The 1,120,237-nt window shown below is 43.0% G+C and overlaps 7 protein-coding genes and 3 long non-coding RNA genes across 45 annotated transcripts in view; 4 read left to right on the top strand and 6 right to left on the bottom strand.

Moving 5' to 3' along the window:
- The first annotated feature begins 4,113 nt into the window (after positions 1-4,113).
- Positions 4,114-307,379, top strand: MYLK (myosin light chain kinase). 11 transcript variants are annotated; one of them, XM_042843094.2, is made up of 33 exons: positions 4,114-4,669; positions 5,178-5,330; positions 97,852-98,024; positions 137,519-137,726; positions 140,993-141,041; positions 146,151-146,316; positions 150,384-150,549; positions 154,368-154,404; positions 157,136-157,713; positions 160,145-160,348; positions 161,563-161,697; positions 170,429-170,581; positions 194,672-194,809; positions 200,968-201,165; positions 202,885-203,131; positions 212,539-212,619; positions 212,974-213,833; positions 226,820-226,936; positions 227,692-227,778; positions 242,487-242,537; positions 243,611-243,738; positions 246,871-247,024; positions 266,001-266,303; positions 270,875-270,907; positions 271,006-271,099; positions 272,804-273,007; positions 278,835-279,052; positions 285,170-285,293; positions 299,546-299,698; positions 300,886-301,009; positions 302,291-302,420; positions 303,410-303,541; positions 305,207-307,379. In XM_042843094.2, exons 3-33 carry the CDS (start codon positions 97,860-97,862, stop codon positions 305,449-305,451), a joined length of 5,682 nt encoding a protein of 1,893 aa, XP_042699028.2. In that variant the 5' UTR covers positions 4,114-4,669; positions 5,178-5,330; positions 97,852-97,859; the 3' UTR covers positions 305,452-307,379. The 11 variants fall into 11 exon arrangements, with proteins under 11 accessions (XP_042699028.2, XP_008166033.2, XP_042699029.2 ...); XM_065561511.1 differs by lacking the exons at positions 4,114-4,669; positions 5,178-5,330 and adding exons at positions 86,798-86,943; positions 87,038-87,135; XM_065561513.1 differs by lacking the exons at positions 4,114-4,669; positions 5,178-5,330 and adding exons at positions 86,802-86,943; positions 87,035-87,135.
- Positions 10,584-13,444, bottom strand: LOC135974306 (uncharacterized). Its single transcript, XM_065561516.1, has 2 exons — positions 12,965-13,444; positions 10,584-12,691 (listed from the first exon to the last, which is right to left on the bottom strand). Exon 2 carries the CDS (start codon positions 12,038-12,040, stop codon positions 11,192-11,194), a length of 849 nt encoding a protein of 282 aa, XP_065417588.1. The 5' UTR covers positions 12,041-12,691; positions 12,965-13,444; the 3' UTR covers positions 10,584-11,191.
- On the bottom strand, positions 97,488-132,570 carry LOC112059466 (uncharacterized). 3 transcript variants are annotated; one of them, XR_006172788.2, is made up of 4 exons: positions 132,512-132,570; positions 132,169-132,233; positions 130,277-130,375; positions 97,488-98,098 (listed from the first exon to the last, which is right to left on the bottom strand). It is a non-coding gene; the product is annotated as an uncharacterized LOC112059466 (long non-coding RNA). The 3 variants fall into 3 exon arrangements; XR_010591520.1 differs by having other exon boundaries at positions 132,471-132,550; XR_010591519.1 differs by lacking the exon at positions 132,512-132,570 and having other exon boundaries at positions 132,169-132,453.
- Positions 307,380-311,019: 3,640 nt separating the features above from the next.
- On the top strand, positions 311,020-359,648 carry HACD2 (3-hydroxyacyl-CoA dehydratase 2). Of its 4 annotated transcripts, XM_065561509.1 has the most exons (9): positions 311,065-311,204; positions 313,408-313,447; positions 318,455-318,572; positions 319,037-319,055; positions 339,354-339,437; positions 343,909-343,997; positions 351,718-351,839; positions 353,386-353,564; positions 356,362-359,648. In XM_065561509.1, exons 2-9 carry the CDS (start codon positions 313,422-313,424, stop codon positions 356,442-356,444), a joined length of 720 nt encoding a protein of 239 aa, XP_065417581.1. In that variant the 5' UTR covers positions 311,065-311,204; positions 313,408-313,421; the 3' UTR covers positions 356,445-359,648. The 4 variants fall into 4 exon arrangements, with proteins under 4 accessions (XP_065417579.1, XP_005279872.1, XP_065417581.1 ...); XM_065561507.1 differs by lacking the exon at positions 313,408-313,447 and having other exon boundaries at positions 311,020-311,204; XM_005279815.4 differs by lacking the exons at positions 313,408-313,447; positions 339,354-339,437 and having other exon boundaries at positions 311,033-311,204.
- LOC135974305 (uncharacterized) lies at positions 339,347-346,464 on the bottom strand. Its single transcript, XR_010591518.1, has 3 exons — positions 346,338-346,464; positions 339,791-339,847; positions 339,347-339,479 (listed from the first exon to the last, which is right to left on the bottom strand). It is a non-coding gene; the product is annotated as an uncharacterized LOC135974305 (long non-coding RNA).
- Positions 359,649-373,957: 14,309 nt separating the features above from the next.
- On the bottom strand, positions 373,958-379,426 carry LOC112059464 (uncharacterized). The gene is made up of 3 exons (XR_002888780.3): positions 379,287-379,426; positions 378,799-378,865; positions 373,958-374,095 (listed from the first exon to the last, which is right to left on the bottom strand). It is a non-coding gene; the product is annotated as an uncharacterized LOC112059464 (long non-coding RNA).
- A 251-nt stretch (positions 379,427-379,677) lies between these two features.
- ADCY5 (adenylate cyclase 5) lies at positions 379,678-684,952 on the top strand. 3 transcript variants are annotated; one of them, XM_005279813.5, is made up of 21 exons: positions 379,678-382,239; positions 545,806-545,955; positions 554,602-554,723; positions 594,910-595,021; positions 595,181-595,308; positions 599,151-599,309; positions 600,357-600,498; positions 611,471-611,611; positions 630,772-630,794; positions 638,477-638,621; positions 640,872-640,969; positions 644,841-644,928; positions 659,577-659,693; positions 661,229-661,393; positions 665,845-666,020; positions 674,113-674,139; positions 675,170-675,302; positions 677,619-677,882; positions 678,477-678,681; positions 679,414-679,538; positions 682,378-684,952. In XM_005279813.5, the coding sequence occupies exons 1-21, from the start codon at positions 381,262-381,264 to the stop codon at positions 682,504-682,506; spliced, it is 3,627 nt and encodes a 1,208-aa protein (XP_005279870.3). In that variant the 5' UTR covers positions 379,678-381,261; the 3' UTR covers positions 682,507-684,952. The 3 variants fall into 3 exon arrangements, with proteins under 3 accessions (XP_005279870.3, XP_065417571.1, XP_042699023.1); XM_065561499.1 differs by lacking the exon at positions 679,414-679,538; XM_042843089.2 differs by lacking the exons at positions 659,577-659,693; positions 661,229-661,393.
- On the bottom strand, positions 683,265-725,731 carry SEC22A (SEC22 homolog A, vesicle trafficking protein). 11 transcript variants are annotated; one of them, XM_065561501.1, is made up of 10 exons: positions 725,597-725,730; positions 718,359-718,562; positions 715,730-715,893; positions 714,254-714,448; positions 708,161-708,279; positions 704,412-704,477; positions 691,394-692,188; positions 691,237-691,257; positions 690,491-690,575; positions 683,265-683,547 (listed from the first exon to the last, which is right to left on the bottom strand). In XM_065561501.1, exons 1-7 carry the CDS (start codon positions 725,608-725,610, stop codon positions 691,988-691,990), a joined length of 963 nt encoding a protein of 320 aa, XP_065417573.1. In that variant the 5' UTR covers positions 725,611-725,730; the 3' UTR covers positions 683,265-683,547; positions 690,491-690,575; positions 691,237-691,257; positions 691,394-691,987. The 11 variants fall into 11 exon arrangements, with proteins under 11 accessions (XP_065417573.1, XP_065417576.1, XP_065417572.1 ...); XM_065561504.1 differs by having other exon boundaries at positions 691,655-692,188; positions 725,486-725,655; XM_065561500.1 differs by having other exon boundaries at positions 691,237-692,188.
- Positions 725,732-738,501: 12,770 nt separating this feature from the next.
- On the bottom strand, positions 738,502-859,668 carry PDIA5 (protein disulfide isomerase family A member 5). Of its 2 annotated transcripts, XM_005279807.4 has the most exons (17): positions 859,530-859,668; positions 842,466-842,592; positions 837,332-837,419; positions 823,227-823,310; positions 822,408-822,453; positions 818,168-818,260; positions 816,752-816,812; positions 811,757-811,824; positions 804,561-804,652; positions 804,382-804,453; positions 798,481-798,617; positions 777,041-777,111; positions 775,044-775,207; positions 772,635-772,765; positions 755,022-755,092; positions 747,057-747,191; positions 738,502-739,711 (listed from the first exon to the last, which is right to left on the bottom strand). In XM_005279807.4, exons 1-17 carry the CDS (start codon positions 859,551-859,553, stop codon positions 739,631-739,633), a joined length of 1,545 nt encoding a protein of 514 aa, XP_005279864.1. In that variant the 5' UTR covers positions 859,554-859,668; the 3' UTR covers positions 738,502-739,630. The 2 variants fall into 2 exon arrangements, 1 of the variants encoding a protein (XP_005279864.1); XR_006172785.2 differs by lacking the exon at positions 755,022-755,092.
- A 49,364-nt stretch (positions 859,669-909,032) lies between these two features.
- The window catches only part of SEMA5B (semaphorin 5B), a 345,985-nt gene continuing 134,780 nt past the window's right edge, over positions 909,033-1,120,237 (top strand). Inside the window, exons 1-5 of one of the 8 annotated variants that reach the window (XM_065561487.1) lie at positions 909,244-909,714; positions 1,024,302-1,024,363; positions 1,085,670-1,085,738; positions 1,092,365-1,092,570; positions 1,109,617-1,109,716. In XM_065561487.1, the coding sequence (XP_065417559.1) occupies positions 1,092,417-1,092,570; positions 1,109,617-1,109,716 (254 nt within the window). In that variant the 5' untranslated portion in view covers positions 909,244-909,714; positions 1,024,302-1,024,363; positions 1,085,670-1,085,738; positions 1,092,365-1,092,416. Of the gene's footprint in view, positions 909,737-911,240; positions 911,345-966,312; positions 966,465-1,024,301; positions 1,024,364-1,070,893; positions 1,070,912-1,085,669; positions 1,085,739-1,092,364; positions 1,092,571-1,109,616; positions 1,109,717-1,120,237 lie in introns of those variants that run through there. The other 7 variants (XM_065561485.1, XM_005279803.4, XM_005279806.4 and 4 more) reach the window with 7 other exon arrangements.

The raw sequence follows: 1,120,237 nt of genomic DNA, 5'->3' as shown, positions 1-1,120,237 counted from the left end.
ATTAGAGTGTAAGTTTGATGAAGCTTCCTGTCTCTTCTACCCATTCCCAAACCTCCTGGCTGCTGTAAGCAGGGGAGTCTCTACTACACTACCCTCTCCCAGAGCCTCTGGCTATTGCAAGGAGGGGAAAGAAACCTCTGCTATACTATCGCTACTCGTGCCTCCATTTCTTGGGTCCTCTTTCCCCAGTATAAATCTCCAGTGTGCCACAACAGCAGCAGCAGTGAGAAACTGATATGATTCTTGACAGTTTTGCAGCTTTCTCTGTTACTGCTTGAAAAAGCTAAGAGCAGCACAGGAGGCAATAGAACAGACTCAGGAAGACGATGCTACATTGGCTCATATTTGGAAAATTATCTCCACAATCACAAATGCTAGAAACTGCTTTGTATTTTTAAACAAGAGTTTACATTCTGCAGAAAGAGATGACTTAGGCTCTCACACTCACCAGGAAGAGAAACTCAATGCATTTTTTTCAAGGCCTGAACATTCAGGGGAGCGCAAGTCTCTGTTGTTGGGCTTTATAGACATGTTTGTTTACCTGGTGGGTTTTTCTGTAGCTTCGCAACTCTAGTTATGTGTCAGACCAAATACTGATCATATTCTCAGTTACTTTCTGGAGAAGAAGTTTGAGTGAAAAGAAGAGAGTATTAAATGCTGCCAGCCCTGAATAGATGGTTCATGCCACCCCCTGAAGCTTCTCCCAACAAAGGAGCCTAAAAGTTTCTACAGAAGCAACCCCAACTTGTAATCGAAGAATATCCTCCCTCCCCTTGCCCAGTGCTATACTGACTGTGATTCCTTTGATGCAGCTCTGCTCTTAATTACCTGATAATCATCTGAACTGCAGCCTTTACAGTTCAACCTCAATCACTTACCCACTGGAAGTGTTTAGGAAAGTAACTTCATCCTTCATTTGTTTCCTGAGCACTGCCCTACAGAAGCTGTGTAAGCTCTCTGAGGGCTTTGTTGGTTACAGTCCATGGCTTGCACATTGCAGAAATATAAATGTTAGGTCAAGATGCTCTGACAAGTTTTAAATCCATCCAGCTGCTGTTTCCTAAATGTGTCCCTGGAGTAGCTGCATGAAAGATGTTTACAATTAAAAAACTGAAGCAGCCAGTTAACAGCAGTAGAGAATTACTCTACCCAGCACCATCCATTAAATCTCTTTGAAAACTCATTGTCAAAAGCATGATCTCATTTAATATCAATGCCAAAGGAGCAGAAATATTTACTTTCAGTTCATCCTGTGGCTCCTGGGGTGTCTTTAAAGCACAGGCCCACCCTGGGAGATGCATAGCTCCTGCAGGGGCTCTGAGAGGCAATGTGACTGGAACATGGGAGCACACAGTGCCTGTGCCAAGTTTAGCAAGGTGCTGCATTCACTCCCTTCTGCCATTAGTCGGTTCTAAAGGCCAATGGAAAGAAGAGCAGGGTGATACCTTTAGTTTTTCCCCTCCTGATTTGACCATAAGAACATAAGAAAGGCCGTGACGGGTCAGACCAAAGGTCCATCTAGCCCAGTATCCTGTCTACCGACAGTGGCCAATGCCAGGTGCCCCAGAGGGAGTGAACCTAACAGGCAATGATCAAGTGATCTCTCTCCTGCCATCCATCTCCATCCTCTGACAGACAGAGGCTAGGGACACCATTCCTTACCCGTCCTGGCTAATAGCCATTAATGGACTTAACCACCATGAATTTATCCAGTTCTCTTTTAAACTCTGTTATAGTCCTAGCCTTCACAACCTTCTCAGGTAAGGAGTTCCACAAGTTGACTGTGAGCTGCGTGAAGAAGAACTTCCTTTTATTTGTTTTAAACCTGCTGCCTATTAATTTCATTTAATGACCCCTAGTTCTTGTATTATGGGAATAAGTAAATAACTTTTCCTTATCCACTTTCTCCAAATCACTCATGACTTTATATACCTCTATCATATCCCCCCTTAGTCTCCTCTTTTCCAAGCTGAAGAGTCCTAGCCTCTTTAATCTCTCCCCATATGGGACCCGTTCCAAACCCTTAATCATTTTAGTTGCCCTTTTCTGACCAGTGGAGCCAAAAGCTCAAAGGGAAAGAATGGAGCATCTAAGCTCCACTAAGGGGGAGCCAGTGCTCTAGATCCCAGCAGGGGCCTGACCTGCTGTAGTGCTGGTTGTGGGGCTAAGTGGTTTTAATGGCCAGAGCTCTTCCCTTTCCTGAAGGCAAACGTCACTTCCTTGGTGACACTCGGGTCATGCCTTCTTTATGATTGTGAAGGCTAGAATCATCTTTTAAATCAAAAGTGAGATTATGATATCATTGAAGAACTGTGAGAGCTGAGGTGCAAGACTTGTCTTTTGTGTCTATGCCCTAATCCATCCCTGCCCCTGGCTGTATCCAAAACCCGATGAAGCTAAGCCAAGCCCAATGGGTTTAGTAGAGTCTTTATGATCATTTTTTGAACATCTGCACAATCTGTTGTGAGGGTGGCCTCGTTCTGGCATCTCATTTTGGCGTCCCAAGTGGGTGGAGCTTTGGAGACTAGTACCATCTGTTTGTCTCCCCCAAATTCGAGCAATGGTAGGGAAAATGTTTCATTTCCTCCCTGTGCCTTTGGAGAAAATAGCACCAGTAGCTGTGCTCCCTGAGCAAAGGAAAGTGAAACTCAAGGTTCAGAGAAGCATGAGTGGAGATAGTGGCACTGGCTTCGAACACTTGGTCAAAACTGCTGGACAGATGAGAGCTCCATCCCCAAAGGTGCTGCCATTACATAGATGCTGGTTAGCTGGGGCATGGAAAAAAACTAAGACCAGCTCTGTATGGGTGAGTGGGTGCATGAAAGGTCCCCCTCTTATGCCAAGCACTTGTATGTGTGCATAATGGGAGGGGTGCCATTTCCTCTCACTGCTGCCATGTGAATGCCTTTCCAGTTAAACAGCCATTGTCTACCAGTGGCCAGGCAGATTATGGAAGTTGGACTCCATATATGTTTGCTTCTGTTTCTATATGATGAGGATTCAAACTAGCTGAAGAAGGGGTCTTCTTAGCCTTGCACTTTAGACACAGCACCACAAGAGAGAACCAAAAGAGAGGGTTCTTAGACTAGTAGTGTAACTTGCTCTTCTTATGTACCAGCAGCTAATGCTCAGTGAAACAGATGACGTACCAGCAAAAGTGGTATCCAATGCTGCCCCCTTTTAAAGAATGCTCATTGTTACTGTTTTTGTGCACAAAATTCATCCCAGGATTAGAATGAAGAATATTTAAGTCTCTACAAATGTAATGCTGTTGACATCACTTGAAAGTGATGCGCAGAATTGGTGCTTGTTTTTATCCTAGACCTTTTTTCTGTGTAACTGTGTTTAAATGTGGAGGCATTTAAGGAACACCAGGGAGAAAAGGAGATTCATAGCCTGAATTGTGTTCTGTATACTTCAGAGGAAGCAATCCTTCCACCCCACCACCCTTTAAACAAACAAAGAAACAAACCACAACTAAGAGTCACATTTCAAGGGGCTTGCATTTGATGGGAGCCATGCCTGCGCACAAGAAGAGGATTTATCCCAAAGCTGACACTTCTGTGCCCCTGTCCACTACATACATATTTGCAGGATGACCCTTATGTCATTAAAATTGCCAATAAGAAACAACGAGCATTCTTGCATTTATTTAAGGGATAAACTTAATATATTTTAAAGTCTAATTTGGTAATATGCAAGTAATATTAGACACAGGCCCTGATCCTGCAGTGGGCTGTGACCCCATGACACCCATATCCAAAATCTATACATTTAGGTTTTAAAACAAGGATTGCATTTACTTTTCTTAATGTAACTGATTTTGAACTGTAAATGGTTTATTTAAAACCAAAACACCCCGTGTCTGTGATCTTAAACCCTACACAAAAATTCTTCTCCAATTCTGTTGTGGTTTATGAGAGAGACGTTTGAAAACAGCCTTTCATTTTTTCCCCACTGCTTTGTACCTTGTGTTGTCACACCTGTGCAAAGTGGGTGTAACACTATCACAGGGGTGAGGGAGGGAGCTTGATTTGATAGTGTTTTTACACCCACAATCAGACCTTTCCCATAAATCAATCTAGCAACTTCTCTCTGTAGATGTGTCCTCCTTTGATCTCTGTGTGCTATCTGCTCTTGGGAGTAAGATTCCTTTTCCTGGGATCTCTCCAATCAGACTCCTTTCTGTACTGCCTGATTCCTGCCTGCATGCTCCTTTGATCTCTGGGATAGCGCGGCAGGCTGCTTGCTGTAGGGATCTCTGAGCTGCGGAGGAGGTGTGCGCTCTGGGTACCGAGCGGTCTCAGGTCAGGCAGCTGCATTCGTCTCCACTGCACACACACAGCTCTCACCCCTCCCTTGTAGGTCACCAACGTTTGTTGTCAAAAGTGCAGCAGGCTGTCTCTGAAACTTTTTCCCAGCGCGTGCACAAAACCCGCCTTCCCCAGCCCAAACCCATGCACACATTGCCTAATAAGGCTCCTGCTAACGCTAAGGCATTAACTGGCTCCGCGTTTCTCGCTGTTGTGAGGGGCAGGGAAGTTTTAAAAACCCCACTTGGATGGTGCAATTGAGGAACTCTGCAGGAGGAGGAAGCGAGCTGGCTGAAGTTTCCTCCGGGTCTCTCTCCCCCCCAGGAGGCTTCCCAGAGCAGCCGCGGCAGATCGCAGTGAGTAACTCCCTCTTTGCTCATTCATTCCCCGGCTCTCGGCGCTGCTCCTTTCTGAACCACCCGCTCCTATTGCTGGCTGGGGAGAGACCTTGTAAATTGCCCGGCGCGGGCGGCGAGCCAGGGAGCAGGTTGTGTCTGAGCCGCCTTCCGCCGGGGGTAATTCTCCTCTGCCTGCAGACTCGGCCTTATTGGAAATTACTTTTGCAAACAGGGTCCGCTTCAGCAGCAGGGTCGGTGCACGCGAAGGAGCCCAGCTCTCTGGCTAACTCGGTGTGCTTTGAGCTGCTAGCAAGCCGAGCCTGAGATCGCTGTGGGCTCGGAGCTCCATGGAAAGCTCTCGCATGTGAATGCATGGTTTGATTTTCCCTGCCCATGCAAACCAGTTTGCCCAGTGTTTTATAAAGGGGTTGTGGGAGTGGGCTCGAAACCAGCCTGTGTGAAATGCACTGGCTGGGTTTAGAGCTGAGAGGAGGACGGGAGGGAATGAAAACTTCCCTTCTCCCAGCCCTAGCTCTGTGTGAGAGGCCGTTTGGAAACCAGTCGCGAGGTGACAGTGAGGGGAAGAGACAACAGGAAGCGACATTGCAGAGCCTGAAGCTGTTTTGCATCGCTTGGGATTTTGTGGACAGGGACTTTGCAACTAATCTCCCGAGCGAAGGTCAGAGCTCCTCCTTGGCTAACGCACACTTCAATGCCATTTATTTTTATATTCTCATGCTTCATACAAAGTAGCACATACTCCTCCCAGAGCCACGGTCGGATTTTGTGAATAGCTTCTTTCATAGTAACTGTATTTCAAAAGGCTGCCCAGAGCTGATTTCTCTCTCAATCTGCTATTGTGTCGTTTAAGTGGTGCACTCACGCGAGAGAATAAAGAGATGTGCTCAGCTGAGGTTTGAGATGCTGAGGAAGAAAGGTGTTCCGGATGGCAGGAGCTGCAGGGAAGAAGGCTCTTGTGCCAAGTGTGGGGGAGGGAGGAAGACAAACACAGGGACAAATCCTCCGCTGATGTAAAACACCCTCGCTCAATTGAAATAAAAAATGTACTGAAGTCAACGGAGCAAGGGTGATTTACCCCATCTGGGATCTGTCATGGAGATGTACCCTAGTACTAAGCAGCAGCCAGTGATAGAAAAATACAGTTCATGCTCCAGCAGACCCTGATGCCAAAACACTGATGCACAAGAACTGGACACTTGAGTAGCCCTACTGAAGTCAACAGGGACTTCTTGCATAAGTAGAGAAGCATGTATTTAAGCACTTGGAAGACCGGAGTCTTGGTTTCCAACAAAATTAAGACCTCTCCAGCAATGGTGTGATCTCTGAAGTCCTGTCTCTTGCAAAACTCTCATAGGAGTTGTGCATCATTTGCTCAGGATAGATCTCAGAAACTAACACATGGCTCTTTATTGGTTCTGGCCCTGTATTTTTTTGGGGAAGTTTTTTTGTTTTGTTTTCTTATCAAGAGCTTTAGGGCATCCCATGAAGTTCTGCATGATTAAGGACTGCAGGACTGAGCCTAGATTACCAGGAATTCATTATTTTGAAAAACAGGTAGTACAGCATATCCTCTTATCAATTATTAATTAAAAAAAAAACACAAATGTCTTCTGTTTGCTAGCGGCAAAGACTTGTCTAGAGCAGATTTCAGTGGGTTAGGTTGTAATTACCACTGCAACTACTTTCACTCAAACATCTTTTGGGTCTTTAAAATATAAAGTGAGTGCATTCAGATACATAGAAATGTTTCTTCCAATGTATACTTATGTTCTTTTAAGTTTTAAGAAGATTTTTTTTATTGTAATATTGTGGACTGTTAACGTAATTTTTATAGTGTTGCTCAGAGCCCTGAGTGCGTCATCCTGGGGTTAAATTCTATTGACCTTATTCAGATATAATGCATAAATAGTGGTGGAAGGGGGTGGGATACTTAAAATTATTAGCTTGCTGGGAGGAGGGGGAAATTACTTCTCAGCACTCTAACTTCATTCCATAGAATAGCACACTTTGGAATTCTTTTCCACTTAATCCTCCCACCTCCTGTCTGCGCACATCTGGCTATTAGCTTGGCATCACTTCCTGGATGGAATGGCATGAAATTGACTAGCAAAGTCTGGAGATCTCTGATACAAAGATGGATACATTCTCCCTCTAAACTATCTGTTCCTTGTCTGTAAAGTGCAAATCAGGTCCCCAAACCAAGTATTCTGGCTGGGTGCAGGGAGATGCATAGGGAGAAATACTCCTCCCAAGGCTGAAGAGTGGTGGCAGAGTTGCTCCAGAGCCTAGAACATGCCCTCTACAAGGGAAAGGGCTGGAGGATAAATGCTATATTAGGTTGCTCTTTACCCTGCCCCTAAATTATTCCAAGCAAGCAGCCCCTGCTGAGTTGGGCTAAGTGACCTGCAAGGAGATATATTCCTTCTGCAGTGGCTCCCAAAATTTGTCCTTTGCCCCTTGGTGATGGAACCATGCGGGTCCCTCCATTGGGACCCCTCTGGCCCTGGAGATAAGGGCAGACTTTGCACCTAAATGTTCAATAAATTCCCAGCCTGTAGATACATTTTTCTCCTCTGGTTTTCCCCACTGGTTGGATTATTACTGTATTTGCTAAACATACTTTGGTTTGCAGGCTTGAGATCTTTTCCCCTCCCACAGCTAGGAAACTTACAAATAACTGGTGGAGTCTAGGAGTGTCATGAATTGGGAGGATATTTGTCTCTCTTAAGTATAGTATATTTACTAGTAATTCTCTATCACCTGGCATTTTTCAGTAATATTCAGTTTGATCCACCCCAATATTATGCTTGCTGTTTCCTCCTTATCTCTATACAGGGAGAACTTTAGAGCATTAATTAGCTGCATTTAAGTTTTATTGTAGAATACTCAGTATAACCTTTCCATAATGAACTCTTGCCTCAGTGGAGTATGAACATTCATTCCCATAGCTCAGCCCTCTATCACGTGAGCTATAGGAGTAACACCATTAGCTAGTACCAGTAGTAGGCTGTTCGCTACAAGGGGATGTGATACACGCTGGGCTAGTGTGGCTTACTGTAATAATGCTTACTGCTTTCAGTGCAACCAGAACATCCGAGCTAGGATATTATGTAAATGTGAGAGGCTCACTACGGTTAATATCCTCACCCTAATCTTTATTGGCCTTGTAGGGAAATCTCAAAGGGTCTGCTGCCAAGGAAGTTTGGAACTTGATACTCTACTGTTACAAGCATTTGATGTGTCTCCCCCTATGTGTACTTGCCCCACTATATGATGCAATCGAAAATGCAGGGGATGGCCTAATAAGATTCCTCTGACTAGCCTGTGTAATGCTGAAGGTGAAAATGTTCCTTAATAACACAAGACTGTGTACCATTTGCTCAGGATAGATTTCAGAAATTAACGCATGACTCTTTATTGATTCTAGCCCTGTTTTGGGAGGAGGTTTGTTTGTGGTGGTGGTTGTGGTGTTTTGTTTTTCTTACCAAGAGCTATAGAGCTTCCTTTGGACAGAGATTCTACTCTTAAGGCCAACCGAGAGCCCTAACCAAGACATGCAGGCTAAATGTACAGTGCTAGAGAGATTATACATGAACAGTTACAAATTACTTTCAGAACCCTCCTAAAACTAATTGCAGATGCAAATGGGGTTGAGGATTTGGGGAGAGTTCCAACGCACTCAAGCTGGGAGTGATGGGATCAACAAACAGTTGGAGCTATGATGATGCAGGCCATACAATAAATATATATAGATGGGTATATGCAGAGTTTTGGGCCCAGCTCATTAGAGAGATTGGGGCCAACATTTGTATTCTGAGCCCCACTCCGCTCCACAAGTTAGCGGTTGTTCAGATTCAGGGATTTGGTTTGAGCCTTAGAGTTGTCTCACAGTAGAGAAGAGAGGCCAGGTGGGTGAAGTAATCTCTTTTATTGGACCAACTTCTGTTGGTGAGAGAGATGAGCTTTTGAGTTTACGCAGCGAATCTAAGAAGCGCTCTGTGTAAACTCGGAAGGTCATCTCTCTCACCGACAAAAGTTAATCCAATAAAAGATACTACCTCACTCACCTTGTCTTGTTAATATCCTGGGACCAACATGACATGTCTCATAGCAGAGAAGAGACAGGAGTAATCTGTAGTGAATGTACAGGCCAAAGCCACTGAATTTAGGCTATGCCTACACTTAAACTCTGCACCACTGTAGTGCTTCAGGGTAGCCACTTACTACAGCGGCAGGAGAGTTCTCTCATCACTGTAGTTAATCCACCTCTGAGAGGTGGTAATTAGGTTGACAGAAGAATTCTTCCATCAACCTACAGCTGTCTACACTGGGGGTTAGGTTGGCTTAACTACATTGCTTAGGGGTGTGAAATGTTCACATTGCTGAGCAGCTTAACTGGGTTGACTTAATGTTTTAGTGTAGACTGGCCTCACGTCCTTTTGATACCCTAGCTCCCAGACAAATTAAACACAACCTGTAGTGTGCAGCCTGCGGTCACACTGTGGGGTCTTCTTCAATCCTGGCCTGGACCCTGCAATCATGGATGGGACTGTTGATTACAGTAGAGAGCCTGTCTATAATAATTATCTGCACATAAATGCCTCCACAAATAGAATAAAATACTAACTGTGAACCCATATCAAAGATGAGACTAAAGATGTTACTTGGCTGATTAGTGAGTTGCTGAACATTAATTTCTGATTGCAAACTTGAAAGGCTGATTGATAACTTTGTTCATAAAACAGGTCATAAGGTACTAATTGAGACATTTGTCTTTTAATGAGCTAAATCCAGCAGTTCTGATGCAGGCAAAACTCCTATTTAAATTAGTGGAAATTTTGGCTAATAAAGTTTTGTATTCATAATTATTTATCAACTATTTCTGCCTCTGGAGATTCTCAGGGACTGCTATTTCTCTCTCTCTCTCACACAGTGATGGAGTTGCATTGATGTAAGTGAGGGTAGAATCAAGCCCTTAATAAACAATTGAGGGCCTGATTCACAGAGATTAGAAGTCAATAGGGAAGATAGCTGCAACCCTGAAAATTAAACCCTGACATTCTGGAATAAATTTAGCTTACACTTCTGTAGAGGGGGAGATTCTGTGAGAAACTTTCTCTCAGTGATTTATTAACTGAGGCTTTTCAGGTTTACTGGAATTTAAGATGTGAGCCTAATCTACCTTTTGTTCATCCAGTTTGCAGGATTTAAGATTTTAAGAGGGTCTACAGAAGCTTCTCCCTCAGACTGCTTATTTAATTAAAGCGTCTTTGTGCATTATTTACATCTGAAACCCCCACATATCTGAGAATCTTCCATCTGTCAGAACAATGGTTTAGGAATAAACATCTTGAAAGGTGTCTGGTCAATGCTTCATTGTGAATAGAATCAAGGAAAAGAAATGGAGATTTGGGCCATAATTTTGAAACTTGAATGCCTACAGATCGGCACCTGCATCTGTATTTAGATACCTACATAGCAGTTGCTTGAGTTTCTGAGATGCTGAAGTGACTTAAATGGGAATTAGGGGCTCTCTGCACCTGTGAAAATCACAGGTGCCTAAATGTGGATTAAGGTGCATGTGCTTAGACATCCAAACTGGGGGAACTTTGGCCTTAAAACCAGCTGTCACTGGCTTCCATGGGAATTCTTCAGAATAAGCACACAGAGGATCAGACTCCTCATATGGTGGTATTGGTTATGCTTTAATAGTTCAGGAAATACAGTCTGGAGGCTGCAATCTTCTTCCCCCCCTTCCAGGGTGGATTTGATTTAAATCACTGTCAGGAAGACTCGATTTAATCATGGATTTCTATATAAAAGTGAATTCTTGTTGGTTGTTATTACCTTAATACATATACTTCACAACTCAGAGATGTAGGTTTCATTTTTAGATGGTACACACTATACATTTTTAAAGTGATTTATTTTGAAAACTTTTCAGATTAGTTTTACAGCTATATTAGAAAATGAATGATTGGTTATTTAATTTACCAAAGGTAATTGAAGCAGATATTTATGAAGTCATTGGGAGGTGAACTATCTCCAATTCAACAGGTTAATCATTAATATTTAGAGGATTTTATTCCCATGCTGTATTAGGAGGAGAACATCACCAGACAGTCATTTAAATTTTTATTTAACTAAAACAACAATGTTATGTATTCTGGATTTTTTTCTTCAACAGCTAACATATAATATTATTTCAAAAATTGTTGTTTTGTTTTTAGTTAAACATTCAAGTTTTTTAAAATCAGGTTTGTTTTTGTTAAAATTGTTTTTAACTAAAATAGTTAAATGAAATATTAAAAAAAAACAAAAACAAATTAAATTGACTGTCAGCCAGGTCAACATGAGAAACTTAAAATACTGGCTTCTGCAGCTAACTCAGTCATCTTCACTTTCATTTTCCTGTTTTTGTTCATAATCTGGAAAAGGAAAAACAAGCTTTCCTGCCTTTTTTCAGGTCCCAAATCATTTCTCAATTTGGAACGAATTAGTCCAAAGGAAGAAAATATTCTATTCTTCACCAGCAGAAGAAGCTATTGCTGTTAAAAGTGAGATTATCACTTCAACAGTCTCTGAATCCAAGTGCTTAAGTGACTTCCACCAGTTCACTGGTGTGACTTTCTTTAAAACATCATCAGCTAACATATATTTCTTGAATGGTTCACCCTTAGTTCTGAAGTTTATTGTAGTTGGCATCATGGAGGGATGATTGCTGGATGTCCATGTCATAGCCGACTCCTCTTCTTCAGCAGTTAAGGTTTGCCCCTGGTACCGAGTATTGAGAATATTTGCAAGAAAATGAGCTGGAGATAATGCTTGTCCCATTTGTTTTTTTAATGCTTGTAATTTAACTCTGTCATTGTATATTTCTCTTTTTAAGATCTCACTCAGTTCTTTCCAAATTTCAACAGCATCGGCAATAAAACAGCTATTTCCCTGCATTTTGTTCAAGGCTACAGAAATAGGCTTCAGGGTACTCAGCATGTGTTCAACATTTCTCTTAAGCCCAATGTTGAGAACTTTGGCTGTGACGGTGCCATCTATTTTTTCACGATTTTGTTCACAAACTGTCATCAGATTAGGCCAGTTCTTGATATAGTGCTCAAAACAGTCCACTACTGAGTTCCATCGCACGTCTTGTGGGAGAGTTAGCTTGGTTCCTCCCACTTTTTTCAGAGCAGCTGCTGCAAAGTGGTTGTTATGGAAGTATTTTGCAATTTCAACAACATTAGCCTTTATTTCTGGAACACTGAAGTCTTTGGCTAGAAGGTGCATCAAATGAGGATATGTTATTAGCTTGGGACTCTCATAACCATATGTTATTAGCTTGGGACTCTCTTCAGAATAATTTCTTCTCATCTTGGAGACATTTGCAGCATTGTCTGTGACCAAGCTGCGTACTAAACATTTGAATTTTTTTCACAGTTTGTTTATAGCATTTACTGCTGCTACTTGTAAATATTCTGCTGTGTGTGCATTTCCAGATGTATCAATTGTTTCTGTAGGAAGACATTCCCTTCTTCTGTTGTCACACAAGCACATACAACAGGATCATGGTGGACATTGCTTCACCCATCAAGACTCAGGTTAACAATTTTATCCTCTAGACCTTTTGCACACTGCTCAAGTTCTCTTTCATACACTTTATCCAGCAATTCGCTTGCAACATCTGCTCTGTTGGGTGAACTGTATCCTGGTCTTAATGACTGAACCATGTTAATGACGTGTGGGTTCTCAATCCTACAGAAAGGAGAGTTTGTTGCATAAACAAACCAGGCAATTTTTTCATCAATTACCTTTTTTTATAATCTGCTGGTTCTTATCACAGATTTATCTATGCTTGTTTCTGGATGATGGAGATTTTTTTTTTTCTTTTTGCTACAGGTGAGATGTACTGTGGCTATGTTACTGAAACACTATCATTGGCAGATAACTCTGAAACTATAGAAAACGATGGTGATCTTGAAGGTGGATAGTCTTCAGAATCCTATATGTTGAGGATGGATTCTCCTAAACAAAATAAGTAAATGCAGTTATTTAATTATTATTACCATACTGCTCATTTAGTATTACTCATTTCATTCACTGACACTCAGTACTACTTTAAAGGTGAAATTGTAAATGGAAGACCTGCCTATTTCAGCTATTTATTTTTTATAACAACTGAATCTAAAATAGAGTAACAACTATATTTTTTTGCTCAAACATGAGAATTCAAGAATAGTCCAGAAGGAAGACAGGCAGTCCTTAAGAAAGAAGTATGAAGTAAAAAAGTTTACCAACCTGAAGATCCTGCATGTTCAGACATGTTCCTTTCATCATCTTCAACGCAGCTTCCTCCTGAGAAGGAACACTTCTCATGATGTTGTTTCATTTGGGCAACCAAGCCTTGCAATTCTTTGTTGCACTGTTTGCATTTTGCATGCATGCCTGTCTTACCCACAGATAGAGAAACTTCATTAAAATATTCCCAAACTGGGTCTCTCTTATGGTCTGCTGCCATTATAGGTTTTCCCTTCTAGTGAGAGAATGGTATGGTTGATCTCAAATCAATGAAGGCTACACTCAGAAAGACCTCAAGACTTCTGGAATACGCTGCTCGAACAGTTTCACTTTTGTTTCTACTGCCTGTCCCTCCCTTCCCACATTTATCTCCAGAGTTCTTCTTGTCCAGATCTATTCCGCCCCCAACAATCTCTTATTCATTGAACTTTTTGAAACTTTGCACTTTTAGAGAGAGGTAAGGGATTGCCTCTGTGTACACAAATTTGCAGAGGGACAATAGGATTGAGGTCTGTTATTTCTCACCTCTATATATTTTATTTATTTATTTATTTATTTAAAACCATTTTTGTTGTTAACAAGCATGTTATCTCTGGAGACCCAAATCCAGAGTTTGAGAACTGCAAAACTGAGCATCTCTGATGGTATCTTCTAGACTGAGCACTGAGTCCCATTGGGTAGCTAGAAAGATTAACCTAAATAATCTATACAGAAGTCCCTGGAACCCCATAAAATTGGATCCCTAATCCATGAACTATTGGCACTCATTTACAAAACATTTCTTAAACATTACATGACTATATTGTCTCATACTATAGAATTAGCATTTATAATCCCTATTCCACAATGAGATATCTTAATTAAAACGATCTTTAGATTGGGGTTTTTCCTCAAAAAAGTTCATTTAAAAAAATCATTGATTTTTATCCACTCTGCCTCCTTCCCCCAATTTATGGTTTATAGTTTCAAGCATCAAATTGTCTTCTGAACGAAAGCAATGAGATTCATCTCTTGCCAATTGCAGTTAAGCGCTTAGTGTTACACTGCACATTCAGAGTACTCTCTCGCTGAATCCCTTTCCCAGTCAATTTGCTGCTACATGTTTTTGTATAATGACCCCAATATTGCCAAAGTTCATTGCAGCGTGTCGGCTCTTTCAGAGCTGTAGAGATGAGGCCAGCAAGCAAGCTGCTGTTCTTGCACTAGCAGTTGTCTTGACCCCGTCACCTCTTCTGTGACTGGATTAAATATATTTGTGCCATATTAATTCTTCAGCCAATAAGTGCCTTTTGTGTGCATGGGGTTTGGCTGGTTCCAAGGGCTGACGGTGCTTTCAAAATCACTATGCCATACTTGGTGATATAGTTGATGTGCCACAGGATTCAGAATGCTCATTGACTGTTGGTTTTCAGTTACTTGTTGTACTTTATTTAAAATTAAAGTCCTCCCCATCTATCCCAATTGTCGTTCATTCTGGTATAACATAATCTGTGTAAGGAAGAGGAAAGGTGCTTAAAATCCACAAGAGCCCTACTCAGGGAAGTGCCTTAACAGTGTAATCTAGTCCCTGGTTGAGAGCCATGCCAGTTAATTCTGTCCCTCAGGCTCCTGGCAAGTTGTCTGTATCATGATTCGCTGTTTCTTATATGATTTACATTAATAAAGAAGGGCCCATACCAGGTTTGTGTGGGATGAAAGGAGTCCATCATAATGGGGGACAGTTGAGAAGAATGAGCAGGAGGGTGTCTTTTTGGTATTGTCTGTCTTGATGTTGGGCCAAATTCAGAAGTCCTCACTCAATTTTGCCTCAGTCCTATTACCTGCTTAGGTAAAACTAGGGTTACCATATTTCAGCAAGAAAAAAAGAGGACGGGAGGAGCCCCGCCCTAGCCCCGCCCCTGCCCCTCCCACTTCCCGCCCCCCCAGAACCCCCAACCCTCCCCCCGTTCCTTGTCCCCTGACTGCCCCCTCCTGGGACCCCTGCCCCTAACTGCCCCCCAGGACTCCACTCCCTATCTAAGCCTCCCTGCCTCTTGTCCCCTGACTGCCCCAACCCTTATCCACCCCCCCACCCCCAGACAGACCCCTGGGACTCCCACGCCCCATCCAACCACTCCCCACCCCCTGACAGCCCCCCCCAGAACTCCCAACCCATCTAAACCCCTCTGCTCCCTGTCCCCTGACTGCTCCGATCCATCTCCCCACCCCTGCCACCTGACACCCCCCCCCCAGAACTCCCAAACACTCCCCCCCTGTTCCTTGTCCCCTAACTGCCCCCTCCTAAGACCCCCCCCAACTGCCCCCCAGGACCCTACCCCCTACCTGTACCCTGACTGCCCAAAACTTTCTCCACTCCCCCCAAAAAGCCCCCCCCGTTTCTTGACTGCCACCTCCAGAACCTTCCTGCCCCCTGACCTCCTTACCCTGCTGCTCAGAACAGAGTGTTGGGCTCTGTGCAGCCGAGCCGGACACGTGGCTGAGCTCCCCAGCACAACAAAACCCGGTCCCTGGCCCTGCACAACTAAACCCGGTCCCTGGCCCTGCACAGTGCTGCCGGACTGGGCTGCAAGGGAGCTGCCGGCTCAGAATGCAGGGCGGATCCGGCTCCTCTACAGCTGCTCCTGAGTCCAGCCCGGGACTTCCCTGCAGCCCTCCCAGCCGCTCACTCTGCTCTGACGGGGGAGGGGGAAATCCCGGACATTGTGAGTGCTTTACAAATTCCCCCCGGACGCTATTTTTAGCACAAAAAGGAGGACATGTCCGGGTAAATCCGGACGAATGGTAACCCTAGTAAAACACTCTCATTGGAGTCACTGGGAGATTTGCCTGAGTAGTGCCTTAGGCAAAGCTGAAGGAAGGTTTCAGGATTTGGCTACTCTAGAACAGGGGTTCTCAAACTTTTGTATTAGTGACCCCTTTCACACAGCAAGCCTCTGAGTGTGACACCCCCCCCCCATATAAATTTAAAACATATATTTTTTTTATATTTCACACTATTATAAATGCTGGAAGTAAAGCGGGGTTTGGGGGTGGAGGCTGACACGACACCTTCCCCCCCCCCCCAGTAATAACCTCCAGCTCAGTACTAATGTGGACACAAGAACAAATGGATATAAACTGGCTGTGGGGAAGTTTAGGCTTGAAATAAGATGAAGGTTTCTGACCGTCAGAGTGGTGAAATATTGGAACAGCCTTCCGAGGGAAACGGTGGGGGCGAAGGACTTGTCTGGTTTTAAGATTAAGTTAGATAAGTTTATGGAGGGAATGGTTTAAAGGAAAAATATGATTTTAGCCAAAGTAATACCATGCCATGGCAGGTAAATAGTATAATGGCTAACAAGGGTCAGGCTGGAGACTCTTGCCTATATGCTCGGGGTTTTACTGATCGCCATATTTGGGGTCGGGAAGGAATTTTCCTCCAGGGTAGATTGGCAGAGGCCCTGGAGGTTTTTTGCCTTCCTCCGCAGCATGGGGCAGGGATCGCTAGCAGGAGGGTTCTCTGCCAATTGAAGTCACTAAGCCACAGGATTTGGGGACTTCAACAGCAGAGTCAAGGGAAAGGGTAGGGACGGCTTTGTGGCCTGCAACATGCAGGGGGTCAGACCAGATGATCATAATGGTCCCTTCTGACCTTAAAGTCTATGAGTCTGAGTGACCCCCTGAGGGGTCATGATCTCCAGTTTGAGAACCCCTGCTCTAGAATGAATTAAGCACATCACACAGAAACTGACCCAGCAAATATTATTATTGAGGAAGTCTATGTACAGTGATCCTTGATCACCTCTAAATTCAGTCAGTTACGTCATTGTTATTGCTCATTGTCATAATGGTCAGTGAAATATGATGAATATCTTGTTGTACCTGGCTGGATTTAAAGGAGGCCAAAGGCCCTGTTTAGAGTAATACTGTTACCAAGCTCTTATATTGTATAGTGCAGGGGTTCTCAATCAGGGGTATGCGTACCCCTGGTGTATGCAGAGGTCATCTAGATATTTCCCAGTTTTACAACAGGCTACATAAAAAGCACGGGCAAAGTCAGTCCCAACTAAAATTTCATACAGACAATGACTTATTTATACTGCTCTATATACTATACACTGAAATGTAAGTACAATATTTATATTCCAGTGAGTTTATTTTATAATTATATGGTAAACATGAGAACGTAAGCAATTTTTCAGTAATAGTGTGCTGTGACACTTGTATTTTTGTCTGATTTTGTAAGCAAGTAGTTTTTAATTGTGAGGTGGAACTTGGGGGTACACAAGACCAATCCTGAAAGGGGTACAGTAATCTGGAAAGATTGAGAGCCACTGATATCGTGCTTTTCTTCTTAAAGCACTTTACAAAGGAGGTTTAGTGTCACATATTCCCATTTTATAGATGTGGAAACTAAGGCGTACAGAAGTAAAGTTGCTTGTCCAAGATCACACAGCAGATTAGTAACTGCAGAGCTGGAAGATCTCCTGACACCCAGACCCCTACCCTATCTGTTGGACCATAATGTTTTCCAGTATACACAGGCTACTTAATTCAGCTAATCATTTAGAACACAAAGAATTGGAAAGTAGAAAAGGCTGGGAATGTTGAATGTTCAATATAAAAAGAGAGAGTGCGATATTAAGGCTTTACTCCACTTTCTCATAAAGCTAGCAAACTGTCAAGGAGATATCCGTTCTTGTCCATTATCTGTTATTCTGTGACAAACAAAACTAATTATGTAGCTTTTCAATGCTTTTTGCTTGTTGGCTAGTTTTATTACATGGGAAACACTAATGTGTATAAAGATTGGGGAGATTTTAATAGCTGATGCATTAGGATCTTTGTCAAACGCTTCTAGTTGTTTTTTGCTCCGTCTGTGATACAGAGACGGTTTTACAACAAACCAAGAGGCAAAAATAACAAACTTCCCTCCAGGGCTTCAAAAGTTAAGTTATTATGAAGCTAAACACAAGCCCAGGGCAAAGATTTCATCGTCTTAAAGTGGAACTTTTATATGCTATCTTTTCCTGTCAGGTTCTGTTTTATCCCACAAGACCGGAAATACAGCTTTGCTGATTTTTGATGAGGTATGTAACTTCCTGTCCTCTAAGAGAGTTTCAGCTATGTTTGACCAGAATGAAGTGGTTCAAGATGATTGAGTGGACTGAAAATTCCTGTTTTCCTATAATGTTAGGATTTCTGGATGTCTTTATTGATGTCTGTAGTTTATTCATTTAAAAAAAAAAAAGAATTGAAGCTCTTCCACCAATATGGAACCATTCAGTGGTTTTTTCCTCCCTCCAAATAACTATAATTTAGTTTGGCCTAAGCTATTGTATTTCCTTTCTTTGCGACCCCTCCCCCTCCACGTTGGCCTTCCATAAACTTGCCCATTTTCTTAGTCTATAATAAAATGAGTTAAACAAAAATTGAATGTAGAGGCTGCATGTGGAAAAAACCCAACCCATGTTTTTGAAAATGTGTGGATATGCACAGTTATCATTAGACTCTCTCTGAGACAGTGGCCAGAGTGGGAAATTACCCTGTCTGTAGAAGAACATTAATCTGCATACTCCTGTGGTAAATCATGTGGCAAACTTTAGATTGGCTGTCAGGGGGTCTCTCTGAAACCTTGAACGATTTTGTCAAAAGCTCGGCATCATGAAAAGCTGGTGCCTAACAGCGAAATAGATTGACGTGTAGCATTCGGTATTGCAGTCTGGCTCACCTACCAGTACTGCAATCTAGGTCACCAATATCTTGCAGTGTTTTTTTTTTTTTTTTTTTTGTCTATCTTTAGTAATAATCTGGATTGCTGCTGCGTAGGAGAATTGCTTGTTTTGCTAATATGATGAGTGGACTGTCCTTCCGACAGGAAAGCCAGTAAAGATCAAAGGAGTATTTGATCGCCAGTAAAAGTGCATGATGTTGTCATTGATTAGTATTGTAATACTATGTGGGAGCCATTGTTTTGAACCATATGAATCAATCTCTGTGTAATGCTATTCAGGGAAACTCCTAATATTGCACATACTCCTCTATACACACACAATATATAATACATATTTTGCATTTATGTGGCACATTCCATTGCAGGGTCTCTTAAGACTTTACAGATTAATTAATTTGTGCTATAACACTCTGAGAAGCAGGTGAGCCTCGTTATTCCAATTTTACGGAAGTGGAAACAGAGCCAGAAAGTGGTTTCTCCATGGTTACACAAGAAGTCTCTGGACATAGCTACAAATAGAACCCTGGTGTTCCTGATAAATATTCCTGTGCAGTAATCACAAGACCATCCTTCCTCCATAAAAAAATGTGCTTATATCAAACGGGAAACCAGTGTTAAGCAGAAGCCATATAGAAATATTTGTCCTAGACAGACACATAGGGAAGATGAACTTGTGTTGGGTGAAGACATTCAACATGAATTGTGGTCCAAGTGATCTGCTAAATGAAATAAGTTTAAACAGATGATGATGTTGCTTAGCCAATTCCAGTTAGTGTTAACCGACAACCATGCACTAACCGAGTAACCTGTCCAATAGTGTAAAATTAATAGTTGCTACTAGTTTTTTATTAGCCTTGCATTTTGTAAACTTCTCTGGAAACATTCTTTGGCTGGCATTGCTCTGCTCCCTGATCACTTTCTGTTCCTAGTCTTGTTTTCCAGACTATTTTGATGTCTTAGAACTGATATTAGCGGGGTTCAGATCAGTGTTCGTAAACTTTCTCTAATGCTTTTGGCAGCTTTTCATGTTCATGAACTCTTCGTGATTCTGCAGCTCAGCATCTTAAACAAGCTGTTGAAGGGAATGGGAAGACTTACTCTGCTAGTAATAAGCATCCCTTTTGTGGTGCGGGAAAAAACATATTTATCACATTGGAATACCAGAAAATAAAGGTAATGTGCATATCCGTTTCACCTTGTCTATTGAGTTGCAAGCTCTTTCGCCCTGGGACTATCGGGTAATCTGTGTTTGTACAGTACCTAGAACAATGGGGCACCATTTTTAATTGGTCCTTAGGCACTATGGTAATAAACATAATTAATAATAGTATCTCAGCGAGGCTGGTGATATTGCCCGTCCGAGTCAATCCTAGCCTGTAAATAAGGAATTGCTGATGGAGAAACTGAGGCAGAGAGCGGTAAAGCGATTGAATGTAAAGGTGAGACAGTGACAGAACTTGGAACTGGGGAATCCTTTTTCCCAGGTCTACTGCTTGCTAGCCATTAGACAGCACTCCCTCAGTAGGAGCAATCGACCTAAAGTGGGAACGAGAATTAGGGATACAGAAATCTGGATGTAAGATAATAGAAAACACCAGGCTACACAGTGAGAAATACTTGCTATATTTTTGTCATAAGGGAGGGTGAATACTTGATGATTGTTCAATATCTTTCAGTGCAGAATTGGGTAGAAATATCCTGTTTTCCTAAGGATAAAAACAATATTGAATAAAAAGTATTCCTGGGGCATGAGGGCAGCCCAGCAGACAAAAAGTCCCTGTATTTTTTTTCAAACAGCAAATTTCTGGTGAGTTTAGTTGCCATGGAAAATATTGTGTAAATTATACCTTCCCCCATCTTTCCCCCCACTGGACCACCCTTCATTAGCTCACGCTAGAAAGATCTGTGCTGTATTGCTGAATGTCTAGGTTTCAAACCCTGCTGCCAATCCACTTAGACTATGGGGTTGTCACGGTTGGACACGTTCTCTCTGTGTAGTTAGACCTTTACAGATTCCTTCAGTTTGCAGTGTAATAAATCTGATAACTTTTCTATATTCCATTGTTGTATGCAGTGTAGCCATGTTGGTCCCAAGATAGTTGAGACACAAGGTGAGTGAGGGAATATAATTTATTGGATCAATTTGTGTCTCATAAACAGAAGTTGGTCCAATAAAAAGATATTACTTCACCAACCTTGTGTCTCTACTGATGAAAAGTGCTATATAAATTTAGTCTCGAAAGTGCTTTTCAATGAAGGTCTGTATCATTACAAATTTACAGAGATGGAAACTGAGGCATAGGGCAAAGTGACTTGCCCGTGATCGAGTATGTCAGTGGCAGAGCAATGAATAGAACCCAGACATCCTTAGTGCCAGTCCCATGCTCTCTCCACTAGACCACACTGCCTCCAATAGCAATCTCAATTATTGCTTGACTGCAGAATGTTCTTTGTTTTGTTATAACTTTGTTATAGCTTGTTCTGTGTAGAGACATGCCTTTTAAGTATGAAATACTAATTCCTGCTGATGGTCCCTTATGAATTTCAGTATTGCAATGTCTGTTGTAACAAGTAAGCCAAGGTCACTGTCAAATGTTAATATGTTGCCGTTCCGATTCTATTCCACTTTGCAAGTCACTTTTGCTTTCAGCTGGCTTCTGTTTTTCAGTTCAGTGAGGTATGGGTATGAATGTGCTGTGAGTCCTGGAGGTTGCTATGGTAATACTGTAGCAAAGCCCTGTGTTGCTATTTAACATGCAAATAGAACCTGTGCTAGAATGGCTACCTTTCTGGGAGAGCGGCAAAGAATATAACAACATAGCCTTGGGGACAAGGGAGGGAGGGAGGCAAGCAAAGAAATGTGCTGGGATTGGGTTTTCTCTGAAGGAAACTATAGTTAGGTCTTATTTCTGTAGCACTTTTCGTTGTCCAGGAATCCTAGGATGTAGAGGAGAAAATGTGGGGGGGGGAAACAATCCTCCTTAGACCGTGTCTAAACACAAAATAAAATTGATGTCGTTGAAACAGTATAAAACCCCTGAGTGGACAGACTTAACTTGCGTACAAGGCAGGCTTATATCACTGTAGTTTAAGTTGATTTCTTACTGAATTCAGCTAAATCAATATGAGTAACATTTAAAGCAATTTAAGACTGTCCACACAGGGGCATGCACAGGTTTAAGTAAAAACACCTCTTTAGTTTAACCAGTGCAACTTTAGTGGTAATGTAGACAAACCCCCAGTCAGCCCTGTATTCATTCCAATAACCAGTATTTGACTAAAAAATATTTTCCAGAAAGAAGGCATCCTGTCTTGATTTGAAGACCTCAAGATACTGAGAATCCACCACTTCCCTGGATAGTTTGGTCCAAACCCTCAATTACGCTTAAAAAAAAAAAAAATCCTTATTTCTATTTTGAATTTGTGTGGACTTAACCTCCAGCCATTGGTTCTTATCCTGACTTTCTCTTTTAGATGAAAGAGCCCTTTAGTACCTGGTATTTTCTTTCTGTAAAGGTGCTTATACACTGTAATCAAGTCCCCTTTCAATCTTCTTGATAAGCTACATGGACTGACCTCTTAAACCATCTTAAATGTAAGATGCTTCACCACCCAGCTCTCTAATCATTTTTGTGGCCTTTTGCACCCTCTCCAAATTTTCAACATCCTTTGGAGGGATTAAACGAATCTCTCAAGAGTCAAGCCCAAAGTTCATTTCCCCTTCCCTCCCCTCCAGACTCTTGTGTGATAACAGTTACATTTGCTGAGGGGATGCAGTAAATAGGTTTGTTATGGTCTTATTGTCAAATGGACTGTAATGCTGGTTACACTAGGTGATTCTCTGAAATGGTGAATTCAACCCAAAAGCTGGAAGAAAAATATTGATGCTGGATGTTTGCTGTGTCATTAAAAAATAAAGTAGGCTCATGGGTTGATCTTGATTGTATGTTGTTTTCACAGCTCAACCCCTTCCAGTCTGTAAAGATGCTTGTAGTCATTGACCCCTAATGACAATCTGGTTAATGTTTTGGGTTATGCTTATACATTGTGGTGATATTGTTTCCAGCTGGCTTCCTGGCAGACAGATTGGCAACGAGTCAGTCTTTGTGGTGAGGGGGCCAGATTTATATGGAGCCTGTCTCAGCAAATCAGCACCAGTCAGAGAGTCACCCTGGCAGAAAAACAGTAGCCTTGTAGTAAACTCGGTTATGTAGATGTACATTATGGAGTGGAATATGGTAAAACAATACCATTTCTGTGTTATTAATGGACACTGTCTGTTTTTTTTTTTCTTTAAAACCAATATATAATACCTGCTGAGCTTTTGGGAGGCATGGATCAGTGTCTTCCCAGGTTCAACACTCCCTACGCACATGAAATGCATGTGGTAATCTCAGAACATTCCATGTGGTTAATACAGTACTTCACAGAACCATCATTCAGGTCATTTAATTCAGTTGGCACCTCTGGCAACAACTGTGATGAGAGATCCTTGGGGGACTACATTTTTATTTCCCCTAGCCTTTCCTGGGGTTATGTTTTAATCAAACTCAATTAGTTGGGGTCAATAGAGGGATTATTGGGTGAAGCGTAATGGCCTGTGATATAAAGGAGGTCAGACTAGATGATCTAAAGGTCCCTTCTGGCCTTAAATGCTATGAATCTGTGACACCAAGTCTGGTGCCCTATCCACTGGGCAACACTGTCCAGGAATCATTCCTTAGTGACAGCAGTGTGTAGCTTGCATGAGTGGTCATGTGTGTAATCTGTTCGGTTTAACCCACGGAGATGGTCAGGGAAACAGCCTGTGGAGAGCCCTGTGCTTCTTCCTATTACAGAAATGGGGAGCTCTGCCTTATCTCCCTCTCCCTGGCCTGGGCAATGTTGCTTCTCCTCTGCTATGTCTGAAGTGGGGACTGTGGGCCTGCTTGGGGACATAGGAACTTGAAGCAGCACTTCTTCTCTTTGAGAGACAAGATGGGTAATATCTTTTATTGGACCAGTTTTTGTTGGTTAAAGAGACAAGCTGAAGAAGAGTTCTGTGTAAGCTAGAAAGCTTCTCTTTCACACAACAGAAGTTGGTCCTATAAAAGATATTCCCTCCCCCACTTTGTCTATTTAATATCTTCGGACCAACATGGCTACAACAACAGTAAACAGCTCCTTTTCCGTTGTCCTCCTTCATCCTCCCTCCTTGCATTTTCTCACCATAGGATAATGTGACAATGACTTCAAGACCCATCATGACACCAGTAGAAGTGGTGACGTGCCTGTGACAGGGTGGCGTGCCCCTTTAAGTCCCAGGAGGCCTGGGGTGGGGCAGGCCAGCCCCATCCAGTTACTCACTCCTTGACACACTTGGACCCTTAAAAAGAAAAAAGTCCAGCAGTAGGGCAGTAATTGGGGAGGAGTGTAAAACAACTGCTCCTTTCTAAGGGCTCAGAGCCTTTTGTAGAGGATTGCCTGAGAAAGAGACCCAGGTGAAAGCAGAGAATCTCCACTGAAAGATCTAAAGGAAAACCGGTGCAGCTTCTAGGTCTCTTGTGGGAGGCCTTGGGCAAGGAGCCCAAGTGAGTATAGGGCCAGAGGGCCAGGGTGTGCCTGGGGCTAGTGTGGACTCATGGAACTAAGAGGGAGGCAAAGGGGATTCTTTACTGACCCTAGTGAGACAGCTGGAGAGAACCCCTGGCATCAAGGGAATAAGGAATGTGGTGTGCTGTAATACAGGGGAGGGAAAAAATATTGACAGGCCTGAGTGTAAGGCCTGTGGACATTGGTACCCTGGAAGGGGTTGGGGCTAACTGAGACTTAGGCTTGGTGTACACTAACAACTTATGTAGGGATAATTACACTGCTGAGGGGTGTGGAAAATCCATATCCCTGAGCGACAGTTATAGTGACCTAACTCCCAGTGTAGATGGTGCTCTGTCGATGGGAGGGCTTCTCCTGTCAACATAGCTGCCGCCTCTTGGGGAGTTGGAGTACCTACACCGATGGGAAAAGCGCTCCGTCTGCATCGGTAACATCTTCACTGAAGCCCTACAGTGGCCCTGCTGCAGCCTTTCAAGTGTAGACAAGCCCTTAGCCAGAGGTCTGTCACTGAAGCATCCCAGAAGGCATTGGCGCTGGGGCGAGTCACAGAAGACCAAGGGAAAACTGAGGAAACTCTACTGCAATGCCTCATTCTGTCTTGAGGGGATGCTGTGGGACAATGAGTCTTGCTACATTCCCTTGAATAGGTTGATCTAATTAAATCCCTAAAGGGACAGTGGTGACAGGCCCCTGAAGAGAGAGGATGTAAAATCCCTTGCCTTCTAGGGAACTGCTAACAGGTGTTGGCCTTTAAATGAACCATTTCTCTTCCTAAAACTGCTTCCTCTGCTTCTATCAAATGTTGATGTCTAGTCTGGCATTATTCACTATATTACCGACCAATGGAGACTAGGAGCTTTGGAGGAGGAGGGTGTGGGAAAGGGGTCCTCTGTCAGTTCAGAGATGCCATACTTTGAAAGATTGTCTCCATACTTTAAAAAAGGCACAAGACTACTGTCTGACTAATTCTTGATGCAGTGTGTTTTTAGTGGCGGCAAGGGAGATGAGGGATGGTTATAGAAAGAAATGCTTTGGTCACAACTTGAATCTTTAATAGCAGGTTTTGCTGTGAGGAAGCTCTGAGGCTGTGGTGGTTCTTGGCCAGCTAGTGCTATAAATTTGTGTGATATTTTTTTTTAGAGAGAACTCAATAATGTTGTCTGAGGTTGGGATTTCTTACAGCAAATGTGGTTTCTATTGCAATATCTCACCTCCATCCAAGGGCCTGGCACCATATTCTTCTACTTCATGAGCCAGCTCAGCTCTCACTTGGAAAACCCTCAGTCCTTGTAGACCATATTGTCAATGCTCCTATTCCCTTCTACCCCAAGAACTACAGGCTTCTATCTCTTTCAGGACATGCCGCTTCCATGCCCGTGTGTGCTATTCCCATTGTCTCTGCAGCATTCTTTACCAGTGGAAATGCTTTAAAAATGAGGAGCAACATTTGTTAGAAAGAAAAGGAGCAAATCAACCCTCTTCCCAGGGTTATAAAACAACTTAATTCCTGGTGCAACTCCATTGACTTCAGTGGCGTTGCATCAGAAGTGTGTCTGGCCTGTTGTTTCACTGCAGTAACTAATGGCAACTCTCGAGCCTTTAATCCCTAGGGAACCCTTTAGTGAGAAGGCTCTTGAGGGGAAATTTATCCCAAATCCATCTTGCTCATGTAAATGTATTTTGAGAACCCACAGCAGTTTATAGAGTACAAGAGAGCATGAATATCTAAACTGCGGAGCTAGCCTGGATCATTAGATGGAGCTGGTCACCCTGACCTGTGGGAAGATCCTGTGGTAGTGTTAGAGGCTAATATCCTCCATGGGAGGAGAAAGGATGGTGTTGAATTTTACATACTTAATGCTATAGCTGTTGGAGGGGAAAAAGCAAAGGAATTTTGGCTTGATCCACCTAAGCCCAGGAAATCCAAGTTAAGGCTAACATTCCATACTTAATTCTTACAGTTGTGGGCAGGAAAGGGAGCAAGTTCAGTGGTATGAGGATAAAGGCAGAGGGCCCAAATCCGCCTTCAGAAATGTAAGCACAACCTTTAATTTTAAAGGAAACTGCACAGCTCAATTTTAGGGCAAAACGGAGCTTCAGAAATATCTGCTTTCAGTTGGAATCTCCAGTGTCTTGATGGCTTAACCCAGATCTTTGTTGTTCAGAGTAGTTTCTTTGCATGTAATTATCTTAATAAGGGATGGGAAATAAACAAGGCTGCAGTTGGCAAGATCTTTCTTGAGGAATGTTTGTAACAAGAAATAAAATTTGCTAATAGATAAAGTGTAAACAGGAAGCTCCCCAAATTGGGCTTCAACCTAATCCTACACCCCTAGGTATAGAACCTGGCCTTCCCAAAGGCATTCTCCCAAGTAGCCATTCATATAGCTCTGCCCATGAGACACCTGTACACAACAATGGAGAAGTTGAGCTGGCATTAAGCCTTTGTACACCTGACAATTCTCCTCATGTTCATGCTCACACACACTGGGCTGTGGCAAGAAACCAAAGAGGAACTCTACTAGCTGGTCCTGGGTAGCTGTAATTCTGCACCACCTCTTGAATCCTTGGAAACAAGTGTGGTGTTCATGCTCTCTGTGTTGAGAAACCTGTTGTGCAGAGCAGTAGTTTATGGAATGACCTGAAGTGATGGATGATGAACCTTCATTTGAGAAATTGGGGAAGAGGAAATTGTTTGCAGTTCATTATGCTTTTCATAGCACCTAGAAACCCTAAACTCCCCCCCCCTTATTGTGCCAAAGAAGAAACTGGGAAGGAGGTATGATGTTTATTCTTTGGTTCTTGATCTTTGTGAAGAAATTTTTTTTCAGAAGTGCCCAAGTCTCACTGAAAGTCAGTGGGACTTGGGCTCCTCAGTAGCTTAACTACTTCTGAACATTTCCCCCTGTGTTGGGTCAGAGCTAGTCTGTTTGTATGATACTTCTCCCCAAATAAGTGCTATGTTAGGAGCTCCCAATTCTGCAGACTCTTGAACCTGTGCTTATTTTTAGTGAGACAAGGTGGTTGAGTTAGTAGCTTTTATTGGACCTGTGTCTGTTGGTGGAAAGACAAGCTTGTGAGCTTATAAGTAGCTCAGAAGCTTGTCTCTTTCACCAACAGAAGTTGGTCCAATAAAAGATACTACCTCATGCACCTCGTCTCTCGTATCCTGGGACCATCATGGCTACAACCACACTGCAAACAACTTATGTAACGTCATCCTGCACCATAGAGCTCAATAGGAGTTTTGCAGTTGACTGCAATAGGAGCACAATCGTGTGTGTGTGTGTGTGTGTGTGTGTGAGAGAGAGAGAGTGAGTAACCCCTTTGAACCCAATAGGGCTACTGGTGTGCATGACTGTTTGCAGGTTGAGGCATGAGTGGTTAGGCCAGGGTGACAGAGTCTAGACTCACTTCTAATCTTGCATCCACCACTGTCTTGTTGCATGACCTCAGACAAGTCCCTAAACCCCTCTGTTCCTCAGTAAACCAGTATAATCTGTAAAATGGGCATAAGATATTTACCTGCCTCTGAGAATGTGATGGTTTAAATGTTAAAGCTTGCAACAGCATTTGAAAGGTCCTATATAAGTGCAAATCCCCCAAATAAACAAACTTTTATATTTAAACAGTATCTGGAAAAGGAACTAGTTTGCTTGGTAAAAGCCTGTCCTGTTTCGTTGTTGAAAAACAAACTGAATCTGTGTGAAAACATATTTCCTTTTGAGGGCTACATCTTGAGTTCTTTCACACTCAGCTTAACTGAAGCTCAGAAATAATTTAACATTCAAAAATGGCAGATATTTCTCTTTTATTCCTCTTCCTCCCCACCCCACAGGATCGCTGTGCTCCAAGCCAAAGTGAAACTGATATGGATGTTCTAATAATGTCTGAGGTAGGGAAGGAGCATTTGGTCAGCTAATCATTATTATCGCTGTGGTGTTTAACATGACACACCTTAGAACACACAAAATCCATACCAGCCAACCTCCTCCCCCAATTCTGAAACAAATCAATCTCAAAAATAAATTAATGAAACCTACCCTGGAAAAGTGCCAGAGGCTCCATGAAATCAGGAAATCAGCACTTTGCTATTTACATGGAATGTGCTCTGATTCTGTGGCACTGGGCAGCCATGTAAAACCCTTAGATAGCTCAATATTACAGTTTGGCTCATCTCCATTTAGACATGTAGGAGGACTGTGATTACAGCCCATGGTTTATCAGCTAGTAGTAAGTGCCGTGGGGTCCATAGCTAACCCTTGCTGATCTCCTCTGATGGGTTAATTTGGAAATTGTATCTAATGCAAGTGCAGAACTATTATATCCATTAGCTTTATCGCATTTGGGTGCAATCAGTTGTACAATACCAGGGCATTGCAGGGCAGAATTGCCCTCTTCCACTTACAAACAAATCCCTAAGGAAGAAACAATGATGGGAACTCTGATACTCAAAGATCTGCAACTACAGAATTTTGTGTGCATCTGGAGTTGATAGGCTTCTTTGTAACCCAGTTTGCTATGCAATCCTCTATATGTCTAACCTAGGAATCCTCTGAGAGAGGTATGAGCACATGTGATGCAGATATGGGAAGATGAATTTTTAGCAATTGAGTGGAAAACGAAAAGGCAAGCTGCTGAATGAGTGGAATTTGCATTAAAAACAATGTGAGTGTTTTATACTTTACATAGTCCGCTTGGTAATGCATACTGTCTTAAAGATCACTAGCTAAGAACTGAAGAGGTGAAACAAACAGGCTCGTTTGTGTCAGGCATTGGTAGTGGGGGAGAGAATCTTTTGAAGAGTGGGGTGGGGAGTTTAAAAAAGACTAACCCCAACAGAATCTTAGATTAGTTGAGGTTCAGTGAATGGCTTTGTTGAAAATTCAGGGAGAGAATTTAAATAGAGAAGAGCTGATAAGGTGCAGGGCATCACAGATCTGTTTCCATAGTGACATTGTTCAAACAGAGGCTTAAAAGAACATGAATACCATCTCTGTTGAATTCTATAAGCGATACCAATCTTCCAGTGGGGGATACCAGTCATTGTTTTGTGTGATGGTTTTCCCCTCTAGATTGGGGGGGAGGGAGAAGGGGGTTGTGGGTAGACAAACTGTTGGTTTGAATGGCTACACTTTTCCCCTCAAGCCACTAGGTTCATTCTTTCTCTCTTTTTGATTGGCATAGAATTCTTAAGGAATATCCATATAATATGTAATAAAGTTTTTTTTCCTCTCTCATATTTATATAATTCTCTCTCTCTCTCTCTCTCTTTTATTTTATATATATATATATACATACACACACACACACACTATGAAAACTTGGGAGTATGATTCAAGAAAGGGTCCTTATTTTGCTTCTTATCACTATTCCTCGCTACTTGCATCCTTTTATCAGATGCAAGAGAAGATTCAATGTAAAGTAGCCTGGGTGTAATTGTAACTTTTTACCTTTCCACTCCACCTGGCCCTCAATCCCAAAACACAGCATATCTGATGGAAAATCCAACAGTAGCTTCCTTTTTTTCATATAAAGGTCCTGATGCTCTCCTATTGATTTCCCTGGGAGCAGACCCTTGGCACATAGCTGTTTCAAGTTACAAACATTGGTTTTTTCCTTGTAAAAAACTGCAGTACTGCAGATTTCCTTTCCATCTCAAAGTAAGCTCTGAAAATAATCATAAAACCATCAGTTATAACTTACATCCTGCATATTTTGAGATGAAAAGCATACCAGTCATATCTGTCTGTCTAAATTATGATTTAAAAAATTATTAAAAAGACTATAGCTGGTTTTGGATACATTTGCACTTTTTTTATAACCGGCTGAATGAGCAACCTACCAGGAAGGGAGTTCAGTTTAGTCAGGGGAGATCAGACATGTGTGAAAACACTGTCCACTTCCTCTTTAAAAGACTTACTTAAACTGCAGTGCTTAAAAAGACTGGGGTAGCATTCAGACCTATGTGGAATTTGTCAGGGTTAGAAACTCCGCACTATAATACAGGCCTGATTTTGCTGATAGTCTGGTTGGCTCCTTTGTTGCTTAACTTGTGTTTTTCATGACCTTGCTTACCAAATTATCAGAGGCAGCCGGAAGTCATTGGTGTTACACCTGATATGAATTTGATCGCTATCCCTGTGTGATCTAGGATCAAAAATAGTTCAAAGCGGAAAATCTTTATTAGATCATTGAAGCTCTCCTCCTGCAGGACAGGGCTAGTGCACTCAAAATACCCATGGTGAAATTCTAGGCTTATTGAAATTAAAGGAAGTTTTGCTGTTAACTTAAGTGGGGTACTACTTTACCCATAAACTCTCCCTGCTGCATGTTACCAAACAATTAAAATGTTGTACATTCACACACCCGCTGTTGTCAGAGAAGAAATACTCCTTAAAGGTGTTTGAGAGCAGAGGGAAGACAAAGGGATATTTTTAGATGTGCAATGTCTTGGTAGGAGTACACTTTTTTTTAAAGGAACAGGTCTAAATATCTCACCTTTTATTTCTGTTGAAACTATTTTAGGAAATGCATGTCTTTTTTAAAACCGCATTGCAAGAAAGATGGTCAAGAACAGACACAAAATATATTCATTTGACCTTTACAATGCTGATGCCAAGAGCGCTGGCTGACATTTTTTTTAAATCAATTTTTTTTCCAAACATCTTTAATTTTTCAATTTTTTAAAAGAGAAAATGAGGGCTTCCTCCCCAGCACTTTTTAGTGGCAAAAGATGGGGAAGTGATAAGCTGAATCCCTCCCCCTTCCAAAATGAAACCACCAATTTTCAATGTAACATTTTTTTGAAAACAATTCAAATTGATGACAAATGTTTTTTGAAACCTGTGAAAGAAAAATGACTGATGTTCTTTGTGAAACTTTAAAGATTTAAAAAATGGGTATTTTACACCTCAAAACAACTTTTTCTAGGTGACTAGGCAAGTAGAACTCGGGTCCTTTGCCCCACTCCTGCCTTCGCATTGAAATGTCACAGTCAGGAGTCCCCTATCGACTCCTCCTTTAAAGGATGACCTACCAGCTGTCTCCTCTCCCCTCCGACAGGAGATGGAGTGGTCTCGTTGCTATTAGGTACCTTGCCCACTCTTAAGGGATAAATCTGTGGGAGAGTTTATGCAAAATCATTTTTCTAAGCTACCCTAAAAATCTCATATAATGCAGGGAAACGGGTTTAGTAGAAGAGGACTTGCGTTTCTGTGTGGTGTTTCATCAGTGCAGGTTCTCAATCCCAGTCAAGTCTAAATTTTATGCCCTTTATAGGAGCAGGAAGGGAGAGCAGCAGAGGGCTGTACCTACCAAGCTCCTTCTCCCTTTCTCTAAAAACACACATGCTGGGTGGCTGGCAAGGATCTTGCTTAGGGACATGAACTCCTTAAAGATACATTTATTCATCATGCCATTGCTACTTCCCATCACATGTCACCTTGTAATACTATAGAACATCTAGGCTTGTGACAGCAGCCACCAAAATTGGTGCACTGCCTCTTCTGTCTTAGGCCCTGAGACATACACATAGGTCTTGTCACCAGGGCTGGCTGAAACTTTTTTGATGGAATATTGGATTTTTGACTAAATGAAATTTTTGGTGGAAAGAGTCAGCTTTCTGTCAAACTTTGGGTGGATTTTTTTTTTTTTGGCCGTGAAATATTTCAGTCAAAACATCTGAAAATTTTTGTGGAAAACTTCGACAAAAACTGTGTGTTTAATTCTTCAAGGAGATGGGAGGGATTCAGGCCAGCTCTACTTCTGTGGGATTCTGTGCCCGTGAAGGTATGTGAAGAAAACAGCATAACAATGACTGACTACCCCATCATCACTTTGTCACAGATTTGTAGGGCCAGAAAGTACTTATGATTTAGCCTGATGTTCTGCATAACACAGGTCATATAATTTCATACTCTAGCCCAACAGTTTATAGTTGAACTAGACATAGTTCTCAACCAGAGGTACGCGTACTCCTGGGGGTACTCAGAAGTCTTCCAGGGGCTACATCAACTCGTCTAGATATCTGCCCAATTTTACAACAGGCTACATAAAAAGCCAGTCCAAACTAAAATTTCGTACAGACAATGACTTGTTTATACTGCTTGATTATAGTATACACTGAAATGTTAAGTACAATGTTTATATTCAGATTGGTTTACTTTATAATTATATGGTAAAAATGAGAAAGTATGCAATTTTTCAGTAATAGTGTGCTGTGACACTTTTTTGTATTTTTATGTCTGAGTTTTGTAAGTAGTTTTTTTTAAATGAGGTGAAACTTGGAGTACACAAGACAAATCAGACTCCTGAAAGGGGTACAGTAGTCTGGAAAGGCTGAGAGCCTCTGAACTAGAGCATATCTTCTAGGAAGGCTATCCAGGATGGGACTCTGAGGGAGCCCAACTTTAAATATCCAATATGACTATCAATAGGATTTGGGCACCGAAGTCCATCTGGCTCCTCTGGAATTATCTGTTACTAAGGCTGCGAATTGGTCACGGAAGTCACGGATTCTGTGACTTTCCATGATCTCTGTGACTTCTGCAGTGGCTGGCTCGAGGGCTGCTGGGGCAGTCTCGGGCCACCCCCCACCAGCAGCAGGAGAAGTTTGTGTGGGGGGCACAGGGCTGGGGGTTGGGGCACATGAGGGGGTGAGGGCTCTAGGCAGTGCTTGCCTCGGGGGCTCCCCGGAAGTAGTAACATCCCTCAGCTCCTAGGGGGAGGTGCGGCCAGGGGGCTCTGTGCGCTGCCTCTGCCTGCAGGCACTGCCCTGCAGCTTCCATTGGCCATGGTTCCTGGCCAATGGAAGCTGCAGAGCCGGCGCTCAGGGAGGAGGCAGTACACAAAGCTGCATGGCCGCGCCTCTGCCAAGTTGCTGAGGGATGTTGCCGCTTCCAGGGAGGCGTGGAGCTGGGGAGGGGGTTGGCGGGGCTGGCAACCCCCAGCACCAGCGAGGGTCCTGGGCCGCGCGCTGCTGCCACCCACCCTCCCCAGAAGCAGTGGGGGCCCTGCTTCCCCCCCCCCCCCCCCCGGAGCACCTGTGGCACCCCTGGGCCATCCCCATCCCCAAGATTTAGTCAGGGTATATAGTACAAATTATGGAGAGGTCACGGGCTGTGAATTTTTGTTTACTTCACGGGACCTGTCCATGACTTCTACTAAAAATACCTGTGACTAAAATGTAGCCTTATCTAATATGCTAGCACCTACACACCCCTTAGTCTTAGCAAACTTTTAGCTACTTTATCACTAGATTTAGTGACTTTTTTCATTTCCCTAGCGAGAAAATAAGTGTCAAAGTGACCAGTGACAAATCTAGAGACTTTCACTGCCAATTACAGTGACATTCAGAGAAAGATGTCACCAATATGTATAGTCACAAAATCATTCACAAGCAGCTCAATAGTGTTGTTAAAATCCATTCCGTGTTCTTCTTACTACATTCTTTTGCACACCAAGTCAATGAGGGCTGAAGTTTCCTTCCCAATGAGCAGAGGGCGCCTCCTGATGATGAGAATGGATTTTATTAACACTATTGAGCTGCTTGTGAATGATTGTGTGACTATACTCGCCTGTGTGTGTGTGTGTGTGTGTGTACGTGTGTACAAAAACAACAAGGAGTCTGGTGGCACCTTAAAGACTAACAGATTTATTTGGGCATAAGCTTCAGATGCATAGAGTGAAAGTTACAGATGCAGGCATTATATACTGACACATGGAGAGCAGGGAGTTACTTCGCAAGTGGAGAACCTGTGTGTGTGGTGTGTTGTGTGTGTGTGTATGTGTATGTGTATATATATATATATATATATATATATATATATATATATATATATATATATATATATATATATATAAAAAATAAAATAATTCTCTGTTGAATTCTCTGGAAATTTTGTTCGGTGACATTTTTTTACTCCTTTTGAGTGCTTAAACAGCTACATCTAGCAACTTTTCACGGTTTGTCTGGTGAATTCCTGTTATGTGGAGTTGGCCGCCCCATTGTGCTAGGCACAGTACAAATGCATAGTAAGAGAGAGAGAACCTGCACCTAAAAGTGTATGCTCAAAAGAGACAAAACAGCCAAAGGGTTGGAAAAGGAAACTTTTTTGTCCTGATTTGATTGGTTAAGTGACTTGCCCAGGGTCACATAAGAAGTCAGGGGCAGGTCTAAGTCCAGTGCCTAAATCTCAAGACCATTCAAATCTATTACTTGATCATTTTAAAAATGTTTTAACCTACACAGTAAAAAGCTCTGTCCCAAAGAGCTGGCAAGGATGCTAATTGTGAGGTTGGGATTTTCCCCTGGAATGGAACATGTTTCTTTGCCATAAACCATCAAAAAGCTTTCAGAGGGTAATAATTTTCAGTTATTACCCATTCTGGCAGGATTTGATCTGCTGACTTTGTGTCCTGTTATCAAGCCCCTGAGCCATCCAGTTCTTCTGATTGCAGTGTTGGATACCAAGATCCTGGATGCTGTCATTGGACTGATAGATATTAGCTTATCTTAACCCTTTTTTTGACGACCTACTGTATGATCATTAGTCTTTAAAAATGGTTGATATTGGTTAATATTCTTTTTCAGGGTTAGCACTGAAGAACTAGAAAATAAAGAGCTTTCTACACTCATTCTTTCCCTTTCAAAAGAATGTGCATTTGGTATCACTCATTATAGTTGTTTGAAATAAGAACATGACCTTCCTTCATAGCGTGATGTTGTTCTTTTTCGTAGTCATTAAATACAGTGAATAATTTTGTGAAGGAAACAGTCCTACTGAGAAATCTGACACTAGGATTTCTGAGGGGGTGGTGGTGGGTTTTTTTCCTGCTTTTAAGTGGTGTGGAAAATGTTGATGCCAAAAAATAACAGATGAAATACTGATAAATGTGGGAATAATTTTATTTAAAACAGAGGCGAATTGGAAGGCAGCTGGTTTTCATCTTGTTTTGTTAACTTTTAAGGAGGAAAAAAAAAGAATTGTATTGATTTATGTCCCCACTGTTGTGCCCTTGAAGGAATATGCATGAGTGCCGTGTAGAAGAAGCAAGCACGCAGTGATTCTTTGGGCTTCTATTCATCAGAGGCTGTCTCTTCAGAAATGCAGTAGACTTTTCTCACAGGGCCCCATCCTGATCCATCAAAGTAAATGGCAAAACACCCATTGTCTAGGATGATAAATAATCCATAATAAAGAAACTTTAGTCACAGAACAACTTCGCACTAAATGGAGGCTTGGCTAGAAGCTGGATTGGAGTTGTCATCTTGCAAAGCTTAGGTAGAATTCAGGGGTTCCCTTCCTAAGGGAAGTGGTGGTGCTGATCTTTGTGGTTAGGTAAAAATTCCCCTTTAGGTCACTGGGTTTTGCCTACTAAAGGTACTGAGGCTGGGATACGGTGGTATTTCGTTTTCTGTAGTGAGGTTGTGTGCTTTTCAGCACCTGCTAGCTTCCAAAGCTCAATCTGTGTTTTGGGAGAAAGTGATCCCTATACAGTATCCTAACCTACCAGTGAAGTTCTGAGGCTTAATTAATAAACTTGTGAAAGCTAGAGATGAAAAGGACCTATCTGGTCCATTTCCCTGTAAGTGCAAAATTGTTCTCTGAAGGACACTTTCTGTGTTTGATCTGATCCAGGCTTAAAAGTTCCAGATGACCAGTGTTTTTCCCCCCCCTTCCTAGAGAGACTATTCCACGCGACTTTCTACCTAATTCTTGCCCTTTCTTAGTTTCATCCTGTTATTTCTAGTTACCATAAATTACCATGTATCGAACCAATTTATATCAATCCTTCAGATATTTGAAGGCTATTATGAGGATGAGGTAGAGGGCCTTAAAATATGCTCAGTGAAAGGAAGGATGGTCCAGCGGTTCAGATGTTGGCTTGAGTTTTAGGAGACCCAGGTTCAGTTCCCTGCTTTGCCACAGACTTCCTGTGACACCTTGGGCAAGTCACTCAGTCTGTGGGGACAATAGCACTTCCCTAATTCATAAAGGTGTTGTGAGAGTGAGAATAATAAAGGTTGTGAGGTGCTCAGAACTATGGTAATGGAGGCTACGTCTCCGGTAAGGTATTATATAATAAATTATCCTCTTTATTACTTTCCTTACTGCTACATCATCATCAGTGACTTGATTTGGGGGTGGGTTCTGTTTCCAAGGGCTTGGTTTTGTTTTACTAGACTGTTTTTAACATTTATTCAACACACGTAAAAAAAGAAATTAAAAATTTTGAAAATATTTTACAACTAAAAACAAACAAGCAAGTCTTCATTGTAACAAACTCCCTTTTCTCTCTCCATTCTATTTTGTATAGTCTTTTGTGTACGTTTCTTAAATGGCCCCAGATGTCCCTTTTCTGGGGGAGAATTGACTTTAGTGAGTAACTCTTGAGTTATGTTGTTTTTAAAGTCTGACAAAACAAGACAACGTTCTAGTGTAGGCCACGCTAAACTTGCTCAAAGAAGTGGAGAGACAAAAGAAGAGCCAGAGCTCAGAAAAGGCCGTTTTCCCCTCTGGGTTGCAGTTCAGTTGCTTGACGACTGCAGGCACAGTACACTGCCTATGGCCCAAGTAACCCTGGACTCTGGCCTTACTTCCCGCTCTGGAAGATATTTGGCTAGGTTGCTCTTATTTTGTTACTCTGAGGGAGGCAAGGATTTTTAACATCCCAAACTGATTATGGCAAAGCGCGGCAAGGTTAGGTCTCGTGGCTAAGCAAAAATCTTATCAAATAATGAGCGGAGAGAAGGGGAATAAGTGAGTGTGGAATTGACATGTTAGGAGCTTTAGAGGTCACTCTGGACACGCATAAACATGGGTTTCCCTTTCTAGGATCTGGAAAAGACCCAGCAAGGTGATGGTAAATCCTGGTGGGCTGGTTGTGCTAATGATGCTGGAGTGGCAGTGCTGTCCCAAGACAAGTATCAAATTGACAATTTATCAAATTCTCTCAGGGGGCGGGGAGGGCAATGCTTCAAATGGGTGGCCATCTTGTTCCATCAAGAACATCCAATCAAATTTAACTTCCATGTGTCTAATATGGATATTTCCTCCCATTTTAGGATATTGGTTCGCTGCCGTGACAATTTTGTAATTTTCTAATTTCATTAGAAGTTGTGAAAGCCTCTCATCAGCAATTCTTTTAGTCAAAGCAAACTCCATTTGTACCACTTGTCAACTCCATTTCTTATGTAGCTCAAGTTGCTTTGACCTCTTCTGCAGCCTATCCCATTAAAAACTCCAGCGATAATTGATTTTGCTTTACCCATTGCTAAGTCTCCTTCATTATGCCTGCTTCCATCCATTGTGTGTATGCATTTCAGATAATCTTCACTTCTCTCAGATATTGTAATACACTGAGATTTTTTTTATGATGTCTCTAGGACACTGTGTATTTCCCTGTAATAGTAACTTTGAGGGAATTTGTGATTGTTTTTAATGAATCATAAAGTATTGTTTCATTATTCTATTTCACCACTATCTCAGCTTCACTCCTTCAGAATCTTACAGTAAGCTAGTTCACCTGGAAACGTTCTCTGAAGGCAGCTATATTTCATGCCAGCAAATGAATGTGTGTTTTTATTTTTGTAATACTATCACTTCGCCCTGATCAGACTTCAGGGCAATACCACTGTCACATTAATGGTGTGCCAGCCAATGCAATACAAACCGTTGTAGTGTTCTGAAAGTGTAGATACATTTGCTGCCCTCCCAGAGGCTGGGAGCAGGAACTTGCAAGTTTCCCATTGTAATCAATAGGAAACTAACAAGTGCTTAGGGATGGGAAATGTTCTCTCTTCCCTGGTCTAGCCTTGTGCCTATAACCGCATTGTATTATTTTAGCTAGCACTGCAGACACACTTCCAAGGTGAAGAGGTCAGGAAGTGGGGTACCCAGGGTGTCTTTCAGGTTTTCTTCCCTGTCCCTTTAAAATACAGGATACCCTAGAAAGCTCTCAGCATGCCTGCCTCAGAGAACAAAGCAGGCTCCACCATCTTAGGGACAGTGCCTCAGTTAGACACCCTCCTTTCCCAGAGCTCCCCTCAGGGTGATGTTGCTCTGTCATCCTATTGAAGCTCTGTGCCTTAAAGGTAGTGTTTCCCAAATTATGGGGATGGCCTCCTGGGAGGGCTAGCTGGGAGTGTGGGATATGGATGAGCATCACAACTGTTCTGTAGAATCTGTGTGACCTGAGTGTGACCGATGCAGCAATGCCTGTTGAGTTTGCATAGAGCCCAAAACAATAAGCTCGGAGGCACAGGCTCTGGCTTCCTCTGGGCTCTGGAGGGTGCTCAACCCCCGCGCCCCCCCCTCCACTGTGCCCCAGGCCCCACCCCCACCCGACCCCTTCCCCCAAGCCTACATCCCCCCGTTCCGCCTCTTCCCGCCCCTGTTCCACCCCAGGCCCTGCTCCCACCTTTTTTCCCCAAGGTCCCCGCCCCACCACTTCCCGTCCCCGCTCTACACGTGCCCCAATGGGAGCAGTGGAGCCAGTGCTCAGGCTGGGGGCAACATGCGGAGCCCCCTTGGCTGCTCCTCCATCTAGGAGCTGGAGGGATATGCCGGCTCCTTTCCAGGAGCTGCACGGAGCCAGGCAGGGAGTCTGCCTTAACAGCCAGGTCAGCGGCGCTGACCAGAGCCGCCAGGTCCCTTTTCAACTGGGTGTTCTAGTCGAAAACTGGACACCTGGCAACCCTAGGTGCCATTGAACGAGGGGGCTTCATTTTCATGAAGTGGGGGAGTCAGTTTTCAAAAGTGTGGGAAAACACTGCCTTAAAGGCACAATTCCATCCCACATGTTTGCTAGTGACATATTTACATACAGGCTGGATTGGTCAAAGCCCCAGGCAACAGTTAATGAGGGAAAACATGCAGTGATCACAGAGAAAAAGGATGCGTAGATTTTATTTAAAAATGTTTCCACTGGAGTCAGTCATGCATTTCTCTAGTAGTCCATTTCATGCTCTCTGAACTTTTGGATGCTGTGTCTAAGGTATTCTTGTGTATACTTAAAGTTTTGTCTGTGTGCCAGACTTGGCATTGGTACTCTAGGCAGCCTGCAGGAGGAAGAGATAAATTTACTTTCCACTTGGGAAAGAGTAGCAGTGTTCATCTTAATTTTATTTATCACCAAAAGAAGTTAAATCAAGTTGACGGGACAGAGTGATGCTGCTTTGCACTCGTGCTTAGAGGAGTTTGGAGTGACTTGCCGTTTTTAAAAAAAAAAGTGGTTTTGTGCTCATCTAAATTATAGAGCACTGAAGAAATTGCTTGTCGAGGTTCATGTTTCAAGGAAGCTCCAGCTGCTAAATTACCATCTCAAAAGGCTGAATTGTACTAAGAATCTAATTCTTTGTCTTTCTCTATATCAAAGAAGTCCCAATCCTAAATTGCTCTAATTACAGGTTGTTTTTAATAATTCCAAATTGCTATATAGTTAAAGGACTTTCGTCTTCCAATTCAGAGGAAATGGCTGTTGGTTAGAAAGTGTTTTAGTATGGAATTAAGTCAAACAGCGCTGTAGTAAAGCAGTTCAAAACATACAATCTGGAAAGATTTAAAATATTCAGTACTCCCGAAAAGTAGTTATTAGATTAGAGCGAAAACGAACTGTGTGCATAAGCAAGAGCAAGGCTCTGGGAGACTGCAAAGAACATAAGATAGTAACCCTGTTTAAAGTTAATGATGGCAAAGTCCTATTAGAGTGAGTCATCCCGTTGCAAGAACAGGCTAGATAGTCCCTTTGACAGTCTATATCCTATATTAATCTGATACTGTTACTGATGTTAGCCAAAGGTATAAAGGTACAAAGCCAGTTCATGCTGCGCCTGATCCTAATCCCATTTAAATGAATGGAAAGATTCCATTGACCTTGGTGGGCTTTGGATTGGGCCCCTGAATCCTGTTCTAGTTCTGAGTCTCTCTCTCTAAGTGCTCTTGTTAGTTCTATTTATCTGAAGGTTTCGTGGTCACCCATTGCTACAGCATCTGAACACCTTACACCTAAAATTGTTCTGCAAGTGGAAGGCAGGGGTGTTTCCCTTTCATTTCTTTGCAGGCTCTCGCTTGCCTTCCATCCTGGTCTACAAGTCCCTGTGCACACCCTCGGTTATAAAACACGTTAAGGTAGGGTTGACAGGTGTCCGGTTTTCGACCGGACCACCCAGTGGAAAAGGGACCCTGGTGGCTCCAGTCAGCACCGCCAACTGGGCCGTTAAAAGTCCAGTCCATGGTGCTGCGGGTCTAGGACAGGCTAGTCCCTACCTGTCCTGGCACCATACTGTGACCCGGAAGCAGCCAGCAGGCGAGACCCTAGGCGGGGGGGCCATGGGGCTCCATGCGCTGTCCCTGCCCCAAGCACCGGGACTCATGGCCAGCAGGAGCTGGGGAGGTGGTGCCTGCGTGAGAGAGAAGTGCGGGAAGCCTCCTGCTCTCCCCCCCCCTCCCCCCCCGCTTAGGAACTGGACCTGCTGGCCTCTTATGGGGCACAACACGGTGCCAGGACAGGCAGGAAGCCTGCCTTAGCCCCCCCATGCTGCGCCACTGAATGGGAGCCAACCGAGGTAAGCCCACACCCAAACCCTGAGCCCCTGACCCCCCTCCCGCCCTCTGAATCCCTTGATCCCAGCCCAGAGCCCCCTCCTGCACCCAAAACCCCTCATTCCCAGAGCCTGCATCCCTAGCCAGAGCCCGCACCCCAACCCCCTGCCTCAACCCGCAGCCTCCTCCCGCACTCTGAATCTTTCGGCTCCGCCTCCCAGCCTGGAGTCCTCTCCTGTACTCCAAACCCCTTATCCTCAGCCCCCACCCCAAAGCCCGCACCCCCAGCCAGAGCCCTCACTCCCTCCTGCACCCCAACTCCTTGCCCCATCCCAGTAAAAGTGAGTGAGGGTGGGGGAGAGCGAGCCACCGAAGGAGGGAGAATGTAGTGAGCGGTGGACAGGGCCTTGGGGAAGGGGTGGGGCTAGGATGTTCGGTTTTCTGTGATTAGAAAGTTGGCAACCCTATGCAGTTGGCATCTATCTGTCACAGTTTCATGGTTAACTACACGTTTGGCACCCTCCCACGCCATTCCTCCTGGAGGGCACCCACTTAAGGTTCAAATCCCAGTCATCACTTCTTTCAGGCAGAGACACATGTCTCCCTCCCTCCAGACCGGTGTTTAGGCTTGCAGTCTCTCTGCATTGCACTGTGGTTTCTCCAGCAGGTCTGATTGGGGTCCAACATCTGTGGCTAACCTTTCTCCAGGAGCTACAACAGTCTACCCCTGTTACCTACCAGTCTTTACAAAGCAAAATACATTTATTCTTAGGGTAAAAGCATTACAGAGAAAACACACCAAAAATAAACATTTTGTTCGCAAACCAAGAGCTTACTAAAGGGCAGGACACTCATCAATCTTATTCCCTAGTAAGCCCAAGTCTTCCACCAACATTGGGCCCCCTCCCTTGGGCAAAAGGTCCTGAATCAAAAGAAGGCCCTGTATTAGTTTAACCTCAGACTTTTGATGCCAAAAGCTCTTTCTTTGTCTGTCCGGTCTCTGAAAAACCCAGTTTTGAACCAGTATAAATGAGCCTCCCCAGGGCATGGTACCTCTCTGGATGCCTTTACTGCCTGAATTATTCACCTTAATTCCCCCCCAGCCCCCTCACACTATTTTTGGTTCCTGGAGGAACTGTGGTAGCTGTCCTCTCCCTCCAAGGTGCATACAATTCCTGCCCCATAGTGATACGTAAACCATTCATAAACTTAATACAAGATGGTCACCAAAGATATTGCATGTGCTTGCAATATCTGTCACACCATCTATACAGCACAGCTTTGCAGCTGTGTAGAGCTGTGTTTTTGAAGCATGCTATGTTCAAACTCCATTCTGATTTGACATAGGTCATTGTCCCTAACTTATACATATGTTGTGGATTCAAAAGGGAAGAGACTGACCTAATGGTAGACTTGTGGAAGGTTTTAAATCTAAGCTCTGTTCTGTGTCCTATTTGTCCCCTGTATGTCCCAATCTCTTTCTTGCCTCCTAATTCCCCTCACAAGTTCCCTTCCATTGTTCCCAGACTTTCCCCCACCACTGGATCCTTCTCTTCCACCCAAGGCCTCCTGCAATGTGTGTGTTACGTCCTTGGTTGTCGTCTGGCTTTCTTCCCCCATACGCACTGTGACGGGTTGGATCACAGAAACCCCTTGGGAACTGCCAACTGATGTGCCAAGACTACTTCTGCCCCTGCTTTCCCTGCCAGCTTGGGATTCCAGCACCCTGTCTTGTTGAGCCAGACATGCCGGTCTGCTCCAACATAGACCCAGGGTCTGAACCACGTACCCCAAAGCTGCAGACTTAAACTGAAAACAGCTTACAGAAGTGTTCCTGTCTTTAACACTCAGATGCCCAACTCCCAATGGGGTCTAAACCCCAAATAAATCCATTTTACCCTGTATACAGCTTATACAGGGTAAACTCATAAATTGCTCGCCCTCTATAACACTGATAGAGATGCACAGCTGTTTCTCCCCCCCCCCCCAGGTATTAATACATACTCTGGGTTAATTAATAAGTAAAAAGTGATGTTATTAAATACAGAAAGTAGGATTTAAGTGGTTCCAAGTAATAGCAGACAGAACAAAGTGAATTACCAAGTAAAATAAAATAAAACAGCAAATCTGAGTCTAATACAGTAAAAAACTGAATACAGATAAAATCTCACCCTCAGAGATGTTTCAATAAGTTTATTTCACAGACTGGATGCCTTCCTAATCTGGGCACAATCCTTTCCCCTGGCACAGCCCTTGCTCCAGCTCAGGTGGTAGCTAGGGGATTTCTCATGATGGCCGCCACCGTTGTTCTGTTCCACCCACTTGTATATCTTTTGCATGAGGTGAGAATCCTTTGTCCCTTTCTGGGTTCCCACCCCTCCGTCTAAATGAAAAGACACCAGGTTAAAGATGGATTCCAGTTCAGGTGACGTGATCACATGTCACTGTAAGACTTCATTACCCACTTGCCAACACACACGTATACAGGAATACTTACAAGTCAAACAGAGCCATCTACAGACAATTGTCCTGGTTTATGCGAGTCCTCAAGATTCCAAACCACCATTAATGGCCCACACTTTGCATAACTACAGTAGGACCTCAGTTATGTTTCATATTTCTAGTTTCAGATACAAGAGTGATACATTTATACAAATAGGATGACCACACTTAGTAGATTATAAGCTTTGTAATGATACCTTACAAGAGACCTTTTGCATGAAGAATATTCCAGTTACATTATATTCACACTCATTAGGATATTTTTATAACATCATATAGAGTGCAATGTCACACGCACCTGAACCAACTCTTTCCTCCGAGCAATGATGGAACACAGACATGCATGCACTGGTGATCATATGACCCTTTGTGTAAGGGTATTGCAGTGTCCTGGCCAAATTCTACATTGGGTAACTGAGCTCTGAATTGAGTAGCTATGGGATTCTGTGGCTGGATGTAGTATCACCTGCTCTAAACAGTTCTGATGATTTGTTGTATGCTACTAAATCTCCTACACCTCATCCCAGAAGTGGCTGCATTTCAGCGGTGGGTGTAATGATTCACGTATGTAAACTGTAATAATCATAAAGTGCTCTGGAAAGTGCCCTAAATATTTCAGAGATTATTAATTCTACTGTTCTAGAAGCCATAGTATCTTCCCGGCAGGGCAGACCCAAAGATCAGCTTTGTTTTCCTGGCACTGAATCCAGCCAAGATCACTCATATTCAACTTTCTAAGAGATTGGAAACCACTGAAATGGATTGTTTTAAACTCTCTAAGTAATTCCCTGTTACCATGAAGGATGCAGTTACTGCCAGCATTGTACAGGTTCTGAAAGTGGATTACATTAGCCCTTTGTTTGAAATCAAATGAGTTTACAACTCCACTTTAGAGTCTTTACAGCTTTAGAACAGAGCCAACAGAAACTGTTTAACAAGTCAATGCTTCTATGGGATTTGCACTGTTCTATCTTTAGCTTTCTGTAAGAGGGAGAGATTGTATTTTCTTGTGCTTTCAATTCACCCAGGGAAAATGATGCCGAGCATTAGAGCCTATTCAGTTTTGCCTTGCAACAGGTAGATAGCATTCATTCAAGTGCACATGCATCTATAGATAATGAGTGGTAGCTTCCTCATAATGCTCCAGGTCTTTTTTTTTAAAGCTTCCTCGGATCTGAGATGGTTTTATCTGAACAGACCAGTATTTGCAACACCCCTTTAAAACCAGCAGGTTTTTTATGATGTAGGGATTTCTTCATCCTCTACTGCAGCCATTAGAGAAAGTACACTGTATTTAACTTATTCTTTCCTTTCCATGGTAGGAGAACCTGGGACCTAAGGGCAGTGGCGTCACTGATTTAGGGCAGTTTGGGGCATGTTTAGATTGGCTGGCTAGGTCACCAAAAACAAAATCCCCAACTGTTACTGAATCTGTGGGCGACAAGTTCTCAACCTCCTGTTCAGACCATTAGTGCTGTGCTTTTCTTCACTGCTTCTGTTGAAATCAGCGAATGAGAATTTCTTAGCTTCAACTGCAGATGAATTCTGCTGAAAAAATAAGACATGAGCTGCTGCCTAAAGATTGTAGGGTTTTATTATTTTATTTATTTATTTAAAACCAGTGCACATGATGAAAAGGCTTGTGCTCAATATAAGGGCCAAAAAGAGACACAGAGGTGGGTGGAGAAGTGCCATTGTTTCACTGAATGTTTGTGTCCTTGTTCTCTTGCCCATAACTCATGGGTGGAGGAAGATGCAATGAGAAAACACCATCCCTGCCTTAGAAATGGGATACCTATTGTCCATAGCATCTTACGTAGCCTGTCTCCAGGTTTTCGGTATGTATCTCTTCTTAGTAAGAGGTCAGGAATAGGAGAATCACTTCAGGGTTCCCTTTTCACAGGCTAGTGGTTTGGTAATGAACAATGAGATAAATTGGCTCTAAGGAAAGACAAATCATAACTGCCTCATATTTAGGATTGAGAGAGAGAGGTTCAATCCTTGATTATATTCAAAGGTAACAGTAGGCTTAGTGATAGAAGTATCAGGGTGTACTGTCAGTTAGAAATACAAAAACAAATAGGGAACAAGACATTGTTAGCTCTTTCAAATTTTCCCCTCAAAGTTCCTGCCCAACCAAAATAGATTTAGGGCCTCTATTCTAGTCAACCTCTTTGACTAGAATAGAGGCCCTAAATAACCATTGCCATGGTGTCTCAGTGATTCAGTCTAGTCTCTTGGTTTGTGCATTCAGTTTTGTGTGCAATTAATTTCCCTTAGATATTGGTCTACCTCTTGTGTGCCGGTTCTCAACCACTCAATTAAACACGGATGACACAAGTACTTACAAAAGCTGGGGGTTCAAAAAGGGATGTGTGGTTTAAAAAAGCTGGCCCTTAAGCTATTTGTACTTGACTTTAGTAAAGCTTCTGATACTGTCTCGCATGACCTTCTTATAAACAAACTAGGGAAATGCAACCTATATGGAGCTACTCTAAGGTGGGTGCAAAACTGGTTGGAAAATGGTTCCCAGAGAGTAGTTATCAGTGGTTCACACTCATGCTGGAAGGACATAACAAGTGGGAGTCCCACGGGGATCAGTTCTATGTCCAGTTCTGTTCAATATCTTCATCAATGATTTAGATAATACCAAACTGGGAGGGGTTGCATGTGCTTTGGAGGATTAGGATTAAAATTCAAAATGATCTGGATGAAATGGTCTGAAGTTAATAAGATGAAATTCAATAAGGACAAATGCAAAGTACTCCACTTAGGAAGGAACAATTAGTTGCACACATACAAAATGGGAAATGACTGCCTAAGAAGGAATACTGTAGAAAGGGATCAGGGGTCATAGCGGACCACAAGCTAAATATGAGTCCACAGTGTAACACCTTTGGGGAAAAAATACGAACATCGTTCTGGGATGTATTAGTAGGAATGTTGTAAAGAAGACATGAGAAATAATTCTTCTGCACTACTCTGTGCTGATTAGGTCTCAACTGGAGTATTGTGTCCAGATCTGGGAGCCACATTTCAGGAAAGATGTGGACAAATTGGAGAGACTCCAGGGAAGAGCAACAAAAATGATGAAAAGGCTAGAAAACATGACCTATGAGGGAAGATTGGAAAAAAACTGGGTTTGCTTAGTCTGGAGAAGAGAAGACTGAGGGGACTTGGCAAGTTTTCAAGTACATAAAAAGTTGTTACAAAGAGGAGGCAAAAAAATTGTTGTTAACCTCTGAGGTTAGGACAAGAAGCAATGGGCTTACCTTGCAGCAAGGGTGGTTTAGGTTGGACATTAGGAAAAGCTTCTTAACTGTCAGGGTGGTTGAGCACTGGAATAAATTGCCTAGGGAGGTTGTGGAGTTTAAGAGCGGGTTAGCCAAACACCTGTCAGGGATGGTCTAGATAATACTAAGTCCAGCCATGAGCGGTCCCTGCCGGTCTTATGGTTCTATGATTTGCACTTGCAACACTAGTTGGTAATGGGATCAAACCTCGTACTACTGTGACATTGCAGTCTATATAATTTTACATTATATTCACTCATTAGCATATTTTTATAACTGGAATATGCTTCATGCAAAAGGTCTCTTGTAAGGTATCATTACAAAGCTTATAATCTACTGAGCGTGATCATCCTATTGTATCTGAAACTAGAAATATGAAATATAACTCTGAGGGCCTATTGTAATTATGCAAAGTGTGGGCCGTTAATGGTGGTTTGGAATCTTGATAACTCCCATTAACCAGGACAGTTGTCTGCAGATGGGTTTGTTTTACCTGTATGTCTTCCTTTATATGTGTGTACTGGCAAGTGGGCAATGAAGTCTTGCAGTGACCTGTGATCATGTCAGCTGAACTAGAATCCATCTTTAACCTGGTGTCTTTCCATTGAGAAGGAGGGGGTGGAAACCCAGAGAGGGACAAAGGATTCCCACCTTATGCAAAAGATATATAAAGGGGTGGAACAGAACAAAGGGAAGAGAGGAGCCATCATGAAGAATCCCTAGCTACCACCTGAGCTGCAACAAGAGCTGTACCAGGGGAAAGAATTGTGCCCAGGCCTGGAAGGTGTCCAGTCTGAGGAAAAAACTTACTGAAGCATCTCTGAGGGTGAGATTATCTGTATTCAATTTGATTAGACCTAGATTTGCGCATTTTATTTTATTTTGCTTGGTGACTTACTTTGTTCTGTCTGTTACTACTTAGAACCACTTAAATCCTACTTTCTGTATTTTAATAAAACCACTTTTTACTTATTAATTGACCCAGAGTATGCATTAATATCTGGGGGAGCAAACAACTGTGTATATCTCTCTATCAGTGTTATAGAGGGCGAACAATTTGAGTTTACCCTGTATATGCTTTACACAGGGTAAAACGGATTTATTTGGGTTTAGACCCCATTAGGAGTTGGGCATCTGAGTGTTAAAGACAGGAACACTTCTGTTAGCTGCTTTCAGGTAAACCTGCAGCTTTGGGGCAAGTAATTCAGACTCTGGGACTGTGTTGGAGCAGACGGGAGTGTCTGGCTCAGCAAGACAGGGTGCTGGAGTCCTGAGCTGGCAGGGAAAGCAGGGGTAGAAGTAGTCTTGGCATATCAGGTGGCAGCTCCCAAGAGGGTTTCTGTGATCCAACCCGTCACAACTACTTGATGTGAAAACATGAGCTTCTACTGCTTGAGCTGAAAGACCCACCTTTTTAGCTTAAAGGCTGGAGCTGACTCATTGACCTCTAGGTGGTCCACCCACAAAAGGACAGAGCACCACACAGTGTAAGCATGCATCACATACTAAATCCTGATCTTGCATTAAATTTAAATAGTAGTTTAGACAAAATACAAGAAGTTTTTTTACTTTGTTTACATGCTAAGCAGGGATGATCTGTGTCTTTACCATTAACTCCTTTCTGTGTGCTTTGTTAGCTGTCTCCTCTAAAAGCTGGCTCCTGCAGCAGTGAAAAGTTTCCTAATACCATGTTGGGTCACTGAAGATGACAAGGGAAGAGAACCACCTGCTCTAGGCCACAACACTCCTTCCTTAAGGTCTCCCATCCAAGTACTGATGCAGCTCAGCCCTGCTTAGCATGTAAACTTAAAAGTATAACAGCACATTGTGATTTGGCTGCAGACTACTTGCCTCTGTGTAAGATTTTCTCAGAGCTGGTTTTGGGCAAATATCTTTTTAACTATCAATGCTACGTTAGCTGACATTGAACTTAAGAAGTTTCCAGTTTCACTAATAAAAAAGTTGGGGAGATGTGCTTGTAAATATTTCAGGGTAATTGTGCGTGGCTGATTCGGTGCCTAACAATTAATTTTTTCCATGTTATGTTTCCTTTGAAATACGTTGTGCCAGACACTGAGCAGCGTGACAGAGAAGGTATTGTAGAGATAACTTTGAATGTCTTGGCAGCAATTATTGTCATTGTATCCCCCAAGTAAGAAACTTCTCACTGTGCATTGGGTATGTATGCATAATTCGATGAAGATCCAGATGAGGTTCACATGAAATTTTAGCCATTATTATTAGACATCCTTGATAATCATCTGAGCAACTTACAACAAAAGTACTGGCTAGTCCATCAGCATTTGTAATGCACTTGTCAGCATATTATACATAGTGCTGGGTACAAAATGAAGCATCACACGTACGTGTCTATAAATGATATTTACCCACCACCACTACAGTGAGGGAGTGTAGTGCCTATCTATATAAAAATGACAACCCATCAGGAGATCTGGTTGAACAGTTATTTGCTTTGTGTCTGACAATTAAAGCAAGGGTCTACTTCGTAGCATAGTCACAACCTTATTCTGTGCCCTACCAAACTCTGCTAAAGCCTTGGGCTATTCTTGTGCAGAGACTGCCAGATTCATATAGCATGAGGTTGAGGTGTCAGTTACACAGCGAAATATAATTTTCCTTTAATGTAGTAGGGGGACAATTGTATTGAAAGTCCATCAACAGAGTTGTACTTGTAAGGTACATGCCCCTTGCTCTCAGTCACTTCCCAATATCAGAAAAGGAAGGAAATCATAATTAGGGTGGCCACCTTTCTAATTGCTGGTAACTGAACCCCTGAGGCCCCTCCCCGTGCTATGTCTCTTCCCCCAAGGCCCCACCCCTTCACCACCTCTTCCTCCCAAGGCCCCACCCCCATTGCTTGCTCCTCTTCCACCACACCTGTCGCCCACTAGATTGTCTCAAGGAGCCTGCCTGCAGGTAGGAGGCAGTCCCGGTTGAGCAGGGGGTGGTGTGGGTTAATGGGCTGGTGCCTCCACCTGCCCCATGGTAACCATACTTTTGGTTCAAGTGCCATTTAGAGTTGCCAGGTCCCTGAAAATCAGGCACCTGGCAACCCTAAATGACACCCGGACACAAAAGCCAAAAACTGGATATTTGGGTAAAACCCGGACAGGTGGCAACCCTAATCATAACATCAAGGGAGCCGGTTAGGGCTGGATTTTCCATTCTGAGTCCATAATTTCTGGATAAAATATCTCAGCCTTTTCTAAGTGCATAGGGCTGAAACCCAGAATGTAGATTGTGAGCATAGAGGCACTTTTTTTGGCGCTCTACTGAAGCTTTGTAAAGAAGCCAGGATCGACAGAGGCTTGCGCTTAATCTAGTGCTATGAGCTGGATGGAACCTTCTTATGGGTTGAGGTAAAAAAATCCCACCTACGACAAAAGAAGAGTCTGAAACCACTCAGCAACTGTTTTTTCTGAATATTGTTTAGGGAAGATGTGTATGTGTGGCAGAAGTCAGAACAGAAAAACTGGCAAAGACAGAGAGAGTGTGAGCCAAAAGGAGCAGCTTAGAGCAGCAGGCTGACCCTGGAAGACACCAGAGGAGAGTTTTCTTGTGTCAGGAGTACAAGCTGAAAAGGGTGCTCTTGGTGCTATGAGCAAAAGAAGCTCTCGCCTGCTATTTGATTCCTTCCGTGTTCATAGACACAGGATTTTGTATACTCTGTCTTTGATGCGGTTTTGTTTACTTACAATCAGTTTCTACTTCCAACTGGAATGTCCCCAGGGCCCTGAAACTTTGACTGGCTGCTCAGATCAAAAAAGGGGCAACACTAGAATGCATGTCCAGGTGCTACAAAAGTGGCATTGAGTGAACAATGAGATATCTACAACTGATTCCTAAATACTTCTCTCTTCTGCAGTCACATCTATCTTTTAAAGCAAGCTCTTCTTTTGCAAGCATTGGGTCTCAGGTCTGGTACAGAAAACCCTTAAGTTCATTGTGCCTGGGAGCACTTTTTTCAGAAGGAAGAAAAAGGTTTAATGCTATTTGTTCAACTCAGCCGGAGATCTACTGTTTATAGTCTGAAATATCCTAAATGTGTTCTCAATTACCTTGTGCATACTTTAAAAGAATTAAATTTCCATCAAAGGATTTTGTGAACTGTTTGATCTTGCTGTGTCTAAAGAGCCCAATCCGACTGGAGATAATTTTGTCTGAGCACATATGGTACCATTGTAATGAATTGTGCTCATTGTGGGGTGTGACTTCAAGGGAAACCAGTCCATCTATTGGCTTAGCGAGCGCTGGCTTTTAATGGTGGGTGTGGAAAGAGTAGCCAAGGACTTGGCCTTGCAGCAGGACTGAGGTTCTTCATACTATTTGGTGATTTAAGCTTTTGTTTCCTATATGATTTGTAACCTGGAAGGGGGTGCTCAGTTATTTAGTCATCTCTGAATGGCCTGTGATGAGTTGTGGAACCCTAACTTGTTACAAAAACCTGAAAATAAAAGAGGATTTGGTGGTGGTGGTATTGTTTGTTCCTATAGGCCCCATCTGAGATTGGGACCTCATTGTACTATATACTGTTCAAACACATAGTGAGAGACAGTTCCTGCACTGCAGATCTTAGTCTGAAGAGACAAGACAAAGGGGGGAAGGGAAAAAAGAGGCATATAGAGAGGAAGTGACTTGTCCAAGGTCACGAAGGAAGTGAGTGGTTGAGTCGCGAATAGAAGTTGTGTAGCCTGACCCCTAGTTCAGTGCTCGATCTACTAGACCATGCTGCCTTCCAGAAAGCCAGCTCTAACAGAATAAAGGTGGAAATCAATCTTCCATTCCTCATACAGGCAAATGACATTCACTAAACAGACAAAATATTGATATCTTCTGTAGATTTCTTGATTGGCCTAACACATTTCACATTATGCAGAAATTGGACCCCAATGACATGAAATGCCTTACATTTTCTCCTTAGAGAGCTGCTTATGCCCCACGAAAATCATTGACTGTTTAGAAGCAGTTCTCTTGCTGCACTATAGCATGCAATGTCTTTGTTCTTCATTCTTCAATACTGAGAGATCTTGTGTGAAAGCAGGACTTTTATTTCTTGGGAATTCTGTCTGCCCCCACTGCTTATTCCCCATCTGCAATCCTAACCCTGTCTTTGGGAGACTGGTGATCACATCCAGAAAGGTGGGAGTGAAGCTGTCAGTATTGCTGTTTGTATTGTACCAATACAGTTTCCAATGCTCTGCTAGAAATTTAAATTAATCTGCACTAAATTAACTAATTTTAAAAGATACTGCACCAAATTAATTTAGGGACACATGATTATATGCATTTATGTAGCAGCTTTAATTACCAAGCCCTTGCTGATGTGATTGCTCAGGAAATGTCTGATGTCACAAACAGATGTCACGTGGAAAATAAGCAGCAGCAGGTGAACTGTTAAGAAACAAAGATCATTTTTATGCAGATATCTTCTATATTAAACAACGAGGGGAGAGAAAACCAGACACTCGGTAGAGCAAAAGCTTAATTGTTTCTAAACAGAGAAGGGCTTATTTTCCAAAAATGTCAACTAGTTATGGGGAAGGCTATAATGAGAGACAGAGCTGCTTTTCGTCCAGTTTGCAAATTCAGTTCCAACAAACATGACCAAAAAAAGTTCCCATTTATGAGGGTTTTGGGGCAAAAAATTGCTATTCGCAAAACTCTTGCTCTTTTTCATTTCCACTTTGTGATATTTGCTACCTATCTGACTGCATCGTTACTATAAGGCTATGGAAGACTGTATGAAATTATATCAGTGGAAAATCCCTAAATCGGGGTGGGCAAACTTTTAGGCCGGAGGGCCACATCAGGGAATAGAAATTGTATGGCAGGACATGAATGCTCACAAGTGAACACGTGTGATATTCAAGCTAAGAGGGCTAATATAATCCTTGGATGTATAAGCAAGGAATTATCAAGCAGGAGTAGGAAGGTGATATTACCTTTGTATAAGGCATTGGTGAGACCATTACTAGAAATCTGTGTCCAGTTCTGGTGCCCACACTTCAAAAAGGAAGCCAAAAGCTTGGAAAATGTTCAGAAAAGAGCTGTAACGATGCTTAAGGGTCTGGAAAACATGCATTATAGTGAAAGACTAAAGGAGCTCAATAGAACTGTTTTTTCAAAAAGGTGAAAAGGTGACTTGATCATGGTCTACAAGTACCTGCATGAGGAAGAGATTTCCAATATATTTAATTTAGCAGAAAAATCACGAGTGAATGTCTTTCTAAAAGAATGCCCCACCAGAAATCATAGGTTTAATGGAGAAATTATTGGGTGTGGCTTTTTGGCCTGTGTTATGCAGGAGGTCATGCTAGATGATCACAGTAGTCTCTTCTGCCCTTATGATCTATTAAATTTCTTGGTCACTTGTTTGAAATTAGTTCAAGCCTTCAATTGGTGGTTTTATTTTATATGAGGAAATCTGTATAATCTGAAAACCTATGTGAAATAAGCTAATGATTTAGACCTATTTAAAGAGGACAGGGATCTGTGATTAAAAAGCATCATCATCACAAGTAGTGTCAAGAGAAAGTCTCTTCAGAGAGGCCATGGATTGAATGGGCCTGGTGAACAATGTTGAGGATTAATTTAATTTAATTATTGTTATCCTATTGATTTATAACTAAACTTCTGTGTTAAATCACTAGGCTGTTTTCCCTCAGATCACCTAGTTAAGTGCTATAGCCTAGATGAGGGCTAGAATCTCCTTTCGCTTGTATCAATGTAAATCAGGAGTAATTACACTGAAGTCAGCAGAGATGACATGGGACAGAACTGGTATAAGTGAAGAGATCAGGCGATGGCTGTGCTTAGAGCACAGGACTGAGACAGGAACTCCTGAGTTCTAACTCCATCTCTGTGCCCTTGAGGAAGTTACCTTGGCACAAAATTTTACACGTGAGCCTGCAAAAGTGTGTGTATCTGGCCAGCATGCATGTAAATCTGGAGTTTGCACTCAGATGTACCTGAGCTTAATAGATCATAAGGGCAGAAGAGACTACTGTGATCATCTAGCATGTAAATCAGATTAGCTTCTGAAAATGTCAACCTTAACTTCTGTACCTTATTTTCTGTCATCTCTAGTTGTAATTATCATTTATAAAGAGCTGAAGATGGAAAGTTTTATAAGTGCAGGGTTTGATTATTATTAACTGTCAGCCACAGAAAAATGTGTTATCTTTTTCCATAAATGTCATATAAAGACTGGATGGATTTTAAAATCTCACACTTCTCCACTCACACCCAAACTTTAGAATAAAAAATAGCTTATAAAACACAGGAAAGAAACCTACTTTATGGGATAACCATCAATAGACATTGAAAACATTTGGTATATTGTACCAAGAGAACAACTCTTAGATATCATTTTGAAATCCTCTTTAAGTCACATTGTTAGAAGCTTCTTGCAATATGTAGACAACACAATGCAAGTAAAATATTATATAGATTGAAATATTGATGGCCCAATAACTTGCAGTCCCAAATACATAATAATTACATTATTTAAAAAGTTGATTATACACAGTAGCTAAAACCAATATTGTTACTGATTTGAGAGAGAAAGAGAGTATTGAAAAACAACCAGGTTTGCTAAGCAGAGATTTCAAGTGAGTAATAGGGCAGTATTTCAGCCATCAGGCAAAAAATTGGCCCGTATCATTGCTTTCCATGCACACAGATTTTTTTCAAATAACAGTATTTCATCAGACTGTTTTATTCCAAGACATAAATCATTCTTGGTGAAACTGAGCTTTATTTTTTATTATTTATTCAGGTTGGAAATGGCCTCCGTATTGCTCTCAGACCCATATAAACTGAATAGCTTAGTAACTCTATGGCACATTTAATAAAAACTTCAGCAAAGAGGTTTTATTGGAGACTACATCTAATGTGGACAGAAGAAGGAAGCTGTCCCTGTCAGTCACTTGGAATGGGCAAGAAGGTTCTTGAAGATGGGGTGGTGAATGCTTCATGAAATCATCCTCGCATGCAGCCCAACCACTGCACTTCAGTTTTCATATAGCTTTTTTTTCCTGTATGCCTTATGGACAGCATCTGATGTACAGAACGGAATGTAATTCTCTGCTTTGGACATGACTTTGCTAAGCAAGACAGTTTAGTGCTGCATGTCAAACACGTTAATCATTGCTACCACCAATATCCCTTTCTCTGGAAGAGACTGGCTAAGTGTTTAATTCTTCCCTATCTGTTTAGCATTTGGGAAGCTGAATTTTGGTATAGAATTCACAAGCCCTTACATTTTTGAGAAGAATAGTCAAGAAGTAGTTGTCAGTGGAGCCCTTCAATGGTCAGACCTCAGATCTTTTCTCAGTAGAGTGATTTCAGGGTCATAAGTGAGGTTAAGGAAGAAGGTGGATTGCTTGCCCTCTTGCAGGTCTGGAATATCCCCCTTTAAAAGGAGCTCTAGTTGGTGTCATCTCTTCTTTCGTGCAATTCACCTGTAAAAGAGTACCTCAGAATTCTCTCCTGTTTCTGGAGAGCTGGGAAGGCTCTACTATAAAATGGATCTCTTTCACCCACCTTCGTATCTCCAGTGGGGATCCATCATGATGCTGTGGGAAATCCCACCAAAACAAGTCCAGAACCATCATCTGTGTGCGTCAGCGTGCGGGAGAGGAGAACCCCAACACTCTGCTGTTTCCAGAAGAGATAAAGGCTGGAAAATGCTGCTGTGTTCTGTGTGGTCTTGAGACCGATCATAGAATCAGAAAATCAGGGGGAAGGACCTCAGGAGGTCATCTAGTCCAACCCCCTGCTCAAAGCAGGACCAATCCCCAACTAAATCATCCCAGCCAGGGCTCTGTCAAGCCTGACCGTAAAATCTTCCAAGGAAGGAGATTCCACCACCTCCCTAGGTAACCCATTCCAGTGCTTCACCACCCTCCTAGTGAAAGTTTTTTTCCTAATATCCAACCTAAACCTCCCCCACTGCAACTTGAGATGCAAATCTGAATGTTTCCTCTACAGACACTGATTTGACTATTGCTAACATTAGGAGGCAATCCTCTGTCATTCTGATAGATAGGGAACTGCTTTCATAGGAGTACTGACAGTGGCGTAGCCAGCTTTTAAGAGGAGGGGGAGCAAACCTAAAAAAGGCGCTCCTCCTCCGGCTGCACCGCTGACCGCCCCTCCACCTGCTCCTCTGGCCACCATGCTGCCCCCCCCCCCCCCCGCTCTTCCAGCCACGCGCCCGCCGCCACCCCCCCATGGCTGCCGGCCACGCTGTAGGCGGCCAGCCTGCGCCCGCCCCCCCTGCTCCTCTGTCCGCGGCTGCGGGGCCGGGCCACATGCTGCCCACACCCCCCCGCTCCTCTGGCCATCCTGCGGGTGGCCAGCCTGTGCCCCCCCCCCCGCTCCTCCGCCCGCAGCTGCGGGGCCGGGCCGCATGCTGCGCCCTCCTGCTCCTTCGGCCGCGCTCCCGCCGCCCCCCCATGGCTGCCAGCCATGCTGCGGGTGGCCAGCCTGCGCTCCCCCCTTGCTTCTCCGGCCAGCGGCCGCCTTTGGAAAGGCACCGCTTTTGGGAAAAGGGGTGAGGGGAAGTGGCTGCTTCCCCTGCACCCCGCTAGCTACGCTACTGAGTGTCTATAATTAGTGCATTCCACAGCTCCCTATTTATATGGATGCGAGTTAAACTATATACATCCGACATTGTTCCACATCTAGCTGCAGGAGCACATGCTTATCATCCTGGTCACTTGCATTTTATCCCTTTTTCCCACCTCTGATCTTTCCGTTTTTTAGGCTCTACGTGCTTTAGAACTGGCACTGTGGCTTCATCTGTGTTTGGAAAGCACATGGTGGGAGCTTCAGTAATATAGATAGTAACTCTTAACGTTTGGGAGGAGTCAGTTTAACAGAGATGGATGGCCATACTTAAAGTGCTGCACTAGAACAATCTTAGGACATAATTTGTCCCCCATGGTATCAAAAAAATTGGAAACTTGACCATTTTTTTCCATAGATGAACCAATTATCCAAGACCATTTATTTTTTCTGGCTTAGCCATTGTGTGCTCAACACCATATAGAAAGTATTCAGCCTCTGGCACAAAGAGCTTACATTCTTATAGGCCACACTGTGTCTGTCCCCTGCATGGGCATGCGAGAAGCAGAGAGTACTAATCACCACAGAATGGGCAGAGAAAGTGCAGCTGTGGCACGGTCTCACTTCTGCACATGCCCACGGTGAAGGGGCACACTCTACATTCTCTCCAGGGTTGCAGAACCAGGCAGGTAAAACCAGGGTATGCAGAATCAGGCACATACTGAGACCTTGCATGTAAAAATCTCGGCCTAAAGCATCTGAGAAAGTTCTAAGCAAGTAGAAAAGGGTGGGACTGCAATGGTTGATGGTTGGGACTTGACCTTAATCTATAGCATGAGCTACTTGTGCACGCTGCAGTGTACCATGTTATTGGAACTTATGAACAACAGAAAGGGAGAAAAGATTGTCCCAAGGATAGAAGTTATTGTTGAAAATAGAAACATTATTGCACAGTGCTCATAAAGCAAGGGAAACTAAACATTCCTTTGTTGAGATGGGAATGGAGGGAAATACTTTACATTGTTCATTGAAAACCACTAAGGAAAATGGTTCTGTTTAGTGGGGGATGTCTGTATTTTTGCCTGGCATAGCCCAGCTCTGATTAACTGAAGCTTGGGTATGTCTCCTGTGGCCGGACTATCCCAGCTCTCTGCTGTGGGTCGCATATCCCCACAGCAGCAAAGAGAATGCTAGCTACCTTTAAGGGACCGTGCTAAATGAACCATAGCCCCCGGTAAAAGCAGATGAACTATCTTTTGTAATCCTTCCAACTAGCTCTCCTGAATGTCTGTTTCAGGTATTCCCCAAGACTTAAAATAGGATTATACCGTACAGCCCATAAAAGAAGAGAGCAAATTGTTTTGAGCACAAAAGCAAGAATTTGAACTAAAAGCTCCCCTTCAAATTACCTTAACATCTTGTGTCTCATGGAAAAGAAACAACTTTAATCTGACACAGCCCTGTTCTAAATAAAGGCCTTTCAATAACTGCATTTTCCAGCAATCGCGTGTCTGTTCCCATTGGACCTCTAAATAAAGTCTGTATAAAGCCCATAAGGCAGTAGCTCTGTTGTTACAGTTTGGTTAATTTGATACAGTTGGTTTGGATCACTTTGCCCCTAGAAGGGCTGTGCATTAAAACTTGCAGTGAATTTCCATTTTCTCCATTATCAAATGATGTCATTGTGGGCACAAGGAAGGAACATGGATGTAGCCAGAGCAGTAAAGATTTACAGGAATAGAAACTCTGTAAAGATTTGGATTAAAGGATAATTCCAAAGAATTTGGTGTATTTTTGCAGTGTCCAAAACTAGTTAGTTTTATTTTTCGGTGTGTGCTTTGGAGTTAGTGAAAAGTCAGGGGGCTGACAGCAGTTGACCATGTGCAGACAGGCAGGTGCTCTTTTCTCTTTTCTCTTTTTGTCTGTGCTGTTGCATTTCAATCCTGCAAAAAAGGCAAATATCATTCTGGGCTGCATTCACAGGAGTGTTGTAAGCAAACACGAGAGTAATTCTTCTGCTCTACTCTGCACTGCACTGATTAGGCCTCAACTGGAGTATTGTGTCCCATTCTGGGAGCCACATTTCAGGAAAGTTGTGGACAAATTGGAGAAAGTCCAGAGAAGAGCAACAAAAATGATGAAAGGTCTAGAAAACATGACCTATGAGGGAAGATTGAAAAAAACTGGATTTGTTTAGTCTGGAGATGAGAAGACTGAGGGGGGACATGACAACAGTTTTCAAGTACATAAAAGGTTGTTACAAAAAGGAGGCCGAAAAATTATTGTGAACCTCTGAGGGTAGGACAAGAAGCAATGGGCTTACCTTGCAGCAAGGGTGGTTTAGGTTGGACATTAGGAAAAGCTTCTTAACTGTCAGGGTGGTTGAGCACTGGAATAAATTGCCTAGGGAAGTTGTGGAATCTCTGTCATTGGAGACTTTTTAAGAGCAGGTTAGACAACCACATGTCCGGAATGGTCTAGTTATTAATTTGTCCTGCCTTGAGTGCAGGGGACTGGACTAGATGACCTCTCGAGGTCCCTTCCAGTCCTATGATTCTATGTCTTTTGTGGTAAATGGAAGACATCAGTTTCCATGTCTGTTAAGTCTATATCTTTCCCCAAGCAGTAGAATCACTTAAATCTCTCTGTGGTTATGAGATTCTTTAGATCTTACTTCCCTTTGCTGTGGATGGATCCTTTCACCCTCCGTTTTTTTGCTGTCAAACAGCTGATATGCAAGAATAACCAGGCTCTCAGACATCTAAATGGAATTAGTTGAATCCAGAAGGCTAGTTTGATCCTGTAAGTCACACCCTTAAAGGGAGTAATTTTTGATTCAGCTAGTTTAAAGCTTCAGAACAGACATTCAAATGCGCTGCTTGTTCTGGTAAAATAAACTATAGGAAACTATATAAACTATCTAGGAAATAAACTGTAACAATTAATTTAAACCTTCTGACTTTTATGTCTGTCTGGGTTGAATGCACGACATACGTTCTTTTCTAGGCTATAGTTAAGCCATTTCTAATAGCTGGAAGACTGATGCTGCTGCTGTGTCCCATTTACCAAATTTACATGTTGTGGCAAAAATACCGTGTAGCATCATGCTTCACTTTGAGTGAAATCTATAATGGCGTGCTGGTTTTCACCTTTAAATGTGGTAAAAATGAAAAATTACACTAAGGAAAAGAGAAAATCCTAAGGAGACGTATTAACAAGAAAATTGTCTGCCCTGCTAGGAGTTTGCAGCTGTAATCTACCTCACATTTTAAATCTCTTACTCAGGCTCCTATAGACTTAGTAATTTGGGTTTTAAAAATTGCGCCATGCTGCTCCAGAGTCCTTACTGTAAGTTATATATTTTTATTATAGATTAATAAATTTTGACTATGAAATACTTTTAAAAGTGCAAGAACTTCCTGGTCAGTAAAATGTTTGAATCTGGAAACCTCAGTGTACTGTCAAACATGTGGCCAAAATTATGCTCTTGTCTGTTGCTAGGATACTGGCCTCTATATAGAACATATTTTTAAAATGACTTGGGGTGTAGGGAGAGAAAAAAGTAAACCCAAACAATATGCAAGCAAATCTTAAAATATTTAAGTTAACAGATGTATTTCTACTTGAGACACTTGGGAATTTTTTTTTTTTATTTTGGCTTCTAATGCTGAATCCAGGGTAGGTCTCGCTCGCTCTTTTTTTTTTTTTTTTTTTTTTTTTTAACAAGCGCAAAAACATTTTCACTCTGTGGATGAATTGTGTAACTTCAAGCAGATGCCTCATTGTACATCTGCTTAGGTTTTATCAGACCTCCATTCCTGTGCCTTAATCTTGGTTTTAATGCTTCTGGCCTTGTTGCTTTTCATGCCTCTGTAATTCAAGATCTATCAATGTTTCTATTAAAGCATTTATTTTCTGAGCTGTATAGCTAGATGCAAAAATCTCTTATAATCCTGCCGAATGTTAAGCACCCCCAAATGCTTAGCGCTTTACATGTTTCAGCCTGAAGGGCCCAGTCTGTGCTCTGTATCCCCTTTCCATAGTCTTAATCTGTTTAGTGTCTGTTTAGGCCCCAGTCTTGAAAACACGCATGCTTAACTTTGAGTTCAATTAAATGACTTCTGTGTAAAGTTCAGCATGTGCCTAAGTGTTTTCAGCATCAGAGCCCTGGACTGTAAACTTGTTGGGGCAGGACTGTGGCCAGAATTTTCAAACCTGGGGGGGGGGGCAAAGTTTTGCACCCATGTAGTCTGTGGGATTTTGCAAGTGCACAATACTTGCGGCTCCTATTGACTTCAGTGGGATTTTAAAAAATCACTTCAAAATTGAAAAGTGATTTTTAATCTTTTTTTTTTTTTTTTTTTAAAACAGTATGCCCGTCTCTCAGTTTATAGAGGGATGCGGGGAATAACAGTTGGTTTCAGGGATTGAAAATATTTTTATAAGAAAAAGAAGACATTAGAAAATCAGTGAAAACGTGTGGCTTTTCTGTGTCATTCCCCTGAGCCCCAAAGTAAAGTACCAGTTTAACTGCTATTAAATGTACCCTGCAAAGTGCATCCAACCACTGACAATCTTGATCTTGCTGGAGTAATAATATCTAGCTCTTGTATAACAACCAGGGCGGGTGCAAGGATGTTTTGCGCCCTAGGCGAAACTTCCACCTTGCACCCCCCCTCCCTCCCTGAGTCCTGTGGCAGCTCCCTGCCCCCCCTGCCCTGAGGCGCCCCCCCAGCGGCAGCTCCCCCTGGTCTGGGGAACTATGCGACAGCTCCCCACCCCAGCTCACCTCTGCTCCGCCTCCTCCCCAAGCACGCTGTCACCGCTCCACTTCTCCCATCTCCCAGGCTTGCGGCGCCAATCAGCTGTTTGGAGCCTCAAGCCTGAGAGGGAGAGAAGCAGAGTGGGGCGGCGTGCTCAGGGAAGGAGGCGGAGCAGAGGTGAGCTGGTGCGGGGAGTTCCCCTGCGTGTCGCCCCCTCCCCCCCCCTTACTTGCTGCAGGCGGCCCTCCCCACGCCCCTCTGCCCCAGCTCCCTCCACCTAAATGCCGACGACGACCGGGGCGGCCGAAGATCCGGTTGCCGCCGAAGGACCCGAAATGCCGCCCCCCCAAATGCTAGTGCCCTAGGCGACTGCCTAGGTCGCCTAATGGGTTGCACTGGCCCTGATAACATACAAGCTGTCAGCTCAAGAACTGGTTTGGGGGTCACTTGGTTTCTATTTCCATGCACAAGGTGCAGGAGGTCCAGCACCAAATGAGTTAAAAGACAGACACTCCAAATTTAAGAGAAAATTTGTTAAAATACCCAGTGTAAAAAAGGTAATAGAAAAGAGCCCACAAAAATCCTCTACTAGTCTCTGAAAGATACCACAGAACCTTTCCTAAAGCAAGGTTTAAAAGCTGTTTAAAAATGCAGCAAGGCACCAGAAAATTTATCACTAGAGCTGGTTGAAATGCGTGATGGAAAGAGGGATGGTTCAAGAACCTTTTTTTATTGTTTTTTCAGAGAATATTTTCCTATAATCTCTGGTTACTGTAATAATAATATTTTCCACTTCTGTGTGTAAATGCCTTCCACCTGAGAATCTAAGAGAGCTTTAAGTGATGAAGCCTGCCAAAAGGCCTGATCTAAAGCCCATTAAAGTCAATGGGAGTTTCTCCAGTGGACGGTGGATCAGGCCTCATGTCCTTGATAAGTAAGTAGGAACCATAGAGATGCTAAGTAAGGAGTTATGCCACTATGACCTTAGTTTTGGTTTTTGTACAACCTGTCTCAAACTCTAGGCACCTATCAAAATTAAAGGTCTTTCTATGCAAATTTAAAATCAGACATAATTACAGATCTTTTCATGTACCATCACTTAGCAGACCCACAATTAAATAAGAACACAAATAATAAAGCCCCAATACTGTAAACATATAACTGCATACTTAAACTTATGCATAAGCATAATCCCATTGAATGTGGCTAAAACTCTTTCTACACAAATTTTAACTCAGTGGGGTTACTGCCGTGCATAAGAGTTTGCAGGATCTGGAACGAAGCAGTAACTCAAAGTGAAACCTTGGTGAAGCTGCATCAGTGATGAAGATGGTGACAGAAACACCGAGATCTGATTCCCATTCTCCTGATGGAACTATTTAACCAAGGAGACCGTGATCTGGCCTGAGTTATACACGCCTTTGTCATCTCTTGTCTATACTACAGCAATGTGTTGTAGCTGGACATGAAGCCAACAGCCCTTAATACCTCCAATTAGTACAGAACTCTGCATCACATCTCCTCAGCAACACAGGCTACCACACATACATCAAATCTGTTGTCCACTTTCTATGCAAACTCCCCATAGAATGTTGAATCACGTTCAAGGGCTGAGTCTTTGACTTGAAGGTGCTCAGTGGGACTGGGCCCAGCATATCTAAAAGATCTTCTATCACTCTGGGATGAGGACTGTGACCAACAACTCCACTCCCTGGGTACAATGGAACTTTCTGCCTAGTTCCTAAGACATAAGGCTAATGTTCACTTGTACAGGACACAGAACTTTCTAGGGGCCCCTCTGAGAGTTTGGAACAAACTCTCACTGGAGCTACGGACCATCACAAACCTCATCACCTTCTGTTCCAAGTGCAAGGATCACTTCTTTGAACTGCCTTCTCTAACATAAACACAGAGCAGTTGTGTTAACTTAAAAATAAAAAACAAATCCAAACCTTACCAGAAGAAAACACTTCCCTGCACACACAATTCTCCCCATGGGAAGAAGGTGAGAAAGAGAATGAACCTCACAGGACAGAAGTTAGTCATGATGCTTAATACACTGCTGTATAGAATGGAATAGACCAAACTAGAAACAGTCACCACAGTTGAAAACAAATGATTCCACTGCTCTCCAGAGGCCAATCAAACAACAAAAATCTCCCCACCCCCATTTTATTTTCCCTCTTTGTCTTCATCTTTCATGTATAGGTTGGCTTCCTGGGCCTAGAAAAACATGGGCCAGATGTATCCAGAAGGATGGCTCTTCTAGTTAGACTGCCTCCCCATGTTCTTTTCACTTCCTGTTTTAAGCTCTACTGTAGTGTGGCTATACAGGGTTGTCACGTTTGTCTTCGTGATTCTGAAATCCCTGTAATATATAGCACATACTCATGTACCCGGTCAATTATTATTTCATTTACAACAGCACCATTGGCATCCCTGGGGTTACTCCAGATTTACATAAATGTAACAGCAATAGCTGGCCTACCGTCTGTAAAGCTCTCTGTGAATGTAAAGGCATAATAAACAAGTATGTTAATATTTAATGAGAAATTAAATAATAGAGCCTTTTAACAATTAAAAACTCCGGAAGACATTCACACAGCAGCTATCATCCGACTGTTGCTTATGTGGCATATAGGGAAGCTGGAACCTGATGAGCACAGGGAGTCTGATGTCTTTTCCATGCCTACTCCTTGCCTGGCAGGAAACGTTGTTTGGAATGTCTTTTGGAACTGTGAGGAATCAGTTCAAGTGTGTTACAGCTTTGTATAGATCTCTTCCTTAGTTTGCTGCAGCACCATATAATAAAAATGATTCAACAGTAAGATTTCTGTCCCAGTTTAACATAAGATTATTTTATTGTCAAGCCCAGAAGCCAAAGACCTTTGCATGAGGCAGTGAATGAAGCTGCTGGGTAATGGCTCTCTCTGAATCTTCCCATATATTAAAACACAGATTCAATTGATTTATTCCATTTTGCATCTGGAGATTGCAAAACTTGTGTGCTGGTTGTGCTGCTGCTAACACTGAATTGCAGCTCTGCTTTGAAAAGTGACTAGGTAAAAAGGGCTATTACTTTCTTACTCAACAGATCTGCTACCTGTCTGCTCAGAGTCCCATCTCTTGTATCAAATGATTAAAATAAAGTTGCACTGCTTTTTACTCCTGTTAGCCCTGCAGAGCCAGCCCAACCAAGAGGGAACTCCTTTGCAGTCACCTATGATACTTTACGAACAATAACTAAGCCTCACAACATCCCAGGGTGTGGGGAAAGTACTATTATCCCTCCTTTAAAATGGGGAAGGAGGAGAGGGAGAAACAGAGGCAGAGAAAGGTCAAGTCACTTTGAGCTCCCTTTTCCTTTGGATGCAAGATGATAAAATAGCAAGGCTGATCTCCTGACATATGTTACCCTCCAGCGCACTGTAATATTGCTGAGTGTTGATACTTCCATTACCAAATGAATGTGACTAAGCTATTTTCCTTTCTTGCTTCTAAATCCTTTTGATCATTAGATCCACATGGTTGAATGCAAGTGGAATTAATATCACTCAAGGCCTTCCAGGCTTCTTCAATTTAGTGTTTCTTTTCCTTCATATGTATTCAATATAGGAGCCTCCTGTTGAACTGAAAACAAATACAGTGCATTTGTCTGCTTAATTCATTTTACAAGCTTTCAAGATTCTGTGCTGCTGTTCTCCAGCTAACAGATGTTACGAAAGCAGCATAAGATTAGATCGATTTTATGTGGCTTTATGTGGCTCAGGAGCAGAGAAATCACTTGCTGAATCAGGCCAATAACTGTTAAGATCAGAAGTAACTGTTGTGACTAGAGGAGCGAGAATCTCAACAGTTTCACTTTCCACAGGCTCTGCATGGATTTGTCTTATCCCACTTCGCCTTGATGTGGGTTTGCGCTCGTCTTGGGTTTCAAGTTCAGACAAAAGCCAAAACTGGGAGCAAAACTTGCTGTGGTTTGGGATGGGAACAGTAACTGAAATTCTTGGAAATGTTTGCCAACCTCAGCAAAACTGGCCCAAATTTTGGATTTATAATGAACCCTTTAAATTGGACAATTTTCTCATTGGTTCTGATTTTGGTATAAGAGTTTCTAATTGTGATATCTAAAGCGTACAGCGTTTCATATTATTAGATTTTCTCTCCATTCTGTGTGATGATCCTTGTCCTTGAATAGCTGTGGTAGATCCAAAAGAGTGCTATTCCCTGATGGCTCATCCCGGCGGAGGAGCAGCAATCTCCTTGAAGTGAACAGCTCGTGATTATTTTAATCAATGGATTAGGTAATGGTCCTGGGAAAAGCTAAGCTTGTCCATTGACCTAAAAAGCCAGTTCTCAAACTGAGTGATGTAGTATGTCCTAGTGTGTTTGATCTTCACTGCTGCTGTCCCATCAGGGATTTGAACTGATAGGAGAGTCTTCAAATGTTAATTTTCCTGCAAAATTCTGCAAATTTTATTTGTCAATAAATAAATGTGGAAGCTCCAGCATTGCAGTAGGGAGACCAGGGCACTGGCTGCACAGAGATGGGAGATCACCCTGCAGCCCCCTTCCCTACTCTGGGACATGGACTTGGAGGTGAGGCTGCACCTGATCCTGACATAGCGCGAGAGCCGGGCCTGCCTCTCACAACAGGCACACCAGGTGTGGCCAGACAGGCTCAGCTTGGCAGGACCCAAGTGTGGAGGGGCTTAGAGTGGGGGGGATCCAGGTGTGTGGGGGGCAATCTCAGTATGGGCGGCCCCGTGAGAATCATTTTTCTGTGTGGAAGCAAAGAAATCTGTGCGGGACATGAATTCTATGTGCATGCAGAATTCCCCCAGGAGTGAAAGCAGCAGTAAATATCTTTGTAAGATGCACCCTAGTTCTACAGTCCCATCCTAGTGCAGCTCTATTGTTTTCCTGAATGTCAAAGCAGCTGCTTACCTCTGGGCTTAAGACAGTATAGGTCTTAAGACAGTATAGCAAATCTGTTGCTCTTGCTCACGTCAGGAGTTCCATTATGACTAATGGCACTGGTCATATAAGTAGTGACTTAAATCACTTAAGAATGTGATTAAAAGTTGCAGATTCAGGCCCCTGAAACTAATTATATGGAACCTATTTGATCTGATGGCTTAATGAAAAAATGAGTAAATGAAATGAATTCCATCTGAGATGAATAAGTGCTATTGTCCCTGTTTTTCACACGGGAATACTGACACACAGAGAGGGTAAGTGACTTGAATCAGAAATTGAATCAGAATCAGAAATAAAACCCAAAGTCCTGACTGAGTCTCTAGCTGTAATTACTAGACCATATATGGATTTTGTCTAGATTGCTCTGTTTAGGGGTTATCTACTAATGCAATGGAAAAAATGCTTTGCAGTGTCTCTCTGTTTGGAAGCAGGGCCTATAGCATTTAATCTAGAGAGAAACCTCAGTGACAACTCTATCTCTGGTTTCAGATAACTTGGCAATTCACAATATGACTGATGCCTTAGAGGCAGAAATTGTCCATTGTCCAGTACCTGTCTGAGCAGATTTCTGGGTTTCCTGCCTGATTAGATATGGAATAACTAGTGCGAGCTCACTGATTCAAATACTTCACAGAAATGCGGAACAATGGTTCATGATTAATGGCTTTGTACTGAGCTGCCAAAACAGGCCTGCTAGCTGAGGATCTGGTAGTGTAAATCAGAGTGGTCCCATTGACTTCATTGGAGCTGAGGATTTGACTCATCGCCTTTTGGGCTGCCCCCTATTAACCCATGCAACGTGAGGGTTGAAAAAGTGTCATTTGCCTGCAGTTGGCCTGGCTCCTCTGTCTTACCTTTTTATTTAAAGAAAACTAAATCTGGAGCATTGTAAACCCACCCCGGACCGATAGCTGTTTGATCATGATTTAAAGACTGCCCATCAAATGTGCCAGGTACAAAATAAATCACTGTTCTGCTGCTCAACATGCAAGGTACATCTTGCAAAAGCCACCTCAAATGCTACATGATGCATCAAGAATGTTGCAAAGCTCCATTGGACTCCATAGATTGCTGGAATGTGCTCAGCAGTAATGCAAATGGTGGAGAGCACAAAAATGGCTAAATAACCCAGAAACTAGCGGGTAAGCTCTGCTGAAAGTCGTAATGGAATTAACGCTAGGGTCAGGGAAAGGGTGAGAGCGAAAGGATAGGGTAAAGCTGGGAATGCGGAACTTCTGTATGGTTTTACAGTTCAGAATATTCAAGTTTGGCATTCCAAAACATGATGGAAAGTTGAATGTTTTCTTGGCAAACTGCCTTTGAATACATGCATGCTTTGGTTCTCTACGTGGGTGGGCGTTAGATCTGTGCACGATTTGGTGCTGTCTGTTCACAGTGGGGATTCACACCCACAAAGTCTCATTTTGTTTTCGAAGTTCACATAAGTGCCTCCCCAAGTGCCTGAGATGATTGATTTTTGATTTGTTTCCACCCACAACAATAGTAGTAATAGTTCACACTTCGATAGCGCCTTCAGTGCATGATCTCAAAGCTCGGGCTAATATCAAAACCATGTGAAACTATGGCATTTCACAGGGCTAAAACACAACATTAAGACTTGGGAGATTTGGTTTCTATTCTCAGCTCTGCCACAGACTCATTTGGATCCAACATTTCAAACTTTGGTACCAAAGATTAGGCATTCAGGGCAGGTTTTCACTAAGAACTACAGCGGCACAGCTGAACCGGTGTAGATGCACCGATGAAGTGCTTTAGTGAAGACCCTTCTACGCCACTAGGAGAGCTTCTCCCATCAGCATAATTAATCCACCTCTGCAAGAGGCAGTCGCGATGTTGGTGGGAAAAGCTCTCCCGTTGACATAGTGCTGTCTACACCAGGGGTTAAGTTGGTATAACTGTCGCTCAGGGGTGTGGATTTTTCACATCCCTGAGAGATGTAGTTATACCGATGATTGTAGACCTGGCCTCAGATAAGGCCTTCTGTACCCTAGGAAAAGTGGAAGCCATAGTTGGTGCAGCTCCACGAGAGATAACAAGCGTTGTGATTAATCCACTGAGCAGCAAAATAGGTCAGCAGAGGGCAGCATGCTGCTCTTTTCCTCTGACTGAGGAGGGGATTAAGTTGGCAACAGGGAAAGATTTTGTGGTAGTTGGGAGAAGTGGGTCACCAAGCAGGGTGTCTGTGGCCCTGTGTTGAAGGCAGTTGGAGCGCATATTGAGGCCCATAGAGCCTTAGTCGCTGAAGCCCCAACAAAGCTTGTATGAGCCATGGGGTAGCTGGTGTGTTACCAGGGGCTGTGTCAGGCAAGGGCTGATAACATGGCATGCTGGAGACTCCATGACAGACTTGACAGTTACAGTGAAAACGGGACCCTGTGTGCTTTTACCATCATGTTGCCTTATCCTGTGCTGAGCAGATCTGGGGGAGACAGTGGTGAAAACACCCGAGCTTTGTCAACACTAGTCTCCACCATTTCTACCAGCAGAGATGTATCAATGCACAATACAGATAAGGCCTTAGTGTCCTGGCTTTCAGAGGTAGGTAGAGGACCAATAGGGAATCCCTGAGAGAGAAGCATTTGCTGATATTTGTCTTATTTCTATACTGATTTAGAATCATAAAGGGATTGCCTTTGTTACCCTCCTTCTCCTTTGCTTTCTCCCTTCATGCCTGAAGTCTGGAGAGAAAGGACTTGATTTTGAAAGGCACCTCAGCCAGGCTCTATTTGATACAAATTAGACAACTGATTTGTGGGCATAATAGTGTACCTAGACATTTGGTTTCCTCTAAGAAATATTTGTGCCCACAAATTCATCCAACAATTATTTTGCACATGTAAACTTGGAGGCTCCTTTTCAAACTTGGGCCTAAGCATTCCAAGGTCATCAGACTTGGATGTTAACCACATGAGGTAGAAATATCCTAGGAATTTCCTCAGCAAAACTAGAGTACATTTTTGTGGAAACCTCTTCAGTGTATTCATTTTATTTCTTCCTTATTGATTCTGGATATTGGTTAACCTGCTGTGTGCCTTTTATTATAACCTGAAGCAAATGTTGGTCTTCAAGAAATCTCCCCACAAAGGAATGAGCTCTTCTTATGCAAACCTGAGCCAAGTCTTCTTTTCCAAGTGCTGCCTCTCTATTTTTTGCAGCTCTATTGGGACATGAAACCAGTTTCCTACTTTTTTTTTCTTCCCTCCTTTCTGGTGTGAGTCCCAGATTGGCTGTGTGGTGATTTTGTCTGAAGTCAGATGTTCATGTTTTTCAGATTTCTCATTCCAGTTTGAAATTTGCTATGAAAATTTTTTGGGGCTACTGTGAGATTTTTCAGGTTGTTCCTGGGACCAGAGATCAAACTCTTTTTGGAGTGGGGGAAAAATAGATATGCATTTTATGGACTTTCCAAACCTCAAGGTGGTGTTGCACGTTTTCTAAGCACATTAGTACAAAGTTATTGATAATAACTTAATGTTTCTGCATTTCCTTTTGACATTTTCAGGTTAATTAAGGGCCTTCTGCTCATGGTGTTCTTTTAGGATTGGGCTTCATGTAATTATTTAGTTAGGGATAGTGGCTAAGACTTTCAAATATGAATGTTGGGTGTTTCCATTCTTGGGTGTCCAACTTTTGAGACATTTTGGAAGGGCTTGAATTTCAGAGTGTGCTGAGCACCCACTCTCTGAAAACCAGGCTTCTCTAAAGTGTCTGAAGTTGGGCCCCCAAAATCATTAGCCACTTTTGAAAGTCTTGTATGGTACAAATAGATACTTGTTCCCTGTATCTTGCCTTTTTGGGATTTGACACCCTGAAAAAGAGGAGAGGAACATCAATCCAGTTATATCAGTGCAAACCCCTTATATTCGTAATACACAAACTGATTTAAAGACCACTTTTATCTGTTTAGCCTAATGCAGTGTAAGAACACTTTTAAGGCGCCATGAGTCTGTACTAGGAGTTTACCCCAGTGTAGCTAGAGTGATTTTTAAACTACTTATTTTAGCTACGTGGATGCACATCTGATGTAGACAAGCCCTTAGTTCATTCAGACATGCTGAGAGAAACGAGAGGGTTGGAAGCACGGAGGGTCTCCCCTGTGCAAATTAAAAGAATATGATCAATGTATGACATTTTTTGACCACCTGTTGTTACATGGAACACCCAAAATTGCTGTCACTGAGATTAGAAGATAAAATACTTGTGTGTGATTCAGTCTAACAGCATTTTGCATATAGTAATTTCCTTCATGTAGTCACTTTTCTCTGTTTGTGAGGGTCTTTCCTGCAGCCACAGAAATAAAAACACTTAAATAATTTTTCTATTTTACAACACTTTTTTTTGTCGGGCATTCAGAGGCAGGTGTAGGACCTGAAACAACTTTTACCTCATTGTTTGGAAAACTGACTTGATTTCAAGTTGACAGGTGTCCCTGTAAGGGATCTGGTTTGGAAATACTATGCAGAGTTTTAAGTGAAAGCTGTAAGGCTTTAATTGAGATGCTATCTTATTCCAAACACATTTGTAGAGACTGACAATCATTGGCTGGGGAATCATAATGTTTCAATCAAAGGGCATAGAATTATACTGGGAAGTGCTTGTAAACAAAGAGCAAAAGTGGGATATAGATCCCAGTTCATCTTCGTTGAAGTCAATGGGAGTTTTTACACTGACTTGGGAGTTGGATTGAACCAATAGTGAGCTATTCAGCTCATATATCCAACAGTAGAATACAGTCCAGCTGCAGGAGCAGTTTGCTGATATCGAAGTTAATTAGTGTTCGACCCTCATCCCAAACTGGTTACTGGAATAGATTTGATAGGAGGATGCTAAATTCTAGCACAAAGAAACAGAGTAGTAGGTTGCTCCACTAGGAAATTTAAGCAGTTGACTGACAAAAGCTAATTTAAAGAGACTTTAATAATTAACATAATTGTCCTTCAAGGTGAAACCCTTTCTAGGAGATTGTTGGAAGCACCAGGCAGTGTGTTGGGGAATCAAGTAGGAGGTGGGGGGAAGGTTGGAGGAGCAGTTTTCAGGTGTAGATTTTCAAAGGTGCAAAGCGTTGTAAGGTGCCTAATTGCCACTGAAAATCAATAGGATTTTAGCACCTAACTCAGATATGTGGCTGTGAAAATCTCCCCCAGATGTTTTATAATCCCAGACGCCAACAATCACAGTTTTAATTTTCTTCAAATGTTGTACATTTTATTCACATCTGTGCAAACAAATGGGCAATTGGCTTCTTTCTGACCTGCCCACTTTCAATATTGGCATCCAGAATGGTTTGTCTGGATCATGTGTAAAGGGGAAGCCGATTCATGCTGGCAGTTTGACCAACAGACAGATGGTGAGTCACTTTGCTGTGGAAAAATTAAAAAATGTTGTATAAACAATGAAGCCAAAAAGAATCAGACAGTTTCTTCACCGTGTCTGGCACTGAGTGGGGAGCACCAGGCCACCAGCTGCTGAAGGAGTTTCTGTGAATGCTGGTTAAACCTTGGTTATTTATTCTTAGATGAGAAAGTAAAAGAAAATAACCTAAAATCCAATAATGTAAGTGGTCCGTGAGACTTACCAGAGGAACCTAGATGCCCAGCATATTTGAAAACTAGTTGCCCCTTGACTGTCTTGACCCTGTGCCCCATTGTCCTGTCCCCAACTGTCTCCTCCTATCTGCCCTCCGTTTGTTGTCCCTGTGTGACTAAAATTTCTAATTTCTTTTCTGTACCCTCCTGTTGTCCACATTCATCCTCTGCTGTTTCTCCTCTTACTCACATTTCCTTCCCATCCTCTTACCCCACTTCTTTATCCTCTTCTCACCATAGGTTCTCTCTATCTGACGATGACTTGAAACTGTAGTTGTTTCTTCCCATTGCCAGCAGGGGGAGCAGGATTGGGAGCTACTGATGGGGAAGATAAAGGGATGTCACGTGATGGCTAGGTTTTGCTCAGGAACCTTTGACAATCCTCTTTTGAGGACTAGAGACAGAAGGTCCCCAACACTAGAACTCTGTTCATTTTGGTCAGTGTTACAGATTGTTATGCTGGGCGGGTCTGATGCAAATTTCCTTTTTCTAGCCAAGCCATTGGTATAGCTAAAGGACTGTCTTATCTATTTTATGCTCATTACAGGGTATATCTGATGTGCTCAGTTGCCAGAATGATAGTGTCATCAGGTAGACCCACCTGGACACCTTCCCGTGGCAGGTTTCAGCATGACCTATGTGCCTGCCTCAGTTTTCCTTTGGAATTCACCTATAAAAAAGGAATATTGTCTTAGTGGTGAATTCAAACCGGTTTATTAATGTAAAGTGCCATAGTCCACAGATCCCTCGTTGTAAAAACCAGTTTCTCTGAAATGCCCCAAGTAAAACAAGATTACAACACAGCAGCTCTTTCAGAGGTTGCCATTCCCAGGTCATCAACCCAAGAGTCATTAACCATTCTGTCACAGTTCCTTTAGCTTCTTTTCCAGGGTCCCACTCTCCAGGCCTCCTACCTGAGAGTTCCAAGACACACTTCTCTCCCATGATTCTTCTCTGATAGCCCCAAATCAGGTCTCCTGTGGCATAACTCCACCACAGTGCCCCACTCAACCAGGTCTCCCTGCCTCTGACTCCTACCCCTGCTCCTAGGATCCAAACTACAGTAACAACCCTCTTGTTTTGTTTCAGGCTCAACTTCTGTTAACCAGGCTAGGTCTTCTCCCTTCTCCCTAAAGGTCTCTGCATGAGTTTTCCTGGAATTCAGCACGTGTTCTCCAACTCTGGTCATTCCTCACAATCAATTTTTTGCTCTTCCCAATGGCTATCTGTATCAGCTCTCCTCTGCTGCCGCTTCTCCCTGGATCTCTCCTTTCCTCCTCAGGCAGCTCTCACCTGCCCTTCTCACCTACTTAGACAAGTTAGACATCTTCAATTCATTAGGGCCTGATGAAATACATCCTAGAATACTCAAGGAGCTGACTTAGGAGATATCTGAATCATTAGCGATTATCTTCAAAAACTTATGGAAGACAGGAGAGATTCCAGAGGACCGGAAGAGGGCAAATATAGAGCCAAACTATAAAAAGGGGAATAAGGACAACCCAGGGAATTGCAGACCAGTCAGCTTAACTTCTGTACCCGGAAAAGTAATGTAACAAATAGTCAAGTAATCAATTTGCAAACATCTAGAAGATAATAAGGTGATAAGTAACAGTCAGCATGGATTTGTCAAGAATAAATGATGTCAAACCAACCTAATCGCTTTCTTTGACAAGGTAACAAGTCTTGTGGATGGAGGGGAAGTGGTAGATGTGGTATATCTTGGCTTTAGTAAAGTTTTTGACACTGTCTTGCATGATCTTCTCATAAACAAACTAGGGAAATACAACCTGGATGGAGCTACTATAAGGTGGGTGCATAGCTGATTGGAAAACCATTCCCCAAGAGTAGTTATCAGTGGTCCATAGTCAAGCTGGAAGGGCATATCACAGTCAAGCTGAAAGGGATGATACCACGCTCGGAGGGGTTGCAAGTGCTTTGGAGATTAGGATTAAACTGGACAAACTGGAGAAATAGTCTGAAGTAAATAGGATGAAATTCAATAAGGACAAATGCAAAGTACTCCACTTAGGAAGGAGTACTGCAGAAAGGGAACTGGGGGTTATCATGGATCATAAGCTAAATATGAGTCAACAGTGTAACATTGTTGCAAAAAAAGCAAACGTAATTCTGGGATGTATTAGCAGGAGTGTTGTAAGCAAGACGCAATAAGTAATTCTTCCGCATTACTCTGCTCTGATAAGGGCTCAGCTGGAATATTGTGTTCAGTTCTGGGTGCCACATTTCAGGAAAAATGTGGACAAATTGGAGAAAATCCAGAGAAGAGCAACAAAAATAATGAAAGATCTAGAAAACATGATCTGTGAGGAAAAATTGAAAAAACTGGTTTTGTTTAGAGAAGAGAAAACTGAGGGGGGACATAATAGCTTTCAAGTACATAAAATGTTGTTACAAGGAGGAGGGAGAAAAAATTGTTCTCTTTAATCTCTGAGGATAGGACAAGAAGAAATGGGCTGAAATTGCAGCAAGGGCAGTTCAGGTTGGACATTAGGAAAACATCTTAGCTGTCAGGGTGGCTAAGCCCTGGAACAAATTGCCTAGGGAGGTTGTGGAATCTCCATCATTGGAGATTTTTAAGAGCAGGTTGGACAAACACCTGTCAGGAATGGTCTAGTATCTATTTATTACTTAATCCAGCTTTGAGTGCAGAGGACTGAAGTAGATGACCCTTCAAGGTCCCTTCCAGTCCTACACTTCTATGATTCTTCGATTCTCTCTCTCTCTGGCAGCTCTGACTCATCAGGCCTCTGTCCCCTCAAGGGCCTTGGCCTGTTCATTCCCTCTGGGGCACCTGGCATTGGTCACTGTCAGAAGACAGGATACTGGGCTAGATGGACCTTTGGTCTGACCCAGTATGGCCATTCTTATGTCCTTAAGGGCCCACCCAGATGCCTTCTTTTAAGCCCAACTGGAGTGAGCTGATGAGTTACAGTGCATTGGCTTCTTCTCTCTTAAAGGGACAGTGTTACCCTATGACACATGGGTGTACCAAAACAAATAGACTAGAGATGTTCTGAGGAGGAAGAATTTGGATCTGGATTTGACTTTTTCTAGGGGCTCAGCCTTTGGGGTTTAGGCTGAATCAAAGCTAAAGTTTAGGTTCAGATTTGGTGGCGCTTGGAATCTTACAACCAATTTCTCTCTTAAATTTTCACCATCACAGGCTCAAATCTCATGTTAGATTTCAGCATCATCCAAACCTGGAACAGGAAAATAGATCCTTCCCAGAGTTGCAGTACATCAGTAAGGGCAGGCTTGGAGCTGGGGAATCAAATCCAACCACCTTCCTCCTCATCCCAGCCACCTGGAAGTTCTAAGGGAATCGGAGTCAGTGTTCCAGTTTTGGCTCTTTTTAAAATAGACCTGATTGGAAATAGATGTCAAAATCATGCACTATATGCACATATATAGAATGTTGTTGAGTCAGTCAGGTCCTGTGTGAGCTGCTGCAAACCACTAGTTTACAAACACAATGGTAAGTTATGTAAACCAGCTTTTTAATGCAGTAAAATATTTGACTGTATCAGAATGTGAAAGAGCAAATGTTTTAAAGGCACAGATTTGTTTGTGTATGTGTCAGTCCCACCACTTTCCTACAGCCTGAAGTGAAACCTGTGTCGAGTTGTTTGTGGCAATGGATGCTTTGTGAGCTTGGGTCTAAACAGGATTAGAAGAATGCCTCCAGTCTCCCTCATTATGGCAAAGCACTGACATTGTTAATGTCTTGTGTGTTATATGTTGGCGTTCTGTGTGGCTTTTCATATGTTGGATGTTGCCTTTCCATACTTCAGTCTGTGTTCTCTGCAGGGTAATGCTCTTCCTCCTGACCTAGACCTGGTGTACTCTGTCTGTGGGAGTCTATATTCCAAATTTAATACATTGTATTGTAAGCAGTCAGATGACTTGGCTTTGTCTGATCCCTAAAGAAAAGGTACATCCAGGCAGGAAAAGGAAACAAGTGATTTATCTTCTCCAGACAAGAGTAGGTAAATAGTTACAAGCTCACATTTAACGGTTTGAAAATTGGTTTAAATTGGTGCTATTCGGATTGTGGCTCTTTGGGGTGGCACTTCTGAAGCCTTCTGGTTGAAAGGAGCTTCTTACACTTTGCCTAGTCTCAGGCAGAAAAAAATAGACCATGAGGGAAGTGCCCTACTTCCTGAGACACCTGCAGGATTATGGACAGGATTGAGACAATCAACCAGAGGCCAATTTGCCCTCTTACCAATGGTTGATTTATGCCTTAGAGCATGAGAGTTCATATCCTTAATAAATGTTTCTTAGCTAAAATAGCTATGAAAGTTCTTATCATGTCTCTTTGAATCCTACTAATCGCTTGGCCTCAATAGTGTCTTGTGGCAATGAGTTCTTCAGATTGCTTATTCACTGTTTTAAAAAAAAATTCTTTGACTGTTAAAAGCTGATTCACAATTACATAAACACCTGCCAGGATACAAGACATTGTAGATCTAGCTTGTAATCTCTTCAGACAGGGACTGTTTCGGTATATTTTATAGCTCCTGGCATGCTGTCAGCGTTTGACAAAGAATAAATTATCACTGTTTGCCCTGGAGTAGGTAATGCATATCTGGTTTGCATACATGTGCACAATTGTGCCCAGGAAAAATACACTGGCAATATGAGCTTATGGACTTTTGAGCGAACAGATAATGAGATTGCATAGAATGCAAGTCAGTGCCAAATTCAGCCCTATACAACACAGCTCTTCACAAAGTACCAGTGGCTCTCTTTAAATCAAGAGCATAATTCCTTTTGTCTTAAATATTCACAGCGTAACCGCAAACCTGGTGACATTTACTCAGGTCCCAGTCCGTCTCACATAGAAAACAGTCGGGGCCTTTCCAATGATTTGCTGGCATTTACAGACCTGAGCCCCTTTGTGGGTTGCAAATGAACTGTATAAAACTTGTGGCTTTTTTCCCAAAACTGGCAGGAACTTGGCAGACTTGAACTCTGTTTCCCTTTGAGTCTCTTGGCTGTCTTTGAAATCAAAACTTGAAGCAGGTACAAATCCCAGGCCGATTGTAACCAAAGAAAACGTTTCCTTGACCCACCTTTTGTGAAGCATTATAGTCCTAATAGTTTGGAAGTGGGCAATCGGAATCGACCACTTGCAGCAGAACCAAGAAAAGACACTGATGGTTTGTAGTCACTTTGTGAAACATGGAAACTAAAGTTAATCTGTATCCAGAGTTTGAAGAGAAAATCTGTTCAGATAAGAAATTGCAAACAACATAAATTCAGCATTCCAGAATGTATCCCTACCTCCTTTATCACCCTCACATATCTAAATCCATGAGTTCATCTGAACAAAAGGAGGAGGTTTAGTAACATATCCTGTCTTTTCCTTGATAAAATGCATCTTGTCACATTAGTGGTCCGAATTCAAAGACGTGCAAGAGGCCTTATGATAATGGTATCTCTGAGCCACAATGCAGTCTGCTATCCTAAATCTAATTTATGGCTTTACTGGAAACATCTGGATTAGACTTCATTTTGTTTAGGGTGTAAGTCTCTGTTCTAGCATTTTAACCCTCTTCCTCAAAGGATATATCTAGTTATATCCTGGTTCAGCAATGCTTGTATTGGGGCTTCTGGCTGGGACAACTTGTGCTGTTCTGAGGGCTGAAAGATCAATGATCTTCTGAGGATGTTAGCTAGTGCTAATCTTAGTTTGTGCTAATCTTTTCTGCCATACACAGTCTAAAATCTGGTAATGTAGGTTTTGTTACAGTAAATGATTTGCGGATCAGATAAGGGTACCGCTAGGCACATTCTTCCTCCGATTCTTTCTCTCCATTCCTTCTTGCAGTATATCATAAGGGGAATTGTGGAATATAATCCCAGGAAAGGCAACCCTCCTAAAAATGATTTAGCATAGGAAGCTGAGTAACATGGGAGGCAGCAATCAGAATCAGACTCCATGGCTGTTTACAGTTTTCCTGCCTTATCAACTGGATGCCTTGCTGGCACAGCTTGTTAAAACTGAAGTAGGTCATTAAAGACAATCAGAACTTCCATCATATTTGTTTTCAACAGTTCAAAAATCCTCAAGCAGCTTCTTATCTAAACTTGCCTTTTAAGCTTAATATTCAGTTTGTTATTAAGGTGATGCAGAAGAGGTGTAATGTTTGCATTTTAAATTGTATAGATTGCTTAGATCAAAAGGTAAAGCAAGAACAATTAGAGCTAAAGGAAGCCTAGAATATATTTCTTGGCAGCATAGTCTAGAGAGTTAGGCATGGAACTGGGGCCAGGAACTCCTGAGTTCCAATATTCAGTCTCGTTGGGCAACCTTGGGCAAGTCATTAATCTCTCTGTACCTATCTTTCGCAGGTGTAAAATGGGAGAAATATGTGGGGCTTGGAAAAATTGTTCCACACCTACTGGCTGCAGGATTAAATCTACTTGTCAGGGTGGAAAAATACACTGGCCGTTATGCACCCCTGCAATTTGAAGGATAGCATGTATATTTATGGAAATAAAGGGTAAAGATCAAACTAAAAAATTTACCAGAAGAAACTAAAATCCCATTTCTTTTTCAAGGAGTCCATTTACAATGGTAGTCTCCTTATAATTTATTATTTTGAGCTTTTCATGTACATCTGCTGATTTTATTAGGAGGTGATGTTAGGTTTGGATGGGCAGAGTAATATTTTCTTTTGAGGGGATTTAGGCTTGTGTTTTGGGAGATGAGAGCATGTTGAAAACTGGGCTAATAATGGCAAGCTGGCTTCAACGTTAACTATGGAGTGGCTACCACTACTCCATAATGAGAGCTTGTTTCTACAGAAAGTGATGGAAGTTGACAGGAAGTTGAAGCTCTTATTTGCCACGTGTGGGTGAGTGGATTTTTTTCTAAGCCCTGCTAACTTAACCACCTTAGAGGGCTAGTGTGGTGATTCTATGCCTAAAGAACACATTCTGAAGTAGTATAACACTATTATAACAAAGAAGCTAGGATGTATGTGTACTATGTCCTTCTATGGATAGAATCAGAACAGCTTATCAGAGACTGCAGTGGCTCTGTATGGCTAATACAGCTAAGGAAGGTTCTTCTTTGCTCGAATGGTAGAGTCCAGCGTTTCTGAAACAGGAGGATCCTTGTTCTGTCCCCACTACCACCACAATACTCTGAGTGGCCATGGTGTATAGCATAATGACAGCAAAGAAGTTTCTAGAAGATTTTAATTTAAAGTATTTCTTGGTTTCTGTCCAAAGGTTACAAGCTGACATCTTGCATCAGCTAATAAATGTAAATTGTACACAGACACTCTATGACCTGACTAGAGCTGTGAGACATGCAGCAAATTTCATTCATAATGGGGTCATTGTAAGCCTTTTGTCCACTGTTATTCCCAGACTCTTTACACTCCTTGATATTTGCTTCTTAAAAAAACCCAAAACTCAAAGTAATTCAAGCAAAATGACTGATTTTTTTTCATCCGGGTGAAACCAAGAGAATTATACCTGTTCCCAGCTAAATCCATAAATCTTGCCAGGGTAGTTCAAATGTGATCAGTTTGTGAGTGTTGCTGGAAAGTCTTGGCAAACCTGGCCTGACTTTCAGGTTAGTAACAAAATCCAAAACCAGTTCTGCTTGGATTTGGTTTTCTTAGAAATGACTATAGAAGGGTGGTTCTTTGCTGCTCTTAGATTTATCTAGTGTTGCATCTGACTAGACTGCAGAGCCACCAAATACATGTTAGATGTACCCCTTTCTCTTCAATAGGGCTTTCTCCTAGTTTCCCCTCTGTGTTTTAGGACTATATTTTCTAACCAAGTAGCCATCCTCCTATCCTAGGCAGATATAATATTAATGGTTTCCCCCTCATTAAAAAGAGTCAGTGGAGATGAAAGAACCTGCCATACTGGATAAACTTGTGATTTGAAACTTAAATGTATATTGAGTAGGCTCAGCCTGTTGACTTGGCAGTAGCAAGCTGGACCTTAGTTCCTACATAGGAGATTATGGTGCGAGTCCGAGAGGCTTCCTTCTTGATTCCATAGGTATTGGGGTGGGGATCATTAATTTGACCTTTCACCTGTAGAGCTGAGAAGAGGATGTTAAGAGTGCCTAGAATGGGCCTATAACTAAGGCTCCATGTTTGTCACGGAAGTCACAGATTCCGTGACTTCTGCAGCAGCCTGGTGCGGCTGGCCCAGGAGCTGCCTGGGCAGCCCCCAGGCCAGGCGCACTGGCTGCTGCTGGGGCAGTCTCAGGGCCTCCCTGCCCCCCAGCAGCAGGAGTTTGGGGGGAAGCTCAGGGCTGGGGATTGGCGTGTGGGGTGGTGCTTACATGGGGGGAGGCTCCCTGGATGGGCAACAGGAACTCCGCACCCTCAGCTCCTAGATCCACGTGATGCCTCTGCCCACAGGCACCTCCCCACCCCCCCCGCAGCTCCCATTGGCTGCGGTTCCCAGCCAATGGGAGCTGCAGAACCAGGTCTTGGGGTGGTGTCGCAGCTTCCCAGGAGCTAGATAGGGTGCCTGCAACAGCCCCTAACCCCCCCCAGCCCCCGGAGCACAGGTGGCACCCCCCGTCCCCAGCACCCGAGGCACCACCTATGGCACCCCCCCAGTACCCGAGCTGCCGTCCCCAGCACCTGTGGTGCCACCAGGGCCACCGCCCCCCCAAGTTTTAGACAGGGGTATATAGTAAAAATCATGGACAGGTCACAGGCCGTGAATATTTGTTTACTGTCCGTGACCTGTCCATGCCTTTTACTAAAAATACCCATTACTAAAACATAGACTTACCTATAATTAGCAGGAAATGTTACTGTTTGAAGCCTGACACATGCTGCATGACTGTGAAAGAAGCAGATCTTTCTCCTCCCTGACCCCCTTTTGAGGGGGATAGAGAGGGAAAGTGCAGTGTTAATCTATGTGCATTGTGAGGAGTGCTCTTTTACTCTTCTGTTCTGCTCAGCCACACAAGACAAACTCCAGTCAAATCCATGGACTATGCAAGAGCCCCATGTTGAGTTTCTCTATGCGGACAGATTCCTCTTTAGAGATTTCTAAAGGTTGAGTTTGGGATTAAGAACAACTTCACACAGGTACACCAGCCATGGACAATCAGTCAAGTGTGTTGCTTTTTTGTTTTTTTAAATCAAAATTTTAGTAACCTTTTCCAACATGGTTGGGTGGTTAGAGTACAGAATTATATGTCAGGAAAACAGCTTCTTATAATCTAAGATCTGATGTTGATCCTTGGGCAAGTCACTTAGCAGCTTTGTACTTCAGTTTCCACATCTGTAAGTAGCTTATTCACTGCCCATGCCTACTTCTGTGTATCTTGGGTACTTCTGGCGCCCATTACTAAAGTGTCTGAGCACCTCACAGTCACTTTTTCAGTAACCCTGAAGAGTAGGAAGGTTCCCATTTGGGGAACTGAGGCACAGAGAGACAAAGTGAGTTATCCAGTGTCACATAGGAACTCTGTAGTGGAGCAGGGAATTGAACCCAGGTCAGCTCCCTAAACACTCAACTGTCCTTCCTCTCACAGAGGTGCTGTGAGTCATAGTCCATTAATGTGTGTATAAGGCTTTAAGATACTCAGCTGGAAGGTGCTATTTAAATGCTAAGTACTGCTATTATTAAAGCAGTTTATGGGGCTTAGGTTAGGTGAGCTCTAAGGCTTGAAGTCAGGACCTTGGCTGCAAATCTGAGCTTGTGCGTGGAAGACTTGTATCATGCTGTTATCTGCTTGTATTGACTTATCCTAGCCCTACACACATTACAAGGCTGTAAGTGGGGCTCTTGGCAGTGGAAGCCACTGTAGGATCCTGAACCATGGGCCTCTAAATGTTTCAACGAGGTTCCTGACTTCCACATGCACCTGAGATTTGCAACTATAGATTTGATCTGTTGTGAACTGTCTGAGAGCATATGGACAGGAGATGAGTGAAGCAAACATTCTGGATACTCTCAACAGCTGTGCAAAATTGACCTGGAACATCCAGTGTATAATCTAATCTATCAATAGTGTCCTCCAGGGTTTCTATATCATGTTCGTCATTGTACCTTCTGGACAACACTGAGAAATTGTTTCCTTATTTGCAGAAATTAGTTAGCAGAGTGTGTTGTTGTACTCTATATATTAGAGATGGACTTGGACCACACCCCAGAGCCAGGTAATAACCTAGATTTTGAGGAAGTCTGGCCCCATATCTGATTTTTGTGGCTCATGCATGTTTCTGTAAGAAATTCAACTGCAAGCAGCCTCCTGCATCCAAATGTCCTATTTGTGTTTGTAGAGCATATGAAGCCTTCAGATATAAGGTGCAAATTAAGTGCAAAGGATTATTGGTGAAAATGAAAAGTCTGAAGAATGGGAGAACACACCAGTCACCCTAAGAAATGCTGGCTTTGTGTGTTACAAGAATCCTTCAGTCCCTATATAAGGACTGAGAAATTATTAGAGGTTTGGGCCTGAAGTTTGGCTGATCATAGAGTTAGCTGTCAGTGGTGAAATTGAGACCAGATCCAGGTTGTAATTCCAAAGATTTCCACAGATTGAGATGTTTGGATTGAGCTCTGGAAATTATACAGACCTGTGAAGGGAATTCTATAATGTGTCAATAGGGGTGTCCCGTCATTTAGTACACTGAAAACCTTTCAATAGAAGCCTCTTTTTTTTTCTATATATTGTTTATGAACTAGAACCATAACACATGCTTGTGATCGAGTTTGAATCCCACTACAATCCTATAGGAAAGCATGTTGGAATCTTAAAGAAAAGCCCGCCTTGTATTCTGTTTGCCAGCTGGGTTTCCCTCTGGCTTCAATTTGCTACTATAAAATAACTCTTAGGTACAGATACCACATAGAACCTGCCCAGTGCACTTCACATTCACTTGCTCATTTTTCTTCTAAAATAACAGCTGCGAAGAAACTGGATTTACTGCTTCCTAATCTGATGTTTCAGATTAAACATTCAAGGATGTTCTGAATCTTCAGAGGCTGCTGCATTCTTTTAAAATATATTTCAGCCTTTTTGTAAGACGTGTACTTTTAACGTGCAATTTTTTTTCAAAATTGTTATTTTTTTCAATTGTTAAAATACTTATTTTATGCAGAATGGTTGTATATAGCAATTAAATAATATATATATATATATGCATATCTCCCTGTATGTGTGCTCATTTTGTATGTCTTTCCCTTCCTCTGAACCCCGTGTAGTTACTCTAGCAATAAATAATTAAAGCCTCAATCCTGTAGAGTCTTATGCCCATGCTTAAATTACAAGCTGTCAGTAGTCCCAATGAAGTCACCAGGGCTACTCACTTCATGGAAAGTTAAACGTTGCATAAATCTTTGTAGGAGTGAAGGTTAAGAGTGTCCTAAAAAAGTAGCATTGTTAACAAATTGGGGGAGGTTGCAGGCAGTGGCTGATAGTGGTTGAAACTGAAAATACTTATGAAAAATACATGTCCTCAATAGTTGTTTAGTGTTGAGAGGGACAAATGGAAGGATCTGTCCACAGGAAATGACTTTCTTTGCCTTAGTATCTGTTATAAAGCCTGTGTCCTTAGTAACTCATCAAACCAGTGCTTTAAGTAAATTGTCCATTAAAGTCTCTCATGAGTCGCAACCTGTATTCTAATAAACCTGTCTCAAAACTGAATGTAGATTAGTTTGCATCATCTTGGTTCCTGCTGGTGCACATTGTCAGAGAAATTCCTCATGCAGCCATGTGGTGGCAGAACAGAGAGTTGTTCATGTATCTAGCTTGGGGGGGGCAAACTTTTTGGCCTGAGGGCCACATTGGGGTTGCAAAACTGGATGGAGGGCCGGGTAGGGAAGGCTGTGCCCCCCCAAACAGCCTGGCCCCCACCCCCTATCCACCCGCTCCCACTTCCCACTCCAACTACCCCCCTCAGAATTCCCGACCCATCCAACCCCCCCTGCTCCTTGTCCCCTGACCACCCCCTATCCAACCCCCCTGCTCCCAGTCCCCTGACTGCCCCGACCCCATCCACACCGCTGCCCCTGGGACCCCACACCTATCCAATCCCCCCTGTTCCCCGTCCCCTGATTGCCCCCTGCTCCCAGTCCCCTGACTGCCCCGACCCCATCCACACCCCTGCCTCTGGGACCCCACACCTATCCAATCCCCCCTGTTCCCCGTCCCCTGACTGCCCCGACCCCATCCACACCCCCGCCCCGGGACCCCACACCTATCCAATCCCCCCTGTTCCCCATCCCCTGACTGTCCCCTGTTCCCAGTCCCCTGACTGCCCCCGGGGTCCCCCACCTCTTATACAACCCCCTGGCCCACTTACCATGCTGAGCAGAACATTCAGAGCAGCATGTCTGGCTGCCGCGCCGGCCGGAGCCAGACACGCTGCCACTCTGCTCGGCAGGAGCGTGCAGCTCCGCCACCCAGAGCGCTGCCCGCGCGGCGATGTGGCTCTGCAGGGGAGTGGGGGACAGCAGGGGAGGGGCTGTGGGCTAGCCTCCCCGGCCGGGAGCTCAGGGGCTGGGCAGGATGGTCCTGTGGGCCAGATGTGGCCCGTGGGCCGTAGTTTGCCCACCTCTGATCTAGATAAAAGCTTGTGTTACAATATTAATTCAAATGGGATAAAGATGCAAGTTTTATTGAATAGAGGGTTAGATTTCCAGTGCTGCCACTGACCTGTTGTGTGAAGATGGGGAACACACTTCACGTCTCTGTGCCTTCCTTCCCAAGCCCATACAATGAGGATAATGATGCTTATCTACTTTTGTAGAATGCTATAAGATCTGTGGGTGAACAGCTCTACCTAAGAGTTAAATGTTGTTAGTTTATGAAAGGTTTCAGAGTAGCAGCCGTGTTAGTCTGTATCCGCAAAAAGAATAACAGGACTACTTGTGGCACCTTAGAGACTAACAAATTTATTTTGCCTCCTAGAGCTTGGTTGTCTTTATTTAGAGACATTTCTGTAGCAGTCAGCCCTGGATTTGGAACACGTAACAAAAAATAATGAAATTAAGTCTCACAACATGCCTGGGAAGTAGGTAAATAGACTTATCCCCATTTTATAGATGCTCACAGAGTTGAAGTGACTTGCCAAAGGTTACCTAGGAAGTATGTCACAGAGCCAGGAATCAAACATACATCTGATTAGCAGAGGGATGCTGCATGGAACAGGTGTGCTAAGAAGGGATTTGGGAGAGGAAAGGATGGATGTTTAGCTTTCCAGAGGAGGAAGGGAGCAATTTTTCACTCTCAAAAGGTTCCTAATTACTGCCACCTATGGTGCCTGGTATTTGACTCAATACTTCTGTGCTGCTTCATAGATATCTTCTTTGAACTGGCAGCGTTTCAGTGGGTGATGGCATTTAGTAGAACATTGTTGCTTTTTAATTACACTTGGAGGCTGCAGTGGTATTCTCTTAACATGAGAAACCAAAGCAGTTTATAGCGTCATTCTGCTCTCTCTCCTATACACAAGCAGAGTTCTCACTGATGTGAAGGGCCATGGGACGCTTGTTGACTGTAGAATCCAAGGTGACAATTCACTGGATTCTAGGAAAGGACTTAATTCTGGGAAGACATGGTCCTTTTAGAAAAACATTTGGGACCCATCTTGTAATCTGCATTGAGTTTCTGTGCACTTATTTGTGTGAGGGGGACACAAACTGTATTTGCACATTTGTTTGGGCAGATAGGCAAGTACAGTTTGTGGGACCACATCCAGGGTTTTGCACACATAGTGTTGCCCAAAAATTAAGCTTACAAAATCTTTGTATCAAAGGCTTGGGCATTCAAATTTGGCATCTCATTTTGTTTCCCCCTGGAGTGAATGACAGTGCTATAGAACTTCACTGGGAAAAGGATCGGACCCTTGGAGGTCAGGTTGAAGACATCTTGGAAATCTGATCCTCCAGAGTCTGGATTGTTGGATAGGGCTTTTTCTTCCTGACTTTGCCTAATTTGGGTTCCTAAATTATACCTGTAAAATATTTACACTTACTCGCACAGATGGGTATTTTTTGTGTGCAAACAGCTCGTCATGGGCGAAATTGCCACTTTACAATCTGCTCTTTGCAGGCAGCCATGTATAGTTGTGCTGCTGTAAAAAGTAAATCTAACTCAGACTTCCAATCGGCCTTCCAGGCTCCCCATTGCTCCAGGGCGGAAGGAAACAGTACTGGACCCCTACCCAAAACAGCACGCATCTCCCAATGGGCTGGCACAGGTACTCTTCCAGGGTATTGGAGGCATGAACCCAGGCTCTATCCTGTTACTACTTCCTCCACCCACCTCCTCATAAGGAGAAGGTAGTAACTGTATGGATCCAACTTCCCCTTGTGCTGCTACTAGTAGCCTGAGTAAGGGAGTCACTTATGCCCTCCTTACGCCTTTGGAGATTGCATAGGACTAGACCATCACAAGCCATATGGGTGTAAGTACTTGCTTGTGCAGTGTAGTGGGTTTTGTGTGTACACTTGCAGAATTGTGTGTGCAGAGGAAAAGTTGTCGGTGCATCTTAGCCTTCAGGATAAAGCTAGGATCTGAAAGAAAAAGGTGTGCTAAAATTGGTTTTGTTGGGTAAGGGATCCATACAGCCTGCATAGCCAGCCCTTGCAAATGGAAAGGCACTCTAAAATACTGAATTATTAAGCATAGTGGGCCAAATTCAACTCTAGTGGCACTCCACTGAATTCAGTGAAGGTAGAGAATGAATTTAGAGGATGTATTTTGAAAGACAGATTCACTTTTTACAAAATACCTTCAGGGTTTGTTTGTTTTTTAACGTGGTTTTATTTTATTTTTTTTTAAATGAGAAGTAGCTTATTGTGAATTTATGGCCATCTTTGTACCTTTCACTCAGTGTATGGTACTTACACGTCCCTTCTGCCCCTCCCCCCCCCATCTGAGCACCTTACCGTCTTTAATGTAGTTATCCTTGTTACACCCCTGTGTGGTAGGGAAGTATCATCCCCATTTTACAGTTGGGGGACTGAGGCACAGAAAGAGGCTTACCTAAGGTGACACACAGGCAGTCATTCGTAAAGCAGGGAATTGAACTAGGTCACAGGCAAATGTTCTAACCACTGGACTAATCCTCTCACTCCACTCCTTAAGGGACTCGATAAAAATTCTATGCAGATTTCAGCAGTGGTGGTTCAAAGGTTTCTGAGGGCACCCAGGTTAAAATAACAGAATGGCTGGACCCAGTAAAATGTGGTGCCTAAAGTGTGGAGTTGCAACATCAGTGAGTGAAGTCAGTTTGCAGGCTCTGATTCCCCCTCTCTTTCATATGCACACCCTCCCTCTCTCATTTCACTTCTGACTCAGAGGACGGATTTGGGAAAAGAAAATTAGTGTAATTAAATGGCTATGTAGGAAGCTGTTGGTAAGTATTTACTTATATAAAATATGTAGAAGAGAGAGAGAAATATGGCTGGATTTCTTAGCATTTGCTTTTCTCGGTTTATTTTTCTAAGCAGACTATTGAGTGACAGAGATTTGTTCCCGGCAGAAAATGCTTGAAACACATTCGTCCGCCTTGGTATTAAAGTGATTACAGTGCACACTGTGAGAATTTGTAAGGATTTGTATGCTTTTTAGAAAGGATTAAGAATAAAAAAATCTAGACTAGAAATGCTGTCTAGCTGTATCATTGCACTACACACCAAAGTTTCTATGCTGGTTTATTTTTGTATTCTATAGTATATATTGCCCTTTTTGTTTCAGCAGGTTTTGTTTTAAAGACTAATCTAGCTGTGAAAGCCAGGTGAATTGAAATGGTCACAGTCCATCTAGAACCCCTGGAATCCTATTTAGTAGCAAGCTTACTATACTTTTAAGAAAGAGATACTGGGGATAATCTGCCATTCTAGAACGTTGCTTAAATAAAAGGATAAATAAAATCATATCATCAGAGCATTCAAGGATCTCGATTGCATTTGTTCAGACTTGTTCTGCCTGCCATATTCTAATATTGGGCAAGTTGATTTGGTCTCTGATTGTGTTTGTGTAAACGCATCATGGAAATGCTATTTTCAGAGCAATTCCAAGAATACCTTCAGTGTGAAATTATTTTGGGGGGAACTTCATCATTTATTTGCTAGGCAAAAAGATTTCATAATTGGCCACTAGAAAAGGCTTTAAAATGCAGAGCTTACTAAAGTCCAACCACTAAATGTGAGCGATTAGTGGCTTATGTTGCTATAAAATTGCTTGTACTAATTTATAAGTTCATAGTTTTGGGGGAACACAGTCTTAGCCCCTTTAAACACGGCATTTAGAAAAACTTCAATCCACTTTTTATTTTTATACCAGATGTGTGCTAAAGCAGAAAAATAGCTTTTACTTTATTCAGTGGTTCACACTAAAACCATGGTATTTAGCATTAACCTGTTGATTGTATTTGGCAGTGCACCAAGATACACTAAATCTGCAACCGTGAGGGTAAGAATGATTCTTGTGTGTTTTTGTTCTGTTTTTATTAATATCTTAAAAACCCTCCTGGGGCCTGATCTAAAGGCCATTGAAATCAGTGGTAAGATACCCTTATGGATTCTGATCAGTTCCCTTCAGAGCCTTTCATCTGAGGATCATCTATGTGCAGATTGGTTTTCATTCATTTCACCTTATGTTTTGCACACAGCAGTATGTTATGTCCATGTGGAAACAATTGCTTCTGAAGCATTTTGTTCACATAAAGTAGTCCCAGGGGCCACTCAAAATATTTGAATACTATAAAATACATGAGTAATCATGGGAGGGGAATGGGGGAGAGGCTATTGCTGGTGATTAGGCCACTCACCTGGAATGTAGGAGACCCAAGTTCCAGTCCTGCTCCAATGAATATTTATTTACATAAAGTGGAACAGTTTCAAGAGGAGATATTGAGAGAGATTCAACCCAGAATATTATATAGCCTGGTGATTAGGGCATTTGTATGGGAAGGGGGAGACCCAAGTTGAAATCCTTGCTCCAGAGGGAGGATTTGAAACTGGATCTCCCATATCTCAGGGTGTAAGGGTGCAACCACCACATGAGTTGCATGTCCCCCAAAATGATTTTTTCAACTTTCTATTAGCAGAGAATTCCCCCAAAAATTCATTTTCAGTTTGACCTGAACCATTTCCCCTCCCCCCATTTTATCAGAACTACTAGTAAACCAAAAAATCAGTTATTCACCAGCTCTACTTTGGATATATATTGGTGTATGTTAGAGAGGAATTGGATCCATTTTTTTAAACATTGTTTATTTCTGATATAATTTTTGATTATGCAATCTTTCTGCCCATTGTGAGATTGATATTTAGGGTCATATTTTGCCCTTGTGTATAGCTGTGTAGGCAAATAGACTGTAATATCTTCAGGACTGGAGCTTTGTTCATACTGTCCGTTTAACAACTAGCACCCTGTTGCTTTAAAAATAGCCTTGTGTGTGTTATTGGCCTACGCTGATGCTCAATAGGCTTTCCAGCTGATTAGTGGCCTAATTGGTTGATCAACTTCGCTAATTACTTGTGTTTCACTGTTGGGTAAAGGTGGATTTTAGGCTGGATCTTTCAGAAGCACTCCCGGGAGCTGGAAATCAAAGGGAGATGGGTGTATGTTGAGAAGGGAAGATCATCTGGAGAAAAGAGAGATTCAAAAAAGAAGACTAGGAAAGAGGATGATGGGAAGGAAAGAGTGGATGAACAACACAAAACAGGATTTGGGCCAATTAAGAAAATGAAATGTGGAATAACAAATACAAAAGTAGCATCTAACTGAATATTGTATGCTGATGCCAACAAAGCACTCTAGTTATGGACGGTACAAGATGGTAGTGTTTTTCTTAACAATAGTCAAATATTTTCTTTACACTTTGTAGAAAAATTGTAGAACACAGTAATTCCAACAGTTCTGTTAACCAATATAGACCAGATTCTCCATTCATTTATAGCTGAGTAAATCTGGTGAAATTCCATTGTAATCCTGGATGTTGCCCTGGAATTCCACAGGTGGGACAGAGTAGAATTTGGACCTGTATGTATTTCATTAATGTGAAGCAAATTTAAAAAAAAAAATAATCTTTCGCTATTCAGACAAGGTGTATGACTTTAAAATTATGCTAGTGATGACTGCTGTCTCTTTTCTTTTCTTTTTTTCTGTAGACCATCTTGTCTTGCACTTATGGCCTGACAGAACTCAGCACCTTGCAAGATTGGGCCCTTAGGTTACAATAAAAAGTCTGCTTTTGCAAACCTGCTCAGCAGAACTGTCATTTTAGACAGGACAGAGCAGTGGAGAATACAACATTATGAATACCGTGATGAGTGAATGGACTAGACATCGTGGGCCAAATTCATGCATGTGTAACTCCACTTTCTTCAGTAGAGTTACACTAGGGATGAATTTGGCCTATTAGTTTTTTCTGCCCCCAACTCCTTTGTTGTAGAAGACATTCATTTTAATTAGGGTTACCATATGTCTGGTTTTTCCCGGACATGTCCGGCTTTTCGGCACTCAAACCCCCATCCGGGGGGAATTGCCAAAAGCCGAATATGTCGGGGAAAATGCCGGCCAGGCACTTCCCCTCCCGCGGCGGCTCTGCTCCTCCCCTGACTCTTCAGCTCTGTTTAAGAGCCGAGCTGCCCGAGCGCTATGGGCTTCAGGCAGCCCCCTTGCCTCCGGACCCCAGCCGCCGGCCGGGCACTTCCCCTCCCGGGCTCCGGCGGCGCACGGTCCGGAGGCATGGGGGCTGCCCGAAGCCGGTAGCACTGGGGCAGCTTGGCTCTTAAACAGAGCCGAAGAGTCAGTGGGGGAGCAGAGCCTCCGGCCGTGGCAGCTCTGCTCCTCCCCGACTCTTCAGCTCTGTTTAAGAGCCGAGCGCTACGGGCTTTGGGCAGCCCCCATACCTCCGGACCCTGCGCCGCCGGAGCCCAGGAGGGGAAGTGCCCGGCTGAGGGCGCAGGGTCCGGAGGCAAGGGGGCTGCCCGAAGCCCAAGCACTACCGGCTTCACGGTTTGCCGGGCAGCCTCCAGACCCTGCGCCCCCGGCTGGGCGCTTCCCCTCCTGGGCTCCAGCTGCGCTGGGGAAGCACCGACCGGGGGCGCAGCGTCTGGGGGCTGCCCGGCAAACTGTGAAGCCGGTAGCGCTCGGGCAGCCCTTTCCGTGTGGCTGGGAGTGGGAGGGAGGAGGGGGCGGGGAAGGGGCGGAGTTGGGGCGGGGCTGGGGTGGGAAATGGGCGGGGCCAGGACCCCATGGAGGGTCCTCTTTTTTTATTTGTTAAGTATGGTAACCCTAATTTTAATATTAGATCTTAATCTTTTGTCCAAAGTATAAGTATAATCTGTTTTCTTGGACAAGCCTTTGAGTTTTTTCTTTGCAGCACTGCAGACTCAAGTTTAGTTGCTTACTCACAACTTGGAAAATCATCCTGTTTCATGTAAAAGCTAAACTCCCACTCATTAGATACCAGTTGTGGCTCATCTTATTAGCGTGGAATAATAATGGTCAAAACCTGCAAGATATATAACGAGATCGGACACCTTCACATTTCCTACTTGATCTATTAAGGATCCCCCCCATCCCTAAGACCTGTTAAGAAGCTCTACATCTCTGCATTGCTTTTGGAATGTTCCTTCATGGATTTGGAACCAGTTATATTGCTAGGGACTGGATACAGGCAAATTTCCCCTTGTAAAATTGGTGCAGTAGTTTCATTCATAAAGTGGGTACTTAATCATGTGTTTTAAAGAATTGCTTATATTGAACGTATAGATCCATATTTTGCTCTCATTTGAATTAGTGCATATTCTGAACAAGTGTATTGCAATCACAGGATTTACTCCAGGATTTATTCTGGTATAAATGAGGGCTAAAGTTGTAGTGTAATCACTTATACCATGATTAAAGCGGAAATATCTTTCTATTCCTCTTTATGTAAGTCTGACATATTGCAGCGTGAGAAGTCGCATGGTTTTCTTTTATAGTATCTTCACATATGTATATACAAACATAAGAACAGCCACATCAGAACTTATCAATCATCTGTGCTGTCTGGTATCTTATAATTGCCAAAAATCAAGGGAGATTTTAATTTAACTCCCTTCATCTAACATATGCAGGCACTGAACCTAACTGGTAGCTTGAGGGACACTTCTTCCTAACTACAACTGCTGAGTTCTGAAGTGTTGTAGCTTGTAAGCATGAGGACTTACGGCCTTTTCAATTTTTATCCTAGATAGTGTGATTGCATGTGCTGCCTCCTTCCTATCTCTCTCAAGACTCATTTCTTCAATCTATTCTTCCAGCACTAGCCACTGACCCTTGCTTTCATATTTCACTTTATAATCCTTTCAATTTAGCTTGCATTCCAACAAATAATTCTGAATAGACTATACAAACATAGGCAGAGTTTAACTTCTGTATTGGGGGGAGTAGAAGTCTTAGTAGGTATAGCTCTGACTTTTGAATTTATCGATGATCAGTGGTACAATGTACTTGAAATCACAAAGGTGGCTTATGTTTATTATAGAATCACTTTGTTTTTTGTTTTAATTTAATTATTTGACATGTTTACCAGATACACCTCTACCTCGATATAACGCTGTCTTCGGGAGCCAAAAAATCTTACCACGTTATAGGTGAAACCGCGTTATATTGAACATGCTTTGATCCACCGGAGTGCGCAGCCCCGCCCCCCTGGAGCACTGCTTTATCGCGTTATATCTGAATTTGTGTTATATTGGGTCACGTTATATCGAGGTAGCGGTGTACCACTAAACAGAACTGAGCACTTTCAAGTAACTGAGTCACTGCTCCCTAGTTTTAGAGCTATAGAAGCATTGTCTTAATATAGAAATAGACCGGTCTCTACACATTCGCTTGGTAGTCTGACAAATAATATCCACTGCTGTAGAAACAGTGTGAGCAGCTGGGCCAGACACCTAATGGCCCAAGTATGTTGTGGGCTTGTGAAGGCTCGCAAATGTTTAGGCTACTATTGAAGTATTTAAATGAATGTTTGTTTTGATAAGGTATTATATATAATAATAAGGGTAGGACTTTCAACAGTACTGAGCCTTAGAGCTGGGTGGGAAACAATTTTCCTATCCCAAATCAGCCTTCTCTTCTTCCCTCCCCCCCCTCCCTCCCCTCCCAAAAAAAGGAAACCAAAAATCTGAAGGGGAAAAAAAAATTCAGATTGGGCCAATTGAAATGCTTCGTTTTGATCTTTTCAAAAATCTTTGTTTAGATTTTAACACTTTTTTCATTTTTTTTCTTACTTTTTTTTTTTACTATAACTTTCATTTAGAGACAAAAATCATTTTTGAAGCAAAAAAACCTTTTCATTTGGAAAATGTCGAAACAGGATAGTTCAGCAGTTTTGAGACAAGCTTGTGAGTTTACACAGAGCTCTTCTTTAGGTCTGGGAAAAGTACCTTCCCCAGACCTGAAGAAGACAAGCTCTGTGTAGCTCAAAAGCTTGTCTGTCACCAATTGAAGTTGATCCAGTAAAAGATATTCCCTCACCCACCTTGCCTCAGTGAAAAGATTGTCCTGTGCGCATACCTAGCGGGCCTTTCCCATGAGGCAAAAGATAGCATCAGCAACAAGCCTGTGGTCTGGGATGCGGTAAAGCTGGGCTCAATTCCCAGCTCTACCCCAAGCTTCCTGGGTGAGCTTGGATGTGTCAATCAACCTCCCTCAATTCCACATCTCTGAGGTGGGTGTAATAATATGTACTTTATCTATCTTGTTTGTTTAGACTGTTAGTCCTTTGGAGCAAGGACTTTGATTTGGTGAGGCTTTGTACAGTGCCCCACAGACTAGTGCTCCAGTCTCAGTGAGCATCTAAACGCTACTGTAATACAAATATAAATAATAATGGGACACTGAATGAAATCTGAGGTGCTTCTCACACACACATACCAGGAAAGACCAGGAGTAAGTTGAACTACGATGTTCAACTCTGACTTAAAAGTGATTGCTCCTTTTGTGACCCATGATTGTTGATTGTGTATTGTATAAAAACATCATGCTGTGTGGTGTGGTGTGCTATGTGAGACAGGAAGCACGTAACAGAAAATTCAGTGTTCGATCACTGCCTTTTACATGCAACTCTTACTGGAATGTCACTTTTGATACCATTTTTTTTCTTTCTTCCCAAACTCCAGCTATGCTTCAGCCGGTTACGTGGATGCTTCGCTTATACATTTGTCTTTCTTTCATTGCATGTTGGTTCCTCCCAAACTTCAGAGCCCAGGTGATGCAGTATTTACTGCAAGAAGAAACATAATGTTCACAGAGGTGATCAAACTGCTACTGAAAAAACCCTCCTCACTTCGGTTTGCTACATGTATATAAATTTAGATTAAACTCTACCCAGAATTCACAAGAGGAGAAAACCAGTGAAACAACACCCTTGGCGGGGAGGCACTTGCACCCAGGGTGAGGGTGGCCTATTATTAATACCTCCTTTCCCTAATGAGAGAGGCAGTGATTTTGGGGGAAGGGTCTTCTTCATGTGGCCACGGTGGTCATTGTACTTCCCCAATGGTCACATGCCTGGGGAAGTTTCATGCGCCTTTGGAGCACCCGCCCCAAAGGAATTTGCCTGGCTGCACCCCAAGTGGCACTTGGAGATGTGGGGGAGCAGGAGCACCCAACTGGAGAAGGGAGCCCCTTGAGTCCGAGCTGTCCTCTCCTCCCACCATGCACTGAGGGGACTGGGCTGCGGCTGGCAGATCCAGCGCGCATCACTGGTGGGTGGGTGGGGGTGTGTGTGTGTGTGTGTGAGAGAGAGAGACTCTGGCAGGCTCTGGAGCCCTGCGATTTAAAAACTCCCACGGATGCCTTCTTCCATCCTCTTTTCTCTGCAAACTGTGTCCCCTTCCCCGGCGAAATGACCACAGCGGCTGCAGCCCCAGTGTAGAAAGGGCGCTCCGTGACCAGCATGAGCTTCCTGCTGCCCGCGCCCGGCCCGGAATACAGTTTGGGGGCAATGCTCCTGCATGCCTCCCCCATCTCTGCCTATGTATAAAAACTCTGGAATTAACAGTGCAGGTATCAATCATACACATCTCTTAGTCTGTTTTTGACAACTTTAGTTCTCTAGGGCAGGGGCCTTGTCCCTTTGTAGAGCACCTTACATGCCAGCTGTGCTCTGTAAAATATAGTTCTCTAGAATGGGATTTTCAGAAACTTCAATAATTTAGGAGCATAAAACTATTGAAAGACAGTGACAGTTGTGTTCCAACTCACTTAAGTGCTTTTGAAAATACCATTCTTAATCCTTTTATTTAGAAGGAGGTTGGGGATTTTGAGGAAATGGTAAAGTGGATAGTGGAGGGATACTATGGGTGGCATTGTTCTGCTTCATTCTTAGCAGAGGTCCCAAACAAATGTGAAGTCCCCTTGAGTTCTGGGAGAATCTACTTCAAGGGCCAGTTAACTTTTTGTGAACATGAATGGGGTGTGTGGGGGGGGGGGGGGGGGGAGGGGAGTGCCTATTCTTTTTGTTTTGTTTTTGTTTTGTTAAAAATAATCCATAGTGCTTGTTTATTCCTTGCCCTGTCTAATCAACAGTCCTCTAATATCAACTCCTAACTATAATATAGCATGAATTTAATGATTCACTTTGTATTGATAATTTGAGATAATTTTCTCCAAGTTATTTCTTGTCAATTCCTGGGACAGATGGTTGACCAACACATAGGTACTGGTCAATGACCCAGCTTCCCCATTAATCATTATAGGGAGCAAATCTGTCAAGCTTGTTTAAGGATTTTGCATTTGCAGCATACACTTACTTAACAAAAATTTCTAGAAGCTTCTTCCAGCAAATAGTTGTAAAGTTTTGGAATCCTGATTGTCCCTAGCATCATCCCTCTCCCCCTACACCAGTAGTTCTCAAACTTTTGTACTAGTGACCCCTTTCACATAGCAAGCCTCTGAGTGCGACACCCCCCCCCCTTATACATTAAAAACACATTTTTATATATTTAACACCATTATAAATGCGGGTGGCAAAGAGGGGTTTGTGGTGGAGGCTGACAGCTTGTGACCCCCCCGTATAATAACCTTGTGACCCCCCCCCGAGGGGTCCCAACCCCCAGTTTGAGAACCCCTGCCGCCGCGCCCCCTCCCCACACACACATTCCACTGGTTTCAGAGCATAACCCAATGAATGCCGATCCCGCCTTGCTTTGCAATGCTAGGAAGCTGTCTCATCTGGGGGTGAGGGTGGACAAGGAGTAGGAGCTTAATGGATATGTTTGGGTAGCAGGGTGAAAACGACTATGGCTACAGACCCCCCCCCCCCCCCCATCTGTATTTGTATTAGAGCCAGGTTTAAATTCCGTTCTTGCTAATGGTAATGGGTGTCAACACATTTTCCCTAAAGAGTGTACACTGGGTTGCAAATAGTCTTGGCAAATTGTACTCTAGATTCTTCCTCTTTTCCACCCCCATCTTAAATCATGCTATCGCAAAACTGTTTATAGTACAGTTAATTCCTGTCTGTACTGGACAGGAAAACCATATTAAGTGGAGACAGGCATCGTCCAAATCTCTCTTCTGTCTGGATGATTTTTACCTATTATCATTGCAAGTAACTCTTAAGGTGGGGTAGCTGAAAGAGTCTAGAGAGAAATATATATTCTTTTTTTTCCCCAGCTAGCTTAGTTAGTGCATTGAACAGCATTTTGTATAGTGTCCATGTCACCGTCTCCCCTATATAGTTTAGTCAGTTTTCCTTGTATTATGTATCTGTCAGAGAGCATCAGGGGACTGAAAAAGTTAAATAAAAGAGGAAAACGTGATTCTAAAACCACAAAAATTGGCAGGGGTAGACGCAGAACCTGCAATGACGCTTCTGTTTTAAATTAACCAGCTTTCATGCTGATGCCCCTGTAACACTTGGCCACTTAGACATGCTATTGAACATGGTGCTTGTGCTGCACCTTCCCATGGGGAGCTTTTGTAGCCCCCGTAATGTGTTGGGGGAGCGTGCAACCTGAGAGGGGGCAGACTGCTCCCCATAGCATGCCTGACATGGGAGAAATAGAGCTGTAGCTTTGGCCTTTCCCCACTTCCTCTAGGATTGTGGGCAATCCCTGAGTTGTTTGTTTTTTTCCATAGCATGGGTCTTTTGAGATGGCATGCCCTCTGCATCTGAACAATGCAGCTCTAAATTTGCACAGTTCCTGCCTATTTAAGTTAAACCTTTACTGCCTAGTTATGTATTTATATCTGTTATAACTGATATCAGAAATGGAGGTAGCATGGGTTAATGGATCAGGCACTGAACTGGGACTTATAAGACCTGAGTTCTATTCATGACTCTGCCACTGATCTGCAGTGTGACCTTAGTCATTTCCCCCCCTCCAGTTCTTTGTCCACCTTGTCTATTTATATCATAAGTGTTTTGGGGCAGGGACTATGTTTTCCTGTGGGTGCGTATAGTGTTCAACATAATGGGGCCCTGATATTTGTTGGAACATCTAGGTGCTGCTGTAATACATCGGCAGTGTGATGTACATAGACATTCCACAGTGAGCTGTCTCTGATGGGACAATTATCCATAATGGGACTTTTAAAAATGCCATTTCAATTGCAATCTGGTATAGTTACCTCTCTAGCTTTGATCTCCTTGCTTTTCCTCATGCATGTAGAAAGCCTTTACTTTTCCTTTTGGAAATTAGGGGTTTGGAATGTTTGCAAAATAAGTATCCCTGGTGTATCTGCAGTGTGTTTCTTTGGAGGGAGATTTGCAGATATTTCTTAAGATCTTGAAAGCGTGGTATGAAAAATCAGACTTTCAGTATTCACCTCTGTAACTTAAATCCATTGGAAATAGAACTCTTTATGTCACATGTATTTGTTTAACATTGGCTCTGCTTTTACAGCCTGTTGATTGTCCGTGTATTCTACGCCAGGAAAACCAAAGAGTCATATTGTTAAAAACAACTTTAAGTGCACTATTACAGTTAAAGCACAGCTGAGAAGGGCGTGCTTGTGGTTAAGGTACTGGATTGGGACTTGGGAGATTTGCATGAAGTTCAAAGCTCTCACTGATTTACTGTGTGATCTTAGGCAACTCGCTTAAACTCTTAGGGCCTCAGTTCCCCATCTGTAAGATGGGAATAATACTTGTCACTTAAGACTGAAGGCTCTTTGGGGCAGGGATTGTCTCTTACTATGTGTACATGTGGCACAACCAAGCCGTGATCTTAGTGGCCCCTAGTTGCTACTGTTGTATAAATAATAGTAACAAGTCAACATTTTACTTCTTGTTTCTCTTTCTCTTTGAAAGCTTTAACCATGGGGGATGTGAAACTGGTGTCATCGACTCGTATTTCCAAAACCTCTGTGACGCTGGAGCACTCATCTCTCAGCCCCTCTGTCCCAACAGAAGCACCAGCATTCATTCTTCCTCCTAGGAATATCCGGGTGCTGCTGGGAGGCACGGCCAGATTTGAGGGGAAGGTAAGAAATACATAGTAGGGCAGTAGAGGGGCTTTTCATTTCACTGCTCTCACCTGTCATTTCACTGAAGGTTTCTGTTGGGTTGAAAAACATAAGAATCTGGTTAAATATCTTGTTGACCCTCATTCTGACATGAAGTCACCGCTTGCCAAGTGATAGCTGGTATCAGAGACCTTACCATGTCAGTGGAGGATAAAACATTGTTGCGATCTTACTATGTACTAAGTGTAAACTTTGGGCAGTCCCATTTTCCAGGAGTCTTAGCCCAGCATGGGCTAAGACTCCTGCCTCCGTAATTGTCATCTCTGCCTCCATAATTGTCTCTAATTAGAGCCCAAGGCAGAAAACATGCTCTCCCATTGCTGGCACAGTTCCTTCTCTCCCAAAACTACTTCTGCACAAAACCCTACTTTTAACTCAAAACTAACACAGCAAGTCTTCCCAAGAGTCAAAAGCTGCTCATATTCTCTAAGAAAAAGAACTTGAAAACCTACGTGTAACATTGCCACCTGCCATAACTATGTATTAATATGAAAGCAAAGCAATATTTTCAAATAAAGCACAATTAATATATAATTTGTTTATCCCAAAAGAACAGAGATCTGGAGAGCTAAAAGGGGGGGGGAAAGCCTCCAAGATTTGTACAAAAAAACCATTTTCCTTGGGACTTTCTGTATTGTCTGTACTTGAATCTGTATTATCTTCTTACTCCGTCACAAATAATCTCTCTCTCTCTCTCTCCTCTCACTCTCATATCCCAGTTACCTCCTTTTCTTTTCCATCACTCCAAATCTCACTTCTGAAGCTGTCACCCTTTTCAATCCCCTCTTCTACCCTGCCTGGTTTTGTCCTCCTTTGGTTGCGTGCTGTCAGCTGAAATTAACTAGAATCCTAATCTTTGAAGTGGACGTTAGCGCAAGGAGCAGAGTATAGCGGAGAAGCAGGACAGAAACAACAAAAACAGTAGTTGGAAGGTTTTAGATATTCATTGCTATTAAAAATTTAACTTTAAGTAGGGGACCAGTAGGGGCTGCCTGATATTTATCTTATTTGTTGTTTAAATGAGAGCTGGTTGGGAAAAGATTTTTTTCCTGAAGAAAACTTTTTGACAAAAACAAATTGTTTTTGGAAAACGTTGACTTTTTGCTGCAAAACTGAAAACCAGAAATTAGTTTTTGGATTTTTGTTTAATCAAAAACTTATTTTCCATCCAAAAACAGTTTACGTGGAAATTTTTCAGTCAGCCCTAGTTTATACCTTAATTCAAAACTAATAAAAACCCGTTTGACCCCCCTGGCCTATGAGGAGCTGACTTATGCAAAGGCTTGTTCTTCTTATTGCTTCCTTTGTACTCCCACCCCTTTTACTTCCTATTGTTTTGGCATCTTGTTTCAGATGCAAACTCTGTGGAGCCAGGACTGTTTCTTTACTCTGAGTTTGCACAGCACCAAGCATGATGGGGTCCCAATCCTGACTGGGTCTTTTATGCTGGACTGTAATAGAAACTAACAATACACTGACATCAGAGTTGGAGCACAATATTTGGCAAATTGTATTTCCTTTTGTATTTTAAATATTCATTTGGCAATTGGCAATTTGTGTCAATTTTCCCCTGCAAGCCTTGATGGTTACAGATCATTCTGTTTGACTGCTGAGATACATACATTAGAGATCAGTGACTGTTTTTATTTGCAGGCTGCGGTCCTAATTTTTTAAATAAAAAAGCTGGTATATCTGTATTTTAGACCAAAAGGACCACATCACTACCCAGAATGCACCACTGCATTTCAGGATTAAATGCCAACAGGATCAAATCTAAAGATTCCTTTTCTTATATCTTGAATAAAACATTCCAATCAATAACAATAGGACTCACATCCTTAATGAGGGACAGTGGTGGGCAACCTGTGGCCCGCAGGCCGCATGTGGCCCATCAGGGTAATCTGATTGCGGGCTGCAAGTCATTTTGCTGATGTTGACCGTCTGTAGGCATGGCCCCCTGTGGCTCCCAGAGACCGTTGGTTCGCCGTTCCTGGCCAATGGGAGCTGCAGGAAGCAGTGGGACACCAGAAGTTGAGATACGAACTTTTTTTGATCTCTATATAATAGTCCAGAGTGGGAAATAATAGAGCACATGTTCTCTTTATTAACTTGTGCAAAGAAGCTGGGCTCCATTTAATTTTTAGTCAATTAAATCATTGCTTTAAGTCAACATGTTCCTGTCTGCCCGATCCATTGTTTATAACCTAATCTGGTCAGTGACCTTTACATTTGATTCAATTGTATTATTGTTTATAAACCAATGGGGTCATATTGGTGTCTTGCTTGTGGTTCCAGTCCAATGCTGTTGGAGTACTGCAGCTGTGTGCAGTGCTGTTAGACTGCCGCTTAATAGCCATAGTCTTTGAGATAGCAATCTGCATACTTCATACCATATGTATACATCTTTAGTTGGTTAGTGCAATGTTGCTCTTTCTGTTACTCTGACATTCCAGGGGCTCAGAAGGACAGTATTTGCTACTAGACAGTCAAACTGCTGAACATACTTCAGTTTTTCTACCCTAGGAAAAATAGACTATAGATGTTATGATGAATCATTACTGATACTGTGCTTCATGACACAATATAAATATTAAACTAGACATACATTTAAAAAAAAATTAAAAATGGCTAGACAGGAGATTTTCTTTAAAGAGTTCTTCTGCAATGGAATTTATCTGATCAGAAAAGAACAAACATTTTGAGACTCCAAGACAGGATATCAGTTTCATATTGTGATTATCTTATATACTCATTAAGAGAATTTATGAGAAATCCCCAAAATCAAACCCATTGTTTTGCTTTTTCACATGTTTTCAGGTGTGACAGTATGTAAAGTAAGTTACACAAAATGAAAGTCCAAAAGTTGAAAGAAGAAAGTAGCTCATAAGTCTAGGAAACAAGAAGTTAGAAAGGAACAGATGTTGTTGTCCTTAAAAGAAAGCTGGGTTTGTTTGTTTGGGTATTTTCCCTTTGAATTTTTGTGACAACTGTGGAAAATTCACATGTATCTGAATATTCATCAGTTTTCCACATGGGAAATGCATGCATTAGGTAGCATATGAATAGTACTTTTCTATTGAACTTTTCTCCGGGCTCACACACACGCGCGCGCGCACACGCACACGCGCACACACACACACACACACACAGAGTTTTGGCCTACTTATTTTTAAAAAGTCCTAGGTCAAAATGTTGCAAGGATCTGATTTTATCGATAAGCATATTTATTCTGTTAATCATTGGAACAGTTTACCAAGGGAAGTAGAAAATCCATTACCACTTCACGTTGTTAAATCAAGATCACAATTCTTTCTAAAATATATGGTATAGTTCAGTTAAGTGTTATTGGGTTTGATAGTGTTCACTTGCATAGCAGTGCCGAATTATTCTCTTCACTGTAGAAATTACTAGGTGGATTCCTGCGGGCTGTGTTACGCAGGAGATTTGATAAGGTTACCGTAAAAGTCCCTTCTGTTCTTAAAATTGAAATAAGAATCTATAAACTGCCAATCGGTGGTATCTAGGTGTTGCTGATTAAAATCTGGTAAATTCAGGGTCCAAATAGGAACCCATAGCAGTTTCTTTCAGAACATAGCAACCCCTTCCACTACTTGACATGAAGCAAATGACCCTATATTTCACTTTATGCAGCTGTGCAGACTATTTTCATTATAAAACTGAGAGCTAAACATTTTAGTAGGCTAGCAATGTTGACACATCACCCAAAAGTAAATTATCTTTTGTCCTATTCCTAATTGAGAACATTCCTTTATAGTGGGGTAAAAAAACCAAACTGAGATATTCCATTGTAATGGTTCAGAACACTGTAGTGTAATATATCCCTAACAGAATTCATCTGTAGAGAAATATTAATGTATTAACTCATGCTACAGTCCCAGGAGATCACTAAGTGTGTATCACTATTAGAGCTGCTCATTTTTCTTCAGAATTTGGCAATTTGTCAAAATTGAACCATTTCAGAGAGAACCTGTTGGAACCCAGGCCTGAATGCCTGCCAACTCACCTGACTTCCTCCTTGGCAGCCCACGTGAGGGGCTGCTGGGAAACACAGGATTTTCCTGGGCTCTACAGATTTACGAGGCAGACCGCCCCAGTTTTTTGTTGTTTTTTTTTCCTTAGGAGAATTTTAATTTTTTTTCATTATGAATAATTGGAACAAAACCAATTTTGAAATATCCAAATCCTCTGAGAAATGGAATTGCAGTAATTGGAAGAGTATGTATGTCTTCACCTGAGTTTAATGGTGTTTTCTACCTGCCTAGCTGGCCTGTCCTGGGGTATAGGCTAAGTCTCAGGTGCTGCTTTCACTTGGGCTGGTAACCCAACCTCTCTGCAGTGAGGACATAGGCAAAGTCACTCAAGGGCCCATAGTCCACTAATGCCTTCTCACAATTCCCACTGAGAGCTTGAAGGACAGACAAGTTCTCCCACAATTCACTGGGAAAGAACCACAGAGCAGCTCAACTTTAGTGCATCACAAAGAACCATGGGATATGGCCCCCAGAAGTCCTAGTAACACAGATGCGGGAGTGCAGCACCTGTGAGACACAGTAACTTGAGCAGGGCTTTGTTGAGTGGCTGCTCACGCCCCAACTAGGTAAACCCCGGGTCCTGATAACCTTAGTTAACTCAACAGTGAAGACATATTCTAAGGCACAGAGAGGTTACGTTACTTGACAAAGCTCATACACCAACGTAATGGCAGAGCCAAGAATAGAACCCATGAATGTTGACTAGATTCTAACCACTAAACCACATTCTCTTGTTCCTTCCCTCCCTATTTTAAGCGGCAGGGTTTTGGACCATTAGGGTAGAGAACTGCAGGGGTTTTTTTTTTTTTTTTAAACCAGGGTAACCCACAACATACAAACTCTGTTGATAACTCTATGATTTACAAAGCTTCCTGCCCACTCATAATTTTGCTCAATTTGAATAACAGATGGAGTACACCAAAAATTTCTGATGAATATTTCTCCTTCTTTACTGAAAGAAATTTCAGTGGGTGTCATAATATGAAATGAAGCAATTAATTTCTCAATGAAATTGAAGAACTGTCAGTTTACAACCAAGAAAAAAGAAACCTCCCTAAATTCAGGGTAATATTAAACTTTGCATTTCACTGCTGTGGACAGTTAACTGAGCAATGCTTTGGCTATATCTATGTATTTTTTAAAAGTAATATCAACGATCATTAATTTTTATGATCCTCAATAATATTGTACCATAGCTCTGCCTGGGAGGTATAGCCAAATGTGCTACAAAGCATGAAGTAATTGCATTGGGGGTCAGGAAGGATTTTTTTCCCCTTGGATAAAGCATTGCCCAGATAGGGTTTGGTGGTTTATTTTAATCCAGGCCAGTTGCCAGATTAATGTAAAATCCAACCTATATTGGTAATATGTTTTTTAGGACCTCTCTCTATCCAACCTCTGCTGCAGTCCCTAGGGCGGGATTTAGAGGCAGGTGACCCAGGCAACCCCCTGGGTTGTCGGGCTTGTGGGACAATGGCCTTGGGATGCTGTCTTTGTTCTTGGTGACAAAAGAGAAAAGAGAATGTTTGAAGTAAAATATTTCAGGTATTCTGTATGTGGATTCATTTTTCACTAACCTTCTAGAATGTTCTGGACCTTTGTGGAACCTTCCAGACTTTCTGAGAACTAAGTTTTCCTTTAACCTCTGTTGTTGTCAGCCATGCCCTCACAGGTATATAAGGGGTGGAGCGTTGCCAGTCAGTCAGTGAGATATAAGAATAATGTGAAGTGAAATGAGAGCCCAGGCTGCAATATTGTAAACCTTGTTTTATTGTGTAATTGTGAAAGTGTACTGTGTTTTAAGACTTGAAGAGTGTAAGTAGCGACTAATAAAAGACGACATTTATGAGATGCCAGAGATATCTATCAAACCCCTATCTATGCAACAATACACAGGTGTTGACTTTCTAATGTGCTGGGGTGTGCTCAACCCCAGACTCTGTCCCAGGTCCTGCTCCTACTCCACTCCTTCCCCCAAGGCCCCGTCCCTGCCCCGCCTCTTCCTGGCCCAAGCCCCTGCCCCCACCTCGCCTCATCCTGCCCTGTTCTGCCCCCTCCTCCCAGCGTACCGCGCCCTCGCTCCTCTCCCCTTCTGCCCGCAGCCTTCTGCACACCACAAAACAGCTGATTGCGGTGGGCAGGAGACCTGGGGAGGGAGGGGAAGCGCTGATTGGCGGTGACTGCCAGCGGATGGGAGACGCTGGTGAGTGGAAGAGGGGAGCTGATGGGGTTGCTGGTGGGTGCTCAGCACACAGCTGCAGTGCTCCAACAGCGTTGGACTAGAACCACAAGCAAGACACCAATATGACCCCATTGCTTGCCATTTTATCACTTGAAAATGCTATTGGCCAGTGTTTGAATCTCTCTGACGCTGTGCTTCGGTTTGTAAGGGCAAAGGCGAGAAAAGCGACCTTTCAAACTAAAGAAATAGGGTTAACATTCTAAGGGCTGTCACTTACTGTAAGACTATTGAATACTAGAACACCCAGTGTTGGTGCACAGTTCTATTTCTTGATGTTAGTACATTTCGGTTATTAAAATTAAAAAGTTTCTATAGGCTTAGAGGAAACAATTTTTATTTGCTTATATATGGCATGAATAAATACAGATTTACAGCTCCTAGGGTGAAAATTTATCATGCATGCAAATCATGCATCAAAGTTGTGAAATGGGCTGCAAATGCAATAAAAGTAAGATATTCAGAAGTTTAACAAAGGGAGGGAGGAGGGGCGCCAAAGATGCTCCTCGCCTGGGGTGCCATTTGGGCTAGGGCCGGCCCTGGCAGTCCCAACTGTGCCTTTGTGCTGAATCAGCATTTCTGGAAGCAGCATTGGTTCCAGAGTGATTGAGCAGAGGCTGCCAAGTGAGCAAGGCAAGCAAGAGCCTCTCCGAACTTCTTCTCTCCTACCCTGTCTCCCTCCCCGCCCCTCCTTCCCTTCATTGTCCCCTCTCCCTTCACTTTTCTTTCCATTTAGATGATCCCCTCCTAATTAAACCCACAAACAACAAAACCCAACATGGAACTAACATGACATTTGCTACCATCAAATTGTTCACTCTGCTTGTGTGTTCTACCCCTTCCACCACCTTGCGTCTGTCTTAGCTGCTGTAAAAAGTAAATCTAACTCAGATATATGAGCAAAAGGAATAACGAAGAAGTGCAAAAATTGGTAGATATAGAAGTCATGACACCAGTGCTCAGTTAATGATTGTTTTACTTGTCCCAAAATGACTGATCACAAATCTCTAAAATACTGACCAGGTCTTATTAAAGTCTTCAATCCTGTATTTAATTTGAAAAATATCATCCTTTCCAGCACGGCCTCCCTCCAAGCTCTGTTCTAGTGTGTATGTCTTTGTTGTGATGGATTCCATGAGAAAAACTCGTCATGTAGCTTTGGGTTTGCCCCTTAGCAGGGGTGGAGAATTGTATGGGCCCGTGGTGCCTGGGCTCGAGCAATATTCAGGGCCCGGAGGCTCGGCTCCACCAATGTTTGGGGCCAGGTCTCTTTCCCGGCCCGCCTGCCATCCCTGAGCCCCAGAGTGGCCCTGAAGCTCCGCTGCCTCTGCTCTGCTGGTTCCCAGCATCAACTGACACTGCAGGTTCCTAGTGCCCCCCATCCACTAGTGGCAGGGCAGGCTGCCTTGACCCTGCCCTTCCACCTCAGACCCTTCCCTTTTCCGGCGGGACCCTCCACCAGCACTGGGCCCACAGCGCCTGCAGTCACCGCTCCTGCTCCATGCTAGGTAAGGGGCGGCCCCATTCCCCACCCCCAGTGAAGCTACAGTGTGGGGCAGCAGCAGGGGAGGGAGGTGCACACACCACAGGGCAGGCGAGGGGGCTTCCTGGACCTGAGAGGGGCCCTCGGAGCAGGTGCAGTGACAGTGATGTGAGGCGAGTTTGGTGTGTGTTGCGGGGGGGTAAACTCATGGATTTTCAGTCCTGTACAAGATAGCATATCCAGTAGAAGTATATGCATCTGTCTTTCAGTAAGCTTGGCTTGCTGTAAAGTAGAGTTATAAGAGATTTTACCTTTCTTAAATTAGACCAAATTATCGCACTTCTTGATAATACCATTCTGCTTTTCCCAGTTAGGAAAATAAAGTAGCCATTACAAAGGCAGTAATGTGCAGCATTGTGAATCTCTGCAGAATGCCATATATGGAGAATGTTTATGATCACAAGACATCATTACTCATTATCATTTTGTTCAGCCCCTGCTCACTTTGGCACCAGAGACCCTCCAAAACTGACAGTTTCTGCTCTTGACATGTTATTTGGCTTTGGTTGAGCATGGATGTAGCACGAATTTTGAAAACCTGCGGTGAGAAACCAAGCATCTTACTTTTTGACTTGGGACATCTGGACACCTTAGTATGTAATATGCATACATTAAATATGTGAATAATACAGAACTCAGCCCTTCAACAAAGGAAGACAGGTTGCCTGTCCACCATTATGCTCATTCTGTGAGAGGCAACAGCTTTCTAGATAATTGGGGTGGATGGTTCTGCTGCTGTGAGTGTTCTGAGTGAGGCTGCTAGACCCACTGGCTAAAGTTCACTAGCTCAGCTTCAGTACTTCCTGTTTCTCTCTATGAACAGATTCCTGTGTTAAGGTGTTGAAGCCATAAAGTAAAAACACTGATGTAACATGTGTTGCAGAAATCCTCTGTGACTCAATATAATTGTTGGCTTTGCTGGATGTGTTGCAGAAATCCTCTGTGACTCAATATAATTGTTGGCTTTGCTGGATGAGTTACAATCTGCTATACATAATCTACCTTCCTCCTTATTATTTGGGAGTGTCATGCAATGTAAGATGCAGACCATTGTTGCTGAAGGAGACGAGGGGATGGCGGAGGAGATGGGGGGGGGAAACCCTTTTCTTTGCCTCCCTTTTAACTAGTTTAAAGCTCTTCTCTCACAGTAGTATATGTGAGAGGCTGTATGTGATGAAACAAAGACAAACCAAACTGGGCCCGTAGCTGGAGGGACCAGCATCAAAGCAGTTGGGCAATCAGCAGCAGTACAAGGACCTGACTAGAAAGGCCCTTACTCTGAGCCAGAGAGAAACTGTCATAGACACCCTCCTCAAGGTGTGTTTCATAAATGGGGCACCTGAATGGAGAAGGCCCTGCTCCCCACATAGACTAAGAGGAATCTTGGGATGGAAAACAGTGAAAGCTCAGTTGCCCTCTATTTCCATGGAGAGGCTTGTGGAGAAGAGCTATGCTGCTTGGAATTTGCATTGTGAAAGCAGTGTTTATAGTGTTGCAAAAAACGAAGCATAGGACCATTTCAGAGAGGGAAGAGAAATGAAAACCTGTTGTTTATTTAAGAGAAGAAAAATACTACAGATGTGCCAGACACCTGAAACTCAACCATTTTGAGTTACGTAATCTATGGTGAGAGAAATGAGTCTACAGCTGTATTTCACTGGAGCAGCTATTGCATATGGAGGCCTGCTATGCTGTATACCTAGATTTCCTGTACCCCAATGGATACTACAGGAGATGCCTGCTTCTATTTACTTTATGACAGTTTGATTTAAGAGTGCAGTTTGATTAAAACGTGAAAATTAGTAAGACTTTATACACTGCTTGGCTTGTGAAGGTTATCAAATGGATAATTTAGGAGCTCCGAATAATGTGAACCTATCAGCTCTATTTCCAGCAGATGCAAAGGATCACTTATTCTGGTACTTTGACCCTAGACTGGGTATGAATGTACTGCCGTGAAAAGAGACATGAAGCCAGTGGAGAGTCTTGATGGAGGAGTGTCTGACTGTAGTACTTATGTCCCTCCTTACTGTAATACCTGAGCACCTCATTGTCTTTATCCTCCCAACACTTGTAGGGAAATATTATACCTATTTTACAGATAGGGGAACTGAGGCCCCGGGGATGCTAAGTGACTTACCCAAGTTCAGAGAGGAAGTCTGTTGCAGAACAAGAAATTGAACCTATGGCTCCCAAGTCTCAGGCTAGTACGCTAACTACTGGGCCATTCTTCCTAGATCTGGAGATGTACTGTGGTGAGGACACTGAGGGGGTGATATGGATTTGTTCTGAGGGGAATTATTAAGATGTAGGTTTTTATGTTTTTCTTTTTTTAAAGTGAAAATAGGAAAATTCACCATCTGCGTGAGAGAGCGCGTGCCTAGAAATGGTTCATTTTAAAAATCCATCGGTTTCTAGTCTTTGCAGTGGGGAAGACAGTCTTCATTCTCTGTAAGTCAGTGCACTGCTATGAACCTGCAGCCAGACCGGACAAAACAATCTTTGTCTTTTGGAAATACGTTGATGTCCAAGAGGAATGAGGAAACCTTAATCTAGTGCGAATTCCAACTAATGCCAGCTTTGCGTGACTCTATCACCTGTGCAGACTTTTGTGAGACCTAGACCGAAGGAGGTGAGGTGAAGATGGACTAGTATGCTTCTGCCAGTATTTCCTTTGGCTTCCTTGCTTTTATTTGAGGGTTTTTTTAAATTCTGTGTGCCTTTTTATAACACTTTCTATTTCATGGCAATTCAGATTGAGGAATAATTGGAGCTGAACTATTAGAATACTAGTTAAAGGTCATGTCATATGCTAAAACTTAATATACATATAATACCTTTTATCTGAACATCAGAGTAGTTTACAAACATTAAGCCTAATTAAAACAGGTCGCGTAGCTACTCCATGATAAAGAGGGGAACAGACGCAGGACTCCTTTCACACAGTCCTGTGCTGTTACGGTTGGACCAAGCTAATCCCTGCCACTAAAAAGGAAATTTCCCCCTAGGTTTGCAGCAGGGTCTTAAATTTGACCAAAAACCTCAGTCATAAGACATCAGCAATCTTTCTGGGTTGGTAACACACAGGCAAACATATAATTTGGTGCACTTATTTATTATTTGTATTAATTCACATCTAGGGGCCTTAACTGAGCTAAGGGCCCCATTGTGCTATGCACTGTTATAAACACATAATTAGAGTCCCTCCCTGTTTTACAATCTAAATAGACAAGACAGCCAAAGAGTGGAAGGGGAAATAACCACAGGGAAGAATAGTGACTCGCTCAAGATCACACAACAGGTCAGTGGACGAATTCAGATCTGGGTTTTATTCCTGGTTCAGCCAATGTCCTATCTGTGAGCTCATGCTGTCCTCCATTTGCTAGAGTTTTATTAACTTTCGAAGTAAACTCTATTCATTCTCTCTCTCTCTTTTGTATTGCCCCAGCACCTAGGAGTCCTAGTCCAGGACCAGGACCAGGACTGTATTATGCTATACAAACAAAGAATAAAAAGATGGTTCCTGCCCCAGAGAATTTACAATCTAAGAATAAGATAAGAGATAACGGGGGTTACAGACAGATTGGGGAGTATAAAGAAACAGTGACACAATATTGGTCAGCCTGATGGACAGTGGTCTTTGTATGCTAACAGCCTAACTGTTATCAAGTTTTTGTAGGCATGACAGCAATGGAATAATCTGTCAGTCTAAGCTTCTATACCTTCCCATCATCATAGCATTTGAATACTTCATTCATTTCTGACTCATTTACATAGTATTTCCCTGTTCCTCAGACAAGAAGCTCCACTAATTAAATTATATTTCTAGAATGTATCCAGAGATCAAACTTTCTTTAGATCAGGGAAAACTGAACGTTTGTTGAGACTTACTATATAAGGGTTCAATTTAGTGAAACCAGGTTCTTGTCTTTGTAGAATTCTGTTGTTTAATCACAAAAGAATATCTTAGCAGTTTATACAAGAAGGCAAATATAGATTGCTCAAGAAGTGTGTGTACATTCAAACAGAACAAACTAGAAGAAGAAAGATCTTAAAAGTAGAGATCAAAGAACTGTGGTGAATGTCTTTGATTTTTATTTATTTTATGGTAGATTTAAAGTGCCCAGTTGCATTTGGGTCCCATTTTGCAAGGAACTGTATGCACACATAGTAAGAGGCAGTCCCTGCTCCAGTGATCTTGCAGCCTAAATAGATAGGACAGACGATGGGAGGGAGAAGGGTATTCTCATTACCCCCATTTGACAGATGAGGAACTGAGGTACAGAAAGATTCAATGTATTGCCAAAGGTCATATAGGAAGTGTGTGGCTGAGCTGGGAACCGATCTATCTTCTATCAGAGGGGTAGCCATGTTAGTCTGGATCTGTAAAAAGCGACAGAGTCCTGTGGCACCTTATAGACTAACAGACATATTGGAGCGTAAGTTTTCATGGGTGAATACCCACTTTGTCAGACACATGTAGTGGAAATTTCCAGAGGCAGGTATAAATATGCAGGCAAGAATCAGTCTAGAGATAACGAGGTTAGTTCAATCAGGGAGGATGAGACCCTCCTTTAGCAGTTGAGGTGTGAACACCAAGGGGGAGAAACTGCTTTTGTAGTTGGCTAGCTATTCACAGTCTTTGTTTAATCCTGAGCTGATGGTGTCAAATTTGCAAATGAACTGAAGTTCAGCAGTTTCTCTTTGAAGTCTGGTCCTGAAGTTTTTTTGCTGCAGGATTGCTACCTTTAAATCTGCTATTGTGTGTCCAGGGAGGTTGAAGTGTTCTCCTACAGGTTTTTGTATATTGCCATTCCTAATATCTGACTTGTGTCCATTTATCCTTTTACGTAGGGATTGTCCAGTTTAGCTGATTTACATAGCAGAGGGGCATTGCTGGCACATGATGGCGTATATTACATTAGAGGACGTGCAGGTGAATGAACCGGTGATGTTGTGGCTGATCTGGTTAGGTCCTGTGATGGTGTCGCTGGTGTAAATATGTGGGCAGAGTTGGCATCGAGGTTTGTTGCATGGGTTGGTTCCTGAGTTAGTTACTATGGTGCGGTGTGTGATTGCTGGTGAGAATATACTTAAGCTTGGCGGTTTGTCTGTGGGCGAGGACTGGCCTGCCTCCCAAGGCCTGTGAAAGCGAGGGATCGTTGTCCAGGATGGGTTGTAGATCACTGATGATGCGTTGGAGAGGTTTTAGCTGAGGACTGTAGGTGATGGCCAGTGGAGTTCTGTTGGTTTCTTTCTTGCTCTTGTCTTGCAGCAGGAGGCTTCTGGGTACACGTCTGGCTCTATCTTCTGACTCCCAATCCACTAGCTTAACCATAAACCAATCATTCCACTCAATTAGATTGCTGCTACTCTGTTGTTTGAAAGGAGTGACCCTTCCAAGCAGAGGTGAATATCCCTGAAATCAACTCTCCAATGTGAATGAGGCCCTTAATATCTTATTATAAAAAGCTATTCTAGTTCCCCTTGCCTGCTGGACCTGGTAATGGACAAAAGAACACAAAGATACGTCCATGACACAAGTTAGGAGATTATTACATAATTATAGGTTTGTTGGAAAACATTTTGTTGGTTTTGCTCGAATCTCTCAGTTGGTATGCTAGTGACCTCAGTGTAAGTGGGGCTTTATTGAAAACACATGCTGAGCGAGCACTTTTCTCCACAACTCAAACCAACATAGTTATTTCTGAGCTGACATACGAGTGTGCGTGTTGCTCTTACCAAGATCACAGAAATCTTGATTTTGAAAGAAAGCATTAAAGAGGGGTTGCAAGACCATAAAATTTGTCTTGAACTCTATATGTCTATAAATATTTATTCTGAACTGTTTAACTAGAAAATCAAGCCGCATCAGTTTATATTTTAGTATTTCAATTAATTCTTTGACTTTTTTTTCTTTTAAACAGTTGTTGTCTGGCACTGTTGTATTGCTTTGAACTTGTACTGCATACAGTCCCAGCTGCTGAGTCTTAAATCTGTATTAATGCACTAGTCAGATTGAGAATTGTATGAATAAAATACAACTCAGCTGTTAAGGCTCTCTCAGAACCATTTACTCTCTTGTAAATGCACATAATGTATACAGTGAATGCAATATGTCAGAGTAAACGTTGTGGGGCCCTTAACATTTGGGATTCCTTAAGTCTAGTTCATTCAAATCCTCACATTTTAATGATTAATTTCCTTTTTTTTAAATCAACAAACTTACAAAATACATAATTGCATTTTATACATAATATGGAATTTGCCAGCACTGGCAAGTGGCATTAGCAGTGGAACTGTACAGATAATGAGAAACAGCACTTTCATTACTAACTTAGCACACTTCCTCTGTTAGCACCATTTGCCAACAGACAGTCTTAAGTGAAGATAGAACTGTGCAATTAAATCATCGAGGAAAAACATTTAGCATTTCCCATGGCCACTGACAGCTTGCTAAATTATAGTAAAAAAACATTTTGTCTGGTTGAAAACTTGGTAAGACCGTACCGTGTTCATTCAGAATGAAGGCTGTTTGTTACCATCTCACAGTGCAGACTGGATTGCTGCCCTTAGTTATGGGTTTAGTATCTACAAATCTCTTTTCAGGTAGAAGTGAGTATCTGGTACCCAAAGAAAGCAGAGAACTCTATTTTCCACTTATTCATAGAGAGATCTTGCATTATGTGTATGGGCATGTTGTGAATTGATATCAAAACTTCCACACTTAAGTGCAATTGGGACTAGCATGTATGTGCATTGCTTTCTTTGGAAATGACATCCCAGCATTGCTAGACCGGTGTATAGATGTGCAGGCTGTTAGTAGGCAGAGAGTATATATTTATTCTCCCAATTTTTGTTTTAACTACTATATGTCACAATCAGTAATCCAAAAGGGATCCGTTAGTTCCTGTATTAAGGCAATAACTCACTTCCTAGGTTACCATAGACATCTTACAGGTTCTTGATGCTGATAAAAAGGTATTGCTTTGACAAAACCGCCTAACTCGTGTTTAGTGACTGTTTTCCAGCTAGAGGAAAGCCCACCAGAAATGTTATCCATAATGCTAGTAACTGCTTCTAGGGTGCGTCAGCTGTTGGCTCTTTGTTTGCAGTGCACAGTGAGATTCATGTGTGGTGTATGTAGATCTCTACCGTAGATGCACACTACAGAAAATTGGAGCTGTGTGAATTTAGCATCTCTCAAGATCAAGGCCATACAGATGAAAATTGTGAGTGGGGACAAGATACAGAAATGTGTAAATTCACAAATATATCTTCATTGCCGTGTATGTTCCAAACAGATGGGTGGCATTGTTGATAACATCTGTATTGGCACCATGTGCTGGATAGAAGAAGAATCCGTGAACATCATGAAACTGTTAATCCAAGGCAATGGCCTTTTTATTTCAGCATCAAGAAGCTGTAAAACATAAACAGGTTGAACCCGCTCCCATTGACGTAAATGGCACTACTCGCAAAGTAGGATTGGGCCTCTAGTAATTTGAGACTTGTAGCTAACCCACATTCCATTTGGATGAAATCTTCATATTGACAAAAAATTGCATAATCTTTTAAACCTGTCTCAAATAATATACAATAGAAAAATGGTTATGCTCTGCATATATTACAATTACTGATTGTCTTTTTCTTTGTGGTGAGCTAGGGAGAGAGCACTCTTTTTAAAAAGATCACTTGTGTTGGAAAACAGACATTCTTATTATGAAGTGATCGTCGCTTTCTTCAAGTAATCCTTGTCATTTTAGAATGGCTTTTATATAGCATCAGCTTATTTCTCCGTCTCAAACAATGGCTCGGAGGCTTTCTGAGATCTGGGGTCTGTTTTGGGTGATCATTCAGTTTAAATATCTAAAACTCTCCCCCTCCTAGGGTGACCAGATCACCCAAGTCAAATATCGGGACGCGCGCGGGGGGGGGGGGGGGGGAGGGTGACGCGGGGGGCGGGGCCAAAAAAAAAGAAAAAAAAACCCTTCCTCCGCAAGCGCTGGAGGGAGGCCCGGGAGACTCAGGGGAAGCGGGGGGCCGGGGTGAGTAAGAGTCCAGCCTGGTCCCTTGCAGGCAGGACTCAGTTGGGTGGTAGGGAGAGGAGGGGGGCGGCCCGCGGTGCCAGGCGGCGGCTGTTCTCCCCCCAGGGCAGCGGGACTCGGGAGCAGCCGCTGCTGCAGCTCCCACTGCCGCGGGGGAGGAAGCGGCCATGGCGCTCGGCGGCTGCGGCTCTGGCGCCCCCGAACCCCCCGGGCCTGCTGCGGGGACCCAGCAGTGCGCACGCTGGGCCCAGCCCCTGGCCAGTCGCGTCTGGGCTGCTGCCATCGCGCGGCGGCCCCGGAGTGGGGGCAGCAGGCCCCAGCCCCCCCGTCCCGCTTGGTCCCGCTGGGGAACGAACGGGGCTGGGCTGCCGATGCCTCCACCCCGGGGCCGCCGCGCGATAGCACCAGCTGGGCAGCAGCCCAGACGCGACTGGCCAGGGGCTGGGCCCAGCGTGCGCGCTGCTGGGTCCCCGCAGCAGGCCCGGGAGGTTCGGGGGTGCCAGAGCCGCAGCCGCCGAGCGCCATGGCCGCTTCCTCCCCCGCGGCAGTGGGAGCTGCAGCAGCGGCTGCTCCCGAGTCCCGCTGCCTGGGGGGGAGAACAGCCGCCGCCTGGCCCCGCGGGCCGCCCCCTTCCTCTCCCTACCGCCCGACTGAGTCCTGCATGCTCGGGGCCCGGCCGGACTCTTACTCGCCCCGGCCCCGCGCTTCCTCTGAGTCTCCCGGGCCTCCCTCCAGCGCTTGTGGAGGGAGGAGGAATGGTGAGCCCGGGGAAGAGGCGGGGATTTGTGGAGGGAGCCAATCGGGGGAGGAGGGGCGGGGGAGGGGGGGCGCGAGCACTTCCGGGCTCCAGGCTCCGGCGCATTTCCTTGTTTGTCCAGTGTCCCGACCGCACGTCGGTCGGGACGCGGGACAAACAAGGAAATATCGGGACAGTCCCGATAAAATCGGGACGTCTGGTCACCCTACCCCCTCCCCCCCCAAAGGATAGAGTACATCTGTTTCTCCTTTTGCTATAGATAAAAGGCCAATCTTGCTCTTAATTGCACTATGTGTAGTCCAATGGGCTTGCAAGAAGTGTAAATGGGGCAGAAAGTGACTCAAAATCAATCTTTGTTCAGCTTCCTCAGTTCTTTTTTTAATGAAGGCCCATGACAAAATCTGCTTCGTTGTTTTTTGAAGTCAAAGTAGATAAGGAAGAAATCGCAACTTCCCCAAATTTCATTTTTCTTGTATTAAGTGTCTTACTCTCATGTCTTGGCCTTTCTTCTGGGGCTGTCTGCAAAAAATTTATGAACAAAAGCAATGGAAAATGCAGCAAATCAGCCCCTCCTGAAGAATTGGAAATGAATGAGCTGTTCCTGTTTTTCTGATGGCTTTCACAACACAGTGAAAGTCTGTCCTTGCTTTTCAGAAAACTCTCTTCCTGGGGCACAGGTTTCTGCTGCTCTGAAATGAATACTTGAAATGGCGCAGTATCAGTTGGCATCATTTTAGAAGTTAAATAGGGTATGTGAAGCAATTAATAGAGGCTACGTGGGCATATCTATCCATTCAGCAGCCACTAGTGTTTCCCTTTCAACTAATTTATGTTTTTATTGTATAATCCTAAATGAGCCATAACAGCGCACACAGCTCAGCCATAGTTTTACCTATGACGTTTAAACTATTCAAACTATTCAGCACCTAATGAAATCCAATGTGTTTAAAAGACCTTAACAGTACCAGTTGGTCCATGGGAGGTAAGCTGCCTTACATTGACAAAATATATCTACATTGGTTTTTAAAGACTTCAGACTCTGGAAAATCTTTCATTGACGTCAATGGGAGTTTGGCTTCAGTAAGTCCTACAGGGTTTTGTTCTGAAGCAGCAATGCTTACCCTGAAAACTTTTTAGGTCTGTTCTTCTAAATACCCTCCTGTTCCCTGAATCTGTGTTAAAGTACTAAAACTAATTATGTCCTCCAGTGTAGTATCTCGCTGGTCTGGCTCTAATGTGTTCAGACCATTCTGTGTTGGGTTTTTTGTTTGCCTGTTCTGAGCCCACTTTAGTTTTACTGCAAGGGCTCTGGGGCAGGGACCTGTTATTTGTTAGGCAGTACTCATCTGTTGTACAGCTCCATGCACATTGATACTTCTGTGAATACTAAAGTGCAGGGCCTATATATCAGTGTAGAAAGGACCAGCAACTTGATGTAATGCAGATAGATGTGGGACTGAATTGTTTCCATCAGTAGACAAGGAGAGGGAGCGCACCTGTCTCATGTACTGCACTGTGCAATTCCGCTATAACGTAGAACATTGCCATGTAAAATCTGTTGGTTACGAAGAAATACAGTTCAGTGATTAGAGCTGAGTATGCGGAGAACGGGAGTCTAGGTTCTATCCCCAGCTCTGTTGCTGACCTTTTGTGTGAACCTGGGAGGTCACTGAAGGTCTCTGTTCCCCCACATATAACATGGAAGTAACACTTACCCGCCTTGGTGAAGTGCACCTGTGATCAGATGTGTTTTATACCCCAGAAGACACTAACCATTCTGGAGCAGGGACTGTCTTGGACAGTGCCCCCTGTCACAAGTACTAACAATGTGCGTGGCAGAGCTCTTCTGTCAAACCACCTTAGCTGCAGGCGTTGGAACTTCAGCAGCTCTCGGCAGGGTTCTGCTGTCTCATTGTGGCAGGTGCAGCTCATTAACTGCACAGGGCATATAAGGGAGGTGAGCGCCCCTGTCTAGGGAGAGGGAGTTAAGACAGCAGAGGGAGACAGCCAAAAGTCTGGGAGAAAGCTTTGGCTGAGCTTTATAGTGTGTAATTGCTTTTGGGTTGTCAACAAAGCCAAACTTCAGGAAGGGGGGGAGTTTGGAGGTTGACCAAAGGTCGGTCTGAGGACAGGGTAGGGATTCAGCCTGTTCACAATATTTTACAGACGAATAAAGTCCAGGACCCCTTAATGCTAAAAGAGAAAAATTAAAATAAAATCATCCAAGTGAGCTATTTGAGTGGCTTATATAAAACTCTCCTCACATACTTATTGATAGAGGTCAGCTAGGAAAGTAGAAGGACAGATGTTGCTTCCAGTGGAATGATTTATTAATGCTTTCCATCAGAAAGCATTCTTGCCACCCACCACCTTGGGATTGCAGCACCTGATTCAGTCTGTGAAAACAACATCCGCAGTTGTAGCAAAGCACCCGTGCTGGTAAAAGATCCATTAACTGAACAGTGTTAGAGAAATACCTCTGTGTGTGTGTGTGTGTGTGTGTGTGTGTGTGTGTGTGTGTGTGTGTGTGTGTGTGTGTGTGTGTGTGTGTGTGTGTGTGTAAGTGTGCATATGTCCAGTGTACTAGAAAGGTGATCACTGTTGGAGTGTTCCTTTATAGTGTCGTCTCCTGCACCAGCAGTGAACACTGAAGATACTTTAGTGTTGCCTGAAGATTATATGGTCTATTTTGACATCCAAAAGCTTCAATAAAAATGTAGGCCATGATTCAGGAAAACATACAGGTCTGTATTTAAGTCCCATTGAAGTCATGCTTAAGTGCTTTGCTGAATAGAGCTGTTTTTCCTAAATCAGAGCCTTAATGCACTATGATACCTCAAAACAATATCCACAATCAGTTTAGCTCTGGAACTCCACTTTGGACCATTGGAAATGATTCAGGGCATGTGGACCCAGTGACATTATGATACCTGGGAAAGTGTTGCCTTATCCAAATAGCTGGTGACTAAATACCAAAGTCAGTACGTTCGGCACCTCTGGGGAAACTCTACTTCATTTCCATTAAAGAATTGTGGAAAAAATGTAGGATTGAGACGAAATGATCTGCAGCTGCTGTCTGTTTTACTGTTAACAGACCATGTCTTTAGTAGATGATCATAAATGCTTCCCTGTTGGAAATACCATAAATGCTGGATGAGTTGGCACTTTTACCATTTGTCCTGATAGTATTTTTGAAACTCTGCAACCTATAGCAATGCTTTATTGTTGTGACTAATTTGACTGCCGTGGTTACAAATGTCCCTGTTTTATGGTTACTTCTCACCAACACCCACTTGTAGGGTGACCAGACAGCAAGTGTGAAAAATCGGGACGGGGGGTGCGGGGTAATAGGCTTCTATATAAGAAAAAGCCTAAAATATCGGGACTGTCCCTATAAAATCGGGACATCTGGTCACCCTACCCACTTGTCTGTTTTTCCATCTTGTTACAATCCAAATTTGTAAGCTCTTTGGGGCAGGGAGTAAAAGGCTGAGTGAGATGTGGCAGTGAAGTTAGAAAACTCATGTGGGGACAGTGCAGATTCAGCCACAGCTCCCTATTTATCTTCTACAAGCACTAGCCCCTGCTGCCGACACAAAGGACCTAAGACCCAACATATTGCCTGTCAGGACTTTGGAGAAAATGCCAGACTAACGATCTGTGAAGCACCTGAGTCCTTGCCCAGCCAGGAGCAAGGAAACCGCAAGAACTACAAAGAGACTCAGTAGTTCCGGAGAGCTCTCCATCTTATTGCTGCTTTGGGCTTCCAGTCTCCCACTCCCTCGCTTGTGCCCCTTATCCATGGCCAAAGCAATTTGTGCACTTCAAGATGGAGTATTTTGCCATTGTGTACGTTACATTCTTACCTAACTGATGAGAACTTGGGAGGTGCTGGTTCCCAGTCTCCTGTTTAGTTTGCTATATGTAGATCTCTTATATGTTCTGTAAATTACACATGTACCATAATGCCAGCATTTCTTTATCAGATCATTGAATCCAAAGTGTGACTCCAGCCTCTATAGCACCTCCAAATGGAGCACTGCAGAGGTAACGAAGCAGGACCTGAAGAATTCTTATCACTGGGAAAGAATTTTCTATAAGATAAACTCTCTTTTTTTGGGGGGGGGTCCTTTTAGAGAGAGAATTCTAGATCAGTGGCTCTCAACCTTTCCAGACTGCTGTACCCCTTGTAGGAGTCTGATTTGTCTTGCATACCCCCAAGTTTCATCTCACTTAAAAACTACTTGCTTACAAAGTCAGACCTAAAAATACAAGTGTCACAGCACACTGTTATTGAAAAATTGCTGACTTTCTCATTTTTACCATACAATAAAAAATAAATCAATTGGAATATAAATATTGTACTTGTATTTCTGTGTATAGTATATAGAGCAGTATTAACAAGTCATTGTCTGTACTGACTTTGCTAGTGCTTTTTATGTAGCCTGTTGTAAAACTAGGCAAATATCTAGATGAGTTGATGTACCTCCTGGAAGACTTCTGGGTATACGTACTCTTGGTTGAGAACGACTGTTCTAGATCATCTGTACTGGTGTTAAAGATGGAATAAACACAGTAGCATGATGAAGTCATTTTTCCATGTGGTTGTCATTTCTGCCCTCTAGAACAGCGATTTTCAACTTTTTTTCATTTGTGTATCCCTAAAAAATTTCAAATGGAGGTGTGGACCCCTTTAGAAATCTTAGACACAGTCTGCAGACCCTCAGGTTGAAAACCACTGCTCTAGAATATTAGGACTCTTTTTACCAAAGGACTATGGAAATCTTCGATGCACGCTACAACCGGGAGAGTGGAAATCGAGAGAATCACCCACTCCAGACACACATGAATACGTAGGGGCGAGCCTCCTATTTTTCCTCATCTAACCAGAATCATGAAAATGAATCCTCTGTTTGAGTTTACTGGCAGGGAAATAGACCCAGGGTTCAGTAATCTGAGACTTGTGCATTCAGGTTTGTCATGTGTTTTTTTTATACAGACCCCACCTTTTACCAAAGTATATTGTTCTACTGTAGTGCCCCTGCTTGACATGGCAATCACAAGGGGCCAGAAGTGCTGAACATCCACAACTTCATTTGAAGCCAGTGGGAGCTGCAGATATCTCTTCACCTCTGGAAGTCAGGCTATATGTTTCTACATAGGGTTAGGAAGAGAGAATCGCCAAATGGCATATCAGTATTTGCACTTCCGGAAGGGTTTTCAGAGTGTGCATTAGTAATGAGGAAATAGGAGCTCAGTGCCAAGTCTAATGCAGACTCTCATTCCTACTGGCTCTTGCTACTCTTGCATTGAATTTTATGAGTTGCATTTTCATGAGACTGGTTGTTTCCCATCTGCTGGTGTGGTGAGGGAAGTGATCAAAATGCATATAGCCTTAAAAGTTGAAAGAGAATTTATGACATTTTCCCTTCCCTGCTGGTAGTTATCAGGAGATAGCGAGGAGGTGAGTTTGTTAGAGGTTTTTTCTTCATTGCCACCAAGTGGAATCCAGGAAAAATACATCTGGTCTGAAGTTTGTTAAACTTGTGAGAGGAATTTGACACAGTTAGTTTTGTGGACTGATGTTGTTTTTGAAAGCAATGCCATCACATGCCATACACTAACGCCAGGAATGAAAGTGAGTTGTAGAGTTCAGAGTTGCCTCACAGATACTTAATCCACAAAGGTGTATTTTTGTTTTTTTGTTTTTGTTTTTTAGAAGACCTGGTTGAAGATGTGGTGTTTTTCTCTCACTGCTCCAGATCATTTGAGAGGAGAACTAGATAATTGCACTCTCCAATTGTGAAGATGTATGTCTTCACAGAGTAGCATTTCAATACAGGTAATGCCCAGAGAACTGATTTATGAGGGCTCCATGTGTTTGGAATATAAAATCTAAACATCACCAGATGTAAAATACCAGAATTTGGCACTTCAACGGAAACCTAGGTTTACACAAAGACCAAGACACACTCCTTGAAACATATGCACTATAGCTAGTGCTTTCAAGTGAGCTACATTTGATCCTAGCTTTTGCATTAAATGATAGCTTTAAACTAGGCTACAAAGGGTTCTTGACCATTTCTTAGAAGGGGTATAGTGCCTCTTATTTGGAAAAAAAAATAGCATTCCTCTGATTGCAAGGTCATAGCTAAGATACCAAACATCTCTTAACTTTTTTCAGATTTAATCTTGGCTTGTCAGATTCCAAATCCAGAAGCAAATTTCTAAAAAAACTGGATCAAGTATTCTTGACTTATGCTTTTAGCATTAAAGTTTCAGAAGGAGCCATAACAATTTATCATATCCACCCCCTCTATCAAGAACATCTGCTCTTTGTTTGTCAAAGTGGGACCACAGTATAAGCCCTACTTGACTGATCTGTACAACCATTCTTGCAAATAGCAGCAGTGGCCAGAACCACATTCTCCCACTTAGCAAGAAAATTGGACTCCTTCCCTGGATCCTCTCCAGGGTGTTGACCTTGTTACCTCTAGACTAGAGCTTTGCAATGCTTTCTACCTAGGGCTCATAGTGGGAGGTCACACACATTTCAGGTGGTCCAACACTCAGTGACTTTTTTCCTGTCAGGAACATGCTACTGCTCAGTGCCCTGTACTAAATCTCCTGTCCAGTACCAGATCTACATCACAGATCTAGTAGTCTTCATGGAGGTATTCAGTGACTAGGACCTAGCTGCCTACGGGGTCACCTCCTTTTTTTTGCACAACCCACCAAGAATACCATGATCCATATCAGTAGTGCAATTGATATGAATCTCTCAGGAGCTGGTGTAAAGGGGGCGCTCGGCAGAGTGCCCTCCACTTTTTGAGTTCCATATGAATCCATGTATCATGTCGCTCAGAACAAAATACACTGCATGCCTCTTTGCAAAGGCCTTCCCTGAATGGCAACTGAGGTCTTCTATACTCTTGGTTATTATTTATCCCCTCAGTATCTCATAGTAATAGTGTGAGTGAGAAGTGCTGAAACTGCTCCATCCTCAGGCAAGAATGATTTCCTTTCTAACTGTTATTGCTGGTAGCTAGTGTGACAGTCCAGGGCAACTGCACCTGTATTCCCCTCCACGGTCCAGCAAAGGCACCCACTCTAGGCTCCCAGCTTCTCAGCTATCGCCTGTCTTTGGCAGTGACCTGCATTTCTCTCCCTCCTGAGTGAGTTTTTTTTCAGGTACACAGTGCCCTGCCTATATTGTGTTATTCTCAGCAAGCCAGCCTGCCTAAACAGGCCCGTATCTTCAGTTGCTTTCTCCTCAGAGGCTGTAAGCAGCATAATTACCTCCAGTTGTTACCAAACAGCTCTTTCTGTGCAAGCACACTTACTCTTGAGGTGAAAGTATTACAGAGAAAACCTATTAAAACAATAGATATTCCTATACACGTGGTAAAAGCTTACCAGAGGTCACCCAAAGTCTTATGCAGCCTCCATAGGCCAAAATCCTTCCAGAGTTTCCCGGAATGAACTGCCCCCTGCCCTCCCTTTGATCAGAAGGTTCTATCACTTTGCTGGATCAAAAAGAAGACTCGGAGACATTTAAACTCAGGCTTTTTATCCAAAGGTCCTTTCTTGTTTGTGGGTCTCTAGAGAATCCAGTTTGAACCAGTATATGCAAGCCTTTCCAGGTGGTGGTACCTCTCTGGAGGTACCACACAACCGGTGTGAATTTGCCTAATCGCTCTTTACTGTTCGTAGCTCCTGGAGGCCTGTGGTCACCCTTCCCCATGGAGTTACATACAATCCCTGGCCCACAATGATATGTACATTTAATACAATAAAATGTCCCAAAGATATTGCAGGAATTGACATATCTGTCACATATAGATACTGCAGTGAGAAGTGCATTATAAATAAGGGTAAGATTATGTCTGTTATTTTTAGTAAAAGTCATGGACAGGTCACGGGCGACAAATACAAATTCATGGAGCCCAAGACCTGTCCGTGACTCTTACTAAAGCCCCGGGTCCAGCCCCAGCCACGGCTCCAAGCCTGGCTTCAGCTGCAGACAGCTGAAGCTGAAGAAGTCATGGAGGTCCGGTAAAGTCATGGAATCCGTGACCTCTGTGACTAAATCGTAGCCTTAATTATAAGTACATAACAGACTAAATGAGGTACTGTATCAGTGAATAATATGTCTATCAGGTGTCTTTGTTACAGTCAGTGCCATGGCATATGAAGGTTTGATGCATTTTTATAACAGCATGGTAGGTTTTCAAGCAAACTAATGATAAAGGCCAAGAGAACTAGCGGTTTTGAGTTCTGGCTTATTAGAATTATTAGTGTGTCTGATTTAGGATATCAGTCCCCGTCAGTTCAGTCTTTTATCTGGAGTGAACTTCATGAGTTCTCTGTGCCAGTTTGTAATGAGGAATGCTATGTTTCTTCCAAATACTAAATCCCCTCTCCAGCATTAATTTCAGAATGGGACGTAGGCAAGCAGGGAGAGAACTAGTAGGATGGACATCCCTGGTTTGCTCTTTGAGACTTGCCCTCGTCTGAGGAAACTGGTGTGCATGGATTTCAGCCAGTTTGCCTGCTGTTTGAAGGGCAGAACCTAGATTTGGAGGGCATGGACAGTGTAAAAGCAGCTGGTTTGAACAAGCTGCTTTAGATTGCTGAACTGTTGCTTTGCATTTTGTGGAGTGTCATAATGCATTAAATAATGTCCTGTGTGAGACGAATCTTCTGGTGTTACTTCTGTTTACTGCCAAAGATAGCAAAACTGGTCAAATTAACATGAAGCTTGGATAAAAGAAAGAGACCTGCCATCAGTATGGACAGGTGGCATGAAAGCTGAAATAAAGCAGTGGTCAGAACTGATAGGAAGTGAAAATGAACAGATACTGCCTTCTGTCTGCCCAGATTACCTAGGTTTCAGAGTAACAGCCGTGTTAGTCTGTATCCGCAAAAAGAAGAACAGGAGTATTGTGGCATCTTAGAGACTAACAAATTTATTAGAGCATAAGCTTATGCTCTAATAAATTTGTTAGTCTCTAAGGTGCCACAATACTCCTGTTCTTCTTTTTCCAGATTACCTAGTAAAGAATCTATTTAGTTCTATCTAGAATCTGTACGGTGCCCATCACTGTTACGTGTGGTTTCTACCTAATTGAGCTACAGCTTGCCTTGCCTAGCTTTCTTATGCTATAACTCTGCTATTGAAAGGATTAAATGTGCAGGCTTTACGGTGCTATTTAATTACAGTCATACTTTTCTCTGGGAGGGTAGGGTTGCATTGGATTATGTATTTATTGAATACATTTTAGAGAATGCACTAATATTATCTTGTTACTAATTTTAGTAATTCCTCTGGCCCAACCCCATCCCTTTTGTGGTAACTTAAGAATCCAAGAAAACAAAGTATAACAGCTGTTTATGCTTGGAGGCAGGTATCCCAAGCAGTCTTCTATCATGTGAACAAATCACCCCTCACTGGGATTCCTGACTCCATGCTGCCTGCCTCTTAGATCTCCTCCTGAGCGAACCTCAGTAGCTCTGTTTTAGAACTTGGCCACCTCCTCACGGGAGAAACCCTGCAGCTGCGGCTGATTCCTCTTCCTTGTGAGGGAAGGGAGCTTATTTATATCTTTGCCCCCTTATCCAGCATCCCTTGCTGTAGTCTCTAACTCCCACTGCCCTTTTGGGAACCACAACTCCCAGAAGTCATTGGTTCTCAGTGGAAACTACACAGAGGACAGAAGCTGGACCATGACCCTTTTTCACAGGGCTTGCTCACTGTGTGACACTCTGTTAACAGCTATGCAGGCATATATTCAAACAATCTAGAAACCTACCAGCCTTGTTGTGAAAGATCAGAAAGCTTACAGGGGTTCTCAGCAGCGCTGGCTGGTCAGTTGCTCTTGGATCTTTTTCCTTAGCTAAGGCATCTTTCTTGTAGGAGTAAAGGACAAGAAATTAGATATGACGGGATCTAGAACAGGGTAACAAGTGCTCTGAGGGAAGGAGAGGAAGGATGATAAAGCATGGACTATGGCAAGAAATAAGCAGTCTGCTGTGTACATTCCAGATGTTAAGTTTGCCCCAGTATCCGTATACAGCAGCAGTTTATCATGGTTCTCCTATGAATTCAGTATCCTTGATCAGGCTATTGTGATGCTCCAAACTGAAAGCCAGTCGAGGGTATAGCTACAACTGCTACTGTCTACTAATAATAGATGAACCAGCTGCAATATCAAGCTTCAGTCTTTTTTTAAAATGATTAAAAAGTCACTGTGTACACTGGAGAATGAGGTGCTGATTCTAGGCAACAGCAGTGGTAACCCTAGGGGATTGTGTAATGTCTAGGTGAGCATATGCCTAAAAACATCAGGGCATGTTGAAAACCTTTGTTCTGTATCCCTGTTTCACTTCATGTGTTCTTAGTCCCTGCCGAGCTGAGAGCTTTCTCTTTGAAGTGTGTCCATATTTATTCCATTTAACCCCTTTGGCTTCTAAAATAAAGATTTCCCACATGGAGAACCTGGAGTAAGAGGGAATAGTATTTAACAGCAGGAGCAACAAACCCGTAGGCGTCAAAGGATTTAATGCCACCCAGCATATTCTGTTATGCTTTAACACTGTGTTGCAATGACAGCCCTCCCAAAAAGAGGCAAAAATAAATATAGAGGAGTAGAAAACTATGCAGTAGAACGTCAGAGTTACAAGACGGGAATGGAGGTTGTTTATAACTCTGAAATGTTCCTAACTCTGAACAAAACGTTATGGTTGTTCTTTCAAAAGTTTACAACTGAACATTGACTTAATACAGCTTTGAAACTTTACTATGCAGAGGAAAAATGCTGCTTTTAGCCATCTTAATATAAATGAAACAAGCATGGAAACAGTTGCCCTACCTTGTCAAATCTTTTTTTTTTTTTAATTTCCCTTTATATTTTTAGTAGTGTACATTTAACACAGTACTGTATTGTATGTCTTTTTTTTTTGTCTCTGCTGCTGCCTGATTGTTTACTTCTGGTTCCAAAGAAGGTGTGTGGTTGACAAGTCAGTTGGTAACTCTGGTGTTCATAACTCTGACGTTCTACTGTAGTTTAAATAGAGCATGAAGTAGGAAGAGCTGAGTAGGGTACATAACATTTTTATGCCTCTTAGTATTGCAAAGATAAATCACAAAGCATCTCTTATTTTACATAGGTTGAGCGATCGAGACTCTTCCTTTAGCTGAGCAGTTTATACACTCTGGGCTTGACACCTACTTTAGGTGCGCAAAAAGAAATGGTGAGGAGCAAAAGTGGTGTGCATTTACCACAGCACGACTTAACACCATATATTGCTCCAACCTTGGACCTTTAAAATTCCTCCAGTTCTGCAGGGAAAGGATTGTCTTTTTACAGGAGCTCAGTGTCATTCAATGGAATTCACGCTGCAGTGTATGAAATCCGCTGCAGGACAGAAGTAATTTTAAATGGCTAGTACTGTACATTCCTGTAGTTCCTTAAGGCCAGTCTTTTGGGGGTCTGTTTGGTTTATTGCGGCTGTTACATGTGGTGAGAGTCCAGCATGTGCCTGAATGTGAATTTTGATGTGGTTTTTGTGTGTGTGTGTGTGTACCCTGTACTTTGGTCTTCGCAATCCAAGACAGACGTCTTAGCAGTCATCTCTTTCCTGGCCTTATCATGCTGTATGTTGCTGTGACCGAGATTAGCATTATGTGACACACTTGAACTTTAACTGAAACGGCAAGCCTCAGACACTTCAGCCAGCATTGGAATGAGCAAGATATTACAATATTTGACATTGTTTCAAGTATCTTCTTTGTGACTACACACCAAGTGCATGCAACTCAGCAGCACAGCACGCCTCACTGATATGTATTGCAGTGTATTGAATTTGGGGTTGTAGCTGTTCTTAGGGGACTGTGCTCAGCTCTTGCATATACCATTAACCTCATTGGAGCCACTGATGCCTATCTCAGAGCAGGATTTGACTCTGAACATCAAAGCACAACCTACACTGGTTCTTCAGCCCACCATGACCTGCCATTGAGACTGTGGCATAACTTAGAGAGCAAACTGCTGGTTTTTGAGTGTAAACCACCTCTCATGTTTTAGAAAATCATGCCCCTAATTTGGAGCAGTCAAGCAAAGAGCCGCTGCTTCTTCGCATATGCGCAACGTGCCTCAGGTGGCATGTGACCAGGATTCATCACTGAATTTGGTCTGCTGGTTGGATCATTAGCCTGCCCAGCCCGCACTGATGTGGGAGTGCGACATGAGCGCTGAGCCACTGAGAGTACATTGCTGTCTTAAGGTGTCTTTGGGTGCATATAAGAATCCTGGTTGCAGCCATTTTACATGACACTGTCCCTTGACTGCATAGCTTCAGTGGTGTTCTGTTTTTCCTAGGGGCGATGTGCCCATAGAGCTAGACACACAACTGTGACAGTTTCATGGGCATAGAGTTCTTTCTCAGATCTTCATCGTGGTGCTTTGACACACAGTATATGTTTATATTAACAGGACTTTTCAGGAAGATTCAGCAGTTGACGTTCACAGCCCAAAACTCTAACCCTGTATAGTACCATACAAAAAATCTTCACTAATTTTTGTTGTTGTCAGCATTTTTTAATGTTTGCGGGAGAGGCTGGAGTGAAAGGCCAGGGTCTCATCAGAATTGGAGATATTCATACAAAGAAAGGACAAGGCAGTAAATAAAGGTTATAGCCCTATGCTGCAGGGCATTAGATAAGCAGATAGATTCCTCCTTGCTTTGGATGCATTATTCAAGGCAGATGTTTTTACTGAGCTCTGGAAAGGTTAGGAGAGGAATATAAAACCTGCTGCAGTTCTGGAATTGGTCCATCAGCATAAAACCCAGTAACCAGTGATTCATTTAAGGATCCCTGACACTTTTATGGCAAGACTATGTCTTTCAGAGTGGGTCTGGCTCGGTTTGAAACACATTCCAAACCCAAACCTGAAATAAATCCTTTCAGTAGAGCAGTGCTGCAAACATTTCCTCTCTTCATTTCATTTTCAAGCCTTATATTAAAGAACAAAAAAATAGAGCTAGTGAAGGGAATGACTTAACCCATCAAAGGGAAATCGCATGTCGATCAGCCTGTATTTTAATTTTTGGTATGGAATTTCCGCAGCTTCTTAGACATGCATATGTCTAAAAACATACAGATATCCTGTACAAAATAAACACACATGGAAGAAATTGAAAAAATATTTATGTATAACTCAGCCAAATGATACTGAAGAGGTATCTGTAGCTGCCTATCCATAACTGAAGCGTTGGGTAATGTTAGGGAAAAGATGCTTTTCCCCAAGAATCAGGTAAGCACAGACAATACTGAAGGGGGTTTACTCACTGTACAGGGAAGACTGACAAGTGGCTTCAAAAATATGGTGCCATAGTGGCCAGTTATATACATTGTCTTATCAATTCATTTGCATTTATCTGTACATACAGAGACAGACATTGTTACAAGTCAAGAGAGAACCGTGAGCAAAGATTAAAATAAAAACAGTGTGTACATATAGAGGCCATCCTAATTGCATCAAACGTCTATGACTACCTTATGGGGGAAGGAGACGGGGTGGGGGGAGGGATGAGTGCTTACAGATATCCGGTGGGCTGTGAAGGGAGGGTTTGTTCTGTTCTAAGAACTGAATTACTGGGCAGGCATTGACCATATAAGCTTATCAATTGTTTACAGTTGTCAGTGTCCTTGCTACTGAAGCATTCCTGCTTGTTCTGCTGTTTTTGTCTTAGCTGTTAGCTAAATTTTAACTCTTGCCCGACAATGCCCTCTTGTTGACATATCAAACTTTTAGAAGAGATAAAGTCAATACTTTAAATGCTTTGATATACATGATCTGTTTTAGGGTTGCCCAAGGGAGGTAGGAGGGGGAGGGGGGGCAGAGGGGAATTGGGGGAAGGGGGTAAAGGTAGGAAACAAAGTAAGATTTTTAAGCCTGTGTCTAAAGTACCCACACATGACCAGAGAGGTTAGCAACACAAATACAGAAGCAGCAGCAGCTATTGTTTGGACAATAGTCCACCAGGAGATGGGGCTGCAGGATGCATTATGAACAGGATCTTCCAGTCGGGTGATAGTTTGGTTGGAATGTGACCTTTGGTGACATGGTTATGAACAGTGGTAAACGCAGATGCAGCAGCCCGGACCACTTTTAGTGGTACCTTCTTGGCCAGTTAAACCGGTGTATTGTCCAGGTATAGGTTGTTATACCACCGACGAGCCGCTGTCATTTTAGTGAACGCACGGCCAGGGAGGTGCACATCACCTGGGGTAAATGAGTCCGTAATCTGCAGGCACATGGAAGCGTTTGCCTGGCACCGTAATGGTCCGTACATGTAATAAAATGCACATCACTGAGTAGTGGATACTTATACAGCAACTTCACCGTCTGCAAAAGGAAGGACATCCACAACAACAGAAGAGGACAAGGTTAAAGGACGAAGGGTAGAACAGGAACACACAATGTAACTGTTTGTTTTTCTACAACAGTCCGAGGCTGTCATCAGTGTAGCATTACCAGGGGATGGTGCCAGGTATCCGGACAACCCTACTTTGTACACCATATCGTTAGTTACATATCCAATAGACTTAAAATGGAAAGAAGGAGGAAACACATGGATAGGGATAACAGAAGGGTAAACAAGAAAGAAATTAAAGGAGAAGGGTGAGTTTGGAGGAATTAAAGAGGCTACTATCAGTTGAGTAGAAATGCCTGCAATGTGGGCAAGGGTGGGGGAGGAAAGGGTATGGGATGGGGGAAAACCCAGGCATACATCTAACATGTTTTCTTTTGCAATGTTAAACAGATCACGAGGCAGCATATCACAAGCACAACCTTTAGCTTGTGACTTGGCCAGGTTGACTATAGCATGTGAGGTTTTCTCAATGATTTTGTAAAAATCCTCTATGGCTACATCAATTGCAGTTAGAGCATAAGATAACCTGGTGTTAGTATGCTTAAGGGCTTGGGTGGTTTGGCCTTTGACCCAAGAACTGTATGACATTGCATCCCAAAATTGGGGGTCCTATATGTGTGCGCCCACATCCCCTGGAGCTAAATACCCAGTTACAGTCCAGATCCAGTGAAATGCAGGGAGGGAGCCGAAGACTGCTCCTGGGCTGTGGTAGTCAGATTGAGACCTTGGTGCCTGGATGTTTTTGGAGGCGAGCTGTAACCATGATAGGTCCCAGGTGGTCGGTCTGGGGGCAAGCAAAGTGTCTTTTTTTAAACCCATTCACCGCTGCCTCCTGTAGGGAGTTGCACATACTGGCCAGCTTTGAAACAGACATCTTGTGTAACATGTATTAAGGGCAGGTTCCAGGATGCTGCATCAGGTGTGTTTTCCAGGAGGATTAATGTGGGGAGTTAACATTTGTTACCTAACAGGATACAATATAAACACAATGAATTTATTTATACATTTTAATTCTGGTTTTATGAACCCATGTTGGAATTCCTTGCACTTTCACAGAGGTATCTGTATGGGCCAATACCATGTGCGGGCCATAGTATTTTGACTGAAATATCCCGGGGTTGTATGTTCTTACCATGACTTGATCTCCCTCCTGTACGTCCATCCACGAGGGGGTTTCTGGAGGGTCCTGGGCTTAAGAGGGTGTACTTCCACAAGGAACCAGTATGCTTTGCTGAAGTAAAGAGTGAATAATGTTACCTACTGCATCCACAGCCTCAGGTTTGAGAGGGTATTGCTTGGTAGGTGGAGGGAGTTGACTGGTAATCTGGATGGGTGGGCAAAGATGAGCAGGCATCGAACTGCAAGACAGTTTATTTTCTGCCCAAACATGTGTCCCTGACTAGGCTTTTGGGCCTTGCGCCTGCAGTTCTTTTGGGTATGCCCGAGACACCCACAATTATAACAGGCTACCTGGTCTTCTGCTGTTACCACGGCAACGCAAGTAGCCTTGCTCCTTATTTTTTTAGCTTGTCTGGCTGCGCATTCAGAGGCCCACATACAGATGGATTCATAATAAGAGCCTGGGTTCACTCCCAAATTAAGGGCTGTTTGCAGTTGGGAGTTAAAACCTTCCTTTAACATTTTTAGAAACACCTGATCTATTTTCTTTGGGTCTGCAAGGCGTGCATTGCTGGAATACATCTCCCACTTTCTCTCTCAATATTGAGCCGCAGGCTTGGTCTTGCCTTGTACGCAGCCCACAATCAGTCCCCAATTACCGGCTCCGTTCCCCAAGGCTTCTTGGACGGCTTCCTTAAACTCAGTGCAGGCAAGGGTCATATCATTTTCAGATTAAAATTTAAGAGAGTCCCAAATGCCGTTTCGGTGCCCTTCTGTAGGGATCTTGGCCCATGATAGATCAGGGCATTTAGCTTTTGTTAAGATATAAAGATCCCTGGGATGTAACGTGTAGGTGGTAACAATCTGACTTATTCTTTTCCAGAATATCAAATTTGGGCTTTAGATCAGGGAGATCTTTCAGTAAGCCCCTTATTTCCTCTGTGCTGAGAGGAATTGTTTTCACCTGTTCCTGACCACCGAATGGTCACTTGGAGAGGGGCCCAGGGAGCACTGGCACTTAATTCTGGGTTAAAAGGTGGGGGAGGAGGAGGGGGCCAAATATCTTGAGCTTCCCCCATGTGTTTTTGAATTTGATTCTCAAGGTGTTTCCAACTAATTTCATTTTGGTCTTTATCAATATCGCTGCTTGAGTCAGGGTCGGTAAAATTACCCTTCTGTTGTATGCTAGCAACAATACGATGTGCAGAGGAGTTGGGCTTTTTTTTTTTTTAGTTTTGCTTTTAGAGCCTTGTTTTCTGCTTCAAGCTTACTCAGCTTGCAGTTGCAATCTGCCTTTTGATTTAGCTCTAATGTAAGAGCCTTTTGGAGTGTTTCCAACTCTTGTAGTTTCCTTTCATATTCGCAATACATTATTACAATCCCCTTCTCTAATCTTCCTTTAGTCTGACCAGACCACCACAACACGCGGTCCATCGTACTCATACCCTCATTCCATCCATTTTTGCGATCGTCTTTTGAACCTTCTCATGTTTCCCTTTTATCAAATCAGAGTCTCCCTCCCGTAGAGGGCATCATTGACGAATTCTGGGGCAACTCATACGACTTTGTATCCCAGCTTCCTAAAATCCACTTAAGCAGCGCTTAAGCAGTGCTCGACTGAGCACACCCTTGTACTCCGTTTACTGCAGCACAGACTCTGGTGCTCAGTAACTGGCGATGCAGCCTTCGTCTCCTGCGATCCCTGCACCCCAAAAACTTGGTAGTGCAGCCTTCGCCTCCAGCGATCCCTGCACTCCAAAAACTTGGCCACAAACACAGTCCCGTTCAGTCCTCTGGTCTGTGCGTCCTATATGTGGTTTGTATTAAAAAAGGAGTGCGAAGGGATGTCTCGGGGAGTCCCAAACCAAGGTGTGCACTAGAGGTGGTAAGTAAAAGACTACTCACCTCTATCCCTGGTTGTGAGAAACTCTCCGAGGATTCCCGATCACACCCTGCTCGCTGCGCCAAAACTGTTAGGCAAAAAGATTATTTTCCCCATGAATCAGGCAAGCACAGAAAATACTGAACGGGGTTTATTCACGGTACCGGGAAGACTGACAAGCAGCTTCAAAAATATGGTGCCATAGTGGCCAGTTATATACATTCTCTTATCAATTCATTTGCATTTATCTGTACATACAGAGACAGACATTGTTACAAGTCAAGAGAGAACCGTGAGCAAAGATTAAAATAAGAACAGTACATACATATAGAGGTCATCCTAATTGCATCAAACGTCTATGCCTACCTTATGGGGGAAGGAGGTGGGGTGGGGGGTAGGGATGAGTGCTTACAGATATCTGATGGGCTGTGAAAGGAGGGTTTGTTCTGTTCTAAGAACTGAATTACTGGGCAGGCATTGACCATATAAGCTTATCAATTGTTTACAGTTGTCAGTGTCCTTGCTACTGAATGCTACTGAAGCATTCCTGTTGTTCTGCAGTCTTTGTCTTAGCTGTTAGCTAAATTTTAACTCTTACCTGACAGTAGGAATGATCTACTGTGGTCCAAGTTGGAGTTGGGAATACTATGACAAATAAAGGCAAAAATGTAGACTAAGGCCATGCCTACACTAGCACTTATGTTGGCAAAACTTCTGTAGCTCAGGGGTGTGAAAGAAACACACACCCTGAGCAACGTAAGTGTTGCTGGCATAAGCGCTCATGTGCACAGCGACGCTCGTTCAGCTGGTTTTATTATGTCAACAGGAGAGCTCTCTCCCATTGGCATAACGTGGCTACAGGAATGCTCTCACATCTGTGCTGCTGTAAGCTGGGAAATATAGACATGGCCTAAATCTCAGGAAAATTCTTCATTAGAGATCTGTTAAATGGTGTAATTGTTGCCCCCAAAAGAAGTAATGGAAGCCCATTGCACGAGTCATTTGAAGCTGAACTGGACTATACACTAGAAGAAATATTGTAGGGAACCATTTTGCACTGGCAGGGAAATGGAGTGATATTTTTCCTATATCTTTACAATCTACAATTCTATATGTTCTGCAAGTGTGTGTGTGTGTGTGTGTGTGTGTGTGTGTGTGTGTGTGTGTGTGTGTGTGTGTATGGCATGCCTCTTGGGCGAGGTGAGGCAGATGAATTACGCTTATGGACTGGATTCTCAGCAGGTGCAAATTGACATAGCTAGAGTAACTTCAGTAGATCTGTGCTGATTTGCACCAGCTTAGAATCTGGCCCATTCTGGCCAAATAATGAAGTCGCTATTAAAGAACCTCCTTTCTGCATACCACTCAAACAGCTACTTTCTGAATATTTACGACGGTCGTCTTGGTCCTAAACGTGTGTGTCTAAAACAATAATTTTAAATTCTATTTCATCTAAAATTCCTGAAACCTAATATCTCCTACTGTGTATGGCCTAACATCGAAATTCAATTCTAATTAACACTTTGTCCCTAATTACCTCTGGCTTTGCTCATGTCCTTCAACCCCTATGTGGCTCAGTTTCTTAATCCACACAGGGGAGATCAGACCTTCTTCCCAGGAAGGCAATAAAGACTAAAGAGTTAAGTCGATCATAACACATTTTGAAGATAAAGAGTCTTCCTAAATTCCACATCTTATTATGTATTAAAAATTGGGAGAAAGGCCATTCACTTTAATTTCATAGTCAGTGGAGAATTTAGGGCCTGTCTACACTGGGATTTTTGCACAGATGTAGCAGCCCTGGTACAAACCCTTGGGGCAGATGCATTGCACTAGTGTTCAAAGGTTCCGATTGGGATAAATTGCAGTGGCTCAAGCCACTTTTATACCAATGCAGAATCATCTATGCTAGAGTATAGCTGCATTGGTGCAAAAATCTCTGGTGTAGCCAAGCCCTCAGCTGCCAGTTCCTGCAAATGAGATGGAAAAGGTTCTTCTACCTTGCCCCCCACCCCCCCACACACACCAGAATATTTAAAATTGTTGAAGGGGGAAAATTGAAAACCAAATATTTTGGCCGAAACCGAAAATATTTAGATTTGGAAATGCCATGGTAGTTATAGTTTGGGTGCCACCTGCTCCCTTTACCCTGTCATAAACAAGGCTCCCCGGTTTAACTTAATCTCCCATGATGCACCACAGCCTCATCTCAGAGATGATGGGATGCATCATGGGAGATATAATCCAAGTTGGAAATCCAGTCCATGGAGGAGAATGGGAGCATGAGTCATCTGAAATACAATAACCACAAGCCACTTTGGTGGCATTTCCAAATCTAAGTATAGTTTTTTTTTTTCAGCCAGACTTTTGGTTTTGGCTGAGAACCGTTCAGTTCCTGTGCATTTGGTCTTTCAATGAAAGCAGACACTTTTTAAGAAAAGTGTTTTGTAGAAAATCCAGGTTTTTCATTGAAAACATTTTTTGACAGAAAATTTTTGACCAGTCCTAATGCCATGGTTACAGAATCCAGATGTTTTAGGTGTCAAACATTGTGTAGAACAGTGGTCCCCAAACTTTTTCTGTCGCATTCTCCCCCCCCCCCCCCCCTTACCAGTAATGGAATCTGTCCACGCCTCCCCGGGAGTCAGTTGGGAGCTGCAGCAGGGGGCCGGGATTGGGCCTGGGAGCAGGGCCGGGGCTGTGGTGCTGGCCAGGAGCCAAAGCTGCAGCTGGGGCCAGTGTGGAGTTGGGGGGCAGAGTGGGGTGGGTGGTGCTCTCTCCCTGCCCCCCATGGGGGCTGGCCCAGGCCCTGCTGCAGCCCCCCAAACATACCTCTGTGTCCCCATAGTGGGGAGTGCCCCACAGCTTGGGGACCAGTGGTGTAGAAGATGTTTCCCTTCTGCTACATGAACATCTCTTGATGAGCTTTTCTATTTAGTTTTTAAATTATGATAGAGATTTGTTTGGTGTGTTTTTGTTTATTTTTAAACAATGTTCCTGTAGCTTGAGGACCCTGTGGTGATCTTTTTGACCATGAAAGATAAACGGTATAATGGATGCACAGTCTGTGTGTTGTTGGACCTTGTGCTCTATGAAATGCATGGCCACATAATATGGAGAGAGGATGGACGGTCCAGTGCTTATAGTATTAGTCTGGGCTGTGAGAGACCTGGGTTCGATTCCTGTTCCACCACAAACATCCTGTGTGTCTCCGGGCACATCACTTAGCTTCTGTGCCTCTGTTCCAAATCCATAAATGAGGATAACAACATTTCCCTACCTTACAGGGGGTTTGTGAGGATAACTCCATGAAGTTATTAAGAGATTTGGTGGCTCTTTTTATTTATAATAGTGTCTCCCATTGCTGAAGAATTCCAAAGAGCTTTTGTAACACCGACAGACCCCGGGCGGGATCGAACCTGGAATCTCTGGTGCTAAATGCATGAGCTAAAAGCCACATGGCTCTTAGCTAAGGGTGTAGAGCAGACTCATTAATCTCTCTCTAAGTGGTCTCAGTGCCACTAGATGGGACAGAGTACCACACCCAGGAGGTGTGTGGGTTACACTTTCACCAAAGGACCTTGATGTTGTTTAAGTAAAGCTGGGCTTGGGAAAAGTTTTAGATGTTTAGATTGGAAATAGAAAGCTCCTCCAGCACATTCATTATGTTGTCTACAGTGGGAAACATAATATTTCCTGTAATGACGGACTGTATATTGGGTAATTAATGTGACGGAGTGTGGATTGCCATGTCACTAACAAAAGTAACTAGGAGTTAATGGAAGGGAAAGGGCTTCTGACTACTGTAAGTGCTGTGGTTCTAAAAAAGCCTTGCAGATCGGAATGTTAGGCTCCAGCAGAAGAGAAACCCAGCTGGTGTGAAGTGGGATTGGATTAGAAATGAAAGGGTTGGTTTTGAAAGAAGAGAACAAAGGAATGAGTATGGGTGGTGCTGCTGAAAATTGTAAGTAGGAGAGCGAGTGGTACGGGAAAAGGAAATGGACAGCTGAATCAAGGCAGGGAGGAAATGTTGGAGGAATCTGGATAAACTAAGTTATATGCAACTGAAGACAGAGCATCTAAATTTTGCTGGGCAGCTAAATTGGCAACTTGCTAGGAAGCCCAACTTCCATAAAATAGAGCAGATTGCAGCATTCCTTCTCCTTAGTAGGAGATGGAGGCCAGCAGGAGGCATTTCTTCTTGATCCGTTCAGTTATTTTAAGAGTTTCAGGCAAAGACAATATGTTTGATCAAGGAAATGGGAGCTAAATTATCAGTTAGGGATTAGGGAAGGAGGGTGAAAATATTACTTTGCTGGCTGCATTAGGGTGACTTGACACATACAAAGGCATCCCCAAAGTTGTGGCGCTTCTCATGAAGTGTGGGAAGAACCGTTGCCTGAACAGTTAATTCTGTGAGGAAATCAGGGGCATGTCTGGGTTTTTGTTTTTTTTCCCTGCTTCTGTGAGTGAAAACGCCACAACCTCAGCTGACGTGAATGGTTCAATTGAAGTCGATGATGCTATGACCATTTATGCCAGCTGAAGAGCTGGCTCAAAATGTGAAGCTATCAGTAATACCTGCAGCAGACGATGAGCTACCCACCTCCTCTCCTTTCTTTGCAAAAAATTAACGTGGTTCTCTTCTGCAATGAACTTATGGCTACTGTCATTTTATAGTCGATTATGCATGTCTGTGCTCGCTCACCAATAGACTGAATCCATTTAGTATAATATGGGGGAGAGGTATCTAATCTTTCTAGGGTCCTGTGCTGTGCCCACCACCAAGGCATCTGAGTGGCTGTTAAGGCATGTTTTCAAATGTGGACCCTTCATTTTTCTTTTAAAAGTGGGTTAGTTGACAGAGGGGCTTCCGCTGATGTCAATAGGAGCTATAGGTGCTCAGCACATTGGAAAATCAAGTCCCTTTCCTATGGGACATGTGGCATAAATACCATTTCCAGTAGCAGCCAAACTGCAGGCAACCACGTTAGAAAAATTTGGCCTAAAGGCCCTGCATACTTAAATGTACAGTAGTTGCTCTGCCTTTGAATTTCTATATATTTGGAACCTGGGCCTCAGAATTCCTCATTGGTGAGTTTAATATGTTGCTGCAGGCAAATCATTCTAATGGAAAACTTTCACTGCATAAGTATCTGCCTGAGTAGTAGTATGAGTTTAACATTTTGATTTGTCCTGTCGTTTCTCTGTTTCAATAGGTTCTGCCATTTGGCTTGCAAAGTTTTTTATGTGTTTAACAGTTACTGCTTCAAGAACTTTCCACAATGTTGCTCAATATCCTGCATTTCTTATTGATAAAATCACTTGTTATGTTTTTCTTCTTCCCCTCCTCTTCCCAACCCATCTTTCTAGGTCAGGGGCTATCCAGAACCTAAGATCACATGGTACAGAAATGGACTTCCCATCACAGAGGGAGAGTATTACGTAGTGGACCGCAGCATTCGAGGGATTTTCAGCTTAGTGATCAAAAATGTGCAAGAGGAAGATGGTGGTAAATACACTTGTGAGGCTGCAAATGATGGTGGAGTTCGCCAGGTGACAGTGGAGCTAACTGTGGAAGGTAAGAGGACTATTACTATGCTGTTCCTTAAATATAATCATGGGTATGATAAAACACACCCTCTAAAGGGGGCAAGATAGATGAGATTATCAAACTGACAGGTGAAGATCCAACCTGTATGTACAATGTTGATCACTGATGTAGAAGTAGAACTCATTAGCCTCATCACCATACTCATTGAGAAGAGTGGTCTGAGCACAGGGTTAGGGGCCAGGAGTTTTAGTTCTAATCCCACCTGACACTCATTCTTTCTGATGCTAGGAGCAAGTCACATAGCCCCAAATCTTCAGAAGTGTTTCCACTTACCTTGGGTGCCTCCATATTTGGGGGCTGAATAAGTACAGAATGGGAAATGAGCCACAAGGATACCAGTGCAATTAATAGGAGTTTTGCTGCTAAAACCTGGTACGACATTTTGAAAATGTAAGGGGAGGTTTTAATTTAAAACAATGGAAACTTTGAACTCCATTGCATGGCTTTATTACAGCAATGTATGGTAGCATTTAATGAGATGGTATGTACAAGACAGTTTGACATGTACTTATCACAGATGGCACCTTGTATTTTGAATTTTTCTAGATTTTTTTTTAATGGAAATCCAGATCAAGAAAAAACTCCCTTAATCAGTATCCTGTATGAAATAAGTTAGTGTTAAGTATTAAAGGCTTAAACCAGTGACTTCAGTGGGAGTTGGATCAGACCCATAAGTTTCCTCTTGTCATTGTAAAGATGTTGAATTGATACCAATAAAAATATAAGCAAGACCTCATGAATGTTGTAATTCCATGGGCAAGGGTTTGATAGAAGAATGTCCCTTTAGGGAAATCTACCACAGGAATCTTCAGTCTTCTGGCTGTAGATACCAAGTTTTTCTGGAAGTCTGGCCACCCTCTTGTCCACTGTTTTGGAACCTTGAAGGAGCCTACTCGATAGAAACAGTAACCTTTTGCCTGTCACCTTCTTTCCCCAGAAGCAGGGGAGTTCTACGTGTGTGTGTGTGTGTGTGCGCGCGCTTGTGAGGTGCTAAAGTAGGTGTTTTAGCTTCATATGCCTTAAAATGGTTGGGTAACAAAGGGCCTGATCTTGGGGGCTGCTAAAGCACCTTTAACTTCCATGGAAGCCACTTCTCAGGATTAGGCCAATAGCCATGGAAACCACAGATTTCTGAGGGAAATAGCAACTGACTGTCAGATACAGTGATAACACCAATTACAGGTGCTTTTATAACACAGTAGCATCATAAGTGAAAGTCTTCATTTCTTGAGGATCTCCCAGCTGTGCTCAATATATGGTTCAGTTTGCACATAATATGTCTGTGTCACATGGGAAGTAGCTACGATCAAACTGGGAATTTGGAAAGGCACATCTGCATATTAGATAATCTAAGGCTTTGTTTACACTTGTCGCTAAAAGTGGGGCAGTGTAAACGCTGTTTGTCGGCACTTTTGCCAACAAAATACTTCCACCCCCTACGAGCGGGGTTCGCGTTGTTGACAGGAGAGCGCCTCTGTTGACAACGAGCCGTTTACACTGCCACCCGCTGCAGCAAAACTTTTGTCTTTCCGAGTGAGAAGGACTTTTTAAGCACCTGTGAACAACAAAAGTTTTGTCCTTCAATTGGCAGTGTAGACAAAGCTTTACACTGCTAAATTTAAAACTCCCAGTAACACAGAGCCGGAGAAAAGTGTTAGAAATCGACATCAGTGCTACTCTCTGTTTGCAAGCTGGCCAATGTGCCTCTTTTCAGGGTTCTGGTGAATACCAAAGCCCTTCAGGTTGTTGGCTTCCTGTTGAATTCCCAAGGCATATCTTGCCCAACTTCATCCTTTCCTGGAAAAAAAAAATGTTTGTCTATTCATGGTCAAAGACCTCTTATGGAAATCCTCAGAGTGCAAACTGAAATATGCATGTATCTGGCATGAACATTATTATTTTCTGTTATGCAAATTCTTTCCTTTTCTGATTCTAACTTGTTGCAATCAACAGGTTGCGCAGGGGCAGAATTTGAAATCAGTTTCCTGAAATTGGCTGTTCAGTCCTGAATTCATTATTGTTTTAAATTCCATGCAGTAAAGCACCCAAGGATTAAGCTCATTAGGGTTTGGGAACTACAGAAGTCTTTGTTCTAATAATCCTCCTTGTGCCACTGATGTAAAATAGAGAACTATTTATTTCCAGTGAAGATAAGCGTACGGGACTGGTTGTTGTCTGAAAGAAATATTACTGAATCACTATGTAGCTTTTCTGACCAGAGGTTTTGACTGGTACCACTCCATCTGGTATACTCGTTTTAAATTAAATCTATGGCAGATACTTATAAATCTCAAGAAGCTTCCATTTTTGACAGCTGCCAAAGTTGTTTATTTCTCACTGTCGCCCTTGATCTGCCCTGTTTCATTGACCATTTTTGTCTGTTAAAAAGCTAGTAATGTTTATTTTGTTAGTCTGTCCAGTAGATGGTGCTAAGTAATCAGTGCATTTTGTGCACAGTGTATATTTTGTCAGTAGTGTAGGGTGGGTTATATTACCTTGAAAAGAAGCACACTGAAAAGAAAGGTGACATGGACAAATACACGAATAAAAGAATAGCCTGTTCATGTGTCTCTCTAATCCTGCCACTCTGAAAAATGATTATTAATAATACTTGGATTTTATAATAGAGTGTTTCATCCAGTGATCTCAAATGGTTTTGCAAAGGTGAATAAGAAATTATCCCTATTTTATGGATGAGGAAACTGAACCAAGAATTTAGCAGTTCCTAAGTTGTGAAAACTGGCCTCTTAAGTAATTTTCCCAAAATTACACAGGAAGCCAGTGTCTTTGAATGTTGGACATGTAGTTTGATGCCTTCTCCACTGGAATACAATGTGGGTGAAAGTCACGTTCTCTAATCATTAATCAATATTAGTTATAAGTAGACGGGGGTCTTTGTGGCCTGAGTCACAAAGTGTGGATAGTGGATTTGTAAATTCCGAATATTCAGGGATGGTTAGATTGGAGTTCTGGCTGGAACCCAAATCTAATTAATAGTTTAAGTATTTAACACAGGTCTGAACCAAACACAGTCCTATACTGAAGGGCATACAACTGCATTGGTTAGATTGTGGGTAAAATAACTTGTACCATAGGTATCTTCCGCCTCTAATTTTCATGATCCTTGTTTGAAAGCAGGAGAAAGAAATACAGTACTTACACAGATTTTGGTATCTGTTGTACCTAATAACCATGATAAGTCATCTAATTTGTTGTCTTTCTATAACATACAGGAAACTCCTTGAAGAAATACAGCCTGCCATCCAGTGCCAAAACCCCTGGGTAAGAATTCTAGGCTCCATGGAGTTCTTTAAAACACAAGGTCTGGTGGTGAAGGTTGTGGAGAGACTAGAGAATTTTTTTTCCTCAAGTGACTTTGCTGTCTAACATTACTGCTCAGTTTTACTTTGAGGGCCAATTAAAACGAGTTTGATTTCCGCTTAGCCCCTAATAAAGCCTGACCAGATTAAAAAAGCATATAGTGACCTTGGCAGCATTCTCTTCCAACAGCAAAGGCTTGAATAATGGAGGAAGGGGTGGTCTTGTTAAGGCACAAGACGGAGATCTGGGTTCTATTCCCATGTGGCCTTGTGGAAAACCCTGCAGTGCCATAGTTTTCCTGTTTGTAAAATGGGGTAGCACTACTAGCCTAATTCCCGAAGGTGCTAGAAGGCTGACCACATTAGTGATTGTGAAATGCTCGGATTCTGTGGCGATGAGTGCCCACGTAATGCCTGTAAACAAGTAACCAGAATAAGCCCAAATCAATGTGCTACATTGAGAGCTGTTCTGTCTGTAAATCCATGAGAATAATATATGCAGACGATTGATGTTTGTCTGAGAAGGAATGGCAGTAACCTGCTTCAGCTAGTCCTGTCCCATGCCAGTCGGGAGAATACACCCATAGGAATCAATGTGTAGACAAGCGCAGCTTACTCCGGGTTCACCATGGATGTGAACTCTTTCCCATTTATTTTAGGAGGGCTGGAAAGATGCGTCTTGCTAGCCCTTTTGCAGTTGGCACTCATGAAACTGTCTTGAGTTGGGATCATTGAGATTAAGCAGTTTAATGGGCCAAATGGTGTTTCTGTAATATTACCCATGGCCACAACCAAAGACCTTGGTTGATGAGCGCTTTTCTCAAGCTGGAAGGATTTTGGTAGCTTGAGGATTAGGTGTGGGTGCTTTTAAATAGGGTTGCCAACTTTCTAATCGCACAAAACCGAACACCCCTGCCCTGTCCCTTCTCCGAGGCCCCACCCCCGCTCGCTCCATCCCCCCTCCCTCTGTTGCTTTCTCTTCCCCACCCTCACTCACTTTCACCGGGCTGGGTTAGGGTGCAGGGGGGGTATGGGCTCTGAGCTGGGGTGCAGGCTCTGGCTGGGGCCAGAAATGAGGGGTACAGGGTGTGGGAGAGGGCTCTGGGCTGGGGCAGGGGGCTGGAGTGCGAGGGGAGTGAGGACTCAACTGGGGGTGAAGGCTTGGTGTGGGGCCGGAGATGAGGGGTTTGAGGTGTGGGAGGGGACTCCGGGCAGGGGGTTGGGATGTGGGAAGGGGTTCAGGGTGTGGGGACACCTGGCAACCCTATTGTCACTGATGGTGTCCTTAGTGCAATACCATCCCACCTGCCATCCCTGACCATTAGCATTCTAAACTCCTACATGCATTACCTGCCTATTTATCCTTAAAGCAATGGTAGATATTGATTAAAATTGAGATTTTAGAAGGGAATCTACTGTAAAAGAGTGTTCTCCCATATTTAAGGTGATCCCCTTCCTCCTCCCCCCCCCACCCCCAGTACCCAGCACAACTGTGTGTTTGTTCAAGATTTGCCCCATATTACTATCACTAGCAATAATGGACTAACGTATCCAGACATAACTTCAGGGCTGAGGCTGGCACAGAGGACAATTTCTCTGCTGCATGAGCTGTGCTCTTTACCAAACATTTATAATTAAATGGTTGTTTTGGGGTTCAAAATTCTGAGCCTGATTCTTCTTGCAATTACTTGCGGTTTTACACTTTTATAACCCGATTGACTTTAATTGGCTTATTCCTGATTCACACCACTGTGATTGAGTGGGGAAATGGGCCCCAATAGGTTCAAACAAAAATAATTTCCCTTGCCAATGTTAGTGATCAGAACACAGATTATTAGTACTGAGTATTTTAATTTCCCTTTTTGCTATGAATCCTATTTATTTACCTTTCGGATTTCGCTCAGATTACAGTGATGAAAATAGACTAGCCAAGCAAGTGAAAGTGACTAGTTCTTCAAGTTCTTGCTCATGTTGATTCCATTCTAGGTGTGCACGCCAGCCTGCAATTCCGGGTGGCAAATTATCAGTCCCTCTTCTGCGGGTACAATTTTAACTTATCGGACTCCCTCTGTAAGTTAAACGAGTCCCTCCTTCAGGGTTTGGCCCAGGAATTCAGAACCCTGGTGGAGGAGGGCATCACGGCAGCTAGTTATCTGTATGGCTGGCTGTGGTGCCCCTCTCATATGTTGGTATATCAGGTGCTGCCAGCCCTACACCCTCTCAGTTCCTTCTTACCACCCGTGATGGTTAGTCAAGAGCGCCTTTCCATTCATAGCAAGGGCTAGCGGTTTCGTCTTTTCTGACTTCAAGCCTTAGGGCCTTGCAAATAGTTGCTTATAGTAGTTAGTGTTAAGTATAGTTTAAATGTATTTAACAGCCAGCCTGCAATTCCGGGTGGCGAACTATCAGTCCCTCTTCTGCAGGTACAATTTTAACTTATCGGATTCTCTCTGTAAGTTAAACGAGTCCCTCCCTCAGGGTTTGGCCCAGAAATTCGGAACCCTGGTGGAGGAGGGCATCATGGCAGCTAGGTGCTCTCTCCAGGTGGCGTGGGACGTGGCGGACTCAGCACCTAGGGTGGTCGCATTGGCGGTGGTCATGAGGTGCAGCTCCTGGCTTCAGACCACCAGCCTGTCCCAAGAGATGCAGACCTCTATCCAGGACCTCCCATTCGATGGGAATGGACTCTTTTTGGAGCAGACTGGTGCAAGGCTGCATGGATTGAAGGACACTCGGGCCACCCTTTGCTCGCTGGGTATGCATATGCTGCAGTCTGCATGGAAGCAGCTCCGACCGCCCCCACCCCCACATGCTCACGTCACATTATGCGCTTACCCTACAAGCTCGAGACGACACTGGCTTGGGCAGAGCAGTGCTGCAAGCTGCAAGTCTGTGAACTCTGAGTCCACCTCCATGGACATTGCTTGTAAGTGACCTAGAATAGAATCGACATGAGCAAGCATTCGAAGAAGAAAAAACCCTTTTGTAACAGTTGTTCTTCAAGATGAGTTGCTCATGTCCATTCCATTACACGCCCTCCTGCCCCTCTGTCGGAGTTGCAAGAAAGATTTGAGAGGGCGTAGGGCCGGCAGCGCTTGATATACTGACACATGAGCGTGGCACTCAAGGGGGTGCCACAGCCAGCCCTATGGATACCGCTAAGGCAAAAATTTCCCATGACCGTGCTATTGGGCATGTGTACACCTAGAATGAAATGGACATGAGCAACACATCTCGAAGAACATCATTTACAAAAAGGTAGGTAACCGGTTTTTAGGTTCTTTTATGCTGTTATGTGTATTGCAAACATGCTAGGGGAATATGCACATGCCAAATAGTCCTACTAAGGAAGGATAGTCATGTTGCTATTTAGCTCTGTCTTTCTAAAGAGCTCACCTAATCCAGTGGATTTTAATAGAGTTATTAAAAGGTTCATCCTCCTGGTTTTTTTGCTCCTGTGTTTTACTCCTGTTTAGAGCTTTCAGAATTTGCAGTTATGGAAAGATTTAAATCCAAAATACTCTTGATTTATTTTAAAAAAGAAAATAATATTAAAATAGCTATTTGTATTTGGTTTTGTAAAACCTAGGAAGTGTGTGTGTGTGTGTGTGTGTGTGTGTGTGTGTGTGTATTTCTAGTAATCTAGTGGTAATTAATATTCTCTTTTGATGTATCAGTGTATATATACATACACCTGTGTGTACATTTATGTATACATATACACACATGCGCACACACACATGCATGCCCTCTAAATTTTGGGACTGAACTATCTGAGTGACCCTCTTTACAAAGCACCCGCCTTCCTCTTTAGGGGTAAGGCACCACTTTTGCCCAAAAAATTTCAGTATTCCTGTTCTCTGTTTAAATCCTCTCCATCATGGTCTTGTCTTACTCAGAATCCTCAAGTAGCCCATATGGCCACCATCATATCTTGGCAGCTCCTTGAACTGAGGCTGTGAGGTCTGTATTAGTGTTCCGATACCTTATAGAAAAAGGGAGGTATTTACACATCTCATTTGCACGTGGGTAAGATGCTGTGTGGAAAATCAAGGCCCCAAAAGTGGTTTGGTTTGCCGGAAATTCAAGGCTAAAAATAATCACCATCTACTATCTTCTGCTAACGTGTGGCTTGATTATACCGTGGCTGTATTCAGATAGCTCCTTTTGACATTAACCGGCATAAATGGCACTTATTTTGTCTTGCTTACAATGCTGTTTTGCATTTCAAGGTTATGTGACTGACCTCACTCAGTGTTGAAGTGTCACTTCCGTAGAAAAGCACTTTGTTCCACAGCTGTGTCATTTTTATAAGCAAAGCTGGGCCAATCCTGCTAAAAGTTATTAATTATCATTAATTTGAATTTCTAAACTCATTTGCTTTGTTTTGTTTGTGCCATTTTCATGTTCACTTTGTGAACATTCCAGTGAATGAATTTCCTGGCAGAAACATTTACTAAAATAGTGAATTTTAAGTACACACGTTAGAACAGTGGTGAAAAGTGAATGTCAGTGATTGTGATTATCACACTCATCGACGGTGAAATAATTGGAGAATAATTCTGAACAGCTAACAAATATGGGTAAATCTATATTTGTTGGCAGACAATTCATAGATTGGAAAAAAATGTATATTTAAATGTATATTTTGTACATTGTGACTAGTTTGCCCAGCTCTGGTTATAAGCAACCAGAATTGTCAAAAAAAAGGTGTGAGTGCTTGTTGTGTGTTTGTTGGATGAGGGCACATAGAAGAACAGTGTCCAGTTGCATGAGTAGTTGAGAGCAGTGGTCTCCAACATGTGGGCCTGTGCTGGGTGTCTCCTTATCACAAGTCAGCATTTTGTTCCTTACATTGGCCACACATTGCCAGCTTCTGATTTCTGAAATTTTGTCCTTCTGGCCAAAAATTGTTATCTTATGCTGGTATCTTTGTCACTCAATGTTGGTTACCACCTACACTATTTCACAGTTGGCAGACCACTGTTCTAATATACTTTCTGAAGTGTGCCTAACCAGAAAAAAAGGTTACAACTCCTCTGCTAAGCTAAAATGTTCATTGCCTTTCCAGGGGCAGATTTTCTGTTCCGTCAGTGGAGAACAGGCCAAGCATCTGGGGAGAAAGTCCACCAAAGTTTGCTACGAAACCCAACAGAGTCATCGTGCGTGAAGGCCAGACAGGCAAATTCTCCTGTAAAATAACAGGACGACCACAGCCTCAAATAACTTGGTTTAAGGTATGGTTTCCTGAGGGGCTAATGTCCTTGTTCTGCCTCAAAGCTTCTATTATTATAGGAGGATGAAGTCTGTTGGTTCTTCTTCAAGTGTTGGTCCTGCTATGTCTTTTCCAAACGAGGGTATGTGTGCATGCCATACACCTGAGTCCAGAAATGCTTCAAAGCAGTGTCCATTGACCAGCACACGCACAATAGTGTCCCTCATGCTCCCGACTGAGAGTATAAGAGGCAGTGTGGGTCAACACCTTTCCAGGTCCTTCTTACCACTGCATGGCCAGGGTCAGAATCATGTCCTCCTTCTCTCCATGCATAACCTGTAATGGAGACTTGCTGTAAAGCATTTTTATATCTTAACTTGGTAGTTATAGTTAGTATAGGATAATTTCTCTCCCCTGCCCCCATTCGCCGAAAATCTTCCCTGGTCCCAAGACTACACCCAGAATCTTGGGATTCAAAAATTGCATCTCCTGCCCTTGCTCCTTCTCTGTCAATGACAAGCATCAAAGGTGCCTGTTCTGCCTGGGTGAGGTGCACATTTCTGCAAAGTGCAGTAGCTATTGATTCTTCCCACCCAGAACTAGAGAGGTCCAAGAGCACTGACTAAAAAAGTTCCTGATGGAGGAGGCTCTGAGGCCCCACTCTGACCTTGTTCCCAGGAGACCCACCATATACTTGCCTCAAATGACCAGCAGTGCCCCTCCAGGCACGAGTCTTGGAACGGAGCCTTTACCACAGAAGCCCAAAGAGTCCTCCTCCAGGGCTCCCCATGAGTGTAAGGGGAGCTCTCATGGGCTTCAAGACAATGACCGCATGCCATTTATCAGAAGCCGCCCATTTCAGGATCTCTTAACCCAGGATGGAGGGAAAATCAAGCACCCCAACCCAGGCTCACTCCACCTTCAGATGGGCATCTGAAATAGAATACTCATACGCCACCCCTGCTCAGGAAATCCTTATACAAGGTAGAAAGGATTCTACTAGAGCCTGCTAACAGGCTAAATGGTGGCACTTTTCAACCTGGGCACAACGCCACCAACATTCCCTTGGTAGGTGGTCATTTTGGTTTTTCCTGGACTAGTTCCCCTCCTTAGAGACTTCAGGTCTGGCCCTTAGTTTGCTGCGGGTATGCCTAGCAGCAATTAGTGCCTTCCTCCTGTGTTCTGTGTTTACACACCTGGCTACTGTGCAATTTATGAAGGGCTTGATCGGTACCTTCCCACCGGTCATTAAATCTATGCCTCAATGGGACCGTAACCTTGTCCTGTCAACACTCTCAGGTGCACCCTTCGAACATATGGCAACACATACCATGACCCACCTGTCCATGAAGGTGGTGTTCTTAGTGGCCATCACTTTGGCCAGAAGGGTCAAAGAGCTAGGAGCCGTGATGGCAGACTCTTTATACAGTATTTCACAAAGAGGTGGTCTCCCTTAATTTACACCCCAAATTGCTCTTCAAGATTGTTTCTGAGTTCTATATCAATCAATCGACTCACTTACCTGCAGGTCCACGGACACTGCTATTAAGAATTTCTGTATTCAGGTGCATGGTGGGCATGCACACCCACATGTAGACACAGATAGGGACAACACATCTCGAAGAAACTTCAGTTACAGTAAGTAAGCTCCAGTGACTGTGATAGTATAAACTATACTGCATGTCAAGAAACCTGTGCACAACACCGAGGGGGCAAATTCTTCCCCTCGCTTGCAACCCAGACAAAATTAGAGAATTGAACATTAATTCTTTTGTCTTCCTCTCTTCCCCTGTCTTCTACATCACAGCAAGGACTATTGACCAGGCGGTAGAAAATGTAGGGAATTTTCTCACTGGTTTTCATTTCTTCTGCTCATACAGGTTCTCTGCCAAAAATTGAACAATCCCATGAATCAGCAAAGGAGGGGGAATGCTTAAAGGTGTGGGAATGTTTCATAATTGAAAGAACACGTTTCCAGTTACTGGCCACTATCATAAATCTGTCTTTCTGTCTGTCTTGAGGTACAGAAATGCCCAGGGGCATCAGCCAGTGCTCAGGGCTCCACTCTACCATGCAAAAATATAATAAAAGAAAGTCCCAGTCCCAAGGATCTTTAGCTAATCTGCATTTCATTAATCCGTGTTTTATAACTTGCTCTGCCAAGTGGCAGTCTCTTCCCCTTTCTTAGCAAAGATCTAACAGCAGAGTGTTATCGTGAGGCATTGTAAAACTAACGTACACTTTTTTAGAATGAATGAATCAGATCCATTTGGGGATGCCTTATTCTTTCCTTTTACTTTGCTTACCTGCTAATTCATAAAGATCAGTAGTTCTTGTTGGATCCCCAGGACAATGGTGTCAATTGGTTTAACCGAATTTTCTTTCAGCTAGGATTTATAATATTCAGACACGAGGAAGTTATTGAGTCATCAGAGGTGTTAAAAATTCAACATCTACCAACAAGTACCATACAATGCTGCTGGGGAGAGTACAATTTCCGCCTGTATTTAGAATAGGAAAATTTGTGGCATCTGTTAGCAAAGACTACTGAAGCACATGCACTGGTTTGCTTACAATGGCTTGCTTAGTCTCAGATACATAGAATGTAATGCCAAAAGGGTCCATTATGCTCATCAAGACTGATCTCCTGTGTAACACAGGCCATAGAATAGGAATTAATGAGTGAAATATCAAGCCCATGGCTTGTGACTGAACAAGAGCCTATCTTTTAGGAAGTCACCTAATATTGTTTTAAAGATTTCAATTGATGGAGAGCCCATCACATTTCATGGTAAGTTGCTTCAGTGTTTAATTATCCTCTTTAAAAAAAAAAAAAAGGTGGGGGGGGGCTTTATTTCTAGTCTGAATTTAACTAGCTACAGCTTCCAGCCATTGGAGATTATCTCTTTGTCCGCTAGATCAAAGAATCCTTCATTATCAGAAATTTTCTTTCCATATTGATACTTCCAGACCATGATCAAGTCACATTTTAACCTTCCCTTGGATAAATTAAAATAAAGATATTAAGATTAGATAAAATAGATTAAGTATTAGGAACAACTGTTAAGATAGGTAGATGTCTTTAGTCCGGCAACTTTGACTATTTTTGAGGGTGAAGTGTCAACCAGAACTTACAGTTCTGATAGGTCTTGCATTTATTTGTGCCCCAATCTTAATATTATTTACAAACATAAGAGGCTCAATTGTTGGCACAGGAATGGAAAGGGTGGGGGCCAAATATGGCTTTTATCCACCTTTACACACACTATATTCTAGGCCCTGCAACGGTTTGTTCTAACTTGCACTCTGCTTCCTGTGGCCTCCAATGACCTAAGGAAAGCAGAGAATAGCTGTACTACAGTAGCCCAAGACCTTTTGCTCCCTACAGTCTACCTCTGAGATGCTCCCTATGCCAGAGAGGGACTGTACTGGGTCTCTCTGGCAGCTCTGTGCTGCCTCAGGAACCTCTCTTAGGCAGTGGGTATTTCCTTAGAATCATAGAATATCAGAGTTGGAAGGGACCTCAGGAGGTCATCTAGTCCAACCCCCTGCTCAAAGCAGGACCAATCCCCAGACAGATTTTTGCCCCAGATTCCTAAATGGCCCCCTCAAGGATTGAGCTCACAACCCTGGGTTTAGCAGGCCAATGCTCAAACCTCTGAGCTAGCATAAAGAGCAGCATAAAAGGGCCATAGCACAATGGAGAATTGGCCCCAAAGTCTCTGTAACTATAATTCTAAAATGTGATGCCCATCTCTCAGGAAAGGAAATAAAATGTATTACTGCTTCAGTTGCCTATACAGTAAAAGTAAATTTAATTTTCTAAGGATACTAATGTGAATGATGAAAATTCAGACTAGATTGGAAATAAGGGGTGGCAAAATCCAGGAGAAGCAGTCTCCTGCAGATTTGAATTATAAAGCTTTGAACCCAAAATGTTTGTTTATACTGGCTGGGTACTAGCCACAGAAGGTATTTGGCTGAGAGATAAGTGGAAAGAACAACATGGGACAATGGAGTGGTCTTTTACCACAAGCTGCTTATTTCCATGACTGTCTCTCTAATGGGGTTGTTTTGTGATCTTTGCAGGGTGATATTCAGTTGCAGCAAAAAGATCGTTTCAACATGTTTGAGAAATCAGGCATCCAGTTCTTGGAAATCCAAAATGTTCGTCTGACTGATGCTGGAACTTATACTTGTACCGTGATGAATAGCGCTGGGAAGGCATCCGTGTCTGCAGAACTCATGGTTCAAGGTACAACAAAAAGAGATTAATTGGGAATAACACAAGTACATTACAAAGTGTTCTTAAATCATTGCTTTCAGCAATGTCTGAATACAAGTGTTGATTTTTTTCCCCCCTAAGCACGCGCTCTCTCTTGCGCTCTCTCTCCTCCCGTGCCCCCTCCCCTTCTGTGGAATGACATTTTGATGTATCAAAACCTGCAGCACAGTGCTACAACTAGAAACACTGTCCGAATGCAACTGTCAAAATGTTCTCTTATCACTTCCCATAGGACCTAGCATTTCACTTTACTTTTGTTACTTTGGAGCTTGATATTTTTTAATTTCAGCAAGTGGAAATTCTACATATGTAATTAAATACAGTAATCATACCTTCAGAGAGTGCCTCATTTGGGATGGGGAGGGGCAAATCCTTTTACCATGATTGTTAAGTAATTGTGTTTAGCACTGTCATAGTTCTTTATTCTTTCAATGCACTGTATGAATATTAATCTTCACAATTCCCCTTTGAGTAGTAAAGCATTATTATTATTAGTATACCTATATTTATAGATGCGTGTGGAGGGGCGAACAGAGACATGGGGAAGTTAAGAAGCTTGCCCAAACCCGCACAAGAAGAGATAAAAAGCTGAGTTTAAAACTCAGGTGTTCCTAGCTCCCAGCCCTGTCCTCTTCTATCTGTAATTAAAAGGAAAAAATAGATTTGTATAAACATGTGTGCTACATCTGTCATGACATATATAGTTAATTTTCTGGGTTGATGCTCATGCTTGTACATCAACACCAAAAGCATAGGCCTCTATCACTTGAGCTACAGTAGAAGTCTTTTTATCTCTAAGGAAGAAGTAGGCTGTTGCAACTACTGGGGCCAGCTATGTGCACAAAGCAAATACATTACATATGCCCCTATTACACCAGCTTGTTGCAATCATCTGAGGTCCACGGGAGTCTGTGTCCCATCTGGGGAGTCATTTTGAGGAGCAACAAGGTTATATGTGTACAAATGACAATGGGAATTGAACTCAAGCATGTGCTACTTAACCTAAAAGGAGTGCTGTGAGCAAGTATCAATCTGTGTAACCACTGTGGTCAGCCACTAGAGAGACCCCATTTGCCCATGTATTACTCAGACCGTTTTTTGTTCATTGAGCCTTTTATTAAATATGTGACTGAATCTCTGACTGCTCCCGCCAGGTTAATGATCCTACTGTGTATAATGAACACATCTGTCTTGGGACAGGATGAGGGCTGAGAACCAACAGTTCAGCCACATTGTGTATACATTTCAAATGCTAACTGCATCCCTAATTATGGGGCACAGTCTTTCCTGGATCAGTACGTTCAGAACAGGAGAGGACTATGGGCCCCAGGCATTTAGTAAAAAGGAGGTTACATGGTAGTGTATTTATCTTATCAGCTGCCTTTACCATTCTAACCTCCCATATCTAATTCTTTAAGTATCAATTAAATCAGCTAGTAGGAAGTTCTGTAAAGCATTATCAGGCAGTCATACAATTGAAATTATTGCATTATTTTTAAGCAAAGCTATGTAGATCTCTTGTATAGATAATCTTGTTCCAAGAGCTTTATTTCTTCCAAGTTTCCACAGTCGGGTGGAGGATGGAAAGAATGTTCTCTTAATTGATAGGGTCATGTAGCACTGTTTTGTCTTTAGCCAGCTGAGGTTTGTTAAGCTTTTTATGGATCTTTAACTGGTCATCTTTCAACTGGGATTCAGCTTACTTCTTCAGTGAAAAATTTTGGTAACTGTTTGTTTATGGCCAGACTAATTGCAAGGTTGTGATGGGTTATTTTTGTCCTATGTACCTTTAGAGTCTTTTGTTCACTCTTTGTGGAGTGCTCTGATTGCACCACATCTCTCATCTCTACCCTGAGACAAGGATTCAAATGTATGGCTCACCTTGAGCATGGTTCATTCAGTATTTCCTCACCTCTTCCTTCGTCTCAGCCATTAAATTCCTTTGTGCTGCAGTCCCAGTCTCACAGCTGGCCTATAGCACAGTAGTTCAACTTGAAACCTGCCGCTGATGCACAGAGGATGGGAAACATTGCCTTTTAGAGGCTGAGTATTGCCTCTCTGATGCTTCTAAACACTACCTGCCCAATATCTGAATCTGGATCTCCCACAACAAGTGGTTGTGCACTTTGCCAAAATGCTAGTCTGAGCCTCCTGAGAGTGAAGTACACTACAATGAACTTGGAAAACTGAATGAAAACACTTCTTTGGAATACTGTCCAGTTCTGGTGTCCATGGTTCAAGAAGGAAGTTGAGAAATGGGAGAGGGTTCAGAGAAGAGCCACAAGAACAACTACAGGATTAGAAAACATGCCATAGATTGAGCTCTTTGAGTCTATCACTATCACTATATTTAGCTTAACAAAGAGAAAATTAAGGGGTGATTTGGTTGCAATCTATAAGTACCTAAATGGGCAACAAATATTTAATAATGGGCTCTTCAGTCTAGCAGAGAAAGGTATAACATGATCCTGTGGCTGGAAGTTGAAGCTAGACAAATTCAGACTGGAAATAAGATGCATATTTTTTAACAGTGAGAGTAAAAATAATAATAATATAATATATGGAGATATACCTATCTCATAGAGCTGGAAGGGACCCTGAAAGGTCATTGAGTCCAGCCCCCTGCCTTCACTAGCAGGACCAAGTACTGATTTTGCCCCAGATCCCTAAGTGGGCCCCCTCAAGGACTGAACTCACAACCCTGAGTTTAGCAGACCAATGCTCAAACCACTGTGCTTAAAGTGCTTTCTTGTATTGGGATCTAAAACTGGTCCTTATGCTGCCCTCCTTCCCTGAACTGCTGTCCTGGTTGTTCACTTTAAAAATCTGGTCACCATGTACTGCAACCAGTGCTTTCCTGTGCTTGCAGACTTAGAGCGCAGCAGACTGCACTAACTGGCATCCTGTCTTTGCACTCTGCAGAGTTGGCAGCCCCTTTATGGCTACCACTTCGATGTGCATAAGTGTGGGAGAAGGATCTTTCCCTCCTGGCATACCCACGCAGGGACAGATGTAACTGGGACTAAAAGACCTAGAATAATTAGGGTCTTTTAGAATAAGAAGAAAACTAAATCTCTGTTTTGGGCTGTAAACTACACTGAGCAATTTGAATCCCTGGATTCATTGTAAGCCCTGTGTGAGCTTCCATGCCAGAACATTTCTTCCAAAAGTGAAAGATTCAATATGTTGGTTACATTTTTATGCCATTGTTTGTCTTTGTGTTGAACATGTTAATCTCTACCCGCCAGCTAACGCTTAGTCAGGAATTTGTGGCTGGACACAGTTTACAACCAGAACACCTGATTCAGCATCTTTGTAATTACACTTTTTAGGTCAAATACAGAGGATGAGTGGCCTGCCCAGGTCCACATCCTCTCTGAAGTTCCATTAAGAATTAATGAGCTGACTCCAGCTGGAATATCATATTTGCCTGCCTTTTCTAACCCAGAACACTTCAGTCTGACAAAACCCTTTAGTTTTCAGTGGGCCTTGCAGTTGCTAGATCCAGAAATATCTTAAACTGAGCCAAGACCTCTTGCCATTTCAGTTAAGCAGTCAGCACTTGTGGTTGGGAGTCAAGATCTGTCAATGAATCTGTTGTGGTCCAGTGACTCAGCAAAAAGTGGGTATGATTTAGATCCATATCAACTTTCCTCGGGTGGCAAGCCATAATTTGGCTCCCATACAAAAAAATTGACTCTCCAAAATATGAACTTTGCCTAAAGCTTTATTTTGACATTTCCAAGGTTTGTATTTAGTATAATATGTTTCCTTTATTTTTATTTCAGGTTCAGATAAGACAGACCTGTATGTTCACCCATTATGGTATGTTTTTCATTCAATACATTTTCCCTTTTCCGATCTTTTAAAATGCAATATACTGTGGTCTTGAAACTGCAGCATGAAACTCCACTGAAAGAGAAACAAACCCTCCTTCTTCATAGTGTAAGTCAACTCTAACTATTGGGGGTTAGAAGGAAACTTTACTCAGGGACAGATTATCTCATAATGGATACCTTGTACCTCCTGTGAAGCAGTTAGTATTGGTCGCTGTTGGTGGCAGCATTCTGTTTGAGACAGACCACTGATCTGACCTGTAAGGGAAAATTCTGATGTTTCTCGTGTAACAAAGTCAGGCCGGGCAGCCTGGCGGGAGGCTGGTGGAGGGCCAATATGTTAGCCTTAGAATGTTAAAGGCCCTCTTTCCTACAAGCTGAGAAGGGGTTACCTCAGGTCAATTAGGGGCACCTGCATCCAATTAAGGGACTGCCTGAGACCTTTTAAAGCCCCTCCTCTGCAGCTGTCAGGCTAGTGGCAATAGGGAAATAAGCTTCCCCAGGGTGAGAGGCTGTGCTCCTTCCCATAGAGGAAACAGCTGAACATGAGTGTCTGCTAGGAGAAGAACTGACACCCCGGAGCAAACAGGACAACTCTCTGCCCTAGCGAGGGGGCAGGAAAAGGTATCCCCCTTTGTTTTTGTGTTTGTGAGACTGTTTCCTTTTTGTTTGGTGGAGGCTCGCCCCTTAAGCCTACCCTGAACATATGGCCAGAGTAGCACAGAGCGGGGAAGACAAACACTGCTCAGAGTGGGGCTGATTTACCCCAAGCCCAATGCAAGCAGATGGGGAAGTGCCAGGTCTGGCGAGACGAAGGTCTGCCACACTATGTACATTGTCTTCAAGGAGGAGTTCCAAATGTGGACTGGCTACAGTATCGACGTGAACGGTATGAAACAAGAGGTTGCCTGCTCTGAACACTCCCCTAATTCATGCTGAGAACACTTGTATACATCATGTCAGTATGGAGCAGATCTTTCTTAAAAGCACAGTACTGCATGAATCTTAATTAAAAACTGAAACTAGAGAAGTAAGAAATGGGTCTAGTGATTATGATTTCTATTTTCATACGTTTAGAAAAGGTTACTTTTTTAGTCCTTCTGGAAAACAAATTTTGGGAACGGAACAATTTTATACTTCTGCAGGACTAGCTTTATGTTTAAATTATTGTGTCTGCTGAAGTGTAAAGGAAGGTTGGAGTTCTAGAAATGATTGCTGAGATTTTCAAAGTAGTCTAGAGGATTTATACACATCTTCCAGGTAACCAGTGTAAACAATGACTATGGAATACCTGTGCCCCTTCCATATACAAGTATATACTGTGCTTCTGAGTCCTCCACATAGAAAGTCCAGGATTAGATCTGGTCAGAATGATAAATATTCCTGTGGAAAAAAAGGTATAAGAAATGAAAAATGTTCTCTCAATTTTTTTCTGAAAGTTTTGAGGAAAATTTTTAATTTTTTTAAGTTGAAAAATGAAAGAAACATTTTCAGTTAGAAGAAAAAGCATTTTTAATAGAAGAAAAAGCATTTTAATAGGAAAAAAATGTATGAATGAAAAGTTTTAACCAGTGCTAACCAGGATGTACAAGATTGCTTCATGGAGTCATCAAGGCCCGTATTAGTTTATTGAACGTATCCCCAACTCTGAGTTTTAGACCATTCAGGATGTTGGATTTCTGTCCCAACACATCTGGAGTGGGATTTTCAAAAGTGCTCAGCTCTGCTGGAAGCAGAACTAGGCCAAAACTGAGTGCTTTTCAAAATTTCATCCTACCACAATGCTAAGACCTAGGCTTCTCCTGGTAACATGCTTTTTAACAGTAAAATTGAGCTACTCACCAGAGCTTGCAATGTCCTGAGGTCTCAAGAAGTAGAGCTCCTCCTCCTTTGTATCTTATTAATAGGAGAACTGGTATGTTTTGTAAACCATAACATTGTACAATCACAAGTGCAAGCCTGATGCAGTTATTTATCCAGCCTAACCTTGTTGAGGCCCCTAGGCACTATGGGTAAAATTTTCAAAAGTGTTTAAGTGACTTGCAAGCCTTAGTCCTATTTTCAAGAGACTTGAGGACTTAAGAGCCTAAGTCTCATTGAAAGTTAATATAAATTAGGTTCCCAAATCACTTAGGCATTTTGAGACTTTTACTGTATGTTTAATAAGCAGCATAATACAGTGAAAATAGTCAACTAGAATTATCTACAGGAAGTTAACTTATACAGTGTTTTGAGTCATTTATATATGTGGCCTGAATCCATTCACACTTACACCGATTTTACACCACTGTCACTCCCTAGATGTAAATGGAATGAACTGTAAGTCTCAGACAGTGTATGTAAGATCAGAAGCTGACCCATGTCATGTAAAAGAGGGCCTAAGCAGAGGAATGGGATCCAGCAACTCCTGTTTTGTAATCCAGGTTCTGCATTGAGTCACTCTGTGGCACAAGCCATTTATTCCCCTTTACAAGATAGAGGTAAATAATATTAACCTCTATCTCACAGGGATTTTGTGGGGGTTAATTAGTTAACAGGAATTAATTCAGGGATGTCCTGTGGCCTGTGTTATACGGGAGGTCAGACTAAATGATCACAATGATCCCTGCTGGTCTTATAAACTATGACTGTTTGCAAAGTTCTCTGAAGCTAAAGTGCTGTATAAGTACTAATTATTACAAGCCATTGATTATATCGCTAAATAAATAATTTCCCTTCAGCACTCCAACAAAATCAACTTCCACTGCAACCAAAGCTATTGAAAATTCAGAATTCAAACTGGCAACTAGCAATGGGATTGCTAAGGAACTGAAATCCAGCAGCACTGGCCTCACAGCTGAAACCAAAGAGAGGACAGCAGTTAAGAAAGAGGCCTCTTCTATCTCCTCCAAAGAAGCCAAGGACAATAGACAACGACAGCTCAGAGAAACTAACACAGAACCTGCTCAGGAATCTAAAGGAGAAGCGAGGGGATCTCAGGGCCTACAGAAAACTTCCAGTACCATAACACTGCAAGCCATTAAAGTGCAACCAGAACCAAAGGCAGAATCCACGGCCATTTCTACTGGACAGGATGAGGACAGGAAAGGGGCCACACAGCCCCTGATGACAACTCGACAAACTGCGTCTCTCATCAGACAAGCTGGTCCAAGGAGTAGGGAAGCAGAAAACAGAGTTGGAACAAGGAAGAGCACAACAGAGCAGAAGAGGGAGCCTCAGGGAGTCCCTCCGCAGTTTGAGAGCCGTCCACAAAGCCAGGAAGTATTAGAAGGCCAGGAGGTCAAATTCAAAAGCAAAGGTAAAGGGATGAAAGCTCAAAGAACCCAGTATTTAGGGCTCTGTTCCCGTAGATGGAATAATGGGGAAATACTTCACTCTTCAGTGCAGGTTTCTCCTCCTTCCTAAACCATTCTTAAAACAGCTCTTCTGTGGCACTCCACACTTGCATCAGCAAAATCATTATTCCACTGCACACCATTGTGGTGTTCTGTCTCTGTGATTTCTATACAGGGCCAGACCTTAATATGGCTGTTCAGGGGAATAAGAAGGAATAGGAGCCCAAGGCCATTCTCCTGCCTGGCTGTTGTAGGGCTCCCTGCATCAAGGCTCAGGTGCAGAATGGCTGACCATGGACTGTGTGCCCAGCGCTCACTCCCTCCTTATCCTGCCCCACCAGCAGATTCTTGCTTCTGTCCCCTTCTCCAGCATGCTGACCTCTGGTGCTGAATTGGTAAAAGAGGATAAGTAAGCTGAAGTTACTGTCCCCTGGAGCAAGGGACGGAGTAGAGCAGGAATTGTAGTGGAGTCACACTGCTTGCACATCACCTCCTGCTTAGGGCTCAGTCTAGCCCCTGGTGTTTAGGCAAGTGTTTCTAATGATTTAACTACAGAAGGTCATAATTAAAAGGCCCTGGCTCAATGTTTCCTCTTCTTCAGAAATGGATCAGATTTTAACCTCTCAGAAGAGAAAGGAGCCGTGGAGGGCTTTTTGGCTGCATATCATGGTATGCATGATCCATTTTAATCCATTCCCTGACGAAAATATGAGGAATTTCCATTTTTATTGCAATTTAGTAGAAAATAATTTTGAAGCATTTTCTGGTATTTTAATGTAGTCTTTGCACATCAAATAGCTCTCTCAAAAAAAGAGAGAGATGGCTTTACATTTTAGGCAGGAAAAAATCTAGTCATTGATTTCCTTTCTTGATGTGTCTTCCTCACTCTATAAAGAATATATTTTCTATTACCCTCCCAGTGAGTCAGGAGTGGAGAAGGTTCCAGAGGACTCTCTGAATACTGTATATACTTGTTCAGTTTGCCGTTTCCAGCCAATAGGAGCTGCAGGAAGTGGCAGCCAGCACATCCCTCGGCCCGCGTCACTTCCCGCAGCCCCCGTTTGCTGGGAATGGCAAACCGTGGCCACTGTGACCTGAGGAGCTCCGTGTCTGTGGACCCTCCAGGTAAACAAAATGTCCCAGCCTGCCAGTGACTTACCCTAACGGGCCACGAGCCAAAGTTTGCTAACCCCTGAAATATAGGGTTGGCTTATGAAAGGGTCATACAGTTTTTGCCATTTTTAGCTTATCCATCTTGGGGGGTCAGCGTATAAACAAACAGGCTAATGAACGAGTATATATGGGTAGTTTATTTTCATAGTATATTAAGCTAAGCACTTCTTTATCACCTTCTCAAAGGACTTTACAAGCATGAACTAGTGAAGCCTCGCACTACTCCTGTGAGGGAGGGAAATATTCTCTGTTTTACAGAGGCACTAAGGCCCAGATTCTCAAAGGAATTTAGGCTCCTAACTTCCACTGTCTTCCGTAGAGGTTAGGAGCTTAAATAACATTGGGGATCTGGGCCTAAGGGCCTCCCTCATTCACTGCCTACTGAAGTAAATGGGTGTCTTTCTGTTGACTTCAGAGCGCTTCCGATCGGGCCTTAAGAGTCAAGTGACTTTGTGCAGTGTCAACTCTTCTCCTTCTTGATATCTCCTCTGCCTCAGTCAGTCTATCCTCTCTGTACTTCACACTTGTACACACAGTAGATGCTCTTCCAATTTATTTTCTCCCTTCGTTTCTGCTCCTCCTGTTCGCATCCCTCAAAAACCAGAGAGGTACCAACAAGATGTGTCTATGATGTTAGGCACATCTCGTGATCTTTCACTCTTGTAACCACCATTCTCCCCCATGCCTCATCCCTTGCTGTGCCGAGTCAAATTAAGTATCCGGCCTTGCAAACGCACAATTAAAGGAATGGCATTTTTTCTAAATTTTTTTACTGTTCTGTTCCCTGTTGCCGTGTGAAAGACCTAGCCAAACAGCAGAAACTGAGCAACGACTGTAACCAATTTTACAGTAGAAATTGACAATTCACGAAGTGCTGCTAAATGCACAAATCATTCAAACTTGAGGGTAGGGGAAGACAGTGTAACATGTTTCTTCCTCCCTACCTCCTATCCCCAATCTAGCTGGATTACAGCAATTTTAGGCGTGACTTGTAACAACACTAGAGGAACAATTTTCAGACAGAAGTATGTGTGACTTTTTTCAAGTTGTCAGTGTCTTTTTAAGGGTTGGGATGAGTGGGGAAAGATAAGCAGTAACTGTGTATCAGAATATTTTACAATGTCTGGTAAAAAAAATGTAATAGGCAAAGTGAAGGTTTATCATAATGGGGAAATATCTTTAATGGCCCTCGCCCCCATGCTCCACCTTTGCATCATCTAGTTTCAGGGAAACCAAAACCAGATGTGGAATGGTTCAAAGAGGGAGCCCCTGTAAAAGGAAAAGATGGCATCCAAATATATGAAGAGGATGGAATTCATTGCTTGTGCTTGATGAAAACCCACTTGGGAGACAGTGGATCCTATAGCTGTACAGCCTTCAACCCCAGGGGTCGAACGTCCACCAGCTGGGTGTTAAGTGTAAAAAGTAAGTAAGTTGGGGTGAGCCAACGCGCACTTTAAGAACTAAGGATGGGATTTTCAAAGCTGCTGAGAGATTTGGCTGCAAAATTCCTATTAACATTAATTCATATATAGACTTTTTAATTCCCAGCTCTGCTCTACCACCAGTCTGGTGTGTGATCTTGTGAAAGTCCCTTTATATCTCTGTCTCCCTTCCTCACCACTTCACCCTTTGTCTTCTCTCTTGTAAGCTCTTCAGGGCAGTGGCTGTTCCTCACTGTGTTGGTAGGATGCCTGACACGTGCGGGGTCCTGATCTTGGTTGGAGCTGCGATGGCTGTGTGTAATATGAATGAAGAGGAGGGCAGAGACCCTGCCCAAAGCAGTCTGCACCTTCTGCATGGGACTCTCTTGGAAGTTGCTTAACACTTATATAGTGCTTTGCATTTCTGAAATGCTTTCCAAATGCTAACTGATTCTCATAACACTCTTGTGTAGTACAGTAGGTAATAAGGAAGGGTGTGGAATAAGAACTACATGGAACAAAACCTGAGAGTTTTATCTGGCACCATTTTTGAGCTTGAAACCCTTGAATATCAAGTTTGCTTGAAAGATTCCGGAACATCTTAGCAAACACTGGCCTAAGTTATGGTTTTTTCCCAAGCCCATTCTTTTATGTGATTTGAGGTTTTGTTACAAAGTTCCAGTCATGTTGATGCAACATTTCTCTGCCAGCACTGGGAATTGTTGGCTTTTAAACCTGGCCACCTGAGGTTCCTCCTCAGCATACTTCCTGCCTTGTCAGAGTCCTATTTCCAGCATGTGGGCAAAATCCTTAATTCCTCCTCTGTTTCATTGCCTAACGGGGAGAATTGTGAAAAACCTGATCCTTCCTGTTCTTTGCACTTCTTCACTTTCTGTTAATGGATTTCAGTTCCTCATGGTGGCCTTATGCACGCAGCTGGGTGTGAGGTTTCACTTGCAAAACCAGAGCCTAATGCAAAGCATGAAAGGCAAGCAAAAAAGCAGGGTGCCCTATCTTTGTATTAGTCCATGAGTAAAAATTGTTTTTACTTCCAAAAGATTCTTTTCTTTACAGCTGTGATCTTGCATATGTATGTGGAAATGATTTTGCATTGTCATTCCAGTATATCCTCTTAATCTACTGAGTAAAACTCCCAGAGGAGTAGTTGATTTGTCAGTCTTGTATTAATAGATCCACTTTTGCTTTGACTTAAAGGGCCTAAAGTTGAAGAGATTGCTCCGAGGTTTTCCAGTGTCTTGAAGGGATGTACAGTGAGCGAAGGGCAAGATTTCGTGCTGCAGTGTTCTGTGGAAGGTACACCTGTGCCTCAGATCACCTGGCTCCTCAACGGTAAGAGAACTTCCTCTGGCTGCAGAAACACATGCATCCAGATGCTCAGATACCCTGGGGATGAGCACATTATAGAAACCTACATGACCAAGCAATATGTACTGCACAGAATTTGTTAGCTTCCCATAATGGGGTATGTGTTAAATAATGAGTCTGGGTATATTTAATGCAGTGGTTCTCAAACTTTTGTACTGGTGACCCCTTTCGAATAGCAAGCCTCTGAGTGCGACCCCCCCCCCCTTATAAATTAAAAACATTTTTTTATATATTTAATGCCATTATAAATGCTGGATGCAAAGCGGCATTTGGGGTGAAGGTTGACAGCTCATGACCCCACATGTAATAACCTTGTGACCCCAAGAGGAGTCCCGACCCCTAGTTTGAGAATCCCTGATTTAATGTGCCATTGGGAACGTTTTCATTAAGCAATTTTGTTCTTTATTCCAATTTTCATGTGCATCCAGCAGGGGGCTCTTGTGACAAGCATGTGTCATACTGTTGGTTTTTTAAGTTTGGTCTTAGTAGCAGCACAACAGAGGCTTCAGAGAATAAGTTTTTAGTCTGATCCACTAAAGTTACTTATCTGTACCACCATTATCCCCAAAAGTGACATCAAAATGGCAACAGGGTTGCTTGGGAAAGGATGAATCTGGCATCATTACCCCCATGCTTGATCCCTGCCTCCACCCTTGGCTCAAATGTCTAGGTCAAGTTCACAGTACATTTTAGCTTTTGCATGCCGAAACCATAGAAAGTAGTCAGTTCTGTGCCATTAAGCCACCTGGCCCATCAAGCTCTTTGAGTCTGGAGGACTAAAGCTGACAAGATTAACCTTAAGGTGTTTATTGGGCCAACTTCTGTTGGTGAGCAAAACAAGCTCTAGAGCTTGTGCAAGTTCAAAAGCTTGCCTCTTTCACAGAATCATAGGATTGGAAGGGACCTTGAGAGGTCATCTAGTCCAGTCCCCTGCACTCATGGCACGACTAAGTATTGTCTAGACTAGTGGTTCCCAACCCGCGGGCCACTTGTGGCCCAATCAGCATAAAGCTGCGGCCCACGTGACATCTTCAGGGCCATACATGTAGTATATATATTGTGTGAATGTGGCCCACATAACACAGAGAGAGCTGCATATGCAGCCCACAATAGTAAATAGGTTGAGAACCACTGATCTAGACCAGTATACATACTCCTGGGGGTAGGCAGAAATCTTCCAGGGAGCACATCAACCCATCTAGATATTTGCCTAGTTTTATAACAGGCTACATAAAAAGCACTAGCAAAGTCAGTACAAACTAAAATTTTATACAGACAATGACTTGTTTATACTGATCTATATAGTATACACTGAAATGTAAGTAAATATATTCCAATTGATTTATTTTATAATTGTATGGTAAAAATTGGAAAGTAAGCAATTTTTCAGTAACATTGTGCTGTAACACTTTTGTATTTTTATGTCTGATTTTTGTAAGCAAGTAGTTTTTAAGTAAGATTAAACTTGGGATACGCAAGACAAATCAGACTCTTGAAAGGGGTACACTGCATACAAGATTAACCTAAATGCATTTTGTATCAGAACCTTGCTTTAGGGGTTGAGGGACTTAACCCCTGCTGTATCTCTCACGTCATATGCACTTTGCTGATGAAAAAGAATACTTGAGATGCTGTTAACATAAAACTTGTGGATTTTTATAATGTTATTCCCTGATAGTACTTTGTATCATTTAAACATTTTTTAATTTTTAAACTCCTACTGCTTTCTCCCCACCCAAGCTGTGTCTTTTGTGCCCTTATCTCAGCTGGGACAGTGAAACCAGACTGGCAGTTCCATTTTCTGTTTTTCTGGTTCTTTCTGTACTAGCAAGATGAATTTCTAATATTACACAGAAGGGGAATGTTCTGTCAAAAACTGTTTACACCTATTTTGTTTTCATTTCATTAAAATATTTCTGTTGAGATCAGGTTTAATACTCTCAAACCCAGATTTGTTTAAACAAATGAACAGTTCACAAACAAAACCCCACATGTAGCTCTTAAATGTCCTAACAGATCCTTTTACAATTAGAGATGGGCCCACGCTTCAGTCTTCTGCATAGAATCCAAACTTCCTCAAAATTCCAGAAGAGTTTAGATTTGGGATTTTTTTGTTCACGCCATCTCCGTTGAATGCTAGCCTAAATTATTCAGTTTAGCCCTTATGATCTGATCTGGTATTCACAAAGCATGAGTTGATGGTTCAGGTTTTCACAGGCCATAAGTTTTAAAGGGAAACAAGTAGCATGCTTTGTTATCAAGTTGCTTCTCTCAGGGCTGCTTTACAGTGAGTTGTTTGCACATAATTCTTGATTACATGGCACACTTTTCCAGTCATTCAATGTGAATGGGAGAACTCAGAAAGGTGGCAGGGAGAATAAAATGTGACCTTGAGATTGGTATGTTCCCACAGCCTGGCTGGATCCCTTTCTCAGTAACTCAGCAGTACTCCATGACTGTAATGGAAAAGCCCCAGTTTTATCCACAATGATAAACACATGTGAGAGAAGCTCTGACCTCTCCCACTGGAAATAACTTGCCTGTCTGGCTGAAGGCTGCCTGGGATGGAAGTACTGCACAGAAGGAGCACTCCCACAATTATCCAGGGTCAGCCCCGTCTCCTTCCTAGTCCAAGGTTCCTCCTCCTCCTGAAAAATTCCCCAAATCATGGAATGGCATGGTTACACATAACTGCATGTGGCTAACTCCCTGTCACGGCCTTCCTGTCATGCAGAGCACCTTTCTGTCTCTTCATAGAGAGACTCTTCATTTCCGAATTCAGGAAAATGGGCATTGTCCTGTCAGAATACCCTAGCCACAGTGCTTCAGGGGTGATATGTGCAACATAAAGACTCTCCAAATACATGAAGAAACTCCTTTTTCTGTAACTATTATCAAAGGCACTGCTGAAAAACACACAGTCTAGAGATAAATAAATACAAGATTGTTATAGAAAATCCTAGATTTTCAATATATTTGTACTCTCTTCTTGCCATTCTCCAGTATGTTAGATTTGGATTGACCTTCCACCTGCTTGTCTTTGTGGCCTTCACATACCTGGATAATTGCCTTTTACAGTTGCTGACAGAGGGTGCTGTATTCTACCAAAGCAGCCTGGTTTAAAAACATGAATCTCTTTGGAATTCACATTACACCATCAACACTGGCAGTTGAACAACAGACCCAGGGGCAGAAATGCGAACATGGGGAGCTACTGTTTGCCCTCTCTCCTTCACCCCCACTCCTGCACCACTGCTTATAATTCAGGGTTGTTCCTAACCACCTTGACCACATGACTTTTGACCTCCAGTTATGAGCCATCCCTTGTATCTTGGAACCTGGGTAAAACTTCAGAGAACCTCTATACAACTGCACTTGATCCTGTATATTTTGCAGCCAAGAATCCTGTATTAGTCTTCATGATGGCTTTTGGCTGTTGAGCTGCTTTAGGTTGTTTTATCTACAAGTATTGTTACAGTACAGTGGCAGGTGATCCTGTGCTCCAGTATTGTGTGTAAACCATTATGAATTTGTATTACGTTAGTGCCCCCCCGTGCACTAGGCACTATAGAACCACATAGTGAGAGGCCGTCCCTGCCCAAAAGAGCTTACAATCTAAATAGACAAAGGCAGGAAGGGAAACAGAGGCACAGAGGGAAGTGACTTTCACAAGGTTACACAGCAGGTCAGTTGCAGAGCTAGGAATAGAACTCTGGTTGCCAAGCGCCGAGTCCTGTGCCCCATCTACTACACCAGGTGGCTTCAGAGATGCTTGTTTCCACACTCTAACTACATGCGGGCTAACTACATCGTGGTACCAGTTGACAGAGGCATTTTTTAAAGGACATTTTTTGTTGCAGAATTATCCTGTAATAGAATACTTGCAATTGATGCATTGCTTCTTGGTGTTCAAACCATCATAACCACCTGACTGTAGTTTATGGAACCATGACAGCGTTAATGGGGAGATGCATATTAAAAAGCTGTTGTTGGTGGAGGGGATGGCCACATATTGTATTTTAACATGAATATCTTGTAAAATGCTGAAGTGTGTATATAGCATTTTGAATGTACTCAGGTATTGGTCCTAATATTAATCATGCATATTATAGGAAGATTCTTATGACATTACACTATCCACAACCCTCAAGAGTAAACTGGGAGTGTCTGCCTGGGGAGTGGAAAAAATGGGTTTGCAGGTTGTCGGGAAGGCTAACTAATTTGGACACTGGCAAACTAAATGTAAGGTAGCGAAATGTGGAAAGGCAAGGCTGGCTCTGATTCTATAAAGATTTGTGTGTGTCTTTAAGCATGTGTGTAAATCTTTGCAGGATCAAGGTCTCTGACTGCAGTTGTATCAGTATCATGTGGGCAGGGAGGCAGTCTCTCTGGGAGACGGATCCCAAAACCTTTCGGGTTTTATAGGTTAAAACCAACATCTCAAATCCCATCCTATACCAATTGGCAGTGATGATTTTGAGTAATAGTTAGCGAACAATGTTACCCAAAAAAGCCACAGTACTGTAAATTCATTGTTTCATTTACTATTTACTATTTATAAATGAATTTATTATATATAAATAGTAAATGAAACAATGAATTCACACTACTGTGGCTCTCTTCCTTCCCATATTTCATTGCTAGCTTCTATCTAACGTGCAGTGGTATGGCTAACATCTCATTGTTCCAAACATCTCCTTCTTGCTTCAGGGGGTCTGCCAAGCAGGGCCAGTGTTAGATTCGGTGGGGCACAGGGCAGAAAGCTGAAGTCCCACTGCATGAAGCCCCTGTGGCATGGGACCCCAGGCAATTGCACTGCTTGCTAGCCCCTAATACCAGTCCTGGCTTTTATATGCAGAAAACTAGTTGTTGTGGTACAGGTGAGCCATGGAGTTTTTATAGCACGTTGTGTGGGGGGAGGCTCAGAAAGATGGTTGAGAACCCCTGGTGTAGCCGGTCAGGCTTGGGCTGGAGCCCAAGCTCTGGGACCCTGTGAAGGGGGGAGGGACCTGAGCTTGAGGTGCAGCCCGAGTGTCTATACCACAATTAAACAGCCCCTTAGCTCAAGCCTGAGTCAGCGAGCATGGGCCAGCTGTGGGGGTCTAATTGCAGTGTAGACATATCCAAAGTGGTTTATGCTACAGTGCCACATGCATATATTTCAGTAACCATCCAGCATGCCATGCGTTTTTGTCAGCTGAAATTATGTGAAGCTTAATATTTTCTCCAAGCCACAGCACAAGGATCAGCTAGCCTGGAAGATGAATAAATGCTTTCAACTATCCCATTTGTAACTACCTCTCAGTGCCTGCATGGAGAAGGCCTATATTCATTTTGCACAAATAGGTGCAGCTGAAGATCTTCACATATCCTGGAACCACAGGTCTTTTCCATCTCTTACTGCTCCCATGAAGCATTGTTGCCTACAGTACATTTTCTAGTATTTTATCCAATCTAGTTTTGAATTATCTGAAGCTTCTGCTAATTTCCTTTGGAGACTCTTCCTCTTCCTCAACTTAACAAAGTTTTCCTGCTTTTCACCCTAAAATAGTCCTATCGTTAGTTTAAGCCTATTATTCCTAGTAATCCCTTTTGTCACCTGAGCCACTTCTCATTCTCTTTGCTGTTTACATCCCCCATCTCCTTTATAGATGATTACTAGGAGAGCTCATAACCAAGTTCTTTATGCGAGTCTGTTAATCTCTCATAAATCAGTACCATCCTGCCCTTTAATGATTTTAATTGCTCTTCTCCACATTCCCATCAATATAATATCAACTTCCCAGAATTGAGGTACCGTGGAACTATACCACAGTGTTCTAGGAGTGATCTCACTGGAACTGCTCTCTGTCCTGATACTTGTGTATGTAGCTCAGAATTGCTTTAGCCCAGTGATACTCAGACTGAGGCTTGAGAGCTGCAAATGGCTCTTTAATGGGTCTCCTGCGGCTCTTTACAGCACATGATGTTATAAAACACTGTGTGATTTAAGCATCAATCTAAGTTATTAACCAATCGGATGCTTTTACTGTGTTATCCAATTGTAGTTGAAAAAATAATTATACTTGGTCAGTCATTTTGTTGTGAGAATAAAATATATATAAAGCAGTGATGCGCAGACCTCAGTAGTTCATTTATAAATGAATTTACTATATATAAATAGTAAATGAAACAATGAATTCACACTACTGCGGCTCTCTTCCTTCCCATATTTCATTGCTAGCTTCTGCAGTGGTATGGCTAACATCTCATTGTTCCAAACATCTCCTTCTTGCTGAATATGCTTTTCAGATTGTTTACCCATTTTCCCAGGCTGAATCTCATTTTGATGGGTTTAAAAAAGAATGACTATTACCTTAACCTTTTAGCAAAATAATTCCCCAAGTTGTGTTTTATTTTAGGACAGCTTTTAATAAATAGGAGGAAAATTTCCTTTCTTCTAGTATAAATTGCCAGCAGTAAAGTATTTTTGTTATTGTTCTTGCTGCCAAACTGTCATGGAGATTTGAATGTTATGCCCTTGGAGAAGAGAACATTTCCCTACTGGGAAAATTGTTTTTATTAGGTATAAATCTAGACAAAGGGGGGACATAAGGTAGACTCTGACTGTTGGTTGTTCCACTGGATGTGGTATTGTCTTTTGTTTTTTGATTGTTTTTTTGGTTCTGTGTCCGTGTTTTCATGAAATGGCAAGTAGTTCTGCAAACAAAGTAAGTCAAAGTTTTGTTAATACCCAAAGAGGAAAATTGAAGCACCAACAAATTTTGATTAGTTAATATGGCAAAAGAAATTACATTGTTTTTTCACAGAGAACATTTGCATGGCTCTTTTGCTTATTCATGCCTGAAGAAATGATGCCATCTTGTTCTCAGTAAACCAGATTGCATACTGAATGTTTTTAAGCATGCCCCCCTCTGATACTGGAATTCTTATTTTTATTACTGTAGTGCCAAGAGTCTTAACCAGGATCCCCATTCTGGTAGGTGATGCACAGACACAGCCTAGGAAGATGCTCCCTGCCCTCAAACAGCTTGCCATCTTGGGCCTTAGTCCTGCAAATAATTATTTGGATTTAACTGGATTATTGCATGCATAAGTGTGGGATTGGAGCCACCGCAGTATGCAAAGGGTAGAAGAGAGGATAAAGGAAATAGCAATAAAAACATGCCTGATTTGGGAAGTGAATGTTTTATGAAGTGGTTTTGGAGGTTTAACTCTGAAAATGTATTGCTGACTCCCAAAAAAGTAGTTAAAGGCTGACCCCGAACTTTTCAAGGGATAGAAAGTTACTCATTTTATAAGGTGGTGATTTAGTGGACAAATAGTAGATTGAGATCATCCATCTTGCTATTGTATAACATTGTAAGTACTACACAGCAAGACTTCAAGCTTCAGGCGCAAATGGAGTATGAAAGCAAATTGTCTTCTTTCTAAGACTGAGTGCGCCAGTAGAGATAGCAAAAACCTACTAGATCATCCAGTTCATGGTTGGTCTCTCTAAACTCCAGTGCTTTGTCCTAACTAACTTTAAGTGACTCAGACAATATTTCTTTTTTTTCCCTTGGAGATTTTCCCCCCCCACTGATTGAATTTTTTGTCCAATTCAGCCTACTATTTCTTTTGCTCAGTTCCACCCCATTTTCTCTTAGATATACCCCAAAGGATGACCCTAAATCCTTCCTCAACTTGATGTTTATACACAGCTATCAGGCTGTCTTAGACCTTATTTAAACTAGGAAAATGTATCCTTGATGAACCAGTATTGGAAACTAATTAAGACCAGAGAAAACAGATTTCAGTAACATTTCAGAAAGTCTGACTGAGACTTGGTGGAACTTTCTGAAACAATATTAAAGTAGTATTATCTGGTCCACACTAGCATTTAAACCATTTTCAGGACCTCCTTAGGGGAACCACTTGGTGAAAACCACATTCAGGAACAGTCAAGGTTTCTAATATAGATCAAGCTATAGTTGTCAGTAACCAAACCATTCATATTTAGATGTAATTCTCTTACTTTTTCTTCCTAAGTCAGTCCCTCCAGCCTTCATCATTTTTGCCATCTTGGAATGCCTTCTAGTACTAGCAAGATGTTGATAAATGGAAGTGTTCAGAACAGTACATTATTATTTTATTATTTGTGGTGTAGCACCTGGGAGTCCCATTCATGGACCAGGACCCCATTATGCCAGGTGCTGTACAAACACAGAACAAACAGATGGTCTCTGCCCCAAAGAGTTTACAATCTATGTTCACATGACTGGGTGGCAATTCCACCGTCTAATTTCAGACTGGTAGAAAGTGTACACAGTTGTTTGGACAAACAATAGTTGACTGTTACTTACCAACCTGACTATGAATCTATTCAAAGATACAGGGCCAAATCCTTCAGCATTTTCTTGAGTAAGGACAGCAGGAAGACAGTGGGAGAGTTGTCTGGATAAGGACTGCCACACATAGCTATAATGATACTGCAGCAAAGGCCACATTCTGCCTTTAGATCCATGTGGAATGTTTCTGTTGTAATCAGAAGAGAGCAGCACATGGGCATCAGAGAGCAGAATTTGGCTCTTGTTTGTAACATGTCTACAGTCATTACGATTATAATGTGCATTAAAACTGAGCAGTGTTTATGGAATTTATGGCCTGCTGAATGTGATGTGTTAAGAAATGTTCTCTTTCTTCATGTCTGCAGATGAACCAATTCAGTATGCCCATTCCATCTTCGAAGATGGGGTTGCAAAGTTGACTGTACAAGATGCTTTACCAGAAGATGATGGTGTTTATACCTGTCTGGCAGATAACAGCACAGGACGGGCATCCTGCAGTGCTCAAGTCACTGTCAAAGGTGAATGTTTCGAAGATAAATACTCCGCTGTTGCAGTAGAAATGCTCCCTGACCTGCCTTGATTTTTTCTTCGCTTCCATGTTGATGTGTCCATGCGTGCATCCCATAGGATATATAAGCTTTAGTGGGCTGACGGTCTTCTCCCAACAGCTTTACAAAGGTGTGTTCAGCTGCATCAAAGCTATGTGGCTGATCTTGTTAAGGCATTAAGATTCTGAAGCATAAAATAATATGCAGGCAGTAGGCATGAGTAGAAATGCTATGACCGCACTCAAAGCAATTTTATATAACAAGCAGCTATGGTGCAAGAAATAGTGCTGCTAAGGTTTTGTGAATACTGAGCTTGGAGGGGATGTATAACTACAGGACAGGAGTGTCTGTGATGGAAGCAAGATGAGTGCAGTATCAATAACTATCAGGCAGGGAAAGGTATGGAACAGAGCATAGCATACTAGTGTTCATACATACTGCCACGTCATTCCCCTAAAATGCAGTGTTTCGAGAACACCATTGCCTGGGGGCAAAATTGCAGGAGCAAGTGTGATGCCATAGTTACAACTCCTCACACCTTGAGCCAGTGGGGCTGGGAGTTTGGCCATACACTTGACTCCCAGATGGAAGCATTAACTTTAAATTGCTCTCAAATAACACTTTCTGGCTACCTGGGAGCAGTGGCTCTCCAACTCAAGGGAATCTGGGTGAGATGAAAGGAGTGGGAGAGGAAAGGTTATGATGAGTGAATAGGGTGATCTCCTGTCCCTGGAAACTGGGAGTCCTCCTCGCTTTGCAAAGATCAGTGCTTATAATGCTCTGGATACTGGCAAACTGAAGGCATCCGCAGCCAGCTGACCTGGTGCAATGGATGACTGCATGGCTGAATTGAATTGAACTTCCCCCATCAGGCCTGTCCCACGTTGACCTCTTGTCCTCCTACTGGGGACCTTGCAGGGAGTTCCCCCACAACCCGCTGCACGAGAACTTGAACCAGCCTTCCCTCTCGCTCAGGGTTAAAACTACTGCATGTCAGAGAAAGAGAGCAAGGAGTGGGTGCCCTCCTCTCAATAAACCCTCCTCTGCTTACCTCCAGGATGCCCATGAGAATGTCTCATTACATTGTGGTATGGTTCCCCAAGCACCTCCCCCCAGTCCTACATGACCAGCATCCAGATTTCATGATATGAACAGCTGATCATTGTATTCACAAAGGCAAAGGGTTGATTTGGACCAGGTAGGTCCCATTCATTGTGTATATATTGAGGGAGACAGCAGTTGCCTTAATTGAGGTTGCCTTGAGTGGGGTTCAAAAATCCAGGTATATGAAGACCGTGGCTGGCAAGAGGGGAAATCCTATTCTGTGCTGAATAACAAGCACAGGCTCACTTCAGAGTTAGCTCATTTACTCTCCTCATTCGAATGCAAAACCTTCTGGTGCATTGTTCATGGGAAAATGCACATTAATCTCAGGTATGAGAAAAACTGTAAAGACTGCGGAACAGTAACCCTATAAAAACATACACAAGGGCCAATGCGGGAATCACACTGCCTCCTGTAGATCAGAAACTACTTTTGGAGCTTGCATTTAGGCTTTGTCATTGGCCTGCATCGGTCTGCAACTGCCGCTGTGAGGCGTTTTTTCCCCCACTTGCCATCTCTGCCTGGCTTATGGGATGCACAGCATCTGCGGGGAGAACAGGAGCAGAGTTAGATGTTTGTGGGTCTCACTGTAAAATCATTTAACATTTTAACAGATTTAGGTCACCCCCTAAAACTCTTGACATCCCTGCTGCCATTTGGATTACATTTGCTTTCTCTGTGATTCAGATCAACATGGATTTTCGTGCCAAAAATAGTCCCAAATTTTAACCTCTGATTTCAGAATCTCTTATCTCTTTTGTATATTTTCATAAGGCTCCCTAGCAAATACTAATGGGCATTAGTGTTCTCTGAAGCACTCAGTGCTGCTGGTGTGGCCACCCTAAATGTTTGGTTTGCAATGGGCAGATTACAGCAGAAAATTAATGTACATACTGGAAAAAGGGAAAGTAATAAATCTTCTCCAGACCAGACACTGCATTTTGGGATAATACCTAGTGCAGGGGCGGGCAAACTTTTTGGCCTGAGGGTCACATCGGGTTTCTGAAATTGTATGGAGGGCCAGTGAGGGGAAGCTGTGCCTCCCCAAACAGCCAGGTGTGGCCCGGCTCCCACCCCCTATCCAACCCCCCCCTGCTTCTTGCCCCCTGATGGATCCCGCTGGACTCCTGCCCCATCCAAACCCCCCATTCCCTTCTCCATACATCCCTCCCTGACTGCCCCCAGAACCCCCGCCCCTGACTGCCCTATCCAACCCCTCCTCTCATTCCTGACTGTCCCCCGGGACCCCTGCCCCATCCAACCACCCCTTCTCCCTGACCACCCCCGGAACCCCTGCTCCTGACTGCTCCCCATCACCCCATCCAATGTCTCCTCTTATTCCTGACTGCCTGCAGGGACCCCTGCCCTCATTCAATCCTCCTGTTCCCTGCCCTCTGACCTCCCTGACCTCCATCCACACCCCTGTCCCCCACCCCGAACTCCCCTGCCCCCTATCCAACCCGCCCTGCTCCCTGCCCCCTTACCGCGCTGCCTGGAGCACCGGTGGCTGGCGGTGCTACAGCCGTGCCACCCAGAGCACCAGAACAGGCCACCGTACCACCTGGCTGGAGCCAGCCACGCCACACAGCACAGAGCACTGGGTCAGGCTGTGTCTCTGCAGCTGTGCTGCCCAGCAAGAGCATTGCGCCGGTGGCGCAGGGAGCGAAGGCTGCGGGGGAGGGAGACTAGCCTCCAGGGCCAGGAGCTCAGGGGCCGGGCAGGAAGGTCCCGTGGGCTGTAGTGTGCCCACCTCTGACCTACCTTGTGACCTATCTCTCCCCACTTTGTATTCCTCTCTCAGGCAGTTTAAGTCCCCTGGTGTGATCCATAACTCCAGTTGTTCACACTCCCAGCTACAGGTAGCAAAGTAAATAATAGTACCGTGTCCTTACATATCACCTTTAACCCAAGGATCTCAAAGTGCTTCGCCAACGTGTGTTAATAGTAACATTCCTTTTTACATATGAGGAGTCCCTGAAGATTATTGGCTGGACTTTCAGCAGTGCAGGTGTTCAGTGCTCTGAAATTCAGGCCACAGATGATTTACCCAAAGTGCACAGTGAGTTAGTGACAGAATTGAGAATAAAACCTGCTCACTGGCCCTTGCTCTAACCATTAGACCTGCTTTCTCCCTCACTCCAGTGAATAGCAATAGAAAAGAAAATGAGAGAGCAATTTGATAAGCTCCCTTTGAACCTGAAATGATTGTTGGCTTTGAACAATTTGTATTGAGTTCCGATCAAGCTGCAGAGGAAACAAAGATTCCCATTGTATATCAGTATTAATCTGACACCAGTGTACAGAATTCTGCTTTCTGTAACCTGTTTCCCTGGTCCTTGGCCATATTTCTGAATCTATGTGGAACTAAATTTCATGCTGCATCACCATTTTGGCTCAGTTACCAAAATGACACTGTGATGGGGTGGAGTAGGCCCAAAGGCCCCCTGCTGGAGGCCTCAGTGTTCTGCCACACCCATCCCAGGAAAGGAGCAGTGGAGAGGTCCTCCAATCAGATTAGAGTGGCTGCAGGGGAAGCAGCCAATCAGAGCCCAGGAGGGCCATATAAAAGGAACTGCAGAACAGCCCAGAAGGCAGTTGCTGCTTGGAGCTGAAGAAGAAAGATTTGTGGGCCTGGCTGCCTGGAAGAGCAGTAGGACCAAGACAGCTCAGTGTCGGCAGTGACCAGGGGAGTGAGAGGCACCTGGCTGGCTGCAGGGGAAGGGCCACAGGAAGATAGTGTCTCCAGGGAGGAAGCTCTGGGGATACGGCCCCATACAGAGCTGGACTGATTTAAAGACTGTGGACACACCCGCAAGGGGGTGCTCACGAGAGATGGGTGCCGACCCCGTTACAGACGCAAACCTATGTTGAAGGAGCAGTAACATCTGCTGTGGTCATTTGGGGAAGTTTACCTGGAGTGAGGTGTCTTGAAAGTTCAACTTGGTTTTGCCCAAAAATCCCAAAAGCTCTCTTCAGTTTTATTTTTCAAAGAAAACAATTAATGAATTAGAGCAAAGGCTTTCAAATAACTTTCAGAAAGGCCCCATGCAGGCGTGGCAAATAATTTATAAAAGGAAAGTCTGCCTTATACGGGCTGTTAGATTGCAGATCAAATTTAAAACTGAAAGAATATTACACATCCCATAAGGTAAACAGGGTGTAAAAATAGCCTAGACATTGTCCCTTCAGAACCCCACTGCTCTCCCTTAGTCTGTCTCTTGTTAGACCTATTTGTTTCTGTCAATGGTAATTTCCTATTGTGGCATTAATGCAGGAAACTAACATCTCACATCTCCTTATGGTTAAAAAGGGCCTGATCCAAAGCCTATGGAATTCAATGGGAGACTTTCCATTAACTTCAATGAGCTTTGGCTCAGGCCCGTAATGACCAGTTTGGGCCATTGTGGTAAAGCATTTCTTCCCCATCATCAGTTTTGGATTAATTTGTAACTGGGATTTGCCTTATTAATATGAGATAGGGCCCAGTGCTGCGAGGGGCTGAGCACGCTGCATTCTTACTCATTCTAATGAATGAAAGCTGAAGCGACTCAGCATTTCACAGAAGGCTCTTAGCACCTTGTTGGATTGGGCCCACGCTCTGCACTTCCATTGCACCAGAGGGGAGAGGGATAGCTCAGTGGTTTGAGCATTGGCCTGCTGAACCCAGGGTTGTGAGTTCAGTGCTTGAGGGGGCCACTTAGGGATCTGAGGCAAAATCAGTACTTGGTCCTGCTAGTGAAGGCAGGGGGCTGGACTGGATAACCTTCCAGGGTCCCTTCCAGTTCTATGAGACGGGTATATCTCCATATAGATATATCTATGACAATTTCAAAACACTTACAAACAGTAAGTAATTAATCCTCCTATCATCCGATCAGTGTAAGGCAGGAAAATGTTATCCCCACTCGACAGATGGTGAAACTGAGATAAAGGAAGGTTAAGTGATTTGCCCAAGGGAGTCTGAGGTAGAGCCAGGAGTAGAATCCTGATGAATTCTGATGGGGTGAGAGACTCAGTGTGGAGAATCCTAAAAACCTAACTGTCTTTGACTTCAGTATTATATAGCTGAAATGTGATAAGGGGTTGATTTCCAAGAAATGAGCAGCACATTTTTAAAAACAAGTCTGACAAATCTTTTCAACATAAGAACCTTTTCTAGCTTTGACCTCCTTCAATGGAATGCACTGCATAGAGTGCTGTGCTAATGATTATTATATGAGGGAAACCAGATGTGTGCTGAAACAGTATAAACCAGGCTAGACTTCCCCTAGGCTCGGGTGTGGGGCCAGAAATGAGGGGTTCAAGGTGCGGGAGTGGGCTTCGGGCTAGGGTTGGGGTGGGGAGGAGGGGGAGGGCTCTGGTTGGGGTTGTGGGCTCCGGGCTGGGGCCAAGCGATTTGGAATGCGGGAGTGGGCTCTGGGCAGGGGGTTGGGGTGCGGGAAGAGGTTCGGGGTGTGGGCTCTGGGAAGGAGTTTAGGTGCAGGAGAGGGTTCAGAGTTGGGGTGCAGGTTAGGGCTCTGGGGTGGGGCAAGGGATGAGGGGTTTGGAGTGCAGGAGGGGGCTCTGGGCTGGGATGGGGGGGCATGTGAGGGCTCCGGCTGGGGGTGCGGGCTCTGAAGTGGGGCTGGAGATAAGAGGTTTGGGGTGTAGGAGGAGACTCCGGGCTGGGGCAGAGATTTTGGGGTGCGGTCTCCGTCTGGGCGGCACTTGCCTCAGGCAGCTCCCGGTCAGCGGTGCACTGGGGCTAAGGCAGGCTCCCTGCCTGCCCTGGCTCTGCACTGCTCCCGGAAGCGGCTGGCATGTCCGACCCCTAGGGAGAGGCACAGCCAGGCGGCTCTACATGGTGCGCGCTGCCCATGCCTGGAGGCGTCATGGTTCCCAGCCAATGGGAGCTGGCGCTGGGGGTAGCTCGAAGCTTCCCTGAGCGCCCCTGCTCCTAGGGGCCGCAGGGACATGCCAGTTGCTTCCGGGAGCTGTGCGGAGCCGACTGGACTTTTAACAGCCTGGCAAGCCAGCACTCGCAGCTCCAGCCCTGCAGGACTGGATGGAGAAGGCAGGGAGGAGCACCAAGGCTCGGGCCTTCCAGCTAGCAGCATGGAGAAGCGGCAGGCTGGATCTGGCCCGCAGGCCGTAGGTTCCCCACCCCTGGTTTATATTGTGTATATATTTGGGGGTTGATATTTTGTAAAAATGAGCAAAATGTGTTTGCAATTGCATGACTAGTTTGCTTGTGTAAATTATTGTGATTATATGTGCAAACCGGCCAATTATACACTTAAATGGCAACAGTTAACCAATTTGCACATTGAGCTGTGGAGATTGTGCATGAAAATTAGATACACAAGCATTTTCACATATAATTGTGCACCCAACTTCTAAAAAGCTCATCTCCTTAATGGGCAGTGCATATTTACAACACACTGTGCATTCAGGTCACCTGAGATAAAGCTATAGTATTTATATCCAGAGATAGTGATTTTAGATGCTGAAGTTGAAATATAAGGTAGCTATTTATAAATCATGTATAACAGTGCTTCTATCATTCTTCCTCTATAGGTCTCCAGTTGCTTTCAGAGAGGGAGTAAACATTATTATCCCCATTTTATGGACAGGAAACCAAGGCACAGAGAGTTTGTGACTGGGACAAGGCTTATAGCAAGTCAGTGGCAGAGTTTGGAATAGAGGTCCGAATCTGCCGACACATAGCCCGCACTCAGTCCCCTAGACTATGACTAGCACCAGGGTCCCACTGGTATGTGTTTCAAATACACTAATATCATAAAGCCCTTTGAAGCACTGTAGCTATTCACTAACAAAAGCCAGGGGAACCTCTTTTCTTTTATTTACAGTGTATATTGGTCTAAGCTACAAAGTTTGGATCCCAGCTACTTGAAATCTGGGAAGATTCTGGATCTCTGTTTATGAATATGAAATGATTTTGTTACTGCAAGGATAAAACAGCTTGCTTTGATGTCTAGGGAAATTTCCTTCCGCCTTGCAGTTAAGTCCAGCAATACATGATAACCAGGGCACCTGACTGGCAGTGTGCTCTGCTTTCATAATTTGGGTCTCTCTCTTCCCCTAGACTCTCCATTGCCACCAGCTTGTCTTCAGCATTGGCAATATCTAGTCATGAGGGTGGTGGCAACATAGATGCAGGCCTAAGACTTTCTTTTGGCGCCATCTTCCTGGTCTGCCACCATATAAGTTTATTTTGCAGACACTCCTTGTCTGCATTCTGTGTTCAGTGTAAAGAGTCTGCTTCCTAAAATTGCTTCTCTGGCTCAGCTAATGCTGTATAGTGAGGACTGCAGCTCTTATTAATGCTCTTGACCCCATTTCTATCCCTTGCCAATGGTTCACTTTCAGTTCTGTTCTTCTCACCCCCACTTAATACCACCCTCTATATCCTATTCATATAGATATTTATTTATACAGTCTCCCCAGAGTAAGTGTCTGTGTTGGGTAGCCTGTAGCCTTCATAATCTGATTAGTGTAGGCATTCATTGATCAGTGGACAAGCAGATTAGAGTCACCTGAAAGCCTGTCAGTCTCTGCTGTAACCATTTTATCACAGCAGTAAAGGGATATGCTTTCTGGAAAACGACTTGGTTTTGTTCCTGCCACTGTGTGAGTGGGGCCACAATACGTAATTTAGTGGATGACAAGCTTTCAGGTAGGAGACTTTTCCCTCTGTATTTGCTTAGTAGGTTTTCTTTTTACACCGTAGAGTGACCTCTCTTGGACAATAATCTTTAAACGAGGTTATCACTGATTATTCCGTAATCAGCCTCTTTGAAGCCTAAGTGAAATCCTGTATTTTTGTGTCATAGAAATATATATTTCTGCTCGAGGTACATGAAGTGTAATGTTCTACTTGTATAATGTTGACATTGGTTACAGCTGTGCAGAGCTGCAACTTTATCTGAAAGCATTATTGTCTAATGTGGTGTAACTGGTAGAGGACAATAGAAGATTTTTAAGAATATACAAGTCAGTCTTGTTACTCATTAAAAAGTTATACCGAGCTATTGATCTAGAAAACCTCCTTGGCTACATGAGCAATGGATCACAGGACTAGCTTTGAAAGGACATATTTTTGTTGCCCTAGAAATGCAGTGAAATGTCAGAGGGAAACCATAATGATCAGAACTAATGTAGTCAACTTATTTTAGCAGTGTCTTAGTGTTAGTATTCCAACCCTCTGTTTATATGTTTCACTTACAACTGCAAGCCTTGTAGGATTAAGCTTCCTTTTAAACAAATTTCCCTTCTCTTGACACCCAAGGCCCAAACATGGAACACAAAATGCAGGCTAAAAATCAAAAATGAGGGACAAAAGTGAAACACGTGAGCAAGTTTTAAATTATGTAAGACTCAGTCCATCAGCATGAGTGACATTGTCTAAAGACAGTTTAATGAGAGAAACCATTTCCAGGAAAAATGGAACTAAATTTGCATGGAAATGAGGGTTGTCTGTGTACAGAAGGAACAAAAGCTAAAAAGTATGAATTACATGAATATTTCTTGTAAAAGAAAAAGTTGAGCTACGTACAGTCAGTGTGTAGTTGATTTAAAAACCCATCTAAATCGGATGGTACCATAGAAGGTGGTCAAATGCTGTGATATTAGAGACAAGGTGGGTAAGGTAGTATCTTTTATTGGACAACTTCCGTTGGTGAGAGAGACAAGCTTACACAGAGCTCTTCTTCGGGTCTGGGAAAGGTACTCAGAATGTCACTGAATCACAGTCAACTTAGGAACAATCCTGCATTGGCAGGGAGATGGACTGAGTGATCAAATAGGCCTTTTCATCGCTGACTTCCAGCCTCACAGAAGTGTCACATCCTTTTGTCAAACATTCTATGTTGAACAAAATGCAACCACCAAAATATGTTAAAAAACAATGTTGATAAAATATGAATAAACTAGTTTTAAAAACAAGGTCACACTGTGATCCTAAAAAAGTTTCCTAAAGTAGCGGATGTGGATTAGTTAACCAGTTATAAATCAAAAAGTCATTCTGATAAAACCATCTCTGTGAAATGAGCCTGATTTTATAAAGCTCTTCAGAAAGTATTGTTGTGCATATGGATTCAGAACAGGTGTGATATGGGTTGTCAGGAAGACGTTGGCAGAAGAAATCAATAGGAGCTGCAGCTGTTCAGCCCCTTGGTAAATTAGATCCTAAGTACCTGAGAATGGGATGCAATATGTATTTTATAGAAGTAAAATGGGCTTGGATTTTAACTCTAACCCTCATAATTGTACAAACTAATTTAATGCTTGTTGAGATTCTAGCTGAAGTTATGAATTCACCCTTCCTGTGACATACACACTGGAAGGTACTTTCAATCTAACTGTATTGAACTTCACATCCACAAGCAAATGGCTTTCCAGACCAGCCTTTGGTTATTATATACTCATGCTCATGAGACAGCCCTGTTGCCTCTGTATATGTGAGTGAATGGGAAAGAGAAAACCAATCACATGCTTCAGTCCCCTGCATGGCATCCGTCCTGGTTCCCATTGCTTGAGGCACTCATGAGACCGACTTTGACATCTACAAGCTCTGCCAAACAATTACATAAGTTAAAATCATTAGGTGAGAAATTACATAATGGTTAAAATAGTTAGCTGAGCATTGGTAGTCCAGTGGGTTAATGTATTAACTAGGGCTGTAGATTAATCGCAGTTAACTCATGCGATTAGCGCAAAATTAATTGCGATTAATCGCACTGTTAATAAAATACCAATTGGAATTTATTAAATATTTTGGATTTTTCTACATTTTCAAATATATTGATTTCTATTCCAACATAGAATACAACGTGTACAGCGCTCACTTATTATTTTTGATTACAAATATTTGCACTGTAAAAATAATAAGAAATAGTATTTTTCAATTCACCTTATACAAGTACTGCAGTGCAGCTGTTCTCAAACTGTGGGGCAGTGAAGTTTGGGTGGGCTCAGACTTCGGCCCCCCTCCTGGGGTCGTGAAGTAATTTTTGTTGTCAGAAGGGGATCGCGGTGCAATGAAGTTTGAGAACCCCTGCTATAGTGCAATCTCTTTATTGTGAAAGTGTAACTTACAAATGTAGACTCTTTTTGTTACGTAACTGCACTCAAAAACAAAACAATGAAAAATGTTAGGGCCTACAAGTCCACTCAGTCCTAATTCTTGTTCAGCCAATCACTTGTAAAAGTTTGTTTACATTTATGGGAAATACTGCTGCCTGCTCCATATTTACAATGTCACCTGAAAGTGAGAACAGGTGTTCACATGACACTTTTGTAGCCGGCGTTGCAAGGTATTTACGTGCCAGATATGCTAAACATTGGTATGCCACTTCATGCTTAGGCCACCTTTCCAGAGGACATGCATCCATGCTGATGATGCTCGTTAATAAAATGTGTTAATTAAATTAGTAACTGAACTCCTTGGGGGAGAATTGTATGTTTCCTGCTGTTTTACTCTCATTCTGCCATATATTTTATGTTATAGCAGTCTCGGATGATGACGCAGCACAAGTTATTCGTATTAAGAACACTTTCACTGCAGATTTGACAAAATGCAAAGAAGGTACTGTGTCAGGTTGCCTCCCTTTAATATGCCACCTGATGTGCTGAGATACCACTGAGCCTGCCTGTTCTGCCAGCCTGGGCCCTGTCTTGCTGAGCCAGTCATTTAAGTCTCCTCCAGCGCACACACAGGCAGGGTCACACCCAACTGCAGAACGACAGACACTGAGATCAGCTCTGGGAAGACTCAGCTTAAGGGACTTGCCCCAGCACTCAGGTGTCCACCTCCCTTGGAACTTAGACCCAAAGGTATATTATGAAATCTGCCTCCTCCTTCAATGTGGAGGAAGGTATGAACAGCTTCTTACCCCTCCTCCCCATTATGAATTGTACAAAAGGGTTTATATTATAAACAAGAAATAAGTTTAACAACTACAAAAGGTGAATTTTAAGTGGTTAAAGAGATAGCAAACAGAACAAAGCAGATTACTAAGCAAATAAAACCAAACACGTAAACTAAGCTTGTTTCACTAAAGAAACTGGTTACAAATAGTAATTTCTCACCCTGAATATTGAATTTAGGCAGGATTCAGAGTTTCTGTAGTTCAGAGTTCCAGTTATTTTTCTTACAGACTGGACCCCTGTCTTTCCCTTCAGGTTGGTTTCTTTGTCCCTTCAGATACTTTCAGCAGTCTCTTTCTTGGGTAGGCAAAAGAGGAGAGTCCCCTTTCTCTTCCTCCGCACCCTTAAATAAGATTTACATAAGGCGGGAATCCTTTGTTTCACAAACTTGATGTGCCCCCCCTTCCCTTTTAGTGGAAAGTTACAAGAGGTCCAAGATAATGTTTAGTATCAGGTGACAAGACCACCTGACCTAGTAGTGTCACAGTTAGGTCCCAGGATGCCTCCTAGGAGGGAGAGAGATTAATTTCTTCACAGTCTTGTTGTTTCTTCCTAATGGGGAGAGAGATTCATTTCTTCACAGTCTTGTTGTTTCTTCCTAATGGCCCATCAAATCTGATGGCCTGTTGTCTGGTGGGTGTCTTCCCAATACACATCCAGTTGTAATTATTACACAGTCCCTATTCCTAACTACAGAAATGAGACATGCATACAAATTGGATAATCACATTCACTAAATCATAACCTTTCCAATGATATCTTACATGAGCCATCTTGCATAAAGTACATCTTGGTTATGTCATATCTATATCATAAGCATATTTTCATAAAGAATATGGAGTATAATGTCACAGGTACCAATGTGAGATTTCTAAAGATAGCTACAGCACTCGAGCCAAGTTTTATGAATCTGAAGTTCCTTCCAAAATCTGAGAGGGACAAGGTGTGGAGCATGCTTTCAAAAGTCTTAAAAGAGCAACACTCTGATGCGGAAACTACAGAACCCGAAGCACCAAAAAAGAAAATCAACCTTCTGCCGGTGGCATCTGACTCACTTGATGAAATGAACATGCGTCAGTCCGCACTGCTTTGGATTGTTACCGAGCAGAACCCGTCGTCCGCATGGATGTATGTCCTCTGGAAAGGTGGTTGAAGCATGAAGGGATACACGAATCTTTAGCACATCTGGCACATAAATATCTTGCACCACTGGTTACAACGATGCCATGTGAACGCCTGTTCTTATTTTCAGGGGACGTAAACAAGAAGAGGGCAGCATTATCTCCTGCAAATGTAAACAAACTTTTGTTTGTCTGAGCGATTGGCTGAACAAGAAGTAGGACTGAATGGACGTGTTGGCTCTAAAGTTTTACATTGTTTTGTTTTTGAATGCAGTTATTTTTTTTATATAATTCTACGTTTGTAAGTTCAACTTTCATGATAAAGAGATTGCATGACAGTACTTGTATTAGGTGAATTGAAAAATATTATTTCTTTTATTTTTTACAGTGCAAATGTTTAATAAAAATATAAAGTGAGCACTGCACACTCTGTATTCTGTTATAATTGCAATCAATATATTGGAAAATGTAGAAAACATCCAAAAATATTTAAATGGTATTCTATTATTAACAGTGTGATTAATCATGCGAATAATCACAATTAATGTTTTTAATCGCTTGACAGCCCTAGTTGCTACATATATAAGGAGGGCAGTATTAAACAGGTCCCTGAGGTGAACTGAGAGCCAAAGGGATAGTTTTGAGGCTAGGGTAATGTGCATATGCTACTTTGCATCTATGAGGAGCTTTCTGTACATACTGATATCTAAAGAATGAAGGCCTGGGGAGTCCATAGAGAGAGAGAGAGAGTCAGGGGACAGTATAAGATTGTGTAAGTGAGAATATCTGCAGAAATGGCACTAAACCAGTGGTGGGTATGAGCAAAGTTGCTGGGGTGAGAGGAAAAGAAAGTTCAGGGTCAATGATTGCATCAAGTTTATGGACAGAGGAGGTCAATGGGAGATTTGAATTTAGGGAAACTGAAGAGATGGAGGGGCACGTGAGGATGTTTCTCTTGACCAAGACTTCTGTCTTTAGTCAACTAGCTAAAGGGAAAAGGCTCTGAAAGTGATACATGCATCAGACAGATTGTGGGGGTAAATATGGAGCGGAGACCTCTAATGGGGTGTGCTTTGAAGGCATCCCTCAGCAGTGGACAGCCAGTAAAGAAATCTTAACACAATCCAAAAGGTCACTTTTGAGGTTCAGAGCTGAAATGCTGCATTTCTGACTGACTAAGTCTCTGAACGTTCACATCCACAATGCTGCTATCTTGCAAATGTTTTAGGAGCTCTGGAAAACTGCTAATTGAATTCCTACAACAACAACGCACCAACTGTTTGGGCCCTAGAGATGGTCTCTGCTATCCAGTCAAGACCTAGAACAGCATGTTCCATTGGAGTAGGGTCAGATCAGGCCAAAGATGATAGGCAGAGCTCTCCTCCCTGCTCAGCAAGAATGTATAGTTAAGGGACCACACAACGCTGTGGTGTAAAGTCTTTGGTCCCATTCAGCAAAGCACCTAAGCATGTACTTCAGTCAATTCTTAATCAGGAAAGCCCTTATGCACGTGATTCAGTAGCTTGCTGAACCAAGGTCTTCTCAGTAGAAGTTGGGAATGATCTAAGTTACTCATGGTGGCACCGCCAACGGTGTGTTAGGCAGGTCATCTCAGCCTTCTGTACCACACTATCATTCTATATATGCCACAAGTGTTCCAGAAACGCTATATTTTATGAGTGTATAGAAAGGTTTGTATCCCCCATTCTTCACTATGGCTAATTTTTGTGTCCCTCCACTTGTCATGCTAGGTGTCTGAATCACCATGAGACCAGCTGCACAGATCTCAAAGGGAGCTATATAATTCTTTAAAATTGAGCTCAAAGAGCTTTTCTATACATACAAATGTAGTGATTTAAAGTATGTTATTTCAGGAATTTCCAGGGCTGGAAGCGAGTTCCTGGTTTCACTGAGGTGCTATGAATTTCTAATTTTCCAGTAGTCAAATGCAACCCCCATTTTTAGCCCTGCAGCACTGCGAGATATCTGAGTGAAACTTTGACATTTTTATGTATAGAAAAGTTGGTACGGGTACATGACTGAAAATTGTGTGACTCCATTTAACCCTGCAGACCTGTCACACAGCCAGTTTCCCCCTCAATTTGTGCAAGTCGCATCACCTATCTGTGCCTCAGTTTCCCCATCTGCAAAATTAGGATAACGACAATGACCTCCTTTGTAAAGTGCTTTGAGATCTGCGGGTGAACAGCACTATATATGCACTAGGTATCTCCATACCGAGTCTGATCAGAGATTGAATCAAGGGGCACTTTGTGAATTGAAATAGAAAAACAGGATTGTACTAGTTCATTTGGCTATTCCAAACAAAGGCACAAACCTACTATTAGTAGAAACCTGTATCCTTAACTAGTTGCTTCAGGATGAAATTCACCCCACCCACCCAAAACCTGAGTTTTTGGACTCTGTGCAGATGGTGTGCATTGAGGTTGGGCAGGAGTAATGGACACAACCCCTTTCTACCACACTTGTGCAAAGTTCTGAGGCCACTGGATTGTTGTAAGCATGGATCTGTAGCCAGCCCCAGAGCTGAGTGCAGTAAACATTTAAGGGAGCCAGCCATGTGCAATTATTCAGGTAGCAGAATACCAAATCAGCACAGCCCCTATGCTTGGCTTAAGTAATGCTAAGCATCTTATGCTGCCCTCCACACCATGGACAAATTTTGCCCATAGGGTGGAAGAAACACTACAGCATCTCCAAAAATATTTATAAGACATGTACTGGCTACTGCTGTCTAATTGCTCAAGTACATTTTTTCCACGCATTCAGTAATTTAAATATTTTAACATCTATTTATTACCATTCTTTGAGGATCTTATTGTTTTACAAACATTAAGCTTAATACTTCTCTGAGGGCAGTATTTATCCATTTTATAGTTGGAGGAATATAAGGCAGAGAGAGGTTAAGTGACTTACTGTAGGTCAACAGTGGGTGAAAGTGGCAGAGCTAGAGAATAAAGCCTAGAAAGCTTGTACAGTTGTATTTTATGGGAAGTATTTCCATGTAGCTTCAAGCTAACCAGGCATTCCTCTAATTTGCAGTTGCATTGAAGATCATAGAATGAGTGGCATGTTACCCACTCTTTGCATGGATAACCTTGGATCTTGGTTTGTTCTTAGTCGTATTCAGTTTTCAAATTAAGAACCAATTGACTATAAGCAAGGTCACAATAATTCTACGTTCTCTTTACAGAACATAAATGCCAAATAAGCCAACAATCCAACTAGTCTGGCGTCACATCTCTGATGGTGGCTAACTTAGACGTTGTGGATTAAAAAGTACAACTTCTATACTGTACCGGAGAATTTTTTTCTTGAGCCCAACTGATATCCTGAAACATGAGGGTTATTAGCTCATGTAATTTTGTCTTTGTTTAACTCCAAACACTGTATTTTAAGTTATTCTTAAAAGTTATTCTTGTCTAGATATTCGGTGATAGTAAATATCAAAGATTGTAGTAAAATTAAAATACATCACCTCAGCTAGCCAGTCCATTCTGTTCTGTCCATACGTGTAGTTCCCACTGTCACTAATGGGAGAAGTGTGCCTAAATCTCCACACCAAGACTAAACACTTTTTAAATAGCCAAATTCTGCCATCAGTTACACCTGTGTAAATGCTCTATCTTAAACTGAGGTGGCATAGGTGGTAACAGAGCAAAAAGTCTGCCCCAAAGAGCTGATATTTAAATCTGGCCCTCCATTAATATATGGAGATATATACCTATCTCATAGAACTGGAAGGGACCTTGAAAGGTCATCAAGTCCAGTCCCCTGCCTTCACTAGCAGGACCAATTTTTTGGCCCCAGATCCCTAAATGGCCCCCTCAAGGATTGAACTCACAACCCTGGGTTTAGTAGGCCAATGCTCAAAGCACTGAGCTATCCCTCCCCCCATTAACTGCAGGCATAAGTGATGGGAGTTTGGTGTCTAAAGGAAACTGTCATGTCACTAGATCTTTAACTGCTATTGCATGCACATGCAACATAGGAGACAAGCCGAGGCTTCTTTAAAAGCAAAATTGGCCTTAAGTGCCCTAAGCACATAGAGATTTGATTATTTCTTGTGGTGGTTTTAACCAAATTTGCAAGTTGTGCAAAACTTGCAGAGAATGTGTTGACCACATGAATTTAGGTCTAAGACAGAAAAACACTTTTAGGAAGAATGAGGGACAAATTAGATGAATGTCAACCCATACCAATTTTCTATGTAATCAGCCCTCTTTTTTTTATTAAGTTGACAGCTCTGTTAATCTGCGACTTGCCAACAGCTGGTGATATTTACATTGGAAATACACAGGAAGGTGGAACTCCTTTCTAAGTGTGTAATTCCAGCTGATAGCTGGCGAGGCTGCTACAGAACTTTAACTGTACATATGTGTGTGAATCTCTGTGTCGGAGAGACATTAGTGGAAACTGCAGCTTCGTTGTCTGAGTTTGCTCACAAGGAGTGATCTCTGGAGTTAAGTCTTCTCTTCAGCTCAGTTGATTTATTAGCCTTTGAGCCAAAACAATATTTAAACACCATAAATGGTAAACGCTGCTCAGAGAGTCCCTACGCAGGGGTCAGGCTAGGCATTATTGGGCTGCTTTACCATATGACTCTGGCAAACAGATTCCTCTGGTATAATTAAGTCTTTTATAAGACTAAACAGTAGGTTTGCAGCATTCTGAGTACAAGGCAGCAAACACTTCATTCTTTGCATATCCTTGACCGTAACTGGCTACAGCCTGATCCTGTGACAAATTCAGCATCCTGCAGTTGCAGTGATTTCAGGGGGGGTTGATAGCTCTCTGCTCCTCACAAGGAAGTGGCCCTATGTGTGTACTTTTATACCCACTTAGAGGATTGAGAATAGAAGAAATGTTTGTCACCACTGAACACTAAGAATATTAGTAGTATTCATCAGAGTAGGTGTTTTTATAGACAGTAAAGAATTGGCACAGCAGCTATAGAGAGGTGAATTACATAGTGTTGATTATGTATGCCCACAAGCAAATGAGGACAGAATAGAAATTGTATACCAGTGCATCAAAGGCCATGCATCTCTTTCCTGTCCTTTTCCAAAAATGCTAGGACCCTGCCTCTCTCGTAGGAAGTCAGAAGCATTTGAACTTTGTCTCTCATCTCTCTGGATTTAATGCACTTGCTGGCAGTTCTTTTAATAAACAAAAAATTGGATGCCCATGTAAGTGTTTTTTTCTAATCAAAAGTGAATCATTATGGGAGAGGAAACACTGTGGGAAAATCCTATATTACTCCTGCTTGGTATAAGATACATGTGGGTGTATAATGTAGCCTTTAAATGCCTCCCTTTCTATTTCTAGTCTTCCAGGCCAAGGACTGTGCTCTTTGGACTGATAATTATGGAATCTATTTATTTTCCCTCTGGGCTCTGCATCCTATTACTCTGTTTCCCAAGGATCTTAAGTTTTAAAACCAGAAGGAAGAGAGAAATGCAGGAGTTGTATGATTATTATTTTAAACATTGTTTTATATATATATATCCATCCATCACAGTTCATAAAGGATTGATCCGAAGCCCACTGAAATCATAGGGAGTCTTTCTATTGATTTCAATGAGCTTCAGATCAAAACTGGTTTTAAGACATCAGCAAGAATTAAGCTCTGTGCATAGGAGGAAAATCAGTACTTTTAGACTGGGAATTTTAATGGAGCCTAAGGGAGTTCACCACCAAAATCCCATTGATGATCAATTGTCTTTTTGAAAATCCCAGGCTTCATTCAAGGGATAGCATAGACTGTACTTTCCTGCATTATTTGGCCTCCTGTATGAAGCAAACAGCTGTTGTTAAACTGGTGCCTATTTTTATAAATTATAGTAATATATCCCAGCTGTTAGACTATTACATTTTTTTAAAACGGATTTATGAAATTTGCCTTAATGCTTCATCAGACCATTTAACCATCTGTTTAACCATCTTGATTGCTAGCACTTGGGATGGATTGTAAAGACATAATTCAGTAGAGCTGAGTGCAGCAACTATGCTGAAATTCATTTAAAAAAATAAACATCCCACAGTTCAATAGGTTATTTTTGTCATCACGACAATTTTCTCATGTGATAGCTTCTGGCTTTTTACTCTTAAACTAAATCTAAGGCTGATAAAGCAACAGAACAGCGAATCAGAAAAAATGGAGGAGAGAAGTCAAAAGGATGTAGTTTGTTGTAGTTCTTAACACCAGCTGAGGTTGAGGCTACTGCATTTCACATTTGGTGCATCAAGGCCAGGAGTGCAGGCAGAGATGAGGATAAATAAGGGCCTTCATCCAAAACCTCAAACCAACCTGTGTTGAGGTCCCAGATTTTTCAATTAACTCTTTCCCATTTATCAGAGGGGTAGCCGTGTTAGTCTGAATCTGTAAAAAGCAACAGAGGGTCCTGTGGCACCTTTAAGACTAACAGAAGTATTGGGAGCATAAGCTTTCGTGGGTGAGAACCTCACTTCTTCAGATGCAAAGGTGCCACAGGACCCTCTGTTGCTCTTTCCCATTTGACTGCCTTTCTACCTCTGGCACCAGAAATGTCATAGGAGAAGTTGTTTCTGCCAGAAGTTTAGTGAGACACTGCTCTCATAAGATTTCCAGACCGATTTCTGAAAAGGAATCAGTTCAAAGAAGCATCTGAACTCTGGGGTTAATATGGCAGAAAGGGCTTGGGGGCAGGGGTGTGTGTGAGATAAATCCCAAGCCACCCCAAAACCTGCCTCTTGTTGTATAGGATGTGCTGTCAACCCTTTGTTCTTGAGTATTATGTTTCTCTTGTCCCATCCCCGCCCCCACCCTCCTCTTATACAAGTGTTTGGAAAGTCACTAGTTAAATTCCCAATGCCGTGTGTGGTTAGTTGGTGACTGGTGGTGGTTTTGAGTGGGTGTGGTCTGCATTTGTTAAATCCTGAGATTTCTCCAAGGACCCATTGCAAGCTGTTGTTCTTTTTCCAAGAGAAAAAAATCAGTCAAAATACTTAGCTAAATATTTTCAATACGTGGTGGAAACATATAGTGCCTGTCTACTTTCATCATAAATGGGCATGAGTTATTTATTTAACCTGGAATTATAGAGGCCCTGTTAATGTTTTATCTTTTTTTCATAAAAACACAAGACATTTTTTAAGCATAATCTATGCAAGGTGAAATAACGTGTGTGTGAAACTGGAGAAAATAGGTTTTCTTCCAAAGTAAGTTAGGAAAATACTTGTGCAGCCTTGCTAACAAGTTCTAAGTCCGGAAGTATTATAATGCAGTCTGCAATAGCTTTTTAAGTTACTGTAATGCATTATTGTTTCCAGTGTTGTAGCCATGTTGTTCCCAGGATATTAGAGAGATAAGGTGAGAGAGGTAATATCTTGTATTGGACCAACTTCTGTTGGTGGGAGCGACCAGCTTTCGAGCGTACACAGAGACCTGAAGAAGAGCTGGTCCAATACAAGATATTACTTCACCAACCTTGTACTGCAATATGTGATTTACAAAAGGAGAACAGGGTAATGATTAAGGCCTAGATCCTGCAATTTAATACTCCAGCACAAGCATGCCACATTGCAAAGTTGGATCCCAGACTGAGAAAGTGTGGCTTTAGACCAAGAGTCGGCGAGACTACAAGAGAACATCCATATTGTCAGAGTCTAGAGTCCATGAGAAGTCACACCTTTGTCAGCATATCCATTCAATTTCCTAAGCATAATTAAAATCCAGTGTCTTGTGTCCTTTTTAGAGGAGGGGACATTACATGGAATAAGTAGTCATGGTTTCATTTTAAAGAGTTGGTGTTTAAAATCCAGAATTTAACTCTCTATAATATAAGCCATTTTCAAGTTTAGAAATAAATGGCAATTATGATAATCTGCTTTAAAATACCAGTGCATGCAGCACACTGTGTTTGAACAGGAATAGCTTAAAATCAGATTGTTCCCGGTAAGACACATCTTTGGTGGTGGTGGGGTTTAAATCTGTTTTGTTAGTGCTGAGTGTATTTGAAAAAAGTATGTTCTGGTTTCTTTGTAGTCAATCTCTTCAACCGTTCATTTATTGCACTCTAATTAGATTGTAAGCCGTGGGGCAAGGGCTGTTTTTTGTTCTGTGTTTGTACAACACCTAGTACAGTTGGGTCCTGGTTATGACTAGAGCCCCTAGGCGCTATGGTCATACTACTACTAGGTGTCATAATTTGAATGGTAATACTAGTTATCTTAGCCATGATTGAAAAAATTAGGTTTGTTCAGTCTGAAGAAGAGAATTGTAAGTGGAGGGGGGCATGATAGTCTTCAGTACATTAAAAAGTTGGCATAAAGAGGAGGGTGATGCATTGTTCTCCTTATCCACTGAAGACAGGACAAAAAGTAATGAGTTTAAATTGCAGCAAGGGAGATTTAAGTTAGCCATTAGGAAAAAAATCCTAAATGTAAGGCTAGTTAAGCACTGGAACAAATTACCTAGGGAGGTTGTAGAATCTCGGTCATTGGAGGTATTTAAGACCAGGCAAACACCTGCGAGGGGATGGTCTAGACAATGCGTAGTCTTGCTTCAGTGCACGGGTTTGGACTAGATGGCCAGTCGAGGTCTCTTCCAGTCCTACATTTCTATGATTCTTTGATTGCACTTTTCATTTCCCTTGGAATTCTCACTCAAACAGGTGCAATTAAGGAGCTATTAGAGCACTGTCAGAGTCTCATAAATGCTCACATCCATTGCTACAGAGCTGCCTTCCCTGCCATATGTGCACTCTAACAAGCGTGAGCATCAGAAAACAGTGTCATTTCCACTACTGGTCATAAAATATAATGAGAAATTAAGTAGTGGACCGTTTCAAGTAAATCTGAAAGGCTTAATACTACATTCTTAAGGAGAAGTTTAAAACAAACAATGTCTGTGTATTGATACAGAACATGTTTATAAGGATAGGAATGTCTCCCTAGAGGTTATGATATACACAGTGCCTTTCTTTCTGTTCCTGAAGAGACCCTGCTCAGCTTTAGGAATTTTTCCCCCCTATGATATTCAGCCTCATTTTTCATGTCCATAATTTCATTCCATTTCCGCCTTGTCCCACCTTAATAATTCTTCTCCCTCGCTAGTCTTTACATCCTTTTACCCTTTCCCTTCCCGCTCTTTTGTTGTTGAGCTAAACATACGTTGTTTAAATATCTTTAAGCTTTCTGTAAGGGTGAAATTCACCTCTGTGTAGAGATTGATACAAGCCTAAGCACTGCTTAAGTTCAACCTAAGCCTTGTTTCTGAGATTTAAGCGGTGCTTCGCTCTCTGCGCTTCACCTTAAAGTGTCAGGTACTATAGGTCAGCATTGACCAGTCACGATGGCAGATTGCTATTTAGACCTCGATCCTGCCAGTGACTATACATGGGTAGAGCCGTCCTTCCACACACAGCCCCTGTGAAATCGTCAACACTGCATGTGTGTGGCGGCGTTCATCTGCTTGGAACAACTTGCGAAACTGGAGCCTAAACTCGTAATCACTCTTTGTTATATTTAAGATGTAATTATTTGTAGTGGTTTGCTCTTCACCACCACTGCAGATGTCCTTTAACTTTGATACAGCTTTGTATAAACAGATGGGTTTATTCCAGTGCATAAAACATGCATTTTTGTGGTGCATTTTCGGAGGAGTTAATGCTGCTGACACATTGTTTTTTGAGTTTTGTTTTTGACATATTCCTTCTGCAGTGACTAAACCAGTTTAACATATTCTGGGCATACTGTGTAGTCTCGTCTCTTGATAACAGAACAGAAATTCACCTGTTTAGATTATACAGAACAAGGGACTCAAACGTTCTAGTAAATGTCCTGGTCAGTCTTAGTGGAGTACTGTTCGTAACAATGCTGTTTCCACCCTTTGTGTTCCTTCTCTTTTAGTTTGTCTGTCCCGTTCCTCCTCTTTGCGTGCCTTCTTCCTTCTCTCTGTATTTGTAAAGTGTTATGAGATGCTGGGATAAAGGTCATTATTTCTCAGTGTCCTTTTTGGTCTCAAAAAGAAGAACAGGAGTACTTGTGGCACCTTAGAGACTAACAAATTTATTAGAGCATAAGCTTTTGTGGACTACAGCCCACTTCTTCGGATGCATATAGAATGGAACATATATTGAGGAGATATATATACACACATACAGAGAGCATAAACAGGTGGGAGTTGTCTTACCAACTCTGAGAGGCCAATTAATTAAGAGAAAAAAAAAAACTTTTGAAGTGATAATCAAGATAGCCCAGTTGGTAAGACAACTCCCACCTGTTTATGCTCTCTGTATGTGTGTATATATATCTCCTCAATATATGTTCCATTCTATATGCATCCGAAGAAGTGGGCTGTAGTCCACGAAAGCTTATGCTCTAATAAATTTGTTAGTCTCTAAGGTGCCACAAGTACTCCTGTTCTTCTTTTTGAGGATACAGACTAACACGGCTGCTACTCTGAAACCTTTTTGGTCTCTACTCTCTCCTATTTCCTGTCCTATTTCTCTCTTCCTCTTCTTCTCCCCCTTTTAATGGCTGTCCCCCCCCCCTCCCCGATCGGTATTCCTTTCTGTGTGGTGCTTTGCCAGGCATTAGAAACGTAGTAGAGGAAACTAGCTTGGATTGCACAATGCAACAGTCCTTTTCCAGCACTTCCTTTCTCTAACATTCTCCATGAGTGAAGAATGAAATACAGGGGGAGCTAACAGACCCTTGTAGCTTGTTACCGGAATTGGGCCTGAACCAAAATCATGACCATTTTACCTACACAATGCCACTTGCACTGCAAATAGGTGCTAGATAAAGGAAGCATGGTGGAAAACAAGGCATTTCAAAAGCTAAGCCCATTACATTCAGCTGCAGTAGGTCCGAGTTCCCACATTTCTTACCAAACAAGCTTCGATCTCTTTCTATCCATCCCTATGGGAAAAACTTCCTGTACCATAAGCCTCTGGGACAAAGCCTCATTAGAAAAGGCCCCTCTTAGACAAAAACACTCTAGGGAGAATTAGGGCAAAATCTCTTGGACGGGAACAGACACAAAAGAAGCTGTTCTTGTTTATGGAGGGCCATGAGTGTGTGCTTGTCATTGTACAAGACAAAACAATCTGTACCCTCAGCGAGCTCACAAGATAAATCAAACAGCAAGTGTTCCCAAGTGATTGACAGATATTTGATGGCTTGCTATATTTGGCCACCACCATTACATTGGCTCCATAAATGCCCTTCCTTTGAGCTTTTGAGCAGAAGTACCTACCCTTATCTGATGCATCTGTCAGGATCTAGCCAAATAAGCTGATTTCACACCATATGAATCCCTCCAGACAGACTGTAGTAGGAGTCTCCAGCAATCCTGGATAATTTTTAACTAAAGGAGCTGTAGTTTACTGTTATACCCTAAAGTAAGGATAAACAGAGCTCATCCTTCAGGGCATAAGCCGATTGCCTCAGGGGGCAGGAAGAAATCTTTCCCATCATTGTACATTTTGCTGAGTGTAATACAGGACGGGGGTGAGGTGGGTTTCCATATTCCACTATGAATTGAGCATTCATGAAAGGAACTGGATTGTCAGCTATAGAGAGAAAGTCTCTGCATAAGGAGAGGTGTATTAAGGAAAATTGGTTCAAACTTCTCCATGCTATTCTGCCAATATACCTGAACTGGGAGGATTGGGGGAGGGAGGTTACTTCAGTCAATACTTTCACTCAGTCTTTGGCCTCTCTTCTGGGGCTGCCAGCAGGAGACACAGCCCTGTTGGTGGTGGGTTATGGTGACGTGTATACCTGTTCAAGAACTGGACTGAGACCACCCAACTGAAACCACCCTGAGTCAAAGAGCAGCTAATATGCATAGTGAGAGTTCCCAGTAAGAGATCTTTCTGTTTTTCCATTGATTCCACAGAAAAGAAAAGCAGCAAGAAAGTGGAAAGCACACAGTCTGTCCAGACTAACAAGACCTTTGCACCAGTCTTCCTTAAAGGCCTGACTGACCTCAAGGTAATGGATGGAAGCCAAGTAATAATGACCGTGGAAGTATCAGGTAAGTAACCAAGTATCAGCATTATTTAAAAGAGAAACCTTGGATGCTAGACCTACCAAATAATTAAAATGTGCAGTGTTTGCCTTTTATACCTTCGTGAGAGAGACTTTGTAATTAAATATAATGCTTCAAGGAGCCAATTTTAACAAAGCAAAAATCAGGGTCGTCTGGACTGAACCTGAAGGTGGATGAACACTGTCTATTGTTAGTGTTCAGATCTGTAGAAGGATCTCTTTATTGTAATAATAAGCAGAATAATATCAACTCCTTGTTGTTGAACTGAAATTAAGTCTTGAAGGGCTCATAATAGCCTGTGCTGTGAACCAGACAAGATTGAACTGCTGTCAGCTGGTGCAAGATTAGTGCTGTAGAAGAGAGATCAGCCGTAGTATGAACTTTGGTACCACAAATCTTTGGCAGCTAACTTTGATCAGAGAATCTAAAATGTCATTTTATAGCTCACACCTTTATTTTATTTTTTTATCTCCAAAGAGATGTACTAAAAAATACTCAACATTACCTCCTATCACAGACATCTCCATTGACATCCATGGCTCTTTGAAGTTGAAATCATCAAGTGTCAGATTAATTCCCTTGCTCACACTGAGTAGTACCTTACTATTGAGTAGTCCTATTTATTCCATATGGATGGTGCAAGGGGTAAAGTACTACTCGGTGTGAGTAAGGGTCTCACTTACTTGACCCAGAGTTGAGCTATTAAAAACAAACAAACCCCAACTCTACCACCTTTTGGCTAAGATCTTCCCTATGGAGCAACCAACATCTCATGGAAAATCTTCTACTGGAAATAATTTTGCCTGTTACAATAATTAGAGTAGGTAACTGGGCAAAAGGGTAACAGCCTTTTGGGCAAAAGTTGTCATTGTACTTTGTGCTCTCACTGGGGACTTCTGCTTTAAGCTAGCATCTGTTTCTTTTGGTGTTCATCTGCTGCTTCAAGTAGATGCAGCTGTGTATTCCACTTAGGATCCAGCACACTGGAGCCAGAGAATTTTGCCTCGCAGTACCCATAGGAGGCAGTGCTCATGCCTGATGCTCATTACCCCTCCCCTGGCTATATGAGGCAGCACCGCCTCAACCCCCCTCAGTTCCTTCTTACTGCCTGTGGCTGGAGTCAGAGCTCTGTGTGGTTCTTAACTTCGTCATCTCTCTCTCTATCGTTTAGTGACGTTTCTAGTTGTATGTCGTTAGTACCCTTAGTTTTAGTGTGTGTTAAGATTTATTGTGAATTAGCTTTAGTTAAGTATTTCCCTGGTGATACCCTCACTGGGGTTTAAACATTGTCTGTTGTGTTGGGGGAGCGACCCCATGTACTATGCTTGCTGTACTTGGGCAAGGACCATGTCAGGGAGCGGTGTTCAGTTTGTAAATCATCCACAAAATGGACTCAGGTGGCTAGGGACCTTTGCAGGCCATGCGGCCTGCTTCAGCACCAAGGCCTATATCAGATTGAAGGTTGCCCTCAGGTTCTGAAACTGCTGCTGTTTCGCACTCTAGATCTGGTGCCTCACTGAAGAGATGGAGGAGCTGATCCCACTCATGTGCACCATGGAAAAGGTTGCATGAGACCAATTGAGACCACTCTGGGTCTCATGGAGACTCTTCTCCTCCAGAAAGAGCATGGACCAGTCCAGTGTTGTTGCCAGTATGCAAGGTGGAGCAGGTCCCTCTCACCACTCCCCAGTACTGTGTAAGGGGTTAGAGACCCTGTACTGTCTACTCCAGTTCCAGCTCTGGAGTGTCTGTTGTCTGGTACATATAAGGGTGATGTCGGCAGCGGTTGTTTCCACGCTGGTGGCGTATCAGGCTGCAATGGGCCTCCTCTGCCTTTCTGTCCCGACCTCTGCCTTAGTTCAGAACCTTTTCAGGGCTAATCTAGGTTATAGCCCTGGTGGGTGGGCCACTGAACTTTTGTGTCTGTTGGCACTGCACCGCAGTGTTTCCCTTCTGTGGTCTATGGAAGTGGGGTAATGCCAGGCTTTGTGCAAGGGACCGCCTCAGCATCAGGAAACTCCTTGTTACTGTGCTATGCTCAGTGCCACCAATGTTACTGTGGCAGCACTCGCCAACCTCCACTTCATCGCTGTCTGCTACATTGTTACTACTCCTGGCTTCAGGGTTGAAACCACTCCTAGCACCGGAAACGGAGGTGTACTCGGGGCTGGTGGTACTATTTCCACTATTGGAGCCAGTCCCTTCCTTGTTCTGGGTGACGGCGGATGAGTCAAACCAGTTACTTGGACCTTCAGGGCTGGCTCCATCTTTATCCCTGGGAATCCGAGACTCCTTGGCGTTCAGGTTGGGTTCTTCTTCCTCCCACTCTCCATCACCTGGCATACATCGAGGGCTGTTCATGGAGCACCATGGACACCAGGATTGGCATTCATCTTGTGGTCAGGATGGGGACTCCTGACCCAGCACCTGCTGGCCATCAATGCCCTATTCTTTCCCACAGTGGGATCCATGGAACCCGGAGGACACTCAGTTGAAGAGGTCGCACTCCCTCAGCTTACCCTAAGGTAAGATCACCAGGCAGATCAGTGGCCTGGATCGTTGATTTGCTGCAGGTCCAGGCACCAATTCAGCCTTCCCCTTGCAGAACCTCCAGAGTTGTCCTGTCCAGGTTCATCAGTCCAGGAACGGGATCCAGCCTGGTGCAGTTAATGGCCTCTTTTTTTGTCCCCAGATGATTTGACAGTGCCTGGCTCTTCCTCTCCTTTAGTGCCAGAGGACTTAAAGGCCAACCAGGACGTTTTGTGGCACATGGCCGCTTCCCTGGGCATTCAGGAGTTCCTGAAGAAGAATACCCATTAGTTGTTGGATATCCTGCCCTTGGGAGAGTGGTTCTCTCTATTAACTATGTTCTCCTAGATCCTGCAAAGATTGTTTGGAGCACATCGGCTTTGGTACTCCCTACTGCAAAGAGCTTGGAGAAATGCTATTTTGTACCGGTGCAGGGATTTGAGGGCATTTGGGGCATCTGGCCCCAAATTTCCCTGGTTGTAACTGCCATGAATAATAGAACCTGGCAGGCAGATTTAAGTCCACTTCTAAGGACAAGGAGTAGAAAGATCTTCTCTTCCCTGCAAATGTGGATTGCAAACCAGCAGGCACTGTTGTCCAAATACGATTTTGTGAATTGGACAGCTATGTCTAAGTTTGCAGATCGGTTGTCTGAAGTCTCCAGGGAGAAGTTTCAGGGGTTCGTTGCCAAAGGCTGCTAGGTGGCCAAGACATTGCAGTCCACATTGGATGTCACAGACACATCGACAAGAGTGATGGCCTCAGCAGGGACCATGCGCATTGTTCCCGGCATGCAACAGACTATGGAGGATTTGCTCTTCGACAGCTGAGTGCTTTTTTCAGACAAGATGGATGAAACTCCACTTCTTCAAGGATTCTAGGGTTACATTACGTTTCTGGGGGGGTGTATATTCCAGCAGTGCAAAGGCACCACTATGGTGGTCAATAGCAGCAGAAATACTGTCTGCAACACACCTTTGAGCAGCCTGTCCCTTCCCCAAGACAATGGAGCTACCTCAGAAAGGGGCATAGGTCTCGGAAAAGAAAGTATTCAGGTCCGGGGTTTGGCCAGTCAACTCACCCCTACCCTCTGATGTCCCCCTTCCCCACCCCACCCCGAGCTCCCATTTTGACTCTCTCTTGTCCAGAGCAATGGTCCAGTCATCGCCTCTGTCCGGGACGGGCTGGCTAGCTATCACAATGCTTGGGGCTTAATTACCACTGACATCTGGGTCCTAAGCACTGTCAGATTGGGCTATGCCATCCAGTATCTCTCCACCCCACCCTCCCTCCCTGTCCCTCTTCAGGGACTGTTCTCACGAGATACTATGCCTCGAGCAGTCTGCTCTGAGAGCAGTGGAGAAAGTTCCTCCAGAACACTGGGGTCAGGGCTTCTATTCCCAAATCCAAAAGGAGGGGGTAAGACTTATTCTCGTCTTTTGCAATCTCAACAAATATTTCAGATACTTGAGGTTCTGAATGGCCATCCTATCTACTATCCGCCCCACATTGTTTCAGAATGACTAGTTAGCTGCTCTGGACTTTCAGGATGCCTATTTTCATGTGCTGATTTTCTGAGCCACAGAAAATTCCTCTGGTTTGTCATGGCAGAGTGCCATTTTCAGTTCATGGTGCTTCCTTTCAGCCTCTCATCTGTTCTGCCCCTGTCCCCCGGGTATTTACCAAGTGTACAATCATGGTGACGGTGTACCTCAGAAAGAAAGGAATCCATATCTTCCCATTTCTGGATAACTGGCTGCTACGAGGCAGGCCCAGAGAGGAAGTTCTGGCTCATGTGCACACTACGCTGCATTTACTTGATCATCTGAGTCTCATCCTAAACACTGGGAAGTCAACTTTGGCTCCCACTCAGAAAATCAAGTTCATTGGGGCGCCAATAGACTCTAAGAATTTGATAGCATTTTTGATGATTGGTCGTTTTCAGGCAATTCACCACCTTTGCCTCGGTCTGCAGTCTCAGCCCTCCACAACAGTTCGATGTGCCTGAGGCTCTTGGGCCACATGTCCACTTGCACACAGGTGCAAGGGGCATTCCAGTGATCGACCTGTTTGCCACAAGGGACAACAGGAAGTGACGTCTATTCTGCTCTTGAGGGGGCCTCAGTCCGGGCTCCCTGACTGATGCCTTCCATCTCAGCTAGCAATCGGCTCTCTTGTATGCTTTTCCCCTGATCCCAATCATTCCACAGGTCATCCTCCAGCTGAAAGCGGATTGGGCCAAGCTCAACATGATTGCCCTGACATGGCTGAGGGAGTGTTGTTTCTCCAGCCTTCTTATGCTGGTGATTCAGCCTCCCATATCCCTTCCTCCCCATCCTGACCTACTCTCCAAAGAAAAAGTTATTTTACTGCCGCACCCAAAACAATTTGTCTAATGTGATTTCTCAGTCTCATTTGAGCCAGGGAGTGTATTTACTTGTGTTCTTTCCTAAGCCACATTCATCCCTGGAGAGCATCATCTCCAAACATTAGATGATGTCTAACCTATCTGGGCAGGACTAAACCATTTTTGTTTCGCCTCATCTGTGTCATATGCAGATCATATGAAGGGGCAAACGATCTCTAGGTGGATAACATCCTGTAACAAGATTGCATACAAAATAGCTTCGACTATATCTCCTCAGCAGGTGAGAGCTCATTCTATGAGAGTGCAAGCTACGTCAATAGCTTTCCTCAGTGATGTTTCAATATTGGACGTTTGCAGGGCTGCCACTTGGCTGTCCATACGTACATTTACGAACCATTATGCCATTACTGTGTCATCCAGAGCAGATGCAAACGTTTAGATAGAATCTGAGTCCCGCCTCTTGGGGTGGGTACTGCTTGTGAGTCACCCAAGTGAGATACGTGGCTGTATCTACTTGAAGAAGAGGAAACGGTTACTTAATGTAACTGTGGTTCTTAGAGATATGATGTGGATGTGTATTCCATGACCCACTCTGTCCCCTCTGCATTGGAGCCTAGTCTTTGGATGTTGAGCACGAAGGAACTAACGGGGGGGTCAAGGCAGCACTGCCTCCTATAGCCAGGGGAGGGGCTATGGGCACGCTGCACAAGCACTGCCCCCTACGGATACTGCTAGGCACAATTCTCTGGCTCCGGTGTGCTGGGCGCGCGCACACCTAAATGGAATACACATCTGCATCAGATCTCAAAGAACCACAGTTACAATAAGTAACTGTTTCTTCTGCCAGTTCTTCCGTACCTGAAATCACAATCTTTGATCACTTCTATTGTGCCCCTAATAGATGCTTCTGGCTTGAATCTGAGTGAGGCAGATACAGATTCAACTTTACAATGGGTTGTGTTTCCATGCTGATCCCATACATGGTAGTAAATAAAAAAAGGAGCTGTAGCAGGCGAGATAATGCAACAAGCTGAGTTGTGTTTATACCAAATGTCTTTCAGAGTGTTTCATGAGTTGTGATCCAAGTCCTAGCACAAAAAGGCACAGCACGCAATAGGTAATCAGTGCGATTTGTGCCTGCTTGTGCCAGGGCTGAAATGGGCCTTTTCTGAGATCCTAAGAAGTTGATGAGGTTGCGTCTCATTTCAGTTGTGTTGATGCCTTTTGTTTTTTTGGTGTTGCGCAGCTAACCCACCTCCTGAAATTATCTGGCTGCACAATGGGAAAGAAATCCAAGAGACAGAAGACTTTCACTTTGAAAAGAAAGGCAATGAATACAGCCTGTACATCCAGGAGGTATTCCCTGAGGACACGGGCAAATATACCTGCGAAGCATGGAATGACTTAGGAGAAACTCAGACCCAAGCAACTTTGACTGTACAAGGTATGAAGCTTGAAGCTCTCTGAACCTTCCAAGTTTAGGAAGAGCACAAAGGACAGCATTCCAGTCTGCTGGATGAGGGTCTATTTAAAGTAGATGGTGTATGTAAGGTATGTTGTGGTGGATACTGCAAGCACTCAGATCTGTGTGTCTGGGTTAAGAGAGATGTTGAGCAGAAGCAACTTCTCCATTTTTACTATGGGATTTCCCATTATAGTTTAAAAACCTCATCCCTGCACACTATTGCTAAGGACAGTGCAAGAATTCTGCTAAATACCACTTCAGATTCTGATCATCAAGGCTTACTTAGCTATGGACTTACTGTAAACCATTTAATGCTGTTTTTCTTTCTAATTAAAGCACTGGGCAGTTGGAAAACCTGCCCAGGAGCCAGGCATGCTGGCTTCTTTTATTATTAGCACCATAAGAATAATGTGTGAGGAATACGTGGAAACTGCAATTTGAAAACAACCCCATAAATGAAGTCTGTGATGGCAACTTCTGTGTGATGTAAATCCCATCCTTAATGTGGTTTGAAGTACAGGGAGGGGGCTCTGCCCTAAGCTAAGTGCCTGGGTCTTTAGGTGCACTCAGTACCATCTCTTTTTAAAGAAAAATACAGGGATGTTGCATGGTCAAGTCACTTAAGTATATGAGAAGCAGCCATAAGTTTTCAAGCACTCCAGTCTTGGTTCTTCCACTGGGGCCCTCGATAAGTCAAATCTTCATTCAGTTTTCCTCTCTGATTTTGCTGGGGGGAGGGATAGCTCAGTGGTTTGAGCATTGGCCTGCTAAACCCAGGATTGTGAGTTCAATCCTTGAGGGGGCCGCTTAGGGATCTGGGGCAAAATCAGTACTTGGTCCTGCTAGTGAAGCCAGGGGGCTGGACTCAATGACCTTTCAAGGTCCCTTCCAGTTCTAGGAGATGGGATATCTCTATTAATTTATTTATTTATTTATTTAAATTTTGGAGGCCCAAGTTGATGTGAGGCATCTATAGCTGACTGAGCATCTATAGCTCCAATTCATATTATTTAGAATTATGGGTGCTCGGTACTTCTGAAAATTGGGCCCAAGATGTCTCAATTTGGACATCCAAAATCAGAGAGGAGTTCCAAACATTGTCCTGAATTCCTCTGTCCCAGATTCCTTAAAATGGGAAATCTGTTTCCCAGGAGTTATCTGATAAATTAATGTTTCTAAATGATTTGGAGGCTATAGGGCTTAAGCCTTGGATGCAGCAGACCGGTGACTGGCACACCTTGGTTTGCAATGAAGAGGTGGCTTTGTCTGTCTTCCCCCTCTGCCCGACCCAGGATTCACCTTCAGGGTTCAGCCTCATGGCAGATCTGCTACACTAGCTCGTAACAGCCCCATGGATCACATTCCACTGACTCCACACCTGCTCCCAGCATGTCCCCCTACATTAGAGAGAAATCCTCAGTTCTCCATTTAGGGCAACTTTGTAACATGGGCCTAAATCTGGCCAATAATGTGATCTATCATTGCTTAATATTAGTATTACTAAGAGTTTCTTGCAAGGCTAAAGGCTAGCTGTGTTATCAGGTTAGAAGATTAGACCCTAAAGTGTTCAAAATTCCCTTGTGACCCTGTAGTTGCTTTGTATGTAGTGTAGTCAGTTGGATGCTCACACTTAGGTGTGGCCATTTCTCTTGCTTATTTTTTTGAATGCCACATTGCTCCTTCATTTGTGTGCTGCAGAACCTCAGGACGGTATTCAACCCTGGTTCATTAGCAAACCACGATCAGTGACAGCAGCTCCTGGACAGAATGTCCTTATTTCCTGTGCCATCGCTGGAGACCCTTTCCCCACAGTTCACTGGTTTAAAGATGGGCAGGAAATAATGCCGGGAGCAGGGTGTGAGATCCTGCAAAACGAGGACATCTTCACGCTGATCATGAGGAATGTGCAGCACCGTCAGGCTGGACAGTATGAAATCCAGCTCAGGTACGTTCACCACAAAAGAAATACCTGGTAGCCATTTTTTGAGGTGCAGATTTGTTGTTTCCCCAGCCCTTGGAGCACTTTGATGTAGTTATTTTCATCCCCCTCCCACTTCCATCCCCAAACTGCAGCCAGGCATCCCTCCCTTGAACAAAACAAGACCCCTCCCATTTACGTCTTCCTTTCCTAAAACCTCCCACCACCCTAAGAAGGCACAGAACTTCATGCTGCCTCTTCACAGCCTTGCATTCACTCATCTTGGCTTACATGGTGTTGTCCTGGACAGCATGCTTGTTATTCCCAATGGCCAGCCATGGCCTTTCAGTGTAACCCGTCTTCCCCTGGCTGGTTCCTGATCTTCTGGAAAGGTCTGGATGGAGTCTAGCTCAATGGTTACAGCAGGGGACTGAGTTCTATTCCTGGTCTTGCCCCTGACTCCCTGTGTGACCTTGAGAAGTCACTTAATCTTTTGGTGCAACTCCTTACCCATTTATAAAACAGATGTTCATAAATGGTGGTAATGTGCTTTGTGATCCCTGAATCAAAGTGCTGTAGAAATGTAAAGTACTATTTTGTGAATAATAAAGTAGCTGAGTCCATGTGACAGGTCAAAAGACCCATTTAAAGCTGCGACAGGAAATGAGGTGCATTTGAAAGACAAAGGGGGCAGAGAGAAGGAGAGAGTAGGGGCATAATTTTCTTTTTTAGATGCTGGGGGTGGAAAAATCAAGCTCGGCTAGCGGCAGCGGCAAAGGTAATATATGTATCTGATTGTGGATGTCATGGCCAACATGGAGTCACAACACTGATTCATTGGGGTATGTCTTCACTGCAGAGTTAGCCTGGGCTTTTACTCGCCTAACCCTGCCTCCCCTCCTCACACAAAAACCTCTCACTCAGCTTAAGTGATGCTTTCAACCCATGCTAGGTGGCTTGACTGAAGGGTGTGGAAGCCCATATTCTGCTTTTATTAAGGCTGGTAACGGACCTTGCAGTGAGGACACAGGATTAATCATTCAAGTGCTGATAGTCCGTGACTTCTGTGTGCCCAGAAGGACAGACACTGGGAGTGGCTCAGCTTACTGCAGCACAATAAAACCATGGGGCATGTCCCCAGAAGTCCTAGTGACACACAGGTGAATACAGCACTAGTGAGGACACAGTAACTCAAGTGTGACTTTGCCGTGTGGCACACCCAAGCTAATTCTGCAGCGAGGACATACCTAAAATGGAAGGCTTACCATACCATAAACGTGATAGACTAGAAAATACAGCTAAGAGCAGAAAATTCTGTAACAAAGCCAGTGCCATAGGAGATTTCTGGTGGGCTTGATGCAGACATGAAATAGCAAACTGAAGAAAGCATAACAGAGAGACTGCATAAAAGTTAGTTTATTCCCTAATCCTTTTACAACAAGAATTGTTGGGGATCACACAAGGATCAGTGCACTCATTTTGTTTGTTCTATTCCATAACAAAGCTATGTTGGAATTATTGCTGGGTGAATTTTGAAATCCCTGATTACACTCCTCTGGTTTGTAAAAGTTTCAGTTACCATTCAGGGAGCAGAAATAAAACCATGCGCTTTAGGTAACCAACCACTCACTACAAATAATAGCTGACGAAATTTCAGCTGGTATAAATCAGCATAGCTCCATGGAAGACCAATTGACAGCAGCTGAGAATCTGGCCCAACATGAATAGTTCATGAGCAGCCCACATTGTCCTGCACACTCAATTGTTTGTGGAGTATGGAAATATGTTTATTGCCAATCTAAACATTATCTGGGGCAGTGACAGCTGAATCTGTTTGCCTTCTCTTTAACTGCATGGCTCTGAGAGGGCCGGATGCTTCTGTGTCAGTGCTACTGGATTTTATGAGAGCATGTGATGGGCTGCACCACTCACCGGTAGTCTGGTGCCTCCTCTTCGTCAGTGATTAGCTCTATCTTTCTCTCAGGTCTGTCACTCTTCTCTCAGCCCAGGAACTGAAGTGTCTTCTTTGTGACTCAGCCCTCAGACTAGGGCACTCGGCATCTCCCTCTTCTGGGGGTATATCAAAGTCTTTCCTTCAGCAGCCCTAGGCAGTTTTCCCCGGACCTATTTACTGCCTCAGGTGCCACTCCCTCAACGGCTGGTAGGGGAACCTGCGTCCACCCTCTACTCTGGGTTCCAGTTCAGGGACCCTCAGCCCAGCAGTTCTGTTCTTTACTCTCCCAGCCCTCACTGCTCCTTCCCTGGACTGCTTCCTATCACTCTTGGTGGTCCCCCCTTCCCTGGGAGTACCAGCGCCAAACCCTCTTCCCTCTTTCCAGGGAGTGACTGCTCTTTCCCAGCAGCAGCCCCTCTCTGTTGCCAGCTTCCTGGCTTTATAGGCCCTGCCTATTCCTGCCCAGCTGAACCTGCTTATAATCAATTCCTTGCACCATGGCTCTTCCTCCAGGTGCAGCCTGTGAAGTTAATAGGCCTAGCTGGCCACCTTAACCCCTTCCAGTCCTGTGTGGGGTGGATACCCCATCACATAGCATAACTGAGAAATCCGAACAACAGAGCAGGCTGGTAATATAGTGCACCAGAAGATCTTTGTATCAGAGGGGTAGCCGTGTTAGTCTGAATCTGTAAAAAGCAACAGCGGGTCCTGTGGCACCTTTAAGACTAACAGAAGTATTGGGAGCATAAGCTTTCGTGGGTAAGAACCTGACTTGCATCTGAAGAAGTGAGGTTCTTACCCACGAAAGCTTATGCTCCCAATACTTCTGTTAGTCTTAAAGGTGCCACAGGACCCTCTGTTCCAGAAGATCTTAAAACTAAGTCTATTTTTCTTCAAATGAAATGTACTTTGCCATTTCTCATATTCATTTTATATAGCACCTTGCACAAGCCCTAAAGCAATTGCACAGTGACATCCTGGCCCCCTGAAGCTGATGGCAAAACTCCCATTGACGTCTACAGGGACACCTTTAAGAATTAGAGACTGATCAAGTGTGATTGTCTATCTATCTTTGGTGTTTCTAAGATGCCTTTCTCTGAGGTTTCTAAGCACGACCAAATGTTATTCATGTCTTCCCCAATTTTCCATTTGCATTGACCACCCACATATTCAAAAAATATGTTAAAAATCTTTAGGCCTCTTACTTTCATTCTTCCACTCCATTGTGTCCCAGTTAATTCACACAGGCATACAACCCAGTCTGGTCATTGTGTTCTATCAGTGATTATTATTTAGCTCCCTTTCTTTTCCTTCCATAAATGCTAACTGGACTATTTGCTTACCTTGTCCCTTGGGGGTGGAATGCTGAATGTCAAGGGACAGTGGTTAAGCTGATACTGTTCCTTGTTTTAAAACTAAACAGAACTCAGTTCTTTGTGGTAGCTGTGTTTGTTTTCATTACCTTAGCAATGTTTTGCTGACATGTTGTTGTAAAGGGCCATAGGAATGGTGTTCCACAAATTAGTATAAACAGAGGGATCGAGTCACCCGCTCCTGAGCTACAGCCATTGAAATGGAAAACAGCAGCCTGTATAGCTGCAACAGCAACTCTGCTCAGTTGAGAGACAAGGTAGCAGAATCCGGTTGCTGATACAACAGTGTAAATCAGATCCTGGGCCGGGAAGTAAAGAAAAATTGGTTTAGCTAATTAAAGGTAAGCAGTGCTTTTTAACTATAGGAAATGGAAACACCTTCTTCCCCCTCCCCTCCCCCGCACTCTGTCAGTGATGCCTACTTTGATACACCTTATCATCATCTCATCTTGCAAAAATCTCTGTGCTTCTTTACAATGCTCTCTATTTCCTGATGCACCTTCCCCGATGTAAACAGGGAGATGAGGAGTAATTGGAGGAGCCCCCAAATCCTAAAGCCAAGCCATTGTCTCCATAATAACACAGTCTTGCAACAGAGAGCTGAGGAATCATCCTCTTGCTTCTCCTGCAAATCCTCTGCTCTGCTTATGTCACCCTATCCCCATAGTAGCCGAGGCCTTCCCATTTAAATGGAGCAATAACAATTGCTCTTTCTTCCTCCTTAGCAGCCTCTTTGAAAGTTTGATTAGTTTTGATTACTTTATATAGAGTTTTTGAGGGTGTGAAGAAAACCTAAAGTTAGCTCCCCCTCCTCATAAGCCAGGGATACCTTGAATTTTATTGAGTAAAGGTAATTTGCAGAGCAATTGGCAGGCATCAGATTGCACCCAGTGGCAGTTATTCTTTAGGAACAATGGTCCGGAGGGAATGTGTTACTCATTTCTGTGCAAACCCGGTGCTCTGCTATCAACATGCTGTGTGTTTTTAAGGAAGAAAGCCGTGACCTCCCCTCTCTTGTCCCCTTTTCCATTGCAAAGTTGCCAAACCCTAATAAAGGTATAAAAACACTTTTGGCCCAATCCTTAGCTGTGTAAATCAGTGTAGCTCCTTTGACGCTGACGATCTGGCCCAGTATGGTTAGTGAGTTTTCTTAGGGTTAAAACTTTTCATGATCTGGATGTTGTTCCCATGTAACTGCCTCCAAGCAGAGAGTTGCCAAACTCTATTCTGAATCCTCACAATGAGCGTCCCTAAAGCACAAGAGCTGCAGCTAGAGGTCAACTTGTTCGCCCTTTTTCAGTTAATTTTTAGAAAGCATAATTCAGTCTGCAATCTTTGTTTCACACGCCACCACTCAGCAGGAATCCTCAACATGGCCCTTACTTCAGCTAGCTGTGCTTCTTTGCTTCCCACTTTCCGGGGACATACAGGAAGTGTCAGACCTGAGGTACAGTGAAAATATTTGAATAGATCCTGCCAAGAAGTTAGCATTTTAAGATATTTTGAACATAAAAGCCATTCCAGAGAAAACTCATCCTACAATTAGGACAGAAGCTATTTTTAAAATCGCTTCAGGCTTCACAGCTGGGGTTTTGTTTGTTTTTTAAATTCTTTGACATTTTAAAGATAAGTCCTGTGTAGCACTGTTATGCAGAGCAATTCTAGAGAATCCAACACTTCCAAACACGGTTCTTTATAGTTCAGCCATTAAACTCCGCTACACTTGGGGACCTATACATAATTCCAGCATTAGGAGGGTTTGTGGTAACTCAGCCATTGAAATCTGCCTCTGGCTGCTGTTTAGTGTATAAGATCCCAACATGGAGAGTTTTTATTTATATTTCTATTATATATAAAATAAGTTGCAGGAATGCAAAAAAAATAAAAAAAAAAATTTGCCACTCTCAGCCTAGCTTGGAGTCAAACCAGCATCCTGTATGTGAAATGCTTAATATCCTCTTACTAATCCTCTGAGTCATCCAGTCCCTCCTAAATAATAATAATTCTTTGCACTTGTATCACCGTATTAATCTGAAGATCTCAAAGCACTTTGCAAAAGTGAGTAAGTCATATTATCCCCATTTTATAGATGGTGAAGTTAAAGCACGAAGGTAAAATCCTGCCCCCATTGAAATCAATGGTAAAAAGCACATAAATTTCACTGGAGCCAGGATTTAACTCAGAGAGTTAAAGCAATTGGACAAGGACACCATGAAGCAGTGGCAGAGTCAAGGCATGAAGCCAGTGGTCCCAAATCCCAGGCATTTGCTAGAACGTGTAGATCATAAAAAAGGATTTAGGAAACTGTCTCAGGATGGTTTTATCTATCTAGCCACTTATGTGGCCCACTATCACCATAGTATCCGAACGCTTCCCAAGTATGTAAAAATAGAAATCTCTCTCCCCATTTTTCCCCCTCCTCCATTCCCAGACTGTAGGAGAAATAGCTGGGTAGTTTATAGGACTTTTTCTTTACTTTGTTTATTTTGCATGTGTGAAAAACGTGTAGAAGGAAAGCTAAGCTGAAGTAATGAATGGATTCTGCATTCAGTAATGAAAATAGTGAGGTCCATGGTCGTTTATCTCATGTGGGCGTGACTTCCATGGTTCCTCTGGCACTGGTCTGAAGGAAGGACCTGCAACATTTCAGAGTGTTTCCATTCATGCTGAAATCTTCTTGGAGGTGGGAAAGGAATATTATTTGGGTATCAGATGTTGCAAAAAGGTCCATTAAGATGAGCCTAGAAGTACCGTCCCTGGCCTGTGAACAACAGGAGGGCTTCATCCACCAGTGCAAAAAGTGCTGTCCCAGTACCATGCCTGACTTGAAGCCTGGTTGAGAGGAATCCAGTACACTAGCAGCTTAACACGTGATGTTGGAGACTGTTGCTGTTCTCCTGTTTTCTTAATTTACTTGCCTCCAAAGGAAGACTGGACATTAGGAAGTAGTTTACAAGATCTCTAGCATCAAGCAGTGGTTTCTTTAGGACTGGTTGGACCGTGGGTGGCTCGTGACTCCTCCATTTGGGGAGGCTGGGCACACCCAGACCATGGGCCCACCCGGAGGCCTGCCTCTGCTCGGCCTCCTCCCCCAGAAGCCCCACCATGCTCCACCCCCAACCCTGTCTGGCCTCTGCCCCCGAAGCCCCCCTCCCTGCCCACTCCTTCCCCCAAGTAGGGTTGCCAGGCGTCCAGTTTTCGACCAGAGTGCCCAGTTGAAAAGGGACCCTGGCAACTCCTGTTGGCACTGTCAACCAGGCCGTTAAAAGTCTGGTTGGCGGCCCAGCGGGGCCCCGGGGCTAAGGCAGGCTCCCTGTGGGTCCTGGAAGCAGCCGCCAGGTCCCTGCAGCCCCTAGGTGCATGGGTGGCCAGGGAATCTCCGCGCACTGCCCCCAGCGCCAGTTCCGCAGCTCCCATTGGCCGGGAACCGCGACCAATGGGAACTGTGGGGCTGGTGTCTGCGGGCACGAGGGTAGCACGCGGAGCCTCCCTGGCCACCCATGCACCTAAAGGCTGCAGGGACCTGGCGGCCACTTCCTGGGAGCCGCCATAAGCGCCACCAGGACCCCAACCCCCGTCCTGCACCCCAACTCCTACCCCAGCCCAGAGTCCCCTCCTGCACCCAAACTCCCTCCTGGAGTCCGCACTCCTCCCGCACCCTCCCCCCCCCCGGTATAATATATTACCATTATAAAAATATAGCCTTGTGCTGGATCTTCTGTATTGATTCTAACCACTATGTCATACTGTTGTAAGTCACAGAGGCTTGGACCATTTGTGTTGAACAGATTTAAAAATTTTAGTAAGATGATGTTAAAGAAAAACATAGTGAACAGATTTCAGAGTAGCAGCCGTGTTAGTCAGTATCCGCAAAAAGAACAGGAGTACTTGTGGCACCTTAGAGACTAACAAATTTATTAGAGCATAAGCTTTCGTGGACTACAGCCCACTTCTTCGGATGCATATAGATCCACCAGGAGTTGGTGGGAGGAAGGAGGGGGGATGGTTAATTTCTCCTTGCTTTAAGATCCAAGGGGTTTGGATCTGTATTCACCAGGGAATGGTGAAGAGTTTCTCAAGGCTTCCCAGGGAAGGGAATCCACTTGGGAATGGTGGCAGCGGACCAGTTCTAAGCTGGTAGTTAAGCTTAGAAGTTTTCATGCAGGCCCCCAGGTTTGTACCCTAAAGTTCAGAGTGGGGAAGCAGCCTTGACATGGCTTATGCTCTAATAAATTTGTTAGTCTCTAAGGTGCCACAAGTACTCCTGTTCTTTTTGCGGATACAGACTAACACGGCTGCTACTCTGAAACCTGTCATTATGCAAGGCACTGCATTTAGCCGTATGGAGTGGAAATCCATCAACTTCATGAAAAAAATCTATATGCATCCGAAGAAGTGGGCTGTAGTCCACGAAAGCTTATGCTCTAATAAATTTGTTAGTCTCTAAGGTGCCACAAGTACTCCTGTTCTTTTTATAGTGAACAGAGTTTGAGCATAGAAGTTTCTGGTTATCAGGGAATAACATACAGATTATCGAGGGTGCAAAGTTTGGTTTAAAATAAGGTGGCATGAGGAATACATAATCTGCAATATCCCCGATTGGGGGTAAAAGGTTGATGGGTCAAAGTACAGACATTGAGATATGAGGGTATGAAGTTCATAAAGTGGCTATGTTCGGGTGTGGATAATAATGAGTGGATATGATGATGAGGATGGATTGACCCTCATTTGGTGAGATTTAATGTTCAGGGAGTTTATGGTTCCAGTTCATATGATCCAACGGAGAAGGTCACTTGGTCTCTTTCTCGTAGTGGGAGAACGATGTCACTCTGGCTCACGCCTCCTGGTACTGTCGGTGGCCGGTGTATAGTATATTCTAAAGGGTGTTCATATAAACAGGGCCTTGTCTAGGAAAACATTTTCTAGTACTGTTGAAAAATTGGCCAGGCAAACTCAGTTTCTGGTAGCTCAGGTTAAACAATTTTAAAATCCATATTTAAAACTTCAGTGCATAATGGGCCAAAAGGGGTTCTGTGGTGGTCTTATTAAGTAAAAGCCTTTTGAAAAGGGAAGAGCTGGGAAAAAATAACCTCTAAGTTTCCATGCACACGTCCTGAGAATGTTTCCAGTGATATATATCATCTTTGTTTAAAAAAAAAAAAATCCGTCCAGGAGTTTCCAGTCCAGTTATGAGTTTCTGCCTAGACTGGAAAGGACCAAAAATCCACCCACCAATAAAATATCACCATGGTCTTTAATCATTGGAAAGGGGTTGATTAATGTGTTTTTGTTTTGTTTTTTAAATGACAACACAAGGTGCAGTCAGGATGACTGTACTATTGCCAGGGACATGAACTTTAGCACTTGGAGTCTCCTAAGTTAAGTGGAGATGAGCCATTTGCAGTTAGGAGGATATTATGTCTGCTGGAGAAGCATAGTGGGGGAAGGGAAGCACGCTAATGACTTCTTTAATGGGAGCCATTTACAAAAGGCATCTGTGGCATTCCTCTGCAAAAGGAAGAATAAGGGCTCAGCACCATATATGGTGACACTTTTATGTTTTTTAATATAAACATGTACAGGCTGGAGCAATCCATGTGGATTGGGTGTTCTGATTGGTTGGCTGGGGAGGGGCAAGGGGGAATGAGACCCTGCTTTTACTATCTTAGCGTTAGGAAAGTTAAAAGCTTGGATCTGAACATATAAACACTAGGGCAGAGTTGGAAAGATTTTAAACATTGCAAAATAGCCTCTTCCTCTGCCTAGATTTTCCAGCTTTTGTATTTGTTTTTCTTTAGCTTGTTTGTGTGGGGCTGTTTCATTCTTTAAGTGTGCTTTGGTTTAAGAAGGAGGGTGGGAGTGTTTATTCATTCCATAATGCAAGCAACAGCCAATTAGCAACAGCTTTTGGAGATACCAATCATCCAGACAAATAGTAACCTAACCAACTTAGCCATCCACCAGGACACTCAGCTCAGAAAAGGAGAGGGACACACTGGGTTTGATGTATTTTAGTGGAATACAAAGCAATTTATCTCAGGCATCTTATTCTGTTGGGGGTGGGAGGTGAGGAATATCCTATTTCCAATTTCACTTAAACTTTTCAGGAACCAAGTGGGAGAATGCAGCTGCCAGGTGTCTCTGATGCTGAGAGAAAGTTCAGTTTCCGGAGGAGAAATGCACAGAGAGTGAGTACAGTTCCCAGGGACTTGCATGGGTGGGTTCTATCTATTTTTGCTCTGCTAATTCTTTGCCCTTCCAGACCGAGGCTGGCTGCATTTCAACCTAATCCCCAAATGTGACCCAACAAATTGTTTTCATCATACAGTTGAAGCATATTGTACCAAGCCCGTGTAGAGATCTTTTTTGTTTGTGCCCATATATGGCTCCTGAAGTCATCACTGATGCAATAAACTAATGGAGTGTGCTCCTCTAATCAAACTTCCCTTCTATAAACACATTTCATCCTTGCTCTGAGATTGTTCCCTGACATTTTAAACCAGCCCCTTTCTGGCTGTCTTTCTGTTTTCTTTTGCTCACAGTGGTAGGGAACCAGCCAGCTCTGGAGAACGAAGAGATGGTGGTGATCATGGTGCACTAACGTTCGGCAGAATCAGTGGCTTCAGAAAGAGTGGTGGTGACACCAGACCAGCTGAGGAGGAGCAGGAAGACGTTCGAGGGGTACTCAAAAGACGAGTGGAAACCCGGGAGCACACGGAAGAGAGGCTCCGGCAGCAGGAAGCAGAGCAGCTTGATTTCCGTGACATTTTGGGGAAGAAAGTCAACACTAAAAGCTTTTCTGAGGAGGAGCTGAAAGAAATCCCAGCTGAGCAAATGGACTTCCGCGCTAACCTGCAGCGGCAGGTCAAGCCCAAGACCTTGTCGGAGGAGGAAAGGAAAGTTCACAGCCCTCAGCAGGTGGACTTCCGTGCGGTGCTTGCCAAGAAGGGCACCCCCAAAGTCTCCTTGCCGGAGAAGGTGCCACCCCCTAAACCAGCCACCCCAGATTTCAGATCTGTGCTTGGCTCGAAGAAGAAGCCACCAGCTGAGAATGGCAGCACCAATACCCAAGCTCAGGACACCAGCACCAATTCTGTGGCTCAGAATGCCAGCACCAACTCTGAAGCTCAGCATGCCAAACAAGAGGTGAAAGAGGAGGAGAAGAATGACACAAACTGTGCACATGGGTGCTCGATGGTAGATGGTGGAATAACTGAGAAGAAAGTTGACAGCAAAGGAATGGCACCATCATTTACAGAGAAGCTCCAGGATACTCATGTAGTGGATGGTGAAAAATTAGTGTTACAATGTCGGATTTCCTCTGATCCCCCTGCAGCTGTCACCTGGACTCTAGACGGCAAAGCCATCAAATCATCAAAGTTCATTGTCCTCTCTCAAGAAGGTAATTAAATGAATAACACAGCAACTGGATGGCACACTGTTACATCCACCTCTTGATTAATAATGTTTACTTTATTAAATGCAATGCAATACTTTATTTGAGTGTGATGCCAGTAACTGACTCCAGATGCATCAGTCTTGTTATTTCAGTGGTGTGCACAATGAACAGCATTGTTTGACATGTTTCCTGTAGATTCCCCTTTAACAACTTGCAGATGTAATTTTCATAAAATTGAACATCTTGCATTCTTGTTAAATGCTGTTTATATTGTTAACAGTGTTTAAGGACTCCGTACATGGTGTTTATTTAAACTGAACTTTAAGAATTTATAACAATGAAAAACTGAATAACATTATTGCTGGTTTGTAAATTTTGATTTAAATCTCATGTATGTTAATTTTTCAGGCTGGTTCTAATTGAGTTCAGACACATGAGAGGAAGGGAGGGATTGAACTGTAAAAAGTTGCTACAACTCCAAATTATAAAGCAGCCTCCAAGATCAGAGCTGAGAGATTTAATTCCCAGTGCATTTAACTCAGATGTATTTAATTAATGTTATACCCCTTGAAATGATACCAGTACCGTGCAAGATTTTTCAGCATTCCAGAAAACTAGCTTGAAACTTTCTAAATTAATTAATCTATTTCATAGCTCTGGGAAATGGATCAGAATTTGGCAAAAACCCTTAAACACAGTGTTGTCAAATTACCAGAATCATTCCTTTGCTATGTTCCGCACACTGAATAAATAGACTGTCTTGAACTGGTTTTGTACAGTATGAAATGGGCTGTTGTCTCTAGTACAACACATTTTGCAGGGGACAAAAATAGGAAAATGTAATATCAGTAACACAGAATGAAGTCATTGTTTGTTGGTTTCATAAGGCACCTTTAAATGTTGTGCAGAAAATGACATAGTCCTATAGAACTCGTAGCAAAAAAGTTATTGTGGTAATAATCAGCCTTCTACAGTATCTGCTCTCTTATCTATGTTTCACTGTATAGCTAACTCCCAATAATTAAACTAAATCAGAACCAAAATACCATACCTAGGTGGTCCACCAAGAGCAACAAGTTACTGCACAGTGATCTGAACACACAAGCAACTTCTGGACTCCTTTATTTTAAGCCAGTGGGAGCTAGAAGTTTTGAAGAGGTAACACTGTCTTCACAGAGGTACCAGGTTGGTGCTCCAATACCACAATGTCAGTAGCTAGATGGCGTGGAAGATGCACCAAGTGCCTGACTTCTTGCATGTACCTGAAATGGTATAATGATTTCATTGACAAGCATCAGCCCTACTTGTCAGCGGGTGTGTCTCACCTTAGTGCAGCACAGGGATGGTGTGTGTGTGTATGTGTGAGAGGGGTTGAAAGGGAGGGAAGCCAACCTTGAATAACCCTCATCCTGAGCTGAATCCCTGCTTATGCGGAAAGAAGCCCAGGTGGCAGGGATTCAACTCTGGCCTTGGCTGCAGTTAGAGTGTTTCATCTCTCCCACCCACCACAGCTCAATGCAGAATTACAGCAAACAACCTGACGGTGCAAATCTCTCTTCCAGACAATCATTTTCCTGAATTGCATTGGAGCCGCCTGCTGGGCCCAGTTTTATTGTCACAGTGATCTTTCTGCATGAAGTTGCTTTCTTGCCTGATGGAGGTGGAGTACTAAGAAATAATAATGTTATAAAGGAAATGGGGGGTTGTGATGTGGTTGGTCGAGCTAGAAACCAGAACTAACTAGGGCTCCCTATGGTCCGGATTTTCCAGGAGAGTAGTGATGCTGAAGTTGGTCTGTCAGCTAGCCTGACTGATGGGTTGTTAAAGCCTCCCAGTGTAATGGGGCTGGTGCAGCAGCACTGAGTTGTGGTGCCACATGGCTGATATTTTGTCATGAGCTCACAGTAGAGCAAGTTCTTGCCACGGGACTGAAAAGAAAAGTTTATGATGAGAGAAAAAGTACAACATTTAAAGATGGCCACGCTGCAAGGAGTAGGAGCTCTGGCCCAGATTTGTAAGATATTTAGGCATTGGTCTGCTCAGCAGTGCCACACTGAAGAGACTTAGGAGCCTATGACTAAGGCTATGTCTCCACTGCCAAACTGTTTGGACTACGAGGATGTGAAGAGCAATACACACCAAAGTGCTGCTCAGTAACTCCCTGTGTGGATGCTGCGGCGTGTACTAAAAGGTTCCTAGTTCAAATTAACGTAGTCCTGCTTGAAGAACTCTGTTAACACGAACAATGAACCTTTTAATTTTCATCTGCAGTACTGTTAGTGGAGTGACAACGCATCATTTAGGTGCATGCTGCTATTCACACCTCCATTGTCTGAACTGTGGGAGCAGTGTAGAGAAGTCCTAAGAATCAAGTGAATTGGGCACTTAGGAGTCTAAATCCCACTGAAAGGGACTTAGGTTCCTAAGTCAGTTAGACATTGCAGTGCTGAGTGGAGTAATATCTAAATACCTCTAAAATCAGGGCCACAGCCTTTATGTTCTAGTAGTAGTAATATTATTAGCTCATTGGTATTATCTTTAATTTGTTTGGCTTTGGGAAGCTACCCCCTGGTAAATTTCAAATCAATATCAGCTGGCTTTGGAGCTGGTGGTGGTGGGGATTAAGTTGTGCCACTGTTTTGCAGTGAGATGCTTCCATGCCCACTGTGAATTAAATAATTAGAGTTTCATGATCCTCGTTCAAAGCAAGTGCCAATTATTTTATTTATTTTCTTTTTCTGCTAATAAGGGTTTGTAAATATTTGAAGGATGTAAACATCGAGACTGGAGAGGAAATAATTCGCATGCTAAAAGGACATAGAACTAGTATCTGCAAGGTAGATAGTAAGAAAGGGCAAATTTAGGTTGAATATCAAGAAAGAATTCCTGACAGTGAGCTCTGTTGCCCTATGGGATAATCTCCCAGAGGAAGTGGGGGACCCCACCACATTTTAAATCCAGATTGGATGTAACGGTAGTAAGTGTACAAAGGCAGTGTGGGTCAGTGGACAGGGAACTGGGCTGGTAGTCGAGATACGTGGTTCTGTTCACTGACCTGCTGCGTGGCCTTGGACGTATCATATCATCTCTCTGCGCCTTTATTTCCCCTCGAACCCTTTGTTGGTCTTGCCTAATTAGACTGTAAACTCTTCAGGGCAGAGACTGTCTCTTACTCTGTATAGTGAGGCCTTGATCTCAGTTTGGGCTTCTAGAAGTTGCCAGAATATAAATAACTATAGGAAACAGCCCTGCACTGAGAAGGAGTTAATCTGGGTGACCCAATAAGTCTTTTCCATCTTTAGCTTATACGCATAAAACAGCAACAGACTGGGCCGTTGGCAGGTTAGAACTCTGCATTAGCATGCTGAAGACCCAGGTCCAATCTTTGGGACTGGGAGTCCTGAACAAGCAGCCTGTTCCCTCCTGCAGCAAGCCCTTCCACCAATCTACGAGCAGCATTTAATGGGCTCTGCAGATAATCCTGTTCAGCCGTCCTCAGCTAAAAGAAGGTTGATGCAATGTGGAGGAGAGGAATTAATAGCAAAGGGACCTAGCTCACGTTAATGGGCTTAGTTCCTGCAAAGCTATTTTTGAGTGCTAGGGTATCATCTGGCTCTCATTGTATTCAACAGTAAAAATCCTAGTGGAAGCAGGATTGAGCCTATTGTCCAATATTTCTCCCTCTCTTCGGAATGTATGCTACCCTTAGATTTGATGGCGACATTTTAGTTGATGGCCGTCAGGAGTAGAAAAGGAGATCTCTGAGAAAGAATACCATAAAATGTATCCCACCGATACTGTAGCTTCATTGTGAAGCTCACAGAAATGGCATGCACCTAGTTAATGAATCAGGATCTAAGGCTGCATTGGAATAACCTACTGCCAGAAGGAGAGAGACCTTTACCTGCCCTTTTGCATAGCACACACCTGTTCTCGTTGATGTGGGCTGATTGCTCACAAAGCATGCAGCATCAGTGACACATGAACCTGGCACAATGCCACATTTTTGCTCTTCTGAAACCAAATTAAAACACTCCAACATTACTGGAAAGCCAAAGAGGCTGCAGCTTCACTTAAGTTATGTGACCTCCCATGTGGCCAAATTTACCACTGAGGCAAGCACGTGGAAAGTAAAGTAACATAGCCACCTGCCATACACCAGTGATTTATTGTTTTAGGAATTGCAGGTTAAAAAGTATGTATCTTACACACACCCAATCTCTTCTGACATCTAGGTTGCACCAGTAATCTGATTGTTACCACCGGAGTGTAACAATCCTTTGGAAGGAACTTCCCCTGCTGTTTGTCCCCTATTTGTAATCAGCCCTTTCCTCTGTAAACACCCTTCTACTGAAATGTCTCCCTCCTTTTTGAAGAGGCTAACCCCATAAGCCCTCCTTAAACAAAGTCATCCCACCCGAAGGCAGGAATGATGGTCCCAACAGTGAAGCTTTGAATCTAGATCCAAACTTCCCCAGACCTTAGAGGGTTGCAAACCAGAACACAAGCTCCAAATCCCATTTCTGATTCTAACGTCTCCAGCAAACAAGAGATAACTGCTCAAGGAAAGCTCTTCAGGCCCTGGCCTTCTGTACTTAGACTGTGACAAAATCATGGACCAACTATTAAATAAGGCTTCCAAAATATTTCTCTAGGTTAAAGTCCATGTTAGCTATAAAAATCCAGAGCCTGGACAGCTTAATATTGGACACTATCTCACAATCACAACATACCGTATCTAAGAACACAGGCTCTTCCTTTCATCTCAGCATCAAAACTGTTAACGTCATCACTGATTTTATTTTTCTTATTCAATTTGGGCACCTTCATACTAACTGCCTGTCTCCATGCTGTTAAAGGAATGCTTCCCCAAAGAACAAGCTGCAAGGTTTAGTTTTTTAGGGATGGGTGCATTTGATGCTTGAGGTATAATTTTTATGGGACGGTGAGCGAGGGTCTCCAATTTTTCTTTTACTAACAGATTTGATTGGCTGCTATTTGCATGTGGTGGAGGTCCCTGCTGGTTTTCTTTTCATAATTACAGTTTGTGCTTTTAAATGCCGGTCAAAGGTTCAGTTGTCTTAGCACTTGGGATGGGCACCTTTCTTTGTCTATCATAACTTAAAATAAATAAATAACTGATAGAAAAGATACCCAGGAGGTGGAAAATGTTACTCAGGTTAGACATAAGTACATCTGTGTAGTTAAGAGACATTTGAGTTTAGTTCACGTTAAAGTGTGAGCATGCTCCTTCTTTTTTAGGTGAGTTATTAGGGGGAATTTGAAAGTCAGAGTGGTAGATCCTGGATGGACAGATTTGGAGGCTGGATGGATAGCAGCAGCATGGAACAAAATTACTTTGACTGTAAGCTACTTGGGGGAGGGATTATCTTTTTGTTCTGTGTGTATAGTGCCTAGCACACTGGGATCCCAGTCCTTGACTAGGGTTCCTAAGCGCTACCACAATACTACTAATAACCCCAAGGCACAGAGACTATTATGGGAGAAGGTAATGAAAGGAGCATTGAAGTGGGGTCATTGCTGGAGAGGAGAGATGCAAAATGGGTCCGTGTCACAGCTGGGTGATTTGCCTTTGTAATTAAATTCTGATTTAGTGTACTCTGCAATTTCTCCCTAAGTGCACCGTCACCACTGTGGAATGACCCTGTCTCACTCCCTGGAATGGTTCACAACGGTGAATGCCAACTTCAGGGCAGACTGCCAAAAAGCAGGGCAGAGACCCCAACTGGTGGTATGTTCTATAACTAGATGTCACCAACCCAATAACAAATGTGAACTCCTGAAGCACTATATCAGTCTCACCATGGAGTTACAGACAGTCCCCTTGGGCATTCCAGTCTATCTTACCTCCCAGGCAAGCTGGACTTAGTGATAGTTGGTTGCTATACATCAAAGATCACAAAAGATTCAGGTTGCTTCCAGTGCCAAGCGACCAGTCACTTACCCCAGTACCACTTGCACCTCAGATCTCACACTAAAGACAACACTTGTAGCCAATACTATAGTAAATCCACTAAGGATTTATTAACTAGGAAAAATAAATGAGAGTTATTTACAGATTAAGGTAGGCAACATATATAAACAAATCAATTTCAGTCTAGGGGTCCAAAAGGTGACAGAATTGTAGCAATCTGTCAGCAGCACTGAATGTCTTTGAGGGCTAATCCAGATTGACTCTGAGGATCTCTGCTTCAGTTTCATAGCTCCAGCCCTGTGAGAGTTCAAACAAAGAGAGAGATTTTATTGTCAGCTTTTTTTATTTCCTTCTTCAAGAATTCAAGTTGATGGGACAAGCACTTTTGCATGTAGTCTCTTCGTGGGTGTGTTGGGGCAATTAACAATGTCTCTGAATTGTGATGTCCCACAATGGCCCATTTAGTTTTGCTATGCCTTCTTGATGGTTAGAAGACAGTCCCTCCTGACTGAGTTCACAGTTTCCAAGCAAGCATTTCCTTATAGCATATGATAAAGCTATTGCAAGTGAGATTAATACATGTAGCAGTTTATAAGCATTGTGTAACATCTACACACTAAATACACTGTTATAATTCCAATACCCATCTTAACCATACTAAAACAAAGGTGAAACAGACAGATTTTCAGGAATGAATTTGTCATTGCTCAGCTGAGGCCTAAAGCTTTGACAACAGCTGGCACTTGGTCTGCCAGCATCACAGACCCTATTCACAACTGGGCCTGAAGGGTCATTGTTTCTACCTGGGCCTACATCAGGTGACAACAGTGCAGCTTGGCATTCACCAAGCAAATATGGGGTTGTGCACCAGAATTCCAATTGCTTTGCCCAGAACATAGCTCCTTCACTGCTAGTGTTCTTTTCCCATCCTTGGTGCTGAGACAGCATAAACGATTGTTGATCTTGTTAGTAATAATGCCTTTAACAATTTCTTTGTGACTTAACATTGCTTCTAAGCCCTCCTGTCAATCATGCATGTCTGTCTGCTAAACCAGTGCCTGCCATGACTTTTTGGATAAAATCCTTCCTTTGTCAAAACAAATGAAAATTTTGATAGGATAATTCCACACCTGTACACCACAGATTTTACCTCTCTGCAGGTGCATTTTCTTGTGCCTAGCAAATAATTGCATCTGATGCCCTGTATGTGTTGTTCAAAACACTACAGTTCCTTTGATATGTCTGACATCTTAGGCCGCAAAATGTGTAACCTCCAGGAACTGACTGGAAACACATCATCATGAACTAGGACACTCCATAAATCTGAACACTCTAGGAAAGGTCAGAAGAAAAGCAGCTGCAGAATCTCAAAAAGACCATGGCACAGCTCTGCTAAATTATCCCAAATGGTCCTTTTATGTATGATTTCCACCCCCATCATATTGTGGTTCCTATTCCTCCAACAAAATAAAACGACCTGGTCTGACCAATGCCTTATACAGAGGTAAAAATCACCTCTTTACTGCTGCCCCCAAGGATCTCCTTAGCCCTTTTTGCCTTAGCATCACACTGGGAGTTCATGTTCAGCCGCTTGTCCACAATGACTCCTAAATCTTTTTCAGCATCTCTACCTTCCAGGGTACAGTCCTCCATGCTGTAGATGGTGGCCTGCATTCCTTGTTCCCAGATGTATAACATAACATTTAGCTGTATTAAAACGCGTTTTGTTTGAATGGGCAAGATCGCTTTGTATGACTGACATATCCTCCTCGTTATTTACCACTCTGCCAATCTTGTTGTCATCCACAAATTTTATCGGCAGTGATATTATATTTACTTCCAGAAACTGTTGATAGTGTCAGGCCTCGTACAAATCCCTGCAGAACCCAACTAGAAACACCCCCACCCTTCATTAACAATTACTTTTTGAGATCTGTCAGCCAGCAATTCTTAATACATTTAACATGTGCTTTATTGATATTTTATAGAGAGAGCTTTTTAATCAGAATCTCATGTGGTACTGAGTTAAATACCTTACTAAAGTGTAAGTAGATTACAGCTACACAATTGCTTTTATCAACCATGCTTATAGTCTCTTCAGAGAATGAAATTACGTTTGTTTGATCAGAACAAGTTTTCATACAACCGTGTTGACTGGTGTTAATTATATTCCTATCCTTTATCAATAGAATCCCCTATCAGTTTTTCCATTATTGTGCCTGGTACTGATGCTAGGCTAACCTGCCCAGAGTTTTACCCAGTCATCCCACTTGTCCTTTTTGAATATTATCACAGTATTAGCACTCTTCCAGTCTTCTGGAATTTCCCCACTATTCCAGTATTTATGAAAAATGAACATACTTATTCCATTGATCTCCTCAGCCAACTCTTTTAGGATTTTGGGTGCAAGTTATCTGGGCATGCTGATTTTAAAATGTTTATCCCGAGTGGATAATATTTAACACCCTCCTTAGTTACTAATGGATTAGTAAGAACTTCATCATCTGATCTGAGTTTACTCCCATGGGAGATAAGGAGTCAGGGGTTTCCCTGACTAGAAGTCAGGACAAGGAATTGGACACAAGAGGTGTTGTTTGTTGGTTTGAATACTTCCTTTGTGTTCTGGAGCTTGCTGACTAGAGATTCATGGAAGCAATGCAGCAGCCGGAGGTATTTTGCTACGTATGCACTATTTTGGTTAAACCACAAAATCCTGAAATAGGCCCAAAACCCCAGAAAGGGGTTTTGTGTTTAAACTTGAACCTCCTGTAAACTGTCTGCTTACATCTTCCTTAACTGTGTCACTGCACTACTGCAGAGGTCCCAGTGGTAGTCCCTGAAAATGTCTCATCCAAACCATTTGTATGAGCTCTATTGCATGTGCACTATCCAGTCCAGTGGCAGTATTCTCCATAGTGCTGATGTGTGAGCTGTAGGGTTTGTCGTCAATTGGCTGATTACTGCAAACAGATCTGAGCAGGACAAAATTCACTGTGAAGTTGTTCGCTCAGCAGGGATTTGTGAGGTGCCAAGATTCAAAATACCCAGCTGGAATCACCAGGCTGAGCTTTCTCAGAACTATGAGAAAATACTCTCTGTGCAGGAGGTCAGGAAGGGCTTTTGCAGAGGAAATACCAAATACTTCATTGGAAGACATTTGGCCTCCTAGCCCAGGGAATGGAATATAGCCCTCGATCACTGAACACAGGCCTTTTGGAAAGTTTTGGGTTTTATTGTTTGTTTGTGTTTTTGTCCCTGTTGAATCCAATCAGATTTTTTTTGTTTTTGTAGTTAAGGCCTATAGCAAGGCGACGACTCACCAGCGCGGCACCTCCTGCTGGTCATCTTGGGAATTCGCTCTTTTCCAGCATCTGGAGCACCCGCTGCAGGCCGGTGTCTCGCCTGCCGCTGACCCAGTGTCCCTCCCAGACCCCGGTGCCCTTTACCTTTGGGTTCTGCCCCAGCAGTACCCCCACACTCTGGGTCTCCCATCTCAGGGGAACCCCCAGCCCTCTAAACCCACCTTGCCTCAGTGGCTACTGCCAGTCACCATCTAGCCCTGCTCACTGGGGCAGACTGCAGTCTGTAATGGCCACTCATCATTGGCAAGGGGTTCGGACCAGCTGCCTCTGCCTAAGCCCGGGCTGCAGCCTCTGCAACCCCAGTACCTGCTTTGGCCTTTTTCCAATGCCTGCAGCCGGGGGATTTGCCCAGCTGGTGCTCCCCAGCTCTCTTGCCTTTCCCCAGCCCTGCTGTTCCCTGTACTCCGAGCTCCCAGGAAGCCAAGTCCTTCTCCCTCCAAGGCTGGAGAGAGACTCCTCCAGCTCCTGGCCCCCAGCCCTCTTATAAAGGCCTGCTGGGCCCTGATTGTGCTGGCCTCCGCTGTGGCTGCTTCCCCTCAGCCTAGCTTGGCTGCTTTTAACTTTTTTCTAGCCACCGCCCTCTCCAGGGCTGCTTTCAACCCCTGTTCTGCAGGAGTGGGGCAGCCACCCCACTACAAGGACATAGAAATATGCAATGTTAAATTCTATAAGCAAAGAGGGCAGACCAAAACCTAGACATTAAATGAGAAAATATTTTCCAGGAGAGTATTTGCAGTATACAATAGGTAACTTAGTTTATAAAAGAAGCAATGAGGTTTAGTGGATGGGGTACTGGACTGGGAGTCAAAAGATTTGGATTCTGTTCTCAGCTCTGCTACAGACTTGTGTGATCTTGGGCAAGTCACTTCACCTCTCTGTGCATCTCTTTCTCCCCCCACCCTTTACTTGTGGTGTCTAGATTGTAAGCTTTTCAGGGCAAGGGCTATCTCTCATTGTGTTTGTACAGTGCCTGGCACAATGGGACCCCAGTCTTGGTTGGGGCCTGTAGGCATTACTGCCCTACAAATTATAACAGGCAAGGAAACCTCACTTCTATGAGTCAGATCCTTACTCTCACTGGGTAGCACCTTAATCCATGAGTGATCCTATTGATTCCCATGGGACTACTGAGCTAGCCAATGAGTAAAGGTGGCCCTTTATTACTGCCCCTATGTTAGTACTCTTACTCCATTTATTTGCTGGGCTGTATTAAGTGAAAATTAATGAGCAGGAGACATGACACATGCTAATTAAACAATGAACTTGGACCCTGCTTTGCATTCGGTACATTTAAACAAGCTCTAACCAGAACCCCAGAACTGCTAATAGAAATACAGATGTTTTCAACTAAAATGATGAGCAGTGAAATAGTTAACAATGTTGATGTTTAAATTGACAGCATAGGGCTTTTCAGTCTAGCCCAGCTGAGCTGAATGGAGCAGTTGACACATCTCAGAGCTGTTGAGCAGTTACATGAATGACATAGCAGCTTAATTCAACTTTTGCAGTGGACCCTCAAGCTCATCAGTTATGAATGCTATCGGTACCTATTTATTCAGTTGCTGTGAGACTGAAAGTTGGTGCAACAAAAGCATTTCCTTGTAGCCATACAAGGGCTGGATTTTAAAAGCATTTTAACAAAGATTGTTGTACACCACGTGGCACATTCAGCATTGTTACTAGAAATCCTGAGGATTTGTGTATAGCTATTACTTTAATAATGGGGAATGATCTGTTGGTCAGGGTAGGAACTTTCTAAAAGGATAAATAACATATTTTCATAAATAACATTGTCCTGTACTGCTAACTGTACTCCGTTTTAATAAGGTGTGTAACAATCCACCTTGTATGTGTCTGTTTCCTATGGTGGTTCTGTGAGTTAATATGTTATCTTTTTGATGCAAGTTGTAGAACTCTATGAATTATTTAAAATTAGTCTTAATATCCACTCAGACTCTATCTATGAATTACAAAAGACTACCTTGAACATTGTATGTCATTACAAGCAGCCAGTAAGAGCATTTTTTAATGCTTCTCCTCCATTTGCTGTTCATGCTGCATTTTGAGTTCAAACCTGATTCTTGAGATAAGTCATGTGGGGGAAGACACGCATTTCTTTTCCTCTGACTGGCAGAGCCTATATACTATGCGACCAGCCTTTCTCAGCAGAAACAATTTTCATTTTGTTCCTTGGAGAGCCGGGGATGGGGGGGAATTGAATTTTAGTCCATTTCTCCAATCTAGCTGAGAGTCAACAACAACAAGAAAATCATTGTGGTCCTACTCATGCTTGCCTCACAAAGCAATTGCGTTGAGAACAGTCTCATTACATTTCATTTTGCTTCACATCATGACATACCCTTTTAAAAAGGGGGATTTTCTCTATACGAAGAGTTCAGTTGTTGCATCAGAGCTGAAGCTAAATCTTTTTGTATCCCTGGGGGAAATCTGTAATCTTCTCTGATATTCCTGTCACAGGGTGAGTTGATCACTTTTAAGGGAGTTTGGGCACAGTTTCACCTGTGATTGGTTTCCTTCTCAGATCATGAGACTCATGAGATAGGGATGTGTGTGACCAAGAGGCAGGCCTGCTGGGAGCTGAGAAGTAGTCTGTACTTAACCCAGAGAAAGAGACCGACCAGTAGGAGGTGCTGGGGAATGGTACGGTAGTCAGAGGGTCCAAGATAGTTGGAGAGGCCTAAGAGGAAGTAGGACATGAGACTCCAGGAATGATAAATAGAGGACAAGTTGGTGTTCACACCTCAACTGCTAGCAGAGGACCTCACCCTCCCTGATTGAACTAACCTTGTTATCTCCAGACTGCTTCTTGCCTGCATATTTATACCTGCCTCTGGAAATTTCCATTACATGCGTCTGACGAAGTGGGCATTCACCCACGAAAGCTTATGCTCCAATACATCTGTTAGTCTTAAAAGTGCCACAGGACCCTCTGTTGCTTTTTACAGATCCAGACTAACACGGCTACCCCTCTGATACTTTGCTACAGAAATACCTTTGATAGTGCTGATGTATGGGCCTTTTTATTTTTTGAGAGCTACCATTACACTTGTTCTTTGAGCCATGCCAACAAAATGAAAGTGACTTTTGCTGTATTATTTTCAAGCTTAGGTACCTATCTTAGGTTACCCATTTTCACCCTTGGATACTGAGATGAGACCAAACCAAAAACTTGCATCTGATCAATTTGCAGAGGTCCTGTTGTCTGTAGTCTTAAACTGTAAACTCTTTGGGGCAGGGACCATTTCTTTGTTATATGGTTGTACAACACCTAGCACAATCTGGCCCCAATCTCAGGTGGGGCCTTTAGGTGCTGCTGTAATACAAATAATTACTACTAACAAAGATTTGTATCTGGCTCTCGCATGCATCTCTACCGAAAATCCATTTTAGGTGCCTCAGTCCTACTTTGAGAATACAGAGTAATTTACTTAATCCAGCCTTCATATATAAATTGTTCATCACTCCAGTGAATTTGAAAATTGGCCTCCTAGTTTAATGAAACATATCTTCCAGCTTAGAGACACCAACAGCATTTAAGGAACTGTGATCTCCTACAGAACTCAGTATTGCCAGAACAGTTCAGCCACTCTGTTCCATCACTGCTAACAATACTGTACTTTCGAAATTTGCAAAATGCAATGTCCCTCTGACCTCTCTTTTCTTTGTGTTAGGGTCACTGTGCTCACTCACCATTGACAAGGCCTTTCCTGAAGATGTGGGCCAGTACAAATGCATAGCTGAGAATGCAGCAGGGAGAACTGAATGTGCTTGCAAAGTGTTGGTGGATGGTAAGTACTTTCCCTGATAGGGAAACTCCTTCAGTAAAACTTCCTCCCTCTTTCCATACATGCTCTTTCCCAACCTCATCCCTCACTAAATGGCAAAAAATAGCTGCCTGCTTCCTCCGTGCATTCTTTCTGTGACAATTGTAACTTAATCCCCACAACAGACAGCCCAAGCAGAGAACCAGCAGGGAGCTGAGCACTGAGGCTGCTTTGGGGTCTAATCCCTCTTTGCTCCTGCTGCCCACTGGGTTTCTAAAATGGTTTTAGAACAGTTGTATAGAGGGTTGCTGCGCCTATGAGGATTTGCCTCTCTAAGCTGTCTGCATTCTGTCAGTCCATGTATAGGCAATCTGAGTTTCTTTGGTTAAAAGTCTCCTTTATGCCCCTCCAGCCTGAGCTGTGCAGAGGGCAGCTCAGACACAACCCCCCCTTCTTCTCATTGGTTAAGAAAGGCTGGTCATCCTTGGCAGTGTCCCCTTTAATTGGAGCAGTTAACTGTATCAGCTTTATCGAGTCCCAAGTGCCACCGCTTCTGAACTGCAGAGAGCTCTCCTTCCTTGTTGGTCCCTCTTCTCTTTGGAACTTGGCATTCCCCAGCAACTGTGAGCAGTAAATCCTGTGTAAACAATGTGCAAACCAACAGTTTCCCCCAACTTTGCAGGAAGACCAAAAACAAATTTATGATGAATGAAATTTCCCCTCCCCCTCAATTCTCAAATAAGATGAATATTTTATTATTACTTTTGTTTTAATTTCAGATCCCTCACCTACAAAGACCCCAAAGTCTGCTGAGAAGAAGACCAAAAAGCCAAAGAGCTCGCTTCCCCCTGTACTCGCAACAGAGAGTAAGTGGTGTAGTGATTTAACAACTTCCTTTTCACTGGAATCATGAGTGCTTGAACTTCGGTGGTACTTCCTGTGTACAAGCACAGTAATGAAGGCAGGCAGCTTGTGTTGTTTCTTTAACCCTTCCATGCAGGTCATGCGAATTGAGAGTTTGTGCCTGAGGGAGATTGGAAGTGAGAGGCGACAGTGTTTGACACATCCCACTCAGTTCTCAGTTCCCATCATGATGCAGTAAACTTACCACACAGATTCTTTTCTGACTGCTTTCTAAAAGGAACTTGGAAATTGTTTATTATCACTGCAGATTCAAGACACACTATATTTCCTGTATGGAGAAGAGAGGGTACTACAGATGGCCCTGTAACCTGAATAAAATGTCATCTGTACCACAGTCTGCTCAATTTTTCTCCATTTGAGTTGGATTGTGAGATTTGTGCACTTTTTGTTTCAAGCGAATAAGGTTCGGTTTGTTGGAGCATTAATTGCAATGACAGTTGTCACTAGCCATAACCTGGAAAAATTCCTAGTGTATGTCAGTAAGATACACTACATTTCTTTGCAGTAACAACACACGTGCGACTCTGCATATATCAGCAAGGTTAAGGAGAAAAGTGCCAGTGTGGTAATATACAGTATTTTATTTCAAGTGGCACTGCTGCATTTAAAAGGAAGAGTAGCAGAACATATGATGTCTCTCTGAAATGAACCTAAATTGTTTACTATATTAGCTCTTAAAGAAGCTGTAGAGAGAAGATTCTCTTTAAATGGAAAAATTGTGTCGTCTTTAAGATGTTTCCTTGTGTAACGTGTTTCTGATGGAGCCACAAATAATATAATCATCTGTTTTAAAAAATAGTCTGCTTTTCCGGTAAATGGGGTACTTACAGCTTATTGTAGACTTGCCCAATACAATTTGATTCTGCACTGTAAGTATAGTAATGAACAGCGCCTTTTGGATTGTTGATGCATAACAAGGCTGTGTTTACCATGTAACCTCAAAATGTGTTGTCATGATACACACTGTGCATGAATCCTAAAAATGTACTCTAAATGCTGCTCCCTGCCTACAGATAGACGTGTTCTTCTTTAAAGGTGACTTGCACATTACACTGTACCTACCAAAACACAACAACTTGAGGATCTTTCCCTTAGTAGTCAATCCTGATCTGGGTGCAAGTTCACATAGCACCATTGCCTTCCATGGAGCTACACTGCTTTACACGGGCTGAGTATCTGACCTTAAAGGGAATAGTAAGTGTTAAGAAGGACAATCAGCTTATACTTCACTTTCAGTAGAAAAGAAATTTACAAGGAATTGGATGTTCAGATCCCTTTGGCAGCTTTGAACATCTCAGCCTTAAGTCTCACGGGATGTATACTCATCTTCCTGACATTCCTGTTTATGTTCCTCTGTGGTGACATACTTCTATACAAAACCAATTCAGTAGCGTTTACCATCTCAGACGTGAGCTGAAATCCCGCTCAGATAATGTACTAGTAAGAATCATTGCCATCTGAAAGACAATGGACTTAATGGTGTGTGTGTGTGTGTGTGTGTGTGCGCGCGCCTTGTTAAAGGATCACTATTACAACTGTGAGTGTCCCTCAAGAATGACAATAAAGTAAGAGGTCCCAGTCTAAATAGGTCCCAGTCTCTTCTGGGGCATGTCGCCTCCTCAGTCCTAAACTATCAAGATCATATTACAATAGTAGGCTATCTGTACCCTGCCTGCAGCTGTATTTTTGGGTTAACTCTGTGTTGTTTGCATTGTTTGAAGATGGGTTTACTTGCGAGTTTATTGAAAAGTAATTTAAAAAAAACCCTCCATTTCAAAGGAAATGTGCTAGTTGGTCCAATTTTATGTGAATGTCTATATCTGAACATAACGAATGTCCCACTAGCTTTGATAAGTGGATCCCTGGCCCAATAACTATTAATTGTCATTCATACTGGCAGGTAATAGTCATTCATGAAGGCAATGACATTTGATCAGGGAAAGAGAGAGTGAGCATCATGGCATTCACCCAAGAGTTCTGAAAGAACTCAAATGTGAAGTTGCAGAACTGTTAACTAAGGTTTGTAACTTGTTCTTTAAATCAGCTTCTGTACCCAATGACTGGAAGTTAGCTAAAGTAACGCAATATTTAAAAAGGGCTCTAGAGGTGATCCCGGCAATTACAGACCGTTAAGTCTAACGTCTGTACCAGGCAAATTAGTCGAAACAATAGTTAAGAATAAAATTGTCCGACACATAGAAAAACATAAACTGTTGAGCAATAGTCAACATGGTTTCTGTAAAGGGAAATCATGTCTTACTAATCTATTAGAATTCTTTGAAGGGGTCAACAAACATGTGGACAAGGGGGATCCAGTGGACATAGTGTACTTAGATTTTCAGAAAGCCTTTGACAAGGTCCTTCACCAAAGGCTCTTATGTAAATTAAGCTGCCATGGGATAAAAGGGAAGGTCCTTTCATGGATTGAGAGCTGGTTAAAAGACAGGGAACAAAGGGTAGGAATTAATGGTAAATTCTCAGAATGGAGAGGGGTAACTAGTGGTGTTCCCCAAGGGTCAGTCCTTGGACCGATCCTATTCAACTTATTCATAAATGATCTGGAGAAAGCGGTAAACAGTGAGGTGGCAAAGTTTGCAGATGATACTAAACTGCTAAAGATCGTTAAGACCAAAGCAGACTGTGAAGAACTTCAAAAAGATCTCACAAAACTAAGTGATTGGGCAACAAAATGGCAAATGAAATTTAATGTGGATAAATGTAAAGTAATGCACATTGGAAAAAATAACCCCAACTATACATACAATATGATGGGGGCTAATTTAGCTACAACAAGTCAGGAAAAAGATCTTGGAGTCATCGTGGATAGTTCTCTGAAAATGTCCACGCAGTGTGCAGAGGTGGTCAAAAAAGCAAACAGGATGTTAGGAATCATTAAAAAGGGGATAGAGAATAAGACTGAGAATATATTATTGCCCTTATATAAATCGATGGTACGCCCTCATCTCAAATACTGCGTACAGATGTGGTCTCCTCATCTCAAAAAAGCTATACTGGCACTAGAAAAGGTTCAGAAAAAGGCAACTAAAATGATTAAGGGTTTGGAACGGATCCCATATGAGGAGAGATTAAAGAGGCTAGGACTCTTCAGCTTGGAAAAGGGGAGACTAAGGGGGGATATGATAGAGGTATACAAAATCAAGAGTGATGTGGAGAAACTGGATAAGGAAAAGTTATTTACTTATTCCCATAATACAAGAACTAGGGGTCATCAAATGAAATTAATAGGCAGCAGGTTTAAAACAAATAAAAGGAAGTTCTTCTTCACGCAGCGCACAGTCAACTTGTGGAACTCCTTACCTGAGGAGGTTGTGAAGGCTAGGACTATAACAGAGTTTAAAAGAGAACTGGATAAATTCATGGTAGTTAAGTCCATTAATGGCTATTAGCCAGGACGGGTAAGGAATGGTGTCCCTAGCCTCTGTCTGTCAGAGGGTGGAGATGGATGGCAGGAGAGAGATCACTTGATCATTGCCTGTTAGGTTCACTCCCTCTGGGGCACCTGGCATTGGCCACTGTCGGTAGACAGGATACTGGGCTAGATGGACCTTTGGTCTGACCCGGTACGGCCTTTCTTATGTTCTTATGTTGTACCCTGGTAGTTAGGATACTTACCTAGGGACACCCAAGTTCACATCCCTGTTCCAATGACTAATTATTTATAAAAAGTGGAAGAGCTTCAACAGGAGAGATTGAGACAGACCCATACCAAAATATCCCATAGCCCAGTGACAAGGATGCTCTCCTGCAGTGTGGGAGCTCAAACTTCAAATTCCTTGGGGACATCAGGCAGAGTGAAGAATTGAACCTGGGTCTCCTACACCCTAGGAGAGCACCCTAACTACTGGGCTAAAGATTGTAAGGGAGGTTCTCCTAACATGGCAGCAGTTGTGGAATGAAAATTACAGTGGTCCAAGATCAAGGACTTGCCTCAATCTCGCCCAGTGTTTCATAAAAAACACCCTGTAGACAAAGCAACCAATGACATTTTTAATGTTGATGATATGCTGTTCCCTCAGAATGCTACCATTGGCCAATGTCAACAGCCACCCTCAACCTCATGCAGCTCATCATTTGGTTTAAAAAGAGAGTGTCATGGGTTCCTTATGCTTCTGGAACAAGAGCCATTTTCTCATTTGGTTTGATTCTTCACTCCCTCTGGCCTTGGTTTGTCACTTACACGTGAACACAATGCTAGCCTGTAAAATACTACCAGATCAGAATAGTGATGTATTACATTCACTCCACGCACATGTCAATAAGCACACAAGACCCTGGAGAACAGGAAGTTTGCAGAGTTTATATACAGTTCCTTGCATTGCTGGAACAGTCATATTGTCAATGGATAATGCATGGGCCTCCAGTTGAGAACCCACCAAAAAAGATGTGGACAACCAATTCCCATTACAATTAATGGGAATTGGGCATCCAGATGTCCAATGTGGCTTTGAAAATCTTGGTCTACATCTCCAGTGTTTTATGAACTTTAACTAATCCTCACCCGCCCTATCAGGAAGAATGTTGTCCTCTGTTATGGAGTGGCAAACTGAGGCAGAGAAGTTTAAGACTACCATTTTCAAAGCTGACTAGTGATTTTTTTGGTACTCAACTCTAATTGTCCTTAAAGGGATGGATTTTCAGAGGGTGAGTACCCAGTATTTTCTAAAATTGAGGCCTCTTTAAAGTTTCCCACGTAGCGTGTCCAAAATAATTAGTTTCTTAAAAAAAAATAGCTTCTGTGACTTGCCCAAGACCACAAAATGAGCCAGTGGCAAAAGGGGGACTTAGAATCCAAATCTCCTAACTCCCAGGCCTGTGCTCCCTTGGTCCACTATATCACAGTGACTCTCCAGAGTGAGCTGATTTTAAAAATTATGAAAAATAGCTCTTGTCCCAAAGCTGGTTTTCAGGGATGAACATGTCTGCTCTCTGAAAACATTACCTTTATGAAATACCAAAAGAATCAACCAAAAATAAATGTGTGTTAACAGCTTGAAGCTGTTGCAGCGGGTTTCTGACTGAACCAGGTCTTAACAGTGCAACAACACATCTCCGTTTTAGTGGGAACAAACTACATGCAGCTCACAATGAGTAATGCAGTGATCCAGACACTGATTCACTCTGAAATGGTCTTCTAGAATTTAACACCTTCGAAACCAAGGTGTATGAGAAGAATGACATGCTTGTGAGTGTCTTGAAAGAAATGCTTGCTATATTCTGTAGGCATATTTCACTGTACTGCTTTAAGCTAAATATTAAGGAATGGTGACTCTTGTCAGTAGATGAAGTAAATTCCATTAGGTTGTATTGGATTCTCCCATCTCAACTGCACGTATTACATCTCTAACTCCCACTTACATAATACATGTTGAAGGGATGATTTAACACAGAGATTAATCAGATCAGGTGGAACTTCTCCCTCTGCTCAGTGAAAAATGCATTGTACTGTGTCAGAAAAAAATATCTTGGGTGTTGATTTTATTTATTTATTTTGAAAGGAACAGACCCAGGAACAGGAACTACAGTATTTAAAAGTATTTGGTATCCTGCTGAAATAAATCTTTATTCCTGCTACTACATGAAATCTGTTTGATTTCACGTCAAACAAATGTTATGCTTTCTTTCGCTGACAGTTGTTAATAAAATGTCATCACAACGCTATCCAGAACAAATCCGCTGGAAGGCTCTAGCCTTCTCTTACCAGATCTGATTTCTCAGCATCACTGTTGCATGGATGGAATGCTGAGCAGTGGCATCGTTGGAAGACTATGTCATAAATGTAAATGTGTCAGGGGTTCTTTATCATGTTACATATTTATCTCCAGAGCTGGGGGGATTCAGAGCATTTTAATTACTGTGGAAAAATCAGCAGTCGATGACCTAGTGATTAGCACATAGTTCTGTTAGTTGCTCTTCAATAAAAAAAACCTTGTCTGAGAATCCAAGTCTGTAGGAGCCATTTTAGGTAAACGTCACATTAAAGAGACAGACTTGACATGTCTGGTTTGGGAGGTATATAATCAAATCATAAAACACTTCAGTTTTTTAACTGTTATCCATTCCTTGTCAAGATGGAATGACAACTTTTGTGAGTTATTACTATAGTGTAAGTACAACCATGGCCACTAATACATATTTCTCCCTTATGAAATGAAGTGCTTCCACATCCATTTGCTGTGTCACTCTTTCAAGCTCTTTTACCTCTATATCAGATTTGCCCAGTTACAGTCAATGATTCTTTCTTCTTCTTGTGAGGATGGAGAAACTAACTGCATCTGGGAAATCAGATACCCCTAGGTTAGGACAAAATTATGCAGGAAAAATATCAAACCTGGTATTTTGCTGTTCCAACAGGCAGCAGTGGGAGATCTGTGTGTTTAGGGGATGCAAAATGTGTTGTTAGAGATGTGTGCATCAGAAATGGGTGTAGAATTTTGCCCTAAAGTGCAAATCCCATGCCCTGTCCAAGTAACTGGCCCCAGGCACTGTGCAGATACAGCAAGGGGTGGAGAAGAGGACAATTCTGTTGCAATGAGGATTGTCCTCACTCCCTAAGGGAGTGGGGAGCATTTTAAGGGTCCAAGTAAGTTACTCCAAGCTGCTTCCCTCGCTCCACCCCTTTCCCCAGGATGTTCGTGCCCCACCCATTGCATGCTGCCATGTAGAGCATTCCCAAAAGCAGGGCTGTGTTCTGGGCAGTAACTGCAAAGCATTCAGCACCATATCTTGTATGTTGGAATAACCAGTTCATTGGCCGGGAAGCCTCTTTCCCCATAGACAGTGGGACTGGATTTGTTCCCAAGTGCAGCTGAAATCTGCTTCCTTAATACACACAATGAAGAGAACATTGAGCCGCAGCATTCGGATCTGGACCTGAGCTTCCCCAAAGCTCTGGGCATTTGGAGTAGAAGTTTCAATTGGGCACACCTGGGTTTTGTGAAACTGAGAATTAGTCAAATGTAAACTAGCTGAAATAAAAGAGCATAAGAGACTCAGCTTGTTGAATCTTTAATTGGTGCCTTAGTTTACAATAGAGAATCCAATTAATGTATATATAAAGCAATAGAAAAATAGTCACCTATTGTGTAAATTATCCTTGGTGCCTAGTTCACTAGCATCTAACGTATGCCAGGTATGCTACTTGAATCCCTGCCAGGTTACTTTACAGTTTATGCCATACTGACATTTTCTAACTGAGTGAACATTGGCAAAGAACAGTATTTTCCATGGGCTTTGCTTATAGTCCATCCTACGTAACTGCATGTTGCCAGAAGAGGAGTGACTTTTATTAATTGTCTTACATGGAGAAAAATGAGAGCGTCTGTCCAGAAATATGTTTTTTGCAACATAGGGCTGAATCAAAGAGATGCTACACACTGTAAATTTCCAGTGAAATAATCTAGTAAGCATATGAGAACTCTAGTATGTAACAGAAACATAAGACAGACTAGGTTTTCAAAAACAGGAGTCTAAAGCCTAAATCCATTCTTAGACTCCTTAAGTGCTGAACACCTATCCACTCTCGCTGAAGTCCCTCAGAGCAGCTGAATGCTCCGCATTTTTGAAAATCAAGCCCCATATACTTCAGAGTCTAAATATCCACTCAAGAACTTGGCTTTAGGACCTAATTCTGCAAGCTTGGCCATGGCGTCTTAGCACCAGGTCTTCCATAATTGAAGGTAATGAGGGTTGTAAGTGTTCACAACCTCCTGGTATGTGAGGAACATGAAAACTACAAGAGCCCAACTTCTCAACCTTGCTCTCACTGAAGTCAGTAGTAAAATTCCCATTGATTTCAGTGGTGTAGGGCCAGATCTGAGGAGCCTATATTTCTATCTCATGCTAGGTTTCTATATACTTACTAGCCTTGGTTTAATGTGTTGTAGGAACAGGCTGTGTTCTATCAAAGCTGTTTTGAACCAGTCTTCTTATCTACCATGTCTGTTAAGAAAATAATGTCTCCTACTATATTTAATCTTCTGAGTAAAAGAGGCTCGGAGTGTGCCAGTGTGTCTTCTCTCTTCCTTGTGAAAATCGATGTGAATTTCCCCAGATTTCTTAAGGGAGGCTGGTGGAAAAAAATAATGATGGATCTGTCTTTAAATGTTTTAGAAGCTAAATATGGGATTTTCCATTGAACCAGCTGGTTGTTTTTAATGAGAAAATAAAATAAAAGCTATTATAGACATATTATAGAAAAATGTTACCCCACAAATCTCTGGCCTGGATGGCAAATGAGTTATTCTGTCTAGCTTCTGTTTGTCACCAAATTTAACTCTTTGATTACTAAGTTAATAAACATTTGTCTCAAAGAGTTGTGAGAAAATTGCTGCTTGAGAAATTATGGACCTAGAACTGTTTAGTTTTCAACCCTTCACTACTGTTTCCGGACTATTGGGCAGATTTTCTTGTCGCTGCTGTACTTTCCTTTCCAGCTATTTCTGTATGTTCTTATATCTATGTGTCACGGAACAGCAATACATTACAGTACCAGAGGACACCGCATTATAGTCTAATCTTATATTCCACATTCTCCAATGGTGACTGGGTGTTATAGGCATCTATCTGTCACCAGACCACAGAGGATATGAATCTCTTACAGCCCTACTTAGAGAGGCTTGGGTCTTTAGCTTAAACTATTAGCTGCTTATGTTGTTAGGTCAGGAGGTCCCTGGTTCAATCCTGGTGTGTCAGTCAAGATGGTGGTCGTAATGTTTGCTTTTTGAGTCCTGTCTCTTATTTGATATATTTTTGTATTTTAAAATGTGATGTTCCTGCATGTTTGATGTAGGGGATAGAGAAGGTTGTTCAGTCTTTTGTATTTTAAGAGATGAAAGTGTTGCAATGTTTCCATTTGAATGTATTTGTTTCTGATTGATGAAGGGGTAGAAGGCCAGCTATTAGATACCGGGTGTTCCACGCCACTTTCTCTAGTTGATTATAGCAGTTTTCATCCCCAGACCTTTGCTTAATTTGGTAGGGAGTGTCTCTGCCAGTGCTTTCGTTTCTTGTTCTTTGTCTTCCGTTCTTGGCTGTTATGCATAATTGCTAACGTATTATAAGGGACCATAGATGATATTTTAATATAAAAGGTCAGTGGAATTACACCAGGAAAAATCTGGCCCAAGGAAGGAACAATGATCTTTTGGCTAGTCATGGGGCTGGGACTTAGAAGATGTATGTTCAGTTCCCAGGACTGTATGTTCTTGAAGACAGGGATTGTTTCTTACTATGTGTTGTACAGGGCCTAGCACAGTTGGGCCTGGTCTCAAGGCTGCTATGGGCAATTCCAATGTCCTACTGAGTAACATTTTTACACTTGTTAATGCAGTTTCTTTAGCATCTATCAGTGCTAAATGCAATTTATGTATCCACTGTAGATTGAAACTGTAGCATAGCAGATTCCCAACATATCTTCAAGGGGGACACGAGACTGACCAAAAGATCCTTTTACTCCTAATAGCTAGAGAAGTTTCCTACCCAAGTTACCTTTTGCTCATTTCCTTTATTTCAGGGAGAACATGGTCCCCAGATATTAATCCCTGTGCTGGCCAAGGGGAGGTGAAGACTCTTACGTATTTAGGGCTACCATGTGCTGCTCCGGGAGGATCCCTGGGGAAGGCGTTGTGCCTTTAAGGAATCATAAGGGGGGAGGTGGAAGGATCCGTGCTGACCTCTCACCACACCTGCTTTCTCATGGTGTGGAGAGTCTCAAGACTGTAGCCCCTGCTCCTTCCTCACACCAAGCCATGACTGGATTACGTCCTGTGCAGCTGTGCATGGAGATGTGCCCTACACTGCCTTACTCTGCTGCTTGGATGTATGCGATCACGGTACAAACACATGGCAAGGGTACGAACTGTACTCTTCCAGCATGTGCTGAAGTCCATCCCTATTCAGGGCAGCTCTTAAGCATGTGCTTAACTTTAGGCATGTGCTCCAGGCCCATTAAATCCGTGGGACTTAAGCACATATTGGAAGTGCTGTCCTAAATAAGGATATTTTCTTGAACTGGGGTCAATGTGAAGGACAGGCTTCACCTGGACGACCAAGTGTCCGTGCTGTAGTTACATTCGCTTTTCTTTTGATATTTTATGAAGGCTCAGACTGTGCAGAGAGCAGTTTCCGGGAGAGGGAACTCTGACTATTTTTAGTAGAATTCCAAAAAAGGGAAACAACAAAGAAAGAAAGAAAGAAAGAAAGAAAGAAAGAAAGGAAGGCTTCCAAGCATCTCTGCTCCCATGAATTTAACATCGGGGCCAGGGAAACAGCCCGACCAAATGTTCCACAGATATCAGCCTGCAGAGGAATCTTTCCCTTTCAATGTATATCCTCCGGCTGGCTCAAACAAACTCCCTAACAGGCAAATCTGTCTATAAAGTTATGTAAATACCAGCCTGGCGCTGTTTACATTATGTCATTTCTGGGAGGCTGATTCATTTAGGGAGAGAATATTGTGTCCTTGTGTCTCCTGTAAGCTGGTATTCAGCTTCAGCCCCTTTCAATGTAAATATCAGGAGAGAGACACATTGTCTTTTCTAAACAGCTGAAGCAGCCTTGAACCAAATAACTAACATTTTCCAAGAGGCTAAAATATTTTAATGAAAACAATCATTTTGACCTTGTCAACTTGGTTAATGTTATTAGCCTTCTCTCTTTTTTTTTTTGTAACTGTCTCCAGCAGCTAATGAGAGAAATTTGGTTATGCCCTTTGCAGGAGACATACAGTGGGAGCTGGAGTTTTCAGGGTGAGGTCCAAGAACAATGAAGTAAATTCTGTAATACACACATGCACTCCTCCCAAATTACCCCAGCTTTTTCTTCCTGCCCAGGGCTATTTGTGGCTGCAAAATAAGATCAGGATCATCAGTCAGACCTTCTCGCTACCCCTACCCAGTCTGCGTTCTTTTGATGAAGTGCAGTGGCAGTCTGCACATCTTCTGTTAAGTACTAGTAACATTCAGGATTTTTTCAGCATCTGTGTATTATACTAAAAGCAGCAATCCCAGCTGGGTGAGGTGATAGGTTTATGTTCTCTGCTCAGCTGGTACGGAAATCCTCATTGATGTGAGAGCCTTTTAAACTGCCTGAGCAAGGCCCTTAATTCTCACAGGGATAAGCACCGTGCATTAGTTTCACTTGCAGTGTAAATTTAGCAGATGGTGGTTCACTGTACATCTTCACATATATATACACGCTGGCCATTTCCATTGATGAAGTAACTATCACTGGTTAATTTGTGAATGAATGAATAATGTGGAATGATGTGATTAGGCACTCTTGTTTTATGAACCTAGTAGTAGGCAGAGGGAAGTGATATATGTGTATGAATATGTATATACATACACTGTGTGTGTGTGTGTGTATGTGTATGTGTATATATATATGTGTATATCTATATATATAGAACATCTCTACCTCGATATAATGCTATATATATAGAACATCTCTACCTCGATATAATGCTGTCCTCAGGAGCCAAAAAATCTTACCGCGTTATATCTCCCCCCCCCCCCCCCCGAGCACTGCTTTACCGCGTTATATCCAAATTTGTGTTATATCGGGTCGCGTTATGTCAAGGTAGCAGTGTATATATCTCCTTGAAAGTACATGCATGGGGAAAAGCTAGAGAATGAAACGTAGGTAACCAGGAAAAAATCTGGTGAGATGTGGTCAGATTGAAACTTACAAAAATAAGATGAACAGAAGTATTGGGAGCATAAGCTTTCGTGGGTAAGAACCTCACTTCTTCAGATGCAAGAAGTGAGGTTCTTACCCACGAAAGCTTATGCTCCCAATACTTCTGTTAGTCTTAAAGGTGCCACAGGACCCTCTGTTGCTTTTTACAGATTCAGACTAACACGGCTACCCCTCTGATACTTCACAAAAATAAGAGAATTCAGAGATAGAAATGACTCCACTCATTACCTTGCCTGTTAGCCAGGATTTAACAGTATGTGTATAGTTTATGTTGTGACTATTTGAATGTATCAGACAGAGTTTAGCATAGATCATGTTAGATCAGAACCTCGTGCATTTCCTGTTACTTGTCCTGCACTGGGGTTTCTAAAAGTTGGCCATTGTACCTTCAACCCAGGAAAGTATGTGGCAAATGGTGCTCATTCATGTTCACCGAAGTCCCTTAATGTCATTCATGTGAGACTTACTACAATACGTAGTCAGTGAGATCACTTTCACAGCTTTAACTAGCACTTAAAGCCTTCATTGTTCTCGCAGGACAGTCCATATTAATTTCACTCTCAGTTTAGAATATTCTTAGGGGACAAGGAGAATTTGATGTGCAGTGCAGCAAAAAGAATAATATATACCTAGTATAAACCAATATAGTTCAATAAGTGTACCTGGCACTATACAGTAATGGAGTTGTGCTGAACAAGTAACAAAGGACACAATCCACTCCTCTAGAAGTCATTTGTAAAACTTGCATTGACTTCAGTGAGGGCAGAATCAAACCCCACTTTGGGATTTACAATACAAATAGAAGGCAAGATTCCACAACCATTAATGACTAGCATCTACTCACATAAGTAGGTGCTATTGACAGTGGGACTGCTCATGGAAACAGAGGCTATTCAACATGGGTAGGCATTGCAGAATCGGGCCAATAGCAAACATAGTTGAGGAGTTACATATAGGATCTCACTCTTTTTGTTTTACTCATACAGATTTGGGGAAAGGTGTGGGTTGGAGGATATTTACCTGATGTAGATAAATGACCATCCTTAGAGCATTGATGCTGAATAAGACCCAGAGATAACTAGGCTGATAACCCAAAAATTGATAGTCCCCTTTAAGGAGTTGTGGGTATTTCTAAAAGTATCTGTCTAAAGTTAACGAGACAAGGGGGTGAGGTAATATCTTTTATTGGACCAAGTTCTGCTGGTGAGAGAGACAGGTGAGCTGAAGACGAGCTCTATGTAAGATATTACCTCACCCTTGTCTCTCTAATATCCTGGGACCAACATGGCTACAACAATACTGTACATGTCTACAGTTAAACGGGAATGGGTCATGGAGGAGTGTGTAGTGAGACGGGTGAATATGAAATGCTCTGGTGGTTCAGTTATGTTAGGGTAAACACCCCAAAGGTAGATACCAAAGTGAACCAATAACCAGCTAAATAAGTCTCTAAGGAACAGGGCTTCTTAGGGAATATACAATACTTCCTGTTGTGTGATTCAGCTGTAAGTATTATGAGAATAGACTTTCTGTGTATCACAGTACTTCTGGTCCCAACCAAAACCAATACATGCAGTGCATGTGAAAATGAAACATAATATTTTTGGGGGGGGAGAGAACTTTTTTATAAACAGAAAGTGATATTGACCAGTTTCATTGTCCAAACTTTGGATATTCCAAATAAAAAGAGAAAAAGCATTGATGCTGAAAACTAAATTATAAAATTCTTTCTGCTGAAACAACTAACGTGATAAGTGAGAGCTGCTATCTCTGTTAATACTAGGGATTGAACTGGGGAACACCATAGCTAGAAGCTGAGTTTCTACCATTTGAGCTAAAAAAACAAGCCCTGTATTTAGCCGCTGCAGCAGACTCATAGCCTGCATGAACCAGGTATAGAAGGGACATGTAACACGGAGTGAGCAGTGAGTTACATTAGTAACATGAGCAAAAGCTGTAAAAACTGTATTTTGTTTGCTGTCTGCATTACTGTTCTCAGAGCTCAGAACAATAAAACGACTGCAGTTCTACTAAATGTTCCACAGCTTCAAGAAAAAAGCTTTTTATAAAGACTGAGGCCAAGACTTGCAGGTACAGAATGTTCAGTATCTGTTTAAAGGGGAGATTTACGTGAGAGCGACAGAGTTTTTACAATTTGATCTCCCATCACATTTCTCATAAATAATGGGCCAAAGGTTTCAAACCTAGGTTCGGCTGCTGTATGAATATTTAAGCTCCAAAACAGATGTGGTCTAATATTTGAAAATATGGAGAAACCCCAATTTCTACTAAAGTCAATGAGAGCTGCAGCCCTTGTCTTGCATACACATGGATTTAGGAACCTAAACGTAGGCAGCTAGGTTTAAAATGCCAGTCCATATTTTTAACAATGGTGAGATTCCCGGCATCTTGGAAAATGGCAAAAGCTGTCCCCATTCATAAAAGCAATGAAAAATACTAGTGTTCAGTTCCTGTATATGCCAATTTCTATATCAGCACGTGAGGTGCAAATAAGAAATACAAAATCAACTACCTAGTTTTAATTGGGGTTTTCTCTAAACTATTCAGCAATTTGCACATTGAAAATCCGTGGTGATATTCAGCATGTGGTTGATCTCAGCCATTTGTCTGGGCCAAAATCAAATATGGTGAGTACTCAAATGCAGATGAGCACAAATTTTATAGGAACAGGGATGCCAAACTGCCTTAGACACCTTTGAAAATCCCAGCTGTAAATGTGAGTATTCTAAGGATCAGGTCAGACTCCTTGAAAGTGCTTTCGAGAAGCAATACAAGTATAACGTAGATTTTGTGCTGGAGTGAGCTCAACAACAATGCTGCCAGGAATGTGACTATTTGTATCATTTAATTTGTACCTCCCAAAACTCATCTGCTAATGAATTATTTATTTTTTTTATTTATTTTTAACTAGGTGAAGCAACAGTGAAAAAGAAACCACCTCCAAAGACCCCCCCGAAGGCAGGTAAATGGCTGCATTTTGTTGCATTGTAAGCATAGGCAGTAATGCAATAGGATTTCCAAGAAAAGGCCACTCCTCCCTTGAAACAATTGTTTGCCTGCTACATGTTTTCTTCTGATTAAATGGTAGGTGTGATGTTCTAGGGGGAGAATTTCAAAAGCACTATGTTCCCCACCTAAACTTAAGGTTGCTCAACAGTTTCTGTTAAAGGACCCTGTGTTCAGTTGTTTATAACTTGGGCAAACTTTAATCCCGTTGAAGCTGATGTTTGCCATGCTCCAGGCTGAATATTTTTCAAAAATTTCATCCAAAACAGGTCAGCCAGGGACTGCTGGGCACCAGAGCAGGAAGACCATCTCTCCTGTGCTCTGAGTACTGTGTTGATTGGTGCCCAGGCAGTGAGGAGGCAAAAGAGGAAGCACTTGAATTCAAAAATCAAGAAGTGAGGAATGGGGGGTGGAGGAGAATGGGAGCCAGAGGATAGGAGCAGAGTGGAAAAGATTGGCAGGAGATGGAGTACAGTTCCAGAAAGATCTGTAACCACTAAAGCCCCTTCCCCTCCGAAATCTGGAATTGAACCAAGGAGTCCCAAATTTCTACATTCCTCTGCAGTCAGCAAATAACTGTGACACCCATTGGCAAAGTGTGTATCTTATCTCCTTCTAGTGGCTGATCCACAAGAAGATAACAATGTATTATTGCTACCAGTTACTCCTTTAGCTCACAGAAGGGACCATCGTGATCATCTAATCTGACCTCCTGCATATTACAACCAACAGAACCTTGCCCACCCACTCCTACAATAGACCCATAACCTCTGGCTGAATTACTGAAGTCCTCAAATTATGATTTAAAGACTTCAAGTTCCAGAGAATCCACCATTTCCTGTCACTCAAACCAGCAAGTGACCCGTGCCCCATGCTGCAGAGGAAAGCAACAAAAAAAACCCACCACCACCCAGGGTCTCTACCAGTCTGACCTGGGGGGAAATTCCTTCCTGACCCCAAATATGTACTGACTCAACTGTTCAGGAAAATAGAAAATATACTTCTCTAAAGAGATGGGTTTTTTCTCAGTTCTTCCCCCTCAGATCATTCAGTTTCCAGAAGACAGAAAAATCCGTGCTGGTGAATCAGTGGAACTGTTTTGCAAAGTAGTAGGAACGCCACCCTTAACTTGCACCTGGATGAAATTCCGAAAGCAGGTAAATTGTCTTTTGACGTGTTTTAACAATGAATGATGATTAATTTGAGAAATGCCTGAAACAATGTCTAACTAAAAGGATGCATAATCTGAAAGAAGTTTGCTCTCTCCTGCTCTTGATACAAGAAATCCCCCTTTCTTCATTGGTGCTTCAGGTTTTCAGCTTTGCAGATCGAACCAAATGCCACTGAAAAATACTCTTGAGTAAAGAGCATCTTACAACAAAAATATCTCCACACTAAGCTTGTTTGTGGTAACATTTATATCCACAACAATCTATTGTTGTGCAATTCCTTCCCCTTTAATTAATTGACCTCACTGGGACTTAAGCACATACTTAAGCACTGTTCCTGAAGAGGGAAAATTTCCTGAATCAGGGCTTTAGTGAACAAGTTCAGACACTTTAAACTCAGCAGCTCAGTATGATCTTCAGCAAGCAGAAGCTGGAGTATCTTATTGGCATGGAGCAAAGATAAATATCTGCTGGAGCAGCTACTATTTATTTTATTACGAAGTCGCTCAGCGCTCTACAGTACACAGATAAAAACAGTCCCTGCCACAAGGAAGCTTAGAATCTAGACCTGAGTTTGTCAAGATGATTGTTGAACATTTCATCGGGGAGTTCGGGGCTCTATATTAATTGCACAGTCTATTGCAAGGTCTACCTTTTAAAACATTTTAAGCCAGTTGCCTTTTATTCTGAAGTATCCTGTTCTTATATTATGGAAAGGGTGCCTGGTAGCATCCAAATAATTTTCTCTCTACCATTCATTATTTTATATGCCTCTGTGTTATCTCCTCTGAGGCTTTTCTTTTCCAAACTAAACAGTTCTAAACTTCTTTAAATTTCTGCAACCTAAAGACCGATTTAGGAACAAGTAGACCATTTTTATCAATATTATTTTTATTGTAGTAGCCTCAAAGAGATTCAGTGTCCTCAAAGGAATCCTGCACTACATCTTCAAAAGACAAGCCTAGGAGCTTAAGTGAATACCTTTGCTAGACGCTAAAAATCAGGACCTGAATAAAGATGCTGGATTTATGGTTTATTACAACAATCTAAAACTCACTGAATCCTCCCTCCGCATTTTTTTTCTGCCTTAGGACTGCAGAGATGTTAACTGACCACTTCACCTTGAATGGTCCCTTGAAATATGCATTAATTACTTACGCTAAACAATCTGTTCCACCTTGCTGCGACACTAAGTACATTTCCCAGACCTGAAGAAGAGCTCTGTGTCAGCTCGAAAGCTTGTCTCTCACAAACAGAAGTTGGTCTAATAAAAGATATTACCTCATCCACCTTGTCTCTCTAATTCTCCTTTAACTCAGCAAGGAGAGGCCTGAGGTCCTTTTCCTGCTGAGTGACCCTGGCATGTAGTGCAGTGACTAGAACTGGTGGGGAAAAATTGTCCATATGACCATTTTGTTGGTGGCATATTGTGTTCTCATAGGGCACTGAAGCAGTCGAATAAAATTTGAGAATCATGCTACCTACCTACAATCCCATTGGAACCTCAGCAAATTACAGTTCAGTATCTTGTGTGTGCAAAGCTGCACTCCAGTGAATGGAGTCTCTGGGGTGGGATTTTCATGAATGTGTAGCATTGGCTACCTCTGCTCCCATTGACTTCATTGGGAGTAGCTGTAATACTAAGCTATCCCTACGCTACAAGTGCTACAGCAGCACAGCGACAGCTATGCCAGAAGGGTTTTTTCCATCATTGTAATTAATCGACCTCGTTAAGAGGCGGTAACTAGGTTGATGGAAGAAAAACACCTGGAATGGAACCTAAATTGTGTTACTACTTACTCCCAAAATACTTACTCCTATTGCTAGTATTGCAGACGCAGCTCTCAGGTTAACTTCAGTGGGCTGATGCCAAAGCGTGCTTTATATCTAAACTAAGGGGAGAGACCTGCTCTGACCCTCATGATTTCTTGTTCTGTAAACATGTCTGACAAGAGAAGTAAACTAAATAGCCCTCATTTTTAATGAAATGCAGAGAATAAATTGAAAAATCTCTTATCTGGCAGGAAATGGTGGGAGGAGGAAGGGCACTGACATTATGCTGTCTACAGTAAGAACACAGTGTACTCCTTTTACAGTTATAATGTAGCATCAAGTTTTTTTAATTCCCTTTAATGTCTCAAGCTAATAAAAAGATTTCCATTTTGATTTGTGACATTTATGCGGAGGTTCTTTTCTTGGTTTAGTTGAAAGGTAGTAGTTATATTTACAAGTACTTAACATATTTGTGGAGTTCAGCTGTGATTTGGACTTTTGGTTTTCTCTGAAACCAACTTAAAATCTTTATCTATTCCAATTGAATTAGAATGATTTATTTATTCTATTCAGCTTGGGAACTTTAAGAATTCAAAGGTGAATGTATCCGAGGAATCAAAATGGAAGTTGAAAGGATAACAAATACTTTCTATGGCATTTTTCTGGTCTTTTTTTTTTTTTTGTAATTTTAGAGAGTTAGAAAATCTGACTGCCCTACTAAAGCAAGGCCTGTGCTTTGTAAACTTTTCTACGCAGTTCTGCTAGCGCAGTTCGACTTCAACCAATGATACCATCTACTGTTCCAGTCTAGGAAACTATTATGATAATTTGTGTGGCGACGCGAATATGGACACATGGAGACTAGAATCCGATAGTGTCATGGATGATCTGGGTCAGAATGTGAAGTTGGGCCTTGAGAAGTGAATGACGAATGAACCAGTGTTCTTGGGGTCAAATCTTGGTTTCAGTGAAGTCAATGGTAAAACTCTTATTGATGTCAATTTAAATAGAATTTGGTCTTTTGCCAGTTAGACACAATTTTTCAACTACATTTCCTGATCCTGCAAAGGGATTTTAGCTGGTGGACCCTAACACCCAAGCACTCTCATTAACTCAAAAGGACTGTGTGCATGTATACTTTGCAGGATTGGGACCACTGAACTACTGGCCTGCATCTCTTGACTTTTTTGGTTAGTTTCACTCTTTGCCAGCTATTCTTACTCACTACAGTAATGGAATTATCTACATTGCTCTTCTAATGCTGTAATCATGGGCTCCTACCTGACCGAGAGGTTGGGAGCCTCACTTTTGAAAGCTCTTTAACAATTCTTCTGTTTAATTTGGCAGATTCAAGAAAATGAACACATCAAAATCGAGAATGCTGAAAACAGTAGTAAGCTAACTATATCCTCAACGAAGCAAGAACACTGTGGATGTTACACTTTAGTGGTAGAAAACAAAGTGGGCAGCAGACAAGCACAAGTCAACCTCACAGTTGTCGGTAAGTGCAGAAAAAATATTTAATTATATTATAAAACACCTACCCGGTGCTCTGGTTGCTGTACAAAAAATCAGATCAAAACAGCACAGTATGTTAAAGGGACTGCAAAAGCAAACAGGTCCATTTAACAAATTAAATCGCGAGGCCAGATCCTAAGCTGGTAAAAATCAGCATATTCTAATTTACACCAGCTGGTGATCTGCCTGTTATTTTGATGACCCATTATATTTCAATCTAATTTGAAGACTATTGTAATGAGAGATGGGAGAGGGGCAAAATAATCCTTCTTATATTTGTTCCTTGTTTATGTGTAGACAAAAGTCCAGTCCCTCTTCTCCCATTAACCCTTTGTAGGATGCAGATGCTCACTAGGCTGTTAGTTTGGGAAAGGCCAGTTTTTGAAGGGTTGAGGAGGTTTGTATTGTATTGGAGATTATAATTTGGAAACGGTCCTGGTGTGTAGTTACTTTATATTGCTGTTGATTTATAAAGACAGTCTTTTTAAATGCATACATGTTTATGCATGGGCTGCACAAGTTGTCTGTAAATGTGTATGAAAAGTTGAGAGAGAATCATGTGTTTGATGCTTTAAAAGCTTGTTTCTGCTCTGAATAGTGACTCTGTCAAATGGCATTGTGTGGCTTCAGACTTACTACCGCTCAAGGGCTCTAGAGCAAATTTGGTCAGCTTACTAGTAAAAGAAGACGTTTATTCAAACTGCCAGTCTGGTTCTTTCCACTTTGTGCAGTGTCACTTGTAATGAAAGTTCTGCTGCCCAAATTCTATCCTCAGTTACCCATTGTCTGTAATGGGGTTACTCAGGTGGTCTGAGGCCAGACTTTGTCCAGGCAGTTGGAATTTACGTAGCCTGTCTGTTGGTGACTTTAGCCAGAATAGAATCCTAGTCATTCTCCCATAATTGTAGTCCTAAAAGGAGTAACAAGTAGTAGGCAACTAATATTGTCTTGAAAGAAATGCAGGTATGAGGCCAGGGATGAAGTCCTGGCTCCACTGAAGTGAATGACGAAATACCCATTGATTTTCAGTGGAGCCAGGATTTCATCCCAGGGATCTACTGAGTAAGATGTAATTTTAGTTAGTAGACTCATACCTTATGTTCAAGTATAGTATCCTGTGAAGAGTGAACACTCTGCGTCTTTATGCTGCTGTATGTATTGTGTTTACAGGCCTCTTGACCATTTAAGTACATGGTTATTTCTGTTGTCTAAACCAGATTGCTGATTACATTTAAAAGACAATTGGACAGACAAGTGCAATTATTAAATAAAGTCGAGCAATGTGTCAAATTCAGTTTCCTGTTGCTCTGTGAACTTCATGTAGTTATTATGTAAGTAGCAATTTTATATTCTGAGGAATGGGTTGGTTTGAAAATCAGTAGTCACCGAAAATGTTGAACTCTAAAACCTCATAAAGCTACATACCAGCCTCTTCCTTCATGATGCCATTGGCAGGAAATGTGCTGGGGGTTAGTGGGGCTCCCAGAGATGCTTCGGGAGAGCTGGGTGAAGAATTCCTACAATGTGCTTGAGTTTGCCAGGCTTTCTGGCTGATGACACCCAGATAAAATTACTATTGCAAATTTGCCAACTGCTTCACCTAGACTTCTAGCTGAATTAAGAACTGTAGTGGGCATGATGGATGTCAGAAATGTGTTGCCATCCGGATTTCTACTTGCATGAAGAAAATGGCTTGCTAGCTGTAGTTTTGGGGGACGAGATTCCTGCCAGCCCTACCTATTGTAGGCAGGGATGGGCACAAGGAGTTTCTTCTGCTTGGGCACAAGGGGAAGAATCCCATTATTGAGTACAGCTGCTGCCCCTTGCTAGCACTTTTATGGGCACCTGCTGTCTAAAACAGAGTGGAGACACCCTGACTTCTCTCCCTGTCTATCCTGCACCAGGCAAGATGGCAAGGTCACTCCAGTCTCTCCAGGCATACAGACTGAAACAGTGGCGCCAGCTGTGCACACCCTGGGAGAACCCTGCAGGAATTCTAGCTAAATCGGCCAGAATTATTCCTGGGGGCTCCAGTCCGAGCACATCCGTTTTCTGCACCATCTCCAGTGTGCAGGGCAGAATCTTGCCCCCCCCCCCCCCTTAATGAGGATTTATAAAGTGGCTATAAATCTGGCTAGTGCCAGATATCAGCTTTGTTTGTTTTAGCTATTTATAATGAGGCTCTGTGATCTTTGTGTGAGCTGCTTCCCTATCGGATTACAGATTAAAAATCACATCACCTTGTATGTTCTTTGCTCAAAACATAGCTGGTCGATCAAGGTACTTGCTTGGGTTTTGAATGTGTTTAGAGAATTTAGATGTGGTCTGGAATGTGTGTTCTCCTGCAGGAGTGGGCCAGGACTGACCTAGAGCCAGATTCCTCTAAAGAGGTAGCTGGAAAGCTAGTCTCTGTTTGAATTTTAAAAAGTAAATGACATATTAAAATTCAAAATGAAAGCACTAAGGAAATATTACTGTAATATTGTTCTGAATGTATGGACAACTGAGCATACATGTGCATGGTAAAGATAACATGACGTTCATATGTACAGTCTCTCACTCCAAAGGATCTAAAAAGCTCTTCACAAACTACATACAGGCAGCACCTCTGAAGTGCAGCCACCTCTAAGATAGAAAGGCAGCAACCAAAAACTGTGCCTAGCACACTACACCCCAATGGGGAAGGGGAAATTTTGGTCTAGGTCACCATACCAGAAGTGCCATGGGATCGTTAAGGACAGCCAGGGCCTTGTTTTTAAGCCCTCTCATTGAAAAGCCCTGTGCACGGTAACCTGCAACATTGGCTTATCTGCTACAGAAAGACAAAGGACTGAGTTGACTCTGCCAAGATTCAAAGCAGAGATGATTCTTCTATGATTCAACCTATGACTCCAGGGAGTCAAACCTGTATTTTAGCCCACGGTCCATAGCTGGATATATGAGCAGCGCATGCTTTTTATAAATAGCAATGGCATTTTTTCATTAACATCTGGATAAAATTAAAAAAAAAAAAAAAATCTCCCCATTCCCCCTTTGACGAATCTGGCTCCTAAACTCTTATCCTGCACTGCTGAAACTGTCAGACTCAGACTTCAGCTGTGAGTATAACTGAACCAAGTAGGGGTTCTGACATTTAAGGAGTTCGAGTAGTCAAAGACTGTTTGCTTCATTGTTGGCAATGGAAAAAGCAGTTCTGGAAAGAGTCCCAGTTTTGAATTATTCTAAGGGTTTTTTTCCCCTTGTGATCTTAATGAAGATCAGTGAACTAAACTTTCATTAAATGTAACTCCAACGTGAAAAACCACACAGGTATCCAAGCAGATGAGGGAGACTGCTTGTGCTGGGTGATTAGTGCACAGGACTGGAGTCAGGAGGAGTTTGAGCTTGACACAGATTCCCTGGGTAACTTTGGGGCTCTACAAGTAATAACAATACTGTGAAACCTGTACAGGAAGGAAGCCACCCTAGTAAAGCAACCTCTTGTCTTAAGAGATTGTCAAAAACTACCCACAATATCTTCTGCCTCACCTATTTTAGAAGACCACTTCCATTAAGTGACCAATTTGTTTGTCCTTGGAATGGTCACTTAAGAGAGGCTGTAATGTGGTTCTGGTACCAAATCCATAACTGTATGTTCTGGGACACAGCTAGTGATTTACAACCGTCAGTGTCAAATTGTAGTAGCCTCACGTTGCCAAAGTTTCATTAAAAGAGTTGGTGGTGGGATGAGTATAATCTAAAGTTGAATTAGTGAGGGCTAATGTGTAGTCCTTAACGCCATAACTTAGGTGCCTACAGTATGTGACCAGTAACCTTCGTACCTCTCAGCAGTGCTTTATTTTTTAAATAAAAAACCTGTGTGTGCTTTATAGAGATATTTATGGGTAAGTACATGGGTTAACATAGATGATGGGTGAAATTTTCAAAAGCACCTAAATTATTTAGGAGCTTAAATTCATAAGACATTGGTTCCTAAGCGCCTAACTGACTTAATAATGGGACTTAGGCTTCAAAGCCACCTAGGTGCTTTTGAAAATGTTACCCAACAAGTATGTACAAGTTTGAAATTGGTTATTGTAATAAACAGAGGAAAGAATGATCCTGTAGTTAAAGAACAGGACTGGGACTCGGGAGATCTGGGCTCTGTTCCTGTTTGTGCCACAAGCTTCCTGGTTGTGAGGTGATGAGTTACTCCTGTGCAAGCCTCCCACCAGGAATTGGTCTGGTGACTCTCAGGGCAGGTATATAAGCCTCACAGGAAGAACAGCAGTTCAGTTGGCTTACAACTCTCTCCTGCCTAATAGCGGCAATGAACTCCCCAAACCTTAGTCTGCTGTGGCCTTGCTCTTGCTCTGACTTTGCTCCAACCCCGCTCCTGACCCCTGGCTCTGACCACTAGGCCCGACTACCATGGCACCGACGACTATCCCAATCACAGTTTCTGACATTGGGTAACGTTGGGCAAGTCACTTAACTTCTCTTTGCCTCAGGTTCCTATTTTACAGGGGAGTTTAAGTTAATTCACTATTTGAGTAATGCTTCAGTCTCCATGGACATTAGTGCAGATTGTTATTGTATAGAATTAAGAACACACATACTTGTGGGTTGATTCTGATCAGTCATAACATGGGGTTTACATAAGTATAACTCCATTGGCATCATTGGAGTTACTCCATATTCACAGTAGTGTGGGGTACTTGGTGTAGTGATGTCATATAAAGATTACATGCAGTGGTCCCTGGGGCTCTAGAAATACCTATGCACAGGAATTTGATGCAGTAGTATTATTCACTGACAGTTCCGCAAACAGTGGTATGCAGTTTTTAATTTCACTATTCTACTAAATAGCTGTGCATGTGCTTTACTTGCACAGTGCTGAACAATGGTGCCCCAAATAGCTGTGTGTAACAGTGTGCTGCATTAAGTAGCAGTTCATAATCTTGCATATAATGTTATTGCACTAAGTAACATCTGCTTCTCCACTAGATGTAATTATTCTGTCCTTGTGTGGGGATGGCAGTGTTATTTTCTCCAAGGAAATTGGTATATCCATTTCTTGGAGTTCTGAGTTAGCAGCAGATCTTCTAAGCAAAAATTATGAAATATATGTTAACTTCTGGATGAGATATATGCATCATGGCCCTGATCCAAGACCACCGAATTCAGTGGCAGAACTCTCTGACTTGAAAGGGTATAGGCTTTGAGCCCAACTCCATAAGTTAAACCCATTCCGCACATGACACACTGGCCTGAGGACCTTGGTCTCAAATACTATTGTCCGGAAATGACAAGTTCACAGTGGTACTTCCTCTTGGCAGGTTTTAGGATTGCTTAAGAAATCTGGCTCAATGGGAAACTTTCCGTTTTTGTGTCAGAAACATCACATTCCCCTTTTGGAAAAGCTAACACCAACTTTTGTGATATTGAAAGAAAGGTGGGGGTGGGAACTCTAGAGTGTTAATACTGAATTCTTCTACAATGTGTTTCATCTTCTCTTCATAAGCAACTACTCGATGATTACAGTGTTCCTGTGAGGCAAGTGATTATCCCCCTTTTACAGATGAGAGAGCTGAAGTTGAGAATTTAAGTGACTTGTCCCAGACTGCAGAGGAAGGCTGTGTCAGAGGCAGAAGTAGAATTTGAGCATTTTCCTTGCCTCCAATTGCTTGTCCTTGTTGTTCCTCTAGGCTGCCTCTGGAGGGACTCTCCAGTGAAGAGGGCAAGTTGGCCAATGGGCCAAGAAGGGATGCTTTATACTGCCCTCTTACAGTTTTTCAGCACCACAGCATACACTATGGGGAGATTACAAATGCTTCATCTCTAAAACTTCGTGACAAACCTCAGCAGCCACATCAACACCAGATTTTTGCAGAAGGATCATAGAAATTAGAGGGAAACCAAACTTATTAGGTCACCCAAACCATCACTCAGCCAGTACTTGATTGTTACCTTTGGAACATAAGGTTTGAAAAAAGGCTCTTGAGAATTTATTTCCCACTATATGTATGTTGGTTCTGTTAGGCCTATAGGAGAAGGAAATGTTCTTGTGGTTAAAAGACGTGTCTGGGAGTGGGTCTATCTGAATTCTCCTAGTTCTGCCACAGACTTCCAGTGTGTCCTTGGGCAAGGTCATTTTACCTCTTTGTGTCTGAGTTTCCTGATCTGTAAAGAAGGGAAGATCTATCTATCTTCCTCAGTAGGTGTTGTGTGATGTCATTGTGCTTTGAGATCCTCAGAAGAAAGTGCAATTATTTAACAATGCAACTTAATTTAATTATTGTGTAAGAGATAGAGAGGTTGCCAGTGGTTTGAACTGGGAGAGTGGTGAGGGACAAGATTTAGGAGAGGCTGGAGCAAATCTCTTGAAGATTTTAGAAAAGGTGGAAGGCAAAGTTCAAATTGTGCCATCAGCTCTGGGTGTGAAGCTCCAACTAAACTTATTGGGTTTGTGCACATAGCTAACAGCAGGATTTGCAATTTGGCATTTGGGGAAGATGTTTTATGAGAGGAAAAGTTGTGTTCACTGTAGCACACTTCAGCTTCTCTTGTACTGTTTTTTTTATGAAAAGAGGATTTTTTTGTTTTTTCCACTCTAATGTTATGCTAAATCTGTGGTAAATTAACATCTGTAAGGTACAATACTTTTAAATTATAGCACTTCTCTCCCTTGGAAAATAAGTCCCAAGTCACAGTTTTCCAAGGAAAGCAGAGAGATTTGCCATGACCCAAAGTCCTATCAACAGTAACACAGAGTTCAATTATGACCTTTTATGGTTTAGATTTTCTCCCACTGATGGATTTCAAAAGAAGGCTTTGCCAGTGCTGTCGGCATGGATATTGTCCAACTGGCTGTAGCAGTATATTAAATACCTTCTCTGGCTAAACAGCCTGTGGAGTGGAATTAAATTGTTGCTTTCTGTCTGCTCTTTATCTGGCAGACAATTATTGCAATAGCTAATAATAGTATTGTATAGTAATATGATAACTGGATTTAGAAAGAAACCAAACCAATTTTGAGATCAGATAAAGAACACCACCTCACAAATGTCGTTTCAATGCTGTCTTAGTTTGAAGAACAACAATATCCTTTTCTTTCAAGGTTTCGGAGTATAATATCATCTGATTTTAGGGGTTCTGCATTGAAACAGGATTGCTGCTTAAGAACTCCCTATAGCCCTATAATCTACTGGTGTAAAATGAGACATATCTACTTGTTTTGGCTCAGTGTGACCCTTGGATCAAGTAGGAGAACAACTTCCATTTTCTGCTCCAGAAGTTAAAAAGGGATATATTGCCTTTTTTGGTCTCCTGGAATGGAATTTATTTACTGTGGACTCTGTAAATTTGAGCCACTTTGGGAAACCAACTAGATTGAGTAGCATAGAATTTTTTTGTGGGTGTGTCCTGAATAGGCTGTACTTATTCTACCTATATGGGATTGAGGCTGGGGGTCTCTTGGCTCAACGAGAAAGCTAGAAAATCTCTTTCCTCATCGGGAAGAATTACAAGTCAAACAGCTCACATAGGATTTCACTGAAAAGTTAAAACAGAACGGTAAGTTAGACTTATAAATAATAGTGATTTAAAGGCCAACTGGATTCATGCTATGCTTGTCTCAGCACTTCAAGTGAAATAATTTAATGGGTTAATTAAAGATTATTCCACAGTGTGTTTCAGAACCTGTCTACCAAAAAGCCTAAGAATTTGTCAGAGGAAGAGGTGCTGCTGAATCCAGTTTGGAAGGAAAAGGAAATATAAGTTAAATGTAGTTAAGATAGAGTTTGGTATTGTCCTAGCAGAGGTTGTTATAGGTCGTGTAGGGCCAGATTGTAACCTTACAATCTGCTCTGAGCAGGGGTGAAAGTAACTTAAAGGACTTACCGGTATGCCAGAGTTTTTAGGCCCTGGGAGTTTTTAGTTTGGGGAGCTCCAGGGCCTTTAAATCACCCTGGAGCTACCAGCTGCAGAGGCAGCTGGGAGCCCCAGGGCTCAGGGACGAATTAAAGGGCCCGGCGCTCCAGCCGCCGCGGAGCTCCAGGCCCTTTAAATCATGGCGGGAACCCTGCCATGCTACCCTGGGGTGGCAGGGCTCGGGCGGGGCTTTAAAGGGCCCGGTGCTCCTGCCAGAGCTCCAGCAGCGGGGCTCAGGTGGCACTTTAAAGGGCCTGGGGCTCCCCGCAGGGACCGGAGTACCGGGCCCTTTAAATCCCAGTCCGAGCCCGGCTGCCAGAGCTCCGGCGGTGATTTAAAGGGCCCACAGATCCCCACCGCAGCTGGTGCCTTGGGCCCTTTAAATCACTGCCGGAGAAGCCGGTCCAGTCTAGCACAGCATACTGGCTCTTGCCGGTACACCATACCAGACTGCACCAGCTTACTTTCACCTCTGGCTCTGAGTAAGGGGTGGTACGTAGCTACATTGCTAAAGGAGCAGAGAACAGATTGGGACTCAGAATGACACACTTCCTCCCCTGCTCCCATGTTGCTTTGAGGAAGGAGTAAGTTACCACTGCTCCATGAAAGGGGGAGGTTACTCCCCTTTGTGTGCCCAAAACCATTACCCTTGGCTGGTGATTGGAGTGGTGCGGGAAGGAGACAGTGCTCTTTCTATTCCTCTCCATCCCCTTCCTATCCACCCTCTTGCTACTAAGTGTGGAGTATCTAGTGACTAGCTTCTCTCTTTCCTGTGTAGCCGGAGTCACGATCTGAGCAGGGCTAAGCAGTGTCAAGGAAGGGCTGTGACAATCTAGCAGATAATTATTTTTATACAGCAAACTCTTGTCTGGAGAGTTGTTTGCATGATATAGTTAATAAAGTTTGGATGGTCCCTAGTTTCTTGAAACTAAGAACAGGGAAGATTGGAAAACAATTCTAATGGAGAGCAGTTAGGGTATATCTACGCAGCTGCTGGGAGACTGTCTTTCAGCCCAGGTTGACAGAGCTGTGTTAGCGGGGCTTGCGTTAGTGTGCTAAAAATACCAAATGTGGCTCGGGCTCTGAAACCCACTTCCCTCCCTAGGCTTCAGAGCCCTAGCTCCACCCAGAACCCAAACGTCAAAGCAACATCTACGTAGCTATTTTTAGCATGCTGGCGCAAGCTCTACAAGCACAGGTCTGTTGACCTGGGCTGTAGGCCTCACTGCCAGCTGCTGTGTAGACCTACCCTTAGAGCCTAGCACCAGCCACCGTGAGGTGTGTGCTTCTCTAAGCACACTGGAAAATGCATATCACACAAGGTACAGTCTATAAATATCTTTTTGCCCTAGGAGACCACCTGTTCTGCCTCTGTGCTAGAGCTGGCCTGGGATCAATAGCTCTACCTACTATTGGCCGTTTTCAACTCTGGATGCCAGCTCCAGTTATAGAGTTAGAGCAAGTTGTTTTTTGTTGACACTACCTGTAGTGATCTTTCAACTCTTGTGGATTAAGGATATAATTTTCAAAAGTGATGTAGGCACTTAAGAAACTAAGCCAAATTGAACGTCAATGGGACTTAGGAGCCTAAGTGACTTCAGAAAATGTGACGTGGGCTCAAGTGTCACTTAGGTGCTTTCAAAATGTTACTCAAAATCTACCTTCCCAATAACCAGCTCTACATGGTGGTCAGGAAATGTTCAACTCATTGTTTATAAGTCAGAAAATGAAGATTTGTCAAACCTGAAACTTTTTGCAAAAAAAATGTTGGTTTTGAGGACATTTTTGTTGGGGCGGTTTCTCAGATCCAGACATAATGAGACTGCAATCCCAGAATAACCAGTAGTCTGGTGGTTAGGGCACTCTCATGGAATGTGGGAGACCCAGGTTTATGTCCTTGCTCTGAATCAGGCTGAGTGAGCACTCTTATCCCTGGGATATTGAGTCTCTCTCTGTGGTTCCATTAATATTCACTTACTTTTACAAAGTGGAACAGCTCCAACAGGAGAGGTTGACTCTATAGCCCAGCTCGCTCATGTGGGAAACAGGCGCCATGTTGTTGTTCCTCCTCCTAATCAGGGACTTGAACCTGGGGTCTCCCTCATTCCAGGTGAGTGCCCAAACCACTAGGCCATTGAATATTCTGGCATGGGGCTTTTAGTGTTTTTGTTGGGTTGTTTGTTTGCAAAACATTTTGAAAGGTCTGGTTTTCATTCCAATGCAGAATGAAAATAATTGTTGAACCCTTGAACTTTTTTACAAAAAGGAATTCTTGTTTTCTGGTCCGCTCTAGTGACATTTCACCCCCACACGGATAACAGTGAAAGTGATGCGATTCATTTGCTCCAAGGGTCATGAATCTTTTGATGTATCTTGTCTGATTTTCAAAGTTGGAACAATTCTCAAAACTGTGAGTTTCATGTGTGTTCAGGTTTTGTTGCAAACATTTTGGACAGGTCTAGTGACATTATCTGTTAGTGCCTGGACCTCTAAATCAATGCACGAACAGCTAGCACAATAAGCTTCAATGGAAAAGAGAAATCATATGCATATTATACCTTTTAGCTGTTTCATTTGAGTTCAGAATCATATGTCTATCAGTTCCTGCAAATGCATGTTAATTGGCCTTGGGGAGAGAAACTCATTCACCTTTATTTGTGTAAACTACTGTAGTAAAACTTAAAAGTGTTGGGGGCTGTTACTCAGGGGAGATCCATTTTGAACAAGTCTGTTTTCTTGGAAGTACATTCCTATGTAAGTAAACACAAACAGCAGCATATTTCTGGGTACCCTTTCACTTCTAATTCTGGTTCCAGATCACAGTTGTGGAGGGGTTCAGAAAAGGAAATAATAAATTATGGTACAATGGGAACCTGTGTGAGGTCCTCAACAAGATAAGTCTTACATTCTGCATGTTTGTGTATGCAAAGGCTTGAACATCACATAAAAATGAAGTATTGGCTTGAAGTTAGCCTGCCCCAGGGACATTTAATGGTGTATTAAAAACTGAAATTGGAGGACAATATAGAAGTATGCTTAACCTTCCCTCCCCATTCCAAAACACTAGCTTCTTCCTCTGGAAGCTAGTAATCATGCTAGGGGAAATTTCAGTATTCCTGAAGGGAATGTGTTTTGGCAAAGTGCTTTAGCCTCCAGTGCAGACAGATGAATACAGGATAACCTTCTAAATCCCTGTGAAGTAAACTGGTGAGAAACAAAACAGACAAATGAAGGGAGCATTTGCAAATTCTCTGCATAGTCAGGGCTAAAGTATGTCATACAGTCTGTAGTTGAGAGTAATTTTTGTAGGTGTGGTAAAATGAATCACTGAGTAGTTAGCAGAGCTACCCAGATAATGTCATGTGACTATACCCAAAAAATGCTTAGAATAGATCCTCTGTTTTATGTAGTACAGGGGAATTAGATCTGCAGTGCATGTCCTGTAGTGATCATGTTGTGCTCCCTCTCTATTCATGGGTTCAAGGAAGTTCTTCTTGCATCATTTTGTTTTTATTTGGGTTTTCTCCTGGTGGGAACAATTATCAGAAGGGTGGAGCATTCTCGAGACAATCAGATTTAGGATTAGCCTAAATAAGAGATAAGGAGGTGTTAGTACCGTTATACAAGGCACTGGTGAGACCTCATCTGGAATACTGTGTGCAGTTCTGATCTCCCATATTTAAGAAGGGTGAATTCAAACTGGAACAGGTACAGAGAAGGGCTACTAGAATGATCCGAGGAATGGAAAACCTATCTTTTGAAAGGAGACTCAAAGAGCTTGGCTTGTTCAGCTGAACCAAAAGAAGGCTGAGGGGAGATATGATTGCTCTCTATAAATATATCAGAGGGATAAATACCAGGGAGGGAGAGGAATGATTCAAGCTCAGTACAAATGTGGACACAAGAACAAATGGATATAAACTGTCCGTCAGGAAGTTTAGACTTGAAATTAGACAAAGGTTTCTAATCATCAGAGGAGTGAAGTTCTAGAACAGCCTTCCAAGGGGAGCAGTGGGGGCAAAAGACATATCTGACTTCAAGACTAAGCTTGATAAGTTTATGGAGGGGATGTTATGATGGGATAGCCTAATTTTGGCAATTAATTGATCTTTGACTATTAGCGGTAAATATGCCCAATGGCCTGTGATGAGATGTTAGATGCGGTGGGATCTGAGTCACTACAGAGAATTCTTTCTTGGGTGTCTGGCTGGTGAGGCTTGCCCACATGCTCAAGGTTTAACTGATCGCCATATTTAGGGTCAGGAAGGAATTGGCAAAGGCCCTGGGGGGTTTTCGCCTTCCTCTGCAGCGTGGGGCACGGGTCACTTGCTGGAGGATTCTCTGCACCTTGAAGTCTTTAAACCATGATTTGAGGACTTCAATAGCTCAGACATAGGTTAGGGGTTTATTACAGGAGTGGGTGGGTGAGATTCTGTGGCCCGTGTTGTGCAGGAGGTCAGACTAGATGATCATAATGATCCCTTCTGACCTTAAAGTCTATGACTCTGAGTCTAATTTGTCTAGTAATTTGCTTCACAGCCAAGCCCTTTTGACAGGGAATGTTTGTCTTATCTTTGGCTCTTGCATGCTTTGTCCTGAGTTTTGTGAGCTACACAGTCCACGAGGACTGCAGCTGTCTGTTCAAGTCTTGGTTGGCGAGGTCACTAATGTAGCTGTGTCCTGACCCATTGATTTTTTTGGAGATTATCTCCAGAGCCTCGACTTGGCTGTGGAAGCAGGTTGAGAGCCAGAGCAGAGTGCAGGAGTGATGTACTCATGGCAGCCCGTCCCATTGAGGAGGTAGGCTGCCATGTTCCACACAAACTAGAGCCTCTATATTGTTTCCAACTTCGATGCAAGATACGGAATTACAATATCCCACTCTAGAAGTGGATCACTGTGGCCAACTCCTCCCCTTGCAGGAGTGGGCAAAGTCTCATAGCAAACTAAAGGTGGAAGAAGGAATTTTGGGGACACTTTTTGTCCACACTTAGTCTTGTGTCCAACATAACCCCATGGCTTCACGCTACTTTGACAAACCGTGGTAAATGCTTCTCAAAGGGCAGTAGGTCGGTGTCCCAGCTAGTTCTTCAAAGTGATTTCCCTTTGCTTATTTTGGTTTGGTTTGAACCATTGTTCTTTATCCATGTGCTGGTCTCTTGTAGGCACTGGGACATCTTTGTGATGAAGGTGTTTACGAGAAATACAGCAGGGAGTCACTAGCATTTATTGGCAGCAGAGCCTGTGGTGTCTCAGCACCTTTCCACACAATCTCAGGTGGATTTTGAAGAGGAGAGAGACAGGATAGATCTCTGTGGTATTGCCAGACATAATGATTTGTAGCGAAAAGGAGCAGTTAGATATCACTGCTCTTGGAGTTTTGTGATTGGACCCATGTACTCCATCGATGTCATACCCTGTGCTGTATTGTATAATGTTGCTGATAGGATGAGTGATGGGAGCATTGAGTTCTGCCCTCTATCCGTTGCTATGAGGAAGTTGTCCAGTAGTGCTAATAAGATGGAGAAGAAGGATGGTCTTGTAGTTAAGTCACTGGAGTGGGACTCAGGAGATCTGGATTCATGTCTCAACTCTGCCTCAGTCTTTGTCTGACCCTGGAGAAGTCACTTTGTCTCTCTCTGCCTTGGTTCCCCATCTGCAAATTGGGGATGATGATAGTTCCTTTCTCACTCCCTTTGTCTGTCTTATTTATTTAGATAGTAAACTCTTCTGAGTAGGACTTGGCTATTACTATGTGTTTGTGCAGTGCCTAGCCCAAAGGGGTCCTGATCTCTGTTGATAACTATAGGCATTACCATAATAGAAATAATAAATTATAATAATACATCAGCGCCTTGGAAAAAGTACCCTGGAATGGGAAATTGGACCTGTAAAGAGTCACACTGCGGATTCTTGTTTACATGAAGGCAGTTTTACACCAGTCTAGCAATATAAAGGGGTCTAAAAGTGGATGTAAATTGAATTTAAGTATGTTGTTTCCAACTTCGATGCAAGATACTGAATTACTCTTTAAGGTCCCTTTATGCTACCAGAGAATCAGGCCCTGAATCTTTAACAAATAAGAAGGGCAATAAGCCATTCTGGAGGTTAAGGTCAAAATTGCATCTGGTTTCTGATATTTCGGGGTTTAATTAGAGGTCTGCTGTATAATGATGACTCCTAGTGGAATGGTGTTTTAAGTGTTGCCAAGAAATGAGTACAGATAACCTAAATTATTAAGTCTCTTTATCTTCTTGCTGGAGACTCTCGTGGTGAGTGCATCTGAAAATTCTTTATCCCCATTAAAAGTTATAACCCTTTACATTCCATTTTGAGGAAAACTCTTTTTTTTATTGGTGAACTTGAAATTATAAAAATCAAAAAAGAAAAAGGTGCTGGATAAGTTAAACCAGTCAAAGCACAAAAGTGAGGAGTATTCAATGGAGAGAAAATTGTCCCTGTTTCAATAAAAAAAAAAACAACCCTGAATATTTAGCATTAATGCAGAACTAATATAATTTGATCAAACTATCCCTTTTCCCTTTACACGGTCATCCCTCTGCAGCACTAGGGGATGTCACAGATCTGGCTGGGTGCCTCTTTCCAGCCACCCACAAGACTGATGTGAGGGGAGAATCAGAGCCTCTGAGGCCCTGGATACCCAGGTGTTTTATGCTTCCAGAACCTGAATGGAATCCAGCCAGTGCCTGAATCTTGGGGTCCCTAAGCGCACACTCTGTGTGCAGAACTTCTGCCTGGTACCTCCTTCTGAGAGCTGGAACCCACTGTCCAGCTGCCTGGCCACGCTGGGCACAGTGCTAAGCCTTCTGATTCCCCCATACTTAAACACTTCCTCTCCCAGAACTCCACTCCAAAGGTTTCACTTTCCCTGGAGGCATGCAATACTTACGAAGCTCACAGTCAGACACTGTTTCCAGAGACTAGCACATTATTGCTCTTTTACTTAATCATGTAAAGCACAGGAGTGTACTTACCAGAAAACGCTAAACCCATGTCCCTGCCTTAGTTTCCTTGTCACTCCAGGGCATTCTTTGGGCTGGGGTCAGAGCCCCTTGGATTGTCCAGAGTCCTTCTGCTTCAGTGTATGACATATGGGCTGCAACATGGAGCTTCTTCCCCCTTGGTCAGCTTTGCCCTTGACCAGCCTAACCATTTCTCTTGGGAGTTCTTGGGGCCATATAGGCTCAGGAGCAGGCAGTGTCCCTGCCTGATGCAGACCCCTACAGGCTGGGTTGCTCAGTATTGCCAACCCCAAATGTTCAAAAATCATGAGTCAGGCTCCCCAAAAATCATGAGATTGGCTTTAAAATCGTGAGATTATGTAAACACAATAGATTTGGTGTTCTTTTTATTTACCTTCCGCTTTTTGAGCCTTTAGGGTATCCTTGGATCACATTTTGAAGTTTTCTCCACAGTCACGAGGGCCAGAAAGTTACTTTTTTCTTTTGGAATGAAGGCTGAAATCATCACATATCCACTTGGCTCCAGGAGCTGGGACTTTAAGGAAAACCGTAATTATTGTGAGACTCATGAGATTATTATGAGAGCTGGCAACACTGGTTGCTTCTCTCTCTCTTTGAACTAGAGACAAAAATAGCCAAAGTTGTTCCTTCTTGCCCCCGTTCCTGTGTGGTCAGAGAGACAAGCCTTCAAGCTTACAGAGAGCTCTTCTTCTTTCTCTCTCACCCGCCTTGTGTCTCCAATATCTTGGGACTGACACAGCTACAACAACACTACATGTAAATGGTGGTGTCCGTTACATGTCAGGTTACTGTAAACTGTGTAATTTACCCACTGGCAAGTGGGTATACATTGGTGTAATTTATACTCTGAGGGGCGCAGAATGGTGGTGGCAGTTTACAGAGAGAAAGCAACCCACAGAAACGAGCAAGGCAAAGTATTTGTGATTTTCACTTTGGTCCAGTATTGCCATGGTTGATTTAGGCATATTTCTGTGATATATTTTTAAAAAAATGTTGTAGTGGTTATGTAACAGTTGTGTGAGAGCCAGGAGCTTTGGGTGGGAGATGTAACATGAGGAATCGAAAGGAAGAAATGGGGGGAAAGAGTGTTTTTTACCTTGCATCATCTTGTACCCTGATGCTGAATGAGAGGAACTATGGTCTCGTAATTAAGGCACTGGCTTAGGACTCAGTAGATAGAGGGTCAATTTTTCTCTCTGCCACTGACCTCTTGTATGAACTTAGACAAGTGCCTCTGTGCCTACATTCTCCACCTATAAAAAGGGAATGATGATCCCCACTTTGTCTGTCTTGTCTTGTCTATTTAGATTATAAGATGTACAGGGTGGGGACAGTGTCTTACTATGTGTTTATACAGTACCTCACACATACTCACCTGCTGTACCAATGTATATCTTACACAGACATTTGCATCGCCACAGAATGTCTCTCTCCATCTATTCCCTTTCACCTTACACAGCACTTTATTCCCTTTTCCTGATGTTACCAATCAACCTTTGGCCATTAGTTCATGCAGATCATCATCATCATTATCTTGTGGATTTTACTTTTAAGAGCAGTCCTGAGAGGATTACTCCAGCACAAGATATTCTGCATTCTTTCAGGTTTTCTGAAGAATTTTATCATAATTCTTAATAAGTAATTTTAAAACAAAAGTGTCAGCATCTTTCTGTCTCAGAAAAGCATTTATCTACTTAACTTCTGAGTTAACCATTACATTTAATTTTGAAAGAGCCAGGAGAAATGAGAGGCTTCTTTGTGTCGTTAACCAGAGCGGCACCCAAATGGCTCATAGAATCGTAGGACTGGCAACAGGGGTGAAAGTAAGTCCAGTGACTTACCGGTACGCTGGAGCCAGCTCTGGCCCCTGGAAGGGGCGGGGCCTAGGGTGGAAGGGAGTCAGAGCCAGCCCCAGCCCACCCTGTAAGGTAAGTGGCCCCCCCACCACCACCGGGGTAGCAGAGCAGCCCGGGGCTCCAGCGGCTATTTAAAGGACCAGGGCGGCAGAGGCAGCTGGAGCCCCGGGCCCTTAAATAGCCCCTGGAGCCCCCCGCTACCCCTGGGCTCTGGGGGCTATTTAAAGGTCCCGGGGCTCCCCTGCTTCTACCACCCCAGCCCTTTAAATAGCCGCTAGAGCCCTGGAGTAGTGGCGGTGGGGCTCCGGCGGCTATTTAAAGGGCTGGGACGGTAGAAGCACAGCAGCCCCGGACTTTTTAAATAGCCCCTAGAGCCCCGCAGCCCTACCCCAGGCCTCCAACAGTGAGGCTCTGGTGGCACTTTAAAGGGCCTGGGGCTCCAGCCACTGCTGGGAGCCCCAGGCCCTTTAAATTGCCCTCTGGAGAAGCCGGGCCGCCCCAGTACAGCAAACTGGCTCTTGCCGGTACGCCGTCTGACTGGCAGGGACCTCAAGAGGTCATCTAGTCCAGTCCCCTGCACTTGTGGCAGGACTAAGTATTATCGAGACCATCCCTGACAGGTGTTTGTCTAACCTGCTCTTAAAAATCTCCAATGATGGAGATTTCACAGCCTTCCTAGGCAATTTATTCTAGTGCTTAACTACTCTGACAGTTAGGAAGTTATTCCTAATGACCAACCTAAATCGCCTTTGCTGCAGTTTAAGCCCATTGCTTCTTATCATATCCTCAGAGGTTAACAAGAACAATTTTTCTTCCTCTTCCTTGTAACAACCTTTTATTTACTTGAAAACTGTTATCATGTCTCTTCTCATCTTCTCTTCTCCAGACTAAGAAAACAGTTTTTTCAATCTTCCTTCATAGGTCATGTTTTCTAGACCTTTAATCATTTTTGTTGTTGTTCTCTGGACTTCCTCCAATTTGTCCACATCTTTCCTGAAACGTGGCACCCAGAACTGGACACTGGATACTCCAGTTGAGGCCTAATCAGTGCAGAGTAGAGTGGAAGAATTATTTCTCGTGTCTTGCTTACAATATTCCTGATCCCCTTCTGCAGTTCTCCTTGCTAGGCAGTCATTTCCCATTTTGTACGTGTGCAACTGATTGTTCCTTTGGGAGTACTTTGCATTTGTCCTTATTGAATTTCACCCTATTTACTTCAGACCATTTCTCCAGTTTGTCCAGATCATTTTGAATTGTAATCCTATCCTCCAAAGCCATCATGCAGGCTTTACTCATGCAACTAAGAGCTGCAGGAGTGAGCCCCTAATTGGGAAACAGTTTCTCCATGCTTAAGGTTGAAGCTTAAAAAGCCCATTATATAAGCCTGATTTCACATCTCATATCCCAACCCATAGTAGAATTTATTCAGGGAAGTTTAAAAAAAAAAATCAGAAGAGGATATTTAAACTTCACATGTTTTTTTAAAAAAAAATCTCTGGTGTTGAAACTTTCCAATTTTTTTTATTGGTGAGGGGTTCTACTCATAGGCTTGATTCAATGTCCATTGAAATGAATGGGAGTCTTTCCATTGAGTTCAGTGTACGTTGAATCAAGCCTCATTGCTTCTTAGTAGTTTAGCCTACAGCTCTAGGCAGGAAGGATGGTCTTGTGATTAGGGTGCTAGATTGGAACTCAAGAGACCTCAGTTCAATTCCCTCCTCTGTTAGACTTCTTGTGTGACCCTGGGCAGGTTAATTATTCCCTTTGTGCCCAGTTCCCCATCTGTAAAACTCCTCACCACGCCACTCTGCGATAAAATCATAATTCTTTTTACTTGCCTTCTGGGTTTTGAGCTTTTTAGGTACACAGGTTTTCAAGTTTTTTCTCTGCAACTATATAAACTTGCTTCTTTACTAGCATGACTCCAGGAGCTTTAAGGAAGCAAAAAACATTCTGAGACTGTCAATAACATTGAGAGAGTTAGCAACACTAATTTTTAATAAACAATCTATCAAATGCATAGCATAGATCTAACTAGATGTAACAATTACAAAACAAAAGAGGTCAAAGTTGAGGATGGAGAGGTTTCTGTGGATCAGGTGGGGGAAATAACAATTAATGAGGGAGTAGGTGGCAGAATTAATTTGTTTGATCTAATGTATTTTTGTATGTGTGTCCCCGTTTGCAGATAAACCTGATCCCCCAGCCAGAAAACCCTGTGCCTCGGACATACAAAGTTCTTCCCTCACTCTCTCTTGGTATGGCTCTTCTTACGATGGTGGAAGCGCTGTTCAGTCCTACACTGTGGAAACCTGGAACTCAGTGGATAACAAATGGACAGATCTCACTACTTGCCGGAGCACTTCTTACAATGTCAAGTCCCTGCTGGCTGACCGGGAGTACAAATTCCGGGTGCGAGCTGCTAATGTGTATGGCATAAGTGAGCCCAGTCAAGAATCAGAACTGGTAAAAGTAGGAGAGAAACAAGAAGGTTAGTCCTTACTCAGAAAAATGATTAAACTCTATTAGATAATGGCCCAGGATTTTTCAAGGTAGGTGCAGCCAATTGCCAATATACATTTATACATTGCTACTGGTGATTTGAGTGCCAATGCCTGAAATTTGAAATACTAATGCTCGATGTGAGGCATTTTTATGCTTCCATTGGTTGGGTATCTGGGCAGATCAATTTTTGTGTCTTCCTAACTTGGAAAATCTGGGCCAATATTTTTCTGTCTGTTTTATGAATGCAATGAATTGTGTGTCTGTGACTGCATTTGTTTATGTATGCTTATCTGTATTTGTTAACAAGTTTCGATAGCTCAGGATACTTGTAGTGAGATATGGAACGTTTCACCCAAGAGTTATGGGTTCAGATTTAATCCTGTTTGAGAATGCTGGTTACTGACTTCTGGGAAATGAATCGGTGGCCTCTGTCTACTTTGTAATGAAAACTTCACCAAAAACATCACCACAATTGACACCAGCTGGTACATTTGTTGGCAGCCTCAGTGGAGAAGCTAAGGGCAGGGAAGCTAAATTAACGTCTCATACCTAGAGACTTCAGATCCGAGGCATGTTAGTGAGTCAGCATGGGAGATTTTGTGCCACAGTTGCCCATGAGGTGCCTTATCCGCAGCCAGAAAACTTAAGTCTCCAGTGCAGTGCTGTCAAACTGGCACCTTATATGAATAGCCAATTTTTTAAAGAATTTTTGAGCCAGTTACCATTCCAGAATATTTTACTCCTGTTTTATGTGCTCTTGGGGATATTTTCCACCACCATTCAACTTTTTTCCCTTAACCCTTCATCAGCGGAGAAGTTTCAAAGAGAAGAGCTTAAGCATCCTGAAACTTACACTGAACAAGGCCTATATGTTCAAAAAACAAAAAAACAAACATTTGCAACTGCGCAGCCAAATAAATTCTATATTGCATGCCTGTATCTTTATGCACACACACATAGTGTAGAACAGGGATCGGCAACCTTTGGCACGCGGCCCATCAGGGAAATCCACTGGCGGGCCGGGACGGTTTCTTTACCTGCAGCATCCACAGGTTTGGCCGATCGCAGCTCCCACTGGCCGCGGTTCGCCGTTCCAGGCAAATGGGTGCTGCGATCGGCCGAACCTGTGGACGCTACAGGTAAACAAACCGTCCCGGCCTGCCAAAGGATTTCCCTGATGGGCCGTGTGCCAAAGGTTGCCAATCCCTGGTGTAGAATATGGAGGACCTCTTTTAGGCGCTTGCAGGGCACTGAAAAGTCCAGAATTGGAAAATAAAAGAGAACAAGTTATTTTTCCATCTTTCCTACTGCCTATTTTTGGGGAGTGGATGATGTGTTTCAGCTCTCAATTCCTGTTTTGAAGTATATTATGTATGCAGTGCTTTGTGTTCTTACCTGGTTCAAATAAAGCCATAGAGAGTTTGTAATATTATCTTTTAGTGACACATCGGGGCAAAATAACAGCACAGTGGTGCAGCACTGTAAGACCTTCCACAGCTTTTTGTCAAATATTTCCACGCAGAAGTAATTTGTTATCTTGCTTGAGCAGCTAAATTGGCGCTATATTGGTGTATTTACTTTCTCTCACAATTTAAAAGAAAATCTGAAAGGTTGATATAAATCAAGGATCAATTTTCTCTCCAAGGAAAGAAAGCAGTACGAGTGACCATAAATTTGTAAGAAAGCTGGACAGTGCTGGCTGTTGATAACAAAAATTCCCTGTGTTGGAATGTCTTCTCTCTTTGGTTCCTGGAAGAACATGCTTAGGTTTGGAAACTGTCAGACTGTTCTTTGCTTTTGCACTTCCAAGAGTTATCCCTGATTGTGATGGGTGGAAACAACATCATTTGTTTAATTGAAGAGAGAAGATTTTATTATTTTTTTACAATCCCTAGCACAGTGGGGCTGGAGCACCTAGGAAGTACTGCAATCCAAATAACAAATGATAACAATAATATGGGTTGAGTAAAGAACCCACTGTACAAAGGTAACTCCTTGTATCGGGAGACAGTGTAATTTAGTGATTTCAGCAGGAGACTGGAAGCCAGGACTCCAGGATTCTGTTTGTGATGCTACAATTGACTTGGGCAAGTTACTTAAGGCCTAATTTTCAGGAATACTGAACCCAAACAATTCCAATGGAAGTCTGTGGGAAATGCGGGTGTTCAACACACCTGAAAATCAGGACTTTTAAGTTCTCACCACTGTAAACTCCTGGCCAATTAACTAAGGCTATGCCTTCATTGCCCCAAAAGGTGTGTGTCAAGGTTTACATGAGATAACTAACATTCATTGGCTATCTCACTGTAAAATACTAGAGGAGACAAGATGCTGGTAGTTTTTTCTGCATTGTAACTAGGTGTGGCAAATACTATACCATCCACCTAGTTGATCTCGCCTGGCTGTATTCTGGTAAAATCTACAGTGCCTTGTCTCCACTAGGATTTTACAGTGAGATAGCTAATGCACGTTCGTTATCTCACTGTAAAAACACAGCTTTTTGGGTGTGAAGACATAGTTTTAGCCTCAGTTTGCCCATCTCTAAAAAGAGGCATAATGCCTGCCTCACAGAGATGTTGAGGTCCCATGATGCGGGTAAAGCACTTGGAGATTCTCCAATGGAAAGTGCTTTAGCAGTGCAAAGTATTATTATTATGAGAGTGAAATGAGCAAGTTGCCGTATATTCACCATCAGTCCAGATTCAACATTGCTAAAGTAATGTAATAAGTCATAAAGAAGCGAAGTATGAATGGACAGCTTTGATGTTCAGTTGGTAATACTGGTTTCCAGCTGAGGAAGACATTAGCTTAGCTTCACTGAGTTCAACCACGGGGGAGATGTACCTTTTTACTAACTTAGAGCTTCCACCCGTGGACCACAAGGCTCCCAGTCCAAATCTTTGATGCAGTGATGTGCATGTTGCATACACAGCAAGTCTAGCTGTGGGACATTTGGCAGACACAGCTATTGGCAAAGAGGATGGGATCTGCTCCTTCATGCAGCCCTTAAAAGGGGAGGAAAATGTGAAGTGCTCAATGTAAGTGTGATTTCCAGAGCAGAAAATCTGAGCACAGCTCCCACAAAGTGGGGGAGGGCAATTTTCCCTTCTTGCTTCCCTGCTACAGTGGCAGACTGCGGACCAGTCTGTCTCTGCTGCAGGTATGTAAATATCACAAACACAGCAGGGAGGGGGTGATGGGGTTTCTGTTGATTGGCTAAGTCCACTCAACTTGTCTGGCAACCAGTTTGCAGACTCATCAACATCTACTGGGTGTTGAGGGGGTCAAATTCATCTCTGTTGTCACATAAAGATGTCTATGTAACATAACTGTGTAATCTTATTACTGTGTATCTTGCCCTCCTTCCTTCACCCATCCCTACTATTTTATTACCAGGCACTGAGTCTAGCTTTATATTGAAAAGAACCTAGAATGTATTGGGGCTCTGTATAAATAATAAATAGTGTAAATCCAGTGGCACAAAGAGGTTAAGTCACATGGTTAGGAGTGCACAAACTCAGTGGGAGAGTCAGGTAATCAGGTCCAGCCGTTTGGATGGAGAGCTGCCTTGGTAGTTGTGAAACATTACAACTCACTGATCTTCAGGCCACTGAGACCCAGTATAGTCCTGAGGAGCAATTTCAAGCAGTAACTTAGAGCATCTCTAAATTGTGCTGACTCCAACACCCGACCTTCCCACCCCCAAGAGCCATTATGACTGTCGCAGATTGCTGAAGCACTTCCACTTTGTGGCTCCACCCCCTTTTCCTTGATCACCCCCACTGCAAAATAGAGAATGACACAGGGCCATTTATGCTGACTCATCACCACTGGAGGATTCCCCTCCGTACAAATCTTCAGCTGACTTCACTTGTGTTTTTGGATTTGTGCCTGCAAACAGTTGTGCATTTGGAATTGAGGTTCTGTTGAAAAAATTGGGCCTACATGACTAGGCAATTCATTTCAGATAAGCACCAAAAAATGTGGGTGCTTATCTGAACTCTCCAAAGCTCTAGGTTTGCAAAATTGGCAGGACAGCTTCCAAGGACAGCCTTTCTCAGAGGTTTTTGCTTTGTTTTTTACACTTTCAGGTTTGGATATGAGAGTAAGAAATGTATTTTTCCTATACACAAGCATTGTCCAATTAGGGGCTTCATGGGCTTAATAATTTTAATTGTTTTATTTTTCCCTTCCTCTGAAGCATTCTGAAGGCAGCCTATTAAATAATCCAGGGATCTGATTCCTTACATTTTATGTGCCTAGTAGACATATAAACCAGCTGCTTTCTCTTCAAAGGAATATTCTACACTGATGACAACAGAAGTGCCTGGCTTCTGCTACCAGATTGTAATTTAATACATTGAGACTGAACAGACTTTTACTGTATATTTAGTATGCAAACCCTGTTAGATGGCTGCCTTTTGGTACCTAACTGTTTACCCAAAGGATCTTAATTTGAGGACTAAGATTGCCTTCTCTAAGCATATACATCCTATGCAGACAGGAGTTAATCATCTCAATTTTTCTTTCCCTCCCTCTCCCCCGCTTTTTTTATAGAGCCTAAAGATGAAGCTGAGCTATCCGATGATGGTAAGAAGTTCATAATTTCATCAGTGCAAATGAATCTCTACATCTTTAATACATGTAGTATGATTTTTTTTAATCAAGTTCTTAATCCTCATTTATAGAAGAGAAAGAAACAGAGGTTGACTATCGGACAGTTACTATAAATAGAGAACAAAAAGTTGCGGAGTTCTACAATATTGAAGAAAGATTGGGATCGTAAGTAGACCATTAGGTTTCTTGTTTCAGCCCTTGGAATGCTGCCTTTCTAAGGCTATAAAGAGCTAGGAGGATGCACTCTTAAATGTGTACGGTATGGGCCTTTACGTTCTTAGCGTTCTAGCTGGGCTGCTTGTGTGCAGTTAAAAACATATATTCTAAAGGGGTCTGGTCTTCTCTCCATAAAAGCTCTTCATTCCCATTAACTGACATTTTAAAATAGGCATCACATGTGCTTCTGGTGAGGAGAATGAAGCCCATAAATGCTAGATGATTCATTTTTTATTCTCTGCTCTGAAATCTGTCTGGAGGCAGAAACCAACTGTGCACTTACAGCTCCATTATATTGATTAGTGTTAATGAGATTAAACCCTACGCCCTGGTGGTAGGGTAGATTCTCTGTTGACAGTGGTCATAATCCCAAAAGCATTAATAGTATTGCTCATTAAAGGTCAATGATTAAGTTGGCTGTATGTGTCAGTACTCAGGCTTGTGGATATGCAAATCATATGACAGGACACACTTTGAGGGACTAGTTTTGCTGTTGGCAATCAAGGCCATAGGATTCTACCTCTGCATAGTCTTCTGTACAACAAAACTAGCTGTCTCTTGTGTTTTCCACTCGTAAGCAGGGCCGGCGCTTCCATTTAGGCAACCTAGGCGGTTGCCTAGGGCACCAGGATTGGGGGGGGGGCAGCATTTTGCTGCTGTCGGCGGCAATTCGGCGGCGGGGGATCCTTCGGTGCTCCGGGTCTTTGGCGGCAATTCTGCGGCGGGTCCTTCACTCACTCCGGGACCCGACGTTGAAGTGCCCCGAAGACCAGGAGCGCAGAAGGACCCGCCCACCGCAGAATTGCCGACGACGACCAGGAGCGTGGAAGGACCCACATCTAGGGCACCAAAAACCCTGGCACTGCTCCTGCTTGTAAGGGTTACGGTTAAGGTGGAATTGTAAGTAAACTCACATTAGCAATTGTAGCCTGAAGTAATAATGCCGGATTAGAACAGAGGTTTTCAAACTATGAGACATGCCCCACTAGGGGGGCATGGAGGAACATTCGGGGGGGACGAGTGGCGATGCCAGGCAGATCGTGCCAGTCCCATGTGGCAGGACCTGGGCCAACCCCCACTTGGGATGGGGAGAGAGCACCACCTCCGCCTTGCTGCCGTAGAAGTCCATTCTTTCTATACATGTATATGTAGCTGTAATGGAAGCTAACGGGAGTAATGTGCATCAGAGGGTGAAGACTCTCTAATTAGGGAGCATTGGACTGCCATAGGATTTTAGATACATGAGTGTGTATAGATTTTTAGCTTGTAGTATCAGTGTGTACAAGCATAGGTGCTTATTTTTTATTGTGACTGGTGATACACACCAGACTAGCGAAGGTCAGAATTGAGCCTTCCGGGCAGATCCTCATCTCTTTCAGATCAGCATAGCTCCCTTGACTTCAACAGAGCCACAGCCATATATACTATGTGAAGATCTCGCCTTTTGAATGTAATATTCGTCAAGTTGATTTTTCAAATCAGTATGCCCAGTTCAGTCTTGAACAGCACTTGGACTAATGCTTGTGATCATGTGTTTTCAGTGCAAGATTTGAGTTAACCACTCTGAAAAAGTTTTTCGTTAAGTTTCGTTTTTAGTATTAGTAGGCCATAAAATATTATAACCATTTCATGGAAATAGTTATATATTTTCAGGGGGAAATTTGGACAAGTCTTTAAACTTGTTGAGAAGAAAACTGGAAAAGTTTGGGCAGGAAAATTTTTCAAAGCATACTCAGCTAAAGATAAAGAAAATATAAGGCAGGAAATCGGCATCATGAACTGTCTACATCATCCAAAACTTGTCCAGTGTGTAGATGCCTTTGAAGAAAAAGCCAACATCGTCATGGTTTTGGAAATGTGAGTATAACCCTTAAGAGCAGATTTTAGTTTATTGATGCCCAGTGTGTGAAGATATCCTGATACCTTGACAGATAATTAAAAATAACTTGTCCTTTTTGTATAAAATATTATCTAGTGATGAGTGACTCTTAAAAAAGGCCAGATTTTTTGTTCTGGTCACATAAATCATCCAAATTTTGTCCAAGTGTTTATTGAAGATATTTAAGCATCTTTGGCCAAATTATTCCTAATATATCTCCATTGATTTCAACACAATCTGGCTAAAAATTTTGTGAGCACAGGCACTCATAAGATTTCTGTTGCATCCTGTATCTAGTTCAGTTGGTAATACTGAAGGAAGGGTACTTTTCTGGTTTTTCTTTGCTCTGCTTCCAGGTGGAACGTGGAAACAGAGAGGAATGTGAAAATCAAAAATAACGATTGGAGAGAAAAATTTAACCAAATATTTCAGAATCTTCAGGTCCAGATTGGTTCTAGAAATGAGAAAAGGGTTGGGGATGAGATTATTACTATTTATTTGGTTTGGCAATCTCTAAACATGCATTAGATAAAGTACTACCAATTATTTATTTAAATACTGAAAAATAGTCATTTTTCATAGATGATGGAATGGCTGTGCAGAATGAATGAATGAATCAATAAATTACACCCAAGAAAGATGTGATTCAGAATGCAAACGCCAAAGCCAAACTGTAACAGAATAGTTGAATTTTTATGAAAAATTCATTATAGTCATGTCTATTAGAGGAGCAAAAAAATCAACGACAGTACTCAACCGTTGTTAGAAGGCAAATTTATTTTCCGTCGAAGGTGGGGTCCTCTGTCTGCACCCTTAAGAGAGCCTTGTGGGTCTCCTTGGCAGAGAAGAGACAAAACTTGGTTATTTAACTCTTCGCACCCATCACTGTAGTACCTATAGAAAAATCTAGATAGATGAGAGAAAGAGAATTCTAAAGTGAGTTTAATGGATGCAGACAAGATCGTATATAGTTCTTTCTGGCTGTCTAGCAGCCAGACTGGCTCAACACAACCTGAGCTGCCTCTAATGTCACCATGCAGGGTCTCCCTAACTCATGGCCCATACTTAGCAGTTAAAGAAGGGACTGATGATGCCTGTTTTGTTTTCCTTACTTCCACCCCACGACTCTCAAGTCCCTGCATCAAAGTTACCATCCTTCATGCCATGGACAGCTACTCATGACCACATTCATAGACCATCTGTGCTGCTTCCTGGTTTTGAGTTGTTGAACAAAGCAATGGTGCCCCATCTTCCCACCCTCACCAGGCCTATATACACTGTTCACTTTGTGCTCCCAGCCTACACCATCACTGAAAGTGGCAGACAAGCAACATAAGAATCACAGTACAGAGCAACATGATGGTGTTATAACTATATGATAGCTATTTAATCTGTCTATTTTACCATCAGCCACCATAGTTAGTATGTAGATCATAGTACGTATTCTTTCACTTTTGCAGAAGACAGAGCTCAGAAGGTGTCCCTGTGCTGGAACTCCTTTCAAGACGGGAATCTGTATAATGTGATGTAGCTTGGAATGCAATGCTCAGACACCACAAACTATGAGAGCATGCATGACCAAAATGACAGTTGCATAATTTATCAGTGCACCTGTTTAATGTGAACACCATATTTGTAGCAGCAGCATCAGGAAAGAAAATCAACTCTTGATCTCTGTTGATGTTTTGCCCAAAAGGATAGGTCAATTGCTGTGGTCCCAGCACAGCTGCTTCCCATTGTGGTGCGTAAAAAGGGAAAGGAAGGGAATTTTATTCCTGGCTTGATCTTCCTAGCAAAACACAGATTGCTTTAAGCAAAGAGACTATAGCGCTACTTGTCTTAGTTAATGCATGTTCAGACTGTGTGAAAGCTATTGTTTGCACAAGCATATTTCAGAGATTGAATCCTTGTTATGCAACATTGGTGCTTAAATATTAGATGGTGCATTTATTTTTGGATTTAAAACTTGAGCAAGTTAGTGATGGTTGGAGGAGAAAAAGTCCGACTTAGTTTGGAATTGGGAGCTGGCAGGCCTAATGGAAAACGGAGGCAAACGTATAAAGGGTTCTGGATAGTAATTTCCCCCTCCACCAAACCACCCGCTATTTTAAAAGATAAGATGCATTTAAATACCACAGAGTTTAGTTATTTTAGTCTGTGTTTAGGCATGATTTTAGGTTTTAAGCTAGTTTATTTTTGCACATCAGAGTTTCCGAGCCAGAGTTTTAGAAGATCTCAACAGCCAAGCAGTTCCCATTGTTCTCATCGGGGTATAAAAATGTAGCCAGATTTTCATCTCCCATTGGTCCACTCCAGTGAAGTGGCCAGATTTTCAATAGTGCTCAGCATTTAGTAGCTCCCCTTGTTCTCTATAGGAGCTGCTGCATATTGAGCACCTTTGGAAACTTACTTGCAATGGCTTGATGGGAGATGACCTATAAGCACACAAAGGATCCATTGGCAGACCCGGAGTCTCATTCCAGGCAATTTTCCTCAGCCTACCCTGGGCTGCCGCTCCCTGGGGATTTTCCACTTTGCTTCTCTATCACTCCTCCATCAGAGCATCCTGCAGGATTCTTCCTTGCCCTTTTTGCTGAGTACCACCTCCCAGCACTTTCTCCTTGGAGGCCCTTTTCCCCCAGCAGGTTCCTACTGGTGCCTCTCCCAGGGGACTCCCTGCTACTCCTGATCCCCCTTGCTTACTGAAAGTCTGGATCTTTATAGCTCCAGGTGCTGCCATGCCCTCTTCATTGGCCAATCTGGGAGCAACTGTTCTAGCACAGAGGCACTGGACCTGTTTCATTTCAAGGGGTCAGCCACCCTGTGACATAATCTAAAAAATCTGATCATGTGTATATATATCCGGGGCCAAATTCTGTTTTTGTAATGTGTGTATGCCATTCCCATTGATCTTGTACATCCAAGAAGAGAATTTGTTTCGGTATGAATGATTGAAGATTGAAAGCCATTTATATTGAATTTAGAAATAATAGTAACAATCTGACCCACTTGCCATACAGCCAGAATCCAGCCACTTGGATGCAGGATTGTTCCCTATAATAAAATTTCTAGTACTTTGTACCCTCTTGTTTTACATGTCTCCAAAGATTTCCAGTAGAAGCTTCGTCCATTTTCTTATCGTCAATGCCAGGAGGATTGATTTTTCTTGATATTCAGCCTAAATTTTTCCTTTTAATTTCATCCCAAAGTGTCTGGTTATTTCCCTTTGTACCATGCTGAATAATTCCTCTCTCTCCTTGGCGTATACCCTATGCAAATAATTTGGGTGGTTTAAACCTCCGTAGTTACCATGGCTTTGCTTAGCCAAGATATAGCTATTACATTCTTTTGATTGGTTCTCATAAATCAATCCCTCCAGCTCCTTAAATCATTTCAGTTGCTCTTCTCTGAAAACCCTCCAATTTGTCTACAGTTTGTTACCTGGCTTGGAGATCTAGGCGCAAGCAAATCCCAGGCAATTTAATTTCCAAATATAGAAGTAATCCTGTCTCTGTAGACATTCCAGTGCCCTGTGAATTGCTTTGAAAGTTGAGGAGTAAGTGCCTTCAGATTCTTCACTTGCCCCATAAAGCCAATTTATGTTTGCATAAACTGTAATAAACCTGAGATTATTAAAGTGTAAATCAATCCCCATTCATTTGGTATGAATGAATTGTCACAAATCAGCAAGCCTATGCATTTGGTTTGGGTATATGTCAAAATATAGTGAAGATAAGATTTCATACAAGGAAGGTCCAAAATAGGTTCTTTAAATGACCATGGTGTCTCTATGGGCACAATCTTAAAATAACAGGTGGCTGAAGACTGCAATTGCTGTGCAGAAGAATATGCTTCTCAGGAGCCTGAACCAAAGCCCATTGAAATCAATGCAAAGACTCCCACTGACTTGCTCAGCCCTTAGAAGATGATAATATTGTTCTAACTACATGAAGAAAAAACATATTCCCTCTGCCAGTGCATGGAACCTGGGTTACACTTTATCCATCCACCACCTCAAAGAACCTTTAAAAGCACAGCCAGAAAAAGAAACAACTCGGCTTTTCTAATATAATATAAACTGCAGGAAATAAATGGAACATCAAGAATCTAGGAAATGCAAGCACAGTTTATCTTAATGACATTACCAGAATAGCTAGAGGAATGAGGGGAGAGAACAGCATGCACGTACATTGACATGTAACATGGCTAAAAGGATATACTAGAGATAATGGCATAGACTCTGCAAAGGCAGAGCCAAGAAGAATGGCATTTAGAGTACAAAAAAAGAATTGTTCAGATTAGTCATTAGGTCTATTTTAAGCAGTCACTGAAGTATATTTCGCTTGAAGGTTTTTGTCCTTTCTTTTTAATTTATAAGGTCTTTTGTTGGGAATCCTCTTTTAACTCAAATAAAATGGTTGTCTCTGATAAGAAGCTGCCTGCTTTCTCCTCTGCATTTCTTGTAAAGTACAAGGATGATATTTATTTTGGAACTGCAAAGTGCTCAAAGCACATACTTTCTGAGAACAGATGCTTTCATAAACATCTCTGCACTGGTTGCTAACATACTGAACTCATAAACTATTAGAACCAAGAAACTTCAATTTCAGATATGTTTATCTGAAACTCTAGCCATTGTCTTAGCCTTACATAGTAATCCATGTAATTATTTGAGTTTGTTAAGCATATGCTGTCCTTATTGTTTCCATGTTTAGTTCTCCAATACTTTTTAGTAGAAAACTGCAGTAGCTACTCTAATTATATATTTTCTGAAACCTTATAGTTAAAGCAACAAAAGGAGTACAGAACTCCAGATGTTTCTATTTCAATTTAATACATGAGGGACATAGAATTTCTTACCATGTATCTGACAATTTATAAACATTGAAAGGCTGCTTTTCAATTGTGTTTTCCTTCTGTAACTGAAACGTACAATTACATTTGGCAGTGAGCGTAAATGTTGCCAAATATTAAGCCACATAAAGAGTGTGCTGTATTTCATTTAGAACAGATTTACGAGTGCAAGGGTGCTTTTTCACCATTCCCTCCCCTGTTCATGTGTCACCCAAAGCATAAATACAAAGTACGTCCCATCTTTGGACATTAGTTGAAGAACAAGTTGAATAATTTACTAAGCATCAAAAATAACTAATATTTGGTTTTATTACACACACGGACGCACACACATATACAGACACACACCCTTCCTGAGAATCCAGCCAAAAGGTTCTGCTCCCTTTCCCTGGACCCGTCCTATCTTGTTTTAATATCCAGTTTCCTCTCCCACCACGTGTTTGGTTTTCTTTCAATTTTGAATTACTTATTTAGATTTCTTTGATGTTACGAGGAAAAACAATGCACATTCCAAATCTGATCCTGCTTCCATTCAAGTCAGTGGATCAGGTTCCATATTAATGGGTTCAGAGTCTGGGGTCAGAGTGTCACAACCACCTTGCCCTTCCGTTACTGCTAAATGCAAGGTTGGGTCCCAGCTAGATCCCATCTATATGGGCTGGGACTGGTAACGAAAACGGGGTCTCGGTATGGAAAAGGTTGAGATCCACTGATCTACATCATGCATAATAACAGCTAAAAAGTGACCTTTTTCCTGTGGTGTCTATGGAAATCTCCATTACCACACAAAAGCTGCGCCTTGAAATACCTTCAAAACCCTTCAGGAACTGCTAGCAATGTGAAGAACCATCTCCATTTGTATAATGGAAGTGTCCAGTTTACCAATAAATAAATATATTTTTAAATAATCCAATAATCTCCCACCCCCACCCCTTTTTTGTTTTGTTTCAGTGTTTCTGGAGGAGAACTCTTTGAACGAATCATCGATGAGGACTTTGAACTGACAGAGAGAGAGTGTATTAAATACATGAGGCAGATATCGGAAGGCGTTCAGTATATCCATAAGCAGGGCATTGTCCATTTGGACTTGAAGCCAGAAAACATTATGTGTGTCAACAAGACTGGGGCAAGGATCAAACTCATTGACTTTGGACTTGCAAGAAGATTAGGTAATAAATCTATTAACTTTATTATGTTAAAATGACAAATTGTGTGCGGCAGGAACAGTTTTATCATATTTATTGTTATGCTCTTTTGCACATAAATAGCAAATGGATACTTTAATATTTAATCATCTTATTTTAGAGTAACATATTAAAACCAAGAAAGAACAAAAGTAAGACATCCATAAGACAGCACATAGTGTATGTCTGTTCTCTGAGACAGTCTGCACTGCCGTGAATACAAAATGGCAGTCAGTCTCTATAGATGGCAGTGCCTTCGTACATCAAAAGGTGAAATACACAATGGTCAGAACAGCTGTAGAGAGAAATCACCACATTTACCCAAAATAATTTTGAAACACTAGTTCCTTATACTTGAAATAAAACACAAAATCAAGGTCCTGATCATTTGTTGTCATTAACGATCTCATGACACTTTTTATTTTTTAAAGAGTAGGACTTGTTCTGGGAATTTTCTAGCTTGGGTAATTACATTCTACTTTACATTTCCCCTTCACTTTGTGTTGGTTAAAGTATTCTTCACTTCATGTCCTAAACTGTTGTGTATTGTTGTACACGCTGAACTGCTGAAGCAAGGTTGCCAACTTTCTGATTGCAGAAAACCAAATACTCTTGCCCCGCCCCTGCCCCTGCCCCACCCCTTCTCCAAAGCGCAGCCCCCACTCACTCCATCCCTCCTCCCTGGCTCTCCCCCACCCTCACTCATTTTCACCAGGCTGTGGCAGGGGGTTGGGGTGTGGGAGAGGTGAGGGTTCTGGCTGAGGATGCAGGCTCTGGGGTGGGGCAGGGGATGAGAGGTTTGGAGTGCAAGAATGGGCCCCAGGCTGGGGGATGGAGCCGAGGGGTTTGGAATGTGGGACAGGGCTTTGGGCTGGGGTTGGGGTGTGGAAGGTGGCTCCGGGTTGAGGCCGAGGGGTTTGGAGTGTGGGAGGGGGTTCAGGGCTGGGGCAGGGGATGGGTGAGGGGGTGCGGGCTCTGGGAGGGAGTTGGGTACAAGAGGGAGTTCCAAGCTGGGGCAGGAGGTTGGGGTGTGGGAGGGGGTGTGGGCTGTGGGGTGGGGCTAGGGATGAGAGGTTTTGGGGTACAGGAAGGGGCTCAGGGCTGGGGCAGGGGTTGGGGTGCGGGAGGGAGTTTGGGGTATAGGCTCCGGCCAGGTGGTGCTTACCTCAGGCAGCTCCCAGAAGCGGACGGCATGTCCACTCCTATGCAGAGGGACCCTGCAGGTGCCACCCCTGCAGCTCCTGTTGGCCACGGTTCCCGGCCAATGGGAGCTGCAGAGCCAGCGTTCGGGGAGGGGGCAGCTCATGGAACATCCCGGATCGCCACTGTGCCTAAGTGCTGCAGGGACATACTGGCTGCTTCCGGGAGCCATGCGGAGCCTGGGCAGACAGAGAGCCTGCCGTAGCCCTGCTGTGCCGCTGACCAGACATTTAACAGCCCAGTCAGCAGTGCTGACCAGAGCTGCCAGGGTCCCTTTTCGACCAGGCGTTCCAATCGAAAACTGGACGCTTGGCAAACCTATGTTGAAGAGGTACTTCTATCACAATCCCCTGTTTTGAACTATTCATAACTTCCTCAAAATTCTTTTTGGACTGAAAGTTCCCATGTATGGTGTCATTCCGAAGTAGAATCATTTGGATGGCTACTTGCCTTCCTGCTCTTCAGTGGCCTCATTGTTAGTTCCATTAGCAAGCCTCGTATATGCTTGGAAGCCATACAGCAAATAGCTCTGCTAACTGAACATCAAGTGCTCTTTTTATTTTCTATTTTTATCTTATACTTTGCAGCAGAAGAAAAATCATTCCAAGTATTAAACTAGATATGGGCAGATTGTGAACTTGCTACTCAGGTTTGGGGAGCAGTTATTCATGTAACTAATCCAATTGACTTCCTTGGGGGCAATTTATGGGAATTACTGCTCACCAGTGTAAGTAATGGGTTCACAATGGGGCCCATAGTTATGTGCTCCCCCTTTTTAAATAAAATTACACATGATTCCTTTACAAAAAACAAAACAAGTGATTAGTGTGCAAGTAATATTTGGAATTATTGTATTCTGCCTTTAATAGTACATCTCTGTATCCATCCTTCCTTTTCCAGCCAGTCTTAAGTCACAGAGTAGTGCAAACATAATAAGAATTCTTAGCAAAAAGAATGTATTAATCTAATTGGAAATGAACAAGTCTGCCTTCCAGATTTAAGGTGTGGCTATGCTCTGAAAAGAGACGATGTGAAATTGGCAGGGCCGGCTCTAACTTTTTTGCTGCCCCAAGCAGCAAAAAAAAGCGCCGCCCCCCAACCCTCTGCCGAGCGCCGCGCCGCCCCCCCGCCGAGCGCCGCCGGACCTGCCCCTCTCGCCGCCCCCCCCGCCGAGCGCCATGCAACCAGAGCCCGCCCCCCCAGCGCCGCGCCACCGGAGCACCCTCCCCCCCAGAATGCCGCGCCGCACTCCCCCCGCCGCCCCTTACCAGGTGCCGCCCCAAGCATGTGCTTGGGTGCCTGGTGCCTGGAGCCGGCCCTGGAAATTGGTACCTTTTTATTCAACCAATCTGCTTACTTTACTCACTGAAATAAAAATTGACTGGCACTTACTCTCCTATAGCACTATAGAGTAAACAAAGTTCTGGGATAGGGAGCTGGGTTTTGTTCTGATTCAAGAATTATCAGCAGAAATGTTAATTAGGTTGCAATAGTAAAGTCTTTGTTGGTGACGTGTGAACAACTCCAACTTGACTGTCAGATTCCAACTAGCATCTAGGAAACCCATTTACTTGTGAAGTCAGCAGATTTGAACTTTGAGACACAATAAACATGGAATCCCAGAATGGCATTTTTACAGTAACTTTTCCAAGTAGCACCTCACTTTCAGATCACGATTAGTTTAACCCAAGATTCCAAAAGAGAGACTGCATTCCCTCTCAATGTGGTGGCCATGTTAATAGTTTTTGTATTCTTGGAAAGCATATTGCATTCACTATGTATTTTGCACAGTGTGATGCAAAAATGTGAATTGCTGCAGTCATGTCACAAATACCACATTGGCAATTATGCTACATTTTTCTCAGTCATAGAAGGATTGTAGCCATGGACACCAGAATTTATCTTGATTTCATAAAACGTAGATTAATTTGTGCATTGCTCTTGCTTGCAAAGTGGCATTATGGGCATTTGCCTCTCATCTACGAACCAAACTCACCTCTGGTGTTAATCCATGGCTGAACTGTGAGCAACTCTGTCCAAATTATCCAAGTTCAAGATGTGGCATGTGTAGCAGTTCCCACAGAGAGAATACCATACTAAATAGGCCACATGAAGGAAAATAGTGCTTTTCTGATCAGTAAGACTTTCCGAACGTTCAACTCAGACTTCTTCCAGTAAAAGGAAAACAATTTTTATTAGCAACAGCTCTAAGCTATTCAAGGTTGTTTTGTTATGTGGTTTTGTTTAGTTCATTCTTCTTTGCAATTGCCTACTTTGACAGACTGGGAGCATTCTAATGCACCTATTTATGATTATGTTGGAACGCCCACTGACTTTAATTGAAGGGGGGTAGGACCTTTGTTAGAACTGCAATCTATTATTCTAATCCGGCAGACTTTACTCAATCAAAAGCCCTCATAAAGAGAATGGAAGTGATAACTGAATGGAGACTGCATCAATTTGCAATATAAGATCATCACTTTCTTTTTAATTGTTTTGTAACCAGTAAAAATCTAGTGCACCTTAACTTTCAGTACTTTGATCTAACTTCAATTAGTTAAAACCATGAATCCTTCTGCAGTAATTTTATGCAGATAATTAGTTCTCTTATTTTGTCAGGAAATACCAAAGACATAGTGGGATATTTTCCTGACCTTTTTTGGTGTTCTTAGAAGCTCATGTAAAAAATTTGTTTAAGATAAACTTTGTGGGTTCATAGGATTTTTGTGTGTGTGTGCTGCTAAGACATTGTTTTTTGAAAATCAATTTGTTATGCACAGTGCAGAAAAAAAGGCCACTTTCCAACTAACGCTTCAGCATTAGATTTCACTTAAATGGTAGCTGAAGCCAGGGTTCTTCCTATGTACCAAGCTTGTAAAAAGTTGGCCCTCTGTGCAAAATGTATGTGGCTTTTCAGTCACTAGAAACTGACATCCTTTCCACCAGATGGCCCTGGAGGTCTCTGACTGCCAGGTTTCCTGCTATCACCAGTTATGACAAGAGGAAGAAAGGATTTTGTCGTGTGTAAAATGACAGGATGAAGGGAATGAGAGTGAATTCACCGTGATAGTGCCCAGTGCATACATGCAGGAGGAAGGGATGGTTAGTGATTATGGCACAAAACTGATTCTGTCACAGACTTACTGTGTGATCCTTGGGTAAATTACTTAACTTCTCTGTGCTTTGGATTCCTGATCTATAAAATGGGGATACTAATGCTTCAAAGGGTGTTAAGAGGTTGTATGATTAGAGTATGTAAAGTGCTTTGAGATCTTTGGATGGAAGGAACTGTAGAAGGGCAAATTAATTATAATTTCTTAACCATATGAACTGATGATCATGCAGGAATGATAGTAAAACGTGGTTAATTGTGTCTACTAGATGGTTCTGGAAAATAAATATATTCTGTAGGAGCGCTCTGTTCTGGTGGTCAAGTAAGTCCAGTTGTCGTCTAGTAAAGGATTAACCTGCTGATAATTTTTTTAATTTTTGTTTTAATTGTTATAAGGGTGCAACACGTTGTAACATGATTATTTTAACATTAACGGACTGGAGTCTATTACATCTTTTCCCCCTCCAATCCCTTGTCTGTCTTTCTATTGAGATTGTAATCTCTTGAGGCAGGGGCAGTCTCTCCTTCTGTATTTGTACAGAACCTAGCATGATGGGGCCCCGATCTAGGTGTTACTGTCATACAATTAATAAATACTAATAACTATAGTAGGGCAGTGGCCCTCATTTACGCCAAGCACTGATTGCCCAGGTTATCTTGGAGTCTGGACAAGAGCTGCTTTCCCAAACTAAACCCATTTGCTCCAGTGTAGCCAGTAAACGTCATTTCTTGGTCCTTTGTGCCCACTTGCACTTGATCATTTCCTTGTTCCCTGCCCACTTCCTTCTTGTTGGTTGCCTCCCCACTTGCACTCTTGCTGCTTTCCTCTTTTTCCTTCTCCAGCTGTTTGGAATGGACGTGGTCTAAAACGGGCACATTTGGATTTCCTGATCATTCCATACTAAACGGCTTGCATGGTGTTTCACACCCTTCTCTAGAAATGTTATTTGAAACTGGACATATGTGTAGTACAAATAGTGGTGCTGTTGTTGCTTTTGCTGGTAATATGGCACGTTTGCTTCTATTCTGTACAGGTTTTTTTCCACACTCATCTCTGCAGTATCTGAGCACCTTCCAGTCGGGCATTAAGCGACCTAACATCTATCATGTGTGGTGCTTCCCCCCCCCCCCCCCCCCCTCTTTCTCATTCTCTACCTGGGCATCTTTCAAATTTAAACAAGCACCAGTGGCAAGGCACTGATTTTTCTCTACTGTTTTCACTTAATGAAATATTTTTGGATGCCAACAATTTTTTTTTGTTCTACATTTATTACTGTTTCACTTTGCTTTGAAGTGCAAGTTGCCAAGGCTTTGATAGGGCAGTGAAAAGTCCTCCAGTTCTAATCTAGCATCTGTATTCTTTACTGGAAATGGTCTTGTGGAGCTACCTAAGCAGAGATGGGCCTAGCTACCCACAAACTTTTTGGGAAAGTTTAGCTCTGAATCCAAACATCACAAGCTGGGCCCATCTCTTATCTTCCCAATGTGTGCTGGTAACCCTGTGTCTGTCTTACTTAGAATGCAAATTCTTCAGGGGAGGAACTCTCTTTATTGTGTGTCTTGTGCAGTGCTGAGTGCATTTGTGATGCTTAGCACAGAAGAATTATTATTTGTTATTCATTCATGAGCCCAGGAAGACATGAGCTGGCCAAGCTAGTAGCAGCTCAGTCAATTATTTACCTTTTTGGTGACGGAGTTTAATAACTAGTCCATAAATGTGAGTGCAAACTGTTAACTATACTTTCAAAAAGTATACAACCATTAATGTTTTCCTCTTTCTTTCTTCACAGAAAGTACAGGTTCTCTGAAAGTTCTCTTTGGGACACCTGAGTTTGTGGCTCCAGAAGTTATAAACTATGAACCTATTGGATATGCCACAGATATGTGGAGTATAGGAGTTATCTGCTACATCTTGTGAGTACTCTTGCTAGTCTTGGGCCAAATGCTGGGAGCTTCTGAGTATGCTCAACTCCTAGCGACTGCAGACGTGTATTGTTCAGGATATGACCACTTATAGTTTGTAATCATGAACTATAGGATGATCAATGAACACTAACATAAGTGGGCCCCAGTCACACATTGTTTTCTGAAGAACCTCAGAGATAAATTTCGGGATTGGAGCTTCATGAGTTTAGCCATCTACAATTTCACTTTTCATTGTGGGGTTTCAGAAAAATACAGCTTGTTGAAAGAATGTTATGTTAACATAAGTCAGCAGCAGTCCATGCTCACTTAAAAACACATTGTTAAAATGTCTTTCATATGGTCTTTAAATATTTATCCTTCCCTGCTGCTTAAAAGGATCACCTTTGTGTCTTGAAATCTAAATCTGTTTCCTTGCGTGTACCCTGACTTGTTATTGAAGGGTTGTTTGTGAATCCCTGGGTTGCCGCCATTGATGTTACTTATCTTAGAAATCAGAGCACTGAAACATTTATGGTAGAAAAAGAATATAGGTGAATTATATGTATTTAGCAAATTTACACCAATAAAAATGACAAGTTACATTTTGAGTTTCTCCAATCCTGACTATATCCTTTGAAAAATCTTTAAGATGAACTAACAAATCCCAGTGATGCTGTACCAGTTTTAAAAAGATTTTTAATTCATTATTTTACGTCTACCACTGGATAAACTAATTAATTTTTATAAACAGTTTGTATCAACCTAATGCAAATGTGAGGTTGGTTACAGTTTATGCTTAGATGGTCTTTTTATGTAGGTGATTGATTATATACACTCATATCTTCCAGCGGCTATTTCTAGAAGAGTATATAGGTGAACAGGGTTTTCATTCTTGCATGTGAAGAGCAATAAAAATGATCTGACTCCAGCTTTGATGTGTTCAAATTTGATGTTGTATAACAAATATAAGAATTCAGTTGGGAACAGCTTCTTTCTTTGTCTTTCTCATCACAATATCACACTCTAATTTAAGTCCATTTGCTTATGATTCTGTAACAGGATTGCTCTGTATTCTTGAAACATCCCACTTTAGTAGCAGGGAAAGGGTTTAGTGGGTTCTTCCTGATCTGCCCACTCACTGAGACAGGTGACCCATTACCCCATCTAGTTACAAGGGAGGTAGGAGTGGTTGTGTAGTGGGAATGGATCTAGGGGTTGGCTGAGCAGTCCTAAACCAGGAACCCGAGGGGCAGCCATGCCTACGGAAGAAGGTTTGAGCAGAACTTTATCTTATTGATAATTTGTTGTTAACACCAAAGTGCAGGGAGCGTATGACTGCACAGTGTTTAGACTTTACTTTAGAGTACTATGTGAAAGGCACATGCTGACAGGTTCTTTTCATTTATTTTCTCAAATCTTATCTACCTGTTAAGAAAATTATACTATTAGACTTTAAAATAAAAAATAAGAATGCCTTGGTCAGATATTTGAGGGGCAAGTGTGTGAGGCAATGTCATTTATTGGACCAGCTTCTGTTGGTGAGAGAGACAAGCTTTCGAGCTTACACAGAGCTCTTCTTCAGGTCTGGGAAACTAAGGCCCGATCTACACTGTGTGGGGATCGATCTAAGTTACGCAACTTCAGCTACATGAATAACGTAGCTGAAGTCGACGGACTTAGATCTACTTATTACGGTGTCTTCATTGTGGTAAATCGACGGCTGACGCTCTCCTATCAGCTCCACCTGCACCTCTCACCCTGGTGGAGTACTGGAGTCGATGGGAGAGCGCTCAGCGGTTGATTTATCGCGTCTAGACTAGATGCGATAAATTGACCCCGACTGGATCGATTGCTGCCCCTTGATGCAGTGGGTAATGTAGACAAGCCCTAATTCACTGCTAAATACACAGTGAAGCAGATTGTTTAGCATAGGTAGTTAACATGTTTCAAAGTGACATTCAAGGTGAAGTGGCCCATTAACACCTCTCCAGTCAAAAGAAAGAAAGGAACGGGACAGAGGCATATGGAGAGTAGTGGGGGGTGGGGATTGTTAATGAGTTACAGATTATTGTAATAAACCTATTAAACTCTCTGGAACAGTCCCACATCAGCATCAACTTTCTAGACACCATGATCAGCTTCAAAAATGGAACCCTACAGACAACTATATATTTGAAACTCACGGATCACTATGCTACCTTCATAGATCCAGTAATCATCCCAAACACACCAAGAAATCTGTTATATACAGCCACGCACTCAGATATCACAAAATATGTTCTGAGGAGAAAGTCCAGGATATACACATGAAAACACTCAAAGTTACCTTCACCAAACAAGGACACTCCAGAGAAGCAGATCACATCATGGAACGGGCCACCCAGATACCCCAAGAGAACCTGCTTCAATACAGAAATAAAACTCCCTCCACCCTCACATCCCTAGTTGTCACCTACCACGCCACACTGGAACCCATACAGGGTATCATCAAACAACTACAACTCTCACTTGATGGGGACCTCCATCTTGAAAAAAATCTTTCTTGAGCTCCCTCTTCTGGCCTTCAAACAACCCTGCAGCCTCTCCAAGCTCATCATCAGACGCAAGCTCCCCACAGACCAGACACACCAACTCAAAGTGGCACCAGAGCCTGCCAAGAACAACGGATAGAAAACCTATAGATATATCTCCACTGTTACAATGATCAAACCCGCCCCACAACACACCTTTCAAAATCCATCCTAAACATGCCTATCTCAACATGTGGTGTACCTCATCCAGTGCACTAAATGCCTCAATAACAACTATGTGGGTGAAACCAGACAATCACTACGCTCTCAAATGAACTCACACAGGAAGATGATAAAAGACAAAAACGCGATATCACCTGTGGATGAACACTTTTCACAAAGCGATCACTCTATATCTGACCTATCAGTCTTCATCCTCAAAGGAAAGCTGCACAGCCCTTTCAGAAGAGAAGCCTCGGAGCTTAAATTCATAACTTTGCTAGACACTAAAAATCATGGACTGAAAAGAGACACTGGATTTATGATTTATTACAACAATCTGTAATCCACTAACAACCCCACTCCAGCTGCTTCTCCACATCCTACCATACCCCACCCCACCTGTCCCTTCCTTTCCTCTCTGAGACTGGAGGGATGTTTTCAGGCCACTTCACCTTGAATGGTCCCTTGAAATATGTGTTAACTACTTAGGCTAAACTATCTGTTCCATCTTGTATTTAGCATTGACACTCTGAGGCCATGTCTACACTACCACTTATGTCGGAAAAACTTACGTCACTCAGGGGTGTGAAAAAGCATACTCGAGTGACATATGTTTCACCGGCATAAGTGGTAGTGTGTATAGTGGTACGTTGGCAGGAGAGCGTCTCCCGCCAACATAGCTACTGCTGCTCATGGAGGTGGTTTTATTATGTTGACAGGTGAGCTCTCTCCCATCGGCATAGAATGGCTACACAAGTGCTCTTGCATCTGTACAGCTGTGCCCCTGGAAACTCGCTAGTGCAGACATGCCCTGAGTCAGTTTCCCAGACCTGAAGAAGAACTCTGTGTAAGCTCGAAAGCTTGTCGCTCTCACCAACAGAAGTTGGTCTAGTAAAAGATATTACTTCACCCTCCTTGTCTCCCTAATAACTTGGGACCAACATGGCTACAATAACACTGCATACATTAGTCAGATATGTCATACGTTCCCTCATAACTGTTTGATCTTAATGTTAGGGTGTGGTAGATTTTTTTTGTTTGTTTTTGGTTTCTCCACACTCTTCATATACATTCCCATGCAAACCATTCCCGTGTTTGCAACATCCCAGAGACATGTTTTTTAGAATCTTAGAATTTTGCCTCTTTTTGGAAGTTCAGTCATCTAGATTAACCTATAGTTTCCTGGGTTGTTGTTCTGCATAAAGAATAAAGCTATGTTTGCTTCAGATGCTCTGGCAACCTGATTAATCTCCTGAAATATTTCATAGGATTTATCACACATGTCTGCCTTAAACTCCTTTAAAACTTTAGGGAAAAAATTGTCTTGACACTCCACAGACACAGTGAAGATCTTTGCCTCACTGATACATAACTAGAGTCACAAGCAGTTTGATGCAGCAGCTAATGGCAGATGTATCTTCACCACGTTGGAAGTATAAAATCAGAGACGTTAGATTGGGAAAAGACCCACTGGGTCCTCACCTGGAATTTCCATGCCCATTCCAGTGTGCCAGACTCCCACCCTCTCTTCACTTCCTTAAAGACCAATTCTTCTTCAGGGCCCACTAATACTAAACATGTTGGCAGTGTACTGTCACAACCCCATTACAAAACACACCCAACCAAAAGAAAGACAAGGAGCACAGTTTCCCACTGTTGTTTTGCTATTGTGTCCAATGTTATCTATTTAGATTATAAACTCCTTAAGGAAGGGACTGTGTCTTCCTTGATGTCTTGTACAGAGCTGGGTGCAGTTGGAACTCAGCCAAGAATATGTAATAATAATCAGTTAATCTCCCTCTGCCAGTGTAGGACTTTTCTCTGCATAGAATGAACTGGTGATATACAACCTCAAGGTTGCAATGCAGAGCCTCACTATTTCAAAGGCCTTTGGCACAATCCCTCTTGTAGTTTCTGGGCACGCCGACTGAAGTGTAAACGCTGCACTATCATTGGGAATGGTGCACCCAGCTTCCCCAGCATACTTAATTCCAGGAGCATGTGCAGAGATGTGGGCGATAATACCACAGTTCTGCTTCCTCCTCACACCTTTTGGGCCATCTGTGGCCTTGGCGATATGGATGAAGCAGTTCTTGTGCTCTCCAGAACACCAGGACTCTGACCAGCCCAGCTTTTTTCATTGGGCCCCCAAAGGGGGAGAACTCCTTATTTCTTTTCTCTAATCCAGCACCAACACCAAGGATGCTCTGTCACAGTCTGATTTCCAGTGTGATGTCAACGTCACTTTTAAGTGTCTCAAGCAAAGGGGTTTCTACCATTTATGTGGCTGCTGGGGTGCCAAAGCCACTACCTTTCATGTTGACCAATACTATCTCATTGATTCCTTGTACTCTTCTGCCTGCCTATCTGTCTCTTGTCTTACATTTAGATTGTAAACTCTTTTGGGGCAGAGACTGTCTCTTTATTCTGTATTTGTACAGTGCCTAGCACAAGGGGGGGCCTCTTCCATGGCTGAAGCTCCTAGGCAGTACTGCAATAGAAATAAATTAATACAGTTATTCCATTGTCTGATAGATCTTGCTGTTGGGACGTTTTTCTGGACATTCATCGCCTATATTTTCCTTAATTTCCTACTATTCTTGTTGCATGTTCTGTAGTAATACTCCCTTACACAATTTCTCTCCTTCCTTGGTGAGGACAGCTGCCATGTAACACTGATTATGCTTGGCACTTATATAGCACTGCCCTCCAGTTAGTTTTTATTTTTCCATGCTATTCATGTTCAGTCCTCCTTAATCATCCCAAATAAATCATTCACTCCAGTCACTACATAATTGTTTTTGTTCTTTACATTTCCTCCATTGTATCTATATCTTATTGTTTGTCTTCCTGTTTGATCTCACTTACTGTTCTGTTCTACTTCTTGTCCCATCATCTTCAGTTAATGTATTGACTTTGAAGTAACATGCCACAAAAACTATGGGTTGTGTGAATCATCTCCATTTATGTCTATTTTCAGGGTTTCTCTTTGCATTTATAATAACCGTTGTCTAATTGAAGCATAACCCTGATGAATTCTTTCCAGCTGTCTATATGCCATTTAGTCTTGCAGGCACTACAGAATTTTTGTTTATTTTTACTATTCTTGGTTCTTTTCTGATGAACCCTTTTGGACAGCTGTATTGCTAACATTCAGTAACATAAAACCCTTTTAAAATTCTATTATTATTTCAATACCAAAATTCAGGTTAAGAAGTCAGTTGTGTATACACATTATTACAAGATGCAATACCATTTGTCTTTTTGGTGCCCAGACATCAGGATAAAGCAGGCACGGATTTACAGTTGCTGATTCACTTCTTCACTTACTTCCAGTAATTCAGCTCACTTTATTAGTCCCATTTGTGCTATATCCTTTTAAAGTACCCGATCTCTGTGAAATCCTAACTTTCCACTGCGGTATAGATTGGTTTGGATTTCCAATACTTCATATGGAATTTTACCATGAACTGTTTTTTCAGGATCGTCCTACAGTTGACAGAACACTGTACATGTGCTCAACTGACCTTCATAATCTCCTGAGACTAGCTCTCAGATTCCATCCTTTATCAATTCGTGATTGATCATTGCTTCCATTGCCTTCTTGTAGGGCACTTGGGTTGGTAGAAAGATCTTGCTCCATTGTTTTCTTTTTGAACTGGTATGGAATGATTCAGGGCATTGGTAACTGGATACATTTAGGTCACTGGTTTAAATCTGGCCCAGGTCAACAGTAAAGACTTAAGGATAGCTAATTCTGAAGCTGAAAGTGCACTGCATGTTCTTTAGATAGAACCAGTAAAGAATCCTCAAGTGTTGTGATTCTGTTTTTCAAAATGAAAGAGAATTAGTTGGGTTTTCTCACTTGCCTGACACTTGTGCCTTTAACCTGTTCTGAAGAAACCAACCCCAGGTCTCCATGGTCCATTCCATTCTTGGTATCTCTCCTGAGATTTCCAACACTGGAGCCAGTTAGTGCCAACTGTGATGGAGTTTTTGTAATGTAAGGTTATGTTCACTAGGAAATGGACTGAGAGCATCAACTGATTTCATATTGTAGCTACAAGAGCTAAATTACCGTCTGACCTCCTGTGATGTTATGATTAAGGCTACGTTTTAGCCACAGGTATTTTTAGCAAAAGTCACGGACAGGTCATGGGCAGTAAAGAAAAATTCACGGCCTGTGACCTGTCCATGACTTTTATGATATATCTCTGACTAAAACTTGTGGGAGCTACCCGGGGGTGCCATGGGTGCTGGGGAAGGGTGGCGGCACGCAGCCCAGGACCCCCCAGGGGTGATGAGGGGGGTGGGATGGATGCGCAGCCCGGGACCCCCGCTGGTGCTGGGGGGAGTTGGTGGGGCTGGTAGGCTCCCTACCTGGCTTCATGCCTTCCCCTGCCCCCACAGCAGCAGAGTTTGGGTGTGGGAGGGGACGGGCGTTGGGGCACAGGACAGGATGAGGCAGGCTCTGGACGGCGCTTACCTACAGGGCTCCCTGGAAGTGGTGACATCCCCACTTGCTTAGCTCCTAGGCGGAGGCATGGCCAGGAAGCTCTGCGCGCTGCCTCCACCCAGAACGCTGGCTTCACAGATCTCATTGGCCAAGAACCGCGGTGGTGCCTGCAGGCGGAGGCAGCACGCAGACTGTCTGGCCATGCCTCCACCTAGGAGCTGAGCCAGGGGGATGTCGCCGCTTCCGGTGAGCCCCCCAGGTAAGCACCACACAGAGCCCACCTCACCCCATCCCGTGCCCCAACCCCATGTTCCCTCCCACACCTAAACTCTGCTGCTGCTGGGCCGGGGGATGCGGTGGCCCGAGACTCCCTCAGCAGCGACTGGTGCAGGGGCTCCCTGAGATGCCCTTGAGCCAGGCACACTGGGCACAGCAGAAGTCACGGAGGTCACAGAAAGTCATGGAATCCGTGACTTCCATGACCTCTGTGACAAACTCGCAGCCTTAGTTATGATCATGTTCACCTAAGTGTATTTACTTCAAATTACCTGCTAGGCCTACTAGAACCAGTGTGTTTGATTCATTCTAACAGTTAGTCAGTTTTGCTCATTTGTCACTGACAATATGTTGAAAGGGTTGTAAAGTGGAACTCCGCATCCTTGAGGTCCAATCATGGGAGATGCTGAGCATGGCAGGCAATGCTCAGTGAGTGATTGTGTGAGGCATTGAGTATGCTCAATTTCCTTTGATTAGTCATGGTCTTACTGCAGGAATTACTGGATGAAATTCTATGGCATGTGTTGTGCAGGAGCTCAGGCTAGATGATCGAATGGTTCCTTCTGGTCTTAATGTCTATAAATATAGGCACTCAGGATCTTCCAAGAACAGGTACATAAATACTGAGCATTGTCAAGAGAGTAAAATATCTCAGTCCTTTCCTTAAAAATGGAAATTGCGAAAGACTTTAAACAAATTGTGCTTAGGATGCCAGAAAGATGCCTGGTTAAGTAGCTGGAAAAATGTTTTCAGTAAACAGCCTGATATTTGTCTAATAATAAGATCATCGCTTAAACTCAAAATTAATTTTCCTGGGCGCACGCAGCTCATTTTTATCACTTAGCTTTCGCATTCCTAAAAGGAAATTGTTTCCATAATCCATCAAACCAATTGCTAGGCATTTATTACTGTAAATGGCTATTAAGAAAGGAACAATTGAGTCCCCAGGTCAAGAAGTTCTGTGATAAGGACAAGAGCTTGTGGGTACTGCATCCATTAGCTGCCAATTTTTCTTTGTTTTCTGAATACATACAAAGATATGGCCTTCCTTACAAGTATTCCCAATGCAAATCAGCTGACTCACACTTTAACTCGGGAGTAAAGGAACAGTTATTGTGGCCTTGTAAATTCTCAACATCATGGAAGGTCCAGAAGTAGGAAAACCTGATTGAGTTTTAAACAACAGTATTTTGAAATAGTGTTTGGAAAGCACAGAATAGAGGAGAGCGTTTTGGTTGCTTAATGTACAATGGGCTGCTACATGTGATTTACTAAGTACAGTAAATGCATAATAAATCCATTCAAATGAATGCATTTTAGAGTTTACCAAACATTCCTATATGTCACCCACTCCATTTTTTCTAGAAACTTACTCTTTTCTCTCCCAACTTCCATCAGTCTTACCCTGAGCCTCCAAGCACTCTGCAGGACAATATCGCTTCTCCCACCATTACCCTTAGTTAGGCCTGAGAAGTTGCTGCAGAACAATGAAGTTGCTATCTCTCCACAGGGCATTATCTCTACAGCTCTCCCAGCCCCTATTAGTATTGGAACTGATAAACCAGGCATGAAAAATCAAGTCTTTTGCATAGTAGCAAAAAGTTCTAATCTCACTGAAATGGGCCTGCCTGTGTCTGTCACTCCGTGAAATAATCTGTGTAATATTATTTGTGGAGATTGTACAAAGGTCATATTTGCAATCAAGTATTGATGGAGAGTGGGATTCCCCCTGCATGACCACACAAGTATTTTTTTCAAGAAGAAATCGTTCAGGAACACTTAATTTGTGTGAAATTATTACCCCTGCATCATTTGTATTGATCTGCTGAATAAGTGCTGGTTGGGAGCTAATTTCACTTATGGTACAGTTATAGTCAGAAAAGAGACTATGTAACAATGATAGTGTGGTGGCAGATTTGGAATCGCAGACTCCTCCTGAAACAAGATGAGTTTTTTCTGCCTCTTACATGGCCTCTTAATAACAGTGACTTTGATGAGACTTAGGCACATGCTGAAATGCTTTGTTGAGCAGGAATGGACTTAAGCTCATCCTTGAGTACTTTGCTTAATCAGGGCCAGAGATTCTGCATCAGTAACTTATCTAATGACATTTGCTGAGGAAGCATGAAGGCAGAATAGAATCTATTTCATTCTACCAGCGGCCATACTGGCTTTGCAGTTCTACAAGGAGTGAAAACTTGTCTTAGCTAGTAAACAGATATGTGTAAAAGACGGAACAGATATTTGAAGTAAGATGTCATTTTACATTTTCACTTTTTCACACATTAATCTTCCAGTTTTCATAGGTCTTATTACACATTCATATAGTATTGTACACACTTGTAAAGATGCCCTTCAGTGTAGTATCTGAGTGTACCTGACATGGTGTAAATTAAGAGAATAAAACATTTCTCAAATAAGGAGCAAATACATCTGCTCATTTTGTTTTACTACTTCCCCTCTGGGGCTCATGCCTCCACCTCACATATAGACATTTAGAAAACTAGCTAGGTACTGTATGAGATACTAGACTTTGTTACAGGCAACTTCCAGGGGCAGTAAAATATTTAGTGGTACCTTTGTGTGAGGGAATGGGGCTACAAAGAGTGGATATTTTCCAGTTTATTTATGACAGCACAACCCTTGGGAGCAGTCTTTGTACCAAATTTTGGATGGAGTTGTTAGTGACAAAGGGGAGTAGCACAACTCTTTTGAGCGGGCTGTTAATAATTCTGTATAATATAATAAGTCTAGTATCTTTAGAATGTATGGACAGAAGCAGTTCTTGAAGGATAGTGGGTCTTTCAGCACAGTTTTGCTGGGCCTGATCGTTCATTCTTCAAGTGCTGCATCCGAAGAAGTGGGCTGTAGTCCACGAAAGCTTATGCTCTAATAAATTTGTTAGTCTCTAAGGTGCCACAAGTACTCCTGTTCTTTTTGCGGATACAAACTATCACGGCTGCTACTCTGAATTCTGTAAACAATATATTTAGAGATGACTTCACATGTTTCAATCCAGAGTGTTTTTAAAAGCCAGTGAGTTCCACCTAATTTTGTTTTGTTCAGGAGCAATGATATTGTTGGAGTCTGTCTGACAGCATAAAAAGGAGGTTGAAATGGTCAGGGCTCAGAAAGAGCCAACAAAGGTGGCTGTTTCATCCATAGATGTGGAGCATTGCGGCTCTGAGTCAACAAAGCACTTGAGCGCATGTTTAATTTTAAGAACAAAAGTAGTCCCATTGACTTCAATGGGACTGCTCACATGCTTAAAGTTATTCATGTACTTAGGTGCTTTCTGGGATCTGAGCCTGAGAGCACCTTACAGAATTGAGTCTGTATAGTTCTCTCTAGATCTCTCTGGTTCTCTCTAGGTCAAAATTTTAGGTGAGGTACATCAGATGTTGAAGATGAAAGGCATATTATTATATCCTTAGTCCAACCCCCTGCCAATCCAGGACTGTCCCATACAGTACTGCGTTATAGAGTTTTGGTACTTGTGACCCTTCTTTCCTTCACATCTGCTCATTAATTAAGGGGACTTGTCAAAGTGCCCTTCAGTCCTATGCTGCAGCTGCTGGGCTGCTGAGTGAAGGGCAAGTACATCCTTGAAGGCTTCCTTTTATAATGTGCGATGACCAGTCCGGGATACCTTTTATGGTGGAAGAAGGAAGTTCTGTCCTGTTGAATGATCCGCTCTGAATAGCACACACAACTAGGGTGGAGATCATGAAATCCAAATACAATAAATGTTTCTTGTGTTACCTAATGTGGATCAGTGCCCCAATTCACTCCTATTCTTTTACTGCCTCATTTTTCTAATATGCAGCAGTGGCATGTTCGAGTCACTGTGAGTAGCTTGATACACAGTGGCCTTCACATTTTGTAAATGAATTGTTCATTGTTTACTCGACCATATACAAAACACAAATCGACCTATAACCTTTGTTTTAAACTATAGGTATATAAAAGGCATTGTGAGGGCTTGATCCCAGGCCATTTGCCCTAAAGCTCAATCTAGTGTTTTAAGATTCTTCCCCTTCCTAGTGCCTCTCCCTCAAATTAATCTAGTTTTTGTAAAGACAGTTATCTTAAAGACATGGAGTCCAAGCATATTGAAAAATAATAGCCTGGACAGAGTTGCCCTCTAGTGGTAATTGTTTTAAACAGCAGTTAGTTAGCAACTATTTAAACTAAATGGAAGGCAACCTGTCTTGAAATAACATTCTTAAGTATGACAAGGAGGGTGAGGTAATATCTTTATTTGGACCAACTTATGCTGGTGAGAGAGACAAGCTTTTGAAAACTCAGCTCTCTCACCAACAGAAGTTGGTCCAGTAAAAGATAATACTTCACCCACCTGGTCTCTCTAATATCCTGGGACCGACACAGCTACATTCATACTGCCTACATTCTTAAGAGTGTTTTTAATTGAATTGTGTGCTTTAAAAAAAAAAAAAGAATTTCCATACCATGATAAATCAGAGCTAGTGAAGGGCAACAAAGCAACTGTCATGGGAGTCTGGGCAACTTTGATACATTAGTGGGACAGAACCTTCATCCCTTGTTCACTAGCTTGAATCTAGCCCTTGCTGGTAGTAACCAAAAGTTACTATTCTCTGACAGCGGCATAGGAGTCTCTAGGGTTCATGCCCACTTCCTGACACTTGAAGGGACACCAAAGCATTCAGTGGATTATGACAACAGTATTTATATCCTCTTAAGTAACAATGACAGCCTTGTCTGCTTTCACTTTCTGTGAACGTCAGTCATGAGGGTAAGCACTAAGAGACCATGGTAATGATGATATGTTTACTTGATTCCCAGAATGAAGAGACTCCATTGGGCACAGTTACAGGCAGCTGGCGATGTACTGACCTATAATGATGTACCCTGTCTTTCAATGGACTATTCTAGACCAGAAGTTCCCAAACTTTTTTTGCTGCACCTCCCTTCGGAGATTCATGTCCCATATGTGCCCCTTTGGCACAAGGGTACCCAGATGGTGCGCAGTTTGGACCTCAGAGGAAAGGAGAAAATCCCCACATGAGCAGCTGGGGCGGGAGGAGGCTCACACACATCCCATTTGAATCCCAATACCTGGAGCGGCAACTTGTGTTCATTGGTTCTGCCCCCTCTGTGTGCGTGTGTGTGCACACAGTTGTGTGAGGCCTTTACTGTGGGGCCAGGCCTATGCACGCTGTCCCTGCCATGTTGATTACCAGTGCAGTCATGGGGGAAGTGAGAGTGATAGAAAGGGGGGGGGGGTTCTCGCGAGGCTGTGCAGTTCCCATGAGAGCTGGCCAGCAGTAGGATGGTGGCTCAGTGCTGAGCATACTGGCATGGGGGCACAGGGAGAGAGCAGGGATTCTGGGACTAATCTCCTCCCTCCCACCCACCCTACCTTAGGCCACAAGGGGACAGGGTTGAGCTCCCCAGGGAATTGGACCAGCATACACTGGATACCTTGAAGAAACAAGAAAAAATTAACTAGTCAGGTCCTTGCATCTCCCGGATAACCATGTCTGCCCCACAATTTAAAAACCAACATTCTAGACAGTTCCTTGCTTCCCCCAGTGGTTGGATTAACACAGCTGCCCCTTTAGTTTACCATGTACAAAACAGAGGTTTTGGAAAAATGTTTGAATCCTAGTGCTTCCTCTTATTAGCGATGAGCCAAAACTAGGATTTGAACAACCCAGAACTCTGGAAAAGACTGGATCCTGATCCAGATCTGACCTCTGTGGCTTATTTCTGAAAAGGGCCGAACTGAATGTTCCTGAACTTTGGAAGAGGTCAGATCAGGATCAGAACTTTGCAGCTTGGGCCCATTTCTGTTCTTGATGTGGCTATAAGTTTATAGAAATGGATTATTATAGGCCGCCTTTGACCTTTCCACAGCTGATTTCTAGATGCAATAATATTGAGTTATCACCACTTACATAGCTTACATTAGGTTATAGTGTCTGTCACCTAAAGTTCGGCTCTACTCTGAAAAGATATTCTGTAAAAACGGCATGATGAGGTGGAGGTCCCATGTTTGTGTGTGTCTCTCCCTCAGTGACAACAGATCAAATTTGCTCAGTACAAAGATATTTCTTCTAACTGCCAGCCCTGCAAACTCAACCTCACATATGAGAAACTAGCTATGTTATTTCCTTCTCATGCATCATCATCAGTAATAACAGACCTGAAAGCCAAATTACGTCTGCAGATACATTTGTGCAATTCCATTGCCTAGAGTGAGGTTGCACCATTATAACGGGAATTTTTAGAAAAGAACTTTGTTAATGCATGAGAAGGGACAGGATCCAGCTCTCGCTTCTAGCTATGTTGGCCTTGCCTGAGCATGAGGAGTAAAAAGCACCAAAATCTTATTTCTGTCACTAAAGTTAGCAAATATGACTTTGAATATACACAAGAAGCAGACCTGCTGAGGTACAGTATCATCTTTGCATAGTCATTATCTGAGGAGAACTGAACTTTCTATGTAGCAAATTATTATGGTACCAAACTCCACTTCATCTTTACCTAACTGCTGTTGTCTCTCCCCAAAATGAGGGAGGTATAAGAAAGAGGAGAATCTTTCTCTTTTAGCTTTGGGGATTTATATTCTAGTCCTCTTCCCATTTATTTTGCCTGTATATCAACTTTCAAGTATATTATTTTAAGTTGACATGCGACTTCTACTGATACAGATTTTCAGAAAGCAAAGAGCTGTCACAAGGATGTTAACTGTTATCTGTGCTCATTTAAAGACTGACACTGTTTTGTGGGTTGTTGTTTTTTTTTATCCCCAGGGTCAGTGGACTTTCTCCTTTCATGGGAGACAATGACAATGAAACTTTAGCCAATGTTACCTCAGCAACCTGGGACTTTGATGATGAAGCTTTTGATGAAATCTCTGATGATGCCAAGGACTTTATCAGCAATCTGCTAAAGAAGGATATGAAGTAAAGCTGTTGAACTTGACATATTCTGCACTTTCATATTTAGTTGAACTTGTACACCTTGTGCCCCCACGCTCTGAATATCCTTTTTTACAAACAGCTTGGGCAGCAATGAATAAGGAGCTCTGAATGCTCCAACACTCTGTGTCTTTGTGTTCATCACCTCAGCCATCATTCACGTGACGCTGCACAGACTGGAATGGAGCACTTTAAGTGTCTGCTCATTCTTTTCACTTCTTTCCCTCAGGGATGGACTCATATGCCAAATGCATCCCATGGAGTTGTACTTTGTGGTTTGAGTGATCACCATTAATATAACGATGTAGCACATGGGAGCTAAAGATCCCAGCATGAAATACTGCTTCTTGATCTGAGTGGATTGTAATAGGATTTTGTTTTAATTTTCTCAGTTGTTTTTAAATGTGATGCCCTTGAGTGGATGGCTCTGACATGACAATACATTTCCTATGACTCTCATAAAGCTCAGTTTCACAAAAGCCATGGGCCACCACCCTTTTTATTAATAGTAGCAAACATTTATATTATAATAGTGCCCAAAGACTCCAGTCAAGATTAAGGCCCCATTGCTGTGAACATTGAACATACCTAGGGAAGAGACAGTTCCTGTCTTGGAGGGCTTACTATCTAAATGATACAAAACAAAGTGTTATATGTTTATAAGTTATAAGCAAGTGACTACAGAGATGAACTGTCACAGCTTTGTTAGACGTGTATTTGTTAAATTTTATTTAATGGGTGGGAGAGGTCAGATGAGGCATGGCAGGAATAGGAAAGTTAGGAAGAGAGTAAAAAGAGGAAGAGGAACGGTCACTGTTCATCACCTGCTAAGGCATGATCAGCAAGCAGGGTTTTGGAGGCATTGTAGCAGAGATGATTATGCTGTGGCTATAATGTGTGGCTCTTTTTTGATAATATTTTATTAACGTTTTTACAGTGTTTAGCCTTCCCCATAAAAAGCCTTCAAAAATCTGTTAAACTGGTCATAGATAGCGAGTGTAACAGACAGCAAGTAACCACAGCTAGTAAGCAGCTGTCCCATTAAGGCTAGTTTAGTAAAGTATGTAGAGATCTACTGCTTAAAAAAGAAAAGGGGAAACAATAACATAAAAGCAAATCGGTTCTATCCTGTGTATTGGCAACACTGACTTAGTCTCTTTACATAAAAACAGGAGCCGCTTAGATTGTACTCAATGTCTTCAGCATCCTTGGCTGCAAAAAGACACCAAAAACATGGAAGCCAAAAAACTTTCCAAAGATAGGATGAAGAAATATATGGCCAGAAGAAAATGGCAGGTAATAAAGAGGGCAAGGAAGTGGGCTAGATGCCCTAATAGGTCTCTTCCAGTCCTAGCTTCTGTAATTCTGAGACGTATCATTACAGAGGGCTTCTGCTGCTAATGAAAATCCAGTTGCAGCCAGTGCACAGCTGCAGTAGAGCAGCTGTGTTTTTTATTGCTAATTTAATGCATGGGCAGTAGCAGAGGTGTTGGTGCATAAATGTCACAAGTGCTATCACAAGGCTACTAAAAGGGTTTGATTCTAAGTAGGGATTTTCCCTGTCCCTGCGTATGAGGGTCCTTGGAGGAGGAAGCTTCTTTTGCATGGAACCTTGCACCCCCCTCCACACTCACAGTAGGGCCAGGAATAATTGGGCCCCTAATGGAGCTGACCAGAAAGACACTTTTATTGTAGGGGGATTTGTTTTCCTAATCCAGAGAGTCCCATCTTCTCTGGGCACAGAGATCTTTTACTGTTCTTTTAAGACATTCATGAATCCCCCATCAGATGGCTTAATTAATTTTCATTGAAACGTTTTGTCCCCGTATCTTCTGTTTCCTTGATGCTGGAGCCACTGTAGGGGCTCCATCTGGGCCGTTCTCGTGGATGGAGTAGCAGATGCATAGTGGCCTGGATCAAATCTTTTGACCAGCTTACAAAATACTGAGCAATATATGTTCATCATATACTTTCTACACCATATACATCCCTATTTATAAATGTTGTCAGGTGCCTATACAAACCTTACAAAGGATATTACACTTACTATCTATACTATAGAGTCTATCATATCAACATCTTTTAGCATTTGCATTAGCTAATATCCTGTCATTTCAGAGGCTTGCCAAGTTAAATTTTTCTAACATGCAGATGGCACTTGCTCATTCATTTCACACTAGCTGGTTACTCATTTTGGGTGAAGTTCAGCCCCATAGAGAGGGCCAGCACAAGGCCTATCTGCCATTTAAGCCCTATGTAAGCTTTAATTTGAAGCATTCTCTGGTTCATAGGCTTAGCGCTGACCCACTGCAAAGGGATGCATTTCATCCTCTGTTAAGAACAGTGATGAACCTTGTGTCTGAATCCTTTGTGGAAGTTTATATCTGCATCTGAACTTGGCAGCTCAGGCCTGTCTCTCTAATCTAGAACAATAGAATGACTTATTAAAGAGTCTGTCCATTGACTCCCATAGCCTTTGGATCAGGCCCTAAGTCATTTGTCCACAGTCTTCCTGCTACAGAAAAGATGTGTACCCATTAGGTTAAACTGATGAGAAGCCTCTGTGTTATGTTTCAGAAAACAGGTCATGCTGTCCGAGCCATAGGGAGACTATCCTCCATGGCAATGATTTCTGGTCTGAGTGGAAGGAAGTCCTCTACAAGCTCACCTACCAGTCCTGTAAATACAGATAAAGTAGACCTGGATGGTAAGGAACTGCACTGAATTGTAAAAGGTAGTAACAATTTTATCTATACAATGTCCTCTACCAAGTCTGAACAAAGAGTTTAATGATAGAAAACCTTTTAAATGGCATCTTTCATATAAAACCAAACAAAATCCTAAAGACTGTTGGAAACTAGCAAAGTTGCATCATTAAGAGAGTGAGTGTGTGTGTGTGTGTGTGTGTGTGTGTGTGTGTACATGCGCGTATGCATGCACCTATCAGGATTGGTCTATTGCTCAGAATGCTTCACTGCACATATTGGGAGGCAGAAAGTGCTTGCTGTAATGCCAAGTAATAAAGGCACATTTGTCAGCTCTACTTAAATCAGCTTTGGAGAGTGTTTGCTTTTTATATATTGTGTGTGTGTGTGTGTGTGTGTGTGTGTGTGTGTGTGTGTCCACTATATAATATTTTGCAAGGGGTGTATTTAGTTCTCATACAAATAACAGCACTAGCTGTGTTTAGGAGAGCCAGGGCTTCTCAGACAAGGCCAAAATTTTCAAATACATGTGCCTAAAGCTAGGCACCCAAATCTGTATTTAGAGACCTTAATAAATGACCTCTTTTTCAGGAGTCCAGTATGCAGCAGCTGCCATGTAACTTACTGTGGATGGCAACCCCTCAGAAAATCAGGCCATTTGTTTGGGTGCTTACATGTGAACTTTGGGCATCTAAGTCAGCCTAATTGCCAGGAAATGGTCATAGACAAATACAAGGAAAGAATACGAAATTACGTTATGTTGCACTTTGCTATGTGTACATAACTCATTCTGTTTGATAGTCTGAATCTTTGGCTGGCTGTTAAAGACTAGCGCAAAAGGGTGACATAGTCTCACTATTCCATTAGTTTTATAGCATTAAGCGTAATGGGGGGAAAAAAGCTGCTTTCTGCAATTATTTGGTTATTTAAAAAACCCCAACCTCATTTCTAGGGAATTTCAAAATAACGAACCCTCCTTTACTTTCTCTAGATGATGCTGCCAGGGCTTTCCTTGAAGCAGTGGCAGAGGAAAAACCCCATGTAAAGCCATATTTTACTAAAACAATCCTGGACATAGAAGTTGTGGAAGGAAGTGCTGCTAGATTTGACTGCAAAATTGAAGGTACTTTAAATTAATGTCTGTCATCATTTTGCTTTCTCCCCTCCCCCGTCATTTCTCTGTATTGCTCCATCATGCTTTTTTGCTTTAGTTCCCTTCAGCTTTGCTATTATGTGCACACTTACAGCATGGAACATGTTGCAATAATAGAATATATTTTGAGCCGCTTGGTGATCTCCCATGCTTGCCATGAAAAAGAAACCAGCTTCTACACAGCTCCCATGGGCAAGTCACTTAATCTTTCTCCAGAGCTAAGATCCCTACCTCACAGAGGGATTGTAAGGGTAAATTAATTAATGTTGGTAAGTGCTCAGATACTGCAATGAAGGGGGCCATGGATGGATGGAATAGATTAATGTCCTGTGATAGGGCTCCAAACTCACAATGGATTAGTATTGGGTTCCTGGCACTGACAGGGCTCCTGCTCTTTACTGATTTGTTTAAACAGGGAGCCATTATTGGGTCTTTATTCAGCACTGTGTTGATGCAGCAGGCAAGAGAATAGTCTGAGAGCCTGTGCTCTCCTGTTTACAATAAGGAGCTGCTCATGCAGTTCACTTGTGTTGGAACTGTTTGCTTTCAGCAGTCTGACACTCACATTGGGATGGATAATCAGGTGGGTGTGATGGGGGCCTTAGATGTGTAACACGAGAGGAGAGTTCTTCTCCATCTTCTTCTTCCCCACCAAAGTGCTGGTCTCTTTCTCAGAGATACAAGAGAAGAGATAGGAAAGAAGCAAATGAGGAGTTCCCTCTCCCCAGAGAGCTCTCCTCAAGCTGGAGAGGGAAGTGCCCTGCAGAACAGGGGGGTGAGAATAGTGTGGAAAGTGGGGTCGAAAGAGACTCATGAGGGCAGATACATGCTTCTGATTCCTTTCCTTCTGTCCCCTGTAGAGATTTGTACCAACATGACCACTTTTTCCAGGCCCCCACTTAGTCAATCTGATTAATCTCAGATTAGCCTGTGTTCTATTACTGGGGTGAGAACTTCAACCCTACTATGGTCCCTTTGTGTTGGATAAAAGAGCCTGAGCAGTGTAAAAGGTCTCCAAAAGGCCTAGATCTGATGTGGGGAGAATTCCACTGGCCATTGGTATTGCAATACTGCCTTTCAAAGACCCCCTCAAAAGCCCTGGCATGGGGGCATGCTAGGCACGAGTTGGACATGCTGAGGACAGGTGGGGCCACAGCTCGTAGAACTACAGATTCTAAGCAGCTTTGCTGCCCGTGAAGCAGCATGAGAAGGCTGCCCTAACTTATAGGCACAGCACACAATCTCATACCCCTGGTATTTAAATCTCTGTGTTGGGGATTGTTAAGACTGCAAGCACTGTGAATGCTTCATGTCCTAATAGGGAGCCTCAAGTCTGTCATTAGGGACCTCTACTAGTTGATGACTGAGCTGCCGTGAAGAGCTTTCTTCTTTCATTAGAAAATAGTGACAAGTCACATTAGTGAATACTTCCACTGTTAATTTCAAATGTTTGTTATTTGTAGGGAAGTGGCAGCAGACAACTCTTCTTTTCATTAGAGTTCAGTAGGACTACTCGTGTGCTTAAATTTATGCATATGCATAAATCTATGTGAGATTGGGGCCTAAAACATTTACAAGTTAATACCATTTAGTGTCTTGGCTTATAGCAGCTGCTATTCTTTCCCACTGTCACAGGCTACCCTGACCCTGAGGTAATCTGGTACAAAGATGACCAATCTATTAAAGAGTCTCGTCACTTCCAGATAGATTATGATGAGGATGGGAACTGTTCTTTGACTATTTCTGAAGTTTGTGGGGACGATGATGCCAAATACACCTGCAAAGCTGTTAATAGCCTTGGGGAAGCAACTTGTACCGCAGAACTCCTTGTGGAAACAATGGGAAAAGAAGAGGAGGAGGAGGAGGAGGAGGAAGAATGAAACAAGACGCAAAGGAAAAGATATTTGAAAAGTCACATTATAAAGACTATATCTCTAAAGCTCAGAAAACCAAGTTATTAAAAACACCTAGTGTGATACTTACATCATTGGGGGGAAGGTGTTGTTTTTTCAGCATTATCAGTTGATACCTGTTTGTTTTCTTTATGGGCATTAATTGGAAACAGCGGGCACTTTAAGTTGCTATGGTGATTGGATTTAGTTTAAGTAAGTCGGTTGTTGCCCAGCCTATTTTTAATGTGAAAGTATCATACTTAATCTACAATTATAACCTGAATTTATAAATATCCTATTTATTGAGCTCATTCATTTGCACCATCACTCTCATCAACCAATACTATAGCTGAGGTGGCTCTATGAGATCTACATTTATCTCTATGCCCAGAAATCTTTTATCAAACACACACAAAGATTCTATTGGTCTTTAACACAATTGAACCCTCCCATAGTAAAGTCATTCTTCACATAAGTTAACTATAAGGGAAGGTTACACTATAACCAGCATTGCAATTTGCACGTTGTAATAAAATGAACCAATCTTAGTCTTTCCTCCTCTTTAAAATAGTTTAACTGTCTGACCTTTACACACACACAAACACACACACACACACTTATCTCTTCCAATTTGCTATTAGTGTATTACTAGATCCACTAATCCTAGACCTCCATGAGTTTGTATGATCTGATATTTCTTTCCTCACCTTTAACCAAGTGATTCTAATTTATCTACTTTCTCTTGAGATGTCTGTTACCCTGGTACAGGTACAGACGTCTGCTTTAGAAACAAACTGAAAATGTAAAGAACCAGAAACCTTGTGGTTGTGCTTGTCATTTTAATAAAGATTCATGGTTCATATAAGTGCTGCTGGGAACTATAGGTTATTGTACATCCATTAACTTTGATCTGTGTGTGGAAACCTAGTTTAGTTAAAAATTTACTTGTAGTTTATCTGGCCATTACAAAACAGATCTCAACTGATGATTAGCTGGAAATTGCCACCGATTTTTGGAGTAGCCGAAAAAAAAAAGAAGTTTGGATTACAAGCTTCTTTATACCAAGCAATTACCAAAGAACCTTGTGTACCCTATGTACTTGACAGTCTAGTTTTCATCTTGAGCCTGTCAGGAAGGCTTTCGCCTTCACATTTTTTTTTGCAAAAACAAAAAATTCCAGAAAACGTGTCTCTTCTCAAAAGTGACTAATGCACTCAGACTGAGCAACTTTCCTTTACTCTCACACTATTGGCACTTGTTAATTCTTTTTGTTCAAGGGTAATATCAGAGGCCATAAGATGATATGCATAATCCAATGAGAATACATTTCCAGTATCTGTACATCATTCCAAATGTGTGTTTTCCTTTATTCCACTTTTTGTGTGTAGAGTACAACAATTTTAAGTTTCAAGGAGTACCTTTTAAAAAATTTAGTTCCTCAAATTAAGGTATCGAGTGTACTTTTATGCAGATGTATATGATATCAACTTTAGGATGTTTGATATTACCTAGTTTTGTGTTTTATATTATTTGCTCTTCTACATGTCTTTAAAGTAACAAATCAAGCTCAACTAATGTGGATCACACAATGTTTTTTTAAATAACTGCTTAGCTCTTTGTTGCTAGGTTCAAATTGCCAGCACCAGCATGTCTTTTCTTTTTAAATGGGTAAAGAACTCTTGTTATACTAAACACAATATTGCCACTACTCCTTATAAGGAAAGATTTTTTAAATTTGATTTAGAGCATACAGAGTTTTCCTCACATGTTTTAAATGTGTTTAGGTAACAATGAGGTGTCTTTTGTACCTTAAAATATGCTAATGTTTCCCCATTTTGTTAAACCATCAGAATTGGGAGAAATGAGAACACTACAGCTGTAGTTACTCACAATTTCTAAATAAATAATACCACAAAGCATGCTGTTTGTATAATCAATTGCAGACTCCAGTTTATTCACACAGGCTGAGGAAGGCAAACAGGATCTCTCCTGATTCTCTCCTATACTGAGATCTACTTAGCACAGGAATGGGGGAAAGAAAGAGTGGCAGGGGTTATGCCTCTGATTCTCCTGGTGCATCTGCTACCAGTTCAGGCCTACGGACATACATTAGAGCTGCTCGGGGCTGCACTAATTTACACCACTGGCTATAATCACTATGGGACCATAAACTAGAGAATTTGCAGAGCATGGGATGGAGGAAATTCTCAGTTGGCCAGTTAGGGCCAACTTCTAGCACTGTGTTACTTCAACAGCTCAAAATAGCTGGACCTGGAACAGGGAGAGAGAATCTGTCCCCAAGCTTAGACAAGTATATGTGTAGATTAGGGTGACCAGATAACAAGTATGGAAAAATTGGGACATTTTCAGGGAGGGAAGGGGGTTGTTGCATATATAAGACAAAGCCCCTAATATTGGGACATCTGGTCACCCTAGTGTAGATGTATAAAAATGTTCTGCTTGTGCAAGCTGTAAAGTCAAGCATATTTACCACTTGTGGTGCCTTTTCATGAAAGGATGTATATAACCCTCTAATGTACGATAATAGCCCAGGCACCATGCAGAACATGCCCAAGATAAAACTCAATGTGTTTTGAGAAATATTCCAACTGTTTTTATAGAAATGCATGTCTCAAGCAATACTTTAACATTCGAGAAGCACTGGTGATTTGAAGAATCGGGGTCTAAACACACTTATGCATGTGCTTAACTTTATTCATTGAAGTCGGAGACTACTCATTTACTTAAAGGTAAACATTTGCAGGATTGGAGTTTTAGATGAGGTTTCTGCTGATGCATCTACCTCCAACAGTACAGCTGATGCCTCATGTTCTCAAGACACTGTTCCTTGCACAGACTGGCTCACTTTACATCTGCTTCTATTTCCTTTGCCTCAAGTTCAACTCTCCTCACTTAAAGCATAAAAAAAGCCTGAAGGCTGGAATAGTGGCCACTGCCTTCTGCTACTCCCATGCAAAGACTCCACTGTATGGCCAACCCACCCTTGCTTGCCCAGAAAGAAGCTATCACCGGGCTTAAGTGGTACAGTTCTCCAGTCTTTAGTGAATTTCACCCTCTGAAACCATAGGGACAAACAAGAAAGCATTTTGAAAGACATTTGCCTACACCAATGGTTTTCAACCTTTTTTCATTTGCAGATACCTAAAAAATTTGAAAGGGAGGTGCAGATCCCTTTGGAAATCTTAGACTTAGTCTGTGGACACCCTGGGATTGGTGGACCACAGTTGAAAATCACTGTTCTATGGCAACAACATTTCACAGACCCCTTAGACATAGTCTACAGACCCCCATGGATCCATGGACCTCAGGTTGAAAACCACTGGCCTAAACCATTAATGACCCAACAGAACCTTATTCCTAGACCTCACTGAAATTTCTTTACATATTTAGCTAAAGAATCCATGCTATAAATATTATTGCCTTAAAAACTGTTTTCTTTTAAGTTGTCTTTAAGGTCCTTGAACCAAATTGACTTTAGATACATGCATGTAGCGCACTGAATTCAGTGGGAGTTGTATTTGTTTATGTGAAAGCAAAATTTGGACTTTGCTCATGCTGTATCTATGAGACAATGTCATGTGTGTGCGCATGAATCTATAGTGTAGACACTAATTTCCTCATATCTTTGTAAAGCAGCCACACTATAAAGCCCTGTAGCATAGAAGATAAAGTGAGACCTACAGTGGGAGACTGAAGTAACTTCATAGAATATTTATAATTTCAGTAAAAGGATTTAATTTTCTCCCTTCAATGCTGTACTTTGTAAATTAAAAAATAATCTGGCAATATAAAACATCTAGTTATACTAGCTCTAGTTATACCTGGGTCTAACAAGCCACTGAAAGTTGTGGAGTGAGATCAAGAAGAGAGATTTTACCTTTTATTTTAAAAAAATGCATTTAAAAAGTCATCTGTGCATTTTATTCCTTAATCCACATTTCAGTCCTCTACTGGTCTCTCAAGCAGATCCACATGAGCACCTGCTCCGAACCTAGATGCAGGTAAATGTGGGCTCTGCCCATAGATCAGGCTAAGTCATTAGTGGTTAGAGAACTGGGAGTCAGGCAACCTAGAATCTAGTCCAGGGGTCGGCAACCTCTGGCTCGCCAGGATAAGCACCCTGGCGGGCCGGACCAGTTTGTTTACCTGCTGTGTCCGCAGGTTCGGCCGATCGTGGCTCCCACTGGCTGCGGTTCGCCGTCCCAGGTCAATGGGGGCGGCAGGAAGCGGCACGGGCGAGGGATGTGCTGGCCGCGGCTTCCCACCGCCCCCATTGGCCTGGGACAGTGAACCGCGGCCAGTGGGAGCCGCGATCGGCCAACCGGCCAACGCGGCAGGTAAATAAACTGGCCCGGCCCGCCAGGGTGCTTACCCTGGCGAGCTGCGTGCCAGAGGTTTCCGACCCCTGATCTAGTCCCAACTCTGCCCTTGACTTGCTGTGTAACTGGGATGCAAGTCACTTAACCCCGTTCACTCTGGCCCCGTTCAAATCAGGACTTTTGCAACTGACTTGAATAGGACCAGGATCTAATCATCTATCTTCTCAGGTACAAAGCTAACATCATCTCTCTATCCGTGCAATGCACTTGGGGCTTCTCAGCTGAATACTCTGTAACGGGTCGGCAACCTTTCAGAAGGGCTGTGCCGAGTCTTCATTTATTCACTCTAATTTAAGGTTTCGAGTGCCAGTCATACATTTTAACATCTTTAGAAGGTCTCCTTCTATAAGTCTATAATATATAACTAAACTATTGTATGTATGTAAAGTAAATAAAGTTTTTAAAATGTTTAAGAAGCTTAATTTTAAATTAAATTAAAAGGCAGAGCTGCCCAGACCAGTGGCCAGGACCTGGGCAGTGCGAGTGCTGCAGGTTGCCTACCCCTGCTCTATACCGACAAAGCGTCACAGTTTCCAACTCTTGCTGAATGTGGTAATATTTGATGTTTTTTTCTTAAAGTCCCAATTCATGGAGTAATGTGACTACATAACAAGCTCAACTTTCCTTTAAAAAGAGTTACATGTCCCGCCTGTGGGCTTGCAGAGAAAAGCTTAAACCGTGAAACTTACCAGGGCTAAATCTGAAAGCAAATACAAAGAAAGGGGGAGGGATAGCTCAGTGGTTTGAGCATTGGCCTGCTAAACCCAGGCTTGTGAGTTCAATCCTTGAGGGGGCCACTTAGGGATCTGGGGCAAAATCAGTACTTGGTCCTGCTTGTGAAGGCAGGGGACTGGACTCGATGACCTTTCAGGGTCCCTTCCAGTTCTAGGAGACGGGATAGCTCCATTAATTATAACCCACGTGTATTAAAATGGCATTAAGTTGAGCAGGGGGTGATGATTTTTCAGTGCTCGGGGCTGCAGGCTGCTCTGACTCAGGGGGCTCACCCCCCCAGGGGAGGGGCCCCGTGCACGCAGCTCTGGTCTCCCATTTGGCACCAGAGCGCCGCTCGCGCCCCCGGCTTGGCGGGAACGGAGCCCATCTCTGCCCTGGTCCAAGCGGGCGCCTCAGCGCGCAGGGCCGGGAGGGCCCCGCCCCGCCGGGCTGAGAGGAGGCGGGGCCGCGCAGCCGGCAGTTACTGGGCAGGGCGACAAACATGGCGGCGCCTGGGAGCGGCGGCGCTGGCCGGGCGGAGAACGGCTACGGGAGCCAGCGGAGGAAGGGCCCGGGCGCCCTGGCTACGACCTATCTGGTCATTTACAATGTGGTGATGACGGCGGGGTAAGCCGGGGCGAGGGGCGGCTCCCGCCTGCTCTAGCCGGGGCGGACTCCGCATCCCCCGCCGGGGACGCCAACCTGCTCCCCACGTGAGCCCGGCAGCAGCCCAGGGACCCGGCCTCCTCCTCCACCTGCCTAGCCTGGCCCCGGGGCACCAGCCTTCGCCCGCCGGGCCCACGCCGGCTCCCGCCTAAGCTCTCCTCGGCGGCGGCTGCTCTCAAGCGGCTGCAAGGCTTGGCTGAGGGGCGGCTTTCAGAGCCGAGGCAGGGAGAGCAAGTGTCCGCCTTCCTCGCCCCGGAGCCCCACCTCCAGAAACCGCCCTTCTGTCGGTGGGAGAAGCTGTTCCCAGGTTCAGCCCAATGCGCCCTGGCAGGAGGCTTGGGAGGGATTCTTCATCCCTGACCCTTTTTAAAGTCAAGCTATTGGATGTGCTCCTAAAAGATCTGCTCTAGGGATTATTTTGGGGGCGTTCTGTGTTATACAGGGGGTCAGACTAGATCAGTGCTTTTCACACTTCTTTTTTCTGGTGACCCAGTTGAAGAAAATTGTTGATGCCCGTGACCCAATGATAGCTGGGGATGAGGGACTTGAGGTACAAGAGGGGGCTCCAGGTTTGGGGGGTGGGGGGGCTCAAGGCTGGTGCAGGGGAGTGGGGTGTGGGCTTACCTCCGGCTGCTCCTGGTCAGCAGCGCAGCCGGGGTGCAGAGGCAGGCTTCCCGCCTGTTCTGGAGCTGTGGACTGCGCTGCGCCCCAGAAGCAGCCAGCAGGTCCAGCTCCTAGGCGGAGGCGCGCAAGCAGCTCTGCGTAGCTCCTGTGTGCAGGCACCCCCTCTCCTCCCCAGCTCCCATTGGCCAGGAACCGGCTAATTGAAGTGTGGAGACGGTGCTTGGGGTGGGGACAGCACACAGAGCCCGGTGGCCCCCTGCCTATGAGCTGTACCTGCTGCTGGCTGCTTCCGGGTAGGGACCACTAGTTTTACTAGTAGTTTTTACTGGCTGCTCGCCAGGGTCTCTGTGTGCTGAGCAAGGTGATCCAGTGCCTTGGATTCCATGACACAGTACTGGGTCGCGACTCAAACTCTGAAAACCCCTGGACTAGATCATCACAATGGTCCCGTCTGGCCTTGGAGTCTCCAAAATAATAAATAAGTGATGACTGGGGATTGTCATACTGGGCCAATTTGAGTGAGACTTTTTTTTTTAAAGCAATTTTAGGGTCTTGTTGAAACATATGTGGAGTGAAAAATCTTCCTTTGCAAGGAGGAGGGACTTGGGGAGGGAGCCTTAAAATGAACCCTAAATGAAGGCATCTTCCAGATAACTGAGAGAGACTTGGTCAATGTGGTACCGGGCAAATAAATCTGACAGGTCTTGTTCTTTTGGAGGAAGATGTCCTCATTTATGATTAGTGCTCATGAGGTTTCAAGTCCCTCCCTTTTGTGATGAAATGTCTCTTGTTACATGTTTCAGCAGGACACAGAGTGCAACGCTTATTTTTAAATCTTTATTAAAATAGTCTCATGTCAGCACACATCATTGATGGTGAAGCTGGTGGATGTCAACTTGCTGGATGATTTTACCTTCCCTTAGGCATCCCTGTACTACAAGAGGGTCCAACCCACATCAGGCATGCAAAGCTATGCATGAGAATAAATCTATTGTGACATGTATAAAGTATGCACATTTGATATAAACGGTGATTATCTAATGGACAGAAAATCTCTGTCTTCCTTTCTGGTATAATTAAACTGTTTGTTTCATAAATGTGTAATTATATGAGTAGTAAATAAAATACACAGCTGGAAGTCAGCAGCTCTGGTTTGCTTTCCTTCTTGCTGTGATGTTCCTATATGACTTTAGCTAAATTAACCTCTCTGAGCTTGTTACTCCCCATTTTACAGATGCAAAAAACACTTGCCTGAATCACAGGGCTGCTGTGAACTTTAATTCATTTGTTTGTACAGTGCTTTGAGATCCTCTGATGAATTTTGTAGAAATGCAAAGTTGTTACATTTACATACACACAAACTTTATTTAAATGTAACAGTTACTTTCTTTGTGAAAAATCTACACCTTAAAAAACAAACACTCAAGTGGGAGAATATCTGGACGTAAATAATGATACGATCCAGATGGTTTCCTGCTGCTATATAATTCTTTATCACTTGTTATAACCTCCTTTTCTGATTTTTTGCCCAACTTTCCAGAAAACTGCACTCTCATGAGGTGTGGCCTGCAAAATTTCAGGTGGGCTGTTTTTGCTTTGGGGAAGCTTGTGGCAATGGGATGAAGAAGCATGGTCCCAGTGGTTACGGCACTAGCTTAGAAAATTTGGAATTAAAATCAAGTCCCCAGATAGAATTCCTGTGTGACCTTGGGCAAGTCTCTGTTCCTCAGTTTCCCCCATCTGAAAAATGAGGATAATAGTTCTTGCCTACCTCACAGGAGGGTGTTGTGAGGATGACTATCATAAAGATTATGAGGTGCTCAGATACTGTGGTGAGGGGGGCTATATAAGTACCCAAGGTAGATAACTCCATAAAAAAATTAAAACTATTTCAAACTTTATAATTACATATATATTAAAGGGATATGAGTTAAATGTTTTTGAAGTTACCGTATCTGTTAGTAAAACCTTTTATTAGAACAGAATGAGTGTTGATCAAAACTTGATTTTCATTGCTTTTGATTTTCATGTTTGTTTTGTATTTCTCTGAACATAGACGAGGAGTGGGGAACCTTTTTTGTGCCAGGGGCTGTTGACTGACAGAAAAAAATAAATCGCAGGCCACTCACCCGACCCGGGGGGGCGCACAGAGGCTCAGGGATTCCCCCTGCAGCAGGCCGGATGAAATTAACTAATGGGCCAGATCCAGCCCACGGGCCGTAGGTTCACCACCCCTGACTTAGACAGTGAACATAGATTAGTTCCTTTTAGGCTTATTTATAGTCAGTGTCTAATTTTGTTTGCACATTCTCCTACATCAACACAATGCTGCATTATTTGATTCCGAAAAAATGTTGGGGGTTGGGGAGGAAGGAATTACGGAAACATTTCTGTAGGTTGAGGTTTTCTAAATAATTTTTTATATATCTAATTTCAGTCCAAATATGACCTGATGGTCTCTTTTGGCAGACAGACAAACCCCACACAATAGAGAAGAACTTGCTAATGTTTTGTAACTGAAAGTTTTTCCTAAAAATGGCTGTTGACTTGTTTTAAAGAATGCCAATAAGAATTTTTTTTAAATGTGGCTAGAGTGTTGTGGGCATATGTGGGATAATGGAGGAACTTTCATTTTAAGCTCTTCATGAGAGAGACTATCACTTTTTTATTTAGTAAAGTGCCATGGTTGCTCTTCTACTCCTGGAGGAATTCTGCACCAAAAAATTAAAAAGTCTGCACACAATATTTTAAAATTCTGCACATTTTATTCGTTAAAATAAAACAATATAATCATGCCAGTTTCAATTATTTTGATAATTTATTTCAAAATACCTGTTAACAACTATGTTGTTAACAATACTGACACAAAATTTCCCCCCCCAGGAGTAAAGAGTTAAAGAAATTCCTGTGACAGTGGTTCCCCTTACCTCTGTCTACCTGCCTTGGGACCGGGAACAGGGATGTGGCTCTGGGAGGGGGGGATGCGGACAGGAGTAAGGGAGCCAAGGCTGGGGCCACAGCTGGGGGTGTGTCCAAGAGTGGAGCCTCAGACAAGGGCTGGCAGCCAGGGACTTGGGCTTGGGGCTGGCAGCCGGGGCTCCTGTGGGGGCTGGCAGCCGGGGCTCCTGTGGGGGCTGGCCCAGGCCTCAGCTGCCCCCCCCCCCCCCCCCGAATGTTCCTCAATGTGGACAAGCTTTGTCCTATGACAACCCAGGTCCGGTTTCTCTGCCCCCTCCAGACCCCGGCCATGGGGTGCTCCCCCCAACCCGGACACCTCCTCCCCCACCACCCTCCCAAGCCCAGCTACAGGGCCCCCTCTAGCCCAGACACTTCTACCCTTCCCTCCCAGAGATCCAGAGAGGGAGAGAGCCTGATGCTGGCCTGGCTTGTGTGTAGTTTCCTGCACATGGCCTCCTTCCTTCAGGACATTCCAGGAACTGCAGCTTCTGGGCACCCTCTAGCTCCCTCTCACTCCCCCGAGCTGTATCTATTTGAGTTTAGGTCAGGAATAAACAGCAGGAGCCGATGAACTCTGAAAAGAATAAAGATCCTGTTTACATGCTAAAGTCCTCCCACACCAAATAAGCCCCGTGTGAAGGAAAAGGCCACAGAAAATTATATAGAACCATTTTCTAAATAAAAAGAGCTCACCGTGAGGCCTCAGAAGTTCTTTAAAAACTAGATATTAAAAAAAGGGCATAAAGCCGTTCAGCTGTCTGGTTGGAATCCAAAACAGATCAATAGTTGCAGCCATCTTTCACTGTTTTTGTGCCATATTAAATGATTTGGTGGTCTTAATCCATTTCCTAGTGAATGGATGTCCAGATCAACAAAACCTATCCCTGCATTAGGTGTCACATGAGTGGCCATGGGAGGCAGTGTATTGGGTTGACATTAATCCTGAACTTCTCTCAGCCCTTAAGGTGGGGGGCCCTTCAAGTCGGTGTTGAGGCATAATGGAGAAGCTTACAAGGTTGCTACCTATACTGTACCAGTTCAGTGGCTAAACAGAGAGCTTGGAATACGTCAGTTTTGAGGCTTTTGCATGTTTACAAAGGATAGCATCTATCTTTGAATGGGAAAGGAAGATAAAAGGAGCAATCAAATGAGAAGCTTAGGCACAGTATAAGATCTGTGTGGGATGAAAGGAAGTTGAGGACAGAAATATTAAGTCTTTCAAAAGAGAACCTTTAATTTTGGCGGATTACTACTTTCAGCACTAAAGGCATTTTAAAATAGTCATTTTATAATTAAAAGAGACTCATTGAAATCATTGTACCTCACAATATTTCTAAAATAAGCCATCCAACAGAGGGGAGAGAAAAAGGCAGGAAAAGGGATGGAAATACTTTAGAACCGCATGTACTTTACCAGTTGCTTGATGTGGGTGGAGTTTGTGTCTACTGCAGGGGAATCTGTTATTGTGCCACCACGTATAACCTGGAGCTTTAGCTCAATTTCTCAACAAACCTGAAGGATGAGAGAGAGAAACAGCCACTCGCAGGTATAAACAAGACAATGTCAGAAAGTTGATAATCTAGTTTCAAAGGGAATCCTTGTGTGTTGCAGAGGATAATCTTATTGGTATTACAGTAACATACTGGCATATTTCAAATGGCAGTCTTTTGAATAGCTAAATAGCTTAACTCTTTGCCTTAATAAACTAAGTATTTACTATATGTATTGTTCCCATTTTCTAGAAATAGTGGTGATGGAAGTAAAATAGCTTTTTAAATTGCATCAATAAATGCTACTCGGTATACATTTTTGGGCCGCAGCGTTCTTTTATTTGGGTATTGAAAAGCCTGTGTTTAAAACATTAAAAATAAAGTTTAAAAAAAAAAGTTGATGTTTACCATTGAAGTTGGAATGATATGTACACAAGAACATAACATTTAAGGACAAAAAAAAAACTTAAGCCTTTAATACATTGGAAATAAACAAGGATAATAGAAAAAAAAATATTGAAATACCCTCACAGTTTATGCAATGTCTTCAGTACCTTTCCATGTGTAAAATCATATTACGTACTCAAAAAGCTATATCAGCTCTATGCTTATCTGCACACCTAGCCTCAGTCAGTCAACTAAGGGCTTGTCTACACTTGACACACCACAGCAGCATAGCAGTAGCGCTTCAGTGTGGACACTATACCTATGCTGACAGGAGAGGTTCTCCCACTAGTGTAGGTAATCCATCTCTCTAGAGTCAGTAGCTAGGTTGATGAAAGATTTTTTCTGTCAACCTAGTGCTGTCTACACTGGAGGTTTTAGGGTGGCTTAGCTACGTCGCTCAGGAGTCTGGATTTTTCATATCTCTGAGCAATATAGCTATGTTGACCAGGCCTATAACACTTCTGTCTTCTTCCCATCCTGCAACAATCAATCTTAAATTAAAATTCACTGTATTTGTCTATTAACGTCGTTGTTTATAAAGCTGTTGGGCCAGCATGGGGATATGCAAATGTCATGGCTTCTCATACATCTCCCAGCGCTGCGGAACTGAACTCCCCAGGATCCTTGCTTTCTGCTGAGTTCACACTGCCCTGAAACTTGAGTTCCTCAGTATCGATGTCCCTCGCTGTCTTGCAGAGCATAGGATCTCTGCAGGCTTATTGGATGTCTGTCTGAGGGACCCAATGAGACATTACACTCTGATCAAAATTTCAAATCAGGGAAAGTTACAAACAATTTAACCAATTTCAGATCTTGCAGAAAAGTTGTCCTTTGTCTTTAGAGTAAACTTGGCAATTTTCCTAACACGTAAGTGAATTCAAATTGGGGTTTATGATGCAATCCTGGTTGTAAACTTAACTATGGATTCATGTCTTAATAGTCTTTCTTGGACTATTAAAACTATTGTATTACTTTGTCCATATTATTGAGAAAGATATGTGGTAATATTGTACTATGTGCATCTTTTGTCCTCCATTTGTTTTGGGTTTTTTTTATTTAATATGATGCGGGCCCTTTCTTTTGCTGAGGTTCAGTTTACTTAGAGAAACTTCCTTACCTGTAGCAGTTTCTGATAAAAACTAAGAAATTAGAAATGAAGACTGACAGGCTGTCATGTACATTGAATGGGGAGGCTTATGATGAATGGGGAGGATTACACTGAATCACAACCCTAAAATGAATGTCTTTTAAAATTTAATTTCCTATTTATATGGCAGGCTTCATAAAGCTGTAGTATTGTAAGAGCTCTGAACATCAGTAAATATTTGTTTGGCTGCTTGATAATTACCAAGTAATTAAACCCTCCAAAAGGGGTCTATTACATAGTCTTGAAGACATTAATTTTAATGGCATGAACACCCCTCAACTAAATCATAATTAAGCGTAGGTTATTAAGGGATAGTTTTTGTTTTTACCTCTGTGTTAAGGATATTTTTGTATGCTCAGTACTGTAAGACATTCAAAAAAGTGCATAAGACTTAACTCTTAAGTGATGGTTTGTACACATTCAAGCTTTGAAGTCTTTGCAGGGTTTCGGGTATGGCAGAGGGTAACTTTAGCTTTGCTCAGTCTCAGCATACGTGCTCAATTTAATATCCCCTTATCTTCAGTCTTTTCTTCTCTTTTTTCCAGATGGCTTGTTATAGCAGTTGGTATAGTCAGAGCATATCTGACTAAGGGTAGCTACCATAGTCTTTACTATTCAATAGAAAAGCCCTTGAAATTCTTCCAAACTGGAGCTCTGCTTGAGGTAGGTGTAGATTGGTTTATTTTTTGTTTGTTTGTTTTAATGTTGCTGACAACTACATGAACGTTAGGTGAGACAAAGTGACAAGCCATTGTTAAACATCACTTCATTTTGAATGATCTAATAATAATTAGCACTTTATTTTCAGTGCGCTTTACAAATATTAATGAAATAAGTCTCATGCCTCTGAGAGAGGTTTTTATCCCCATTTTACAGATGGGTTGGGGATAAAGTAACGGAGGTTGCTCTACTCTACAAAGATAGACAGTATCAGAGCTGAAATTTTATGCCCAATATTTTTCTGGAAAACTAGATGTTGACACTCAACTGCAGCAAGTAGTGGGAACTTTGAAAGACTCCCAATTATTGTAGTGTTAGTGGATACTGTTCTGATAAAGCCAACTGTTTTAAAACTGATTAAATATGAAGTGTCACTGTTATTGATTTGAATTTTCTTTTTGTTCTAGATTCTGCATTGTGCATTTGGTAAGCTTGGAATTGATTTTTCTGTTTCTCATAGAAAAAATGCTGTTTTGATTTTTTTTAAATCAATAATAGTTTAGTTTGTTACTAATATTATGGAGTAAATTCCCAGTTTCATTCTTGCATATCTTCCCTGGCTTTTATATAAATGTAGTAGAATTAATTTTTTGTCTCTTACTAAATTATTATTTGGTAAATGTTAATTCTAGTTGACAAAGAACTTTAGAGAAATCACAATTTTAAAATGTGGCCAAACTAAAAGTAAATAATACAAAGAGATAAAATAACTTAACACTTATATAGCCTTTCATTGACAATGAATCTTGAAGTGCTTTATAAATGCAGTACAGAACACTGCAGTCATTTCCTTAATTTACCCATCTTTATGATTCTTTGTATCACTCTTCCTTTCCCCAAAACCCCCCCTTTATCTAGGAAGCTAAAATATCAGTTGACTGTGAGCATAATTGTAATCCCTGACTTCTAGTACATGATCCAAAACAGAGTGAAGACACTATCTTTTTAAAATTTATCTAGAGTTTTTTAGAATTTTCTGGTATTAGCTGTAATTGGTTAATTCCAATAGAATATAAAACTCCATGTATTTTAGATCCGATTTGAACCAATGTTCTGTTATAGTGGCACAGGACTGTCACTATAGGGAAAGGTTGCGTCAATACATCTGTTTAAAAGGTGGAGCTTTGCAAGTCCTGTAAAACTGACATGCTTAATTGGATTTCTTTGAAATTTGATGCATCTCAGGAGAGTGCCACATAGGGTTAGCGAGCCAAATCTGGAGTAAGTTGACCAAAGGGTTCCAAAGATATAACCTCTCCCCCCCCAAAATAGCCCTATTTAAAAAAGCTTCTAGATGGGCTTTTTTTGCCCAGAGCTAGAGCTCAAACTATTGATGTGATGTGGGTCAAAATTGTGTCAATCTGTCAAGTTTTACCCAAGGTAGTATATGGCACCCACTAAATCTTTGGGGGAGCCAATTTAAGAACAGTATTTAGGAAAATCTAAATTTTTTTTACACTATGTATTCACCCATACAGAAAAACTGCTAGAGTGTTTTCATTCTTGCCATTTTATATGCTTTAAATTCACTCATAAGTGTTGCAAAATCTTAACAATTCCTCAGATTGCTTTGAAATTCGATGTGCCACGTAGGAGTGCGGGGTAACGTTAGTGGTCCAAAACCTGGTTCCTTCTGCTGCTTGGTACTGTTAAAGTGAGAGGTACTAATGACTGAATGAATCACAGAGCTTTTAATGGCTATGAACAAACTTCAATTAACATATCTAATAAATTATTCCCAAGCCTCCATCCAAGGGTATATCTACACTTAATACTCTACAATGACGCTGCTGTACCTCCCTGAGAGATGGTAGCTAGATCAATGGAAGAATTCTTCCATTGGCCTAGCGTTATCTACACCGGGGGTTAGGTCAGTATAGCTGCACCTCTCAGAGGTGTGGATTTTTCACCCCCATGAGTGGCGTAGCTGTACCAATGTAAATTTCTAGGGTAGACCCAGCCTAAGGCAAAAGGAGTCTTGGACTGAATGGCTGGAGGTTGCTGCAATTTGTGAGTAACGGGTGGCATTTCATTTTGGCGAGAATATAATCAAAGTATTTGGGGGCAAATTAGACACGTGAATGCTTAGTGGGAGGGGAGAGGTATTTGCGGGGAAGGAATGAGGCGAAAGAGGATGAGGAGTTTGAGGTTGCAGCAAGGGGAGTAGGGTAATGGGGATGGATGGTAGAGAATGTGAGAAAGTTTGGGGACTCAGATGAAGGAGGCATGGCACTCCCTGCTCTGCCAGTGCATCCCAGCCTTCCTAGACTCCAACCCCCTTGCACCCCACATCTGACACTACACCCCATTCCCTGCACTTCCTGCTCTGCCAGTGCACCCCAACCCCCTGCATCCCATCTATGCTAATGAACCCTGATCCCCCGCACTCCCCAGTTCTGCCAGTGGAACCCAACCACATGCACTCCAACCCACCTATTGCCTACAGCACTGCCACTGCACCCCTCAACACTGCATGAAACCTATTAATACATGTTTGAAGAACATTGATTGGGAAAGTGGAGAGTTCACTGCTGACCAGAAAAGTGTACTGTATGGCATAAACATTACAAGCTCTGAGGCTTCAATGTTTCTCAGAGATGGGGTACATCTATTGGACAGGGATCAGAGAATCTTTTTCTCAAACATAAAACAATCAGTATTTTGGAACAGAAACCCTGCCTGTATCTTCCGTCACCAGTCCTGCCCCAAACTTGGCCCATCAACCATTGTGAAACATGACCAGGAATACTGTACTGTTGTAATGTAGTTGTCTTGTGCTCCAGGCACTACATGGAGTCTGGTTATGTGTGTTTTGACGGGGGGAAGATTACAGCAATAGAAACCTTTATATACCGGAGAGAGAAGACTTCAGAAGGACATGTTCCCTGTTTGTGGTGTGGAAGCTTGGGTACAGTAGTGGGAAGGGGCTAGGTTGGAGTCCCCAAACTCACTGCATGGATCATGGGTGTGGCTTGGGAGGTGTGCTGAAGCAAGGCTTGTGGACACAGCTGGGATGTGTGTGGGTACGTGTTGGGGACAAAGAGGTTGGCTCACTATGCTAATTGCAGACATATGTACAACTGCCTAATTGACTACTCACTCCTAACACCAACATATTTTCCTGTTTACAAAACCTAGGAAGTTCATTGGCAAAAAGCCACATTAATGTAGAGTTAAGGTTGTTTGGTGGTATGTCTTTGCCTTGCAGAATGTTGAGTTGAGCAAAAAAACCCCTCAAACTTCTGAAAAGCAGCACCTGCAGAGTTAAAGTTGCCCATGCAACCTTAATTCCGCTCTCCTTCCACAGTGCTCTAGTACACACATCTTTACTATTCTATCCCCACAGTTGCTGAAATGTACAAACTCTTCACTTCCGTTTACAACCCATTCACTCTCACCCACAGGATTCTATCAAACACTATTAAAGGACAAAAAGAAAAAAAAAAAGTTGCCCACACAATCTTTTCTCTACCCTCTTCAAGCAATGCCTATTATATTAATTAAATGGGCATAATCTATTCACTGTTCAACATTACAGAGTTAAATGAAATCTGGAGGTGATATATAGAGACCTCAGCCTGCTTAATACCATGGCAAACATACTATACAACTGAGACCAGAGGTTAGAAAAAAATTGATTGAAACACACAAGAAAAAGAATCAAAATGAAGTAAAGAGTATTAACTGAAATTGATTAAATTTATTTTGCATAAATATTCAGAGGCCTTTCTAGAGACTGTGATTAAGATAGTTTAAACCCTCTTATTCAGCCAAACAGCCCATCTTGGTGGGGTAGAAATGGTAGGTTCTATTCAATTCAGAACGATAATCGCATTCATGCCTTAAATAAAATAGATATACGTGAGAGATAGAAAAGATAGGATAGTAAAGAGCGGGGAAATATGGCTTTTTTGATGTTCTCAGGATACAGGGTTGCTGGTGAGTCACAGATGGATGCTTTCAAGCTGGCATGTTGGCCATGACAACTGTTGTTCTGGATGCTGGCTCATTTCCCTGATCAAGGACATCCATCTGGTTAGTCTGGTCGGGTCCCTCTCCTTCAGGGGTCTCTCAGTCTGGGCAGATCTGAATGGGTCATGTCATTCACCATGCTGGTGCCAGTGGCAAGCGGAGAGGGGACAGGAGAAAAATCTGGGGGGGGGTCCAGAAAGAAGCACACAAGGGAAGGAAAGTCAGTGAAGGATCTCACATGTATCAGGTCGGAGTCCTCGTTGTGATGGTCAAACATCTCCACTGGAGTTTCTAGGTCTAGTGTCATGGCAACAATCGTTCTGCCAGAGCTGCAGTTATGGTAAAAAATTCTCCTCATCTTCTCCCCCAAAGTCTCTATTTAAGGACCCCCCCAAAAAAGGGAATGATGAGCAAAATAGTCCACCCACCAATTAGGCCTAATTTCTGGCACTCCAATTTTGTTTCTTTGATTTCCAATATTTTACTCCTCTTGTTTACTAGTCATAATCTTTAAATAGTCCTTGAGTGGTATTAGTAAACCCTTTGTGTTTAAATTAATTCAGTATTTGTCTCCTCACATCTTTTCTTAACCAGTTTTAGATGACAGATCATTGTGACAATTCATGAGCCTTGTACCCATTTTTCAACAGTTGAGTGTACAGTTTGGGTAAATTTGTATGCCTAATTATCATTGGGAATCCATCAGTCAAAGATGATTGTCTTTCATGGATTGTCCATTTCAAATTATCTGTGGGTCCACTGATGGCTGCTAAGGCCTATTCTGGAGTTGCAGACTCTGCCACATTGCAGACGTGTTTCCCAGCAGGGTGGCCGAACCTGGAGTATTGGTTTGGGCCATAGCACGCTCTTTGTCACTTCCGTTTTTCCGTTACATGTAGTCACATTTGATTCTCAAAGTGCTGAGTTCCCTGCCTCAAGCAGTTCCTCCATTGTTGTTGGTCCTGGTTATATGTAAGGCTACCTATTGTTCATGGAAGTCACAAATTCCATGACTTCCCGGGACCTCTGTGACCTTTTCCACCATGGCAGGGCTAGAGCAGCTGTCAGCCCAGGGGTGCAGCAGTCCCCCCGAGGAAGGGTCCCCAGGGCCCTAAAAGCAGCTGTCCAGTAGTCTGCGCTGCTGCAGGAGCCTCGCCGCCGATCAGCTGGTTGGAGGGTGCCTGGCAGGAGCCCACCAATCAGCTGGTGGGGAGAGGGCTCCATGGCAGGAGCATGCGCCGCCCCCCTCCCCCCCCAAAATCAGCTGGTGGGGAGAGGGCTCAGTGGCAGGAGCATGTGCTGCCCGCCCCTTCCCCCCCCCCCCCCCCATCAGCTGGTGGGGAGAGGGCTCCGTGGCAGCCACTAGAGCAGGGTCCCTGGGGCAGGAGTATTCAGTCCACTCTCCCCCACAGGAGCCTGCCCAGCAACTGGCTGTGGACAGCAGTCTCTTCTCCCCGCCTGCCTGCAGAAGCCTACCCAGCAACCAACCTGTGGACAGCCCACCCTGCAGGAATCTGCCCAGCAACAGGCTGGCAGACAGCCCACAGGCAGGAGCCCCAGCAGCAGTTCCTGGGATCCTGAGAGAAATCAGGCACTGAGAGAAATCAGCCCCCTGCAGCAGGAGCTCAGGCATTCAGCCCCAGCCAATTGTCAACCTCTCACCAGCGGAGTGAAGACAGTCAGGCCCTTGGGCTGTTAGCTCTGGTAAGTGAGGCTTGGGCAGTCAGCCCCTGGCGGCAGGAGGTAGAGTTGGGCCCATGCCTTAGTTTCTGCTCTGGGCCCAGGCCACTCTAGGCCCTGGTTGTTGCTTAGCCACTGTTTAATTACAAAAAACAAACAAACAAAAAAAAACTTATTGAAGCGTGAGGTGCATGTGCATAAGATTTAGCTGACAGAGGGGGAAAAAAAATGGAGACGCCAAGTACACTGAAGAGCAAAGTGGCAAAAACCACTACTAAGTAGAGAAGTAGTCAATACCCAAAGGGAACATTTCATGAAAGTGGCGGGTTGATGTTTAGTACGGCGTGTAATGTTCCTGTAGATTACAAATGAAAAGGAAGCTGTGACAAACATAGAAAGTGCTTTGCATAAACATAAGGCACAAGAGCTTGAAGCAGGCCTGAGCGAGAAAGCTAAACTACAAAGAACAGTGAGTGAGCTATTTACTGTAAAGACCAAAGAACAGCTGCGTCGTAGGACAGAAGTTTACCAACTTACAGAGGCTTTCTGTACCGCTAACATTCCACTACATGTCCTAGACAATCCTGCTATGAAGAGCTCCCTGAAAAACATTGGTGTTATACCTACTTCGGATCATCTCCGAAGAGCATACTTGCCAAAAAAAATTTGAAAGACATGTAAGAGTGACTTGAAAGAACTGCTGAATCAATGTTTTGGACTGGTTCATGACTGGTTCTAAATGGTTGTCAGCCCGCTGCCAGTTTTCTTAAAGCCTGCCAAGTGTTTGATCCCAATCAGGCCAAACTTCTTGACCTTGCATCACTAAATGTATTTGAGTCTATTCCTATGTTTGAAGACAATGAGATGGCAAAAGCCAATTTTTGTAACTGCAGCAGTGCAGTTTCTGAAATGGAGGGTCTTGACATTCTGGAATGTTGGTGCAACTTAAAAGATCACTTTCCAAGTCTGGCCATAATTGCTCTGAGGTGTTTATTGGTGCCTGATAACCGTGTGGACTGTGAGAGATCACTTTAGTCTTACAAAAATATCTTGCGACATGACAGACGCTCAAAGATGACAACCTGGCGATGTACAATATGCTATTTCAGAATAGTTGAAAGCTATTAAAAAATGACCGTTTTACACTCTAACAGTTAATCTGGTCAGTAGTTAACATGATATAAGATTTAAATAGGCAGTTTAAAAGTTCTGTATTGATGTAGTGCAGGGTGGATTTGATTGAATCAAATTGATTTAAATCACTGGTCAGGAAGATTCGATTTAATAATGGTTTTCTACATAAAAGTGCATTCTTGTTGGTGGTTATAACCTTAATACATATTCTTCACAACTCAGATAGATGTAGGTTTTTAGAAGGTACACACTCTACATTTTTAAACAGTGATTTATTTTGAAAACTTTTCAGATTAGTTTTACAGCTATATCAGAAAGCGAATGGTTATTTCATTTACCAAAGGTAATTGAAGCAGATAGTTTACCTCCCAATGACTTCATAAATATCTCCAATTCAACAGGTTAATCATTAATATTTGGAGGATTTTCTTGCCATGCTGTATTAGGAGGAGAACATCACCAAACAGACATTTAAATTGTTTTATTTAACTAAAACAACAACGTTAAGTATTCTGGATGTTTTTCTTCAACAGCAAACATATAATATTTTAACAAAACAAGCATATGTCCCTTGCTTCTCACATTTATCTCCAGACTTCTTCTCCTTGTCCAGATCTATTCTGCCCCCAACAATCTTCTATTCATTGAACTTTTTGAAACTTTGCACTTTGAGAGAGTAAGGGACTGACTCTCTGTACACAAATTTGCAGAGGGACAATAGAGTTGAGGTCTTATTTCTCACCTCTATATTTTATTTATGTATTTAAAAACATTTTTGCTGTTTTGCTATTTACCTCTGGGGGGGAGAGAGCCACAGTTTGAGAACTGCAAAACTGAGCCTCTCTGATGGTATCTTCTAGACTGATCACTGAGTCCCATTGGGTAGATAGAAAGATTAACCTAAGTAATCTATACAGCAGCCTGTGGAACCCCATAAAATTGGGTCCCTAATCCATGAACTATTGGAACTCATTTACAAAACGTTTTTCTTAAACATTACATGAATATTGTCTCATACTATAGAATTAATAATCCCTATTCCATGAGGAGATATCTTTGAGCTATAATATATCTTAATTAAAACTTTACATAGGTTTTTTCCTCAAAAAGCATTTTATCAAAGATTTCAATAAAAAAAATCCAAATTGATTTTTTAAATTGATTTTTATCCACCCTGATGAAAACGTCATTACTATATCTACATTTCCATGATTTTCTTATTTCGCATGCTCTGTCCATTATTTTAAATAAAAAATACCCATGACAAAAACTTAGCTTTAGTTATACATTCCATGTCAATATTGCATTTTCTCATATTAGCCTTGAGGACATCCCTGTAGCATTCTTTCTGCCCTTCTCTAGTGAATTTGCCTTGGCTGAATTGAGAGTAGATGATTTGTTTTGGCAGTCTAGAATCAGGCATCCAGACAACGTGGCATGCCCAGCAAAATTGATGATAAATAATCATAGTCTCCATGCTCGTAATATTGGCTTACGAGAGGACCTTGATACTAGTGTGACTATTGTCCCATTTGATTCAGAGAATCTTATGCATACAGCATTGATGATACTTCTTTAGCACCTTAAGATGTCTCCTGTATGTTGTCCATGTTTCAGTCCCACTCAGTAGGGTGGGATCACAACAGCTTTATAGACCATGAGTTTGGTTTTGGTTCTGATGTTGCAATCTTCAGACAGCCTCTTTCTCAGATGACCATAGCTTGGCTTGCACATTTGAGCCACTACTGGATTTCTTCATCAACGTCTGCTGTCTGAGAGATGGCCTGGCCTCCAAGATATGGGAAGTGCACAACATTCACTAGAAAGTTATCATAGATCTATATTTCTGGGGCTGGGAATTATGCTCCAGGAGCTTGCTGATTGAGTACCTTTGTTTTCTGGATGTTAAGTGTCAGTCCCATTTTCTGATATGCTTCAGCAAAGATGTTTATAATCGCCTGAAGATCTGTTTCCGGGTGAACACACACTACGGCATCATTAGCATACTGAAGCTCGACAACTGAAGTCGGCGATGTTTTGATTCTGGATAGGAAGCAGCCAATGCGGAACCAGGTTGCCATCCTTTCGGTAGATTATCTGCACTCTGACTAGGATCTTATCAGTGATCAAATATAGAGCATTGCAGCAAGGAATGCTTGATGCCTGCCTTAACCCTAAAGGAGCCATAGTAGGTCCATTACAGAGGATCACCGCTTGCATGTTATTGTGAAGGAGATGGAGAGTGGTGACACATTTCGGTGAGCATCCATACTTCACTAATAGGGAAGCATTGTGGAAAATCCTTCTGAAGTCAAAGGCCTTTGTCTGGTTGATGAACGCCAAGTATAGTGGTTGGTGGTGTTCTCTACATTTTTCCTGCAGCTGGTGAGCAGTGAAGATCGTGTCAATAATGCCTCTTGGTGGTCTAAACTCACACTGAGATTCAGAATGAATGTCTTTGGCAAGTGGAAGATGATGATTCAGGAGAAGTCTTGTGAGGACCTTTCCTACAGTTGCTACCAGAGATTCCTCTATAATTTCCATGGTCAGATTTCTCCTTTCTTGAAAATTGTCAGTCATAGCATTTCTAAGTTCATCTGGGATTTTCTCATGGTTCCATATTTTGAGAACAAAAGTGTGTAGCTATAAGGTGAGTTCCTTTCCCCCTTGTTTTAAATTTCTGAAGTGATTCCATCAACTCCAGATGCCTTTTTGTCTTCATCTACTTAATAGCTCTGCGCACTTCTTCCAGGGTTGGAGGTATTGCGAGTTCACCTCTGATCAGATATTGTGGGATGAAGGTGAAGAAACTCATCAACTGCAGTGTCACTATTGAGGAAATCTTCGAAGTGTTCCTTCCAGTGTGCATTGATGGCTTCAGTTTCTTTGATCAACTCCCTTCCATCCTTAGATCTCAGGAGGTTGGCCTCCAAATGCATAGGCCATAAATGGTTTTAATGGCATTAAGGAAGCCATGTATATCATGGGTTTCTGTTCTTTCTATCACGAATTCTTTCAGTCCTGTGCCTTTGCTTGTTGGTGAGCTGGCTTCTTTTGCACAGAGTTGATGTTCTGCCAGACACAAAAGTTGTTGTTTGTGATCGGTCAAGTGTTGTATCTTCCGATCATTATCATCAAATCAGTCCTGATGTTTTCTGTCAGAGAACTCTAGTGTCTCTTCGCAGGCACTGAGGATGCTGGATTTGGGGGAAACCCTGCTGACACATTGAGTTGTCTCTTAGATTTGTCAGTTTTTCGCTGAGGCATTGGCAGAAGAGGTCACGCTTTCTTGGATCTTTGAGTGCCTTTATACGGATTTTCTGTCTGCATCGTTTCCACTGAAGCTGTCGTTTAGGGGCTAGTCTTCTGGTCATGATCGAGCAGATGAGGTGATGATCAGTCCAGCAGTCGTTGCTTCCAATCATGGCTTCAGTAATGCAGATGTCTGTCCAGGCCTGGGACTGCAAAATGACCTAGGCAATCAAATGCCAGTGCTTGGATTGTGGATGTTGTGATGTCCTGCATTTGTTTCACTGGCAAAACAAGGTGTTAGTGATAACAAGTTCACGTTCTGCACATTTGATAAGGAGGAGGATGCCGTTTGAAATTATCTTTTCTACACCTTCCTAGTCAAGTCTCATCCGACTCTAGCATTAAAGTTGCCAAGAAGGATGAACCAATCTGTCACTGGCACACCAAAGAAGACTTGATCAAGGCTGGTGTAGAATTCTTCTTTGGCATCATCATTGGCATCAAGTGTTGGGGCATACGCACTAATAACAGTACCCTATTAGTTCACTGCAAGTTTCAATCAAAGAGTCATAAGGCATTCATTGATTCCAATAGAGAGCTTGTTAAGTTGGTTGACAAGTTCAGTTTGGATGTCAAATCCAGCTGTGAGTTCAACATTCTTCTTCAAGTTTTCCTTTCCAAAAGAAGGTACATTAACCTCCTTGTTCCTTAAGCTCCCCCTCTCCTGCTCGTTGAGTCTTGCTCAGAGCAGCGATATTGATGACATATCGCATAATGTCTTGGGCCACAATTGCGGTAAGATGCTCTGGACAATCAGTATTAGGTTGGTCCATGAGAGTCCTGACATTCCAGGTCCCAAATTAGATGAAATGGCTTTGCTGATTTCAACCACTACAAGATTCCTCTGGATGTGGCAATGCAGCCTGGAGGTGTGATGCAAGCTATATTTGGGGCACCTTTTCTATTCCCTTCCCCATATGGGGTGAGCAGAGCAAATCCTAAAAGGATTGCTCAGTTACAGTTGCCGAAAACACACACCTGCTTCATCTGAGTTCTTAACGACTATCTTGTAACTGCAGCTTTCATGCCAATTTATGACTAGGAGCTCCCAGACATCACAATCTTGGTCCCATTGCCATTAGCTGGTCTCTGAAGGACTGAGGTATGTGCTGGTAGGCGGTGGTTCCATGAAAGATGTCTGCATGGATTCTTTTAATGTGAAGGAACCGTTGCACACCAGTTTCCCCACAGATTCTTGACGGGACAAGATCTTAATCCAATGGCAAGGAGACCGAGATATATTGCTTCACTGCAGCCTATATTCAGCTTTACAGCCATTGAGGATACTAGTGTCGACCTCTGCCTGATCTGCCATTAAAGGCATTACTCCCAAAAGATTGAGGGCTAGACAGGTTTATCATAATGATGGCCTGAATTCGCTATGTCACAGCACCATTGGAGGGCACATGTGGCTTTCCAAAAAGAACATTGCCATCTGCTCTCTCCACCACATTCTAGTGGTGCTGCTGCTGCTTGGTCCGTGACTGCTTATTTGTCAGAGCTACCGCTGCTTATTTCGCAGCTAACATTCACTGTAGGTTGTTGTTCTACGATCCACCACTTGTGGACATGCTGGGTAACAGTGCAGCTCTGCAACCAGCCAATTATCACAACATACTTCAATATGCACATACACTGGCCCTTGACACTATAAGAATCAGGAGAGTCAAGATTCTGGTATAGACTCACACCTAACCACACATGTGCAATTTAAGAACTGCCTTTCCCTGAGGGTATGTCTATATTTGAGCTCGGAGGTGCAGAAATACATTTTATACATAGGTAGGTGGGGGGGGAGGGAGGGTAGCATGGATGGTGGCTTGGGATAGTGTCCAAGGATGTACCAAGAGGGTCGAGGTGGGTGTGTACTCCTAAAGGTAGCTTGAGGAGAGCTAGCAAGGATGCAGCTGAGTGAGCTGGGAATCACACTTCCTAGCTCGAGTGTAGACGTACCATTACTCACAGAATACACTTAACCATCATTAAAGCATTAAAAACTGCTTATGCTCCACTTCACTGCTGACAATATCCTTTGTATGTATGTAACAGCCCTATGCCCTGCTACTGACGTAACGTACACAGTCAGCATGGAAATGATGCCTACTGCATCCTGAAGAGACAAATGCACCTCTTCCCTTTCATCACATGCATCAGAGGGTGCAAAACAGCAATCTCCTCATATCCGTCTCAGCTCTGTCACACCTCAAAGTAATCCACAGATCTCTCAAACACCTCAGAGCTAAATACTGCTTTCACCATTCAGTACAGCTACACCGGACACTGACTACACTCACTTTACCTTTAGTGCATGCAGATGATAAATGCTTAGACTGTTATATTCCCAGCTCACTACTGACAATACTTTTTTTCTAATAAACCCCCCCATGCATATTGTATCCTGAATGTATACATGCAGCTCTTACCTGTGCTAACGCACTGGAGGATGCAAAACATAGATTCCCTCATATAATCATAGCTGTCACCTCAAGGTAATCCACCCATGTATCACAAACATACCTTTACACATGGGTCCCACTACTGCCTCCACCATTTAGTGTAGGCACACCTAACACACCCCTTGCACTTGGAGTGTATCCAAATAATTCCCATTGTCTACTGCAAGCTTCAGGGGAGCAGACAAAGGTGATGGGAGCAACCTTCCTTTCCCCCTTTTTGTCCTTTAATAGTGTTAAGTGGAATCCTATGGGTGAGAGTGAGTGGGTTGTAAAAGGACATGAAGAGCTTATACATTTCAGCAACTGTGGTTGGCAAAGCAAAGATGTGTGTTATTGGGGCATACTAGGGCATTGCTGAAAGAGGGTAGTGTTAATTTTGCATTTCCTAGTTTTCAGAAGTTTGAGTTTTGCTCAACTCACTGTTCTGCAAGGGGACGACACCACCAAGCAACCTTAACTCTTCATTAACTTAGTTTTTTTGGTCATTGAATGTGGAGATGTATTTTAGAATTGGGCAAGGCAAAGTCACTATTTATTCCAGATCTTACCAATAATAATCTTGTTTTCTTCAGTGGGACTAGTTGGGTGAGTAAGGATTACTTAGGTGAACAAGGGTTGCAAGTTCAGGTCCTAGCATATGGTCTGTTCTGTACAAAGTTTCAAGCCTGTATTGGTGGGTCCCGTGCTTCCAGGCAGATTCAGTGGCCTCACAAGCTTGCTAAGGCCCTCAATGTGACCTCCTTTTCTCAGTATAGCAGCAAAGGTCACAGCTTATTGAGCTACTTTCATCACAGGCCAGTATGGGAGGTGGGAAGGTGGAATACCCATAGTCTCTGTTGCTCCTTAGAGCTCAGTAGGTGCAGTTCAGCCTCCTGCCTGGACCTAAGTCTGCTTCCCCTCTCAAGGGGATCTCTGTAGAGCATGGGGTGGAAGGGGGAAACCTGGACTCACCCTCTACTCCAGGTTCCAGCCCAGGGACACTAATGGTAGCAGCTGTTGGCAGCTTCCCCTTCACCACTGATGCTGCTTTGATTACCTGGGCCACTTTCCCATGATCCCCTTTTCCCAGCTTCACCCTTACCTCAGGCTTCAGCAAAGCTTCCTCTTCTCCAGCCCCTTTCACCTGGGCTTCCTTGAGGGAACTGGAAGGAGAGCTTTTAAGCAGTATGAGTAGGACCTTGATTAGTTCCAGCTGTCTCCATTAGCCTAACAGCCTTAACTGACCCTTTGATGGCTAATTTGAGTCAGGTGCCTGCATTAGCCCAGTGACCTTAACTGGTTTAATTGGTGTCAGGTGACTTGATTGGTCTGGAGTAGCCTTTGTTTGGCTACCCAGGGAACAGGGACCTGCTCATCCTGAGGTTGATATATTTGCCTTCCACTACTCTCTTATAGACTTCTGGTCTGAGTCCGTCACAACAGACAATAACTTGCCTATACACAGACAATAACTTGCCTAATCGAAACTGTAAACTCCATATCAGTAGTCTGGATTTCAATGCATAAGTGCTAGTAGAAAGCTTCAGTGTGTCTAGAAGTGCATGGACCTACAAACCCCACCTCACATGATGACAAGAAGGGCATCTTTGCAATTGATTGATTTTTGTGCTGAAATGTTGCTACTTAAGCATTCTTATGTGTTACTCATACAGGCACTGATTCTGCAAATACTGTACTTAAGCACCTGCTTAACTTCATGCCCTATGACTATTTCCAGGGAACTGCTCACAGTGTGTGTAGTTAATATGTCTGTAAATCCTTGCAGAATCAAGGCCACAGTGTGAAGAAGCCCACTTACACTGCTCTACCAAATCCAGATGTTTATTTTTAAAACTAAACTACTTTTCATAAAGAAGTGGGAAATTCTGCATTCAGAAAGTTCCTGTTGTAATTTGAAATACAACTGTTTGTTTAGTTCTTATTCAACAAGCATTCAAAGACAGGATCAATCAATAAAATGTCCTTATGATTCCAAATCCATAAAGCTACAAATCTGAAAACACCAGACACCATCTAAGCCTCCCCCCAAATTTGAAGTATTTCCTGATGCTAGCATCAAGTCTGTTAATTTTCTGGTTTTAAAATGTATTTCAGTATAACCAAATATTGCTATTGGAAAGTTGAATTCAAACATTGATATATCTAGCAGCAGAGGGCAGTCTAATACTGTTTGATGCAATAGTTTTTGGCTTTCTGAATAATTGTTGCTCCAAAAAATTGTGTGTTTCTATGAAAGGCAATTAGTAAACCATGCATAGCGTCTCCAAGAAGTGAAAAGCTAGATCTTTTTTAAATTAGTGAAATTATAAAAGAAAATGTCTTTAAAAGAATAGATCTCTCCCTACCCATTTGTGGGAATACTACTACTTTGGACAAAAAAATACTTCATTAGAAGAAACCACTAGATTGCCTTAAAAGGGCCGGTACACTTAAGCAATCTGAATTTTTTTGTTCCAGTGATGGTTTGACAACTTTTTTTCTTAAATAATAGTGGTAACTATACAAACTCTTCCTGAATGAAATAATTACAAATGCTACTTTTAGCTTAATTTAGTACAAGTACAGTAGTTGCTTACAGGTTATAAAACTGGTCCCTAATTTAAGTATCTGGTAATTTTATACAATTATTTGTATTCTGATAAGATCCTGCAGTATAGTAGGTATTGGACATGTGCACATGAAGACAAAGTCCGTGCACTTAAAAAAGTTACTAGAAAATAGTTATCAGGAGGCTAATAATATTTGGATTGTCACCAGCCACTTGATCAATATAACCGACTTTGACTTTCTGTTCTGAGTTGAGGAATATCCTTCTTCAGAAAACAAGCTTTTCTTTATTTTAGTAAAAATTACAATTTCTAATACCTGTTACCTGAATAGATACATTATTTCTTAACAGTATATTAGTGTTCAGTTCTTTTAAACATATAGTTACTATTCAACAGAATTATTTTCAAGTACCATTCTTCTGTAAAGCAAATGGGAAGTATTTTTCACAGGCTTATTACACTTTGTACATTACCTATCCCAAACTGGGATTTAACAGCCTGTTATCATAAATCACTGGATTATATTTAACCAATGCTAATCATTTCAGGAAAGGTGATTGCAGTTATAAACTAGTAACATTAATAACTCTCCCAGATTAACATAACTTTCTGCTGTTACCGCGAGGTGATTAAATACTCAGTTACTGTCTCTCCAAAATAAACTGCACTCATTTTAAAAATGGTCCTTGTTAGTTGGAAAACTTCAAGTGAAACAGGATTTTCTTTCAGAAGTATTAATAAGGATTTATAATTCTTTCACTCCGCTTTTCTACAATCTCTTACAAAGGCTGGGCTTTAAATAATCTCAAAGCAATAAATGTTGATTTATAAATTAAACCATTTTGCTTAGGTGTCTAATACAAAACATCAGCACTATACTATTTGTGCTTGTTCCCCCAGGCTTCTCAAACCAGACCGATCTATAAATGGCTGCTGATAGCAGTATTCACAGTTCTTCTCAAAATGTCTCTTGGATGGTCTCCAGCATGTCCTGATTTATCCCAGTTTCTCTTCATTGTTCTTAAGGGACACCTCCCAGTACTCTGCATCCACTGCAGTGTTTTTGCTGATAGCATCTCATTGTAGTTTCTGGACTCGTATTGCATTTTGCCCTGGAACTCCTTTCACAGAATTATATGTTGTCAAATAATAGTCATTGAATTTGAGTTGAAAGTTCAGTTTAATAGTTTATGGCAATCTGGGAATTACATGAAACACTTCCTTGGAAAAATTTTAGACTTGAGTGGTCAGATGTCACGCTGCCTTTCTCCCTGAGGTTCTTCTGTCTTATGGAGCTTGCCTGCTTTAGAGTTCAGCCATGCTATGAAGTTGATTATTGTAAACTGGCTTCCAGTTCCACTGAGCCGCACACTCTACTTTCCCTCCAGTCCCTGAGTTTTGTCTGTGAGTTTAGCAACTATTCCTGTTGGTCAAAACAAATTCCCTTGCTACGTTCTTAGCTGTCTTCGGTAGGGTTTTGTTGGTGCACCTTACATCACTCTTAAAGAATCAGTGGTGGGCTTGTCTGTTTTGCTACAATTAATTTCAGTTCATCGTTCATTAAATCCTGCTGAGACCATCGTATGGATTCTGAAAGTTCACACAGTGGAAAGTACATCCCATGATGTAGACAAATTAGAGGATTGGGCCAAAAGAAACCTGATGAGGTTCAACAAGGACAAGTGCAGAGTCCTCCACTTAGGACAGAAGAATCCCATGCACAGTTACAGACTAGGGACCGAATGACTAGAAAGCAGTTCTGCAGAAAAGGACCTAGGGGTTACAGTGGACGAGAAGCTGGGTATGAGTCAACAGTGTGCCCTTGTTGCCAAGAAGGCTAACGGCATTTTGGGCTGTATAAGTAGGGGCATTGCCAGCAGATCGAGGGACGTGATTGTTCCCCTTTATTCGACATTGGTGAGGCCTCATCTGGAGTACTGTGTCCAGTTTTGGGCCCCACACTACAAGAAGGATGTGGAAAAATTGGAACGAGTCCAACGGAGGGCAACAAAAATGATTAGGGGGCTGGAGCACATGACTTATGAGGAGAGGCTGAGGGAACTGGGATTGTTTAGTCTGCAGAAGAGAAGAATGAGGGGGGATTCAATAGCTGCTTTCAACTACCTGAAAGGGGGTTCCAAAGAAGATGGATCTAGACTGTTCAGTGGTACCTGATGACAGAACAAGGAGTAATGGTCTCAAGTTGCAGTTGGGGAGGTTTAGGTTAGATATTAGGAAAAACTTTTTCACTAGGAGGGTGGTGAAGCACTGGAATGGGTTACCTAGGGAGGTGGTGGAATCTCCTTCCTTAGAGGTTTTTAAGGTCAGGCTTGACAAAGCCCTGGCTGGGAGGATTTAGTTGGGAATTGGTCCTGCTTTGAGCAGGGGGTTGGACTAGATGACCTCCTGAGGTCCCTTCCAACCCTGATATTCTATGATTCTATGATCGCATCTTATGAGATAATCTGGCATATTTTCAGCAGAGTGGTTGCTACTAGCAGAATGCTCAAATGCCAAGTTATTTACTGAATTACTTGCAAATATTTGACTTGTGTATGGTGAGAACTGTCTTATTCTGTGTGCCTTCAGAAATCATTGCATTATTCTTTTTCAAGTTCTTTTACTCACTCTTTCAGGATTTGAATGATTTCATTTGTTACCATCAAGTTTTTATTTGAAATTTTAAAATTTGCAAATTGTGTGGTGGTTTGCCTTAGTGAATCTGTATTAATTTTGAACATTCTAATGTGTTTGAGCTTTCAGTCTCTTTAGTTCATGTTACTCCATAAGTCCCATAAACTTATTCGTCCACAATAAAATTTTTCAGCTCCCTGTGTAAGACACTGTTAGTGTAATGTCCCAAAATATTTTCAGTCAACACAATGGCATACTTTTTCTTTCACAAGCAGTGTTTCCACTAATAGTTTCAACTATATCCTTGTCTATCTTTTTCCCTTTGACATCTGGAAGCCTTTTAGGGTATGTCTACATTGCAATTGAAAACCCACTGCTGGGCTGCGCCAGCTGACTCGGGCTTGCAGGACTCAGGCTAAGGGCCTGTTTAATTGAGGTATAGACCTTCGGGCTTGGGCTGGAGCTGGCTCGAGGAACCTGCAGGGTGGGAGGTGAGCTGAAGAAGAGCTCAGTGTAAGCTCAAAAGCTTGTCTCTTTCACCTACAGAAGTTGGTCCAATAAAAGATATCCTGGGACCAACACAGCTACAACGACGCTGCATGTTACATATGAAAACGTTGATGGCACTCATTAACACCTTCCAACATAACACCCTTTATTTCATTTCTGCCCATCCTCCCCATAAATATTAACCCTGAATGATTTATCTCCCAGACAGAATAATAATAATAATGGTGGGTTGAGAAGGGGGTAAAGATGGAGATTGGGGAGACCCTGACATGGGGGGAAGGGGAAAATGTAAACATAAACAGAGCCACTTGTATGTGGTGGAAGTGGGATGGGGGGGGCACACAGACCCTTGGATGAAGGAGAGGTGAGGGGGTATAGGGAGCCCTTGAAATAGAGGGGAATGAGAAGGTGGCACAAAGGGAGCTGGTGTGGGTGGATTGGAGGAATGCAAGGAGCCTGTGGTATGTTAATTGAACTCAGCCTACAGAAAGTGTGTGAGGTTTGTTTGTAAGCAGAATGGATTTGATTTAAATCACTAGTTAGGAAGACTTGTTTTAATCATGGATTTCTACATAAAAGTACATTCTTTTCAAATTAGTTTTACAGCTATATCAGAAAATGAATGATTGGTTATTTCATTTACCAAAGGTAATTGAAGTAGATATTTATGAAGTCATTGGGAGGTGAACTATCTCCAATTCAACAGGTTAATCATTAATATTTGGAGGATTTTCTTGCCATGCTGTATTAAGAGGAGAACATCACCAGACAGACATTTAAATTGTTTTATTTAACTACAACAACAATGTTATGTGTTTGGGATTTTTTTCAACAGCAAACATAATATTTTAACAAAACAAGCATATGAATTTTGAATTTAGTTTAAACATTCAAGTTTTTTAAAATCAGGTTTGTTAAAACTGTTTAAAATAGTCAAATGAAATATTTTAAAAAAAATTAAATCGACTATGTCAGCCAGGTCAATATGAGAAACTTAAAATATTGGCTTCTGCAACTAACTCAGTTGTCTTCACCTTCACTTTCCTGTTTGTTCATAATCTGGAAAAGAAAAACAAGCTTTCTTGCTTTTTCAGGTCCCGAACGATTTCTCAATTTGGAATGAATTAGTCTAAAGGAAGAAAATATTCTTTCTACACTGGCAGAAGATGCTACTGCTGTTAAAAGTGAGATTATCACTTCAACAGTCTCTGAATCCAAGTGCTTAAGTGACTTCCACCAGTTCACTGGTGTGACTTTCTTTAAAACATCAGCAGCAAACATATATTCCTTGAATGGTTCACCCTCAGCTCTGAAGTTTATTATAGTTGGCATTATGGAGGGACGATTGCTGGAAGTCCATGTCATAGCCAACTCCTTTTCTTCAGCAGCTAAGGTTTGACCCTCATACTGAGAATATTTGCAATTGAAGCTAGTGCTTGTCCCATTCTTTTTTTAATGCTTGTAATTTAACTCTGTCATTGCATATTTCTCTTTTTAAGATCTCACTCAGTTCCTTCCACATTTCAACAGCATCAGCAATAAAACAGCTATTTCCCTGCATTTTGTTCAAGGCTACAGAAATAGGCTTCAGGGTACTCAGCATGTGTTCAACATTTCTCTTAAGCCCAATGTTGAGAACTTTGGCTGTGACGGTGCCATCTATTTTTTTCACGATTTTGTTCACAAACTTTCATCAGATTAGGCAGTTCTTGATACAGTGTTCAAAACAGTCCACTACTGAGTTCAGTCGCACGTCTTGTGGGAGAGTTAGCTTGGTTCCTCACACTTTTTTCAGAGCAGCTGCTGCAAAGTGGTTGTTACGGAAGTATTTTGCAGTTTCAACAACATTAGCCTTTATTCTGGAACACTGAAGTCTTTGGCTAGGAGATGCATCAAATGAGCACTGCAGCCGTATGTTATTTGCTTGGAACTCTCTTCTAAATAATTTCTTCTCATCTTGGATATATTTGCAGCATTGTCTGTGACCAAGCTGCGTACTAGACATTTGAATTTTTTTCACAGTTTGTTATAGCTTTTACTGCTACTTCTTGTAAGTATTCTGCTGTGTGTGCATTTCCTGATGTATCAATTGTTTCTGTAGGAAGACATTCCCTTCTTCTGTTGTCACACAAGCACATACAACAGGATCATTGTGGACATTGCTCTACCCATCAAGACTCAGGTTAACAATTTCCCCCTCTAGACCTTTTGCACACTGCTCAAGTTCTCTTTCATACGCTTTATCCAGCAATTCGCCTGCAACATCTGCTCTGTTGGGAGAACTGTATCCTGGTCTTAATGACTGAACCATGTTAATGACGTGTGGGTTCTCAATCATATGGAAAGGAGAGTTTATTGCATAAACAAACTGGGCACTTTTTTCATCAATTACCTCTTTTTGTAATCTGCTGGTTCTTATCACAAACTTATCTATGGTTGTTTCTGGATGATGGAGATTTTTTTTCTTTTTGCTACAGGTGAGATGTACTGTGGCTATGTGACTGAAACACTATCATTGGCAGATAACTCTGAAACTACAGAAAATGATGGTGATATTGAAGGTGGATAGTCTTCAGAATCCTATATGTTGAGGATGGATTCTCCTAAACAAAATAAGTCAATGCAGTTATTTAATTATTATTACCATACTGCTCATTTAGTATTACTCATTTCATTCACTGACACTCAGTGCTACTTTAAAGGTGAAATTGTAAATGGAAGACCTGCCTATTTCAGCTATTTATTTTTTATAACAACTGCATCTAAAATGATAGTACCATAGAGTAACAACTATATATATATAGATATATAGATATATATATTTTTTTTGCTCAAACATGAGAATTCAAGAATAGTCCAGAAGGAAGACAGGCAGTCCTTAAGAAAGAAGTATGAAGTAAAAAAGTTTACCAACCTGAAGATCCTGCATGTTCAGACATGTTCCTTTCATCATCTTCAACACAGCTTCCTCCTGAGAAGAAACATTTCTCATGATGTTGTTTCATTTGGGCAACCAGGCCTCGCATTTCTTTGTTGCACTGTTTGCATTTTGCACACATGCCTGTCTTACCCACAGATAGAGGAACTTCATTAAAATATTCCCAAACTGGGTCTCTTTTACAGCCTGCTGCCATTATAGCTTTTCCCTTCTAGTGAGAGAATGGCATGGTAGATCTCAAATCAGTGAAGGCTACACTCAGAAAGACCTCAAGACTTCTGGAATACGCTGCTCAAACAGTTTCACTTTTGTTTCTACTGCCTGGCCCTCCATTCTCACATTTATCTCCAGACTTCTTCTCCTTGTCCAGATCTATTCCACCCCCAACGATCTTCTATTCATTGAACTTTTTGAAACTTTGCACTTTTAGAGAGAGGTAAGGGAGTCACTCTGTGTACACAAATTTGCAGAGGGACAGTAGGGTTGAGGTCTGTTAGTTCTCACCTTTATATATTTATTTATTTATTTATTTAAAAATATGTTTGCTGTTAACAAACACGTTATCTCTGGAGACACAAAGGTATTTGAGAACTGCAAAACTAAGCATCTCTGATGGTATCTTCTAGACTGAGCACTGAGTCCCATTGGGTAGCTAGAAAGATTAACCTAAATAATCTATACAGAAGCCCCTGGAACCCTATAAGATTGGGTCCCTAATCCATGAACTATTGGAATTCATTTATAAAACTTTTCTTAACCATTACATGAATATGTTGTCTCATACTATAGAATTAGAATTTATAATCCCGATTCCGTGATGAGATATTATATCTCAAAGATATATCTTAATTATAACTATCTTTAGATAGGTTTTTTCCCCTCAAAAAGCATTTTATCAAAAAAATCCGATTTAAATAAAAAAACAATTTTTTTTTTTTTTAAATTTTTAAATCATTGATTTTTATCCACCTTGTTTGTAAGGTATTCTATAACTCTGGTGATAGGCATCCTGGAATGGATACGTTAGAATAGAGGGTAAAGTTGTGTCGGTCATGAGGCTTCATAGGCAATGTCTCTATACTATCACTTAGATCGGCAAAACTTATGTCGCTGAGGGATATGAAAAAAATCACCCCTGAGCAATACAAGTTTCGCCTGCATAAGTGCCGGTGAGGACAGCACTATGTCAGCGGGAGACGCTCTCCTGCCAACATATCTATGGCTGCTCATTGAGATGGTTTTATTATGTCAACAGGAGAGTTCGGCATAGAGAGGCTACGTGAGCAATTTTACAGCGGCACAGCTGTAGTGATGCAGCTGCAAGTTTGCTAGTGTAGACATGGCTTTAGTGTTGGTTAGCGGACAGATGGAGACCAGCTTAGTTACACAACAATTATAATTATCCGGTCAGTTTGGTCTCCCATTTGGGTTTAGACTCTTGCTTTTCACTGTGACTGAGTGTTTGTTTCACTACATTGTTAGCTCAAGCTATAATTCTATTTCTGTTCACACACACAAATCTCTAGGTCAAGTTAGTGGTGCTTTAAACTCAAGCTAGATGACCTGTGAGTAATGAAGTGGGGATGCTAATCCAACGTCTCTGAGAATTTAATACAGTAGAACCTCAAGTTTTACAAACACCAGTCTTATGAATGATCTGTTATAGGAATCATATTTCCCATTTGGGGGCGAGGGAGACACGTAACAAAAGTGAAGTCTGAAGAACAAGTCAACATCCCTTTGCATTCCGATACCTTCAGTGCATTGGGAATCACTTTGCAGTCATTTGAAGGACAAAAAGAAAGTGATGCAGTGCATCAGACTGCAATTTATGTGCTGTTCCTACTGTAACTAAGATGTTTCATTTTGAAAAACTCAATCCCTAATTCGTTCATAAAATAGGGGTTTTATTGTGTTTAAAAAAAAAAAAGTCAGTTGAGTGTTTTGTGATGTGATCACTCACTTGAGCTAGGCTGATGGAGTAAGTGAAGCATACTAACTCAACCTAACTGTTGCAGTGAAGATAGCCTCTGGGACAGTGTTTCATTTAGTTCAGAAAAGTGGCTATTCCCAAATAGTTGCTACATAGCTCTTTCTGGCGGAGCCTGCAACCTGATCCAAACCTAATAGGACCCCATTACAAGTGTCAGGTTTGGGTTAGAAAACAACCAGACCCTCTTGGAATTGGGTTGGGTGACCTCTGATGATTTTCTCCGGCATATGGGGTTGCTGCAGTGGTAGCTGTTTGCCTCACTTCTGTCAACCACCACGTCTGTGTGCTGCAGTGAGTGTGCCAACAAGTCACAGTGCCTCTCACTCCACAGTGTGCACACAGTGCAGCGGGGGCAGCAGGAGCAGGCATACAGACACTGGGACATTCCACTGCTGGCACTCATTAAACCCCATGGGCAGGAGCGAGCAGCAGTGGCACTAACTCAGGTTCAGGGGAAAGGGTCGAGCTGGGTTTGAAAATGACTTGACCCTCGTTGGGTCAGGTCGGATGGGCTCGGATCCAGTTTGGGTCCACGTCAGGCCTAGTAGTCCTGTGAACAACAGCTAGGTAAAAGAGAGAGTCTCACATTTGGTATATGTCCTTGTGGTAGAGCACTCACTCTGCGTGGCACTGCAGCACCTTTGCCTCAGTCTGCCCAAGGGAGTCTTCAGCACACTTTGGTGATGGATATGGGTTAGCGGTCTGGCTAAGTCACTGAGAATTCAAACCCTTCTAAAATAACGGCCTCCCCAAGTCAAAGTCCAACATAAACACAAACTAAAGGAATTTTCAACCCTGCTTGACTCAGCTTTCAGCCCTTTTCTTTCAGGCTTTAGTTGCTTGCCTTAATAGCCCCAACAGGTCCTGGTAACAAATCAGACTAAAAGTTTGTGTCACGCCTCCCCTCCCCTCAAAGAGACTCTGGCAGACAAGTCTTCAGATGGCTCTTGGCCCACCCATGTTTCTTCCAGGACATGGTAACTGCTAGTCTCTTTTCCTTCCCAGTCAGTCCCAAACTGAGCTGGTTCTCTCCTTTTAACTGATCCCTGACTGCTCTTTGCAGGTGAGGTGGGCTGAGCTGATTGAGCCCACCGCAGCTTGTTAACCCTTCCTGGACTGAATGGGATTTGTATAACCCATCACACTCCTAAACGACTAGGCAGACTATAGGTATTTTCAGCCCTTTTTCTGCATCTTTTGAGCTACACAGGAGTTCTATCATACTGCATTTCAGAAATCTACCCACCATTAATACATGGATAACATTGAAAAGTGCCATGCCTCAGTTATTTTCCTTACCTTAGATTGGGTGCCTTGGTTCTTTCCATCACTTCTACTACTTTGTAATGCCTGAATTAGCTCTTTTGAGGTCTGTACTGCCTGCCTGTCTGAAAAATCTAATTCTTGTGAAATTCATTTTTTTTTGTCAGTTCCTTCTGAACCCTTCCACATCCTTGCCTCTCGTTTCTTTTTCTCGTTCCTACGCAGTCTGTATTCATCTTCCAAGCACTGCTGGTGCTAGATGTTTGCAGTAATTTGTGTTCAGTTAACGTAAGAACAGCCATACTGGGTCAGACCAGTTGTCCATCTAATCTAGTGTCCCGTCTTCCAACAGTGGCTCTCCTGCCGGCAAAATAAAACCATCCCCAACGAGCGGCAGTAGCGCATCTCCTGCCAACAAAGTGCTGTCCACACCGGTGCTTTTCATCAGTAAAACTTTTGTTGGTCAAGGGTATGTTTTTTTTCACACCCCTGACTGAGAAAAGTTTTACCGACAAAAGTGCAGTGTACACATAGCCTTACTCACCCAGTTTTCTCCTTGAGTATTAAGGTCTGTGCCATACTCTTTGCAACAAGACTGATTATTTCTTATTTGTATTAGGATAGTGTCTAAAGTCCCAATCAAGGCATCCCATTAGTACAAGCACATCATAGGACACAGTCCCTGCCCTGAAAATTTTGCAGTCTAAAGTTCATAATCCTGTGTTTTAAAAGTTCAGCTTTACTGGAGTTTTGCTAAATAACATTGTGCTTTAGTAAATCTGTCTTTCTCCAAAATAGTAAAACTGAGTATATTTATCAGTCCTAAAATATTTTTCAGGCATTGTGCCCTCTTCTGTTGTCCTGACTGCTTTCCAAGTGATGTCAAGGGTTTTCCTGACATGGGCTGTAACACATAGTGTAAAAGAGGTAAGTTTAAGCTACAGGAGAGAGAATGAAAGGTAATGAGAAGGTGCTACAAAGAAGCCAGTGTCAGTCACTTTTCTTTAATTTAAATATGTTCTTCTCTGCCTCTTCACATCTGAATGGTTTATATGAGAGGTCTATACACCACAAAAAATATATTTGACTACAGCTTACATGGTATTTACATGTTACACGTTGGCATTTTCTTTGATCATTTCTCTCTCTTCCCATGCTTAGTTTAAGGGAATCTTACATTTTTTGACACAATAATTCCACTTGTATTCAGAATATTTGGGCAAATGAAATGATGGGAAAGACTTAATTTCTGGTATTTCACTTGTGGTGGCCCTCTGTATAGAGGTGATAATCAGAATGAAATAACTTGCTTCTGTTCCAAATACTAGTGTATCTCATTGGTCATAAGCATCCCAATTCTGGCCCACCACCATGACCACCTCCTTGGACTTTAGGTTTTTTTGATAGCTGAATCTAAGCTCTTTCACTTCCAAAATTACCATTACACCACTGGTCTGGAGATTAAGGGGGGCTAGAAGGGGTGTAATATTAAGTTTTCTAGTTATCCGACGGTAGATTCTTCTGGCAAATTCCTGTAAATAGGTGGTGATTCTAGAAAAGCCAGTGAGGGATTGTCACTATGTCTTCAATTGAGATTCCCCCTTTAAATTTGTAATTTCCATTAACTAAACTTACTATCCTAAACCCAAAATCCCACTTTTTCAGTATATCATTTTGAATTGGGCAATGCCAAACCATTGTTACCTGAATCTTGCTACTATATCATATCCCTTTCTACAGTGTGTCTGATCCTGCTTTCATTAAAGGGAATAGTAAAATTACTTTTGAGTTGGAATATGATTAAGAATTGTAGGTGTCTTTGCATTAAGCTTACAATATTTTCCTGAACAGTATTTCTAATATTCTGTTCTTTGTACTGAGAATGGAATATTTTTCAGATAATTTGTTACGTTTAAGAGAATATTCCTTTTATCACAATTAGTGTATATCACAGTAGGTCCCGAAAAGCATGCTATGAGCTGTCCAAATGTATGTACAAACAAGTGGAGGAAAATAATATGATATACAAGCAAGATGATCAAGGTAGTGATTAGCACATATTTTACTGGAGCCATGAATTTGCAGGTTTTCTAACGCCGTGAAATAATCCTTTCCACTTGTTCATTTGATAAGCAAAAGAGTATTTAAACATTTTTCTTAATAAAATCCAAAACACCTATGTGAAAATATCTGCTTTTCCTCTGACAGATGTATCTTCAGTATGCAAGTATAGTAATGTTCTAGTCCCTGTTGACTCCAGCAAAAAAAAAGGTACCAGAGATGGCTGCCGGATTTCAAACAAGCAAAATGGGATTCTGAGACTTTAATTAGGAGTAAAGAATTTAGTTGGGGATTGGTCCTGCTTTGAGCAGGGGGGTTGGACTAGATGACCTCCTGAGGTCCCTTCCAACCCTGATATTCTATGATTCTATGAAAGAATTAATGTTTATATTTAGATATATCTTAAGATACATCTACACACCACAAGTGAAAATATTATTGTTAGTTCTATAGTGCCATTGGGATTCATGGTGCCTCGTAAACAAGAACAGTAATATAGAAATTATCCACATTAGAGATTTTCTTCATTATCTTGGCACTAAAATATTAAGGATTAGATTGCCTAGACTACTTTTTTAATATCCCCAAAGGTAGGGTGAGGATGGCGAAGATTCAAATTGGATGCTAGCTTTAAGCATGGTAGTTAAACTACCCTGAGACAGTGACTAAAAGAAAGTGGTAGCAGGTCAGGTGAGGAGATGATCTATGGACACCAGATCCCAGGTAGACATGGTGCTGTAATGTCTGGTATTTACAGTGTCATGAGTGTTCTGCTTTTTCTAAAGGGCTGTCTGCACAAGTGATCTCCTTGATGAAGTCCAGGATTAAATTTACGCACCTTTATGGATTTTGTAAGACATAATATGTATATGCATGATGAGGTTTTTTTAAATAAACTTCAATTTTGCTGTTTAACTTCTTGAGTTAGAAGCATTTAATATACTGCTTTCCAGAGTGCTTGCAGATATGATAGATTCTTTGAAAGAAGAAACATCAGTACCACATTCTTTCTCTGTACATTGACCATCTAGGAACTTATTCTGATATGATCTTAAGCATGAATCTTGCTGTTAACATGTTTGTGCTTCTCATGATTTTGTTGGGTTTGGTGCTATCATGTTTATAGATATATTAACTTATAGCTGCATGATAGACTTCTGTTAAGCTTTGTGTGATATTGTATGGTGGGGGGAGGGGAGAGATTACCTTATTTTCTTTGGGTCAGCTAGGACTGGCAGTCGTTAGCCTTATAGAGAAAGTCCAGCATGTGGTGCAATATCTGCTGTCCAGCAGTTATTTATGAAGTGTCATTATATCCTGAGTTGAGTCTGCTTGGCCTCTGTGGTTTGGTATGTGCCAGTATTGTGGTTCCAAGGAAAAAAGGGAAAGAAAGTGGTTAGAGCAAAACATGGGTCAAAAAAAAAGGGGAAGGGTAATAATGGGGAGCCTTCCACTTCCATGTCATATATTTGAATCTATTTAGAGCAGTAGTGACTGAACCATGCTATCATGTGATGCCTTGTTGGTTGCCCGTATGAAATGCAACTTGATGATTTTTCTCCAGTTCCAGTGGAAAGGTGTTCATATTAGTATTGGCACCCTTATTAGCGCTCTCATCAGAAAGGTCAGGAATTGATGACATGAAGACCAATGTATATTTTATTTTTAGAGATGGTCTTTCAAAAACAGAATAGAATTCTATCGGATCCTTGCAATCTCTGTCTGTTTTATACAATATCTTGGGTGGGTAAGTGGAAGATGTCAGATTCTGAGTCTATGAACTTGACATCTTTCACCAGCAATCAAGTATACTAAAAATTACTTGAAAAGAAAGACTGCCAATTGAATAGGTTAATATCCTAGTTTTATTAGGATATTATTATTATTGGGACTGCAAGAGCTTTTATCAGGGCAGATAAAATAAAACCCACACTAAAAAGATCAAAACTCTCAACGACAAAATGCTGTAGGCCTGTAGACCATTATTTACACTGATGTTAATAATATCTGCACTGACATAAAACTGGAGTAACAGAAACACTGGAGCAACTCATGTATCAGGCCCTGTATATCTATTTGGAACCCCACATTTTCTTTGTGAAGATAATAAAACAGGATTGGAAGGAGTTGTACTTACCCTTATAATTAACATTTGTATAATATATATGGAGATACACCTATCTCATAGAGCTGGAAGGGACCCCGAAAGGTCATCTAGTCCAGCCCCCTGCCTTCACTAGCAGGACCAAGTACTGATTTTGCCCCAGATCCCTAAGTGCCCCCCTCAAGGGTTGAATTCATAACCCTGGGTTTAGCAGGCCAATGCTCAAACCACTGAGCTATCCCTCCTTTCTAAACACCACCCATTTTCAATCCTCTATCACTTCCCAAATATTCACATTGTAGGCTGAAATTTTTCAGAAAAGCTTTCTGACCAAAGATTATTCTTGTTTTTAAACTTTGAGCAAAACAATTCAGCCATTTTGAGTATGAGAAAACATCTTTACACATCATAAAAATAAAAAAGCATGAAGAACTCCCTTTTTTTTTTTCTTCGCCCCCCAACCTTAGGATATCTTTCATGCGTATGCATGAGGGAAAATGATTAAAGTTGGATAAATTACTTTATTTTGTCATATTTCCTGGATTCTGAACATTAACTTTACATCCTAGCATAGTCTTTTGTTTTTGTTTTGACTAATATAAAGATTGTCTCCTATTCGTAATTGTGAGGATAAGCTAAAATAAATCCAAGACCTTCATTTTTAATAAATCAATTTGAAATCGTTTTTTACAGCAATTTATATCTGTGGTCTGAACAGCTTAGTTAAGAAGCTTGTTAAATCATCAGTCATATTAAGAGCATGAAATATACTTTGAACAAATATCTAGGACAGCGTTCCAAGGCCTACAGGAAGAAACAAGTATTTTAAAAATTAAAAAGAGGAGTTTTAATGAATGCAAATGACTTTTGAGGACGGCAATAGACTGATGGCTTTGTAAAGTCTTGCTGTCCCTTTTTTGGCTCTCCTGGGTTATTGCCTTGTAAGGAAAGGAGAGGGGATGATACTTTTGCTGAATTAACCATAGCTGTGTCTAATCGAATAAGACTCTCTTGAGAGATTGTTTAGTAAATCAAGCCCTTGAGGTTTGGTAATGTGCCTCTTGGACTAATTCAGTTATTGTCCAAAAACACAGAACGAGGAGTTTTAGCCATGATAAATAGATTTCCAGTGTGTCTGTCAGTAAGTAACTGGTACCTAATTCTTTGTGGTGATATAAAGAACTTAGCCAAAAATAATGAAGAAAATGAATACTCAATCTGTGGCTTTGCTGCAAAGAAAAGACTTGGTTGAGAACAGATTTAAAACAGTTCAGGCATGTCTCCTGCTGAACTGGCTTCTAGCATTGACCAACAGGTGTGGAGGCCGGTTTGAACACAGTTCTAAGACCTCATCCACATTGGTTGGTTAAATGGCCATCGCAATGATTGGTAGAGCACTGTTTCATGTTTTCATATACAGCTTTCTTGGTGTAGATCAGGAATGAGAGGACTATGACTTCAGAAATCAACGACAACAGAAAAGTTATACCATAGAATTAGATCAGAGCTATCTAGGTTCTTTTTCCCCACTTATGTCAGTATTTTTCGTCACCCACTCCAAGTACCAGTTTCTTGGCGCCCTTTCCCCTTACTCCCACCATTTGATGCTTCTCAAGTGATAAATTATTTCCCACATCCACAGTAATCCACTCCTCCTCCTTGATTTAAGAGACAGAGGTCAAAACAGCATGTGAATCTTAACTTTCATCAGGGTCCATCCATTTCCCAACACAAAATAAATTGGCAGACTTGAACTCACCAAATGCTGCTCCTGATTTGACCAGAAGGGACAGCTATTGAATGCTTTGAAACTGCCTATCCCTGGAAATAGTATCACCTGTGCAATGCTCCTAATTCTCTCCAGCTTGAGGAGTAAGCTTTGCTATTGATATTTGTGAAGCAGTAGCACCCAAAGCTCCCAAAGAGGATTTAGGACTCCATTTTGCTGGGTGCTGTAGAAATATGTAGGAAAACCTGGTTCCTGCCATGAAGAAAGCACACACGTGCGCGCGCGCACACACACACACACGTTATTAATGGGATTGGTATACAAGCAAATGATCAGGGTTTCAGAGTGCAAGCAATATGATCATGAATAATAGCAAAAAATGTTTTCTGGGGTTGCTGTTTTTTCTTATGTAATGCCATCTGATTTTGCAGTCTGAGTGTAATAAAATAGCATCTTTTTGTGTGTGGTGTCCCATGAGCTTTTGACAAGCAAACATATGATCAGCCCTATTTACGAGCAAACATTTCCCCTATGCCCGTATATTATCTTGTTCCTCTTTTTGTGTGTGTGTGCATGTACTTTACCCAGGGTGAATTGTGTGTGTGTGTACCACCCACACCTACTGACTTCCTTTTCCTCTTTTAAGAGTTGGAGAAAAAAGGAAAATATGCAAGTACCAGTTGGTGAGCTGTTTTGCTTTTGTTGTTCTACAGTCCAGTGAAATTGGGCTAACGGTGTTCACTGATAGCAAAGAAAATTCATGACATTTTTCTCCTGGAAGAAAACTGTACATAAACATGTTTGCTGAAATAAGCAATGTATTAGAGCTTGCCTCCATTTGTAATGCAATTTTGTGGCCACATAAGCTGCCCCATTATTGCTGTTCCTTTTTGAAGTTGTGCTTCTAAGCTTTCTTTTTAAAAAAATCTTATTGTTGTGAAAATAAATTTCAGACTGTGAATTGAGTGAAACTGATGCAGTGATGTCGTCCTGAAACAGTATGTCTTAGAAGAGCAAAATGGCCTATTCTTCTTGTGTATTTCAATGTATTTACAGTGAAACCTAATGATGCTTTACATATCAATGTTAACTATTTCACTGTTCCTAGTTTTAGCAGAAATTACATTGGATGTAGTAGCAGACATTGGGACAAGGTGCAGTGAGCCAGATAGTTGTCAAGTTTACTGAGGTAGATAATGAATCCTCCCACATACACACGCAGACACACAAAGGTTGGGGGCAGAAGGGAAAAGGAGATGTATCTTTTTTTGCAGTGCCAAAAATGTCAACTTCCTCATTAATGCACAAAACTCAAATAGAACCCCATGCCTCCCTCGCTGCCAAAAGCTCTGTCTTCCCAGGTGAAGCTTTCAACCTCCAGGTTCCCGCTTGACAACCTCAGTGATGCAGTTAATGCTTTTTAATACACTACGTGCATCATGCTGAAAACTAAATATTTAGGGCAGTGTAAATCTATTTATAAGGCTCCCATCAGCATAGTATCTGAGCACCTCACAGTTTTTAATGTATTTATCTTCACAACACACATGTGAGGTAGGGAAATATTATTGTCCCCATTGTACAGATGGGGAGCTGAGGCACGGAGAGGCTAAGTGATTTGGACCATCCTCTCTCTCCTAACTAAACCTAATAGCCCCTCCCCCTGAAGTTGGGGAGGCAATAAGGAATGAGTACAAGCCTGGGGATTCAGGCAGTGGAAAATTATTCCATGGGGCTTTTGCACATCATTTAGGCCAGTGGTTCCCAAACTGGGGTTTGCAAAATATTACAGGGGGTTCTCGGGAAAAAATTCCCTAATGGTGGACAGAGCTGTCCCTAGGGACCCCATGCAGCACGGGGCCAGCAGCCTGGAGCCCTTGGACTTCCAAGAGCTAAGCATATCAAAGCAAACAGATCTATCACATTGAGGAGATTTAAACTTCAAGACTCCTTATAAGAATTGCAAATGGAGATGGATATTTTTTGCTGTTTTTAAAATTAAATAGGCAGCTAGTATTGTTTTTAAAATAATTCTGAAGAACAAGTTTAAGCTTTGTTGTAACGTGTGCTGTTTGCCTGGACTGCTCAAGACCTGAATGCCTGTGTAGGAGGAACTCTTTGAGTTGGCTGCTTAAATACCTTCATGCTGTTTCACATCTGATACTCCTTGATGACACATAGAAGCCTTGTCTTATAACAGGCTTATTCAAAGTGATACAAGCTACAAAAGTGAGATCTTGGAAGAGTGTTGCCGTTTTCATAATGTAATAAAAATACTGTAATGATAAATAATAATTAATAATAGTGTGTAATAAGCATGTCATTAAAAACAAATTTTATATTTCCAAGATCATTGCTTTTCTAATTTATACTCAGGTAAAGGAGACAATCCCTGGAAATAAAAGGAGGGGGTCGCGAGAGACTTGACATTTTAGTGAAAGGGGTTCACAGGTTGTTAAAGTTTGGGAACCACTGATTTAGGCCTAGTGTGTTGCATACTTTTAAATTATATTTTCCATTTTTCTTCAGAATTTTTCACTATTGGGAGAATATTTAGAATTAACAAGGAAAACTATTACTAAAGCACCATGTTGATCTTCAAGTGAATCTTTGGAACTTACTTTCTTAAATGAAACAATAAAACAAGGTGCAAGGGTGGATTATTTTGAGAACTGTTTCTTGTCATGTGAGTAGTTAACAATTTATAATTTCTGAAGTTGTTGTACTGTATATTTTCTTCCTCTCTTTAATAGGTACAGAATGAAGATAGTGTCCTCTTATTTGTTGTTGCCTGGACGATCACTGAAATTATCCGTTACTCCTTTTATACGTTTAGCCTATTAAACCACCTCCCTTACCTCATCAAATGGGCCAGGTAAGTTGCATAAAAGGAAGGTTGCCCTTTGCAGATATTTTACTGACTTGACAGGAAAGTTTATATAACCACACAGAAAATTAGTCTAATAAGCATGGAAAATAATTGTCGTACACAACATAATTGATTATTAGCTGACAGTAGCCACCTCATAGCCACAAATGGATATGTCTCCATGTCCAGCTCTTGCTCCCCTTAGACAATTTGTGTGCTTAAAATCTGTTAAATAGAAGTTGACATTAATGATCTTTAATGTCTCCCAATTGGAGACTTTATTTCTTTCATAATCACTTTGGATATGAAAATTCTTGTTATAAACTTAGTTTGGTTTTGGGGTTTTTTTTTGTGACCAATGATATAAATATCAAATACTATATTTGCTTTTTTCCAGAATCAGTCTATAGTGAATTAATGTACTAACTTTCAACACTAGCTCAGAAAAGTAATAAGAGAGTTGTAATCCAATAGATCAGACTGTCACTGCAAAATAATCAATCAAATTTGGACTTTTTTTGGTCGCTCAGCAGTTCATCGTGAATATGAATACCAATTTTAAGATTCCAGCTAAATGGGAGCATGGAAATTTAAGGACACCATCAACTCAACATCTAGCAATAAAAAAAATATATTTTGAGGTACTATGCTTGCTTCTGAGTCCTGCCAATTATATAGTTTTAAAGTAATTTTCTTTTTGCATGTCTCTTTCACACAGTAGTGAGGAAAGAACATAAAGAAATGTCAGTCACCCTGTTACAAGTTTCTCTGTTATCCTTTAATAAACTAATTTTGGTAGCCGAATATCAGAGATATAATAAATGTGTCAAATTTCTTTATCGTACAACAGGCTCCTATGTTATCTGTGCTACAATTATCTCTATTTTAAAGGAACATGACAATTTAAAAATCACACTTCTGTCTGAAAATGTTCATTTACTATTGTTATAAGTTACTCCCTGTTATAAGATGGCTATAACTGAAAGAGAGGGAAGAAAAAATTTACAGCACTCTGTTTATAGTCAGTTTTACTGTTTCCCAGTTTTAGACAGTTTCCTTTGTTTGTACAGATCTTTTATATAGCAATAAGGCAAAATGTCTTTTTAAAAGGCAAATGTGATGAAAAATCCTCAAGTTGGCAGTGGCTCAGGGACAGGTATTGTACCTGAAACTACTTTTAACTCTTTATAGACAAGATTTCAAGCAGATATGGACTCTTCAGCAAGTTAACTATCAATAGCAGGTGGTTCAGAAATGTGAATTACAATTTTACAGGGTTATATTCAAATATAATTTGCAGCTTATCAAAGACACTTCTGCATTCAGTGAAATTTGATTGTTGGTCTGAACATTTTACCTTGGAGATAGCAACCTCATCTTACTGTGCTCTAATCAAATACCAATTGATACTGAAATAACAAGGCAAATATTAAATTTGTTTGTGGTTATTGAAAAGAGGAGTAACCATAACATAATTTAACAAATAATTTCACTTATAAGAGTTTGGGACTGATTTATTTTTTTATGCCTTTCCCTAAATGTTTTGTTCTAGGTACACACTGTTCATAGTACTGTATCCAATGGGAGTCTCAGGCGAATTACTCACAATATATGCTGCTTTGCCCTTCGTCAGACAGGCTGGCTTGTATTCCATTAGCTTACCTAACAAATACAATTTTTCCTTTGATTACTATACATTCCTGATCCTGGTTATGATCTCTTATATTCCAAGTAAGTACACCATTATGTTAGGGTTTTGTGTGAAAACAGTATATGTAAAGCTAACTGAGAAACCGAGTGATTAAACTGTATGCATAGCTAGCTAGCTTTGCAGGTAGCAACATACTTTTCTGAACGTTTCTTAAAAAAAAAAAAAAAGAGATCAGACAAAAGTAGAACTACAGCAGTCAGCATTTGCCAATGTTTACCACATAGTGGTAATGGAGAAACTAGGATTTTTTATCTATACTTGAAATATAAAATAATTGTAGAATCTTTTGGCAAATGTTGACTTTTTAAATTATTTTTCTCTCTGCCACTCTCTTTCATTAACAGGACTTGGTTGTTCTGAACACAGAGTTAGTCTATGGTTTATAAACAAATTTGTTTGTTTATTTTTGGGTTATCTCTTCATGACTTTTCCAGTAGTTAAGTAGATGAGTGGCAGATTTGCTATCCTCACAAAAACTGCAGAGCAGTGCACTTTTTTGCTCAAACAAAAATAGTCTTTGTGGGGAACACTGTTTTTGTACTTATCAGGGATGCTTCTTTAGCTCTCTTATCTTGAAGGGGAGAGGCAATCTGACTCATAATTTAGAAAGTTATAATGTAGCTCTTGTTTTTCTTTGATCTGTGGTGTTTTAAAGTAAAAGACCTATAACCAATACAGTTATGCCATTATGAGTCTAAAATTCAAAAGAATGTAATGATAATGCTATTCGTATCTATTTAGCTATTTCTACAGCTGTTTTTTCTCTGAACTTTTTATTATCTATGTAGCCTTCTAGTCTATGCAGAATGATGCATCGTATCCTAAGTAAGATTTAAACTTGAGCAGTGTTGAATTCTACAATCAGCGCTTATAATCTTCTAAGTAAGGCTTCTTATGAATCTTGATGTCACAAAAGTCATAAACTTTTCCATCTGCTATGAAAACTGCATTTCATTCATTTGTGTCCGAGAATAATATATTTGATGTAGCTCCAAAGATGCAGAGTAACTTTGGATTTATTTACATAAAAAGAAGGAAAGTCTCACTCTTCCACTTCCATCCATCCACTGGAATAGTTGGATTGTAGTTGGTGGAACCAAGCGGGGTAGTGGAAACTGAGCCTTCAAAACAATTTATCTAGATCTCACCCTTAAAACAGCTCAGTTTTGGGGCAGCACTTGCCCCTTCCAATAATATATTCTGTTTCCAGTGTAGATTCATCCATGTATTCCGATATGTACAGAATTTTTGAACTAATAATCCAACAATGTGAATTGTTTTTTTTGATCACCCTGGTAGATAAGCATCAAAACATTCATGACATGTGTCTGCTATTGTTCAACTTGTAATAGGTGTCTTCTTGCATAAACTTGTAGCCTTTGATATTTTGGTAGCACATGAGAATTAAGATTCAGTTGTCAAATCAGTTTATTCAGTTCATTCTTCCTGACCAACTTCACAAGTCTGCTGTCCCTCCACAGAAGCCCCACACTTTTATGGAAGTCTGTCTAAGCCTGGAGAAAATAAACATAGGAACTAATGAATGCTCTTTTCCTGACCCTAAACTCCCACTGAAAACTTTGGAAATACTGGGGTTACAATGACAGAAAAATTTTGAAAACATCCTCATTGAAAGTAATACAATTAATTTTCCTTATAGTTGCAACTCCACTTCATGAAAACCTTTAGTTTTAAAATGAAAGTCCTGTCAAATTAGCTTCGGACTAAAATAATTCTCTCATGAAAATCTTGATTGCTCATAATGGATCCTATGCATGACAGACTTCCTGCATTTGTTCAAGTTTCATTGGAATAATTACGCAACAATGTGTTTTTTACCAAGTTAATGAATGTATTCATCAACACTAGTTTCCCTGGAGTGTAGTAGTATAATCTGGAATTCAGTCAGGTGGGAGACAAACTAAAGTGTGACCGGGGGGGGAGGATATGTGAGAAACAAAGTGAAAGAAGTCAGAGCAAAGAGTGCTGATTTATAACCAACCACCTTGAAACCTTTTTTAGTGCACGATTTAAAATAGCCATGAGCTGATCTATTTTGCATAACAAACTCTTGGAATACACAATTGACATAATCTAGGCTGACACTAACCTTAACAGGCTCATATGGTTCACTAGGATGAACTGATCTTGAGCTCATGTTTAGAACTAATATTCAGGCTTGTTTAGCTGTTCATATCATATGTGCATGATTTCAGTCTCACGTTTTGTTCTCTCATTCTGCAAATACTGCAACTTATTGTATAAATACAATTTTACTCCACTCTCTGACCCTATGCATCCCTCCTTCAGGACCAAAGAAACTGTACCCAATTTATTCTCTTTCTGAGATCTGTTTCTCTCCTTCCCCGCCTCCCCCCCCCTTCAAGAGCCTTTTCTTCCTATTCTCTGTGCGGTTCAGGAACCTTTTCATCCTATGTGTGTGTTCAGCTCCTAGTTAGATATATAGTCTGGCAAACTCACACTGATGCCAGCGTTCTGCTGTGTAATCTTGACTGTTCATGCATACCTTGGAGTGAAGATCTACATTGAGTCATGCAGAAAAATAATGTAGTATTTTGTCTTTGAAATAAAAAAAAAACATACTGGCAAAAATTGATGCATGGTACTTGAAGTCTGTAGAGACAATAGTGTGCATCATCCACTGCGTCTCTATTTTTCTCTATGATTTTTGATGAGAAAGTGGATAAGCGATCTGTTATTTTCAGAGAGACCTTGAATGTATGACTGTAAGTGTGTCATGTTCAAACACAAACCTGATTTCATACTTTTATTTACATAAGTCTATTCTCTTTTCAGTCTTTCCTCAGTTGTATTTCCACATGCTACATCAGAGGAGAAAGGTACTTTCCCATGCTGAAGAACACAAGAAATCTGAATAATTCCAGCTCTTTTTCAGAACTTTTCACACACCAAAATGCTGCAGACTTTCAGTAACCCAGCACATTTATACAAAATAAACCAGGAGTGTAAAAATTAAATCAGAAGTTTAAAAAAAAACGTAGAAATAACTAATGTGATGATTTTGTTAAAATTTCACCATGTAAAACACTGGAATATCATTTTCAGCATGCACTGCTATAAGAAATTTATATGGCTTTGACTTTTTAGCCTTTTATCTTTCTTCAGTTTATTTGCTAACAAGACTTCAATTTATCACTTGACACCAGAAAGTTACAATATGAGTGATAAAGTTGTACCCACTAAGTGCAGTGCTTGAATTGGGATTATATTATTATTGTCATTGCTTTTTAAAAGCGCTTGACTGCATGCCAGAAATTGTATGTATTGCTGTAGAGGCAAACTATATTCTCTGGAATGCTCTAAGATTTTTGGATGGGACTCCAGTAACCAGGCAGATTGCATAAATCTTGCAAGAGAATTTCCTAACTTGAAAGGCAAGTGGGAGGGACAGCAGGGAAGCAATTATTGAAACTGAAGGGAAATGTGATTCTCTAGGAATTTAAATAGTATGGTGTCCTACCAGCATATGTTATCTAAAGATTTAACTGTTTATTACCTCAAGCTCTGTTCCAGTATTGTCCCTACAGAGCTATAATACTGCTTTGAAATATTAAAACTGCCTTGAGTACAGCAGCCTCAGCTCACTTTTTTTAAATACATAGGGGAGGAAAGAGTAATTTTAATTTTTCTGAAATAATTGGGTAAAGCAATGTCATCAGTCATGGACCTGTACAGAGTGACACCAGGACATATCACTCGGTTGCTCAGTGTTTTCCTCCCTTTATGGCTTTAAATTATCCCCATATGTTCAAACTGTTTTCCACTAGCTCATTTAACAACCTCTTTTGTTTACACACTTGTAAACAGAGGATTCAAACACATTTCTGACTTTCAACTTTAAGAATAAATGTACACAATCACAGTCTAAATATGTTTTATACAGAGCCTTTTTCCAAATTGTGTTTGGCCGCTTGAACTTAAAGATGCATAGGCAATAATTTCAGTGATACTGTTAACTCTAATTTTAATGATGCTAGTAAGCCAAACATTTCTTTTTTTAAATGTAGCCATTCATAGAGGGGCAGTATTTCCATGAACAGATTTATAGTTACATTTATTTTAGGTTTTTCTAAAGAAGACAAAATCTGAATCTTTTCATTACTATTTTTTATTTTTGTTGGCAACACTGCTTCTTGCTCCATTGAAAAAGTACAGGTGAATTTTATCAGTGCTCAAAATGGTAAAGAGCTTTTGATATGTAAATAGCTAAACCTTATAATGCAGCACAAATGATACCATGGCAACACTGGGGAGGGGAGAAAACCTAGAGATAATAGTATTGGTCTGTTTTAGAGAAATATAGCTGTGTTTGATTTACTGTACAAAATAATTTAAATGTACATCTTTATTGACCAATAAATCTCCCCCTACCCTCTTCAAATTGGTTATCCAGGTTAATTATAGCCTGTGTTTTCAAAGGGAGGCACCCAAATATATACATAGAAATATAAATCAAAATGGCCTGACTTTCACAAGTTCTGAACACACACAGCTCCCATTGAAATGAGTGGGAATTCTGGATGCTCAATTCCTTTGAAAATCAAGCCACTTTGATTTAGGTGGCTAAATATGGAGTTAGGAGTCTAACTTTAGACTCCCATGTCTAAACATTTTGGCCTATGTGAATGATATATGAAATGGGAGACATTAACTATATTGCTGGGAAGGAGGCTTGTACAATAGTTTTAATTAGATGGCTTTGGGTTTGATAAGAAGCAGAGAGATTGCCACAAATCTTTGCGAATGGGAAGAAGACTCTGTATAATTACCTATTTAGTTAAATAAGTTTTTATATTTTGGCATTTTATCACTTCTGTACCAGTAATACAATACCATATATAAGGGTAATTGACCACACATGTAAATGAACTCCTACCTTTTTAAAAAAAATGGCGCTAGCATTCTCAGATGTGAAAAATAAATTGTTTGGGTTATAAGAAATCTCGTCATCAAAAACCTATTCAAGAATTCGGTACTCCACGTTTTCAACATGTAAAATGCATTCCTGCTGTACTTACTCGGACTAAGCTCCTATTTAACTTGCTAGAAGTTCATCCTGAATAAGGACTGCAGAATCAGGCCCCAAGATAACTTTTTAATAACTAGTTTCTTTGTTCATAATATTTTCGTTTTATAAAATGAGAATGAACATACAGTCTGTGAAGTGTGTATCTTTCACTGAAATTTAATTCAATTTACGTGAACCTAATAGTGGGGGGTTTCATAGGTACTTTACTTGGTATAATCTAGAGTTCTTTTTCATAAACTATTTACTTGACTCACGTATTTTCTCCCTTCCATTGGTATCATCAAACTGCTACAGCAGATATCTGCTTCTGCTTTGATGGTTTTCATGATGTGCATAATAGTTTGTAGACAGGTTACTAACTTGTGTCCTGCCGTGCTTCTTTATCCAAGTTTTTCATTAAATGGAAGAAACACCATGGTCCTTCCTAGTAGACAATGTACACCTGGAGTTGTAGAAATTTTCATAATGTAATTTACAATAAAATGCAGATTGAAGGTGCAGATAAACAAATTGTAATTTTTCACAATGTGATGGTTTCTATCAAAGATTTTTTTTATTAACCAGTGAAGATTGGCATTTGTGTGGACTAATCTGCAAAGTCATTTTAAAGTCATCTTTCAAGATACAAATATTCATGAATATACATCGAATCAGGTATATGTTGGTGCATATTGATATAATGAAATTTGGATGAAAACTACATTATATACAGTCGTTTTTGTATTTTTTGTACTTTGTGAAGAATAAAATTGTAATTTTATAAGTCTTTGATTCACTAAGATAATAAGTTAAATGTATTTTTTTTTTTGGTATATGTAGGAACATGGAGCTCTGAAATACTAAGCTTGGACTTTTATGCATGTTTGGAAGATATTTCTACCAGATGTTAATGTAGTGAAACAGTTTGTTCACTAAATATTAGTTTGTGTTGTTGCATTGTGTAATAAATGGATTCTGTGCTCTTTGCCTGGATTTGAACTACTGACCAGTGATACTAATTTCTGTAATCCAAATAATAAAATTATGGATGAAATATGGAGTGTTGGTAGTATGTAAGGAAAAAAGCATAAATATATTTGAGTATGCAATACCAAGCGGTTAATCCTGTACTACACGCAATATATTTTTTCTTGCAGTTTGTTGGAAAATTTTTGGATTCATAACTTTTTGCACTCAAACAGAAGATGGCCTAAACTTGAAATGTAGTTTCAGTTTTTGGAAATGTGCATCACAATGTGTTGAGAACACATACAGATCCTTGAATAGAATGAGAGGTTTTTTTTGCTTTTCCATTGCTATCTGTACTATCGCAGATAAGTACAGCTATTCTATAAGCACAAATAATTACAATTATTCGAAATACAATGAAATGTTTTAACAAATGCAATAGAGTGTTTGGGAGTTCACTTACTAAATATACTGCAAAGTGTTTGCTACCAAGGCAGCTTTCTGGATATTGTCTTAATGTTTTTAACACTTCTTGGGAGAAAGATTTTAAATATCTGTGGAAAATTAATGGACTCTAGCTAATATGTTGTAAGCCTCTAACAGGACCTGAGTAACGGTTGCAAAGTAAGTTATTCTATTCTAGCCCTATGTTTCGCATAGGATTCCACAACTACAGTGTTTTGTTTTGTTTTGCAAAAAGGATGAAATAAAGGATTGTTTTCATGCCCTGTAAAAGCACATGCCCCATGCATGACAGCTGTGACTTAGCACAACTAGTATGTAATTAAAAACTTCCTTTTCTAACTTTGCTATTGATGTACAGTAGTTAGGCTGAACTCTTCCCAGCTTTGCCTTAGCATAACTAATGGTCAGTATTTTCTGTGTCCCCCTTCATATTTCTTTTACCAAATACAGAGAATACAGCAAATATGGAGGCAATACTAGTTATGTAGGGTAAAATTTAAAAGCTTTTAAGTATGAGCACCCTGTTCACAGGGGAATTATTTAAAAAATATTTAAGTGATAGGCAGTTGATGGCTTGAAACTCAGGAAAAGCTCTGTGCTGGGGTAGGCATAAAATAAAAAGGTGTGGATTTCTACACAATTCCCTTTTATTTAGTATGGAGAGGGCATTTCTGGAGGGCCAGTTCTCTTTCCCTTAGAGATGATGTTAGCCATCTGACTATCTGAATATTCCATGCAGCTGCCAATAGGTCTGAAATTCTAATCACCCAGTCACCTAAATATATGATTTTGACAAATGAGTAAGCTATTTTCTCAGTATTATGGTAGCAGGTGAGCAAGTAGATTTTCTGCCTGTGCAGGCAAAGTTTGTGACAGTTTTTCAAGGTTAGGTTATAATTAAGCAGTAATTACTAGCAGGAAGGGTACCCCTGGCAGTTAAGGACTGGATGGATAACTTTAGACTGATTTAGTTGGTCACTAATTTCCAGATAATGCCCTACCCTAAGAATTTGATGGCTACTAAAGAGCCACTGAAAACGAAGTATTTACCTTCTTATATATTGAAAAATTAAGTTGGAGTGCATGCTGCCAGAGCTGTGGTATTCTCTTTACAGTGCTAGTCTTGATGTACCAGTATCCTCACCAGTTGGAAAACAGAACTTCTCTCTCAACAGTCCATTGGTTTATAATTTAAGAAACCTGGTCTTCATTTCTTTAAAACCCTCAGTTATAAAGGTATGGCTTAAAATATGTATAAAGCCTTCCACTTGTAGGTCACCATTTCCAAGCCAGCACAATTCCAAAATGACAAAATAGTTCAGCCTTTGTTGTATATCACCATCTGGGTATGTCTCATTTAATCATTTCCCTGCCATTGCAGATGCCTTAGGCACTAGTGCACCTTAGTGCCTGCTGTTCTCTGCCTATGGAACAATATCTAAGTCTCCTGAGGGCTGTAATACTGTGGTCTAATTCTGGTTGTTACATTGGGGGTAGGGGAGAGGAAAGGGTCAGGGTGTTTAGTGGCCTGTGATATACAGATGGTCAGAACAGATGATTTGGTGGCCTTAAACTCTGCCACTATGACATTAAATGTGTGCTCTCTTAATCCAGTTCCTTGTTTACAAGCAATCCCAGCCACATGGTACTACTGGGGCTCCTTTATTTGAAGTCTCTGCAGAGGTTTCCTCATATAGATGCTGAGCTGCACCTGTCCCTGTGTGATGGTCTCACCACTTCAGACTTGAAAGCACCTTACTATGATGGTTATGGATAAGATTGTACAGCTGATACCTGTTGTGAGGATAGACTGAGTGAGGCACCTTTCATAAACACTAAAAATCACTTAAGTATAAAAATACATTAAAAGATTAAGATTGCAAAATCAAGCACTTGAAAAATAGGAAATGGCAGAATTAAGGTTGCTTTTACAACCTTAATTCAGCCGTCTTGTGTGACTTCATTATGATAGGATCTTCTTGTGGTTACAGCAGTTGAATGTTACCCTGAAGAATTGAAGAAATGGAATTTTAAACTGTGTCCCTTTACATTCAGTTCTATGTTGATAATATCCACTTAAAAGCTAATCCTGCATTTCTTGTGGATTTAAAATGCCCAAGAATGCTTCATTTTGGGAGTGCAGGAACAGGCCCTTAATCAGCAAGATGATATCCATTTAGCATAAGATTATTCTAAGAAATCACTTTGTGTATGTTTTTCAGTTGCTTTTCATTATTGTAAAGTTCTGCAAGTGTACATAGCACGACATCCAATGGAGAAAGACAAAGGTCCCTAGTGCTGGGAACTTACAATTGGTGACAAATGACAAAATGCCAATACAAATATGAGATGAAGAATGGTTCAGGTGCCAGAGGGCATGGAGGAATGGAGGGTGGTGGGACTGACCTAGCAAAGCTTCAAGTGAGTATTAATAGAGTTACTCCAACCAGCTTATGGCGCAATTATTTTAGTTATGCTGCAAACAACTTAGATGCTAAAATGTTTTTCCTTTTGCTATAACAATAAAAATAGTACTTCTGGGTGTAGCTTTTTACTAGCAATTAAGCTGTGCTCAGGAAATTCTTTATCATTTCAGTATCTCTTCCCTTAAATAAAGGAAGCAATTGGAACCAGTTTTATCCTCTACAAATTACACTTATTTTAAACATATTGACCTTTTCGATAGTCTTTATAATACAGAAAAGGTGTTATATGTTCATCAATTTTTAGCAGGACAAACACTATGTAGTACAGTGTAAAAGACTTATTTGGTATCAAAACAGTTAAAGTCAGGTATACAGTTAGCATCAGATCCAATTGAGGTGATAGCCTCTTATTAGTATTCTTTTTTAAAAATTGCTTGCATGATTCCAATAATTTATTATTACAATGTACTACTTATCTTCTCTCACTATTTTGTAACCACATACCAGTTATATTCAAATAAATCCACTACATAGCGCTAGTATCTGATTTTAAAAAACAAAATTGAAACATGCTTGCATAATTAAATAGCTTTTGGAACCCTAAAACGTTATTAAAATGAATAAACACAGTACATACTTCCAAGTTCATTTCACTCTAGCTGATCTCACAGTATGATACAAAGCCCCTACTATACTTGTGAAAATTTAAAATAACTTTTTAATAAAAACCTTGGCTGTTTGTACTTTTTTTTTTTTTCCATTCCACTATTGCTGATTACTGAACTGTGGAAATGCCTTCTTGCACAATAGTTGTCTGGCACAGTGTGAGTCTATTTGTCAGTGTCATAGACATCGGATGGGAGAAGACAACTAATTAGGGGTCTGATCTGGAGGTATGCTGAATACCCTAAATTCCAGTGAAAGCCCAGGGGAGCTGCTGATGCTCAGCACTTCTGAAAATCAGGCGGATTTCACGGCTCTGCAGCCAAAACGCTTCTGAAATAAATGTCGTCAAACTTTACTAATTCTGGGTCACTGAGAACGAAAATGATGCTTAAAATTGTTGATTGGCTCAAGTTTTCAAGATATGCTATTGGGTCAGCATATACGATCCTTGACTTGGGAATGGCGGAGGTAAGTGAGTTCTAAATCTATTACTGGGTTTGGACAGTACTTGCTTTTTAGGCAAAACAATGAATGATGCAATCTGAAGCTGGTATTGCGTCATACATGATATGAATTGCATCATGTTATTCCTAGAAGTCATGGATGATGCAATCATAACAAAGTTTACATCACTCTGCTGAACAAATTGCCCTATATCAGCTCTAGAAATCATACAGTGTCATGCTCTCTTATTTGTCAGTGTTTGATTTTGCAAAGGGACACATTTCTGTTTAGCCAAAGTGAGCAGAGATGCCTCGTACTTGTGTGAACAGTGCAGATAACTTCTGCTATGTCTGTGGTGAAGTGACTTTTGCATAGGGTGACCAGATGTCCCAATTTTATAGGGACAGTCCCGATTTTTGGGTCTTTTTCTTATATAGGCTCCTATTACCCCCCACCCCCGTCCCGATTTTTCACATTTGCCGTCTGGTCACACTACTTTTGCATCACAAAAGCGCAGTATAACCACTATGGTTAAGAAAGCCTATCACCTTTATTTTGGCTGCAAAATTGGAGATCAGGACAAGAGGTGGGCCCCACACATATGCTGCAACACTTGTGCAACAAATCTTCGCCAGTGGTTGAACAGGAAAAGGAAATCTATGCCTTTTGCAGTGCCAATGAGTTGGAGAGAGCCAACTGATCATACCAGCAATTGTTACTTCTGCATGGTGCCTCCAGTTGGGAAAGGTGTGTCAAAGAAGAAAAAGTGGACTGTGCATTATCCAAACATTGCATCAGCTATACGCCCAGTACCCCACGGAGAAGGACTGCCGGTTCCTGATGCACCAGAATCATTCTCACTTGAGTCAGACGAGGAATAGGAAGAGGATGAAACTTCTAGTCCTGAACCATCAATGTCACAGGACCCACATTTTCTCCCATCCTCCTCCTCTGAACCACACCTCATAACACAAGGTGAACTGAATGACCTTGTCAGGGATTTGGAACTACCCAAGAGTAAGGCAGAGCTGTTGGACTCCAGATTTCCAAGGTTAAGTGAAGCTAAGATAAAGGAAGGTGTCTTTGTTGGTCCTCAGATTCGTGAACTTCTTCGAGATGATGCATTTGACCATGCACTGCGTGGCAAGGAAAAGACGGCATGGAAAGCCTTCCAGTTAGTGGCAATAAATTTTCTCGGAAACAATAAGGCAGACAACTACGGGTTGTTGGTGGAAAACCTCAAGGCATACAAAAGCCTTGGTTGCAACATATCACTAAAGATACATTTTTTGCTCTCTCATCTAGATTTTTTTCCACCGAACTGCGGAGCAGTGAGCGATGAGCACGGCGAGCGATTTCACCAGGACATTGCAACGATGGAGAAACGCTATCAGGGCAAATGGAGCCCATCAATGTTTGCAGACTATTGCTGGACAGTGACAAGAGATGCTCCATTTAATGAATACAAGAGACAAGCCAAGAAGCGCTGAGTAGACACTGAATAGGACTAAACTATGTACAGAATAGTTTTTTGCCTTTTGTTTCATAATACATTTTATTTATATAACCCTTTTGCTGATTTTTAAAGTGTTACATAAACAGGACAGGTGAAATATTATCATGTAAAGCAACCATAAACATAGAAAAGACCTAGGTTTACAATTTATGATTAAAACTCTACTATCTACACAATATACATAGACATAAAATGTAAAAACTTAAATATCTTAAAAACAGTAGCCAATCAGTTGTTTTAATTGTCAGATTTGAATTCAGCACATCAAAATACATAATAAATAGCACATTTTATCTCTGAAGCAGATGATTTCTCAAAAATTGTAGACCAGTGTTATCTAGTTGCCTATGTCTGGAATTAGGTACCTAACTTGGAAAATTTTGTCCCCAAGTCTCTTTACCTCTGTGTACCTATCTGTTACATGAGTACAATACTGCTACAGAGGTGATTTAAGGCTTAGTCTTTCTAAAGCACTAAGATCCTTCCAGCCAAGGTGCCAGCATTAGGTAAAAGCAAAGCAAATAATCACTTCAGGTGTTTGCATTTATGTTAATGCCAGGCTGCAAGGTTTTCCATTGCATCTATGCACATACCTCTGCCCACTTGATTGTTTTAAGGCTGATCCTGTGTGCCATGCAAGTGCAAATCCTTATTCATCTTTTCTCATTCTTAGAGACAGTGGAGTTCATAAATTGAAATAAATCATTATAAATACATCCAGCTCAATTAGCAAGTTCTAAGTCTTTCTAGTATCTGCGCAGCTCACTTTCCTTGTGAGCTGGTTTAGCCTACAAAATAAAGGTCAATTATGAGTCAGGCTGTTAGAAAGAAGACATGGCTGTACTTTCACAGTGCCACTCTCTCCCTTGGTTTTTTCCTCCTGAATCATCACATGAGAAAAGGCTGAGAGAATATATAAAAGCAGCCTGAATGGAGTTTCACCTTGTTCATGATGCAGAGTCAGATTCTGTAATTGCTTTGTGGTTCCAAGCATTATTTTGTGCCATGTAGGTGACGTCTTGATGAGGGAAACATGAAGTGTTTTAGGAGACCTTCACGGATACAGATGGCATGGACATTTCAGAGGTCAGGAACAATATTTTTGCAAACCTCATACAACAAATGAAGCCATTAGAAACAGAATATTTGCTACTTGCACTGGTGACATTTACTATGGCATTATGTTTCCCATTCCAAGTAAGTAATGCAGTGAGCAAACCTCCATCTTTAAGGTGCCCACTTGCACCTATTGCAACATTTTCCAGTTCTTTATATTGTAATATTTACATGCAACACTGCATCTGGATACGTAGTGAATTTCTATCTGTAAACAGGGGTGTTTTCCCCTGTAAAAACCAGCTGTGACATAATGTACCTTCATTTAGCTCAGTTACTATACAGGCAGTTCCTTCAGGGCAGCTGTGAGCTAAACAGGGAGTGTCTCCTCTTGCCAAGATATTTCTCCATGTAAAGACTTTCATGTTGGCAACCCATGGATCTGCTGCATGTCCACTTCTCTACAGCTACAAGATACTGCATTTCTAGGCACTTCAGTACCTGAAATTTAAATTGCTTTGTAGATCAAAGGAAAAGAGTCTGAAAGGATGGATTTAGGAGAAAAAAGTTAAGAACTGACACTATCTGGAGCTTGACTAAATGATGACTAAGGTAGCCTGGCAAAACTATCATGGATGTTTACCAGCAGAGGCACAAAATCCACTTTTCAACATTTATTTTTGTAATAATTAAAAAAGTAATCATATTTTAGTTGTATGAGCAAGCAGATGAGTAGAATTATGCAAGGCTGGGCTAAGGTGTGGGGACAGCATGTTATCTAGGTAAGAATTAATAACATTTTGTACTTCTGCATTATATTGTCATAGTTATAGACACATTCATTGACCCCTGAGAGTTAGGTAGGTAGTTTACAAATCAGGAAACAGAGACAGAGCGTAATATGTCTTAGCAAAGGTTACATAGCTAGTCAGTAACTGAGGGGGGACTAGAACTCAGTGGTTCTTGGCTCCCCCATCGATGCTTCATATATTAAGTCTATGGGATAATTTCCCAGTGGAAGTGGTGATAAAACATACTGTATGGAATAATCCTTTACTGGCAGAGGGAATGGACTAAATGACTTGGGTCTCTCTTCCCTGCATCCTAGTGATAAGTTAGGCTGGCCTGTGTGAGTTTAAAAAGAAAAGAAATCCAAATGGCTCTGTTGTTAGCTTTCTTCCTTGAATAGCTCTTCTCAGAGTGCATCGTTGTGATATATTGCACATTTGGCTATTTTCAGTCTTAAGTCCATGTGTGAATTTAGCTTGGGTTGTTTTTGTTTTTTATTACTGAAACACATTTTCAAAAATGATCAGTGGTTTCAGGTGCCTAGATTTTCAGATGCCCAACTTGAGTCACCATCAAAGGGCCTGGTTTTCAAAGTGTGTGATGCTCAGCCATTTCTGATAATCAGACACCTTTAAGTTCTCAGACAAGTTGGGTACCTGAAATTAAATCACTTTTGAAAATTGTGAACTTCCTGGAACTAAAATGTAAGTCATTTAAGTATTTTTCCTTCCCTGTTTCTGTTCGCCTGGTCTATAAGAGAGACAAGTAGGGTTGCCAATTTTGGATGTATTCCTGGAGATTTCATCACATGACACCCTTTAATTAAAGATTACTCTTTAATTTCTGGAGGGTTGGCAACCCTAGAGACAAGATGTAACATTTTCAAAAGCACAAGTGATTTAGGAGCTTAACTCACTTAAAACCAATGGACGTTAGGATCTTAAGTCACTTAGGTAAATTTTTTCTCAAGTGACTAATGGCTCCTGCTAACCATGTCTTCATGGCTCTATCGCAAAGCCTCCATCTTGTCCAGACAAGGACTGGACAAGACTTATGTCTGCATTCCATCAACCTCCTTTCTTAGTCTGTGGAGTTGTGTTGAAAGAAGTGGAAATTCAAAACTGAACAGGGGAGTTTTACTTCCAGAGCTATCTACCTGCCAGTTAATTATGTTCCCGGTTCATGAATTTGAACAGGTGGTCAAGTTTACAGACCTGCATGTTAAGACGAAAGATAAGTGTAATCCTTTTGGGGCATTTTCTTACTATGTGTTTATACTGCCTACCATAATAGGGCCTCTGTCGTGACTCGGGCTGCTGGGCACTATTGTAACACAAATAAATAATTACTTGCCTTTTTCATTGTTTCTGTAAGGTTGTGACTTGCAGTCTTGAATTATAGAGTTTATGAATTACCTGTACCAGGGTAGGATTGTGCTTTCAGTTTAGACAATTTCAAGTCCAGTGTGACACTAGTATCTGGCCCTTTTGCAGGAATAAGGGCTACATTATATTACTTCCAGTGCAAATTAATGCTTATGAATAATTTACCTGAAGATTGGCTACTTAGTAGGATCAAATTATTTCAGATACCACTTCCACAAGTTGAAATGTAAAGGTTTTTCTTCTTCGAGTGCTTGCTTATGTCCATTCCATATTAGGTGTGTGTCCTTGCCACATGCACTGGTGCCGGAAGTTTTTCCCTTAGCAGTATCCGTAGGGGACTGACTCTGGCGCCCTCTGTAATGGCGCCCACATGGCGTGGTATAAGGGGCACCGCTGGCTTTCCCCACCCTCAGTTCCTTCTTGCCGCCAGTGACTGTGCTGGAACTTCTGCTGCTTCGGCTAGCTTTCGCTTAGTTCAGTGTGTCTCACAAATATTTCTTTGTAAAATAGTTGTATATAGTTTAGTATTTACCCTTAGTATTAGTTGTAGTTATTTGGTCCCAGATGGGACTCAGCCTAGGGACAGGGCATGCCCCGATCCCCAGGCTTTAAACCATGCGATCATTGTGAGTAGCCCATGCTCACCAGCAACCTGCATGTTAGCTGTTTAAGGTGTCTAGGAGAAAGACACATAAGCAACAAGTGTCGCATCTGTAAGTCGTTCAAACCCAGAATGAAAAAGGAGTGAGACATCCGTCTCAGGGCACTCCTGATGGAGTCAGCGCTGACCCCAGCACCGGAGCTGAGGGCTGGGGAACAGGAATGGCATTTCAGTTGATCAATTGTAGATATCAGCTCAGAAGATATGTTTTAGGAGTATAATTAAAAAAAAATCGACTATATAAAATTTTATGTGACTCACAGCCTGATGGGTGCCCCCAAAACACATTCCAATTCCAAAAGCAACAATGAAGGAATGTGCTAAACATAAGGAATATATGGCTGCTTTCTAGAAGGTCTCTGATCTGGTAGACTGAAGGCTGGTATAAAGTGTTTGATAAAGTAGGTAAAGGCTCTGATCACTGTTTTATTTCCTTGTGTCTTCTGTTGGTGTTGTGACGCTACACCCCATATTCTTCATAGAAATATTATGATATGAATATGGCATAATGAAGATATATTTTATGCAAGATGAGTCATGTAAGGTATCATTGGAAAGGTTATGATTTGCTGAATGTGGTTATCCAATTTGTACACTTGTATCATTTCTGTATCTGAAGTTAGGAATATTGACTAAGTAACAATTACAACTGTGTGTACTTGGGGGAACGCCCATCAGACAGTAGGTAATCAGCCTGAATGGGCTATTTAACAAAGACAACAGAACTTTGAAGATATTAATCTCCCACCTTCTGGAGAAGCTTCCTGGGATGTTGCTTTGACACTGCAGGGTCATGTGATGATGTCACCTGGTACGGAGTACCACGTTGGACACTGCTGGTATTTTTCCACTGGAAACAAAGGATTCCTGCTTTATGTAAATCCTACTTAAGGCTGGGAAGTGAGTCAATCAGGGCTCTTCTCTATTGCCTCCCCGCCCAAGAAGGAAGACTGATGAAAGCACCTGAAGAGACAAAGAAACTAAGCTGGGGAAAGGCTGGACTCAGCCCTTGCCTGAGACAGGGGTCTAGCCTGTGAAGAGAAATAACTTGAACTCTAAGCTGCAGAAACTCTGCAACCTGCCTAAAACAACATGAGGGTGAGGAATTACTATTTGTAACCTGTTTCTTTAGGAAATTAAATTTAAGTTGCATGTTATGTTCTGTTTGCTCGGTAATCTGCTTTGTTCAGTTTGCTATCCCGTAGAATCACTTGAATTTTACCTTTTCTAGTTAATAAACTTATTTCTTGCTTATTTCAAAACCCAGTTTGTGCAATTCATAACTGGGGGGCAAAGAGCTGTGCATAGCTCTCTCCACATTGAGGGCGGGGGTGATTTTTATGAGCTTACACTGCATAGATCTCTCTATACAGAGCAAGACAATATAATTTTGGGTTTACACCCCAAAGGAGGTGTGCATGTGAGTGCTGGGTAAATTCCTGAGCTGAATCCTCCCACCCACAGCTGATTTCAGAGTGTGTGTGCGCGCGCTAGAGAAGGCTTGAGATCCTGGCACAGCAAGGACAGGGTGAGGAAACCCAGGCTCATAGAATGGGTGGCTCAGTGGAACCCTAGCACATCCGGTGGCACCCTGAAAGGGGGGTCTAATCTGTCACAGGTGTATCCACCTGCTGTCTCTGGTCTAAATTGTAAGCTCTTTGGGCTGGGGACTGTCTGTGTTATGTTGTACAGTGTCTCACACAACGAAACTCTGATCCCTGATTGGAGCCCTTAGCACTACCATAGTTCACTTTACCAATCTTTGAAATGCAACCATCTCCAAGATAGAAGCAAGCAACACTAGTGTATAACAGCTTAGAATAGAAAGTAAAGTATTCTATTTCCAGTTGAAACTGAAAATCCCTTTTCCTGGACATTGGAGAAGAAAGAAATTAAGGGTCTCAATTTAACATTTTATTTTTTGTGACCCTCATTCTTCCTCTTTACATGTTTCTCATCCACTTCTTGTGTCTTGTTTTTCAGATGGAATGGGGACTGTCAGTGTGTGTCCAAACTTGTCTTGTCATGCTCCCCCTTACCAGTAATGGAATCTGTCTGCATGCTCTCCCCCGCCCCCATTACTGCACAGTTGGTTCAGCAGAAGAGTTTGGGCTGAAGGCGGAGTTGGGGACAGAACTGGGAATAGGGCAGGAGCTGAGGCTAGAGGCGGAGCTGGCCTGGGGGCAGACAGGGAATCAGGGCACAGCTGGGTTGGGGCCGGAGTGGAGCTGCAGCTGGGATCGGAGCTGGGCTGGGCCGTGCTCCCTCCCCACCCCCTGTGGGGGCTGGCCTGGGCACTGCTGTATGCCCCTCTAGGTGATGGTGCACCCCACAGTTTGGAGAACCACTGTTTTTATGGTATGTCTATGCTACAGTTAGACATCCATGGAGCTGACTCAGGCTCACAGGGCTTGGGCTAAGGGGCTGTTTAATTGCAGTGTAGAGGTTTGGGCTCAGGCTGGATCATGAGCTCTGGGACCCTCCCTTGTCACAGGGTCCTACAACCCAGGCTCCAGACTGAGACCAAACATCTACACTGCAGTTAAACAGCCCCTTAGCTTGCGCCCAAGTCAGCTGGCATGTGCCAGCCATGGGTTTGTCACTGCAGTGTAGCCATATCCTTATTGTGCAGTGCCTAGAACGATGGGGCCCTCAGCCTGGTTGAGGCCTGTAGGTGCTATTGCAACATAAATACTAAATAATTTATTTAACTCTTTGGTTTAGGCCTGATGGTGAAACATCAGCCTTCTGGCCCCTGGGTTGAGCAATACTTTTTGACATTCATTTAGAACTAAAATATAGTAAGGCCTTGGATCAGGGAAGTTGTTAGTACTCGTCCCCCCACAATCAAAAATGCATTAGAACCATCTAAGAAGCTGTCCTTGGTCAACCTTGCACTTTGTGGAAAAAGAATTAAGCCAAATCTTCTATCTGGCTTTGCAGAAGGAATCACAGAAGCCCCAGGTCAGCAGAGAATATAGCGGTAAATGCCTACACGCTGCTGCCAGTCAGGATGAGGGCTGCCGTCATCAGCAGGGTGGTCCTCTCAATCTCCCTGAAGACCAATACAGAGGATAAGTTCCTGTTAAAGCAGGTGAGGCAAGCTCTGGCGGCTTTAGATGGCAAAAGGAGTCTAGGCTTAAATTTAGTTTTGTGGATCTGTTTGGTAGCTGGTCTTGGACACTGGTTTCCTCTGATACTAGGTGGGAGTTTGCCCTGGACGCTGACTAGTCTAATCATGCTCTCCTCACTGTTCCTTTTCAATAACCTTTAACCTTTTTCTTCCTTTTAATTTTTTTAAAATCTGGTTTACTAGCTTTAAGTGGCATTTTAGCACACAAAGATATTGACTAGCCCTATTGATAGAGCCTGTTTTATTTAAAGTCAACAGATCACCAGTGGAGTGGTACCTGTGCTTGGTGCCATGTGACTGAAAAATAGTGTGGAAAAGTCTTGGTGCTCTTATGGGGGGAGAATTCGGTTTGCCTGTAAATCTAGGCATCTGTAAAATGTCAACAAAATGTACAACCTGGTTTCAGAGATGCATGTTCTGTATGAGTTAACTCATGTAAGTCAATGACCTAAAGAGAGGGGTTTGCTCTGTGAAATGTACAGTAAATGCCTAGAGGGCAAGGGGTAAAAATAGATTCCATATGTTGCCAGCAATAACTTTGTTTAAAAAAGCAACCACCTTGCATTTTAAACTCTTATCTGTAGCTGTGGAAGAATGTTAACTACCAGTGAGTGGCTCAGCTCATTGAAACAGTAAGACTCATAGAATGTGTCAGTGTGCAGTGTTTTGAAATTACCATATCTGTTTAGACAACAGTAATACAAGAAACCTCTTCTCCTTTCCAAGCGAAAGGAACAATGTTACGGGGTTTTCTTCTTAGGCTTAACTGACACATAAACAACGATAGTTTTCTATTGTCAATCACTCAAGTGTTCTGAAAATCATTTTCATTCTGCAGTGCGTTGCAGTCCGTCTTATAATAGGGGGTCTGAGCAGGGATTGTGTATGTTAACTAAGAATTGATAATTAAGTATAAATTAGGTATTGGTAGCTTAGTCTTCTCTTTTCCAGTACTATATTTTACAATGCCACACTTTGCTGTGGCTGGCCAAGTATTATTTCTTCTGAGATCTTATAATATCCACTTTATCATGAGTATTCTAGAGAGACAGGGAAAACCTAATGGGATTGGGCCAGTGGTGCTCTGTACAAGTCCAAAATATCACATAAAATGCATTTGGTCCATAAATTAGAAACTAAGTAAGCAGTCTTTAAATTTTTTCTAGTCGGCAGGTTTTTTAAACTGTACCTAGTGTATTTTTCTGTATATGATGTACAGTGCCTGTGTGTATTTATAGCAAGACTTCCATCATTATTACTCTAATCTACAAGTATGACAACTAACTAATTGGTGGTTTTTGTTTTTTGAGTTGGGAAGGTTCACTAACCCACTCAAATATTCCTTGTTAGGAGCCTGCAAAGACTTGTGCACAAGTTTAATTTTACACACTGAATAGTCCCATGTGAGTCACTGAGACTAATCATGGTGCATAATTTGAAGCATGTCTGAAAGTTTTTAGGCCCTGTAACAGGGTTGGCACCCATCTCTTGCAAGCGCCCCCCCCCATGATGGGGTGTGTCTGCATTCTTTCAACCAGTCTAGCCCTGGTATGGGGCTATATCCCCAGGGCTTCCTCCCTGGAGACACTATCTTCCTGGTGCCCTTCCCAGGCTCAGTCCCTAGGAGCTTCTTCATTGCTTTCCCCTGGTTGCTGCTAGCAAACTATCTTTGGCTTGGTCCTAGCAGCCAGCCAGGAGCCTCACTCCCCCGGTCCCTGCCCCCACTTAACTGTCCATCGTGCTGCAGTTCCTTCAGCCAGCCAGGCACGCAGTCCTTTCTTCTCCAGCTTCCAGCAGCAGGTACTGCTGCTCTGTTCTGCAGCTCCTTTTATATGGCCCTCCTGAGCCCAGATTGGGTGCTTCCCCCTGCCGCCCTCTAGCCTGCTTGGAGGACCTCTCCACTGCTCCTTTCCTGGGATGGGTGTGGCAGAGCCCTGAGGCCTCCAGCAATGCGTGTTTGGGCCTAGTCCATCCCATCACAGGCCCTGATCCTGCAAAGGCATAACATTGAAGTGCTGTAGTGAGATTTCCTCTGAAACCTTACAAAATAAATTAGTAATACTTACAATGTTGCATTTTCAAATTGCTGTTGATGGGATTAAATCTTGTAACTAATAGTGAGGAAACAGAGTCACGGATTGGCCCATGGTCAGAGTTTGGAAGAGCTGGGATTATAGGTCAGGCTCCTATCCACTTTCTCTAACCTCTTGACTGCCTGCCTTACTGGTAAAATGCACACATTGGTAAAATTTGAATCACCACCACAAATAAAACTGCACTTGTTAAAAGTAATAACATGCGACAATAGCCCTAGTCTCCAGGAGTGGCCCTAGACATTTTGCCAGCCAGGGAGAAAAATGATTGTTGTCTCCCCCTTCCGCCCTCCAACCCCCTCCCCTCAAAACCCCACTGGCCAATCAGCAGAGCTTTGCTGACAAAAGCCTTACAACAAATCTAGTCGTCTTAACCCATAACGGATATGGGGCTCAGAGTCTGGTGACCCAACTTGTTCCAGTGGTTGGATGTAACTATGTTCCTCTGAGAGAGCATTCGTTCCATATCAGCATTGCTCAGAGGCATGACAAATAAGGAAAGTGAAAACAGGGCTAGCTCTTTAAATCACCATTCACCACTAGTTTCAAAATTGTATACCTCCACCCAGAACTGTTCTGTGTGTGTGTCATCTGTAGTCTTCCATTTCTGGAATTTGATGGCTTGATACTGTGCATCCAAGGCCCCCAAGTCACCTTTGAAAATTTTTATCATGGAGATGGTCACTAGTGGAGGTTTTCCCTGAGAGAGAATAATTGATGGGCTAAACACTGACAGAGTTCCACAGATTAATAAATCTGGAAGTCTTGACTGCACTTGTTTAGCAGCTTCAAGGAGGAAGTCTCAGCATCTACTCTTTATAGTCCAACAGCTTTGTCAAGCTTTGCATCTCCTATAGCAATAGTGAACATTGCACCAAAATTAACAGCACACAGCAGCAAGTGGCTGGCTGTGTCACTCAAATCGACTTCAAGGAGTTTAGTGTCAGATGCAGGTATCCTTTGTGAAAACAACACTCTTGATACAAGAGTACAAAAGAAAGACTAGAGGCAGTCCAGCATCTTGAAGGCATTACCACCAGATTTGAGTTGCAACAGTTTGATGATTCTAGCAAATTCCTGCAGAATTGGTGTTAGAAACTGTAAATAGTTTATTCACAGGGTTGCAATACACCTGATACAGAACTTCTGTCTCATAGCATTGTTGTCTATCTTTGCTCAGTTGGAAATGAAACTAACTCATCCCACTGATCCAGTACGCACACACAACAGTTGTGAATGGAGAGCCATCTTGTCGCTGATAGCTGAACAAGCTTCAGTGGAGTGTTGCCATCATTAATAAGTTGATATATCTGCGCATATTCATGTGGTCTCAGGCGGCTGTGAGAAAACCAGCCGTAGGAATGAGAAACTAAAAACTCTAGACTGTGTGGCAGCATTTCTACAGCTTTACTGGCACATATTTGATGAGACTGAGATTCTTATTCCTTTTGAGGAGATGCATGTAGTTGGAATTTTTCTTCCCGACCGTAACGCTGTAGCCGTCAGTCCCAGTCCCAATACATCTGGTGAAATCCAGACCAACACGGTCAAGAAACTGTATCAGTGCTGTGGCAATTGCTTCTGCTGTTTCACCTTCCAAGCTGACTAGTCCCAAAAACATACACAATTTTGCTTAAGGAGGAGCTGAAGTAACGTACTACAATTTACACGCTGCTTTACTGAAGCAATATCTGTGCTCTCATCTATAACCAGTGAATACTGGGACTCACAATGTCTTTGAGGTCAGAGAACATGCAAGGCACAATAATTGTTTATTAATGCCAGGCATTTCGTGTGATGGAATTTTACATCTTTATCAAAAGCTACTCTGGCAAGTTCACTGGGGTGATCCATGGAAGTAACTGCTGAGTGGCAGGCAACGTAGCAGGCCAGTGTTAGCTCCACTTGGTGCATCGTGGTTGACGGTTTTGATACTGTGAAACCAACATCTGTCAGGCGCATAGAAGAAAATGGTTTTGCATTTGCTTTATGTTTGTCAGTCCCTGCATGTTGCAAAAGGTCTGCATGCTGTGCGCAAATCAGGGCTTTGCAACATTTGCAAAAAGCTTTACTGTTAGCACCAACTGCAGGCTTTAACCAGTCTTTCAACTCCTTTTCTTTTTCCTACTCCTTTTTGTATTTTCCCCCATACTCTGCCCATTTGCTTTGCTGCTGGTGCATACTGCTCTTCTTGCCTCTTTTGTTGGCTGAGCCTCAAAATGGCGGACAAGGCAGGCTAAACTGAAATATGAGAGGAATAGGAGGGATGCATCAAGTGGGTGGACCTCGTCAAGGATGTTCATTATTTTGGCCCACACCAAGAACCACCCACAATAAGGACTCAGGAGCTTGTATTAAACTCGCAAGGTTACACCTTTTCTCTGACCTTGGATTGGTAGATGCAGCCACCACCCAAGTGCAGAACCCCTTTGAGAGCCCAGGAAGGCCACAGGAAGGAATTCCCAAGTGTGGATACCCTCAAGTCCTTTCAACCCCCCTCCAGGGAAGAGCTGAGAAGGGGGGGGGGGGAGAAGAGAGGAAATCAGCTGTTGCCACCAGCTAATTAAACAACGTGCACAAACCTCTTCAGACAAAAATCCAATTCTGTTCTTAAAGGTAAATTTTATTAATAAAAGAAAGAAAATACATCTGGGAACTCAGGCTATTGATAGATTTTAAAAGAGCAACTACAAGGATTAAGCACCAAGAATAGCTTTCTTGAGGTCTAGCTTATAGCTTCCTAGACATTTCCTGATCTACTTACATATCTGGGGTTTAAAATGAGAAATTTCTAGGTATGATACGGATGATTTTTTTCATACCTGGCCCAAGCTTCTTAGAGCATAGCTGCTGCTGTTCCGCTTCTCCCCAGGAGGACAGACAGACAAAAGGGGAGTCTTTTTTCAATTTTAAAAAATTCTAGTCTTCCCATTGGCTCTTTTGTCCAGGAGCCCACTCACTTCCTTTTACCTATGCATAGCAGTGAGACTTTTTAACCCTTTACAGGTAGGGCAATTAGAGAACAGCTGCTAAGAGCTTATAGCTACTGGCTGGCTGTCCATAAAAGGGAGCTACCTCCCCCCCCTTCATTTATCAGAGGGGTGGGGAAAGGCCATCCACCACATTCAAATAATTGCATGAAGAACAACATGCCCGCCCAGAGATGCATCATTTCTGTAATCAGGTGTTCGGCTTTATATGTGCAAGCACACCCCTTCCCATTACAGAACTCTACAAGTGACACATGGGATGGGAAGGGAAAAGGGAATAAACACCCCCTCTTTTATTTACTATTATAAGGGGAGGAGAAAGAGAAACAGGCATCCCTTCCAAAAACCAACTCACTCAAAATAGTGTTATGTCACTTCTCTGGGGGTACGTGTAGTGTACCCGTGGGGCTACGCCGAGGGTTCAGAGGTTACATCAGCTCATCTATATATTTGCCTAGTTTTACAACAGGCTCCATAAAAAGCACTAGCAATGTTAGTACAAACTAAAATTTCATGCAGGCAATGGGTTGTTCATACTGTTCTATATAAAATACATTGAAGTGCAAGTACAATATTTATATTCCAATTGATTTATTTTATAATTATATGGTAAAAATGAGAAAGTAAGCAATTGTTCAGTAATAGTGTGTTTTAAGTAAGGTGAAACTGGGGGTACACAAGACAAATCAGACTCTTGAAAGGGGTACAGTAGCCTGGAAAGGTTGAGAGCAACTTGTGTATGTGCTACATTGCAAGGGGAAGGGGGAAGAAATTATATCTGCCTCACACCAACACCAGCCCTCGGGGAGGGGGGGGGGAAGAGAAGGGGTTGGAAAAAGGGAAAGCTGGCTCCCGCATTATAGTCTTACTCAGCATAGGGGAAGGAGAGATGTATGCTGCTCCTCACTCCTTGATGCTGTCCTTACAAGGGAGGAGTCAAAGAGGAGGCACTGGACAGGAGCGGGGGAGGGGGTAGCAGCCTCATGAGGGAGGGGGCTGTCCAAGGATAGGGAAATGGGGGTGGGGCAGGTCAGCGCTGGAGACTTGCCACTGCCAGTAAAGTTGCAGACAGCAGGGGCCCACCATGGCCCTGCAACAAAACCCTACGCCTACGCCCTCCTGAGCATGGAGTGGGCAACACAGCAGGAGGCCTATGCCATGGCCACCCTGCAGTTCCCCTTCCCCACTCACAACTGTGCCACCCCCCTCCCTTGACAGGCCCCCAAGACAGCTATGCCTGCTTCAGCCACCAGTGACTGACCAACAACTGTGCCACCCCCAATTGCTGCCAAGTGGCCCAAAGTTGTGCTGCTGCACCCCTACCCAGATTTGCCACTCCACAGCCTGTGTATCCCCTGCCCCTCACAGCGCCCCCCAGCCCGGCAGCCATACCACAGTCCCGACAGCTCCTCCCCCTCCAGTGGGTTCAGGTGCACCCCACCACCAGAGATGCACTACGAATTCTGTTCATTCCCTCGGGAGCACCTGGCACTGGCCACTGTCGGAAGACAGGATACTGGGCTAGATGGACCTTTGGTCTGACCCAGTGTGGACATTTTTATGTTCTTAAAAAAAAGTGGCACAGGGCTGACCTGAGCTGCAGGTACTTACCGTTGAGGTGCTGAAAACGCTTTCCGACGGAGACAGGCACCGAGTTAAGTGCCCTCGGAGGTGCCCACTAGCAGTGAAAACAAATCAAAAACCAAAAAAAAAAAGCGTGAGCAAGCCAGCAGCCAGATCAGGCAAATCAGGCTGCGGCACTGCAACAGTGCTGCTACTCCCCCACCCCCAGTAATCCAAACCAGACACCCCATTAACACCCAAACCACAAACCAACCCAGACACTCCCTCACCCCCTACCTAGTGCCACAGTCCTGTCCTAGCCACGTGGGGAGTAGGCAGCAGCCCAGCAAGCGCACACACAACCCCCCCCCCCCAAACCACTAGGGTGACCAGACAGCAAATGTGAAAAATTGGGACGGGGGTGGGAGGTAATAGGAGCCTATATAAGAAAAAGACCCAAAAATTGGGACTGTCCCTATAAAATCGGGACATCTGGTCACCCTACAAACCACAAACCAACTAAACACCCCCATCACCTAGTGCCACAGTCCTGTCCCAGCCACGTGGGGAGTCGGCAGCCAGCCGGCAGCCCAGCAAGCGCGGTGCTCACACACACACCCCCCATACCACCCCGCGTCCCCTGCCAGGGTCCGTCCCAGGCAGCAGCTGCAGCCACGTGAAGAGAGTCGCGGGCACTGCTGCTGGTAAAGACACTTGGGACAGGCGGGGCGGGAGGGGGCGAAGGAGTTAAAGAATTTAGATTGCAGATTCCAGCTGCTGCTGCTGCTGCCCCCGCGGGCTCCGCCCCCCCAGCCAAACGGGACCATCTATTGGAAGAGAAGCCAGCGCCGCTGGTCAGGTAGGAGAGCCGCCCAATGGGAGCAGGCAGCCGCTGAGCGAGCACCAATCAGGCGGCGCTGAAGGCGGAGGCCAGCCGGGCTGAAGTTTGGTTGAAGGGGGGAGTACAAAGACGAGTTTGAAAGGTGCGGATGGAATGTCTCTCGAGGCGGCGCGTGCGAGCGCGGCCAAGGGGAGCGATGCAGCTGGCGGGGTCTGGGGGAGCCAGCGCTTCGGAGCAGCGTCTCCTGTAAGAGCCATCGGGCAGCTCCGCAACTAGCTGGATTTTTGCATTGCGTAGGGAAAGAAACCGCTCTGCTGTTGAATTAAAACAAAATTATTATTTTTTTGGCATGGAAGGGTGAGGGCTTGCACCCTAGGCGGACGGCAGTGATCTGAAGCAAAAGCCAGGTCCGCAGCAGACGGAGGAGGATGTGTGAATGAATTGCCAGGTCCCCTTCGATCCTGCTTTGCAGAGACGGCTGCATTGCCCCTGGAAGACCAGACCATCGCTAGTTCTTCTGGCTCATTTGGTGTGTCTGCAGCGGAGATAGCGCATCGCCCCGCAGCGGGAGCTGCTGGCTAGAACCTGCCCCCGTGCGCTCTGCTGGCTGGGAAATCGCCCTGTGAGCTAGCGGGTGGCTCCGGCTCTCCAAAGGAGCCGATTGATTTGGTCCCCCCAGCTCCCCGGACACTCATGCTGAGTCTGCTGAAGGGAAAGCTCAGTGTATGTCCCCTCTGTAAAGGATACATCCACTCCTCCAGACCATTAGTGTACTGAGAGCCTAAAAACCATCCAATCCACGCTCCTCATTTGCTGCAGCGCTCTCCGCTGGGGCGAGGAGGGATTTTGATCATCTCTAGGACATGTTTTCTTTTTCTGTGCGACTAACCGCCAAAGATTGGTCCCAGCACCGCCCTCCCTCTGCCCTTCGTAGTTTGGTTCCGAGTCCGTTCAGATGGCCAACAAATGGTGGTTTGGCCAGGCACTAACCCCAGGTGGGAGTTGTCATCACTGATTCTCTTCTGCCTTCCACGCAGCAGCCCGCGCAGAAATGTGCTGGCTCGTCAGCACGCTTCTTGTAAGGTACCTTGGAGCGGGAGCCTTCGCTTCTCGTGCCGGGATAATTGTTTTGATCCAAGAGAGGATTTGCAGTTTTCCAATGCTAATAAAACTGAGTAGTCTGGGGCAGTGATTCTGGTTTATGGTGGGAGTTCAGGTGATTTTCCTCTCTCCTTCCCCAGCCCCCTTCCTGTGAAAGTTCCGTATAATTATTTAAACAAATGACCAGTTCCCTAGAGAATTGGGAGAGGAAATGACAGATTGGGGAGAACCCTCTAGGAAGCTACCCCTGGGATTCCAGGTATTTATGAGGCACTTGTAGCAAGCTCCAGGAGACCCCAGTTTGTAGAGGGGAGGGTGGTTGTTCACCGAATTGGCTGTGCTCTCCTGACAACTAGCAGGAATCTTGTATCACTGACAACCTGAGACTTTTGTGTGAACCAGGACTTTGCCAAAGAAGGAAGGATCTGCAGTTTTCGCTCCCCTTGCATTGTTCCCTTGACGCTAGGAGAAAGATGCTCAGAAGCTCAGGTCCCTCCTGGCTGTGAGTGGACTTTTTTTCTTTTCTTTGTGGCTTGTCCCCTTTCCCAACACACTTTTTGCTACAGGGCATGTCCCGGCCCAACAGTGTGAGCCCCCCGGGCTTCGGAGCCCCTGCACCTCGGGGAGGCACCGAGCAGCATCGATCCGCCTGGGGGGAAGCAGAGTCCAGGGCCAATGGCTATTCCTATCCCCTTGCCCCAAACAGGTCATCGAGCAAGAAGCCTTCTCGCATGGCGAGCAGGTGGAGGAGTGAGGAAGACTACGAGCCTCAGCCTAACAGGAACCAGGGGGAGAGCGGTTGCAGGATGATGAGTTTTAGATCCAAGTCGGCCTGGCAGGAGCACGGCGAAGATAGTCGCCACCAGCGCAGAGGGAATCCCACTTTTACCACCAGCCCTCGGCACTTTGGGGAACTGGGCGAGGTGCGGCCCCGGTCCGTGGAGCTGGGGCTGGAGGAGAAGCGGATCAAGGCCAAGATTGAGGAGCTGGAGGAGGAGGAAAGGGACTCCCAGGTGGCCTTCTCCATGGGCAGCTGCTGCGGCAGCCTGTTGCAGATCTTCAGGTCCAAGAAGTTCCAGTCGGAGAAGCTGGAGCGTCTCTACCAGCGCTACTTCTTCCGGCTCAACCAGAGCAGCCTCACCATGCTGATGGCCGTGCTGGTGCTGGTGTGCCTGGTCATGCTGATCTTCCACGTCGTGTACGGTCACTACAAGGTGCCCTACGTGGTGGTGCTCTCGCTGGCCATCCTGCTGGTGGTGGTGTTGTGCGTGCTGTGCAACCGCAACGACTTCCACCAGGACCACATGTGGCTGGTGTGCTACTCGGTCATCCTGGCCATCGTGGCCGTGCAAGTGGTGGGGGTGCTGCTGGTCTGGCCCAGGAGCGCCTCCGAGGGCATCTGGTGGACTGTCTTCTTCATCTACAGCATTTACACGCTGCTGCCAGTCAGGATGAGGGCTGCGGTCATCAGCGGGGTGGTCCTCTCAGCAATCCACCTGGCCATCTCCTTGAAGACCAACGCAGAGGACAAGTTCCTGTTAAAGCAGGTGAGGCAAGCTCTGGCTCTAAGCTCTGGTGGTTTTAGCTGGCAAAAGGGCTTAAATTTAGTTTTGTGGATCTGTTTGGTAGCTTGTTCTGGACACTGGTTTGTCTGCTACTAGATGGGAATTTGCCCTGGACGCTGACTAGTCAAATCATGGTCTGAGTGCTCACTGTTGCTTTTCAATAACTGCTTTAACCTTTTTCTTCCTTTTTTAATTTTTTTTTTAATCTGGCTTACTAGCTTTAAGTAAGTGGCATTTTTAGCACAGAATGATCTTGACTAGCCCTGTGGATAGAGCCTTTCTGTTTTATTTAATGTCAACAGATCACCAGTGGAATAGTACTTGTGCTTGGTGCCCTGTGACTGAAAAATGGTGTGGAAAAGTCTTGGTGCTCTTATGGGGGGGGGGGAGATCTGTGCTTGCCTGTAATTCTGTAAAATGTCAACAAAATGTACAACTTGGTTTCAGAGATGCGTGTTCCTTGACTCATGTAAATCAATGACCTAAAGAGAGGGGTTTGCTCTGTGAAATGTACAGTAAATGCCTAGAGGGTAAGGGGTAAAAATAGATTCCATATGTTGCCAGCAATAACCTTGTTTGTTTGTTTGTTTGTTGTTTTAAACAACCTTGCATTTTAAACTCTTATCTGTAGCTGTGGTAGAATGTTAACTACCAGTGAGTGGCTCAGCTCATTGAAACAATAAGACTCATAGAATGGGTCAGTGTGCAGTGTTTAGAAATTACCATATCTGTTTAGAGAACAGTAATACAAGGAACCTCTTCTCCTTTCCATGCGAAAGAAACAATATTGGGAGGCTGTTTGCTTAAGTTTAACAGACACATTGAAAATAGAAAACTATTGTTGTTTATCACTAAAGTTCTGAAAATCATTTTCATTTTGCAGTGCATTGCAGTCCCTCTTATAATAGGGGTTTTGAGTAGGATGTGTATATTAACTAAGGATTGATAATTAAGTATAAATCAGGTATTGGTAGCTTACCGTCTTCTCTTTTCCAGCACTATATTTTATGCCACACTTTGTTGTGGCTGACCAAGTATTATTACTTCTGACATCTTCCAGTATCCACCTTATCATGAGTATTCTAGAGAGAGACTTCTTCTGGGGCCTGAAATTAGACAAGGAAAACCTAATGGGATTGTGCCAGTGGTGCTCTATACAAATCCAAAATATCACATAAAATGCATTTTGTCCATAAAATAGAAACTAGGTAAGACGCTTAAACTGTACATAGTGTATTTTTATGTATTTGTAGCAGGACTTCCCTAATTATTACTCTAATCTACAAGTGTGACAACTACTAATTGGTGGTTTGTTTCTGTTTTCGTTTTTTTTCACTAACACACTCAAATATTCCTTGTTAGGGCCCTAATCCTGCAAGGACTTGTGCACAAGCTTAATTTTACAGACTGTGAGTAGTCCCATGTAAGTCAATGAGACTACTCGTGGTGCATAATTCGAAGCATATCTGAAAGTTTTTAGGCCTTGATCCTGCAAAGGCTTAACATCAAAGTGCTGTAGTGACATTTCCTCTGAAACCTTACAAAATTTATTAATAATACTTAAAATGTTGCATTTTCAAATTGCTGTTGAAAGCATTAAATCTTGTAACTAATAGTGAGGAAACTGTGTCTCAGAGGTAAAGTGGTTGGCCCAAGGTCACAGAGTTTGGAAGGGCTGGGATGATAATTCAGGCTCTCAGCCACTTTCTGTAACCACTAGACTGCCTGCCTTCTTTCTATTGCACCACACTTATTGGTAAAATGTGAAGTATTATCACAAATAAAACTACGCTTGTCAAAAGTAATAATGTGCTGCAATATCCCTACTCTCCAGGAGTGGCCCTAGCCATTTTGATTTTGTCCTGTTCCCCTCTCTCCTCCCGCCCCCTCCCCCCTCCCAACCTGCTGGCCAAACAGCAGAGCGCAAAAATAAAAAACAAAAAAAACAAGCAGTACAGCATCTCCAGGACGTTGGCACCCTTCTTACCCACCCTAGAACCAGCCCTGGTACTCTTTGGTAAGTCACAAATTTCTGCATCAACAGTTGATCTCCCAATTATTCTAATGTGAGGTTCTGCAATAGTTAAACAACATCACAGGATTTCTTTTAAACCTATTTTCAAAAATTAGTTCTCTGCATGATCTTCCTGTGGGGTTTGTTTTGTTTAATCCAGATTATGGGCTGGATCCTCAGCTGATGTGAATTGGCCTAACTCTATTGAAGTCAGTGAAGCTATTCCCTATTCTACCAGCTGAGGACCTGGCCTGCATTGTATTTGTTTGACATGTGATCTGTCCAATATTAAAATCTGTATCTACAAAGCCTATTGCCTCACAACTATTAGCAGGCCTTTCTGACCGAGTCTGTTGCGTGTTGCCATGGAAATCTCATTTTTGTTAGATTCTGCCCCACTGATGCATATAAGCCGCCCTCCTGTATTTCTCTTTCTCTTAAAGCCAAGATGGGCAGAGGTGGATGAAGGCCAGAAAAATCAAATGGCCTTTCCACTGTTATTAGTCATGATGTAACTGTTGAATTGGTCAGTAATTGAACTATGGCCATCAGACCAACTGGTCGTTCAGCCATATTTCTTATTCAAAGACCATTTAGAACTTTCATCCCTCTCCCTTTTCGTGGCACTTTGACCGTGATATGGCAACTACTTTCTTCCCTTCCTCTTTGGTTTGTGGGGTTGGTTATTTGTTTTTATTTTCTCCCAATTGTATCAGAGCTGGACAAAACAGGTACTCATGCAAACATTGCAGATTATCATAATAAGCGGATGTCTGACTAGGTCTGTTCTCACCTTCTGGGATAGGGGAATGTGGGGGTGAGGAATGGGAAGGAGAGGGCAGGATTGGACATGGCCACAGCCCGCTGCCCTCCTGCTAGGGTCTGCATCCCATGGGAAGAAGGGTGTAAATTTAGAGCATCCCTGTGGCTGTTGTGATACTGGAAGCCATGCCTGCCCCTGCCCCTTAATGTCCTTGGAATATAGGGAACACGAAAGTGTCCTAAACCACCTTTGCACACACTCTCCCCCGCCATGCTTTTCCTGTGCTCAGTGCAGGATGGACTGAGAATCATGGCTATTGTAATTCCTCCCTTTTAGAGCTGTGCTGCTCTTTAAAACATTTTTGGGAATCTAAAATTTAAGTGGCCACTGAATTGGGTCCTCCAACCTGAGATACCTTGGACCTGATTTTTGGATGCGTTGAGTGCTGGCAGCTCTAACTGTGGTCAACAAGAGCTGCAGGTACTCTGCACCCCTGTAGATAAGGTCAGACACCCAAAACTTAAGTAGAGGTCACTTGTAGAAATTTTGGCCTTCTTTAGCACCTGGTCAACTCTTCTTGACTGGGAGTGAGGGAGGAAAAAAAATGTGAATGTTTATTATGACTGACCATTCCCAGTTCAGGACTGCACTAGGTAAAAAGAGAAATAAACTAGTGTATGAGAGCATATTTCACATACAAAGTGCTCGGTGGAAGCAAAATATATTCCATGCATAATACTTCAGTCAAACTACAAATCTTAATTGCTTCTGTATTCCTTGTACACCTGCAACTAGTTAAAATTTACACATTTTTAAACCTGTTTAAAATGCAAAACCTTTATTTTTCCAATTTTATTCTTGAGTTATTTTGAGAATGTTTGATTTATAAATGTGATTCAGCGTACATACTGTATATCTTGTCTTGTGCTGAAATTTCCATGAGGTAGTGATACACTTCCGGACTATGAATAAATGAGATCAGCTTCAGAATTAACATATAAAGACTGTCAGTAAAAGACCCTTTTATGGTAACAAGACAGTCTAATACAGTACTTGTTCATTTGAAAAGAAACCTACTATTCTCACGTAATTGTTTTACATACATGGTAAAACTGATATTGTGGTTTATCTATATTACAGTAGACCCTCAAATGTGCAAATATTGAACAGACACCTAGGAAGACCACAGAGCTTACAATGTAAAGCTGTAACACTGAAAACAATTATATAAACTTCATGTATGCAAGTTGCCCCATTGACCTTAGTGGGGCTATTTGAGTGTATAAAGTTAAGATCAAGCCTATGTGTCAACCGGTTCAGGGGTTGAGAATCCAATTGATGCCAATGGACCATCTTTCAGTAGACTTTATTGGGCTTTGGAAAAAGAGAACCAAGAGTTGGGGATAGGGATGCAACATAACAGGCATTAACTAACAGTTAATTTAGGTTTAGGCTCTGTTTTACTGCCCAAACCTGTACCGTCACATTGATTTCTCAATAACATAGTTGAGGAAGGGCGCTTGTAGTTCATTAAATACTTCAGGCGACGCGAGGTCGTCCAGTTACAATGTATCAGAATAATAGATGACTAGGAAAGTTGTCTTACATAAATAACCTTGTGGAAAGTGGAACTGAAATTACAGTGCTCTTTTAAAGTAACATTTATTGTTAACCTTTCTCAAAAGAGTTCTAATAGCACTGTTCACAAACAGCTGCACCATCATGTGGCTCTCTTTTATAGCACTCTCTGATCCAAGCCTCCTGCAGCTAGACTCCTAGCTGTTCAGCCCCATCACAAACACCTCTGTCATAACAATACTGCTCTAATGATCCCCATGCCTGACTTCAGAGAACTGGGAACGTGTTGACCTTTCTCTCTATAGATTTGTATTAATGATACATTTTTGCTCTGCAGCTGAATGTTGGACCCTCACAAGAATGTAATATTCCATTCTCCTATTTCTACGTGGGTGTAGGTATACATACTCTTCTGTTTCTGTTTTCCTGAAATAGGCTGTTATTTTTAGCAAAGTTGAAGCAGCTCCTGCTCCTATTAGAACATCGGCTCATGTTACGAATAGCTCTTTAGCATCTCATCAAGATGCTTCTTATTGGATGTGATCTAATTAATGTTCAGTTAGTAGCAATAGCACAGTCTACACACCAGGAGAAATTACTATCTCTGTACTACGGCTAGCTTGCAATAGCACACGAGATATCTAGGTCATGACTGATTTTTGAGACTGACAGATTATCAGAAATGTGCCACTGCAGAGTTAATGGGATATATTTTGTTGCTGTTGTTGTTTTCAAATAGGAATTGGGGTTGTCTTTTGTTCATAAGCAGAGATAGACTTGCTACCTGAAATGCAAAGCCCCATGTGTGACCTCTTTAAGCTTGTTGATATTTGTGCTTTCTCTGCTACTTATTGGAAGTGGGGTTGGAGGCAAATCTAAATAACACTAATATGAGACCCACTCCTGCAGTTCTCATGCACATTGGGACCAGATTCCACTGCCTTAGTTATGTTGCATAATACCTTGCGCTCAGTAGCCCCACTGACTTCAATAGAGGGTCTCCTATAAAATACAATCTAATGTGAGTAATGGTGGCAGAATTTACCCCAGGAATAGTTCATCTGAAGTCAGTAAGAGATGTAGGATTGGGAGTCCTTGGTTTAGAAAACTGAAGTACCCAAAAGCAAAACTCCGTTATACCCATGCAGTCTCACTGGCTTCAGTGGGTGCAACTGAGGGTAGAAATTAGCCCCAGTTGTGCAACATTTCAGGGTCTTAAGTATCTACTGTCCCTAAAAAGAATATTGTTCTGTATGTATTGCGGTGGGAATATGGCTTGAGGTTTTTAAAGGTCTACTTATGAATGATTCTCTTCCCCCTCTCTAATTTTCCCTAGCATCCTTTGTTCTTTTTTTTTTCTTTTCTGCCAGAAAGGAAGCTTGTTAGAGATGGGGGTTTATTTTTGTTATCTTCGTTGGTCCTGATGGCTACAAACATAACAGGTGATATAACGTTTGAGTGCTGACAGTGTGCTTCAGTGCTGGAGAAGATGCTCTTAATTCCCCTCCACTCCTGATCTGCAGGACTCTGTGGCACGTTCCGCAACCTAGTAGATTGACCCACTTGCACTTAGTTCTCTCATCCCTTCAGCAATGATTGCAGAGTCTTATGGCTGACTGAGAGTAGGTGAACTGAATATCAAACCTACCTTGGTGGAGATGGCTTAGGTATACTGCTGTGCCAGGTGCAATAATTCTAGTGAAAGAATCATCACTCTAGTCACTTTTATGACACTTTGGAAATGGCAGGCAGGATATGCAAGTTTCATCTTTGTTCTCTATCTAGATGAAGATGTTTCAGCCAAATGTTGACGGATTGTTTCATGCTTTGCACAGAGGGGAAATGATACCTTCAAGTGTTCTTGAATCTTACAAGGCACAGTTGACTGACCTTTAAGCATCTTAGGCTTGTTGTGTCTGTTTGATAGGATTTCAGTGGAGGGTGATAGCCTTGGTGATAAATAACGCTAGTGAAAGGGAAACAGAGCCCTTAAACTAATGTCAGATGTGGACTCTAGACGGCCCACAATAGGGCCTCTGAGTGACACGGTCTTGAGCTTTAACTACAATGAAATGATCTCTAGCTGCTGCCTTCCAGAATGGTGTAATACTTTACACTGTAGCCACATTTACAAGGCTCTCATTAATTGAGGGTGTAAGATTTCCACAGGCTTCAAAGAGAATGTTTGCTTTCCTTGAGTCTCGAGCAGGTGTGGTGTTTTCAAAGTGTGCACATGCACACATACAGAGCAAACTCTGGCTTGACAGTGTTGCCAAGGTTTTGGGCAGGAGAAGTCTGGGAGTTGTCTCAACTGGAGTGTGAGCTTTGGGCATCGGGTGATTCTTCAAATGGATTAGGGTTGGATTTTGCTTGAAAACCGTTAGTTGTCCATCAAAGCATCCTTTGATTCCTCCCCTCCTTGAGTGATTGAAGCTTGTTCTATTAGCTTTCGTTACCTGCCTGCCTGTCTCTTTTCTTTTTTCTTTCTTAACTGGAACACTTGTGGAATATTTTCTCGTTGTTCTTCTGTGGCCAGCTGTTGTTCTTCTGTGGTCAGCTCAACAGAATCTTCTTGATCTCTTGTTATAATTACTCATCCTGCAACTAAAAATCTCTAGCATTTAGTTAAACATAAACTGAGCCTATTGTCAAATTTAACTGTTGTTACCTGGTTTGCATTGGGTTTGTTAATGTGGTAAAGTGGCCCTCCCCTGGAGCTGTTCAGTGGCTTCTGAGAAACCACACTCTCTAGTTCCTGTTTTTTTTTTTTTTTATGCTGTACTGCTGAGTATGTTTGAGAAAACGGATCGGCTTTTGATGTGGTGTGGGTGGGGTTTAAAAAAAAAGAGATTTCTAAGTATAACTCTTCTTGTGAGCCTAAGGCAAGCTTTATTTTCTTGTATGAATCCTTCAATAAAATGCATATATCATCCTGTATAGACCATATATGCAAAAAATATACTGCAGGTGGAATTAGTGCATCGGAATCTCGCCTCCCCTTCCTGATTGTCCAGTAACCTGATGTATATCTCTTCATGGCTGGGGGGGAATAGTGGGGTGATGAAGGAAAAGTGTGTGTAATGCAAATATTTAAAATCTTCTATCTTGCTTTCCTGAAAAGCAATGATGTGAAACTGACTCATGTGTGGCCAGGGGGGTTGTTTTAGGGACACTCTGATTTCTAGTTCCTTTCCTTTCTCTTATCTGAGTTTTTTTTTTTTTTTTAAATACATAGCATTAACCGTCTTTGCTCCCTTCCATCCAGTGGAGCCTCTTTCCTCCCTCTCACTACGGTCTCCTTGATCTTCACTTCAGCCTTTGCACAAGAAACCCCCTTGCCCCACCAAAGCCCAGTTTGCACTGAGATCCTGGCAGGTGCTGACTAAGGGGGATGTGGGGAGTGGCAGAATAGCTATGAGTAAGAATAATTAGTTCAGATTTCTTAAAGATGAGATCTTCTAGAGGGCCGGGGAAAACATTTTCCAAAGGGAAACTGGTACCTGGCTGAGGCACAAGCGAAGTTAGAGATTGTTTATGATCTAGAGCCACCACAAGCTCGTGAAATTTTTTAGGGCTATACTAGCACTTTTGAAATGGAAGGTAACTCTCTGCCTAATCTTTACCTGCCCCCTGTCCTGATGCCAGGAGTTAAGGACTATATGCTGGCAGAGCAGTCTTGGTTGTCAGTTAAGCAGAACTAAGGAGGAAGTCTCAGAGGAGGATTAGCTATGTGATAGGACAGGATGCCCTTTTACAAGCATAACCCAGCAAACATGGAAGAGGATAATCCAGATGTGGATTTAAAAAAAATCCTTCCTCAAAGTTTGACATCTCTTGCTTTGGGGATTCAGGCGAACACCTGCTATAGCTGGGTTTCCAGCTTTCCAATGAAGGCGATGTGAGTTTCTTGCACTTCGTGAGATCATACCTTGGAATGGTTACCGGTCCCTTGTACCAGGCAAAATGAGAATTCGGGATGCTTTCAGCATCCATAGCTGAGCCAGATCTGGGAAGTTCTGTGCTTTGGGGGTTTCATGTGAACTTGACGCCTCACCAGTTGTCATGCTCGCACCAATAGGAATTGTATCATTTAATAGTGGGCTTGAAGTACTGTGGAAACAGATGCAGGGATAGTCCTGCATTGACCGCTGAGGAGGTGGACCAAAATGGACTAATAGGAATTTCCCATTTTAAATGTCGTTGGGAACGCGACCTCTAACTTCAGCTTTTGGCTCCTATATTTGAAGCATTTAGGATTCCCCTGAATAAATACTTGACTGGCCTCCTCATCTCCTGGATAGCATCCATCTTGCAATGCAGAGAGAACCTTCCTGCAGGAAGGGCAATAGGCTCAGCCACTTAGGAGCTTGTTGCCAGCGTTTGTGTCTCTGACCGACCATTAGCAGCGCTTCTCATTGGTGCACCTTCGGACATTCAGTCAGGCTTTCATTTTGATTGTCTTTGCAAAAGTTGGTTTATAACGCCAGGTTGCACTTATGTTTCACTCTTCCTGGAAGGTGTTGCCACCATGCTCTTTTCCACATGCATGAGAAGTTGCTAATACGATTAGGATGTATTCTGCCCACCTCCTCGATGCAAAGAAAAGGAATCCAATTTGTGTATGCAAGATTTCATGCATGATGCATGCAGCATAAGTTTTTGCATGTGCGTGGCCTCTCCTGTGGGATGGCTTGGTGATGTAAGCATCTGAAAGGAAATGGACTCCCTAGCACCACAGGTCTAAATCCCATCTACTTATGTAACCACTCTCCTTTCTCTTCTAGATAAAGAGAATTCTCTGCAGTTCATTGGGTGACGAGGTGCTTCTCATTGGAAACTAGCAAAATCCAGAGGTTCTGTCTGCTCTTCATAGACATTTAAAACTCCTGTAAAACAGCCTGTATGAGTTTGTCCTGGCATCCTTAATCAAAATGCCCCTCCCTCCCCAGACTGCTGTTCAGCATGCTGGGCATTGGTTAGGTAGCTGTCACCCTTCACCTCAGTGGAGGCTCCATTTCAGTGATGCTGTAAAGTGTTTTAAGAGCCTTTTGGGGATTAAAGCTGCTATGTAACCCTGTCACATATTATGATGCTAGGGAAATGTTTGCTTTGTGGAGAGTAAATACGAGGCGGTACAGAGGAGAGGTAGCCATGAAGGGGAGAAATGTAAGTGAAGAAATGGTTCTTTTCAGCTGTTAGCTGAAGTCACTTCTCTAGCAGATCTATTTCTAACTGTTAAAACTCTTCTCTAAAAAGAAAGTTTCCTATGCTTCCGCTGAAGTATCTGTAGATAGTTCACAATTATCAGGTGCATCCTGGTTCTGTGGCCGAAAGACTTTTCGGTATTGCTGCAAGCAAAGCTTTGTCACAGGGAAGCTAATGCAAGCCATGTGTGCCACTTTCCCAAACGCTATGGCTCCCTCTCCTTTCTCTTTGTCCCATGCTTGTGACAGAGGCAGAAGACAGTTGCTGCAAGCAGTAGTCCCTTAGCATGTCAGCTTGCGGACATGGCTAATTTATGGAGTAAGTCAAATCGGTATTTCTATTAACAGCAAGATTGCCAGCTAGTGTACAGAGGACACTGCATCTGTGTGTGAGTGATGCATCTTTTCCATTTGGTAGACGGTACCTATGGCACTGATGTCTAGTCTCAATTTTAATAAATGGGGGATTTATGCAGAGATCCCACAAATACATTCATGAAAATTGTTTCCATATGATGTGATTTTTTTTTTTAAGGTAGCCCATAGTAATATTTTTTGAGAGGAAGAAGGAGAAATGTCCTCATGTTATCAGTGAAGAAGGAAACTGCGCAGTGTGGTTGGAGATGGCGCAGCAAAATCTTTGTCTTCCACATGTCAGAAGGTAACAGGAACCTTCAAAGCTGCTACTGTGTGACACGTTGCTAGTAAGTGAATTATGGGTCTCCAGTGAGAGTTGCAGTCTCATGAACTCTCAAGAATGTCCCCCTGTTCGGTTGTTGGCCTTGTGCTCATGCGCAAGCTCCCTTTCAGAAGTGAGTGTCTGAAATACACCTACCACTTGAAAAGACTTGTAGATCTTTATTTATTCTTTTAAAGGCCAGAAGGGATCGTTATGATTATGTAGTCTGACCTTCTGCAGAACACAGGCTATTGAATGACTCCTATATGGCAATAACCATTTCTTCCTTTTCCTTCCCTTGGAAAACTAAATATTGAATCATGCAGTATTTGGCAATTTGAAAATGAATCAAAAATGATCTCTGCACTGACCCAATGCCTTTTTTCTTTAATGAGTAAGGATGATAGTGCTTTGTGATGCAGGGGGTTGAGAACACTTCGAAGCTTGTGGGTGAAATGTAAAACAGAGGTCCTGACAGATTGTGGTCATTAAAGATTCTTCTGGGATTTTTCCCAAGTATAAGGCTTTGATGTGTTGTCCAGATTTCATGTTTGGTAATTACATTTTTGCATCCCTAGTTACTCTGTAACTTCAACTGGGTGTGATATTCTTCACTTGTGATTCTGTATTCTTTGATAGAGCTGCTATGCAGGTTTCAACAGTTGCTGCATGCAAGTAACTTTACAACTGTGATTGAAACTTGCAAGACTGCAAACAAGCCAGAAAAATGCTGATGTTAAGGTTCCAATTAGCATCTTATCTGGGTCACATTGTACATAGGACATAATGCGTCTTGACTACTGTTTAAATGCACATATTAATATGCTGGGCCAAGTTCAATCCTAGAGTAAGCCTGTACAACTGTACTGAAGTTTGTGGAAGACACTAAATCACACATTCAACTAAAACTTCCCTTTTTTTATGTGCTTTTCGGCCTAGACTGTGCCAAGTTTTCCAGAACCTGGGGACATTTTGAAATTGATAGCTGGGAAGGGGTCCCTTGGGTGGGAAGTAGATTTCTCCACCCTCCCCAAGTAGGGAGAAGATGCCCAGGGGAAATGGGTCTCATGGTTTACTTGTTACATCTAAGCTCATCAGGGCTAGTCTCCAGTGTCATAAAACTGTTCCTTTCATTTGCACAGCACCCGATTGGAGCCTCTAGGAGCTATTGTAATACAAATAATATTGTTAAACCCTAACTCCTCTCCATCATTTGGACGTGGGTTCTCCATCTAATTCCTGGTCCCTCTCACCTGGCTTGGATAAGCATGCTCAGTCCTCTCCTCTGCTGACTTATTGGACACGCTTTGCAACACCCTAGTTGTTCCGCAATGAAATGCATGTTCCTTTGAAGTGTGTTTGTATCAATGATGCAATTCAGAGTGTGTATTACTTTGTAACCATATCAAGCTCTCTCTGAACATTTTTGTACCACTTAAAGGCACCAGTAGGTAATTCTATTTCCTCTTTCGTTTTAAAAACCTCGGAAACAATTGGGGGTAAAAAAAATCTGTTGCAGCATTATGACGTAGCTAAGGTAAGACAATTAAACCTGCAGAAGTTGGGACTTTTTAGTAACATTAATTTGGCCTCACTGCACATATGTGGCAACTTCTGTCAGAACAGATCCAGCCTTTCTCTTCAGTGACTTTCTTTGACTATGCTGCGCCACCAACGTGCTTCAACCCTTTCCAAGAGGCAAGAGAACTGCTCCCTTGTCCTGTCTACCCTTGACCCCTTTAATGCAACTGCTAATAAGGATGCCAGTTGTTGCTGTCTTTCTGATATAGTCACTTGTTTGCTGGGAGATCATGGAGCTCATTCCACATGGGCCATGGAAGTATTATCAGCAACTACCAGCTTTCAGTGTCTATTGATCTGGGCTGGAACGGAACCTACTGCCAATTCCTTGAGGAGTCCTATTTCCTACAACATATTGTATTGGAATATTAACTTGTGACTCTAAATTGTTACACATCAGTGTGCCAGGTGACCTTTTTTGCATTCAACTGATCTCTTTAAGAGTAAAAGCTTTCTATGGTAGACTTCCTTTATTTCAGATAAAGGTTGTCAGGTTTTCAACCAGAACACCTGGTCGAAAAGGGGGATGCTGAAAATGAGTGAGGGTAGGGGACAGTGAGCGACCGAGGGAGAGGGGATGGAGTGGGCGGGGCCTTGGAGAAGGGGCGGGGCAAGGGTGTTTGGTTTTGTGCGATTAGAAAGTTGGCAACCCCCTTTATTTGTATAAGCTTCCTCCTTTACCCCTCCCCTTTATTACAAGTGGTTTACATACTGATGCAGTAATGGGCAGCCAGTTCGTTTCAAAATATTCTTCCTTCTCCCCAAGATCAATGGATCTCCTCGTGAGTTCTACTACATGCTGGGAACGGCAAGAGGAGATGAGACACTGGTTTGCAGCACAGCTGGCTGCTGAGCCAAACGCTGAAGATCATTAAAGCAGCTCCGCATTTTACAAGGACTGAGGGTGTTGAGACTCTGCCCTCTGGTAGGAATGTGATTTTTGAGGGCTCAGATCTAACACGGAGGCACAAATAAAGAAAGCCTCTTATGCAGATGGCTTTAGTTAAGGATGTGATATAGTGTTAGGCCAAGTTAAACAGCTTCTGAATTCTAATTTCTTAAGAAAATAAGAATGGTCTGACCCAGTACAGCCAATGTTCCATCTAGCCCCACTACCCTGTTTTCCAAAAGGGGTTGGTGCCAGACGCTTTAGAGGGAGTGAACCGAACAGGGCAATTTATCAACTGACCTATGCCCTGTCGTCTAGTCCCAGGTTCTGGCAGTCAGAGGTTTAGGGACATCCAGGGCATGGGTTTGAGTCCCTGACCATCTTGGATAATAGTCATTGATGGACCTATCCTCCATTAATGTATCCAATTCTTTTTTGAACCCAATTACAACATCCCCTGGCAACACGTTCCAGAGACTGACTGTGCACGGTATGAAAAAGTACTTCCTTTTTGTTTTTATTTTTAAACCCTATTAATTTCATTGGGTGATCCCTGGTTCTTGTGTTTTGTGAAAGGGTAAATAACACTTTCTCCACACGGTTCACGAATTATAGACCTTGCTCATGTCCCCTCCCTCCACCCCCCACTTAGTCATCTCTTTTCTAAGCTGAACAGGCCATCCTTTTCATTTCTTCTCAGATGGAAGCTGTTCCATACCCCTGATCATTGTTTTTTGCCCTTCTCTATACTTTTTTCCATTTCTAATAAATCTTTTTCTGAGAACTGCATTCAGTATTCAAGGTTTGGGTGTACCGTGGCTTTATATAGTGGCATTATGATATTTTGTGTCTTATTATCTATCCTTTTTCTAATGGCTCCTAACATTCTGTGAGCTTTTTTTGACTGCCACTGCACACTGAGCAAATGTTTTCAGAGAAATATCCACAATGACTCCAATATCTTTCTTTAATGTTAACAGCTAATTTAGACTCCATCGTTTTGTCTGTATAGTTGGGATTATGTTTTCCAATGTGCATTACTTTGCATTTATCAACGTTGAATTTTTATCTGCCATTTTGTTACCCAGTTTTGTAAGAGCTCTTTGTAACTCTTCACAATCTTGGATTTCACAATCTTGAATAGTTTTGTGTCATCTGCAAAATTTGTCACCTCACCGTTTACCCCCTTTTCCAGATCATTTATGAATATGTTGAACAGCACTGGCCCCAGTACAGAGCCTTGGGGGACCCTGCTATTTACGTCACTCTACTATGAAAAATCACCATTTATTCCTACCCTTTGTTTCCTATCATTCAACCAGTTAGTGATCCAGGAGAGGACCTTCCCTCTTATCCCGTCACTGCACTCTTGCTTAAGAGCCTTTGGCGAGGGACCGTATCAGAGGCTTTCTGAAAGTCCAAGAGTGTTATGTCCACTGGATCACTCTTGTCCACATGTTTGTTGACCCCCTCAAAGAATTCTAATGGTTTGGTGAGGTATAATTTCCCTTTGCAAAAGCCGTGTTGACTCTTCCCCAGCATATTGTGTTCATCTATGTCTGATAATTCTGTTCTTTACTATAGTTTCAGCCAGTTTGCCTGATACTGAAGTTTGACTTACCAGCCTGTGATTTGCCAAGATCGTTAAATTTGCTATCTGCCAGTCATCTGGTATAAAGGTTGATTTTAATCAATAGGTTATGTACCACCGTTAATATTCTGCAATTTTATATTTGAGTTCCTTCAGAACTCTTGGGTGAATACCATCTGGTCCTGGTGACTTATTACTGTTTAATTTATCAATTTGTTCTAAATCCCCCTCTATTGACACCCCTCAGATTTTTCACCTAAAAAGAATGGCTCAAGTGCGGGAATCTCTCTCATCCTCTGCAGTGAAGACTGATGCAAAGAATTCATTTGGCTTCTCTGCCAGGGCCTCGTCTTCATTTAGCACCTTGATCATCCAGAGGCCCCACAGGTTGTTTGGCAGGCTTCCTGCTTCTGATATACTTTAAAAAATTGCTGTTAGTTTTTGTGTCTTTTGCTAGTTGCTCTTCAAATTCTTTTTGGCCTGCCTAATTATACTTGACTTGCCAGAGTTTATGCTCCTTTCTATTGTCCTCCGTAGGACACTTCCAATTTTTAAAAGAGGTCTTCTTGCCTCTAACTGGATCTTTTATTCTGTTAACCATGGTGGCATTTTTTTGGTCCTCCTTACTGTTTTTGGTTTTGTTTTTTAATTTGGGGTGTCTGTCTGTCTATCCTATAATTTAAAGTTTCAGAGTAGCAGCCGTGTTAGTCTGTATCCGCAAAAAGAAGAACAGGAGGACTTGTGGCACCTTAGAGACTAACAAATTTATTAGAGCATAAGCTTTCGTGGACTACAGCCCACTTCTTCGGATGCATATATGTTCCATTCTATATGCATCCGAAGAAGTGGGCTGTAGTCCACGAAAGCTTATGCTCTAATAAATTTGTTAGTCTCTAAGGTGCCACAAGTCCTCCTGTTCTTCTTTATCCTATAATTTGAGTCTCTATTGTGGGTTTTTTTTTTATTTCCATGCAGCTTGCAGGCATTTCACTCTTAAAACTGTTCCCTGTAATTTGTTTAACTAGCCTCCTGATTTTTGTATATTCCCCTTTTTGAAGTTAAATGCTACTGTGGTGGGTTTCTTTGACATTTTTCCTCCTAATAAAGATATTAAATTTAATTACATTATGGTTGCTATTACAGATATAATTACAATATAACAGCTATTGCTATTGCTGTATTCATTTCTTAGATCAGATCCCGTGCACCACTCAGGACTATATCAAGAATTCCCTCTCCCCTTGTGGGTTCCAGGACTAGCTGTTCCTAGAAGCAGTCATTAATGGTGTCTAGAAATTGTATCTCTGCATCCTGTCCTGAGGTGACATATTCCCAGTCAATGTGGGAACAGTTGAAATAGCCCATTATTATCGGGTTTGCAGTTTTTATAGCCTCTGAGCATTTCACAGTCACCATCACTACCCTGGTGAGGTGGTCGGTAGTATAATCCTAAAGCTATACTTTTATTCAAGCATGGCATTTCTATCCACAGAGATTCTAGGGCAGTGGTCCCCAACCTTTCAGTGTGGCAGGCACCGGATGACTAGCCGAAATGCTGCTGAGGAGCGTGGCCGCCGGACAAGCAGCCACCGAAATGCCACCGAGAAGCAGCAATGCCAAGAAGCAGCGTCATCAAGAGGCGTCGCCACCGAAATTTCGGCGGCGACGCTTCTTGACGTTGCCGTTTCTCTGCAGCATTTCGGCGGCCGCGCTCCTTGGCGGCGGGGCGCACATAGATGCCTTGGTGGGTGCCATGGCACCCGCGGGCACCGCGTTGGGGACCACTGTTCTACGGTAATGTTTGATTCATTTAAGACTTTTACTATACTTGAGTCTGCTTTCTTTCACATAAAATTCCTCTTCCCCCCCGCAGTGCGATCTATCATTCCTATATCTTTTGTATCCTGGTATTCCTATGTCCCATTGCTTATCGTTCCACCAAGTTTCTGTGATGCCTGTTATATCAATATTCTCATAATACCAGGCCCTCAAGTTCACCCATCTTAGTATTTAGACTTCTAGCAACTGTATACAAGCACATATACAATTTGTCAATATTTAGTTGTCTTCCTTCATGTGATGCAGCTGCATGGGATTCTTTTTCATTTGACTGTTTCTCTTCAGTTCCTTTCCTCTTTACTAGGCTATAGAGTATCCCCTTTAATAAATCCTCCCCTAAGGGATGTGTCTGTCTGAACTGTGTGCTCCTTAGCACCAATCTGCTTTCCCCCCGGCTGTGTGCCCTCTGCCTCAATCTGTATGTATTAGGAATCCTATCTGTGTGTCTCATTTCCTGGTCTGGTTTATATGCTACTAGAGAGAACTCTGACTCTAAATGCCTCTTGCCTGGGACTACCAAATACACCCATCCTCTAACTGCCTGCCAGGTTCCCTCAACTCCCACCTCTGTGAAGAAGGGACTGCTGGCATAAAACAAGAGTGGATGATTATGCTTAATTCCCCGCTTTGCTGAGAGGCAGCTATATTGTATTAGTCACTCTATTGTTGTGGAGCCTCTGTTCTCCTTCCCCATTCTGTCCATGGGACACTGACAAGGATCCCTGGGCCACCAGTTTATAGACCAAAACGTCACGGGTTGTGGGTGGACCCTCCACTTTGGGGAGGCTAGCCCCCCCCAGCAGGAGCCCTGAACCCCCCTCCTGTGGCCAGACCAGAGCTTCTCCAGCCAGAACCCCAAGCCACCACCAGAGGAGTCATGGGCTAGCCCTAGCCAACTGACCGACCCAAGCTCCGCCAGGAGCAGCTCCAGCCAAGGAAGAAAAAATCTTCCCTGACCTATCGTACCCACTGCTCATGCAAAACCTAATGATATAATTATTGAAAATTTAGCAGTCCATAGCCTGACCAGTTTCATTGGACAGGGAGAGTCTCTTTCCAAACTCTTGATGGTTCCCTAGGCTGCATTACAGCTGGTGCTTGGAGTGGGCCTAAAGCCACCACACCACCAAACAAGTAGAATAACTTTGGGGGAGGAGGCTGGGAGTATGGCCTATCTATGTGCTGGGGCTGGTCACAGACACACTGTCCCTTCTTGTCCCTTTGATTATTGTGTTATCCTTTCTCACAAGAGACTGAATCCAAGAAGCCCACGCAGCCCTGTGCTCCGGTTATTGGCTGTGTTTTTTCTGGCTCCCTAACATGCAAGGCCTCTTTCGTTGTTAGTGATCAAATATCATCCTTCACTGACATGCAGGGAAACGGTTGCATAAGATGCTCACAACTGAAAAATGAATTACAGTATCTAATAAAAGGCATTTATTGCCCTGTGTTCTCGAAAGTGACCGAGCAGGAGAGAAGAGGTAACATTGAACCTTCCGTTACATCTTTTGAATGTCTGTCAGGTTAAAAACTGTCTCAAACCTGCCTGCAAGCAAATCACTCTTGGGCAACTTAATTAAGTTAATAAGAAAAGTGTGTGTGTGTGTGTGTGTGTGTCATGAGGGGAGGGGAGAGGAGGGGAGGTGAATGTACTGAAGTGAGAGACCAAACAAGAAAGTCAGGTGATCTGGCTAGTATTCCCTTTATAGGTTTGTTTGAGCAATGGGATTAGAGTAATTCCTTCTCTCCTGTATTTCACTTAAGGGGTATTTGTTATCCCAGTGGGGTAATTAGTAGTGCAAGTGAAGACATCACAGGTATATTCTGCCTCCTTAATGGCTTTCCTTTCCCTTCTGCGAAAGAGCAATTTGGTGGCCTCAAAGGAATGAGCTGCCAGCTCATACTAACTCAGTTTGGTTAAGACTTACTATGGCATCCTGCCCCCTCCCTCTGCTCTGCCAGCCTCAGTGGGTGCGAGAAATCTCTGGAAAATCATGCCATAATTGACTTGCCCACCATGAGTCTATGACGAAGTTGAGAACAAAACCCAGCAGTCCTGAGACTCTGTCCTCTGCTCTCGGCGCTTGATCTCTCTTTGTTTCTAACTAATCCTTTTCAAACACAGTTATAAGTGGCTTCTGATGAGCTGTATTGAAACTGGCAGAGGAAAATGCAGGTGGGAAGTTGCCCTATGATTATCTAGCTCAGTAGCTTATATACCACAGCCATAAAGCCTCTTAGATATGTAGCATTCATCTGTGACCATGCTTGCTTATTTAGAAAGTCTAATCTGGAGTATGTAAAAGCTCAAGTCAGCATTTTAACTGTGGCAGATGATTTTAAAACAGACTAGATTGATTTGAAAATTGGAAAAGTGGGGAAAGAGCTATGGGGTAGAATAGTGGGATAGGGAGAATAGAGGGGCTGGGAAATTCAGAGTACCTTAAATCCAATAGGGACTGAAGTATTCATGGGTGCAGGTTTTTTGTGATTCTGGTGTGTCCTGGTAGTGGAGAGCCTAGCACAAGGGGGGGTCCCAATCCTGATTTGGGCCTCCAGGTGACCCCACAGTACATTATAAACAACGTCTATAAGGCATTGCTGCAGTAATTCTAGGCATCTGAGGTGATGGTGGCAAAAAAGAAAAAGTTGGACTAGTCCAACATTTAGGCCTTATTTTCCTGCTTCCAGAAGGACCAGAGGGTGCTGTAGGAAATGATATTCCCCAAAGTAAAGATGGTACACATGGAGGCTGTCTACTGGATGAACTATGTTTCAACGAGATTATATAGTCACTCAGATCACAGCAAAGGGTTCATTATCAGGGGGTTTTTGTGTGTTTAAGTTATTTTTAGTATCTGCCTGAATATACAAGTGTCTGTTCCTTCTGTTTAGGTACATAGGTCAAATACTGTTTTTTAATCTCCCTGAATTTCTTGTACATATTAGTCTGTAGTTATGTTAGATTTAAGAATTAATTTCATTCCTACTTTTCCTCACACTGTGCTTCCTGCATTATTCCTTTATGGAACCGTGTTTCATATATGTACCCTTGGAAATATGTAAATGTAATGCCCCTAAAGAGATCGGGGTCAAACCTTGAATCCTGAGTATTCATGCTATCATATGGTACCTACAGTTCTTATTAAAAATGTGAAGAGAAAAATAAAGGGGAGTTGTTTGGCAGCATAATTCATTTACCCTCTTTGAAAATAAAACACTGAGGTCCCTTGTTACAGCTGCCTTTGGAGTGTGCATAAACCTCATCTGTGTCACCCAGACTCCCTTAATATATGTCTTTGTAATTCACAGTTCTGTAATTTACACGATCTACTGTTGATTAGAGAGCTCTTGCACAGAATCACATGGGGCAGATCGTCATTTAAGAAGTTATAGGGGGTACAATACAACATCCTGGTTGGAAAAAACAATAGAGGAGGAGAGCATGCATCCATGCTGAGACTCCTCATGTAATTTCCAAAGAGGGCCCCAGACAAAACCACATTCTAGAAAACACAATAAGGCATTGTCTGCTGTGGCCAAGAAAACTGTGTTGGCACCTCTTCCCAGAACTGGGTTTAAACTGGTTCTTGCTTGTGTGTTTCTCTGACCATTGTACCCAGGGCTATAAGTTATACCCTGCTTTAAATTATTTCATTAAACCATGCTATAGCTGGCTATAGTTAACTCCATCTGTGCTGGCCAGAAAAACTGAGTTAGCATTTTTCTAGCAAGAATTCTATTTAAACAGCTTTCTCCAGAACCAAGTTTTCCAGTCCAATGTAGTCTTAGCCTAAGAAAAACATATATTAAGCAATGAGGTGGTATTCAAAGAACACTGTTCCTTTTAAATAGGCTCTCCTTGAGGATGGGAAGATAGCGTGTTAATAGTTCAGATATTTTTGTATTGCAGAAGCACCCATGATATGCTAGGAGATGTATATGCAAGACACGTTCCCTGTCTGATAATTAAGGGAGATCAGCAACAAAGGGTCGTTCATCTTAACTTTGGAGTATCAGATATTGGCCACAGTGCATCAATGGTGTCATCTGGTTTGATTCATCCAATTCCTCTTCTTTTCCTGAATACAAACCACATGATGATTCATCCACACAAGGGGCAAGACCAGGTTTTCTACTTTTGGAATGCTTGGCTTTGCACTCTGAACATGCTATTAGTGGGTTTTTATATAGCCAAATAGCTATAGTTGTTACCTGGAGCGCAGTGTGGGGGTATTATTAAACTGTAAGCTCTTTGGGGCCAGGACTGTCCTCTTTTATGAGTTTGTACAGCACCTTGCATAATAGGGCCTTGATCTTGGTTGGACCCTCTAGCCAATATTGTAATCCATATAATGACTTTGTGGGGTCACACCTCTGAGTGTACTTACACTTCCGTTGGCAATAATTGGTTTTAAAAAAAAAATTGAGACTTTATCTGACTAACCTTGCATACATACTACACTGACTGTTACATATATGTATACTGTAAATCAGTATGATATAACTAAATTGGACTTTCACAAACCCTTTGATTAAACTCTATAAATTTCTGTGGGAGGTAAAAACCAGTGAAAACAAAGGGATAAAAAATGTTTGTGGTCGTCTTGGGGGACAACTCCAAATGATGCAGGAGATAGGTGGGTGGGAAGAGGAGTTTAATTGGAAATACCTCATCCAACCCAACAGCCTATCTCAATGGCCCAGATCAGCCACTTCTTTAATTCTGTCCTGTGTCACAAACACAGGAAAACATGATAAAGAATATGCAATTCAGATGAATTTATGAAGCATTATATGGTGACCGTGGAGCAAAATCTTAGGGAACTTGGACTGATTTAGGAGATTTATGAAATACTTCTCATAGCACCACACAGAATGTAATGGTGTTGAATAGCACCTCAGAATTCTGCTCCTGTACACGTACTCTTCCAATCCTCTGTCTTAGGGTTACCATTCGGCCGGATTCTGCCGGACATGTCCGGCTTTTTTGAGTTAAAAATAGCGTCCGGGGGGGAATTTGTAAATGTCCGGATTTTCCCCCCCATGCAGAGTGCGCGCGGCTGACAGGGCAGCAGCCAGAGCCCCTCCTCCGCTTCCCCCCCTCTCCTCTGCAACTTGAGATCACTCCCCTCCTCTCTCTCCCTCCCTTCCGCCCCCTCCCTGCATTCGCAGATCGCTGGCCGGCCGTTTGCATTGGGCCTCCGGCAGTCTGGAGCTCCTCCCCCTGTTCTCCCTCCCCTGCTACCCAGCGCGCCGTTCCGCAGCACTCTGTTCTGAGTGGCATGGTAAGGGGGCCAAGGGGTCGGAGAAGGGGCAGGGAGGTTCTGGCGGGGGCAGTCAAGAGACAGGGAGCAGAGGGGTTTAGATGGGTCGGGAGTTCGGGGGGGGGGGCTGTCTGGAGGTTGGGGGTATAAGGCTTTGGGCAGTCAGGGTACAGGTAGGGGGTAGGGTCCCAGGAGGGGGCAGTCAGGGGACAAGGAACAGGGAGGCTTAGGTAGGGGGTGGGGTTCTGGAGGGCAGTTAGGAGCAGGGGTCTCAGGAGGGGGCAGTCAGGGGACAGGGAGCAGAGGGGTTTAGATGGGTCAGGAGTTCTGGGGGGGGGCTGTCAGGGGGTGGGGAGTGGTTGGATGGGGCGTGGGAGTCCCTGGTGTCTGTCTGGGGGTGGGGGTGTGGATAAGGGTTGGGGCAGTCAGGGGACAGGTAGGGGGTAGGATCCTAGGGGGCCAGTTAGGATGGGGGGAGGGTCTCAGGAGGGGGCAGTCAGGGGGAGGGTTGGCGGTTCTGAGGGGGGCGGGAGTGGAAGGGGCAGAAGCAGGGCTAGGGCAGGACGGGGGCTGGGCTAGATCGGGGCTCCTTCTGTCTTCTTTTTTGGTTGTTGAAATATGGTAACCCTACTCTCTGTCCTTTCATCATAGCGAACATCTAAGTACTGGGATCAGTGAGGTGGAAAAAAACCATGAGAGTGTGGGAGGGGTGGTGATAGGGCTACCTCCCACATTGTTCTGTGGCTTTTCTGTTTTAAAGGAAACTTCTGCTGTGTAAAAGGAATTGACTTTCCCAGCAACTAGCATACTGCATCGCTATAGAGTCAGCATCCATCTATTCAAACTGCTGGCAAGTGCTGCTGTATTCTGCCTTCATATCACCACCTCCTCCTTTCTGGGTTCCAAGTCTGTGGAATTCTGCAAAGTAACTTTGCAGATCATAAGCTTTGGAAGGGTGGTTCCTGCCTACTCAAAATGAAGAGAGATGTTAGAAATGGAGAAAGCCGTGGATGCAACAAAGATATCTCACTTCAGCTGCACCCACGCTGCACATTAGTGCAGAACTTCAAATGATTCAGCATCACACAGCTAACTAGGGTGCACTCTGGCTTCTCCTTGGAGGACATAAGGTTGGGCATTGCAAAAAAATTTTTGTTGTGATTCATCTCCAGGAGGATGGAGCAGGTCAATACCCAAATCCTGTTTCCAGGCAACTTGCACAGTAGCATGTGGGAGCAAAGGGAAAGGACCAGATTCTGATTCCTCTGGAGCTCAGCAGAATTTTTCCCGCTTTACATCCTTGTAACTGAGCAGAAGGGGGCCCACTGGAGTGAAGTTGTACATAGGGCCTAATTGTTATTCCTTTTTGGGGTGCTGAGTGTCACGTCAGGCCTGTAGTGTTAAAAGAAAATGCCTTGACGCAAAGTGCATCTTTAAACTGTTTAATGCTTAGTATTACCACTCAGATAGGGCTAGCAGCTAGTCTCTGACATGCACCCCGTGAGCGTGAAGAGGGGAGGATGTAATTGACATTTTAAGAGTTATAGAAGGTAAGTATGGTCAGAACACAGGGCTGGGGCACATGCCTGAGTTCTAATGCATGTTCTGACACTGATTCCTTGGGCAAATCACTTTAAGTTATGACTCTCAACTTCCCCATCTGTTTGAGGCTAATACATATTTATAGCAACAACTTCACAAGAGTGTTGCAAGGACTGCAAGCTAATGTTTGTCAATGTGCTTTGAAGACATAAAGCACTGTATAAGTGCTAAGGAATATTACTGCTGCTGTAAAGACAAACTTCAAATGTAGTTCGCTGCTTTGCTAAGATTACCATAGAAATGGAAACTGCTCTTTTAAAAAGTAGATCCTGGATTGTTTCTCTTGTAAAGAGACTAAAATAATAGCTCTGCATTCATTGGCCTGCTAATTACACAAGAGATTACAAAAGCGCATTGGGAGAAGGTGTGTATAAGGAAAGATCTAAGTCAAAGAGAACTGCAGTTCAAGTGAATAAACCCCAAATAAGGCCTGCTGACAAAAGCATGTACTGCACAATGACTCAGCCAGCAAATTGTCACGAAGGAAACTTTCAGCAAGACTGATTCTTTCGGAGTCTCATGGCCTTTTTTTTTCTGCCCCAGTACTTCTACGTGCATTGTATTGAAATGTCTTAGCTAGCAAAGCGCTTCCAAATTCAAGGAGTGAAGATGCCGTATTTGAAGGTGCTTGATAGGTTGTAGACGTAAGCCACAATTAAGGGGTTTGTTTGCTTGGATTCTTTTAATCCATGCCATGTTTAATAAACATGTGGTGTTAGCATGGTGGTTTTACGTGTGATTGAACCATGACAACAGAGGCATCCAGAATGCTTAATTTGCCAGGACTGAATGGCAGTTCTCTGTCTTGCAGAAAATATGGGGAGATACATCACTAACTGTTATGTAATGATCCAAGCCATTTTGGCTCCTGTAACGTTGTCTTAGCCTGCTCTGGTCCTGATCCCACAAACCTGTTTGAGCCTGGCATTTCCATTGGAGTCAGTGGAAGCTTCACATAGAGAGGACGCGCAGAGTTATGCGCACTGAGGCTACGTCTACGCTACCCGCCTGAATCAGCGGGTAGAAATCGATCTCTCGGGGATTGAATTATCGCGTCTCGTCGGGACGCGACAATCAATCCCCGAATCAACGCTTGTAGTCCACCAGCGCAGGTAGGAGTAAGCGCCGTCGGCGGGGGAGCCGTGGCGGTCGATTTGCCGCCGTCCTCACAGCGCGGTAAGTCAGCTCGGATATTTGCGTAGCTGAATTTGCGTAGCTGAATTTGCGTATCTTAAATCAACAACCCCCCCCCGTAGTGAGGACGTGGCCTGAGTGAGCTACCATTGCATATACAGAGACAAAGAATTGCTGCCCAGCTGTACAGCAAATGAACTTTTTAACTTCTGTATGGTACAATCAAGCATATGCTACACTAGACTCTCAGGACATATACTATCGGGGTGTTACTATGTTAAGTCCCTGCATCAAAATGTTGATATGCCAGCTATAGGCACCCCCTCTTGATTCAGTTAAACCCAGGAATGAGGTGAATTGAAAGGACAGTGTTGGCATTCTTGAGCTTGAGAATGTGAGCAGATCGGTAGTTGTGATTTATAGCCCTTAGAATGTTTATCATCTATCAGCATGTTGACCAGTGCGTACAATGGGGAAAGGTAAGCACTGGAAAAGCAAGGTCAAAAGAACTGACAATACAGTATTGTGCTGTGTGACCCTGGACAAGTCACTTGCCTTCCCTATGCTTCAGCTGCCTTGTGTTCAACAGGAATAACCACACTTGCTCGCTTTTGTGGTCTGCAGGCGGAAAGCATTATTTTAGTGGGAAGTATTCCTATTTACAATGGAATTGCTTATCCTAGTGTGAAATTCTCCTTATTTGCAATATTTTCCTGTTCCCAGACTTGATATCCATGCATTAAGATACATGGCTCCTTCTTAGGATACAAATCATTATATTTTAATCTCAGTCTATCTGGAAACGTAATTCTGAACTGTGGGTTTTGTTTCTGACTATGATTGTTTTTTGTGCTTTCCAAATAGAAGACTGTGTGGCATGGGACTGGGATACAGACCTCTCACTAGCTTGAATCCAGCTCAGGTTGGTAACAGCTGAAAGTAGTTACAGTCTAGGTCTCCTCCTGTGAGAGTTGTGGGCATTCAACACCTCTCTAGCATCCACTGCAGGTGCAGTATTGGAGGTCTATCGGCACAAAGCTCTCTGGCTGTTGAGCAGTCTCTCTGAAAGGATTAGTGACCAGAGCCCTGGTGGACAAAAGAAGACAGCACCACCAATGTAACATCCTTGTTGCATTCTTGACAGAAAAGTATCAAAGACTGAGGCTAGGTCTATATTGGGGGGGGGGGGGAATCGATTTAAGATACGCAAATTCAGCTATGCGAATAGCGTAGCTGAATTCGACGTATCCTATTCGACTTACCCCGCTGTGAGGATGGCTGCAAATCGACCGCTGCGGCTCCCCCGCCGACGGCACTTACTCCTCCTGACGAGGTGGGAGTACGCGCGTCAATTCGGTGAGCGATTTATCCGTCTAGATGAGACGTGATAAATCAATCCCCGAGAGATCAATTTCTACCCGCCGATCCGGGCGGGTAGTGTATCATAGAATCATAGAATCATAGAATATCAGAGTTGGAAGGGACCTCAAGAGGTCATCTAGTCCAACCCCCTGCTCAAAGCAGGACCAATTCCCAGCTAAATCATCCCAGCCAGGGCTTTGTCAAGCCGGGCCTTAAAAACCTCCAAGGAAGGTAGACTAGCCCTGAATCTTCATGGAGACTGGACTACAGATTCATGCTTAGAAGTGGCCTATCCGGTTTGGTAGGATGGGCCAACCACTTGCATGGTATCCGTTTCTAGTGCTGTCAGTCTGTTACCTGCCTCGGAAATCATAAGCCATGGAGTCCGGCATGCATTCTTCTCACATCAACAACCACTATGTGATTCATGGAGGCAGAGTGTCAGAGAACTGGCCGAGACTTATGCCAGCCAGCCAGCCCTCTTGCTAGCAGCTCCTGCAGGAGTTATTCTCTGTTGTGGGACAGGACTGGATGTTCTCATTTTACATAACCTGTTTGTTCTTCTGTTAACAGGTTTTATGTTAAATAATATTTGTCTGCATTTTTTAGGCTATCTGTCTGCAATCCAGCCCACTGATAAATTTAATAAATAAAGATAAAAATAGCCTCCAAGGTTTTGGCAGGCAGCTGGCCAAGGAATCTGGGCAAGTTGCCAAAAGCCACTTGACACCTAAAGTTAACTCAGACTATGGTGCTTTGCATCACTCCATGCAAATTTAGCTCTTTAAATGTGTTTTCCTGCCCCATCTTCACTCTGGGGCAAAAGCCCCCCAGCATTACTCCAGGACAGGCCTCACTATTTAAGTGCAAAGAGATTTCTTACTGGCATTTTTTTTTCATTTCCTCTTAACACTGCATGGACAGCAGTAGTACCTGATGATGAGGTCTCTGCTATTGCACGAGCGGTTGAGGACCGATTAGGAATGTTAATGAGGCAAAGGTATCAAACTCTGCCATCTCCAATTTCCTACTGACATGAATTGTCTGAAGGGCATTCTAATTTGCATAGCGTGCACAGCACAGAGCTCCGCACTCAAAGGCCCCAAATGAAATGCCTCATCACAAGAGTGGACATGCTAAGGGTGCTTTCATCAACACGTGAGATGGTTTCCTTAGCTCTGGTTTTAGGATTTTGCCCTTCTGATTTTTTATTACCAAGTTGTAGAAATAAACCAGGAGTTAATATCAGGTCATGCAATATAAGAAGAGAGGTTCAAGCATGTATATTGGGTACTTCCTTGGCCTCCACTACCCTGGTATCTGAGCACAATTTTTGTTTAATGTGCTGTGGGGGTAAATATCCCTGCAAGGTAGGGAAATACGGCTATCTCCACTTTAGATGGGGAACTGAGCCACAGAGAGACTAAATGACTTGCCCAAGATCTCTCAGACAGCTTGTACCAGAGCAGGGAATTGAACCTATGTTTTACGAGTTCCTTAACAAGTGAACCATTCTTCATCTAATGACAATGAGTTCTCAGTGAAGCTTCTGTTCACCTGGCTATGAGTTGAATGAAACCTGTTTTTAGTCCTAAGAAGCCTGCAGTCACTTCATGGCATAACCAGGAGACCATTCTAGAAAGTACATGGATTGTATTTTGGAGACACATGATGAAGCAGGAGAAGAGCGCATTTGGTGAGACTCTCTTCCCATACTAGAATTCTGTCACAGCTTGTCAGGAGTCAGGAAGATTTGGAATCCACAGATGTGTGGACAGAGAAAAGTGGACATAGATGAGCAAAGTTATCTAAACTTATCTGCATTTAACAGTAAGTAAGCTTCCTGCAGAATACATCTTCAGAGAAGTTTAAAAAGCAAGTACAGACCTGTGTACTTTTAAAGCAGTCATTATCTCCATCAGATTCCTAAAATCCAAATGTTTAACTCCAGTCTGTTAACTGCTTTAGATCTTCCAAAAGATGACTTGCCAAAATTTTCAGATTTGCCTGCCTAAAGGTAGGCACTTAAACCAGTGGTTTGACTGGGAGCTGCAGGTGTGTAGAAACCGTGGCCGCTGTGCTTGAACTATCCCCAATGTACTAAGAGTCTTAAATTGTTGACGCAATGTAAAGGGGCCGGAGTGTGAATGAGAATGGGGTTCTTCTGGGTAGAATGGCCAGGTGCCCAAGTTAGGGAACACCCATGCTGAGAACCTCTGCACCCTCTTTGCAAGACAGGAGTGTAAACTTAGTGCACTTTATAAATGTTCTTAAATAAGGCTCTCCCTCTTGAACACAAAGTTCAAGCTGTCTGCTCTCTTCTCCCCAGTTGGACCCGATACGCCTAAGCTGTGTTGAGACGATGGGGTGTTGATTGTGTGAGTTAATTGCATGAGCGGCGTGCTAGCTGAGCCAACTTCTTTTAGTTGGCAAAGCGTGCTGTGCCTTTTAACCCTTGATATGGCCGTTTCTTTGCACCTCTACCCTAAAAATTCCCTTTAACACTCAGCAGAATGGTTGAACTGCCTCAGATGGGAGATAAACTGGACTTCAGGAATTTTTTTTAAAAGATTGCTTGGAGCCTGTAACCCTAGATAAGCTGGGAAGCGACTGACCACTGTTCTCACTTCCTTTTTTCATTTCAAAATACAAGAGTAAATACTAAATACAAGTTCTCCAAAGGCTATACCCTTATACAAGAAGACTCCTACCTTATTGTCCATTTGTCAGCTCACCATGATATTAGTCTGGGACTAGGAAAATATTACAATGTTGTCTTTATTGCAATAAGATAAATGGATCCCTTTTAGTAATAACTAATAGGTAAGCACCCATATAGGATCTGATCGAGTGCCTATTGAACTCAGTGGAAAGATTCCCATTGTCTTCAAAGGGCTTTGGATTGGGCCAATAATACACATGTGTAGAAAACATTCCCTCCATAGGAATTTAACTCCCTTGGGAGAGGGAGGACAGATAGATGTCAGCTATACTGATCTAAATCGGCAGTAACGCCACTGACTCAGTGGAGTCACTCTGGATTTACATGGGTGTAACCGAAGCTATTCTATTTCCAGTCCTTTTATAAGGTGCCTCTTTCCATAGCATTGATGAGGATCTGGCCTCAGGAGGGAGGGAAAAGGAACTTCTCCCAGGTCAGAGTCAGAAACTGCAAGATCTGCAGTTTGTCAGGCATGAGGATCAAGCTGGCAAACTCCTTGCCTCTTGGCAAAGAAGCATAATTAGAAAAGAGAGGGCATGGCTGTGCTTGCTGAGTCTCTTCTGCCTCGAACCCTGATTGTGCCGAATGATGCTCCGTAGGGATTCTGATTTAATTATCAGAAACTCACATTTGCTTCTCTCCTAACCATAGACTTTACATGTGTACAAAGGAGAAAAACCTAGTTCGGTTTCAGCATCCAGTGCCTTGCAACGACACAGTCTTCAGATCAAAATGGAGACTAAAGACCCATTAATCCCTAGAGTAACCCATGCACGCTATAGACCAACACATCATCTTCTGGGTGCCCTGCTGTTTAAGGGGCTGGGTCCAGCCATTCCAGCCAGCCAAGCCAGGGAAATGGCCTTCACAGTCCTTGGCAAGACCCAGGGATGCAGCCTCCTTTCACCTGTGACCAACTCCACTGAGTGAGTTTTCACAGATGCTATCCTTGTTTTCCTGACTGAGTTGCCACCATTTGCTAGTTTAATGTGATTCATTGTTTTTTTGCCAGTATCTTGGCCTGACTGTTTCTGCTACAGTGTCCGTTCTGCCACCATCTGAATCGCTTTGCTATCTGAACGATGCTGCCCACTCTAGCCTCGTCCCTCCTCCCCGGTCCCCGTTCTTGCTCCCACCAGCTCTATCTCCTCCTTTCACCCTCCCCAAATTATCTTCAATTTCTGCCACCGCCTGCTAGCCTCCAGCAATGCTTCCCTGTATCTTGCACATCCCCTTCTCCCCCATCATGTCTTCCTGCCACACCCTTCTGTGACACCATATTTGTCTTTCAAACTTGCTATCTGCAGCCTTATCTCCACCTCTGCCTTCTTCATTTCTTCTCCCCCGCCCCCCCCGGCTCCTCCTCTCCATCCACTGTTTCACTGCAAAGAACACTGCCATCGCTTGCCTTCTCCATCCCCTGTAACCACTGAAGTCTGGGCCTCCGCTTCTTAACACAGCCTCTTCAATAGCGCTGTGTTGTGGTGCTTGTCCCACAAGCAATAGGTGATGCTGCAAGTTGTGAGAAATATGGCTTTAATAAACCTGCTGAGAGGCCAGTGTTGCATACTTGAGGCAGCCAGACAGTTTTTGGATGATGTAAAATAATGAGGTTACATAAGGGATCAGTCTGACCCAAAACACTTACCTTCTACTTGTAACTGTTATTTCAGTTGCATTATGATCATGGAAATAATACCTTTGAGCAGTCAACAAGAGCCTTTAAACCTGTACCCAAAAGCTGCCATTATAACTTTTTTTGCATGGTATCAAGTATCAGAGGGGTAGCCGTGTTCGTCTGAATCTGTAAAAAGCAACAGAGGGTCCTGTGGCACCTTTAAGACTAAGAGAAGTATTGGGAGCATAAGCTTTCGTGGGTAAGAACCTCACTTCTTATTACTTGCATCTGAAGAAGTGAGGTTCTTACCCACAAAAGCTTATGCTCCCAATACTTCTTGTAGTCTTAAAGGTGCCACAGGACCCTCTGTAACTTTTTTTGTTTTAACCTTTCATTGACTTTAGTTTTTATAAGTCATGTGATGCAGGACTGTGTCTGGAGAACATTATTGTGGGTCGTATGGAACAGTGTTTAAATGTTAACAATGAAATAGTCTAAAAATATTTAGACTTCGAGTAAAGAAAATTTAAGTACTGAGAAAAAGTGACTCTGTTCTCATAATCCTTTGCTGCTTGTCCTCTTTGTGTCAGACTTGCTGACTGTGACTTGGCTCCTTTTCCTCTACAAAAGACTTTTTGGCTCTCGGTTTAGAAACGTTTCCTTCTCTAATTAATCTTGTTTGTTTCCCACATCATGAAATAAATCATAGAGTCCCCATTCAGAACAAGCATGCTGCACAATGTCTACATCTCCTATCGGCGCCTAATCTCTTTTAGCCAAACAACATTCTTTCCAATGAAATGCAGTGATTATTGATACCAGTTTTTAATGTATGTGAATTTCCTAAAAATTCTCTCTCGCCGAAAATGTCAGTGGTTCTGGGAGCCATTGGCTGTGAATTACTTGTCTTGGGGGAATCTACAGAAATTCCTTCTGTAACTTTGCTTCCTGGAGCATGAGACTGGTAACTGGGAGATCAGCTTGGAGTTGTGGCTGTGACATTGACTCAGTAATTTGGCCTCTGTTCTTCAGTTACCACATAAGTAAACTGGAAATGACACTGTCTTCTTTTACAGAAATGTGTTGTGGCTAAATTAATTGAGAATCATTTGGAGATCCTTTGATGGAAAATGTTATAGAATTGCTAAATATATGTTTTTCTTTTTAATTCAATCTAGTGAAAATCACCACAGCAAAGAATCTGCTCACATGTGCATTACCATTGATGTTTAGATGCATTGGTGTAACCGAGGGCACAATCACCAGACAGCTGGATTGCCCAGATGTAACCAAGGACATAATTTGGCTGGCAACTTCCCTTACTCCTGTCAATCATGCATGAGAAGGGAAGAACCTAGTTGAACTTGCCCACTGCCAAGTTATAGGATGAGACCTGTAGTAAGCTCAATTACTAACTGAGGTTGTTCTATTAAAGCTTCCTGTGTCCAAAGACTTAACTTTGAACACGTTTTTTACAAAGGGGAAGAAATAGAAGTGGTCATGGTCTCTTAGTTCCACCCATGTATAAAATATATGTGTGCCACAAAAGGAGGTGGCCTAACTGAAAATGGATTCTGGTCACAAATGCAAACTGTTGCCTCACTGCAGTATCTGGATTGTCCGGCAAAGGGATCAGTTAACCTGTGCTTAAATATTAAGACCTACAAATCATCAGTTCTCTAAAATCTTTGCCTTACAGCTGGTCAAAAAACGGGAAAGATATTTGCACTAGTTTTAAAAACAACTCCCTTTTATTTATTTATTTATTCAAGATTCAGAAACTCGCAAATCTGAACGATGTCACCAGTTCTATTGCTTAGGCTAGGGGTTCCTTTCAAAATGTGCAGCTCCACCAGTTGTAGCCCTGGCGGGTGTGCTAGTGCAAGCAGGCCATTGTGACCAGTTGTGTGTTTAATGCTGTGTCATTTAGACCTGGCCTAAGCAGCTGAAAAACACTATTGGCCACAGGAGTCAGGTCTGTACTAGGGCTCCCACCTTTGCTGCAAGTGGTGGAGTGGCAATGGTACTAGCAACAGCTAGGAAACTTTTGACACACACAGACCCTGTATTGCAGTAGACGTGGACTTAGGGGGCTACTAGGCATTCAGGTCTTGGGGGGACGGTTCAGTGGGGCACTTGCCTAGGAATTGGGAGTCTTCAGTTCAAGTCCCTGATATGCTACAGCATTCTTGTGAGACCTTGGGCAAGTTCTTTCTTTTCTGTGCTCCAGTTCCTCATGGGTCTGGACTCTAATCGGGATAATAGCTCTTCCCTCCCTCACTGGGGGGTAGGAGAGCAGGATAAATACACTCAAGATTGGGAGGTGCTGAGAGACTATGGTAATGGGGGCCATATAAATACCATAGATAAAAAGAATGTTTGTTTGTTTTAAATAAATCTCCACATTTCTTTCCACATTGTTTGAGGGTGTCCCCCCCCGCCCCACCAACCATTTCAAAATAGGACTCCTCTATATTTTCTTTCTGAAGTTAAAATACCACCCCCCACCCCCCCGCCCAACACTCAAACACCTTCTTTTGTACCAGATTCTCTTCCTCAGTAAATTCCTTTTTACAACATCACTCTAATTATAGAAGAAACCTGCTTGGTGACCTTACGTGGCTCAATGTGTAGTTGATGGACCAAGGATGACGGTAAATATAAAGCTTAATGCTCTCTTTTTGGCGTGAAATGATCCTTGGAGTTACTCCTCTAACTGGCAGTTTCCAGTGTGAACACACAGGACTCTCTTTGTTTGGAGGACAGTTTATATATTCCTCTCTTGGAGTAGTACATCAAATGTTAATTACCGTGCTGACATTTCCTTACTGCATGATTAGGTGTGAATTTGCCGGAAATAACTCGTTCTGGTTTGTTTGGAAAGTATTCTCTACTTGTTTGTAGATATTAAATCTGGAGCAGAACGTATATATCAATTTAAAACAGCAGTGTTCAGAAAACTACGGCTATCTTGCACAAGCCAGCAGTCTGAACAGTTAAAATCGAGAATAAGCTCTGCTAGTATAGCAGTTATAAGCTAGTATCGGGAGGTTGTACCACTTGAATGACACCAGCATAGTTAAAGCAGTATAACTCTTGCGTGCGGACAAGGTGTTACTGTATGCCAGTAGCTTTGAATCCCTTCTGTACTGTGACACCCTGTGTTACATCAGAAAGTTTCAAGGTTTCTCCCCCCACCCCACCCCCCATGCCATTTAGCCATTAAAAAAGGGTGATTTGCAGCTGTCTGAAATTTGTCTGTCATCCCTCCGGTGAGACATTGTGCACTAGGCATTTCTGAGCCTGATGTGATGACAGCCATTGGTGATGCTGTCTCTGGGGAAGCTCACCCTAAGACTTGGAGCAGAGGCTATTTCATCCTGTTTTAGTACAGATTAACCCTTGCAGCACTCTGTTGTATTTCCCCAAACTGGTTAAGCAGATCACTGGGGTGTGTGTGTGTGTGTGTGTGTGTGTGTGTACGCTCTGCACAATATGATAAACAAGGAAGCCTGTCTTGTGACTGAAACTCTAGCAGAGATGAGTTGCCAAATAGAGATAGCTTTTACATAAGAATGGAATAAAATTATACCCTATTCTCTCTTTCATGTCCTGACACAGTTGCTACATTTCCAATTACTTCTGTCTTTTCCCCTTTATTTTTTGACTCCATTTAGTTTATTTTCCTTTAGTGGCTTACTTTTTTAAAATTCTATTTTCAGTCAGTGTTGATCTTTCCTTTTTGTGTCTCTTGTCTGGCATGTGCTGGGTTTGCTGCTTTGCCCCCTCCCTCACCAGCTGGCTATCTCTTCCTCAGGTTTGGGGCTGTCTGTTGGTAGCTCCATGATGCCAATTTCTAAGGAGTTGAGAGAGCCAATCTTGACTCAGCTAGCTGCTTCCTGGGTCTGTTTTCCTGTAAATATGAGCAGCTCCTGTGACCGATGCCCATTAGAGACGAGAGATGAGAGCTTGGCCTTACTGAAGTTAATGGTGAAAGTCCCATTGACTTGAGTGGGGCCTGGGTTTCATCCCAGGGAGGTAAGATGGGTTTCAAATACCTGCCTGTTGCTTTATTCTCAGTGGCATGTTTCCTATGGGGGAATAAACGGTGGGCCTGAGGTCATGCTCCTTGCTCTTCTGCTGTGTCCTTCATCCTGTTAAACAAGTAAGTTTGCTGCAGGGTGCCCAACCTGTCATTCAGAAGAGGATTTTAAAGGCATCATCCCCCAATAAGCATACAAGTGCAATCATGTTCTTTTGTACTTCATTCTTCGCTTTTTGAGCTTCCAGACCATTGGGCTGTGCTAAAGGGTAGAGTTTTCTTTTATCGTACAACTGGGTGCATGACACGCCTTAATTAAACTGATCTGAGCATCATCCCAGGGGTTGTCTGAAATAATTAGCATTTACTGTCTCTGCTATTCACCCTTCCTGACAGTTTAATCCTTAAGGCCACAACTTCAATAGGGACAAGAGAACCCAGCAGAATTCTGTGTATTCCTCCACCTTCCACGTGATAAAATTGGAAATAATTCTCAATGTTTTAAAATAAAGTTTTGGCATAAATTGATTACTCGATTGATTGGAGATTGGTTTTTAAAAAAGCCACTTGGGAAAGTACCTGTGGATTTTGTTCTAACTGCCACTGCAGTTCTTGTCAGTGTGAATTTGAAAGGATGCTAGAAAGAATTAACTCTGATGAATTTGTAGGTTCCTCTTTTAAAGGGACATTCTTGAGAATCTTAACTCTAACAAAGTATAAAATTGCATATAAATGGCTTAATGCAATTTCTAATTTCTATGAAAAGTTAGTTCCCCTTGCATCATTTGCAACCATAACATTGTGCTAGTTTATGAGAACCAAAGAATGAAAGTGTGTGTGTTTTGGCAGAATCACCCTGACAGTTAGTTTTTCTTAGCTCGAGTTGAGTGAAGATCTTAGATAAAAAGCATAAAAGTAAATGACTACTTAATTGTTTTTACTACATTATTTTCACTTGACAGTCTCCCTCTTAACTTTACTAAGTAGGAAACATGATATGCAAACTTGATCCAAGATGCTGATTCTGCGCTGTTTAGTTACTTGCAGGCATTCACTCCTGTGTCTGTTGCATGGAATGAAGAATGCTTCAACAGTAATCATAATGCTTGGCGATTTTAATCACCTCTCTCTAAGTCCCCTTGAATTTAGGGGCAAAAGTTCACAGGGTTTAGAAGCAGAATACAGTTCTGTTACAAAATTATAAGAGAAGTTCACAAAGTGGTGTCCATGGAGACCTGGCTGGTCACATGATGATAGCTGTCCTCCGTTATTCCCAACCATTGGATCAGCTAAAAAGAAGCTTAAAGAGCACAACACATACTTTCTTAATAATTTTCCAGGTAAAGCATTCTGTTAGCTGCCTCAAAGATATGAGTGGATTGCTGATGGGAGGCAGGTAGCCCACAAGATAACCTCTGTGTTAAAATTTTGTCTGCACCATGAAAACTTGAGAACCAACCACTGCTGGTTTAAGAGATTGCTCTGAGCCTTCAAAGGAGATTGCCACAGTATTCTGCTTTCTCCTATGCGCAGAGGGAAAGTGGGTAACCTACTCTAAGGCTTTGTCTACCCCTGGAAAATGAGGTGTGTTAAACATGTTAACAGGTGGATCACCACTGACCACGTCACACAGAGACAGTTATGTTGATGAAATGTTTTTACTGGTTGTAGTTAAACCTTAGAGCCACATCTCTTAGGCCTTGTCTACACTGCCACTTTACAGCGCTGCAACTTCCTTGCTCAGGGATGTGAAAAGACACCCACCTGAGCGCTGCGAGTTTCAGCGCTGTAAAGCGCCGGTGTAGACAGTGCACCAGCGCTGGGAGCCGCGCTCCCAGCGCTGGTAGCTACACCCCTTGTGGAGGTGGGTTTTTAAGAGCATTTTTTTAGAGCTCGCTCCCAGCGCTGGTGCTGCGACTACACAGCCACATCAAAGCGCTGCTGCGGTGCTAACTGTGACCAGTTAAGTTTTTAAACATGTCTGTCTTCATCTACACTAAGTCATCAGTGATGTTTAACATTGCATTAGCCTGCTGAGAACTTAGGCAGCATTAAGAAGTTTACAATGTTAATGAACAAAAACCTCTCATGAGCCTTGGTTCATCCAGCTCAAATCCCCTTCCAGGTCACCACTTATAATGAGATGCCCCTGGGTTGGTTGTTAGCAGTAGGATTTGTACCTACGGCCTCTGGCTCTAAAACCATGAGCCTCATCCTGAGCTTAGCCGAAGTCTGTAGCAGGCTCAAATCAACCTCTGTATAAGTAGGCTTGGAAGGATTAGTTTTGTGTCGTTAAATGTCAGTAAATGTCAATTACACCGTACGCACACAAACCGACAAAAACCATATTTCCGTGGCTGATCATCGAAATTTACAGATGGACAAAGTAAGAAAAATGGTGTTTAAGAACTTGTTATGGTTGATGTAAGTATATTTACATTGTATATTCTGACCTATGACGTTGACAGTTTGTATTTTAACAGTTATAAACTAATTCCCCACAACTGTGAAAATTTTAATTGATAAAAATTGGAAAAAGGTTATCTGTCAATTAAAAAAAATGTATAAAATTCCTCCAAGCCTATATAGGAAGTCCAGCCAACACTAGATGGGGACAGAGTGCCATCCTGAGTAAGCATGGGTTACATTTCTATACCACACATGTTTGCCATTTTAAGGTGCTTTTCAGTTCAACTCTGCCTACATGTCAGGCCCTGTAGACTTTGTTGGGAGAAGGAAAAAAGAAAAGGGAAGGGGGAAAATCTACCTATGGAGAAAGAGAGGAGGGAACCAGCATCAGTGGTTTGTAAACTTTTTTTGAGGGGGGGTGAGGGATTGATTTAATGCAAATCTTAGGGTGATCAAATACCTGGGTAGTGAATGGGGTATAAATACAAAGTTAGAAAAAGGCTATTCCATGAGGTGAGTTTGGTGGGTTCAGTCCAGTTCATGGTAGCTAACAATTCATGTCAGTAGGACTGAGAGCAATAATGAAGGTCAGTTGTTCACATCATGGTTCTACAAGCCATGGACTGCAATTCAAAAATTAGAAAATGGGGCACTTTGACACAAGATAATAAATATGTGGCAGAAGTTACCCAAGGATGGTGACTGAATTAAAAAGTGCACATGAGTTCAAGACAAACCTGTGTTTATATCTCAAGGAGATTAGGATTGAGAGATATGGTGAATAAGAAAACAGGAAAGTGGGATTGAAATTAATCAAAACAAGGGCAGGAACAATTGGCCAGATGGCCTTTTCCTAGGTCTTACATTTGGGGTGTCTTTTTTTTTTTTTATTTGAACAAAACCAGATGTCTTTGAGAAATGGAACGTGATATCCTGTTTAAATATACCCTGCTTAGGTTTATGCATTGCCCAACATGTGCATTAACCCAGAAGATTTATATTTTAAAATTTGAACTGTGTTTACAAAGGCAAGAAAAAATGATGCTCCTTTCTGAAGTCAGCCAGAAATGCAAACCTGTGTTCACTCCTGCTAATCCACAGGAAGGAAATCTTGGCAGTGCATTAAAGGAGCAGAAGTGGATAACTCCTGCTGACATTGCATTTTAATGATAATGCTTGGCCCTCAGAATTATTCATGCCGACAGCCGGTGGGAGAGCTGTATATAGAGGCCGTGATTCCAGTCTTCAGTTCTGTGCTGTAACCATTAGTGCCCGCTGCCTCCCCTTATTCTGATCTCTGAAATGAAACCTTGCTGCATTAGTAGAATCTGGGGACAGTTTCATTAAGTTCTAATCACTTAGATTAGATGTTGTTCTAATCAGTTGTTCTAGAGCATTTCTTGACCTTAACACATTTTCCTTACTGGTTCACTTAAAAAACAACAAAACAAAACAAACTCTATGGGACTTACTTACCCCAAATTGTAGGGGGAGTGCAGGCAGCATTTTCATCAGGGGCTTTAATCAGTGGAGGAGAGTTTTAACTGGCACTTGAGGTTCCTGAGGTATCCCTGAGTGACTAGCTCACCCAGTGGCACCCAAATCCCTCACACCTGAGTAATGTATTTCATGGACCCATGTTCGACTTCCCGTGGCTCTCACTGTGGACGTGTTACAATCGGCCCACTGTACTTAGAAGGTGAATAAATGTCCCTCTTCTCCTGGGGCCCGACTCCCACCTACACTAAGGCTTCTTTGAGCTAATCCTGGCAGCCTAAAGGAGCCTCAAAGTGGGCCATTCATATGGTGTTGCTGTAAGTGAGACCCAGGCCCTTGATGTTATAGGGCTGAGTAGGTTGTTGGTGGCTCTGTGTAGGCTCAGTTCCCTCTGAGCTCTGGATCCTTTAGCTAGTGCTGTCGCCCTAGTTGGAATTTTAATCCCCTGAGATGGGAGGGGGATATTGCTAATTCTCAGATACACACCCTGGGGATTAAGCTGTCTGAGGCAGCAGGTGGGTGAACCATCCGTTTGGATGCACAGATGTGTTCCCTTTTGAGGATTCAGCTAGCTAATAGTAGACCAATGCTCATCCCTGCGCATCCTTACTCCCCATCCCACATGCAGAATTAGGCAGTCTGCTTCAAAGAGGGGAACCAAAGTCAGCGGGGAACATTTCTGTTAGAGCTATGACCCTACAGCTGTACTCAAAGGAGGAAAAACTCAAGGTCTATTAGCAAATAGCACCTTACTGGGGTAGTGTTGACCCTAAGTGGAGCTTTGCCAAGCTTTTGGGCTTATAAAAATGAGGTTGTTCGCTCTGAAAGTATGTAAGCAGAGAAGCCAGAAGTGCCAGCTCTGAAATAAGGTCAAATCGCTGGCTTGAATTAGGGTAGGTCACCTGTGTGTATTTGTGTGTGTGTGTTAATTAAAACATACATGATTTGGGCTTTGTTTACTAATATCCACCATCTTGTTAGGAAAGTTGAGCTGTAGTAGAGAGAGCATCTCTGAGTTTCCAGCATGAGAAAGATGCTCTTTTAGGAAACCATTTCAGTATGATAGTGGTTTGGGGGAGGCATGTGCCCTTGGATCTGACCTTACTTAGCGCTCTTCATTGTCAAAGACCTGTAGACCAAAGACCCCGTTTCAATGTCCATGGGAGGCATAGTAGGGAACTATTCCTGTACCTAAAAGTAAGTGGAGATGTGGACATCTTTACTTTGTTGGTTGCAGTCATGGTAGGGCACAGAAAACGATGTTAACATTGTAAGCTGTCTCTCTTTCAATTTCAGGGTTTTTTCTGGTCCTATTTGCGGGCTAGGGGGCTCTGTGGGGAAGCAGGGCCTAGCCCCAGTCAGCCTGCAGACAGAGAGCCTATAGTAAGGTGGGGTGAGTTGTGCATCTGTGAAGGGAGCAGCCTGTTATCTCTCGCTCTGGTTTTGGGTTCTTGTGTGTTACTGTTCTGAACTCTAAGAAATAAAGTAGTGTTACGTTGCAACCTGCCAAGAAGAGTATTGGTGTTTGTATCTAACTTATCTCTGTGTGTGTGCTGTGAACGTAACTTCTGTCATCAAATCATGACTGTCCCCAATGTACGAGCGCGAATGGTAGAAGGAGGTATGTGGTGCACTTGTAGTTGAAATGGAGGCACTATGGTAATTATGCCTTTATAAACAGTTGTTTCTGACAAGATGGCTACCAAGCCACCTTGTTGTCTCGCCTGTGTTATTGTCTCAACTAACATAAGACCACTTCTTTCCAGGCAAAATATAAAATTATATTCCAACTCCAAGTTTAAGCAGGCTTGATAATTTCTGGCCTTATCATGAACTGAATACTTCTTTAGGGCTCAAATGCTTTCTCCCAAAATGGCCACACTTCTGTTGTTAGCAGAGTAAGATTCTTTTCTGCACAAATTCAGAGAACCATTGACAGCATAATTTATTAATAAACCTTTTGTAATGAGCCCTCGACCTCACTTTCAGTCTATCTGTCCCTCATCCCCATTCTAAATGGCAGCGCAATACCTGTCGAGAGATAATGTGCTGAGAAACTAACCTCTGTCAGCTGAGACTGATGAATTAAGTTCAGTAAATCTAATTTGCATCACATTATGCATTCAGTCGCTCTGATGGGGCGGACGCAGCGAGTGAGGACAATATACTACCACAGTCATTCTCTTCTGCCCATGTTCCTGTGCTCTGTTGCAGCTGATTACCTTAATGCAAATGGCAAGAGCGTCCTTTGTCAGACTGCGGGCCGTTCCTATTTCCTGATGACTTGCATCAGTCCACTGACATACCCGCTGTGTGTGAAACGCATCAATCGCTTATGAACGTCATGATCATCGAGCACGCCTTTGCTCTTCTTATTTTAACGGAGTACAAATTTAATTTTGACTTCAGCATGGATCTTATGATCAATTTGGGGGGGAGGGGATAACTTAAAGCATGATTATAATGCTCAGGAACGTGATGCTAATGGTCCTGACCGAGCTTCCCTGCTTACCTCACCAGGGCACTTGCTTATTCCCATCCCAGATACTCTCACAACTCGGCCCCGTGTAGCTGCAAGACTCAGTACCTTATCCACTGGCCTATTCTGCCTGCCAACTCTGCTCTTCACCATTATGTTGGCGACCAGCATTACTGTACATAACAATATTGCACATTCAATAGACCTACTTTGGGAGCCCTGCACATCCTTCTCTGTGCTTTGCCAGCTGCGAGCCAGCTTTTCCATAAGCACCATCCTATGCTACTTCATACCCATGTGTCTGTTTCTTCTGGCTTGAGCATCGCTTTTCAGCTGCCGTTCATTCAACTCAGTGATATTAGGTAGAAAATGATGCATAGGTTAATAAAGAGGATCGATTTTATAATACCATAATATTTGAGCATGACTCAGTTTTGTTGTTGACACTCAAATGCTCCAATTGTCTGACTGAATTAGATATTTCTCGTCAGGGTTTTTAATTAATGGACCTTTTAGAAGTCTCGTGTCTGAGCTGTATTTCTGTGTAACCAGTTAAGATCCCCCCCACCTTCTAGCAGCTGTAACTTATGTTTATATAAAATGTCAGTCTAAAATAATGATTATTGGCTTTTGGTTGACCAGCTTCACTTCATGGTCTAGCTTCAGGAGCACTCTTTCTATTAAACTTTTTCTGCCACTGTTGTTGGCCCTCCGCCAGCTCTGGCAATTCTCATTGGAGGAGTTAGGAGGGGTATCCAGTAGGTAATAAAATATGTGAAATAAATTAATGACCAGTGCAATACACAGATTTCATTGGCATGAGTTTGAGAACACTGTTACGTGCCAGTAGCAAAGTAGCTTTACTATAGCCCATCCAAATGAGTGCCAATAAAAGTGATATGTCCCACACCACCCTTTCACTCATGCCATAGATGTTAAAGGTAAGCAATTTTATACAGTAATTAAAGTTGAACGGGTTTGTTGTTGTTGATACTACTTATTTTATCTTCACCTGTAAAGCTGGGTTGACTTAGTTGCCATGTGTCTCATTAAAAGGAATCAACTATAGGAATTCTGCAGAATAAGGGGGGGGGGGGGAATGTATAATTTTTAAGTGCTTTTTAAAAGCCTCTGGAAATGTTTGTAACTGGTTTTTCTATTAACAGTATAACAGTCAGACTATAGTGATTCCCAGTGAAATATTGAGAGGTTACTCTGACTGCATGGCATCGGTTGGGAAGGAGGCTGGAACCTTCCACACCCAAAGCATAGACCTCTACCAATTGAACTAAAATTGGCTGCCACAGGTCACCTTTGTGAGTATTGTGGGAGATACCAATACTCTTGACCTAGATTATTATTCTTAAATATTAATGGCAGTTGTGGAAAACGGCTGAGGGGATTGGGAGGTAGCCCCATGCACTTTAAATTCAGTGAGGAGGTGAATGGTGCAGAATCGATGCAGGCTATTGAGACGTGTGTGTGTGTGTGTGTGTGTGTGTGTGTGCGCGCATATTGATAGTTTAGGCTCCAAATATGATGCATGATTAAAACATTATATTCTTGTGGGGATAGGTAAGAGGATATCCTTCACAATATAAAAATCCCATCTCTGTGTGTCAGAAAATAAATCATAATCATTTTTCTATATACAACCTCAATTAAGTCATAGACTTTTAAGGCCCAAAGGGACTGATATGATGTCCTGGTTTGACTTCTCATTTAACACAGGTCCTATAACTTCACCCAGAAATTCCTGCATCAAACCCAGTAACTTTTTTTGTATCTTCTGGAAAGACACATATACTTGATTTTAAATAGACTCCAAGTGATGGTGAATTTATCATATCCTTTGGCAAGCTGTTATAGTGGGCAATTGCCCTCACTCTTAAAAATATGTGTCTTGTTTCCAGTTTGAATTTTTTGGACTTTGTGATGCCTTTGTCCGCTAGATTAAAGAGCCCTCTAGTATCAGATAGCTCTTCCACTGTGTAACTATAGATGATGATGATCAAGTAAGTGCCTCTTAGATAAACTACATGGATTGAGCTCCTTAAGTGTTTTATTGTAAGGTGTATTTTTCAGACCACAGATCATTCTAGTACCCTCTGAATCCCCTCCAATTTTTCAATGTACTTTTTGAAAGTGCGGATGCCAGAATTGGACACAATACTCTGGTAAAAGACGCACCAATAGAGTCAGTCAAGGCAATCAGTCCAGGAGAATTTTGGAACACTGTTGAGTGTTCATTGAAGCACACATCTGGACATCTAGATTAAAGCCACTTTCTAATTCCTCAGATTGTCATACAAAGAAAATGTTACTGAAGCTGTGGTTCTTAGGACAGAAACTACTTAGAAAATCAGTTGTCCTGGGGAAGATTTGAGTTTCCAGTATTGAGTCACTTACTCTTTGCAAGATCTGTAATGAATCTTCCCACCCGAGTTTATGGCGGGCATCTCCTGTCTATATCAATTCTCAGCTGATATAGATGGACAGAATTGAGTGAGACTACATTTCTCATTATGACAAAGGGATGCTTATTTAATAGTTGCTTTTGCAGTATAGTAAAAAGATCAAAATTGCTCAGTGATTTGAATCATCTGTACATCTTTCTAGTCAAATTCTTGATTGGCAGGTCAATTAGAGAGTTAAATGCACAGTACCGATATCTTAATGATTGCATGAATTCATGTTTTGTTGATCCACCTAGAATCCTACCACCTTAGTTCGGCAGAGAAGAGAAAATCCTTATGCAAGCTATAGGAACAGTGTTGAATTTTCTTTCCCCATAGACTGGTAGGTGGTCACTTACCCCTGATCCTAACTAAATGTAGAAAAGTGTGGGTGGCTTTTTTTTTTCCTAATTGATTTAAAAGAACTTCCACCCCCTCGGTAGTGACAATCAAACAGTGTTATTAGCTGTTGAGTTGTACAAACTAGGGACTCCCAGTGACGAGCTGTATTGCTCTGTGAAACAAAAAGCAAGTCATTAGAATGTTTAGCTTAGCTGAGCATCTTGTGTATAGTTGTTGTTTTTTATGGGGGGGGGTTGTTTTGTTTTTAAGGTATGAACTTACCCCCCCCCCAAAAAAAACTATTGCAGCTTTTTAAAAGTCTCTGTGTGGGGAATAAGAACCAGTGCTGCCTTTTTGTATGATGGAAGAAATACAGTAGACAATTGATTTTAAATTAAAGCTTAGAAGAATGAGTCAAATCCTTGCAGAAAAATAACATGTCTGAAATTGTTCCCTTGTAACAAGGAGATGTCAGGATCCAGAGTTCTGAGTCAATGAAATTGTCATTGAGTCAATAAAAACTGCAAGACAAATGTGTTGCTTCACTGTTGCACCTGTATTGATATAATCACAGCTGCTTTTTAAAAATTATATTTATATTGTGGCTCAACTGAGCTTAGCCTCCTGGGCAACTTAATTGGGATTAATTTCCCAATGTGCCAATGTACAGTAAAACTGGAGTTTTTTCAGCAACACCAGTGGATCTGCTTATGAGATCTAGAAGAAAGGTGACTAATGTCAAGGTCGGGGACATGCGTGAGTGGGACAGTACAGAGACCAGTACTGTACAGTCCCTGCAAATCCTTGTAACGTACTGGTATAGTATAAACTCATGTTTTACAGGTGGAGAAACTGAGGCACAGAGAGGTGAAGCACCCAGAGCAAGTCAGGATCAGAGCTTGGATTAGAAATCTGGCCTGTGTTCTTTTCACCAAACCATGCTGCCTCTCACCAGGTAGATCCAGTCCAAGACTGTCCCAAGGATAAATGTAACATTGTTCCTTGCCTTATAGATTTCCTAGTGCTTTGTCCAGTCTACTTTTGAATGCCTGTAAATGTTGGCACTTCCATCTCTTTCCATGGGAGATGCTTGCAGAATAATGGTTGAAATTTTCAAAAGCACTCGGTTCCCATTGACTTCAATGGCAGAATAATTAAGCCAACTCTGAGCATGTTTTAAAAATCTCACTCTGCAAGACTTTGCTGTTTGGAAGCTTTTTCCTGATGCTCCCCTTCATTCATAGTGTATGGAGTGGTGGTCATTTTCGTGGGATCACTTTCTGGAGCAGCTGTCCTTGTTTTGAAAAGATGTAGGGTGTTGCTGCAGAGACCAAAGGCCCTTCTCCATTTTGGAAGGTGGGAATTGCAGAGCACAGATCAGACAGTAGCAGGCTGCAGTTTATAGCAGGCTATTGTTATGTGAATATAAAGAGTGAATAAAGGAATAATGCAACTGTTAAATATAAGCTCTCCTTGCCTTAATGTAAAGTACAACTGTGTTTTGTGGTGTATATGACTTATGGACATATATGTCCATACATACATGCATCATGCCTAGTACATATATGTGTGTGTAATACAACATACTAGCTGGTTGTGGAATTCTTGTGATAAATTAGGGAGCATCTGCCTATTTGTGTTTAGCACGCACCTGTTGCTGATTTCACTGGGATTGCCCATTAATCCCTCTCCACTAGGACTGCTTCTAACTTGTAAATCTCTGAATGACTTCAGCAGACACTTTTCAGTGGTGGTGGTGGTGGCTAAAACGACCTGTCAACAAAGTGCTGCCTGACTTTTTTTGTCAAAATTAGGCTAGTGTGATGTCCCAGACCAGTGATGGGTCTGATCTTGTGACTTCGAGGCTGGAAATGGGAACTTAATGCCATTAGAAAGCCAGGAATCCCCAGATATTTGTACCATGTAAAATTCAATTTTGTTCTATGTAGAAAAATATGTTTTGCATGTGCATCTAGATTTCAGAAACCTCTGTCAAGTTTACTCATTAGTCCTCTCCAGTTGGATTCATGGCACTAAACATTCCTGGCTTTACGAGGAGGGAGGGGAAGAAGTTGAACAATTTTTTTCACCTCTAAAAGACTTCATCGTATCTGTTTGTACATATGACAGGGTTTCATAATGTTGTCTGCTTTACTGACCAAGGGGGCGATGGCCACAGAACCTGAAATGAGCTCTGCTTAGGCAAACCTCTATGGCCATGGGGAGCCCTGCAGAGTTCCCTGGCTCAAGCCAGGCACAGGGGTTTGCCTGCTCAGTTCTCATAACATGAACAGGGCCTACGAAAGTAAAATTATTCACATGCTAAAGCGCTTGTAGGACAGGGTTGTCTTAAAATACAGTGTAAACCTTTAGTGGAGCAGCGTGATGAAACAGGTGCTGTGGCTGCAAATGCTGATGCATGTCAAAAGGTTGAAATTAGAAATGAATTTTAACTTTATTTAGCTCTTTTCAGAAATTACAAACATTTACATGACCCCTTATCTCCCAACCTTAAAAACAAAATTTAAAAAAAAACCCTCAAAAACTGAGCATCTAAAGTCTTAAAAATAAACCAGATGCCTCGCCCCAGATTGAGCTTCTTTGCATCACTCTGACAGTGCAAAGCATCTGGCAATACCCCTGAGGCATGGGATAGGGCCCAGATGGGTTAAAGAATAGGTACTAGAGGCCGATGCCTAGGGCCTCAGCTCCTGGAGTCATGTGATTTCCTGTCTAAGTTTTCATTGAAGAAAAAATTAAAGTTTCTAGCCTTTGTGGTTGTGAAGAAAAGCTTATAAACATGACCCAAGTGTAACTGATGCAGTGATGATTGCCAGAGTCTGCAGAGAGCCTGAAACTGCCACTTGCATCTCAATGGGGTGTTAATGCAAAGATCCACTGCTTTGGTGAGATCTGATAGCAATACACAGCAAAGGGCATTGTGTGGTAAGAGCGGAAGAATGCTGCAGGCCTGGCTCATCCACTGGCCTAGTAGAAACACCTGGCTACTGGGGTAAGTACTAACAGACTCCCTACCCTGTCCTCAGCTGTCACCCTGCTTCTCTGGGGAGGGGAGAGAGAAGTCTCCTGCTCACATGTTTTGTGTGCAAAGTGAGTTCATAGGTTTGAAGTCTTTGCAGGGGCCCCTGCTCCTCCCATCCAAAGTGGACCATAGTATGGGGATGGAGACACAATATAGAGGCAGGGCTGGTGTGCATTGTGCTTCAATGACTGCAAGCCTGTGGAACAGATCCTGGGAGCCATTCCAGCCAGCTCGGGTAAGAGCAGCCTTTAGGAGGGCCCCAGCATTGGGGGAATATACAGGTGGCTTAGAGGATCTGGCTGAAAGTTTTTAAGCTTAAAAAAGCTTAAATTATTAGTGCACCTGATTCTTTTAACCCAAATATCCCCTCGTCCCCACCCTTGGATATTCTCCTTGGATATAAATATTGGAGACTGCTTTACAAATATACTACCTGGTTAATCCATGTGGTGATTTGGATTTGAGAAGGAAGAACAATGTTAGTTATTTGTTAATGGGATAGTACTAAGTACTAAGCCTTACTTAAAAAGATGGGATGTCATAGCGACCTGGGAATGTGTCAGGCTATTGCTCACAGCAGCGAAGTTAGCCCAAGTCTTCCTTTTTTCTGTAGGCCAAGTATCAGGGAATATTCCTGGCCCAGCTACAGTCAGTCAGTCTTCCTGTGCCACCTGAACAACAGGGAGGAGCTAGTTCAGGGAGAGAGAATGTGGCCCTCTAAGTTGTGAATTCTAGCAGAGCTTCTGTATGACTCCTGATCCTTTACGTTGCGCACGTCTTCTGTTTGGAAAGCGTCGGTCAGTGTGAAGAATGTGTGGTGTTTCGGAAGAAGAAGAAGAAAAATGAATGGGGTGGTATTAAAACAGCCTGCCTTTCACTTTAAAAACTCTCCGCTCGGGATTTATGGACTGAACTAAATGTCTTCTTAACTGGCAAATTACAGTGCACAGAAAACACTGAGCCTCTTCCTCGCTGGCATTATTTTTAGAGTCCTGCTGCTAAGCCCCCCTTTTATGGCCACATTTACTTTCATTTCTTTTAATGAAGCAAAACAAAGGGAAGCCTTTTCAGACAAATTTTTCAATACCCTCTCTGCTTTGGGGTGAGTAGGTCAGTTTTAAACATTATGAGTTCCCCTCGTACACAATGCCCCTTGTAGCAAAGCAAGACAGAGGACAAGGATCTGCACTCAGCGTGGTCAGAGGCCAGACAGCATCTTAGATAGCTTAGGAGGAATTCTAGCTTACAGAATTTCTGGCAGGCGGCACCAAACTTTATGCCCACTTGCACTACTGCTGCAGTGCATTATAAGCCCACTCATAGCTCTTCAGGCTGATGGAGATGGAACAGGACAGTAACCATGGTTCCATTGTCATCCTGCCCCCATCTGGCACCTAGAGAGCCCTGAGGTGCTGGTTGGGGAACAGTGACTAACGCTCCCTGTAGGTATCAGAGGGATAGCCGTGTTAGTCTGAATCTGTAAAAAAGCAACAGAGGGTCCTGTGGCACCTTTAAGACTAACAGAAGTATTGGGAGCATAAGCTTTCATGGGTGAATGCCCACTTCATCAGACGCAAGTAATGGAAATTTCCAGAGGCAGGTATAAATCAGTATGGAGATAACGAGGTTAGCTCAATCAAGGAGGGTGAGGTACTCTGCTAGCCGTTGAGGTGTGAACACCAAGGGAGGAGAAACTGCTTCTGTAGACCAACTACAGAAGCAGTTTCTCCTCCCTTGGTGTTCACACCTCAACGGCTAGCAGAGCACCTCACCCTCCCTGATTGAACTAACCTCGTTATCTCCATACTGATTTATACCTGCCTCTGGAAATTTCCATTACTTGCGTCTGATGAAGTGGGCATTCACCCACAAAAGCTTATGCTCCAATACTTCTGTTAGTCTTAAAGGTAACAGAGGACCCTCTGTTGCTCCCTGTAGGGATTCTGGCACAAGAAGATGTAGGGAGGGATCCCTTATACCATCTTTCATAGAAGATTAGGGTTGGAAGAGACCTCAGGAGGTCATCTAGTCCAACCCCCTGCTCAAAGCAGGAACAATCCCAACTAAATCATCCCAGCCAGAGCTTTGTCAAGCCGGGCCTTAAAAACCTCTAAGGATGGAGATTCCACCTCCTCCCTAGGTAACCCATTCCAGTGTTTCACCACAAACCTATTTCAATAGGTTTTTCTTAATATCCAACCTAGACCTCCCCCACTGCAACTTGAGACCATTGCTCCTTGTTCTGTCATCTGCCAACACTGAGAATAGACTAGCTCCATCCTCTTTGGAACCCCCCTTCAGGTAATTGAAGGCTGCGATCAAATCCCTCCTCACTCTTCTCTTCTGCAGACTAAATAAGTCCAGTTCCCTCAGCCTCTCCTCATAAGTCATGTGTCCCAGCCCCCTAATCATTTTCATTGCCCTCCGCTGGACTCTCTCCAATTTGTCCACATCCCTTCTGTAGTGAGTGGCCCAAAACGGGACACAATACTCCACATGTGGCCTCACCAGTGCCGAATAGAGGGGAATAATCACTTCCCTTGATCTGCTGGCAATGCTTCTACTAATGCAGCCCAATATGCTGTGGAAGCAAAGCCTTCTTGGCAACAAGGGCACAGTGTTGACTCATATCCAGCTTCTCATTCACTGTAACCCCTAGGTCCTTTTCTGCAGAACTGCTGCTTAGCCAGTCGGTCCCCAGTCTGTAGCAGTGCATGGGATTCTTCCGTCCTAAATGCAGGACTCTGCACTTGTCCTTGTTGATTTCTTTTGGCCCAATTCTTCAGTTTGTCTAGGTCACTCTGGACCCTATCCCTACCCTCCAGTGTATCTACCTCTCTCCAATTTAGTGTCATCTGCGAACTTGCTGAGGGTGCAATCCATCCCATCAACAAGATCATTAATGAAGATGTTGAACAAAACCAGCCCCCGGACAGACCCCTGGGGCACTCTGCTTGATACTGGCTACCAATTAGACATCGAGCCGTTGATCACTACCCGTTGAGCCCGACGATCTAGCTAGCTTTCTGTCCACCTTATAGTCCATTCATCCAATCCATACTTTTTTAACTTGCTGGCATACTGTGGGAGACCGTATCAAAAGCTTTGCTAAAGTCAAGATACATCACATCCGCCGCTTTTCCCATATCCACAGAGCTAGTTATCTCATCATAGAAGGTAATCAGGTTGGTCAAGCAACTTGATTCCTCTCTCCTGCTGCCCTGTTGGCCCCTCTCTACACTGGGGGACCCAAAATGGCCCTTCGATACACTACATTTTGTTTCACTGTTTCCACTATTTTCAGCCAGTCTCCTGGTCATTAGGGGAAATGGTGAGCTGCAGGCAATTAAAGCAGAAGGGAAAATGTGTCTGAGCAAAACTGTCTCAGCTGGTGAATTGCGAACTCTGGAGGCAGGAGGGCAGGCACAGAAGGCAATGAGGGGGGTTGTGGGGCACTGAGAATTTTATTACAACAGAAAGCAAAGAAAAATCTTGCTCCCTCAATCCCTGGATGTCCTTGCCATTCAGAGTCAAGTATTCTGCCAACTTTCTCAAACGCGTGCACAGACGTTTCTGGGATTATCATTATCAAATGTATATTTTTTAAAAAAACCTCTTTAATAGTAAACGGAGGGGATCCTGAAAACGTGACCTTGAATAAGGGGTCACCAGTCTGAAATAGTGGAGAAATGCTAGAGGAGAGCATCGCATTGCTGCATTTTCTTCACCCACCATTTGCAGTAATAAAGCCATGAGCTCAAAAGTAAGCATCTGCATGATTGGACCCCAACATGGTGCTTGTGGAAGCTTCAGTGACACTAGACTGCCTTTGAGTCAGTTTATTAAAGTATTTGCCCTTCCAAAGTCCAGGCAGCTGAAACAATATTAGATCATAGGAGAGGAATAGAATCTATGTGCAGGTGAGTAATAAATTTTGCTCTTCCCAGCTCCATTTTTCTCTGACAAAAGTGTGCTGTAGCCTACAGTTGCTATCTGGCAAAGCTTTCTCAAACCACGACTCGAAGTACAGCAATAAAATTACAATTAGTAGTACTGTTCATGCAACGCTTCACTGGTGCTTTGTAATTGTACTGTTGCACGTTCTTCCCTCAGGTGACGCTACGATTTAAATCATAGAAGTAGCTAGTGTCTTTGAGCTATAAAGCATGTGTTGCTGGTGATTTTGCTTATCAGCCAGAGGACAGTTATGATGTGATTTACGATTTGAACCCAAGTTGTTTGGCAAAATGTTGAAAAATATTGTGTACATTTGCCAAGGTCCTCTCTAAATTATGGGAGCCATAAAACACCTCTCTTCAGTCACTGAAAGATATAACTGGAAACTGAAAAGGTCAGAATTATGCTATGAAAACCACCAACATATTAATAACTTTCACGTGCTTTAGTGTGTGGGTCATTCCTGCGTTTGCTCAGAAGCCATAAAACAGAATTGCCCCCATGTTTTGGGAATATTTGCCCACTCGTTTAGAAAGAGGCAGGTATCTTCCTGACCCTTTGCTGGAAAAGTTTGCGAGATAACTAGTATAATGGGAACAGATGTTGTTTTAATCTTGGTGGTGGTGGTAGTGGCGGGGGGGAAAGACGCCCCTATTTTGGTGAACTGGAAATTTACATTTTACTCCACATGTATTGCCACTAAAAAATTACTTTACTCAGGCTCAGATCTTCTAAACTAAAAGGTCATTTGCTTCTGTAGCTTTAACTTTCTGCAGTGTGACCATGATGAGAATTAATCTTTAATGCTTTCTGCTGTATTGCTCACTGACAAGCGTTTAATTCATATTGGATTCCTCTTTGAAAGCGTATGAAGAGTTTGCTGAAGATGGTTCTTAATCTAATCTCAGAGGGCTTTTTGGCAGTAGCATTATCTGATTTGTGTGTGTGTGTAAGTGTTGGTGACTTTGCCACAGAGCGGGTACAACACTGAAAACAGTGCCAGGTCCCCCATGCTGGTGGTGTGAGATGGTTCCTCTAGGACACAATCTCTTGAGGTGACAGGATACTTTAATCGCAATGATCCAATTAATATGCCATCCTTCCAACTGAAATAGTTAAGGTAGCCATTCAGTGCAAACTCTGATGATAGTTTTGTGAAGTGGACACGGGTTTACTCGGAACTGTACTGATCTCCACCCACTCATTTCACACAGGCCACTAAACAGTCATGAGGTAGCACTAACTGTCCCTCACTGCTGACTAGGGCTAGATTTGAGCCAGTGACATGGATGATTTGTCTGTTCCTTTATTAGCAAATCATTCTCCAAACTGTTGTGTGGTGTTGCATGGACAACAATACGATAACATGAGCGGGGCTGCAAAATTCCATAACTCCAAGTTAGTTATGGAAAAGACCTATCACGACATCTAGTCTGTGCTGCTGCTAATTCTGTACTCTATATTTCCCAGGGCTTTCTCACCTTGGCCAAGTTCAGATTTGTCAGAGCCTGCTTTAAAGAATTAATGTTTGCCTCACTCTTCTGGCTGCCATTGTGATGTAATACGCCCTTGTATTCACACCCTACACACTATTGTAATAATCTTTGTACAAAATCTGCCTTGTGAGGTATCATTTGAAAACTAATAACTTCCTGGTCAACAATATCATCGTGAAATGTATGTAGAAAATTATATGTCAAGTTATGAACATAAGCACATCAGAATGGCCATACTGGGTCAGACCAATGGTCCATCTAGCCAGGTACTTCAGAGGGAATGAACAGAACAGGTAATCATCGAGCGATCCATCCCCTGTTATCCACTCCCAGCTTCTGGCAATCAGATACTAGGGACGCCCAGAGCATGGGGTTGCATCCCTGACTATCTTGGCTAACAGCCATTGATGGACCTATCCTGCATAAATGTATCTAAATTCTTTTTGAACCCCATTAGTTTTGACCTTCACAACATCCCCGGCAATGAGTTCCACAGGTTGACTGTGCATTGTGTGAAAAAAATACTTCCTTTTGTATGTTTTAAATCTGCTGCCTATTCATTTCATTGGGGGACTCCTCATTCTTGTGTTATGTGAAAGAGTAAATACCACTTCATTATTCACTTTCTCCATTGCCCCTGTATGATGATGTTAGCACATGTTCAAACCCACGTAGCCCTGACTAGGCATGAGTTGTTTAAACAGGTCTATCATAAAGAAAGAAATGTGTATTTACCTCAATTTACATATGAGTAGTAAACCGGGTCCTTGGGACAGCAAGAGGGGGTAAATAGATTTTCTGAAAGACAAAGGACAAGCTGACACCTCCAGCCAGCTATCATCAGAGTTAATTGGCCACTAGACCAGTGATTGCCATTCTTGATCTGTTCCTGCTCCCTTTCGTTGCCAATCTGCATTTTAGCAAGCAACAACATGGACTGTCTTTCACCATGAGAGTCCATGTCTTCACAGCTGGAAGGAACATTTTATCTAGGGGGAACCCTCAGGAAAATGTATTTCAAAGGGAGACTGGACTATAAAAGTGAGGGGCAAAAACACCCTAGATTATCTTTCTTTTTCTCACCTAAGATGATAAAGGAACCAGCCTTTTGACTTTGGGAGGGATCCTGACATGAAAATGTGGTTAGCAATGTTTCTGGGAACATGGCATAAGGATTTTACCTTGAACCAAATATAGCTTAAGGTTTAGCTACTAGAAAGCATTTTATCTTTGTCTCTTGTAACCAGTTCTGACTTTAATACCTTATTCTTGTACTCATTTAAAATCTCTTTGTGGTTAAATAAACTTGCTTTGTTTTTAAATTCGATTTTAAATGTGTCGATTAATCACAGTTAAATCATGAGATTAACTCAAATATTAATCACAATTTTAAAAATTAATCGTCATTTTAATCGCACTATTATACCAATTGAAATTTATTAAATATTTTTGGATGTTTTTCTACATTTTCAAATATAATCATTTCAATTACAACACAGACTACAAAGTGTACAGTGCTTACTTTATATTTTTATTACAAATATTTGCACTGTAAAATGATTTTAAAAAGGAATAGTATTTTTCAGTTCACCTCCTACAAATACTGTAGTGCAATCTCTTTATTGTGAAAGTGCAACTTATAAATGTAGATTTTTTTGTTTTGTTACATAGCTGCACTCAAACAAAACAATGCAAAACTTTAGAGCCTATGAGTCCACTCAGTCCTACTTCTTGTTCAGCCAATCGTTAAGACAAACAAGTTTGTTACATTTAAGGGAGCTAATGCTGCCCCCTTTTTATTTACAATGTCACCTGAAAGCAAGGTGTTTACGTGCCAGATATGCTAAACATTCGTATGCCCCTTCGTGCTTCGGCCACCATTCCAAAGGACATGCTTCCATGCTGATGATGTTCGTTACAAAAATAATGTGTTAGTTAAATTTGTGAGTGAACTTCTTGGGGAAGAACTGTATGTCTCCTGCTCTGTTTTATCCACATTTTGCCATATATGTCATGTTATAGTAGTCTAGAATGATGACCCAGCATATGGTGTTCATTTTAAGAACACTTTCACTGCATATTTGACAAAATGCAAAGGTACCAATATGACGTTTCTAAAGATAGCTACAGCACTCGACCCAAGATTTAAGAATCTGAAGTGCCTTCCAAAATCTGAGAGGGATGAGGTGTGGAGCATGCTGTCAGAAGTCTTAAAAGAGCAACACTCCAATGTGGAAACTACAGAACCCGATCCACCACCACAAAAAAAAAAAAAAATCAACCTTCTGCTGGTGGCATCTGACTCAGATGATGAAAATGAACATGTGTCAGGATGCACTGCTTTGGATTGTTATCGAGCAGAACCCGTGATCAGCATGGATGCATGTCCTCTGGAATGGTATTTGAATAGAATGGATGCTTGGAATGGTGCTTGGAATGGGCATACTTCAGGTGACATTGTAAACAAGAAGCGAACAGCATTATCTCCTACAAGTGTAAACAAACTTGTTTGTCTGAGCGATTGGCTGAACAAGAAGTAGGACTGAGTGGACTTGTAGGCTCTAAAGTTTAACATTGTTTTGCTTTTGAATGCAGTTACTTTTTGTACATAATTCTACATTTGTAAATTCAACTTTCATGATAATGAGATTGCACTACTTGTATTAGGTGAATTGAAAAATACTTTTTTTTTTTACAGTGCAAAAATTTGTACTAAAAAATAAATGAGCACTATACACTTTGTATTCTGTGTAGTAATTGAAATCAATATATTTGAAAATGTAGAAAACATTCAAAAATATTTAAATGGTATTCTATTAACAGTGCAATTTAATCTTTTTAATCTCTTGACAGCCCTATTTTTAATCTAAACTAATCCAGTGTTGCGTTTAAACTGAGCTGTTTAGTAACTCCCATTAAAGTAACAGGCTATTGGCACCTTACAGGGCAACAGACCTATAATATCTGAAGTGTCCAGGAGAGGGCTGGACAATGCAGAACACGTTTTGGGGGAACATCAGGACTGGGAGTGTGCTGGGGGTAACTTGGTTGTTGGAAGCCAGAGTGTGGCTGGTATGTTGCTGACCGGCTGCTGGGGTCAGAGTTGCTGGAGCAGAACCAGCTATACAGAGACTCTCAGGATTTGACCTGCATGCTGTTTGGTGAGCAGCCCTGCTTGGGAGCTTTGTGAGGCACCCCAGGTTGCAAGGCAGGTGGTGACACAACCCCTCACTGGTCTGGATTGCACCCTGGAATGTGACAGGCATGTCGTACTTATTTCTGTGGCATAGAGGCTCCAGGTTTCTTGGCTGTCAGTCATGGTGGATCTGTCTCTTTAGGGACTAGAACATTTGGATGCCTAGGGTGAGAGGGAGGAGGGCTATTTTCACTGAATCTGAAGCTGCTTTAAGATGGCTGGCTCACCATGATAAACAGTGGAGAGACCAGTAGCTGACTGATGATCCTAGTCTATTGAAATCAATAGTATTTTCTTCTATTAATTATATATTTACAGCATGAGCAGGACACTCATTTTGCTCTTAATTGGGTGTGTGCCCTCGTGGCTGGTGGGGAGCCATCTTGCACTGAGTCGGTACATGCTTCATTTGGATGTCTAAAGTAGTGGCATGCAAAACCTTTTCAGGGCTGTCCTTACTAGGTGGGGTAGAGCAATTTATAAAGAAGGGAGAGTATCCAATGATCAAACTGGGGGAAGGGGCAGAGAGAAGGAATACATTGTTTTCATAAAACATCTGTACTAAAGATCTGTTGGATTTTGTTTTATCACTTGGCTCAAGATACAAGGGGTAGGTGCAAATTGTTTGCATCATTTGCTTAAGTGGAATGGGCTATAGGCTTGTGGACTGAGGAGGGACAACAAAAGGGTTAGACTTTCTCTGGATAGGGCCGTGATTATGTTCCATTCAAAGTAAAACTGCTCTGGTCTGGGGAGACAGCTATGAAGAAAACATTAATATGGAACAATCCTGCACTGGTCCCCTCATCTCTGTTTACTATGATGTAGTCAGTGGAACAGGGTTTAATCTGGCTTTATAGCTCACTGGCTTTATAGCTGTCACCTGGAGAAGCCATCTTGAAAGCCATTTTCTATCTTCTTTTCAAAGGATTCCTTGGAGGTGCAAGAATGGCCACAGAAAAACTAGAAAACAAATGTGTACTTAAGAAGAACTCAAACTATAGACTCTACAACTGCACTTGTTTTCTGGATGGATTGTCTTGGGGAGAAAAACCATAACAATGAATGGAAATAAGAGGGCAAGGAACCAGGGTGGGGCCCAATCATAAGTGAATGAACAAAGTCTTATAGATGTAAATTCAGTGGATCTTTGACTACAGTACTGTACCTGACAGGGATTTCAAAAGGGGGCATAAATGAACTTTCTTAACGGCTTTGAAAATAAAACCTCTGTCCCTACAGGCATGTTTGTTGCTGTCCTCCTTTCATTAGGCAAATACTTTTTCTTCCATCAAAGGAGTTGTCTGACTTTCTTTGGTTTAAATTCCTGTTGGGCGCGCTATCATCAGTCTGTTTAGCTCTGGAAATATATTTAGTAAATTGCACTGCACAAGAGGCAGAGGACTTACAAGAGTCCAAAACATGGTTGTCCTGCACAGCCATTAATATAATACTATAGCGATCTGTCTAGGTTCTCACTGTGGTACCTGAACTCCTTCCGTGAAAAGTAAACTCAGAACTATAGCCCTGTTGTTGGTGTTCTGAGTGTCAGGATACTGGAGTACATGGGAGGCAGCATTTGTTAGTGGTTAGAGCACTGGACGGGGGACTCAGGAGGTCTGGCTTCATGTCCTAGTTCTGACACTAGCCTGCTGTGTGATCTTCACCTCTTTAGTCCCTCCCCCCCTGCCCTTGTCTATTTAGATGGTTAGTTCTTTGGGGCTGGCACCGTCTTTCACTTTTTTGTGACTTTCCAGCATCTAGCACAATGGGATTTCAAACTTGGTTGGAGCTCTAGGTGCTACCATCATGCCAATAATTAATAATAATTGGTAGGAAATAACAGTTGTAGGAAAGCTAACTTGAAGCAGTGTGATTTTGCACTTAGGGGTGAACTTTTCAAAATGCACCACTTTGGTTTAACTCTGCTCCTACAGAAGTCAATGGGAGTCTTGCCATTTAAGCTAAATGGGAGCAGAATTAGGCCAAATCTCAGTATTTTGCATGCAGTGAGGGTAGTGGTCATCTTAGTTTGACTTTTTATCTGGATTATTTTCAAACCTTTTAACAAGAATTCAGCAGACGGTTGCGCGTTGGATTACTAACGTGACTTTTTAAAATGTGTGTATTTCATGACAATACCAATTTAAAAAAACATCAAGTGTTAGTTACATTCAATATGTGAGTTACTAAAGCCATCTGTACTGTAGGTTTTAAAACTATTCTTGTGTTGGTGGCACATAGTAGATCCTCAATAGAATTTATTGAATAAGTGTATCCCTTGGCAATGGAAGGGTTAACTTTTTTATTGATTATTTTTAAGTAAATTGTAAACTCATAATCTTGTTTACAGTAGGCAGAATACACCTCCCAACCTGAATTGTGTGTGTTGGTGGGTACGATATTGGAACAAACCGATAAGCCCTGGTATGCGTGTGTGTGTGCATGTGTGTGTGTATGCGCGCATATGTAACAGCCCTGATTTTAAAAATAATGTCTGTTCCTCTGAAAACTGCAGTTTCTCAGCACTATTAAATAGCAGTCCAAAAATATCCAGGAAAACATCCCTTTCCGCCACCCCCTCTGCACACCAAGAGGTACTCCTTAAATTCAGTCATTTTAGAAAAACATTAATTCATATTCATCTACCAGTATAATTTCAGCAACATTGCACAATTGTCAGTGTTTCAGCTACACAAAGCTTTCTCTGCACTTGGCATCTGTGTTGCAATTTATTTTAATGACTCTCTATTTTTTAATGCTTGTGTGAGGTGTTGAACTGATCACCCTGGTAACTGAACTCCAGTGTATGCACAGAGCAGAGACCATATGGGGAGGAGCAGGGAAACGTTCCCTATTCTGCAATGCCAATGTACTGCAACCTTGATGTGGAGAGACTGGCTAAAGGGGTTACAGGGTTGGAGATTTCCATACCCATTCAGTCCTTGGTGCCTCTGCCAAGCCTGCCAACAAGGTACCAGTTTTGTTGTGGACTGATCTCTGAGATCAAGTATTCATTGCACACAAACAATGCCAGTTTTGTCTTATACCAGTATAATTACACTGATATAGCAATACCAGTAAATTTCCCCATATAGGCAAGCCCCAGGTCACTCGCTGGTCATCTCTCATCTGCATTTCACATGGTTTCTGGATCATGTTCCCTCTTCTAGGGCCATCTTCTAGAGAAAAACAGAAGATAAACACGCGTGAAGGGAAATGCAAGACATTTGTTTATTTTAAGTGCATTGCAGGTTGTAATACAAGCATACCCAATTTTCTTTGACGAAGCGCAGTCTCTTATGAGCGAGCCCATTTTAACATATTCTGCAGCGCTGCATATGAAGAGTTTCCATGGAAATTTCATAATGAAGATGACATTTGTCACTTTTTTAATTCTCTTGAGATAAACTTTGCCTACAAAACCATAAACCCAGGAATGAAAGAGAAATTCTTCAAAATCTGAGATGTTTGTAATTTCTGTTGCTGTGTGGTGCAGATGCCTTTAATCACAGCAAAGTAAGATATTTTTAAGTAGCCATCAATATATTGGGCCAAATATCTGTCTGGTGTATCTCCATTGACATCAGTGGAGTTTTACCGGGGATGAGTTTGGCTCATTTTGTGTAATGTACACTACATTTGTATAGCCTAGGTGGTTTGTTTGTTTGCTGGAAATGTAGAGCCCCAAATCCTGCAATGCTGTGAAAAGCATCTTAACTTGTTTGGCAGGTGAAGTGTAGAGCAAGGCTTTTGGATTGTCCTGTTGTGCTGTGTAAGCTTTAATTAGGACAGGCTCTCCAGACGATGCATGTAATTCTCCCCCCTCCACGTTTCTACATTCCTCTTCCTTTACCTGGTGCAAGTTTAGGCTGCAATGGTATTGCAGGAATGACAGCAATGGGTGCAGATCAGAAAGGAAGAGAGCTGCTAAATCAGAGCATAAACCAGATTAGCTCTCTACCGATGAAACTTCAAAAGAATTTCATCCAAATCTTGACACTTGACAAGCTTTGGACGACTCTAACTGCCAGCCTGTACTGAGATATCCTGTTAATTATGTTACTTCTCTTTACCAACATGGCTCTCTTGTCCATCTGTTACATTTTGTTTATTAAACTGCAAGCTCCTTGGGTTAGGCATTTGTCACTTATTATATCTATCTATATATCTATATAGATACATATATATGTACAGCTCCTAGCACAATGGGATCTTGACCTGGCCTAGGCCTTTGGGCACCACCGCAACACAAATAAATAAATAGTCTTCAGTTGTTGGTGCTTAGCACCTCTGAAAACCAGGCCCTGGAGAGTCTGCATTAACGTATTACTTAGTATTATCTTGTATATAATGACTCTTTTTATTCTGTTCTTAGCTTATCTTGTGTCATACTGAATAAATCTCTTAATTTAATTTTTGCAGAAGTGTTTCTAATGGAAAGTTCGTGTGGGCTGTGTAATTAATAGATTGCTATGCTCATTTCAGGGGAGAGAGAGAGAGAGAGCAATCCAGTGCATTAAGATTTAACAGTAACAGTGGATGATGTGAGTTGAGCAGCTGTTTGCATCAGCAGCTGCATAATATCTGATGATGATTATGAAGTGTAGGAACTAGCAGTCCACCTCTATGTAAAATAGTTTTTAGTAATTTTATTTCAATTTTTTAAGTGATGGCGCTTGGCAGTGGAAGGGTTAACTTTAACTGGCTGAAAGTTAACAAAGAAATTCAGCCAGAAAAAGTAGTTTGGCCTTGGTGTACAGATGTTTCCTTGATACAGAAACTGCTGGACAATCCTAAACAGGAGTGATGGTTTGTCAAAAATAAATAAATAGCAAGTCTGCTTAGAATCAATGAGCTACTCCAACCACCCTAAAGATTGTTCCTTTATCAGCTTATGTATGTTTGCTATAACAAGATGGAGGTGTAAGGAAACCTGTAAGGTTACGTCGATGAGTATTTTTTCCATGCACCATGTTGGGGTTTCTTTGTTTTAACCAGACAATGAGCTCCATAAATGCTCAGGGAAGATGGACTTGCAAGGGAGCAGGGAATAAAGCTGTAAGTCTCAAACAATAATGTTTTGCACTTAAAATAGCACCTTTTATCTGAGAACCTGAAAGTGATGGAAAAAGGTGGGCGCAATGTTCCCTCTTTAACACAGGGGGAAACTGAGGGGCAGAGTTTCATGATTTGTCCAAACTCAAACAGTGGCAGGGGAAGGATTAGAATTGTGGTTTTGTTACTCCTAGACCCCTGTTCTAAGCAGGATACCACCACACTACCTCATGTCAAAACAATGTCTGTCAGGAAATAATAATCATAATGTAGCTGGTTTAATTTCTTTCAAATAATACCAGGTGTTGAATTCTAGTAATTCTTCAACAAATAATTGCTCATAACATGTGGAGCCATTTGTATGAGCAGCTGGCAAACAGGTAGACAAGCTGGCGTTGGTGGCAGGGGGTGAGGATGAGTAAACAAGAATATGGAATAAGTTGGAAGGGCAGAGGTATGCAGGGCTTGGAAGATGGCGATGTGAAGCTAAAACTGGATGCCGTGGAGAAGGAGATACCAGAAAAAGGATTCAAAGAGAAGGGTGAGGGTGGTCTGGATATCAGGCAAAGGAGATGATCTTAGTGGCTGTGCTTTGGGTAGACGGCTGGGAGGAGAGATAGGAGTCCAGCTGGCTAGAAAGGAGATAACTGTAATCAGGTCAGCAGGTGAAGGCCTGGATGAGAGCTTTAGCTGTAGGGATATAAAGAAATGCTGAATCTTAGAGGTGTTGAGGAAGAAGCAGCAGGAATTGGATATGGTTTGGCTGTGGCCACGACATACAAAGGTATCAAAGATGAACACAAGGTCTAATGAATATGGACAAGCGATAATATGGTGAGTGACACAGGGCAGGTTAGATTTTAATGTCCGAATACTGGTATCTGAGGCATTTTCATTTTATATATTTTGCATTGTGTTGAATGCAGTGAAGCAGAAGAACATAATGCAGAACAGAGAATAAAGAGCTTTTAATATCTTTTTGGATAGATAAACCCTTATGACTTGAAAAGATGCTTGCTACACAAAGTCTGAGTAGTGGACACCTCTCCTTAAAGCTTCAAATATAGCAGGGAGTGATTTAGCATGACCACTCTCATTTAAAATAGATTTGTCACCTGTGGAAATAAAAAGGTCTTCCACGTAAGCTGCAAACCCACCATGTATGGCAGGACAGCTGAGTCCTTCCTTTATCTCCGATACCTTGAGCAAACCTCCACATGTTGAGACACTGCAACACCATCCTACTTTTGTGTCATGATGCGTAATGCCTGTGATGTGGATATCCTGACGTAAAGAAGTTGTGCTCCAGCTGCGTAATATAAATAAACAAACTGTGGCACATTCTTAATAGATGGTTATTTATAACATCAACTTAAAATTTTTTGTCTGATTTTTTTTTTTAAATTGTAAAATAAAATAAATCTTGATTTTTTCCCAGTGTAACTGCTGTTCCTACATGGTTTATAGATTACCCATCTATTTTATAGATTTCCATCACTGTGTAATCAGATGAGTGTTACATGCTCTTGAGCAGGACAAATTAATATGCACAAATATTAGGAATATTGTCTCTCAGTTGAGGGGTTCATCTCAGTAAAAACAAAGGTGAAAATTAGCCACCCTGCTGAACACTAAAGTCCATAGGAGTCATGCAGCTAACACCCTTCTTGGATCTCTTTTAATCTTTACCACTTCAAATAAATGCTTCCATTTCTGTCCTTGCACTAAACCACAAAGGTCAAACTTAATCAATTTTTTTTTTCAAAGGGGCTTTCAAACGGTTACCCAAACCCTTTTATCTCTTTGTCGTCATCATTAGAATAGTGTCAGAGCTCGCTCTCTCTTCAATAGCATTTGTTACGTTTGAAGCTAAAAGAGCTACAGCATTTGTTGTTGCTTGTCGAGTCCTTTCAAATCTTTGGAAGAGAAATCTGTTTAATGTCTCAGGAATGTGTCTGTAATGGTCTAGAGAAAAGTTACTCTTGTTTATAAACTGCTTCTGGAGCATGTTTAGAGAACCAAAGACTTGGGATTCAAAAAAAACCCCAATCAAGCCAAATGCCTTTGCTGAACAAAGGAATGTTATGTATAGCAATGGTTGTGACTTTTCATCTAGCGAGTACAGATTCAACTTGAAAACTCCTGAATTTTCATACTTTCAATGTAATATAAAATATATTTTATTAAATTAGGATATTTTCAGAGCAAAAAAGCCCCCTACAGAGTTATTTCACATGTAGTCACTGATGAATTGAAAACACAATTAGAAAATTGCTGGGGAAAGAACACTGGAGGTAAGGAAGTTTGGAATTAAGATATACCCGTATATTTGGTACAACACTGTAACTTCACAACTTTCAATTAGTTTAAAAAACCGAAGTGTCTGAGAACCTGGAATTACTCGGGCAAAGTAACAAGAGTGGAGCAGAGTGGGCTTGGGAGCATATGGAAGCCTCCTTAAAAGCTGGGAAAGGCAGAAGCTGTTACTGCTACCAGAAAGCTCCACAACAGTGGTGGGAGTGTGGTGCCCCAACTGCAATTCAGGCCTCGTTTCCTGGGTACTGTACAAATGCATAGTGAGAGAGCACCATTGCTCTGAGGGGCTGACAACCCAACTAGATGAGAGACAGAAAGGGGGAGACAGTGGCACATAGAGACGGTGTGACTTGTCCAAGTTTACACAGCAGTCAGCAACCAGAGCTAGGATTAGAACCCAGGCCTCCTGATTCCCAGTCCAGTGCCCGATCCATTCGGCCTTGCTTTTTTTCCAGAGAAGGCCTGATCTTGCCCTGTAACATGGAAAAGCTTTACGTCCTCCCCAGTGTTGGTCGATGTGTGAAGCCCATGCTTACAAAAAGGACTCTGGTCAGTGGCTGGCTGGCTGATCCTATAGCTGCTAGTCTGTGACACCTGAGTACCGAACTGTTGCTTGAGAGTTTTTTGCTTGGTATTTCTGTCTAAACAGTTGTGAGCTCTCAGTATGGTAATTGGTGTGTTAACGATGGCTATAGTTAAGCTTGCCCAAGAAGTTCCATTCTAACTCCTGGTTTTCAGTTATGAATAACTTTTTTGTTTTATCAGGGGGATGTGACTTTGTCTATATCTACGCTATAAGCTGGGGAGGGTGATTCCCAGTACATGTGTGTGTGTATATGTATATATGTGTGTATATATATATGTGTGTATATATATACTTGCGCTAGCTCCATGAGAGCTAGTGTGAGTATAAATAGCAGTGTAGCCGCTGTAACATGGGCAGCATGCATGTACATCAGTGCGTACCCATGGGGTTCAGGCAGGTTTGTACCCAGCACGTCCGCAGCCCACGTTACAGCAGCTACGCTACTATTTGTGTGTACGTGAGATAGGTACTCGCACCCTTAGCTTATAGTGTAGCTGTAGCCCTTGAATGTTCTGGTGAAAATTTAGTTTTGACTGGGCTGAGTTTCATGATGCCTTCAGAATCACCCTTAGTATATGCAGTGCATGGCTGAGCGTTCAGGCATATCAAGGATTTGGATGTCTAATTCCCACTAGTTTCACTGGGAGATGAGCATACAAATTCCTAGGAGGCTAGAGTATTTTCAAGGTGTACAGCCACAGAAGGCCATACTACACATGTATGTGTTGTTAAATGAGAGATGTTGAAAAGCCCTTTAACATTCACTTCATGTTTTGTGACTCAAGAGTAAGTAAACAGCATATTTAGGCTTGGAAGGATTAGATATTTGTCAGCAAATGTCAGTAAACCTCTATTTCACTGTACACATACCAACCGATTTTAAAAAAAAATATTTCCAACAATGGTCATCTAATTTAAAGATAGGCAAACTAAGAAACATGCTACTTGAGAACTTAGTAGAGTCCCACCTTAGTGCATATAAAATGTGTTGTAACAAATGCTACGTGAGGCACGGATTTACAGCTCTGCTAAAACAGCATTTCTTCTTCACATATCGGGGGGATTGAATGTGATTTCTCTTTTTCCTTCCAAAATAATTTTTATTAATGTTTCCAAAATACACACTAGAAAAGACCATAAACATTATAGGATCCTAATCTAGCTCTGTTTCAGGGATACAAACTAAAATTACCACCTTTGGCCATAAGCAGAGACCAAAAAAAAAAAGGAAAACAAAACAGCGTTGGATATTTGTTCTATGGCAACGTCAAATGTGAGAGACATTCTAAGCTGTCATTTTGGAGAAGAAGGATTTGATTCTAAGGATGGCGTGTAAATGTTTCTTGAGATTCTGGTGAAAGTAGGAAAACTCTTTTTTAAAAAGAAAAAAAAAAAAACCCAAGCCTTTGTTGAGGAAAAAATGTTAAACAGATGGGGCTAAAAGGTAGTGTTATGTTGAGAAAATTGAAGGCGATTCCAGAGATTTGATGACCCTATATTGTATTGATTATGGAATGGGAGGCACTGTGGTCCAATGAATAGGAGGCTGGACTGCAAGTGAGTCACTCAGACCTGGGTCTTAGTTCTGGCTTTGCACTGGCTGACTTGAAATCTTGGGGAAGTTACTTCACCAATGGGGAAAATATAGACATTGTTGGGTAGATTATAATACTTACCCATCTACACAAAGCACTTTGAGATCTGTAGATTAAATATACTAAGTACTTAAGTAGAATTTAAAAAAAATAGGATCATTGTCTGGATCCATTAATGCTGCAGCAACATAGAAATGATCTGGGGTTCACAGATGGATTGAATGTATGGTTAAAATTTCCCCTTCTAAATTCCATCCCTATGTAAGCAGGTGAAAATCCTATTGCCTTCATCAGGATTGTGTGTTCCTTATTCCGGGGTTGAAGATGATTCCAAATCTCTGAATAAATCCATCTCTTACAGGACTGAATGTTCCTTTTATGTTCAGTGAGACTTCAATACATTTATCGTTTACTAGCAAAAAGGTGACTGAATCACCTGAATGTTTAATAGGCAGCAGGTTTAAAACAAACAAAAGGAAGTATTTTTTCACACAATGCACAGTCAACCTGTGGAACTCTTTGCCAGAGGATGTTGTGAAGGACAAGACTATAACGGGTTTCAAAAAAGACCTACCGTATATATTCGTTCATAAGCCGAATTTTTTTAGTAAAAAAGGGAAGCACCTTAGTGGGTCGGCTTATGAACAGGTATGGAGAGGGAGAGGTGGGACACAGCCCCTCTCCCCCAACAGAGGGAACAAGGAGAGGTAGCAGAGCCAGAAGGGAGGAGGCGGGGCCAGAGTCTCTCCACTTCTGGCCACGCTGCTCTCCCCCCAGCCTCCGAAGCAGCCGCAGCTCCGGGGCTGGCAGGCTGCAGCCATGCCGCTTGGCCCTGGCCCCCAGAGCACACTGCGGCCACGCTGCCCGGCCCAGCCCACTGGAACATGCTGCGGCCGTGCCGCCCGGTCTGGCCCACCCGAGCAGGCTGCAGCTGTGCTGCCCAGCCTGCCGGAGCAGCTCCAGCCAGGCCAGAGACATCCTCCCTTGGCCCTCCCCATATAAGGTGGGAAGGGATGGGATGGGGGAGAGTGTGGGGTCCTGGGCTAGGAATGGGGTCATGTGGGGGGAGTGGGGGTCACAGCTTCTCCCCCCCCAAAAAACATTTCCCCACCAGTTGCTGTCCCGGCCCATCAGGGTAAGCAGCTGGCGCGCCGGGACATTTTGTTTACTTAGGTTTACCTTTGTGCCTGCGGACGCTCGAGGTAAACAAACCATCTCTGCCCACTAGCTGCTTATCCTGATGGCCCGGGAGCCAAAGTTTGCTGACCCCTGAATTATAGGGTCGGCTTATGAATAGGTCATAACAATTTTCCATTTTTACTTATCCATCTTGGGGGAGTCGGCTTATAAATGGACTGGCTTATGATCGAGTATATATGGTAGATAAATTCATGGAGGATAGGTCCATTAATGGCTATTAGCCAGGATAGGCAGGGATGATGTCCCTAGCCTCTGTTTGCCAGAAGCTGGGAATGAGTGACAGGGAATGGATCACTTGATGATTACCTGTTCATTCCATCTGGGGCACCTGGCATTGGCCACTGTCAGAAGACAGGATACTGGGCTAGATGGACCTTTGGTCTGACCCAGTATGGCCATTCTTATGTTCTTATTTATAGACATTTCAGGTGGCAAAGGCCTATTAGTCTTGATTCCCCACAGTATATTTTCTAGTGTGGTGTCCAGAGTAATTTTAAGGGTCTCAGGCTCCAAACATTACTGCATGTGACTGTATGGAAACCCCCAAATCACCCAACATGCGTACAAATTAGGAATTGGAGAGAGACACTGTATGGTAAAATTTAACTAACCTAGAAAAAAACCTACCAGTAAGTCTAAAGAACATACAAACACACACATGCATGGTTACCCTCCCCAAATGAATGAACATTTAGTGATCACAAACAGGGGGAGCCTGCTGCCAACATTCCTTGGTTTCTGTATCAGATAACCACAGAGCCGAAGGGCTTGTCTACAGAGAGAAATTGACCAGAATAGCTATTGTGGAATAAGCTATTCCTCAATAGCTACTCCATAGTAGTTGTCCCCGTGGAAACTCTTATTCTGGAACAAGAGAGCCCTTTTTTCTGCTTTAACTGAATCTATTTCCAAAATGGGTTAAGTTAAACCAGGAAAAGGCCCTTATTGTGGAATAACTGGAAAAAGGCTCTTTTATTCCAGAATAAGAATGTCCACGGGGGGAGTTATTCTGGAGAAGCTATCGCAAGCAGCCGTAAGACAAAGGATACCCTCTACGATATTGAAATGGAAACCACCAAAAGGGACACAGCAGGGTAGCTGGGAAGGAAAACTAAACAACTGGATGATACAGCAATCCCTGGCATGAGAGGCCTAATAATGGGCCATCCTTCAGTGTTTACACTCATGGTACTTTGCTTTTTAAGTGTGTCTGAAGCGTTCTATAATATGATGGGCGAGAATCATAACTAGCTTTAATGCAATAACATTTCGTACTGGAATGTGCAATACTTTGAATGTTATCTTTGTATAACTTTACATGTGAACATTACGTGGTTACGGATGTAGTTAAATAAAGAGTCCCTTGTGGGTGTTTGACAACTGGCTGTCTCTTGGCTCCGCACCACCTGTATATTTTTCTTGGCATCTTGCACTCTATCTACGCTGCCAAGGATCATGTCAGAGTACTAGAGCAGGGCATTTTTCTGAATACGAGATATGAAGGTTGTGATGCTGGCAGACCAGGTGCCAGCTCATGCCAAGGCCCCCAGGCCTCACTGAACACTGACAAACGCATTGCTGGAAACCATTTGGGCTCACCTGTGTTAGCATTGTTAGAACAGATGTTAAGTTTATAAGAATGTGTTCAGTGTTTGGACTTTATGCTTGGGAGTTTCTACATGCATTAATCTCACTTAGAATGTGGGATACAGATATTATAAGGTAATATTTAAGTGTTTGCTTTGTAACTATAAAAGTGTTTGCTATGAAACTGGAAACCCCCACTGTCGAGAGAAGCATTACCAAGTGTAAAATACTAGTTTACCACAAGAGGTGTCATCTTCTGCCCAACTAAAGAAAGCCCATAAATACCAGATGAACCATTGTAGAACATCAGTGGACCAAAGACTTTGATTGTTCCCTCCACACCCATGAAGAGGGGAGGAGCACAAACCCTTGTCCCATCACAGTTTGAACTCTGGGCGCAGGAAATAAAAATCTCTGATCAGAGGGAACTGTATCACTATGCTGCTTGGAATTTGGAGAGGGCAGTATTTCTACAGCAAGTGATTTCAATCTGCTTAGTTTGGGTTAGCCCTAAAGGTCAGATAGAGTGGGCCTATTACAACAGCATCTATGATCCTTTGAAACCACTCATTTGTGGGTGTATGTTTACCTGCGTTAACCTTGTAAATAACTTTCTTTTTCCCTTTTCTTAGTTAATAAATCTTTAGTTAGTTTATTAAAGGTAGGATGACCAAACGTTCTGCTTTTAAAGGGACAGTCCCATATTTAAGCCCTCCTGCAGGTGTCCTGACTTTTTCTTAAAAATGGGCAAATTGTCCCATATTTTCTGTCTCCCCCCACAATAGTACTGGTGGGTCCTGCTGATGGCCAGATTCCTGCTTGCCAGCCACTCACCCCTCAGTGGTGAGGGGTGGGGGTCCAGTGGCCGACGATGGGGGTGGGTGTGCAAGGCTGGTGGTGGGGCAAAGATGTAGCGCACAGGGCCGGCCGGCTGCTCCCCCTGCTGGTCTGTCAGCGCGGCCCCTGCTGTGTGCCAGCTCTCGGCTAGCAGGACCCTGTCCCGTTTCTGGCCGGCACTGGCTGTGCGCTGTGAGCTGCGGTGGTTGGTGAGTACGGGCAGGCACCAGGTGGCGGCTGGTTATGTGTTGCCTCTGCTGCCCACCCATCGGCCCTTTACGTGCTCCCCCTCTCGCTGTCCTCTCCCTGCTTTTCCCCTTCCCCCCCCCATCCCTACTGTTCTTCTGTATCCCCCCGGCGGGGTACATCCCACTCCCAGCGCTGTGCGGAGAACCAGCCCTGGTCAAAGCACTCAGCTCACCAGCAGCCTGGCCGGCAGGCTCCTTCCTTCCCCACACGGCCTCTGGCTGGGCCGGTGCCCCAGGACAGCCCAAGACCCTCCAGCCCAGGGCGCAGGCCAGGAGGAGCCGAGCCCTGCATGTGCCAAAGCCCCGCACAGCGCTGGCACGGGGAAGCCTCTTCACCCCTCAGCTAAGCTGTGGAGTGGGGAGTGATTTCCGTGCCAGGAACCTGCAGACTCCACAGCAGCTCCTGGGGCAGGGTCTTAGCACCCTCTTCACCTGCCCCCCAGCCCTGGGTCCTGCTCCCCGTGAGAGAGGTGTACAAGTGTGTGTGTGTGGGGGGGGAGGATAGGAGTCTGTGTCCCCCATTCACATGTGAATCCTAAAGCCTTTAAAAATAAGAAGGTTTTTAAAAAAAGAATCCAACTAGGCAGTATTTCTTTTTAACGGGGGCTCAGTCAACTTGATGTTAATTTGAACATTTGTACTGCATAGTTCTGATTGATTGATTGCCGTTGAACTCGCTTGAATAGGAGTAATTTTACCAGGTATCCCGTATTCAGCATAGGGAAATAGGGTCACGCTAATTAAAGGATTGGCTATAGTTGTTTTTGGTGTGTGATCTGAGATGCAGTTGACCTAGGGTAAGTGACTGCTCCTTTGGGACTGGGAGTAATCTGAATATTATTGTGATTTTTTGTGTGTAAGGGGCCATCTATCATAAAGGCAGGATGGCAAGATAGACCTGAGTGCTCAAGGGGACTACCTGTGACTCCATGGTAAGGCTATTACAGTGCTTGAGGAATTCAAACTTGATACTCAGTTGGTGAAATCTAATTAGAGAACTCTCAGCCAGTTTGGGGTTTGTGCCCTGGTTTATAACAGTCTGCCCTGAGGTTGGCGCACACCTTTGTGAGCCTGACACAGGATACTGAGAGAAGCTAAGCAGAGTGGAGCGGAAGCAGCCTTTCTAAGCCAGCCACTATGGACGGATCGAAATGCTGCCGTAGGCCCTTTCGCTTGCAGTAGAGAGAGATGGCTGCTTAAAGACCATACTTATGGGCAAAGTCAACAATGCTTAACATGTGGCTCCATTTAACACTGCCCCTCCCCCCTCCCCCGCCAAGGATCTGAAATGGTGCAAGTTCAACTGCATTCCTAATAGCTACAATAGCTCACAGTGTGAATTAGAGGGTGAGTGGATAAGGTGCTCTGGACTATGATTGAAGCTGCTGTAAATATGTAGCAGAACAGGGCTTTTATGTAGGGAGCAGCTGAGCATGAATAAGGAGCGTAAAGCTGGCGTAGGGGGTTATTGTGGCTAAAGGAACAGTGTGAATGCTGAGCTCTATAGCCCACAATAAAAACTAGTTCAAATCTGACACAGGTTTTGTGGGGATGGAAAGTCAGAAGCATCTAACTGAATTTCAGTGGCCTTTGCATCATAAGTAGAGGTGTTCAGATGCACTAGGAGCTGGACCAAAGCATCCAGCTCTCAATCTATAACTGACCCCCTGGTTGCTGTTCTCTGCAAACAGTGTTTCTATAACCTGCAAAGGGTAAAGCGTCAGAGATTTCATTAAGTTCACTAGGAAATACACAACTGCCAGGTTTTGACATGGGAAATGCTCAGATTCTGCTGTCATAGATAGCAGAACCCTCTGATGCCTAGCAAAGGGGTCAAAGACCCAGTGGTCATAGGGACTGAATGTTTACTCTGTAGAGATGTTTGTAGACCATTATCATTTAGAGACGATCCCTCATAAGGGACAGTATTATGAACATAGGAATTTGGGGGTGTGCCCTGAAGGCTGTTATTTAATGAACCGCAAGATTCTTCCATACCCTTTGAGATGCCCCCCTCCAGAAGGGACCCATATGATCTTCTAGTCTGACCTCCTGCAGTAGGAGGGTTGAGGCAATAGAGAGGAGGCCAAGGATTGTCAGTTGGATACAGGGGCCTTCATATTCTAAGACTCTCAATATTTTTAATGAGAATTTGGTGCTGGTGAAAGATGAAAAAGAATTTGCTTTTCTACACACAGATGTTCAGAGAAGATTGTCACTACTTCTCTGTATTGCTTTAATTATTAACCAGGGCACTTTTAAAAGTGTTTATAATTTTTCTAGGTTAAGAAATCCAATCCCTGTGTGCCAGAGTAAGGTGGATGTAATAATCTCCATATGCTGATTATTAAAACAAATAACGAATGCAAGCAGTTGACTTTACTAACCACTGCAGTAGGCTGCAGAGTCGTCAACACAATGTTTGTACTGTTGACGTTTGCTAGTGTGAATGTGAACTTTCGTAAACCACATAATTGCTAATCAGCTTTTAAACAGAATGCTACATTTTGAATAAGTGGCCCATTAAATAAAACATAGTATTTAAAACAGTTCTCATTTCTGGCAGTTACCTGGACTTCAGAGACCACCTCATTTTCATCAAAATAAACAAAACTGCAGTTACAGGAATAACCAGCATGTAAATATCACTTTTCAACATTGTACTGAGTACTTTATAAGGGACTACCCTTTGATTAAGTACACTAACCGTTCATTATTGGAGAGGGCAGGGAGAGAGGGGCAGCTTATTGGCCTAAGCATTAGTTTAGAAATATTAGATTTCCTTGAACTGTAGCTTCAAATCCCAGCAAGGTTGGCTCAGTTCTTCTTTTTAGCAGATAAAGTGAGTGCTGTGCGTTGTCGTTTGGATGAAACCTTAAACACTGGTTCTGTGTATTTAAGATAAACTTTAGAAATCTCATGTGCTTTTTGTAAGGATCAGGGATTTGCCCTGATCTCCGGGACAGGTTTTCGGTTGGTTGGTTGGTTGGTTGGTTGGAGTTTTTTTTTTAAGTCTACGACTGCTACAAGCATGTTGTCTGGCCATGTGGCTGCAGGTTTATTATTTATTCCATTGCAGTAGCATCTAGAGGCCTTAACCAAGATAGGGGGTCCTTTGCTCTAGGCACTCAACACACATGTAGCAAGATCCAGGTCCTTCTGCGAAGAGCTTATCATCGAAACAGAGAAGAGAGGCATAGAGTAGGAGGGGAAATAGAGGATTGAAAGGTGAAGTGACTTGTCCAAGGTGACACAGCAGGCCAGTGGCAGTGCTGGGAAGAGAACCCCAGTCTCCTGATTCCCGTCACGGTGCCCTGTCTACTAAACCACGTTGCCTTTGCACCCCACAGAGGGCAGCACTTGAGTGAACATATTCCTATGCTTGTGCGTAATACTATTGAAGAGGATAGCAAAAAAATGCTGATTATTATTAGAGGTTGCCAGGGCACCTCAAAGAATTTTTCTTAAACCATCATCTTCCTAGGGAGCACAAATCAAGTCCAGGAAAAACAGGAAGTTCACATGAGCTTTTCCTTGTTGATTTTTCATGCAGGGCCTTGTGGAATCAGAAGAGTTTGTTTCCGCTAAAGGTGGAAAATGAACAGGCCCATGTTTGGAAGGCTATTGTAATTGTTTGTTGTTTATAGGAGATTCCTCGCACTTCCCGTCAGTACCAAGCTAGGGCTGGGAAAGCTAAAGATCTAACCAGCTGATCAAATTTGGTGATGAATCCTGGTCACATGCCACCTGAGGCACGTTGCGTGTACACTAAGAAGACTGTTTGAAAATATTTTAATGTAGGGAGGTCTAAATACAGGTTTGGGTTGGATTTTTTTGTTTGTTTTTGTTTTTTTGGTGTGTGGGTGTGTGTTTTCCTGTTCCTCAGAAGAACACAATGTAAAAACCTGAGAAGCACAGATTTAAAAAAGAACAAGTTAAATATCAAATACGGAGTGGAGGAGGTGGGAGGGAATTTTTCCCAAAGTCTGCATGTCCAGCTTGTGTGGGTGCAACCCTGGATTTGCACACCCTACACAGGTATATGTTTGTGAGGATACACATCAGTTACAAATCTGGGGTCATGCATGTAGGTAAGAGTGTTCAAGCACAACTCAAGTCTCTTTAAATGCTAAATAATGTATTTTAAAAAGTGATTATTTCATGAGCCATTTGGTGGGGGGGAGGGAATCCTGAAAGAAACTTTTAAAACCATTTTAAGAAACTACAAATCCAGAGACCAGAATATTACTAGTTTTGCGTAAAACTAAGTAATCTCACTCCACAGTGAATAAACAGTGGTTAGCCCTCCAAAATAAACCTAGTCAGTAACAAATGAAAGTTACAGAAACATAAGGCCCTACTTCATTTGCGAAATTGCAGATGCCACAATATTAGGCTTCCACCGCAATTTTGATTTTCATTAGCTTACTTTGCACAGTCCACAATTTTGCATGCATTTTGAGTATGCAGTTAGTGCAGTACTAACATTCAATGCCTGTAAAATGTAAAAGGCTAAAGTAACTGGACTCAATATTTACGGTAGTTATGTTAAGAGTTTTAGTCTTCTGTTGTACCAGTCACATTTTTTTTTTTTAATGAATGTAATATAGTTGCAGCAGAATGTCTGGTTATCAAGAAAAATTAGCAGGCATAACATAATATTGACTGTTCATATTGTTCCAGCAAATTTTTCCTAAACAGATAGGTCTACTCTGGCTGTTCCAAATTACCACTATTAATAAAGGTCCATTATTACTTTTCTGTGATTTTTTTCCCCATGTTTTTTCTGCAACTCAGCTGCATTTATTTGAAGGTTATGGCAGTTCCAGGGTGCTGCTTTGAGGTACAGAGTGTCACAGATGCCATCAGGCGTCTCGCCCAGCACGTGTATATATACTTGTGCTAGCTCCATGAGAGCTAGTGTGAGTATAAATAGCGGTGTAGCCGCAGTGTATAGATTGAGAGCGGGATTATCCCGCGATTCAAGTAGGGCTTTAAGACACATACGTTTTGTCATCTAGTGATTAAACCAGAGGACTGGGGAAGCAGAATTATTGAGTCCTAATCCCACTTGAGCAGAACTTCGGGTGAAGTTTTTAATAAGTGCATTTGTGAGTGCAAAATATATGAGCATTTACATGCCTATTTTGTGTGTGAAGTTACTACAACTGCAGACACAATTCAGACTCGCACGCGCAATTACCTGACTTGTGATAATGATGCACACAAATTGGGGGCACAGTTGCACACGCAGTTTCTATGGTTGTAAACATTTAAAAAGCATAGTCCCTGATCTCTGTGCCTCCGTCAACACAGTTGGGAATGTTGGATTTAAAATAAAACCAGCAACAGGATCTCAATATGAACCAACTTCTGGAACTGAGCTGAGCTTTCCCAAGCAAAGAAGGACATGGTTTTGACAGACAATTTGTGTTTCTAATAGAGCTGGAGTAATCATACCTGTCTTATTCATTTGGTTGTGCACTATAGGAATGGAAGACAACAGCACAGAACTGGGAATGGCTTTTGTTAGTTAAACCCCCTCTGCAGAACAAGTAGCAAGAAGATCCTAGAAGTACACACTAACTCAGTTAACTGTTGCCCCCACTTTCTGTCTGGTGCAAATGACATCTGAAGCTTGTGGTTGGAGTCTCGTCCCTGAGGATTTAGTTGAGATTCACGGTGTGGTCTGTTACCTGAACTGGGCAGACAGCAGCTTGCCCGGCCAGTTGTAAAAGAAGGTCAAAGGTGGGGAGACCCAAGAATCAGTAGAAAGGAGAGTAGAATCTCCAAGTGACTTTGAGCTGATTCTACCTACCATACCATGCTGGCCTTTTTTCCCCCCTCTTTACCCCTTGTTTTCACAGCTGCCTTCTACTAGGGATTTACAAGCACTGGGGTGGCTACCACAAACTGGTTGGCTTTCTCGTTCCCTTCACTGAGAAATGCTGCCGCTGCTTCTCTCTGGTGGTGTTTATGCCTCATCTCCCAGCAGTGACTTGGGACACTTGAGACCGAACACTGGCTTCACACTCTACATTGAGAGAAGTCAGTGGAATTTGGCCTGGTATAAAGCTGGTGATAGATCAGAATTAAAACTATAATTGTTCTGAAGAAAGGTTATAAGCCTTGGGCCCAACAGCTGCTCAGATCAAAAATGTAAGGCAGCCTGCTATGTCCCTGCTTCTTATCCAAGTAATCATTTATTTAAACTTAGGCAATCTGAGAGCAGATAGAGAACTTCCTGGCTGAAGAAATATCCGGGTTTAGACCCAAAAGACGTACAGTGGAACAAATATTAAATGTGCTTGTGCTATGTTAAAAAGTGCTGGAGAATGATGGGAGGTGGTCCACATGTTTCTGGATTTTGCTAGGGCATTTGATAGCGTGTGGCCCAAACCTCTTTGGGCAATCCTGCAGCTGGTCAAGGTTTAATAAGGCTGCAAAAAAAATCTCTGTGGAAGCACGGCAGCTTGGGTGTGTGTGGGGTGTGAGCAAAGTAGTTGGTTTGACTTGAGGATAGATGTGAGACAGAGCTGTATGCTATCACCAACCTTTTCAACTGTTATTTTGGAGAAATTCTAAGAGGAGCAACTGATGGAAACCTACAGGAGGGTTGACCTGTCGATGGACAAAAAACTAGTAATCCGTGCTTTGCTGATATTGACCAGTTTGGATCCTCACGAGAAGAAGTGCAAAAATTGCTAGCAAGAGTAGCCATGGAAGCAGAGAAGTTAGATCTAAAGATGTGACATGAAAAGACAAAGGCAATGGAGATGTTTAAGTCTGTTGAATAAGCGAAGATGTTTCTACCCAAATCTGAGAAAGCATTGGAGTGTGTTGAGCACTTGAAATACCTGGGTAATAAGACTGCAAGGAACGCTAAACATCACTTAGGGATTTGACGTAGACATACTCTAGCGACACTCAACCACATTTGGAGAAGCAAAGTTATAACCGTGAAGTGTAAAATGAAACTGCTGCCATCTCTGGTCTTCAGCATCTTGCTACATGCACACGAGACATGGACCCCAAAGAAACAGGACATTAAGAGGGTTTCTGCCTTATGACTGAAATGCCATAGGCAATTGCTGTGCATTTTATACCTCGCACACAACTAACCAGGAGGTAATCACTCACATTTACAGCATCACTGGAGTGATCCCTTATATTGTCAAGATGGTCAGATGAAGAAAACTCGAGTCTGCAGGCCATGGGGCCCAGATGAGCAGAGAGATTGCTGAAGCAAGTTTTGCAGGGACTGATGCCAGGGGCAGTGGGCACCTGCTGCAGGTGCAGTTCAACGATGTGGCCATCTGGGCGAGACGCCTGATGGCATCTGTGACACTCTGTACCTCAAAGCAGCACCCTGGAACCTCCATATTCACCACTATCCTATGATTATATGATGTTTTGTACAAAATATGCCTCGTGAGGTATCGTTTTAAAAGTCTTAATCTGTTGAATATTAATATCCTGTTGGATTGTATGTGCTATTGTTGTATATGGAGTTATGAAGTATAACTATATGTGTTGCTCAAATATGTTGTGAGGTTGGGAACACCCACAACCAGCCTTTCAGTTACAACAAAGGAGTGGGCATTAATGGCTCGTCAACACACAATCCACTATCCCAGAGGTTTCTCAGGGAAGGAACGTACACAATGGAGACCGCTTGACCCATGGGGATTGCCTGACCCCTACGTCACACCAAGGTTCTTTCTAGCAGCGGGATCAAGGTATAAAAAGAGAGACAGTGACCTCATCACTTGGCCTCTTTCCCCCCCGCCCCCCCATCTCGACACCTGGACGCATGTCTGAAAGACAAATACTTTGAACTGGGGAAGTTTGGTCCAGGCTGGAAGGTCGTCCCAACCTGTGTACTGAGGAATTGTAACCTATTTGTACCCTCTGTCCGGGTGAGAAAAGCTGCTTTGATTCACCTCTCTTACTTATTCTGAATCCTAAACTTTTCATCTGAGTGTTTACTTTTTACTTTCTTAAAGTAACTATCTCTGACTTTTATGCCTACCACTTATAATCACTTAAAATCTACCTTTCTGTAGTTGTTAAACTTATTTTAATGTTTTATCCTTACTAGTGAGTCTGTCTAAAGTGCTTGGTAAATCTCAGCTCAGGTTACAAAGGCTGGTGCATGTCCACTTTCCTATGAAGAAGTGGCAAACTAGGGGCATGGCTACAGTTGCAGGTGTAGAGCGCCAGGAGTTAAACCAGCCCTTGGAGACCGCAGCAGGGAAAGCGCTGCTGTGTGTTCACACTGTGCTCCTTATGACTGTGGAGCGTGTCCACATTAGCAGCTCTTGCAACGTCACAGAGAGCAGTAAATTGTGGTAGCTATCCCAGTGTGCAAGTGGCTGCAGCGTGCTTTGGAAAGGGTTTGCAAAGTATGGGGGGCAGAGTGTGTCAGCATGCTATCTTGTAAGTCCAGACAGCGGCAGGGGGAAGAGGGGAAATCTGACATCAGCCCCCACCCCCTGCCTCTCTCTCTCACTCACTCGCGCACACACACACACGCGCGTACAAACGCCTGCCTCTGCAGCAGGAGCATTCCACAGTAATGGTTTGCTTTGTGTCCCTGTGTAGTTAAGCATGCCGGCTATCCGAAACGGAGCTTTGAATGGGGATATCCGCACGCCTGAGTTCAAAACAATTATCAGAGTGGCCACTTCACTTCAGGGGATTATGGGATGTTTCCAGAGGCCAATCACAGCGCAGTAATGCAACACATCATCCATACTGACACCCCGGTGTTTCAGCCAGGGCACAGCAAGCTCTATGCTTTTCGTGGAGGTGGATTAGCAGGAGCGCTCCAGCCACGGAGTCCGGGCATTCTAAGTGCCTTGTCAGTGTGGACACCTCAGGAGTTAGGGTGTCCGGGTCTGATTTTAATGCGCTCTAACTTGCAAGTGTAGCCAAGGCCTAGGTAATGAACTTACACTGGTCAGACTTCTGACCAATGGAAGACGGTACAGTTCTGAGGTGCAAGACCAGGGAGTTGGGGGAATTGGGTGGATCCTCTCTATTGTTGGTTAATGAGTGGCTGGAAGACTATTCATGTAACTCATCTGGATGTGTCTCTGCCTGTAGATGTCTGTGTAAGTGCAGTGCCTGTCAGAGGCTTGTAGTTTGACATCAGCAACACAGTGTGAGGTACCCCAGGTTGGTCGGTTTTGGGGGGGGGCTCAGCAGTCCCACAGTCCAGGTTGTGACACGGGGACCCCGCCACAGCATGCTTCTCTAGGCTGGGTGAAGATCATGAAAGGTGGATAAGATTTCTGGCCAATAACTCCCATACGTTGTGGTTATTGTTCATTGTGATGTGCCTCTGATGCTTTTGCATTAGGAGAGAAGGTGCATATGGAATCTGACATCAGAGCCCAAGGTACAGCTGCAGAAGAAGATAGTTTTATGCAGTGCAGCTCAGGCTGGAACTGTGATGTCACAATTTCATTTGTTCAGATTTACACCTTCATATACTATACCGTAGTGTGCATGTTATGTGCTTGAGATCCATTTTATTTAGTTAGAAGTGTGTGTGTGTGTGTGTGTGTGTGTGTGTGTGTGTGTGTGTGTGTGTGTGTTTGGAGGCGGCAGGCAGGAATCTCATGGCATTGGCAAGGCTTTGCACCTTCAAAATATATCTGACCTGGGAGATTCTGTAACATTTCTGGCTGTACAATAGGTGATGTCAGATTTTTTCACCAGTGTTTGCAGCTGAAGGTAAATTTCCATATGAGACACCTACACAGTAGCTATTAGTCATCTGCAGATAAGCATTTAACTGTGTGTTTCATATGCACATTGGTGTAATGTTATGGAGCTGGAAATTAGGAGAGCCATCGCCATGTAACCAGCCAGCACTCTCTGGATCACCAGCTGTTCTGCACTGACCACTGTGCCCTGTGGCCCACAGATCTGAGGACCCCCTGCTTTTTAAAGCTTCAAATGCTACGCCTAAGACTTCAAATGCTACGCTCCATTCAACAGGAAGCCAGTGCAGGATCATACTTGGGGGAGAACTGGAGGAAAACCTACGTGGTTCCCAGCAGTTCTGCTATCAGGAGTAACAGATACTTCAAATCTCTATCAGATGCCTCAACCAAACATGGGAACTCTCCTATTCCTTCCTATCTACACTCACTCCATTAGAGATCAATCTACTGGTTCGAGCAGGTGATTGGAGGACTCCTATGTGACTTTTTGAGAGAGCCATCTAGTTGCTTTGTGCCCGTAAAATGGGCATCAGCTATCTCACAGGCTTAATTTATATTGGTAAAGTGTTTTGAGGCCCTGAGATAAAAGGGTCCTGTAATCAGGTGTGGACTCACCCCTGCGGCACCTCCTGCTGGTCATCTCGGGAATTAGCTCACCCAGCATCCAGAGCGCAGGCCAGGTGTCTCGCCTGTCGTTGTCCCCGTGTCCCTCCCGGACCCCAGTGCCCTTGGCTTGGGTGCTGCCTCCCTGGCAGTATCCCAGTCTCTCTCTGGGTCTCCCCACCCAGGAGAACCCCCCACCCCTGATCCCAATGTCACCTCAGTTATGGCTACTGCCAGTCACCATCTAGCCCCCGTGCCCTGGGGCAGACTCTAGTCTATCAGCCAATCATCACAGGCAACAAGGGGTTTGGACTGGCTGCCTTTACCCACCCTCAGGTTGCCCCTCTGCAACCCCAATACCTATTTAGGCCTAGGGCTTCCCAGCCCCCAAGGCCTTTCCCCAGCCCTGCCTCACTCTAAGTCCCCAGTGAATTCCCTGCAGCCAGGCCTGCCTGCCTGCCTGCCTGCCTGCCTGTCTCTCTCTCTCTCTCCTATCAGAGGGAGACTCCTCAGCTTCTGCCTATCCTGGCCTTCTTATAAGGCTGAGTGGCTCAGATTGGGGCGTGGCCCCAGCTGCAGCCACTTCCCCAGTCAGCCTTGGTTTTGCCCCTTTCCACAGCCCCAGCCCTCGGCAGGGCTTTTCCAACCCCTTCAGGGCTGGAGCGGGCGTTCACCCCGCTACAGGCCCATATACTCTGTGTTGCATACTGAAATCAGAATATTAATAAAACACCTTCCTGGAGCCAGCATACTTGTATGCTTTTTGTCTAGGACCAAGCTGTCTCTTTTCTAATTATTTGCATGTTTGCAGGTCTGGGGGGATGGCTCATGTAGTTTAAATCGCTATAATTAGTGATACCGAGTAATCTTTTTCTTTATGGATTCCCCAAAATGGGTCCTTTTTGTGTTTAATCTGTCCATGCACTTAATTGTAATTAGGCACTTCTAGCAGCTTTTCCACAACTAGCAATGATTCAGGCTCCCTAAAGATCATTTTAATTAAACTTGAGGAATTTGGGCCATATTTTTTCATTATCATTTAGTCAACTGTATGAAACACAGTCCTGAGCAAATTAGACAGGCAGGGTCACGGACAAAAAGCCACAATTTCAGGCTGCTGGAGAGGCAGGTTTGTTTCCAGGTATGAGGCGGTATGCATTTGTTTGAGGATGGTGTTGACTTCAGTACGGTGTTAATTCCTGCTGCTGTGACGGATGTTCATGTGCGAGTTATTCCCACTTTCCCTTTTTTATATGTGCTGCTTTGCAAATGTGTAAAATTTCCCACTTTTGTGGTGCATCAACAAAAAGGTTCATCCATACTTTTTATTGTAAGATCAGCTGGGCAAGGGAAATGTATAATCTCATGAATTCCCAGGCTCCTTTGAGAGAGATTGAAGTGCATTGGTTAATGTCGCTCTGATTCCTGGGCTGGGGTTGTTAACTTCAAGGTTCCACTGGAGGAACTGTGATTGTTTATTTTTAACCATCAGGTCTCTGCCTTTTTCCTTCAGTTTCTCCCTCACTTTCCATGTGGCGATCAGCTTGATCTCCTACTCTGCCGCATCCTCTAGCAATGGCAGAAGGGCCAGGGAGCATAAAGTAAGAGCCCATTGTTGCCACTGGTTCAGTTCAGTGGCCCAACATGCTCTGTCCTCTGCCAAGCATCTGGGTCATGGTTCCCAGTGGGTGATGAGGCCAGAAAGTCAGAGAAAAATGGGTAAGATGTGTGCTGATGTGGGGAGAATGTGGAGGACAGGTGTGTGTGTCCAGGTGACTTCCAGCAATGGATGGAAGGCTGTGAATCGGGCTGCAGGCAGCTTCCAAATCTGAATGGGGGACTGAAAGCAGCTTCCAGTGATGGGGTAAAGGTGTTGCTGAGACTCCAGATCAGCTCCAGTTAAAAGGTGTTCGAGAGAGGGGGAAGTGATACATAGGTTAGAGAGGGAGTGGGGGATGGCAAAGAGTAAATAGGAGAGGAAGGGAGAGGGGATGGGGGAAGACTTATCAAAGTTAAAGGGACAAGTTGGGAGAACAGAGGAACAATGGCAGGAAATGGTGCCCCACCCTCCTTCATAGGAGTCGATGTTTTCTATCTGAGAATCTCCAAGCACGTTACGTTAATGAATTCAGTTTCCCAACCCCTGTGAGGTAGGTTCCCACTGTTTTACTGATGGGTAAACTCAGACACGCAGGCCTAATTTGTGGTGAGTACCCACAACTCCAGCTGGAGCCAATGGGAGCTGCCAGTGCTCGGCACCTATGAAAATCAAACTGTAGGTAGCTTGCCCAAGGTCACACAGTAAATCAGTGGCAGACCTGGGAATAGAATCCAGACCATCCTGGCTCACAGTCCTGTAGTCATCTTACCCTGGAACCTTCATGTGGGAATTTAATTTTTTCCACACACTCATGTTTCCTCCTAATACCTCTCTCTTCATCGTATTTCCATGTCCCCCTCCGCCATAACTAAATCAGAATCCTCAGTCTATTTATCCTCACAAACCATCTGTGAGGTAGGGATGTGCCCTTACTCCCATTTCACAAACTCTGGCAGAGATAGACTAAGTGACTTGACCAAGGTCTCACAGGAAGTCTGTGACAAAGAAGCAAATTGAAACCAGGTATCCAGAGTCCCAGGCTAGTGCCCTAAACCACAGGACCATCCATCCTACTTAATCCAATTTTATCTGCATGTTACAATGCTTAAAAACTCCCTATAGCGTTAAAGAAGTAAAACCAAAATCTGCCAATTCGCCACATATACACCTGGACTAGTGGAAGCAGAATGTTTATTGCTGCTTGGGGTTTTTTTAAGCAGAAGTGATTGCAATCCAGCATCTTGAAATCCTTTTGCCAAGTTGGAGATTATAGTACTGCAGGAAAATGTGTTGCCATGGTGATGATATCCAGAGTCTGAGAGGAAGCAGAAGGTGCATTTTTTTGTACAGTGTGATGTTGCAACAACTTTTTGGGGGGCAGGAGTGGGGGAGGGAAGAGATTAATTATGTTGGAAATGAAAATAGCTACTTTCTGATTAATACAGCCAAGGCAGGAGGGGTAGTGACTTTTGGGATCATGACTGCATTGTGCGGATCACAGAATGCTGTACATGCACTTGATTGCTTTAGTAATCAGATTTTTGTTCTTTATGTATTTTCAGACATTATAGGAACCACCCTACCAATATCAGCACTACCATTTTAATCTATTGATTAGAGCTGGAAATCGCGTAGCATTACTTTTTTCTTTTTAATTCAGCATTGTCTCTTTAATATTTTCATGAGTGGAGCAGTTCGTGCTGCTTTGCCATGTCAGTAATTTAAATGTGGTTAATAGTCCTTTAACAGTCCTAAAAATGGAACGATTGTTCCAAGAAGCTGGTTAATTACAGACTTTATAATTGACTCCTGAAGATCGAGCACTAGCAGGTTTTACGGTATTTCTTATGCTAACTCTAAACCTACTATTCTGCTAACGCTGCCATCGTAGCGTGTGGTGTGTAGCAGCACTTGGAACATGAGCACTTCAAAGGAAATGCACCTGGTTGTGCAGGATTAGATACTGGGTGTCTTAAGATGAGCTTCAGTGAAGCTCTGTGAGACTAGGGAAAGGTGACTGCAGGGGCCATGACAGTAGCCAGAAAACACACCTACCTATCCATATGACTCCCATCAGCTTAGTGTTTGAGAGTCCTCCAATTAAATCTAACAAGGGGAGAAGTATGTCAACTCAATAGTTAACTTCCTCGTTTTACAATCTACATACATATCAAACATCCTACACTGGTTTCCTATTGCCCCTTTCACCCCAAGGGATTTCTCTAGGCTCTTTACTGATTATGCATATAAGAATCACTTCTCCCACCACTGAAATGTGATCTCTTCTGGGGTGGAACTCGGTGACCATTTAACAATGTAGCACTGCTGTCCACTACACAGCAATTTAGGACAGGAAGTGAAGATGAATGCTGTATCCAATGAAGCTGCAGGGGAGGAATTTTATGTCAGCAGAAAATAAATACCTGGAACGTGATTTTGATCAACAGTTAGGCTATCACCTCTATATTTGCAAAAATTCCCATGGGACTTTTAATGAGCATATCTGAAAGGTAAAGCCTCCATTAGCAAAGTGCCCCCTGTCACCATGCTGGTAGACTATTTACACAAGTACCACTGCTTTCTGCAGTACTTCAGTCAATTGTAAGTTAAACTGAGATTTGACACACAAAGCTTGAGGTAGTATAGGCTGTATCCCTTCCCTGTGCTGTATAACTGCCTTGCACAGATTTTCATGAAACTTAACATGGCTCCAGGTTTCAGAGTGGTAGCCGTGTTAGTCTGTATCAGCAAAAACAACGAGGAGTACTTGTGGCACCTTAGAGACTAACAAATTTATTTGGTGCCACAAGTACGCCTCATTGTTTTAACATGGCTCATCGCCCAGGGCATTTCTTTTGAAATTTGCCCAAAGAAATTCACACATTTGTAAGAGACAGCAAAGGGGTTTTGGGGGGAGAATTTGTGGAGCAGTTCTGAACAAGGCTCTATGAAATCTATCTTGTGGAGATGGTAGAAAATAAGTTGGCAAAAGAGAATGTCTTAAAAATCAAATTCTTGCTACCTGGAAAAGATTTAGTATGAAATACTGTCTTTTAAAAGCTGTTCACCCACCTTGAATCTAAGCTTTTCTGGATGTCTTTGAAAATGCAGAATAGGAGCAAATCGCACGTTGATGATGATTGTCCCTGAATAAACCAAATAATCCAAACTATGTTAAAATAACAGGAAGGCTGCAAAAGTGAAGCATTCAAAAGACAGGAAATGCAAGAACTGAAGATGGCTATGCAACCTTAACTCTGCCCCCTTGTGCGTATGCATTGTGACACAACTTCAGATTATGTGATTGCATACTATTTCTCTAACATAATGTAATATCACAAATATTTGCTACTAACTTACATACTTATTTTACAGGATCTTGTAGTGCAACCATGAAAATATTAACTTCACTGTTACAATGGTTCAGTATGCTTTTTTTAATTGATCTTTGGTAATGATTCTCCCCGCTTATGCCAATTCAGATCAGTAACAATCCATAGAAGAGCCACAAGAAAAATGAAAGGATTAGGAAACATGCCTTGTAGTTAAGGCTACATTTTAGTCACAGGTATTTTTAGTAAAAGTCATGGACAGGTCACGGGCAGTAAACAAAAATTCATGGCCTGTGACCTGTCCATGACTTGTACTATACCCCTAACTAAAACTTGGGTTGGGGTGCTCTGGGGGGGGCGGTCCAGGGCCACCGTGGGAGCTGGGGGGAGCGGTGTCCCAAGACCCTTGCTGGCGGGGCGGCATGCTCCCTATCTGGCTCCATGTATCCCTGCAGCTCCTAGGGGGAGGGAAGGCCAGGGGGACTCCACACACTGCCCCTGCCATGAGCTTTGGCTCCGCAGCTCCCATTGGCTGGAAACCGCAGCCAATGGGATCTGCGGGGGTAGTGCCTGTGGGCAGGGCAGCACACAGAGCTCTGTTCAGGCAGCCCCAGAGCCAGCCTCACCGACTGCTGCAGAAGTCATGGAAAGTCACAGAATCCATGACTCCGTGACAGACGAACAGCCTTACTTATAGTGATAGACTCAAGAAGCTCAGTTTATATGCTTAACAAAGAGACAGTTAAGGGGTGACTTGATTACAGTCTGTAAGTACATACATGGGCATCAGATATTTAATAATGGGCTCTTCAATCTGGCAGAGAAAGGCATAACACAAGCCAGTGGCTGGAAGTTGAAGATAGACAAATTCAGACAGGAAATAAGGTATAAATTTTTAATGGTGAGGGTAATTAACCATTGGAACAATTTACCCAAGGTCGTAGTGGATTCTGCATCTTTGACAATTTTTAAATCAAGATGGGATGTTTTTCTAAAAGATCTGCTCTAGGAATTATTTTAGGGCAGTTCGATGGCCTGTGTTATACAAGAGGTAAGGCTGGATGACACAATGATCCCTTCTGGCCTTGGAATCTATGAAGGAATGAGTTATACCATTATAAATGAAAGGAGACTTGGGCCTTCATTTCTCTTATATGATGGTTTCTCCTCTCTGAGGTGTGTGTAATACATCTTGTTAGCAAGGATGTGCTGTACGTTTAAGCAGATATGTTTGTTTTCCTTTTGGAGACAGATGCAGCTCTGGCCAGTAATTTCACAATTGCAATGTCTTGTAAAGTGTTCTTCAGGGAAACAATCTCTCTCTCTCTCTCTCCCCCTCCCCCCCCCCTTTTTTTTTTTAAGCAATGAATGTATCCCAGTGACTTTTAAAGCATTTAGAGGCCCTCAGAGGAAAGTCACTACATAAGTGCAGAGTATAGCTACACTATTTCTTCCAATAATTGTAAGTTATACTTTTCCGATCACTTCCTCTTCTTATAGGGCTGAGGTTAGATGTGATTTATAAATGAGCACCTTGCTCTTTAAAGCAAATGAGTCAATTCCCTGACATCTTAAGCAATTGTCTGCATTTTTCCATTGCCTCTGGATATTTGTACACTATAGCTTTTCTCCTGTATAATCAATAGAGCTGAATGAATAATTTATCTGAAGAAATTTGCTCGTTTTTCTGCTCAGAGTCAGTTTGTGGTGTTGAGGTACACAGCCACAGAGGAGCAGAAGGGGGAGTAAGACATGCACTCACATGCCCCCGGATACTCCCCTGAATCACCACTCTAGACAATGAGGGGAAGAACAGGCTCTGCAGGACCGCTGCCTGGCCCTGTGCGGGTGAAGCAGCAAGGCCCAGTGCTTGGGGCACTAACATAGGACTTTGGAAACCTGGGTTCAGTTCCCTGCTCTGCCACGGACTTCTTGTGTGACCTTGGCCAGGTCACTTAATCTCTCTGTGCCTCTGTTCCCTAGTTGTATAATATAGGTAATCGCACTGCCCTACCTCACACAGGTATTGTGAGGTACTCAGACACTACAGTAATGAGAGCCATATAAGTATCTAAGGTAGATAAGGCGTGAGTGGAGCCTATAGTCCATGTCCCACAGCACACCTGAACCAGCAAAAAGGAGTGGGGTAGAAGGTATTAATTTGTTAGGAGGGCAAAGGGTGAAGCAAGCTGGGGATTTTGACTTAGTCCCACTTCTTTCCCTGGCCTCCTCAATCTAGCTCTTGTCATTCTTTTTTTTTCCCTTTCCCGGGATCCTTATCAAATAAAAACCTTGAATGGAAAGTTGAAAATCTGTTTCATTGTGACTTGTGGTTTAAAATGTTGAAATCTCAGGTTTTACTTTAAAGGAAATTAGTCTGACTTGTATTGTATAGTAGAGTAGTTGTAATGCCTGACGAGAAATGTTATAGTTGAATAACCTGGTAAAAATACAAAATGATTTTTTCTTAAGTTAAATAGAGTTCAAAAAAAATCATCACCTTTCCAGTGGAAAGGCAAGAGGCAAACTCAAAGCCTCCTGAGGAATTATATGGCCATTAGGTACCTAGCGTTGAGCAAATGTTAGCTTTCATGGTCTGGTGAATTTGTGTTGCTGCTAATGATTATCACTTTTTATTAAGAGGTGTCTTTAAACATGTGTGTGATAAATAACCGCAGCGTAATGTCAACTTGTTCCAGTCAGATGAGCTCATATATGCAACCAGAAAGCTAGTCTTTCTTCCATGGCAATGCACATGTTTTTGGTGACATCTTATTTTCCAGGGAAACAAATATACTTCTGTGCTTTTGCAGCTCTGTGTTTATTGTCCTTCTGCTGTTTACCCTGGGGATTTTTTTTTTTTAAATTCTCAATGCTGTAAATTTTTCCCCTCTCCATTTTATTAACCAAAACTAAAGTTAGAAAAAAGGATAGACTCGAGAGTTGAAGCGTGGGGAGGAGGGAATGAAAGGCTGCCATTGCTAACCCTGACTACAACCACTGATGTGAGGTGACTTTTATTCAGCAGAGGCTTGCTCAGGGACAAAAGTAAAATTGATAAATGCATGACTAAATCTAATATGTGCCTTTTAATTTTGCCACAATACAGAACAGGGAAAAAGTCATTTAGGAAATGCAGCAAAGGAAGTATCTGGCAGACAGTCTTCCCTTTTACCTACCCCCAGTCATTCTCCAGATAAATTTAGAAGCACTGAATTTGTTTATTGTATTTTTTTTTAAAGGTTACATTGGGAAAAATGGGAATTCCTTCATTTCCGGGTTTTGGATTGTAAAGGGAAGAAAGGAGGGGCATGTTCCATCTTAGTTACACATGAGAACCAACGCAATTTACTGTACCCAAGAGTTTTTCAATAGTGTATTGGCCAACTAATCCCTTGAGGGATATAGTGTTTATTGATCTTATTCATGGCACTCTGACAATGAGCTTCCCAGTTGCAGGTGGCTTCAATTAAAGTGGGGCGCCACCAAAAAGACACAACCAGGGGGGATTTTTTTAAACAGCCGTTCCTCCCCCCTCCAAATAGTTGAACTGTAAAGCTGAAGGAGGAAATGTGAAAAGCCTGACACACCTGCCCTTATGCTGTAAGGTTTTGAATCACCTGAAAACATGAGCAAAAAACATGAAACTTATTAAATATATCAAATCTGCTTGTATTGATCTGTGAGATAAGACACAGCCAGTTTGTATTTCAGCCTGACAGATGCTCAACATGCCATTTAAAAACAAATAATGTGAAATGTAAAAGTGGGTGCAGATCAATTGCAAAAAAGAAAAAAAAATTACACTTGAACAACAGGTCTATATATAAAACATGAATCACTTCACCCCCCTCTGCAGTGGAATGTGGCAGATTTCTAATAGCATGCTGCAAAATTATGCAACAATTTAGGACAGGTAGTGAAGATTTTCATATTCAGTAGAAACTGTGGAGGTTAAAGGTAGGCAGAATACAACTGAAGCAATCTGGAATTTGGCTAAGCTGCCTAAGTCTAACACTTCTGACTTGTGTAAAGAGTGCTGTGTCATTCTTTAGTGACTGCAAATATTCCAGGCCACTGCTGTAAATGTCATGCAAAAGATGGACCCCTCCAGTAATGCATAACCCTTACTTACCTTTTGCCCTATACTTGTTTTGATACCAACTCAGCAGGAAAGATTGCCCCCTACAAACACCTTACACTGTCTGCATTCTCCAGGCAGAGATTTCATTTTCTTTGCACTGCAAAATCAAAAGGCTCAAGATCTAAAACTCAGGAGTAAGTTATACATTCATTAAAACAAAGTAAAAGATGAAAGAAATTCTTTGGTTGTTGTCAACAATGTTCTTTCGCTGATTGCTGGGCCTAGATTTAATTTCCCATGCCGTGCTGACAAAGTCACATACCTCCTCCAACTCAAAGTACATTAGAAAGTAGAGAAAAATGCTGCTGTTGAGACAGCAAGATTAAAGAAGCTTTTTAATGCACATGGAGGCATTGAACATTAATTAAGATCTGTGCTTATCTGGCTCAGACCATAAGGAAAGCACTGGGGACGTCTGATAGTGTCAGAGCTGAGAAGGAAAAATGTCCAGTTGTATAGGCAGGGAAAAGAATGGGGGACTAGAAAATCTGACCTGAGAGAGAATTTTGAAAGTCCATCTGCTGTGGAGGAATCTGCCTCAGGTTAAAGGATGACAATTAACCTGGTGCAGTTTGGGTCAAATGTTTGCATTCATGTTACTGTGCATTGTTCTGGAATCTTGTCATAAGAAATGGGGAGGGGGGTTCACTCTTTTTCAGATGTTACCATGACAGCACTATTAGATACAATTAAAGGAAAACAGACAAGGTAGCCATATTAACAGGGAACAGGTGTGGGTGTGAGAGAATGAGTCTAGTGGTATGTTAGTAAACTCCATCCACAATCTCACATTATGAGAAACCAGTCAGAGCAACAGTATGTATGTAGCTAGGCTTGGCTTGGCTTGTTTGTGTTTAGTAAACATCAGTAGTTGAGGCCCAACCGAGCCCCTGTGGTTTCTACATATTGTTTTTGTTGGTAAAGAGTACAAGACGCACCAGCTGGTGATGAGGATGGAATCCTCATCTGGGAACAGAATGTGACTGTGAACAGGACATTAAAACAGTGATTTTTAAACTTTTTGAGCTGAGCCCCCACTTTGAGTTACAATTCCTCCCTCCCCCCAACAAAAATAGACACATGCAAAAATATGCTTGATGGCCTACTCATAAACCTAACAGAGACCTTGACACAACTTTAATTAAATTACCTGCACAGATAGTTACCAATGGCACAGCCAGGCTTCCTCAGCAACGGGCTGCTTCTACGCTGCAGCCTGGCTGTACCACTAGGGCAGGGCCAATACCTGCCTTTCTCCTCTCCCCTCTCAGGGTGGGGAAAGGCGCGTGTGACTGTCTCTGGGGGCGGAGCCAGTGCTCAGCACAGAGGCTGCCGGGAACGGAAATCAGTACGGCCATGGTGGATGTTGACACTGACCTACAGGCTGGGGGGCCACTGAGGTGAGTCGGGGCAGAGGTGGGGCTCCCTCCTTCCTCCCCCCCCATGTGGGTTGGCACAGGCCACCCGGTGTCACCATTCGTCCCCCCCAAACATTCCTCCACACGCCCCTAAGGGGCACACCCACAGTTTGAAAACCTCTGCACTAAAAGGAAACTGCAGCTGCTGGGATGCTACATAAATGGCTTGTTTAAAAAAAATTGCTGGGGGAGGTTCGAAATATTTGTTTGGGGGGAAACGGGCATGTCTGATAACTCACCTAACCCCTGCGCCCGTTCATCCTGTCTCCAACGTCCTGATTCTGGTTACTAGAGCAAGTTGAAAAATAGGGTGGGTGGGTTTTGTGAAAACTTTCACTGAATGTGTTTTTGGTTTTTTTTAACCAGTTTTGAGATGCAGACAAACTTTCGCCCCCTTGACATTTGAAGGACTTCAGCCAGCCCTTCTCTAGTGTGAGGGCTTGTCATTGTTTTATTTTACAAACTCTGACTGTTGGGCCTAGGGGCCCTGATTTCGCAAGGTACTTAAGCATGGGAGTCATTCCATTGAAGTCATAGGGGACTCCATGTGTGTAGCACTTGCCTGGCTGTGAGAAGTGCCATGCTGAATTGGGACATGTGAGTTAACAGGTGGATGTTGTGGTGAGAAGTGGATTTCTGTAAGGGGAGGTGGGGGGAGAGAGTCAGGGCCTAGTTGAGACCCCTGGAAAGAATATGTCTTAATTCATCCCGCTCCATCCTTGCTAGGAACCTTCCATTCCTTTTCCAGCCTGCTGTCCTATTGTGATCTGCCTCAGACCCTGAACTGGCAGAGGACATGCATTGGGGGACAGGTTGGGGATGGACAGAATCTATAATAGAGCCTGTGCAGTGAGGTTTACCTTTACTTACCTCTCCTAATGGTGAGCATCTGTGCTCTTAATATTGGGTGCTGTATTTTATATGGCATTTTTAAAGAGTCCAGTTTGCTGAAAGCCAGTCAAACTTAGGTCCTAACTTACAGCGGGCCAACTAAAGTGTCCAGAATTGTCTAGAAGGAAAGGCAGACAATGCAGTAGTAGGGGGCGGAGTGGGAGATGAGGTGCATGCCAACCTCAAAGCTTGAGTTTTCACCAATCGCATGCAAAAAGCAGCCCCAAAATGGCCGAAAAACAGTTGGCTTCAAAAGCCCGCCTTTTTGCCCTTTCAAAAGAAATTGTCACGGTTGGCAAAGCTGTTCAATAGCCACCGCTCACGAGTTTGTGGGCCGCTTCCAGGTTTTTAAAGCCCTCCCTCCGCATTGGCTGCCTCTCTGTCTGATTGGATACATCCCATGGCCAATAGGAAAATCCACAGGCCCCTGGGGCTCTGTTCCCACAGATGCATTCACCGTGGGACTTCTGCTCGCTGGGGAAGGCAGGTTTGGTCCTGCTGTGAATGCACCTCAGTGGCTGCTCATTTGAAAGGCCACCAGATGGTAGCAAAGAGACAAAGACTGGGGAGCAGTGGAGCTCGAAGTTAAATTGCCCAAATTTTGCCACAAGGAAGTTTTATTTGTAGCCTATTGCCAATTCAAGGTTTTTGGGGTTTTTTGTCACAGAGGCCTTTGAAAAATAGCCCAGTCAGTGAATTGCAGAGGTTGGCAATGGTGGCCACTGCCCTGTTTCCTCACCCAACTCTCTCTCAAGCCAAAGTTTAATTTACATTGTGCCCTCAGAATGGGAAACACGTTGTGTAACTGTTGGAGTGAACACAACAATGCAAACCAACCTCTAATCATCTCTTCCTTTATGTTAACAAGATAAAAATCCTAGTAAGTGCATGAGGTGCCTTGGTTACCTAGCTACCTTGCTACCCAATGGCAATGAGCTGAAGGTAGCACAATAATTTAGGTAATTTGCTGATAATTTCTGCTGAGCATTGCTGGAATTTAGTTGTCCCCTTTCTGTTTGTCTGCTCCTGGAACATTTGCTAAAAGGGGAAGCATTATCTCCTTGGGGTATTATGCTGTCACGTGAGTCTTGTTTCCATTGTCACTTCCAGCAGAGCAAGCACAAAACGACATCTCGTGTTCTTGAAATGCCGTGAGCGAAGTCATAGTTTGGTGCCCCTGGCTCTCTTGGAATTGCTATGAGATTGTCAAGTTACTTCCAAACGCTTTGTTTGGGGAAGGAGGGCAGTTTTTTGTGACTTGCTGTGGGCCAGTGGATTGAATGCAAAGCTGCAGGACAGGAGACCTGGGTTCTTTCTATTCCCAATCCTGTCACTGGCAATACATCTACATAGGGATAAAAGACCTGCAGCTGGCCCTGGTCAACTGATTAGGGCCATGGGATTAAACATTGCTGAGTAGCTAGCCTCTGCAAGGGTGGAGTGTCCCAGGGCTCCAGCCCAAGCCCAAATATCTCCACTGTGATTTTTTTTCATCCCTGGAATCGAAGCGCCATGAGACTGAGTCAGTTGACCCAGGCCAGCTATTGGTTTTTTACCCCTGTATAATCTAGGACAAGTTACTTATCTTCTCTGGTACTTCTGTTTCTCCACATATGCTTAGCGCCATTTCATACAGTGCTATGAGAGCTATGGATAAATAACACAGTATGAACTCAAGAAGTTCCCAGCTCCCAATTCCACATGTTCAGTCTTCTATACTACACTTTTCTCTTACAGCTCCTGTTTAAACAAGAGTGAACTTCATTTTTACTATATTTAGTTACTGTGTTAATCATAACCTGTCCCCTAGTCAGTTATGAAAAAAGAGAATTGATAATGTTGAGACCTTTTTAAGGAACATTAGTTCAGCTGCTGTTTGCTAGCAATTAATTATTACATTTGAAAGGACCATTAAGTACTACTGAATGTGTCCTGTGGATTCTCAATTAACTTCCACTGCTGATGAAGATGAGTTATTGTTGAGAATAGAGCAGAGTAAGGTACTAAGGTTCATCCGTTAACTGTGCTACTAGTGTAACCACTTTCTCAAATGGCGATTGATTAGAAATGCCAAGAAAGAAAACACAGTAGTAAAATATAGTAGTGAATTGTAGAGATGAATAAAATGTAATCCTTGGTCTATTGTTTTTCCTATTGACGTAATTTGTCTCAGGCTGCCTTGCATTTAAAACAGTCTGTCCTACAGTTTTAAATATTTCCTTTGCAAAAATAGGAGGCCGCATTTCTAGTGGTTAAAGCAGGTAACTGAAAATCAGTTTATCTGGATTTTATTCCCAGCTCTGTTGATTACTCATTATGTTGTGTTGGGCAAGCTACAGCCATATTTTTAAAAGAGGCCCATTATTTCTGCTACCTCAGTGTTTGGATGCCCAACATGAGATACCTTGGTCTTGAAACTTTCAGGGATACTGAGCATCCACATCTCCCATTGACATCACTTTCAGCTCAAATGGTGGCTCCCCAGATCAGTAGTCCCTTTTTAAAAGTTGACCTTAACATCTGCATGCCTCAGTTTATCCATATGTAAAATGGGAGTGGCATTCACCTAAACTCACAGAGCTGTTGAGGCTTAATGTTTGTAGAGCACTATATGCACTTACAGCTACTGTCATCAGATGATCTCGAAGTTTTATAAATTAAATCTCATTCTAAGCAGAAATTTCTAAGGTCTCTCTTTTTTGAGGCTTTCTGGCAGGCTGACTTGGTTTTGATTGGCTTCTCTAATAGAGGCATTTATTACATTATGTGGATTAACTTGAGGGTTATGAAATACTGTCCTATGAGACATACACTTTTATTTTATTTTTTCCTTTATCCAGGCCCTTTACTTGATAGCTGTCTAAAGGAAGGCCAGGCTTTGTCTGTGTTCATTGTTGGGGCACAGTGTTCCAACCTGAAATGTGGAGGGGTTTTTTCTTTTTCTTTCTTTTCAAATAGTTTATTTCAATGGAACTAAAGAAATAAGCAAAGCAGCTGAAGGTAGTGGAAATACACAAGCATCTGTTGCATTCATAAAAACTATAGAGCAGCATAATAAAAACCAAGATGACGTGAAGGGACACAGCTAAATCATGGAAAACAAGATATAAATCTCTAGTCCGCCTCTAATTCAATTTCTTTTTTGTCAGTTCATTGTGTTTCATAGTAGGGATATGGGAACAAAGGGAAAGTGACACAGAAAACAAGTATACCACAGCAAACGATTTGTAAATACATGCAAGCTAAACATGCTGAACGTTTCTTATTTTATGTTCACCATGCCATCTTCTAGCTATGTATTTAAAGAGAGGAGAGAGATCAGAATATATATTGTATCATTAAATTTACCAAAGACTCTTTCATCTGGAAAGTTACTCTTCTAGATTAGCAAATTGATTTAAAACAAGTATAGCAATTTTCAGAGTTAAGCCTCTCATAATTGTTTTTTGCACTAAGGATCTCTTGACCAACTGATTAGTTCTTAAGCGTGCTCATTTCAATTTCTTACTCAGGGAAACTACTAGGTAACATAGCCAGTTACAGTCATTTCTGGGGGCTTATCTATACAGTGGAGTAATGCAAACTATGGGAGTGTGATTTCTAAAGCACACTAACATCTGGCATATAATTGGTCCAGGAAGACCCTGCTGGTGTGTATTAAAGGTGTTTGTTTAATGTAGCACTTTAGTGCGATTTCAAAAAAATAAAATTAGACACCACCACAAAAACACCCCACCAGTTTCCCTAATCTAAACAAGTCCAAAAAGAGACACTTATCGTACAGCAGTTCTCATTATTTCAGAAGATACTTAAACTAGCTTCAGAAACAACTCATCAACAAGAGTGCTGTCTTGAAGTTTACTGATCACTTGATAATAGACACCACAGTATGGTCAAAATAGCTAGTCTTGGCTCATTGTATCCTTGATCTCCTCTGGGAATGTCCTGCTATCAAACTGCATGGGGAAGTTGGCATCATCAAGAATAACCTAATGGATATTGAGAGTTGAATTCAAGTTTTAAACCTTCCCAACTCCTCAGCCGTAGTCTCATAGCTGCACCCCTTACATCTCCTCAAAAAACAACTCTAAGGGCCCCGATTTCACCTTTCTCAACAGTTTTTAAATTAAGAGTAACTGTGGAAGTGAATGGGGTTACTTCAGTATAAAACCCCAAATTTTAGAACTAAAATTGTATGGTTTGTCTCTCAGATCAGGAAATGCCAAAGGTGAAGTTGCATGCACAAGCTTATATCTGTTCCTTGGTCTTTAATTACATGACAAAAGAGACGCAGAGAATGGGGTATGAGCTACTATGGAGCACGTTTTGCAAGTCGCTTCTCCCAGTGGCCCAGAAAGTTTATTTCTGTCAGTTTGTTCTGAAGTCCTGACAGATATGGTGCAATACATTGTCAAACAACTTACCAATGACAAATTGGATGCCCTCTGTCTTGATGTTAAATTGTCCCCTATTTTTCTGGGTAAAGTGGAGAAGAAAGTCTTGGCCGGTCCTGTGCTAGTCAGATATTGGAAGAGACAAACTGTCACTCCATTAGCTAATTGAAAAGTGAGACTCAACCACTGGCTAATGGAATGAACTACTCTCCAGAAACATAACTAATATTTTTCTTGACAACTTGGGGGGAGGGATAGCTCAGTGGTTTGAGCATTGGCCTGCTAAACCCAGGGTTGTGAGTTCAATCCTTGAGGGGTCCACTTAGGGATCTGGGGCAAAATCAGTACTTGGTCCTGCTAGTGAGGGCAGGGGGTTGGACTCAATGACCTTTCAAGGTTCCTTCCAGTTCTAGGAGATGGGATATCTCCATAAATTTATTTATTTATTTAATTTATTTGTAGAGAATGTTATCCTGGCAATGCAGTTATCAAATACCCCTTCCTCCTCTTTCCCCTTCCATGTATATTTCCTCTTCTGAAACCTTTGCTATATCCTGTTAGATCGATGATTGGTGTAAGGTAGCAACGTACTAGAAGTTGTAAAAAAGATCTTCAGTTTCATGTTTATGATCCATGTTAAATGGGGACCAGTCTTCTCCATTGTCTGGCAAACACGTTTTGGTCTGTGCATTTTTAAATACAGTTTTTAATATATATTTTTTAAAAGGCCTCAGTGTGAGAAAGCTACTGAATGCTCCCCAGCTGTTAATAACACAGACTTCAAATGTTCTTTCTGTTATCTAGGATGAAATTTCACATTTTTTGAAGCTAACTTCTCTTCTGGATCTTTTCAGCTACTCTCTTTAGCTTGTGTGGATGCCAAAGAATCAAAAATTGAGAGCTTTGTCCTATATGATTAGGGGTATGGAACAGCTTCCATATGAGGAGAGATCAATAAGACTGGGACTTTTCATCTTGAAAAGAGACGACTAAGGGGGGATATGATTGAGGTCTCTAAAATCATGACTGGTGTCGAGAAAGTAAATAAGGAAGTGTTATTTACTCCTCATTACACAAGAACTAGGAGTCACCAAATGAAATGAATAGGCAGCAGGTTTAAAACAAACAAAAGGAAGTATTTCTTCACACAACACACAGTCAACCTGTGGAACTCCTTGCCAGGGGATGTTGTGAAGGCCAAGACCATAACAGGGTTCAAAAAAGAACTAGATAAGTTCATGGAGGATAGGTCCATCAATAGCTATTAGCCAGGATGGGCAGGATTGGTGTCCCTAGCCTCTGTTTGCCAGAAGCTGGGAATGGGCGGCAGGGGATGGATTCATAGAATATCAGGGTTGGTAGGGACCTCAGGATTACTTGATGATTACCTGTTCTGTTCATTTTCTCTGAAGCACCTGGCATTGGCCGCTGTCAGTCTACAGTCTACTGGGCTAGATGGACTTTTGGTTTGATCCAGTATGGTTGTTCTTATGTTTTTGTAGTTCTGCATTGTCATCTCAGTATGCTGCTGAAATACTGTGGAGGCTTCAGCTTTTGACCAGGAACTGGAGGAATAAACAACCAACTCTGGCCCTGTGGAGAGCTTTGGTGATGGGATGAAAGTTTGGTGATGCTTTAGAACACTTTTGAACGTGCCTGTAGTTGGCGGATGCTCAGCCTGGGCCTGACCATTGTCTTTTGAGTCTCTTGTCCCTGAGTGCCCTAAGGGAGTCCCCACTCATAAGAATGGCCAGACTGGGTCAGACCGAAGGTCCATCTAGCCCAATATCCTGTGCGTTGTGTGAAAAAATACGTCCTTTTGTTTGTTTTAAACCCTGCTGCCTATTAATTTAATTTGGTGGCCCCTAGTTCTTGTGTTATGAGAAGGGGTAAATAACACTTCCTTATTTACTTTCTCCACTCCTGGGCAGTCACTCTGTTCCCACTGGGTGTTCAGCTCACACCAGGTGTCCTTTCTGAGTGCATTTATTTTGATCCCCGGCTGTGCTCCGCAGATCCTGCTGCAGGTTGCTAGCTGAGAGCAGCCCTCCAGGGCCCCTCGCCCATACCAGACTTGTAGAATCAGTCTGCCCTGAAATGGGGAGCAGAGGAAAGGCTAGCCACTGCCTGAGAGTGGGCTCCCCTGCTACTGGAGGGGGTAGCAGTCCCTAGCAGCCTCTCTTCCTGGGAAAAATCTCTCTCTGTAGCAAGTTTCACCTGTTTAAGCTCCCCTTCTCCAGGTGGGGGATGTTTTGCAGGTGCACCTAATTTATGCTGCTTGAGTGCAAGAATGCTAGTTAGCCCCTTTATCAGTGGGATGGGGGCATGTCCCAGACCAGTTCCTACCTTATGATGAATGTTATCAAGTAAAAGAGTTGCCTCTAATATGGGATTCTGGATTATTTTCTTATTTTTTGTTCCTGGCTAAAGGCATTCAGGAGGGATAGTCAATTGTTCTGGAAACATGTCTGTCTAGGAAAATGGGGCCTGTTCAGTAACTGGTAGTGAACATGTTAATTTACACTAGGTTCTAAGTGGTGTCTCAAGTGTATTGGCTTATACCTTTCTGAAACACACCTCATTTTTGTGGCAGGGCTGGCCTATGCATCCTTTATCTCCTTTCACTGAAAGTACTGAGCTGCAGCCAAGTTCAAACTTTGACATATATTGCCCTTAGCTCAAAGAACTGCATGATGTGGGTGTGGGAAACACCCTCTTTAGTATCACAGAAAGCCAGTTTTCTCTGATACATGGTGGCAGTTGTCCTTTTCATGTCTCCATGCTGTCTTTTTCTTTCTTAACTAGGAACCGCTCGCTTTGTGTCATCTAAGCTCTGCCCGCATCTTACTCTCATTTCAAAGCCTTTCCACATCAGCATGCATTTGACTTGTTGAAGCACTCTTTCAAGGGAGCTTAAATGTTTAGACACTTCACAGCAGGCACAAAACTTTGCTGGCAAGTTAGCGGCTGTGGCACCTAAAACGAGCAGCATGTTTCTTGAAATGCTGCTGTTTTAGTTGAGCTACTTTCACACTTTTTCATTGCCTGGGTTGTGGGAAAGGATGAATGTGATTGTGATTTAAAGCACTTCTGACTGAACTTTGAAACCTCTCTTACATAAACCTTGTAAGGGACTGGGGCGCAGGCAGTCTGGCCTAGTGGTCACAGTTGGGCTGAGGTCTGCCCACCGGGGACCGGAGTCACGGGGCAGGAGTTGGAAGAATCGTAAGGCCAGGTCCTCTAAACAAGGATCAGGGTCAGAATCAGACCGGGGTCGGAGACTGGAGCTCAGAGGCAGTACCAGGCTAGCATCGAGAGGCAGGAATCAGGGTCCCAGTCAGGTTGGAGTCAGAGACTGGAGATCAGGACATGAGGCAAAGTCTGGAATTGCAGCAAGGCAAAGTCTGTGTGGGTGCCCAGACAACTTTCTGGCCAACCCCTGGGGTTAAGTAGGGGCACTTGGCCACTCAAAGTGCTGCAGGGTATTGTCACCCTGGATCTGTTGGGCAGTGTCCAGGCCCGTTGACAGCAATTCCAGGCCCCAGGGCAGAACAGTCAATGGGGCCCCCCTGGAAAGGTCTGCCTGACATTTGGGCGGTGCTGTGACCGCTGGCTGGTGCCCAGCGAGCTGCTGCTGGCTGCGCTGCTGGGTGCGCTCTTCGGGCACAGCCAGGGCTTCCACATGCATGCCCGGCTGCCTTCGCTGCCGCTGGTACCACCCCGCGCACGCCTAGGAGCCTTGTTGCCTGCCCGGGCCCTTTTAAATTATCCGGGGCCCGGGACAATTGTCCCCTTTGCCCCTCCCCCAGTCGGCGGGTCCTGCGGTGTCTACTCTCCATTCTGCTCCCTAGCTGTGCCTCTGCATAGCCTTCTGGTGGCACTGTGGGAATATCAGCTATCCCAGGCTCTGAACACCTGAGCTCTTGTCTCTGGGTCTTTACATACCTAATCCACCTCTTGACACTATTTCCACAGCCAACATACCCAGTGATGGGTGTCCAAGGAATGCCTACATAGAACTTGTTTGTTTACTCGCAGTTTGCATGGGTTTGCACCCTTAGGTCTGATTTTGAGCTTTGGATTTAAATAAACCCCCCAAACGAATCTCTGATGAAACCATCGAGTTTCACATATTTTGTGGCCTCCTTGATAGAGCACCGGCCTGCAATTTAGGAGACCTGGATTTTATTGCTGGCACTGCTGCTGGCCTGCTGCATGATCTGGGACACATCACTTCCTTTCTCTGCACCTCTGTTTCCCCATCTGTAAAACAGGGAAGGTGATACTTTCCTCTTCTGTATACTGCTTTGGGATCTACGAATGAAAAGTGCTAAGAGCTAGCTATTACTGTTGTTTTGGCTTCAGAACCAGAAATCAGCCCAAGTTCTTTCAAAGCGAAGTGCATGTTTGTTTGAAAGGCCACCAACTTTAATGAACTCTTGCTAGTTTTCAGAGTAGCAGCCGTGTTAGTCTGCATCCGCAAAAAGAACAGGAGTACTTGTGGCACCTTAGAGACTAACAAATTTATTAGAGCATAAGCTTTCGTGGACTACAGCCCACTTCTTCGGATGCATATAGAGTGGAAAATTTATTAGAGCATAAGCCTTCGTGGACTACAGCCCACTTCTTCGGATGCATATAGAGTGGAATATTCCACTCTATATGCATCCGAAGAAGTGGGCTGTAGTCCACGAAAGCTTATGCTCTAATGAATTTGTTAGTCTCTAAGGTGCCACAAGTACTCCTGTTCTTCTTGCTAGTTTGTTTGTAACTGGTGGGGGAGGGGGGAGGAGGTTTACTAGGGGACAGTAGCAGATTGGAACAAGGCCTGGCTTCCTTGAAAACATTTTGCCCATCTCTACAATGACTTTGCAATAACTTTTGTTTAGGATAGTATTAAAAAAAATGTTACATAAACATGCTTGTGAGCCCCCAATGGGAGTGTTTTAATACCTTACCAAGCAGCACAATCATATTAATTCCAAATGCCCCCCCCCCTTTTTTTAACTTTTCCTACAGGTGCCTCAGAAGGGTCACACTTTCTTTTCATCCATCTTCCCGAGCGTTTTGTGCAGAGAGTATGTAAACAGTTTTAAAGAGAGAATGGCACAAACTGCACACATGGTACTGTTTAGGCAACTGTGACAGATGGTGCAGGTGTAGTTAAAATGAAAACAATCAGTTAAACAGAGGTGGGGAAACATTTTATGCCTCTAAGGCCTGGATCCTGCAAAGACTTCAGCAATTGATTTTAGAATAACCTGGGCCTTAAATATAGAGAAGCCCCAAAATGCCGAGTTTTCTAGCATAAAATTCAGTTACATGGTTTAGAATAATGTTAGCCATTGCAACATTTTTCATCTTGACAAGATGCCCTGCTTAAAGAGGAACGTTGGCCAGGCCCTGTTCTAATCCCATCCTGTTGTGTTGCTTCCTGGAAGTGATTTTAATTCACAAAAGAAAAGGTGGACCTGATTCTCCGCTATCTGGCATCCTTTGTTAGACCATGTCTACGATATGGGCCTCTTCTGGCACAGCTCTTTGGGTCAGGTAGGAGGAAGTGTGCCAGCAAAAGTAGACCTGAATGTGCTTTGACCAGTTTGTTTCGCTCAGGGAGGATGGAATAAGCCTCGTCAGTAAAAGCACGGCTTTGCCAGCATAACTGCGACTACCCTAGGAGTGCTTTGCTGGTGTGGTTTACTAGTAGTGCTCCTACTGGTAGACATGGTTTCAGTCATGTACATCATGGCAGAATGTGACCCTTTGGATGAGGCAGCCTCTTATGCCCACTGTGTGCTCACCTTGCACGGATGTAAAGCACTGTGGGCGGGGAAAGGTAACAGAGAATTAGATCCCACTTTTAGAAATAGGCCCTTGCAAAATCATCAGTAAGGCCCCCTGAGAATCATGAGATTGGCTTAAAAATAATCATGAGATTAAAAATGTTGTTCCCCCTCACTTTATCCTCTCCCATTGTTTGTTCCTGGGCTTGATCTCGGTAATGCCTACACATACAAATAGCCAACACAACAGGAGCAGCACAAAGAGGGGAGGTGTGGTGAGGGGGCAAGGATCCTTCCCACCAACTACCTTGCCTGACCACTCTTCTTGTCTCTTGGCTTAGATGGCAGAGTTCTTCACTGCCAGTTTCTGCTTCCCTCCACCATTTCTGTGCTGCAGATCTCCTCCTGGGCTTTCCCCCCACCACCTTATTTCCCCTTCTTTTCCAGCCTCTTCCTTGCTGGAACTCCCCGATGATTGCTAATCAGAAATATGCATGGCAGACAGAGAGCTTGTGCTGTCTAGCAGCTGTTGCTAGGGGAGGATGTGACATCCAGTATCACTGTGGAGGGTCAATTAGATAAGAGCCCTAAAGATAATTTCTATAAATATGGGGTTTGGTAGTTGGGGGTGGGGAAGAACTGTAAGAATCATTCTGCTGCTAGTAATCCGGTTGATTTTTTTAAACCTTGCTTCAAAGCTTGCACAGTTGCAACAGGGCAGATGTTAGCACTTTCAAGTATTAAAGACATGCTTAATCTCTATGGAGACATTTGCTTCACATAATGATATGAGCTGCAGCAATCAATTTTACTCTGCCCTTATTGATCACGCCTGTTTCTGTGAGATGATACAAGACAACCCTAATTAAGAGGATCTGCCGTTTTCCTTCAACAGTCCTGTCCAACATGAAGATTTCAGTTCTTATGTTTGTACTTTTGATGGAAAATATCTCCTCTACATGAACCAGAATTAAGTAGAAATCAGAAGTTTGTTTGCACCCTCTGCATTCTGTTTGAGGAAACCAAATAGTGTTTTGTTTTTTTTTAAAATTAGCACTTTTTAGTTAAACACAAATAAATTGCATTATTAGCTCTAAGAAATTATAAAATCAATAACTAGAACTGCCAGGGCCTCCATTTAATTATTTTCGATTAAAGCCACGAATCTATGGGGCATTAGCTTCTGAGAACTGAGTGGCTGGATTGAGTGTAAGTAAAAAGCAAAGTGTTCGTTTTTCTTTACCATTTTGATTTCCAGAGGGGGGCTCTCTCTGATTATGCCCCAAATACTATGCATCTGCTTCTTTATGAAAAGAATGTGCTTAGATTAGATCAGTTCGTGGTGGTGTTAATGAAATTCAACATCTCTGAATAGTGAAACTTGTCAAGTGAATTACTGTAAAATAGACGATTGCTGCACCTAGCATATTTCACTCTCCCTTTCATGTGGAGCTCCTTAGCGTAAATAAAATTTCACACTAAACATTCCAAGAGAGTTAAGTGCTTAATATTAGATCTAGAAAGAATCCACTTAACTGTGGTTAAAAATAACATAACTAATCTGTGGTCACTGTGTGACATTGATTACACTGCATGGGTTTGGGTCAAATTCTTCAACTGTTACGCTGACTAGTGCCTTAATTCACGAGTAGTCCTAGGACATAAGTAATGGTGGTAGAATTTGCCTGGATAATAGCCGGAATAGACCTCCATTTTTTCATGCTGCAAAAGCACAGGCCCATATGAGTGACTGGTGACAATACTTTCTATTTGCACAGCACTAGCACAGTTAGGATTGGGGCCTCATTCAATAGAGGGTTATAAAGCACCTACACTACCTAGTTCATTAGAATAAATGTCCACTATCCGTGCAATGCACAAACATAACAAAAACAGATAACTAGTAATATTAAGCTGTTTTATCAATGTATATTCATTTTAGTTGATGTATCTGAGTCTGTTTAAAGAAATGTCCTTGGTGTGAGTGTGTGTGTGTGTGTGTGTGTGTGTGTGTGTGTATTTTATATTGAAATAAGTTTATATATATATATATATATATAAAAAAATACATACACACACGTAAATGTATAGTCACCTTTCTCAATAAAGAATTATTTAGAGATGATGATTGGCAAAAATACTTAGTGGTCCTTTTAGCTGAAGGTCTCCAAGGACTTCCCAAACCCTCGCCCCATTATCCCCATGTTATGGATGGATACGTGGAGACATAGAATGGTTGAGTGGCTTGACCAAGCTCAGTGCTAGAAGTGGGAAAGGCATGTGGGAGGCCAGGGTCCGAGTCCCCTGTGCTAACCCTTCAAGTATAATACAAGCAGTCTTTTTATGGCCCTGTCTGATAGCTCAGAGCTAATGTGGCTTATTGCTCATCAAATGTCTGAAACTGGGCATGGCTTGGAAGTCTAGGCATCACATTTAAAAAAACAGACTCCTCTGAACCACAGAATGCCAGCAGGACTAAATCGGTCTTTTCTCCTCCAGAGGGACTGCTGATAAACTGAATGGAATTCAGTTTACAATGTGGGAGTCTTTTGGATATAATAAGGTTTTATGTGAGCATTAATAACCCCATAGCAGTTTTTGTAAGAGCAGGGATTTACCCTCGCGGTAGTCCTTGAAAATGTGCTTTCCTCACTCGCTGCTGCCCTCCCCTGCAGAGGTAGCTATATTTCAGTGGTGTCCTATATAATAGAAGCCCTAATCGAGTATTGCTTAGTACCAACCACTTAAACTTTCACAGTCTTTGCAGGTACTGCTCGAAGTCAGGCTCATAGAAGCCCTTTTCTATTTATTTTTTAATTGCACCAAACTTTGCAGGAGTAATTCCTTTTATGGGAAGTATGTGTACGGCACCTTCAAAGCATCTAGAGAAAAAATAGGATCTTGGCACATTGCTGTAAAACAAAGGAAATAATTTGCTTCTCATGTCTTTTAATTCCCCACCTTTTGTGTAGCTAATATCTCTGCTTTGGGAAACTAGTAATTGGAATGAGTTAATGTAATGTATCCATTCAAACAAAGCCTTAATTTCAGAATGTTTTTACTTCAACAAATATGGAGAGGCTTTTCGTTGAGCAAAAATAAACTTATATAAGCACAGTTTTTTATTTACACGGTTTGCTAAAATAAGCAATTTAAATCTATTGACTTTTTTTCTCTCCTCCTCTTCAGGACATAAAATTGATTTCATTTGACTGCTTTAGACATTTTTTGCCCCTATAAGGAAGTCCAACATCTCGCAGCAGCATGCTTTGTTTTAGTTCCCTGCTTGGTCTTTGGGTAAAGTTTGGTATCCTTTAGATCTTGCCTAAGAATTCAACACACCAGTTTGTTTGTTTGTTCGTTTGTTTGCAGGAAAATAAAGTTATTGCTGGACGTCTGCTGCTTATGGTAGTTCCTGCTGCACTGAACATCTGAGTTAGTAATAAATATACTTTGACCTAAGTGACTTTGAGAGATGGAAATAATCTGGTCGTCTTGTGGGACGTGATCTGTGCTTCTGTATGGGAGGCCTGGGCTCAATTGATCAGTCTTGGCCAGAAAGGCAGAGCACGTTGTGAGGGCAACATGAGGCAAGGAAGGGCACCGGAGTGTAGCTCTCTTAATTCTTTATGGAGACACTTGCTTCGTGTAATTGTTTGCTGCAGCTCATTTCATTATACTCTGTCCCTATTTGGTGCAACTCCGAGTGAGGGTCAGGTCAGTGATGGGCTCTAAAATGAATCCCATTCAATTGGCCTCAGGAAGAAGACCGATCACCAGGAGACAGGCCCTCCTGGACGGTATGAACTGCAGGGAAGGTGGGGACTATTCAAGGCTTTGCCAATGAACAGAGCGCTCCCTGGGGACCTATTGACTTGAGAGACGTTTGTGGTGCTATTCTCCTCTCTTCCTTTCCCATTTATCATGACAAGAGTATTAAACCAAACAAAAAAAGCCATGATCCATACATGGAAATATTAGAGGACGTGTTTTACAGATGAAGACATTGTTGAATATTCTGTACAAATATTAACGTGCACACAATTTTCCATCTGGCATTTTTCTGTTTGAAAGGTTGTCCATCATAGTGGGAGTTAAATGACTTTGGAAAGGCCAGTTGTGTGCTAGTGTTTTTTGTCCAAGTAACTTTAAAATCCTCAAAGCGAAAAGGGGTCCTGTTGAAATCTATGTAAATGAAAGACTAATCTGTTCCATACACAGCCCTCTGAGAAAATGTGCCGGTTGAGAGATGGGAGTTCTAGTATGTGTGGAACAGAGGATATTTTTTTATTCATAAAATGACCGAGTAGGGGATGTTGGACCCAATGCCGTTGTCAAATACCAATTTAGTTAATTACATTCTACCTGCCTAAATTTCCTCTGTAGTTTGTTGGATATGATATTCTTCATTTCCTCCCCATAGCTCTTGTATAATGTTGTACTCTACGTCAATCTGTGAAAGCCATTTCTAATGTCATCCTACTCGTACCTAGGCATAGTATCCAGCTGCTGCATTTCAGTGCTAGATGAAGTGCTTCTTGTATTTATGATGTTTGCAAAGGCATTGGCCTGAAAAGTGTTCCTTTGCTGTAAGATGTTTTTATTACTGTAGTGATAACACCTTGTGTTGCTATTTTAATAGTAATATTGCACACTCAAGTGGGTAACGGAGTGAGTGCTTGATGTATATTATCTAATTGTGAGGTATATTGCCTTTGTGAGGTAGGTGAGTAGCATCTGTTTTATAAGTAGAAGAAGCTGAGACAGAGAGATGGAAATTATTTGCTCCAAGGCAGAGAGGGAGCAAATATAAGAGTGGGGTTTAGCACTAGGGATTTCAGGCTCAGACTGCACTTATCTATTGCCACTTGCCCGAACAAAGAGTGCCAGTTCTGGGTTCCAAAAGGCAGTAATTTCAATGCAGTTAGCAACATTTGCTTGATTAAAAACGGGCAATAGGGTTGAAAGAGAAACACCCCTTCCATCTTGTTCCATCTTGTTCTGACACCTATATGGTAACAATTCAGAGGAAGTGGTGTAAAAATTAAACCTTTAGGTCGTTCAATTGTATTACACAGTATAAGTCAATTAGAAGTTTATGGAAAGAGTTTGTTTAGATTGTCATTGGATGCTCCATACTGAAATAAGTTACTGAGTGGCAAGCATGTAATTGTTTTTAAGTTGGTGGCCTGGATATCTTTAATATGACTTGCACAGTCTGTAATTACAAATTAATGTAGACCAAATCATCTGGAATGTGAAGTATTGTATGGTACGGACATTTAAATACCTACTGCTTCCTTTACAGCACAACTGAGTTTGATCATAGAATCATAGAATATCAGGGTTGGAAAGGACCTCAGGAGGTCATCTAGTCCAACTCCCTGCTCAAAGCAGGACCAATCCCCAGCTAATTCATCCCAGCCAGGGCTTTGTCAAGCCGGGCCTTAAAAACCTCTAAGGAAGGAGATTCCACCACCTTCCTAGGTAACCCATTCCAGTGCTTCACCACCCTCCTAGTGAAAAAGTTTTTCCTAATATCCAACCTAAACCTCCCCCACTGCAACTTGAGACCATTACTCCTTGTTCTGTCATCTGGTACCTCTGTTGTGTTTCTTCAATTATCTCTCTTTAGAGATTAGAACTCAGGTGATTTTTGATGAATCAACACTCAATTGCTTTAACTCTGCCACTGATTTTAAACCCAGGTTCACTTATATGTTCAGTTTTCTTGATTTAGTTGAAGACTGAGTTGTTGAATGGGGAAGAAAGAAAATTGCATTTCTTCTGCTCTTAGCCAGTTGATGGTCTATAGCTCTTGAATGTAAAACATCTGCTACTCTACCAGTTTGGTGCAATGCATCATGAATTTTAAATAGGCTAAAGAATGTTATGATGGCTATTAGTGATTTGGCAGCGAAGCAGAAAAAGTTGGTGATGGGCTGTTCCTGTCCCACCGCTTGTCTGAACAACTAGTCGCTAGGCCTGCTGCTGGCAGACCTCTGAGACTCATAGAATATCAGGGTTGGAAGGGACCTCAGGAGATCATCTAGTCCAACCCCCTGCTCAAAGCAGGACCAATCCCCAAACAGATTTTTGCCACAGATCCCTAAATGGATCCCTCAAGGATTGAACTCACAACCGTGGGTTTAGCAGGCCAAGGCTCAAACCACTGAGCTATCCCTCAGTGCCTGGTTCCTGATTCCTTGCCCTAATTCCAGTGACTCTGGCTTGACCCTTGGCCTGATTTCTGATTCCTATTCCAACTTAATCCTTGGTGTGGCTCCTGACTCTGACACTGGCACGACTTCTGACTGCAACCCTAACACCACCCTGGCTCTGACTGTCCCGTTACAGGCCCTGATGCATACTTAGCGGCTGAACGAAGTTAGTGTCAGAACAGACATGTAGGGTTGCCAGGTATCCGGTTTTCCAAAAGGGCCCCTGGAGGCTCCGGTCAGTACCGCTGACCAGGCCATTAAAAGTCCAGTTGGCACGGGCTGGCAGGCTCCCTACCTGGCTCTGTGTGGCTCCCCGGAAGCGGTGACATGTTCCTCGGTTTCTAGGTCCAGGGGCGGCCAGGGGGCTCCATGTGCTCACCCTGGCCAATGGGAGCTGCAAGGCAGCACCTGCGGGCAGAGGCAGCCTGGCTGCCCCTGTGCCTAGGAGCTGAGGGACATGTTGCCACTTCCCATGCCCCAACCCCCTGGCCCGGCCCTGAGCCCTCCCGCATCCAAACGCCCTCCCGGAGCCAGCACCCTGCACCCCCTTCTGCACTTCAAACCCCTCGGCCCCAGCGCAGAGCCCCCTCCTGCAACCCAAACCCCTCATCCCTGGCCCCACCCCAGAGCCCGCACCCCAACCTCCTGCTCCAGCCCGGAGCCTCCTCCTGCACCCTGAACTCCTCATTTCTGGCCCCATCCTGGAGCCCACACCCCCAGCCAGAGCCCACACCCCCTCCTGCACCCCGACCCTCTACCACAGCCCAGTGAAAATAAACGAGTGAAGGTGGGGGAGAGCAAGCAACAGAGGGAGGAGGGGGGATGGAGTGAGCGGGGGCAGGGCCTCAGAGAAGGGGCAGGGCATGGGTGTTTGGTTTTGTGAGATTAGAAAGTTGGCAACCCTACATGGGTGGAGAAAGGAGAGCGCTCTTCAGGATAGAGTGTGAAAGCAGGGCATAAGGAGCAGCCCAAAGACTTAATCCGATGGAGTAATTATTTTTTTTTAATATATTACTGTTTGGCATCAGTTATATTTGTATAATTGACTTTTGTAGTAACACCAGATAGTAAAAGCAAATAGTCACTAATAAAATGGAGAGAATGAAATTCCTCTTGTGTAGTGTAATTAAGAGAATAACAAGAACACACCATCCATGCCAGCATCTCCTGAAGAATCACATCAGGGTGACTTCCCCCCCCCCCCTTCTCTTGCACATGTGATCATTCTGCCAGGATTTTTTTTTTAAAGCATGTTTTTATAAATACTCAGGGTCCAAATCTTGTTCTCATTGAATACAATGGGAGTTTTGCCCACATTGCAAACACGGGTGAGTGTCGTGGTTACACTAACTAATGCATATATCCCTTTTTAATTGAAAATGAAAATCTCTAAAAATAATTAATTTGGCAATCTAAATTCTGTTGCATGATGGTGGCATAGCCCAGGTAAAGCAAATAAGCCAAAAAATATGCTATTTTTATAGCAGCTTGTATATGAGAAACTGAGTGACCAGTGCTTCAGTACCTTTTAAAATATGCTGGTAATGTTATCATCGTTCACAGCTAAAGCCTCATCTTTCATATGTTGGGATAAACATCTTTTCAATTGTATATAATTAAACACTATTTCTAACATTACACTCTTTTTTTCTGTAACTCTTTTAAGAAACTGTTAATTATTGATTTTATTCTAGTTGTCATACCTGCCTGTAGCCATTGAGATAAGTTCACTGAATTTAAGGTTGCACCTACCTTTGCAAGTCATAGATTTGTCCCTTTGTCGCTAATGAAGAGTCTCTGTCAGTCTGAATATTAAGCTTACACCAGACTGAATAGTCTTCAGCACATGAATAAAAGGCTGATGATGAAACAAATAGAGTGGAAACGCTGAAACCGACAGCTTGAACGCACGCAAGCAAGTAAATATACTGATGATGATATTTAGAATTTGTATTATATTTTACTAGATATAAGCTCTTTATAAATATTAATAATCATCACACTGTTGTGAGAGAAGTAGGTCTTATTACTTCCTTTTTAATGAAGGGGAATCTGAAAAACACAAAGGTTGAGTGCCACTCTTTCAAAAATGGCCCCTAGTTTTAAGTGCCCATCCTGAAAACCTGGATTGTGATTTTCTGGCATGTTGTGCACCCAGTTCTCCTGGTGATTTCAGCTGGAGGTGTAGGTGCCCAGCACCTCTGAAGCTCAGGCCTGATGTGTCTCAAGTTGGGATGCCCAGCGCTAACAGCCACTTCCAAAAATTTGAGTTTAAATGACTTGTCCAAGGTAAGTCTCTGACAGAGCTGGAAACAAGAACCCAATTTTCTTGAGTCACAGTCCGGCTCCTAATCAATTAAATCACTGCTGTTCAACCAGGGATAATAGTTCAGAGAGTGCTAATAATGTTTATCCATTAATTTTCTTCTCTCTCTTTAAAATTTGTCCTGGCAAAAGCCCATGCTACTGAAGCAAAATTGCTGGGGAAAAATTGTGGGTATTTTTTGTTTTTGTTTTGTTTTTTACAGTGAGGTTCAGCAGTTATTAAGTTGAAACAAATGCTTGCTATTCTAAACAAGTTTTTTTGCATTAATGTAGTTCCTTCCCCTCCTCAACCCCCCCCCCCCACACTTTTCCACTCCCATGTCCCCTCCAAGAAATGATTTTGCTAAGGCAGGATCAGTTAAGAAGAAAGCTAATTTTAAGGGGAGTAGTTTCAAAGGCTGGGTCTACACTACCCGCCTGAATCAGCGGGTAGAAATCGACCTCTCGGGGATCGATTTATCGCGTCCCATCGTGACGCGACAATCGATCCCCGAATCGACACTCTTACTCCACCAGCGGAGGTGGGAGTAAACGCCGTCGACGGGAAGCCGCAGAGGTCGATTTTGCCGCCGTCCCTACAGCCGGGTAAGTCGGCTGCGATACGTCGAATTCAGTATCTGAATTTGCGTATCTTAAATCGACCCCCCCCTGTAGTGTAGATATAGCCAAAGATATTGTTCACTCAGGAAAGGTGAAGGTGATTGAAGCTTGACTTCATGACCATGTTCTAAAGAGTGATCATCTGAAAAAACATCCCATGACCACTGCACTTGCAAAGATCAAGGGACTCCATTCTTTTGATGGCTGTTCTTCAAAAGTAACTTGGTTCTCATTCCCTGTGGTCATCTTTGGACACTTGACATGCTCATGCCCAGAGATGTCCTCCTAATTAAGCAATCATCATTTTTTTTAAATGTAGAAGTTGTTGGAAGATCTGTCATACAAGGAGATGGGAAGAGGGGGGGGTTATTGCATAAAAATATGATTAACCACTTGCTTTTATTGAGCAGCAGGGCATCATTAGCTGGAATATTTTTTATGTGGGCAATCATTTCATCCCCTTCATCTAATCTTAGAAGTTATGTAATCCAGTTCAGCTGATGCTCATAGGATCCAGCCTTCAGAAAAGCATAGTTAATTACATTTCATCCGCCATGTGTTCAGAACAACTCAAATGCCTTGGGTAAATTATTTTTATAACATGCCAAGGAAACAAAAATGTCAACTATAAAACTATAAAAAGTCCTCTTTTTATTCTGGTTTTGCAGCCCAAGATGTTGAAGATAACTCTGGATTGTTTTAGAGAAGTTAATAATTGCTAATTATATAGGGTGACTATATTTCCCAATGGTGAATAAGGGACACCTGGTAAAATTACTTGTATTCAAGTGAGTTCAACAGCAATCAATCGTACACATGTTCAAAATAACATCAAGTTGACTGAGCCTCTGTTAAAAAGAAGTACCGCGTAGTTGGATTCTTTTTATTTACCTTCTTATCTTTAAGGCTTTAGGGTTCACACGGGAAGAGATGACATACACACACTCCTGTACACCTTTCTCATAGAGGGGGGTGGCCAACCAACCCAACCCTTTCTGCCTGGCGCACTCTCCACTCTCCCTGCCTGGCTGGGCCCCTGGGACGTACCTGCCTCTCCTGGTACCTGGCATCACATCTTCCTGAGGCAACATGTGGGGGGGAGGGGTCACGAAGGGTCACATGCCTCCCCCCCCCCCCCAGATTTCTGCCAGGGTTCACACCAGAATGTGGCCAGCAGCAGCCTTCCAACACTGTGTGGGAGGGAAGGGACAGAAGCTGCTTCCAGCCACAGGAGAGGAGGGGGTGGGGTGGGATGATTTGGCCTGTGTTTTTGCAGAGCTCATCTCTGCCCGCACCCCTCCGCTTCTGTGTGGCTGGAACCAGCTTGTCCCTTTCTGCCCGCACAGCATCAAAAGGCAGCTAACGCCTCCAGGCTGCTCCTGGCCACGGACATAAACCAGCCGTCCCCTGTCCCCCAGCTACAGCGCAGGCAGGAAGAGGTTAAGCCCTAAGGATGCATTGTGCACCAGGGCCAAGGGAACCTGTCTGCAGGGGCTTCAGCGAACCGGCCAGGAAGGTGGCCTAGGGGACAAAGCTGCCCCACTCTCCGTGGGGGCAGGACCCAGGGCCTGGGGTGGAGGCAGGTGAAGAGGGTGCTAAGCCCCTGACCTGGGGGCTGCTGTGGAGCTTGCCAGTTCGGGGCATGAACAGATGGAAATCACTTCGCCCCCCCCCCCCCCCGCCACTCCAGAGCTTAGCTGAGGGGCGGAGAGGCTTCCCCGTGCCAGCGCTGTGCGGGGCTTTGGCACATACAGGGCTCGGCTCCTCCTGGCCAGCGCCCTGGGCTGGAGGGTCTTGGGCTGTCCTGGGGCACCGGCCCAGCCAGAGGCAGTAGGGGAAGGAAGGAGCCTGCTGGCCAGGCAGCTGGTGAGCGGAGTGCTTTGACCAGGGGCTGGTTCTCCGCACAGTGCTGGGAGTGGGACGTCCCCCACCGGGGTGGGGGGGCAAATGGAGGAGCAGCAGGGTTGGGGGGGGGCAAAGAGGCAAAGCACGGAGAGAACAGCAAGAGGGGAAGCATGTAAAGGGCCGATGGGTGAGCACCAGAGGCGACATGTAACCATCTACCACCTGGCGCCTGCCTGTACTCACCAACCACCAGGAAAGGAGACGTAATAGAAAATGTGATCCAAGATTTTTTTCCCTAAATAGAACATATTTCAGATTTTCCACAAGGTGTTTCTTTATGCTGCCTCTGTGTAAGCAATCAGACTGTGCATCTATGTAAGAAATTATCGTGGCATCCCTACACTATTATTTTCCTAACTAAAGATGTATTTAAAGTTCAGATCAGTAAGCAGATAGCTCTTATATTGTAAACTAGAAGCCATTAAAAAATACTTGCTTCACTTGTCTTCCATATGTGACTTGGAATGCAGGCTACATGGATACTGCTGAAACAGGGCAGATTACATTGTATATTGATAGAGGAATTTGAAACTGAATTAAGAACTAATCCAAGCTTCTTAAAACCACTCAGTTGCAATATTCTGCACAAATTATCATCTGTACGGAGTACTGTCAAGGTAGTTAAGGAAATAAGGCATTCAGTATTTTGGTCACATCTGAAAGATTATTTTATCGCCATCTCCACCTCAGACTAAGACGATGCAGGACTTATGACTTGTAATCTTTTAAGTGACATAAAGCTGTAGTAACAAGCTATAGATGTTCAGAAGAAAGGGTTGGTCATGAAGTTCTGGTTGGTTACTGCAGAGGTAACTTATCCCAATGTCATTCTGTAAGGAAATGACTTTTAGAACCAGGCAATCCAGTCTGTTTCTGAACATCTGTCATGGTAACAATGCAGGTGTTATTTTGACAAAGACGGGGGCAAAGAATGGTAGAGTGTGAGTGTCATCAGCACAGCAGTAATGCTTTGCCACTACCATTTAAGAAGGAAAGTCAAAGCAGTCAAAAACCCTGCAGTCCATGTTGCTGAGGGCAGCTCTCAAACGAATAAGGTTTTGAGTTAAACTGGAGATTCATTGACAAAAGCCAACTGAAATGTATAAATTTTAAAGAGGACAAGAAATTTAGCTTAGTGGTAAGACAAATATTTTAATCAAAGGAGTAACAAATGCTGCTTAAATTGCAGTGGGTCTGTGGCCAAGTATTAGGGAGTCATTCACATTGCCTGCCATTGCCATCAAAGGAAGTTGTATGGGCCACAGAACTGAACAGAAGGTAACTGAGTAGCTACCATTCTTTCCTGATGTGTTGAAAGTAATAACTAGTTCACCATGGGGAATAAGGAAAGTGGAAAGAAAAAGCCTAAATTTCCAATATCCTCCCTCTTGAGACAATAATAAAATGTAGGCTCCATTACGTTTGGAATTAATCAGTCCAGTTATTCACAGTGGAGAACAAAGAATCAGTATTGCTGAGTTATATTCCCAACTACACAACTGACTTGTGTGCCTTTAAGTATGTCCCTTAACTGCCCCCAGCACATCAGTTTACGATCTGTAAAAATTAATCCAGTATTAACACAATAGGGACGTCTTTTGTGAGATGAGAAATCCTACCCTGTACTTTAGCCACTTGCCAAAACCTGGCCTAGGCAGCCACTGAACATAGAGCCACCCTAGCAGCTGCTGTAGCTTCTACCTCCCAACAGCTGGTGCAAGGGGCTTTGGCCTGGCATGGGGCCATTGATCAGGGTTCCCTTATATCCCAGCAATATGCAGCTGCTGAAACAGCCATTTGAAGTTGCTGGCATCTGAACAGCTCCCGCTACTGATGGGGCACAAGGGTGACTTCAATATTTGACTTGCACATCATACTCCTCTGCCTTGCTGGAGCCAATGTTTGTAAAGCATTTGGAGATCCTTGCCTAAAAATGCTATGCATCTGCTTAGAATATTAATCTGTTTTTTGAATAATTATATGCGAAGAACCATTCTGTAAGAATGTTAAACTGATGTTTTAGGATTCAGAATATCACTGAGAGTCTGAGGTCTGGCTCTCTGCCCTGTTCGTATTATAATTAGTAATAGATGATTAATCTGATGGCCTTGCTGCCAAGAGACACCACCACCCCCCCCCCAAAAAAAAAAGATTTAGGAATAAATTGTTAACTTTTTTTGCAATATAAAAAAGTAAGAGGCGGGTGTGATGTTGCACTCTATATGATTTTATAAAAATATGCTAATGAGTGTGAATATAATATAACTGGAATATGCTTCATGCAAAAGGTCTCTTGTGAGGGATCATTACAAAGCTTATAATCTACTGAGTGTGTTCATCCTATTTGTATAAATGTATCACTCTTGTATGAGAAACTAGAAATATGAAATATAACTCTGAGGGCCTATTGTAATTATGCAAAGTGTGAGCAATTAATGGCGGTTTGGAATCTTGATGGCTCCCATCAACCAGGACAATTGACAGTAGATGGCTCTGTTTTACTTGTAAATCTTCCTGTATATGTGTGTGCTGGCAAGTGGGTAATGAAGTCTTACAGTGACATGTAATCATGTCACCTGAACTGGAATCCATCTTTAACCTGGTGCTTTTCCATTGAGAAGGAAGGGTGGGAATCCAGAGAGGGACAAAGGATTCCTGCCTTATGCAAAAGATATACAAGTGGGTGGAACAGAACAACGGTGGCGGCCATCATGAGAAATCCCCTAGCTACCACCTGAGCTGGAACAAGGGCTGTACCAGGGGAAAGGATTTTGCTTAGACAAGGAAGGCATCCAGTCTGAAAGAAATTTATTGAAACATCTCTGAGCATGAGATTTTATCTGTATTCAGTTTTATTACTGAATTGGATTTGCGTGTTTTATTTTATTTTACTTGGTAATTCACTTTGTTCTGTCTGCTATTACTTGGAACCACTTAAATCCCACTTTCTGTATTTAATGAAATCACTTTTTACTTATTAATTAACCTAGAGTATGTATTAATACCTGGGGGAGGGGAGGGGCAAACAGCCATGCATATCTCTCTATCAGTGTTATAGAGGGCGAACAATTTATGAGTTTACCCTGTATAAGCTTTATACAGGGTAAAACGGATTTATTTGGGGTTTGGACCCCATTGGGAGTTGGGCATCTGAGTGTTAAAGACAGGAACACTTCTGTAAGCTGCCTTCAGCTAAGTTTGCAGCTTTGGGGCATGTGGTTCAGACCCTGGATCTGTGTTGGAGCAGACTGGTGTGTCTGGCTCAACAAGACAGGGTGCTGGAGTCCCAAGCTGGTAGGGAAAGCAGGGGCAGAAGTAGTCTTGGCACAACAGTTGGCAGTTCCCAAGGGGGTTTCTGTGATCCAACCCACCACAGTGAGTGCTCAAAAATTTCATATTATGGCTAGAGCTGTAGATTAATCGCAGTTAACTCATGCGGTTAACTAAAAAAAATTAATTGTGATTTAAAAAATTAATCGCGATTAATTGCAGTTTTAATCACACTGTTAAACAATAGAATACCAATTAAAATTGATTAAACATGTTGGATATTTTTCTACATTTTCAAATATATTGATTTCAGTTATAACCCAGAATACAAAGTGTACAGTACTTTATATTATTTTTTACAGATATTTGCACTGTAAAAATGATAAAAGATATAGTATTTTTCAATTCACTTCATACAAATATTGTAGTGCAATCTCTTGATCATGAAAGTGCAACTTACAAATGTAGATTTTTTTTTTGGTTACATAACTGCACTCAAAAACAAAACAGTGTAAGCCTACAAGTCTCTTTAGCCACCATTCCAGAGAACATGCTTCCATGCTGATGACGCTCGTTTAAAAAAGTGTTAATTAAATTTGTGATTGAGCTCCTTGGGGGAGAATTGTATGTCTCCTGCTCTGTGTTTTACCTGCATTCTGCCATATATTTAATGTTGTAGCAGTCTTGGATGATGACCCAGCACATGTTCATTTTAAGAACACTTTCACTGCAGATTTGACAAAATGCAAAGAAGGTACCAATGTGAGATTTCTAAAGATAGCTACAGCACTGGACCCAAGATTCAAGAATCTAAAGTGTGTTCCAAAATCTGATTGGGACAGGGTGTGGAGTATGCTTTCAGAAGTCTTAAAAGAGCAACACTCCGACTACAGAACTCGAACCACCAAAAAAGAAAATCCGCTGGTGGCATTTGACTCAGATGATGAAAATGAACATGTGTTGGTCTGTACTGCTCTGGATCGTTATCAAGGAGAACCCATCATCAGCATGGACGCATGTCTGCCTGAATGGTGTTTGAAGTATGAAGGGACATATGAATCTTAAGCGCATCTGGCACATAAATATCTTGCAACGCCGGCTACAATAGTGCCACGTGAATGCCTGTTCTCACTTTCAGGTGACATTGTAAATAAGAAGCGGGCAGCATTATCTCCCGTAAATGTAAACAAACTTGTTTCTCTTAACGACTGGCTGAACAAGAAATAGGACTGAGTGGACTTGTAGGCTCTAAAGTTTTACATTGTTTTATTTTTGAATGCAGTTTTTTTTGTATATAATTGTACGTTTGTAAGTTCAACTTTCATGATAGAGATTGCACTACAGTACTTGTATTAAGTGAATTGAAAAATACTATTTATTTTTACAGTGCAAGTATTTATAATAAAAATAAATATAAAGTGTGCTCTGTACACTTTGTATTCTGTGTCGTAAGTGAAATCAATATATTTGAAAATGTGGAAAACATCCAAAAATATTTATATAAATAGTATCCTATGGTGAGATGTTAAGAGGGTGGTTGGGGGAGTAAAGCAGCAAACATGTGAGATGAGGGGACCTGTGAAATGAAAAGAGATCTTAACAGACAGCAATAGCTGAGCAGCAACAACTGACCATGACAGTTAGTTATTTAAATTTGAAATTTAAATTCAAGAGCAAGCAAAAAAAGGTACAAATAAAGGAAGGAAACATCAGAAACTGGGAAATGCAATGTGCTGAGCATATCCTCGACAGCACGGGGTGCTGTGAGAACACCAGACCTACCCTCTGCTCTCTACGCTGGCTTTCCATTGAATTTCAAATCAAGTTCAAGGTGGCCTCAGTCCTTATCTTCAAAGCATTCCCTGGGCTGAGCCCAGCATACCTAAAAAACTGACTGAAGCTCTGAGATGAAGACCATGGCTGACAACTATGCTCCTCTGTCACGGTAGAACTGTCTACGATAAGCTCAGCTGTGAAGGAGACTGAACTTTCTTAGGGGCGTGTCACAGACGCAGGAATTAACTCCCTCAGGAACTAAGGACCATCACAAATCTCTCCATTTTCCATGCCAAGGGCCAGGTGTGTCTGTTTAACCTGCCTTCTCTAACATAAATACATAGCTACTGCTATAATTTAAAAACCCCAATCAAACCAAGGCACTCCACTGCACATGCTTCTTCCCCTGGTGGGAGGATAAGAAAAATATGTGACGGATGTTGCTTAATTCGTTACTGGAAGACGTGTGAACACTACGATGATGAGCGTGGCATGTGAACCTATAGAGAATAGAATAGAAGATCCAAAGAAGTAACCAAATCCTACATGTGATCTTTAAAGCAAGCAGGAGTGACAACCTGTTAGGTTTTCAGTGATTCCAGAGTAGCCGTAAATTCTTTTGTCCACAGAATCTGTGTTTACATCAGTGTGAGTGCTGAAGCCCCTAACAATTTCAGAGAAGAAAGAAACTGGGAACAAGATCAGAAACCAATTAAAATAATTTGGTAATGAAAAGGCAGAGCTCTTTAGAGGATCTTTCTAGGTAAATAAATAACAGCAAAGAATGGACACAAGTGCCTGAGGCTGTGAAGCAATATTAGCAGCCACAAGCTAAGTGGGATGGTGATGGTGGTGGGGAGAATTAAGATAATTACTAGTTAGTTCCCTACTTCCAATTTATGTAATTATTTTTAGGACTTGCATTGCAGTAGCGCCTGAGTCCCAGTCATTGACCAGGAACCTATTGTGCTAGGTGCTGTATGCACACATCCCAAAAAGATGGTACCTGCCCCCAACGAACTTACACTCTACGATGAAGAGAGCACAGGTAGACAAACTACAGGTAGCTAGTTGTGTTTAATCTTGTCACCCTAACCAGGTCTCTGAGATATGCTGGATCTTCTGTGATAAGAATCTTTTATTAAGGAAATTGTTAGGAACTGATAATTGGGTGAATTAAAATATAAAAGATGTACACTCCAAAATGCAGAATAGGGCATCTTTCATTCTTAGGCCTCAAAGAGCTTTACAAACAGGTTGCATGATCTCCATTGTACAGGTGGAGAAACTGAGGCACAGACAGAGATAAAAGCGTAATGTAACAGAGTGGCTTGCCACTGGAGGACCTGGGAATCACCAGCCCTGATTATTGAAGGAGCCACACCTCAGAGAGATCAGGCGATTTCCCTGTAAAGAACACCAGGAAGTTGGAGGGGGAAAGCTCAGAAAACCGCAGGGAGAAAGGCTCCTGCAGGAAAGACCCTGACATCAGGGGAGTTTGGATGCCAGGGTCCAGTGAAGAAAGAGTCTTCTGAGGGAAATGCTGACTCGATTTGGGCCTGGAGGCCAGAGTCAGAGGCTGAGCTACATATACAGTAGGAAGAGCTGGGATGACTGGCTGAAAAACAGACTGGGACAGCAGAAGGGTTCTGCTGGTGATGGAAGATGCCAGAGCTAGTATGAACTTCTGTCTTGTGGCAGTGGATTTTACCATGGGACCCTGAGGACTGTTTTGAGCTGTTCTGTATTAAACCAGCCCTAGGCAGGGGTGGTGTTAACCCAGAGGGAAACCTGTGTGCGGTTCTGAAGGGACCTGAAGAAGTGGAAACAGAGGCAGAGAGCCACTAAATGACCTCTGGCCATGAGGCAGGACATAGGAGGTAGCTGCCCTGTTACACTTATATTTTCAAAATTGTGGTTCTTCCAGTCTTTGAGTGCCCATCTTGAGAAGCCTACGGTATGATTTTTCAGAGATGTAGACCGTCTGCAACTCCCATTGACTACAGTAGAGTTATACCCCAGATGCAACTGGTCCTGCTGAGGGAAATGAAGTCTGTTTAATTATGGAAGTATGGCATTAGGTAAAACTGAAATGGGCATTGTGTCGAATATTTGATCTCTGCTGGAGCTGAATCCTCAGATCCTTATGTAGATGTTACTCAGTTTTTATTCAGGCAGACTCTCTCATTAAAGTCTGGCTGAGTTTGTGTTAAAATGGAATGGATAGAATTTGCGTAAGGGCCTCAGGATTTGGCCTTTGAAGAAAATATTAGCTAAAATTGAACCCAGCCATATTTGGAAAAGCTGATTCTCCAGGGAACACGAAACTCCAGATACGCCTACACCGTATGCTCCTTACAGCAGCGTGTATAGTACGTGCCCTGCACACACCCCAACATGGATATAAATAGCAATGTAGATGGTGAGGCTCTGCTTAGGGTGAGTAAAGACAGACCAGAACCCTAGGATATGTACCCTACATGGCTCTCTAAATGCCAAAGCTGTGCCCCTCCCCACTGATGGAGCCTTTTCCCCACCACAGGGAAAGGCTCCATCAGTGGGGAAAGGCTCTGATGGGGAGCTTCTGGAACCTTTGCCTCCTCTCTGCCAAAGCCTTTCACTGCCATGTGTAGCTGCAAACTGCAGCGTAGACACAGTCTGCTTTTCATGGTGGTTTGCAGCTACACGAGTGGTGCCTGTACCCTACACACCACTGCCAGTGTGGACAAGGCCACAGGTAAAGTCGTTGACTGACTTATCTGTTTGTAAAGTAGTTGAAGATTCTTTCTTGCTGTCAATAATGTACCATGCACGTTTAAAAGGACAATTCCAGGTTCCCATTCATGTTGGAACATAGACTGTGTTGCATCAATGCTTGGCCATCCATTTTACATTTCCATTCATGCATGGCAACTGATTCCATGGTGGAAGCTTACGATCTTAGCTTTTGTTCCCAGTCAATTAGGTAGCCCCAGCTCAAGGGCATGGTGGCACTGTGCTTTCTTCTTCTGCCTCTGTGCTTTTTCCCTCGTAACCATGGCTGGGCGAGCAAGGCAGTAGCCCAGGGCACAAAGCCACAGGGGCAGAAAAACAGGCGCAAAGCCCCCAACTGGGCACTCCTGCTCCCCTGCATCCCCAGGCGCTGCTTGGAGTGCAGCCGGGCAAACTTCTGGGGGGGCAGGGGAGGGGGCGTCCAAAGGCAGGTGAAACTTCCCTACGAGAGCTGGGTGGCTGGAGCCTCCCTGGGAACTCCATGCAGGACATGAGGGGGGAGCGTTCCCTGGGGAGTAGCTGCTGCAGCCCAGAACCAGGAGCGAGTGGAAAGCCCAGACCAAGTCTGTGCGGGGCCTGGTGCCAACACTGGGAGCCATGCAGCTGCCCTGAGCAGAGAGACCATGGCTCAGAAGCTGGAGGGGAAGCCCCTGGTCAATAAGCTGTGGTCATACACCTTGGGGGACTGCATGGGCAAGACCAGGTGCTGAGAGAACAGACCTTGCTATGGTCCCTGCTGGAGGCCCACAAAATCCCCTCCCTCATCCTCTAAGGGCTCCCTGTCTTTTGTTTCTAAAATGATATTCTGGTTAGAAATTTAACTAGATTTAACAAAAAAAAGGTAAAAAACCACCCAAAACTGAAATAAAATGTTTCCTTTCATTGGACCTGAAATGAAATGTTTTGGTTCTGGGCACCAAACAAAAAATTATTTGCCTAGCTCTACCCCTATAGAACTTTGTTGATGTTTTTATGTTAGAAAATGTTTCTGTTTATTTCTCTCTATTTTCCATTCTTGTTTTCCTCTGAGTTCCAGGGCTATAGCTAGAAGCAGAACCAGAAATGACAAAATAATAGTTGGAGAGAGACTGTTCTTGCAGTATTTCTGACCAGGCAGGAAGCCCCACATACCAAATTTCTGGTATGATTCTACAGAACAAAGAGGTTTGGATTAATAGCTGAGCTGAACTTCTGAACTACCTAAGGTTTGTCCCTCCCAAGTTGTTATTTACAGCAGTGGTTTTCCAGCTCTTTCGTTGGGTGGACAGCATACAAGATAGATCCCCTTCTCTCCTAAATGCTCAATCTCACCCCCCCACCCCCACCCAGTATGTGCTTCCTCAAATGCTTCGTTCTGAGAGCTACCAGGAAAAGGTCAGTGGATCAAATTTGAAATTGGCTGACTGAGGGTAATGCTAGTGGACTACAAGTGAGAGTTATGGGATGAAACTGAGCAAAGGAAAATTTGGAGTGAATGGAGAGGCCTATTATACTGCTGAATAGTGTCCAAAAGGCAATGATAAGAGCCCCGCCCCTCATGAAATGGGACTAGATAAAGTACACAAGAATGCACTGGACCAAGGTTGTGCCTCCTGGTTTGGTAGGAGATAAACATGGTAACTCAATGTCTAGTCCACTTCTAACTTCTGATTTTAAATAGAGTTGAGTGAATAACTTATTGAGCAAATGGAGCCATGTTTTTCTGTTTGTGGGATATAGACAGGCAGATCATAATTTCCTCAAATTTATTCAACAGATACCTTGTCACACTGTTTGCATTGTGGATTGCCCAATATTCAAAAATCAAGATGTTATTTAATAATGAATGGTCAGACAAATCATAACTCATTGTCTCTGTTCTGTGATTGGGTGAATGTGCAACCACTTCACCATATACACATACTTGTGCATCTAACTTCCAATTCTCTATCCACAAACATTTTTATTAAGCCCTATGTCCCCCCAATACAGAAGTCAAACTCTGCCTATGGGGCCAGGCCTGCATGGCGAAGCTCGGCACGACCAGTCGCCCGCATGGCAGAGCTCAGGGCGGGCGCATCATCTCCACCCTTTGACTCACCTCATCAGGCCACCCGGCCTGTTTGGGTTGGGGGAGTGCAATCAAAAAATCTGGGGGTCACGTGACCCTGCGTGCTCCCCCCACGCACATATCGCCTCTGGTAGGGGGCACAAATATACTTGCTCTCTCCAGGCACCAAAATGCCTAGTTATGATTCTACTCTTAGCTTCTGATATCTTCCATCATGGGAGGACAGATTTGGAGTCTTCATTCCATGTGCATTGCCACTTGCTGTGAAGTTATTGAATTTTAATTTGACACAACTCAGCTCTATCTCATCCTTGCCCTCCTCTTGTCATATCTCTTTCTGTCGATGAGATTGTGTCTCCATTGATTAAATATTTGCCTCTTTCCCTCACCCACTTAAATTCTAATGCTTCATTGGTTATCCACTTCTGGTTTTTAGTGATGGATTTATGTGGACTAAGTGTTGACAATATTTTGAAGTGTTGGCACAATATATTCTTTGTATAAATTTGATTAAAATAATCTGTTTTATTTTGTCCATGGGGTGAAAGTGAGTCACCATAGAATATTGTATGCAAAAGTAACAGCAGTTTGATCAATTTCCAGGATCAGTTAATGTTGTTTGATTGCAAGGAGTTGCTATGGGAAAGGGAAGCTGGAAGGTAATAATGAAAGTGAGCAGCTCACTTTGGTATGCTGGCAATCACGAGCCTCATCAGGTTTAGAGTAAAATTTTACTATGTAGACAACTCCCCTGCCTTAATCAAGCACTAATGTAAACAACATTTGTTTGAGCTCGTAGTCTGTAGTGAGAGGAACAATTCTTGCCAGGAGAAAGGGAATGGGGGCAGGGCACATCAAGGCAGCTATGCTGTGATGGCTGCCTGATGTGCCTTTGAGCCCACCAGTCCAGTTTTTTTCTTTTCAGATGAATGCTCTCTGGGGCCAGGTTTCTGTGATCTTTCAGCAGGGGACGTGTGGTTTCAGGCGTGAGATTTTATGCTTAGTTAGAGCTTAGGGAAGGTTTACCCAACATGCTTTTTCTCTTCTTTTGGCTAGGTCCCTGGAAGGTTTACAAATGTGTTCAATAAATATTTAATTCCGAGGATGCTGCCAAAGAATTCCTTGTCTTATGATTTGATTTGGGGCTTTGTTAACGTGAATCCATTTTTGCTATTTCTTAGTAGGGAATTAACCAAACAAAAAATTGCACTATACGGATTCACTGCTATCCTAAAAAAGACTGTGTGTGAAATTCCAGCATCCAGATTCAATGCAATTCTGCCTGCATGTGATACAAACACAGTACCAATGACTTTTATCCATCGACGCATTTCTACCATACTACACTTCTACCCCGATATAACGCGACCCGATATAACACGAATTCGGCTATAACGCGGTAAAGCAGCGCTCCGGTGGGGACGGGGCTGCGTGCTCCAGCGAATCAAAGCAAGTTCAATATAACGCGGTTTCACCTATAACACGGTAAGATTTTTTGGCTCCCGAGGACAGCGTTATATTGGGGTAGAGGTGTACTTGTAGAGGAAATCCTTCACTGTGAGCTCATTTATGGTCTCCCTTGAAGGCTTACTAGGAGGAATGGGCAGAAGAATCCTGTGGCTCCAGCAAACCCATCTATAGAAGAGGCATCCCTACTTAGGCTGCTAACTATATGGAGCACTAGAGGTGGGCTAACCAGTCCAGACTGCAGCATTCCATGCCCAGGTTTGGTGCAGTGGGATGCAGCAGGACAGTGACTCACACGTTTCCTCTGGTTGGCGCATGGCAGCACTGTGGGAAGCATTGTCTATACCCGTATGAATGAAACCACATCTTCTCTTTAGTTATGAATGCCCACGACACAGGAACTATCAGTGCCAGTTCATAGGCTTCTAGAGGGCTGCTACTTCCTGCTCCCATTACCAGTGAGGTTCTGGCCCGCACAGCACGAGAACACTACATGGGCCGGCAGGACTCAGAAAAAAGAAACCAAACATTAGGACATACAGAGAATAAATTGGAGAATAACCCTGAAAATATTATAATGCCGTTATAAAAGTCAGTGGTGTGTGCCCTACCCAGAAATGCTGCGTTCAGTTCTGATTACCTTATCTCACTAAAGGACAAAGCAGGAAGAGAAGAAGGTCTTAGATAAGGCAAAAAGGCATGTAGTAAATAGACATAAATCAGATCATTTTAAGCAGAATCTCAACAGGAGAGGGCAAAATCAAGTCGTCCAGGGTGAATAGGAAACTTTCTCAGATACGTGCTATCAACTTCTGCACAATCCACTCTTCCATTTCCACAGCAAGTCACAAGTTCCTAGCCCTCCACAGGTAGCCCAAGTACCTACCTGTGGAGGTAACTTTCCAAGGGCAAACGGAAGTTAAACAGATACGGTGCTGTCTTCCTGAGTCGGGGAAAGGCTCTGAAGAGGAGCTATGAGGACAGCTTCAAAGTGGTGAAGGAAAGACTGTTCAGTGACATGGGTGGGGGGCAAGACAGGGGTTTTGGGCGGGTGCACATAGGGTGGGATTTTCAAAAGTCCCAAAGGGACTGAGATGGTGAACCCCTTTTAAGGTGAGTTGGAGTGGGCAGAGAACTCTTGTAAACCCATAGGCCTGACTGCTGCTAACAGCAAGGTAAATCACTTTATCAGGCTAATTGTTTTTGTAGGACTGCAGGGCTGGTGTAGTATTTGTCAGCCAGTTTTATTCCTCGCAGGATTCTGCTAACGGGAGATGATCGCCTTGTTCACTATTGCATGGAATTCAAGTGTGCTGGATCTATTATAGGGACACAGTAGCTGTGAATAATACCTTGTGGGGGGGGGGGGCGGGAGACTGAAACCCATAGCTTCTGTGGAGATGGCTTCAATGTATTACAAACTCATACTTTTCTCTCAGAGTAGCAGCCGTGTTAGTCTGTATCCGCAAAAAGAAGAACAGGAGGACTTGTGGCACCTTAGAGACTAACAAATTTATTAGAGCATAAGCTTTCGTGGACTACAGCCCACTTCTTCTATATGCATCCGAAGAAGTGGGCTGTAGTCCACGAAAGCTTATGCTCTAATAAATTTGTTAGTCTCTAAGGTGCCACAAGTCCTCCTGTTCTTCTTTATACTTTTCTCTATTCATTTGTATCTTTTATGTACCCACATGAAGCACCAAACTGTAGCATGTGCACTCTTATTGCTTTGACCGACAGCTGGCCTGCACGTAGTTATCTATCTTACGCTGTGCCCGTCCTCACAATATCGGAGTGCCTAACTGGCAGAAGGGCTGGAGTTCCTGCTCACTAGAGCCCTTAAAAGGGATCACACACTTTGTGAAAATACTAGTGTCCCAGGGTTAGCCGGAAAAAGGGAGCAGCTGCCAACAGTCATCTTCATTCTGACTGATAAATTGACACAGTAAAATTTAGAGAAACAGGGTGGGTGAGATGATACCTTTTGATAGACCAACTTCTGTTGGTGAAAGGGACAAGCTTTGGAGCTACACAGAGCTCTTCTTCAGGTCAATGTAAGCTTCAGAGCTTCTCTTTCACCAACAGAAGTTGGACCAATGAAAGATATTACCTCACCCACCTTGTCTCTCTAATATCCTGGGACTGAGACAGCTGCAACAACATTGCAAAACACTAAAATTTATCCTTCTACCTCAGTTCAGGGCTGGAGTATAGCGTTGTCATACAGCAGAGGTGGGCAAACTATAGCCTGCGGGCCACATCTGTCCCACGGGACTGTCCTACCCGGCCCCTGAGTTCCTGGCCGGGCAGGCTAGCCCTCGGCCCCTCCCCCACTGTTCCCGCTTCCCCCGCAACCTCAGCTCGCCCTGCCACCGGTGCAGTGCTCTGGGCGGCGGGGCTGCTAGCTCTTGCTGGGCAGCGCAGCTGCAGAGCCTGCCTGACCCGGTGCTCTGTGCTGCGCGGTGGCGTGGCTGGCTCCAGCCGGGCAGCACAGCTGCCTGTCCTGGTGCTTTGGGCAGTGCGGCTGTAGCGCCGCCAGCCGCCGGTGCTCCAGGCAGCGTGGTAAAGGGGCAAGGAGTGGGGGGGGGGAGGGGGGCGGTTGGATAGAGGGCAGGGGAGTTCAGGGTGGGGGTGTGGATAGGGGTTGGGCAGTCAGAGGGCGGGGAACAGGGGGGTTGAATGGGGGCAGGGGTCCCGGCGGGAGAAGTCAGGAAGGAGAGGGGGGGTTGGATGGGGCAGGAGTCCTGGGGGGGGACCGTTAGGGGGCAAGGGGCAGGGACTGGGCCACGCCTCCCCTAACCATCCCTCCATACAATTTCAGAAATCCGATGTGGCCCTCGGGCCAAAAAGTTTGCCCGCCCCTGTCATGCAATCTGCAGCAGTCTGTTGTCAAGCCCATGCATTAGTATTATTTAGATCAAATTCTGTGCTCATTTACACCTGTACAACCACGTGCAAGGCTTCAATGGGGCAGGTGTAATCATGGCTGGAATTTGACCTTTAGGCTCTCTCTTATGACTAATGAAGATGCATGAGAAGGAAAGAGCCTGGATTTTCTCAGAGCCCAGGTTGAGTCTGCAAGGTTGACAGTTAGTAAAACAATCCTTTTAGTGGTAAATGAAGCCAATGTGTTATGGAATCAGAGACACAGTAAGCATGGAATCCCACGGTTCCATTTTCAGTCATTTGGAGGAGAATTGCACTGCAGGTTGTGTATTGACTAGTGTTGAAAAGTACCATCTACAAGGAATTGATGCTGTTAATACTTAGAAAGTCTTTCTTCTACCTCCCTTGCCCCCAGTCCTTCAGATGCAGGTTTCTCTAGTACAAGTAAAACCAAACTAACTTCTTTGATCAGTGGGAATTCTCAAGTCTGTCCTTTATTCACAATCCGGGACTACTTGTCAATGTGAGATTGTCCTCAAAAAAATGAAGGGAAAAGGGTGTGGATTGCAAAGCTGAGATTCAGATCCATTTTCCCCACAAAATGCAGGGGTGTGCAGACTCTGGATCTGTTTCTTAACTACCTGTGAATGAGAAGTCCCAAAAAGAGGGAGAGGCCTCCAGTGATGGAGTGAGAGAAGCAGTGACATAGTGAACACGAGGAGAGCATGGACTAGGGACGGGGGTACAGCTCCAAGGGGGCTGGAACAATTTGTATAGTGGGGATGCTGAGAGCCATTGAACCCAACTGTAAACCCTGGATATGATGGAAACCACTTCAAGCCTGGTGGGCGGTAGAACCCGGAGGACTCCTGTGTACAGCTCTGAGGAGAGTCAGCTGCTCTGGTTAATTGTGGGTGAGCTATCATGACGAAAATCTCATGGAGAGGGTGAGAATAAATCCATTAATCCTTGGGAAGTGCTCAGATACCACAGTTATGAGAGCCATAGACGAACCTAGGTAACCTGCTCGCTACCAGGTTCTTGACTTCTTTTTAAAGATCTTTGTGGCCAGGAAACCCTTATGCATGGTCTCAAATCAGAGGAGAACTTCATATCTTATTTTGGAAAATTTGAGGAAAAATGTCTCAGCTGTTTTTTGAGGGGTTTTTTTAAGTGACCTTAAAAAAGAGAGGGAAAATGTCATTCGATACAACCTTAAAAAGGAGCTTTGGGGGAAGATGGGTGTAGCCTGGCAGGAAGCTATAATGCTTCACATCCTTGTTTGAAGTTAGCTATAATGCATTAATGCAGCATATTGTGACTCTGCAGTTTGGTGATTTGACTAATCATTAAAAGATTAGACAATTTTTTTTTTCCAGTCTCAGATTTAGATGCCCACAAATGATCATTCTGAAAGAATTTTGTCTTTATTTCATAACGGCTCAGTCCTTGCTCTGACAAAACTTCTGTTGAAGTCAGTGAAAGTTTTGAGTGAGGAAAGGGCAGCAGTATTAAGCCACAAGGGACCATAGTTACACTTCTTATCTCCTGCTTTCCACCAACCTCTCTCTCTTCTACTGCTATTTTATTAAAGTAACATCTCTATGACCAATACAAGTTTGCTAGGTGCTGTACAAGCATGGAATAAAGTTACATCAACACAACAGCTGGAAGGTATAATTCCCAGTGTAGGTAGTCATACACGTGGTAGCTCAGCAGGAGTTAGCACCTAAAATTAACAGATTTATACTCATTTATGATATATGAAAAACCAGCTGATGAACAGGAGTAGCAGGAATAGGGAACTGGAAGTTAAAGGCCGTGCAGAGGGACCTGTATGTTACAAGGATGTTGTCAGTTTGATTTAAGACCCAAATTCAGGGTTTGCATAAACTAATCCTGAAACTCATAGAAGTGTTTCCATGATTATTTCTTTTTTGTTTTTGTTTTTTAGTTAGAGTAAATGAGAACCACTTTTACTGGCTTGGATGTAAATTTTCCTACCGTGCATGCAACCCAAACATTGCAATGTTATTCTAGTGCCAGAGATCAGAAAATGAAGCTGTCTACAAACAGAAGTGAAAGTGTGTGTTCATTATCCAAGCTGAGTAAAATTACTCCTGGGGGGAATTATGCACCAAAATATTAAAAATTCTGCACACAATATTTTAAAATTCTGCAAAAATCTACATATTTTATTTATCAAAATAACACAATATAATCATGCCAGTTTCAATTATTTTGGTAATTTATTTCAAAATACTTGTCAGCAAGTATGTCTGTAACAATATGGACAACAAAAAAGAATCAGGAAATGTTTTTTGACAAATAGATTCCTGACTAGGCATGTTAATACAGAACTTTGAGTAATAATTCATTTAAATTACAATACAGAAACCTATTTCCTGCACCCCTCAGAAACAACGCAAAGGCTTGGGGGACTCAGGGGTAATGGAGGAGCTGAGGGAGGGGGAAGTAATTTCTGGGAAGCAGCTGAGGAGTGAACTGGAGGGTTGCTAGGTGTGGGTGGGAGATGCATGGAACAGTTTGGTGGGGGGTTTTTGGCAACGGGATTATTATAGAGTTGGGGAGCTTCCCCCATGCAGGCCCTGGCTGATCCCTAGCCTCTCCCATTCAGTCAGGCACATCTACCCCTTTCCCCATGGGGCCCTGCACTCCTTTCCCCATACCCATGTGGCCCTGAAACTCGACTTAGCCACACCCCTGCCCCGTCCCCTATGGCCCTACACCCCCCCCGGGGGGGCTGTTAGGCAACTATTAAGCAATCATTTCACTCCCACCTTTCCTGGGAATCTGTGCAACTCTGTACGCTTGAATACAGTGCTTCAAGCCACTTGACATTCTTGAATAGGTGTGAGATACGAAAAGAATGGAGCTGCAGTTAAAACACTCTAGATACCAGTTCATCCATGCTTCTGGTTCTCCGGGGAGAGCTGCCACTTTCCAGAACCTCCCCATCCCAGACTTGAGATAATGCAGAGGCACACAAGTGCAATCAGAGGATGGGAGACTTACTTGCTCCACACCCTTAAATAAGAAAAAAAAATTATGATTACTGGGGAAAAAAACCTGAGCCAAGATTTTAAAAATTAGGAGCCTAAAGTCAGGCTTCTAAATCCTTATTTAAGCACCTTTATAAGAGGACTGCTTTTCAAACTGCTGCGTACCTAGCAGCTCTCATTGAAGAAGTTATTGGACTTGGGTGCCTACAGTTAAGCACCCATTTTTCAAAGCCTCAGCCCTGCTCCATTTGGGTGCTCTGACCTAGTAATTATATACGATAATCTCTATTCAGAAGTACATGAACTGTTGATTTTATTTCCCAGTGAAACCTACCAAAAATAAATGAACTACAGGATTCCAGGAAACTTGTTCACTAGGGAAACACTGATATATTTAATAACAACCCCCTCTTCTAGGGACTGAAAATAGGCTACAGAGTCTTTTTCATTTTCAAATCCAGAAACTACTTCAGTACTGGCCAAAAACTGCTGCCATCTGATGGCTATTCAGTGGTTGTGTGAAGTGAATCAGAGGCTTTGATCTAATTCCTAGTAGTTACTTATCTATGCTTATATGGCCTCCATCACCATGCTATCCTAGGACCAGTCCACATCAAAAAAATCACCATTACAATTGACACTCTATGGTAGTTTCAGTTGAGTGGCCAATGACTGAATAAGTAGTCAACATCGGCCCCTGTCTAATTAAGAATTTGTATTGCTGTGTCATAGAGGCTCTAGTCATAAACCAGGAACCTACTGTGTTAGGCGCTATACCAACACAGAACAAACAGAAGGTCCTAACAGGTCAGCGGCACATAGGGCAGCATGTAACATAAACATACAGCAGACTGGGATCCATCTATTCCAGTATCCGGTCTCCAACAGCAACCAGTACCAGATGCTTCAGAGGAAGGTACAAGAAACCCTGAAGTAGGCATTTGTGCAATAAGCTACCCACACAGAAAGTTCCTTCATTAGTCAGAGGTTGGCTTTAGACCTGAAACATGAGGTTTTATATCTCTTCGATTGCCTGATATGTATCTTTTGTGTGGATAAAGACAAGGCATCAGTCTTCAGTGTTGTCAATCTGACACTTTCCACCAGCGCTAATGTGACTTAAAAGATTAAAAAAAACCTTTACACTATAAATTTACTTATGATTTTACCCTGTAGAAAGGATAAAGTTAATTTTATATCATCAAAAGCAGCACTAACAAGTGTCACATGATTTCCTTCTTGATCATTAACCTGTCAAATTCAACATAATAAAGCTTTCACCAGTTTAAGGAAACACAAAAGACTTGTCACTGAGAGAATTTTAAGAACATGACAATCATGGTAAATTGTATAAATTAAAAAAAAAGAGAGAAAAGAAAAACTATTTTCCACAAATGTAATTGGATATTTGCTCCCTCTTCTTGTACTAAAGGCAGTTGCTTCTGCCAGAGACTTTTTTTATTGATTTGCTGCAACTTTCTTTAGCTTAGATTCCTGCAATTGATCTATTCATACCCAAAGTGGTCCTGTGAGTGCAGAGACACACTAAACCCTTTCAGGAACCAGGTAGTGAACCAGGTATACAACAAGCTTATGGTATGCCTTAGGCTCCCTCTTCGGCTACAACATGACCAGCTAACATAACTGGAGAGGCATTCAACTGGGTACCCAGGAATGTTAAGGAGGTGGGTTTCCAATCTTCTTAAGCCAACTATGAAAGAAAACAAGGCCTTAAAGACAAGTATAGCAGAAGCATCAAATTCTAGGACCTTGGGGCATTATTATCTGGTGGTTTCTCAATGAAGGCACAAGTGCATGCCAGGTCCTGAAGTGGGTTTCACAAGGGCTGGGAGGATGGAAAGGCTGCACATACTCCTGGTGCAAGAACTTAGATCACTGGCTACAGAAAAGTCTAAGTTATTTCATTACGGCCCTTAGCAGGTAATACAGTGGTAATGAATTTTTATCCCATGGGGCTCTTCAGGTCTCTGAGATGTCCCTAAGTGGGTGACACAGTCTGAGATCCTCGGTCTCAGTAGCCAGGACATTGCCCTCCCTGAAGGAAATTTCTGTTTTTAATTGTTTTCTCAACTAGTTCTTAGTGCTACCAGTGAACAACGGGTAATTAGAACAGAGAAGCACCTAATTGGCTACTGGCTCCAGGAGCAACTGATTCTTCAGAACAAGCTGGAGTGGAAGATCAGTGATCAGATGGAAGATTTCAATGGAGCCTATTGGAATATCCATCAGGGATGCCACAATGGTCTGGGCATTGTCTAATTGGATTGATGGGGCTTTCCTGCCAGCTAACTGCATCCACAGTCCAACACCCTCTGCTGCCATTGGCCTCAGCATGCTAGCCCTTCCATCCAACATGTCCCCAGGTTTGGAGCCCTATGATGGCAATAGGATTTTAAGGTATTCAGCCACTTTAAAGCTCCATGAGAGAATGGGTGGTCACACTGGTCCATGCTCCACAAGGGGAAGATCTCCCCTTGAACTAGTTTTTTAAGGGGACCCAAAGGGCTTGCCCACATGGCCAAACTGGGCTTCTTTCCCTCACCTTCGGAATGGTTATCCAAGGAAGGGAGGGCTCCCAGCTCTGATCTGTGTATGCCTCATTCTCCAAAGCCACATCTTTGTACAGCCAACCCTTTAGCTAGTAACGTGAGCAGACAAGACTCCTGGTGGCCTTGTTTGATACCAGTGGATGAGTCTGCCCTTTTCCAACTGCTCGGTTGACTCCTCTTAGCTCATAGCGCTTGCTCGGTTTATTTGTAGCAGTGCGCTAATGTTATCTGACAGCTACTATTAAAGTGTCACAAGCATGTATATGCAATAAGACAGCTGCTGCAGGGATTCCACTGCAGGCCACTAGCTTCCCAGCCACAGAAAAAGGTGGGGGAGATGGTGAAAGTTTTACAAATGGAAGCATTCTGCTGCTGCCAACAAGAGTTCTTCCTCTCCAGAGGTTGAGGTTTGTCAGCGAGAGGAAAAGGCTAAAGAGGCGACACATGCAAAGGGAACCTCCAGCATTCACACACAGTGAGTTTTGCAGGTTTCTTCACATATGCCCAAGCGATCAAAAATTAAAGTCAGTGAAAGTAAGACAGGACTCTCATCCTGCTCTAAGGTTCACGGGGTGAGGAGCCGTGTCAGCTGATGAAAATGCCTTACTGTGTAGGTGGGTAGAACAGGCTGACAAAACAAGCAAACAACAGAAGAGACCTCTTTTATAGGCTCGTCTCCCGAAAATGACACACATGCATGTTGAGGTAGCCCATGCACCCAAATGATGAGGCATTAGTCTCTCATTTCATGCTTATGAAAGGTAGAATCTTTTCAAAACTAAAAGCAGAATTTTACAATGCATCCACTTGGGTAAAGTGGCATTTGTCTTGGAGGAAGCAACAGCTGCTACACTTGGAATACAGCGGCCAGTTCCAGGTAGCATCTCTGGGCTAAACAGGGCTACACTAGAAATATTTGAAAGTTGCAAACACTAAAATGCAGAAGAAAGCCCAGATGCAGATGTGGTGGTGTTTAAGGTGATGGGGGAGAAAAGGATAAGTTACACAGAGGTAAAAGGGTGCAAGTGTAGGTTTGTGTACCATACATTTTGAGGAAGGGATAAGTTACAACATTAGCTCCATGTAGACTCACCTCTGAATTTGGCTTGAATAATTTAGTACTATACATGATGGGATGATATTAAAAAGCAGGAAATTGGTGTTGAATATCCCGATAATTGTCCCAACAACAAGCTGTTCCAGCCTGTGGAACAATCTCCCAACCTCCACTATGTAGGGCTTTTAAAAAAAACTAGATCGGAAAATACACTAGCAAGTTTACTGTAGGGAGGGAGATGGACTGGATGAGCTAACAGGCCTTTGCTATCTCTGGAATCTATGATCATATGAGCAAAGGAGACTGTAGGGGGGAAAATAGTGGAACAGGCATAAATTTTATGTGGTAAGCTCAAAGGTGGGGGGGGGAATCATCAGAGAAGCAATATCAATGGATTTGTAATCCATTTGTATTAACTGGTAAAGGTTTGAATAGTGGTTCAAAAATGTGATATGCTAAATTCAGTTTTTTCTTTAAACTAAGAAGTCGGTTTTGACAATCCAGCACAGACGCCCAGTATTTTCACTGCAAAGCATTCTCAGAACACCACTCTAAATCTCACTCCCGGAAACCGCAGCAATCCAGGTAATTCTGTGGAACCAAACCCTGTAGTATTCTTCCCCATGTCTCCCCTGATCATTTATGGATTTATCCTCACAATACACTTGTGTGTGTGTGTGTGTGTGTGTGTATGGTCTGGTCCCCACTAAGTCCCCACTTCGGACTAAGGTACGCAAATTCAGCTACGTTAATAACGTAGCTGAATTCGAAGTACCTTAGTCCGAACTTACCGCGGGTCCAGACGCGGCAGTGAGGCTCCCCCATCGATGCCGCGTACGCCTCTCGCCGAGCTGGAGTACCGGCGTCAACGGCGAGCACTTCCGGGATCGATTTATCACGTCTTAACCAGACGCGATAAATCGATCCCAGAACATCGATTGCCTGCCGCCGGCCCCTCCGGTAAGTGAAGACGTACCCTATGTGAGAGAGTGAGAGAGAGCGGTATTAGAATGGGCGGGCAGGGGAATTCACAGTGGAGACAGCTCTGGAAAAGAGGAATCTCAGACTGCTTTCTGCTTTACTCTGATTAGGTAAAGAAAGAAAGAAACCAAAGACTTGGCCACCAGTAACTTACATCCTCTGCGCTATGGAATTCAACTTTGGGAGGGATTCTAAAAGCCAGCAACAGCAGGGGTTAGAAATCAACTATCTTGATGTCCTTGGAAATCTCAGCTACTTAGGACATCATGTCATTGTAATTTAAGAGTGACATTTTTCATCCATAAAAAGTAACTTTTTGGTCATTAGGATTTATTTTAATTAATTTAGTATGAGAATGAATCTTACATGGTTAGCGCAATGTAGGAAGTTCATGAATCCTATAAGGCCATCTTTCACGGTGAATCTGAATAAAACAGTAAAGCCAGCTTCTTTTCAATGGCCTAATGAATATGGCTTAGAACGCCTACTTCTATAGTCACATATGTTTAATGCACCAATTAAAATTTATCACATAGTTCTATGGATTTTTCAAGGGACACCAACAGTATAATCAGGAAAGACAAAATTAGTTAGCTTGGAGGTTCATTAGGTAGGTTACTGCACCAGAGTAATGCTCTGGAGATATTTGTCACAGTAATAAAATTGTCTTTTTTCCCCCTCTATTTATTTCAAAAAATCCTCTCACCACAAAGACTTTAAAAACTGCTTTGCACTGATAACCTTTCTATTTGACTTTAAACACTAGGGTATAAAGGAATTAACATATCTCCTAGCTGCTAGATTCGACTGAACAAACCGAATATCCCGAGGTATGGTTAGATACCAATTTAGTTTCCTAGTTATAAAAATATAATATTGTTAGCTAATTATCAGGGAAGCTGCATAATAGGAGGTGGTATATAGAGTTGGGAGTCTCTGACTCCTGAATTTTATTACTGGATCTGCCTCTCTGAGACCTTGGCTCAAGCCACTTAAGCTTGTTCCTAAGAGGGCCATATTCTATCTTCAGTTATGATCCATATACCAGTATATAATTAAGAATGATAATATCGAGCTCTTATATACTGCTTTTTATCAGCATTTTACAAAGGAAGTATCATTATCCCCATTTTACAGATGGGGAAACTGAGTTACAGGGAGGCAAAGTGACTTACCCAAGGTCACCCAGTGGCAGAGCCAGCGATCGTCCCCCAATCTCCTGAGCACCAGTTCAATGCTCATCTACAATGACACCCTGCCTCCCTAATCAGGTCCTTCCCCTCTCTCTAGGGGAAGGTCTCAAACATTTGTCCATACCAGGAGGTTCAGATATTACACTTGCAGATCTCCCGTGGTGCATACTTCCCATTAAATCCAAGATTGAGGTCAGAGTAGGTCATTTAGACACGAAGGACCTAATTCCACCACTTTTACTCCCACTGAATAGTACCTGAGCTAACAAGTAGTCCCACTGGAATAGCTGTGAAGTAAGATACTAAACCTACAGGAGTAAGGGTGGCAAAACTGGGCACTAAACTTTTAGTTATTTTAATTGTTATTAATTGTTGCATTCAGCACCACTCAGATGCTGCTAGGGAACAACAGGTAACTGGGCTGGAATTCGGTAGCTACTGTACTTCTGTCTTTTGCCCTTCCAAGATAAATATGCCAAAAACAAACAAACAAAAATAGTATGGGTGACAGTGAGCTAGGTGCCTAATTCTTGCTGACTTTCAATGGGAGTTAAATATCTAAACTGTTCAGGCATTTTTGAAAATCTCAGTAAGCACCTATCTGCATCTTTGGGCACCGACATTCTTTGTAAATCTGGGCCTATAACTTTATCTGATTCATGGTACTTTGTCTGGAATGAATTAACACGGGAGTTCTCTGTGGTCAGCACGCCAGGGTTAACATGCTTCACTCCAAACCATGGAGTCATCTGTAAGCTACAGTGTTCCTGTCGGAGTTTAAAGAGATGCTAATCAGGTAAATATGGGAGGAAGGTTCATGTCATGAGCAAGAGAGTCAAGTGCTGAGCTTTGCAGAGAAACGAAGAGCGAGCTGATGATGTGTGCGGCAGTCTGTTACATTTCAAGCCTTTGAAGTATCCATGTGTTGGCTTGCAGCCCCCCTAAAGGGAGAAAACTGCATTTAAAACAAAAGCCAAATGCAACATGCTTTCATTTACACCCATAAAAAAACCTCAGTTGCACTGAAGCATATTTCTTCAAAAAGAAACAACATGACATTCTCTCCCTTTACAGCTGCTCCAGCCCCAGTTCGTTCAAAGCCTTCACAAAATTCACCAGTGCTGTGACTGGAGGCAAAGTTGATACAAAGCACTGGCTTCAGCACACATGGAGTCTTCAAGGGTCTTGATTTGTTTTTTTAAATTAACTTTAAAAGTAAATTAATTTTTTTAATCCAAGAAAAAACCCACCTGATCCAGTTTTCAAGATGGCTGCCTGAACACCTTCATAAACCGCACACGGGCCTGGCAAACAGGGAGCCTAGAAACCCCACCTTTACATTTGCAAAGCAGGATTTTACATACATAATATAGAATTAGTTTCAGATAATGGGACCGAGCATGTATCAAATTGCCTTTTGTTTTTACCTAACCTCAGGAATGACAAATATTATTCAGCCTTAAGAATCTGGCATCAGTTATGACTATCACAAACCATCCATGCACTCTAGTTACATAGGATTCTCCCCACCCACCTTCATTTTACATAGGTCTAAATACTGATCCCAATAAATGATGATGATTGTTTAGCAGTTCAGATTAGAGAGGGATTGGAATTGTGGGCAAGAAGGTTTTGGAAATATGAAAACTCTATTAGGTTTACAGTTTCTATCTTGAGTTTCTTACTGTAGTTTTGCCTGTTTGCTGCATATACAGAGGAGAAACAAGATAAGAGATAATCCCAAAGTCATAACCTAATGGCCATTAAAGAACCCATGATGGTTTTCCCGGGAGTTAGTAGAGATGGCTCCATTGATTTAGCCAAACTCCATTCTGTGTGCAAACCGCACTTGAAAGATTGTGGGAACTCTCATAAGATTGACCACAAAATCCTCTTGTAAATCTGCTTTACTTGATGAGATTAAAGTGTGTGTGTGTGAGAGAGAGACAGAGAGTGTGTGCGCAAGAGCAGAGAGCAAGATTTTTGTGGTGAATCTTGTGAGCTGGCATGGTAGTCTTGCTTTCCTGAAGCTAGCTGTAGTGTTGTATCAGCTGTTAGCTCTTCAAGTCAAGGACACTCCTTCTTCCTGTTTCTTCAGTGCCTAGCACAATGGGACTCTGAAACCGACTAGGGCCTCAGGGCATTTACTGCACTACAAATAAATATAGTAATAATGGAGCCAAATTCTGCTTAGCTACATTCTTGCCAATCCTGTTTAGTTCATTGGGGTTGCATGGGTCTAGCCAACAGCAAAATTTGTCCCCCACTCTTCAACAATTGGAGGAAATTTGGGATGTGACTTGTAAGCTGGAAACATACAGTTCTTGGGTGGTGAAGACCAGCAGGGAAGTTCTGGTTCTGCTGTTAGTGGAAACTTGGCCCTGCATCCCTTTGGGAGGGAGGAGCCCGTTCTCTTTCAGCGAACAATTACAAGGATTCTACTTTAAAGAAAGGTTCAGAAAAGGGCAACTAAAATGATTAGGGGTTTGGAACGGATCCCATATGAGGAGAGATTAAAGAGGCTAGGACTCTTCAGCTTGGAAAAGAGGAGACTAAGGGGGGATATGATAGAGGTATATAAAATCATGGGTGATGTGGAGAAAGTGGATAAGAAAAGTTATTTACTTATTCCCATAATACAAGAACTAGGGGTCACCAAATGAAATTAATAGGCAGCAGGTTTAAAACAAATACAATGAAGTTCTTCTTCACGCAGCACACAGTCAACTTGTGGAACTCCTTACCTGAGGAGGTTGTGAAGGCTAGGACTATAACAGCATTTAAAAGAGAACTGGATAAATTCATGGTGGTTAAGTCCATTAATGGCTATTAGCCAGGATGGATAAGGAATGGTGTCCCTAGCCTCTGTCTGTCAGAGGATGGAGATGGATGGCAGGAGAGAGATCACTTGATCATTGCCTGTTAGGTTCACTCCCTCTGGGGCACCTGGCATTGGCCACTGTCGGTAGACAGGATACTGGGCTAGATGGACCTTTGGTCTGACCCGGTACGTCTGTTCTTATGTGTATTTTGATGTGAGCAATCTGAATTTCCCTGCTCTGGGAAAGAAGGTTGTAACAGGAGCTCTGGCAATATCTGGAGTCCTCAGGTTTTTCCAACCTAGTCTGGTTTCAGGACTTCAAATGTAGAGCCCTGCAAATCCGTGGAAATCTGCATCCATGTGCCAAATATGGTCAGATGGATGCCAAATATGGTCAGATGGATACATGTGCGCTAATGCTACATTACACAATATTAGCCAACCGTGCTGCACTTGTGGCAGAAGAAAAAAGAAAACAAATCTCCACGGAGCTGAGAATGTTCTTGGCACAATGGATTATCCTTGATCTGTGGACAGATGATTACAGAAAGGTTGCCTATTTGGAAGTAACTGTTCATTACATAGAGTCACAACATTTCGGAATGGTAGGGCGGGTGCTTTGTGTGACTCAGTTTGACAACAAGAAACCAAAAACTGCAGAGAACATTCGATCGGCTGTTATTCAAGCATTCCGAAGATTTGATATACACAGCATTACCAACCAGATGGTTTTCATCACGGAACGTGGTTGTAGCCCTCAAGTCCTACAGGCGAATAAACCGCTCAGCGCACATTATAAATACCATACTTGAGCACACTACCAAACCGGGAAACCAAAAAGAGGAAGCAGTAACCAAACTGATCCATGTAACCTGAAATCCCATTATTTATTTCAGGAGATCTGGTCTTCAAAGCAGACTGCAAAAGTGTCTGAAAGGAGGTGTAGAAACACGATGGAACAGCAAACTACTCATGTTTCAGACAATCGAGGAGCAGTGGGGACGGAATATATGAAATTTTGACAGAAAAGGGGGATACTCAGCTCATCGATAGCATTGACCACAACACCTTGAGCATCTTAATAGAGTTCCTGCCACCCTTCAAGGAAGTGTCAAATGCATGAGAGCAGTCATCATAGCCCAGTCTCCCCTTGGTGCCCATTTGGTACGAAAGGCTGAAAAAGAATCTCCATCCTACCACTGATGAAGATAGTCTAAGTCAACTCAAATCCAAAGCCTTGAAAGGTCTCATCGAAAAGGTAAGAATCAAGCCAATGCACAGAGTAGCAGTTTTCTTGCACTCATGAATGAAGGGGATGAAAATTTTCACTGAAGAGGAGAGACAGGAAGTTTATCAAGAGATCAAGAAGCTTGTCTCATTGCAGGAGAGAAATATTCCTGCAATGAATCTTATGCTTCTTTCATCAGCTATACAGACACCATCACCAAAGGAGACAGAATGGTCACATGCAGAGTTTGAGGATTCTGATAGTGACTGTGGAAATAACGATGATGAAGTGTCAAAGTATATCACCCTGAAGCTGACAAAGAATGAAGATGTACAACACAAGCACAACTTTCCCCTTCTCAGTCGAGTTGCACGGTTTGTGCATTCCATCCCTGCATCCAGTGCACCCTCCAAGATAGCCTTCTCAGTCTCTGATTACACAATTAATGAGCATCGTTCTTCACTGAAGCCAGAAACTGTGGATGATTTAATGTTTTTGCACAGTAATATTTCAAAGAAAATCAGCTCTCCCGAGGAAGATATCTAAAACAAAGTCCTGCAATTCAGGGCTGGTATAAATCACAAGCTAAATAGGCAGCTGACTTTATTTTACAGTTCAGTTTGTGATTTTGAGCATTATTTACTTGAGACGTTTATTTTATTATGTAAAAGGCTATTTGTTCTGAGGCCTGTTTAGAATAAGATTGAAGTTTAAAATAATGACAATAATGTGCATATTTATTAAGCCATAGCTTTCTTATACAGTACGCACACACACAGATGTTCCTCCTAAGAGGCACAGTGAGATAGGGTGCTGATTCAGGTGTGGATGCATATACATATAAAGATGGAGTACGCTTCGCGGGTCGGATACAAGTTAATTACCGCGGATGAGGATCCAAATTTTTTTATCTGTGCAGGGCTCTATCATATGGTCCAGAGGCCATATTAGTTGTGTTGCTCAAGGATCTCCTTCTGGTGTTGGATTAGGAACATCAAGTGTGCATGTTGATTGTTTAAGTCTTGCAGCAGCTTTCACTATGATTAATCAGAAAGGATTGTGAACATGACTGTGGTCCCTAGTAGAGGTAGTTGATCTGCCCTTGTGAGTAACTGTTAGTCTTTTTCCCCCAAGATGTCTTTGAAGGTAGCATTGGATAATTGTTCTTCTGCCCCTAAGGCTTTCTCATAATGGGGACGGGTTTCCATCCCCCTTTTCAACTCTTTATTTTTCCCTCTTCAATTTGTGCCACACATTTGAAGGTGAGGAATTGTTTGAGGTGGAATCTGAGTTCAAGTTGCCTGTCTTACTGGCTTTTAAATTGCACTACCACATTTAGGATGTATTTTCAAGCTGCTTCCAGGGGCACTAGAGTGCATAGCTAGGTGCCTTTTTGAGCATTCCTATACAACTAATAAATATTAGGCTATCAAAAGATTAGCGAGGAGGTGTGGGTTCTGGCGCCTTTAGTATGCTGATAACACCTGGCTTTAGGTCTGATTATTAGCTATTCTTATACATAGTGTCTGATTTGAGATTGAGGCTTGGACGAGGGCTAACTGGCTGAGACTTAACCCTGATAAGACTGATCTAATACTGCTAAGCTGGGGGAACAGTCAGAAGAAATGGAAGAGATTTAACCATCCCCTTTGATTAAGGGAATGCACCTGCTGTTTATAAATCAGATTTCCAGTTTGGGGTTTCGGGAGTTTTTGGATGCTCAAGTAGTAGCTGTGTATCAGCACTTTTTCCCCACCTGTGTTCAACAAGAAGCGTGTGGCTTTTTCTTTGTGGTGCAGAATTCATTTAAACTGTGCACATCTTTGTTCCCTTGAGTTTGGAAGCGCTGTAATGTGCTCCCAGTGAAAGGTTGGTGCAGGATGCAGCTGCCAGGTTACAAAGTGCCGCTTCATACATCAAGTGAGTTACATTATTGCCCCATGAGCTACACTGGCTTCCACTTGTGGTAGCTTTGAGGTGGAATTGGTGGTGTTTGTTTTGGATCTGTAAAGCCCTAAATGGTTTAGGGTGTGGTTTTCTGAGAAGCTGTCTCTCTCAATGGCCATAAGGACACTTGAACTAACAGACCTCTGGATTAATAGATGGAAAAGTCACCCAGAGAAGCAGGGCTTTTTCTGAACATGTTCTTCCAATCTTGCACTCACTTCCCTTTATCCTTTGGTTCAGCAGTGCCTGAAATGTGTTGACTTTTAGGACATCTTGAAAGGATAGTCTTCATTAGAATCATAGACCTCAAGAGGCAGGACTAAGTGTTCTCTAGTCGAGACCATCCCTCTGCCAAAGAAACCTATTAGGTTGGTTTGACACGATTTGCTCTTGACACGATTGTTACTTATCACCTTCTTATCTTCTTGGTGTTTGCAAATTGATTGCTTAATTATTTGCTCCATTATCTTTCCGGGTGCTGAAGTTAAGCTGACTGGGTTAATTTGTGGGTTTTTGGAGAGGGTCCACTGGAGGAATATAGCAGGGATGTCATTTCAGAAAAATTAATGGGGGGGCCAAAGTGGTGTCAGAATTCCCCTCTTCCACCTTCCTGCTGAGGCTACAGCTCCTCATGGGGGGTAGCAAGCCGATCTGATCGCAGAAGGGTCAGGGAGGTGGTAGGCCAGTCCTATCCCTGGGAGTAAAGGAGCTTGAGGGGGTGTCTTATTAATAGCTGGTGCAGGACAGGGATTGGGGCCTGGCTCACACTGTACTCAGCTCAAGCTGCCGCCACTGCTTTCTGTCCAGCTGATTGGAGAAGAGGTGGTGTTGACAGCGTGACAATTAGGAGACCCTTTCTGGCCCACCCTATAGCAACCCCCACAGGCCTGAGACAAAAACTGTGTTAAAAGAACATTGAGGTTGCAAAGCAATGAACTCAAGTTAGGAAGTGGCAGACCTTGCCTAGTATATATGATCTGTTCTAATAAAAATGTGCGGGGAGCTGGCAAAAAGTTGTTCAGAATTAAGGTAGCCTGTGCAACCTTCATTCAGCCCCCTTGTACCTATGCATTTTGATAATCTTTAATTACAGATCACATATTAAGTTCTTCTGCTTGAGCCGGTGGAGAAACTAGGAGCAGTATAAAGCTGTTATCTTCTAGAGGGATGGAAAGATACTGGTAATGAGTTTCACAGCTATTTGCTAGACAGCAAAGGAATGTTGAGACTTAGGAATAATGGGTTCAATTCCAGTTTCTATAGGGGAAGTGTGTCCTAGTGGTTAAAGACCCTTCTGCCCCTGTCCCTTGCTGTTCTCATTTCTATATCCTGAGCTCCTACTCTTGTCTATCCCAGCTTCTGCCTCCATTCCCTGTTTCTCTCTGTTCCTCTCTCCTCTTGTTCCTCCCCTCCACCTAAGCTTCTGCCCCATTCCTCGCCCTTCTGCATTTGAATCAGGTTGCTTCCTCCTTTCTCCTCCACACTGCCTGGGCATCAGCAGGGGGAGCATTGAGAGAACATGAAAGACGGTCTCCCAGCTCTCAGTTCTGATGCAGCTGGGAGGAGCAATTCGAGGAGGAAGTCCTGATCATCCCTTGTACTCCAAGGATGTAGCATGCTCGGTTGTTTTGTGAAAATGACACATGCACAGTCCAGTCACATACAGGAGCTCTGAAGGGGTGGAGCATGACCAATGCCGATGGAATTGTTGGAGAATTTAGCTGCCAAATTCTAACAAGTTTCTACTGAGAAAGTTCAAACTGAGATTTTGTCAGAGGCTTCTATCTTGGTCAAATTTCATGGGGACATCAAAAGGCACATCCCTGATACCAGGGTGACCCTGCTGCCAATTTCAAAACCCTATTCTAAAGCCCGTAGATGCTAGAACTTCTCAGCTAAACAGTTAGTTAGCAAAACAATAAGCAACAATAAGAATCTTACAATGGAAAGTGTTCAGCAAACTTAACTATAGGCAGCACTACCTGGGCCATCTATAATAATACAGTACAACATACCGTATCGTGTTTTGGCATCAACATGGTGAAATGGCGAGATTTATCAGTTGCACTGAGAGAGGGTTTTCTGAAGTAAGATTCCTTAAAAGGGAATTATTTTAGTCACAGGCAGACAAGACATTTGATATCTTATGTTTTGTTTAAACCTCTTAAGAACTCTGTGATATTTCCATGACTTCCAGGACAGCCATTCTGACTAGGTGGCTGTTTGCTTAGTGATGGTGTTTTGACATTAAAATGAAGATGGTAGGATAAAATTAAAAGTAAAATACACTTGGACTGAGGTTGAGATGGAAATAGAAGACAGACTTGTTGAAAGTCTCTGGGTAAGGATAAAAGGGGTAAAAAAACAAGGGTGATGCCATGGTAGGGGTCTACTACAAACCACCTAACCAGGGAGAAGAGGTGGATGAGGCTTTTAATAAACAACTAACAAAATCATCCAAAGCACAGGACTTGGTGGTGATGGGGGACTTCAGCTACCCAGACGTCTGTTGGGAAAAGAACACAGCAGGGCACAGATTATCCATCAAGTTATTGGAATGTATTGGAGACAATTTTTTATTTCAGAAGGTGGAGAAAGCTCCTAGGGGAGAGGCTGTTCTAGATTTGATTTTGACAAATAGGGAGGAACTAGTTGAGAATTTGAAAGTGGAAGGCAACTTGAATGAAAGTGATCATGAAATAGTGAGTTCATGATTCTGAGAATGGTAGGAGGGAAAATAGCACAATAAAGATAACGGATTTCAAGAAGGCAGACAAACAAAATCAGGGAGTTAGTAGGTAAGATCTCATGGGAAGCAAGTCTAAGGGGGAAAAAGTTCAAGAGAGTTGGCAGTTTTTCAAAGAGACAGTATTAAGGGCACAAGAGCAAACTATCCACTGTGTAAGAAAAATAGGAAGTATGGCAAGAGACCACCTTGGCTTAACCAGGAGATCTTCAATGATCTGAAACTCAAAAAAGGAGTCCTACAAAAGGTGGAAATTAGGTCAAATTACAAAGGATAAATATAAACAAATATCACAAGTATGTAGGGACAAAATTAGAAAGGCCAAGGCACAAAATGAGAGACATAAAGGGTAACAAGAATTTAGAAGCAAGGGGAAGACCAAGGAAATGGTAGGGCCCATTACTCAATGAGGGGAGAAAAACAATAACAGAAAATGTGGAAATGGCAGAAGTGCTAAATGACTTTTTTCTTTCTGTTTTCTCCAAAAATGTTAGTAGCAATTGGACATTTAACATAGTAAATGCCAATGAAAATGAGATAGGATCAGAGGCCAAAATAGGGAAAGAACAAGTTAAAAATTACTTAGGTTAGATATCTTCAAGTCGGCAGGGTCTGATGAAATACATCCTAGAATACTCAAGGAGCTGACTGAGGAGGTATCTGAGCCATTAGCGATTATCTTCGTAAAGTCATGGACAACAGGAGAGACTCCACTGGTAAAATATAGTGCTCATCTATAAAAAGGGAAATAAGGACAACCTAGGAAATTACAGTTAGCTTAGCTTCCGTATCTAGAAAAATAATGGAGCAAATAATCAAGCAATTGATTTTCAAACACCTACAAGATAATACGGTGATAAGTAACAGTCAAGAACAAATCATGTCAGACCAACCTAATAGCTTTTTTTTTTTGCAGGGTATCAAGCCTTGTGGATGGGGGGAAGTGATAGATGTGGTATATCTTTACTTTAGTAAGGTTTTTGCTACTCTTGCATGACTGTTTCATAAACAAACTAGGGAAATACAACCTCGGTGGAGCTACTATAAGGTGGGTGCATCTGTTCCCAGAGAGTAGTTATCAAGTGGTTCACAGTCAAACTGGAGGGGAATATCAAGTGGGGTTCCACAGGGATCAGTTCTGGGTCTGGTTCTGTTCAATATCTTCATCTATGATTTAGATAATGGCATAGAGAATACACTTATAAAGTTTGCGGATGATACCAAGGGTTTGCATGTGCTTTGGAGGATCGGATTAAAATTCAAAATGATCTGGACAAACTGGAGGAATGGTCTGAAGTAAATAGGATGAAATTCAATAAGGACAAATGCAGAGTACTCCACTTAGCAAGGAACAATCAGTTGCAACCATACAAAATGGGAAATGACTGCCTAGGAAGGAGTACTGTGGAAAGAGATCTGGGAGCCATAGTGAATCACAAGCTAAGTATGAGTCTATAGTGTAACACTGTTGCAAAAAAAGCGAACATCATTCTGGGATGAATTAGCAGGAGTGTTGTAAGGAAGACGTGAGAAGCAGTTCTTCCACTCTACTCTGCGCTGATTAGGCCTCAACTGGAGTATTGTGTCCAGTTCTGGGTGCCTCATTTCAAGAAAGTTGTGGACAAACTGGAGAAAGTCCAGAGAAGAGCAACAAAATGATTAAAGGTGTGGAAAACATGACCTATGAGGAAAGATTGAAAAAAAATGGGTTTGTTTAGTCTGGAGAAGAGAAGACTGAGGGAGGACATGATAACAGTTTTCAAGTACTTCAAAGGTTGTTACAAGGAGGAGAGAGAAAAATTGTTCTTAACCTCTGAGGATAGGACAAGAAGCAGTGGGCTTAAATTGCAGCAAGGGCTATTTATGTTGGGCATTAGGAAAAATTTCCTATCAGGGTAGTTAAGCACTGGTATAAATTGCCTAGGGAGGTTCATCATTGGAGATTTTTAAGAGCAGGTTAGACGAACACCTGTCAGGGATGGTCTAGATAATACTTCGTCCTGCCTTGAGTGCAGGGAACTGGATTAAATGGTCTCTTGAGGTCCCTTCCAGTCCTACAATTTTATGATTCTGTGGCTTCTCTTTAAGGAATAAAGACAGAACCCTGGGAATTTTCATTAGATCATAGAAGTTAGAAATAGAAAAGACCCTATTAGATAATCAATCCAGCCCCTGCTCTTACAGGCTTGTTCTAAATTACACATTTTCCCTAGCATTTTGTAAAATCTAGCTTTAGATTTCCAAAGTGATGAGGCGTTCACCACCCACTCTAATATATATCAGAAGATCTATTTTTTTAGGGCTGTCAAATGATTTTAAAAATTGCAATTAATCGCAAGATTAAGAAAATAGTTGTGATTCATCACAGTTTTAAGTGCACTGCTAAACAATAAAAGAATGCCAATTTACATTTATTATAAATATTTTTTGACTTTTTCTACATTTTCAAATATATTTCAATTATAACACAGAATACAAAGTGTACAGTGCTCACTTTATATTTTTATTACAAATATTTGCACTGTAAAAAGATGAAAAAATCTACAAATCAGAGCACGAAGGGGCATACAATGTTTAGCATATCTGGCTTGTAAATACCTTGCAATGCCGGCTACAAAAGTGCCATGTGAATACCTGTTCTCACTTTTAGGTGACATTGTAAATAAGAAGCTGACTACATTTACGGGAGATAATGCTAACAAGCTTCTTTGTTTTAGTGATTGGCTGAACAAGAAATAGGACAGAGTGGATTTTTGGCTATAAAGTTTTACATTGTTTTGTTTTTGAGTGCAGTTATATGGAAAAAAATAATTCTACATTTGTAAATTGCACTTTTACAGTCAAGAGATTGCACCGCGGTACTTGTATGAGGTGAATTCAAAAATACTGTTTATTTTGTTTATCTTTTTTACAGTGCAAATATTTGTAATAAAAAATAGTATAAAGTGAGCACTGTACACTTTGTATTCTGTGTGGTAATTGAAATAAATATATTTGAAAATGTAGAAAAGCAACTAAAATATTTATAATGAATGTAAATTGTACAGTATTCTATTATTGTTTAACAGTGCGATTAAAACTGTGATTAATTGCAACTATTCTTCTGTCTAGTTAATTCAGAGGTTCTCAGACTGTGGTCCGCGGACCACCAGTGGTCCGCGAGCTCTATTCAGGTGGTCCGCGGATAGATGCCTCTAAAGGTGCGTGCCTGGGCGGCTACACACGAGAGAATGAAGGGGCACCCACCTAATTAGTGGAGCCACGCAGGTGTGGCTCCACTAATTAGGTGCCTGGACCCCGGAGAAGACGCACATGTAAGGTGAGGTGGTGGCCTTGGGGGAAATAGGGGGTAGATGGGAGGGGGCAGTGGGGTGAGAAAAGGGGGTGGGGGGAATTTGGGACATGCACGCTGCGGCGGCCAGAGAAAGAGGTGACTTCCCCAGCTTCAGTGCTGTGGCTGCTGGGGAGAGATGGCCCTCCTTCCCAGCCTCAGCTCTGTAGCTGCTGTGGTTGGGGAGAGACCCCCCTCCTTTCCAACCCCAGCTTGGGGGCTGCTGCGGCGGGGTAGAGAGAGAGAGACCCACCCCCTCCTTCCCAGCCCAGTTCAGGGGCTGCCTTGGCGGGGGAGAGAGGGCACATCTATCACATTAGAAAGGTAAGACTACTGGTGTTGAAATATGAGTTGTGTGCTTTTATTTGTAGAACAAAAAACGTTAATTATTATTGGGTTTTTTATATAGCGCTTTTATCCAAAGCGCTTTATAATAGTTAGCTAACGGTACAAACAACATTTGGAAAGATCATTAAGTGGTTCGCCGAGATCCTCAGCAATTTTCAAGTTGTCTGTTAAAATAAAAGTTTGAGAACCACTGAGTTAATTTGTTCTGCATTAATTGCTTGAGTTAATTTAAATGATATGCAATAGAACACAGTCACTAGATCTCACTCTGCCCTCAAACACACCTATGCAAATCTGACTGAAGTCTTCGGAAAGTGTATGTGTATATTTGTCTGTGGCATTGGGCCTAATTTAGAGATCTCTTATGAAGCACTTTGGGCCTTATATACCACAGCGTGATAGTTATCACCATTATAACCTCCTTAGGGTGGCCACCCATCCTGTAATTTAAGGATTATGCCTTATTTGATGCCTATGTCCCAATGACCCGTATCCCTTAAGGAGCTATGAAGAAGCATTTGTGGAGATGAAATCTCTGAGACTAAATCTCCACTCACACAAGTTTTAACTCCATAAACATATAGTGTTAAACCAAAGTGAGTGGAGAATATGATGCAATGTTTTTATCCTATCAAATGCTTCTTTATAGCTCCTTACTGGATTTAAATCAATGTACATATTATTGATTTACACTAGTGTAACAAAGAGGAAAATAAATCCCTGTGTTTTCAAGACCTAATCCTGCAAAGGATCATGCATTGTATGATTTTACACCATGAATAATATTGTCTTCCTTAATAGCTTATTAGCTTTCTCCTGTTTCCTTCATATGGTTCTTCTTTATTTCCAAGCTATGTAGACTATCCTCCTACGTAGTTTTTTAATAAACAGATTTTATGCTGTAACACAGCAACACTTCTGACAACCATTTGCTCCTTTTTATTAAGTAATTGTTTACCTAATTATCTTTAATTTTTGTGAAGTATTTTGAATAAACTTGTTTTGAAGTGGCATGAATCATAATCTTCAAAATGGTGTGGGTTCCAATTTCAATGGACTGACTACAGTTTTTCAAGTAAACATGCCCTCTGTTTTTTCTTTTTTAGCTTGTGGTTTTCTTTTGGTGAATTTAGGTTGTTACTAAACATTTGTGGTTCAGTGTTTTGTTACTTAAACATTTGTAGTTCAGTGTTTTTAAAGTTTAATGCTATGGTGACCTCAAGATAGTGCAGTATGATGATATGACAATGTTAAATTCACCTCAGAAAACCCTGTGTCTGCTGCGTAATCCCTGATCAATATTCTTTGGACAGGGGAAAACACGCTTTCATCTCTGGACTCCAAATTTTCCATGGATTACAAAAATGTGGAATCATTTATTCTCCCACAGCCCACCCAGTTCTCAGCAGATCCTGAGTTTCTTGTCTTTTTTCATTTCATAGAGGTTTGAGGTGGCAAAGGCTGTTGAAACTTAAATCTTCGGTAAAAATATTTTTGTTCATTTTATTTTCTTTTGGCAATTCCTCAAATATCTTCAACTTGGGAATTTGATAGTAAGCAAAATAGGCCTAACTGCAGATCTTGACAATATTACTTCTGTGACCACATTGTTTCTGAATACAAGATTTTGCTCATTCAATTTCATTGTCAGTTTATGCTGCCTGAAGAAATTCATAGCCCCAAGTCTTACAGAGTGGGACCTAAAGATTGTTTAGAACTAGGGTGGATTGATTTAAATCAAAGCAATACCAAATCACTGATTTCAACCATGATTTAAATCATCAAACGGGAAAACTTGATTTAAATAATCAGTTTTAATCATGTTTTGCATTTGTACTTTTTAGTTATTTTCCTAAAGAAAGTTTGGTTCTCATTAGCTGATAACCATTAAAACATGTTGATTTTCAACTAAATATAACGTGTACACTAAATTTGGTGCTTCTTTTTGCTAACCAGGAGGATATACTATATCTCTACACATCTCTTTAAGCAATTATATAACTTAACTTACATTTATTCAGAATCCTCTGGGCGGCCCTGGTTTGGCATAGGCTACCACTGAATCCAAAACAGAACACTGCTCTGGAGCACCTGGGAAGTGTGAGAGTAGCTGTAGTGGCTGAGGGAGGTGCGTAGGTAGGGGTAACACATGGGGCTGGAGCTCCCTCAACTCCTGCTACAGGGTGGGGAGAGTTGAGCTGAACTCCTCCTCAATCAGCCCCCTCTGAACACAGCACATGGCACCAGCAGCTTATCCCCCATTTGGGTTGCATCTTCCTGCTGTCACCTACAGTAGCTAGTCCTGTACCTCAAGCAGTAACAGTATCTTCATGGAGGATAGGTCCGTCAATGGCTATTAGCCAGGATGGGCAGGGATGGTGTCCCTAGCCTCTGTTTACCAGAAGCTGGGAATGGGTGACAGGAGATGGATCACTTGACGATTACCTGTTCTGTTCATTCCCTCTGGGGCACCTGGCATTGGCTGCTGTCAGTAGACAGGATACTGGGCTAGATGGACCTTTGGTCTGACCCAGTATGGCCATTCTTATGTTCTCTCCTGAAGTGCTGAAGATTATGCATAATGGTCCAGGCTGTTAGTTGCACATAATAGAATTTGTTTTTTACTTTTTTCTTTAAAAATTAAAGAATTGTGGGAAGTTACATACAAAAACTGCATTAAAAGAACAGTATTTAGTTTGCAGAGAAACACTGATAAATTAGGAAATGCCAGATTTACAGTTGTCTGTGCAATCTTAATTTGGCTCCCTTGTGCATATGCATTACAGTGCAGTCTTTAATTAATCACATAATTTTTTCCGACAGGAACTTTTCTCATTCAGTGCTCAGAGAGGATGGAAAGGGAAACAGAATTAAGGTTCTCTGAACAGCCATAAATCTGACTTTTCCTCACTTTTAAGTGCTTAGGTTGAAAAAGTCAAATAATGTTCTTTTAATGTAGGTCTTTGTATGATTGTACTTGTTAGGCATCCTTTTTAGCATTTCTATAAATCTATCTGTATGCGCTAGGTGCCCTCACCTTAACTTAAAAGGCAACAAAAGACAAAGGAACAGTGGTCTTAACTTAAAAATCCTGAATCTCCCTTTCTGTCAAACCATTCCCCAGTTTTACAATTCCCACCCATTTTTTAATACTTGGGGGTGGGAGGAAATGAGTTTTGCAACACACAAACCATATTTGGGGATTCACTTGTGCCTTCTGAGCTTTTGAGGAATGTTCTTCCCTTCCAAATAAATAATACTTTCCTGTAACTAGGTACATTTTTAACAATTACCTGGTGATGAAGCCTGGGTTTAAATGAAAGGGAAATAAGCAGTGATGCACTGCCAATATTTTAACACAGGGCTCCTATAAATATTCCCTGTAGCATGTGATAAACTATATGGGCCATGACTATGTTTGTTGGCAGACAGGAATAGTGAAGAGCGTAGAATAAAATTAAATTTGTTTTTCCTTTTAAAACAAAAGTGCTGTCTCATAATCAGTGAGAAAAGTCACACAATTTGGCAAACAAACGTCTATTAAGCGATTTGCTGGAAATGTTTAGGTGCTCTGTTCTGAAAAGTGTACAGTATATTTCCAATATAGTACATGTTTCAACTTGTGTAGATTGATTTGAGGATAGGGAGGAGTCAATTGCTTATAGTGCAGCCTGGGAAGGTCTCCTCACCAAGACATCATTTGAAAATATCCACCACCCCAGTGGTTCTCAACCAGGGATACACAGAGGTCTTCACGGGGGAACATCAATTCATCTAGGTATTTGCCTAGTTTTACAACAGCCTACGTAAAAAGCACTAGAGAAGTCAGTACAAATTTTAATACGGTACAGACAATGACTTGTTTATACCGCTCTATATACTATACACTGAAATATAAGTACAATATTTATATTCCAAATGATTTATTTTATAATGATATAGTGAAAATTAGAAAGTAAGCAAATTTTCAGTAACAGTGTGCGGTGACACCTTTTTGTGTTTTTATGTCTGATTTTGTAAGCAAATAGTCTTTAAGTGAGGTGAAACTTGGGGTATACAAGACAAATCAGAGTCCTGAAAGGGCAACAGTAATCTGGAAAGGTTGAGAGCCACTGCACCACACAATACAGTCTGCTCCATTCAAAGAGGGGGGGGAAAAAAAACAAAGTCCCTAAAACTCTCACAAGCAAACTTGTGAGCCTTGGGGGCAAATCAGCATATTAAAAAATGGAGGGGATGACATCAGAGTCGGGAAAACTGCCCCAACCCTCCTTTTGGTGGCAGAATTATAATAAGGGCTGGAGGAAAATCCAAGCATGCACCCTCCTTTGCTGCCCCAACCCCAGCACAACTTAGAAGTGGTGGGGAACAGGCGGAAGGTTCCCAACTTCAAACTAGTTTTTGGACAATCCCGTCCCCACCCCCCCAAATAGTTTGATATGATTTACAAGTGTCTGACAGTAGAGCTGGGGGAACTTTGGGAGATGTAAAGGTGCCTTAGCCCAGCTTTGATTAAATTATCATTCAAATGGTTTTACTCTGCATCTTTTCCTGGGTTTGAGTATGTGTAACTGTCCAGCAGGGTGAGTTTTGTCTGAAACACGGAGCTTGAATTGGATATGCTGTATTTGGGAATGCTTACACGTGTGCAACAGCTGTGGCATTTTACCCTATCACTGTTTCAGATACAGAGAAACAGGTATGTCATAGAATCATAGAATATCACGGTTGGAAGAGACCTCAGGAGGTCATCTAGTCCAACCTCCTGCTCTAAGCAGGACCAATCCCCAACTAAATCATCCCAGCCAGGGCTTTGTCAAGCCTGACCTTAAAAACCTCTAAGGAAGGAGATTCCACCACCTCCCTAGGTAACCCATTCCAGTGCTTCACCACCCTCCTAGTGAAAAAGTTTTTCCTAATATCCAACCTAAACCTCCCCCACTGCAACTTGAAACCATTACTCCTTGTTTTGTCATCTGGTACCACTGAGAACAGTCTAGATCCATCCTCTTTGGAACCCCCTTTCAGGTAGTTGAAAGCAGCTATCAAATCCCCCCTCATTCTTCTCTTCTGCAGACTAAACAGTCCCAGTTCCCTCAGCCTCTCCTCATAAGCCATGTGCTCCAGCCCCCTAATCATTTTTGTTGCCCTCTGCTGGACTCTTTCCAATTTTTCCACATCCTTCTTGTAGTGTGGGGCCCAAAACTGGACACAGTACTCCAGATGAAGCCTCACCAATGTCAAATAGAGTGGAACGATCACGTCCCTCGATCTGCTGGCAATGCCCCTACTTATACAGCCCAAAATGCCGTTAGCCTTCTTGGCAACAAGGGCACACTGTCGATTCATATCCAGCTTCTCGTCCACTGTAACCCCTAAGTCCTTTTCTGCAGAACTGCTGCCTAGCCATTCAGTCCCTAGTCTGTAGCAGTGCATTGGATTCTTCCGTCCTAAGTGCAGGACTTTGCATTTGTCCTTGTTGAACCTCATCTTTCCTCAACCTTCTTTTGGCCCAATCCTCTGATTTGTCTAGTCCCTCCATATCCTATCCCTACCTTCCAGTGTATCTACCACTCCTCCCAGTTTAGTGTCATCTGCAAACTTGATGAGGGTGCAGTCCACGCCATCCTCCAGATCATTAATGAAGATATTGAACAAAACCAGCCCCAGGACCGACCCTTGGGGCACTCGGCTTGATACCGGCTGCCAACTAGACATGGATCACTACCCATTGAGCCTGACAATCTAGCCAGCTTTCTATTCACCTTATAGTCCATTCATCCAGCCCATACTTCTTTAACTTGCCGGCAAGAATACTGTGGGAGACCGTATCAAAAGCTTTGCTAAAGTCAAGGAATAACATGTCCACCACTTTCCCCTCATCCACAAAGCCAGTTATCTCATCATAGAAGGCAGTTACCTTAGTCAGGCATGACTTGCCCTTGGTGAATCCATGCTGACTGTTCCTGATCACTTTCCTCACCTCTCATCTCTCCCCACCATCAGCCCTTTCCTCTACAAAGACAAGGTCAGCCTGATATCTAGAGACTTACCTGAAAAGTTTTGTAATGTAGAAGAAAGACCATGGTTTGGTAACTCCACTCTTGGACTCGTCTCGCTCCTCTGTATAACAGGAGATCAGCACGTTTCAATGAGAGTGGAGGAAGCTCAGCTCCCACTAGGCCCAGAGTCAGTGACCTGCCCAAGGTCTCACACAGTCAAACCTGCTAAATGAAATGGGCTTGTCGCCTATGCCTGTTCGTCTCTGCTCACTCCAAGCATGCTTTCCCCTGTGCTGACTCTTCCCTGTTGTGGTGCTGCACTTGAAGGCAGACAGGTTTAGACTCTGACCATGCTCTCCTCTCCCCACTTCCAGGTAAAGATGCTGGCTGGCGCGGTGCCTTGCTGGCACAGGAGGTGGGAGTCCAGTGAGGCATGTGGGAGACAAGATGGAAGCAAGGGCTGATGGAGGAGACAGGTTGAACCATGGGGCTGGGGTTGAACTGCGGGGGACAGAGATAGAATGGGGGAAGCTCTCCCACTCCACCTTGAACGAGCCCCCTCCCCACAAGCCCTTCCCCAGATTGCTCCCAGATCTCACTCCCAAATGCCACAGCCACACCAGGATCTCTCCAGTAGCCTCTACCCCAGGCTTTCTTTCCTCACAGCTATCCCTCTCCTTTATGGTTGCCACATGGCTCTCCTCTAGCTGCCTCTTGGTTTGCCCCACTTGTCTGACTGATCAGTGTTGGACCCTGCATTGACATCGGTGGCAGCTGAGAGATGTAATGCATGAAGCTGCACAAAACATGGCTTCTGCAGAGATTCAGTGGTAGAGCAGATGATGGGAGCCAGTAATCCTCGCTCGCCAATTTTTTTTACTCTTTCCAAAGGCAGCATCCCCTTCCCTAATAGACTCTTTTGCTGTACAGAATTGCCTTAGCTGAAAGCATAAAAGAGGAGGAAAATGTAGCTATAGAAATACCTTTTCTACTTGGTATTTAGCAAAACATTTTGGCAGGACAGTACGTTCTCCCCCTCTCCCTCACTGCCCCTTAATCACTCTGTGGCTAGAGAAAATATGGTCCAATTCAAATCCCAGAAGAAAACTTAATAAAAAAATAACTGGGAAAGGAAAACTTGTGACCAATAGAATGTAGGAAAAATTCCTTCTAAGCTAGAAGTTTACTGAAGCTGCATCTATATATGTAATCTTTTATTCTTTTCAAAAAGATGCCCACCATTTATTTCTTAGAGAAGTAGATCATGACTAAGATGTTTCATGTTTCTCTACTGTGTATGAGTCAGTGAAAATATCTGTGGGAGAAGAACATCTGTCTCTTGGATAGAAAGAAAGTATACACAGGGTTCATAATTGCAGTAAGCAGTAAACCAATGAAAATCTACAGAACATGAGATTTGTGTGGAATACTAAATATTAGAAAGCTGTTTGGGCAAAGATTTTGGTGACCTCATCTGAGGCAATTGTTTGTAAACATCCAAGTTTCCAGAGTAAATTACTGCTTTGAGGTAAATTTGTAATTATTTCATAGTGTGTCTATCTCTTACTTCAGCAGCAACTATTTTTAACTACAGAATTGCTTGTATTATCATATCTAAAGAAGGAAGAATTTCTGTGGTGCATTTTTGCAAAATTATTATCACTGTGGGGATAGAATATATTGTCATCCTTCAGCTGAACAGTAAATTTATATCAGGGCCTTGCAGGTCAGTTTCCCATCAGAGGAGAAATCAGTGACAGGGAGTGATGGTATTTTCTTAATGTTAACTTGTTTTATTTACACTGTATACCCCAGTTCTTGAACAGAGGTTGTCACAAACAGCATGCAGGTAAGCCCCTCTTTTGGAACTCTGAGCTCAAAACCCACCACCTGGTTCTCAGGAAGAAACTGCCCTAAGAATAGAGTCCAGTGAGAGAGATTAAAGCAGAGCGCAAACAACTTGCAAAAGAAAACTTTGTTATCATGCCATGATTTTTTTTGTTTTGTTTTTTGGTAAACTGTATAAGGGCACCATCAGCTAAAACCTGGTACTTTATCTTGATCTGGAAAAGTGGGTTAACTTTACACACAAATCAGTTCAGTGGAACTACTCATGTTTATTAAGTTAGACATATGCATAAGTCTTGCAAGAGCCTGGTCGTAGTCTGTTTCTGTGCTCTGGTGGGGTTCTGTGAAAGCTGCGTTGACCTAGTGTGGTGCACCAAGGCCGCAGAGCGGAAAGGGACCCAGCTGACTGCTACTCCAGAAGCATGTTCAAAAAATTGGTTCAGAATCTCTTTTGTGCTGGATTCCCCTTTTTTGCTATTTCAGGTATTCAATACACAACGATGCAACTGGCTCGTTTAAAAACAAAACCCTCATTATTTTCTTCTGTGCATTCTATTTTGCACTAATATTTATTTTTATTATGTCTTTCACTGCCCAAACACCATCCAAATGGCCAAGAGAGGATCATATGACTATAACTGTATCCTTGCCATCCTAATCTGATCTACGGGTTTTGACTATATTGGCTCTGTGCTAGAGTATGGCTGTACTGGATAGTTGCTCTCTGGGACTAATGACAGCATTTCATGTCAGAAAAAATACAGAAATTGATCTTGCAGCTAGTTGCTAATGGTTTCTTTTTCTTTTAATCTTGGTGGCACCTCTGGCTATGTAACTGTTCCAGCTCTTTATTAGGTAGTATGTAAAGAGGCAGCCCAGAGTTAATTGCTACTTAATAGAATGTTTTAAAAGATAGAGCCAGTCTTCAATTTAATTTCTAATGAAGACCTTTAAAAAAAATACTTCACATAATATTTTTGTGCTTTTGATTCTTCACAGCCAAGCATTTGGAATGTGTCTAACCATCAGTAGTTAGATACAATATTATAGAAATAGCTTGGATAAATAGGGCATCTGTTGCTGGTCACACATTGTGCCTTGATTGTATTCTAGAGAGACTTCAAGAAGTTTATATGTTTTTTTCTTTTAAAATATTAGAAAAAGAGGGGAACTTTCATGAGTAAAGCTACGCCCCTAGATCAAATGGCGCCCCCAGCAAGGATATCTTTGGTGCCTCCCCCCCAATTTGTTAAACTTTTGAATACCTTATTTTTTATTACATTTGTGGCCCATTTCACGACTTTGATGCATAATTTGCATGCATGATTTATCCCTGTCATATAAGACGATAAATTTGCATGCTAGGATCTGTAAATCTGTGTTTATTCATGACATATATAAGCAAATAAAAAAAATCATTTCCCTCTTCACCCGGTCAAAATGGGACCTGGGTGGCTCTGGTCAGCACCACTGACTGGGCCATTAAAAGTCGGGGCTGGCAGGCTCCTTACCCTGTTCTGCACGGCTCCCAGGAAGTGGCCAGCATGTCCCTCTGACTCCTAGGCACAGGGGCAGTCACTGGGGCTCCGCACACTGCCCCCGCCCTGAGCATCAGTTCCGCAGCTCCCATTGGCTGAAAACCACATACGGAATACCTGAAACATTTTACTTCAAACATTCTGTTTTCTCTTTTGTTGCTAACAACAAAAACAGCCCCCCAAGTCCAGCCCCCCCCAGTGGGTCGCCTGGGTTACCTGCCCCTAAATCCGGCCCCGGCTACTTATGATGTGTGCATATTTAGTAAAATAATTAGATCTTGTTGACTCACCGTACAGGCCCCATAAGATGCATTCTAGAAACTCACGTGTCGTGCCTCCTTTTAGACAGGCCGTTATAATGATAATTAATTTGACAATAGATTCCCAGTGAATAAGAGAATTATGAGAGCTGGGAAGCATAGCTGAACTCCAAAAAGAAAGGATGTGTAATTCTCTGTTGGCAGTAGATTGTGCTTTGCATGGCTTTTTAGATTTCCCTGCGTGATGTGCTTGCCTTCTTCTTGTTCCAAATTGTGCCAGTGATGAATAACTCTTATTCAGCATAAGCCCCAGATGTAGAATTTTTAAATAGGATTTTACAAAATCTAATATCATCTGAATAATAAATATTTTAATGATTTTTTTTTATTTCAATGCAAAAAATATTTTTAAAAAGGTAAGAAGGTAACTGACCAGTCTTTTTGAAGCAGAATGGCAAGAAAAAGTAAAGTATGGGTGTGATGGGATGTACCAGGCATTTGCTGCCCCCTGCCGGCGGCTCTCCTGCCTTGGCACACCCTGCCCTGAAAAGATGTCCTGCTGGAACGGGGAGCAATGAGTTCAGATTTCCAGGTATTCTCTGGAATTAGCTTCCCACAACTGGCTGCAGGCAGAACCAGCAAGAGCTGGTCCTCCAGCACCTAGAAGTGCCGGGAGCATGCAGAGACCAATTCGGGCCCAACAGGCCAGATTAAAAAAGACTGGCTGCTTCTACTAAGGGCCAGTTCTGGGTGAAGCCAGGACAGGGAAGGAAGGATCTGCCCTAATCCAAATAACCTGTCTGGGTCAGGGCCTGACCTTGACAGTATATGCCTTGGACCTCTGTGAATGACTGTTGTTTATGTTATGGGCTTTAGCACCCAGGTAGCTATTTTGAATTCAGCATTAATTTGTTTTCTGTAAACTTGTGAACCCACTATGTGGGGTGCTGGGCTCAGGTGATCCCTTGACAGTGGGTCAAAAATAAATAAAAGCTTTTTAAAAAATGAATCTTTCCACTTTAACAACCTTCATTGTTAGCAGTAAGACAGGTGAGGAATTAACATAAATTATCCTGACAGTGACTCTTTTAAACATATTGCTATCTCTTTATCATATATTAACTAGCATCCTGGTGTTTGAATAATCGGATACAAACGCAGAAGGTTAAAAACAGCATACTGATTCACGCTGATATTTTATTTTGTTTGTGATGGTTTCACTAGGCTTTTCCCTGAAACACTGAAACAACAGATTACTTCTTGATCCTTACCTGTCGCACCCTAGCCATCAGTTTTGTGACATTTTATCTATAGTTTACTGTCCAGCTGGGATGGCGTATCTAATGGGGTCCTGCAGGGGTCTGCCCTGTGTCTGGTACTAGTCAATATTTTCATTAATGGCTTGGAGTGCTTATATGCTTATGCTTATAACATTTACGGATGAAACCAACCTGGGAGGGGTTGCAAACACTTCAGAGGACAGAGTTAGAATTCAAAATAACCTTGATAAAATTGCAGAATTGAACTGAAATCAATTAAATGAAATTCAATAAAGTGCGAAATGCTGCACATAGGAAAGAAAAATCAAATGCACAAATGTAAAATGGGGAATAACTGACTAGACTGTAGTACTGCAGAAAAAGATCGGGGGTTGTAGGGGATTACAAATTCAACATGAGCCAACACTGTGAAGCAGTTGTGGAAAAGGTGAATACACCTCTACCCCGATATAACGCGACTTGATATAACACGAATTCGGAAATAACACGGTAAAGCAGCGTTCGGGGGGGGGAGGGGGCGGGGCTGCACACTTTGGCAGATCAAAGCAAGTTCGATATAACGTGGTTTCACCTATAACGCAGTAAGATTTTTTGGCTCCCGAGGACAGCGTTCTATCGAGGTAGAGGTGTATATTAATAGGAGTGTCATATGTCACCGCTTGTCATTGCAATTGTCCCACTCTCCTGGGCACTGGGGCGACTTCAGCTGGAGTAGTATGTTCAGCTTTAGGCACCAATGTGCACAAATTGGAGAGAGTCCAGAGGAGAGCAACAAAAATGATAAAAGCTGTAGAAAACCTGACCTATGAGGAAAGGTTAAAAAAACTGGGCCTGTTTAGTCTGAGAAAAGAAGACTGAGGGGGGACCTGAGACTGGCAGTCAATTGTTCTCTATGTCCAGTGAAGGTAGGACAAGAAATAATTGGCTTAATCTGCAGCAAGGGAGATTTAGGTTAGATAGCTACAAGGATTGTTAAGTACTGGAATAGGCTTCCAAGAAGGGAGGTTGAGGATTCCCTAGAATTGGAGATTTTTAAGAACAGGTTGAACAAACACCTGTCAGGGGTGGTGTAGGTAGGTATATTTGGTTCTGCCTCAGTGCCAGGGGCTGGACTAGATGACCTCTCTGGCTCTTCCAGGCCTACATTTCTCTGATTTTTAAAGAGATGCCATTGTTTTAAATTTTTCTTCCAATGTTTATTTTGTGTTAACAAGCTTTCATAACATCTAAAACAAACAAAACAGAAAAATTGCCATCAGTGTATTTTTCTTAAATCCCCAAGGAAACAATATTTCAAACATAATTTTCTGCATTATTTTCAATACAAACAATACAGCATTTTGCTAGTGTATGAGAACCTAAGTGAAAGTGACTAGAAACTGCCTAGTATATTTTTATTTTCCAAGCAATGAAAAATGAATCAATTTTGATGGGAGTTAAGTGCCTAGGCAGTGTTGAAAATCCCTCTCGGAGCCTGTCTGCATCTTTAAGTGTTGAAATACTTTTAAACTCTTTCCCTGGATCTCTCCGTGCCTGAGTAAAATGGGAATGGTAGCACTTCTCTACCTCGCAGTGGTAATGTGAGAATAAATACATTAATTATCAGGTGCCCAAGCACTCTGGTAAGGGGGGCCAAATAGGTATCTTAGATAGATACAAATAATAAATAAGTGAAACAGCCTTCACCAAAATCAGAGAGCTATGGGTAGACCTCATGGGCTAATGTTTTAATGGGCAGGGGAGAGAGACTCCAACCCCAAAATAGAAATCTACATTTTCCCAGTGCCTCTTAAGAACATTTTTAGAAACATAAATTGCCTGAAATAACTGCCAATAATATGTTTTCTGTTTTCGGGCCATGGAGCTTAGGGAACCAGTTTTAATATCTACATCATCTCCTTCCTCCTGGGACTGAAGCTGGTTACCATAGCAAAACCGCAAGGAAACTGATAAGCAAGTACAGTAGTACCATTGGGCAAACAGGATATAAATTCATTTGCATTAAGAAGACAGAGGGCTATGGAAAAATTAATGAGACAGAAAATCTTTAATTTTGCCTTAATTTATTTTTAAAACACCTGTGAACAAAGTGATTTTAATCAAATACCAAGTAAAGCATTCTTCCCCACACACCATCCCCTGGTCCTCCCCCACACCATCCCCCACATTATTTTAGGAACATCAGATGAACTGTGAGGCCCAAGAGAAATATTTCCAAAGCAAAACGCTGAACGTTGCTTTGAGTAGCAAGAGCTGAGCTTTAAATCTTTGCAGAGGCTTGATACTCTCAACATTATATTGTACATTTCTCTTTTTGTTCAAGCCATGTAATATTACAGTGTAAAACAGCTTTCATTTAGGAGAGTAAATACCGGCTTACATCCATTGCTGGTGAATGTTCATTGCAGGGTAACTTATGTCAGTCTTGCAGAGTGTGATTTTCTGAGCCTCTTTTGTAAATCAGTCTCTGCAGTCCCATGGGGTTGTCTACTCTGAAATGAAGTTAATGAGACCTCTGAAAATCACATTACTACTTTCAATACCATATCTATTTTGATAATGTTGATCTGATGATGTTTGTTGAACCCATGGATATCATCTGTCTCCATGCACACCTGGATGGTGTGCCATGAATGAGGCAACTGAGCTATTTAAGTGACCAGTGCTGCAATTATATCTGCATCTGTGGACCCCCTCTGACTTCAGTGGGGCTTTGTATTGGCACAGAGATGTGCCTGCAGTAAAGCTCATTGCAGGAGTGAGGGCTTCCCTCTGTCCAATGAGTGGACCCCCGTTGTATTCACTGCACAATGTCTAAACTGCCTAGAAAAGGCTTGTCTACATGAGGACTCTCAGGATTGTTAAAATGAATCTATTTACCTAGGGTTACCATATTTCAGCAAGCAAAAAAGAGGATGGGAGGAGCCCCGCCCCTGCCACTCCCACTTCCCGCCCCCTTCAGAACCCCCAACCCTCCCCCTGTTCCTTTTCCCCTGACTGGCCCCTCCTGGGACCCCTGCCCCTAACTGCCCCCCAGGACTCCACCCCCTACCTAAGCCTCCCTGCCTCTTTTCCCCTGACTGCCCCCTCCTGAGACCCTCCCCCCATCCTAACTGGCCCCCTAGGACCCTACCCCCTACCTGTACCCAGATTGCCCCAACCCTTATCCACACCCCCACCCCCAGACAGACCCCTGGGACTCCCACGCCCCATCCAACCACTCTGGCTGCCAGAGCCCCATGCGAGCGGCTGAATTTCCTGCAGCCCTCCCAGCCGCGCCTCGCTCTGCATGGGGGGGAAATCCCGGACATTTTTAGTGATTTACAAATTCCCCCCCAGACGCTATTTTTAACACAAAAAGGAGGACATGTCTGGGTAAATCCGGACGAATGGTAACCCTAATTTACCCCTTTGAAGGATTAAGCTACAGCAAACTAAAGCCACCTCACTTTTGAATGAGAGCGTCCACACAGAGATTTAATGTGCTTTAACAGTGCGTTAACTTCACAGCTTTAGTTGATTTGTCTTAACTTTCCTGGGTGTTTCTGTATAGACAAGCTCTGAGTGTATTCTCACTTACACATGTTTAAATTCAGAGCAAGTCCATTGTCCTCAGGAGATTTACTTTACATTTGCGCCGTAGCAATTACAAACATAATTAAGCCCAAACTTATTTGTATTTTAAAATTACAATGCAATATTATAAAGTGGAACAGCCATGTATTATATATTTATGTAAAATATGGTGTGCATGTGTGTTTTGGACTATATTTTATGCATACTGATAAATGCTCTGTTTAATGTGTAACTAAGTAGTTTCAGTACAGAGAATTCTGGAGTCAGTTTAATCTGATGATGCAAACAATGCTATTTAGTGTTAACTCATTGAGCTTGTTTGTAATAACCATACTGGATTCACAGGCTGTCCATCACAATCAACCCATCTATGAAGCAACATGCAGAACTCTCTGTAATTCCTAGGGAAGCCCTTACTTCCATTTCCTTATTGATTTTCCTTTTCTATGATGATGAGCATCAATGTTCTTATGTTTTCGGGAGGGAGGGGGGAAATAATTCTAAAAAAGCCAATGTTTTCCTCAGTGTCTATAAACAAGTATTTCTACCAAATATCCTTCTAGAATTAGGATTCTAACAAAACACATTTTTCCACAAAATTTTGTTACCTTTACTTTTGCTCAAATTAGATCTGCTTGATTTGTATACATGCTAGATTTTCCAGAGTTATAAGATGTTAAAGACACACAACTATTTTTTACTGGCCGTCCAAAGACCTGGAAGAACTAAGTCTCAGTGATTTGTATTTTTTTACTATGTTGATGTAATATCATTCTTGTCCTCATTAATTACAGAATTGTTTTAGCAGTAGCTGGGAGGAAATTAAAGATCTTTAGATTTTTGTTCTTTGCTGTGAATCAAATCCTGAATGCAAGGAAAGTGGTGTAACCACTGCCTAAAAATGTGCTCATGCACTGCAAAACTAGCATTAATATGGCCCTAATTCTGACTGCAAGCACTAGGTATGGAATATACTCGCTTTGTGTGTGTGAGTGGATGATATTCTCATGTAATGGCTGGTCCGCAAAGAGGATAAGGACCTACCACTCCAGAGTTCCCCCTTAGCTGAATCTGTGGTAGTTTTTTGAAGCTGAAGGACCAGGATTCTGTTCCCAGTTCCTCAGAATGGGGGCAGGGTTATATACAGCAATTGTCTGCTGTCTCCAGCACATGGATTTATCCCTAGTGTCAGAATAATCCTGATGGGAGTTGTGAGTAGAGACTGTTCCTGGGACAGGGAGTGTGTGTGTGCATTAACATGCAACCCTTAATACTGTCTTCTATAGCGTGATAGCAGCATCCTGTTAAAGTTAGATTTTGCCACTGCTGGAGTAGCCAGTCTGAGTTCCGAGCTCCCACTGCTGCCTTCTTGGTTTGATTTACACCTGTGCACATTGTCTGTCAGAATCGGGCTCTGTATCTACAGGGGGTGGGGTGGGAAATTGTGAATTGCTGTTGCATTACAGAAAACCGTTCAGAAAAAAGTACTTCCAATATTCATATCTATGAGACTGTTACAAGTCTGATATTCTGTTCCCCTAGAAATAGGAGCTATATTCAAACAAGTCTGTCTCTATAGGAAGATACAGTATATCCTGTCTAGCTCACAAGTGGGTGATGGTACAGAAGCACAAGGTCTCCTCTAGGAAGAATGCTTGTTTGCATGTTACCGGTAGAACTGATTTGAAAATTTCTCTTAAAATAAAAAAATTCAACGCAAATTCTTTTGTTGAAAATGTTTAGTTATTTTGTTTTCTAACCAACTCTAATTACCAGTGAGAGAGATGTAATTATTTTATTGGGAAATATAGTCACTGTGGAAATAACGGAGCAATGTAGCTCTTCCTACCTATTTGCATATTCATATATGTATATAACATATTATTGACCCCATAAAGGTGTGATCTGAAAATCATTGTCATTCAACTCATTTTAAAGAGCTGAGACTGGGTGATAAAAAAAAATTCCCAGTTTTTGAAGTCGATTGAAATCTAAAGTTATTTCCTTGCAATAAGTGAACACTATCTGAAATATGAAAGCTAATGTATCTTTCAACGTATTTTCATGCTGTATATGCAGGTATTTTTAAACAGTAATAATTAAAATCTTCCTTCAGATTCTTCTACATAATTCTGAGCTAGCCAAACATAGTCACATTAAAACCTCTTTATAAGTCTCTGCCATAGTAGTTTTAAGACACTTGATTGCTAACAGAATTAGAGAAAAGAATTTACATTAATGCGAAGAAATACGCTTCTCAGGGCATGTGTAAAAGTTTATATTTCAAAGAACGGCAAATGCACTGAAATGAAGAATACTAGACTCAGTCATGTGTTGGATTGTGGAATGATTCATATACCATGCTGAGCTTTTAAGTATTCTGTCTATTGTTGATGGTAGGTTTCCAAATTGTAATCATATGTTTCTCTTTTTTGTTGCAGCTGGTCTCCAATGTTCTCATCTTCTCCTGCACAAACATTGTAGGAGTGTGTACGCATTACCCAGCAGAGGTGTCTCAAAGACAAGCATTCCAAGAGACCAGGGAGTGCATTCAGGCCAGGCTACATTCTCAAAGGGAGAACCAGCAACAGGTACGAAGGAGAGTGACAAGAAATTTGAGAATGGAACTGCTGATTTGGAATTAGTCTGAAAATTGTTAATTTAGGGCCAGGTACTGAATGACCCTGTGTGAAAATGCATCGTGGATGGCAGGGCAGGATTTGGGAAGGTGGAGAAGAGAGCTCAGAGGAACCTTTTTACTCAGCTACCCTTATAGACCAGTGTTCAGGGGTGCCAACAAAATCCTGCTGCCTGTGCTCCCTGTATGAAATTCACCCTAAGCAGAGGATTTGCACCTTGTTATGCACCATTTAAGTCCCATCTAAGCCTATCTTGAGCACGAGTGGCATATGGGCCTTGTGCTGGCCCTCTGAACAGGGCGTATACTTCACTCCATCATAAGTGCACAGCATGATGATTTGTCAGCACAGCAAATAGCATATGGTAGTGGTAGGGCTGTTGTTTGGCTCTTCTGCACACATTAGCAGCTGGAGGCCAATTGTGGCAGAAATTAAGTAGTTCCCCATAGAGGGTGCTGCCCCAGTGCCTCCAAAGGCATTCTTCTATCTGTCTCTAGAGCATCCTCACTTCACATTGTGTGTGTGGCTTTGAACACAACACTACAGGCTTCCGCTGACTTACATTTTAGTTTTTAACCATTTTTAATGTCCTCACTTAGTGTTTGTTAGAAAAAGGCCTAATTGCTATCAGCACACAGTCTTGCTCTCAAGGGCTGTGGGCATATCTATTTGCTAATACAGTCTTTGGTTTTGCTACAATGAGTCTCTTACATCATAATAATTAGAGATGAAAAAACTTTTTAGGTCAGCTTGTCCATTCCCTTGATAATGTGGGGCCATGCCGTGCAGTAAATTTTCCAGTCCAGTTTTAAATAACTCATGAAATGAGGTTTCTGTGGCTTCCCTTGAGAAGTACCTTACAGTTTTGATTGTGAGTTCAGATAGGAGGGGAATGAATCAGTTGAAATGGCTGTGCATTTCTGTGAGTCAGAAGGGCAACACAACTTTCACTATACTACTCTGCTTTAGCGCACCTGCCTCTGTAGATCTGGCCATGGACAGTGTTATTCTGGGCTACTTTTGGCCAACATGGGCACCATGAAATGAAGTATGTATGAATACCTAAGCATATTTTAATTATTTTGACATCTGGTACATAAAGAGTATCCATTTCATGCACTAAGTGTAGGGTTGCCAGTAGTCTGGTTTTCGACTGGTATGCCTGGTCGAAAAGGGATCCTGACAGCTCCGGTCAGCACCGCTGACCAGGTCACTAAAAGTCTGGTTGGCAGCGCAGCAGAGCTAAGGCAGGCTCCCTGCCTGCCATGGCTCCGCGCAGCTCCTGGAAGCAACGGCATGCCCCCAACCCTCCGGCTCCTACAAGTAGGGGTAGCCAGGGGGCTCCACACGCTGGCACTGCAGCTCCCATTGGCCAGGAAATGTGGCCAATGGGAGCTGCAGGGGCGGTGCCTGTGAACGGGGCAGCACGCAAGGCTGCCTGGCCATGCCTCCGCATAGGAGCTGGAGGGGGGACATGCTGCTGCTTCCAGGAGCAGCCTGAGGTAAGTGCCGCCCGGAGCCTGCATCCCTGACCCCCTCCCCAGGCTCCAACCCCCAGTCCCAGCCCTGATCCCCCTCCCACCCTCCGAACCCCTCGGCCCCAGCCCGGAGCCCCCTCCTGCAGCCCAAACCCCTCATCCCTGGCCCCACCCCAGAGCCCGCACCCCCAGTTGGAGCCCTCACCCCAATCCCCTGCCGCAGCCCTGATCCCCCTCCCGCCCTCCAAACCCCTCGGTCCCAGCCCGGAGCCCTCTCCTGCACCCCAAACCCGTCATCCCTGGCCCCACCCCAGAGCCCACACCCCCAGTTGGAGCCCTCACCCCAATCCCCTGCCGCAGCCCTGATCCCCCTCCCGCCCTCCAAACCCCTCGGTCCCAGCCCGGAGCCCCCTCCTGCACCCCAAACCCCTCATCCCTGGCCCCACCCCCGCACCCCCAGCCGGAGTCCCCACCCGGAGTCCCCACCCCCTCCTGCATCCCAACCCCCTGCCCCAGCCTGGTGGAAATAAGCGAGTGAGTGAGTGTGGGAAGAGCGAGCGACAGAGAGAGGGGGGATGGAGTGAGCAGGGAGCGGGGAAAGGTTGTTCGGTTTTGTGCGAGTAGAAAGTTGGCAACCATAACTAGGGTTACCATATTTTGTGCCTCCTAATGGAGGACACTCCCGGGGCCCCCGCCCCCAGCCCCGCCCACGCCCCTGCCCCTGCCCCAACTCCGCCCCCTCCCAAAGTCTCCGCCCCCTCCCCTGCTTCCCGCGAACATTTAATTCGCGGGAAGCCTGAAGCAGGTAAGGGGGGGATGTGGGGGGGAGGAGGCGCGGCCCAGCCCAGGCTGGCTCCCCCGGCGGCTCCAGCCTGGGTCGGCTCGGGCCCTGGGGTGCCGGCCCCGGCCGACCACCCCCGGCGGCCCGGCACACCCCCCGGCTCCCAGCCCCGCGGGCCCGGCTCCCGGCTCCCAGCCCCGCGGGCCTGGCTCCCGGCTCCCCAGCCCCGCGGGCCCGGCCCGGCTCCCCGACCCGCGGGCCCGGCCCCCAGCCCCGCGGGCCCGGCCCGGCTCCCCGACCCGCGGGCCCGGCCCGGCTCCCCGACCCGCGGGCCCGGCTCCCGGCCCGGCCCGGCCCGGCACCATGCCCCCGGCCCCGCACAAAGAGGCCCCGGCCGAGCCTCCCGATTTTCCCGGACATGCCTGGCTTTTGGGGATTTCCCCCCGGACGGGGATTTGAGCCCCCAAAAGCCGGACATGTCCGGGAAAATCCGGACGTATGGTAACCCTAACCATAACTAAATGCCGTTTACGCAAACTAAAAATACAGTCACAGTAAGATAAAATCAGCAGCCTCTCCTACCCCAAATCCCCAAACTAGGAAAATGTTTTACCTACAAATGCCAGATGTCAACAAGCCTCTCCCTCCCACAAAACCCTGGCAAACAGATGGGCTTTGCAGCATGCCCTGAAGTTTGGGCTACTTTAGATCAGGCTTTGCAAAGTCAAGAGGCCCTCATGGAGAACGCCCTGTTAGCAGATCCCTCCCTTTTAAGCTGAGGGGAATCCAGCTGGAATGTCTCCCCAGACTGTAGTTATGATGCATGGCGGGAGAGGCAGTCCAGTTTATAGGTCAAAAATAGAAACCCCATTTCATGATTTTAGAGGTTTATAGGTCAAAAAACAACAGCTTAAGCTCCACCTAGAAACCCACCAGCAGCCAGTGCAGGTCCTAGAATGCTGGTGTTGTGGTCTCACAGCAAGATAGCTTGTTCAGTAAGTTTGCTACTTCATCCTGTACTGGCACTGATTTCCCAGTTCGTTTAAGGTGTATCCCCTGTAAAATGCATTGCTGTAATCTTGTCTTCAGGTGACAAGACATGAATCAGTCTCCAGACTAGGCATTGGTAAAAAATATCCATCCAGGCCAACTGCTGCTATAAGATTATCTAACAGTATCTGGGGAATCTGACAGTACTATCACATGCTGTATGGGAGAGAGCTCTGTGTAAGATGGAATGCTTGTCTCTGTCAACAGCTGAAGTTGGTCCAATAAAAGTTATTACCTCACCCACTTTCTAGTGATTTCATTATCCACTATAACCTGGCGAGGAGTAGTAAGTGAGGTTAGCATTACTGGAATGGAATAAAGAATTCTTAGCTGAAATTGCGCACCCTAAACAACCTCCAACAAGTGTGTATTTTCTAAGGATTAGAGGAAAGGACTTGAAGTCAGGCCTACAGGCTTCTACTCCCAGCATTACTAATTTTTTGACCATGAACAAGTCACTCGCCCTATCTGTCGAACAGGTATAATTATTTTATGAATACCTACTTCACAAGCAGGTTCACAGGTTTAATTAATTACTCTTTATAAGTGCTTTGAGGTTATCCCTAGCTAGTAATATAGGTATGTTAGCTAGTTATACATAGCTGGAGAGTGAGAGAGAGATCTATCTGTAATTCTGTATCTTTATCTAGTATATCTTTGTATAAAAATCAAGGAAATGTATATAATTTGTACTTATTTCTCTCCTCCTATTTGACTACTGCCAACATAAGTATAGTAAGGCAATACTATTCGCCTGGCCAATACATGCTGAATGATATTACAGTTAGGGTGGCAGTGTTTCATTAGAGATCTCAGTGAAATTTAAAGCTAGATACTAGTTGTGTTGTGTTTTATTGTGTATATTCTTAACCAGTTACATAAAATGAAGGTGTCTAACTGGTACCAGTAAATTGTATTGAACTGTGCTTAGAGCAGTTATTAAATGCAGGCTATTACTACTCCATGTATTTGTATGAGATGGCAAACTATATCTGGGTAAGTGTAACCTGTTCATTGGTTGATGATGATGCTTTGTGCTTTCCATCTGAGGATCTCAAAATACTTCAAAAGCATCAATAGATTGAGCCTGACAAAATCCCTGTGATGTAGGGAAATATTAGTATTCTCCTTTCACAGATGGGGAAAGTAAACAAATTAAAGAACATTCTGAAAGTTGCCCAGGAAGTCTGTGGCAGTGCCAATAACATAGCCTTGGTCTTCTGATCACCATTGTGGTGCTGTAAGCACAAGATCATCCTTCTGCCCTTATGGACCTACGGAGAGCGTCACGAGCCCATAAGATCTCCCTGGGTTAAGGAGTAGAGCTTTACAAATACCTGATTTTTTTTATTTGCCCACTGATGTGGAAATAATAAAAAAAAAATTACAACTTTTTGATGAACCAAAAAGTTGAAAAAAATCTGGATGGGGTTGAGTGAAATGAGGTGGGGGGGGGGGTTGTTGTTTTTTTTTGTTTTTTTTTACATTTTTAAATAAAATGGAAGAAAATTTACAAATGAAAAGTAGTTTCAAATCAAAAAATTAAAACATTTATTTTTGAAAATATCGGAACAAAACTTCAATTTTTTAAAGTAAAAGAATCGGGCGAATTCAACACCAATTCACAAAATGTATTGATCAACTAGAAACTGCATTTTTTAGCCAAAAAAGAAAAAGATTTTGCCAAAAAAATTTGCCCAGCTCTATTAAGGAGTTTTTATTTGGCTCTCTGAGTTATCTGACAGATGTGTAAAATTCAATGTAGGATTAGCAGCTTCTGTACATCTGAGGGTGTCCATTACAATTAACTGAGAGGCAATGGTGTGTGCACCAATGTGCCTTGGTTATTCCAGTAAATATATGAAATATATTGTGCTTTTGTGCTCATGACATACATTAGTGTCAGAAGCGCAAGTATAACTGATGTGAAAATAGCTAAAGTTTCTTATTTTGATATTCAAGCACACAGGCACAGATGATGCAGACCTCTTTTATTATGTATTTTCAAGGACCGCAGTACCTTCTCTCAGCTGCAACAGTTTTGAGCTGTGCCTGATAGTGATCCCTCATGAATTTTGTTCCATATTTTTGGTACAGATGAAGGGACTGGAGATGGGAATCAAGCCCTGACAATGTACATTAAAGGACAGGTAAATACAGTGCAACACTATGCATTGTAAAGATTTCTCTAGTGAGTGCATTGCACATATTATCAACAAGTTTGCTCTCTTACAGTTCTCACAGAGTTTGTTATGCTGTACTTGGACACAAGTAAATAAGCAACAGTAAGACAAAACATGAATTAAAAACCAGAATTGTGTTTTATAATGGAATGAACTATGGAAAAGAGGGTTTTTAATGGTGTTGTGAGCAATTAGTACAAGAGCATTGACCCCTCTGAGTCATGATTGCAGTTTGATCTGTGGAGTTCTGTGTTGTTAGGAATTAATGATCTATTGAATAAGGTTATGGACCTTCATTTAGACTAGATTATGATTGTGTGGTTGGTGAAGGAGACAATTGCTTCCCTCCATGCTATGTAGTAGCAATTGTCATGCAGGAAAAAGAGATAGTATGGACAGGTAGACTGTATAAATTGTTGTGATTCTACAGTGTTGTCAGAACATCTTGCCTCTTGCCTACTGATTAGACTACATTTGAGTTGGACCAACAAAATAGATATCCATATTTTAATCTGGCTTTTTCTTGTAGAAAAAAATTCCTTAAACTAAAGGAATTTTGAGGTGAAATCAGAAAATAAAAGGCAAATAAAGGATTTAGGCAAAACCGTATTGTATCTGGTCTAATGCTAACTACACACACAAAACACCAGCATGCATACACTTGCAGATTTACATTCTGCAACTTCTGCATAAAAATTACTACCAGATTTAGGCTGATCACAGGCTACATAGATGGCCAGGTCACAGAGGCTTTTCTCTGATATTTAGGAAAAGTTGTCCCACTCCCATCAGTTGTAATGTGACACAATAACTCAGTTTCTTAAGGTACAAAACTAGATAGCGAACAACATACGAAGTAATTTTATGAAAGCTACACCGAGCCCATTTTAATCTTTAAAACACAAAGATATTACAAATAAACAAGGATGCACCTTAGTTGCTCAGGATGAGGGTAAAGAGATGTGAATTGTGGGTGATGGAAGGTAGGTAATGGAGGTAATGTCACTGTATGCATGTATGTTTACTATGCCTTATGCAACTGGGCCCCGATCCTAATTGAGGTTTTCAGGTGCTACTGTAAAATAACTACTAATAGTGTGTTTACTCCTGGGGGAATTCTGCGCCACTGCGCATGTGCAGAATTTATGTCCCCTACAGATTTATTTGCTTCTCCGCAGAAAAATGACTTTCTGATGGGGAAGCAAAGGGAAGCCACAAGAGCAGTCATGCGACCCTCCCCAGCAGTATGTTTTGGGTGCCCAAGGTTGCTGGCAGATAGGTAAATGACTGTGGTGTAGGAAGTGGGACTGGGGAAGACCCAGCTGGTGGCTCCTCCCTGCGCTGGGCTTAGCTGCTAGTCCCTGCTGCGCTGGGGAGGACAAGACTTCCTCTTCCCCTACACGGCATCCAGGGCTGGGTCAGACCCACCCCCAGATTTTTCCCCGGGCTGCAGGAAGCTCTGCAAACTCCCTACCTCCAGCCCGCTTCCTGCACCCATTGTTCCTCGGCTGCAGGGGGAGGGATCCCTGTACAGGGAGCTGCTCTCCCATCCACCCAACCCCCGTGCATCCAGACCCCCTCATACCCAGACCCTCCCGCCGAGCCTCACCTCACCTCCCCCCTGCAATCAGATGAGTCCCACTCCCCCTGCACGACCCCACCAAGCCCCAACCAGCTGCACCTGGATCCCCACCCCACTGAGCCCCACTCGTCCAGCATCTGGACCCCCAGTGAGCCCCCCACACCCAGACCCCCCTGCTGAGCTCTATCCCCACCAACACTGAGCCCCAACCACCTTCACCTGGACCCCCCCTGAAGAGTCCCATTACCATTGCACCCAGAACCCCCCCCCCCCAACAAGCTCCTGAGCATCCAGATCCCACCCACACCTGATCCCCCACTGAGCCACCCGCACCCAGATTGCCCCACACAGAAACCTCTCAACCCACACCTGGATGCCCCCACACTAAGCCCCTCCACACTTGGATTCTGCCTGCCCACACCTGGTGCACCTGGCATGGAAGGGCAGGGCCCTGGGGTGTGTCTGGGCCAGGCCCGGTCCTTGCGCTGTGTCAGGGTTGGGTGCAGCCTCCCTGCTGAGTCCGTGTCCCTCGGGGGAGCTGCACAGTGATCTCCCACCTCTGTGCAGCCAGTGGCCTGTGCTCCCCAGTGCCATGCTTGAGACTCCACATTTATTTGACAAATAACATTTTCAGAATTTTTAATTTGGGGGGGCCAAATTTTTAATTCGGGGGGGGGGGCGATTTTTTTATTTTTTTTGGTGCAGAATGCCCTCAGGAGTATGTGTTGTACAATTGGGCCAAATTCTCCTGCCAGTTATATTGGTGCAACCCTTCCCTGCCACGGAGAACCCATATTCTGGACCCCCTGAAGAGTCCCATTACCATTGCACCCAGAGCTCCCCCCTTCCCCCCAAAGGGGAGCATAGTAAGGAACGCTCCCTTTGTGAGTTAGATTGTGCTCTGCCTGTTACAGGTTAGTGAAGTAAAATGAGACTCTTAAATGGATTTCAGGGGAATTGGGAAATCAGTCCTGTAGCCTTATGCCCAACGGAGAACCCTGTAATGATGCATGGTTTATATAATGAGACTTCCAAGTCTACATTTTTACTTGAGGCTTTGTTACTCTTGCTGCCTGTGGATGTGTTCAGCTAGTAATACTGCTCTTTAAAGAGCGCCTCAGTACTTTGCAGTGACTGCTGGTCTCTAAGAATGAAGTCCTGCTGCTTTGGAGCCCCCTACTGGAATGCAAACTTGTGTACTATACAGACTTGGGCACTGAAGCAGCTGCCTCCATATGGCTCCTTCATCTGGAAGAATCTGCAACTGTAGATAGCATATATAGTGGGTCTGGCAGGAAGGTTAATTTACTTTCCCTTTGATATTGTGTTCATATTTTTCTGAGTGGGACAGGACCCCCGGTGCCTTGATGGCAGAACTGGCTGCTGCATTTATGAAGACCATTCCTCTTGCTTTTGCTCATCAGTCACTGAACTGATGGCTTCATTTCTCTCCGATAAGAAACAACGAGCGTTTGTTAACTGGGAAGCAGGTGTTTTAATTGGTTCATCTGTCTGACTCAACAGGAGCGGCTCCTGCTCTCTGTACTTCCTCGTCACGTTGCCATGGAGATGAAAGCCGACATTAATGCCAAACAGGAGGATATGATGTTTCATAAGATCTACATCCAGAAGCACGACAATGTCAGGTAAGAACTGCTGACTGAATCCCAGCTGGCAATGGAAGTTGGGGGCCATACTGAGCCCCACCTCTTAGTTACAGAGAATTAAAGTAGCAGGTGGCAGGGACACACAATCCAAAATAAATAACAGCTAGAAAATTGAATTAAAAAGCAGCACCAAGAAACATCAGTGAGTTTGTGTGTGGGATAGGATGGCAGTATCCTCTGTATCTGCAACATCTTTCTTTCAGGAAGTAGTTTCTACTATATCCCTCTTCCAAGAACTTTTCCTAGAATCCTTCACACTTTTTAGAAAGGTGCTGGGGAGTCACATGTTGTTTGGTTGCTTGTTTAATTATCAAGTAAACCATCCCAGTTACCCCAAATTGCACTCCTTTCTGACTTGCAGCACCTGGGTGAAAAAAGAACTGCAGAGTCATATTGCTCTTAAAATGACTTGAATATTCATCACTAGCCTTAAACAACAAGCTTTGTAATCAGTGAGAACCAACTCCTAGCAGCTACTCGGTTAACAGACAGCACACCCGTGTTCCACAGCTCCCTGGTCTGGCCCTTTAGAGAAGGTCCCACAAGAAACAGGCACTGAATCTATGGCAAGCAGTGCACAATCAAACACAATGTTTGTGTTGCTGAGAGGAAGCCCGGTCTTGCAAGTTTCTAAGCACCCTCACTCCCATTGATTTAAGGAAAGCTGGGGTTCTTCATGACATCATGTGTTTGGGCTTTTTGTGAGCACTGGGAGATACAGCGGCAGCCTGGCTAGCAAGAGAGGACCTCTTGGCATCGATTCATGTGTCTGGGAGAACAGAGAGGGGATGAGAAGAAATATTAATTTATCTTGCCATTTTTAAAGGAGCAAAATCTGATGCCCCCGGGATGTTGATGAATAATTTAATTTTGATGTGACTCATCTCTGCTGCAGTTATAAACCTGTGTGGGGTTATTTTGGCCTTCATTGAGCCAGACTCTGAAGTGGTTTGGTAGCTTTCCTCCAGCCCTGGCGCTAGATAAACTACGGAACCTTCCCTCTCATCAATGCCCCAGAGGGTGGATTATATATGTTACTCAAATGCGACTGTTTTTCCCAATAACTTGTGTGACATGCTTTACTACCCTGATTTGTGTTTGGGATCCAATGCAACTTATAACCTGATACTTGGTAACCAACAAATAAAATTAAAATAGGTTTACTGTGTCTCTAATTTATGTACTGTCCTTCTGTGATTAGTAATTTATTACTATTTGTGTTACCATGGCACCAGGGAGCCCCTAGCCATTGCGCTAGGATCTGTATTAATACTAATAGTCCCTGCTCCAAAGACCTTGCAGTCCCATTCTTTGATTCAAGACAGTAAAACACATTTAACATATTCAGACTTCTCAAAGCAGTTGAAAGCAATGACAAGCTGATGTGTCTGTAGCTGTAAAAAAGTATAACAGGTGACTAGAAAATGGCAACAAATGGAACATTCATGTGAAAAGCCCAAGGAAATCAGTGGGAGACTTTCCATTGAATTTAATGGTCTTAGATCAGGCCTCTGTTTTTGATTGTAACTTGGACATATCAAACGGTCTGGTAACTGATATCCATGCATGGGTAGGATGTAGGACAAATGTTTAATCAGTTATGAAAGGCTACAACCTTTAATGATGTAAAAGTAAATTATACAGCTTTGAAATGAATGCAGATTTTTATGGTAACTGGTTTAGTGATTTTAAATTAGAAGAAGTATATTACATCAGCACAGTACTCGTAACAACATGAGCTACTGCATTCTTTATGTATATCATTTTTTCCTATTCAATTTGTTTGGGAAGAGTTTGTAACTTCAGTGTGATTGGATGGTGGTCACAATTTCTCTAGAAGAAAAATGACTTCTTGTCAGTACCTAAAAGTTGGCTTGATATTTGAATAGCATGTGACTAGTTGTACTAGAGCAGCGGTTCTCAAACTTTTGTATTGGTGACCCCTTTCACACAGCAAGCCTCTGAGTGTGACGCCCCCCCCTTATAAATTAAAAACACTTTTTAATATATTTAACACCATTATAAATGCTGGAGGCAAAGTGGGGTTTGGGGTGGAGGCTGACAGCTCACGATCCTCCCTGTAATAACCTTGCGACCCCCTGAGGACTCCTGACCTCCAGTTTGAGAAAGCCCTGTACTAGAGGAAGCAATACAAGACAGCCACATATCATCATATGGGGTAGTATCAAACCAGCTTTATGTGATGTTGCAATTCCTGGATTTGGAATAGAGGACATGCAAATAAAATCATATTTATGAAGATTTGATTGTATTTTTAGGACAATAATTCATCTGAAATTTTGTTGTTTATTATAGAAACCTTCCTAAAATAACTGGGAGCAAGCTTAACTGTTCTTTCCTTTTTATTTCATTGAAACCATATTACATAAAACTGGGCTGAGATAAAATATCTAGGGGTAAAGTGTATCTTCAGTATGGACTCTTCTTTAACAAACAATCAAAAATAAATTCTACCAGAGTTAAAGGATAAAATAGAATACTGAGTTCCGTTAATAATTTATAGGGTCACAATGAGCAAATAAAGGTAGTCATTACACTTGAAATTATATAATGCTAATAGTTCTCTCTTCAGCTCTAAAAACTGATTAGAATTTTTCAGATAAGTCATACTTAATATGATGACTTCGTCAGCTGAGGAGGTGTAATAGCTTATTTCAAATGAGATGAGACAATAACAGATTCAAAGGAGATATTTGCTAGTCCTTGAGTAAGAGGTACTATAACAGATATGCACCGCCTTAACATCCAACCAGGAATTGGATCCAAGGCAGAGGTTGCCCTCAATCCATGTATCATGTCTTTGATATGAAATGATAAAACCTTATTAGAGTTTCTTGAGAGTCTCTAGGCAACAAGTTAACAAAGCTAGAAACAGAGGATAGCTGACTTAATATACAGTTTGCTCTTAGTGATTTGAAACTTGTACAAGAAGTAATTACAGATGTTATTGCAGCTGCTATTAGAGAGGTTTAGAAGATTGTTCCATATTTCCCTGATTGTTTTCTTCCCTCTTTGGTCTATGTATTATGAAGAAGGGTCTCAAGGCAATTTTTCCCCCACACAAAATGAGCACCCCTCAGTTCAGATAGAGCATTGTGGTATTTGTGTAATATATAAAAAGCAACAGAACACCTTTAAGACTAACAGATGTATTGGAGCATAAGCTTTCGTGGGTGAATACCCGCTTCGTCAGACACATGTAATGGAAATTTCCAGAGGCAGGTATAAATATGCAGGCAAGAATCAGTCTGGAGATAATGAGATTAGTTCAATCAGGGAGGGTGAGGTCCTCTTCTAGCAGTTGAGGTGTGAACACCAAGGGAGGAGAAACTGCTTCTGTAGTTGGATAGCCATTCACAGTCTTTGTTTAATCCTGATCTGATGGTGTCAAATTTGCAAATGAACTGAAGCTCAGCAGTTTCTCTTTGGAGTCTGGTCCTGAAGTTTTTTTGCTGTAAGATGGCTACCTTTACATCTGCTATTGTGTGGCCAGGGAGGTTGAAGTCTTCCCCTACAGGTCTTTGTATCTTGCCATTCATATTGAAGTCTAGAAATAGACAAATATAGACAAGTTGATAAATATTCAAATATCCTAACAGCATGTATGATCCTTTAAATAGATATACATATGTAAAAATATAACATGGCACATTCCAAAGATAACCTTCACTTTGCCTCTCTCGTTGAGTGCACAGAGTAAATTCCTGAAAGGTGCTGAGTTGAAGGCACTCGGGACCTTGTAGGATCAAACGTCTTAGAGGGTAAACTCTTCCGGTCATGGACCTTGCCTCCTCCATGTTCAATAGAATATTAAGGATCTTTTCCAAAGCCCATTGAAATCAATGGAAAGACCATCAGTCACTTCAGTGGGCTTTGACTCTAGCCTACACACAATCAGTATTTAAAAGATAGTAACTAGAAAAAGTAAAGGTACAAAATAAATCGGTTTTCAGAATGGAGAGAGGTAAATAGCGGTGTCCCCCAGGGGTCTGTACTGGGCGCAGTCCTATTCAACATATTCATAAATGATCTGGAAAGGGTAAATAGTGAGGTGGCAAAATTTGCAGATGATCCAAAACTACTCAAGATAGTTAAGTCCCAGACAGACTGCAAAGAGCTACAAAGGGATCTCACAAAACTGGACGACTGGGTAACAAAATGGCAGATGAAATTCAGTGTTGATAAATGCAAGGTAATGCACCTTGGAAAACATAATCCCACCTATACATATACAATGATGGGGTCTAAATTAGCTGTTACCACTCAAGAAAGAGATCTTGGAGTCATTGTGAATAGTTCTCTGAAAACATCCACTCAATGTGCAGAGGCAGTCAAAAAAGCAAACACGTTGGGAATCATTAAGGGAGGGATAGATAATAAGACAGAATATATCATATTGCCTCTATATAAATCCATGGTACATCCACATCTTGAATACTGCGTGCAGATGTGGTTGCCCCATCTCAAAAAAGATATATTGGAATTGGAAAAGCTTCAGAAAAGAGCGATAAAAATGATTAGGGAGATGGAACAGCTTCCGTATGAGGAGAGATTAATAAGACTGGGATATTTCAGTTTGGAAAAGAGACGACTAGGGGGATATGATAGAGGTCTATAAAATCATGACTGGTGTGGAGAAAGTAAATAAGGAAGTGTTATTTACTCCTTCTCATAACACACGAACTAGGAGTCACCAAATGAAATGAATAGGCAGAAGGTTTAAAACAAACAGAAAAGTATTTCTTCACACAACGCACAGTCAGTCCATAGAACTCTTTGCCAGAGGATGTTGTGAAGGCCAAGACTATAACAGGGTTCAAAAAAGAACTATATAAGCTCATGGAAGATAAGCTCATGGACCCAGCAATGGCTATTAGCCAGGATGGGCAGGATGGTGTCCCTAGCTTCTGTTTGCCAGAAGCTGGGAATGGGCGACAGGAAATGGATCACTTGATGATCACCTGTTCTGTTCATTCCCTCTGGGGCACTTGGATTGGCCACTGTCGGAAGACAGGATACTGGTCTGGATGGACCTTTGGTCTGATCCACTATGGCCATTCTTATATTCTTAAGTATCAAGTGCCCAAATCAAATCCCTTAAGAATTTTGGAGTACATTCTGCCACATTTACTCTTGTTAATCAGTATGAATAAAGGTGAAGGAGTCTATGTGTTAGGCCATGTCTAGACAGGAAAAATGTTTTGTTTTAAACACATGCTAGCTAGCATGTTTTAACTAACACCTCTTTAAACACTAGATCATATTGGGCTTCATGCCTCTTAAAAACATGTTAGCTGGTTGTGGTTGAAGCGAGAAGGGGGCCTAGAGATTTCCTCAACCAACTAACACTTTAAAAAAAAAGAGAGAGTGTGTTAAAAGCACATACTTAAGTGCTTTGCTGAATTGATGACAGTTGAAGTCAATGGGACTTAAGTATACATTTGAAGTTAAGTGTGTATTCAAGTATTTTGCTGAATTGGGGCCTAAAACGTGCTATGTAATTCCTTTTCAAACACAGTCTATTTTCCTAGCCTAGACATGGCCTTATTGAAAGCAAAGGGGAAATGACTTTAGAATTAGTACATCTCCTCTACCTGTACTTCAGAGAAATGAAAAAATAAGTAAGAGTATGGGAAAAGGAGATGTGATTTGGAACAAATGACTCCTTTCACTTTAGGAGTCAGGCATGAAGTCCATTGCCTTAAGTGGGCTCATTGCCTTAAGTGGGCTCAGTAAAACCTTCTGTAATGGGAATTCTTTACTGTGGGACCTTTTTAAAGCCTATATGTTTACCTAGAAACTTGTTGATGGGCGCAGTGTACAAATCAAATGAATAAAGGAATGTAACTGAAAATTAGTAGGCATGCTTTTTCCTTTAATCTGTGCAACAGTCAAGGAAAGCTTTTTGTTTGAGGTTGGAAAAATCCAACCAATCTTGTTTGTTTTTCAGTGTTATAAAAAGTAAAAAGTTCTAAGTTCTGTACTAGATAAAGGTCATTGTGTCAAGGCAGTTCAGAAACATGTTAAATCCGTGCAGGGGTTTGTGCCTGCCCATTGAATGTGGCTTCCTGTTGCTGATTAATGAACAGAAACATTTCCTTTGTAGTTAGTAGAAGTGGGGAAAGTTTATTTATTTATTTATTTATTTATTGTTTTCACTTGAATTTTGTAAATCAGTCTCCTAACAAAACTCTTCTAGTGATCTCACACATTAGCTAAAATAGGTTGATCCTATTGTCTACTCTGTTTTGGTTTACATTTGCATTTATTGATTCAAAGATGATTTTAGGATTATTCCTGTAATATCCAGTCTCTGAGAACAGTCATTCTACTAATGCTTCATAGATAGGGAAGGCAAAGTGATCTGATAATCATTGTGGAAGTAATGAGACTGCAGTCATAGGTTTGATCTCAGCAGATTCAGATCAGCCTTTTGCCCTTCTGAAGTATTGAGCTCCGTGAAGTCGGTGTGTTGAGGTCTCTTGGATGAAGCTCTTACTAGCATCCAGGTCCTGTCTGCTCCATGTGCACCTTGTGAAGAACCTGAAGAGAAAAAGGCTTTTACCTGGTATCCTTACCCAGAAATTCTCCTAATCCCTCACAATTTTGCAGCACATTTTGTGCCAGTTGTCTGTCTGGCTGCTGCCTTATGCATTTTTGGTATGTACTTGAAGCATATAATTTTTTTAATTAATATTTACAAGATAGAGTGAACAGAATTAAAAGAGAACTACAAGTGCAATAGTATGTTACCATACCTAGAAATCCTGCAAGCAACTTTAGGGTTTCAGAAATATAAAAAATATATACAAGTTGTTTATGAATTTTAACTAAGGATGGGCTCAGGATGCAAAATTTGACTTATGATCACCTAAAGTTTTGAGGCTATTTGAAAGCCAAGCTTTTGTTTCATCCTGTTACAGAGAGAGAGGAGCCGTTTGCTGAATTCAGATCCAGATAGAGTCTTCAAATTCTCTAAAGATGACTGGATCTGGGATTTTGTTGAGGACCCATCTTTAATTTTACTTAGTAGAAAAATTGTCTAACAGAAAATGCTCTCTTGTAAACTGTTGTGGGAAGTTACTCTATCTTTGATCTATTTTGCAATGATGCTTAACATGGAAACCTATCTCATCCCTTTCTACGTGTTATTGACTGTTGATGTTTTTAGTTATTTGTAGTCCTGTTTCTTCTGCTAATCTTAATATCTCCCCCACTCCACCCCAGATGGGTGTGTTTTTTTCACAAAAATATTCCGTTTGTCCACCTTTCCAGAAACTAGCCTTTCATATAATCGTACCATGACCCTGTAAGTGAAAGGAATACAACTTTCACAAGTGGACCATTTTTGTCCTTCCAAATGTCTGAGAATAATTTTCCTAGAATGAAGCGATTAGACTAATTTTCTCATGATATTTTAGATAATTTCCCTATGCCTGTATAACGTCGACAGACCCCCGGTTGTTGGTGAGCAGGATGGAACTGGGGACCTCTGAAGCTTAGTGCATGAGCCTCTACAGCATGAGCTAAAAGCCAACTGGCTGTCAGCTAAGTCTGTAGAGCAGACTCATTTTATCTCTCTTTAAGACAGTGGTCTCAGTGCCACTAAATGGGACAGAACACCACACCCAGAAGGTGTGTGGGTTACATATTTCCCCTAGCTGAGGAAGTGTATCCTGAGCTCCAGAGACTTCCCAGTTGAAATCCCAGCTGACCCCCGACTTTTAATGCCAACAGACCCCCAGTTGTTGGTGAGCGGGATTGAACCCTGGACCTCTGGAGCTTAGTGCATGAGCTGCTACAGCATGAGCTAAAAGCCAGATGGCTGTCAGCTAAGTCTGTAGAGCAGACTCATCTTATCTCTCTTTAAGTGGTTTCGGTGCCACTAGATGGGACAGAACACCACACCCAGGAGGTGTGTGGGTTACACATGCATTGATTTAAAAGTATGTACAAGAGAAACCTTCTTTAGCTGTTAGCTAGGGCCTAGAAACACAGCTGAGCAATGCAGATTCAACGCATTACAGTGTAGTGGTACTCACATTATCCTGTTTAATACAATATGTAAATAAAATATATTTCTTAAGGCATACATAGGTGTGCAATATATATGATTTTCATGAAGAAGTAAAGTGGTTCCTCTAATCTGAGTGGATAAAAGAAAGTCTTTCAGAACCTTATTCAGGACTTCCTGGGAATGAGTTCATAGTCTTCTGTTCATTGTTATGGAAAGTAAAGTTTAGAGATTAATTTATCCACAAAGAAAATATGATTTCCTGTCACTTTTGGCAGCAAGTTACTTTTCCAGACTTTCCTCTGCTAAAGTGTATTAGGAGTGATGGTGGTAGTCAAGATGAAAAGATATTTTGGGTTAATATATTCTACTGCAGTGTAAGTGAGCAGGTTTTATGAGCTTTTATAGAGAGACTAACATTCTTCCTCCCTGAGTTATTGTATGAGAATTATCTTTGACAAATACAGAACCTTATAGAATGACTTGACCTTTCCCACGTCTGTGTGTTAAATATAAAGCCATTGTCAAATATAATCAGGAAAGGAGTTCCCAAGACCATACCAGTCACTTTTGTGTGTGTAAACAACAAGGTGAATTGTGCAATTAAATCAGTTTGTTTTACCTTGAATGAGATTGTAGCTGACCCAAACGCACTAACATATGCATGGATTATGATGTTGAGCTGATGCTTTCCAAGTGGAAATTTAAACTTGTAGTGTTGCCTTTGCTATTTATAGTAACCCATTGCCATGATAATGGCTTAATGATATCTAGGTTTAGCCAAATATAGTAATCTCAGTACTATAAACAGAGTTCAGATGGCCTCTGTAAAAGAATAAAGGTTGGTAGTGTCACTTAAATTCTTCTGATGAACTGTTTCACAACATTTATTTTAGAGATGGTATCCAGGCATAGTGAAAGTGACAATTTCCTCTTTATATAATTCTTATGAATTGTATACTGAACAAGATTAACCTGATGTTGTAAATTGTTTAAAATAGCTTGACAACTTGGATTATACTGTTTGCAGAAATAAAGCAATGGATTCTACTCTCTGTAGGCACTGTAAATGAGAAACATGTTTAACTACCTTTCCAATTCAATTATGTTCTAGCATCAAAACTTTAAAAAAAACCACCTTAATTATCATTAAACATGTTTTCAATTAGAGCAAATCAGTATAGTTCAACTGAGAATCAGGGTTCTTGGCTTCTAATAGCAGTTCTGCCGCTGACTTACCCTTTTTATGACTCCTCTGTAAAATGGATATAATAATCACTTTCTTCACAGGTAAAGTGTGGTGCTTAACTAATTGTTTGTAAAGTTCTTTGAGATCCTAAAATGTAAGGCACTACATAATCGCAAATTATTACTTTTGGGTAATAATCTTCAACTAAAATTGCTACAGATCTCAGATTTTCTTTTAGTCTCAAAGTACAATTAAAATTTTCTAGGTATCTATTTTTTCCCCCTCAAGCCTAAACGCTTCTTTTAAAGGAGATATCAGTCCAAACACTATGTGTCACAACTTGGTTTTAATTGCAGCTAGTGGAAAGGTTCCCATAGAATAACTTTAAATGGGTACATTGATGTTAATGCAATAGTCTGTCAACTCTGCTTGCTAATTAATGGTGTTTTCTTGGTGGCATATGTAGGTTTAGCTCTTGATTTTCTGGGATGCTAACTTACAACACCCTTCTTTTGAAATGGAATGAGTTTATAATGTGGCATATTCTATTAAGTCCGGTTCAAATTGGTGCATTCCATCTACAGATAGGTTTGTCATCCGGCTGTTGTTAGTCAATAGCTCATCTGGATTTTTATTTCTGTATTTTCTTCTTGAGGCAGTTGAAGCTAAGTAGAAGTGGGTTTAATTTTACCATCTTCCATAAATATAAATACCGTAGAGTGAATGTGTAATAGTCATGCTCTGGATATTTTCGGTGATTCCAAAAATAACCCGTTGTCTCAGCCAGTGTTAACGTAGCTACTATTTCCATGGAAAGCATCGTCACTGGGGTGAGGTTGCCCCAGTAAGTGTTTAAATATCTGCTGCCCAGTCCCTCCTCTTCCTTCCAACTCTGTCAGCTTGTGTAAAGATGATGGTTTATAGTTGAAAACATGGGAGTCTTACGTCAGTCAGGAGCAGGCCAGCAGCAGGTACTCTCCATATCCGTCACAGACCAGTGCACAACTTTGGTTTCCTTTCTGGTTTTCTCCATACCAGGTGAGATGGCAGAGTGCTGGAAGGATAACAAGGGCACTAGTATTCTGCAGCCTTTCTTTTAGGGGATTCTCATCTAGTCGATGTAGGTTTTTATACTGTGCTCATCCTTGTAGTATCTGAGCGCCTTCCAGTAGGACATTAAGCAACAGGACTATATATTTATTATGTTGTTTGCATCTGCCCAGAGGGAGAAGCATGGGATTGCTGTGTTCTTGTTGTGAGAGATCATTTTGCCTTCTCAAAAGTCAGTGCCAATACATCGTGGCTCTTCAGGGCAGACCTCTTGGGTTCTTTGTGGTGGCACTCCTATGTGGGGGGCCTATGCTGAACTGGAAGGCTACCTTGTGAATAGGCCAGGGAAGGGCTGCATATTCAGGTCTATGTGGATCCAGTGACAGTACACAACTATTGCAGAGGGGCTGTGCCTGCTGTTGCAGTCCATAGACTTGGAACAGCAGCGGTGAGAGAGATGCATAGCAGCCCCACACAATCGTCCTGGAGAGAGGGTGGTGGATTTCACCTCCTGAACTGCTCTGCACTTCACCTGCAGAGAGTTCATGCCTGAATACCCCAGCATTATCCAGGGGAGGTGAATTTCATCTTAAATAATTTTCCATAAACCCTGAGAATCTTTCAGATAGCAGTAACTCTTTAGCAACTACCAACCCAAGTTGGATTTGAACCGATTATTGAAAAACTCTAGCTTTCGCCTAACTGTCTGAGTCATCCTGTCCACTTATGATTTCTCTTTGAGGCATGTGATGGAGCAAACAAGAGTCTTCTGGGAAAAGATGTTAAATCTAAAATCTGCCTGTGAGAGGAGCATCTGTATTTACAGGAGTCATAGTAGCTGATATAAAATTGGCTTAAAAGTTCTGCAATAAGATGGGATACATAGTATCAAAGAAAACACTTCAAAGTAGTATTTAGTCCCAAATCACTCCGTCCCTATGATACACATTTTATAGACATGGCATTATTGAAAGCCTCAGATAATCTTTAAACGTAAGGACAACACAATTTTATAGCAGTTCATCGAATTCTCCTCTACGTACCTGCTCTAATAGGGTTTACAAACCCCACACTGAGCATAGACAGACGGGTGAGGAGCATCTTCCTTGCTTATTGTAGTCAGACTGATCACACCCCATGCAGCGTCCAGAACTGCCTGTCATGAACACGTGCACCTACAGCTGTAACGACTAAGAAAACAAGCCCAGCTATACAGAGGGGCCCGGGAGAACAGTGAGGGAAAGGGAGGCAGGACGCCCTAGGACAGCAGAGGGCCAACAGCCCCATGCCAGATTGCCTCTGAGAAACTGACAGGGGGTTCATAGACTTGATTGAAGTTAAGAGGTTATAGACTGGTATAATTGTAGATGAATTGAAGGGGACCAGTTAGGAGAAAGCTGGGACCCCTAGAGAGACTGCACCAAGAGCAGTTGACACACGTATACAGACATAGCTGCTTGGCTTAATCTAATAATAAAAGACCAAACACATGGTAACTTGCTTACAGTTTTCATCTGAGAGGCTACAGAGGTGTGTGTGTGTGTGTGTGTGTGTGTGTGTGTGTGTGTGTGTGTGTGTGTTAGAGCTGTATCTTGTGCTGTGATCTCAACTACTGCTGGCAACTCCTACGGTCTTCAAAGGGGACAAAGGACTCGTCTATACTCTAAAGAACAAAATAGCTAAATAATCATCTGTAAGGCACCCTGTTGGAGTGCATTACTTAAACATTTGTGTAGTAATGAAGACAACAACCAAAAAGTACAGCGTACCAGGCGACTGCAGATCTGCAGCCCCCCCAGCAGTCTATCCACAAATAGGATGTACTTGTGATGTATAATTCACATCCTGCTATTCCAGATTTACACAGGGGTCTGTGAAGTCCCCAGGATGATGGATAGGAGAGTGCTAGATGTTTTAATGATGAAATACTGTGGATAGAGAATTAGAGAGAATAATGAAAAGATTCTCATAGAAGTCTACAGAGGAGTGTTTTAGCTCACCAAGGTTATTTAGAGTCAATTTCTTCTTCAGACTTATGAATAAATTCATTTGGAAAATAATGCAGGTCTCATTTTCTGATCACCCTAAAGATAGATCCAGGCAAATCTCAAAGGATGTTAATTAAACCAACTAGGGAGATTCCCTTTCTCCCTCCCCTTATTCTCCTTGGCATAATGCCAGAATAAGGATTGAATGAGGTACGTAAAATGTGTCCCAATATATTTAAACTGTACTGCTAGGGACTAAAACTGAGTTCTCCAGTAGCCAAAGTTATACCTCAAAAGACCCACTGAAAGTTAACCAAAGATAGTACTATTTAGTTTATCAAAATGCAGAGCAGATGGTTTAAGAGGAGTAATGAATTTATATCATGCTTTGGATGTATTTTTATTATTTTTTTAATTATTATTTTTATTAAATATTCTTCATACCCCTTTTTCCACCACTCCTTACATTACAATGAATAAATATTTGACATGGAAGTTTTTCATCCCACAGTACATTGAACTTCATAAAATAATTTTGTTGAAGAAACAAAACACAATAAATAACCTGCCTGTGGCTTAATTTTTAACCCTTCATCAATTTTTGTTGTGAAAGTTTGTGTCTTATTCTTCCTGGCTGTATGTTCAGTTTAGAAGAGACTGCAAAAAGGTGACTGAGCTAAGGCAAAGAGTGGGCAAAAAAATAGGGTGGATTAGGGAGACGAGGTTAAGCAATAAGGAAAAGCACTTTGACAGAGAGACTGTGAATAAAGGAGCATAGAGGGGAAGAAAGAGATTATCATTTCTAGGGTATCTGTCTGTGCCATTCTGTCTTTTGGAGTCGTTCTTCTACCACTGTTCTATAGCATATTATTTTCTATTTGTGCATTTGGCTTTTAATTAAATCAGCATTTGAAAAATACATAGATTTAAATGACAGGAATAAGACTTTAATGAAATAAAGCTTGTTCTGAGAACCCAATGGGGTAGGTGCCTGTGTTTTGCTTTAAGAACCCTTCGAAGAGGGACTGTGTTAGCTCTCATTGGTCTGTTCTGGAAAAAGAGGGACGGGATGTTTCTTAAGATCCCTTTTTGATCCTTCAGGGTTGTTCCAATTCTTAGCCTCGGCTGATACAGTATGTATGTAATTGGCAATTCAGAAAAACTCTCTAAAGCTTTCAGAAAGCACTATATAACTCCATCAGTAATGGCCACAAATGACCTCCTTTACGCTTTTGAACTAAGGGCCTGAACCAAGCCCCACACTAAGTTAGGACTTGAACCCTGGTTTCTTAAGGCCTGATTCCATTAAGGTCAGTTGCAGTGGCTCAGCACCTCTCAGGATTATGCCATTGGAGATAAAAGGCTTGTGCCCTAACTGGTTATGCAGCATGCTCAGTCACATAAACTTAATCAGTATCACTTTGTCCGTAAAAATTCTGTCTTAGCCTCTGCTTGTTGATGAGTGCTCCAACCTAAAAGGCCAGTGGTTCGGAGAGTTGGATGACCAAGGCTTTATTTCATTCCCAGACCCATTGCTAATGCTCATTTGGTTCCTTTGATTTAGTAGTAATCATCTGTTGATCCACCCTGACAGCTCACTTGTTTTGTTTTTTTAACTTTGACAACAGAGTTCTCTGTCAAGTTTGGTAATATTTTGGCACTGTGTAATGCTCATTATATGGAATGTGTTGCTAATTAGATGTTACTACTAGGACAACCCCAGTGATATTCTGACAGTAACTTAATTTGCTATCTCCAAAGTCTGCCAGACCCATGAGTGCTGAGTGCAGAGGTACTTTGGAGAGACCCTTTGTAAAATATCTTTGGGAGCGTGAGTAAGACGAGAGATGGTGTGTCAAAAAACTGAAGAGGGTGTGTTGTAGTGGGATGGGGGTAGGGAAGAAAGGGAAAACAGCAAAACACTACATGGAAAGTGAGGAGCAGATACATTGATCATTAGCCTGGATTGGGGAATAGCGAAAAGGTGAGGAGCCATGTCAGGATCTTTTAAAAGTTAATTATTAGGTGGCAAAGCAGGACTGATTAGCAGTTTCCACATATATATTCTCCTTTCTACAGTGACTGATGATGCCCAAGAGTGCATTAATTGGGATCAATTTGTGAAGTGAAGAAAATGGAGCTTTGGGTTCTGCAGTAAGCAATTTGATAACTTGTAGCTATAGATCAAATTGAACTCAGCAGAAACCAAATAGTCATCCATAAAAATATAATTATTCTGCTGCTTTGATTTGGGATTCTGTTCAGAGCTACTGTAAATCCCAATCTCTTAGGTTTGGAGACTTTTTGGGGGGGGGGGTAGAGAAGCACAGAGGCCTTTTGAGTGCATAGTTTTTTCTTTTTCTTGAGGAGAACCCTTACTTATATAAAATAATAACCGGCAAATACTGCCTCAGCATGATGAGTCTTGGTTTACAAATGCCATGAACTTGTGTTTGTTTTATGCAGTGGAAATGCTGGGTGTGTGGTCTATTTTTTTAAGCTACAGTACTGTATGTCAGCTTGCTAATGCAACTAAATCAAATGTAGGTTTTACAATGAAAAATATTTATGAATTTCTTGCAGGCACGCAAGGTCTGGAACTGCAGTTGTGTGGTCTCCAAAAAATTTTTTTGTCAGTTTGTGTTTATTGGAGGGATGTATTTGCAGGTATAGTAGAATGAGAACGAACGGCTTGTCCACACGGAGTTGTAATGCATGACAAGCCAGAGTGAAAAGCTACAGCTCTGTAGCCTGCTGTGCACAATGTTGCCATGTGGACTTTGCCACCACACACTAAAAGTTCTGAATTGCACTTTTTACATACGCAAAGCACACTACGGAACTTTTAGTGTGTGGTGGCAGGGTCTCCATGGCCAGTTATTGTGTGGCAGGCTAGAGCATCACATTCATCAGCTCCAGCTCAGCTATCTCCGCTCACATTACTCAGGAGGGAGTCCACCGTCACTAAAGAAACTGCAGCTGGAGCAGAAAGTATATGTCTGCCTGCTGACAAATATAAATTGGAGTACATCACTCCAGTGCTCAGATGACTGAGCTACCTACTCATTGAATATTACATCATCTTCCCCTCCATGAACACAGCTTCCCGAAGTGGCTGTGGTCCTCAAAGATGATGAAAAACTCAACAGATAGTGTAAGGGGAGTAGAAGTGATAGTGGGAGACTGATTTTTTCAGCATTGACCCATGACTGTGGAACTTGCTTTCAGAAGTGAGGATGGTTATGAATCTGACCATCTTCAGAACGAAATATAAGAGTCATCCCTTAGAAATGGCATTCCCATTTGCTCACATTCATGTCCCATTCCAGTGCACACATGCCTCATCCCTCCCCAACCCTTGACTACACTATTTAAAAAGTGAAATTTGTAGTCACTTATCCTACCTACCTCTGGTCTGATGTGTTAAGCTTCTCATGTGAATATAATTGTTGCCAGGTGCTCAGATACTGCAGTGATGACATTCTACTAGTAGCCTACAGAGCTAGTGTAATGCGCATTTGCTACTAATTTTCATTGCAAAATATTTCTCATTAAATAAAGGCCTCACATGCTTTATCTATTATGCTTGGCATCTTTCTTGTGCTGTAGTCACATCAAATTAGAACCATTGGAATCTCGCGATCTTTTATTTGGGTAGTCCTCAAAATGTTATTTAGTTAGTGCTTGGAAACTGGAATAACAAAAAGCTGTGGAAGTACAAAAAAAGATCTTATTTCTTTGGTAATGTATTTAAAATGCCACCTTTAGATGATAAACCTGGAGGCTGTGATGAGTGAGGTAAAATGCTTAACTCTAGAGTCTATTGTAATTAAAAACTCTGGGATTCATGTGGCTATAGCCTTACTTTTAGTCTTTGGTCTCCATATGATCAGTTGGAAAAGATACGATTCAGTGCTACTAAATCCCTGACTAGCACTTTCATTAGTGTTTATTAGATCACTGTGCTTGGCTTAAATATATAAATAAAATTGATGCTATTATGTGGTTTATTTAATTCTTCCTTTGTGTTCCTTCACATGCTTTTGGATTATCCTCCCTAAAGACCCAGGAAAACAATTTCTACTAATAGTAAGCCCTGATACAGCTTCTAGTAGAAACCTAAAGAGCATTTGACATTGGTTATTCATGGATCATATCTCACAGCTTTGTAGTTTTCCAATTAACCTGTGTCAAATACTGCATTTATATTATTACAGATAATTGAACAAAAAAATCCTATGTCATTTTGTTAGGATACTGTCATTTAGAGAGCAGGAAAATATTTCTTTGCATGAGTCTTAGCATTTTACACTTTCAAAACACCATGCTAATATTAACCCCCATGAGAGGTAGGTAAGAATTATCTCCATTTTGTGGATGGGGAAAGGGAGAGACAGAGGATGTGATGGTGATTTGTCTAATGTTAATTAGTGACTCAGTAGGAGAAGCGGATTAGAACTCAGGAGAGACGGATTAGAACTCAGAAGTTCCTGCTCCCCGTCACATGTTCTAACCACTAGACCTTGCTGCCTCTGATAAGTACATTGCAAAGTAATCATGTTTTAGTAACAAGGGAGAGATGTTCTCACACTTTGACCTGAGGATTAGCTCTTTTTTACAGTTATCACCCTTGTCTGCATTGGGAATGAGCTCCAATTTCAGCCCCTGGTGTGGCTACGTATATTGCAGACAAGGAAAGCCCTGATTTGAATCAATGGAAGTTACCTTCGCTTGAAACCGAGGTAAGCTGCATCAGGGCAAACTGCAGTTTTTCTAGTCTGTCTATAGTAGAACCTTGTTACCAGTGCAGCTACGCTGATGGCTGAAACCAGGGTTAATTCCCTATGCAAAAAAGCCCATAAAAACACAGAACATAAAAGTGTGTGTGTCTTCCTTAAGGATATACAAGGCCCAAACTGTCTTAGCTGGCAGCTCTACATACCTGCCAGTTATAATTTGGCAAGAGTCCTGCACCAGGCAGCACCAATGTGTTAAAGACGTTCCTTATCTATAGAATCAAATGTATCCCTTCTTATTACACCTTCTGGTGTTGGTTAGAGTGATCCCTGTCTCCTCCTCTCCAAATGAATCACCAGTCAAATATGTTTATGGGATGTTATCATGAGGTCCAGAAAATACAGTGTGACTAGATAAATGGGATGTGGTAACATTCCTGAGCCTCACTTGATTAACTGCAGTTCATGTTAACTAACAGGGAAGGGCTCTGAGAGGGGTATATGTGGCTCAGGAATATCTTGAACACTGTTCATTTTGGCTGGTACCATATGTTCCATTTTAAAGGTCTTGTTGGCTGCCTTAAGCAGCATTTTTTCTGTGGTGTATGGGCTGGGAAAATTCTTCTACAGTGAATGGCTTCCAGGTTGGGCTGCAGTTGCAGTTTGTTGTGTTGTAGCTGTGACACTATAAATAAAGTTATTAGCATCAGTATGTAAATGGGTTTCTATTTTTGTTCACTGCATTGTTTGTAAAAACTAGGGCAGTTATTCAATAGGAATCATCTGCTGTTTAGTACTGAGCACACCCACAATTGAGGCTGTGTAGGCTTTTATTTTTCCACTCGCTTTAAGAAATTAGCTGCTCTGAAAGTTACTTCATTGTGCCGGATAAGAAACGGACTAGCTGTGCTAAGCATTCTTGGGCTTCTAGAGTGTCATGGTACTTCAGAACAGAGAATCACTTCTTGATAGAGAAAACTGCAGTGCAAACATCAAATACCACAGCTGCTGTTTGGCTTAGCATGTGTTTTTCGAGTTTCATTTCGTGCAGAGAGTATACTGGTGTATTTCAGAACAGTGTTACACTGTTGGTTTTTTTCTTCATTCTTCCCAATAGATATTTGTTGGGGTTCTTAAAAACACATTTTGGATTGACAGCCTCGGGTCTTGTTTACACTAAAAAGTTGTACCACTTTAACTATACTGGTATAGTTACAGTGATACCAGTGTTCCCTCTAATTTTTTACATCCATGTGCAGAATGAATTTTGTTATGTGCACCAATATGGAGGTGATGTGTGATGGGGGTGGGGCCCAAGGGTTCAGAGTGTGGGAGGGAGCTTAGGGCTAGGGCAGAGGGTTGGGCTTGTGAGGGCTCTGGCTGGGGGTGCAGGCTCTGGGGTGGGGCCAGGGATCAGAGATTTGGGGTGCAGGCTGCCCAGGGGCTTCAGCGGTGCGAGAGGACTCACCCCAGCCCTTTCTCACTGCAGCAGCCTGGGGCTGTGGGAGAGCACCTCTCCCTGGCCACGACAGCTCCAGGGCTGAGTCCGGGGGAGAGGCGCCTTTCTCCAGTGATGGCAGCTCTGGGGCTGGGGCTGGGTCCGGGGGTGAGGCGCCTCTCCCCGCCTCAGCCCTGCATGCCCCAACTTGCTCCCTGCCAACCCCCTACCTCTCTCCTCTCCTGGCCCCTGTGGCTGCGCGCCTGCGTGGCCCTTGATAGCCTGCTGCACAGCCACAAAGCTTAAAGGGAGCTTAGAGAGATACACCCCCTAGAGTGGAGTCAGTTATGTTATATTTACTGCTCTATACCAGCATAGCGATTCCCGTTCAGGACGTGGAGTAAGCCACACCACTATGTTCCACTTTTATACTGGTATAACTGCATCCACCCTAGGGATTGTACCAGGATAACTATATTGATTTAAAAAAAGGTACATTCCAACAATCATAGGTGTACAACCACACAACTTCCCAGTGTGGACCAGTGACACAAGTCCTATATCCTCCAGAATAGCTGCAGCACCAAAAGCAATAGTGCAAAAGTCTCTCCACTGCTCTGCGAATGTACGCTAACACTGACTTCAAGGATCACCTCTAGGGAGCGGGACTGAATCCCTGTGTGTTTATCCTTTGCCTCTCTGAGACGGACAGAAATTTTAATACTAGTTACGATGGTGGGTTTGTGAGGTGGACGCCTGTCCACAGAGACCAACAAACTGAATTTCACACAGCATAAGCAGCAGCCATCAGATGTTTGACATGCAGCCGCTAGCAAACTTTGTCTCAATTTCTGTTCCTCTGCCCAGTATACATTGAGGGCTTGTCTGCACTTGCAGCGGTGCTGGTGCAGTGGTGCAGCTGCGCCACTGTAGTGCTTAGTGAAGATGCTGCCTATGGCAACGGGAGAGAGCTTCTCCTCTCAGCGCAGGTACTCTACCTCCCCGAGAGGGGGTAGCTGTGTTAACGGGAGAAGCTCTCCTATCGACATAGTGCTGTCCAGACCAGGAGTTTGGTCAGTTGTATCTCTGGTAAAAGATTACAGTGATGTGGCTGTACCAGCACCCCTTAGTGCAGTGGTTCTGAACCAGGGGTCTGGGGCTCCCTGGGGGGCCGCGAGCAGGTTTCAGGGGGTCCACCAAGCTGGGCCAACGTTAGACTCTGTGGGGCCCAGGGCAAAAAGCCAAAGCCCCACCACATGGGGCTGAAGCCCAAGGCCCTGAGCCCCACCACCAAGAGCTGAAACCTGAGCAACTTAGGTTTGTGGGGGCCCCTGTGGCATAGGGGCCTGCTTGCTACTCCCTACCGGCCCTGGCTTTTATATGCAGTAAACCAGTTGTGGCACAGGTGGGCCATGGAGTTTTTGTAGCATGTTGGAGGGGCATCAGGAAAAAAAAGGTTGACAACCCCTGCCCTAGGGGACCTTCTGGGAGCCCAGATATAGCCACTGTTTTCCTGGGGTAGCAAAAGAAGTCTCAGTCTTCAGTGCCCACTGAGGTGGACTCTGAACCACCAGCTAATAGTCCCTTCAGTCTTATTCCACTTCTGGGTGGGGTTCCAGAAAGTTCTATAACCAAAACACTCAAAGGTAACTCAATACTGGGCTGTCCCCCAGTCTTCTGGGGGAGGGGCATCCCTGCCCTTTCCTTTGGGCTTGGTTCCCCAACAAGTCTCTGATTCAAGCATTGCTTGATCCTTGATGTCTGGCTGGTCCTCCCCAGTGGCTGCTTCTACAACATCACAAGCGAAGCTGCCTTCAGGCAGAGAGACAGACCTCTGTACTCCTTCCTGGCCAGTAAGTACTCAACTGGGTCAGGCTCTCTCCTTTTGTTCCTCCTCCAGGCTCGGCACTGGCTACAGGTATAGCAGGACGGGGCTAGCTGGGCCCAAACGCTCTCCAGGATCCCTTCTCTGCTGGTATGGGGCCTCTCTGCCCCATCTGAGAGCTATACCTAGAATAGTGTTTAAAACCTTCATGTCTGTTGCTTTAGAATTGAACTTGTCACCCTTTCAGATGCCAAGCATTTTTTCAGCGTTGGTGCTTAATCGCCAAACCAAGATTGCTGTTGTGATCTACTGTGAGAGCAGAAATAACCTAGATACTACAGTAATTGGTGCTTTATATGCAAATAGTCCTGAACCAATAACTCTGTCCTCTTATTTCTCTGGTCCGAGACATCGTGTAGTTTTTCCAAGCACTGTCTAGTTTCAGGTAGCTTTCTCTGCTCTGGGAAAGATTTGACCAAACTCCAGGGTACTCTTTAGAGAACGCATTATCAAATTGCAAACTAATAACTATATTAAAAAATGATTGGTATATTAAAGTCTCTCAAGACTCTCCAGAGTAAGCATCTGGCCTATTCTGTATGTTTTATTGCATGAATTCATAGAGTGCGCTGCTTTGAAATTCCTTGATGGACAGTGCTATAGCAAGAGCAAAGTTCTTGCCGCTGCGGCTCCTGTTGTTTATTTGCAGATCTGTTTGTCCAGCAGTAGCAGAGTGGCATTGCTTCTCCTAAAATTAAATTAGAAATCCTATGTACGTTTCAATAGAATAAGAAACAACTGATGTGAAAATTGGGAGAATAAAATAGGAAAGTTAAAGGTGTTTGCATGTGTGATGGCAGTTCTCATCTCTGTTCCCTAGCCTTAGCCCTTTGCTCTGCTCCACAGTTCAGAAGTGTAACAGGTGTTCCTCTTCTCAACGTTTCCCTCAGTGCACTCCTTGCTGATCCACAACTACCTTGTGGTGCTACAGGAGCATCACTGCTTTCCTGTCATCCCCCTGTGCTCTACTCCACTCCCCAAACCGTATCTGTCTGGCCCGTGTTGCTGAAGCTCCCTCGGGCTTTTTCCATCTTGACCTCTGCTGTCTATTCGGTTACCTGAATCATTTGCAGATGAAGTTAAGTTCTGTAGCTGGCAGAACTAAAGCAGCTATTTCCTCATCAGTTGGCACAATCAAATCTTTTCTCTCACTAGATTTAAATTTTCCCCATGAAAAGTTTGGATGCTATCTCAGTTCTCTTGGAAAAACTCAGCCGAAGTTTCATGGTAGTGTAAGTTACACAGGTCAGAAAATGCATGGTAATTCGTAAAGTAGTGTAGTGTGGTGTAGCTTGATCTGATATTTAGTAGATATGCAAAGTAAGAATAACTGGCATGTTGAGGAGACAGGAGGATGTAGCCAGGTGAGGAGGGATAATCCAGTGGTTAGAATACTCGCCCTCGCCTCGGGACATCCACGTTCAGTTCCCTGCTCCATCAGACTTCCTTTGTGACCTTGGTGTCGGGTCCCAGTTGGCTCCCCATGACCACTCACTAGACTGCTGTGCCTATGTGTGTTTTAAGCCTCTGGACCCCCAACAGAGTACAGCCACTACCCCAGTCTTGGGGTCCCTAGTACCCCTTTGAGGCACAGTCCCTTTGTCGAGAACCTCCTCCCGAGAGTTGAAATATGTTGTCCAGCTGTCTAGAACTCTGGTTTAAATGCTGGCCCTTCTGATTTCTCCCCATCTTAAAGACTCTCTCCCCCAAAGTACCACCTAAGGTGTGAACCTTCTGGGTTACAGTTCAGCTCTCTCAGGATGTACATGGTGGTTGTGAAATATATAACACACACTAACCCTTTGCCCAGGATTCTAAGGAAATGACTCTTTTCCTTGCCAGATGAAGCGTAAGAGAGTGCACATCATTTAGAAAACAATAAACATCCTAAAACCAATGCCCTCTACTAACCCACTCTTCCCTTGGGTGTTCTCGGGGGACCACCTGTGTCCAAGTAGGTGCAGACACCTCTACCTCACCAGGCTCCTCCTACATGCTGAGTTGTTCTCTCTCCTCTTGAGCTGGTGAAAAATGGACTACTGAGCAGCTCAACTCCTGCCCTTTTTAATAACCTCACACCCTTTGTCAACTGATATCACTCAAGGAGGCTGAGAAGGATCACAGTTCCCTGTCAGGTGACTTCATTCCCAAGACGACCTCCCCCCTGAGTTCAGACCTGAAAAGCCAATTTGCCCTGGACAGCAGCCAACTTTGTCATTTAGATGGATGATTGTCAAAGTTTAAGGAGACTCCGTTGTAAGGCCCCTGCTGCTCTGTCTTGAAATTTCAGTTAACAGTAGCAGCAGCACCACAGAAATGACAACTAGCCCCACATTCGAAATGGGGTTTGCAGCTTGGTAAAAATACACACACAGGGAGTTCATAATCTCACACAGAACTCAGAAATCGTGCAGACAGATTCCCCACATTTTCACCATTGGCCACGTCACTTTGGGTATGTCTACGCTGCAGTCGGAGGTGTACCTGCAGCGTGTGTAGCCAGGGGCGGCTCCAGGCACCAACGCAGCAAGCGCATGCCTGGGGCGGCAAGCTGCGGGGGGCGGCCTGCTGGTCGCTGTGAGGGTGGCAGTCAGGCTGCCTTCGGAGGCATGCCTGCGGGAGGTCCGACGGTGCCGCAGTTTCGGCAGCAATTCGGCGGCAGGGACGCCGAAGGCATGGCACCGGCGGACCTCCCGCAGGCATGCCGCCAAATCTGCGTGACCAGTGGACCGCCTGCAGGCGTGCCGCCGAAAGCCGCCTGACTGCTGTGCTTGGGGCGGCTAAAAACATAGAGCCGCCCCTGTGTGTAGCGCACCCGAGCTAGCTTTGATCTGGTTCCAATAGCAATAACAGTGAAGCCACAGCACCACAGGCTGTACACGCTCGCTCGGGACCCAGAATATGTACTCAGACGGTCAGCCCAAGTTGCCGCAGCTTCACTGCTATTGTCGTTCGAGCTACTTAGATCAGTGCTAGCTCAGGGGGTGTCTACATGTGCTTCAATCACACCCCTGATTGCAGTGTAGCCCTACCCTTGGTCTCTCTGTGCCTCAGTGCCCCGGGTATAAAATAGGGCAAAATAGTACTTACCTACCTCAAAAGGATGATGATAAAGATTATGAGGTGTTCAGATGCTGTGGTAATTTAGGTGTGTGTTGGGGGGCCAATAAGTGCCTTAGATAGCAGGAAAAGCAGCTCGCATGAAGAGGTACAATTAAAGCAGGCCTCCTCCCCATCGTACTGTACACATGTCCTGTTTGTTGTTTTTCCAGCTGCACACCCGCTTGGTATATGCTGTATGTTTGTTCACCCATTCAGTGCCAAATTGTTGCAAATTATAATACTTAGTAATCTTAGTTATTACATAGTGCCTTTTATCTGAGGATCTCGGCACACTTGGGAAAAAGCTAGGTAAGTATTATTACGCTTTTTTTTTACAGGTGAGGAAACTGAGGCACAGACAGTTTAGGCAATAGGCCCGTGGTCAAACAGTGAGGCAGAAGGGAATAGAAGCCAGATTTGCCGGCTGCCATTGCCCCTGCCCTACCGAGTAGAAATGGAAGTGGTGTGAAGACATTTTCTGGTACTGCTGTGTACTATCTGAACAGCGCAGGATAGAATACACAGTATAAGAGCATTTAACTTCACTTTAGTACTTCCATAAGTAACTAACTTAATTTATGTAAAGCATTCGCTCGTTGAATTCCAAGTGTCAGATAATTAGGGAGGGAGGTATGATGTGTGGAATACGTTTCATATTGCAGGATGGATTTTACCCAAAAGTATTATTCATCCAGTGACTTATCCAAAGCTGCCTTCAAATGAAGGGGAGCTATTTTTATGCCTGCCAATGTGCATCCGGAATTTTTTTATGTTTAGTTTGGTAATTCAGAAGTCTTTAACAGTTACAGAATTACAAAGGGAAGCATGGATATATATGAGTTTTAAATATTATATTGATTAAACAAGGTATGATACTAGATGCTGGGTTTGTAACTTTTAGTAACCGTGGGGGGTGAAGTCCTGATACCAAGAAGGTCAGTGGGGATTTGTCTTTGACTTCAGTAGAGACAAGATTTCACCCCAGATTCTTGCCAACCACTGAAGGATACCAGTGAAGATTTCAGCATCCAAAGAAAGCTGTTTTACTCCCACAGTGGATCCTCCTCTTTATTTCTTCTTCTAAAGTCTTGAAGCCCACTTCTTCTCCCACTGAAATCCACACAAGTCTTACTATTGATGTCATTGGGAGCAGGATGGTCCCTTAACGGGTGAGCTATACCCCTTTCAGTATGGCCTCTTTTTCTTTTAGAATCATTAGTGAAAGAAGCCACCTTAGCTTCCAGCTCTTCTCCCTTAATGCAGCACAGATGTTCCCCAGAAGAGTGGTTCTTAGCAAACATGGTAGGTAGAAGATTCATTTGTTAGACTGATGTTAGCATATTCACACTATAGATGTGAAATGACAGTGCTTTCGCTGCTGCTCTATATCTGTGGTCCCTTTACACTGTGTTGTAGTTTCTAATTTCTTCAGGCTTGAGTTGTGATGATCTATAGGCTTATGGTTAGTCAGCTCCATTTCAGTGCCCAGGCCATTTTGATTTTGTGACTAGCTACACTGCACTATTCCCCATTGCCTACAGTATGGTCCACTGTCAGTTGTGTGGAGCTCAATATGTAGTAGCATGTACAGAGATCATTACAATCCCTCACAACCTATGATCAGATCCATGATGGACACATTTCCGCAGCTGACCACACCCAGCCTACCTGAGATTCCTGCCCTCAGGCTGTGGTCAAATGCCTTTTCCACTTTATTTATTACTATTAATTATTTGTATTACCAGTGGTCTGTTTCCTGCTCTAGGAAGCCAAGAAGTGGATCTGAAGTACAACTTTTCAAACCTCAAGGACTGTTAGGGATATCAATCTCTGTTGAGGTTGATCAGCTTGGAAGTTGGATGAGGACATGAATGGCAAATCAGTGAGGACATGGTAGCTGGGGGGTGCAGAACCCCTAGAAGATTGTAGCTTATGCAGTCCTGTACGCGGAATAGGTGTAAGACTGCCTGCAGAATTCCTTTTCTTCTGTTTCGACGGTTAGTTTAGTTTAATGCTATGTCTTCAAAAACTGAGGCTATCTGAGTCCAGTGACATCTTCATTACCTATCCTAGCTAACATTTCTTACCATCTAACTGCGCTCTTCACTGCAATATCTAAGCATCTAATATTGTTGCTTTATTATTACTACTATCCTAACAGTCTTCTTCCTCAAAATGAGATCATGTAGACAAATAGGCTTCATTTACATTAAAACTCCATGTCTTATCTGAACCCGTTTATCCAAATTGCTATAATGTCCCCAATTGCATTCATATTACCAGTGTTTCTCTGTAATATTTCGTCTGTTTACACTTTATTACAAATTGCTACCATTAATATCACATCTAGAATCAAATCTCAGTATGTGTTCATACCTGTCAATTACTCTGTTGAAGCCTTGATATTTAATCTTGCTGTTTTGGATGCAATAAAATATAATCATTATAATTACCACCTCTTAAATTTTCAAAAGCCCATACCCATAGAGGTAGAAAATGGATAGTTCGCCTATATGTTCCTTTCTGTTATCAGTCAAGAATCTCAATTCCTGCGCTTCACATTGCTTAATTCACTCCCTGACAAATGGGCATCTTTTCCCTAAACAAACCATTAGGTGGAGAGAGAATGTGCAACAGGTTCTGGGCTTACTGGATTCATGTACAACTGAAGATACATTTTAGTGTAGCTTATTCAGAACAATTGCAGAATGGAAGCTCCATCCTTTAATTTATGGGTAGTTCAGCCACTTAGGATTTTTGATCTTACTCCAAGATCTGCATCCAAAATGCCTTGAGGAGGCTTGGTGGAAATGGAGACTTTGGAGAAAATGGGCAGGTGCAAAAACAAAACTTAAAGTTTTCAGCAACTCAGGGCCACAATTTTACATGATGCTTAACACAAGGTTTCATTGACTTAGGAAAAATTTGAAATATTCACATGGAGTGAATTTCACCCTAGCGCTAAGGGCCAGCACAAAGCCTTTGCTCCACTTAACATCCCCTTAAGGACCTCCTTTCAGAGGGTCTTCCATGGCACGTAAGCCTTGTTTTGGCACAAGGGTGAATTTCGCCTATAATTTATTTGACGACAATCATGCATTTTCCCAACATTAGCATGGTGTTTATTTGTCCCCTTTCTCTATGCCCCCTCCTCCAAGATGTATGTGTACGTTCTGAGCAAACCAAGGACAATTCCCTTTATCTTCTTATATGTCCCATACCTACTATATGAGAGTCATAATGTAATCTAAAATTTTATTTCAAGCTCTGTGTGATTTTGGAGCTGTGCTCTTTAATTCTACTGCTCTAAAGCCAAATTGATGATTCAGTGATATTTCAAAAGCTAAACAGGGGCCAGATGGGTCAATACTTGGGTAGGGGCATTTAAGGGATACCTAGTTGCTGCAATAAGTTATAGTAATAATAATAATTAAAGCACTAAATTGATACCTTCTACCTGATGCCCTAAGCTGCTTTAATAATATTGATGGCACTTCATAACACCGAATTGATGTAGTATCTGACTTTTATGGATGGAGAAAATGAGGCATATAAGAGAAAGGGATGGAGAGAGGGCAGAAAGCAGCCACACTTCCCAAAACGTTCTTGAAGATGAGTGGATTGCCTGGGTTTTCATATTCCTGGAGAGCTCTTCAGTTTGTCTTACAGTGATATCACATTTAGAGTGTGACACATTCAGGTTACCTTCTTTAACTGAATGCTGCAAGTAACATGCCGAGTGTTTGCCCCTGAAATCAAAGTCTCCCAGAATGGATGTTCCAGGAAAATCCTCCCAATTTTCACACAGTAGCCTGATTATTATTTCTAAACTGCCCTTATTTTCATGCTTGGTCCTCAGGTAAATTTATAACCACTTTCTCTTTTGAAGTTCTGAAAAAATACATCATCAAATAGATATTTAAGACCCCCTATTTTTCTATTTATGTGAAGCAAAGTGGTTTCCGCTCTCCCATTTATTACATTCATGTTAAACCAAATTGGAGTTTGTGAAAACACAGTTGGGTGGATTTTATAAGTATTTGAGACCAACTCCCACAGTGTTTTGCTATTCACAATAGAGGAGCTAGACACTTCTACTTCTCAGCGTTGCGGCTGCAATGCTTATCTAAGCTATCTGATCTTCTTTAACTGGAAATCTGGTGGAAAAACAGCCTGATTTGTGAGATTTGATTCTTCTTCTTTCTGGTTGAGCTGAAAATGCCATGAGAACACGTTTCTTTCCATTCTAGTCCATATTGGAATGCAGAAATAAATGTAAAAGTGTACAACAAAGAAAGTTAACTAAATTTTCTAAAAAGTCTTTAAAACTAAAAATCTGGGATCAAGTTTTCGGCAAAGAATCAAATGGGGATCTGACCGTGGATTCCAAGGCGGGGATAAGGGTGGGTTCCTTACAGAGAATGAGTCAATAAAGGAGGTGGGTTTTCATGAAGGAGAAACAAACAGAAATTTCACACTGTAGCCTGGCCAGTCATGAAACTGGTTTTCAAAGCTTCTCTGATGCACAGCGCTTCCTGGTGTGCTCTTCTAATTGCCCTGGTGTCTGGCTGTGCGTAATCAGCAGCCAGGCGATTTGCCTCAGCCTCCCACCCCGCCATAAAGGTCTCCCCCTTACTTTCACAGAGATTGTGGAGCACACAGCAAGCAGAAATAACAATGGGGATATTGCTTTGGCTGAGGTCTGAGCGAGTCAGTAACGGTCGCCAGCGACCTTTTAAATGGCCAAATGCACATTCTTCCACCATTCTGCACTTGCTCAGCCTGTAGTTGAACAGCTCCTGACTCCTGTCCAGGCTGCCTGTGTATGGCTTCATGAGCCATGGCATTAAGGGGTAGGCTGGGTCCCCAAGAATAACTATTGGCATTTCAACATCCCCAACGGTTATTTTCTGGTCCGTGAAGTAAGTCCCTTGCTGCAGCCGTTTAAACAGAGTAGTGTTCCTGAAGACGCGAGCATCATGAACCCTTCCCGGCCAGCCCACGTTGATGTTGGTGAAACGTCCCTTGTGATCCACATGTGCTTGCAGCACCATTGAAAAGTACCCCTTGCGGTTTATGTACTGGGTACCCTGGTGCTCCGGTGCCAAGATAGGGATATGGGTTCCATCTATCGCCCCACCACAGTTAGGGAATCCCATTGCAGCAAAGCCATCCACTATGACCTGCACATTTCCCAGAGTCACTACCTTTCGTAGCAGCACCTCAGTGATTGCTTTGGCTACTTGCATCACAGCAGCCCCCACAGTAGATTTGCCCACTCCAAATTGATTCCCGACTGACCGGTAGCTGTCTGGTGTTGCAAGCTTCCACAGGGCTATCGCCACTCGCTTCTCAACTGTGAGGGCTGCTCTCATCCTGGTATTCTGGCGCTTCAGGGCAGGGGAAAGCAAGTCACAAAGTTCTATGATTTAATGGGCTAGATTGTTAAAACCTGCCTTAAAAGGTGAAATTTTACATCTGCAATTAGCAAGTACCTCAAACTTCTAACCCTATGGTTCTATGATTCAATGATTCAATGATTAAATTCCATAGGCCCTATTATCTGTCCCATCTTTGTGCAACTCAATCTATAGTTGGTTGCTTTCCTCTTCTAATTAGAATGTCTTTTCCCTGCTAATTCAAACCTCCCAGCAAATAATTGATGTTTTACCTCATATTTCTTCTTTGTGTCATCAATTTAATATGTTCCCTAAACTGGACTGAAAATTACCCTTGTGAAACTTCACTTGTCCCTCTGATCCATACTTTCAATTCTCTGTGAGGTTCTCTTCATGTCTTGGCACAAGCTCGTCCACTTTACAGCGCTAGTCACCTTCCCTACAGTCACCTGTTTTATCCAAGGAATTAGTGCTGTATAACACTGTAACGTAATGATATAGGCAATCCCAATGCTTTCCATTTTGAGCAGGGACATAATCCCTGGTCCAAACAGTTTGCAAATGAGTTAATTTGCAAGAAAACTGTAGAAGATAAAAAGGGAGTGGAGAAGAGGGAGCAAGGAAGCAATACCCCAAATAAGGTTGTTAGGTTGAAAGTGATCATTCTGCACATATTGCTGCTCTAGGATAGGGAATGGAAAAGCAGCCTTGCTTGGCTAAATATCCTTGATGCTAGGATAAACTTGCCAAATGTGATTCAAACAGCAAATGTCGAGAGCTTATGGATTTAAAGCTGTGCTAGACAAAGCTCTGAAAAATATACTATAAGGAGCCTCCTGCACTGGACTAGATGGGACTGAATTGGTCTCTTCCTCTCTAACTTCTGACACCATTGATTCAAGGTGCAAACATGAATAGTTTGCTTTCTGTACACTAGTCAGCTGAAGTTTAGTCCTCCTTCGCTGCCTGCTCTGTGATTCTTGCTTAACAGTCGCAGTGAATACAGAGTGTGTCTGAAAGGTAAATATTCCATATTATGTTAAAAGTAGGGCTGTTCATTAATCGTGGTTAACTCATGCGATTAACTCAGAAAAATTGATCATGATTAATCGCACTGTTAAATAATAGAACACCAATTGAAATGTATTAAATATTTTTCGATGTTTTTCTACATTTTCAAATATATTGATTTCTATTACAACACAGAATACAAAGTGTACAGTGTTCATGTTATATTATTATTTTATTACAAATATTTGCATTTTAAGAATGATAAAATAAATAGTATTTTTCAGTTCACCTCATACAAGTACTGTGGTGCAATGTTTTTATCATGAAAGTGTAACTTACAAATGTAGATTTTTTTGTTACATAACTGCACTCAAAACCAAAACAATGTAAAACTTTAGAGCCTACAAGTCCACTCAGTCCTACTTCTTGTTCAGCCAATCGCTAAGACAAACAAGTTTGTTTACATTTACAGGAGATAATGCTGCCTGCTTCTTATTTACATTGTCACTTGAAAATGAGAACAGGCATTCACGTGGCACCTTTGTAGCCATGGCACTTTTGTAGCCGGCATTGCAAGGTATTTACTTGCCCGATATGCTTAACATTCGTATGCCCTTCAGGCTTCGGCCACCATTCCAGAGGACATGCTTCCATGCTGATGATGCTTGTTAAAAAATAATGTGTTAGTTACATTTGTGACTGAACTCCTTGGGGGAGAATTGTATGTCTCCTGTTCTGTTTTACCCGCATTCTGCCATATATTTCATGTTATAGCAGTCTCGGATGATGACCCAGTTTAAGAACACTATCACAGCAGATTTGACAAAACGCAAAGAAAGTACCAATGCGAGATTTCTAAAAATAGCTATAGCATTCGACCTAAGGTTTTAAGAATCTGAAGTGCCATTCAAAATCTGAGAAGGACGAGGTGTGGAGCATGCTTTTAGAAGTCTTAAAAGAGCAACACTCCGATGCGGAAACTACAGAACCTGAACCACCAAAAAAGAAAATCAACCTTCTGCTGGTGGCATCTGACTCAGATGATGAAAATGAACATGGGTCGGTCCGCTCTGCTTTGGATAGTTATTGAGCGTCATCAGCGTGGTCGCATGTCCTCTGGTATGGTGGTTGAATCATGAAGGGACATACGAATCTTTAGCGGATCTGGCATGTAATATCTTGCGATGCTGGCTGTAACAGTGCCATGCAAACACCCTGTTCCCACTTTTAGGTGACATTGTAAACAAAAAGCGGGCAGCATTATCTCCTGCAAATTGTAACCAAACTTGTTTGTCTGAGCGATTGGCTGAAGTAGGACTGAGTGGACTTGTAGATTTTACATTGTTTTATTTTTGAATGCAGTTATTTTTTGTACATAATTCTACATTTGTAAGTTCAACTTTCATGATGAAGAGATTGCATTACAGTACTTGTATTAGGTAAATTGAAAAATATTATTTCTTTTGTTTTTACAGTGCAAATATTTGTAATAAAAAATAAATATAAAGTGAGCACTGTACACTTTGTATTCTATGTTGTAATTGAAATCAATACATTTGAAAATGTAGAAAACATCCAAAAATATTTAAATAAATGGTATTCTATTATTGTTTAACAGCGCAATTAATCACTATTAACTTTTTTTAATCACTTGACAGCCCTAGTTTAAAGCTTTGCTTAATTTCCCCTTTACATCCTCATGGCTTTTATTGCTTTCCTCAATTCCCCACAAGGACCCCTCTTGTAGTAGCACTAGAGTCAAGAAGCCATTCTGATAGTGAGTCATCTTATTCTTTTCCCTACTGGCTTCTGGTACCACTAACATTTTTAGATGACAAGAGAATCCCTCTGTCTCTCTCTCGACCCCAAAAACATATTCACTCTTTAGAACCCCAGAATTACAGAAAACATATTTAAAGTGAGAGACACTAAAGAAACATGGCTACAACAATACTGCATTCAACAATGAAAGTTTCAATGTAAAGTATCGAGCTTCCCCTGACTTGAAGGCTGAATTTGGATCAGTTGTTTTCCTCTTACTTCCCAGAGACATCTTACTGATGTTAAAATCAGATCAGCAGCTGCAGATCCTGTAGATGGTACTTTCCCTTTTGAAATCTGTAGAGAACCAGCACCCCCATGTTTTGGCAGACATACTCTGCTGATGGTGACCTATTTTGAATGAGATACATCTGAGGATCTGTCCATTTGTGGGCCTTATGGATCCCATGACATGTATTGCAAGAACAGGGATTTAATGCTGGGTCATATTCCAATCTGGGTAATTAAACTCTGCCTTCCTAAATTCCCTTTCAGTATGAATAGAGACGACATCCTTCACTTTCTGTCCTGTACAGTTGTGAATGTTTCCATCTTCCCAGCAGTCCTGAACAACAGATCCCCTATTAGACACACAACACGGTTCAAAATCCTCTGAAACCTCATTTAGAAACGGTCATTGGGATTCATATTTATGATCAGCAGGCAGAGACATCTGATTTGGTTTGTGGTGATGGATTAATAAAGTGGTACTTACATTGTACATAAATCACTGAATTTCCTTTGCATGTCACAAAGACAGATATAACAAACTCCTTTTGTGGTCTGGCTTATAGCTACTGAATATCTCATTTTATTTGTTTTGCCTTCCTAAAATAGCCTTCCTTCCAGAGAGGTTATTTATTATCTCCTGTTTCCAGTGAAGAATCAATTTAGTTAAATCTGGCATGCTACTGGAGAACTCACCAGTGCCAAGTGGAGCAATTACTTCCTATATCTTACTTACAACACTCCTGTTAATACATCACAGAATTATATTTGTCTTTTTCATTACTGCATCACACTGTTGGATCATGTTCAATTTGTGATCCACTATAACTCCCAGATCCTGTGCTGCAGTACTACTGTCTAGCCAGTTATTCCCCATTTTGTAGATGTGCATTTGATTTTTCCTTCTTCAGTGTAATACTTTGTACTTGTCTGTGTTGAATTTCATCTTGTTGATTTCAAACGGATTCTCTCGTTTGTCACGGTCATTTTGATTACTGTCCTCTAAAGTGCTTGCAACCCCTCCCAGCCTGGTATCATCCTCAAATTTTATAAGCATACTCTCTACTCCATTATTCAAGTCATTAATGAAAATGTTGACTAGTATCAGTCCTATTGGACCTAAGATAGACCCCTGCAAGACCCCACTAGATATGGCCTCCCAGTTTGACAGCAGACCATAGATAACGACTCTTTAAGTACCGTCTTTCAAACGGTTATGCACTCACCTTATAGTAATTTCATCTAGACCACATTTCCCTAGTTTCTTCGTGCACTAGTTTTCACATGCACCCTTTTATGTGCATGCTCATCCTCCAAATGGCTGAAGGAGAGAAAGACTAATCAACAAAAATGATTAGTGGTATGGAACAGCTTCTATATGAGGAGAGATTAATAAGACTGGGACTTTTCAGCTTGAAAAGAGACAACTGAGAGGGGATATGACAGAGGTCTATAAAATCATGACTAGTGTGGAGAAAGTAAATAAGGAAGTGTTATTTACTCCTCGTAACACAAGAACTAGGGGTCACCAAATGAAATTAATAGGCAGCAGGTTTAAAACAAACAAAAGGAAATATTTCTTCACACAATGCACAGTCAACCTATGGAATTCTTTGCCAGAGGATGTTGTGAAGGCCAAGACTATAACAGGGTTCAAAAAAAGAACTAGGTAAGTTAATGGAAGATAGGTCCATCAATGCCAGGATGGGCAGGGATGCTAACCCATTCTGTGAAATGACAGGTTTCAGAGTAGCAGCTGTGTTAGTCTGTATCCGCAAAAAGAACAGGAGTACTTGTGGCACCTTAGAGACTAACAAATTTATTAGAGCATAAGCTTTCGTGGACTACAGCCCACTTCTTCGGATGTACTCCCATTCTGTGAAGTGTCCCTAGCCTCTGTTTGCCAGAAGCTGGGAATGGGCAACAGGGATGGATCACTTGACGATTACCTGTTCTGTTCATTCCCTTTGAAGCACCTGGCATTGGCCACTGTTGGAAGACAGGATACTGGGCTAGATGAACCATTGGTCTGACCCAGGATGGCCATTCTTATGTTCTTATGATCCTAGAATAGATAGCACAATCGTTACATGTAATGTAGTTGCCCTGAAATATGTATCTCAAATTGCAGCAGTGCCAGTTAATGTGTCAGAGTAATTGATGGAGCCAAATTTAAAATGCTAGTTGATTTCCAGTAGTAAAAGTAACTAATGCAAAATGCTCTAACCAGTTTAAAAAGATACGCTGACTTTAATAAATAATTAAACAGCACACTGGCAGCGTCATAAAACTAACAGCAATGCTCCGAGTGACTATCCTTACCAATTAGCCTAGTAAAAACATTGATGCTGGGCATATTGTTTGCTACAGACTATTACTTACTTTCACTTATTGTACCTCTAACCGTTTGCCCAAATTAATTAAATTATAGTTTATTGTAAACAATGATAATTTTATTATGACAAATTAGCTTTCCCCTTTCTCATTACTTAATCATTTCTTAAATCAAATACCATGGCTTTAATTTTCATGCAGTTGGATGTGCTTTATTGTGTTTTATAACTCATTAAATCTCAATGTGTCTAGGGTTTTGTTGAGTTTGCCGTACAGTGCACGTTGATGCTCAGTTTCCAGTAACACATGCTGTTTATATTCATGGCTCGTGTTGCCATTGTGATGGTGATAGGGTTTGTGTTTCTTCCCTTGCAAGATCTGTGTTGTGGCTGGGATGCAAATGTTTTAAAATAGAACATGATCATTTTTCTTGACGTTAGTAATACTGGTGATTTGCTTTAGCATTTCAAATATTCTTGCATTTAAAAAGAAGCGTGGCCACATTAAACCCATCCTCTGATAACTCCGCTGGCTTCTAAGTCGTATAAGGCTCCAATTTAAAAAATTGTGGTGGAGGGCAGGTGGGTGGTTGTTTGGATTTTTTTTTAAACTTCAATAGAGTTGCTCCAGCCTCCCTCATTGACCTCACTTCTTTCTATTCCTCTCTTCATTGCTTTGGTTTCCAGCTGGATTCTCTGCCTCATGTCTCAGGCTTTTGATCCAAGAGCCTTCTCCTCTATGATGCCTGCCATCTGGAAGAGCCCTCCTATGTCTTCTGACTCATTGATTCTCTCTTTGTGTTGAAATCTGAGCTCAAAATGTGTCTTCTCTCTTGCCTGTGTCTCTTAATCAGTCTCTCCTGCTGTTGCTCTGTGATTTAAGCCTGGAAAGCATCTGAGGATGGTGTCAGTATATAAGATATAAATTACCAGCCAGATCTTGCAGCCCGTGACGTTACTGGGAGTTTTGTCAAGCATTTTAATGGGAGTAGGAGCTGAAGTTGTATTGTGTTGTGTTATAGGATAAAGGAAAATATACTCTGGGAAAAAGACAATGAATTTTAAGTAATAAAACACTGGGTAGTGCACCTTGTGGATCATCAAGTTAAGACCAAGTTGAGACCAAAGGGCTTTAGCCATATAAAAAAAATGCAATAACTTCTCTTCTCCCCTGTATTCCCCCAGAAATAAGCAATTTACCATCTCTTATAGTTACGTAAAAATAAGGGGAAAAGTCAAGCTCTGGTCAATGTAGACCCCACTATGAGTTTAGCATGAGGTCAGTGATGATGCAGAAACTACCTCCAGAACATTAAAGCCATTTCTGCATTTTAATTACCTGTTTAGATTATATTTTTTGCACAGCAATTGCCTTCCAGATGTGCTAACAGTCTCCGCTCCCAGTGAAGTCAGCAGGACCTGTGGCAGCTGATCATCTATGAAATTCAGGCCATAAATTAATTGTAGTCAATTACTACCATTCCCCTCCACTCAGCCTACACTAATGGCATCAGCGGCATGTTTAAACCAGGAAGCTTTTCATCCCCTTGAGATTTATAGCTAAAACCCTCATTTTGTTTAGCCTTTATCGTCAACCTCTCCATTCGTCCCAAAATTTCAATGCTGGTTGACCCTTGGTCTGTGAGGGGGCATGACTGCAGTGTCTTGCACTCATTGATGTGTAAGCATAGTCCACTTTCACCTGTAGGAAAATGCCTCCTCTGATGAATCCTGCAAAATAATTGGCTTGACTTTTGCTTTCCAATAGATAGGGCCGGCTCCAGGGTTTTGGCCGCCCCAAGCAGCCAAAAAAAAAAAAAAAAAAAATAAAGCCGCGATCGCGATCTGCAGCGGCAATTCGGCGGGAGGTCCTTCGCTCCGAGCCGGAGTGAGGGACCGTCCGCCGAATTGCGGCCGAATAGCTGGACGGGCCGCCCCTCTCCGGAGTGGCCGCCCCAAGCACCTGCTTGACAAGCTGGTGCCTGGAGCCGGCCCTGCCAATAGAGATGCCAGCTGCCATCCTCCTTGAACAAAACACCTTTATTTTCTAAGGGCAGCCTGAAATACAACCACACTAAATAAATGGTACCAGACAAAGAAAGGGTGGGAAGTGGGCGAGTGGGGTGGAATTAAGGCATGAAGGCTCCTTTTTTCCCTCAGAATAACTTGGCATATTTACAGTAATTCCTCTTTCAATTCTATGTCCCACAAATCTGATCAGCCATTTTTGGGGAATTTCTGGTAGATTTCGTTCTAAAGAGAAGCTCTGACTCTGCCTGTGGGGTGATATTGTGTGGCCTGTGTTGTGTGGGACGGGGAGGGCAGGCTAGATAATGATAATAGCCCTAAATTGTGGCCTATAAATCTATTCCACCCCAAAAAACGGTTCAAAGAATGTTGCAGTTTCAAAGTCAAGCACACAAAACTTTAATGCCAGAACGAAGGCTGCCCATTCAGCTTCAGTTCATCCCCTTTGTGTGTTTGCATTGTGATCACTTGCTATTTTTTCACAGGACCCTGTTTCATTCAGTACACTGGTGGTGCTCTGGGGATGAATCAGGGGTCTAGAGCAGTGGTCCCCAAATTTTGGGGCATGCTCCCCTTCGGGGACGCAGAGGAATGTTATGGGGGGCATGCGGCGGGGTTGGGGCCAGCCCCCATGGTAGGGGGGTGGGAGTGCCGCGCTTCCAGCCCGGCTCCCAGACCAACTCCGCCCCCAGCTTTGCTCCTCCCCCAACCCTGTTCAGCCCCAAGTCCTGCTCCGCCTCCAGGCCCAGCTCTGCAGTCACTCCCTCTCTGTCCCCTGACCAGCTCCATCCCCAGCAGTACCTCCGTTCCGCTTCCAGACGGGCTCTGCCCTCATTCCCTCTCCACCTCCAAACTAGCTCCGCTCTGAGCTGGAGCTACTCCCCCATCCCTAGTTCCACCCCCAGCTCTGCCTTCAGCCCAAGCTCCACTGCCGAGGAAGCCTTGGCTGTGCAGTAATGGAGGGGGAAGACACAGACAGATCCCATTACTGGTGAGAGGGGGCACAACTGAAAAAGTGTGAGCACCACTGGTTTAGAATGAAGGAGGTTGTTGGCTGTAGAAACCTGCTTCATTTGTTGCAGAAGTTGGAAGGTGTCCAGTGCTTGACTTTACCAACCAGAACATGCAGAAGAAAAATGCTGCTTTTAACCATCTTAATTTAAATGAAACAAGAACAAAAACCGTTTCTTTACCTTGTCAATTTTTTAAACTTTCCCTTTTCTTAGTAGTTTAAATTTAACATAGAACTGTAGTGGGGTCTCTGCTGCTGTCTGATTGCCTACTTCTGGTTCCAGATGAGGTGTGTGGTTGACCAGTCACTTCATAACTCTGGTGTTTGTATCTGTGAGTTTCTAGTGTTACACTGTACAACAGCTGTCCAAAGTTCAGCCAGCGGGCCAGATGTGGAATCCTAAAATAGGGCCCATAGCTGCTCTTTCCCTGTAACTTCAGGATGAGGATAAATGACAGAAAGGCATCTTTAATTCATCAGAGTTCAAACCCAAAGCAATTTTTGCTCATCTAACAAAGGTTACAAGTTAAGGCAATGTTGAGGCTGTTGGCATTTAGCTTCAATTGGAAAAGACATAAATTTGTGTGCAAATCAGCTATGAAGCCCTCTGAAAATTACTCCATTTCACCAGTGAAAAGATTACCAGGAGTAGCTTTTGTGGAGTGTCCATTACCTACCTGACATGATGGCGAGGGGGACCATTAGTTATTATCCTGTGCATATTAGCATTAGCACTGACCCTTATTTCAGAATCATTAGAGTAATCTCTGTGTGTGAGAGACAGCCACTATACTGCCCAAGCGGTGACGCGATGTGAGACATTATGCATAGTGTCTCCAGAAATACCTAGAAGAGAACAATGAGCAGTACTACTAGCTGTGCTTTAGGTGTAATGTCGTTTATGTAATATGCACAGGCCCACACAATGGGATCTGAGCAAGATGAAGGACTTCATTGTTTGCCCCATAGTGAAATTTTACCAGTTTTCCTCCCATCCCAGTCAAGGGAAACCACATATTATATTGAATCCAGGGCCGTTTAAATGCTTTTCTGTCTTGTACTGCTGCCTAACAGAGTATTCCTGTCTTGAAAAGTAAGTAACAGTATGAAAGTAGTTTTCATGTAGATCTTGAGCCCACAAAAAGATTAGGCTTTTTGCCAGCATAAGAATCAGACATTTTCCAATTTTTATAATGAGCCAGTTCTAATAATAATTACTCATGGTCCAAAAATACAACACAAGATTAAAATGTACAAGGTCTTCAAGGGAGAGCCGTGGTTGCTTAGGAAGCTATTCATGCTTCTCAATAGATTTTTGGTTTATTTTAATTGTATTCCTTTGTTTTAACTTGTTTGCAAATGATATGAAAGCTTGATTTATTATATGTTTCCATTAGTATTTTTTTTTTAAATCCCAAACCACATTTTGATTCAGGCATGCTTGGCACCCTGTTTTCTCTCTTCCCTATCGTGTTTGAGCTTCAACATCTGCCCGACCAAAATTATTTCATGCAGTATGGTCAGATATTAGCGTTGAAATATGGAAGGGAAGTGAGAAAACAGGGTGAAAATGTGCCTGAATCAAAATGTGCTTCAGCATTTTCAAAATACTCATGAATTTTTTTTTTTTTTTGCCACTTTTGCACTACTTCATGTCCTAGGCTGTTATGGGAAGATGTCCCTGAAAATGTGCCCGCTGCAGTTTGGCTAGAGCAGCAGCTCTTGGGGAGTAACCAATCAGAGATCTCCTGTAGCAAATAATGAACTGGGTGTAATGTGGCATCTCACTCTGCTTTGTGAGGCACCTCAGTGGCCTAAACAGCATGTCTAATATTTAGACCCAACTGGATCAAATCCTGGAGGGATACCTCATCTTTTTTCCAAGGTAGAATAATTTAGTTTCATGTCTGTTTGTGTGATGCAGTTTAGGGGTCTTTCGGATGAAATCTTAACAGTCGTAGTCTTATTTGTTTAGTCTGAGTCTTGTAACAGAAGTGGTTTGCCCCAGTGTGTTTGGCAAGAATGTCCTCTCCTCCCTTCTTGTTTTGCGGCAGCGCTCTACGCTGCCAGGTTGCTTCCCTACATCCTCCGTGGTGACAGCATATCGGGGTACTGTATGTGAATAGTTGTGTATAGTGCTTTGGGGACCATTCAGAATGGAAGATGCAGTGTAAAAGTGAAATATTATTTATATAAGTTTTTCAGAAATTAGACCAAAAAACTAGGTGAGAAAAGGAAGCTAATAAGGCTGGGCTATAAGAAAACTGCAGACTTCCCTCTCTGGTTCATAAAGAACAGAGAAGCGTTCCAGGGCTCTGGAGCCGGGTGTTCTAGTGGGTTAGAACAGGGAATCAGGACTCTTGGGTCCTGCTCTTCACTGTGCAACTTTAAGCATTTTACTCAACCTTGTTGTGCCTTGCTTTACCTGTCTATACAATTAGTATAACTTCTGCCTCACAGGGAGTGTTGTGGAACTTAGCATCTATTAAGCACTTTAAGATCCCTTTAAGGCTACAATGTATGAGCAGAGTACTGTTATTATTATTGCAGTAGTAATGGATATGGGGTGTAGGCAAGAAAACCAGACCATTATAGCTGTGTGAGAGGTGGGACAAGGAAATTAGATTTACACATTACAGGAAAAACCTCAATTTCTTTTGGGGGGCAGGAAAGTAGACAAATGAGTGTGGCTTTTCTGAGTGGAGCTTTCAGAAATGGGACAAGGAGGGAAATTGCCAAGAGTGTGCTCTGTTGGGGAAAAGGGTTGATATCAGCCATGAATTAAGCCACTTGAATGACTCCCAGCCTGTGTGTTCTTCTTGGGACATTAACTAGCAGATTAGAACTTAGGCAACGAGGCAATAATTTAATGGTACTTGTGTCTGTATCTTTCTTTTTTTTTTTCCATAGCATCCTCTTTGCAGACATAGAGGGGTTCACCAGCCTGGCCTCCCAGTGTACAGCTCAGGAGCTGGTCATGACGCTGAATGAGCTCTTTGCCAGATTTGATAAGCTTGCAGCTGTAAGTTTTCTATTATAATTCTGATTTTGGTTCCTGTTACACGATTGACATACTGCACCGGTTCACTAGATTTCTACCATTCACTGCCCTAGAAGGCAAGTTATTGCAAGCATGAAATGAAGTTTCATACTTCTCCCTCTCTTTCTTTTTTCTTTGTAGGAAAATCACTGTTTACGTATAAAAATCTTGGGCGATTGCTACTACTGCGTGTCCGGATTACCAGAAGCAAGAGCTGACCATGCACACTGCTGTGTTGAAATGGGAATGGACATGATAGAGGCTATCTCGTAAGTACCGATTCCCCAGGGAGAGAAATGTATTTCATCTCTTAATGCATGAGGTAGCTAGCTCATTGAGCTAAAGGCCAGCAGAGAGTGGGTACATTTGGGACCAGCACAGGCACACAAATGGACCTGACAGTAGAAAGACGGAAGCGTGATTCCACTAGAACCAGAGGGGGCATCTAAAATATTCCCCCTCCTCCCTACTGGGATAGGTCATCCTAGGCATGGAAGGTGTCAGTCCCAAACAAGAATTTTTCAGCAAGGTAGAGGCATGTGAAAAGAGGGTTTCTAATGGAAATCTGTCTGTAACCTTTGTAGACCCCTGGTCATTCTGCAGTAGCTTGCCCCTTTGCTTCTTAAAGGGAAAAATGCTGCCTACTAACCTGATTTGGAAAAGGCCCAATAGGCTGCAGATGTAATATGTAGGGGGAGGAAAGGCTAAGACAGGATGTTGATGAAGCTACATGAGGACAATATGATATAGGCCTGTGCACCAAAAGGGCTCCAACTGCACCAACTTAGAGGGTAGTTAGGATCATGGGACTGAAGGATGCTGCTGGTGCCACAATCATGGACGCCACTGCAACCCTGAGGGTCCGTAGCAGCTGCAGAGTGTGTGCTTGGGATGGGGAAAGAGAATCGTATCCTCCTCACAACTGCCACAGATCACCCCTTCATCCACCCTGTGCCAAGTCATCTTCCTGAAGATGGGCACAAGTCCAGAGGTGGGTGAACGGCTTCTTTCAGACTAATTACTTGGCCGCAAACAGTTGGGTTTGGCTGTTTATTCACAGATAAGCAGCCTGGTGCTTCATTGCCTTGTCCCTTTTCAGTCGTTTACACTGCACTGAGCGAGTGTATAAATCCAACAGGTTACAACGGTAGCGTTCAACTCCCGCTTTGCCATCCCTGGCACAGGCAAAAGTAACTCCACATGGGGCAAGGCCCAGCAATGATAAAGTCTGTTTTACAATGTTCAAGAGAGCTTTGTAACTGTTAATAAATCTGAAACATTTTCTCTGTGTTCCTAAGGGTAGGTGGAGGTTGGGGGAGGAAGGGGGAGTGAGAACAGAAAATCACTTATTCCAGTGATTGTTAAATGCCTTTCATCCCATACAAAGTGGGAGGCAAGCTTTAAAGATAGAGGAGGAGTTATTTGTAAACCCCAGGGTTTACAATGCAGCCCAATGCATTTTTTTCAAGGGAAGGTGGGTTGCAGTTCAGTAAAGAAGCCTAGACTCTTCCGGCTTCATAAGGTATGTCTACCCTGCAGTTAAATACCTGCAGCTGGCCCGTGTCAGCTGACTCATGCTCGTGGGGCTCAGACAGGGTTATAAAATTTCGCTGTGGACACCCACCACTGGGTCCCAGAATCCAGGCTTCATCCCCAGCCATCTACACTGCAGTTTTGTAGCCCCACATCCCAGCTGACGTGGGCCAGCTGCGGGTGTTTAACTGCAGAGGAGACATACCCTAAGTGTTACTCAGCTGAGCGGGGAGGGTGGTTTACGAAGCAATCTGTCAAGGGCTATAGATTCTTTCAAGCCACCCACGGTAGAAAGCGAGACCTTTGCTGTTAAATGTAATAGACAGAGTGTTTTCTTGGTAGTACAAGTTGTTGGAAATGATTCCTTTTAGCATTTAATAAGATGCTGCCTAACCTGCCATTTCTTTGTACTCCACATCAATTCCATGGGATTCTTTACTACAGCCATTGAAAACAGGTTATTCGACAACTCCTTTTATACAGATCTCACAGGTGAAAAGTGCAAGGAAGCAGCATGTAAAAATAAGTGAAAGTACAGATATAATAGTCCAGGTGTGCATTGTGTATGAGACGAGGAATAGTTGTTGCATACCAGTCTCAGAAAGAGGTCTCTTAGGTGGGAACGCTGCTTTTCAAACCACATACTTGTGATCTAAAAAATGAGACAAAGGTGTGGGTGTTTGTTTATGTCCTTGAAAAAATCCCAATAAGGATGTACTGTACCCAGCACAATAAATACGTACCTTGAGACTTGATCAAGATAAAGTGGAAATTCAATCCAATTTACTGAACTGAAGGAGATGAGAACTGCAGAGCCTTTACATTTCTGTTTTAGATCCTTTAATGCTAGAGGAGCTGATCCTGAAAAGGACTGAACACATGTTGGCTCCCAATGAAATCAGTGGGATTTGTGAACACTCACCACATCACAGAATTGGACCTATATTGAGTAGTTCCAGCTCTGAGCAGATCAATTAACATAGGCATAATTGGTTACAAATAAGTGTTCTCAAAGCTAGATAGTGCAGTGCACAGAGGACATGTAAGTACCGGGATGAGTAAGTGGAAAGATAGGCTTCTATTTATGTATATATCGTTAAGAAAACCAGAGGAAAAAATAAACAGCCTGTGTTATCAGTTCATTTGGGAGCTATGAGACAAGGTTCAATGATAACACCCCGGTAAGTCAAAGTGTCAGGTGTTTGCCATTAGAAACATGTCAAGTGTTAGATTGTGAGGTCTTTGGGAGAGAGACCATATCTACCTCTGTGTTTGTATGACACTTAGACCAATGAGGTCTCAATCCTGATCGGGCTTTGGGGTTGAAAATAGCACTTTTATAAAACCATTTGATTCCTTCTTAAAGAAAAGAATAAGGAACAAATGAAACTGAATTTGGGGCAATTTATTTCATTGACTGGTGTATGCAACCACTGCTCATTTGTTACCAAACCTGGGGCTGTGGAACCCCATATCAGGTGATGAGGGCAGAATGCACCAGATCCTTGGAGAATTAATATCTCCCTTTCCATGCAGGTTCCTCCCCCAGGTTAGGTTGTCTTTGCAGGAACAGAAAAGGGCTGTGGTCAGGACTGACTGCAGTTAGTAGGATTTGCCTTGTGCACAACAAGAACCTGCGTTTACTGAAAGTACAGGATCTGTCCCATAGAATCAACTGCTCAGATTGTTGTGTGCCCTGCCCCCCTCTCAACCCCATAGACAACCAAGGAACTGTCAGGTGAGTTTCTCTGTGAAACCTGGGCATTCTGGTAATGATGTAATCATCAGCAACTATAAGCCACATTTGGCCTTAATGAGGCCATCAGACTCTTCGTAGGTTCCCCCCCCACACCTGAATTCCCAAATGAAATTTCCATGTGAAGAGCTCTTCAAGTAAATTTTTGCCCTAAAAAGGAAAAGACCACCAAGTATGACAGTATCGTTCTGGGAGCAAACAGAGGATCCTAGAGCTCATTAAAACCAGAGTCTGAGTGTTTGTAGCTGCCCACTTGGAGTGAGAGCAGAAGATGTGGTTCTGTGGTTTGTGATGGCTGCAGTTTAAAGCTCAGTTCAAGGTTTCCAACTGCAGTGAGTATTTCACACACAGATCAGGTTTCATCCATGGAACACTTGATGCCTGGTGCCATTCAGACAAATTACGAGCTCAAAATCATTTCCTTTTTCTCTTTGCAACATGCTATTACTTTTAATGAGGTTCAGAGCGCTGGGAGGTTATGTCCAATTTTGGAATGGAAATCAAAGACCAAGACTTAGTGCTTTCACCCTCCCAAATAATTTTTCCATGAGCTCTGAACTTGCAACCAAGTTGAGAGAACAAAGGACTTATTCCAAGGACACCCCTGTCTAATTAGTACTTTGCTTGGCTAGCCAGATTATCAAAGTGCAGTACAGCCTGTCTATTTTCTGTAGCTAAAGTACTATGAATGAGCAGCCCTTTGTGTGTGTTTGAATAATTTCTAGGGAATTGTGGATTTTGTACTCTTGGAGTCAAGTTATGTCACTGGATACAGGCACATAATTCCCAGAGACATCCTTCTCATTCTGCATCTCTTTTCAGATTGGTCCGGGAGGTGACAGGAGTCAACGTGAACATGAGGGTTGGGATCCACAGTGGGAGAGTTCACTGTGGAGTCTTGGGCCTCAGGAAGTGGCAGTTTGATGTGTGGTCAAATGATGTCACGCTAGCCAATCACATGGAAGCCGGAGGTAAAGCAGGGTAAGTTGTTGCTTCACCAAAGCTGTTGTGAGTCAATCCACATGACAGTTTTGCTTTTGACCTGCAGGAGGGTCTTGGTTAGTTTGTTTGTCTGTCATAGCATGAGTGTGGAGCAGAATTTTGAATTTGGGCACTCACTGGCTGGTTTATTTCCTCTCAACCCTACACTTCTGTTCACAATAGGTCTGCAGTCACCCATGGTGGACATGCCTTATATGCAAAGAATGGAATTCATCCTCTTTGTAATTCCAGTGAAATTGATGAAGTGACACTCAGGATTAATGTCTCTGTGTGATCCCTATCACAATGGGTCGTGGTTAGGGAGAGGTGTAACCATATGCTAATAAATGTTTGCTGAACATATCACCTGGTCATCAGAAGGAAATGTTGTTCCTGCTTTGGAACACCCTTCCATAACAGATCCAAATAAACGTACATTTCACTACCTTAAGGACCAGTGGAAGACCAACTCCCTGACATAGCTTCCCCATGAGATTATTATTCTGCAGGTATTTCTACATTTCCTCTCCACTAGGAGGGAAGAGTAGAAAACATAGATCATCTACTTGATTGTATACCTCTGTAAGGCACCTGGGTACTACAGTGATTAATATGGTATAGTAAACTAGATGCAGCAGAGTATACATGGCATATGACTTTGTAGACTCATGTCTCGGTCATGTGTGTGTAATGTGTTTTGGTTGTTGAGCAAGCATGTCTACTGTGTGTTAGAGCAAGCAAATCAAATGAATGTATGAATGAATGAATGTCTGCCTTACATACACTGGGATGCTTATTAATGGATGCAAAACTTGGATAATGTGTTTTAACCTAATTCTGTGGAAAAATATCAATGGGCCTGATTTTACTCCCTTTGAAAGGCAAGACAAAACTCCCAGGGGATATCAGCGGCAGCAGGATTGGACCCTGAAATGAGCTATTTGTTCTAGTGCACCGAATCTCTCACCGGCAGGAATTGGCTTACTAGATACGTGATTATTAGAGCTGCCTAATGAACTCCACAATTTGCCTTTTGTCTCATTCCAGGCGAATCCACATTACCAAAGCAACCTTGAATTATCTGAATGGAGACTACGAGGTGGAGCTGGGTTTTGGAGGCGAACGCAATGCTTACCTCAAGGAGCACAGTATAGAGACCTTCCTGATTGTATGCTGCAGTCAAAAACGGGTAAGAGCAAACAGACTCATGTGTGTTTCAGGTGTTTTGGGCTGGTGGCCACTCCTAACACCTCAAAGCCGCCTGCAAGCCGGGCTTTCCTGGCCAGTAGGGGATTCCGTCTATGCCAAGAAATCCTCTAGGATACCTTCCCTCCTGCCCCAGCACAGGTGTGTGTCTGGTGGGAGGCAGGGTCTGGCCACCTTTGCACCTCTTCTCACCCCGTTCCTGCCCCAAGCACAATTCGTCTGTACAAAAGAATCTGGCCTTCATCCTTTTTTTTAACCACTTGGGAGATTATTTTGTAACTGAGTTTTATGCTGGTGGAAGCTGGCAAATTATTAGCCTTAGAAAAGCAAAGTTCTCCATCATACCCCAGGCCAGGTACTGCTTCGGCTGCAGCCGGGGAAGCTTTCCCCGCCTGCCCACTAGCGTGCCTCAGACAAGAGCTAGCGGGGCCCCTTGAGTTAGTGACAGTGCTTCACTCCATGGGACATGCTTCCTCAGTATATCTGCTGGTTCTGCCAGCCAGGCTATCAGTCAGGGCGTGCTGGGATGGTGGATGCCTGTCCTTGTGGAACGGGACTGAGAGTACCAATTCATTTCCCAGAGATCACTTGAACAAGCAGCACAAGGTAACACTCAGTCACTATTGACTTGAGCTGGACTCAAGTCAATGCAGTAGGCTACAGTCACTGGTTCCACTCATTCCACTGGTTCTGCTGTGTGTCTCTTCTAACAAAAAGTGGGCTGTGTTGCAACTAGTCTGTGTGTCCAGATTATAACTGATTTTAAGGCCAGAAAGGACTACCTTGATCATCTAATTTCACCTGCTGCATAACACAGACCATGATATTTCACCCAGTATTTTGTTCGTCAAGCTCCAAGCACCAGTGGACTCTATGTATGCTGTCCGAAGTTCTTACCAGCTTGTAGCAATGGGTCTGGAGCAAAACTCAGTTTTTGAATTACCCTGAATCTGAGACTAATCAAAACTCTACTGTAGATTTGAAACCCCCTGAGCATCTGAAAAATTATGAACTGGATCCGAATGTTTATTTTGCAGCTGTCTCCAGGTCCATAACGGGACAAAGCAAAACACTATTTCAGAACATCCCCAAACTTTGGAACATCTATTCTAACTCACAGAGGAAAGATTGTCTTGTGTTAAAGCACAGGACTATTAGTCAGGACATCTGGGTTCTGTTCCCAGCTCTCCCTTAGTCTTGCTGTCTTATCTTGAAGAAATCACTTGACCTATTTTCCCCTTCTGTAAAATAGGAATGTTGATAAACATGGGCGTTATGAGGTTAAATACATTGCTGGTGACAAGCATGGTGCATGCATAACATGGTGAATGACCACTATGTCTATACAAAATTAGCTTGAGATCATCACTTGCAGTTACATTATCTCAGGAAGGGAAGCAAGCCTCAAATCTTCTAAATCCAAAAAAGGGAAGAAAATCCATTATCATCCTCTAAGGAGAGAAGCTAATGTTTTGGTATCTATCTACCCAAGAGATAAACCTCATTAATGATTGTCAATCTTCAGAAGATGATTAGAGTTTTCAGGGCAAGATCGTTATGTCCCACACATCATGGCCTGTCAGTGGGCAGCTCAAGCCACTTGAGATATTTACACTTTACCCTCTTCACTGCTCCAAAACACACTTTTGGTGAGGGCCCATATCCAGGGGAGGGAGGGTGTATTGATTTGTTACATCAGGAGAACACACTAAGGCCTAGTCTACACTTACCGGCTGGTCCGGAGGCACGCCATCGATGTTCTGGGATCGATTTATCGCGTCTGGTTAAGACGCGATAAATCGATCCCGGATCGATCCCGGAAGTGCTCACAATCGACGCTGGTACTCCAGCTCGCCGAGAGGAGTACGCGGCATCGACGGGGGGAGACTTCCGGCCGCGTCTGGACCGCGGTAAGTCCGGACTAAGGTACTTCGAATTCAGCTACGTTATTAACGTAGCTGAATTTGCGTACCTTAGTCCGAAGTCCGGACTAAGTGTAGACCAGCCTAAGTATCTGTTATGTTCCTGTGAAGATCTGTAGAACTTTGTTGGGACAAGTGGAATGTTAGTACTTCAAAATATGTTACAACATTCTGCTGCCTCACGGTGGCTGCAGCGGAGACTGCGATTGAATTTTCAAAAGGAGTAATCCAAAGCACTCTCCACGTTTGCCTCGTTTTTCGGCAAGACTGTCTTGTGGTGGAGTGGGACTCAAAAGTTCTGGGTTCAGTTAGCAGTTCTCAGTTACAGACTTCCTGTGTGACTCTGCCTCAGTCCCCTGTGGGTTTGATACTTCATTTCTTCCACCCTGCCTTGTCTATTGGACTGTAAGCTCTTGTGCTATGTGTTGGTACAGAACATCGCACAATGGGGCCCTGGTCTTAGTTGGGACCTCTCGGCTCTAACGTAATGCCACTGCTAATAGTACTCTGCACCTCAGGGTCCCAAAGCACTTAATATTAAGACTTGCAATATCCACGTGGCTTAGGAAGTTACTATACTTAAACTGAGCACAAAGACGTGACTTAACCAAAGGTCACAAAGACTAGTGTCAGAGTCCAAGAGAAGCAACGTATCCTGAGTTCTAGGCCTCACAATTCCAGCTTCCTCACTTTTACAGTTCACTTGTTTGTAATTGAAGCCCTGAGCTTGCCTCTCTTTGAATCTTTGAAAGCTCTCTGCCCAAATTTAAATACCAATTTTAATAGAATAAAAAGTTATCAGAAGTGAAAAGCATTTTCTCTTTCCTCCCCCCCCCCCCCCCCCACTCTGCTTAATATTTTGCTAGAAGTAAAGATGGACAAGGTACCAGTGTTTTACCTTTGCTTCCATTCCCTCTATTTTTAGCTACTTTCTTGTGTATGATTTATTTGGTGAGGTTTTTACTGGAGTCCGTTCCAATAACCTCCATAAAATGTTCGTCTAACTTAGTAATGGGTTCCTGTGAGTCGTGTCTGGGTTCCTGTTAGTCACACACTGTATATGGAGTTCTCATAACAAAGCTGAGTATGTATCGCGTTGTGGCCCAGGGTAGCAATGTATTTCATATGGGCTAAAGATGTAAATCTTCTGTTTTTCCACCTAAATTAGGAGCAGCAGATGCAGTGGCAGGGCAAATTTCCCTCACCCTCCACTGCTCCACAAATGTACCTCATCTCCGATCTTTAGGCTCCTTCCAGGGGTGAGAGAGTAGGTCTGTTTAAATCCTTGGCCTTTCTGCCAAGAAGGGTTGTTTTTGGTGAACAACACTTCATTGGACGGTTCGGTCACTCGGGGCCTGATTTCTGCAGGGTGGGCCTTCAAAACCCAGTTCAAGTGGAGCTGGTGGCATTCAGCGCCTCACAGCCCAGGATCTCTGTTGATTGCACTGTCCATGTAACCCACACCGGGCTAGTGTTGGATCTTTGTCCACCTCTAGTAGCTGGTTGACGTAAGAGGTTAGTGAGTCTGCTGCTGTTTCCAATTAATGACATCGGTTCATTAGCTCAAGTGGTAGGAGCTCATGCTTTTAGCATTGAAGGTCCCATGTTCCAATCTTGCTGTCAGCCCAAGCAAGATCAGTTACATCTACATCAGGCTTTCCAAGTCTTACTTATTCTTTCCAGAAAGCTATTTTACTTGCAGTTATCATTGAGATAACTGTTTTCATTTTAAACTTTCTGAAACGATGACCTTGGAGCTGATATTTTGCATGCTTACTCTCAGTTTTTTGAAAATCTTGAATTTAAACAGAACTCACCTTTGCATGTTCAGATAAAATCAGTCAGTGGGAAAACAGGTTTGCCTGACTTCAGTGGAGGGGCACTCCTTACCCCAGTGATTAATTTGTCCTACCATGTTTATTTGCATATGCAATCAATCACATATGCAATTATTATGCCAAAAAACCCGGGTAAATACAACTTCATTGTTGATGCCAGATAAAGTAAGGGAATTCACAGTAGTGAGGCCAGAATTTCAGATAATTAAGGTGAACACTTGTGGACCTAATTTACATAGAGTTACCATGACTGCATTTTCAAATCCATGCAATTAGCCATTTGGATGAGCAATTTCCCAGTTTACGTGGGCATACTTCAATTGTCTGAATAACTGGCCCATAACTCCCACATACACTGTAACTCAGCATTGTCAGGAGTATAGTTAAGACATAAAATTAATGGCCAGGGCCGCCCCAAGCAAAAAAAAAAAAAAGCCACCCCAAGAATGGATGGAATGCCGTGTGCCGCCCCAGGCACATGCTTCCTCCGCTGGTGCCTGGAGCCAGCCCTGTTAATGGCATATATTGTGATACCAAATTCCACTTACTGTTGCTCTGATGAATCATAACTTTGAATTTCCTGCTGTTTTGTCTGTTTGCATTCTCAGCCGTTAAATTAATTATTTGCATCAACATAGTTTTCTGTTGCACTGATTAAATAGGAGGAATGCATGTAATATTTTTCTGTTCCAGTGACTTGTGTATATATATCAGTCTAGGTCCTCCTTTGAAAATAGTTTAATAAAAGGATGCTACCAACTTGAATTTTTTTATATTGACTTGTTAAAAAAAATTTAGTTTCTGATAGAGCAGTCTTTAAATAACATCCACAGAATTGAAAATATACATAGGGACTTTTCTGCTTCCCCCTTGATGCTTATAAAGATCTTTTACTAGCAGAGGGAACAGGCAGACCCAAGAGTTTCAAAACCAAACTGGTTCAGACCCAACCCCCTCTCTTTCCTCTCCCTGCACATACCTGCCTACTGCCTCTTCAGTTTCACCACCAGCTTTGCTGGTGCTGTTACTGGTAAACGCTTCCTTGCAGAACTTGTGGGAAAGCTGGTGTTTGAGCCCTTGCCTTCCCATGCCTCTATTAAGTACAGGAGTGATGGTGTTATGCTATTGCCATTTTCCTTCGGGATGTGAAGAAACAGCCAAGGGGACACAGACAGACCTCTATATTGTTCTCCAGAGTCTCCACTTTCATTTGAAAACAAAACAAGTCAATCAATAAACCAACCAACACAAAAACCCCTAGCTCCTAGGGTTGCGAAGAAACCATTCAAAACATAAGGCAAGTGTAATAAATGCGCAGATGTCTGCCTGAGTTTGCAGACAGCCTGAAACAATAGATTCTAAGTGTGACCTTCCCATTTATTTTAATGGGATGTGAACTCAGATGCCAATTTAAACAGCAAGTTGCTAACTATTTCATAGCTCATCAAAGCATGTCTCAACCTTAACTATGAAGATCTATGCAAGCATTTCCCAAAGTGGGAATGGAGGCACAAAGGACTACCTGGGGGAGTGTGGAAGATGTATACAGTACATTGAGTAGGGCTCTAACACCACATGGGGTTGCAAGTAGTTTCATTTTCTTGAATGGGGGAGCATCAGCTTTCAGAAGTTTGGGAAACACTATGCTAAGAAAATAATGCAGGCACCGAACATGACCATCAACTAGAGAGTGAGAATGCTGACTGTCCACTAAGTGCTGCCGAATGTACAAAGTCAACAAACCCTAAAAAGAAGGGGGGGGGACATGTATTTTTTTCTCACTTCTCTTTCAGTTATAGGAAACGTGGCTGTTCCCTGTAATACTAGCAGGTACAACATTTTCAGAAAGAAATGGTAATGATGGCTCCTTAAGCCTGAAATGGCTCAATGAGTTCTGGCCATGGCGCCTAGGAAAACAGCTTTCATTCTTCTCTAAATAATGTCCTGGAACTCCATCCAGCTGAACAAACAAAATGATCGTTTATATGTTGTGGATGTGACTCTACTAAAACATCTTAGATTTAATGAGTTTCATTGCAGCTGAGCAGGCTTCCATTCACATAGATTTACTGCTGTGATAGAATTGGTCATATATTATTGTCAGAAATACAGTTCACATGTCAGTATGACAGCAAAACAATATAAGGAGCTATCCTATAGCTAAGTGAGGAATGTCTATGCTACAGCTTTGACTGCTGGAGCTGCCCCACTGATAACCACAGATCTCAAAAAATCCTACTGTAGATGCAGCCATAGAGTAAAGGTGTTGGGTGCAATTGATTGGTCTAAGAAAATCTCAACTATTTCTGTGGTTTTGACATGGTGTTACTGTACCTCAGTGTGTGGGAAATGGTGATGAGAATTCAATAAAATCTCTGGGGATAAGATTTACGGTCTCTGCAAACTCATATTTGAAAGTTCCCACAGCAACTTCTGGAGTTTATCCATGTTAAATTTGAAAAGCTCATTGTTGTCTGATAATATTGCAGCTCCCATTGTAACAGATAGCACATAAAGATTAGCAGAATTGAAAGACATGGTCAACAGTTCTTTTTCTCAAACTTTCCCCAGTTTTCTCATGCATTTGATGACACTTTGTGTATAGTCAGTGTCATTCCGGGGTGCAGTCCAGACCAGTGAGGGGTTGTGTCACCACCTGCCTTGCAACTTGGGGTCCCTCACAATGCTTTGCTGCTGTAGCTCCCAACCTGGGCTGCTCACAGACAGCCAAACAGCATATAGATCACACCCTGAGTGTCTGTGCATAGCTGCAGTCCTGGTCCAGCAGCTCTGTCAGCAACACACCAGCCACACTCTGGCTTCCAGCAGCCTTGGTTACTACTTGCAGGCTGACCCCAACACACCCTCAGTCTTGAATTTTCCCCAAAACTTGTGTTCTGTGCTGCCCAGCCCTCTCCTGGACAGTTCAGATATTATAGGTTCGTTGGCCCTGTATGGGTCAATAGCCAATAACCAACAGCCTGTTATTTTAGTTACCCAGCAGCTCAGTTTAAACACAACACTGGATTAGTTTAGATTAAAAAATAAAACAAGTTTATTTAACTACAAAGAGTGAGATTTTAAGTGAGTACAAGTATCAGGTATTAAAGTCAAAAATGGCTACAAAAAAGGCAAAGATAAAATGCTTTCTAGTAGCTAAAACTTAACAAACTAGACTGGTTCAAGGTGAAATCCTTAGCACATGTTCCCAGCAACAGGGCTGACCAAATGATCAGGTCAGGATGCCTTCCTCCTCCCCTCCTCCCCGCAAAGTTTGTTGTCTCAGGTGAAAGAGAGAGCGAGAGAGAGAGATACCCTGGCATGGGTTTTGCCCCTCACTTTTATAGTCCAGTTCCCCTTTGAAGTGGATTTGTGTGCGGGTTACCCCTCAAAACAAAGTTTATTCAAGCCGTAAAGAAGGCAAAGTGGAGTCTGGGGGTGAAGGTGGCCCATGCTGTTTCATCTCCCCTGCATAGGCTGAAATGCAGATTTGCCCTGTCTTCTTCCTGCTGTCTCAATGACCCTGTTTACTACTTATATGTAAATTGAGGTAAACACACATTTCTTTGTTTAGGATAGACCTGTTTAACCACTCCTGGCTAGTCAGGCATGGCTTTGAACTCATGCTACCAACATCATACAGGGGGAATTCATAACTTTACATGTAATGTTGCTACATACATTTCACCATGATATTGATGACCAGTGACTTATTTGTTTACCTCACAAGGCATATATTGTACAAAGATGATTATACTAGTGTGTATGATGTGAATACAGGGGTGCAATCGATCAAGTCAGTTTTCCTGTATAGTCAATTAGCAAGGGAGCAATAGGCTAACTAAACTGAAAAGAGTGACCCTTATAAACATATACAGAGTAGAAAATCGTTTAGGCCCAGATTTTCAAAGCTATTTTGGTGTTTTTGCGTTCAGCATCATGATGCCTAACTAAGTTTAGGAGCATAAAATATCATTTTTCAAAAGGGATTTAGGCACTTGGGAGTCTAAATTCCATAATCAGTTGATGGGATTTAGACTCCTAAGTGCCTAAATCTTTTTAAAAATTAGATTTAGGCTTCTAAATCTGTTAGGCATTGTGACACTGAATACAGCCATGTCTAAATACCATTAACAATCTGGGACTTCTTCTTTTTTTTTTAATTAAATCACAACATACTTTTAAAGAGTTCAATCAGAAATCTGAATATTTTTTTTTAAAGTAAATTTAAAAAAAATCAAGTTCAGAAGGTTCTTTTAAATAAGTGGTACAACTAACAGTGAAGTCCATTTGAGCAAGAAGTTTGAGTATCGTGTTTTATTTCTGCAAGCAAAATTTTGCCACCAGAGGCTTTGACTGAAAAACACTGCCCCACACTGGGTTTTATCTATGGCAAAAGCTACAGAATACATGGTTCAAAATCTCTCCTACACCATTTTGAGGGGGAAGAAATGCAAGAGTTCTTCACACAGCTTTGGATAATTTATATGGCCCGTGATCGCATGGTTGTAAATGACCTCAATAGTGTGTGTGTTTACCACAGTTTGTTTCCTAACCTTGCCCCAACCCAGAACTGTCAATACACCTGTACCTACTGAGGTCTTTTATTCCCTTCAAATTAATCACACAATTGACATAATGTAAATTTAGTATATGACAGTCAATTGTCCCTAGTCAAAAGAAGTTTACTAATTGGCTGAGACCTTTCAGTTTATATGCTTGGATTTCTGGAATTAAGTCTTTGTTTAAGATTATATCTACATTTACTAAGACTAATATCATATTGGACTGTGCTTCACCATTGGGGGAAACTTGTCGCATGTATCTTTTATTGTCTGTTGACGTAAAGGCATTTATAATGTAACCAGATAGGTTTGCTTTTATAGGTCTCTAGACTAGATTTACTGCCTAGCTTTTTTTTGATTGCTACTGGTTGAAAGTCTCTCGCTAAGCTGTAATAAAATGTACAGGCAGTGTCACTTTTATTATTCAGAGCAGTAAATATTTGGTTGTAGATATCTAATCTGTTCTTTCTGCTAGTGTTTTTCTGGCATCAGATGATATATACAGATCTGTAACTATGCAAGGGGTTGCAGCTAGAGTACCACAAATGATCGTACAGGTTAGAAAAGTAAAAGTTCTGTGGCTTTTAAAAAAACCCGATAATAGTCATTTCATACTTGTGTATTTTTAGAAACATTTAAAACACAGCTCTCTTGGAGATTAGCTAGTTTCCATAATGGTTGCTAATGTGAAGTTCATCTGGCACAAAATGTTCACAGTTCCAGCTCTTATAGATTAAACGATGCTGGTTTGATGCAGGTGAGAGACAGGAGTGACAGTCATAAGGTTTGTTTCCCCACACCTGTCTTTCTGTGGCTTAAGCAGTTCGTGATAATGTGTGGCTTCTTCTTCTAAGTTTTGCAATGGAGCTGAAAGTTCTTTGCGGTTGCCCCCAGCCCATTGTAGTAATACACTAGCAGTGCTCCCAGCGACCTGGGAATCGGTAATGAGATAGATAGAACCCTTGCAGCAGTTCAAATGCAGCCTTGGGGCAGTAGCAACCCCAGGCTGTTATTATCCAGTGGCTATTAAGAGTAACGTCTCCATGGCTGTCAATCTAGCACCTTTCCCCAGCACTAAATTTACAAATTTTTAATTCAGAAAAGCATGACAATATAAAACATGACAGTTAACTCTCTGGTTACCATGGAAATAGCACCAGTCATTCTGTGAGAACGTGACAGGAACGTGGTGAATGCCTTGGAAACCACAGTTACTGCTTGGGACAAGAGAATCCGTATGGAGACTATATGGACTAACCTGTATCTTCATCAAAGACTTGAGCTGAACCAGGCTCAATCATTTTGAAAAAATGGTGGCTTTTTCTTTTCTAAAATTGTTTTGCTGCCTCTGCAATTCCTGGCTTTGAAATCCAAGATATGCAATAATAATTACGTGAGTCTGTTCTGGTGCTTGTGCTCAGCCAGATCCAGGAAATCTTCAAAAAAGGGTGACCTCACAAGCTATTAAAAAAACAACTTTTCAAATGCTCATTCCAACAGAACCCCCGAACTCTCCAAGGGTCGCCCATCTCTCAGGAATGATATATTAACATGCTTACGACCACGGCCACGTTGGTTTTTGTTAAGTCAACGTGGTCAGATCACCTAGTTCCCTACTAAGCGACCCTACTACTCTTGTTGAAATCTTGGTCTGAATGAAAACTGCAGGATTGATCCTGTACAAGCTACTCCTGCCTCCTCTACAAAGCAGAGGCCAACAAGGGGAGGACAGAGAAAATCCTATGTTGAAAAAGCAGTGCTTTTCATTAGCTAGAAAACACCCTCAAAATAAGTAATTCACAATACTATTATGTCACCCCATAGCGCCCTGCACTTCTGTTTTTATTGGTGATGGGCCTGAAATAAATCTCTGGGTTCAAACACACCCAACCTTTGCAGCAGTCTTGAGTCAGGTCCAAATTTCATAGCTATCTCTTACCACCAAACACCCTTCAACTTCGGGAGCATTTCAGTCAAAGACAAAATGGGCAGTTAGAGTTGAAGAGGAGAAAACACCCTTTTCACCTTGTGCAGTACCATTATTTTCTTCTTAGCATTTACCAAGTACAGTACCCAGCAAACATTAAGTATTCTTCACCCCTTCTTTGGGAGGTATCCCCATTGTACAGGAGGGCAGGATCAGTGCCAGAATTGAAACCTGGCTCCTAGTTCTTTACTCAGATCAGCCCTCTGCCTTTGTCCCGTAAATTGCAGGCACATTGATTCGTGTTTTCCAAGGAACCTTAACACAGTCTCTCCCCTCAGAACTACAATTTTGTTCCTGAATTTAATTGTTCAGTCTCAAGGCAAAAAAAGACACCCTGTTTGCACGCACCAGAGCTGTTTGTCCTCACAGAGGAGGGGAGTTATCATTTGCTAGTAAAATGGTGGACAACAAATTTTGAGTCCTTTGAAAAACTGTCCCATTTTACTTATCTGTGACGCTTGGAAGGATAGGAAATAAAGCAATAAAGAAATGATCAGATGAACGCTCCTTATTTCTGTTGAAGTGCATGATTAATAGGTTAATGCAGGGGGATAAATGATCAGAAACAAAGGCGTCTGGGGGGTGATTGCTATGTAAAATGTTTCAAAATACGTTATGCAATTCTCTCATGTTTTTATTTTAGAAAGATGAGAAAGCGACAATAGCCAAGATGAACAGACAGCGCACCAATTCCATCGGCCATAACCCTCCACACTGGGGTGTGGATCGCCCCTTTTACAACCATCTGGGTGCTCACCAGGTCTCCAAGGAGATGAAGAGAATGGTAAAGATGTTTTGCTTTATGGAATATTTATTATTATTGTTTATTATTTATAGAGCACCAGGGGCTGTGTATGGCACATTGCAGAAAAATAGGGCACACTCCCTGCCTCGGAGGAATTTACAGTCTAAGGGGCCAATGCTGCACACACTTACTATTGGACACGGTGAATATTACCTTGACTTCAGAAGGACAATTCACAGCAGTACTAGGTACTCCTGGACACAAGTTTTTTGTGGGATTGGGCCCTAGGTTATTTGAGGATGACTAATACTGAGATGGGAGGTTGAATGGCAAAAAAAGACTGCTTTTATTTAACTCTTCACCATGTTGTGAACACTCACCCCACGTTGAGTGAGAAAAGCAAGTTTTCTACTAAATATGTGTAGACACCAAGTTTTCCATATGTAAAAGAGAGTAATTGCCAACGGTTATTTTCATTGCTTTGGATTTTTTATGTACACCTACTGTAAGTAATGTCATCATTTATACTCATTGGTCTCCAGAGAATCTTTTTCATGACTTGCAACTCTCCAAAGGAAAAGTGGCAGCTCCATCCCGTGAATTATTTAAGATTGCACTACACATAGCACTCAAGAATACACTGTAAAGCATATGGAATAGTTGACCTATGGCAATGGGTCTCTAGTTCCTAGCCTTCCTTTGGGAAAATTGAATTTGATATCCACCCAGTTGCCAACACAACTTCTTGACAGGGCAGTGCTGCTCTCTGGCTCATTTTAGGCAACATTGGAGATGGTGAGTCTTTCTTGCAGGGAATACAGGGAAATAAAGATGAAGGGAAAAAAAATTTAATAGGCAATTCATAATAGTAACATAATAATAACACTTAGCACTTCTGTAGTAATTTGCATGGTCACATTGGTTTACAAACATTAACTTATTAATCATTGATTAATCAAAGCTTTTAAAATAAATGAATTTCCTTTAATCTACATTTCAAGTTAATTCAGGGCAAAATTAAAAATGTGTCTCGGTTACAAATGGATACGTCTCTGAGATTGTAGAATCCTAGAAGTGGAGGGCTGGAAGGAACTTCAAGAGGTCATCTAGTCCAGACCCCTGCACTCAAGGCAGGACTAAGTAATAACTAGACCATTCCTAACAGGTGTTTGTCTAACCTGTTCTTAAAAATCTCCAATGACTGAGATTCCACAACTTCCCTAGGCAATTTGTTCCAGTGCTTAAATACCCTGACAGTTAGGAAGTTTTTCTTAATGTCCAACCTAAACCTCCCTAACTGCAATTTAAGCCCATTGCTTCTTGTCCTATCCTCAGAGGTTAAGGATAACAATTTTTCACCCTCCGCCTTGTTGCAACCTTTTATGTACTTGAAAACTGCTATCATGTCCCTTCTCAGTCTTCTCTTCTCCCAACTAAACAAACCCAATGTTTTTCAATCTTTCCTCATAGGTCATGTTTTCTTGACCTTTAATCATTTTTGTTGCTCTCCTCTGGACTTTGCCCAATTTGTCCACATATTTTCTGAAATGTTGCACCCAGAACAGGACACAGTATTCCAGGTGAGGCCTTATCAGCACAGAGTAGAGTGGAAGAATTACTTCTTGTGTCTTGCTTACAACATTCCTGCTTATACAACCCAGAATGATGTTCGCCTTTTTTCCCCCCCAAGAGTGTTACACTGTTGACTCATATTTAGCTTGTGATCCACTGTAAGCCCCAGATTCCTTTCTGCAATACTCCTTCCTAGGCAGTCATTTCCCATTTTGTATATGCGCAACTGATCATGCCTTCTGGGAGTACTTTGCATTTGTCCTTATTGAATTTCATCCTATTTACTTCAGACCATTTCTCCAGTTTGTCCAAATCATTTTGAATTTTAATCCAATCCTCCTAAGCACTTGTAACCCCTCCCAGCTTGGTATTGTCCGCAGACTTTATAAGTGTACTCTCTCTACGACAGCCAATTGGAAATTACAAACTATATACACACATATATTTTGCACACATAATTATGTGACATGTCGCATACACCCCCATATATTTTTGAAATTGCAGCGCTTATTGAGTGATAGGAGAATTATTTTTTTGTTTCCACTAAACATAATTAGGTAGGATTGAAGGTCTCTGCATTTTTCTGCAAACTGCTTATCATTAAGGCTATGTTTTAGTCACGGGTATTTTTAGTAAAAGTCATGGACAGGTCATGGGCAATTAAAAAGTCACGGCCCCTGAGCCCTGTCCATGACTTTTACTAAAAATACCTGTGACTAAAACGTAGCCTTAATGAGGGGGGCGCTCCTGAAAACTGCTGCTGGGGGCGGGGAATAGCATGGGGTGATGCTTCTGCTGGGGGGGCAGCCCGTGCCCCTGCTGCCACTCTGAGCGGGGGGCGGCCTGTGGCACTGCCGCTGATCCTGGTGGGGGACGGCCCCTGGCCCTGCTGCCGCTTCGGACGGGAGGCGGCCCGTGGCCCCACCACCACTGCCACTTTGGGCGTGGGGCAGCCTGTGGCCCCACTGCCGCTGCAAAATTCACGGAGCTCACAGAAAGTCATGGAAGCCGTGACTTCCCGTGACCTCCGTAAATGATTCGCAGCCTTACTTATCATTGACATTACACACCAAAAAAACTATGTTAAAAGAACATTATTCAAGTTGCAACATTAAGCACTCAGAAATTAGGAAACTCCGTCATTCAGGTGGCCTGGCTCACTGCAGCTAGGAGCAGCCATTACAGGGAAAATTCAACTTCACCCCATAGTTCTGGGCTGGAGGGAGTATGCTCAGCCACGCTGTGATGATTGCATGCAGAGTCTGGTCACACAAAGGGGTTGTGAGGGGCTCAAGTATACTCAGTGAGGATAGAATCTTTGGAGATTTTAACTGGTAAAATCTAAAAGTCTCTATGGAGCATGTGCAAACTGTGATTTTCTCCCCCCAAAGGCTGATAACATGGCCAAATGTAGGCAGACTTTCACAGGCCTGGCAAAAAGCACCTTGCTGACACAAAGGCCACTCCCCAGCCAAATTTCAAGTCCCTGCTCCAAAGCACGGGGATGCTAGGAGTGGAAATTATTACCAGACATTTTTAACAAGGGCATAACAAAATTTTCCTAAAAATTCAGCCAAATGCAGGCCTCTGCATGTAAAATTTCACCCCAAACAATTAGTTTGGTGAAGTTATAAGCAACTGAAAACAGGGTCTTATAATGGGAAGTGTCAGATAACCTTAATTATAGGTGGTGCTACCAGTCTGCCTATAATATCTTTTACCTTCACAATAATGAAGCCTAATCCATTTGTATCCCCATAGTCATGTGATCTTGTTTAATGAATGCAGGCTTTTTTTCCCTTCCCAAGCTCTTTAAATGTAGTTCCATGAAATAGCCATATCATATTATCTGTCTGGCAGTACATTTTGTTAGGCTTGGTCTACACTCACCCCCCAAATCGAACTAAGGTACTCAACTTCAGCTACGTGAATAACGTAGCTGAAGTTCGAAGTACCTTAGTTTGATCTTACCTCGGTCCACACGCGGCAGGCAGGCTCCCCCGTCGACTCCGCGGTACTCCTCTCGTCTAGCTGGAGTACCGCAGTCGACGGCGAGCACTTCCGGGTTCGACTTATCGCGTCCAGACAAGACGCGATAAGTCGAACCCAGAACTTCGATTGCCAGCCGCCGAACTAGCAGCTGGGTGTAGACATACCCTTAGTGGACAAATCTATGTTATTTTTTCAGTAGTTCGGACTCATAGGCATGATGTTATTAGCAAATCCTAATCAAGATAGCATGTAATTATAAGTAGAAGTTTCTTTTGAATTGGCTTGAAAAGGGTTGTTGCATCATCCTATTCAAAAAAGAGGAGTGAGCATGCCAAATGGTATTATGCTTCATGCTGTTAATTACAGTTTGCCATGTCTAGCTCGTTGTTCAGTTGGAAAAACATAATTAATTATTGACATATCAAGATAAGATTAAAAAAAATGTGCTGCCAATTGCTTGGGGGTGGGAGAGAGTTCTGGAACAAGGGAAGACAGTGTCACTTTCTCATTCCTTTACATATCTTGTACCTTAATTTGCAATGACTTTTACCTTTAGAAAGAGTCTGCAGCTCAGAAATTCTTTCCTGGTAGATCAACCTCCATTCCTTTTAGTAGCAGTTAATACTTCTTGGTTACACTGATGGGAGAATTTAATTTGAGAGACTGACGTTGTCTACAACTCTTTGTGTCAGATTCATTCCCAAAAACCAATTTGAAACTGACTCAGTTTTGTTTTTTACTTATTTTCAGGTTTTGAGACCCCCCGCTATCACTTTTACACAACACTTTCTTTTTGTTTGTGATGCTGTAGCCAAAAATAACACTTGCATTCTCCATGGAAAAGATCATTTTAATGTCCACTAGGCAGGTGGTTTGCTGTTTCAATCATAGGTGGGATTTTTTTCTCCCTTAAGGTAAATTCTCTTCTGCAGCGTTGTAATAGTTAGCTTTCTACCCTGCCACATGGGCAGTGCAGTGGATGTGTGTGGTATAAAATACATGTTGCCGCTATTGTATTAGATGCATACCCTGTGTTGTGTGCACACATGCACACTATGTCTGTAAACTATATGTCTGTGGGTAAAATAGACATAAAATATGGGTGCACAAAAATATGTGTAGGTGGACACAGGTTTTATCAGCACTTACGTGGGATGATGTCATGGCTTTGACCTTCATGAGTAACAGTCATCCCAAGCTCCTGAAAATGTGCCCTTCCCTCCATACCACTCACTGTGCATTTTTTCCCATTCCTAGCCCATGATGGTGTGGTATAAAGGTTTTGGCGATCCCTCGGGGTCAGGGATGCTCTTTTAGCCAGGTTTTTATTTTTATGGGTCCTTTGGTGACTGAGGAGTCCAATCCTTGAGCCGCAAACTCGTTGGCAAACATTACAGGTAATGTTGGAAGGTAGTGTTGGGCCATGATTGCTACATGACAATCATCTGTCCTTTCTTTTCTGGCATTTTTCTGTGACCAGGGTAAAGCGATTTTCCTCAAAAGCGACAGTCCCTACTCTGGCAAGTCTTGGCCAGTCCTGGGCTACCGTCTCCCAGTGCATGGTATCTATGCCACATCTCTTAATGTTTGTCTTAAGGGTGTCTTTAAAGCATTTCTTTTGGCCTTCCTGTTGTCACACACAAGAGAAACTACACTCTTCTGAATTGCATTTCCTCAGCAAAGACATTTTGGAATCAAACTTCCACATTCAGGAGGACAGAGAGAAATGTTCTAATGGCAATTTGATTATTTTTTTAAATTCTGGACATGGGGGCTCTGAGGTTTGAAATATATTAATGTTACTGGGTGAGATGGATTAGTGGTTGCAGTGCCCATACCTTTTTTTCTATAACTTTGTAAGCTTTATCTTGTCACTTCATTGTAACATGACACTTATGTCATGATGCAATGCAACCATCCTTGCAGTGAGACACCAGCCCAGTAGAGCACTTCTCACCAGCAATGAGGCATTGTTAGCGGGAGAGCACTGGGTACTCTGGGAAGTAGCTAGTCCTCATGTTCTCTTTGTGCTCTGGGGATGGGTTTCCAGAGGGTGAACTAAGTTGGGCTAGAATCACACTGTGATACCAACAACGCAGAACATCAAGTTGACACATTTGGGTTAGGTTTATTATCCTCAAACAAGGAGTGTTCACATGGGCCAGGATATCGTTTTTTTTATATATGGTCTTCCACAGTATTCTTGCCAGCAAGTTAAAAAAGTATGGATTGGATAAATGGACTATAAGGTGGATAGAAAGCTGGCTAGATCGTCAGGCTCAACCGGTAGCGATCAACGTCTCGATGTCTAATTGGCAGCCAGTATCAAGCAGAGTGCCCAGGGGTCTGTCCTGGGGCTGGTTTTGTTCAACATCTTCATTAATGATCTGGATGATGGGATGGATTGCACCCTCAGCAAGTTCGCAGATGACACTAAGCTGGAGGAGAGGTAGATACGCTGGAGATTAGGGATAGGGTCCAGAGTGATCTAAACAAATTGGAGGATTGGGCTAAAAGAAATCTGATGAGGTTCAGCAAGGACAAGTGCAGAGTCCTGCACTTAGGATGGAAGGGGACTGACTGGCTAAGTGGCAGTTCTGCAGAAAAGGACCTGGGGATTACAGTGGACAAGAAGCTGGATATGAATCAACAGTGTGTGCTTGTTGCCAAGAAGGCTAACGGCATATTGGGCTGCATTAGTAGGAGCATTGCCAGCAGATTGAGGGAAGTGATTATTCCCCTCTATTCTGCACTGGTGAGGCCACATCTGGAGTATTGCATTCAGCTTTGGGCCCCCCCACTACATAAAGGATGTGGACAAATTGGAGGGAGTCCAGTGGAGGGCAACGAAAATGATTAGGGGTCTGGGGCACATGGTTTACGAGGAGAGGCTGAAGGAACCAGGCTAATTTAGTCTGCCAAAGAGAAGAGTGAGGAGGGATTTGATAGCAGCCTTCAACTACCTGAAGGGGGGTTCCAAAGAGAATGGAGCTAGGTGGTTCTCAGTTGTGGCAGATGATAGAACAAGAAGCAATGGTCTCAGGTTGCGGTGGGGGAGGTCTAGGTTGGATATTAGGAAAAACTATTTCACTAGGAGGGTGGTGAAGCACTGGAATGGGTTACCTAGGGAGGCGGTGGAATCTCCATCCATAGGGGTTTTTAAGGCCTGTCTTGACAAAGACCTGGCTGGGATGATTTAGTTGGGTTGATCCTGCTTTGAGCAGGGGGTTGGACTAGAGACCTGCTGAAGTCTCTTCCAATACTAATCTTCTATGATTCTATGATCTTCTTCCTCCCACTCCTCCATTCTTGATCTTCCTCCCAAGTAGAGCAACAGAACCCATCCAGGAGATGGCCAGCTAGCACCAATCAGGGCACACTGTACCACTGGCCAGGGCACACTGCACCATTGCGTAGGCCCCTCCGTTTCTGGCACGTTGCCATACATGTGACTCCTCACTGTGGGGTCCAGATCCCCGGGACTCTGCTTCATTCCCCCCTCAATGTAAACTGCCTCAGCTCCTCACAGGATTTCCACCAAACCCTCTTTCTTTGCTCTTTGCCCGCCTCAGCACTATATCCCTCTGGCATTTAAAGGCAAGGGAGGATGGGAAACAGACACCACGAGAAATACCTGCCTGCTCCAAAAAAAGTAATGGAGAAAATAATCTGCCCTGTGTGAGAAACTGCTGTCAGTTGGCAGACTCTACTGTAAACCTTACTGGGCCACTGTTCCCTTGATGGGCCTGTGTTTGTTGCTTGTGATGCCTCTTCCAGCATAAACAGTGTAGAGCAATTAGAGTCATCTCGCTCATGTTAATTAGCCAAAGCAAACCGAGTGGAAGAGACCTGGACAAGATCGGCATTGTGACTGCACAGAACTGGAAAAGAGCCAGAGTAACTATGTGAAAGAATCTGCTGTCAGCTGGTTTCTATATTTGTTACTCTGAGGATATTTGTTCTTTCTAAAGCAACGGTGGTGGACCCAGGATAAACTAGTATTTATCCCCCCAGGGAAACACAATTTTGTTTGCACGGTGTGTGATATACACAAAGGAACAGAGTTCCTGCTCCTCACTGTTACACACTCAGGTTTTATTTTTAATTGAAGGGGGTTAATAACACAGGTGGCTTGAAAACGTGGTGATTATGAGGATGTTTTCACTTGTTCAATAGTAACAATACTTTGCTTTTCTGTAACACCTTCCAGACTTAAGATCTTGGAGTGTGTTAGGATGTATGAATGGATTTTAGTCTCTCACCCACCCAGGAGGTCAGGGAATATCTTTGTGTCTCAGTGCCCCCATCTGTAAAATGGGAATGTAAAAACTAAATCTCCTGGCCAAGGTCACAAACACAGTCTGTAGCGGAGTAAGTGTGGTACCTCTTTGAGAAAAGGAATCTTATGCTCTCTCTCAGGACTGCCCATCTGAGCTTGACACTGGCTCCTTGATGAGTTCCTGGGAGCCACTGCCAAATTACTATAAAATGCAGCGGATTGCAGCCAGCCGTATCTTTAATAAGAAAGTGCAACCCACAGAGATCACATGCCGCAGCACACAGTGTTCGTCTGGCTGCAAGTGGAAGGATAACATTGTTACCAGAGGAATTGACAGGCAGGATGGTTCGGGTAGACTGGTAGGAAGCACTGCTTATTGCTGCTCCACACATGTATGCCGTCCACAAGTGTGTGCTGCCGACTCATGGGTAGGGGGCCAAGAGCTTGCTGACTGTGTCCCTGACTCAACAGACCAGCAGACTTCATGGGGCCCCCATCCTAGCACTCAACAAGCACTTGGAAGGTGCAGCAAGTCCTGATACATGCACCAGGGGGAGAAGTCTGCCTCTGCCTTCTGATCTCAGTCCATTCTCCATAAATGTACAACATGGCGGGAGGCTTTTGTCCATGTAGTCTCAAAGGAAGGGTGACGAGTGTGAGAGTCTTTGGTTTGTAAATATTGCGCACACACAAAAACTGCTTTGCAACCTTAATCGTGTTCTTTTAACATAAAGCACTCAACATCAGGAAATGCCAGTCCCCATGTGCCTCTGCATTATGGGAGTTTTTAATTACATGATAACATATTAGTTTTTTTCCATAGGACTTTTGCCGCATTCAGTGGACAGAATGGACAATACTCACTTCAGGAGTGGTTATTTAATATTTTGTTTTATCCTCATTGCCCTATGGATTATTTTCTGCACATCTTTCAAACCCTGCTCTGAAGACAGAATTTTGAATGTCCATACTGGATCCTGTGAAAAAAGTAGTAGGTGACCATGTAATTAAAGATTATCATAATCCATACACACCTGGGTGCTGAATTAAGGTTGCATACCATAATCTATAATAAACTAAAGTACTTTGGCGTCAGTTAGTTGTTGTTCATTTAATAACACTTGTTTGGCTTTCCACAAAAAAAATATGCCTGTTTGCTCTTCTCTTTGTGGAACTAAAAATAATTTGTTTTTATCAAGAGTCCCTTTTAGTGCCAATTGTCTGTCATGGTGGCAGAGTTCGGCACTTCACCTGAAAATACACAGATTGAAAAGTGCCCTTGTGGCCATTGGACAGTTAGGTTTTGACCTGTAGAAAAAGCAGTGTGACATGCATCATGCTATCTTTCTAGTTGCTCATGCATAAGTGCTGGCATGGGTTCCAAAGGCTACCATATGTTCATTATATTCCTCTTATGCTGACAGAAGTATAACTGCTTAGGTTGACAGCTAGCACGTGTCTCGGGGAAAAGGTGGGGCTTCAAGTAAAAAGCCCTTTTAAGCAAGCAGGAGCAAATTTCACAAAATGTCAGCTGAGTGCTGGTGTGAACTCCAGGCATCTCTCCCCATTATTGTTTCACTTAGGGTACGTCTAAGCTGCAGTTAAAATCCCATGACTGTACCATGCTTGCTGATTCAGGCTTATGGGGCTCGGGGTAAGGGGCTTTTTAACAGCAATGTAGATGTTTGGGCTCCAGGACTCTGTGAGGTTGGAGGGTCCTAGAGCTCACACTGCAGCCTGACCCTGAATGGCTACACTGCAATTACACAGCCCCTTAGTCTGAGCCCAAGTCAGCTGGCATGGGCCAGCCTTCGGTTTTTAATTGCAGTGTAGACGTACTCTTAGAGGGAGAGGATCTGAAACTGAGTCGTTTTAGGAATAAAAAAAATTGAAATGTGCAATGCTAATTTGAAACCAAGCTTCAAGACTTCACATGCTTGGATTCTTTCATGTGAGTGGGTGGGTGAGATGCTGAACAGCTGAGCAAAGGTAATGGGAAGATTTGAGAGCTGCTGAGTTAAGCCCCGGACTGCACATGGGACCTGTAGAGAGCAGAGGCTGAGCTGCAGGTTCAGTGGACTCTCCATGAGAGCTTTAAGTCTCCAAGACTATTTTCCTGCTTAGTGGATTTAGTTCTACAAGAGGGGAAGGCATGAGCAGCTCCTGAAAGGTGTCAGGCTCCCTCCACTCCCATTGTAGAGAATGGGAGACGGAGCTGTTCAGGAGGCACTCAGCACCATGCCAGAATCAGGCCCATGGAGAGGCAAGCTGATTGTAGAGGTCTGCTCCAATAGGGTGACTGCTCTGTTAGCTAAAACCCAGGGGTTGGGGTAGGGAAGAGGAAAGAAAGGAATTTTGGGTGCAAATGTCTATGATTTTAACTTTGATTTAACTGAGGCCTGGTCTACACTGCACAGGTCAACATAAGGCAGCTTATGTCGACCTAATTATGTCAGTGTACACACTACAGCCTTGTTCTGCCAAGGTAAGTGCCCTACTACACCGACACAATAACTCCACCTCCATGAGAGGCGTAGCACTTAGGTCAGTAGAGGTAGGGCGACGCAGTGTCTGTGGATAGCTCTGTGTACACACTGCATTCCTTACATTGGCTGTTGGCTGTCTTGTCAGCTTCACAACTCCATACTGGAGCTATGGAATTGACAAGAAAGTGGGGCAGCTACAGCCCGAATGCCCCCGGCTCCCTGCTCCCAGCTGGGCTGCTGCCCAGAAGCTCCCTGCTCCCCACTCAGGGAGCCAAGAAGCCCAAGCAGCTGTCTGTCCCCCCCCCACTCCCGGCTGGGAGTGGGGAGGCAAGAAGCACGGGTGGCTGACCCCTGCTCCCAGCAGGGAGCTGAGAGCCCAGGGAGCAGCTGGGCTCCTGTCGGGAGAGTCCTGGCTTTCAGTCCCCCAAACTGGCCTTCTTCAGTCGGTGGAAGCGTTCCTAGTAAGGACACGTAGCACCGACAGAAGGAGGGCAGTGTGGACATCAGCCACTGCAATAATTACTGTGGTGGCTGTAAATCGACCTAACATAGGTTGACTTAGGTATAGACATATAGATATCTGACTTTTACCCTTTCTGCCAGGATCACCTGGTGATACAATTGCAGAGCTAATTCCAACATAAAATTGAAACACAGTCAAATGCAGTTTAAAAAATAACCTGACAATAAATGTGTTAAAGTTATAAGCACATTGGGAAAAAATATTTTGGATACTATTAATGCAACAATTAAAGGCCTACATAAACACATGTGAGACTCCATGTGGTTTCATTTGGAGCTCTGTGGGCACCCAAGAGCAGAATGTAGTACCAAATATTTTATTGGATTTTTACATCCCAATAAAAGAGCACTTGCATAGTTGCCTGCTCATTCAGCCGTTAAAAAAAAAAAAAAAGACACTTAGTACCATGCACTGCGTTAACTCAAACGACTGTCTCCATATTGTGCAACTAAAGCAGCCTATTTACACCATTCCTTGCCTCCACACCGCCTCACAATGACTCCCATTATTCAGGAAATCAAGGTTGGAAAAAGTCTCAACACAGCAAACCCTCCTAACTTTACTCCCCCAAGTGTTTCTGTTCTATCAACTATGATTTGAAGAAAAAAACATAGTGGGGGCAAATATTCCTCTCATTTACCTCCGTGCAATCTCACTGAAGGCAAGAGGATTTACTCCTGTGAGTGAGACAAAGGGGGGCTGATCAGTTCTCATCAGACCTGAACAAGTTCATCATTATTTTCTTTTCAAGCAATCATTTGATAATCATTGTCTACAGTGTGGAATAGGGCAGCTGAGAATAGACTTGACCCACTATTTTTTCCCCATCATTTTTAGATTCTGAGAATTGGTTTGTAATTTGTTTGACTGCAGAAGTGAGAAAATATCAATCATTCTATTCTAGTCTAATCTTTATATGTTTTTATACCATGCTCATCACTATGGTGTATGAGCTCGTAGGAAATTGCCAATCTAGTTTGTTTTGTTCTTACAGCCAGATCTTTAGGTAGCTCAAATTCAGTAAGAAAACTCTTCCCAGTTACACCAGAACAACTCCCTTGATTTCAGTGGGGTTGCTGTACTTGTGTGGAGAACTTTGCTTCATATCCATGATCCATATTCTTCTTCTTCAGTGTCTGGAGAGTGCATAGAACTTCATGGAACCACCATAAAAATGTTTAATACCTCATATAGGCTAAATACAATGAAAGTCGAACTTTATTCTGGTGGATCAAGACTGGCAATCATCCTGCATTAAAGTTCTTTAAAATAAAGTTAAAAGTCAGCACTTATTGTTTTACATATAATTAGCATATAAAACCTGAAGTTCTTCAACTGATAGCTGTATGGTAATGAGTTTAAGTGAAGGGGACTTTACATTTATTACATTCTTATTTTTACTTGAAAACCTTGGAATTGCTCTAATAATACAGGAACATTCTAGACCATTTTGTTTTGAACGGCATCTTTTGAACAAACCATTTCCCCAAATGCTTTACATAATTAATGTAAATAATGTATCAAAAGCTTAACCTATTCCATATACCGAAAAGTCATTTAAGACATTAAATCAAAAGTGTCAAATGCAGTCTAGAATGTGGACTGAATTACATGTTTAATTATTGTCTATGATCCAATAAGGCCATACGTTACCTACCCTTAATGCACAGCAGAACTTCCTACGATATCACTGGGAGCTTTGCACAAATATCAAGGTAGAATTGTGGCACTTAGTTAACAATGAATGCCAAAACTTTCTAACGGGGGCTCTGATTTTTTGAATGTCACAGTTCTTGGATGCTGAACCTTCAACAAAATAATTTCAGTGATGCTGCAGTTGAAGTCAATGAGAGATGTTGATTGTTGCTCAGTTGCTTTGATTTCAGGCTCAACGTATCTAAGATTGGGCACTTTAATTTTAATGCCATTTCGAAAATAGAAAATAAAGTTGTTGTTGCAGTCATCATCACTTGGTGGGAGGGGATTAAGGATGGGAAGGAATGATACAGAGCACTTCCCAGGTTTACTGATATTTCTGTCTTTGTTTCTTGGCCATTTGAAAGTTAATTAACCAAATTTGCAAGCCCTGTTGTGGTAGTTGTATGCACAGTGTAGGCCCATCACTCTGACCTGTTCCATGTGAAAATATGGCCCCTGAATTGTCATCATCAAGATTAAAAGTTCAATGAAAAACTGGTAAGTGTGTGAGGCTCACACCCGTCACGGGTGTTGCTTCTGGCTAAGACAGTGCTACATTTGGAAGGTTATCTTAATAACCATAATGACAAGAAACGTTTTGGGGGGCAGGGGATTCAGTGAAAACTTTCATTCTGCAGAAAATGAATCTGTCGCTGGGCCAGATATATCCACCATGTTGACCAAATCTAAGTCACGAGCCAGCAGCTGGACACCCGGTACTAAATAATGTTTAAGGAACAACTCGTCACTTTTTACTGCCTGTGAAAAGTTCCGATTGGCACCGTTGGAACTAAACCCCTCAAGTCACGAAATGGGTACAGCGCAGGGCAGGAGCAGTGGAAGCTTCCTAGACTACCTTGCAAATATGCCTCAACCTTGCTCTGCGGGTGCATACTTTTGCATAGTTTGTTCTTCATGCTGACTCATTCCTTAAAATCTTTGCTGGGGCTGCCAATTGTTATGGTGGTGTGGACAGTAGGAGGTAGACTGACCAGAGGCTGTCACATCCTTGGAGCTGAATGAAAAGGTAAAAGGCAGATGTAAGACTATTCACCTTCCTTCTTAAATTTACAATAGTTTAGTTATTGCAACAAGTGTTCTCAAAGTTGGCATTATTATTTCAAAAGGCTCTTGACTTGAAACAGAAATAGTGATCTGCTTGTCTTATATTTGACAAATGTTTTATCACTTTCTTTAAATAATCTGTATCGATCGGCAACTTCAAATAAACTCAGTCAGTTTATAAAGCAAGCAAGGAGATTAGAATGATTTGAATTGTTAGAGCAATAGGCACTCATATAAATCCATATAATAAAATTTTGGAACAGAGACAGCAATATAATGGTCAGTCTTTCTCTCCCATTCCTTCCAAGCACTGTAATAAAAAATAATTACTCGTGACTCATTCAATGTAAAAGTAGGTTTTAAAATGTATAGGCTCAAACAGATAGAAGACCTGTTAAATCATCTCGTCCATCCCTTGTTAATACTATTGTCTTGGCTTTGTGCCGCCAGTGCAGCTAGGTGTGGATTAATATTCCTGAATTTATATGTGGTGGATTATGTTAATTTTACAGCAGTTATCAGATTTCATTACTTTATGATTGCAATTAGATCATGAAATAGTGTAGTCCCCTATGGAAAGTGGCGGAAGCTCTGGCACTGGGGACATTTAAAATGAGACTTAACAAAAGATTAGATAACACACTGTCTGGAACTTTCCTTCTTTAGTTAATACATTGTGATAAAAGCCTTAATGTGTTTCCAATTCATTTTTAGACAGAGCTAGAGGATTTGTACCCAAAAGAGGATCCGTTTCATTGTCTTTATTCTAGAACTGTCCTTCACCTCCTTTGAACTCTACCTTTCTGATTTTTGTCGTGCCCCCTGCTGTGTCACCCTTGCAGCAGCCACGAGATTGGTCTGGGTGGCATCATGGATAGGCCATCAATTCCATTTTGTAGTGTGGCTAATGCTTTATAAGCAGAGTGGTGCTGCGCTGGTGAAGACCCGGGGCATCACTGACGTAACTATTCAGTAAACCACGGAAGAGCAGGCCTGAGATGACTTGCATAGCCAGATCCTTCCATTGCAGCTTGAGCAATGCTGACAAGGGAGGCAAAGATCCATTTGAAACCACATCATGAATTCAATTTTACCACTTTGTCATACCACTGACATGCTGTTTTTGTCTTAAGGCTTGGTTTTGAGAGGTGCTCAGTGCCCACAATTTCCTTCAAGGTGTGAATTGTGGTTGTTGAATTGGGAGACCCTCTGGAAAACCTACAAAGCTGGTTTCCAGGTTCCAGTGCCACAAGAGGCCTGTAATGCCATATCAGGATTTCAGGGGAGAGATTGTCTCAAATATTCGGGGTCCTGATCATGTAGGACTTTAAATATTACAAGGCCACTCACTGAATTGCACCTGGAATGAAAAGGTGTACACATCTACATAGAGGATCCTTAAACCTCACCAAGCAGAGAGCAAATTGAGTTACCAAGCTGAAGGACACTTGAGGAGAGGACTTAAAACAAGCTATGTAGATAAGACAAGGCCTGATTTTTCACCGGTATTGAGCACTCACAACACCTATATTTTAAGCTTCTCAACTGAGCACTATTGTTTAAGGCAGTGGTTTTCAAAGTTTGGGTCGCGACCCAGTGCTGGGTCATGGAATGCAAGGCACTGGGTCGCCTTGCTCAATACCCAGTGACCCTGACGGCTGGCCAGTAAAAACTAGTAGTCCCTACCTGTTCTGACACCGCACTGCGCCCCGGAAGTGGCCAGCAGCAGGTCCAGCTCATTGGCAAGGAGGCCACGGGGCTCCGCACGCTGCCCCCACCCCAAACATCAGCTCCACACTCCCATTGGCCTCAAAAGGCATGTCATTTCCACTAACAGGCATCATGCAAAAAATGCATATGCTTACTGAGAGCAGAACAGAGCCCTAAAGTATGTGGAAAATTCCAAACACTGATTATGCTCTTCTGCCAATTGCTTAGAGAGGGTCTACTTGAGGAAATGTTATGGGGAAGTACCCTAAGATTGTCTCAATTGAATCCCTGAGCAATGTTTTCAGTATCCCAGTGAAGTGCTTCTGTGCAAATAAGGAGTATTTCCTTTAATAATATCTTAGCCTTTTAGACAGTGCATTTAAAAAAAATCAGCTTGCAGGTTCTCTTGCATAATAATTCCATTTTATGAGTTTTGCTGTATGAAGAAGCCATCATTCATTCAAAATGGGAGTATTTGAAGTGAATAATTTAATTTACTTAGCTAAAGAGGTTCCCACTAAATATAATTTTAACCTGCTTCCCTTCAATTAAAATTCAAGTCACTCTTAAATATTTAACCTCATTAGATGAGAAGAGTCACAAAAAAAAAGTAATATATTTTTGCTATACCTGATGTATGCATTTTTGAGTCTTTCATTGTAAGAATACAGCGTAAGTTGAACTACTAGTATAGAAGTCTCTCATTAATCATTTCCAGTGTTTCCAGCAAGTTTTAGTGTTTAAACAAGAGTCTAAATTAACCCAATATTATTTTTTAATGTTTTAAATGGGCTTGCCAGAAAAAAATCCAAGTTTGCTTGTGCAAACCAGGTAATTGCACACTCAAATGGGCAGTTAGGCATGATTGTCAGATTTCTGTTGACCTGTGAAAGTTTGCCCATTGTAGTGTGTTCACCTGTTTTTATGAGAATTACTGCTGTGTCCTTTAGAAAATTGACCCGGTTGGTCTACATTTTCAAACTTGGGAACCTGAAATTTAGGAGTTTAGTATCTGTATGTAGTGTCAACATGTAGAGTCAGTAGGAACAGTGGATATTCAGCTGTCATTGAAAATCAGGTCACTTATTTGGGCTCCTGTGTATGGATTTAGTTCCCTAACTCCCAGGAACCCATGTCTGAAAATGTGGACTTTATATTTAACAAGCAGTGTCTGTGTTTTTACATTAAGGTTCACCCCGCCCCATTTGTTGGGTGATAACTATTCATGTTCAGATGGTTTCTTTTGTCAGTGCAACTAGCTATGACACCAGGCAAATTTTGAGCACTTTGTCTACATGGTTAATCAATGGGCTTTTATTCCTGGCACCATCTTGTAAAATTCCATACAGGTGGGGAAAAAATCAACGCTTTTGACAGCTGTAAAGCAATTTAAGCAAAACGAATACCTGAATGATATTTCAGTCCCTCTTTAACCTTTAACCAAAAGCACTTGTAGTATTCTTTGGCTTAGTTGCTTGGACATGCTAAGTAAGTTTGCTGGGCATGTAAAACATGCTTCCTTCCCATTCGGCATTAGTCTGCTAGTAGTTAGTAAAGAAGAGCTGGGGGACAGGAGGGTTCCTCTTTCTGCGTGCCTGAATGGCAGTGTTTGAGTTACAGTTTCTATTTTAAAGTGTGGGTTTAGTCTGAAAAGCGATTGTAAAAATGGCACTTTCTTGTTCAATGGACCTGCTCTGTGTATTCAGACAATCAGACCTGTTGATTTCAGTGACAAAAATATGTTTTCTCTTGTTCGTCCCAGAAAGCCTACCCAGCTTAGGGAAAATGTGCAGGATTCTGACAGCATCACCAGATTGATAACTTATTTCCAGTTGCAGGGCCAAATTTTCGCCCTCATTTACAACTGTTCAATGCCATTGTCTCCAGTGTCAATGAACAAATACAGTTGTGGGCAGGATTTGACCAGCAGGCTGCGTATGGAAATCTCAGTACCTAGGCTAAGATTGCAGTGCTAGCATTACTCATGGGGGAATTCTGCAACAAAAAGTTAAAAATTCTGCGTACAATATATTAAAATTCTGCATATTTTATTTGTCAAAATAACACAATGTAGTCACACCAGTTTCAGTTATTTTTTATCGTGTATTTCAAAATACCTGTCAGCAAATATGTCTGTAACAATATAGATGACAAAAAAATTCAGATTTCTTACTAGGCATATTGATACAGAACTCTGAGTAATAATTCATTTAAACTACAATACAAAACCGAATTTCGCGCACCCCCTCAGAAGCAGTGCCAAAGCTTGGGGGAGTCGGGGTAATGGAGGAGTTGAGGGAGAGGGAAGTAAATTGCTGGGAATGAGCCCTATCTGACCTCCCACAAATGAGCCCCTATCTGACCTCCCACGTTGTGTGTCTCCCTATAACCCCTCTCTCCTGACCCGGCTGGCTGCGAAGAAGGCTGCTCTCTCTCTTCCCTCGCAGGCAGGGAGCTGCTGCTGTTCTTGTGCCACAGCATCCTTTGGTGGGCAAAAGGCAGAGCTGCAGTAACATTTCGACAGAAGCATTTTTCTTTGCACAAAAAAAAATATGTGGGGCTCATTAATTATGCACGCATGCAGTAGAGCAGAATTCCCCCAGTAGTATAGCATACCATCATTTTACTTGTAAAATAAACACATTTGAGCTGGAGTCATTGAGATGCACAAAAACCCCCATGGAATCCTACATCTGTCATCACTACATTTGCTAGAGTTTTAACACAGTGTACAAATTCTGCCCTCATGTACATGGGCATAACTCCTGTTGATTTCAGTGAGACTTGTACCTGGGTATCTGAAGGCAGATTTTGGTCCAGTCCATATGAGACCTATTTTATGAAGCTATTCTGCTCTATCAGGTATGTTAATAGACATTTCAGATTGCAGATAAATGCATATTTTTCTCTTGGGACCCTTCAAACAACTCTCAGGGCTTTGTTGGACCTGTAAACGTGTAGATAGCTCATTCAATAAACCTGAATGATCCTGGAGTGTATTTTAATTTACTTGCCAAAATACAAGAAATTTCCCCCTTCCCATTCATAGAGATGCATTTTTGTGTTAAAGGGGAGCATGGAAGGGCTTGAAAAAGAACAGATTTTGTTAGTAATGCTTAACTAAATGGATCCCCAATAAATAGTCCATTAATGTCTTATCCACTGTTTTGATGGCTGAAAAGTCTATGCTTATGCAAAATACTTGGCATGATAAAATTCCAAGAATGGAAATTTCAAAAACCATGGCCAAATTCTACTCCCATTTAAGTTTCACTGTGTTAGACCAGCTCTGAGCACTTTTGAAAATCCCACGCTAATAAGAGAAATGACTTTAAGAAAACGAAAGACTTCAAAACTAGACATGGGAGAGCAAAGACTCATGAAAGTAAGTATTGAGGAAGAAATGGATATCTAAATATGTAAGCCCTTCCTGTGATTGGAGGCAGACAACATCAGCCAAATTCATACATTGTGCAGGCTAGCAGTGCATTAACTACAATGGAGTTGCACCCACCTGTCTGTCTGAATTTTGACCCAAGTGTGTATTGCATCACTTGTATCAGTAACCTTTTCTTAAAGGCACAGCAAATGAATGACAAAGATCAATTGAAGGAGCAGAAGCCATTCCCTTACCTTTAACTTTCCTATGTTTATTTTAAGACATGTATTTATATAAAATTGTGTTCTGTCCAATCTATCTGATGAATGATATAGAGACAGAGAATATTGTATTGGCTTGGCAAGGTTCTCCATCAACATATAACAAATGAACACTGTGCAAGCTCCTGTATGAAATGCCATCCTTCAGAATTCTTTGTTGTATCCAAGGTCATTCTGTTTCCTAACTGTTATGTTTCATTTTCCTTTCTTTCAGGGTTTTGAGGATCCCAAGGACAAGTAAGCAAATTTTGTCATAAATGTTTTGTGTTTCTGCATTCTTGGTTGTTTTTTTTTTCCCTAATGTGAAATTAGCGTTTGAGACAGATGCCCAGTTTCCAACAGTGGAGATGGGAGTCCCAATCTTTTTATACACGGATGAAGTAATAGCATGAAGAGTGGCAGTGACGTTTCCTGTAGGGGCAGCTAATCTACAGGCACCACCTCCATGAGTGTGAGGACTAGTCCATTTTCAATTACCTTCTGTTTGAAGCATCTCTGTTGAGAATGCTGAGAAGGAGTCTAAGTGCCAGTTGCAGAACCTGTCCTAGAGAATTATAAATGATGCTGGCACACATGGCATTCTCTTACCCAGGGCACTTCTTGTGCAAGAGCGCTTGAGCAATAGCCATTGCTGCTATTATTATTTATTTATTTTGCTTTACCAGTTACGGAACAGTAAGGATGGCCTTCAGTAGGAATGGGTTCAGCATATCAGCTCAGGGAAGATGGGAGTGGGGATTATAAAGTGGGAGAGGACAGTAAGAGATCCTCCCAGCTCCAGTAGTGAAATAGAGGAACCCCTGAGACAAGAGAGTTGAGGCAGAACTCTTACTCCCTTAGTGTTACACAATCGCTACACTTACAGGGGCTCCCATGTCAGCTTGTCCATCCAGCAAAGGCAATATCAATGCTCAGAGCTTTAGCTGGCAGATCATTCATTTAGGGGAAGTGGCAGCTCAGATAGAAGAAACCCAGCCAGATAAGAGAGATGTAAAATGCATTTAGAGTCATTCTACTGCTAGTGCCAATGAAATTACCTGTAGTAGGTGGTAATGTAGAGGAGCAGTTGGGCCAGGAAATAAGAGTTAACTTGTGTACACTTACACTGGGCTAATTTCCTAAATGAAGCAAATGAGAGAGAAATAACAGAACAGGGGCCGTAATGGGATACTTGTGAATTAGGGTTCATATACTGAGAAGTCAGTTGCACCATCTATCAGAGTTGATTTATGGGTAATGAAAGCTATCCTACTGTGACACTAAACAAATGGATTACTCTGTTATCCACAACAGGCAGGGCCCTACCTTATAGTTATAAATCACTTTACAAACATTCTCCAACCCTCATAGCAGCCCTATCAAGTAATAAGGTAAGTAAGAATAGTTATCCCCATTTTACAGGAGGAGAAGCTGGGGCAGAGAGGTTGCAACTTGCCACCAGGAGATGTTGCCAGAGCCAGCATTTGAACTCTGGAGTTCTTGGCTCCAGATCTGTGCTAAACCCACTGGGGTCATGCTTTTCAATGAATAAATAAAGTCAAGCCCATTCCATGAAAATTCATATTGAAACAGGGAAGCCTTCAGCCTGGAGAGAAGGATGTCATCGGTGAACTTTGGCATATGTTGAAGGGAACAGCATTCCAGAGTTTTGGGCCCCTCCCTCCAGTACAAAGGGTTGTGACCAAAAGCTTCAGAAGTGGCCAGTGATACTAAGTGCCTTGGTTTTTGGTAGTCCAACTTAGAAACATCTTGCTTGATTTGCAGAGAGGCTGAGCACCCACAGTTTTTCAGTAAAGCCAATGGGAGTTGTGGGTGCTCAGCGCCTCTGAAAATGGGGCCCCTTTAAGGTCTCTCAAATTGAGACAACCAAAATCCCTGGCTGCTTCTGAAAATGTTGGCCTGTGTGAATAAAAGACCAATTCTGTCAAGTTATTTATTCCCAGTGGTTCTAACCAACCTCTGTGACAAAAATGCTTACTCTGCTCCTCGCCCTCAACATTCCTTATCTTTTTGTTTGTTTGTTTTCAAAACATACCCAGAAGAAAATTTACATATAAAGGATGTTTTCTCTAAGGATGCTGGGCCATTATGAGACAGATATGGTAACAAGATGTTGATATTAAATTTCCAAGAAAGATGATCCTTTTTTGTTAAATTCATCGCTGGCAGCTCATTAAAATGAGTGACACTTGCTCTAAATTTTCCAGTTCACTCAGGATCACATACCAGTTTATGCCTTAAATCTTTACTTGCTTGCCTATTTTTTTGACTATGAAGTTGGCTCTTAACAGAATTTTTTCTTGGCATATATTCCAGTTAGTTGTCTGTCTTAAAACCTGCTGTTGTTATTTTTTAAAAAGATTCTTCAAGATCATATTAACTCTGAGGTTTTACCTCTAAATTTTGAACAACAAAAATGCTATTAAGAATTAAATCCTAATAATTGCATTGTTTGATCTCACTACTGACATTAACCTGTTGCTCACTAAATGTGTTTGCAACAGAAGTAGAGAAAGAGGCCAGCAGTGAGAAGGAGGGGTGGGGGGGAAACAACCATGGATTAATTGCCAGATGTGTTTACTAATAAAGCATCTTTATTACCAAGATATTTTTATTTATGAGAGAATTTTTATTGTAGAGCTGTGATTAAAAGAACAGAGGAATGTTATTTGGCTGTAGGTCTTTGATGTGAATGAATCAAGCTCTGTGGGAGCTGAATTGAATCGGTTGCCACCGCCATTTGTAAAATATCTGGTTTTAGGGTCAAATTGGCACCTCCCCTGGAAGTGACATGGCAAAATGACAAGCGGCTCAGGAAGCTCCATGAGAGTCATGCTTGGGAATTTCTACTGATCTTTCCTGCGACAGGGCGTAAATAGGTTGTTTCGTGTCCTTTGGAGTAATGACCCTGCCCCCAGTGGAGTCTCTAGGAGGAGGTGTCACTCAATAAGAATAAAAGTTATGGGGAGGGTGGTTTGTTAATTTTGGGGGAGGGGGGGAAGAAGAGTTAAAACCCTAGCACAGTGGTGGACAACCTGCAGCCCACGGGCCGCATGCAACCCATCAGGCTAATCTGTTGACGGGCCGCAAGACAGTTTGTTTACATTGACTGTCCACAGGCACGACCGCCCGCAGCTCCCAGTGGCCGCGGTTCGCCGTTCCTGGCCGATGGGAGCTGCGGGAAGCAGCGCGGGCTGCAGGGACGTGCTAGCCGCCACTTCCCACAGCTCCCATTGGCCAGGAACGGCGAACCGCGGCCACTGGGAGCTGCGGGCGGCCATGCCAATGTAAACAAACTGTCTCGGATTATGCTGATGGGTGCCCATAGGTTGCCCACCACTGCCCTAGGAGGTCTTTCAGAGTACCAGCGGGATGGGCTTCCTCACGTTTAAGCATTTTGATGCAGTTTAAATGCTTCCGAAAGCCAGATTAATAATTTTGAAGTCTGTCTGACAGCAAGGGACCCTAACATGCTCTCCTTCCCCAGGGCCATATAACATAAAACAGTATCAATAAAAGTTTCTACACACACCCTTCATTGCTCGACCAGTGTAACTCTACTCTGGCATCTGTGGCAAGAAGTGTACTGCTAAAGGTGATGTGGACTAATGTCCAAAAGGAACTGCTCTGAGGCAACCAACTCAAGGCTACCAAACTGCGACGGGATAACACTTCGAGACTTTGGCTGGATTCAAACCAGCAACCTAGTGGTGAAATGACCCATAGGTCATTACTAAGCCTGAACCAACCAGCCACAGTCAAAAACTACCCAAAGTGGTAGTTCTCCTTCCCAATTCCTCCCAGGCTGTGCTGTTAGACTGGAACTTTGAATCTAGCTGACGCTCACTGAGATGGCAATGAGTTTTAACCTTGGATTCTTGGAGAAAATTATTGCAACTCTCATGTGATATAAAAATGGCTAAATTTAAATTGTCCAAATCTAGAAATAACTAGCAGGAATTTTGAATACATTCTGTAAATAGGACTAGTAATTTCCTTGCTCTTTTTATGAAGCTAGAGAACAGGATTATGACAATTGAGCAAAAATAAAAAATGGCTCTTTCTGTACTTAAGCAGATGTGGTTTCTTTAAAACAAACATCTAGAAGTAAATTGAATTTCCTTTCCTCCACGGGGAAATCTAAATTGCATTTCAGAAGTGGAATATATACTAGCTGATGGATTAAATAACTGTGGTGTCCAAAAATAAAAACAGTCCTTCTCCTTTCCCTGACCCCTGTTGAAATGCAAACTTTTGCTATAACAACATTAAGGAACTGAGACAAAGACCATTTGCATTTGCCAGACTGCCTCCTGTTTGAATGCTGAGGATGTATTGTAATGACTTGTCTACTGCATATATGTATCACTGTCTTCTTTTGGTTGGAATTTCAATGATCAATGGTGTGTCATAAGACAGTGGGGCCGGATTATTATTTTTTGTCAGATATGTGCAGATCCTGTTGACTTAAATTGAAGTTGTGAGTATTGAGCTCTTCTGAAAATCAGGTCCAATAATGCTAAAGCTAGTGAAAAGTCTCCTTTAATGAGGGTTACCATACGTCCGGATTTTCCCGGACATGTCCGGCTTTTGGGGGCTCAAATCCCCGTCCGGGGGGAAATCCCCCAAAGCCGGGCATGTCCGGGAAAATCGGGAGGCTCGGCCGGGGCCTCTTTGTCCGGGGTCGGGGGCATGGTGCCGGGCTGGGAGCGCGGTGCCGGTCCGGGCCCGCGGGGCCGGCAGCCGGGGCCGGCAGCCGGGGCCGGTGCGCCGGGCCCGCGGGGCCGGCAGCCGGGGCCGGGGTCAGTGCGCCGGGCCCGCGGGGCCGGCAGCCGGGGCCGGGGTCGGTGCGCCGGGCCCGCGGGGCCGGCAGCCGGGGCCGGGGTCGGTGCGCCGGGCCCGCGGGGCCGGCAGCCGGGGCCGGGGTCGGTGCGCCGGGCCCGCGGGGCCGGCAGCCGGGGCCGGGGTCGGTGCGCCGGGCCCGCGGGGCCGGGAGCCGGGGTCGGGGTCGGTGCGCCGGGCCCGCGGGGCTGGGAGCCGGGGGGTCCGCCGGGCCCGCGGGGCCGGGAGCCGGGTCGGTGCGCCGGGCCCGCGGGGCCGGGAGCCGGGCCCGCGGGGCGGGGAGCCGGGGGGTGCGCCGGGCCCGCGGGGGGTGGTTGGTCGGGGCCGGCACCCCAGGGCCCGAGCCAACCCAGGCTGGAGCCGCCGGGGGGCCAGCCTGGGCCGCGCCTCCTCCCCCCGCCCCCCTTACCTGCTTCAGGCTTCCCGCGAATTAAATGTTCGCGGGAAGCAGGGGAGGGGGCGGAGACTTTGGGAGGGGGCGGAGTTGGGGTGGGGGCGGGGCTGGGGGCGGGGCCAGGGCCCCGGGGAGTGTCCTCCATTTGGAGGCACAAAATATGGTAACCCTACCTTTAATTCCAGTGTTGTGGGGCATTGGCTTTTGAAACAGAAGTCCTGATTATGTTTTGGCCAATTTTGCGGGCATCTTACTCACACCTACAGAGGTCTGTTGGCCATGGGTTTGTTACAATTCATGCTATATGCCTGCATTAGCCAGTGTTATATAGCACTGACAAAACCCAGAAAACTCAGCCGGCAATATCATCTTTCATCCTGCCCTGTTGTGCTTTAGGTTTCATTTTTTAGGAGTGTCTGAACAATGGTTGATTTTGCCTAACATGGGCTGTATATTGCCCTGGAATCAATTAGAATTGCAGTTGGAATCAGGAATCCCATTAGGGTCTGTCCTAATACAAGCTATATTTACTTGGCCATCATGGAAACTGAGCAGAATAACAAAATTTCAGCTTTAGCTTTTAATTTCTGCCTCGTCAGTTTAAGCCAGACCATTAAAGAGACAATGTCAAGCTATAAAAATTCTGGCTAAGGTTTTTCAAAAATGATTAGTGTCTTACTTTTTGGGTGCTCAACTTGAGACCTTAAAGGAGTCTGATTTTCAGACTGTTGGTTTTCATCACTATTTTAAAATTACATCCCTTTAAGGTGGCTCTATGTAGGCATCGGAAAAACTGTGGTATGAAAGAAGCTGTGGGACTAATCATTTGAAAATCTTGGTCTATATGTTTGGAAAGTAGGATCTGACTCCACATTGCCTTGCCACCTCGTGTCATCTTTTCTCTTAGCTCAAAGGTATAAAATAATATCATTTGCATAAGAAAATGGTTTGACCCAAGAACCTCGGGATGCCAGAGCTGCCAGGGCTGGCACAGATCCCTGAGGTTTATAGGGGTACAGGGATCCCCCTGGGTTCCCCAAAAGAATGTCATGCATGGTCTCTAATGAAAGCCTGTGTTGCACTGGTCATCATGACCACTGTGAGATGCATGTACAGAGAATATATGAGGAGTTATGTGTATATATCTAAAATAGTCATCTCTGTAGTTACAAACAGGGTCACTCAAAGGTAGCATGTCTTGAGATAAACTTCTCCAGACAGGAGATGGGAGACACTTATCTCCATGGGGGCTATTGTGTATTGTATATCCTACAATAGGAGTCTGTTAGCATTCTAAGGCAAATGCTAGTGAAGAACTGGCAGAGACTTGAGAAGAAAGTTAACAGGAAGGGTAAACAGCAGGGGAGGGACCCTATCTTGAGGTGACCCTATCTTGAGGTGACCTTCAAAAGTCTGTTCTGTATATTTGGAGGTACAAAGAGACACTCTGGTGTCCTTCGCCTAGGAAGTAAACCGAGAGCCAGTTTGCTTCATGAAAAAGGGATCTCAACCAAGCTTGGTTGAAAACGCTGGAGAGAGCTTTGGATGAGATGAACTTCTTAAGACAGGAGGATAACTTGTTTGCAGTGGTATAGTTAGTTAAGTTTAGGCTTTAGAGTACATGTTATGATGTTGTTTTATATGGAACCATTTGTTCCCATCTCTCACATTGGTTTTTATTGGAATTTCTATTCTTTCTTAAATATGTTTTTCTTTTGTTTTATAATTGTACTCAAGTGCTGTGCGTAATACAGGAGTGGTGGTCTAAGGTAAAACAGATAAACTGTGGTACACTGTTCTTTTGGGAACAGAGGATCTGGGATTTCTGTGGGTATCCGTGATTGCGGCTGGATACCATAGGGGAACACTTTGAAATGACTTAGGGTGCATCTATAGTCAATTTGCAAAGCAAAGAGTCAGCTGGTGTAGCCCAAAGAAGAGTGCTTGAGTGGCTGACAGGCTGGTTGTGTTGGGGAGCTAACACCCACATGGCACAAGCAAGACTGTCATGCTGGAGGCAGGTGGTGATGAGGAGACTCACAGCCCTGGCTGCCCCAAATGTCACAAATGGAAAGTTCCGATTTGGTATCAATTTATACTTTGCCGAGCTGTAAATAACTACTCAGGAATGACACAGTGGCGAGTCATGCCCAACACCTTTAACTGTTCCTGACAACATTGTAGATGAACAAAGCTGGAGAAATTTTCAAGTTCTAAAATTTCAAGCTGGGTCAGCGTGTGGAAGATTTTGACAATTTTTGTGATTTTTTTCCCCCCATGTTTTTTGACCAACTCAGGCAATGACATACATAGCAGGAGTGAAATATGGGGAAAAAATAAAGCACGAGAATAATGGAGGGAAAATCCATGCGGTTTTCGAGATTGATGTATGATAAAAATACACGTTTAAGGAAAGCAAACACCTTGATGATAGGGAAAGACCGCTATATCAAATATCTTAATTGGGTGAAGACAGACGGATGAGGACTGACAATGTATTGGATAGCTGATAACATTTCACCTGGAGATTATCCAGCTAACGTTTGTAATAAATGAGAAGTGATTAACATCCGGGTGACTCTACGGTGAACTGGTGAACTCCTTTGGGCCTCTTTGCTGAAAAAAGTTCAAGCTGAGTGCTCTGTAAAGTTCCCATTCTCTTCCATTTTTGTGACATCCTCAGGAACACGCAAGAAAGCATGAACCCGGAGGATGAGGTGGATGAGTTTCTGGGCCGTGCAATCGATGCCAGAAGTATTGATCGGTTACGCTCTGAGCATGTTCGCAAGTTTCTCTTAACATTCAGGGAGCCTGACTTAGAGAAGAAGGTAAGATTCCCCAATAACTACTCTCTCGGACGAAGAAAGTCTACTGTTAGTTTTGTTTGTCCAATTTAAGCTTAAAATCTTCCTACAGTTTGGAGTTACTTTACTTTTTTCCCCCCACTTATCACTTCAGTTCCTTTAGGGAGATTTTAACTTACCTGTTTTTAAAGGACACAGTGTATCTGTTGAAGGAAACATTTGATAGAAATGCACCATTGGGTAGGAATGCATGCTGAGCCATTTCTCTCTCACCTATAGCAATAGTGAACTTCAGAGTGAAATCAAGATGTTCTTGTGCCCATTACTGATCATTGGAGGATGTGTCATGGGTGGCACTCAAAATTATACTCTTTCTAAACTGCACTGCTCTCTTCTACAGTTTAGGAGAGGAAGGGTGATCTTGAGGCTAAGGAACAGGATTTAGGAAATCTGGATCTGCCACAGATATCCTGTGTGATCTGGGGCAAAGCATTTAATCTCTCTGCCCTTCAGTTGCCCGTAAGATGGAGACAATACTACTTCACAGGGATGTGAGAATAAATTTATAATAAGTTTGGAGGCACTCACATACTACAATGGTGTGTACCATATAAGTAAATAAATTATTTTACACACACACACACACACACACACACACACACACACACACACACACACACAGTTTAGGGAAAATTTAAGCTCTGCCTTATTTAATCCTAAATAATGTGAGCCTTAGGGCTATGTGAGCTGTCTTTAGGATAACCCTTAATAATAACAATAAAAGGTGAGCCATATTTTTAACAGGAAAAGCCATATCTATACATTATGTATTGGTCAGGTTAAGTTTGAGTCTGCTATTCTATTACTATGTTTAGCAATTATGTTTGTACTGCAAAAAGAGGATACAGTGATTAATCTAGTTAAAGAGCAAGACGTCTTTGCAGTAATTGCAGTATTTTTTCGATTCTGAATGGATCACATTAGCGTTGATCAGAAGTGTAAGCATGTTATTTTCCCCATTTTGATTTTAAATTTTTAAGAAAACTGAATGGTTCACATATCCCAAGGGCCTCCTTGTTTCACAGCTTAGGGATTGAGTTTGTTTGGACTAAGAATTGCAGTTCTAGCAGCACAGAGGACACGTTTAGGAATTGGACACAGCTCATCTGTGACTGACACTGATCACTAATGTAGCAAGGAGTCTGGTGGCACCTTATACCTGATACCTGATCACTAATGTGAATGTTGTGAATGAATGAGAACCTGTGGCAACCTCACATTTTCATTAGAACCAACTAAAACTGCGCAAGTGTTTTTTAACACTGGCAGATACCACGAAAAACAATGTTTTCTCACTAGGCTTGAAAGAGGCAAACAAGAAATTGGTGTTTTCCCAATAATCTTTCACTTCTGGTGAAATGCAGTGATTTGTTGACACGTTACCTTTTAATGCATGAACAAAAAATTGCATTGGATTCTGTTCCAAAGAAAAGGTGAAGGGGGGAAAAAACCCTTTTCAGAAGGTCATTTTATCATATAAGTTGCATCCATCAATTCTACCTTGGCCTTTGATAGGTCCCCAGATCCCTAGAGGGCAGGCAAATTGTTCTGGAGCATCCACTGGCCTGCTCCAATTGGACTACAGTTCCCAGCTGTCTCTATGATTATTCGTACTGCAACAGCGCTTACAGACCCCAAACAGGGATCAGGTCTCCATTGTGCTAGAGCCTGTACAGACACAAAGCAAAAAGTGGATCCCAAAGAGGATACACTCAAAGTAATGCCCCAGAGATTTTAGTTTAAACAAGAGATTCTCCTTGTGAGTGATCCCAAAGAAGATGTGTATATTGCAGAGAGCAGTCTGAATATGACACCAAATAAACTCCCTTTAGGAGCCTTAAAAAGCCTTGGCCATGTTTAACTATTTATCCCCACTGGAGAGAGCCCCAGATGGAATGAGTCAACATCTCACAGCTGTGCCCTCTGTTTCAGATTTATCTATTTTGACAGACATCAGGAAATGGACGAAATATAAATCTTCTTCCCATCTGCACAGGACCTTTCCACAGCCCTGAGATCTTTTTGGGGGGAGGGAGCCCCAAAATATAGGCTAAAGTAAGGGGAAATTTTCACACTTCTCTAAGTGGTAGTTCTGCAAGTGGGGCTTCTGGAGAACCCAGAGAGTGCTGGGTGCTGAATGAGGGGTTTGGTGGGGCGTAGGGAGTGGTTATATGTATTACCTATGCTTATAAAAGCCTGTTTACTTCCTCACAGTACTCCAAGCAAGTGGACGACAGATTTGGAGCCTATGTGGCTTGTGCCTCCCTCGTCTTCCTCTTCATCTGCTTTGTCCAAATCACAATAGTGCCCCAGTGAGTCGCTCTCTATCACTTTTTCTGCTTTCTGGCATTTTTTCTCTGTCCATGAGGCTTCAGTGCATCAAAAGGAAGCAAAAGTCTTTAAATAATGCATGCCTGAGTAATATACAATGCTTATTGTATGCCTTCATTTCTAGTTATGGTGTATTATGCTTGGCATGCAAGGATTTTCATTTTGCCGGCATGATTTCCTTTAATGTTTACCTCTCATTTGAGAAGTTTGATTTAGTATATTTATAATCCCATACAAAACCAGATCACTAGAATAGAAAGGATTGTCTACTGAGGCAGTAAAGTCTTTGTAAGACAGGGCTAGAGTGGGCCTATGTTGAATGCAGCTGAGCAGAGGAGGACGGGGGAATAAGCAATCCACCGCAATCCTCTGGTTCAGCCTACTTGGATCTTGGATCTGAATACTGTTGCAAAGCTCTGCCTTGCTCTATGAACAAATGAGTGGGGAGGTCAGAGAATGGGCAGAGCGTCATTTCAAGGGCTGCAGTCATTTATTCACCCTCTCCCAGCCAGGCAAGAGAGGCAGTGGGAAGGAATTGTGCTTCGTAGGGGTGTCAGAGATACAATGCCTTCTGGACTGGTGCAGCGTATGCATGGCCCTGTGCTCAGATGGGTGCCTCATGGCATAACCTAGCCCAGAGGATCTTCTCAAAAAAGATGATGCTTCAGAATTTTCATTTCTGTTATTGAAAAATGAGAAACTAAGTGTGCTTGTGTTTTTTCAGAGACCATAACTGGCTCAGTAGCGATGCTTTCTCATAAATTGGGCACCTAAAAATAGAAAGTGCTCCTAAAATAATTTTAGAATCGGTCACTTTTAATCTCAAGAATAACATAATTGAAGAGTCAGAAATGCTCCAATTTATCTTCTTCCAATCTAAGAAAGCAAGATTAATGTCTGTCCGAGCCACAGAAACAATATGATGTTTGAGGTCACTCTTTCTCCTCCCCCCAGGCAAAAGGAAGGTTTCCACTGCTCGAGGAATGATAGAATCAACAAAGCAGAATAGCAGCAGCAGAAATACAGTGTATAAAGAGACAGATCCATTTAAGGAAATCAGAGGCTGAAAACTGAAATTAGGTCAATCCCTGCACTTCATACATGCTTAATCCTCACTAAAGCTGTTCTTTTCATGTTTGCCCAGGTTCTGCAAAGGTTTACACTTTAGATCAGCTGACTTGACACTGCTGCCTTGAATTCATACCTTTGTGAGAGAAGCCCTTTTAAAGGGGTTCGGTATGCCCATCAAGGTCTACACTGGGGTAGGGGAGGAGGATCGATCTAAATTACGCAACTTCAGCTACGTGAATAACGTAGCTGAAATCGACGTACTTAGATCGACTTACTGTTGTGTCTTCACCACGGTGAGTCGACTGCTGCCGCTCCCCTGTCGACTCTGCCTGCGCCTCTCACCGAGCTGGAGTACAGGAGTCGACGGGAGAGCGCTCGGGGATAGATTTATCGCGTCTAGCCTAGACGCGATAAATCAATCCCTGTTGGATTGATCGCTGCCCGCCGATCCGGCCAGTAGTGAAGACATACCCTAAGCAGCTACCGGACTATTTAATTAGAGCTAATTTAACATTTTTTAAAAGGGTTGACAAAAAATGTCTGGGCCCTTGGCCGTCCTATTGGCTGGCTCTCTCTGTTCTGTATTACACAAGGAAATCGGAGCAGCTTCATGATGATGTGGCATATATGTATGCCTGCCAGTCTTCTCTTATGGGCAGAAATATTTGATGTTTTGAAATTTTATTTCCAGGTGTTTTAGAGACTCCCATAATCTTGAGCACTTTTAGCTTTCCTCAAAAGAATCCACAGGCAGGATACTAGACCTTATAGTCAACTAGTCTAATCTGTATGGCAAAACCTACTGGGCTTGACATTTCAGACCCCAAACTGCATTTATGTGCATGCCCAAATCTGCATGCATGCTTTTTCTAGTATGGAAACCCACGTATAGGAAAGTCAATGAGATTTAGGATGCTAGATGCCCAAGTCTTTTGAAAATGGGACTTGCATGCTTTTGAAAATTTTACTCTGTGCCTTATGAGTATAACAACATGAGTTTCCTGTCTGCAAAATGAGTGAGGTGAGGTGTTCAGATACTCCGGTAATGGAGAACATATAACAACTAGAGATCAATACATGCGCATTATTTTTCCATATATATTAATACTAGCTAACTGGCAAGACTGACTGGAAGTGGTGTGGATTACCATAATAACATACCATCTCCAGGGTCCCAAACTCATATCTGAGTTGGGTTACAAGTGAACCTGAATTTGGTGGTTCTAAGGTTCTGTACCAGTCTGTAGTGGTCATTTGTCCACATAGCAGAAATATAGTAGAAATGGATAATATCTTCTCAGGAGAGGACTAGAATAGCAGAGGAGTTGGAGGTCAGTGGTCAAGAGCATTGGCTGAGCTATGTATGTATGTTTGCCAGCACCATCAGTCACCGTGCTTTCACAACCATTAAATTCATCCCAAAATTCGAACCCAAAACACAAACTCCTGCTAATTGCATTTATATTTATAGAGGTGTGTGTGTATATATATATATAATATTGCAGGCAAGTAGTAGTGAGAATAGGATAATACCCACATTGCATGGGAGTTGTTAAATTCTCCACCATCCTGTGGATAGCTTGGCATGTTTGTAGGCTGATTTGGTTTCTAGAGTAAACAAAGCTTCATGATTCATCTTTGGACCAGATATATATTTCCATCACATTTTTTATTCATTTTTCTAATATTCTTAATTGCATGATTGTTGTCTTTACTGATGACAGCAATTAACAAGCAGCTGCAGCCATGTGTATGTGTGTGTCGCCATCGAATGCTTTCATGAAATATCAGCAGAATCTGAAACTTCACACAAAATAGCAATGATCATTTGTGATAATAAAGAGGAATTGCGTTAATGAATGCCTTGAAGGCTCAAACAGTGAATTAGCAAAGACAGTTGCCTCTGTCATGGAAGAACATGGAAACCAGCTGGCTTTGGTGTGTTTGGTCTTAATGTCACTGTGCAAGATAACCTCACTGATCATTTAAAGTGTTGGGATGGGAGGGGACCTGTCTCTTTTGTACTGAGACCAGAAACTTTCAAAACGTTATTGAATAATTGCACGATCAAAACAAAAATGTGTACCACAAAGCTGGCTTGGAAATCCTGTTTTCACTGAAAGGAAGAGTGGAAGGAGATGGGGCACAATGCAGACTCCCAGCACTGCTGCTTTATTCATGAGTGCTCTGATGCCCTCTTAGCCGTCTTTGTTCCTGAGCTTAGGCGGGAGGACAGCCAAAGTAGTAGAGCAGAGATTTTCTATATGAGAAACCAGGCTAGGCTTGGGCATCTTCATGACCTTGTTGGATGTGGGCTATTTCTCTGCATTTTCCTCCTTAGCCAATACAAGGTTCCTGAGTCCTTTACAGAGAATGCAAATGAAAGGATGGGGATGGACTCATAAGTGTGACTTGAAATATGTCTCCCCTGCATATTTCATGTGCACTTGGCTGCAGCGGCCTCAATTCTAAAGCGCAGCAAGTTTCTCTTCCAGTGAATCTGGTATCCATTGCCAGCCTGGGGGTGGCTCACTATAACAAATTATTTTGTCATGTCTTCTAGCACATGAAACATTTCTCAGTCTCTCTGCTGTCACCCCAGCAATTTAAAGGGAACAGGGAATCTCCTTATTCAAAGCATCTCCTACCTCCTACTGCCATCCTAGCCAGAGAGAAAGCCCAGACCACATGATATAGTTTGTACAGATGTACTAAGGTTAAAAGCAGAGCAGTAACTGTTCTATATGGTGTAAATCTTTAAAAATCCCTTTCTGGTTTCAGCTCTACATTTATGTTGGGTTTTTACCTGACCAGTTTTTTGATCCTGACCACAGTGGTGTTTGTTTCGGTCATTTACTCCTGCGTAAAGGTGAGTAATGAGATTTCTCTATACTGTCCTTTGCTGACCCTGTTAGCATAACCAGTCTGTTTCTTAAGCTAATATATAACATCCTTGTATTTCATTAGCTGTCCTTTCCCCACCATTCTCCAAGGGAAAGATGCACTTACATACTACAATGATAAGGGTTATAGAAGAAACCTTAGATAAGACAGAATGAGCTGAGGTCATGTTGTGCTAGGATTGGCATAGTTTTCCACAGTCAGAAGTAATCAGCTGCTCTCCTTGTGGATCTGCATATCTATGAAGTCCCCTGCAGGCACTCTCATTTTGACTTTAAAAGAATAAAATTCCCAATGTGGAACCAAGAACACTGACCCTGCGCTTCCTCCCCTTAAAGTTCCTGCAGAGCCGGTTGTGTATTGTCCCCTGTGGCACATGCTTGGTTTGGTAGGCAGATCAGAAGAAGGGTAGCATCAAGAAAATAGGTCTTGAAGAGAAATAAAAGCAGAAACATTTAGAGCTTTCTCAGCCTGTCTCAGATGAGCATAAGCAGTAATAAGTCAGTGATCTCCTTTTTGTAACCGGTGGTTGATAAGCAAAGAAGGATGGTTGTAAAACAAGTGTTAAGTATGCTCAGCCTTCCAGGGCCGGCCCAGCTGAGCGAGCTGGTGCTTGGGGCGGCAGATTGTTCGAGGCGGCATTCTGCCCAATCCTAGGGCGGCACAGCCCCTTTATTTTATTTATTTATTTATTTATTTTGTTCCGCTCCGGCCGCCCTGTGTGGGGCGGCGGTGCGGAGAACCGGAGCGCCCTGCAGGGCAGTCCTCTTCCTTCCCTCCCTGCCGACCGGAGCGGAGCCCTCACAGCAGGCGGCAGGAGGCGGCGCAGCGGGAGGGGCCGCGTGGCAGCACCCCTGCTGTAGCCCTGGCCGCCCCCTTCTCTCTCTCTCCCGCCCGCTCCCTCCCCCGCCCCCCCCCCGAGCCGGTCCCCCTGCATCCGCGCTCCGGCCGCGCCGCAGGTCTTTTTTTTTTTTTTTGCTTTGCCCTTCTGGCTGCCCGTTTTTTGTTTTTTTGTTTTTTGCTTGGGGCGGCCAAAAAGCCAGAGCCAGCCCTGCAGCCTTCCATAATAAAACTCTCTTCTGTGCTTTTGGGAAGGCAGTGTGTTGGTGCTGGAGTATTTGGTCTGATGGTCTGTTGTGTCTGATGTTTTGTGGATTCTCCCATTTTGAAAGCCTCTGAAAGTTCAGATTGTGGCCTTGGCTACACTGGCAATTCACAGCGCTGCACTTGCTGCGCTCAGGGTGTGAAAAAACACCCCCCCCGAGCGCAGCGAGTGCAGCGCTGTAAAGCGCCAGTGTAATCAGCGCCTGCAGCGCTGCACGCTCTCTCGCAGTGCTGCAAGCTATTCCCCTCGGAGAGGTGGAGTACTTGCAGCGCTGCGAGAGAGAGAGCTCTCACAGCGCTGGCGGTGCGACTACACTCGCGCTTCACAGCGCTGCCAATCTGCGAGTGTAGCCAAGGCTCCAGACTTCAGGGAACCTCACATCATGGCTCAGACCCAACTTTGCCCCTAACAGGCTAAAATGAAATAGCTCAATAGTACTTTTTTTTTCTAGAAAAAAAATCTGCCTGACACAGTCCACTACCTGATATCTGCAGCTCTTTAGTTCTGGATGCTATTGGTGGTACCGGTCTAAGGAAGGCACTCTTGGCAGATTTTATTGTTAAAAGTTAGACTTTGGCTTTTCCTTTAATATGGGCTATGAAATATTCCCAGTGAAACTCCAAAGGCCCTAAGCTATGTTAAAACTCAGAACTTAGGGTAGCTCACTGACAAGTTCCCAAAGGTTCCCTTTGGAGGGAACTTGCTCAGAAATGGGCTGTTCTCTTTGACCACACTTGTTTATGCTATTTGGGGTCAGTCATCCTTTCTCGGTGGACAATGCCGTTTACAAGCTCAAGAGAACAATCTTAACAGGCACACAGGTCCCTCTGACCCAGGAGATGGTGCCCAGAGCCCCTTGTTAAACTTTATATGTCTCCATTTTAAACCCGTAGCGTGCACTGCCTATCTCTGACTGTCATTACTGTGTATGCAATGCTTTGGTGATTAATGATACAGTGTGGGCCAATCCAGAAAGCATCTTGTGAACCCAACATAGATCGACACTATGACATAACGGCACCAGGCAGCAACACTCGATCACAACACCAGCCAGCTAGAGCCTGTGCTGGAGGGGTTGGTTCCTGCACTGCACAGCTCTTTTTGGACTCATGTCCTAGGACCAATGTTGTTGCAGCATCAGCTCTGCTGAGCCCAGGCTTGTGGCATTTGAGGCTGGCTGACACCAAACAAGGCTGACTTGAACAGGCATGGATATTTTCCTTCTGTTGGCTTGTATGGGCTTATATTATTTTCGTATGCTGACAGCCGCACTAGCATTTCGGATGTCAAAGATTTTTTTTATGAGTGATCTGAATGACGAATGAGTTTATAATACACAAAGGAGTTCTCTGTGTCTCCATGACCCTGGAAGGCTGTTCTGTTTTGTTTTCCGTGCCTTGACCTCCCAAGTTCCCATTTAGGAGATCTGTCTAATGATGGCTGCAGCTGCTATTTTTAAGATGTCCCTCCCTCAGAAGGTCAGCCTGGGCTACAAAACCACACATGCCCCCCGGGAATGCAGGTGGACAAACACAAAAATGCAAACCAATGAGGGCAGAAACGAGGAAGTTACTGTGAACTGCCTGGTTTTTCTAAGAAGTGGTTGTTTATCACTATATGCATAACATTACAGAGGTGCACCATACTCTGCAAAACACAGCGAGGTGTATCCTACCCCATAGAACTCACAGAGAATGAGTGGGTCTGGATGCTGTTTTTCCCACTTCTTCCTTCCTTTTCTGGATCTGAGGGGGCCACCAGGGGGTATGACATGAGAGGCTGCCCTGTGAAAGATCTACTGAACAGTTCCTGGTGGCTGGTTTTATTAAAGAGAAGCCCAAGCATATGGCTTCTCAGCACCAGTGAATTTTTGATTTCTCCACCATTTAGTGCTCAGATGCACAAAAGCCTCCCTGATTAGTGCACCAGATTATAAACATAACTAATGGGTTCTGGGCTGGCTGCTGGCAGCCTTCACCCCTCTTGCAAAGATGGTCTTGTCAATGTCTACAGTGAAAAGATGTCACATAGCAGAGGTGGACTTTTGATGTCAGCAGCTCCTAGTGGTCAATTACTGAAAGATTAAGGGGTGAATGTTCAAGTCAGTTTTTATTACTTGACTAGTTTGTCCATCCCAAAAGAGGATTCTGTTGTGTATTCTCTGACCACCAGCTGGAGAAATGTGCTGGAGCTTTTGTTATCCTGAGAGAAGTGGTGGTGAAACCAATGGTGGGAATGTTGAAGAGGAGCAGGAGTTGCTGTGGAGTTGTCAAGGCCTTGGGTGTGGCAGTGCCAGGGCCGGCTCCAGGCACCAGCCCAGCAAGCAGGTGCTTGGGGCGGCCAAGGGGAAGGGGCGGCACCTCGGGCTGTTCGGCGGCAATTCGGCGGCGGGTCTCTCTCGGAGGGAAGCACCTGCTGCCGAATTCCTGCCGAAGAAGAAAGTGGCACGGTGGAGCTGCCGCTGGAGTGCCGCCGATCGCAATTGCGATCGCGGCTTTTTTTTTTTTTCTGCCGCTTGGGGAGCTGGTCCTGGGCAGTGCCATCTAAATACCAACCAAAGCAACCTCCATCCTCCAGGCCAAGTCTCTGGTTCTTGAGACGGGTACAGTACATACAATCTGATAGTGACTCAAGAATCCAGTCAGTGTAGTGGTTGTTTCGGGAGCAGTGCACCTGTTTTACTGCAAGATTATCAGTACTAATGAATTACTCTGTCCCTAAGAAAGATGAGTAAAACAATCGAACACCAGGTGGTGGAATACCAGTGCATCACTGCAGGTCATTATAGAGGACATTGGTGCTGAGAGTAGATTGGTGGAGGGATTTATTAGCAAGCCACAATGCAGATAAGAAACGATCTCTCGTGTCTGTCCTGTTCTCTAATCAAAATACCGCTGCTAATCTAAGCACATATGTGGCACTTTACATTTTCAAAGCATTGTACAAACAGCAACTAATTAACCATCTTCTCTTTTTTCACCCCTAATATTTGTTTGATTTTTGCTAGAATACCAGCTTGTTGTCAAAGTATGTGAGGAAAAGGCAGTCAGCTGCTGTTGTGTTGAGGGCTATATAACTAGTTGGACAGATAGATGTAGTCTGGGGGTTTTGTGTTAAGATATAAAGCTCCCTAGCTCACTTTAGGGCTTCTCTATTGGGTCAGATTCATTTTGATAGCAGGACTAATGTTTTTTTCTGTGCCTGGACTCAGAATGGGAGGGCATGTGTGTTAGGTGCCATCAGTTCCATACAGGAAGTGTGGGAAAACCAGCATTTGTGGCATTCCAGCTTGGAATATCAAACTGATGGAGCCCAAGCATAATTTATGTCTATTTGCACTACTATTAGATGGTAAATGGTCCCCTTTTTCCCCCATCTTATCTTTTTACAGTTTCCATCTAAGATTTCCTTTTCCTTTTTTTGTCCTCTATATCTGGCATTGACGATTGCTAGCAGGCGCTTTCAGGACAACTTGATTTTGTTTTATTTTTTGCTGTCATTATCTCCCACTATAAAATTCTCCATGGGAGTTGATCCTGGAATTGCCAGTCTAGCCAACGTAGGTTTCCAAGTTCCTTCAGCTGCAATAAACAGAGAACACTTCTCGCTCCTCACTTTGCTATTCTGAGAAGACTTGGCAACTGAGGTCCGATGGTGTCTTCCCATTAAAATCTAGTTTCTGCAAGGCCATGGGAACCACTATCTCTTCTTAAATACACTGCTGACTGACATCTGTTTTGCTACTGATTTAAAAACTTCACATTTCTTCTGAGAACCCATAAATTATACTGCACTCCCCGCTCTGGAGTTCAACTTCTTGGACATTGCTGGACATGAATGTGAGACAGAGTACAAGCTACATCTTCCTGAGTTAATTTGATCTGGAAATCACAACTTATATACTAACTTTCACATACCCATTTCTTGGCTTTTCCCTCCCAAAGTGGCCAGAAAATTTAAAAGCATATTTTCTTGTTTGTGATCTTTCCTTTTGGAAACATTTAGTGAATTGAAAACTGTACGTTGGTTTTATAGGCTGATAAAACACTAAATAATAAACCAAACAAATGGATTTACAGCCCTGAATTGCCTGGCATTATTGACTTGAACTTCAGACATCTTAATGTATTACAGAATGACCAAAATTATGTTATTCCAGATTGGAAGTTCAGGATTTAGAGAATTTGTTATTTATTTTGCAGCATACAGCACTAATTACATCATGACTGTCAAACAATTTTCCATGTCCAGAGTATATGTTGAAAAAGACAGAAATCAGAAGAATTACGCTCCTTTCTCTGATGGTTGTGGTTTTGTTGTTGTTTTTCTCTCTCCTTATCATTTTAGTTTGTGTGTTTTCTGTTTTCAACAGGCCTGTGAATGGAGGTCATGGGTCCTCCCCAGTATAACTCCACTGGATTCAATAGAATTAAATGTGCCCACCTTCCTGTAGGTTTGGTTTTTACATGCGACATTCCTTATAGAAAGCAATGCCTCTTTCCTGGCCCCTTGGGTGGTAGATTTCTGAAAGCTGTAAGGTGAGTCCTGTCCTGACTTCTCCTGGGCAACAACATTGATGCACATGGTGTAATCATGACAGGACTCGGCTCAGTGTGCGTTTTCCGAAACTTTCTCCTGCCATGATGATTATGACTAAGGCTGTGTGTCTGTCACGGAGGTCACGGATTCTGTGACTTTCTGTAACCTCCATGATTTCTGCAGCGGCCGGTGCTGGCTCAGGGGCTGTCAATTTTGGGGTGTGGGAGGGGGCTAGGGGTTGGGGGGCAAAGAGGGCACTTACCTCAGGGTTGGGGGCTCCCCAGCCCCACTGGCATAGGAGGAGGAGGGGCCAGGGGACTCCGCGCGCTACCCGTGCCCACAAGCTCTCCCCCACAGCTCCCATTGGCTGCGATTTCCGGCCAATGGGAGCTTTACCTGAAGAGCTGGCACTTGCGGTGGGAACAGCGATTTGGAGCCTCTCTGGCCGGAACTGTGGGGACATGCGGAGCCCGGTAGGGAGCCTGCGAGCCCTGCCAATCCCCGCCCCAGCACCAGCAACGCGGGGGTCCCGGCCATGCACCACAGCCCACCCTCCCTTCCTCCCCAGCCCCTCCCCAGGACCCCAGCACCAGCACGGGTCCTGGGCTGCCCCCCCAGCCCAAGTTTAATTAGGGGTATATAGTAAAAGTCATGGACAGGTCACGGGCCATGAATTTTTGTTTCCTGCCCATGACCTGTCCATGCCTTTTACTAAAAATACCCGTGACTAAAACATTCCCTTAGTTATGACACACTTACTATACATTCCGGTTGGTGTCCTGCATCTGAGAGTGGCTCTAGCTATTGGTACTTCGCAGCTGGACATTTGAAGATAGGATTTCACCTATTGCTTTCAATGCCTTTTGTGCATTTTAAACTAGAGTGAATTAAATAATGGGGAAATCCATCTGACTATTTTTTCCCTGTGCTAATTTTCCTTGACACTTGGATTTTGGGAGCCTGATCAGGCTAATGGTATCTGGCCCCAAGTTCCCGTATCAGCACCTTTATTTACCAAATGAATCATGTCCCTATTTTCAGCCCCTCCTATATGTGTGTGTGTGTTCGTCACATTTGCTCTGCTGTTCTACATTTAGATACCATTTTAAACAGAAAATGAATCGCATTTACTAGTTCAAACAAGCAATAACCATAGTTTGAGCTATGCTTACATGTTAGTTTTGCTACTTTTAATAGAACATGAGTGACTGTTACTAGACTGCTGATCTATAGAGGCTTTTGCAAAGGAAACATTGTCCAGTGGCTAGCGCACAGGATAGGAATGTTAGGAGATCTAGGTTGTATTCCCAGTCCTGTCACAGATCTCAGCCAAGTTGCAACCTCGCTGTGCTTCAGTTTCTTCATCTGTAAAATGGGGATAGTAATTATCTAGCTTATGGCGTATGTTAGGAACTAAATTCATTATTGTTTGTAAAGAATAATTGCCTCAGAGGTGCTATATTTCTATGGCATTACAATATCATGTATCCATTGGGCAGCTTCACTCATTGTTTTTCTCTTCCATATTTTCCAAGATGTACTTGTTTGTTGACACAATCTGTTCCCCAATTTACAGAGTAATGAGAACCAATATTTGTACCAGGAAAGCATGTTTGTTAATGGAGTTTAGTTTATTTGACTATCATTACCAAAAGATCTTGCTCATTTTCTCAGGACTGGTTAGAGGTCAATCCTATATAGGGTGGACTGCAGGCATTATAGTCTTGTGCTCTGGGAACAAGACTGGAGGCCAGGAAGAACTACTGAGTTCTAATCCAGGCTCTGCCACTGTTTCCTGAACAGATGTGAGCTAGTCCCTTCACCTTTGCAAGCCATATTCATTCTTGGGATAACTCCTTGCATCATCTTAGTTTTCCTATCTCTCAAATGAGAATAATGCTTATCTGGAGTCCTTTAAAGAGGTGTTGTAAGGATAAATTATTTAGTGTTTGTACAGCACTTTGAAGTGCTAATTATTAGTCTGTTCTACTTATTAAAAAAATTAGTTGCTATGGCATTATTGTATAGCAGCTCCTGCAATAGAGAACATGGGAAATCCACTCCACTGCTCTTCATTCCCTTGTTTCTCCCTTCATGATTTTCCTTCTCTTTTCTCAGAAATGTATTTTCCAGATGTGGCTGCCTTTTTCCAATTTAACTTTTTAAAAATTCACATCTGCTGATTGTAGCTGAATATTGAAACTCAGTTTAATCCAAAAAAAGCACCCTCATTAGAAGTCTAGCTGCTAGAGTAGAACTCCTGGTGTCCGACTCGTCTTTCACCTTAGGGTACGTCTACACTACGAAATTAGGTCGAATTTATAGAAGCCAGTTTTATAGAAATCGATTTTATATTGTCGATTGTGTGTGTCCCCACATAAAATGCTCTAAGTGCATTAAGTAGGCGGACCGCGTCCACAGTACCGAGGCTAGCGTAGACTTCCGGAGCGTTGCACTGTGGGTAGCTATCCCACAGTTCCCACAGTCTCCGCCGCCCATTGGAATTCTGGGTTGAGATCCCAATGCCTGATGACGCAAAAACAGTATCGCGGGGGGTTCTGGGTACATGTCGTCAGGCCCCTCCCCCTCCGTCAGAGCAACGGCAGACAATCAATTTGCGCCTTTTTACCTGGGTTACCTGGGCTACCTGTGCAGACAACATACCACGGCAAGCATGGAGCCCGCTCAGCTCAGCTCACCGTCACCATATGTCATCTGGGTGCCGGCAGACGTGGTACTGCATTGCTACACAGCAGCAGCTAATTGCCTTTTGGCAGTAGACGGTGCAGTATGACTGGTAGCCGTCATCGGCTGTCTGGGTGCTGGCAGACGTGGTACTGCATTGCTACACAGCAGCAGCTCCTTGCCTTTTGGCAGTGGATGGTGTATTACGACTGGTATCCGTCATCGTCGTATTCCTCAGTGAGTTCAATCAGAGGCACCTGGGCAGACATGTTTTGTCTCCTGGCCTATTGAACCGTCTTGATGATGATGGCTAGCAGTCGTAGTACATCATTTTCTGCCAAGCACCCAGAAGATGCAGATGGCTATCAGTCATGCTGCACCGTCTGCTGCCAGCTTAAGATGTAAAAATAGATGGACCAGATTTGTTCTGTATTCATTTGCTTCCCCCTCCCTCTGTGAAATCAATGGCCTGCTAAACCCAGGGTTTTGAGTTCAATCTTTGGGGGGGCCATTCTGTGTGACCGTTGTTTGTGTTTCTCCCTGATGCACAGCCACCTTTGTTGATTTTAATTCCCTGTACCTGTAAGCCATGTCGTCACTCGCCCCTCCCTCCCTCCGTCAGACAATAGTTTCGCGCCTTTTTTCTGCCCAGACGCCATAGCACTGGGATCATGGAGCCCGCTCAGATCACCGCGGCAATTATGAGCACTATGAACACCACGCGCATTGTCCTGGAGTATATGCAGAGCCAGAACATGCCAAAGCAAAACCAGGCGAGGAGGCGATTGCAGCGATTGCAGCACAGCGACAAGAGTGATGAGGAAATTGACATGGACATAGACGTCTCACAAAGTACAGGCCCCAGCAATGTGCAAATCATGGTATTACTGGGGGAGGTTCATGGCGTGGAACGCCGATTCTGGGCCCGGGAAACAAGCACAAAACTTTAACTCTTCTTGAAGGCCAGCCTTCTGATGCTTGGGCAATCATCTGGGGTGGAGTGGCTGGGTGGCCGGAGGCCCCCCCACCGTGTTCTTGGGCGTCTGGGTGAGGAGGCTATGGAACTTGGGGAAGAGGGCTGTTGGTTACACAGGGGCTGTAGCAGCGGTCTCTGCTCCTGCTGCCTTTCCTGCAGCTCAACTATACTCTGGAGCATTTCAGTTTGATGCTCCAGCAGCTGGAGCATCGACTCTTGCCTTCTGTCAGCAAGCTGACACCACCTATCCTCTTCAGCCCGCCACTTGCTCTCTTCAGCCCGCCACCTCTCCTCTCATTCATATTTTGCACTCTGACATTGACTGCCTCCACGCATTCTGCTGTGTTTTGTCAGCGTGGGAGGACATCTGGAGCTCTGAGAACATATCATCCTGAGTCCGCTGTTTTCTCCTTCTAATCTTCACTAGCCTCTGCGAAGGAGAAACATTTGCAGCTGGTGGAGGAGAAGGGAGAGGTGGATAAAAAAGACACATTTTAGAGAACAATGGGTACACTCTTTCACATCACATTGTGCTGTTCACATTACACAGCACATGTGCTTTCGTTACAAGGTCGCATTTTTCCTCTTATATTGAGAGCCTGCCGGTTTGGTGTGAGAGATCACTCACGCAGTGCCAGGCAACAGATTTCGGCTTGCAGGCAGCCATGGTAAGCCACAGTCTTTTGGCTTTTTTAACCTTCTTAACGTGGGAATGGTTTCAAACTGTAGCGCCCTCATTTCCCATGCCAAGCACCCGTTGGATTGGCCATTTAAAATGGGTTTGCAATGTAAAAGGAGGGGCTGCGGTTTCCGGGTTAACATGCAGCACAAACCCAACTACCCCACACACACACACCCAATTCTCTGGGATGATCACTTAACCCCTCCCCCCTACCGCGTGGCTAACAGTGGGGAACATTTCTGTTCAGCCGAGCAGGAACGGGCACCTCTGAATGTCCCCTTAATAAAATCACCCCATTTCAACCAGGTGACCATGAATGATATCACTCTCCTGAGGATAACAGAGGGAGATAAGGAATGGATGTTGTCTGCATGCCAGCAAACACCAGGACCATACGCTGCCATGCTTTGTTATGCAATGATTCCAGACTACATGCTACTGGCCTGGCGTGGTAAAGTGTCCTACCGTGGTGGACGGGATAAGGCAGCCCTCCCCAGAAACCTTTTGCAAAGGCTTTGTCCCTGGAGGATTTCCGCTCCATCCCCATACACGTTAACAGACTTTTCCAGTAGCTGTACTGGCCACGATTGCCAGGGCAAATTAATCATTAATCATTAAACACGCTTAATTTTAAACCATGTGTAATATTTACAAAGGTACACTCACCAGAGATCTCTTGTGTGCCCTCAGGGTCTGGGAGCACACCTTGGATGAGTTCGGGGATTACTGGTTCCAGGTCCAGGGTGATAAACATATCCTGGCTGTTGGGGAAACCGGTTTCTCAGCTTCCTTGCTGTGAGCTATCTTCATTGTCTTCATCATCATCATCTTCCGCGTACCCCGAACCCGCTTCCCTGTTGCGTGATTCTCCATTGATGGAGTCAAAGCACACAGTTGGGGTAGTGGTGGCTGCACCCAGAATGGCACGCAGCTCCGCGTAGAAGCGGCATGTTTGCGGCTCTGCCCCAGACCTTCCGTTTGCCTCTCTGGCTTTGTGGTAGGCTTGCCTTCGCTCCTTAATTTTCACGCAGCACTTCTGTGCGTCCCTGTTATGGCCTCTGTCCTTTATGGCCTTTGAGACTTTTTCTAATATTTTGCCATTCCATTTACTGCTATGGAGTTCAGGTAGCACTGATTCGTCTCCCCATATGGCGAGCAGATCCCGTACCTCCCGTTCTGTCAATGCTGGAGCTCTTTTGCGATCCTGGGACTCCATCATGGTTACCTGTGCTGATGAGCTCTGCGTGGTCACCTGTGCTCTCCATGCTGGGCAAACAGGAAATGAAATTCAAAAGTTCGCGGGGCTTTTCCTGTCTACCTGGTCAGTGCATCTGAGTTGAGAGCGCTGTCCAGAGCGGTCACAACGAAGCACTGTGGGATAGCTCCCGGAGGCCAATAACGTCGAATTCCGTCCACACTACCCCAAATCCAACCCGCAATTAGCGCAAAGGCCGCTTTTAGTGCTAATCCCCTCATCAGAGGTAGAGTAAAGAAACTGGTTTAAAGGGCCCTTTAAGTAAAAAAAAGGGCTTCGTCGTGTGGACGAGTCCAGGCTTAATTCGATTTAATGCTGCTAAAGTCGACCTAAACTCATAGTGTAGACCAGGCCAAATAGTGGGGTAAATCAGGAATAGCTTCTCTGAAGTCAATGGAATTACACCAGTGTATAACTGGTGTGAGAGGAGAGTCTGGTCTGTGGGGCTTAGATGTGCATTAGAGGTGTTTCTAAAGAGGGTGTGAGTATAAAGTGATGCCATAAATTACATTTAGTGACAATTTTCTCAGTGTTATCATGACCACTATAGTTTAAGGGCCATTTTGTATGCTTGATCTGCATATACAGCTCCCATTAATATCAGTTGGTATTGCATCAACAGATCAAAAAATGATATAGTCCTCTGTGATGAGGTTTTGCATGCCATATTATCCAGGAACCACACTTCTGAAAAGCGTGTGGGGCAAGTAGCCATTTCAGAGAGCTTGTAATGGATGATTGACTGACTGATTGTTGGTGCAAGATCTGAATGTTTGAGTTTAAAGTTAATTTAACTCCTTGACAAAACTGTCAAGTCTTACAGATGGACTGAAATTTCAGGACAGAGGTCCTAATTGTGGTGGTAGCAAAGCTTTCAAGCTAAAGACATTGGAAGGTTGCTTATTTATAAGTCTTCTGGCTGCTAATTATTAAGATACCTATAAAGTGGTGATGTTCCCTTCCAGTTCAAAACAAAAGTTACACATACAATGAAAAGTCAAAAGTCAACTCTTTTGGGGTCTGGATTTATTTAAAAAAAAATAGAAATCAAAATTACATGCCAGCACACCAACGATTGAACCAGAGATGTCTAGAGCGGAACACAAACATCTCTAAAGCTTGAGTTAAGGCACCTGGTGGCCCAGATTTGTAAAGATGTTTAGGTATTTCAACATCTAAGTGATTTAGGAGCCCAAATCTCATTTTCAAAAGGCATTTAGGAGCCAAAATTCCATTGACTGTTGAAAATACAGACATCTGTTGCAATACCTCTTTAGACTTAGGCGTGTGGGTTTACCTTCCTGCTTGCCTAAGGGCTGGTCTACACTGGGAACTTACCTGGGCATCACTACATCTCTCAGGAGTATGAAAATTTCCACACCCCTGAGACACGGAGCTGTTTGGACCTAAACTCCAGCCTAGACAGTGCTAGGTCAATGGAAGAATTCTTTTGTTGACCTAGTTACTGCCTCTTGGGAAAGGTGGATTACCTAATCCGATGGGAGAACCTCTCCCATTGGCATAGGTAGCGTCTATACTGAAGCACTACAGCGGTGCAGCTGCAGGGATGCTGTTGTGTTGCTGTAGCATTTCAAGTGTAGACGAGCCCTAATTCTGTTGTAGGAGCAGCTGGGTGGTGCGGACAGGAAGTCTTTTGACACTGGCTCATCTCTAGATGCCAAGAATTGCTATATTAACAGTTTTTATTTCCAAAGAGAATACTTTAAAAACAATTAATTCCAAGAACATTACAAGAATCTGAATAATTTGTAACCTTTTCCGGGATTTAGTCATTCGGTGTGAATGTGTCAGAACGCCAAGCCCTCCCAGTCCACACAGACACACACCCTGTCCCCCCAGGAGATAGAGAAACAGTTTTGTGCCGGAAGCTGGTGAAGTCAGCATTTTAAAATGGTTTGCAGCATTGCTGATTCTCTCCCCCTTTGTAATAGTCACCAGCTAATAATTATGTTGTAGGTTTGCTGTGTGGGAAGCAGTACACTGGCAAAATGTTGCACCTCTGAAAATGTAAGAATGAAGGCTAAAAGGGAAAAGCAGGACTTTTAATAGAAGCGTTAGTCATAGATAAAATGCAGTGCGGTGTCATTGTGCTACTAGCTTCTAGTGTCTCTAAAAATACCCTCTAGTCTAGTGGCTTTGCTGGTACAACAGCGCAGTAACAGAGAGAGGAGATCTGGAGCAGCAGCAGAAGTCTTGTCTTAGCCCTTCTTTCCCTTGAGCGAAGATGCTGGTGAGCATCATAGAGGTCATGCTCACAGGCTGTGGGGAATGTGAATAGTTCTCAGACATCTGCTAATGCCTAGTTCTAGAGGAGCCTCTTTGCTCCTCTGTAGCTGTATGCTCTGTGCTGTGACAGAGCAGAGAAATGGAGGTGGGAATGGGATCAGAAAAGGGGGATATAAAAGAAGGGAAAGGTTAAAAAAAACCCAACAACCTCCCCCCAAAAAATTATCCTACCCACAGTGGGACTTGCCATCGCTGAGATAATGCTTCATGCTGGAAAGAAGACCTGTTGCAATATTGCTTTTCAATAAGATGGGTGACCGGGGAAGCCTACGCTTGGATTCCTAGGGATTATCACCATTCACTGTATTTCCACCCTGAATAGCGTGAGACATCTGGGAGCCAAGTGTTCTAAAGATGCCCTGTTAGTAGGACAGTGCTTATGGAGAAGGTTAATCTAGATGGAAGATTACAAAGTAGCAGCCGTGTTAGTCTGTATCCGCAAAAAGAACAGGAGTACTTGTGGCACCTTAGAGACTAACAAATTTATTTCAGCATAAAATGGAAAAGAACGCCCAGTAGCGTAATCACAACAAGAGAGTTTGATAACCAAGTGCCTGGCAGGGAGGATAGAGTAGATAATATGATGAGGTCGCAAGCTATTAGCAATGTGTCCTTAAAATGGTACTGCTTAATTTCCCTGAATGAAAGTGAGGTATGAATCCATGATTGCATTGACGAATACACCAGAGATTTTGCAGCCCTCTTTTTTTTCAATCCATGACCTCTAGATCCTGGCAGTTAAAGATGACTTGTGGTTAACTTTCCATCCACCATGACGGGATACACAGTTTTGCATGCCATGTCATCTTGGCTCAGAAGACATCGTTTCCATTGGGAAGAAACAACTAGATTTGACAAGTCTGCCAGACTATATTGCTATCACTTTATTGTCTGCCTCCGCTTCCCAAAAAACACATGCAAGAAGACAAGTCCTTGTCACCCTTCTTTGACCCCATCCAGCACAAGCACTACCATTTATATGTAGGGATGTAGGTTGCTCTTAACATTACAACATTTATAAATATCCATGTCTTATGTATTTTATTTACTCTTTATTTCATGTCCAGCTTTTCCCAGCTCCACTCCAGACTCTCGCAAGGAAGATTGTTCAATCCAGGACCAATAGCACCTTAGTTGGGGTCTTCGCCATTATACTGGTTTTTCTGTCAGCCTTTGTCAACATGGTACATGGTTTTTAATCCATTTCTTTACTGTGTAGTTTTATTATTGATCTTTTCAGGCATGCATACCAGACACATAATCATTGCAATCATGTGAGTGAATGTCAGGTGTTGCTGTTGCTATATCTGAGGGCAGCCTTTCCAACCCAGAAGTGAAATGGGAGTCATCTAAATGCCTTCCTAACAGCCTGCATTGCTGACTCTGGTTTTGCTTTTGTTGCACATCCATTTTTCTGACTGTTCTATTTCTCTTGGTAGCTGTATAAACCAGGAGCGAAGTTTACCCCTATACAAAGGGCCAGGCCAAGGCCTATGTGTCACTCAGGCCCCACAAAAGCTCTATTTTGAGTGGGACTTATGTGCTGCTAGGCTTTGTGTTGGCGTCTGCACAACGTTGAATTTCACACTGACTGTAATCACTTCACAGAGATTGGAAAGGCTGCATTTTAAGTGAAACATTTGGATTTCTTTGCATCCAGACGCTGCTGCTAATTTCAGATGCAAAGAGAAAGATTGAATGTTCTTGATAGCCTACTATTTTTAATTTTTAACTTGTTAGCTAAATTTATTTTAAACATGAAACTAAATATTCTGGCTGCTACATAAATCTGGGAGATTTTTAAGAGAAAAAGGATGATCCTGTGACTAAAGCGCTGGGCAGTGTGTTGGATCTGGCCTTTATTGCTGGCACTGCTATAGTCTTCCGGTACATCAGTTATGGCTTAACTTTTAAAAGTGCTGATCTACCACAGATCTCATTGATTTCCGTGAAAATAGCAGGTCCTCAGCACCTCTTAAATCAGGCTGGAAGCCGCTCTGTGCCACTGTTTCCCCATCTGTAAGATGGAGATAAACATTGTTTGTAGAGCACTTTTAGTTTCTTGGGTAAAAGGCACTAGGGAAGTGCAAAGTATTATTATGGTGACAGTGTTAGGGCCTGATCTTTCAAGCACCTTGTAGGACTGGGCCCCAATAATGTAACTACAAAGAAGCAGGTGTAGATTAAAGGTGCTCAGCACCTTTAAGAATTGGACCCTTATTCATGGGCATTCCACTCAACAGCCTGGAGTGTCGGGCCGTTGCCATTGCTAACCATTTTGTAACAACGTTAACCAAGGCTGATACAAACTCGTTGCTTAATCGAGTGGTCATGAAATAGTACTCGGTACTCTTAGGAACAGTATTCTGCTGGTTTCTCGGCATTTTGTAGCAAGTCTGCCACAGTGGGTTTTGTCTTGGTCCAATAGCCTTTGCTGTAGAAGGCCCCCCGCTGCAGTAGTCTTAGTGATAGATTGCTAGCTATGAGAAATTATCAGCATATCCCCTTTGTCACTACATTAGTTGCTACCAAGTATAAATATAACAGTGATTTGCACAGATAAGCAAACTTATTGTGGAAACTGGGCCACTGAATATATATCTTGTGTCACCCGATGTTTAATTCTGTCGTTTTCAAGAGAATTTTTAAAGTGGATTGGTTGTTGGTTTTTCTTCTTACCCGTGCCTTTGGTTTTTGTCACACTCTTTATTTTCTCCAGTTCATGTGCAGCACTGTGGATCTTGTCAGCTGTGTGGCTACAGAATATAACATCACTCCCGACCAGGTGGACATATGCCATATCAGCAACTCATCTTTCAATTACAGCCTGGGCACCTGGCAGGGATTCTGTGGCAGTTCCCTGCCCAATTGCAACTTCCCAGAGGTATTGCTTGAAAGAATTGATTGCAGAGCTGGATTTTAAAAGGGGCTCAGTTCTGTATTTACTCATGCGTGCATAAAAGTAATTAAATCTCATGATACGGGGTGAAAACTGTTCACTACAGGAGCCATGACACAAATTTCCCTTTGCAGCCATCATTACAGCATTGACAAGGGTTAACATTCTCAAATATGGGAATTTCAAGTTAGGCACCTAAATCCATTTTAAGGCATCTAAACAAGTTTTCTGATTTTCAGAGGTGCTGTGCACTCACAGCGCTGGTTGAAGTCAGTGGGACCTGCAGGTGCTTGGTGTAACAAACCACAGCTATTACATATGCACGCTGTTGTTGGAAGGGATGAACCGGAGACCTGCACTGCTCAAGTTGCAGGAAAACTCCTTTAGCTTTGAGTTAGTAGTAGTAGGCTCTTGTAGTCACTGGATCCAACCACTAGAGGGAGACATGATCACATGCATTCATGACATAGTTTACTGACATGCTTCAATGGCTGCCAGTAGGTTAATGTTAATTAATGTAGGTGCCTAAATATGCATTTAAGAGCCTAACTGAAGGCACCTAGTTTGAAAACTTTGGCCAGGTACATTCTGAGTTTCTCTGGAGCATCCGATATGGGCCGTGACTAGAAGCAGAAAAGTTATAATGGTCCAGTAGTCAAGATTTGTAGCACTGAAACAATCTGCTTTGAACTATTGATTTTTATTCTGCTACAGCAAAAGATATAAATCTTTTTCATGCCATTGTACTTTACTGCGCCCTAAATCTCTTCCTTTTGGGCAGTTGTTCAAGATACTTCTGTGAGCGTTTAGGTCACAGCCATTAAAAAAAAATGTCTGTAGGAACTGAAAAGGAAGAAACTGTGGTGCAGGTGGTTGTGCTGTCTGGATCTGGGGGTTTATGGGAACCTTTTCAGTTTTCTGGCTGATCCTTTAGCGCCCAATTGTTCAAGGTGTTTCTGAGCCCCCATGATGTGCTGAGTGCACTATCTCCCCTTGGAGCAGTTGGGGCATAATTCTGATGCCATTAAAGCCAATGGGAATTTTGCCATTATCTAACCTATGGGAGGCGGGGTTATACCACACTCATTACTGTAATTTGCAACATTTCAGAATCTATGTTATGCCTTGTCTAAACTTAGGGTGGCATGGAGAGTACCGGCGCTAGGAGCCGCAGTGAAAGCAGGCTGTGTCCACACTTGTAACTGCAGTACGTAGCTACACATGGCAGGGAAAGGCTGCAGCAGAAAGGGAGATGGCGGGGGAAGGCTCCGGCAGCTCCCCACTGGCATTGCAGGAATCTTTCCCTGCTGCTGGAACCTTTCACTGCATTGGGGAAAGGCTCCAGCAGCAGAGAGACAGTGGGACACTATGCTGCTAAAAATAGCAATGCAGATGTGGAAGGCACTGCTTGAGCACGTAGAGGGCTGTGCAGGGTCAATACCGTCGCGTCATGTCTGTGGGTATAATAGACCAGGGCAGGTTCTGCTTCTCCTGGCGCTGCTGCTGGCCACCCACTTGCAGGTTTGACAGGGGAACTTTTTGCTTTATTATGCCCCATGCAGGTCCTGGGGCCACTGAGGAGGCAGTATGTGCTATTCAGCTTCGTGGGTTCATCAGTAATCTCCCTGGACTCCAGAGAAATTACCGATGAATCCAGGAAGCTGAGTTGCAGATACCGCCTCCTCAGCCACCCCGGAACCTGCATGGGATATATCAAAAGCTCAGGTTCTTCTTCATAGAATCATAGAAGATTAGGGTTGGAAGAGACTTCAGGAGGTCATCTAGTCCAATCCCCTGATCAAAGCAGGGCCAACGCCAACTAAATCATCCTAGCCAGGGCTTTAACAAGCCAGGCCTTAGAGGTTTTTAAGGATGGAGATTCCACCACCTCTCTAGGTAACCCATTCCAGTGATTCACCACCCTTCTCGTGAAATAGTGTTTCCTAATATCCAACGTAGACCTCCCCCACTGCAACTTGAGACCATTGCTCCTTGTTCTGTGATCTGCCACCACTGAGAACAGCCGAGCTCCATCCTCTTTGGAACCCCCCTTCAGGTAGTTGAAGGCTGCTATCAAATCCCCCATCACTCTTCTCTTCTGCAGACTAAACAACCTCAGTTCCCTCAGCCTCTCCTCGTAAGTCATGTGCCTCAGCCCCCTAATCATTTTTGTTGCCCTCCGCTGGACTCTCTCCAATTTGTCCACATCCCTTCTGTAGAGAGGGGACCAAAACTGGACACAATACTCCAGGTGTGGCCTCACCAGTGCCGAATCGAGGGGAATAATCACTTCCCTCAATCTGCTGGCAGTGCTCCTACTAATGCAGCCCAGTATGCCATTAGCCTTCTTGGCAACAAGGGCACATTGCTGACTCATATCCAGCTTCTCGTCCACTGTAATCCCCAGGTCCTTTTCTGCAGTACTGCTGCTTAGTCTGTTGGTCCCCAGCCTGTAGCGGTGCCTGGGATTCTTCCGTCCTAAGGGCAGGACTCTTCGGGAAGAGATACTGTGGCTTTTCCTGGACAGCTTAGGGTCTGGGGAGGGGAGGCGTGGCTGCGGCTGGCCTGGGGCTCCTCCGGGCAGGTGGTGATGGGGGGCTCGGGGTTCCTCCAGGCAAGTGTGGGGGGCTCAGGGCTCCTCCGGGCAGGCGGAGGGCGCTCAGTGCTTCATTCAACCTGGGGCTCCGGCCGAGGGGTAGGGTGCTCGGGGCTCTGGCCCAGGAGCAAGGAGTGTGGGTGGAAGAGGCAGAGCCAGGGGCTAGCCTCCCCAAAGGGGGGCTCCTCTCGCCATCCATGTGTAGCATTCAGGTGTGTCGGGTGTCACGCTGTCTGGAATGGCTCACAACCATGAGTGCCGACCTCAGAGCAGACTGTCAAGAAGCAGGGCAGAGACTCCAAACTGATTGTATGTTCTGTAATTAGATTTCACCAACCTAGTAGCAAGTGTGAACTCCTGAAGCACTATACCAGTCTTACCAGGGAGTCACAAACAGTCCCCTTGGGCATTCCAGTTTCGTTTGCCACCCAGGCAAGCTGAGTTTAGTGATAGATGGTGACTTTACCAAAAATCACAACAATATTTAGATTTCTCTCAGTCCCAAAGGACCAGTCACTTACCCCAGATCAATTTTCTCCTTAGATCTTACACCAAAGACAACACTTGTAGCCAGTCCTATAGTAAACTATCAGGATTTATTAACTAAGACAAATGAGAGACTTATTACAAGGTTAAAGCAGGCAACATATATACACAACTGAGTTACAGTCTATGGTTCCAAAAGGTGACAGAGTTGTAGAAATCTATAAGAGTTTAATGTCTTTTAGAGCTAATCCAGTTTCATCCTTGGATCTCTGCTTCTATTTCATAGCTCCAGCCCTGCGAGAGTCCAAACAGCAAAAAAAAAGAAAAAAATTCCTCTCAGATATTTTTCTTTTCTTTTTCCAGAATTGAGGCTGATGGGATGAGCCCTTTTGCATGTAGTTTCTTCATAGGTGTCCAGGGGCAATTAACAAAGTTTGTATTGTGATGTCCCACAATGGCTCATTTAGTTTTGATAGGCCTTTTTGATGGGCAGCAGACATCCCTTCTGACTGAGTTCACAGTTTCAGAGCAAACATTTTTTACAGTTACAAAGCAAAAACTTAAATATTACCTGACGGCAGGTGATAAAGAAATAAATGAAATTAATGCATGCAGCAACTCACAAACATTTCATAAAGACTAAACACATTGTCATAAGTCCAATACCCATCTTAACTATACTGCCACACAGGTGAAACAGACTGGTTTCCAGCAATGAATTTGTCAGTGCTTGGCTGAGGCCTAAAGCCTTTCAAAGAGCTGGCACCTGGTCTGCCGGCGTCACATAGGGCCCTCTACTCTGTTCCCCTAAGCCGTGCCTCACCATCTACACTGCTGCTTATACCCATGTTAGCTAGGTGTGCAGTGTGTGTACTCTACAACCCGCAGACATACCTACAGTGTGGTCTGTGTAGAGCGCGGGGAGCAGAATTAGGTATAATGGGAACTGAGGATACTCCGCATCTATCTGGACGTGGCAGATGGGGGTGGAGTGGGAGCAGGGCTGGTGCATCCACTTTGCAGGCCGAGGATGCTACTGCAGCCTTGAAGCTGAGCCGTGCTGCTCCATGGCTGGATGAGGAAAGATTCCATCCCCTCCACTCTGCTTGGCACGTTGAGTCAAGGGCAGAATCTGGCCTTAGAACATTAGGCATTTTACTGTAATATTCATGGGATGGTGCCTTCTGCTACCTCCTGGACACACACACACCTTGGCCTTCAGTCTAAGTGTTCATTTAGCTCAGGGGTAGGGTTACTACTCCCTCTATATGGTCTGTTATGTCTCTTAGTTTCGGTTTGCTTTGTCCTACTGAGTTTGATCTCTCTCCTGTTTTCTTTTTTTGTCTTTACACAGTATTTTACCTACAGTGTCTTACTGAGTCTCCTGGCCTGCTCTGTGTTCCTTCAGATCAGCTGCATCGGGAAACTGATCCTAATGTTGATCATCGAATTCATATACGTTCTCATTGTGGAGGTGCCAGGGGTGAACCTCTTTGACAATGCAGATCTTCTGGTTGCAGCCAACACTGTGTAAGTGGGTTTCACTTTCAAAATGTCTTCCTCCATCATATTGACTCCCAATGATGCCTCCATATCACTAGGAAGACTGGGTTTCTGAGTCTTCAGTGCATAAACTATGGAACTGCAGTACTGACGTGTAAGTCACAACAAATTAAGGCTCCCTCACTGTTGCTATCTCCATGCCATCTCACAGGTCTCTACACCTTAGAAATCTTCTTCTGAAGATTAAACCTGTTTCTCAGGTTCTTGGTAATGATGAAATATTACTGGCAAAACGTAATTGGAATGAGTATGAAGGCTGTTAGCTGTTCTGATTGCTAGCATAAGACTCTTCAACACGATCAAGACAGAAATGGCTACTTCAAAAATAAAAATAACAACAGAGTCTGAATGGCTCAGAGAGTTGGGGCTCATCAAATGAACAGTTAGCGCACCGCAGGCCGGGCTGTAACGCTACCTCGCATTACTGCACTGCATACAACTGTCCCTGTGAAACTTGGTACTGTGCACTAGGAGTTTCAGTGGTCTTAGAGATACCCAGCTTTGAAATGAGAGTAGGTCACTAGGGAACTTTTAGTGTGGGATAGAAGAGTACAAGTGGACCATTAGTGCTTGGCAGGCTAGTATGAGGTAGATTTACACCCCAGCCTACCATGCACTAACTATTCCACTAGGCAAGCCCTTGGTAATGAAATACTGGGGTGCTGGATTTCACCTCTGGGTTGTTGCTTCAAATCCAGCCCAGGTTAGTAGGGACTCAAAATTGCTATAATCTGATGTCTGCCTTGTGATCTCCGCCCTGTTCCTAATGTCCACATCTCAAAAGCCAACACCAACAGCGACGTTAACTCTCAATTTCTGCAAATAGGCCAAGGACTAAGTGGGACTGAAAGCTATCCTTTTATCTATACAGGTGCATTGGTCCCTCCAGGTCAGGGCTTTGAAGCACAGTGTGAGGGAAGCTTGCACTAATGCTGCTGAACAAACCTCCTTCCACTGATCATGGAATCTCCTCAAGATGTTGAGAGAAGAGAGAGGGGTGGGCACGTGCACAGACAACACACAGAGAGGCGCACACACACATACACTTTCCTCCTGAGTTGCCCACCACATATTCCATTGTTTTCTTACATGTTCATCTGTCCTAATTTCACCACATTTGAGATGGAGACAACTACCCCACATGGGTGGTTTCATGTCTTTTCTGAGGTCCATTGGTTCTTTCGAGCTGGGCATGTTCAATTCTCATAACACTCAAAACCACTTTTACTAGCATTATTATGTGTCCAATAATAATTTATGATTTTATGGGTTCTCCTTTAAATTTTCAATGGAATCATTGCAAATAGTTTGTTAGCATAAGCAAACAAAATCGTGTAGGAAGCCAAGTGGCACTCGTATCGCTTCTTTGCCATGTTCATTGTCAGTAGTTTTGATGCAATTAATCTCTTTTGGGGTTGTTTTTTCCTTCTTTTAGGAGAAAATTTATCCCTAAATAGCTTTGCCTGTTTGAAGAAATAACATAAAAACATAATTAGGAGGAAAAAAAGCATTTTATACCCCAAAAAGGCATCACATTCTTGGTAAACCTAGCGTTCTGCAAGATTACAGCACTTAAAAGTGTAATTTACATCACTCCGCAATCAAAATGTCAGTAATAATGTGGAGGAAATCAGCAGTTTTTCCCAGAAAGAAATTTCTGTGCTGCTGTATTCTCATTAAATGATTTTTGTTTCCACTAAAAGCTCCATTAGCAGCTAACACCCCAAAGCATAGCAATCCGTTTGTGTCTTATGGGAGATGGGTAGTCAGTGTACAATACCCAATCTAGAGATGTACCACCCTGTCCAGCTGACATAAAAAACACTGCCTCATGATACTTTAATTGGACTCCTGTTGTAGTTATATAATTACTGTCTATTCTGCAGGTTTTAGAGTACATTCACTAATTAGGAACTATACAGATGTCACTTTGTACTTCTGAGTACAAACCATCCCTCCATGCAAGCAACTGAAGACTGATAGTAATGCACTGGGAATTACTAGACATGACTACCATGACACACCGGCATCATGACACTTGAATTATAACTAGAAGAGCAAAGCTAGTGTTATGTAAGACTCATCTGCCATGCGGGAGATAAAATTAACTTCATAGACTCATAGCTTTTAAGGCCAAAGGGCATCGCTATGATCATCCAGTCTGACTTCCTGCATAACATAGGCCAGAAAACTTCAGCCAGTAATTTCTGCATCAAGCCCACAGTTTTCTGCTTGAGCTATAAGCATATCTTTTAGAACGACATCCAGTCTTGAGATGGAGTGTACATCATGTTCCTGGGTAAGTTGCACCAATGGTTGATTCTCCTCAATTTTGAAATTTTCATTTTAGGTTTATTCTGGATTTGTCTAGCTTCAGCTTCGACCCATTGGATTTTGCTATGCCTTTTTCTCTAGACTAAAGATCCATCTACTATCAGAAATCTCTTCTCCATGTAGGTACTTGTAGACATGATCAAGTTATCTCTTAACCTCCTCTTGGATAAACTAGATTAAGCTTCTTCAGCCTTTCATTATAAGATTTTGAACTGTACTTGTAGCTCTTTGCAGAACCCTTTCCATTTATCAACATATTTTTTGAAGTATGGACGCCAGAACTGGATGCAGTATTCCAGTAATGGTTTCGCTAATGCCATCCGCAGAAGGTAATACCACCTCCATACTCCCACTTGTTATTCCTCTGTTTATTCATGCAAGCATTGCATTTGTTGACTAGCTACAGCATTGCACTGGAAGCTCATGTTCAGCTGATTATATGGCATAATCCCTCAGTCCTTCTCAGAGTCCCTACCTACCAGGATTCAGTCCCCCATCTTGTAAATGTGAACGGTGTTTTTTGTTCTTAGATGTACGACCTCACATTTTGCTCTGTTTAAAATGCATATTCAGGGCTGGTTCTAGGGCTGGCTGAAAAGGGTGGGTGTCCTGGGCACCAACTTCCAGGGGCCACTTGACTTTTTTTTCCCCTCCTCCGCTGATTGAGTGGCCATTATTTTGTTTTCTCTGCCGCTTTGGGAGAGGGGGTCGCTGAAATTGTTTGGTTGGCAAAATGCCTAGGGCTGCTCCTACGCATGTTGCCCAAAGAAGTGTATTTTATCAAGCAATCCTGCTTGGTCTGTATTACCTACTTGTTCCCATGATTAATTACCACTCAACAATTTTTGTGTTATCCGAATACTTCACTAGCAATGACTTAATGTTTTCTGCAAATCATTGCTAAAAACTATTGAATAGCATGGGGCCAGGAACAGTTCCTGTGAAAATCACTAGAAACATCCCCTCCTTCTTCCAGTAGGAGTAGTGGAGGCAAACAACCAAACTAGTTTTCAGATGGAGTTTGATATGTTTATTAACAGGATTACTTGATAGTGTTTTCTGTGCTAGCAGAGGACTGGACTCCATGACCCAGGAGGTCCCTTCCAGTCCTATGACTTATATTCCTGTGGGTAATGATTCCCCATTTACAATTATTTTTTGTGATCTGTCAGTTAACCACTTTTTAATCCATCTAATATGGGTAACATTGATTTGGTATAGTTCTTACTCTTTTATCAGAATGTTATGTCCAAAATCACCTTTACAACCCAAACTTTGTAATCGCATCAAGCATCAAGTTTGTTTGATATGGCCTATGTTCCATCAAATCATGTCAACTGCCTTTAATTAAACTACCATCTTTTAATTCTTTACCAGTTGCATCCCATATTAGCCTTTCCATGATTTTGCTTGAGATTGATGTCAGACTAACCAGTCTAGTTACCCAGGTCATCCCATTTACTTGTTTTAAATGGTGGCACAACATTAGCTTTTTTCCATTCCTCTGGAACTCCCCCAGTTTTCCCAGACTTGTTTGTGATGGTTTCTCGGTGTGTCCAGGATTGTGAGTCACCTGATTATCCCTCTTCCTCAGCCAGAGAGAGACTTGCTGGTGCTCAACTGGGTGTCATCTCCCTGACATTCTCAGTCTGTTGGCCACTCAAAGAGTCTCCTCAGGGCTCTGCCAACCCTTACTTTGCCTTGCACGTTAACACTTGGTGTACTTCAGTCCCTGAGCTCCTCTTCTGAAGTGTCCCCCAGTAGTGTCCAGCCCATGGCACTTGGACACTCACAGTAACTATTCCCAAGGGAACAGTATACACACAGCTTCACTGATCAGGTCCCCAGCTTAGGATCAGGTCCTTTATAACACCACAGCATGGAGATATAGTGAAACAATCATAAGTTTATCATCAAAGATTAAGATTTAAGAGATGCTGAGTAAGGTTAATGGAAACAGGAATGGTTACATATGAAATAAAAAGTATAACCCACTTCTTGGAGTCTAAACTTAACTTTAACGGCTAAAATCCTTGTCTAAAGCTCACCTAAACCTTTCTCCCAGCATCATCAACCCACATGGCTGGATCCACTGTTCATGGGTGCAAAAGCCCTGTCCTTTGTGCGCCCTCTGTGATGGATCAAGATGTGTCCTTTTGCCTTCCCCTTATATCCCCCCAAAGTCAGTGATTTTGTCCCCAGAGTCAATAAAACCCTCTAGGGGCTGGTCTACACTGAAAACGTACATAGGTGTAGCGATATCTCTCAGGGCTGTGAAAAATCAACACCCCTGAGAGATGAAGCTATGATACCAACCAAACCTCCGGTGTAGACATGTTGACAGACAGATTCTTCCGTTTACCTAGCTACTTGCCTCTTGGGGAGGTGGATTAACTACAGCGATGGGAGAACCTGTCTACACTGATGCGCCAGTGGAGTGGTTTAAGTGGTGACAAAGCCTGTTTTTCTCTGGTGCCTGTTGAATTCATGCTGACTTCACATGTCTCTGTTCTTTATTAGCATTCAGTTCTAACCAGTGATGGGAGGCCCGTTGTGAAACAATATAAGGCTTTATTTACATGTAAATTAGCTAGCTGTACAAATACCCCTGTGCTGAGAGAGAACCTGTCCCTGCTGGTGACTCAGACCTTTGATACAGATGCTCAGGATATATTTTCTGTACATAACTTTTTAAATATCATCAGTACATACATTTCACATTGATATTAATGCCCAGCATGACACCAGCTTTCATTTGATACCTAACAAGACACTATGTGGGAATAATTACCGCAAAAGCAGCATTAGGTGTAGTGAGTTTGTCAGGCCTATTAGCAGTTGTTGACACAGAGCAGTGAGTCCTTGGCCAGCAGGCACCAATGGGCCTCTGTGTCACATTGTTACAAACTAACAGTAATGACTGAGCGAGCTTGGCCGAATCTTTCAATACTTACTGAATGCCTGTGTTCCTGAGAACCCCAGCCCTCAGGCCGACCAAGCACTTGCATGTATATGTTGCACCCATCTAATACATGCCTCCTGGCTGAATCTTTTGTCAAGGGACATTCCTGAAATCTCAAGCTCAGGTTAGGAAGTCTCCCCGTTTGGTCAACTCCCCCACACACCCCACTTAACTCGTCCTACTTTGCTAGGCCAGTCCTCTATTAGTGTGAGGTGCCTAAGTCGCCTTATGTCTATGATGTGAATTAGAACAGCTGAAGAGCTACTGTCACTTACACCCGCAGCAGGTATTGCAGGATCTGGGAGTCACACAACGAGCACCCTGATGGCCTCTTCTGTCTCTCACCACACCTATCCTGTGCCAGGTAGAGCCTCGCCACAGGGGAGAATCTACCCCCATATACATCCACTGCCCTCAGATGGGAAATACACTAACCTGGTTGGATAGTACATTTTTCTGCAAAAAGAACAGGAGTACTTGTGGCACCTTAGAGACTAACAAATTTGTTAGTCTCTAAGGTGCCACAAGTACTCCTGTTCTTTTTGCGGCTACAGACTAACACGGCTGCTACTCTGAAACCTGTACGTTTTTCTGCTGTTCCAATCGGTGCAAACTCTGTAAAATATTCCTGCCACAAAACATGAGCCTCCCTCAACCTATTAATAGAAAGACATTGTTTGCGGCAGCAGGCGTTTTTGTTCACCAGGGCTTTATTATAAATCACCGTTTCACTATGATTAACAGCCAAGGTTAGCAATGTCCAAAGCTCCTGAATTGTGTATACTGATACATACAGCCTGGACCCTGTTTATTGCTGGTGTAGCAGAGTAAGTGGCTAAGAAGTCCGATATGAATAATGTGCAAGATAAAGACATATTTATATATCAAAATGAGAGGGAACCCTGGTCTCAATACAGCAGAAAATCTTCTGTAAGAAATAAGATTGGGGAACCAAATGTTTTTTCACTATGCTTCTTGGGTTTTGGTGGATTCTATCTCTAATTCTAGAGCGAGAAGTCAAATATTCTTCTTAGTTCACATCTACACTTAAAAGTTAGGTTGAACCATTTACGTCCCTGAGGGGTGTGAAAAATCCACAGCCCCTGAGTGATATATTTGCTGATCTAATCCCTGGTGGGAAGAATTCTTCTGTCAACCTAGCCACTGCTTCTCAGGGAGGTGGATTAACTACAGCGATGGGAGAACATCTGTTGTTGTCGCGAGTGTCTACACTGAAGCTGTGCTGCTGTAGTGGTTTAAGTGTAGACATAGCTTTAGTCTCAGTATAACAAAATTGCAGAATAATTTAGCACAATGTATTCAGGGATATGGTAAGGTCTCAGGGTAAGGTTATGTCATCTGATTTGCCTGTAAAGCACCAAGCACACCAGTGGCACCATAATAATAATCATTGATTTATTTTTGTGTAAAGAGTTAAAAAAAGAAAAGACACCTATATAGGGTGCTAGACACTGAACACTCAATTCATACTACAGCCTAGCTCCAGCAACATGAAACAAACAATCAGACAGGGACTTGCCAGCCAGCTACTCACAAAAACGTGCCTTGCCACCCCTTCTTTGTAAGAGGAGCCTACTCTCCGCCCTCTCCAACAACTCTGTTAAATCGATGTCTTTTGCAGCCTACCCAGCACTGTACTAGTAATGCAAACTGGTGTCTGAAGTGGCCCTTAAAGTTTACTTCAGTGTTTCTCAACCTATTTTCCAGTGTGGGCCGCATATGCAGCTCTCTGTGTTATGTGGGCTACATCCACACAATATATATACTACCTGTACATGGGCCTGAGGATGTCACATGGGCCACAGCTGTGTGCTGATTGGGCGCAAGCGTCCTGTGGGCGAGAACCCTGGTTTACTTAAAAGAAGTCCTTTCTCCTGCTAACGTTCATGTGTATAGTGCGGGCGCTTGCACTAATGTTATAACACAGTTTCACATTGATAACTGAATGCCTTGCAGGATGGGGTGGGCAGTGCTAATGTGCTTTTAGTGGATCCAGAGATATCATACCGTACAAGATGTCATGTGTAGCAATCTCAGGCATTCCTGCCCGAAGTATTCAGAATCTATTTGAAAATTAGATGCAATGAGTGTGTATGACAAGTGTGCTTATTCCTGAACCAGTGATGTCAACAGTAGGTTGCCTCTAACTTCAGTGGGTGGAAGATTCAGGCCCAATTAGATCCTGCCACCACATGGTAGCTACAGTGCAAATTGATGATTCTTGTTACAACACACTGACATTTGCAATAATTAAGTAAATTATCACTATTATTATTATTATTATAAGTTCCTTTTTAATATTAAAGAATTCATGAATTGGGAAGATGGATCTGGTAGTTCGGAACATCTTTTTCCAAATCCTCCAGCTTTAAAGCAAGTTGTTCTGCTGGATTTAGCGCGACAAAATGTCCTGAAACATACACAGGCTTTTGCCAAGCACCTTCCATTGGATTTTAAATCCCGGACAGCCTTCTGAAAATTAACTTTCCCAGTCATCTTTATACATAATGTATGTTTAATTCACACACTCATTTCAAGGGAAATTAATGTAATAGCGTCATTCTGCACCTTTCAATTTAACTACTGACCAGTAATGACATACTGTTTAAAAGGATTGTAGCGCCACACAGTGTTAAAACTGCAGGACTGTAAAGAGATTACTCAGTGATGTCAAAAAGACCTTTGTGTTTCTCCTGATCAAACCAAAATATTCACCTTAAATATGTCTGATTTTTTTCCCAGTGAGTTCTCTAATGGAACATCAACATGGTGAGTTTCTTTTTTTTCACATTTCATGCCAAAAATTGCCTTTTAAAATGTTCACAAAAATATAATAGTAGCAGAGGGGTAGGATAGCTCAGTGGTTTGAGCATTGGTCTGCTAGCCCCCGGGTTGTGAGTTCAATCCCTGAGGGGGCCATTTAGGGATTGGGGGCAACAATCCATCTGGGGATTGGTCCTGCTTTGAGCAGGGGGTTGGACTAGATGATCTCCTGAGGTCCCTTCCAACCCTGCTATTCTGTGATTCTATGTTTGAGTCACAGAGAGCAAGGCTTCTCTAGTTCTTGTCATTGCTTTCACGACCTGGCACAATAAAGTATAGATACTTTAAAGGTGCTGAATATTGACCAGACATGTATGCCTGTTCTTGGAGCGTATTCTGAAAGGGATGATGCCAATTAGCTACTAGTCCAGATTGTAGATTTTGTTTTTTAAAACAGATTGAAGGTTTTATTTTAATGTTTTCATAATTTTAAATTCAAAAGGGGATTTTTTGGAGGGGAGGGGAGGTATTTTAAAATTTCCACGAAGTGTAACTTTTTAATAATTGTAAATGAAAGAGAGAGAGACTGACTAGATATTAACCACACACAACTTGAAACTGAGCAGTCTAGTTTCACTGTCCAAGCTTAATGGGGGAAGGAAAAAAAGCACAAATGGTGCTAAGTAAACCAGATTTTTAAAATGATTTCAGTTTTACCGAGTATAGTGTTGTGTTAATGGCTTTTTAGAGATGGCTTTTATATTGACAATGTCCCTTTAAGAAGTTAAATCTAATCTCCAGTTTCAGATGTCATATTTGAAACCAATTATCAACTGCAAAGGTTGCAAGCGACCACAAGTATTGTTCAAATGGCAAGTCAGGAACATTCCCTCCACTGCTCTTGCAAAACAAACGTTAGGTTGCACAACTGTGCCTTCAAGAGAGAAATGGAGCTTACAGTTACAGCTGTGTTCTTCCTGGTCAGGAGCAGAGGGCTGAGAATATTCACAAGCTTCTGTCTTCTCCTTGACTCTAGCTCCCAGAAAGCGTCGAGAGTGGCACTGAAGATTGTGACCCCTATCGTCATAACTGTTTTTGTCCTGGCATTATATCTGCATGCCCAGCAGGTGGAATCCACAGCAAGGCTCGACTTCCTTTGGAAACTGCAGGTGGGTGGATGCTGTAGGTGTTTGCATAATGCACTGAAGTTGTGTTTCATAATGCAAAACTATTGCCCTACAGTGATGGACAGTGTGATCAAATGCCCATGAATTCAAGCTGGGCATTGCCTTCAATCCGATAGATCAATAATGCTCTTCTCTTCTGTAGCATCTTTCATTCAAGGGTCTTAAAGCACTTGACGTACCTTACCTACAGGGATGCTATGATACTTAATTTATTGGGGTAAGCGTTATCCCCATTTTACAGCTGGCTAAACTGAGGCACAGGCAGGTTAAGCCACTTGCCAAAGGTCACATAGCAAGGCACCATTTGTTTTCTTTAACCATGCTGCTGAATTCTGAAATCAGAGGCAGGCAGCAGAAAGAGTGTACAGCTTTCAAAAGTTATCAGAGACCTATGCTTCTTTTAGCCCTTGAGCGCTATGTAAACAAACACAGAAACCACCTCTGAAATATAAGCAGAAACCAAGTTGGGTAGGCTTTAGTTTGCAGCTTTCAGAGGTATGGTTGTCGGAGTTTGGGTATATTAACATATTTAGAGCCTATGAATGTTTTGTGGCTTAATTTTTTAAAAAGGCAGGATTCCATATTCTTATTTCCAGGTCTGACATGAAACACATCACATTCCAGAAGTGGCTTTATTTGTATAAATCAGGTTCACAGTGTCAGGAGGCCACCACTGAAGTCCTGGTTTCTAGAGGAGTGAAAGCACACATGTATCTGGGACAGCTGTTTGGTGTTGCTGTGAGCAGGGCAGTTCTGTGGTTATTGTGTATTAGCCACACGGTTCACACTTGCTACCCGTACAGATTTCCTTCTTTCCTTTTGTTTTTGTGATTTTTCAGGGGGGTGGGGAGGGAAGAAAGCGATTACCGGATGGTAGTGATGGAAGAGGCACAATATATGCAGGTCTGATGCCGTTCTCACAGGAGCATCTCCAGTTAAATCAGTGTTCAGTGACTGCAAAGCTGGTACTAATTAGGTCTACAAGGAGAACTCAGAAAGCTTAGCCGTGAAGTCTGAGTCATATAGTGAGCTTATACTCTTATTTTATTTTATCCGCCTCGTCTTATGAAAGTACATCCATCCAACAGCTTCCGTTGCATCTAAATACTATTCCTAAAATCCATGCATGCTGGGCCAATGTCCAGAAACTAACACCCCTCCGCAACCCGCAACTTTTTCAACCCAACCTCCCATCCACTCAAACATACTCCTCCTCTTCTGAAAATACCTGGGAAAGCAGACAGACGTTGCAGACTGACCTGAAGGTCATCTATTCCAGACTCTGGCTGGCCAGCACGGGGTGGGCTGGGCATTGCACTCCTATGTTGAAGATCTCTCTTATAATACAGTAACTCTGAACAGGTTCGCTGAGAGTGTAGACCAGACCAGAGCTATAGACTAGCTTGATTTTGTGTAAGCTCAATTGTAATTACATTTCATGAGCATCCATATGTACTGGCAAACCTCATGCAAACTGAGTTTCCTTTTGTTTAGTTGAGTAATGAGCTTCTGTGAGGGGGATTACATTGTAATATCACTTCTGCAGTCAGACTTGGAAGGAGATATCCTGGCAATGTACTCTTGAGGCTTTGTGCAGATGGTTAGGAGGAAACCCACACAGTTCAGCAGTGTTAGTGTTTTGGATCCGTATGCAATAAGATGGAGAAAAGCTTTGGAGCAAACCAAACAACTTGGTTTGGGGTCCAGTTACCCCCCCCCCACACACACACACCCCTACCTCCTCCCCCCCACCAACTCTGGCCTCCCCAGAACAGACCTCCTTCTGATATCCCTCCCCACACATGCAGCTTTGTCTCACCCACTCCTGGTACCCCATATAAACATCCCTGAGCTTCCTCCACTTCCATCTCCTTGCACATGCCTCACAGCCATACAACTCCAGCATCTCCTGCCCCCTTCCCCATAGTTCTGGCATTCCTCCCCACCCCCGTCCTTCTCTCCTCCCGTATACCAGTGATAGAATTTTACACTGACCTTTGCGCGGCTGTAAATAACTACCCAAGGGGCAGGACAGATTGTCTTTAAAGATTTTCAAGGTCTGGATTGCCCTGGGACAAAGGGTACAATCCTGTGAGGTGCTGATTCCACTCTGGCCCTATTGAAATGATCTCGTGGGAGCTGAGCAGGCTTAAAAACAGGGCAAATGTTTACACCAAGTATGACCATGTTTCTAAAGTGTACTGATATTCTGCTCTCTGGTTCTGTGAGCTCACTTGCAGTTCTCTCTCCTCCCAAGTAATAACCAGCACGACTCTCTCTTTCTCTTTTCTCAACTAGGCCACTGAAGAGAAAGAGGAAATGGAGGAGCTACAGGCCTACAATAGACGCCTCCTCCACAACATCTTGCCAAAGGACGTGGCAGCCCATTTCCTGGCACAAGAGCGGCGAAACGATGAGCTGTATTACCAGTCCTGTGAGTGCGTGGCTGTCATGTTTGCCTCCATCAGCAACTTCTCGGAGTTCTACGTGGAGTTAGAGGCAAACAACGAAGGGGTGGAATGTTTGAGACTCCTCAACGAAATTATTGCAGACTTTGATGAAGTGAGTGAGAGGATATCCAGACTTTTAATCTTGCTAGAGTTCTACTGACAGAGCAAACAGAATCAGTTCAGCCCTTCCCTCACAAGAAGGAAGTCAACCAGCAATGGGACCAGTCCAGTCCTCATCACACACATTCTCAGTCTTTCACCTGTTTTAGTTTATGGTCACTTTCTTTTCCTTACCCTCTTCTGCAGCACCAAATAATTTCCCTTCCTTTGTGTACAGATGCTCCCTGAGTTATGCAAACCCGACTTATGGAAAACCAGACTTACGGAAAAAGTTCCGTAAGCCTTTTTTTTTTTTTCTTCATAATTTTCGGAGATACGTTTCTGACTCACGCAAAATTTGACTTATGCAAGGCGTTCCGGAACGGAACTCTTGCATAAGTCGGGGAGCTTCTGTATTGCATATTGTTACCTGGCTGGAGCTCCATGGACTCTGACCACATCCTCTCTGAGTCATGGACACACTTGATACAATTTTTCATAGTGGATGTGCCATGACATACTGTGTTGCTGTAAGGATGAGTTAAACAGCATGTACTAGTTTGCATCAAGTCTTATTCAGTAACTTTGCTCTCTTTCTGTTAAACAGATAATAAGTGAGGACCAATTTCGGCAGCTGGAGAAGATCAAAACCATTGGCAGTACGTACATGGCTGCTTCAGGCCTCAATGACTCTACTTATGACAAGGTGGGAAAATCACACATCAAAGCTCTGGCTGACTTTGCCATGAAGTTAATGGACCAAATGAAGTACATTAATGAGCATTCGTTCAACAACTTCCAGATGAAAATAGGTAAAGTATTTGGATTGAGGTTACAGAATTAATTTTTATTGATGTTCATTCCAACCTGGCCACTTCATCTAGAGTTAAAAGTGCAGCTTAATTTATATTTAAAACCTACAAGTTCGCTGGTTCCAATGAATCTGGCCTGTGATGACAGAAAACTAGTGATGATGCTTTTCTTTGGTCCATACAAAATGGTGTCTGTCCAGTTCTTTGAGGACAAGTGTCCACATTATGAAAACCACCACTAGAATTGGCACCAGATTGAACAGTCACAGAGACTCTTACTGTGTAAAGGTTGAGGCATGCTGGCATCTGAGCCGTACTGGGAATCTTTCATTGTTGCTGCCCTGATACACCTGCTATGTGGACACAGACTTCAGTCTCAAGGCCTATCATTCTATCACCTGACTTGGACATTAAATTTCCTTTAAAAATAGGGGAAGACATGAGAAGGAAAGGAGTGTGACAACCCCCTAAAGTGATATTTAGGCTAGGGAAGTCATCAGGACTCTGTATGATCACATAGAAGACCCCCTTCTTCCCTGTGGCCTATACATCTCCTAATCTTCCCACAGCTTTAAAAAACAACATATTGCACAGCTGAAAGGTTTTATGGATTATTTCTGGATTTAGAAAGGGAAATGCGTAGCCCTGGGACATTCATATGCTCACATGACTCCTGGGTGATGGTGTATAGACAATGAACCTGAAGCACTGGGGTTTATTTTCTGTTTCTAGGGTTAAATATTGGTCCTGTGGTAGCTGGGGTAATAGGCGCACGAAAACCTCAATATGACATCTGGGGAAACACAGTCAATGTAGCCAGTCGAATGGACAGTACAGGTGTTCCTGACAGAATTCAGGTGAGTTTTAATTACCATAAAACATATAATGTATCTTTTATGGGATTTTCAATCTAATCTAGGTTTCTATCTCATTTCATCAGTTCATGCCAAACGTTTAGGGTGAGAGAGGTGAACTAGGCCTGAGCACAGTATTGGGAGCTTGGAATCCTGAGTTCTGATCCTGAATCTTGTGGTCTTGGGACAATTCATTCATTTCCCTAGCTTTCACTTGGGGGTTCGTATGCTGTAGGGACGTTGTGAAGGTTAATGTTAAAGCACTGGGGGAAGTGATACTAGGAAGCAAATTCTGCCCTGACTTACACCCCATTGACTTTATTGTTGAGCCCCATGCAACTAGATAATATGTTAACACATATTGGAAAATATGACATCCTTTGGAGTAGGATACGGCTATATTTCTGTTGCCACCCAACCTCACTGCTAAAGAGCAAGGAGAATCTTAAGAGTTATTTTGGTTTACTAGGACTTGCCTCACAAATTTGTTTCTGTGAATACTGTTATCTGTTGTAAACAGCATTTTCCACAAACTATAATGTCTTTAATTTTCTCTGTCACAGTGATAACCTGTATTCTGTGAGGATATGTATATACTCTTTCTTCAAAACTGTAGAAGGATTTCAGACAGGCATGGGGGTGGGGACATTTCCCTAGAGAAGCAGAGAGAAAGAGTAGTTTTAAGGTTAATGCAATCTTTCTTATTCTAATCAAGCTCCTTGTTCAGTGTTCAAAGAGAGTGACCTTTCCAGCAATTCATTTCCATTGTCCCATGGCACATATGGTCCTGTTTTCTCTAAAGAGTTGTTTGCGTATCATCATTCCTCAGTACCATACTGCAGAGGTATAAAAATAATAAGAGTAAATGGTGCCAAATCCAAGTGAGGATTTTGTGCTTTTTTCCAGCTAAACTGGGAGTTAACTGGATCACTATTTATTAAAACTTTTCTACCTAAGAATATCCATGACCAGTTTTCTCTCTAGACTAGTGACTTTCCAGCCCTATGAAGGTAGAAGTGGAAACATTTAAATCCAGAGAACAGAGCATGAGAAAATGCTGTAAGGAAAAATTCTGCACTGAACAGTCTGCAGTAGATCAGATTTTAACAGGGCTTTGTCAGCTCTGCGTTTTCAAAGTGACCATATTTTAATGAGCTGCATTGTGAGCTGATAAATACATGGGTATGTAGTATATACAACACAATACTCAAGGAAAAAAGGAGAGTTCAGGAAATTATCAGACTCTTTGCACACACTGATAGTTAACACATTGAGTGCAGTTAGATTTCCGGATCTATCAGGCAATGGAAAATCAGTGGAATGTTGCAAGAGGATGTTTGGATCAACTTTTCTGTGTACAAATGTCAGGTGATAGGTCCTAAACTGAAAGGATTTGGGTCTAGCTTTGCAGAGATAGCTAGGTGTCTAGTGGGATTTTCAAAAGAGCCTAAGCAGGCTAGAGGTCTAACTCACAATGAGTTCGGTGCCTAAACTGCTTCTTTAGGCAACAAAATATTTTTAAAATTTGGCCCCTACCCTCTTGAAAATGTTCTTCCATGTAGTAAATAGTTATATTTGAATGGCAGCTGCCTTAAGCTACAGCATGAAACAGGATAGTGCCTGAACAATCCTTGTTGTCTTTCACCCAATTTGATCACCTAGTGTGTTTCCACTTTGATTGTTTGTTTGCAGCTTCCTGAGAAATGACATGAGCCGTGTATTATCCATTTAACCTATTTAAGGGTTTACGTCATAGGGTCCACAATTTAAATGGATTTCCAACCTACTTCCCTAACAGCACCCTACTTTCACAGGAATACTGCCAAGCATTTCACCTGGGTTCTAGATGCAGTAGCTTAGTACTATGACTAAGGCCACGAATCTGTCACAGAGGTCACGGATTCTGACACTTTCTGGGACCTCCATGAGTTCTTCTGGGACAGGGCTGTTGGAGCAGCAGCTGCCAGAACAGGTGGCCAGCGGTCAGCCCCAGGGCTGCCAGAGCAGTAGCCAGCCCTGAAGCAGTGGCCCCCGGAACAACTGGCAGCAGCTGGCTCTGAAACCACTGGAGCAACAGCCAGGATGGAGGCTCCCAGAACGGCTGACCGTCCTGGTGCCACCAAACAGCTGGCCAGCTCCAGGCCTGTCAGAGCAGCTGTTGGGTTTGGGCCAGTCCCCCAGGGGCTGGAGCATTAATGGTCAGCACCTGCTACAGAAGCAGTGGCAGGGCTGGAGCAGCTGATGTTTATTGCCTGCAAGCTGTCCGTAACTTTTACTAAAAATACCTGTGACAGCATCTTAACTTGAACTATGACTAACCTTTTTCATACTGTGACCTGTGCACCACCCCCTTAATGTAAGCAGATACTGGAGACATGAAATGGGATATTTCCTTCCCCCCTCTGGGATCATGACCTAGCTCTTCACCTGGGTTCTAGAGCCAAGCTTATAACGCTGACTTCCCTTTTTCATATTGTGATCCTTTGTAGCCTGGCCTCCCCCTCGCAAATCAACTTCAGCAGAAGACTGGCTCCATGAAATGGAATTGCTAGTAATATTTCCTTCCCAGCCTCTAGAATCATGACCCTCAGCTGCAGAGCAGCTGATGTGCCCCATATGACCGTGAAACTCATTGTTTGCAGCTTGTAGCAGTTACGTAACTTGTACTGGCCACCTTCCTATAAACTGGTTGATACAAGTAAGAGAATTTTAACAAAACAAAATATTACACCCAAAATTAATTGCATGTGTGGACGACGTGGCTGAAGAGAGATGGTGTAGAGGTGAGGGCGAGCAAGTTTATCGGTTCTGCTATCACTTCTAATCTATTCTTTCTCTGCAGGTGACCACAGACATGTACCAGGTTTTAGCAGCCAACGGCTATCAGCTGGAATGTCGAGGGGTTGTTAAGGTAAAAGGTAAAGGAGAAATGACCACCTACTTCCTAAACGAAGGACCGCCGATCAGTTAACAGCAACCATGTAACAACTTTAACAATGGCATTTGCATGGAGAAGAATTGCTGTTTAGCTGTGGACCCAAACGTACAGCGCAGTTGCATTTTTTCATGCAACGACTTTAGAGCATGGTTCTGACAAGCAAATGAACTTTAGCACATGCCATGCAGTGCAGAAGAAAGAAAACACTGTGGATTAATTCCCAGTGGAGTGCTAAATCGACCAAAGATGCATCTCTATGGAATTCCCAGTTAAACGAAATGAATTTGAGGTTTGAAAATGAAGCTGCTGCACAGGACATAAGATATTTAAATATTTATTGAAGCTACACAAAATTTTACTGGGTTGAAGGAATGTATGATTCACTACAAAGCATTATTTTGGAAAGGATTTGCACTCCTCTAATATTTCCGATCCATACAGTCAGTTCTTTCAAGTGTACCCCTATTCTTTTATTAGCTGTTTGATAGGCTTTCAAAATTAAAAGCGACACCCACTGTTCTACACAAAGGGCCTTTCAGAACAGCATCGGTAATGTTTTTAGGTTGAAAAAGACACCTTGCCCTACAAAACTGTCCCCTTTCTCTTTCATGGCTAACGGGCTACTCTTATGAATAGGACTGGTACACCTCAGATCAAGATGAGGAAACATGGCTCTGCAAACATATTTATTAAATGAAAGTCTTCTGTGCTCTTCTTTGGTATATATCTCAGTTTACATGTGAAAGACTAGATGAAAACAAGAGACACTTTAGGGGGAACCCCCCCTCAACTTTCTTGTTTTTGTATTTTTTATTTTGTAATATTGAAAACATGGAGATCTAACAGATATACCAAATTCTATATTTTGTAAATTATATATATTAGAAAAAAGTCTGTCCACACCAGCGTGTGGTGGGTTGTGTATATATAACCTGCAGAACTATGTAACATTCCGTGCATTATTCTCTGAATACAGACTTGGCAGTTTTCAGATTAAGAGTAAACAATCAAACAACAGTTGATGAGGTTGCAGGCCGAGTCAGATGCATTTTTAAGTGAAAAATTCAGAAAACCCTACAGAAGAGGAAAAAAATCAAGTACAATAATCATTGCAAACAACTGTTCATTTCAGGATTCAAGATGCAGTTGGGGCTGCTAAGGAGTGCAGTGAATGGAAGTAGGATGCATGATAAATAACTAAGCTGTTGAGAATATCAGACAAGCATAACAGGGAAGAGCACTAAGCAAATCTTCAGCTGAAGGTAGCAAAAACTCTGTCACACTGGAACAAAAATAAGATCATTTTTACAATTCCTTTAAAATTGTTATTTTCTCACAGCAGCTATTAATAGAATCCTGATGATACACAAAAAGTGTCCAAGATACTCTAAGTGCCATTTGCCTTTACAAAGAACTATGTACTGCATTGCCAGGTTGACTATCTTGTAGCAAACATTTAATTAAATTAATGATTCACAGCTATTTTAAGAGTTAGGTGATTCTGTCTTTTTAAAAAAAGACAGATGGATCATTTGTATGTGGATTCAGGAGATCTTTAAATAGAGTGACAGAGATATCATGTTGGACATATCCTCTTACTGGGGGTGGGGGGTATATGAATAATTCGTTATGATTTATGTACCTTTTTTAACTTGTAAAAAATAAACCCTTGCTATTTTATTTTTTAAAAAGCATTTTAAAGCCCTATTTTTTATATTCTATGAGGGGAGAGTTTTGATACTGAATTTGGCTATCACTAAAATGACTCAAATATTTTGACAGTCAGTAAAGTTCTTTTCGACTCTTCTCAGGGCAAAAATTACTGTATTAACAACTTAATGATTGCACTATAGTGGTGATTTATAAACTAGGTGTTTCACTTTATTTTTTACAACAAGAGCAAGTTAAAATGCATGGGCCTGTCCTAATTAATTTACCATGTTGCTTAGCATCCAGCCATTTAAACTTGAGCTTAAATGGCACCCCTGTGATCCTTCCTTTTCCCCTTTAATAGGCCACATCTTTGAAAAGTATAGTATATTGACTTCTGTAAAACTGCCAAGTCTGCCCTTGTACTATACTTTTGCTGCTTTGCATTTGCTGATTTGCAAAATACTTTCGTTACATGGCACAATGACCACGCCCTTCCCTTCCCACCCTCTATCCCTTTCTACCACTCACTGGGTTTCATCACCTTCATCATGTACATTCATTTTTAGGTTTGCTTTCTACTTTACTAAAGTCTGTATTCTTAACTTTTGATCAGTCTGCTGCTCCACCTTGCGCAGCTGTGTTGTCAATGATATTTCGAGTCCCCACTATCTCTGACTGCGATTGTTGACAGTGTGTCATGATCATTTCAAGGGGTATACACGATCTTTATTTTGGCTCCTATAAAAATTGATACCGTTATGATTTCCCATGGAAATTGAAATCTATTTAAGTAATTTAACTATATTAAACACTGTTTCACTGGTAACATGGCTTTGTTCTACGTTTTATTTAAGATCTAGCTGGCTCGTGAAAAAGACATATTTGTGCATCAAATGATCGTTATGCACAAGTTTTAGACGTTCCATATTTAAATGTAATGTAACTGATGTGTTCTGTATAGAAAACCTAGAACTGTATTTGAATGAAGTTTTGCGACCAATTGCACACTCCAGGTTATCTACTGTGAGACTATTTAAGCACAGATCCTCTTAGCACTTATTTGTACTATGAACGCCCCACTATATGTGTGTGCTGTGTATTGAGGAACCACCTAAGGTAAATTAGAGCCAATATCAGAAAGCCTGGTTATATCTGGCATATTTAAATAGATGCTAGTAACTCATGTTACTTTGAAATAGCTACTCTACCTACAATGCTACCGTTTTGCTGCACATGGTTTATTTGCTACTACTTTCGAAGTTAGCTTGTGTGACGTACAACACAATTTTAAGGAACAGACCTGTTAGCATGCCTAGGCATTAGAAGGTTGAGGCACTTCTGTACAGGGGTTCAAGCTATACCTCCTAGAACTGAGAGCAAGGCTGATGTAAATGCCACATTCTGTTACAACGCTAACTCCCCAGGCCAACTGGAAGGGGAACTAGTTCTCATCAAAATAACACCTAATAGCTAGATTCACGAAGAGATTTAAGCACATAGATATTCATACCCAACATTTAGGCACCACTGCTGTCCTAACAGTGTCGATGTCTGTATTGCTGCTAGTAGGCACGGGCCAAGCCACGTAAGTGCTGATGCTGCCCCACAGCTAATGAGCTTTTTCACTTTCAATAATTAAGTATTTACTGGGGCAAGGCCTTGAACCTGAGGCAGTCTACACCACCATTTGTGTTGGTGTAACACACACCCCTGAGCCTGTGTGGACAGCGCTATGTCACCAGGAAAGCGTCTCCAGCCCCTGCGAGTAGTGGGAGTAGTTAAGCTGACCGGAGAGCTCTCTCCCGGCAGCGTAGAGTGGCTACATAAGAGAGCTTACAGTGTAGCCATGCCCTATCTCTCCCTGTGCATGGTGTGGGGGAACCTGGTGATTTCAACTTGGTGTCAGGGCCCCTAGGACTTAGGTATAGCAACCCTGGAGTTCATCATATATCTCAAAATATCAAATAAGCTGTTTTACAGGTATAATTTTTCAAGCACTAACTGGTCAGGCCCTAGTATTACTGAAAAAGGAGCAGCGATTTAGATTGATTAAGCACCTAACATATCAATAGTGGGGTGTTTTTTTTAACTGAGTTTCCTCTTTGTTCAGAGAAAACAAGGACAATTTTTAAAAAATAATAAAAACCATTATGAATAAATTAAATCACCTCTATTTCCTTTTGGTTATAGAATTCCTCCTATTTCCCTGCCAGAGTAAAGATATATGGAATCTTGAACTATTTGTAGTGCCGGGGGGAGGGAGGATGCGTTAGACTAGAAACCTACAATCAGTACTGTACTTGCTTCATCTCCCCAGAATCTGAATTTCCCCTTTTTTAGTCTCAGAGGTATACAAATATTGCCATCTGCTGGAAACAAACTATTTTACACTTCAGGTAATCCACTATGTTAACACCAAAACAAAACATAGCATCAGAGGTGGGAGAGAAGCAGGGACTAGATCTAATCCAACAGCATGGTAGAATTTCCTAAGGAAAGGGCATGCTATATCCAATATTTACCTGCTTCTATAATTTCTCTCACCTAAAGTGACCAAAAGCAGCTGAAGGAAACCAAAAAACCCATGTCACTTTTTTCTAGCCAACTCATTAGACAAGAGTGAGTTTTTTTGTAACGTGAACAATTTATAGCTCGGTTGTGATGACTTAACTCCCTGCTAAGCTAGCATGTTTCATCTTTAAAATGATTTCTGTACATTAATTCACAGATGAGTAGAGCTAGAAAAAGTCCAGTTAGACCCCAAATTCCAAGATAATCTTCCTGCCCATGCATGACTCTTCCCTTCTGTCTATGTACCAGTGTTTTTTGTCCAGCCTAATGTTTGTAGGCCAAGAAACAGAGCTTTCACCACTTCTCCTGGAAGGTTATTCTCCAGTCTAATCCATCTCATTGTCAGGAAGTTTTTCAGGATCTTTAGCCTACATTTTCCTTGTCTTAATTTTGTCCCATCAGGAGTAATTATATCCTCTCAACATATTATCCAATCTCTCTTACACTTAACAATTGGGTCAATGGAGTTGCGTGATGAATACAATTTCATATGTAAAACCCCTGTAAAATCACTTAGAAATGCCAAAGTTTACAGATTTTTTGTCCCAGTTCTGCACATGGATCCACACAAGCAGCCCCATATTGACATTACTGGGGATTCTAGAGGCAGATTCCTGTGCCCTTATGGAGCTATTTGCAGGATCAGAGCACTACTGGGGCTTTCTTCCATTATCACTTAAAAAAAAAAAAAAGTAAAATGCCTCTGCAACACATTCAATTATGCAAAACCACTAATACTATAATTCACACAACATGCATTTTTACAATGAGTGGCTGCTACACAAACATGTAGCTTTCCTGCTATTACCGTCTTACCAAGTGCCAAGCCAAAACAGCATATGTTTAGTGTTTGTAAATGGTAATGCATTTCTACTTATTACTTAATCTGGGATTCAAAAAAGCAATTCATGTGGTGGGGTGGGGAGAGACCTAAACAGATGTCATTCCTTCTTTGCTAAAGAAACTAGTAATTATTAAAGATACGGTAATGGGTGTTGAATAACCTCACCATTTAAAAAAACTGACAGACTTTAAAACAATAGTGTTCTACCTCCAGTCAGCCATTTGATGCAAAGAAAATGAGTTCTTTAGGACAAAAAAGTGATTGGATTGAATCTGCTACATTACCAACTACATATTCAAACTTTCAAAAAAAAAACAAAAAAAAAAAAACCAACAACCTGTATTTTCCAAAAGACTTTTGATATTATTCTACATTTTAAAATGCACCTTTAGGTAGTTAACCCACCAAAGATTGCTAGAAAAAACACAAGAGAGAGAGGGCTGGTTATTGTTCAGTGCCTGAGAGAAGGTTGGCTGCTGGAGAGAAAAGAAAAAACAAACAAAAAAGCTAACTGTCTGTAGGAGAGATTTTTAAAAGTTTCACATTTCTACTCAGGTATTTAAAAAATAAATGAAAAACAGACCACACAATACCATGAAAGGGGTCAGGACTTTTAGGTCAGAAAACACACAGGGAAACAATAAAAACACCACTGTGTGTGTTTTAAAAAGCTATAGTGAGGCATTTGAACATTCCTAATTAATCAAATTTGAACAGACTCATGTTTTGTTTAAAGAAAATATTTTCATTCTTTTTACATATGCTGGATCCAGTCTGCCTCAGAACTTAACCTCTAATAGGATGCCGAGTGGCCTCAGCTTCCACTGATGTCCCACTGAATGCACCCAGCACCTATCAGAATCAGGCCCTTTTCCTTGCGCAACTCCAATTCTAATCAGACTTGGACTGTAACCAGTACAGAATCTGTCCTCATGAGCCTGATTCAACATCTAGTGAAGTCAATGGAAAGTCTCCTGTTGACTTCAATGAGTATTGGATGAGGTCCAGTGGGCACAATCCTGGCCCCACTAAGTCAAGGGAAATTTTGCCATTGACTTCAGTGGGTCAGGATTTCACCCCATAACAGGACACAAAAGGTGCATTTTCCAAACCCGTGCACAGAAAAAGTTCAAATATTCTAACTACTCACATGAAGTTTGTGCACAAAAACAGTTCTGAACATCTTCTAATATGTATTATTAGCTTACATGTTTAGTAATGAATTTGTGAGGAACTGTCACAGCTGGGGAGTAGACATTATCTCTTCACTGTAAATTGTGATTTTTCTCAACAAGCATAGTTAAATCTGTCTGACAGTTGTATTTGCGCATTACATCTGTTAAATCAGCAGTTTGTTTAATGCCACTAGTAACAGTAATGCAATAATGGCTCTAGATGTTACAGCAAGGGAACGCATCCTTTGAAAAGCAGGGAAAAGATTAAAAGGAAAAACAGACTTCTCAGACTGATACATCAGCAACCACTAACAGGGCAGAAAAGCCTACATCTGCATAAGGTCACAAGACTGGAACAAAGAGGTACTTCAGTGTACATTCTTAGTAGCATCTTTAGTACTACAACTGAAGTGAAATGAATAGTGGTAGAACTATTTTAGACCTTCCAACAGAGCAGGTTTATAATGCTAATTGTTATTTAGTTTCCTGACTGTCATAATGATAATAAGCTAAAAGCATTATCTTTGCAAATAATTTAACTCATTAACTGCAGAAGTTACAAATACCAAGCCCAATCCTGCAACCCGTGTTCATGTAAGTATTCAATACGCATGCTAGTATTCCCATCAACTTCCATTGGGCTGTTTCCATAAGTAACTCTTACAATTACTTCTTCATGACCTCTTTTTTTCCTAACAAGAAGCAACTCCTTGGTCCAATTTCCTCTGGGTGAAATTCACTCAAGACCTAAGCACCATTAAAGTCATTGGAATGCGGCTTAAAGGGGACCTGCACTCATTCAAGCCAATGGGAGGTTTTCTATTGACTTCTCTGGAAGTCGGATTGGGTCCTAAATATATCAGCATAATAAATTAAAGTTCCTGAGTGATTTTTGCACTTTTTTTTTTTAAACAAAAAACCCCCCAAAACCAAAAAAAAATCAGAATTTTTGGCTCAAAAGAGTGTGTTGAAAAGACGAAAGCTTTAGTTTGTCCTAAACACACAATATCCATATTTCAAACCCCAAGTTTAAAATAGTGAACGATTTATTTTTGTGTTTTCAGGTGTCCTGATTTCAAAAGGCTGCACTGCAATCTAATGCAACATGTGTTGTTTGGCAGTGGGTAGTCTGAGCTGTTTAAAACTAAGGGTTTAACTAACATTATTGAAATCTTTGTATTCCTGCAGATATGCCTCTTACACTCTGTTTAAATTTCAAATCCTCCTCCTTCCTTCCCTTCCCCTACTGCCCCAAAATACCAACAAAAAAGTGTCATAATGGGAACATACAAGACCAGACAAATGTATCCCCATTCTATTTGCTGGATGAATGAAAAAAAAAAAAAAAAAAAGGTTCAAAGGCAAAGCACACCTCCTGCAACAATTATCTTAGGGTAGGTCTACACTAACCCGGTAGTTCGGCGGCAAGCAAATCGAACTTCTGGGTTCAACTTATCGCGTCTTGTCTGGATGAGATAAGTCGAACCCGGAAGTGCTCGCCGTCGACTGCGGTACTCCAGCTCGGCTAGGGGAGTACCGCGAAGTCGACGGGGGAGCCTGCCTGCCGCGTCTGGACCGAGGTAAGTTCGAACTAAGGTACTTCGAACTTCAGCTACGTTATTCACGTAGCTGAAGTTGCGTACATTAGTTCGAATTGGGGGGTTAGTGTAGACCTGCCCTTAGCTACCACATGCACAAAGATATTTTCAGCCTCTTAATTATGTAGGTCTTAAAAAGAGACATTATAACAAAGAGTGCATCAAAAAATACATACCACTGCTGTTCATTTAGGACTGATTCCATTTTCTGTAAATTATCTTGGTCTTGGGCACCTGGATCCCCTTGAGTAAGGTCACTTCCTTTAAAAAAAACAATAGTTGTTCCCAGTCTAGGTATTACTTCTCTGCTATCAGTTTGATTGCCAATAAATTACCAAAGAGAACATTTTAGGTGGGGACCGCCTACAGAGATCTGATGAGTAACATTTCATAGTAAAGCAGAACCTCACTAATCGCCAAGCCTAGTAATGCTCACAAGCAATGTGGAAGCCATCCTGCTATTAAAACTTTTCTGAAGGCTTTAGTTATGCCCCATATTACTACACCTCACTACTTGAGCAAACTATATTAAAATATATTTACTAGTGTACTATAAAGCCCTGGAAATAATTAACTCAAAATATGATTGTCAAAAGAAATAGAACGCAATGTAATAGCCTTGATTGTTCATCTGCTAATTAATTCACAAACTCTGGGACTCAACATAGCTGTCCCAGCCACTAACACACAGTAGTGAGGTTCGACTCCAATTCAATAAAATGTAAATCTACCAGACCAACAAAATCCCTGGATCCAAAAAGGATTTTTTTTAAACTGAACTCCGTTTATGATTGATGGAAATAAGCTCACCACCAGTTGCCTATATGCTAAATTAGGTTTCAGCTATTAATCCAGTTCATAAAATGTATAGAGACACAAGCAATAGCTCAAACAGGTTTCAAATCAATGTCTGTTTACCCACCTGGCACTTCTTTTCAAACTTCTAGTGTTCAAATAGAGGAGGAGAGCAAAGAGGGCCAAGAGACAGAATTTTAGGTTATTTACTTAAATAAAACTTGTCCATGAAGGTCACTTTCAAAAGATCATTAAAAACAAATTATACAGAAAAAAATATTTACCAAGATTTATAGTTAACTCAGCACTACATGGAAGGCCACTGGGACCAAGGAGCTAATCCCCATAAACAGATGGTTTCCAGGTTAGGCTTTAATTAAGAAAACACATACACGCATCCCATTAAATTTAATGTGCAATCCAATAGTTTCACATTTAGTAACGCACTCATTCCAATAGTCTGCTAATATGCAATAGCATCTTTGTATTCAGCCTATACTACTGCCTCACAAAGGCAAAACTGATTTTGGAATTGGAGTGCTCACTTGATATGCAGAACATGCCCTGTATATATCTCTTTTTCCATTATCATACTTTTGAAGAAGGCTTTTTCCTATCAGTCAAGTCCTCCAAATTTTTATTTGTCCTCAAGGGACAATGCTCTGCATGGATAGGACCCATTTTCCTCCACTAATCCTGTATTGTGTGTGTCTTCAGTCTTCAATGAGGATAAATCTAAGTCCTCAAGTCAAACGTCCACAGGCATCTTGTGTTGATCTTTAAAAAAAAAAAAACAAATAAAAAACACAACTTCTTCTTTTGGAGAAAAGCTTTTCATTCCTGAGAGGGAACCATGGGTGGACTGAGACTGCCTTGGGTCAGACATTGTAATCAGGGGACTTCCCTTGTGGTTGTCTTAGCCGTATCTGTAATGCTGAAAACGCTCCCACTGTCACGTGGAAGAAGAGCTGCCAGAGATTGCGCAGTTCGTACAGATACATGTTACATAGGCAGATTAAACCAAAAGTCAGGAAGGATTTGACATTCCGCCAGCCTGTGCAGTATAAAAATAAATAACACTGCAAAGAAGAAAACACAAAGTCTGATTAGTGCATTGAAAATTACTTCTGCTAACAAATCACACAGAACTATCAAGTAGATACAGAAATGAACCATGTAGAACGTGTTGTTTTTTTAATTGAATAGGTAAATGTGGTACTAACTTAAGTGGGCATTCTGGAGTGACCAGTGCTCAGCATCAGAAGAAGTTAAATTTTGCTTCCATTATTCGCTCTTCAAGGAAGATTTCGTCATCATATTTGCTCATTATCAATAATGAAAGTGGCAATGGAAACAAATGTTTTGGCTTGTCTATGCCACTCAGGCAATGCACAAGAAACAGAAGAATCCTTAAATCCCCGGATGGATGGAATCCCTCAGCATTGGGGAGTTAATACAGGTGTGAAGCTGGTAGACTGTCTCCTTGGTCTCACTCCTTGTAGTCACTAGCAGGGAGTGGGAGACACCCAAGCTATTGCCAGCTGGCACAAGTTAGAACAGCTCTCAGGCTGCTTAACCTGCAATGGGGATGGGAGCCGGAAAATCAGTAAATTGCCCCCATGCTCTACTTTATCCAGCACATGCAGTTTCCCTTTGTACAAACCCTAATCCTTAAAAGGTGGTAGGATTACTGGGGAGATTCAAATGCATATTTGCATTCTGGCTTCACAAATGTAAGTCAGTAGGAGGAGGGGAAAGAGTAGAGGGAAGAGCACCTCACAGAGAAGAAGCTTAAGGGGACAACCTCAATTCATCCCAAGTTTCTCTTCTTCACAAAACATTCTTCAAAGTCCGAATACTTTATTACATTTCACCTGGAATCTCAGGTCTGCTAAAATTACATCGTTTTCACAAATGCTTTCCTCCTCTCCCACTTCCACAACTCACTGCTCCATTTCCTGACTTTAGCTCCCACATCTACTCCTCTTCTTGTTCTCCATTTGTGCCCACTCCACCTCCTAAGAGACTGCTTTGTTCTCACCTCAGCTGCATGCTGACCAATGCCTTCTGATCTTTGATGCTCCCTTGAATCTTCTGCATGGCTGCTATTTAAAGCAGCAGGGCAGAAGATGCTATGGCACATCAAGGATCCACAGAACACAGACAGCTGTGCTAAAATAAACCAAAGTCACTTCAAAGTAGGGAATCATGTTGGGAGGAGGAGGGGGGGGGAGTTTTCAGGAGTGAAAGCAAGCAAGCAAAGGCAGAAAATTCCAAGGGATCCTGCAAAAGGAACAGCACAAGAGACTTCTCCCCAAACAGGGCCAGCGCTGGTGAAAATCAAGACGCTATTAAGATACAGTCTAGTATAAAAATCCATTGAGTTCATACCACCAAACTCATTTGATTGAGGACTTTAGCTCAATATCAAGCCATGGATCCAGTGGTCAAGGTGGATGCTGATTTAAGAGGCTTTTCTTTAGAAAGAATCCCTAGAAAATATTCTTTTTTGGAAAGAATGGTTTTAAAAAAAAAAAAATCTTTATGCTACTTGTTTACTTTTTGCATTTCTCTCATCTGGTACAAAAAAAGACTTGTCATATGCACTTTTATTTCTAGAGCGACAAGGTGGGTGAGGTAATAGCTTTTATTGGACCAACTTCCGTTGGTGAGAGAGACAAGCTTTCGAGCTATACAGATCTCTTACTCGGGTCTGGGAAAGGAACTCAGAGTGTCACAGCTAAATACAAGGTCAAACAGATAGTTTAGCATAAATAGTTAGCACATATTCTAAGGGACCATTCAAGGTGAAGTGGCCCACGAACACCCCTGTAATTATAGGACAAAAATGGGGGTTAGTTGGTTACAGATTGTTGTAATAAGCCATAAATCCAGTGTCTTTATTAAGACCATGATTTTAGTGTCTAGCAAAGTTATGAATTTAAACTCCCAGGCTCGTCTTTTGAAAGTGTTGTGTAGGTTTTCTTTGAGGATGAGGACTCACAGGTCAGATACAGAGTAATCGCTTTGTGAAATGTGTTCACTCACAGGTGATACAGTGTTTTTGTCTTTTATCATCTTCCTGTATGAGTTTATTCAAAAGTGTAATGATTTTCTGGTTTCACCCACACAATTGTTATTGGGGCATTTAAGTGCACTGGATGAGGTACACCACACGTTGTGATAGGCATGCGTAGAACCCATGGATCTTGAAAGGTGTGTTGATCATTGTAGCAGTGGAAATATGTCTGCAGATTTTGCACATGTTGGTCCAAAAAAAGATATTACCTCACCCACCTTGTCTCTCTAATATCCTGGGACCGACATGGTTACAACTAAACCGCACACTTATTTCTACTGATTTTCATAAAATCACAGAACTGGAAGGGACCTTGAGAGGTCATCTAGTCCAGTCCCCTACACTCGTGGCAGGACTAATTATCTATACCATTCCAGACAGGTGTTTGTCTAACCTACTCTTAAAAATCTCCAATGATGGAGATTACACAACCTCCCTAGGCAATTTATTCCAGTGCTTAACCACCCTGACCGTTAGGAAGTTCCTAATGTCCAAACTAAACCTCCCTTGCTGCAATTTAAGCCCATTGCTTCTTGTCCTATCCTCAGAGGTTAAGAAAAACAATTTTTCTTCCTCCTCCTTGTAACAACCTTTTACATACTTGAAAACTGTTATGTCCCCTCTCAGTCTTCTCTTTCCCGGACTAAACAAACCCAATTTTTTCAATCTTCCCTCACAGGTCATGTTTTCTAGACCTTTAATAATTTTTGTTGCGCTTCTCTGGACTCTTTCCAATTTGTCCACATCCTTCCTGAAATGTGGCACCCAGAACTGGACTCAATACTCCAGTTGAGGCCTAATCAGAGCAGAGTAGAACAGAAGAATTACTTCTCGTGTCTTGCTTACAACACTCCTACTAGTACATCCCAGAATGATGTTCACTTTTTTTGCAACGGTGTTACACTGTTGACTCATATTTAGGTTGTGGTCCACTATGACGCACAGATCCCTTTCCGCAGTACTCACTCCTAGGCAGTCATTTGCCATTTTGTATGTGTGCAACTGATTGTTCCTTCCTAAGTGGAGTACTTTGCATTTGTCCTTATTGAATTTCATCCTGTTTACTTAAGACCATTTCTCCACTTTGTCCAGATCATTTTGAATTTTAATCCTATCCTCCAAAGCACTTGCAACCCCTCCCAGCTTGGTATCGTACGCAAACTTTATGAGTGTACTCTGTATGCCATTATCTAAATCATTGATGAAGATATTGAACAGAACTGGACCCAGAACTGATCCCTGCAGGATCTCGCTCTTTATGCCCTTCCAGCCTGATAACTGATAACTACGCTCTGGGAATGGTTTTCCAACCAGTTTTGCAGCCACCTTATAGCAGCTCTATCTAGGTTGCATTTCCCTAGTTTGTTTATGAGAAGGTCATGCAAGACAGTATCAAAAGCTTTACTAAAGTCAAGATATACCACGTCTACTGTTTCCCCGACTCCACAAGGCTTCTTACCCTGTCAAAGAATGCTATCAGGTTGGTTTGACACGAATTGTTTTTGACAAATCCATGCTGACTGTCACTTATCACCCTATCATCTTCTAGATATTTGCAAATGGATTGCTTAATTATTTGCTCCATCATCTTTCCAGGTATAGAAGTTAAGCTGATGGTCTAATTTCCTGGGCTATCCTGATTTCCCTTTTTATAGATGGGCACTATATTTGCCCTTTTCCAGTCTTCTGGAATCTCTCCCATCTTCCATGACTTCTCAAAGATAATTGCTAATGGCTCAGATATCTCCTTAGTCAGCTCCTTGAGTATTCTAGGATGTATTTCATCAGGCCCTGGTGACTTGAAGACATCTAATATGTCGAACTAATTTTTAATTTGTTCTTTCCCTATTGTGAAAGTAGAATGAATTATTGTAAAAATAGAATGGATTAAAGAAATGCTATATGTACCTTTAAGCAGAAATAAGGAATGCTGAAATACAGGTGTCAGGAAAAGGAACATTAAGGCATAAACAATGAGTCCGCTTAAGCTAATGGTGGAACATCAGCCGGAGAGCTGTAAAAGTTAGTAAGAAAACTGAATATGTACGTCTAGCCTCGGGTAAACTTGTCAGTTTTGCTTTCTTTGTCCTCTTGTTAAGTGCGCACCCTTTTTATCTGTATAAAATAAGGTAGTGTGGGTCTTGGATGGTGCTCACATTATCTGGGTGTTATTAGCAGAGCGCTGTGCTAATAAAACAGAGTGGTCTGACAAACTGTGAGTCCTGAGTCTAACTTTGACAATTTGGAGGTCCCACTGAAATGGCAACCATCTTCACTGGGGCCGTGTGATTCCTGACCATTTTTGTAGGATGACCGTGGCAGTCGGCACCTGGGCATTTGGCCCGAGCACGACCACAGTGAGGTCTACGCCCTCGAACCTGTTGGTTCCCACTCTGTTCTGGTAGGGATCCCAGGATCGGACATCAGGAATCTGGTCAGGTAATTATTTCTGTGTTTTGTCCGGACTGAGGACTGTCCTGTGGAGTGTTTGAGTCTGGGTGCCATCTCCGTCCAGGGATCGGCCGACCAAAGGGTTCCTGTCCCCGCGGTCTTAGTGAGCGAAATCTGCACAATCGCAGGCGCACCGCACCTTGGGTAAAACCCTTGGTGTGAAAGCAAGGGTGACTGAGGCAAAAGGAGCCCACAGGCGACTGTGTGTTGCATCGGGCATCGCTCTGACAAACTGTGAGTCCTGAGTCTAACTTTGACACTATTTTAGCCTCTTCTGATTCTACCTCATTTGTTAGTCTCCTGTTCCGGTTTTCACCAAGGAGGTTGGTGGTGATTGGATGTCTAACAGAGTGAATACCAGTGAAAATGAGGTATACAACAAACACTAACCCAGGAACCTATCCTTGCAACAAAGCCCTTGGTAAAAACTGAAACATCAGCATTACGATACTGACAGATAGTGGTAGTGTTTATTTTTTAAGTTTCTACAAGGAAAGTCAGGAATTGTGTGATTGCTTCTGGATAATACAATTTACTGGGTTATTTTTTATTCTGTTAGAGCATCAAGTTAGTAAAATATCCATCTTAGGATATGTCTATACTACCCGCCGGATCGGCGGGCAGTGATCAATCCAGCGGGGGTCGACTTATTGTGTCTAGTCTAGACACGATAAATTGACCCCCGAGCGCTCTCCCGTTGACTTCTGTACTCCATCGCCACGAGAGACCCAGGTAGAGTCGACGGGGGAGCGGCAGCAGTCGACTCATCGCAGTGAAGACACCGCGGTGAGTAGATCTAAGTTCATCAACTTCAGCTATGTTGTTCATGTAGCTGAAGTTGCGTAATTTAGCTCCATCTCACCCCCCCCCTTCCCTCCCCCAGTGTAGACCAGGCCTTATAGTGCCCATCACCATAGTGTCTTGGCCCCTTTATTAAGACCTTTGTTTATCCTCCCTATGAAACAGAACAAAAATACTCCAAAGTAAAACTAGTATCAAGAGAACAGCTTGGCTTCCTCTGAACATGTGGCGTATCTTCAAGTACAGGACCTAATGTCTGTTTCTGGGGAGGGTTCTAAAAGTTATATTTAAAGGACAATTAACATGTACCAGTAAATCAGCAATTAGAATCTAGCTCATTTCATGAAATCACCTCGCCATGTAATAAAATCTGAAGAGCTGAGTGTGACAGCTTCAAAGAACAGAGTGAGCCATCAGGATGTGCTTCTCTCAAATGATCAAGGAAAACAAAGGGTTTAAAAATAGGATGACAAATGTAGTAACTATATTTAATAATGTAAGTGTGCTTTTTGATCAAGGCTCCATAAACTTGGAGGCTTTTACTCAAGTTTCGTTGCCTTGCTGTATGTGCAGAACTGAATTTTTCAGCACTCCCTTTCCTACTTTGAGATGGGGAGAAATTTGCCCCTTACAAACCAACAACAGTCAAAAGGCCAAGGCACTGTGATTTTAACTTGTCCCTCTAACATGCAATGTAATGAAACTCGTGTGTTGGTTTGTTTTAAGGGAACTGTTTTGCATAGCAATTACAGAATGTGCTTTTGTGTAGAAGGCTTCCCTATGTTACTTCAGAGAAAGAAAGCTTTTATACCTATTAAGAAATGGCTTGAGGTCAGTTCTTGAGACTTGTAGTTGGGGGAAACTGAGACTTCAAAGAATGCTACAAGATTGTGGAGCGAGCCAGAATAATGCAAAGCAGACCAGATAACATTTCAGACACTAGGTTTAATTTTCCATTATTGGGATAGAAACTTTTGGTTTTCTTGGCTGTATTATTGATTCCCTAACCCCTCAGTTACTTTTCTTTCTGAATATTACAGTGCTACCTGTTTCAACAAAGTTGCAGCATTGAGGGACAAGGGGTAGGTCTATACTTACCTCCGGGTCCGGCGGTAAGCAATCGATCTTCTGGGATCGATCCCGGAAGTGCTCGCCGTCAACACCGGTACTCCTGCTCAGCGAGAGGCGTACGCGGCATTGACGGGGGAGCCTGCCTGCCGCGTCTGGACCCATCGTAAGTTCGAACTAAGGTACTTCGACTTCAGCTACGTTATTCACGTAGCTGAAGTTGCGTATCTTAGTTCGAAGTGGGGGGTTAGTGTGGACCAGGCCAAACTAAAGATTTGTTTAGTCTGGCTGGAGCTGGGAAATCAGAGCCAAATCTTAGATTCATGAGCAAACTGGATTCAGAAAAATGAAAAATAGACATTTTTTCTTGGAAATGCATATCTGAGGCTAGACATATACAATGTCAAATGTGCCTCAAAATCAGAATTAATATGCAAGTTGTTCATGGATACTTCTTCACCAAACTATATATGAGAGTTTTACGTTATTGGATTTGCATTTAAAGAACGAACAGAAATGCTGATCACACCTGCTTGAGGAGTGGGAGATTTTAGAGAACATCTGGTAAGAATTGCCAGGGAGGGACCCTTCATACTAAGGCTGAAACAGCTGATTCTGAAGTTGTTTTAGGGCCTTGTTTTTTCCCTTCATCTGCTAAAAACTACTCCTAGCTACTGCATTTTGTTTTTAAGTTTGATATATCATGTATATTATTATTTTGAGTCTTGGTTTGCCAGTCAATGATACCTATTACCAGGCTCTGAAGAATTTTGTTGTGTGTGGCTGAATTCTGCTTGGACTCTTGGTATTTAGGATTACATAACTAGAATTCTAGATCTAAAGGGAGCAACTGTGTTTCAAACTCAGAGACTGGACACAGACACAGAGCCACACTGCGTTTATTCTTTGCTAAGCAATAGTTAGTAAAGTAAAGTATAATCTTTCTGGCAGCACAGTGATTAGTTTAACATGTTGGACTAAAAATTTCTATTCCCTTTAGGTCCAATTTTTGTCCTGTACAACTTAACTGTAACCATTTTCTTGTAAATTAATAAACTTCATTTTTTTCTGAAGTATTAACTGAACAAAATGTAAAACATTAGGCCAGTCCTATGGCTGAACAGCAATGCAATGCGCTTTCATGCAAGATCTAGACTAGGGATCTCGAACTCAAATCACCACGAGGGCCGCATGGGGACTAGTACATTGACCCGAGGGCCGCATCACTGACACTTTTTCATATAAAGATACAAAAGCCCCCCCACCCCGCCCCTTCCATGAGGCCCCGCCCCTTCCCACTCCTTCCCCGCCCCCATTCCAACCCCTTCCCCAAAGTCCCCACCCCAACTCCGCCCCCTCCCTGCCCCTATTCCAACTCCTTCCCCAAATCCCCGCCCCTGTTCTGCCTCTTCTCTGCCTCCTCTCCTGAGAGCACGGCTCCCCGCTCCTCCCCCCACCCTCCTGGAAAGCGCTAAGCGCCACCCAACAGCTGTTCAGTGGTGGGAAGTGCCTGCAGGTAGGCAGAGGAGTGGGGAACACAGCACGCCGTGGGGGCGGCGGGTGAGGGGAGCTTGGCAGCTGTAGGCAATAACTCCAGGGGGGCAGGGAGCTTGGCAGGCCGCAGCAAATAACTCCGCAGGCCGGCCGCGAGTTTCAGACCCCGATCTAGACTTAGAAATAACTTCCATGCCAGGACAATCTTAAACATGCCATGTCGTTGACACTTGATTCGGGGAGCAAAGAGGGCTAACTGCATTTTGGTAATAATGACACAGACGGATATAGGAGAGAAGTCTTGGAAATTAAGTTTAGAATACTAGGAAAAGGTTTATACATCCAGAGCTTCTGGGGTCACTTTCTCTGCAACGTTTCCAGTTCCATCACGCAGAGGGTCAGCAAGTATGCTGGGGGCGGGGGTGGGACTCCGCTGTTGCAATGCACAGATGAGAAATTATGTAAAGAAGAGGGGGTTCAATTTTTGAGGTATTGGGAAATTTATGTGCGGGAAGGGCACCCTCTACAGAAGGGATCGGCTCCACCTTATCCAAAATGAAACTAGACTGCTGGCAAAGAAAATAATGTTTGTGGGGAGATTATTTAAGGTAGGGACTGATGAAAAATCAACAGGTGCAGAAGAGCACTCAAGTTGTAAAAAGACATTTGCTAGAGAGATGTCACTAATACAGCAACTCCCTCACTTAACGTTGTCCCAGTTAATGTTGTTATGTTGCTGATCAATTAGAGAACATGCTCGTTTAAAGTTGCGCAATGTTCCCTTATAACGTTGTTTGGCAGCTGCCTGCTTTGTCCACTGCTTGCAGGAAGAGCAGCCCATTGGAGCTAGCTGGTGGGGGCTTGGAACCAGGGTGGACCAGCAGCCCCCCTATCAGCTCCCCTAAGTTCCCTGTGTGGCAGCCGCCCAGCAAGCTATCAATTGCCAGGCAGTTCAGCTGTCCCTCCCCCCACTGCCATGTGCTGCTCCTGCCCTCTGCCTTGGAGCTGCTCCCAGGAGCCTCCTGCTTGCTGTGCAGGGGGTGGGGAGGGGGAGAAGAGGGGTGCTAATGTCAGGGTTCCCCCCCATTCTGAACTCTGGGGTACAGATGTGGTGACCGCATGAAAGACTCCCTAAGCTTATATTCTACCAGTTTAGGTTAAAACTTCCCCAAGGCACAAATTTCTTTCCTTGTCCTTGGATGGTATTGCTGCCACCACCAAGTGATTTACACAAAAATTCAGGGAAGGGTCACTTGGAATCCCTATTCCCCCAAAATATCCCCCCAAACCCCTTAACCCCCTTTCCTGGGGAGGCTTGAGAATAATATACCAACTAATTGCCTTAGCAGTGTGAGCACAGACCAGACCCTTTGTCTTCAGGACACTGAAATCAATCAAGTTCTTAAAAGAAGAACTTTATTATAAAGAAAAAAGTCAAAGAATCACACCTGCAAAATCAGGATGGAAGGAAACTTTACAGGGTAATAAAAATATTTAAAACACAGAGGATTCCCCTCTGGGCTCAGCTTCACAGATACAAAAACGGGAATAAAACTCCCTCTGTAGCATAGGAAAATTCACAAGCCAAACCAAAAGATAACCGAACGCATTTCCTTGCCCTACTTCAGGGGTTCTCAAACTGGGGGTCGGGACCCCTCAAGGGGTCGCAAGGTTATTACATGGGGGGTCGCGAGCTGTCAGCCTCCACCCCAAACCCCGCTTGGCCTCCAGCATTAACAATGGTGTTAAATATATTTTTTAAAGTGTTTTTAATGTATAAGGGGGGGGTCGCACTCAGAGGCTTGTTGTGTGAAAGAGGTCACCAGTACAGAAGTCTGAGAACCCCTGCCCTACTTACAATTTCTGTGGTTTTAGATGGATTATTCCAGGTATATTTTCAGGAGATGATATACTTGTTTGGCTTCTCCCTCCATCCGGAGACGGAACAACAAAAGAGAACATTGGTCCTTCTGGTCAGGTGCCAACCAAGTTATTTGAACTGTTTAACCCCTTACAGGTAAGGCAATGGAGTACAGCGGCCAAGGAGGGATTTTATGCTATTCCTCTCTCTATATTTATGACACCCTCCCCCGCCTCACTCTTTTACCCCATCTCCACAGAGCGGGGGGGACACAACAGGCCTCAGGACAGAGGGAGCTTGCTGGCAGCAGCTGCTGTCTCAGCTTGCTTATCTACTTAAAAAGGGGCAATGTGCGTCTCTCTCTCACACACACACGGTGTCTCTCTCTCACTGCCATGCTGTCTCCCCTCCCTCCATTCGTGCTGCCTTATAGAGTATGAGGCTACATTAACAACGTGTTAACCCTTGAGGGCTCAGTCAAGTGCTAGATAATTTAGCAGTAAGGCATTCCCTGGGAAATATCCCACCCTCTGACTTCACCACCTCCACCAAGTTTCACAATCATCATTGTTGTGTACAGTATTAAATTGTTTGTTTAAAACTTATACTGTGTGTGTGTGTGTATTAGTCTTTTGTCTAGCAAAAAAACATTTCCCTGGAACCTAATCCCCCTTATTTACATTAATTCTTATGGGGAAATTGGATTCACTTAACATAGTTTCGCTTAAAGTAGCATTTTTCAGGAATATAAACGACAATGTTAAGTGAGGAGTTACTGTACAAAGGCTGTGTCCTGTAAAAGAAAGGACAGAAACTACAGCTGACCTAGACAAGTGACAGGTTGAGATCACAGAAGTAAGTTCTGGGCCAGTTAGACTGGTGCCAGACCAAGAATAATAGTTACCTTGCCAAAAATAGAAACTATAAATGTCAAGGTACTATATCAATGCAAGACTCTTGAAGAGCAAAACTAGGTAAATTAAAATACCAGGCAATGGAAAAGGACCTTGACATAACGGGTATTCCTGAAATGTGGTGGAAGACAAATATCAATGGAGTTCTGTAAATACCTCACTATTCGTTTAACATTTAGCACTAAATTCCTATTCCATTTAGGTCCAATTTTTGGCCAGTACAACTTGACTGTAACCGTTTTCTTGTAAATTAATAAACAGCAATACATGAAAGATGGATACGTTGTATGGATTGGGGAGTCACACTGTATGGGGAAAAATCCCAATAATCTAGTGAGATTAAATTTCTGAGTGAAGATCATCACATAGTAGAACAAGAGCATTATCATATGAAGTGCAAAGTGGCTGGAGGACTGCAAACAAAGGGTAAAGATACATGATAATGTATCAAGTTGGGGTGTTCTTCTGTGTGGCATTAGCTGTGATCTTATTTAACATTTTTACTAATAAACTTCGAGAGGAGGTGGCCAATATGTTATGAACTTCAGAATGGTTGCTAATCTGAGAGGAAATACAGTCACTGAGAACAGACAACAATGCAACTGGACCTAGTGTGGTTAGAAATATTATCAGAAGATACAAAAGATGTAAACTGGAAAAATGCAAGACAATGGATTTCAGTACTGCTGAAAGACACTTATGGAAGGGATTGTAGTTGACAGCAATTACGTACAAGTAAGCAATGTAATATAGCAGCAAAAGAGGAAGTGAGATTTCTGACTGAACACACATTATGTTATGAAGCAGTGAGGTGATAGTCTCAAAACTGACCACACTTGAAATAGTGCATTTAGTTTTGGGCTCATCAATACCAGACAGATAAGCAAAAATTAGCAAGAATTCAGTGAACAGCCATAATGCTTATGAAGGGACTGTGACAATTGACTTATATGGAACGACAGAGAGCTAATTATGTATAGTTTAGCTAAGCAACAACTAAGAGAGAAGAGGGATTTGCTAAAAATTTAACAATCTATTAAGAGCACAAATATGAAAGAAGGAGAAGAATTACTCAGTGGGATAGAAAGACTGTATAACGAGGAATAGTGAGATAACACTGAGGAGAGGAAAAGGAAGACTGCGTATCAGGGAAAACTTCCAGATGGTGAGATGTATTAGCCTGCGTAATAGTCATTTTGGAGAAGTGAACGATTCTCTATCCCTTGTGACATTTACAAGCTAACCTGGGAATAACACTGTAGGAACAAAATCTGTATTTGCCCAGGAAGATGGAAAAAAGGGACCTAAAATGTCAGTTTCATCTTTAACTTTTATGATTCTATTATGCTGAATCATACAGCAATCCTAATATCAGCCTCCCGAAGGAGACAAACACATCCCTATCTCGATAAACTAACTGGGAAAAGACAATCCCAGAAAAAAATAGCCCAGAATCAAGCATGTAGGCGTGAATCCATGCTGTGATCTCTCATCACCACCAAAATAAGAGCAGAGGTAACTCTTAAAGTCAATCCATTCAAATATACACAATATTTAAGAAAACTTGATAACATTTGTACACGACTAAATAATGCTTCTGAAGACTATTGCAATATGGAGCAGGAAGAATTTACCTGATACAAGCAGGCTGCTGTTCCAAGGAAAAACGCAATGACATAACTGAAATCTTCACCCTCGTTCTGTGAAAAGAGAATAAAAATCCAGTATTTTCCCAATGTATTTCAACAAAAGTAAATACACAAGATATGCATGGTGTACACAGATAACTTCTAGTTCTAATTAAAAATAATTCAACATACAAATTTAGAATGACTTCCTGTACCAAAACTAAAGTGGAGAAATTAGAAGGCATCACTTATTTCTCTCTGGGAAGGTCAGATTCACAGAACGGAGTTAGGAGGGTCCAAAATATCCTAATTATCCTTGCTTACTATTTCTATTCAGCACAGCAGATACCTAATGCTGGGATTCTCAAAAGAGCTTAAAGGAGGCTCATCTGCAGCTTTGGGCACCTAGTTTCCCTAGACTAGTTTGAAAATCCCAGTCTAAACGTTGGGAACTAGAAGCAGTAGCAATTTGCACAACTGTCTTAATATAACATCATCACAAAATGGAAACTGTGTAAACTGAAAAATACAAACTGTCCACTAGGGTGTGCTAAAATTCTATGTAGAAAACAATGCAGGCAAACATACATTAATAGAAGAGAGAACAAACAAAAGCATGACTATTTACTAGACAAAGATTATTCATAAACAGTTATATGGATAGCAAACTGAATTTCTTTTAAGCAGAACAATAAAAAAAAATGAACTTAAAATTACAGATTTTCTCACTTTAAGTTGCTTTTCCTTAAACAGACTTATTTCTTCTAATATATTCAAACAGGTTTTAATATTTTCCATAAAGCTGAGCAGAATAAATTTACAGTGATTATTCTAGACTGCATTTTCATGCTTTTCAAACAAACATCTGCCACAATCAGAAACTTTCCCATACGAACAAGGGCACTCATGCAATCTGTTTTTCATCAAGGAGAATTCCATTTCTAAAGGAAGCTGGTCCATTTGGAACTACAGCCCCTCTCTCTTGAGAACACGTTTAGCTTGACGTTCTCTCATCTGTAGCTCTGACTATAAAAAAAATCTGTACTTCTGCACACAAAATTTATGTCCAGGAACAGAACTTCAACAGATTATAAAAACTTTCACCTCACAGTCACAACAGAATCCAGTACAGTGTAACTACAGGTTACAAAGTAGTTTTGTAACCTCTAAATGAATTATTGATTAAAAAGGAAAGTATTCTAAATTCAGAAGGAACCTTTGTAATGAAAGATTTTTTTTCCCCTGGAGTTAAACTTCCATTTAATATTGTGTTCGGATGACTTCTGCCTTGACCTTTATGGATTTATTCCATGTTAATTTTAAGTTCCTCTTCATTTCACTTATTCTGGGTGGATCCAAAATGCCAGGAATTAAATACTAAACACTATATTCCATCTCTAAATCACTATCCACCATAGAAAGAAACTGAATTGGACACCACATTATTGGTTACATAGGTTAATTCTACACTGGAATATCCTTCTGCAGCTGTGTTCCTTTAGAAACAGAATAAGTAATACAGATATTATGCAATTAAAGAGGTGAAATTCTGTCCGCTATTTGTGCAACTCTGTACTGTAATTTATATTTATAAATCTAATGGCATGGCAATAAAGTATTCAGGAAATATTATTTATATGTACATAATATATAAGAAATATGATTTGTGAAGGAACAGGGCATTAATTCTCTAGAAATGCCACATGAAACTGCATAATGCATTAAAAAAATCCATATACCTTGGCTTTATTCTCATTTTCAGTTTGTAATAGTAACAACGACCTTGGCACAGGGCATTTTCATCAACTCCTCCCAGCCATTCATTAATCTTCAAGAAATGCCCTGGGCCTCAACTGTTAATGTTTAAATTAATACACAAGTATGTATACAGAACACAATTAGAATGCACACACCATCTTTCATATTTTAGGTAACCAGTGTCCTTAAAAAGTGATTAAGCAAACACTGATAATGCTGTGATTATGAAGGAATAGTGCACAAAGTCTTATACACCTGAATTTACTTTACTGAGAGAATAAATATTAACCAAAATAGTAAGATTCCCCCTACTCCTTTTGAAAGCCACCACAGGATCTTCATCTTCCACTAGGACAACCATCATGAGAGGACCTCAGTTTAATGTTTTAACTGGGGCAGATACTCAGCAGCTGTCTATTGTCATAGCTTCACTGACTTCAATGGAGCTATGACAATTTACACTATGAGAAGATGTGTCCTTCTAAAAGCACAGTATCCTCCATTCAGTACAGAATATCAATGGCAATGTATCTTATAGAAGTAATGGTGTACAAAGAAAAACCTCTTATTCATTGCAAGGTCATGAATCACAATATTGAATGCAAATATATTTTAAAAGGGACAGAACTTCCCATAACCAAGTACATAATTTTTCATTTTATTCTCAAAGGAACAAAGGTCCTGGTTACAAAAATCCTTCAAAGACACATGTTCTGTGGTTCTTTGCTGACAATGGGCTAGACTGTCCAAATTTTGAAGGCATATCATTTTGTTCGAGCATTATGCATAACAGACACCAATGAAAAAGTGGCTTTTCAAAGTTTGTCATTATGGCATGGGTTTAGAAAATAGCAGTCTATGCCCTGTACTGGTGGGATTTGCAAAAGTATCTAAGGGAGTTAGCTGCCCATCTTCCACTGATTTACAAACTCCATTAGGCACCTTTGAACATCTCTTCCTGTACACACTCAATAATGGATATAGAATATTACTCCTGGGGGAATTTTGTGCCAAAAAATAAATTCTGCAAAATTCTGCATATTTTATTTGTCAAAATAACACAATATGATCACTCCAGTTTCAATTATTTTGGTAATTTATTTCAAAATACCTGTCAGCAAGTATGTCTAACAATACAGACAAAAAAATAAAAAGATTCAGGAAATGTTTTTTGACAAATAGATTCCTTACCAGATATATTAATACAGAACGTTGAGTAATTCATTTAAACTACAATACAGAAATGTATTTTCCGAACCTCTCAAAAGCAGTGCAAAGGCTTGGGGGAGTCAAGGGTAACGGAGGAGCTGAGGTAGAGGGAAGGAGCCTGGGAATGAACCTGGAGGGTTGTTAGGTGTGGGTGGGAGAAGTATGGACCTTGGCTGACATCAAGGCTCTCCCATTCAGTCAGGCACATCTGCCCCTGTCTCCATGTGGCCCTGGAAACCCTGCCCCCATCTCCATGTGGCCCTGGAGCCCCCCATCCCATTCAGCCCTTGGCTCAATGCTGTCACCTCACTAGCTCCTCAGCCCATACCCCAGTCTGTCTCCCCACTAGCCCTTCTGACCCTAATCTCTGACCCCCACAGCAGCCCCCGGTGCCCCACTCTCCCACCTAACCTGCCTCCACGGGCAGACTGCTATTATGAACGCAACTGGCTGCTAGCTGTTACTACTGGTCAGACGGCTGTTCTGGTGCCACAGTGGCCTCTGGTGGGCAAAAGGCAGAATTGCAACACTTCTTGGGCAGAATGTATTTTCTGCGGGAAATAAAAAAATTCTGCACCAAACATGAATTCTGTGTGTGTAATTCCCCCAGGAGTAGTAATATACATATTGGGTCTGAAATCAATAGGAACATTCATATGAATTAGGGTAGAAGGATTTGGTTCATACTGTAAAATTTATATGAACTAATTATGATTGATATTTTGCACAAACGTGGCACTCTGATTTCAGTTCTTCCCCACTACAGAGTTGTAAACATGGTACAGTACCTGCAGAAGACTTTCTATGGCATGAAATCCTCTAATTAAATTCAAAGCCCCACATAACAGGCTCAGTATAAATGAAACAATCCCTGGCAGAGTAACAGCTTCCAGTCGTTGATGAGGAGCTGCAAGGCACAGGATAAAAATGGTATGAAATAAATCAAAGCATTTTCCTTAAAGTTTAGAAAAATATAAATCTTATTTTTCAGTGATTTCTTCCTGCTCAAAAACACATAATTAAAGTTGGTAAACCTTTAGTGTATATGTAAAATTCTAAAAAGAGTGAAAGATTTGATAAAATATACTTTAAGGAACATCAACTCTGTATTTTAGTTGAAGTAATGTCTTTGTTAAAGAAGAAATTTAACTTGAGATATCCAGTTTATTCAGCACGGTGCTGCAGATTGTTCAAACATGCCAGTAAATCAATACCCAATAATGTACTTCCTGGTAAAATTTGTCCAAAATTAGCAACCAGCTAATAAGTCACATACTTGAGAGCTCCTTTCACAACCTTCACTGTTCTTTAACACTAACGCATTAGTAAGGGCTATCAGGACTGATTTAACTTGTTTGCTGAGCGAAATGCTGTGAGGCAAAGCCTATTACATGCCACTACAGCAAAGCACACCAGCTGTAAATGCTACCAGAGATACAAATGGAGAAAAATTCTGGAACTACATCTAGTATTTGTACTACAATAGGATACATACTTTCCAGTTGTGATTCAGAAGTCTCTTACTGATTATATTAAAAACAAAATACAGAAAGGGATTTGAAAATATACATTTCTCTGCATACATTTATTTGTGTTTATGAGGGGACACAGTTACACAAATGACTGCAAATGTGTATCAATCATTATTGTGCATTTCCACAACAAATAAAATGGCGGGGGGTGGGGAGGGAATCCAACACAAAATCCGTAACAGTCTATGCAACATGGGGAAGGGGAGGGGGCACAAGAGGGTCACATATTTAAATCATTTTGCTTAAATCAGTGAAGTGTAAAGGTGCAAACAATGAAGTTAACGAACTGTAACATTAATATAGAGAGGGGTGTCAATCCTGATTGTTTGCACTTAACAGCTGCAGACAAAGGCTCTCCAAATAGTTCAGATTACTCCAAATAGTTACAGAAACCACAAAAAATATAACAAAAGCTATTTCTCCTGATAAGCACATAAGACTGTTTGAGTGTCATTGTGTCCTAACTTTATTATGCTCAACATATATGTTTTGTTATAACTAATTTGTACAAGACTTAACATATGTTTTTGTTTTAAACAAAAAAATACCCTGATACTCAACTTCGATAACTTATTTTTATTCTAACCACAAGACACATTAGATGTGGCAACTACTAAAGTTAAGGTTGGATGCCAATTTGCATTCTAACTTCTTCAGTTACTTATAACTTTTTTCAAACTTTTTTTTTTTGGCTGAAATTTTAGTCTCAGCCAAATTGCATTTATTTAAGCTGTTGGGTAAAATTAGTTCAGCTCTTGTTCAGTTTTATGAGTAGAGGGAGGAAAGCCACACCCACATTTTCCCCATATATTCCAATCAGGAATTTTACATTTTGATAACACAAAAATGAGGAACGTCTTATTCTGGAAAAGTAAACAGTTTTGTCAGCAAAAATCAGCAATTTTGTGCATGAGTGTTAGAACCTTTCTCTGTTTTTTCTTTAAAACAATTTTCAGGCACTCTAATTAAGGACAATCTACACCATTGCTAAAGCTATTAAGCTCCTCAAGGGATTACACATTCTATTATCAAAAGAGCTAAGCACCAGACAGCAAATAAATGCATAAACAACAGAATTTAGAATGTCAGTTAAAGATGGCAGAGTAAAAGACAAGCTGTACTAGAGCCACTAGGTCCATCAGCCTGTGGAGTTTATAAACTCTTAAGAGGAGACAGCAGATAATCACTAAATTAGTGAGTTTTTAGTATATGCCCGGGATAAAAAAACATACAAATTCTGATGTCAGAACTTGTACGTTCCCTGTAAAGAATGACTTTAAATTTATTCACATTTCTCCTGCTGTCCCTCCCCCGCTGCCATTTTAAAAAACGTAATGGAATATTGTGATTGAAATATCAAGCACTCAACTTTTTAGTGGCTTAAGGGAGCTCCAAGAAGTGTAACCTGGCCTTCTGCTAGATATGTAGTACGTTTTATTGCTGTTTACCTTATTATATGTAAACCTCAATGTACTATTTTTACTAATTTATACAGCGAGTACCTCTTTTAGTTCCACTGATTTGAGAGACTGTACCAGTTCTACTGGAATTCCTTATTTTAAAAGTAGGAAAGTTAATGGTACCTTAACTTTAGAAACTGAGATTTGAAAAAAAGCTTTAAAAATATTTAAAATCTGCCCTAACCAGACAAATGTATACAACAAATTAACAGTCTGTTATCACCACATTTCTAAAGCATGATGAAACCTGAAATTATCTTTAAAGCAAAATACTATCAGGAGTTTGCATGCTGCATACCCAGGGGTGAAAGTAACTTAAAGGACTTATCAGTACACCGGAGTCCTGAACGGGGCGTGGTCTCAATTGGAAGAGGCGTGGCCTCAACCGGAAGAGGCGGGGCCTTTCAAGATTTAAAGGCCCTGGGGCTCCAGCTGTGGCTGGGAGTCCCAGGGCCTTTAAATCACTCTGGAGCTACCAGCTGCAGAGGCGGCTGGGAGCCCGGGGCTCAGGGGCGAATTAAAGGGCCCGGGGCTCCAGCCACCACGGAGCTCCGGGCCCTTTAAATCACTGCGGAAGCCCTGCCGCTGCTACCCTGGGGCAGCAGGGCTCAGGCTAGGGCTGGGGTAGCGGCGGCAGGGCTCCGGAGGTGATTTAAAGAGCCTGGGGGCTCCCTTCAGTGGCTGGAGCTCTGGGCCCTTTAAATCACCACCAGAGAAGCCGGTCCAGTCCCTACATTAAAAAATAGCTTTAATTTATTCATTATACAGAACAGTTGTTCTCTAAAGAAAGGATTCCAATTTTCAATCATTTGAACAACATTTTCATAAGCCTAGACTCTAAATATTGTTCAGCATCAGATATATGCCCAATAGCTGTATCCATTCTAGTAATGCCAAATGCTTTACCATTACAGCTACAGTTAATGGGTCAAATACTGCTCTCAAGTTACACTCGTGTAACAAAACAGAATTTGGCCTGTGTGTCTATTTAGCACCACTTACTAGCTGAAGTGGTTTAAGACATGTAACTCACCCAACACAAAACTCATATCTGAATGGGAAAGCAAAAGAATTATGGGACTTTGAGCAAGGAAGGTCACATTTGGAAAAGTTATCCTTGGAACAGAAGAGAAATGGGGAAGTCTGACCTGCTGCATAGGTATCAGACAGACAGCAAAGATTTTTTAAGCAAGTCGTTACTCTGGGAGATGGTTGCAAGCTTATATTTGAGCAAGCAGCTGACCTGTGAAATTCTGGAACTGCTCTAAGATAAAAGACTTGTATTAAAGGAAAAATGACACTGTAGTATCCAATGGTCCTTTCTATCAGGAGCAAAAGGCAGCTAAAACTTAAATATTGGGAGAAAAAACAGAGTGTGATCTTCCCTGGATGTATAGGCCTTGAGAGGGAGAGTCTGCAACCAGGCAAATTCAGAAAGGAAGAAGAGAAGAGAAAAATATGCAAAATAGAGAGGAAGGACAAACTAATTAAATGAAAATAGGACAGGAAAATTGAGAAATGTCAGGAAGCAATACTTCTGAAACAATCAGGTCAAGCAAAAACCAGCAAGGGAACGCTGACTTCTGATTTAAAGTTTAAAAAAGAAAATCTTTAACTTGTGATAACATGATAAAGAAAAAAGAAAGGAAGAATGGAAAAGAGAAAGAAAGGTGCCTTACTGCATTTGAATTTAAGCTACTGTGTTCTCAGAGGATCTTTCATTCTAACAGTGTCATAAATAAGCATCTAATGCTTCCTGAAAACACTTATTTTTAAAAATAATCTATTTAGAAATAATTCTGCCTCTGCCATAGACGTTCAGTATTTTTCCTTTTAACCATAAACTCCATCCAGAGGATTTTTATTGAGTTTATTTGCTTCCACTTGTGACACCATAACCTTTGCCACAGACACAGGATTACATCAGGCTGTTAAATAAGTAGCAGGAGATTAACTCTGAAGAAAGGTGCAAGTGTCAGAAGCGATAAAAGGAGTCCATAGAATGTCCATAGAATTATAATAAAAATGTATAGTACATATATACACAAGCAGAAGTGGTACTAAAAATGTTTTCCACATTTCTCCATCAGTCACCAACAATATTAAGAATGCCCTGGATGATTTAGCATAGGTATATGGCATAACTTGAGAGGTACCACTGTCCTAAATAATTTGAACCTGATTACACATTCTCCTTTGTTGTTGCAGTAGTTAGATTTTTTTCCCCCCAATATCAACGTTATAATCATTATAACTATAAATTATTTGCACTCTGATAGCTCCTAAAAGTCTCAATTAGGATCAGAACCCCACTGTGGTGGGCACTGAACAAACACCTAGCAATGTACCTTTTTCAACTAAAACAGCATTTTAACATCTGTAGAGAGAAAACCTACAGTAGAAATAGAAGAAACTGAAGTGTTTAAGGTAATCGCTGAAAAAGAATTACTAGCATAATAGTTAAAGTGACTTAATATTTGCGAAAGTGTACACATTTTAGCTGATCACTTATTTTACAGTACTTTAATAAGAGTTCACATTTGTGTCATTAATTCAGGCCCTAATCCTGCAAGATGAACTGTTTGGTACAGAGTCCAGGGCCGTCTGGGGGGGGGCGGGGGGGGGGGGGAGCAAGTGGGGCAATTTGCCCCAGGCGCCGGGCCCCGCAGGGGTCCCCACAAGAGTTTTTCGGGACCCCTGGAACGGGGTCCTTCACTTGCTCCGGGGGCCCCGGAAAACTCTCGTGGGGCCTGGGCGCCCGGAGTGTCTTCCGTTCCGGGTCTTCGGCGGCAATTCGGCAGCGGGGGGTCCTTCCACTCCGGGACCCGCCGCCGAAGTGCCGGGTCTTTGGCGGCAGGGGCCCCCCCACCGCAGATAACCCCAGGCCCCCTGAATCCTCTGGGCGGCCCTGACAGAGTCTGCCCATGTGGATGAGCATCAGGACCAAATATTTTTTTAAATGAAAAATGTTTAACATTTAAATTAAGTTTTCATCATTTATTCTATTTTTTCACTTCACTGAACTTGAAGATTGAAACTAGACTATTTTGTTTCACTTTCTCTAGTCAGTTTCATTTGTAGAATCCATGCATTAGTACAATGTTTTTGTGTTCTTGTTTTCATTCTTCTATTCTGCTGGAAAATACCCAAATTTGGAGCTTAACTGCTTGAAAGTGTTTTTAATATCACAAGATAAAGTCTAGAATCATATGTCAGTATATACTACTCTAATATCCAAACTCACCAATGCATTAGTTATCATATATGCTTTAAAAAAGTTACCCTATAAAATTTATTCTTTTCATGATATACATGAAAAAATTCAAGACTTAAAAAAGAACTGGCATGACAAAAATAAATGAAAATATGCTATTACTGATGTGATGTACTAGGTACAAACATTTTTTTAAAGAGTACTGAATTTAAACAGGATAATTACTTTGAATTTGAATGTCAAGGACCTGCCCTATGTGGTGCTCTTCCCACTGAGTCCAGTAGTCATGACATGCCGACAGTAATACAATGCTTTCATGATGCCTTCAGATCCCATTATAAAGAAATCACTAACTGATTTATGAGTCTTATAAAAAAATATGCATATTTAAATGTCTACCTTCACTTGTATATTTTCATTTAGAAACCAGTCTATCAGTAATTGCCCTCTATGGAAGCTGCAGGGGAAGAGTAATTAACTGAAGCCACACCTGCTAAACAAGGACACACATCCTAGGTCATGGCAATTGTTCTTTATACAGACTAGCAACTAACAAAGTACCAGGTTTGGCATTATTTTCCATATTTCATTTTGATTAAAAAAAAAAAGCAAAGTAAACATATGGCTCTGTATCTGGTTCACATAAGATAATAGTAATTAAGGTACCAAACTCACCAGTAGATATCTTACCAGTACCCTTAAATTCTGCAGCAGATAAGTGTGCAAATCCATTAGTTGAACCAAGTTCAGACATGGAAATTTGATAAGGTGGTCTCAGCTTGATTTCTGTCTGCATGTCAGCAAGATTTATCTTGGTCGACAGAGACCGTGGGTTATTATATCTCTGCTTGGTCCTTTGAATAAAATTATCTGTGTAAAATTAAAAAAAAATATCCCTATAGACATTTGTTAATTAAATCATTCCAGAGTGAGGCTTTATGGGTCATATATTTCTAAAATACAAATTTAAATTTATTATTTGAAATTCTTACATTTATGTTGGAACATTCTAATACTATTTCTGTTTTATGACTAATATATCAAGGACTAATTAATTCTGCAGTATAAAAAAATTAAACTCTAGAAATCTAATTACTTAACGACTGTGAATAAACTAATGACTTGCCACGGCATGATACTGAAAGCACTGCTAATATAATGGATTTATTTCACTAGTTTTAGCTTCTCTCTCAATTTAGCAAATATTCTTATAAAAATAAAATAATTCTTTTTTCAGATATAAATACACTTAATTCATGTGACTTAAATTGCAAAATATTAGGGCTGAATACTTTCATTATATCTTCTCTCCTCAGCAGTAAACACACCAATATAACGAAATTACTCTCTTAACTAACAGCTAGGAAAACACATTGAAAGATGGAGAAAGGAAAGAAAGCAAACAGTGGTTATTCTAAAGGACACCTTTAAAAAACAGACTAGATCAGCTGCATTGGAAAACTGAATGAATGTAGTAGGTACTACATTTTTTTGCACCTTGTATTCCTTTTACTCTGTCTAAAATGTATTTTGTTAGAATACATAAAACTAGTTTCTTTTACCTCCAAATGAAGGTATAATTTTTAAGCTACTGCAGATATCAGCAGAAACCACAAGAGATGCTACAAGTAACGCCACATGTAGTAGGTATTTGAAGCTTGAATCACAGAAAATTCAATGCATAAAGCAAATCAAAATCTTCACTTCCTTTCTTTGCATTGAACAAATAACTATTACACAGTGAAGAGCAAACATATAACTGGGATTTTTTAGTTTGGAAATGGCTTACCAAGCTCAATGTCTTTATAGGTTCAATATTTTGATACGGGTATAATGTCAAACATCTCAACATATTACTAACTGGCAGAAGTTAAACTCATCCATATTTGTTCACGCAGAACCTGATCTAAAACTTACTGAAGTTAATGGAAAGATTTCCAAAGGATTTTGCATCAGACTCTAACAGACTGATTCAACTCCCACCAAAGACTATGGGAAACTTTCTATTGACTTTAATGGGAGCTGGATTAGGCCCTAAATCACCCTAAAGCTAAATAACTATGTTTTAAGTTGTACGTTCTTTAAAATAGTTAGTTGAATTTGAATTAGGATTGAAAGAGTTATTGTAGTAGTAAACAGTCAGATCCTTACCAAACTCTATGAAACAGTATGGTCGGATGGCAGTATTTGTCCTCATCATATTGTACGTGGTGATGAACTCTTTCTGAAGCTCATCCAGGAAGCAGAAAGCCAGAACACTGGGGTAATTTTCAGTGCACAGCATCATGTAGCTCACTCCCAGAGAGCTAATAAAACTATAATTTAAAAAATGGTTTTAAAATTTCAAAATTAAGTCCATGTAACTTACAGCTTTGCAAGACTGGTTCCATATGCCATAAACAGAGAAGCAAAAAATGTCTATGGGGTAATGAAGACATTAATATTTATTGAGAAAGCCAGAGATTGTTTTAGGGAAAATTTACTTTTAGATAATGTCTTTATTTTAAACAGAATTGTATTAATGAATGAGAAGCTATGTTATACATATAAAAGTGTATAGTGTGTTGCAATGGACTAACGTGTGGAAGAGAGGGAGATTTTGATAAAATCCTTAGGCGGGAGGGCTGGGGGGGGGGGACACACACGTGGGTATCCTCTCCAGGGAATGGCACATTTAGAATAAATGCAGAACATGCCATCTGGTGCATTCCAAAGGCAAAAAACTGCTCTTCAGAATTATTTTTTATAAGTGAGGGTATTAAAGTCTTCCATAGAAAGGATGTTTCATCAGTATCCAGAGATGGAGATGAAGATGACCAGAGACAGGAAAATCTTCCCCCCCTTCCAATTAAACATTTGGTATATATCTATACATATTTCACTTAGATGTTAACAAATTGTTGTATTCGATTATTGGTTCATGAAACACAAGTTTCAAAATTAGTTGAAGTATCTGTCATATACAGCTTAAAATAATCAACCTAATCATTATATATCAAGATTTTAAACACAGAGTCTTACTAATAGATGGTAAATATATAAAATCTTTGATTACACGTGATGTCCAGTTCTTTAAAGTTTCTTTTTAGTTTATCAGTTGTCAAAGAAATTATAGATGTATTAAGATTTACTACTGAAGTTTATTAATAAATTCAAAGCTACAGTGCTATATTTTTTGCATAATTAGTTAAAGCAATGATCATTAACTTCTGAGAGGAAATATTGACTTTTTCATTTGCATTTACACACACAGAATCGATATTTGCTCTACCTTAACAATCATAGCTTAGGTTTCATTGCTTGCATTTATCTTAATTCACAGAGATAAAAATATCAGCCACTGAGAATATTTGTTTTGTGAAAACTGTTCTTTTTGTGTTGTCTGAAGCACAGCTACAATGAGTGGCAAAACAAAGGTAAAAGCACAAATTTGGGGGCGGGGGGAAGAGGATAATTAGTGGGGTTGTTTTTAAAATAAACTGAGAGGCTAACCCTTTACTCATATGTTGTGATAGTTATAACATTAAACAGTTACATCAATGAGCCACAGAAGTTATTAGAATACAATAGCTACCATTAAGCAGCCACATAAAACATTTCTAATTTTTTTTTTTTTAATGGTAAAATGCTTTTATAAAAACTTTTAATAAATATTTTCAAGACTTTTAAAAATATGAGTACAACTTAAAAAATTGGGGAGAGATGGAAAAGATAGAGGGTTCAGGCGACGTAAAGAGTTACCTTAAGTACTGGAAAGAAATGCAACAGCAATGTGTTAATGCAATGCGTTAATGTTCCCCATAAGGGAAACTTTAGTTTCACTGTCCAAGCTGAGTAAAGTACATAAAAGATGAAAATTAAATTAGATTTTGGTGTTTACTAAATAACTGTTTATTAATAAACTAGGCTGTTAATGATAAGATGTTTATCTCAACAGTGCACATTTAATCATGGAATATTTCCGCCATATATATATTGCATATTATTATTATTTAGATTATGGAGGCAGCTAGCATACTCCAATCAGGACGGAGGCTCTACTGAGCCAGGCGCTTTACAGATGTAGGAAAACATGGTCCCTATCCAAAGGAACATTTGCTATTGGCGTTACAAATTAAGGTAAGGGTGCAAATCCTGTATTCCTTACATATGCAATGCTCCCACTGAAGTCAATAGTAATTTTAGGTGAACAAGGCATGCAGGTTAGGCTCTATAGCCCAGATTTTTAAAAGTATCTAGACCACTGACTCCTACTGATTTCAATGAGTTAGCCACGTACATATCTGTAACAATCTGGCCCCAATTCTATAACACATTTTTATATACAGACTTACGATTTGAAAAGGTAGTAATTTTACATTCAGTTTATATTTTGATAATTCAGATCAGACAAAGAAAATAAAACTATCATAATTTCCTTGAACTACCATAACAAAAAATATCCAAGGACTAATCACAAGTCTCCTGAGCTCCTGGGGTTTTTAATGCCACACACTATCTTGAAACCAATAGGATAATAGAATAAATCTTGAAAATGCTTAATCTTGCAAGACTCTAGTAGGTCAATAATTTAAATATTTATAACAATGCAGGTTACATCAAACTAGGATTTCCACCAGAATATAAATGTCTTTAAAGTCAAACGTGTCTTAACTTTCAATTTCCAAATACAAAAATAATTGTTGATAGTTATTCTTGATTTAATTCATTACCTCTACATTGCAACTGTTAACTAACCACCACTCAGGAATGTTACAAGGATAAAAAAAGAAATTCTTACTTTATATTATACTGGCCAGCTTTCAGCATACATCTATCAGGAAGCTGAGCAAGCTTCTTGGAGAGTGTTTTAAAATATTTTCTACATTGCTGCACTCCCATGCTTTGCTCATAATCTGTAGAGGCAGATAGCGGGAGCCCATCTCTAACACGGACCACTGAGGCAGATAAGATCATAGACATTGCCAACAGATTTAGTGAAAGCCTAAAACAAAACAAACATATTCAGAAATGCAGATCAGACAAAATTAAAACAAATAAACAAAAATTGAATATGCAGCCAGAACCATTACTATCTGGTGGGCAGGTGAGGTAACTCTCAGTCAAGGCTGACGGGTTGTATGCCTGGTTCAGCCTTAATACACGGCAAGTCACAAAGGGCTTAGTCTCGAACCTAAGCTCGCACAAGAAGTCCTATTGAGTAGTCCCTACCTGTTTTTCTGACTCACAAACAGGTCACAGAATGAGACTTTTAACTTCTCTTATTAATATGTACACAATTTGTATTACCACAGCACTTAGAGACTCTGAGATTGAGGCCCTGCTATTTTTTTATTTATTATTTGTTTTACAGTAGTGCCGAGAGGCACCAATTGAGATCAAGATCACAGTGCTAGGCGCCATACATACTACATCATCTTTGTCTCACTGATCAAGAGAAGATCTTGCCCGAAGAGCTTAAAGTCTACATAGGCAAGACAGACAAAGGAGTTTTATTATTCCTATTTTATAGATCGGGAATTGAGATACAGAGAGATTAAGGCCATGACCAAGAAAAAAATTAAACAAGTGCCTAACTATCAGCATGTGAATAGTTCTACTGAATTCAGTGGGACTATGCATATGCTTTAAGTTAGGCACAAGTTTAAATATCTTGCTGAATGGAGACCGACTTGACTTAACCAAAGTAACATAGGAAACATGTGGCAGAACCAAAAATAAAACCCAGGTCTCCTGAGTCACAGTCCAGTGTCTTAACCATGATACCCTTTCTCTCTTATTTGGGTCTGAGTTCATTGATCTGTAAAATGTGTATAGCAATATCCACCTTACACAAGTATTGAGAAGTTTAAAATAAATAATGTTTGTAAAGCATGTGAAAACCATGAATGACCTACCATAAAAGGACAAAGTATAATTATTTTAAGATACATGGGATCTAACCTCGGAGGCAGGGATGGGGAAGAATAAAATAAATGTAACGTCAAGTGATTCCTATTCAAACTAAAATTTTACTTTTTGGCCCTGATGCAATGCTGCTCTCAACTTTCTCCAACAATTATATATTCTGTGGTATGCTTGGTCTGCATGTACAAAACAATATAACAAAAGGAGTTTATTAAAATATTCCTGCACAAAAGGTGGCAAATCACAGCAGACATTTTAAAACACACCCATGAAACTTTTGTCAAGAATTAAAAGATAGATAAATATTTAAAATGGCCAAACCTTTAAAAGTTACAGTAGATATATCAAAACGATCAAAAGTTTAGGAAGACAAGCATTATGTGATTCTCTAAAAGTAAAATTACTTATTTGCTTATTTGTCTGACCCCCTGTAAAACACAGGCCATAGAACTTCCCAAAAATAATTTTTAGAGCAGATCTTTCAGAAAAACATCCAATCTTGATTTTAAAACTGCCAATAATGGACAATCTCCCACGACCCCTGGTAAATTGTTCCAATGGGTAATTACTCTCACCGCTATAAATGTATGCATTATTTCCAGTATGAATTTGTCTAGCTTCAACAATTTATAATTATTTAAAGGGTATAAACTAGGGCTATCGATTAATCAGTTAACTCACGCGATTAAATCAAAAAAATTAATCGTGATTAATCGCACTGTTAAGCAATAGAATACCAATTGAAATTTATTAAATATTTTGGATGTTTTTCTACATTTTCAAATATATCGATTTCAATTACAACACACAATACAAAGTGTACAGTGCTCACTTTTTATTATCTTTGATTACAAATATTTGCACTGTAAAAATGATAAAAAAGAAATAGTGTTTTTCAATTCACCTTATACAAGTACTGTAGTGCAATCTCTTTATCATGAAAGTGCAACTTACAAATGTAGGGTTTTGGGTTTTTTTACATAACTGCACACAAAAACAAAACAATATAAAACTTTAGCGCCTACAAGTCCACTCAGTCCTACTTCTTGTTCAGCCAATCTCTAAGAGAAACAGGTTTGTTTACAGTTACAGGAGATAATGCTGCCCACTTCTTAATTACATCACCTGAAAGTGAGAACAGGCGTTCGCATGGCACTGGATATTTACATGCCAGATGCGCTAAAGATTCATATGCCTCTCATGCTTCGGCCATCGTTCCAAAGGACATGCTTCCATGCTGATGACACTCGTTAAAAAAAAAAGTGTTAATTACATTTGTGACTGAACTCCTTGGGGGAGAACTCTACATCTCCTGCTCTGTTTTACCTGTATTCTGCCATACATTTCATGTTATAGCAGTCTCGGATGATGACCCAGTACATGTCCATTTTAAGAACACTTTTGCTACAAATTTGATAAAATGCAAAGAAGATACCAATGTGAAATTTTTAAAGATAGCTACAGCACTCAACCCAAGATTTAAGAATCTGAAGAGCCTTCCAAAATCTCTAAGAGGGATGAGGTGTGCAGCATGCTTTCAGAAGTCTCAAAAGAGCAATGCTCCGATGCACAAAGTACAGAACCCAAACCATCAAAAAAGAAAATCAACCTTCTGCTAGTGGCATCTGACTTAGATAATGAAAATGAACATGTATTGGTCCGCACTGCTTTGGATTGTTATTGAGCAGAACCCGTCATCAGCATGTCCCCTGGAATGGTAGTTGAAGCATGAAGGGACATATGAATCTTTAGCGCATCTGACACATAAATATCTTGCGACACTGGCTACAACAGCAAACGTCTGTTCTCACTTTCAGGTGACATTATAAATAAGAAGCGGGCAGCGTTGTCTCCTGCAAATGTAAACAAGCTTGTTTGTCGGAGTGACTGGCTGAACAAGAAGTAGGACTGAGTGGACTTGCAGGCTCTAAAATTTTACATTGTTTTATTTTTGAATGCAGGTTTTTTTGTACATAATTCTACATTTGTAAAGTCAACTTTCATGATAAAGAGATTGCACTACATTATTTGTATTAGGTGAATTTAAAAAGACTATTTCTTTTGTTTTTTAACTGTGCAAATACTTGTAATCAAAAATAAATATAAAGAGAGCACTGTAGACTTTGTATTCTGTGTTGTAACTGAAATCAATATATTTGAAAATGTAGAAAACATCCAAAAATATTTAAATAAATGGTATTCTATTATTAACAGTGTGATTAATCGCATGATTAAAATACGGAATTTAAAACCCATTTCTATTTGACTATGTAGATTTCCAAAGTGAAGAGGACAAAGACCCATCCCTTCAGTCATTTAAAACTAGGCTGAATATTATATTATCAAGAACGGCCCTATATTGGCAGGAAGATGGACAAATGACCTACAGTAATAAAGCTCTCTGATAGCATTTATTAAATTAATCACAGCAATTTCATTTATCCCTAATCTCTTATGGGGAAAAAGGAGGAGTGCGAAAATATCAAGTAGGTAGGATTACATAATGCTATATGTATCTCTCCAAAACTCTCCCATTGCCCATATATTAAATACTGAACCCAATTTCCATTCAATCATTGTTTTACTCCCAGAATTAAGGACAAAGAATATAAATAGCCAATATCAATAATAGAGACAGCAGAACTGAGAGTGGATAAAATCCTTCTTCTAGATCTAAGTTATCTATTTTGCATATTTATTTTATTTGTAAATAAAATATTCTCATAAATCCTAGATAAATAGGGATTCAGATTAAATGAAAGCTATTTATATCAAGGCAAATTAGTCCCTCTTAAAAAGGATAAACCTCCCTGAAACCTGCCAGCTGTCTTCCATGCATTATGAAATGACAGAAAAACAAAACTTTGTTTAGACAGTCTTTTTTAATATCATTAGTGAAATATTTCTTATTAAGCCATCCAATGAATACATTTATTTCTTCTCAGTCTCCAAAGAACTGTGTCAGAAGACTGTATAAAAAGTTGTCATTTATCTTAAAAGCAAAAACAAACAAAAACACTACTACCAAGTACACTGTGGCTAAAAGAGTATATGAATGTAGAGAAATTAATAAATATACATATTTTAACTGTATGCAATTCAGCACTGCAAAACAGTCATGAAAATTTACCACTAAACAAAAATGTACTAACCCTTCCTATAACAGGATGATGGAAATTAAAAAAACAAGGAATATTTTACTCAGCTAACCAAAAATATTAAATATTTCTCTACAGCAAGCAGTTTTTTATGCATGTGTATATATGTGTACATAGAAAAATGTGATGAAGAAATATTTGTATAAATAATATCTTTAAATGTCATTTCTATCTATCCATCCAAAAGTTTAGGTATTAATCTGCACTCAATCCCTTACATATTTAGTATTTTTTCCCCAGATACTCTCTACCTCAGACTATCCTAAACTCAAGGGACCTCGCTTTCCTTACAAATATAATAGTGCGTCTCCCACCCTTCACAAATTTGTGAAAAGTACTTTACTCACTTTAAAGCCTGCTGTTTCCATTGCAGGGCCCCTGGGAATTAGGAATATGTGGTTGTGGGGTCCATGACTAATCTAATCCCAGTTTCTTCTATTGAGAAGAGGAAACTGGTAATTGTTTTTAATATGGAGGTACGTGGTTACAACTCCATATTCAGAGCTATGTTCTGAAATAAGCCTTAATATGAGGTATATATTCCTGTTTTTCCCTATGTGAAGATGGCCTTTCAGTGTGAAATGTGATACAGTGTTAGTTTTATAGTCTGAATTTTCAGGGCAATTTTTGTTTGACTCCTTTGCATAAATTTTTAATATAAGCTGTTTGAAATTGGGCTGTTGATGAGTGTCATTCATGGCAGTACCACCTTTAAAAAAAAAAAAACCCACAGCACATTGCTTAGCTTCACAAAAACAAACAGAGATGAATTCTGAGTAGATCTTGTGCAATGGGTAGTCTCTGCTCTCCAACATATGCTAGACTTCCAGCACCTCATTTTTCAGATTATCCCCTTCCAACACATGAATTTATTACATTAAACATCCACAACTAATGGATGGGATAATTTGATAGACTGCTGCCTGCTGAAGGGCTGATTGAGAGGGCAGAGTTAAGGTGTATAGTTCTTGTGGGAATAGTAAGGTGTGTGCCTGTTGTTATGTATAGTAAGTTAGGCTAACGTCTCATTTTTTTGCTTTTTCTGGGTTTGTCTCATGTCATGTGTATCAACCTTAACTGTTTCACAATTTTCTATTTATTAGTTTATTTTCTTAACTGTATAAAAGCTTTATATTGCATGCTCTAGATCAGGGGTGGGCAAACTACGGCCCGCAGGCCAGATCCAGCCCCATCAGGGCTTTGGATCCGGCCCGCAGGATTCCCAGCCCCGCGCCGCTCCCGAAAGTGGCCAGCACCACGGCCTCTGGCGGGACAGAGGGCTCCATGCGCTGCCCTCGCCTGCAGGCACTGCCCCCTGCAGCTCCCATCGGCCGGGAACAGGGAACCGCGGCTAATGGGAGTTTCAGGGGAGGTACCCGCAGGCGAGGGCAGCGCATGGAGCTGTTCCCCCCAGGGGCTGCAGAGACATGGTGCCAGCTGCTTCCGGGAGCGGCACAGGGCCAAGGCAGGCAGGGAGCCTGCCTTAGCCAAGCTTTGCGCTGCTGCCACCCTAGATCCGCTCCAGGTAAGCGGCGAAGGGCCGGAGCCCCCTGCCGCACTCCTCCTGCACCCCAACCCTCTGCCCTGAGCCCCCTGCCACCCCCCACACGCCTCCTGCACCCCCAACACCTTGCCCTGAGCCCCCTGCCGCACTCCTCCTGCACCCCAACCCTCTGCCCTGAACCCCCTGCCACACCCCACACCCCTCCTGCACCCCCAACACCTTGCCCTGAGCCCCCTGCCACACTCCTCCTGCACCCCAACCCTCTGCCCTGAGCCCCCTGCCACACCCCTCCTGCACCCCCCTCCCCCTGCCCTGAGCCCCTTCCTGCACTCCGCATCCCCTCCCACACCCCACACCCGCCCTACATTCATGGTCTTACATGAAATTTCCCCACCCAGATGTGGCCTCAGGCCAAAAAGTTTGCCCACCCCGATCTAGCTTCTGGCAGACCAAGAGAGTGGGGGAAAACTGCATATTAAAGTTAAGGAACCCTAGAATGCCCTGTCACCAACTTCCTTCTGTTTGTAACAAGGAAGCTTTTGTTTGAGCACTTTAACTGATTGCACCAGTATCATACAAATGGGAACAGAACAATCTCCCAGGTTACAAGAGCTCAGACCACTTATGCTTTGAAGGTTAGCACCAAAGCCGAGGTCTCCATGCAGAAGTCTATTAACAGCCAATGAAGATCCTGGAACTATGTTGTAATGAGCTTCAGTTATAAAATTATGCTTTATAACCAGGCTACGCAGTTCAGCACCAGTTTCCATTTCCAGGTAATGTCATTGTGTAACTCCATGTAGAGTGCAGTACAATAACCTGATCTTGGCTACAGCAGCTATCCAACACACACACCTGTGTTGCACCCATAAGTTACACGTGGCACTCTGTCCATGGCAGGAGTGGGGAGGAAACAGAGGTCACAGCTAGCGCCTGGAGGTGCCAGGGCACCTACTGCAGCCTTACACTACAGGGAAGAGGACATAGGCAGGGTTATGCCTCCCTATCTCTGAGAGGCAAGTGGCAGGTGGAATAATTCCTCCATTGCACTAGCCCCCACATCCCCTCTCCCCCACTGTATGGGACCCGGGCACCAGGAGCGGGACCCATCCCTATCCCGGCCCTCGAGAAACAGCCCATCGTTATCCCTATTCCCCGACCCCCCCGGGGCCGGAGGCGCAGGTGGGGGGCAGGGCCCATCGCTATCCCGATCCGTGCCCCCAACTTGTGCCCAGAGAAGGAGGAGACCCAGCCCTGTTCCTGCCCCTACCTGCGCCCGGGGCCCGTGGGGGAGGGGCGCCCCGGCCCATCCCTGCCCCTCCCGGCCCCAGTTCCCACCTGAGCCGCCTTCGCGCAGCCCGCACGGCCGGGTGGTCAGGCGGGCCTAGGTCTGTTGCTAGGCAACTGCTCTGCGAGGCGTAGGAGACCGTTTCGAACTACCTGCCTCACCGGAGCCGCGCCATCGGCAGCAGGACCACGTCCGCCTGCCGCAAAGCATTGTGGGGACCATCGACGTGCCCCCGCCGCAATCAATGGCAGGGCGAGGGGATAACACGTGACTCTGCGTAATCAGCAGACCGGTGCTCGGCGGCGGGGTGAGGACTGAGGAGGTGGTCGAGCTGCCGTTGCTCTCTGGTGATGTGGGGTGGTCGTAAGGGCGTGGTTGCTCAGAAGGGGTTGGGCCCCCATTGCTTTGTGGGGTGGGGACGAGGCGGTTGGGCCCCCATTGCTCTGTGGGGGTGGGACTTGGCGAGCCGCCATTGCTCTGTGGGGCTGAGACGGGACCGCCATTGCTCTGTGGGGGTGGGGAGGTAGTTCACGTTGTCAGCGATTTGTGATGCTAATGAAGTTATGGATATTGGAAAAGTTGCTACAAATGCCTGTAAAAGGCGGGGCCCTGCAGTCGGGCCCCCAAGTAGTTGATGGCTTTCAATGGGACATGGGTTCCTAACACTCCCTCAGGTGCTTGTGGATACCCCCCCCCCACCGTGTGTAAAGCGCCTGGTGAAGTTTTAACGTTATATAAATAATAATTACTGATCCTTGGTGTTTCTGCCGAGTCCACCAACACTCCCAGCTCAGCCCCAGCGGTAGCTGGCACCGGGGACTGGACTGAGACCGGGTCCAGCACTATTCACACAGACCATCAAACAATCATCTGGTAACTCAGCGAAAAGCCTCCCCACCCTATTACCAGTCCCTGATAAAAATCCTGTTTGTTTAACTTTTCTGTAATGTGACAAGCATATGCCCCAGGGACATTGTTTACTGAATAAATCAGTAGGAGCTGCACCAAGGAGGAAAGAACTTATGCCTAGATCCTCAAAGGTATTTAGGCTTTTGAGGTTCTGGGCCTTAGGGCTCAGCAGATCAAGAGGAGAAATGTAAAGAATAAAATGCATGTATAAAGGAGGGGTAGAGCCTCTGGAAAAGACAAGGTTAAGGGGACTGCAAAGTTGGCTGGATAACTTCAAAACTTAGATGGGTGAGTTGAATTGTAAGCCGTGGTACTGAACAGGTCCAGTCCTCATAGATTAAATTGAATTGGTTGGTTATTTTAGGATGTGGTTTAGAACCCTGAAATAATAAAGTGTGGCACTGTTCTGAAAAATCCTGCATAACTTACTCCTAGGGGAATTCTGCGCCACTGTGCACGTGTTTTGGGTGCCCAAGGCGGCCGGCAGAGAGGTAAATCATTGTGGGGCAGGAGGCAGGACTGGGGAAGACGCGGCTGGTGGCTCCTACCCTGTGCCAGGCTCAGCCGCTAGTCACAGCTGGGCTGGGGAAGACAGGACTTCCTCTTCGTCTGCATGGCATCTGGGGCTGGGTCAGACCCATTCCCAGATTTCTCCCCCGGCTGCAGGAAGCTCTGAAAACTCCCCCTGCCTCCTGTACCCATTGCTCCTTAGCTACAGGGGGAGGGATCCCTATACAGGGAGCTGCTCCCCCATCCGCCCAACCCCCGTGCATCCAGACCCCTGTGCGGAGCCTCACCCCCCACACACATACTCAGAACCCCCCAGGAGCTCCACTTCCCCTGCACGTGGACCCCTGATGAGCCATCCGCACCTGGATCCCCACCCCACTGAGTCCCACTCCCCCAGCAACTGGACACTCATTGAGTCCTCCCCCCATACCTCTGCTGAGCTCTATACCCCCCACACCCAAACGCCACCTGCTGAACCCCAACCACCTTCACCTGGATCCCCCTGCGGAGTCCCTTTACCGTTGCACCCAGAACCTCCCCGCCCTCCCCCCAACAAGCCCCTGAGCATCCAGATCCCCACACACACACAGATCCCCCACTGAGCCAATCACACCCAGATTTCCCCACACAGAACCCTCTCATCCCACACCTGGATCACCCACACTGAGACCCTCTACACTTGGATCCTGTCTTGCTGAGCCTGCGTGTCCAAACTGAGCGGCAGGGCCTTGGGATAGGCCCGGTCCTTGCGCTGTGTCAGGGTTGGGTGCAGCTTCACAGCTGAATCTGTGTCCCGGGGGAGCTGCACAGTGATCTCCCACCTCTGAGCAGCCAGTGTCATGGGCTTTCCCAGTGATGTGCTGGAGCCTCCACATTTATTTGACAAATAACATTTGCAGAATTTTTAATTTTTTGGTGCAGAATGCCCTCAGGAGTAATAATTGTAGGAGTCACCAGTTGACTTGTGCGAGAAGCTACTGAAAGACTACTAGGGCTGTGTCCACTGTGTGGTTGAAACCAAGCAAGCACAAACTTTGAACAAGGTTTGCCTACCCAATCTGGACATATTTTCCCCCTCCTCTGAGAAGTCTGCAATACCACCAAGTCATCTATGGTACTGTTTTATAACCGAGATCTCAGAAAAGCCTCTGGGCTAGAGAAAGTATTCAAGCAGCAATAGGAACCAGTCCTGCAAACACATGACTGTCAAACCATAGGCACTGACTCTCAGGGTGCTCTGGGGCTGGAGCACCCATGGGGGAAAAAATGGTGGATGCAGCACTGTCAGCCCCCAAGTCAGCTCCTCCCCTTCTCCCCTCCTGTCAGTGGTCCCACCAATCAGCGCCTACCCCTCCTTCCTTCCTTCCCTCCCTGCACCTCCCGCCTGCTACGATCCACTGTTCCATGGCTTGCAGGAGGCCCTGGGAGGAGTGGGGAAGGAGCGAGGGTGGGGTGAGCTCAGGGGAGGGAAGGGGCAGAGGTGGGGTGGGGCCTTGGGGGAAGGGGTGGAGTAGGGGCTGGGCCTGGGGCAGAGCCAGCTCGAGCAACCCCCGGCACGTTAGAAAGTTAGCGCCTCTGTGCCCTACTGTTTCTCGCACAGTGTTTCACCCCAAGGGTAAAATTCTGGTTCTGTTGAAGTCAATGGACGTTTTGGCCATTATTCCATTCCATTATGGAAGTTAGGGCCATCATTTCACCCCAAATATTTACAAAACATGAATCAGATCCCCCAAAATCATGACAATGGCTTAAAAATCAGAACACTGATTAGGTGTTTGTGTTTTTGTTAGAGCTTGTAGAGGTCACACTTACAAGCTTTTGTCCACAACCATGAGATCAAGAACCTTATACTGTTTTTAAATGAAAGTTGACATTCACAGATAAGAAGGTGAGCCTAGCATCTGGGACTTTAAGAAAAACACCAAATATTGTGACTCTCATAACAAAATTGTGAGAGTTGGCAATACAGTCACTGCTTCAGTGGTTTCAATGCTTTTGTTGCTAGCACATTTGAGGTGGGAGTGTCGTCAGGGTGATAAAGAACGTCCGTGAAACATAGTTTATTTCTTTGTTCACATGTTTTCCTGTGTTTTTCTGTTGGAATTTTCTCAAGAGTCCATTCGGGAGGCAGAAGGGTTGTTCCTTAGAGCAACAGTGTTTCATTCTCTGGAACCTTACAAAATGTGAAGAAACCCAGTAATATCACATAAGGAACCTCACCACTAATAAATGCATTTGCTACAACAATTGTGGCATGCTCTCTTTCACACAAAATACTTAGTGTCTCTAATCTTCACACGACATCTCAATCAGTCTGCAAAGTAAGAAGCTCCAATGAGATTGACAAGTGTATTTTTATTTTCAGCGCCATCAATCCTGGATTTGTAGAAATAAAACAAGATGAGCTATTTTTGATTATCATGTAACAAACCATTCCAATAATAAAGGTCTCACTTCAGGGCTTTTTGTCTCTATTTAGTTTATTTCCTGTTCAGTGGGAAAAAATGAACTGAAAAACTACATTAATGTACTCCTAGTAGGCATAATCCCTTTAGTTCCCTACATTACTGTAATTGAACACATCACCAGACTTTGTTTGTATTCAAATATTTCCAGAGAAGGAAAATCATTCCAAGCTGATCACATCACAAGGCCAGAAATTTCAGTAGACGCCATTTAAACAATTACAATAAATAAAAGCATTATTTATTAATAAGATTGTACAATAAACACTTCATTTATATTCATAGAACTCTGGGTCCCTAAAGAAATTTACCTTTGAATATAATAATATCCACAACAAACTTTGCATAAGTAGAGTTATGATGTTATAGCCGTAATTTAATTCAGAAAGATAGAAAGTAGCCTTAGCAGGGCTGGAAAGCATTATTAGGTACTGTAAAATCAAATAAGATTATAATTGAGTGGGATGGAAATGTAGCTCTATAGAACAGTAACTCACCAAGACAGAGTAAGAATACCGTGTCTTTTGAATAACATTCATATTTTATTTATTATTGATTAGCAGGTAAGGCTGAACAGAGACTGTAGCCGCAATATGCACATTGGATACCTTGCTATATTTGAGAATGCCATACTTTATCGCTGAGAGAAATGCAAGCTTAAAGTTTTTAAAGGTTACTGGTACAATAGAACCGGTTGCCCAGTCCTCTATCCCCTGGGTAGCTCAGGGAGTCAGCCAGGTGGGGATCCGACTGCCGAACTTCCCAGGTAGATCAGTCAGCTCACGCACCTGCCAGGCAGGCAGCCTGGCATCTGAGGATCCAGGACTCCCAGGCAGCCCACCAGCCTGTTCCATCCGAAAATCTTCAGCCAGCGCTACTGAGGGCAGAGTTGACCCTGTATAGGAACTTGCTTAACAATTCTCTCAAGCCAAAATGGGATCCAAATCTGGCTTTCAGGTCTTGATTCAGCAAGCCACTTAGGAACATGATGAAGTCCATCCCTATTTAGGAAAGCACTTGAGCACAGACTGAAGTGCCACTGAAGTCAGTGGGATTTCAGCATGTACTTAAGTGCATTGCTGAATCAGGACCTTGGAGCCTTGTTGGCTGTGCAGGGCTACCAGGTGTCAAAAGTAGTAGAACATGCCTCAAACAACTGCAAACTCAGGGCCAAATTCTGCACCAGTGTAACTGATTGGAGCAGTCACTCATGGTGTCAGAAGATGTGACTCTGAATAAAGCCAGGGTGCTTGTCTGTTGAGTAAGAAAATGCCGTTTTTACATACTCACTTTCCTGCCCATCATTGCACGTTAATGATTAAGGCTAGGATTTAGTCATGGGCCCCCGGGACTGATGCTCGGGTGCTCCCCAGGTCCACTGCTGCAGCTGCCCCGGGACCACCGCCGCTGGGGTGCTCCCTGGGGCCAGCCGCATTGGCTGCTGCAGCTGCGGAGGTTCCGTGACCTCCATGACAGAATCGCAGCCTTATTATTTCATACTATAATGCTTCTCTTGTTGAAGTAGATGGTCACGTTAGAGCTCCTCAGTAGGTGAAAAAAAAAAATCAAAAGCCTCTCTGATGGGGAGTCCACCCCACATTAGTTAACCTTAATTAACCTTATAGGCTGCACTTGGAGGTGAGTCAAGATCTGCTAAAGCCTAGGCCAGGTCTCCACTACAGACCTATATCAGTATCACTACATAGCTTGGAGGTGTGAAAAATTCACACCCCAAGTGATGTAGTTATACTGACCTAACCCGCCCTGTAGACAGTGCTATGTTGACAAAAGGGCTTCTGTCGACATGGCTCTCAGAGGTGGATTAACTACACCGATGGGAGACTCTCCCCCTTTGGTGTAGTCGTGTTTTCACTAAAATGCTGCAGCAGTGCTGTATGTGAAGACAAGCCCTAATTGAAGATGAAGCCCACCTGGGCAGGAGCTTGTATAAAGCCAGCAAGGTGACAACAGTTGGGGGCTGCAGGTAGGAGCTCTGCAGTCACTCCCAAGAGAGAAGGGAAGTTAGCTAGGGCTGTAAGGAGATAGTTGGCAGCCACTCTTTGAGCACAGAGAGGTGGCTAGGAGGAAACCCAGGCGGAGAAAGCCCTGGGATCCTGTCCCTGATGGAAGGGTTTACCAGAGGAGTTGGGGGGAAGAAAGCCTGTGGAAAACAGAGTAGGAAGAGCCCAGGGAAAGAGCAGCAAGGAGGAGACTCTATAGACCTTGGCTGACGATGATAGTGTCCCTGGGCTGGAACCCGAAGTAGTGGGCAGGCCTGGGTTGCCGTACAGCCTGGGAATTGTCATGGAGGATGGTCTGGGATGGTGTACGGTTGGTCCAGCAAGACGATACCCTGGAAGGGGAAAACTATATAGTGACATGGCCAAAGGGCTGAGTCACAAAGAGAGAATAACCTGAGCTCTGGAGAGCAAGAGGGACCATGGGATAAGTGAGCAACAGAAGGCTGGACTGAAGGAAAGTTGATCCCCAGACCCAGCACCCCCTTCCCCCCCTCCCCCGACACCTCCACACAGTACTTCCTATTCCAAGGGGGGTTAGATACTGTCAGTTTAACAGCAATAAAAATGGGGGTGAGCGCATTGTTAATACACTTTAATAACGATTTAATTTAGTTTTATGTACTGTACAAATGAAGACTGCATTCTGTTATGCCTATCACTGGTTTATGGCCATTGGAACTACACGTTGGAATCCATTATCATCCTGAGGCACAAAAATTAAATACGCTGGACAGGGACATCGGCATGGGAAGAATTATTATGTATTTAAATAGTTGAGAGGTACCAAAGTGTGAGTGGGACTAGTGCACTGGGTAAATCCAGTCTGCTACAGTAGGTAAATCTAGTGCCCTAGATAAAACCCCTGCTTCTCTTTACAAGCAAAGCCTGTTACTTTTGCACCATTTCTTGCTTCTCTCTCAGCTAACTGTGCACATATTTAGCATGTGGACTGTGGTGGCTTTATACATTTGCTGCCAAATAAGCTGTAAGAACTAATCAGATCACGGAGAACTGCACATGTTAATGAACCAGGCTCTCTCTATTGAATGCCCAGTATATATGAAGCCATTTAAGTGGGGCATCAGAGGCCACTTTCTAAAGATTTTGTTCATAAGGGAACTGTTTTCCTTTGACGAGTACTTGATGAGATTGAGTACTGTAGACTAGGAGGTAAAGTAATATCTGTAAAATCTGACTAACTCTTTGGAAGGCCAATATGGAGAACAAATTAGTAGTGGTTCCAGACTAATAAGAATAATAAAAACTACTAGACTGCTATGGAATTCTACAGAGGGACAGCAATGAATGTTGCTGTGGTATACGATGCTGCCCTTGCTGCTTCCTGTATGGCTTTGTTCACGGGAGTGCTGGCTGGCTGGATCTTGTGTGTTTCAGGATGTCTAGGAGTTTATATATTGTGTCCTGGATCTCCTCTAAAGAGATTTGGAGCTCTTCTGCCACCCTCCATAGCAGCTCCAGGAATTGCTGTGGTCATCGAGAGGAGACAGTGAAGCTGGATCAGGAGATGAGGAAGTTACCTTCATCAGTAAGCAGCAGAACCAGTTCATATTCCTCCTTTTCTCTGAGCTCAGGAGAAAGTTCTAGTTGCTTTGTGAGGGGTGATATGACTCAGTATTAGACACCACAGCCTCTGGGTGTCACAACATGTACAGGTCTCATAAGCCCCAAAGGCTAATAATAGGGGTTGAAGAGGGTTGTGAAAGTCCCGAAGACATGGGTCCCGTTGGACCCGAGGGGGTGATCCCAGTTGGACATGGCTGGTTTCACAAAGCTCTTGATCTCATGTCTGGACTGATCTCCCTTGTTGATATCGATGATGGTTCCTCCAGCACATCTGATTTTCCCAATGACAAAAAGGTCAGATTGGGCTCAATAGGCAGTGCAGTCATTCCTGTTGAAGGACAGCCACAGCTCGTAAACAGTACGCAAGATGGACTTCTCTTCCCATAGCCCCTTGTCTCCTGACACTGTCAAAATCCCCCCTGGTGAGGATTGAGGGGATCTGGACTGGGGCATCTCTGGATCCAGGAGAACACAGATGTTCTCTAGAGTGGTGTACATTTCTGCTTGCCTAATTCTGGTGGGACAAGCAATGTGGGAAGGCTTACGTGGCAGATCCATATGGGGTCATGACAGTACTGCGAGTGAATGAGGCTCCATTGTGTGCTCTTCGATGGTACCAGTGGTTCTCGGTTCCTTTGACCTGGATGGTATCATAGGTGGCAACATTGCAGCTGTGGAGTCCACGACTGGTGGAGCCTTGCCCCCGTGTGCCTCTTTATCATGGCTCTGAGGCTTAATACGTCCTAAGTCCTTGGACACTGGGCAGTTTTGTATGCAAGCAGTCAAGGGCAATGAATAGAAAAGGATCAGCTCTTGTTTTTCCCTCTCAACTTAAGCCTAGCCATGAAAGGTAAGCAGAAAAATTGGTCCCATTAACTGACTGATACACTCCTACTAAAGGAAGGGTTTGAATAAAGTTTTCTCAAGTCCAAAGAGTAGTGACCTCAACCATGTTTTCAGTATGAATCCCCTTCGCACTACCCACATGACCTTTGCTGCAAACTCCCCCATGCTTTTAATTTATCCTTAGTACTCCTAACTATACATCCAGAAATTTTAAAACTCACAGATAAAAGGGAAAACTTATTTTGGATCCACTGGTTTGCAACTCTACCGCTGGAAAAACTAAGGGAAGGTAACATTAATGTAGGGAATCAAATGGCAAAGAAAACAGATATTTGACTTAAAGATCATCACCTGGTGGTAAAGGCTAAATTTCTTTCTTGCTGCTTTCAGGATTATATCCTGAAACCCTTGCTCAGGAGTGTAGTCCTTAATTACAGATTTATGGGACTACTCACCCTTAAATTAAATGGAGTGTGCACATAAATAAGTAGTCCCTGCTCCTTGGATTATTTTGAATGTAAGATTACTTTGTCAAATGTTTTTGAGCTGTAAAATGCATGTTGGCAGGGATCTTGAATGACTAGTAAATCTGTATACATGATGTTTTCTTTTCTACATTGCTTTTCTATTGATTCACTACTATCAAGACTATTAAGATTAATGCTGATAGTCTGTTTAAAAAATAAAATCAACTAGTAAATTCCTGAATTGCTGTGATGATGATGTTTCTTTCAAAAAGCTATCAACCTCGAAACTCATTAAATCATCCATGAAATGGTTTCATAGAATACCTCAGAAATGTACTTCGGTTTTATCTTAAATTTTACCATCCATGCAGGACTTGCCTATTCAGAGACTATCTATCTGTCTAATCCTTGGATTAAAGATTTAAACATACAAACTTCCTTTCTCCCCCTAGTCACTTTTTATTCTTAATGGTAGAGCAGTTAGCCACTAGACGGAGACTAAGGCTTGGATTTTTAAAGCAATTTAAGGTAATTACCCCAAATCCCAATGAAATTCAACAAATTCAGTGGAATTTGGAGACATGAACCCCTTAAATTCCTTTGAAAAAAAGTAGCCCAGTTTCCCAATACAGGTTCTTGGGCCGGTAAATGAGCTTCCCTTACTAACCTGTACATAAGCCCCTTTGTTTTCAGTTTAAACTGATATTTACCACACACACAAAAAAAAAAAAATCCCAGGTTTTACAAAAAGTATTATTTGTTGTTTTTTTTTCAATTTTCACCCTACTTTTGAATCATTCAAATATATAAAAAACAACTTGTTTTATTAGGAAAATACAATATATTGCATGAAATATATGTATTATAATACATTAGTCTGTGTGTATATTCAAGTAGGCTATGTATTAGTCTAGAAGATACAAACAATAAACAAACAGGCACGCACTCAAACTCTGAAGTGCGTGCGCGTCTAACGGCACTGATTAATCTCACACCCACCACATACCCATTTCAAACTGTTCGCAGATAATGGTTTAAAGATGTGACACACTAAAATGGGAAGAAAACAAAAATCTGTATCAGAATATGTTTCAGAAAACAAAAACAGGAGAAAAGGATGAAGTTGAGTGTATGCTTTTCAAATGGTGTGGCCCAATTATTAAATGTAAATATTTATAGGCTAATAGTTCTAAGTCTACAACAGTAAACTGTTTATTCAAATGAAAATTTTTATTTGGGGATTGGAAATGTTTTCTTAAATTCAGACATGGTATTGTGTTTTTAGTTCTGCAGCAAGCCACACAAGTCCATTCATCAAAGCATTAATCTACTGAATACTTTTCCCTCCTGTCCTTCTATCCAGCAAAACAAACCACGATATTTACCCATACAAATTAATAGTTTTTTCCACCGATTTTCACCTGTTTTTGTTGTTGTAGTAATAAACACCAATAAATTCCTGGGAAAAATTAAAGAAAATAAAAACTGAAAATAAAGGGCCCTGCCTATACAGTTACATAGGACTTTATCCTGTAGCCTTACTCACTTGGGAAGAAATCTAAAGCTCTGTAGGGCCAGTACAAGGCTTATTTTGAGGATTTAAGTGGTACATAGTCTTTGGCTGGTCCTTTGCACAGTGGCACATCAATGTTTTGTATCGTTTACCAAACACATACACCTTTTCTCTTGATTGTCCTCCGGGGTTCCAAATATCCCACGAGATGGAAGATATGCCTGACTAGATACAGCTACCTCCACTAGCTGGTTGCTCATATTGAACTATATTACCTCTAACACACTGGGCTTGGCTTCTCTATGCACAAAGTTTGATTTTTTTTCCTAAAGAGATTTCATCTATATTCAAGGAAAAGAAAAGTCTTAAAGAATTCTACTTCATAACAGCATCATGGCTGAAGGTGGCACTAGGAAGCTTGGTAGTCTGGCCAGGTGCACTAGATGTACAGTAGCATTTTCTAATCAGGGAAAGTAAATCATCTGGGCTTCCCCGCCCCCCCTCAACCATCAGAACACAGAGCAAACTTCAGCTAGTTGCTCTAAAATGAGAGACTGAAATGGAAGAATTAAAAAGCAAATGCAAAGTGAAACTTGTGAACCAAAAAAAGAATGGCATGGCATGCTCTAGAAATTAGTCTGGGGAAGTTCTCTGGCCTCTGTTATACAGGTAAGACTAGATGATCACAATGGTCCCTTCTGGCCTTGGAATCTATGAATTCTTTATTCACACCATTAGTCTCAAAGGGACTACTCCCGTGGATGACTTGAAGGGCCTTTAGATCATACCAACAAGGGCTGCAGGATCAGGATCGTTCACAAGAACGGCAGCCTCTGATTCACTGCAAGCCACTAATGACAAGTAATTAATTTATTGTTGATACCTGATTTGACAAAGATTGTTACTCATCTTTAATAGTACAAATTCATGCTTGACTAACCATACCTTCTGCAAATGACACGGGATGATAAATATGTGAAACTGGCCTTCCATTTAAAGACAGAGACTCAAATCTTGTGTCTGTCAAGTAAGAGGTTGTAAAAAAAGAAGAGAATTTTAAGTGTGATTTTAGAAAAAAGGAAGTTGAATAGTCAGTGTAACTTCAACGGGTCAGAATATGATTTTATTTGCCCTAGTGTAAATTCAGATTAACTTCATTGACTTCAATAAATTTATTCTGGATTTACACTAGTGTAACTGAGATCAGAATCAGGCCCAAATGTTACCTAATTAAACAGGCTAGGAAGTAAGTTTGATATACTCTGGTTCATAGTAGCCAATGCTTTTGTTAGCAATTAGATTTAATTGTTCATCTTGTTCAAAATCATCTCTTTCAAAGACATTCTGCCTATAAACCAGATGAGTAATGACCCTATAACAGTAGGTAAAGTATTTTCAAGTATTTTGTATTTGTACATTAACACACAATTAACTGAGGAAAAAGCCCCTCCAAGTCCAAGAAGCAACATGACAAAACACCAAAAGAAAAACTAGGCTCCTTAATTTTATTATGGTGTAACCAGCTGTAAAGAATTACTGGTCTAAAGCATAGTGTGTAATTGTCCTATTCTAAACATTTACTAAAGCCTATAAATCACAGCAGTCCCAAGAAGTGATGTCACCTTTGGCCAGCTGTGATCTTATTTTTTAAAAAAGTCTACAATTCTCTGCAATTAATGCAAATATAGACATATCCCACAGCTTAGGATTTCATGGATGTTGTATTTCCTTTCCTCAGTGCCAACCACTTCGAGATCATGAAAATTACAGTAACATGTCTAGTTTTGGACTGATTGTATTCGTTGCTTCATACTCAGCCAGAAGCAAAGATCTTCCCTCTTGGAATCTAAAGACCGTATATAATTTTTTCCCCCTCACACATAAGGCTGAATAGGCCCTACTCAGCATGAGGACAGTTTAAAGGATCTGATCCATAGCTACCAATGAGCATGGGACATAATGCAAAACAGTGGCTATGCCAAAAAAAAAAAAGGACTAGTGGGAGGGTAAACAGGAGGTTGTTATAAATTATTAGGCCATGCAGAATATCCCTGTACTGCTTGACAGCTAATTTTGTTGGTGGTGGGAAGATTCAGGAGGTGCCTAATAAGAGGAAATATTTGGCATGGCATCATCATTGCTTAGATTTATGGCATGGTTAACAAGCTGGCCACCACACAAGACAAATCAGCCTACCAGCTCTTACTCCTGATTACTCAGTAATGGCTTCAGCAGCTTAATGAGTGGCAAATGTACAGTCCCATTAATTGGGCAAGAGAGAGGAGGAGGCGGCGGCGACGTGCACCCAAAACGGACAAGAGTGTGAGAAATCCCTTAACCTCTCCACCAATGTAGCGAGAAGTTGCCCCTTAGTTGCCACTGAGACAGGCAAAAGAGATATTTCATATATAAATTTATAAGATATATTTAATATATCTGCAAACTTCTAATAGCAATAGAGAAAGTGTTCAGGTCCAAGTGATGGTTCTCCATCATTTAATGAGGAAGCTATGTCAACCTGCAGTTCAATGTCACCAGAGAGTGTGAAATGTGAGACTAGTGCCACAGAGGATATACTAAAAAACAGAGAACCTATAAGAGTTAAACGATGGGCTTGCCCCTTACTCAGACAGGAAATAACCCTTGTTCATGGAACCTGCAGTGGCTTATACTTTCTTGTCACCAGCTCTTACGGGTACTGGTTACATAGCACGTTGCCTGAAAGAGCTGCAAAACCAGGTTGATACAGGATTAAAACATTTTCAATTTTTTTATTGATTTATTTTTAGGTCAAAATGAATCTTAAAAAACCCATTCTATGAAGACATATCAAGTACCTCCAGATGAATGCAACTTTGTAAAACGAACAGCACAATCGCACATTTTTAAAGCACTCTCTGTAGTAATGCTGTATTTCTTTACAGTGATTTGCAGTCTTTAACATGACTGCTAAAGACATGTTTTAATGCTGTAACTCCATTTTTTAATTTTTATTTAACAAACAATGCGGACAAGTATTTGGAATGTACACAAATTGTCTTGTATGTAATTTCTGCATATCAAAAATATTACACATCTGTCAGACAGTCAATCAAATATACTGCTTTCCAATATGCATTTCATATGGCCTAAACATAAATTTACAAAAAAGACAAACAGCCTACATTTTGCTCCCATATTTACAGGGGCATTTGATGACATAAATGCTGAAAAATGAGACTGATTCTGAACTTAAACTATGCTGTGCCGATTTTTGACAACTTTGTTTAAAATGACTCAGTACATTCTATAAAGATATGTAAACAGTTCTGGTACAGCGGATTAAAAATGAAATCAGTTAGATCTGGAATGGTCAATGCTAGTGTCTTCATTAACTCAATTTCCCTATTTATCCCTGAGCACCTTAAAATTGTTCCCCCCAAACATCTCTGAACAACATTTATCTATTTCACAAAAATGCAAAACTGCATTTGAACAGATTTTTATGTTTCTCAAAAGTCCCATTTTCCTCCACTGATTTAAAAAAACAACAACAAGTTATTACATGGATTGTAATACCCTTCAAAGAAAAATGCAGAATCACCGTATCAAACATCTTCACCTACAGACACACTACAGATTACAAAAATATTGCATAGGAGTGTTGATGGGCATATTCTCACATCATGAGAAAACGCTAGTTTTTAAACAGAATATGGCAACAATCTGTTTTCCTTTAAAAATCAAGTAGTTTCACTTTATTTCAAAATTGTACAAAATGGCCATGGCTGTTTTTTTTGTTTTTAAGTCTCTGTCTTTAGAATATGTGAAATCTCAGGCACAGTAACAATGGACCTGGGACCATTCACAGTGCAGTGGAAAATGTCTTTTGAGGCAGAAATTACAGTTCATCCTTCTTCTTTCCTACCCTTTCATGGTCTCTTTCTCTAAGAGTTCGCATGAAAGTGGCAAATCCAGACTCCTGTATTTAAAGAAAAATATTGGTTACATTTTTTAAATAAAAAAGACACCAAAACAATGTTTCAAGACTCCCAACACCAAGGCATGGGTATGTACGTTTAATGTAAACTAGAGAACAGTCATTGCTTCTGTATTGTCTGATCACAACAATGTGCTGGTGCAGGGCTTTGATACTGTACCACATGAGGAATTATTGGTTAAACTGGAAAACATGGGGATCGATATGAAAATCCAGAGGTGGATAAGGAATTGGTTAATGGGGAGAATGCAGCGGGTCGTATTAAAGGGTGAACTGTCAGGTTGGAGGGAGGTTACTAGTGGAGTGCCTCAAGGTTCGGTTTTGGGACCCATTTTATTTAATCTATTTATAACTGACCTCGGAACCGATTGCAGGAGTGGGCTGATAAAGTTTGCGGATGATACGAAGGTGGGAGGCGTTGCAAATTCGGAGGAGGATAGGGATATTCTGCAGGGAGACTTGAATGAGCTTGTGAATTGGAGTATCAGAAATAGGATGAAATTTAATAGTGAAAAGTGTAAGGTGATGCACTTGGGGATGACTAATAACAATTTTAGTTACAAGATGGGGACGCATTGGTTAGAAGTAACGGAAGAGGAGAAGGACCTAGGGGTGCTTGTAGACCGCAGGATGACTATGAGTCGACAATGTGACGTGGCGGTGAAAAAAGCCAATGCGGTCCTGGGATGCATTAGGCGAGGTATATCTAGTAGGGATAAGGAGGTCTTGCTTCCGTTGTATAAGGCGCTGGTGAGACCTCATTTGGAATACTGTGTGCAGTTCTGGTCTCCCATGTTTAAAAAAGATGAACTCAAACTGGAACGGGTGCAGAGAAGGGCGACTAGGATGATCAGAGGAATGGAAAACCTGTCGTATGAAAGGAGACTAGAGGAGCTTGGGTTGTTTAGTCTGACAAAGCGAAGGCTGAGGGGGGATATGATTGCTATCTTTAAATATGTCAGAGGGATAAATACAAGGGAGGGAGAGGAATTATTCCAGCTTAGTACTAATGTGGACACAAGAACGAATGGATATAAACTGGCCGTGGGGAAGTTCAGGCTTGAAATTAGACGAAGGTTTCTGACCGTCAGAGGGGTGAAATATTGGAACGGCCTTCCGAGGGAAACGGTGGGGGCGACGGACCTGTCTGGTTTTAAGATTAAGTTAGATAAGTTTATGGAGGGCATGGTTTAATGGTAAAACATAGTAGCCAAGGAAAACCAAGCAATGGTACGTAAATAGTATAATGGCCAACAGGGGTCAGGCTAGAGACTCTTGCCTACATGCTCGGGGTCTTACTGATCGCCATATTTGGGGTCGGGAAGGAATTTTCCTCCAGGGTAGATTGGCTGAGCCTCTGGAGGTTTTTCGCCTTCCTCCGCAGCATGGGGCAGGGATCAATAGCAGGAGGGTCTCTGCCGATTGAAGTCACTAAAACACGGGATTGGGGACTTCAACAGCAGAGTCCAGGGAAGGGTTTTGTGGCCTGCAGCATGCAGGGGGTCAGACCAGATGATCATAATGGTCCCTTCTGACCTTAAAGTCTATGAGTCTATGAGGGCTCCTCCAATGAAGTGGAAAAGGAAATATCCATAGAGGCTTTAGACTCCTCAAGTTTCTCATGAAAAACTGGCAGTAGGGAGGGGAGGAAGAATATGGAAGGCAACAATGTAACGGAGGAGAGGGCAGGGAGCTTCTCACAAATTTTGTCAATGCTTTTTCATTAATAAACTCTGAAACATACATTAGTGCCATGTTAATATGCTGTATGCACCACTTCAGAACCAGCTAGTAGACATGCGATTGCCACCCAAGAGCACAGAGATGTGTCAATTCTTTATTCCATGATATTGCTCGGCCTTGGTTGTCTCTAGGGCTCTCTCTTAGACCTTAGATCACAACCGACTCCACATGGGCATGAAGTGCCACATGAATGTAAAGGACCTGCTCATGCAGAATCTGTTACTGGACTGGGGCCCTGATTAACAAAAGGTGGTTCTTTGTGCAACCCAGGGAATTAATTTACAAGTAAAGGTTTCTTTGGCAGAGTCAGGAACAGAATACAGGTTTCCTGAGTCCCAGTGCCTTCCTCTAACTGCTAGAATTCCTTTGCAAGATAGAATCATAGAATCATAGAATATCAGGGTTGGAAGGGACCTCAGGAGGTCATCTAGTCCAACCCCCTGCTCAAAGCAGGACCAATTCCCAACTAAATCATCCCAGCCAGGGCTTTGTCAAGCTGGGCCTTAAAAACCTCCAAGGAAGGAGATTCCACCACCTCCCTAGGTACGCATTCCAGTGCTTCACCACCCTCCTAGTGAAATAGTGTTTCCTAATATCCAACCTAGACCTCCCTCACTGCAACTTGAGACCATTGCTCCTCGTTCTGTCATCTGCTACCACTGAGAACAGCCGAGCTCCATCCTCTTTGGAACCCCCCCCCCCTCGGGTAGTTGAAAGCAGCTATCAAATCCCCCCTCATTCTTCTCTTCTGGAGACTAAACAATCCCAGTTCCCTCAGTCTCTCCTCATAAGTCATGTGCTCCAGACCCCTAATCATTTTTGTTGCCCTCCGCTGGACTCTTTCCAATTTTTCCACATCCTTCTTGTAGTGTGGGACCCAAAACTGGACACAGTACTCCAGCTGAGGCCTCACCAATGTCGAATAAAGGGGAACGATCACGTTCCTCGATCTGCTGGCAATGCCCCTACTTATACAGCCCAAAATGCCGTTAGCCTTCTTGGCAACAAGAGCACACTGTTGACTCATATCCAGCTTCTCATCCACTGTGACCCCTAGGTCCTTTTCTGCAGAACTGCTACCTAGCCATTCAGTCCGTAGTCTGTAACAGTGCATGGGATTCTTCCGTCCTAAGTGCAGGACTCTGCACTTGTCCTTGTTGAACCTCATCAGGTTTTTTTTTGCCCAATCCTCTAATTTGTCTAGGTCCCTCTGTATCCGATCCCTACCCTCTCGTGTATCTACCACGCCTCCCAGTTTAGTGACATCTGCAAACTTGCTGAGAGTGCAGTCCACACCATCCTCCAGATCATTAATAAAGATATTAAACAAAACCGGCCCCAGGACCGACCCTTGGGGCACTCCGCTTGAAACCAGCTGCCAACTAGACATGGAGCCATTGATCACTAACCGTTGAGCCCGACGATCTAGCCAGCTTTCTATCCACCTTACAGTCCATTCATCCAGCCCATACTTCTTTAACTTGGCGGCAAGAATACTGTGGGAGACCATATCAAAAGAACAGGAGTACTTGTGGCACCTTAGAGACTAACAAATTTATTAGAGCATAAGCTTTCGTGGACTACAGCCCACTTCTTCGGATGCGGGCTGTAGTCCACGAAAGCTTATGCTCTAATAAATTTGTTAGTCTCTAAGGTGCCACAAGTACTCCTGTTCTCTTTGCGGATACAGACTAACACGGCTGCTACTCTGAAACGTATCAAAAGCTTTGCTAAAGTCAAGGAATAACACATCCACTGCTTTCCCCTCATCCACAGAGCCAGTTATCTCATCATAGACGGCAATTAGGTTAGTCAGACACGACTTCCCCTTGGTGAATCCATGCTGATTGTTCCTGATCACTTTCCTCTCCTCTAAGTGTTTCATAATTGATTCCTTGAGGACCTGCTCCATGATTTTTCCAGGGACTGAGGTGAGGATGACTGGCCTGTAGTTCCCCGGATCCTCCTTCTTCCCTTTTTTAAAGATGGGCACTACATTAGCCTTTTTCCAGTCATCTGGGACCTCCCCGGATCGCCATGAGTTTTCAAAAATAATGGCCAATGGCTCTGCAATCTCATCCGCCAACTCCTTTATCACCCTTGGATGCAGCGCATCCAGCCCCATGGACTTGTGCACATCCAGTTTTTCTAAATAGTCCCGAACCACTTCTTTCTCCACAGAGGGCTGGTCACCTTCTCCCCATACTGTGCGGCCCAGTGCAGCAGTCTGGGAGCTGACCTTGTTCGTGAAGACAGAGGCAAAAAAGTCATTGAGTACATTAGCTTTTTCCACATCCTCGGTCACTAGGTTGCCTCCCTCATTCAGTAAGGGGCCCACACTTTCCTTGACTTTCTTCTTGTTGATAACATACCTGAAGAAACCTTTCTTGTTACTCTTAACATCTCTTGCTAGCTGCAACTCCAAGTGTGATTTGGCCTTCCTGATTTCACTCCTGCATGCCTGAGCAATATTTTTATACTCCTCCCTGGTCATTTGTCCAATCTTCTACTTCTTGTAAGCTTCTTTTTTGTGTTTAAGATCAGCAAGGATTTCACTGTTTAGCCAAGCTGGTCGCCTGCCATATTTACTGTTCTTTCTACACATCGGGATGGTTTGTTCCTGCAACCGCAATAAGGATTCTTTAAAATACAGCCAGCTCTCCTGGACCCCTTTGCCCTTCATGTTATTCTCCCAGGGGATCCTGCCCATCTGTTCCCTGAGGGAGTCAAAGTCTGCTTTTCTGAAGTCCAGGGTCCGTAATCTGCTGCTCTCCTTTCTTCCTTGTGTCAGGATCCTGAACTCGACCATCTCGTGGTCACTGCCTCCCAGGTTCCCATCCACTTTTGCTTCCCCTACTAATTCTTCCCTGTTTGTGAGCAGCAGGTCAAGAAAAGCTTTGCCCCTAGTTGGTTCCTCCAGCACTTGCACCAGGAAGTGTCTGCTATAGGAGGCTATAGGCCAAGATTCTTCAACCTTTGACACAGTAAAAGGAATCCAGGAGAATGGTAGTTCTTGAAGTGTTTTACTGCTTTAGTAACAGCATCCTTTGCTATCATATTGCAACAAACCTGTAACTCTATGCACTTCATGGTTGTCACTTTGCTGCATGTATGTCCATTCAGGACTTCGCAATGACAGCAGGGACAGAAATCACATTCTCTGGCTCCAAAAGCAGATGGCCATGCCATCAAACTAAAGGAGAATCTCCAGTACTTGTTTAAAGTAGAGAGACACAATAGAGTAATTCTAATTCTATCCAATAAAGAGCCAGTTGTACACAAACACACTAGCTAGAACATTTTCCAACAATTGGACAATGTCTCCCTTAAGTCAGGTGATTCTAGAGCTGGAATCCTTTCTTTCTTAAATCTCAGAAGAACGGCCATACAAGGTCAGAGCAATGGTCCTTCTAGCCCAGTATCCTGTCTTCCGACAGTGGCCAGTGCCAGATGATTCAGAGGAAATGAACAGAACAGGTAATCATCAAGTGATACATCCCGTCGCCCATTCCCAGCTTCTGGCAAACAGAGCCTAGGGACACGTCAGAGCATGGTTTTGCATCCCCGCCCATCCTGCCATTGATGGAGCTATCCTCCTTGAACTTATCTAGTTCTTTTTTTGAACCCTGTTATAGTCTTGGCCTTTACAACATCCTCTGGCAAAGAGTTCCACAGGTTGACTGTGTGTTGTGGGAAGAAATACTTTCTTTTGTTTGTTTTAAACCTGCTGCCTATTCATTTCATTTGGTGACCCCTAGTTCTTGTGTTCTGAGAAGGAGAAAATAACACTTCCTTATTTACTTTCTTCACACCAATCATGATTTTATAGACCTCTATCATATCCCTCCTTAGTCATCTCTTTTCCAACCTGAAAAGTCCCATCTGCTATTTTGTTGCCCAGTCCCCCGGTTTTATGAGATCCTTTTCTACCTCTCTGCAGTCTGCTTGGGACTTAACTATCTTGAGTAGTTTTGTATCATCTGCAAATTTTGCCACCTCATTGTTTATCCCTTTTTCCAGATCATTTAGGAATATGTTGAATAGGACTGGGCCCCGTACAGACCCCTCAGGGACACCATTTACCTCTTTCCATTCTGAAAACAGACCATTTTATCCTTTGTGTCCTATCTTTTAACCAGTTACTGATCCAGGAGAGGACCGTCCCTCTTATCCCATGACAGCTTACTTTGCTTAAGAGCCTTTGTTGAGGGACCTTGTCAAAGGCTTTCTGAAAATTTAAGTACACTATATCCACTGGATCACCCTTGACCACGTGCTTGTTGACCTCCTCAAAGAATTCTAGTAGTTTGTTCAGGCATGATTTCTCCTTACAAAAACCATGTTGACTCTTCCCCAACAAATCGTATTCATCTATGTGTCTAATACTGTTTTTTTTTTTTTTACTATAGTTTCAACCAATTTGCCCAGTACTGAAGTTAGGCTTACCGTCCTGTAATTGCCAGGATTGCCTCTGGAGCATTTTTTAAAAATTTACATCACATTAGCTATCCTTCAGTCATCTGGTACCAAAGCTGATTTAAATGATAGGTTACATACCACCATTAATAGTTCTGCAATTTCATATTTGAGTTCCTTCAGAACTCTTGGGGGAAATACCATTTGGTCCTGGTGACTTATTACTGTTTAATTTATCAATTTGTTCCAAAACCTCTTCTAATAATACCTCAATCTGGGACAGTTCCTCAGATTTGTCACCTAAAAAGAATGGCTCAGGTTTGGGAATCTCCCTCACATTCTCAGCCGTGAAGACCGATGCAAAGAATTCATTTGGTTTCTCCACAATGGCCTTGTCTTCCTTGAATGCTCCTTTAGCATCTTGATCGTCCAGTGACCCCACTCGTGGTTTAGCAGGCTTCCTACTTCTGATGTACTTAAAAAAAAATGCTATTACTTTTTGAGTCTTTGGCTAGCTGTTCTTCGATTTTTTTAGCCTTCCTAATTATATTTTTACACTTCACTTGCCAGAGTTTATGTTCCTTTCTATTTTCCTCAATACAATTTAACTTCCAATTTTTAAAGGATGTCTTTTTACCTCTAACAGCTTCTTTTACTTTGTTGTTTAGACACGGTGGCACTTTTTTGGTTCTCGTACTATGTTTTTTAATTTGCGGTATACATTTAAATTGAGCCTCTATTATGGTTTCTTTAAAAAGTTTCCATGCAGCTTGCAGGGATTTCCCTTTTGGAGCGGTACCTTTTAATTTCTGTTTCACTAAACTCCTCATTTTTGTGTCGGTCCCTTTTCTGAAATTAAATGTTTCCATGGAGGTCCTGGACTTCAATCTCTTACCTGGCAGCCTAAATCATCAAATTCACTCCAAATTTCCCTTAGTAGGTGATAAATTTCCCAGAATAGACCAAACAAGTTCCAGTTCAAAAATGTGTATGGGTGTGGTACACAATGATTCAGCCCGGTGAATTACTGATGGGAGCGGAAAAGCCTTTTGCAATACATTGAAAGTTTACCCTGTCCTGTTAATTTACAACAAAAATGGAAAGAGACAAGACACTCCTCTCCCCATGGAGGTTATTTTTTCAAATTGCAACCTGTTCTTATACTTACCCCTCTCTCTCCGTTATATTTTTCTACAAACTTCCCATAGTTGTAATAGTTAAAGGTGGGGTAACCATCCACACCTTCCTGTTTACACAGATCATGGTTCTGTTCTTTGGCACAGTCCACTGCAGCATAGGCGATCTGAAATACATAAGAGATGAAAAACCATAACCGTCTGCTGCTTCAAATAGCGACACTTTCAGTGGATGAGAAATTGAAGAGATGCATACACCCTCTGCTGTTGCAGCCCAGATTGTCTGGAATAGGAACAACCACTTGTACCAAAATATGCAATGCTTTTATAATCTCCAGAGATGGGGAGAAGGATAAGAGCATCAGACTCAAGTTGACTTGCACAACCCTTAGGTAAGATGTGAACTCTGTTCTCTAGAGGTGCAGCAATTCATTGTGCTGGCTAGAACTGTATCTCTCAAACTTCATTAATTAGGGCTACTCGGCTGCAAGTGCTTACAGGGGAAGAAAACCATCTTCGTTATCCCTAAATATACTACTGTATCTGGCTGGCTGCAGCGTCTTCTTCCCTCTTTAGTTTATTCAGAGAAAAGCTTATATAGAAAGATGGTGCAATGTTTATTAATTAATTCATATAAGTGTAAAGGACATTAACGATGTATGCTCAAAGCAGCTGTAACAACCCTCACCCAGTTCCCAGGTTAAGTGAGATGTGGGTCTAGTGGGTAGGACACCAGAGTCAGAGGACCTAGGATTTAATCGTGGCTCCGTTATTCATATTCTGTGTGCCTTTAGGCAGGTTGCTTTACTCCTCTGCCACCCTTTGTCTGTCTTTTAGTTTGGACTGCAAGCTCTTTGGGGTAAGGTGTGTTATGAGTATGTACAGTGCCTAGCACCATGGAGTTCTGATCTCGGGTAAGGTCCCTAGACGGTACAAATAAATAACAGTAATAGCCCGAAAGAGAGGTCAGCGTGGCAACTCCAGGGCCGCCCGAGGGGTGGGGGGGGCAAGTGGGGCAATTTGCCCCAGGCCCTGGGCCCAGCAGGGGCCCCCATGAGAGTTTTTCGGGGCCCCTGGAGCGGGGTCCTTCACTCGCTCCAGGGGCCCTGGAAAACTCTCGCGGGGCCTGGGCCCCCGGAGCTTCTTCCGCTCCGGGTCTTCGGCAGCGGGGTGTCCTTCCGCTCCGGGACCCACCGCCCAAGTGCCCCAAAGACCCGCGTCGGGGGGTCCTTCCCCCCCCAGGACCTGACACCAAAGACCCCAGGCCCCCTGAATCCTCTGGGCGGCCCTGGGCAACTCTCTGCTGCTCTAACATAGACTGGCTTTGTCCCTCTTTGCCTGCTCACAGGGAGAGCTCGTAACTTAGGAGCCATAGTATGTCGTCCCAGACTAAACAGGGCTCCTGGCTACTGTTACCACCCTGTGTGTATCATTGGGAACCTGATTCTGAGAGGTACTGAGAACCAGCACTTCCCACTGGCTGCAGTGGGAGTTGTGGGTGCATCTCAGGATCAGGCCTTTTTTTAAATTTTCAGCTTCAGCTCTTTTGGAAAATGGACTTTACTTACATTGGCCCAATCCCACTGTTATCACATATACATAACTCCACCTGCAGAAGTTATTCTAAAGTTCTACTGCAATTTACACACACGTATTACCTTCACAATCCCATTATGCATTTGCTGGAGACTGGGTGGGTTATACAGCGTTAAGTCTATGCTACGTAAAAGCCAACCGATTAGAGAAGGGATTATTGTGACTACTGGCTACAGTGTTTCAAAGCTAATTTAATATCAGATGCATTTTAACTTTAACTTTCCATTCCACTGGCCTACTCCAAGCAATTGGAGCAAAATACCTTTTATTTGCATGATGTCAGTGCTTCTGATGCCCTGTACTCCCATAATTAAAGATCACTTACTATGCCACTATGTCTTTTATTTGCATGGTGAGGCAGTCAAAACTACATCAACTGATCGCAACATCTGGGCAGCAATTAAAGAAACTGGAAAATCTATCTTGGGTTTTGTGTTGTTTTGGATTTGAGATCCTCATAAAACAGTGGCTTAGAAAGATCAAACTCTATTGCATCCTCGGATGAAAATTGCTACTTCATTGCAGAATATCACTTCTTTATTCATGTGTTAAAACAGGAAAACCATTAAAGTGGCCTTAAAGACCAAGGATTCCTGAAGACTATTTAAATAAAGGAATAAAATCACAAATACATTTTGGTAGTTTTCGTACAACAGAAGGAACTCTCAATGAATCGGGGCCACTAAAGACAAATATTAAGAATCATCTGCAGCAAGAACTCTTCATTTGTTTATGTCAGGTATTTATACATTATAAGTGATATTAAAAGAGCATTGTTTAGTTGCATGTCAAGTAGTTGAAAGGAAAAGTCAGATTTATGGTTGTGCAAGGTTATTGCTGCCTCCTTGTGCAACCATTCTGTGCAATAAAATAAGGCAGGAGTCCTGTGGGAAAACGTTGTATCTGACCATGTAATTAAAGACTGTATCATAATGTACATGCAAGAGGGCAGAATTAAAGTTGCATGGGCAACCGTAGACCTGGTATTTCCGATCTCTGGAGTTCTTGATTTTGCAGCCTTAACAATGTTCTTTTATCCAAGTTTCATATGTAATTTCCTAATTGGTTTGGATTTTTTTTTTTTTAAAGAAAAAGGCAAAACCAATTCTATTAGGTGCAACTGTAAATCTCTGTATTGTGCATCAAACTGGGTTTGAATCCTAAACCCTCAGCATTGCAGCACAGACTGCCTCTACTTGCTACATTAGCTGGCAGCAGGAGAAAGCTGTTATTCAGAGGCAAGGGGGTGCAGTGGAGGGAAATGTGCTGGTGAGGCCATATGCTGCGTCAAAGGGTGGTGGTGATGCTCCATCTCTCTCTCTCTCTCTTCCTGGAGTGATGGGAGCTATTACTCCTTGCGATGTCCCCAGATGTGGCCCGCGGGAGGGTCAGCCACAGGGGCATATGCTGTGCCACACGTTAGTGCACTTTAGAAATCACAACCCAATAGTGCACAGTACCTCACTGTGCAGACAAGCCCATGTATATTACTATACTTAGTGTCATTGTTTTCTTCAGGGGAACCACCTCCCAACAGAATTGCGAAACAATTTTCTATTCTAGAGTGACGTTACCATTTTTAAAAAATGTGCATGTGTTAAATGGGTGTCTGGGAAAGAAACAATAGAATCTCCTTTCTTTCCGGAAATTGTTCCTCTTCTGTTTTTCAACCTTTTGCATTTTAACAGTCTGTCTTCCAGCCATGGTGGGATGATGTAAAATATCTTCCTTCGGTAGCAGTTGCTCTCCTGTTAAAATATGTACCACTACGCACTGGTTTATTGATTCAAGGAAATAAATCTCTGCAGGAGCTAATATTGACTTTTGTTATGAAAATGGAAGTGAATAACTGAATATTGATTCAAGGAAGGAATGATATAGGACAGGCTTATTTAAAACAATAAATTAGGGATAAAATTTCAGTGTGAAAAAGAATGGTACTATGCATCTGCTTTAGAGTAGTCAACTACAGATGACAAATCTGATTATAAAAAAAAAAAGTCTGTTGTTGCCAAGTGACTTAAAGGTTTTGATAGCACATATGAATTAAACAGGGACCCATTCTTCCCTATGTTTACTGTACAAGGTTTTATTTATGTAACTGGTTGTATCTCCAAAATACAATGCACCCCACTGAGGTTAGCCACAATTCACTCATTATTTCTAAGGGAATCAGTTTGCAAGAGAAGATTAATCTTTAGTTACCATGATGTACAGCAACAACATTACCATGTCTGATGAGTCTTTTTTTTTTTTTTTTAATTCAAGACATGCTTGAATCTCCAAAGTATTAGTTTCTTGTTTCTTTAGTGCATGTGTGTCCCAATTTCATCACACAGAATTTTCCTGGATTAGGACCTGAAAGTGTCGTTCAACCTAAAAAAAAGCGACTGCCAAAAATAGCATGGTGGAGTTCCATATTGTGATTCATTAAGTCTCACTGATTTCTAGAGGTTCTGCAGGTTCTAGAAGTCTTCCTTCAATGATGGCTGTGCAATCCCCATTTCTTCAGATTTTGCCCTCAATGACAACCATACAATCGCACTGTTAGCTGTCTGGTGGTCTGCTTTATATAGATGCATAAGAGTACAAGTGTGTTCAAAAAATGTAAGTAATTCCAAAGAGGCTTGCCCAAACAGCAGCACCTTTTGCAGAATTCTAGATCTCTCTTACTCTGTGGGCATGGAAAAAAAATCAACAGATTTCCTCCACGAAGTTCAGTTCAGAGCACCATAAATCAATTCATTCTAGCTTAACTCTGGACTCAGCCTTTTGGGGCTCAGTTGAAAATGAGCCTGCGGACTTCTGAAGGTTTTACTGGCGTCCCTAAGAGTCTCTAGTCTAGAGCACTGACTGAACACATCTTCATGCTCTTCCATCTGTTCAGCAAAGGGACAACAGTCACCCTTGCAACTCTTCAGCATCTGTTGGTGAGCCGGAAGGTATGAACGGTCTCTGCTGAAAGCATCCATAAAGAGAGCTGCAGATGCAAGTCAAGGCCCAGGTCTCTCTCCTGGCAGCTGCAAGTGAGGGCCAGAGCTCCCCAGGCAGCTGAAAACAAGAAGGTCCCAGGACCCAGGTTTAATATTTTTAAAGTACCTGAAAGTAACATTTTGTCAGCTGTTGAAAAGCAAGAAGTGACGTGCAACTGGCAGAGAATGAAGTCCTGCAGTGAGGGAGGAGCCTTGCAATGGGGGATGTCTCATTGGGCCTAGCAGAGTTGGTTGCATAAGAGCCTTTCCAGAAGCTGCTCTGAATTCCGTACAGTCAGGATGTGCTCAGCGTCTCTAGACGTCTCTCCTCGCTGGCCTGCTCTTACCAGTAGTCCAGAGACACTAAAGCAAGTGGAGGTGCAGGGGCCGTGGGTGGTATGCCAGAGCCAGATATTTCCAGATCTTCTGTAATGCGCAGACACATTGGACAAGCACATCAGCTGGATATTTCTGCTAAAGTAATCAGCAATGAGACAACCAATGAAACGTTGATATTTGGGGCCCAATTTTGAAATAGTGACTTTCATTTCTGTGCATCTGACTTTGCATGCAGATGATGGGCTTTGCATGTGCAAATTTTGTTGTTTAGTGCACAAGTATTATGTGATTGACAAGTGCACACCAACAGATTGCGTTCTTTGGAAAAAATCTGGCCTGTTGTTATGAGACTTCAAAATTAATGCCCCATTTTGATAACGGAGATAACATTCATACCTTCAAGCAGTCTGTTTTCTGTCTCTCTACAAACTTGGGAGAGCTCGGTCAGTTCACCTTTTCAGATATTTTTTGCAACCATAAGGCCTGGAATCATCCTTTCCTTTTTTAATTTAAAAAGTTAAAATTTTCCAGATGCCAAGGGGCCACCCTTATTGAAAAGTCCATGAGAATTTAATAGAAAATGGTAACACTTGAACCATCTGTTAGCATTGTTAGCATCCCTGTTACAGAATCCTACAGACAACCGTTTAAAAAATAGAGAAAGCTTAATTATTTTCTATTACATTCTGTACATTTTTAAGATTAATACCTTTGCTCCTTATTTTCGGAGTAATGTCTACCGAACCCTTTTGGTTTAATCCCTGTTTAATTCCATGGGGTCCCAATTCAACAAAACATTTGAGGATGTGTGTAACTTTAAACACAGGAGTTGTCTTATTGAAGTTAGTGGGGACAGTCACATGCTTAAGTCCTTTGCTGGATCAAAGCCCTATGTCTTTTCTACAAGGGCACCAACAGGCAGCAAGAAACATCTTGGTAGCCTATGGGTTGTGCATGACTGAAGAAGGTTCCCAAGGTGATCAATCCTTAGCACTTTCATAAATCAACAAGGGGAACGAAGCTGTTTTTGCTGCGTGCCTACCTTTCGGAAACTGTACAAACCTCAATATTCTCTATTGGATCTTCTGTTCCACCTCATTACATTTTATACCTCTGCACTTCAGCTTTAAATGCCCTCAGCTGAAATAAAGAGTTGCAGCCATCAATCATTGTCTCCAGGGCTTTGAGTCCTTTCACAGCTGCCTGCAGTTGTGAATCAAAACCTTCAGATGTTTGCATTCAGCACAACCATGACACATGCTAAAATTGTGATCAGATGTTTATTAATACATCCGGATAAGCAGGTTTCACATTGTTTGGTACATTCACTTCATAACTCCTAGATGGAATAAAATTGCAGGGAGCTCCGGACAGAAAGACCTGTCTCAGAGCTAGCAGAAGGTAGAGAGAAAAATGACATGTTTTTAGAATTCTTGCAAACAAACTAGTAACCACAAGGCATAACGTTGCAAAAGTTCCAGCAGCAGGAGAATTGAGAACGGTGTGCCACTAAATGCTGCTATATGCCACCTGAACCCAAGGGCATAACAGCAGCATTCTAATTCCATCCGTAAGCAAGACAAGAGAGCGGTTTGCCTCCCTACAGTTCATCACATGTAGTTCAGAAATTGACTAAATGCCCTCCATAGAAACTCCTCCCTGCTCTCCCAGCATGTGCACGCACAGATGCATCCACAGTTGATTGAGGTCTCACCAATATCTGTAAAGTCTAAATGGCAAGAGGTTTCAAAGCTAGCCCTTCATTTCCTAGTAAATCCCCCAAGCCATTTCGACAACATGGCTAGGTGAAAAGCAGGCAGGAAGTTAAACCACAAACATAGATATAGGATTATGGCCCCAATTCAGCAAAGGACTTAATCATGTTCCTCACTATAAGCAAGTGAGAAAACGGGACTAGTCATGTCCTTAAATAGATTGCTGAATTGGAGCCTCTGTTTCTTGTACAGACAGAAGGTGCTGGGTTGCAAAGACTGGGAAGAAGTAAAGGGAACTAAAAAAAGCAACAACAAAAAAGTGTTGTTGTTTTTTAATAGCATCTTTCGTACAAACCATATCCTGAAACACATTACAGATCATAGAGACAAGAGAGAAGACTGAAGATGTACTAACAACGGAGAAATGATAGGGCCTAACAGTAGAAGCCTTTGCTTAAATGAGCCAATGAGGCCACTTTATTTGTGTGAGCAAGGACTATCCATGTGACTAAGGGTTTGATTGATCTGACACAAATTGCAGTTTCCCAGTTCTTGGATTAAGGGTGGAATTTTCAACAGCTTGTATGTGATTTACAAAACACAAGTCCTATTGAAAGCCAATGGGACTTGTGCTCCCAAGAGACTTCATTTGGGTTTTGCTTGTAAATCACTTAAGCTCTTTTGACAATCCCCTCTGTGTTTCTGCCCAGAGTCAGGGTATGTCTACACTACAGTTGCTACGGTGCACAGCTCCAGCACTGCACTTGTGCCGCTGAAGGGCCATAGTGTAGATGCTCCCTACACTGACAGAAAGAGTGTTTCTGTCGCTATATTTAATCCACCTCTATGAAAGGTGATATTTGGGTTGATGGAATTCTTCTGTGGACCTAGCTGCGTCTACACTAGGGCTTAGATTGACCCATGGAACAGGGAACAAAATTTTTCACTGCTCTGAACTATGTAGCCAGGTCAAATTAAGAGTTAGGCTAGCTCAGACCTCAGACACATATATTTCTTCCTATGTCCACCCCACTAATTATAACAAGCCTGTAAGGAAGGGTGGACAAGAAAATGTTTAAAATAATCTTTATTTCTCATCTGTAGAGTTACAACATGATTTAATAGGGAAGATTTCACCCGAGAAGAATTAAAAGGGAAAAATAAAGAAAAATCAGAAAGAAGGTTAAAAGTTCAACTCAGTTTGGCCAAAAAAAAGTATGACCTCTAAGATGCACACATATTTTATAACTGATTAACTTGTTCAACAGCATTCTTCTGCACAAGCCTTATCATTAAATGAACTAGATCAAGCTTGTTAAGTGAAAAGGTGGCAGAGGCACTTTAAACATCTCAGAAACTATTAAAAATGGGTTACCTTTCGATCTTCTTTAAAGAGTTCTGCAGCAGTTGTGAAATGTGGGATGGAATTTTTACAGTGTGGACACCCTGTGCAGCATGGGAAGCAAAGGAAAAAAAATATGTAAAATTCATTGCAGAACAGGACATGGGGGCAACTGAAAGACAAGCCTGTAGGTAAATTAAGAATCAGCATTTAAAAGAAAAAAGAAAAAAAAAAACTTTCTAGATGAGAGGTTCTGAAACTCTGAGCTGAGGAACTTGGTGATATGGTGAGCGATCGCTGGGCACATGGCCTCCAGTTCAGGAAAGTATCCAAGTTTAAGAGAGAACTTAAATATTGGCATAATTCCCAATAAGCACGTGCTTAAATGTTGCCCTGAACAGGGATGGACTGAAGCTTAAGCGCCTTCCTGAATTGGAACCACAGTGCAAGGGTCTCCTCCTTATTTCCAGTTGCTTTAAATAGCATTAGAAAACATCTATAAACAGATTCAAGATTTTCATATTATTCTGTTTTCACATATGTAATTACTGTAGTTGCCACAGGGATGTTATGTGACTGAGAATGGGAGGACTAGAGGTGGAGGCAGTTGTGAATGGGAGGAGAGGTGGTCTGTATGCTTGAGAATTGGAAGGGAGGTATCCATGAGAGAATCTCTGCATTAAACATCAAGCTCACACTTTGAAAGTTCTAGAGCCACACCCTGGGGGTGGCTGTGAAGTACGTCAGTACACCAGCTTTTCTCAGCTGGAGGACAGACCTCCAATTTGCGTCAAGGTTACAAGTCCTTGCTTTTCCATAGTTTCCTCCCATTTGCTCACACAACAAACATTAGGCAATTTGAAAGGGATTGGGTGGGATAGGACTGAAGGAAAAAAACCTACACACAGAAAGGCTGCACAGTATACTGGTAAAACTTTGTGGGAAAGACTGGCTAATATATGCTGGTATTATAGCAGTGTCAAACTAGAGACTAGTTAGTTTCTCACTTATGTGGACAAAAAATTCATTCATATTTTACAAAAAAGCAAACCGGGGAAGGAAGATCTGCCCTTTTCATTAGAGAGCAGCTTCAGATTTTAACGGTCTCAATTCAGCAGCTCCGTATACTGTCTGTGATGAACCTGAGGTACTCTCAAATACTTGGCCTACATTAGATAAATCGGTGTGACCAAAAGTAACTAAATATCTGCAGTGAACTATTCTTCCTAACTTGTGGAGATTGTGCACAAAGGAGTTGTCAGAGCCCTTCTCTTTTGATTAGACACAAAGGAAACTGGTTACCTTCCTCCAGTCGTGCACTGATCTAATGTAAAGGTAAAAAGCTATCGACGGATAATCAAAGTATTCCTGCCTTTGCCTTCAAATGATAAAGATCAGCATGCAGGCAACTGCGTGTTCACAGTACAGCTCACATTATTCTTAGTCATTTATCACTGCAAAATATTTGTAAATAGGTGGCACTCTTCCCTTAGTCAGTATTGAACAGATGCCCTAGCATGATGTTAAAAGGCACTTTGTTACTGGAGCTGCTGTCTTTTAGATGAGATGTAAAACCAAGGTTCTGGTATCAAAGATTTCAAGGTCTTTTTCACAAGTGTAGATGGTTAACCCTGACATCTTGGCAAATTGCAGTACCATTGATTACACTGTTGGCCATCCTGCCAACTTCAGTCTGAATTGCACACAGTCTTCTTCCTGCAGGGAGGGATTTTCAAGAGCACGAAGTGACTTAGGAGCACAAGTCCCACTGAAAGCCAGTAAATTGGTAGGAAGTAAATACCAAAGAAAGTCAATGGAACTCGCACTCCTAACTCACCGAGGCATTTCTGAAAATCCCGCCCTTACTGTCCTCAATTACTTTATAGTGTTGCTACATTCCCATCCCAAAGGCAGCTGCACTTCGGCGCTCGGTAAAGAGATCCCTGTGCATACACAGTATAGTCTGAAGTTAATTTTGTTAAGTGCTTTGGTGTTGGTCAGGCTGAACTGGCCATTTGGCCCCGGGGACAGGGCACTAGACTGGGACTCTGGACTGCTCGGTTTCTTTTCCCAGGTCTGTAACCCATGTGATAGGTGATCTCTGTGCCCTTGTTTCCACTCCCACCATTTGTCTGTCCTGTCTATATGGGTTGTAAGCTCTTCAGGGCAGGGACAGTCTCTCAGTATGTTTTTGTGCAGCACCTAGCACTATGAGGCCCCAGTCTTGGCTGGGGCCTCCAGTTGCTAATTCAATACAAATAAGATAATAATCGGTGATGGGGAAACACTTAAAGACATTTCAGAAGCAAAAAGGCAAGAAATCACACCCACAATCGAAGAAACCCCTCCCCCAAAATTATTTAAATAGTAGTTTACACTTTCACAGCATTGCTCCACTCAGTCCCTCTAGAAGACAAGGGTCCCCCAGTAACTTACCCTACAAAGTGTTTTGGAGGGTTGCGGGGGTTGTTTTGAAGGACTTGAGTTTGATTCTCCAACATAGTTTTTATTAAGTGATCCTTCAGATTGAAAATAAGACACCCCAAAACCAAACGCAACTTGATTTAAAGTTTCCCCCCCCAACAAGCAAATGTCTTTCAGACAGCATCCCTCGGGTGGGTTGTACCACTCTCTGTGCCTGAGGAGGGAATCTGTTAAAACTCCCAGCTACAAGCCCCCACTTATGTGCTGACAGATAGCTTTGATAGTTAGGATTTAGAACAAGTCATTCTTTTCAAGTAAATTCAACTGAAAGCCAATAAACCACGAGTGTCCCTTTAGACACAAAAAAGTCCACTTCACATTAAAAATGCAACCTGGTATTTTACAGTGGTCAACAGATGGCAGCTCAGAATACCAAATAGCAGTTTAGCTGATAACAGGGGAGTAATAAAACTGTCAGGCATGTCAACAGTTGCTCAACGGCCCTACTGTCCTAGCACGTCATCATGACATATACTGCAGAGTAATATCCAACAGAGGGCATCAAGACAAAGATTCATAGATTTTAAGGGCACAAGGGACCATTAGATCATCTGGATCATTGCCTGTATTTTCCAACTGCTATGACTAATATGTTTGGAGTTTTTAGGCAACAGAGGAGATAGCTAAACCACACATAATCCAAAATCATTGGTAAAGGAGTGTAAGCCTCCCAGTTTTATCCTACCACATCTTACACACTCTTGGTCGTTGCTTTCACTTCTACACTCCTCTCTTCCTACCTATCCTTCCTATGTCTAACACATCCCCTCCCACACCATGGCTTACTGGTGTGTATCTTACATTTCACTTCTGAATTTGACCCAGTGTGTTTTATTTAACGTATTCTGGTCACAAAGCTAAAAACACCAACCTATATGGCTTTTAGCATCACTGTTCAATGGGCATTCTGTTAACTTTGGCCATCTACCCATGGAACAGTTGTGAAGTCCGTGCCAAATTCTGTGCTGAATGCTCAAGGAGTTTCAAGAAGTCATTGAAAAAGATGTGGGAAGGAGCGCCTCAGACGGAACTTCATCTGTTACAACTTAAAAGGATTGCCAAATGCAGAAACCTGGAAATCACCCAATTCAGTCATTCTATTTAAGGCGCGCACCCACAAAAAAGCAGAGGATGACATCTTTCTTTTGACAGAAGGAAAACTCATTCCCACCACTCCTTTTTCACACTTCCCATCACACTTTTATTTTAAGCGTTCACGCTGTCGTGGAGATTTGAATGTAAAAAGAACAAGTGTACAATTACTGTGGATTAAGATATGAAAGTACACAGGCTGCTCAGAAGAGATCTTCCAGATGGGCTGGAATGGAAAGAGATTAAACTTGAGGCAACTTAAGGTGTCTATAAGATGTCAAGAGTGGAAAGGTTCTATACATCTCTCTTGGGCATTTATAGGGCAGCAAATCTTGAAAAGATGAGATTTTAATTGCAATGGGAAATGGGATTCAAAACCCCTCCGGTATCTTTGAAAATCTCAGTTGTAGTATCTAGCTGGATGGGGGTGGCGGCATGGCAGGAACATTCTTGAAACGGAAGACCTATACCAGGGAAGATGGGTTCCACCTTATTCAGCTTGCTCGAAAACAACAGGCTTTATAATGACAGAGGAGGGTTATTACCACTAAAGAGTCTGGGGAAAATCAGCAGAGGTTAAGGTGCCCTTTAAGGCTGCACGACAACATTCATAGGCAGCTTTGGTTGCAATGAGGTGCTAAGACAAAAGTGTTTGTTAAGAAGAGTTCAATTTCCCATGGCAAGGTCAACATGGTCAAAGCAGCAGTGTTTCATTTTGAAATAGGAATGCCCCATACTGGCAGAAGTAAATACCAATGATAAGGCTAAAACCCAGAAATGGGCAAGCTGGAATGATCCCCTTAGATGCCCTAAGCTTACGGCATTTAAAACCAGAATGGACAAATCACTCCAAAATGTATTGCAGGGAATAAACTGCAGAGGCCACCAGGGGATGAACTAGATCAAGGATTCTCAACCAGGAGGTGGTGACCCCCCAGGAGCATCACAAATAGATGTCAGGGAGTTGTGACCACCCTGCACTTATTGTTAAATAGTAAGGGGTTCCTAGCTAGATGGGACAGCTGTCCTGGGATGGTGATGGACTAGATGATGGACCTAACAGAGAAGTAAGAGAGAGAAAAGACCTCACATTCTATGAATACGAGGTTTAGATAATTGAGGTTAAAGATGTAAAGGAATCATTTAAAAAAATGAAAGGGATATTACCAGTTCATCGGCACAGACAGAATAAGTCACCAAGGGTGCTTGGGTAGCATTACACATAAAAGAATGAAATAGAGGCTCTCATCGTTTCTGTTCCTAGCATGTAACATTTCTCAAAATAGATTCCGTCACGGCTCATCTCTCCCAGTGGCTTAATCCCAATCCTACACCTTCACTTCAGCAAAGTTTTGGTTATACCCTTGGAGAGTATGAGGGTCACAACATGAACATAAACTCACTTAAAGCGCACGGATACAACTGCATTAATTTCCCCCATCAGGAAATTTTACTGAATCTCCCATAGTTGCCTGATGCCCCACTACTGTTCTAATCTTTCACGGTTACTGTTGTTTGATTTTGCTTTCCCAACAGGTTACCTCTCCACTTTTAGTGTCATTGGCAAATTTGATCCTGGCTGAATTCACATGGTGGTTGAGTTTAGCAAAGGACAGGTTTAAACACAGTTCAGACAAGATTTTCAGAAGAGATTTGTGATTTTGGGTGTCCAGCTTGAGATACCTTAAAGGGACTCGGTTTTCAGAACATGCCAAGCATCCTGACCTGTGAAAATCAAGCCCTTTGTAAAGGGTCCCCAAAGTTGGCATCCTAAAATGGAGGCAAGCAAAATCCTTAAATTGCTTTTAAAAATCTTGACCAAAATTCATTCCCTATGCAGAAATCCCCCAAAAGCTTTGAATTCTCTGGCAGGGACACAAGAGAGACCTGCTTGAAGTACAGTGGCATGTGATACACGTCCCCATCTGTATCTGATCTGCAGAGGATTCAAGTGGGTTACAGCCCCAGCCAAGAAGCTTGTGCTCTTTAGCTCAAGCTACAGCAGCTCATGCTTTTAGCTCTGGAGGTCCCCAGTTTAATCCCTGGTGTGCTGGCCAAAATGGTGGCTGCGGGCTGCCATGGAAGAACCACTGAAACCTAGCATAGCAGCGTTGCCCATTTGAATCATACATTCTTTAACTCTCTGATAGAAGCAGATCCATAAACCGCCTGGAAGGGCCCCACTAGTCACTAGAGGGCCACAGATTGACAACCACTGCCACCGAGCATTCCAGGGTGGGCATGGCCACAGGATACAAGAAGCTGCCAGATCTGCCCATATAACAACCACACCTCTACCCCGATATAACGCGGTCCTCGGGAGCCAAAAAATCTTACCATGTTATAGGTGAAACTGTGTTATATCAGGGTAGCGGCGGCAGGGCTCCGACGGTGATTTAAAGGGCCCGGGGCTCCCCGCAGTGGCCAGAGCTCCGAGCCCTTTAAAGCGCCACCCGAGCCCCGCTGCTGGAGCCCCAGGGTAGCAGCAGCAGGGCTCCAGCGGTGATTTAAAGAGCTCAGGGCTCCGGCCCCTGCAGGGAACCCCGGGCCCTTTAAATCTCCGCCTGAGCCCCGCTGCCGGATATAACGTGGTAAAGCAGCCCCGCCCCCCTGGGCGCTGCTTTACCGCATTGTATCCGAATTCGTGTTATATTGGGTCGCGTTATATCGGGATAGAGGTGTAACACGGTGAACTGCAACTACCCAGAGGAGGTTCTTGAGGAGGGTCCATCAACTTTGGAATTGACTCCACCACCCACATGCTGAAATAGCTTGAATTTGTTGACTTTTGGGGCACATGTCAAAGCTCATCTATTTGGACAGGCATTTGGGGAGAGATTGGGGTTTTGTGGGAGCAGAGGGGAGGAAATTTTGCTTTTCTGGCCTGGTTTCTTTAATGCAGACTGAATTTATCGACAGTATAAATGACTAGATTTTAGAGTATCTTGTCTTGGCATCTCTGAGGGGTGATGTAACGAACGGATTTAGGTCTGTGCAATACAGAGCTCTGTATATAGGTTGTGAGAGCTCTACTGGGGGACAATGATTGCTGAAAAACGGGGTTTGATATAAAAGCGGGCTATGCCCTCATTAAAAGGCAGATTTTAAAATGGCAAGGAAAATGGTTAACAGCAGGCTGAAGGACAAACTTAGGAACTACTGAGTTGGGCTGGGGGCTGTTTAAGAGCATCGTGTTAAAGGCACAGATGGTTTGTATACCTAAGAGCAAAAAACAAAATAGGCGAAGCTAAATGTTAAGTGGGGATGTGTGACCAAATGCACTCCTATATTCCTACCCTACACACTGTTGTAATAATCTCTGTACAAAATATGTCTGGTGAGGTATCATTTGAAAACTAATAACTTGCAGGTCAGTAATATCATGGTGAGGTGTATGTACCAACATTATATGTAAAGTTATGATCATAAGCCGAAATCATGGCTGAGGTGTGTTTGCCAGACAAGTCTGGGGAGTGGGAAAAGCAGGTTCTCAAAGACAAAGGACAAGTTGATGCCTCTAGCCAGGTGTCATCAAAGCTGATGAGCCATCCTCTGTCAAGTAGCCAAGGAAGGGGGCAAGAACAAACAGACCTAATATTTCTGGACTGTCCAGGAGAGGGCTGGAACACACATTTTTGGGGGAAATCCAGAACTGTGCGTGTGTTGGGGTCACCCTACAAGTGGTAACCAAGTCTGGTGGAAGATAGAGTGGTTGATGTTTGCTGACAGGCTGCTGGGATCAGAGTTGCCGGATCAAGGCTGAGGCTATAAATAGACACCCAGGGTACAACCTGCATGCTGTTTGTGAGTGGCCCAGATCGGAGCTGATTGAACAGATTGAAGAAAACAAAAACAAAATAAAAACCTATACCAGGTAAAGTGTGACTTAAAGAAAAATACAAAGCACATATTAAGAACAAAATTGACAAAAGAAAAAAAAAAATCAACCAAATGATTGTAAGTAATCATTCTGCTACATCACAAATAGAAGACTGCATGTGCAATTGTAGGCCATCCACACTACCAAAAGGAGATAGGATAGAATGTTCAAGCAGAGAAAAAGTGAAATGAATTTCTTGCCTCTATCTTTACTAGCGTATGATAGGGAAATTCTCATTTTAAGGGGTTTTTTTGGTTTGTTTGTTTTTAAACAGGAAAATGGACTGTCTGCTTAACAGACATCAAAGCCTTGAAGGAGAAAGTCTAGAAACTCAAATGCAGTAAATCATCAGGACCAGGTAGTTATTATCCATGTGTCCAAAGAACAGTGTGTGCAATAGATAGTGACCGACAAAGAGCATTCTCAATATTGAACTTATAATATATATGGGTAACATTTTCAAAAATGCCTGAGGCTCAGATTTTAAGAAGTGTTTAGATACTGCTGTGCTCAGCCTTGCAATGCCTCACTGATTTAGTCACCTAAATATCAATTTCAAAAGGGTTTAAGGCACTTAGGCACCTTAGTCACTTAGGCCCACATTTGTAAAGGTATTTAGGTGTTGCTGTGTTCCGTGTCAAAGCAAAACACAGGTACACCAGTATAAAAGTTCCCATATGAGAAGGAGAAAGAGCTATACTGCACCCACAGTAGGAATTGCACCAGTACAACTATTTTGGTCACATCCCAAATCAAAGTAGTTATACCAGTACAAAATCAGCATGCAGACCAGGTGGTTAGCACTTTTGACAATTTTATCTTATTATACCTTTACAGATCTCTGTCTCGATCATAATACCTACATTTATATATAGACACACACATATATTCACACACGAGTAAGGAGTATGAGTAATCAAGTAATATATTTATGATATGTATTTGTTATACATCCACTATTTTACCAGACAGATTACAAACACAACATTGACATTTAAGGTTGTAACCCGCTTCAGGATAAAATTTATTATGCAAACTTAAACCAGCCCTGTCACACCTGGCTTAGGACACAATGGCATTTACACTGTCTGAGCTCTTGTCTCTGCACAACAGGAAAAAAAAAAAAACCTTCAATCCTTTAGCAACTCGCATCCTAGGATCTCAACAGCTGTAACCAACATTCATTTAATTAAGCTTCAAATTGCCCATGAGCGATAGGCATTACTATCCCTTTCATAAGATTGAAGACTAACCTATGTCAAAAAGAGGTTACATAACTTCCTCATGGGGTTTGGTTCTGCTAGGTACTGAGCACATCTGTGAGGTACTGAGTGCACTGAAGTCTGACTGAGAGTGCCCAGCACGTTGCAGAATCAAGCCTGGATGCAGAGGTGGGACTGAAACCCAGAAGTCCTGACTTCCTGTCTGCTGGTCTAAATAACCACCCTCTAAATAAGACGAAGAGACATTGCCTTCCATTACTGATTTTAAAACAACCACACTTCCAAGCAAGTGAAAGAAACACATCAGAATCCATCAAAGCCGACAGAGGAGCTGGCAGAATGCAGAAGACAAAAAAGGCTGTTTCCATTTTGAGAATTGAAGCGGTTCACTAGAATTAAAAGAAGGCTATTCCTTGGCCAATCAAAGAAAGTTAGACCATGTACTATAATTGCAGAGATCAGAGCTGAAAAAACAGCTAGTGCTTATACTAATACAATTCATGCTGCCACACAAGTTATTGAAACCACAGACAAATTGAAGAAAGCCATTTGGAGATGTTATTGAAAGGTTAATTGGTTTTTGTTCCATTGGTAAAGAACTGGAGGGCCTTTTAATACAATATCTGGGACCAAACCTTTTTTCATAATACGACCTGACACAGAATAACTTGTGGCTTGGGACAATGATCATTAATATTTGAAAGGAAGGGGTTTGTCCTTTGATTTGAGAAGTTTGTGGGGTTTCATTTAAGTGTCAGGTCAATTAGGCTCTGCCTCATGGCTCTCAACATTGACAAGCAACCTATTAATAATTTCACAATGCGCTGGTGTTTGCTAAGGTATTATTTTATCAACACTTTAAAAAGAGTAAAAAAGAAATTTTTCTTCCATTGTAGAAGGTGATTTAAAGGACCAGGTGAAAGAAAGCCATCTGTAATTGTGCATGAAGCATGTGGGAGTGTGGGTTAGATACTATTCCACAGCATTGTCTGTAGGAATAAGCAGTGGGCTAAAATTTTGAGATTCCTGTGCTATAATCCCAGCTCTGCCATCAACTCATCGTGTGTCTTCAGACAAGTCTCCACTTCTCCCCCTCAACTACCCGATCTGTATAATGGAGAAACTTACACCCTACTCCCTGGGGACGCTGTCAGGATTAATTAGTCTCTTGCATAGTCTAGGAAGAGCTATGTGAGTGTTAAGTACTAATTTTTATCCTTACTAATACTTCAAGAGAGCCCTCTTTCACCAGTCTTATAGAGGGATTTTTAAGGACATCTAAGGCATCCAATTACTCCTGACAGTCAATGGCAGCTGTGTACCTAACTTCCTGAGGTGCCTTTGGATACTCACCCTAGATCGTCAGTCTTCATCACAGAAGTGCAGCTCCTAGCTTGCTGTCATTTGGCAGAGCAACGACATGCACTGTGTACCCTTGGAATCCTCTCCTGTCGGTTTCTGAAGTCCTAGCTAGTTAGAATTCTGTCTGGTCTGAAACTGGCACGGAATCTCCTACTGGCTGCGGAATATCATTAACCCTTGAAGTGCACTTGTTCAAAGAGCATGCATAGCGCGTGTTGAAAGGGCACCCAGGTAACTATGGCTACAGCTCTGCCTACGCATTTACTGTCTGCATACTGTATTTATCTCATTACTTTGTCAAATGCTTGAGATACCTAGAGTGCAAAGGTGTTGCATAAAACCAAATCCTTTGAAATTGCTACCTTTAACAGAAATGTGTGGAGCTTTGACAAAAAATATCACAGGCCAGACGTGGGTTCCCTGGAATTTGGGGATAGGGGAGGCAAGGAAAGAGGAAGAGGTTAGCAGTGGAGGACTTCTCAGTTGGATCTCCCCCTACAGCCGGGGACAAGGATGCAATTTTATTAAGAGTGGACTATCACCATCAGAGTAGTTCTGACCTTTGACACATGTAATCCTGCAAAATGGAAAGATGTCCAGTGAGCACCTCTGAGCTGGTTTAGAACAGAAAAGGGTTGAAATAAAAGACACTCAGAACAGAGCTGGAGTTTCCCTCACAGAACCGCTGGATTTTTCCCTGCATTTTTTGTCAGTTCCCAGTGACATCTGACAAAGCCTTTAAAAGCCTTCATGAAGCTGTGGACCACAAACACAGGCCTCAACTTGGCCTCTGATTTTGCAGGCACAATTAACTCCAACCACACTTCTGTGGCTGCATTTAACTGCATGAGCAAACCGGATCTTGCCATGCAATCGCTTGACTTGTAGGCACAGTTGGGCAGTCAGAAGGTAAAGTCCTATAGCTGTGCCTGCAGCTAGCTGCCGATGAAAAGATAAAGGGGCAGTTAACTGCAGCATCAAAGTCCTAAATTAGAGTCTGGCTCAAAATTAGGCCCATTGTAATATTATGGTATCAGCCGAAAACAGAGGTTACAGCGTTACCTAATATGAGCTTGACCCCACAAAGTCAAGAGACTTCAGAAGGATGGTAGTACATTACCAGTCTGAAACCTTCCCTATTCATATCTTTATATCGCAGGGTAACGGTAGTACTTTTGGAGGTGGGAGAAGGAATATACTGCGGCAAATGGCACACGGGGTACAACTGCTAAATCGTCTAACGTAGCCAGTCACATAATATGGGTAATCTCCCTCCCAATAAATAAATCACTTGTAACATTTTAAGATTATTCAAGATTTAAAGCAGGAATCCTGTTTCAGAAAACAAGAGGGCTTTATGAGTGTGAACCTGACTAATTTATCTTCCGGTTTAGTGCCATAGCTGTATTCCCAGCTTCTTCCTCACATTTCTTCCTCAGCTGTGTTCAGTCCATTAAACTAACTCATAATTCTGAAGTAAGAGTAATGGATAAACGATTTTAAGAGCAGTTCTCGCCATACTAATTATTATCCGCAGACACCAAGAATGTAACAGTGGCTGTGCCAGCTTGATCACTGAAGCCTCTGTACAGACTCACCCATTAACAGAACAGACCATTAATGGATTATCTGGACAGCATTGTCATCCGCACTATTTACACCAATAAGCGGATACTTGACTGACATGAGTGTAAACAGCAAATTCCCCACTAATGTACAGAGAGAAATTAGGTACAGGCAGAGCTCACATAAATCATGAAAACTCTGAAATGCATAAACCCACTGGATGTGAAGCATCATTATCCGAGGGCTCAGATCTAGGTCCTGGATATTTACCTCTCCTTTCAGCCAGTAAAACCTTCCTGGAGATGCTTTTGCCTTTAAAGGGATTCTTTGCTGTGTGCAGCCAGTAATTTGTATATGGGGTGTGTGTGTGTGTGTGTGATTAAAATTGATATCTCTGTCATGAAGACGCCTGAACGATTTTGGCTTATGTATACACACCCCCTTATGTAGTTACTCTGCAGGGATAGTCTGAGGAACTAAATACCAGTCCTTTGCACAAAAGATAAGCAGTCTCAGTTACAGCATAAACCAGCCTCTACCTATTGGGAAGTTAGGAAATCTCTCCCACGGACAAGTTATGTCATAAATGCCTACTCTGAAAGAGCTGGTGCTGGCCATTGTCAGAGAAAGGATACTGGACTAGATGGACCTAGATTGATCTGATCCAGTACAGCATTTCCTACGGGCTTATGGGATACAGAACTTATCACACAACTGCTGCTTTGTGATGCATGTTTGGTTCTAGCTCACCCAATAGTTGAATATTTCAGACAATTTTTCACTGTGGTTCCCTCACATGGGGATCAATTCTCTCCACATCTACAGTGATGAGCTAGCTGGGGGGTGAGGTAGGGTAGGGAATGACACAAAAGAAACAATTCTATGACACCCCGATTCTGGGGCTAGTTCTCCATTGGTCCCTGCTCTAAGCAATGCTGGCTGGCTGTTACACGAGACAGGGATCGCCAGAGCACAGCAGACTCGACAACACCCCTACATGAGAGGGACAAAGACGGGATAGCAGAGATCTGGTGAAACCAGCTAAGGATTACTCTGCAATGGGACTGGGGAAGGGAGATACTCAGTTATCTTATTAGGGCAACTTTCTGGCCTGTTTGTGCCCCTGGAGAAGCCCAGATGTGTTCCACTCCCGTGCACCAACTTCCTGCTCACCTGGGTCATTCTGTGTATTCGTGGGTGTACAGATGAGACAGAACCAGGAAGTTTCCATTTTGGGGGTCGGGGACTGGAGGGGAGAAGGGGTATAATTGGTGCAGGTAATAAGGCAGGAGGCTGATCTTAGTTTCCAGCAAAGTCTGTGGGGGGAAATCAACGTGTGCCTGTTGCAGACTTCAGCGTCCCACACAACATCAACGAGATAGATACAGAAATACAGAAAATAACTGATCTAATCTATACAAAGCCATGTCCCCATCTGATTTCTTACCACTATGCATAAGCAGGCTGAGGTGTTCCTGGCCTAGCTGGTGACAATGTCTCTCAGTCAGGGTACATCTTAATAAGGACCCTGCGGCCTGAAAAGAGTGTTTGTACCACTGCCAGGAGAAGGACCTGCTGCCATGTCTCCCAACCACCATCCTACAACAATGTTAAGACCCATTTTCTTTTAACCAAGATTCAAACCCCACCCAAAAAAATTTTCAGAGATAGGTTTCACATTCTAACTCACCCGCACCACAAAAAAGAACAATGCAAGTTTGAGAAAAGTTCAGGAGATGAGCAAAAGCCAAAGAAGAGATGAATGTCCTAACTATACGTATAGCGGCTGCCCAGTTCCGACTAGTGCTATATAAAACCCTTTCATAGAAGAGTGTGGTCCCTAATAATGATGTTTTTATTCTGGGTCATCTTTGCATAACCTCCATGGGTTACACTGCAATAATACTAAGGAATAAACCTCACCAGCAGACAATCATTTCAGGTTAAATTGAAGTTTCTCTGCTGATTAGTAAAGCAAACTGAAAATCAGCTCTCAGCAGTGAAGTATCTATTAAAAATGTCCATTCTGTGAACCCTGTTGAGCCCTACAAATTGAAGCCATTTGGGAAGTTAATAGTGTTGGCAATGACCATCGTTACAAGACACTAAAAGGAACAGTGAACTTTTTTTCTTATTATTACTTCTTGTTTCAGCTGACAGGACATATTTGTTAAAGTGTTTGTCTTGGTACTTTTTAAGGAGAGAAATCAAATTGGTCTGGGAAACACCAAACCCTTGCACTAAAACTGACCAATTAAAATAAATCCCAAAGAACTAAGACTATTCCATCACAATCCAACCCCATTCCCGATCTGGTTGATTCCTTCGTATAAAAGTCCTCTTGGAGGTAGATTTTGACCTCCATGATAATCCACAAAGAAATGTGTTTCCATGCTAGTTTTCGTTTCTTAAAGAACAGTATTTCTGTTTGAAAGAAAATAAATGTGGGTTGGGTTTATTTTTCCTTTTGGAAACTCTTTCATACTTGCAGAAAACCCTTAACAGAAATCCTAACTAGAAGAAAATACCAGAACGCTACTCTCTGTAATAAACCTTATAATGCATTCTTGTCTGATTCACTGGGAGTAACCCAGAAAACATTCCGAACTGAGATGATACTCTATTGCAATTTGTTTGCCCTTTGTGGCTCTGACAGCTAATCAGCAACTGATTTTTATCGTGAAGTTTACTGTGCAACGGCAGGGGCATGTTAACACTAACAAATTTTGGTACAGCCAACTGGCTGCTGAAAAGGCCTGCAGCCATAATGCCATTTGTCACCATACAGCCATGCAGAACCACACTGCTCCGGGTTGGATCTGCTTTAGTACCAAGATGGAAGACCAGTGAAAACCTAGTTACTACAAGTAGCATTGTTTATATAGTGGGTGTTGCTCTTCCACCGAGTCAGTACTAACAGCCCAATATAAATTAGGAGTCATTAAACTGCTAGAAGTGCCATCTTTTGCATGAAACATAAAATCAAGACCCTTGCCATTCAAAACAGCCTGATACAAAGTCCACTGAGATCAATGGCAGTCTTTCCATTGACTTCAAGGGACTTTGATACATGTTCAAAGTCATTAAGATCCTATGGTACTTTTTGCAAGCACAGAGGTGTTAGCCTCCATGTCCTGGCCAAATTCTTGATGGGGGAGTTATGCGCTGCCCACCTAAATTCCCCCTGCGGATTCGGTTTGATTCAGTATGCCTCACTTCCTGTTTTAAACTACTGTGAAGGGTTGCACTGTGCTAGTAAAACACTGCCACATTCCGATCCCACAAGTGGCTATATTTCAGTGGGGTGAAGGTACATTAGATACATGAAGTACTTTGGGTTATAAGGTGCTATATAAATGCAAGCAATTATTTTGAAAAGGATAAAAGGTAGGAAATGACTGTGGCCTTTGCCTCCAGGTTTATTCGTCTAACTGAAGGCTTTAGAAAGGTCAGAACATTCAACCTACTGTTTTAGATCCAAAATCTAAATCATATAAGAGATTCGCAATTCTTACAAAAAAATCAAAAAAATAAGACAAGCTCCTTCATAGGGCACACACTGAATACAGTAACACACTGCAGGACTGCACTGGCCTAGGATGTGGCGCTGAATAGAGAAAGAAAATTATTTGATCTAATGAGGCCTGGCAATTTCAGCAGTGCTCCTTCTGCACTAAAATAAGCAAGTTAACATTAATTGGCGAGCATAAGCACGGAGAAGTCCCATGACTGAGGAAATGGTAAATAAAAGATAATCTATCAAATTTAGCAGAAAGCACATTGTCAGTGCAGAAAAGCAGCCAACTCCGTATAGGATGATTTGTACTGTTCTGTTTCCTTAATAATTATCTTACTGCAACCAGAGATTTAAAATATTCATCAGTTCTTTCCTACCAGGCCTGACTAAAAGCAGGCTTGCTGCATGTGTGTGTGTACCCACCCCCACATGCACACAGACACACATTAACCAAAAACAAATCTGCTGAAATACTGTACACCCTGAACATGGGAAATTGTAATGGAAATTTGGTCACTCTTGACTATAAGTCATAAAAAGCCCTGTGAGGATATTTAACCAACACCAATCTATCCTCTATGCAGACAGACTCACGTACCACTTTACCCAAAGGTGTGGTTGTAAAACTACGTCCAAAGAGTAATCCAGCTGCACCGAACACCACTGAGTTATGCCGACCCATTAATGCACTTAAGGCCGGATTCAGATACCCTTACTCACAATGAGATTAGTACCTTATTTCATAAGTAGCCCTGTTGACTTCAGTGGGACTACTTATGGTATAAGGTACTATCCAACACAAGTAAGAGTATCCGTAAATATCCACATGCTTTTGATCACTGGAGTTGCATATTAATGAGTCTCTAAACCATGCCCTTAGTGACTTATGAAGACTAAAATATTTTAAATGCATGCCTTTAAATAGTTTTTAGTTAATTTAGATTTTGTTAAAATGACCTAAAGATAATTAAATCTCTCTCTCACACACACAGTGTGGGGGAAAGAAAAAGATCTCTTCCCTCCATGGATGTTGTTCATACTGGGAAGCTAGGGTAAAATGAACTAGCTGGCGAGAACAATGGCATACGTCTTACTTTTACTACTAAATGTATTTGCTTTTAAAATAAACTTCATTCTTAATCAATAGGGATCCATGTATCAGAAATTCCTGGCACACGGGCAATTTTTAGTCAACGGGTGGTGGGAACTGGAGTTGAAAAAGGATTAAATCTCTTTCCCCTTTCTTTTACAACCTCCCAGGAATTCCCTTCTCTCTGCGTCCCACAACCAGCAGGGCTTCACAGGAGCCCGGAATGCATTCATGTTTAATTTTCTTACAGAAAAGCAAAATAAGGAGCTGTTTTTCCTGCCTGATTAAACATTAAGGGCCTGATTTCTCAAAAACAGTCTCCAGTTGTGTGGGAACAAATCTGATTGAGAAAATTACATATCTAAATGCTATCAATTAATTGCAGAGACAGTCATCTTATGGTACAGTATTTTCCAAGAAAAATTGGGCGGGAGCAGGGTCAGGGCCCTTAATAAAACAAATCAGGCCATAGTTATTAAATAGATATTAAACAGACTCCCCCCAACACAAACCAAAACACATCCCCAAGACTAAAAGCTGAATGGCGTCCAGCCACCTCTGGACTAATACTGACAATGGAAGGGATGACTCTGCTGATTTAAATAACACAATGCAAATCAGGAAGGCGGCCAAGCGCCAGTGCTGGCTGGAAACATTTCTGGCATTGAACATATTTGAAAAAGAGTTATTTCAAATAGTGGGAGAAATTGGCTTCTCTCCCCACCCTGCACATCTGATTTACAAAGGGCCTGATCCAAATTTCCGTTGATCTCAATGGAAAGACTCCCTTTGACTTCTAAAGGAAGCTGGTTGGAGCTCATTTATTCGTAAATGAGATAATCTGGTGATGAAGTTGTTAAAGTTGACTCTTGTTCCAGGCAGGGATCAAAATGTGGGTTTAGATTACTCCTGAAATGGTTCCATCAGAATTTAGATTTGGACTACCAAGGGATTGATTCACCCCTGCATTACTCCATTGATTTCACTGGAGCTACCATGGCAAATAAAGTGGAGTAACATACTAATGAACATACTAACGTATCCATCACTATAATATAAGGAATCACATTTTGTTATGCAGGCCATAAAATGAAGCAGAGGAAAATAAATGCACTTTCTGTTTATTCATCTGCCTCCTTTGCGATCCCTTGTAGTACAGTCAGTCTCTGGATTAAAGCTGTAGGCTGTTTCCCTGATCCTGACACACACACACACACCCCAAATTCATAAAATATATTAGGGAGGGTCTCAAGCAACTAAGTCAGAATGAGATATGAACTTCTACAAACTTAGGGTGTTGAGATCTGGAGATTTGTTTCAGGTCTATGTCTAAATTAATGACTCTATTTACAAAAGTATATACAAAGCACAGGATTTCAGAAGCTACAAGGGACACAAAAGCTAGAAGATAAACAGAGACACAAATACTCACATGGGGCATAGAACATGACAAGGGCATGCTTCTTCTTCTTTAAAGACTCCCTGAAGTCTTCTCCGGCTAGGTGGATAACATTGGTTAGCTTTTCTTCCCAAGCTGGTTCAGGTGGAGGTGGTGCTTGCGGGCTAGAGGAGAAGAAAAAACAAAGGATCTCTTAGATCTTTTTAGAAGCATGCAAAGAGGCCTTGTGGCTCAGTCACCTATTGAGGAAATGGTGGTAGAGGTTCCTTATGGCTATTTGTGCAGAAGAAAAATGTACTTAGCATTTCCATTGCCAGGAAGGACAAGAGTTAATTTTCAGAAATCAGGAAAAATGTGATTTTGAACATGACTGGTTCAATATAGGAAAACTTTTATTTCAGCAAAGATGTCACAGAGCGGACTTTTGCTCCAGAACCATTTAAAATGACTGTGGGAATTTATAGTTCTGAGACAAAGGTCAGGCTGAAATAAAGGTTTCCTGATTTGCTCTAATCACACCAGTACGGCTGCATTTATAGGCGTGCATATAGAACATTAGAATACAGCAGGTGGAATCAAAAGGTGGAATTGACATACATCAGTCACACCCACTAAAGCAAGCAATGTACTGTATATCACCATAATGTAAACTTGCTTTCAAGTCTTTCAAGACCGGCTGGGAAATACAAAATTCTAAAAGTGAAACCAGGATACAATAATCAACACTAGCCCATTTTGGAGGGTAGGAAGTAAATGAACTGCAATATTTGAATAAAGAGAATTTCATATATCAACTGTGATTGCATATAGTATCCAGCTAATAGCAGTCCTGTACATGGAGAGTACCCCTAAAAATCTCTTGCTATTCACCACCTCATGGACATGTCTCAGACTCATTCCTGCTTGTATCTTAAATAAGTGATTACTTATATAAAATCATCAGTGTGAAGGCATATTATCAAGACCTTCATTTGTCACCGCAGTATTAAATTACAGTTTCCACACCTTCCTGTCATTTTGAAAGGTACTGTTTTAAATACAGTCAGCTATGGATAAAACAAATGAAAACTCAACATTTTAATTCCATTCAAGGTCATTCGCTAGACACCAACCATATTTCCATCACTACTGAGTCGCCCAGTTGCTAACAAAGGAATCAGGATACCTGGGGGCCAGATCCTCAGTTGATGTAAACTATCATAGTTCTACAGACTTCAATGGAGCTATGACAATATATCCCAGCTCAACATCTGGCCTCTGGGTACTGTATCTGGCACTGGTTTGGTGAGCGTCCAGTGATTACAGCAGGAAGAGGGAGTCTGTATTCCTCATGGTCACTGACTTTGTGTGTGAACTTGGCCAAATCACAATCTCACTGCCCCCCAGTGTAAAACGTGTCTAATACTTACTTTCCACACAACAGTGTTGCGAGACCAAATTAATCATTTGATGTAAGGCAGTTAGAGAGACTTACAAGCCCAACACAATAAAAATGCCCAAGTATTATTAACCAAACTCTTCCGTTCAAAAATCAAGGTTGGATGCCTCATTTCACAATTAGATGGTGAAAGCGCAACAACTTCAACAAATACACCTTTACCTCGATATAATGCTGTCCTCAGGAGCCAAAAAATCTTACTGCATTATAGGTAAAACCACGTTATACTGAACTTGCTTTGATCAACCAGAGTGCACAGCCCCGCCTCCCCGGAGCACTGCTTTACCGCGTTATATCCGAATTCATGTTATATGGGGTCGCGATATATCGAGGTAGCGGTGTAATCGCAAAATACAGATGAAACCTCTTTCTGTGGCACAATATTGCAAACAGAGTAAACACAAAGTTTCTGAGAAAACAAACTCTGTACATCAAAGAAACCAATTCTTTACATTTTTCTTCCAAAACAGTGAATAGAGACAATTACATGAACAATTCTTCCCTCTTGGAGCTACATCCTTCTCAATGCATTCAACCTAAATCTGTATGTTTTACTGCAACTCATAAGAAAGATGCCATTTTTAATGGTCAGAAATTACTTCAGAAAGAAAAAAGTACAGCTACAACAATTTGGTGGCTAAACAAGGAAAACTATTGGCTAACAAAAAGAGGGTTCAGCAAATTTGATCTTATTTGTTTGAGCCACTGTTATGTCCCCCCAGAGAGAGGCTTAGGAGATATTTTAAAAATATTTATTTGGGGACAGAATTACCGGGAAACGTATTTAAAAAAAAACAAAATCCCATAGCAAACAAAGGATTTTGTATATTAAAAAATATATAAAGAACACCTCTTTGTATGGCTTTCAGTACTTTCAATTTCTTTTTTGTTAGTAAGGATTTAAGTATGAGATGAATCAGTTTAAGATTTACTTCTTCACAAAAGCAATCTTCAGTGGCTAATAGCCAGAAATCTGGATCAAATCTCCAACTCATACAACTTACTTTTGCAGCCAGTCAATGATCTTCTTCTTAGTTCTGAGTTGCGGCAGAGTGTACTTCTCCTCTCCATCCTGAAAGTACTTCAACGTAGGGAACCCTGAGATGTGAAATCTTTCTGCCACAGCCTTGTTGACAGTAGCATCGACAGCTGCAAGGACACCAGGACTCTGAAACAGAGAAAGCTAACTGCAAACCATGGCATCACACTCACTCTTAGCCAGGAGATGGTACAGATTCAGAGAGGCACTCATATGGGTTTAGACTCCAAGTGCAAACTACATGTATATTGAAAAACACAGCTGGCTCCAAATATCACTGTGAAGGGATGGATATATTTTACCAGGTCATAGAGCAGGGGTCGGCAACCTTTCAGAAGTGGTGTACCAAGTCTTCATTTATTCACTCTAATTTAAGGTTTCACATGCCAGGAATACATTTTAACGTTTTTAGAAGGTCTCTTTCTATAAGTCTATAAGATATAACTAAACTATTGTTGTATGCAGAGAGGGACTGTCTTGGTTCTATCGCTATGCACGGCTACATGGGGGAGCAGGATTTTCCCTTTACCACATAAATTATTAAATACAGGTGACCTTGATACACTCTCTACCCTTCAATTACCCACCCTCAGAACCCTCTTTCCACCCCACCCTCCTTTTTGTCCAGTCCCATCTCTCATCCTGGATGCCCGACCACCAACTAAGCAGCAGCATGGAGCAAACTGATCTCCTGATCCACACCCCTGGCACTGAAATCTCCCTGTCTGCCGTTGCTGAAAACTCCACTTTCCAACTCCCCTCCCCGGCCTGTCACTATGGTGCCATATGTTCCCCTCCCTTTTTCTCCTAACACACAGACAGTTGTTTTCTCCCTTACAACATCGCTACAAACCTACCCTGTTGTCTCCGATCCTCCCACTAACTCACTGTCCATTCCTTGGTCACTGCTTGCTTCCGGTACTGCAATCCTGCCTCTTCTTTTTGGCCTCCCTTACCTCCTCCTGCGCCCTTCCAATCGATACCGAATGCTGCTGATAAATTAACCACTCTAACCATGTCACTCCACTCATTGAAGCCCTCCTCTGGCTTCTTCTCGCGTTCTGCAACAACTTCAAGCCCCCATCTGACTTTTAAGTGTCTGCACCATCCTATCCTATAGCTATGCCCCCACTTCCTCCTACCTCCTCCCCCATAAGAGCTCCTAAATGCCCCCTTTCATATCCTCCTCCCATTCTCATCTTCATGCCTTCTCCCCTCAGGTCTTCCCCTGCAACTCCAATACACTCTTCTGCCAAATAACCACTCTTCATTCAGATTTCCTTAACTGACACTCCTTTCTCTTGGAGGGCTTGATGGCCTTCATGGAAGGGAGCATTATTGAAAAAGGACCTACTGTGCTTTGAGACAAGACCTTTGTCTCCTAGGCATTGAGTGTCTGAGCTGCAATGACCATCTCTTCCATTCCTGTATGGCCTGTGCCGTGCCGGTGCTGAATCAACTACAGTGATTATCATCATCTCTGGGCCTGAGATTCTTTTCTTAGTTACACTGATGTACAGTGGAATGACTCCAGTGTAAAATCAATGTATGCAAGAGGAGAAACAAGCCCGTTAAATTTTTGCATCTACACCATAACCAAACCCGCCCCCCACCCACGTCTTCTTAATTTGCATTTAGCATGAGGCCTTTAATGAATGGGAAAATAAACATTTCCACATTATATTTGGGTTTGATCATATTGTGTATAAATAAGGCCCTACAGCAGAATATATAATCACTTGGCAATTCTGTTTTCGCTCAAGACAGAATGTTCTTGCTAACGCTTTGGCAAGGCTCATGCATTACCGATGAGACTGTACTTTGGAAGCACATCTCGGAGGCCCTGTGGGAGGATGAGAACAGCTAAAATTGTGGCAGGGAGGGATGGAAAAGTCATTTTTATTACTTCTGGTATTTATCATGGATTATTTGAAAAGGGGGAAATAAAGGAAATTAGCTTACATCACTGGCTCCGTGCAGCATCTCTGCGGCCATCTCATACTCTGGCTTCATTTTCTTACAGTGCCCGCACCCTGCCAGAGAAAACCCAAATTAAACTCTACATTACGCAAGGATATTGGCAGCTGGATTACTAAAAACAAAGAATCACTCCGTGGTTAGTCATTGCCCCATCCCACCACGGTCAATGTCCAGAACCAGGTAGTGGAGATTTACTCGAATTCAGAACATGTTTTATTTGTAAAGCTTCAGCAACATTTCGGATCATTTCCAAAATGGTCACTAGAATTTAACTTGTTTAAACAAATGCAATGGACACATTCTCCGGGATTCTGGAATGAATCAGAAGTACAGAACACACGGTATCTGTCAAGCCACTGACATGCAGTGTGGCCTTGGTCAAGTCACTCAACCTCTCTTGCCTCAATTTCCAAATTCCTATCGACTTAGAGAAATGATGTACCAGGGTAACTTCATCAATTTAAAATCGGGCTTATGCTGGTGCATTTTAAATTAGCAATTTAATTTGGATTACACTGCTGTGATACAAATCACGCTTTATACTGGTGCAGCCTGCCTACATTAGGGGATTGCACCAGCTTAATCACTTCCATGTAATTACACCAATACATATATTCTTAATGAAGGCAAGGCCTGTAAAATGGAGATAAAGGTACTTCCTGTGTGAAGTTATTATTTATTATTTTATTACTGGAGCTCCTAGGAGCTCTACTCATGGACCCAGAACCCCATTCTGCTAAGTGCTGTACAAACACAGAATAAGGTTGGCCCACCATTTGTCAAGGGGCAAGAGCTTGAAAGCACCAGAACTGATTATCAATAGCTTTAAACAAGCAGAAACCCTGAAGGTGGTTAATGTACTGTGCTGCAAAAGGGATGTATTGCATTTAGGTACCTGGTGGTGATCATCCCTACAGGCGCTTTTAATTTTCCCCTAGGTTGCTGTCTGTCATGTTGTTCTCCTCCTTTGCTTGTTGCTGTAATAGGCACTCAAAGGCCCTGTCTTTACTGGGCTTTGAATACCATATTTGAAAACAGGGCTTGATGTCCGTTTCAGTGTGACTCCAGCAAAAGCCGTTTTCTAGGCTGTGTAGGCAGCACCGGGGACATTTTTAAACCATTTTCAAATAGTGCACTGAGACTAAGTAGGGCCAGATGAAGCCCAGTCCAAGAATTCTGGAGGAAAGAAAGTCAAAACCAGAGCAGTCATGGATCTAAGCTTGAACATGGTGTTAGAACCTGGCCAGAGACCCATGTTTGCACCCATTACAGATGGAACTGTGGTTCCATTAGGTTCAAAGCCCATCACAGACAGGGCCTAAATTACAACATTATGTCATAACATCTATGAAACAACTAGGTACAGGCCCAACAGCTATAGCTGATCCCAGGAGACACTTTCAATGCAAATAAAACAAATAAAGTTTTAAAGCCATTAAAATGGCACAATCAGGTTGGTCTTGGAACTGAAACTCCTTGCCTTGGGGAGCTACAAGAAGAGCTTTTACAGTCAGAAGAGCAAAAGCCCTGAGCTTGGAACCAGATGTGATACACTAAGAGGTGAAATTCTATTCAGAAAAGCTGGAATAGCCTAAAGAATTACCGTCTCAGCACCGCAGTCACTGCTCATCCCATTTTTAAGAGTATGCAAAAAGCTTGTGCAATGATTTATTTGCCACTGCAGAAATCCTGCAGTCGCACAGCTTTCTGGGAGGGACTGACAGTTCCCGCTGACATAGACTTGAATTGATTTATTTAACCTTTTTGGAGCAGGGAACTTTATTCATTTTGTGTTATCCCCCCCGTCAATAAAGAAAACTTTGAATCATAGCTCAGATTGCTTGAGACGTTTACTCAGCAGCCCCAGAGATGGGCAGTCTCTGATCAATTACTTGTTCATTTGGCTCCCCAATAAAAGGTGGGATACAATGTACGTTTGTCCAGCTTCTTGTTGACTGCTGATCAGCAAGCACGGGTTGCTATTAATTGCCACAAAGATCAATGCTTTTCCACTGTATTTGTTAATTTCTCTTAGCTCTCGCATGGCAGGGTAGGAAAACGCAGATTAGGCATATCTTGTTTGGAAAACAAAAACGTAATTCGTAATTCAGGGAATTCATACAAGTACTGTAGTGCAATCTCTTTATTGTGAAAGTGCAACTTACAAATGTAGAATTATTTTTACGTCACTGCACTCAAAAACAAAAGAATGTAAAACTTTTGAACCTACAAGTCCACTCAGCCCTACTTCTTGTTCAGCCAATCACTAAGACAAACAAGTTTGTTTACATTTATGGGAGATAATGCTGCCTGCTTATTTCCAATGTCACCTGAAAGTGAGAACAGGCATTTGCATGGCACTGCTGTAGCCAGCGTTGCAAGGTATTTACATGTCAGATATGCTAAATATTCAGATGCCCCTTCATGCTTCGGCCACCATGCTTCCATGCTGATGACACTTGTTAAAAAAATAATGTGTTAAATTCTCCCCCAAGGAGTTTGGTCACAAATTTAAGTTAATGTCTCCTTCTCCGTGGTTTTATCCACATTCTGCCATATATTATATATAGTCTCAGATGATGACCCAGTAAATGTTGTTTGATTTGACACTTTCACTGCAGATTTGACAAAATGCAAAGAAGATACCAATGTGAGATTTCTAAAGATACCTATAACACTCGACCCAATATTTAAGAATTGGAAGTGCCTTCCAAAATCTGAGAGGGACGAGGAGTCAAATATACTGTCAAAAGTCTTAAAAGAGCAACATTCTGACGCGGAAACTACAGAACCCAAACCAGCAAAAAAGAATATCAACCTTCTGTAGGTGGCATCTGACTCGGTCGATGAAAATGAAGGCGTATCAGTCTACACTGCTTTGGATTGTTGTTATCAAGCAGAACCCACCTGTTCTCACTTTCAGGTGACATTGTAAATAAGAAGAGGGCAGCATTATCTCTCGTAAATGTAAACAAACTTGTTTGTCTTAGCGATTGCCTGAACAAGAAGTAGGACTGAGTGGACTTGTAGAGGTTCTAAAGTTTTACGTTGTTTTGTTTTTGAGTGCAGTTATGTAAATATAAAAATCTACATTTGTAAGTTGCAATTTCATGATAAAGAGACTGCACTACAGTACTTGTCGGAGGTGAATTGAAAAATACTATTTCTCTTATCTTTTCACAGTACATATATTTGTAATCAAAAATAATATCAAGTGAGCACTGTACACTTTGTATTCTGTTATAATTGAAATTATTTGAAAATGTAGAAAAGCATCCAAAATATTTATAATAAATTTAAATTGGTATTCTATTATTGTTTAGCAGTATGATTAAAACTGTGATTATTCATGACCATTTAAAAAAAAAAATCTCGCTATTAATTGCAATTTTAAAAATGGTTTGCCAGCCCTAATTCCTGTTAAACTAAGGCTACAAAAACCCTACAGCTAAAGCTTTTACTATCATAAAGAGAAGCTACTCTGCCCGTTTTTATGGGGAATTTCCCTTTCCCTTTTATTTTGTGTTTTGCTGCCTGCCTAGTCCCTCCAAGAAGAGAAAAAGAAAGACTAAGTTAAGTCTGATATCAACATTGCAAATCAATCATCTCTCCTATAGTTACTTATCCTACCTTCTGCTAATCTTGCGACGATTGCCATTAAGTTCTCATGGTCAATGAGAAAGCCATGAAAATGAATTCCAAGGTCATTGCCTTTCCTCTGACTGCCACATTATGCTGTTCAGCACAGTTTATATTTCCCTGAGTGCTAAGTTCCTCTAGTTTGGATGCTTTCTATTGGAAAAATGAATGGAAAAAATAATAACAATTCTACAAGATGCCCTTAACCCAGATGCTAGGATGTGCTGCATAAGGTCTGCTGGGATTCTGGATGGAAGCCCACAGGTTTTGTAGCAAACACCTCTGATGTGCACTGTGAGAAGATGCACTTTTGTGTTAAGTGTATATTGACATGAGGCACCATTAAAAGCAAAAGACAAAGCAAGGAAAGCGACCTATCCGGTCCCAGAAGAGGAAGAAAGGTCACAATCAAGTGCAAGGATGTCTTGATGCCTGCTGCAAAAACACCTTCGTCGTCTCCCCTGGCTGGGGCTATTGGGAACATCAATACACGGGAGAGAGGAGGACTGTAGATAAGTGAGAATAAGGATAATTGGGAGCCTTAGGGTATGTCTACACTGCAAAAAACATACACACACCCCTGTGGCAGACAGTCTCAGTGCCTGGGTCAATTGACTCGGGCTCGCACTACGGCGTAAAAATAGCCCTGTCGACATTCCTGCTTGGAGTGGACCGTGGACTCTCACACTCAGCAAGGAGGGAGGTGCTCCGAACCCCGTCTCCAGCCTGAGCAGGAACGTCTACACTGCTGACTCAGCCCCGTGAGCCTGAGTCAGTTGACCCAGGCACCGAGATACACTGCCACGGGGTTTATTTTTTTGCAGCGTAGACGTACCCTTAGACTCACATCACAGGAAAGAGGAACTCCCGAGGAAGTGAAAGTTAGTGACTCTCACCCCGCAGCGGGAAAACCAGCCCCGGGCTCTGCAGATTTGCGGAATGATCTTCGGCAAGTGACTTGACATCTCTGTGCCTCAGCTTCCTCCACCTATTCAATGGACATCTTACCTAGTCTGCAGGGCTTAAGAGGGGTGAAATGCTTTGAGCCACTGCAGTGAAATGTGATACATAAAACAAGTGTAAGTTATTAATATTCCATACTGAAAAGAGGGAGGGGGATCTAAACTTTAAAAAAGCTACAAAAAAATCAAGTACTGTACATACTGTGTAACGCAAGCCCCTGCTAATTGTTTTAAAATAGCTGCACGAACAGAGTTCCAGTTTCCTTATTTATTTATAATTTATGTTCTCAACTGCCCTAAGTAACCACGGGAATAAACAGCTTCTTCCTCCAATGCAGTTGCTGTTAATCAGGAGTCAGAAGGCTCAATGACAACAGCCAGAATCACGTTTAACATCCTCTATATCATCCCCGTGCAGAGAAAGCATAGGGATTGGGCATAAACTGCAAGAATCAGGAGACCAAAACCCCATTGTCGGGTAGCTAAGACTGTAACTTGGCACATCCCAACTGCTAGCAGCTGGGAGCTCTTTCAGATACAAAGCAGTTGAATGAGCAGGTGGGATGATATTAAATTGGAAGAGGTAGCAGTATATCGACAAAGGGATGAGTTACTAAGAGACTTACATCATCAGTGAGCAACTGAACATTTCCATACTACCAAGGTTCTGCTCCAGTCCAGGAAACCACAGTTACAAACAGAACTGACAAGCAAGCTTGTAGGTATAGAAGGGAGCTTTTATCACAGACAGCAGGCTGAAGAATTTTGCAAACATATGCCTAGTTGGCGGCAGCTGTGAGGTCCACCTTTGAAGATGCCATTACCAACGTTTCAGTCTTCTTGTGACAATGCAGGAACAGAGGACGGTGCTCTGTGAGCGCTCTTCAAAAAAGGATAAAAGCACCTTAGAGCAGCGGTTCTCAAACTGTGGGTCAGGACCCCAAAGTGGGTCGCGACCACATTTTAATCATTAGACTTGCTGGGACCCAGAGCTGAAACTGAAGCCCAAGCTCCACCCCTACCCGGGGTAGCGGAGCTTGTGCTGTGGACCCCTTTCACCCCACTCAGGGTGGCAGGGCTCGGGCTCCGACACCCCCCGCCCAGGGGTCATATAGTAACTTTATTGTCAGAAGGGAGGGTCACGGTGCAATGAAGTTTGAGAACCCCTGCCTTAGAGTCTCGGGGGCCAGATCTTCCGCCAGTGTAAATCCATGTGCCTCTAGTGAAACCAAACGAGCCATGCCAATTACTCAGTGCTTGGGGGAATTCTGTGTCACTGCACACATGTAGAATTCATGTGTCCCGCAGTTTGTTTGTTTTTCTCCGCGGAAAATACATTCTGACTGCAAGGCTCTGCAGTTACACCTTTTGCCCACCAGGGGCTGCTGTGGTGCCAGAACAGAACAGCCAGCTCACCACTGAATCGGATGGACAACTAGTCTGTTCCAATACTGCAGGTCTTAACCCAACTTCACCAATGCGAGGATATGCCCAGTACTGCACTCTCCTCCCTCTTCCATACATACACGCCCTCCTACAAAGTATACCCAAACCTGTGGTCTACAAAGCAAGAGATCAGGAATGGAAACTGAATCTAGACCTTTTACATGGCAGTGTAGAGCTTTAACTAAAGAGAATTTCTTTCGTCCCCCAAAATAAACAGCATTCTTATTTATTATACGTGACATTTGGGACCATTAAAAAGAGACAAAACTACAGACAGTCTGTATTGCAGCAACTTGTTTTCAAAACGACTGCTAAAAACTTATATATTTCTACCCCTGAAAACTTACAGTTCTGCCTATAGAAGACATGGAGCAAACCAATCCAACAACCAAGCTACTGCATAGGCAGTCTTACTACTGCCCCCAGAATACAAATATCACTGCTTCTCCATGGCACTTATTTACGGATTGTTTCTCTCAAGTTAAGGCTATATAAATATCACAATTTTGGTCACAGCCTCTCATTTCGACACAGCATTGTCTGAGGCTGTCAAGAGAAGGCAGGTACACGACAAGCAAGAGATAAAGATCATCACCAACCTCCAGCTGATTGAGAACGAGCAATTTCTGATTTGCAGAACCCTAGAGACAAATTTGATTATGAATAAAGATTCTAAAGAATCATTATTAAATTCCTTCTATTGACAAGCTATTTGGGCAACATTAGCATTTATCAATATTCATTAGAACGTGCCATTTCTGCATTCCCCTATGGCTGCATACTACAAATATTTCTGTTAACCGAATGGGAAAAGAGAGGTTACTCGCCCTGTGCAGTCAGTGTAGTTCTTAGAGATGTGTCCCCCTGTGGGTGCTCCACTTCATGTGCACATATGCCCCATATCCTGTCTATCAGATCAAGGCTATATCAGGCTGTGTGGCCAAACTGTCCTCAGTTCCTTCTCTGTAGTCCACGAAAGCTTATGCTCTAATAAATTTGTTAGTCTCTAAGGTGCCACAAGTACTCCTGTTCTTTTTAAGTCTCAGAAGGAAACTGAAGCAGAGGGGAAGGAGGGCGGATAGTAGAGCACCCATAGCGACACACAGCTCCGAGAACTACAGTTACGGCACAGGGTGAGTAACCCCTCCTTCAAGTAGTGTCCCTGTGGGTGCTCCACTTCAAATGACTCCTGAGCAGTATCCACATAAGGAGGAAGGAGCTGTGGAATCAAGTCCAAAAGAGAGGAAAGAATTGCATTGCCAACTGCCACATCAGAACTAGAGGCTCGATCAAGGCGTAGTGCTCTATTAAGTCCTCAGCAACTGAAAACATGGGATTAGAATGGTATGCAACTCTGACTACGGCAACCACTGCAGCTTTGGCTTTAATACCCTGAACTTGATATATCATTATCATCGTTGCAGAAGGAGAGGCGATCTAGTTGAACTGAAGGTCAAGAATTGGATTTCCCTTCCTCTTACAAGCATTACGCTGTACCTGAAGGCACAAAAATCTTGCAGATAGCAGAAAGATTCATGACTGTTTTTAGAAAGGTAATCCACAAGTTCTGCTACATGGACTTACGTTTAAAAAAAAAAATGGGCTCGGATGATCACTGTATTCTGTGGAAGAATCAGATAAAACTAGAAAGTTTTATTCAATGCTTCTGTCAGAAATCCTTTGTGCATTCACCCATTTTCACAGTTACAGCATCAGGGCTAAATTCACCCAGGGTAGATCCTGGCAAAGGAAAACTCCCAAGTGGGAGGGGGAGGTGCAGAAGGAGGTAAAAAATTCCACCTCTTTGGTCAGGACAGCTCAATACAGAGGTGGTACTGGGAGGAGAGAAGGCTTAGTCAGAGCTCCTGCAGATCACATTCATAGTTTAAGCCAGAAGGGCGCATGATCATCATCTAGCCTAACCTCCTGCAGAACTCAGGCCATGTACTTTCACCAAGTGACTCCTGCAACAAGCTCAAAGCTTCTGGTTGACTTACATCTTTCTTCTCAATCTAATCTCAATTTAAAGCAATGGAAATCCATCACATCCCTCAGCAAGTTGTTCCAATGGCCAATTACCCCCACTGTTAAAAAATTGTATCTTATTTTATTCTGAATTTGTCTCGCTGCAGCTTCCAGCCGTTGATCTTGCTACTCCAGAGCCTCTGCATCCCTAGTCTAAACTTTTTGAGGTCATATGGTGCGCCCCATGGAAATTAAACAGATTCCCAATCTGTGGGAAGTGTCGATAGAGGTTAGTACCACGAACTTCCCTCCCTCCGAGATGGGAGAGATATGGGGGTGGCTGATTATACTTCCCTACGCCAGCTTTGGGAAACAGGTCCTGAGCAGGTGTGAAAAATAAATTCTCTCCTATTTGATTGTGAAAATGAGAGACAAAGCATCGCCTTAAAGTGAAATTGTTAAAGGGATGTTATGACACCACTACCACAAGAGTTCCATCTTTATTCTCTCACAATTATTCCATATCCAAATGCACTTTGTTCATAAGTCATAAGATGATCCCCCCCACCCCCAATTGCCAGTCCTGCAAACACAAACTTGTCTAGGGGGGAAGTTAAATTGTATTCTTCCTGACTGTTATACTACCAGCACCAGGAGAGATTCTTCATTTAGGATTTAACTACAACACAACACTACAGAAACAGAGTTCAGGCCAGATAGCGAAAAGTAATGTAACTCGCAGAAATTGCAAGGGGAGTTTAAGGGAGCAGAACATCTTAATCCAAGATGCAGTTTGCTCAGGACATCAGGGTTAACATCCTGTAGCAGTACAACAGGTTCTGGACCCTGCATAAAAATGTGGCATTCCTCAGAGTTATCCTGATGTCAGCAGTTGGACCCCTGTAAGTGGGACTGGATCCTCTCTCAGAGGCAGAGGGAACTAGGGCGTGGGACACAGAGGTCCTACAGGGAAAACCCTAAGAGAAGCCAACCTTGGAGAGAAATTAGAGTGACGCAGATGTTGGATTTGTATTGTTACCAACAAACTCCAGGAAGGGGTAAGTTTGGATTTTATGCAGACTGTGTATTTTCTGTTCAGATTCAGAGCAGGGTGGGAACTCCACCTGTGCATACACACACACACTATTAGAAGAAGTGCTGTGGGATACTTTCTAATCACAATTGACCAGTCAGATATCTCTTCGAGAACACAGCACCATTCCCCGCACACTGTCCCCATCATCATATTGAGGTACTGGTTCATTACTAAGTCAGAAGAAAGAGTAACACCAACACCAAGTCATCCCTTGGAGATGGCCCCATCCAAGTACTGACCTGGTCCATCCCCCCTTTGATCGGAAGCTCTGAGAGGATTACAGCAGAAAGATCATAGGCAGGGCAGCAGGTCAAAGAGAATCCAAATCATTCCTCTACAGCTGTAAATCCTCTGCAATGCCAACAGGGTTTTTGTCAGCAAAGCTAGTAAATATATGTCTCAAATACCCAGGGAGCAGATATATGGAGGAACAAGGTACCATTTTGACAGTCAGTTCCCTGATTACATTACAGGGTTGGCAGGCCAAATTCCCTATTTGCAGAGGACAACAGAAAATTGAGCCAAACCACACAGTATGTAGGAAAATGAACTTAAACAAAAAAGCCAACCTCTTCCCACCTACACACACTGATTAGGTTTGTCTAATCTAACCAGAGATTGTTCTTAAATTCACTCTAGCGGAAATGATGCATGGCCCAGAAAAAACAGAGAGTGGCTCTAACGTCAAAGCAATGAGAGACTCCTAGCCATCATGTGGCACAGATACTATAGGGGACTTTATGACTGGAAATTTTGCACCGTATATCAACCTAATTGGTTCTATATTCTGGGCAAGGGAGGGAATTCATTCAAAATGAAACAAACAAATGGCTGCTTTAACGGTAAGAAATAGTTTAATCAGCTTAATTAATAGGTTAATCAGTCATTAGAAGCAAGCAAATAAGGCTATGAATATAAACCATGATTCTTTCCCAGCAGAAGTCTCCCAGGCCTGCAATGACCAAAGGCTGTCAGAGATAAGATAGGGAAGTACTCGTCCTCATTTTACAGAAGGGAAACCAAGGCACAGATAGGTTGAAGGACTTGTTCAAGGACAAAGAGAAAGTCTGTGGCAGAGCAGAAAATTAAACCCGAGTCTCTCCAAGTCCCAGACTAGCACCCTAAAGGTGGACAATCCTTCCTCTATTCACATTAGTGCCCTGGGAACACTCAACAGATAAATCTCTTACTGTTATACAACTGGTGAAGGTTACGTACAGAAGAGAGACCAAGGATTGCCTTTGATGCCCTGGTCCTTTTGATTATCTACCCAAGTTTTACTGCATAACTTGGTGGCTAGGATTTTTACGATGTTCTGACTCTTATTTACATGATCTATTGCTATAAACTTGCATTGATTTTTTTTTTTAAATCACAATCCCACCTACATTTTTCAAGAGCTCAAAAAAATCAATAGCGGGATTTTCATTTTACAGGTTAATGGTATTACTGCATTTTCAGGGACGCCTGTTCGAATGCATGTGAATAACTGCTGTACTGAGACTTGGTGCTGTAATTAGTTTGATAGATATGATAGTGAATGTCTACTGTACATTATTGCTCCCTTGGATTTCTTTGTTCTTGGTTTTAAAAACTCTACAATATCAAGCACTTTGTATCTGTAAATAAACACCCTTTGAAATATTTTGTTCATGTAGTGTTTGGATTTTGTAAGGGGGCCTATCCTAATCTTACTGAAATCAGTGGCAAAACCTCAGTTGGCTTCACTGAGAGTAGGATAAGGCCGCAAGATTGCAGCTGAACCATTTACACTGTAGTAGCAGAGAGTCTAAGAATTTCTGCTGTACAGTAGCACCTTTCTCAGGGGTTTAGAATTCAGATGAAAAAAATTAGATGAAAGCTAACATACTGAATTATTTGCCAGAGGGGGAACTTTTTAGTATATATTCCATAAAAAGAAATGTTTTAAAAGGACATTAAGATTATCTAGTTAAGTACTCAAAAGTCAAGAAATGGCAACATTAAGATGTTTGCCTCCCTTTCATCTACTGATCAGTTTCTTCTACCAGCACTCCCCACAGTAGTATCTGAGCGTCCTTGTGAGTTTGCATTGTGATTCAAACTTTAAGTATTTTTGTCATTTCCAGACTTAGAAGTGTTTCACTTTGCAATTTATATGAGTCAACATGACTTTTGTGAAGGAAAATCATGCCTCACTAATCTATTGGAGTTCTTTGAGGGGGCCAACAAACATGTGGACAAGGGTGATCAAGTCAATATAGTGCAGTTAGACTTTCAGACGGCCATTGACAAGGTTCCACACCAAAGGTTCTTAAGCAAGCTAGGCAACCATGGAATAAAAGGGAAGGTCCTCTCAGGGATCAGCAAATGATTAAAAGATCAGAAACAAAGAGTAGAAATAAATAGTCAGTTTTCAAATGGACAGAGATCAATAGAAGGGTCTCCCAAGGATCTATACTGGAACCAGTGCTGTTCAATATATTCATAAATGAGCTGGAAAACAGAGTAAACAGTGAGGTCGCAAAGTTTGCAGATGATTCAAAATTAGTCAAGATAATTAAGTTCAAAGCTGAAGAGTTACAAAAGGATCTCACAAAACTGGGTGACTGGGCAAGAAAATAGCAGACGAAATTCAATGTTGATAAATGCAAAGTAATGCACACTGGAAAACATAATCCCAACTATACATACAAAATGATGGAGTCTAAATTAGCTGTTATCACTCAAGAAAGAGATCTTAGAGTCACTGTGAATAGTTCTCTGACAACATCTGCTCAATGTGCAGCGGCAGTTAAAAGAGCTAACAATGTTAGGAACCATTAGACAAGGGATAGATAAGAAGACAGAAAATATCAATGTCACTATATAAATCCATGGCATGCCCACATCTTGAGTATTGCATGCAGTTCCGATCGCCCCGTCTCAAAAAAAGATGCATTAGAACTGGAAAAAGTACAGAGAAGGGCAACACAAATGATTAGGGGTATGGAACAGCTTCCATATGAGGAGAGATTAAAAAGACTGGGACTGTTCATTTGGAAAAGAGACAACTAAGGGGAGATATAACAGGTCTATAAAATCATGAATGGTGTGAAGAAAGTGAATAGGGAAGTGTTATTTACCCTTTCAGATGACACAAGAACCAGGGATGACCCAATGAAATTAATAGGCTGCAGGTTTAAAACAAACAGAATGGGGTACTTCTTCACACAACACAGTCAACCTGTGGAACTTGTTGCCAGAGGGTGTTGTGAAGGCCAAAAGTATAACTGAGTTAAAAAAAATAATTAGATACTTTCAGGAAGAAAAGGTCCCTCAATGGCTATTAGCCAAGATGCTTAGGGATGCAACCCCATGGTCCGGGCATCCTAAACCTCTGACTGCTAGAAGCTGGGACTGGATGACAGGGGATGGATCACTAGATAAATTGCCCTGTTCTATTCATTCCCTCTGAAGCATCTGACATCAGCCACTCGTGGAAGACTGAATCCTGGGCTAGATGAACCATTGGTCTTACCCACTATAGCCATTCTTATGTTCTTAGGATGTTCTTTAAACAAGTTTTATGGATGGAAGTTCTCCTTTTCTTCTTCCTTTTTTCCCTTTTGAAATATATACAAAGTCCCATCCCCTTTGCAGAGCCTTGTGAGATCTGCCCTGTTTCTACCCCCACAGGATTCACACAGTACAAGGCACGTGATGGACAGTAAATAAGGTGATGGTCCAGAGAAGCCTTACCTCATCCAAGGCGTCATCCAATTCTCAATGAAGCCAATGGGAGCCTTTCCATTGACTTCAATGGGAGGTGGCTCAATCTCTCAGTGAATACTTTGAAAAGGTGTGTGGCATGATGCACACGTTAGTCAGTGAGCTCATATGTACCCTTATCAAGCGTACATGGGGTGATGCCCTCTTACAAGATATGCAGACAACAAGGCACGGCCCTTATGAATGCATGCCTCATTCTCTACAAACAATTATTTTACTCTGTGGCTAATGTACCAGGCACAATACATCTTCGTTTCTCTCTCTTATGTGATTGAAGTTAAATAATGTTATATTTGGTAAAATATTAGATAATGTTTCCACCCCTCAGCCAAAAGGCCGAGTTACTCGTGTGTAAAATCCAATTTTCAAAGACTGAATTTCACCAGGAAACTCAAAAGGGACTTTCCCTGAATGAGGGATATTTCCCTGCCAAATTTCAGCTTCAAGTCCCTGCCATTTCAAGCAATGGAAATATTATTTATATAATGGAGAAAGTGAACCTTTGCCCATTCTTATCTCACTTAATGAGTTTATCTATCCCCAACCCATACACTCATCTTCAGGCAGAGACCAAGCCTGGAAAACATCAGCCTCAGAGTTTAAAGTTTCTGAAAACTATGAATGACTGAAAACAGGGAATACAAATAAACTGCAGGTAAAAAACTCCCCATCCTGCACTGCAGAAAGTATGTCTCTGTAACTGACCCCACTGATGGCCAAAATATCTGAGGTCTCTCTGTGTTGGAACTCCACATCAGGTGCCACTTTATTATAACTGTCCTATTTGGATCAACAGTGAGATTTGAAATCAAGACCTTCACAACTAAAAAGAATGAATCTTTACTATCTGAGCTAAAGGACTAGTCCTTCTAGCTGGAAGTAGCAGAGAACTCCAACTGCTTATGCAGACCAGCCACTAGAGGGGGACAAAAAATGACACTCTCCCACAATGGGTTACATATACAGCTTGGAAAGGTCTCCCACTGCTCTCTATTTTGCCCTTATTAGTGAATTGAATGCTGGTGACAATTGCCGCATGGAAGTTCTGTACTTAGCCACCGCATGGGACCAACATGGGAATGCTCCTTGAAGGACTTTCAAAGTAAATTCTCAAGTGCACAGACATGTCATCCCTCAAGAAGTGAAGGATCCTTTTTACCTGCTCTTCATCCAAAATGTAACAAAATATCTAACAAACAAAAATCTGTGTGCTCCTTCACCTGTGCACCAAACGACACTAATTTAGAACAAAGCCGCTTGTCCTAGTGCTGCTCATCCTGATCAAATCACAGAGCATCATAAAAAAAAATTAATGGGATGAGTTTGTATTTTCAAAGGCCTGCCCACACTACACAGTAAATCCAGTCTCCAGCTTCTTCAACCCTTGGCCCCTCTGCTGGAACTGCCAGAGAGGTACTAATTAGAGCTAACTACCATGGTAGCTGTTTTGTAAGGAGTCTCCAGAGCGTGTGCCCCTGGAAACCAGGAGGAGGATTTATTAATTCATTTATAGTTCTAAAATCAATTGGGGGGGGTTGGGTTTTTGTTTTTAAAGTAAAAAGTGAAATCTATTGTCCCAGTTCTTCGCTCGCAGTAAGAATCAGAAGTAACTCCACTGAAGTCAGCAGGAGACCACTAGACTCCTCTGTGTTTAGGACTCTGAGCCCTTTGCTCACATTGGGTTAATTGCTCAACATTGGGAGTGCACGTTCACAGCCTGTCTCAAAACATTTTGGGTTTCACTGATTAAAAAGGAAAATATGGGCTGAGATTTTTCAGAGCCAACTGGGGGATTTTGCCACACAGCTCCCACTACAAGTGAAGAGAACTGTGTGGCTAAATCACCTACTTGAAAAAATCTCAATCATGTAATTTATAGATCTGGTTTGGGGGGAATAAAGGGAACAGCACATCAGGAAAGTGTTTCTAAAGAGGGGGAAAGGGAATTTCAATAAAATCTCAATGAAGTTCCAAAACTGGAAACATTTCTACCAGCTCTAGATTTGTTCTCGCCAGACCTTCTGTTTATGGACTAAACTGAGATGATGTGCATCACCAGCTGCATCTTTGTGGATATTGACGTCCAGGGGATATGAAGAGTACTCCATATCTGCCCTGCTCACCAGAGTGGGAAGAAGAATATGGCTCCTAGGGCAGAGAAACAGCAGCAACAGTAATTTTGCAATCATCAGGTCCTTTGCAACAGGTTACATCATATGCCTGAGTCAGCTCTGGAGAGATCTGCTTGGAAGTGGGTTTAACATGAGCTTAGGCTTTGAGACTTGGAGGAGGTGGTTGTAATAATATTTTTTTCACTGTTTAATCCTAAAAACAGCTGGTCCAATTCTCGTCTCACTTCCACCACTTCTGACATGAGAGCAGCTCTACTGACTTCATCGGAGCTGACATAGTATGGGAAGGGAATCAGCCTAAAGTCCCTGCCCAGGCCACCAAACCACCATCAGAGGGTAACAACTTTCACTGCCCTAGCAACTGGGACTTGCTGCTGAATCTGTACTGCTTAATACACCACAGGAGATGAGAGCTCAAGAGGTCATTTCTACATGATATAACAGGAATGGTGATATTTTAAATGTTACCAATGTCACCTCGGTTAAGAAAACATAATGAACAGTATCTCCTATGCATGAGATACAGGCACTTTTAAAATCCATTCATGAATGGATTTTAATTTCAATCCCAGACTTTAAATGCCCTTTAGCAGCATTTCCATTGACTTATCAGAGACTCTGGCTTATATTGTATGAGACTTAATAGAGATCGTGCTTGGAGGGAAATACAGGAAGGAAATAATTAAGTGTAGGAGAAAATGTGCGGCGCTTATGTTTTCCTTTGAGAAATATTGTCCAAGAGATTCCACTTCCATTAGTTTGGTGATTATTTCTCCCTCCCTGCCCTGCCCCCCCCCCCCTTTTTTTTTTTTTGAGGGATTGTTTCACATGTGCCTCACCAAATTATTTGCCACAAGAGAGATGCAGGGCAAAGTGTTCAAAAGTGCCTAAGGATTTAGGAGCCCATTGGGACTTGACTTAAGTGCTCAAAGACTTAGGAGTGTAACATATTACCAGCAGTCTAGACCTAATGGGTTAGATTTTCATTTTAGGAACCGAAATGAACTGGACAGATTTTTTCAGAAGTGCTCAGCACACAGCACTGCAGCTGGCTGTTTCGTAGGTTTCTAAATATGGATTCAGGAGGCTAAATTTAGGCTCCTATTCTTGAAAGTCTTTACTCTGAGGCTTTTCAGACCTTCTCTATTATGAATTGCACAGTTGCCTCTATATTATGGTGTGGAGGTGAGATGAATAGCTCTGGTTGGAACCATCCAGTTCCAAAGCAAAGCTGTGCGGGCCCAACAAACTGTAAGTGAAAACCCCCCTGCTGTGAGGAGGAAGGCTTCTGGGACAGCATATTTCTGTATTATCAGCACTGGAACATGAAATAGCCAGAATAACAAAAAGAAATAATACAAGAAAAGATGCAAGTGTGTTTAAATGAAGGTTTTCACCCTTTCCGTGCAACGCTGAGATAGTAGAATCAAAGTGCAGCCAGATTTAGTCCACAAGGAACTCAGCACAGGACTGTAAATATCTATTTATTTAGAGACAACAGATTCCAACTGTGACACAATATACTTCAAAGCAGCACCCTGGAACCTGCATATTCACCACTGTCATATAATTATGAGATATTTTGTACAAAGTGTGCCTTCTGAGGTATCATTTTAAAAGTCTGACTCTGTAGAACATTAATATTCTGTTGGATTGTATGTGCTATCATTATATGTGAGGTTATAAAGCATTGCTGTATATGTTACTGAAATATGTTGTGAGGTTGCGAACACCCACAACCAGCCTTTCAGGTAAAAAAAAAAAATGGAGTAGCCAGACATGTCCTGATGGCCCATTAAAGGGAATCTACTCTCCCAACAGCCAACCTAGAAGACTTTTCAGGGAGAGCATGTAGAGAATGGAGACTGCTTGACCAATGGGGGCAGACCCTCACGTCACAGCAAAAGATGTTTCCAGCAAGCTGGAAGAAACTATAAAAGAAGGGAAGTGACATCATCACTTAGTCTCTCTCTCTCCCCCACAACTCAACACCTGGAATCACATCTGGAGGACAAAAGACTGAACTGGGGTAGGTTGGTCCCAGGCTGAAAGAGAGAGTCTCAGCCTGTGTATTGAAGATCTGTGACCTGTTTGTACCATCTATCAGGGTGAGAGACTGCTTGATTCAAATCCTGTTTAGTTTGTAGAACTCAGACTGCAAATTTATTTTTATTTCTTAAGTAACCAACTTTAAGCTCTAGGCTTCCTACTTCTAGTCATTTAAAATCGATCTTTCTGTAGTTAATACGTCTGTTTTGTATTTTACCTAGAGCATCGTGGTTGGGGTGCTTGGGAAATCTCAGCTCAGTTTACAAAGGCGAGTGTATGTCCCTCCACATCGAGGCAGGGGCGGACTGGGTAATGAACTTACACTGGTCAGGCCTCTGACCAGTGCAAGACTATACAGTTCTGGGGTGCAAGGCTGGGAGCTGGGGGCGAATTAGCTGGAGCCTCTCTTTTGTTGGTTCATGAATGGCAGAGAGATCATTCACATACTTCAGTTGGGTGTGTCCCTGCTTGTGAATGTCTGTGTAAGTGCAGCACCTGTCAGAGGCTTGTAGCGTGGTAACAGCATCATGGTGTGAGAAGGATACCCCAGCCTGGCTGGACAGAAGGCTCAGTGATCCGACAGTCCAGGTTGCACCCTGGGGATACCATCACACCAATACGAAGATTTATATAGGGATTAAGGTAGAAGTATATTACAGTAATCCAGGATCACGGCAAAGCTGAAGACATGTTCGCTAATAGTTAGAGAAATGAACCAAAACATATGACCGCAACGATGCACGCCCTGCCTGGATGGTTCAGAGGTGGCCTTCAGATTCACACATCATAAAAGTGCACCTGACTGTTATTTACGGTTCCCCTTATCCAAACTTTCAGATTAACTGAACATCCTCTTGAGAGCTTTACAATGCAATTTGTTTTAGAAGGTTAAAACCCTCCATTGTGCCTAAACTAACTCGAGAAACGAACACCTAACCTTAGTCCTGTTCTACACTACAAACTTGTGTTGGTATAATTACATTGCTTGGGGTGGGGAAAATCTACATCCCTGAGCAACGGAGTTACCGACCTAACCCTCGCCGCAGACAGTGCTATGTCAACAGGAGGGCTTCTCCCGCCAACACAGCTACCACCTCTCAGGGAGGTGGAGTACCTATGCCGATGCATAGATAGCAGCTTCACTACGTGCTCCAGTGGTGCAGCTGCCCCGCTGTAAGTGTAGACAAGCCCTTAGTGACTTGCACCTCTCCGCCAAGCTTCAAAACAAATCTACGTTTTTATCCCCAGACTAGGCACAGGTTAATTAACTAGGAGCATGAGCTGCACTGCCAGTGGCGGTCAATATGTGCACCTGCTCACACTGGACTGCACCAGTAGTATGGGGCTGCACTTGCCAGAGAAGGCTCTGTTCTCATACCCTTACTCAGGCTGAGTTGCGCTTTCTTCCACCATGGTCCCAACTACTTCAGTGGGGTTACTTGTGAAATAAGGTGAAAATCATCATGATTAAAGATATCATGATCTGGTCCCCAGGGACTATCATTAGTAGCTAAGGAGATACAATTGGCCAAATATATCCCTGGCAAAATGCCATGGAACTATAGAATTACACCGTGATGGAGTTTGGCTCAACAGAATGTTAAAAAAATACTTCTGTTTTCCTAGGGTCTCTTAATACTAGGTCTATTAGTACTTTGGCCATCTATGAAACTATAGTTAAAGCATCACTGCCATAATTCTGCTTCTACCAAAAGAACTTGCACAAAGTATATCCAGAATTTCTTTCCTGTCGATTTTTTTCTTTTGTCTCTTCTGAGACCAATGTGTATATATTTTAAATGAAGACACATTCACATCTTCTAAGTTTCCCAAGGTTAAAACAAATAATGAGGAGATGTCCTTTGCCTTTACTGCATGTTCTGCTAAAGAGTAATTTATCTCCTAATATTCGTAAGGTGACTCCATTAGCAAATTTAAGAAGTGCCTGGAGAAGATCTTTTAATCATGGCGATAATGTTTATGATAGCTGTCTGTTGTTAATTAGTTTGCATGCCCACCCTCTGCTGCTGATGCCCAGAGAGGATTTTTGCGAGTGCGGATCTTTTACATCTTTGTAGGCTGGATTCTGCATATACACACACACCTATCTTTGGTAGGAATTTTCTGGATGTAAACAAGTCACACCATGTCTTCTATGCCCCAAATAAAAAAAGCTCTGTTTAAAAGGACTTGTTCTAATAGCAAACATGCTTTTTACTCCACATTAGGCCAGGTAGGACAAAGTGCTGGTAGGGACCAATGGGACTACTCATGGGAGTAGAGCGATTGCACGGTTAGCCCCAGGTTCTTTTGACAATGTTACCCACATGGCCTCCTTAAAGAGACAGGCCTTGTAACTTGGATTTTGCTGGAAAAGAAAGTTCTAGGGTGAAATCCCAGCTCCATTGAGATCAACAGCAAAACTCCCATTGATTTGAACAGAGCCAGGATTTAAGTGCTAGTACCAGGATTTCAACCCTTGAGCCAAGAACCCCTCAAGAGGGCTAAGATTTCGACCTTACAGCCAAAGACTGCTCATTGAGAACACGCTGCCTCCAGAGCCCCTGTGGTGTTCAAATCTAGGTACATTAGAGCGAACATCCCAGCTGACTGCAATTGCCAGGATGGTGCTGTGACAGACCCAGACCAGTGGGGTACAGGAGTCTGGTAGAGGGCAAATATACTGGTCACTGGATGAGTAGTTTTCTGTTCCCTGAGTGACCAGAGCAGGGGCTGCACTAGAGTAATCAGGAACCTGCTAGAACCAGTTAAGGCAGGCAGGCTAATTAGGACACCTGGAGCCAATTAAGAAGAAGCTGCTAGAATCAATTAAGGCAGGCTAATCAGGGCACCTGGGTTTTAAAAAGAGCTCACTTCAGTTTGTGGTGCGAGTGTGAGGAGCTGGGAGCAAGAGGCGCAAGGAGCTGAGAGTGAGAGGGTGTGCTGATGGAGGACTGAGGAGCACAAGCGTTATCAGACACCAGGAGGAAGGTCCTGTGGTGAGAATAAGGAAGGTGTTTGGAGGAGGCCATGGGGAAGTAGCCCAGGGAGTTGTAGCTGTCATGCAGCTGTTACAGGAGGCACTATAGACAGCTGCAGTCCACAGGCCCTGGGCTGGAACCCGGAGTAGAGGGCAGGCCCGGGTTCCCCCCAAACCTCCCAATTGACCTGGACTGTGGGTTCTTCCAGAGGGGAAGGTCTCTGGGCTGTTCCCCAACCCACATGGTGAATCTCTGAGGCAAGAAAATCCACCAATAAGCGCAGGACCCACCAAGATAGAGGAGGAACTTTGTCACAGTGCATACGAAGAGACAGGAGCTACGCCATATTGGGCAATATAGATTAAAATCATTATCCTGAATTGCACCCAGAAACAAATTGGCAGCCAGGGCAATCTGCATAAGAGTAGTGATATATGCACTGGATGCAGAATGCTACTAAGTAAGCAGGCTAACCACATTCTCCACTAGCAGAAGTATCTGAGTGGTCTTCAAGTGTGCACCAAGTGATCTACTAAAATAGAGTGCCTCTCAGTAGTTCAACATGCAGATAATACACAGCATGAAACATCATGGCAAGGCCTGCTCACAGCCTCCTAGACAACCTGAGATGTGTCAATAAAGCACCACCAACCTCAGGAGTCAACTTAAAATGTGCTCCAAATACTTTCTCAAGGTCACTTTAGAGCATTCTGCTTGGACGAGACCATAGAAGGAGCAAAAAGGCAACGATCTGAGGCAAGATCCTGCATTTGCCCTGCTCAAGATGAAAATTCAAGTAATCCAACCCACCTCAATTTATTGTAAGCAAAATAATTAACATTAAAATACCAACAATTCTACAGCGCTTTAGGTTTCAAAGCCCTTTACCAACACAAACTAACCAGTTGTCACCACACCCCTGGGAAGTAAGTAACTACAGTTGTCCCTATTCTGGCAGACTGGGGAAACTGAGGCAGATAGGTGCCAGTGACTTGCTCAAGGCTGCAAAGTGAAAAGTTAGAGGCAATGGGATTAGGATTCAGGACTACCCGGCTCTCAGTTACATGCTGAATTCCATGCAGTGGAAGTGGGACAATGCACGGGATGAGCTGAACATGAGGCAATCGCTTTGTAAAATAATGAGTGTCCAGAATATTCAACACATTAAGTTTTTCAACTGCGGTAAAAAACAAAAACAAAAAAACAAGCCATCTCCAGCTCCTCAGCTGTGTTCTGAACTTATGAACATTTCAAGCTAATTTTCTTTTAGGAGGATCATTTAAAAAAAAAATCTGCATCTTGACATTCAGATTGTGTGTGAGAGACTGAGATGGAAACAACCCTCTTTTTATTTATAAACAGGCATTTGGATCAGACTACGGAACGGAAAACGCAAACTCACATGGTGCGTGGAACATCACTAGTACAGACGAATGCTCCTTTATAAACTTGTCAAAGTCTTCATCCGTCAGATGATAAACAGCATTCTCCTCATCTGCCCAGGGAGTCTCCGGGGCCTGTGGCTGAGGTGGCAGGGGACTATAAAACAAACATACACAGCTGAGAGGAAGCTCTTCTGTGTTAAATAGCAATCATTTCAGCCAACCAGATTGCAGGAAACCAATCTGATTGTGCAAACACCAACGCATGACACGCTAACCCCACCAAATGGAGTTCTGTAATTGGTTCCACTCTGAGCTGATATGCACTGAAACTAGATAAAACGGGGGGGAGGGGGGGGAGGAGAAAAATCCATCATGATCAGAAGCTCCTAAAGACGGTGGAAATAGAAGGGGTAGAGCAGGGAGATAAACAGAAATGCTTTGTTATTTCATTAGAATATAAAATTCACTTTTTTAAACTACTCTTTTAGACAGCTCAGCAGAATGCTCCGTTCTCCCAGCATTAGCTACCATTAGCCCCATTGCAGATGAAAAGAAAGCAGCAAATGTAAAACAGCCATTCTAACAAATAGCCTCAGAATGCACGTTGCTGGATTTAGCACTCCTATGCAGAGGTAAGGTGACGGGGGTGGTCTCAGGACTTTGTGACAAGACTCTGTCTCTAGTGATCTATGGCCCCCATCTGAGTAGCTCCCAAATACTTATGGCTTTATCCTCTACACCTCTGTGAGATAATACTGGCCTATCTTATGACTGGGCATTTATGCTCTGATTCAGCAAGGGACTCTGACACATACCTAATCTCAAATACGTGACGAGTCCCACGGACTTCACTGGGATGCTCATGTGCTTAGAGTTAGGCACATGCTTATGTATTCTGCCGAACCGGAGTCAAAGAGATTATGTGACTGCTCAGGGACACACAGGAAGCCTGTGGCAGAGCTGGGAACTGAATCCACATTTCCTGAGTTCCAGTCCAATGCCTCACCCTGAAGATTATCTGTCTTCCCCTCCATAAACGTACACTAAAGAGACAGAAGATGGCAGATGGCAGTTTATCATACTGGTGACTACTTCAGCAGGAAGATCCCAATGGGAAAAGGTGAGAAGCTGCTATATGCAGATGACACATCAATATGGGCATACTCAAAAGAAGACCTAGAGGAAACCGTAAACCAGCGGTGTGACCAGCTAAGCACTTATGAGATGAAAATGAGCATCATTAAGACTGAGGGCATGTGGGTCAATAAATACGCCACTGGAAAACTGGATAAAGAGTTTAAAGGAGTACAACTTAATCAGACTCATCATATCAAGTGCTTTGGTGGCTAGATTACGGAAGACAGAGAGTTTGAACGCGAGATACAGTCCAGACTGGGGAATGCTAGAAGAGCATGAAATAACATCTCAGGTGTTATGTCTGACAAGTGTATGCCACTGAGACTGAAAGCCCAACTGTATAGAACAGTGGTGTGCCTCACAATGCTGTAATGCTGCAGAAGCATGGGCAGTAAAGAGACGGCAGATGATGGGGTAACGGAAAGAAGGAAAAGCCACAGAAGTTGGAAGATGCAATAATTTGACATTTATTAAGATGCTGTTGATAATACGGTAGACTCAAACACGGGAACATTTGGATCCAGACGTTGTTGAGGTTATAATCAGCTGAATTAAAAACATGGAACCAAACATCTTCAAAAACTTCAGCAAAGTTCAGATCTGGCTCTGGCCCATCTCTGATGGAGGCAGATTTGCTATTTTTGATTTAAATGTATTACTGTTTCAGCTGCCTGGCACATGCAATGGCAAGTGGAGGATACAACTCATTTATCTTGTCTGGCTGTCATTTCTAGACTAAAAGACCGTTTAGTAACAGTAGAAAACAGATACAGACGGAGGTAGTAGATTTTGCCTACATATGCGGTGAGGTATGGCCCAAGAATACCAAATATGACATAGTAAATTGGGATGCACCATGCCCTTTATGTAGATCCCAGTAGTATCTAAGAACCTCAAATCAAGAACCAGGGCCCAATTGTGCGAAGCACTGTGCAGACAAATGAAGATGACAGTGCCTGCCCAGAGTTCACAATCTAATTTGTAGAGAGAGCCCAACAGGAGGCCAAAACAGACAAAAGGAGGGGCGGTGGGCGAGGAGCTTCAGATAAAGCTATAAAACAAAGGGTTTAGCAGAAAAGCCACTTGCCTAATCAGTGACAGATGGGAGTGATTTGTAGGGTCCTGGCAGAAGTAGGGTTTAAAGAGGGATTTTTTTTTAAGAGGATCACATGGTGGTTTTAAGAATTTTGATGGGGAGTTTTTGTTCCCCATTAGCGGGCAGAATTTTACCAGATCTGTGAGAGGATCTGGCAGTTTAATTAACGAAGGCACTCGCTTAGATTGTAAGCTCTTTGGAGCAAAGACTGTCTTTGTGTTCTGTGTTTGTACAGCGCCTAGCACAATGGGGTCCAGGTCCATGAGTGGGGCTCTTCGATGCTTCAATAATAAAAATCATTTCCAATAGCAACCTAAGGAAATAATGAACATAAGGAAAGCAGTGCTGGAGGGCCCATATAATCTATTTTAGGAACTAATTAGTAAATTAAGGTGAAGGAGTTCCACATGGGTGGCTCACTTAAAATCCTGTGTGCATGTTAGTAAGGCTAGATAGCAGCAGAGAAGACATGCCTCAGTGCTTGGCTGAAATCCCATCTAAGCACCTAGGGCATGTTAAGGGGCAAGGCAAACCTAGTGGCTAACAACAGTGGATGACAGAAGTTTGGAAGGGTTATCAAGGGCTATTTAAATGAAGGACTAGGGACAAGGGGAGTACTGTAACAGGGCAATGGGGTGTCTGAGTGGGGCCCAACAGGAAGTCAAAAGAACCCAGTGAGAGGAGCTAAGAACCTACTAAGACAGTTTGCATCTGGACCGATGCAGCTGAAAAAAAAGCAGAGCTTAGAAATTGAGTGTTAAAAAAAAAATAGAAAAAGAAAAAGAAAGAGATGGACTCAGTAATCAGTTGCGAGGGGTTGGGCCTGGTGGTTGTTACTAGGGAGGGGAGCATGAGTGGGCGACATCACTGAAGATCATTTATATAATGCCATTAATATGACAGATGCATTGTATCATCAGGATAGGAAAGGCTGCGGGAGAAGTGCTACAGCCCTATATGTACAGGATAACATCCAATATATTAACCACGCAGTGTGCAGTGTGTATGACTGCTGTTCCTCTACATCCTCATACAAATGTCTTAAGGTTCAATGAGATAAGCAGTCAGATCTATCTGGGTGTCTATTAGAAAGATAAGAGAGGTCAAATATCTGCAGATTGATGAGGTAGAAACAGAAGTCTTGAGTAAGCAGTAGGAAAGATGCTGGAACCCTCCAAACTATTAGATTCTATCCCGAGGGAAAACAACTACCCTGGCTGACTCAATCCTTCTCTCCCTCTCTCCCCCCCCCTTTGCGACTCCAAAATCAAATTACTGTTTCCCTCCCAGCATTTAGGACAGGCTGACTGAATGGCCAAATACTGAAAGCAAGTTTATTGAGAAAAGGGGTGGGGGGGGAAGGCAACCCCTTGGAGGATATATTTATATTATTTCACAATTTATTGACATTTTCTATGGCTCACAAGTCTTTGCCGGATTCTCAGTATACGTGATGGCCTGCCCAACCGCCAGCCACAATGGGCACTCTGGTAAGGACACATCCTGGCTGCTCTGCACGGTCAGAATACAGAATGATCTGTACCAAAGTAGCTCCCTAATGCGAGAGATTCTGTTGCAGGGGCTTTCTTTAACCTCAAACCATTTTATTTCAGAAGTTATATACACACACACCCCTTACTCGTGCTCCAGACAACCAAAGCAGGGGAATTAAGCCTCAGATCTGAGCATTCCCGACATCTGGAGCTAGGATATTAGAACCAAGAGCTGGTGTGGGCACATGTATAGAGTACGCATGTTCACCGACTGCTTCACCCCATTTTTGTTTCATAAAGGAAGCCACTTTCCTCTCTCTCCACTTACAGAAATAGCCTGAGAAACAGATATTGCAAAGAGCAGGATGAACCTGAGGTTGAGTTATTTGCTGAGAGTTTTCAATTACACATGTGCTGTATATTTAAAATACATACGTCTTGAAGCTGTTTAATTACACTTTTAGGCCCTGGCCACAGCTTTTGGCTACTTGTACTGCAGATCACTCTGTGTAAGATTATATTGAGCATGTGATAGGCTCACACTATATACAATTTTAATTGCAACATCTATTACTGTCAAAATCCTAGTGTTTTTAATCTCTACATGTGATTTCTTAAAAATTATATTGATTACAAAAGAGGGGCAAGAAAGCTTCTGCACAGATTGTCTTTTGAGAAACTATTAAGCGTGTACGGAAAATTAAGTGAGGACAAACAGCTGTCTTTAGCTCTGGACTGCTGCAGTAACAGGCAAAGCCCACAGCGGCTTGTTAACGGAGATTATCATTGGAAAGAGCTTGCAGCTGTTCTGCTTTGCTTCCAGTAGCGGTGTTCACGAGCTGTCAGGGCACTGATATAAAAGCACTGCACATTACAGGGATTATCTGGATGTAATGTGGGCAGACTGAAAAAGCACCAAACGTCTAAGGTTTCACATGTGGTAGCCAGGTGATAACCCACATCCTTCCAGGCCTGAAAGGCATAAAAGATACAGGTGATGAAGTCATATATCCTTGCTCTAAGGGAGTTGCTGTCTTACTCATTCAATTCTGATGACTTCATGGACTGAAAGAGGCTTAGAGACCAAAGCCAAATTTCTCTTTGATTCACATAGTAGGACTCAAGCCAACCTCAGCATCCTAGGTTCCCTAATGCAGATTTCCCATTGATGTGAATGGGCATCCTGTCAAGGCTTAATTCTGGGGTACCAGCATGGTGAAGTATCAGCAAGTCCAGGCCAAATGGCCTACTGCTGTGAATGCCCCAAGACCCCCACACCTCAAGTGTAGCGAACAGATTAAGGGGAGGGAAGGAAGAGGGAGGTGCACATTTTCTATTGAGGAATCGACCAAGATATGGAGAATATGGTGCTGGAGAACATACTGGATGAGGGAAGGCAAGGGGAAAAGTCCTGACTTTCTCAAATTTTGATAAAATCCATGGGCTAGGTCCTCAGCTGCTGTAAACTGGCGTTCTAGCCTATTCTATACAGGTTCCCGTGTCTTCCTCATTACCACAGTATCTGCATGCTTTCCAGTAACTCCACTGACTTCAGTGAAGCTACGCCAACTTACACTAGCTGAAGATCTAGCCAAAACGAGTGTTTAAAAATGTATAGTGACTCAACTATGATTCCCACAAACCTCCAACAAGCCAAAAAAATATTTAGCATGACATAAGCACTGCCACTAGCAAGGCAGAAAACCTAATCTCCATCATCGGGATCCTGGCCTCGTTTTTCAAAAGCGACTAGTGATTTTGGGTGCATTGACTTTTGGTGACTAACAGGAGACACCTTAAAGGAGCCTGTCGTTTTCAAAACTGCTGAGGCACCCAGCTTATGAAACTCAGGCCCCTTAAAAAGGTGTCTCAAGTTGGTCACTAAAAATGGAAACATCCAAGATAATTGAAAATTTAGGCTCACATTTTGAACTGGAATTGAAACCCAAAGATCAGCACACCTTTTTGTCTGCAGCAGACAGGTCACAGACAGCCTTTTGCTAGCAACACACTGCAACAGTAAAATACAAGGCATGCATGCTGAAAACAAACATTAATCAGAGTTAACCTGTAACCGGTCAGTCAACATCAGTGGTGTGGTTTTATTTGGTCTTTGGAGAGGAGGAAGTGTGGGAGGGAGGGAGGAAGAGAACTGGATTATTTTGTACAGTACATAAAGTTCAATGCCTTACTTTTGCAGCCACTCTGCTATATCCTTTGCAGTAGCCCCATAGTTCTCATAGTGGAACAGGAACTTTCCTTTCCTATTAATGCAACAAAATGAGATTTAGTCCCTGTATTGGAAGATAAGGAGGAACATGAAATTATGATTTAACATATGATTTCTAAAGAAGAAGTAAAAAGGACTGACTCAAAGTAGCAGATGGTAGGGTATCCCCGAACATTGTATTCCTCCTTTATCTTTTCAAATTCAGCGGAGTGGACGTTCATCCCTGCAAGTACCTGCAAGATCAGAACAGAACCATTTGTTTCTTTGCCCTCGTGCTATTCCCAATAATACAGGACGTCACTGCAAATTCAAAACAAGAAACAAACTGCCCAGACTAATAGTCCTGGACAGATTTTGATTGCACTCATTTTACTGCAAAGCCACAGAGACATCACTGAAGTCAGTGGAATTACACTGGTTTTGCGTTGATGCAAGAGAGATCAGAGCCTGGCCTACTATATACAGCTTGTAAAGAAACATTCCAGTTAGCTTATTGCTGTTCCTTGTTTTCTGCTACAGATTACTCATATTTATATGCACCATCTAATAGAAGTACCCAAAGGGGACTTGTTCAATAGAATTACTGATGCCATCTCAGAATATTTACATTTCAAGTGGCAGGATGAACAGGTTTATTCTGTTTCTCAAGTACCGCAGCTCAGAAAGCACGCAGACATTAGCCAGGACAGCAGCAGTTCTAGCCCCACGTCTTTGGCTTCCATTTGGGCAGCCAGTTTAAAGTCTCACCTAAAGGCCAGAAAACCCAATTGCCTGAGCAGTGGCTTTGCCGTTTAAAAAGGCACTTTGGGGGGAGGTGGGAGAGGAGAAGGCATAAATCAACCTTGCTGCAATTTAAAAATAGAGCTCGCTTTCATTTTGTGCAACAGGAAAGGAGTCCTTCCTCAGAGGCTTCCAGAAATGGGTTTGGGCTCTGAGCTGTATGAATCTCTTTAAACCAACAAAGCCACCCTCATCCATCCTCACTTCGAATCACAGAAACGTAGGGCTGGGAGGGACCTCAAGTGGTCATCTAGTCCAGCCCCCTGCGCTAAGGCTGGAGTAAGTATACGTCCATTATAACCAATGTCTGGCAAGGGGATGGCCTGCCTTTTGATACCAAGTATCCATGGCATCTCGAAATAACACACACAGTGCTTGTTATATACTTCATAAATGTCACAATGCCCGTGAGGCAGGTGAGCACGATACCCATTCTACAGATGGGGAAATTGAGGCACAGTGACACGTCTCACAGAGACACCAGCGAGTCAGTGACAAAAAATGGACACAGACTCAGGAGTTCCTCGCTCACAATCCTGTGCCCTAACCAACAGACCATACTACCCCTCAAGTATTTTCAAAACACTGGAGAGTAGTGGATGGGAGTAGCTATGCATTTCTGTGGGTGTGGGACTTATACAGAGGTCACCTCACAACTTGGAGATACAACTCCAAGATTAACTCCATTTTAATGGCATTGATGGTTTAAATCATTTTAGCAGCATGGGCTTAATCCAAACCCCTCCGAAAACAGGATTTTCTCTTTCCAGCTGAAATACCACATCGGAATTTAATACCAGTTTCCTGACTGCAGCAAACTGCACGGACAAAATGTGCTCAGAGCCAGCTGGAAATAGATCTGCAGTACAAAATCCTCACATGAAAGTCAGTCAGCCTTTACTCAGAATGTACTGGAGAGTTACAAAAGGAGACATTTTGGTCTCGTTTCCTCCACACCTACTGCAGCAAACTCAAAGAGGCAGATTAAAGGAGCAAGCCTTACATCAGCCTTCTGTTCATTTTACTTTTATACATTTTCTTTGAACCACCAATGACAGATTTTACTTGATCCTTACAGGTACTGGACCTGACTCTCCATGCCTTGCATCTCATGTTGTCATTTACACACATGCAGAGTAAGTGCAACAAGCGACCAAATCACAACGGTAAGTTTGCATGGTATAAACGACTATACAGGCCAAAGGAGTGGCGAATAAGGCCGATTAATTACATTTCTGAGGGTCAAGCTGTCAAAGCTCTCACTTAAGTCATTAGTTACACGAGCTCAGAAAACGCCAAAACTCCACAAGGACGTTCCTGGGGCCAGCTGGTGTAAACTGTTGTAGTTCCACTGACTTCAATTAAGATACAATGATTTACACAAGCTGAGGATCAGGCCCTTGGTTTTCAGGGACACATGGATCAGAGGGGGAGCCGTGTTAGTCTGAATCTGTAAAAAGCAACAGAGGGTCCTGTGGCACCTTTAAGACTAACAGAAGTATTGGAGCATAAGCTTTCGTGGGTGAATGCCCAGTTCGTCAGACGCAGGGACACATGATCGCTCTAAGTGAACGGTTTATGTCCCATGGACATTAACGGGAGCATGAACTGTCCCCAAATTTGCTATAATATATGCTTTAAGAATTCCAAGAGAAAGATGAGATCAAAACTTCCATGTAATGTGTAATCCTCGGTATTTTAAAACATGTCTGGATTTTGCTGATCCCATGCAATAAAGTAAAACACATGACATGCACTAACACAATAACCTCCAAGAAAGGGGCCTTCTTAAGCAAGTACCTGATATCAATGGGAACTTAACCATGTGCTTAAGTGCTTTGCCGACCAGGAATGCTTTCCCAAATTGGGGCCAGAGGGTGACACTTACAGGAATTCACTGTTATTAACTGGAATTCATCCTGATTGCAGGACAAAGAGACTACATTCAAATTGTGAGCTGGTCTTTTTCCTTTTGCACCGTTGTGCAATTTAATGTGAATTATGAACCTACTTTAACACTGAAAAAGTCATCTAGCTTTCCTGTTGGCCACAGCACTGACAGCAAAAAGACCAGTCTCACGAGCAGAATACAGTAACCAATGTCAGGTACAGTTCACCTTTTCATTTTTACAACCTATTAAATAGGCAGTTATTTTATTTTATATTTTCATGCTTTCTCCTAGCAATAATGACCTCAGAGCCCGGCATTTCCTGGCAGTTAATGACTGGTTGGGTTAAAAGACCAAACCATCAGCTTGTCCAAGCCAGTCACAAACTGCCAGGAAACACCTCACCTGGAGCCATTACTGCTTTAAAGTACACAATGGAAAAACTGTGACGTGTGCAGTATAATTAAAAGTTAATTTAATTTTAGAAATGGTGAAATATATATGGAAAAAGTTAGATAATATAGGACCATTAATCCATGGAAAACTGGGTTTTAATTTAGACCAAAGGACTGAGCTTCTGTGTGGAAACAGCATCTTCTACAGCAGTGGTCTCCAACCTTTTCACACCCAAGAACACTTATTGAATCTAAGGGCAACCCAGGATCAACTCTGCCACTTCCCTGAGGCCCCAGCCCTTCCCCAAGCCCCACTCACTCCATCCCCCCGATCGCTCGCTCTCCCCCACACTCATTCACTTTCATCGGGCTGGGGCAGGGGATTGGTGTGGGGGAGAGGGTGCGGGCTCTGGGCACGGGCCGAGGGGTTCGCAGTGTGGGAGGGGGCTGGGGTGTAGGAGGTGGCGCAGGGTGCGGGCTCTGGGAGGGAGTTTGAGTGCAGGAGGGGGCTCTGGGCTGGGGCAGAGTGTTGGGGTGCAGACAGGGGTACAGGGTGCTGGCACTGGGAGGGGGGTCAGGGTGGGACTTGGGATGTAGGAGGGGGTATGGGGTGCTGGCTCCAGGAGGGGCTCAGGGATGAGGGTTGGCGTGTGGCCTCCCACCGGGCAGCATTTACCTCTGGCGGCTCCTGGTCGGCGGCAGGCGCAGCGAGGCTAAGGCAGGCTCCCTGCCTACCCTGGCCACACAGCACTCCAGGAAGGGGCCAACATGCCCCTGCGGGGGGGGGGGGGGGGGGGGGGGGGGGGGGGGGGGGGGAAGGCACATGGCTCCGTGCGCTGTCTGTCTCTGCAAGCATCGTCCCCACAGCTTTCCCGGCCAATGGGAGCTGCAGGGGCGGTGCTTGCAGGCAGAAGCTGTGCGCGGAGGAAGACCCCTGTCCCCCCAACCCCGGGGCTGCACTGGCCGCTTCCAGGAGCGGCGTGGGGCCAGGGTAGGCAGGGAGTCTGCCTTGGCAGCAGGCACACAGCACCATCAGCGATCGCAGTCGACTGGGAGATCCTCTAGGATCCACCAGTTGATCGCGATCGACCAATTGGTGACCACTGATCTACAGTGAGTTGCCAGATCAAGACTTTAGTCTTAGCTGACTCTGTGCAGAGAGACCCCCCTGTGCCAACATGAAGTCCCGCTGACTTCAGCAACTTTCCACCCGGCCCAGGTGTCTGCCTGCATGGAGCTCGCTGTAGTGTTGGGACCCCAGCATTCAGTCTCACTGGGTTATTAAGACGATACTCCTGAAAGATCGTTCTAAAGAGCAGAAGGAAATGATCAACTGTTGGGAGGGGGGGGAGGAAATGGGGCAATAACGGTTTAAATTCTCCAGCTTGAGTTGCAACTCCTATAAAAAGTGGGATTGTCTATGGCATAGGCAATAGAAAATTACAAGAAAATACAGTGCGTTCTGCACAGTGCTAGCCCTCCAGCAACGCTTACACATGTGGATCCTTATGTATCCATTCGTGTATACCTAAAGTCCTGAAGCAATACAATTCACCTGTCCTGCCAGACAGGGATGTCTTGTACAGAGGAACCTAGTGTTAATTCAATGGAATTCACACTGTAGGACAGGTGGAATTTTAATGCTCTTCAGCCATACCAGAATTTTTATACAAATATCTTCAAGGGCAGTACTCTGCCCTTAAGAAATGCAAGCAAATCTCAGTGAAGGTAGCCCTAAGCAAACAAGCATTTAACGCATGCGTCTACCGAGTTTCAGAACTACTACTTGGGGGAGCATGCAAGTGTGAGGATTTTTAATGCTCACAAGATATATTGACTGGAATTCCCCTGCCAAGGAAACTCAAGGCTTTAACCTCTCTGCTCTACCATGTGCAGCCTCTCTGGGGCATAGCCTGCCATCTGTGACAACCTGAATGTTAGAAGGAACCCAAACTCAACTTAAACTCTGCTCTAACCCACATTTCCATCAGTCATTTTCCTTTGCCTCCCACGTACCCAGACACTCTCTCACACTATATTATATATATAATCTTGACTCAAGCACTCCCCGTGACTTATTTGAAGATATCAAGTAGGGGAAAAGTAGTCAATGTGATATATCTTGATTTTAGTGAGGCTTTTGACACAGTCCCGCATGACATTCTCATAAACGAACTAGCGAAATGCGGACTAAATAAAATTACTACAAGGTGGGTGCACAACTGGTTGAAAGACTGTACTCAGGGAGTACTTATCAATAGTTCGTTATCAGACTGGGAGGGAGTATCTAGTGGGGTCCTGTGGGGGCCAGTTCTCGGCTCAGTACTAATTCAATATTTTATTAATGAGTTGAATAATGGAGGGGCGACTATGCTTATAAAATTTGTGGATGACATCAAGGTGGGAGGGGTTGCAAGCTCTTTGGAGACAAAAATCGTAATTCAAAATGACCTTGACAAATCTGAGACTTGGTCTGAAATCAACAAAATGAAATTCAATATAGACAAGGGCAAAGTAATACACTCAGGAAGGCAAAATCAAATGCACAACTACAAAATGGAGAACAATGGGCTAAGTGGCAGTACTGCTCATAAGAATCTGGAGGTTAGAGTGGATCACAAATTGAATCTGAGTCAATAACGTGATGCAGTTGTGAAAAAGGCTAATACACCCCAAAATGATATTAACAGGAGTGTCATATGTAAGACACGGAGGAATTGTCCTGCTCTTTTCAGCACCTGTAAGGCCTCAGCTAGAGAACTCTGTGCAGTTCTGGGCACCACGCTTTAGTAAAGATGTGGATAAATTGAAGAGAGTCCAGAAGACAGCAACAAATAATAATAAAAGGTTTAGGAAACCTGACCTATGAGGAAAGGTTAAAAAAATTGGGCATGTTTAGTCTTGAGAAAAGACGACTTAGGACGGACTGATAACAAATATGTTAAAGATTGTTATAAACAGGATGGCAATCCATTGTTCTCCATGTTCACTGAAGGAAGGACAAGATGTAATGGGCTTAATTGCAGCAAGGGAGATTTAGGTTAGATTAAAGCTTTCTAAGTATAAAGGTAGTTAAGTTCTGGAATCGGCTTCCAAGGGAGGTTGTTGAATTCTCATCATTGGAAGTTTTTAAGAATAGGTTGGACAAACACATGTCAGAGAAGTTCTAGGTTTATTTGGTCCTGCCTCAAGTGCAGGGGGCTGGACTTAACCTCTCAACGTCTCTTCCAGCCCTATAGTTCTAGGATTTTATGATCAATGCTAAATCTTATTGATGTAACATATAATTCACCTATGGAACTCACTGTTGCAGGATATTACCAATGCCAGTACTTTAATGAAGTTCTAAACATGATTGACATTGCTATGAATACGAACATTATCTACAGTTATAAAAGCGAAGATAAAATTACAAGGTCAATCAATCCTCATCCTTCATGACATAGAGATTGATCACAAGCTGCAGTCAGGAGGAATTCGCCCTCCCACCAGAGTATGATTCCCTGTTATAAAACTAGGTGTATTATGAGAATTTAAGTGTCTCTCTGAAGCATCCAGCTTTGATCATTCTCAGGATATGTCCACACTGCAACAAGAGATGTGACTGCAGCTCAGGTGGACATACCCACGCTAGCTTTAATCTAGCTACCTCTCTAAAAATAGCACAGGCTAGCTGCCCAAGTGCAATCCCACCCAGGATCTCGGGTACATACTTGGTTACCACCCACGTTGCCATGGCTTCACTGCTACTTTAATGAGCTAGCTCGATCAAAGCTCGCTCCGGTACGTCCACACATGGTGCAATTCCACCTCCCACTCCAATGCAGACGTCCCCTCATAGAGGGGACACCAGACTAAAAGGACTATTAGATCCCAATCCTGCAAACTCTTCCTTAACTTTACTCACATGACCAGCCCCATTGAAATCAACAGGATTACTCACATACTTAAAGCTAAGTGTGTGGGTAAGTGTGTGCGGGATCAGAACCATAGCCTGTTCTGGCAAGAGTCACACTTGGTGTAGGAGGTGAATGAGTAAAATCTTGTGCTCCACAGTACAGAAATCAAGACCAAACATTGTGAAAGGATTTGGAGTCGGGTTTGGGTTTTGTTTTTTGTTTTTTTTGGAGTTGCTTAAAATATTTCTCATCCAACCTGAAATCAGTTAAAATGTCCTGCTTCAGTTAATATGTACAGTCTTAAATATTCAGAGGATAAACTTAAGGTTTTTTTTGTTTTTGACATTTATACATCTTGTCATCCTCTCACTTACATATGTGCCTTTCAGTTCTGTGGCTGCCTGCTGGTAAGATGGCATCATTCTCTTACAAACACCACACCCTGGTCAAAAAGGGGGGAGAAAAAGACAAGGCAAATCATATACCAGTAATGACACTATTTCATACATGAAATCTAGCACATCAAAACAGTGAAAGATGAAATGTTTTCTGAAAAACAGCTTCAAATCTCAAAACATTCTAAAGAATATCAAGATTAAAAAAAATAAAATCACTGTTTATTCCTTACCTACTTTACTAAGCCCCTGAGATTATTTAACATCTCTAAGAGAATTACTTTTTTGCCATTTGAGTTTGGCTTTGCATTTCACTCATCCAGATCAGCCAATTTCATACTCAGTTTCACATTCGGATTCTAGAGGCAGCAGTGTTGTGTTTGGGGCCATGATAATTCATAAAAATTCTTAAAATCTGAAACAGTTATCACTGATATTTCCCCCAAAAATTTCAGCAAAACATCTCTCTTCATTTTTTATTAAAACCTTTTTTCTTCCCTCGCCTCCTCCCTTAAAGAAAAAATTAATTCTAAATTCTGGACCTAAACTGAGTTCTCAGTGTCCCTTTAACTGAAACCACACACACACACTTACAATTAAAGGACCTGGTCCTGTATTCTCTAGGTATTCAATATTCCCACTGAGCTGGGTCCAATAGGTATCTGGGTCTCACCCTACATTTTAAAAGTCACTTGTCAAGATCCAAGTTCAAGGTCATGTGCGTCTCCCCAAACTTGCACTCCAGTGCAAGAGCAATCAGAATCTGGCCCTTAATATGGAAAAATTAGGGCACTTCTGATTCAATCCAGTGCAACAAGTCTTAAGAATTTAATCGAGGAACCCTTCCTTAACACACTAAGTGGACATTAAAAAAACACTAATGCTCATTTGACTACTTAGGAAAGGTGACAGTTCAAAGAAGATCCTCCAGATGCCAGACAAGGCAGATTAGCTAGCAAAAAAGAGAAGACATGGGACTGGCATGTGCTAAAAAGCTGTGTGTAGATGATGCTGTAGGAGGTTTAAGTAGATTAGTAATAAATCACCTTGTAACCAGCAGGTTTTTCCATTGCCAAGTAAACTGAGATGAGGGAGAAGACGTGACTAAAGTTCTTCTGAGTCAGATGAAAGGGACTTTTATCTGAATGACTCCTGGGACTGCAATGCGACAGTAGTCAGCATTTGTCTTCCAGCCAGCAGCGAAGAGAAGAAAAAGAATAAGCAGTTGCCCTGTACGCTGTATGAGATCACCCCCAAAAAAGATCTGCTAATGTTTCTGGGGAGATTTTGGCAACAGCAATTCAGGCTTCCCCACATCCGTGTGCCTCATCCCCAACCAGGGGGAACATCCTCTAGGAGAGAAGGGAAACGGATTCAAGTTTCCATGGCTATTCCACCCTTGGTGTGAGACTGACCTTGGCTGAGATTGGTACAAGGGGGCTAATTAGTGCCAGTTAAGAAGATTTCATAATGCGCATGGCACACCATCCATTTCACTGAGGCCTAAACTGGCCTCAACCACTGTCATGCAGTCTGCTGAACAGCCAGCAAATGGCATCCTCTGTCAGTCATTTCCTCCCACAAGCCGTTTTCATTGTCCTCTCACCAACGCTGACGTCTCTTGCTCTATACTTCAAACTCCTTCCAGCAGCCCTCTGGGCGTCAGACTGTCCTGGCTAGTAACCTCCGTCATCTCCGCCTTAACCTTTCACTCTCTTCTGGATTCTTCCCTAAAAATCCAAGCATTCACTGGTCTCCTCTACCTTCAAAAATCCCACCTGCCTAACTCCCTTCGGCTCCAAACTCACAGAACACACCATCTACGACAGCTGCCTTGAGGTCCTCACCTTCAACTCCATGCTGTATTGCAGCTACCATCTTTCAGCAGTGAACTCCCTGTTACCCTATTTCAAACTTCATCGACTAGTATCTGTCCTTATACAGACTTCTCAGTGTCGCTTTGTCACAAGGGCCCATTTTGTGCCAGGTATTTGAAACAGGCTAGGGTTTATTTTAACATTGAACAGTCAACTGATCTTTTTCTAACAAACACTGAACGTGACTGCATCACTTTGTAAATTTAATCAAGAGACTCAATCAAGAACTTAATTTTGTCGTCGTCATCATGAGATCTATCCTCCAGCTGTCTGGTCACGTTTTTGCTTCTGTACTTCTTTCGCAACTTGTGCTGAGAACACCACACTTTTGCAGCACACGTGATCCCTCACCTCTAGTGTATGCAGACATCTCAGTTGTGTTGTTCCTCCACATTCACGGCAAGCAATTTTGGTCTCTGTCATTTGCTTATTCCTCCATTTTGTCTTTATGCCTTCGAATGAATTTTTAATCAGATGCACTTCAATTTTTGCCAGGCTCACTAACCTCTCCATTTTGGAAGCCCAGTACTATAAATATCCTTCATTTGTTGCAAAATCAGATTCATTTCCTGCAATCATTTTGCACTGAACTGGAGTTATACCACAAATAATTTGGGCTCCAATTAGTCCACCTGCTAGTTGTTTAGATTTGACTTAGTTGCACAGGCCTGTAACAACCATCAATGCCCTCATGTGGCAGCTGATTTCTCTATGGAAAATGAGCCTTTCCTCGCCCCCCTCCCCACCAATAGCTTTTAGTGTGCATCACTGTATTCTTAGATTTTTAAATTACTTTATTTAGCAGTTTGCAGATACCTTCATCTTCCCACTCACTAGCACATACTGAAGATGTCTATTGCCTGTGAGTCTGCCACAATGTAGAAAAAATGGATGATTTCACCGTCTTTGATTTCTCTGCAGTACGACTTGCTTCCAAGAAAGTTTAGAAGCACTGCAGATCTTAGTCAGGTACCATCCCAGATGGAGGGATTTGGGACCCCATTCTTATCAAAGGAAAAGTTTTTTTCCAGCTCTGGGTAATAACAGTGTGAAACACAGGGGTGCTTATAAGAGACTGATCCAGATTTCCCTTTTCCAGAAACAAGACTTAGGTCAGGGCTTCAAAAGGTTCCACCCACGCCACGTGGCAGCAATCAGTATCTGCACATTCTGATAACCAGTATTTTAACGTGACTGCTGGATGAGTTTGGTCTTTCTTGAGTAGGTGGCACAGCGGAAGGGAAGTAGAAGAGTGGGAAGAGAACCAAGTCAGAAGGTTAATGTTAAATAAAAGACGAGGGAATGAAGGATTGTGAAATCAAAGAAGGGTTTAAAAAAAAAAGTAGGCTTCTTTGTAGAAGTTTAGAGAGCAGCAAAAGCATTACAATAGCGAAAACTAGCAGGTGTTCAAAAGCAGCAACACTGGAAGCGGCAGTGTGTCTGGGGAACAGCTCAAAGGGAATGAAGTAATGCGCATTTCAAGAAAGGACTGGTTGTGGAAAACCATTATTAATGAAGGAGGTAAATTGTGAAAGCGTTCTGGGGCTCAGGAATCTCCCTAGAGGAACGAGTTACAGACTTAGGGAAGGCATATCATCTCAGCGGACACAAGGCAGGAGGCAGTTGCTGGGAGTTACAGTACATGCTGCACCTCAGAACATGACAAGGTCACGCAGAGATGAACCAGAGAATCTCTCCACATGTGTAAAGTTTAAATGAAAGGAGCTAGGGTAAGCTGCAGTGGTAGGGTGACCAGACAGCAAGTGTGAAAAATCAGGACAGGGAGTGGGGGGTAATAGGAGCCTATATAAGAAAAAGCCCCAAATATCGGGACTGTCCCTATAAAATCGGGACATCTGGGTCACCCTATGCAGTGGTAAGGGAAATGCGCTCTTTTACTGAGCTATTAGACCAAGTCCTGGGCAGTTCCTAGCAAAGCTCAGATGGGACTAAATGTAGAATTACATATCCTGGATGAGGGAACCACTTTGGGCCACTCATTAGGAAACCACAGACAATGCTGCCTTGGGATGCTCAGTTTAACACAGCAAAGCAATGATCACCCAATTGCAAGTGACACCTAACTCATCACCAGTGCCAAGGCTAATGCAGCAGTGCTTTTCTACCTTAGATCATGTGATCGCTCCTTTTTCACAGCCCGCCTGTCTTGCAAGTGGGCAACGGCTCCAGGGCAATGGTACTGAGCGTTAAAAGAGCTGGAAAGTCTCTAGGTTGCTGAATGGAATTGCAAGGAGCCACCAAATAGCAGCAGCACAACATTCACACCCAGCGATGTTCGCAGCATGACTCAGTCTCCGGGCATTGATACAACACAATGTCAAGGTGTCACACTGCTGTCATTTTGTGACTTGTTACAACTCCACCTGACACACTCTTTCCCAAACGCTTTGAGGGATCCTGGCAACTTGGGTTCAATTACTCAGCACCCCATGTTACATCATGTATGAAGCTCTCCTGAGCAGTACTTGTCCCCTCTGCCTGACACAAGGAAGAACATATGAAGCTGCAGCCAGAGCCCTGGTCTCCTTTGGAGATTCGCTGTTCTCCTGGGACCAGCTTTTCATGGGCTATGGAGAAGAACACTGCAGAAAGTAAATAAAAATATGAACAGTATTCACATGCGTCCATAGAACTGTACAGGGCAGAGTGCTGGGCACACACAAAAGTATATGCGTTATTAAGTCATATGCACTCAGCATACCGAACAGGAATAGAGCATGAGAAAACCAGACAGGACAAGTAGTAAGAAAGTGATGTGAAAGTGTAGTGACTGAGACCGGTACCAGCAGGCAGTGGAAAGAGGCACAACTTGTGGAAAGAAAAGGGAAACAAAGTTAAAAGAAGTCTGATTGGCCAGGGGAGTGATAGAGTGGATGCCAGGGGGAAAGAGACCAGAAAGAAACCAGAAGACAAATGCTAAGGGCTGTACAGTGCAAGGAGATGAATATTAGTCACTAAAGCGTAATTAATGAAGAAAGTGGAGAGCATTCCACTCAGAGGAGAGCACCTCTGGGTAGGGATGATGGTTGATCAGCCACAGGAGTGACAGGTTGATAGGAAATACCAAATCACGTACATGGGGCATAGAACATCATCAGAAGAGGTCTGTCTTCTTTCTTTAGAAGCCTTCTGAATTCCTAAAGTATAAACCAAACAAAAACTGTTATCCATGAAACAGACACATGCATCAGGCCACAGTCACTTTTATCTGTGTTCAACTTTAAAAGTCAAATAATGTATTAAAGACACTTCCCCTTGTTTGCTTCATTATCTAAGGGGGGGGGGGGAAATCTTGTAAAAAGCCAAAAGTTGAATCACTTCTCTCCACTCAATTCCGGCTTAGAAAGAGTTAATACAAATTACCACGGGACTGATTCACTAAATACCTTACGAGAAATTTTCAGTGATAGGATGTAGAAATTACTCTACCTGCGACTCTCAATAGAGGCTTTTGGAAGCTACAGGATAATAAACCCGTTTTCCAGCCTGATGCTCTCAAAGAAAACTACTCTGATTTCTTATTAAGGAGCTGGACTCAATAAAAAAATAAATACAAGACTTTAGCTTCCTCACCATGAAAGCCTAGGCAGGGCCATGAGAGGCAATGAGAATAGATTTTTCAGTGCCGGTATGGTGGGAAAACGAGATGAAGTTTTTAAATTGAATGTGACCCTGGGAGAGCTTGTCATGGAGAACAAAATGGTGAACATTAAAAATTAATCTTCTTACAAAAACTGAATGTCAAAATAACTGTTCCTTATATCCAAAATGAAAGCTAGGTATGGATAAGGCTCTTTATGAAACACCATCTAAAGCTCAATCAACTAAAATTTTAAAATCAATAGACTGGAAAAGCATACAAAACACCAAACTGATCATCACTGGAGACCGCACTGTTACCACTGCAACCACCCTGTCTTTTCAAAACGAGAAATACAATTTTACATATTCACAGCCTTCCCACTTAAACGGAGAGGAAGGCTGGTCTTGTGGTTACAGCACTGGGCAAGCACCGTGGAGATGTGGTTTCACTTCCCGCTTCTGCTGTATGATCTTGGGCAAATCCCTGAATCTCATTGTGCTTTACTGTCAGTCTATAAAATGAAAATAGCATTACTTTCTCCCAGCCTGTCTCTCTCATCTTTATTTAGACGTAAACTCCTCATGGCAGGGACTGGTCATTTACTGGGTGTACAGCTCCTAGCACAATGAGGCCCCGATCTCAGCTGTACTATTGCAATACCCCCAATGGTTTTGCAATTCACTAAAAGTAAGGCAGCATGCTGCAGCGGAGACAGGAGTTAGGAGATCGGGCGCTGCAGTTAATGTGAGATGTGAACTCGGGAGAGTCACTTAAACATTCGGTGCCTCAGTTTCTTCTTCTGAAAAGCGGGATAATGGTGCTTGCTCACTTTTGTAAAGAGTTTACACACTTCTTACTGACATTACATTAAAAATACAGACACACACGTTATGTATCTGGTTGAAATACCTTTTCACTGTCCACATGCACAACATCTTTGGCTTCGGGATCCTCTTCCCACAACGGAGCTCCTTCCGGATCCTTTAGAAAGGCCACCACTGACTGCGATGAATGGAAAGACAACAAGGGACTTTTAAACATAATTGCTACCTGAACAGGAGGGATACCATCCCAAATGCCACCTTTCCACTAAGCTGACTTTTCGTCTTCCCTTTCAGCAACAGCTTTTGCCATTCTGCCCTAAAGCTATACTCTTTAATGCAGCCGAGGGCCCCCGGGTAGGGGAACTGATGCAGTTTATCTGAACAAGGGTGGAAGGTGCTGGATTTGAGGGGCTGTTCAAAGGCATGAACTCCTTGCAGGACATGAATATCCCAGGTCATCAGGGCTTGTTCTCTCCGTACGGCTGATGGAGCCATGGCAGAAACAGGTCAAGAGATGGGCACGATAGGTTAGAGGATACACTCCAGACCACAGCGGACTACTTCAGCAGGACTAGATTCTAGAAAGCATCTCCTCAGCTGCTCCCTGGCCCGGTGGGCTAAGATTCCTCCCTTCCTTCAAGACAGATTCTCATTCTATTCAGGCAGCTCACACTTGAGAAGTCTAGTGTACTCACAGCCACATATAGTTAGCACATGCTCAGCTGGTCAAATTAAAGTCTAGGCTTGAGCTCAACCAGCTTAGCTGGTGTTGAAGATTTGTCTACTTGAGACTTTTCAGACACGTTAGCTGACATATGCTAACACCCCACCTTTTATTCTGGTCTAGACAAGGCCCCAGTGACATTCTTACAACCCTTTTGCCTTCAGTGGGGATGCAACAGTATAACCGACTGGAACTCAGCACAACGATCTGTTCATGATGGGCAAGAAGATAGATTCCGGCTGCATCCCAGTTGGCTCTGAAGGGCTCAGGGGAGGGAAAAGCAGTATCTGTGTATTTTAGTTACTCAAGTCAGCAGACAGGTCTCTTAATACATCCAAGGAGCAGATCTGCTGAGTAAGGAGACTTTACATACTCCGGCACTTTTGGGAGAAGCAACACACATTACCACGGTGGTAACAGAGATGGGTCCCATCTAGACAGGCCAAACCATCTTATAACGTAATTGTAACTGTAGCATAGATGGCACTCAGAAGCTACGGGCAATAACCTCCCTGACCAATGCTGGAAGAGGGCTCTATAGCATGCGGGGGAGGTAAGGCAGGTGAAAGAGAGAGAGGAAGGGAGAGAGATCTTCTGCAGTTAAGAACGATACATCAGATTCTGCTCTCTCAGAGTTGGCAGAGCTTGTCTAGATCTCAATTATACATCAGGGGAAGAGGTAGGGGGTCAATCTTTTAACTGCTATCAAGCGTGATTTCAGGAATTCCCATGTGCCAAGTTCAGCTATGTAGAAACAGATGCTGTTAGAGGATGAAGGATTAAAGGGATTTAATTCATCCAGCCTCTCTCTTGCAGCCAAAAAAAAAAAAAAGATGCTGTGTCATGTTTTCTGGCAGGGGTAGGCAGCATATTGCCTTCCACTCATTCCTCTGCTCAGTGGAGCTTCCGCATTTCCTGAGCATTTTAAAATAACCCTTTTAATCCCAAGAACATAAAAAGCAACTACAAGGGTTCCTGCATTCCCAGGTTAGGGTTGGAGATCTGGACAAGGTCCACCCACTGTGTCAGGGAGTCCGTAGCAAACACTGTCATTAAAAACACACTTTGATCTCATCGCACAGACAGGACCAAGTTGTGCTTTAACTATTTTCTCAAACCACACCAAAGCTTTGAACTTAACACAGATGTAGCACAGTTCAGGAACCTGGTGTTGTCCACTCTATCTTGCAAGATCAAACCATGTTTCAACATGATGGAACCAGGTTCCCCAGCACAGTGGTGAGCCCGATATAAGCTGGTTGTTAACTGGCCATCTTATGGAAAGTAAACCATAATGCATCAGGATGCTAATAAGAGGCTTATTATCCTTTAGATTTGACACATAAATATTTCAGTTTTAAACACGGACTTGCAAGAGCAAACTTGATTCACAGATAATACCAGGACTAATTTACCAGACTAGCGCTTCTGTGTATTCTCTTTGCTATTATTGAAGAGATTTGTGTTTTAACAAGTTTTATCCTTTACAGAACAGGAGAAAATTCCCTTTTAGGTAGTTTCTGAAGTGGAGGCTTAAATTCCAATCCTGCATTTATGGCATCCTGGCCTTACACTACAGAAAACTACAAGTTAGACAGTATGGTCGATCGATCAATTAAAGCACATGACTTGGAATAAAAAAAATCCTGGTTTATTGCCACTGAGTTGCTGTGTGATGTGGAATAAATCCCTTAACCTCTTTGAGCTTCAGTGTGCCCATCTGCAAAATGGGTACAAGAACCTACCTAGCTGGGGTATTGCACCACTTAGTTAGTTAGTGTTTGTAAAGTACTTGGAGATGCATGGCCAAAAGGCAATTGAGGGAGATATATCACAGCCTATACAAGATGAAATAGGAAGAGGAGAAGATGGGCTATAAGGGAGAAAGCCCTTGCCAATATACACATAGCTCTGAGTAGCAAAGCTAGTGAGAAAGTTTATGAAAGTCATGTTGAATGATGGACTGATGCTGAACTGATGCATTTGCAAGCTAACTTTAAAGACACTAAACTGATAATAAGGAGTATGGTCTTTGAACATGGGGGCAAGATGGTACCTGGATAACCCCTTTTCATCTGCACTAGAGCCAGCTACCCCCTTCCTTGGGTCATCAATGAGTTGCTTGCTCATCTTCATTAGGCAGTGGACAGGGTGGATGGTAGGACCATGTAATCCAGTCAATAAGGGTCAGGGGAGGCCCAAGAAAGGTGTGCCAAACAGGGCAGTGGGAATGGGGAAAGCTCCCAGCAGAAGCTGAGAGAATAAGTAACAGCCCATAATGTTTAAGAATGTACCTGCTCCGCTCTCTAGTAACAGCACACTAATCCCTCCGGGGGCATGCACATGCCTTGCGGTTTACCATAGCCCATCAGCCAGCACTGCAGGAGCATTTCTCCCTTGTTGTGGCAACATTTGTAGGGGATATGGGGTGATTCCTGGCAGCCATCAAGACCTTTATTGAACAGGGTGGAAAGACAAGTGCCCTTACCCAACAAGGACTGAAGACAGGATAGTAGACACTGAGTGCTCCCCGAGGACCATGGATTCAGCCCTCTGCCCATCTCAAAGATAGAAAGCATAAGTCCACTTGGAAATCCTGGCTTTAAAGGGCACATGCAGGAGTGGGCTGAAACATGCAGCCAATGAGCACGGAGCCCACAGGGCAAGTTCATGTAACCCACATGCCTCAAGCTCTGCAGGTTTGTTCATCTCCAGTTCAAATCCTGGCCTGAGGCAAAAGGGAAAAGTGAATGCCGTGGTGTTAGCCTGGGCATTAGTCCACAAAATGCTCAGGCGAATCCCCGGTCACAAGGCTAAACCTGCTGGGAGAGCAGGAGGTGCTGCAGGTGCCGCACAGGTAGTGTTACTGCAGGTCTGTATCTGGTGCAGTGGCAGGGCTGTGGAGGGCCCAGCACCAGGATAGGAAGACATGTTGCCGGTTAGGATGCAGGTTCCCTGCCAGGGCTTCATAGGGGAAAGCTTTGCAATGTCTGCCCGACCTACAGTGCTTTTAATCTACTGCACCAAAATTCACACATGTATTTGAATTTTTGACAGTCTTTTTCCTTCTTTCATTGTTCCCATAGAATTTTGCTTCCTGTTGGTCTGTGTGAAATCTCCAGGAGAAAGAAGGTCATTTTGTTCCTGCTGTGCTCAGGGCAGATCCACGTGAATCTAGGCTGCCATAATCAGATCAGAGAAAAGGCCATTTCATCTCCCTTTAAAGCTCATATCTCGGCGGCTAGAACAACAGAGAAAGTATCTCCCCAAAATGCTGTCCAGCTAACACTATTAGTTACACACTGCCATCGACAGCATCTCACGGCAAAACAACATATTTGTTACCAGCCTGCAAGTAAACTCACAGTTTACGTTGGCTCTATCTTGGTAATCATATCCAACTTTTGTGGATATGTAGCTGACAGACGCATAGAGACAGAATGACCTAAAGGGTTTCAGCTGTTTGTGAAATTTACCCTCTCCCTGCCGCCTCCTACACAAAACTGCAAAAGCCAACATCTGTTTTTAATCCACGTACGTCTCCCCATCCCTCCACTTTCCAGTGCCAAAAAAAAAAAAAAAATCAAATATTTAAATTTACCTTCAGTGTGACAGCTCGGTTATATTCAGTATGAAATGCACCATCCCTGTTGAATGAAGAGTGGGGAACAGTGTTAACTTTCAGGAATGTTGCTAGAAATCGTACAGCTGTTTATCCTGGCATCTTGTTAACCAGAATAAAATTATCCTACTCAAATCACAGAACTGTGTGAAATGTACAGCAAAGCAATTAAAAAAAAGAAGGGGGGAGCTTAAAGCAAACAGCTCTCTAGTGAATTATTTCTTCATCGAAGCCTTAATGAGAACATTTACTAGAGGTATGATCTTAGGAGATGCAGCTGCAATATTGCAACTCTTCTTCTGAGTAATAATACACAGCACTTTTCATCAATAGATCTCAAAGTGCTGAGCAAAGGATGTATGTATTATTTCAGAGGGTGCAACTGAGGCAGGAAGTGACTTGCCCAAGGCCACCCAGCAGGCCAGTGGCAGAGCCAGGAATAGAACCTAGGTCTTCCAGGTCCCAGTCCAGTGCTCTATCCACTAGGCCACACAGGCTCCCTCAGATTCACACCTCTATTCATATAGGACCTGATTCAGCAAAGCATGTAAGCATGTGATTACATCCCATCAAATTCAATACCTTAGTAAATTCACCTTTAATGGGACGTAAGCACATGCTGAGATGCATAGTTAAATAGGGGCCTGGACTGCTTTAAATGTCCAAGTGCACAGTGACAAGCTAATAAACCCCTGTACTAAAGTGCAGTATAATATAATACAGAACTAATAATGAAAGTCATTATACAGTAGCTTGAACAATTAGTAACAGCAAATCTCATCCCAGTCCTATACTTACTTATAATGCAATAATTCCACCCCTTTCTCCTTTGAATTAGGATCTGCTTTCATCTTCTTGCACACTTTTCGGCTTTCTGCATCACTGCAAAATACAGAGACAGGAAAATGTACGGTTAAAAAACGAAATCAAAATGTGTCCAACATTTAAAATAAAATGCATAGCTCTGGTTTCTCATCAACTTTGTTGTGATTACTCGTAGTTTAGGAACCTCATTCAATTAAGTCTCGAGCAACAGTGGTTTCTATCAAAGTTGCCAAGCATACTGGAGCCTTGCTGCAGCCAGCTCTGATTCTGACAGTTTGTACATGGGGCTGAATGGTGATAAAACGGGGACCAATAATTGCGGTTCCTGTCCAGATTCCTCTCTCTTAGAACTGAGTTTAGCTGCTACATGTTTTAGTGTGCAGGCAGGGCTTCAGTGCAGGTGACTAAGAGAGAGATTCTAAGTTCCACAAAGAATGTGTCCACAGCTTTATTGACGGGATTGGTGAGCAAACAGTGTTTCAGGAAGGGATTTGAATTAAAAACAACTTTTTGTATCGGGGTAGAAGGGAATTCCAGGCAAAAGGGGCGGGCAGCATGCAAGGAGCGAAGACAAGAGTGGGAAAAGGCTAGAGGCGGAGTCAAAGGGGCAAGAGGGGGCTTGGGAAGAAATAAGACAGATGTAGACGCTAATTCAGGAAAGCATCCCTGTTCAGGACAGCAATTCAGCATGTGCTCAAGTCCCGTTGAAGCACCTACTTAAGTGTTGTCCTGAATTCTGCACGAAGATCAGAGTGGAGTTGCATGGACCCTTAAAGGTTGACGTGAATGTGAAAGGCAAGAAGCCGCCAGTGAAGGAATTTTGCAGAGAGGCCAAAAATGGTCGGAGTGGCATGGGAAAAGGAGGATTCGCATCGGCAATGCTATTCTTTGCATAGACAAAGAGCGAGATTAAAAGGCTTTGAAACCTGTTCCTCAGCAGTCGGCAGCTGGTACTTTTTGCACTGATAAATCAATTTAGAAAATGAAAACGTTGAGCACCCATCAATGTTGCTGAAATTTACACTAATTAGAGCCACTAATTATGAAAGCCTAGACACATTGGGTATGTCTATACTGCAATAAAACACCCGCTGCTAGCCCATGTCAGCTGACTCGGGTTCACGGGGCTCCAGGTGCAGGGCTATAAAACCGCAGTGTAGCTGTCTGGGCTCAGACTGAAGCTCAGGCTCTGGGACCCTGCAAGTGGGAGGGTCCCAGAGCCTGGGCTCAGGCTCATCTCTGCTGCAAATTTATAGCCCTGCAGCCCAAGTCCTGCAAGCCCAAGTCAGCTGACAAGGGCCAGGTGTGGGTGTTTTGTTCCAGTGTGTACACACACACACAATGGCTGCCAGGAGCCTCAATAAACGCATTGCTACCGCTGGTGTTTGTGACTGAGACTGTCAGAAGAACTGTCTGTCTCTTTGCAAACGTGAGAAACGAACAATAAATTAACACTGTGTTGCAGATAAGAGCAAACCCTGTGTGCAGAGGTTTTCTGAACACACTTTACAGATGGCATTACGTTAAAGAAAATAGTACTGACACCTACAAAAACTAGACTGTTATTCTGTGAACCCAAATTAGCATTCTGAGGAAATAGCAATGCCTGTGACTATTCCCTCAATTTCTCGGTATCAAAATAGTTTGCAGTCTTGGGGGCTTTCTAAACTCAAATCTGTTCCTGGAGTCACAGATCACGGCCAGTAATAGATTTCCTTATTCTTCACCTTCAGATACCAAGAGACTGCATGCTTGCTTCTCCAATACAGATCTCACTATGGTCAGCAACATCTCTGTTACCTCCAGGCTGGACTACTGAGATTCATTCTCCATAGCACTGCAATGGGACAGGACTCTAAGGCTGCAGCCAGGAACAAACAGGGCTGCCCATCTCATGAGCAAGGTGAGCTAGTGATAGCATGGGACATCTGTGCTCCACTCTCTGCACATCAACTGAATGAAACTCAAAGTATTGTTTACCATCCGCAAGGCCTTAAATGGCCATAAGCCAAGCTACCAGAGACCTCCTCACCCTCTCTGGCCTATCATGCCACCTCCACTCATCCAAGATGCTTCAGTAAACTGCCCCATGGGCCTGGCTCAGGGAAGCCAATGACAGTGAATTCTCAGAGCCCTAGCATCCAAAACTCACTCTCGCCAGGACACTGTAGCTGAGACATAGAGGGTCCATCTGGAGTAGAACTTGTGCTACTGTTGTAACTGGAGTAACTGGTTGCCAATTAACACGAGCTAGCTAACGCCTTTGTAAATGCTACTCTCAGCACCCCACAAACGTTAGTTCCAGGACACATACAACTGTGGTTTACCCTACATCTCAGCTTCATCTTAGAACAAATTTTGTGGAGTGTCTAGTTTAGCGTGTACAAAGGTGCTGGCAACTCTATATAGCAAGTTACAGTAGGGCCACAAGCTCTAGTCTAGACAGACCTTTGGATCTGCAGATAGTGTTGCTGTATATTTGCTTTCTGTTGCTGGGAATGTTTATCTTGAACAGGACACTGGAATGGGAGTCAAGAGACGGATTCCATTCCCACCTCTGCCACTGATTCACTGTGGGGAAGTCACTTAGCTCCCAAAGCCTCATTCTTCCTATTTGTAAAATAGGGATAGTGAGACTTACCTTTGAAAAGTTCTTTAGCTTTACAGAGAAATGCTATACAGTATTGTTCTCCGATGGAAGGGATGGCTAGGTATTAAAATGGATGCCCTATGAATACTTGTAATGAACATAACCGAATGCAATTCCTACTAACTCCCCACTAACTTGGGCATCTATTAAACAATGGGAATACAAACAACAGGTGGTACCAGGTCAAAAACCAGCCTCTAAAGCATTGCTTACACTGGGGATTTGCCCCAATTGCAGCCACCTGTATAGATGCACAGGTGCAAACCCACTAGTATAGACAAGGAAAGCTATGATTTGCACTGGTGCATCTTACCCTGGTTTCCAGCACAGGTACACCAAGCCATGAAAGTTTCATCTATCTACACTAGGGTTTACATTGAACAAGCTACACCCATGGCTGGATCACAGCAAATCCCCAGCACAGATGAGGCTTAGATCTCCATCAATAATTTTTTCATGCATCATTGCAGATGTCATAGCTTCACAGGTTCCAAGGCCAAGATTTCAGCATGTCAAATGCACCATGCAGAGGCTTCATTAATGTTTCTTTGGAGGGGCAAAAAAAAACAACAAGTAACTGAGAAGGGAATGCTGAATCTAGTTATTTTTATCTTTGCTCCTTCTGCTTATCTCCACGCAAGCCAAAAAACAAAATAATCCGCAAGGTGTCTGTTGATAGCAACCTTCTCTGATACATTTGGAAACTGCCATTATTCTTAACAGTAAATACCAACAGAGCTTCAGCCTCTGCTCTGAGGAGATTTACCTCCTTTGGATTTCAGCCAACAGCCTTTCTCTAATGACAAGCGCTTCACCTCTCACATGGGAAAGGATAATTAGGTCTCCAGCTCTTGCGATTTAATTATACTGTTTGAAGAGGAAAGGAAGTTCGTTACAGGGCATGTTAAAAAAAAAAAAAAAATCACACACACACACACAACTCCCAAACTGACTGTCGAACTTATAAGACATTAGAGATAAGGATCCAGGCTCAGGAGAAGTGGTTACTGGAGACACCTCAGAAATGCTAGTTTAAGTAATGAGGTCAGGAACTCTGCCCACATTAATACTGCTCTAGTTCCTCATGCCACCCACTTCTGCATGAATGTTAACCCCAGCAGCTCAGTGCCACACCACCACTGACAAGGAAGAGGCCACAGCTTTATTTACAAATGATCCAGCTTTATCCCCTGCGTTTAGCCCAAACCAGAGGCCAGAATATCCCCCTCCTAAAGGAGTGGGCACACCAGGAAAGAGAAAGGGAAGCTGAACCAAAGTGGTCCCATCTCACCACCTCCCACCAATCTGGCTCTACAGAAGCCATTAAGTGATCTATAGTTTGCGGGAGGGAGAGGGTTGGTATGTCTTTCCTTTGATTGGCACGGTACTCAAGCAGCTGTATTATAAATGCATCATGTGGTTCTTGCTCTAGTGTAGGGAAGGTGATTGTAAGGCATATAGTCAGAAATCACATGCTGCCTAAAACACATTGCTAATCAGTTGCATTTAAAGTTCCCAAACGTCATAGTCACAAATAAGACGCTGACTGGCAACGGCTTTTCATTTCAGAGGGTGCATCTAAGAGTTGCTATTGCAAGTCTGTAAAAAGCAATAGAGGGTCCTGTGGCACCTTTAAGACTAACAGAAGTATTGGGAGCATAAGCTTTCGTGGGTAAGAACCTCACTTCTTCAGATGCATCTCTCCCTCCAATCTCACCCCAACTGTAGGGAGGTGTTTGTGTGTGTATCATTATTAATACTTCCTAGTCTGAGGTAGCGGCTGCCACAACTAGTGCTGCTTATAGTATGTCACATTTATATGGAGCCTCATATTCTGTAATGATCCCAGGCCCTTCTGTATCACTCTCCCGAGACAGATCTGAAATGGGAGGTTGGGGGGGGGGGGGGGTGGAAAATCACTTCTCAGAAGCTGTCAACCTGGCTGCAAGAGCTCTTCTTCTCCAAACAGCTGTGCTAAGCAGCCACTGGATGATAATGGCTTACATCCACTCAGACAGAAAGCACTTGCATCGCTCTCAACTCGGACAGGCACTCCGATACTGTGACAACGAGAGCCGCATAAGAATCTATGTCGAACAGAACAGGCAAAGACCCAGACAGCAGGACAGAGATAACATTTTAACCACAGGAAGCTTAAAATAAAGGACTCGTTCCTTTATCATAAATAACATTTGCCATAGTGTGATGCTGCATTTCTCATGGAAACTAGTTTACTAGAGAAGTGAGAACAACAGGTTTGCTTGTAACAGACAGAAATCAAGTAAGGGGCTGCGCAATGGTTAAAGGGTTTGATTTGATTGATTTTGGGGACAGGGAGGTTTGAACCAAAAAGGAAAAACTGCTTCATAGAAAGTAAATAGGAAATGGGATTAGCAGATCAACAAGAATCCAGGGACTCATGTGGATTTTGGGGCTCGCCCAAAAGACAGCAAAACTCCTCCATCAGAGACCCACAATGCATCATAGTTCTCTATTCTGAACATTCCCCTGAAACGTGACGCGAATGGAAGAGGCAGCAGCAATTTATATGCTGTAGAAAACCAGCACCACCAGTCTTCCAATAAAAATGATTCTGTCTACCCTCTAGTCAATTAGAAAGCCAAAGAACCTATACAAACAAAATGGGGAGGGGGACATTTTCCAAAACTGAAGCTCGGGAGATTATATCACTAACAGCAAAAGTATCTTTAATCAAAAAAAGCACCCCAAGATAAAGCTAATGCAGGTGCCTTCAGACACCAACAATCAAGAGCAGGAAAAGAACCATTATACACCACGATCTTCCAGCTCTGCAGAAAGCCACAACGTTACAATTAATGGTATTTTCCTTGGAGTTCCAAATTAATAAGGTAAGACAGCAACACACAAACCTGCATCAAAATAAAATAGAGAGATTTTAAAAACCAACCAAAGGCTGGGCAGAAAGCAAGTGTCACTTTCTTCTAAAAAAAAGCCCCGCTCATTGTAGATTCTACTAGACTCCAGCTAAACTGTTGGATCTTGGCCTAGGAGATTCCAAATTATGGTAACAATGCTGTAATCAATAGAAGGCGATAAGTATATGTTTGAATTCACATTAGAATTAAATATATTTGAAAATACTTCTAGGAAATATCATCCACATATAAACAGAAGCGGTTATATAACGTATTATCCTTTGGTTGCGTCTCTGCATATGTATTCGATGAACTGGGAGAGTTACCTAGAGAATGGTTAAAGTGGATTATTAAGCACTAAATGCAAGAAAACGGAGGTAGCGTTAATTCAATCTTAGCTAATAACATTAATGTTAACATTCCGCAGTTAATCAGCAATTCAGAAAATCAGAAAATAAACAGGAAGGTTGAATGCACGATCTGAACGCTAGCTCTTACGCGCATGCATTCCGATAGTCTTTAGTTAGAGGTGACCATAATTCTTCTGAACTAATATAATATACCAGGGCTTGAAGAGTTTTACATCTATTAACCCAAAGGCTAGGCCTACTCACCAGGCTGAAATCCACTGATGACAAGTCTGCTCCTTTCCCCAATCTAAAGGAATAGTATAATTATAAAATTGCTTATATTCTTACAGTGGAGCTATTCCCCATGCGTGAGAAATGTTTACACTGGGTGCTGTAGGGAGCAGAGGCGATACAGGGTATGTCTACACTGTAAATAAAACCGGTGTTCTTAAATTGTGTTAGCTAACTCAGGTTAAAATATCGGGGAAGACAAGCCAACTTAGTTTTTTAACTTGGTTAGCAGCAGCTCTACATGCTTTAACCCAAGGAGGTGCCACTCTTCTCCCTGAGTCGCTGACTTAAAGCTGCAGCATGATTTAGGAGGCAGTGTGATGTCAGAGAGACCATCTCCCAGTTGGTATTTAAAACTGAAGCCCTGACTCCTTGGAGCTAGTAGAATCCTATGGCACTTACCACAATAGTCAGACATGTCTCACCCTGGCTAAACTTTAATGTGGTTGATTACATCACATCAGGCCAGGTCTACATCAGAAACATAGCTCTGCTGGTCAGTGGTGTGATGAGGTGAGCTCCCTGGCTGACAGAGCTATTCTGGCAAAACCCTCCAATGTACACACAATTATGCGGGCAAAACTGTGTTTTTTAGTGTAGACCTGCCCTAAATCCCCTTAAGAGCTTCAAACAGATATTTGTATTCTTCACTTCCTCTCCTACCTGTCCTGTAATGTTTACTTGCTATCTTCTACTGCACAGTTACTATCTTTCACCCCAGACATGGCTACACTTAAGCAGGCACTGTATAAATGCAACAGCACTGCATTCCTTTCTTTCCTCTTCTCTCTCTTCATCAGCTCTAGGAAAAAAGTTCTGAAATTCACAACTTCATCAAAATTTCTCATCAAAATTTCAATCCCCACCCCCAAAATAAATAAATAAATGTGTGGAAAAAATTGCAATAAATAGATAAAATAAATTTGCATCTCATTTTTGACCAGCTCTTATTTCTACCTTCAGTCACAAAAATTGAGATGGATTTTAGACTCTTAAAAGTCCCTCTCCTCCATCCCAAGTAATTAAACCAACTGATTTACTACAGATCCTATAAAAACATTCTGTATTCAAAACATTAGGAAATGAGAAACTCAGAGAGAACTATTTCACCCAACAGCTAACAAATACGATAAGATATCGGAAGGGAAGGAGAGCAATATCTTACAAAGGCATTCATCAGCCACCTACACCCATTTCTGGAGGAGGTAGACGGGACTGAGGTATATGACATGGAAGCAGGAAGGTAGGATTAAGACCAACCCAAGAGCAAGGCATTTTAGGCCAGATTGCATTTCCCTAACGAACAAACAGTCTGGATGTGCTAAATCTGAGCACATGCTCTGTGACAGCAGATGGGACCCACACAAACAGCTTTGTTTCTGTTTGGGACCTACGTTAAAAAGCACCGTGTGTGTTTGATGAAGGATTAATTACTCAAAGCCAAAGCAATATGCACTTGCTTTGGTTTGGTTTTTAAAACCAATTTCCATAATTGGGAAAATGATACTACACCAAAAATGTTATCACAGAGCAGCAGACAAATTCCTGGGATTCCAGAAGAAGCTAGATCAGATGGGGATACCAAATTCAAATACCCAGTTATACAAATAGGGCAGGAGAACCACACATCCAAAATACCCCAGGCTACTCGTAAACGTCCTTCAGAGTGTGTTCCGCAGAATGCCAGCATTTAGCCACTGTATTTGTGTACTAAAAGGTGACCTGCAAACATTCTGACACAATTCCCATTTCTATCTCTCCATTTATCTTAGAGTTTCGTACTGCCACCCAACATGGTAGCATCAGAGCACCTTTCATGTACAACAGGGATAGCAAAGTTCATGGTGGACTTTATAGAGTCCTTGGCACCTGTCCGTTTTCAAAGTCACAGCACTGGTTGGGGTAAGGAGCTTGGCTCTTTTTTGTTTTTCCTTTTTTAAAGATTTTATTCGTTTTCTCTTTTCTTGTGGGTAGGAATTTGGGGCAGAAAGAGGCATCAGTGTTGTGGATATCATTTTAGAGCGTAAAGGTTCTCTAGAGACCCTTTGCCATGTCCTCCTGACCGCATCTCCCAAATAACCTAGTTCCAATCCTTAATCCCCCCACTCAATTCCAACTGATGTTCTCAACCACCCATCTGCCACATTCCACCCATCCCTTCCGCCTCCACTCAGATGCACTCTAGTTCTGCTCCATCCATTGCAAACTAATCTGAGAATGATTGGTAACCTTCAAAACCAGATCTCAGCGCTTTCCAAGCCGGGGTTAGGTTTTCCTTGTTTAGGCCAAAGCTACCTGAGTAATGAGTGACTGAACTTCAATCCAAGCAATATAACAACACTGGCATTCTACCACCACACCCCAACACAGAAATAAATTTCCATCATTTCACAGTTTATACTTGTCACTGTTAGACCATGCTAACATTTGCTACAAAGGGCCCAAAGAACTGTCCTATTACACTTGACACAGCTCTTTTGATTTACCCATTACACATATCACCAATTCGTGGCCCCAAACCTGCATCCTCTCAGTACATGGAACTCCAGGGCGCCCCATGGGAGCTGTGCACATGGAAGATCTGCAGTGACACTAGGTAGAGTAAGCCAATCAGATGCACACGGTGGGGAGCCTCACGCTGCACCACACACAGCTCTGAAATCACCCTATTTTACCACATATCCTATTTTACGGTCACAATAAGGGTTGAAAATAATTCTCTTTTCAAACAAATTAAGCTTTCTATTCCCCATTTCAGTTCCCCTACAAACTTACAGCCAGATCCATGCCCGCATTTGTGAAAGCTGAACTAGACTCTTACCAAAATATCAAGCCTTTTTTGATGATATGTATGCCCACCACATTAGCATCTGGACGCATTAAATGTACAGTAAGAAGTAATACTTATTTTAACTTTGTACTTTTGTCATTCAAAAAATCTCTAACACTGGATAAAAATTAACTATTTAAGCCTTACAACATCCATGGGAGATAGGTGTTAACCTATCCATTTGTCTGGTAAACCGAGGCACAGAGACTTAAGTTAATTGCCCAAAATTATAAACATAGTTAGTGGCAGAGCTGGGAATAGAACTCAGAAGTCCTGACTCCCAGTTCCTTGCTCTAGTTATTAGACTACACTACCTGAGCCTTAGGCCTGGTCTACACTGGGGGGAGGGGAATCGATCTAAGATACGCAACTTCAGCTACGAGAATAGTGTAGCTGAAGTCGACGCATCTTAGATCAACTTAGAATCACTTACTTCGCGTCCTCGCGGTGCTGGATCAACGGCCGCCACTCCCCCGTCGACTCTGCTTCCGCCTCTCGCCGTGGTGGAGTTCCGGAGTCAACAGCAGAGCAATCGGGGATTGATTTATAAATCGATCCCGGATAGATCCATCACTACCCGCCGATCCAGCGGGTAGTGTAGACGTACCCCTAGTTTGTATTTAGGGTGCCTCACTCTAAGCACTTATAACCCAAACTGGAGCAGTTCCTAAGAAACCTTATCTTGCCAACAGCTGTCCCCGTCCAGATACTATATGAAGGTTTACTGAACCCTCATACAGTTAGCTTTTAGTTTCTAACCCAGAACTGATGCACTAGATCTTGAAATACATAACGGGAGCATTCTGTTTAAACAGACAGCAGCAAAAAGCAGATGTCATGTGTAAGACTGCATCTCACCAGACATTATTAATTCAACATTCCGACATCTCGCACGCTGCAATTCATTCAACATCAAACGCCTCAGTGAGGGCTTCCTAATTAAAACATGGAAAGGCTGAAATAAAATGTAAGTATTTTTGTCACATCATTTGCGGGTCTTTTATTCCTAACTGAACTGCTTCGTGTTTCATTATGTACAGAGCCACCTACGGTACCTCAGATAGGAACCAAGAGTCCTCACTTTGATATTTTGATAAGTTCCACCAGTACAAGCACCCCCTTAGTAGGGGTCAGCTCCTTTCTGCCAGGGCTTAAGCCAATATGAATCGCTTCAAATCTAGCTGCTGACGAAAGGCCTTATGCTGCAAAGTGCTAAGAGGCCCCCCGACCCTATATACAATAGGGCCCTGCTCTAGCAAGGGACTGATGCACATGAATAAATCCCAGAGGCCTGGGAGAGGAAGGCGCTCAGCACGTTGCAGAACTGTGTCCAAAGCATCACAGAGAAGCCAGTCACATCTATTCTGGAGGAGCTCAGCTATCCTTGTAATAGCTGCTACCAACTAAGTGGCAGCTTTTCTCCATGCTAACTAGCTGGGCAAGCGACCAACTCTTCCCCCAGAGTCTAGGCAAGGCCAAGTCTTCCTGGCCTTCCAGAGGCTGCTCTATTTCTGTCAGCACTGGACTGGAGAGCTCAAGCCTAACCTCTTGCTTGACCCATGGAAACCCATGAATGGGGAAGGTGGTTTACATGTAAGTAGGCTATTTAGACAGAAAACTTCTGGTGGTAAGGCCTGCATCTTCCTCTGTATTTCACACAGCACTAGCTCAGCTAGTGCTCAACAACAGATTAAATAAATAAATTAATTAATGGAGATATCCTATTTCCTAGAACTGGAAGGGACCTTGAGTCCAGTCCCCTGCCTTCACTAGCAGGACCAAGTACTGATTTTGCCCCAGATCCCTAGGTGGCCCCTCAAGGTTTGAACTCACAACCCTGGGTCTAGCAGGCCAATGCTCAAACCACTGAGCTATCCCTCCCCCAGCTTTGTTGGGAGAGCAATATACTCTTGCTTTCTCCTGCAAAAAGGAGCAAAAACCACTGTGCCTTGAGAAAGCGGTGAACACGGCCAATAGAAGAGGTAGCGCTGTCCTCGCCACACGGGAGCCGAGCCGAAGGCAGCAACTACAACTCTGCATGAATGCCAGCCTTGCCAACGCACATATCTGAAAGCAAAGGGAGCTCGCTACAGCAGGGCATAGAGACTAAAGCCAAAATTCTCTGCTTCAGGGAGCGGAGAATACTGCTGCCAAACAAACCATTTCTCGTCAATATTTGTAAAACAAATTGAGCCTGCACTGTAAATATCCCTACATCTGTGCATTTGTCGTTTCGGTGCCGAGACCACAAATAAGCATCACAAAAAATTTGCAATGGGAGAGTATGTTGAGCAGCTCTGGCAGGGCTCAGTTGTTCAGCCCTCCTGGAAACAGGCCTTTGTGGTCAGCAACAGAAGGCACTACTCATAAAGGAAGCTTGTTTTAAGTGACAGCCTTTTGGAAGGAAAGCAGAGGGAGGAAGATATTAGAATTAAAGTCAATAGAACCTGTTGTAATACAAAGATCAAAACGTTGAGTTTCCTCCCCCCATCCCAACAGGGGAAATTAAGGGACAGATTCTGATCCCACTGAACTCAATAGCAATACTCCTATTGACTTCAAATGGGACCAGGATTGGGACCTAAATACTGAATATTTCTCCCTGATGTAATGCTAAAATTTACATGGAAGCTTATGATTATGTGCGTTACAGTAGCACCTAGAGATTCCAACCAAGATGGGAGCACACTATGCTAGGAGCTGTACCCACACACCCAGTAAGCAACAGTTCCTGACCCATAGTGACAATCTAAATCAGGAAAGGAACAGAAAGCGTGAGAGGAGAAACAAAGTCATAGAGAGGTGAAGAGACTTGCCCAATGTCTCACAGCAGGTCAGCAGCAAATCTGTGAAAAGAACCCAGGTCTCCTGACTTCTAGTCCAGTGTCCTATTTACTAGACCTCAGTGCCTGTCAAGTTTTAGTTGTCATTGACATTTTTTGGCAGGAGAGGGGACCTAAGAGATATGCCACATTTCCCCGCTACATTTTCTTCTTCACAATCCGTTTGCTGAGTTAGAGCGTCAGAGGTTGGAAACTGATACAGTTCCACTGATGTCAATGGAGCTACCCCAGTTTATGCCAGCTAACAATCTCAACCACTGTCGTCGTCTCCTGGAAGGAGGACATAACATTCATTTGGACTGGCCCAACAGAACAAGAACGTAGAAAAGGGGTGGCCAACCTGTGGCTCCGGAGCCACATGCGGCTCTTCAGAAGTTAATATGCGGCTCCTTGTAGAGGCACCGACTCTGGGGCTGGAGCTACAGGCACCAACTTTCCAATGTGCAGGGGGTGCTCACTGCTCAACCCCTGGCTCTGCCACAGGCCCTGCCCCCCACTCCAGCCCTTCCCACCCCCTCCCCCGCGCATGCTGTGCCCTCACTCCTCCCCTCTCCCCCCCAGAGCCTCCTGCATGCCACAAAACAGCTGATCAGGAGGTGCGGGGAGGGAGGGAGAGGCACTGACTGGCAGGGCTGCCGATGGGTGGGAGGTGCTGGGAGTGGGGTGGGGAGCTGATGACATTTTACTGTGGCTCTTTGGCAATATACATTGGCAAATTCTGGCTCCTTCTCAGGCTCAGGTTGGCCACCCCTGACGTAGAAGAAAGGCATAACATGACCCTTGTTAGATATGATTTGTTTAGAGGTGGCAGGGAGCAAAATAATGACGAATTAACTTTGGTTAACCAATAACTTTTATTGTGGGTCACTGATTTCTAACAAAAGACGAAGGGCCCGGACTCGAAAATACAATTTTAGAAAAATCCCTTTGAGTTTATAGATGACCTAAATCTGACCATGGTGCATCTACTTGTACTATAGCATATCAGCCTCTAGATAGGTAGCCAGCAATCTGTTCCCTTATAAGAACCGGAAGCGGACATTGTCAACAGCAGGCAGAAAAGCATAGCTTTCAAGATGTAGAGACAGAGACACACACCAAGATGTGTCTTTAAGGTGCCACCAGATTCCTTGTTGTTTTTGTAGATACAGACTAACACGGCTATCCCATGATACTTGACACCAAGATATGAAAACTAAAACCACAGGTACTGTGCTATTGTCAGCGTCATGAACAGAACCACAGCAGAGGCTTTCAGATCTTAAAACCAAACCAAACTGCACACCTGTTCCTTCCCCCTCAAATATACAAAAAAACCTAAGTTTCCCCAATGTTGCATTGAGAACTGCCATGAAACTACAAGCGAGAGAGCAAGTTTCTAAAATACATCTTCTAGTGAAATGCTATAACTGCAGGTCCCTTCCAAACCAAAGAGTTATACAAATCATGCAATGTTTGCATGCTCTACCACAGCTATGTTACCCTCAATATACGATGTAAGTGTTGCATAGGTTTGAGGCTGTCCCGCTGCACAGGGGTGAGTTGCACCCACTGTCCCGCTGTTCACAGCTGCATATTTAACATCCCCTGAGCCTGCTGCTCTGCTCCAGCGGAGAACAGCCTAAGCTCTAGGTTCCCAGCCATGGAGCACAGAGGATGAGCTGCCTGAGAGTACACTCCAATCTCTCGTCCAGCTCACAGAGTCTTCTGTGTTGCAATCTCTTCCATGAGGAGCCAAGGAGTAGGGTGACCAGATGTCCTGATTTTATAGGGACAGTCCCAATATTTGGGCCTTTTTCTTATATAGGCACCTATTACCTCCAACCCCAGTCCCAATTTTTCATACTTGCTATCTGGTCACCCTACCAAGGAGGGAGGAGAGGAGAGCTTTCATGCTGCATTCCCCTCTGAAGGGGGTGAGAGAGACACAGCAAAAGAAAGACCATGCTCCAGGGTTCCCAGCTCATGACAAAAGAACATGCTGGTAGAGAGGAATTGACAAGAGCTGTGGGGAAGAGACTATCCCAAGGACATCCCAAAGGAAGACCAGAAAGGTGTGTAAAACGTACACCCACTCCAATTACAGGGTTACCCTTCATGACAAAGTGCTTTCCATTATATGAGGTGATCGATTTACAGCCACTGAAGAGGTAAATTCGCAGTACCAAAATAAAAGACTGGAGAGGAAGGGGGAAAAGAAAACAGCGCATCACATACCCACAATCTATCCAGGCTATAGTACCTCGTCCTTTCACCTCTTGGGCCACATCGGACAGTAACCTGAGTGGACTTTCAGCAGCGGCAGCTGAAAACAACAGTAATAATAGCGTTAATCCAATCAGCAGATACAGCAATTGCAATCTTTTGCTCAAAGCAGAGAGAGAACATTTTTCCTAGAGTGCCATTTGTAAGAGGAATCAGTAAAGCTTGTGTAATTTGAAAGGAACGGTGATACCTTGAACATTTATACCTACAGCATGCACCACTGCCTACATTTCTGGGGGTACGTCACGCATTCTACCACAGACTTCAGGATCTTGGCCCACTTTCTTTCTCCCATCTCCTTCTCCCTACAGCTGTGCACTCAGTGGTTTGCCTTGGAAAGATAGTCTAGTGGTTAGAGCGTTAGCGAAAACTCTGGGAGACAGAGATTTGATTCTTTGCTCCACCAGAGACTTCTTATGCGACCTTTGGCAAGTCACTTAGCCACTCTGTTCCCCATCCTAACCCTAGTAGCACTTTGCTAACTCACAGGGATGTTGGGAGCATTAATACATTAAAGAGATGCTCAAATACTATGGTAAAGGGGGCTTTATCATTTTAACCCTAGAAGTGGCTGCATTTGAAAGAAATCAGCTGCTCCACTGTAAAACATAATTTTAATGGAACCATCAAAACCACGAGAACCCCATTGCTGGCTCCTCAGCTAACAAAAAAATAACAAACAGGCCTACCACATCCCACCAGTTTAGGCCCTGACCCCACCAGCTAATCCTCATGAACAGAACCACTCGCCTACACCAATCAACTAGCAAGACTAGAACTTTTGCCAATGGTAGGGTTCCACCTTTGACTCTTCACTAGGGCCATCTGTTACCAGCTAACTCAATTACTAAGGCCTTGAACTTTGCCTACACTAAGAGTTGAAGGTCATTTCAAAGAGGGTTCACTAACTTGATCTATAAAAACAAGCCAACCTGTTTCCTAGACAAATCAAGGCTCGAGAGTTCCCAGAGGGTAGTTTTAAACAGCAGCACTTCTGCCCCAAGGGCTCTCATAAGAGAGTTCTTTCTCTCTTCTTCAGTGTACATATGGGGATGCTAGCTGGGTTAACAAAGAGGCATACGCTGCAAAGAACATTCCTTTTCTGCTTACCAGCTGAATTTTTAAAAAGCATTCTTGTTCTCTGTAGGACATTTACAAAGCACCTGTTATCTTGGAATCTAAGTAATGGGAACCACCTTCTTTTTATACCAGCTCCATAATCCCCAGCATTGCTCCACGTCTCTGCAGCATAGGCTCAATGAAGCTATGCTGTCAGGGTCTCCTCCCACTGGAATTAGTGCTAAGGAAACTATCCTCATCCCCAAACACTGACCCTATGCGACTGGCATTTGCTCCAAACAGTACAGAATGCAACGATATACCTAGGCTTGGCCAAATGAGTTTTTATTTTTTTAATATAATTTCAAGGGATAATATCAATGTTTATTTTAAAGCATTTTTTCAAATATTTATGGCTTTACATTTCACAGTTGCACGAAATTATGGGAGAGAAGTCAACATTACATGTCAAAATATACAAAGAAAATATCCTTTAATCAAATTCTAATAAGTTCTCAAGCAGCATTTTTCTTCCTCTGCCTACCTGTAAATTTAAATGAGTACTGATGGAAATATTTTTTCATTTGTTTGCATGTGTACGGTGAAATCAATCTTAACAAGACATTTACCGATAAAAACCTAATCCTTTCAAGCCTAAATATACCCAATCACCAAACCCAGTGCCAAGAAGGCATTTCAAACTTGGAAATACTGGATGAGAACATGGAGGGAGTTCCCTCCACGGACAGCAACAATGGTTGTGGAAGTCATCTGTTAGCATGGAATAAGCACATACCTCAGGTGGGTGCATCCCTCATGATCAATGAATTTTCTGCACGTACCAGGAATATTAGGTAGCACTTGCTTGAGCCCCACGTGATATTTTAACCCTTCTCACCAGCAATGTGACTGTCAATTGGCCAGAATCTCAACACAAATGCATGGTGCATAGCTGGGATTAGAATCACGCCCGATGACTTTTTACAGGACAGCAGCTAAGCGAGAGATTTTTTAATTGTGTATAAGGATCACCACTCTAGAAAATGTTAATCCCCCAGACAGCTCTCAGTGCAATGCTTTACATTGTTAAATCCAACCAATTAAATTAAAAAAGAGAGAGCGAGAACATGACTTTTGAAGGATGCCCATAGGGCGACATTTATTTGACAAGTGTCTGTGCTGAAGTGCTGCGGTTGTACTACTAAAAATGAAAGCTACCACCACTAACAATGTTAAGCCTGGGGGGGAGGGCGGAGGACTTTTCAAAAGCTTAACAATACAGTTGCCTTACTTTTTAACAAATGTTCTTTTCAAATGGAAAAATGGTAGAAACCCGATTTATGATTTTCAGACATTCTTGGCCAAGTTTGAGCACTTTCCCATTATACCAAACATATAACTATTTTAACAGTATTTAAGTCACATGTTGCATACGTGCCAGTTTAACCATTTCAGAATAACCCTCCACCCTACCACACCTCGGAAATAAAGTTAATTCCCCCAAGCATCTGCACTTTAGAAAACAGGAGAATTCTAACAACAATAGTTATTTTGGGGAAAGAACATTGGAACACCATATTAAGGGTCCAAATTCTGCTTTCAGTTGCAGTAGTGTAAATTTGGAGTAACTCCACTGAAGTCAATGGGGTTGACTTGATTTACACCAGCGTAACAGAGAACAGAATTTGGGTCCATCTCACTAAGCACAGTTCAAAAGATATTAATATTAAAAAACAACATTTCCTGGCTGCTTCCCTTTCCCTACTGTACTTGCAGGGGCGGGAGGGCGAGAAGCAGCAGCATTAAAGAGACTTGTTTTGATCTCACTTCACAGTTAATCAGCAGTTCTCATGTGTGCTGGCCAAAGGAATATCAAATCCACGACAATAATAGCATTTTGCATTTCCCTAAGGATCTCAAAGCACTGTTTCTTTTACCTGGCACCATAAATATACCCAGTACTTTATGACACACAGAGCCAGACAGTACCGCTGTCCAGAAGAACCTGCAATCAATGTCTGATGACACAAACACACAGGGCAAGATTTCAGTTATGGATTGTGAGGGGACATCTCTGGTGAGAATATCAGCAGGGGAGACTTCACGGAAGACACTGGTTTTAACTAAGGCTAGGTCTACACTACCCACCTGAATTGGCGGGTAGAAATCGATCTCTCGGGGATCAAACTATCGTGTCTCGTCGGGACGCGACAATCGATCCCCGAATCGACGTTCTTACTCCACCAGCGGAGGTGGGAGTAAGCGCCGTCGACGGGGAGCCGCGGAGGTCGATTTTGCCACCATCCTCACAGCGGGGTAAGTTGGCTCCGATAGGTCGAATTCAGCTACACTATTTGCGTAGCTGAATTTGCGTATCTTAAATCGACCCCCCCGCCCTGTAGTGAAGACCTGCCCTAAGAGGCATGGGAGAGACAGAGCAGGTACACACCAAGAAGTGGAAGACCGTTCCAAGGTTGGGGAGCAGCACAAAGGAAAATACAAAGGCACAAACAGGAAAAGGAAGTAAAGCAGAAGGGTAAGGAGCAAGAGGAAATAAGATTAAAGAGGTACATAAGAGCAAGATTGAACAGCCTTAAAGGGGAAGATGGAGAGTTTGAATAAGATTGGTAGACGACAGTGAAAAGATCTTAGAGGGACAAGTGACATGGTATGAGATGAGGGAGATGGGGGAGCAACACAAGAGGCCCACTAGTATGGTAATTAAGACAAGAGGCAACCATAGAAAATCCAAAGGTGTTAGCAATACAAATGGCTGGATTTAGGTATTCTAAACGTTCATTCATTCTGCCTTACAATGCACCACCCTGAGGTTGGTACTTACAGATTATGGCGACAGGCACATTAGAAATACCTGTGCCTGATAGATAGGCTGTGACTCTGTCACAAAAGTCACGGATTCCGTGACTTTCCAGGACCTCCGTGACCTCTGCAGTGTTCAATGCGGCTGGCCCGAGGGCCGCTGCCCCCGGGCCAGCCGCACAGACCGCTGCTGGGCCGGTCTCGGGCCACAGCACCCTTCCCCCACCAACAGGAGTTTGGGTGCGGGAGGGGTCAAAGGGCTGAGGCACGGTGTTGGGCTTGGGGTATAAGAGGGGGTGAGGGCTCTGGGTGGTGCTTACCTCGGGGGGGCTCCCCAGAAGTGGCAACATGTCCATCCCTCGGCTCCTAGACGGAGGCATGGCCAGGCGGCTCTCTGTGCTGCCTCCATCTGCAGGCACTGCCCCACAGCTCCTATTGGCCATAGTTCCCAGCCAATGGGAGCTGTGAAGCAGACGCTTGGTGCGGGGGCAGCATGCGGAGTTCCCCTGGTCGCGCCTCTGAGTCCGCCTATGTAGGGGCTGCAGGGACATGCCGGCTGCTTCCGGGAGCCGTGCGGAGCCTGCCAGGGAGCCTGCCAGCCCCGTCAGTCCCCCCCCCCCGCCCCTTCCCCCAGCAGCAGCGGGGGTCTCAGACCATGCGCTGCTCCCCGCTGCCCCCAGAGCACCCATGCCACCTCTGGGCTGCCCCCTGCCCCAGAGCACCCAAGTTTCAGTCAGGTGTATAGACAAGTCATGGACAGGTAACAGGCCATGCATTTTTGTTTACTGCCCGTGACCTGTCCATGACTTTTACTAAAAATACCCGTGACTAAAACATAGCCTTCCTGATAGATATTATAGTGACCATTTTTGCCAGCTGGTAAACAAAGCCATAGAAGAATGAAGTGTCCTATCCAAGGTCACAGAGGGAGTAAGCAACAGAGCTGGAAACAGAACCCAGGAGTCCAGATTCCCAGGCCTTTGCTCTAACCACTAAACTACAACTGTGCATTACTGTTATTAAATATTGAGTACCAAGAGCTTGCTTATCACTGTACAGGAAAAGACGATGACACTGGCTAACATTTTAAAAAATCAGGGCTTAACATGGGGAGTCTGTATTTAGGCACCTAAATAAGAACCCAGGGGCTCACAATCTAGTTCATCAGGTACAAAGAACAACAGTCAAAAGCAAAAGGAGAACTCACCAGATTTGGAATAGAGCACTAATACGTTATTCCGTGTCCTGAGGAGCTTCTTGAAATCCTTGTGGTCGCTAATGTTTTCTATGAGTGGAGAGACCTTCACCGAAAACAGACATGCTGGCAGGACTGCCTAAGGATGCAGGAAGTTAGAAATGTAAGTGACAACTTCCCTGCTTGCATGAAAAACAAATGCAAAAAGGCACTTCCAAAACCAACCACTTTTCTGGCATTTCAAACTGTTCCAACCTCAGATAACTTAGTGCTTTAAGCCAAGTTTCACAATTTGATAAACAAAAAGCAACAACAACAAAAACCCCATTCAATCAAAACTGGAACTATGCAATGTTAAGCATTTCCACAAAGAAACTCCTAACTGGCAAGTATTGGATAAATATTTCCCAACACCAACAAGACAGTTATTTAAGAGGTGTGCAAGCATAACCATTAAAATGTGCTCCTCAAGTAACCTAAATTCTTATTTTATTTATCCACTGTAATAAATAATAATATAGCACTTATAAAGCATTCTTGCCCGTAGATCCCAAAATGCTTTTCAAAGGGGTCAAATATTGTCTCTCTTTTTTTTACAAATAGGCAAAGTGAGGTTAAGGGACTTGCCCAAGGTGAGAAAGTCAGTGATAGAGCCAAGAGTAGAATCCAAGGGTGAAATCATGCCCCTACTGTAATCAATGGCAAAAGTCTCACTGACTTCATGGGGGCCAAGATTTCACCCCACATCTCTCAACTCCCAGTCCCATACCTTAGAGAGCCTCCTGAATGGAGACTCAGGAGATTTGCTCACACACATCCTCTGTGACCCTGGGCCAGCCACTTCATCTCGCTGCCTGTCCGGGTAGGTCTACAGTGCAATTAAAAAACCCACGGCTGGCCCATGCCAGCTGACTCGGGCTCATGGGGCTTGGGCTAAGGGGCTGCTCAATAATGGCATAGACCAGCGGTGGCCAACCTGTGGCTCTGGAGTAGGGTGACCAGATGTCTCGATTTTATAGGGACAGTCCCGATATTTGGGGCTTTGTCTTATATAGGCTCCTATTACCCCCCACTCCCTGTCCCGATTTTTCACACTTGCTGTCTGGTCACCCTAGCTGGAGCCACATGCGGCTCTTCAGAAGTTAATATGTGGCTCCTTGTAGATGCACCAACTCCAGGGATGGATGCCATAGGCGCCAACTTTCCCCGGCGCCGGTGGATGCTCGTGACCCCTCCCACCCCGACTCCACCCTTTCCCCGCCCCTGCCCCAACCCTTTCCCCAAAGTCCCCGCTCCAACTCCGCCCCCTCCCTGCCCCTATTGGACCCCTTCCCCAAATACCCACCCCGGCCCCACCTCTTCCCCGATCGCGGTGCGTTCCTCCTCCTCCCCATTCCCTCCCAGCGCTTGCTGCGCGAATCAGCTGTTTCGCGGCGCAAGCGCTGGGAGCCAGGGGGAAAAAGCAGGCACGCGGTGAGCCATGGGGAGGAGGCGGAGGCAGACTGGAGGCGAGCTGGGGTGGGGGTAGGGGGCGGGGAGCTGCCAGTGGGTGCTAAGCACCCACCAATTTTTCCCCATGAGTGCTCCAGCCCCAGAGCACCCATGGAGTTGGAACTTATGGCTGGAGCTACAGGCTCCACAACTTTCCAATGTGCCGGGGGGGGGGGGGGGGAGGGGCTCAACCCCTAGCTCTGCCACAGGCCCTGCCCCCACTACACCCCTTCCCGGCCCCTCCCCTGAGCCTGCAGTGCCCTCACTCCTCCTCCTTTCCCCCCAGAGCCTCCTGAACCCCACGAAACAACTGATCAGGAGGTGTATGGGGGGGGGGGGAGGTGCTGATCGGCAGGGCTGCCGGTGCGTGGGAGGCGCTGGGAGCGGGGGGGGTGGGGGCTGCTGACGTGTTACTGTGGCTCTTTGGCAAAGTACATTGGTAAATTCTGGCTCCTTCTCAGGTTCAGGTTGGCCACCCCTGGCGTAGACTTTCAGGCTGAGGATGGAGCTGGGAGGGTCCCAGAGCTTGGGCTGCAGCCAGAGCCTGAAAGTCTACACCGCAATTAAGCAGCCCCTTACCTCAAGCCCGAGTCAGTTGGCATGGGCCAGCCACAGGTTTTTAATGGCAGTGTAGACGTACCCTCAGCTCCCCCATCAATACAATGGGGATAATATTTTTGTCACACCTTTTGACTTATTAGCCTCTTAGCCTATGTATGCACAACAGGGCCATCGCCTTAGTTGGGGCCTCTACTACTCGTTTGCATTACTGTAGCCTCCAGTAATAATCATCCTAACTACTGGACCATTTCTGCACTCTAATGCATTCATACTAATCAAAAGATTATAGGAAGCCTCACTGGAAAAAATCTCTAGTTTACTTTCACCTTACAGGAAAACCTTAATACTCAATTGCTTAGCTAAAAGCTTTAGTTTATTTGCCTAAGACAAATAAGAGGTTCAGCATTTCCCTAATTACAGTACTAATAGTTAAGTGTCTCATTCCAAGAGAGCTGTAAAACACGCATCCAGACCAGAGTGCATATGAAAAAGGAAGAGACAGTGCTTTTTGCATCCTATCTGCTACAGACCTGTGTTCAAAAGCAAGACACTAAGCCAATCCAAGTCAGAGCTCTCTGCTCCAGGCACTAAATTTGCAATGAAATGCAAAATTATTTACAAGCAACAGCTTGTCATCAAGGCCGAAAAACAAAACCCAAAATCCAGAAAAGCAATGTTATTTGGTGACAGACATTTCCAAAGAAAAGATATTTCAAATTCCTGATTGGACAGAGTATTTTCAGGAACCTTTTCAATTGTCAGGTTAGATAGAAATTGCTGTAGCCGTGGGAATGAAATCCTGTAATACATTGTTTGGGACCCTATAGTTACAGAAAACTATACTGACACTTACTCTATAGTTGTAAAAAGTCATGTACACCTATAAATGAACGAGTTACCCCACTCCACATGTAACCTCTCAACAGTGTGAGATTCTTACGGTACGTCTATACTTACCTCCGGGTTCGGCAGTAAGCAATCGATCTTCTGGGATAGATTTATCGTGTCTTGTCTAGACACAATAAATCGATCCCAGAAGTGCTCGCCATCAACGCCGGTACTCCTGCTCCGTGAAAGGAGTACGCGGAGTCAACGGGGGAGCCTGCCTGCCACGTGTGGACCCGCGGTAAGTACCCTGTAGTTCGAACTAAGGTACTTCGACTTCAGCTACGTTATTCACATAGCTGAAGTTGCGTCTCTTAGTTCGAACTGGGGGGTTAGTGTGGACCAGCCCTAAGTCTCACTCTAGTGGTTAGCCGACATATAGAGATTTGTAAGTCCACTCCCACCTCCAAAATAAAACAGGCTTGCTCCTTTAGCTCAAGCAGTAGAGGCTCTTCGAGAGGTCCACAGTTCAATCCCTGGAGTCAGCGGTGTTGATACAAGTATACTGCTTGAGCTAAACGAATACACGTTCTAGCTACTAGAGGGGACAGATAGCTGCACTGTGTTAATGGGGTTACACATACTGAAATTCAGCTTCATGCAATTCCACAGAAGTCATAAATGGGATGAATTTAACACATGGACTGAAAAGGGTCTGTTCACAATCTGGATAATTATTTTTCTTTGGGGGTAGGGGGGGAAGAGGATGATTGAAGTTCTCACAACTTTATACCAGAACTAGTAAGAGGTTTTTCAAAAATCTGCTCAGGTTAGGGATTGCCAAATTTGTCTAGCGTGCAAGAAAGAGAGGCTGAAACTATGCACTTTTTATTTGTCTAGGAAACCAAAAATCAATAAGACTACACTATGGAATCACTGTCTGAGAAAATCTGAGTTTAAAACTCAAAGCCATTTCCAAAATGTCACTAACACCAGGCTGCATCATAAACTGGTAAACTTTATTTAAAAGCACTTGTATAGATTTACTGATAGTTTGGAAGCGAACTTATTATGTCTTTTCCAGACGGAGAAGCTGTACAGCCAATTTCAGTGAATTTCTATGGCAGAGTTATACACCCATTGAAAACGTGGATTCAGGAAACAATGACTTCAACGACAGCCGTGTACGTGTTGTCACCAACACAGAATTTGTTGTGCTGGTGTAATTGCAGTCCCCTTAAAGGGGAAGCCCCTTGCACTGCACATATCCATTGCTACCTAGCACAATTTGCTCTGCAGCTATCAATGTGCGTTATTCATTCGTTCTTCTACCACACCAATCATTGTGATACCCAAGTGCCTGTCCATTTTAGATCATAAATCCACTGGGGCAGGTGCCAGGTACTGCAGCATGCCAAGTACACTGATCGCCCCCACCAAATAAATCATTGTCATCTTCTCAGAATTAAGATAAATGTTGAAGCCACAAGAAACCAAGGTTCGGTCTGAAAGTATTGAGTTATACATTAATATAGCAATTGCATATCAGTCTAAGTATAGGCACCAACTTTCCCCGGCGCCGGTGGGTGCTCACGCCCCCCCACCGCTGGCCCGGCCCCGACTCCACCCTTTCCCTGCCCCTGCCCCGCCCCCATACCAACCCCTTCCCCAAAGTCCCTGCCCCAACTCCACCCCCTCCCTGCCCCTATTGGACCCCTTCCCCAAATCCCCACACGCCGCGTACCCCCTCCTCTCCCCTCCCTCCCAGCCGTGGGAAACAGCTGTTTTGCAGCACAAGTGCTGGGAGCTAGGGGGAAAAAGCAGGCATGCGGTGCGCTCAGGGGAGGAGGTGGAGATGAGCTGGGCGGCGGGGACGGGGAGCTGCCGGTGGGTGCTGAGCACCCGATTTTTCCCCGTGAGCACCCACAGAGTCGGTGCCTATGAGTCTAAGGCTATGCATCAATATTGGTAGGTTACAGCTGGTGTTTGCAAGCTCATCGCCTTGTCATAAGAGTTTGAGGGACATGGCATTTGCAAATTGATAAGAATTCATCAGGTTTGTGTTCTCTGAAACTCTCAAGTTTAAATTAATAAATTGAGACCATCCTCAGACATAAGAAAAAATGTCTAGTGTAGACAAGGCCCCTTAAGATCCCTCACCCAAACCGAGCAGCAACAATGGGACAACTAGTACTAATGCAGACACGGTGCCGCCGGCACTGGCCTGGGTTTCAACCATCCGCTCAACGAGCTCTGCTCCAGGCATGGTTCAGTCAACACAAGGGTTAAAACACTAGCAGCTGGTCTGGAGATGCACCAGCAGGCAATTAAGAAACAAGTGGTTGCCAAGAGAGCTTTAGGGAATCAAGGCCCACTGAAACTGGTGCAATAAGAACTGGTCACCTATCTCCCTGAGGTTCATTTGAAAATCCACAGCAAAGAAGTCTAGTGTAGAGAAGGCTGACTTGCAAATCCACTGCTACCTTATCTGGATACCAAGGGATAGACTTACACCAGACTTTTTGTCCAAGTCTGTGTAGAAGGGGTTACAAGCCAGCCAGCACTGTATTAAATGCTTTAGTCATTGTTCAAATCCAGGACACAGAAGAGGATGAGCTCATACTAAAAAGAAGGGGCCAGGAAAAGTGACAGACTCCCGCAGGCAGGAAGTCTGACTTTGTCTCAGGAAGCACTATGCACGTGGATGGAGCACTATAAATAAGAAACAAATGAACCCGACCTGCCATTTGATCAAAGAAACCTAAAAATTCAAAACTATTCATGAAAAGCCCAGCAAGACTGGCAGCTTCATGTGGGAATGGACTTCTGTAATCCTTGAGAGTAGAGCGAATATTAAAGCGACATGCCCACTGTTTAAGAAGTGCCTTGTCTCTAAAGATATCAGGAAAGGGTGAGGTCAAGCCAACAATTTTCTAAGATCACAAGCTCTCTGGCCAGGGATTGTCTTTTTGTTCTGTAAAAAGAAGAACAGGAGGACTTGTGGCACCTTAGAGACTAACAAGTTTATTAGAGCATAAGCTTTCGTGGACTATAGCCCACTTCTTCGGATGTTATCTCTAAGGGGAGCAGATGAGGGAGAAGGGGGCTCATCTGCTCCCCTTAGAGATAACATCCGAAGAAGTGGGCTATAGTCCACGAAAGCTTATGCTTATGCTCTAATAAACTTGTTAGTCTCTAAGGTGCCACAAGTCCTCCTGTTCTTCTTTTTGCGGATACAGACTAACACGGCTGCTACTCTGAAACCTTTCTTTTTGTTCTGTGTTTGTACAGGGCTTAGTTGGGCTCTTCAGCTCTATGATAATACAAACAACAGTTGTGGCACAGTGCACATCAGCAGTAGGAAAATTTGGTGGAGGCCTTCAAGGAAAGGCACTATGACATGAAGATGTCTCAAGGCCACCTGCCTTTAGGATTCTGGGTGGAGAAGAGCCCTGAGGTGGCAGATCTCAGTTCCACTCTGTTTTACCCATGCCCTGTCTCCAGGATCTGGATTTATTTCTATAAATAGGGTCATTCTACCTAGATTCTTACACTGCCCTCATCATAATAGTATCTGAGCTGGACCGTGTAAAAGGTCCTGTAATTGCTTACAGTACTCAGAACAAGATATGTGTTGTTCCTATGTGAATATACAGAATTATAAGATCATGAGATTCAGCTGCAGGGTTTTACTCTGTCCCTGACCACCACATCAAGATATATATTTAAGTCTTTCCATTTAGCTTACTCTTTCCTTTTGAGCTTTTCCATTATCTCTAAACTAGTGATTCCTACAAGTTGTTAGAAGAATCCGCTGTTAAACAGCAAGTTTGTCTCAACCTACTGCCCCACTATAATAAGAGTTGTTGCTCAAGTGACAATTGGGTTTTCAGGAACTCCTAAAATCCACTCTCACTGGCCCCAGGGGCAGGTATGTAAGTAATTGTCTGTAAGTCACCTTCAGGACAAATGAATTTTTGAAGAACTTTTTTGTTATTCCTTATGTTAACGCCAAAATCATCCGCAGTTTAAAGAGAGGTAAGAATGTATTCAAGCTCGTATAAGGCTACTAGGCTAGTTTTGCAACAACAAAAGATAATGCTATTTAAACAGTTCTCAGAACGCTTTTTTCATATTTAAACCCGGTTATCCATGTGGAGTAGGACTCAAAAAAAGTACCACTATGACTGGGTGCGTGGTTTAACTTATACAACTAGCCCCATAACAGCTCACAAAAGCATCAGGGCATTTCACACAATTACACTGAACACACAGTAATCTTCAAACTTGGAAGTCAACTTTTGTGCTGAACAATGCAAATGAACAAGGCACATTTACTACCCAATAGTGGAACACAGCTTTGCTTCATATGGTGTATCGAAGTTAAAAAAAAAAAAAAAAAAAAAAAAAGGGACACTGTCAAACAGTTACCACTGTTAGGAGAAAATTCTCCTAAATTTGTAATAATGTGGGCCCTGGCTTCCAGTATTAGGCATGTGAAAGTCTATGCATGCATTTGCACACATTTAACTTATGCATTCATGACTAAGACTACGTTTTAGTCACGGGTATTTTTAGTAAAAGTCACGGACAGGTCATGGACACTAAACAAAAATTCACGGCCTGTGACCTGTCTGTGACTTATACCAGGAGTGGGAAAACTTTTTGGCCCGAGGGCCACATCGGGGTTGCAAAATTGTATGGAGGGCCGGGTAAGGAAGGCTATGCCTCCCCAAACAGCCTGTCCCCTGCCCCCTATCTGCCCCCTCCCACTTCCCGCCCCCTGACTGCCCCCCTCAGAACCTCCGACCCATCCAACCCCTCCTACTCCTTGTCCCCTGACTGCCCCCTCCCAGGAACCCCCACCCCTAACCACCACCCCCCGGAACCCCACCCCCGTGCTCCCTGTCCCCTGACTGCCCTGTGACCTATCCACACCCCCGCCCCCTGACAGGCCCCCCAGGATTCCCATGCTTATCCAACTGCCGCTGCTCCCTGTCCCCTGATCTGCCTCCCCCCCCCGAATCTCCGCCCCATCCATCCCCTCTCTGTCCCCTGACTGCCCCTCAGGACCCCCTGCCCCTTATCCAACCCCGCTCTCTTACCATGCCGCTCAGAGCATCGGGCGCTCACAGCCCCGCCGCCCTGCCGGAGCCAGCCATGGCACCACGCTGCCCAGCAGGAGCTCGCAGCCCCACCACCCAGAGTGCTGACAGCGCGGCGAGCTGAGGCTGCGGGGGTGGGGGACAGCAGGGGAGGGGCCGGGGGCTAGCCTCCCCAGCCAGGAGCTCAAGGGCACGGCAGGACGGTCCTGCGGGCCGGATGTGGCCCACCTCTGTCTTATACTATATAACCTTGACTAAATCTTGGGGGAGGGGGGCAGGAGCAGGGTGCAGCCCGGGAGGCACCACGGGTGCTGGGGGCGGCAACAGCGCACTGCCCGGGACCCCCACTTGTGCTGGGGGCACAGGTGGTGGCGGGCGGCCCGGGACCCTGCTGGTGCTGGGGGGGGGTGGGAGGCAGTTGGTCGGGCTGGCAGACTCCCTACCTGGCTCTGCACCACCCAGAGCCCTCACCCCCCTCCCGCATCCCATCCCTCAGCCCTGAGCCCCACCCCCCATCCAATCTCCTGCTGCTGGGGGGGGGCGGGGGGCATGCGGTGGCCCAAGACTGCCCCAGCAGTGGCTAGTGCGGCTGACCCTCAGGCAGCCCCCGAGCCAGCCACACCGGCCGCTGCAGACATCACGGAGGTCCCAGAAAGTCACGGAATCCGTGACTTCCGTGACCTCTGTGACAAACTCACAGCCTTAGTCATAATCAAACATATCTATGTAACTTGGGTGTTTGCACAGGCACACAGCCAAAATGGCACCTAACTGGCCAAGTGTATGTACAAATATCTGATTACTACGTGGACAACGGGTATTTGCATGCATAAAACAGGTGTGTGCTACTGCATATACCTACCTTTGAAAGTCTCACCCATGGCAATGTGTATTTTTTGGGACCATGAAAGTAATTTGAGTTCTAATACAAGTACCAGGAGGTCCTAGCATCCTGCCATGAAATCATGGTCTTCCTGTATGTAATGACTTCTCCAGACTCCCCTAACTCAACTGATGACAACACCAACTCTCCTGCAACTCGTCTTTGAAAGGGACTCCCCACCTTAGCACAGTCACCCTCTCAAGTATCCTCATTTTGGCACAGCAGCATTTAGTCACTGTAAATAAGAATATTAAGTCATCCTGTGTGTATGAAATAGACTTTGCCTGACAAAAAATCCATTTTACACAATTCTCCTAATCAGCGTTTAGAAGGACATCAGGACTGCCCTGAAATTCCACAACAGTTATGGAGATTATAGACTTTAAATAACTTAAGAGGGGCAACACAAATTCCAGGCAGGACAACCCAAAAAAGGTCTTTCACTTGCCAGGGTGAGATGGGAAAGAGCAGGTGAGCCTTATAGCCAGACTGGCTTTGCCCATCCTTTTCCTACCAATTCCTATAGCAAATCCCGTGGCAGTGCTTTATGCTGTATTTGAAACTCTCTTTAAAAGTTAGTTTTCTTGGATCTTCCACTACTTTTAAATAGTCACATACTGCCAAAACTAAAAAGGATTTTCCCCCTCCGTCTAGACAAATTGAAATATTCACTCATGACTATTGTTTTCCCTCCTCTCATACACGTTTTTGATTTTATTTTTTTTAAATGCAATTGTTAGCACACTTGAAATAAGCAGTGCCAGGTACATGTATGAAGGCATTATAATCATGAATCAGAGACATCTTTTACAACAAGATTTAACAGAAACCACAGCATGGTGAAAGCTACTGTAATGTATACTATATTATTATACATGTTTTATAATAATCACCAAAATCTAAAGGGTAAACCCATATATTAAGAATTCACAAAAACATCTAAAATTAATTTTCCTGGTCTTTTTTTTTTCCAATTTCTTTGATATCCAAACAACTTATGTAGACCTACTCAAAAGTGACTAATGATTTTAGGTGTCCAATGAGAAACACCTCAAAGAGCTGATTTTCAGATAGCAGGCAGGCAGCACTATCCGAACACTAGGTCCCTTTAGATTGTCTCATGTTGGGCATGTCAAAACTTGCATCACCCATATTAAGTAGTCACTCTGGAAAATGTAGACCCCTTTGTTTAAGAGAAAAAACATTGTTAATAGGCTTTTTATCTTCCTAGCTCATCATGTAAACTGCTTTTGACCTTGTGCAATAATTGCTTTCTTTCCACCCACACACACACACCCCTTTTCGTTACCACTATCTACATTCAGGATGGCGCTGCCTTGATCACTGAGCCATTTATAACAAATGTCTTGTGAGACAGAAAGTGATAAGTCGGACAGTCCCCCATTTTTGTTTATGATTAATATCTAAAATAGCTGAAGAAACATTTTAATCAAATCAGATCAGAAACAATGGGGTTCCCCTCTGTTACACGAAGGTATTTAGAACTCTGTATTCTGAATGCTTCAAGAAAACTGTTGAGTTCTTCATATTTGGAACAAAGAAAGGATAACATTTTGGCCTCAGATTTTAGCGGTCATAAATAAATCTCCAGTTTATTAATGTACAAAATAAAAATATAAACAGCATCTATGGTATCCGTCAGGCCAGTAACATGACCTTTTCTTAACCACTGTGGTACTGACAACGTATATAAAAAAAAAGGAAGAAGTCTCAACTAATGTGGAGTTAGGCTTGCAAATCCCATCTGACTTTTCTATTTGTTTATGATCATTTTTCTTGAAAGGTACAAGCCACGGCCCTTTACTGATCCAAATTATAAAGAGAATCATTAATCCTTACCTCTAGCTTTTTAAGGAACAACGCACAGCCAAAAAGCACTGATGCATTTCCAGTTACGATGCATAGTAACTAAAAGGACAAACGTCATTTCTTCCTTCCTCCAACAGAAGAAGTGACACAGGGATCACATCAGGGTATTTATGTCTACACTGCAATCAGAGGTGTGACTGCAGCACCGGTTACCATTCTCGTGCTACCTCAGCTAAAAATAGCAGTGAAGCTACAGCAGCGCAGGTTTTAGTGTAGGCCGTACAAGGCTGCCAGGAACCCTGAGTACGTATTGCATTGCTAGCATTGTGTTTTCACTGCTAGATTAGATATCCTACCCATGCTGCAGTCACACCTCAAACTGCAGTGTAGACATACCCTTAAAATAAGGAACACTATAAACAATGCATCAAAGGTAACATGGTATTTGCAGAATTCACATTCTAAGTCAAGAGGATAGTGAAAAATACCATGGTGATGTCAAAATGTGACTAGTGCCTATTGTTCTGCACAGTACTTAAACTACAGGCATAATATATAGTTTGTCCTAACAGTTGTTTCAAGCTCTGTGTAACCCATTAATTATACTGAATATCACTGGTTTTAAAATGCTTAGTGAAGGAAAACCTGCACAACTATTTACTAATTAACAAATGATTGTAATACGGTCAATTACCAATGCTGACAAAGAATTTTCTCCTTGTTATGAATGTAAAGTTCAATTTCTCATCAAGTCCAGCATTGGTGCAACATATTATTTTATTGACATTCTGTTTAGTATTTGTCCCAGATATCAATTAATGAATGAACACATTTGTGTAATTTTTAAAATTAAGGGCATGAGAAAAAGAGTGTGTGCTATATTAACCCTTGCTAGACAGTAGTTTTGAGGAAGTGTAAAGAGATACAATATAATGTATTCGATACGTGAGACCAAAGAAAGAAATCACACTCCACTAATGGGATTTGGGAGGGATGAACTCTAATAATACTTAGAACTTACAGAATGCTTTACAATGTCAAAGCATTGCACAAACATTACCTACTCAATCCCCATAACACCCCTGCCATGCTGGTAAGGAGTATTATCTTAATTTAACAGCAGGAGTAACAGTCACAGAGAGGTCAAATGATTTGACTATGGCCAGATGGATGCAGTGTCAGAGCCATGATGAGAACTCAGAAATATGTAGATCATGGGGGCATGATCACACTATGCTGCATCTTTAAGTAAAAGAAATCTCTTACCGATCCAGAGCAGGTATTAAAGTCATATCAACACAACCAAAGATAGCACATTGCATTAAAGCTGCCAAAATTGAGATTAGCTCCGTCATCTTTGTTTTGCAGGTGCACATATCGCACTGTCCCTCCATTCACACTACCAGTTCTGCTCCCATGAGCTACCAGGACATTGAAATTTACAGCTCCATGCTAGTTTCAGTGGCCTGTTGTGTCATAATATTGCAGCTGACTGCCAGAGTCCTGACAAGCCTAGCCCTACCCCAAAAAAGCATAAGCAAAAAAGAAACAAAAATCTTGCAACTGAGAATAATAGCTCATATACTGAGTTTTTCATCCATAGCCCTCAAACCACTTTATAAAAGGAACTCAATATCATTACACCCCATTTTACAGATGGAGAAACTGAGTCACGGAGAAGTAAAAGGAGTTGTTCAAGGTCACACAACTGGCCAGCGGCAGCGCCAGGAACAGAAAGGAGAACAGGAGTACTTGTGGCACCTTAGAGACTAACAAATTTATTAGAGCATAGGGTCTCCCGAGTCCCAGTCTAGTCCTCCAATCACAAGACATTTGCTAATTACCTCAACTCAATCACTTGCTTTTACTTCTTCACAAACATCTAAAGGTCATATATGTAAACCATAAGCTCCTCTGGACAGGACTTTGTAAAGTTGAGCACTCACTTTTGACGCTACAGGTGAAAACCTGGCCTCACTGAAGTCAGTGGGAGTTTTCCCATGGACTTCAATGGAAACAGGATCTCACTCTATATAAGTTTCAGAGTAGCAGCCATGTTAGTCTGTATCCGCAAAAAGAACAGGAGTACTTGTGCCACCTTAGAGACTAACAAATTTATTAGAGCATAAGCTTTCGTGGACTACAGCCCACTTCTTCGGATACTCTATATAAGTATCATCAAGCGTACGCCTGTGAACCAAAACCAATTCAGGAGTCGAGGTTTGGTTCTGGAGGGATATCTGAGATTTTATCCAGGGGATAGCTTTTTGAAATAAACATTTTGAGGTGGGGTAGGGACAAAATGGACACATGCACATATCTGTATTTAGGAGGGGATCTAAAGTGGAGGACTTGGCAGTCCTCAGTGTCCCTCTGACACACACAAGAGTACTTGCCACACCAACTCAGACACTATAGTCTACTCTAATAGACTCAGAAACGGTCTGGGAACCAGGAGCTCCTGAATTCTAATCCTGACCCTGTCACCTATGTGTAGAATGTCTTCAGGAAAGTTAAACTGTCTGAGCTCAGTTTCCCTATCAGTAAAATGGTGCCAACAGCGTTCAGTCACCTACCTTCAAGGGATGTTGTGAGGGATAGTCAATGTTTGCAAAGTACTCCAGAGATATGGAATGCTGTAGAAGCAGTAATTATCCTGCCTCTGGCAATGGTCTATACCTTATGCACCATAAGAAGATGCACTTTCCACCTAATCAGTTGTGCAATATTGTGCACTGAAGGAAGATGCCTTCCTGACTCCTACAACCACCAGTTTTTGCCCTGAGGTATAAGGTTTAATCAACCATTTGATATACTGAAAAGGGAAGTATCTTAAAAAGGTATACCACAGCACTATGTGGTTGCACACAACTTGATTATCATATTACTTGGACATCCGTAAGGAAGACTTTACAAACAACACAGATTATTGCAGTAACTTTCCTGATATAATTCACTGCATTAAGAATAATCATTTGCTTTTTAGTGCTTTTCTTTAGAGGATCATAAACTGCTTTACAAAGGTATGTGAACCATCTCCATTTTACAGATGGAAAACCTGAGACGGAAAGAGGTTAAAATTTTAGATTTTCAAAAGTAACCTCTAATTTGGGGCACCTAACTCAGATTTTTAGAAGTGCCAAGCACCCCACAATGCCACTTGACATCAAAGAGAGAGCTGCAGGTGCTCAGCACTTCTGGAAAAATCTCAGAAGTCCACACCCAAAAATTGAGGTTACTTACAAAAATCAAGACCTTCGTTACCAGTCCAAGGTAACAGAGCAAGTCAGGGCTGGAAATGGTCTCCTGATTCCTTATTCTCTGCTCTAACTACTAGTTAACACTATCTTCACTAAAATCAAGACTAAGACCCCGATCCTACAAAGTCTCACACATATGTTTAATTTATGGTAAATTAGTGAGTGCATAAAGTTAATCACAGACTTTGCTGTACCAAGACCATAGGCTAATTTATTTTATTTTTTTATCTTGAAGTAACATTTCAAGAGGACACACACCTTCAAGCTCAAGATAACAAAAACTGGAAGAAAGAATTTAAATTACTTGTACACACTGATGGGTAAAGCATCAGTACAATCAACAGCCCAATTAAGACATCTGCTCAGTATAATGGCACCATGGAATTTCACTTAGAATACCACATTCACTTTTGCTCATCTTATCTCAAAAAGGACATGACTGTAATAAAAAAGATCCAGAGAAAGGCAACAAGAATTTTAGAGTCAGAGAGTTCTATACAAAGAGAGATTTAAAAGATTTAAGATTATTTCATCTGGAAAAGAGAAGAGGAATTATGACAGATGTCTACATATGGAAAGGGAATGGTATAATGATCTCCAATCTGATAAGAAAAAAGGGGAAATAAATAAAAATTCTTGTATTTATTTTTAAAGACCTAGGCTCAACCTCATCACTGGTGTAACTCCACTGGCATAATCTTGGTCCAAATTGTATAATCAATCTGGGACTTTCACTGCCACAGCTATTATTGAGACAAACGCTTCACATTCTAAAGAGGAGCCTGATACAAAACCTTGAATCAAGACATCTTCAAATTTTAGGAAGAGTTTGGCTCCACAGTTCAGCTTCACTTCAATTAGACGCTTACACAGCTTCAAATGCTAGTGACCTCTGCGCTTCAGGTACATGCAACCAGCTGTGCAGAATGTGTAGTTCTTTTCCGTCATTCTTTGAACCAACGGATATCTAGGCCACTGTCAGAAGCAAGAGATTAGTCTAGATGGGCCAATAGTTCTGTCCTAGAATGGCAACGCCAACATTATGTTTTAATTTCCAATGCAATGGGGGCAATCCCCACATCATAAAAATTCTAGCAATTCTGCCACTTGCTTCATATAGTTGTATTTCTGCCGTGTATTTTGGATTGCGCGTGCATGAGAAAATAAACACAGTTTATCATTAATTATTAACTTTTTTGTAAAGAGAAGGGAAAGAAATATACTTCCACTAAATCAGTTAAATAAAAGAGTGAATGCAAGTATTCTTGTTAACCTATCTTTTTACATATTTATAGTAAACGTTCAAAGAATCAGTTTTAAAAGCATCTTTTTGCAGGCCTATGAGTCGAAACAGCATAGTTTTGCTATTCTCTTTCGTATAATTTAAATGTAATGTGCCTAGATATTCCTGGATGTGCTGTCATACAATTTTTCACTCAGTACCCAGTTAAAGTTTAAGATTTCCACATTGTTTTGGATATCTGTAACCTGAGTACACACATACAAACGTATCATGGAAAAAGCTATAGAATGTAACTATACAGACATCTTTAATAAATCCATTTTCAGTGGTAATGTTCATTTTTGATAGAAATTTATGATTTAAAAGAGGCAACGTCACCAAATCAGATCTGCTTAAAAGGAACTTCAACAGAATAAGCCACACTTCATCATGCAGGAACTTTTGTTTCTAATTAGTTACTATGTGAACTGATCAACTGAAAAAAAGAAGTGAATCTAATATGTAATATTGATCACAGAAATATTCCCTTCACCATTAATAATAGCATCTCTCATATTTTATAAAGTTCTAAAGAAATACGTATAGATTATTTCATTGGCAGAATGGAAATGTTTTTAGAAGGTGGGGAGAGTATATTAGGTGATGAAAAAATAGGTAAAAGGAAACAAAACAAAAGAAGAAAATCACCCTGTTTTGAAAATAAAGCCCCAAAAGGAAAAATGGAGAAACAATTCAAAGTTCACCTCAGCAACTGGCAAAGTCAGAAGGGGCCAAGTACCCCAGAGTAAAGCCATGTGAGACACAAAATGTCAAAGCTAATTGCCTCAGAGTCAGCAGTCTCCTCGGGGGAATTTTTTCTACATGGAATACCCTACAGTGTTGCAATATTTACATATTCTCTAGTTATTTTATATTTATGTGACATATACAAACATACCTATACAATCTAAAGGATATTCTTTAAAAATGCATTTACTTAGCACAAAGTTAAACCCATTTTGCAGCAGGTTTGAAATGCCAATGCCTCCTCCAGCTAATAGCACGTTTACACTTGAGTGTTGGATGTCCCTGCAGCATTACATCCTTATGTTATAAAACATTTCAAAGGATCCCCTCAGGACTACACACCTTTAAAACCTGAAAGGACCATTAAATATAAATATATTTGTATAGACTGTTCTATAATGATGATATAATATTCCAGGATGCCAGCCTTATTGTGATATTGCAATATTTTAGTATATCCATCCCAAGTGCAAAAAGTGCCGCTGATTGAAAGAGGCTTTGGTATTTCAAACCTGCTGCTGTATATACACATTTACATTTTACCCAAAGCTTAATCCAACTCTGCCCCTTTTGCAACAGGCTTGAAATTCCCCAGCCCTTTCCCATCAGCAACACTTTCTGCACTTGAAGCTGGATGCCCTGAAATATTGCAACACCCCACAGGATGCATGTCAGGGTGCCACCCTAGAGTGTTATATAACCCTCCCAGACCAGTCTATACACAACATGCACTAGGAAATCTGAACGGGGTCATCGGTGGGCGGGGGCGGAAGGGTCCAGGCATGTGTATGTTTTCGGCAGGAGGCTGGAAATGCCAGCGCCCGCTCCTCGGCGGCGGGTGACTGCAAGCCCGGCAGCGGCTGCCCCAGAAGGAGCCGCTCGGGACTCGCCCGCCGGCTCCCGGAGAAGTTCAACTTCAGCTGCGGCTGCCAGAACTGCCCAGGCAACTTGCTGCCGCGGCGGCTCCACGCAGCCACTTTGACAGCGAGCGCGGCACACGCCCCGGCGCCCCACTGCACCCCGGCGCCCCGCGCCAGCCCCCCGGGCACCACCCCGCACGTGCCCATCCCCAGGGGAGCGCCCGGCACGTACCAGGAGTCCGAGCGGCAGCAGCATTCTCCCCGCCGAGCGCTCACTGCCAGCTCACCCCCGCTCCCGCTGCTGCCGGCGGCGGCTGCCACGTCTGGCTAAGCATGCGCAATCCATGGGGAATCCTGCTCGTGGGGAGGAGGGAAGGGGACGAGAGGCATGCCGGGGGTTGTAGTTTTGCCCTGGCCCGGGCGGCGGGGCGCGTGGGACGGGCGCGGCGCAGATGGCGAAAGGGGAAAGAGACAGGGAGGAGCAGCAGCGGCCACTCTCCTCTCCTCCCCAGTGCAATTACTTGACACCTAGTGCCTGGGTGCTCCGTCTTCAGAAAGCACGTGCACAGTCAGAGGGGGCCCCGTGCTGTCCCCCAGCCCCACTGCAGCAGGGGTGACCCCCCCCAGGACTGGTCAGGTCCCCCCCACACGGTCCCCACCCAGGCAAAACACAGGCAGCTCATGCTGGAGATCAGGCGTGTTGCCTGTCCCGGGATATCCCCCGGGGGTCTGAGCCCATCTCAGCTGAGGCTCCGCTCAGAGGTGGGCCCATGGGGTTGTACAGCCAACCCCACATGAGTCAGACACCCCTGCCCGCCCCGCTGCAAGAGGTTAGTCTAGACAATTGATCATATTGCGGTGGCTGGTCTGGTTTGGTTTTTGAACTCCTCCTGCCCACATGTGTGTGAGACCAAGAGGGAGAGAGAATCAGTTCTCCCAAGGCCCCCAAATGGGGTGAGTACGGTGATTTTGGCCTCCACTGTGGGAGCTCTCGGGGCCTGGCTGCCTGATGGCATGGGGCTTCCAGCTTCTCCCCAACATGCTGATTAATTAATTCCATGTCATGCCCCCCGCCACAGCTCCACTCCTGCCCAGCAAGTGATTCTGCCACAAATCAATTCTGCCCCACGCCCCTACATCTGCTTGTGCCCCAGCCTCCCCTCTGCCCCTCCTGCAGCTCCACAGGTTCTTCGCCATCCTGCTTCCCAAGCCAGGTGCTGAACGGGGAGCAGGCAGCAGACTGACCCAGGCCATTGCTGATAGGAGGGGACAGTGGTGTCCATTCCTGACAGGGCAAGAGAAGGGTGGGGGGTGGCAGAGCTCTGCCTGCTTCGTGTAGCAGCTCTGCTGGGCAGCTCTTCCCCAGGAGATGGGATGGCGAGGAAAGCAGTCATCAGAGAGTTTTGCCCCCTGGCAGAGCGGAACAGCTGGAGCTGCTTGGACCTCAAGGGGGGACGGATAGCTCAGTGGTTTGAGCACTGGCCTGCTTAAACCCAGGGTTGTGAGTTCAATCCTTGAGGGGGCTATTTAGGGAACTGGGGTGAAAATCTGTCCTGCTTTAAGCAGGGGGTTAGCCTAGATGACCTCCTAAAGTCCCTTCCAACCCTGATATTCTATGATCACCAGACTGGCTCTGGCCCTGGCCTACAGTTCAACTAAATCACAAGGATTGGCAGCATGGGAATGGGCCAGATCATCATCCCCTCCCCTAGACTGGTGCACAGAAGGTTCCCCTTTCTGTTTGGCCACCAGTGATGACATAGCCTGCTCCCATGCCATGTGGTGCTCTGTCCCCCTCCAGCAGTGCCACATACAAAGGATGAGCCTGCTGCAGGGCAAGATCTCTTAGCAAAGGCAGTATATGCTTGTGTTTTTAGATCTAGAGGTCCTGGGTTCAATCCCTGCAACTGCCTGCCCATCCTGGGGTGTTTCATTACAGTGGAGTTGTCCTACCCCCCACCTCTGCCCTGTGCAGATGCCCCCTACCAAGATGGGGGGCATCTGCACAGGGCAGAGGTGGGGGGTAACAGGGTTAGACATGGGATGAGGGGGAGAATAGGGGAGGTACTGCCAATGTGCGCAATCTATTCACAGTGGTGGAACTTCGGAGGGTTCTGGAGCTTGTCTGGCGATGACACAAGAAGCTCCAGCCCTCTCACAAAGTTCAGCCCTGCTGGAAGCTGGCCCAGCAACCCGGTGCAGCTCCACTCTCTCCTCCTGTGAGAAACACAGACATGATGGTGCTTCTGCTTCTCCCCAGCACCCAACCCGGAAGGGGCAGAGAGACAAAAAGCCCCTCAAGCTGCACCCCCCCCCCCCAGTCTGGAGAGGGGACCCCGCTGCAGCCATCCTAGGCCTGGAACGAAGGAGATGAACATAAGAACAGCTGTACTGGGTCAAACCAATTGTCCATCTAGCCTAGTATCCTGTCTTCCGGCAGTGGCCAGTGCAAGATGTTTCAGAGGGAATGAACAGAAAAGGCAATCACTGAGTGATCCATCCTCTGTCATTCATTCCCAGCTTCTGTCAGTCAGAGGCTAGGGACACCCACAGCATGGAGTTGCATCCCTGACCATCTTGGCTAATAGCCATTGATGGACCTATCCTCCATGAACTTATCTAATTCTAACATAGGAGGAGCAGAGGTGGCGGTGGGGTCTAAACTGAAGGGGTGGTCTGATTGGGGGGCTGAACTAATGGGAGGGATGGCTGGGGACAGAACTGATGAGAGGAGTGGGGGACAGGATTAACTGCTGGTCAGGGAGCGGGCAGATGTGGGGATGAGAGACCAAAATCACCTTACTCAATACCTTTGGGAGAGTGAGCTCTCTAATTGCTACACACATTGAGGATGGGTAGAAGTTCAAAAAACAGCCAAAAAAACACAAGATCATCTTTTTATAAAAATCTCATAATTTTGGGGCCAATTTAATGATTTCTGATCTCTTTTGGGGGCGAGGGATCCAATACATGATTTTTGATCTTGAGGCTGGCATTATTGCCCACCAAAGGCTGTGTGGAGCCCCTTCAGACTGCACTGCCCAGGGAAAGGAGTTGAGACATGCACATCTCCAAATGCCTGCGCCTCCCCAGCCTTCTCTCAGGTAGGAGGGTACAGGGGAGCTGCAGACATTTAGAGCTGTGCCACATCTCAATTCCTTCCCCTGAGCAGTGCAGTGTGAGGGGGAGCCACTCAGCAACGCATATCCAGAACTCTTATGTGACCCCTTCCCATGCTGACTGGCCCTCTTTTAGGAGGGACAGGCCCCAGTTTTCAGTAACTATGTTGATCCTTTTTCCATTTGGCCTCTATACAAAAAGAAGGCTGGTTTGTTGTTAAGTCACTACACTTGTGACTTAGAAGCCTGTGATTTAACAGATCTGGGTTCAGTTCCTGGCTCTTCCCAGAGTCATGAGTGAGTTTAGGCAAATTATTTAACTTCTCTGTGCCTCAGCTCCCCATCTGTAAAATGGGAATAATAGTACTTTCTCCCATGCTCAGTCTGTCTCAGCTATAATAATAATAAAGGGCTACTCTTGTCCGGTGTATTTCAATGGCGTTAAATGGTGTATTTTTGTTTTTCTTTTCAAATGTGCCTATTTACAGCTCTCGGATGTTATCAGGAACGTTGCCTCTTGTACCTCAATCCCCTCCCCAAAATGTTTATCTTAATCCATGCAATCCGCCCCACTCCCACCACCACCATATTCTTGGTGGCTCTACCCTTGTCCTCAGCTCTTACCCCTACTCTATTCTCCACCCCAGGAAGTCTTTGCTAGCTCTGCCTAGTTTTACAACAAGAGCAGGGGAGAATAAGTAAAGAGGCGTAAAAAAAGGTGGGTTGAGGATTGAGGGGGTAGTGGGTTAGGAAATGGGACCCTCGACCCCAAAGAATAATCTCATTAGGTGCCCCCAAAACCCTAAAGTCATCTCTGAATGTCCTCATGTGTTGGTGACAATCTAAATCTGCAAATAAATAAATGCTAGTATCAGTTTGTGAAACCTTCATTTTGATCTTTATAGCTGAATGATCACTTCATCCAGATTAGAAAATCTCCTGAGCATTTTCCAGCTCAGGCATAAACAGAGAGCCAGCTCTCACTCTAGCAAACAAGGACAGTGAGCCCTGCTAGGAATCTTAATGTCAAGAGAGGTCACACAGGTTATAATTGACTCTCATTAGCCCTCCACCAACAGCACACTTCTTTACCTACAGCCAAGCGGGAAGGAGTGACATTTTTACTTCCCTTGGAAATATCAAAGGAAATCAAAGACATCACTCACAGTCTGATGCTTACAACTGACGTGAGAGGAAAACCCATCAGCACTAACCGGAGACAAATTCTTGGGAAGTAATTTGTAGATCCATACAGCTGACTGATCACTTCAAGTGGTGATCAAAGCTACTGAAATCAACTCCTCCCACCACTAGGGAGCTAATAATGTAAACTAGAAACATATGTAGAGAAAGTTGTTATTATTATAATTATTTATATTGCTGTAGCATTCAGATACAGTCATACGTACACAGACATAGCACAAAGACAGTCCTTGCCCTAATCACCCAGTTCCTGCTGGGTGACCTTAGGCAAGTCACTTCACTTTTCCGTGCTCAGTTTCTCCATCTGTAAAAGGGGGGATAATGACACTTCTTTCCTTTGTACAGTGCTTTAAGAGCTAGGTATTTATTATTATATTATTAATTATTACTATTATTATTTTAATAACAATGAATTTACAATCTAGTGTTCTCCTTTTGCAAAGCTAGCAAATTCCACTTCTTGCAAAAGAGGTTAAGATATTAGGATAGTTAGGATTTACATTTATGTTATGGCTTTATCATAAAAGCTTGCAAAGATGTAATAAGTTGATACATCCAAACTATATAAAGAGTTCATTTACAGTAACTTCTCACTTAACGTCCTCCTGCTTAACGTTATTTCAAAATTACGTCATTGCTCAATTGGGGAACAGGCTCGTTTAAAGTTGTGCAATGCTCCCTTATAACGTCCTTTGGCTGCCTGCTTGTAAGATTCTGTGGAAGAGCAGCAACTTTACAAGGGAGCATTGCACAAATTCCTCTTCTCCTCCTCCTCCCCCTCTCTCCCAGCGCTAAGGACTTTCTGGGAGGGAGGAGGAGCACTGCATCTCCACTCCTCCTCCTCCCTCCCAGAAAGTCCTAAGCACAAAGTGCTGGGAAAGAGGGGGAAGAGGTGGGAAGCGCCGCGTCTTCGCTCCTCCTCCCTCCCTCCCTAAGCGCTTAGGACTTTCTGGGGGTGGGGGGAAGGAGCGGGGATGCGGCGTGCTCCTGAGAGGAGGTGGAGTGGGGGTGGGAAGAGGCGGGCCTGGAGTGGAAGCAGGGATGGGAAGAGGCAGGCCTGGAGCATCCCCGGCAAAGTTGGCGCCTGTTCTTCTCTGGGGAAGCTGCCACTGCTGCTGCGAAGGTGCTTCCTAGCGTCCTTGCCTGCAGCGGGCTGTGCCTGTGTGGGGTAAGCCAGGGGCACTTCCCAACCACAGTACAGTACTGTACAGTATATAATGCCTTTTGTCTGCCCCCCAAAAATTTCCTTGGACCCTAACTCCCCGCATTTACATTAAATCTTATGGGAAAATTGGATTAGTTTAACATCGTTTCACTTGAAGTTGCATTTTTCAGGAACATAACTACAACATTAAGTGAGGAGTTACTGTACTTCTTTTATGTGGCACCTCTATTACTGGAGGTTTGCAACCATGGTAGCCCTTTCTTTACAGTCCTCTGATAATCTCGTTGTGGTTGAATAGTCCTTTTGATCCAGCCAGGATATTACATAGATCATCCAAGATCTTTTTCTATCTTGTGTTCTTTTTCCATCAATGTTCCCTTCCAGTGCCCATAAATATGCATCGCCCGTTGAATCTAATGTGCTCTGCAAATCAAATCACTTTTTTCCTAAGATTTCTAACAAGTGTTTGCTGAGTTTCAATAATCTGCAATACTTTTTCATTGGTTACACGGTGCATCCATGATATTTTCAGAATTCTTCTTTAACAGCATCATATGAAGAACTGTAATTTCTTTATTATTTATTGTTTGAATGTCCATGTTTCACAGCCATAATTTAACACAGATAAAATGTAAGTTTTTAAGAATTAGAATTTAGTTTTCAGATTTATGTTCCTTCCCATCAGATGTTTATTCTTCCAGAACATCTCTTTCACTTTTGCTATTCTAGGGCTGACTTCAAGATCTGAACTTCCATTTTCTGTAATGATGCTTCCAAAGGAGCAATAATTTGTCACTTGCTGTATGGCTGAGTCATTCACTGAAATCTTGCACGTTTACCCAGGCTCCCTGTCAACCACCATAGTTTTTGTCTCATCCACATTCAACTCTAGCCCATATTCTTTGCCTGTTCATCTAGAATCTCCACTAACTTCATCAGACCTTCTTCTGAATCAGTCAACAGCACTGTGTTACTTGCATAGTGAACATTATTCACCCATTTTTCATACATCTTAATATCTTCTTTCTGTTTCTTCAACTGATCAAACACTCACTATAAATGTTGAATAAAGTTGGTGACATTATGCAACCTTGTATCACTCTTCTCTTGATTTCTGTTAGATTGCCCTTTGATTCCAATATAATTGTTTTATTACTCAGAGTTCATATCCATCAGTCCCTACAGATCTTAATATATTGAGCAATCTGTAGTAAAAGATTCTGTCAAATGCTTTTTGAAAACCAATGAAACGCAAATATACTGTTTTCCCCATTTCAATGGCTCTTTCTAATATGAGCTTCAAGTTCATAATAGCGTTTATCATGCCCTTTCCACATCTGAAGCTGTAAAGTTGTTCACTTATTTCCTTATCAGTCTTGAACAACTCACAAAAGTATCTTAAAGGCATGCGATTCTAGGCTGGTTGTTCTGTAGTATTTACAGTCCATCACATTATTCTTTCGAGGGATTTGAATACATAGTAAGGTTGTAAAATCTTCTGGTAATTCTGTCTCAAACATATTCTTCATTATCTCTGATAGGGCTTTCAAGTCTTCATCCCATATGCTTTTGAACAATTCAGCCGGTATTCCATCACAACCTAGTGCTTTTCCATTCAAAAGTCTTCTTATTACGGCCATGATTCCCTCATCCATTATTGGTAGATCCGATAGGGCCAATGGTCCTGCAGGAGAAATAGGACCTGCCTGGCCCTTGATGTCCTGAGGGGCTATACCGGGGAGCAATCAAATGATCCAGGTGGTGCTCCCTTTAGCTAATTAGAATTGGAACCGCTGAGTTAGGAGACTGCTAGAATAGTAAAAGAGGAAGTTGCCCTCTTCAGGTAAGGCTGGCAGATGCTGCAGGAGGGGGAACAAGCCCTGAAGGAGGGGTAGGGTCAATAGTGAGATCCCCAAGAGACCGCTCAGAGTCCCTGGCTGAGGAAGAAAGTGGGAGACTCCTGTCAGTAAGTCCAGGAAGAAGGCTGGTGTCTGCCCCTAGATGGGGGAGGCCTACAGTTTGAGCCTGGTTCCTGGGAAGGGACTAGGAAGAGGAAAAGGGTGCCGGTGAAGAGAAAGAGAGACCCTGAAAAGAGACTAGCACTTTAAGGAGGAGTAACAGAACAAGAGCCTGAACCCCAATGTGGGCAAGGGCCCAGCAAGTGAGTCTGAGAGACAAGAGGGGCTGCTGGCATCTTACTGAAGACAAGAGGCAAGAAGATGACGACTTGAGTAACTGAAACTGAAACTTTGGACTATCTCTTTATGGTAACTTATTGGTTACTGATAAATAAAGTCTTCTCCTGGTTATGGGAATCTTGGAGACAAAATCTGATATGAGAGTTATTTATATAGCTAGAAGGAGAAACTGAGGCACAGCACATGGGTTTGTGACATTGGAGTTACTTGATTGATCTATAGTTTAGATTTTTCAGGCTTATGATCACCATATAGTTCCTGGGTATATTCTCACCATCTCTCATTCTTGTTTTTAGGGTCTGTCAAATATTGTCCATTTTTGTTCTTAAGGGTCATATTGATCACCTTTCTTCTGTAATTAAAGTCTTGTATTTTGTGACACATCTCACTTTGTTCTCTTTATCCAACTGTTTAACTTTTTTGCATTTCTCATTCAGATTTTGTAAATCTGCATTTATTCTTTATAATTGTATTTAGTCTTCGGTATTCCTCTTTTTCTGTTGTTGATCTTTGTGCTTTTACTTTTCTTCTTTCATCCACGCTTTCATCTGTCATCCATGGGTTTTTCTTAACTAATAACTTCTTCCGCACATGTTTATCTGTTGTTCATTTACCCACCACTGAAATGCTGCCACCTTCCATAACAGAATGTGGAAGACATTTAGCGGTGCACAGCAATATTTCCAACTGTGTAAGGAAGAAAGTGAAGAGGAATATTGTTATGGGAGGAGCTAACAGGCAGCACTCTTATATATAGTCTTACAAATTCTTTTTCTTAGCATGCGAGGAAACTTTTAGTCTTTGAAGAAAAGCTGTAGTGGTCTTATATGAGAAGTGTGGCAGATGGCAGTTTGCTCTCCAAATACAAAGAATAAAGTTGAGAAGTTCTTGAGACAGAGTAGCTTCCTAGGGAACTGGATGTTGGTGGGTGGATTGAAACTTGTGGAATAGGAGAATTCATGCATTCTGTCAGTGACGGTCTCTGTTCCAAGACTGGTGTATGTGTGTAAATAAAGCAGCCAGGTCACTGACATGCAGGGCTCGAGGATTCCCCTGTTGCTTGGCAGAAGTGTAATACTATTCATAGACTCATAGACTCATAGACTTTAAGGTCAGAAGGGACCATTATGATCATCTGGTCTGACCCCCTGCATGCTGCAGGCCATAAAACCGTCCCTACCCTTCGCTTGACTCTGCTGTTGAAGTCCCCAAATCCTGTGGTTTAGATACTTCAATTAGCAGAGAATCCTCCTGCTAGCGATCCCTGCCCCATGCTGCGGAGGAAGGCGAAAAACCTCCAGGGCCTCTGCCAATCTACCCTGGAGGAAAATTCCTTCCCGACCCCAAATATGGCGATCAGTAAGACCCCGAGCATGTAGGCAAGAGTCTCCAGCCTGACCCCTGTTAGCCATTATACTATTTACCTGCCATTGCTCGGTATTCCCTGGCTAATATGTTTTACTATTAAACCATTCCCTCCATAAACTTATCTAACTTAATCTTAAAACCAGACAGGTCCTTCGCCCCCACCGTTTCCCTCGGAAGGCCGTTCCAATATTTCACCCCTCTGACGGTCAGAAACCTTCGTCTAATTTCAAGCCTGAACACTGGTGTCAGGAGAAGCGGCAGAAATGTATTATCTGGTTGAAATAGCAAAGGAAATTTGGCACGAACTCTTATGAGGAGTGCCTTGGAATCTTCGATGTTATAAATGCTCAGGACCTGTTTTGCACATCATCCAAAAGGTTGTTTGATTCAGGCAGCCTATTGCACAGTACAGCAGTTTAACAGACCTATTAAACCTAAATCAAAGGTTAGAAAGAAATTCTAATGAGTTCTTTGTATGTGAATCAACTGAACTGGCACCACTTTCCCTAACCATTGGTTCCTCTTGGATTCCTTTTGGCTGGTGATTGGTGCAGCCCACATCTGTCTTCCTGCCCACTATCTTTCTGATTATCTAGGTATTTAGTTTAGTAGGTCCATAGCTCCCATTGCTGTGGTATGTGGTTGCAAATGGAGACTGAAGCCCTGTATTTATCCACATGTAACCCTTCTGCCAGGTGGAGCCGGCAGCAACCAGGGCCAGGTTCAATATCTAGGGGTTCCTTTTCAACAGTACAACACAGAACTGGCTCGAGCCCCTACACAATAACCTGGGAAAATTACACACCACCCGTAGGCACCTCTGAGAGGCAATACTTCCCCACTTGCAAGCACAGAGTCTGAGTGTAGAAAAGAAACTTTTAATGAAAGGAGGGAAGTCACCCGACATTAATTAGGGAAAATGCCACAAGCAGGATTCATAATCATAAAACTGTGAGCAGGACACCCACCCCAGAGTGCGTGGGGCTATGCCTTCTGCCTCATGTTCTTGAGTTCTACAACCAAAAGTTCTTTTTCTGTGCCCCTCTCTGCTCCCTCACCGTACACCACTCACAGTGGTTGTCCTTGGTCAGTGAGGACCCACGGTTCAGAGGTGCATCTGTGTGAATTCACCTCCCACCCAGGGAAGAAGGCAGCTAGCTTGATCCGCCATCTGAGCACTTGTGCTGGCTGCCTGGCCAGCTGCTCGTCACTCCCGCTGGCCTCCCTTCTGCTGCCACCTGCCTCTCTGCTGTGATCTCTGCAGATCAGTCTCTCAGTGATTGTCACCCCTTAGTTATTTTTAGCTCTTAGCAGGCTGGGCAGAAACACAATCCAACCACAAGTGATTTCAGCTCTGATTAAGCATTTAAAATAACAAAAAGGCTCCTAATTAAGCCTATTTAGCTCTATCTTTGAACAGTGGGGAGGAATAGGTTAAACCAGACTCACTGCTTGGCAGAGACACCTGTCCCCACCCCTCTTACTTTCACAGGGGGTCTGGCATTCGAGCCCCTGGCTTAATGAGTTTCTTTCAGCTGAGGGTGATCCCCTCATTTGGGACAGGTTAAGCACAATTCTGCTCCCCTTTATTCATACAATGAAGATAACAACACTGATAACAACATTTCACTACCCCTGCATTCAAAAGTGATGTGAAACCCAACACCAACCAAAACTGATCACTTGGTGCTCCACAGCTCCTGTCTGCTAGATACCTACGCACAATAGGTGTGTTCATGTAAATACAGTTTGCTCCTGAAGTCGTCCCCCACCCCCGCCAACTAGCTGTCAGGGGAGAGTTCATTCAGACCCTGCTTACACACATAACACACAGGACAATGTAACAGCAGTCTGAACTACCCCATACTGTTCCACTAATGTCCCCACCACTCCTTATTTGGGGGGATCCAGGGATCACCAGAAGTGACTTTAGGCACAAGGTAGATAGGCAACCTTTGAAAGAGCCATATGTGATGGGATTGCCAAGAGGATTTCCATTGTACGAACAAGCAACCTCGCTGGAAATCCCCTGCATTCTGGGAACCCATCCCTAGAACAAGAGCTACAGAAGGAAGCTAGTTGGCTAGTAGACAATTTTTTCAGGCAGGCTGGAAGGGTTGGGTTAGGGATGAAAACATGGCTGGGCAGAGACCTACAAAAGTCAGAGAGAAGGAAAAAAAGTTTTCACTTAAGAGTGAAAGGGGCTAGTACAAACATTCCTGTACCCCAAGGACACTCACGGCAGATGCTGTTAATTTCCATGTCTACTTGCATCCGTGCCCATTTGATTCTTGGCCACTCTTCTGAGACTGCCAACAAGGAGGAAGGCAGTGGTTCCAGTGGTGGTGTATATGGTGAACTGGCAACTTCCCTTTAGGAAATGGAGTCAGCCCAACCCCGCCCCCAACCAAGTAAGTCATCGAACAGCCGTCACCTAGTAACAACTTCCACTCACTGCCAAACTAGTTCACTTTCAGACTGATAACCGAGAGCTGAAAGAGGTAGGTACACAATTGACCTGACCCATCCAGTCCTCCATTCTCACTTGGGTTCCCAAGATCTTTATGACCGCGTGACTTTCTCCTTTGACTCTTTTATGTCGAAAATTGTTACATCTCCTAATGCTTTATCTCATTGTCACCAGCAATATTTTAGGCAATGCAAAAGTAACCTTAATATGACAGTTTGCTGAGGTAGGTCAGCACCGTGCAGGATGTGCTGCCATTGCTGCAGAAAGGGCTAGAATCCTGGTGTGTCGTTGCTTTTGTGATAGTGGTGCTTTTTAAAAAAATCACAGTGAAAAGAAAAGAAGAAATACTCTCAGGAATAGTTGGGGGGGGAGGGCAAGAGCGAAAAAGAAAAGCTTTGTACAAGATGTGTTATTCCAAACAGCAATTCAGAAAGATTATACAAAAATCCAGTTTGGCAATTTCTTGATGACTATAATTCTCACACACATGCAGTGAAATATCACAGAGAACATTCATGTGGTTCCTTCAGATTTTCTTTCTCAACTGAATAATCTATATTTTGTTTTCCTTTTTAACCTGCATGAGAAGAATGGTCTGTCAGTGACTGGGACATGGGCATTCAGGTTTTGTGGTTGGAGCAGGCATCTGTAGCCAGGAGTCAGAGCCCAGGGTCAGAACCAGGATCAGATGACAGAGTGAAGGTGTAACCCTAAGAGCGCCCCAGTGCCAGATGGCAAGGGATTCCCTGGTATGTAGCAGTGAGTTTCAGCTGACTTTACCAGCCCAGTATACCCCAATGTACTGTCATAATCTGCATCTAAAATGGGTATCATGTGCGAATTGGTGACACACTGGGAATTAATATCTTTGGGAAATATATGTATTAACACTGAGGAATTACGGATACTCACTAATATTATACTTTAAAGTCTGTGACCCACCAAAGGGAAAGAAACAGATTTTCTCCCAGACAGGAAGGAAGATAGCTATCTACCTGGCATCCCGACCCAGCATGACTCTGGTTCCCAACTCATGGTTCTGATCTCAAGTTTGTCTCCTGCTTCTGATCCCCTGTTATCCTGACCCAGCTGACTCTCTGCTCCTGTCTCATGAATGTGGACTCTGGCTGTGACCACTAGATCTGGCTGCCCACAACCCAAGCCATGACAGATAGTATAGTTTGGTGGATGGGTGGCTTAATCTAAGGTTCTGGGCAGAGAGACACACCTTGTCCCCTACAGCCAGATGGGGGTAGCCTGATGGTCTTGGTCCACATGGTGCTTTATAAGGTTTTTTGGTGGACTACAAGAGTGCACCTGGTGTAGGTGGGAGGCTAAATCCAGGCTGGCTGGTCCTGAGGAGCTCATGGGCAAGTCTGGGTGGAAGTGGGGGTGAAAGCCATAGTTTGCAAAGAATGGGCTCTGTTGGGTCAAGATATGGATTGCGTTACTAAATGTGAATTCGGCATAGCCCAGCAAGAGAAGCTAGTCATCCTGGTGGTAGCTCAAAAAATCATGAAGATACTGCTCCCATATTTGATTGACCCACTCTGTGTGCTCATTAGTCTATGGGTGACAGGCAGATCAGGTGAGGGACTCGATGCCAAGGAGTCTGAGAAATTCCCACCAGAATCAGTAGATGAACTAGGGACCCCAGTCCAATACAATGCCCATTGATAACCTGTGGTAGCAGAAGGCATTTTCCAGGAGGTGTTCACTCAGGCAGTCATCAATCTTGAGGCATAGGTCAACTAAGGCATCCAGGCCGGATGGGGATTTCACCCTTGCCAGTTCATCTTTAATATCATTGTTTAGGCCAAACTGGAACTGTTAATACTGGGTGGCCTTGTTCCACTCAGTGTCTACTACCAAGGATCAGAACTTCACTGCATATTCAGCAACTGGCTAGCGTCCCTGCCACAATACCTGACGGGTGGCTTTGGCCATTTGCTCGCAACTTGGGTCATTGAAGATCACTGCCATAGCTCAAATAAAGACTTCAAATTGTTCCAGAAGTAGGTTTGATTTTCCCCGGAGCAGAGACGCCCAAGCCAGGGCCTCTCCGGGAAGCAGGCTGATAATCAGTCCTACTTGAGCTTGGTCAGTGGGGTACGACTGACTGTAGGCATAGCAGAAATAGGAGCCAAAACTGATTTAGGAACCCATCGAATTTGTCAGGCAGTGGGAGTTTGGGCTTGTGGGGACTGGGGGCTGGAGATGAAGACGGTGCAGTTGGAGCTTGCAGGACTGCATTCTGTGCCTGCAGGGGGCAACCTGGGACAGTAAGGTCTATAGGGCACCGACTATCTCCATCAGAGAGAGACTGGGTTTTGTAGGATTCATGTTTGCTGTGTCAGCTCTAATGCCCTTATTGTTTGTGTTCTGGGCTGCTCAAGCAGTTGGTGACCGGGACACAGGTGGTTGTATCGAGTGGTTGCAGCAGGCATTAGGGTCGAACATGCCTAGGTAGCCAGGAGTCAGAGCCCAGGGTCAGAACCAGAGTCAGAGGCCAGAGCCAAGGGTCACAGCCAGAGCCAGGAGACTCTGAGCCCAGGCTCAGAACTGGGTTACCTGGAGTCAGGCAAGGCAGGGGGAGGGGAGGGTCAAACATTGGAACAAAGCAGGAGAAAGGCTGTGAACAAGCATGCACAGGAGCTACTGCAGCCATGGGCAAAAACTGTGAGCAGCCACTGAACTGCTGCTGGGCTTACGAGCTGGTCTGCTGACTCTTCCAACCAATCAGGCAATGTAGCCAATTGGGCAGCCTACTACAGGCCACCTGTGCTTGTTAGGTTGCCTGGAGACTGGATCTGCTGCAGGACCTGCTCCCAGACTGGCTAGCTGCAGGCCTTGACTCCTGACATTGTCATTACTTACAGGCAGGGCCGGCTCCAGGTTTTCTGCCGCCCCAAGCGGCAAAACAAAAACAAACAAACAAAAAAGCCGGGGTAGCATGATCGTGCCGCTCCACTCTTCGGTGGCAATTCGGCGGCAGGTCCTTCGCTCCAAGAGGGACTGAGGGACCTGCCGCCGAAGCAGATGTGCTGCTCCAATAGTGGCCGGAGTGCCGCCCCTTGGTATTGACCGCCCCAAGCACCTGCTTCTTTAGCTGGTGCCTGGAGCCGGCCCTGCTTACAGGACAATGGCACTGGGTATCTGTCTGAAGTCAAAATCACACATCGTCTCTCTCCAGGACAGAACGTCATAGCAGTATCTATCTAATCAGTCTAGCTGTGCGTTTCTAATGAACTCATCACTGTGGGATCTTGGTGCACTGCTATCTAGTATTACAGGCTCCATGCTGTGTCTGTTTGGCATCATTGTCCATTTCTGATTTGGTGGCAAGTTGCTATGTAGCATCATGCTGTTTGCCTGTCCAGAATATCAAGACAAGGCACTTGTAAAAGGGGGGTGTAGGGCAGAAGGCTGGGTGTGTGTTGGGGTGTGGGGGGTTCAGGGCAGAGGGCTGGGGGTGTGTGGGGGTGCAGGGCAGAAGGCTGGGGGTGTGTTGGAGTGTGGGGGGTTCAAGGCAGACGGCTGGGGATATGGGGGTGCAGGGCAGAAGGCTGAGTGTGTGTGGGGGTTCAGGGCAGAGGGCTGGGTGTGTGTTGGGGTGTGGGGGGTTCAGGGCAGAGGGCTGGGTGTGTGTGGGGGTGCAGGGCAGAAGGCTGGGTGTGTGTTGGGGTGGGGGCGGTTCAGAGCAGAAGGCTGAGTGTGTGGGGGGGGGTCAGGGCAGAAGGCTGGGGTGCTCCCAGCCCCCTGCCCTGAGCGGCTCATGGCAGGGGGCTTGAAGGGATATGCCCTGTTCCACCCCCTTCCCCCAGGCTCCATCCCTACCTCTCTCTGCCTCCTCTACGGAGCTGTGTGCATGCTGCCGCTCTTCCCCCTCCCCCTCGCTAGGGCCATCAGCTGATTGGCCAGGGACGGAGAGGAGGAGGGGCAGGAAAGCACCACGGTACCAGGTGACAGAACAAGGAGTAATAGTCTCAAGTTGCAGTGGGGAAAGTTTAGGTTGGATATTAGGAAAAACTTTTTCACTAGGAGGGTGGTGAAGCACTGGAATGGGTTACCTAGGGAGGTGGTGGAATCTCCTTCCTTAGAGGTTTTTAAGATCAGGCTTGACAAATCCCTGGCTGGGATGATTTAGTTGGGGCAATAGGTCCTGCTTTGAGCAAGGGGTTGGACTAGATGACCTCCTGATGTCCCTTCCAACCCTGATAGTCTATGATTCTATGTGCAAGTGCCAATGAGGAACAGCTATACAGAGCTACTCTCCGAGATCTGTTTGAAGGGAGTGACCGAAGTAATTTTTTGCTCCTGCTAGGTCCCCAGTACCCGATATTGAGAGCTGCAGACAGATCTATTATTATGAGCATCCTGCTAACAAATTCCATAAGAGATTGTAATCACACCAATAGAAATTGTTTAAGGGTGCAGGCTGGATCTAAAGGATTGCATTTGAGAGCAAACATTCCTATTTTGTCAGTTTCACCATTTTTTTAAACTATTTTTAAATCTGGTAAATAGATCAGGTCACAGGCCTGATACACCTGATTTATTCACTGAAGTCAATGGGAGTGGAACGAAGGCAAAGCAGGGGAGAGTTTGATCCACTGTAGGTGTGCTATGTGTAGGGTGACCAGACGGCAAATGTGAAAAATTGGGACAGAGTGGGGGGTAATAGGAGCCTATATAAGAAAAAGACCCCAAAATTGGGACTGTCCCTATAAAATCAGGACATTTGGTCACCCAGCTCTGTGCACCTATGCACATCTGATGCTTTCTTTTTCTGCATACTACACCTTTAAATTGCTAAGGACTTTAAGGACAGCCCTTTCATGCAGCACAAGGGAGACATACACAGTGTTTTTTTCGCAGAAACTTTACTTCAGTACTTTGTTGTTATTGTTTCCCTCAGTCTAACATCAAAGTAATTTTAGACTATAGGTAGAGCAGTCTTTGTATGTGTGTGGGGGGGTATAACAGTAGGAATCTCAGGGGTCAGTTTAAAAGTTTAGTACAGATATTTTCCAAATATTTATTCTCAAAAATTTTCCATTAGTTTTTATTGTTTTCTTTGTCTTAGGTCTGAGCTCCCCTTAACATTAAAGTGGCCCTACTGTTAGTAATATTATAGTCTCTTTCCTTAAGTCTCCAAAGGCAGGTATAATATGTTCATATGTAATATAAACACCATCTATAGTTTGAGCTAGTATGGGCCCTTGCTGTCATGTTGTAGATAATGTATGTCTTTCAGTCACCTGTTGAGAAAATTGCTTAAACCGGATTAAAACACCCACTGAAGTACAGAGACTGAGGCACTTATTATTGGATGTTTCATAAGCATTTATATTTATTAAGAGTCAAGTCTGTTTTCTAGTGATTTGCAGAAGCATTAAAAATGTTTTAAGGTAGTTTTACTTTTAATAAAAGAAGAACAGGAGTACTTGTGGCACCTTAGAGACTAACAAATTTATTAGAGCATAAGCTTTCGTAGTCCATGAAAGCTTATGCTCTAATAAATTTGTTAGTCTCTAAGGTGCCACAAGTACTCCTGTTCTTCTTTTTGCGGATACAGACTAACACGGCTGCTACTCTGAAACTTTACTTTTAATGCATCATCAAGGCTGGGTGAAAAGCTGATCTAAGAGCTCTGTGAAAGCCCGAAAGCTTGTCTCTTTCACCAGCAGAAATTGGTCCAAAAAAAGATATTATCTCATCTCCCCTTTGTCTGCTGATCTAATGGATAGGCACTGGAATAAGACTCAGGAGCCCTGCATTCAATTTCTGTCTCAGCCACAGAGCTCCTGCAACCATGACCTTAGGAAAGACTTAATCTATGTCGTGCCTCAGTTCCCCATCTGTAAAATGGGAACAGCAGTTTGCTTCTTCACAGTGTGGGAGTGAGGATAAAATCCATTAATGATTGTGAAAGAACTCAGATATAATGGTGATGGAGGCCATATAGGACATGTCTATACTGCCGCTGGACATTGCAGCTCGGGCTCTGAAGCCAGTGAGGTGGTGAGTTTGAGAATATTGAATATTCAAGCACCGTCTACACACAGCTATTTTTAGAGTGCTAGCAGGAGTCTGTGGACCTGGGTTGGGAGGCTCATTCATAGATTTCACACACAAAAAATAAGAGGTGCACCCATCAGCTGTTCGGCGGCTGCCTGGAGGCACTCGGAGTGGGGAGAGTGGTGGGCGGGCAGGGGGGCCTTGCGGGAGGCACAGGGGCGGGAAGAGGCAGAGCAAGGGTAGGGTCTCGGGGGAAGGGGCAGTTCTAGGGTGGAGAGTGAACCCTGAGATCCTGTCCTGGACTACCGAGTCTGACAAGAAGCTGAGAGAGGGGCAGTAGCCACTGAAAGCAGAGGAAGCTTGGGCTGATAAACCCAGACATGGGCCAGGAGATAGAGAAGTGAAGTAGCAACCGGCTACCGGAAACAGCAACCGGGCTTGGGATTCAATAGATCACGGTTGCTAGGCCTAGGGTTCCTGAGCTGGAACCCAGAGTAGTGAACAGGCCCAGGTTCCCCCCCAGCCACTGGGAAAGTGGTACTAGACTTGGAGTTGGACTGGAAGACTGCCTGGTACTGCATATGGATAGAGTCTCCAGTGGGACTTTGGCACCCTGGAGGGGGAGGACAGAATAGTGACCTGGCCAGAGGGGCTGAGTCATGAAGAGGGAGCACCCTGAGTCCCAGAGAGAGAGAGAGAGAGAGAGAGGCGCTACGGTGTAAGCAACTGACGGAAAGGGGCACCAGACCCAATGAAAGCGTTCCAGGCCCAGCCACAAGGAGGTGCTCCCAATAGTGACTGTACTCCATTACACCCACATACATTAGCTTTATGCACATGAATGGTGGCATTAGAGTCAATGGGGCTGTTCATGTGAATAAAGTTATTCACACCTGTATGTGTTTGCTTGATCAGGCTTAAATATATATATAACACCTACAGTATATAAAACACAGCCAGACCTCAGCTGGTGTAAATTGACATATCTCTACTGACTTCAGTCCTCAGTGAAGCTGTGAGGATTTAAACTGGCTGAGGATCTGTCCCCCCGTATACAAAATGATCACAAATGGAAATGTTATTTGAGTCTCTAAAAATGCAAACTAATGTAATCTTTCAGCGTATTGAGCTCAGTATAGTTCCACTCAGATAATTTGTTCATGTATATTTACTCCAAGCAATACATATTATAGATGCATACACAGTACTTCTCCCTCTCTTGCTCTGCATGTGTGCATAGTTAGACTGTATCTCTATACAAATATAGATTAGATCATTTGTTTTTCCCTATGACTCAGTCACAATTATTCTTGTATGTTTAATTTTTCCCTATTTTTCAGGGTTTTTTTTTACATTCATTTGTATGATTAAAATACAGACTGTCCAGACTTACTACCAGCAGCCACAATTAAACACATGACTGCAATCATTGGTTATAGAATGCAATAAGAATACTTTAATGGAAGAGGGATTTTCCTTTTAAAGGACCTTTTCTTGCAGGGATCATTACTCACAGCCATATAAAAAGCATGGCAGAGCTACCTTAAAAAAATTATGATCAGGTCTGCTGCCTTTCTGCAGTTCCACTGCCAGCGTAGCAATTTCGTTACTCAGTATGGAATGTACAAGGTCCTGAGAATTCACACACACGTTGCAAAAAAACCTCTTTTACCAGGGAAACACTGCTAGGACTGCTGTGAAGGAGCATGTACAGGGAAGGGAGATTGCAAAAAGAGCAAGGGAATAAGGGCTACCTCCAAAGCTCACTGAAGTCCATAGAAAGACTCCCATTGATTTCAGTGAGTTTTGGATCAGGCCCTAAATGTGTGGGAGAGAAGAAGGGAGAGGAATGGGAAGCCAACAGGGAATCCATGCAGGAGACAGAAGGAAGAAATCGGAGCGGGATGGGACATAGCAACAAGTGGAAGGGAGGCAGGCGGGAGTGGATATAGAAGCCTTTGGGGCATTTATGAAGAGAAAGAATGAGAGGTAGTGAGCAATCCAGCTAGGAGCCTGTGCAGACAGGCAGCATTGGGGATTGATGGCACAACCTGACTCAGGAGAAGCTTATTTCTGACTGTTTCAAAGCTGGTGGTTCCTCTGGCTCAAACTGGTCTCAATGGGTACATCTACTCTTCGATAAAAGAACTACGGCAGGGCAGTGGCTGGCCCTGGTCAGCTGACTTGGGGTGCAGGGCTCCAGAACTGCAATGCAGACATTCAGGCTTGGGCTCAAGTCTGGGTTCTGAGACCCCATGAGCAGGGAGGGTCTCACAGCCCCGGTTCCAGCCCAAGCCCAAACATCTACACTGCAATTTTAGAGCCCCATGAGCCTGAGTCAGCTGACCTGGCTCTGAGACTCAGTGCTGGAGGGTTTTTTTAGTGCAGTGTAGACAGACCCTAAAAGCTCACTTCTGCATGTTACTGAAAACCCTGAGCTCCTGCTGAAATCAATGGGAGCTGAGGGAACTCAGCACTCACAGGAGTGCTTGGCATCTTGCAGATTTGAGCCCTAGCTAAACAATGATGTGAGTCACTGTGGATTTGGGGTTTTTATAAACACGGGATGGTCTTGAGGGTTCAAGAATAGGACGAGGAGTCAGGAGACCAAAGTTCCAAAGCTCTGCCACAGATTCACCATGGCCTTTGACAAGTCACTTAGCTGATCTTGCCTCGGTTTCCTCTTCTGTAATAGGAGATAACTTCCTCAGCTTATTGATGCTTCCTTAGCTAGTCTTTACAAAGCACTCTGCAATCTCGAGAGCTTTCCATTGTGGACCCTGCTGCCTTTGGAGAGTTTGAATCTTGCCACCATTGGAGGTCGGTGCAAGACGGGCTAGTTTTGCAGACCTTCCTTTAATACTTATTGCATTTATTTATTTATTTGAATTTAAATAATTGAAAAAATGCCAATCCCAGGCTTTAGGCGTCCTAACACATCATTAATAACACAATGAAATCCCAGCCAGGGGTTAAGACAATCATTTCAGCAGGAACTCCTTTCCACCCCCTTCCTCTCTGTGGGAATTCTACCCGCGACTCTTTCCAAAAGCCCTAACAGATGTTTGCAGAGGTTGCAAAAACATGGGTCTTTCCCCCTGGAAATCAACCACCAAGATTGATCTCTTAGAATCACAGTATAGCTTAGAGCGGGTCAAAGGACATATTCTTCATTCACTCAGCAATGAAGTTTCTCATCCCCTTTGTATTTGTCTCCTACGTACTACGGGGATGAGCTCATTGTATATATGTAGATGGAAGTTGCTAGAGAAGGAGAGATCTTTGCCTTTGCAACTGTAATTTAGCCACTTTGTGTGTATGCATTATGATACAGTTTTTAATTACATGATCACATGCTATTTTTTCCATGGGACCCCTCCTCATTCAGCACACAAGATGGACCTGCTCTTGGGGATGCATCAAGATTGCATAGTGAAGAAGATTGTTGTCTGGAGAATTCCTGCCAATTTTATTGCAGAAGCGGGAGAGTGTTTACTATTTGAAATACTGGACAGGTGGGTGTGGGCCCGCCCAAACTGAAGGAAACAAATAAGGGGAGGAACCACCAAGTCCAGACTACAATTAATTATGGGGAACAACAAAGGAGAAAACAGGTCCTGCCACTTGGTGTCAAGGCAGGACATGAGAATGAGGAAGTGGATGATATGAAGCACGAGCACATACAGATGTTCTCTGGGCGCGGTTTGGAGGTGGATGTTGTGCAGACAGCTCAGATGGCTTCTTGGGGGCAGACGGAGAGGCTTGCGGGGCAGGGGCCTGATGACTAGTTCTGGGGAGCCAGGGTTGAGGGATGGGGCGCATGCTCCTGCAGGACCTGCTCAAGAAAAGCAAGAGAAGCAGGAGACAAGGCTGTCCTCAGCTCCTGGAGCGTACAAGAGGGGACACACAGAGTGGAGAACCCCATGCGCTGGCCGAGCACTGCAGGGGCCACCCAGCCCCTTAAATTGTAATCCAGGAGGTCTCTGAGCCTGGTGGTGCAGCCAGGACCAACCTCCAGTGCACCAACAGGGACTCCATCACTTGCACACTAAGCTGTGGATTATATAGCAGTGATTCTGCTAGGAGCGTGTCCCCCTCAGCACTCACTTAGAACCTGGTTGCTAAGACTAGCTTCCAGTCCTGAGGCGGTGCTGGTAGAAGATTGGCAGCTCAGAGACTGGCAGCTCAGGTGGAGATAAAAGAATGGCTGGCCATATCGGAGGTGGTGGAGAAAGGTGTGCGCCAGCAAACTCCATGCCAGGCTACCTGCATAGAATCAAAGAATATTAGGGTTGGAAGAGACCTCAGGAGGTCATCTAGTCCAACCCCCTGCTCAAAGCAGGACCAACACCAACTAAAGGGTGGTTGTGCAGGGCCTGGAGGTGTGTGTGTGGGGGACCTGGCTGCAGATGCAGACCAGGCCCTGTCCGCCTTCACCAAAGAGGAGGCTCAGGACACCTGCAGAGACCCAGTGCAGCCCCGGCCAGAAAAACTCCAGGAACTGCTTCTGGAGGCTGACCTGGGTTCCAGGGGTGGGCTGAGGGTGTTAAACTGCTGCCAGAGCAGGGACAGGCCTGGCGGGCTGAACGCCAGCACCCTCTCCCAAAGGGTAAGGCAGTAGCGCAGCCCCATCCACCTCTGCACCCAGTCAGACACCCTGCTCTCTAGATTGATCCAGTTTTCCAGCCAGGAGGGATTGGTGGCAGAAAGGTACACACCCAGATAGAGCAGTCCCCCCCCCCCCACACACACACATACACACTAGTGGCGCCAGGGTTTTTGCCACCCTAGGCGGCAGCGCTCCTCCTCTGAGCATTTGGCGGCGGGGTCCTTCTGCTCCGCGTCTTCGGGGCACTTCAGCAGCGGGTTCCAGAGCAAGTGAAGGACCCGCCACTGAATTTCCGCCGAAGACCCGGAGTGGAAGGACCCCCCCCCACCGCTGAATGTCTGCTGAGGACGGCAAAATGCCCCCCCCCCCAATCCTGCCGCCCTAGGCGAGCGCCTAGGGTCGCCTAGTGGAAGCGCCTGCCCTGCACACACACACACACACACACACACCAGATGGCACAAAGCAGGGGTCAGAGGGACCCCCACCTGTCACCTGCCCCTGACCATCAGCCCAGATGCCAGATGACCCTGGCAGAGGAAGCCACCAAATAGATGGCTTGACAAGGTCTCCCTGCTTCTGGGCCACAAGGAGCATGTCATCACATACACTGACAAGACCACCCGCAAGTCAGGCTCCCATTGAGTGACAGGTGTGTAGGAATGAGGCAGGGGGCTTGTGGGAAGAGAAAGGATGGTCTCATGGCTAATGTTGTATGCTTCTCTGGAGAATAGGATTCTATCCCTGTCTCTGCCACAGAGTTCTTATGTGATGTGGGGCAAGTCACTGAAACAGTGGCGTAGCCAGGTGGAGGGAAGAAGGGGAACGGGAAAAAAAAAGCCGCCACCCAGTGTGGCGCTTTTACTGACGGGGCGGCGCTCCAGGTCTTCGGTGGCACCTCGGCGGCGGGACCTTCACTTGCTCTGCAGGTCTTCGGTGGCATTTCGGCGATGAAGCTTCAGTGTCGCTGAAAACACCCATCAGTAAAAGCGCCACGGTGGGTGGCGCCTTTTTTTTTTCTGCTCCCGGGTGAGTAAAATTAAAAATTAAAAATTGCCCCCCCGGCTTCGCTACTGCACTGAAACCAAACTCTTCACAGATGGTCATTAACTGTGTGTTCCTCAGTTTGTAGGTGTCTGACTTGAGACCCTGGGGACTGATTTGCAGAAGAGTTGAGCATCCAGCAGCAGCTAAAGTCAACGGGATCTGTACTTTGAACACATGAAGTGCTCTATAACGCTAAGTACTCTGGAAAATCAGTTCCTAGGGATCTCAAATTGGGCACCCAAATTAGTGGAAATGTTTTACATGAATCTCTCTGTGTCTCAGCTCCCCATCTGCAAAACGGGGATAATATCATCCACTCACCAAACAGGGCTGTAGTGAAGATAAATGAATTAATGTTTGTGACTCACTCAGATACTACAGTGATGAGCCCCACGGAAAAGCCTTTGAGGAAATGAATAATTCTGTATGAAGAGCAGGATTTGAATAGTGTGCAGTAGAAATGGCCTTGTGGGAGGGGCACGCATTGAATAACGAGGACAAAACAAAATATTAAATGAGCACATTCATCCTGTGTGCTGAATGAGGCAGGGTTCCTGTGAGGAAAAATAGTATGTGATAATGGAATTAAAGATTAAATCATAATGCTTGTGTACAAGGGGGCAACTTTAATTCTCTTGTTTTAATGTAGCCTTTTGTGTGTAATATGTGTATATATAAGACATCTATACAACAGTGTTGGAAATAGGTGGATACAGAACTAGAATGTGAGGTGATCTGATGCATCTGGGCAAGTCTTATGTAAAAATTTCCTTCATTTAAGGACTAGAAAATCCCAGATGATGAATGAATCTTTATGGCCATAGACTAGCTTGTCTATTCAGAAATAATAAACAACTATGTAAAGCTAGCTGAAAAATGGGAACACGTTTTTTAATAAAAAAAAATTCACACACGTTTCACCAGCTCTATATCTATGCATGACACATGAAGTTCCGCTCTCCAGTCACTTTTGGCCCAATCCTGCCCTCCTTGAGTGCCAACAAGAGTCTTGCCTACAGAGGGACTCCAAGATTGGGTCCTGTGGCACCTTTGAGACTAACAGAAGTACTGGGAGCATAAGCTTTCGTGGGTAAGAACCTCACTTCTTGCATCTGAAGAAGTGAGGTTCTTACCCACGAAAGCTTATGCTCCCAGTACTTCTGTTAGTCTCAAAGGTGCCACAGGACCCTCTGTTGCTTTTTACAGATTCAGACTAAGACGGCTACTCCTCTGATCCAAGATTGGGTTATCCCTGTGTAGCTGTGACCTCAGAAAGCTATGGGTGCAAGGGCCTAGCAGTTACTTTTTGTTACATCTACAAACCACGTAGCAGTGGCTTTAATAAATGTGTGGTGTAGTGAATAGAGCATTGGACTGGGATTCAGGAGACCTGAGTTCTCCACCACTGGCCTGCTGAGTGACTTTGGGCAAGTCTCTGTGCCTCATTTTCCCCATTAGGATGGGGATAATGATACTGGCCTCCTTTATAAAGAGCTTTGAGATCTACTGATGAAAAGCACTATGTAATAACTAGGTATTATTATCCCAAAATCTTACACAGTGACTCCAGAATAGCTCAGAAGGAATTGCAGTCACTATGGGACTGAGCTCAAGTCAGTGGAAAGACCCCTGTTGATTTCAATGGGCTTTGGATCTGGACTCACAAGTAGGGCCCTATCAAATTCACGGTCGTAAAAAACGCATCACAGACTGTGAAATCTGGTCTCCCCCTGTGAAATCTGGTCTTTTGTGTGCTTTTACTCTATACTATACAGATTTCTATACTATACAGGGGAGACCAGCATTTCTTAAATTGGGGGTCCTGACCCAAAACGGAGTCGCAGGGGGGGTCACAAGATTATTTTAGGGGGGGTCACGATATTGCCACCCTTAATTCTGCGCTGAGTGGCCGGAAAGCGATGGCTGTTGGCCGGGCGCCCAGCTCTGAAGGCAGCGCCCCGCTAGCAGCAGTGCAGAAGTAAGAGTGGCAATACCATACCATGCCATCCTTACTTCTCCGCTGCTGCTGGTGGTGGCTCTATCTTCAGAGCTGGGCTCCCAGCCAGCAGCCGCCGCTGTTCTCCAGCTGCCCAGCTCCGAAGGCAGCGCCACCACCAGCAGCAGCACAGACGTAAGGGTAGCAGTACTGCAACCCCCCCCTACAATAACCTTGTGACCCCATCGCAACTCCTTTTTGGGTCAGGACCCCTACAATTCCAACAGCGTGAAATTTCAGATTTAAATAGCTGAAATCATGAAATTTATGATTTTTAAAATCCTATGTCCATGAAATTGACCAAAATGGACCATGGATTTGGGAGGGCCCTACTCATGAGACATAGTTTCCCACAAACCAAGTTTCATTTTATTAGATGATTTCATCTGATAAGTTGACCTTATTAAGGAGACAACCATAGAGTTGAAGTTATCCTGGTGACATAAATCAGGATCTACGTTTGATTAATGTTTTAAACAAGTTGCTTATTGGCAGCAACACAGAACCAAGGCTATATATATAGGAAGAAGGATAGTCTGATAAAACATCCACTGAAACTAGCTATGTGCAGACAGTGCAGTCTATGAAATATAAGATGGGAACAACACTGAAACACTGATAAGGTATAGGCCAGCTGAACTAGTAAAGAGCAATAGAACGAGTTTTAGCTGTTGCTGACAGGGTCATTTCAATGGGTGAATTTCCCCACATGCACCAGAGAAGGAACACAGCTGAACTGAACAACTGTAGGGTTTTTTGCTGTTGTTTTTTTCCTTCATTCTGTCAGGGAGAAAAACAGAAAAACTGAGCATTTGCTGAAGGCACTTAGGTATGAAAGGCAGCAAATGGTGGTGCTAAAAATGCAAGCATGTGCAGCAAATGTGACCTATGAAATAGAAGTTGACAGTGAAAAATGCTGTGGATGTGAAGCACAACACTGCTCATGAGTTATATCGTGGTACTATGTCCAGGCCGCTGAAAGGGAAAACAACCTCATGCAAAAAATATGAGATCCTGTGATGGGGAACATTCACAACCCTGGATTAATTTAATTAGTTCAAATATAGAATGACCAAATATTCATTTAGGTTCCTCTAGTAAATGTCTAGAGAGAAACCATTTCTACTCAGTAACAGAGAGATTGTAAGCTCTTACCTATATTGTAAGCTCTTTGGGGCAGGGACCATCTTTTTGTTCTCCACTTGTACAGCACCTAGCACAATGGGTCCTGGGCCGTGACTAAGACTCCAAGGTGCTAACATAATACAATTAAATAATATTTGGTATTTCCACTTGATTGTGTATTGAACTGATTCATGTATATATGTACCACTGCCCTCTACTGGGCAGAATCAAAAACGTGCAACTGTGTGTCATGTGCTCTGTAATGCTAATAGCTAACACAGATTTTCCTTTAGCTCAAATCATTGGGACCTGTTCGTTTTGCAGCAAAGGGTGAGAGTGCTGTCTACACTGGCACTGAATTTTTGAATGGTTGTGGATGCGACTTACTAGAGATTAATACTATTAATTATTTGTACTGCAGTAGCACCTAGGAGTCACAGCCGGCTCAGGTTCCCATTGTGCTAGGTGCTGTACAAACACAGAACAAAGAGATGGTCTCTGCCTCAAAGAGCTTACAGTCTAGAAACATTTCTATTGGTTTTGGATTTTATAAAAAGCTTATTTTGACACTATCACTAGCTGGCTGGCTCTGTAAGGGGACTCAGGCTCTGCTTTGTCTGTGACCTAGCAGTTAACCTCCAGCCAGCCGATCCTGATCTGAACACAGTTTCAATTAGTGACTCCAGCGGTGGAAGGGTCGGGGCAGGCAGAACTACATAGAGAGGGAAGAGAAGACAGTCCGATGAAGGAGTGGATATCTCTGTGAGGGGCCTGGAAAAAGGGGTGATACTCAGGGAGATAGCCTTGTGGGTTGCTGTATCAGGGGAGGAACAAGGAGCTAGGAGGGCCTAGGAAGAAACCTGGAGATCCTAAATTAGCTTTAAGCTACTAGGAAACTGCATTAAGGGGCTTGGAGTAGAAAGTAGCCCAAGAAAGAAGCAGCGTGTCCACACGAGCAGACTTCATGCAGAATCCCTGGGCTGGAAATCACTGTAGAGGCTGTGCTATGTTCCCCTACCAGCCCTGAGAAAGGGATGTAAAAGCCTCACGGTAAGGATGATTGAGCCTAGGGTGGGCCTGAAGACTCAGCCCAGGGTTGAGGAGTAGCCTGAGAGGGACTGGTTGGACTTTCCTTACCCTGGGAGGGATCTGGACTGTATGTCACTTAGCTGGGGGGCTAAGTTGTTGACAAGAACTGGTGACTGAGTCACCAAAGAGCTGAGTGCCAGGGGTGATAGAGTGGCAGACACTTGCCATGCTGTGTCTTGACTCATGGGGAAACTTGATTGGCATACTTCTACCCCCCTCCCTTCTAAATTTGGGGCCCAGTATGGTTTGATGGTGTCTGTAGTGAGGCAGAGTGGCCTCACTCCAGTATGGAGGGAGTTAATGCCCTCTAGTGGGTGCAGCTAAGCCTGCCCCACCCCCTTCCCTGGAAGTGCAGGGGTGGGGCAAGAAGTATAAGAGGAGGGCCCTGTAGCACCCTGTAACTCCATTGCAGGCAGACCGGGGAAGGAGACGGCTGTCCCTCCCAGGGAGTTGAGCCTGTGACTGGAAGCAGTGAGGAAAGGTAAACCATAGTCCCCTGAGATGGAAGGTTATGGAGAGAGACTGGAGGAAGGACTGTGAGACTGAGAGCCAGGGCCTAGCGGTGATGGAGCAGTGCTGGCAGGAACTGGTAGGAAGTAGCCTGGGGAAACAAGACTTTGGTTCAGTTGTCCCATTGGGATGCATGGCAGCAACCTCACATTTCCCCACTGACCCTGTGGTGGGATTACCCAATGCTGCCGGGGCTGGGTGTGCACTAACCTTTAGGCCAGAGGGCCAGAGCCCTAGAACAGCGTTCTTCACTCCAGCAAGGATGCTGAGGGCCGTAGACTGTTGAAGTGTTTAGCCCACGCCCAGAGGGCCGGGGCCATAGACTATTGTTGTCCACCCCGGCTAGGAGGCTGGGACTACAGCTCACTGGGGATGTGCTGAGCCCTCCTACTGGAGACCTGAATTGCTATTTGGCTGACTTGCACGGTCGCAGGCCAGACCGCCCAACGAACTTCTGGCAAATGTGCCAGCTTCCCAATGCTGCCAGAAAGGGGCTCCCTGACCCCGAGAGGGAGGAATGTTAGTGTCCCCTTCGTATTTGTGTAGGGTTTTTTTTTCTTTTTGAAGAAAGAGTGTGCTAAAGAAGAACTAAATAGGATTATGCTGAGCAAAACTGGAAGTTTGTACAAGAGATGGTTTTAAGCATTTGACCAAAAATGAAAATGTCAGCAAGAGAAGTATTTGACCAGCTCTAGAGCTGCATAAAGAAGATGCAGCCAATAATATTTGTCATCTGATTTAAGTGCCAAATTTCACATGTGGGAATTTCCCCACTATTTAAACTAGCCATCCCTGTTTCTAATGTGCATCACTAGATCCACGTTTGGAGTGGAATGTTTGAAAGGACTCCATATTGGCCTCACTCTAATCCCATTGAAATCAATGGCCAATCCAATGGTATTGCATAATCTATTGTACATATATAGCCCCCCATTACTAAACTGAGTACCTCACAATCTGTTATACAGTGATCCTTACATACACCTCCTCATGACATAGGGCAATGCTATTATCCCCATATTACAGAGAGGGTAAGTGATGTGCCCACAGGTAAGATCACATAGGAAGTCTGTGGCAGAGCAGTGACTTGAATCTAGGTCTCCCAAATCCAAGGCTAACACCCTAACAACTGGCCCACCCCCACTCTTGCCAGTCCTACATTTCTATTTCCAAATACTTTGTGATGGGTTGGACCCCTTGGGAAGCCAACTAATGTGCTGAGATACCATTGAGTCTACCTCTTCTGCCAGCACATGCCCCTTTAATCTGTTTTACTCTTAAAACCTCCTCTAACACACACTGGCTGGGCCACACCCAGCTGCAGCTCAGCTCTGGGAAGACTCAGTTTAAGGGACTTGCTCTAGACTCAGGTGTCCACCTCCCTTGGAGTGCAGACTCAAAGGTTTATTATGAAATTTGCCCCCTACCTGAGTGTAGAGAGAGATGTGCACCCTTCTTACCCCCCCCCGTTAGAAATGACAGAAACTGGGTTTAATAATAAACAAAACAAATTTTATTAACTATAAAAGGCAGATTTTAAGTGATAAAAGGGGTAACAAACAGAACAAAGCAGATTACTAAGCAAATGAGATCAAACATGCAAACTCAGCTAGTTTCACTAAAGAAATTGGTTACAAATAGTATTTCTCACCCTAGATATTGTTGCAGGCAGTTTGCAAAGCTTCTGTGGTTCAGAGTTCCAGTTATATTCCTTTTCTGTCTGGACCCCTGTCTCAGTCTGGACTCTCCCCTTGCCTTCCCTTTTGCAGTCTGTCTTCTTGAGTAGCCAGGCCATGGAGAGGAGGAGTCCTGTTTGCCTTCTGCCCCACCCTTAAATAGTATTTACATAAGGCAGGAATCCTTTGTTTCCCAAACTTGACACCCTCCCCCCCCTCCCCTTACAGTGGAAAGTTACAAGTCCCCAGTAATGTTTAGTATCCGATGATAAGACCACCTGACTCTGTAGGATCACAGCATCCATGAGTCAGTGGCAGTATGGAGTGTCCACAGGAAGGCCAAGCTCTTCACAGTCTATTGTTCTTGCTGATGGGCCATCTGCCCTGTCTGGCTTTTCCATTGTTGTACCTGACGTGTTCGCAGTGGGCGTCACCCAAAGTAGCCTAGCTGAAATACAGATACATAGTCAATATTCCTAACTTCAGATACAGAAATGGATAATCACATTCAGTAAACCATAACCTTTCCAATTATCTGTTATGTCATATTCATATCATAAGCATCTTTTCATAAGGAATATGGAATGCAATGTGTCACACTTGAGTCACCATAATTACTTTATTCTCCATGTTTGAGTTTTCTGTTTGGCAGATAGGATACTGTTGTTCCTTAGCATTGAGCAAAATCAACAGCCCCTCAAAAAGCCCACCTTTATTCAGGTTTTGACAGCGTGCCTGCCTGAACATAGACTTATATGGCCTGAACAGTCGGATGTGCAAGGCTATTTTCCATGCCTATGCTACATGATACTTGTCTGGGCTTCCAGAATCTAGAATGGATTTCTTCTTCTTCTTCTTCTCAGGACTTGGCTGAAGAAAGTATGTTTCACTTTCTCTTTCTGTGAAGGCGCCTTTTCCAATGCGTCACTAAAGGAGCTTTGCCTGCCAGAATGTACCATCCTCTATCACATTCGCAGGTACATCTCAAGGTTGCAATCCAGGTGTTAGAATTATAGGCAGCAGGTATGCCAGATAGTGCCTGAACTATTTATCACTTATAAAAGTTGTTTTGCAATAGAAAATTGGGTTTTCAACAAACAAACTCTTCCATGAAAGTGTCTCTTTCTGCCGAAAACTTTAATTTTTTAATTAAAAAACTGAATGCCTGGAAAGTTTTTGACTTTTTTTGCCTAAAAACTTAAATGTTCCAATTTTGAAATGCTGCTGTAATGCCTTGAGGGAAGTGTAGTTCAAGGGCCTTATATCCCCCTTTCTTCTGGATGGGTGGGTATATTTCCCATGATACACCCACTCTGCTCACTGAAGGGGAAACCATGGTGCATTCTAGGTAATGTAGTCCAACCACAGATCCTGGCCTATCAAGGAAAATAGGAGCATGGGACACCTGAACTACAATTGCATTTAGACACCACTGCAGCAGCATTTCAGAAATATTTTGAATTTTGGCAGTCTGCACAATCCACAGTGACACAAAGGAAAGCGACCTGAGAAAAGGGACCTGGCCTCTCTTCTTTGAGATGTCACCAGCTTCCACTGGGTTTCTTTTCCATCATAAAAGATTCTTGAGCTGTTTCTTTAAAAAATAACAAAAATGTTGATTATCTAAATTCATCTATTCTACACATTACCAGAAAGATTCTGATGTACAGCATAATTGTAGTATACTGACTACTTGAGTACATTTCCCTTTAGTAGCTGGCTCCTGAGACTGTAACAGTCTGTTACTCATTGCCAGGCATTAGTCAATCCTTCAGTTCACTTGCTAGGGACTTCAGCTTTTGCTGCTAAATTTTCTGAGTTTAATTCTGGCTGATGAATACAGCCACATTTCATTACTTTGTTTTGTCATTCTTCTCAAAATAACCCCAACAAACCTGATAACAATACTGTATGAATTAAAGCAAACCAAGGGCATAATGAAAGGGAGAGAGGCTGCATAATTTTGAAATGCTCTTCATTCCAAGGTAGTTTATTATATTCTTTCCCCATTAGTATTTCTTTGTTTTACTTCTTTCTCTGAGGCATAAAGAACTGGAGAGAGCCAGAGCTTAGTATAATTCCAAGCATCTCATTTGTCAACTAATTCTTCATTAATTTTCATGAGGGGGGAAAAAAACACAACCAAAACAATTTTTCCATGAGCAAGTGGAAAAGAGCAAGAAACAAATATTTTGTAAACACACACCTAGAACAACACTAAACTGAATGAATATAGCCAAACATATTGGCCCAAATTCATGCCTAATGCAAACCCATTACACTTGGCTGCATTTGGCTCACTCTTTTTTTAATATCTTAACAATACTATCGGATTCAAAAATAGTTACAATAAAATGAGGAAAATACAAGAGATAAGATAAAAGAAGTCACATCTTATTGGACTCTAGATACCACAGGGAGAGGGTAATCTTGTAGTTAAAATGCTGCAGGGGGACGCAGAAAATCTGGGCTCAATTCTTGGTTCTGCTGAAGATTTCCTTGTGCAAATCAATCCCTCTCTGTCTCTGTCTCAGTTCCCCCGAGTAAAATAACACTTTATTTCTCCCCCACTTGTCTGTTTAGATTAACTCTTTAGGGTAGGTATTGCATCATCAGTTAGGACTGAACCTGGGCTGTCTGGATCTAAAAGCCTAAGCTTCCACCACTTGAGCGAAGACACAGTTACTGCTTTAGAGAAAGTAGTAAGCTCATATATGATCAGCCACTAGAGGGGAGACAGACCTAGAATGGGTTAATCTGGGTTACACACCCGGTACCCAGAACAACAGAGCTTCAGTTGGGGCCTGCAGGCCCTACTGTAATACAAATAGCGATGGTGTCACCCCTCTGCCAAGAGGTGGTAGATGTTTGGACTGTGTGGCTCAGCTTCCCATTCGAGGAGAAATCAGTGACATGGAGTCTGGGTATTTTCTCAGTGTAATTTGTTTTACTTTATATACACCAGTCCTTGAACAAAGGTGGCCAAATGGCATACAGGCAAACCCCCTCTTTCAGAACTGTCAGCCCAGCACAGATGCCTGGTTCCCAGGAAGTAACTTTGCCTGAAGAATGATCTCTAGCTACAAATATTATGGCTGAATGCAAATTCAGTTGCTTTTTGTAGCAGCTCTCCCAAAGAGAAGCTACATCACAAACCTAACAATTATACAATATTTCTCCGGAGACTGTACACCATTTGTGTGCTAAGAAAAACAACTTGTAGGCCTGTGTGTGACAGCACCACCTGGTGACTTCTGCAGTAACAAATACCTGGTCCCTCTATTAGCAGTTTTATTTATTTATTTATTTATTTCCAAAACAATACAGATATAGGACCTGATTCTGCAAATTCACACTTACATAAGTAGCCTTAATGAAGGACTGCTAGCATGAGTGATAGTGCGAAGATGGGATTCTTATGTTAGTGTCTTTTGTACAAATCAGCAGACAATGTCAATAAGCCAGTTATGGAATTAATGATACCCGAGGGAAAAAGAAATTGAGGCATGGGTGGGGAAATGAGGTCTGCTGAGGTTTAATTGACGAGAGGAAATAAATGCAGTTCCAGATGGCGCTTGCTGCAGAGCCAGCAACAGAACTAAATGCGGGCCCCCTATCCTGCACCAGTAAAGCTGAAATCACCACAGCTGGGTTCGGTAGGTGGCATCTCAGCTCTGGATCAAGAAGCACTTCCCCTAGTGGCTGGACTCGAGACAGACCAACCTGAACTCTGGGATTTAGCTAACCACCGACAACCAACTATAAGTAGCATATAGCAGAAAAGAAAGTGACTGTTAGAGATATTGCCTTATAGCAGGGGTGGGCAAACTTTTTGGCCTGAGGGCTGCATCGGGTTTCGTAAATTGTATGGAGGGCCAGTTAGGGGAGGGGGTTGTGGCCCGGTCCCCACCTCCTATCTGCCCCCCCGACCCATCCAACCCCCCATTCCCTGATGGCCCCTTTGGGACTCCTGCCCCATGCAACCACTCCTTCTCCCTGTCCCCTGACTGCCCCCTGCCGCCCCATCCAACCTCCCCTCCTTCCTGACTGTCCCATTCAACCCCGTTCACCCCCTGACCACCCCAACCCCTATTCACACCCCTGCCCCCTCCCCACCACCCCGAACTCCCCTGCCCTCTATCCAACCTCCCCTGCTCCCTTACCGTGCTGCCTGGAGTGCCAGTGGCTGGAGATGCTACACCCAGGCCACCTGGCTGAAGCCGGACCAGGCTGCCGCCACCACACAGCACAGAACACGGGGTCAGGCCGGGCTCTGCAGTTGCGCTGCCCCAGGAGTTCACAGCCCCGCTTCCCAGAGCATTGCACCGGCGGCAGAGCGAGCGAGCTGAGGCTGCGGGGGAGAAGCCGGGGGCTAGCTTCCCAGTCCAGGAGCTCGGGGGCTGGGCAGGCCATAGTTTGCCCACCTCTGCCTTATAGGATGTTCACACCATTGGGTGGGAAACTGAGCTAAAGGATTTCTGACAAAGACAACATGAGTGTAAGTTCATATATGTATATAGGTTTATTATTGTGTTTCCCCAAGTCAGTTCTGTGTCCCCTTTTACCTTAGTGAGGTCTCCTTGTTTCACAGACAGACAGTTCTTGTGAGTGGGGAAGGATTGCCTACGAAGGGTACCCAGGAAGGTGTCGAGTTCGTTTGGGTGGAGGCTGGAGCCTGTGGTATTTGTTAGAAGTTTAATAGGAACCCCTAAACATCTGAACCTAGCCGTTGCTGCTGCTGGCAGATGACACCTGGCAGAAAGGCTAAACCAATAGTGGTGTGTGTGTGTGAGACAGGAAAGAGCGACGGCCATTGCTGGATGAACAAAGGGCTCAAAGCAGGCATGAGCACACATCTGGGGACCAGAAGGACCTGAGTTTTAAACTTAGCTCTGCCACTGACTTAGTGTGTGGCCTATGGGAAGTTGCCTCAGTTTCCCCATCTGTAAATTAAGGATAATAGTGACCTACTTACCTACCTTACTGGGGTAGTGTGAGGGTTAGTTTAATATTGGTAAAGTGCTCTACATAATTAATGATGGTAAAAGATATGGAAGAGATATTATTCTTGTGCTTCAGGGTTTAAACCAATCTAAGGGGGTGGGGGGGCAGACTAGTCCACCTCTGCTCTGCAAGTTCTTACACCTTCCTCTGAAGCATTCAATGTTGACCATTGCTGGAGATAGAATACTGGAATAGATGGACTGCTGACTTGATCCAATCTGATCTTTCCTATGTCGTAGGCCGAACCCTGCCATGCAAAGGAAGGCTGCATACCAATGTCAGGTGACTTACGCCTTTTTAAGGAGCTAAGCAAGCTTAATTGGTGACAAATGAAAGCAAATCTAACCTTAATGACTTCCAGTTACTGAGGCTACATGCAAATAGGGATGACTGGCAAAAATGTTATTGCTTCCATGCTTTAGGTTTCCTGTCTCTTGTCTAGTTCTTACCCTTTTGGACTTCTTGTGCATGCACTACGGAGCATGATGGATGGAAATCCCATTGTTTAGGCTGTAACCTGCACTTATGAGCCAGTCCTAGGGCAGTCTGACAACATTTCCGATGGCATAGAATCATGGGGCTGGGAAAACCCTCACAAGATCATCTAGTACATCCCCTTGTGCTGAGGCAGAAACAAGGACACATAGACCATACCTGGAAGGTGTTTATCTAAACTGTTCTTAAAACCTCTAATGATGGAGCTCCCACAACCTCCCTGATAACCTATTCCAATTCTTAACTATTCTTATAGTTAGGTACTAGGAAAAAACTGTCTAACCTCTATTTCCCTTGCTGTAAACTAACCTGATTACTATTTGTCCTACTATTGGTGGACATGGAGAACAATTGATCACCATCCTCCTTTATGACAACTTTTTATATATTTGAAGACTTACCAAGTCCCACCTCAGCCTTCCTTTTTCTAAACTAAACTAAACATGCCCAGTTCTTTCAACTTTTCCACTGGGGTCATGTTTACTAAATCTATTGTTTTTGTTGCTCTTCCATGGCCTCTCTCTAGTTTGTTCACATCTTTCATAAAATGTGGCACTCAAACGGATCCCAAAATGATATTTGGCTTTTTCACAACAGCATCACACTGACTTGTAATCAATTTGTGCTCCACTATAACCCCCAGATTCTTTTCTGCAGTATTGCTGGCGAGCCAATAATTCCCCATTTTGTATTTGTACATGTGATATCTCACCTCTGGAGTGTACCGGTACATCAGCAAAGCGAGCAGAAGCCCCATGTCAACTCAGATGATTAAGGCAAGAATGGCATTGCATGAATGTGGAAGGTAAACAACTCAAGTTGGCCTTACACCATTGATATAGTTTGCAAGTGCAAAACCTGGTGTATCAAAGGTATCCAAACACCAGCTGATGACCCACTACTGGACTATGGGGGGTTTCCAGATGATTCAGGGGAGACAAGCTCATGCACTAGATGTAATGTGCCTTTGCCATAAAGAAGGCAATTGCATATATTTTAATGAAATAAAAATGACTTACACTTATTTAACTCCGACATATTTTACATATCGGGATCTCTTAGCCTACCACTGAAATGCAGCCGCTGCTTAATGATGCACACACCAGAATAGTTGGGGCCAGGATGTGAAGAATACTACCTCCAGCTGAAACGACCGGGGGAATTTACATAAACCGAACAGCAGTGCTTCCACAGCAAGCATAACTAACTGCAGATTGAGTCAGTGGTTTTCAAACATTTTCCTACTGTCAGTTCATCTTAAGCTCTCCTTTCGTGTACCCTATTTTTCCTCCCACCCCTGATCTCCTATTTTTCCAATGGCAACTCTAGTTACCAGAAAAAAAAGAAGAGAAAATTAGGCTAGTGCTAAGTAGTGATGTGAAATTAAACTCACTTTAATGGGATGTGTGCACCTGGTTGGTTACATCCCCCTCTTTTGCATCTGTGCTGTTTAAATAGAACAAATGGGGCCTCATGTTTTCATTAGGATTGAATCTCATTTTGTTGTCTTCAGGTTCCCACTAATCTCTCCAGGTCACTCTGCATTTTGGTTCTGTCTTCCTGTGTGTTTGCTATCCTGATACTGTCTGAAAGTTTGATCAACAGTTGAATTTACACCAAAGACACCCCACACAGAAAAACAGCTGCACAGGCTATGAAGCAGAGATGGCTTGAGTTCAGCTGGTCAAACAATCCGAAACGGCATCTGGAAACCTGAAGAGAATCTTTAACTGAGCTCCAACTAGCTGCAAGAGTCACAGCTTGAAGACTGACAGATGCTTCACCATTGTGACAGGGGCAGCTCAGCCAATTACAGCTTGAGACCCACTGTGGTCGCTGATTCAGCAAAACTGTCCATCTGGGATATCGGAGCTAACCACCTGCATGCCTATGCAAGATGTAGATCTTGCCTCGCTGTATACTGCTTTAGCGCTAAGGATTAGAGGTGGACTCAAAGCAAACACCTGGATCCAAGCATGCCTGAAGCTGAAGGCGAGCTGTGGAGTTCAGGTCTGGGTCTATCTTATAACCAGATGATCCAAACACCCTCAAACTTTGGGGAAGTGGATGCCAATATGAACATTGTGGCTTGGGTCTTCTGTAATAATGGTGTGTTTTTTGTTTTGTTTTGTTTTTAAGGCATGTCCCTAGGTGTGCGCATGGCAATGCTGCAAAGAGGTTGAAAGTGTGCTACCGTGTTGATCACGGCCACATCCTGCTGTCAGTTTGTAGCAATGTGACACCAGCTCCTGAAACCAAGGCAGACCTGTGTGTTTGACTGAACCCCACAGTGAAAAAACATCCGTATTTAACAAGAAAAAAGGGGTACAGCTTGTGTCGGAGCAAATGATGCTCTGAAGGGTGTGCTGTTGTTACAGCTCAGTTTCTGAGGTTTGCTTACTTGAGATAGATAGAATTTGTTTCGGGACCAATCCTGCTCTCCCTGAAGACAGTGGCTAAATTCAGGAGCTCTTAAGTAGGCCCAACCTGAGAGTCTCTTAAAGGATTTCTCACTTCCTTCAGTGGATGAAACCCAAAATTGTTTTGATTCCTGATAGAGATGCAGTGAGAGGGACGGAGAAGATGCAAAACTTGAGCAATGCATAAAATATTAATGAACCTGATGACAGCTCCTAGATTGTAGAATGGGGCTATTTTACTGTAAATAAGGCCCAGCACTTAACTTTAAGCATATTTGTTTAAGTTCCATTGTCTTCACTCGAACTTCAGTGGAACTTTAAGCCTGTGCTCAAAGTTTGAGCATGTACTTATATGCTTTGAAGAACAGAGCTGGGATTGCTCATGTGCTTGAGAGCTGTCCTGAATCAGGGCCTAAGTTCCTACACATTGGGTTCCCCCCCCGTCTCTGTACATTCAAAAATTGAGCACTCATACAAAAATAATCCTATCCTTTTGCCACTATATAATCTACCTGGTTAATACCTCAAGGCCATTGTGTTTGGTTCCCCCCGCCCCCTAAGACATGACTTTCAACTGACTATGAACACACCTCCTAGAACTAATCACTTCTACTTTCAGAAAACCTACGTTGTTGCATCTATGCTGCATGTGAATAGCTCAAGAAAAAGAAACTCAGCTTGAACAATAAAACCTATTTAATACTTCCTTTATAAGAATAAGCATTTTAATACAAATTAGTTAGCATACTTGAAAAACCTTACTCACCCGAGTAGCTCCTGCTTATCAGTTGCTCTGCTCATTGTGATGGGGAATAAGATTTGTTCTACTGACTGCAGTACAAAGAAATGATTATAACATAAATCGGTGGTAATATTTGTATAACATTCAGTAGTAAAATTCACTCTTTGATGAAAAACACTATTTGCCTTAAACATTCTTCTGTTCTGTTCCTGTGTGAATCAGACATTTGGTGGAAAATGGAGAACAGGTCTGACAGAAGAATCAAACATTGTAAATTTCACTCTCCCATCACAACATGAATATAAATGGAAAACTAGCCTGCTAAAAGTATTTTTTGATGGACAACTTTTGTATGAAAGAAATAGGAAGAAGGATTCAAGCGTGGAGGCACTCATGAGAAATCAAATAATTGATCAGGCTGGATATCGGGTGACTTGCAACACACCAACAGAGCTGAAATTTAGATCACTGCCCTAATGAACAGTCTGATTCTGTAATGCAGCAAGAGCTCCGGTGAGGCGTTAAGCACCTTTGACCCACTTCTGTGGAAGGCTGGGAGTGTTCTGTACCTTACAAGACATGGCCCTAAGTGGACTGTGTGGTTAATTTTTTGTCAGAGTACTGGGATGAGATACTCAGCTGGAGCTTATACTCCCAGGAGATAAACCGGGTGTTTGGGATTGTTGCCTGAAATGATGCTGAATGCTTTGGGCTACGAGATTTAAATGAAATATACAGTATATTTAGACTCCACTGAGTAAAATCTGAGTAGACAGCTTACAAGAGTCTAATACTACTGTTTAATAATACCTAACCTGGGATGAAACAATGCCCAATCGGTGTATGTGTTTAATGCCACCGCCATCTTGATTATACTTTGTTCAAAATGTTCCCTGTTCCTGATTCCTGAAATACAAGCACAGGATTTGATTTTAGACATTCAAAGGCAGTGTATGAACAGAACAGTCTTTCATCATATGCAGCAGCACTGTGCTATACAATACCTTCAAAAACCAGGAGAAAGCTGTTGATTCTCTTTGATGCTGCGCTTCACGGGTGGAACGTTAGTGGCTATTTGTCCATTGCTACATGTTGTGATGCGCAGGCTGAATGAAGGACACAATGCTAGGCAGAAGAGGTTTGCAAGTTTTTCATCACTGAAATTTAGAGTAGGACACCTCCTTCTGCACCAACACACACTTTGCTGCAATCATCTTTCTTTCTTGGCATCTCTGGCTGTGCCTGTGAAGGGAAGCAGACACACTCCATTAGGATGCTGAACAGTGCATTGCTAGATGTGTGTTCTCAGCTTTAAGGTAATATAATGGGCTGTGGTATCAATAAAACTTTTGCTGAGGTATTGTGAGCAGCCACCCCTTCCAATTTGCTCTACAAACACAACGCGCACAGTGTAGTGAGTCCAACTCATTGTCTTTCTGGGGTATAGTTTTATGAACAAAAAAGAAACATGAACAAAGTTCAGCTCAGTCTTAGCTCCTCTTAGGACAACTCAGCCTACACTCTAGATCCTCTCTTCTCAGAGAACATAGAATGGCCATATTGGATCAGACCAATGATCCATCTAGCTCACTATCCTGTCTTCTGAGAGAGGCCAGTGCCAAATGCTTCAGAATGAATGAACAGAGCAAGGCAATTTTGAGTAATCCATCCCATTGTTGAGTTCCAGCTTCTGGCAGCTGAAGGTTTAGGGACACCTGGAGCATAGGACTGTATCCTTGACCATCTTGGCTAAGAGCCATTGATGGACCTATCCTCCTTGAATTTACCGAATTCTTTTTTGAACCCAGTTATATTTTTGGCCTTCAACATTTCCATCTGGGCAAGTTCCACAGCTTGATTGTGTGTTAGGTGAAGTATTTCCTTTTGTTTCATTTAAAACCTCTGCCTATTAATGTCATTGGGTGATCTCTGGTTCTTGTGTTAAGCTACTCCCACCTCCCTTTAACCCCACATGGGTGTATGAGCCCCCTATCTCCATGAGTCAGTAGAACCCAGGAAACCCGCTCTCAGCAGGATCAACACCTTCTAACAGTGTTTCAGGTGAACACTGCTTGTTACAGGTCTCTCTCCATGCTCCCATCCATGCGTTCAGGGCACTGGTTTCAGAGTGGGCTGTGAGACCTGGATTAAAACAAAGCTGCATCACATAGGCCCCATTGCTTGCCATTCTTCTCCACAGTACCACTGATTCCCTCTTACCTAGTTACAGAGGCAAAGGCAAGAATTATGAACGAGTGATATTGCTGCCAAGCCAACTTACCACACAGCATTGTACAAATGGAAAAATGGGAACAATCTCATGTTTGTACTGTGCCCACCTGTAAACTCCTCTAAGTGGACTTCTTATTAACCCATCGCTTAATAGATGGACAAAGTGTGACACAATCCTGGAGATGGCCAATTGCAGCCCAATTGCCACAGGATTGTAAGTCCAAGAGGGGCTTTCCCCTTTTCCTTGGTTGGAGACCTAAGGGCTTGATCCAGCTCCCAGGATTAAAGTCAATGGCAAGACTCCCATGGGCTTTGATGAGAGCAGGATCCCTACACTCCTGGCCTTTCGTTTCATTTTTCTTCCTTCTCTGAAAAAAACTCTCTTGTTGGAATTGTTCCCTTTAGGCCCTGCCCCCAGGACAACATAGCATTCTGGGGAGTGGGGGGGTGGGGCAGTGCAAAAAACACTAAAAAGTGTGACCCCCCCCCCAAAAAAGACAAAAAGGAGAGTGCAGAAAGGAGCCAGTGCAGAGCCCCATAGGTATCTCTCTGCCAACCCACTGCAACAGGGGTTCTAGCCCAACATGGCTGGGGTCCTTCAGGTATATCGACATGTTGCAGAATGGAGTATCTTACCTTTTGAGAGGGGACTGAGCCACAAAGTTTGGGTCCGGATTCTAACCTTCCCACGGTTGGAGGAGGGGGAGGGTTATGAGGTTCAGGACTCCATTTCAAGTCTATCATTGTGACAGGTCTGAGCGGTGAAGTTCTGATTTGGGCAGGAGTTTGGGTCTGAACTTTCCCAAAGGTCAGAGATAAGTTTGGATTTCAATCCCTGCCTCGGCTTCATTTCTCGGGATAGTGGGCATTTCGTCACGGCTGCTGTAGTCTAGATTTATTCTAAACCCGTTTTCAATCACTCGTAACTTTCTGAAATGTATAAATGTGGTGGATTAAATTTTCTCTGATATGATCTCTTGGGCTCAAAGCTAGAGCTGAAAAACAGATTCCTAATGTGGGATTGAACCATTTAGTTTACTGTGGTGCTGCTATAACTTAATTTTTCACTGTTCCTTTTTACGTGGCAGCAAATGGTTGGCTACTGTGTGTTGTGAGAGCTGCAGTAATGCAGATACTCACCACACAATGGAATGTGTCTCAGGTCACATATGAGACACATGGTCAAATCAATTTCTAGTCCATAAATCCTTTAGGCTTCTCTGTTTATGGAGACAGACCCACGATCCTTTTCCCCCATCTGTCAGCCAGAGACACTGAGAAGTCCCGAGGTCTTGCCTATATTAGCAATGTTGATACCTGCCTGCCTGATCACACCAATGGACATATGAAGATTGATAATTAACAGTACCTGGCTTCAGGATGGGAAAATTGCAGATTACTTTTTCATGGGCACCTAAACTTAAAATTTGGTTGTATGACAAGAAAACAGATTTTCCAGTTTTCAAGCTTTCCCTTCATCTTCCCAGTAAATGAAATACAGTTGCTGCTGTAATTGTCTAAAGGCCTCTCTGCATTCTGCTGGCTCTGTTTGTGCTACTGTCCCCAGGGCTTTTAATTTTTATTCTCTTGCTTTCAATGTGCCTGCCTGACTCTCACGTGGGATCATATCTTTAGCTTTGTCCTCTGTTTAGTATAAGTTACATTGCCACCAGTCTGAGACTGTAAGCTGCAACAGAGAGTATATGATAACATTTCAAATTCAAGCAAAAATCCCTATACCTAAATATTATGGATAATGGCTATGTGGCATGAAATCTAGACCTGATCATTCAGGCGAGCGCTCATCCTCCGCCAGCATAGCCTGCTGTTGAGTGCTCCCTGCGAATGCATTCAGAAATACATTTTGGTCCCAGTTCACCTTTTAAAAGAGCAGAGATGTAGTCAGCAGGCCAGTTAGGCCATTCAGTCTTACTGCTTTGCTACACAGGTGTGGGTTTGTTTTGATTACGTTCGCTGTGGCTGTGGCAAACCCGCATTCTTCCATTGCAGCACTAGAGGACAATGAGAAGGTTAAGAGAAGTTGATCCTGAAAGGCAGGTGGCCTGCCGGTGAAACATGTTCATGCACTGATGTGGATTTGATGGTATTAAGAGTCATTTTAAATCCAACCACACTCCTTTTCCTCTTCCCTCAATATATATAAAGTAGTCCAGTCCATTATGGCAGAGTGATAATTAAAAAAAAAAAATCACTAGGTCAATACATGTAGTCAAAGCATTGAAACCACCAAGAGCAGCCACCCGCATGCGAATCTGGTATCAGATGCTAAGGCCAATGGCAAGACTTTTCTGCGGATTTGCCTTTGCCTCTGAAGTCTCAGTTAGCATGACTAATCTGAATGCACTGAAGTGTTGGAGCACCTCTGGCCAGCCAGTTCAGTTACAAACAGACCAATTCTCAATGTTCAAACAGACGTTACACAGACTATTCTGGCTTGGCTGGAAAGTGACACTGTAGCTGCATTTCTTGCAATGGTTCCTCCCTTTGAACTACCTGACCGTCACTGAAAAACCTTAATGCAACTTCTCCCCTCCCCACTCCGCGCAGATCTCGGATCAAAGCACTAGCAGGCCACATGTTCTAAGGAGGCTCAGGCTGGCTCCGCACTGCATTTCTGATTCCACCCCTTTTCTCCCAAGACTCTGTTTGTGTGCCCGATATCTGCTAGCTCGCCCTCCTTGGATTGGCAGCTTCGTTCCTCCTTCTCTTGCCTGAGGCAGCTCCGTTCTCTTTGGTCCACTTAGCCCTTTGTGTCACTGTCCCTGCTGACAGACAGTTCAGCAGGGCTATGGCTGATGGCAATGAACCTGCCTCCCCAGCCCTGTCTGTCAGGCAGCAACACTTCAACTTGCACAGGCAGCACTTTGCCTTGTCCTAAGCAATAAGATTTTCCCCCCTAGTCTCCCTGGCTTGCACCTCTATCCCAACCTTTGGCCACCCTCAGAGTGACCTAAATGTGCAGGGATTCCTGAGGCCAGGCCGCTGGCTTGTAGTGCGGGCCCTCAGACAGAATATGCAACTCAACTACTGTATACAGGGCACAGATTTTATATACTACACCCTGTGACTAAACATATGCTCCTCTAGCCTCACTCTTGCTCGTGTGATGGACACATCCCCATGCGTGTGAATTCTCCAGGGCAATCTGTCCCTCCTCCGTACCATACTCAAGAGAGTATGAGGATGCATCAGCACCACCTAGTGGTGAAATTCACATTGAACACTTTTCTGGGGGGAGATGCAGAGCAGGACTATGCAACTGCCAGATTGAATCCTTTTTGCAATATCTGTCCTTAGTTTAGCTGTCAAACATCTGCATGCAGGACAGTGCATTTCAGATAGCACGCAGTCTAAGGTGAAGTCCAGAAGAAGAAATCAAGAGAATGGAGGAATAAGGAGAAAAGGAACAGTGGCGCTGGAAGATGAAGAGAAAACACAGAAGAATGGTCTTCATCCCAGACACCAGTGCCCATAACAAATGAGTCCTGCAGGGAGATTCTTTGGGAGAAGAGGCCCGTGGTCAGTATAAATAGTAACAGTTCAAAGTCTGGCCAGCGAGAGCTCTTTCTGGTAAAGTCACAGAAAAGAAGCTCTGATACAGTCTGTATAATGGCCTGGAATAGGGGGTAGGATTCTGAGGTCAGAAAACTGATTGTATGTCATGTCAAGTGGAAAATAATATTGTAATAGCCTGACTATTCACGTACATTGCTCTGAACTGAACAACCAGGTGTCATTGGCCCTATAATGCTAACAGCTAATGGGGATTCTCCTTTAACTCAAGAGATAGGGTCCTCTGAATTAGGGATGGAAGATTTAAGTTTCATCCCTGCTGCCATCACCATGAAATTCCAAGAGTCCACAATCTGCAGCAAAGTGACAACCATGAAATTCTAGGTAGCTATGGAAATGTTACAATGCTTTATTTTATATAACACTTTTAGTCCCAAAGCTCTCTACAACTTACATATGCACAGTTCCACTGAATTGCCAACACCTTTTGGGTGAAAGGTAGCACAACAGTATCAGAGGATAAATTTTGCTCAAGGACATCAGGGGAGAACTCCACCGTTAAATATGTGCCGTGGGATCTTTAATGCTCAAAGAGACCAGAGAAGACCCTGGTTTACAAGGGCTTGTGGTAAACATCCACACACACACTACACTGCTCAGTACTTAAATTTCATACCTCACAAGAAAGAAAGTTTGAGTTGACTCTTCTGGGATTTAGATTTTCAGTTGCAGGGAGTGTCAGCTAACAGCTAACCCATCCCTTCCAAATTAAATTTTAAAAGGAAAACTGCTAGTATACTATTAGATGCCTACAAAGCTGGAGATATAATCTCCTCTCTGTGCCCAAGTTGGTGCACATCAGTTATTTAAAATGTAATATAATTAAACGGAACAAAAATACATGCATTAAGATTGCAATCATCCATCCTGTTAAGGACATGGAGAAACACAAGACATTTACAAGATACCTGACAACTAAGGCAACACCCTAAAAACTATGTAATGATGCCAAATAAAACTACAGTTGTAAAGAGAAGTTGAGGGAAAAACAAATGCAGGACAGGAAAAATGGAGAGGACTGCTCACTTCCAAATTCCTGACTCTGCTTGATCACATGCCTACGCCAACCAGGAGAGAGCACTAATGATTCCATTGCAGCAGTTTCACATACGTGGCATTGCTGTTCCAAGGCCCGATCCAAGGCCCACTGAAGTCAATTGGAATTCTTCCATTGGCTTCCATGTGCTTCAGATCATATCCTACGAGTGGACCAGGCTGGACGAACAGGGAAGAAAGGAGAGGTTTGGAACAATATATTCTACATTAGGACTAGATCAAGACTAGTTCCTTTGTATAACTTTGAGTGGAGCCCATTGTGGCATTGCAGTAGATTTGCAATCAGAAAACAATTCAAATGTTTTTAAAAGTACCAGTCCCCTGCTTTTCAATCTCAGTTTTTGAAAGGAAGTCAGATTGAAAATACTATACATATAGCTTTATATAGAGATTTTTCCTATACAAACTGTACTGCAAAATGCTTTGCAGAGTTAAAGAACGCAATGACGGAGTTAAATTATAACAAGATTACAGAAGGACAGAGAAATTAGAGCAGGCAAAGAATAGGGAGATTATTATTTATTGTGTGATGACTACATCAGTGGATCTATACCGCTGTTTTCCTGTGATATGATTTCTGAAAACACCCACCACCAACATGATGTATACTCATATTAGCATTGAGGAGACATCCTACAATCACACTGTTTTATAACTATAACATACTGACAATATCAATATGACTGGATTAGTCTATTGAATAGAAACAGTTTCATATATATAGTGAAACACTGCCGCTAAAGAAAATTCCAATTTGGGATTCTGGAAATAAGTAACTGAGGCTCTCATCTTGTAATTTGTAATGTCATTAAAACCCCTTGATGTATTTCTTTTTACTATAGAGTTCTTTATTATACTGTCTTTATACAGCTTCAGCTGAACACCTTAAGAAACATATTGCTAATGTAAATATTGGTCTGTTAAAAGCAACAGAGAGTCCTGCGGCACCTTTAAGACTAACAGATGTATTGGGTGCGTCTGACGAAGTGGGTATTCACCCACGAAAGCTTATGCTCCAATACATCTGTTAGTCTTAAAGGTGCCACAGGACTCTCTGTTGCTTTTTACAGATCCAGACTAACACGGCTACCCCTCTGATAACTGATCTGTTAGTAATTTTAAATTTTTATTTAGGGCCATAGGTACCGATTTTCAGGGCAAAGGATCCCGGAGTGACAATATACATATAGCACTAAGGAGATGCAACCACTTCCAGTATGGAGGGTGTTAACTAGATGGGTAACCATAAGGGCATGGAATTTTGGGCAAGGACACTGGGGCAAACCTCTGCTCTAACAAAATGTGCCATGCTATGTTAATAATGCCGGTCTATACTAACACCTAAAAGTTTCACTGAAATGAGGGACGGCAAGTCCCCTTCCCCAATAAATGGAATTGCAGTGTAATCTTATTGCAAACTCTGCAGATAAGGACTCAGGAGAAAACCACCACTGTATTGTCTTGAAGTAAACTCTCCTGGCACTCAGCACGCTGGGAAAATGTGCACCATGATATTGTTTAGAATGCGATCACAAGCAATAGCACTTTCAGCTCAACTTCTGTTCAGTATGGGTTGGCCTGCAATGTGTGTAGTTTTCCACTGCCTTCAATGGAAGCTGGAGTCTACCTCCTTGCGGCTGTGTGCAGGGCTCTGACACAATCCCAATTATTGGCCTCAGTGAGGGGATGGAGGGGAACACAGCCCTAACCACTCTGCTGCACTGGCTAGCCTTGCAGGGTGCCTACCATGCCTGCTGCTCACAGAATGCTGGTGGCATTGTGTTTGTGTTGTTTGGCACAATGTTGTGTGAATCTCCACTGATGATGTGCACACCCTGCCACTACGCTGCCCAATGTAGCCCTAAAACAGTACTTGAGAGATCACTATTAAATCTATGTAAGATGCAGTAGCTATTAAATGAATACCATCCGATTAAAAGTACAGGTCTGTCGCATCTTACGCGCATTTAACATGCACGATTTCAGCTTTACGCGGTCGGCAAAAACAAACAAAAAAGAGAAAAATAACAATTTTAATACTGTACCTGTAGTGTGGGCGATTTTGCCCACCATTCAACTCAATGTAATTTTGACTATACGCGGTTTTCGCTTTACGCACTAACTGCGGAACGGAACCCCTGCATAAGATGAGACTCGCCTGTAATATATTAAAAAAATAAAACAAATGTCCTCACAGTAGTGTGCTTGTCTTTAGCACTCAGATGCCCAACTCCCAATGGGGTCTAAACCCAGATAAATCCGTTTTGCCCTGCATAAGGCTTATGCAGGGCAAACTCATAAATTGTTCGCCCTCTATAACACTGATAGAGAGATATGCACAGCTGTTTGCTCCCCCAGGTATTAATACATACTCTGAGTAAATTACTAAATAAAAAGCGATTTTATTAAATACAGACAGTAGGATTTAAGTGGTTCCAAGTAGTAACAGACAGAACAAAGTAAGTCACCAAGCAAAATAAAATAAAATGTGCAAATCTATGTCTAATCAAGCTAAATACAGATAATCTCACCCTCAGAGATGCTTCAGTAAGTTTTTTCTCAGACTGGACCCCTTCCAGGCCTGGGCACAATTCTTTCCCCTGGTACAGCTCTTGTTGCAACTCAGGTGATAGCTAGGGGATTCTTCATGATGGCTTCTCTCTCCCCTTGTTCTCTTCCACCCCTTTATATATCTTTTGCATAAGGCGGGAACCCTTTGTCCCTCTGGGTTTCCACCTCCCCTCACTGGAAAAGCACCAGGTTAAAGATGGATTCCAGTTCAGGTGACATAATCACATGTCACTGCAAGACTTCATTACTCACTTGCCAGCACACACATATACAGGAAGACTCACAGGTAAATACAGCCATCTGCAGACAATGGGAGTCACCAAGATTCTAAACCATCCTTAATGGCCCACACTTGACATAATTACTATAGGCCCTCAGAGTTATGTTTTATATTTCTAGTTTCAGATACAAGAGTGGTACATTTCTACAAATAGGATGATCACACTCAGTAGATTATGAGCTTTGTAATGATACCTTACAAGAGACCTTTTGCATGAAGCATATCCCAGTTACATTATATTCACTTACATTTTTATAAAACCATATAGACTGCACAACGTCACACTCTCAATTTAGAATAATGAAAACAAAGCAAATCTGAAAAAGAGATGTATGAAAGCTTGACTCTCTCACCAACAGAAGTTGGTCCAATAAAAGATCTATCTCACCCACCTTGTCTCTATAAAACAAACCACTCAGTTTCATTTCACTTTCCAGTCACTATCCTCTCTGCATTCAAAACCCTGCTAAAGATTCTCTTGGACCAGAAACCAGCTGGCTGATTATGGCTAGATTGGAGGCACTTGGAGATAAATCCCTCTGGTTCACACTCACCTCATTGTGATGTGAAAACATTATCACCTAGCAAGGGCAATTAACATATGTGGCCATATTGGGCCAAACTAATGGTCTATCTAGCCCAGCATCCTGTTTCTGATAGTAGTCAGGGCCAGATACTTCACAGGGCCGGCTTTAGTAAGTGCGGGGCCCGATTAGAATACCCAGCCGGGTCTTTGACGGCACTTCGGTGGCGGGTCCTGCACTCGCTCCGGGTCTTCTGCAGCACTGAAGGTCCCGCCACCAAAGACCCGGAGCAAGTGAAGGACCCGCTGCCGACGTGCCACCGAAGACCCAGACTGCTGCCGGGTGAGTAAAAAATTAAAAAGGCGCCTAAGTTAGGCTCTCTTCTTTAGGGTGCAGGGCCCTCTTAGGCGCGGGGCCCGATTTGGGGGAATCGGCCTAAAGCCGGCCCTGATACTTCAGAGGGAATTAACAGAACAGGGCAATTATCAAGTGATCCATCCCATGTCCAGTCCCAACTTCTGACAGTTGGAGGTTTAGGGACATCTGGAGCATGGGGTTGCATCCTGGCAACACTACCATGACCACTTTCCCTTCCCCTCTGTCTGCCACTCTGCAAACTGTCTGGGGCAGGAACCCTACCTTCTTGTTGCTTTACAAATCACATAAATCCATTGTGGGGTGGGCATTCCCAAAAAGCAAATAATCTTCCTAATGTGTCACCAAGCTGCAGTGTGGGGGTTGCAATCAGTGCAGGGAAATATTTGTTTGTTAAGCAATTTCAATGGGACGTTTTAGGGAGACAGTTCCATTGGTCTTAGATTTTGTAGGAACTTTAAAAGGCTGATCCGTGACTCTAGAGCCCAAAATGTTGGTCCAAAGCTGACCTGACAGATGAGTCCCTTACTGCCCGGGCTGTGTGTTTTCAGGTTTCCCTCCAAACTGAACTCGTTTGCTCGCTGCAGTCGTGGAAACTCCACTCAGAAGAGAGAGGGAGTGAGTTGCCTGTATGCATTTCCTTGCTTCTTAATCCGCTTTGCTCTGAAAATTTCCCAGGGCCGAAGTTTAAACTTCTCACTTTCGCTTGCTTCCAAAAAACCTCTGCAACCAAACAGCACCCGCCTGCTCCACCTCCACCCCAGGCAGAAAATGTTGCTGCGCGCCTAAAGGGTTAAATGCAAACATTCCTAGCCGGGGGCTTGCATTATGCCCTCGGCTATTCACTCCTGCGCCGAGCAGGCTTGCAAACGGCTTGCACGCGAAAATACCCAGCTATGCAGTTGGTAAGCCCGTGAGAAACAGTTCCTCAGCAAACACACACAAGGCAGGCATTGTGCCTGACAGAGAAGGCAAGGACAAATATTGCAACGGCTTTATTAGAGAGGCGAGCGAGCCCCCCGTGCGAACGGCTAACGTGGGTCTCGCGTGCAAGCTTTTTAAGATGCACGGGAGCCCGGGTTCCTGGAGCGTGGTTACGGAGGGAGGCGCTGGCTGCATCGTGAGCCGCTAAGGAGGAGTGGGAGCAGAACATCGAGCCAGGCTGTGTGCGCGCTGGAAGGAAGAGAGGGAGCTGCGTGTCAATAAATGCCCTGTTGAACTTTGAATATATTAGTTGACATCAGTGTGAGTGGGGCTGCCAGCCCCTGGCTCCCCCCCTCCCTCCTCCTCCCCCCTCTCCCTGATGGGAAGAGTGGAAGCGCTCCTGGTAGGAGCTGCCGGGCTGCTCTGGGGTGGAAGGCAGCGAGAGGAGGGACGGGGACAGGGACAGGGACGGGGACGACTTCAGTCCCGAGAACTCGCCGCCGACCCCCGGGATCTGGCCGGGAGCCTCGCGCGTGGGAGACCAGGGTGGCTGAGAAGCGGTGGACTTGTCTGAGCTGATCCTGCAGATCGAGAGCAAGATGTGCAAGTGAGTTACTGCCCCCCCCATAGTAAGTAAGTGTGTGTGTGTGTGTGTGTGTGTGTGTGCGCGCGGGGGGGGGATTATCTCCCCTTTCCTTGCCCCGGCGCTGTCTATTCTAAGTGAGAAAGGAGTGTGTGTGTGTGTGTGTGTGTGTGTGTGTGTATAGTTGCAAACTTTAGCAACTTCAGTGCGTGTGGAGGTGGGGTAACTGGGAGAAGGGGGGAGCCGTGCCTAGGAGAAAGGATGGCGAAGCCGGCGCAAACCCGGGGGGGTCTTTGGAGAAAAGCTCTTGTGTAGCTTCACCTCCTTCTCGCTCCGGCTGCCGCAGCAACAGGGATCGGTGGGAAGCGATTCGCGGCGCCACGGGGAAGGGGAGGCGAGGTGCTGGGGAGCTGCATTGTTCCGGGGTGTGTGTGTGTGTGTCCGGTTGTGCGGTCCCTTTTCACACCTCCTTCCCCACCGGGGGCTGTAGAGCTGGGGGGGGGGGTGCAGTTGGCGATCCGGAGCGCTGGAGAGGAAATGAACTAGGAGAGGCGGCTGTGGAAGTGATTTATTTTTTCTCCCCCTAAATCCACTCACCGGGGCTGCACAGAGCGGGAGGGGTGTGTGTGTGTGGGGGGGAGGCGGTGCGGTACCTTGGAGGAAAAGGGGATGAATGATTTTTCCCCCCCCAGATGGTAATTTGTCTTTGTGGTAGGGGTGGCCCATTAACGTTCAGCTCACGTCCTGATGAAGATCAAAAGCGGAGGGGGAGAGGGAACCAGAGAGCCTTGTACGGCTCCTTGGTTTCATGTATTGTTGGAAATTTAGGTGGTGGGGGCAGGGGTGGGGAACCTAAATCAAATCTTTGCCGAGCCAACGCATACACATCCACCCACCAAAAGTTGCAGATCTGTATTTTCCGGCAGTTCCCACCTGCCACAGGGTGCTGGCTGGCAGCATGAGTGTCCAGACAGTGTTAGTTTCCTTAAAGAAAACAAACAAAGGGAGGGGGGAGTGTGAGGATATTTTAAAGGGGTTGTCAAGTCCACATTACTCCGTTATGAAATCTGTCTCTTTATTTATGGGCTTAGATCGCTGCTGGGAAGTAACTGGGGAGAAGTACACTTGTATGGTTCCTTGTACACTGTTCGCTCTGTTTGGGTTTTTAAATTATTTCCTGCACTTAAAAAAAATCCCTGCAAGCATGTGAGATCCCCAGCTCCCGATCCCTCTTTAACTGTTTTGTGTGTGTGTGTGTGTGTGGGGGGGGCTCCTGGTGAAGTTTAAGCTTGTTCTAAACAAGAATGCCCACGCCCTTGTTCATTATCTTTGTTGCTCAAACTCTTGTTTAGGCTGCAGTAGATTTGATCTCAGCGCCTTCGGGTGGGTTCATATACAAGCTGATACCCTGGGCCGATTGATCTGCCAACAGGAGAGAAACCAACTAAAGCAAAAAGTTATCACAGGGCGGTGATTCTTCCCCCACCCCAACCCCCTTCTCAATGTTTGTTTACTGAACGGATGGCAAATGTTATTGCTGTTTTCATTAGAAAAGATGGGCGAATAAAGGCAAGAAGGAGGGAGACAGCATAGCTGGGACAAACGACTGTTCTTACAGAGAAGCGCTAACTTGGCTATATGCCTGATTTATAAGGTACCCAAGGGAGAAAACGCTAGTCAAAAACTGCAGAGAGAAAGGGGGTGGCAAGAAGGAAAATCCTGCTGATATTTAACCAGATTACTCAGGGTTTTAAAATAGCTTTTTTTTTTTTCTTAACAGCTGCTTGAATCATGCATGTTTTTCTTCTCCTAAACCCTCCGACTAAAACTTTTCCTTCCAAAATTGGATTGAGTGATGAATAAAGCAGATTCCAGTAGGGAACCTTTGCAGTGCGTGTTATGCCTTATGCTGTTTTAGAGGGGGGCGATTTCCCCCTTTCCCTTCTTCTATCCTGAAAGAGATTAATGTTTTTGTCCTCAGCCTGGTCAGGGACGTGTTAATCCCGAAGTAGTCCCGGGGCTCCTGCCATACAGAATGTGGGTCTTGGCTTTGTTTGTTGTCCCACCCTCCTGTTGTTAGGTTGGGGCAATTGACAACGCGTTTGCCCTCGTGTGACCCCTCAGGCGACCAGAGAGGAGAAAAGGGGCAAGCTAGAGAGAGTTCACATCAGAAGACAAAAGCTTGAAGCGGGGGCCCTGGGCAAAGGGGAATCGGCAGGGGGAATGACTTGTAGCAAGGTGGCCCCATCCGTTTATATACACAGCCTCAGCCTGAAAAAGATAGCACGGGGCTGGGTGCATTGGAAATGCCCAAAGATTGATAGACAATGCGGGTGAAACAGGGGCTTAATTTCAAAAGGTCTCTGCTGGTCTTGCCTGACCTCCCTTTCGCTCCACGTGGCGAGCTGGGGCTCCGCTCCCGCAGTCTTTACTCAGGTATTACTCCCATTTAATGACAGAGTAGCAGCCGTGTTAGTCTGTATCCGCAAAAAGAACAGGAGTACTTGTGGCACCTTAGAGACTAACAAATTCTTCCGAAGAAGTGGGCTGTAGTCCACGAAAGCTTATGCTCTAATAAATTTGTTAGTCTCTAAGGTGCCACAAGTACTCCCATTTAAGTCACTTTAAATTGAAGCAGGATCGGACCACGGGCCCTTAGTGCAAGGGTGGAAATGTTACTGAAGAATATCGCTGACGGGTTTTCTATTTTAAAAGGATCTTGCCTGGCAAATTGCGGCCAGGTTTTAAATGAGGTTTGCACAGCAGAGCTATAGAGCCTTGATTAATAGTCTCTCTTTAGAGCGCCGAGCGGCAATGTCAGGGTTAAATCAGAGTATTTGCATGATCATGTTTTACTGAAAACAACGGCATGTCATGCAAAGTTTTGTCTGGAGTCTAGGGTGTTGATTTGTTGTTGGGCAAAAGGGGGCAGTATCAAACAATACTACAAAGAAATCCACTCTTTGGAATGGTGCGTTTGAGTTTCTGCCGTGGGCATTAACATTTGCTGTTCCTACCAGTACCTGGTAACGTTGGGTTTGATCCTGCAGCCCTTACTCAGGTGATTAGTTCCACTGGCGGTCATCAGGTCTAGTTACCTGAGTAAAAGTTACATGATCAAAGCCCTCATTGTTAGATCTCCCCCAAAAGTATTTGAAGCATGAAGTAGCAAGCTTATGACTACGTTGGTTTGTAACATGCCTAAATGTCTCCAGTGAAATGTTTTGGGTTAAAAATAATACCATATGGTTGCAAAGCCACTTTTCTTCCTATTAAGAAGGCTGACAACTGTGAAAATACCAGCTACAGGGGCCCTATCCTGCTCCTATTGAAGTCCATGGCAAGGCAAAACTCCCATTGATCTCAATGAACAGGATCAAGCCCTAGGTTTGGACTGCAGTTAATGAAAATTACTTGGAGGGCATTTATATCACTACTTTTCATACTAGGAAGAGAAATGGACATTTTGTTCTGTCCTTCGCTTCCTAGGAGAACTCATTTATTTTCAGCCTAGGGAAATATATTGATCAGGTATACAGAATTGTTTTAAAAAGTGCATTAAAAACGTTTAACCTTTTCTTTACTCACATAGTTGGAATCGTTATATGATTTTACATACCTTTTGCTATAAAATTGAATGTGACATATTTCAGTGTTAAAGGAATGCTACCAGTATAAAAGCGTAAATTAGCAAATACACATTTATCTGTTACTAGGACTTTCAGATTATTAAAGTGACAAACACACCCAAATTTTTGCATTTCCCTCAATTTGGACAAAGAAAAAAAATCAATCAAGCTAGTTTTACGTAACTCGTTCCAGTGTTCATAAGGCTGCACTGTTTGGGTTTCCAATAATGAAGAGGAATGTTTTATTTCTTAAAAAACATCTTGGAAATGATTCCATGATTTGTATCAATCTTGGGTTTGAGAAAGAGTTGTTTTCACAAAAAAAATTGGGCCAAATTTAAATTGACAATCTGCCTTTAATATTTCTCTTATGTTTCTTAAGACTTGCTTTACAAATGAAGAAGCACAATATACAGAAGTTTGATACATTTTAATAAAAGGTGGAGGTTATTTAAAATCAAGTACGGATAAGATTGGAGATAATTGGAAAGCTTCTCTCAGGGTAAAGTTTGCCCCTGTGCCCTATTCAACACTTAAGTTCCACGAAGATCTCAAAATATTACTTAAGAGATACATAGACCTTTTGCTGACCCTCTGTGCAGTGGTGAATTTGCAGTATTCCAACTCGCATTATTCTGATTTACTGCAAGAGACTATCTCAAAGTGTTACAGCACTGTTCAGCTAGCCCCACTGTAACATTTAACATGACTGTGAAGATTGCATTCTAGAATATCTAGCCATCAGTGGGAACAAAATACCAGTATCTGTTTCCCTTCTAAGAAAAAACAAACACGCTTATACAGCAAGGTGTGATAACATAATGGCATACGGATATATTGTAGTTCTGCGCACCCCTCGCTTTCTTTCTGGGTAGCTACATATTGTGTGTGGTAGATGCATTGGATCTCTCTTTCTTTAGTCAAAATTCTCATTAGCCTTCATGGGAGTATTACGTGAGTAAGGAAAGATTTCTGCAGCTTTCTGGGTCTGGGACAACATCTTCCTATTTCTGTGGACAGTGCCTTGCACATTATGGATACGGGTGGAAGAGTGGGGGGTTTACTTTGGTTATAATTTCACTGTCATGTAGAGAACTCTATCCTGTTGTTTCCCTCTATCCCAGGTTCAAGCCCTATAAACAGCAAAGTTCTTACGCACCCATGTAACTTAAAGCATGTAAGAAATCCCATTGATTTCAGTGGGATTGCCAACAGGCTCAGAGCTCCCTATGTGCTTCCGTGCTTTGCTGGACTGGGTCTATGTCAGACACTGGGAGAAAGAAATTTGCAAATTTCAATGACCATATAAATTATTCTGTGCTTTTAACGATCTTCCCCTGACCAGTGTATAAACATTGATGGGTTGGAGCTGTTACATTGTTCTGGAGCGTGTGTCTATGATCTAAATGATTTTTTTTTCATAGCTGTATAAATCTGTGGGGTAATTATGCATGAAATATGTTACCAAGTTATAGAATATGGCCCTGATCCAGCAATGGGACTGCTCACGTGCTTAAAGTTAAGCAGGTGCTTAAATGTTTTGTTGGATAAGGGCTTATGTATTTTTTATTTATTTTAGTGAGCTTTAAATGAGATCTCAAGCAATCATGCAGATTGCTAGGCTTAATTCCCAAATCGATTGTGACCACACTGAGCGTTTATAATAAGACTGTGTGTGATTTCTGATTGGTTTTTCATTAAGTAGCGGTTTGCAGAATGAGCAAGGATTCCCCCCCACCCCTGTGTCATACGGCTGACTAAATGCCTATATACTTGCCAGTTTCAAAATATAATGTACTTTGACTGTAAGGTTATTGGAAGGAGGCAAAAAAAATTGATTCCCAATGTAATGTGCCAGTTACAAAGGTTCAAGTTTATCCTTTGTGCAGCAACATTCCTGTTCATGTGACTAGCTGGAATGCAACAGCTTACAATTCAGAATTGTTGTAATATATTTGGGCTCTGCCAGATATTTTGTTGAGTTTCAAGGGCTTGATCTTGGTTTTAGATCCCTGAGACAGTTTCCAAAATTTGGAATAGTGTGTTATGATTGGACTTTCAAGGTGCCGATGGGCCCTCCTTTACTGGTGGTCTAGGTGTTTCTGCATTTTGTAGGAGGTGCTTAGCATCCAGTACGATCGGGCTCTCGGCATAGATGCTGCTTACGGCCTTGCTCATTTGAGCAGTTCCACTGAAGCTTATAGCTCATGTGAGTAAAGACTCCAGGACTTGGCCCTAAGTGGGTGATCCACAAGTAGTTCTCTATTCTCAAAAAAATTCTCAAAAAAAAAACTCAGAACAAAAGCGTGTGGCTTTAGCAAAATGCATTTTGCTATGTGCTGAAACAGGTGGATCTGAAGTCAGTTTATTCTGCGTAATTTATTCCAGACCACTTTCTGTAATAATTTATGCTTCCTAAGATGTGTATTGTGTAGCCAAGAGGGAACTGTGTCTGGCTACATGAGACTTTACACGTCTTTTATATCTAACACAGATTCAGATGCAAAATCCGGCTCTGTGAGAGATCATGTGAATTTGTGAAACTCCCTGGAGGAATTGTGGTGCATGTATCAATGAATGAACTACATCCATTCATAGACTTAAGGTTTTTTTAAGCTGTGATAGATGTAATATGTTCCATGTGCTTCATTTTAATAATAATATTTTCATTTTAATAATTAATCCAAAGATAATGCAAGGTACTCAGAAATTTAAAAGTAGTTTTAATTTTGCTTAATGTTTTCAAAACATAATGGAATGGAAGTTGCTTATATGGTACCAAAAGTGTTTTAACATATTGGTCAAATAGTGAGTTCTATGAAATGACCATAATAGTTATTAATGGCACAGGGGTAGATACCTGTCTTAGGGAACCACTTGGAGGACAGAAAACAAACTGGTTGAATAACAGGTTTCCTAATAAAGGAGGATCAGAACTTTACAAAGTCCTCATTTCTGCAGCTGGATTTGTACAATGGATCTCGGTGCTTGTGGAGAGTAACTTCAAGGGGTTCTGAGTGAGCACAGAGGGCTGCCCATACTGGGATCAGTGCATAGGATTGGGATCTAAGTCTGGGAATACTTTGGGATGCTTGAAGACGGAGCGAAGCAGAGACAATATGAACTTGAAACCGAGACCGTGCACCAGCAGTACCCTGATCTGATAGGTGGGAATGGAGCCTGATTAGGTGGTCCCTCAGATAGCATATATTCTAAATTGGACAGAGTTAGAGCTGAGTGAATAATTTGAGTCTTCAGTTTGGGGACTGACCCCCCACCCTCAAATTTTTTTTCTTGCCTATATGAAAGACAGGAGGTTGCTGAATAAGGATGGCCTCTTGTCCAGGTGTAATTGCTGTGCTGTTTCCAGGTCAGGCATAAATTGTTTAGATTGCAGTTTCAGCTAAAGATTGCCGATTTGTCTCATAAAATGAAACATTGGTCATGGCTAGAGGCTCATTCTGGACTTATCAGCTAGAAGGAACGATGCAATAGACACAGACACATGCGGAGACCTAACTGATCCTGTATGTATGAGGGGAGAAGAGAATTGGCCAGGTCTCAAAAGTTTATTAAAGTTATCGCAGGGTCTCCTCCTACCCCACCTCCCTTTCTGTTGTAAATGATAATGAGAGAGAGTTTTTTTAATCAGCTGGATTATACAGGACAATCAATGAATGTCCTGTCAGTCCATATAATGTTCCACAATGTGACCTTTCCAGGGTCCACTGTATATCTCAAGGGCACATGCGTTGTTTTTTTTTTTTTTTTAAGTACAAGACTTGGCATTTGCCTGATATGCTTATCCATAGTAAGGCAGCTCAACTATTATTTAATTACTTAGTAACTAAATATCTAAAATAAAAAATAATTAATTAAGTATTCTACATGTCGCCAGGAAATAGCGGCGATGGTGAATGGGGAAGAAATACATTGGTAGCATGAAGTGGTCAAGGGTGTATATATATGTACAGAACCTAGCACAGGTTGCATCCTGACTCATGGCGGGGGCTCCTAGATGCTACCGCAATACCAATAATTAATAATGATGTCTGACCTCCCATTGATGGTTCAAAAATCTAAGTGACTTGCCAAAGGACGCAGTGAGTGACTGGCAGAGATGAGTTAAGACTCCAGAACGCATGATTCCTAGGCACCAGTTCAGGAAAGTACTTAAACACGTACATATATGAGCATATACTTAAGTTCCATTGAGTCAGTGCTTCAGTTCAGTGCTTTCCTGAATCAGAGCCCTAGTCCTGTGCCTTAAAACAATTATCGTGATCCTGCAAATACTTACCCACATAATTCAATTGAAATCAATAGGATTTCTACTTGAGAGAGAGCTGCCTACCTAAGTAAAGATGTGCAGAATTGGACCCAGTATTTTGAAGTGGGACTGGATCATTCTTGATATATAAAGATTTAATTAAAATGAAAACAAGTAAATAACATCTTATTAAACTTAGCATGTCCTCCCTTAACCAACAAAAACTGTTTCCAGGAGAGTAATTTACCAGCTATCTGCTGTATTTGTCTAGGACTGTACATCATGGTGTTGCTAATGTGATGTGTTCCCTCTAATGTGTCTTTGAAATATTAAAACAACTTAGATTTGGAATGAGCTCTGTACACTTACTTGTCTTTGGTTGCCTCATACAGCCGGGTTTCACTGCGTTGCCTTTGAGAATTATGAGTTCATTATACTCTTGCAATGTTAATGGCACTTCGTTTTCCCTAAATTTCTTCTTCATATTTATTTATTGATTCTTCATTTGAACACAGTTTCACAGATGATGATGGTTCCTCAGATAATAGCTGGTGTGAGTTAATTTTAAGAAGGCCGAAGCTACAATGCCTTCCTTCCCCACCAAGTATCACTGTGTAAAGTTCAAATGCGAAGGCATCCAAAATGCTAAATCACTTAAAAAGACAACTGGACAAAGTGATTGTTCTATTCTAGTTCGGTGTGCATAGGGGTGACAAATCTAAAATTGTTCATTGCAAACCCAGTGCCTGAACCTGCAAATGGCGCACATGACTAATACCCATGAGCAATCATGTAGACTTTATTGGGGCTACTTGTGTGAGTAAGGAATCCACATGTGAATTGGGATTTGCAGGTTTTTACCATTCATAATAAACCTAGATAGCTGTTTTCATCAGTAGATCTCGCTGGGTACGGCTACACTGCAAATATACCTCCTGTGGCAGCGAGTCTCAGAACCCAAAGCCCACTGGCTTGTGCTTGTGCTATGGGCTAATAATAGCGGTGTAGATGTTCCCGCTTGGGCTCTGAAACCCAGAAAGGGGGGTGGGTCTCAGACCGAGCTCCAGCCCAAGTGGGAATGTTTGCACTGCTATTTTTAGCTCCCTACTGCGAACCTGAGTCAGTTGACCTAGGCTCTGAGAGTCGCTGATGTGTTTTTTGTTGTTGTTGCAGTGGAGACGTACCCACTGTCTGATTCCTGAAATAATGTGCTTTTTCTCCCTCCTCTGCAGCAGTTCTCAAACTGTGGGTTGGGACCCCAAAGTGAGTCATGAATCCATTTTAATGGCGTGACCAGTGCTGGTGTTAGATTTGCTCTGGGCCTGAAGCAGATGCCTAAGCCCCAGAGCTTGGGCTGGTTCAGGCTTCGGTCCCTGCTCCTGGGGATGTGTAGTAACTTTTTCTTTTGTCAGCAGGGGGTCACGGTGCAATGAAGTTTTGAAAACTGCCGGCCTACAGTAAATTGCAGTGAGGGTGCTGGCAGTCAGGACTGAGGTGTAGTGGCAGATCTGTAGGAGGTGGGGAGGACTGGAATACCAAAGAGCTGCAGGTCAAGAGCTGAGGGGCAAGGTAAGGATTAGTACAACAATGAAGTTGTAAGTCAAGATTGAGGCTTATTGGCACGGGAGGTCTAAGAATGGAACAGCAGGTCTGGACTAAGATGCAGAGGTATTTGCCTGGGGAAGAGCTGGGGTATCTCTGGGAAACCACCTTGTGTTATAGGATGGGATGGACTGGGCTAGCGGAAAATGTTGTATATCAGGACTGGGTTGTATCAGCAGAGCTTGACGTGGGGAAGTTTGAGAGCATCTGTTCCCAGCCATGGAAACACACGCTCTTACTGAAGAGTACTCAAATGCACTCTCAAGAGAAGACATTTTAAACAAAAGTGTAAGATGAGGATTGAGTCTCAATGTCTGGCTAGCATGAGTCATGCTGCCATTGGAAACATAAGGCATGTTCGTGCAAAAACTGACTTGTGAGTGGTCTGTCCTTATGCATGAAGTCTTATTCATTTCAATGAGACTACTAGTGAATGAGATTTTACAGGAGCAAGCAAACTTATGAATCTAATACTAGGTTGGGTTGGTTGGGTTGGGTTGGCATAAACTGTGATAACTGCTATGCTTAAGGATTAGGACTTTCTTTTAAGTAACACAGTCTTTCTGTTAAGTTCAGGAAGATATTATCACGTAATAAAAACTTCTTGTTTTCTGGCAGCATGGTACTCTGACCTTTTACAGAGCTCTCAAAGGACTTGGAGATCCATGAATACTTTACAGACCAAATTCTTTTCTCATTTACTCTGGCATAACCCCCCTGGTGTCTTGAGGTTGGACCAGAGTAACAAAGTACAGTTTGGCCTATAGTGTCACACAAATATGTCCTTAAAAAATCTTTGGCTTATCGGTTACAGGGTTATATAGGGATGTTGTCAGGTCAAATTTGCCCTCCAAAATTAGGTTGTGTAAGAACAAGCCAATGGAAACAGGCTTTTTAAAAAGAGAGGTACAAGCACCACAAACATTTAAGCATGAGACCCAGTTCTGAAATGGATTAGAAGCAGAAGTGAAATGGATCGGTCTTGTTTGTTTCGCAGGCCAGACTGATGGAACTGGAAGGGATGGGGGGAATCAAGAGCCACATTCTGCCATTCTTTCTTGGGTTGAGTTGTACAAAGTAGACCAAATTAACTATTAAATGACCTTAATGGAGCTACCCCAATTTATATCAGCTGAGGATCTGGCCCATTGATTCCAATGGGACTACTAGCGTAGTAAAGCTCTTTTCAGCCTGAGTTAGAAACCAAACCTAAATGAGCAGTGCAAAGAGTTGAAAATAAGGTTTCAACTCTTAAATTATTACAGATATAACTGTGTTATTTGTAACATAAATGAGGGGCCTGATCCTGCATCTGTGGAAATCAATAATAAAGTGTCCATTGACTTAAATGAGAACAGAACTGGGCTCTTTTAAATGTGTGCAGATTGTGCAGTTCTTACTTAGGCACTCCTTGCTTTTGAAATTGCAGTATTGTCTGAGTCAGGATGGCAGGATTTGATCCTGAATTTTTAACCTGAAAGGGTCTCTTTTAAAATGCAATGGCATAATTTAGATATCTCCAGTTTGTTTTAAATAGCAAAGCTAACATGTTTCTCAGTTACAATTGAGTTGGTAGGTATGATTAAAAGGCAATAGATCGGGGGAATGCATGCTTATCACAGCCAGCCTTCCCAGATGACAAAGTAAGCACATTTGCTATTGAGGTGTAACTGAAAGCATTTTTGGAAATGTATTTCATGTGCTGCTTTAAAATGTTGCTTTCTGTTCTGACCAGTTTCTGGAACAGATTATCATGATTGTAGGAAGCACTTCAAAGCAGATTGGTGTAGGGAGATCTTTTCTGAAAATGTTGGTTTCTTTTATAAGACCAAAAGTTGCAAATCTGGCCACAATTTATGTTGGCTCAACTACAACAGCATGTATTTGATAAAAAGGAGCTGCTGTTAATTTCCGATATGCAACAAAGCATTTTATATTAGCTAGCCCCTATATATATATATATATTTTTTTTTTCATGGAGGGTTCCAGAAAACTGCGGTCCTCCCCCATTTGTTTCTTTTCAGAATGGGATTTCAATACAGCAACGTAATGATGGACTACATGGTGTAAACAGTCAGGCAACAATCTAAAATGTTGGTGGCCAAATCTTGCCCAACTGAATGCTGCTTTAGCAACTTGCTAAAAGGCAGAGGACTGCACCAAATGGACCTAAAAGGGAGCAGCTGTAGCCATCCCTATGTCTGCATTGTTTTCTTCCCTACAGATTTAGCTGCATTTTACCCTTTATCAAGGCTTTTAAAAACGTTTCTCTAGAATCTGTCACCTGCAGGCTAAAGCCTGGGCATCTCTGGAAAAATGGAATCTTCTGCATACCCACAAACATCACAGCTGGTTGGAAAGCAAACTGGGACACTAGATGGGAAGGGCTCAGAGTTACTACAGAGAATTTTCGTCCAGGTGTCTGGCTGGTGGGTCTTGGCTACATGCTCAGGGTCTAACTGATCACCATATTTGCGGTCGGGAAGAAGTTTTCCAAACTCCTTGACTGGTATGAAACCAAGCAGTACCAGGATATTGAAATGGGCTAGCACTCCAGTAAATTGTTTGTTCATAAAGGACATTGGAATCAGATACAACTTCTGTGTGATGGAGAGGGGGAAGGGAGTGCAGAGACGAGAGAGCGAAAGTAGCTTTAAGGAAAAAACCCTCACCCTGCTATGTTTAGCAATAGATTTAAAAGATCAAGAAGATACAGAAAGAATCGGTCAATACCTGCAATATGATTTCTGCATAGTGCCCTTACCACACTAAAACATCATAGCCCTTATGTAGCACTTTACAAACTCCAGCAAAGAAAACCTCATTTTACAGATGGGGAAATGGAGGCACAGAGAAATTAAGTGACTTGCCCAAGGTCATAGAAGGAGGCAGTGTCAAGGTCAGGATTAGAGGACAAGCGTTTCTGATTCCAGTACTCGTCTTTAAAGAGACTTTCTGACACACACCTCAGAAATCTGGCTAATTCTGCTTGTTTGTGTGCTGAGGCCTTGAGATATTTGCTCCTGGTGATAGGGAAATATTTTTGCTCTGTAAAGTGAGCTCTAATATTATGCTGATAGGTGCCTTAGGGATGCTTACAATAACAAAATAAATTTCAAACTTGTTCTTTCAAGGTTGCCTATTCACAGTGCCATCAAATTGCTATCTCTGAAAAATTACCTTCCCACCGCTCTCCTGTTGGAGAAGTTTGGAAGCCATGGCTGGTGATGCCCCACAAGACTGAAAACTGAGATGTAAACTGCCCTAGGTTAAGTGGTGATAGGATATGTTTTAGAACACGTGTACTTGAGTGCCACACTCCAAGGATCCAATTCAAAATTGCCCTTGGTTTTTAAAGCCCTGCTTGGTTGTCGTCTCTACTTTCCTACTCATTTTAAGACTTGTCCTGTTCGATCGAATCATACAGTCTGTCTTGAATAGGAGGTTTTTATTGAGGAAAACAGATACAACTACTGACCCAATGAAACAGACTTCCACAAAGCTTGAGTTTCAGCTGTGTCTCCTTGTTCACCAACAGTCCCACCCTGTCTGGAATTCTCTACAGCACACAGTCATGTAGTGACTGAATAATATGCTACAAGTAAACATATAACCAAAGCACTCGGCTAGGAATGGCCAGTTCTCTGTCCCTTCCACTCTTGGTGCAAGAGCCCTTTCTGGATTGTGCTATATGGAAATTTTCTCTACCCCCTCACTTCATCTGCTCTCTGTCACATGCCAAATCTGTGATAAAACAGACCTTGTCCTTACTTAAAACTCTTGATTTCTCTCTTGTTTAATACTGTAACTTAATTCTTTAACTCTGTAAAGCCTCTTGGGGTACAGTTTACATGAAAGATGCTGTAAAAATAAAGTTGTATTGTACAAAAATATATTTAGTTATTTAAAAAAAGAATTGCAAATCACCTTTAAATTCATTTTCTGCAAACAAATACAGCTACTCTAAGTTTTTCATTGCCTTCTCTTTCCCTCACAGAAAATTATTAGCCAAGTACCAATCTTGTGCAGTAAATTTGCCTGTTTTCAGTGAACATAAATTAATCTACTTAATGTGTAGAACGTTCCTTGCATCTCCCCATAATTAAATCACATTTGTTCTTAGACACTCTTCATCTTCTGTAAACCTGCTTCCTGAGCAAATATTCCTTTCATTTGTAGAACAAACAGATCAGAAGGGCTGGAGTTGATTATTGCAGCATCCCTTTCCCCCTGTGTCTGCTTCAGGTCTGTGCAACAGAGAAGTGTACGATATGCACTCACAGAGGACAGCAGCATTTTTGCAGTTTAATAATAAATCCTATTAGTACCTACAATACTGTACCTTTTAATTGGAGGATCGGAAATGTTTTGCCCATCTGGATGGATATTACTATTCCCATTGTACAGGCTAGATCCTCAGCGCCATTGATTCCCTATTCCGCTAAAATCAATGGAGCTGCGCTCCGTTACACCAGCAGAGGACCTGGCTCAGTATTTTCAGAAGGGATTTTGGGTGCCGCCTCCCTTTTGGATGCCCAGTTTGGACAACGAGGGCCCAGTTGTCAGAGATGCTGATACCGCATGACTCCAGTTGAAATTGCTGAGAGCTGTGGGTACTTGGTGTCTGTGAGAATCAGGCCCAGTAGCTGAAGTTGGGCACCCAAAATCAATGGCCAGTTCTGAAAATACGGCTGCCTCGGACTGGGGCAGGGTGACCCAGTGAGTCAGCAGCAGAGTTGAGAGGGGAACCTAGGTTTCCAACTGCCCATTCTCCAGGTCTCTGCCCCAGCTGCTCACGTTGCCTGAAGGCATGCGCCCTGCTTCAGGCTAAGGAAGCAGGGGAGTGAAGGAGAAACAGCTCAATTCCTGAGCTCAGTAGCTGGTCTAAGTGGCAATGTTGTTTGCAGTAGCCATAGTTCAATATAGTTGAATGCAGACCTGTCTGTCTAAGGGATAAAAACTTTAAACTGCGGAGTGGTCCACTCTGAGTGCAGAGTAAAGATCCTGTGGTACTTCTAATGGGAAGGAGGAACTTACTCTGGAGTTACTCTCCTTTTGCCACTATGGTGCAGCATATCCTATGTCTGTCACCCTCCACTGCAGCCACAGCTGCCTTTTGGTGGCATGTATATACAGTAACTCCCACTTAACGTCCTCTTGCTTAATGTTGTTTCGATCTTACGTCCTTGGTCAATTACAGAACATGCGCTGTTTAAAGTTGTGCAATGCTTCGCTATAACGTTGCTTGGCTGCCTGCTTTGTCCACAGCTGGCAGCCCCCCATCAGCTCCCCTATGCCCCCCCCAGCACCTCCCGGCCACCCGCAGACCCCGTGGATCAGCGCCTTCCCTGTCTCCTGCCCGCAGCAATCAGCTGGCTTGCGGCGTTCAGGAGGGAGGAGCAAGGACTCGGCGCGCAAGCTCCCCCTCCCTTCCCTGCCTCCTGAACGCTGCAAACCAGCTGATTGCTGCGGGCGGGAGGGAGGGGGGAGGAGCGAGGATGCGGCGTGCGGAGTAAAGGGGGAGGGGGGAGGAGCGAGGACGCGGCGTGTGGAGTAAAGGGGGAGGAGGGAGGGAAGAAGAGGAGGGTTAAGGGTGGGGGCTTGGGGGAAAGGGTGGAGTGGGCAGTCCGAGGGTTGAGCCCCCACACCCCTGGTGCTTGCAGAGTAGGGGAAGCTGCCGCTGCGCAACATGCTTCTCCCAGCCTACAGCACCTTCAGCCTCCTTGCCTGCCTCACTGTCTCCAGTGCCAGTGGGCTGTGCCTGTGTGGGGTAAGGCGGGGCACCTCTCAACTATAGTACTGTACTGTACGACAAAAAAAAATTTCCCTGGAACCTAACCCCCACATTTACATTAAATCTTATGGGGAAATTAGATTTGCTTAACATCGTTTCACTTAAAGTCGCATTTTTCAGGAACATAACTACAACGTAGAGTGAGGCGTTACTGTACAGCACTTGCGCTAAAAGATGCCACAGACAAGAGTCTGTCAGATACCATGATTTAGATACAGCAGCTCCTTGAATCCTCTTTGTCATAGGTCAGGTTTGATTCCCAAACACCCATTTGTGCTCAGGATCCAAGAGACCATCCACACTCAGACAGCAGGACTTACCCTGCTCTTACAGTCCTTGTTTCTTTTCCTCTTGGAGCTCTTTGCTCTGGCTGAGCCCAGCCAGACGATGGACTGTAAAGGAGCAAAGAGTTTTGTTTAAACAAAAATATCTTCATTAGCTATCAGTTGTGGCTGCACTTTATGGAGCTGGGCTACTTCTCTGACATGCTTACTCCAGTGGCATAAATTAGAGCTGCTCCTCGATGGCTCTAACTCAGGGGTTGGCAATCTTTCAGAAGTGGTGTGCCGAGTCTTCATTTATTCACTCTAATTTAAGGTTTCGCGTGCCAGTCATACATTTGAATGTTTTTAGACGGTTTCTTTCTATAAGTCTATAATATATAACTAAACTATTGTTGTATGTAAAGTAAATAAGGTTTTTAAAATGTTTAAGAAGCTTCATTTAAAATTAAATTAAAATGCAGAGTCCCCCGGACCGGTGGCCAGGACCCGGGCAGTGTGAGTGCCACTGAAAATCAGCTTGCACGCCGCCTTCGGCACGCGTGCCATAGGTTGCCTACCCCTGCTCTAACTTATGCTGGAGTCAGGATGGCGCAGGATCAGGGCCTTGTAACCAGCTCCAAGGGGAGGACAGATGGAATGGAGAATCTAGCCTTTTCTCTCTGCCTCAATGCCCTCCCTCCCTCGGTAAAATAGGGATATGAATACTTCCTTTGTCTTGTCTATTGAAATCACAAGTATTTTAGGGAAAGAAACTATATGTATATACAGCACAAAATGGGCCCGTTCTCAGTCGGGACCTCTCTTAGATGCTATTGTAATAAGTTCAAAAATCCAAGTGCTTCATCTTTTTTAAATGCTTTCTGTTTGCCTTCAGATACAAATCTCTTAGCTGTTTGAGGCATTTAATGGAAATTGTTTTAGCAGGACTACAGTACCACTAAGGGCCTGATGTGTGTTTATGTACAAGAGCACTAGGAGCCATACAGTATGTTTGCAGCTCTAGCTTTTACTGCTCTGTGATGGGTGGAATTGATTTTAGAGTTAGGGGAGACTGATTCAAATGTTGCTTTATTGAGCTTGTTGGCAACTTTTACTAACGATGCTAAAAAGGCTAAATGCTGTACTTGTTAAACTGGACATGGCCAAGAGATGGTTTAGAAAAACAAAATAATTTATCCCCACGTGAACAGTCATTTAATTCCTCCAGATTTGTTTGTGCACAGAGCTTTGAAGAGGTTGATTAAGATCATCTTTTACTGTAATATTATATCGTCATCCCACATGTGGAAAATATATCTGCCTGGAGAACACAACATCTGGCAATTACACTACAAGGTAACTTCATATAGATCTGTTAGCATACTGGAGGAGGAGGAAGGATACCCTCATCTGTCAAGCACGGGACTAGGAATCAGGAGACTTAGACCTGGATTCTGCATCTGGCCCTGGCTCTCCTTCAGGCTTGCTGTGTGATCATGAGCAAGTGACTTAACCCTTCAGTGCCTCAGTTTCCCCCACAGTACAATAAACAATACCTGCCTGACAGAAGTGTTGTGAGGCTTACATCACTAGGATTTGTGAAGCACTATGAGAACTTGGCCTCAGATATACTAAAGAAATGTAAAGTAAAAGTATTGTATTATTATGAGTTCTGCTTGGAGTCTGGAGGTGTCAGTCAAGTATCCTTTATAGCTATTGCAAGATTTGCAGCATGTTAACAACAGTCAGGAAAGAGGGAGAATGGAGCTCTGGGATGGTACAGCGCCCAGGAAGTCTGACTTTTAAACCCATGTCTACCAGCTACTCTGTCAGGTGCCTTGGACAAACAACTTAAACTCTGTCTCAGCTCCCCCATCTGCCCAGTTGGAATAATAATGTTGTGAGGATTAATCAGAGATTGTTTGTGAAGTGCTTTGAACCAGAAAAGTTCCATGTATTTAAAAATGCTTCCTGCCTCTATGTACAGGTTGTATGCAGTTAAAAAACTTAAAAAACAAAAAACAAAACAAAACCAGAGTGTGATGTGAAGCTCCTGTTGGGTGATTTCCTCTTGGAATGACCCTTTTTTAAATCAAAACCACAGAAAGGACAGATGTGTGCCATTAAAAAAGATAAAAAGATGATTTAGTTAATTCTGGCTGTGCCATCTCTGAAATCCATATCACCGAAGATATACTTACAGCGCCCCCAGATTTGCACCAAGTCTTGCTGCTTGTAACTCCGTTCACTTCATTGCCCCAAATTACTTGCAGAACAACTGGCATTAGCCATCCTTATTTTCTTTGGTGGGAAAAGCTTGTGTTCCCCGTTCTTAGACTCCTCCACACCTGTGGTTCTGGTAACAAGGAGTGAGTCACTAGACAAATTCTATGCTTCTAATATTGGCTTTGGATCTAGTGACCTGTGCCAACTTAAAAAAACAAAACAAACAAAGCCCCCGAGGGTGTGATAACTTGAATTATTTCCCTTCAGCTCTTCCTTTCTGAGAGTGGGAATCCAGCTTGCATACGTAGTTTGTGAACTGGAAACAAGCTGCTGACTCTGTTGGCCGTGATCCTCAACCCTTTGGTGATCAGAATGAAAGTGAGAGCTCTCTAGTCTAGTGTATTAAGTCTCGTATGCTAGCCTTCTTGCTTGTTGAGCCTCTTTTCAGGCCGAAAAGATTATAAAAGTGTTGCCAAGCTTCTCTTTTCAGTGGCTCCATGTTCCCATGATACCCCATCTCACTTGACTTTGAAGTGGGCGGCCATGAGGATGTTTCCCATTCATGGCTCTGCAAGTGCTCACTGCAAAGGTCCAACTGGCTTTAAGTTTCCATGAACTTTGTTAGTCGGCCCTAGCTTTGATGTGGACTTTAAAATACCAGAGGCAAGTCGTCCTCTTCCCCAGGAACAGAACTATGCCTGTGTTATACCAGACTAGATGGTCATAATGACCTTAACATCTCTGAATTACCTAAGGGTTCCTTGCTATGGGCCTGATCCTGAGCCCTTTGCAGTCAATGGGAGGAGGCATCTTTCCAGGAGTCCAAATGGCCCTCCATAAGGCTCTTAATCAAATCCTGTTGTAACATCTTTTTTCCACCTTCCACGCAATGCATAGGTGCAATACTGGAGAACACTGCCTTGTATTTCAAAATGACAGGTACTTTTTCTGGGACAACCAGCTTACAGTTTAATTTTCATTTAATATGTGTGACTTTACATTGATTTTCATAGCTAACCACATCTGATGGAGTAATCGAGTGGGGTTTTTTTGACAGAAGGTGGCTATACAGATGTTGTACAACTAAAATCTGGGGCCAGTAGCATGTTGTAGCTTTAAGCGAGCGATTCCACCCAAACCATTATTTAGGTATGTATGTATTTATTTATGTAGCCAAGTGAGAACTGCACATCTGCTGCAATACAGCTGGAGCACATGTCGGTAAGGGCCGGGTGCCTTACTCCGGGGGATGGATGTATTGCTTTATATGCTGTCCACCTGCATTTGAGCGTTTCACTTGGCTGTGCTAAACTTTGGTTAAGGTTGAAAATATGCAAATTGGTTTATTTAATGCCTTGGACAGATTTATGGGGTCTCAGGGTGAAAAAATCTATAATGTGCTAGGATTTTTATGCCTCACCCATTGCGTGGCCTCTGATTGTAGTAGAGCTCCGTGCTTGTCCGCTGCGGAATGGAATGTTACACATGCTCAAGAAAGAAAAATCTATGGTGTTTTGCCCTCTATTGGTAGCAGCCTTGGGGGATAATCATAATGCTACTGCCTCTGATGGGGAGCTTTCCTTTGGCAAAATGGCTGGGCCTCGCTTTTCCAGAGGGGAGAACAGGCAGGAGAGTCAACAGGTAGTTCATTGTTCACAGTATCTAGAAACTGTGGAGGTGGTGGCATGCTGGGTTTCCTGTGTGGTGATGGGTTTGGATTCTGCTGGGTGGGGAAGAGAGGCACTCCCTTGTTTCTCTCTCTCTCTCACAAAGACACACAGCAAAAACTGAACAAACCCTATCGAGCTATTTCTTCTACGGGCTGCTAAATTATTTGGACGTGCTTTCTCCTGCGGGCTGGAAATGGGCGCCGTTCCTCACTGCCTCATGCTCTTTCCCTTCCATCCGCACTGCTGGAAGCAGGCAAGCTCCGGTCTCCCGTCCTGGCTGCTGATAGGGGAAGCACCTGCTGGGCAGGATTCTCTCTCCTTTCCTGCAGCGATGCTGGCTGCTGCTTGCCCCTGTCTGTCCCATCCGGGAGCTGATGTTCTCCAGCACTGAGGCGTTCTCCTTCCTGCTCTGCCTGATGCATGTGTCTGGTTTAGGGCCTAAGGTGCTACCTCCAGGGTGGATTTGATTTAAATCGCTAGTCAGGAAGACTTGATTTAATCATCATTTGCTACATAAAAGTGCATTCTTGTTGGTTTTATAACCTTAATACATATTCTTCACAACTTAGAGATAGATGTGGGTTTCCTTTTTAGAAGGTACACACTATACATTTTTAAACAGTGATTTATTTTGAAAACTTTTCAGATTAGTTTTACAGCTATATCAGAAAATGAATGATTGTTTGGTTATTTCATTTATCAAAGGTAACTTAAGCAGATATTTCTGAAGTCATTGGGCGGTGAACTATCTCCAGTTCAATAGGTTAATCATTAATATTTGGAGGATTTTCTTGCCATGCTGTATTAGGAGGAGAACATCACCAGACAGACATTTAAATTGTTTTATTTAAGTAAAACAACAACGTTAAGTATTCTGGATTTTTTTCCTTCAACAGCAAACATATAATATTTTAACAAAACAAGCATATGTCCCTCGCTTCTCACATTTATCTTCAGACTTCTTCTCCTTGTCCAGATCTATTCCGCCCCCAAGAATCTTCTATTCATTGAACTTTTTGAAACTTTACACTTTTAGAGAGCGATAAGGGATTGACTTTGTGTACACAAATTTGCAGAGGGACAATAGAGTTGAGGTCTGTTATTTCTCACCTCTCTATATTATTTATTTAAAAACATTTTTACTGTTAACAAGCATGTTACCTCTGGAGACACAAATCCACAGTTTAAGAACTGCAAAACTAAGCATCTCTGATGGTATCTTCTAGACTGAGCACTGAGTCCCATTGGGTAGATAGAAAGATAAACCTAAATAATCTATACAGAAGCCTGTGGAATCCCATAAGATTGGGTCCCTAATCCATGAACTATTGGAACTCATTTAAAAAACTTTTCTTAAACATTACATGACTATATTGTCTCATACTATAGAATTAGAATTTATAGTCCCTATTCCATGATGATATCTTTGAGTTATAATGTATCTTAATTAAAACGATTTTTAGATAGGTTTTTTCCTCAAAAAGCATTTTATCAAAAAAATCCGATTTTCTTTTTTTTCAATCATTGATTTGTGTTTTTTTTTTTTTTTTATATATCCACCCTGGCTACCTCCCACCTCACGGGCAGGATGTGCTTTAGGGAGAGCAGCAAATAGGGTGTCAGGCCCCTAGACAGCGCTGTGCTTGCCTGCTTCCTCACTTCATTCGCTGCTGCAGTGTGTTTTTGAGCTCTGGCACCCTTGTTGGCTGGCTGAAGAGAGAGGCTGAGAGCTGAGTGGGCTTGCGGACTGAACTAGCCACTGAACCCTACTGGTGGTCCTGGTTTGGGTCCCATTGCCAAGCCAGGAAGCCCACTCTGCCACCGCCCGTGTCACATTGGTTCTGTGCCTAACCAGAAGTCTCCCGGTCTGCCTAACCGTGCAGGCATTGTGAACTCCTCAGGCTTTCAATGACTTGTTTTCAGCTTTATGCTAATGGAGGCCAGAGGTACAAGAAGGGGAGGAGGGGTAGCCCTGTCCTCCCCCCCCCCCACCTCCTTGGCCCCGACCAGGCCAAATTTGAGTGGCGTTGTGACCCCCTGTGCCAAGTTGCAATGCCACTTTTGCAGCCCTTCAGGTGGCCATGGGCATGGGGAGCCCCTGGTCCACAGGAGGGTGGGAGGAGTAGAGCCAGGCGTGTGGTGCTTCCTGGGGAAGCAAAGAAGGAGAGCTAGGATGGGGTCTGAGGAACCCAGCACTGCCTGGCCCCTGGTGGGGAAGGTGCTCTTCAGCCTAACCGCCTCTATGGTTAAGAGCTCCAGGCTAGGTGGGGAGAGCTCGGAGCTGAGTGTGGGGCAACAGGAGGGGAGTGTGTGTGGAGCTAGGTATGGGGAGAAGACCCTGGTTCTAGGTGCGGAGGCTGTGTGAGAAACCTCAGGAGTGGGTATGGGGGAGCAGTAAGGGAAGAACTTGCTGCTGGGTGTGGGGCAGCAGGGAGGGGGAAGTGGGTCCGGCTGGGTGCAGGTCAGTGGAGGGAGAGCGGTGGACACCCTCCTTAAGAAAATTCTGGTTGTCTCCCCGATGGGAGCTAAAGCCCTGCCTGTGAAATTGAGGATATATCCCTTCGTGCCGCTTGAACATAGTCTTTGTCATTTAGCCCTCTGTAGATCTGCCTGTTTTACTGAGGGTGGGAAGGGGATTATTAGTCGTTCACTCGGCAAACATCTGGTAATTTTTTGTGTGTGTGCCTTGCAGATTTTCATATGTAGTGGGACCCACTTAGGCCATGTTTAGACTAGGAAAATAGGTCTTGTTTAAAAAATGTGTTAACTATCATATTTTAAAACAGCAGTGTAAACAGGGTTTAACCCGTGGGCTCGACCGCAACCTGCTAACACATTTTCACAGGCGTTAAACCATATCTACACTACTGATTTTAAAAACATATTAACTAACGTGTTTTTCATCACAACCTGTTTTCCTCGTCTAGACAGTTTTGCAGCAATCTCAAATGTGGGGGAAAGTGTTTATGGTGAAGTCGAAAGAAAGCTCCCAAATTGCTCCATATCAATTGCAATTCTGTCTAAAACGACACCCCCACTTGGAGAGTGGGCTTTCTGTGATGTAACTACTTTGCTGGGAAAGGGTTTCACTCTGAAACCCTGAGGAACGTCAATGTAACATACAGCACAGGGAGAATTTTTGCTTTCCTCTCTCGGTGTGCAGACTGAGCTGTGTGGAGTATGTTTGACCTTTCAGTCCCAAAAAGGATTATCAGAGAATCATAAAATAATTGGTAAGACTCTGAGTTGTTCAGCCATGCAATTCATCCCCCTGCTAAGGCAGGATTGTTCCCTACAGTGCATTTTCTAGTGTTAGTTTTAAATGATTGAGCTTCTATCAGGTCCCTTGGGAGATTATTCAGCAGTCTAGCAGATCTCGCCGTTAGTGAGCTTCGTTGGACATTCAGCCTAAACTTTCTTTTTCTTAATTTGTTCCCATCACTTCTTGTTACAGCTCTTTGGCCACCCTTTATAATTCTTTCCCCTTTTTGTATTTTTGTACCCTTCAAATATTTGTAGATGGTTCTCTCATTACCCTGTCAGGCGTTTTATTTTTATAAATTGGTCCCTCTAGCTCACTAATAGTTTGTGCTGCTCTGAAATCCATCCTGTAGATCTACATCTTTCTGACCGAATCCTGATTCTGCAAGAGCTCTCAAGCTCCCAGCACCTTCCAGGATCAGGCCAGCAATGTGCATTTTCCATAGCATACAGAATAAGAATGGAAATCGGGACCCTGAGCCAAACCCCTGCATCTGGGTACCTGTGATCTTTAGAAGTATTCAAAATCTAAACCCAGAGCTAGTTCTAAATATTGGAGGACATGTTTTAGTGAATCTAACCATCCCAGAATGGGACGCAAATGATCCAGGGTTTTTATAGCCAGCTCCGTCACTTGCTCACTTAATGACCTTGGGAAAATTACTTAGCCTCTCTAACCCCAGTTTACAGATGGAGAAATTGAGTCAATGATACTTACCCAGCTTAGTTAAATCTTTGAGATTTATGGATGGTTAGTGCTAAGTATTGTTATTCCAACTGGCCCTTTATCTTTATAATGGGTCAAACCAAAACATCAGGTCCGAAAGACTCTGTATTTTGGAGCAAGAGAGATCTGGATCCAAATTTTGAGCCCATTTCTTGATCACACGAGGACTGTCCCTTGTTTTAGACAGTGTCAAGCAGAACGGTGTCAGCAATCAACTGGCCGTTTTTGAACTGAGTCTAGCAAAGAGGCATCAACCTAACACTATGCCGTGACTCCAGTGTTGTGTTTTTTATGAATTGTTGTAAATAAAGAAAACATTCCTTTTTTGGAAAGGTAACATTTTTACAGGTGGCCAGAAAGTACATTTAGCGCTAAACTTGTACTAGAAGTAAGAGAGGATAAAAAGCATCACTGACTGTCTTTTTTTTTTTAGTGTAACTCACATTCATTTCATAAAAGTCTTGAACACATCCCTTAAATTTTAATACCTGAATTTTAAGCCCAGCAGTCAGTGGAGTTTTTAGCACCAGCCTGAGAGCACTCTTAGTTGGCAGGCAGATGGTCCTTTCCCCTCTTTTACATTTTTTTAACGCAGTAACACTGCTAGTTGGGTGTTTGAAAGCCTCATTAATTTTCCTCACTGTTTGGCAATAAGACCTTACTTGTTCTTTGCTCTGTTCTGTTTCTGAAACCTGTGCAGTTTTCCAATTGCTCTTACTTGTTGCTTTGATGTAGTGCTGGATTATTTGCCTTGCTGCGAAACCAAATAGTTAAGTTGTTAAGTGATTTTTTTTCTTTTAGAAACAAATGGGGATGTATTGCCAAAAGTACAAGTGTTTGAGTTTAAGAAGGGTGGGGATTTGGGGAGCGGTGCATGGTGGGGGTCAGGTGCAAAGAAAAGGATGAAAAATGAGAGACCAGGCCATCTCCTGAGACTGGTTGATATTAGACCAGCAAGTTCAAGAGGAGATGGTAGCATTCTGTGATTAACTCACCTGTCTTTTAGTCCAGATAGGCCACCACTGGTGTTTCTTTTATCCCAGGTCTCTGGAGATGCATCATCTCAAAAAAATAAGTGTTTTTAGTGTGCATAACCTCTGGTTATTTCAGATGAAAACTGCTTTTAAAGTGTGGTTCTGTTGTAATGGCAATGCAGAGCTGCATTTTGATTTGGTTCCCAGTGGCTCCGTATTTCCTACGCTCGTTTTGCAAGCAAAAAGATGGGGGTTTTATGCTGACTAACTGCCCTGCAACCCCAACCTGAGACAGGTATGTTTAAAAATCAAGCTTTTTACTTTCATTAGGAAAGCAGAGCTCCTTCGTGGCGTTGAATTAAATTAATAAAACCCGTAGTATGCATCGAGACAAAATCATTTTACTGAATCTAAAAAGAAGCATCCACCATGTCTTTGGGAAATCATTTATCTGGCTTTCATTTTCTTGAGGGCAGTGAGTAGAAGCCCTGGCTAAAACAGGGAGCATAGATTATATTTCAGTGGGAGCAATGAAGTGAAATTGCCAACAGAATCACTTCTGATCAAATGAGTTCCCGCTGCAGAAATTGACTGTGCTACCCAGGTAATGAAATGTTACAGTGTTCATCTGCTCCTGAGTCAGTTAGCATTGCTTCACTCTCTCTTCCTTTTCGGCATGCCTCACAAATCGGGAAAGATGGACGTGTGAAGGGTTTTGTCTTCCTAGCATGGACTTTTGTAAGCAGAAGAGCTCACTGATAGATCAGCAATAGCTACCGCTGTCAGAATGTACTACAGCAGGGGTCGGCAACCTTTCAGAAGTGGTGTGCCGAGTCTTCATGTATTCACCCTAATTTAAGGTTTCGCGTGCCAGTAATACATTTTAATGTTTTTAGAAGGTCTCTTTCTATAAGTCTATAATATGTAACTAAACTATTGTTGTATGTAAATTAAATAAGGTTTTTAAAATGTTTAAGAAGCTTCATTTAAAATTAAATTAAAATGCAGAGTCCACCGGACTGGTGGCCAGGACCAGGGCAGTGTGAGTGCCACTGAAAATCAGCTCGTATGCTGCCTTCGGCACGCGTGCCATAGGTTGCCCACCCCTGTACTACAGCGAGACAATCAGTGGTAAGATTTTCTAGTAATGACGTCTCCTCTGATTTGCGTAGGGAAGTATTGCTCATTATCTCATGGCTTAAAAAAAACCAGTGTAACTAGCAGCCTGTAGCTCTATCGCCCCTGGCTGTGATCTCCTTCTCACAAGCTGAGGGGGGTCAGGTCTGATCAGTTCTTGAATGGGAGACCCTTGAGGCAGAACTTTGTACTGATAGGGTTGTGAGCCTGGTCATGGCTGGATAGCAAACTAGGGAAATCGCACTCTGTGAACCATATGCTGTTCCCTGTGAGGCTCAGAGGAGAGCAAGTCTACTGAGGAAGGTGTGGTGGACCCACCCACGGGGAGTGGCTAAGCAGCATGTCCCCCAACCTGTACGTAGACTCCCTCCCCACCCCTGTGAGCTTCACAGAAAAATTGGGCAGGGCCAGTGACAGTGGCCTAAAAACTTGCTCCTTCCATGCCCGCAGATGAGGGATGAGCCACAGGATCAGTTGGCAGCTTTAACTGCTTTTGTGTGCTCTGGGGCTCCCCTTTGCAGCGTCACAGATCACAGCTGGGGGGTGACAGCCAATGGCAATGGCGGCGAGGTGTGATCTGTGGGGTTGGAGGACCTGGATCCCTAAGGATCAGTGGCCTTGACACCCCCATCTACACAACCTCCTCCAGAAAACATTAATCCACCCCTGCTAAACCCTGTAACAAATAAAGTAGCCAGCTAGCCAAATAACCTCCCACACCCAAAATAAGGAGATTCCATGAAATCCAATAGGGCCATTGCTATTGATTGTATATGGAAGGTTCTCAGATAGTATGGTGATGGGTGTCGAGATAAAACCCTAAGCTAGGTAGGTAGAGTATTTGATGATCTCCTCTCCAGTGAAGCTATAGCTGTTTTACATTGAATTGTTCTCCTCCCAGTGTTATTTCATATGGCTTGTGAGTCTTATATATTATATTTATATTCTATATTATAAGTCTCCCTTGCAGTTTCAACTGCCTAGAGTATTCTTCCCCTCTTTTTCTAACATATTGTGGTGTGGTACTGTGTATCGTTCAAGAGTTTCTGTTTTCCATTTCCAGCGGTGGCTGCATTTCAATGATGGGTGAAGTATTTCTAATATGGCTTGTAAAATGCTTTGATGGTATTCTGAATGAAAGGCACTTATAAATACAAGTGATAATAATTTTGCCTTTTTAATAGATCTGTAACTTACTTTCTTTAAATGATGATTTGCCAGCAATCTCTCTCCCTAATTTGTAAGCTGTATTCATTTCCACCTAAATTCCTGCAAGAGCATTTTGCCTGGCTATCTTTCCCCCTTCATTCTGTGATACAACTTAATTGAACTGAATGAAATATACATCAACATGAAGTGGTGCTTACTCAGCCATGCTTGTTTTAATTCACAAATGTAATTTAACATTTTTTTTTTTACTAACTTCAATTGGTAGTTTCAAAGCATAGATCATTAAACTAATTAGAGCTTTCTAAATATGTCAAGCAGATTATGTAGCACACCCGAAATTACACATGCACTGTATAGTATTTATAAGCATTATTGCTGGCCTGCAGCAGCAGCAGTTTCATAGTTCAGGTTGCAGTTATGGTAGCTTTCTAATATAATAACTGTCCAATAATGATGCTTCTGTTCTTGATGTCCCTCATCCCTCCCAAAAAAGTCCCATATGTTTGAAATCTTGCATATTTGATTTTTGACCAGAGAGGTTTTTTTAGGCAATGTGTCTATTGAATCTGTCAACTGTGATAAGTAGGGTGACCAGATGTCCTGATTTTATAGGGACAGTCCCGATATTTGGGGCTTTTCTTATATAGGTGCCTATTGCCCTCTACCCCCTTGTCCTGATTTTTCATCTTTGCTATCTGGTCACCCTAGCGATAAGAGACTTTGAAAAGTTAGGTGTAATAGATTTCTTTTGAAAATTCTTCTGAACTTTTTTTTTTCTTAATAAACCCCTAGCTCAAAAAGGAATTTCCCTAGAAACTTACTGTTTGCTTTATGGGATTTAGGACTCTGTCCTACAAAGTTGCTTCTGTAACTCATTGGTGAGTGGGTTATAGGTCCCTTCTCTGTGTCTGATTTGCAGAGGAGACAAGTCTGTTATAGCCCCAGTTGGAAGGCCTTGGCTCTTTAGCTCAAGCTGTAAGAGCTCTGAAGGTCCCTGGCTCCATCACCGCTGTGTCGGCCAAGATGACATCCATCACATTAAAAGCTCTTGTAGTGCTGAGCTCCTTTGGTGCTACTGACTTCAGGGGCAACTGAGGGGTGATCAGCACTTGGCAGGATAAAGCCTTTAAGCTCCGGTTCAGGAAAGCATCCCCTCTATAAAGGACAGAACTTGAGCATGTATGTTGAGCAGGACCCAATTCTGTGAAGGTCAGGTACTTATGCTGGGGTCTGCCCATGCAGAGCTCCTTTAAGAACATTATCCAAGATCATTTTCAGTCTGGCTGGGAGTTAGATGCAGTTTGTACGTCTTGGTCTGTGTATATGGGCACACAATGTATATGGCCAAGATCCTTAGGTGGTGTAACTTCGCTTGAAGCCAATGGGGCTCCATGTGGGCACAGAGTTATGCCCATGCAGAAGCTCCTTGCAGGACTGGAGCCTTATACTTGAATGTACTTAAATGTACTGATCCAGACACAGACTGTAATCCAGCTTTGTTGCTGAAATCAAAAGCTGTTTAAACTCTGTATTATATCACATCCTAGTGCTATTAAAAAGTACTCTAGTCTAGAGGTAGTCAGTTATTTTTTTATCAAGGTCCAGACTCCAGAGGAAATTTATAATAATATAAACCCCCCAATAATGATGATAAGTAAATAAGATTTTGGGGTCTGTTCAAAAGCATCTGATGGTCTGGATTTGGCCCGTGGATCGTCTGTTGACTACTCCTGCTCTAGTATATGTGTGTCAGATTCATCCTCAGTGAAGCCAGCGGAGTTACACCATGGATGGTTTTGGCCCCAAGTGTTTGGTCTTCCTATATCCATGATGACAGCAATTGTGCCACTGCACTATACAGCCAGACTGTATTTCAGGGTTGGAGGGACTGCAAGAAACCTCACCTGATCCGTTCTGTGAAATTAATTTGATAATACAGTGTATTGTTTTCCTTGATTTTCCCCCTTATTTGTTCCTTACTCAAACAAAACACCTGTTGAAGCCAAGGATCGGACTCCTCATGGTTAGTAACCAGCCACAATTTCCCATTTACAGGATGTCAAAATCCCTGTGTGGTCTCTCTTTAAAAAACAAAGCACATTACTGTGTGCAAAATGAGGCCTGCCGTGAGGTTTCTGCCAATGAGGGCCCCATTATCGTCTCTTGGGCTTTACAAGTTATTAGCAGAGGTGTAATACATAATCACTGTCCTGTGGAAAAGTGGCACGGTTTTCCTTTAGAGCTGGTCATGGGTGAATCTGCAGGTGCTAATTCATGAGGTGTGCGATGCAATCCATCCTGCTGAAGCAGGAATCCCAACAGATGCGAGAATCAAGAATCATGTCCCCCAGAGACCTTCCTCTTTCATTTCCTCAGTATTATGGCTGCATATTTTAGCCATGCCAGCTAGAGGCACGGGGCCAAATCTAGCCCTGATGGAAGTCCATTATCATCAATGGAGTTGCCTGCCCTTACACAAGGCTAACTTTGGCCCATAGTAGTTAAACTTCTGTCATTATTTCCACTAAGCCCTTCTCTTTATTCAAGGGTTTAGAAGCTGGCTGTAAAAATGTGCTCCATGCTGACAGTTGGCATACGGCACCTCATCCTGGGAGTAAGGGTTTTTGTTGGTGGTGATTTTTTTTTTTTAAACAGATTGGGGGGAAAAAAATCCGTTGAGGTTTTTTTACTATGTTTTCCTGTATTAAACAGACGTACACCTCTACCTTGATATAACGCTGTCCTCGGGAGCAAAAAAAACATACCGTGTTATAGGTGAAACCGCGTTATATCGAACTTGCTTTGATCCACTTGTGTGTGCAGCCCCGTCCTCCTGGAGCACTGCTTTACCGTGTTATGTCCGAATTCGTGTTATATCCAGTCGCGTTATATCTGGGTAGAGGTGTAGAAGTTTGCAGGTGAATAAGTAATATCCGACAGCACTCTGAAGTGGCTTGGCCTTTAACATATAAGTGTGAATCCACAATGTGCTTTTAGGTCCGGGGTGTAAGTTAGATCCATGAAAAGACTGAACTTCCCTCAGAGTTTGTTCTCGTGTCACTCCATATATCCTTAAGTATCAGGGGGTAGCCGTGTTAGTCTGTATCCGCAAAAACAATGAGTCCGCTGGCACATTAAAGACTAACAGATTTATTTTGGCATAAGCTTTCGTGGGTAAAACCCTCACTTCTTCAGATGCATGGCCATGAGGTTTTTTACCCATGAAAGCTTATGCCCAAATAAATCTGTTGGTCTTTAAGGTGCCACCAGACTCCTTGTTGTTTCCATATATCCTGCTTCAGAATTCAGAGGAGAAGGTGACCATCTAGGAAAAGAATAGAATGTCATGATCTGGCCCATGCGTCCATGTACCACTGCCCCCTACTGGATGGAACTGGGGAGCTGGCGGGGGGCTCGGCAGGTTCCCTATCCGGCTCCTGGGAAGCGGCGACCTCCAGCTCCTAACTCCACATGCTGCCTCCGTTTCCTCCCCAAGCCTCGCTTCTGCAGCTCCCATTGGCTGGGAACCGCGGCCAATGGGAGCTGTGGGGGCGGTACCTGTGGGTGGAGGCAGCACGTTGAGCTAGGAGCTGAGGGAGGGGAGTTCCTGTCGCCCTTCCGGGGAGCCCCCCCCCAGGTAAGCACTGCCCCACACCCCAACCGTGAGCCCCTCCACACCCAAACTCCTGCTGCTGAGGGATAGGAGGGCCCGAGACTGCCCCAACAGCAGCCAATGCGACTGGCCCAGGGGCTGCCTGAACTGCTCAGGGGACTACCGGGCCAGCCGCATGGGCTGCTTCAGAAGTCACGGAGGTCACAAGTCACGGAATTCGTGATAAACACAAAGCCTTAGTTATAGCAACTAGCCCTAAATGATGAGAGGCACAAGACTGGGACTAAAGAGATCTGACCCATCATGCTATAAAGCGTAATTTCTTAAAGGGACATTGCCAACTTAAAAATCATGGGCCAGATACTCAACTGGAATAATAAACTTCAGTGGTGCTATCCTGATTTGCACCAGCTGAAATTCTGGCCCTATAGGTTATAAACACATCTCTTTACATAAATTACTAATGACACTAGATTGTTCATAGTGTATGTGTGTGGGGAATTAACACTCCAAAATTGTCACTTTTTCGCATTCATCTCAGCCTGCACAACGGAAATCAATGAAGTTTTGAATTTGTTTAAAAAATCAGTTTCACTTTCCAGTTCTTAGTGCTTCAACCTCTGGTTTTCAATCCAAAGCAGGGGAACGTTTCTTTGTTTAAAACAACTGTGTTTTTGCTAAAATAAGCGAAAGTGGAATAATTTCTGCTGGGTCAGCTCCCTGCCTCCACCAGCTACAGGCAGCACAAGTGCTCCCCTCTGAATCCATGCGGGCTCTGCTGTCCCTCTGCAGGTTAGCAGGCACACACCAACCCCTGATCCCCACAAGTATCCCTTGGAGTGTCTATCACCAGTTCCACTGGACATGCAGAATTCACAGATTTGCTACTCCCAAGGGTATATTGCACGTCAGTTTAGCAGCGTCACCACACCGCTCAGCTCACAACTCTGAGATTGGTTTATAGCAGTGGTCACCAACCTGGAGCCTCTGCCAGTCGACTGCGATCTCTGGCCACTAAAAGTCCAGCGGGGCTAAGGCAGGCTCCCTGCCTGCCCTGGCCATGTGCCACTCCTGAAAGCAGCCAGAATGCCCCTGAGGCCCCAGGGAGGGGTGGGGTGGGGGGAAGGGCGGTGCAGAGGTCTCCGCGTGCTGCTCCTGCTTGCAAGCACCATCCCCGCAGCTCCCATTGGCCGGGAACAGGGAACTATGGCCAATGGGAGCTGCGGGGGCGGTGCCTACAGAGAGGGGCAGTGCGTGGAGCCATGTGCCCCCACCCCAGGGGCTGCAGGGGCATGATGGCCGGTTTCGGAGTGGCGTAGGGCCAGGGCAGACAGGGAGCCTGCCTTAGCTCTTGGAGCGCAGCTGACTGGGAGCCGTCCGCGGTAAGTGCCGCCTCGCAGGAGCCCGCACCCCTCCCACACTCCAACCCCCAGCCCTGAGCTCCCTCCTGGAGCCAGCATCCCATACCACCTTCTGAACCTCCTGCTCCAGCCCTGAGCCCCCTCCCGGAGCTAGCACCCTGAACCCCCTCCTTCACCCCAAACCCCCTGTCCCAGACCTGAGCCCCCTCCCAGAGCCAGCACCCTATAAACCCTCCTGCACCCTGAAGCCCCTGCCGCAGCCCTGAGCCAGCACCCTATACCCCCTCCTGCACCCCTGAACCCCCAGCCCTGAGCCCCCTCCTGGAGCCAGCACCCCGAACCCCCTGCCCCAGCCCTGAGCCCCCTCCCAGAGCCTGCACCCCATAAACCCTCCTGCACCCCAACACTCTGCCCCAGCCTGGAGCCCCCTCCTGTACCCAAACTCCCTCTCAGAGCCTGCACCCCACAGCGGAGCCCCTTCCTGCACCCCAATCCCCTACTGGAGCTCACACCTCTCACCTCCTCCCGCACTCCAATCCCCTGCCCCAGACTCAGTCTGGAACCCCCCCCCCCAACCCGAACCCTCTCGGCCCCAGCCCAGAGTCCGCACCCCCCCCCAGACCCCTTCAACTTCCTGCCCCAGCGGGTGGGGGAGAGTGAGCGACGAAAGGAGGGGGGATGGAGTGAGTGGGGCGGGGCCTCGGGGAAGGAGCAGGGTAGATCCTGGGTTGCACTTAAAATCAAGAAGTTATCTTGTGCGTAAATGTGTACTGGTTTATAGCGAAAATTAGTACACCTTTATTTGATGAAGAACACAGATTAGAGAAGCACAAAGTAGAATTAATGGAAGCTAATAGTTACGTATAAAGTAAAATCATAACAGGCTTTCTAGAGCCTCAACTTAACTAACAATATGTTCTCTCGTCTCATAAAATCTCTCTCTCAGTGTTATACAGCCAGACCAGCTGTGATCCTCTGTTCATAAGACAAGCCAGCTGGCAGCTTGTCCCCTAGGTAAAGAATACCTGGGTATACCACCGCATTCCCAGCTATAGTTCCAACCATTCATTTTCTTCTCTTGTAAACAGTGTAACCCCCACTGCTTCTTATTTCCTATAGACAATCTCCCCTGGACACTTCACAATCACTTGATTAGCATTTTGCTCAGACAGTAAATAAGCATCCATTGTGAAGTTTACAATACTCAATCTACATATAGCAGACAGGTAGATCAGTTTCTTTCAAGCAGGACAACACTTATTTATCACTTTCTGATGACTAGTCCTAACTCACAGACCTTAGGAGTGTAATTTTCAGTATAAATACAGAACTCCTTACACATTATCTGTATATACATTTCAGAGTGATTATGATGATTGGTGTGACACAGGCTTTCAGTAGAGACCTTACATGACACCCTTTGACAAATTATTATGTAGGCACCAAGAGGTCACTGGGTCATAGTACATAACCCCAAAGACTGCATTTTTCAGCAGTGGAAGACATCCATACTGACAGAAGCATTTAGCACACAGAAGAAAATAGAATTTGAAGAGAGACCATCATCATCATTATGTTCATAGAGTTTAAGGCCAGAAGGGCTCTATAGATCGTCTAATATGACCTCTCATGCATCATAGACCTTTAAATTTTACCCAGTTAGTCCTGTATTGAGTCCAGTAACTTGTCTGACTGAAGTATATGTTCATGAAAAGCCGCCAGTATTGATCCGAAGACATCAACAGATGGAGAATGCACCACTTCCCTTGGTAGTTTGTTCCACTGGTTAATCACCCTGACAGTTAAAAATGTGCACCTTTTTTCATAAGAACATCAGAATGGCCATACTGAGTCAGACCAATGGTCCATCTAGCCTAGTATCCTGTCTTCTGACAGTGGCTGGTTCCAGATGCTTCAGAGGGTATGAACAGAACACGACAATTTATCGAGTGATCCATCCCATTATCCAATCCCAGTTTAGGGCAGTCAGAGGTTTAAGGACACCTAGAACATGGGGTTGCATCCCTGACCATCTTGGCTAATAGCCAGTGATGGTTCTATCCTCCATTACTTATTCTTTTTTGAACGCAGTTATACTTTTGGCCTTCACAACATCCCCTGGCAACCAGTTCCTCACGATGACTGTGTGTTGTGTGAAGAAGTGCTTCCTATTGTTTGTTTAAAACCTGCTGCCTATTAATTTCACTGAGTGGCCCCTTGTTCTTGTCTTTTGTGAAGGGGTAAATAACACTTCCTTATTCACCGTCTCCACGCCGTTCATAATTTTATAGACTTCTATCATGTCCCCCCTTAGTCATCCAGGGCTGTGAGTTCAATCCTTGAGGGGGCCACTTAGGGATCTGGGGCAAAATCAGTACTTGGTCCTGCTAGTGAAGGCAGGGGGCTGGACTCGATGACCTTTCAAGGTCCCTTCCAGTTCTAGGAGATAGGATAGCTCCATAAATTAATTAATTATTTTATTTATTTATCTCTTTTCGAAGCTGAACAGTTCCAGTCTTTTTAATCTCTCCTCAGATGGAAGCTGTTCCATACCCCTCATCATTTGTTGTTGCCCTTTTATGTACTTTTTCCAATTCTAATTTATCTCTTTTGAGATGGGGCGACCAGAACTGCATGCAACACTCAAGGTGTGGGCGTACCATGGATTTATAAAGTTACATTATGATATTTTCTGTCTTCTTACCTATCCCTTTCCTAGCAGTTCCTATCATTCTGTTTGCTTTTTTGACTGCCGCTGCACATTGAGCAGATGTTTTTAGAGAACTATTCACAATGACTCCAAGATCTTTCTTGAGCGGTAACAGCTAATTTAGACCCCATCATTTTGTATGTATAATTGGGATTATGTTTTCCAATGTGCGTTACTTGGTACTTACCAACATTTCTAATTTGAATTTGTCTGGGTTCAGCTTCCAGCCATTGTTCTCTAGAATAAAGAGCCCTTTCGTACCCGGTATTTTCTCCCCATGAAGGTACTTGTACATTGTAATCAAGTCACATCTCAATTTTCATTTTCATAAAATAAACAGCTTGAGCATTTTAAGTCCCGCTCAGGAAGGCATTTCTCCAGTCCTCAAAACACTTTTATTTTTTTGGCTCTTTGCACACTCCAGTTTTTCAACATAATTTTAAAAATGTGGATACCAGAACTGAGCACAGTATTCCTGTATTAGGTTCACCAAAGCCATATACAGAGGTAAAATCACCTCCATACTCATGTTCACTATTCCCCTGTGTATACATCCGAGGATTGCATTGGTGCTTTGTATGGCACTCTGAGAGGTCATGTTAAGTTGCTTGTCCACTATGAACCCTAAATCAGAGGCACCTCTTTCCAGTATACAGTCCTCCATTCTTTAGCTATGGCCTGCATTCTTTATTTCTAGAGGTACGATCTTACATTTGGCTGTATTAAAACTCATTGGTGTCTGAATGGGGCCAGTTTACCAAGCAATCTAGATGGCTCTGTATGACTGCCCTGTCCTTGTCATTGTTTACCACTCTGCCAATCTTTGTGTCACCCACACATTTTATCAGCAGTAATTTTATATTTACATCAGATCATTGATTAAAAATATTGAATGGGGTCAGCCCTAGTACTGATCTCTGCAGAACCCTACAAGTTACACTCCCATTTGAAGACAATTCCCCATGTACTTCATGTGACTTCTCTGGATTCCTTTCGGGTCCCTTGTTCCAACTCCGTTAAATGAGGAAAAAGAATGTGGACCAGAACTTCAATGGTATAGCTCCATTGACATCAGTGAAGATATGCCGATTTCCATCAGCTAAGACACTGGCCCTGTGTCTTGGTGTCCTCTCTGGCATATCTAGAACTCTAAGATATGGGTGCATGTTCTCTCCTCATGTCACTTGGTGAGACTTTTTGTGGAACTGTCTTAAAGTAAGGACCTAATGCTGATCTTGCTTGCACCAGTTTTACTGTGATAATTCTATCGGCTTCAGCAGAGTTATGCTCAGTTCACACCAGGATAAGTGAGGTCAGAATTGGGCTCCAACTGTTCATAACTTTTGGGGTTTAATGGGAAAATTGGCCTTAGGATGATAGAAGTTAAACTGCAATGGTGACTTCCAGAGATGGGCCTTAACCAAAACCATAGGGGCCAGAAGGTAAGTCAGATCTATCTCCATAATGGGCTGATCCAAAACTCATCACCTTCAGTGGTTTGGATCTGGTTTGAACTCTGTAGCTCAGACCTATCTCTAGCATGATCAGTAACATCAGAACAATGTAGCAGCTCCTTGGAGAATCTGTGAACAACGATTTGTCTTTCCCAGAACTGGCAAGGGACAGACCTGGCAGAGATATTTTACTGGCGTCTCACTTGTAAGTATGACCAGAACTGGAACAGATGAGACCTCTGAGAATCAATTCCTTGCCCTCCAATGAATTTCTTTATCCTTTGCCATTTCAGCAGTGTAGCAGAGGCAGATAGAATCCCAAAGCCTTTTCTTCTTTCTTTGTGGCATAAAATGTGCAGGATATTATAGACACCAGAGCAGAATGCAGTATTTTGTATTTTGCACAGATTTATCCTCCGTCTCCTTGAAGGAGACATTCCTATCTGCACTGTGCATTTAAAATAAACCCAATACATTTAAATGAAGTAATACTAGGACGATTCTCTTGTCTAACCAGGGGCTGGGTGGAAACAGTATCCTGGGAGGCAGTTGTGGCCTAGTGGATAAAACAAAGGACTAGGGCGCAGGAGATTTTGGTTCTATTCTCTACTCTGTTGTTGGCTTTCTGGGTCATTTTGGGCAAGTCACTTTGCCTCTCTGTGCCTCAGTTTCCTCTTCTGTGAAGTGGGGATAATGATTCTTATCTCCTTCATAAAGTGCTTTGAAATGGATGTACAGATGACCAGTGCTCTATGAGAGCCAGGTGTTGTTACTGGGGAGGAGGAACCTCTTCAGACCCACAGAAGAGTCGGTAATTTTAATCTTTGTACTGACTAAATATGCTTATTACTATTTATTTGTATTGCAGTAGCACCTACAGGCCGCAGTTAGGCGTAGGGCCTCATTGTGAGAGGTGCTGTACAAAGCCATAGGGAAAGTCTCGGCTACAAAATTAAGGCGACCTAATTTATGTCGACGTACAGCCACTGCAGTAACTAACTCGCTTTTGCATGTCCACGTTACTTTCCTTGGGTTGGCGGTGCGCATCCCCACTAGCAACGCTCGCATCAAGGCAGAGAGCAGTGCACCATGTGTAGCTATCCACTCTGCAACTTGCCACCATCTAGCACAGGGTGTTTGAGGCATATCATCCCCTACCCATTAGGGGCAAACGAGTCACGCAGGGGTGACTGGAACATGGTTTCAAAGTTCCATGATGCAGTTTTCTCCATCCCATAATTTTATCTGCATCCCATAATGTTTTGCGCCTCTTTCCAAGAGCCCCTCAAACCCTCACGTCTGCCATTTCTGTGAGAAGCATGGATCCTGCACAGGCCTGCACTATTTTGATGAGAATTGTGAGCACAACGCGCTTGATCCTGCAGTATTTGCAGAGCCGCCGGGGGAGCTGCAAGGAATAAGATGATTTGCTGTGGGACATAGAAACTATTCACGGTTGTTGTTTGCATTCACGGAGCAGCTGCAAACAGTGGAGCACCGGTTCTGAGCCTGAGAAACTAGCGCTGCCTGGTGGGATTATTGAATGATGAGCAGTGGCTGCAGAACTTTTGGATGTGCAAGGCCATGTTCCTGGAAGTGTGTGTGGAGCTCGCCCCAGCCCTCCAGCGCAGCAACACCAAAATGAGAGCTGCACTGACAGTGGAGAAGCGAGTGGCGATTCGCTGTGTGGAAACTTGCAATGCCAGATTGCAGTTGGGAATCAGTTTGGAGTGGGAACTCCACTGTGGGGGTTGCTGTGATGCAAGTGTGCAGAGCCATTAATCGCCTCCTGCTACCAAGGACGGTAACAGGACATAGTGCAGGACATAGTGGATGGTTTTGCAGCAGTGGAGTTCCCGAAATGCAGCGGGGCAATAGATGGTACGCATCTCCCTATTTTGGCAGCAGACCACCTTGCCACAGAGTAGATCAATAGAAAGGGTTACTTTTCTACGGTTTTGCAAGCGATGGTGGAGTCTCCAGTATGTCTGTTCGCCACTTGCGCAGCGCTAGCATCTCCTGTGGTATATGTCTCTCCTTTTCCTGTACTTTTCTCCTCTCCGCTCTATCCCTGTACATTCTGTCTGTGAGAGTGATCCTTCAAGCCTTGTGCTCGGTATCCGATGCCCAAGAGGCTTGCAGGATCTCTTGAAACATGTCATCCTGTGTCCTCGTCTTTCTCCTCCTCCTTCTGGCTGAGCCACTCTGCTGGTATGGATGGAGACATTCTCAAGGCCACGTTTCCAGCTATAAAAGATACACTGCACAGAGGTATTATTGTAAGTGTATTCAAAAGATAAATGGAAACTGAATTCACTTCCCTTGATCCACACAAGTTACAAGCACTACATTCTCACTTCTCCTTGGGATTCACAGAGCACTGCAGCAGTCCAGCCATGTGAGTATGACCCAGGGGGAAGGAAGCAAGTTGGGACAACAAGGGGGCAGAGGAACAGCTTATGGGCATTAGTATATGCAGATAGGGCAATTGCACTGAATACTGTTTTCCACAGGCAGTGGTGATTTTAGCTGATACCCTCAGGAGTGAGATAACAGAGGCTGAAAGGGAACAGCTCCTGCACTCATCCATCTGCAGACCAGGTCCGTATACTGCTAGCTTGTGTGCTGCAAGTGCCTGCTGAAGTAATTGCTGAGTGGCATGGGAATGTGTCCTACTGTGGCGGAAGAAATAAGGCAGCACTTCCCAGAAACCTTCAGCAGAGGATTGCAGACTACTTGCAGGAAAGTTTCCTTGAGATCACTATGGAGGATTCACAGGACATCCCCGTGCACATAAACAAACTGTTCTGCAAGGCCCCTTCTGCCTACCTGTACAGAGAAGCAGATAGCGACTCTACCTCTATTGGTTATTTCACTACCTCTTCTAGCATGATTAAAAAAGAGTAAATGAACAGATGTGTCCTTGCAATATCAAAGCTAAGTGCATACTTACCAGAAGTTCCTTCCCCTGCATCAGGCTCACCCGAGCTGGATGTAGGGAATGGCTTGACTGCTTTGGAGTCACAAACGGGTCCTGTGTCACTATCCCCCAGTCACTTGTCCCCCATACTCCTCCTCCTCTTCTTACAACTCCTCATTGTTCACTTCAGGGGCTGTGACTCCAGAAATATCCACAGGGCTCTTGGGGTTGGTGGTGGGGTCTCTACCGAGGATGGCATGCAGCTCTTTGTAAAAGTGGCATGTCTGCCGCTCTGCACCTGTGCAACTGTTAGACTCCCTTGCTTTAGGCACACCTGCCGCAGCTCCTTGATTTTCACGCGGCACTGCTGAGTGTCCCTCTTGTTGCTCTTTTCCCCCAGGCCCCGAGCAACGTGCTCGTAGATATCGATGTTTCTACGGTTGGATCAGAGCTGTGTATGCATAGCCTAGTCTCCTCACAGACCCAGGAGATCCACCACCTCCTGTGTACTCCAGGCAGGAGTGCGTCTGTAGCATGGAGTTGATGTGGTCAGCTGGGCAGGTGCTAGGTGAGCTCTCCAGGCTGAGCAAACAGGAAATGGAATTTCAAAAATTTGTGGGGCTTTAAAAAGGGAGGGGTGTGTACCTATGTACCTAGCTGCAGGGCAGTGGAGTTTAAAATGGTGACGAGCATTCACGATGGGGCATTGTGGGACACCTCCTGGAGACCACTAAAGTCAACATAAGTAACGCAGTGTCTACACTGACACTGCATCAACCTACCTATGTTGTCCTAAGTGCTACACCTCTTGCGGAGGTGGAATTATTAAGTCGGTGTAGCAGGCAAGTTACATTGGTGAGGGCAACATTTTAGTGTAGATGCTTATGGAGTTAGGTTGATGTAAGCTGCCTTGCATCAACCTAACTTTTTAGTGTAGACCAGGCCATAGTAGGAGACAGTTCCAGCCTGGATCCTGCAAACTAATCCATCTAGATGAACCTAGTGCATCACTGGAGTTTATGGGGCTCTGACTGCATGGAATAGCTTCCAGGATAATTTAAAGACAAAAGGCAACAAGCGTGTAACAAATGATAGGAGGAAAATAGAGTGGTAATTGTGATAAGATGGAGCAATAGAACAGGCTAATACACAACTTGATTTTAACCTTGCCTTAGAGCTAATTTTTAATATACTCCTTTCTCTCTCCAACTCTGTGTGCATCAGCTTCTGCCCGCATCTAAGACAAACTTTTTTTAAACCTCTGTTTCTATCTTTTAAACACCTGCTTCTGCCTGTTTTCATTCTTTTTTTTTTTTTTTTAAATAATAGTTTGATTTTACAATACTTACCATGGATTTCCTTTGGAAAAAAATGGTTTCTGTACTTTCAGGCCAATAATTATCTGTCTGTGTGAGATGTGACAAGAAACAGACCTCTTCTAAAACCGGTCGTGGAGAGGTTTTTCTGGGGCTCCCCACGAACCTGCTGTAGCTCATTGCTGTTCAGCAATCACATGCCACTTGATTGGACATAAGTAGTATTTTGTAACAAGCTGGAGAGCCCCGTGATAGTTCTTGCCAAGATAACGTTAGGGAGTCTGTGGAGTTAACTTTGTAAGTTGCACACAATTGTTTGAGCCATTGCTATTAAGATTTCCCCTCCCCTTCTTCCTTGTAAGATGAGTTTTTTGTATTTAAAGGAATGTAACAATATCAAAAGCAGTGCCTTTTGTGATATTAAACACTATTCCCGTAGAGCAGTGGTTTTCAAACTGCAGGTCGTGACCCAGTACTGGGTTGCGGAATGTAAGGCACTGGTTCACGGCAGCTCTGGTCAGCACCGCCAACCGGGCCATTAAAAGTCCCATTGGCGGTGCTGCCCGGCTGAGGCAGGCTAGTCCCTACCTATTCCGACATCGCGCTGTGCCCCAGAAGCGGCCAGCAGCAGGTCTGGCTCCTAGGCAGGGGGGCCACGGGGCTCCACGCGCTGCCCCCCACCACCAAGCACCGGCTTTGCATTCCCATTGTCAGGTTCATGGCCAATGGGAGCTGGGGGGGGGGTGCCTGCAGGCGAGAGCCACGCAGAACTGCTTGTGTGCCTCAACCTTGTGCGCTTCCGGGGTGCAGCGTGATCTGCGGTGCCAGGACAGGCAGGAAGCCTGCCTCTGCACCCCGGCTGCACTATTGACCGGGAGCCGCCGGAGGTAAGCCCGTGCGCCAATCCCCTGCTCCAGTCTTGAGCCCCCCCAAACCCGGAGCCCCTTCCTGCACCCCAAACCCCTCATCCCTGGCCCCACCCCAGAGCCTGCACCCCCCAGCCCAGAGCCCTGACTCCCTCCCACACCCCAACTCTCTGCCCCAGCCCTGAGCCCCTCCCACACCCCTCATCCCCAGCTCTGTTGGGTCGCGGGCATCAACAATTTTCTTCAACTGGGTTGCCAGAAAAAAAGTTTGAAAACCACTGCCATAGATGGCCTAGAAGAAATAATCTGACAAAAGGCATAGGGATGGGGGAGGGGAATATAGTCTATAGAATAGCTGTGGAATGGAAGATGTACAAACTATTGTTAATTGTCTGGGAACATTTGGCTGTTTAACATTATTAAAATAAATACCGCATGGAGTCTTAGACAGCGTCAGTTCCGGCTTTTTGGTAGGGCTTTCAGTGTAGCTAACGTCAGACCAAGAAATGATTGTAGTGGTTGTTCCTTGAAATACCTTCCCATCTGTCCATATTCAGTAATAATAATTTAGGGACTGATCCAGTGCCCACTGAAGTTAATGGGAGTCTTTCCATTGACTTTAATAGGTGTTTTGTTGGCTCAAGCCTGCAAAGAGAAGACAAGCATTTTTAGGAGTATGATAATCCATGGCATGCATACTAGTTTGATTGGAATTCCCAAATCTTCCAAAAAGAGAGAATTTCCCTCCCTGGAAGATGAGAAGTTGCAAAGAGAGGAAAAAAAGGTCAGTTTCACTCCCAAAGTTAAAACATGCAGATCTGTATTATTACAACTTTTGTGTTCCATGTGTGGGTCTTTTGAAAACTCCTAGATGTAAATGAAATTGAAAGCAAAGAAAACCCACATCTCACATGTAACATTTTCTTAGAATAAATTGTATAGGTTTAAAGGGAATAATATTGTAAAGGAAAACTAATGAACATCATCTTAAATATATAACAGAATAAAGTCTTATTGGACCCTTCTTGTAAAATAGGGACTGATTTTTTTTTGTCTTAAAATATGTCTTTTCTATTCTATCTTCTGTACTATCATTGCAAAAGTGATGGGCCTGATTCACTAATGCAGTGTTCCAGTTTATGCAAGTGTAACTCCATTTATTTAATTCATAGACTTTTAAGGCCAGAGGGGACCATTATGATCATCTAGTTTGACCTTCTGCATAACACAGATCATATAATTTCGCCCAGTAATTCCTCCTCCAAATTCAATAATGTGTGGTTGAACTAGACTCAGCATACCCTTTAGAAAGACATCTAATCTCGAATTTTAAGATTTCAAATGGCTGATAATCCACCACACCCCGGTAAACTGTTACAATGGCTAATTATCCTCTTTCAACCATTTCAAACAGAAAACATATTTCCTGTTTGAGTTTGTCTAATTTCAGCTTCTAGCCATTTAATCTGGCAGGCAAAGATATGACAAAATCCAAGAGCCTTTTGGTATCAGATATCTCCTCTCCATGTAGGTACGTATAGACTGTGATCAAGTCATCTCTTAACCGTCCCTTCAATAGGCTAATTAGATTGAACTCCGTAAGTCTCTCACTGTAAGGCATGTTTTACAGACCCTGAATCAGTCTTTTCCATTCACTAATTTTGAGTTACATTGGTGTAAAACTGGACTAATCAAGTGGCAAATCAAACCCCATCACTTATTTTGCTCTGTTGTAGAGGCCCTGATCCTTGCAAAAGTTTGGTGCTGGAAATGTAATCCAAGGTCTGAACCATTTGTACATTTCAGGCAAGGGGAAACATACAGCAATCCAGCACTGCCTGATTATTATTATTATTTTTTAAACCTTTACATGTAAATATTAGCAAATGGACAAATTCTAAATTCCTTAGATTCTAAGGCTGAGGGAAATGGGGGTGAAATGGACAGGCCATTTCATTTGCCAGCCTCAGAATAGCATTGGAACAGCTTCTAAAATGATCATCAGTGCTTGAGGATGGGACAGATGTGATATCAGCACCATTGTTACATTGACCATCGTCTGGCTATCTGCATTGTGTTGTCTACCTTATGATCCTGCTCCTGTTCAAGTCAATAGGAGTTTCCCCATTAACTTTAAAGGGAGCAGAATGGGCCCAAATACTGTAAGATCGTTGGAGTTTGGACCTGTTGCATCCAGTTATCTTCTACCTGTGGGCCCTCCATCAACTCAGAAACGGGGGCAGGAGGAATGCTCCAAGGAAGAGATGTGAGGGGTGACTTTTAGCTGAGACTAGCTTAGCACAGCTTCTGCTGGGTTAGCCAGAAGGAGGGGCTTGTATGGGCTCCTCCAATCTGTCAGTAGACAGCAAGGCTTGAATCTCAACTTCAGTATCATACCAGGCAAGCTGGCAACCATGAAGGCCACCCAGTATATGGAGCAGAGTCCCATGTGTGGCCACCAGCTGGCTGATATGTCATTCTAATGTCCCCTCCTCTGTCCCCACAGATTCCCCTTGTAGATACAGAATGCTAGCCCTACCTATCATGTAACTTGGGTTTGGGTTCAGATTTGTGGTGGGGGAGAGGGGGTCACAGTCTTAGGGTGTGGTCTCGAGATGCTGAACATCTTGAAGTGCATGGGAATTGTGTGACCTCTAAATTCAGGGGTTTTCAGTTTGGGGTTCTGGTCTGTCTCTAACCTCTATATTCTGGGCAGGGAAATGGGCTAGTTGCTTCCAGTGTAGCCAAATAAATGTGCTTGGTATGTCTGCTCCCATATCTGCTAAGATGGCAGAGTTTCTCACAGGAAGCCCAGATTCATTGCATAAATCGTATAAAGCTATTGTGGCCTAAGCACCAGGAGCCAGAGTATGCTCTCAATTTCCTGGCTGTGAATCTGAAGTAGCTCCATTTACATCAGTGAAGTTATTCTGGATTTACACTCATAGAAGTGAGAGCAGAATCTGGCCTTAGGGATCTCATTATGTGGGCTTGATCTGGGCACTCATGTGATTTTCATGAACTTTGAGATATCAGTTGGAGCCGAAGATGAGATCGCCATCTCAAGACAATGCCCCAACGTTCTGTGACCCCACTGCAAGTGAGGAAGCACCTGGCCATTACAGTGGATTAGAGTTCTGATGTCAAACGCCTCATTGATGAGAAAGGGCAACAGATTTTCTGTTACATGAGCACAAGGGTTTTGGTCAAGGCTTTAAAGCAGGTCCAGGGTTCTCAATATGCTACAAGTAGTTAGACATAAGCTCCCTCCTTCCATGCAGGCTCCATCTCCTGTAACACCCAAGTAAACGTTGTCAAACCCCCTTTATTCTGGCTAAACCGATTAGTAAATCTGTAGCTAAGGACATATTGATTCTCAAAAAGCTGGTATTTATTTGAATAAAGATTCTTTTCTGATGGATGAGGGGGTGCTTTCAGGAGTCAGTGGGGATAGCACATGGAAACATACCACGGGCTGCTTTGCTCCACTCGGGGCTGCTTATATTTCAGATAAGCTACCAGCTGATTGATGTTATAGTGGAATGCAATCTGAAAATCAATGTTCTCTTGTCTGCTTTTAGTCATTGTGCTCCATTGCTCTTTGTGGTCTTATGTTATTAAAATCACGTCAGGTGTACAGCAGTATTGTATGATTTGGTAACTGAAACGCAGATAACACTTGGATTGCTGGGTCAGACGTATTTATTATCCGTTCAGAGGGCACGGGTATCTGATGTGAATTTTCTGGAAGTGTCTGAGTGGATTTTGTAAGCTGAGAATAGCTTCCCCATCACTGATTGCTACATGCAGCCAGTCTGCTACGTGCCGCTTACCTTTACTTTATGGTATGTTCCACTGGAGCATAATGAGCATGTATATTGGAAATCGCTCATTGCACGTGCCAGGAGAGATGAAAGATTGTAGGTGGAATCAATAACCAAGGAGCAGGGAAACAGGCTTCCCAGGGTTGTGAGTTCAATCCTTGAGGGGGCCATTTAGGGATTTGGGGCAAAAATCTGTCTGGGGATTGGCCCTGCTTTGAGCAGGGGGTTGGACTAGATGACCTCCTGAGGTCCCTTCCAACCCTGATATTCTATGATTCTATGATTTGGTAGCTGCTTTCAACTACCTGAAAGGGGGTTCCAAAGAGGATGGATCTAGACTGTTCTCAGTGGTACCAGATGACAGAACAAGGAGTAATGGTCTCAAGTTGCAGTGCGGGAGGTTTAGGTTGGATATTAGGAAAAACTTTTTCACTAGCAGGGTGGAGAAGCACTGGAATGGGTTACCTAGGGAGGTGATGGACTCTCCTTCCTTAGAGGTTTTTAAGGTCAGGCTTGACAGAGCCCTGGCTGGGATGATTTAGTTGGGGATTGGTCCTGCTTTGAGCAGGGGGTTGGACTAGATGACCTCCTGAGGTCCCTTCCAACCCTGATATTCTATGATTCTATGATTATGGTTTCATGTAAAGAGCGTGTGGGGTTAGAATTTGGTATTGGGGTTGGGCAGCCAAATGCAGACACTTCCTTAACCACTAGCACTGCCATAAGGGGTCCAGTGTTGGGAAGAGGAAATTGCGGACAAAAGGGAACAGCTGTCTCAGTGAATTCAGAGTAGGTCTGACACTAGTATAAGGCTTATATTCAGTAGCTAGGGGTTGAAGTGATCACCAGCACAGCAGCAGTGCGGTGTGTTGTGCTTATTACATGTACCATCATCTCTCTTTTACCTTCCTCCCCTATTTTGTATCCACCTGTTGTCTCTGCTCTCTGGCCAGGAACCATCTTTTTGATGTGTGTGTGGGTGTGTGTACAGTAGTCGGTGCAAGGGATCTGAGGTAATAGATCTGAGGTAAAAGGGACTGAGGTAATAGAGATAATGAGTAATACTCAGCAGGTCTCATTCCATTCAGCAGAGGGCAGTAACAGGTATACGCTTTAGGGATGGACACTCATCTGACCACCCTCTGCATTTTTTGGTGAGGGGAAGGAAGCAATCCAAACCCAGGTCCTAACAGCATGGCGGTCTGTAGCGGGGCGGCCTGGCTTCCAGGCGCCCCAGGAAGCGATGAGCCAGAAAAGCCGCCAGAGTGGGCGGAGCCACCGGGGCCCGTCCCTGCCCCCCGGAAGTCAAGGGGCGGGACAGGAAGTATAAAGGCCAGGCCCCAGCGCTCAGTAGCTGGCCGGCAGCGGGAGAGGACAGACGCTGGTGCCCGAGCTCCCACGGACCTGAGCCTGCCGAGAGCCCGGTATCCTGAGGAGGACTGGCCGAGCCTGCCGAGAGCCCGGTATCCTGAGGAGGACTGGCCGAGCCTGCCGAGAGCCCGGTATCCTGAGGAGCGGTCTGAGCTTCCCCCCGCCGAGGGCCCAGAGGGAGCGACAGACCTACCTGGTGCTTGGGGCCCGGAGGAGCCTATGATCTGCGACCCAGCAGACGGAACTCAGGAGGAGCAGGTACCCATGGAGGAGGAGATGGGAAGTGGCCCGGGGATAGCAGACCCCGAACCCATGTCAGTGTGTTGCGGTCAGGATCCCCACTGACTGCGCGGCAGACGGACTGCTGCGGATAGGGCCCTGGGCTGGAACACAGTGGAGTGGGTGGGCCTGTGTTCCCCCCCTGCCACCCCACGCCGGGTGGCAGTCTCTCCTCCTCCTCCTTGTCCAAGGGGCCTGGGCCCCTGACAGACTGTTGGCTGCCCCGCCCTGACCTAGGGCCTGGGCTAACCCAAACTGACCCAGCCCCTGCTACAAGGCCTGGGCCACTGACTGACTATTGGTGTGCTGCCCCGCCCTGACCCAGGGCCGGAGCTGTTAATTGGGTGCTCAGTCCCTGCATAAGGGCCTGAGCTCTGAACTGTTAATTGTGTGCTCAGTCCCTGCATAGGGGCCTGAGCTCTGAACTGCTAATTGTGTGCTCAGTCCCTGCATAGGGGCCTGAGCTCTGAACTGCTAATTGTGTGCTCAGTCCCTGCATAGGGGCCTGAGCTCTGAACTGCTAATTGTGTGCTCAGTCCCTGCATAGGGGTCTGAGCCCTGAACTGTCAATTGTGTGCTTAGCCCTTACCCAAAGGTTGGGGCCCTAACTGTTATTCGCTTTGTAGCGGGGCGGCCTGACTTTCAGGCGCCCCAGGAAGGGACGAGCCCCACCCCGGACCTACTACACGGTCCCATCTCCATAAAGAATAAAACTGAAGATCTGAACCTGCCCACAAGTTGGATGATTGGATCCAAATTTTGTGGCTCAGGACCTGTCTTTAATACTTTCCAGCATATTCATGACCCACCTCTTCATCCTTTCTTTCTGCAGTGATCAGTTCACAAAAGCGGAGCCCTGCAGTTTTGGTTCAGAGAGGTTGTAAGTGAACCACTCCCCTCCAGGTTCTCATTAAATTAACTCCTACCTCCCAGGAAACCCACTAGATTCAGTCCTTTTTCTCAATACTCCAGGGGGCTTATCGGGGAGAAGGGAAGTTTTCTACCTCCCTAGCTGTGAAACATCCTTAGCCCACATTTGCCAAACTTTCATAATCAGGAGCTGAACCTTACAAGAAACCTTGAGCCTGAGTTTGGTTTGAGCTTTGAAGAGACCATTCTGCACGGCCCTATGTATTCTATCAGTTTATGAAACAAATCACACCGCACTAGCTCTTACACCTGTACATCAAAGGAATGCACATAGAGAGAGAGACTGGTTCTCATTAGATCATTATCTAGGAGATGATGTTTGGCTCACTGAGCCTGTTGCTTTTAAAGGTTACAAATGAGTTTTTGTTTTTTTGCTGCCATCATAGATAGCTTACGGCTCTCCTCCTGAGATCAGATACAGTTTTTGTCATATACTTGTCCTAGCAGCTCTTCCCTGGCAACATCTGGATTATAGCAGCTGCTGTTTTCTTACCTGTCAGTTTGCCCAAAATGTCCTGCCTTCCTAAGTCTCCTACCTTTTTAGGACTGCCCAAATCTGCTAGGATCAATTCCCCAGGGTAGCAAGGGTCTCACTCCTGAGGGTATGTTTAAAGGTTTGGGCTGACTGTAAATCTGCCCCTCCATCAGTGAAAAGCACTCTATTCTTTTCATCCCCAGAGGCTGGGGCAGCCTACAGTAAACTGCTCCCATCCCATGAAGTAGTTATGAGATACAGGTGCCCCCTCTGCTCCCCCCGGTTCTTCAGGAGGACTGAGTCTCCATTCCCTCCAACCAGGCGATCTTTTAGGGGGGCTGCCTCATGCAGTGCACTGTCTCCCAATAGTTGTAGGTATTTGTGGGGGTAGTGGGATATGCATCTGTGATGGGGTATACAAGCCCCCCACCGGACATCAAGGGTTCAGGAGCTGCTCTGGGCTCAACTAGCCCCACCCCACCCCACCTGCACAGGCTGGAGGAGGCATTAAAAGGGAAGCAGAACAGCTCACTTGTGGGCAGGCCAGGGAAAAGAGACCTTCAACCTCAGCTCCAGAGGAAAGGGCTGACTCAAGGCAGGAGCTTCCCCGACAGCCACTGCCAGATGGTCCCTCCCTGAGGGAAAGAAGGGCCTGATCCTGACATACCCTGAGAGGGAAGCATTCCTGGCTCTCTCTCACTAGCTCAGTTGGTTTGTGTTCATTCCCCTTGCTTTTGTTCATGGACTACCTCAGAAGGGAAGAGACTTGGGAGTGACCTGGCTGGAGGGCCACAGGTCACCGCAGAGGCAGAGCAGCCGGTGGCAGCAGACCACAGCGGAGAGAGAGCTGACGTGTCACACCCGGCCTTGAGGAGGTGCCAGCTGTGTGCTGATCCCTTCACAGCATCTCTTCCTTCCTCCTCACCCACCCATAGGTCAGCACAGTTCCCAAACAGCTGCCTGATATAGATCACGGTCACTTGGCCTGCTGCAATATTAGAACCACTTCTTGCCAACCAGTATGTGCTCCTGTATGGGACAGCATCTGGTGCTCGCTGAAAACCCTAGGAGGGGCTCATACTAGAGCCCTGCCTGAAGGCGTCTAAAGTAAGGTGAGGAGTAGTCAAGGCTTGTTTGGGAGAAGGTGGCTGTGTAGGTACCCGTGTGAGGGCCAGACTGTGTAGATGGAGTGAGGTGAAAGGATGCTGCTTCTGACATCATCCGCCCAAGTTTTGTGATCTTTTCCTAAAACTTATGTATGGATTAGAACCTAAATTCACTCTCAACTTCATCTTGGTTCTGGACGATTCTCTTGCATAGTCCTGTTCTGCTACTTTTCCTGGTCCAAATCCCTGGAGCAATTGTAGCAACTGGTGTGGGTGATGACAGCAGATATGTATGTTTTGGTTTATATAGTTACAGGACATCTACTTTTCTTAGTCTTGGGTTAATCATCGGAATATCTGCAGTTTCAATTTGAAAGATTTCACGTATAACTCTAGATTTGCACTTCTTCCACTTGGAGTATTTTGCTAAAATAACATTGCAATTTAACAGAGCCCTCTCTCGCTCTCCTGCTATAGGACAGTTAAAATAAAACCTGTAGCCAAGGTCTTATTATCTACTAAACTTTATAGGTTTTATTCCTTATTGGTTCTATCCCTATTACACTCGTAAGACTCTTCATAAGAGTCTGGTGAGAAAGTGCAGGATAAATTCAAAGGATTGTCCGTGTATGCAGCCTAGAGGTAACGTTTTTGGTTTGTGTCAGGACATAGGGACTTTATTGTACTTTCCCCACTATTTGTGAAATATGCTTTATCCTCTCTCTGAGACTTGGCTTCTCCTAATCAGTAAACCTGTCTGCTGGAAACTTATTTGACCAGGCAGTTGAAGTGTCCTGCTGTGAGAGTAAGTGGTGCCTTCAAGGGTCATTCCAAGTCCAGCGTGCCCAAGCGCCTTTCTTTAACACCATTGTAATGGAAAAATCAAGGGTGAAGGCAAAATCGTTCTGAAGAGGAACTCTGCACTGGCTGAGGAATTTGAATGTGAATGTTATGCAGGGGCTTAAGAGTGTGATGTTATAGAAAGTGTTATCAAGGATTGTAAGCAACCTGTTGAACACTCTAACAGTCTATAACAATTGATCATTTATTAATAGATGTTTTAACTCTTTTATGAGCTATTTATCAATGAGTCCTTACTTTAAAACTCTATCCTGATTTTTTTTGCTTCCACCCACTTTGAATCGATTAGGCCTGACAAGGATTGAATTTGATTTCCCTGGGCTATCTTGTGACCTGATCCTGCAAACTAATCTGTGTGGGTGAATCCTTCCACCTGCATAACCCCCTGTTGAAATCAGTGGGGCTCTGCCCACACAGAGTAACTTGCAGGATTGGGGCCTTGGCTGTCATCATATAAGCTCAGTTAAAGACACCCTCATAGCTCTGAATGCATCTAGAAAACCGCAAGTCCCTACAATACAGATTTTATCTGAAGCATGTGAGAATTACACACAGTCATTTTTTTCTTCCACTTAACTGTGCTGTAGGGTTTAACTTAAAATAACACCGTATCCCTGATCATCTATTATACCAATAAAAATAGCAATTAACCTGTTACCCTTGTCTGAAGTTGGCAAAACAAGCTAGAAATTGCATGTAAACTAACGTCATTGCCCAGCGAATTGGAGTATGCTTTCTCTCTCAGAAATGTGAAGCTTTCCAAGTCAGTTTATTGTATTTATGTCAGAAACATGCCATACAATGGACTTTAAAAAACATTGAAAAACAGGTTGATCATTTTACTGCAGAAAACACCCTCTTTATTGTCTTTAAATTATGACATAGACCTAATATACAAATATGGGCAGCAGATGCGTCAGTAGCAAAGCTGTCTACCTTAATGATTAAATAGTATTCATTTATAGTTCAATACCTTTACAAGAGTCTTCTGCTGAATAAGTCCTCTGAATGCACCCGTTGTGTAGGACAGAGGCTCTCAACTTTTGGAGGAGTCTGATTTGTCTTGTGTACCCCCAAGTTTCATCTAATTTAAAAGCTGCTTGCTTACAAAATCAGACATAAATATACAAAAGTGTTCACAGCACACTATTACTGAAAAATTGCTTACTTTCTCAATTTTACCATATAAAATAAATCAATTGAATATAAATATTGTACTTATATTTCAGTGTATAGTGTATATATATAGAGAGCAGTATAAACAAGTCGTTGTCTGTATGAAATTTTAGTTTGTACTGACTTCGCTAGTGCTTTTTATGTAACCTGTTGTAAATCTAGGCTAGATGAGTTGATGTACCCCTGGAAGGCCTCTGCATACCCCCATGGGTACACATCCCCTGGTTGAGAACCACTGGTTTAGGAAACAATCTGAGAGAGACTCAGAATTGTTTCTTGTAACAGATTGCTCACTATGGACAGGACATGAGTCAAGGAACTGGTAATGGTGCACAGAGACAAGACTCAGATATTGGGGGCTCGGGGTTAATGCAGTAATGAGACACAGAGCTCTGTATATCTGCTGTATTCAGCCCTACCACATCAGGCGGGCTTTGATCTTTCCAGATCATACTTGTCAAACAGGGTCAGACCTGCTCAGACTTCCATGGAAAACCCCAGTGGGCTGCAGGAAATGCAGGTGATGATTCAGTAGAAGGTGTCCTGTCTGAGTCAGTCCTGAATCAGTGCCCAGCACAGTGTCAATATTGGAGGTGCTGTGTTTCAGGTAAGCTATTATTACTGACCCCTTGAAATCATTAATGATGATCACCTGGCAATTTTCAGAAGAGTAGTCATGTAAACGCTGGTCACATTCCAGTCTGGGTACTTGCATTCTGTCTGGCTGATTTCCCCCTTGCAGTTTTAATATGATAGTCTTTCTCTTTTCTTTTCTCTGTTCTTTTCTTTTCCTCTGTATTGTCTAAACAGCTGCTGTGTTCCCAAAAGCGGCTGCATTTCTGGGGTGAGTTTAAGAGCTCCTAGGCCCCAATGCTGCAAAGTGATTGCAGATAATTTATTCTCACCTAAAGTCCATTTGGCTTCAATTCAGGATCAGGCCATGGTTGGTAAAATAATATAGGATTCTCTAGGATGAAAGGCACTATAGAAATATGAGATTATTCTTATTAACTACCTTGCAGCCTGGTCCCCTTCCTTCCCCTCAGCCTGAAAATAAGTGAAACAACCTGTGAGCACCAGATAGCATTCCTGTTTTGACCCTGCTGCTGGGCCTCCATAGATTAGAAACAAATGTAAAATTGACCATCTAGTTTGATTATGCAAATGGAACAAAAAGCAAACAAGATGGTGAAAAATACGCTTAGGCTTTTTATTCAATTTTAATTCTCTCTAAATTGTTATTGGAAATAATGGCAAGAAGAACGTTGTTAAATAAAATGCAGATGCAATATGTAGTTTCTATGTTTACACTGTCACTAAGACCTTTTTTATGCGTGTGTGGTCGGTAGTAAAGGGCTAAGCCTTTACCTATCATTAAAGGTTATTTTTATCAACGTTTTTTTTCCCCTCCCCCTCAATGCCATTTCAATCTGAGAAAGGAAATGTGTTCCCTTTTCTGATGATGTTGTGACTTTGTAATGCTCAGTTTCTGATTGTTTCTTGTTTGCTAATTGGCAGTTCCTTGGTGAATCTGTCAGGAAGTCACACGCGGCACCTGGATTTCAAATGTGACAAAAAAACCCTCAGCCTTTTAAAGGAACTTGGATTTCATATCACGTTTTATAGATAGTCTCTTCATTTGTGTGACAGATAGTGCCTGTGATTATTAAAATTAAAAGATTTTTGTAGATTTGCTTTCTAATATTTCTGCTTTCTAAGCCCCAATTCAGAACAACACTTAAACACATGTTTAAGTCCCATTTAAGTCAAAATGAGACCTACACACACTTCATGGTTTTTTTAAGTGCTAGCCTTAATTGGAGCCTTAGTTTGCTTACAATTCAGTCAGCTTTCCATTCAGGCCCTTATATCACACTTTTTTCTGTGGTATCTGAGAATGTAGCTTGGAGAATGAAAATAGGCTATTTAGTTTCTTTATAATCACGTTGACCATGTTCCAGCAGTCTGATCTGTGAGAGTATAAACTATCAGACATGTACCTCTCCAGTGTCCCTTATTTCAAAGGACATGGCTCATTTTAGACCCGACGTTACCTCCAGGCCACGCAAATTTGTAACCCCTTCACTTGTCTTGCTGAAAAAGTATTTACATCAGAAATAAAACATTGTGCAGCTGAGGTTGTGGAAAGGTTCATGCTCTCCCCCACAGCATTTTAAGCTTTCTGAATGAATAATTTTGGATGCCTGTAACACGTGTCCCACAGTCAGTTCGTTGGCAGGTTGAAAGGTATGACCAGTTTCGGCAGGTTGAAAGGCATGACCAGTTTCTGTGTTTAGGTGAAAAAGACAAGTAACACTTGGAGACTGATCCAAAGTCCATTAAAGTCCGTGAAAAGGCTCCAATTGACTTCAGTGGATTTAGGATCAGGTCCTTGTTGCCCTGTTCATATCAAATCCATTCTTTCATAAGATTTTTGTGTGTGTTAGAAAACCGTGTGCATCGTTTTGTTTTGTTTTTTTCCTAATGGGAGGTGTGTGGGGGTGCATTTCAGAAGGAGAAATATTCCCCACTGTTGTGGCTGCATGCACAAGGTAGGAAGGCCGAGGAAGCATGTGGTTGAGCATAGAAATGAAGGATAAAGTGCTTTCCTCAGTCTGGCGAGACTGAACACAGACACAGATATGCACACAGACAGAATGAGCTCTTTCATGCGAGGAGCCATGATTTACTGGTGCACTGACTGAATACCAAGTGCAGTAGCACGGTGTCAGTGAGGCTTTCTTCCCACTGGCAGGATGGGAAGACTGCTGCTCCGCAAATCAATCTAGACACCTTGAGCCCGATTCTCCTCTTACTCACACCGGTGTAATACCATTGACTATAATGGAGTTACCCCGATCTGCACCAATATGTGTGAGAGGCAGGGGCAGTGCTAGGGGGGTGTATCCACCCCAAAATTTGCCTTAGACCCCCATAGCCTCTCCGTAGCAGCTGTCACTCTCTGGCTGCTCAGCTCTGAAGGCAGAGCAGAGAGGCTGGTGGCCGGGCACCCAGCTCTGAAGGCAGAGCAGAGAGGCTGGTGGCCGGGCACCCAGCTCTGAAGGCAGAGCAGAGACTGGTGGCTGCTGGACAGGTGCCCAGGTCTGAAGATGGCAGCGCCACCACCAGCAGCAGTGCAGGAGTAAATCCAGGCGGGTTGCCCAAGAGCGGCCTGTGGCCCCACCTGCCGGGGCGTGCCACCCAGGGCAGGTGGAGGGTCCAGGGCTCCCCACAGCTGCCTGGACTGACCTGCTCCAACCTGGGTTCTTGGGCCTGTCCCGGCTGCAAGCAGTCAAAGGATGGAGGGAAGCTAAGGAGCAGCTGCAGCCCCATCCAGGGGGTGAGGCATTGGAAGAGAGGAGGAGGAGGCCGGGCCAGAATTTAGGAGGAGTAGGGGGTGAGGCTAATTCACCTCAGCGCCCCACCACTGGGAAGAGACTGGTGCTGCCCTGGTAAGAGGATGATTAGGACCTATCTCTTTTGTGTGCCCCGACCCCCACATTTTTCAATACAGGGCTTGTACAAAATGCCCGCCTGCCCCCTTGTTGAGTGGAGAATCCTGAGCTGGCAGTGTTACACACTCACTTTGCACAGGTGTCAATATATAAGCAAGGCTGCAGAGACTCAAGCCTATGATATCTATTATTGATAATTCCTTGTATTACTGTAGTGCCCAGAGGTCCCAGTATCTCATGGTGCTGGGTTCTGTATAACACTGATGAAGAGACAGCCCTTTACCAGGCTAAGGGCCTGACTCTGACTGAGATTACATTGCTGCAGTGAAAAATCAGTTGAAGTCAGAGTCCTACTGGTGTGAGAGGATAATTGGACCCTGAATGTGATATCTGACATGTCTGTCTGAGGTACTTGTATGGCTTACATCACCCTGGTATCTGAGTGCCTCACAATCTTTAATGTCCTTACAATACCCCTGTGGGGGTAGGGATGTACTATCATCCACAATTTATATATGGGGAACTGAGGCACAGAGAGAGATAAGGGTCACATAGGAAGTGTGTAACAGAGCAGGCAGGGAATTGAACCACGTTCTCCCACATCTCAGGCTAGTGTCGTAACCACTGGACCATCTCAACTCTCTCATCAGTTTTATATCCTGTTGTTGCAGCTCATCCCAGTCTACTGTAATCTTATTTTCTCAGTTTAAAGAGAGAGGTCATTGTGCTGTGATATGCAGTTTGCCAGTTTACTAAGGGGTTGATCTAAAGCCCAGTCAAGTCACAGGCAGTGATAGGTGCCTCTGTCCCAAAAACATGGGAACCCAGGCTCAATGCATCATGGGATGGTCTGTTTGGGGGGCCCTAAACTGTAGCACTTTCTCATCTCACATTTGTATTATTTAGGGCAACCAATCATAATAACAAATTGATTTAAGGTTAACTAGATAAAGTCATCGAAGTCATATTTACTGTTAAACTAACTGCCCAGGGAGGTGAATTAATGATCTTTACAGAAACCTTTATGGTTTTTTGGCCACAAGGTGCGATCTGGTTTGATCTTTTATGCAACATAAATCAGTTTAATGGTTAAATCTGTGCAGCTAGCTGTTGAATTTAAATGAGGGCTTTTTAAATGAAGTATGGTGCTGTTCCACACACTGAGGGACATTGAGCAGGTGTATATTGCAATTAAATGGGAAAACTTACAATTAAATAATGTTATATTTGTGACACAGGCTGACAGAAGCCTGAAGATTCATAGCGAAGGCCCACAATCAATCATGAATTCATTCCATTGTGGAAGGAGTAAAATGCTAATGGTCGCAGCTGAGGTCAAAGCACAGTGGGGGAGGAATGGGGCCGTCAGTAGAGATTAGTGCTATCAACCATTAAACTCAATAGCTGTGGGTTCAAGGGCTAAGTCAAGTTACAAATGGAAATTAGTTTGGCCTGGTGGACAGCTATCAATTTTTTGACCACTATTTGAATTATGGAGGCACCTAGAGGCCTTAGCTGAGATCAGGGCCCCATCATGCTAGACACTCTAAAAACAAATTGTGAGGGACCGTTCCCTGCTCGAAGGAATCTAAACAGACAAGACAGGCTGGGAAACAGAGGCAAAGTTGATGGCAGAGCTACATATAGAGCCCAGGTCTCCTGATTCTCAGTCCAGTGCCATGCTCACCGGACTACACTGCCTGCCATTTCCAGCATGAATTCTGAGTTCGCTTGGGGCCAAAAGGGGCAAAGTGTTATATTTGGCATGTCATTCTTTGGAATGTTATGCTCTATTTAACATCTAAGAAGCTAGCTAACTTCCAGGTGGATTTGGTGAACTTCAGGGCACCCTGTACAAGCCACCTGTTTGCCCAGGTGTTTCCTGGGGAGTGGAGGGGGGATAATTGATTGGGGTGTTGATTGAAGGATGGGGTTGGGTTGCTTGTGACTGGGAAGGTATTCTGAGAAGTATATGTTTCATGTTTGATTTTTTCCCCCCCAAAAGGGTGTGGTTGAATGTCCTGTGTTAATAATTTACTGCTGTGGTTGTATATATTCTGTAATGAGTGTAGAGCTTGGGATAGGCAGTGAGTGAAGGAATTAAATAATACCACTTGAGAACTGGCTCATTTCCAGGAGTCAGGTGGCCGCTAAGGATTAGTTCCCCAGAGGGGACTTAGATTCAGCATTGCAACACCTAACTTCTAGGGGTTCTGCCACCTAATAGACTCCACAGCCCTGAGTTAGGCACTTTGCTCCCTATACAGTGCATGGAGGAATATCGGCACTTAAAAATGGGATTCACAAAAGCCAACAAGACGAATGGGCTGCCGGGTAAGCTAGGTAATGGGAAGTGCCAAGGAGAGGTATTAAATATTCATTGCAGGTGGGATTTAAACACAAGTCTTCCCCTTCCCAGGTGGGTGCCTTAAGGACCATGCTGTAGAGTCATTTTACTTTTGCTCTGGCCCAATGAATTATTTTATAAAAGGTGTAAGAGCTTCAACAGGAGAAATGGAAAGAGATCCGCCCAGGGTTTAGGGCATTCTCCTGGTATATCGGAAACCGGGTTCAAGTGCGTGCTGCATGTCAGGCAGAGGAAGGATTTGAACTTGAAATCCTGGATGGGAGCGCTAACCACTGGGATATTGGGTAAAAGAATGGTATCCCCACTGGATTGGGCCTTACAGACAAGCTAGACAGGAGAACACCTAGTTTGTGAATCCTGCCAGAGCTGAGGTGTGAGCTAGAGTTTGGGTGTCAGAACTGAGGGAGCTTTGCGCATACCCACTGGCAGCAATGAAGATGCCTCGGGGACTTTACCAGTGGAAAGTGAGGTGCCTAGGGAATTTAGGCACCGCAGTGATGGTTTTGAGGATCTAAATGTTCAGTTTAGGCACCTGAAGTGGCAATTAGGGCTAGATCTACAATGGGATTTGGACACCTAAGTGGCATTTTCTATGAAGGAAGCAGGTTTTGTGGCTACTGGGCAGTGGGACAAATTTGAGGTCCTTCAGAGGAGCAAGTCCCAATGTGTTCTGCCTCCATCCTGCAAAAAGCCCACTCCTTCCTTTGTCTTTGATAGGACCTGTGACCTTCTGCAGCTGTCTGCTCTGGACTTACATCTCAGTGTGGTAGATAGGCCTTAGTGTATTCAGGGAGTAGCTGGCAGAGATGGAAGGCTGATGGCTCTAATCAGGGAGTGATTTTTCTCCTGGCTTGGGGTGGAGAGTCTTCAGCTTGGTGATAGGTCTAGGGCAGGGATCGAATTTTGTCAAGGAGAGAAGGGAAGGAGCAGAAGCAGGGAGGAAGTTGGGGCTCCTTTTGGTGGGGGAGGGTAATTAGCAAAGCCAGCAAACTTCTAAGGGATATAAACATCTGCGTGGCCTGACCAGACATCTGCCCATATCACTAAGCTTTCGTAGCATGAGCAGCAATTTCATTGTGGAGAGATCCAAACATGAACATTTCTCGGGTCCTTGGTATTCTAATTGCTTTGTGTGTGGGAGCGGCACTGTATGAAGGCAGCGTGGGTTGCCTCAGAGAGGAGGAAGAAGGAAAGGCCAGAGCCTGGCAGTGTGTTTCAGTGTTTTAGGGTTGGGTCAGCTGTTTAAAATTTCCCAGTGAGAATATTGAGCTTCTCCATCCCTCAGAGTCTGAAAGAGGAGCTGGTTTCTGGGTTGAGCAGGAAGAGATTGTGAGCAGCTCTGCTCAGCTGAGCTTCTGTTTCATTAGATTTGACTTAATTGAGGCTGAAGATGCAGTCTCAGGGTATTTTATTTAAAGGCAGGCAAGCCTTAACAGGTCCCCAAGTACAAAAGAGCTGTTTTCTTGGGCCAGATCCTGCCATTTGTGTCGGGGGGGCTCGCAAGATATGGCACTTTGTGCCTGTTCTTAGCCTCACTTCCTTGAAGGTGGTTCATTGCTTCCTCTGTAGTGCCTGTGCCTGCTCCCATTGAAGGCAGCGGGAGAGCTGCCATTGACTTCAGGGATTCTGAAAATACTTCTGCTTCTGACTACTATTGAAACTCTGTCCAGCTATTTTGAGGGAGTCAGTGTGATCTAATAGCTAGAGTGGCGGATCGGATTCCGGAGATGTGGGTTCAATTCCCCATTTGCTAGGTGACCTTGGGCAAGTTATTTCCTCCTTGTCTCTGTTTCCCCATCTAAAATTGATATGATGCTGACCTCCTTTGAGACATACAGAAGGAAAGCAATATATAAGAACTAGGTCTTAAGTGTATACAATTACAAGCTTTAAGTCAGTGGAGCTGTGCATGGTTCAAAGGTCCACCTGATCTGGCATTAGTTTTCACCTCCTGGTCCTACCATTTAAAGAGGAAGGGGGGTCATTACAGATCTTTCTTAGGATTTGTGACTTTTTAGAGCCACATGGTATAGTGTTTGGCAACTCCCTACTTTCCCATTGTTCACACCTGCTTGACTTTTGCATATGCATAGTCATTAAATAATGCTTAACACTTATAATAACCCTTTACATCTCCAAAGTGCTGTACAAACACTAACTAATTAAAGAGACACGCTCAACATAGAAATCACACTTTTGTTTGAAATTTGATTTTCTCTTACGATTTTACAAATAACACTTGAGACTGCTATAACAACTCGAGCGACTGAGAAAACAAGGGGGGAATTCCATAGCATCCCCCCCCCTTTTCCCTTTCTTTTTGTTAAAATTTGGATTTGATGGAAATTTTTGGAACAGCTCTAACTATAAAAGAGAATAAAGGAAGAAAAATAAATCCTTCCTCAGTTTGCTTATGTTGTACCTTTGACAGTACTTTGTGTATAGTCAGTTTGCACCATTTCCCCCTGTACAGTCCACCAATCCATTTCCCCTTTGGTTTGTGTGCATCTTTCATGCAGAAAGGAAGGAGAGGAAAACATGGGAAAAGGTGAGTTCAGGGGCACAGAAACTGTCAGGGTGATTCGGGAGGTGTAGAGTCGGAAAGTACTTGAAATTCTCATTTGAAGCTGACTACGGTTCAAGGTGGTGCCGAGGCTCAGAACACACCTGTGCAGTAAGCATTATCGTCTCTATTTAACAAATAGCTCAGTTTAGGCAGAGAGAGGTGAAGAGACATGCCTGGCACCATACAGAAAGGTCCGGTGGGCCAGCCTTTATTCTGCTCTGATCCCGAAGCCCACCGGAGACATCAGTTGGCGGCTCCTTCACAGAGCCGTGAGCACGGGCGTGTACTTGGTGCGGTTTACCCCTATCCCAGACACCTGCCCCTTCTGCGGCGTGAGGGAGACCCTGGCGCATGTTTACCTGGAGTGCACCAGGCTGCAGCCCCTATTCCGGCTCCTCACGGATATTTTGTTAAGATTTTGGTTTCACTTTTCTCCTCACCTTTTTATTTATGCACTCCCTATCCGTCGCCCCACAAAGTCACAGGACCTCCTGGTCAACCTCCTCCTGGCCCTAGCAAAACTGGCCATCTATAAAACCAGAGTGAGGAGGTTGGCCGATGGAGTCTCCTGTGACTGTGGGGCCTATTTCAGGTCCTCCGTTCGTTCACGTATCCGGGCAGAGTTCCTCTGACCCTTTGACCTCACTCCTGTCCCTGTTCTTTTATTAGTTGTCCCCTGTAATTTTTTGGTCTCCAGGTCCTGTGAACCCCCCCTTAGGTTTGGGGGGGGATCCTTTAAAGCCCGCCCACTTCCTGGATCCCAGTAGGACCCATACAGAAAGGCCAACTCCAGCCTTGGCGTGGATGTGTGTGATTTGATTGAAGTCAATGAAACTGTAGCCCTTTATATCAGGGTTAAATTTAGCCCAGAGAGTGAGTGGCAGAGCTAGGATTGGACCTTAGTTCCCAACTCCCAGTCTTATATTTATTGCAATAGATTATGCTCAAAAATGTTTATAAATCTCTATGGCATTTACAGCAACTTAAATCTTCAGTGCATCAGAAAATAGACAGCATCTCTGTATTCCTAGGGCCGCGGAACTTAGCAGTTGTGCTTTGAGGAGGGTCATGCTTGGAGTGATGTTTTGTCTTTGCCTCATGGTGGTTCACCCTCCTTGCATTTTACTTTGAGACGTAGGTTTGAGCGAATCCAAAAACTCAAAGTGAAGTTTAAACAAATTTTTCTGATTTTAGGCTGAATCCATATGATGCTTTTTGTTTTATAAGGTGTCCACGTAAGCACATATGTGGTTCAGATTGGCTTGGAGGTAGTGACAAGATTTTAAAAGTATAAATCAGGATGATTAAGGCAGGGTTTTGTTGGGAGGAGAGTTTTGTTGGGAATTGAGCAGTTGTTCATGGGGTGACAGCTTGAGGATGGGTGGAGGCTAACAGCTCCTTTTCCCTCTCCTTTCACAGCCAAGCATCATCTTTCCCTGCTAATCTGTGTAAGAATGAGGTCTGGCTTGATCATTCATTTTAGGGGGCTGTTGCTAAAAGGGTTGTAAGATTGAGAATCAGACCCAATTAAAGCGACTATGAAATGTGGGGCAGATGTTCAGTGCTGAAATAGCTATGGGTGAGAAAGTGAGACTGGGGGTAAATCAGCCCCTGCAGTCTGAGTGTCCACTTTCCTGTGACTGTGACTGATACATGGGCTTGAGAGAGAGGGGAAATTGTCCAAAAGCAAACCGCTTGCAAGGCTGAGGCAATGCGCTGCTGTGATAAAGGAGGCCTTTGACTGTAGTAAAGCTTCATTAATTGCTATAAAAGATGAGACGCTCAATACTGCCATCAAAGGCACTCAGTCTTCAGTTCCACCTGGGCCCACGTTGTAACTTTACTTTCCGCTTTGTTCCACAGTGAAAAAATACTTTAATTTTCTCTTCGTTGCCTTTGAAAGTCAAAGATTATCCCTCATAGACATGAAAGATGGTCTTGTGGTTGAGGCTCTAGACTGGGGCCACGTCTACACTTACCGGTAGGTTGGCACTGCTGTGATCGATGCAGCGGGTGTCGATTTTAGTGGGTCTGGTGAAGACTCGCTAAGTCGATGGCAGAGTGCTTTCCCGTCGATTCCAGTACTCTAGCTCCCCGAGAAGAGGAAGGTAAGTTGGCGGGAGAGTGTCTCCCACCAACACAGCGCTTTGTAGACACCCCGGTAAATCGACCTAAGCTACGTCGACTTCAGTGACGTTATTCACGTAACCGGAGTAGTGTAATTTAGGTAGACTTACTGCGGTAGTGTAGACAAGGCCTGGGACTCAGGAGATCTTGGTTTTATTCTCAGTTCTGCCACAGACTTCCTACATGACCGTGAGCAAGTGACTTAATCTCCATCTCCATTCCACATCTGTAACATAATACCCTCCCACCCTTTTCCTGCCTTGTCTATTTAGATATAAATCCTTTAGGGCTGTTGCCTAGCACAGGGGGATGCCCATGTAATACAAATAATAACACTACTGTGCTATTTCATAGAGAGGACTATCCTGAAACTCGTGGGATGCTCCTGATTTTCATGGGTCTTTTCTGAAGACAGTGGGTCTAACTTTTGGGACAATTAATGCCCCAAATCTCCTTTGTAGCGCCAGGACACAGCGTTGCGATGTTACATTGTCAGCATGTGGTGATATTGCTCGCATGATTGGAGTGTGTTATGAAACCTTCACAAACAATCTCCAAACAGGTGAAACTCACCTGATTCAGATTTGGTTGCATCCCCGGATCTGGGACTAGATTCCCTTAAAGACTTGCTGAGGTTTTCAACCCCTGAAGTAATTCTGGGATGTGTTCCAGACACGGAGGAGTGGTTTACGGTTTTGGGTGGAAGCCACTGTAATCTTCATGGATGCTAGGCAAAACTGAGAGTTCTGAGATGTCATGTGAATTTTGCTTTTAGACTATGGGTTCCTTCAATGAAGAACTGCAGGGGCACAAAGTCACCTGGACCCAGAACTGGAAGAAGTTTGAGACAAATCCCTATGTCCTGATGCTGCTGGATTTCTCTTGGCTGTAGTTAGGAGATGATGATGTATCACCATTCCCTGTTGCTGTAACTATCATGACATTGTGGTGGTGATATTGATTTGTTTCCAGTAGAGCCTGCAATGGGCTAAATGCTTTCCAAGCAGAAAAGAAATCACTGTAGGGCAAAGGATCGTGCTAATCCTCTAGCAAGACAAAACAGAGGTGGAAGATACGGGGAATGGGAACACCACACAGATAAAATGGGAAGATGATGGTTGACAAGAACTTGATAATACAAATTTAACGGCAGAATAGTTTAGAAAATTGTATGTCTATAGAAAACATCTGTTTACCTTACACTCAGGTTGTTCTGGTGACTTATAGGCATTCCAGTGGAGAGAGACCACTTCACAACAGCTATGTTAGCTATACATCCTGTCTGTGTGTCCTGTAGAACTATGTGACAGAGGCATTTGCTATGGAATTGTTACATTTGTGTGTTTAAAAAAAAAAGAGAGAGAGAGAGAGAGAGAAACTGCCCACCCTTCAGATGCTACAAACTTTTGAAATCCGTTCTTTTGAGTGTTCGTGTAGAGCATTTTAAGGGATTTTGCAGGGGTTTGTCTGCTTTGATTCAGACTTGGTATAGTCCTATCATAGCTCTGATTGGCAGCCTCCCTCGGCCTAATGGGACCTGAACAATAGTACTTACGAGGGAAGTTACTGTGTTAAATAAAAAAAGTAACATAAAGAATTTACCTCCAGCTGTGCATAACCATGCTGCTATAATTCCAACAAGGCATGCTGGTGGTGACATCAGAAACCCTGAGTGCCAAACTACAATGTCTTGTTGATCTCCCCAGCATCCATAGATAGATTGCAGCCTTAGTTCATGTACATTTATAGATTAGATTAATGGAGATCTCCCATCTCCTAGAACTGGAAGGGCCCTTGAAAGGTCATCAAGTCCACCCCCCTGCCTTCACTAGCAGGACCAAGTACTGATTTTGTCCCAGATCCCTAAGTGGCCCCCTCAAGGATTGAACTCACAACGTGGGGTTTAGCAGGCCAATGCTCAAACCACTGAGCTAGAGTCTTGTTCATTCATTTCAGTTCCTTAAAAAAGGGACTGTGTGTATAACAGATGCCACATAGGCATTCCCTGGAGAATGAAGCCCTCTGCAACTCCATGCAGCAGGGAAGCAATGCAAGCTACGCTCAATGTGCCTCAACTCTCACCTAGAGGAATCACCTCTAGGTGTGTGAGACTAATTCAACTCTTGGCCTCTTGGTGGAGATCCCCCAATAGGAGACATCAATTATTATGAGTTGCGGTTAGTGGTTTTGGGCATGTGGCCACCTGGCCACTGAGAACTGGATGGGAATTAGCAGACTAGAGTGACTTCCATAATGCTATACAGACTCACACTGTTCTTTCCCAGGGTCTCTTTTTGACTATCTAAATACTGATGGACCCTGGAGGGAAGCACGTCCAGGCCTGCCCAGATGTTAATGTGAGCCAGTAATCTTTAGGGTGGAGAAGGTGGGTTGAATGAAGCAGGGAGAAGGAAAGGCACCTAATGAGATTCCAAGGAGCCCTCTGGCAGGTTGGGTCTGTGGGAGGCTGCCACGTGTAATAAGGAAATGATTGGTCTGCGGATGATTCAGTGTGCGGAGCTCTCCCGCTCTGAGTCGCCAAAAAGGGGTGGGGTGGAGATAACTGGTGCAGAAAAATCATAAGGCTCAATAGTTTTCACTTTCTCTGCCAGGGGAGGGCAAAGTGCTCCTGCTGAGACAGTGCTTTCAGACAAGCCCTGGGGGCTGCTAGAGCTGCATAGAGCCAGATTTCACTTCTACCCCTTGGAAGGAGGTGGATCTCACGCTCACTGGGAAAGTATTAACCCTTAGAGGACTTTCCTTTGTCCCCAACAGGACCGCAGCTACTGTTCCCTTGTCTCTCCCTAATCCTCCCACAGCTCCCCTCTGCCCACATGCACTCAAAGCATTGCATCCCAGTCTCCCCACCCTGAAAGGTCAGTTGCCTCCTCTTCCCTCCGGTCTCCACACAGCTGCTTACCTGCTCTGACCAGCCCGTTGTTGTTTCGCTCTACTTCTCTGTACATGTTCTCCTGGCTGATCTCCCTTTTGCTTGTGTGCAGCTTGTAGCAGAGCAGGTGGATGGTGTCAGAAGCACCAGGCCTGGGATCAGGGAAGATTTCCAGCAAGGGGAAGGTGTGTGAATTGTTCTGAGCTTACTCTAGGCCAGGGGTGGGCAACCTATGGCATGCATGCTGAAGGCGGCACACGAGCTGATTTTCAGTGGGACTCCCACTGCCTGGGTCCTGGCCACCGGTCTAGGGAGCTCTGCATTTTAATTTAATTTTAAATGAAGCTTCTTAAACATTTTAAAAACCTTATTTACTTTATATACAACAATAGTTTAGTTATATATTATAGACTTATAGAAAGAGACCTTCTAAAAACGTTAAAATGTATTACTGGTATGTGAAACCTTAAATTACAGCAAATAAATGAAGACTCGGCACACCACTTCTGAAAGATTGCTGACCCCTGCTCTATGCAAAAGGGGCTAAATCATCTCTCTTCTGAGGTGCCCTGGAATCTTTCCTTCCTGTCTAGCAGAGTGATTCTCTGCCTGACTTGCACAAATGATTACAAACTGCTATTTGTCAGACATTGGACCTGTTTTCTACATGGTCAACTTTTCCCAATAGGTGCTGCACAATTATTTCTTATTCAGTCACTGTGTGTGTGTGTGTGTGTGGTGGGGGGGAGCTGTGTGTGGATACATGTGGCAGAAGAGACAGGAAACAGTATATCTGTAGCTGTTTGCAAATGCTGACTTTTTAAATGTAGCCCACTGCTTGCGCATATGTATGTTAATATGCGTGTGTGTGTGTGTGCACACATAGGTTACGATTCCTAATGCGCCTAATAAAGCTATTTCAGTTATCTCTCAGGGCCTGATTCTCCTTTGCCCTTCACCTGGGTAGTCACTTACACTGGAGCAAAATTGCTATTAAATGCTACCAGTTAAAAATAGTAGCATTTTACACTCACTTCACACTGGCTTGAATGACTACACAAGGTTGAGGACAGTGGAGAATCGGTCCCAATCAGCAGAGAGAGGCCCAGGAACGAACGAGTGGGCTGAAGGTCAGTCCAGTCCTTCGGCTTGTGAATTTACCTGTACCTACATCTTCAGCACTTTCTCGGTGAATGACTCTCTGGGCCCTTTAGCGATATCAGCACTGACTGCGAGAGAAGTCACTTCCTTACGTGCTGTAAGTGGGTATCTATCAGCAGACAGCTCAGAGCATGTTCAGTTCCTGGTGGGGACGTTTTGGCCAGAGGCGGTTTCTGAAGTGGCAAATAGAAAGAAAAGAATGCAGACGATAGGAAGAATCTAGTTCCATCCAGGAATATTTTCAGTCTCTTTTCCTCACCATTTTGAAAACAGCTTCTAGCCAGGGCGTCTCTACTAGGAACTGAATTGTCCAAGTTGTTTGTTCATAGAGATAGACTATAGTGATTTTGTTGGGAATATAGGCATGGCCAGACTGGATCAGATCCATGGTCCATTTGGTTCAGTATCCTGTCACTGACTGGCACCATATGCTTTAGAAGAAGGTGCAAGAAACCCCACAGTAGGCAGATGTGGAATAACTTGCCCACCATGAAAGTCTCGTCCTAACCCCTAATATTCAGAGCTAGGCTCAAGCCATAAAGCATGAGGTTTTTATATCCCTTCCAAAACTCCTCTTTTTAATTTTTGGCTAGCATTAACTAGTACAACTCTGGATGGTCTTGTTAAAGATTCTTTGCATCTTGCTAAGTTCTTGGCCTACACCACATCATGTGGCAATGAGTTCCAAAGTCTAATTAAAAAGTATTGGGGTGGGGAAGGCAGAGTAGTATACTGGGAGTTAGATTATCTGCAGTCTCTTCCTGGCTCTGTTGCTGACTTGCTGTATGACCTTGGGCAAGTCATTTACCTTTCCATGCCTCAGATTGCCTTCTGTAAACTGGGGGCAGCAATATTTCTTGGCCTCATAGGAGTGCAGTGAGGGTATATTAATGTTAATGCCATGCTTTGCTATTCATGACTGAAAGGTGTTATTGTTACTGTATAGTCTGAGTGATCACATGGCATTTCCTAGGGACTCTGCTACTTGGAGCTCTGTGTTCGGAGGGCTGCATAGCCAGCTTTCTATTGTTGTCTCATGTGCTGAATTTTGGGAGCTTTAGGGCTTGTGTCTCTCATACCGAGAGAGAAATTAATGATGTCCAGATTTCTGCTGTTACCTCTTATTTTCTGTACATGCTAAAAATACAACAAACTATGTTGATTTGCAACCGATGAGCAACCAAAACAAGCAATTCACTTGCAGACAGCCTAGTCTGGGCTCAGAGTCATCCATACTTTTATCCAGCAGCTTCTCTCTTGGCCCCCCACCTCTCAACCAAGCCTTTTGTTCTTGCATCCTGCCTGCCCCATCAGCTCCTTGGCATTTTCTGTTCACATTACATGGCTTTGTCCAGGGTAATCGGCAGGCAAAGTGTTTAACCCACACCACCCCCTTAACATACTGTGTGGTTCTGCTTTTAACCCTTTCTGTGGAGAGCTTCCATCTCCCGTATTTGTATCAGTAATTCATAACACACATTTCATTGGCACCTTTGCCATGACTCTGCTTTGCAGTCTGCAAATTCCACACTGGCTCTTTTTTTCTGCAATGTTTTCCCCATCTCCGCTGTTGACATAATTTCTTTCAAACCTCTTCCCTGAGTAGTCACTGCTAATTCACTGATGTGTGAAGAATTTATAGCTTTCCTGGCTTCCCTTGGTTTTCATAGCAGGGACATCATTTCCTCTCTTGCCCCCTGTCTTCACTAGACACTTACATGGCACGTTTCATTTAAATTATCTGCCTCTTAAGTCATTTTCCTCCAACACCAGCCTTTTGTCTCTTTTCTGTCCCTTCCTTTCCCAGTCCTGTTCTGTCTCCTCCTATACTGAAAAATAGAGATTGGGCCTGTCTTTTTAAATTCTTGCTATAGAATTTATAGGATGCTTACATTTTTCCCCCATACAGGATTTTATACTTTATTACATTCTGTAGATTTTAGGATCACATCTGTATAGCACTATTGCAATTCTACAGACTCCTTTTGGTTTCATCTCTATTAAACACCATAGGACTTTTCTGTAAGAATAGCTCTGCAGATACAAGGGAAATATTGACTTTTTTACTTTTCATCTTCAAAGTGCTTTACAAATAGTAATTTTCACAATAGCCCTGGGGAATGAGTAAGTATTATCATCACTTTCACAGATGGGGAAACTGACACACAGAATGCTTTAATCGAGGTCATAAAAGGAAGTCTGTGGTAGAGCCATGCCATGCTCTCAGTCCTGTGCTTGCATCTCTAGAGAGAGGTTTGGATAAGAATCCAGTCTTTTTTATGTTCTACTCTAGACACGTAAAACTATAAAACTTGCTACTATGCATGTGCACCTCTGCCTTCTACTGGGTAGAATCACAACTTGTCAGCATTATCTCATAAGTCCTATATGGCTAACAGCCTTCTCTTTAGATAAAGCCATACAGACTTAGGCTTGGGGAGCAGGGCTCTGAATTCCATTCCTTTTGTTGCTTTGTAGTTCTGAATGGCCAGTTACAAGATGTTATCAGGTGTCATTAGAGGAGGTTTTGGAACAAACTGATAAACTAAACAGTAATAAGTCACCAGGACCAGATGGTATTCACTCAAGAGTTCTGAAGGAACTCAAATGTGAAATTGTAGAACTACTAACTGTAGTTTGTAACCTATCATTTAAATCAGCTTCTGTACCAAATGACTGGAGGATAGCTAATGTGACGCCAATTTTTAAAAGGGGCTCCAGAGGTGATCCTGGCAATTATAGGCTGGTAAACCTGACTTCAGTACTGGGCAAACTGGTTGAAACTATAGTAAAGAATAAAATTGTCAGAACATAATTTGTTGGGGAAGAGTCAACATGGTTTTTGTAAAGGGAAATCATGCCTCACCAATCTACTAGAATTCTTTGAGGGGGTCAACAAGCATGTGGACAAGGGGGATTCAGTGGATATAGTATATTTGGATTTTCAGAAAGCCTTTGACAAGGTCCCTCACCAAAGGCTCTTAAGCAAAGTAAGTTGTCATGGTCCTCTCATGCATTGGTAACTGGTTAAAAGATAGGAAACAAAGGGTAGGAATAAATGGTCAGTTTTCAGAATGGAGTGAGGTAAATAGTGTTCCCCAGGGGTCTGTACTGGGCCCAGTCCTAGTCAACATATTCATAAATGATCTGGAAAAAGGGCTAAACAGTGAGGTGGTAATATTTGCAGATGATACAACTGGGTGACTGGACAACAAAATAGCAGATGAAATTTGATGTTGATAAATGGAAAGTAATGCACATTGGAAAACATAATCCCAACTATACATATAAAATGATGGGGTCTAAATTAGCTGTTACCACTCAATAAAGAGCTCTTGGAGTTATTGTGGATAGTTCTCTGAAAACATCCACTCAATGTGCAGTGGCAGTCAAAAAAGCACACAGAATGTTGGGAATCATTACGAAAGAGATAAGACAGAAAATATCATATTGCCGCTATATAAATCCATGGTACACCAACATCTTGAATACTGCATGCAGATGTGGTTGCCCCTTCTCAAAAAAGTATTGGAATTGGAAAAGATTCAGAGAAGGGCAACATAAATGATTAGGGGTATGGAACAGCTTCCGTCTCAGGAGAAATTAATAAGAGTGGGACTTTTCAGCTAAGGGAGGATATGATAGAGGTCTATAAAATCATGACTGGTGTGGAGAAAGTAAATAAGGAAGTGTTAGAGTCAGACTATGCTGAGAGACTGTGTCACACACTCTCAAAGAAACTGCGAAACCACCTGATCAGCATCCTATACAGCAAACAGGGAAAGATTAAGAATGAGCTCTCAGAACTGGATACTCTCATAAGAAACCAACCTTCCACACAAACTTCCTCGTGGATAGACTTTACAAAAACTAGACAAGCCATTTACAAGACAAACTTTGCCTCTCTACAAAGGAAAAAGGACACTAAACTATCTAAACTGCTACATGCCACAAGCAGCCACAACAGTAGTTCCCTTAACCCACCCAGCAATATTGTTAATCTTTCCAGCTATACTCTTAGCCCAGCAGAAGAGTCTGTCCTATCTCGGGGCCTCTCCTTTTGTCCCTCCAGACCCATGAATATGATACAGTTCTGCGGTGACCTAGAATCCTACTTTCGACGTCTCCGACTCAAAGAATATTTCCAACATACCTCTGAACAGCATACTAACCCACAGAATCCTCCCTACCAGCACTACAAAAAAAAGGATTCTGCATGGACTCCTCCGGACGGTCGAAACAACAGACTGGATTTCTACATAGATTGCTTCCGTCAACGTGCAAAGGCTGAAATTGTGGAAAAGCAACATCACTTGCCACATAACCTCAGCCATGCTGAACACAACGCCATCTACAGCCTCAGAAACAACCCTGACATCATAATCAAAAAGGCTGACAAAGGAGGTGCTGTCGTCATCATGAATAAATTGGAATATGACCAGGAGGCTGCTAGACAGCTCTCTAACACCACATTCTACAGGCCATTATCCTCTGATCCCACTGAGGATTACCTAAAGAAACTACACCATCTGCTAAAAAAACTCCCTGACAAAGCACAGGAACAAATCCGTACAGACACATGCCTAGAACCCCGACCAGGGGTATTCTATTTGCTACCCAAGATCCATAAACCTGGATATCCTGGTCGCCCCATCATCTCAGGCATTGGCACCCTAACATCAGGCTTGTCTGGTTATGTAGACTCTGTCCTAAGACCCTACGCTACCAGCACTCCCAGCTATCTTCGAGACACCACTGACTTCCTGAGGAAACTACAATCCATCGGTGATCTTCCAGAAAACACCATCCTGGCCACTATGGACGTAGAAGCCCTCTACACCAATATTCCACACAAAGATGGACTACAAGCTATCAGGAACAGTATCCCTGATAATGTCACAGCTAACCTGGTGGCTGAACTTTGTGATTTTGTTCTCACCCACAACTATTTCACATTTGGGGACAATATATACCTTCAAGTCACCGGCACTGCTATGGGTACCCGCATGGCCCCACAATATGCCAACATTTTTATGGCTGACTTAGAACAACGCTTCCTTAGCTCTCGTCCCCTAACGCCCCTACTCTACTTGCGCTACATTGATGACATCTTCATCATCTGGACCCATGGAAAAGAAGCCCTTGAGGAATTTCACCATGCTTTCAATAATTTCCATCCCACCATCAACCTCAGCCTAGATCAATCCACACAAGCGGTCCATTTCCTGGACACTACTGTGCTAATAAGCGATGGTCACATCAATACCACCCTATACCGGAAACCTACTGACCGCTACACTTACCTACATGCCTCCAGCTTCCATCCAGGACACACCACACGATCCATTGTCTACAGCCAAGCTCTAAGATATAACCGCATTTGCTCCAATCCCTCGGATAGAGACAAGCACCTACAAGATCTCTATCAAGCATTCTTAAAACTACAATACCCACCTGCTGAAGTGAAAAAACAGATTGACAGAGCCAAACGAGTACCCAGAAGTCACCTCCTACAAGACAGGCCCAACAAAGAAAATAACAGAACACCACTAGCTGTCACCTTCAACCCCCAACTAAAACCTCTCCAGCGCATCATCAGAGATCTACAACCTATCCTGAAGGATGATCCTTTACTCTCACAGATCTTGGGAGACAGACCTGTCCTCGCTTACAGACAACCCCCCAACCTAAAGCAAATACTCACCAGCAACCACACATCACTGAACAAAACCACTAACCCAGGAACCTATCCTTGTAACAAACCCCGATGCCAACTCTGTCCACATAACTATTCAAGTGACATCATCATAGGACCTAATCACATCAGCCATACCATCAGGGGCTCGTTCACCTGCACATCTACCAATGTGATATATGCCATCATGTGCCAGCAATGCCCCTCTGCCATGTACATTGGCCAAACCGGACAGTCTCTACGCAAAAGAATTAATGGACACAAATCTGACATCAGGAATCAAAATACTCAAAAACCAGTGGGAGAACACTTTAACCTGTCTGGTCATTCAGTGACAGACCTGCGGGTGGCTATATTACAACAGAAAAACTTCAAAAACAGACTCCAAAGAGAGACTGCAGAGCTAGAATTGATATGCAAACTAGACACAATCAACTCCGGTTTGAATAAGGACTGGGAATGGCTGAGCCATTACAAACATTGACTCTATCTCCCCTTGTAAGTACTCTCACACCTATTATCAAACTGTCTGTACTGGCCTAGCTTGATTATCACTTCAAAGAGTTTTTTTTCTCTTAATTAATTGGCCTCTCAGAGTTGGTAAGACAACTCCCACCTGTTTATGCTCTCTGTATGTGTGTATATATATCTCCTCAATATATGTTCCATTCTATATGCATCCGAAGAAGTGGGCTGTAGTCCACGAAAGCTTATGCTCTAATAAATTTGTTAGTCTCTAAGGTGCCACAAGTACTCCTGTTCTTCTTTTTGTTAGAGTCCTGTGGCACCTTATAGACTAACAGACGTATTGGAGCATGAGTTTTCGTGGGTGAATACCCACTTTGTCGGATGCATGCCTATATGACATGCATCCGACGAAGTGGGTATTCACCCACGAAAGCTCATGCTCCAATACGTCTGTTAGTCTATATGGTGCCATAGGACTCTTTGCTGCTTTTACAGATCCAGACTAACATGGCTACCCCTCTGATACAAGGAAGTGTTATTTACTCCTTCTCATAACACAAGAACTAGGGGTCACCAAATGAAATTAATAGGCAGCAGGTTTAAAACCAACAAAAGGAAGTATTTTTTCTCTCAGCACACCCTCAACCTGTGGAACTTCTTGCCAGAGGATGTTGTGAAGGCCAAGACTATAACAGGGTTCAAAAAAGAACTAGATAAGTTCATGGAGGATATGTCCATCACTGGCTATGAGCCAGGATGGACAGGGCTACTGTTTGCCAGAAGCTGGGAATGAGCGACAAGGGATGGATCACTTGATGATCACCTGTTCTGTTCATTCCCTCTGGGGCACCTGGCATTGGCCATTGTCAGAAGACAGGATACTGGGCTAAATAGACCTTTGGTCTGACCCAGTATGGCCGTTCTTATGTCCTCAATATATTTTGTAAAATACCTCTCTTTAGTATAATTAAAAACAATCAGTCTGACTACTTTCTTTGGTTCCATTGTGCCAGTTTGAAAATGGCCAACACAACTTAATAAATTTTAACAACTAAATAATAATAAATTGCTCTAATGTGAAGCGGAGAACTTTGTCTCATCCCACTCCCCTCAAAATCACTGTGCAAGACAATGGTTTGTAATAGTAATTCATGTGCATGAGTTTTAAGACTTCCCTCTGCCTACAAAACCCGGGTTGCTGTTCAGGCGTGTGACAATCTGTGACTGTTCCTCTTCCCCTTCTTTCTTTTTTCTACTCTTTGCCTGCACCCCAGTTTAAAACAGCCAAACCTGTAATTAACAAAGCTGGGCCAATTCTTCACCGTATTCATTTACTTGTATGTGTTACCCTTTACATTCCTCTGTTTGTCTCTTAGATTGTAAATCCTCCAGGGCAGGGATTGTCTCCCTTCGATGTGTTAGAATATAGAATTTAGGTGTGTTTTTATCACTTTGCTAGTTATAGAGGTATAAAACAAAGAATCAAAATCACAAGTCCGCCTGTGTATGGGCCTTCTCTCACTAGGATAGTCTGAAGCCTTGTTCTTAGGCTAAGACCTTTGGCTAAATACCAGCCAAAGCTCCAGCCTATGGTCACATCCTCACATTGAAATAAGGTGGTATTGGGCTGTTAGGAAGATGATCCTGTCCTGGATAAAAAGAAGAACAGGAGGACTTGTGGCACCTTAGAGACTAACAAATTTATTAGAGCATAAGCTTTCGTGGACTACAGCCCACTTCTTCGGATGCTTATGCTCTAATAAATTTGTTAGTCTCTAAGGTGCCACAAGTCCTCCTGTTCTTCTTTTTGCGGATACAGACTAACACGGCTGCTACTCTGAAACTGTCCTGGATAGTGCCCATCACCACCAGATAAAGAAACAGATCTTTTATCTTTATGGCCCCCACTTTTCTATTGTTAATCTGTCTGGTTCTCTAATTGTTTCTGTCTGCTGTATAATTAATTTTGCTAGGTGTAAGTTAATTAGGGTAGTGGAATATAATTGGTTAGAGAATTACGTTACAATATGTTAGGATTGGTTAGTTAAATTTCAGTAAAATGATTGGTTAAGGTATAGCTGAAAATATTGCTATATAAATGGGTCAAACAGGAAGTGGGAGGGAAGGGAAATTTGCTAAGGGGGGAACGGGAATAGGGAACAGGGACACGGGCAAGGCTCTGCGGTGTTAGAGCTGGGAACAGAACACTGGGAAACAGACTCTATCGGTGTATAGAGATAAGCCCGACTGGTGTGAAGGGCGTTGGAATAGGCTTGCTTGGAAACTAACCCCAATAAACATGGCATTGTCTGCACTTCTGCCTTCTGGTCTTTTGCTGCTTGCTGTCTGCATGACAAGAACCAGGGAAGTGAGAGGGTGGAGGGAAAGCCCTCTAACACTGTTTGTACTGTGCTTGTTGCAATGGAGCTCCAATCCCAACTGGGAATTGTAGGCACCGCCACCATATAAATATTTACTACTAGTAGTTCTTCTCTAGTGATTTCCATCAGTAGATCTCAAAGCTCTTTACAAAAGAGGTCAGTATCATTCCCCCATTTAAAAAAATGTGGGAAACTGAGGCACAGGGCAGGGAAGCAACTTGCCCAAAGACAGCCAGCAGGCTGTTAGCAGAGCCAGGAAGTGAACCATATCCCATGCCCTATCCATTAGGCTCTACTGCCTCCCTAATAACAATTATTATAATGCATAAAAAAAATTGAGCTAGAACCTGAACACCCAAGAACATCATCTGTGAATGTTACATTCATTACATTGCTGGATCTACTGACCATAGAGGTTAGTTGTTCTGACACCAGCCCAGTAAGGTGCCATGGACATTAATGATCCATAATGCTGAGGTTTAGTGTTATGTGAGAATTGTACCCAGGGTTTTAAAGTCTGTTAACTTTGCAGGCTGCAGGGCTTTCTAAGTTGCTGGAGTTCTAGGCAACGGATGTGAGAAGTTACTGAAAATGCAGGTGGCATCTGACTGGAGCCGTGATCTGTAGTGGGGAATTAGACAAGGTGAGGTTGTAAAAGGCCAGTAATTGTACACAAGAGATGGCTGCAATTGCTTTGAATGTGAAGCCATTGGTAGGAGTGCTGAGAAGGAAGCACAGCCTATTTGAGTACTTTCAGCTAGCTCACAGCTAAGTGAAGACAGGAAATGGTGATGGTTGTCTGCATTTCCACCTCGAGGATTTGAGGAAATTTAGGATTTTGTGCTGCTTTTGGCATGGAGTTGCTCCACTTTGCCAAGTTTCATTAATCAACAACCAGAGGTTACATGAAGGGAATGATGCCTACCAAGGGGGAATTCAAGGACCAAAAGGAGAAGGTTCAATAACATTTAGTCAAAAGGCACTTTTGGCTCCTGGATAGGATGACCAGACGGCAAATGTGAAAAATCAGGACGGGGGTGGGGGGTAATAGGAGCCTATATAGGAAAAAGGCCCCAAAATCGTGACTGTCCCTATAAAATCAGGACATCTGGTCACCCTACTCCTGGACGATAACTACCACCCATTAACTATTGTCAATGGGCTCAGAGTTTCATGCAGTAACTGCACACTCACATCCACTAACGCGTGTCAGATTGGCCTGCTGCTACCTGAACAATATCAAATCTTGCAGCATCTTAGCTCTAGATTTTGTCTGATTTAATTATTTGGACTCTGATGACATTATCCTCTGAAAGGGAAAGATGACTTGAATTAGAGCCTGTCTCAGAGATGTTTTGCCGTCTTTCATGAGTAGAATTTTCAGGCATAATCCAGGGAAGCATAAAGACTAAATGGTACCCGGATTCACCAAATTGTTGGGCTCCCACCTGAACAGACTTTTCTTCCTACCCTCCTTTAACGTCTGGGGCAGATTCTTCCCCTACTAGAGTTGCTCCTCTTGATGTACTCCTATCCCTGAGACTTCTTTCTTTCATATGTGACATCCCAGCTGGGCTCAGCAGGTAACTGTAATATACCACTGCCTATTACCTTGCCTTAACCCATCCCTGGCATTACCGTTGCTAATTGAGCAACTGTGCTATACAATACATTGCTGGGTATGTATGATAAACTCATGACTTCAGCATGTTAAATGACAGTATGTACAATGTGGGTTAAGCCCTAGGATATTTTTAGTTCTCTGTTGACCTTATTGTGCTCCTCACTATATTTCTCTGGGAAAGAGAGTTGCTGAGTAGCAGCATTGGATTTGTCCCATGTAACTCCAGTCTCTTGGAAAGCTGGGTTTCCTGCCACCTTTCAAAATTCTGGAACAACTTGTTTTCCCACTGGAAATGTGCTCAAGACTTCAGCTCCCATTCACTTCACCAGGAGCTCTGCCCATAAGCCCAATCCTGAAACTGCCCCATAACTGTCGTATTTAAAAATATGAGAGTGACAAGGTGGATGAGGTGATATTTTTTACCGGACCAACTTCTGTAGGTGAAAGGGACAAGCTTTCAAGCTCCACTGAGCTCTCCCACCTGTCTTTCTCATATCCTGGGACCAACCCAGCTACAACACCACTGCAAACAACATATTTAAAAATAATAATATTAGGCCACCGATTAAAATTGAGACTGGGCAGTAGGCACCAAAAGTCTTAATCATCTCACTTCAGTTGTGCACCCAATGTGAAATGAGCTATATGGATGCTTTAGTTAAGTGGTTCTCAGCTGGGGTAGATATATATTCCTAGGAGTATGCAGAAGTCTTATGTCTTCCAGGGAGCACATCGACTCATCTAGATATTTGCCTGGTTTTACAACAAGCTACATAAAAAGCATTAGCTAAGTCAGTACAAACTAAAATTTCATGTAAACAATGGCTTGTTTATACTGCTTAATATACTATACGCTGAAATGTAAGTACAATAGTTATATTCCAATTTTACTTACTTTCTCATTTTTTACCATATAATTATAAAATAAGCAATTTTTTCAGTAATAGTGTGCTGTAACACTCTTGTACTTTTCTGTGTGATTTTTGTAAACAAGTAGTTTAAGTGAGGTGAAACTTGAGGGATACGCAAAACAAATCAGACACCTGCCAGGGGTACAGTAGTCTTCAAAGGTTGATAGCCACTGCTTTGATTACATCCTGATAGATGTTCACAGAAAAAACACCCTCCTGTTGGTGCTAATTGTCAGCTCTGTGGAGAAGCCGTGTATTGGGTGGACCTTGAAACTTTTATAGCCTCTTGTTTTGGAGGGACCAACTCTAGGGACAGGGACTGAAACATGTTGTTAGGGCAGGGTGGAAAAGCCATCGGTGGAGCTGTCCACACTCTCTGCTCCACTGTAGAGGGACCTGAGGTTGAAAGGATCCAGTCCCCTGGCAAATCCGTTCTCTGATCCTCTAATCTACATTTTAGTGTTTTAAAAACAAAACAAAAACAAAAAAAACAACGAGGAGTCCGGTGGCATGTTGTTTTTTTTACCCACGAAAGCTTATGCCCAAATAAATCTGTTAGTCTTTAAGGTACCACCGGACTCCTTGTTGTTTTTGTAGATACAGACTAACATGGCTATCCCTCTGATATTTGAGTGTAAGATGGCTTTAAGGTTATGGCATCAGATGTCTGTTCAGATGATCTGGATTCAATTTGTAGCTTTGCCACAGACTTCCTGTGTGACACTGGGCAAGTTTAGAGGAAAAATGGAGATAGAAAGACTTCTTTTCTCCCACACACTGTCTTCTCTTTTTGGATTGTAAGCTCTTTGGGGCACAACCAGTCACTGCTGGTGACCAGTCACCAGTCAAGGGCCTCACATCAGGGAGTCCTGATCATGTTTAAGACTTCTAGGCATTACTGTAATATAACAAGTTAATTATACGGCTCTTGGAAGACAAGTCACCTTGTGAGCCTGAGTCTGACGCTTTACAGGCACTGTTCAGAATTTTATTTTAATAGACACCATCAGCACTAACTGAACCTTTTCATAAAAAGACTCACAGTATTACATTTTCTGCTGTTCCCCAAAAATAGATCACTGCCTCCTTTATGTGGTCTGCTGAAATAGTGCCACAATCCCAGCTTCTCTGAGAGTTGACCCCCAGTCAGCAAAATTCAGATCAGCTGGTTTGTTTGCAATTGTGGATGCTCGTTTCATATACACGCTTATGAATGAAGGCAAAGGCGTTATGTCTAATTTTAGTCCAACAAGCCTTGACTAGAGTCCCTTTGATTGGATTTACATAAGAATGGCCATACTGGGTCAGACTAAAGGTCCATCAAGCCCAGTATCCTGTCTTCCGACAGTGGCCAATGGCAGGTGCCCCAAAGGGAATGAACAGATTATCATCAAGTGATCCATGCCCAGTCACCCAATCCCAGCTTCTGGCAAACAGAAGCTAGGGCCACCATTCCTGCCTATCCTGGCTAATAGGTCCATCAATGGCTATCTTCATTAATCTATCTAGCTCCCTTTTGAACCTCGTTATAGTATTGGCAAGGAGTTCCAGAGGTTGACAGTGCATTCCGTGGAAAAAATACTTCCTTGTGTTTGTTTTAAACCTGCTACCCCTTGTTCTAGTATTATGAGAAGGAGCAGATAACACTTTCTTATTTACTTTCTCTATACCACTCATGATTTTATAGACATCTATCTTATCCCCCTTAGTCGCCTCTTTTCCAAGCTGAAAAGTCCCACTCTTATTAATCTCTCCTGAAACGAAAGCTGTTCCATACCCCTAATCATTTTTGTTGCCATTTTCTGAACCTTTTCCAATTCCAATATATCTTTTTTGAGGTGGGGCGACCACATCTGCAGTATTCAAGGTGTCGGCATACCATGGATTTATATAGAGGCAATATGATATTTTCTGTCTTATTATCTGTCCCTTTCTTGATGATTCCCAGTGATTTAAACTGACAAGACACACCCCTTTGAATGATGACATCATCCTATGAACTTGAATGGCAATTTAAATTAATTGTTCTTTGTTAGAATCTTAACTAATGGGGAGATTTCCAAAAGGCACAAAGGGCAGTTAGGTGGCCAAGTTCTCTTGGAAAGACAAACTGCCATTTGGGCCTTTTGAAGGTCTCTCCTGAAACCACTATCGAGGATGGTCTGTGATCCATTTGGATTTGGGACACTGTTCCACAAATGGACCTGGTATACAACAGAGTAGTGATGGGAGGGTGGGACTGAATATTCTTATCGTGATGGAAAGGACATCTGGTCTTCTGGAAAACTGTTCTCTCGGGGTATCCCATTCAGGCCTAGTCTTAAATGCAAAATTGAGTTCTGGCTTCGCAAGACAATGAAACAAGAGAGGGAAAACCAGCCATATTGGTGAGGGGTTAGGGGGAAGAAGAATACCTTTCTGAAACAAATCAGCAGTAAATATGTTGGCCTATGAACAGCATTGAAACCCCCAAATGTTCAAAACCCATGAGTCTGGTCCCCAAAACCAAGAGATTGGTTTTAAAATCATGAAATTTAAATCAAAAGATTTCTACATTTTATTATTTTATGGTTCATAATTTCGATCTTTTCTCTCCAGCCATGAGAATGAGAAACTTTTCTTTAAATGCAGGCTGAGATTTTCACATAAGAATATGGCTGCAAGCACTGTGGATTTAAAAAAAAAAACCCCTGAATTGTGCAAGAATATGATGGAATCACAAGAGCTGACAACTCTGTGTAAATATACTTTGTCCCATTATTTTACCTGAGAATTCAGAAATAATAAAACACATTTCTGTCTCTGAACAGCAGGGCTGGCTCTGTAGGTGGGCAAGCAGGGGCGGCCGCCCTGGTTGCCAGCCTCCAAGGGGGGCTGCTTGGCTTCTTTTTTTAAAATTTGCTCTGATTGGCCAGCCTTTTTTTGGTCTCTACTGATTGGCCAGCTTTTGGCGGGTGTGGGGGAAGGGGGGCGGCGCAATGTTTTCTGCTGTGATCGGCAAAATGGTTAGGTCTACTCTAGTCCTTATTATCAGCAGCACTGAGGGGAAAGAAACACACAGAGGTGAAGTGACTTGCTATGGCCATGCAGAGGTGAAGTGTCATGTGCAGTGGTGAGCAGCATGTTAATGGCAGAGCTGGGAAAGAACCTAACTCCCCTAAATGCCAGTCTAGTGCTTGATCCAGGGCCATCCTTAGGCACAGCATACGCGGCTGCGTAGGGCACCCAAAAATTTGGGCCACCCCTGGCTCCCACAGCTGGCTGCTGCAGTCTGGTGACACTTACTCCGGAGGCCATCTAGTAACTTAAAAGTGAAAAGGCCTTCCAGCCTGCCAGACCTATTAGCACAACATTGAAACTGTTAAAGAGCCATTCAAGTGGTAATGAAGCCATTTAACAGGCATTTGCCAACTCCCCCCCCATATACTGTCAGTTTCTGAATTTACTGACAAAAACAGTTGTGTATTACTGTAATATTTACTCAGAACATGTTAGTCTACAGGACTTTAGTTTAAAATTTGCTTTAAAAATATTTCATTAGTGTGTTGGTGAAGATGATAAAATCACATCTCTAAAAAATCCTTGAAGAGAGCCCTTAAAGGGACAACACCCCTTTCCTGCCAGATAGCTGGACAAATGAATTTCCCTTTCTTTACTTCTGACTATTTGATGAACTAGTTTTAAGAGTTTCAGAGTAGCAGCCGTGTTAGTCTGTATCCGCAAAAAGAAGAACAGGAGGACTTGTGGCACCTTAGAGACTAACAAATTTATTAGAGCATAAGCTTTCGTGGACTACAGTTTTAAGAGAACCCTCTAGCAAAATCAGTACCTTAATAAGATATAAAATCCTTTGTTATGCTTAAAATCTTTGGAAGCATATTTTTTAAAGTTGGTGAGATTTCATAAACGTATCTATTGTTATGGAGAGCACACAAAGGAAATTAGTGTTCCCTTTTTCTAAAAGCAATGAACATTGTTATGAACACACTGAACCTCTGTGACTGATTAATTAAAATAATGTCTTTGTTTCAGTGAGTTAAATATGTAGTAATCTGAAATGATTACTTTATGAAGGCTTAAGAGTACATTTAAACTATAAAACAGCTTAGAAATACTGATTAAGAAAATGTTAAACAGAGAAGAACTGCATCATGTGTTCCATCATATTTAATGTATTCAGCAGGACAGCTGACTTGCCCTTACTACAAAGTTTTTGCAAATAAATCTCTGACAAACTTCAGGGTATATCAAAAAACCTGTGACTGACATTTTTTATTCCCAAATTTAGTGCTTTAAATTAGGTACCTTCTGCGTGTCCAGTCTTCAGCTTTTGGCATGCAGTGGAAAACATGCTCTGGTTTTTTTAGAAAGAAATTGAAGAAGAGTGGTTTTGTTTTTTTCAAATGGCATTTGCTTCATTTGGGTTCAGGGATTTGGCTGGAAGGGGGTGATCATGGAGGGGGAGGGAAGAGAGAAGGGAGACAATGGGGAGAGGATGAGGTCTGGGCAGAGTGGGGGCGGGGTATGGGCGTGGCTGGGGAGGTGGGCTGGGGAGCTAGCCTGAAGCAGCAGCTTCACCCACCGCCCGTGACAGCAGGTAAGAGCGGGTCGGCTCCCACACACCCGGCGTGCGCACTGCTGCCTCCTTACGCAGGGGCCATCTTCACAGAGCCAAATGTGTTGGTGCTGCGCATTCTGCATGAGGGAGAGGGTATGGGGCTCTCTGTGGGGAACTGTGACTCTCCACCGCTGTGAGACGGACTGGGAGGCTCAGTATCCTTTGCTGTCTCGTTCCTCCCATCCCGGGCTGCGAGCCCAGGCTGCCCTCGGGCATAGGGGCGCCAGTTTAATAATACTGCGTAAGGCCCCATAAATCCTAAGGACGGCCCTGACCTCATCCATTACACTATGTCACCCTGCTCCTTTCTAAGGGCCTGGACACGCAACCCTTTTTCACTTGAGTTGTACGCTGAATTCAGAGGGACTCCTTAAGTAAAGGCTATGTGTATGAATAATTTATTCTTGCAGGATCAGTGCCATTATGCTTACATTGAAAAAAAAAAACACCCTACCTTTTTATTGGTCATCTAAAACTACTAACTCACGTTTAAAGCTGTTAAGAATCTGAGTATATTTAAAGAGGAGATTCTCTTCAAAACAAAACAAAACATAAAACCCCCTGAAGCTTTTCCAACTAAAACAAGACTTTACATTAATCACAGTTAGCCTCCAGGGGAGGGGGAAGCTGTGGAATACAAGGCATTTGAGGATCCATCAAGTTCATGGGAAAATGAGCCTGGAAGAGCAACAAATAAACATTGCGACCTCTTGACTCTTGGTTAGCTCCAAAGCTATAGTAAGTTTGCAGTGATGCACTTGGTTCCAGACAGGAATTTTCATTGCTGTAGTGATGTAAATCACTGTCCGGATGAGGCCTCTGAGGCCTTGTCTAAGCTAGGATTTTTCAGAGCCACAGTTCCCAGAGGGTGCTCCTCACCAATGACTGCACAAGTGAAAGCTGTAAGTGAAACAAAGCAGCGCTGAACAACACAGTGGTATAAAAGCCAGAGTCTTGTCAACACTGCAGTCTCCAATGGTGGAGTCAACACTGCAGTCTCCATCACTGCTGGATGGAAGAGGGCATTCGTTAAGCCATTTAAACAGACCGAATTCATGATAAAAAGTAAAATATGTTTTAAAATTATTTTATTTTAATGAGTATCAATATAATAATAATTAAAAGGAAATGATTTTAAATCTGATTGACTTCACTAGGGTGTCAAGTGATTAAAAAAATTAATTGCGCAATTAATGGTGCTGCTAAACTATAATAGAATATCATTTATTTAAATATTTTTGAATGTTTGCTATATTTTCAAGTATATTGATTTCAATGACAACACAGAATACAAAGTGTACAGTGCTCACTTTATTATTTTTACAAATATTTGCACTGTAAATAAGAAATAGTATTTTTCAATTTACCTAATACAAGTACTGTAGTGCAATCTCTTTATCATGAAAGTTGAACTTAACAAATATAGAATTACGTACAAAAAAACCCCCTGCATTCAAAAATAAAACAATATAAAACTTTAGCACCTACAAGTCCACTCAGTCCTACTTCAGCCAATCGCTCAGACAAACAAGTTTGGTTGCAATTTGGAGGAGATAATGCTTCTTGTTTACAATGCAGCTGCGTTCCAGCAGGTGAAGAATATTGCAATACATCAAAAGTTAATTGACCCCCCCCCCCCAGCCTTATTGTGACAGCCCACCATACCTGGAGGAAACCAACTCCTGAGCAGTCAGAGCTGACATCAAAGCAAATTAGAAATTAGGTTAAAATAAAATGTGCCAATCACTTTACATGCCTTCTGCAACCAATGCTTTATCTCTGGAGGCAAAGCTTAGACAACATCAGCTTGATTTACAGATTTGAGTGGTGAATTATAAACACCGAGGACCTGATTCAACTTCAACTGAAGCCAGTGGAGTGACACTTATTGGCTCCAAATACTTGTAAAATTCCATGTCCCTGTGTGAAGTCATTTACAAAAAATTAACGAAGTTGGCAAGAGCCTTTGGAATCTGTCTGGATTTATTTGTTTGTTCATCTTTTATTTATTAAAATGCTGTGAACATGGATTAACTTTCATTGCTTGGTATTTCTTGTTGTTTCACTCAGTGCCTCCAAATGGGCTCCAGGAATGCTTTGCTAAAGGGAATCAGAGGCTAGTTGGTATTGCCGTATCTTGTGTGAGTGTTCCTGTATCTTCTTGCTGACATGGTGCTGTGTAGAGTCTTTCAACGAATCTTGACCTTTTTGTAGAGATCAAATATCGGAGCCGTTTTAATGCACTACTTGGAGACTAACCCTTGCACTTGCAGGAGGAGAGGGTCAGTGTTACAATAAGCCTCTTCCATCTCCTCTGATCCCCCTCCTGGTGAATTGCTCATCATATAGCCCTGTGCTTAGCACTTGGAACCTGGAAAATGCGAAGTGCCATTAAGTGAAATCCATGTCTTTATTCTCCAGCAATGGCTTTGCCGGAGTCAAGTCCTGAGTGAAGAGTGTTGATCTAGTAAGACCTACAAAATCCATATGGGGTGTCGCGTGCCACTTGACTCTAGGGTAGTGGAAACCTTTGGAGTGTGGCTGCTGTTGTCTGATTTCTGTCCCTCTGGAGAAGTAGGATTACAGGGTGGGAATGGCTTCCCCCTTCCATTGTAGACACAGCCCCCGATGGGCTCAGCCTATGTGTTCGTTCTCCACAACACTGTTGCCCAGTGGGAATCTGGCTTCCCCATGTCTGAGACATCCTGCTCCCCCATTTGTTCCTCCCTTGCTTTCAGTCTCCTTTGATTATAAAAGTAAAGATGTCTCCTTGGTTCATGCTGTAGATTCTCTCTCCTCTCCCCCTCCTCCCCCAGCATATAGTTAGGAAGGAAAATGATATTTGATGTGAATACGTAAGACCAAGATTCCCGTTTCTCGTGCCCCAGTATAGATGTAATGTAATGTAAGGAAATACGATGACTCTTATTTATTGTAATTCTTTAAGGCAGACTCCTTTGGAATGTGTAAGACAGAAAAGATTGGTTCACTGTATAAATGGCTCTGGCTGAAAGCAAGACTGGTGCTACAGGAACTAGCACCCTGGGCAAAAAACAGAATTTTGTACCTTCTATCTTCCAGTCCACCTCAGATGGCTCCCCTTGCTTCCAACAGCTCTTCCTCCATCTGTAACTTTTCTGCTCAGCAGTTTGTGGGTGATCAGAAATGTCAGAGCTGAGGAACAGCTGAGTTCATGAGTAGCCCCTGTGCTCTTCTGATGTCCTCTCAGATGGTATCTGCACTTTGAGCTGGGGGTGTGATTCCCATCTTGAGGAGACATACCTGTGCTAGCTCTGATTGAGCTAGTGCGCTAAAAATAGAGTGGAGTGCAAGCTGTGGGAGGGGCTACCATGCTGAGTATGGTCCCATCTGAGATGCTAAGCACATACTTGGGGTGGCTAGTCCCGCGTGCACCACTGTGACTATAGCTAGTGTGGGTATGTCTCCTCGATTTGGGAATTACGCCCCCAACTTGAAGTGTAGACATACCCTTAGACATGATGATTCTCTAAATGTCCACCTACTTAGGGTATGTCTACAGTACAGTGATACAGCTACTGTGCTGCAGCTGTAGTGCTGTAGTATAGACAATTCTTTTATCTACAGAAGGGGATTTTCCATTGTTATAGGTAATCCACCTTTCCAAGAAGCAGTAAGTAGGTTGATGGAAGAATTCTTCCATTGACTTAGCTGCGTCTACTGTGTAGGTTAGGTTGACCTAACTACGTCACAAAGGGTGCAAAATTTTTCACAGTCCTGAGCTATGTAGGTAGATGGATCTAATGTTTAGGTGCGAGGCTAGTGGGGAGTAAGAGAAATGTGCTCTACGCAGCATGGTTCCCTGCATGTTCAAGAATGACAGCTGCTCCTGGCATTGTAGTTTTCACTGCATGAAGGAGAGGTTCTTCATGCATGGTGGGTGTGGGGGCGGCATGCAACACACAGCAATGCTGAAGAGCTGGGGTGAGGGCCAGAAGAGACACGGTCTTTCCATGTAGAATGCTGTCTTTGGAAGATTCTCCTAGGTGAATCTCTGGACCTTTTGTTGGCCACACTACCTATTGGCCCAGGCCCCACCACCAACAGGAGGAGATGGTATAGGCTGGCATAGTATAGTGTATGGTATAGTGTACAGTCTACACCTCAGGCTGCCACTGACTGAGAGCTATGGAAAGGGTTTTATTGTACTACACACATAGACAATCAGTACCAGCTAGCTTGTCACATCCCACGCTTGGCCACACAATACTCCACTCTTTCATACTTCCCCCCTGCTCAGATTGTGGCATCAGCTGCAAGATGGGGAGGGACCTGGTCCTGTCCACTGCACTCCCTGTCTAGAGTAGCTGGCCAATATGGCCATGCACATGGGGCGTGGAGTGTTCCATGCAACAGTGTTGGGTAGCTTACTCCTCCCACAGAACTTGGAAGGAATCGTGACTGTCTGATCTACCGTTCCTTCCCTGGCTACGCCTGTGCCAGTATAGTTATGCTCCATGCCTTACTCAGAGCAGATAGTAAAATTACAATCAAGCCCTAGTCAACTTTCATTATGAAATTTTTTTTTCAAGCTGAATACTATCGTAGCTGTAATGCGAGATGACGTACCCTAGATACCATGCTGATGGGTGTATTAGAATCCCCTAACAGAATCTTTTAAGTACCATAGTCTCTCAATTCATTTACTTACAGCTTCATACTTGTAATCCTTTTTTTAAATTTAAATGGGAAAATATTTAAATGCCTTAAGAATACGACACAGGCTTTTGATTCTGATTTGTGTCCAGGTATAGAGGGCAGGCCATTTTATTAATAACCACGCGGTTCCTTTTCCGATAAATCCTCCTTTGCAGAGTGCATCTTTTTCCTCAGGGTTTCACAGCTGATTATCGACACAAATAACTCATCAAAAAAAGTTAGTAACACTCCGTGGTGTATGGCAAGCCCTGAATTATTATCCAGTTAATGATGCGGCAGTGTATGTTTCCAGCTGTGCGGCAGTGGCATGCAGACCTTGGCAGCTGTTGTGGAGCTCATCAGATAGCTGTTGAGCCTCATCTCCTATTTGTCATAAACTTAAGGTTCCTTTGGGGAAGGAATGATATCGGCTGCTACAACCTTAGTACATTACAGCTAAATTCTGACACTATCATTATCAAGGGGCTGGTGTTTGTTTGATTTTTATTTTTTAGAAGGAAATGGTATTCATGAGACAGTAAATAATCTGATGTTAAGTGATTTCCAAGGAAATGCAGTTTGGCTTATGTTGTGGGAATACAAAATCCAGTTTCCAGATGAGATTCAAAACAGCCACATTGGCCCAGATTTGTTAAAGGAATTTAGGTGCCCAAAAATGCAGATTAGGCACCTAATGGAATTGTCAAAAGCACCTAGAAATCACTGGGAGTTAGATACCTGTGTGTAGAGCTGGATAGAAACTGTTTCACAGAAGCTTTTGAGATTTTGACATTTGTCTTCGTTCCGATTAGCATCAAATTCCTAACATTTCAAAATTCTTTGTGGATGAAAATTCTGAAGAAAGCTTGTTTCAATTTTTGCCTTTTTTAAAAGTGTGTTGTTATACATAATACCAAATAACAAAAATGGACATGAAAAGTTGTTTCAGAATGAAAAATCAAAACATTTATTCTGAAAACATCAAAATGGGACTATTTGACATTTAGTCAGAACTCTTGTTCCCATTTTTATCCCCTCCAAATTGAAATTTTGGCAAAACTGATACCATTTCACATAGGGGTTTGACTTTGTTGAAACTGCATTCTCCAATGGAAAATCGCTAAGTTGATGCTTTCCTGACCATCTCTACCAAGGAGCTTCTGAAATTCCCTCAAGGTACCAATCTGCATCTTTAGGGGCCTGAATTGCTTTAAAAATCTGGCCCCTGGTCCTGTGATGAAGGTGTGGGATTGGGACTTCGAAGAGTAGCATTCAATTTCTGGCTCTCCCACAGAGTTCCTGTGAGACCTGGGGCAAGTCACACGATCTCCCTGTGTCTCAGTTTCTCCTCTGTAAAATGGGGATGATAATACTTCTTTTGTGTCATTGGATTGTAAGATATTCATGGTAGGGTCTGTCTTTTTTATATATATATATCGATGTACAGCACTCCACACAATGATGGCCCAGTCTCAGGTAGGACTACGAGGGGTTACTTTAATCCACTGGGATGTCTGTGTGTGTGTGTTTGTTTACAGGTCCTCCTCTGTGCTGATCCACAGAATATACAAGTTGTCACAACCACCAGCTCTTAAGTTCAGACTCTGGCAGATCATGCTTTTAGCTCTGGAGTTCTCTGGCTCAGTTCCCAATGAGTTGGCCAGGATGGTGGCCATCACACTACTGCAATACAAATAATTATTAATAAGAGATCCTAGGACATTTTGTGTAAGATTGGAAGTTATAGTCCATGTCCTGGCCAAATCTAGATTTGGGTAACTTCATTCTGTCTCCCTAAAACCACTTGCATTTTCATTTGGATATGGTATTTTTCCTTTCCTAAATTGTTGTCTAGTGCTGTTAAGCCAGTTGCAGTCTTCTGTCCTAAAGGTAGCTGCATTTCAATGTCAGGCGAAATTAGTCACGTGTACTTTCACATGCTCGTGTGCCTCTTAAAACGTCTTAAAGGCTTGGACTTGCTTATTGTGTAGGCTTGACCCCTAATCACCATGATAAATGCTCTACAAGTACTATGGACTGATAGAAACAGTGCAGAAAGAAAATGTAATACTCAGATGATGAAGACCTTTCTAGTGGGTGTGGCAATTCAGTGCAGATTGTCACTGTAGTTGTCTTGCTGTGTCACTAAAAGGATGCAGAAAACATTTGCAGCTGCTTGAGATAAAACGGACAGAGGTGGATGCCTTTCATTGGCCCGAAATACTGAGATGCTTTCAAGCCAGAAAGGTTCTTTCTGCAGCCAGCCCCTGAAGAATCTTCTTGGCTTGAAGACCTTGTGTGTAACAGCTTATATAGTAGTCCAATAAAAGATACACATGATCTATTTTGTCTTGCTATCAGTACATCATCTGAAATGTTGCAGTAGCTAATGCTTGTTCATATTTGATTTGTGCCTTGTGTTTTTCAAGGCTGCAAACCCATCTATCCAGGGTAGATGTCTGTCTCAGTGCTGTCCTCTGCTTATTATTATATATGTTTGTGTAAATACCTTGCTATCCTTTGGTGTTAACTCAGTTTGATTTAAATATTGTGAACAGTGTTTTCTTGCCCCCTTCCCTTTATTTCAACATCCTGTGTATATATGAGCCTGTGTCTTATTGTTTCTGTTCCAAATACATATGAGAAATGCAAAGATTGGCCTCTGAGCCCATATTTACACACATGGTCAGTTCACCTAATGCAGAGGTGAGCAAACTTTATGGCCTGAGGGCCACATCTGGGTGGGAAAATTACATGCAGGGCCATGAATAGAGGGCTCGGGTGCAGGAGGGAGTGCGGGGTGTGGGAGAGGGTGCGGGGTGCAGGAGTGGGCTCAGGGCAGGGGGTTGGGGTACAGGAGGGGGTGTGGAGTGCAGGAGGGGGCTCAGGGCAGGGGGTTAGGGTGCAGGAGGGATGTAGCAGGGGGCCCAAGGCAGGGGGTTGGGGGGCTCAGGGCAGGGGGTTGGGGTGCAGGAGGGTTTCGGGGTGCGGGCTCTGGCATGGCGCCACTTACCTTGAGCGGCTCTGGGGTGGCAGCGATGCGCAGCGGGGCTAAGGCAGGTTCCTTGCCTGCCCTGGCCCTGCGCTACTCCCAGATGTGGTGCTATTGCATTTTTTTTAATGTCTTAGCAACACTACCCAAATCAGAGCTGTCCCTTGAAAATTGGAACATGTGGCAACCCTGAATTTATTATCCTTGTGTATTACCGCGTATATGGTACAAAATATTTCATGCTAATGAGCTCTCCATCGTGTATCTATCTTAATCAGTCCTAAAAGCAGTGGTTAAAGCAATCACTTGTGTTATTATTTAAATATTGAGAAAAGTAGTATTTGTACAACACAACAAAAAAAGCCACTCAAGCTAATAATCTAACAGTTTGACACAATAGATTTTAACAGCCTGTGTGGTGCTGCTTGTAAATATTTGTTTAGGGAGATATTAAAATGCAGATCATTGACCTGATAAGCCATAATATCATCTTCAGAGCCATTAAGATGTGTCGGTTGAATGAATATTTAGAATCTCTGCGGCATGTGTAGTAAAAATTTGCATGAAAAGTATTTATATGTCAGGTGCAGAGAAAACGTTTCAAAGTGAAAGATGTGGACCACTTGAATTAGTCTGTACTCTAAATCAGGAGATGCCGGAGTTCTGCCCAGGGGTTTTACGTGATCCTCTAGTACTCCTGATGTGGCCCAGTACGATACTGTGGAAAGTGTTGCCTAGTTGATGGAGGAAAAGACTGGGAGCTAAGACTCCTGGCTCTGTTGCTGACTCACTGTGTGAACTCTGGCTAGTAACCTAAACTTTCTGAGCCTTGGTTTCAATCTTTGGATAAAAAGTGCTATAAGTGCAAACCATTAGTCAGCGATGGGCTCTGTAGAAAGTCCCAACATAGATTTCCCAAGTTCAGGAGACATAACGGGGAGCTGCTTCCGTGTTCTTCGGTTGCTATAAATTAACAGAGGCAAAGGCATAGGAGTCAGCGCTCTCCATAGCTCCATTCTGGGGTTCAGTCTTTGGGGACAGCAGGAGGTCTGAGTGTGGTGGAGACAGAAAGCTCATCCCTTGAGGAGAGACCCCTCTGGCTTATTAACCATCATTCCCGAAGGGAGTCCCATCTCCTACGAATGGTGGTGGTTAAGCAGAAGAAAAACAAGGGAGGTCTGGACATGCAGATATGGTTTCTACTCCTTGGCAAGAAAAATAATTGTAACGACATGATCCAATGGTGATGTAGTGTCACTATGGCATAATGCACATAGACTGCCTGACACCACAGAAAAGTCCTCCCCACCCCATTACCAGCTTGCAGGATGCAAAAAGATGTTGTCAAGATCTTCTTGCATCCGCAGGCTAGTGCTACTGGTCATTGATTATGCATGGAACTAAATGGATTGACTCCTGAATTTTGGAGAGAGGTTGTAATCTGAGGTTCTCAAAGGATGGCTTTGGGGAAAACTGCCTCTTCAGTTGACTTCTTTGTGTGCCACATTGGAGCCACTATAATATAGCTTTTATTTCTTACATAATTGTCAACTTTACATTTCAAGGGGAAGGGATTTGGAAGCAGTTCTCTGTGCAAACATATTTTCGTTCAACCAATTCTTGTTTTAGGATAAAATACACCGGCCACATCACACCATCCACTCATCACAGTGTGAGAGATGGAGATCTCTCCTCCCCCCAACCCCCCACACCCCCGCCTCAGTGTTACAAGTATATCTTTCTCCAAAGAAATATAATGAAGGATGCAGTATGTTAAGAGTTTGGTTTAGTCTGCTTCAGAGTGAAAGGAGAATCAATAATTCTTAAATCTCTTAGCTGATGACTTGTCTGAATGCCAGCATTGATGCCCTCAAGAATAGCCTGCCAAAGTGACAGTGACAGTGCAACTGAACCAAGCAGGAGGTAATTTCCATGAGTCATTTTGGAAACTTTTTAAGGGCAAAATCCTGCAGCACTTAGTTCTATATTAGAGCAAAATTCCTTTTGAAGACTGGATCAAATCCCGGCATCCTGTTTCCAATTTACCTCAATGGGACTTTAGTCTCAGTAAATAGAGTAAAGACTTCAGGACCTTGTGTGTGTGTGTGTGTGTGAGAGAGAGAGAGAGAGAGAGAGAGGCTGACCCAGGCCCATGGGATTTGGGTCTATAGAAATGGTAGATCTTTAAAAAGCATGCAGTGAATCACTTTGGTAAGAGCGGACTTTGCCTGCTGTTTCCTTAGCAGTAGGTGAGAGTTTTGCCTTTTCAGAAGATGCTTTTCGGTGCTTGCTGGCAGTGTTCACACTGCATGGTGGAGCAGGGATTCTGCTCTGGGGTGCTGTAGTTCTGGTCCCCTCTAGAGGCTGCTAAGCTGTCCCCCACTAGAGATCACACTGTTTCTCTGGCCTATGAAAACACTCATGGAAAGAGAAAACACTTTGCCTTTGGAGTGCAGCAGATTCCACCAAAGTGCAAACCTACAGATGGGCCTGAACTGAAACGCTGCCTCCCATTATCCTTGAGCTTGGGATCCAAGCTCCGTAACTGTCCGTCTGTCTCTAATGGACTACTCCAAAAATTACAGATCCAATCACCTCCAAACTTTAGATCAAGATCCAAGCTCTCTGACTCGGGCCCATGGCTACCTTCCCCATGTTCCATAGTGATGATACACCATAGGAGGCCCTTATCTTCTGCTCTGCAAATTACTCCGTCCAACACTACTGTTCCAGCACAGTCCTTGGTAGGGATAGAGTTCTCCCTTGGCTGTTATCATTGTTTTCACTTTTTACCTCCTGCAAGTTGAAATTTATCCCCTTTGTAATGGGCTCAGTTTTTATTAGCAAAGGATCACGCCTCTTTATTAACCTTCCAGTAAGACTGCACAAGTGGTGTGAAACACTGTTAAGCGGTACATATGGCATTATAAAAGCCACTGCTGGTGTCATGCAGCTTTTTAAAATACAGCAAATGAAGTTGCTTGGTATTTTAGTAAAGAGATTAAATCTTTCTTTTTCTTTGTGTTTTGTTTTTTGTGCTTCCTGGTTAAAGACTTGTAAATAAGCAGCGCAAAACTGTCTCTGTACATTATGATTAGAAAAAATATGTAGACAGTTCATTATTTTTATGAATCCCAGTTCATGATATTAAATAGTCTATTGCAAAGTTCCAATAATAATAAAAAATTCAATATTAAAACCTCTACTACTGATCCAAGTAAAGTAAAACTTTGTCAGGCCCCATAACATGGGGCTATTTGTACTTTCTTCCCTGGTGTTTATCTAAAGCACATTTATTACATTCAATAGATTTCTACTTCTGGCAATTTATATCTCCATGAGTTTAAGAGCCTTTGCCTAATTAAGACCAGCGAGATTTTCCCCACATAGCTACAGTTCCACTTAAAGAATAATTTCCATACCATTCTGCTCTCTAGGGGGAGAGGAGGCCAAAATTAAAAATAAAGAGAACCATGAGAAATAAACAGCTTAAAACTACACAATATATTTCCTGTAATGTGGGGTCTGCTAGATGGATCTTTGGCCACATTATAAGCTATTTGCAGATAAATCATGGAAGAGCGGCAAAAGGTTTTATATTATGAGTTAGTGTGTATGTGTGTTTGCACAGAGGCTGTGTAGCAGGCTTTGCTGCTTACTACCTTTAATTAAACTGATCAGACAAGATTTATTGCTTCCATCCATTGAGGCTGCTTTTGAAATACAGCAGCTTGATTCTATTAAGTCGGCACAGAAATGTCATTTTAAAAAATGGCATTGTGGGCCTGATTTTCACGTACACAGATGTCTGCTAATCAGGCCCTGTTGTTTTGTTTACTTGATTCACTTCAGAATTTGCTCACTGCAGCATTTGTCACGTCTGCTTACTTAAAGGCCTGGGAAATGTAGGGAGTGAATGGATTGCACACGAACATATTTCTTTAACAAAAAGCGTCTTTCCGTTTTTGATCTTGAGGTTGGGAAGAGAGGAGATGAGAAACAGAGAGAAAGCACCTTGTAAACATACAGAAAGATCTGCATAGTTTCAGGAGCTGATTGGACCCAAGTTATATGTAAAGAATGGCAAGGCAATACGTGTAGCAGATACTAGAACGGGTTGGCAATGTTCGGCATGCGGCTCGCCCGGGTAAGCACCCTAGTGGGCCGGGACAGTTTATTTACCTGCTGATATGGCAGGTTCGGCCGATCGCGGCCCCCACTGGCCGCGGTTCGCCGTCCCGGGCCAATGGGAGCGGCGGGAAGCCGCGGCCAGCACATCCCTTGGCCCGCGCCGCTTCTCATCGCCCCCATTGGACTCGGATGGCGAACCACGGCGAGTGGGGGCCGCGATCGGCCGAACCTGCCGCGTCAGCAGGTAAATAAACTGGCCCGGCCTGCTAGGGTGCTTACCCTGGCGAGCTGCGTGCCGAACGTTGCCGACCCCTGTACCAGAAGATGAAAATTAAGAAAGTGTTATTAACGACCAAATTGTGCCAACCTTACTCATGTTGTGTAGTGACTTATTCCTAGTAGGAGGGCTGTCTTGAATAAAGGTGGCACAAATCTGGAAAGCAATCAGGAAGGGAGAGATTTGCTAATGGAGGATAACAAACTGACTATCAGTTCAGAATGTGATGCCTTTGTAAGAACAAATAGACTCTTAAGACCTTTTTCTTGAAGGATTTCTTACACGGTAAGACTTTGAAGAGTCACTTACCACATTTTGCTGGGACCACACCTGGGATCCCATGCACAGAGAGAGTGCTCTTACTTCAACAGAAAACTGCTCCAAAGCGAGATCGTATACATAGGTGAGCAGCCAGCATGATAGACTTATGAGGGTTAAAGGGAATTCAGCAGCTTATTTAGTCCAAAGCAACGTTTAATGGGAGATAATCAACTTAAGGGTAATAAAATACCAGGAAGATGAAATGACATTAGATACACAAAGAACAAACAGTAGGTTCCAATCTAATAAAGGGCACATTCAAATTGGAAATGAGGATAAACTGTCAGCCGGTTGAGGGCAATCGGACAATGGAATAGTTTGCTTAATGAGGTAGTTATAGCAAACGCAGTAGAGCTGTTGAGGTCTCTAGGTTCAGTAAGTGTAGTGTTGAATTTTTCCTACTTGACACAAAGTTTTGGATTAGATGACCCCGCAGTCCTCTTCCAATCCAATGACGGTTAGTTGGGCCATAATCTATATTTTAGTAGAAATGCTGTTACAGAGAAACAAGATTCTTAACCTTTAACAGTAGAGAGCGTGAGAAGAAGAGTCAGAGACAGGATCCTTGAATTACAGCTGTGCTCTAGTTTCAAAATAAAAGCTGAAGAGTGAAATGCTTAATTGTTTTTCTAGTTGAGATTTAAAGCCTTTGGTTTCACAGTATGCTGTGTCTGGGCAGTCTTGTTATCATATGAAACTTACAAATGACTAATTTACTTCTGGAGCGAATTAAGATAAACTGAATTAAGGCCACTTTAATTTTAAATAAGAGTGTCCACACAGGGTTATAATGCAGTTTAACTAATCTGGATTAATTTTCATGAGTGTCCTTATATAGACAAGCACTAACTTCCGTTGATTCTTTTGAAAGTCAAGCTGGGATTCATGTTTTGTTTTTTGTTTTGTTTTGTTTCATTTTTGTTTTGTTTTTACTACAGCCGACAGTGGCTATTAATGGTTAAATGGTTGATCTTCATTAACCACCATTTACAATCCTCACGAGATGTTGAACTGTAGATGCTCTATTTTATCCTTGCAGATATTGTACTATTCATTATAAGAGTATACATGGAAAAAGAGTCTGTGTACAGCAGTGGTTTTTCAAACCTTTTTTCTTGAGACGCAGTGGAAGAAAATCACACACCCCTGTGACCCAAAACAATAATATCTTCTGACTAGAGCTTTCATAAAATCACAATAAAGGGCAATACTTGCTAGCTTTAACCACTTCACTCAAATAATAACTAAAATTAGACATCGATGTTACTTGTAAAACATTTAAAAATACAATATAATGCAATAAAAAAGACTATCCGGTTGAGTTTCACGTACTTAATGTGACGGGTGGGGCTGTCTGGTGTTCATGATCTCCACCAGATGAAAGTGCCACCTGCATATCAGATGCGCTGTTGAGTCGGTTTCTTCTTTCTTTTGTTTTTAATCTTGTCAGAGTTGAAAATCCCAGGTCACACATGTAGGTTGTTGTGAACCATAGCAACAACAAAACACTAATCTTACTTATCAGTGGATATTCTTTGAAAACACTTATCTAAGACTATGACAATCTTAATGACTGGTGGTGTATTTTGAGTGTGTCCTCACAGGTAAATTACAGCAGCTATTTTTCTTGCTCAGGCATCAAGTTTAGCTCCATTATTGATTTCAGGATTTTCAAAAGCCAAAGAATCTTTTTCACACAGCACTTTTCCTTCAAATTTTCAACCCCCTCTTCAGGGAAGTAGCAACTAAAATTGTCAGAGCAGTGAAATGTAACTGTCTGACACTTCATTTCATTCACTTTGTCTTCGCTGATACTGTTCCCAGTGTGTTGGGAACATGTAGTAGCTCGGACGATTACTTTTCGGTCGTGCTTGCCACAGTGCTAATGACTTTTGGAATGCTTGTATCTGTTCACAGTGTCGAAACAAATATTTGTTTTTTCCTTGTAACTTCAAATTCAGTTAGTTTAAAATTGAGAAAATGGCAGCTAGACATGACAACTTTATTAACCACCTGTTGTCGTCAAACAAATTTGCCAAGTTAGACTGTTTCTCTACCAGAAAAATGTGAATCTCATTCCTGTGTTCATACATCCTTGTAAACACCCTGCCCTGTGACAGCTACCATACATCAGCGTGAAACAGTTAATGAGCATGCTCTGCTCCCATTTCTGAGCATAACACTTCAAAAAGCCTGCTGTTCAGTGAGCTTCCCTTAATGCAATTAACAATTTTCACTACTTCCTTCAGTATTGCCATAAGATCAAGGGAAATCCCCTTGGATACCAAAGCTTCACAGTGAATGAAACAGCGATTCCAAACGACATCATTACCAGCTGCCTCGGCTATTGTTTTCACAACTCCGCTATTTCTACCTGTCATATTTGCTGCACCATTCACTTGTAATTCCTCTGCAATTAGCCCAGTCCAATTTGTGTTTTCCAGTTACACAGTCATGCAGTGCTTCGAATATCTGTGCTCCTGTTGTATTTGTTGGTAAAGTCAGACAACACAGCAAATCTTCCATAAAGTCATCTTGCCACACCTACCTCACCTAAACTAACAGTGTTGCACAATTTGAAATATCAATACTCTTGTCAAGTTGGATAGCAAAATCTCTGCCTGACTGTAACTGAGTAATAAGCTGGGCTTCCAAACGCTCTGCAATATTACATATTCGCCGAGATGTTGTGTAATCCCTGAGAGGAATACATCTCAATTTTTCGCAGACTTGTCTTCAAAAATTGTATGCACGTTGCCACATTCGGCAACTGTATGGGCCATTTTCTCTTGATGGGATGCTACCAAATATGATACCAGTTGTGGCTGATCATTCAAAGTAGTTGACCGACTAAGAAGTTGTGCTGATAGCTTTAATTCCTGTTGCTTCCTTTGAAAATATTCAAGAGGCTTATCAATGAGTCCCCCATGTTTTGTTTCTAAATGTCTTTTTAACTTTGGCTTTAAACTCTCGTTTGCCAGCACCTCGCTGTAAATAACACACTGTGGCTTTGGATCTTGGTTTGTGTTAGCTCAATTGATGACACCATATTTCAAAAAAGTATCACTATAATGCCTAGTGCACAATTTGGTTTTCTTTTTAGTAGGTGGTTTGGACGAGGCCGACATGGCAGAAGTCTGTCTGTTACTACTATAATTTTCTGTTGTAGAGGACGTACTTACACTTATATTTTCATTTTCAGATGTAGATGGATCTCATGACTGGGTTTCTGAATTTCTTTTTCTTATTACAAAACAATTCATTTTTCAGGATTAAGGTTTGTGGATTAAAACTTGCAACTTGAGTCTCCACAGCATTAACAAAACTGACAGTGTGTGGAAAGCAGTCTCGCAAGGTGATTGTATTCAAAATGGCCACGTTGTGTACGTGTGTAGTGCATACTGCGTAAGAAACATTCTGCAAACAAATAAGTCTTAATGAAAATAAGTAAAACATCCAACATTTAAATGAATGTAATGTTATTTTAAAACTGTAATACAAGATGTTTTAAGAGATCATGAGATTTTAATTTTGCAAGTGACCCAGTGCCTAATATTCTGCGACCCAGTACTGGGTCACGACCTATACTTTCAAAACCACTGGTGTGCAGGGTTGTCATTTCCTCTAGCTTACAAAAAACAAACCCAAACATCTTTTTCCTGTGGAAAAAAATTAAAAAGCTGGAGGAAAACTATGACAGCTTTATGAAATGAGATGCAAATTACATACTGCCAGAACATCACCTCTTTGTGAAAATGGGACAAACTAATCCTAGGTTTAAGTCCACAGAAGTGAGTGAATAAAGAAATTGGTGGCATCGCACCTGCGAGGGATTTAGTCCAGGGAATTACATACTGAGGGAAATGATTAGCCAAGTAAAATATATTTATTTCTTTGTGCCACAATTATACAGTTTGTTACTCGCCTCATTTTTAAAATACTTTGACAAATGCAAAATGCCTAATTAATGGATAATAGTCACCGAATGGTAATTTTTACTGTTTCTGAAGATGAAGTGGGTTGATATATTTTAGTGTATGAGAGTGGCAAATATTGCACAAAGCACTTTATGATTATTACATTCTTGTAACAGAATTCATACAATGATTTAATCTGCTTAAAATTAATATAACTCACAGTGATCCTCAGATATCTGAAAGTGATTGTAAAATTGTTTAATTTCATATGATTTGGAAAGCACTCTCAGTGATTTGATTGGCAGAATTTGTTAGAGAGCCAACAATACACAGCAACAGAGAGAAGAGGACTATGTAATAATGCTTTATACTTGTATATCCAAGTGTTACCGTTATTAATTAAGCTTCATAACAAACCTGTGAGATCAATATTATTATTATACGCTTAATACAGGTGGGTAAATTGAGGCACACAGATTAGCTATTGTGGTCCTTTTATGACCTGTTGTGGTCCTCTACTGGATGGAATGTCAGGGCCTAAGTGTTTAATAGTTGGTCTAAGAAGGGGCTGTAATCTATGGTACTCCTGGAAAAAATAGATGCTGAAGGCTCTCCTTTAGTGTCAATGGCTAAGGCTGTGGTTGGACCATGGGATCCTTAGATCAATTCCCCTCTTCAGCATATGGGTAGCATAGGTGGTGATTGTGGTATCTATATGTGGTCCCAGATTTCATTGTCCAATGCTATTGTCTCTTGCTCTTCACTGTATACTACAATCCAATGATTGATGTGATATGTTATCAGATGCAGAGTGTTTTCCATTGGCGGATGGTGGGCCTAGGACACTTTAGGGACATGGGGACTTGTTCTGATCTCACTTCCACTAGTGTAAGTAAGGAGCTACTCCAAAGAAATCATTGGAGTTTCACCAATATAAAAACAGTCTGAGGGACAAGCCAGGGCCTGGTGTTTTATTTCAGTGTCCAAGAGTGCGTAGATCTGCGCCAGAAACAATGGAAATGAACAGTGCGGTAGATCCTGTAATGCAAAACTGAGGAAAAAATTATCTGAAGTGAAAAGGATTGTATCTTTCTGAACAAGCAGAAAGATACAAAACCAGCTTGCTGTTTGCAGAGGGAGTCCACTGAACTTACTAGCTATTAGTATTTGGTACAGTGTGCTGTAACTGTGCCTATTGTAGAGCTGGTTGCAAGATGTTTTTGTTCCCATGAAAACTTTTTTTTTTTTTAATTTTCATAAAAATTCAACTTCAAATTTTTCAGGTTTTCATTGAAAAACTGAAAACTTTTCAGTGTTCAGCAACTGAAAACCCCCAAATTTCAGATGAAAACCTAGTTTCCAGCCAAAGAAAGTGTAGTTTTTGGGCAATGAAAACAAAACAAAATACAAAATGCAGAGAAATTGGATATTTCAATTTCTCTAGATGTGCACCATCGTGTTTCTTCCATATCTTTATTAGCCAGCCTTTAGAGATCTCTCCACTTCTCTTTGGGTTCTGCCACATCTCCTACTGCACACATGGAACTTGTGGGCCATCAGAATGTTGTTCCACTTGTGAGATGACAATCCTGTTGAGACCTACTCTGTGTTCTGTAATCCATGCAGGAGATCGTACTGCTTTGTAATCTTCTCTACCTGTGGTAGATGAGCCGAAAAGTATCATTTGCGTACTGTGGTTGTGTAGTGCCAGCAATAGCAGAGGCAGTGCAAGCAATAGTTACCAAAACAGTGAGAGAAGTCATAAAGAAGAAGGCAAATCCAAATTAGCAGCAGCCAATACAATATGGGTTAAAGAATGGTGCTTTTCCAACGCAGCCTAATTCTCTGGGGGCAAAAAGAGCGACATGCTCAATTTTACCCCAGGTATCATGTAAATATTTGAGTTGCCCAATAATGACTCTTTGAGATTATGCCAGTAGAGTTGTGGCATGACCCAAGAAAGGTAGATATTTTTCCATGAATATTTGTAGACATAGGTACGGGAACTAGGGGTGCTGGGTTGAAGTGGTTTCCATTATATACAGGGTTTACAGTTTTGGTTCAATGGCTCTGAGAACCCCCACTGTACACATTGTTCCAGCACCCCTGTTTGTAGAAACGTGTAGGCAAAAGTGCATAGCACACCGTGTTCTACAAATAATACATATCATGTTCTCAACTAAACCCTGTAACTGGGTGAAGGTCTGTGGCCTGTGTTATGAAGGAGGTCAGATTAGATGATCAAATGGTCCCTTCTGGCCTTAATATCTATGAATAACGTTACTGTGAGACCACCATTATTAATGTCCACACTGCTGTGTAGTGTTTGTGTATGTCTACCTGCTCAGCTGCAAAAAACAAAGGATGCTTAATTAAAGTGCATCTTTGATAGTTGAATAATGTCCATATTGTTTAAAAGACATAAGCAAGGAGATTGCACAGCCGGTTGTAACAGCCTGTGTAGCCGAAGCAGGCTGACAACATTTCCTACTGGGAATATCTTTTTCAATATCTTAATTCCTCTAAGAAGATGCCAGAAGTCTTTCTGCTCAGATACCATAGGCTAATCCCCCTCTGCTCTGTGGTGCTGTAATTGGATGGAGCAGTTCATCACAGCAGAGAAAATAAGTCTTTCCTTGTAACTGTTCCTCTTTTCAGTTCATCTTGGCTTGTCAACCTCTGGCAGGTTCTCCATCCTTTACACCATTCCACTTCAACTCACTTAACAGGCTGTGTATCTGGGAACTTACTGTGGGTGTTTCAAGACTTTTCCTGTCTTTCTTGATTTTCCTTTGTACTTTGTACAGATTCTGATCTGAATCTGGCCCTGACTTTATAACTCCTTAGCATTTGTAATTCCTACTGGACTGGATTGACCTAAAGAGGTTTTGTAGCTGAGCATGAAAAATCTGTACATTTCTGTCAGGACAAGCGTTTCCAAGACTGGCACTTGTGTCTCATTTTGTAATATTTATTTCTGCAAAGAGTGGAGCTAAACAATTTAAAGAGATTCATAATTGCTGGTTTTGTAATATAGAAGCAAGGGAGGGAGTGAAAGCTTCAAAATTCAGCTCAGATTTCCTATAGCTGAAGAAACACTATAGTGCTTTAATATTTCAAACAATTTTTAGGATCAAATTTTTGCCCTGGAAGTGCCTGTGTGGTGCATATGAGTAGCCGAGAGAAGAATTTGGCACTTTAATTTTTAAATGCTGTGTCAAACCTATATTAATAGCAGGATGCAGATTGGTTTAGTCTCTTCTAATAGATTCCATGCTACCAGTATGGACTCACAAATGAGATAATTTTTTAGCAGCATGGTTGCCACTGGAGATGTATGCTTGAAAAAACCAACTGCAATTAGTAATGTTGTTACTGAGATGATACTTGAGATAGTAGCAAGCAAGAGATGCAGCTGGAAATTCGGAGCGGGGGGTTCTAAGCAGAGACAGGTGGGAGGGGAAGGATGGTCTTATGATTTAGGGAGTGGTACTCAGGAGAGCTGGGTTCATTCCGTTTTTGACTCTACCACAGACTCCCTGTGTGGCCTTAGGCACATCACTTAATCTCTATGTGTCTATTCAGATTGTAAAAGAGCCTTGTGCAAGGAGTTCACAGTGTGTGGGTATGGTGCCTAACATGCTGGAGCTGACCGCTAGGCACTACCTTAATACAAGTAGTAATAATAATCTGATGTGTGAGCTTTCAGTGAAATTTACATTGAACAGGGATACAGAATCCCTACAAGTGCCCCTACTGGAAGAAAAGCAAGCCCTTCAATGATGACGGTTATATCAGACTAGACTCTCAAGAGAGACATAAAATCATGTATGCTGCTTAAAAAAAGGATATTGACGATGAAGGCTCTAAGCTATTTTTCCTGAGATCTCAGACCCATAACTCAGGAAAAGAGAGAGGAACTGACAGAAAGAATGAGAGCCTTCCTCAAAGAAGATATTATAACATCATTATTGTATCCGGCCAAACTCGGAGGGCTTTGTGATGAGCAAAACTACAATTTTTTAAAAGCAATAAATCATCCACAAAGTTTTAAGAGACATAGAAGGAAGGAGGCCCAGGAGATATGCCAGTGAAGGAAGCTCTCAGAGTATGAGGAATTCAAAGAAGATTTCAGTGGGACTGCTCGTGCGAATAGGGGCTTGCAGCACTGGTTCTGTATTTCCTTATTCTTGATTAGTTTATCTTGTGGGACTTGGAACTTGGACTGTGGCAGGACCATTTGTCTTGGACTTGGATTCTGCTCTGGCGAGTTAGTGATGGAGTTGTACACTTTATGTTGTGCTGAAGCATGAGTTATGAAGAGCCGTTGGGTGCCGCTCTCCCCAGAGCGGGATTTTTTTCTTAATAAAATGATAGTGGCTCTAGTTTTGAGATGAAATGCAGACACGTAGTTATAGCACAAGTGTGGGAGTCGGGAGACCTGGTCTGTTTCTAAGGCTGCCTCAGACTGTAAAGCAAAGCAAAGGATTATGGACTTGAGGCGTGGTATTTTTAAAAATGTTCACTGCTGTCCTAACTCTGCTCTCATTGAAATCAGTGGGAGTTGTACCATGATCTTCAAGGGAATGGGATCCTTTATGTTTCAGACTGCCTAGCTGCACAAGTGGGTAGGTCTGTATGATAGGTGGACATAAAAATGGCTATGTTCCTACCTCAGAGATGTTAAATGATGTGATCTTTATATATACTGTATGGTGCATAGGGGGAAGCATGTTATAACCCAGGGGTCGGCAATCTTTCAGAAGTGGTGTGCCGAGTCTTCATTTATTCACTCTAATTTAAGGATTTGTGTGCCAGTAATACATTTTAACGTTTTTAGAAGGTCTCTTTCTATAAGTCTATAATATATAACTAAACTATTGTTGTATGTAAAGTAAACAAAGTTTTTAAAATATTTAAGAAGCTTCATTTCAAATTAAATTAAAATGCAGAGCCCCCCGGACTGGTGGCTAGGGCCCGGGCAGTGTGAGTGCCACTGAAAATCAGCTCGTGTGCCACAGGTTGCCTACCCCTGTTATAACCATAAAGCAAGGGACAAATTCTGACTCAGGTTACACCAATGAAAATGTGGAGTAACTTGATTGGAATCTATGGGCCCAGTTCACTGTACACCTGATATGTACCACTTATTTTGCACTGGTGGAAATGACTAGGGCAAGAGTGAATCAAGCCTGGTGAAGTTAACAGGTCAGAATCTGGCCCAAGGTAAATAAGTGCCACTGGAAGAGTTAGTTGCTCTTCTCCTCTTCCTCCGTCGTGTTGCAACAAGATATTCATAAGTCACTTGCTACCTGATAGGCTTGGTTAAAAATTTGCAAATTGCAACCTTTGTTCGAATATGTTGACTTTCCTTGAGTTCAGTTATTGGCAGTCCTCTCTTCAGTAAAAGGGTTGAATCATATGGTGGACTTCACTGTGGAGTGCACTTTCTGTGGCTGAAGACATTTCCCCTCTTCCCCCCACACTTTGACTGATAGAAAACTCACATTTTTAACTCTAATGGGAGTTGTGAATATGTGCTAAGAATAGAATATACAGTACCTGCCCCTAAAGACTCTGTTTGGAATAGCAAAACACAGAAACCATGAATTAAAGCTTCTGTTGTGTCCTTAACCCAGCCAGTCACCTATCGTTCGTTTAGGACAAGAATTTGATGCCTCAGGTCACCATCCATGAGCCTATTGTCTGTGTCTGGAACTTACATTGTTTTGTCTTGGTGCTGCAGCATGTCCTGTGTGGAAGATTACTTAGCATTCTCAGGTGCTTGCCATACTTACAGTGCACAATCAAGTCGACTGCAAGAATGAGTGACAGCTATAACAGAAAATGATTTTCAGGCAGCTGGTGGCTTAATTTAGACTGTTAGGATCAAATTTTGATCTCAAGTGTAAATCCAACGAAGTCAACAGAATTACATTGGATTCACAGTGGTGCGGCTGAAAGCAGAATCTAGCCGTTAATGTTGTTTTCAGTCAGTCAGTGCGAGTTGCTTCCTCTCTCATTCTGCTGTGGATGTCTGTGCTTCTAGATCTGAGAATCTAAAGTTCTGTAGTTACAGCTGTATGTGAAATGTACAATATTGAAAACTGTAGTTAAGCTCTGAGTTCTGTTCTCAGTATGTCTGGGAAGGGAGGCAGCATGACCTAATGTTTAAAGTGGGCTAGTATTCTAATTTCTCTGTGGCTTAGTTTTCCATTTGCAAAATGGGGACACTAATTCCTTCCTACTGTACCTCAAAGCGGAGTTATACGGCTGGACTAATTGTTAATAAAATGTTTGAGAGCCTCAGGTAAAACGTGCAATAGATGGGTATTATGCACTGAGCGAGAATGGATCCAATTTGCCAAGAGTAATGGTAGATTCTCCATCACTAACCATTTTAAAATCAAGATTGGGAATTTTTCTAAAAGATCTGCTCTAGGAATTATTTGGGGGAAGTTCTCTGACCTGTCTTATATAGGTGGTCAGACTAGATGATTACAATGATCCCTTCTGGCCTTGGGGAGTCTATGAATATTTACTGCACAATTTTGGGCTGTATACATTTGATCACTTGGGGCTTTGTACCTTTCTCTCTGTTGCCCATCGCCCATTGTCATTAACAGTTCCATTATCGCTCAAGACCATGATACAGCCCTTAAAATGTACCCATGCCGTATGTAGGTGTGAGGAAGTCTTTCTTCCACATAATATTGTTTTTTTTTTCTTGTGACCCTTTCAGAAGTCTGTTGAAGTTAGAAAAAATAATAATAATGAATTTCCATATGGGCTATACCTTGTAAAGAGATTATCTCCATTTATTCTTTTTGTAAAATTTTCAGAAAGGAAAGCACTGTCCCAATACACAGAAGCAATTTTTCTTTTCAACGGATCCTGTGACTCAAATCTAAACCTTTGCTCTCAGAGGAACACTTTTCAAATGTTTACTTACTGTTCAATCCCTGGTAGGCAGCCTAGGAAAAAAAAAATCAGATGAGATGTGGCTCCTTGAAAGTTATAACTGCTTCATATTGTTTGAAAAACAGAGATTGAATTGATTCATGTAGTAGCCCGTCTCTTCTCAATAGGGGGAAAGCGTTTTCTTTGGATCTCAAGTTATCATCAGCTATTCAGTAAAATTGTAATATATATTTATGTAGAGACTTTCATCTTGATGGATAGCGAAATAGTTGACAAATTTTATTCATATAATTTGTCAACTATTTTGTTAAATAACTGCCTCTTGTTCCACCCCAGAAATAGCTGCATTGCTGTGATGAGTGAAATTACCCACATTAACGGTAGTTATTAAAGCATCATCCATATTTTAGATCTGTGGATAACAAAAACAATGTTGTGAATTCTTTTGCTGAATCTGTCATAAGAATTAACTAAACATAAGGCGGTGAGTGTTGCTCCTGCTCTGTTGGAGCTACCGGAGGAAAGGAGATCAGACAGAACAGGAGGGAATCTACATATTTTGGTTTGTGGCTTCTAGAAGGCAGTTAGGAGCTAAGAGGAATAACAGAACATTGAGAATCATAACAAAGGACTTTGGAAGCCCCTCTTTAAATACCCACTTGGGGGCAAATTGTCCTCTTCCAGCACCGCCTGAGCAACTGGGGTTTGTGTGGGCAAAGTACACATGGACTGATTAGTGAGCGGAAGGGGGATACAGAATTCCTCTTTTCTTCTTTCCCACTCCCAGCCCAGAGCTAAGTGGGAGTCTCTGGGCTGTAGCAGTGTCTATAGCAGTGGTCCCCAAATTGTTCGGGGTCAACCCTCCCCCCCCCCTTCTGTGCCCCTCCCCCAGGGCTGGGAGTGGGACCGTGGGTTGGGGAGTGCGATGCAGACGGGTAAGGGGGTTGAGTCTGGGGCCACAGCTGGGGCAGGTCTGGGGTTGGGAATGAAGCTGCGGTTCGCGGCCAAGGCAGGAGCAGAGTTGGGAACGGGTCTGGGTGGCACTCTCTCCCAGATGCTTTTCTACCATGAGAGCTGCCACGGATCAGCACATGAGGGTATTGCCTCTTACTTCCAACCCCCATATGCAGCCCTGCCTTTTGGGGCCTTGTCTGCTCAGACGGCATCCAAACAACATTTCCCCCTATGGACATATTCTGTGTTCACATTTCATAGAAGACTTTATTTATATAGAGCCCAGTTGTGGGATTCTTACTCTCAACAATGCGCATTTACTCATACGAGTAGTCCTGTTGGCTTCTTGCATGAGTAAATGCTAAGGGCTTCACAACGGGGCCCATAACATTGCTGTCTGTATACATCCCTGGGTTGTTTATTGTCTAGAACATATTTCATTGCACCCCTGATGCTCTCATACTTCCTGCATGTAACTTGGCAGAAAGAGATCAGAATTGTGAAGCATCCTCCTGGATTCCAGCTGGGATATGTAACTTTCCCCTCCCCACCCCCCGGCCGCTTCCCATGTTAAATAGTTTCTCAGGATTGGAAATGCATCTCATGGCTCATGCTTCAAATAAATACAAAAGTTGTGGGTTTCCCCTCCCCCCAAGTAGATTAGCTGTGTTTAGTAGTATGAAATCATGTCACTTTTCAGTTCATCTGGGAGTTCTGTGCTTCCGAAATGTCACATTCATTGTAGAGTTGTTTGACAGGGTAGAGAGTTCTGCCGAGGGAGAAGGGTGGGGATGGGAGTTATTTGACACATATATCTTCAAATTGAACAAAGTGTGATTTATTTTTCTTTGCTGCAGTCTGCTACCAATTTTCAGTTTAGATTAATAACGATGAAAAGTGCAGTTCGTACTGTCATATTCATTAGCTATTAACACCATGTCTGAATTGACAGGACACCTTCTATTTTTATTTTTTAATTCCCTTGCACTCATAAGATATGTATCTACCATCCCTTCGGCATGTCTAACTACTTAATTTGTGCCTATCCTTCTCTAGAATTTGATTCTTCTAACATCACCCACCCACCAGAAGGAACAAATTAATACTTAATACTCTATCGGGAGCTGTTTTCAAAACTTTAATTGGGAGCCTGTTTGAATTCATATTTCATGGATTCACTGCTTCAGGAACCCCTGACATCTCTCTCCCAAAGACGTGTACTTCATTGATATTTTAATTGCTGCAATAATCAGTTTGCCAAAGAGGTGGGTTCTTCCCAAGGCTGCCAAATCCACACTGGCCGAGTATAGTGTGAGTGTGATTTATGTGCAGATAAACAGTCTTGGATCCCAGTCAATCATTTAATCAGTTTTAATTCGGCTGCATAATCAGTAGCAAACAGGAGGGTTTTTAAATATGATGGTCTCTCCAGATGGTTTGGCATGTTACCCAGAGTGATACAGATAACATCCCTGTTTCTCATCAGTTCTATGTCAAAGGCATCTTTAGCTTTCCGAAAATGTTTAAAAAAAAAAAAAAGGGATCGAGAGCCAAGACATGCCTTCAGTCTTTCTCTGGTATCTAAGGAACCATCTCAGATATGCAGTCTAAAAAACAAGCCCCCTCTTATCTCATGTTTTATGCAAGGATGTCCACCAAATTTATGCGACTTGTAGAAAAGTTCACAAAGAAAATGACTTTGCTTCCTGTGTATGTTTGGATGTTGGTGCTTTTAAAAATCAGATGCACTTTGACCAATTTGTTGTTTAAGAAAAAAAAAAAATCACTAGTAGAAATGATTGGCTGGATTGTGCTCTTTGCATCCAGCCCACAGGAAGGGGTCGTGCTTAATGGCGACTGTTCCGAGGGAGCATCAAGAAGAATAGTGCCTTGGAGAGGTACATTCTTTCCTGGGCGACCCAGTTGCATTGGTTGGGAAGAGTCATTTGTGGCACCCATGTATAGCCTTCATGGCTCTGGTTACTTTCTGCCCACTTCTTGTCCCATTGCTCTGGAGGGACCTGGGCCCTAAGCTTCCTCAAGCACTGGTGCTGTAACTGTGACAGGCCCTAAGTAGCTCTGCAACGCGTGGTGGAACAGGTACTCGCTCCTACTCCCTTGTGCAGCTGGGTAAGAGATAGGCACTGTGTCATTAGTACCTTTAATCTCCAGCTTGTATGTGATCGTTCTTCGAGTGCTTGCTCATGTCCGTTCCAATGTAGGCCTGTGCTTGCCCTGAGTATCGCTGCCAGAAAGTTTTCCCTCAGAGGTATCCATTGGGTTGGCTCTGGTGCCCCTGGAGTCACACCCTCATAGCACCAGTATGAAGGGCCCTGTCACCCCCTCAGTTCCTTCTTACCGCCCATGACGATGTCTGGAACTGCATCTCATCCTTGCGTTTTCCCGCAAGTACCTCTCTCAGTGAACTTTGCTTATTTACTGTACATGGTTCTTTTGTAGTGCTTATGTTTCAGTTAGTATGTTAGATTAGCAGCTAAGTGCCCTGTAAGCCGCGTGGCCGTGCAGCAGCCCATTTATCGCCACGGAGGCGCTCAGGGAACCCATCCCGGCCCCACCTTAGCATGGCCCCCAACCTGCCACCCCAGGGTGGCCCCCCCTACCCCAACTATACCACAGCCTGGACCTGCACCCCTACCTCAGCCCAAACCTGGCCGGGGCGACATGGCACACTCCGAACCTCTCGGCTCCACCCCCGCCACATGCATTTTGTTGTGTGCACTGATATGAAGGTGATGTGTCACACATCATCTCCATATTGGTGCACATAACAATTCATTCCGCACATGGGTGGAAAAAATTAGAGTGAACACTGATTAGCAGACCCCACTTACCGGGGTTAGCCCTTCCCCAGTACCACGGCATGCCTCAGTCCTCATGCTAGATAGTAACCCACATTCCAGCTGCCTCAAGTGTCTGGGGGATGCCCACATGCAGGAGCGTTGTAGGATTTGCAAGGGCTTCAGGCCTAGAACTAAGAAAGACAGGGACACCAGACTCAAGTTCCTCCTTGTTGAGGCAGCACTTCGCCCGCCCTCGGAGCCGCGTCGCGCCGACCTGACACAGAGTGCTTCAGTAAGCAGCGCCCCAGCGTCTCGAAGGGAGGTGTAGGCCCTTCTGCTTCTCCGGAGCCAAGGAAGGACTCTGCTTCTGCTTCCTGGGACTTCCCGCACCGACAGTCATCCCCGCTGCTAAAGAAGACCACTCCTGCACCGGACTCTTGGCACCGCTATCCATTGCCGGTGCCGAAAAAGAAGCAGAGGAAAACTGACTGCAGGCGATTCCCAACCCCAAGGATGGTCAGACATAGAGATGCTGGCAGAGTGTGACCCGTGCCAAGCCACTCAGACATTAGCGGTGCGGACGGTACCATTGAGTCCGGTCCTGGGAAGAGCACGGTTGAGTCTGGCACCTTTGGACTCTCCACCAAGAGAGAGCCATCAGAGTTCAACTACCCTGGTGCTACCGTCCACGCTAGAGGTGTTTGACACACCGAGGGAGTTGTTCTCACTCCCGGTACTGCCATCCCCCACCATTTGGGAGCTGTCAGCGGCGGCACTGGAGGCAATGGCCACCGCGGCACCGAGACCCCAGGTGCCCTCAAAAAGGCAGGCTAACCATGATGCCACAGCATAGTCTTCTCCCTCCCGGCACTGCTCTCCGATATCGGTCGGCATCGCTCCACCCTGGTCGCCAAGAAGCGACTCCTCAGAGTCGGACTCAGAGGTGGAGTTGTATGCCTCCAGCAGGAGCAAACACTGCTCCAACTGGCATTACCTGACGGTCGACATGAGCCAGGGCATTCCGCCAACGGCGTGGCCACCGGTGCAGTGACAGATGCCACTACAGTGGCTCTTCTAGAAGCCCTGGGCTTTCCGCCAGTCCAGGGTCCATAGTCCCGGAGGTCCTACTCCGTCGTATCAGAGTCAAGAGTTCCCTCACCACCTCCCTTGGAACAGAGACAAGGTCCCAGCACAGAGCCCAGTACTGATTTCCTCTCGGCTTTTTGTAGCCATTGCAGACTGAATGAAAGGCCGTCCAGTCTTGGCCCAAAGAATTTCATCGTGGATCACTTCCTGTATCCGCACATGCTATGACCTAGCAAAAGTCCCGACCCCTCTGCTGACAGCTCATTCTACAAGGCTCAAGCATTAGTGGCGGTGTTCGTGGCTCAAGTTCCTATCCAGGATATCTGTAGAGCGGCAATGTTGTCATCAGTCCACACTTTTGTGACCCACTACACCATCACCCAGCAAGTTAGAGACGATGCGGGTTTCGGCCAAGCGGTGTTACAGTCAGCATGCCAGTGAATGCCAAACCCTTCACCTGCACAACTGCTTGGGAGTCACCTACATTGGAATGAACATAAGCAAGCACTCGAAGAAGAAAAAATGATTACTAACCTTCCGTAACTGTTGTTCTTCGAGATGTGTTGCTCATGTCCATTCCAAATTCCTCATCCCCACTGCCTGCCCCTCTGTTGGAATTAGCTGGCAAGAAAGAACTGAAGGGGCAATGAGGGAGGAGGGCCCTTTATTCTGGTGCTATGAGGCCGTTACTCCAGGGGGCACCAGAGCCAACCCAACGACCACTGAGGGAAAGCTTTCTGGCAGCGGTGCTTGGGGCGAGCACACGCCTACATTGGCATGGACATGAGCAACATTTCAAAGACAATCTCGAAGAACAACATTTACGGAAAGTTAGTAACTGTTTCTTCTGTGTGAGATGTGTGCACAGCACTGTACAAGCCAAAGGGGTGCAGGTTTTCTGCACTCAGGATCTTATCAAAGGATCAAATCCTGAAGCCTTGACCCAGGTTTTTCTCAGTGTTAACCCAAGGAACCTTCCACTGACTTTAAATTATTGGTTCATTTACATTATTATCTATTTGCTCCTTATGTACTTGGCTGGAGGTGTTTTCTGATTCCTAAAAGGACTCTGAAATATTACAAGGGAAAACACCACTTTGTTCAACAAGCAATCACAGCTGTAATAATAAACCTGGTCTTAAAAGCTTGCACAGTTTGAAAAGTTAGCTGTCTGTCTTTGAACCTTGTTAGCTTTTCTGTTTCCCTTTTGGTTCATTGTGCAACCATATGCTGCCCCTTCAATCCCACTGATATAATGCATGAGACTTCAGCTACTGATGATCTGTGGCTGGTTTTTCTGCCATGTTAATGTTCCTTGCTATGCAGCTAAGTGACAGGCATGGGGAATCTGTGGTGGGGCTGGGAGTCTAGCACTGAACAGTTAGGGGTCAGATTAGTTTGGAGGGGAAAATGTTGACATTGTTACAGTATTTTTCTTGTGGTTTTATGTAGTAACCCAAACATGATATTCAACCAACTCTTTCATTTCAAGTTAATCCTACAGCTCCTTGCTTAAATGTTACTGACACTAATGCAAAGTGATCTGAGCCATTGCATTCACCGCTTGTGTTTGTCTTTGTTCCTTGCACACCCATTGGGAGCTTCAAAGGTTGCCCAGGATTAAGGAACGATGGGTTAGTAGATAGGGCACTGGACTTGGAATCGGAAGACCTGGGTTCAAGTCCTAACTCAGCTATAGACTTCCTGTGTGACCTTAGGCAAGGCACTTAATCTACTTTGTAAACTTGGGATAGTACTTTCCTACCTCATAGGGGTGATGTGTGAATTAAAATCCATCATGACATTGCTCAGATGCTATCCTGAAGAGAGCCATGCACAAAGCTAGGTATATTATACTCTAACACCAAAACTCCATCTTTATTTAGACTTTCATAGATCTTTGTCTGCAACTCTCAGAATGCTTCACAAAGGTGTGCAAGCATCATTATCCTTTCTGTGCACATAGGAAACCAGAGGTGCAGAGGAGCAAAGGGGTTTGAGTAGGATGATACAGCAAGTTTGTAGCAGAATTGGGAGTGTGGCCCATGTCCGCGGACTCCCAGTTCTCTACACCACCGCTGTTGCTTCTTGAAGGTGGTGCTCTTCAGTGTAATATTCTGCCCTTGGTAGCATCTGACTGTCATTAAAGCCAGTGGGAGCTGCCTGTGTAACCCACGGGGGAGTGTGCATTACAGGTCCTTCTCTGTGCCTGATTGGCCAAAAATATGACTCTGTTCTAGCCCCAGGAGGAGTGGCTTGGTTCTTTAGCTCAAGATATAGCAGTTTGTGCTTTTAATTCTGGAGGTCCTCAGTTCAAGCTCTGGTGTGTTGGCCAAGATGGCAACCAGCATGAAATCGTGTTCAGGGTGAGGTTTGGTCCTTATTTTCCATGAAGTTCTACTTATTAATGTTTCTGACAGTCCCTTCTTGACACTCACTGTCATACTTCGCTTAGAATTTCTTGTCTTTGGTTGTGCAAAACATGGAGGCTGAGATTTTTCATAGCTTCACATGGGACTTGAACCCCAGTTTTCTTTAAAATTAGTGGGAATAGAGCATCCAAATAACCTGACAGACTTAGAAAATCCCACCCATAAATCATGTTTATTTTTTAACTGAGAGAGGAGAACAGCTTCATCCTTTAACTTGGGAGGGAATTCAAAATCTGACTTCTTAAGTAGTGTTAGGTAAACACATCACTGCTTCCAAACACACGCGTCAGTTAGTTTATAGACTCATACATCTTAGGGCAGAGGAACTGCTCAGTTTGTCTGAGTCTGACCTCCTGCATCACGCGGCCATGAAAATCCCCTTGGCAATCCCGGCTTTGAACCCAGTAGCTGGTGGCTGAGCTACAACATGCCTTTTAGACAGCCCCTTCCTCTTCTCTCTCTCTCTCTCTCTCTCTCTCTCTCTCTCTCTCTCTCCACCCCACCCCACCCCACCCCACCCCACCCCCATCTTGAGTTAAAAGGCTCGAGTTGCCTTGTATATATTCTGGTCTAATGAACTGTCAAGGGTGGCTGTGTAACATTGCCCTAAAGCAGAGGCGTCCAAGGATGGAGTGGGGGTGAGGCTGGAAAGAGATTGGGTGGGCTATCTGCAGGGATGAGAATGCACATGGTCCTCCCCCACTGGCTGTATGCAGCGGTTGTATCATCTGAGCGGAATGTTAGTTACTCGTCCTTCCCTTTTTGAGGAGAATCCTCAGGCGCGTCATTGCTAGTGCAACTTCAATAATGCCCATGTTGCCAAAGAGCCTGTGGGGAAAGCTCTGGGGCTCTGCAGCGTTTGAGTCCAGCCCCAGGTAGAACAGCTGGGGAGAACCCTGTGGAGATTTCCTCTCCAAAAACCCCGCCTCTAGTTTTTCCCACAAGCACAATTAGGGAAGGGAAGGAAATTGAAAGCTGATGGTGGGTGTGTGACCATGTGTGTGTGACAGGTTTAAAATGTTACAAAAAAGGGCCTGAGAGCCGCTTCTGCATTGTGGAGACATGATAAATGAAGTTTCTTGTGGGAAAACAATTGTCTCGGTCCTCTCTGCCAACAGTGTGAATGCTCTTCTGTTGTTGCAGCTTCCTTGTTTTTCCCAGATTGGATGCTGCTGCAATTATTAGAACTATTATTTTTTTGCTGTAAGATCTGCAAGAGCTACACACTTTAGAGCCAGGGGTAGTCCATTATTTTTTGTCAAGGTCCATCTTTCTTTGGGCAAGGTATAATCAAGGTCCAGACTCCAGAGAAAATAATAAAAAAAATAACAATAATGATAATAAGTAAATAAAAATATTTTGGAGTCCGTTCAAAAGCATCTGGCTGTCGAGATTTGGCCCACGGTTCACCTATTGACTACCTCTGCTTTAGAGTCTTTTCTACTGGGAGGATAATCAGATATCAGAGATGAGCAAGAAATTCAGAGGGCCAGGTTCTGATACCCTTTGCTCATGACAAGTGAAACATTCTCTTTGGGAGGTCCACAGCCCAGTGCTTAGGGCACAGCTTCCTATGTGACCTTGGGCAAGTCACTTAGCCTCTCAGGGCCTCAGTTCCCCATCTGTAAAATGGGCATAATAGGTGTTCCTACCAAACAGGGTGTTGTGAGGATAAATACATTAAAGATTGTGAGGTACTTAGATAGTACAGCGATAGGGGGCGGGCAGGTAGATATCTAGAGAGAGATGGGTGCTCCCATTGACTTAAGTGAGACTTCTCATGGAGTAAGACGCTATTCGATGTGGGTAAGGATATCAGAATCTGTCCCAAAGTGAGTAACTGATTGGCTAAAAATTGCACTCACAACCAGTCTTGGTAAAAGAACTTATACTTTTCCTTATTGTAGTGGTCCTGCCTGTCTACTTACTTAAGTCTCCAACCTCCAAGACTGTCATTTAGACTGTAAGCTCTTCGGGGCCGAGACTGTCATTTATTATGTTTGTATAGCACCTCACACAAGGGGGTCCAAATGGGTTGAAGCTTTCTGACACTACCGCAATCCAGTTTCATACTATTAATAGATTACTCTTGCCTCTTCACTGTCATCAAGCAGCTAAAGAGTTTCTCCAGTTCTGCAAACCCATTGTGAGACTTTCATGGAATTCTAAATGCGAGCCGGGTAGGTTAGTTTGGATTGGACATGTCGTATGTTTCTGCTTCTTGAATGGGTGAAGATAATTCTCAAGAATTAGATGTATGGAGCAAATGTACTTGTTTACAAATTTTGCTTCTCACAACAAGAGAGAGGATGGTCCAGTGGTTAGTGACCTCACAGATCTGGATTCAACCATGGACCTCCCTTGTGACCATGGGGAAGTCACTTAGCCTCTCTGTGTCTCTGTTCCCCATCTGTAAAATGGTGATAATATCCCTGCCGTTCCTCATAGGGAGTCTGGGAGAATGAGTGCATTAAAGATTGGGAGGTGCACAGATACTCCGGTAATGGGGGCCATACACATATCCAATTTTCAAACAAATGCTATGTTATTGTTTCTGCAAAATTTCTAAAACTGCGGTTAGGATAAATGCAGAAAGCAAATACAAAACTGGAGTGTGCACAAGCAAAGCAAATTACGAAGCCACATTGAAATGAACATTGACCGAAACGTTTTTGTAGTCTTTGTCCTATTCTGTATTTAACTCTTAATTCAAAATATCAGGGTGATTTAAAAATAATTATTTTTAAATAATAGTAATGCTTTTTTTTTTTTTTAAAGTCTTTGCTGTATTCTGCTGAGACCTGGTCCAGTGTGTCCTCTCCCCACTTACCATTTTCTTTGGTGTTTCCTCAGGTTATTACAGGATATTTCCCTGAGTGTGACTTTGAATGTGACACACCAGTGATGCAGAGGCAGTAAGTATTTAAGACTCTATTTACAGCCATGGTAACGTCCTCCCCTATTCTTTGCTAGAACCTGCCTTCTGTTTCTGAATTTCTTTCTACAGAAAGCTTGGAAGGAAATGACTGTAAGATCATATAGTTCCAAATTGGAAGGTGCAAGTTGAGACATTTTGCTTTCATAGCTTATTGTTCTCTTGTTTAAGAATTCCCAAAATGGCTTGTTTAGCTTGGGTGTGGAATGCCAAGTGAATCCATCATTATTGCAGGAAAGGGCACAGAACCATAAAAATAAAAACAGCACTAATATCTATGAGCAGCAAATAAAAGGCAGTGATACATTACCAAAATTTGGCATGCAATACCCAGGCACAGAACAAGCAAAGGGTGTTGGCTGCCTTCTGCCTGTTTGTGGAGGTCCCATCGATATCACTAGGAATTCCACTTTGAACCAAGGAGACCATATTGTCTCTAAACCCTAGAGTGACATGTTGAGGAGACCTACTTTAAGTGATGCTACACTAGGAATGAATTTGACTTCGAATTCATTCCAGCCCTGACTGTGTTTTGTCGGCCTTTTGTCACTTTGTGTCAGAATCGGAGCCCCGTAAAGGCTTTTCGCACCTAAAAATAAAATATTTTCAGCCTTTCACCATTTATACTTTGGGGAATAAAGTTTCTGGCATTTAGCCTAAAATTTTCATTACATCCAAAAATACCTTCCATAATGGGAAGTTGCCTTCTCCTTCCACAAACTTTCTTCCTCTTGTATGTCAGCAAAACTGTTTGAGGCATAAACCTGGTTAGATTTATTAGCCCTGGGCTGGAGAGAGTTTAAAAAAGGAAATATCGTGCTGTTATTTATTGGTTGGTCCCATTTCTAATTTTTATGGTTGAATTAAATAGTTAACTGTGAATTTCAGTAACTCTTTCCTAAGCGTTATGTTACGCCTTCCACTCAGCTCATTTGCTGGTCTATTCAATTTCCATTTAATTCAGTGGAAAACTCAGCACCCAAACCACTTATAATGAAGACAAGACCATTTCCAGTCATTATTTGTCATTGTTGATGGCTTTGGGCAGGTCTTATCGGATAACTCAATCCCTGGCATTGAAAATTGTGATTTTTTTTTTTTTATATCAGTAGGCAAGGCTGTTTTTCACAAGGAGATCAAATATGAAAGAGCTTGAGGAAAGACAATAAGAGAATACTATGTGAAAAATGATGTTGCATAAGAGTGATTAACTTTATAGGTTCCTCTGTGTTATGCATGCTGTCACCCACTCTCTAGTGGTCACAATGAAAATCTGATCAGCCACTTACAGCAAAAAGTAGATCATGGATTTTGCAAAATTACAGGCCAAATCCTTTAGCCTTTCCTTGCATAGATCCTCAACTGCTTTCATTAGGAGAAAGATTGGAGCCCAGATCTGGAATGGACTAATAACTACTTGATCAGATCCTGTAGTCCTTGCTTTCGGTATTTGACTGCAATCAGAGTTTGCTTGAATGAGTAATGAAGTATGGGACCTGTTGCAGAATTGTCCACAGTTATTTGGTTACTTACAGAGATATTCCTCGTGACAGTTATACTCTTAAATTGCCACAGGCCATATGTGGGACCCAAAATGAGGAGGACAAAAACAAAATTTATCCAATAAATTTAAGGATTAATGTATTTAGTATCAGAGGGGTAGCTGTGTTAGTCTGTATCCACAAAAACAATGAGCCACCAGACTCCTCGTTGCATTTATTTAGTGTAACTCAAGCAGTGTTCAAAGAAAACCAAAATGTCCGTCCCCCACAAAAGCCCACTTTCTACAAGTAGATTACTGAGCCAACTATGTAAACACATATTTAAGGAGCTTTTTATATTGAGTCAGATATTTCAGATCAGCAAAGAAAGGCTAAGAATACAACATATTAGGGAATTATTAACATGCTGTGTGAGGTATTCGTTTCCTGGACTCTAACACTTCCCTTTAGTGCTAGTCTGGTTTATTGAGTAAACTAGTATTTAAAGAGTCCTAAAATGCTTATTATTGACCTCCGTTGATGACCCTTTATTGTTGGGCTTGTCTTCACTACTGTGGCTACGTTGGCACCGCTGCAGCGATGTAGCGCAGCTGGTGAAGAAGCGCTATGTAGATGGGAGAGCGCTCTCCCGTCAACATAATTACTCCACCTCAACAAGAGGCAGAAGCCATGGCAGCAGGAGAGTGTCTCCTGCTGACATAGTGCAGTGTAGACATGGCTTTAAGTCAAAGTAACTTACGTCTGGCGGGCGGGGAGGTGGTTTTTTCACACAGGCGTAAGTTACATCGACTTTAGCAGTAGTTTAGATAAGCCTATTGTATTATGAAAATCTGGACTGCTATGAAGTCTTAAACAATCCAATGAATTGTTGACAAATTGTAATATCCTGAAAATAAGGGTTTCTATAACAGAAATATCAATCAAATACCTTGATTAGCATAAACTACAGTGTAAACCAGGGGTAGTCAACAGGCAAACCGCTGGCCAAATCGAGACCACCCGGCGCTTTTCAATGGACTACAAAATCTTTTTATTTACTTATTATCATCATCATTATTATTATGTTTGTATTATTTTCTCTGGAGTCTGGACCTTGACTATACCTTGACCAAAAAATTTGGACCTTGACAAAAAAGAATTGATTACCCATAGCTCTCAGTCTTCCTAAATTGTGAAACCTGTAGAAGAAACTTCATTTGTGACCTCCCATCTTCAGTGATTGTCCTAAGTAGTCCCAAACATATTGCATCCACTTCTGCTCATAGCTTCTCCACCTTTACACCAGATTAACTCCATCAAAGTCAGTGGTGTTATACCAGATTTACCCAGGCACACCTGAGAGCTGAATTTGGCCCATTGACTACAATTCTCCATTAATTTCATTCAAAGATCGCCTGTATTGAGCAACCCAGAGAGCCTGCTCCTGAGAGATGCAGAGCATCCAATATGTGTTGAGGGTGCTCAACACTTCCTAGGTTGTGCTCAGGCTGGGATTCAGTCAAACACTTAAATATGTGCTAGGTGCTCTGCTGAACTGGGAAGTCTTGGGATGGGTTCTTAATGGGATTAGTAACTAAAAGTGTCAAAGGATGTTGGTGAATTTTTTTTTTTTTTTTTTTTTTTTTACAATGATTTGCTCCATTTTCCTTAAAAATAAGCATCACAGATTTTATTTCTACCGGTGAAAGATATTTTGCACTAATGCTTTCGACTGTGCTGTGTAATGAATCGTGTATATGTGTATAGCATATGCAAACGTAAGTACATATGTGACAAACTGACAGTATCCTGAAGAAACCTTATGGAATGAAGATACACTTTATTGATTTAAGATACATTTTCTGAATTAGGGTTAATATCTTTTGGGGTACATTGTATGAAAAATTCAGTTGTGTGTGTGGTGGCATTGTATATAGCATATTCCCCCACCCTACTAGAGAAGGTAATGAACTTCCTGGTTATCAGCCATTGTAGCCATCCCCCCTGGGGACAAATGCACATAGCTGTTTGAACTGAATTCTCCAGAGAACAAGAGGCAAAGAAAAGACTTTTGGATAAATAACCTGGGTTTGGTGGACTCAGGGCCTTCTTCCTGATCCAGCACACGGACACAACCCCGGTCTGCAGAGGGCCCCAATCCTTAGGATAGGTTTCAAAGTGGTAGCCATGTTAGTTTGTGTCAGCAAAAAGAACGAGGAGTACTTGTGGCATCTTAGAGACTAACAAATTTATTTGAGCATAAGCTTTCGTGGGCTAAAACCCACTTAATTGGTATTTTCCACTGCATGTATCTGATGAAGTGGGTTTTAGCCCATGAAAGCTTATGCTCAAATAAATTTGTTAGTCTCTAAGGTGCCACAAGTAATCCTTAGGATAGGCTTGGAAGGACTGGGCCTGCCAGAATCCATGATAGGGTGAACTCTGACAAGCTTATTAGGATGCATGTAGGTTCTTTTATTGTTTTCTCTGTAACGCTTTTTACCTTAAGAATAAAGTAGGCTTGCTTAGAACTGTGTGGTAACTTTTATATCTGTGGCAATCACTCTGTCAGTCTCTAAAGAGAAAGCAAGCAGGTCTGTTTAGGCAGACTGCCTTTGTTGGGAAATACACAGTGCAATCAGGGAGCTGTGCAGCCTAGCCATATTCTCGTCAGAAGGGAGTGAGATGTGGGTCTCCATCCAAGAGAGGAAACAATTGGGAAGCTGGAAGTCTGCGAGTGGGTGACCTTGTTGGACCACAGAGGGGAAATTCAGGTGCCGTTGCCCTGAACTGTGACGACACACTCATCTGTTTATTAATCCAAAACCTTAATGTCCATTGATTTTAAACTGCTAACATGCTTAAAGTGTGGGTTTTCTCTTTTTTTTGCCAGTGTTTCCAGCCAGACCTGGAAAAAATGGACATTGCAGCTTCTTTGATTCCACCTCTCAAGGGACACCGATTTTTGCTTCCCCTGTTTTCAGATTCAACAGGCTATAGAAACACTGGATGTCATTTAGCTATTAAAGATTTTGTTTTCACCGATCAATGTGGAATAGCATCATTAACACAGGCAAATTTCCATGCTTCATTGTACTCTGTCCATGGTACATTAGAGGCCCTTTCCCATTGGTAAAACTGGGCCTATTCTTCTGTAAGATGAGGGGCCCATTGGCAGTTCCTTGGCAAGTTAGACAGAGGAACTATTTAATGAAAGAGAGAGTAGCCTAATGAGGGGAAGAAATTGAACGTGACATGTGCAGGGAAAGATACCAAAAGATTGATCTATAAATCATCAAATTATTGCACTGAAATGTTTATCAAGTTTTCTGAGCAGAGTTTGCTTGAGAGAAGGGCCTGCAATTTTGGGGGAAATGGATTAACAAGCTTATTTTCACGGTGTGTTTTTCACAAAAATCAAGCTTTCCTTTCCATTCCATTTCTCTTCTGTGTGGCAAATGCTGTGCTTTCAGACTAATGGAACCTGGCTTGCAGTGCTTAGCTTTCTGTCTGCAAAATGCTGTATTGGCTTTTGGTGCAGGAATCCAACTTGTGCTCAAAAAGGCCTGGCTTTTACAAATACGTTTTTAGTTTAATAAGATGAAACCAATTAACCAGAAAATTCACTGCCAATGGATTTTACAAGTACATAAAAATATATTGCTTTTTCTCAAAGCATTTAATCACCCTTTAAATTTTTTTCCTTTTTTCCCCTGTGTTGCAGCAGTGGTACAGCACAGTCATGGATTTATCCCCAGATCTGTCCCTTACACCTGCTCCGGAGGGCATTGGTCTCCTGCCCTGATTTTTTTTATATATGTAAATATATTGCCTTTCTGTCTCACTTTGCTCCAGGTGTTCAGTGCAGCTTGCACATGGCCTAGGGAAAAACAGGGACTATACCCTTTAAAAAGATGCTTCTTAAAAGGTTACTTAGAGAGCCATGAGTGGCTTGTTGGTGAAATTTACAAGAGAAGACCCTAGGGCTAATCAGCTCTCTCAAAAACAGGTGTTAGTGCAAGTAATGGCAAATTCTGAGCAGAGAAGATGTTGAGGAGAGACGATAGGACCTGATTGTCACCTCCTGCTGCTTCCACAGGAGGGGAAATGTCTCCTAAAAACTCTTAGCGCTAAAGTAGTTGGGGAGGAGGACTGGTCTGGCGACAGTCAGGTGGTGTCGCCAAGTTCTGTGGACCTGTCTCCTGAACATTGCTGCCTGGTCTTCCCCTCTCCTCCATGAGCTATATTGCTTTTTAGTCTTCTCCACCACCTGTGCCTGAGTCTTACCCCACCACTGAGGAGGATAGAATTAATTTAATAGAGAGGGATTTGATTCCCACACAGACTGTCTGTGTAATCTCCCACCCCCAACTCCTCCACATACCCATGAACCTCAGCTGTCTGTGAAGGAGCTGTGGCCTACAGTGGGGGATATTCTGAAGCCATTGCTCTTCCCTTTCCATTTCTCTTGACCCAGTTCCACCCGTTCTTTGTCTCTCCTCCAGCTTAAGTTCAAAAGAACAACTATCACCATGATGACTTGGGGGCAACCTAGGAAACTGCATTGACTTGGGCTGACTTGTTTCCATCTCCTCCCTGTCAGACTCCACTACATGCATCGGAAGAAGTGGGCTGTAGCCCACAAAAGCTTATGCTAAAATAAATTTGTTAGTCTCTAAGGTGCCACAAGAACTCCTGTTCTTTTCATCAAGGGCTCTGTTTGCTATCAGTCCACAGGCAGAATTCCTACTGAGGTCAATGGGAATGCTAAGTAAAATATTAATGGTGGGCTTTGAGACGTAATAGATGACTTCACTAGTTTGCTGCAGTTTACCAGCCGACACAGAGAGCTGCAGAGGTGTTCTAACGATTGCTAAATGTGGCACGTGTGTCAGTGCCCAAATCAGTGCATGTGACACAAGAAGTTGGTGCAAACGTGAACCTGTGTCCAAAGAAGTTTTGAAGCCGCCTCCAAAAAAACACCGTAATCACCTGGAAGAAGAGTTTGCATGAATTTTCAGTAATATTAGGGGCTTTATTTAATGTTCCTATTCCAGATGTAATTCAAAACAACAGGGCCTTTATTGAAACAGTATTTCCAATAAGAAGAGCTCTCATGGTATAAGCCCAGGATATTTTAGCAGTGGCACAATATTATTGTTAATGCTCTGTTTCTTTCTAAGAATGATGTTTACTACATAAGTCAATTTTTTATTTTAAGGAAATGAATAAGCTTTTTACCAGGGGAGTTATTTTGAAGGAGAAACCCCTAAATTTTGGCTAGCTCTGGATTTAGGAATAAACAATACAAACCCCTCTTTGAGGGTCTCCTCTGCCTCTGAGTCTCCCTCTCGAACCACAACAACTTGCAAATAATACTCCTCTTCCAAAAAACAGGACAGTGCCTTATTCTTTTCCAGTAGCTGGAGCAGGAGAGGCAAAAGTGTTGTTTTGGAAAATTGTGTTAAAATTGTAAGCTATCACAGAATCAATGGCTAAAAGTTGAAGCTAGACAAATTCAGACAGGAAATAAGGTTTACATTTTTAATGGTGAGAGTAATTAACCATTAGAACAATTCATCAGGAGTTGTGATAGATTCTCCATCGCTGACAATTGTTAAATCAAAATGGGATGTTTTTCTAAAAGATCTGCTCTAGGAATTATTTTGGGGAACTGTTATTGCCTGTTGTAGCAGGGACTCCCTCTTGTGGCCAGAGGTGTTTCTGCAGCTCCCTCCGTCTGTCCCCTCTCTTTGGGGCCCCTTACGGAGTACAGTATAGTCCAGGGGTCGGCAACCTTTCAGAAGTGCTGTGCCAAGTCTTCATTTATTCACTCTGATTTAAGGTTTCGTGTGCCAGTCATACATTTTAATGTTTTTAGAAGGTCTCTTTCTATAAATCTATAATATATAACTAAACTATTATTGTATGTAAAGTAAATAAGGTTTTTAAAATATTTAAGAAGCTTCATTTAAAATTAAATTAAAATGCAGGGCCCAGGCAGTGTGAGTGCCACTGAAAATCAGCTTGCGTGCTGCCTTTGGCACACGTGCCATAGGTTGCCTACCCCTGGTACAGTTCATCAGGTTTCCCCTGAAACTGGGTCAGTAGCCCAAAGTAATTCAAAATAGGACTCAGTGTCCCAAACATAATGTCCATCCTAGCAATCCCATAGTTCATACCCATCTCCAATGCTCCTGTCATCTGTGGAGCCTTTATTCTGCCCAGCAAAAGCATGGCTCTCTGGCTCTGCCTTCCTTCCTCTTTTGGGGTGCACCCTGTTCTGGGTATGGAAGAGGTTCACCTCTATCCCGATATAATGCAACCCGATATAACACGAATTCGGATATAACGCGGTAAAGCAGCGCTCCGGGGGGCGGGGCTGTGCGCTCCGGCAGATCAAAGCAAGTTCGATATAACGCGGTTTCACCTATAATGCGGTAATTTTTTTTGGTTCCCGAGGACAGCATTATATCGGGGGTAGAGGTGTGTGTATATATTCTCCTCCTTCTAAGAGCTCCTCACGATTGGCTAGGAGAGAGGGGAGCCCTGGCCCCTCCTGTGCTATGAGACTTTGATCCTGTAACAAAGTCCTGGAATTTTCCCCTTTCCACTGATAAGTCCTCCTCTTCTCTTCCCAGTTCAATCGGTTCCTGGGGCTGTGCTCACACCAACATCCCTGAGATGGGGTTTCTCCCCCCTCCCTTCCCTGCTTAGTTTAAAGGGCCAGAACACCCTGTTACACTTGTGTTCTACAAGAGGGAAGGGTTGATGATCACAGTGGTCCCTTCTGAACTTGGAATCTGTGACATTTCTAAGAGGTTTCCTGGTCCTACTTGTAGGCTACAGTGTTCAGTAGGAAAGTGTGCAATTGGAGTCTGTGACGGGTTGGATCACAGAAACCCCCTTGGGAGCTGCCACCCGATGTGCAAAGACTACCCCTGCTCCTGTTTTCCCTGCCAGCTCAGGACTCCAGCACCCTGTCTTGCTGAGCCAGACACTCCCGTCTGGCTCCAGACACAGACCCAGGGTCTGAATCACTTGTCCCAAAGCTACAAGTTTACCCGAAAACAGCTCACAGTAGTGCGCCTGTCTTTAGCACTCAGATGCCCAACTCCCAATGGGGTCTAAACCCAAATAAATCTGTTTTACCCTGTATAAAGCTTATGCAGGGCAAACTCATAAATTGTTCGCCCTCTATAACACTGATAGAGAGATATGCACAGTTGTTTGCTCCCCCAGGTATTAATACATACTCTGAGTAAATTACTAAATAAAAAGTGATTTTATTAAATACAGACAGTAGGATTTAAGTGGTTCAAAGTAGTAACAGACAGAACAAAGTAAGTCACCAAGCAAAATAAAATAAAATGCGCAAATCTATGCCTAATCAAACTGAATACAGATAATTTCCTCACCCTCAGAGATGTTTCAGTAAGTTTTTCTCAGACTGGATACCTTCCAGGCCTGGGCACAATTCTTTCCCCTGGTACAGCTCTTGTTGCAGCTCAGGTGGTAGCTAGGGGATTCTTCATGATGGCTTCTCTCCCTCTCTGTTCTCTTCCCCCCCTTTATATATCTTTTGCATAAGGCGGGAACTCTTTGTCTCTCTGGGTTTCCACCCCCCCTCACTGGAAAAGCACCAGGTTAAAGATGGATTCCAGTTCAGGTGACATGATCACATGTCACTGCAAGACTTCATTACTCACTTGCCAGCACACACATATACAGGAAGACTCACAGGTAAATACAGCCATCTGCAGACAATGGGAGTCATCAAGATTCCAAACCATCATTAATGGTCCACACTTTACACAATTACAATAGGCCCTCAGAGTTACATTTTATATTTCTAGTTTTAGATACAAGAGTGGTACATTTATACAAATCAGATGATCACACTCAGTAGATTATAAGCTTTGTAATGATACCTTACAAGAGACCTTTTGCATGAGGCATATCCCAGTTACTTACATTCACTTATTACCGTATTTTCTCTAAAACTATCTCAGTTACATTATATTGACTTATTATCAAGTTTTTATAAAACCATATAGACTGCACAACGTCACAATCTGCAGAGCGTATCGGAGGGGTTGCCGTTTTAGTCTGGATCTGTAAAAAGCAACAAAGAGTCCTGTGGAGCATCTGCAGAGAGCCAGCCTAGAGCCGATGTGCCTCTCTGTATTACGGAGCAGCCCGCATGGTCTCTCTGTGCTTGGGTTCTTGTGTGTTATCATTCTGAATCCTAAGAAATACGGTAGGATTGCAACCTTTCAGCAAGAGTGTTTTATGTTTTTGTCTAACGCCTCTGTGCGAATGCCTTGAACATAGCACAAAATCACTGCCTAAGGTTGGATTCCGCCGTAGGTGCTTCCCCCCCAGGTACCTCCATTCTTTCTTGCTTGGGGTCTGTCGGACCCTAAGGCTGGCCCTGATAGTGAAGCAGCCCTGCTCCCCTCATCTTTACCTCTGTATCTCCCCACCCTCGACCCAATGAATAAATAAATAGATTAAAAAAATTAGCGACACCAAAGTACTGCTGCATGGCATCAGAATCTGCCATGTGTTTCTAAAAGCTTTCCAGGAACCCTTGGCGACTTCGAGCAAGCTGCTAACTTGAGGGTAATAATTTTGTCTGGGTTTTGTCACAGAAATTCAATTAAGGAGGATTATAAACACAGTTGTAGGCCTGTTTCATTTACAGTTGCAAATGAAACCCGGGCCACACACTGATCGTTTATATAGGAAGGGGGAATGCCGTGTCATTTTGTGCAGCTAAGATCGAAATTACCTGAATGTCCCTTTGTGTTGCTTCACTTGTTACAGAAATGGGGGCGGTGGGGAGAACCTGGGGGATAAATAAAGAGGTGGTGGAAGGGCGCGAGTGAGACTCGCAGGGGGAAAACCACCCCTACTGTTTTTCAGTAGGAGGCACACTTCTCATGTACACATAATAAACTCCCCGTGGAGGTTTATTCCTCCATAGAAACAAGCCCCGAAGGGGAAAGTGAGGAGTTATTTATTTTTGTTAACAAAGAGCAACGTTCTGTTTCCACAGCCCTGAGTTGGCTCCAAATCCTGCAGCCACTGGGGTGAGGTGTGCAGCTTGCCTTTAATTCAGATTTCTGGGCTGCGCCAGCCAACTTTTTTTATTTTTTTTATTTTATTATTATTCCTTTTTAGCTTTTCAAGTGTCTCTGCAAGCAGCTGAATTCCCCAGGTGGGAGTGTGGGGGAGAAGCAGAGAGGCTTTCCAGGTTGGAGCCAAACTATAGATGCAGTAGAAATGGTGCCCATTCCTCCCCCCCCCCCCCCCCCCCCCCCACATCAATCAGTACCCTCTGAAATCCTGAATGGGGAGGTTTTTGGTTATGGGGGGGAAGGGAGGGAAGAAGCCAAAGCAAGTCCTAGGGCCCCGTGATGGAGCAATATTTGCATCTGTGAAAGAGCAACAGGCCTGAGCTTTGCTTTGCGACAGCGAACATGGGGACTGCATTTGGCAGCAGTCTAGAGAGCCTCAGAAAGGCCCCCAGTTTCATCTTTTGTTCTTATATTGTCCCATTACACGTACTTAGGGCAGGCAAATCTAGTGCTGATTTCAGTGGGGTTGTTGCCTGGATAAGGACATGTAGGAGCTGGCATGCCATGAGCTATTAATAACAATACTTAGCTCCTATCTGTGTCCCCATTTTACAGATGAGATCACAGAGAGGTGCCCAAGGGGACTCAACAGGTCCTAGCAGAGCCCGGAATAAGAAGCCTGGTCTGCTGACTTGCAGTCCAGTGCTCTCTGCATTATGCCATGCTGCTTCCCATGTGAGTGAGCTCTCCCACGTTTGCTGTGGACCTACACCAGACCTGGCCTTTCATTGCAGCTCTTTTCCAGACGGCCTATCTGACAGGCTTGCTTTCTTCTGGATCTTGGGATTTCAGCCAGGACTTTGATTGCCTTACTGTAGTTTCAAATATGTGCCCAAGAGGCTGACTGGATTCTCCCTCAGATAAGGGGAAATAAGCTCTTTTGTTTTAGCTTTAGATCAGATACTGCCTCCAAACACCTCGGTGTTACATCCTGACACTGCTGGTGCTGGAAAGAGAAACGGTTCGTTTATGAACTCTCAAAACCTTCAGCAAGATCCATCAAAGACGGTTCAGTGAAGTGTAAACGATACCTCCCTGTGCCAGCCCGGGATTTTCCCCCTCCAAAGGGGAATCTGCTCTGAGGGATGGTAGGTGATGTTACTGCTGCTTTCCACCTCAGGGTTTTCTGGTAGGGTTTGTGGGTGGGAACATCTTAGAGTTTATGGATGGGGCAAGATCCATAGGAGACTGCTTGTGGGATGCATTGAATCAGTGTATCTCCAAGCAGCCAGTGTCTTCTGCCTTTTGGACAGTGGCCCTTCGAGCACTCCTAGAGGATAACAAGAGCGTGGTGTCTCTTTCTAGTAATGAGAGTGTGAACTGGAGGATGGTCTGGGATTGGTCCTGGGTGGGGCGGTGGGGGTGTGTATGTGGAGGTAAATGGTGGTTACTGAGAGGTAGCCCATATTGGAATTGTATATGGTGTAAGATGGGGAGGGGAGTCTATAGGCTGAGGTAGGCCTCGCTCTCTTCTTTGGCTTGTTCCCCACTGTTGGGGGGGCATCTAGCAGGGTCTTCACTGTGAGACGCCAGCACGGATTCTGCACTGAACCCGACCCTTTGTAACTCTTTATGGTGGTGGCGGCGGCACATACTCAATGATTTAGTTGTACAGGCACATATCTGTTGGTAACGATAAGAATGTTCCCAGTGCAGTATTCAAAACAAACAGGCCCCTCACTCAGTCCTAGAGGTGAACCCTCCTGGGCTAGAGTGAGCGGCAGTGCTGGGGAAAGCAGACATCCTTGGGACCAAATTCATTCCTAATGCAACCCCACTGAAATCAAAGGCCTTCACTGGAGTGAATTTGGTCCCTGATGCCTTTGCTGTACCTTTTCTATGAGTTAATTGAGGAATCTAGGGTTATCAGTCCAGTGCCTTTCACCACCATTCAGTCCATGTACAGTATTACTTTGGAGTAGATCTCATGAATGTGTGGATGAGAGGATAAAGGATCTCCGCTGAAGTCAATGGATTTACTCTAGTGGACAAACAACAGGTGATGATAATCTGGGTCAGCATGTCTTATAATGGCTGCCAGATGATTTTATCACAGATTAAATTTTTAATTTTGTTTTAAGTTTGTTAATGCAAATAAAAATAGCAAGCTTTTGAGCATCTTTCAGTCTGAAGATAGTAGATACCCAGCTGGTGTAGACTAGGATAACGCCAAAGACTTCTTTTTTGAGGATCTGGCCAATTGACTTCTGTGGGGTTGCTATTGATTTGCACTAATGCAAGTGGAATCAGAACTCAGTGATACTATGCTGATAAGCATCAATTGAGAGTTTGTCCCACTAATATCCAAGAAATAAAACGGGAACTTCAGCAAAGTGCCTGAAAGATTCAAAACTGGAAAGCTGGTGGTGTTTCAGGTTCACATGGCTTGGTATGGTACTCTGCATTTTGCATAAAGTGCCCATGCGTTAATGATGTCTGGCAGCGTTGCTTTCTCAAATCCATAGCTGAGAAATAATCATCTCAAATCAGCTAGGATCGGGACTGAGATACTTTTACTAACCTAGTTTAAAATCGCAGTTGAATCATTCCTTCATGTGGCAGGCTAACTGGTTTAGAGCAAACAGTGCACACAGGCAGTAGCCACTTCAGCAGTTTTCCTGGAACTTGCTGTACATTTTTGGTTTTTTTGGAACAAGATTTGTTTATGCAGCAGAAAAAAAAATGAGCAATTGAATCATGAAGCTAGATAAAGTGCTGCAAGTATGTGTTGTATGGGGGCCCTTTTCCGCCGAATAATGACTTTATCTCCTTACAATAGAGGAATTGAAAGAGATGTGGGAAAGCAGGAGTGAAACACTCAGGATCCCATGATTCATTAACGAGGAAAAGGCCAGCCATTAATATGGGAATTAATAACCCTCCAAAGTTGCCTCACTTGAGCAGCTGCAGTAGGGGATGGCAATGCAGAATGCACAGACTAGACTCTATTGCCCTTTCACAGTGGCTACGATTAAACATATAGTATTTGCTTCAGCAGCATGTGTGCCACCTCCGTGGGGACAGTTTGCCTGAAAGGGAGGAAAACTCGGGACAAGAAAAGCATTGCACAACCTTTCACCAGTCTGTGTGTGCAGCATTTGTAGATAACCAGTGAGCCCATGGCTGGATTGGCACTGCTTGAGGGAGAATCTGAGTTTGTTGCTAGAAATTATTGTTGTTGTAGGCACTGGAGCAAAAATGCTAGTTGATCGAAGGGAGGAAGGTTTGGAACTGTAAGCAAACAGAGAAGCTCCATTATGCATTTTTGCAGATGATAAAAGGCTGACAGTTGGAGTCTGCTTATCAAAGAAATAGGTTTATTAGAATAGTCTGTGCTGTCATTAAATAGGCTTCTTTTTATGTTTCATTTTATTTTATCTTCCTGAAGGTATCCAGTTTTTAAAACCCACATGTAATGCACCAGAAAAATGGCTAATTTAGATTATTTCTTCCGTTAACGCATAAAAGGAGCATGAACCATACAGTTCTCTCATCACCAATGGAGCAAGACCTCAGTGCAAACCAAATACTGCTTCTAAGCTTGGGCTTTCCTGGGAAATAAATTGCAAATCATCTTAAAACAAGTTTGTTCCTTGCAAGACGATACCTGTAGTGGAAGTGTGGCCACAGATCTGTCCCTTAGCATCTGCCTGATGCCTTCAGCCCTGCACAGAAAACTAGGTAGGATTTATTGTAACTAGTCACTAGAGAGAAAAATATTAGAAGACAGAAATGTTGTTTGTGTGATAAGACATCCCCGTGATGAATGGACCTTTCCTTTCATGAATCAGGGAAGCAACATATTGTGATGTGATTTGCTATTTGCTCAGAGGGAGAGAGAAGCTGCTGCTTTCCTCTTTTGAAAAAGTTTGGAAGACAAGAAGTGAAACATTAAGAATTGCACATCCAAGTACAGCAATGGCATTTGCCTTAGGAGAAGTCTTGCTTGACCTGAGGAGCATGTGCACCGGTACTTGTGGAAGCTCAGCGGAGGAGCCACAATGAGCTGATATAAATTAAAAGGATGCTTAGTAACAAAAAGGATTTTACTTTGATTCTCAGGACGATCTGAAAATACCTTCCAAACAACTGACAGATAAAAATTGCTTTCTCCACCACTCAGGGGTGACAGCAGCAATTCTCTGTAATTGCGTGGGGAGGGAAATTTCAGTCAGTGACACTGAGTCAAATCCCTACTCTTGCAGAAAGTGCCCTGGGATGTTAAATGGCCACATGCAACCTCTAATTTGAAGGTTTCACCCTAAAGACACTTGCACAATGAACTAAATGGAACTCAACTCATCCATCTACTATGGCATGACATATAGCAGAGTTGACCCTGCTGGGATTTGAATGTGGGTATTTCAAACCTGGTACTTATGCTGCAAAGCCATCCCTCAGCGCTTTTTGAATGCTAGCTGTAACATGGCAGTGCTCATAAAATGCACACAATATTAGGCTACCTGAGTTTAACTCTTAGCATATTTATGGGCCTCCACTATAGGTGGGTTTTTGTGTGTGGTCTCATTAATGGAACAGCAATAATAAATGGAAATGTTAACAAGGGATCATTTCACCAACATCAGAGGATATTAACAAACTTGATGAGACATTTGAAAAGAAAATGACTTTTTAGTATAATTGTTATGTGTAGTCCCTAATTGTCTCCTTTCAAGTGTGTGTAATTGGAACAAATTTGAAGCTATAAATGTCATTTCACTTGGAAGTTTTTAATCCTTTAGTTGCCTTACATTGGAGATGAGCTCCATTATGCTCCATTGAGGGCATTCATTCTATTGGATGTAGTGATTCTAGGTGTGCTCAAACTCAGGTGTAGCTGGGTGGGGTGGGGTGGTATTCAAGGCAGTGCCTCTCGTTAAAATAAGGTAATGAACTTAACTGGTATAAGGTAAAAGCGGTTCCTCTTGGTCAAAGTTTCATGCCTTGTTTCTAAGTGCTTGGAGATAGTCATCAGAGACAAGGACATTTTGAATGTGGGCTGAGGTTAGAACCCAGAACAAAGAGCTGAAGAGGGGTTCTAACCTATAGGTGAGCTGACTCACTGTGTGACCTTGAGCAAGTAATTTAACTTCACTCTTTTTTTCCCCCCTCCCAGGTGAAATGGAGGGGGGGTTACTTAATGTTCTGAGGCTTCATCAATTTACATTTGAAGTGTTTAGTACCCTCTGATGGGAGGCACAAACAGAAGTGCTAAGGGCCAGATTCTCAGCTACTGTCAATTGACATAGCTGCAACTGAGAATCATTTGGCCCAATGTGTGTGTTTTCAGTTCTATGTCATGTTTCCCTCTCCTCGGTGTGAAGCAGTTGGGGCTTTGTGAAGAATGGTGCCGGAAGAAAATGCAACTTTCAGGTGAAAAAGGTGACTTGGTCATTAAATGTAAGCAGTTGCTACTGCCTCTTTATCATGTAAGGATTCGGGTGCCGTGTCCGTATTACTGAAATAGTATTCCTCTTACAAGTATGGTGTCTGCATCTGAAACTCATCATTTGCCTTGCAGGTTGTCTGTGGTTATAGGAATAACTCATTGGCATGTGTGGGGGACAGGGAGGATCATTCACATACTCCTGTGTCACGGAAAATGATACCAGTTCTGTAACGTTAGTCAGATATCCAGGAAATTTCTAAATGTGTCCTTGGAAATTGAAGATAACAAATTAGCATCTTGGCCATTTGGCATGAAACAGGTGGCTTTCTTGGAACACACTTTCTATTGCCGAGCTGTCGAAAGTTCATGTGCTTAATGATTTTTCATCTCTGAGCCCATACACACAAATGCTTCTTTGGAGTCTAAGTCTTCAGAGCTGTAATGGAGGATTTTAAGATGATGGGCTCTCCTCCCACCTTTTATTAAACAGTAAATTTTAGAGGAACTAAAGCAGGCCAAGAGATACATGTTGGACTGGTTGTTTCCCTTAAGAGAACATGGGTTGGTATTTAAACATATCTTACTGATTAATCATCCAGAAATCCTCTGGCTCTTAGAATCTTGCATAGTCTTGTGAGTTTAAATGTGTGGAGTTAAGGTTTTAAAAGGAGACATACAATTGAGTGATTTTTTTTTCTTTCATAGATATCAGCGATTTAGAAATTCTTATGCAGAGTCATCTTCTTTCTACCATTGGGGAGAATTGCATAAAACTGAACCTACAGAGCTAAACAAAAAGAAGAACAGGAGTACTTGTGGCACCTTAGAGACTAACAAATTTATTAGAGCATAAGCTTTCGTGGACTACAGCCCACTTCTTCGGATGCAGACTAACACGGCTGCTACTCTGAAACAGAGCTAAACAAGTGGCCTCTTTCCAATACTCATTGAAGTAAATGGAAAAATTCCCATTGATTTCAGCAGGAGTTGGATCTAGCCCAAAGAGAAGATTATCTATCTAATCTTGTTGCTAAAGGGCAACTAATAGTCAGAAAAGCTAGTTTAATTATATTGTGGCTTCAACGTGTTGCTCTCTTAGAGCTTAATCCAAAGTTCATTGAAGTGAATTGGGGTCTTTCCATTGATTTCATTAAGCTTTGGATCAGGCCTTGAATGCCTTTTTCATAACAAATTTGCTGAGTATCTTAGGCAAAAAATTACCCTTCTAACTGCCAGCACCACAAACACTACCCAGCATTGGAAAATTAAGCTGTGTTCTTTTTGCCTATCTTAACTGTGTTGCCAGTAGGAAAGATTCCACAACCAGAAATTGACTTGACAGTTCTGTTGATATTAGAACTTAGTTTGCTTTCTCATGGCTGTACTGACTGCAGTCTTAACAGAAGTAAATGCTTGTTTCGGTTAATATAAGGTCAGCAGATATGACCCAATACTGGGGGGAGAGCTAATCTGTTTTCATATAGCCAAATCTTAAAATACTTGTTATGGTTTTGTTACATCGTCATTTTCTAAACCTCTTATTGTTTGGCAAATCCTCTTTTAGATTTGAAATATTTTCTTTTTTCTTCTGTTAGTTCCTTCTCAAATCCTGTATATCCAGATCTGCTTTGGCGGGGGAGGGGAGTGTCTTTTAATATCTTTTTATAGTAGCTAAACTTGTAGCCAAAAAAGATACTGCATTTGTAATGTTCCCATTCTTCTAGGCACTTAACAAGAAAAATGATTGTGTGTGTGGCGTGAATATTCAGCACAGAGCTTTGGTAACTGAGTGGCTCTTTTCAGGGCCATCCAACCACACACATTCCTAAGCGATTACCTCATTCCCAGTGCTCTACACAAGTGTGAAACACACAGGATCTAACCAATTGCAAAACTTCGCTTACCTTAGAGCTGATTTTCTGCAATGACCTTTTAAACCACCAATCTAATCCTCCATCTACCCCTGAAACTTTTTCATCTGTTAGCTAAGTGGAAGAGACATTTGAAGTGGAAATGGGGTTGAATCAGGGGGTTATTTGTAGGAATTTCCTCTCCAAGCTGCTAGGTCCTCTTTGGCTCTGAGCATTCAATAACTTCCCAGCCAGGGAATGTGTTTGTTCCTTCCTCTTCCCCCTTCCCTCATTTTGCATAGTCTGACACACAATTTACCTCGATCTTCAACTTTAAAACACTTTGTGTGCTTTCTCCCTACAATTTCACAAATAAATCACTGGAGAAAATTTGCGTTTTTTGAGAATTTTAGGTGATATTGTTAAGTTTTATGTGCAGATTATAATTTGTGTGTGGTGGTTTAATTAAAACTAATTCTCATGTGAGAAGAGAGGGTTTATCTTTCTAAGCCCAACTTTTTTCTCCACTCTTCTTTTACTTTTAAACCTCAAAGTAGATTTAAAGTAAGATGACAGCACTTAAAAAGCACCCTCTCCTCTTGCCACTAAAAATCTTTAAGTGGAGGCAATACCATTTGCTCCAATTTGGGGAAAAAATCAACAGCATCACAAAGCTGAATAGTTAACTTATTCCAGGAACTTCTAACCAGCAACAAGTATTGTACTCCAGACAGTCACATTCCAAGCATAAGTATGCTTTAGTGCCATCTAGCTAACTCCATGGGTAATTTGTCTTACCCCAGTACTGGTCAACGGCTCCGGCTGGGCAAAAGAGTTTAGATACAATAAGAAGTTTTATTAAAAGTTTGCTCCAAATTTCAGTACCCTGAGATGCTAGTTAGGTTGAAAAAAATTGGGTGACTTCCAAACTGTTTCATTTTCACTCTGCTGCTGCCTTTTCAAATTGGAGCTATGGCTTTAAATGCAAAACACAACAGGATATACAAATACCACATAATACATCCACTTAATGCCAGTAGTGAATTTGGCTCTCAATATTTCTTCCTTGACCAGTAGCAAGAAGTGCTGGAAATCTCATGAGAACTAGGCTACTTCTTACAAGATTTCCAGTTGAGTTTTTGAGAATACAGATTGCTGGAAAGATCAGATAAGGATCCTGTTTGTTCGGGATTTTCCTGAGCCAAGGGCTGCAAATAATAATAAATTCTTGTGCTCATTAATACTAAGAATTTTATGCAGCTCCCAAAAAGCACTGAAATTGTGAGTTTCAATCTTTTTTTTTCAAGATGAGATTTTCACACGAGTACAACTCCCTTTCCTAGCCTCTTCCATACAAAAGGCCTGTATGCCCATGAGTCTGATACTGTATCTGCTTCATCATGAAGACAAAGATAAATTAGTTCATGGGGTGTTGTTATTTTGCTTGCTCTTTAGCATGAGAACAAGCAACAAGAATGCATTTAAGATGTTAATGAAATTAATGAAAGCCAGATCTCGAAATCAGTGGAGATTGTTGACTGTCTCAGGAAGATTGTACATCTTTTTAATTACAGATGAGCCAGAACCAAAACCCCGATTTGAATAGCTTTAGATTCAGATCTCAGGTTTGCAACTGGGACCCGTTTCCAATTTTAATTTAGTTCTTGTTTTATTTTTTGTTCTGGTTTGGATCTAGGTTTTGTAATGTCCTTCCTCTTGTGTGTATGAGTGACGATGCCCTCTTAGTGGTTGGCCTCAGTGGGGATATGAGACCTACTGCTATTAATCCTTATAGGAATTTTCATTTAGCTTCAGTGGTAGAGGTCTGTGCCTTTGGAGCTAACTGGATAGGGTTCTAGACTTCTCTCCCAACTGTGTGTGGGATTTCTGATTTGCTACCATACAGTCTCCCATAAGCCAGATAATTCCATCAAAGTTGTTATATCCTTACCTGTCACATACACAAATTCCACCTTGGAAATCTTAGGGTTTAAACTCTTAATTTAAAAATACCCACAAAACCCTCAGGAAGAGAGAGGATTAATAATGAAATCACCCCTTTTTATATCATCGGGATATAAGGGAATAGGAAGCCTCTCAAGTGAAAGAGGTTCTAGGGTGTGGGCTGAGCAGGCCTGCTGGAGGAACCCGAGGAGCATTTGAGCATATCTTTAATTTAAACTGAGCCCGACAGTGCTTCTCTCACACACACCAGAATTTGTGATTCAAATAATGATTACAGGTTATTAAACTAGGCTTTAAAGACTTTTAATAAATGAAAGGCTTTTAATAAATGATGAACATAGATGTGATAATGTGCTAGATAGAAAATAGAGAGAATCTTTATTAAATTTAACACATTCATTCTCCACCCACCCACTTTCTGCTATTTCTTTTGGTCTTTGGATCACTATCACAAAAATATGCCCTTGCAATGAAGATTTATCTGGGAAACCCACAAGAATGCAGCAAGTTTGATTGCTGCCAGGGCCTTAAGGATAGGGGAGATCTGACAGAAGCTCTTATACAGTGAACTCCACCTTAACAAAGCAGAAATATCTGGTAATATAAACAGATCCAATTCAGTTTCCAAAACCAACCCCTGTCGTAATATGTCTTAAATGTGTATGTTAGGAATTGCTCTTGTGATTGGTGTACCACTCACTCAAAGTTAAAGCAGGATGCTTGTCCAAACATAAATGGTTACTCTCACCCCACAGTTGTGGGGCTGATCAAAAGTCTTTTAGTTGGAAAACTGGCACCGGGTAACACTTATACAGGCACATCGAGATTTGTTCCGTTAGGGCCTGATCCCAAGTCAGTGGGTGTCTTTCCATCAACTTTCAGTCTTGGATCAGGACCCTACTCTGTATTAAGGATCTTGTGCATATATTCAGCAGGAGCATTTATGAAGTGAGAAACCTAACCAGTTATTTCACTGCATCTTTTTTCTCTTTGGGGCCTATACCACTTCAGGCTATCACCAGATTATTAAGCTAAGCAGTGGCACTGTCGCTTGGTCAGTAGTTGGATGGGAGACAGCTGAGGAAAATCTTGGGCACAGCAGATGGCCATGGTGTTCAGGGGAACTGTGCCCCCACAGGTTCTGTCTTTTGAGTAGACATGAAACTGAATCCTTGATCACGTATGAGGTGGATGCCCTTCAGGAGTGGCTGAAGTGATTCCCGTAGGGATATGGTTGTTAAGGCACTTTTGAGTGCCTTCAGGATGAAAGGCACCATATAAATGTGAGATGTTGTTATTTTGTGCCAAGCAACCGCCCAGACCTGAAATACATTATGTCTTGGTAATATAGACAGCGCTTACGACTGTTAAATTAAACTGTTAAAGCCTCTAGAAAAAACAGAGATGACAGGGAGCAAATTAAATTTAAATTATCGTTAACTTGCTGCACCAGTCGTTTTCAGCTGCATTCTTCCTGACCTGGAAGAAAGCGGGGGGAGTGGAATGACATTCACACCTCTTAATTGGAGTCATTATCTGTACTTCGTTATCATGCTGCTCACAACAAGGGCACTGCTGGGACAGTGCAATGTCACAGGTATCAGAGAATAAAGTCTCTGAAGGAGAGGACCTGGTGGCAGTAGCAATTGCCCTGCCATCTTTCTGATTGAAAGCTAAGACGTGGTAAGGCAGTTACTCTGCCAGTTATTATGTAGGATAAATTTCCTTGCAGGGGGGAGAGGGGAAAAATAATGCACTTTAGATCTAACTCTTCAGCTACTTCAACAGCTGCAGGTTCCCTTCTTCTTCCCTATGCTTATATTGGGAATCCTTTGAATGCCGCTAACAGCGTAACTAACTAACTGCATATCTCATTTTAGTTATCTTGGGGAAGTATTGCTGTTGAACATCCATTGGATGGCCGTGACTTTTGTTGATGAGATTGAATGTCTGACTTAGAAGAGTCCACTACCAATCACCTGAGTCATCCCCCAAATCAGACTATTTCAATAATATATGGGCTAATTTTCCCGATCAACAGTAATTAATGGGGCTCATATGTTAATATCCCTGCTTTTTTTAATCTTGTATGTAATCCACTACTGTTTCAGTGTGAATCTTTGATTAAGGCTGAAATGGGACTTTCATTCCAGACCTGCATCTTCAGATTCTTCTATTAAAAACTACCATTTTGGATGAAATTTCTCTTATGGCAGAAGAGAATTTTCTTTTTGATTATTTTGATGTGAATCCATTCAACTATTGCTGAGTTTTCTCATTGTGGAGAAAATATAAAATGTTATCCTTTAAATCCAACCGCCAACCATAATCCCCCATGTAACGCTAAGAGCCCCTCAGTGGCAAATGGCCCACTGTTCTGTAAACTCCCATCAGGTCTGACACACTCACTACACCTTAACCCTTGCCATCATAGTATATATCTCTGTAGAATATTGTGTGTACTATCCAAGGAAAGCTGTGGAGACACCAGTCACTAATATCATTGCATGATGTATGTACGGATGGGGGGTAAAAAGTTATGTATGTGTGCTGGAAATATATTCCTAAAATATGTTTTGGGGGCAGACTTGAGAGAAATTTTTCCTAGACAAAGAAACGTTGCTTGCCTGTTCACTGTTTTGCCAAAGTAAATTGAGCAGGGTCATGCCAAAGACAGTGGGCGGTTTGTTTGCATCTGAGGTAAATATCATCTGAGGAGGATGAGAAAAAAGCATGGTGTCAGCTCACAGGAACACAAACAGAAGGGGAGAAGAACTTCATCTGAAGATGCACTTCACAGGAATACATTTCAAAGGTTCACTGGACTATGAGAATAAGGGGAGCGAGACTCTTTGTTTCCCATCATGGAGGGAACAGAGAGGCCAGCGTTGTTTTCATCTATGAATGGTGGGCCCTACCTACGTGGGTTGGTGATGCCGAAAAGTAATTATAGGTGAGAAAACTGCTTTAGACAAAGCTTGGGGCCTGCTAAGGTTACATGTGGAATCTTTTGTTTGATTTGTAACCCTTTTCTACTTCTGTTATCTCTGCCTAGTATCACTTAACGCTCTGGTCTTTATTAATAAACATGTTCGAGTTTTATTATAAATTCATCTCTGTGCTGTTTATACTCAAGTGAGGTGTGCACCCTCAGTTGAGCCAAGAGGCTGGTGTGTATTCTGTCTCTTTGGAGACAGGGGACTTGATGTTTCTGTTGGCATCCCGACTTCGGGGGCTGGATGCTGCTGGAGAACGCTTTTTCAAGGGATTTGGGAGCTGAAGTACATCAAGGATCAACCTGCAAGGCAAAGTTTGCACTGGCAGAGTCCTGTGGAGTTTGTTTGCAGGCTAACAAACTGGGGTGGCAGGGTGCTGTCACACAGCATAGCACCAACAAATCTCTTCTCACTGAGGCAGATGGGTAACAAGGTGACGTACAGTTCTAGACGCCCCAAGAAAGCGTCACACCCAGTGTTACTGCAACATTGTGATTCAGTTTTTAAATCCACAAAAATTATGAGCTTCAAAGTGCTGGCTCCCACACTGATCGTTACTCAGCCAGTCTGCCCATATGTTCATATTTATTATTGCTGTATATGGTGTTAATATATGCCACCCAGGAACTTCTGAGTGCCAACTGGCAAGAGGCGCAGAGGCAATGCAGAGGGTTTACTCTAAGGTCGGGCATGTACATTCTTGTTCACCTAAGAGTGTCATGTGAGGTCTCAAATAAAAGCCAGTGTCAGACTGGTCATCAGTATGATTGTGTACCGGATGTTGAGTAAGGAGTTATGTCTATACACTGAAAACTGTGTCCTTAAAGTCCGTGTCTCAGGACTGATCCCCAGCAAAGGTGGAAAACAGGTTTTCTGTCAGAGAAGAAATGCTTATCTAACTATCTATTTACATGTAAATTAAGTATGGTCTGTTTCACAATGGGTCTCCTCTCACCAGTCTGAACCGAATGCTAATGAACGATTGTAAGAACTTCAAAGAGAGAAAAGTAACAGGAAGAAGTATACAGTGATGAGGGAGAGGAGAATCCTATCTCGAGATGCACATTAAAGGTTTGCTCTAGTATATTTGGGGGACAAAGATGACACCCTGTCATCTTTTACCTAGGAAATATACAGACAGCAGGCTTTCTTCATGAAAGTGGGATCTCAGTCGGGCTTGGTTGAAAACGCTGGAGAGAATGTTGGGTGAGATAAGCTTCTTTAGACTAGTGGATAACTTCCAAGCCAGTGGTCCCCTAGGGGGGTGAGGAGGAACATTCGGGGGGGCATGCAGTGGGGCCTGGGTAAGCCCCCACGGAGGCCAGGGAGGGAGCATCATGCTTTCAGCACCATTCTGCCCCCAGACCAGCTCCTCCCTCAACTTCATTCAGTCCCCAGTCCTGCTCTTACTCCTGGCCTGGGCCAGCCCCCCTGGGGAGTGGGGAGGGAGCTCCACCCCCCAGACCAGCTCCACCCCCAATCCTGTTCAGCCCCCAGTCCAGCTCCGCTTCCAGGCCAGATCTGCCCCCAGCCCCACTCTGCCCTCAGCCCAGCTCTGCCTTCATTCCCTCTCCACCCCCAGACCAAGTCAGCCTCTAGCCCCAGCTTCTGCCCCCAGCTCCGCCTTCAGCCCAAACTCCACTACCGAGGAAGCCTTGGCTGTGCAGTAATGGAGGGCGGGGGCGTGGATAGACTCCATTACTGCTGGGTGCGGGGGGGTGTGACTGGAAAAGTTTGGGCACCACTGTTCTACGCTAAGTTTAGTGTCTAGAAAGGAAGTTATGATTTTGTTTTATATGTAATCATTTGTTTCCAGTATTGTGACTCCGTATCACTGGTTTTCATGGTAAATATATCTAAGTGCTGGGGTGGTGAGCAAAACGCTGTTCCTGAGTTGAATCTTACAAGACGGTGTGTACTGTTCCTTTGGGAACAGCAGTCCTGGTAACTCTGTAGAGTGTTCAGTGGATAAGAGGCTGGACTTTACAGGGAACGCACCAAGGACTTGCCTGTGGAAGTCTGGAAGTCAGTGCTTGTGGTGCCAGAGGCTGGTGGTTTCAGGGGGCTAATCCATGGAAGGCACAGACAAAACTTCCTCACATTAGGGAGAGCGTCACAATGCACATAGCAACAAGGCTATGTGTCACCCTTAATAGACCTGTGCTGATCCTTTTCATTATGACACTTCTTAAGGCTTCTATAAAAGGTTCATGACTTTATGTGGGATTGATGATTGCCTATGAGTTGACTACATGTATTAACTCAGTACAGGGGATTTAATTCACTGTTGTCAGAAAAGCTTTGGAACACGGTGTATAAAGAGAGCAAAAAGAAATGTTTCTGTAATGTACTGCACAGAGAGACAAATGTGGGCGTACGTGAAAACACTCAGGCTGGTCTCCTGACATGGGGGAGAAAAGTTTCTCTAGTTTTGTTAAGCAAGTAGAAATTACTGCTCAGCTGATTTGAAAGTCTGAAGGTTGACAGCACTATCTCGCAACCTCGGGACTCTGCCGTTGCAGTTAAGGTTGCATTGGCATTTCTTTTATGAACCCAGTTCCAAAGGTTTAATCTCTCCATTGCTTTATGAGACCTAAGACTAATACTTGAGGTGCAGTTCCTTGTTTAAATGACAAATATTTGGATTTGGCAGTGTTAGCTTGGGGTAGCCTGCAGTTTGGATCCATGACCAAAGGGAACTCACATAAGAATGGCCATACTGGGTCAGACCAAAGGTCCATCTAGCCTAGTATCCTGTCTTCCGACAGTGACCAATGCCAGGTGCTTCAGAGGGAATGAACAGAACAGGTAATCGTCAAGTGATCCATCCCCGTCACCCATTCCCAGCTTCTGGCAAACAGAGACTATAGGGACATCAGCCCTTCCCATCCTGGCTAATAGTTATTGATGGACCATCCTTCAGGAATTTATCTAGTTGTTTTTTGATCCCTGTAATAGTCTTGGCCTTCACAACATCCTCTGGCAAAGAGTTCCACAGGTTGACTGTGTGTTGTGGGAAGAAATACTTCCCTTTTTTTGTTTTAAGCCTGCTGTCTATTCATTCCATTTGGGGACCCCTAGTTCTTGTGTTATGAGAAGGAGAAAATAACACTTCCTTATTTACTTTCTCCACATCAGTCATGATTTTATAGACCTCTATCATATCCCCCCTTAGTCGTCTCCTTTCCAAGCTGAAAAGTCCCAGTCTTATTAATCTCTCTTCATACGGAAGCTGTTCCATCCCTCTAATAATTTTTGTTCCCCTTTTCTGAACCTTTTCCAATTCCAATATATCATTTTGAGTTGGGGCGACCAGAACAGCATGCATTCAAGATGTGGGCAAACCATGGATTTATATAGAGGCAATATGATATTTTCTGTCTTATTATCAATCCCTTTCTTAATGATTCCTAACATTCTGTTTGCTTTTTTGACTGCCGCTGCACATTGAGTGCATGTTTTCAGAGAACTATCCACAATGACTCCAAGATCTCTTTCTTGAGTGGGAACAGCTAATTTAGACCCCCATTATTTTACATGTATAGTTGGGATTATGTTTTCCAATGTGCATTACTTTGCATTTATCAACACTGAATTTCATCTGCCATTTTGTTGCCCAGTCACCCAGTTTTGTGAGATCCCTTTATAGCTCTTCGCAGTACGCTTTGGACTTAATTATCTTGAGTAGTTTTGTATCATCTGCAAATTTTGCCACCTCCACTGTTTACATCTTTTTCCAAATTGTTTATGAATATGTTGAATAGTAGTGGTCTCAGTACAGACCCTAGGGGACACCACTGTTTACCTGACTGTTTATTCCTACACTTTGTTTCCTATCTTTTAACCAGTTACCGATCCATCAGAAGACCTTCCCTCTCATCTCATGACTGCTTACTTTGCTTAAGAGCCTTTTGGTGAGGGACCTTGTCAAAGGCTTTCTGAAAATCTAAGTACACTATATTCACTGGATCACCCTTGTCCCCATGCTTGTTAATGTTATGTTATTATACGTAGTCAAGGGGTAGCTTTGAGTGCAGGAGAGTGAACTAGAAGATGTCTCAAAGTCCCTTCCAGTCCTACGATTCTATTATTCTGTGGCTTTCTTACTACACACAAGGGCCCCACAACAGTTTAAGGACTATAGTGTATAATTATTTAGGAATCATTTAATTACTGAAATGGAGAAGAGGGAGGTCATTCAAAAGGGAACAGCAACCCTCCTCAGTAGTTTAAGATAGGAAGTAAAGAATGCTGTATTCAGGTAATGCGGCAGGGGGACGTGTAAGTAGGCAGACCCTCAACTACCACATTTGCAACGTGGACAGAACTCCCTCAACTACCACATTTGCAACGTGGACAGAACTCCTAGAGTTGACAACTCTTTCTGTGAGAAAAAGCACCAGGGGTTCTTTAATGACTAGACAATCAGGACCTTGGCTTAATATCTCTCCTCTGAATGAGACACCGTGGGCTGGGAAAGATTTTCTGATGTATCTTCATTAGCAGTTTCCCCCAACTTGAAAAGCCTCTTTGTCGGGCTCTGTAGCCTCTGGGGAGCATATCCTGCAAGGATTAGAAAGAGGCTGTAGAGCCAATGCACCGTTCCAGGCAGTGAGGAGTGGGTGAAAGCAGTTTGAGGAATCGGTCTCTACTACGTGAGGAGTGTGACAGGGACAGGGATGCAATGATGGAGCAGTAACTTTTGATGGGAAGGATGATCCTGGGGTTAGGATGCTAGTGTAGGACCTGAGTTCAATTTCCTGCTCTGCGTGGACATCCTGTCTGACCACGGACAAGTCACGTGGTATCTCTGTGCCTCAGTTCTTCCATCTGTAAATTGGAGCTGATACATATCTCACAGGAGTGTTGTGAGAATAAATACATTGCAATGATTGCGAGAGTTTCAGATACAATGGGAATGGGTACCTAAGATATAAATACCTAAGACAGACCGAGCTCTGACTCCTGTAATGTGGAGCTCTATCGGTCAAATTCTCTCCCGATGTAAATGGATGCAACTCTGTTGACTTCAGTTTTGCAGCTGCCGAGACTGTGGCTCTATATGTCTGTCTAGATGGCAGAGGCCTGAGCTGCAAAAGTTCAGATCCAAAGTGAGGGGATGTTCATGCGTGGGACCAGGCCCATGGCTAATAAGTTGTACCTTTTCCTCAAATACATCCTGTATAAATACCACGCAGTAGCTGGTGTCATAGCAGCTCTGTCAGTGGACTTACAAACTCTGTTTAATATGTTCTTCGCAAAGGCTCTCAGAGGAATTTTCCTTTATTAAATAGTCAGGCTATCTGAAGAGCCTTTTTCTGCCAAAGGGGGCAAGGAAGGATGCTAAGGAGCATTCCAGCATGAGCATTAAGCGAATCCTGTCACACTTTAAGGAGTCCAGGCCTCTGCACTAGCTATTGGGGAAAGAAACAAAATGACATTTCATAGATCCCGAGTTAGGAACCTGAATCGTCTTTGCTTGGGACTGTCTAGCTACTGACATGCTTATTTCCTGCTGAAGGTGGAATGAGCTCAGGTTCCAGATCTAAGCTGAATTACTGTTTTAAACTAGTCAAATGAAATGAAGTTTTGGCTACCTCCACACAAGCTCTAACTTGGGAGACTGGTGAGCTGAGGTGATGATGATTCTTACTTGTATTATTGTAGCATCCAGGAGTCCTGGTCATGGGCCAGAGCCCCACTGTGCTAGCTGCTGTGCAAACACACAACAGAAAGATAGTCCCTGCCCCAAGGAGCTTACAATCTGCGTATGAGACAACAAATGGATGCAGACAGGCGGGGAACGACAAGTAAACTATGAGATGGTGCTGGTCAGCATGATCGGCAGTTAGAGCCCATTGTTCAGCATGTGTTGAGCTGCTGCTGAACTGGAAGAAGAAAACGTTCACACCAACTCTAGAAAGACAAGGTGAGGTTTTGTCATCACTTGTGTGTCCCTCTGGAATGGAGTGAATCTTCCCACTGCCCCCCCCCCCCTCTTTTATTTGGAAATTCCTGCCTTTGGTCCTTGCAGACTAACTCCTGATTGCCAGGGTGGGGAGGAGAGGGGTGATCTGACACTGCAGGGGAAAGGTGAGAGCTGAGAAGGAACCTTGCCATTGGGGATCCCTCTGCTGCAGATGGAAAGCAGAGACTTGTTGCCAGTTGGAGGATCAGGCACGACTCTGTAACCAGGGTGACCCGGAGAGGTAAGATTGCTTTTGTTTTTAGGCTGGAGAGGAATTAGAGGGATGTAACCTTGGTATCTGAGTAACAGCGGCAGTTTTTATTCTTGGCCCAGAGGCAGTGGCAGCTCATGGTCAGCCCGTTAGGTTGGAGCACAGTAGCTCCTCCTAACTGTGCACCCGCTTTCTAGTTAAGGGCACTTTGGAACATTCCCCTTAGTCTGCTGCTGCCAAACTACCTAATGAAGCGTGGGCACCTTCTCTGAAGTTCTCCTGCTGCTATTGTGGAGCCTCCTACTAGGATGAGCAAGCCCCAGAGTGTAAATGGCAGAGGTCTATCTGCCAAGCTCTTTATAGGGCTTTTTATCAGTATCATTTAACTCCATTTTAAAGTTGGGGAAGCTGAGGCAAAGAGCGATTAAATGATTTACCTAAGACCCTGTATGACAGTGCTCTGCATTGACCTAACTTTGTTCCTGGTGAAGTCCGTGGTAAAATGCCAATTGACTTAAAGGGAGCAGAGTTAGGCCAGCTTGCTTGTGAAAATGCCATTTGTAAACTCAATGGCACAGCTTTAGTAAGTGGTAGGATCATGGTGATTGTGTAGCATGATGAACCTCCATGCTCTTCATTTTCTGTGTTGGGATCCCAGTGCTCTTCCCATAGCAGTGATATTTTTCCAAGTTTCAAGTTGAAGAAAACTGAACCTCTGAGCCACTTTAGAATAGACACTAGATTTACAGGTTGCATCCAAATGATGAATTAAGAGTGGTTTCTGTTTTGCTCAGAACATTTTGTCTATTTGTAGTGCCAGGTCTGTATCTTTTTATTTGGCTCTGCTTAGTTTATTTTAAAGTAATGTTTCCTGTTGAAAGCAATTGATTTAGAGCTGGGTGTGAACAACTTTTATTTGGCAAATTTCACTTTTTTTTCTATTTCTGAATGTTCACAGACTCTGCAATTATTTATTTATCATTTATTCAAGCATGAATAATTTCAAGTCCGTTGATGGTTTGCAAATTGCAGATATTCTCAGTTTGCACTATATTTTTTGCTTATAAGTATTATGGTATTGTTTCTGTTGTTTGATTGGATGAATTATGTAAATAATCAAAGTGGTTTGAACTGCAAATAAAACCAAATATACAATCTGAAATTAACTTTCAGGGAATTTGAGCTTATTATACACTTAAATCTCTTGCTCTCAAATTTTCATGGTAATTGAATACCGAAGGGTTGTGAACATGGTTGAATAGAAATTTGCTTTAGCATTTGAATGAAAATGTGCATATTTTTTCCCATTGTTAGCCAGACTGGTTCTAGTTTTCTCTCTCATATGTATTGTATGATCAGGGTATTTTGCTTCCCCTATGTTTTGATCAGGAGAGCTGTCAGTCAGAACAATATGATGATGACGATGTTACAATCAGGCCACTTGAATTTCTTCAATTTCACGATTCCTTGCCCACCGACTGCAGAATAGAAAAGTAATGTGGAATTGAGAGAGGTGAATAACTGCAAAATTTCAATATATAGGATGTCAGCATCATTCTTAAATATTTGGATAGTATCTGATGGTAAACATTGCCAGATCTGACATTACTTAGCCAGTGTCAGTTATCCAGACTGGTGGTTCCATGAGAACAAAAAGAGATTGAATATCCCAAGAATAATATTGTGGGAAGTAAAGCATTATTAAAAAAAGAATTTCAGATAAGGTTGATGTGCTGCTTGTTATTTGGTTGTTTAATGACAGGACTCCTAGAATTCTTAGTTGATTCTGTGTGCACAAATGTGGGTGTTGTTTGTTGCTGCCGTTTCAAGTGAGTACTTGATGTAGAAAGGCCTGTGAAGGGTGCAGAATATCAAGGGCTTTGGCTATGGTTATATGGACAAATCCATTTCCATTCTGCACTTTCAGCAGATGGAACTGATTAGGATTGCAAATTGTAGTGCATGTTGGCCTGTGGTGTACTAGTCAATTTCACACAGCTGCCAATTTCACATTGCTGCCTGTGGTACCAGGAGTACATTATTGCACAGGTAGGATCACAAGCCTAGTCATTCCCTGGCTGTAGTTGCTTATGTTCTGGGAAACACCAAGGGCCTGATTTTTGTTCTGTTTTTTTGTTTTAAAAGCTTCAACCCATCCCCATTAGTGCAACCGAAAGGGTGAAATAAAAATAACATCCACTGATCAGTTATATAGGTTATTCTTCACTTCCTGTCCTAAACGGTTGTGGATGATGATTTTTCTTTTTCTTTCTTCTGTGATTTCAGGCTGTTGAATTGCTCTAAGATGTCATCTTCACCTTTCCTTTCCTATGCTTAAGTCAGACTCTTCCTGTTATTTACACATACTTTTTGTAGTTTTCTAGTCTTTAATTGTTTTAACATTTTATCTGCTGTACTTACTTCATTGAACAGCAATAATGGAGGGAAGATAGAGCAATAAAGAAAAACACCAATGGGAAGTAGAATGAAAACTGATTGATGAGACTTAATGTAGCTAAGAACCAGATGTTAACCACTGTTAAGTGATTGTCAAATAATTTTCTACTGAAGGTGCGTCTCCCCTGACTTTCCCAGGCCAAGCAATCTGAATGTATGTATTGTGCAAGTCAATGCAAATCGAAAGCCAAACATTTATCCACAGACTTATCAGGGGCTCTTTCATGAGATAAAGCCATTATGAATGTCAGATTGATCTGATATTTTAGTGCATTTGAGTCTAACCTTGGTAGCCTTTTTAATAGGGAAAAAACAACAGCTGTAAGTGGTTTTGAGATTTCAGTTACATTTGCACCCTAGAGAGACACAGTGGTGACTCAGTGCTGATGAATTTATGACTAGGTTATCTGACAGGAAGATGGGATTAATAAGACTTAGTGTAAAACATGCTTACTAATTGCATAAAACATAGAGTTTATTTTACCTGACTTGGACTCCTCAATTTTTCTTTTAGGAGTTTCATCTTGGTGGTCTTAGATAGCTCAGGGGATTCTTACCATTTATATGAAGGTTATTTTATTGTTGTTCTCCCAGAAATCTAGATTGGAAATTAAATCATTACTGACATTAACAAAGCCATATGAGTAATCCGCATAGCGGGAAACCCATTACTTTAGATGTTCATTGTTTCTGAAGCTGTAAAGGTTATTTTCTCTGAACAGTCTTAAGAATGATTTAGGATATAAAAGGAAAAGTTAAATCTCTGTCTAGGGACACTAGTATGTTTAAATTCCCAGACTAAACATGGTTCAGTGGTGGATTGCCTTGTCCATTTTAAAACACATTAGAGATTGGTTTATTTAGCTGGAATCCACTGGAGATTATTCTTGAAATTTATTAAATGTGATCTGTATTCTTCTGGATTATTTTATTCTCCTTTGGAATTAAAGATTTAGAATAAAATATTATGGGAAATATGAAAACTTTTTTAAAATGTGCAGCAAAATGTAACATTTTCATGAATTGAAAAGTCTCCATATTAAATAATAAGGTACATTTATCTAGCACATTAGAAACTTTCATGTGCATATTCCAGTACAGAACACAGTCTTGTGTAACAGTTAAGTTTACACAAATACACCCACCATCAACCCAGGTGTTAAGTTAATTACGAATTGCCTAATATGTTTATGTCCAAGACAGGAGTCAACCAACAAAAAGTTGTAGAAAGTACAGCTTTCATTCAGCCCAGTCCTGAACATGTGCATCACTCATCACACTCATATGCAAACATACTACAAAAACAACCTGAACTCTGTCCTTGAAGCAGTGTCAGCTTAAAACCTATTATTTATAATTATTACTATAGTAGAAACCAAGCTTGGGACCTCATCGTGTTATGCACCATATATATTCATCATCAGAAGAGACAGTCTGTGGCCCAAGGAGCTTTCTCTTAGACAAGACAGATTCTTCTTTTTCCCCCCATTTATCCCATTTTACAGATGGAGAACTGAAGCAAAGAGAGATTAAATGATTTACCTAAGACCATATGGGATGTCTCTGGCAGCTCTGAGATTGAAGCTGCTTTCCAGTTCAATACCGTCTTTCCTTTGCTCCTATGTTATCTTTATAACAGCTAGTGGTTAGGATCTGAGTTCTAGTTGCATCCAAAAGATACTACTTCCAGTAGTATCACCCACCTCTGAATTACTTGCATTGCTTTCTGCAGCAACATCCTGTTTGTCTTTCAGTTACATACCAGGCTGGCCTGCCACTGCTTCTGAGATTTGAGGAGTTCGCAACCTGAGCTGGTATGATAAGCATATCTGGGTCATCTGTACATAGAGACCTCTGATTTTCTATGCTATTGGCCTTATAGTCCTAAAAGTAGAAAAATTTTGGAAGAAAAAAAATGTTCACCCAAAATATTTGAAAATGCTCATTTAGTTGTGATGCCTATTCATTAGATTGTTAGGGGAAACCATTGTAACTGAGACTGGCAGTCTTAGCGTGCTTAGATATCTGTAATAACCCCCCCCCCCCCCAAATAACTGCGGGTAATTGGGTGTCAGTACCAACCAGATGGCAATCTGTGAACTTGTGGATTGGGGTCTGGTAGCTAAAGAAATACACAAAAAATGGCCAGTTTGGGTTGACTCCGTTATTTTCTCATGAGAATTCATCTCCAACACTGTAGCATGAAGAGGAAAGGAAAAAAAATCCCCTGGAACATGAAAAGAGATAAGACAGGGCACTAGGATGGATGATACTGTGTTCTTGTTTGTTTGTTTCTTAATTGAGCTAGGGAGAAAAAGAAGTCTGATATGGTCCATAGCTTTTTATGCATGAGGTTATTCTCTCCATGGTCTGTGTCTAGATCAGTTGGAAGCATGATGCTGCCTTTACTATATTTTCCAGTATTCTAGTTACCATGCAGGAAGTCTCCAAAGTGCACGTACAAGAAAGTTAAAGCATGCTGTGTGTGAACAGCCAGGAGCAACCATCCTTTGCAAAACATGCAACGTCGCCATTGCTGCCCAATAGCCCTTCCAAATCATACTTTCTTTCTGTAATTGATCCCTCTTCTTCAGCCCAGCGTACTGAAACACACCGACCTGGGACAGATGAGAGGGAATGTGCTGGGAAGGAAGTGGGTTGGAAATGGCAATCTCTTTCTACAAACATGAATTAACTGGTTCCTATCTGAGGCCTGCACGTCACACATTGCAGCTGGATTAGTGACACGAACAGACTTAATGGAAGGATTTGGCATGAAGGTGGTTCATTTTGCGCTCTCCAGTTAGACAGATGGTTTTTGGTTGGGAGTGAGGGTTGAAAATTCCCCGCAGTTGTTTCAGGGAGACGTGGTCACATCCACTGACACTAATTATAATAATGGTCCTTTGTAATTAGCTGAGCGCTGGAGCCAGAGGCGCAAAGTCGGGTCTCTACTGGCTCTGTTTTACTGTCAGATTCCATCGCTGATTGCTCTCCACAGCTGGGAGGCAGATTTTTGGGCTGGAATTAGACAGTCATAGGTGGGCAGCAGCTCCTCCTGGTTTCTCTTATAGTCTTGTTAGATCTGTGAGATTGTTGTGGTTTTGTTCTTTTACAGCCAGTTCAGTGGAGGGGGAGGAGGAAAGAGGACTACACACATGCTTTCTAATTGGCAATATCCTAGTCCATTGAAGGCTCTGCTTGGAGAGGGCACACAAATGTCAATAGTACTGTCTGGGTGGCAGGTTCCACCCCTGAAAATGTAGCCAGTTGCCCCAGATTTCCATGGTGTTAGGGTAGAAAAGCCACACACAACACTTTCACACCAACCTGTGCAGATGGCCTTTGGACTGACCCAGTATTTAGTTGATGGTACATTCCTCTTTTTGGCATCTGTTCTTCAAATACAGCACTGCTGCGATTCCTAATTCATTGGCTCATGGTACAGCATGATGCTAACATGGGCGGGAGGGTGATGTTTTTCTAGCAACTGTACCCATTAACTTTCTCTGTAGTGTGTTTTTAATGGTTTATGATCATACTCTGAATTTCCATAGCACCTTTCATCCTAGAATCCCAAAGCACTTTACAATCTGTAACTAAACCATTTCTGTGAGGTAGATAGGCAATATTAGCTCCATTTTACAGAAGGGTGTATTCAGGCACCGAGCGTTAAATGACTTGCACAGGGTAGTGCTAAAATTAAAAGCTAGAACTCTTGCCTTGCAGTTCTGTGCCTTAATTCTTAGACACAGAGGCTAGATCAGGGATGGGCAATCTTTGGCACGCTGAACATGTCCAAAAGTAAACACCCTGGCAGGCCGGGCCAGTTTGTTTCCCTGCCGCGTCTGCAGGTTCAGCCGATCACGGCTCCCGCTGGCCGCGGTTCACTGCTCCCGGCCAATGGGGGCGGCAGGAAGCGATGGCCAGCACATCCCTCGGCCCGTGCCGCTTCCTGCTGCCCCCATTGGCCTGGGACGGCGAACCGCGGCCAGCGGGAGCCGCGATCAACCGAACCTGCGGGCACGGCAGGTAAACAAACTGGCCTGGCCCGCCAGGGTGCTTACCCTGGCGAGCCGCGTGCCAAAGGTTGCCAACTCCTGGGTTAGATGTTCAACTGTGTAATTTGGTGTAGCACTACTGACCTACTGTAGAGTTAGATTCACTTACACCAGCTAAGGATCTGGCCCACAGAATACACTATGTGTAACCTGTCACTCTGGTTTGTGTTCAGAATGTGAAGTCAACGTGATGTTGCAATGAAATGCAACCCGTGTCAAGCATGCCTTGTCAAAGCCGGTAATTCTATGTTGCTCTCTGAGGATATGTCTGCATTGCAGCAGGCGGTGAAACGTCCAGCTCGATAGACGTACACGTGCTAGCTTTGACTGATCGTGCAGCCATGGCGGCATGGGCAGCGGCATGGGCTAGCTGCCTGAATATAATCCCATTCAGGACCCTCGGTACGTGCAGCCACTTGCGCTGCTTTGGCAATGCTGTTATTTTCCGGATGCTAGATAAATCAAAGCTCGCGTGTGTATGTCTACTCGTACACCTCTGGCTGTAGTGTAGACGGACCCTTAGGTAGATAGGCAAGCAAGCATGCAGAACTAGAGGGGAGCTGTCCAGAAGAGCCCTACTACACAGTGCTTTATGAACACAAGTTTGTAAAGAGACCAACCTTTTAAAAGAGAAACAAATATTAATCATTTAGTCTAGGGCAGGGGTCGGCAACCTTTCAGAAGTGGTGTGCCGAGTCTTCATTTATTCACTCTAATTTAAGGTTTCGCATGCCAGTCATACATTTTAACGTTTTTAGAAGGGCTCTTTCTATAAGTCTATAATATATAACTAAACTATTGTTGTATGTAAAGTAAATGAGGTTTTTAAAATGTTTAAGACGCTTCATTTAAAATTAAATTAAAATGCAGAGGCCCCCGGACCGGTGGCCAGGACCCGGGGAGTATGAGTGCCACTGAAAATCAGCTTGCATGCTGCCTTTGGCACACATGCCATAGGTGGCTTACCCCTGGTCTAGAGGAGAAAGAAAGTCAGCTGCAAGTGTAAGAAGTGAAAAGAAATCTCTGCTTACCTGCTCCCAACTCGATCTTTCAGAAACAACAATAAAATCATTCTTGGGTTGTTGTTTTTTTGTATTGTTTTTGTTTTTTTCGCTTTGATTCCTGCTGGAATGCCATTCACGTGACACCATCTGAGTCATAGCACTTTTTCTTTCTCCATGCCTCCTGGGAATGTGGTAGAGAAATGATACTGCTTACCGAACTTTAAAAAGAGGCAGGAAAACCTACATTTCTCTTTAGCCTTATGTTAGGGGTATGTGACTTCAACTTGTGATTTTGTATGACATTGTTAAAACTAGACTTGGAGACCACAGGTAATCTGAAATCTGATGTCAAATCTGTCATTTAGATGCTAAGTGAAAATGAATTTGGTAGTGGCAGTTGAAGGGGAGATTTTTCGAAGACACAAAGGTCGGTTGTGTCAAGAAGGGAATAACGATACTGACCTCCTTTGTAAAGCACTTTGAGCTCTATGATGAAAAGCCCTAGACAAGAGCTAAGCATTATTATTTATTTATTTATTATTATTCGTGCGAGATATTTATATTGTGGTGGTGTCTAAAAAGGCCAAAGTGGGATTGTGGCCCCAGTTAAAGCAGCTCAAAAATTTTTGACTGAAACTTTTTTTGGCAGAAAGTACAGATTCAGTGATATGGGAACATTTCAAGAATTTGTGCTGTTTACAGAATTGTTTCTGTTGTGGAAAAAATATAATTCAAAAAAATTTGAAATGTTTCAATGCAAAATGACTTTTTGTTTTCAAATTTCTTCTTAATTTTATTTTAAAAAATTTTAAACATGTTTAAAAGTGCTCAAAATCTAATGAAAACATTTTGTTTCAGGTTGAACAAAATACTTTGAACCAAAACAATTTTTTTTTTTAAATTTTGGGAATTGCCAGCAAATGAAAACATCTGTTATTTGCACAGCTGTCACACTAATGTGTTGGGTACTGTACAAACATGGAAAAAAGAGACATTCCCTTTCCCTAAAAGCTTTAGGTTCCCAATTCCCATTGAAAGTCAGTGGGAGTTGGGTGCCTAATTTCCATGTATTCCTTTAAAAATCTCCTCCTTAAATCCTAATAAGCATTTGTTCATATCATCAAACCATCACATCACACTGGCAGTTTCCGCAGACTTCAATCAAGAAGGAGTAGCAGACCTGTGTAGGGAATCCTTGCATGCTACCTGTCTGCATTGTACCTGGCCTAAGCCATTTCCACGCTGAAAAGAGAAATTTAAACAAAAAGAAAAGAAAATCAGTATCCAATGTGCTCAATATTCAAAACAGCAAGGGAAAGAATCTGTATATTGTGTTTTAAAGGAGATGTAACTTTGCCGAATGGCTGCAGCAAGTTGTGAATTATGTATGAAAGGGAAAAATTGCAGAGAGAATACAGACAGCTGTGCTATTTGTTCTGTGCTGTGTACACAGATACACAATATTCATCAGGGACCCGGGGAGGGAAACGTATCGTATCCAGAATTGCCAAGGCTTGCCCTTCCCCTCTGACACCAGACCTTAAAAAAATTATTTAAAAAAAATGTTTTGTTGTTTATAATGGCATTTGAAGCCAGTTTTCCAGAGGCAATGGGGCAATGAACACTAGGCTATTACTCACTTAGCCTTCATTTTGTTCAATTTTAAATTCCACATACCAAATTTAAGCAGCTGAATTAATAATGAAATAGAACTAGGACTTTCACAAGTCCATCTTTTGTAGCTAAGAGAACCTTTAGGTTCGGGTGAAGAAGAACAGTTAAAATAGTTCACTTCTTTCCTTCGCTCTTTCGTGGTTTCAAGGCGCAGGTTTAGTAAAGTAAGAAAGAAGCTATGACATTCCAGGGTGCAATCCAGACCAGTGAGGGTTTGTCACCCCTGCCCTGCAACCATAGGTATCTCACAATGCCTTGCTGCAGTAGTTCCCACCTGGGCCGTTCACAAATAACATGCAGGTCACACCCTGAGAGTCTGTGTATAGCTGCAGCCTTCCAGTACACTCCAGTGACACTCTGGCTTCCACCAGCCTTGATTACCATATGCAGGATGTCCCCAACACATTCCCAGTCCCGGATTTCCCCCCTTCCCAAAAAATGTGTTATGTACTGAATTGTTCAGCCCTCTCCTGGACAGTTCAGATAACAAAGGTCCTTTGTTCCTGTAAGGGTACAATATATAACAACTTACTCCTTTTAAATGGAGTTACCATACAGCCCAGTTTAACCACGATACTGGATTAGTTTTGATTAAAGAATAAAACAAGTTTATTAAACAAAATAAAATAGGATTTTAAGTGAGTACATATAATGAGGCATTAAAGTCAGAAATGGTTAGAAGAAAAGTAGAGATAAAGTGCTTCTTAGTGCTAAACTTAACAAAGTAGACTTGGTTTGAGGTGAAAATTTTACCGTATATTTTCAGTACATTGCTGACCAAACTCTCAGGCCAGGATCTGATCCCAAGGTCCAACGTCTGTTTCTTTGTCTTCTTAGGTGAAAAGAAGGGGATGGACAGGGAAATATAACTTGGGTGTTTTTGCCCCTCACTTTTATAGTTCAGTCACCCTCTGAAATGTATTTTCCTGAGAGTGACCCCCTAGATAAAGCTCTGTCCAGTTGAGAGCAAGGAGACGTGGAGTCTTGTGGGGAAGAGATGTTTTGCCATTTCTTTTCACGTGGGTATGCTGACTGCAGATTTTTTGTATGTTCTTTCTTTCCCCTCTTGCTATCTGAGGACTCTTTTTACAGGTTATATGCAAATTGAGGTAAACATACATCCCTTTGTTTAAGACAGGCTTGCTTGACCTGTTTTACCCAATTAGGGTTACGTGAGTTTGAACATGTGCCTTTAATATATATAGGAAGGATTTCATACCTTTACACACAATATTGCTGATATTACTGACCCGTGAGTTATTAGCTTTCAAATGATACCTCACAAGGCATATTTTGTACAAAGATCATTACAATAGTGTGTAGGGTGTGAATACAGGGATGCATTTGGTCACAGATGCCCCAACCTTTTATTATATGTATCTATTCTATCTACATCTACCAACTTCTCCAGTTTGTATCATTTCTAGAGCACCCATCTTCATAATATCTAAGCACCCAATACGGTACTCAAGATTAGGGTCATGCTGTTCATAGTGGGTTCTGCTCTTCCAACGCTCCCAAGTTCTCAGTAGCTTGCTTATTGCAAGGCCAGCTTGCTAAACTGTTGAACGTTCCAACTTGGTATGAAGACAATCAGACTTTGGCTCAGTCTAGTGGTCGTTCCGAAGTCAAGGGCCCTCAGTTGAGAACACATTATCTGCAGCTCTGATGAGTGTTGTCGAGGGCACCATTAGCTGCATTGTTCCAGAGGAGTGCCGCTTTCTCAGAGAGGCATGAATGGAGAGGTAGCCCCTGATGTAGCTGGGTCCCTCCCCTGTTGAACATTTGGTCAAGGGAAGTGAACTGGAGCTACTGGAAGATGAAGGGCACTGGTGTGAGGTGGTCTGCTGATGAGGTGTGCTGCTTCACTCTGCCTGTGCAGAAATCTGTATCACCTCTACCTTCCGTCCCAGACACACTGAATTGCAATACGCTGATCTGGAGGTGACTAATATATGGCTCACTGTGGCTAGACTCATGTCTGAGAAGAAAGGGCACAGTCTGCTGGCAAGCTGAAGATGGTAACAGACATTTCTTCTGCTGTTTCCTAGGTGTCTAGGGCCCATGGGGAATCCAGTGGGACTTCATAGCATTTTGCACAAATACGTGTATACTATGGCATAGGTATGTATATGTACCTAAGGTGCAGCCAGGGACCCAGAGCCCTAAAACTGGGCCTGTGGACACCGTCTTGGTCCTTCTGTGTACAGGAGTGACTGACCGAGACTAATGGTTCTAGCCGGGTGTAGCCCAAGTCTGCTACTTCCACTGAGTGGCTCTATGAAAGTTTGGGGCCCTGTTTGCCTGTGGCCCAGTGTAGAACTATAAGGAGAAGAAGGAGGCACAAGGAACCTTCCCTCCCTTTCCATTCCCCAAATCCCCTCTCTAGCCCTGTACAGAGGCTAGACAATCCCACACTTTGTATCCCACACTTTGTACCTGGAGAGCACAAGAATTATGATGGGGAAAGGACCTGATCAGCAGAACATGTCCTGCACAAGGGAGATGTACGATGCACCTGGTGGAAGTCCGTGCTTCCTAGCCCAATACCTGGGGGGGCGCTGCTGGTGGGACAGCATGTCTCTGTATAGAGTCATAACCCAGCCTTTCTTGGGCTTTGTCTTCATTTCTGGTTAATTGAATCATAACAAATGTCGCTCTCTCAAAATCAGGTGCAGCTTTAGGGCTCCTGGTAAGTTGCCAATGTGACTCTTGGCTTTGCAAAGTGTGGGCACCCCTGGTGTCACCTACTACTGAGGAGTACATTTAACAGGCTGCCCATCAATGTTAAGATTATAAAAACTAGCCAAGACTGACAAGATCTACAGTGCACTTCACCTGCACAAATCACTGTGCTTTCTTTCATGCTGCCCCCAGGCACAGAACACCTTTCTGGAGCTGGCTGATGAGGCCAGTACCCTCTGTGCATTCAGAACCCTCCGGAAGGCCCACGTCTGCCATGCAAGAAACTAGGTCTCTGATTAGGGCTGTGGGCACTGGGGGATAATGGTGTGTGTGTGTGTGTGTGTGTGTGTGTGTGTGTGTGTGTGTGTGTGTGTGTGTGTGTGTGTGTAAAATCTTACCATATCTAAAGACATTGAACTCCAAAACCACCCTCTCTTCCCAAGACATTGTAATTAAAACACTTAATGGGGTCAGTTGTGAACTTCATGTCTTCACTTATCTATCTTTTTAATATTGTGTGATGGTAGCAGCTGAAGGCCCCAGACCCATTCTGCTAGCCTGTGAACAAATGTACTACACCTTGAACACTTTGTGTTGGCTTCATGGTAAGCTCTTTGAGGCAGGACCCATGCCTTCTTTTATTATTTGGAAAGTATCTAGCATATTGATGGGTGATACCAGAAACAACAAATTGCCATCAAACAGGCTGGCTAGCCAACGATGATGCTCTTGCCTTGCAAGACCTAGCAGTGCTAGGGAACCTGTTCTGCTGAGAGATCCCAAAGGATTTTCCATCGTGTCTCAGCGTGAGGTAGGCACTAGCATGTGGGATGGGAAAAATTGAACACGGAGCTAGCTGTTAAAGATCCTTACACCTCCAGTTGATAAACTGATGCCCTGTTGGTTACTAAAACCGATCTCTATTGCTTTCCGTTTCTCCAGTGACCTATTATTTTCTACTGCTGCCTTGGGATAAGATGATTAATATTATTTATTATGTGTATTACAACAACACGTAGCAGTTCTGCTGATTGGGGCCTAATTATGCTGGGCACTGTAAAAACGCATATTAATTATTTAGATTTAAATAAAAAAATTATGTAAAAAGACACCTATCCAAGGTCCTAACACATCATGAGTAAAACAATAAAATCCCAGGAGCATTTAAAGTAATGGTTTCAACCCAAACTTAGAGAGCCAGACACTAACAAAAACTCCCTTCAACCCCTTTATCGCTATGGGCATGCAAACCCTCAGTCATCTCCAAAGAAAACCCAACCCTATCCAGCAGAGGACTTAACACATATTAAGAGAAAATCTCTGCCCTGGAGGTTCTAGAGTGTAAGGCCCCACCCACTCTTGCTGAGACTTACATGCTTGTGGAATTGTACACATGGTGACTGGGGAATGGGGCTGCTCACGGCGCATAAAGTTAGGCATGTAAGTAAGTCTTTGTAGGATCAGACAAGACAAAAGGTAGGAGGAAGGAAATAACATTTCCCCCTTTGCTTTGCCTTTTTTAAACAGATGGGTTCCTGAGGCACCAAAAGGTTAAGGGACTTGCCCAAGGTCCGAGAGTCTGGCAGAGCTTAGAATTGAACCCAGATCTCCTGAGTCCTTGGCCAGTCTGTGCTTTAACCACAAAACCATGTTTCCTTCCAAGATTGTTCTTTGTCTTTACCTCCCTGTTTAATTATCCTTTGTGCTCCTTTTCTTTTTATTAATTTTTATTTTTTTATTTTTTAAAGAGTGGATTCCTATGTGCATTCACTATGTTGGAGATTTCTTATTCTACTCCTAACATTTCAAACTGCAGTACATTTGCTTAGGCTGATTTGTTTGTTTTTCTGGTGTTTGTTTTGTTTTGTTTTTCAATCAGCAAGGAAATCTTCTGTAATTCTGGTTGTAGAAAGGAATCTCTGATATTGCAAGAGCTCATAAATGTTTGCTTTAAAGGAGAAAAAGTTCGAAATTAGCCTAATTTGGGCTTCAATATGGGATATTTATGCACTGTCTCCTGGGAACACATCTGATTAATGAATGAGTGACCTTATTGGAAACCAACAAGCAGGCCTGCAGTTAATTATAAATGATACAGAGCTCACGGCAGAGCCCTAATGAAGGTGTTTTTGTAGATGATGTTGCATATTTTTATTTAACAGTCCAAATTAGGAGAGTGAAGACAGATGGTGTACATTTTACTACCCTCTGAGAATGCCTATAGAAATACACTGATATTAACTGTGAGAAGCCAGGCAATGACAGATCAGAAATAATGCCAGAGCAGACTTTCTGGGATCTTTAATTAACATCTGAAAGCAATAATGAACTGGTCAGACAGGGTCAGGAACAGGTGATATTGTGTTCTAGGGGAGAAAGAGTTGTTTGTCTGTGCTTTCTGGGGTTGGGAGAAGTTGCTTAGAAGTTTTGGTGTAGTTTTTCCTCCAGTGGTTAAAAACTGGAGGGTGGAATCTAATCTGCGTCTGATCTTTGGAGGAAATCTACTCCTAAGCTTTTCCGAAATAATATCCTGAAAGGGAAAAGAATCAATTTGAGTAAAGTTCAGAGCGAAGTCTGAAGACAGAACTGTAAAAACCTGACTTATGGGCCTGCATGTTCATACACAGGAAGATGTTTCTCAGGGGCATTATACAAAATGATTATACCAGATTCCATTCATCAAGGCAAAACGAAGACAAAACAGATATAAAGACGAAACCCTGAGGAGGGGGAGGAACGTATCCAATTTAGTGAGGCAACTGTGATAGCAATTAAGGCCCAGATGGAAACTTTTGAAAGTCTCTGGAGTCTGCATATCCACTGTGGTTTTTTCCCTGCTAACTTGACATCATAAAAGAGGCACCCAAAGAATAAAGAGATGATGCTTGAAATTTCTTCAGTCAAGCGCTGTCCCAAATTTGATTCATTGTAAGACAATTTTCCAAAATTGGTTTGGGTTTCTAAGATACAGAAGGGGAGTTTTCTCAAGTGGTTATTCACAAAGAGAGAAATGGTACATTATTTGTAGATTTGTCTTTGCTGAAATGCAGTTGGCATTAATCAGTCCTGGCTAGAAACCTCTGGTACTTCAGACATTCGGATTATATTTTGGCCTGTCAGTATAAACTCTGAAAGCAGAGTGCTGCAATTTTCCACTAGTAGCATTACATTCAGGATTCCAATAAAGACCAATTAATGCAGAAATTAAGAGCTAGAGAAGGGGTAATTATCCATCAATCTCTTTCCCATTCTCCCCCATCCTGTCACCAAGACACATGAAAGTACTATGCAGAAACATTTTTTCAAAGGGTCAGGAAAACATACCAAGGTGTCGCTGTATCATAACACCTAGAGAAGGCCTGCTTATCCACTACCTTGCTTGAGTCATTATTTGTGCCTGTTTAAAGTGAGTAAAATGTTACCAAACCAGAACTCTCCATCATCTCCACTGCTTTGTTTAGTATAGCCATTTATACTTCCACTGAATAGGCTTTGAATACTGCCAGCACTTTAAGTGAAGGGAGAATCCTGGTCTTAATACTGATTTCCCCCCACCCCCAGGTTTCCAGTGGTCAAAATCCGACTGTGTTACTTTAACAAAAGCCTTTGGTGTCTGATTCACTGACCAAGACAACAACTAAAGGTTGGTTAATGTAAATCAGACGTATAGAAGAAAAGAAAAATTAAAGAAGAATAATTCTCCACTGAAGTGTAGATTGGCTTTTTTCCATTTCATCATGCAGGTATATACTTAGGGGTTGTGGAAATGCACATTATTCACTAGGCAGATGGTGTACTGGCTTCTTTGTCACTATTACAGCCTCATATAAAACTGTGCTTAGGCACTTTAAATTACCAGCAATATTAACCATTCTTTGGCACTATTAGCTCAAGTCCCTGATGTCTCCTCCAGAGTATTCATTACATGTGTACTGGTAGCAGCTCCGAGCTGCTACAAGTCCATCTTGTCAAAAGTCTTATGGATGTTTTTAGGCTGAAAGTTATTCCATATGAACAGGTCCCCGCCTGCTGTCCCCTCCCACCAGTCACTCAGTCTTCCTTGTAAAATACCCAAAGGGGCCTCCTGTGCAGTTTACATTCTGAAATAATAATAAAATGCCACTTCCTTTAAATAAAATTAAGTTATTTTTAATAGAGAGAGTCTGAGCAAGAACTCCAGATCCCAACACCCATGAACTTTGCTAAAGTTTGCTTCTATGTTAGAACTTTGTGCCGTTTCTTCTCTGTCTAATGGGTAGAACCAAAACACTGGATCTAAACACCCATGAATTTAGACAAAGTCTAAGTTAAGTTATGGGCCCAAACTTCTTAGGCTTCACCCCATCTCTAGATATTGTGCTAGAGGAGGGCAAGAAAAAAAAAAAGCCTGCATATTAAACAAAACAGACAGTATTCACTCAGAGCTAGACGATCACCTTTAGCTTGAGTAATACCCTACTCCACAAGCAGGCCTACTGAAATTAATGTGATTACTTGCAGAGTAATGTACTATGTAGCATAAAGGTAGCAGAGTTGATTGCAAATAACTTTTGTGGTTTGTCTTGCATCTGTCTTTCCTATAACTTCAAAAAGGCCAATTTAATTTTAATTTAAAAAAAATCCTTTGTGTGTAAAACCAGTACAATGTAAATTTGAAAGGCCATAGACAATATTTATAGCTAATTTTTATAAACAGGGTCCATAATTCTTCGCTCTGTAATTCCATTGACTCCATTGGAGTTATTCCTGAGTTTTACACCAGTGTACATGAGAGGAGACTCAGAAGATTTATAATGGGAAAATGCTGACAGAGTCGTAAATTATTGTGGTGCTAATGGGCAGCACTGTAATTCTCTTGAAAGTCCCAAAGTTTTGTTTTCTGAGATGGTTTGTTTCCAAAGAACAAAGTCTACTTTAAAAAAAAAATCTTTCCAGATGAATGAAACTGGGCTTGTGAATATCTATATTGCTGCATTTTCTCTTGGTATTTTAAAGGCCTTTCACTTTTAGGGCTTTCCATTGTTGAAATTTGTAAGGGGTTTCAGGAACTTCACAGCAGACAGGCTTATTCATATAAGTCAGGGTTTGTTTTTTCCACCCTGTCCCTCTAGAGTATCTTACGTAGTCATTGTATTACCGGATATTCAAGCAGCAGTTTTAAATTTGCGAGCCATGTAACTTTGTTGTGTCCAAAAATGTGTAGACACCAAACAATACCTACTTTTTAACTTATTTTAGGAGAACTCCATGAATCTGCATAATGGTCTCACACAGAAAGTGCTTTATCTTCACCAGTTAGCGAGTCAGTTTAGTGGTATTCTATTGGCAAAAGCTTTCAGAGAAATTATGCATGGTAAATTAATGAAGGCCGTCTGAGGTATTATTGTCTGTGAATGCACATGCCATTAGAATCAATGGCTGGCTGAAAAAAGTTAACGGTCATTAAGTGACTGTTAAAAGGGCCGGTGGACACAGATTCACTCCCTTCCAGGGTTCTGGTTGGATTAGGTAAAGACAGAGATCGCTATTTGCCTGTAGGCCATAGGACAACCCAGGCTTTGTGCTTTTATATCACCATTTATGTTGGGTCCTTTCTGTTACTGGCAGATTTACAAGAGTCTGAGCAAGACCATCTTACAACCAGGTAAATACCTCTTTTTCCATTGCTTTGTTTAGTTCAGTGCAAAATATAAAAGTGGGTTCATTTAAATGCTCTAAAGTCTCTTGGACTTCTCAAAGGATGTCTGAAATGCAGATTGAAAACTGGTGAAAAGCTTTGGTTCAGTAAGGCTAAAGTTTTTGGTTTTAGATACTGTGATCTTTGCAGGGCGAGGTCTGTGAAATGTACATCTACTTGGAATAGTGGAATATCTTAATTTTTTTTTTCAAATAGCAAATATATTAGTAGAGTATTGTGACAGATCTAACCGTCATCCAACAGAGTGCAGAATGGGGTTTAACTCCGGAAATTTAGACAACTGTATCCCAATATAGCAACTCAGCTGTGAATTTGTTACACAAGACATGTAAGTGACGTGAACTGCGTCCTCGGTACCTTTTATCTATATGGGAGTCTCTTTTTCTCGAGCATTGTAGACATTGTTTCAGGTGTCAGCCAGTGTATAATTTGGTCACAGTTACTTGTGACTAAAATAAAATATGCTGGAAAAAAGTGATGATTTTGGTATCTTCTTGAGGCCATTGAAGAAAGTAATATAAAAGGATCTTTGATCAAGAGGTCTTCAGAAATTAAACTTGACCAGTCGCTGATGAGGCAACCCTGTAGAAGCTTAATTAGTATTGATCCACATTCGTTTTTAAGATTTAGAATTAGCGGCCTAAGAGGAAGGTTTTCCATTGTAGTTTATGCCACAGAGTCTCTGTTAAAAGAACAGGAGTACTTGTGGCACCTTAGAGACTAACAAATTTATTAGAGCATAAGCTTTCGTGGACTACAGCCCACTTCTTCGGATGCATTATGCATTATGCTGTAGTCCACGAAAGCTTATGCTCTAATAAATTTGTTAGTCTCTAAGGTGCCACAAGTACTCCTGTTCTTTTTGCGGATACAGACTAACACGGCTGCTACTCTGAAACAGAGTCTCTGTTATTATATCACATGCATCTCAGACAAGCATGGTTTTCCTTGAGAGGAAAAGAGAAATGCCTCATTTGATTGAGATTAACATGCACAACCTCACTAATATTTGAAGACAATTTCTCTGCCTTACTTTCTCCCTGTTTCATATCCCATAGAGAGTACCCTAGACTGCTGCTGCTCGGCACTGTTATTTATATAAAGATATGTAATGTGTTTGTACTTGAGGGCTCATCTGTAACAGTGTATACAATTTCAGATAGTAGACATTGGCAGGAATTACTGTGAAAAATGACTTTCTAGTGACAGCTTTATCCTGCCTATAATATGTCATTGCCTGCAACTTTCAATTAATCACGGAATAACAAAACATTGTGTCTGGCGACAATGGTGTGTCCATTAATATCAAGAAGCGAGTGAGTCTCGACTTTATGAATGTGAATGCTGTCGCGGACCCCGACCACTCTTGCTCCTTAATCAGTAAGTTTCAGTGTATAGGGAACTTCCCCCCCGCCCCTTTATCGTCCGCCTTTGTGATCTGTTAAATTGCAATCCATAATGTCTCGCATCCCTATAATAGCCGGATGGTGTGAGGTTTTAAATGATCTTATGAATTTGACTTTGGCTCACTCTGCATTGACCTTGGTGTCTTCAATGATTGTTCTCCATCCTGTTGAAGAAGAGGGGGATAAGGAAGAGATGGCACTAAAGGAAAGGACTTTGGGTATATTTCTCTTGGGTTTTCATGCATCCAGTTGCAATCTCTGAAGAAATGAAAGGAGAGAGCAGGAGAGTGCATTACTGGAAAATAAAAGACCTGGATTATAAATTTTGCACAAGAAATGGTGTGTCTGTCTCCAACATGACCAGATTGCTAGACTGGCACCTTCCATGTGCTAGACTTCATCAGCAATCACTAGATAGTTCTTGCGGCAGTGCTTCTTGGGGACTTATATTGCTCTAGTATTTAAGTATTCCTGGTTGCTCTCTCCCCTTTGAAATAAGACCCAACCTAATGTATCAGTGTATTGAAATCCCAAACTCTCACCGTGTCCAAATTGAAATGCTGAGAGAGGCTTTGTGGGAGTGTTGGGGTTTGGGCCACAAAGGAACAAAGACTCTATGGTTTCACATAGCAAATATGTGAATCTATGATACTAGACCCAACTTATAGGTAGTTCCTGTACCCACTGAAGTCAGTAGTTAGTTTTCCGTTGATTTCTGTGGAGGCAGAATTGAGCTCTCTATGCTATATGCATCTAAAGTGAGTAAGAAGTTGGTTAGTAATGCTTTTAGTAAGCCTCAAGAATGAAGGGAAACAGAAATATATTAGAAAAAATGATTTGGTAGATCACACCAGAACCTTCTGAGCCATTTTCTGTGTGAACTATTAAAGCAGAGCATTAGTGTATTCTGTACAATAGCAGGGAGTAATAGAAATATCTTCTTTTAATTGTATTGATTTATGTATTTGATGCTGTTTGGGAATTTGTTGTACTTCTGACTGACTTGTTTTTGTCAATGGGATGCTGGTTTATATGCGTTTCTGATGTGGAGTTGTGTGTGTGTGTGTGTGTGTGTGTGTGTGTGTGTGTGTGTGTGTGTGTGTGTGTGTGTGTGTGTGTAAAATAAATCTTTTGGGACCCAAAGAAAGATAGCAAGGTTTTCAGCTCTTCAGTGTGACTTGCCACTTTGCTTGGCTTGCTGAAGGCTTTCCATTGCTGCTGGATACTCAGCCAAACAAAGACTGTATGACAGAGACTATGCTAATCAAGGATTTATCCTGAATGTGGTTGTGGTTCAGTAAATACAGTGTTACGCCATTGCCATACAGAATTTTTAATTCCCTGTGAACGATATGGCTTTTGACAATTGGCGAGGGTTTCATTTTTGATTCTTCATCTAGACTTTTATTAACACTAAGTTTCTTCCTATCCTGTTGTATTAGGGTTGATCTTGCAAGCTACTGAATTCTCTCAACTCCCAGAGAACTGAGGGCATTCGGCACCACACAGAGTTCTTGTGTCTGGATTGGGCCAGTGCCTCAGCTGGTACAAATGGACATGGCTCTATTGAACCACTAACAGGAAGTGAGGATCTGTCCAGTTGTGTGGGGATGGGTGTGCTGCTGGTATGTGTTTTAGCTACAACCTGGATCCAAGTGGAGCCAAGTGGGGTGTCTTCTCCACCACTGGGTTTTGCTTCCCAAAGTTATTCTTTTAGAATCTTCTTAGTGTAATGTCCAGGTAGCAGAATAGCCTTAAAACCATATTAAGAGTCTGAATAAGCTTAGTGATTAAGTTAGCAAAAATTCTCCTTTTCCTGTCCCTTCCCTCTTCTCCGCTCTTCCACCCCCCTCCCCCCCCAAAAAAATCCCTTCTCAGTAGGGGAAATGCAGATCATATCAATCTCTTCTGCCTCCTCACAAGAGCCATGTGCAAGCTATGTACTTTTTTTGTCTCAGATTTCGTGAATAACTTAATTGCTTTGTTATCCCTTCGGGTATATGTAATATTAACATTGGTTAATGACGTTAATTCAAGTTTTTACCATTAATAAAATGGCATTGCTTAAAATTAAGCATTATATTTCAATTAGCACTCCATCAAAAACTTTAATAGTCTGGAGCTTTAAAATGATATTTAAAAAAAATTTTCTTATAAATTTTTTATTGTCATGCTAATTTCCAAAGAGTGATTGAGAACCCAGATGATCTGAGGAACGACCCTGTCTGCCATGTTTCTTGAGGGAACTTCTTTCATTTATGACATTATGCAAAAAGGTCACATTTCCACAAAGCAGGAATCTGTTTCAGTCACCTCCTGAATTCATTATCATCCTTTTTACTTTTTAACATGAGGCACATGATATACAGGCACCCCAGGTGGACATGTTTAAATTAATCTAGTAATAATTGATTCAGAAGAGATTTGGAGGACAGAATTTGCATAAAAGCCATAATGAGAGCAAATCCTCAGAGGCCAGACTGAACAGCTAAGTCCCTGAATAACTTACATCTTCTAAACTAATTTGGTTATATATGCAGTACGGTGATGAGGGGGTTAGAACTCATGTGCTTGGAATTCATTACACACATTCATCTTCTCCAGAAAGCCCTAGCTTCACAGTGTGTGAAACTGACACCAGCCTTCCTAGCAGTCACTCATAGCCCTTCTCCACCCGCGAAATGACAAGCGCTGGATCTGAAGGGTTCTTTTAAAAAGTTGTTCCACAGTGTAAAGTCAGCACCATGGGGCTGGGAGATACTCTATTTGCAGACTTCTCTCTCCCTCCCCCCCTCCCCCCCCAAAAAGATGACATTTCCTAAAGCAAGTTCTCAATTGGAGGTTTGACCCAGCTTTTAGCAATATGTCAGAAGTGCGTGGAGGGCTGCATAGTCTTAGATATTCCCTCCTACTACACCAGCATGGTTCTGTCTGGCCTAATGTTAGATCACACAGAGTCCGACCCTGTGAGGAGCTGAGACCCCTCAGTCCCGCTGATGTCGCTGGGAGCAGAGGGAGCTCAGCACTTCCCGGGATTGGGACCATAAACTAGAGCCCACTGCAAAGTGATTTTTGAGGCAATGAAAATGGTGAGCCAGATTTTCTCAGTGGACCTGCCTTGCTCCTCTTGAAGCTGATGGCAAGCTTCCACTACCCTCAGTGGGAGCAAGAGCAGGCCAGTTCACTATGGTGCAAGCCTATTGACAGTTGCACTAGGGTATCTAAGAAAGAAATTTGGTCCAGCCTGCTAAAGAGAAGTTCAAAGCCTGGTTGTTTCATGGGTAGAACAGAGATATGCATGAGTATTAGGGGGACTGATGTCAGACACTTACGAAGTGTAAATTGGGGTGGTTTCAGTGGAGCTACTCTGAGAATTTTGTCCTACATTGTATGGTTTAAGCCCTTAATAACCGTGTTGAGTGTAACAGTTCTACATCCTTCATGGTAATGAAGAGTTGAAGGGACTTGTGATTTGGGTATTTTCCCACTTGTTTCTCTCCCTTTAAGTGATGTTACGCAGCTGTATATGTTTTAGCATAACACACTTTTTCCTAACGAACACCTATCCAGAGTGCAGTAGATGGGGCTGATAAAAGTTGGTCCATGGATGAGAAAAGTTAATGTAGTGCGACAGCTGCCTGCTGCCGAATAATGTGCAGAATAAAACTGGTGTGCTGGGTGTAGCAGGAAAAGGGAGAATCTGTTTGATTCCCTCTCCACTCCTTTCACATTCTGGACATTTATAGACCTTTTGGATGCCTTGTAGCTGAGAGCTTGCTTGTGATAAACGATGCTGTGAAGTGCCAAAACAACACTGCAGTGAAAAGTACTCGTGGTTCCAAGCATGCTAAACTTGAGTTCCGTTGTAACATTGTTGAGTGCTTATCCCTCTATAGTTATAATTAAGTCATATATTTGTTATGAGGCAGCTGATAATCACAAGTCTCAGCCAAAAACACATTTCTCTCTCACACACGCACGTTAGATAAAAGTTTTTCTCATCCAGTTATTGCACGGACTCCAGTGTTTTTGAGAGAAATAGTGCAGGGTATGCTACAAATTTGTTATGCCAATCAGATTATGCCTGATGGGGGAGTACGGGATTTTGAGTATCCATAATGCCTTGTGGTAGCTAGAACAGAGGAATGGCAATTGTTGATCCAGGGGTAGTTGGGCAGGGCAAGTGGAGGAGGAAGGAAGCTGTCAGAAAATAAAGTCAGAAAATAAGTCAGAAAATAAAGTCTTGCTGCGTAGATCAAGCCTGTATGTTAAACCTGACTATCAGATAGGAAGTTGGGTGGCATGGCTATTTGATCTGTTGGCTTTTGGCTGCTGGAGACTCAAGTTCAAATCCTGGCTTATGTCACAAGTGAAAAGGCCTGGTCTACACCTAAAACTGAGGTCAACCTAGCTGCATCACTTAGGGCTGGGCAAAATTAAGATATAGATTCAGATCTAATTAAGATGACCTGAGTCCCAATGTAGACACCGCTAGGTTGACAGAAGAATTCTTCTGTCGACCAAGCTACCACCTTTCGAGGGGATGGATTGACTTCAATGATAGACAAACCACTTCTGTTGCTGTAGTGAGTGTCTGTGCTACAGTGGCATAGCTGCACTGCTGCCGCTGTTGCGTCTGTAGTGTAGACATACCCTGAATTTGTTGATCTCCTTTTAGTCCCTTCTGCATATTGCAGTCACAAGACCATCACGGGGCTGGTACAGTGCAGCATGATCATCAACCTCTCCTCAAAAGAGTCCCAGGACTGGACTAGCCAGGGGCGTTACGGTGTTGAGTCGAAGGGGGAACTTCCACAGTACTGTATCTGCCTGAACTATGCCCGACTTACTTCCAGGGCTGTTACTAGTTTCTCTTCATTGCCACAGGCACTAAATTTATTCCAAAAGCCTTAATCAAAGATCACCCCCAGTGTGCCTCTACACGGCAATATAAAACAATGTCAGTAAAACTTTATGGTTAGTACTGTAATTGCGCAAAAGTCAAGCAGAGTTATGGTTTCCAAATTAAACTGGGAGAACAAGGAGGGTCTTGTGTGTAAAGTGTTTGGAATCAAGAGACCTGAGTTACTTTTCTGGCTCTGCCAAAGACTGTTTATTTGCCTCTGGGCAAGCCACTTAATTGCTCTGTGCCTCAGTTTCCCCATTTGTAAAATGGGGCTAGTAAAATTAATTCGTGGGAGTGTTGAGAAGGTAAATTCATTAGTGTTTGTGATGTGTTCCAAGATCCTCTGATAGAAGGGGCTATAGAAATGCACAGTATTATAAAAGCGAGCAGTAACTGCATGATATAGACATTTCTATTGAATCTTTTTGAGTTTAAAAAAATGATGAGAAAAATAATTGAAAATAACTCCCATTTCCCCAGCATAAGAACATAAGAACGGCCATGCTGCGTCAGACCAAAGGTCCATCTAGCCCAGTATCCTGTCTTCCGACAGTGACCAATGCCAGGTGCTTCAGAGGGAATGAACAGAACAGATAATCATCAAAAGTGATCCATCCCTGGTCGTGCATTCCCAGCTTCAGGCATACAGAGGCTAGGGACACCGTCCCTGCCAATCCTGGCTAATAGCCATTGATGGAGCTATCCTCCATGAATTTATGTCGTTCTTTTTTGAACCCTGTGATAGTCTTGGCCTTCACAACATCCTCTGACAAAGAGTTACTCAAGTTTACTGTGTGTTGTGGGAAGAAATACTTCCCTTTGTTTGTTTTAAACCTGCTGCCTATTAATTTCATTTGGTGACCCCTAGTTCTTGTGTTATGAGAAGGAGTAAATAACACTTCCTTATTTACTTTCTCTACATCAGTCATGATTTTATAGACTTCTGTCATATCCCCTCCAGTCATCTCTTTTCCAAACTGAAAAGCCCCAATCTTATTAAGTTCTCCTCATATGGCAGCTGTTCCATACCCCTAATAATTTTGTTGCCCTTTTCTGTACCTTTTCCAATTCCAATATATCTTTTTTGAGATGGGGCGACCACATCTGCACGCAGTATTCAAGATGTGGGCATACCATGGATTGATAGAAAATATCATATTGCTTCGAGGGGTGAAAACATTATCTATCCCTTTCCTAATGATTCCCAGCATTCTGTTAAACAGCCTTTTAAACACTTAATTACTTAGAAAATACACCTGCATTTATTTAAATATTTATTGAGTTACTGAAGTAAGGGGAAAATCCTCTGCTCTAGAGGGGGCACTTGCGGGCTGAGAGTGAAGCTAGTGCTTCTGGATGCATTACTCTGCAGATCGAGAAGCCATGGGTAATGCAAGAACCGTCTGTTCGGGGAGGCTAGCCCCTGGCCCCGCCCCTTCTGCCCAAGCCTGCGTCCTCAAATCTTCTGTCTCCCCTCCCTCGCCGGCCCCCCAGGCCTTTGAGCACTGGGCCGCCCCGAGTCCCATGCCACAGGCCGGCCTACTTTAGCCCAAGTCCCGGCGCCGGGGCTGGAGCACCCACAGGGGGAAAATGGTGGGTGCTTAGCACCCACTGGTAGCCCCCCATCAATGCCTCTCCCTCCCCCAGTGTCTCCTGCCCATTTCTCCGCATCAGGAGGCATGGGAGAGGGAGGGAGCGAGGGCGCAGCGCACTCAGGGGCAGGGGCAGAGCAGGGGTGGGGCGTTGGAGGGAAGGGGTGGAGCTGGGGGGGAGCACACCCTGGCAGGTTAGAAACTCGGCGCCTATGCCTGAAGCCCTATCAAGAAATGTATGGCCTGATTAGCAAGGTGCTGAGTACTGTAGCACCCACTGACTTCACTTGGAGTTCTGGGTGATGGACACTTCTGAAAATCAGGTCCTTAATCTCTGCCTCGATTTCTCCATCTGTGAAATGGGGACCTTGAAAACTCATTGTGACGTTGCAGTCTATATGGTTTTATAAAAATATGGTAATGAGTGAATATAATGTAATTGGAATATGCTTCATGCAAAAGGTCTCTTGTAAGGTATCATTACAAAGCTTATAATCTACTGAGTGTGATCATCCTATTTGTATTAATGTACAACTCTTGTATCTGAAACTAGAAATATGAAATATAACTCTGAGGGTCTATTGTAATTATGCAAAGTGTGGGCCATTAATAGTGGTTTGGAATCTTGATGACTCCCATTAACCACGACAATTGTCTGAAGATGGCTATGTTTTACCTGTAAGTCTTCCTGTATACGTGTGTGCTGGCAAGTGGGCAATGAAGTCTTGCAGTGACATGTGATCATGTCACCTAAACTGGAATCCACCTTTAACTTGGTGTCCTTCCATTGAGAAGGAGGGGGTGGGAACCCAGAGAGGGACAAAGGATTCCCACCTTATGCAAAAGATATATAAAGGGGTGGAAAAGAACAAAGGAGGAGGCGCCATCATGAAGAATCCCCTAGCTACCACCTGAGCTGGAACAAGAGCTGTACCAAGGGAAAGAATTGTGCCCAGGCCTGGAAGGTGTCTAGTCTGAGGAAAAAATTTACTGAAGCATCTCTGAGGGTGAGATTATCTGTATTCAGTTTGATTAGACCTAGATTTGCACGTTTTATTTTATTTTGCTTGGTAACTTTCTTTGTTCTGTCTGTTACTACTTGGAACCACTTAAATCCTACTTTCTGTATTTAATAAAATCACGTTTTACTTATTAATTAACTCAGAGTATGTATTAATACCTGGGGGAGCAAACAGCCGTGCATATCTCTCTATCAGTGTTATAGAGGGCGAACAATTTATGAGTTTACCCTGTATAAGCTTTACACAGGGTAAAACGGATGTATTTGGCTTTTAGACCCCATTGGGAGTTGGGCATCTGAGTGTTAAAGACAAGAACACTTCTGTTAGCTGCTTTCAGGTAAACCTGCAGCTTTGGGGCAAGTAATTCAGACCCTGGGTCTGTGTTGGAGCAGACGGGAGTGTCTGGCTCAGCAAGACAGGGTGCTGGGGTCCCAAGCTGGCAGGGAAAGCAGGGGCAGAGGTAGTCTTGGCACATCAGGTGGCAGCTCCCAAGAGGGTTTCTATGATCTAATCCGTCACACTCATTTCATACTCAGTGCAGTTCCTAGCTCACAAGCCTCTCTCAGCACAAAAACCACCATCACTTCTGGCAACCTTCTTGACCATCTCAGCAGAGATGCCAAGTACTGATTGGGGACAGGGATGGAAATACCTTCTCAAGCCTAGCAGGGGTCATAGAGGGCATGGGGAGTTAGCTAAAATGGTAGAGTGCTCGCTTACCATGTAAGAGGTAGCGGGATCATTGCCTGCGTTCTCCAAGCTGCTGCTCTTTCCCACCCCTCCCATCTTTCTCATTTAGGTGGGGTTGGCCCTGCTTTGAGCAGGGGGTTGGACTAGATGACCTCCTGAGGTCCCTTCCAACCCATATCTTCTATGATTCTAGGGGTCCCCGAGAGAAGGATTGAGGCATACGGACAGGGCAATGTGTGCAAGCTTTGACCGCCAAACTAGTTCCTTGGATAAACAGAAGACTTCAGACTCCAAGGCACCTTTCACAAATGCTGAATTCATACCAAAACCCCTAACAAAATAGTTCACGTTTTTATATTACATGTAGCCAATAAAGCAAGCTCAAAAGTCCTTTTTTCTTTTGAGGGCATCTTGAAGCATGTAGGAAATCAGTCCATGTGTGGTGTGGTTAGCTCTGTACAAAAGTAGGTTTGTGTCTGCAGAGCAGGTATTTATTTGTGCCTACTGGGTTTGGCAGGTGCCCAGCGATATAGTAGGTCGTGCTCCGCTGCACATGCTTGTACTGTTGAATCAGAAATATTTTATGGGAACTTTATATAATAGAATTCTGTTCTGGAGGGACCTCCTCTAAGGGTGACAGCAGTTCAGTTTCCAAGACCATTCACTCGTTAGCTTCTCTGTCAACAAGGGGGCCAACTAATGCCAGTTGGTGGCTCCTCTGATTTGGACACCTGGCCCATGCAGAAGTGGACTGAGACCCACTGACTCATTTCAGACTGGGCCACCAAGCTGCCATTAGAGAGTATCATCTTGTGGTATCTAATCCAAAGCCCATTGAAATCAATGGGAGTCTTTCAATTGACTTCAGTGGTCTTTGGATCATGTCCTTGGTCACTACCAAGATGAGCTGGAATCAAATGGTGATCTAAGCCCATTACCAATCCCTTGAGCTATCTAGTCCTACAGATGCTCATACCTTAGACCAGGGGTGTCAAACTCAATTGCACAGGGGGCCAAAACTCAAAACTCGCGGGCCGAACAGTATAACCATTTATTTAACAGACTAAATATTTATGTTTTTTAACCATTAATATGAACCAAAATACAGGATATCATTCCAAAATAAATACATTTCAACTTAAAATATTTTGCTCTTCATAAAAAAATATCCTGTCAATACAATACATTCAAAATCTGTACATGCTGGAATATTAAAAAATCTGAAAATATAAATAAAAAATTGAATTTAAAGCAAAAGTATAATCATAACAAATCATAACATTCCATTTTCTTGTCCTATTTAGTCAGAGCCTGATACTTGGAGTCTTTTCTTTGCAACAAGTTCGTTTATGTTTGGGGTTAGGTTCTGTGTTGTGAAGATTCTCAGGATCGATTGCAGGTGTTCATCAGTGAGGCGACTCCTGTGTGACGTTTTGTTAATTTTCATCACAGAGAACAGCTGCTCGCACAGATATGTGCTGCCAAACATGGACAGGATTCGAGCCGCATGTTGGCGGAGCTGCGGCATCGCTTCAGGAATGAAGCGAGTGAACTGTGCTGGCCCCGCAGTGTCGTACTTTGCCTTCAGTGTCCCGTTACATTGCAGTTCTATCAGCTCCATCTGCATTTCTACAGGTGCGGTTTCCACATCGACTGCAAATGGGTTGCGAAGCAGCTCGAAGTTACTTTTCTGTGCCTCAAAGTCACTGAAGCGCCGTGCGAACTCAGTGCGCAGCGCGCTGAGTTTTTCAGCAAAGGTGGCATTTGGGAAAACTGTGGCACTTTCTTGGTTCCGTATTACTTGGCAACAGGGAAAGTGAGACAAGTTGCATTGGTGCATTTGTGTCTCCCATAAGCGCAGCTTCACTTGAAATGCCTTCACTGCATCATGCATATCGGTTATTATGTGCTCCCGTCCCTGGAGTTGAAGGTTTAAAGCGCTAAGATGCGACGTTATGTCAGCCAGGAACGCCAACTCACATTTCCACTTTTCATCCCGCAGAACTGTGCAGTCTTTCCCCTTACTGTCCATGAACTGGCAGATTTCCTCTCGCAGCTCAAAGTGTCTTTTGAGAACTTTTCCCCGACTTAGCCACCGGACCTCCGTATGATATGGCATATCGCCAAATTCGCTATCTATTTCCCGCAGAAAAGACTGGAATTGGCGGTGATTTAAACCGTGGGCTCTGATAAAGTTGACGGTTTGTGTTACAGTGTTCATCACATGATCCATTTTTAGGACTTTAGCACTCAGCGATTCCTGGTGTATGATGCAGTGATACACTGTCAACTCACCGGCACAGTTCTCCTCCCGCATCTTTGAGCGCATCCTTCCCACCAGTCCATTTTTTTCACCACACATAGCAGGTGCGCCATCTGTTGTAAGTCCAACGAGTTTTTCCCACGGCAGTTTCATGTCGGTTACACTTTGAAATACATTTCCAAAGATGTCTTCTCCTTTCGTTGTCCCGTGCATCGATTTAATGTCCAGTATTTCCTCTGTTACGCACAAATTGGAATCCACACCACGGATAAATATCGCCAGCTGTGCAGTGTCAGTCGCGTCAGTAGTTTCATCCACGGCAAGGGAGTATGCAACAAAATCTTTTGCTCTTTCAATCAACTGTGTTTTCAAATCAGTCGCCATCTCACAAACCCGATTAGCAACAGTGTTTCTGCTGAGGCTTACATTTGCAAACGCTCGCGTTTTATCTGGACAAAGGACGTCGCACACTTTCATCATACAATTCTTTACGAATTCCCCCTCGGTAAACGGCCGTCCTGATTTGGCGATCTCTTCGGCCACAATGAAACTTGCTTTCACAGCAGCTTCACTTTGTGATTTTGCTTTGGTGAAAAACGTCTGCTGGGATGTCAAATTCTTCTTCAACTCCTCTACCTTTTGTAGCTTCTGTCCTGCGCTCAGGTTTTTGAATTTGTTCTCATGTTTCATCTCGTAGTGCCGTCTTAGGTTATACTCCTTCATTACAGCGATATTACTCCCGCAAAGGAGACACACTGGTTTACCTGCAATTTCAGTAAACATATACTCATTCTCCCACCGGCTTTGAAAGCCTCGGTTTTCAGAATCAATTTTTCTCTTGGCCATTGTTGGGGTCTAGCTTTGATTTGAGATTAGCGTTGTATACATCAACAGACCGCGAACTTGAACCGCGGCTTGCCGTTGGCGGCAATTGCACTGCATCATGGGATTTGTAGTGTGTGTTATTGGGGCGTCATATCACAGGGCCATTAAAAACAGATATATAAAACGATTTCGCGGGCCGGATATAATTGTATGGCGGGCCGGATGTGGCCCGCGGGCCTTGAGTTTGACACATGTGCCTTAGACTATTTCTTCCCAACTCCCTTTAGGCTTCCATGCCATGTGCCTGCAATGTGAATTAGTAGGTTAAGTAACTTTTTATTTATGTGGACATGTCTGAACTATTCTCATATGTCAAGATAACAGAGATTAGAGTAATGTGTCTTGTTGTATTTCCTGATTTGCATTGTTTACTCCTGTATGAGAAACAACAATGTTGTCAAAAGCTCGTGAGTGCTTCAAAAGAGACAAACTCCTAGTGAGTTATACACTCAGAAAGAGTAACAATGGCCCAGTGGTTAGAGTGCAAGCTGGAGACCCAGGTTCAAGTTTCTGCTCTGCTACAGACTTCCTGTGTGATCCTGGGCAGGTCACTTAGCCTTTCTGTAAAAAGGAGGTGGTAATACTTCCCTGTGTTGTGAGGATAAATATCTTGGAGACTCTTAGGTCCTCAGGATGGTATGCTAATTAGGGCCATATAAGTAGCTTGTAGAGACTGATGCAGCTAGAAGTAACAAATCCCAGCCAGAATCAAGAACTTCAGAGTCTAACTGGAAGTAAAAGTAGAAATAAGTCAATGGTTTAAAAAAGAAAAGAAAAATACAATGCATTGATTAAAACAAAGAGAGAGAGACTCTTCCCAGACACACATCTGAACAATGGTTTATGTAGTCAAATGTATCTCGCATTAAAAAATAAAAAGTTCAGTATGCTAGAAGGGAGTCTAGTTCTGTAAATGTGATTGAAAGATTTGACACATTGTGTTATATAATTGCACTGTATCGTTTTCTGTTGTAAGACAGATCCACTGTTCACAACATAAACAGCACTAATGGGTAAATGTACCAACTGCTGGTGGCAGAGAGAAAAGCTCTGTTTTTTTTCTTGATAGAAGCAGCCTTTTGAAACAGTCTGAAAGAGTGAACTCCAGCTGGCTGGGGTCTGTGGTCAGGGCAGGCAATGACATCTGAATATATCAAGGACTACATTTTTGTCGGCATTGGGTTGGTATTTTTTTTTTTTTTTTTTTTTTACAGTGCATAGTTCGCTGTGCTAGGCTGTCATGACTATATTGCTCAGCTGTCATGTTGAATAACATTTATATTTATTTTGTGTATTGGTCCAATGCTCATTTTGAATATTTTGGTGCCAATACACCTCCGTCTGCTGTTGCTCCCAGCTTCCAATGTCCTGTTTCAATAAAACCATAAATGTATCCACCCAACCATAAAAAGGGTTTTGAGGTTATTTTTTTTTTTTTAAATCCAAGCATGCATTTCCCATGGACTACAGTAGGTCTCGGTTCAAGGGGTTCATGGCATTGATTTTTGTTCAGTTTTTCAGAGTAGTGGGAAGATATTCACAGATATTTAAGCTTTAGATTTTTTTTATGGTTTCTTTTTCACCTTGGTTCTACTTGGTATCATTTTGAAAATAATGATTTTGAATACAACTTTAAATTTAACTACACTGGTCAACCTTTAAAGAGAGAGTAGAAATTTACACTATCAGGGAAAACTTTCTAGGGAACACGGATATCTACTGGGCTGTGGCATAGTCTCCCAGGGAAAGTGGCAGAAATCCAGTCACTTGGCACATTTTACAACTAGCCTGGACAAAATGCTAGTAACTATACAACAGGGAACACTGCGTTGGCAGGAGAATGGACTGCATGACATTGTGAGTCTTTTCTCTCTGCAGTTTTTATGGTTCCATGATCCTAGCGAGTATGCAACTTAGGCTTCTCTATCCCTTGATTCTAGACTTCACAGTGAATGAGGAGTGCATCAGAGGAATGTGCAGGAGGCCTAGCATATGTCTTTGGGTCAAGGGTGAGCACTTTATATCTGGTTATTGTTGCAACTCAGCAGTGTCAATCAAGGTCACCTTTTTTGGGTGAGGTCCTCCCAGATCAGGGGTGGGCAAACGTTTTGGCCTGAGGGCCACATCTGGGTATGGAAATTGTATGGTGGGCCATGAATGCTCATAAAATTGGGGGTAGGGGTGTGGGAGGGGGTGAGGGCTCCGGCTGAGGGTGCAGGCTCTAGGGTGGGGCCAGAAATGTGGCGTTCAGGATGCGGGAGGGTACTCCGGGCTGGAAACGAGGGATTCGGAGAGCGGGAGTGGGATCAGGGCTGGGGCAGGGGGTTGGGGCAAGGGAAGGTGTCAGGGGTGCAGACTCCAGGCGGCGCTTACCTCAAGCAGTTCCCAGAAGCAGCGGCATGTCCCCGCTCCGGCTTCTACGCAGAGGCATGGCCAGGTGGCTCTGTGCGCTCGCTGTCCGCAGGCATCGCCCCTGCAGCTCCCATTGGCCATGGTTCCCAGCCAATGTGAGCTGCGGGGGCAGTGCTTGGGGCAGGGGCAGCATGCGGAGCCTCCTGGCTGCCCCTACGCATAGGAGCCGGAGGGAAGACATGCCACTGTTTCCGGGAGCTGTGTGGAATGGGGCAAGCCCCTGATCCCTCTCCCCAGTGGGAGCTCAAGGGCTGAATTAAAACATCTGGAGGGCTGGATGCTGCCCCAGGGCTGTAGTTTGCCCATCCCGTCCCACGTCCTTTCCCATCTTTGACAGCCTCCACCATAACAAGCACCTTGTAGTGGAGGAAGGCTGCATGCTACCTTCTCTGGAACCCAGTGTGGAGAGAGTGATAAAAAGCACATCTTTCTAGATGTTGGGAATATTTGCTGTATTCAGTCCCTTGCTTGCTTCTGTAATGATAAAGTTTGTGATACAAGAGGGGATGCGATGGGGGGGGTGGGACGTAGGCTGGGTCCCCCCCCTCCTGATTTCCTGCTTGGCTTGTACTGAGCATGCTCACACGGACTGAGCATGCTCACTAACACTGCTGAAGCCGCTGCCCTCACTCCGCCCCCCCCCGCCCCCCAGTATCCTCTTTTGATACCTCCCATCGTCGCATGGCTTGCATGTAACCTCTCCCCAGTACCCTGTGTGTGTGTGTGTGTGTGTGTGTGTGTGTGTGTGTGTGTGATCCCTGCAATAGCCTTGACTTTAATGGCATGAGCTATAGACTGTGCTAACCTTAACGTTGAATTATTTTCCATCTCTCATTTCTGCCAGTGCCACTTGTTGTTTTAACTTGCTTGTGTTTTTAAAAGAAAAAATATATCCTTCTGCAGTATTTGTGAGCTGAGACATAGCGCCTCCTGGGGAGAATCACAGTGGGATTTTATAAAAGCCCTCTATGAAATCTGTTCTAATCTGGGGCCTGAGAATAGCTAAATGCCAGTAACACTTGTCACAGTTCAGGGCAACTGCACCTATATTCCCCCCGCTGTGCTCCATTGAGGATATCCACTTAAAGGTTTCTGGCTCCCAGCCATCACCTCTCTTGGGCAGAGACCTGCTCCTCACTCCCTCTTGACCAGTGTTTTTCCAAGCTGCAGAGTTCCCTTACACTGTGATATTCCCAGCAAACCAGACTGCCTAAACAAGCTAGAGTCTGCACTTTGCTTCCTCTCCAGAGGCTATGAACAGAGTAATTGCCCATAGGTGTCAGTGACTACACAACTCTTTCTAAGCAAGTACGTTTGTTCTTAAAGTGAAAGCATTATAGCGAAAACCTATTGAAAACATTAAAGAACTTATACACATGCTAAAAATCTTACCAAAGGTCACCTGTCAGTCATTTGGGCCCTAATAGGACAAGTCCTTCCAATTCTTCCGGAAGGATTAGAGCTCCCCACCCACTTGCTGGATCAGAAAGAAGGCCCTGAATCAACAGAAGAACATAGGAATGGCCATACTGGGTCAGACCAATGATCCATCTAGCCCAGTATCCTGCCTTCTGACAGTGGCCAATGCCAGATGCTCTAGAGGGAATGAACAGAACAGTGCAATTCTTGAGAGATCCATCCATCCCCTGAAGTCCAGGGCCAGCATCTAGCAGTCAAAGGCTTGGGGACATCCAGAGCATGGGGTTGCATCCCTGACCATCTTGGCTAATAGCTATTGGTGGACCTATCCTCTATGAACTTATCTAATTCTTTTTGACTCCAGTAAAACTTTTGGCCTTCACATCATCCCCTTGCAACAAGTTCCACAGGTTGACCATGCGTTGTGTGAAGAAATACTTCGTTTGTTTGTTTTAAACCTGCTGCCTGTTAATTTGATTGGGTGACCCCTGGTTCTTTTGTTATGTGAAAGGGTAAATAACACTTCCTTATTACACTTTCTCCACACCATTCATGATTTTATAGATGTCTATCATATCCCCCTTAGTTGCCAGTTTTTTAATCTCTCCTCATGTGGAAGCTGTTCCATACCCGTAATCATTTTTGTTGCCCGTCTCTGTAACTTTTCCATTTCTAATTTATCTATTTTGCGATGGGGCGACCAGAATTGCATGCAGTATTCAAGGTGTGGGTGTAACATTGTTTTATATAGTGGCATTATGATATTTTCTGTTTTATCATCCATCTCTTTCTAATGGTTCCTAACATTCTGTTAGCTTTTTTGAATGCTGCTGCACATTGAGTGCATGTTTTCAGAGAACTATCCACTATGACTCCGAGATCTTTCTTGAGTGATATCAGCTAATTTAGACCCCATCATTTTGTATGTATATTTGGGATTATGTTTAAATATTACTTTGAATTTATCAATATTGAATTTCATTTGCCATTTTGTTGCCTACTCACCCAGTTTTGTGAGATCCCTTTGCAGTCTGCTTTAAACTCAGGCTATTTATCCAAAAGGCTTTCTTTGTCTGTTGGTCTCTGGAGAATGTAGTTTGAACTAGTATATGTGAGCCTCCGCAGGAGATGGTACCTCTCTGGGCAGGGCCGGCTCCAGGGTTTTGGCCGCCCCAAGCAGCCAAAACCAACAAAAAAAAAAAAAAGCCGTGGCCGCGATCACAATTGCGATCTGCGGCGGCAATTCGGCGGGAGGTCCTTCACTCCGAGCCGGAGTGAGGGACCGTCCGCCGAATTACCGCCGAATACCTGGACCTGCCGCCCCTCTCCCAAGCGGCCGCCCCAAGCACCTGCTTGAGAAGCTGGTGCCTGGAGCCGGCCCTGTCTCTCGGAGGGGGTTATAACCTGACTGATTTGCCTTAATCACCACCCACTGGTTTTAGTTCCTGGAGGAGCTAAAGTAGCCCTCCCCCATGGAATAGAACACAGTGATACATAAACCATTCATTTAAAACAATGGACCACAAAGGTGCTGCATGGGATTGCACTGTATGTCACATCTCCCCTCTGAGAGGTTGCATACAATCCCAGCCCTCAATAATACATAAACTTAATGCACTAGTGTCTTCCAAGGCTATTACAGGAAATTGCTATGTCTGTCAGAACAATCAGTGACATAATTTGGGATTGATGGTGCTCATAACCACTCAAAAGGAGGCAAAAGATTTGAAAAATCCTTTGGGCCAAACCCTGAATACCTTCCTGTGGTAACTTTGCAGCATTGAGGGCTTTGATTGAAACCCATTGCAACCAATTTGAGGCTTTCCATTGACTTCACTGTGTCAGACAAAACTGCCACCGAGCCAAATCCCGAATCTTTTTTTCAGACACAACTCACTGATGCAATAGGAGTGAACACCAAGGGCCAAATTCTGAGGTCTTTCATCACTTATTATTCGGGCAAAATTCCCATTGACTTCACTGGGTCGAGTTAGCCCAAGTAAGGATTTAAATTGGACATAGCCTCTAACGGTACGAGGAACTGCTAGTGTTGCCCTTAGTTAAAGTTGCCTGACGCTTCCTGTTCTAGGATCCCATTTTCAATTGCTGTGATGGGGTGTACACACCCCACACTGGGCAACAAGGGGTTAAGGGATTATTTTGGGTTCAGCCAGCCCCTTCCCACCACAACTGCAGCAAATGCTCCATCTGCTGGAGGAATTAAAAGGGAGGAAACAAGTAGTTTATTTGGGTGTCAGAGTTGGAGGTGAGCAGACCTGTAGTCCATAGCTGTAGCAGAGCAGAGGGAAGCCTAAAGGCTCTGATACGGCTGCCCAAACGGCGCCTCCTTGAGGGAAGGGAGGACCCACCCCAGATACAACCAGAGAGGGAAGTATTCTGTGACCTTGGACATTGGTAACTCCCTCTTACTTCTTTTTGGTTTGGATTTCCCCACCAGGGGAAGGCCTTGGACTGAGGCCTGATAGGAGGGGGGACGAGGGATGACACGAAGAGGCCCAGGGAGGACAGCCTTAAGCAGCCTTGGTTGTCGGGTTGCGAGGTGTCTGGTTTTCGACCAGAATGCCCGGTCGAAATGTGACCCTGGCGGGTCCGGTCGGCACTGCTGACTGGGCTGTTAAAAGTCCAGTCGGTGGCGCAGTGGGGGTCTGGGGCTAAGGCAGGCTCCCTGCCTGCCCTAGCTCCGAGTGTCTCCTGGAAGTGGCCACCGGGTCCATGCGGCCCCTAGGCTCATAGGTGGTCAGGGAGGCTCTGCACACTACCCGTGCCCTGAATGCCGGCTAAGCAGCTCCCATTGGCTGGGAAGTGTGATCAATGGGAGCTACGGGGGCAGTGCCCGCAGATGCGAGGGCAGTGCATGGAGCCTCACTGGCTGTCAATGCACCTAGGGGCTGCAGGGGTGGCTGCTGCTTCCTGGGAGCTGCGGTAAGCGCCGCCAGGACCTGCACCCTGAACCCTCTCCCTCACCCCAACCCTCTACCCCAACACGGCGTCCCCTCCTATCCAAACTCCCTCCCAGAGCCTGCACACACACCCAACACCTCCTGCCCCAGGCCTCTCCTGCATCCCAAACCTCTCATCCCCAGCCCCACCCCAGAGTCTGTACCCCCAGCTGGAGTCCACACCCCTTCCCGCACTCTGAATCCCCCAGCCTGGAGCCCCTTCCTGCACCTCAAACTCCTCCTCCCCAGCCTCACCCCAGAACCCATACCCCCAGCCAGAGCCCTCACACCCCTCCTGCACCGCAACTCCCTGCCCCAGCCCGGTGAAAGTGAGTGAGGGTCAGGGAGAGCAAGCGACAGGGAGGGGGATGGAGTGAGTGGGGGCGGGGCCTTGGGGCAGGGATGGGGCTTCGGGGCAGGGGTGTTCGGTTTTGTGCGATTAGAAAGTTGGCAACCTTACTTGGTTGCTAGACTACTGGTAGCCCAAAGGGTCCTGGGTTGGAGCCCGGGCTCCCCTCCTCACAACCCCCCCGGCAGTCAGGGATTATGGCTGTAACCACTAGGCCCCACTTTCCAGCTAGACCCCAAGTGAGGACCATTACAGTTGCTTATAACTTTGTCAAACTTTATTGTTCTTATTATCTGTTGTTTGTATTACCATAGGAGTCCCCATCATGGATCAAGATCCTATTGTGCTAGGTGCTGTACAAACACAGAACAAGAAGACTGCCCCTTCCCCAACTTGCTTACCATATAAGTAACTGTTAGAGCTGAAATTTTCTATGGTGGATGTCTGAATCAGCTTAAATTTTTTTGGAAAGTTTCAGTTAAAATGGTTCAGTTGTTTCTGAGAACAAAATTAGGGGAAAATACATTGTTTTGCATGTATTTTAAAAAAATATTGCAACCATTTCACTGCAAAGCCGTAGCTACCCCCTGCTTTGGAGCAGGTGCTTGAAATGTGGCAGGGGGAGGGGGTTGCCCTGGTGTCAGGGACATATCTTCTGCTCTTCCCATGAAAAACCACCCACATCGGGCCAAGTTATAAGCCTTTGGGAAAAAAATCTCAGTTTGCACCTGCTCAATAGAAACTTGTTAGTTTGGCAGCTAAATTCTCTAAAGATTCTGTCTGCACTGAGCATGCTCCAGTCTGCAGCAGGGAGACTGTCTCCTGTGTTCTCAGTAAAACACCCTGCTGGAAGCCAGACAATGAGGCAGAGAAGGAGGAAGTAGCCACTCTGGAATGCAGAGAAGATGAGAGATGGGCGGTGTGTGGTGGGATGAGGGAATTAATCGGTGCAGGCAGTTGAGGGGCTAGGGCAATCTTAATTTTGGCATTTCCTAACTTCTGAGTGCTTGATTTTTTCAATCTTAATGTTCTTTTAACATAATGTTTGATATAATATATAGTAGTTGCTGCAGATGCAGATATTAGAGGGTGTGAAGAGTTACTGATCATCTTTATGGCAATATTCAGAACCCATAGGGACAAGAATAAAACATACCATATGGCTTTAATTTGTAATGTTGCTACCTGGTGCCTCTTTCCTACTGCCTCTAAGCAGTTTATTTTTGCATTTGCATTACTTGAATTACTTAATACTGAGCCATTTACATGTATTTGGAGTATTTGCACTTTTCAGTATCGTTACAAATTCTGTTGATATTGCATGCTAAGAGTTGTATAAAGGTACTTAATTTTTCAATGTATTGTTTGCTGAATATTATCACATCTAGTTAACACACGTGGGTTTGTAATAAAAGAGGAAAACCACCCCCAGAGAGTTGTTGCAGACTTTAGATAGGGATGTATGTTTTCTAAAATGAAATTCTTTGCATTGCAGGTATCCTCTCAGGGCCTACCTTGGAAGCTAGATCTGCAGCAGGCCTCCAATCATGGTTGTATCAAGATTAAAGCGCATTTCTCTGTCATTGGCAAGCCTTTTCCTTCTCACTTTTCATCTCTCAGCATCACAGAATGCACCCGAATATCCTGAAACTGAGCAACAGCAATGCATCAGAAGAGAACACCCCACCATTGCTTTCGAAGGTAAGAGATTCTCTTCCCTTGGATGCCTTAGCTTGATTGCAAGGTACAATAGGATAATCCGCTCTGGAGTCCACGTCCTGGGAAGCAGCGAGGTCAGAGCAGAGAGCTGGGAGATAAGACCTCAGGGTTTCTCATCACCATTCTACCACTGACTCTGTGATCTTGGGCAACTCACTGAATTTTGCCTCAGTTTCCTCATCCGTAAGTGGGTTCAGTGCTGCTTCTAAACCTCACAGGGCTAACATGAGGCTTATTTCATACTTGTAAAGCATTTGTAGATCTTTGAATGAAAGGCACGTTTATTATTGTGGACATTTAGAGCAAGATTATTGTGTATACAGTAATAATAATAAAATCATCACTAGTTGCTTCCATTGTTGCTTTTTTCTGCATATGTTTGTAGTCATTGCCAGTGATTTTTTCTGACCTCCGTCCGGACTCCGGCCTTAATAAGAGCTTAGAGGCAAAAGAGCAGCCTTTTTAACTGCAGAGGCCTACAGTGCCATACATAAAAACATCATAGGCCTCTTACTGGTGTCTTGCAGCATAAGAATCCCCTGAAGAACTGTGTCCTTATCCCAGATAAATGGTCCATGTCGTTATGTGTAGTAGTGGTACCCCCATGGATTCTGTCAGCACTTCTATCTATTCATCCATCTAGTTCCATGACCCTCATCACCCTCAGATCTGAGCACCTATATAGTCCAGTGTAAGAAGTTCCATACACCATTACCATAGTGCATTGAGCCTCCTTGGCAGCTCTAGCTTCCTCCTAAATGTTGAAGTATTGATTTTGGCTGCCCTTTGGGGGATTGCAGTACATCTGTGGTTAGGTTCTTTGCTGAGGGCATCTGAATGAGGCTTCTGTGACCTTTGAGATGGGGTGTCTAGGGAGAAAGGAGAAGTTGATGACCTTTTAGGGCTCTTGTCTAAGGCTTTATGCTTCTTTGGAGGGAAGGAAGCTATTGTCTTTACATTTGGAAACAGTTTTCTTGTCTGTTTTCCATTATCCATGCTTTAAAGGTTTAAGTGGATTAAAGTAAATTAGCAAATCTTTAAGCCTATAGTACATAATAGAGCACTGGCTCTAACCTTGTTCCTGTGGAAGGGGTAAATAAACCTTGATATTTAATTGCTTAATAATGCTGACCTTCTGCTTTATTGGGGAAGGGTGAAAGACATCCCTGAGGTTAAAAAATGTGTTGGAACTTAGTTGGCTATTTAAACAGATACTACAGTAATGAGCATATTACAAGTACAGAGAGAGAAAGAAGTTGGGTCTCTTAATATTATTTATATATTATATATATTTATATATATAAATAATATTAAGAGGCCGGTGTGTGTATATATATATATATTTTTTTTTTTTTGGTTGGGTTTTTTTGGTTCACAAAGAGCCAGTTTATAGGATCCATCTTTAAGATGTGTTAGCTTCCGGAGCCCATGTGAAGTTTAGAAGCATGTTTCAACCCTAGCTTCTGATCCTGAGAAGCCAGTTGGAGATGTTGATGTTCAAGATGGGTGTCTTCGTTTGCCAAACTGCTTTGTGTTAATCAGGCATAGCAGGAACACAAAAAAACCCAGAGCATTCCTTTCCCCTTTTGCTGCTCTTTTCTGGTATGGATTAATTAGAGCCCGGCAATTATAGGAAAGAAATAGAGATGAAAATTACAGCCATCTAAGGCAAATGTCCTCACATGGGTCCTCTAAACTTTGGTTAGATTCATGATTATAGTTTGTTTGCTGCACCTGTTTCCTGGTGATTGTTCAAGATACATTGTAGTCTTGGGTGCTCTGTTATGCAGCCCTACTGAAAATGTTCTGTAGGAAAATATGCAGAATGAAATTTAAAGGCACCTCTGTTCCTTAGCTACAAGCAGCACTCAAAAGTCTATGGAAGAGAGTGTTATGCATCCAAAAAGCACGTCACAGCTCTTTGTTTGATTTACCTTAAGGATGTATCCTGTCCTTGTCCCAACACCAGTGGGCATGGAAAGTGCTGAACGCATTGGAACCACTGCCGTTCTGCTGTGCAAGGGGAACAGATTGGGAAATCCACATCTTATGTGCTGCAGAGTGTTGCTGTGTGAAGGCTCTCTCTGTGGCAGCATGGAGCAGGAGAGTTGTGGCCAATAGGTCCCCAAATATCTTGTTCCATGGGCCATAACCTACTGTGTAGTGGGAATGCAAGGGCAGCTGCTGGTATTGTAGCCTATGGAGCAGTTGGGCTGATGCTCCGCAGCCCGGTGGAGGATTCCTTTTCCCAAGACCCCATGCATCTCCTTAGCTGATGGTCTAGTGGGTAGGGCACTGGACTGGAAGTCAGGACTCGGGGTTCTAGTCTTGGCTTGGTTATTGACAAGTTGGGTCAAGGTAGGACACCACTCTCTGTCTTGTCTACTTGTATTGTAAGCCTTTTGCGGCAACATGTGTCCTACCGAGGTTTATTTATCCATTCCACAGGAACAAAGTCAGAGCCACTGCCATGTTATGTAAGCTTAGATATGTTATGTGTTTGTCCATTCTGAACCTCCTGGATCTGCCAGACTTATCCAGAAGTCACTTGAGAACAGGTTTTCATGTGAGATTTCTATACTAATTCTTTCTTCTCTCTGGTTTTGTTTGTAAATCATGCTGCCTTCTTTATTGGTTATGGTTAGGAAAGAATGTTGTTTAAATGAGTAAACAAATTACTAGGGTCCTTAGTTCTCTCCTATCAGCCAGTGTGTCATCCTGGGACATGGGGGTGGTGGTGGTTATAGGCTAAGATGGACCTATTTGTGGGAGTCCCTTGTTTCAATATTGGTCATGCAGCTCTCCTCCTCTACCTCCACTCTTCAAGCATGCACAACGCAGGGACCAGAGCTGGTGCTAGGCTTAAGCAGACTAAGAAATTGCTTAGGGTCCGAGCAGCTCAAGGGGACCCCCTATTAATTATTTGTGTGTGTGGGGGGGGGGAATTGTTCCTGCTTAGGGCCCCCAGTGGGCTAGCACCAACCCTGGGGGGGACTGTCAGCAAAGCTTCCTCTGCTGAGCTGAGCCATCATGCTGATGCATAGGGAAAAGGTGGATTGAGCTAAGTAACCAAGACTGTTAAATCTTTAACCACATAGGGCATTATATATGACAGCTTTCCATATCCTATCATAACTGTTGGTGAAAGTTTCCATGCATGCAAAATTTGGCTTATTGGCAGGTACCTGATCTCTCCTGAATTATGTCGGGTGCATTTTCTGTGGCCTGGTGTTTTAATTGATTTGGGAGTGTTCTAATCTGGGGTTTTACTTTGGGCTGATGTGTAATTGTAACCTGCTACCAGATGAATATGATTTGGGTAGCATGAACGTAGCTTGCTGCATATAAATGCATTGTTCTTATTTTTATTTTTAAACAACTTATTTTTTAAAACCAGCCAACTTGCAAACATTGAGGTCTACAGGGAGCTATTAAATGTGTGCTTGTTGTACTGAAACAAAAGGCAGTTTTAACTCTGTCTGGCTAAAAGATAATGGGATATGATTTATTTCTCTTGGATTTGCACAGTATTCTGCCAAACACCCCCACTACAGTTGAATTGGTCACTAATACATTATTCCCTTTAGTGTGTACTGATGGGGGGGGGGCGCGGGGGGAGAGAGAGCCACTATCATCCATGAACTCCACCACCCAGGTATGAAAAGCCCATAGGAAATTTTGCTAAAGATTTGCATTCATGTTGAGTATGCTTGATTTTTGCCATTCCTAACCAAATATTTTGTTTAAAAAGGTGGAGGGTTTTGGGATGACGTCTGGGAGGTATGGCTAGCCAATTATCCTGGGGAAACCAAAGGTACTATGGGAAAAATCCATTGCCACTCTGGTATCTCCATTAAGGGAGTTGAAACTTGAGCTGCTAATGTAACACTGATGGGTAAGCAACAGCAGCATGTGCCTAAGACTGCCGTGGTGCAGAATATTTGACCTCAAAGGCATTTGGCTGTGGATTTCGTTTCTATTAGAAAACCTCATAGTATTTTATTTATCTTGAAAATGGAACTATAGCAAATGAATCTGATATTTTCTTCCTCAGGGTTGGTTTAGAATTTGTTTTTGAAAGTACTAGCAATAAAGTCATAAATAATTGAACAAGGGTTAGGAAAGTAATTTTGCTCTCAGGCAACCATCTGAAAATCTCACACAATAGCTTTCAACTATACAGTACAATGTATTTTTTTAATACAATAATATTTTTTCATTGGTGCTTACTCATCAATGGTGTCCTACGAGTCTTGCAAATAAACACAATGAGAACTGATAGAAAGGATTCAGTGTGCTGTGCCGAAAGGCCTCTGGGATAAAAAGGGTCTGGGAAAAGTTCCCTTGATTCATAAAATGCTTTAAACAGAGAGAGTCACTCACAAGCTGCAGAGAAAAGGAAGATTTTACGGTAAGATTTAAAGGAGGGGGGTGATTCAGAGCCTCTCACAGAGGGGAGAAGAAGGGAGTTCTAAAGAGATGGGATAACACAAGTGAAAGAGCGACCCCCAACCGCGAAGAGGCATGGGAGGTGGGATGCAGAGGAGAAGCACGTGAGGAAGTGTTGTGGAGCAGAGGAAATTGACTGCGAGTAGGTCAAAAAGGTATCATAGATGGAATGAGTCCATGTACAGTTTTGAAAAGCATCTGGATGTTTTTAGGTGCCACTAGCTTAATTTCTGATAACAGCTACATGCAACGTTGCTTTGAGTCTTGAATATATCATTCAGAATAGTCGGATCCAGGACACAAAATTGTGCTGTTAATAAGCAGTGCTGCTTTACAAATTCCAGGCAGCAACCCCAGCAAAAGAAAGAGAAGCGGGGAAAAAAACAACTTTTCTGTGATGGTTCAATACCAACAAGCATCTGCTTTCCAGAGAGCTCATTCTGGATTTTAAGGTTTGCGTAATGTTGCTCCTTAACAGATTCAGTTTATGAGCCAATAGTATTGCAAAACTGATTTAGTTAGCCTCTGTACACATCTTCTGTTGTAAATAACAATAACATGATTGTTATCTCTAACACCTTCCATCCAAAGATCTCATCGTGTCTGAATTAAATGTATCCCTGTATGAGAACTGTTTAATTGATACTATCCTTTAACTATCAGTGGATTGATCCTGGAAGGTGATGAGCACTGTGGCCCTGATCCACCAAAACACTTAAGCACATGCTTATCTTGAAGCCAATGGGATGACTCATGTGTTTTGAAGCTAAGCACATGCTTAAGTGTTTTGCTGGAGCAGAGCCAGAGTGCTCATCACTTTACAGGATCAAGCCCTTACTTGGAAACCCTAACACACTTTTTTTTTTTTTTGGTCTGCTCAGAGGGTTGCGACGATAGATGCCACTGGCAAACCATCTCCTCAACCATGGTTAAGCCATCTGGTTGGGATAACCTTTCTGAGGTTAGAGAGAGCTTGATTAGCTTTCCCTTTTTGGATTTCCATGTGTATATGCAGCAGACGTGCTGATACGCTGGCACCATTTTGACTGACACACAGGAGACCAAGCTGGGGACTTCCAGAACTCAACGCATAAGCCGATACCTCGCGCTAATGCTCTCTAGGCAGTAACAAGCGCGTATCCTCAGTACCGAGAGGGGCCTATAACTCACATTTACCAGTGGGTCACACTAATGCACCAGACAGAGATGAGGCTGTGAAATACTGGAAGTGTTTCGAAGGACGCCGGTTCCCAGGAGATTTGCCATTTGGCATGCAGACTGGAAACATGTGGAAATGCTTTGAATACACGATCAAACTTTTCTGGATGTTTTTTTCAAACAGGAAGTGAAAGTTAATACTGGAGGATGATCATGGACTACATTTCACAAATGGCCCTTTCTCTCTCGCTCTCTCCATTAACGTGCCCTAGAACCAAATGGTCCCTGTGTCTGAAATCTGGGTCTGAATTTTGCAGCTTGAGCGCCTCTACTTAAAACCTTCTAAGAATTGCCCAGTGCTAATAAAAAGGAAATCATCAAGGCCTTGGCAATCTGCAGATTTTAAACCCAATCATAAAGGATTTTTCTGGCTGATGTTCATTCATAGATTTATATATTCAAAGGCTAGAATAGACTATTAGATACTCTAGCCTGACTGCCTGTATAAAAGAGGCCATAGACTTTACCCAGTTATACCTGTGTGGAGCCTAGTAAGTTGTATTTGACTAAAGCTTATGTTTTAACAGGATTTGAGTCTCTACTGACTTTGCAGGATCTGATCAGGGGAGATAGTTGTTCTGAATTTGGTACAACACATCTGTTGGCACAAAATTGCTGGCATAGACGTGAGTGTAGAGATAATGTAAAATCCACCCCCAGATGTGGGAGAGGCTGGTTGGAAAGATTGAGTGATGACAAAAGAGTGTGTTTTTTTTTCCAATCAGATGCCAGTGGCTCTGAGAGCCAAGATGCAACTTGCCTTCCTGTCTGAAAAGAGGGATTATACAGATCAGATTGTCATAAGACGCAATGAGTGATGCATGGGCAACTAGTCTTCTCTTTCTCAATGAAGGTGATTGTGTGACAGCTTCAGTGTTTGTCTCCATAAACAATGGGTTACAATGTTTAAATGCCCTGGAATGTGCTTAAAAAAACAAGCAGGCTCTAAATTAGCTGACATGGGCGCCAGTTTGTGGTCCGGGCTAGAGGAGCCATGAAAGTTAGTAATAGGGTGTAAAGTCCCCTTACTGCCTTGTACTGGCTACCCCGCTCTCCGATAGCAGAGTGAGGGGCACAGCAAGGGCTTTGCAGGGCTGCGGCAGGTCCCCCCCACACTCCCATTGTGCAAGTGGTTGGGAGGGCCCGAAGGGGTGGGGGATGGCAGAGCCTTGGCTCCACCCTATAGTGCATCAGGCAGCATGCACTGTTCTGGTATAGATCTGGTGGAGTTTACTTCTTCCTTGGAGCAGCAAGGGATCCGGGAGGGTAGTTGTGAGACTGCCTCACAATCTCCTTTCTAGGGTGCTCCAAGGACAGAATGAGAGCAGACTGTATAGTCACGATCTAGCCCATGGGGATTATCTGGCATTTCTTTACCTGGGCTTTGAATCACCGGGGATTCTTCCAAACAGACCACAACACTTTGCTGGCTGCTCAATAGTAATAAAAAAAGCAAATAAATACTAGTAATTGTACTTGTACAGTGAAGAGGTTTTGAAATAAGTTCCTCTCTGTTCATATTACAGCAATTTGGCAAGCCAACTCCTGTTTTGAGAAAGTGATCATTATTGAGCAACCTAAGGTTTGAGATGATCCATGTTCTGTTGTACCAACACATAGTCTTGACGTACGTCACATCCTGCAAGTGCTTTACAAGTCATTAGGCCTTGCAGCACACTTGTGAGTTAGGGAGGAGTCATTAGCCCCAGTTTGCAGTCAGGGGAACTGAGGCACTGAAAAGTTTAAGCAACTTGCTCAAGGCCACAAAGGGATTCTGTGTCAGAGCCATTATTGGCATTCCAGGATTCCTTGGTTTCTGCTCAGGTCATGAGGTCTCATTTCTCCCTTGTAACTTAGGATGGGAGGACCATGGGAAGTTCAGTTTAAGGAGCTACGGTGGACTGTTGTGAGCGTGAGTGCCACAAAGTGGTCTTGGGTTGGGCAATGACCCCGTGTCTCTGAGACTCCTCTCAGTGATGACGTGGGTCTCCAGCTCCTCTGTTCTGTTACTGCTGGGAAGGAGGAGAGCTGCCTGCTCTGTCTCCTTCCTTCTCTTGGTTGCTGAAGGGAGGGGAAGGGGGTTGTTTTCTCCCTCCTGGTGCTGGGAGAGAACAAGAATTTTATTCCCTTTTTCCATCTAGGCTGCCCCTGCCTGCCTGCTGTTGGACAGCATGGGCTGTGGGGGCACTGGTAGCTCCTGGTACTTCCTTTGTCACTGCCTTTTAAGGGAAGGGGGGGGGGGGCAAGATTCCCTGTGGCTCTCTCACCATTGTGAGTTTGCTCATTGTTCTGCTCATGGTGGAGCTGGCCAGGATTGGAAGAGTGGAGTGAGTGGGCAGGAAATGAGATGGAAAGGAGACTGAGTGGGTGGGAGAGGAGTGTAACCCTTTTGGGGTTTAGAGAGCATGGCCCCTGTAAATCTTTGTCCTGACTGGGGGAGTGCTGATTGCCTGGATCCGGGACACTCCAGGACGGAGCCAGGAGGAGCACTGTGCCAGGGAGGAATTGCCTGAGAAGGACAGGCCGGAGCTGGACCGGATCACCGCTGGCCAGAGCTGCATGGGGCTGTGAATACTGGAGCTTGCACTGGGGATAAGGAGGGAGGCTGTTAGCTAGTTAAGTGGGGAGGTTGTCCCTCTGTGTGGCTTTGCAGAGAGCGGCAGAAGAGGGCCCCGGAGGGGTTTGTTGGGGAAAGTTCACTGGCACCGAAGACGACCAGGAGCATCCAAGACTCACCATTGGACTGGAACTTTGCCAGGAATCCCAAACTCTGAGTGCAGACGCATTGCTCAGTGTCTGTCCTTTCAGACTGTGCTTCCACTGGGCCTGTGGGGCCTTGTGTTGAATGCAACCCTGTTTTACCGCTCTCCCTGGCTTTCCCCCTGATACTTTTCTCCATTCATCCCTCTGTGAATAAATATTTCCCTTTCCTATATTCACTGTAGTGTGTGTGTGTGTGTTCACTCAGGGGGGGAGGGTGTTTGGAACAGGTGCCCCTGGGGTGGAAGGGACTTTCACTGCTGCATTCCTACGCGTGGCTTCTCTTGGCAAGAACTGCCTGCAGAACAGACCCCATCTTGGCCAGGAGGGTACATATGAGGTCAGAGAAGCATTCTGGGGGAATCCCAGAAGATATGAAAATCTGGGAGGCAATTTTGAATTGAATTTGGAGATGAGAGTTGTGGAAAGGACGCCAGCAATCATAACAGAGGAACTGGGATGATGTAGCCCCATTTCCTAGAACAAGAGTGTAGCCTGGCTGCAGCATTCTGAATCCCTGGAACTTTGGTTGGAGAGCAGGGATTCAGGAAGACAGGGGAAGTAGGAACTGCAGTCACTGAGGCAAGGATGTGATTAGTACACAATTAAGACAGTACAGCAAGGGTGCGTGTGTGTGTGTGTGTGTGTGTGTGTGTGTGTGTGTGTGAAAGAGACAGAGGTGAAAGTAAGCTGGTACGCAAGAGCCAATGCGCCATACCGGGGTGGATTGGCTTCCCCTGGTGGCAATTTAAAGGGCCCTGGGCTCCAGCCACTGCTGGGAGCCCCAGGCCCTTTAAATTGCCAGCAGGGGAAGCCAGAGCCCTGCTGACGGACACCTGGGGAAGCGGCGGTGGGGCTCGGGTAGCGATTTAAAGGGCCAGGGGCTCGGCCGCCACTACTGCCCCGGGCCTTTTAACTTGCCGCCAGAGCACCGCTGCCACTACCCAGGGCTCTGGCAGCAGGGCTCCGGGGATGATTTAAAGGGCTCGGGGTGTTAGTGGCACCCAGAGCCCCGGGCCCTTTAAATTACCGCCCGAGGCCCCGGTTGCCACTGCTACCCTGGGGCTCCGGCAGTACGGCTCGGGTGGCGATTTTAAAGGGCTCAGGGCTCCCACTGCCACTACCCTCCGGGGCCCTTTAAATCGCCACCTGAGCCCTGCTGCTGGAGCTCTGGGGTAGCAGCCGCGGGGCTCTGGCGGTGATTTAAAGGGCCAGGAGCTCCCGGCTGCTGCTATGCAGCAGAGCCCCGGGCCCTTTAAAGCTCCGCCAGAGGCCGGGGCCCCCTCCGATGCTGATTTAAAGTGCTTGGGAATTTAAATGCCCCGCCTCTTCTGGTAGAGGTCATGCCTCTTCCGGTTGAGGCTCCACCCCTCCTAAGGACTCCGGAGTATAGTAAGCCCTTTAATTACTTTCACCCCTGGAGAGAGAGAACCCAGGGTAACACCAAGATCTCTGGTTTCAGGAATAAAGTTAGTCTGAATGTTGGCATATTTATCTAGGCAGCCCTGCCAACGCATCTATAGATTTTATTTTATTTTATTTATTTATTTCAGTTCCCCACGTTGTGGTTTGGTTTTACGCTGTGTACAATAGGGACGAGGAGGAGGCTGCGCAGCTCATTTGCACAGGATTAGAACTCAGTTCTCCAAAAACTATTGCACTAACCCCACAGTGTGACCTACAGAGAGATTCAGAATTTCAAAGGAAGAGGTTATTAAACTGACAGTGAATCGCATATTAAGATTACATTGTCTGAGGATTGTAAGACAACTGTTGCTTTTTATTCAGCTGTGAAAATGTCCATGCTGCTAGAAGGAAGCTGTAAAGATTTAGCTGATGGAATTATAAAGTGGTGTCTCACTGATTGTGCTGTGACGGGTTGGATCACAGAAACCCCCTTGGGAGCTGCCACCCGATGTGCAAAGACTACCCCTGCTTCTGCTTTCCCTGCCAGCTCAGGACTCCAGCACCCTGTCTTGCTGAGCCAGACACTCCCGTCTGGCTCCGGACACAGATCCAGGGTCTGAATCTCCTGTTCCAAATCTGCAAGTTTACCTGAAAACAGCTCGCAGTAGTGTGCTTGTCTTTAGCACTCAGATGCCCAACTCCCAATGGGGTCTAAACCCAGTTAAATCCGTTTTACCCTGTATAAAGCTTATGCAGGGCAAACTCATAAATTGTTCGCCCTCTATAACACTGATAGAGAGATATGCACAGTTGTTTGCTCCCCCAGGTATTAATACATACTCTGAGTGAATTACTAAATAGAAAGTGATTTTATTAAATACAGACAGTAGGATTTAAGTGGTTCAAAGTAGTAACAGACAGAACAAAGTAAGTCACCAAGCAAAATAAAATAAAATGCGCAAATCTATGCCTAATCAAACTGAATACAGATAATTTCCTCACCAGTTCCAGAGTGCTCCCTTTTACAGGCTAATCTCCTGTTAGCCTGGGTCCAGCAATCACTCACACCCCCTGCAGTTACTGTCCTTTGTTTCAGTCTCCTTCAAGTATCCTGGGGTGGGGTGGAGAGGCTCCTTCTTTAGCCAGCTGAAGACTGTGCTAGGATTGTATGTGGATGCTGTTGGGAATCTCTCTGCAATGACCAATGCACACTGACCTCAGGGGGCTGGTGGTAGCATCTAAAGCCTTTTCCCTTCTAGGTTGTTGGTGCTGATCCAGTCTCTGCTGGTGCTGATGGGAAGTTATCACCATCTGATGCTGTCTGTTCAGTGATTTATATAAAATGAGGATCATGGTCTCAGTTCAGTTTGTAGCAGAAAAGAGTCCAGATCACAAAAGCCACTGCCACCGTTGACGCTAGTTCCAAGGGAACATGGCTTGAAGTGGGCTGAGTTACATGAGGTTGCACACCCAGCTAAGCAAATTAGAGGCCTCGAAGGTGGGTCTGTTGCTGGGGAGGAGGCATCATCACTGTATTCAGACTAAGCTGCCTGAGACCTGAACCTTTGTTACAAGGAAATCTGTTGGTCAGCGGTGGGATCCAATGCAATCCGAGACCATTCTGAACTGACCTTTCCCAACGGAGACGCCAGTGGCTGACTAGACATGAAGAGTGAACTAAAGGTGATCCCTCCCTGTCAGAGTTGAGACATGTTACAAGGGTGCATGTGAGATACTTTCATGGCCACTGCCTTAACTGTACCTGTTCTATGGATAAACAAACGTCATGGCTGTCAAACGGGCACACCTTCCATGGGGGCTAAATTCACATAAACACAACTCAGACACCAGGAAAAATACCCATTCCGTGTTTTGTGACATGCAGCCAGTGAAGCCAGTTCAAGTCTTTTTAGGAGAGCGTCTTGAGGCACTTAGGAAACCACTCCATGTGTGGTCAGGTTAGCCCTGTACAAAAGTGGGTTTGAGTGTCGGCAGAGCAGGTATTTATTTATGCCACTGGGTTTGGCAGGCGCCCAGGAGTATAGTACGTTTTGCTCCATTACTGTTGAATCAGCTTTAGTTTATGGGAACTTTATATAATATAAATCTGTAGTCTGAAGGCTAATTAACAGAGTTTCTGCTTTGGGTTTGTTTCTGGAGTGGGGTCCTGGGGGACTCCTTCCCATTAATTTCCAATCTTCCTATTTCAGTATGTTTTTGTTATATCTTTCATGCGTTTCAGTGCTACCCTCTCATTTCTAACAGGGAATAAATGGGTCCAGGGTTCAAATTGACAGTGATGGTGGATTACAGTGGCATGCCTCTAATAGGAATATTACTTAGCACCTAGAGAGGGTTTTGCATTTTTCAGATGCGGGTATTTAACATCTTGATCCTTACGTGCTGTGAGCAGGTTGCACGAGACTGTTGCACCCCAGTGCAGGTAGAGGCTCTATGTGGGCACAAGTGAAATTAAACTGAAGGTGGATCCTTTATGCAGCGATGTCTCAAGCCCTCTGCTCTCCTGCTTCCTTACTCATAAGCATGCAAGGTGTGAATAGGATGGAGAAAGGGGGTTTTGGAGGAGACATGGGATTAAGTATGATCATAATGAGTCTTATGAGACAATTTCCACATTTAGAGCTTGATCCAAAGCCCACCAAACTTAATGGAAAAAATCCTGCTGGCTTCAGCGGCCTTTAGGCCCCGCCCTTTCGCCACATCCTGTTTACGTTAGGTGATTAATGCACAATGAAGTGCTAGCAGGATCAGTGGCTACCCTCCCAAATGGTATTGTGCCTGACCCCAGCCTAAAAAATGCAACCAATTCCTTGTCTTTTCTCCCCACCTTTGTGCATGCGTGGAGGACTGATGTTTTGTATGAAGGTCCTGGGTCTTTGCAGCCATGTTTGCGAACCAGGTTGGGCCGCAGATAGGCCAGCAAAAGTTCAGAGGCTCTGAATCACATTGCTGACCCTGGGGTGTATTTCAAACAATTACACTTCGGGGAACCAATGTGGAGAAAGCGACAACGTGGCTCTTTAGCCCCTTGGAAATAGAAACATGAAGCACAAAGGAGGCCTTCATGAGCAGATTGCCCCTTAAGTCATTTGTTTCCTAGATTTCCTGCCCCTGCTGCCGACATGCCAAGCCAGAGCGTTGGGTTTTAATTTTTCATAGCGTTTTTAAATCGATACATTTGCAAAGGTAAACATGCCTCAGCACTGAGGGCTTCCAGCCAAATGAAAAAGTCGGCTCTGAAAAATCAGCTCTTGGAGAAAGGTCAAAGCAAGCACACGCTAGAGTTCATTGGGTCCATATGTGTAAACTTCTGCTAAGGTGGGACAGGCCCAGCCAAACACTTACTCACAGAAGTGAGGCTCATTTTAAAATAAAAGCATTGAGCTGCCCTTAGGGATGCCTGTGGTCTGAGTGATAGGATTTAACGTGTTGAATGAAAAAAGCCTACATCCTCTCTCGCCGCTTGGATTTCCATTACACTTTATCCATTCACTCTAATAATTCTAATTCTAAAGAAGGTTGGGGAGGATAATGTGCCATTTGGCATTAATTCCCATCACTCGCAGTTAGATAGTCTTAGAGGGGAACCACGCTGAGCTTAATAATCTCCAGCGACGTGTCTATAAAAGCTTAATTTTGCTATGAAGATGCATGCCTTTCAGCCTTTAATTTAATAATCAGGAAAGGTTTCTTTATAAGTTGTGCCACCTGCGGTAGTAAATAGAAAGCGGGACAATGCCTGTTATTTCATAGGCTTGCTTGATGTTTAAACGGTCTGTGGCAAGAACTGAGCCACTGACAGCTTTTTCATTGGGATTGTTATTTTTTTTACCTGTGATTTGTCAGAACTTGCTATCAAAAGGAAGAGCTGAGGACTGGGCGTCTCTGAAGTGAGGAGATTTCATTTAGAACAGCGGATGAGGAAATCCTCTTCTTGCCAGTGAATTATAATAGTGGGTTGGTTTGGGGGGAGGGGGAAAGAGTTGGTAGAAGAGAAGAAAAACAAATAGAACTTATGGCGTAAAAGTAGGTTCCTTAAAAGGTTCTATGGTTATGTGCTGACCTTCCCTTCCTCCACCTTAGACAGTGTTTGATCTCCCACATTAGGCCACATGAATGCCCTGGTTCACCTGCCTGGAAAGGTGTTATTCTTACAGCTTCTGCCGCTGGGCTCAGAAATGTTTCTGCAGCTAAAGAGCTACAGGAAAAGAAGTCTGAGCTGCATTTGCGAGGACTGTTGCCAGAGGTGAAAGCATCACACCTCCCTGGTGCTAGTACACCATTAAAGGTCTCAGAGGACTGCTCAGTAGGTGGGAGTGCTTGAAGATTAGTCTGGCTGAATTATTCCGTACCTCACACCTTTGTATTGAATAGCAGAGTAGGGTACATGCATTCCATGTGCCAGGTTAGTGTGATATGAATGCTTGTTCGCTAAGATTAAGGGCCCGATCCTGAGCAGTGCAGGGAACCCATGACTCCCACTGAAAAGCCCTGAGGCAGGATCTTTAAATCCATTACCATAAGGGGCCTGACTCAGCACTGAGTCAGAGCACCAGGCCACGGTTCAGTGCACAGTTGATCGCAGTGGGTGGGAATGGCTCAGTCAGGAGCAGTTCAGGCGTGAATGGGAGACATGAGAACATCCCGGGGAAGGTGGAAGCTTGGAAGAAAGAGTCTGTCTGGGAAAGGGCAGACCAGGCTAAGGTGAAGAGTGTCCAGGGTGCTTCTCAAGGTTTTGGTGGCTCCAGGTCTCATTTAGCCTTCATCTACCCCTCCTGACTGCTGGAATGAGAAGGGACTTGGGGTTAACCAGCAGATACCCAGCCATTCGTTTGTTATAATACCTTGCACTTCTGTAGCCCCTTCAAAGCATGCCAAGACCTGAAAGTGCTTTGCAAACAGTGCACAATCCTGTGGCTCAGGGAAGCATTATTACTCCCTGTGTCGAGGTGCAAGAACTGAGGCACAGGGACATTAAGACTGAAATTTTCAAACATGGGTTCCTAAAGTGAGGCACCTAAACCCATACTTAGCATATAAATGAAATGTGCAGATTTTAAAAGCTCTAGTGGGCTGATTTTGAATCGGTTATGTCATGCAGAACATAACAGCATGATCCCAGGGGGGTGGGTAGAAAGGATCACTGCTCCGTGGATTGGCATGTACATAGAATATATTAACTTTCACTTTGAAATCTCTTACTGTACTGGATCCTAATTATCCTTCCAAACTTCCAGCTTCATCTGGCCAAAACTTGGGGGGGTTCGGTTAACAAGATATTTCAGTATTTTGGAATTTGCTTTCAAAGTGCAAATTTTAGCAGACTATCTTGCAAACCAAAGATCCTGGAAAATTTGGTTTGGGAACACTGAAACATATTCCTGAAAGGGGATAAGTGAAATTGACGTTCTTGACTGTGTCACATATGTTATTCATTGAATCATGGTTGCTATTCCAGCCAGGGCTCTCTGCTGCAGAACTGTGGACCCTGGAACACTGGCAGCTTTCCAATGTAACCTGCTTGTGTTTTGACTAAAGTTTTGTGTCGAATTTGTAATAGATTCAGCAAAACATCTTGCTTCAATGAATTCATCAGAAAATTTCCGACCAGCCCTATTGTCAGCACCATAGGTGCCAACTCCATGGGTGCTCTGGGGCTGGAGCACCCATGGGGGAAAAAAATGGTGGGTGCTCAACCTCCGATCACTGCCTCCCCCTCTCTCCCAGCGCCTCCCGCCTGCCACGATCAGCTGTTCAGCTATGCAGGAGATGCTGGGGGGAGGGGGTGGAGTGAGGGCAGGGGGTTGGAGCAGGGGTGGGAAGAGGCGGGGCGGGGTGGGGCCTTGGGGAAGGGATGAAGTGGAGGCGGGGCTTGGGTTGGAGCTGGGAGGTCGAATACCCCCCTGGCAAATCACAAAGTCGGCACCTATGGTCAGCACCTAATGGGAGCACAATTTTTGGTTCTCTGGTCATAGAAGGACTAGAGAGGTAGTGGTATGGTTCTTATTTTTGCCTCTGCTACCCTGGATGTTTGAATTTATTCAAATTAGAAACAAGGCACCCATTTTTAACATTGAGGGTGATTAACCACTGCAATAAACTAACCAAGGGATTGCTGGATAGGCCATATCTTGATATCTTCAGATCAAGACTGAATGCCTTTCTGGAAGATATGTTTTAGCCAAGCTCAAGTTTCTGGGCTCAGTACAGTGAAATTCTATGGCCTGCATTGTATACAGGACGTCAAAGTAAATGATCTAATGGGTCCTTCTGGCCTTCAAAATCTATAAATGCCTTCACATTACATCTAAGAACAGCCGTGGAACTGGGCTTTTTTTTTTTTTTTTTTTTTTAAATACTATTTTTTATTATATCACAAACATTTTCCCCTGGATCTTTCAATAGATGTTAGTGTGTTAACTGATGTGACTCTCATGGGTCTCCTGTTGACTTCAGTGGGAGTTTTGACCATCTGAGGATGGCCAGTTCCGTTGCTTAGAATCTAACTTTTGTGTGTTTGCAATTTGAGGAAGTGCCTAGCATGGCAAATCCAAGCAAGATAAATAAGATACATGAATCTTATAGGGCCATATTCAAGCCTGGTGAAGAATTCTGTCTGGGCACTATATGGCCCACAGCACCGCACAACAACACCCCTGTTGATGTAGGGAAGTTCTATCCTCATGTCACTGATGGGGAAACTCCAGAAGAGGGTAGAATAAATGACTTGCCTAAGGTCACACAGGAAATATGTGATGGAGCTAGGAATTGGTCCCAGGTCTCTTGAGTACCAGTCTAGTGTCCTATCCACTAGACCAGCCTTTCTACCCTGGATGGCACTTCAGTGAAATTGCACCACTAATACCAGTTCTGAATTTGGCACATAGACTTTAAAATGAACTAATAAACCAAGCCATCATGATGTCTGTTCAGAGATAATGCTGACACTCAATCTTTGGGCATCATGGATGTGAAAATAACTGCTGAGACAACCTCCCATTATTATGCAGCTTTTGCAGATTCTGCTCAGAATAAACAGAAGCACTTTTAAAAGATTATTAATTATCCTTCCCCTGACAGATACTCGGTAGGAAAACCATTAGTGGATGTCCGGGTGAACTCTCGGTTTCTGGAGCAGTGTCATTGTTTTCTGCTTTTTCATTTTCTTTGCAGATCTGAAACCTTGGGTGTCGAATTTCACCTATCCAGGTGTACACGACTTTTCTCAGCTCGCACTGGATGCCAACAGGAATCAGCTCGTTGTGGGAGCAAGGTAAAGATAATCTTGTAATTAGACTAGAATTGCAGTTCAAGCTCTTTCCCTGCAGGTTACTGGCTTCAGGGTAGATTGTCTGCATGTCTGTCTCTCAAAGAGAGGGCTGTAATTATAGAGGGATTTTAGAATCTCAATATAATTGTAAAGAATTGAAATCATGACTTTTTTTAAACCATCTGAAATGCAATTAAAATAAAACAGGAAGCTGCTGTCTCCCAGGGAATAACAGATGTTAGAAAAGTTCTAGTAGGCCAGTGTAGTCCATCGCTCTGCCAATGCAGGATTGAGCCCGATGGTTTATTTATCGGTGGTTTGTCTAGTCAAGTTTTCTAGCTATACCATGTTCATTATTGAAAAGGCTCCCATCTCTCTGCAATGCCATAACTGGAACAATTGTCTTTTACTTTCAACTCTTTTCCCCCGTTGGCAGAGTTCAAATTTAACCCTGCTGTGCAGTGTTCCTTGTGGATGTTTTGCTTTTATTAACTAAGAATATATTTGCACAACCAGAAAATCTGAAATCTAAGAGTAATAGGTAACAAATCAGTGGCAGCATCTTGCAGATTGGTGTCACGTAATGAGATATGCATGTCTGTGTTAAAAGTAATTACAGACAAAAGCGTTGCAGCGGCAAGACTGCCAGGGAAGAGGTTATTCCAAATACTGGAGCAAAGAATAGGCAGATTGGAACACACTGTTCTTCTGCCAGAGTTATACAGATGGTGAATGGATTGGGCAGAACAGCCCGAGTTAGCTGCTCAAAAATAAATGGGTTTTATGAAGGAGGCAACCTAAATTTCCTAATTCAATGAATGGGCAAGAGATGCATGTAGTGTTTTAGATGGCTGAGGTGAAAAGTGAGAGTGGTAAATTAAAAGCAACTGTTTCAACCTTCAGTGTCCGCATGTGATGGCCCTGCTGCCTTTTGGTCCAGAAGGGGTAACCTGGGGAAAGGGATAAAGGGCTTTGTGGAGGACGTGTACTGCCCTACCAAGTATGTGACAGAGCCGTTTGAGATGTGCTAGCTCAGGGTTATCTCATTACCTGTTGGGCAGTGGCAGGAGCAGCTAAGGAGAGTTGATTGTAAAGACCCAAATCAGACTAAAGCCAACATTTGCGCTGTACAAGAACTTGCTGACTAGAAGAGAATAAAAGCTTTAAAAGGGGGATAGTTGAGACCCTGTGAGACAATCTGCATGGCTACAAACTGAAGTGTAGCAGCTTGGCCGAAAAAAGGATGGTGCAAATGGAGACATGCAGAAAGACTGGGAAACCCAAAGGGAAACCTATAACTTCCCCGAGAAGGAAGCTGCAGGGAATGTCACTCTGGGGAGATAGCCTGCTGGAACTGTGGATGGTGAGAAGCATCTATAAGGAGACTGTCCTTTTGCAGCAAGTTGAGGTGCTGCTATGGAAAAGCAGCCAGAAAGCATCATGACAAGAAGTCTCCATTGTTCAGCCTGCCCAGGGGATGGCCAGCTCCAGCAGGAGCTATAAAATGTCTGTCCCTTGTGGAATTCACATGGGCTCTGAAGCGCAGAAGTTGTTTCCATAAACAGACATTGCAGAAGAGGCCATTGGTAGGAAGGAAGTGACTGAGCCCTGTTAAAGGGCTGTAAACTGGCAAGCAGAGAGGGCCTGGGTTTTGTGAGACTGTTGGCCACTGTGATATGGTCTGATGCCCTTCGTTTGATCTAGGACTGTGCAGCTGACAGTGATGGAGGCCTGTGTGCTTTGTAGGGGAGTGATTAAGAGCTGTTCTGAATATGCCTATTAGTGTTTGGCAAAGAAGCAACTCAATATTTTAAAGGAAGGTAGACCAGGACATGAATTAGAAATGCTTTTTTCTGGATCAGGTCAAAAGAACTGCTTCTGAGTATCAAAGGGGAAAAGATATATATTAAAAAAGCCTCCTTTGGAGGGGTCAGATCACTGGTAAACAGGTGGCATGGCACCTGGGTACTCCCAATGCCAGCAAACACTGATCACAGGGCCTTGGTAAAGTATGAACAAAAAATGATTGTGTACTAGCTAAGCTGAAGGCCTGGAGTCTGGATGGAGGCCCCAGAAGAGTTACCTAAGTTCCACATATTTCTGTAAGGTTGGGATTGCAAATAAGTTCGGAGATCCTTAGCCTGCAGGTCTGGCACCGTGAGTTGATTGAAACTCTCTGGAGAGCCCTGGAGCCTGGTAGCTTAGTACCTCAGATAGCAGCCTCTGAGCAGACTTTTGGCTGAATATAGGCTTTTACCTGCGTAGCTGGCAGAAAGTTCCAAATAGTGCTGTCAAACTGTGCCACTTGGGAAACATCACTTCCAGCCCCGGGGCCTCTTCAGTTGTATCCAGAGTGTGGCTGCCATTGAACCATAAAATGAATAAGTGCTACCATCTGACGGTGCAAAAGGAGTTAGCGGCTGTGATTGCAGAGCCATTGGCTATTATCTTTGAAAACTCATGGCAATCTGGGGAGGTCCTGGATGACTGGAAAAAGGCTAATGTAGTGCCCATCTTTAAAAAAGGGAAGGAGGAGGATCCGGGGAACTACTGGCCAGTCAGCCTCACCTCAGTCCCTGGAAAAATCATGGAGCATGTCCTCAAGGAATCAATTCTGAAGCACTTAGAGGAGAGGAAAGTGATCAGGAACAGTCAGCATGGATTCACCAAGGGCAAGTCGTACCTAACTAACGTAATTGCCTTCTATGAGGAGATAACTGGCTCTGTGGATGAGAGGAAAGCAGTGGACGTGTTATTCCTTGACTTTAGCAAAGCTTTTGATACAGTCTCCCACAGTATTCTTGCCCGCAAGTTAAAGAAGTATGGGCTGGATGAATGGACTATAAAGTGGATAGAAAGCTGGCTAGATCGTTGGGCTCAACGGGTAGTGATCAATGGCTCCATGTCTAGTTGGCAGCCGGTATCAAGCGGAGTGCCCCAAGGGTCGGTCCTGGGGCTGGTTTTGTTCAATATCTTCATTAATGACCTGGAGGATGGCATGGACTGCACTCTCAGCTAGTTTGCAGATGACACTAAACTGGGAGAAGTGGTAGATAGGCTGGAGGGTAGGGATAGGATACAGAGGGACCTAGACAAATTAGAGGATTGGGCCAAAAGAAATCTGATGAGGTTCAACAAGGACAAGTGCAGATTCCTGCACTTAGGAAGGAAGAATCCCATGCACTGCTACAGACTAGGGACCGAATGGCTAGGAAGCAGTTCTTCAGAAAAGGACCTAGGGGTTACGGTGGACGAGAAGGTGGATATGAGTCAACAGTGTGCCCTTGTTGCCAAGAAGGCTAATGGCATTTTGGGCTGTATAAGTAGGGGCATTGCCAGCAGATCGAGGGACGTGATCATTCCCCTCTATTTGGCATTGATGAGGCCTCATTTGGAGTACTGTGTCCAGTTTTGGCCCCACACTACAAGAAGGATGTGGAAAAATTGGAAAGAGTCCAGCGGAGGGCAACAAAAATGATTAGGAGGCTGGAGCACATGACTTATGAGGAGAGACTGAGGGAACTGGGATTGTTTAGTCTACAGAAGAGAAGAATGAGGAGGGATTTGATAGCTGCTTTCAACTACCTGAAAGGGGGTTCCAAAGAGGATGGATCTAGACTGTTCTCAGTGGTACCAGATGATAGAACAAGGAGTAATGGTCTCAAGTTGCAGTGGGGGAAGATTTAGTTTGGATATTAGGAATAACTTTTTCACTGGGAGGGTGGTGAAGCACTGGAATGGGTTACATAGGGGTTGAATCTCCTTTAAGGTTTTTAAGGTCAGGCTTGACAAAGCCCTGGCTGGGATGATTTAGTTGGGAATTGGTCCTGCTTTGAGCAGGGGGTTGGACTAGATGACCTCCTGAGGTCCCTTCCAACCTTGCTATTCTATGATTCTATACCAGATTATGTTGCATGGGCAGAAATTCATTGCAAACCAGGAAACTGGGACTGTGGCAAAATCCTGGTCTGGGAGTTTATATTCATGTTTGGCATACCTAGGAAGACACAGAATGTCAGATCATAAGTATGGGAATCTGTCAAAGCTACTTCCTATTGTCATAGTATCTGGGTACCTCACGATCTCTTATCCTCGCAGTCCCCTTTTGGGGTAGGGGGATGCTATTATCCCATTGTTTAGAGGGAGAATTGAGGCACAGAGAGACTAAGTGACTTGTCCAAGCTCACAGAGGAAGTCTGTGGCAGAGCGGGGTCTTGAATCAAATCTTCAGAGTTCTAATCTCGTATTTTAACCACTGGACCATCCTTGTCAAAGATGCTGAGGAGCCACAGATCTCATTGACTTCAACTCGAGTTGTGGGTGCTCAGCCACTCTGAAAATCAGGTAGTGTGTGCTCAGGTAGAAATTAAAACACAACAAACTTGTTCTCGCCCACAATCTGATGGGTACGTTGAGAGGTTGAATAGCACGTCGACTATCAAGTTAGCAATAGGGACAAGATGTGCAGTCCTTAGTTCACCTCTGAATCTGATCCAATATTTCTCTGAGAGTGTGACTGAGATGAGTTACTGCCATTTGTTATGATGGCTTACATTCATATCACTCAGCCTCCTGCTGGCTTTGCCCCCTACCAAGTCATCTGTGGCTGAGAAATTACTTTGCCAGTTGAAGTATTCATGGGAATGTGATCAAGCAAGGAGCATGAGAGTGTGTCTGATTATATTGCTTGTAGGAGGGTATCTGAAATCTGTTGCAGAAGCTGGAAAGAAACTCAGAAAAGAAAATAACCTCCACTCTTACCATGTTAAGTTTATTGAAGAACAAAATAAATGGTCTGATTTAAAAGCTGCATCCCAGTGTTGGAAAATAAACAAGTCTGGTAATGTGCGAAAGAAGGACCCTCCTTCAGAATTTACAGAGAAATTCAAAAGGCCATTGAAATTTTTTTAAAGAAACTGCCTGATCTTCTCTATGAGAAAGAACATGGCAAAGTGTGAGAAATGTATGAGTAGACATTACTGCCGGTTAAAACCTTAATTAGGGGTGCACGGAGTTTCTTTACAGGGGGAACAAACGTGATTTAAAGTGCAGGCTTTAATCAATAGAGCTTTACATGGTTGATCCTCAGGTAGTTCAGAGGTAGACTTACCTCTTATATTAGAGAGACAAGGTGGGCGAGGTAATATCTTTTATTGTACCAACTTCTGTTGGTGAAAGACGCAAGCTTTTGAGATACACAGGCTTCCCTCTTATATGGTATTTTGCTAGCTGGAATTCGCTCAGGCACTCAGATAGCAGCTCCTAGGTTACATGTGAAGGTGCTAGAGACCTTCCAGGGGAGAGGTCCCAAGAGTCTGAATTTGCTGACTTCACGTCATGCTCCAAGTGTTAGCAGTCTCTCCGGCTATCTGTTGAGGAGAAGGAGATGAAAGAAATTTTTTTCAATTTGTGGCTTCTGGGATCTTTGAACACTGGCGCCGTTTGCTCAGTGTATAATTTTTTTCTGTGTAAAGTTTGTACATTTACCTAGCATTCAACATGGGCATTTTGATTACCTCATAATAAATAGAACATAGAATCAAACAAACAGACTTAGGTTGCTGGTGCTAGCCAGTGCGCACAAGCAGTTGCTGCTGTAATTGAACAAATAAGAGGTGGAGTTCCAGGAGTTGAAGCTGTGACAATGGGCATTTTAGCCCATTTTTTCCTTTCGTTAGCAATGGAAACAAGTGTTCCTTAATTATAACTTCAGGGTAGCACCATCTGCATTTCTGCCAAATAGCCTGTTTAATCGAGTACCTAATCTTATAACATTCCATCACCATGGTATCCACACACGAGGGTCTCAGTTAGCTCAAGACATAGTCTCACAGACAGCACTGTGTGAAAGACCATCTCAGCACAATGTGGGTTCTATGAAGATCATCTTAACCTCACAAATGAGGGCTAGATTGCAAATGTGCCTTACACTTCAGATAAAATGAATGTCAGTGATACCCCATCACAAAATAAATCACCCATGAGAGACACTTGCTTCTAATAGCCCATACAGGATAATTAAGTTTAAAAAATTATGTTCCAGAGACTTGGGTACAAGCAAACACAAGGTCATGATGTTTTTCTGAAAGCTCTAGAGCAGTGGTTTTCAACCTGAGGGTCCACAGACTATGTCTAAGGGGTCTGCGAAAGGTGACTGAAAATAAAGTTTCAGATCCTAGAAAAGGCATTCTGTTTTTTTTTTATCAAAGTATGTGAATACCCCCACCTACAGGTCAAAACCCAGAAGCCCACAATTTAGTGCCCTTTCTCACACTGCGTCAAGTGCTGTGCCAAGCCCCTGCAACATTTACTGTTGAATTCTGTTCAGTCAGTTTTCAGTCTAAGACTTCTATGATGGGCGTCTGTGGACCACAGGTTAAATTTCCATCTCCATTCAAAATTTGTTAGGGGTCCACGAATGAAAAAAGATTGAAAACCACTGCTCTAGAGAAACAACAACACGGCTACCCCCTGATACTTGCTCTCGAGAGTGGCCAACTGGATGATCCCTGGGAGGAAGGAGCAGCACGGCAGTGGCCGTTGTGCTTGTTGAAGGCAACGTCTGACATTAATTACACTGATATTCCTAGCACAAACTTCAGCTGACGAACGCGGCTTCCCGTTGAGAAAAACATACCCCAGCAATTGGCTAACCCAGGTTTCTTTCTAATGCACTCCTCTCAAAACCACTGCGTGGCGCTGCAGAGCAGTTTTTAACCTTGTGGTAATGGAGTTGTTCTCTTTGGCTGTGGTGCAAAGTTTGTGATATAGCAGATTTATATGGATAGTTCAACCTAAAGTGATTCTTTCTCCATCTGCTTGAAAGTTAAACATAAAGTTTCTGTGCAGTTCAAAGGGCATAAGGAACTCAGCAGCAGCAGAGAAAGTGGGTTGGTCAACAGTGAACCGGCATCACCAGCCCCGCATGCCTTCATTTGCATATAGAGAACGTAGATATCATCTGGAGTTTTAGGGGAAAACAGAAAAAGTTAAATAAGGATATTTGGCTAAGTGATGATGTTTAAGGAGGTGGGAGGGACTACCAAAAAAGATGTGAATAATGTAAACACCTAAGAGGAATTATTTAAGATGGCACAACAGAGTGTAACTAAAAGTAATACGGTGATAGTAAGAAAGACTTGCTGACAGTGAGATGCATTAGGATGTGGAATAGTCTCCCTAGGAAAGTAGTCAAAGCTCTATAGTTTGAATTTATTACAGCTTGCTTGGGCAATGCGTGGGAGAATATTGTAACCTGTCAGAGGGATGGAATAGATAACCTAATAACCCGAGCTGGTTGGGGAAAAGTATCATGGAAGTTTTTGTGATTCTTCCTCCCCCCCCGCCCCCCATGCCAAATATGAGATTTTGGGGAAAAAAATTCAGCCAGCTCTGTAGTTGTGTGAAAAAGAGGGTGCAAATTCCACTAACAATTTCATTTAAATGTTCCCTATTTTGTTTTTCATTCATTGCTACTGCTAAGGCATATCCACACCAAATTTCTGTGCTGTTCTGATTTCTCAGAATACTACTTTTATTCATTTATTTTTAACCTTCTATTAGACAGAACCAGAACTGCTCAACTGCATGTTATAAGCCCTATAGTGCTTTGGCTGATGGCAATTCTCCCATGGCTGGCCCATCTTCTGTTTTTGGAGTCAGAAGAATCTGAGATTTCACCTTCACTGCCAGTGTGAGGGACCAAATGGCCATGATGAGTGGCACAGTGACAAACATGAAGGCCTAGTGGGCTCCTTTCTTAATTGAGACAGCTGATTAATCGGAATGATATGCTGCCTGCAAGACAATCCCAGCTAAGAGAACTCTACAGTAGCTCTGCCTAGATTCATCACAGAGAATCGTTGCTAAGGGAAAAGCAGTTACTCATAGAGTAACTGCATCATATTACTGTGTACCATTTAGTACAGTTCTCTGCTGAGCAACTATTGATTTTTAAGAAAGAATGATGTTCTAGACAAGTTTTTCTTCAGTAGAAACGAAATTACTGGCCGATGAGATTACAAGCTGCAAGGGAGATGTTGGCAGATCAACTTTTCTCCAGCATCCATATGCTGGTCCCTGTAAATGAATTAGTAGAGTAGTGTTTGCATCACTTGATGAAGCAGGCATGTAATCAACCCTTTCTGAGTAAGAAGCCTGGAATCATCTGTCCGTGTTCTGGGCTTCTTCAGATGACAACTTCAGAGGTGTACATAGCCCTCTTAGAAGTGCAAACCACATCTGGGCCTCAGTGGGGACATTGTGGGCCAGTCTAGCATGAGATTTGGCCATCAGGACACCTGTGTATGTATTCTGATTCTGTTGCTGCCTTGCTGTGTGCTCTTGGGCAGGTCATTAATCTTTCTGTGGCTCCTTTTCTCCCATCTGCAAAAAGGGTTGTGAAACACGACTAAGTTATGTTTGCCGTGTGCTATAGAAATACAAAGTATTCTTTAGGCCTATAGCTCCACAATGTAAGGGACTAGGGCAGTTTGACTTAGCAGTCACAGCTGGGCTCAGGTCCCACCAGGGACAGTAGTCATCAAGTAGGATTTGGAGGAATCGCAAGACCCAGGTCCTGTAAGGAAGTGTCAGGGTCAGAGTCAGGCTGGAGTTGGAGACCGGAGATCAGGAGATCAGACAAAGTCTGGCATTGCAACAGGCCGAAATCTGTGTGACTGCCTAGACAACTTCCTGGGGTTAAATAGGATGCTTGGCCAGTCAGAGGGCCATAAGGTACCATCACGCTGAGTCTCTTGGATGGTACTTCTTACGGCACCTACTCTCCACAGTGATCCCCGGCTGTGTCTCTGCATGGCATCCTGTTGGCAGCATGGGAATATCAGCTGTCCCGGGCTCTGCAGGCCTGGGTTCTAGTCCCCAGATCCTTACAGAAGTAGGCAGAGAAGTCAGGAGTTCCAGCTTCCAGCCTTGCATTCCTAAACCATGTGGCTTCTAGCAAAATGCCAAAGCGAGGTGTTAGGATTTGTCTCACACCTCCGTCTGTATCTTGTTTTTATCTTGTCTGCTGTACCCAGTTCTGGTAACTACTGTAGTATATTATTGTAGCACCTTGGAGCCCCTTTCATGGTCCAGGACCCCACTATGCCAGGTGTTGTACAAATACAGAAAATTCCTTCCCAGAGTTACACCTTGAAGTCTCTAGTTTCTCAGATCACATGTCAGAATGCTTATAAGCCAGGGATGGCTTTAAACTTCCCTCATCTAGGAGGATCAGTCTGTATCAGTGAGCTGGGTGGCCCCAAAAGGCGAGAATGACACCTCTCTCTCCACCTCCACATTCCTCCCCCCACAAGCCATGCTTCTAATTGTGAATTAACATTATCTGCCTCTGTGTGTCCCAACTAGCCACCAGCGCTGGAAAAATTTGTGGCTTTGCAGTCTTCAGCAGAGGTCATTCTGAAGCACAGCTGAGTTACTCTGGGTTTTAGAGAAAGACGGTAAATACAGACGGAAACAAGATGTGAAAATGAACTACCACATTTAAAAGTAATGGAAGCCTGACTCTCTGTTCTCTGGCACCATTTTAAACTGTTATAACACCACTGACTCTGCTCGAGCTGCTCCTGATTTATAGCAGCATAAGTGAGCTCAGGATCAGGATTTCTTTTCATTAGAAGGAAGATTTATTTTAATCAGTAGGCATCGTGCTGACAGACTTGGTGACTGAAAAAAGAGAGGGCTTTGCAGAGAGCAGAGTACACATCTGTTTGTAGACTGGTGTGCCTGAAAGTATATTGTAAAATACTTATAAACCCTCTAGAGGAGATCTCGGCTTTTGTTCCACATCACGTTAAATGGCGTCTCATTAGAAATGCCCAGTTTCTCTTTCAGCTGCATTGCTCAGTGCTTTGGAGCCCTCCATACAATTCTTTCAAGGCAAGGCGGTTTTGGAGGGAGAATGTGGTAACGTGTTATAAAGTTCAGCCAGGGTGCGCTTGGCCAAGTGAGGTGGCTATTCAGTAAGCAGATTTGACTGTGGAATGTTATTGGAAGGAGAATGAAGTGGATATGTTTTTTCCACTCTTTAAGATGCATCAAGACTGTTCCCTTTCTGTAACAGCTCATGCTATGTGGTGGTAGGCACAAGGAGCATGTAGTCATTTTCAGGCCAGCCAATTAATAAATACTTTTATCTATAGGACTTGTACTACAATGAAGCTCTGAGAAACCTGCAAATAAACAGGATTTAGGTCCAGATTGCGGAGAGCATTCTTGTTCAGAAAAGTACGTAAGCACGTGGCTAAATTCCATTGATGTGAATAGGATTTAAGCATGGGTTTATAGTTAAGCATGTGCTTAAGTGCTTTCATGAATTGGGGACTTAGAGAAAAAGCATGATCTTACTACGAATACATACATTGTCTTGCACGATGGGACCCCAGTCTTGGTTGAGGCTGCTGGGTGCTGACGTAATACAAGAAATAAGAATAGGGGAGTTTTTAGAAACGCATTGGAGGTTGTGAGAAATAAGGGTAGTAATAATAATAATTAGCATTCATG

This window comes from Chrysemys picta, chromosome 11, assembly GCF_011386835.1.
Source record: "Chrysemys picta bellii isolate R12L10 chromosome 11, ASM1138683v2, whole genome shotgun sequence".
Classification (NCBI taxonomy): domain Eukaryota; kingdom Metazoa; phylum Chordata; order Testudines; family Emydidae; genus Chrysemys; species Chrysemys picta.
This window is presented reverse-complemented; position numbering and strand designations above follow the sequence as displayed.

What these genes read in the sequence shown, in the direction of transcription:
- HACD2 (XM_065561507.1), top strand. Translation starts at nt 311,080, where the DNA reads ATGGCGGCGCCTGGGAGCGGCGGCGCTGGCCGGGCGGAGAACGGCTAC. An exon ending in TACCTCATCAAATGGGCCAG is followed by an intron (nt 351,840 to 353,385) that starts GTAAGTTGCATA and finishes GTTTTGTTCTAG; the next exon opens with GTACACACTGTTCATAGTAC. An exon ending in TATGATCTCTTATATTCCAA is followed by an intron (nt 353,565 to 356,361) that starts GTAAGTACACCA and finishes TTCTCTTTTCAG; the next exon opens with TCTTTCCTCAGTTGTATTTC.
- MYLK (XM_008167811.4), top strand. Translation starts at nt 97,860, where the DNA reads ATGGGGGATGTGAAACTGGTGTCATCGACTCGTATTTCCAAAACCTCT. An exon ending in CATTGTCCTCTCTCAAGAAG is followed by an intron (nt 213,834 to 226,819) that starts GTAATTAAATGA and finishes TCTTTGTGTTAG; the next exon opens with GGTCACTGTGCTCACTCACC. An exon ending in CCCTGTACTCGCAACAGAGA is followed by an intron (nt 227,779 to 242,486) that starts GTAAGTGGTGTA and finishes ATTTTTAACTAG; the next exon opens with GTGAAGCAACAGTGAAAAAG.
- SEC22A (XM_065561500.1), bottom strand. An exon ending in CCATAGAAAGTCTTCTGCAG is followed by an intron (nt 704,478 to 708,160) that starts GTACTGTACCAT and finishes CTCTTTTCACAG; the next exon opens with AACGAGGGTGAAGATTTCAG. An exon ending in CAGCAGCCTGCTTGTATCAG is followed by an intron (nt 692,189 to 704,411) that starts GTAAATTCTTCC and finishes TCTTCTTTGCAG; the next exon opens with TGTTATTTATTTTTATACTG.
- PDIA5 (XM_005279807.4), bottom strand. Translation starts at nt 859,553, where the DNA reads ATGCTGCTGCCGCTCGGACTCCTG. An exon ending in TGCTGCACGGAGCCAGTGAT is followed by an intron (nt 775,208 to 777,040) that starts GTAAGCTAATTT and finishes TCTCTGTTTCAG; the next exon opens with AGTCCTGGTGTCCTTGCAGC. An exon ending in TGTCATGTTCTATGCCCCAT is followed by an intron (nt 755,093 to 772,634) that starts GTGAGTATTTGT and finishes CATGCTGCACAG; the next exon opens with GGTGTCCACACTGTAAAAAT.
- LOC135974306 (XM_065561516.1), bottom strand. Translation starts at nt 12,040, where the DNA reads ATGAGAAGAAATTATTCTGAAGAGAGTCCCAAGCTAATAACATATGGT.
- ADCY5 (XM_005279813.5), top strand. Translation starts at nt 381,262, where the DNA reads ATGTCCCGGCCCAACAGTGTGAGCCCCCCGGGCTTCGGAGCCCCTGCA. An exon ending in TGTCAGCCTTTGTCAACATG is followed by an intron (nt 659,694 to 661,228) that starts GTACATGGTTTT and finishes TATTTTCTCCAG; the next exon opens with TTCATGTGCAGCACTGTGGA. An exon ending in CTGGTTGCAGCCAACACTGT is followed by an intron (nt 666,021 to 674,112) that starts GTAAGTGGGTTT and finishes TTTTTTTCCCAG; the next exon opens with TGAGTTCTCTAATGGAACAT.